Source organism: Zootoca vivipara, chromosome 1 (genome assembly GCF_963506605.1).
Source record: "Zootoca vivipara chromosome 1, rZooViv1.1, whole genome shotgun sequence".
NCBI lineage: Eukaryota > Metazoa > Chordata > Lepidosauria > Squamata > Lacertidae > Zootoca > Zootoca vivipara.
In genome coordinates this window covers 95,173,970-96,157,325 of record NC_083276.1, presented here as the reverse complement: position 1 = coordinate 96,157,325, position 983,356 = coordinate 95,173,970, and the positions used below count along the sequence as shown (strand labels likewise).

At 41.0% G+C, this 983,356-nt stretch overlaps 5 protein-coding genes and 1 long non-coding RNA gene across 19 annotated transcripts; 3 read left to right on the top strand and 3 right to left on the bottom strand.

Annotated features, from left to right (window-relative positions):
* Positions 1–66,521: 66,521 nt before the first annotated feature.
* On the top strand, positions 66,522–623,035 carry NCKAP5 (NCK associated protein 5). Of its 10 annotated transcripts, XM_060279289.1 has the most exons (21): positions 87,189–87,506; positions 99,220–99,321; positions 145,210–145,335; positions 188,180–188,272; positions 249,582–249,655; positions 310,995–311,058; positions 338,469–338,602; positions 420,509–420,599; positions 434,153–434,302; positions 470,314–470,382; positions 475,486–475,524; positions 484,933–485,052; positions 524,492–524,596; positions 529,093–529,284; positions 530,771–534,537; positions 536,265–536,439; positions 539,933–540,011; positions 563,110–563,427; positions 571,478–571,614; positions 572,909–573,041; positions 578,830–579,532. In XM_060279289.1, the coding sequence occupies exons 5-21, from the start codon at positions 249,588–249,590 to the stop codon at positions 579,063–579,065; spliced, it is 5,877 nt and encodes a 1,958-aa protein (XP_060135272.1). In that variant the 5' UTR covers positions 87,189–87,506; positions 99,220–99,321; positions 145,210–145,335; positions 188,180–188,272; positions 249,582–249,587; the 3' UTR covers positions 579,066–579,532. The 10 variants fall into 10 exon arrangements, with proteins under 10 accessions (XP_034986153.2, XP_060135272.1, XP_034986138.2 ...); XM_035130247.2 differs by lacking the exon at positions 188,180–188,272; XM_035130262.2 differs by lacking the exons at positions 87,189–87,506; positions 99,220–99,321; positions 188,180–188,272 and adding an exon at positions 66,522–66,658.
* On the bottom strand, positions 231,211–268,591 carry LOC118092377 (uncharacterized). The gene is made up of 3 exons (XR_004693511.2): positions 268,565–268,591; positions 260,129–260,317; positions 231,211–233,245 (listed from the first exon to the last, which is right to left on the bottom strand). It is a non-coding gene; the product is annotated as an uncharacterized LOC118092377 (long non-coding RNA).
* Positions 623,036–627,102: 4,067 nt separating the features above from the next.
* On the top strand, positions 627,103–652,364 carry LYPD1 (LY6/PLAUR domain containing 1). Its single transcript, XM_035130208.2, has 3 exons — positions 627,103–627,403; positions 629,429–629,566; positions 651,880–652,364. The coding sequence occupies exons 1-3, from the start codon at positions 627,352–627,354 to the stop codon at positions 652,116–652,118; spliced, it is 429 nt and encodes a 142-aa protein (XP_034986099.1). The 5' UTR covers positions 627,103–627,351; the 3' UTR covers positions 652,119–652,364.
* On the bottom strand, positions 646,130–773,075 carry GPR39 (G protein-coupled receptor 39). 2 transcript variants are annotated; one of them, XM_035130193.2, is made up of 3 exons: positions 772,789–773,075; positions 771,452–772,327; positions 646,130–653,010 (listed from the first exon to the last, which is right to left on the bottom strand). In XM_035130193.2, the coding sequence occupies exons 2-3, from the start codon at positions 772,317–772,319 to the stop codon at positions 652,484–652,486; spliced, it is 1,395 nt and encodes a 464-aa protein (XP_034986084.2). In that variant the 5' UTR covers positions 772,320–772,327; positions 772,789–773,075; the 3' UTR covers positions 646,130–652,483. The 2 variants fall into 2 exon arrangements, with proteins under 2 accessions (XP_034986084.2, XP_034986075.2); XM_035130184.2 differs by having other exon boundaries at positions 646,132–653,010; positions 772,608–773,073.
* Positions 773,076–832,165: 59,090 nt separating this feature from the next.
* On the bottom strand, positions 832,166–864,798 carry SLC35F5 (solute carrier family 35 member F5). 4 transcript variants are annotated; one of them, XM_035130136.2, is made up of 19 exons: positions 864,649–864,798; positions 860,943–861,012; positions 859,549–859,610; positions 858,739–858,809; positions 858,550–858,631; positions 856,790–856,931; positions 853,680–853,823; positions 851,285–851,347; positions 849,821–849,902; positions 848,173–848,363; positions 846,452–846,533; positions 844,316–844,403; positions 843,557–843,621; positions 842,918–843,022; positions 842,129–842,288; positions 840,161–840,251; positions 837,005–837,159; positions 836,125–836,216; positions 832,166–835,465 (listed from the first exon to the last, which is right to left on the bottom strand). In XM_035130136.2, the coding sequence occupies exons 6-18, from the start codon at positions 856,922–856,924 to the stop codon at positions 836,132–836,134; spliced, it is 1,446 nt and encodes a 481-aa protein (XP_034986027.1). In that variant the 5' UTR covers positions 856,925–856,931; positions 858,550–858,631; positions 858,739–858,809; positions 859,549–859,610; positions 860,943–861,012; positions 864,649–864,798; the 3' UTR covers positions 832,166–835,465; positions 836,125–836,131. The 4 variants fall into 4 exon arrangements, with proteins under 4 accessions (XP_034986027.1, XP_034986044.1, XP_034986061.1 ...); XM_035130153.2 differs by lacking the exon at positions 864,649–864,798 and adding an exon at positions 864,092–864,602; XM_035130170.2 differs by lacking the exon at positions 858,739–858,809.
* A 15,883-nt stretch (positions 864,799–880,681) lies between these two features.
* Positions 880,682–917,066, top strand: ACTR3 (actin related protein 3). Its single transcript, XM_035130124.2, has 12 exons — positions 880,682–880,877; positions 901,615–901,670; positions 904,267–904,391; positions 905,686–905,796; positions 907,331–907,426; positions 909,552–909,659; positions 910,518–910,661; positions 911,313–911,486; positions 912,794–912,886; positions 914,391–914,516; positions 916,093–916,176; positions 916,602–917,066. The coding sequence occupies exons 1-12, from the start codon at positions 880,834–880,836 to the stop codon at positions 916,695–916,697; spliced, it is 1,257 nt and encodes a 418-aa protein (XP_034986015.1). The 5' UTR covers positions 880,682–880,833; the 3' UTR covers positions 916,698–917,066.
* Positions 917,067–983,356: the final 66,290 nt, after the last annotated feature.

The window sequence follows — 983,356 nt, the reverse complement described above, 5'->3', positions numbered from 1 at the left end:
GAGTGTCCAGAAGAGGGTGACCAAGATGGTGAGACGGTGTCTATAGGTATGAAGGGAAAGGAGGGCAGTAGGAATTGAAGCAGGTCCCTTTTATGTGCCTCTGCCCCTGGATGCCCAACAGTGGGGTAACTGTATGTCCCACTACAGGAACCTTTGCTCTGATCCAGCAGCATTCTTGTTTCCTTCTGTAGCCTTGAGTATAAGTAAATACAACATGCATAAGGAACAATACTTTCATGTCCTTTCTCTCTGACTAAATAATTCATTGTTATGGCCCTACATAGAAAACAGCAACTCACGTCATATATGAATTCCGACTACAGCAAATTGTTTTTCTTTAGCTAAGAAGCTCAGTCAAGCTAATAATCCTAACAAACCCACTCTTCTAGTAACGTAAGTTGAGCTTTGGCTATCAAATACAATCACCTAGGCACCTCTCTATATAATGGTGGGATGACGGCAAGCAAGCATGACTATTGCTTAAGCAGAAATACAGCACCATGGACCTTTCATCCTCCAGGAACAACTGATACCAAGTTCCTGGAAAAAATGAGTTTCACTGTTACACTTAACACAGGCCAGTGACCATAAACCCTGAAAAGGCTGAAGAGAGTTTTCAGAGAGTTTTCTGAATGCCACCTAAATCCCACTGCTGATTTTGAAGCAAATGGGTTGGTGGAATTGTAACTAGAGACTGAGAAACATGATTAGTGAAGAAATCTATAGTTGGAGGAACATACATTATTAACTACAGTGTCACACCTTTTAGAACCTGAGAGAACTTAAGTAACAAGATAGTAAACAGCAGTGTAGAATCAGTAGACATGGATAGCAAAAGCAGAGAAATACAATCTGTGGGCAGAGATGTGCCAATTAACCATCTCCCTTGTGAATTTTTAAAAATACCCTTACTATACTTATTTAAAAGTTCCTCAAAAAGTTCCTGCAGGTGTTTCATCTGAGCAGTACCCTTCAAATCCACAAACTGAATTTTATGTTAGGTGAAATTCAGAAGCCTTTCTCCTGGTAGGCTTATGTTTATACCAGTTAAACCAAAACCGTTGGGACTGCAACTCCCATAATCCCTGACTACTGGCAATGCTGCCTGGAGCTGATGGGAGTTTGAGTTCAACAACATTGGGAGGACCACAGTTTCCCCACCCACCTGATGAATACCTTCTTTCCTAATCCTAATATATTTATTTTTTATTTCAACTGTTTATATACAAATTAATCACCCAAGTTTCTAAGCAGTGCACATAAAGATTGCAAAAAACATACAGTACACAAGATCAATGGAAATTAACCATAAGAACATAATTGCCTCAATTTATGCCATGTCTTTCCGATACAGGACAGAAAGGGTTGTCAAAAAACTAGCAAAAGAAATGGACCTAGCCAAGTGTTGATAAGGGATTGTTTGTCTTAACAACCTATTTAACTAAAAAGCACATTTTAAAGTCAGACTAGATGTGATGCAAGTGCTCTGTGATTAAGGCTTCCACTAGCTTTCTTTCTGAAAAGCAGTGGTGGGGCAGAGCCTGACTTAGATTAAAGATGTGTCTGGTTCCCTGTCTTAAATTGCACACACATCTGCATATTTTTTTAAAAAAATGTATGGACAAAAGCTCTTATAACGATGAGTTTCCACCTCTGTAGCTCGCTGTAGTTTTTGAGGTGAGCAATGTGACTTAAGTCAGGGAATAGACATTGAGCTACACCCCTGTCACCAATGTCATGGCTCTGCTCCAAATCTACCACCAAACTAGCTTCCATGTTGTATTGTGTTGACACCAAGATGAATAGATTTTGTCATGAGCTCCTTGACCTGTTAAAAATAACAATGGGCTTTGATGTTGGAGCTGCCCCAAATTGCCCTTGGCTCCAATCCAAACCTGCTCTGCTTTCATACCTGCCAAGTCCTGGACTGCAGAATCTGGGACCGGCAGCCACGTAGACGCAATTTCCGGTGTCACTTTGCCCATCTATGGGCACCCAAAATGGCCACCGCAGACACCAGAAGTCGCGTCTACGCACTTCCAGACATGCCATTTGGGAGGAGGGTTGATTGGCCATTGGCACTGACATTTGTTGGATGTCAAACTCAACCAAGAGCATAAGGTCGAACAGATTCCTCACTGGCCTTGCAGACAATTTCATTGTCCAGAAAGTGGGAGAAGCAACAAGAGGATCAGTCATTTTAGATCTGGTCCTAACCAATAGTGATGACCTGGTTAGTGGGGTAGAAGTGGCAGGATCATTAGGTGGGAGTGACCATGCTCTTCTGGAGTTTATTATACAGCGGAAAGGAGCAACCAAGCATTCCAAGACTCAAAATCTAGACTTTACGAAAGCCGACTTCAGAAAACTTAGGGAAACGCTGGGTGAAATCCCATGGACAGTAATACTAAAAGGGAAGGGAGTTCATGATGGTTGGGAGTTTGTTAAAAGGGAGTTATTAAAATCGCAACTTCAGGCAATACCAATGAGACGGAAACATGGAAGGTGCCTAAAGAAGCCAGGGTGGCTATCTAAAGAACTTTTAACTGAATTAAGATTTAAAAGGGATATGTACTAAAAATGGAAAAAGGGGGAAATCTCCAGAGAGGAATTCAAACAAATAGCCAGCATGTGTAGAGACAAAGTCAGAAAAGCTAAAGCACAGAATGAACTCAGGCTTGGTAGAGAGGTTAAAAGCAACAAAAGGGGCTTTTATGGGTTTGTCCGTAGCAAAAGGAAGAACAAGGAAACAGTGGGGTCACTTAGAGAAGATGGTGAAATGCGAACAGGGGACAGAGAAAGGGCAGAACTCTTCAATGCCTTCTTTGCCTCAGTCTCCTCCAAAAAAGAAAACAATGCCCGACCTGAAGAATATGGAGCAGATGATTCAGCAGGGGAAACACAGCCCAGAATAAGTAAGGAGGTAATACAAGAATACTCGGCTAATTCAGATGTATTCAAGTCTCCAGGGCCAGATGAACTACATCCAAGAGTATTAAAAGAACTGGCAGAGGTGATTTCAGAACCACTGGCAATAATCTTTGAAAATTCCTGGAGAACAGGCGAAGTTCCAGCATACTGGAGGAGGGCAAATGTTGTCCCTGTTTTCAAAAAGGGGAAAAGAGAGGACCCAAACAATTACCGCCCAGTCAGCCTGACATCAATACCAGGAAAGATTCTAGAGCAGATCATTAAGCAAACAGTCTGTGAGCACCTAGAAAGAAACGTTGTGATCCAGGGGCGTAGCCAGGATGAAAATCAGGGGGGCAAGGGGCGGGCCAAGGGGCGGGGCCAAGGGGCGGGGGAGGGGCCACAGCGGGGCAAGGAAAGCTCCCTTTTCCCTTGCCAGCTTTCCCTCCTCCTGCCCCGGCGATGGCGGAGGGGGAGGAGGGCATCGGAGCAGCCCGATTTCGGGCTGCTCCGACTCCCTCCTCCCCCATCGCGATCGGCAGGCGCGAGGGGGAGCCAGGATCAGCCCGATTTCGGGCTGCTCCGACTCCCTCCTCCCCCATCACGATCGGCAGGCGCGAGGGGGAGCCAGGATCAGCCCGATTTCGGGCTGCTCCGACTCCCTCCTCCCCCTCCGCGATCGGCAGGAGCGAGGGGGAGCCAGGATCAGCCCAAAATCGGGCTGCTCCGACTCCCTTCTCCCCCTCCGCGATTGGCAGGGGCGAGGGGGAGCCAGGATCAGCCCGAAATCGGGCTGCTCCGATCCCCTCCTCCCCCTCTGCAATCGCCGGGGCAGGTGGAGGGAAAGTCCCAGAGCCGCGCAAAGCGGTTGCCTGGCTTTCCCTCCGCCCGCTCCACAGCCAGCCAGGGAGAAGGGAGGCGGCACCGGGCGGGCAGCGGGGCAGGCTGGCCAGCGGCCCTGCTTCTGGGGGGGGGCAATTGCCCCCTCCTGCCCCCCTGCCTACGCCCATTTTGTGATCACTAAAAGTCAGCATGGGTTTCTGAAAAATAAGTCATGTCAGACTAATCTGATCTCATTTTTTGACAGAATTTCAAGCCTGGTGGATGAAGGGAATGCTGTGGATATAGCCTATCTTGATTTCAGCAAGGGCTTTGACAAGGTGCCCCATGATATTCTTGTAAAGAAGCTGGTAAAATGCAGGCTAGACAATGCTGCCATTCAGTGGATTTGTAACTGGCTGACTGACCGAACCCAAACTTGACATGAGTCAACAGTGTGATGCAGCAGCTAAAAAAGCTAATGCAATTATGGGCTGCATCAATAGGACTATAGCGTCTAGATCAAGGGAAGTAATAGTACCACTGTATTCTGCTCTGGTCAGACCTCACCTGGAGTACTGTGTCCAGTTCTGGGCACCACAGTTCAAGAAGGATACTGACAAGCTGGAACGTGTCCAGAAGAGGGAAACGAAAATGGTCAAAGGCTTGGAAACAATGCCTTATGAGGAACGGCTTAGGGAGCTGGGTATGGAGAAGAGAAGGTTAAGGGGTGATATGATAGCCATGTTCAAATATATAAAAGGATGTCATATAGAGGAGGGTGAAAGGTTGTTTTCTGCTGCTCCAGAGAAGCGGGCACGGAGCAATAGATTCAAACTACAAGAAAGAAGCTTCCACCTAAACATTAGGAAGAACTTCCTGACAATAAGAGCTGTTCAACAGTGGAATTTGCTGCCAAGAAGTGTGGTGGAGTCTCCTTCTTTGGAGGTCTTTAAGTGGAGGCTTGACAGCCATATGTCAAGAATGTTTTGATGGTGTTTCCTGCTTGGCAGGAGGTTGGACTGGATGGCCCTTATGGTCTCTTCCAACTCTATGATTATATGATTATTCTACTACTACTACTACTACTAGACTCAGGATACTGACCATTTCCATCCCATGATCTGCTTCAGCAGCAGATGTGTTGTTCTTTTCCTTTAAACCGAAGCATGAATTGTGTGTGCATAGTTTCAAATTACAGTGATCTGCTGCAATCTTGGTAGCTGCTGAGTCAGGTATATATTGCATCCACCACATCCCGAGGAAGCTGCTCTCTGCAGTATATCCCACAGTGTGATTGACTGGTGGATTGATTGAATGACCCCATCTCACTGTTTTCACTTAACCTCAGCAAAAGTTTGGGTTGTGGGGAAGTTGGGAGGCATGCATTTCACTTTTCTTTTCTTTTTGATCAACTGCATCATAGCTTCAAGCCATTTCTGTCAGACACATGGATGCTGTAGATATTATCTTAGGTAAAGAAATAAGTAGGCAATCCAATCAAACAGGACCATCTGATCCCCAGTGTGTGATTGATGTATATTGTTTTCCTAAAAAAGAAAAGGAAAAGATAAGTTTTGTAGGCTATTTTGTTGTCTGATAGACATAACTCCTATTTAGAAATTTTTCGAACACTGAAGGAAAAAAAAAACTAATAGCATTTTAATGGGAAAACAAATCAGATATACAAAGGGATCTTATTAACTCAAACACAGTGGTGCTTACTGGAGCATATGATGTTCCTCTTTTAAAAATGATGTGGAAATTGTAAGTGTTACTGTCATTGTGTGGAGATGCAATCACACTGCTCAGCTTTCAAACCTACCTCATACCCTGTGAATTGCTTTATTAATATGCATTTTTCACTTGGAGTCTGCTAAGTGTCACAGATCAGAACACATTTTTCTATGGGAATAGCGACAACAATCTAGCTCACACCATACCAAACTGTTTCTGAGGGCTGTGTGTTACAAGATGAACTGCCTTCAGAGCGAAAGGCAGCAGAGTGAAGTAACCTACCTCAGGCAGTACCATGAGGCTGGATTGATGAAGTTAGAAATCGGTGCTGGGAGACTTTTGCAAGTTTGGCCCTAGTAAGGAAAGGGAGCAGTAGTGGTAGCATGAAATTGGCCTCCATTTCAGGAATCAAAACATCTTTGGATAGCACTGCCTCCCTTTGTATATGGGGCATAAATCTGTGATGAACACACCCAAATTTATTTCACGACAAGCCCATTGCTCTACCACACTCGGTTGGGCCACACCTCTCTTTTCTAGCCTAAAAATCTACTCTTCTGTGTCCACAGGGAACACAAATGCTTAAGTTCAAATGACTGAGAAGAATTTAGACTGAGCGCCAGGAAGGAGTTCCCTCTTCTATGCCCCTGACTCTATTCTTCCTGTCAGGAGCCCAGCAGCAAGGCACAAAACACTTAAGAAACTTTATGATAGATAATGAAGTGTCTTCATAAAGTACTTGGGAGAGAGCAGGGGCGCCGAGTTCCACCCAACACTGAAGGGCGTATCGTTCGTGTGTGGCATCACACTCATTGCGGCGCATGCCACCAGGCCCAGTCAGGCCTGCCACCACCACTGTGAGGCCTGGCGAGGCTCGTCACTACCTGTGAAGCCTGTGAGGCCCAGTGAGGCTCAGCCCTTTGTGTGTGTGTGTGGGGGGAGGGGCCCTTGGCCCTGTCCCAACACTGAATGGGGTGGGGGGAATGAAGACACCTCAGCCCTATGGGAGAAAGCAACAGAGATGAAGCTTATCCAGGAAAGGTGCATTATTGAAAGAGTAAACACAGTAAGTAAAAATATACTTACTTTTTCTCACAGGCCTGTGGTGAAGGTGTGGGTTCAGCAGGGTCCACTTGCACCGGAGGTCGAAGCTGTCTGGGGGCCCCTGCCATCTTATGTTAACTGGACTGGCTGCTTTTTTTATTTGAGTTAATAACTTTGTTGTAACAAGACTCCTGTCCTGGGCCTCTGCATGGGCCTGCTCTCTGGGAGCAGTTATCATCTGAGAAAACCAAGGCTAGTACTTGAAGGCTGACAGGTCAAAAGGGGAAGGTGAGGTAGGTCTATGTTTCTAGACCTGGAGTGGAGAACCTTTCTTCAGGGCTGCATTTGATTCTGTGCAACATTCTGGGGTTTACCTGCTAGGGATGAGTAGGACCAGAGACAAAAATAAAAATAAAAAAGTGAGTGGAACAGCAAATGCACTGTGTTTACTCAAATCTAATGCTCATACTGTACGTTATTTATGAAGCAGCAAGTTTGATGACAGAGCTTCAAGTGCAGCTTATCTGCCTCAGTGGAATGGAAGTTTCCCTGGGAGTAACCTATTAAGAACTGAAAGTGAGGAATTTCACCTACAGTATGTGTTTATGCCCTAATGTACAGGATTTTACTTTACTCTTCTAAAAGTTTCTCCATCTTGTGGGAATATGCTTCCAATGAGCCAGGTTTCAAACTAGAGTTAAAATAAAGAATTTCCTTTCAGTTTGGCTGTCAGATTTTTCAAACTGGCTGTATTTTCAGTTCTGTGTTGCTAATCCCTTGACTAGGTAATATTAAAGCTTGTCAGATGTATTTGAATGCAGATTTAAAAGCCCACGGCCAAGACACCTCATAACCTCATCCTTTACATTTTTGAAGTCTGTATATATTACTTAGGCATTCTGCTAGTTCTCTTGCTGGATTTGAGGGGAGGCAGGGATGGTGGTGGTCCAAGGATTTTATAAATTGCAGTCAAAAATCCCAGAATGCTGGCAGATACTGAGTACTAGACTTTTAATGGACCAGAACCATTTTTTTTTTTGCAAAACACCTCAAACCAGACAGCTGACAAAGCAACAAGATGGGCTTCGAATATGGCATTTCTTTAAAAATGTCAGAATATGACAAATATTAAACTGCTAAAAGTTTGAATCACAATCCCCTATATTATGTAGTGCTTCTGGAAAACATTTGTAATGCTACCTTCCAACTTCTATGCTTATGTCAGGCTTCTAAGAATCTGTCAGTGGGCCTGGTGATTGGAATCAGCATGTAAAGATTTGATGTGATCAACTTAATATATTTTTGCCTCTAAGATTCAAATATAAAAGGGAGCAAAATGGTGTCTGTCTTACTTTCCAGCTATTTCCAATAATAATAATAATTTATTACTTATACCCCGCCCATCTGGCTGAGTTTCCCCAGCAATTTCTTTAGTGTTGCCAGCTTTTTTCTTCTTAACAGCAGCTTGGATATTAGCTTGGATAGGCAGATGTGCTATTAGCATTTATTTCTATGTTCTGGAAAATGTTACCTGTCAGTGTCAACAGATAGGAGCCACTGCTTAGTGCCGGATTTATGTACAATATAGGCTAAGTAGGCTGAAGCCTAGGGCCTCTAAATCTAGGGGGCCTCACCAGTCCACCCGCTCCCCAGTGGGCAGTCTCCCTGCCCTGTCCCAAAATTGCAAACCCAAGACTTCATGCGAGGGCAGGGCAACTTGAACCCAGCAACTATGAGACTCAGGGCTAGCCAGTGGGGCCCCATTTGAAGCAGTGAGGCCCAACTTGATTTTTTTGGTAGGGCCCCAGTTCACAGCCAAAGTCTTCAAAATCTCAGAGATATAAATAAAATCCATCTAGATTGCCCTGGTGCGGAGGCCCCCTTAGGAGCTGACCACAGGGCCAATTTGGCCCAATTGCTCCAATTGCCTTAAGGTCAGCCCTGATGAGACTGTGCAGAGGTTGGACTGCCAAGCCCAGCACCTTCTAGGTCCCTGGTGTCACTATTCAGAGTACAGACTCAATGACTTAAGTTAAGACCAATCACTGCTTTGATAATAAAGTTAAGACCAATCACTGCTTTCGTGCATCAACCACTCATTGAAGCAACAAGATATTTCTTCGGAAATATTGTATACAAGAACCAGTGTTGTAGTTGCCAGCATATAAAAAATGTCTGACTTAAGCCTGCAAGGCACTTGAACCACACTTTGGAAGAAGATAATTTCTTTGTATTTCTTTGTATTTCTTTGTATTTGTATTGTATCACAGCTTGAATCTAAATACATTTCATTTAAAGTAAGTACTATCTGATTTTGGTGGAAGTAAATTTTAAGTAAATTTGCTTGGAATCAAGGCAAGGGAAAAAAATCATTCGGTATACATTTTTAAATGACTTAAAACAGCTTGTCAGATTTTGTATAATTGAACTATTATCTCAGAACCGTGTAAGTCTAGAAACTGCTTCTGGTCTTTTATGCTGCAGCTATTTTGTCTAGACTGAACATTGCTATGAGGTTGTAATTATTTCATAATTATCCTCTTTTGAAGGCATATTGTTCACTTTCCTGAGGCCCCAAGGCTGAAGTCCATTGATCTATAATGGGAAATTGGACTGAACAAAGGCTTCAGTGTTAGCTATGTAATTATTAATTAATTTGTATACAGGATTTTCTCATGGTTGCAATTTTCTAGTCATTTGTAGTTGAAGCTTTATGTATCAAACCCGGTCAACTAACCCCCTTTCACTGGCATAATTTACTAAAAAGCTTTACAAGTATTGATACAAGTACAGTTAAGCCTACAGCCCAAGAATTAGTTGTGAATCCATGAGTGTGTTTGACCTAGCATTTGTTGCTGAAGGTCAACAAAGGTTGCAATCCTTTGCACGCTTAGTTGGAAGTTAGGGTTGCCATATTTCAAACAGTGAAAATCTGAACAGTAAAAGTGTTGACTTTTTTGCCTAAAGTTGTTGTCCTTTCTGGATGTATGGCAACCCTGTTGGATGTACTTCCCACTTAACATAGGATTTCCTTCTGGATCAACACAAACTTTGTATTTGCACATCAGTAGGTATGCAACGCGGGTTGCAGGGACGCAGGTGGCGCTGTGGGTTAAACCACAGAGCCTAGGGTTTGCTGATCAGAAGGTCGGTGGTTCAAATCCCCACGACAGGGTGAGCTCCCGTTGCTCGGTCTCAGCTTCTGCCAACCTAGCAGTTCAAAAGCACATCAAAGTGCAAGTAGATAAATAGGTACCACTACAGCGGGAAGATAAACGGCGTTTCCGTGCGCTGCTCTTGTTCACCAGAGGCGGCTTAGTCATGCTGGCCACATAACCTGGAAGCTGTCTGCGGACAAACGCCGGCTCCCTTGGCCTATATAGAGCGAGATGAGCGCCGCAACCCCAGAGTCGGTCACAACTAATGGTCAGGGGGTCCCTTTTTAGGAATGCAACAGGCAGCAATTACAAGTGTCTTTGCAGCTACAGCAGGCGCTTTGTGATTCTCTAGCGGTTTGTCCTCAGCCCCAGAGGCACACTCCATTGTCTCTCAAGACAGATGGATGCCAAGAAAAAAATGTAGGTGCTTGGAATCAAGGTGTAGGTGCTAATCAGGCTGTCAATGAAGCAGCCACCAGCTGCTCGATGAATTTGGAAATGAAATATTTAACAGAATCCACTTATTCATTCTGATTGTCATGGATGGGTCATGGGGAAAACACACACCCATATCCATTATCGGTTTGCTGCTGTTCTTAATTTTATTATGTATTTTGTGGTTTTTATATTGTAATTTTATGTTGTGAACTGCCCTGAGATCTATGGATGAAGGAAGGTATGCTAACAACAATAGCAGCAGCAGCAGCAGCAGCAGCAGCTGCTGCTGCTGCTGCTATGTGTCTCTGTAGCTCCCCACCCCACTCCTCCGGTGTGACATTACTCCACTCCGAATACATACATTACATTAATAGCTGCCACTCCCTGTTGTTTTTTACTTGCCTCAGAGCAACAGGATTCTGAGCATACAATACTGAGGTTAGTAACTGTGGACTACAGAGCAGGGCCTGAACTGATGAGTTCCAACTCACTTGGCTTCACGGCTGGCGCAATATATTTTGCAACCTAAGGCGAGGGACAATTTGGTGCTCCCTTCCTGCTGCCAGTCAAGGTACAGAATCTGGCCAGACTGGTAGTTGAATCGCATTTCAACACTGACAATGAGCCAGGCTCATCCACTGCACTCCCTCTAGGGTGCCTAGTGCAGGCCATAGGTATTCCACACAGTTCTCTCCATTCAACATTTTACCAGCCATCTCCTCACCTTAGCATGTGCATCCTTTATTTTACTTGCTTGGTTTCCCCTTTGTACACAGACGTTTGCTACAGATGTTGTAGGTGTAAGGAACCTCTTTGCGCCTATGCCACAAAAGCCCTGTCAGGCAGATTGGCGCTGTCAGCTATGACACCCCGATCACTTGTTTGCAGGAATGAATTGCACCAAGTATCTTTCCCTCCTCTTCAGGTAATCAGCAGTAACCATCTGTTTTCATGATGATTTCTGCATTATTCAGCCTGCTGCCACATATGCGTATATCTGGATGGGCATTAGAGAACGGAATAAAAATTATCCTGTTGAATTTCTCTTTGTCAAGTGAACAGATTCATCTCTGTGAATGCAAGCCATCGTATTGCCGCCAAAAAAAAAAAATGAAGCCAGGTTGTCCCTTATAAAAAAAAACCAGAAAGGAAATACTCGATGTATAAAGTTGTTCTGTGACACATGTGCAGTGCCATTTGTAAAGCAGATGCTGCATGTTCTTAGTAAGAGGCATGTACCAGTAAATAATGTAAGCTGGCAGTTTTAACAAAAAGCTTTTTATGGCGTTCTGCATCAGATAATAGACACTGGAGTGGGAAAGGTACTCTGTTGTTGGCATTGCATCTGTGATCAATGTTATGAATAACTACTGTAGAAACAATACAGACAAAGGGAAGTATAGAAGATTAGTATGTTTATCCAGCTTAGTTTTGACTATACTTGCAAGAGCATTATTCTCAAAGGCTTTGAAATTCTGGTTTAGTATTATCTCTGTATTTGGTCTTGGTATTCAAGACTCAAAAAACATTTGTGGTTATTGCTCTTTAATTCCTATAGCAACATCTATGCTACTGGAGCATGTGTCCTCTGTGTTCATTCCTTTGAAGCCAAGCTAGGAAATATGGTAGCCCCACCTAGTAAGAAAAGCTTGCTTATGCCTGTGTTTTCTAGACTTTGGCCCTGGAAGAGTCATTGCAACACCCAACAATGTTGCAAGGTGCTTGTGTAACTTTGGGCTTCTCTCAACATAACCTACCACATAGGCTTCTTGTGACAAAACAAGCTGGAAGGAGAAACATGCTCACTTGGTGAGAGCATGGTGCTGATAATGCCAAAGTTTCAGGTTCGATTCCCATAGGGGACAGCTGCATATTCCTGCATTGCAGAGTGTCGGACTAGATAGTCCTCAGGGTCCCTTCCAACTCTACAATTTTCTGATTCTATGATTCTCATATCTCCTTGAGCATCTTGGAGGAAGGGTAGTAGTAGTAGTAGTAGTAGTAGTAGTAGTAGTAGTAGTTGTCGACCAGGCCCTGTTGAAGAATGCACATTGTACTCAAGTCATTTCCCACAAACGTAATAAAAGTAGGAAATACAATCTCTTCACAGTATGACTATTCCCATTCAGCAATGGCAAATCTTCCCTTTTGAGATGTGGACCAAATATGATTGCAAATTACAATGCCTTTGAGACAGGACTACTCCGATTCAAAGGCAGGATATGTATGAGGCATGATCATCAAGATAAATGATAAACCAGATGACACGGATTGTTGTGGGGGTTTTTTTAGCTGGTTGCAATTTTTTTTACAATAACAGAAGTGTCACAAGCTTACGTTTACATGATTGTGTCATTAAAAATATGCTGCTGTTGTGAGTAGCTCATGTTATGCTGCTCTCTAGTGGCTTGCTGAGTTAATAAAAACATTGTAAAAAAAATGAACAGAACCGAAGAACACCTCTCTCTCTTTGGTCTTTCATAAGCACTACGAAAATAGTATGTTAATAAATCAGGGGGCTTTACAATCCCTGGCTTTTATTTTTAGAAATAAAGGTACGTGTATGCTAAAGTATACATACCTTAAGATAGCTATTATTTTTTCAGTCACTGCTATGGTGCATAGTGTGTCTTTTATTAGGGCAACAACTTAATTGGTTAGATTCAAAAACTTTTAGGCTACTGTCTTAGGATGTGGGAGGGGAGGAGCCCATTGGAAGTGGGGATGAAGAAGTGCTCTTGTACTACCCTGTTTCCATCCAATTGGAAACAGGGGGGGGTGGATCTGATAATAGATCTCCCTCACCAAGGCTAGCTCTCTCTTTCTCCCCTGAGATGGAGATCCAGTGCTTCCTATAAACCTTGGGGTGCCCTTCCAGAACCCATGAAATTGTAGGCTTAATCTAAAAAGGTGGCCTCTCTGGGCAGTGGAGTTTTAAAAATATAAACAGGGATGGGTAACCTTAGGGCCAGTAGCCCAATGCAGCCCCCCCCCGATTCCTCCATCTGTCCCTCGTGGCTTTTTCCAGGTCTCTCTCTCCCCTCATTGCCCTTTTACACCTTCTTTTTGAGCTGCTTGGAATGTTATCTGGAGCTGTGGTATGACCTCTTGCTTGCCTTGATGGAAGGATGCACAGAGGTGTGGAGAGCGGAATGTAGCCTACTGTGCAAAGACAGGAAACACATACGTTATTGCACCCACTTTTGCCTCTGGTCTTCCCCGCAAACCTGGCCCCACTAACCACTGGCATGCAGCCCCCAGAGGGATGCCCAGGAAATAATGCAGCCCTTGGCCTAGAAAGGTTTTCACAACCCTGTTATAAAAAATGCAGAGGGCACGCACCATAATAAAAGAGGTGGTTCTCTAAGAACAAAAAAGTGCTTCTTCCTTCATAAAAGAATTGTGTTGGTAATTATTTATCATATGAGTGTTAGATGACTTACTAATCTATCCGTTTAAATTGAGAAAAGCCATAGTTTGTATCCAAGCTTTGCCTAGTGTGCCACTTGATATGTCCCCACTGTTACCTTAACTGTCTGGAACCTGAGGGTTGGGTAACCCTCCAGAACAGAATGGAACATGTTGCAGAGGGCGGCACTAGGTAAAGGGACACTTGAAAATTGGGTGAGTGGAAGTTCTTTTTTCAAAGGCACCATTAAATACAGCTCTTTGCTTTTACCCATGTGCACATTTAACCAATTGACTAAAACTCACATGCTTCATCCAATTTGAATAGATTTGCAACTGTACATTTTATATTCCTTTTGTGAGTTTGGAAGAGGGAAAAAAGTTATTGTTTTGAGTCTTGTTGCTTTCAGTTTAGTTTACAATCTGGATCTTCTTGTAACAGTCTCTGTCCAGGCTTCTCAACTCCCCAACAACTCAGATTTACTCAGGCTCCTTCTCACAAGCTGTCAGAGTTGTATATAATAAAATGAAATAAAATACAAAAGACACAGGGTTGTGTACAATGTAGCGCCAAGTTAAAGTCACTCAATGGTATATGTGTACTGATGGAACATTATTGAGTAATGGAAAACACAATATGTATATATTGTTTGCAATGGCTTCCCCAGCAAGGATCAACTGTTGTTCAACAAATCAGCTGCCACACAAGGGAAAACACAAGTATATTACCAAATATTGTTGTGCAGCGTATTGCACAACAAGAACCAGCTGTTTCACAAGAACCAGCTGTTGTGCAACAAGCTTCCACTACTGCAGATGTTGCATTGGATTCCTTTGAAAGATTCTAACAACCAGATACGATGGCACTGGGACACAGTTCTCAAGCTGAGTCCATGATGTCTGAACTGGGTCTATAAGAATATATTATACTACATACTTAAAATACTCCCTGCTCCCAAACCTACAACTTAAGGATTTTCATTGTTGCAGTATTCATATGCCTGAAAGACTTACATTGCCTAGAGGGAACCACACCAGTTCTACTCAAGAAAAGAAAACTAATCCATGCATTTATCTTCTTTCATTCTATATTCTATTCTGCTATGCAAAATCTGTGATTTTTGATCTGGAAATTATGCTTATTTATTTTGACCGATAGTGTTGGGAGTAGGTAGTAGCACCCTATATAGCACAATGGGAAATCGATTATGCTTGATATTGGCTCAATTCTCCACATTCTCATTAGCATGCATTTGAACTAATTACAAGGTATGCATGTTGTAAATAAATTGTTGAGCTGTGAACAATTCCACCATTATCTATAACCATTCAATATGCAGTATAGTAGTAAACATTGTGAATAAAGATTTCAGCTCTTTTATCTAAAACCAGATTTTAGATAAATTTTCTTTTCTTGCATGGAAAAACTGTCGCAAAATATGTCAAAATTGTTGTTACTGAGGCAAAGATGGACTTCTGTTCATGTTTCATTCTTTGAAAGATTGATACATGGCACAGTATAGATACTCTGTCTCACCTATACCATATACCTTTCCCCTTCCTAAATGTAATGGATCACATCTTTCTCTGTGTGTTTTCTACATACATACTATTATAACAAATATGAGTTGCTTGGATTAACAATACAGTACTGTACTAGCTGGGATGTGCTTCCCTCTGCTGGTTAATATACAGAATAGGTTTAAAATTAAAAAGTAGAAGCTAAGCCAAGGGGTCAAATTTAGAAAAGTGAAGATGGTGTTTGTGCAGGATTTTTGTATCAGCATCATGCATGTAGGTCCTTTAATTAATTGATTGATTGATTAATTGGTATTGCGAGAATTTAGAACTTGGTTGGTTGCATTTGGTTGGTTGCAGTGTGGTTTGTTTGTATTGGGGGCGGGATGTTGGGTCAGATTAGCCATATTGGTTTGTATGCTATGGGGGGGGGGGATAGGTCACTGTCCCTCTCCCCTCTGTCCCCAACCGCACAATGTCTATGACAATAGTGTCTCAGACTGAATGTAAACAAACTGTGAAAAATACTCTATGGATTGAATATGGAGATGCTTGCTTCCTTGTTTATTTGTTTTGTAACACAATAAAATCTTCAATAAAAGCTAATTCAAAAAAGAAAAAAGAAAAGAAAATTGCAGATAGTAACTGTCCATCCAGGACTGCACCACTTCAGAATGCTTAATTACTTTCTCACCTCAAAATATGTCTATTATTAATTATATCACTTCCCATGAAGCATCTCAAAGCAATAATATAATGACTCCCCAGATGCTGTTGGACTCAAGATTCCATCAGCCCCCAGCAAGCATGGTCAAAGGGATGAAGAAAGCCAGATGGGAATCTCCAGAGTAAGGAGTTATGGCCACACTGGCTAGGGCTGATGGAAGCTGTAGTCCAACACATCTGGAGGGCAACAGGTTGGGGAAGGTTGGTATGTCCCAACTGCAGTGGAACTCTACCTTTGAGCAGGGGTTCCATTTGGGATGGGGAGGGCAGGAATCACCACCCCTCACCTAAGTGTTGGAAACCACGTGTTTTATTTTTTAGGAGCAGCTGTATCCCTTTATGTTCTTCTGAGAAACATGAACAACACATGTTTTTAAAAGAGCACTGTGTCTTGGCAATGCACTTTAAAATCTATTCAAAAGCAAAAAAACGAACAAAACAAAAAGACCCAGCTATGGAATTCCAAAACAAATCCCCAAACAAGCCACTTGGGACCATCAAGACCCGAGTCCCCAATTCAATGAAATCTTTTAAAATTGAAATCTTCCCTTTGTGCACTCAAAAGTATGTTCCAATATAATTTATCTCTGAGCAAATGTCTATGTAGACCGTGCTGTTAACAAGCTTTACTTTTTTTGTTGACAGCATTGAAAATAATAATAATAAATAATAATAATAAATTTTTATTTATACCCCGCCCTCCCCAGTCAAAAACCGGGCTCAGGGCGGCTGACACCAACAGAACCACAATAAAACATAAAAACAATTAATTAAAATACAGATTAAAATACAGTATTAAAATTTAAAGTGCAGCCTCATTTCAAGTAGGCCATAAGTGGCTGACACCAACAGAACCACAATAAAACATAAAAACAATTAGTTAAAATACAGATTAAAATACAGTATTAAAATTTAAAGTGCAGCCTCATTTCAAGTAGGCCATAAATCCAAGCCATGAGGGAGAAAAACACAGGGGTCAGGCTGAGTCTAACTCAAAGGCCAGGCGGAACAGCTCTGTCTTGCAGGCCCTGCGGAAAGATGACAAATCCCGCAGGGCCCTGGTCTCCTGGGAAAGAGCGTTCCACCAGGTTGGGGCCAGTACTGAAAAGGCCCTGGCTCTAGTAGAGGCCAATCTAGCCATCTTATGACTCGGGATCTCCAGAATATTATTGTTTGTGGACCTTAAGGTCCTCCGCGGGGCATACCAGGAGAGGCGGTCCCGTAGGTACGAGGGTCCCAAGTCGCATAGGGCTTTAAAGGTCAAAACCAGCACCTTAAACCTGATCCTGTACTCCACCGGGAGCCAGTGCAGCTGGTAAAGCACTGGATGAATGTGATCCCACGGCCGGGACCCTGTAAGGAGCCTCGCCGCGGCATTCTGCACCCGCTGGAGTTTCTGGGTCAGCTTTAAGGGCAACCCTGCGTAGAGCGAGTTACAATAGTCAAGCCTGGAGGTGATCGTCGCATGGATCACTGTGGCCAGATCGGGGCGAGAGAGGTAAGGGACCAACTGCTTGATGCGGCGGAGATGGAAAAATGCCACCTTTGCTGTGGATGCAACCTGCGCCTCCATGGAAAGGGAGGCGTCAAAGGTTACACCCAAACTCTTGACAGAAGGCGCTGGTACCAATTGAGCCCCTGCAAAAGATGGGAGTTGGCCCCCCAACCCCATGTCGCCCCGACCTAGCCAGAGGACCTCTGTCTTCGAAGGATTTAACTTCAGTCGGCTCCCACGTAGCCATCCAGCCACAGCTTCCAAGCACCTGGTGAGTGTGTCCGGGGCTGAGGCAGGGCAGCCGTCCATCAACAGATAGATCTGGGTGTCATCAGCATATTGATGACAACCCAGCCCAAAACTCCGGACAATCTGGGCAAGGGGGCGCATAAAGATATTAAAAAGCATTGGGGAAAGGATTGCGCCTTGCGGGACTCCACACACCAAGGGGTGCCGCGGCGACAACTCCCTCCCTAGCGCCACTCTCTGTCCCCGACCTGAGATGAAGGAACGCAGCCATTGTTGGACTGTGCCCTGAATCCCCACGTCGGCAAGGCGGTGGTCTAAAAGGTCATGATCGACCATATCGAAGGCTGCTGACAGGTCTAAAAGAATCAGCAGTCCCGACCCACCTCGATCCAGCTGTCTACGGAGATCATCTGTTAAGGCTACCAGAGCTGTCTCGGTCCCATGACCAGGGCGAAAGCCGGACTGAAATGGATCTAGAGCTGATGTTTCATCCAGAAACCTACCAAGCTGTTCGGCAACCACTCTCTCAATTATCTTACCCAGGTACGGAAGATTCGAAACCGGGCGATAATTGGATAGATCTAAAGGATCTAGAGATGTTTTCTTTAAGAGTGGACGCACCACTGCCTCCTTCAACTCCTCTGGGAAAGTCCCTGTGCCCAGGGACAAGTTGATGATCTCACCCAGGGGGGCCCGTACCTCATCTGGACACGCTCTAATCAGCCAAGACGGGCACGGGTCCAGGGAGCAAGTGGTGGGCCTTCCAGCCCGGAGGAATCTGTCTACATCGGCAGGGAGTATCTGATCGAATTGGTCCAATACTGAACTCGAAGACAGTCGAGGGGCCTCCAGTTCCGTTATTGTATCCAAATTGGCAGGGAGGTCACGGCGGAGTGTCAAGACTTTCTCCGCAAAAAAGCTCGCAAATGCCTCACAGCTATGGGTCAAATTCGTATTTAAATTTGGCTGTTCCTCTAGGGTTGTTAAAGACCTGATTATTCTGAAAAGTTGTGCTGGGCGAGAGCTAGCGGATGCAATGGAAGCTGAGAAGTAGGACTTTTTTGCAGCTTTCACCGCCATCTCATAGGCTTTCATAAGTTTCCTGTAAGATGTTCTTGAGGCTCCGTCGTGAGCACGCCGCCATACTCGCTCTAGCCGTCTAAGGTCCCGCTTCATTTTCCGAAGCTCCTCGGTAAACCAAGGGGCCCGGTTTCGGCGGGGTCGCAGAGGGCGCTTAGGTGCGATCTCATCGATGGCCGCCAAGAGCCGGTTGTTCCAGTTCTCGACCAGCTCTTCTAATGAGCCGCCAGGGGGAGCAGGGTCCCGCAAGGCCTGACGGAATCCATCAGGATCCATCAGCCTATGCGGGCGAGCCCAAATAGGCTCGCCACCCAAGCAGGGGAGGGGCGGGAAGTCAATCCTGGCTTTCAGAGCGTAGTGATCAGACCATGGCACTTCCACAGTTGGGGACATGATCACGTCTATACCCGCACCAAAGATCAAATCCAGCGTGTGGCCTGCTTGATGTGTGGGACCCAAAACAAACTGGGAGAGCCCTAGTGTCGCCATGGAAGACACCAGATCCGGAACCCGTGAGGAGGGGGTGGCATCTGCATGGACGTTGAAGTCCCCCAAAACCAGTAGGTTAGGGAACTCCAAGGCCCAGCCTGCCACCACCTCCAGCAGATCCGACAGGGTGGCTGCTGGTGCGCTAGGTGGTCGGTACACCAGCCAGACAGCCAAGCCCCCCTTGGTGCCCCACACTAGGCCAACACATTCAATGCCGGTGATTGATGGTGATGGCAGAGCCCTGAAAGAGCAATCCTCCCGGATTAACAGCGCTACCCCTCCCCCCCGACCCACAGTCCGTGACTGGTGGAGGACGGAGAAGCCCGGGGGTGTTATTTCATGCAGGGCAACTACTTCGCCCTCACGCACCCAGGTCTCAGTCACGCAAGCCAGGTCGACCTCCAATGAGATGAAAAAGTCTCTCATAGTGGCGGTTTTATTGCCTATAGACCTAGCATTGCACAACACCAGTGACGGAGGTGGGTAATCCCTGCTCGCCCTACCCTCGTCCCTCGGGATGGGGCGAAGATTGGAAGGGATTCGAGCATCACCACATCTCAAAACCCTTCGCCTGTAAAATCTACCCCCACCGCCATACCTCCCTCGCCCTTCCATGGTGGTGATCCCAAACCCCATGTTGGCCTCATCTATAAAGGACTGGTATCCCCTCACTAACCAGTCATCCCTGGGCCAGGTCTCTTGGGTCGGAGGGGTATAATGATGGAGTATGGAATCAGCTGGACAAACATCCCCACTAGGTATGGCCCATCCCGCAGCACCCCATGTAAGGAGGGCGGCCCCACAATGGCCCACTAGCTGTCAATCCCTTTCTTGCTCATGGGATGACCGAGGGGCTGCTAACTCTTTCTGGGCCTTTGGGAATATTAAAGAAGCATGTGCTGTAAAATGGGGATCATTCGCCAACAGAGAGCCAGCTTCCTGCTGAGGAACTCCATCTGTCCTATCTTGCCAAAGAAGGAATGGGGAGGAACGGTTGTCTTCGTGGGTTTTGGGAGTATTAAGCAAAGGACCAGCCTGAGTATTTTGGATCAAGAGTCTATCAGCAACCTGAAGTTCTTTGGGAGTTGTTAACATGGAGTTATCATGGTCGCCAGGCTCTTCCTCTTCATTGCTATCACTTAGGAAGAGATCCGAGTGTTGGACCGATGTCCTTCCTTGGGATGGAAAGTTGTTGGGCATATTTAAATATTGTGTTCCAGGCTGTAGTGTCCTTATACTTTGAATTGAAATCTCCGATTTTATGCTTAATAATCTTCTCTTCAGTTCTTGTATTTCTGAGCTCACGACTTTCTCTTCCTCTTTCGTATTTATGATGTCTCTATTGTTTAGTTTGATTTCCCTTCTCAGCATTTGTTTTGATTCTCTGTCAGGGACCAACTGTCTCACTACTTCATCTTTGAAAACCCTTACCGGGTGGAGAGAGTAAGACCGCCATAGGATGTTTTTCATCTCCATAAGTCGGGATGGGAATGCCGGTTTACTAAAGGTCATAAGTAAACGTGTGGCATTTCTTGTGTTGGGCAAGAAGTGGAAGTTTTCCAGGTCTACTTTTTTATAATGGCAGTTCAAAAGCTGGGATAAGGATGTTGTAATTGACCTGCGATTCGTCCACCTGTACACATTGCGATGAATCTCAAGCATAATCTGGTTCTTTTGGAGAACTTGGCAGGACCTTATTTGGTCCGTGACTTGTATTGGCAAATCGTTAACATAGCTATGCCTGGGCTTTGTAAAGGGAGGGCAGATATCCAATTTCTCCTCTATATTAACTATTTTTGTGAGAATTTCATTCAGTCTTTGGAGAACTAAGACCATAGTTTCTGCAGACACCATGCAAATTTCTTGGTAAGGGTGCATGTCTGGAATCTGCTGGCAATTAGCTCTTTTGCTGTTTTGTTCCAAAGACATGGGTGGGTCAGCGTTTGGAGTAAGGGGAGTCTCTCCTCCTCCTATCCTCTGGATTGAATCATCTCCAACCCTCCTTGAGAGGAGAGGAGTCAGGTCATCTCGTTCCCTTGGAGAAAAGAGTGGGGGGGATCTCCCGACATCATTACTCACAGTTTGCTCTCTTTCAGGGTTAGGAGTAATGGTATTCGCTTTCGACCGCTTCTCAGCTTTAGAGGATTTATGAGTCCCAATTATGCTGTTTTGGTTCTTCTTGCTTCGTTTTTTCCTTCTAACAGGCATTCTAAGGAATTAGCAAAGTTCTGTCGAGTCAAAACCAGGTCTTTTAACAGGTGGAGGAAAAACAGCCAGTGAATAAAGACGAAACTGCAAGTTAATCGCCAGGGCTGCAATCAATCTTCACTCGGCGTTCAGTGATTACGCTAAGTCGAGTTGAGCCATAAAACCATAAAATAAAACCACAAAACTAAAAACAAAGGGAGACAAACTGATAAGGCAACTAATGAACAATTTAAGTGTCAACTTAGGATCAAAAGGTGACTAAAAACTGCTTAAAAACTTGATTGAAGGCGGGAGGCTCTGACTAAGCTACTGCCTCCGCCGCCATTTTGGCGCCATTTTGGCTCCATTTAAATGGCTGGAATTCAGTTGTTGAAATTTATTCACTATGTGGTTGATCCTGCCAGTCCTTTTTATCTAGTAACCCACTGATTTCAGTTTCCTGACATGTGGCTTAAAGGGAGTTACTTCTCGTGTCAAAGCTTCACAAATAACATTTCAACAGAGGGGGCCTCAGAGCCTCAGTGTCCTTATTGTTGGCGTGTGGGAATGGAATCCAATTTCTCTGAGTTAATGTCTTGCTTGATACTGTTGTTCTCTGAGAAACCCAAGGTCTATCAGTCTATTTAATTACCTGTCTACCCTTGTATCTAACACCAGGAAGGCTTTTGCACATTAGGATATGGCAAAGGATGCAATCACTCAGTCATCTGCCAGCTCCACTAGATGACTTTCTGAAATGCATTTTCCCCCACATGGGACTACTTCACTGCTTGCTCCTCATGGAAGTCTATGTTTAAGAGAAGGCAAAAGACAAGCCTCTTGTTCAGGGGGAAAACCAGAAGGTTTGCCATGTGCTTCGCGGACTGAACCCCACACATGTGGAAATTGCAGCTATCAACATACAAACTAGAAACATGAAACTGCTAGCAACAATCAGCCACATGGTGCATTGCTTCTCGCTTCTTTTCTCTTCAGAAATAGACCCCAAATGTAAACAGGGAGTCATACATGGCAACTCACCACATGGTGACTGATGCTAGCAGTCTGTATGTAATGTAAACTTGCAGTGTGACAGGACTGAAATAGACTGTTTGTTGATATCTATTTCCAGATGAAATTGAGCTTATGGATATTCTCTATTCAGATACGGCTTTCTGTTTCAAAGACATTGGCCTATGTAACCAGGATATTATTATATATTAAAAATAAACCACAGCATTGGCAGGTATCTCGGAGATCATCTAGTCCAACTTCCTGGTGATGCAGAAAACTCACTGCTCTAAAGGAGATTGACAAAGATGGTGAGACATTACAGTTTTTCAATATGGATCTCAGAACTGGACACCATATTCCAGGTCAGGCTTGACTGAATCAGAAAAAGGTGGTACTGTTATTTCTCATAACCTGGACACTACTTCTGTTGATGCAGTTGAGGATTGCTTTAGCCTTTTTATGCTGCTGTGTCACACAACTGACTCTTTTTTTAATTGTGGCCTACTAAATGCCCTATATCCTTTTCACATGTACTGCTGTCAATCCAGGCGTCAGTCATCCTGTATTTGTGCATTGAAGTCTTCCTACTTACATACAGAATTTTATACTTATCTTTGTTGAAATACATTTACTCAAATTTTGCCTATTTCTTTATCCTACCATCTTGGATTCCATTTCGAAGCATGCTTACAAAAGAAAACGATAATTCAAAACTGTTGGGTAGCTAGTTTTAGAAGTGCAAATAAGCCTGAGCAAAATGTGCAAGTACTTAAGCCAATTGGGATCCTCAGCTTCACGGACAATCAAGTTCTTTTGGAAAAATGGAAAACAATGACAACAATGGTTCCAATTGTTAATGTTATTTTACAATCGAGTAGCTTTCTGTATACGGCACTCCAAAGGGCATATGAGATGTAATGCAATCTATTGATGTTATGGTAAATCCTGTGTACAGTGGCCTTAAGGTGGCTAAGGTGGGAGGGGCAATTGGCTGGACCTCTGCTGTCTACTTTGGCTTCTTTTGTGAAGTGAGCCAAAGCAAATACCAGCTTTGTTATAACGCAGCCTCTCTCTCCACCCCCTCACATGTCATTTCCAAGTCTAGCTCTACCACCGATACACAAGCAGCTGCTTTGCGTTTTTGTCTGGGAATTGCAGATGAAGTCTAGTTACAGCCTTTTTCCGAAGGCTGGCCATGCCTGTCATGTAAAATGTCATGGTGCCAGCTTTGAAGCTGGCTGGACAATGCCCCCAAAGCAGTAATGCCAGCAAGTAATGAGTTGAGAGAATAATCGTATAATGCAGCTGGTGCTCTTCTCAGCAGAGGCCCTTTCGCTGGGCTTGCTCTTTGGTCTTTATTTGCCTTTCCACTTGATGATCTGGTTCACAGGTAGCAAGTGTGAAGAGTATCAGAAATGTTGAAATAATGGAGGGCTGCTTCACCTTGCCATCAGCCTCCAGCATTGTGAATCTGGACTGAATCAGAGTTCCATTAAAGTCAGCAAGGCATGTTGCCACATTATCTAAAGAGAAATAAAATGAATTTAAGACAAACATAGGATTGTTTCTGGCTTCTTTTTATGAAAAGAAATCTAGTGAACATGCCTGGAGAAAAACTTCATCATTTGGAGAACTAAAGCAAACACAATGCAGTTTAAAAACAACAACAACAACCCAACAGCCACAAATTTACTGTTATGCCTTGGGTAGCGACTCTTGCTTCCCATTTTGGGAACCTCATTTTTTCCAGTCTAGCAGTCATTCAATGAAACAAAAACCAAATCACAGAACGGGAACTCTGTTCTCTGCATTACAAGGCCAGCTGACAGGTGGAGGGATTGATTTAGCAGAGCCTTGCTGCTACACAGCGGGATTCCAACCAGACCCTGACAGAAGGAAGAGTGCAACCAAGGAGCCCAGAGGAATCAGGTGGCCCAGGGAGACAGTGGGAACTCTCATAGACTTGGCATCCTCAATCTGAGCAACCTTTTGAGTGGAGTTGCTAGACATCTCTTGTTTTGCCCGTATGTCTATTGTTGGGAGAGCGCTCTGGGCTATCTGCAGCCCCCCCCCCCAAGATCTCCGAGCGTCCTCTGGTGAGCATAGCTCTGGAAAAGGCATTCCCATCTTTTCCAGGGCACTCCAGTGACATAAACCAACTTGATTTATGCACACTAGCCTTCTGGCTTAGCACAGCAAGAAGAATAAAGCATCGTAGTTCTGAACTACTATTTATTTACACTATATTACACAGACAAGGAATCACCCAGCTCCGAGAGAGAACAGGCAAAAGTGAAAGTAGATCACATAATACATACAGATAGGACTATATCCGGTTCTCACGCTTCCTCTCAGACCGTGTTATTTCCACCAATCACAAAATGCAGGCTCGGAGGAGTGAAATTGCTAACATCCTCCCCCATTTCAGGTAACTGATGCTGCATAGGCTGACACAGCAGTAAGTGAAGTAAACATACAGTTGTCATATAGTATAGTACCCGTTCCACCTTTGGAACTCCCTGAAACCGGACTGGCCTCAAGCCTGATCATTTTCCACTTCTGGTTACCTTCCTTCCATGGGACTAGAGCCTTAGCTCTGTTCCTGTCTGAGGAAACAGTGTTGGCCCTTGTGGCCTTTGGGTGTGGTTTCGCGTCCTTTGAGGACAAACCCTGTACCCCTTTCAAGACCTCAGGTTCTGAAACCTGTTTTGAGCTACTAGCCACAGCTCCAAAACTGAACCACCAGCTTGTCTCAGGTGATGCCATCAGCTATGGATTATTGTTTGGCTGTTACCACTGTGCTGTTTTGTCCACCCCATGTCTCTAGCTCCACTGGCCCCTAACCCCCAGCTTGTTCTGCTCCTCTTCACATACATGTCTGCATAATCTAAATCAGGCATCCCCAAACTGTGGCCCTCCAGATGTTTTGGCCTACAACTCCCATGACCCCTAGCTAACAGGACCAGTGGTCAGGGGATTGTAGTCAAAAACATCTGGAGGGCCGAAGTTTGCCACACGTTGGCTAGTGGCAAGAGGGAGGAGAGCACTGGACCCATTACCACAATCACCTCAATTAGAGGAATCTTTATTGGAATCCCCAAAAGACAGGATATTGAGTCTTGTTCAAGAGGAAAGCCTCTAACACTGCCAAAGTCTAGATTAGCAGCATCTGTACTTCAGAAAACTGGCTGCATGATTTCAGCATTAGTTTTCTCATCCTGTTGTCCAAAGTCTGTCTTCAATTTTGCTTGCATGTTTACTTTTTAAAAAAATGTTCAGCTCACTTTTTATTTGAAAACATAAGGCAGGTCACAGCAACAAAACCAAAGAACAATACAATCTGAATCCCATATTAAACATATTGCATCTGCTGCTGATAATAGCTATACACTAAAATATCAGCTAGTCAAATCAGTAAGAGCTGCTCTAAAAATAAAACTGGTGAAGCCAGACTTTTGTAGGCTTTTGTAAGCCATACTGTTAGGGTTGGATCCACTTGGGAACTCCTAATTGGAACTCCCAGTGGATCCAATGTCTGCTGAAAGCAATGTGGCTTGCATTTGGCACCCAATTTAAATGTTACTGAATTCAAGCTGTGCTTGCAATGGAGTAATTGGGGGCTTGCTTTTGATGCCAACTTTAAATGACACACCCAATTGTTCCTTTGCAAACACAGCTTGGATGAATTCAGTGCTGTTTCAATTTTGTGCTAAATGCAAGGTGCACTACTTCAGTCAGGAGCAGATTCACCTGATGTTAGGTGACTGACAGGGATGAGGGAGAAAGCCTATGAAATTCAAAGTTTAATACACTATAATGCATAAGAAATAAAAAAGCAATGCAAATAAAATTAAAAATAATACAGAATCTAACACATAACAGCAAGCAGAAGAATTACTAAGTGATCTGCTAAGGCCCCCAGCAGTTTTCAAGTGGTCCATGGCCAAAAAATGTTTGGGCACCACCAGAGACACTATTCTCTATAGCTGCCTTATGAGGAGGATGCTTCATCCAGTAGTGCACCCTTGGAGCTGAACAAGGTCTTGTGGGCTCTCTGCTTTGTATTGGATGTTTGGACACTAGATGTTTTCCCCATGAGTCTTAACCTTCCATGAGTCTTAACCTTTCACGGAACTGGGCACTTGGGTTGTGTCTTCAAACATGAGCTACTCAGTTGAATTTTGAGCAAAGGTTTGAAGGAGTAGCTTACATACACATATCCCTACACAGATATGATCTTTCATGTGATTGGGAGTCCCAATCCCACACAGGAGGTGTCACACATACAGTTGTCCATGCACAGGCTTCCCCTTCAAACCTTTCTAAAATTCATGGAGTTCTAGAGAAAGCAGCTGCAGGGATGCACAGCCCTGCTCCACTGCCATGTGACTAGAGAATGCATGGGGAAAGGTGACTGAAACACCTTGGCCATTTTGGCACATTTTAGTCCTCTCATTTTGACAGAGTAAAGTACAGGTGTCCTGTTTTCAGGGCTGGGCAGCACTTATGACCATGACTACTGAACATGTATAGAAGACTCTGGCATGATGCCTTGCCTAGTGGCCCTGACCTCATGCACGCCCAGCATATCTTTTGAATTGAGCGGCTCTGATCAGGAACCCTGAAAGACAGAGTCCCGGGTTACACCTACAGAAGCTACACATGCAGTGTTTTATTGTGCATTCTCTGGATGGCAATAATGTGAGAGCAGTGGGGAAGCTTCACAGAATAGGTAATAAAGCAGAATGATGTGTGGATGGCCCAATATGAATCCAGCACTAAGGCACTGTTATTGCATTATTGGCATGTTGCAGAACACACACACACACACCACCCATCTAGAGGGTTCCTATGTATTCCCTACTTTTGCTTTATAGTTTTCAGATTTTAAGTTTTAAGGTTTTCGAATTTTAATCCAAGGATTGCATGTATATTTTGATATTTGCCATTTTCCTATACTATTTTGTTTACATGCACTTCAAAATGTGTACGTTTCGATAGCAGCACATTTTCATACATTAATAAAATTAGTCACAGTGTGGCTATATATTACCTCCAGTACTGCTTGCATTTCCCAGCATCTAGTATTGAGAGGTAGTTTATCTCTGAATACTTGTTGCCTGGATAACATAAAAAAGAGTGTAGTTGGGCTCACGTAATGCTTGTGGGTTTGCATAGAATCATAGAATTATAGAGTTGGAAGAGGCCACAAGGGCCATCCAGTCCAACCCCCTGCCAAGCAGGAAACACCATCAAAGAAAGCATTCTTGACATATGGTTGTCAAGCCTCTGCTTAAAGACCTCCAAAGAAGGAGACTCCACCACACTCCTTGGTAGCAAATTCCACTGCCGAACAGCTCTTACTGTCAGGAAGTTCTTCCTAATGTTTAGGTGCCTAATGTGGCAGCAGGATGCTGGACTATTTGGGCCATTGGTCTGATTCAACAGAGCTCTTTTTATGTTTTTATACTCACTCTATTGTGAATGTATGACTGTTTATTACTGGAATACATCAATGGAGAAATGGAGAGAGAAAATTTAAGATTAGGGTCTTGCTCCAGCCCTTTATTATGAGTGGTTTTTCATTTAACCCCATAATATCAGATTGCTACAGTGTATTTTAGGGTTTGCTTATCATTGTGGGATAAACTGTAGCCAAACAGCTGAAACTACAGTTTGATGTGTTTTGTGATTGATTGAGAGAGAGAGAGAGAGTACATAAAAGGTTTTAATCTTGATTTCAAAGTGTGAAATTGGACATAACAATAGGGCGTAAAAGCAAACTAATTTTCCATTAAAAAAAGGAGAGGAATTTTTTTCTCCTAAAAGAAGGAAATGAGATGCTAGGTGTTACATAATAAATTGGACAAAATTCAGTTCAATGTAATCAGATCTTTTTGTGTAACAGTGGAAATATTTGATGTGATTGGTGGGTATTTATTCAATTTTTAATTCATGAGCAGATTAATGTTTGGATTAATTGTTGTCTATTGTGCTGGACATTGTGCCTTGCGAACTACCCTATGGACTTCAATATTATTATTTTTAGATTTTATTTTATCATACTTTGATTTAGACTTTTAAAAAGGATATTAATACCAAAGAAGCAGAAACAGGGTGGTGGTGAAATGTTTTATTACCCTCTTTGGAACAACATCATTATCAGTGTGAATAAACTTTGAAGAATGAGGATGAATTAGACCATCAGCTTCTAGGAACCAGGAAGTAGTAACAAAACTGCAGCAGCTCTTGGATGGAAGTATGCAGCTCTTCAATTCAGTATGCAGCCCAGCAGCCCCAGAGTAACATAAAGCAAGTCATGGTGGTCTGTATATTACTGCACTACACTTGAGCATACCTATGTGAAGTAAGCAAACTTCCCCACTGTAAGCAGTTGGTAAGGGGAAGAGCAGTCCTAAGAAGGAGCTGGGGAGAAGTGGGCCATGCAGGACCAGTCAGTGGGGTGTGTCTCCCCCTGGCCAGTATTTACTGTGCCAGTGCCAGGCTGGCTTATGTGAGGGGCCTGAGGAGTGGGTCCCTTGGGGATCCACAGGACTCTGAATCCAGAGTGCCCCACCTCTAAATGCCCCATTCTAGAGCTTTCAGGTGGATGAAGCTGTCTCTCTCAGTGCTCCTCTCTGCCAGTGGAGGCCAGTAGAGAGGAGATTGTGTGTCATTGATGCCCGGGGGTTAGTATTTCTCTGGCTGTGTTAGACGCAGTGTTAGTGCAGTGTTAGACGCATCAGCACTTTGCAAATATCCACTTCTTGCTGCTATACAAACCATTAGATGCAACGCTATCTTATTTTTCTGACTTATTTTTCTGACTTCCCTAGTACATGTGTACCAGACACCACTTTTCTTGATGCCTTAAAATTTCTGCATTTTGGAAGCTCTTTTTTTATCTACACAGGAGGAAGGGCAGTGAAGAAAGCACCACGATGGATGGTAATATTAGTCCCAATGATTGCATATCTCCTTTGTTCAATCATATTCTAAATGTTCCACTTCAGTAAATTGAAAAGTAACTTTAGTAAGTGAAAACCATGATATGTTGTAGAAATGCATGGGGTGGTATTCATGAATGGATGTTCTCAATTAACTCATTTTTGGTCATTTTTCAGATGAGAAATAAAGCTGCTCAGACCATATCTGTGTATGAGGTGCTGGTACTGCTGGGGCTTTGCATGTGTCTTTGGGTTAGTGGTGAAGAGTACATGCTTTGCTTGCAGACAGCCCCAAAGTCTCTTCCCTTCCAGTAAAAAGAGTCACTCACCAGTAGTAGGACAATCTGAAGATCTTGGGAAGCCACTACATGTCAGAGCAGGAAATACTGAGCTAACTGGAGTAATGATACTTTTAAGGCGCTTTTATATACCTGACAAATGCCTGACTGGCCAGACAGGAAATAGGGGTGCCAGACTAAAGGGTATGCTTGTGGGGGGGATTTTAAAAAAGTGAGAAATGGAAGTGGCCAACCCACCAATCACCTTGTGTTGTGTGGAATTGTTTTGAGATGCTTCATAGGAAGTGATTCCTAAAAGAAGAAGAAGAAGAAGAAGAAGAAGAAGAAGAAGAAGAAGAAGAAGAAGAAGAAGAAGAAGAAGAAATAAAAGCTACTGAAGTTCAAGCAGGGGCTGCAAAAGAAGAGCCTTCCTTCACAGTGCTGACTCTTTGATTGCAGCCCAAGCTGCAAAGAAAGAACTGGAAGCATGCTCTTGCTACCAGTACTCCCTCTGCAGCCCAAATCCAGGGCTTGTTGAATTTGGCACCTTCTTCCTCTACAGTTCAGGGCAATAGAAAAAAGGGCCAATTTCAAAAGGTGTCCGCAAAGGAAGAATTTGGAGTGCTCCTGATGGTTCTGCCTCTGCAGCCATTTTCCTGCATCTGATGTCATATAATGGGGTCTTGAAAGTTGGGTGTTTGCCAGAAATGGCTTGGCAGCCCTAATTAGGTCCATGGGCCAGGCTTCCCACCAATGCCCCCTGGTAATTATTAATTATTCCATTTATATCCCGCCTTCCTCACAAAGGTGCCCTGGGCAGGAAACACATAATTAAAACCAATCTAAAACCAATCACATTCTCACAGCCCATGATGCCAGGGTTGCCTGGAGCAGCATCATTCAGCCATCAAATGCCTAGGTTAAAACAGGGATGTTTTTATGGGAAGAGGAAGAATAGTGGTGGGTAGCAAAGGAGCTGACAGGGTGGTTGGAATGCAGATTGTCTATGGTGCCAATAAACAAGTACAGGGCCTGTGCACAATGCACATACCTGCATGGCTCCTGATATTGCAGAGGTTTTTTTTTTAGTGTTCTTATTCATAGACTTGTTCACCAGTGATGAAGGACTTACTGGCATCTGGTTGACATGTCTGGGTGCTTGGGAGCCAGGCTGGGACTGTGTCACCCAAAGTGCTGAACTTGACCTCTCTCCATAGGGCAATGCCGCGGCATATGAAGAGCCCTGCTGCTTCAGAGGGCCACCTGCTGCAGCATCTTTATTTGCACAGTGGTGAATCAAATGCCTCTGTCCTAAAACTGCAACATATGGAAAGTTGCACATATTTGATGAAAGAGCAATACATTCTAAAACATTTCTAAATGGCAACGATCCCTTTAGTGTGTTGTGATTATGAACTCTGCCACCAGATGGCAGTAAATTGCCAGTGTGAGGAAGAGGCCATGCTTAACAGAGCTGCTTCCTGCATATCTCGCCCTAGTCAGTATCACTCTGATAACAGGACATGAGAAGAAAGAATTATTTATAGGAAACTCCCTAGCTGAACTATTGTGAAATCACTGCAAAAGCTGTTTCCCTTGATCCATTACATACTAGCTAGTTTCAACCCGGGCTTCCAAATTATGGGCCCTGTTTAGGAGCTTCCGCTGATGCTAATGCAGTTTTACAGTTGGTACCTTGCTGGCACTGTCCTTTCTTATACTGAACAGTTAACATAAGTGCTCATAATTTATCTTATTTTACTTAGCGATATCTACAGAGGGTGCTTTGAAAATTTAAAAAATGTCACAATATAATACAAGCAGTTAAAACAGCAAACTCAAAGAACAACAACATTAGCAATCTTGCAATACTAGCAAACCTATGCATTATCTATAATTCTGTGCCATACTTCTTCTCCACTAAAGACCTGGCAGAAGAGGTGCATCTTTACCTGCCTCCTAAAGGCATCTCTGTAGGGAGGGCATTCTAGAGTTTCAGAGCTGATGCTGAGAAGGCTCCATGTATCCATAATAGGTTTGGCCACCAACTTCCTGATCTCCTTTGCTGATCATAAAGAACAGGAAGGCTGAAATTATTGTATGTCGTAATATCTTCAAACACAGGGATGGCTCCGGGTCTGTGTCAGCATCCCATCCAGCCCAGACCCTCTTTGAAAGGCTTCGGATCCCACAGAGAATCCTGCCCAAACTGAAGACCCAAAGGCAGCTGGAAGAGCCCTATCCCAAGAATGTGTTGCCTGGTCACCCCAAGGGCTGAATGTTGGAAGATTCAGGACAAATAAAAGAAAGTCCTTCTTGACACAGCACATAGTTAATCCATGGAGCCTGCTCACAGCGGCTTGATGGCTTGAAAAGAGGATGGCTTGAACCTAGATAGCTTGAAAAGAGGATTAGACAAATTCATGGAGGAGAGGGCTCTCAATACTTGATGGCTATGCTCTGCCTCCACAATTCGAGGCAGCAATGCTTTTGAATATCAGTTGCTGGAAGTCACAGGAGGGGAGGATGCTCTTGTGCTTGAATCCTGCTTGTGAGTTTTCCACAGGCATCTGGGCAGCCACTGTCAGAACAGGATGCTAGACTAGATGGGTCATTGGCCTGATCCAGCAGGTTCTTATGTTCTTAAATACGGGCACAAGCTCACAAAGTTTGAGGCATGTCCCTTTAAAATGGGTTGTATTTGAGGATAGTTGATAGTGCAAACTGTTGATGGATGTTTTAATGTATAGATTATACTCAGTTTGCTTGATAAGCAACGTCGAGGCTATATAAAAAGTAACATACACATATAAACCTCAGGTTCAGGAATCCTTTTAAAAAGAATATGAGTTCACGCATTCGTATACATTAAAAAATAACATTTACCTTTTTATTTACAGTGTTTTTAAGATTAGCAGTATCTATTATAGTAGGTAACAAGATCTGAGCCTCAGGAGGAATAAGATGTCTTATCAAAATAATAGAATCTGTAAAATGAATATCTTTTCTTTTTCCTTAAAAAAAACCCAACACATTTTGTAATCTAAACAGGAAGCATTCCATAATAATACAGACCTGGTCCTATGCGCGTGAAGAATATTTGCAAATGGATATTTGTGGTGGGGGCAGGGAGGAATAAATGGAGTAAACTGCATATAATATTCTGCAGATGCAGCTGTACTGAGTTAAACCTGCTGAATGACTTCACCGCGACTTCATTACTCCCTTGTCCCAGTCATAAAAAGAGAAGCAATTCGGTGATCTCTAAAACCTGCCAAGTATTTTACTAATCCCCTATCAGATATGGGAAACTCTTAGAAGGTCGCAGGGGTGACTATTTAACACTTCCCCTTTTGGCCATCATTGTTAATAATATGCAGTCATGTATTCCTGTGTTTTGGAAAGCTATAGCCCACAGACGTATATAGCTAGAATGGCATATGTGAGGGTTTTTGCTGTGGGTTTGCACAAATCTGCCAACTTGCTTTTAGTTTTCAGACTTTCCTTGGCAGGCATGTGTGTTGTGTATCCACACAATGGGCACTGAATTGTTTTGAAGGGTAAGTTTATTTGTGAAGATGCGGCAGACACAGCTAATTGTGGCCATTCCATCCTGTATAAGCCATGTGCATCCACATATTTTATCTGGGATTGTGTTCATTACGTGACATGCAGTGCACATGCTGAGAGCACAATGGGATATTTATGCAGCTAAGCAGGCCTTGGCATTTGTCTGTGTTGAGTTTGAAAGTGAAAGCTGGAAGCAGATGTTGTAGCACTGGAAGACTAGAACTGCTCTGAGGATTTAAGTATTAGGAAGCGGAGGTAGATGGTTGTACAGGAGGAGTCAATTAGCTCAGTCAGCCAAGAATACCTGGCTTCTCTGTGTTCAGTTCATATCCAAGCTAACTTTATTTTTTAAGCATGAAACTATCACACAGGGATGCTATTTACTGTAGTTCAGAAGTTACAACAGGAAGGGCTTTATCACCAGTGAGGAGCAAAACTACATGTTACACCGTGGAAGCCCCGTCTCTCTTGGAAAGGGTTTCTAGGTGTGGATGATGTAGAGAAAGGGGGTCGCTCTCCAGATGTTGCTGAATTCAACTTCCATTGCCCCTGGTCATTGACCTCACCATAGCTGCCAAGTTCTCCCTTTTTTTAAGGGAAATTCCCTTATGCTGAATAGGCTTCCTCGCGAGAAAAGGGAAAACTTGGCAGCTATGGACCTCACTGACTGACGCTGATGGACGTTGTAATTCAGTAATACATCTGGAGGGCACAGGTTGGGCACACCTGTTGCAGAGTGAAGAAAAAAGAAATGGAAGGGAAAGTTTAAACCTTCACCTGAAACCCCGCTCAGTTGCTTGCTCACATTTGTGTTTAGGACCTATGTTTACACTACAAAACCCTGTCAAACACACAGGGGTAAAATTGAACTGACAATGAGGCTGTTTCAGAGGAAGTGCAGGCTGCTATAGGGGGAAATTAAGCACTCCCTTCTTTGCTGCTTCTTTGCTTCATAGCATTTTCTCTCCCAATAGCACTTTAAAAGGAAGAATTGGGCATTGGGGCCTCATTACACACAACTACAGTGTACCATGTAATTGAGCCTTCATGCATTAGAATAAGATCTCACTTAGCTCAAATGGCAAAAGCAGTACAGTAGTTGGTGTGTGTTAGGGACAGGAATTTATTGACAATTGTCTGTCTGCGGCCAAACTTTCATGCTGCAATGTTTACATGTGGCTTATTTTATATTTTTGGCTTCCACCTTAAACAGAATATCCCTCTATGGAAATGTATAGTTGTTCCTAGGCGGTCTCATACATTTAACCACAACCCGGCCAAATAAGATAGTTGCTGGGAACAGAGGAGAGTACATCATAGCTGCCAAGTTATCCCTTTTTTAAAGGGATTTTCCCTTATGCTGAATAGGCTTCCTCGCGAGAAAAGGGAAAACTTGGCAGCTATGGAGTACATCTCCCTCTCCTCTCTCCATATACAGTAGAATACAAGGCTGCCATTGCCCTGGAGTTCACGTGGCCACCAACAGGTGGTTCTGTGAACTACAACATGACAACAAACGGGGCTCTCAGAGCTGCTGGGCCGCCTTCTTTTTCTTTTTCTTCTTCTTCTTTGGCAATCACTTGTGGCCGAGTAAGATTGTTTTCCATGAACATGATCTTAACAGTTACTTGTGAAACATGGACCACTTATAAATGACATCTCCAACTCCTTGAAAGATTCCATCAACGGTGTCTCCGGAAATTTTTACACATCATTTAGGAAGACAGGTGAACTAATGTCATTGTACTGGAAGAAGCAAAGATCACCAGTGTCGAAGTTGGGCCATCACAGCAGCAGCAGAGACTGAAAAGAAGGGAGATGGAGACAGAGGCAGGCAGCTCAGGCCAGCAAGCATATAAGCAAGCACCGGGGGGTGGTGGTGGTGGTTGGTGAGCAGCACAGGCAAGCAAGCAAGCAAGCAAGCAAGCAAGCTAGCGGTGTAATAGCTAGGATTGGGGAGCAAGGCAAGCAGTTGTGCAGCCTCTAGTCTGTCTCAGAGTCTAATTCTGTTCAATGGAGGACACTTCCTGATCATTTGTGGGCTTTCATCACATTTAAATACATTTTATTCCAAGACAAATACCGTAATGAATACATATGGCTTCGACATCCAGAAATAGATAACAGGAATGGGAAAAGCCAGTTCTCTGAATATCTGCTCCACAATGCTTTATTATCTATGTGCAATCGCTGCATAATAGCGAACGCTGCTGCTTTACCTCTAAGTTATGTCTGTGCCCTACACCCATTCCAGACAGTTTTCCACTGCATTGAGCAACCTATTTGGGTGTGTTCCTTGGCTATAATTCTAAATGTCAAGTGTTGTTCAATATCTTAAAGAACTCTGAAGTCTGAATTATTACTGGTGTCAATTCACATTAAGCCATGTTTGATGCTTTGACTATACAGCTCAAGACTACAGTGACTACACTGTCTTGTAACAGTAACTTGTCATTGTAAACTAAAAGCATAGCTTAGCTCTCTTGTTGTGGTTAATGGGACTTAATATTGAGATGGTGTCCAATATTCCATGAAATATAAGTGAATAAATAAGCCACCTGTGGCATTTGTATTAGGGGGGTAGGTGGGGTGGGGTAAATTTGGTTGCATCATATTATTCGTTAGGTATAAACATACTTTTCCTTATCCATGTGTGAAGCACAGAAATCTAGGGCAGGGTTTGGACTTGTCCCTCTCTAACTTTTCTTTTTATGAGCTGAAGAGTTTTAATGAGGTTCTCCCCACTCCCTGCTGTGTGAAACTTTCCAGTAATGTTCATAATGTTACACCAATCTCTGATAAGGAAGATAAGTACCATTATCCCAGTTTCACAGTGGCACAGAAGAGTGGGAGGGAGGGAGGGTTGTAAAATTCCTGTAAAATTGCTACATTGGTGCCAAACACACTGATGGCTTTTGTGGGAAATTGCAGGCGATTTTCTCCCCCCCCCCCCAGGTCTTTTTTTGCAAGAATATCTTATTGTATGCTCATTCTCATTTATTGCAGCAGTCTCTAACTTCAGTAGCAAGTCACTAATGCATTAAAATGGAATAGAAATACATTTGCAGGCGAAATAGACACTGCCAAAGGAGCAGTTAGATTTCTCTCTGCAGCTGTAACAAGGATGAGGCCTGAATCTTGGGAGTATGTGGTTTCTAGGATAAAGAGCCATTTTTCTCGTGTTACATTTTGATGCAGGAACTGCTGCAATATAGATACATGTAATTTCTAAAGAAAAGATGCTAGCACTGTCAAGAAATACCAACTGGCCACAAAGCCCTTTCCCTTAATGACTATCCTGTGGGGACAGTCCCTATAATTATTCACTGATGAAGGAACAGCACTCAGCACCAGCTCTGGGTTACACCCATAACCCATTAGGAGCCCCAGCACTGTAAACAAATGCCAGGGTTGAGCTGGGCTAAACTATCTGTCAAATTTTAAGAACAATGCTGTGACTTTTCTCTGCATTAGCAAGCATTGCTCCAGTTTTTTCGGAGGAGTGATGCCAGAACTCCACCTTGGACTCCCACAATAGGGTTTGCGACTTCTGAGTGTTTTTATTTTTTATTTTTTTAGTAGCACTGGAAGGAACTGCGCTGTAGCAAAGGGGTGGGGAAACCTCAGGTCCAGGGGCTGAATGTTTCTTTCAGAGACTCTGGAGGACAAGACAAAACCCTACAAGACACTGTATAAGTTAATGGCCAAGGCATCAAATGACAGTTTCCCAGCACCACCTTTTGAAACCAGAAAGGACTGGATTCACCTCGAAAGACTGCCATCTAGTTCCATCCCAGAAGAGACTTTCCAGGGATTCACTCCAGACATTCCTAGCCATGTCTGGAGATGTCAGGGATTGGATTTGGGATGATCTGCACTGAGCTACAGCTCTTTGTAGGCACTGAGCTATGATACTTTTTTCCCAAAAAGGTAATGGATATAGGCCTCAGGTAATGGCAAATGAATTGCAACTATCCAATCTGCTGATTGTCTATAGAAGATGTATAAAATTCACACCAGTGTTTCTGTTCAGATGTACTGTAATGGCAAACCTTAGTTTGGTGCTGTATGAACAAGCCAGTGAGCCTCAGGTATGTATAAGCTGTCTTTCCTGCTCCAGTTCCTGATTTGCTGAAAATTATAGTTTGTGATTACATCTGAACCAGCAAACCGGTGTCTACATTATAGTCTACATCTGCCTTACAAATCAGGTCAGAAATATGGTCAAAAACATACAAGACTTTTACTCACACCAATGAAACAGACAATGATGTGGTTGGCTGGGACAACTGATGCCAGCTCACCACTGGACACACTTTGATTATAGGGAAAAGAGGAACAATGCAGATTTAGAGACATGCTGTCACTAACACCACTTCTTTCCTTTGATAAGCATTCTCAGTCTTTGCAAAGCTGGACCTAGAGAAACATAGAAATATTATTTAGGAAAACAGAAGCAGAGCAATACAAGGCTTTGGACATTGCATCTCCTTTGGTCCTAAGATAGCTTTTAAAAAAAGAAGAAAGCCATACAGCACAGACTATATAGTACAGATTACAGCTCCTGTTGGAGTCAACAAGTTCTCCACGGCATAGCTATGCTGTTCAGTGGCTTAAGCATCCTCCTGTTTATAAAAAGAGATGTTAATGTTAATGTCTGCTAATTTGCATTCTTAAATCCATTTCAAACACGGATGTTATGCCTAGCAGTTTATATTTGCATAAGCATCTGGCAGTAATAATTTCCTATGAATAACTGCACAATGCAACCATGTTTTTTAAAAGAGACACTAGATTAGAAAGCAGCACATAAAAAGAGTGACAAGGGACACTGACATGTATGTGTGATGTCTGAAGCATAAGAGTGTTTATTGATAAAGAGCGACATGCATACAGTGCTGGTTGCAAGGAAGCAAAATGCTCCCACCGAGTGGATGGGAATTTCCCATGGAATTCTATTTAATCCCATTTATGATTTAATTATAAAGCAGAGTCGAGGGGAACCCATCTCTCCTCCATAGGAGTCCTTCACTTTAAAGGCGTGACACTATATCACGGGGTGTGAAGAGGAATAAAACAGAATTTGCATGAACTGCATCTTGTGTTTTAATGGGCACAGCTTTGCCACCGCTCTAAAATGTAAGCGGCAAAGACACACTGAACACATATTGTGGCATCATTCGTTCCGCTTAGGAGACAGAATAGGCAAGTCAGACAATGGACAAGATGGATGGACCATGCTCTTGCTATTTCTATTAGCGGAGGAAATTTTGGCTGAGGGTTGGACTGTAACAAACTGGATGTCTTTTAAAAACATGTAAATATGGTGTAAACACACCACACTCAACACACATCCTGCCTGAAGTTGGGTAAAATATATCATGTATTGGCAACTGACCAATTATGCAGGAGTCAGGGATATATACAGAAATGGAACAGCTTTCCATTATCTTTCCTTGCATGTTTGTGTTGGTTTTCCCCTCTATTACTTTCTCTGTGCTGCTTACATTTTAAACTGCAAATTCACCTAATCAGACATGCATTGGACTGAGGCATGTTCGTTTAGAATATTATAAAAAGATCACTGGACATTCATCCTGGACACAGGACTGCCCTGAGACCTCTGAGTATAGGGCAGTATAATAATAATAATAATAATAATAATAATAATAATTAATAATAATAATAATAATAATAATAATAATAATAATAGGACTGTTGAATGGGGTCCCTCTCTATAGTTAGGGTTGTTGTCCTCATTGTTTGCATTTAGATGTCAGTTCAAGGCATTTTTATTTACTCAGACCTTTAATTTCATGTATTTTATGAAATTTACAGACTGATATTTAGTTGTCTAATACACCAAATAGCATGAAGTGATTCTGTGCTTTAAAGGTTTAGTTCAGGCATCCCCAAACTTCGGCCCTCCAGATGTTTTGGACTACAATTCCCATCATCCCTGACCACTGGTCCTGTTAGCTAGGGATCATGGGAGTTGTAGGCCAAAACATCTGGAGGGCCGCAGTTTGGGGATGCCTGGTTTAGTTATTTTATCATTGGGGGGGGGGGCTGTATGCATTTTTGTATGTTGCTATATCTTTTGTACACTGCCCTGGGCTCCTTTTATAGGTATGGTAATTCATAAATGAATCAACAAATGAAAGAATGGGTAAAATGCATGGATATTGTGTGGATTGTATGGATAGAATACATAGAAAAATATTGACAGCTATTTCTGTTTGCATTTAGTAAATTCCAGGTAAATTAAAAATAAAACCACACATTTAGGAAGAGAGTGGGGAATGAGGATGTGGCTTCAAATGTGTTCTTGGTCCAGCAGCAACCTTGAGATAGAAATTGGGGAAGTGGAGTAGCGTTTCTTTACTATAAGAAAAGTATCCAGTACAGACAATACACAGCCGTGATTGTGCAATTTTTGTTAAGTGTCTCTGCAAGTATAAACTGCTTAGCATAGCATTCATGTATGAGTTTGAAATGGACATTGGTAGACATTAAAATTAATGCCTATTTTTATCAACAGGAGGAATGTTTAAGTCACTAAAGCACCAGGGCTTCATGCAATGCTCAATTTGGATGTCAGTATTACAAGAGACATGTTTAGGTTTAAGATTTGTGTGCTAAAGGGAGTGAAGGAAAGGAGATCCTCACCCAACATAGTATGCGTTCTGGGGCCCAGGTGTTCTGGGGCCCGGGTTTCAGAGCAGGGCAGAGGATCTGAGCACCTTCTCTTAACATGAAGTGGAAGGAAATGGTTTTTGAAAGCAGGAGGAGAGGAACAGGAAAAGAAGGGCACAGAAAAGATGTATGGATGTGGACTTCCGGGTCTGCAGGTGGACAATGGAGGAGGACAGAGACTGCTCGCTCTGAGCAGCCTGTTTGCTGTGAAGAAGTGGGAAGGGTGCTTGGGCAAAGCAGCTTCTCAAAAAAGCCTGAAGGGTCCAGCAGTGTCAAATGATGCTCTCTAGGCACTCCCAAAGCTCTGGAACTACCTCCCAGCTGAGATCAGGCAGTCACCCTCTCCTGTTGAGGGCACTAGGTGAAGACTTTTGTATATCTTAACAAGCACTTGTCATGGGCTGGTTGAGCCAGGATGGTGTAAACTGATTATTTGTCCTGGACCTTGGAAAAGGATCCAGTGGAATGGGGAAGTGTCTGCCAGCATTGGGGCAGCCTGATAATGAGGATCCTGGGGAGGGTTCTAGCATTGGTGGGGGTTCCATTCAACTAGCTGTCTTGGCTCACACATCTCCCCAATGAGATCTGTGGGCACCACCTGCCTCTGTAACCACACCTCCTCTCTACAGCTGCATCCTCACCTCCTTCTCCACTGTCAATGGTGCTGCCTACCCTGGCACCATCAAACATTGGGAGAAGGCTTGCCTCTTAATTGGGAAAAAGAAGCCAATGCATGAATACTCATGTTATTAGTGCTGGGAAAACATCTGGTGAAGTGCTATAGCCCCATCAAAGATGGTGGCATTTGTCTGACAAGCCTAAAAATTGTACCCAACACTGCCATCGAGCAAGTGGAACAGACTTACACTTGTGCAACAGAACTTCCTCTTTCTCTCTTCCCCCCTGCAGCCAGTTGCACACCCTCAAATTCTGGTCCTGACCAAAGTTCCTTCAGCGCCTTAAGTCAGTTTCAGGAGTGTTAAAGGAGACCTAGCAAGGCGCTACAGGAAATCCCAGGCTCTTCCAATTATCAGGAACTTACATTTCAAATAATTTTGTTGGGCCATCTCATTCAGTTAATTCTTATACAGTCTCAAAGTTTCCTTTCTCTCATATTCTTTGCCTCAGATAAATCTGAAGGCCGCAGTCAAACAAACTGAAGACTTGAGGCTGACATTACAATTGTTTCATAGATGGAGTGTTTTTACCTTCACCTTTGACATGTTTCTACATTTTATCATTCTCATAACAAATTCTTTTATCGTGAGTGCTGATAAATAGATTAGATTTCCTAAACAAATATTTTGGCTTTTTGAGAAACAACTGTGCTGATAGAAGCTTTTAGAGTTGCTCAGCAGAAGGGCTTTTATGCCTAAAAAGTTTAACATGGCCAGCCATTTCTCTAATTCCTGTTAAATGTTCTCCAAGTCCCATTTTCCTGTGCTTTTTGTACTGCTCCCATTTTTTCCTTGGACATACATGTTTAATAATATGTAATATTCAGATATTAACTAAATTTTAATGCGTGTGTGTGCGTGTATGCATTTATTCTACACATCTCATAGTCTCACTCACCTCTACCTTCAGGCTAAATAGACTATTACCGTTATCAGAACTGTTGCTATAGGAACAGTTTTACATTGCCCTTCCTTTTGCGTACAATTCCTTACAGACATTATATATCTCTTTAAGATCTTGGCATCATGAAATAGAAGTAAAATCTCTCAATTAAAAGACTTGAGAGTCAGCAGTTATAAAGCCAAGTTACTGTGCTAGATTCACAGCAGAGAGAAAACAGCCCAGGATTCTGTTTTCTTTGTCCCTTTAACATTTATTCTCAAAGTTTTCCAAAATGGTAACAGAGGTGTCATATACCAAATCAAACTGCAAGACCCTATAGCTCAGTATTGTCTATAATGGCTAGTAGCAACTCCCCAGGGTTTGAGAGAGGAATTGTTCCCTGCCCTACCTGTGACTTTTTGCATGTGAAGGATTTAGGCCACATTCACATCATACTGCATTGCTGCCAAGTCTCCCAAATTCCCCCGGAAACCCCCATTTTTCCAGCTGTCCCCAGCCGAAAAAACGGATTTTTTTGTTTCCCCCCGGTTTATTCTGGCACAGCGGCCATTTTGGAACTGGGCAGAGCAGCATCAAAAGTCGCTTCTGAGCATGCTCCGCCCAGTTCCAAAATGGTGGCAGTGCTACTTCCGGTCTGCTACTTCCCGTCCGGTCCCTTATTTCTCTGACAGGAACTTGGCAGATATGCATACTGTCAGAGTGCTTTGGTACTACTTTAAGCAGTCATGGTTTCCCCCAAAGAATTCTGGGAGCTGTAGTTTGTTAGGGATCACTGTGAGTTGTGAGAATGCTCCTATTCTCCTTAGAACTACAGTTCCCAGAGTTCCATGGAAAGAGGTGAACCACTCTGGGAACTGTAGTTCTGTAATGGGAATAGGGGCCTCCTCATAACTCTCAATATAATAGTGCTTTAAATGTATGGTGTGAATGTGGCCACAGCCCTTCCCAAGAGATTGCTAGGAACAGAGGTCACTGCCTTAGACTAGCTGAAACCATTTGCAGATTAGCCCAGTTTTGTCTGCTCAATCTCAATCCTTTAACGTGTGACCCTTCAGATGTTAGGGGCTCCAACGCCCATTAGCCCCACCTAACATGGCCAGTTGTTAGGTATGATAGATGTTTTGGTCTAGCAATTTTTTTAGGGCCACAGGTGAGCCTTCACCACTTTAACCAAGGATGCCAAGGTTTGAATCTCTGACATGCAAAGTATGTACTTTACCACTGACCTCCCAAATTGCACATATAGGAAGCAAAGGAGTGCAAAACGAAAAGCAAGACCCAACCCCACTGTGTCTGCTGATATAACAGCTGATGGATTCTGAGGGATACATATCTTCTTTCCGTTAATATAAATTTGAGGTAATTAATATAATTAACTTAATTGTGTTAATTCCAGATGGCCTTTTTTATAAACAAAGGACTGACTGTTGGCATTAAGGATTTCACAAGCCATGGGTCTTTCGAAGACCTCACCAAAAGTTTTAGCTTCAATGGTAATTATATTACCTGCATCCATATGTTCACTTCCTCATATCACAGATGTTTGAAGGTCATTAGTCAAGTTGGGGAAAGAAACCTCAAAAGAGGGATTTGTAATCTGAGGACATCAAAGAAATAATATAAAGGCAAACTCATAGATGGGGGAATGCCCTTGTCGTATCATCACACGTCAGATTTCAGTGTGGAAGTATGTTGGAAAGAAAAGGAAAGAACCAAGTAAGATTGCATTCATTTGATACTTTATCTTCTAAGTGAACATTCATTGATGTCTAAAAAGAACAGTTCATGGAAACACTTGGATGATGTTGAGATTACATATTTTCAGGGTGAACTTCTACTGCTCTAATAGTGGTTTGACTTTTCAGGGTGAACTTCTACTGCTCTAATAGTGGTTTGACTGGTGTAGTGAAGTCAACAGCATAGAAAATGACTGCCATCAGTTCAATGTCTCCTTAGTCTCACACAGGACAGAAATATCTTTCCGTTTTATTTACCGAGCCAAGCAGATCCAGTTGTAATGAATAGTTTTAAAATGCAATAGTCGCACCTATTTGTTTTTAAATGCATTGAACAATGGCTTTGTCACTCTGTAATTTAAACTTTGAATAATGCTGCAAGATAAATATGCAACTAATGTGTTTTTCCTCCCTTCCTTGACTGAGCTTTAATCCTGATGAAATTTTTTGCTCAGACAAGTCTGCTCAGGAAAGGTAGTAATGGTCCACTAAATATTATATTCTGTTTTGCACTGCAGCAGACATTTTATGGTCCTCATATAGAAACAAAGATAAAGTCTTGGTTTGTGGTGGACTAGGCTTGTCTGGTAGTTGCACTTTTGAAATGTTCTGTTTGCTTCCATGTTTTGTTTTATATATTTATTTAATTTATGTCCTGTCTTTCCATCCAAATGAGTTCAGGTAAGTTCTAACACTAGTTTTAAATGTGAATTATTGAAGAAGAATTTAAAAGTTCAGTATGTTTGTGCATGTGTATTTAGACTGGATGAGAACCACTAGAATAAAGCTCAGCCCAGATAAGGAGATACTGTATTACTGGCAACTGCTGGCAGGAGTTCCTGAAGAGCTCTGTTTGGAGATGCTAATGGACTCAGCATTATCACTAAAAGCCCAGGCAACCCACACTGCCTTTTGGTAGCTTTGTTGTTGTCTACTAGTCATGTCCGACTCTTTGTGACCCCGTGGACCAGAGCACGCCAGGCACTCCTGTCTTCCACTGCCTCCCGCAGTTTGGTCAGACTCATATTCATAGCTTCGAGAACACTGTCCAACCATCTCGTCCTCTGTCGTCCCCTTCTCCTTGTGCCCCCCATCTTTCCCAACACCAGGGTCTTTTCCAGGGAGTCTTCTCTTCTCATAAGGTGGCCAGGGTATTGGACCCTAAGCTTCAGGGTGCTGCATTCTTGTTGGAAATAGATATCATGGCCAGAGTTATCAAGCCTCTAGGCTTGATAACTGAGATTTAAAGACCTCACAAACTTCAGTTGCACAAAATACAATACAATGTATTTATGTAAGGATTGAATAGTTTTGGAAATTAAAAAGGAACACTGTTCAGCTGAAACCCTGGCTCACTTTGATCATCTAGGCCAGGCACGTCCAACAGGTAGATCGTGATCTACCGGTAGATCACTGGACATCTGTGGTAGATCACTGGAGCCCCCCAAGAAGCTCAACAAGTTTGGCTCCCCCCAAAAAAGCTCAACATTTTTGCCCTGGACTCCTAAAACACGTGCCTTTCCCCTCCCTAAAAAAAGTTCAACAATTTCAACCTGAACCCCCCCAAAATGGGCCTTCCTCCTTCCTAAAAAAAGCAAAAAAGCTCATCAACTTTGACCTGAACCCCAAAAAGGGGGTAGATCACTGCTAGTTTTTAACTCTGTGAGTAGATCTCTATCTCTTGGAAGTTGGCCACCCCTGATCTAGGCAATCATTTTCATGACCTGAAACTTGTTCAAAATGTTCAGGATGTCTCTCCCCAGCAAGTGTGGTAAACACGTTCTTAGGAGGGAAGCTGTTAGACTCATACTAACAGCAGCACATACATTAGACAGATAATGGGATAATATAATGAGGCTACATATCCAGTGGTGAGAGCGAATGGGCTAGCCTTTGTGTCCTCATCAACCACAGAGGCTTTTAACACGTGAGCAGATTAATCTAACCCTGACCTTGATGAGAGAAAACAAAACTCATTCAGAATCATTGCAATGCTTTCTTTTCTTTTCACAAAGTATTTTATCCCCCTTTGAAGCAATCACCCAAAAGCTGAGTGCATTTTGACAATGACAACAAAATTCATGAAAATTGTCTTTGTAGTTTTAAGGAAATAGGTCGCTTATAGAATCAGATTTGTGAAGGAGAGCTCTCCTCCATACACGTTTGCAGAGGTAGTCTGAGGTGAACATACTTTATTGTCACAATGGCTGTCTTCTTGCTTGGAGCTTTAAATCAGGGCTCATCAAGTGCTTTGAACAAAATGACCTTAGTGGAAAATGTTGACGATGGTTGGGCTTCTCAAAGTGTCATTGAGTTAAAATTCCTGTGACTTAAAAAGAAACAAATGTCCATTCAGGAAGCACCACACCTCTTTCTCCAATGTATATATAATTTGGTTTAGCCTGATAATTTTAGATGTGGGGTTGTTCTATTTATATTAAGTAAGGTTCTTGCAATTGAATCTATACATGTTTTCTCAATATATTCTTCATATAGAAGCAAAAATTAGCAAGTTTGAGGATTAACAATAATAATTCAGCAGACTGGTCATGAAGGAAAGCTTGTTTCATTTCATGTTGAGTATGCCTATTCATTTAAGTCTCCATCACGGCATATGAATGCCTTCGTGTGGTTCATCGTGCTTATCATAAGGCTTATCAGAGACTCCCTTTTATTCCTCTTTCTGTGATGCATGCCAGGTCCTATCAGTCAGTGTACTACACTTAGCACAACAATACACATTTGTTCACGATGAACTTGGTCCCAATTTCCCAGAGTTTGCAGAATGTTCACAGCTTCTGAGTTCTTCTTTGTTGAGAGAGAAAAATCTCAGCCATTCAGACTGGAGGGGGGAAAAGCTTTATGCTGTCAGCATAGCCTAAGGAAACATTATCCAACAATGGCGATACAACATCTAACAGCCGTGCATAGCATGATATTTCTTATAGCTATCATTTAATAGTAGCTTGAAACCCAGATCTTCATTGCTGTCATTTTGTGGACACAGGCTGCCAACGAAACAGTCGGAATTATTCTTATATTTTATTTTAGATACTCTAGGAAAAGAATTATAGATGGCACATTCAAATCTTTTGAACATGCAAATGCTCTGTGACTTTAATATTTTTGTTACAGTCATACATTTATTTATTTTATTACATTCCTATCAGTCTCAATCGCATGGAACCAAAGGCAACAGGCAGTGCTATTTTTCTAGAAAATGAGGTGCCGGAACTCACCATGAAAGCCACCCTTGTTCTCTTATAATGGCAAAGGCACCCACCTGAAAGGTGCCGGAATTGAGTTCTGATGAGTTCCAGCTGCAAAAAGCCCTGGCAACAGGTTTGAGTTTCCTGCCAGTCTTTTATTTAAATACAGACAACATCTAATGCCTCATCCCAGCTAGATCAGGAATGATTAGCTAGCCACCCATTTATATCTGAGGTGGCTAACCTTTGGTCCTCCAAGGGAGAATGCCCTTACTGAAAACAAATATAGCATAGAATACTTGCAGTACCATCAGTTCATAAATGGATGGTGGTGGCAAAAAGGGAAGGTAGTAGGATCTGTTGACTCAGCAGGTCAACTGGCAGGGACCTGGCAGGGCTCTGATGTGTGTGTGGCAGAGGCAAGGGGGCTGGAGACTGACCCAGGAGAGAGGGGCAGTGATTTATGGGGTTTGGTGCCATCTGTGAGGCAGGAGGCAGGGCGGAGGGAAGAGGAAGATTCAGAGCAGTTAGAGATGGAGGTGAGGACACAGGACCTGTCAGAAGAGGCTGCTCAGGTGAGGGGCAGGCCAGTAGTCAAATCCCCACCTGCCTGCACCACTGTCTCCTAGAACCAGGAGGGGCTTGAAAAGGGAAGAGCAATGATTTTCATGCAGGAGAAATCTCAGATTGTGTGTGTGCCCTCCATCAGATGAGGGTGCATTAGCCTGGAGTAACCAGATGACAGCAAAAACTGCAAAAACAATTAGCAGGGGCAATTAGAATAAGATCTATTGTTTGATTATTGATGTAAACCTCCAGAATGTATTTTGTATAGTTAAGTTTTTACCTCTATCTTCCGTACATTGTATTGTATTTCATTGCTATGGCTAGTGGCTGATGCAAATAAACATTCTTCTGCGTGGGGCATGGTCCCACTGTGGCTTCAACTGCTTCACGGCACGAACCTGAAAAAGTTCAGGCCAGCTAAGTGGGCACTACAAGCATGTATGTGTATCTGGTGCACCTTGGGATCTGCTGTAAGTGTGTGCAATATCAATAAAGAATTCACTATGGACCATTTGTACTATGGACCACCATGCACTGGGTGGGTGCAGGACAGCAACCGCTAACAGAAATTATTTGAGAACTGGTGCAGTGGATTCAAACTCAATAACCAAACTTGCCCTGTTTGTGTCCTCTTTGAAGCTGAAGGTATACCTTCTACAGCCAATGCACCTTGACTGCCGTAGGAAACCTCTGATAGATAATGAACATTTTTCATTGTGTTTCCAATCTTCTGGAGAGACAGTTAATGGGAAAATGAAACAGATAACTGGCATTGAAGGAAAAGAGGGGGGAAACACAATAACAACCTCTCTTAAGACAATTCTCAACTTGTCCATGGAGAAAACAATAGATATGAGTCACAATTTCCTACGCCAGCATGAGCTGTCCTACTGAAACCTATAAAGGTAATAGTGGACCTTACTGACCAGAGCAAAAGTCTTAGTTGAAAAATATGGTCACACAGCAAATACTATCACCATTTGGTAACTGGATTGAAAGAAGGCAGCCAGTATTAACATTCCAGACAGATTTTTCCAAAAAGTAAAGTCCCTTTGTCCATTAATCCTCAACTCCTTTTCCAATTTAAAAATGTTCATTCTGCTCAGCCTGTGGATGTCTATAAGAACAATTATTACACAATTTATCATCATTCTTGTGTTATTTCCCTCGTGAAAGATAAAACCAGTGGCCGGGGCCATAAAGCACAAGTCTCTTATTGTAAGAGAGCAATATGACTTTACACAGCAAGGGAACAGTGAAATCCACCTAAGCAAAAATTATGCCCCTTTTAGCCCTGCATTGAGGCATGCAAAGAAGTGTGTTGGAATTAATCCTGCAGCTCCTAAGCATATGGGCAAAGATCAAATGATCCTGTGCCTGGGACAAAACTGTGAACCATTTTATATTATGGGATTCAATTTTCCATACTTGCATAACTCTGACTCCTTTATTGCTGAAATCCAGTGTGGATTCTGCTTTCATAAGATCTTCCCTTTCCATGGCTAGACAGAAATTTCCTGCCATCAAATTGACAAAAGTATTTACCAAAAGCTTTTGCTTTCATACAGCAAAGACAGAAAACAACTCTCACTTAGAATCCTAGAATTGTTGAGTTGGAAGAGACCCACAAATGTCATCTAGTCCAACCCCCCACAATGCAGGAATCTTTTACCCAATGTGGGGCTTGAAACCACAACCCTAAGATTAAGAGTCATTTGCTCTACCAACTGAGCCACATCAGCCTATAACGTATTAGTTCATCTTCAATCAAAGAAAGATCTAACGTATAGATCTGCAGTGGCTAATGTAGTGGGTGCCTCCTGCCACACCCCCACCTCTGCCAGAGAAGTGGTGCAAGTATTGGTGCTGCTTTCCTGCAAGATCTCATAAAAGTCTTGCAAGATGTCAAGGAGAGGCAAGGATCTCATGAGATTCGGGTGAGATCTTGCAAGCTCTTTCAGGGAATTCTTCAGGTGCCAATGCCAGCACTGCAGTGCTGGTAGAGCTGGTACAGTAATGACAGGTGACACAGTGGTGGTGAGTGTCCCACAGGTGGTGGTGGTGAGGTGGTATGGCGGAGCAGGGTGGCACGTTTTGTTTGGCAAAATGGGACGGACTACCCCTGATGTCAGGATTCCAGAACTTACAGCTGTCAGCTCTGAGGGAATGCAGGCATGGACACACAACCCAGGTGGGGCTCAATTGTTTGTGGACAAGGTAAGTGATTCATTAGCTGCCGTAGGCTCAGGACAGGTGAGGGTCAAATGCCTTGTCAAGCCCAGAAGGTGTATTAGGAAAGGCGTCCTGGCCAGGCCTGCGTCACACACACATACACATAGCTGCTGTTTTGTGCAAATCTGATGGATTGAAAAACTTGTATTGTTTTAAAAAAATTAAAGATGTGTGCTTACAGGTAGACAGACCAGTGTGCATGCCCAGAATGGCCTGCGTCCTAACCACGCCTGCGTCCTGGCCTACATCACACACACACACACCTGCTGTTTTGTACAAATCTGATGGATTGAGAAACTTGTATTAAAAAAAAAGTTGTGTGCTTACAGGTAAACAGATATCAGTGTGCATGCCCAGAATGACCTCAGCTTCCCTCCTGGGTATAGGCCTGGGTATAGACCAGGCTACTACATTGGCTGCCCAAGATCTAGATTTGCTTTCCCTGACCACATTTAATGGCAGTTCTTGTTATATCTCCCTTTCAGAATTTGTTACTGGTCTTGACATAGGGACAGATCATTCAGACACATATGTCTGAGATCAAACTAATCAAATTGTCTTAACTATTTTTTTTTATCCCTAGAGATCTAAGGATGTATTTAACTATATTTGAGTTGGACCAGGTTCTCTAATACTGTTTTTCGATCTATAAGCTGATGGAATGCTTCTGAAATGGACTTAGAAGATTAATGAGAGTAGAATGTTAATATATGGAGCTATATTTTAAACACCCTGAAAGGAGAAAGCTGATGTCTCTAAAATTGATTAGAGAACATCTTCTGCTATTAGAAAGACTGTGTGACAAGTGAGTAGAGCTGTACATAAATCTCATACTTCCCCTTGCCAAGGATTTTTATACATTGGCTGATTTATACTTCAGGGTGAATGCCGGGACATTAGCAGCATAAATCATCCAAATGGAATTGCAGAAAATGTGATGGTAACTAATTTTTGGTTTTGACCAACAGATTAATGTAGGTGCAACAATCAACTTCTGGTTCACATTTGGTAAAAAAGGGGGGGTATATTATTGCCATGGTAGAGTCAATAAGTACTAGCCATGGAGCCAGATTCCAAGAGTTGCATAGTTGAAACTTGTACTGGTGAAATTTGGAGCACAAATTGCTAGGCTACAAACATTTTCACTAGCCTGCCAGACATATCAGTTGGTTGTGGAATGAGAATGAACTTCTATAAAACACCTGTGTCTGGGTAGAGGTGATGCTTATATATGCCATAGGCAACCCCATAAAGTCACTTGGAAGTCTCAAGTGACAATGGACCTTGGAGGTCTGCTGTGATAATTTTGCTAGGCATTATGCTATGGAGATGAGCACTTTTACCATAAATCTGAATGGCAATGTCAGGCAAGGTGCTGGTGAGGCATCCAATGTACTGCCTGCTTCAATCTAGCAGGATCAGTTTCAGTTGTTGAGACCTGAGAGTGTGATCAGGCCACTTCAAGTGCCCATCATGGCTTATTTGAACTAGTTGGGATTGGTTGGTTGTGTAGGTATGGGGAGTGATGGGGTGGTGCCAGCTGCTCTCAAAGAGACCACTATGCAACCACTCCTAAAGAAGCCCTGTATATACCCAGAGTTTTATCATAATTACTACTTGGTCACAGCTCCCCTTTTGGGGGCAAGGTTCTCCAGAGGGTGGGGGAGCCCAAACACAGTTGTTCTTAGAGGATATTGATTATCTGGACACATTTTTGACTGGGTTCTACCCTGGTTTAGGAATGGAATTAGCTTTGGTCACTCAGATAAATGTCATTTTATTAGGAAAAGCACAATGGGAGTGCAATCCTCTTACTCTTGCTTGACCTCTCAGTGACTTTTGAAGGCATCTGCCATGGATTGGCTTATATTGACTCCATAAGATGGAAGCTTGGGGCACTGAATTGTAGTGGTTTTGGTCATAACTATACATGCCAGTTCCCAGAGAATAGAATTGAGTGGTTTTGCCTTGCCCCACTGGCAGTTATGCTTTGGGGTGCTGCAGGAAAACATTTTGTCCCCAATGTTATTTAACACCAATATAAAGCCAATTGGGAACAGCCATTATGAGTCTTGGGACAAGGTGCCATCAATAGGCTGCTGACGCTCAGCTCTATTATTTCCTTATATCTGAGTCACAAGTTGATGTGCATTATCTACACAAGTGCCTGGATGCAGTGGTCAGCTGCACAAGGGTGAAGAAAATGAAGCTGAAGCCTGATAAATTAGAGGCACTTAAATTAGAGGCCTGATAAATTAGAGGCATAAATTAGAGGTGGGTGATTCCTGGGCCCAGAAATTGAGAGATCTGCCTGTTCTAGATGTGGTTGCACACCCTCTGAAAGGACAGTGGGTAGTTGGATCCATCTCTGCCACTAGATTCCCAAGTGACCTCAGTGACAAAGAGTGCCTACTTTCACCTTTGGTGGTATGCCAACTATAAACATTCCTGGAGAACAGTGTTGGTCTATCATGAAGTGAGGATAGGCAGTCACTTCAGGCGGCAGGCTGAGAGAAGTGCCACTGTGTGCTGGCCATTATTGCTGCCACCACTGTCAGCTGCTACCATTGCTAGCTGTTGCCCAGCCACCATAGCCAGCCGCCGCCACCATGGCTGACTGCCACCAGCACCATTGCTGGCTGCTGCTGCATCCAAGGAGTGGCAGTTTGAAAAGGAGGAGGAGGAGACGCCGCCACCACTTTTCCAGAAGCAACACCACCTTCCCGATGAGAAGTCACTTCCCCCTGAGACGCTCACTTAGGGGCAAGGGGGTGACCAGCAATAGTACCTCCTTCAAGAGATTGATTTTTTGGTCAAAAAGTGGGCATTGCTGATCTCCTCCCAAGGGTGGTGCGCAGACTCTTTTCCTCTCTGTGGAGGAAGGAAAGAAGGTGTGAGCTGCCTCCTTTCCTCCTTATTCCTGTCAGGATGCAGCCTCTGCCTCACAACCCCTCACCCAAAATTTTGGGGCAGAGGAAGGGAAGGAAAAGCTGAAGTGGCCATGCCCCAAAGGCATAGCTGTCAGGTTTTCCCTTTTCTTGCGAGGAAGCCTATTCAGCATAAGGGAATTTCCCTTAAAAAAAGGGAGAACTTGACAGCTATGCCCAAAGGCAGCGCAGGCAGACACCAATGCTGTGGAGGAGGTGAGTGAATTTGTTGGACTTTGTTAAGGTGAGGAAAGCTTCCTTAGCAACATTTAAGCTCGACTCTCTTCCCCGCCCTTCCTCCTCCCCCTCCCCCTCCCCCCCCTCTCTCTGTGCGTCTGTGTGGTTTCGGTGTTGTTGTTTTTTAATTTGCTCTAATAATAAAATGGGTGAATATGGAAAGAGAAAGAAGCCATATGCCTCAGTGCATTTGCAGCTGTGCTTGTAACTAAACTCCCAAGGATGCAGGGCTTGCGTATGGCATTGCCAAAATAAGGAAATAATACACCACAAACACCACCATCCCTCATAATAGGATAAAAGCTTAAGAAATCAATGTTTAGTCTGAAGTCAACAGCCTTTGTTTTGTTTAGGCTGCTGTCTTTCTTTTCCTGTTCTCGCTTTTTTTAAATTTAGCTCACCTGCAAATGCACTGAGGCATTTGTCTGACTCTTAGGTCCTGACACATTTGAAGCGAGTTTAATTTCCCCCACCCACTTTTTCATCTCCACATCCTTCTCACCACATTATGTCTTTCCTCTTTCCCTCTCTACTAGATCCGGCATGTACTATGCTCTTTTACCAAAATTTTAAAAAATCCCTTCTGTCTCCACTTTCTTCCCAGCTTTAGTCTGAGAGGATTTCTGTGTAAGAGAGATGATTTCTGTGAGGGTCTCTCTCTTTCTCTCTCTCTCTCTCTCTCTCTCACACACACACACACACGACCCTTAACAAACTACAATTCTTGGCGGGACACCATTTTCTGATTTGCCTCAGGTACCAAAATGTATTGGACAGGCCCTGCTCAATGATATCCTTACTACTGTGACTCAGGTGTTCATAATCTCGCGACTGGAGTACTGTAGCATGCTTTATACTTGGATACCCTTGAGGGTCTGGAAGTTGCAGCTAGTGGAATGCAGTGGCTCAGTTTCTCTGTGGTATTCCCTACTGCACACTTATAACACTGGTGCTGAAAGACCTGCCCTGGCTGCCGATTTACAAATTCAAGTTGTTGCTTTTGAGCTATAAAGCCCTGAACAGCTTAGGGCTAGGCTATCTCTGATACCGCCTTTCCCCATATAGTCCACCTAGGCCTGTGTAACCTGTGGATGGGGACTTCCTGACTACCATGGTCTACACAAGTGCAGTTGTGTGCATAGTAGCCAACTCCTAGGGGCCAAGGTCTCTTTGCCCCCCCCCTAAAATATTTGAGGGGGCTGGACTCCCTAAAGGTTGATGGGCATTGCCATTCAAATGGTGTGTCTGTTGTGTCTTGTGATTGATTATGCGGGGCAGGACTTACCTAGCCCCCCCCCTATTTTATTCAAGTTGGCACTCTTGGTTGTGTGGGGTGCAAAGAGGGCCTTGTCCACTTTAGGGATGTGTGACTTGTCGGTTTAAGTCACTTTCAGTTTCTCGAAGTTCAGTTCAGTTTCACATGATATCTGCATGAAAATTCACCAGCATTTCCATGCAAATTTCTCCTAGCATTAACAAATTTGTATGCAACTTTGCCTAATATTTCCCCTGATATAATGCATTTTTCATGCCTATATACCTTAATATGCACACTTTATACCAGTGTTTTTGTATATGTTTTTGTATACATTACATGTCTGTGCATTGCACAATTCTGATAATTTTGAAGGATGGCTATGTTTCATTTTTAATATTGTTTCAAAAAGTGCAAATTTGGTAAGTTTGCTTTTAAATGTGAACTGAACTTAATTTCTCCTCCATCTCTACCGAGCTTTCAATGAGAAGTATTTACAATGCAGTTTACAGAGAATTGCAAACTTCGTTGGCTTCCAGCAACAAACACCAACTCACACATGCTCATGAACTTGTTTAAGCCACCTTGAGTCCTGGTTCAGTAAAAAGGCAGGATAATAGTAATAGTAGTAGTAGTAGTAGTAATAATAATAATAATAATAATAATAATAATAATACAAGTAACTGTTGGGCTGTAGGTTATTGTAGTATACTTGAAGCAATAAGCAATGGCAGGCATCCCCAAACTGCGGCCCTCCATATGTTTTGGCCTACAACTCCCATGATCCCTAGCTAACAGGACCAGTGGACCAGTGGGAATTGTAGTCCAAAACATCTGGAGGGCCAAAGTTTGCGGATGCCTGGTCTATGGGACCAATTTTCCATTATACATATGGCTTCATGTGTCTTCAAACTATAGAGAATCCCACAAAATCCAGAGGACAGCATTTTGACCAGCCCTGCCATGTAGTAACAGATTACAGAACCATATTCTTTAAAAAATAATAATCTGGTCATGTTTTACAAAATATATTTTGTAACTGTGTTAATCAGCTAATGCATTTTCACATATGGGAATGTGCTAATTGACCGATCCTATCATATGAAATATGGTTCCATGAGTTATATTGCTCTAATCTGGAATTTCCTCTTTGAACACAAACATGCTTGTGGTGACTGACCCTGCTCTGATCTGTTTAAAATGTTATATTGATGAAGCAAGCCCAGAAACTATTTTTCATGCTTTGAAATTATTATTTTAAACAATTGTAAAGCCATTATTTACACTGAGCTGCTGATTGCAGAATGGTTTAAATTAGCCAAGATTACTGGCTGAGTTTGTCAGTTATAAATCAAGGTGAAGAATGTTAGAATTTGCTTGGTGAAATGTCTGACTGCAAGTAAATGAGCAGGCTATTCTCCTGCCAGATGGTTCTGCCTGTGCACGGGCCACATACCACCCTTGATATAAGTGAATCTGTGGTAGGTGCAGATGCAGAAATGTGGCACCTTTGTTTACTTAAATATGCCCCCCATCAAATTGAATCCATATGCTAGTAATTAGTTTACTAATTAGTAATTAGGATTCGGGCAGCCTGCCTGCAAGCCGGCTTGCTACTTATATACCGGTAATGCATTACAGTGAAGATCTTGGCTTCTGGATCCGGTCCGCGGATGGTCCAGGAATCGCCGTGTGGATCGCCAGCACGCACGTTCCTTCCTTCTCCCTCCCTCTCCCTCACATGGCTGCTCCCCGCCCTGCCTAGAGGAGGAAGGGGGCTGGGCTTTGTTGGTGCCAGCAGCAGAAGCAGCACTTGAGCGGCTGCCATTTTAAGCAGCCCCTCTCTGGATCCGTTTCACGCACTGCTCATTGTCTCTCTGCCGCTGCTGCCAGCCCCTGACACTCTCAAGACACAGGTAAGCAGCCACCAGGGCTCATGGTGCTCTTGCATCATTTCCCCTCCCCAAAATATAGTCCGCCCCCCACAAGGTCTGAGGGACAGTGGACTGGCCCCTGCTGAAAGAGTTTGCTGACCCCTGGCCTGTGTGGCCCAGCATCCTGCTCTCACAGTGGTCAACCAGATACCTATAGGAAACCAGCAAGCAGGACCTGAGCACAATAACACTCTCCCCTCCCTTTTGATTTCTGAACTTCACTCAGAGGGTCTATCCAAAATTAAACTGAAATAACAAGTGGGATTCATGATAACCACAATGGATTAATTTCAAGACTTCTGTCACATCATTGTTGCTCTTTTGAAGATGAGAGGCAGCAAACACAGTATTTAGTTCTTCTGCTCCTGTGTAATCTCAAATTAATTTTAACAGGGTTCACACATAAACTAAGTGCTTGCCTTGCCTTTCTGTCAACAGCATAGGGGCTCCCTGCCCCCCGCTGCAAACACCATTTGCAGCACATCAAACCCCGTGCTCCATGTTAATTTAGTGAACAATAACTGCTTGGTTCTATGCACATAAGATGGAGGTGAATAGAACCCACATTTTGTCATTATGGTAGTTTAATTACGGTAATTCCAATATTTATGTCCCACTTTTATTATAAATTTGGGGGTGTTGGTGAGAGACTTGGCCTATATACCGGTAAGTCTATGCTACCCCTGGCCCCAGTTCTTGGCCCTCAATCACTTTCCTGTAATAGTAGTATAGATTCACTAGTTTCTTCAGGGCTGAGTAGAGATGTTTTACCCATTAGCTGATTTGGCCTTGGTTTTTGCTGCAAGGGCATCTGTTGTCCTAGACTGCTTCCTTAAGCAGATTTTATGCACTCTGTGTTGCTAATAAAAATTCAAAGTATATGCAGAGCAACAAAAACAAATCTATTAAACTCTTACTCTCTCTCAGTATAAGGAACAGATAGTGCCGCGAGTATGTATTATCAAAAGGAGAAAAGTGTGTTGTGTTAAATTAAAAATGCAACCAGCATGAAAAGTGTTTGCAAAACAATGGCAGTGCTTTCTTGCCTGATTTTATTAATCACAAACAATTTATATGAATTGGACGTAGGTAATATCTCTATAAGCTGCAAAGCATTAAAATACACACAAGTGCTACCATATATCAAAGAATTATTGCTTTATTGGGATAGAAATTTCTATACAGTGGTACCTTGGTTTATGAACTTAATCCATTCCGGAAGTCCATTCGTAAACTGAAGCCGTTCTTAAACCGAGGTGCACTTCCCCTAATGAGGCCTCCTGCCACCGGTGCCCTTCCACTGTTCGGATTCCGTTCTTAGACTAAGGCAGGGGTCCCCAAACTACGGCCCCCGGGCCGGATGCGGCCCAATCGGCCTTCCAATCCGGCCCGCGACGACTCCCGCCGCCCGCTGCCGCCGCCCGCTCTCACGGCGCGCGGCGCAGCGACGATCTAAAAAATCGGCAAAAAATCGCCAAAAATCCTTTGTGCGCATGCGTATGGGCCTCTCCTGACCCGGAAGAGGTCATTTCTGGTGCACTTCCGGGTCGGGGGAGGCCCATACGCATGCGCACAAGCGATTTTTTCCCCGCCCGTGTGCGTGTGCGCATGCGCACGGGCGCGCACTCCCCCGCCCTCCGGCCCGCTGCGCGCGCACTCCCCTGCCCTCCGGCCCACCGCGCGGTCGGCGTGGCGGGCACCGGCCCGCCGCGCAGAAAGTCTGGGGACCCCTGGACTAAGGTAAAGTTTGCAAACTGGGAAACTACTTGTAAACCGAATAGTTTGTAAACAGGGCTGTTCTTAAACCGAGGTACCACTGTAATGACTTACACTGTTAAAGAGCAGAAGCTTAGCTTGCACATTTGTTCTATCAGCACACAGAATATTGACCAGTCATGTGAACTATACAGGTGTCAGCCTTTAGCTGATTAAACAATCTATGGCCTTTTAAAATGAGTTTGGGGGTTGTATTGGTTTGTGGTTTTAAAATATTTTTTTCTTATTTTGCATTTTTGTTTGTTGTGAACTACCCTGTGTTATTCAGATGAAGGGTGATATGCAAATTTTAGTAAATAATAATAATACAGTTTTTATTTTTAAGGCCATAATTTAAAACATGCATCATTTCTGTATGTGTGGATGGTTGGGGTTGGGGATTGAGATATGTACCCACTGCCCATACTGTATTCATTTATTGCCTGCTGCTCCACCCCAATTTTCATTGTTATTTGAGCAGTACATGGGAGTTTAGCACATTGTGCAGATGGTGGGTATGATTAAGGGCAAAGTTGATGTTGGCAAATGGTTGTCCCATGCAGCATCACTCCTCATAACCCAGTTCATCAACACAGTCTCTCCCAAACTATCCTTTAATATCATTGCTCTTACCCTACCATAGCTGCCAAGTTCTCCCTTTTTTTAAGGGAAATTCCCTTATGCTGAATAGGCTTCCTCGCAAGAAAAGGGAAAACTACTCTTTGATAGTTCCTTGTTCTCCCTTCCCAAACCAGCTTTGTCCATTTAATAACAATTGTTCAGTCCTTAGGGCAAGCATGATGCCACTTCTATGTTCAGGCATGCCTACCACATTAATAACAATAATAATTGCAATACTAAATGTACAGGTATAGCAAGTACATGCTTATCACTAAAATTGAAAGGGAAAAAAAAACTCCAAAGTTCCTCTGGCTGTGAGACAAGGGTTGGGTGGAGAGTCAAATAAAATAATTGCTTCCATTTAGGAAAGAGGTCACCATCATGCTATGTATATTTACTCAGCAGTAAGTCCCATTGAGCACAATAGGATTGGTTCAAATGTGATGGTGTGTTGGATTGTATCACTGCCTATGGTGATAACTCGAGGCTTATCTTGGGTTTATTTTGATTCATTCCATTGCTTGATATGAAATATGGCAGGAGACAGATGTGGCTTAATTTTCTAGCTGTGTAGCCAGCATTTGAGTTTTTCAATAATGCCGCATCTGGTTTCAGTGATCATTTTTACAAGGAGGATTGTTCTCCCACTTACTTTTGGAATACCTGTGATTTTATATTAAAATTGTTGTGTTTGTGTTGCAATTCTTTCCAAAGAATATAGCACAGGGCTGTTTGGAAAATGGATTCCACATTCCATAGGATTTTCTGAACTGCAGACAACATTACTTCTTGGAGTCAGGAGTTCAAAATGTCACCTCCATAAAATGTGTGGGAAATTGCATTGGCCCTATATTGATATTTGTTTTGGGTGACAGAAATAATTTATTTTAAAATCACCAGTTGTTCATCCAAGCCAAATATCTAGCAGTGCATTTTTCTGGACAGCATATTTGTTAGAAATATGAAAATATGTAACTTCTGGTGTGTGTGTGTGTGTGTGTGTGTGTGTGTTGTTTTTTTTTTAATAAAACACGCTATCTCTTGTTGCAGTACAGAGGATGATGGTATCAGGTAATACTGCTATCAGGGATAGTTTAGCTTTTATATGATCTGGCTCCACAAACTTTGTTTGTCAAGACAGGCTTTCAAACACATTGCAACTTTAGCTTTCCAAATCTTTTACTGCAGATCTTCCACCCAGTGTGTCATGAAGTCATGGAAGCAATTCATTGTGATATTCTCAAATGTAAGCCACATCAAATGAATGGGAGCCATGCAAGGGGTTTTGCAGTTTCCATTCATTTCAGTTGTGTTTGAGAACTTCACAGAATCGTGCCCATAAACTCTGTCCTCTGTCCTTTAATCTAGGGTGAAAAGCCAATAAAATTTCTTAAGGTATTTTGAGAATCCCATTAATTCCGTAAATATTCCTATATGTACGTTAAAAGCAAACATATTAAGATTCTATGTTTTGCTATGTTTTAAAGTTGAAGAGCAGATTTAAAGTTCTGTATATTTCTGTTTCTCTGTCTGAACTTTGTAATCTTGATTGGCTTGCAGCTAACCTCTTCTAAGGCTTGGCTAGCTTAACTTACACAAGCAAGCATTTGCAGGAATGTTAAATAGACAGTATCTGGGAAGGATTTTTCATAGACATTAAAAATTAGGATAAGATTATTATTGCTGCAGGACATCTTATCTGCTTAAGATGTAGGCCCAATATCCATGCTAATGTGGTTAGCTTTGTAATTAGCAGAAAATACCATAACAACTGACTAAGCACATTTCCATAGACACAAATACCGTTCATTTCAATGAAGCCTAATCTGAATCAGTATGCTTAGAATTAGAGCCAAGAGACTGGTTGAAAGTGAAGAAGCACAGCTGATGATGTGCCATTGCAGCTGAATTGTGATATGCTATGCTGACTGGCTATGCCCACTTAAAAAGGAAACTGCATGGTTGTTGTTGTTTGTTGTTGTTTAGTCATTTAGTCATGTCCGACTCTTCGTGACCCTATGGACCAGAGCATGCCAGGCACTCCTGTCTTCCACTGCCTCCTTTCACTGCCTCCCGCAGTTTGGTCAGATTCATGTTGGTAGCTTCGAGAACACTGTCCAACCATCTCGTCCTCTGTCGTCCCCTTCTCCTTGTGCCCTCCATCTTTCCCAACATCAGGGTCTTTCCCAGGGAGTCTTCTCTTCTCATGAGGTGGCCAAAGTATTGGAGCCTCAGCTTCAGGATCTGTCCTTCCAGGGAGCACTCAGGGATGATTTCCTTAAGAATGGATAGGTTTGATCTTCTTGCAGTCCATGGGACTCTCAAGAGTCTCCTCCAGCACCATAATTCAAAAGCATCAATTCTTCTGCAATGAGCCTTCTTTATGGTCCAGTTCTTACTTCCATACATCACCTACTGGGAAAACCATAGCTTTAACTATACGGACCTTTGTTGGCAAGGTGATGTCTCTGCTTTTTAAGATGCTGTCTAGGTTTGTCATTGCTTTTCTCCCAAGAAGCAGGTGTCTTTTAATTTTGTGACTGCTGTCACCATCTGCAGTGATCATGGAACCCAAGAAAGTAAAATCTCTTATTTCTTCCCCTTCTATTTGCCAGGAGGTGATGGGACCAGTGGCAATGATCTTAGTTTTTTGATGTTCAGCTTCAGACCATATTTTGTGCTCTCCTCTTTCACCCTCATTAAAAGGTTCTTTAATTCCTCCTCACTTTCTGCCAACCATTAAAATTTGTTACGGCCAGCATAGCAGGGTAACTGCTTTGTAGACATCAATGAGATAATTTATGGTGAAAAGCGTATGGTGAAATATTGAAAATACGGTACATATCTATGGTGATTCCTGCCAGACATTATGGGCCTACAACTCCCATAATCCCTAACCATTGGCCACACTTGCTGGGACTGATGGGAGTTGTAGTCCAACATCGGCTACCCCTGGACCATAGTTTTCAGGGGTATGGCTAATTAGAAGAGAAAGAGCTTCCTTAGCAGTGACACCTTGGAGTTCCCCCACCTCCCTATGTTTGGTGTTCTGTTCCATCTCTTCATCTGTTTACTGGGCATGGAATCTGATGGCATCTTTTTATTCTTTCTGGCTTTTTAAACCCAAAAATGTGCTAATTCTAATCCTAATGCACTGTTCTTTGCTTCTGTTGGATTCACTTTGTTTTTATTCTGTGACTTTTTAAATCTTTTTTAGGTCATACATAATGTTGTGCTGTTGTTGTTTTTCAAAAATATTGTATTCTATTATTTTAATCTTCATTAAATGGAACTTCAGTAGCTGAGTGAAATGTAGCTAATAAATAAATATAGTTAGTGCTAGATGGAAGTGTCCTTCTTTTCCCATATTTGTAATGGCTCCTGTGGTTTTATTGCTGCTTCTGTGTGCTGCTTTTTATGGCTTTTATTGTTATTAGTTATATTTTAATGTTTTGATATGATGTTGCAAGCTGCTTTCAGAATTGAAAGGTGTAGTGGAAATATTTTCCCCAAGCATAACCCATTGGGATCTCTCACACATTAGCAACAGAGGGCCCTGCTACTTTCCTGTCTTCTCCCTGCTCCTAGCAGCAGGGTAGAACCATACCAAGCTCCAATGAGAATCTTTCAGTGACAGCGCTAACATCACTGTTTGAGTGCCTAGTCCCAGCGCCTACGAAAAGTGACAAGCTGTTGTCTTATGCTGGTTTTAAAATTTTCATGTCGGATCCTCCGAGCTGCTGCCTCAGTGCAGCAGCTGAGATGCCATTAAAGGGCATACACATTTCAGGTATCATGGCCACTGAATGAAAACAAACCCCTCTGAATATAACTTGTGAGCAGCTTGTGGAATGTTATTTTGCTTATATATGTATAGTTCACTCTGGCTGAACTTGCTGATGAGGGCCTGCTAGTCGGCTAGGGAGCCATCTAGAGTGGCAAGAGACAACACATTATAGACCAGTTAACCTGGCCTTAGTAGTAGGCAAGCTCCTTAAGACATTAATAAGGGATGAGATCACAAAACATCTGGAGAAATTTGAGCTGACAGAATCCTAGTCATCATGAGATTTGCAAAGTGTAAATCTCGTTTGACAAACTCAAATAGAATGTTGTAGAAGAACTAATGTAGAAGGAAAGTGGAAAGGACTAGAGGCAGTGCACTAACTGTGCAGTCCTAGCATGTCTACTCAGAAGTAAGGCCCACTAAGTTTAATGAGATTTATTCCCAGCTAAGTGCCTAACGCCAACTATTTAGCTTTTCGGGGGCGGGTGGGGTGGAATTGCAATTGCAGTTGCAGTTAAGGCTAGAATACTGATTGCAAAAAAAATAATGATTGAATAAAATCAAGTCACATTGAAATTTAATGTTACACAGGCAACCACAGGGATTTCTCCAGGAGGGTGGGCTCGGCTGTATCCATTTCTAGCGCAATAACTATTGACCCTATTCCTGTTGCTGCATTGGCATAGTCATTGCATTTCACCATAATCAGTTATTTGCCAGAAACAAGACCCAAAACAGCCATTTATTTTATCTTAACAATATACTTCCAGATTTTCCCGGACATTTACAGAAAACTGCATTCAGCAGCAGTGTCCGGGCAGAAATTGGTCAAATGTCTGGGAAAATCTGGATGTATGGCAGCCCATGTTGGCAGTGCCATTTTTGCTGTTTTCCCATAAAAATAGCTCAAAATCAGCATTTTCTAAAAAAGTGATTTTGCCCAAAAAGCTCAGCAAATATGGCAACCCTACATAACAGCAGTACTCACAGCAGGGAACCTTAGGAAGTATATAACGCAGTTTGCCGAATCAGGTCTTTGGGTTGTGAAACTGTGTACATAATTCTATTATGTAATTAGCATGGTTTTCCTCTGCCAGCGAAGGACATGCCAAATGACAGATGATGAATATATTTATTTGGATTGCTGTTGTTTTTTACCTGAAGGGTAGGTGTGCCTTTCAGTTCTTTCATGCTGGCTACAGAGTAATTCTTAAGATTTTAAGATTAAGCAACAATCTGAATAATTTGCATTGCTGTTGCACAAGGCACCTAAATTTATGGATGCCACACTTTTATGAAGTATGTAGAGGAAATATAGTGATATACTGTAGTTTGGTTATAGGGACTGGTTTAGAGGAATTTGTGGAATAATTTACATATCATATATTGGCAATTATTATCATTTTTACCTCTGAAATTTCAGAGAAGTGCTGTGTTCTTCAAGTCAGGGTCTTTTAGATTGTAAATGAACTTGCTCCCAAAGACTCATTTTAGAATCTTACAGATATGCACCAATCTTTTTGCAGTTCTCAGAATACTTACCTATGAGATTGTCTTACCCCACATGTGCCCACTTGAACACTTCGCTTAGTGAAAAAGGTGCCGCCTAATGCCTGTTCCACATTTGTAAGGTGTCAATCATTTAGTGTGGCAGTCTAGTGCAGATGGGGCCTTAGTCTGAGCAGGTAAATAGGTGATTAATTCTTCAGTAACTCATCTCCAGCTCCTCAAACCATTGAGGTGGTGGACATTGTTCTGTAGCTTGGAATTTTGCACCTCTTTTTCCTGCCTCTTATTCCAGTGCATTGTGCAAGGCTGGAAGTTCACTTTTTGAACATAGTCTAGTTTTTATGGGTAATACAGCCATTTTTCCAAGTTGACATAATTTGACGAGAGGGGTCAACAAGAGGGGATTTAAGGATTTTCATTTATACGAGTTTCATTATTTAAACAACAGCAAGAACAACCCACAATTCCTACATAGAATCCATGAAGAGAAACAAAAAGTGTCTAAGTACAAGGGAGGCAGGCCACAACAGACCCTAAATTTTATTTAATACTAACTGTACATCTTCATTTAGGGCAGGTTCTTGTGACTTGCAGAGGGGAAACAACCTATCTGTTATGTGGGATATCTATGATCTCCAGGTATATTTGCAAACTGAAATGTAACTGGGGGGAGCTTCCCATTTATGTGAAATAGTTGGGGAGGGGGAGTTGTTGAATTCTTCACCTCCCTATGCAATTTTCTTGATCGGAAACCTCTCCCAGCTTCTGTTTGTCCTGCAATAAAAAAAACCAAGGTTTATTTTCCTCCTCCAATAGGCCAAACATCATATTAAGGGGAATTTTTTTAATCATAAAAGTGACCTGGAGGGAGATGATTAAACATCACTCTCTGACACCACTCAGAGAAAAAGGCAACTCCTGCAATTATATCTCAGTTAAAACACACACAGTCACATCATGGATTGTCCATGTAAGAATAGCACTTGGATTGGATGTTTCACTGACTAGGAACATAGTACAAAAATGCAAGATTGAAATCAGCTGAAAACAAAACAAAAGCAAAAAACCCAAAGGATAATGGTGTCACTGCATGATGAATATGTTAAAAATGCACACACACACACACACACACACACACACACACACACACACCCAGGAGCAGTTTTGAAGTGTGTGACCTTTCTTGCAATAGGCAGCTTGGGAAATGTGTTAAAATGAAAACAAATCAGGCAGATTCCTGGGGGTGGGGGGAGGAATTTACACTGGTAAGTTAGACCTGGAAACTTTTCTTTATCATGTTTGCTTTGGCTAAATAATCATCTCATTCATTAGGCAGTCTATACCTTTCTCATCATAGTACACTCTCTTTTATTTGCACACATCGAAATTACAGGGAATTATGAATTAGAGGAGAAACAAACTGCTTATGTGCACAAGATTAAGGGCATGTTTAGTGATTTAGCTCAAATATTTGAAAAGTTTTGGAAGTTGCTTTTAATCCTTGTCCTGCACAGAAAATGGTGGATCCTCCCAGCTCTCACCTGGGAGCTTTCCTTTCTTCTCCTGGTCTCTCACCCTGGGAGGTCTTCCCTTCCCTGCCAAATGCTCTTTAAAAATATGATGGTTGCATCATTGCTTTAGAGCAGGCATCTCCAAACTGTGGCCCTCCAGATGTTTTAGCCTACAACTCCCATGATCCCTAGCTAACAGGACCAGTGGTCGGGGAAGATGGGAATTGTAGTCCAAAACATCTGGAGGGCCGAAGTCTGGGGATGCCTGCTTTAGAGTGTCTACTTTCGAATGAGAAATAATGTTTCATTTATGAGATTTTATAGTGCAATAAACAAAATGTTGCCAGAATGTGTTTTGTTAACCTTCTTCTGGCTTGTATACTAAAAACAATTTCTAAGTGTTTTAAAATGAGCTCACTCAGGAAGGAATGGTATCTAATTTACAGATTTCATAGACAGGGGTGCAGAAATTCTGTATGGACTGGCATTTCAACAACACAATAAACATGATAAATGAGACCAGATCTAAAGGACAACTGAGGGTAAACGAGCATGAATAATTGCAGTCACCCACTGGAATTTCCCCCCTCTTCATACTGTTGTTAGGTACAAACAGCAGTACTTTTGGAATTGGGTTTTCTGATTTAACAAACATGATAGAGAGGTTTTGAATGTATTGTCGCATGCCACCCCAATCTCTTAGCGGTGCGAGATTCTAGGGGTTCTAGGCGCACTTGCCTAGGGCCCATGTTTTCTTTTGGTAATGAGGTACAGTGGACACTGGTGTCTTTATGATATATGGTTTATAGACACATATATACCACCTGAGCCTACAATGGAAGACCTCACAGCATAATCATCCCAGTAGGTTCTAGCTTCTCCCATAGGTGCAGCCTTGGATTCAACATACATAAAACATCGTGCCCTGCCTGCTGCTTTCTGCTTCAGTCACATAGGTCATAACTCCAGCCCCTGTAACCTAAGCTCTGACTTTATCTGTTGAGGGAGAGGGGCCCTCACACTGAGTCATTTTTGGTCCTCTGTGTTCTTAATGGCCATCTCCCAGGCTATCATCTTAACATGGGAGGCTAACCTGCCTTAATTAGTTTTTAATACTTGCTGATTCCAAGTGATTAGAAGTGTCTTTCACACAGTTTAACACCCAAACCTTAATTAAATTTTACACCTACTGGACCCAGGAATTGAGGTGAGTCAGTTCCTAGGTCTGAATCACCATGTGTCATTGCTGTAGAATGGAACTGGGAAAGTGATGCAGGCCAATAATTAGCACTAATCCAGGATGGGTTTTCAAGTTAATTTACGACATGCTCTAGTTTTCCACATAATTAATTAAAATATTATTGCACATTCATGCACACACACCCCTATGCAAGCCAAGCCATATTATCCTGGCATTGTGTTTAGGATTTTGTCCATTACACATCAACCTAAATATGTGCTTTTACAAATCAGCAAAAAGTCCCATGTGATATTACTAGGGATATTCTACTCAGTAGTCGTTTCAAGTCACTTGTCTTACAATCAGTGCAATTGTGAGCTGCTAAGCCAGGCATCCCCAAACTGCGGCCCTCCAGATTTTTGGCCTACAACTCCCATGATCCCTAGCTAACAGGACCAGTGGTCAGGGAAGATGGGAATTGTAGTCCAAAACATCTGGAGGGCTGAAGTTTGGGGATGCCTGTGCTAAGCTTTGATTACGAAGGTATTCACTGTTATTTCAGAGTTTGCATTAGCTCTTGGCACTCATCTGAGAGCAATTCAAAGTTGTGACTTTTTGTTGTTCTGAACTATGAAGCCCTAAATGGCTTGAGCCCAGATATAAAAATGAGAGATCGTTCAACTCCTCTACTGTGTTTGCATTGCAGGCAGCTGAGGGCAGATAGTGCATTCTGGCATCAAATGTGAACAAGGAAGGAAAACAGAGAGACACTCCTGATAGCCTCTCCCTAAGCTTTTAAACTCATTGGGCTAGAAAGTGTATCATTCTCAGAATCGAAGTATCTTCTGGGAGAGGTAAGTCTTTAAGAAAAAAAAATGTAAGCAATCCTAAATGCTGTTATGTGAGTTTTAAACCAAACTTCTAAAACGTATTTTGCCTATATTTTCTACCATATTTTCAAAAGTTTTGATGATGCTAACATGCCTGAGTTTATGGGATAGATTAGATATAGGCCTGTACATAAAGACCTCTACATCCTTTGTACATACCATGAATAAACTTTCACAGTATGTAGGCAGAATCAAGTGCTGTCTGCACTTTTAATAGGATCCAACTGAAATCTACTAATGCTATCACTCCTGCTACTACCATTTAGCCATTTATTTGCCAGAGGTGTGTTAGGCTCTTTACAGCAGTGGCCTCATTTCCTCATAGCAACCTGGAAGATTTAGCTTTTGGGGAAAAAAGAATGCTGGAATCCCCAGAGTTTTCTAACCTACTCCAGATTTAAACATTCATTATTTATAACAGCATCCTGGAAACTACTTTGCTCAGGCAATTAATTACAATGACCCAGATCAACGGAAGATGGTGCAATGCCACATGCCGTGCCATGTAATTAGTCACTGGGCCAGCTCTGCACATTAAAAACTACAGACTGTCTTTATTGAGTACAAGAGATCACTGGTCTTATAGATAATAGCTTAGATGGGAATTTTCATTCCTTAAAAGCAGCGGATATTAAGGTATGAAATGTAGTACTCCTAATAGTTTGTTCTTGGAGATTACTACTGCTGCAATGTCCAAAGGCAACATATAGCAATTTCATTACCTCCCTGGCTGTCATCTTGAGCGGTCTTTGAAAAGCTTTACAGACTTAAGGGCAACTGAGGCAGTAAATGTTGTTCCAGAATGATCCTCCAGTTTTAAAGGCCATCTAGTGACGATTCAATGAGCATAGAAACTGCAAATCCCAGAAAGTGGAGAATATTTCAGTTTTAGGCCTACCGTGTTGATAGTACCCCAAGCACAAATTTGGTACAGTCCCTACTCCTCCAGATATGGATGTACGATACCCTAGAGAAAGAGGCTCAGTGTGTATGGAATGCCAATAAGTTTTTCAACTTTCTGTGTTGACTGCCTCCCATTACAAATCAGTGTTACAGGATAGATGGAAAGAAAATAATGACAGCATTGAGCTGTAGTAGTTGTGTGTCCCCTAGCTTCCTCTAGGCCTCATATAGATAGCCATGGCTTTCTGTGCAAACTACTGCATTTTTGTGCAGTTGTTCCTTACATAAAACAAAAGAACAATGAAAGGTGGTGTTATTGGAAAATAGGCCACTGTAAGAAGTTTATTAAAAAAGGAAATAGTAATATGGCTAGGGATTTTCATGGCTCCTGTGAGCAGAGCCCCATATTACTTATTGAAGATATGTTGTGTTTTATTACATGGCAGGCACTGTAAGCCAGCTTTCTCCAACACAATGCCCTTCAGATGTTTTGGACTACAACTCCCATCAACTCCATCTAGCACTGTCATGATGGGAATTGTGATCTAAATGATGTGGAAGGCACCAGGCTGGATAAAGATGCTCCAGATACCAAAAGACTGATGCTGAGATTTAAACAGCATTCGTTTGTTTAATTCATTTATGGTAATTCATTTGTAGGGATTTCAGAAAGAGCTCCAGGTATTGCATATGTCTCCCTCTCTGTGATAAAATATATACTCCTCAAGAGGTACTATGTTTGTTTGATTCAGCTATTTTCGTAGCTGAGTAAATTAAAAACAACCATGCCAATTATTGATTGAGCTTCTCTCAGTAAAGTGTGAAGCCTGAACTTCACTGAGCTTGACCTGAAGCAGAACATTGGTCAGAGTGGGTTAATATATATATGCATGCGCTATATATATATATATATATATATATATATATATACACACACACACACACACACACACACACACACACACACGCTATAGAGAGAGAGAGAGAAACAAGCTTCTCACACACCTGTTCTTAGAAATGGTATATTCCTTGTTTTTGCTTGTAGACTATAATGATTGTTATCACAGTTAAAAAAAAAATCTTTTCCTGTATTCCCTTTGATCTTCAAAGAGCACTAGTGTTTCCAGAGGACAGAGAAAGCATAACAAGAATATTTTTATGTGTGTAACCAAGCAGGTGATTTGCCTGCAAAACACACTAGGTGAAGAGTCTTATTTCAATTTCAAGGAAAATATGGAGTAGTCAGAATGGTTATATTCATTCTCCATAGAATAGGTAGTAGTGAACCAAGCCTTACTCAGAATAGACCTGTTGACATATATAGACTTTGTTGTTGTTGTTGTTTAGTCGTTTAGTCGTGTCCGACTCTTCGTGACCCCATGGACCATAGCACGCCAGGCACTCCTGTCTTGCACTGCCTCCCGTAGTTTGGTCAAACTCATGTTCGTAGCTTCGAGAACACTGTCCAACCATCTTGTCCTCTGTCGTCCCCTTCTCCTAGTGCCCTCAATCTTTCCCAACATCAGGGTCTTTTCCAAGGATTCTTCTCTTCTCATGAGGTGGCCAAAGTATTGGAGCCTCAGCTTCACGATCTGTCCTTCCAGGGAGCACTCAGGGCTGATTTCCTTAAGAATTGATAGGTTTGATCTTCTAGCAGTCCATGGGACTCTCAAGAGTCTCCTCCAGCACCATAATTCAAAAGCATCAATTCTTCGGCGATCAGCCTTCTTTATGGTCCAGCTCTCACTTCCATACATCACTACTGGGAAAACCATAGCTTTAACTATACGGACCTTCGTCGGCAAGGTGATGTCTCTGCTTTTTAAGATGCTGTCTAGGTTTGTCATTGCTTTTCTCCCAAGAAGCAGGCGTCTTTTAATTTCGTGACTGCTGTCACCATCTGCAGTGATCAAGGAGCCCAAGAAAGTAAAATCTCTCACTGCCTCCATTTCTTCCCCTTCTATTTGCCAGGAGGTGATGGGACCAGTGGCCATGATCTTGGTTTTTTTGATGTTGAGCTTCAGACCATATTTTGCGCTCTCCTCTTTCACCCTCATTAAAAGGTTCTTTAATTCCTCCTCACTTTCTGCCATCAAGGTTGTGTCATCTGCATATCTGAGGTTATGAGGATAGACTTTAATCATGTTCATTAATATCAATGTGACTTCTCTGAGTAAAACCCAATGTTTAGCACCTTAGATTTCCTTCCATTTCTGTTCATGAGCAAAGGCACCCAAATCATAGTTAGAATCTACCCATACTCTATGAGGCAGCCTATGGGCAAGTTCCTATACTACTGCCCATGCATATGTGTGCCTGTGGGAGCTACATTTGGCAACCCCAGAAACATTGCAGGCTATAAAAACTGATGTTTCAACCTGTTCAGTTTCTTGGGATAACATATAAGCACCCAGAGCAAATCATCATTATCATCACCATTAAGACCTGGGTAGGGGGGGGGGAGTAATTTTATTTTTGTGATGAGTGAATAGAGAAATAGAGAAATAGGCATTTGGGTTTTGTGGAGCACTTAAAGAATGAATAAGTTTACAGTAGTAATATGGAAAAGAAGATGTTGCCCAATCAGTTTGATTACTCATTTCCTGAAGTGCCAGCTAAGATAATAGCTAGAGAACTAAACAAGGCTTGATCAGAAGTGGTTTAAAATGCTGCTTTATTGTGTCTCCCCACATGTCACAAGGACTGAATAAGATGATAAATCAGTTTGAGCTGCTATTGAAAGCGGACAAATGATGGAGTTTGATCTGCATTGTAGCACATATGAAGCTACTGAACAACACATATAACATGAGATGCCCAGTTTACAGCAGGCAAATAAAAGGCAGAGCCATAGGATCAAGAATAGGATATGAAGAATGGGACTGTAACTGAGCTACAAGACAAGTTAAAAACAAAACCCTCCCATTTTTCAATAATTATATTTCTGTTGAAATTAGACATGTTATAAAGGATGATACAGTCCAATGGCAGACCAATCTAATAAAGTAATGACAGAATAAAATGCAGGAAGAGCAAAATGATAACATAAAAAAATGTCTGTAGGGAGAGACACTTTAAAAGTTTGTCGAATTTCCAGTTGTGGAAGATCTGCACATTTATGACAAGATGTTTTTAAGTATTTATTAAAATTTGGAGAACTTATACATTTGCAAACTTTGGTTAAGAACAAAGCTACTGTTCAGCAAAAGCAAACCATTCCTCCAATTTGCTTATGTTTGCTTAGAAGTGAAGATGGGAGATGGCATGCTTACCTCTAAAAGCACAGTGTGTGTCCTACCCATCTAGAGGTACAAGTTCATTCTTGATTTTTTATGTATTCTATTTCTTGCTCATGGCATGGGTGGATTTGTTACAGCAAAGAAGATGACTAAACTTGGCCTGAGCCCTATGTTAAATTTACAGGTTGAAACTGCAAGTATCAGATTTATTTCTATTTGTATTTATTAACCACACACCTTGTCTTTAAACCTGCAGTGATAGTGTCCCACAAAATAAGATTATTACCCTGGAGACTTCCGGGTCAGACGCGCTAGGAGCAAGCCGCAAAAACGCGAGCTCCGTGTGCTCCGCGAAAGACGATATCGGCTAGAGAAAACGGGGGGGTGATTCGGCGTCAAATACACCCCCCAGGAAAGGCAAAAGCACGGGGCTTTTTGCCAAAAGATACGGGGAAGGCAGCGAAGAAGGGCGGAACTCTGCGCCGGCACAGCGAAGCTGTGAGAGGCTGCGGAGAGGAGCCCAAGCTTTACACCCCCAAACCGATCGTCGCGACGCCCAAGAGCTTGCCCGGTAAGCGTCTGGGACCCTCTGATTGAAAGGTTTGATAGAGAAAGTCCCCCCCCCGTGAACAAAGGAGAGACTTTGCAAAGAGCTCTTTCAAGACTTCGTTACTGAGAGTCTTCTATAATAAAATAAAAAAAGCACAGGGGGAGGAGAGCGAAATCAGAGAGATACACTGTATCGGGAGGAGAGACTGTTTCAAAATAACAGCTTGTGGGAGAGAGAGAACGATCTAAAGCATTTCACCCGGAGGTTGGAAGCCAGAGACGGGAGACGGAGGAGGAGGAGGTGATTAAAGGGAGATCAAAGGGACAATAAAGGGAAAAAAGGAAAGAATACACTGGAAAGGGGAAATAAAATGGAGGAGCCCCTCTCCATGACTCAGTAATACCCTGGCTTCCTCCGTCTTCACGGAAGTGAAAAGACATACACATCTAGAAACCCATCAAGTGGCGACATCTAGTGGATACGGAACCATATGGACTCTCTATTCCTTATTTAGTTGAAAGTGGCCACTAAAGTGGCTATTAAAGACAGGAGTGGGACCAAGGACTACACTGCTGGAATCACCATTTCTGAATTATTATACTGGAGCTAGATACGGCTTTAATGCTGAGATAAAGACCTGCCTGTGGAATTCCCACGAAAAGCAACAGGGGACTACTCAAGCAAGCAAGACAAGCATCTTACTGGTTATTAGACTCATACTGGACTGGATAAATATCTCTTTTTTTTGGCAACGGGCCCGCACACAATATCATGGGATCAAGAGCAAGAACAAATGCTGCAACGGCAAGGAGACAATCAACATCCAACCCCAACGACAATGACCAACTGGGGGACATCAGAGACTTGATAACGGAAATGAATAAATCGCTGAACGATAAGTTGGACTTAATGGAGACTAAAATGGACTCAATGGAGATTAAAATAGATTCAATGGAGACTAAAATGGAGAATAACTCCAAAGTCATCATGGAAATGACCGGACAGATCAAGGACTTATACGGCAGAAACAAAGAGGTCGAGAAATCAATAAAAGACTTAAATGTTAAGGTTAATAAACAGGAGGAAAGTGTTAATAGATTAATAAAGGAAAGCAAGGAAGGAAGGAAACTGCGGGCAGAAGAAGAGAAAGATAAACAGGAGATAAGGAAAATGCAAGAGGATTTAGCAGACCAACTTGCCCTATTAGAAATGAGGCAGAAAGCTTTGGTGTTGAAGTTGAGGGGTGTGCCGGAAAGACCTAATGATAGGATAGAGGAAAGATTACTTAAGGAATTGGCGACTTGGTTAAAGGTAAAGGAGGACGATCTAATGATGGATGTAGACAGGATTTATAGAATCAGAGGAGAGAAATCAAAGAAATTCAAAGGCCCAGGAGATTGTGTGCTGGTCCTAAACTCAGGTTTATTGAAAGATAAAATTTTGCAGAAAAAAAAGCAGGAGAGCCTAGTAATTGATGGTAAAGCTATAGCTATTTATAAGGAGATTCCGAAAAGATTCTTGTTTAAAAGACAGAAGTATAAGAAATTGACAGATGTCCTGATAAAAGAAGGTATATGGTTCGTGTGGGAATTCCCGGAGGGATTGACATTTACTTTTAAGGACAAAAGGAAAACAATTAAGTCAGCTGAAGAGCTGGAAAGCTTTTTTGAAAGGTTTGGGGAGGAACTGCTGGGGGCAGAAGCAGTGGAAGAATAGATAAAGAAAATAAGCCATTTGAAACGAATTTGGTTCAAATACCTGAGAAATCTTGACTTTATTTACTTACTTTATAAAATAACATTTTCCACCCTCCCACCTTCCCTTCCCCCCTATTTTCTTTCTCCCCCCCCTTTTTTTTTTAATTACTTCTTTCCCTGCCTCTCCCTTACCCCAACTTTCCCTACCCCCCTTCCCTCGCCTTCTCTCTCCCTTCCCCTCCCTCCTCCCCCTTCCCTGTCCCTGTCCCTCCCCCCACCCTTTCCCCCCCTTCCCCCCTTTTTTTCTCCCCCCTTTTCTTTTTTTCTTTTTTTTTCTCCTTTTTTTTTTCTTCTTCTTCTTCCCCCCTCCCTTTCCTTACCATTCATTCCAAACAAACACATACAGATATATATATCTCTGCTCCCCCCTTCCTGACTTGTTTGAGTTTTGGTGAACCAGAGTGTTGGTGAAAGCATATTTTTTGAATTTTTAAGGAGTTTATTTTGGCTAGAGTCAAAGGAGTTACTGGTCTTGAGCTGATTTGAGAAAATAAAGAGATGGAACTTAATATACTCTCATGGAACATCAATGGGCTGAATTGTAAATTGAAAAGAAACAGGGTTGAACACATTCTGAAGAAAGATAAGTGGGATGTAATTTGCTTACAGGAGACGCATGTGACCCAGAAACATAAAAGAGTTTTGAAAAATAACAGGTTAGGAATTGAGTATATATCGGCAGACATAAAGAAAAGGAGAGGAGTGGTCACATACGTGAAAAACTATCTGAAAGCCGAAAAAGCCTTCCAAGATGAAGAAGGGAGGATAATAGGAGTAAGGATATTTACTTTAAAAGGGAAGGTCATGGTGGTAAATGCATATGCCCCGAATGGTTGCAAAACTAAATTTTTCAAAAAAATGGAAAGAATTCTAAATGAACATATCGAAAGTGAAGAGATTATTCTGGCAGGAGATTTTAATGGCGTGGTCTTACCCAAGATAGATAGATCAGATGGGGTCAGGAAAGAAGGAGGGAAGCTACCCGGGAGTTTCTTTCGATTAGTGGATAATTATGAGCTAAAAGATGTGTGGAGATTGAGGAACCCATCAGAGAGAAAATATACATTCTATTCGGGGGCGAGAAACTCGGCCTCAAGAATTGATTCAATCTGGCTCACAGGGGGTCTAATAGCGATGACTAGGAAATGTGAGATCTTAGTAAAGTCCATCACAGACCACAATGCGACCATGGTCAGGCTAAAGGAAAATAATCTAGATAGAAGAAGGTGGCGCATGGATGATAGAGTATTGGAGGATGAACTATTTGTAGGCAAGATGAAGGAATTGATGAATGAGTTCTTCCAACTTAATGTATCCCATGAGATGGAATTATCAACCGTCTGGGATGCGAGCAAGGCATATGCCAGGGGATTGTACATTCAACAGAAAAGTAGAATTAAAAGAGAGAAGGGGGAAAAGTTAGAAAGGATAGGGAAGGAAATAAAGGAAAAGGAAAAGGAATTGGGGAAGAAACCTAAGGACAGAGAATTAATAACACAATTAAAAATTTTACAGGAAAGGCTGACTCAGGTATTGGATGAGGAAATAGTAAATAGAATCAAATGGTCCAAGCAAAGGACATTTGAATACGGAGGCAAAGCGGGGAAGTTCCTGGCTTGGAAATTGAGGAAACAGCAAAGTGAAAGATTAATAACAGCAGTGAATGAAGGGGGAAAGAGATGGACTAATTTTGAAGATATACAAAACTGCTTCGTCAAATATTACAAGAAATTGTATAAAGGGGGAGAGTTAAATGAAAAGAAATTGGAAGAATATTTTAGAAAGTTTAAAGAGAACCCCATTACCTTGGAAGAAAAGGAGATATTAAATAAGGCGGTGTCAAGGCAGGAGATAGAGGATGCCATATCCAAAATTAAACTGGGGAAATCGCCAGGGCCGGACGGCCTTACCGGCTGTCATTATAAAATCTTTAAGAATGAGCTAATAGAGACGTATCAAAAATTAATGAATGAAATATTGGAAAAAGGGGCGCCCCCAAAGACATGGCAGGAAGCGTTCGTAACCTTAATTCCCAAAGATAAAGGGGGAAAGGAGGAGTTAGGAAACTATAGACCCATATCATTGTTAAATGTTGATTATAAAATCTTCGCGGACATCTTAGCCACCAGAATAAAAGGAATATTAAACAGACTTATAGGACATGAACAGCAGGGTTTTCTACCCAAAAGGAAAATGTACAATAACCTAAGAATTCTCCTAAATCTATTCGAATATATAGACTGGAACCCCAGCAAAAAAGCTGCATTTATTTTTCTAGATGCCGAAAAGGCTTTCGATAATTTAGAGTGGGGATTTATGAAAAGAGCCTTGGGAAAATTTGGAATAGGGGGCAAATTTATGAAAGCAATTGAGGCAATTTACAGCACACAAACGGCCAGATTAATCATTAATGGAAAGCTATCGGAAGAATTTGGAATATTTAAAGGAACACGTCAAGGGTGCCCTTTATCGCCGCTATTATTCATCGCAGCATTAGAATTCCTAATCTGCGACTTTAGGATTGATGAGGAGTTTAAAGGGATCTCAATAGGGAAAAGGATTTTTAAATTAAGAGCGTTTGCCGATGACATTATTGTAATGATGGAGGATCCAATTGACATGATGGGAAAGTTAGAACAGAAATTGTTAAATTATGGAGAATTAGCGGGATTTAAAGTAAATGGGGGGAAAACTAAAATAATGACAAAAAATTTAAGGAAAGATGAATTGGACAAACTGAAGAGTATTATTGAGTGGGAAATAACGAATAAAATAAAATATCTGGGAATAGTAGTAACACCAAATAATGTTAACCTATTTGAAGATAATTATGTTAAAACATGGAAAACGATTAGAGAGGATTTGGATAAATGGGGAGGGCTAAATATGACTTTTTCAGGGAGAATAGCGGCGACTAAAATGATGATTCTACCCAAAATTTTATTTTTATTTCAAATGATACCAATTAGAATTAAAAAAGAAACATTTGACATGTGGCAAAAAGATATTAGCAGATTCATTTGGGAAAAGAAAAAAGCTAGGGTCCAATATAGATTACTGACAGACGCCAAAGAGAGGGGAGGATGGGGGGTCCCTAACCTGAAGATCTACTACGCAGCAGCGTGCCTATGCTGGATGAGAGAGTGGTTTTTACTAGAAGATCAAGACCTATTAAATTTGGAAGGCTTCAGGAATACACGGGGTTGGCACTCGTATCTGCTAAAAGAAAAAACAGGAGACTATAATTCCTTCTCAGACCATGTCTTTAAAAGATCTCTATTTAATGTCTGGAATGAATATAGGGAACTTTTAGAACCCAAAATCCCCTGGTGGACCTCCCCCTTGGAGATGGTCTCAATGAGTAAAGATCCTAAAGGAGGAAAGTGGGTAACATACAAGGAATTAGTAGATAAGGTTAATGACCAATATGTATTAAAACCCTACCATCAAATAGAACAATACTGTCTGAGCTGGCTACATTATTGCCAGGTGTTAAGCATCTTCAATAAACACAAAGCGGTTGGATTTGTTGAAAATAGATCAAAATTACAGGAATTACTATTAGACAACCCCACAAAGTCTTTAGCAAAAATTTACAAACATTTACTTGAATGGGATATGAAAGATGAGATGACTAAACACGTAATGATAAGATGGGCGCAGGGTGTTGGAAGAACGATCTATAGCTCTCAGTGGGACAAATTGTGGGGGGAGGATATTAATTTCACGGCTTGTATGGGGATAAAAGAAAATATATGGAAAATGGTATTTAGGTGGCACTTGACACCGGCCAAATTAGCCAAGATATATAAAAAGGAATCTGATAGATGCTGGAAGTGTAAAGCAGAAGCAGGAGATTATCTTCACTGCTGGTGGAATTGTAGCAAAGTGAGTATATTTTGGAATAACGTTTACGAGAAATTAAAAAAAATGTTGAAGTGGACGTTTGAAAAAAAACCCGAGACCTTCCTCCTAAGCTTGCTACCTGAGAACACCCCCAAAGATAGGAGAAGTCTCCTCCTATACGCATGTGCAGCGGCAAGAATAGTACTAGCCAAAAACTGGAAAGGAGATAAAGTCCCATCACTTGAAGATTGGCATCTAAAATTGGTAGAATATATGAATTTAGCCAGAATAACGGCAATAATTAGGAAAACTTCTAAACAAAAATTAAAAACGGAATGGAGTTATGCAGTAGAGTATTTTCACAAAGAGGGATTAAGCTCAAAATGGGTGATATGCCTAGAATAGAAACAACAAGCTGCTAGATAAACATTTAAAGTAGGGAAGATGGAAATGAAATGAATAAAAATATGTGTATAATATATTTGAGAAACACATAATTATTAAAGAGAATCATTTCAAGGAAGAAACACAATGATTTAGGAATGGTGAAAGGAAACCGATCTCATTATCTGGAAGTTTCTTTTTATTGTGGGATATTTCCCCTCTCTTTTTTTTTCTTTTTTTTTCTTTTTTCTTTTTATGGTACTTCGAAATTGTACCTTCTTTTTTTTTTTTCTCTCTCTCTTTTTTTTTTTCTTCTTCTCTCTCCTTTGTGTTTTCTTTTTTGCATTTTGTATCTTGTATTTTGTATGCTTTGTGCTTTTGATTTGTCTGTCACCATCTTATCTTTTTGCTTTTTGATTTTGACTACTTTATGTAATTACTGCCATTTTATGAGTTATCACTTGTATGACTTTTAAAAGAAGAAATAAAGTTGTTTTTAAACTGGAAAAAAAAAATAAGATTATTACCCTGATAGGCCTATAGATAGGCTGTACTTGCCGCTACAGTGGGAAGGTAAACGGCGTTTCCGTGTGCTGCTCTGGTTCGCCAGAAGTGGCTTTGTCATGCTGGCCACATGACCTGCAAGCTGTACGCCAGCTCCCTCGGCCAATAACGCGAGATGAGCGCCGCAACCCCAGAGTCGGTCACAACTGGACCTAATGGTCAGGGGTCCCTTTACCTTTATATTACTTGCCGGTACATGTATATCCCACCTTTCTTCCATCATGGAACCCAAACTGGGATACATATGGTCTCCAGGCACTGATCAGACCCAGACCTGCTTAGCTTCAGCAAGCTGACAGCCACATGTGCCTCCAGATCATTTTCTGGCTCTGACCATACCACCAAAACCAGACTAGATCAGGCTATAACAAATCTAGATTTCTTCAAATGAGACAGCATCATCATCACAATTAATTCATTTGTATCCCACCCTTCCTTTCCTTTCACAGGAGCTTAGCACAATAAACAACATCAAAATGTAACCCATACAAATGTTTAGATAAGCTCAAGTGAGAGCCAGGTTTGGCTCTTTAGTTACTGGTAATATGCACATACAGTACTACAAACCTCAATTAATTACAGACATTATTCTTTGGAAAGTCCCTGTTAGATTTCTCTTCCCCTTCTGTGCTCTGTATTAATGTTAACAGTTGTATAATCCTGAGCAAAAGACAGTTGTTTCATTAATTTATGCTCATGTTGTGTTCATATTTACCTCTCTTTTTCTAAGGGAGAGGAGCTTTAATTACACCTCCAGTTAATTATGTCTGATACATGTTCAACCTCCAAATGCATATTGATGACATGATGCCATATCCTAATTATCATAATTGCAGCTTCATTTGAGTGGTTAGAGGCTAAATGTGCTGATGTTTGTAGAAGTCTTTGAGCAACTGGTATTAAAGCAATATGGGAACAAAGTTATGCATACATTTAATATAATCATCTGTAGGAACAAAGAAGGGGGGAACACTATAAAAGCATTTAGCTACAAAGCACTTTTATTAATCTTCATAAGCCACCCACCATCTTTTCAAGTTACTACATCTTCCATGGCCCCTCCTACCCACCCAGCATTATACTCAAGTCCTAGTTTAGTCATTGCAGTGGGATCATGAGTCATACGTCAGGGACACAAACCTTTTTAGAGAGTCCTGTGGTGGTGTGTCCAATACATTCTTAGGAACAGAACAGTAAGCACCTTCTGTTTCAATCAGTGGTATAAATAGGTTTCTATACACCAGACTTCCTCAACCTGGTGTAGCTCTATGGTCTGTGCTTGCATCACTGAAGTGACGTCTCTTGGGCCCAACCTGAGTAGTGTGTATGGAAGTCCTGAAGTCCTGGACTTCCCAGATAACAAGATACCCCCTTGGCCTCACTCATGTGGTTCAAAGGCACCAGCTTGCCTGAAAGAGGTATATAAGACACCATCCAACTGCCCTAGGTACTCAACTCAGGATTTGTATAGGATTTACTCAGGACTTTTTCCAGCTGAAACTTACTGGAACTCAGTTCTGTCACCTCTCAGGTGGACCCCATGGGCATTCTAAGAGAATGAGGAAGGCATTCATGGTGAGTTCTGGTACCTATTTTTCTAGAAAAATAGCACTGAGTTTACCCCTTAGCCTTTCCTTCTCCTGAAGATATCCCACAAGGCAGCAGGTGCAGATATTCGCTCACTGTGTATTCCTGAAGGCTTTCTCACAAATGGGAGATATGTGACAAGGCAGCAGAGGTTTGGGATCAGAGCTTTCCTCCTTCTAGATAGCCTACCATTCCAGGTTGTTGCTTCCCATCTGTTGAATGTAATGCATGAACACTCCTAAAATCATCTTCTTGTCCACAGAAGTCTGGAAGACTTTTTTCAATATGATGTCTGATATTTATCAGGGCATTCATTGGCATCCATAGGACATGAACTATATGTGCTACTTGGTACAAAACTACAGCATGTAGGTATACAGTCTATTAAAGTAGCAGGAGTTAGCAAAATATATGCAGACAACTCTAGTTCTCATTCTTGATATTGATTTGTGCATTTCCATTGCCAATCTCTACCTTGCCCCATGAACAGGAAAATAGAGTGTAATCTCACTTGCATTAAAAGTCTATCTGTTTCCTGTTATTTTGTACATTGTTGGCATAAATGACTGCATGAAGAATATACAGGGGTATTATGAAAAGACAGGAGTGCTTTTACCTTTACAGTACATGACAAGCCCTGGTTACATCTGCTATCAGCTTTCTGCCAAGTTTTTAGAATGAAAATTGCTTTAAAGCTCTTACATGTGAATCATGTTCTGTCTAGTTTTGTTGGTCCTCCTTTCATGTCCTGAAAATAATTTATCATATAAATGGTGTGTTAAGGTATGTTAAAGTAAACTTTTTTCTTTTCTTTTAAGGCTGACATTATCTCTCCAGGGCATCGGGCATCAAATTTTGAGTCACCTCAGGACTCAGATGCCTTTTGAGGGGGAAATAATTTGGATTAATTTAATCCCACCCTTTCTTACTTTTGCACAGTTTTTTGGTTGTCTGAAGCTGTACCTTTAACGTTTTGACTTTCTTCTCCCTTGTAGCATACACCTTAGGTCTCTTTTTGTGTGAAGTTACATACATAAATAAATCTAATCTGATCTAATCCATGATCTAAATCTGATCCAATCACAGTGTAAGGAGGCACAATGAGTTAAACATGATGTTGGCTCAGCCTTCAAATGAGAACAAACACAATAGGGCAAAAAGTGCCACCTAATGTGTGATATGTCAGCAAGAGCATGTTCCCACTGTATTCATGTAAAGGCATCGTGACATAAAGGCCAGTGAAATGTAGTGATGGGCTGGAGTGCAGCACAAGCCAGATGAGCCACAACTAGGGATGTAAGAAGGCAGCAATTTCTGATTCAACCTGTATTTATCACAATCTGTGCTGTTCCCATTCCATTGCAGTTCAGTTTCCACTATATACCGGTACTATGAAATTTGGCTGACTATCTACTGTTTAATTGAGTTATTTACATAACTTACACAACATACATTCATCTTAATATAAGGGAAACCACTATACTGTAACTGTATATCATTTGTGGACATAAAAACAATGTTGTGAACAAATACTGATTGTATTTGCTTGACTGATTTCCATTCATGACCACATGCAAACTGCAGCAATTTCCACTTCCTTTTCTGTTTTCATCTGAATTCCCCAACATTCCTAGTCGCCGGAATGCTGGAAGCACCAAACCTGTCTAAAAGGAGATGGAGGAGAAAAGGAATTCCCTAAATAGTGTATTCCAAAAGTGGAGATGTAATCTTCAGAACATCTCCTTTGCAGGCCCTGAAAGCAATAACACCAGGGCAGCATTGGAATAGCATGCCTCTTCCAAAACAACAAAAAGCCCTTCTCAAAGAACAGTATAGGTATCCCCTAGTTGACTTCTGCCATAGGAAAGTTTGTCAACACCCCCAGCGCGCCACTATTTCCAAATATTTCCACAAAAGTGTTTTGTAACTTGATTAATAAATGCACAGCATTTGTGCAGCAGAAAATTAGTTTTCCATTCTTTGTGGAGTTACCGCTTTGCCATAAATTAGATTCTCCTTCTCTGCAGGGTTCCTCCTTTGCCATAAGTTCCCTTACTCTTTATAACTCTTTTGCTCCCCTCTACCAGCAACACACCGGCAGCCTGGGGAAGGAAAGGAAGACAGTGGAGAATTGCCATTAGAAACGGTGGAAACAGTCCTTGCTTGTTTATGTCTTTGCTCCAGAAGGATTGATTATCTTTCCTCTGATAGCTGCCATTTTATTTATATATACTGTTTGAAATTTCAAAGTTGCATTTCTGTACTTTTACTCTCCTTGGAGCTATTAAGTGACTTAATAAGTGTTTAAATATTTTCTCAGTTAAGAAAGCCTCTTTTTGTGGGTGGGTGTGGGTGTATAAAACAGAAAACGCTGTTAGCTTTGCTAAGGCTTGTTCCAACAACATTTAGGTTTGTCATTGTTGCATTGAGACTCCACTAACCTAGGCCATCCATATATTAATTTAAAAGGTGGAAGGCTAAAGGTCAGAAATCCTACAAGTTGTGAGTCATCATGTGGAAACTCCTTGCTGCTCCCACAGTGCTACCGTAGCTTTACCCAATGAGTCATTCTCTGCAGCCTTCATAGAATGTCACATATGGAAACTGAGGGTTATTCCTCCGCCCCCATGTTTCAGACCTCAAATCATGATGCCATAGGAGTGCAAATCTGGTTCAAAGGTACACACCAGTGTAGCAACAAGGATCACACATTCAAGATCATAACTGAAATTATTTAAGGCCTCATCTGCATTATACATTTAAAGTAGTAGTATATCAATTTAAGCAATCATGGCTTCCTCCAAAAAATTCTGGGAACTGTAGTCTGTTAAGGGTGCTTAACAGAACTACAGTTCCCACAAGTCACAGAACTACAATCCATCTTCCGAGGGAACTCTGCAACTTCTAGCTCTGTGAGAGAAATAGGGGTCTCCTAACAAGCCTCAGCATCCCAAACAAACTACAGTTCCCAGGATTCTTTGCCGGTATGGTACTGCTTTTCCATAAGCCAAAGTTGCTTATGGAAACACATTGACCAGTACATGGACAGTAGAGACAATGGCCTGGTTAACAAATCATACTAAGCTAAACTATGGCTTGGCTTAGACCACATTACTGTGCAGCCAGCCAGAGAGGAGCTACCAGCTGCTTTGTCCTTTTTGTTGTTATGCTGTGCTGAGTAAAGGCAAGGTTTGACTCAGTATGTTGTCTGAGCCAGGGCTCATGGCTAAGGGCTCTCTTCATGAACCATGTTTTGTTTGCCTCCATTTTCTAGGGGAGAGCACAACTGATGTTAAATGTAAGCTTGTCACCTTTTCCAACTTGTTTTTGTAAGCATTCAGCATTGTCTCATAACAAGTGCCATTGTTGCACATTTCTGCCTGCTTATTATTATGGCTTTACCAGCTGCTAATGTGCCAACCAAGGCCTTCCTTATCGACTAGCAAGAACTTCTTATAATCCAGTCAAGCCTTTCTCATTCATTAGCAGCCAACTGCCAAGGTCTTCTCTGACTCATGACAATCAGCTTCTCTGTAGATAAGCCTATGCAAAGTCAAATGAAATTACTATCATTCATTTTGATCCATTGGGGCTGCCCTAGAGTTTGCTGAATCCGATAGTTATTTTGGCCTGACAGGCCCCGATTAAAAATGATCACCTATACTTCTGGCCAACATACTGTTCATATCCACTGACCATGGTTTTAAACAATAATTTTGGCATACGTACCAGGCATAAATGAATTCCAAAAGCAAAAATATGTTTCATTAAAAAGGGAATGGTGGTTCATGTATTTAATGTGTACAGACTGCGTTGCTGTGATGATGTATAAAAACACAATCACACTTTCTTCTTAGAATGTACTGGATTTGTTTTTTGGTTCAGTCTTGAATGTAGTGGTCTAAGTAGTGCCACTATCCACTGCTGAGATTTGAAATGGTGTTCTCAGTCTTCCTCTGGCTTGTTCACACTCAGGGCTAGATAGATTATTAAGCAGTTGGCTACACCTTGCCTCCAGTGATGGTGAGCTCTTCCCTGCCCAAATCACATTTGCTCAGAAATAAGTCAGAGCCCTTCAAAAAGTCAGAAAATTTTTAGCTTATTTGACTAGAAGTCATTCCCTAGTCCTCTCATCCAGCCACACCAGTACCCCAAATTTCCTTCCTTTTAGCTTTTATACAGGGAAAGTAAGTCAGAAATTATTTTCCAGCTTGTATTGTAACTGAACTGGAGAAGAATTTTGGGACCCATAAAGATACCCTTTTCTTTAAAGAAAGCTTTACAAGACTCTGTAGTTCATCTCTAATTTTTTCATCTTTCCATCTCACTATCCAGATGCATTCATGAGCTTGCAACTCTGAATGTGTGTTTATAGAATCACAAATCTATATGAAGAAATCATTATGGCTTCGGCAATAATGGCAGCGACGGCAACCACCACCACCACCACAACAACATTGACCTCTATTCTAAAATGACAGGCTAATTCTTTGGAACTTTGAGCATAAATGAAAGTTCTAGCCATCAGTGGTGTGGCAGAAAGGTGGTTTTAAACGATGGCAGATGTTTGAGTAAAACAGGGATGAAGAGTCACTGAGAGAAAAATGGTGCTTTGAAACAATAGTAGAGTTTTGAGTAAAGCGAGGATGAAAAGATGTTGAGTAAGAAAATGTGGCCACTTTAAACAACGACAAAGGTTTGAATGAAGCAAGGATAGAGGAATACTGAGAGAGGATAGTGGTGATTAAAACTTTGGCAGATGTTTGAGCAAGTAGGCAGGGAGTGACACTGAAGTGGGGGGGGGAGTGGCAGTTTAAAACAAGGTTTGAGTACAGCAAGAAGGGAGTTTAGTAAAGCTCTGTTCTATTAGCTTTTTGGTGTTGGCTTCTGTGTTGCACACATCTCTGATATTTTACTGTGGGTAGGGGGTGGGGAGAGAAACTGCCATTTCCCTCTCAGTATATCTGCACCTCCACTTCAATCAAAAATTTATCACTTTTCCCCTTTCAGTGTTTCTACCTTTTTGCTGTTTGTTCTCAAACTTCTCCCTCTTCCATTCCTCAACTTTCTCATGTGAGAAAGATAAAGGATGTGGAGCCCTGAAATATTAAATAGTACCTTCACACAATGTATTTCACAATGTATTTTATTAACAAGCAAATACTGTACCCACAACTTCCATCAACTGAAGGTGGAGCAGAAGGCATGGGGAAGGAAAAAAACATGGGCTGGGGAAGGTGGAAAGTGAGCTTAGAAGTTACATGGAGTGTAAAGGGGAAGCTAAATGAGATTAATGTGTGGGAAGTTGCAGGGGATGGCAAATGGATTGAGTAGGGGTGCAGATCCTAGTAATGCATAATTCTTTTACTTTCCTTAAAAGGCTTATGTTGGGTTTTTTGCTGGAAAATATGGTTTTACTATCATATAGACTAAGTTTCAAGCGCCACAAGCACTTCAGTCATGTCTATCTTACTCTTACCAGTCACAGCATCTGAGGTGGAGTGTCACTGCTTTGCCATCCTGCCTGCTGTGGTGGCACTGCTGCTTGTTGAGACTGGGATGAGTTCCAAATAATAAGCATACATATTCCATAAATTACCAACTTAGAAACATTAGTTAAAAATAAGAACTGCCATCATCGTAGCGATAAACCCACCTGAGAACCTGTTCTGCAACTCAGTGGGATCTATTTGGATTTATAAAGTTCCTGGCCACCATTAAACTACCAAATTTCCCAGGAAGTCAGCACAAAGAGAATTGCATGGTGAATGCTTAGAATTTCAAGGCTCTTAAGCATTAATTTCAAAAGAATTGCACGCAGCCAACTTGTTAAATCATGCAACTCTTTGATAAAGTAAGTGGGGGGTTCTGCCTATATAATGTGTGTTTCCTTTTCAACACAGCAACCCTTAAGTGCTTCATTTTTCTGCACCTGCACCTGGCAACTGTTGTTAAAATTTCTGCATCAGGACTGTCAACCTATATTTATGGAAAACAGTCTTCATTGTATTCCAGCCAGAGAATAATCTCCTTTTCTTTGGTGCCTTCATTCTTCTTGATACGCTGGTAGCGATGGTGGAGATGGCGACGAGTGAACATTTAAGCAGCTACAGTTTCACAGGCTCCTACTTACACTACAAAACACATACAAAAGGGGGGGGGGAGCCAGATATTCTTAGATACTATGACTTTGTTCAGAAAAAAAACCCTGTTATGTATGGCTTTAAACCATGAATTTCTGATTTTGCTGTATTCTTAAAGCTCCATTGAGCCCAAAGTTAAGCACATCTAATTCAGACTAAATTCAGTGGCAAACATCAAGGCACATTCTTAATTCTCCCTTGGGAATAAAGATACCATGATGTGCTAAATTTTGGGTAGATGAAACCCCAGCTCTTATGTTTACTGTGTGATTTCCCTAGCATAGCTGCCAAGTTTTCCCTTTCCTCGCGAGGAAGCCTATTCAGCATAAGGGAATTTCCCTTAAAAAAAGGGAGAACTTGGCAGCTATGTTCCCTAGAGTTCTTTTCTCAAAGTGGTCCCAAAAATTTCTTTGGTGTAAGTTTTATCAGCTTTTACAATGGCTATACTTCACCAATATTTTCTAAACAGTTTTTTAAAAAATAGATGTGCCGTTACTTTGGGCAGGTAGGACACATCTAAAGTACATACCTGTGCATACTTACCTACATCTTAAGACTCACGGAATAAAATAAGACCAAATTCAATGTAGACTTTCATAGGATGACACTGCATTTATTTATCAATAAAAGCCTTCTGCCTCCCAGCCCAATGCACAGTCACTCAGAGGAAAGTCCAAATGAATTCAGTCTGACTCACTCCCAAGTAAATATGCCTGGAATTATGAACCTAGACAGCAAAGATAAAAAGAAAACAATAAAGATACAAATACTGAAGGGTAAAATCGATATGGAAACCAAATATTGTATGTACTAATAAAATATAGAAACCAAATATTATGCAAACAAAAAACTAATGTACTGGGATCAGCAAAGAACATGTGGTGTAAGAATATTTTTCAGATACAATCATTATGACTAACTTACAATATCACAAACAATAAGCACTTACAGAGAATAAATCGAAATAAGAAATATAAAAATTATTTTCTGCATACAAGGAATGCAGATTTGGTTCTGTTCTAGAATGTTTGAAAAAGAGAAAGTAGCACTTCCGAGCTTTACAATCTTCTTAATTGCTTTGCTGCTAGATTCTGTTTTTTATTAATTCCTTTCAAATTAATTAAGAATTGTTTGCCAAAAATGATTGATTACACAATTTTGTCTAGATGCATGCTGTTAAGAGGGAGCCGACGATATTCTAGCAATTCCTTTTGATGAAGTAATCAGGAAGCTTCTGGGGCCTGTTTCAGCTGCTGAGGGGCGTGCTTCAAATGCAAATTACTGCCAAATGAGATTCTTTCCAAATTCCAGCCAATTAAAATATATTTAAAGGGCAGCTGCTTAAAGGCAAAAACAATCCTTCCTCACACCCCCAAAACTGTTGCAAAAAACTTTCCAGGCAAAAGTCCTCAAGTTTGTCAAACAAGATCTTTTAAAGTAATGCGTAGCTGCTATTTATTTTGTCCAAACTGGTGGAATCTTGTGAACAGCGCCTATCTGCAGTCAGAAGCTGAGATGACATGTTCAGCACCACCTTAAAAGAGACAAAGCAGGGAGTGTTTGTTCGGGTGTCAGTTTTCTCCTCTTGGCTCTTTAAACCATGTGTGTTTGGCTGCTTGCCCTCTGTGGAGCTGCATACAAATATTGACAGAACACAGTGGTATTTGTTAAGCTGGATCTTGGGAAGTGAATGATTAAAACTCTGAAGGAAGATCTGAAAACTTCAGACCTTCCCTCCTCCCTCTCCTCAAGAATCTTTAACAGAGTGAAAGTGAAAATGCTGAGTTTGGTCAAATGAAAGCCCTGACCTTCTTTTCCTCTGCCTTTGCCTTGCTGTAGGTAAGGACAAACTTCTTGAAATGTTTTTGTTCCTGCATGTTTTTAAATCCCATTATAAATTAGTGGTTGTTTAATGTGTGGCAGTGCTGAAAGGGGCTGGGAATGCTTTTGATTTAATCCTGTGATTTGGGCAAAAGTTATGAGACAATCTTTGTAAATAGATGGACTGTGTTAGCCAGTAACTATGCACCATCAAATGTTAATACTACTTTTCTCACAGTTCCATTACAGTGAGTGATAGGCGCATGAATCTCCTCAGACATTTTAAAGACATACTTACGGTAGATCCAAATATCTGGGACACATGAAATTCATCTCAGAATTCCACCTAGCGGTGTTCAACTGAGAGTTCAAAGTATGCTGCCTGGGTTGTACCTGCGAAATATTATTGTCTCCATCACATAGTTAATCACTGTCATACTGCTTTCTAGTGCCATTGAAAGGGTACTGAAAAAAACCTGTTTGACCTAATATTTTATTTTAACTTGAGAGACTTTTGAAACATTGGAATATTTCCCCCACTGTGTATGCTACTTTGAAGAAATCACTGGATGACTGAAAAAGTGAATACCAAACACTGTCCTGAAATGGGCTTTTTGTAAGAACACTATTTGTTTATTTATTTATATCTAGAGAGAATGAAATAGACCTATGATGCAGTAAAAATTTAGATACCCATGAGCATTACCAGCTGCTTGTTGCTTCCAATTGCTGCATACTAGCACTCAAAACTGCAGAAGCCTGATGATTGCTTTCCATCTCAGTTGCTTATCACCAGCCTTTGGGGCTTCATCTTTTTTCAATGTAAGCAAAGAATCTTTCATGCCATGGGATCATGTTGCAATAGGAGGGTTTTGGTTAAATATGCCTTGTTAATCTTTAATGTATAAGTAGCACTGAGCATTTGCCAAATGGAAACATTTAAGCAACACCTCATGTATCCATTGCCAAAATAAATGCTGGCAGGCTGCAAAAATAATATTTTTAAAAGAATTTTGCAACAAACTTCAACATGTGAGTTCAAATATTCCACAATCCTTTGATGCATCTTGGAAAACGTGCAAATGCAAGTTTGCCTATTAAAATCCTACAGTTTGGGGCTGGAAGTTTGCAAGCGTTCCTCTGATTGAATGGCACTTATTCATGAAGCAGGTCTAGTTGAACTCAATGAAACAGCTTGTTTGAATCAACACTACGCGTCATTAGAGTTAAGTAGAATTAGGCTCATAGGGAATGTTTATGGGCATATGATGTATATGTGTGATTAATATTGAAAGCTACCTTCACAGAGCAACATGTTAATAAACATAATCACATTTTGTGGAATGTCTTTTAAGAAAAGCACAGACACACAGGGTGAGATGGGATTAGAAGCTGAAGTTTTTGGATTGCCTCTCTTTACTTAAAACATTGGCCTTATCCCCAATATTACCCTGCCATGATATTTTATTTGTATCACAACTGCCAAGAAGCTCAGGGGGCTTTACATGGTTTCTTCCATTTTATCTACACAATGATCTTGTGATTTAGTTATGGTGATATTGACTGACCTTAGTGAAACTCAGAAGTTGAAAAGGGTTTCTGTGGTCGAAGCAGATTGGTGTGGATTGCCTTTTTTCAGCTGTGGCTGGTTTGCCCACAATGAATGTTTATGGCCAGGGGTAATCTAGCCACACTGGTCTATTATCTGGAAACCTCCTGTGTGGACTACTGTATCTGGGGCTCAGGGCCGGCTCTAGGGGTAGGCTGGGTGGCACGGGGCAGCAGGCTGGCAGGCCGGGGGGGGGGCGCCACACGGCTGCCTACCAGCCGCGGCAAGAAACGGAGCGGGGCGGGGGAGCCGGAGTGATCTCCGCACCACGGCGCCTGGGTGCCCAACATGCTTAAGATGGCCCTGCTGGGGCTGCCCTTGAAGAGGACTCACAAGCATCAATTAGCACAGAAGGCAGCTGCCAGAATTTTAACCAGCAAGATTGGCTCACTAAATGAATTACTGTACAGTACATTGGCTGCCTAGTTGCTTCTGAGCTAATTTAAAGGCACTTATGCTAACCTTGAAAGTGCTAAAAGGCTTGGTACTCAAATAGGTGAATACACTCCTCTTTGGGGGAAAACAAGCCTGGCTATGCTTTAAGATTTGCAGAGAAGGGTCTTCTCTGTGCCCCACTGTTAAGGAAAGTTCAATTTGTGGTGATATGGATGAAGCCTTCTCCTCAATGGTGCCTATTTGTGTCATGCCCTCCCACTAGAAACACAACAAGCACTTCTTCATATGTAGTAGGGCTCTGTTGCATAATGTCTAAGAGATTTAAGGGTAGTGCTGATATCTCCTTGACAATTCTTTACAAACTCTAAGGCCACTTAATAATGGGTGGACCAACTGAGGGTCATCACCTCATTAAATGAAAACCTGTTAACTTTCCAACATGGCCACGCAATAAGGCCACATCAAAGGACAAATAAAAACAGCTACTGTTCCAGAGGGATTTGTGAGGTATGCTAGAGAAAACCATAAGGAAGCTGAATGCCTCAAACACACTCATTTGTTCCAATACGTTTGCTGGCCATACTTTTTATTGGGAGGCTGCTGAAGGACGTACACAAAACTAAATGCTTTTCTCCTGGGTTAGCAGTCCAAATCTGTCATTGTTGGTTAGGCAAGAAATTTAGTAGACAGATGCAGTAAATATTTTTTTTTCCTGAAAGCAGAAGGAGTTTGTTGCAGGGGTTAAAAAATCCGACCAAAGGGTATGACATTTGTAGGACATCGGGTGAGTTAATATGTAGCAACATTTGCATTTCCTATTGCATTCTAGATTGATCACATGCACACACATTCACACAGATGCACATAGCAATTGTGAGGCATTAGGACAATGGTGGCCAATTTGCTCTCCTTCTTTTTCTTTGTTTGATGTGTGTGCCACAAATCAATCCAAACTGTGGCGTAGTGCCATCCTGTTGTGCTCTGCAGTGGTTTTCTGGTATACAGTATTTAGATATGGGCCGAATAAAATGGCATGTTTTTCTTGTCTGCTGGGCTTGGAACAGCTAGCACAGGAGAGTCAGCCAGCTGAAGTATGCTATAACCGAGCCTGTAGGTCGTTGAGGGAAGGGGACATACAACTTTCTGCTGCCTATGGTGCCTGTGAAACCCATGCCTCCAGACAGGGCTCCTGTGCATTAGGAACAGGGATTATAAAATCAAAAGCAATGCTGATTGTTGAACGCATTCTGCTTCTCCTAGATTCTGTAGTGCAAAGCACAAGAAGTGTTTGGTCAACAAACATGCACATGCAAATTTAAATAGTATCTGTAATTCTTCCTGAGGAAATAATGTGATCTGTCTTGGTATATAACTTGAACTTTGTAGTGTAGCAGACAAGGGAGCCTTGACCTTCTTTCTATACATATGCTTGAACTTTGTTGTTTGTTGTTTAGTCGTTTAGTCGTGTCCGACTCTTCGTGACCCCCATGGACCATAGCACGCCAGGCACTCCTGTCTTGCGCTGCCTCCCGCAGTTTGGTCAAACTCATGTTCGTAGCTTCGAGAACACTGTCCAACCATCTTGTCCTCTGTCGTCCCCTTCTCCTGGTGCCCTCAATCTTTCCCAACATCAGGGTCTTTTCCAAGGATTCTTCTCTTCTCATGAGGTGGCCAAAGTATTGGAGCCTCAGCTTCACGATCTGTCCTTCCAAGGAGCACTCAGGGCTGATTTCCTTAAGAATGGATAGGTTTGATCTTCTAGCAGTCCATGGGACTCTCAAGAGTCTCCTCCAGCACCATAATTCAAAAGCATCAATTCTTCGGTGATCAGCCTTCTTGATGGTCCAGCTCTCACTTCCATACATCACTACTGGGAAAACCATAGCTTTAACTATACGGACCTTTGTCGGCAAGGTGATGTCTCTGCTTTTTAAGATGCTGTCTAGGTTTGTCATTGCTTTTCTCCCAAGAAGCAGGTGTCTTTTAATTTTGTGACTGCTGTCACCATCTGCAGTGATCAAGGAGCCCAAGAAAGTAAAATCTCTCACTGCCTCCATTTCTTCCCCTTCTATTTGCCAGGAGGTGATGGGACCAGTGGCCATGATCTTGGTTTTTTTGATGTTGAGCTTCAGACCATATTTTGCGCTCTGCTCTTTCACCCTCATTAAAAGGTTCTTTAATTCCCCCTCGCTTTCTGCCTTCAAGGTTGTGACATCTGCATATCTGAGGTTGTTGATATTTCTTCCGGCAATCTTAATTCCGTCTTGGGATTCATCTAGTCCAGCCTTTCGCATGATGAATTCTGCATATAAGTTAAATAAGCAGGGAGACAATATACAACCTTGTCGTACTCCTTTCCCAATTTTGAACCAATCACTTGTTCCATATCCAGTTCTAACTGTAGCTTCTTGTCCCACATAGAGATTTCTCAGGAGACAGATGAGGTGATCAGGCACTCCCATTTCTTTAAGAACTTGCCATAGTGTGCTGTGGTCGATCCAGTCAAAGGCTTTTGCATAGTCAATGAAGCAGAAGTAGACGTTTTTCTGGAACTCTCTAGCTTTCTCCATAATCCAGCGCATGTTTGCTATTTGGTCTCTGGTTCCTCTGCCCTTTCGAAATCCAGCTTGCACTTCTGGGAGTTCTCGGTCCACATACTGCCTAAGCCTGCTTGAACTACAGTGTCCATAAGGCCAGACCACTGGCTATGCTGGAATCCAGCAAAGTCTAGAGAGCCACAGGCCTGATAATTTTCTAACAAGAGTCAGTCTTGCACATTTACAGTGCCAACTATAGATCCTTCCTACCTAAAAGATACACCAATCTGGCAAACAATTTAGGTTAGAACTGCAGCTCAGCCTTAACTGGATGGTTGCTCCTGGACAGGGCTGAATGGGATAAATAATCATAGTAAGCATATGTGAAGCATCCTGATTAATATCACGGAGTCCTTGGCACCAACCCTGGTCTCAAAATCCAGACTTTAATGGGAATTTTGCCCAAGCTGGGACTACAGGATCCACTTCTTGTAACAGCAAACAGATGTTCAATTACATTTTTTGGAGCTGATTTTGTGCCCCACCTTCCACTCTATTTCCCTGCTCTCTGCACACTGTAGTGTTCCATTGGGCTTCTCAATATAGTCACTAGCATTTCATGCCTTTGGCATAGAAGAAAACAGCTAAGTTTCAGGAAGTTGCCTTGTTAAGACTTCGTAAAACAATATTTTACAAACACTTTCACATTGACAGCAGGAATGGGACATACCCTGCAATCATAGTAGTTTACAAAAAACATTATGGAATCACCAAGAAAGCTGTCAAAGTCATACTGTATATATATCCCACACTGCTAGCAATTGGGAAGACACTGTAAGGGTGCAAAAGTGTTAGGATAGGAAAGTGAATAAGTTCTATTTGTCTTGGTGAACTGGACCAACACTCCGTTTTTCGTGTTGTTGCAATGCAGTGTGACCAATCTGAAACAACTGGCTCACATGTGCATTAGAATAAATGTACAAATGTTTAACTCGGTTGTGGGAATTACAGCTTCAGACCCCTTTCTTAGCCTTGCACTTTATTAGATAACCTTGAGCAAACCACTCTTTTTGGTCTCTCAACCAGGGCAGGACAAATGGCACCTAGAATTTTGTAGCTCTCAAGATGGATGGGGATTACTGGTAACTATCTTATTGTTCTTCCTAAACTACAGCTTTCTTACCTAAAGTGTAATTTACTGATAGTCTCTTAAATATCACAAAGCTGTTTCTCCTAAAATGAGGAATCACTCCACCTAGCACTGTAGTCTGATGGTCCGGAATTTAACTCTTCTTGCACAGCAGTAATTAACATTGATACCGTAAATGAGAGGGCTAGTCTGTGAAAGACCTTGGCAAGCAAAGCACATTGCTGTGGTTTGCTAAATGCTACTCATGCTGCCTTAATGGAATTATTGCTTTCTAAAACATGAGTGCTTTTCCTCGTCAGAGGACCACAATAATCTTCCAGAGCAAAGGAGTTCCTCCTCCCCTTCTTTTTTCTGTGTGGTGTGAACCATTAAATATAAACAGAGTATCATGTTTAGAACTACTACTACTACTACTGTGTTAAGCCACATGAATTTTGTGTTTTGTCATTCCATCACACTGGATATTCAAGCCATATACTTCATTATTTGAGGTTTCTTTGAGGGTTACAGATTGGCTTGTTGCATTGGGGGAGTCTCCCACAGGAGCTGGGATGGTTCATGTGGAGAGGAGGGAAGGATTAGAGGGAAGGGGGAAGACTATTCCAGTCAAAATGAATAAGGTCCACTCCTTATCTGACTTTTATTAGATGAATACAATTCAAAACAGCACCTAAGCCCCACTACTTTATGCCTTGACAAGTCATGAACTTCACATTGGCCTGGACAGAGTGCTACCTCCTAACCTGCTGCACAATGACTAACCATTACCGGTATTCTTGAAGATGGTTGAGAAACTGCTGCTGGTACAGTTGGGTGCAGGTGTCTGATTGTTGAATGGGGCAGCAAAATAAAACCATATATTACTCATGTTATTCTTATTATTCTTGTTCTTTTTTTAAAATTTAAATTTATATACTGCCCTTGATCAGAGGATCACAGGGCAGTTTTCAATATAAAAACACCAAAATGCATAACATGGTAACAAACAAAAACTAATTATATGCAATTGATATTCAAAATATGTAGATTTAATGTATAATACTATAAAAGAATTGAGCCCTATGTGGTATATTTCTGCAGCATAATGCATGTTTTACTACTGATATGTTTTTTTATACAGCTACTAGCTGGCCCGGCCATGCGCTGCTGTAGCTTATCCCTGTGATTCCCCCCACCCTGTCCCGACCCATGACGTATCACACCCCCTCTTCCCCCAACCCCTGGCTCATCCCTGTGACTGGTCCCACTGTGTTCTGACCTATCCCGCCCCCCTACCCCCAACCCCCACCCAGGTGAGAGTACCTCCATTTGGCCTGGTCTGTAAAGGCTTCGGCCTAGTATGTAAACGAGAGCTGAGGTGCTGTTGAGAGGGAAGGTTTTATAGGTGCAGTACCAGTGTAGCCGCCGCTAGAGTGCACTGGTTTGCAACCTGGTTATTTTCCCAGCATGCATTTTCATCTGAGTGGTGTGTTTTGAAACACGGGGTTTGGGTTTTTTTATCTGGCACAGGTGGGACATCTGTCTTTGAAAATGGTACAGGGTTGCTCTCATATTCGCATGTGGCATTGTGTTAAAATCAAGTGGTTTTGGTGTTAAAATTGTGTTAAAATCAAGTGGTTTTGGTGAAAAGTGGATACTAATGGACATGGCCAGTTTACATTTATGTATATAGATAGATAGGCATTGCAATGCCAATAGTTCAGGGCACACTGAAGGGAAATATTCTCATTTATGCCAGTGCAGTTGGCAGTAGGAGCAGCAAAAGAAAGAGAAATGAAGAAATGTAAAAAAAAAAACAACTGTCCTGCAAACAACAGTGGTGCCTGGTTGCGTTTCAGAAGATGTATGATAACCTGCTATCTATAGTTTGAGCTTTTCTGGTCCAGTAAAAGGGCTCTTAACTTTTGTGATTGCAGAGCATGAGAAAGTATGAGCAGCAATTGCTGTTGATCTTAATGCAGATTCACTTTGAAGAGTTAGATTACACTGCTGTGGACCTATGTGTGTACATATTAACATTTTAAAGTGTCTCATCTCTGCTTCCTCAAGCAAAACGTGGAATGGTATAATTCCATCTCAAGTGGGTCTCAATTCAGTAACGTAAAGGGAGAAGAGAGTTCACTTTTGTACAGAATCCACTTGTTGGTCTCTGATTTAGACTCCGTTAATGGTATATAAACAATCAGCCATAAACCTGTGATACTAGTCTGCATGTAAGCTAGCATATATGATTGAGGAGATGTTGAGATGAGCAACATCCCATTTCCCAATCCTGCCTTACCTTAACTCTTTGGGTCAAATGTTCCAAGTTACCTCAGCTTGAGTGGTGATACCTAATAGAGAGTGCTGCCATAACCAAACATGGTTGATCCCAAACCAACACTCGTGAACTCTCATGAAAACTTATGGGGAGCCTTCCTTGCCTTTCCCAAAGCTGATATAACAGCAGAACACTCTTACATAATAGTTTAAGAGGCAGCAAACGACATGTATTGCTTTATTGGTTGTTTCATGTTTGGTGAGACTAAAAAACCCACTGGAAAACCCACTAGGAAAGTGCATGTAAGTCAGGTCTTGTTAAGAATCAATTCTATAAGAAGAGGGACAGGCAGTAAGAAGAAAGGGTGGTGCGAATCTATGGCCCCATCCTTACTACACATTTGGAGCAGTATCATACCATTTTAAACAGCCATGGCTTCCCACAAAGAAGTGGGAAGTGTAATTTGTTAAGGGTGCTGAGAGTTGTTAGGATCTGTGTAGATCTGTGAGGGGAATAGGGGTCTCCTAACTCTCAACCCCCATAGGAAGCCACAGTTCCCAGGATTCCTTGTGGGAACCCATGACTACTTCAAATGAATAGTGCAGATGGAACCTACCATGTCTAGCTTGTCAAAAAGAATACTGACAAAAACGTTACTAGAAGAAATGTGAGAAAATTCTGCATCTTTTCCAGTCCTTTACAATCCTATGGCAAAAATAATGTGTGGCCCTGTCTCTTTAGTGAGGTCAAGCGGCACAGGGTCTTTACCTCAACAGAAGATTCCCTGGATCATTTCCTGTACTATTTAATTCAACATGATGTGATTTTTCTCTCTCCAGTGGATTCAGTGTCTCAGTAAGGCAATAAGACACAAACAAATCATACCTTGCGAAAATGCTTTGTGATTATTTGGCAAGGCATCTGCAGTATATGAGGGACTGCTATTAATAATAAAAGTATGTTGCTGAAAATAGAGCTGCAAGCTATAAGGGGAGGGGAAACCCAAAGGAATTACTGGGCCTTATTGCACCATATTTGGCTCTTCCAGCAAAGTAGTAGAATGTGCCAAATATGAATAATTTTTAAACAAAGGAATCTATGCATGGATTCTGGATTCCAAAGGGGGAAACTAAGAAAATTGAAGTTGGCAATGAATGCACATTTGTGCAACTAATGGATTCTTTTCTTGTTTCTGGCCTCTTGGTTCCTAAAGCTTCTGAGAGGCATTAGAGGGATGTTTTCAGCAGGCTCCTTTAGTGACTGGCCTCCTTTAGCATTAGGCTTATTAACAGGCCTCCACCTCTGAGATATTTCAGGGCATACCGGTATATGGGTTTTCAGTAGCTTTCTTGCAGCTGTCGGGCAGGGGGCTCCCAAATGATCATCTTCTAAAGGAAATGTGGGGGAACTGTATGATACTCCAAATGTGTCACTGGGCATTTGGTACCACACAGTACCATCTTAGGGATAGGAAGCAGCAGGCATTCATTTCTGATAAGTGGCCACTTACTCTTTCTTGCCATGGGATGAAAGAGAACAGGTGAGCACTCTGCCTTACAATTCTGATAGCCAATATCTATGGCTTTAAAGGAACTATTTATTTTCATAGTGGACTTTGGTCTACCAAGGTAAATAAATGAAGCTCACTTTTGGAATGCATTTTATCAGGTTTCCGGGGCTACTTTCTTCCTATTTAGCAGTAGAGATAGATTTGCATATGGCAGTGGATGAGCCTGGACAAAGCTTTGTGTTTGCATGTTCCCATCTTCTCTTCAAGCATGACTGGATGGAGTTTAGTTTAACTTTTTTTTTGTTTTAAAAAATCACAGTTTAACATTATGTCCAGACTAGATACTGTATCTTGGGTTTAAAACAAACCCTGGTATGTTTCAGAACAAGCAGACTTCAAAAGCCCAGGGTTATGAAACTGGTTTGTTAAACTAACCGTTGCTTGATTTAAATCAGGGTCCCTAATTTGAATGGAATGCTAAACCATGATTGTGTGAAAGTGAACCAAAATGAATTTAGGAGTACATGAGTCTGATGCTTATTCGCTCAGGGTTGTTAATGGCTCAGCCACAAAGGGCTAAACCACTGTTTAGCATTGTGTGCAAACATGGCCAGAGAATCAAAGCCTGGAGATTGTGAAACTAGTCTCTCTAACACTTGGAGACTATGTAGATTTAAATGGTATTTAAAGAATAATCCTGAAATGAGTTAGGTGAGTATAAATGACTAACTAAATCTCACATAAAGGGGCCTGTACTGGAACTAGGCTCTTGTTTGTGAATTTACAGTCAAAAGATTCTTCTTTTTTCCAGTTGCAAACATTTGGAAGCAGTATAATCTTCTATCTCTGCACTACCCCCTTATTTAGATTAAAATCTTTAAAGAGCATTTGATATGGTGACCTTTGGTTTACAAAATAGAGACTTTAGCAAGGAATGCTGATTGCACATTGGCTGCTGCTCTTTGGACCAGACTAAGGCTATCAAGATAAAAATGTTAGGACACAAAATCCTACAGAAATCTTAGGAGCAGGCAGAGCAAAAAAACTCTGACTATTTTTTTCTTAAGGGAATGGAAGGAAAACAATATATTCTGAAACAATCACACTGTGGCAAACATCCCACCACATATAACTTCTAGGCTTGCTATTTTCATATTTCTTTTTACATCAATTTTCATCATAGCTTACTTTGAGAATGACCAGTGTTTCTATTTATTAACAGGTAGGCAGCCGTGTTGGTCTGCCATAGTCGAAACAAAATAATAATAATAAAATCCTTCCAGTAGCACCTTAGAGGCCAACTAAGTTTGTCATTGGTATGAGCTTTCGTGTGCATGCACACTTCTTCAGATACACTGAAACATAAATTATACACAATAAAGCTATTTTTAGCCATCTCACCCCTTGCTTTTTCCTGTAAGACCAATTGCAGTCATTAACAGTCATAAACAGGTTTACCACACCTATCAGCCAATCACCCATTCCCACCATCCTTCAGAGTAATACCCCTCCAAACCCTCTCACTATATATAAGGGTCTGGTGACTCCTGTTTCAGTGTATCTGAAGAAGTGTGCATGCACACGAAAGCTCATACCAATGACAAACTTAGTTGGTCTCTAAGGTGCTACTGGAAGGAATTTTTTTATTTTCTTTCTATTTATTAATTCTTGCTGTGTGCTCCTAAACTATTCAAAGAAACTGAAATCATGCATGCGCTAAGCACCTTGAAAGAGATTATAATAGTAGAAGCAGAATGTGTTTAAATTCAAAATTAATTTTTTTAAAAAAGTCAAATGGGATGGGAAAAGAACGCAAATAAGTGTATTTCGTTATTCTAGGAAGGAAGACTGAATTAACACAAATAAACAACTTTGTAAGATAAATGGACTGGTTCCTTTAGAACTTTCCCTACATATTGACCCTTGAGATTATGGCTCCTGTCCCATGATTAGAAACATGTTGTGCATTTTGTTTTTAATCTCTGAAGAGCCAGGATCACAACCCAAGCCCTGCTTGTGACATTGCATTGCTTGTGCGGGTAGCCTACTTGCATAGGTGGTGTAATTTACAGATAATTCAATATCTAAACTAGACTTTGCCAACCTGGTGCCCTCCAGATGTTTTGGACCACTACTCCCTGGTGCCCTTTGGATGCTTTGGACTACAGCCCCAACAAGCCGCCTCCAACCATCATTGTTACCTGGAGAGCTTCATGTTGGCAAAGGTTAATCTAAATTTGCTATTGAGCTATTCTCTCTCTTTCACCAGCAAACACGGTGGTATGGCTGATTCACTCTCATGTGACAAAATCACACTGGAGATGTGCTGCCTGATGGGACAGCAGTGAGCCACGCAGCTGTGGGCGAAAAGGTATGCTTCAGGTGCCAACTGCAAACAATTAAATCCCCTCCCCACAACCACCATAGAGCAAAATGCCACTACCGTTTTAGATCTCATCCAATGCACTCTGTTTTGGGTTGTGTCATGGTTGTGTGTCCAATATGTCCTCCTGGTAACAAGTAGGTGCACAGCTGAAAAAAGACCTCTCTTGAGTAGTCACCGCCCACCTTATCTCTGAAGGACCTTAGTAGAATCTCAACATCAGGCAGCAGGTACATATGGAAGTAGGCACTCTGAGGTAAAGGCATCAGAAAATAGCCAAGCTGTTTGACCAGATTGCTATGGGAAGTCTATGTATCTTAAGGCTAGGTAGAGATTTTACAGTTATAACAAGCATCTTGAACTGGATTTGGAAATGAACTGGTAGCCACTTGGAGAACTGGTGAGATGTTCCCAGCAGACTGCGTTGGTTAGAATCCTAGTAGCCTCTTTTTTAATCAGCTGCAGTTTCCGAATTGTATTCAAGGTAAGCACTATGCAGTACACATTATAGTCTAAATGGAAAGGTCCAGAGCATGAATCACCATAGTGTAGCTGTACAAAATTACACTAATTATTTCTAAATTATTATTATTATTATTATTATTATTATTATTATTATTATTATTATTATTATAGTAATTGATTTTATATTTGCATATATACATATAAATTAGAATATGGAAATTTTATTCAAATCAGTATCCTACTCTCACCTCTTTTTTGATGATGCATTTTCTCTTTTTTGGTGATATGTAAGTGGTCATGCTTGAATTTCTGTCACATTCTAATTTCACTCATCTTCTCAGAAGTCCTTGGTGTCCTTCAGTTTAGGTGCAGATGGGGGAAGGAGGTCACAAATTTCAACACGGAAAGCTTTCCCTTTCCCAAAAGAAACAGCAATTCCATAGTGTTCCAGAAATATTTGTTAGAATAATACAAAATGTGAGAGTTAAAAGCATTCCAGTACAGTAATAATGATATTAAAGAATTGGCTACTAGTCTCATGATTCATGAACAATAATCAAAAGAAAAGTTTGTTTCAGCAACAAAAACTTGCTAGAAAGAAAGAAACTGGAATTCTATGAACAAAATAAATTCTGTTCTTCTCAGATAACACGAAAACTGATGTCACTTCTAATTCTCTTAAGGGAAAAATGGCTACAGTTAGAAGTACATCAATGCAGCCATTTATTACCCAGACCAGTCTATAAAAAGACATTGTGTACAAGTTTTCACTTTCCATGCCAGAAATGCATTCCTGGAACATAACTGCAGTCTTTTTTATTTAGTAATTTAGATAATAGTTTCTTCATGAACTTTCATAACATTTATTTACTACCCTAAAGGATTCAGTCGAATGATTGTGGAATCCTTTAGCATCTAGCATTTTCATTATATTATATAGGTTCATGAACCTTATGTGGAAAATAATCTTAGTAGGCAGATTTACATGAATTTACAAGCTTTACGTAGAAGAACAGAGGAGAGAAGTATGTAGGATTATATCAAGGGGAAATGTGCTGGCTGGAACAATTGTGGGAACATGAGGAAGGGGAGGCAAAGGATGCTAACAATTATGAAATCCAATGGTGATCATCCACCAGCGGAATGGACTTTCCTCTGGTGGTTTGGGGTTATGATTATGCTTCGAGAGCAGATTTGGGGCAGAGGGTTCCAGGGGGAGGAAAGGAATGGAAAAGAGCAGAAGTTCACTTGCATGATACTAGATGTTGCCTGTTGAGTTATTGGGTCAAGTAGGTTAAAGCTATGGTTTTCCCAGTAGTGATGTATGGAAGTGAGAGCTGGACCATAAAGAAGGCTGATCGCCGAAGAATTGATGCTTTTGAATTTTGGTGCTGGAGGAGACTCTTGAGAGTCCCATGGGCTGCAAAAAGATCAAACCTATCCATTCTTAAGGAAATCAGCCCTGAGTGCTCACTGGAAGGACAGATCCTGAAGCTGAGGCTCCAACTTTGGCCACCTCATGAGAAGAGAAGATTCCTTGGGAAAGACCCTGATGTTGGGAAAGATTGAGGGCACTAGGAGAAGGGGACGACAGAGAACGAGATGGTTGGACAGTGTTCTCGAAGCTACCTTGTAGGAATCATTCCCACAAGGTCTGTCAAATCAGAACAGGGAAACTCTTTGCTGAGATTCATGTCAGAAAATGGGGTTATTTGTATGTTGTTGTTGTTGTTTAGTCGTTTAGTCGTGTCCGACTCTTCGTGACCCCATGGACCATAGAACGCCAGGCACTCCTGTCTTCCACTGCCTCCCGCAGTTTGGTCAAACTCATGTTCGTAGCTTCGAGAACACTGTCCAACCATCTCGTCCTCTGTCGTCCCCTTCTCCTAGTGCCCTCCATCTTTCCCAACATCAAGGTCTTTTCCAAGGATTCTTCTCTTCTCATGAGGTGGCCAAAGTATTGGAGCCTCAGCTTCACGATCTGTCCGATTTGTATACTGTTTTAAAAACATATGTGCTGCAGAGAAGCTGACTGTGCCATGTTATTACAGTGAAAAAGATGTCTCGCAAATATATTCAGCATACTTCAGTATCACCATAAATAAGAAACAAAATTTTGTGGTGACCATCAAGCGATTAAAAGAAAATAAAAGAATGGATTTGAGTACTGTAGTTAACATTAGGTTCAATCGGATAGTTGCAAAGAAGCATATTGCAGGAAGTTCTGATTTTCTCTCCCCAAATTAATGCTTGCTGGCTATGAGTAATATTATCAATAATTCATCACCCAAGTTCATTTCACCATGATCTGTTGATGCACACCACCAGAGCACATGGCAGTAATATGAGCATTTAGGTGATTTACAGATCTACAAAATAGCAAATAATCAGAAATTTCTTCAAGTGACAGCCTGCAAGGGCTTTTGAACATCTGAAATGAGGATGTGCAACGAGATCAGTATATTATAAATCACGTTAGTCTTTTTTAGTACTCTCTGGTGGTCCCAGGGTAGAAGTGCATGCACTTAGACCAGCTACTTCCAACACTGTTTCCAGTGCCTAAGTGACAGGTTTGTTTTATATAATGGTGCTCTTTCTATATCCTTATTAACTCTTTAGTCCCTCAAGGCATTTTACATTCACTGGTGTGCATCATGGAAACAGGCACTATGTGTCTGCAAATATTTATTTATTATGTATTTCATTGTCTGTTAAGCCTGATTGTTGTGGTCTTGAATATGAATCATTTAATAAAGCAAACCCTGCAATGGCAACCCATTCTATTGCTTTGTAATAGAGATGCATCTTCATTTCTTTACATGCTGCACTTCCTACATATAGCAGCCTCCCCAACTCCGTCCTGTCTGTGCACTCTAGGCGGCTCCGTAGAGTCCCTAATTACATGGAGAGGGGTTACGTGCATGTGATTGTTGCTATGAGGTGGGCAAAACCTCTAGACAGGCCCAATTTGTCTGCAGGGAAATTCCTCCCTGGCCCTGAATACGGCAACCAGTTAATTCCACAGCAAGGTTGTGCTAGAGCACTGCCTGCTTACCTTCAGGCAGGGCCAAAAGATATAGGGTGGGTGGGATGTCCGTTGCCGACTAACACTGCCCACTCACAGCACTGCTGGAATATTGTGCTATGGGGTGGATCTGAGTGAAGACTAGCTCCCCTAAGTCTCCAAAACCACACCTACTGGAATGGCCACAATTAGCCAATTTGAAGTGCAGTTTTTGCCAGGACAGCTCCAAAGACCCTGTGACTGGCCAAGGCTGTTAGTGACACCATCGGTCACTCAGGTTAGGACTTCTGCCCCCCTGGTTCCCCAATGAATTTATATAGAGTGTTTGTATTGCTACTGCTGTGGTTTTAGGCTTTTTTAAAGTTTAAGTGTTATTGTACTGAATGTGCAGCTACTCTGTAAATTTATGTGGGTATGCTGCGATAGAAAAGTAATATGATAAATACTGTACTAAACATAATAATTTAAATGGAGGCGAGAGCATCCTGTAGAGGTGATTTCACTTGGTACTTGTTTAGAAGTTTTTTTTTTAAGTGTCATGCAGAGCAATGCTATACAGTGGTATCTTGGGTTACAGACGCTTCAGGTTACAGACGCTTCAGGTTACAGACGCCGCTAACCCAGAAATAGTACCTCGGGTTAAGAACTTTGCTTCAGGATGAGAACAGAAATTGTGTGGCGGTGGCACGGCAGTGGCAGCGGGAGGCCCCATTAACTAAAGTGGTACCTCAGGTTAAGAACAGTTTCAGGTTAAGAATGGACCTCCAGAACGAATTAAGTTCTTAACCCGAGGTACCACTGTACATGGTTACTTGGAGCTATCTCCCACTCAATTCAATGGGGCTTTTTATCTAATAAGTATGCTTAGCACGGTGCTGGCTATTCCTTGAGAATGGTACTCCGTGTACTGTATTATGTAGGCATTTCTTCATATAGTTGTACAAAAAGGGGGTAACTCAGATAATAATTTTGTTTATGGTTTTGCCTTGGAGGGGGGGAAACAGGGTCCTTGTGCATTCTGCAATGTGTCATGACTAAAATGTTTGTCTGCCTTTTGCTAGAGGTGGAGAGCTTTTTTGTCTGAGACACAGCTGCATGATATGGATTAGCCCTAAACAAGACCCAACTTGTATTTGTGGTCTCTGGTCTTGCTTAAGAACACTTTTGCAAATATTTCACATAGGAGGCCTTATTTTACCAGGGCATGGATTCCTTGGTCAAGATTGATGTAGCCTAATCATTATATCTTCCACACACACAAAAGGACTTATGCAGTGTCTTGAAACCTGATAAGGAACTTGTGGTAAAAGCCAGGAATGTTGCGTCCACAGGTGGGTATTCTATAAGAAGAATCTCAAATTGCCATCAATGAATTTACATATGCAATGGTGAACACATTGTTCAATTTGATCAGAAACTTTTTTATGTTCTTGACATGTGTGGAGAACGTGCCTTGTGCTTTCATAGTATGCTTTTCCTTAAGTAAACTTTTTTAATCAGCTGGCTAGGCAAGAGGACTTTCTGAGGACATTTAGGGACCTGCATGTGGTCTGTAACTGAACTAGTAAGCTACAGAAAAAGCTGGTTGATTTATAGACTGAATTCTCTAAAGCAGCAACTGTGTGGATTCAAAATTCAAGACTACAAATCAAACAGACTTATTTCTTGACAGTACAAGACAATTGAGAGACCTTAGATTAAGTATGCCCCAGAGTGTGTATAATAACATATGAGCCTTTCTGGATCAGGCCAATGGCCTATCTAGTCCAACATCCTGTTCTCACAGTGGCTGACCAGATGTCTGTGGGAAGCCTGAAAGATAGACAGGAGCATTATTATTATTATTATTATTATTATTATTATTATTATTATTATTATTATTAACAACCACCCTGAGCTCCCGTTGCTCGGTCCCAGCTCCTGCCAACCTAGCAGCTTGAAAGCACGTCAAATTGCAAGTAGATAAATACAGCGGGAAGGTAAATGGTGTTTCCGTGTGCTGCTCTGGTTCGCCAGGAGTGGCTTTGTCATGCTGGCCACATGACCTGGAAGCTGTACGTCGGCTCCCTCAGCCAATAATGCGAGATGAGCGCCGCAACCCCAGAGTTGGTCACGACTGGACCTAATGGTCAGGGGTCCCTTTACCTTTACCCTTAGGTCTCGGGGCGGTTCACAGAATAAAATCAAAATATAAAACCACAAAATACATAATAAAAACAACAACAACAACAACAACAACAACAACAACAGCAGCAGCAGCAGCAACCCAATAACCCCCACCCCCACCCCAAACTCCACATTTTAAAAGGGCATAGGATGTTAATCAAATCAAACAAAGGCCTGGTTAAAAAGGAACATTTTTGCATGGTGCCTAAAGGTGTATAATAAAGGTGAACTTCCCTGGGGAGAGCATTCCACAGATGGGGAGCCACTGCAGAGAAGGCCCATTCTCGTGTTGCCACCCTCCAGACCTCTGGAGGAGGAGGCACACAAAGGGCCTCAGAAGATGATCTCAGGGTCTGGGTAGACCCATATGGAAAGAGGCAGTTCGTGAGGTATTGTGACCCTGATACATTTAAGGCTTTATAGGTCAAAACCAGCACTTTGAATTGGGCCCGGAAACTAATTGGTAGCCAGTGCAGGTGGACCAGGATCAGTGTAATATGCTCATACTGTTTTGCTTTGGTGAACAACCTGGCCGCTGAATTCTGCACTAGCTGAAGTTTCTGAACTGTCTTCAGAGGCAGCCTTATGTATAACACATTGCAGTAATCTAACCTTGAGGTTACCAGAGCATAGACAACAGTAGATAGGCTATCCCTTGTTCAGATAGGGGCGTAGCTAGGCCACCAGCCGAAACTGATGGAAGGCACTCCAGGCCACCTAAGCCTTGAGTGACAGCAAAGGATCCAGGAGTACCCCCAAGCTACAAACCTCCTCCTTCAGAGGAAGTGTAACCCCATCAAGAGCAGGCGATCTCCCACCCATCTGTCTAGGGAACCACCCACTAACAGTGCCTCAGTCTTATCTTATTGGAATTGAGTTTCAGTTTGTTGGCTCTCATCCAGTCCATTAATGAGGCAAGAAACTGGTCCGGCACTTCCACTGCCTGACCTGCTGATGCAAAGGAGAAATAGAGCTGTGTGTCATCAGCATACTGCTGACAACATACTCTGAATCTCTGGATAACCCCACCCAGCGGTTTGTAGATGAACCCCACATTGAAGGTTTCATGGGGCTGAAAAGCACTCCCCAAGCAACACACTTTGGGAACAAGCATCTAAGTAGGACTGGAACCACTGCAAAGTGGTGCCACCCACCTCTAGTTCAGACAGTCGCTCCAGAAAGATACCATGGCCGATGATATTGAAAGCCATTGAGAGGTTGAGGAGAATTAACAGGGACATGTTTCCCTTGTCTCTCTCTCTCAACAGAGATCATCATACAGGGAGACCAAAGCAGTTTCTGTGCCAAAACTAGGCATAACAACATTCTCCCCACTTGCAGTTCCCAGCATAATTCCTCTGACAGTGGAGGTAAAACACAGCCTTCATGGTTGGTAGCCACTGGTGAGCAATACAAGGTATGTTATTTCAGTGCCTTTGTCTTGAGTAAATCTCCAAGGGCAGAGGTTGCTTTCTACAGTAACATATACTAAAATTGTATAGGAACATATAGTAAATCAGAAGTGACAATGTCACTGTGCTCAGAGTTTATTTACTCCCACAAATGTCAGTCATGGAATGAAAATGATGACTGTCGGGGGCAATGACATAATAATGGTATCTAACGGTAAGGCAGAGTTAAACAAATCATGACTTACTGGGAATGAGCAAGCATGCTGGTGCATGCTGCTCACATCATGCCTGTCTCCTCCATTTGCTGTGCTGGGAGGAAACAAACCAAAGTTTTTGGGAGGAAACTATTCTTAGTGCTTTTGTGTGAACCAGTCCTCGTTAATTCTTTCTCGCCAAACAAGCCATGAGGATAAGCCAAGAACAGACCATGTTTCAGGATGCATGCTGGTGCCAAGTCCCTTTTCAGAAAGTCTTCCAGTAGGTCTTTGAGGTCCCAGAACAACACCACTATGAGAAATTCTTTTGCTGGTGTATCTCTGGGTCTCATCACTACTTAACAGCTGTGTGCGAATTTGATAGGGTATTTTAAGAGTGTTAAGGAGACCTAATCTACCTTGGGATATTAAATCTTCAGCATTACTCTCTCTCTTTCTCTCTCTCTCTCTCTCTCTCTCTCTCTCTCTCTCTCTCTCTCTCTCTCTCTCTCTCTCTCTCTCTCTCTCTCTCTCTTCACCATAGCCAGAGTTCCCTTCACTTCCTTTTCAAACATCCACTTACTGTGCAAAATCACTTGCCAGCTGCTTATACCCCTTGACAGTTGGGTGTGTGAAAGTACATTTGTCAGAGCATCGTATATTCAAAGGTTGGCTCATCTGATAATAGTTCATATTATTAGATATGTCAGCTTCTATTGTGTACCCACAGCTATTTTTTAGGCCTATGTAAAATGTATTTCCACCACAACCACCTCCCCCCGATCCAAGTAAGTGCTGTTGTCTTTTTAAGTTTATCCTTTTTGACAGATAAAACCTGAACAAGGATGTCTACACCTAAAATAAGGTTGTTATTGCCTCAAGGGAAATATTGGGTGCATGAGAACGTTTTTGCTAATTGTAGAATAGAGAGGCCCTTTATTTTGGCAGGGAAAAGTAGCAGGCTGCTTATGGCACATGCATATACTTGCAATGCAATTACATTTAGGGTTTGATCTAGCATCGCTAGTGTATGGTATCTATATTTTCCCCTTAATATATTTCTTTGGTGTTCTGTGTAATACGTGCTAGATGGAAGGAATTAGCTTAATACAAACAGTTCTTACCGGTAGTAACAAGATACAGCATTAGAGTCATCCAACATTTGAAATGAATCCAAAAATTGCTTTTTGTATAATTACCGTGTCAAGAACTTTAGATGATTTATAATGGCAATCTTTCACCTAAACATAGTTAAAATATTATCCCACCCAGCAAAAAACAACAACAACAACAACTGTTTCTTCCTCTGTAGTAAATTTCTGCTTATGGCTAGTATGGCAGCAGCCTAATGAGTATCAACTAAATGTGTACTTTCAAATTACCTTGATGATGTAAATTGGGTTTTGAACCCAATTTCAAATTGAAAACGGATGGCTACCTATATTTTACCACAATTACGCGACGTAACAATGATGTGTTTTTGCATAATGACATGTTTTTGCACATGGAAGCCCCAACAATCAACTGTTTGTCAGCACTTGCAAAGTGCTATGTATGGGGCTTTGCAAGTGCCACCAATTAGCTGGTTGGTGGTGCCTGTGACTCTGCCTTTCAGCCCATCTACCCCTTTACCTGACCTACAGGTAAGACAGGTAGTCCTGGCTTGGCCCAAACAGCCTCACAGCTCAAATGGGGATGCCTAAATGGGCCTTGGGAACATTCTAAGACAGAGATGCCTATGGTCCTCTAGATGTTGTTGGACTACAGCTGGCATCACCGCTCGCCCCCCCCCCCAATTGACCATGTTGACAGACGCTGAAAGGAGTCTAACAATGTCTGAAAGGCCACAGGTTCTCCATCCCTGTTCTAAGTGATAAGGGCTTTAGACTAAATTTAGAAAGCTCCCCCAACCCCCAAATTAGGAAGTTCTTCAAAATGCATCATTTTAAAAACAGCTTCATATGAGAAGCTGTTTTTAAAATGATGCATTTTGAAGAACTTCCTAATTTGGGGGTTGGGGGAGCTTTCTATATATGTTATTCCACCTTGAGAATGCAAAAGTATGTAGGCATCATTCACCCAAAGGGTAAGTCAAATTCATGCTAATGCACAAATTTTTATATTAGGCTACCCAGAATAGAGGCACCTGCTTAATGCATGAGTGACTCACATCCTCCATATTTTGCTTAGTTGGTGTTACATTTTAAAGAGACAGTTATATTCATATTAGGTCATTAAATGAACTAATTACCATCACATTTTCTGGCTGCTGTACTTTTATTTTGAAACCCTTTGAGTGGCAGTCTGGTTTTATCTCTTTAAAGCAGAAAAAAGTATTTGGGCATTTATATATCCTCAGGTTCCATAACAGACGTGACAAAGTTTATTTGTTTGTATAGCTAGATACCATTTATATATATATATAAATCCATATCTCTTGGCAACTAGATTCATGAGATATACCCCCAGGATACAAATAAAAGCCTTAGCTTTCTTGTGTCTAGCTGCAGCTAATTCACTTCTAGTACAAAAATATCCTGGAAATTAATAATTCATATCATAGGTACTCTGAAATTATATCATTGTGAAGCAGTCTCTCCACTGGCTGTCCCTACCATTATTGCTGCATGTATCATGGTCCAAGAGATAATGAAAAGACTACATAATGGTTAGAATCTTCATAACATTAGCTTTTGAGCCAGTGCTCAAATTAGTAGCACTTGCCAATATGCTATTTCTCACTCTGTTTTGCCCTAGGTCTCTTTGGCCGTGACTGGAGATGGCATTCACTCTTTTTTCAGTTACGAAAAAACTATAATCCTTTCTGTGGAGAGATCATAACTTTAGGGTGCAGGTTTTGACTCCATATCCAGTCAGATCTTATATAAGAAAATCTTCATTTGGCTATATACAGTAAGAGTTTTTATTTCCAAACAACAACTTTTTCATACTTCCAGCATAATGAGAAGCAAGTCTCCCAAATAAGAATCATGTAAACAGCTCTCTCTTTTTTAAATCTCTAACTGCAGCCATATGGGAAATCGCATTTAAAATTTCAGGAAGTTTCTGAACCAATTTGTAAAATGGCATGGAAAAGATAGGGCTGCTTCTTAGAGAAAGAAAAGGCCAGTCAAAAGGTCTGCAGTGTACATTCAAGAGCAGACCACAGTGGTTTCTAAGGGACCTCCTTGGATTGTGGATCCAATAATTTTAGGGTTTTCCCTGGTCACATACAAGAAATTGGATGCAACATTTCCAGTGCACTCACTGGAATGCTAGCTAAACCATGTTTTGGATGTAAGTGGAGTTGCCTTGTAATAGAGAAGGCCACATGCATTTCTCTTTCAGGAGTGGTTTAGAAGATAAACCATGCTGAAGTCCATAGCCTGATTTGCTTTATTTAAGAAGAATTTCCTCCCTAAATGAGAATTGTCTGCTTTTATGTTGGTATTTGTTGTTTTGGTTTTTTGCCTTCCTAGCTAATAAATGGATTTGACAACTTGCTTAATAGACATCTGGATTGTTTGTTTAGCCTATTTTTTGAATCATTAAAGAAATTTCAGCATGAGGAAACTTGTTGACTCTTGTTTGCTGCGAGGTAATTTATTTATTCTTCTTGTGCCCTGTTTTGTCACTGAGGCTAAAGCTACAGCAGCAGGAGCTTTACAATAGTCATATGTGTACGATTCAGTTTTGGGCAAGAAGGTTGGTCTAGATTTATAGGGTACCTAATACTGGGCAAGGAACTGTTTTAATATATGATCTTCTATGTGAAATGAGTACATTATCTTCAGATATAATGAGTCTTCCACTGCAGAAGATGAGACACAAGAGGATGAGCAAACCAATACTCCCAAATTATGTTTTCTGAGAGTTGATGAAATTGACCTGAGGCTTGCAGAGTAAGTACACAGCATTTCAAAATTGAGCTTAGCCAGAGGGATTACACACAGAAATGAGGAAATGGAAGCAGGTCTCCTTGTCTCTTAATGATAGCTTTCAGAGGAGACTACAAGCAGGGAGTGTACATCAGAAGAATGTGTCAGTGAATAACAGATATTGGCAAATGATCAAATATATTATATTAGAGTGATCACAGGAAGATGAAGACTCCAACCAGTGCAGCATTCTGTTTCAAAGTATGCACAGCTAGATCCAAAAATACAGTATGAAGGCTACAGCCCTCCAATTCTCCCCACCCCCCACCAGCAGCTGGTGTTTATATAGGTACAGTGGTACCTCGGTTTATGAACACAATTGGTTCCGGAAGTCTGTTCATAAACTGAAGCGTTCATAAACTGAAGCGAACTTTCCCATTGAAAGTAATGGAAAGTGGATTAATCCGTTCCAGACGGGTCTGCGGAGTACTCAACCTGAAGCGTACTCAACCCGAAGCATGTGTGTAATTGGCATAGCTGCCAAGTTTTCCCTTTTCTCGCGAGGAAGCCTATTCAGCATAAGGGAAAATCCCTTTAAAAAAGGGATAACTTGGCAGCTATGGTAATTGGTTCCGGAAGTTCGTACTTAACCTGAAGCATACTTAACCTGAAGCGAACTTTCCCATTGAAAGTAATGGAAAGTGGATTAATCCATTCCAGACAGGTCCACAGAGTACTTAAACTGAAAATACTCAAACCGAGGCGTACTTAAACCGAGGTATGACTGTACATTGTTCTTTGATTGGAATATATTGATATATTACTAGGTTTGAATAATGGAAGGAAAAGCCTCTAATATTATTGCAGCAGAACGGTTTAAGACAGACAGGGTTGATATCATCCTTTTCTCCTCTTTGCTCCCCGCCCCACCTACCCTTTCAGGTCATATGTGATTGTTCCATATATTGTTAACAATATTATCATGCACTATACCCACATCCACCCCCCACACCAAGCTCTTAAAATACACTGCTTTATGCAAGTTAACATGAATAGATGTAAGGGTTTGCCTTTAAACTCTGGCGAGCAATCCACACCTACAGCCAGCTGCAACATTTTTGCCCTCTGTTTCAGGAATCTGAAAAGGTACCCCTGTCGTGCATCAACTCTCCTCACATATCACACACACACCCTCACTTTAAATATATATCTTAGGCAAGCTTAGGTGGTAAACTGACCCTTTTAAGCTTACCTAATATGTAGGGGGAAAAGAATAGCTTGAACAGCTGAGAGCGAGAGTCCTGCTAATTTAGAAAAAAAATATTGTGACTAATATAACAAAGACTTTGCTGCTTGTTTTGAATTGAAGGTTTCTTTTGATGCTTCTAATCTCACTGAAGTCTTTATCACATAGTTTGAAACTGTACCTCTGAGCTCAGATTTTCAAGAAAAGTTGCAAAGGCATTTGGTAGATAAGTAGTACTCTGTGCTATGAATTTTATTTATATCAGTCTACAAAGGGTTTCTCCTTTGTAAAGTTCAGGGGGAAATGTTCACAGCCTGCAGAAGAGAAAACAATCTGGACAAAAGAACGTAAAAAGATGCATCTTCTTTTCTCTACCCATGGGCAAAAAAGAAATCTTGTGCCTTTGCAAAAATGTAATATAAGATGTTGTCTCTTATTCTATGCTACCTTTAAGCCACTGCACCAATTATCTACTTAACATAGACCCAGGTGTGCTTTCCCTATGCGATGAAGGCTTCTGAGCTGGAAGTTGTAGAACAGCAATTTAACATATGCTTAGATCAGGCATAGGCAAACTCGGCCCTCCAGATGTTTTGGGGCTACAACTCCCATCATCCCTAGCTAACAGGACCAGTGGTCAGGGATGATGGGAGTTGTAGTCCCAAAACATCTGGAGGGCCAAGTTTGCCTATGGCTGCCTTAGATACTACTACAGTACAGTGGTACCTTGGGTTACACGCTTCAGGTTACAGACGCTTCAGGTTACAGACTCCGCCAACCCAGAAATGGTATCTCAGGTTAAGAACTTTGCTTCAGGATGAGAACAGAAATCGCACAGTGGCAGCACGGCGGCAGCGGAAGGCCCCATTAACTAAAGTGGTACCTCAGGTTAAGAACAGTTTCAGGTGAAGAACGGACCTCCAGAACGAATTAAGTTCTTAACCCGAGGTACCACTGTACTGACTAGGTCTTTATGTGGTAGCAATAATGAAGCTAAGAGTTTTAATTAAGGATAGTTTTAGAATCCGCTTTAATCAGATCCTTCCTAAATATTACAGGTCCAAATTCCAGCATGATTTCTAGAACTGGGCGTGCACACATTGGACGTGTGGCTGCGCTGCACACGTGCATGCCCATGCAAAGAGGAGCCCATCTGGCCAATGCATGCCTTGGCAGGCAGATCCTGCCCCCCCCCCGACGCTGACCAGGTGGCCATTCAGCGAGGAGGATGGGGATATGGGGGCGAGGCCAGGCTGGGCTCTGGGGCCCAGAGACCACCAGGGGCAGACGGGGCAGGATGGGATCCTTTTATGGAGACTCTTGGCTCATGACCCCTAAAAATTGTGCTCCTGGGGCTACGCCACCCCTCTCCCCCAAACATTATGCCCCTGGTTGTTCCAACACATTATTAGACTCCATTGATCTCTGAATTTCCCTGAAGGACCAGAATGGTCTGAAACACATTGGATCAACAAGACTTTTTCTTCTCTGCCACATTTTTGTTTGTTTCCAGTTATGTTTTGAAGTGTTCCCATTTTTGTTGGGTCTACTATAGGCTTTGATACCCTGAATAAGTGCTTATTAAGACCAATGGGTCTTAGGATAAAATTGCTGACAGTAAAGTAGAGAAGAAATAGAGTCAAATCATAAATAGGGTGACTGATTTGGATTTTGCTTTTAAACTTTTTTTTTTTTTAAGATGTCAAAGGAATCCCGAGACTTGGAAAATAAGAGAACTCTTTCTTCTTCCAAAAGGAAGAAGAGGGCAGAGGTAGAAAATGTCCACCATCTCTATTTCCTTGGTTAAATCTAGGCAAATTACTGCCCCTTTCCTTATTGTTTACTGATGTGATGCACATTGCCAGATCTCTCAGCCTGCTGCATATCACCTTATCTGTTCTGTATATGCAGAAGGGTACCAGAGATAAAACTGTCAGAATAAAATAAATTCCTCATTTTCTATAAGCTGTTCCGATTGTTGTTCTGATTGTTCTCTTTCGATAGCAGAAGTGATGTAAAGTTTATTTGTGATGGACAAAGATACTGAGATAATTTCTTTTGGGAAAAGAACACTTCCTTTTTTTTCTTTTTTTTTGCATCTGTCACAAGTGATATAATTGGTGGCTTGGATCTCGGGTTGCCTTTGACACATTCCTTTGTCAATTAGGAGCCTCCCCAACTGAGAGGAACTCTGATGCTGAGCTGGTCCTAATTCCATCTCTGCCTCAATAGAGACACCAGTGCTGGGACTAACAAGCATCATGGACCCAATTTACTCAACCGAGTGCCTGTTTGTTTGCCCAGTGTTGAGAATCTAGCTGATTGCCATGCATATAGCTGTGCTGGCTCTGCCTTTCAAAGCAAGCACCAGGTGGCATGTTCAGGTTGGATGAAGGTTTTAGTTCATGCTTAGATCTTCATTTCGGCTCTCATATACCTGCTGATTTCTGAAGCCTGTAACTTGCCTTATGCACCAATCTTTGGAAGAACTAGAGTTCTTCATCCAATGGGGAGGGCCAGGATTTATTTATAGAAGGATTTCTGCAATACCACATCATGAGATACTAAGGTGGTATACGCTGTTAAAACATAAAACATAATCTTTTTTAAAATTAAGAATACAGATAATAATTAAGATGACTGGCCAATCAAAATTTTAAAAGCTGCAAAGGCCTTTTGGAACAAAAAAGTATTCAAGTGATACCTGAAAGTCAAAAGCAAGCATGTCTGGTGAATCTCTGCTGGAAGAGTGCTCCACTATATGGGTCTGGCGATACTACGTAAATGCTCAAATTCTAGTTAAGGTCAGTTGGGCCTCTGTAACACAGGGAACAACTAAACGGCACTCCTCTGGATGAAATGGAATGATGTGTGGGCAGTCTAACATAAATCCACCACTAATGCAATATTATTACAGCAACAGTGACGTCCCAGAATATACTCACAGACAGACACACACAAAACACCAGTTTAGCCAGAAAAGACTCAGGGATATCATTTCCTGGTGAGAATCATGGAGGTTGTAGTTTTGTCTTCCTCCTTAATTGAATTGGGAAGCAGACACTCCCCCAGCAACTAAAAATACTGTACCATAATATTTGACAGGAGATGTTTCTTGATATACTCAGACCATCATTTCTAGCAAAGGTTTCTCCTGGGTTTAGAAAGCTGTGTCCACCATCAATTTTGTCTCTTCCATTTGCAAATATAGGTACTGCTTTTTTATTTCCTTGAGAAGTTGGTGGAGGGGTAGGGGAGGCAATTTAGCAATAGGATTTTCTAGTTTATTGAAAGCCCTATACCCTTAAAAGGTTTGAAACCTAATCATCTACAGTATAGGCTACTGGGTTTCTAGAAAGATGACAACATTAACTTCCTTTTCACATGCATTACTGGTTTGTCCTGTTTGTTCTATTAGTAGTACTGAAAAAAATATTTACCAGACTTCTCAAGGTTATGTTCTCATATGAGACAATAGGAATGTCTGTTCCTACTATTTGCTATGTTTAGACTTAATGTAATTTGGTTTTGCCACCACTTGTTGTTGATGGTGATATATGGAGGAAGGTATGGTTGGTAGAAGCACCCCAGAGAAGTAAATGCTTACGTATTCATATGCATAGCTGGAAGCCTAAGCATTTGTGCTTTTATTTTGATTTGTGGACTAAAGGCTTAAACTCTGGGACAGCCTGGCTATATCGTTGTCTTCCCTCACTGTCCTATCTATCCCACGTCAGCCCTTTCTTTTCTCAGTTCTGTTGTTAACCCTTGCCAATTTCTTGCTTCCTTTCTGCTTATACTTATGTTCACAACACAAGCCAGTATTGCATGAATCTTCAGGTCATTAGGGTCTTAGAAAGTGGCAGTTTTGCCAGGTGACCAACCTTGAACCTTTACTCCAGAGCCTGACTCTCCTAAGTGTGTGGGCCAGCCTGGGTGGTCATTGGAACAGTATAGGATGAACATGCCTAAGGATGCTCCTTCCTGTCCAGCACCCCAGCAGCAGCACTACCATTGTTCTGGAGGGTTGGGGAATCAGTAAAAGTTGCTCTCCTTCTGCTGTCAATCAACAGGCTCCCTCTGCTGGATCAAAATTCTCATCAGATTAAAAGAAGACTTTCTATCCAGAGAAGGCAAACTCTGGCTGTAGTCAGATGTTGCACAATCTCTCAAGTAACTAACCTTGTTAAATTCACTGCTGTAAAATATTTACCAATGCTAATGTGCAAAATGCTTTAAATATTCCTAAATTATGTTTGATTACTTAAAGCAATTCACTAAAATTTGGTGCCAGAATGTGCCATTACATAAACCTAAGAGAGGATTCACATAAATAACTTTAAATAGTGGTTAATTTTTCTAAATATCTGTGAGGTAGAGATTGGTATTGTAAATTAGTCAACACAAATTTTAATATAGGGCAAAAATACATGAGTCAGGCTTTAAAATTCAGTTCAACCTTACCTGTGTTTTAGACTATGGTTGAAGGTAAAATATGTCTATGTCTTTGCTGCAGTCCTGGAAGATGGAATTTCTTATTACTTCTAATACAAATGATTCCCAGATGATTCTAGTAAAAGTTATACAAGAACAGACCTACTCTTGAAAGATGAGAGAAAGACCATCTGAGACATGCAGTATTTTTGAACATATGATTCCACAAGAAATATATCCCTGTAGGAGCAGAAAGTTAGTGATTTGTTTTGGGCTGAATGTGGCATATTCATTCGTCATACATTCTTGAATTGGAGCAATACTGAAAATTTAGGAACAAATGTGTAGTTGTGTGCTTTAAATGTGTTCTTTATGGTTTCATGAGTGTAAGTATTATGTGAAAATATGCATCTGGCATCTTTTGTTTTGGAGGAGTAAGCACTTTTCTTAACTTATGAAAGCAAGTGATTCTTTAAAAAAAATGTATATATCCTGTATTTACTAGGCTTTTGCATTTTATCCAATGAGATGCATCATGAACCTAACTAACAGACTTCAGACTCACTAAAAAAAAAAATTGCCGCAGAAAGTCCTATTTAACCCCTTTATGTAATTGGGGTTCTAGTTGGTTCTAAACATATGTGAAAGTATTTCCATAACATGGACTACTTCCTTGGGGTTAATTTCTTTGTGATGCTTCATCCCCTTCTCCCCAAATACTTAATGTATTATTTCTAATTCAGAATTGGAAAAACTGCATTTGGATCAGTTATACTGTAGTCAAATTAAATTGAAACACTGCATTCCATGGCATTAGGATTGCAACTGCTCCCAATCATGGTGATAACTCAGTCTTAGCAACATGGCTGTTTTTCCAGATTTTGATTTGGCAGAAACTGTGACGAGTTTGTGAAATCACACAAAGACAGTAATGTTCTTTCCAGGCCCCATGATACCCACCTTGCAAAAAGGTGACATGCTAATGCAATCATATGAATTAGTAGGGACCACTGTATTCAGTGTACCTTCCAGATACATTTGGCGAACCATAGCATGGACTCATGTATTGGTGACCTCAAGGTTGGATTACTGTAATGTGCTCTGTGTGGGTCTTTGATTATGACTAATGTTGGATAAAACCCATTGATATTCTCTTTGGACACAGCCTTGACAGCAAAGCATTGCATCAGTAGAAATGAAGTTCTGTGATAGGTCAGACATTGTTATCAGAACAATCAAAATTCTTCCTTCCCAAGCAAACCCAGAGACCAAATTGCAAACATGCGCTGGATTATGGAGAAAGCTAGAGAGTTCCAGAAAAACATCTACTTCTGCTTCATTGACTACGCAAAAGCATTTGACTGTGTCAACCACAGCACACTATGGCAAGTTCTTAAAGAAATGGGAGTGCCTGATCACCTCATCTCACCTCCTGAGAAATCTCTAGAAGCTACAGTTAGAACTGGATATGGAATAACTGATTGGTTCAAAATTGGGAAAGGAGTATGACAGGGGTGTCAAACTCAAATTCATCGGGGGCCGCATCAACAGTTTGGTCACCCTCAAAGGGCCGGTTGTATCTGTACAAGCTTCTTAGTGCCCTCTCCGCCACGTGGCACTAATGTGGTGGTCTTTTAAGGTGACCTGCATGCCCAGAAGCACTCTCCTTTTTTCTTTTCCCCTCCTCTGAACGCAGTTCAGCAGCAGGATCGGCGGCAGCTGCTGACTAACACTTTATCATAGATTTGTAGAGTTGGGAGGGACCCTGAGGGTCATCCAATCCAACCCCCTGCAATGCAGGAACCTCAACAAAAGCATCCATGACAGATGGTCATGCAGCCTCTGCTTAGAAACCTCCAAGGAGAGTCCACCACCTCCCACGGGAGACCACTCCACTGACAAACAGCTCTTTCAACCAGAAGGTTATTCCTGATGTTTAGTTTGGAATCTCCTTTCTTTTAACTTGAAGCCATTCATTTGAGTCCTGCCCTCCAGAGCAGGATGAAACAAACTTGCTCCATCTTCCATATCAAGGTGTGTGTGCGTGCATTTGTAGGGGGGTGTTGAATCAAAAAAAGGTGTGGGGGTGTTGAACAAACTCAAGTGCTGTGTGTGTGTGTGTGTGTGTGTGTGTGTTGAAGCAAGCCAGAGGGTGTGTATTTGTGTGTGGGCAAGTAAAGAGGTGTTGAAGAGAAGCTTAAGGGCTCTCTGTGTGTATGTTGGGGTTGGAGCAGCCCTCTCTGCCCCTCGCCCCGTTCAACAAAGAGCAGCTGAGGGAAGCGACTTTCTTCCTGTCGCCGCGGCTGCTAACGCGGGTGGGCTGCTCGTTCCTCCCCCCCCCACCGCAAAAGCGGAGCACGCTGGCAGTGGCTTGGGAGGAAGAAGAGCAGCATCGTTAAGGGCTGCCCCCCTCCTCTTCGTGAAGGCAGCCCCCGTGCCTTCCCTGCTCCCTGTCAAACTTCTCCCCCTCCCCCCGCAGCTTGTAAAAGCGGCAGCGGCAGAGATGCTTCACGGAGCAGGGGAGGAGGGGCAGGCTCGCTTTTCCCGGAGCGGAGCTGCTTTGGAGGGAAGGAGGTGGAGCCATCCTCCGTGCTCACCCGAAAGCAGCAAAGAGGGAGAAAAGTCTTGGGTGGCGCTTGGATCCTGACCCGGGCTCCTGGAAAGGAGGGGGCGGTGGAGAAATAAAGCAGAGGCGTTGCTAGCAGCCCTCTCGGCTTGCAATTGCAAGCGCAGCAGGAGCGGCGTCTGCAGCTGCCGCTGAGTTGCCCGCGCGCAGGGCGCGAGGAGGAGCCTGCGGAGGAAGGGGAGGAAGGAGGGACAAGGAGGCGGTGAGGGAGGGAGGGGCGCGTCTTGGCCAGGAGCAAGGCGAGGAGGCCGGCCGGGAGCCCGGACGGACGGACGCGGAGCCGCCGCCACCGCTGCAGAGGCCCCGACCTTGTCCACCTTCTCCTGCTCCTCCTCCGGCTGCTGCGCCTCTCAGCTGTTTTTTGCTTCTAGGGGGGCAGCTGCAGTGGCACGCTGGCGGTGGCATGGGAGGAGGAAGGGCAGCCCCCGTGCCTTCCCTGCTCCCTGTCAAACCTCTCCTCCTCCCCCCCCCGCAGCTGCCCCACCTAGAAGCAAAAAAAACAGCTGAGAGGCGCAGCGCCATGCTCCGCCTTCTAGGAGCAGGGAGGCGAGGGGCGGGCCAGTTAGGAGGGAGGGGCGTCAGCGTCACGCCAGCCAGCCAATAACGCGGCGCCTTGCTAGCCTAGCCCGCCCCTCTCCCCTCCTCCCCAGCCCCAAGCCCGGCAGCCTCAGAAAGAAAACAAAAGCGCGCCGTAAGCTCAGGGGAAAGAAAGCCACCACAGGCGTGCCTAAGTGAACGTTCCGGCCCTGGGCGGGCGGTGGGCCACATCACGAGGTCTGGCGGGCCGTATTAGGCCCCCGGGCCTTGATTCTGACACCCGTGGAGTACGACAAGGCTGTATACTGTCTCCCATCTTATTTAACTTATATGCAGAATTCATCATGCGAAAGGCTGGACTGGATGAATCCCAAACCGGAATTAAGATTGCCGGAAGAAATATCAACAACCTCAGATATGCTGATGATACAACCTTGATGGCAGAAAGTGAGGAGGAATTAAAGAACCTTTTAATGAGGGTGAAAGAGGAGAGCGCAAAATATGGTCTAAAGCTCAACATCAAAAAAACCAAGATCGTGGCCACTGGTCCCATCACCTCCTGGCAAATAGAAGGGGAAGAAATGGAGGCAGCGATATTTTACTTTCTTGGGTTCCATGATCACTGCAGATGGTGATAGCAGTCACAAGATTAAAAGACGCCTGCTTCTTGGGAGAAAAGCAATGACAAACCTAGACAGCATCTTAAAAAGCAGAGACATCACCTTGCCAACAAAGGTCCGTATCGTTAAAGCTATGGTTTTCCCAGTAGTGATGTATGGAAGTGAGAGCTGGACCATAAAGAAGGCTGACCGTCGAAGAATTGATGCTTTTGAATTATGGTGCTGGAGGAGACTCTTGAGAGTCCCATGGACTGCAAGAAGATCAAACCTATCCATTCTGAAGGAAATCAGCCCTGAGTGCTCCCTGGAAGGACAGATCCTGAAACTGAGGCACCAATACTTTGGCCACCGCATGAGAAGAGAAGACTCCCTGGAAAAGACCCTGATGTTGGGAAAGATTGAGGGCACAAGGAGAAGGGGACGACAGAGGACGAGATGGTTGGACAGTGTTCTTGAAGCTACTAACATGAGTCTGACCAAACTGCAGGAGGCAGTGGAAGACAGGAGTGCCTGCCGTGCTCTGGTTCATGGGGTCACGAAGAGTCGGACATGACTAAACGACTAAACAACAACAACAGGGCTGCTGCAACAACAACCCGTGTTTTGTTGGACCATGAAGGAGTGACAAGCTGAAGCATTCCTTTCATTCCTTCTCTTGCATGTCTTCCTGCAGAGGAGACTTCCTGATTTTATAGAATCATATAATTGTAGAGTTTGGAGGGGACCCTGAGGGTCATCTAATCCAACCCCCTGTGCATGGCCAGCACAGTCTGAATGGTGGCTAAGTGATCCTAACAAAGGAGGATCTGTAAACTAGAGAAAAGCTGATGTCTGAAACATTTCAGATTTTAAGTCCTCCTTAATTCTGTTGAGTCTGATAACTGCATTTTTTTAATTAAAAGAAATACATGGTTGGTATTTCTCAATGCTGGAGTCCTCCCATGTTTGTGTCATCAATAGAGAATAGCTATTAGTATACACAGTAGAACTTCCTTCACCTTGCCCTTTCAGTGATCCAGGTCATCACTTGAAAAGTTTAGCTTTTGGGAAATAAGTTCAGATGTTTTGTAACTTCAGCTCAAGGCCTTTCTTTGTGGTGACACTCATGGGGACAAGGAAGTGGAACACACACTTAGGGAGATGCTAATTTCCCTCCTCCGAGCAATGCAGTTTCCTTGAAGACTTGAAGCTGTTATTCTCGTTTCATACATAAAGACTAGTCTCAGGTCCCAATCTCAGGAGTGAAAGGTCAGTAATTTCTTGTCTTACCAGCTCCCCCACCACAAGCTGAATGGCTCTCTTTGTCAGTTACAGCTTGATCCTCATCCTTTTTATTCAGAAGAAAGCCTCACTGATTTCATTAAGACTTACATGGGTGTATAAATATTGTTAGGACTACAGTCTCAAATCTTTGAGATTTAAATCTGAGAGAGACACATAAAGAGACCTTATATAATCATCTTTTAAAAAATAGGCATGAACTTATTTTACTGGTGGTTGGTTGTTGTTGTTTTTTAAAAAAATCAAGTTAGATATAAAATATTAGTCCTACAAGACACTTAAGCATGTTCGATGAACCTATTAAAATTTTTGGAAAGTTTTTCTTACACTCTAAGACTTAGCAGACTCTATTAAACTTCAAACCAATCCTAGCATCTGTGCTGGTTTTGTATGTGCATCTATATAACATTTATATATAAAAAGTCATCCTAGAAGTATGCAGCTTTTAAAAAGTATGGTAAATGCAGCATTTAATATATGTGGTTGGTTTTTTTTTGCTAGACCTCATGTCCTTTTTATTCCTTTCATTTTTCAGACTGGCAAAGGATATGATTCTTATGGAAACTTGGCTTCATGATCCTAAGGAAAGCATAGTTTAGATAATCACAAGTATTTACATATGTATAAGTGAAATACCGACTAAGCTCTCAGATTGTGCTTCAGGGTAGACAGTGGTGCCTCCCCACCCTCTCAGTTCCTCTTTTCTTTTTTTGACAGCCAGTTAATAAAGACTCAACAATAAGCAGCTGCTTGTGATGTCATTTGGGACTTTGTCCACAGAGCTTGTATTTACAAGCACAGAGCAGCAGAAAAGCTAACTGGCAGCAAACTTCATGCCTGCAGTTACAGTAGGACTTTCAGCGGTGCTCTTGATGAACTTGAGCGCTAACTCAGTACTGCTCCTCACCAAAGATTTTTAAGGCTTGGTAAATAAACACAGCATCCACTCAAGAAATTTCTAGCCTGCTGAAAACTTTCGTATGGTTTGGATTTCTCTAGTACGGGAGCATGTTTTAACTGAACAACAACAAGTAAGGGCTCTTCTTACTGCTGTTATTTCCCTGTTCTAGAATTCTATCAGATTAGCACAGCTTTCTTTCTTTAAATGTTGCTGTATCTATTATGTTTCAGCTTCACTACCAAGGTTTGGTTTTAATTATAATAGGGGCAAGTGTGCTGCTGTTAGGCGGGATTACAGCCAAGCTTTTAAATATGCTTTATGCTCATAAAATGGGAACGTTGGGAGATGAGTGAGAATTCAATTCTAACTTTTTTGTTTGCATTTTTATGATGATATTAAGCTGCCCCCTTTTCAAGATAGCAGTTCCACTTACAGTTTTAAATCTAATATCATCATGGATATTTTGTCATCAGCTAAACGAAGAACTTGCAAATTCCCACCCCTTGTGGCTTCTGTGTTAATACTCAGATTATGTTAGAATTAGCATTTCAAAGTTGTATTGCCTGCTTTGACAGAACAGACTAACTGGATCTATCTTAATCCATGGTACAGATTTTGAAAAGTTAGAAATTTGAAAGTTCAGAGGCTGCAAAATGTTTAACAGCGTGAAGCTGTTTTAGTAGAAGTACTTTATGCTAAGAGTGACACTTTTGGATTTGGCTGGTTTTTACTGAAAACAGAATGGGACTGAGCACAACCATGGAATCATTTATCACAGTAGTCTCTGGCAGCAGAAGGAAACATGGGTGTGTAGGTAACTGTTTCACAGGAGAGCAACCTGTGGCCCTCCCATATCTTGTTGGACTCCAACTCTCATGAGCCCCAGCCAGCATGGCCAGTGGTCGGGGATAATGGAGCTTGTAGTCAAACTCACATTCACCCTTCAACAGCTCCAACAACATCTGGAAGACCACAGGTTCCCCACCCTTGCTTAGAATTTAAGAATGCTTGGCTTACATTCATCAAAGAATATACAAGCAAAGGTGCATAAACTGTTTTGTTGTTGTTGTTGTTTAGTCGTTTAGTCGTGTCCGACTCTTCGTGACCCCATGGACCATAGCACGCCAGGCACTCCTGTCTTGCACTGCCTCCCGCAGTTTGGTCAAACTCATGTTCGTAGCTTCGAGAACACTGTCCAACCATCTCGTCCTCTGTCGTCCCCTTCTCCTAGTGCCCTCCATCTTTCCCAACATCAGGGTCTTTTCCAAGGATTCTTCTCTTCTCATGAGGTGGCCAAAGTATTGGAGCCTCAGCTTCACGATCTGTCCTTCCAGGGAGCACTCAGGGCTGATTTCTTTAAGAATGGATAGGTTTGACCTTCTAGCAGTCCATGGGACTCTCAAGAGTCTCCTCCAGCACCATAATTCAAAAGCATCAATTCTTCGACGATCAGCCTTCTTTATGGTCCAGCTCTCACTTCCATACATCACTACTGGGAAAACCATAGCTTTAACTATACGGACCTTTGTCGGCAAAGTGATGTCTCTGCTTTTTAAGATGCTGTCTAGGTTTGTCATTGCTTTTCTCCCAAGAAGCAGGCGTCTTTTAATTTCGTGACTGCTGTCACCATCTGCAGTGATCAAGGAGCCCAAGAAAGTAAAATCTCTCACTGCCTCCATTTCTTCCCCTTCTATTTGCCAGGAGGTGATGGAACCAGTGGCCATGATCTTGGTTTTTTTGATGTTGAGCTTCAGACCATATTTTGCGCTCTCCTCTTTCACCCTCATTAAAAGGTTCTTTAATTCCTCCTCGCTTTCTGCCATCAAGGTTGTGTCATCTGCATATCTGAGGTTGTTGATATTTCTTCCGGCAATCTTAATTCCGGCTTGGGATTCATCTAGTCCAGCCTTTCGCATGATGAATTCTGCATATAAGTTAAATAAGCAGGGAGACAATATACAACCTTGTCGTACTCCTTTCCCAATTTTGAACCAATCAGTTGTTCCATATCCAGTTCTAACTGTAGCTTCTTGTCCCACATAGAGATTTCTCAGGAGACAGATGAGGTGATCAGGCACTCCCATTTCTTTAAGAACTTGCCATAGTTTGCTGTGGTCGACACAGTCAAAGGCTTTTGCATAGTCAATGAAGCAGAAGTAGACGTTTTTCTGGAACTCTCTAGCTTTCTCCATAATCCAGCGCATGTTTGCTATTTGGTCTCTGGTTCCTCTGCCCTTTCGAAATCCAGCTTGCACTTCTGGGAGTTCTCGGTCCACATACTGCCTAAGCCTGCCTTGTAGAATTTTAAGCATAACCTTGCTAGCGTGTGAAATGAGCGCAATTGTGCGGTAGTTGGAGCATTCTTTGGCACTGCCCTTCTTTGGAATTGGGATGTAGACTGATCTTCTCCAATCCTCTGGCCATTGCTGAGTTTTCCAAACTTGCTGGCATATTGGGTGTAGCACCTTAACAGCATCATCTTTTAAAATTTTAAATAGTTCAGCTGGAATATCATCACTTCCACTGGCCTTGTTATTAGCAGTGCTTTCTAAGGCCCATTTGACTTCACTCTCCAAGATGTCTGGCTCAAGGTCAGCAACCACACTACCTGGGGTGTACGAGACCTCCATATCTTTCTGGTATAATTCCTCTGTGTATTCCTGCCACCTCTTCTTGATGTCTTCTGCTTCTGTTAGGTCCTTACCACTTTTGTCCTTGATTATGGTAATCTTTGTACGAAATGTTCCTTTCATATCTCCAATTTTCTTGAACAGATCTCTGGTTTTCCCCATTCTATTGTTTTCCTCTATTTCTTTGCATTGCTCATTTAAGAAGACCCTCTTGTCTCTCCTTGCTGTTTTTTGGAAATCTGCATTCAGTTTCCTGTATCTTTCCCTATCTCCCTTGCATTTTGCTTGCCTCCTCTCCTCCGCTATTTGTAAGGCCTCGTTGGATAGCCATTTTGCTTTCTTGCATTTCCTTTTCCTTGGGATGGTTTTCGTTGCTGCCTCCTGTATAATGTTACGAGCCTCCATCCATAGTTCTTCAGGCACTCTGTCCACCAAATCTAAATCCTTAAACCTGTTCCTCACTTCCACTGTGTATTCATAAGGGATTTGATTCAGATTGTATCTTACTGGCCCAGTGCTTTTTCCTACTTTCTTGAGTTTAAGCTGGAATTTTGCTATAAGAAGCTGATGATCTGAGTTACAGTCAGCTCCAGGTCTTGTTTTTGCTGACTGTATAGAGCTTCTCCATCTTTGGCTGCAGAGAATATAATCAATCTGATTTCGATGCTGCCCATTTGGTGATATCCATGTGTAGAGTCGTCTCTTGTGTTGTTGGAAGAGAGTGTTTGTGATGACCAGCTTGTTCTCTTGACAGAACTCTATTAGCCTTTGCCCTGCTTCATTTTGAACTCCAAGGCCAAACTTGCCAGTTGTTCCTTTTATCTCTTGATTCCCTACTTTAGCATTCCAATCCCCTGTAATGAGAAGAACATCCTTCTTTGGTGTCATTTCTAGAAGTTGTTGTAGGTCTTCATAGAATTGGTCAATTTCACTTTCTTCAGCACCGGTAGTTGGTGCATAAACTTGGATTACTGTGATGTTAAAAGGTCTGCCTTGGATTCGTATCGAGATCATTCTGTCATTTTTGAGATTGCATCCCATTACAGCATTTGCCACTCTTTTGTTGACTATGAGGGCCACTCCATTTCTGCTACAGGATTCTTGCCCACAGTAGTAGATATGATAAACTGTTTATCATGTAATAAAAGGGACAATGTAAATTTGCCATTCCTTGCTTCTCTACAGGGCAAGTCTTACAGGAGAATCCTATGCAGCCTGGCATGCAATTAATTCCCAATGCATTCAGTAAGGCTTACTTCTCAATAAATCAAATAATTATGCTCTTAGGATGCAGCCCCATGCACACTTACGTGGAATGAAGTATCGCTGGACACATTCTAAATAAACATGCACAGGTTTGCACTGTTCATCTGTAAAGCCACCATTAGAGTCTGACTGACATGAAACTTCTATCGTCAATAAAACTACATTGCCTTCTGGTTCCTTCTCATGCTCTTCACTCTCATAGCATCTGTGATGCAATAGCAGTTGCTGACAGATATCAGAAGAGGTGGTCTGGATGGTCAGGATTTCCATGTATGCCTCATATGGTCCTCAAATACTTTCTCCACAACCCTCCCTTAGAAATAAAAATTTAAATATCAAATTATTATGTTTCATAATGCCTTCAGCTTCTCTGTTCTATTTTCAAAATAGTAACATCCATTTGGAACAAATTGTTCACATATTTTCCATTTCATTACCCATCTTTTATCCCTAAAGAATAATGGGTTTGGAGGCTATATTTTAAGGAGAGTTAGGTGGTGTACAGGTATGGGTGTGGTATACCCTCAAGCCTCAGTAAAGCTGAAGTTTCCTTAACCTAGGCCCAGCCAACTCACCAGTGATGCTTAGTGAAATTCCTCATTGTTTTCCAACTGCCCATTATGACTCCACCCAGATTTTCTGCCCATTGATGGTGTCAGGAGAAGTTCCCAGTTTAACCCAGATATAATTTATGTAAGGGAACAAGCAGTGTTGTAAGGATTGATCCTCTTAGGGCTTACACACTTTCGTTTGTTGATAGTTTGAACATTCTGATTATAATAGGTGGCATGATATGAAGTAGGTGGCATTATAAACAACATTATACAGGAAATTGTCAAGGCCAATGATTCAAACATCAAACATAAGTGAAACTGATTATGATGACTACGGCACAAAGCAGTAACAACTTTGTAAGGAGAGTGCTTGTTTCATAGAACAATATACTGTAGGTGGAAGTGACAAAAATGCTATGCAGTGCAGCAAGGAACAGCTGTGCACCTACCACAGTTTGCTGCAACCAAAGAGCATGTATGGTACATGGCTTGCATTGATTAATCAGTTATGTTATTACAAGATTTCAACATCATGGTGGGTGGATGAAAACAAGAATTCAGACAGACTGCACAAAAGCAAAGTACAACACTGTAAACTGCCTACAGAATTCTAGGCCATATAAATAAATATACCAGTACATGTTGACTTTTTTTCTCTCAATGAAAAATAAATAATGGTGGGCAAACTGTGCAAACAGAAGCTTGCACCCCACTATTAATTTACTCTGCCCTCCACAAATATTTTTGCTCTGCCACACACAGAACCATGGAAATATTGAGTTTATTCTAGAGTACATTCTCTGACCATTTAGAGTGACTTTTAAGATCATAGGCTTGGCTTGTACTCTACACAAACACATGGACTGAACCTTCTGTTTAGCTGGTGAGCACAGAAACACTGGTGAAACATACATTGCAGAGGCTGTCTGCCTGTTCTTCCTGCTGCCTAACCACCCTTCCTTTGGACAGTCTTGGATCATTCCAGTAGGGTAGATCCAAAAAGGGGCTATCTCGACCTAATCTGGCCAAAGTCCGTATTGGCCCATATTGAGTGAGTAATGTTCAGAATCATGGCTTTGTCTGCATACAGTGCATAGGCCTAGTTTAAGATAACACAAAGACTCTTCCAGGGCAATACGACTTGGTGGAAGCCTCTACTTGACTCCAAAGTATTGATGTTTGGTCAGGTGATGACTGTGAGCAAAGGCCATTAATCATCCCTCATATTTTTGTGTATTTTGAACAGAATAAGTGTAGTTTTCTGATCTTTACAAATGAATATGACTAGATTTAAAGCAAATATTGAAAAATTGAAAATGTCATCCAGTGGGCAATGAAGAAATTGATGTTACACCAAAAGGTACTTCTGAATTTAGGGCACAATCCTAACCCCAGGCAGGCAGCTGTGGTTTTAATGTAACATCTGGAGGTGGACAGGAAAAGTTTGCTGCACCAGCTCCAGGCTGGCTCAGCAAAGAGGTCTAGACTGGACTCCTTGCAACAATCTGCTGGTAGGTCAACTAGCTTAAGATCCAGCAAACCTTTGGCTAACTCGGCCTTGTCTCTTTCCTCAAAACACCCTGTTTCAGGGTCCTACCCTGGATACCATTGGTGGGGATACCACTGGCACTGGTGAGCAGAGTGGAGACCTCTGTGACAGTGGATCCTCCCTGCCAACTGAGCCTGGTACAGCCAAGAGGACCTGGGTGCAAGTACGCCTGTCTCACTTCAGCCTCTTCCAGCACGGCTGATTAAGGAGCTTGGAATGCTCATCCTATGTAGACTAGAATTGCAAAATCATACAATAAAAACCAATGTTAATATGGTGTCAAGCATGAAGCAGCATCTTTCAGTCCATGCAGTGAAATACTATGCAAAATAAAAAGAGAAAATTTACCCATAGCTTTGTTTAACAATGGCTCATGCCTTGTTTAATGATGTGTTTCATGTAGTCTTCAGAAGCCCCAATTACTTTGATTATTTTCTGCTAGTGACATAAAATTAATCAATGTGCATTGAGAAGTGAGAAGGCTTGTGGTTATATATATATATATGAATATATATGAGAGATTATTTATTTGGACTGATGTTAAGGTGTTCTGCACCAATATGGTGTGTGCTGTGGCAGAAGGTGCCGTACATTGTTGCGGAAATTGCCTATGAGCTGTGAAAGATGTGAATTCTATGGCAAAGCAGCTTGATAATAAAACAGCGGGTAAACATTATGTGCTGAAAGATGGGCATTTGCAAGGAAGCATTTGGAGAACAAATGTTTCTGTTGTGCCTCACGTTTTGATGGGCTTTCTACTAAGGTCTCCTGTTTGTTTTCACAGAACCAGATGAGACTGGGATGGTGTGCACACACAAAAGATCTTTGCAGCTGGAAATCAGCGTCACAAATTGTTTTCTTTGACAGTGCTAATTGATTACAAGGGTTTAGCCTTATCTAAATTGTTAAATTCAGCAGTGTCTGTGCTTCCCTTTTCTTTTCTTTTCTGCACAGACAAAATAAGGAGAATTAATAACATAAAGGAACATGGGCAAATAATATTGGTTGCCTTTAAAACAAAAAACAAAGCCATAAATTGTAGATGTGGCAGTGTGAGGATTGACTGCCATAAGAGAGATGCAGAAAAACTTTGAACAGCAAATTGTATTTTTCTAGGAAATTAATAGTAAATCTTACCGTTTGGAGAACTGACAGTATCATGTCTGACTGGTATGCCCCTGAAAGCATTTTAAGCTTGAGTGTGTAATAAAGAGGTGAGACATGAAAATATGAATTGAATGAGGGCTACATTTATTGTTACAGATCCCAGCAGAGAGAAATAAGGGTGTTGGAGAAAGTTCAGTTGTATGTTGCCTTGCGTGAGCTATCCTGCCCAGGACAGGATGCCTGGCAACATCATAGCCCCTCTGCCTTTAAGGTACAGTATGTAGGAAGGCTTTCTTACCCCTACCCTGGGCGCACAGAACTCTGAGTGGGTGAAATCAGGCTGCTTAATAGGCACTCCATATCCAACACACAGGTCTCACGGCCCTGAGTGGCTCACCTCCAGAAATGTCCAGCACCCAGAAAGGGACCACCTATTTAGCTCACCACAGTTCCATCCTTGTACCTATCTGCCAACTGGGGCCAGATTACTCTATTTAACAATACACTGCCTAGTCCCAATCTTCCCAAATGCATACAGCATAGAGTAGGCAGTATAGTGAACCAGATAGGTGCTGTGCAGCAAAAGGGGGTGAAGGAGGCAGCACAAGGGCTTATATTAGCATGGCCCAACTTTTCATACGAAGTGGGCTGCAAGAGTTATTCAACACAGAACCCATGGTTTGTTAGGCAGGCTGTGGAGGCCAAAATTTGACACCACCCCAGCCCTTGCACTGCCTTCCCAAGCCAGATAAGCAAGGCATCGGGTTTTGTGAAGGAGGCATGAGGCTCTGGCAGGGTCCTAGAGCTCTACTACCTGTTTCCGAAAGCTAGGAAAGTGCTAACTAGGCCACAAGTTGGACCACTCTGGCTTATATAGTCTCCTGACTCCTCCTTCAACATTGCTCAATGTGCAGGTGCACATGAAACATCTCCATGTCATGCCTTTCCTTCTAGCTACATATGATGTGTCTGCTGTCAGCCTTGCACTGGCTGTTTGAGTAGTTTTCTGCTATAAATAGACACAAGTTCATTTGTCACAATGGTTTGCACATTGGCATTTTTGGATGTAATGATCATGGCTCATTCAGATTGTTTGGATGTAATGATCATGGCTCAATAAACTATAGAAATGAACACATTTCTGTGCAGTCAGGCAATGCATAAGGTGGAGCTGGAGCTCATCTAAATTTCCAAGCAAGTGTTCAAAGGACTTTGGGGCACACATTTCCCTCTACATGTGACTTGCTTCCTGCTTCCTGGTGTAGTTGTAGCAATCATGATTGCTGAGGAAAGTACAGGTGAAACTTGGAAAATTAGAATATCGTCAAAAAGTGCATTTATTTCAGTAATGCAACTTATTACTACTACTACCCCTGTTTCTCATATTTTAAGACATACCCATAAAATAAGCCATAGCAGGCTTTTTAAGCATTCAATGAATATAAGCCATACCCCGAAAATAAGACATAGTGATAGGCGCAGCAGCAATGCCGGCCGCGGCAGGAGGAGGAAAAAAAATAAGACATCCCTTGAAAATAAGCCATAGTGTGTTTTTCTGAGGAAAAAATAAATATAAGACGTGTCTTATAATATGAGAAACACGGTACACCTACTACTACTACAAATGCTTTCTTTTGGAAATTCCACAGTAATAAAACAAATAGTTACAATAATACAATAATAATCAAAAATAAACATCGCTATTACATTTCATTAATTACATTCCATTCATAATTGACCCCCCTAATGACAAATAATTACAATTACAACAAATAAAGGCTTGACATACCTTGCTTTGCATGACATGCATCTATTTCATATAGTGGTTTCACCTTTTAATTTGCATTACTGAAATAAATGCACTTTTCGACAATATTCTAATTTTCTGAGTTTCACCTGTATAAAGCAGCTCTGAAAGCAGTGGTGTTATTTAAATTATGTGGTGTGTTAGTAGTAAGGAATTGTAGTTTAGCCATTCAAGAGTTTCTTCATAGAATAGCTTAACCTTCAACACCACCACCCCACTCCTCAAATGACTTCAAAGGTGCATCTGCAAAATGAAATGGAAGTAATTATTAAACTTTTACACTATTTACCCCCGTGTGTTTCCCTCTTGCAGCTTAAAGTTCTATAATGGATCTTCTAATGTATACACAGTGAAATAAATTAGCTATAGTACATATCCTTAATTAAAATTATACTTCTTACATTAATGAGCAATGTCTGATACTGGTAAGATTTGGGGGTGAGTTTTGCCAGTAGAGGGCCATGTTAAACTGAATTATATCAGAATGGACCCTTTTAGTGAGCTGCAGTTTTTATGAGGACTTTAAAGGACAATATTTTTGAAGTTGTTTTTGGTAATTTTGATATTTTATATCAAATTAGACTATTAAGCACTATTGTCCGCTTAATGTTTTTGATTTCAATGACAGTGAAGTAGTAGACTGATTTTTCTTGTTTAATCTCAGCTCTTAAAAGTAGGCTGATGAATTTTTCAGACATAAGTAACAGTTTCAGTCATCCATCATCCATAAGATAAAATGATATCTAGGTAGATTAGAAAATTATGTGTTCAGAATACAGTGATAAAATGAGAAACTGGACATTTTAGATCAGCGAACCATCTTTACAGTAAACAATTCAACCCAAAAATCCACTATTGATTTTTTTTCTTAGCTAAAACCTGGCTTTTCTGATTGTGTATGCCATGCTCACATTTTTCTGATTGAACGTAAAGGGTCATTTATTACCCTCTCAGTTGCTTGTCCTTTGAACAGATGTTAAAGGAGTAAGCCAAAGGGTTCCTCCTCCACAGCACCTAATTATAACTCACACAAAGGATTGACAGATGTTATAATTGTCCTTACACTTTGCTGAAATGGGTTTCTGCATAATTTGTTTTCCCGTCTCTCACCTGACAACACCATCCCTGTAAGGCTGCATGGACAATGGAGACATGCCTTCAATTTGTTATCAGAGCTTTTATATTTATTTACATCTTTAGCATAGTTTTTGTATTCTTAAGCCATGCAAAGAAATAGAAAGCACATAAATTGCCAGCTTGGACCACCACCACCCCATATATCACATTGTTAGCCTCTGATGCTCAGTAGCTAGTGATGGGACATATACAGAAGAAGTGTTCACCGACCACAAGATTTAGCTCAGACCCCAGTGCAGCGCTTTGGAAAACAATAAATTTAATAATAATTTTTTTTATTTTATACCCCGCCATCAGGGCGGCTAACACCAATAAAATTACAATAAAACATAAAAAGCAATTAATTAAAATACAGATTAAAATACAATATTAAAATTTAAAATGCAGCCTCATTTTAAGTAGTCCATGAATCCAAGCCATGGGGGAGGAAAACACAGGGGTCAGACTAAGTCCAGCCCAAAGGCCAGGCAGAACAGCTCTGTCTTGCAGGCCCTGTGGAAAGATGACAAATCCCACAGGGCCCTGGTCTCCTGTGAAAGAGCGTTCCACCAAGTTGGGGCCAATACTGAAAAGGCCCTGGCCCTAGTGGAGGCCGATCTATCCACCTTATGGCTCAGGATCTCCAGAGTATTGTTGTTTGTGGACCTTAAGGTCCTTCGCGGGACATACCAGGAGAGGCGGTCCCGTAGGTACGAGGGTCCCAAGCTGCATAGGGCTTTAAAGGTCAAAACCAGCACTTTAAACCTGATCCTGTACTCCACCGGGAGACAGTGCAGCTGGTAAAGCACTGGATGAATATGATCCCGCGGCCGGGACCCCGTAAGGAGCCTCGCCACTGCATTCTGCACCCGCTGGAGTTTCTGGGTCAGCTTCAAGGGCAGCCCCACATAGAGTGAGTTACAATAATCAAGCCTGGAGGTGACCTTCTCACTTTGAGACACTTTGTACACTGCCTGATTCAGTGGGGTCTCTACAAGTCCACTTGGTTCCTCCAATTCACTATTGAGGAATTTAAAAATTATATATATATTTGACAGATATGGATGTGATTTTCTGATATAGTAGCCCTTCTTGAGGGGATAAAGTTGGCACATTACAGGCAAATTGGTCCATCGACTTTTGTGGGCCTTTTTTTTTAAAAGTAAATGTAATTTCTTAATTTTGGAGACTCATTGGATGAAATTTGCTGGCCCAGTTAATCCATTAAAGGGTTTGAATCCTGTCAAATCTCAGAAGGCTGGGTGCAGTATTTTCCCCACAATAGTCGCCATTACAGTTTTGGAGTAGGTAAAAAAGAATCAATCTCCCATAGGGTTTTGTGGGCAATTGGTCTGAAAGATACAGACAAGAAAAGAGGTTCTCCTGTGTAACTCAATAGGATTTACTTCTGAGTAGATATGTGCAGCCAGCATTCCTTTTCTCTTTCCTCACCACGCCTTTCAGTGTGAACACCCCATGAGATCTAGAATTATACTACACATTAATGGTGAAGGAAGATGCTGTAGATTGCCTTTAGAACAGAAGAGCGTTGTTGCTATCTTTGCAGTATCACTCCCCACAGTTCACTTTAAACAAAAGCAAAAAGACCGCCATGGCATCTCTTTCGTAAAGAAACCACTTGGAATTCTTAATGAAGAAAATATAGCATGCCAAAGACAATGCTAGATAAGGTTTGCCAGTGAAATGTTTTTGCCATAACAGCAATACTGATAAACTCACACACTTCCATTGTTCCATTTATCACTGTACTGTATTTATTTTGTAAAACTTCCTGACTGTATGTACACCTTATATATCAAAAGAGTTAAGTATAGAACATAAAGTCTTGTGTAGGTGGTTTCAGAAATCAACCTTTTAAAACCCCAGAACTTGATGCTTCAAAATGACATCAAAATCCAAGGTAGAAGAACAGGAGTTAAGAATGAAATCCTGGCTTAACAACAGTGATATGCACAGCATTTTAATTATGCAGACACCTGTTCACCACCAACTTTTAGTATTTCATATAGGTCACTGAGCAGCCATTTCATAGTAATGACTTTCACCCACTGCCAACCTGGACTGAATCTGAAATGCCATTCTTGGGGTTAAAGGCTAAAATTCCAATTACCAGAAGTATGAGGTATCCAATTTCCTGCATTACCACACTGCTGAAGCACTGCTTGAGTGCTCTATATGTTTTCAGGGACGTGGAATCATGTATAAATTATGACTTATTAAAATATTAGTTGCATTGCTTTATGATTTTAGCAAGTGTTAATAATTGATAGTGAAGGAAATTATAATGCAGCACATAGCTTAATATGTTTATTCCTGTTGCAGTGTCTAATACTCAGAGTGAGAAAGAGCCTTTGTACCATAGAGCTAGTGGTGGGGGCGGCAGCGGGGGGGGGGGATAAAACAAAAGAATGTAGCAAGTGATGCACAACTTCTCTGCATGCAAGATTCATTAATAATTATCATGTGTTGAGTTTCTGTTTAATAAAACAGAACATTCAGCACATTGATCCATGGCTTCATAAATCATAGTTTATGGTTCATTAAATCACAGCTCTCTGTTCTGTCCAAACTATTATTTGTCTTAACAAACCAAGATTATAAAACAGATTCAGAAAATAATCCTGTTTAAGTGATCCTGCTTAAGTGATCCTGCTTAAATTAACTGATAAGCCAAAAGGTGGGATTGTGGCTCAATATAAGCCAGGATTTCTGTACTGAATACAGTTTGTGATGGCAGAAGGATGGCAGAAGGAAGAAGACACAATCACAGCGCTTACCCACAACTTTACAAACCATGGTTTGTAAGCCACGGACAAACTTCTGAATATTGCCATTCTGTTAGAGTGTCATCAAATATTTAGAAAACAAGAAAGCTGTTTCTGGCATTTCTAGAATAATGTTGATTCGAATCCTTAATAAACCAATTGCATGTGTAGAGAGAAGAAAGCAGAAGTGAGTGTTGCCCACAATGCAGATTGAGAGTTGATATTCATAGTGCTATGGATTTTGAAGGAATGTGCTATTCCTATGGGAGCACAAGTATTATGCATTTATGTTCTTTTGCCTTTATGGAGAACTGACTTCCATAAGAAGTAACATGATTTTAACTAAAAAGAGACTAGCACCTTTAACTAAGCTGAAAACATATTATAGCCTGATTAAGTTTTAAAATTCTTAATTTTAAAATAGCTTTTTATCAGCTGTTGTTCTGTAGATTTTAATAATCTAGGGCTGCCATACGTCCAGATGTTCTCAGACATTACCGAGATTTCAAAGGCGGATTTGACATCTGGGGGGAATTTCCGAAATGTGGCGCTCAACAACTTTTGGGGTGTCCTCGTTTTTACTTTTTGAAATATGGCAACCCTAAATAATCTTCTGTTGTTGTAATCAGAATATTTGCAAAGTACTATTCCATTTTCTATCTCCAGTAATATTCACCATCTGTAGCTCTAATATTATTGTTAATGTCCTTCACCTATATACCTATTTCTTTTCTGTTTCACTTGAAATAACCAAATGCAGATGAGGTAAAGGAAATGGGTTGGATGACACAAAATGTAGAAGACTTATGGACTGTAAGTAGTAGTTCGTGAATTTTTTAAAATTTACATTTTTATTCATTCTGTAGCAGATGGTAAGAATCCATCTGCAATTGCCAGTACCTCTTTGCAAAAAGTAAAGCAAACCCCTCCCTGTGAGCTAGCAGCTGAATGCCTCTGGGGAAACAAGGCATTACTGTTATTTATATTTTTCCAAAGCAAACCTCTCAACCTAGTATCTGTATAATTTGGGCCAGACACATCAATGCAGAAAAAAGAAAACCAGAAGAGATTAAGGGGAAAGAAAACCTATTATTCCATCACTGCCTTTGATACATTGCTCCCTGTAGTGTATTTTATAGTACTTTAGCCACTGTACTGTTTAATACCACAAGTCTTCTACCTTTCCCCTGGATATATGGCATCACATTTTATATTAGATTTCATTGTAGAGAGCATATCCTAATCAGTCTCTATTTCACATCATTGCAATAATCTCCTAAAGCTTTTTGGCAATGGTTTACATCCTTATATATATATATATATGTTATTTTCCCTCTCCCTCCCAAAGGCCTTTCTTCATTGTTTAAATTCATGATATCCAACTTTGTCCGACTTTGCTCATAAGGCTACTGTTATGGCTGTTTTCCAAATACCTTTCAATATTTCTGAACTTGTGGTCATTATTGGTGCAGACTACTTGCAATACATGGAAGTGTATTATATGTCGATTGAATACTATTGTGATGCTGTGCCACCTAGTTCAGTTTTCCACAACATTTAAAATATGCTCCAAGCTAGAAAACACTGCTTCTCTTGCAATTTCCCAGATACAAATTCATTCAGGAGCCAATCTCTAGAATGTTTTGTGGTGTAAGTGGTGGACATTAGATGTGAATTCATAGATGTGTTACTGGAAATAAGTGCAATTAACCTGTATGCATGTGTGTCTTCAGTTGTACGTAGGTTAAAAACTCTTGTTGACTTTTACACATAAAATGAATGTGTGGATGATTCAAACATTCTTGCTTTTTCATGAAATCTATTGATTACAGTACACCATACAGGAAATTGAAAGTGTTTGAGACATATGTATTTGGCCTTAATTTAGGCTTGTAACTTGGTCCTGGCAAGTGGATACAATGGAAAACACTCTGAGGAAAACCCCCATGTAAGTTGTTGTAGATACCAAGTGCAATGAACAAATCCATGATTGTCATCTAGTTGTCATTTTGCTCAAGTCTTGGCATTTATAGTTTGCTCAGATCATATGTTAGTGAAATCTGGGGTCTATCTATCATCTATCATCTCTATCATCTATCTATCTATCTATCTATCTATCTATCTATCTATCTATCTATCTATCTATCATCTATCTATCTATATCTGAGCTGCCTTTACTGTAGAGCTTTAAGTACGTTTGATTTTCAAACTGTTCTTATTTTACCTCTGTCTGTAATGGGAAATAATTTTCTTCTACAACATGGGCAGAAAATGCTCTGGATAACTCAACACACTTGTCATACTACTCTCACTAGATTAACCATGGTGGTTAACATGAATTGCAAAAAAACTAGAGCTTACAGAACAAAACCGACTTCAGATATGAAATCAGCATGTTAAAATTAGGTTAGAACAACTGAAGGTGTCAATGCAACAAAAAAAATTGTTCCCCGGTGTTACTGTTGATCCAATACAGTCAAACAAAACTCAAGCCTTTTAACATAACTTGATTTGCTGGAGTGATAGGTGGAAAAATGAATACACAGGCCACATTGAATTATTTCAATAGTAACAATTAGGTCCTGTAGTTTAGAATCTTGGCCACTGCTGCTTTTGGTTCACAGCCACAGGGTTGGATCTGGATTTGTTCTGGTTAAGGATGGTCCTGCCGAAGGAAGACAATTTTTGCCATTTCTTCTTCACCCCCTTGCCCCCTGAAAACCTGTTCATTGGTTAGGGGGATTCTCTGGAATGGGAAAGATGATGCAGGAAGCTGAAAGGGAAAGGGAAAGGGGGAATTGGTGAATATCATCATCTGCCTTCTTGCAGTGGGCTCTCTCCACTGAAAGTCCTATCTGCAAAGAGAAGGAACCCATGTACAATACTCATGGAAGGGCAATGCTATTTTTCTAGAAAAAGGGGTGCCAAAACTCTCCACGGATGCCTCCCTTGTTCTCTTATTATGGCAATGGCACCTACCTGAGAGGTGCCAGAACTGAGTTCCAGTGAGTTGAAAAAAACGCTCTGTGAAAGGGCAAATCTGGTTCTAATCCATTGATTTGAAGAACTGAGCACAGCTCTACAGTGACATGTGGATGATCGGTGGCATAAGGAGAATGCTGCGTAGCATCCCCATTCCTGAATTCATCTGTCACTGTCTCTACATGCATCCTCACTTTCCCAGCTCATATCTGTTCTGAACTCTGTTCCAAGCATTTAGTTTTGCAACCTGAATTCCTCTACTGCTTCACACAAGTGAATGAATAGCAAATGTACTCCTTTGACCTTTTCAGTCATCTTTGGTATAATTTACAGGCTGTTTGCTCTTCCCCTAGAGCATGCCCCCCCCAAAAAAAACTTCATGATAAAAACAGCCAGCCAATCAAAGTATGAAATGTTGAAAAGGTTACCACCTTTGGTTTTGCTGTGTCTGTTCAATGTTCATAGCCTTGTTAGCAAGAAATACTCTAACAAGAACAGAAAATGCCATCAGATGAATCATGTTTCTTACAGAGAAACTGAGAGATGATATAAACATAATCAATTTTCATTGCCAATGCAGATAACTGTGTCCCAACCTTTCACATCAATCCAGAACATTTCCTCTTAAGTGAATATTGTTGGCCTTTCAAACTACTGATTAAGGTAGTGAGCAGCAGATCTTCAGATATATTTTTGTCTAGGTGCTGTTCTCTCCTAGATAGTGTAATAGTCAATTCCACATTTTATTATCATTCATTAAAATTATTTTTATACTACACGAGATATCATAGAACTAGACTTCTAATTCTCATGTAAGATTCTGCGTGGTTTTTTAATATGACAGGCTAATAATGATTTGAAACTAATATAGTATTCTAGAGAGTTCCACATATTAACTATAATAACCTATTTATTTGAACATCAATTGCTATGGACTCAGAGAAGGAAACAACTGCTGGTTGTCCAAGTTTTCCTGATCAGCTTAGGGAACATTTCTCCTTAGACCTCTAAATTGAGTTGTTCTTATGAAGACTCTTGACACTGAGGTGAGGTGGTGTGATGGCTCAGAAGGTTCAGCTTTTGAGGACAAGGCTGTCCAGCTTTTGTGAACAATAGGAGAGTTGTCCATCTGGTTAGGACTGATATCTCACATGGGATATAAATGAGAAATGGGAAGAGGTCCGGAGACTTAGTGTGGAGGGCAGGTTGTTTCTCTAGTCTAGGTGGTTTATTTGGTGCCTTGAAAAGTGGCTCAGAAACTGTCCCTTTGTTTAAAGGCAATAAGTTTCCATGAACATATTGCACTTGCTCTAAAATGGTCTCACTGGTTACTAATACATATATAGGCTCAATTCAAGGTTCTTGTATTGACTTTAAGGCCTGATAAGGTTAGGGTCCAGAGTATTTTCTGGATGGAGGGAATGCCTACTTCTTTACGATCCCCCTTCCTGTCTTGGTATTACTCTGTATTCCATCAGGGAATTTGCCATTGTCAAGAAGTACGTGCTTTTCAATCAGTCTTCAAACTATGGAATTACTTCCTCCTTCAGGGGCCCCCCAAACTAAGGCCCGGGGGCTGGATGCGGCCCAATCGCCTTCTAAATCTGGCCCGTGGATGGCCCGGGAATCAGCATGTTTTTACATGAGTAGAATGTGTTCTTTTATTTAAAATGCATCTCTGGGTTATTTGTGGGGCATAGGAATTCATTCATATATTTTTTTCCAAAATATAGTCCGGCCCCCCCACAAGGTCTGAGGGACAGTGGACCGGCTCCCTGCTGAAAAAGTTTGCTGACCCCTGTGCTAGTTCTTCCTTCCCTCCACTTGTTTATGTATTTATTATGTTTATATACTGACATTTTGCCAATACACCCATGATGTCTTATAATTTACAAACACTAAAAGAAGCAAATGATATAAAATGCAGAGTCCTTTCAGGTCAATAATGGTTTTATCATGTGTCTGGGCATTCTGCCTTCTGCCTTCCCTCAGTTCTTAAGTCACCTCAGGGAAGGAGTTACCTCAGGCCACTGATGACTCATATAAAGAGTCAGCAGTATGTGCTTTGAGGGGAGGGAGTATGCCTTTTGTTGTTGTTGTTGTGTCTTTTCTTTTTAAGATCTTGCTTAAGCATTGTTTAGATTTGGTTCTTGGCACTTGAGTTTTTAATCTGACTTCTGTTGTTCTGCTTTTTTGAATGATGGCATCAACATGAGGTCTGACTCACAGGCTGAATTTCTCCAGTTTGCCATTGTCAAGCTCAATTGCCCCTGAAAATGGTATTTCAGCTGTGTTTGTTCAAACATCTTTGCCCCACCTTTCCACTAAAAAGTGCTTAAGGTGCCTATTTTGCACTAGCAAAAATCTCATGTGTGTTCTAAAGACAGGCCAGGCCATGTGTAAATAAAGATTTTTGCAAAAGCAAAATGCGTGAAATCAGCTGTTGGGGAAAATAGAAGCCTCTGGCTGCTTGAAAGAAGCAATCTTGCCTTGTAAACCTCCAAGCCAACCACAGTACAATATGGTCTTCACAATCCAAGTCCTCACTTCAAAGCTCCCATCCTATCAGAAACCTACTGTGTCACTTGCTCTTCTTAAAGCTCCCCCTTGTGCTTGGAGTGGGGGCTGTGGCATAGAAACAGGTGCCACCTCCCAGCTATAGAGACTGCTTGTCTGACTTGTTATAAGTCATTACTGTATACCTCAATTCTACCACAGGACTGTTGCTTTGGGAAGGTTTTAGCTAAGAGAAAACCTATTTCCTTTTAATTTCAGGCTGTACATAATGTAGATGCCACTGCAGGTTTTCTGGTTTCCTCTTCACCTGGCTGTCAGAAGCAGACAAAAATTCTTAACTTCTTATTTTTGTTGTTTTTAGCATTTAAATAAGCTCAGCTTGCTGCATACCAGAGAAGGGAGGGTAAAAGGGTGTGGGTCTTAACATAACTCTTGGACTGACCTGATTCTATTCCCAGTGCAGGATGTTCTCATGCTTTGCAGAGGTAGGATGCCTACATATTGTGATAATATTTTGGAGCACTGAAGCATTTGGAAGGATAAGAAACAGTTATGGGATAGAAATATGTTACTCTGACAGATAGGAAGATGGGGGATATAAATCAGCAATGTTGGTTTACAGTGACCGTTCCTCCACAGTCCTGTGTACACTATGATATTACACTGTGATATTTTCTTGTGTCATAAAATAGTTTATTATGCAATAAACCACTGTGGTAGAAGAGGGTATTCACAGCACTGGGCTGCAGCACCAAAACACCAGAAGGGACAAGGAACTCTGATGGAGCCAGCCAACGCCATCCACATCACTGGTCCACAGCTCACTGTTCTCTCCTACCATTGCAACTGCTCACTATTGCCAGTCACTTGCACCCTTTCGTGACCCTACCAGGTCCTAGTGGTCCTGGGGTGGGACTTCAAAACAGAAAGTCAACGTCCCTCTGCTCTGGACTGTCAGTGGCAGCAGGCAAATGCTATTTTAGCTTCTCAATGCAGTGCCCAATATCATATCAAAAGGAGGTGGTCTTTCAAATATCTGGGGCCCAAGTCATTAGGGTTTTAAACACCTTGAATCGGGCCCAGAAAGGAACTTGCATCTAATGCAGCTGTTTTAACACTTGAGATTTAAAGGGATCCTTAGCCCGTATTCTGCTACATTTGGGGCCAGTTGATGTTTCTATATCATCTTTGAGAGCATTCCCACATAAAACATTTTACATTAAACCAGTCTGAAAGTTACCAGAGCATGGATCAAACTCCAGCTCACAATACATTGCACTAGTGGTACCAGCATAATTTTCTTTTCATTTTTAAGGGAGAATGACAGGAAAAGAAAATGCACAACATATCTATATAGCAAAATATTAAAAGCAGTTACCATCCTTTAGGCTGTGGTATAATGTAGGCCATATACCTATAAAGGTTTTAACTATAGATGTCACTTTCATAATTTTTCATGTAATCATTATACTAAGTTAATTATTGACCATGGGGGTGGCATATTTTACATTTTAGAAGTTAGTCAATAAATAAATATTACCTGTTTGGCTAATAGCTATATCTCTTATTCACCCAGGATTAATAACTATAATGATAGATATGTTTAATTTAGGCCAACTATCAGTGGAGAGTGGGAATTCTACTATAACTATTATTAACAACCTGGTATGAAATTTTTAATAAATTCCATTATTCATGTTTATTTATTTAGATTAGTTTTTAAACCACTTGATCAAAGAGATATCCTAGTGGTGTACAAATAAAATTGTGCATAAAACAAACACATACACACACAACCATAAATCAACATTAGTTGGATACTTGTTTGTTGAGGAGAAAGATGAGCAAATGATATTAAAAGATATTTGTTAAATGATAGATTAAATGATATATTCTACTAAAGCAACCTTGGTGAACAGATTTTGAGCTGCTCCTTGAGTCTGAACTGAGAAGCATAATGTATTGAGAATTGTATTTCATGTTGTCTTGCAAAGGTTCTTGAGTCTTGCAATATCCTGGAATATTAGTTTCATTGACTCTGGGGTGTTTTTAATTTTTGAAGAAATGAAAAAGATCACACAAACACACACATTTTTCTGAAGTACAGTGGTACTTTGGTTTTCGAATGCCTTGGAAGTCTAACATTCCGGTTTTTGAACACTGAAAACCTGGAAGTAAATGCTTCCGTTTTCGAACGCACCTCAGAAGTCGAATGGCTTCCGCTGCATGTTTCCCAATTTTCTCAATTAAATTTTCAGCCTCAATTAAATTTGCACCCTTTGCGCCTCGGTTTTCAAACGTTTTGGAATACAAACGGTCTTCCAGAATGGATTACATTCGAAAACTGAGGTAGTGCTGTGCTTCCTTCATAAGCAGGGCTGCTCTATAACAATATGTACCAGTGTGTGGTATCCTGGATAGTTTCCAAAGAACTGAATAGGCTGGGGAGTTGATAAATAGCACCTTTTGCCCCTTTTTAATCCAGCTTCATGTGGTGATTGAAATGTTGTAATATTTAATTTGATGGTCTATTCTAGTGCCGTTTAGAAATAATTACTATACTCAGTGTTATTTTTCATGTCAAACAGAAAAGATATCTCTCCCTCTCTCTCTGTTTTTCCCTAACAAGAAAAAAGTATAATCACACAGCATTGGCATTTAGTTGTGTTAGTAATGGACAGAGCCATGCTACAAAACTATCAATTTAACAATGGCACATATTAACTGTCTCTGCCTAAGCCACTTGAGAAACCTCTTTTGGCCTAAAAACTTCCTGGGCATCCTGCTTTCCAGTGTTGTCTTTCACATCTCAAACACTTGGAAAGCTCATAAGACTTACTTTTCACACTGATGGGATACATATATTTACTTGAACTGGTATGTGTGGTCAGGGGCGGAGGAAGAGGGGTGCAGTGAGTGCGGGCTGCCCCAGGTGTCACCACTGAGGGGGGTGACAAAATGTCAGGTGGCACTCACCATGGGGCATGCAGCGCGCCTGAGCCACACGTCTCTCCTGGGAGAGATGTGGTGGCTGGGGCGCACGCAGGCTCTGCGCTGCCCAAATGGTCCGCCCGCTGCCTCCTCCCCAGGTGTAGGGCAGCTGAATGGCAGGAGGCAGGCAAACTCTGGAGGCACCGCAGTGTGCCCTGCCCCATGGGCGGCTTGCCCTGCCCCTATGGGCGGCTTGGCCCGCCCCTGGGCATGCCACACTAGGCACCTGAGCGGCTTCCTCCACCACTGTGTGTGGTGTAGTGGTTAGAGTGTTGGACTAGGACATGGAAGAACAAGGTTCAAATCCCCACTTGGCCAAGAAACTCACTGGGTGACCTTAGACCAGTCACAGCCTTTCAGCCTAACCTACCTCACAAGGTTGTTGTGGGGATTAAATGAGGAGAGGGAGAACCATGTATGCCATCTTGAGCTCCTCGAAGAAAAGGTGGGATATAAATGCAATTGATAAATAAAAATAGGATATATGCTTTTTAATTGGTTGTGCACTTGGAGTATTCATATAACACCAGAGCCAGAATACATGCAAGTTTTCAGACCCAAGGATTTTTAGTTACAGGACACTCTGTTCAGTTGTTCAGAAATGTGTTCACTGTGAGGACATGATGTTTTGGTATCAAGCTCTACCTCCATGCTATGTCCATTTGTGAATGCCTGAACAGACTGCATGTATTGGGGCTCTGTTCAGCCAATTTTGTTAATATTGTTATGAGTTTTTTGGGGAGGGCAGATCCTCCTAAATTCTTAGATTTTGCTAATATTTGGACCCGGTACAAATCCTTGCACAAATGGAATGACTTTGTTGGCTACAACTCATTGCCATTTGCCATAATGCCATGCCCCTATGCATGTTCATTGGACAACTGAATGGGGCTCTCATTTCCAAGGTTGGGCTGCAGCCTTCCAGGATTCTCTAATGGAGCACTGCTCATTTTAGTAGCCTGCTTATGTGAGAATTCAGTTGCAAAGAGCATATAGCTTAGCAAATATATGAGCTGTTTATAAGTTCCCTGATGAAGAGCTGCTCCTTAATGACATGTGGTAAAACAGGCATGGGCAAACTCGGCCCTCCAGATGTTTTGGGACTACAACTCCCATTATCCCTAGCTAACAGGACCAGTGGTCAGGGATGATGGGAATTGTAGTCTCAAAACATCTGGAGGGCTGAGTTTTCCTATGCCTGTGGTAAAATAACAGGGTCATAGGAACATAGGGAGCTGCCTTATACCAACTTTGACAACTGGTCCATCTAGTTCACTATTGAACTAAATACTGTACCGACTTGCAGCATTCCAGGCTTTCTGACAGGGGACATTCCTACCGTAGTTCTGCCTAGAGAGACCAAAGATTGAGTCTGGGACATCCTGTGTGCCAAACAGATGTTCTACAACTGATTTGCAGCCTTTCAGACCAACCCTGCTTCAACCTCTGTCTCTTGAATCAGTTCTAAGCAAGCACATTGCAACCATGAAAATTTGAAAACCCTCACCTGCTGGTGATTCGCCAGTTTTCCTTAAAATAAAAATAAAAATCCAAGCACACCTTAGTCGTGATCTGGATGTATTCTGTAGCATTTTCAAGACCCAAAGAAATTCAATCAAAAGTGTGGGGTGGGGGTGGGATTCCAAACTAACTTCATTAATGCAATTGGTGTATGTTTCATTGAATCAACTAAGCAGTGTTTTTATTTGAATTTATTACCCATCTTTCACCCTAAGGTACTTGGGTGGGTTACAGCAATTAATTTGTATTTATTTTTCCATCACAGTGAAAGCAGCAACAACCTGGCATTTCTAAGAGAATAAACAATAAAGGATATTCAGCCATGGACAAAAAGCAGCATCTAGTGAAAAAGGAATTTAGCAAAAGATTTTCTTTGGACAGTACTCTCATGGTGAGTACAAAAGCATATCTTTAGTTTTGGATATCTTTTTGGCATTGGATGCTTGGGTCTTTCATTGCTGTGACCCTTTGTAGCAGACATCCTTGAAGACTTGTTGAAGACCTTGTATTGTCAAAATTGCAAGATTTTCCCCCCTAAATAGCCAAATGTAAGTAAATGCTAAAAGACTATTATAGCTCAGCCAAAATGCAACTGTTGATAGGAACGTGACACCTTGTTCATCTAGATTAGAATCTCAGAAGAAAAATGAGGCCTTGTCCAGTGGAGTTTAGTGGATCTGGGATGCTCTGGTATAGGGGTGTCATTGATAAAGTTGTGTCAAGCTCAAAACCCAAAGTGGTTTAATCAAAGAACATTGCTTCAAGAAAGCTTATGTGGTTAAATAATGTTCAAGTAACAAATATATATATTTCTGTGTCTGTGTTCTGTAGCCATGTGAACAGTGCTTTTAAAGTATACATCAAAAACTAATGTCAGTATGATGAGTGCACATGATCATACAGGCATCACTGGAAATCAGGATTGGCTGTAACCTACTGTTGAGAGCATACTTGATGGCAAACCTTGGTTTGAAATGGCCCTGTTAATGTCAGTGTTCATTTTGGCTGCTATGAACAAAGATTGAACCTAAAACATTGCTGTCTCTCAATAAGCGACTTAGATGTAGTTACAGGTAGGTAGCCGTGTTGGTCTGAGTCGAAGCAAAATAAAAAAATTCCTTCAGTAGCACCTTAAAGACCAACTAAGTTTATATTTTGGTATGAGCTTTCGTGTGCATGCACACTTCTTCAGGTATCTGAAGTGTGCATGCACACGAAAGCTCATACCAAAATATAAACTTAGTTGGTCTTTAAGGTGCTACTGAAGGAATTTTTTTATTTTGCTTCGACTTAGATGTGTTTTCTTGATTGGTCTTTTTCTCCCCTAATAAAGGACTTGGGGTCACTCCTCACATTACATTTTTAAAGTGTACTCCTAAGAAGTGACAAATGCAATTCATGGACCTGTGCTTGTGCCTGGATGCCATTCTACTGAACATACACTTGGTAGACATTCTCTTACATAGAGCAAATGTATGGTACCTAATGTCCTCTGGTACCAGAAGTTAGTGATTTGTTGAGCACTGAAACTCCATTGTTATCTATGTGAAGCATTCCTTTTTTAGGCATGCTTCAGACAACAAGCATGTACATGCCCCCATAATATTGTTCTACAAAGACATCACATGGCCATATTATAATATTACTCAACTCTGCCAAACACTGAACAGAGAGAGCTTCCTCTCCAGTAGTTGTCAACACATCCACATTTTAGGGAGTTTCTGTCAACTTTGCAACAGTATTTGGATGAGGGAGAAGTACATCAGGACCCACCCAGTCCTTTGAAACAGTTTAAATTTATGGATTTAAATTTAACACTGCTGGTGAAAGAAATGCAGAATTCTTTTTCAACCATGTCATGGCAGGATTCTTTGGAAAGCAGAAAGCAGAGGTGGAGTTGAATATCAAATCATGTTAACTCCCGAGAATTACAGCATGCTCTAAAACTCTCCTTGCTCATCTGTCTAATGGCTAATGTTCATGCCATAACATTGAATGTGTTTAGTCAGCAGAGTAAGCTCTGCTGAAGCTAATGGGATACATTTGCAAATAAATATGGAGAGGAGCAGCAATAATAGGAAGCCAAAAAGGGGGGCGGCGGCGCGGAAATACCAAGTAGCCGCATTCAGAGTCATGTCCGTGAGTCTGCTTCCTTGCCTCCACTTCCAGCATAATGAATTTGTGGGCTTCTAAGCAGTGAGAGAAGAGCAGCATTATTTTCAAAGAAATTAAGTTCCCAGGGTCAGCATTTCAGGAGGTCGCTGACATATTTAGTGACTACCCTTCAAAAGTCCAAATGTGAGAAAGCTGGTATGAGATTTCTAAGGATGATGAAATCAGCTGACCCAGGAAAGAATGGAAAGTAGAGATGAAAATCAAAGTATTTCTGGGTCAGTAATAGAGCAGTTGCAGAGATGAAAGGAGAGCCTTCTGCCTTGTAAAATAAATCAAGGTACATCCCTTTAACCCGAACAAGGTAATTCATCAGCAGCGGCAGCATAGCAAGTTGTGGGAGTCTCACAGTAATGTAGCTTGCAGGAAACGTTTAGGGTTGCTTACTACCATAATATACTAATAATATAAAGCAGAGCTTCTGTAGCTTTAGATCTGGGTTTGAAAAGCAAAGCGACAGGTGATGCTTTCTCCTTGGTTCATATCCAAATGGGAGGGAAATAATCTGAAACGTATGCTTGTTGTGCACTTAAAAAAACGCAGAGGAGTCTGGACAAGAAAAGGGAGTAACTCCACAACCACAACCTAACATACTAGTCACATTGGGTATGTGAGGACTAATTGTCCAGTCAGCTTTCTGCCCTACCTTAGTTGTAATTATCCCTTGGCTGGGAGAAAGGAGCCTAGTTACAACCAGACTAGATTATAGCAATAAGGTCCACAAGGGACTGCATTAAAATATGTTTTGGATTGTTCTGTTGGTACAGAATGTGGTGAATTCTGGACTCTTGTGGGGGCAATCAAAGAATAGAACACCAATATGATACTGGCTGCACTGGTGGCTAGATTGTTTTCAGGACTAGTTTAAAGTGTTGGTGGTGAATTTTAAAGCTCTAAACAGTGTGTAGCCAAGTTGTTTGAAGGGCTATTTGTACTTGTATAAACTTGTCTGGGTCTAAAGATAGGTTCAGGGGGTTGTGTGCCCGCCATCAATATATATTATGTTGACAGGCACTAGAATTCACCTGTGGCCTTCCAGATGCTGTTGCTCTACAACTCCCAGCATTCCTGACCATTAGCTATTAAAGCTGGGATTGATGGGAATTGGAGCCCAACATCTGGAGGGACACAGGTTTACAACCCTTGTACTATATGGATGGGGTCTTTTTGGTGTTGGCTCCATGTTTAATGAAACCTTAGAACTTCATTCTCTAGGGATGTATTCATGGACTATATTTTGCTGCTTTTTAAACGGGCATGGAAGACATACATATTTCAAACTGTTTATAATTGACACTTGGAATGTTTGGCTCATTTTCAACTGTTGGCTGTTCTAATGCTTTTATTTCAAGCTGCTTCTACAAGTATTTAAATAATTAAGTATATAAATAAACTGGTTTGATCATGCATACTTAAATCTGTGCATAATAGGTAATGTCTGTGTTCATGCCAGTGGAATTCAGAATGTGGCAAAGAAAAGTATGCTGGGAAAAGGTCTATTCGCCTGCCCCCTTTACTTGTCAGTGCTGCCATCCCTGGAAATGTATCCTATCTAAAGCTCTGAATAGCCACTTCCAGTCCGTATAGAACAGCAGTTGCTAATATGATGCCTACAGCCACTCATCTGCTTGCATAGGTTTTTATTGGTGATCACAAGGCCTCTCCCCCACTTCTCACCCCATTGAAATTGGACTTGAAACAAGCTTTCTGTTTAGCGAATAGAATAAGCTGTGTGTGTGTATGGCGACCATGACAGCCTCACTGCTTGGCAAATGCACCCACTGGCTCAAAAAGGATGCTGACCCCTAGTATATACAATACTGAGCTAGATGGACCAATGGTCCAACTTGGTGTGATGCTATGTTGATGCTATGTTCCTGTACACAATCACCATGTTTGCAACTAACATACTAGTACAGAGTTACCCTGTCAATAGATGTTCAAGTTCTCTGTCCAGCTATTCTTTATGTCACCCCCTTCCATATTGAACAGACAGCTTTTGCCAATGCATTCAATATATGAGGCAGGCACTGTATTTAAAATAAGGACAACAAAACTGGTATTCAGAATGCAGAGAAGGCATTACATCATAATGTCTGGCTCCAAGTATTATTTTAGAAGGGGAGTCTAGACCCCAAATCAGAATGCAGCTAGTTAAAAATAGTTTCATGACTTGTAAATACGTACATCCCTATTTTCTGTCTCCTGTCACAAGCACATCACAACGTTGTAGTGCTGTAAATCAGAATTCGGAAATGCACATTATCTATCTACTGCTCATAGATAATCTACTGTATATTCATTTTAAAAGTTAAATGTGCAATGTGGGACATTTTATCAAAACTCAGTTTAAGCGTTTTCATTTTCAAAGAAGTCAGATAACATTTAATAACATGGATAAAGTGCTGTTAAAATTTGTCTACAGCCCTTCATCCATAGATATCAGGGCAGTTCACAGCATAAAAATACAAGGTAAAAACACAAAATACATAATAGAAACAAGAACAAAACAAAAACCTGCTGACCCCCTTCCATAAATGATATTATGTTAGGGCTGTTCAAATGGTGATCACAGTTGTGTTTTTTTAAAAAAAATTTTTTTGACTTGTACATCAAGAAAATTGGGCTGCTGTTGTGGCTATTAAAACTACTACCTGGAAGAATTGTAAGCTTTCTTCAAATACATTCTTTTCATTTTTTTAAAAAAGTCCTTCTGTAACCAAGTAGAATTTTTTTTAAAAAAAGACCCACTCACATTATAGACCAAATCATTATTACTGTGAGGAACTGTTGCTTTTTTCACACTCTCTGTACAGTGCTGCCTGTGAAAATAATAAAAGACCCACCAGAAACTGAGGCCTTTGCCTGACCTAAAACTGTTCAGTTTTCTCCAGGACACATTTTGATCAGAAAAAGTCAGTGCTTCAAGCTGTGCTCTTTATTTACGAGAGTAATTCCCAAGCTGGCTAGGGAATTGCCTTGGATTGACACTTGCAGCTGTGATGGCATTTAGCTGAGCAGCCTTCTTGAGAACGTTTCATCTTTACAACTAGCTTGCCTCTATAAAGTAGAAGTTTTTAAAGGGTGGTGTTTTTTTGGTTTTTTTTTTTTTAATGGGCAGCTTTCCACTTTCAAAAGAAGAGTGCAGTGAATTGTTTCTTAGGAGGCTGATTGCCTGTGCTCTCACCTTTTCAAAGCTTAGTCATATACCACTGTGATTTGCAATCGGATTAGTCTTAACAAGTGAGAGACCTGTAATATTTGCTGCTCACGGTTGGAAGGCATGGAATTGACTAGTGAACAGGAGCGCTGCCAGGTCTGAGGGGCTGCCCTAGTTCTTCCACTCTCCCTTAGCTTACCAGGTGGTGGCAGGAGCAAGGGGGTGTCCCTTTTTAACACTTAAAGAGGCTGGTGGGTGTACTGCACAGTGAGCCACCTGCCAGTGCCATTCTTCCCCCAGGAAGCATGAAAATGGTGGGTGCACCTGTAACTTTGGTCCTTCAGGGTGCTGTACATTGAGCAGCCCCAATGCCTCTAAAAGTTAACAAATGGTGTGCTTATGCTGGCTGCTGCAGCAAGTTCCACCATCTACAGGTAATGGAAGGGGGTCTAGGTTTTAGGGCACAAGTTTGGCCCTAACATCACCACTACTGAGGAAAGTGCTTTCTAACACCTGAACATTTATACTTCTACCTCAGGGTTCAGCAACCATTTTCAGCTGTGGGCCGGTCCACTGTCCCTTAGACCATGTGGTGGGCCGGACTATATTTTGGAAAAAACCTGATTCCTATGCCCCACAAATAACCCAGAGAGGCATTTGAAATAGAAGCACACATTCTACTCATGTAAAAACACCAGGCAGGCCCCACAAATAACCCAGAGATGCATTTTAAATAAAAGGCCACATTCTACTCATGTAAAAACATGCTGATTCCCGGACCGTGCGTGGGCCAGATTGAGAAGGCGATTGGGCCACATCCGGCCCACGGGCCTGAGGTTACCTACCCCTGTTCTACCTGTTCTATGCTACCCTTTACTATTCAATCTACATCTATTTACCCCAGTATTATCTGAGGTGCCAATCTCATCATCATATCATTACCTTAAGTCTGAGCCCCATACTAACAGCCCTTTTGGACAAGCTGTGTTTCCCCTGAACAATAGTGATTCCCAGATCTGCTCCATGCTGAAGAGAAGAAGAAGAGTTTGGATTTGATATCCCGCTTTATCACTACCTGAAGGAGTCTCAAAGCGGCTAACAATCTCCTTCTCCCTTCCTCCCCCACAACAAACACTGTGAGGTTAGTGGGGCTGAGAGACTTCAAAGAAGTGTGATTAGCCCAAGGTCACCCAGCAGCTGCATGTGGAAGAGCGGAGACAGGAACATGTTTCCCCAGATCAGGATACCCAGATTAGGAATTAGGATTAGGCTCTTAACCACTATGCCACACTGCAGATGGCTATTTGCTAGCTTCCAGAGAGGTAGCTGAGTTTGTCTGTTTAGTGAAAACAACAGAGCTTTGGGGCACAACTAAGGGCTCATCCACACTTACCTTTGCTCTGCATTTCTAGGCACAGGTCCATGCTTTAAACTTCTTGTCCAAGCACCTCCCCCCCCCCCCGGTACTTTCCCCGCAAAAGCCCACTCCTTATTTCTGAATCAGCGCAAACAGCAATCTGCAGAAAACCTGAACTGCTGTTTGTTCTGATTCAGTGTTAAAGAGCAGCTTTCCTGGGGAAAGTGGTGGGGGGGGGGGAAATAAAAAGAGTGTTTGGACCTATGGCCAGAAAGCACAGGGCAACAGGTAAGTGTAGATGTCTGCTTTAACATTCTATGGCCTTTTAAATGTATTTGTGGGAGGACAGGTTATTGGTTTGTTTTTGTTTTATTATGTATTCTGTGTTCTCATTTTGTAGTTGTGAACCGCCCTCTGATCTTCAGATGAAGGGCAATATACAAATAAAATAATAAATAAATAAAGTAAAATAAGAACAGGGTCCAATTAGGGGTCTTTAGGATTGTGAGAAGCACTGTGCTTCCAGCTAATTTTATGCCCTCCCCCGCACAATCATGTTTGTAGTTTTGCAAGCCAAGGTAATAAGAACAATTAGGTCTTGTTTTCAAAACTGTAAGGTGACCCACCTGAAATATGGCAAAGAATGTGCCCTTTAACCATATTCAAGGTAAAATGAATGTGTGATTTCCCCTCGACCTCAGAAGGGGAAGGTGCCATCCCTTAGCAGGCAGAGTGAACTTATTAAGACAACAACAGCCAGACCAAGCTGGTGTGATACATTACGTACTGTCAAGAAACAGGCTCTGAAGCTGTGTATTTAAAACAGTATATTAAAAGTTAAGCAGTTCTATGTAACCTTTACCCTGAGTTGCTTTGTCAATATTATCACCCTTATAAATCAGCCTTTAAGCCTTGGATTTGAAGCATTTATTTATCATACCATAAAATCTCAATAACTAAGAACACCCTCAGAATAAAATTTGATTTACAATCTTGGCATATTTGTGTGTCTGGATGTTTCTCCTCCGGCTGCTCAGTCAAATACTCCTCCCTATACCCCCAAATTAGTGATAGGCTGTCAATTCTACCACCTCCCTGCCAAGTATTTGCCTCATGACTACTAGTCCACAGCATCAACAGGCAATGTGTGTGGCAATAAAGGAGACATCAGCAAATCTGTGGTTAAGTTGTCTATTTGAGTTAGATGAAATTTACATAAAATTGCTGGGTTTCCTTAAGATTAATTATTCTAATACCGGTATTTTAAGTCTGGATTAAATGTGAACGTTTGAGTTGGCTCTTGTGCAATTTTGCAAATCTACGGATATGTTCACACTGCGCCCAGTGCATGCCAGGGGTTTGGGGGGTAAGCCCCACAGCACACACCCTGACCTGTCACACACACACACACACACACACACACACACACACACACACCATTCACCCAGCCACTTTGTTCATAGATTAAAAATGCCCTGCCCACATGGAAATACCAGCTCCATTTTTGTGTGACTAACATATTGTATGGCATAATATACTTGTATACATACAAGTACCGGTATGTGAGTTTAGTCTTAAGGTGACGGGGTACAGAGTATGGCAGCAGGACTCCCTTATCTTTAATTGCTGTGTAGGAGAGGGAATTTTGACGACTGCAGATAGTTTTTCAGGGCTGAGGAAAGTTGCATTTACTGAGGGCCAAATAACCAATAGCCAGGGTCATTGCTAGATGCTTAAAAGATTTGAAGCACCAAACATGAGGGTAGGAGGGCTTTAACTCTAACCCTTCCTGTCACTGTTGTGGTTCTGATCCAGATTGGACTTCTTTGTGTACATTTTCTATTGCAAAAAAGACCCATCAAATTGAATGGGACCCTTTTTGCAATGTATATTGCAGGTATGGGGTCCCTAGTCTGCACTGGGATCCCAGTGGCAAAGAGTTAAGGCACCCAACCCCCAATACTAACAACGTGGTGTGGGGAGGTTGTGATTCTGTATACAAGGGTGGAACTATGCCATTAGGGGCACATGCAGTTTGGCTCTGAAATTCCATCTTCTACACAATTAATAAAGATAAAGAAGCTGTGTTTTCTTTTGTGCATCACTGCTCTTCCCATAAAACATTCTGTCACAGAAGTGAGGGTGTTGTTTGACTCTAAGTAGTAATCCAATATTCTGCTATGTGAATTGTCCTTAAGAAATCATGAACACCTTCCCTCCCCATTGCCATCTTATTCCAACTTATAGCAAATTTGTTTCCAAAACCAAAATGCTTCCGTTTTTCCAGTGCTGGCTATATTCTTTCAAAAACTTTCAGAATTCTAATGGTTCTGTGGAACTGAAAAGTAACATTTGCCATATTTATAGTATATCAATATTTGAATGGCACAGGGAATGGAATTTGTGTTGAACATGAAAGAAGAGAAAAATATTTCAGATGGGTTCAGGATCATGTGCTTTACTTCAGTTTTTAATGTTTCTCTCTTTTTAATCCTACCATATCTGCAAGTTGATATTGCCTGCCACATTATTTAAGATATACAGTGCTACAGGCACGTGAGCACAGTCAAGTTAGCTTTGAACTCACACTTCTCATTTTAATGCACACACAATAAAGTAACAAAGAATGCCTGAAGGAAATATAGGTTTTCTTAAAAATGAAACACTTTAAAATATGATTTTGAACACCCAGGAGCTGTTTCTAAAAGGAATTATGCTTTCTGAACCAGTTCCTGTTTATTTGGAAGTTATTTCAATTATACATTGGATTGAGGCAATCAAGGCAATTATTGCTCATCACATTTTTAAAAAACTTGCCTATCCAAAAATGAATTAATTTATTCTCAGATATTTCTAAGTCGCTTTTCAAGACTATTGCCTTACAAAGGTGGCTTATGTTAATAAAAAAATATAAGATTACATTACAGTAAAATGTACAATGCAAATCAAAATAGTACAACCATTTTTAAAATGGCCATAGATTAAAATGCAATAAATGACAATAACAACCTCAGCAGCAGCCCATACACCAAAATATTTCTTCAATCAAAAGACAAGAGAAACAGATGAGTTTTCCTCTTTAAAAACCTGAACTGAACCAGACAGCTTTTTATCTCTCAGAAGAAAATTCCAAATGGTTGGAGCCATCACTGAGAAAGCCCTATTTCTCAGGCCTACAACTATAATTTTGTTTGTTTATGAAAATGTTTGTTTACAAATAGTTCAAAACACACACAATCAACGTGATTATATAACAATATACTGTACAATAAATTTATATTATTAAAATCAAAATTAAAATCAAACTTCAAATAACTATTGTGGAAAGTTGTATTCATAACTGCCTGCCTAGGTCTGGTGGCATAGAAAAATCATTTTCAGGAGGTGTCTAAAAGTTGAAACAGGAGGCACCTACTGAATATCTATTGACAAAGCATTCCACAGAACTGGACTGATCACACTAAAGGCTCTATTGTTGTCAAAATAACTTCTCTAACTCGTGGAACAACCGACAACACTGATTATCTTAGTGACTGAGCTGGGATATAGGGGTGCAGGCAGCTCCCAAGGGAACCACTGGACCCATACATAGAGTATCTGAAGCTAATCTTAAAACATGGATTATATGGGCAGTCCTGTAAATGACATTGACACAAATCTTGTTGGGCCTTAAAGGTCAGCAACAATGAGTTAAACCCAGAAATTCGCTGGCAACCAGGGCAACTGGCACACTTTGGGGGAGGGCTGTAGCTTAGGGTTGCCATATATCAATAAGTAAAAACCAGGATACCCCAAAAGTAGCTGGGATAGTGGGAACAATGGTTCTACTTGGTATAGATAAAAGTGGACTAGGTGGATCTGTGACCACTTCTTGTGTGGAGTGTTTGAACAAAACCTAAACCAGCACAGTTTAATTGAATTATGTTGAACTACTTCAGCATGAGTTATTGAGAATCCAAGCAAGAATATATTTCTTCAAATGCTATTAGAAAACTTATGTTGTTCTCCTAATGCCTAGTTTGCCTAAAGTAGAACTGGGGTAAATCTGGAGGTTTCTGCTCAGGCAAAACATCAAAAGAATTTCAAGTGATGAAGGTATGTCTCAGGGCTGTTTTGTGCATTCTCCAATGCTTATGCCTGAAAAACAGAACAGCTGCTTTTATTCTTCAGAGAGCAGGCAAAAGAGGAACAATTGTTCTTGTGCTTTCCCCCATGTGTATTTTCTCAAGTTGAAATTGCACAAAATTTCACATTTTACTCAGTCCCCTCCTTCTTGTGACTACTCTTATCTTTTCACTAGATGCTTTCATTATCCCTCAGTAGTGATTGCTGGTAAAATATGCCTCTCTTTTTCTTTGAGTGATTTGACTATAAATAATGTCGACAACTTTTACCTTATTCTTTTATCTCGCTGTTCTCAAGAGCTTAGTTTTGTGGATACATTTTCAAGCAGTATTTCTATACTGTCTTCAGCACTGTCAAATTTATGATTCTGCCTTCGCTTCTACAAACCCTCATACACACTGAATATCAAAGTGACAAGCATTCTCCAGTATGGTGCATACTGGAACACAGTAAAAAGACAATGTCAATGAAACTTGAGGCTTTCATTAATCAATAATAATAGCACTGAGAAGTATAATAATGCATTTGCTAGTGCAGTGATTCTCCAAATATCTGATGTGTTAGACTGGCAATCTATCCTGCCCCCTACCCGTGTGCCAGGGACTGGTAACATATTTGGTCCCTGAAGTGTCCCACCCAACCTAGGTTGTGGTGGAGTCACCACAGATTAGCAACTGGTGTTTAAAGCAGGATTGTAACCACTTTAAAACGTCATGGCTTCCCCAAAACAATCCCGGGAATTGTACTAAAGAAACTGAGATCCCTATTCTCTTTAGAAAACAATTCCCAGAGTTCCTAAAGAAATGAACTGTTACACTGCTCTGAGAATTGTAGTTTTGTTTGATGCTACTTTAAATACATAGTGCATTATGGGGCCATAAGCAAAAGATTGTTTTACTCCAAGATGTGTACAGTTCAAACGCCCCGGATTGTAGAGATTTTAATATAATTTTATTATGTTGTTAATGCTCAGCTGTCTTGAGCCCTTTCAGCATAGCTGTCAACTTTTCCCTTTTCTCACGAGGAATCCTATTCGGAATAAGGGAATTTCCCTTAAAAAAGGGAAACGTTGACAGCTATGCCTTTCAGATGATGTGGGATTTAAACCAATAAATCTCTTGTGTCTCAAAATGCTGAGGCAGCAGCTATAGTCCTGGAAATCTCTTAACATAAGGACTATACCTGGCCCTAATACTTGAAATTGGGAAAGATGGACACCCACGTGGACCATATCTCATGTCTGCATTCAGATACTTGGATAGTCTCACATTGCTTCCTCTGTGAATATCATAATGGAGATCATAACAATGTTAGAAGCAGCTGTGGCATAGAGCTCACCCCCTCCCTTTTTAAAAAGCCCTCTCTGATGCACAATATTTCTAGCAGACCAACTGCCCCAAGCCTTTGTTCTGTCATGGACGTTCTGGAGCAATATATGAGAAAGGGAGGGGGAGAGAAAGAGTAAGGGTGCGTGCTGGACTACTTTAAATAGAAATATGCCAGATATAGAATCTCTGACCTAATGGCTGGAAGGAGAAAAAGTGCTCAACTTTAAAAACTAATTTAAAACCAAGAGTTATTTGAGAAAGTATAAATAGCACCTAGTTAGTCACTCTTATTCCTCAACAGAGAAGCAGCAGTGAAATCTGCTTCATTAATCTCAGCCAGGCTACTTTGTGGATACCATGTCTATTTCAGTTCTTCCTTGGTTGACGCATCACATTTTAAGTCTAGCTGCATTAGACGGGTCAGCTCATACTAAATAATACAACATATGGTAGACTTCTCCCATGGTGCCATTGATGCAGCCAAACTTTATATTTGTGTTCATAGCTAAACAATTTCATTAAATTAAATTAAATATTTATTCTAGTCTTTTTTTATTTTCTGCTTTGCTGTCTGACAGAGATTTCAGATACAGAGCCATTGATATTTTTTAATGTCTTACAATAATAGTTGTATATTTGTGTATCATCTATATGTCCACTTGAACATTTGCAGAATTTAAGTAACATGGATAAAATAGCTTGCAGTTCATGAAGCCTAAAACTTATGTCTATGGCAACCCTAACTTAGAACTTTTTCATTGCAGAAATTACAGCTTTATTAATCAATCATTACTATCAAGACTTGTTCAAGGTCTTGCTGAATGCAAAGTGCTACAGTCATTGGATCCAAAGATGATATTGTTGCCATGTACTGTAGTCAAAATACTTCCTCTTTTATTGGGCTGGCAAAGATAATAACATGTATGATTTTCAAGGGCAGAATTCTTCAATATTAGGCTATTAAGTAGTGGGTGGAAGTAGAGTTGACCATGAGGAATTCAATACTGACTCATGTTATCAGTTTATGTGATGCTGCCAAAAATAAATGATGAAAGATAAGTGGCAAATCACCTGGACCAAGGCGTACTTCACTGACAAGCCATAATTTATCACACCATAAATGCAAAGGAAAAAGGTCCTTGAAATCACAGAATGTGAGAGCATCCTCCACAAACTTCCTAGTGATGTCCACTATTTTTAACACTATTAGTACCCAACTAGCTTGCTTAATTTGTTTTCCAGTTCATCTATAAATGTCATCAAAAGCCTCTGAGATTAAAATTTTACTCAGGGACTCTGAAAAAGACCAGAAAATTGGCTGACGAATCCTAGATGTCATTTCTTGAGGGTTGCTTCCTTGAAGGAACTTTGAACAGAAAGAAAACAATAAATAATTCCCCATGATGCTTTGATATCCTCACCCAACAGACATCAGTGATACACTGCTTTTGAAATGTATCTGTATCAGGAAGGGTTGGCCCAAGATATTTTTGCACGAGAGGTAAACCCCAAAACAGTGTCCCCCTCTTCAACAGGGAACTGTAGCGGTGATGGGGGGAGAAAGATTGACAGCAGGATCTTCTGGCCCTGTAGATCCTGCCATCTGTAGCAGTCACATCACCTTGCCTCATGGGAGGGCCAGCCCTTGCATCAAGATCCAATAGAAGATTATGCACATGGAGATTTACATGTTACACATTGAAGAAGAATAAATAATGGAGGCTTAATTGGGATTACTTTGTGCTTGGAAGGATCTGATGCATACCTGCCAAGTTCCTGCCGGAAAAATAAGGGATCGGCAGACAGGAAGTAGCGCTGCCGCCATTTTGGAACTGGGTAGAGCAGCACCGGAAGTCGCTTCTGAGCATGCTCTGTCCAGTTCCAAAATGGACGTCGCGCCGGAAGTCGCGCTGCGGCCATTTTGGAACTGGGCAGAGCAGCATCGAAAGTCGCTTCTGAGCATGCTCCGCCCAGTTCCAAAATGGCTGCCGCGCCAGAAATCCCTTCTGCACATGTCCAGAGACTCCAGACATGCACAGAAAAAGCCTCCCCCGGCTGGTAAGTAAACTGGGGGAAAACAAAAAAAAATCTGTTTTTCCAGCTGGGAACGGCTGGAAAAACGGGGGTTTCCCGGGGAATATGGGGGACTTGGCAGCTATGATCTGATGTGGTCAGGTTTCTTCCACAAGTCATACCAAATAATTTTCAAAATCTGAAGTGTTCACTGTCTCTAGTGAAGTACCATATGAATGAACTAATTCCTAGTTCATACTCTATATATCTATCTAGGATAGGATAAAGTCCAAAACCATAGAGGATTCCTTAACCATATAATTAGAAAATAATTATTCACCATGTGGGAAAGAAACAAAAATCTAATGGAACCTAAAACACCATGGTGGCTGTCCCCAGTTGAGGCAATTGCAGTAAAAAAGAAAAATATGGAAGACAATTGGCCAACATACAAGGAACTAGAGGAAGAAAACAATCAACTGAAACGTTAGAATACGAGGAACTCAAAGAGGCAGGTATTACTTGGTTACAACATCATCATTTAAATTTTTTAAAGAGACAAAAAAGTGAAAGGCTTTGAGACCAAAATATCGGACTTAGACAAGTAATTATTACAAAATAATAGAAAGATATTATTTAAAAAAGAATAAACTAATTCCATCTGTAAAACTCAAAATTTTAAATAGTCTCAAATTCTAGACTGATATGGAAGCCCTAAAAGATCAGGAGTTAGTCGTAGGGTCTATGCTCCCTCTCCACAGTGCATCACCTCCCAGGAAGGAATTTAGTGAATTCTCATCCCTTAACCAGTCATGCCAAATGAATGTAGACATCCATATGCTGTCTCTATCTGCAATATTTTATTTATTTTAATGAGTTCTATTTTTAGATCACTTTTAACGCTCAAAAACACTTTGTGCTTCAGTCTTTCTTGTGCTTAAGGCGTTAACAGATTGGAGAGGGGTTGAAGCCCACTGACCTCATTATGCTTTGTATGAACCCCTTCAAGGGCAGTTCAGCTAGATGGCTTCTGCTACGCCAGAGTTACACAACTAGCGATCCTTGTATCTCAAAGCATCAGTGCCGAAAGCACAATCCTAGCCATAGAGGAGGACAGATAGCACAGGTACAGCTACATCTACCACCACAGCATCCCTGACAACTCTGACACAATGCACCGATTACACTCATCGCCCAAGCTCTTGCATTAGTGCAGCATGGAATTCACGCTCTTGCATTGTGAAATCCAGTCTATATTGTCTCTCACCACAGATAATGGAGCCATAACTGCTGGGGACTGTGGTGTATGACGTATAAAGACTTTAAAAAAAATTGACTGCAGTCATTGCTCCTCCTATGACTCAGTGGGTGGGATTTATGTTGAGTGTGTTTCAGCCCTTCACCAGTTCAGTTCTGTGCAAGCTGGCCACCTGTTTCTCATCTGTTTAATAAACCACCATTCTTCTATTCTTTTAGAGTTTGCTGTAGTGCATGGTTAACAGAAAGATTTGCAACCATGTAAGTATGGGACCCACTTAAGAATATTACGAGGATAACAGTGCCATTCATAGCTGCCAAGTTATCCCTTTTTTTAAGGGATTTTCCCTTATGCTGAATAGGCTTCCTCGTGAGAAAAGGGAAAACTTGGCAGCTATGGTGCCATTTGTCAGCAAAATTTAGAAAAGCAGAGGAAGTTGTGTTGGCCTATTATAAAATTTTCCAGATTTAAAACCAAGCAATACCTTCTGCATATGATTAATCAAAATATCACAAAAAGTGAGCAAGCTTTTGAGTACACATAGTGCTTTATCAGCAATCCTATAGAGATAATTTTAAGGTTACATGCAGGCATAGCTCGAATAGGGGAGTTACATAAACTAAGGTTGTGGGGCAGGGCCTCTCTTGTGGCAGCTGCCTCATCAGGTGCACACCTAGGAATAGCTGAGAGATATGTAACATGCCTTCCTTTAACTTCTAAGTGTACTTTTGACAAGAAAGACTTAATTCCTCACTCTGGACATTTCAGACCTGTCAGCTGTGACAGTAGGAGTCCAACTTTGAGTCATGGTCACCCTAACCCAGTTGAGCGCCTATGTCTTGCTTACCTGTGTGGGGTGTTTTTTCCTCTCATCCTTAGTTGAGCAGTGGCATTGTGAATTCTGGTGAGTGTATATATATATATATATATATATATATATATATATATATATATATATATATATATATATATATATCTGAAGTCCCAACACAAAGCACCTGCACAGAGGGATGCTTCCAAAATTCATCTCATCTATATTTCTTCCTGGATTTTGGAGTTCTAAACTACCTAGTTATATTTCTGAAGTGGGAAAGGTTTAGCAGTTGAGCTTGATGAAAGCAACAACAGTGTGACAATGTTACAACACCACTGTAATTTAGAGTTGCACCAGAGAATTAAACTGAAATCTGGCTGCTGTAACTCAGGAGTAGTTTTGCATTATTAATCCAGTTGTACCACATAATTTGTGGTACAAAGGTAATACTTGGGAGCATGTAAGCACACTTGCACATTAGCAATCAATAATTCTTCACTACAGCAGGGAACTGACAGCAAATGCTTCAGGAGTAAAAGGACTCTCAGGGCACTTGAAAAAGCTACCAATAAGATATTATATTTATTACATTATATTATATATTGCAATCCCAAGGCTGTTCAATTGCAGCCTACTACTACATACGGCAAACTCCCTAGGAGCAAAAAACTAGGCCAGAAGCTGAAAAGCCAAGAGAGGATTTCCAATAATATGTCTTCACATAATATGGCTTTGGTGAATGTGAGTCTTGGTATTTTATTTGTATTTGCATGTTGTGCTTTTGGCCTTTTAAGAACTAAAGTATTGTCCAGTGGGTGCATGAAATATAAACTGCTTGTTTCTGCTTGCTCCATCCATGGTTTCAGGGTCCTGCCATAGTCCATGAATGTATGAAAATTCCACTCTTCTGAATATACTTAACTTCAGAAAGTGGATAGAGAAAGCTCAAAAAAGCTGAATGTTGGAAGGTTCAAGGCAGATAGATAAAAGTACTCCTCATAGCACATATTCAGTTTCGTTGTACTATGTGCAATGACAGTAAAGTATATCTATCTATCTATCTATCTATCTATCTATCTATCTATCATCTTCTATCTATATTTAAATTATGGACTTCACACCCACTAGATGTAGTGACGGCCACCAACTTGCAAGGCTTTCTATGACAAAACCATGGAGGATAAGGCTATCAATGGCTAACTGCCAAAATTCCTATCCTGTGCTTCCACTGTCAGAAGCAGTATGCCTGTGAATGTCGGTTGCTGCGAATCACAAGTGGGAAGAGTGCTGCTGCGCTCAACTCCTGCTTATGAACTTCCCATAGGGAAACCCAGCCAGATGGACAGGGTATAAATATCATCATCATCATCATCATCATCATCATCATCTGGGTTGGCCACTGTGAGAACAGGATGCTGGACTAGATGGGCCATTGGCCTGAACCAACAGGCTCTTCTTATGTTCTTCAGGCCCAAATACCTCCCTCTTGACATAGCCCTCATTATCTTAGCAGAAAAGCAGGTAAAAGATTTACAGGAAAAGATTAGGTGGCTGAAAAGAGTAATCTGAATGTTAATGGAGACAGGTCTCCCTGAACATGGGAAGAGTTTAAGATAGCTGTAACCCCAATCTAGATTCCTCCTGGCACTTTCTGGTATTGAGGATTTTCTTCACAGCATAAAACCTGATGCTATACAGGCTATGTATCTGAAACCAATAGTCTCTAAATATGGATGAGACTGTGGCTTCTCTGTTACGTCTTTATATCAAAACTTATTTTAGATTTCAGTAAGATCTGAGACATATAGGATGTGCTGCTGCAAATAACAAAATTGTTTGCTTTCTAGATGTAGCAGCCCCTGATATTTCAGAAAATACTAGGATGACGATGAAAATCACTATTATTAACTGTAGAAGAAGGATGTTAGCAGGCAGCTTTCCTTATCACAGTATGAGAACCCATAAAAATCCCCTCTCCTATCATAACTAATGAAGGTTCCAGAACTCTTGCTTACTTTGCAATTGATCAGCTTAGAAAATAATAGGGTTGTGATGATCCTTCAAATAATCCTTATTCCAATCATTTGAAATGAAGTTGACTCCCCCACCAAAAATAAGGGTAAGAACCTTATAGAAAAGCCCCATGTGCACTCACAGTGGTGTGGGACAAAATCCCATCTCAGTAGACTTCCCAGAAAGCTTGTATGACACACCCTTCCTCTTGATAAAACACAGATCATAGTGAACCTTTACAACTACCACCTTCATAAAGCTATTCATATCTTAAAACCTGGTGTGCTTTCTATACCAGGGGTGGGGAACTTCAGGCCAGGGGGTAAATGAAGTCCTCCAGAATCACTACCAGTCCTTGGGGCTGTTCACAATCCATGTCCATCCCCAGGCTTTCATAGCTTCCTCAAATATTTTTGCTTGTCTGTAATGTGTCTTTGAATTGGGACTATCATTTTTGCTTGCCTGGATAGAAAATGGAGGTGTATGTATGGAGACACATCTGTGTGAATGGAATGTAGCCTGCAGTACAAAGCTCAGAGCTACACCTGTTATTCCACCTGCTTTTACCCCTGGCCCCCAGCATTCATTTCTTGGAAGGTTGTCAATGAGGCAACGTGGCCCTTGGGATGATAAAGGTTCCCCACCCATGTGCTACACCATTGCTTGAGGAAGGTTCCAGAATTTTATACCTCTGATACAATTATCCTCATATCCTGTTCCAGCTTGTGTCCTTTCAAGTACAGCATTCACATAAGAATGTTTTCTGTTGTAGATGATGTGTGGTAAATATTTCATACAAACATGCTAATACATCATTGTTTCAATTACCATGCATGACAGGTGGTTATTCAACTGGTTTCCAATCCCTTAACTTATTGGAATTTACCGAGTCAGCTTAAAAACCCTTGTAAAGAATATATCTATGTTTCTATAGAAAAATCTGTTATCTGAATGTTTTAGATGTCCCCCAGGCTATTTTAGACAAATAAGGCTATACTCCATATGGAGTTACATTTATAATGTCATTACTACTACAGTACTGCATAAGTGAGGTACAATGAATGAACTACATTGTCAACACATTGTGCATTGCTAATTTAATCCACAGACTGTGAAAACCATCTGGGTTGTGGAAATGGCCCTGGTTCTTCAGAATCCTGCTGTAGGCCACTTTTGGTGATTGACATGCTTTCAATTGAGGGACTGAATTTTAGGCCCTTCTATTGTTTTTTAGGTTGTCTTTGCAGGTCCTTTTGGAAATAAGGAAAGCCATAAGTCCATATTTAAAACAACTACCACCACCAACATCAACACATTTATAAGCAGAGTCATGAAAGGACATCATGCTATTTTCAGCACTGTTTTTTAAAATCTTTTGGATGAAAGATTTACTGATGTAACCTAGTATTAAGATATTTATTGAATGACTCTTGGCAGGTTCTTTCTTGAATTTGATCCATCCAAAATTGATTCTTTTTATATTTAGTGAGCCCTGGAGCACAAAGCACAATATTTCCTTTCTGACAGAAAATATATACTTTTTGCATTATTTAGCCCTGCTCCAGGACACTGCATCAGGTGGGGGGGGGGAATACAGTAAATTCAACTAAACCAAAAGTACAATATTTTATTTAGTGACCCCTTTTTCAGTGTACTTACTTATTCTGGTGTTCTCATGGACTTACATCTGGGATCCTCCTGTTCTTAGTAATCAATAACATAACCCACCTGTACTGTTTGGGTTTGCAGGGTGTGGAACTATTTTGCACTCTGGCCTAGCAATGTTGGCTAGGCAATGTTGGCTTGAGTCACTCGGCTCATGGAAGAAACTTCCAAAAACAAAAGGAGAGGGTTGGTTATAGTCTTCATTCCCCTTGTAGCCCTCTAAAAAATCCCAATCCGAGATTTTGTCACACTTTGGAAGAGTGTGAAAGTTGGCAGGGTAAAGAAGGAGTTTGAAGGGGAAAAAATCACCTCCATATCCCTTCTGTTCACAGAAGCTTCCATCTGATCAATGGACTGTCCTTGAGCAGAGGAACACGGTTAGACAGAACCCACTGAGTTTATTTACACAAGTTGTGGATTTCCTACCATCAGGAAAGATGCTAGTTGTGTGTGTTCACCATGCACTGCTTCATGTGTTAAGAGCTTCCATGAGAGCTTATAGGGCCATGTTGGCTCCCAGCCTGTTTTGAACATGATGGTCCATGTCATCAGCATCTTTCAGGAGAAGGTCCCTTTTTCAGCACCTTATTCAGACCCCTCCCAGCCAGAGGGCACAGTTGCACTACAGTTTTCTGAATGAACAATTCACTTGCAATACCCAGGTCTCCCAAGCCTTGCAGAAGACAAAGACTGCAAAACAAGGCAAGGACCCTTTAACCTGCCACCCAGTTCTTTCAGGAAGTTGGACTACTACACTCCTGTGTGTTTCTTCCTACAACATGCTTGTTGGTTCTAGATCCCTGCAATGCAGGAAGACAGGAGTGCCTGGTGTGCTCTGGTCCATGGAGTCACCAAGTGTTGGACATGACTAAATGACTAAACAACAACAACAATCTTCTGTACGTAGCTCCCTAAGGAGGAGAATGCTTCTGGCAGCAAGTCCCACTTGGAGCTATCCAGGGTTCTGTTCGTGTCTCTACTTTGACTTGGCTCAGACCAGACACTGCCTGCTTCTTCGGTGAGCCTCAAGCTCCCGCCAACTGGGCAACCCAAGGACTATGTATTCTGTCTCTACTTTTTTCATAGATGCTGCTGTATTAAAAGGAGAATCTTTTTTTTTTCATTTTTGACTCACCTATCAAACTCCTGCCTTTCTTTCTTTCTATATATTTATTGGCTAGCTTTCTAAATAGATTCCTGGCGGCCAGTTCCAAGGTGCTGATCTGTTTCTCATCAAATGGAACACAGAGTTGTTCATTTTTAAAAGTCACATAATTCCAGGTACATTTTGTAGAACCTAACACCAAAGAAAGTGTAGCATACCTTTCTTACACAATAAGCATTCAGTCTCTGAAGGTCTTTAAAAAGGGGAATGAGGTTGCGTCTTACATTTTCCTGCTAATCCATTAATTATTCTTCAATGTGTAATGATGATCTCCACAACTGCCAAGTCCCAATTCCTGCTCCACTGCAGAATTCACTTAATTTTATTACTACAGAGGTTTATCCAGACCCTTTCTGAGAAATTGTCTGTACTTTCCATTTTCCATATATGAGAGTGTAAATTTTGGAAATTGACTTCAAAATGTCCAGCCATGCCTTTCATCAAAAAGTATTGTTTGCTTTTTGAAAGATAGTTATAATAGTTATATTACTATTTTCTTATATCAGGAAGGTAGCTGTGACCCTCTGAGACCTACATATGCATGTTTACTGAGATGTAAGACCCATTGAGTGCAATGAAGCTTAGTTCACATGAAATGTATTTAGGATTGCAACTTTAATTGTTAAAAAGGTTATTTTAAGAGCATTGGTTGTGGATACATCTTATTCCACAAAATAAAGATACAAGGACTACTGAGAAATAATCCTTTGTGCTCTGAACTAAGAGAAGGGCTGAGTGATGTCCCTACTCTCAAATGGAATTTCATTTTTGTTAAATTGGAGGAGCAATGATCTGGCTCATAGGATATGTGTGGAGATGAATTCAATAAGAAGTATATTAAGGGGCTGGTTGATGATTTCACTGTATTTTTCTGGGTATTCTTTCACATAAGCGAAGTAACAGCTCAGGAGAGTTTCTCTTCAGGACAGGAACAGAATTCACACAATTACACTTCTTTTTTCCTTGGGCTTAGATTCCAGTTCTGCATTCAATTGATTCATGATTCTAATAGAAGTGGATGCCAGTTCATTTGGGGGAATGGTGTATTGCCCCACCAACCTCAATCTGTCATCAGCCATATCCCATCTGCCTGCTTTCTTATTTAGAGTTATGGCAGGAGGGACTGTCAGCTTAGTCTCAATGTGGCCCTTGAAAAACTTGGAAGGGGGGGACTAGAATTAGTTGGCTCTGCCTATCATTGCCTCTGCCTCCTGCTACTGTTGGGCTCTCTGCTGTTTGCACTAGCACTCCAATAGGCACCAGCCACCACTGCCTAATAGACATAAGTTCAGAAGTGTTATATGGTCCCTGACCTTTGGTGCAGTTCCTGCCCCTTTGATTTGGCATTCCCTGGTTCAGGCGTGGCAGCTGGGTTGGTGCTGTGGTGACGGCCTCCCCACAGCAGTGTCACTGCCACTTATGAGGGTGGTACAGAGTGGTGTCAAGGTCAGGGGGTTCTAATGGATCTAATCCAGTTGCTCCTAGTATTGATCAATTGTTCTTCTCTTTCTTGGATACCAGGGATGTGTTTTTTTTTCATTCAGCTGTCAGCCAGCCACTAATTTCCCAGATTTGTACCTCAAGTTGCTATCTATATATTAAATAGTCATGCTATTGGGCCTTTCTTAATATAATATTGTTTTCATCTTTGCTAAATATATCCTGCCCCTTGAGTCTCTTGTATATCTCTCATGTCCCAAAGCAAAGATGTTTGTTTCTGGTACTCCATTTTCTGTGTCATGGTATAGTATTTCTGTCATTCAGAGCTCTCGAATGACTTTTGGCATGTGTTTCTATTTTCACTGCAATTTCCTTTAGCTCAGATTTGCAAATGTACATGTGCTCAACAGTTACTGTATTTTAAACCCCAAGCAGAATGACATGAGCTGCCCCTTTTGTAAATATGCACAGCGGGGTTCCATCAGTTCAGATAATGTAAGATCAGTTATCATGGGCACTTATGAAACATGCCTCATTTATTTAAGAAACATATGGCAGTGCAGGGCTTGGAGTCTAATTTCTTAGTTGAGTGTTTTGATGCAGTCATTCGCAAAAGGCACTTGGAAGGAAACAATAGTCAAAACAAATCAGAAGCAACTGGTAAAGATAAACTCAGAAACAAAATAATTCATAATATTAATTAAATAAAGGACTAGCAGCAGAAATTAATATGAGAAAAAGAGTCTTTCAATCTCATAAATGTAGTAAAATAAAGTAGTCTTCAGCAGATCCCAAAAGGCCCTCAAAAGGAGGTAAGATGAGCCTCCCGGGAAAAGTGACCATGGAACCCTCTCATGAGTGCATATCTGATGGCAATGGGACATGGAGCAGGGTGTCCAAAGATGACCTAAGTGACTGGCAGTGACATGAAGGGGAAAGGAATTCCCTGAATACCACCATGATTCAAAAGAATAGCACAGAAGTTCAGTGGCAGAGCTTCATGCTCCGGCACAGGGGGACGGAAAGCAGGTGGGGGCAGGGCGGGCACATGTCCCGGGGGTGGGGGGCGCCGCCCACAGAGGTGTGGCACGCATCCTGGGGACAGGGCACGCTGCCTGCAGGGGCGTAGTGCCCAGCACAGGTAGGGGGCAGCTGCGATTGCACCCTACTAGGATCGTGCTGCTGGGGATGGTGTGCTCACCCCGCACACCTCTTCCTCCGCCAGTGCAGAAGTTATCACTGGGTGTACATGTTTCCGCAGAGGCCTTCCCCTGATGTGCCAGTGCCCCTTCCTCTTGACAAAGTCTAGCTTGAAAGAAGCATTTTGTTTTAACCATTCTGTTTGTGGTGTGTGTGCTTGGTTGTGTGTGTGTGGTGCCTGAAACAGTTTCTACAGTTTGCAAATGTGCCCACAGACCCAACAAGACAGTGTCTGGAATAGAGGCTCATATACAACAGAGCAAAGTATTTTATTCCTGCTAATCTTTCTCACTCACATCTCTATTTTTGATCTTTGGGGCATAAAAATAATAATATCTTAGCCCAAGTACTAAGGCACCTGGCCTGCCACTGTTGGGTAACAGAATGATAGACTTGATGGCCCTTGGACACAGTAAGCCAGCTCTTACGGTAAATATTTGTCCTAATGTACCGAATCCATTAAAAAACAAACACTTTCTGACCTTATGAACTATAGCAAGAATATATTCATGTGGCACCCTCACTTTCTGGGTTTAGCAAGATAATCAACATTTTTACCTCTGAATTATTGTGTGTGCCCTATGGAAATTTATAATGGGTAGAAATTGGAAACTATTTCCACTGAGGGCCATGGTTAAGGCAAGTGACTATTTGATCTGACACTTATAGTAGAAAAAAGGATTTTTCGCGTTATTGTGTCTGAGATGAAAGGATGGGATTGAATCACTTAACACTAGGCCATGAAGTAACATTGTCTATGTGTCGTTCCTTTTAACACATTCAGTGAATCCAGCTTCTCTGCTGAAAAGGCAACATCACATCTTTGAATAAAAAAAAATTATAGTGCTGCATCTTAGCATTCAAACACACTGCTTAGACATAATAGCCTCCATCTGATGTACCCCTTTTACACATTCAGGTTGCACCCATAATGCACATACCTATTTATGTACAAGCCAGAAAGTATTTTAAATAGATACAGGTATTCAGAAATATATGTGTTTTTATCCTAAGGTAATTTGTCATAGTGTAAAGAACTTATTTCATTTATCTGTTGTGAATCAGGTGTGAATTAATTCACTGGAAAATCTTGAGTTATTGTATCAGTTTGGTTGCAGCTCTTATGATACCCGTTTTTCAGATGGGCCGAGTAGAACTCTACTTTCAGTCCTTTTGTTAATAGTGCCCTCTTCCACCCAAAAGCTGATTGGTCAGATAGGAAAGAGACAACTCTGGCTCACTCCTCCTGCACCCTCCCAGATGGAAATATTTACTAGAGTATTTACGTGTGTGTGTGTGTGTGTGTGTGTGTTTATATATCCCCACAATAATAAACAATACAAATAGAAGAGATACCTGTGTCATTCTACTCATATGTGTCTTGCACAAGCTCCATGTGAATTTTGTGTTGGGTGTTCAAAGGCAAAGTAAGTATTTTCTGTAATACAATATCTCATCATAGCTATACAGGATTTTAAAAAAGTAATCACCAGACAGGTGCATATTATAGTGGCTTCCCTCTCCCTCTAGCCATTAAGAAAGGTATTTAAATGTCTGTGATCACCTTGAAAAATGCATCTATTTCAAATCATAGATCTATTCCAATATCATAGATATTCATATAAATCAAAATGAGCAAAACTGATTAAAGCTAACAATTTGGTCCTTCCATCAATGTAACTTGAAAGTGCAGCCAGAGGGGCTGAAGTGCATCCATCATGTGGCCAGTTTCCAGCTGATTTTGGGCCAGACCTTGATAGTCTTCAACTTACTGCACAAATTCCTGCTGGCTCCAGTATCACTAACACTGAATGAAAGCACTAGTATATTTAGCATGCATAGGACAACAGTTTGGACATCTCAGGTATACTCAGGCAGTACTCACCAACTTAAAGTGTTCTGAATAATATGTTTCATATGTTTCATAATATGAAGCTCACACAAGTTCATGTGTAAACCAGCCTATGTAAGAAAAAAGATTTCATTTAATTATTTTTATTGTAAATATAAAATGACTGCCCACTTTAAGAAGCTCCCATATATGAAATTTATATATATATCCCAAATTTATATATCCCAAAATGTATATATCCCAATATATATACATATGAAAGAGAGAGAGAGAGCATTATTTTAGGTGCTTTTGAAAGTGGGTACTTGTAACTGAAACCATGTTTTCCTTTCATAGGGTAGTTTCTACATGAACTTATGTGAGCCCATGCTGGACAGAAGTTCCATACCTGAATGGAATGAGTCCTTCCATTTGCAGAACAGCAGTTTTGGATCTGACTCCATAAGTTCACTTATCATCTACTTCAGTGTTTCTCAACCTTTTTTGGGCCAAGGCACACTTGTTCCATGAAAAAAATCACGAGGCACACCACCATTAAAAAAGTTTAAAAAAATTAACTCTGTGCCGCTCTATATTGACTATATAATTATGACTGTAAGAAACACTTGCCAATTGCTGTGTTGGTTGCAATCTCCTGTAATAAGGCATCACAAGCCGCTGATTTCTCTGCCAGCACAATCCTTTGCCCAGCAAGTTTCAGGTTGAGCTCATCCAGCCAGCTTCTTTAAGTTTGTCTAAAACCACCCTCCCGTGGTGGTGGCTGTTGAGAGCTGCGCTCGCCCCGCGTTGTGACCCGTCCGGCTTCCTTTCCGGTGGGTCAGTGTTGAACATTGGCGGCCGCCAGGCACGTGACAATGTAAATCGCCCTTCTCGTCGCCGCACGTCGCGGCACACCAGCCAGCGTCTCGCGGCACACTAGTGTGCCGCGGAACAGCGGTTGAGAAACGCTGATCTACTTTATAATCTTTTGTTTGTCTTCAGTGTATTTTATATAGCATGGGATGTAATGCTTCTTAGCAGAGGCTATGATCACATTTAACTATGAGTCATCAGGAGATACATTGCACATGCATATGTGAATTGGCCCACATTGTTATTGGTGGAGCTTCACCAACACCATCAATTTCTACTGGGACTGTGTCTGTGATTGCATGATTGAAATTGTTGTGACGTGGGGTTTGTGATTTCAGCTCTCTTGACATAATATGCTGGAGAAAGTTCTCTAGTAACACTTCTTTATTAAAGTAAACAAGACTGAGGTCTGAGGAGAGCAAAGCTACATTTATAGGGACAAGGGACTAGCTAGAAAGGGATACATTTTGGAGGGAACAATATCAGGCAATCACAGGGCTGCCTTTTGGAGGAAACCAATAAGACAGAGGATCCAAATACAGCAGCTTAAATGAACCAATAGTAGCTGTACCCTCTGGAACCAAAAGGCAGTTGCTTTATCCTAATGCAAATACAGACAATAATAATACAGATATAAAATCCTTTGACTCAATACACAACAGAAATACTTTGAGCTATTGGTATCAATATAGTGACATTTTATACCACTGCTATTAAAGGACACAATCAGACATCACTGTGTGTTGTATCACCTCTATTAACCTATTTAATTGAGAGTATTTTCAGACACTCAGCCAGTGCCTCAGATTATAATCATTAGTGGAATTGATTGTAATCTCCCCACTGCGTATCAGGCTATAAATCCCCCCTATCTACTCTGAAAAAGATAAACAGCACAAGTATATTCTGTACCCCTGGCGGCATGGATTGGGAATAATAACGTAAGTCTTACACAACCCAAGTTTAAATAATAGGGATTTGCACTAGCCACAAGATTCAATTCTGGTTTGGTGTTTCAGAACAGAGCAAAATTTGGATTGAAGTGCTTTGGAGTCTTCCTGATTAGACTTGGAGGTCCACATCATAATCCGTTTTTGGAAAAACAAAAATTAATCCTGCCTCCCACCCCATTTCACTGTTATGGGGACACAAGAACAGTGATAACTTTTTCCTTTTTGACAGAAATTGATAAGATTTTCAAGCATAGCAGCTGCTGTAGTAAGCCTGCCAAATTTGAGGCAAATATATCCAATTGTTTTTGTATGGACACCTTTAATTATGTTTTTTTTTTCTGGCAGAACTGAATGAAAGTTTCAAGCATGGTAGGCCCTGCTGAAGAGGGAAAGTTCACCAAATTTCATATCAATTGCTGCAGTGGTTCTCTCACATGAACAGCCGCTAGTGTTTTGTGGCAATTGGTCTGAAAATTGCAGAGAGGTGCCCCTAGGTAAAGCTGCCAAATTGTATGCAAATAGATCTAGGTAGGTTTGTGCTAGGCAGATTTCAAACTTAATGTGGATTTGCTGTCTTCATTTATTTTGTTTGTGGGCAGTGGAGTGAGCACTGATTCAATCAGCTTCCTAGCAGGTGCCAACAAGATAGTTAAACAGTTTGGAAGGAAAGTTATTCTGCAATCATGACAGCAGTCTCTGTTTAGGGTGCTTCCATCTCAAGGATCCATATTTCCACAAGCCCAAATCCTCTATAGCTGCCTGCCTAATCCTCCTCCTGCTTCTTGGGAATGGGAAGCTTCAGAACGGGAGTGGGGCTTTTCTCTCTTGCTTAGCTGTGCACTCATTTTGTCATTCCTGCCTGGCTCTTCTTCCCAAGCAGGAGGGGCTGGGGCTGCCCTTTACGGCCTAGGACCCTCGTACTTACGGGACTGTCTCTCCCGGTATGCCCTGCGGAGGACCTTAAGGTCCATAAACAGTAATACTTTAGAGGTCCCGGGCCCAAAGGAAATCAGATTAGCTTCTACTAGAACCAGGGCCTTCTCAACACTGGCCCTGACCTGGTGGAACGCTCTGTCTCCTGAGACCAGGGCCCTGTGGGACCTGATTTCTTTATGCAAGGCCTGTAAGACAGAGTTGTTCTGCCTGGCATTTGGCCTGGAGCCAACCTGATTCCCACCCCTATTTTCCCTTTCTTTTTCCCTTTTATATGAGGCTGTATTTTTTAATTTTTAATTAAATTTTGATGTATGTAGACTTGTTGTTGAGTTGTATTTTAATCAGTTGTTTTATATTTGGTGTTAGCCGCTCTGAGCCCGGCTTTGGCTGGGGAGGGCGGGGTATAAATAAAATATTACTACTACTACTACTACTACTACATGTACAGGTGCATTTTGAGACTGCTGGAGGAAATTTCCCCCTGTGCTACTGCTTCCTGCAATGCAGACAGATAGCATCTGCTCTGCTGCCAACTCAAATTGATAACCAACTATACACTGCTGCTTCTGTGAGGACCCAGAATCTCAGCCCTCAGTCTATGGGCCTGCCACAGGACAAGCAGGAGGGATATGGGGGGGGGATCCCTCGACACATCTGGTTGTGCATGTTCCTGCCCAGTGCCTTCTACTGGAACGCTGCTGCCTCATGCAGGAGATATCTTAGGGCAGGCATCCCCAAACTGTGGCCCTCCAGATGTTTTGGCCTACAACTCCCATGATCCCTAGCTAACAGGACCAGTGGTCGGGGAAGACGGGAAGACGGGCCACAGTTTGGGGATGCCTGTCTTAGGGCTGCAGGATATGATGGTAACTCCTTAAAGTGGGCGCCATCTCCTATTCATTCTCAAGTTACATGTCTTAAATCTAGCTGCACTACAGTTTCAGTCAGGGCCACCCAATAAATTTTGGCACCTCATGCTTTCAAATCTCATGATTTCCAAGTCTGTCACACTATCTTATGAGGTTGAAACAAGTTTTGGAAGCTAGTGGTACCACAGTTCAGCATCACACTACAGGATATGAATCTTGATCTGGTGAGAAAGGACTTACCCACCACAACTGGCTTGGTAGCCACAGAATTTATATACATCATGGTATTGTATATATGTGCAAATGTGCAGCCCTTAGCGCTGATCTAATTATACCTCACTTTCTGAACAATCTAATGAGTGATATTTCATAGTACTTTACAGAGCAGGGATGGGGACCAGGGCTGGCCCACTTGTGAGGCTAGGTAAAGCAACTATCTCAGACAGCAGGATTCCCAGGGGCAGCAGATCCATGTGTTGATCTTTCTTTCCCTCTCTTTCCCTTCTTCCCTGGCAAGGAGGGGGTGCCATTTTGGGGTTTGCCTCATGTAACAAAATGTCTTGGATCAGCCTTGTGGGGAACCATCCAGATATTGTTGGACTCCAGCGTGTATCAGTCTCATCCAGCATAACAAGTAGACAAGGATGTTGGGAGTTTTAGCTCAGCAGCACCTGGAAGGACATAGGTCCTCCATCCCTGGTAAAGAAAAAGCTTACTAAGACATGGAAAGTAAATGTTTTGAAATAAGAATTATCCTGGGTTTCATATGCTGCAAAATGCAATTTATACAATGAATAGCTTTTATTACATGAATTCTGTGTAAGAGGATTCATGTAGTCAAAGAGATTCTCTGTATCAATTAATAGACTAGCTTATTATACCTTGAAGTCACGCTATTTTCACAGCAAAGCATACCAAGTGGTAGGCCACATAAGGAAATGATTAATGGGTCAACCAAATTAGCCAAGGAATATTAAAACTTTCATTATTGCACAGTTTAATTAAAGCTCTTAAATTCTAGCAAGCCTTTTATATTATAATATAATCTTTGGCCTACATATTCTAGAGTAATTCCATTGGCCAGTAGGGACTATACCATGATAAAGCAGTTTGAGGATTGCAACCCATATTTTATTGAGTGAACGCACATAAAGTGATTTGAACTAGCTACTACTACTCTCTAACTTCTTCCTAAAACTTTAAAGAATGAGGGAATACTTGAAGATTAATTCCTCTACTAAAGCCAATTAGCCCATTAATGTGACAGTGCTGGGTCTGAGAAATCAATGTGAAACCCAAATAACTTATGTAACTTTGATAACTGCCGTTGTAACTTAAGAACTCTGTCAGCAAAATTGGCAACTTTAATTACTTTGGCATGCCCATCCTGAGCTTATGAGAGCATCCTGATTAGAACTGATGAGCCTTGATTAATGGAAAGCCTAAAAGGTTAGAAAGTTGTATTACAGAAGTAAAAAGAATCTTAATTATCTTGTAAGTTTTTCTGTGGGTCTTTTTTCTAGATGGGGAATGTGTATCAGCAGTGAAAGATAAGAGTAAAATCTTTCTTTCCATTCCATTCTTTTAGGAGCTTTATGTAGATATCAGCAGTGCATTCAAGGGAACACATCAGAGATTTTTACTGCTTCAAGTATCTGGTTGCCATGAGGCAAATGCCCTTTTAGAATTTTAAGCTAGTAGGAGTCTGAAGGGAGAGGAATATAATCCAACAAAATTCCACTCCTTCTTCCAAGATCCGATATGGCGGGGAGGGGTGTTAATGGTTTGTTCTTGTTCTTGTTTTTATTATGCATTTATATTTTTATGTTGCAAATGACTCAATCTGTGGTGCTCCAAAATTTTAGACTAAAATAACCATATTCTGTGGCCATTGGCCATGCTGATAGGAGTTGTAGCCCCAAACATCTGGGAGGCACCAGGTTGGGGAAGGTTGGTGTATATACTGTACTAATTTCCCTAGTAGACTGAGTGTATCTTCTGAAATACAGTGCCGTAAATTCTGTGAATTCTGCAAATACAGACCTGTGAGTTAGAAAATTCTTTCTGCCAAATATAGTAGTGGTAAATTTGGTGAGTAGTGCCACCCACCTGACCTCCAGTTGGTCACATTGCTGCTCTTTACCTGGAGGTAGAGTGAGAGTGGAGAGGTGTTGCAATGTTGACATAGTGCCAATGCACTGGTGGAGCCACTCTGGAGCTCCTGCTAGTACATTTGCCCTGCGCCTTCTTTCCTGCTGCCTCTACTTCCTGGTAAGCAGCAATGATGTGACTAACTGGCCTTCAGCTGAACAGCAGTGTTCCACAGTGCCATCTACTACTGGTTAAATGACCAATAAATGTTTTCATGTAGTGATATGTATCAGTGTCAAGGACAACTGTTAGTTTCTCCTTGCTTGCATTTTGCACAAAATTATTTCTCAGCTCTGAGGATCATGTCATGTCATGTCAAGGGTTAATAATGAAAAAGCAATAAATAAACCCACAGACTAAATCCGATGACAGAAGAAACTAGTGGGCACACAGTATCTGGAAAGGAAGAGGACAAAAACAAGTACTGTAAGTTGCAGCCCCAAATACCAAAAGGTCACTATGTGACTATGTGTTCTCTTTTTATATCTCCTCACCAGTTGTGCAAATACATTTAACTGGGGCCAAGGAAAGAGGGTGGGCAGCATCAACAAGGAGAGTTGTTGGCATCCATCTGCCTCGATAGATAATAGAATGCACCTCTGGGGGAGAAGTCAAACCTCATTAGCAGCACTGAAGTGACCACTCTGGGGAGCAAGTCTTGGTAGTGTGTAGGGAGGTCCTGGGCTGTCTTGACAACAGGACCCCCCCTCTCAGCCTCACTGATGTGTTTGGCACCAGCTTGGCTTCAGGAGTTGCAAAGAGGCATACAAGGCATCATCCAACCATCCTAGGGATTTCTGTAGGGTTTACTCCTTAGCGTTTTCTCCTCCCAAAAATATCCCACAAGGCAGCAACAAGGAAAGGGCACTCAGGAATGATCATAGAGTTTGACAATACTGACCTTAGGATGCAACCAAGGGGCTGATAGTTATTACAACTGAACTGACACAGAGACCAAGAGTCTCTGTTTTTACCTCCAGATATAGATTCTGCTGAAGGGTCAACCTAGTAAATGTCATTTATTTCGGTAGGGACCATATATTCGGCCAGTAACTGCAATTCAAAATGGCTTTTGGGCAAAGTACTTTAAAACTTACCCATGTCTCTCTCTTATGCAGACACAGGGCTTCATTATCTGTGAATGTTAAACATGTTAATTAATTAAATGGGCATTAATGATTGTAAGATTGTCTATAAGATGTGATAAGAAAATGCTTACTCTGTCATTCTAATAATTCACTCCACCTGCCTTCTGTCAAGATAATCTTCATTGGTAATTAGTTAAAGGCAGAGCAAAAATACTACAAAATGCAGTTACAGACCTCAATGTGTTATATCGCAAAGAACAGTTGAGGGTGGGTGGAAGGATGGATTGATATGTAGACATAATATTAGGATGAACTAATAGTCTGGTGCTTCAGAATTAATGTATCAGACATGAGAAGCTTCACACATTACATAATTCAAGGAGAATGAGAAGAAGTATGAGAGAGTTGCTTTATAGGTATACTGTTATATCAACACTGGGGAGATGTTCAACTTGCCAACTTAGTTGTTACATAAAAAGAGGAAGCATAAATCCACCTCCCACTTACTCAAGCCTGTATGGAACACAAAAAACCAGCCCTAGAGCTATTGATGACATGCTGGTATCAAAATGGATCTAGCAGCAACCATCAGCAATGCTCTGGTATCCTGTCCTGAAAGCAGCATTACAGTGCTATATAGAAGTCACTGAATCTTATTTCTGAATATGGGCCAAGTAGCAGACAGAAAATCTGAAGGAAGATATTGCTGTATCTTGTTATTGTTATTGTATTTAGGGTTGAGCCGGATGAGGAGTGGTGGCGGCAAGCCACATGGGATAATCTGGGGAAATGGAGGATTTCATACCTGGTGAAGACTGGCGGCGGCACTCCTCAGAAGAGGAAGAATCAGATAGAGAAGAGGGAAGACCAGAACAGGAGGAGGAAGGAGTCGAGGCAGAATCAGGCCCTTGTGAGGAGAGAGCCAGCGGGACCCCTCCCCTCCTCCTTTCTCAGCTGTAGAGTGTAGAGCTGAGAAATGGAGGGAACAATTGGAGGCAGCTGCAGCTTGTAAAAAGCTTGGTGATGAGCTGGCTACTTAAGGAAGGCCAGCTGCTTCCCTCACCAGCACTTGCAACTGCTATGCTGAAGTGCATGGTTGTCCTTGCTCATCCTGTTCCTGACTTCGGCTTCTCCTGACCCCCAGTACTGATACCCGACCTCGGCTGGTTCCTGGCCCAGACTGTTGGACCTAGGCTGCATCACCCAACTGCCACCTTCAGCACGCCAACCTGTTGTCGCCCTAACACCATCCTTCATCGTAGATCTCAGGGCGGTTTGCAGCATAAAAATACAATAGGAAAACACAAAATACATAATAAAAATAGCAACAACAAGAAAAAAAACCACCCAGAAACCAATAATGCTCCCCTCCTCCCACCCACAAACACATTTAAGAGGGTATAGGGTGTTAATCGGTCAAAAGTCTGGTTGAAGAATCATGCTTCTGTCTGTCCATGTCAAAGCGAAATACTTTTGCACAAGCCATGGTGTTGAGTATCCCCACTATATGTATGTGTGTGCGTGTGTTCAAATGCACACACACACTCTATTTTTTAAAAAGAACTTGTTTTGGCATAGTCCAGACCAGCAAGGCGACTATTGTTGTTAAAATGTGTACACCACCCTTCATTCAAAGATCACAGGGTGGTTCACAACATAAAAATATGAAATGAGAACACAGAACATTATGCCAAACCAACCATGTTTTTTGAACACATGGCTTTCAATTCCAGTTTGTGTGATTTATTGACCTTCTATCATTGGAGCCACAGAAGCCAAACACATTTGCCACATCAGATGAGGGGGTAGGTTTCCCTGGCAAAGCCAGTAGCCAAATAATTGTGTGTCTTCACATTATACAAAATTCTGAAAGAGCTGTGATAGTGAAATTGGTTATAGGTACTACAGTAGTTACTAGAGATCAATAGAATCAAACTGTCCATTGCAAAGGAGGATTTGGAAATTCCTTATAGTTTAATGCCCCGTGAATGCCTTTTACTACAGTGCAGGAGTTGATCTTCAAGCACATCTTTTACTTGGCACTCCACTGAACATCTCCTTCATAGAAGCCTAGGAGCTTAGTGCACCGATCAGATCTTCCTTTAAAAAAAAATCATTGGAGGGTGGCAAAGCATGGTAATTCTACTGCTTGAACAATGAATTTTGCTTTGACTTTGTCCATTGTGCTGTGGGAGGAGAGACAAATGTAAGGGAATAAGAACTCATTCCAGAGTTCTGTATGCAAGTCAGGTAAACATTCCAACTTGAACATGCAAACAGAAGGTCCCATGGAAGTGCATGCAAAACTTGATTACTTAAAATAATGTCTGCAGTTTGAGAGGCCAGATGGACAACTGGATTTGCTTCTTCAAAACAAAATCTTTACTGAGTTTCAGGGATTCCCACAGGAAAAACAAAATGGCTCATTCTGGGATGGTTAAAGAACTAAATGGATTGCACAGATGGCTGAGTGACTGGCACAAGGAAGAAATATTACATGTGGATGGGCCAGGGCCATTATTTTAAAGCAGTGATGTTCTAGCTCCTGTGCTTTCATTATAGAGGAAAGGGAAGACATTCAACAATCTAAAATCAATTACTTATTATGTAACTTTTTAAGGATTGTAACAAAACACACAGAAGGAAACTTTAAGCCAGACACTGGCCCGTTGAGTTTAAGAAATAGTGTGGGATGACTGTTCTGTTTCATTCTCTCTACTCTGATATAAAGAGTTTGAGCTTTTGTTAAGAAAACAGACCTTTAGTAACCCTAATTTACAGCATATCTGCTTCCGTTTTGTGCAAGATAGATGAGTCCATTTCTATTAGATTGTTCATTAACAAAAGACTGCCTATTGTGGTGCTATTCAACCCCCCCCCCCACAATTAGCCTTTAACATTGTTCGTTCATATTCAGATGCAAATATTTTTTCCAGTTCCATTCAAATCAGTATAAAGGATTATTCTCACACATAGCATAGCATAGCATAGCATAGCATAAATAAATAAATACCCAAAGTTGTTTAGACAGGAGAGCTTGTACTACAAGTTACGTAAAATAGATCCATGGGTGTAAGAAACAAGTAGATGATTATGAGGTAGGAATTTGCCATGTCTGAAGGAGGCGGGAGTATTGTAAAGCACTTTATACCACTATGAACCTTAAGGCCACAAATATGGATTTTTGTGCCCGTGTTCTTAATTTTCTGTATTGTACCAGGGTTTGCCATTCCAAAAGTATGGAGTCCCCCCCAAAAAAATGCATTGGAAAGGAAACAGTTTGATTAGAGAAGTTAAAGAGCTGATTTGCATCCAAAAACTGAAGTGTACATTCATTTAGGTGCAAATGTAATGAGGAAAAACATGCAGGTATGATGGCTAAATCCTAAACCAAATAAACACTTAATTTTCTTTTATTGTGCTTTGTGACTATTAATAATGTTATGGTACTAAGGCAGAAACATTAAGCTAAGCAGGGGAGCCATAAATGTTCCTAGGCTGAGGAGTACTGTTGATATTAGTGGCTAATAGCTCCAGAGTTCACATAAAATGCAGATTGAAGTACAAAGATGTTTAGTGGAGTCAGCAGTGGCAGTGAACTGTTTACAGGTGAAACCAATAACCAGAGGGCAAACTCAGCATGGGGTAGTTTCTGCACAAGACATCAAGGAAGGAATTGTGCAGAGGCTGTAATCAGAATGTATCTATCCTAAGGGGGAAAGATTGGATGATCCCTGTTTCTTTCATTTGGTGGCGGGGGTGGGGGGGTGGGAGTAGCACTGAAGATGATTAATTGAAATTTGTTTCCATTTACAAATGTCACAAGGTCTGTACTCCTGCATGTGCATAAAACATCTGCATTGATACAGGGAAATTCCTGCGAGGCTTATGACACATGACTTAATAGAGCACCATCAGGGCCTGGGGATGGGAAGCTGAGCTTGGGGTTAATGAACCATAATTAAACTCAGTCACTGTGACTTAACAGAAGAATGCAATGTTTAATAGCAGTCAAAGGGGGCATTACCATATTCAATATGTTTATCAGAAAATGGACACTTGCTGTTTTGTCACGGACACATGCAAGAGAGGCACACTGTGAGAGGGGCTATTGACTTGCTAAACAATTTAGATGGCTAAATGAATATGCAGCCTGTTTCATTAAATAGCATCTTATGGGTTGGAAGGAAAGTCACAACCATTGGTTGGAATATACTTAGCCATTCATATTTGGTCAATATCCAATACTACTACAACTTTTTTCTATGTTAAATTAAAATATTAAATTATTGAAAATAAGATTTCCATGTTCTTTTACCCTTATACAGCTGGCTTTGACCAAATTGAAAAAAAAAAATCATACTCACATTTATATTCTGCTTTCATTGCAGCCTTGTCACTGGCTATTGTTGTTGTTGCTGTTGTTACAGTAGATTTATTAGTTGCCTTATGCCAAAAGCTTCTATATCGCCCCAATAACCGGGAACTCTTGTTTGCCATTGCCATTTAATGCCTGCAATTACATTTGAACATATTGTAATGATCTGAAGTTGAATTTCTGCTTGCAGGCAGTTTCTTATAACATAATGTAGATTGAACAATGGCAACTGAAGTTTCTTTAGTCTCAAATTGTTTTTAATCTGGCAACTCACAGGTGCTATACCAAATTCTAGTAATAATGCATGCAGATGCTACAGCTATTGAATTCACATTGTATCAAAATTAACATACAGTCCCATGCCAGTCTGAAAAAGACAAAATTATATTCAAATGTGACTTTTCTGCCATAGAAGAAATCAAAGGTATCAACACATACTTGAACAGCTTATGATGAGTTGTCTATACAATAAAACCAATTTGCCTGTAAAGGGTTCTGTTTAAATCTGTGTTATAAGATTTGGGGTACACAGGTATAATACTGTAGAGAAATTACAGACTAGCACAGTATGAAACTTTATCAGTAGTGGGAATGGAAGAAGAAGTCATGAATGGAGTCTGCCCACATTATTATTTCAAGTGTTAAGTACGGTAGTTAAGGGAATTATGAGCTGTGAACAATCACAATATTACAGAAATAAATAGGAAAGGTGAAATAGTTTTAGAACGTTCTAAAATTGTATTCTTAGCTGAAACCTCTTTATTAGCAAGCTCACAGGTACTCATTTATTTCTGTGTGCTGCCCAGCACAGGAGGTAAGAGTTTATTCTATGTTTAAGTGATGTGTATCCCAAATAATACCAATTATGTTAATAAAATTAGTAATCCAACCATGGCTGATGAAACTGCTGAACTGTACTTGCATTTGTATTGATTGCTGGCTGACTAAGTGCTGGTGAATGGATGTAAAATTGTGTGATGCAAGATCATTTGACAAGGAAATTGCCTGTTACAAAACACATAAAGTGACTACAAATAATAAAATATACATTTCACAGCCTTTTAAATACAAGTTTTAAAGCAAACCAGAAATCATTACTTAAGCATAACAAATGCTGAAGATGTTTCACAAATTTACCAATTTTCCCCATGTTGCTTTATAAAGGCCATTTCTTTCCATTCTATATTTTTGTTTGTCATCAAAGTAGTGTTTTAACTGGGATGCCATCAAAGTCCCTTACTCTTCCTGTAGCTCTTTAAAGTGCTTTCTATGCCACCTGAATCACACAGTAGGGGTGCACTGATTGGACCACTACAAATCAAATGTCAATTTCTCTAAGGGAAAGAACACAATTTTAAAGCAAGTGGATCATGGCAATTTAAGCCAATCAAGAAGCAAGTAAAGCAACACTGAACACACAAAACATTTATATCTTGTCTTGAGTGAAGGATTAAGTCTAATTTCTCTGCACAACCACAACAGGTTTAGGCAAGGGAAATCTTATGGTAGTGTGTCAGTAATTTTTCGTAATATTGTGGAATTCCAGTGAACTCATAGCCACTGTTCTTTCAAGACAGCTGGAATGTCATGGTTGTTGGCCTGTGCTGTCAGCGCCAGGTGTGAGAACTGTGGTAACCAATGATTACCAAGCAATGGAAAGGAATTTGATGAGAGCACATGAATGCCTTCTTCAAATGAATACTTGTCTATAAAGTTGGCTGTGTGGCCTTGAGCACATCACTATTTTCAGCCTAATCACTAACAGTATTGCTGTGGTACTAAAATTCCACTTTGAGCTCCGTGGAGGAATTGTGATTAAAGTTTGGTATTCATTATGTTCAGACTGTAACATGTGAATATGACTGGAACATCTTTTCCTTCAGTTCAGACAGGTTTGGGGAAATTCAGACCCAAGAGCCAAATACCTCTCTTTGCGGCCCTTGAGACCCTACCTGGGCAATGCCCCATCTCCCCAGCCCTGCTCTGAACCACTTGGGAGTGCTTTTGCCTGGCTGGAATGTGTTCTTTAACTGTGATAACACTTCTTGCGTGCCTAGAAGGAAGGTGGAAAGGCGTGTGTGTGTAGAAACACTGACTTGTAGCTAGTATGTAGCCTATGGTTCAAAGATTGCCCATTGCATGTTTGCCTCTGGACCCATATACTACTGGAATGTGGTGCCCAGTAGATTGTCCATGAGAGAATGCAGTCTTGAATAAGTTTCCCCACCCCTGACATAAGATTACAAAAGCAAATGTGACTCCAGAAAACCAGAATCAATAGCTCACTATTGATATTGCAAATGCACAAGTTGTTATAGTATCCAGGTAGAGAGCAACAGAATGTGAACTACCAATATAGGGTGCAGTCCTATACACTGGGAATAAGTCCAACTGAACTCACTTCTGAACTTACTTCTACTGAACTTACTTCTGAGTGTTTGGAATTGCCCGGTAAACTTCATCAACAATGTCTGGGAGTATTTTAAAGGAAGACTTTGACACACCTGTTCAGATTGCAAAATATTATTTATATGACAAAAAGAACACCAACGTAACATGCAACATAGGTCATATTGCAATTTCCTCCCTTGTAAATCCTTGAATTGTTGTTAGTCACAGAAGACAACTGTCTGCAACAGAGATCCTTTCGTGTCCATGGATTTTGAAACATTGATTAAAAAAGCTAAATAACGGGAACTCTCTTTGAAACTCTATGAATACCGCTGTAAACAAATCAGAGATTCAAGTTAATATGACAGCAGTGTATCCAAAAGGATACAGTTAAAAACAAACAAACAAATAAACCCACCAAGTCCATATATAAATTATTCAACTGAAAACATTCACATTAGTTTCAGGTACTAAATACATAGCTTCAACAAACAATCATGATATGCAGTTATGTCCTTTGCTGTCCAGTACAATCCTTAAAATAAATTGTTTAAAACAAACACTTCCCAGTACCTTGGGATTAGAATATAGAATTCATGTAACACTGACAGAGTAAATGAACTTGCAGTGAATGTAAATCAATATTTTCCCCCTTCTGAGATTTTTAATGCTTATTCTTGAATGTGCTTGCTTCACTGGAGTGAAAAGATTTCTCTCTGTCAGAGTGAAAGTACTTTTATTTTATTTTATTTAAAAGAAAGTTATTGAAACCCCAAAGATAATCAAATAATTCCCACAGATACTAAAGTTTTATTACATTAATTAAATATAAAGAGAAGTGGTGAGGTGAGGGAATCTCATTTCAAAATAGTTGTGTAGCCTATGGTTTTAAATTCACCCCTGCTTATTTCTGACCATTTCCATTATTTTGTACCCTAATCCTTTCATCCTCATTCTGGACTTTGAATAAGAGACAAGAGCTTTTGAAATCATTGAACCAAATTCAGCACAAAGCCAGTCAAGGAAGGCTATAAATTTATGTAAATATGTTGAAAAGGCAGCATACATCCTGATGGAAGAAGAAGAGCAGGCTGGAAATCCCACCTGCTCTTTTGCAACTGCAAATAGTGCTACCTCGTGCTGTTAGTTCACATTTAAAGTTGAACTTACCAAATTCACTCTTCAGAACAATACATTAACTGAAACACAGCTCTCCTTTGAAAGTTGCACTATCCAATGCATTTTTCCATCTGAGTAATGAGTACAAACATGCCTATACTTCAGTAAAGTGTGAATATAAATGCATATATTAACAAAAGTAACATACAAAAAGTTAATATTTATATTCCTTCTCAATTAGTGCTTTGCTAAAGTTGATGGTTGGGGAAATGGGAAAACAGCCGAAGGAGCCACTATTAAATTTGCTTGGTGGAAGGCTTTGGGCAGGGGTGGGGAAACTCAGAACAAGGGGCCAAATACCACTTTACAAGCCTTTCTACCTGGCCATGCCCTTCACTTGTCCCTGCTTTGCACCCTCCTGGAATGTTTTTGCTTTTCTGGAATCCATCCTTCAGCTCAAGTAATGCCTTTTGCTTGCCTGGATGGAGGACAGAGTGTGCATATCTATGTACGCCACAAAGTAAAACTTTGCACTTTTTCTCTGCCCACTCTTACCTCTGGCCCTGCCACTGGCACATGGCCCCTAGAAGGCTGCCTAGAAGGGAATGTGGCCCTCAGACTGAAAAGGGGTCCCCACTTCTGATTTTGGGAAAGAGAATATAGAGGATCCTCATCTGTTCAGCATACCTGATCAAATGAAAAGCTTGTCCACACTTTGTCTGTCCCGTCCTAGAAAGCATGAGTCTCAGATGTTTTCTGCTTGCCCTGTGCTTTCTAGGCATGGGTCTGAGTGGTTTTCCATTTCCCTCTACATTCCCCAGGAAAACTCACTCTTTAATGCTGAATTGGAGCAAATGGCAATCCACAGAAAACTCAATTGATGTTTGCTCCGAATCAGCAATAAAGAGCAGGTTTCCCTGTTCTTTGTGGCAGGATAAGTGGAAATGTGGAAGGGCCCTAAGTTGTTGGCATGTGAGCAAGTGCATGCTGTTGGTCTACAACTCCAATCATCCCTAGTGAGAAGGGCGAGCAGTCAGGGTTGCTGGGAGTCATAGTCTGACAACATCTGAAGACCCAAGGTTGAGAAAGGCTGATCCAGAGTGTCACATCTGATGTACCATTGAGGACTAAGGACTAAGGATCACTGGATCTGCACAAGCAGCTTTCTATTATGGTTTAGCGGTGTTTTAAAATAAGGGACCATAGATCGGGGCTTTGGAGGGAATATTGCTTAAGGGATATAAAATTAAAACTGGCCATTTGTTAAAACAAATATTGATGGAAATCTAGTACAGAATGCCCTAACAGAACGTGTTCTTCATTACTTTATCAAGTTTAAACAATAAAACAATCACACTTCCTTTTTTTATATAACACCCCCCTCACTGAAAGAAGATACATTTTTTGCCTCTTTTCTGGGACATGCCTTTATCCCTTTCAACAAGCCAATGGCATTATTGGGTGACCTAGTAGTGATTTGGTCCACCTGTCCCTAATTTGGCTGTTCTGTCCCCCTCCAAAAAGTAAATAAATGTTAAACACCTGTTTGATAATTCTTTAATGTAGTTGGCCAGTTTTTGAAACCAGGGACACAATAATGTCATTTTCTGTCCTTTTCTTGCGGGGAAGGAAATGCCACAAATGGAACAAAGAATCTGGACACATAAGAGTCATTTGTGTCAGGCCACTCAGTAAAAAGAAAAGGAAAGGGGGAAAAGGGGGGGGGTCAGCAATAACAAAAGGATACAGATAAAAAGGCTTTGCCCAGCCCTTTTCTGAGCCCTGAGGATTTACAATCCTTAGTCTGTATATGTGAATATAGGTGGATATACAGCCACAGGAATTTTTCAATAGGGAATTTTCAGAAGAAAGAGATTTTGGTGTTCCCTGAACCTTACCATTGTATTATTGGCTAATGTGTGTCAGCTCCCTTCTTCTACAGACCTTGAGGGCAATGAACTGATTCAGACACTACCTTAATCACAAATACAATCCCCTACTGTAAAGGCCTTGGTCATCTGAACATCTGACATTAAGATACAGTCTGGGGTGGCATTCCGATGGGAATGCCCTTAAGCACCGAAGGCTGTCAGCAGAGAAGTGAGATAGCATTTTTCAAGACTGAGCTACTCTCACAGAAAAAAACAGTTTATATATTACTTGAGAACTAATCAAAATGGCATCTGAGAAGGGCACGTAATCACATGAGTACTGTAGCTCACGGCAGCATTACAACGCTTGACCTTTAGTTATCCCATTCTTTACTCCTTTTGCACATACATCTCCCCCTGCCCCAAAAAACCCACCTCCCACTTCAGTCAGTGTGAAAAGAATCTAGAAACAGGTCCTAATGTTAAGAGATTGCAGAGACTGGGACCTAAATGCACAGCAGCTGCTAAAGTAAAGTAACAGTGGGCAGAATTTTCATCACAGTGAGATTTTACACAGTGAAACATTCTGTGCCCTTAAAAACAAACGATAATTTTACAAGTGCCAGTATGTAAGTGTGTTGGGATTGAACTTTAAGCATTTGATGACATTGGGAATGGTGGTAACTTATTGTAAGAGGTGGAGCTAGTTTCTGGATTGTTCACAAGAGAATAAACTCATATTTCATTTATCAATGATAGATTGCTATCACCTCAAATAACAGTGAAAACTAGTGTGTTTCTTAAAGAGCAGAAATGATTAAAGCTGAAAATTACCTAATATAACACAGTTACATATAACATTGAAGGTAAAGCTCTCCTGAAGTGAATTTTCATAAATATTAGCAAGGCTATGAACAGTCCCTAGGCTATGAACAGTCTATAAAATCCACTATTAATAGTGCTCAAAACATTGTTGTTACAATATGAAATAATATTGCTACAATGCACCACTTGTGTGCAGTGCTTCTCAGTTACATTCAAATGCTGGTTTCTTTTCCAAGACAGCTTATGCAAGGCCTTTGAAAACTTGCTTGGAGCCCCTGCATGGCTGGGTTCTGAAGGAATTAAAGATACAAGACTGTATTCAGAAGACAGAAGGTACTATTCAGGGGAAATTTGCTAATTTTTAAATGGTTGAACAGATGACTTTAGTGGACCTGTGCCAAGTTATAACATTTGAAAACTTTGCAGTGAATATTAATTAGAGGGGGGAAATGAATGCTCTTAGTTCCTCTAACATATGTTCTGGTCTATGATTCTTGAAAGGTAGAACTGACAAAGAGAGGTGATTTTTAAGAACATATTAATTAGCATCGAACTCTCATCCCCGGTTGTGGTGATTTTTCAAGGATCACCATCAAAAGTGTGAATTTTCTCCATGAATAGGTATCATTCATGCACATGTTACTGATTGCCTAGGATCACCCTTGTGACAAGTTTAGAAATCATTCATTTGATACTCATTTGCTACTTGGCAGTGTAACGTTTTCTTGTTCACCACAATAGCAGGCAGTTGGGAAACACACTGTGATGGGGAGGGGGGGGTGTCAAAGCAGTAGCAGATTGTGAAAACAATGGCAGTGAACAGGCACAGAAAAAGACAAAGCATGGTATAAGAGTAAAGTGGATTTTGGAATATTTGCCTCCACCAAGCACTGCTCTCTGTTTTAACCTCACAGTCTAAATTAATGAACAAGCCACATGTTCTAAGATGGTATTTGAAGCCTCATCACCCACCTAATAGTATCCTGAAGTTGTACCCCTATGACTTAACCAGGAGATGTTGTCATTTGCTTTCTGCATTATTTTATTCACAGAATAGTCCTGTTGTACATTACATGGTCATACTGGGTACAATCCAAAGATTGTGAGAAATATCCATGAGGAGAGCAGAAGCTTCCATTTTAAATTAACCACACTTTAGCATGCCACCTGAAAATATCAGTAGATAATACCTCCCTAAACACCAATCATACCTCCAAATGCATAGGCAAATAGGTAACTTCAAATTGTACCGGTACCTAAACATCACTAGAGTTGGGGGTCTTCTTTTCTGCATCATTTGTTTACTGGAGTCCATAGGACATCAACAGTCCAAAGAATGAATGCAGTAATGTTTCATCCGTCCCCCCACTTTTAAATGTTTTTTCCCCCTCCTTCAATTCAATTCATAGTTGAATGGATTACATCTTTATTACATCCTTAGAGTTGCTCCTTTGCCAATTTTCTTTTAGAGTACAGCAGCATTGGGCAAGTATATATGCCAAAAGGCAACTTTTATGAATCCTAAGGTGCAACTGGAGGATGAATATATTCCTTGTTTTACTCAACCACTTACTAGCTGCCTTTTCCCCAAATCCTGGCAGTGTTCAAGTTCAACAAAATTAGCTGCCTTTTAACCCAATGGTAACTCCTTTGTACAACAGAGGATTATGAGGTGGCCAAAGAATTTCATTTTTTCTTGAAATACATTACTGCTTTGCTCTTTATTTATTAAGCAGACAAATGCTGGAATCATATTACGTATGAGTGCATATCTTGAACAATAACAGAATAAAGGCAATATTGTGTATCCATTCTGTCTGTAGTCATAAAATGCCCTCAACTTTGAATTCTAGGCAATAAATTCCTCCAGGCAATCATTCCAAGGCATTACATCTTATTTCATTTGTCCCATTAGCCATCATCCCCCCACCCCCACCAAGACATATGTTCCAGTGCTGTCCTTGCCATTTTTACTCTCTGCGAGTATGAAGTACACTATTCTTCTTCTGTATATCTTACACACATAGTCAATTGTGGGGCACAGGAATTGTCCCTAAAATGATATATTTCAAGAATGTTTGACAATAGTACCTTTAAATGAACTGGCATTTGTTGATCAGATAAGATGAAGACTTTCATTCTGTATTCTGAGTAGAATATGCAGTAGCCTGAGGTCATCTTCATTATTTGGTATATTGACATAAAATGTCAAAAATGAACAACCAATACTACTACTTACTACTACTACTACTACAACTCTATCAGTGCTCAATGGCTTAGTACCATTGTTAAGACTGACTCTCCTCAGTACTCAAATTATTATTAAATCCTATAAAGACATTGGATAGAAAACTATGGGGAAGAGTTCTATGAAACATATTGATACTGTAGTTAAGAGATATTCTGTCCTTTGAATTAAATATGTTTAGGTTTGTCATTTTTTCTTGAGTAGCTTTTTTCCTTTAACACTCAAAAGTTTGGAGTAAGCGTGTCTTCTGGGGAGGAATATGGCGGACTGAATGTTTTCTGTCGGCAAGTTGCCAATGGAGATAATTATCTGGTGACTGATGATAGCCAAGCATAAATCTTGGCTATCAAATTCACTCTAGAGATAAGAGTGAAAAACAATTTCCTAAATCGTGAGCCTGAGAAAGTTTTCAGCTCCTGAGAATCCTGAGTTAAAAGCAGAGGAATCAACATCTTACCCAAAAGCCGCATAAGAGCCCCAATGGGCATAGGGTCTGCAAAAGCCTCTCTAATTATTTCTGAGACAGATATAATTCATGACTGCATGACTGAGAGAGGTTTCTGTGTCTACCAGTGGAAATTTGCATCTGGTGTGTGAGCTACTTTCTGGCTTCGATCATTAAAGGGCTGAAGGCAGAACAAAACATGATCTAATTGTTTGATTCAATAAAGTTTAAATAATCAATGGATCTTAAGGTGAATACAGGAGTTGTAATGAGACTGACTTGTTAATAAGATCAAGAGCATTCAATATGGCAAATACATCATTGGACATTCCAGTGACTGTTGGCATCCTTCAGCAATTTTTTGATGAGCAAATAGAAGTGATAGAGCTGAGATAGATTAAATGGTGAATGAAAAGAGGACACAGAGACTTTCGAGAATGATATGGATAAAGGATTTCCAGAACATCCTGAGCTGGCAGAGATAAAGTTGGGAAGTGGGGGGGAAAGAATCAGTGTACAACTTGAAATGAATCCAGAGTGAAATGCTATCAAACCTTTGGCACTTTTATTGGAAAAAGAATGGAATAAGTGTGAATGGAAGATACTTTTTAAAAAGAAGAAGGATGGAAACCACAACAAATACAACAGGAAATGGGAACGGAAGATACAGAACTGGGTATGAATTAATGAGTACATAATAAAAATTATGGAATATTATTTTAATATATGACCACAGTAGAGAGACTTTTGTGTGGACAGAGATAGAAAGACTGAAAGTAGATCAGCTGGATGTCAGTGAATATTTCTAACAGTTTTTTTAATGTAACTGACAAAACAGAAAATCAGAAGTCCTTTTTTTCCATCTTTTCTCTCTTTCCTCTTTTATTTTCTTCTGTTTTTTCGTTTTCATTTGGTGTTCTCTGTTTTTGTTTTTATTTAGATTCATTTCTTTTATTGCATTATCTTTAATAAAATCTTATTTTTTTAAAAAAAATGTTTAGCGTAGGCACATATTTTCTCAGTAAGGACATGCAATATTCTGTGGAAATTTACCTGCTAAACTTCTCTTTTGGTATAGTTAAAGGTTTGGGAGCCCAAGCAGAAAAAAACATGGCAATTTTTCATCAGTTAAAAATAGCTCAGTTGCACCAGCACTGGAGCATCAAAATTATTTAATTGAAAAGAGTTTCATTAGTTTTACTGGGGTGGTCTCAAGATCCAATAAATGAATAAGCTCCTGGCAATGCAGCATTTTCACTTCATCCCAGAGGTGTACAGCTTGTATTAACATACTAATCAAATTCTATTGAGGCAAATATTTGCTTACTTTGAGTAGATTATATATTTCTAACAAGGCTACAGAGCAGACAATAGTTTAAACAAGGAAAATGGGCTATAGATCAAGGCATGAACCGAAACATGAGGCATTTAACTATAGCTACTACAGGGGTACCTTTACCTTTACCTTTTACTACACACAAAAGCATTGACCTCGCTCAATTTTTTTCTTTGTGACCAGCAATAACAATATATTTCTGGTTACCTGGCTGAGATATATTAGCTGGTCACTTGGTGATAGTTATAAGTAGCAATTACCTGCTGAGCAGCAAATGAGTGGCCAGCTCTCTGTGCCATGATAAATAACCAAGGAACCACAAAGAAGCTTCAGCCATGCCACTTAGATAATATAAGAACTGAGTTGAAGTGAAGCACAGCTAACATTCAGTTGCTCATCTCCAAAATGACAGCAGCAGTGACCTATCCTTTAAAACTATGTAAAAGCAAAAAAGGGGACATTTTTGCACACTGTGAAACACTTTGCTAACAACAAGTGACACATACACAGCATGTCAGTCTAACAGATCTCTGTATATCTGATTTCATGTCAAATTAGGGTCATGATAAGTCACATTATGGTCAAGATCATGGCTTTCATTATTCTTTCCTGGCACTCTATGCACAGAAATAGAAGAAAAGTAAACAAAGGCTTTGGTCTGGAGAGATTTATAATCTTAGATAATACAATTTGGTGTTCAGGAAAGATAACTGTTCTGGAGATACCAAAGACAAGCAAAATTTTTATTACTTCCCAAGAGCATGATCACATGACAGGGTTACTTTCAAAATCCTATTATAGCCCAATTCTATTCATGTTTGCTTGGACATAAGCCCCTCTTTTCTCACTAAACCTTACTCTTAAAGTGGTCATAGGATTGCTGTCCTGTGTCAAGCCTCCCTTTCTGATTAAATTCGTTATGTCTTACAGCAGTGTTCAAACAGGCACACTTTAGTCCCCTGGTATTTCTTAGCATAGCAGAAAGCAAATATTTGCAGTAATAGTTTGCCCAAGACTGCACGCATTTTGCAGTAAATATATTCAGTCTTTCATTATCAACAACAGCAGCAACTTACAAAACCATGTCCACGGCTGACATTTTACTTTCTTAAATGGTGTATTCCTCCCTCCCCCCAGTCACTGACTGCTACTTGTAACCTTGAATTTAAGTTGGACAAATTTGTTTTTCTGAAGGTTTATTAATATGTATGGCTTTGCCCATCTAACCCATATGTTTCTACATACATTCAAAGTGTTGGTGCTGACTTTTAAAGCCCTAAATGGCCTTGGTCCAGTATATCTAAAGGAGCGTCTCCACCCCCATTGTTCTGCCCAGACACTGAGGTCCAGTGCCGAGGGCCTTCTGGCGGTTCCTTCGTTGCGAGAAGCCAAGTTGCAGGGAACCAGGCAGAGGGCCTTCTCGGTAGTGGCGCCCGCCCTGTGGAACGCCCTCCCATCAGATGTCAAAGAGAAAAACAGCTACAAGATTTTTAGAAGACATCTGAAGGCAGCCCTGTTTAGGGAGACTTTTAATCTTTAATCGATTATTTTATTCTTCTGTTGGAAGCTGCCCAGAGTGGCTGGGGAAACCCAGCCAGATGGGCGGGGTATAAATAATATATTATTATTATTATTATTATTACACACCACACATAGGGCTGCCATACATCTGAAGTTTCCCAGATGTATACGGGATTTGTTCTCTGAAAATAGCATCTGGGTGGATTTTTTAGAAATCGGGAAAATCTGGGCATATGGCAGCCCATATCGGAAGTGTTACTATTATTTTTAGCCAAAACAAAACATATGAAATATGGCACACCTTTCCACCCTCTATCCATTCAAACAAGAGGCTTTATCACAAATCAGAAATACATTTCAGCTGAGAAAAACACTTATTGAGAGCATGTACTAGGGCTGCTAGTAGGCACAGCTGTACTGTTTTGCCGCCACCGCCGCCGCTGCTGCTGCTGCTATTGTTAATATTTATTGTTAATATTTATTTATATTTATATTGAGTAATTTTGTTGTTCCCGCAAGGGGACAATGACAATAAAGATATCTTATCTCTATATCCCACCTTTTCCTAGTCCTGGACTCAAGGTGGTTGTATTATACTGCTGTATATCACCTGCTATATAAGTTGGTGATATATCAATTATCTTATAACTAACTAAACTAGCCTGGGGATAGGGTTGCAGCATGGAAAGAATCTTTAAGCCAGATAGAGACAGCTCCCAAGCCTGTGATTCCTTGAGTAGAAGTTGTGCCTTGCCTCTGTTTTGCTTAACAAATCTCCAGGAGAAACCCATACACTGGGCAATTTAATGCTGCTAATGCCTTTCATTTGGTACTAAAGTGTTTATTCTGCAAGATTCACTCAAACCCTAAATAAGTTGATGAGGATGCTGACAGCTTTGGCATACATGGCCATCAGTAGTCCCAAACCTGCTCCAAGCAGTTGCAACCACAAACAGCAGGGACAACACAGGAAGAACTGCCAGTGAGGGAATATTGCAAGAGAAAGATGTTCACTACATGTTCATCTATTTCCCTTCAAAATAGCTTGGTGGAAATAGAGCAGGAGAACATTACTTGCTTCCCACTTAAATGTATGCTGGTATGGAGTCTATATGATTTCTTGAACACAACTGGTAGTTCTCATTTGACTTGCATCCGAGAACCCAGGCTTATGCTATCAGGCTACATGCCAACTTTGAATGTCCCATACAATCTTACAGATGTTGTTCTTGTCTTTATTATGTATTTTCTGTTTTTTAATCTTGTATTTTAGGTAGTGAACTGCCCTGAGAACTACAGGTGAAGGGCGGTATACAAATTTAACAAACAAACAAATATTTCTACTTAGAAGTAAGTCCCAGAGGTTCAATGGGGAAAGCAAGTAACAACACAAACATATATTTAACTAAGGAACATAACACCCAGAACAAGGTAACTTCCAAAACTGCCCTCAACTAACTCAGCCTAACATGATTATAATGTATAAGCAAGCTAATGGAATTATTTAACTGCCAGAATGATTATGTGAACCTGGACTAGGATATTTTTTAAATAGGCATATCCCCTGATTACTTAATAATTCACCCGTATAATTCACACTCATATGAATCCATATTTATATGTACAAGGTTACCACACAAAAAGGATTAAATTATACGTTCTGTGTTATGCTATGTGTATTATGCCATAGTGCACCATTTCTAAGAAATACCACTCTTAGATATGTGAATAAATGGAAGGCTTAAGTATAGTGTGCTCTGACCAATTTCTTCTTCAACCCCAACCTTCAGAATAGGGCCACAGGGATCAGTGCATCTGCTATAATTAATTTATGGCCAAATTGATGGAACCAGATGGGAGGTCATTGTGATTCAAAAATTTGAAAAGAATAGGAAAGTGTATCGTATCCCAGTTTTATATTATAAAAGATAGTTTGGGGTTTAACAACTTATTCTGGTCGCATACATGTACCTTAAACAAGTGTTTCCTCTGGAGTTCTCATTCTTGAAATCACATATGCTTAACCCATTGACTTCAAGCAAAGCTTATGCCACAGACTGTAACTACTATGTTATGGGAAATAGTCTTTTATGTGTTGCCCACCACATGGAGCTTAGAGTCATTTCTTTTACAGGTCATTCCAAGAGAATGAACATTCTGTGTCTAAGTACAATATACATATGACTTCTCTGTATTCCATGCCTGAAGCAAGGGTGCTATTTAGTTTGGGGGAGGAACAGACAATCATCTCCATTATGTTTAAGACAAGGATTAATGTTGTCCCTTCCTGCTGAAACCTGAAATGGCATCCCTGGCCTGAAGCTTCCATTAGATGTCTCTATCCAATTAATTCTGCAAAACCATTGAGTATCATGGATTATGGGAAAACCCAACAGTACCATCTATCCTAGGGTCCAACAATCAGAAGAGCCAAGGCCAAATCTGGCCACTGGGTAGTTCCACCTATATTTCTTCTAGCATTCCTTCACTTTGCAGCTAAGGCAAAAGGGACTGTGGAAGGCGTGATGACTGTTGAAATAGGATTTACTGGCAGTCCATTTTCACTTGCAGTCTAGCTGATTACCAATTAAAGGCATTATCCAACTACTAGTTACTTAATGTACCTAAGTCATGTCCAGAAATTTTGGTATGAGTGAACATAAGAGTAGAGCTAACATTGTATACAACCCTACTAATCAACTTCCTTAATTTTGGCCACTTCTATGATATTGCTCTGCTTATGCTGACTGCTTACTTGTTAGAAATAAATGCTACTGAATTAATCAGGGCTTGCTTCTCATTAAGCTTGTACATGATTGGGTTGCCATTTGCCAGTTAGCATTGTTCTTTTCAGAGAAGAAAAAAATGAAAACTTAAGAGGATGCCTTGATTTTAGCAACTCTATTGGAAAATAAATGAACAGGCATGTATTTTTAGTTCTAGTCATTTTATTCATTTGGTTTATTTCCTTATAATTAAACAAATGGATGTATATTATTTTCATTCCGTTGACCTGAGTTGTAGCAGTTTCTACAAAGAGCACACAGCAATATTTCAGCTAATTAGTTACAGTAATAAGTTTTTCATAATAGTATGTGTTTCATTTGATTGTTTTGCCTTAGCAAATATGAGTAAGAATCACTATCTGTGTATTATATGCTATAGCATTGTCTGTTGGTAGACAGTGAATGATTTAGCAAGTGTGGGTGAGGTATAAAAAGAGCTATTTTCTTTCATTTTTGCATTTCTTATTCCTGTACTGAAAAATAGATCTTGAATAATTGATAAGGATTTTCTATCATTTCTCATGAAAAACCCATGAGATTCAGGTTTGCTGCATGATGTTGATAACACAGGAGGGTTAGTACCTCAATTATACTGTATATTGTGTGGGTAGCATATTTAAAGTTTAACAAACCATTTTAAAGACAAAAGACAACATTTTGTGCTTATCCCAGAAATGGTTTCCCTTTCACACGGTTGTTAGCTTTTTCTTTTTAAGTGCATCCCAAAGTGCATCTAGCAGCATTCAGCGCTAGTACTTGGTGAAACTGTGTTGTTATTTCTTTTCTTTTCTTTAAAAAAATCAAATTGGGAAAAGATAATATTTTAAATATAACCGGTATGTTCAGTTATAGAACAAAAGCATGGTACTACATCAGTTTTAAGGAACGCAGGTGGCCCTGTGGTCTAAACCACTGAGCCTAGGGCTTGCCGATCGGAAGGTCGGCGGTTCGAATCCCTGCGACGGGGTGAGCTCCCGTTGCTCAGTCCCAGCTCCTGCCAACCTTACAGTTCGAAAGCACGTCAAAGTGCAGATAGATAAACAGGGACCGCTCCGGCAGGAAGGTAAACTCCGCACGTGCTGCTCTGGTACGCCAGAAGCGGGTTAGTCATGCTGACCACATGACCCGGAAAAACTGTCTGTGGACAAACATCGGCTCCCTCGGCCAGTAAAGCGAAATAAGCGTCGCAACCCCAGAGTCGTTCGCGACTGGTCTTTACCAGGGGTCCTTTACCTTTACCTTTTACATCAATTGAAAGGTTTTATAACTCTCTGCCCTGCGCTACTTCTAACATGTTGGGTCTGTGTGGAAATCTAATGGCTATGTAAGTCCTAGCAATATGGCAAATGTCAAAGTTGCTGTGGTAGCAACCACAGTAACTTCACAACATGAACTTCATGCATGAAACACTGGGATACACAAGTTTATGCACGATTCACAAGAGAGGTGAAAAAGTCTGCCATCTGCTCAAAATACTTCTCTGTTATCTTTTTTTTTCCTTAATTTTTTTATTCAGTGTGAAGGCACATCTAATGTGTGTGAATCCACGAGCATAACCTTTCTAATAGAAAGCTAAAGGTACACAAGAACAATGAAGCAACGAAGCAATCACTACAAAATCAAGGACAAAACAAAGCCTCTGCCCTTATTGAGTTGAATATTAGTGATAAAAAAAGCAGGAGGAAGGAATATGAATCCTCTACCTTTCCATTGCTACTGTTCTTCTCTGGCTCCGAGTATCAACTTCCAGAGAGGAAGTCATGTTAGTTTATTGCAGCAAAAGAAACAAAAGCTTCAACGACACCTCAAATACTAACGATTACATCATGACAAAAGCTTTTTGTTCCTCAAAAATGAGCTATGGAAGGTCCAAATATAATGCAATGTCAGGATCTTTGTGTGTTTTTCCTTTCCTGAATTAGTTCAGAATATGCAAGACAGACAATTTGAAATGACTATGGTTCCCTGTGAAACCATCTCCTGGCTTTCTGGTTCAAAAGGAATAATAAATGACCTCTTTTTCCCTTGGGGTGGCAGGAGAAAACACAGAATGTTTACTTTTTGCAAGCCCATCCATGTATTAGTGTTACTGTTTGGCAATACCTCCCCTTCTTTTGATTAATTGCTTAATATTGTTTAAAGTCCTTATCTGAGGATTTTATAGGAATTGAGTCGTGGATTGTCATAGCTGGCATTTTGTATTCATTAATGCCATTTGAAAATACGAAATGAAATTCACTAAAACATGCCTGCCTGACAAAGTGACATGTGGCATTGTGTAATCCTAATGGATAGATGGTATCAGGTCCAGAGAATCCATCATAGATCGTAAATCTGAACAGAAAATAAAAATAAAATCCTTTGCCGTGATGTGATTAAAAGAAGGCAGTATACACTCTTTGTGATGGCCTACATATTGAGATGCCCCACTCTTTTTAACAAATAATGTTTAAAAATACAAAATTGCATCCAGTATTGCAGTTCCATTCATGCAATGTTCCATTCCCTTTCTCTCCTGCTTCCCGCATGACCCCAAAGAAGGGAAAAGGAAATGCTTTTTTTTCTACACAGCTATTTTAGGGTGAAACTAAACCTGATTGGTAGCCATGATTGTTATTTGTATATGTGTTCCTGCCTAAACTGGGAGGGGAGATACTATTTTTTACAACAAATCTTATGCACAGGTGGGAGAATCTAAACCCCTTCTGGCTTATCGCCTATCCATGCTTTATCACTGCAGGCACCATTTGACCAGCCCATCTGCTATAGGAAGTGAGCCAGACATGTTGGGGGGGGGGGAGGGAATGAGGAAGGAGCTTTGAGTGACAGAATGCCATGAGATAAGGCAGGAGGGTTCAGCTCCCACCACCTGTGTGCACACTGTACCTCACTTCAGAAGTAGTGTGGCAGATAGATGAATAAACACGGCTGCACAGATATGTCTGATTTGGCTCCAGGAATGCTTTTTGGCATTATATCAGTCATAGACAGGTGCAGAGCAATCATAAACTCTTGATCCACCACACAGGATTGAAAGAGGAAGTGGTGGTGATGTCCACGTGCCCTGTGCTCCACCATTGTGGAGGTCTCCATTTCACCTACTGAAAGCACAGGCAAGTGGAAGCTACTGCTTTGTCAGTGGTAGCCAGCATAAATCCCAGACCCTCCTAGTGTCCCTATTTTCCAGGGATTGCCCTGATTTAGAGAAGCCTTCCTGGTTTCTGATTTAATCCCGGAATGTCCCACTTCTCCTTAGGATGTCCCTATTGTCAATGGAGAAATGTTGGAGCCATCTGAAGGCAGCCCTGTATAGGAATATTTTTCAATGTTTTATTATGATTTTATATATGTTGGAAGCTGCCCAGTGGTTCAGCCCCTTTACTGAAAGTTCTTGGGGAGGTGGTCGCCCAGGCCCTCACAGAAGGGGCTGAGCCCCCACAAAGTTATGTGGTGGCTGTATGTGTACATCGTGGGGTGTGCTCACATCACATGCGCAAGCCGCAGGGCCGGTTTGTGTCACGTGTGCAAGCTGCGGGGCACCTGCACAAGATGTCAACACACCACAGGGCATGAGCACATGGCATGCTGATGTCATGCAGCTCGGGACCCTCTCCATCACAGGGGCAAGGCAGCGCCTGTGATCAAGTATGTACTTCCACAGCAAACAAGCCCCCCCTCCCCCGGCAGTGCTGATCTGAGGTAGAGGTTTCTCTTAAAATATTCTTCCTTAGCTAAAGGTAAAACCGAAGTTATTTAGATCAGGTGATATAGTCTAACTTCACGAACTAGTTCAGTAAGAGCAGGAAATAGAAATTCAGTAGTGTGCAGCCTGCAAAATAAAAATAAAGGTGATTTTGTTCCACATATTTTCAAGACAAAATCGGTACTATGTAGACTCAGTGATGCACCTGGGTATTGTCAGTTGTACATATTTCCTATTCTTTGGTTGTTAATGGTAGGATGCCTGATGCCACAGAAATTGTTCTTGTTAATACAATACATTGGCGGTGAATGATGATGTTGCCTTGAAGCGAGCTTATATTGTGGATCATGCAGTTGCGCATGGTTTTATGCTGTTCAAATTTTAATGAATGAAATCAAGCCAAGCCCTTTAGCAAAACAACAACAAACCTTTTTTACTGCGCATTTTATATCCTGCAAGCTGACCTCTGGGAGTGATGATTATCTGTTTGTGTTCATTTAAAAAGATTTATTTAGTTGACGGAATTACCATAAGATTGCCTTTTTAAACGGGTTATTTGCTAATGGAAAGCAACGTCAAGAGCATTATGAGATTATGGCTTCATTTCAAATAACGTACAGAGATAGTCAAAGGTTACTATCACTGCTTTACTTTTGTTATGTTTTTTAAAATATGTATCATGCTATCTCTGCAACAAAGATTGGGACATGGAAGAGGATGAACAGAGTTCTCTGCAGTCTTACAGTACAAAGGCTAGGATTCTGAATTTACCTATACTAAGGCTGCATTAACATGTGTCTTATTGCATCAGTTTAACTGATTATAAGGCTAGTGCTTCTGTCTCCTTTTCTAATTTTCCTCTCACACTGCCTATCCTGTCCTGTCTTGACCGCTATACCACCATGTTACAGCAAATGTCATTCACATGTCTTTACTACATGCCATCCGTCTCCTTCTATGCTCTGCCACTCTTCCAGGTTTTACCTTTTCAGCATGACTTTCTATGCTGAATACTGGCCCGCTTTCTCATCAGGCAAAAAGAAAGAAAGGTGTGAGCTTTGAAATGGGCAGGGAGCACAGTGCATGCCAGTACGTAGCCTTATGGCTCATCACATGATTGGCTGTAACATGAACCCATGAAATAGGTGGAGAAGTTGCTGCAATTTTCTGTGTTAAGCGGACCGCAAACCAGGCATTTGTTTTTGTCAAGTGAATTCTCTCCAGCTTGTTAAGCTGAGAGCAAGAATCTCAAGTGTTGAGTCATAGGCTTATTCAGGCATTGGTGGCTTTGTCAATAAGATCCTGCAAATTGTTTTAGCAAAAAATTGTTACACTATAGAGGTTTGCTTTGAAATAGAAATATGTGGTGAAATCAGTCAACATGAATAATGGATTCCATTGCAACGTTGTTTAGGGAACTACAAATTCTTTGTTGTGCAAGAATCATGTGAGAGCAAATGGTCAGCACACAGAAGAAAGCAGGTCTTTGTTAAGATACTGTACTACTTCCATGTACAATTCTGACAACATTATTAACATGAAGCAAAATATCTGCTCAAGCGGCATTTGTTTTTTCTCTAGGCTTATTTGATAACCTTTCTCTTTTGATTACATTTTGGGGCCTGGGAATGAACTGAGTGGCATGTGTATATGCATGATGGTGCTTGGAATTTTTATGAAGCCAGTATTAATTTATGACTAACAAAAAACATGGATATATTTTTTAATTTAGTCTTTACTGCAAGGAAATGCTTAGGGCCAGTCTCTTTCCAACAGAACCGTTGTATAGGTTCCAGCATTGCTCTTTAAAGTTCAGTAGACATTCTAAACTACAGGTTGAAGCCTTGGAAACTGACTCAGCTTTAGTTTGTGAGGAAGGCATAGAATAGACAAATGCTGTTACTATATAGTGCTGGTCTTCCGCTAGTCAGTCGGGGGACCCACTATCAGGTCATGACCTCATCTAAACTGGGTCACAGCTGCAAATATATTGCACAAAATTATGAAAAGGTTCCCCAGATACATGTTTGGGTTATAGGTAGGTCCTGGGTCTGAACAAGTTGAAGGCTACTGTGATATAGGAACTATTTATTTGCTTAGGTATTTATACTGTATCCTGTTTTAAAGAACAAAAGACAGCAGGGGCTATAAGATGAAACTTTTATAGGTTTTACAACATATTTTCTACCACCTCTTCATATACTTCATATTCATGGATCATAGCTACTATATTTTTTTTTAAAAAAAAACCAACTAGGCAACACAGGGGATTTTGTTCTGAAGGGAATAAGTCAGCAAAGACAGCCTTCATAGTCAAAGTTTCTGCTGACAGGCCAGATTTCCCAGGATCATCATTAGAATCTGAAAACCACTTCAAACATGATTGATGTTCTAATTAGGGGGCACTTACAGAAAAAGGGCATGTTGATTGCTTGTACATTTTTTGTTTCATGTGTACCGGCACTGTAAGGCATTAGCCACAGCATCCCAGTGCATGTAACAGAATAGTACTATGTGCAGTCATCACAGTGATCAACATTCAATTTGCATGCTTTTTTCTAGTATGAAAATGCTATCTAAATAGGGCAGTCCTTCCATCTGAAAAGGCCCCATTTCTTAACTACAATAGGAGAAGCTAATGACAGTGTTATGCTAATTAAATGGCAAATGTATTGACTCAGATCGCTCTGGGGTAAATGTTTGGTGCTGGATCACATCTGCCCTATTGTTAGTGGTCATAATTGTAATTGTCCTTATACTTTACATCATAAAGCAGTGACAGGAAGTGATAAAAATAATAAAAATATAGTTTTTAGAAAACAGATTTCAGAAAATAGCACAGTGTGAGTTTTATCTTTATAGCTGGAACCCCCCCCCCCAGCATCTTCTCTTCATCTGAATTTGCATATGGAATAATATTCCAAAACTGTTTCTTCTTCAGTTTAGTACTGTGTATTTTGGGGTCTATTGACCACAATAAAGCTGTGTGAGAGTTTAAATCAGTGCAGCATTCTACTAAGAACCATCAGGGATACTTCATACAACATGGTGTTTGTCTTTGGCATGTACATATTAAACATATAATGGATGCATATAATATATGCATGGCATACATATAATGGACACTTTGCAGAGGTTTGGACTAGATGACCCTTGGGGGTACCTTTCAACTCTAAGATTCTGTGATAACAAACATGTGCTTGTAACCACACACATAAAACTATCCCCCAGACTAAATTCTTGTGATATTTACTCCTGAGTAAATCCCAATAGAGCTGAACAAACACAGGACCGGGTTGTACATACGGTACATACACACACACACACACAATATTATGCGTATGCCACCTTTCAGGAGCTGAAATCATGCTCAAGGCAGCTTACAACATGATAAAAATACATAGCTACAACTTAACAAAAGTAGTCTTAAACAATAAATAGAACATTAAAGAATATACCACCAAACGAAACTATTTCCACATAAATCACAAGATCTAAACTAAAGATCCAAAAATCAACAGCAACAACTCCCCACCCCAACAAAACTCCATAAACACCCCAGCCCAAGAATCTTTTTCATCAGCCTCAGCATTCATAGCTGGAGTAAACTGGGGCCCTGCCCTCCTAGGCCAGGTGGAAAAAGACCTGCAAGTCTTCCAGGACTCACAGCAGAGATGGTTGTAATATCAAACATTTCCTCCTTTATTTTGTACTTCCAGGTTTTATCATTTCTTTAGACATGGTAAAATACTGTTAGATAATTACCTATTATTATTATTATTATATTGTTAAATAATTACCTATCAGGCACTATTAACGTGGAGGGAAAGACTTTTAGTGTGCAGGTTGGAATTTTGTGAATCTGTGAATCAGCTAAATTCAGTGAGCTTCAAATGGAAATATTTGGTTTTGCCCTAAGAACTCTGCAGTTTGGCTTTGAGGTAGAGTCCCACAGTCTACTAAATCTATCCTAGTTAAGAAGATTATTCTATTTTGACTTTTCAATTCAATCTAACTTAGTTACAGGATCTGACCATTTCACAGTGTAAGCAGCAAGGCCTTTTTAGATTACGGTACTTTTATGTTCACACTTATTTGGAGCATCTCCCCAGCCATGCGGTGTGGGATTAAAACAGGCATCCCCAAACTTTGGCCCTCCAGATGTTTTGGACTACAATTCCCATCTTCCCCAACCACTAGTCCTGTTAGCTAGGGATCATGGGAGTTGTAGGCCAAAAATCTGGAGGGCCGCAGTTTGGGGATGCCTGGATTAAAGAAAGCAGGAGTTAAAGGCAAATTAGCATTTGCTTTTCACAAATCATCTGGAACTAAATTAAATAAACCCTTTTTGTCCTGTGTGACCTTGGACTGGCTACTGTGGAAGGGAATTGGACAGTGTTTTTATTGAATCTGGCTCCTAACAGTATAAAACAAAACAAATCAAATTTAATTGATTTGATCCTTCTGTTTGCTCCACTCTGGGACACAGCAAATATTTACTTGTACAACCGCATTAAATAATTTGAGTAAATTTGAGGAAATGAGGCTCTTACAAACAAGGAAATTTAAATAATACGTGGGTAAAGCTGCTTTTAAAAAGTAAAGTTTTAAAATATTTTCTTTTCATTCACTTGTCAGATATCACATTCCTCTTTCTTAGCTGTTTCAAAGCCTGTTCTAGCTACAGTATGTAACTAATATAACTGAAATGTTGGGTGAAATATGGGCTTTTCAAAATTAATAGGCCAGTCAAAATGTGGCTTTGTTTAAAGTTGGCAGCAAACCCCCAATGATTAAATGAAATTTTTTAATGACTAGACAGAGTTTAAAACTAAGCCATGTGAAATTTCCCCAGAAATAATGTCAAGTGTTTGTAAGCAAATGAGATGACTAACGTTTGCAGTTTTTGTGTGATTAGTGAAATTAATCATCAGCTTTTGGGCTGCTTAATGAAATTATCCTAGAATTTATAGCTTGGAAAGTATCCATTGCAACCAAGCAAAATAATGCAATACAATATGATCTGAATATAAGAAATGTTCCCAAATAGTATTTAGTATGCCTTTGGTCTTTTATTCTGTTTTTGTCTTGTACATCACTTCAATGACATTATTTATTATTATTATTATTATTAGCCCTGCCTTTTTACCTGACATGACGCAAGGTGGTGTACAGATAAAAACAAGAACCGCTAAAAATGTAGGAAAACCAGTCATTAAAATGCTATTAAAATATTGATAGAATTAAAACAATATACATATCTAACATCTGTTTAAAACATACCAATAATTACAAACATGGCTCTCCTTCCCCCTCTCACCTTCATTTTATTCTCACAGTGACCCTTTGAGATATCATAGAACTTTAGAATGGCAGGGATCCACAAGGATCATCTAGTCCAGGGGTGTCAAACTCAAATTCATCGGGGGGCGCATCAGCAGTTTGGTCACCCTCAAAGGGCCGGTTGTGTCTGTAGGACTATGTGTCCACTCTTTATTATCATAAATTATTGTCACTGCATTCAATTATTACTGTTTTTTGTAATAATGTAAGCTCATTCCCGCCCCCACACGGATCACATTCCTGCGTCGTGGCGCGTGTGTGGGAGGGGATGTAAACGAGGGAAATTTGAACAAAAGGTGGAGATCGACGGCTTCCGGGGGGGGGGGGGGCTCAACTAAACCTTCGGCAGGAAGGAGAAAGCCACTGCTGGGATTAAAAACCTGCAGATGGAAAGCGGGCGCCAACTCCCTGCTTTGCTTTTGCATCCTCCCTCCTCAGCGCCAGAGTCCCTTCCCCTCGCGCTGAGGGAGGGCAGTGGATTTCCCGAGGAGGTAGGCGGCGGCAGCCCCAGCGGACGTGCATCTTCGCCTCAGAGCTGCTCTTCCCCCCACCCGCGCTGTTGTCGTCTTCGCCGCCGCCTCTCCCTACCGGCACTGCAGGCAGAGGAGGCTTGAAAACCTCCCCCCCCAAAAAAAATTCCTCTCCCACCTACTCAAACCGCGAGGCGACTCCATCTGGAGCCCTACATCACGAGCGGCTGAGAGGAGGCGGCGGCAGAGCGGGAAGAGCAGGAACCCGTGCCGTCGTCGTCGCCTCCCTCCCGGCCGCCCCCCCGGGGAGCAGCTCCGCCGGAACTGAGAAGCCAAAGGGCGGCTCGGGGGTGGGGGGCAGAGCAAAAGCCAGGCATCCTCCCGAGTGTCTATGAGGAGAAAATGGGGGAAGAGGGAAGAGAAACCCGGCTCCATCAAGAGAGCGGCTGTTGCGCTTCGCCTACTTCCCCCTCAGGCTCACTCCGCGTCCCTTTCGCCCGCTCGCCCACCTCCTGGATGCAGCCGAGGAGAGGAAGGGAAGCGGCGGGCGGCGGCTCCCCAGTGCCGCCTCACTCGCTCTTGGAGACAACAGCAAAGCCCGCCAAAAAAAGATCCAGTGCTGCTCCGTCCCGGCACCAACTTTGCCGGCGGCGCCTGTAGGGCTTTCCTACCTCCTCGGCGGGCTTCCTCCTCCTCCTCCTGCATCTCACTTCCCCGTCTGGCCGCTGTGCCACCGCCTCCCTCAGCCTCATTCAAAATTGAAATTCCCTGGCCAAGGCCGTCAGCACGGCTCCAGCGCCCCGGCCTCCGCCTGCAGCCCCGCCCCCAGTTTTGACCCTCGGCCAATCGCAGGCTCCAGAACTACTGTAACCTGTATTGTCGGCGGCGGCTATGCGGGCCACATGACGAGGTCTGGCGGGCCGGATTAGGCCCCCGGGTCTTGTGTTTGACACCCGTGATCTAGTCCAACTAAGGAAATGCAAGTGGCTCAAGGTCGCCAAGTGAGGATATTGAAGCCTGGTCACCCCACCCCATTACTCTAAGACCACTGCAATGCTGTCCCAGAGATCGACCGGCCCACTCCTGAAGTATAGATCCGCAGTTAGGAGGGGTGACTCTATCTGGCCACCCCTACCCTGCCCCTTCATACCCACCCTGTCCCTCCCCTCCACTGGGAACTGCTCTATAAAGCTGTTTTTTATTATTGATAATGCTAACAACAACAACAAGAAGAAGAAGAAAAATAGGTGCCTTGGTAAGGTAAGATACCCACAAAGTTCCATTTACCACTATTCTGGATATCAGCCCTGAGCTAACAGAACTGGAGCACATTGATTTACCCAAATGGAAAACCTTGACTGAAGAACTGGGTTTCAGTCTTTGCTGTTGGATCATTGGGTAGTAGGAGAGAAGGACGGACTGAACAGAGGATATAGCATGAGACTCTCAGGGGCATGGGTTTGAGCCCAAGGTTGCCCAAAATTTATTGCATTGCTGGCGTTGATGATCTTTGTGGTCCTTTCCAATTCTATGATTCTAGATAGGGTCCCCCCCTATGGATTGGGTAGAAATGAGAGGAAAGAGAGAAAATCTGGATCTATCTTTCCACATGCTCATGAGTTTCCCTTTCTTCCAAACAGAATATTGCTATTGCTGAGTTTCTGATTGGGAATCTATATTAATAAATCAATCAATTTTAAAATGTACTTTGCCTTGACTCCTGAATGTTTAAAGACAGGGGGCTGGATGTGGATGAAAGTACTACAATATAAACTCTGAAATTAGGTTTCAGAATATGCCATCAGGGTCACCTCTAGTTATATACCGCCCAACAATAAAATGAATGGAATATTTGAACAAATGTATTTGGCAGTAAATAAATCAAATGTAATCTTTTAGGGTTCTGCTCTTGATGTTTCACAAAAAGGTGGACAATAGGTTAGTAAATTATTTGCATGTTTTATTGCAAGCATCCAATGAGCCCCCTGTGGATGAAGTCCTCTTGTTGTAAATGGCAGCCAATGCCCTTTTGACCTTTTCAATACATCATCTGAGGTCGTAATGGTCATCTGGCTATCATCATTTGCTGTGACTCCATCTGGTCAACCAGCTGGCTGCCAGACATATGGAAAAGACTGACGGTGCAAGCAGGCTCACAATGGCAGCCGAGCTATACTCAACAGATGCATTAGCAGTTGTGTCCAGTTAGGTTCGCAGAGGGCAGAAAGCTGGTTCTTTTTTCTTTGTTTCATGTTTGAATGGGGTGTTTGTTACATGGTAGATACAGGAATACATTTTCTTTTGAGTTAGATATATCTAATATTCACAAAATAATCAGCTGTTTCCATTGGTTTATCAAGTTAAATATACTACCGGTACCTCCAAGTACTGTATTCCTAACGTAGAAGTCTGGTGCATTTGAGGGGAGAAGAAAAAACAGCTAAAGGCAAAAAATGAAATTTACATATCAAATCCAAGGAGATCTTAAAGATATTGGTCAGACCTCTTAAAATTTAATACAGGCCCCATAACCTTCAGGAAAATGAAAATGAAAAATTTCAAAAACAAAAGCACAGTGTACAGTGTCCCTTTCAGACCAAAGATAGGTGGAAACAGCAGAAGTTAAAGCTGTTGGTGGCTCTGAAGGACTAACAAGACTTTCAGGGAAGGTTGAACTGCTTTTCAAATTATTATGTATAATGTTCACTCAATTTCCTGATGTTACAGTTGCACCATGTCAATCTGTTAAATGTTGACTGCAATACAGAGTTGAATACAAAAGGATGTTTGCAGTGCCGGATTTATGTATGTCATGATTGCCTTTGAGTGGGGTGGGGGGAAGTGAAGGTTCTGTCGCTGAGACTGCTCACTTTACCTTCCTTTAGAAAAACGTAATTATGCTAGAAAAGACAATGATCTGTTATTTGGCCATGCTAATTAAAATCTCAGCTGTCCCTGGGTAAGGGAAAACATGTGATTTCCATTTCCTTTCCAGAGACACTGTATGAAACACCAAATGCCTGTCTCTACATAACTCACTAACTAAGAACATCAGAAGAGCCCTCCTGGATGAGACCCATCTAGTTCAGCTTTCTGTTCTCTCAGTGGCCCTTCATATGCCCATGAGAAGCTTACAAGCAGAACACAAGGACAACTCCCACTCATGGTTCCTAGCATACTTCATCTGATACTGGTGGTAATATATAGTCATCATGACTAGCAGCCATTGATAGCCATTGATTTTTTCTAATCCCCTTTAAAAGTTTTTAAGGTTGGTGGCCACTGCTACATCTGTTCACAAAATGACTATTGGAACAAACAAATATGTTAATTTAAAATACTACATATGCATCCAACTCCACAGAGTTGGATCTTGAAGTAAAGATGTTTGAGAGGGAATTGAATAACTGTTTTGGCACCTTGCAAAACCAACCTTTTAACACACACACCCCCCAAGCAAAGATACAGCAGGACAGTGATTTCCCAGGACAGAAAATAGGAGTAGTTGGAGTATATGCAGCTTGATCATTTGTATGTTTTCCTGAAAAGTAAGTCCTACTTTATCCGGTTTGTTTCCAAGTAAGTCTGCTTAGAGTTGCAGCAATGTGTTCTGAACCTAAACATGTTTACTTGGAAGGGTGCTCACCAAACACAGCGGAGTTTACTCCCTAGGCATAGTGTTTAGGATTGTAGTCTCCTTCATTCTGAAAGACAAGAAATAAATCACATTAAGGCAAGTAGTGTCTAAGATTCTTCTTCCTAGTCTGGTCAAAATATATAATAGAGTTATTCTTTGTACTTTTATCTCCTTCTCCAGCAAAAAGGATGCACTAAAATTAATAGCTTGAGACAACAACATTCCACCTTGTATTTTCTTTTAAGAACAATATTCCAAATGTTTAAGAATAGGTTGCAGTCTGGCATATTGGGGCAGCCACTACAGATTATTTCTAGAGCCGACACATTAGATTCATTGTGTTCTGTAAATGAATTGCTGAAGTGAAGCTAACATTGTGTAAGTCTAAATCAATTTCAAATTGAGCAACTCCATAAGCAATTTGTAATCTCCATTTTAGTTCCTTGCACTGTGTGGCTTAGAGACAGACACTGAGTTATGCATAACTAATATTTCTTTTTTTGGGGGGGGAATACAAGAAGGGTTAAATAAAACAAATAAAATTTCTTATCCAAAATGTTGCTTCGCTAAGATAAAAGTACAGTTTATTACATACACTCTCTTTAAACAAGATGGTATTCCTCCATTTCATATCAATTTCTCTTAAGACCAAAGTGTCACCAGTATCAGAGCAGACAAAGTCAGGATTTGAAAAAGCACATATTTATCATCAGAAAAAGTGTGACAGGTGAGATTTGAAGAAAAGCAACTGATACATTCTCAGGGGATGCAGGGCTGATACAGCATCTTCTAGGAACTGGCTGTTAGTCTTAGCCACTGTATCATTCCGTATCTAGTACTGATGCATCCATAAATAAATAAATAATGGGTCATCATTTTTAAACCTACACAACATATTTTGTTTGTTTAGTACTAAAAACTAGCAAGTCTATTCCTTCTCGTGCCATTTTATATCTATTCAATCCTAGAAAAAAATAATCTTGCTTTTCTGAACTTCAGTGCACTCCTCCCCCACTTCTAACAAAGCAGCAAATGACTTAATACTCACAAACACCACCCTGCATCCAGGCTATGTTCCTTGAAGCAAAGCTATTTTGCCTTTTCCTTGTATAGGGCAATGGTGGGAAATTTGTGACTCTACAGATGTTTGAAGACTACAAGTCCCATGATCCCTGACCATGGGCCATGCTGGCTTGGGATAATGGAAGCTGGAGGCCAGCAACATCTGCCAGGCCAAAGGTTTCCTATCGTTTTTAGAATGGTACACAATTGCATTACAGCTGTTGTATCAACATTATGCTGTGTATGCATTACTGTCTACTCTACGCTGTGTGTTCTCATTGTTCATTTTAAAATCCATTACCCAGGATCTAGAGCTATACTCAAACTTGGATCGCCACCTGTTTTTGGACTACAATTCCCATCATCCTTGACCACTGGTCCTGCTAGGTAGGGATGGTGGGAGTTGTCCAAAAACAGCTGTAGACCCAAGTTTGGGAAACCCTACTGTAGATTCTGATTAAAAGTTGTTCAAGTCACATTGAATCCCAGTTGTGCACATATCAGAAGCCTTCCTTTCCTTCTGGACTTCCAGGAGTGGAGATGGGGCAGGGAAAAAAAAACAGGCAAGTCCATCAGACAATGACATCACCACTTTCAGCTTATCCACACTTCTGTTTGGTCCATGACTTCCAGGCATGTGTCTGATAGGTCCCATCACTTTCCCTGGGACAACTCGCTGTTTACTGCTAAATCAGAGCAAACGTCAAGAGGGACAAATTTCCCTTTGGGCGTTCAATATCAAGGCTCACAACAAATGGTCAGACTATACTCAGAAATGGCATTGCAAGTCAGAGTCTAAATAATCTGTGAAGGTATTTCATTATGATATACTCTACAGAGTAGTTTCATCCTCTAGCAACCTCACCATTTCCTCATCCAACCAGTTCAAGGCACTTATTCAACCCAAGTTTTTTGAATGTATGCAGAGAGGCTTCCTAGCTGTTTTTTACTCCAGCAGTCAGCTAGGCACCTCCAAAACTAGTTCTTACTAGTTTTGTGGTCAGACCATATTATCCTTGTGTACGTGAAGCTGACTTCATTGATAATGGATTTATACTTCTCTAGGAAAAGAGAGAATTCCAAACTGTTTAAAATTTCATTTAAAAAAAATATTCTAACTCATTAAAATTACATATTTTTTAAATTAGTTATTTTTGAGAATTTAATATTCTGTTACACCAATTACACCAATAAGTTCAGCAGTGAAAAACACAAAATTTGCCTTTTCTTTTTACAAGTGGCATGTACAGATGTGACTTGTGAGTAATCTCCTGGGGAACAAAGAGCTCAGGCATTAAATGCAGTATCTCCCTAAAGCCCCACGATCCATTCCAACAGATCCAGTATGGTGTAGTGGTTAGAGTGTCGGACTAGGAGTGAGACCACTCACATCTCCACTCAGCCATAAAACTTTCTGCATGGCTTCTGTCAAGTCACTATCTCTCAGCCTACCTGGAGCTCCTTGGAGGACAGTGGGATACAGATGTTATAAAAAGATAAATAAACAAACAAAAAGGAATGATACCACAGAGAAAACATTAGGTCCTCCTTTTATCAAGGGGGTGAAGCAAGGACATGTGCACTTTGGAGTGCTTTGCTGGGCTATATATTTCCTAGGTAAATAATGTCTGAAAGGCCCAAGGAGTAATCTCCTTCAGTACATAAATGAAAATAATTATTTGTCTTTCTCCTTTCTAAAGTACTGTATGCAATAAATTTTAAAGGCACGTATTATGGTGAGATAGATACTTTAGTTGAGTAATTGTGAATAAATAGATAGGTTGAAATTTTACCTAATACAAAAAAGTTGGTTGCAGAATGGAGAAAATCAACACCATCCTACAAATACTGACTGTATGCTCATGACATCCATACTTTCCCCCTTTCTTTTTACCTTACAGTATATGTTGTACATTTTCCAGTAGAAAAAAGTCATTCACACGGAGGGGTCTGTATTATTCACAAGGTATCATACATCTTACCAGCTTGATTACAGATTGTATGTATTGAGAACAGCAGCCCTTGGAGCCCTTTTCTTTGGCAGCATTTCTTGATTACTGAATTTCTCGTAAAGCTCATTTACTGAAATAATGAGAGACAATTTGCCCAGATCCACTTTGCCAGAATAATCTCCTTTACAAATTGCCACTCTAAAGTCATTCAGGCTCTAAAAACTTTATCGTGAAGAAGAAATGCAATATAAGGGCTTTTTAAATGTGATACATTATAATCTCCCAACAAGGATAGGGCAGTGTGTGTAATCATAGCTGCCAAGTTATCCCCTTTTTTAAGGGATTTTCCCTTATGCTGAATAGGCTTCCTCGCGAGAAAAGGGAAAACTTGGCAGCTATGGTGTGTAATAGGCTTAGCTCCCGGAGCTCCCAGAGGGAAAACTGGGAAAACTGAGACTAAGACTTTCTGAATGATGGTCTTTCTATTGTCAATTAAATGTGTTGGGAAGTCGATGTCATTTATCCAATTCATAAGTGAACTATACCCATACATCCTGTGCTCTTAACACCTAGCACTCTCAAGCCTTGCACTTGATGATGGTACCAGAATGACAGGATATTTGATAGGAGATCAATGGTGGGCAGCATCACCACTTGCTGTGTTAATTAATAACAGCAAGATTGCAACAGCAGAATTATAAGGCTGATGAGAACCAGGGCTTAATTGGATATGTATTTGCCAATTTCAACATTTATTGGCTGGTCCTGCCCTTAAGGCACAAGCTGCTAGACCGCTTACTGAATTTGAAGGAATTTTATTACATCTGAGTCGTTGGGGCAGAAGACTGGTATCTGTTCTTTATAACGAATTTCTTGATATTTCTGTTGAAAATACATGACTCTAAGTGGAATGCAATGCAGGCATCTGAGTCCTATAAATCAACCTCAGCTTATGTAAAAAGTAAGGTTACCATATTTACTTGAGTCTAATGTGCCATCAAATCTAATGCGCACCTCAGTTTTCAGAACCTTGAAACCAAAAGGTTTTATTTGCTGGCAAACGTCAATGTGCCATCAAATCTAATGCACACCTTAATTTCGCAACATAATTTGGCCAAAGGTGGGATTTCATTTCTTATGTGTCAAATTTAGATAATCAAAACTTTATTCCTCCACCAAATCATGAAATTTGGCTTTCATAATGGGTTTTGCTGCTTTCGTTTTGGGCCTTTATTTATTTGGAAAATGCAAGCTCTGCACCGCTCCTATGTTTTGTAACTTCAATCATAATTTTGTTTTGTTTGTATTTCTTATTTTACATCAATAAAGAAGAAAAATAGCAAACAAACAAAAAGAAATAGACACACTTCAGGAGTGGATGATACCATAATAGCAAAGAAGTAGCCTGGGCACAGGGTGTATCATGCTTTGCCTGCCACTTTCTCACTGTAGTTTTCCATAGATTGGCCATGCTCACCTTTCCATTAAGTAAAATGAAGAGGCTGCCTTAGGTGGCAAATTATGTGAGGGGATAGATAGCAGTGGTGAGATGTCAGATGACAGGGCTGTAAGTGCCCTGTGGCCTCCTACTCTGTACCCCGTAAACAAGCCTGCTGCAACAAGTGCGGTGGAATATACTGCCCTGTTGCATGTGTAGAAGTGAGATTCAGCCATATTCTGTACATGGAATGTGAGTGGGTAACATTTTGGCCCTCACCTCAGGCAGCAAAATGACTTGGGCCAGCTGTGCATAGTGCCATTTATGAGAACAAATACCTGGCCAATGTTAGTGAGGCACCTGTGACTAGCCCAGGAGCTGATGAGGGTGTTGTCGGGAGAGTGTGCATTGTTGGGGTCCTACCATTTGGCAGTCTTTCAGTATGCTGGGAACAATATTTATTCGACTTTAAAATTATCCCCCTTCTCATCTTATATGAGCCAGTGTGGTGTAGTGGTTAAGAGCGGTAGACTTGTAATCTGGGGAACCGGGTTCGTGTCTCCACTCCTCCACATGCAGCTGCTGGGTGACCTTGGGCTAGTCACACTTCTTTGAAGTCTCTCAGCCCCACTCACCTCACAGAGTGTTTGTTGTGCGAGAGGAAGGGAAAGGAGAATGTTAGCCGCTTTGAAACTCCTTTGGGTAGTGATAAAGCGGGATATCAAATCCAAACTACTCTTCCTCTTCTTCTTCTTCTTCTTCTTCTTCTTCTTCTTCTTCTTCTTCTTCTTCTTCTTCTTCTTCTTCTTCTTCTTCTTCTTCTTTCTTTCTTTCTTTCTTTCTTTCTTTCTTTCTTTCTTTCTTTCTTTCTTTCTTTCTTTCTTTCTTTTCACCAAACTTGAGAGGAAGGGAGATCATGTCTGCTGGCAGGCCTCCATCCTTTGTGTATTCACCTGAAAATGAAATTGAGCTTTGTGCATATTATAACCGGGAACGCTGATTCCTCCATGATTTATGATCGTGCATACAGGTCAAGCACTGGGCCAGCAGATACAGTCACTTTCATCCTCTGTGCCAGTGCTGGGGAACCTTTTTCAGCCTGGGGGTCACATTGTTTTCTGAGCAAACTTCCAGGACCACATTCCAGTGATGAATGGAACCAGAGATAAAATTGGTTGCTAGAATTCATTCTGAACTGAATAAATTCAATGCCAGGAAAACAATACTTAATTCCCATGACAAATGTTTTAAGTTAGATTTTTTTCAGTAGGACATTATTGTTTGCATGGATTGCACTCCACAGTTGCAGTCTAGTGCAATTGGCCAGGTAGTTACAAGTTACACATGACATGAACATGGGTCTACTATCCCACTACATGCATGTTATTTTTGTGATGGAGCATTTGCAAACTGGTCCTAAGGCTATACAGTTTAGCTATTTGTTAATTAGTAACTAACTCTTGTTTTTTAAATGTTGGGCAGCCCAATCCCAAGTGTTTTTGAATCATTATTCCCAACCAGAGTCAAAGATGAAAAGATGATAATCTGTTGAAGTGGAAGATAAGCATTTCAAAGTACAAATTAATGCTACCACTTGAAGGACACTGTGAACCTATCTGCAGTCGTTTTCAGTCTCAAGAGGGCCTCTCAAAATCCTTGGCATTAAGATTCAGATATATGATAGATGCCAGCTGTTGATCTCTCTCCCAATTACACTGTAACGTGTGAAGTAAACAAATCTCACTAGAAGCCTTTAAATGTCATGTATTGCCTACATGTCATCTCCTTGAACCTGGCAGCTTGTAAGCAACATCTTGCTCCTTTCATTCATCGCAAGCTCTTGCAAGAGGGCTTGCAAATACTTGAGAGTTCAAATCTACTTCCTTCATTCTCACCACGCCATCCATCTGGAATGGTCTGTGAACAAAAAAGACAGCATGTGACATGATCAAGAACTTCATCAGTTGCAAGTTACGTCTCTCTCTCTCTCTCTTTTAAATATTTTCTTGGTTTACAAAAGTACGTGCCTTGTCTCTTTTTTGAAGTTGTACAGTCTTTTCTACAGATCAGTTACATTTGTTAGGAGACATTAATGTTGAGTACAGTATAAGTTCAGGAAGAAGAGGGGTGGGAGAGGAGGGGTGGGGGAGAAGCAATTTGACCCTTTGTGTTGTTGAAAAGTGGCAGATGGGGAAAAATACAAGTCTGAAGGTTCCTCTGTTCACAGAAGGCAAACAAGCACTTAAATGTGTATAATGCTCTTGAAATACACTCTTGAAGATGGGCAGTCAATACAGTACCTGTATGGGATAAAACAAGGGAGTTGCACAAATGTATTCTGCAGCAGAAAACATAATGGGCATGTTAGTTGTGCTTTACAAACCCAGACACATAGCAGACTAAACAAAAACAAAAATCCTTCCAGTAGCACCTTAGAGACCAACTAAGTTTGTCATTGGTATGAGCTTTCGTGTGCATGCACACTTATTCAGATAGCAGACCTGTTAGCCTTGCTTTAATTCCAGGTGGGTGTATGGGCTGCTTCTACTCAGTGCTTTTTTCTGGGAGTACACGGAAAAAAATGCCTTAAACATTTTGTAAGTCTATGTTTGGACTCATTAAGGGGCAGTATTTCAATATGAGTAGCTTTTCCAAACACCCATTTCAGAGATCCACCCTACCCCAATGCTTTAGATCTGTTTTAAAATATTTCTCTCTCCCTTTCTCCTCCACAAACCAGTCATTTTACTCACCTTCCTAGAGTTCCACAAAAGTGTGTTGTTGCTGGTGATAGGTACTTCTTGCCTTTAAGGCCACCTGGGTTTCCATAGACAAAGATAGTTCCAAAGATGGTTCCTCATTATCCATTTACCTGTTCCTTCAGAGGGAGTGCAGCCTCATCTAAACAGGCAAAGTCCCTGAATCTTGGAGCTGGGAACCATTCACCCACAATGTCTCTGTTTTAGCAGTGTCACTGTTTAAGCAGCTTTAATCTACTGACCACCAGCAGACCCTGGTTTGGAATTGGCACAAACTCTCCTGGCTCATCTTAAATGGAGAAATAGAATCCCAAACCTCCTGATAACTGCCCCAAAGGGTTCATATAGATGTTAAAAAGCACTGGAGATAAAGAGCATTGCAGTTCCCCACAGCTAAGTTGCCAGGGTGTAGACACAGTCTCACAGAGCTATATTCTGAGACCTGACATACAAACAGGAGCCAAACCACTGTAAAAAAATGTTTTTCAAACCCCAACTCCTGTAGATGAAAAGACCATGGTCAATGGCATCAAAAGTCACTAGGGGTTCCTGATGGAAGGGTTGTACTCCCCCATCTGTACGCTAGAGAAGCTCATTAGTCAAGGCCGATTCTAGGCCAAAACTAGGCCTTTCCAGTCTGTTCAAACAGTGGAAACTGGGGGAAAGTAGCAGTTTAGAATACATAATTAAAGCAACAAGAAACAAAAATATACTTTTACAGTGGGCTTTTATTAAGTCCCTTATATCCTGCAGATGCACAGGATTCTTGCTATTAATTTGCTTAATTTGCTTATATCAGTCTTTGATAGGATTTTAAAAACTATTCTAAGAATACACTGATGATACTCATTAAACCTAATCGAGTCTAACAATTTATCACACAAATTAAAATACCTTCTCATAACACCCCTCCGCTTACCTTGTTTGTGTCAGAAGAAGATTGTCAAAATAAATCAAGGACGGGTTTCCGATAGCCCAAGTACTTTGCAAAGTAGTGCCTCAGGGGAACTTCTCACATGATCTTTTGTACTTGGGAACAGATATAATCAGAGTACAAAATACAAGCACACAGTGTTATTTTTGAAGGGTACATGTTTTGTGTAAATTGACACTTTCCTTCAAAATCCATGAAGCAGCCACTTGGGGAAAAACTACACCTCCATGTATTTTTAAAGGAGAAAGTGGTAAATTGCCGTTCACAATTTTCATGGTACATGTACATTAAAATAAAAATCTGTACTTAAGTACAAAATATAGCAGAAATAGGATCTGCCTAATCTACTTACCCATTGTAGCAAAATATTTATTTAAGATCATTTCTATTTTCATGTGTGTGTGTGCGCACACACACACTCACACAAATGGGGTGTTAAGGGAAGAGTAGTAATTGTGAGGGGGGACACGTTGTGCTTCTTCTAGGGTAGTTTGTTCATCTTTGATCCACACCCTACACATAGCTGTCACATGTGGGTCCAAGAAGCTGTCAGCATGCGACAGCAACCACACTCTAGGAACGGCTTCAGCTGGCCAGCTACATCCAGGTGAGCATAGGTGATGGATCTCAAACCCTCAGTGAGTCAGGGACTTCCCCTGCATGTGAAGACAGGCTCTGGTGGACTGAGCGGACAACACCAATAGCGGTTTCAGCAGTCAAGAAGCTCTCATCCTAAACCTCTGCTGCCTTGCAGAATATCTTCAAGTGATATTCAAACCCTGCACAAATCCACAGTGGAGTCTGTAAGGCGGTTCGATAGCGCCTTGTACACCTCCTTACAGCAACTCCTGCTGCCAACCTGGAGTCAAATGTATTGCTCTGCTTTCCTTTGAACCACATCAGCAAGGCCGAAACAGGGATCCTATTGTCTGGGCAGCCCAGGACCTCTTATACACACTACCCAGGCTTGTACCCTGGAAAGGTCACTTCGCCCATGGAGGCACATTCAACTTTATGGCTCTGGCAGGCCTGCCAAAAATGTGCAAAACAGAAAATAGGTGGGGTATGTAAATAACTTGGGAGAGTTTATCTTTATGTCAGCCTTAATTCATTTTGCCAATGTAGTCCTGAAGGCCTGGTGTGCGTCTGCCACATTTTCTAATGGTATCATGACTGATACACAGCATTGTGGTATGGGAATGGCTGTTTGTGCTGCACACAGTGCCTCAGTCAAAAAGCTGACCCAAGCCACTCTTTGCTCCACAGCTAGACACAGAGGATTAGGTGTGAAAATTAGGTCTGCTCAGATATGATGGAAAGAAACGTAAATGATCTTTTAATTTAGCAGTTTTCTATGAAATTTACTACCCTTAATTGTGCCGTTAAAAGGTTACAGGTCCAAAAGATGAGCATTATTACGGTAGGTGAACATATGTTTGTGTATGTTGTTATGATGTCTGCTCTGAATCCTAAATTCATTATTTGCCCCAAGCGGCACTTCTCCATCTGTTCCACTGTATATTTTAATGAATCTTTCACATTTCATGGCACTTTGAAGGATGTTTAAGCAAGCAGCTACACTGGGAAAAAGTCTATAAAGGGTAAAGGGCAAGAAGGTGCTCTGAAATGGTACAATAAAGGTGATGAGGCATGCTTTTAAAGTCCAAGGCAGATGATTACCATGAAACATGAAAATGATACTGGAGTCTTTTGGCTTAAGGCCTCATTGCCAGTCCAAGTTACTGTTCCTGTAGCTTTCCCTCTCTCATCAGTAGGTTTGCTTCAGCAGAGAATTCAGGAGATAAAGTTGCAATTTTATATTTTCTCGAATAGTACTTGGCCAGGCTAATCTAACGTTAGTGATGTATGTATGTGTATAAGATGCTTCATAGTAACATTGAATATGTAGTTTAATGTAATAATGTAAATGTAGTAGTGCAGCATTTTGACTGGCTCCCTAGAAATCTAGTAAACTATGCTTTCCAAATACTAAAACATGCTCATGAGAGATCCAGTGCAGTGAGGAGTTAAGAGGCAGGGTAGCCAACTTAGGGCCCTGTGGATGTTGTAAACTACAATTCCCATTATCCCTTAACCATTGTTCATGCTGGCTGGGGGTGATGGGAGCTGTAGTCCAAAATAAATCAAGAGCACCACATTGGCTACCCCTGAGCTAGGGTGTTAGGGTATCATGAAGATTCAGTTTCAGCTACTCAGGCATGACCAGACTCTAGCTGCTAGAGTCATCACTGAAACGTCACCAAAATCTGAAGGATTTTAGGGAAGTCAAAAAGTTTAACCAGCAGACTTTATATGTGAAGTTGAAGAGCTATCTTGGGTCAGTTATTATGTAATAAGATGGAATGACCCTATGGATGATACCCTAGGCAACTTGACATACAAGTGTGATCACCAGGGCAACCCTACCTGTGTGTACCCAGAAGTAAGTCAGACTGAGTGTGTATAAGATTGCTGCGTAAATAGATGAAATTGCCCTGTATGTGCCTATGTTTCTCTTTAATTTATGCCCACTGATCCCACTGCAGTAGCATCCCAATTCCAGAAATTATGTTTCTAAAAAGTTCACAGATATTTGTGTACCTGCAAAATATTACCAACTGGCTGTAGCCATTCATTTATATTGTAAATCCTATGCATGCCTACTCAGCAGTAAGAGACATTGAGTTCAGTAGGGTTTACTCCCAGGTCGGTGGGTTAAGGGTTGCAGCCATAGTCATATTTATGAAATGTTTGTTAGGGCACATAATCTTGTTAGGGCTCTGCAATCTTGAATGCTATTCACTTAATGTTTTTATAACAAAGCTGAAATGCCATCAGTGCCTGAAAAAATATTCTAGGAAAAAATCCAGAAGAGTAGCAGTGCTAGTCTAATTTTTCCTCCAAATATAATTAGTGCTAATCTGTGCTGCAGCAAAACAGCAGAGTCCTGTGGCACTTTACTTAAAATACTGACAAATCACCATGTCATATGCTTTTGCTGGCTAGAGCCACTTTAACAGATGCATCTAGTTTATATAGAGCAGACTTCCCCAACTTGATCTTCAGATGCTGTTGGACTCCAACTCCTATCAACCATAGCAAGCATGCCCAAAGGTCAGGGATGAGGGGAAATGATATCCAGAAGGATCTGGAGGGCACCTGCTTGAGGAAGACTGATGTAGACACTGCAACATTAATAAATTAATTGAAGGAAGGATATTTAATTTCAAATTTATTTCATTGACTACAGTATTTAATTTGTAGAATATGTGTTCAGGATGATGAAAGGGAATAGTAGAACTCAAGGGGAATAGAAATGTTCAAATATTAGAGTGTCTTGTACTTTTAAAGAGTAATAGTTCTATAATCTAGGGTACTCTTCGTAAAGCATATATGCAACAGACGACGTGGTTTTTGGAACATTAAAGCTTAAGCCACAGTAAGTCTATTAATTTTCTAAGGTTCACCAGAATCTGTATTGCTTTTTCCTCCCCATATCAGGCTAATATGGCTACCAGTCTGAAATTAATTAGAGTATTTTTATTTGAAATCTTTTACTGGTTTAAAATATAAAATAATTAAAATGAAATAAGCTCCCTGAGCCCATTGAATAAGAGTGTGATATGCATTCAAATAAACAAACACATCTATTGGATTAGATCTAGATTAGGCAAACTTGGGTCCCAATGAAATTAATGGGCCAAGTCAACTAACTTAGTTTTGATCTGTCCTATTGTCTTTTTCTTGCCATGGAGACTGTTGTGCATCAAAACAAGTATATCATAAAACAGTTGGCTATTTTAGGGAATGCTTATGTAGTTTGAGCTAGACATAGCTTTTGCATTATTAAATGGATCCTAAACTTTTGAGTTCTCACTAGCTGAAGTGGATAGCTGTAATGTTCCAATCCATATATCTTTCCATGTTCGGAAACTCCCTTCCATGTTATTATCTTTCTCTTTAAGGGATTGACTTCAGTCTCTTGAGAAAGCTATGGTCACCCTTGAAAACGTGGAGCTTGACTTTTCTTTAGTGCTTCTAAGCATTTAATATGCATTTTCTCTTAGATTGCCCTGAGCCTCAGATGGTGTGTAGGGTATGGGAGAAAAAAAATGCCACCTTGTTGTAATCTGAAGCTAAGCTTTTAGCTGTTGTTTGGTGCAAACTGGATGGCCTGAATTGCTTCTGAGTGGCATGCAGTAATCCATATATCTATTATCTATCATCTATCTATGGCAAATGCAGCATGGATTGAGGGCATTGTATATTAGAGTTTCCTGACTTCACATATATAGATTGAGATTGTCACCTTAAGTAGATGCATACCAGTTTAATTGCAGTGTTTCAAGATATTTCAAGAGGAGAAAATAATTGTGAAGACACTTCGAAATTTTCTTATACAGGATTCATGAGACCACAGACTCTTAAATGCTTAATTATATACCATCTGTAAGTGATAGTATTAGCCTCTGTGTGCAGGAAGAACCAGCAGCACAAATATAAGATGGAGTACATGTGGATTGCCAGTAAAGGCAAAGATGTGAAAAAGATCTAGGGGTCTTAGCAGACCTCAAGCTTAACATGAGTCAACAGTGTGATGCAGCAGCAAAAAAAGCGAAAGCTGTTCTAGACTGCATCAACAGAAGTATAGTGTCCAGATCAAGGGAAGTAATTTTTGTTGAGTAATAGTACCACTCTATTCTGCCTTGGTCAGACCATACCTGGAGTACTGTGTCCAGTTTTGGGCAGCACAGTTTAAGAAGGATATTGACAAGCTGAAACTTGGTAGAAGAGGGTGACCCAGATGCTCAAGGGTCTGGAAAACATGCCCATAGCTGCCAAGTTATCACTTTTTTAAAGGGATTTTCCCTTATGCTGAATAGGCTTCCTCGTGAGAAAAGGGAAAACTTGGCAGCTATGAACAAGCCTTATGAGGAGTAGTTGAGGGAATCAGGTATGTTTAATATGGAAGAGAGGAGATTTGATAACCATCTTCAATTATCTAAAGGGATGTCACATGGATGATGGAGCAAGCTGGTTTTCTCCTCCAGAGGCCAGGACTTGAACCAATGGATTCAAGTTACAGGAAAAGAGATTCTGAGTAAATATCAGGAAGAATTTTCTGATGGTAAAAGCTGCATGACAGTGGAACCTATTACCACAAGAGGCAGTGGACTCTTCTAAAAAGGATGATGACTGGAGGCTTTTAAGGTTGGATGGCCATCTGTCATGTATGATCTAGTTGACATTTCTGCATTGCAGGGGGTTGGACTAGATGACCCCTTTAAAACTATGATTCTATTAACACCCATTGTTGCTTATAAGGTTTTATTTTGTTTGTAGGGCTTGAGATCTATGTAGGTAGTTTCCCCTCCCTCTTCCTAATCCCCTGAGGATGAAAGCAAAAATATTCTCAGGTCATTAATGTGGAGAATGATCTCAAACACAATAGATTTTCCTCATGACAAATCACACACAATCTCCATAGCAACCCTTCCATCATTATGCATAAGATTTCAATATAGTTACAAAAATAAGCTTGGTGGGAGTGGAAAAGAATTGCCATATATAGGGTGAGACTTGTGGGTGGAAAATCATGCACAGATAGATTGAAAAGCAACTGTTCTTTTTTTAAAAAAATGAACAAAAGAGGAGGGGAAAGTGATTGGATGCTTTGTGTTTTGGAAAGTGGTGATTAAATCAGTACATTATCTTGAAATCAAAGGCTCTCGTCTGAAATATAGTGAAATATAGTGGTCTCTCTACCACACTAAAAAGAACAATTTTAGCATTTTCCCCCTCTAACCCACTTTCACAATATTAGAAGGAGCTTTGTATAAATCAAGATGTTTCTGATCAGGTGTTGAATAAAAATTATGACGGATCCTAACTATTTTTCCAGCCAGGACTGAGATCTACTGAATTCCCTTCCCTCTGCAGCTAGGGATGAGGGAAGAAATTTTGTTCAGTTCACATTTTAATGTGCACCTACATATTTTACACACCTGAAACAATACATATCTTTCTTTTGAAATGTCCACCTTTCTGAGTTCTGTATGTAGTTCTCTGATTAAGAAATATGTACAAGAATGCATAAATTAGTGTGCATAAAGATACACTCATTTGTGAAAATTATATGTACAATGTATTGTATTACAGAAAATGTGTGCATAATATATATTGCAGTAAAATGTGTATATTAGGAGAAATGGGAACTAAAATGAAGAGTGGGTAATAATAATAATAATAATAATAATAATAATAATAATAATAAAACCCTTCAAGGGTTTGAAGGAGGGGGTCTGATGACTACTGGAGTTGGTGGGTCTGCAACATTTAAACTCCCCTCCCTTCATAGACCATGGCTTCCATATAACTAGGATTTCATGTGAGCAAAGCAATATGGAACATCCTGTTGAACTCTATTAACATTTCATCCCACTAGATGTTCTGTCAGTTAATGTAAAACATAATAAGATGATTTGTCAGTAGATGTATGCAGAACTTTTTATTTGACTCTCATTGCATTTTATTTGCATATAAAGTGGTACATTTACCCTCAACAATAACTAGGCCTGAAGGAGTGATATTTAATAGGAGAATATAATTATTCTGCTCAGGTCATAAACATTTTCTTTAGGGCAATGGGCAACCGTTTAAGGACAAGACCCATAATCATTCATGTAAATGATTTTAATATTACAAAATGGAGCTAGTAAAGATTTAAGGTACAAAGAGAGAGGGAGGGAGGGAGGAGAACACTACAATTCAGTTTTAATGAAACATCTCTTTCTTATCAACTGCCTTAGCGGCTGTATTCATAAAGGTCAACAAGCTCTCTACCTTAAAAGTATTACTATCATTTAAGCTCACATTGTGTGATGTGACTTTTGAGTCTTGTATATATATGTCTGAGGTATCCAATACATATAATTAATGCATCATGCAGGTGTGTGTGTGTGTGTGTGTGTAACACATCATGATTCTACTAAATAGAAAAGCTTGTAGGAACAGCCTTAACAAACTTGGCCTGACTATACAAGCATCCTCCCCTGCCTTTTATTTTGTTATAACGTGGCATGATTGTATGTAATAGCTTTATTATAAGGATCCTACCCTGCCCGGCCCCCAATAACCTGTGTGTGGTAGCAGCACAGATCAACTGAGGTGAGATATAGTACTACAGTTACTAAGATTAACAATTGGGGCAATTTAATTTGTTTCTCAGTTGGTAGATAACAACGTAGATGTATTTCTCACACAGACCAACAATGATTTAATATGGCTATTGACCTAATTATTGGTTGATTTTCATGGAATAAAATGGTTTGGACAGTGCTTTTTTCTGGGGGGATGCAGGGGTACGCATACCCCTAAACATTTTGTGAATCTAGGTTTGGCCTCTTTGAGGGGCAGTATTTCAGTATGAGTAGGAAAATGAGAGTACAGTACCCCTAAAGATTTTTTTAGGAAAAAAAGCACTGGGTTCGGATCCTAAGATGTGTTAGCTTTAGGAAATTCATGGAATAGAAGTTGTCCATCCTCTCCTCTCCCTGCAGCCCCCTGTGCCCCCTAAAAACAGCTATAAATGCTGAACTCAGTAGGGAAAGGATCAGATAGAAATAAAGTACTCCTATGGGGTTTTGATCAGTTTTGTTATATATTTCAAGAACAGTTCCCCCACCCCTTGGAATGAGGAATTTAAACACGTGTCAGCACATACACAAAGGTAGAGGAATGAATGCATATAGATGGAATATTTACTGGTCACAATTATTTCAATACAGCAAACTGCATTGCCTGAATTGTGGGGTTTGGTTTAAAAAGAAATATAGCACTTGCTCAGATTTGTTTAATTGGTGACAGTGTCACTTTGACCTTTACTTGACCTTAAAATTCCATTTTCCTATAGTAACAAGAGGACCAAGCATCTCTGAGATACTTGCATTCAAATCCCATTAAATTCAAGAAGAGCTGTGTACAAGTATGCAAAGGCACAGTTTGGCCCTAGGTAATGGTTAGTTCTGTAAATGTCATATTAAGGGAATATAGAAACACAAATATGATGATTTCTCCCATTATATTCATAGACTTTATTATTTCCATGTTCTACGTGACTTTTGATATAGAAATGAAGTTTCCCAATGCAAGAATAAAAGATTAAATGCATGAGCTTTCACTGAAGCAACTGATCTGCTCATTATCATGGTTCATTTTTGGGATAAGGTAGAACTGGGGGGGGGGGCACTATAAAATATATTCATAACATTTCATGCAATTTCTCTATATGATCAGTTGCCTCTCTGGAGGAGCTAGCATCTTTCTCTCTCACACCCACACACAAATCTCTATCTTTAAATGATTTAATGATTTATTTATTTAGATTTCTAAATTGTTCTTCATTTAAAAATGAAATCCCAGAGTGAAGTACAATATAATAAACATAATACATAACAATATGCAACTTATATAGACCATGGTGGGCACTGGGAGACCTGTGCATGCCTCCTATATCCCTACCTTCTTGCCACTGTCCTGGAACTCAATATAATGTTTCTTGACCAAACAGAAGTCATGAACCTGTGCCTATGTGTGGACTGTAAGGGAAAGAGGGGGAAACAAGGTGCACGACAATCTCTGCACACGTTCCTGCAGAATCCAAACTGTTCTGAAATTTTCTAGGTTTGTTTTTGTTAACAGTGATATTTAAGAGCACAAACTACAGAAATTCCCGCAGTCTTGTTTCAGCTATCCAGATCAAAGGAGATTTATTACCAAAAGAACAGTGCCCAATAGCATGAGGACAACCGTTTATGTTATCAATGTGGCTAAAAGACTGTATCAATCATCTTAGAGGTGTGGAAAAAACATATGAAAGTGGAGATTTTTAAAATCCCTGTTGCTTTTAATGAATTTTGGGCCAATGAAACTTGTGCTTCTCTGTTAAGTAATCCTTTTTCTTTCATACTGTGACACTAAACTGAGCTGTCTCCTTCATCCCCCCCCTTTTTTTGCTATTGGCAGCAGAATGCTTGCCAATTGCAGCATGAGACAATCTAAGAACATTAGAAAAAACCTGCTGGATCAGCCCTGCATCCTGTTCTCACAGTGGCCAACCAGATGCCTATGAGAAACTAGATATAACATGGTGACACATTCCAAAGATCATAAACAATCCATGTGTGCAGATGACATAGCTATTTCCGTGGACAATCCATGTCAGCTTACTTGTCGTTATCCTCATGTTGGAAGAGTTTTTCTTAGTCTCTGAAAATCAAGCCAAGTACAATAAACCAAATGTAAACATACCTACGGAAGTAATAACTGGTTCAGGCTGTTGACCCATTCCCATGGCCTGATGACCTGTAGATACAGTTTAATGTTATTTTTTATCCTGATTTGAATGTTCTCAATTGTATTTTATTACAGTATTGATAGCCAAAATTAATAAGGAGGTGCAATTATTATCTCATTTTAGGGTGTGTGTGATTATGGTGTGCATATTGAGCAACATATATTAGGGAGGATTCAACTAAGTTGTGTGCAGAGAATGGTCTGCTCATGCAGGAAGACTTTCGCCCTTCTCCTCGCCCTGCCCCCTAAATTTGCTCTGGCAAGTTGGGGGAAAACCCAGAACTGGTTTATGGGAAGCCCTAGATCAGGTTTAGCTGGTCCAGGGTGTGGGGGAGAAGAGATAAAGTCCCACTGCACAAGGAGACCAAATTCCCCATGTGCAAACCCCACTTTGCACTGTATTGAATGCCACCCAACCGTAAATATCTATATGAATATTTTACACGGGGTGCCTTTTTATCCCAAGTCTTACTTAGGTTCATTTATGTCTGTTAACAGATTGAATTACAGTACAGTAGATGCTTAGTGATGCCATTTGGGCACTAGGATTCAAAGGAGCGTACATTTACTGAGATGAGTTAGGTGAAAAGGCACTAGGCAGCATTGTGGAAGGGCCATGGCTTAGTTACAGAGCACAGGCTCTGGTCACTTCCCTATGCTGTTAGTGGTTGCAATACTTCTCCTGTAATGTATAACCCTCAGTGAAAACAATGAAATAGGTCTCATTTACTGCTATCTTATGTTCCATTGATTTCAGCGGGACTTTATTTTGACAACCACTACTAACTTTTGATGGATTGTTCTCTGCACATAATGGCAAATGAAAAGGATATTACATCAGAGCAGGCTTTGGCTCATCTGCACATTATAAGAGATCATGATTCAGCCAATGTTCTGATATGTGTGCATCATACTTACAGGAGCTATGAAAGAGCCACCCCTAAGTGTACCATACAGCTATAGGACTTGTACATAGTTTTCATATCTGGTTTGCATTTCTAACATCACTTAAACTTGTAGCTCTTATTGTAACATTGTTTCTGAATAGGTTAAATGTGTTTGATCTCTTAGTCTTGAGTTTGATGGACATAAAGATCTGGGGTATCAGTTAAATGTTACAACATTACAGGAAAACATTTATTAAAACATTTGAGCACTGATAAAATAATATGGGAGTCCAAGATCTATCTTTTCATAGTGAGTTTGTTTTATTTTCACTCTATCAAATTCAAATGGTTTCAAAGAAACAAAAATACTATGGCTCATCATAGACTAGAAGAGTACAAGATTGATAAACTCTGGAATTCTTTAGTTGATGCAAATTTAGTCATCACATATATGTAAATGTTCTGTTGGTGTCCTTTTATTGAGGGAAGACATCCATCAGTGGTTTGGGGTAGGAGGCAGTTTTCCATGGATGCCTTCCATCAGAAGAACACCATCCTCAACTTATTTGCTCCTTGGGCACTCTACAGCTGAGGAAGTGAACAGTCTCCTTTGAAAAGTGCTATGTTTCAAATGATCTAAGATAATACGAAAGTTCTATCTGTACTCTCATTTCTGTGATGGTCAAGTCCATTTGCACATTAGGAGTAGCAGTCATCAACTACCCCTGAGTTCCAAACTGCATATAATGTTAATCCTCCTGTGGAGCAATGGATAAGTGCATCTGGCTGTTAACCAGAAGATTGTTGGTTGGAGCCCCCGAAGGAACAGCTGTGAGCAGGATTCCTGCATTGCAGGGGGTTGGACTATATGACCCTTGGGGTCCCTTCCAGTTCTACAATTCTATTATTCTAAGTAGGTCATCCTTAAGTTTTCTTTCCAAATTTACACTATGGGGCTCATGATCTGGATTAGGACTCCAGCATGTGAAGGGGGGAACTTTAAACCTTTAAATTTTAAACCATGTCTGCAGTTTGCATTACAAAAAAAGAAGTTCTATTAAAACAAATAGGACCCTTTTTTGGCAAAGCATATTTCTAAGGGTAGTAACCATAGAATAATAGTTCTGAAATAATGCTCTGAATCTTGATTGTATGAACTCACTAATTTTATTTCTGAATGTTATAAGCCCTTTGATGAAACAGGGACAAAAATATATTTGACATTTGTTTTTTATTTTACATTGATTAGATAGATGACTGCTTGTTAGACAGAAAATTGAGGTTTGGCTTTCCGATACAATTTTGTTGCTCTGAAGGTTGTAGTTCCCCCCACCCTCAGACTATCTGGAAAAATCACAGAGTGATAAATATTCATTGTGCATGACTGAACAATGGGAACACAGACATGATACACTTTCTCATTCTCTTGATGAAGTCTTGTAGTATGAATGTAAAGGCTCCTGCAATTATAGTCCCTTTTGTGTTCCATGCTGCCGGGATGGCATTTTACTTTGTTCAGAATCTCAAGTCCTGCATCTATCTGGGCAAGAAAATAGATGGTGTTCAATGGGTAAGATTATTGGAAGTGTACAGAGCAATGAGCAAGTACCATCACCATCCCAATGGAAATTTTCAAAGGGAAACATTCAGCAACAATAGAGTTTATCATACTGCCCCTCTAATGCTATTTCACCACAGGGATCACTATTTGCAGAGTAAAGGCAACAAAGGTAATGCAGAAGTAGCTGAGAAAAATCAATAGCTCGACAATTGTGACCAGCAAGTTGCTTTTGTTAAGTGCAAACTTATCAATATCCCAGAAAGATAACAAAAGCAGCTCCATTCATACATCAGAAAACTGTCTCCCAGGACTATATTGTAGGAGTAATAATGGAGTTTGTTACATGCAGCTGCATGCTGTTTGGAGTCATTTCTAGCCATTTAGCAAATAGTCACTTTTTTCTTTAAAAATAAAATAAAAGTCTTTATCATTTTACATATAAATTGCATTTTGATGATGACATTTCTGAAATATCAGACTGATTCCTAGCTATAAAGTTACGGAATGATACAGGGATCATTGTGACATTTTGTTGTGACATGTGTTTATGTACCTTTAAAGGAGACTGTGACAGTCCAACTTCAGTGGCTCCTTTTTAAAAGCATGTGCTGACCATCCCATTTCTAGACACCAGACAGACAGTGTAACTGTCTTTCTCATAATAAGTTTATAGAAAATAGAGATGATTCAGTCCAACTTCTGCCCCTGCTGATGACGCTTTTCACTCTCCTCTGCTTCTGTACCGTTGACTAGCTGTACAATCCTAGACAACCACTGATTGAACTTAGAACTCGATTATGGAACTTGAGGTTTGACTTAAGCAGCCCTCTAATGTAAGTGAAAGCATTATATAATGACCATGTTTTTGTCATTTAGTACAATGAATGAATTTCATGCCATGAAAAGGGAGTTAAATGAAGGAAAGGCTCAATATCTATTACTCATGGAACGATTTCCAAGGGAGTGCTGAAACCATTCTTTTGGTTTATACTTGGTTGGAGCAGTTGTTGGGGAGGGTTGGATAAATCTGAGGACTAATCAATTATTTGGCCCAGCTGTGGAATATAAATATTAGTATATTTGTTCCCGTTCTTTGTATTCACCATTGCAACTATGGGGGCAAATACCGTGCAGGGAGGTGCCTAGACTTGGCCAATGAGAAACACTTTCTAATGGTCCAGCTGTTTCTAATGCCTATCGGTATGTCTGATGGCTAGCCATTGCTGGCTCACAGCTCAGAATGGTTGGTAGGTTGTTTCTCAATGGGAGCTAATTGTGAGGAAATAGTTTGAGATCTCTCTGGAATGTGTCAGAGTTTGTTAGAGTATGTCCCTGTGCGCAAAGGACAAACAAAGCAGTTTTAGAATGGAGAGAGAGAGAGAGAGAAAGAGGTGTGAGCTGAAGGCTCCTCTGGTGCTAATATCTGTCGTAGGGAATCAGATATAGGGCAGTGGAAGGAATTTTTTTTATTTTGTTTCGACTACGGCAGACCAACACGGCTACCAACCTGTAACGAAATAAATTGATTGGTAGATTGATCAGGAAAGCACTTAAAAAACGCACACAAAACCAGTGGCGTAGTAATGGGGGGGCGGGGGCGCCATCCTGGGCGGCAGGCTGGGCGGGGGGCAGCGGGCTGGGCGGGGCTGACCACCTCCGATGGCCACCGCACGATGCGGCAGCCACCATCGAGGAGAAGCCCCAATGCAAACGAAGCTGCCTCACTCCCTGGCTTGCTCGCGGGGTTTGCCGCGCCGCCGCGCCGTATGCCTCCTGTGCACGCATGTGTCGTGCGTTGCGACGTCATGACGCACAACGCATGTGTGTGATGGACATCCCGCCCCCAGCCTTTGGGTTTGCCGCCCCGGGCAGCCAGGCGCCTAGCTACGCCACTGCACAAAATATACCCTTGACAATGGACTTTATGGGTTCATAGGGAAACTTAAGAATGAATTTGTTTCCATTTCACTGACCCCTGGTAATGAAACCCCTGGTAATGAAAAGTAATGAAAAGCCCTTCAAAAAGTTTTAATTTAAAGCTGTGGATCTTGGTGCTTGCTGTTTATTGCTTTCTTGGATGGCTCTGAAAACTCCCAGTGAATTTTTGTTCAACTGCTTACTAAACTCCTCATGTAAACAGATGCTGACATCCAGAAATGTCAAGTGTTATAGACATTTGGTTTCAGAATGCAGAATTCCCATGGTCTCTGTGATCATAGCCAAGTATTATTTATGACTCACAAGTAGAGCAGCATATTTATTTTTATTGCCATAAAACTCATGAAAGCAGTTTTAAAACACAAACATAACACAGGAGTTTAAAAATTGTGTATTGAGTATGTCTAGCTGTGATGACTTATTCTAAACAACAATAAATGGCTCTACTACTTCAGTTATGCAGGAGATGTTAATACTAGCTGGTATGTTCCACTAGGGATGGTATATACTCATCATCATGATACACTTTAATCACAGGGAGGCCTATAAAAACTTGGTTTCTGGTAGTACTGGGCAGCAGCAGTTCAGTTCTCAGGCTCTGGGGCGTAAGCTGTCAACCTGAACAAGTTAGAAGGAGTGTTATCCAAGACAAGTAAGGAGTTGAGTTCCAAAAGCAGCAGCTGAAGTTCCAAAGGGCCAGAAGCAAGTAGAATAATCCAGAGTAGGCAAGAAGTTGTATATAACAGGCTAAATTACAACCCTAAGGAAGTCCAATCTAAAAGCAACATAGAAGCAATGTGGATCTAGAATTTCAGGAGGTTAGGGCTGAAGCCTCAGTTTGCATCTCTCTCTTGCACGCACACAGCATCTTACACAGTGCTACACTCAAGCATTTCAGAAGCAGAATCTATTGTGCAAAATATCAAAATATTGGCAAATCTGCTTAATCATAATTTATTTGAATCTCAGAAGGCAAGCTTTCCTCGGATTATGTTAGTGAAGATCTTTATTCTAACCACAGAGTAAGCATTATCTTGCCCTTTGTTTTTGTTTCAATCCATTGGGCTTCACAGAATAAGTTCATGCAAAATGATCTAAAGAGGACTGCGTTGTCATTTTTTTAAAAGGACAAGGCAATAATTATGTTGACTACTCCAATTTGCTCTTTAAACCCTATGAGTAACAAATTATCCCCTTTGTCATTGTTTGTAAAGAAAAGAAAAGTGTGATGACATTGTATCTTCTGCACTTAAATATATCTTTAGTGAGACAGATTGGCTCCAGAGGATAAATGATGTCCTTCGTTTGCAGTCAAGTGTGAGACAGGACTCATCTTTGAAGGGGTTTATTTAGTTACACTTAAGTGGTATAAAGTTAAACATTCCCTGTACATCATGGTAAGACATATTTCCCTCCATAACCTATAATAAACCTTGCAAAAATTGCAGGCTGCCAAGCCTGACATGTACAGATAAGCAACATGTTTCACAAAATACACAATAGTCAAGCACAAATCAAGTTAAAGTTACATTTTTTAAAAAAAAAGTATTTATATATATGAGAGAAGGGTGTGTTGTTCCAGGGCCACTAAAAGCTTTAAAGCTTAATGCTAGGCACCTTGAATTCTGCCAGAGATTGGATAAATAGTTAGTTAAGATTTCAAATATCTTGTATGTGTGCTCTGATCTCTAATGTGGTGTGTGTGTGTGTGTGTGTGTGTGTGTGTGTGTGTGTGTGTGTGTGTGTGTGTATAATTTATACCCCATCCATCTGGCTGGGTCTGGGTGGTGTACAGCATATATAAAAGCATAGTAAAGCATCAAGCATTCAAAACTTCCCAATACAAGGCTGCCTTCAGATGTCTTCTACTCCTGGGGATTATTCTTCGGACTAGTTGAACTTTCTGGATGGTCTTCAAGGGAAGCTGCATGTCTAGATATTATAGAAATGTAAGTTACTTTAAGGACAATAATAACTGTGGCTAACTCCAAATTCCCTAGAAAGGCCCACACCTGGTGAACCCATAAGCTAGTTTAAAGCACCTTTGTCTATTGCTGCTGTTTATCCAAAAGTACTAGATCCAGAATTAGCCATAAGCTGCAAACATACTTTTTGGGAGTGGTAGAGGAGTGCAACCTCATCCAGCATAGATGTGTAAGTATCTACCCATACCATAGGACTCACCAGCCAGCAGCATTTTCATCTTGCTGGGATTAGGTTTTAGTTCACTTGCTTCTGTCTACTGCTGACACCAGCATTCAGGATGCCACGGGTTGCCCATCAACTAGAAAGAGACTGAAAAACTTAATGTACCCCCCCCCCCCACTGCCCCAATTTGTAATTGAATCAATTCTTTGCCCCAGGGTGTTCTATGTCTGTTTTATTTATGTAAATCCACTCCCAGCTGAATCATCTCTATTTTCTATAAACTTATTATGAGAAAGACAGTTACACTGTCTGTCTGGTGTCTAGAAATGGGATGGTCAGCACTTGCTTTTAAAAAGGAGCCACTGTGCAGGCAGCTAAAACTCTCATCAAGGTAACTGACTACACAACACTGTTGCAAGACAATTCGGAGGAGGGGAAACCACCCTCAAAGCATGCCAAAACTTATTATTGTAACACATCCTCTCTGCCTCAAAGGTTAATCAGAACTACTAGTGATGTAGCATAATTTCCAATATTTTATTGTCTGTAATTAGCATTGTTACATCAGACCCTGACATCAGCAGGGCCTTGACTTTAAGAGCAAAGCTTTGGGGAAGGGCTGTAGTTCAACATCCCAGGTTCAGTTCTCCATATCTCTAGTTAGTTCTGTGGAAGACTACCTGTCTGAAACCCTGGAGAGCCATTGCTAGTCTGTGTAGACAATAGTGAGCCAGAATCAGAGGTTCGAGGCCCCATTCCATAACAGTGTGAGAGATAGTGTAGGCTAAGAATGCTATATTTGAAATAACTGAAGGAAAAAGTTAATATTGGTTAGGTAAATACAGGTTTGTTTGTTTTTTATCCCAGTGAGACCATTTAAAAGAATTGTTGAGGAAGGTGTTGGGAGTAATTGCAGCCTACAGCAATTAACAATGTTTAGTTCACTTTTTTAAAAAAACTTCATTAGCAGATGGAAAGTTTGTTTTTTCTTCTTCCCATGAAGCAATGTGGCTAAAAGGTCATCATTTTTCTTTTGATTGGTTTGCCATATTTAATGGAAGGGCAGTCTTGATTTGTCAGTTATTCTTGGCCCTAATAGATGCTGAAGGTGACATCTACCAGCTTCTCAGCTGGTGTTCCAAAGTATTTAACTACTTAACCTATGGAGAGCTTGCTGTTAATATATCTAAGTGGTCAAATGCACATGAATAGATCCAAGATTTAGTAAAGACACAATCATTACTCTCAGCAGCAGGTGCTTCACTTCCCACTGCGGAGACGATCACCCTGCTGCTTTCAGTCATAGCAAGAGCCACAGGAGCAAAATGCATGAAGAAAGAGAAAATGTCACAAGGCACTGTGTTGGAAATTCCATTTGCTGATAGACAGTACTTAGTCATATCAATATATAAGATGAAAATTTTGTTTGACAGGTTTAGTTACACTTTCTTACTGCAGAGTTTGTCAGCCTGCAAACTGGAGCTTTCAACTGTTAATGCACAATAAAATGAAACACAGCCATAGGTGTTAATACAGTGAAGCTTTCCTCTACTTTTTACTGAAACTAAAATATCCTTAAAGTGTTAGAGAGATACAAGCAGAATGTTGGACTTTGGCCTAGAATTCCTAGGCCAATGTTGGACTTTGGCCTAGAATGAACATATTTAGCCATTACATGGACACATGAGGTGGCCTTGGGCAAATCAGTTGCCTCCTACCTGAAGACCTTGCATTGCTAAAATGGGGGTGATAATTGTAACTAACAGCACAAGGTTATTTCACTAATTAGAAGAAGAATGAAATCAGGGCAGTAAAACAAATCAGTATTTTTATGTACAGCACTCTGTTCTACAGTTTTAGAATGGTAAATGTTATACTTGTCCTAATTTGAGTTACTCACACATCTAGTGTATTGGTCTCAGAAATGGATCCTTAAGAATATAGAAGGTGGGCTGCTCAGCCAGCTGGTTATTCAAAAATCTTACACCATCAGCAGCTCTAGTATGTCACAAAGGCATTAGATGTTAGTGCTCAGATATTTAGGACCAAACAATATGGGTGGTGTGTATTGGGCTGTTTTGGAAAGATTTGGGGCATAGTAAGTTTTGAATACCTGGAGCTTCTATAACCATGCTTAATTGGGGCATCAACCTACTTGTGAACAAAAGGAAAATGTAATTGATGCTGTAGACTGAGGCTGAAGATAGGCGAGTTGCTAGATTCTGGAAATAAATGAAATCCAATATTTGTTGCATTTAATGAATAGGTAACATTTTGTCAAAGAGTTGCAATTTCTCCAAGTACAGTATAACTCTTCCTCCCTCTGTGGAAGGGCTGTGACTTAAAAGTTAAGCATGTGCTGTCTACACAGGCAGTACCAGGTTCAGACAACTTAAAAGAGGCAGCAATGCTAGGACAGACCATTGCCAGAGTTCTTAGACACAATAAAAAGGAAGCTTCAAAAAAATTGGTGTGTAGATGTATGAAGCATACAAAATAGTAATAGTACTAGGATGGTGTTGGAGAGTGTATGTTTTATACAACAATAGTCTTTGAGGTCTTGGAGGGTCCAGTGTTCTTTTCAGTCTGGAATACTCAGTGCCAAACTAACTGCATGTTACCTTAATATATAGCATGCAGCTCTGTCCCTTGTTTTTCTTTAATTAATTTATGACAAACACGGGGGGATTGCTAATTAGAATCACAGTGCATGGAGCCCCTTCCTCCTCCTACTGCATTGTTCCCCACAAAAATATTACTGTGCAGCTACAAGGTTTAGAATAAGAAAATGGCACCAGTAGAAACTCCCCCCAAACTGGGGGAGGGGGCAATATTCAGGAGGTCGCATCTGGGGATGGAAGTGATAAACCTTCCTTTCTACGTGTTGTGATTCCTTTAAGAATCCTCTCCACTGTAATTGATTAAAGAAACATAAGAAACCTTGCTACACGTTAAGCATAATGTGCAATTTGAACCTGTTGTTCTCTTGAAACTTTACACTCCAGTCTCAGCCCTACAGGGGCCTCTGTTGAATTGATTTGTTCCTCTCTGTTCAGTGTTGATATTGTAGCACTTAAGTGAGAGTATCAGCCACCACTGTCCACACACTGTTCCTTTAATAATGTCATTGAGGAGGCAGCATGAAGTTGCAAGACTAGTTCAGAGAACTCAAGTTTTCATAGCCAGAGGAATGAGATCAGCACAGGAAGCACTCTAGAAATTATTGCTATTTAGGAATGGTTTTGCAAAATAAGAAGAGGCTGTGCGGTGTCACAGAAAGAGTCTGTGAGAAAGCATTTATCAAGTTAATGAAAAGCTTGTCCTGTGCAATCAAAGGATAGATCAAGGCCTCTTTTTCTTTCTTTCCATCTTCCAAACTTTCTTTGTGGCTTAACAGATGCTTGCATATTCTGCATGCCTTTCCAGCCCAGACATCCAGTGTTTGGATTGATTCTAACATGATGATGGGAATGAGTAATCTACATTACTTATCTTCAAATATACACTAATAAAGGTCTCTGTTCTTAAGCAGAATAAGCCAAAATGCCATCAGATAAAGCTGTTTTCAGTGTTCTGATATCTTAATTAAATTACTACAAATTGACATTGTAGTTGATTTTAGAAAATAATTTAGAAAGTGATGTGTTTACAAAAGCTTGGCAAGTCTTTCCTATTTTCTGAGTAGTAGTAGTAATCATAATTCACTATTTTTCACAAAAAGTGACTCAAAGAAGCTTCCAGAAAAGAAAAGAAAAACAAGTAAATACAACTTAAAATGCTCACTGGTAATAAGCATAAAAGAACAGATCAGACACAACCCACCCCACTAGAGAGATAAGCAGAAAATTAAGGTACCTAAAAACAGATACTGATGGTGCTCAATGTGCATCCCTGGGAAGGTCCTTCTGCAATTGGGAAAGCACTACTGAGAAGACCGCTTCTCATGTTGCTGCCCTCTGCACCTCCTTCCGAGGGGGAACAAAGAGAAGGTCCTCAGATGATGAATGCTGGATTTGAATTGGTTGATGTTGGGTGAGACAGTCCTTGAGATACAGTATTGGGGTCCTGAGCAGCATAAGGCTTTATAGGTCAAAGCAGCACTTTAATTGGACCCAGAAACTAATTGCCAGCCCATGAAGTTATGTCAGGGTTGATGTTATATGTTCAGACTGTCTTGCCCTGATCAGCAATCTGGTCATTTAATTCTGCACTGGCTACAATTTCTAAACTGTCTTCAAAGGTTGGCAATTGGAAGCAGAAATAGCTGTTACACTTGGCACCTATTGTCTACACTGTAAAACTGAAAGGCTTTTAACCTGTGTTCTGCATAGCTGGTCTATTTCCTCTTCTTTAACAGAAATAAGTATTATTTGTCAATTGCACTATGTTTTAGTCCAGGGCTGGGGAACTTCAGCTCTGTAGCAAAATGCAACCCTCCAATGCTCTCCATTTGGCTCTCTCCAGGCCACACACACTCCTTATCCACACCCTCTCCACCCCAGGTTGCATCCCTCACTGGCCTTGCTTCACATGCTGCCTGACTGGAATGTGCCCTTGAACTCTGGTAATGTTTTTTGATTGCCTGGATACAGGAAAGAGGTATATGTGTATAGAAAGTAGCCTTTGGTGCAAAGGTAAAATCTACAATATTTTTTCTGCCACTTATGCTTGTGGTTCCATCCAGCACCGACATGTGCCTCCTGGCTGAAATAGGTCCCAAATACTTTTTCTAGGCATGAGGTATCCTCTGGCAGGACTGGATGTTCGGGCATCTGCTGAGATATTGCTGAATCCCAGAGCTCCCTGGTCCTGCTTCTCCTCTTCCTCACCATTAACACCAACTTTATCCCAGGTGCCCAGACGGAAAGGGGGAAAACTACTTCCATCTTCTTGGATAGAAATCATAGTTAGAATCTTCATACACTTTTCTGAAAGGTGTTATGGGATAGCTCCTACTGTATGTACTTTTCAGAATGGGGACAAACAAAAATGAATGGGGCTAGATAGATCTCCACTGAAATGGCAATGTAGGAACAGTATTGGAATAAAATATTTCTACCCTGTGGATAACATGGGAGTAGACAGGCTACTGCTGTTCGGCACAACAAGAGTGAGCACACCAATTTTGTGCATTCCACTGTACATTCCTTGGTTAATGAGCTAAACAGTGGTGCTTTGTGGTCAGAGCCACTGCACAGAGACTATAAAAGTTTGGGTTTAATGAGATAAAAGTATTTTGTCATGAAGAACGTGCCTCTGTTCAAACCATAGAAGGAAATACATTTCAAACACCAAAGATCCAGTGTAAAATATTCAGGAAAATTAACCTGACAATGTAGGCACTGATCTAATTCAGTGCTTCCACAGCAGCCTAGCCTCCCTGTAAAAAATAAGCTGCAATCATACCAATCACCTGCTTGGCAGGGAAGGGAAAGTAAAGTAAGGGAGACCTAAATATGGCCTTACATTTCTCCTCTTGAAAAAGAGGAAGTGTGGGTGTGGGAGTGTAGCCCCAGGTTGCTTGATCGGGTTGGAGAATGTCATCATGGGCACATCCATTTTGTGCAGGTGATTTCCTATCCAAGTAGGGTCATGGATGTGGAGGTCTGCTGCCACACATATAAAGCCTATAGCCTGATCTGGGCATTGGGACTTCTCCCTGTTCTTTCTAGCCCAAACCACAGAAGATAGTAGTCTAACTACATATCCTGGCTTGTAGTCAACTGCCATCTTTTTCTGAAGGCCAACTCCTGTTGGCCCCTGCTGGTAATAATGGCATGATTTGTGATTGTTACAAATTAGCAAGAGTTAACATCTACTGGGATAAATTGTATTGCTTTATGGGGCGTGTGACAATGGAGAAAAGGAAAAAGTACACAGTGTACATTTATATGGAAATATGAAGTCTGTTGTGCTGAGCTGGTGGCTTGCCCTCAAAGCTTTCGTATCTAATTTATGGAAAGTGTTACTCCCATTATTCAGAAATGTATGTATATATATTACAGAAAGGGAGAAAACGTATCTTATTACAGTTATACAGACAATAAAAGACAGAGTTTAATGGACCATGCTAGGTTTCTCTTAAAACATTAATTTCTTTGTGTTGTCTTTAATTTCCATGATAATGAAATGTTCACAATGGCCACTGGATATTATTATATGAGAAATAAATTAGATCCTTGCAGTTAGATACAAATCCTCTCTGGTGTTGTCATAGGGATATGGTTACTGTGCACCCCCCACCTCAAAATGTTAAATGGTACCCTTTGAAAGTATTTCCTGTTCGAGAATTATTGTTGGTTTTTCAGAATCAATTTATTTAACTACTGTTAAGCTGATACTAATGCAAATGCTTTAAAAAAGAAATGATTAAATAGTTCATTTCATTTTTTTTTAATTGCCTCCTCCACAAGTATGATCCTGGCGGCTCAATGAGATTTCCATGTGGTATGTAACACTTTTAAATCAGAAAACACAAGGAAATGAAATGTTGCAGACACAGAGATGAATTTAGCATGCCATGCTGTTGCTACTGTACTGATAACGGAAATGACTGACAAATGAACACCCAGCCATTAGAAATGTGCACAGCAAGTGCACAGTTGTTGGTTTCACAACAGCTACAAAAATGGGGATTTGGTTCCTTAACTGGGCAGCAACTCAAGATCATGAGATTTACTTACCTTTTGAGCATCTTGTAAAGGTAAAGGTACCCCTGACCGTTGGTCCAGTCGCGGATGACTCTGGGGTTGTGGCGCTCATCTTGCTCTATAGGCCGAGGGAGCCGGAGTTTGAGCGCAGACAGCTTCCGGGTCATGTGGCCAGCATGACTAAGCAGCTTCTGGCAAACCAGAGCAGCACACGGAACCGCCGTTTACCTTCCCTCCGTTTACCTATTTATCTACTTGCACTTTGATAGCTGGCCTGAAATACCATGTGCACTATCAAAGGTGGGTGAATGATAGTGTCCCTCTACTTTTCACTACATTTGGTGTAGAAATACCCATCTATTTTTTTTACTATATTTATTTTCCTTTGGGGAAAATAGCAGGAAGGGGGCAATTTTCATTCTGAACATGGTGTAGCTCCTGATTCACATGTAATAGCAATAAATGTCTCACAGCACTAAGTTAAGCTAATGATGGTACCTACTGAGAACAGGGACCCAGGTGGTGCTGTGGTTAAACCACTGAGCCTAGGGCTTGCTGATCAGAAGGTCGGCGGTTCAAATCGCTGTGACGGGGTGAGCTCCCGTTGCTTGGTCCCAGCTCCTGCCAACCTAGCAGTTCAAAAGCACGTCAAAATGCAAGTAGATAAATAGGAACCGCTACAGCGGGAAGGTAAACGGCATTTCCATGTGCTGCTCTGGTTTGCCAGAAGCGGCTTTGTCATGCTGGCCACATGACCTGGAAGCTATACGCCGGCTCCCTCGGCCAATAATGCGAGATGAGCGCGCAACCCCAGAGTCGGTCACGACTGGACCTAATGGTCAGGGGTCCCTTTACCTTTACCTTACTGAGAACATTAGCTTAGAGGATTAAAGCTCTTTGAATTCTCCAAGCATAACAACTTTTACTAAATTTGCTATTTTTAAAGTACAGATTTTCATTCAAAATAGATTCTGAGGAACAAAATATCTCAATAGGGCTTATTGGGGTTTATTGGGGTTTGGAGACAATTTTGACATGCAGACACGTATTCCACAAGTTCTTTTTCTGGACTGCCTATCGCAGGGATGGCGCTGAGCTTTCTAATTGTAGGTTCCCTTTCAAAATGACCACTTCATTTTGCTAAATCTGTGCCAATTTTTTTCTCTAAGCAAAGGCACATAATGTTATCTACTTTCACTATACAGCATTTGGGAAATGTCTAGCTCTTTCTTTCTTTCTTTCTTTCTTTCTTTCTTTCTTTCTTTTTTTGAGGATTCCATAAACACAGAGTGTAGGCTTATGCTGGGCTTTTATTTACCAGTTCATGCTGAAAATAAAACTTTATTTAAAAAATGGGGTTAGTATCTTTACTGAATGTTGCTGTTCATTAATGCAAGAACAGAGTCTCAAACAAATAAGTTGCATACCCACTTCCCAAAAATAAAAATTTTCCCAAAGAAAATGAATGACATATGCTCTGCCTACATACATGTTGTTGTTTTCTTCAAATCACATAAATTTTATTGAGATTTCATATGGACCATTATAAATACTTAAAGGCAGGAAATATGTGTGCAGATATATATTCATGTGTGGGTGCTTATAGATGTGCACATGCACCTATAGTATAAGTAAAGATTCCTATTACAGCTGTCATAGACTGGCTGGATGCAGAGCAGTGGTGGGAGGCACCAGCTGGGGAACCCCCAAGGGGAGCTGGATGGTGGGACGATGAGTGATTAGAGGGAGAAGGAGGAGCAGACTGGGTGGAGGAGGTGTTGGAAGCTGAAGAGGTAACAGGGTTTAGTGAGCAGGAAGTGGCTGTGGCAAAGGGCAGTCCAGAATCAGAGGCTGAACTGGAGGCTGGATAGGAGGGGGGCAGGCTGCTAAAGAGCCAGGGAGTCTCCCCATCCTGCTGTTACCAGATCCCCTCCCCACTGGTCTCCCAGAACACGGAGAGGGATGATGAGTGCAGAGCAAAGAGAGGCAAGATGAAGGAACCTAAGGTTGTTGGGGAAGGACCCGGGGGAGTAGTCGTGGTAGGAAGGTGGAGACCATCGGTCCTCACACTTCATCTTGGGAAGAGTTGCTGTGATCACTAGGCCTGCACTGTTTTGGTTTCTTTGAATAAAGAGTTAACTTCTCTGACAATGGGTGTTTTATTGCTGATCTCCTCCTTACTCTGTCACCTCACAACAGCTTAAGTATAATTCACACAAAAGCTTGCTGTATAGATATTTAATAGTGAGAATCTTCCATGTTAAAATGCATTACTTTTTTTTAAAAAAATGTTAAATTGAAAAGATGTAAAATTTGAACTTTTTGAACTATTTGTTCAACTTTCATCTTCAGTTCTCGCCTGGAAAACTCCTGATTCCCTGCTGTCATGGGAACTCATTTCCAATTGGGGGCAGTTTTCAGTCTTACTTTTTGAAGACATCTGTGGGCAAGGCCATCACTCCCTTAAAATACAGGTGCTAAATGATGAAAATGAGTTAGATTCACATCTGGTAGAAATCCAGGCAGAGCAATGGATAATGGTCTTGGCTTCAAACTTTGTATTCAGACTTCCCCTGCCCCTACTTCCTTTCATCTTTTTTGGTCTCAAGCTCTCATTCCATTTGTTCTTTCTCTCAGAGAATATCTGTATTACACACATAATACAGGATTTTATTACAGTTCACTTTGCTTGAATTCTTGAACAAAATCAGAGGATCATATTTTTGTGAGGCTTTGGGGAATTCTCTTTGCTTCCTATCCTCTTATGGGGCTTGGGGACTCACAGGACGGAGAAGCAAGAAACAGATCCATACAAGCCCAGGCAGGTATCTCTAGGCAGGACAGGACCCTGGTCAGCTCCCAGTGGCCTTGCTAGCTGAGCTTTAGAATATGTTGCCTTAGCAAAGAGCTGAGATCTTCTGAAGTCTTAGGTGAAATGTCTTGGCTCCTTCCTCCTTGAGATGACTGTGCTGACTGACCTAAAGGGCCCTTGTCTGAATCTTCAAGTACTGACTTTTATGTTGTGGATTGTATGGGGTTGTTATTGGGGGCTTGTTCTCTGAGTCTGCAGAAGGTGGAAAACTATGTCATCTGGTCAGAGGGTCAAGGGAGAGGTACTGACCCCCTCCCCAAGTGGAGAAACCTAAAATTCTTTACTATTATCTTCCTCTCGGTCATGTGAGTCATATGTTTGATGGTCATGACACTTCCCAAGAGGAGGCGAAAGCACTGTTAAGCCTATTTAAAGTTGAGTGTATTATGCTATTGACTAAATTTCTATTCAGTAAACTGTCTTCCTATGTATCTTTGTAAAGTGACACGTTTGTGATGTCATTGTATACCTTATATGGCATATCCAAAACAAAAATGAATGACATTTCATACCAGATATTACAATTCTGGGAATGAAGTTCACACACTCTCTATTCTCCCAGACTGAGAATAAAACTGGTGCAAGTTCAACTGAAAAGAGAGTTTATAAAATAGCTTCAATGGTAACGTAAGCAGTATACAGTCTCATCTGGGCTTTACTAATACTGAATTGTGTCTGCATTAGGTGTGTGTGTGCGCGCGCGCGCGTGCATTTAAACACATGCATGCATAAATGTGCACCCACTAAATATAAGACTAATTGTATAGCAATGGTTCTTAGAAAATAAATGTGCATTGACTAGACAAGCACTGCCGGCTACTGCAGAACAGATGTTACTTTAAAACCTGCCTTAACAAGTCCCGTTCCTTCAGCAGAAAATGTTTGTGGCTAGAGCTGGGTGCGCTGTCAGACGTGGAACAGAAAGACAAAGTGATGGCAGGAAACAATGAAAGCAAGATGCCTCTCAGCTGTCTTACTAAAGGAGTAAAGAATGTGTTGGCATGTCTGCAGACAAGGAAGCCCCAGCCCTTGCACTCCTGTTGGCCTCTCATCGCTAATCTTTCATGTCTGTGTCTTCATGACAGGTCACAACATACAGGAGCTACTGTATATAGCTCTGGGGAACGATTTTCTAAGTCAGCAATGTTTTTATAAAGAGAGTCTAGGCAATTGAACTGGAGACCTTCGAGTGAGGAATTTTGATGGCTTTCCCTCCCTCACATTAGCCTTGTCAATGGATGGTGCTTATAGATGAAATTCCATGTAAATTTTATATGTCTATGTTTTATTAGTTCTAAAATGGATAAGTTGAATTGATTGCCATCCCCTTCCTGAAGGTTTAATAGGATCTGTCTGTAATAGGGGATTTTTTCGGCTTCAGATAACTCTCATGTTATTCTTAGGGTCCTTGTATACAGAGCGGAAATGCTCATATCCGTTTGATGATGGTAATGGTGAAGTGAAGCAAGGTGGTCGAGAATCCTTGTTCCTTTTAGTGATGGTTGAAGCGTTGAAACTCAAAGCATCATTGACTCACCATTTGCCAATTACAGTGGTACCTCGGGTTACAGACACTTCAGGTTATAGACGCTTCAGGTTATAGACTCCACTAACCCAGAAATAGTACCTTGGGTTAAGAACTTTGCTTCAGGATGAGAACAGAAATCGTGTGGCGGTGGTGCAAGGCCCCATTAGCTAAAGTGGTACCTCAGGTTAAGAACAGTTTCAGTTTAAGAATGGACCTCCAGAACAAATTAAGTTCTTAACCTGAGGTACCACTGTACAAGTGCCATTTATTAATACTGGGGCCTGGGTTGGATTTTTTTTGGGCAGGAGGAAGTTCTAAATTGACACATTTTTGTGTTTTTGTTTATCTGCCAGCAGATTCAGGAGCTTTGCTGGGGGTGGGATTTAATAGTGCATCATTGTTGGTTGGCTAGGTGGGTGGCAGCTGCTACTTGAGAAGATGCATATGTTTACCACAGTGTGGCTCCTGAAATTTCCAGTCTGTGTCCAATCAGAACCTGATACTTGAGAATGATAGTGATAGTTCCCAGTTGGTACAAGTCATGGAGTAGGTTTGATTAGAAGACTGAGATGGGGATGAGTGTAAATTGATGGGTACATTTATTTGTTCAATAGGCAACTTGGAGTTTTGTTGTTGTTCCAACAGTTGGATATTCTTGATTTGGTTTTATAAAGGTCAGATTTTTGTGAAGCATGCCCTACCCTTGGAGTATCCTTCAGGAGACTACACAGGTGCAAAAGACACGCATAAATGTGTATTATGTTTAGTTTACATTGTAAGTAAATGACTATTTTCAGGCACAATGGAACTTGTCTCAAAATATACTGGCATATTACGAGGTAGACACATTTGCATTGCCAACTAATTATTATTGAAATTTTCTTAGCACATATTTTATAATAATTAGCTGACATTGCAAAAAGAAGGCAGCAAAGAGTCTTATGGCATCTAAAAAACTTATTTATTGTGACATAATATTCCATAGGAAGGTGTCAAAGAAAGGCATCCTCCTTCCCCTTCTATAGAACAGAACAAACTATTCTGGTCTGCATTCTTCCTTGATCTGAGAGCAGAACATTCATTAATTTCCCCAAACTTGACCCATAAAGGTTGGGTCAGATTGCTGGGACCAAGAGACCTTTAAGAAACACTGGTATAAAGTATCCTCTGTTGGTATCACACTACTGTATCTGAATGCCCACATGAAAACAGAAGGAGGGGGGGAAACTCTGCTACATTTTTCCAGCACTTCACATAAATCCTTCTCATGCCTTGTTAACACCTCCTGTCTCATTTGATCCATCACATACATGATTCACATGCAAGCACCATATGCTGCAGAGGTCAGTTACTTACAACCATCGCTTATATTCAGCATATTTTGTTTGACCTGTATTCTTGTAAACAATGATTCAGCGATGGCATAGTTTCTACATGCCCTTGTTAAATGCTGACTGCTCAGAACTTGATTATTTTAACTCCTTAGTCAGTCTCAATGAGAATCTGTCCTTCCTTCCTTCCTTATATGTAGCTACATTTTAGTCCAGTCATAACACCCTGGCTTTTTTTAGAGGAAGGCACTGTGGCTTCCCCTTTAATGTTTTGCAGTCCACCCCCACAATTTTGTCTTCAACCCTAGGCTCAGCACTTTGTGCAGTGGAATCTATCATGCTGCCATAAATCTGCCTCTGCAATCAGGCAGCCAGTGCAGAACTTTAGGCTGGTGTTATATAGTCTCACCCAAGAGTACCACTCAACACACTTGTGGTTGTATCTTGCAACCGCTGCGATCTCTGAATTGTCTTCAAAGGCAGCCTGCACAAACCACATTACAATATCTTAATGGTGATATTATTAGAGAATAGGTAACTGTGCTCAGGCTGCCCCTGGCCTTAGCTGGAAATAGGTGCCAGTGTGGCTACTTGAGTCTCCAGGGGCAAAGTTGAATCAAGGAGGTACAGAGGCGTTCACTCGCCGAAGGCACGCTTCTCCGCGTGCGCGAATTGCCGATAGAGCACTTCTGCGCACACACACACGCTGTGCAGATCGCGTCTGCACATCCGACGCAGTGGAACCCGGATGTAAACACTTCCGGGTCCGCGGCGTTCGTAAACGGAGGTTTCCGTAAACGGAGATAGTTGTAAACCGAGGTTCCACTGTATTCCCAGAGTGCGCACTTGATATTTCAGGTGGGTAGGTTATTGATTTGTTGTTTTCATCATGTATTTGGTGTTTTGATATTGTATTATTGGGTTGCTTGTGAACCACTCTGGAATCTGTGAAGGGTGGTATACAAATTTAATAAATAAAATAAATAAAAAGTATCCCATCCGGAATAGACTGTTTTCCTTGTTTATCATAAAACCCAAGGAGCACCATTCTACAGCAACCCTGGTCTTGTCAGGAATGCAATCCTTATTGTACAGCCAGCGATGCCTTGCTAGCCAAGTCCACCATTGACACTTGTGTATTATGTATTCAGCATGAATAAAGGCTGGAGAACTAAGCTGTAAAGTAGCTTTTTGACTTCATGCTGTATACACTTGTGTGCCTGAGAAGAACGATGTTAGAAAAGGACACCCAGCCAAAATTTGCAACAGTAGAATATGAAAACAATTGGCTTCAGAATATAAATCAGTCTTAGTCACGTCAACTGAGATTTAATTTTAAAGGTCTGCTGATGCTTAAGTAATTTTGAACAATTAAGAAATCTATGGAAAATGCTTTGTTAAAGCAACTGCTATGGTTTTTTTAAAAAATAAATAAATAAATTTCATATTACAATGTATTTGATTTTCAGATCTTTCTGTATGGTGCATGTAAACTTTAAAGGAATTTGCCAATTTTTCACTGACTTAGTATAAGAATAAGGCGTTTGCTTTGGTTTCTAATAAATTTACCAACAGAACTGCAAAACTAATATGTTGTTGGCATCCGTCTGTTTCAAAAGACAATGAAAGAGGAACATAGCTGCCAAGTTTTCCATTTTCTCGCGAGAAAGCCTATTCAGCATAAGGGAAAATCCCTTAAAAAAAGGGATAACTTGGCAGCTATGAAGAGGAAGCATAATGAACAGGTTAAGCGACACTCTCTGTATTGGGTGGCTTTTCCTGGTGGATGTCACAAGCTGGAGCAGCCAGCATGGGAAGGGATGCTTGGGTGGAAGGAGTTGCAGTGGAAAGCAGGAAGCCACGTAAATAATATCTCCCTCATTTTCTGCAATAGGGGTCTCCACTGCCTTCTATTCATGGAATGGCAAATCTAGAACCAACTCTTGATTTAAGCATGCTTCACCATTTGTTATTTTTTATATGGCAGGAATAGTTCTAATTATACAATGCCTACTGACATGGAACATGGCCCAGTGTATTCCATAGTGTTATCCAAAGCAAAAGTCAAAATCAAAGCTCTGAGCCGCCACAGGCTAATTTGCAATGCAACTGATTATTAACATGGAATTTGGTCTTTAAAAAAAGGAAAGCACAGTGATTACTTAAGTTGTTTCCTTGCGTATGTTTTATGGTGGTGTCTATCAATTAAGGTATCCACTGAGATGTTACTGGGGAATTCCTGAAATTGCTGGGAAAATAAAAGGCATCCACTGTATATGAAATGTGATAGTGGTTCTCTTGTAACATATATCTTCATGTTGAAAAGAGATGTGGCATTGATGCATTATTCATGACACTTCCATCTTGCACTTTTCAATTATGAGGAGAAATGGCTGAACAAAGACCTGTCATTACACAATACACAATTCCACACTCACATGCCTTCTCAATCAATAATAAAGCCTGCCAAACAACCCATGTGTGGAGAAAGATATTTTCCTCAAAGGGGTGCATCTCTTGTATTTGGGTGAGTACAGAAAACATCAGAGAAGTTCTGATGACACATACTGTTGCATTATACACTTTGCATATTATTAAAACCTTTCTTGAGAAAAGATACACAACAATATAAGCATTGTGTGTAATGAAAAGCAGCATTGATTACTAGCTCCTTTTGATTGCATTTAATATTGAAATCATGATTTATTTTTTTAGAAGTTTACTTTAACTGTTACTGGGGGTGAAAGACTTACGCTGTTGTGCTTCTTTTACTATATCGTCAATTGATTCATGGCTTGTAAAATATTGGCCTTCATGAAAAAAGCAGTACTTTCACAGAACATTTCAAACATAAAAATATAAGACAATTGAAAAGAAATTTCATGTAAACATTGTTGAATATGCTACTTAAAAAAAATGTGTACAATTTAATGTACTCTTCCATGCTGAGTATAAGTAGCTACCTGCCCAGAGTGGTGGGGGCAACCCAGTTAGAAAATATATATATATATATATATATATATATATATATATATATATATATATATATATATATATATATATATTATAGCACAGTGAGTAAGTACATTGTAGTGATTAACTTCTGGTTGCCTTTTTGCTTTTTTACATTGGGTGAGATCCAGACTTTGCCTTCTGTAGATAGAAAGGCTGTTTCCAGATCATGTGGTGGGTGGCACTGGGAGATACAAAGGAAAGGTTCCCCATTCCCCTTTGCTGCCAGCAGCAAAGTCTGGATCCAGCCCATTTATCTAAAAAGTGGCACAAAGTGTTTCAGATTGGTAGAAGATGACAAGATGTGGGCACTCCCAAACTCTTACAAATCTATTATTCCCTTTGCGACAGCTATTGAACATTTACATGAATTAAATTAATATGCTTTTCGTGGCCATATTATTTGTGACTTGGGATATCCATGGTGGGATCTCCATTTTCCCATGCCATTTCCTCAAAGCTGCTATGAACACTACCTGAAGGGGTTTTAATGTATGTGCTACTGCTGTTTTAAACTCTCAATCTCTCTGTGTGTATTGTTTTTTATTATACAGTATTGTAAATTGCTTTGGGATGCCTTATGGGAAGTGAACTAATTAATTAATAAATAGCGACAACAGCAACACTGCAGGAGAAAATACGTGTCTGACGAACTACAGTTTTTGTATGATTGAAACCTGCATCAGTTAACACAAATTAATTTGCTGAACAATTTCTTTTATCACAGGAATATATGGACTCAAATAGATACATTGACCATTTGCTGACTCAGCTGGAAGAGCAGCGCTGGAATGTGTGGAGGTAATCATCATTTGTAGATATAAATGATATATGTGTGAGCCAATTCATATTTACTCAGAAGAAGTACTGTGGAATAGAGGGAGAAATCTGCCAGTTTCAGTTGTTCACATTAATTTTGGTTCTCCCCATTTCCACATACTGTACATTTGCAATCAAAGCAGAAAGTCCATATGAAAATTTGTGTGCATTTTTCATTAGCATTTCTTTCAATATTTCATTTCTGTATGCAGTTTTGCCTGGTATATACATTTTTTGTGATTTCCCCATAAAAGAATGAATTTTGTGCATTGTTTTCACTAATATACACATTTTTGCATGCACTTATCGGTAATGTATGTATTTTTTTGTGCATTCTTTGGTTGGAAGACTACAATGCAAAATTTGGAGAAGGGCAGGGTTTTATTTCACATATTGTTTGGAAAGTGCACTTTAAAACATGAACCAAATCAATTTCTCCCCCATCTGTGTTGTGAAGTCAATCTCAAACGTAACAGCCAAGTATTGGAATCGTACCTCAGCACATCTGCTGAAAAAGATCAAATCTTTATTCATAAGTACTTATCCTTATCTGATATTTAATGTTGGATGATATACTGTAATACTGTGTCAGATTGACTGACAGCATGATGAGCTTGTTTTCTTGATCCATCTGGATATGGTTGTTATTTTTAATTGCACTGCCTTTTTCTATGATACCAATTGCATAGCTCACTTTGCTCAAACTGATGCTTAGCTTCCAACTTGTTATCAGTTGGAATAATTGGCTACATTTCCACACACTTGCTTGAATCCTGTATGCACTTACCTAGGAGTAAATCCCAGGGCTTACCGGTACTTCTTAGAATCACAGAACTGTAGAGTTGGAAGGGACTCTGAGGGTCATCTAGTCCAACCCCCTGCAATGTAGGAATCCTGCCCACAGCCATCCCTGGGTGGGCTTGACCCACCAACCTTCTGGTTAACAGCCAAACACATTGACCCACTGTGCTACCTGAGGGTACATAGACTTAAAAGGCAAAGACTTGTTATCAAAAGTAGCTCTAGGTCTCTTGTTCTAATAGCACAATGATTTACTCTTGTGCAATGGAATGTTTCCACCTCTCCTACCCCTGCATCCCCTAGATCGAAGGCTGGGTTCCTCCCAGCCTTCTGGAGGAGGGTGCAGGCTACATCCTGTTCGGGGGGGGGGAGTTATGTTTTGCAAGTGATAATCTGTGCAGTAATGGAACAAAGGCATTCTACCATCCATTATGTTCAAAAATGTAAATATAGACATTGAACCAAAATACCAAGGCAATCTTATGATCAAAAATCTAATTGAGTACAATAGGACTTATTCCTAAGAAACTTAAGAACAGGACTGCAGCCTCAACAGTGCAATCGAATACCTTATCTACTCAGAAGCAGAGGCCGACTCTCAGATAAAGAAGCTTAGAATTGTCACTGTAATTTTCATATTATTTGCTATTCCAATGCATTTAGTCTAGACTTTTAATGGTATAATAAAATAAAAAAAGGTAAAGGGACCCCTGACTGTTAGTTAAGTCCAGTCACGAATGACTCTAAATTACATCTAAATTAAAGCTATGACCCATAGGCGAGCAACACTGACAAGAATGCTTGTTGGAAACTGTCCTGATGATGAGTCGTCAGTGGAGGAGCTTGTAAGAAGCTGGTCTGGGGCTGTTAGTAACAGAAGGTGACTGGCAGGCAAGAACTGTATATCCACTCAAAGGCTAAGAACTAGAATTAGGAGATGAGAGTGGTAATGGATAGGCCCTTCAGAACCCTGGACAGGTCCCAGAGAGTTTACTTGTTATGTTGAGTAGTTGATGTTCACCAAGCCCTGATAGACTCTCTAGGCCTGTTTATCCCTCCTAGGCGCCACTCCCCTTGCAGGAAAACAGATAGCCTTCAATGAGCAGCCCTTTGGCCTTCAACCTCTCCATTGTTTCATCAGGTTTATTACTTGAAGTCAAGAGCAGGCCTGGTGAAGTGAGAGGCTCTTGAAGAGGCTGATCCTTAGAGTGGAGTCTAGCTCAAGGGCTATGGTCATTGGGGTTTTTGGCTGCTTGATTTGGGTCCAATATCAAGTACCTGATCCAGCATGTCTGTGGTCTACTGCAGGGCCCTCCAGATATTGCTGGACTCCCAATCCCCATCCTCTCTGACCATTAGCCATGCTGACTGGGGATGATATGAGTGTAGCAATGTTCTCTACCCTATTCTAGTGGTGCTTCTAAGCCAGAATCCAAGGTGCTGCTAGCTGCCGTCATCTCAAAAACCATAATTAAAAAGGTAATATTGCAAGAGAAATTGTGTGAATGAATTAAGATAATAAAAGCATTTTGTCTGATTAACAAGTTACAATAAATGGGAAAATGAATGGATGAGTATGGAAGATAAAAATAGTTGTAGGCAGATAAACTTTACTAACTTGGGCAGAACACGATACTTTTCAGGATCAAATCAGTGCTTCCCTGTCTGTAAATCTCCCTTTCAGAAATACTGAATGAAAATAAAGTGCTGGCTTTGAATGTAATTTGTATTATTAATAGTTTTGGCATTTATTTCTTTTATTTCAACACTTTATACATGCTGCTTAAAACTGCAGTCTCCAAGAGGTGATGTACAGAAACATACAGAATCAAGGAGGAAGGGAATCACAGGGATCAAGACTGTACATTGCATTCATAATGTGAACAAAAGGAGGATGTTTCCCTCCAAATAATTGAGCTTATTGATTCCCATCTCTTAAACATTTCCAATTTCACTGTTTCAGCCATCATCCAAATTTTTTTCCATTCTGAATGATAAAGGGTGGAATCCAACATCCTGCTTATATGATTGTTCCATTAGTGCAAACTCTACCTGGCCAATTCCCTTGGCATCACCCCCCCCCCAGCCAGGACTGGCTGACTGATGAGGCTAGGGGGGCTGTGCGCAACCAGTTAATGTGGGGAGCGGTCATTCTGCTTGCTAGGCCAAATAGTCTCCTCTCTCCTCCCTCTGCATGCTATTCTGGGGTTCTCCTGACCCCCCAGAGTGGATTTGGAGGAGGCCCAGGGGTGGGGGGTGGGGCGAAGCCCAATTGTGCTAGTGAGAGTCCTTGCACTGCCATACACTAGTGCACCAGGTTAGTTCAATCTGGCCCATTGTGTTCACATAATTTTTCTTGCTGTCAATATTTAAGCCAATACATTTAATCCTGACTCATATTCATTTTTAGCCATTTCAACCAAACACGCAAGCAAAGCATTGTGACTATTATCTTATTTTACAAGTCACTTTGGCTTTATTAGAAGGTCTTTTGTTTTGTTTTTTAAAGAGAGAGGTCTCTGATATGTGGAAGACCATGGGAATAGCTGATGCTATCCAAGGGCAACAGTAGATTGTCTATAGTCAGACAGATGCCCTAATAAATCAGTGTGGACCACTTCTCAGACTTCATTATGCCCTTGATTTGTGGCTGCCACAATTTTAACGTATTGGGTCATTGGGTATTGAACCTGACATTGAATGATAAGCCCCCAGTTTACTCTGGGCTAGCTAATAAAACAGACAGACACAAATTCTGAACATTTAGCTCCTTCAGCATTACCCACAGCCTGGGCTGATTTATGGCAACCAGGCCGAGACAGAGGAGACTAAAAGCGATGTCATGGTGCTCATGCAGAATGTCTATGTTGCCACATGTAGAACAGTATGCTAGAAGAGGCTTAATTGGATGTGGGAGAATAAATTTCTTTTCATTTTACAGAGCTTGATAGATTTTGTTTTCTTCATGTGGCATAGCCATCTGTTCTGGAACATGAAAATTTATTGCTACAATCTCGCTCCCTTGAGGACCGGTTATGGTTAGCTCATGTTTCATAACATTTTTCAAAAAAAGAGAAGAAGAAAAACATCAAGAACCTGCACTTCAGACTAGTTTTTCCATCAGATTTTGTAAAAGCATAGTAAAGAGTCCTCTCAGCAATCTGTACAAATCCAACTGGCTTCAGCTCCCTAACATATTTCCTTCTATGCTTTTTCAGTTGGTTGTTGTGGAAGATATGAGGATAGGGATAAAATAGGAAGATAGAGCCAGAGGTCTGGATCATTTTAAGACAAGGCTATTTCTTTTCTTTTATTGATTATTGTTGTTATTGTTGGTGATACATCATGCTTTGAATATGCTGATGCTCTATTTGCGGACTTGGAAAACATTTTCATTTGCAAAGGAGCTCCAATTCATTCCTAATTTAACTTCATAATATGTAATTCATAAACAGGCATAGGAGCCAACTCTGACCTAGGGGCTGTGGGGGGCTTCGGCCCCCACAATACAATATTTGAGGGGGCCAGGCTCCCCCCCCCAAATGATGGCCATTCCCATTCAAATGGTGTTTGTGCACTGAGTCATGTGATCAATTATGTTGGGGGGGACGTACCTGGCCCCCCACAATATTTCATTCAAGTTGGCACCCCTGTAAACAGCCACAAGCCATCTTTATTTAATGATATTCAGTTTATAAAATATTATTTGAGCTTTGTGCCTATTCACATTCTTTTGATGCCACTTGTGGGGTGGGTAGCAGGACTTGTTCTATAGATAGAAATGTTTTAGAATTGTTCACAAATGCATTTCCCTGCTATACTTGTGTCATATCCCTGAAGTATGAGAATAACAGGTGCTTAGAAGTTGAAGTGACTATTCCTCAACCCCAATCCCCATTTTCTAGGGCAGAAATATTTGAGGTGAGCTTTAGTAGTGTTAAGATTTCTAACAGTTCAGCTTTATAACTACAATATAGCTTGATCAGTCTAGTCCTTTATACAAACCAGGATCCCTGAAGGCCCTGAATGCTGTCTAGAGAGCAGCGGGGAAAAGTTGGGAATACTTTAGCTGGATAGTCCTATAGATATGGATACCACATAACAGTCCACCTTTGCCAGCTTAAACCCTGAGCTCTTCTTATTTGTGAGGTTGTATGAATGCAGGACACAATAAACTCCAGATCAGCTTCCCACATTGGGTCCTGAAGGCAGTATTGCCCCCATTTCTATTCCTATCTGCTATGTAAACTGTGGTTTTAGATCTCCATAAGCACATTCAAATCTTGAAAATATTCCATGCAAGGCCTTATTCTGAGAAACATCACATGAGATGGTAACCCCGCGTCTGGCCTGGATCATTTCAATCTGAATATTCAGTCTTCCCTCTCTAGAAAAAAACGTTCCCTAGAACTAGGCATAAAGGCAAAGGGTTCCAGTATAGTAGTTTCCCTGACATGCACAATTTGCTAGGATTTTTTTGTATAGAGAAGCATTCTGAAGTGATACAAACCAAACATAAGTTTACCAACTCAACTGCTGTTTTTGTAAAAAACAGAAATAGGCTGCACATTATCTGAGTCCTATTGAAATATATGGTAACACTTCAGTTGGTTTTAATGGATAAGTAACATTACAAAAGGATAAAGGGGATGGAGGAGGCGCTGTGGTCTAAACCACTGAACCTTTGGGGCTTGTCGACTGGAAGGTCGGTGGTTCAAATCCACGCAACGGTGATGAGCTCCCATTGCTCTGTCCCAGCTTATTCCAACCTAGCAGTTGTAAAGCACACCAGTGCTATTAAATAGGTACTGCTGCGGCGGGAAGGTAAATGGCGTTTCCGTGTGCTCTGGCACTTGTCAAGGTGTACTGTTGTGCCAAAAGCAGTTTAGTCATGCTGGCCACATGACCCAGAAAGCTGTCTGTGGACAAACGCCTGCTCATCGGCCTGTAGCGAGATGCGTGCCACACCCCAAAGTCGCCTTTGACGGGGCTTAACCGTCCAGGAGTCCTTTACCTTTAACCTTTACAAAAGAATACACTTACACTGTTTATATTTAAAATAATTACATAAAGATAAACCTGATTTCATGCAATTAAGGAAGAAATGGGTAGAAAATATTTTCAATCTAATTTAGGCTGTCTTCTCTTACTATCCTGGAGTTTCATGGGAGGGCCTTTTGACATAATGCAGGATTAAAATTCATTTCATGTTTAGTGGGAACTTCAGGTGAATGCCAGTAGGTAGCTTATTATTATTTTGTATCTACTTTAATTAGAAGCTTGTGATACTCTTTTCAAGCATAAAACCAATTCCTGTAATGTGTCTGATACTACTTCTAATTTAATCCACTGTTCTGTAACTGATTTTAATTTTTCATTGGCTTCATTTATCCAAATAACTTAAGGGGAACCTCTAGGAAGAGACTGGGATCATTCTGGTTGTTCAAGAACAAAAAATATGTTTATTTAGGAAACAGTAGGGAACTGATGGGTGCCTCTGAAACCACAGTTCCTGGCAGGTGCCTTAATCTATATCTAGAGGAGCGGATTAGCAAGTAAGGATCAGAGTCCTGTGAGTCAGGCACTAATAAAGACTAATCTGTGCACAGATACAAACTCCAAAGATTAGTGATGGAAAAGTTTGCAAGAACCCAAAAAGGAACAAGGAATCACAGAACCTGAAAGATGAAGTGTCTTACAAAAGCGAATGCATGATCAGCAATAAGCTGAGCTAAGACTATCTGTTTTACAGTTCCTACCTATCTACAGTGTTGCCTGAGAGCATAGTTTGTGAGATACAGTTGTTGAACTTAGAACTTTGTATTGATCATGGTCACCTGGTAGCCCTGCACCAGCACTTGACAGATAAATAAGAAGGATACTGTACTTACATGAGAGAAGGCTTGGCGACAGACAATGGGCACTGTAAACATGTTATAGTGAATCTGCATTATTTCAGTGTAGATTCCAAAAGCACTTACTGTAGACCAATACCAGGACGTTTTGGACTATTGAATACATTACAAAATTTTGAGTATGTAGGATAGCAGCCAAGGGAATGCTCAAAATAGATAATAACTTAAGTTAGGCATATACAAAGCTTGTGTTTAATAAAAGGGTTTTCTACAATAAAATGAGATATATTTTTATATCTGTTGAAAGTATTAGCAGGTCTCTATCCTCTGGAGTTTAATGTTTGCAAGCTAAGGATTGGCAAGTATTAAAGAGGTGGCTTTGTCCTGTAATCATAAACATCCACTGGGAAAACTTAATTGGTCACGAGCAAAATTACATTGTAGAACTTCTTCATGGAAAAAATATATTAAGAGTAAACAATTGTGATTAGCTGTAAATTGCTTACCTAGAGAAGGATTTCATGGGACTATAAACAAATGGAGAAACCTACTTACTCCTTGCCATTACTGCTACATATCCTTAGGGGGTGGGGAGAAGATTGCTATTTCAAATTTAACTGTAAGTGCAAACTCTACACAGATTTCTAGCAACTTACTTATTCTCTCATGTCGGACTCTCACAAGAACATGATTAAATAGAGCATTGGACAAGCAGATATAGGGTGAATACAGATGATCATTTACCATGTGGTAAAGCACTGGAATTAAGATTGCCGGAAGAAATATCAACAACCTCAGATATGCTGATGACACAACCTCGATGGCAGAAAGTGAGGAGGAATTAAAGAATCTTTTAATGAGGGTGAAAGAGGAGAGTGCAAAATATGGTCTGAAAGCTCAACATCAAAAAAACTAAGATCATGGCCACTGGTCCCATCACCTCCTGGCAAATAGAAGGGGAAGAAATGGAGGCAGAGAGGTTTTACTTTCTTGGGTTCCATGATCACTGCAGATGGTGACAGCAGTCACGAAATTAAAAGACGCCTGCTTCTTGGGAGAAAAGCAATGACAAACCTAGACAGCATCTTGCTGACAAAGGTCCATATAGTTAAAGCTATGGTTTTCCCAGTAGTGATGTATGGAAGTGAGAGCTGGACCATAAAGAAGGCTGACCGTCGAAGAATTGATGCTTTTGAATTATGGTGCTGGAGGACTCTTGAGAGTCCCATGGACTGCAAGAAGATCAAACCTATCCATTCTTAAGGAAATCAGCCCTGAGTTCTCGCTGGAAGGACAGATCCTGAAGCTGAGGCTCCATAATACTTTGGCCACCTCATGAGAAGACTCCCTGGAAAAGACCATGATGTTGGGAAAGATTGAGGGCACTAGGAGAAGGGGACGACAGAGGACGTGATGGTTGGACAGTGTTCTCAAAGCTACCAACATGAGTCTGACCAAGCTGTGGGAGGCAGTGCAAGACAGGAGTGCCTGGCGTGCTCTGGTCCATGGGGTCACGAAGAGTCGGACACGACTAAACAACAGCAAGGCACTACAGTGTGCATATAATTACTCGCTAAGCCACTCATTTACAATGTTGTACTTGGTGGTGAGACCTTACTGCCCATTGTTTCTCTGGATTTCTCATTTAGTTGTGGTTGTGTAATTAGTTTCACAGCTTTGTTGAGAAATGTGGATGATTGGCTTATCACTGCACGAACTACAGGTTTAGTTACCACTTGGTATAATTGTGATTTGTACTTACAGTGTTTTTAGAATTGTTAAAAATCATATTCTGCAAAATCCCTGAATCTCAGCTACCCTATAAAACCTCAATCACCCTGGATTGCACTCATAAGAGCTGGTTAACACAGGCCAGGGGCAACTGTTAGTAAGGGATTTGTGGGCCAAATTAGATGCAATTGTTTGAATGTTTTACTTTATTTTATTTTGTGCAGGGAGTGTGCATATACATATCGGGGCTCTGGCAGGAGCAAATGATTAAATCACTCCCTTCCCTGACATTGGATCTGGTACCTATTTGGATTGGGCTCCCCCAGCTGCAATCTACTTTAAAATAAACATTCACTTGCATGAATAATGTCGCATCTGTTTTGGCCCTGAGGGTTGTGCCCAGCTGGTATTGCCTCTCCACTCCCTCCCAAATTAATTTCATACTCCCAGAGTTTTCTACGTCACATGTAAACTTAATATGGCTTCTTAAATATTTTTATTTACTGGTATGTTGACTGGGAAATGGTTGTATTGGATAAGGCCATCAGGCAGCAAGGGCAAATTTCAAACAAATAAAAAGTTACCCTATCTTGCATACAAATCCATTCTTGATGTGCAATGTAACCTGATGGATGTTTACTTAGACATAAGTACTACTGATTTCAATGGGTTCTTCGTGTTCCCAAGTAAGCATGCATAGGACTGTAGCATCATTTTTCGGTGTCATATTGGTGACTGATTGAAGAGAAAACTGTGAACTTAAAAGTTATCATGGTCTTTAGCAGGCACATTTTACTCCAGTTTTTCCTCTTAATGCTACTTACAGAAGTCTTGTTGTTGTAGTTTAGTCGTTTAGTCGTGTCCGACTCTTCGTGACCCCATGGACCATAGCACGCCAGGCACTCCTGTCTTGCACTGCCTCCCGCAGTTTGGTCAAACTCATGTTCGTAGCTTCGAGAACACTGTCCAATCATCTTGTCCTCTGTCGTCCCCTTCTCCTAGTGCCCTCAATCTTTCCCAACATCAGGGTCTTTTCCAAGGATTCTTCTCTTCTCATGAGGTGGCCAAAGTATTGGAGCCTCAGCTTCACGATCTGTCCTTCCAGGGAGCACTCAGGGCTGATTTCCTTAAGAATGGATAGGTTTGATCTTCTTGCAGTCCATGGGACTCTCAAGAGTCTCCTCCAGCACCATAATTCAAAAGCATCAATTCTTCGGCGATCAGCCTTCTTTATGGTCCAGCTCTCACTTCCATACATCACTACTGGGAAAACCATAGCTTTAACTATACGGACCTTTGTCGGCAAGGTGATGTCTCTGCTTTTTAAGATGCTGTCTAGGTTTGTCATTGCTTTTCTCCCAAGAAGCAGGCGTCTTTTAATTTCATGACTGCTGTCACCATCTGCAGTGATCAAGGAGCCCAAGAAAGTCTTACCAGAGCAATAAATGAGAATTTCAAGCTGAAATGGTTTTTAAAAAAAGCCATTCTGTCTATTTGCTTACTATATTATCAGATTGTAGTGAACATATATTCAATTTTAAAGCATAGCTTTATAAGATGATTCTGAAAAGGAGCATATATTATTTATTATTTATATAAATTTTAGTTCCCTCAACCTGCACATTGTACTAAGTGATATAAAAATGAGAAAATCTATTGACCAAATTCACAGCAAGCTTAATAACAAAGCAAGTAAGCAAACAAAAAGCAGAAATGTAAACAGATTTCTTGGAACTTTTTCTTTTAATTAGAGGCTTTGAGCAAAATATATTCTTTAGACTTATGTCATAAATAAATATAATCTATTCTACTAAGCTGAAAGGCACAAACTCCAGCAGGGAAAAGGGCAGATAACCTCATAGACATATGGAGGTTTGTTCAAATACATGCACAGACCAAAGGAAAGTACGTGGAACAATTAAATATGCAGTCCTGGGAAGTTTTCCTTTTTTGTTTTTGTTTTCAAGGATTTCTTTCTTAAGAATGAACTCTTATGTATTCAGATGTGCTTACAACTTTCTAAGGTTTAAAGGGCTAGGAAAATGTTGGGATTTTATGTTGATTTTACCTGATCCCATCTGTGTAAGGCAGATGGTTATTGTCTGGATCTCTTGAACTGTAGTCCATGGTTCAGTTGAAGGGCAGTGGGCACAGCATGCATAGACAACTGTATCACCGCATGAGTTACCGTAAGCATAGGTCCACTCAAATGAATGGTGGTTTTGGGGTGGGGGAGGATATTGGATTACATGCAAATCTAAAATAAAAAATAAAAAATTATCCAGCTTAGAGATTCATTACTGAATGAGATCATTGAGATCAAAGTATAAAACAAAAATGCAAATGTATTTATCTGTTGTAATACAAGCTGTCTCTGTGAAGCCCTAGAAACATCCTGTCCTTACATTTAAAAAGAAAGGGATTAAGTGCTTTCAAATGTATTAAATGTTCAGCATTGAAAATCTCACAGAAATACATATCTATATATATATTTTCTAATATATTATGATTGTGCCACACTATTGAAGATATTACTCATTAAAAGAGTGTATTGAAATGGCTGTTGAAGTGATATACAGCAAATGTCCAACTCCTAAGACTTACTGATCCAGCAAAGCCATTTTATTTATTTTTTACTGGAGGCTTATAAGTTGTTATAAGGTGCAACATCAAAATTGCTGCTGGTCTGTAATTTTGCAGTTGCATAACAGCTAGATACCACATCAGTGGAAATACTTAAGCTTAGGAATAATTTTATGTGCATTGCTTATATGCATATGAAAGTCAAAGAGAACATATCACGGTGTTCCGTTGTGCCAGAAGCGGTTTAGTCATGCTGGCCACATGACCCAGAAAGCGATATGAATGCCACAACCCCATAACCGTCCAGGGATCCTTTACCTTTATTTTATTACCCTAGCATCACATCCAAACATTATGAGTGACTATGATGGTGGTGTACCAAGTGACCTCTGCTGATTATAATATTCTTCATGCCCCCCCCCCAATATAGTGGGCCAACATGTTGAAAGGAGCCTTGGGGCTGCACACTTAGGATGCCCCCTCCAAATCACACTGCTCTTCTTGCCCCCACCACTACATTTAACGTGTTGAGAACAATGTTTACAGCAATAAGCCTTTCCTGGGTGTGGAGGCTCCCTGCTTCAAACTTTGTTTGTTTGTTTGCTTCTTAATTGCTCCATGGAGAGGTTTCTAGGTAACATACAATGAAAAAAAATTAAAACATCTAAATGTGATAAAATGTGAACCACTAGTAAATAAAAACAAGCCAAAGTACAACAAAACTTCAAACTCAGCACAGTAATATCAGATTAAGAACTCCACCCAGATACACACAATGACCAATAATTAGAATTGAAGAAGAACTAAAAAATAAGTAACATTAAAATGTTAAAAAGTAATTAAAGGGCTTGGGAGAAGGGGAAGGTCTTTGCCTGATGTGGGAAGGATATAAATGTATGCAGCAGGAGAGCCTCCGAAGGGATAGCATCCTACAGAAACTCTTTATAGTTGGAGGGAAATAGCAGTGGTGATGAAGATGAGGATGATTTAAGGAGCTTCTTGGCTATCAGTAGCTGGTGGTATTCCATCAAGAGAGTGTTTGAAGGTGTAGACTAGACTGTCTGTCAAAAGTTAGCTGTCAGATGCTCAACCTGCACTTGAAAGCTCACTTCAGGTGGGAGACTGTACAGAGGTCAAGTCTAGAATACTTCCTTACATACTCCCTTAACATTAAGAAATCCTGATTCCTATTTTCTTATTCCCAAGTTATAGCAACCCACTCCTGACCAAAAGTCATGTCTTGGTTTATCTAAAATTCTAGGCTTAGACACAACCCTCATAGCGATAATCTGGTTCAACATTTGATGTGGTACTTGTGTTTTCATCTTAAATCATGGTACTTTGCCAAACACTCAAGAACAGATGTTGCTGGGCATCTTCTATCAGATTTCTAGTATGTGTCTTCAGCTGTCTGTTTTAAAGGCAGTGAAAATAGTCACAGTTGACTAAGTGGAGAACGTTTTTGTTTAGAAGATTGCAATTGCAAAAATGCAATCATCCGTGATAGGCAGCATTACATTAAAAGATTCAAGGCCATTCTTTGGCTAAAGATTTTTGCTTGAACTTGAATTTGCACTAACACTTGGGACTCCATACATACACCATTACATACCATAAATACACTATGATACAGGTGTGTCAGTTGTAATATGGAAACTTCAGAAGCAACTTTTACTTAAGAATACCCCCCTTTCCCGAATTAAGTTCATAAAGAGAGGGCAAAAATAAGAGATGTTCCATAATGTTTTATTGGGAGTTTACAACTGTTTTTGTTTCACGACTTAGATAATTACAACTAGCGATTTATATTGTAGTGTTATATATGTTTGTGTTCTAGCTCTTAGAACAAGTAAAAATGGTTAGGTGGATTATTTTCAAGAGTAAATGATACAATATTGTGGCTTTCTTATCAGCTGGTTCATTTGACTAAATGCACACCCTGAAAATCAAAGCAACATTCTAAGCAGGACTCTCTAGCAGTCAATGTTGGTTCTCCATCCCTAACCTAAATATCAATGATGCTCAGTGTTCAGTCTGAAAAAGCTGGTTTTTTTTAGCAGAGATTTCAGAGACATTCCCCAGGTGGTTATCAGTGGGTTTTTTTAATCAAAAAAATACATATGAAATCACTGCTTGGCTTTGTTTCCAGCTGACTGAACAATTCTGTATGCATTTACTTACATTTAAATGGAATTTGATTCCAAGTAAATGTGTTTAGGAATGCAGTGTGTGTCTATCTTTGCTCAGTTCTAAAAATCCCAAAGTGTTCTTTGGCTGGAGAAAGGGACATTCCTTCTCCAAGATCTGGCACTGAGGAAGAAAATCATCTGTGACACATGTGTGGAATCCTCTTGCCACTGTAGGACAGCTTTCTCATCTCACTTTCTTAGGTCCCAATGCACTGGGCAACAAAACTTTACACAGTTCTATACTAGTTTTTTAAAAATAAATAAAACGAAACTTTATGCAGGGGCTTCCTTTGTTCTTTTCTCTAAATAAAATTTGGGATGGTTGGGAAAAGTTTAGTGAAATCTGACAGGAGTGAAAAAGAGGGTTAAGGGGGTAGGGATACAAGGAATAGGTGGGGCTGAGTAATTTTGTTGTTTTTAAAAAATGAATGAAACTTACACTAACAACATTGCTATTTCCACATGTGTACACACATACACAATCCAACCACGCAAATACACAAGTATTACATAAGACTATGCAAATATTTACTGCATAAGGTAAGTACTATAAAGATAAATTAGACTTCATGCTCTTTTATGGGTTATATAGCCTCTCTCTCTCTGTCTGTCTCTCTGTGTGTGTTTTCTGCCCTTGTGTACAAAACAGCTTTGGAGATTTAAGATGGGTTTCTAGAAATTTATTAGTTATGGTTGAAATCTCATTTGATGAAGCCATGTTTTAAGAAAGGCTTTCTACATGTGATGTCTTGGAGGTGCTGAACTAGGTTCCCTTCCACTAGAACTAAACTTATCTCTGCCCTACCCTAGTTTTTAACAGGTCAGGATGTGACTCTCATGAACTACTGCAGTACAGGCAACACTTTCCTACCTATTGGGAGAGCTCACTGGGCCATTCTCTATTTTTACAAGCATTTTTCTTCCACAGAAGCCATGTCTAAGAATTTGTGGTTCATATTATGATGAACCTTAGATTAAAGAGCAAGCTGCTAGCCAGGGCCGGCCCTACGGCAAGGCTGGGTGGTGCGGGGCGGGGGGGTGCCGGGGGGGATCTTCGCACCACAGCGTCAGGGCGTCAGATATGCTTAAGACGGCCCTGCTGCTAGCAAGTTCTCGCTCCCTTCCTGTATTTGAAAAAAAGTGTAATGTTTTTTCTCATTAATAAGAACCCCTCTGGATCAGACCAAAGGCCCATCTTGCACAGCATCCTGTTTGCACATGGGTCAACCAGATGGTCATGGGAAGTCCACAAGCAGAACATGAGTGCAACAGTATCCTCCTAAACAACAAACAACATTTAGCAAATTTTGGCTGACCAACTTCACCTACAATTTTGTGCATTACATTGGGCAATGGCCAGGCCTCAGTACCTGCACGAACAGAGCTTTTTTCTTTTTTATCTAGATTCTAAAAGCCATCACCACTACATCTCTGGATACTTACAGGATCAATCACCCTACACATTTTTTTCCTAACATGAAAGTTGAGGAGACTTAAACTACAGTCAAGTTATAGCATGATTTCCTGTTGTGAAGTTACATGACGTGAAAATAGTGTACAGTATTACCAGACTTTTGAGATAACATGTAGTTATTTTTACTTTGTTAGATGTTATCTACTGAAAAGAGTAGAAATTGTTTTAATTGAGGGCTGTAGTTGGATCCCACACTTTTTCTCTGGACTAACTCTGCTATTCCTACAGGGAAGTCACGCTAGCTAAGATGGAGCCAAGCAGATCCTTTTTACAAATGTTATCAGAGTACCATGAATTTACTTTGTCCACCAAACAACTGTCATTGGTAGGATGGGGCAAACAAAATCTGCTTTCATAAAATCCATGCTGACTGAATGCAATCTTACTTTTCTCTCATTAAGCTGCATTAATTGAGCCCCACATCAGCGTTTCCATTATTGTACCCAAAATCAATGTTGAGCTAACTGGCTTGTAATTAGCAAGGTAACTTTCGAAGCAAGGACTATTGATAGTATGATAACAGTTTGTTGCAATGGCATTATTATTTTTTATTATGTCAGAGGCTTAATGTACTGTGAATCCAATTACGAACTTTGATGTTTATTAACTGAGGACAAGGGAAACTGTGCTCTGTAGCCACAACCAAGTAGGTCACTTGTGCATATATATGACTTTATTGTCTCTATTCTAAATTTGCTCTTCTGGAGGGGGGTATTTATGTATTTAAATTTAGATGCATGCTTAAGTGCTTCATCGAACTGGGGCCTGGAATACTCTACTGCCTTCCTTATAGCTTAGAAACCATGTTTCTGCCATTTTATTTGGATTAGCTTCCTTATCTTACATTCCTTTGCCACTTCTAGCTCACTAGTCTTATGTGCATCTTTTATTTCTCCAGCAAGACACATTCTCCTAATTGGCAAGAATACAGAGTCTTTTACCAAAATGCCGCCAAGTTCCTTCATTTGACACATTTAATCTAAATAAGTAGACCTGGAAATCTTCCTGGAAGTAACTTTTATTTTTTTTCTGCATACATAGCACAATAAATGTGTATGCCCAAGAATCAGTCCCCCCCCCACATTATAATAAGCTGTAGTTACTTGGCAGAAGTTCTTCACCTACTAGTAGAGACTGTTTTTGTGTCTGCTTAGAAATAACATCCACACATACTTTTAAAAAATATTGTGGAGAGCATGCCCCATTCAAACACAGCATCCACATGTAGAGGGACCCCCCACACTCTCTAAAAAGAGTCCTGTTTTCATTGCCTTACTATGCCATCCAGGCAATAGAACAGCCTAGAAAATAAAAACTCTCCATGTATATTTTATATCTTCCTCCAACTCTGTCTGCTCAGTTTTTAAGCTCTACAATATGTAGAACCTCTTAGAGCGGGGTGGGGGGGTTGGTTGGTGAGACTAGGACACACAGGCTGCATACACACCATACATTTAAAGCACCCCCACAAATCCCGGAAAGTGTAGTTTAGAATTCCTAGGACCCTTAACAAATTACAGTTCCCATGATTATTTGTGTGTGCACTTGTGCACTTTAAATGTATGGTGTGTATGTAGCTACACCCATTTCCTTACAGGGACATTGTGGAAAACTTGCAGCACAAAGTTTTTTTTTAACACACACACACACAAACACACAAATATTTCAAATAAAACAATTCCAAAATAACATATACAGTGCAGCATAAATGTATCTAAACAGTATAGTGATACATAACAATGGGGGACCCAGGTGGCGCTGTGGTTAAATCACTGAGCCTAGGGCTTGCTGATCAGAAGGTCGGCGGTTCGAATCCCTGTGACGGGGTGAGCTCCCATTGCTTGGTCCCAGCTCCTGCCAACCTAGTAGTTCGAAAGCACGTCAAAATGCAAGTAGATAAATAGGAACCGCTACAGCGGGAAGGTAAACGGCGTTTCCATGTGCTGCTCTGGTTTGCCAGAAGCGGCTTTGTCATGCTGGCCACATGACCTGGAAGCTATACGCTGGCTCCCTCGGCCAATAATGCGAGATGAGCGCGCAACCCCAGAGTCGGTCACGACTGGACCTAATGGTCAGGGGTCCCTTTACTTTTACCTTTACCAATGCAAGGTAATGACAAATCCCAGATGCAGGTGAGGAGTTCTATACAGTATTATAGTTTTTACATTCCCCTGATACTGTACTTAGGTCATATTGGGTAGGCCTACAGTACTATCCTTAAAAAGTAGCATCTCCCAACTCTGTACTGCTATTACAAATTTGAAGGAATCTTTCATGAGTCACATTTTTGTGTATACTTGGATAAAACAGGTAGTCAAATGGCCTGATTAGGTTTAAGTAAGCTTATTGTGTTCCTATTCTGGGGCTTCAAGGCATATTTTGTTTAATATCCAGTCTGAAAAAGAATTTTTGAGATCTTGAAACTTGTTTCTGACACTTTGGTTGGTCCTGACCATGTCTCTTCGCCAAATGAACCACCATAGTACGCCTTCTTATCATTGTTTATCAGGACTTCTGGGTCCTTAGTAAGGTCTCAGGAGCCCTGGGAAACTGCATTTCCCAGGGGTCTTGTGCCTAAAGTACTGCTAAGCATGGTCAGCAAAGTGGGTGTCAGGATTCCTTACTAAGTATTCTAAACTTCCCAATTTCGAACATCAGCTGCATCACTAGTGTGCAGGATGTTGTAATTGTGGGTAGATTATATATACATCAATAGATGGTAAGCTTCAGGTTTACAGTATTCTCATAGACTTCTATGAATACAGTACTAGCTTTTAGGCTTAGAAGGCCCTTTGAGAAAACAATTGGTGCATCAAATATGAACATGTAGAAAAGCAGTCCTGAAACTGCCCTGATCTTACTTTTCCTGAAGGTTTCCAGAGCACAAAGGAGTCACTGCACTCACTATGTAGCTTTGGAAATTCCACAGACACCCTTCCCCTGAAAGTCTGGGGTGCCTTAACCAGAAAGTGAGCCACTCAATGTTTTTCCCCAAAGCCAAACTCCCTTAAACTTCCTTAATATTTACAAACTCTTCCCATTAGCACCATTGCCCCCCACCCCTGCAACCCAAATGACCTTTCGTACACTTGCTGTTACTTGGCCTTAGGCAAGTTTGCAGCATTAAAAAGTACACAACCCTGTCAGTTTCAAACAATGCATGGGGGCTCCCCTCCCACTTCCTCCTCACTTCTTGAGGAAAAAAGAATTAAGGCTGGCATCTTTTGCACCAGCTTGTTCCTCCAGAGCAAAACTGGTAATCAGATTAAGGTGCAGTAATTGCTGATTTAGTTAATTGGCAGGAGGGGTTTATTGGGGGAGAGGTTGCCAAACGGAGCTGGGAACAGAGGGAGCTCTTGCGTGTTTGTTTTTTGTCGTTGTTGCAAAGTGGGTGTTATGGGGTGGGTGGGAAGGCACTTCTGCCCCCTCCTTCTCCCAGCCCAGCGCCTCTCTTTCCCCGCTTGCCTCTTACTTTGCAGGCACCCTAGTTCCCAGCACACAATAGCAGTATTTCGCCGAGAGCTCCCCTCAGCCCCTCCCTCCTCTCACCCCCCTGCCTGCCTCCCCCTGACTTCCCTAACCCCTGCTGCAGGCACAGATTTGTCAGAGCCATTCAGTTGAGACTGATTATGATTGCAGCAGATGGGCTGGATTTGACAGCCCCGATCCTAAGCAGTTCCTTCAGGGCGGCGCGGGGAGTCGATAGGCCCCGGCCGCGGAACAAGCAGCTTCTGCACACGGCGGTGGCTGCCAGAGCCCCCTCCGCGTGTCCCCTCGAGGAGCCGCCGCCACCAACGCGCCTGAGCGGCTCTCCCCCTCCCCACGGCAAGTGTGCCACCTTCCCACCCCGCCGCCTGGCCGGCCCTCCCCAAGCACATGTGAGGCGGCGGCGGCGGCCCTGCCGCAGCCCGACAAGGAGCGCCAACTAGAGCCAGCCCGGCAGCAGGAGCACAACAAAGCGGAAGAAGCGGCGGCGGCGGCGGCTACAGCAGCGCGAAGAGGCGGCGGAGGCTAATGCTCCGGGGGCCCCTCGCTGCGCCGCCGCGGCCATGGGAAGTTTAGGAACTCGGGGCCCACCGGCGACGCCGACGCCGGGCTCCTGCAAGGCTCCCGGCAGCCCGCGAGGATTATAGAGGCCCCGCCCCTGGTGCGCGCCTGGTGCAGAATGCCGCTCCGGAGAGCAGGTAAGAGGCGGACGCCGACGGCGGGGCCCTCCTCGGGCCTCACCTCTCTTTCTCACACCCCCCGGCTTCCTCACCTGCTCGCCTGCCGGCTTCCCGCTCCAGTTCTGGACTGGACCCCGCCCTCTGGCGCGTGTCCCCCCCCCGCCTCTCCCGGACCGGCGTCTCCTCCCCTTCACTCCTGGGTTAAGGGCGAAGTACAGGAGAGGTCGTCACGGGGGGTGGGGTGGGGTGCAAGTCGAGGGGCGGACGTGCGGGAAGCAAGATGGGAGAGCAGCTGACACGGGCATGCATGCTGTTTTTGCAGAGGTGCACGCGTGCAGTGCATGCATGCACGCGAAGAGGTCGGCTTGCGCGCGGGCGCTTCGTGGGTGCCTAAATTGCATGTGCACGGCGAGCGTGGGCAAGTGCATGGGGAGGAAGCGTGCTGCGTGCGTCGACGCCAGCGTGGGCGGCAGCTGCTCAACTTCGCAAGGTGATTTGGATGGAATGCCCTTCTTCGCGACTATGGAGCATTGGGGAGATGTAGATGTAAACACGTGCATATATATGTCTGCGAGTGTTTCTTATTTTATCCTTCTGATCATCTGTAGTAACCCAATTGTCAGGTCGTTTGTTCTTTAACCGCTATGCAAACCGGTGTAACCCTCGGCACACATGCTACTGTGCAGATTAATGCACAGACACTAGGTCTGAGCAGCAGTGCTAGCCGGCTGCCAAGTTCTCAACAGCCTGTACAAGACTAGCATTGCTGTTAAACATGTGGTGAGGGGGCAACATGTGGGGCAAGGGGAATGGCAGCCAGACAGCTGCTGCATAGCACTTTGGCGAATCGGGATTAAGCACGGTGGCCCTGTTGATTTCCGAATGGACGGAGTAGTTAAATCTACAAATATGAGACACTTGCTTCTGTCAACTTCCTGCTGTTGATTCTGTCATTTGGAGTTCCTCCTGCTGCTGTCACTACTCCACCAGTTTTCTGAAGCTCCTGTAACTCTTGCCCTTTTCTTGCCCTTTTATAAATTTCTGCCATGGAATCTTTGCTCCTTCTGGCCCCACATTTCTGTTCTTTCTGCTTTTTGTTACTGTTTCCATTTCTTTCTGCTGCTATCCCTTGCCCCTTTCCCTTGCCTCTCATTTTCCTATTCTTTCTGCTGCCCTTGCTCTGCTGTCCCATCTGCTGCTGCCCCTCTTTGGTCACTCCTTTTTGCTGCTGCTGTTGCTGAGGAGGAGGAGAGCTCTACAATTGTATGCTCTGTTGCTACTGGCAACTGCATGTACCGAATTGCTACGCATCCATAAGCAGCTTAATTCTGATTGATAGCAGAGAAATATGATCTTTTTTAGGATGACCAAAGAGAGAAAGGGGGGGGGGGGGGAGAGAGACACCAAACCTTTCTGTGCTCGTGTGTGTGTGTGTGTGTGTGTTTGTATTTGTATATAATTTCCATGATTCTGATTTTTTTTAATCTTGGGGGTTAATCCCAGCGGCTTCCTCCTTGTGATCTGGCTGGTTTATCTAAGCTGTTGGTGTGGTTGCAGTAGACCTTTATTTCAGCTCTTCATTATCTATGCCTCTGTTGGTTCAGATAAATGAAGCTTTTCAAGTAAATTTACTTCTGTGCTTGAGCACTGAAACCGACCTATCTTACTGACCCAGAAGGATTCTTTAAAGCTCTCCGGAAGCAATTTGTAAAGAAACCAGCTCACTCCAGATAATAGAAATATTAATTTCCCTTTCTTTCCACCCTTTCTTTGCCTGCCCCTATTCATCTTCTCTTAAAAAAAGTCTACTTTCCCCCAAGTGCTGGAAGGGTTATGATCAGTACAATTAAATATCCCACATGATCTGGTGAGGCATTACAACATAGGTGTTTTGTGGGTGATGGGGCTATAAACTATCCAGCTACATCTTTAAACATTTTTTTTAATTTTGCTGAGCAGCTAGTTTTGTCTATGTACTGTGACTTTGAGTATTTTAGTATTAAATGACAAAAAGTTGTGCCTTTTTACTGTTGTACCAAACTCTAATTCCCAATAGCTACTGCATCCAAGTATTGCAGCAAGCAATACTGTGTGTCATGACCCTCATGCATTGTAAACATCACTTGGTGTATTCATGATTCTATTGCTTAGAGTGCTAAAGGCACAACTGTAACTTTACATGATGTTGTATTGCAAGCCTGCATGCTTAAGCTTCCTGACAGGCTACTTTCGTAAGTGACAGAACTACTTAATATTTTAGTGATACTGCGCCACATGGATTTGGAACTACTTTACATGTTGCATTATAGAAAATCAGTCTAAATAAAAAAGAGGAACAACAATTGTTTAATCATAGATGCATTTTATTCAGAGTGTGCTGGTTAGTGATGGAGAGCTTAAATTGCATGGTTAGTTCTTACAAGTGCAATTAAGCATAAATCACAGTGAGAACTTGTGTAGCTATCATTTAATCACATATGATTAAGGAACCAATCAAACCATGGCTTTTTGTGGGAATTGGAAAGCTGTGGTTATGAAGATAGTTGTTTCATCACAAATGAAATATTGTCTAGCATGTCTTCCTTGTAATAAATTGCCTCATTTCTACCAGTGAGCACTCATTATTCTAGTTATGCCAGTACCATCCAACCTAGTCCATGAACATGGCCCGTTTCCATCCCTGCTTAATTAAACCTGCTATTCAGATGTAATTAGATACCCTCACCCTATTTAGCATACTTATGACAATTGATACATGAACTGGTTTATGATGTGCAAGAAGCAGTTTTATACAAAGTTAGGCCACGTGTTCATTTATTGTCTACACTGACTAGTAGCAGTTGTCCAGGATTTTGGACAGTGGACTTTCCTAGTCCCACCTGGAGATGAACCTGGGACCTTCTACATGCAAAACATCACCTTCAGACCTTCTCCATAAAGATGAGTTTATGGAAACTCTCCTATATAATACACTTGTTTGAATCCAACTGTATCAGTTACTGAAACCCACCTTTATTGTGTTTCTTATGGTCTCTCTCTCTATTGACTATTATTGTCATTATTATTATTATTATTATTATTATTATTATTATTTATTGGAAACTGGGTAATGCCAGTTTGGGGACACGTATCAGTAATTTCAGATGCCTATGCTGTGAGCAGCATTGTGACAAATCATGTGTTGCTTCTAGAATGAACATTTTTACATTACTGTACCTGATACTGTATTTGTTTTATAGTTATTCTTAACTGTGTTTTTGGCAAGGCGTCACAGTACTGTTGTTCTCATACCGGTAGTTGTGTTGATGAATAAATAAATTGGCAGAAGGTATCACAAATTTTGCAGTAATTCAATATGAAGCTTACTTCATTTTAGTGTCCCAAGATCAATACCCTTCAGGATTGAGCTAAACATTTTAGACATAGAATTGCCTTCCCTGTTTGCCTCCTGGCGTGCTATGGTCCATGGGATCACGAAGAGTCGGACACGACTAAACGACTAAACAACAACATTTGCCTTCTGTATTCACTTGTAGTATAACACAATGGCTCAGTTTTCATGTAACCATAAGGCAAACCATGGCAAACTGTGAACATCATCACTATCATTTTATTTGTATGCCGCCTTTCCACAGTTAAAAACAATGCTCAAGGCGGCTTACAACATGGCAAGATTTACATAATTACAAAAGTCATAAACAATAAATAAACCACATCCAAAAAATACACAACCAAATGGAAAACAATTTCCACATAAATCAAAATCTAAAACTAAGAATACAGCATTAATATCACAGTTTTAAATGATATAGGTAAGAAAAAGCAATTTAAAAAACACATCATACACACAAAAAATGGAGCCCCCTCTGCCCAGCAGCAACAGTGGCAGCAGTTCTTATAGGCCTGTCAGGCCCTGCCCTAGACCAGGTGGTGAGTGGCATGACTGGGGCCCTCAGGCACTCAGCAGGGGAGTCCTCCTGGGTAGCAGCAGCAGCAGCAGCAATTCTTATATGGCCAGTCAGGCCCCGCCCTAAGCAAAACACGTTTCTTGGTACCGGTACACAGGGTGAAGATTGTGGCCACTGATCGCTGCCTCACTACTAGGCGCCAAGCCAAACCATGACTTGGTTTAGCATTACATCCAAATCTGGGATCATGTATGTCTTGCTCCAAACAAAGCATGAGTGGCGAGCCACAAACAAATCTTGGTTACAGCTTGTGGTTTGTTTGGAGTGAGACCAAGCATGAGCCTGACTTCAGAAGTAATGCTCTTGGTAGTGCAGCAGCAGAAGGACTGTAAGAGGACCAAAGTGGCCACAATTTTCAAAATGCCAGCACACTTGGTTCCTTCATGCTAAACGGTAGTTCGGCATTGTATAATGTGCAAACCACGCCAGGTGTGACCTCATTGTGCTACTCTTCCCCTCCTTGCATCTACTTAAAGTCATTGCATGTGAAGTGTAGGGAAATGCACTATACACTATGCATGTCGCATTGCACATGTTCTAGCACACATTATGACGAAAAGAGGGCAAACTAACATAGAGTAGTGGCAATAAATTGTTTTGCTCCTTTGTGTGGAAGTTATATGTGTATTGACTGTGAGGCTGGCCCTACCTTTAGACAAAGTGAGGCCATTGTTTCAGGTCCTAGGTGCTTGGAGACTCCCTGGATATATGCAGGGGCACCTTGACTGTTGGAGGATAGAGATGTGTGTGCCACATGGCCCATCCTGCACCCAATAGTTTTTTTCTTCTGCTAGCTAACCTGGAAGATTCAACTTCCAGTCCAGTTGGCGTTGTGGAACGATGGCAGTGCCATTCTGTCCTTTATCACAGGCATAAGTTTGTTTTGGCCTTGCCCTGATGGACTACACCATTCCGCTTCAATCATGTGTGCTCATCAATTGGGGATGCTTTGCATGTTGAAGGTCCCAGGTTCTCTTGTTAGAAAGAGACATGGAGATGATAGAATAGTCTCCTGTCTGAGGGCTTCCGGTCCGTCGCGCCGAGGAAGGAGGACGCAGGGACTTCGCGTTCCGAAGTCCCTGGCCTCTCGGAGGGGGGGGGGGAAGCCCGCAGAGCGAGCGGACTCCCCACAAAAGCACCGGGAAGAGCGTCCCGGTGACTCACGACCCAGCAGCTGCTCCGTTCCGCGAATCCTCCGCTGCCCGAGAGCTCAGTAGAGCGATCGAGAGCCAGTGGAGTGGAGTCGCGGGAGCCATTTTGGGATCCATTTTACCTCCGAGAGGCGAAGCTCCGAGTCCTCACCCGGCAAGCGGCGGATTCTTCCAAAAAAATAAGAGATTTATACAAAGTAAGTGAAATTTACATTTGGACTTTAAAAAAAAATTAATCTCGAAAATAGGAGAGATTAAAAAAACGGAAGTCAATCTCTTCCTATTGGCTAATTGGGAGGCGCATTAAATATCCTCAAACTTGACTTATGTGGATATATGCTTATGAATAGTTTTATTATAGATAGGGCTTTTTGTATGTGTTTGTGTATACACACACACACACACACACACACACACACACACACACACCACACTTCTTTAGAAATAATTTATCAATTGCGGGTCTCAAACCAGTTTACTAGCATAGTCACTTTCATTTTTCTTCAGAGAAGATGGGATAAAAAATTGTCCTGAACACCCAAAAACAGGATGCATGATTTAAAATATTTTTTAAATTGTTGCTAGATTTATGTCATACATTCATACGTAATTTTATTTGTATGCCACCTTTCTGCAGTTTAAACTATTCTCAAGGCAGTTTACAACATAAAAAGAATACGTAACTACAACATAACAAAAGTAGTCATAAACAATAAATACAACTTTAAAAAAAAACCCCAAAGTGAACAATTTCTTCATAAATCACAACAAGATCTAAAACAAAGATACAAAAAAAAACCATTCAGCAACACCCCCCCCCAACAACCCCCTGTGACGACCCGTGTCCCACTCTCTCTTACTATCCCTGCGACACAGGAATCCAGAGGGGAAAACACCCACCCTCTGGTCCTGCCGCCTCAAAAATAAACCCCCTTTTACTAATGGGTTTCTAAGTAAGGAGAGCCTTCCAGCCTGCGTGACCTGGTACCTTAAGAAACTCTAGGCTGTCCCCCAGGAATAACCTCTTGCCTCCAGTAAAGGGTCTCCCTCAGTTGGATTCCCCCACTGTAGAAGTTTGCCCTATGCACTCTGGCAACTTCTTGGCACCTCAGGTTACCCTTCTAAGCCTCCTCTGTGTAACTTCAGGACACAAACCACCACCTCCCTGCCTGAGGTGAGTTTTGCCCTCTCTTGAGTCACCACGGCTGTGAGTCCTGGTACCTCGCTGGAAAAATACAGACGGACCTCTTGTTGGCAAAAACAGAGATGGAGTTTTATTGTGTTAAAAACATAAGTGATTCTTTAACGTGTCATTTATTAATTAGCTTTGTTCCAGTTGTACAAAATAAACTCAGTCAAACATTTAACTTTAAGTTTTCCTAGCCTCTTCACTGTCTTCTAACAAGCCACCTCATAACACCACACCACACCTTCCTCCCTCTCCCTCCTCACTCACCAAACCGACTCTCCCTCCTTTCAAACCTGGCACAGTCCCGCCCCCATCAGAGTTCTATGCCAGTCAGGCTGGAGGTGGGTTAACTCTTTGCCAGCCGGGCAGAAATAAACATTTTAAAAGTGCTTCAATTTGTCACATATCTCCCCCACCACAAAGACATTGCGTCGGCTTGCTCTTAATTAACTAGAGCAATGCCAAAGCAATGGGCTTGGGGTCCAAAATACTTCAATGCATTCTATAACATTCAAATTACAAAGTCAACTAAATTAACATCTCATAAACTTGTACACAGATAAACCATGTTTGGCATGTGTTAGATTATAACGCCTTAGCACAAATGTTTTGCTAGGGTTCCCACCATTTCATATAATAATTTGCACCATTCTATACCTCTCAAAAATACCTGGATAAGGCGTCCGCTATGATGTTTTCCTTCCCACTTATGTGCTTGACATCAAATGTGTAATCCTGTAACTGCATGCTCCACCTGATTAACTTGCTGTTGTTACCCTTCATTTGGTTTAGCCATTTCAGCGGTGAGTGATCGGTATATAGGGTAAACTTTCGGCCCCACAGGTAAGGCTTCAGTTTACCTACGGACCACAAAATCGCTAGGCATTCGAGTTCTATGGTAGAGAGGTGCTTTTCCCTCTCCAATAGCTTCCGGCTGATATATAACACCGGGTGTAAAAACCCTCCTTCTCCCTCCTGTGCCAGTACTGCACCTAAACCAACACCTGATGCGTCCGTCATTAAATTAAAAGGGCAAAAGAAATCAGGTGCTTTTAAAATGGGCTCTGTCATCAGAGCAGCCTTTAAAAGTTCAAAAGCTTGTTGACACTGTGTGGTCCAGATAATCTTGTCCGGGCGACTTTTCTTCGTACAGTCACTCAACACAGCCGCGTGAGTGCTGAACTGGGGGATAAAACGCCTATAATAACCTATAGCTCCTATAAAGGCACGCACCTGCTTCTTAGTTTTGGGAGCCGGCCAGCTTCTGATGGCTTCCACTTTGTTAGTATCTGGCCTGATCACTCCCCCTCCGAGAACATGGCCTAGGTATTTTACCTGTCTTTTCCCCATCTGACACTTAGCCGCTTTTACTGTTAAACCTGCCGCTTTTATCCTCTGGAAGACCACACTTAGGTGTTGTAAGTGATCTCTCCACGATGGGCTAAATACCGCTATGTCGTCAATGTAAGCAAGGGCGAACGTATTCAGACCCCTTAGCATCCTATCGATGAGTCGCTGGAACGTGGCTGCCGCGTTCTTTAACCCAAAAGGCAGCACTTTAAATTCAAACAACCCATCTCTAGTGATGAAAGCGGTTTTGGGCTTATCTAAGGGATCCATTTCCACTTGCCAGTACCCTTTTGTTAAGTCCAGTGTAGATATATAATTCGCTTTTCCTATGGTCTCAACCAAGTCGTCCACCCGTGGCATGGGGTAAACGTCCGGCACGGTCACCTGGTTCAACTTTCTGAAGTCTACACAGGGACGAAAGGTATTGTCTGGCTTCCTGACCAAGAGCAGGGGCGATGACCAGGGGCTGTAAGAGGGCTCAATCAATCCCAGTGCAAGCATCTCCCTGATCTCTGAAGAGACCAAGTCGGCGTGCTCCCCCGTCACTCTGTAAGGAGGGGTAGCTATGGGTCTTGCTTCCCCCGTATCTATTTTATGAGTTGCTAGGCTGGTCCTCCCTGGGATGTTTGAGAAGATCTGAGCAAACTGAGCAAGGACTAATTTTAACTGCTCCTTTTGCTCTGGGGTCAGACTTTCATCGAATGACACCTCTGCTAGAGTTGTGCCCTTACTTAGTTCTCCCCACCCAGTTAAATGAATTCCTTGTGTCACCTTCCCCTTTACTTGCAACACCAACTTATTTCTGTCAAAATAAGGCTTAAGTAAGTTTACATGAAAATTTTTACATCGGTTCCCTTCCCCATCTAACTCTACCAAATAGTTCACCGCTGATATCCTCTCGACCACTTTGAAGGGACCGTCCCACGACATCTCCAACTTCTTTCGACGTCTTGTTCTTAACACGAGCACACTGTCACCAGGCTGGAAAGTTCTGTCTCTTGCGTGTGCATCATACCACTGCTTCTGTCGACGCTGTGCCTGCTGCAAGTTGTGAGCAGCTTGCTCCCGTAGCTCTTGAAGGTCGCTCTGCAGCTCCTGTAGATACGTCACAACATCAGGGCTGTCAATCTGCTCCTCCCCCGACCACGCTGCTTTCATCAAGTCTAGGGGTCCTTGTGGCTGTCGTCCAAATAGGAGTTCAAAAGGACTGAACCCTGTGCTCTCCTGCGGCACTTCGCGATAACCAAATAGGAAGTGTTGCAGCCTCTCATCCCAGTCGTTAGGATGATTGATGGAATAGGTTTTTAGCATCCGGCTCAGGGTCGAATTAAATTTCTCCGTCAAGCCATTCGACTGCGGATGGTAAGCCGTAGTTTTAACATGCTTAATTCCACAAAGAGTTAAAAGCTCTTCCATGGTCTTGGACGTGAAGGATGTCCCTAAATCTGTTATAATTTCTTTGGGGAATCCCAGCCTTAAGAACACCGACATGAGGGCTTTTGCTACAGTCTTTGAGTCAATGTCCTTTAGAGGTATTGCTTCTGGATAGCGCGTAGCATAATCCACTAGGCATAAAATAAACTTATTCCCCCTTTTTGTAACTCTGGAGATAGGCCCGAGGATGTCCACTCCTACTCTGGAAAAGGGCTCAGTAATTACAGGAATAGACTGCAACAAGCCTCGCGTTTTGTCCGCTCTTTTGCCTGCTTTTTGGCAGATCACACAGGACTTGCAATACGCTTTGATGTCTTTGCCCATCCCAGGCCAGTAAAATCTTGCTTGGATTCTATCACTAGTCTTTCTAATGCCTAGATGCGCTGCTGAGGGTGCGTCGTGTGCCATTTGTAGCACTTGCAACCGGTAAGCTCTTGGCAACACTAACTGTTTCTTCCTTTCCCAAACAGCAGCAGTTTTCCTCCTCCTAGAAATTCTATACAATCTTCCCTCAATGGTGGTAAATAAGCAGGGGTTCTCCACAGTTACTTCTGCAGTAGGACTTTGTGCTTTACCCCACAGCTCTTTTATAGTTTCATCCTCTTTTTGATCACTCAAGAATTGGGCACCGTGCTCCTGGACCACTGGCACGCTAATCAGCCCTTCATCCTCACCAGGCTCTATGGGTGACTCTATAACTGCAGGAGGATTACTCTCAGTGACTTGAGACTGTGACCTAGTTATCACTTGAATACGGTGCTTCCGACTAGCTAGGTCATTCCCTATTAAAAAGGGTACCTCCAATTCATTTAGGATTCCAACTCTCCACTTGCCACAAAATCCTTTGTAGGTAATATCAACTTCAGCTAATGGTACTTCAAAATGTGGGCCCCATATGCCTTTTAAACTATAGGACTGACCCTTGAGGTACTGCTCCTTTGGAACAAATTGTGATTTGACAAGTGAGACTTCTGCTCCTGTGTCCCTCAAACCTAAACAAGACTGACCATTTAATTCAATTGGCTCCATGTAATCTTGGTTGCACTCCTGCTCAGCCCTCCAGACCTGCAAGACTTTAGAAGTAGTCTCAGCTGGACGGTCTGCTTTCTCTGAGCCTTCTGTCTGAGGCGAGCTATTTTCCTGTGACTGCATTACCAGTTTTACTTGTTTAGCTGCAGTAGGTGTAGTTTGCGACTTAACCAGCAGGGGGCACCTGGCACGTACATGGCCCTCACGATTACAGAAAAAACAAGTGATTTTCTTAGACCCTGTCTTGTCAGAAACTGATTCCCTGACAGGAAAATTTTCTTGCCTGTCTTTATTTTCTCTGTTTCTCCATGGATTACCCTTCTGTGAGTGTTTTGGGAATGCTATTTCATTGAAATCTCCTTGTAGTTCGTCTAAGACCCCTGCAACCTCTGCCACAGTTTTCAGTTTTTTATCCCTCAAGAACCAACGTAAATTGCTAGGGATTTGCTTAAAAAATTGTTCTAAACAAATTAATTGTTTTAACTCATCAAAGTCCTTCACTCCACTCCCTTGAATCCATCTGTCAAGTAATTTATCTAAGCGGCTAGCTAGTTGGGCATAAGTCTCTTTATGTTCCTTTTTTGCCTCACGAAAAGCCTTTCTGCTTTGTTCAGCCGTGAGTCCACATCGAACCCTGACCCTTTGCTTAAATACTTGGTAACTTGACAGCTCTTCTTCCCTCAGGTCAGCATAAATTTCACTTAGTATCCCACAAATTTGAGGTCTTAAATAAAGCATCCAGTTCTCCTCAGGTATTTGAAATTCCACACAAACGCGTTCGAAGGTAAATAGAAACGATTCGACATTATCGTCTTTTCCAAATTTGGGGAACCTTTTTAAATTAATTGCGATACTATCATTATTAACTGGACTCTGAGTTAATTCTGATCGCAAACGTATCTCTTCAAGCCTCATTCTGTCCTGTTCTAATTGTGCCCTTATCCTCTCTGACTGCATTCTCTCCTCAGATGCCATCTTTTCCCTCTCAGCTTCAATTCTAGCTTTTTCCCTCTCACTTTCAGCTTCAATCCTTGCTTTTTCTCTCTCACTTTCAATTCGGGCCATCTCAATTCGTAGTTTCATAACTTCTACCTCAGAACCTGGGCTTCCCTCAGCCCCTTCCGTTCTTTCATCTCCTTTTGCCTCTCTGGGTTTTCTTACGTGAGTCATTTTCCTCACAGGAAAATCCTGACAGACTCAAACCAAACTAGGCGCGTGAGCTTTGAATTTCGATCACGACGCTGCCACCAAAAATGTGACGACCCGTGTCCCACTCTCTCTTACTATCCCTGCGACACAGGAATCCAGAGGGGAAAACACCCACCCTCTGGTCCTGCCGCCTCAAAAATAAACCCCCTTTTACTAATGGGTTTCTAAGTAAGGAGAGCCTTCCAGCCTGCGTGACCTGGTACCTTAAGAAACTCTAGGCTGTCCCCCAGGAATAACCTCTTGCCTCCAGTAAAGGGTCTCCCTCAGTTGGATTCCCCCACTGTAGAAGTTTGCCCTATGCACTCTGGCAACTTCTTGGCACCTCAGGTTACCCTTCTAAGCCTCCTCTGTGTAACTTCAGGACACAAACCACCACCTCCCTGCCTGAGGTGAGTTTTGCCCTCTCTTGAGTCACCACGGCTGTGAGTCCTGGTACCTCGCTGGAAAAATACAGACGGACCTCTTGTTGGCAAAAACAGAGATGGAGTTTTATTGTGTTAAAAACATAAGTGATTCTTTAACGTGTCATTTATTAATTAGCTTTGTTCCAGTTGTACAAAATAAACTCAGTCAAACATTTAACTTTAAGTTTTCCTAGCCTCTTCACTGTCTTCTAACAAGCCACCTCATAACACCACACCACACCTTCCTCCCTCTCCCTCCTCACTCACCAAACCGACTCTCCCTCCTTTCAAACCTGGCACAGTCCCGCCCCCATCAGAGTTCTATGCCAGTCAGGCTGGAGGTGGGTTAACTCTTTGCCAGCCGGGCAGAAATAAACATTTTAAAAGTGCTTCAATTTGTCACACCCCCCCAGCTCAAGTGTTTGTTCAGCAGCCTTGGCTTTTGTAGCTGGAGTCAGTCAGGGCCCTGCCCTCACAAGCCAGGTAGTAAAAGGCCTGCAAGGCAGGGAGCAGATCTTCCAGGATTCACAGCCGAGATGGTCTTGCTGCACCTAGTTCCTTTTCAGCTTTTGAGGGGCCTCTTTCTTCCAATATCCATGTTGTGCTTACAATTTAATGTCAAAATTGTCCAAATAGAAAGCTTGTAAATATAATTTATTTAAAATAACTTTCAGCTCTGAATAATATCCTTGTTTCAAAGTTCATTAAGCATAAGTTTCAATTTAGTATTTTATATGCAAGTAATTTAACCCAAATGATTGACTATATACGTTTCTCACCAAATGATAACCTATGGAAGTAAATAGAAGCTGTGTGGCCTCCTAATGTGCGTGAATACGGAGCCATCATGGGACTTTTCTGCTGGCTAACAGCACAAGACATTGTGGGAACTGTTTGATGTGTAGGACTTTAGTAGTTTACTTAAGATTATTATACTTTGCTTGGGGATTTGTATTTGCCAGGCACCATTACATTTTTAGTTCCAGGCTTCTCAGAGTTATGGGACAGTGGGTCAACAAAAATTACTGTGAGATTGTCAGATGTGACAAACCAGATTTTCAAAGCAAATAGTTCATAATTGATAGCAATTTAGCATTCCTTTTTATAGGACTTGTAATTGCTTTTAGTGGTTCTGTTTTTGACTTCATCTGTGATGTCCATCCTGGTATCATATTTAATAACAACATTAAAAACAAAGTACATGCTAATGTATCATGAGAAAGGTCTGAAGATTTCCTCTGAAGCCTTGCAACTGATGCACAGTTAAATCGAGTGTTCATAAGGTTCTAAGCACAGCCCAAGGTGGCATCATGAATGCTCTATGTGAAGGTGCCTCTCTTCATTCCTATTTTGACCCAGATGTTCTCCTCTTAGCACAGTTGGCAGTGGGAGAGAGGAAAACACCGTGATTTGTCATCTCGCTGGAAGAAAATGGTCCTGCGCTGCTTTTGTGCCTCCAACAACAGTGTAATATGCATGAATTAATCTGTGTAGACTTCATAAATTAGTAGATGAAGCTTTTCATAGTTATGGAAATTACAACAAGCACAATCACTTCCTAAGCGCTGTCCATCCATTTTAAGGTAGAAATAAATTTGCTCTTGCAGCCAAAAGAGATGTAATGCTGAAACCAGTCATCAGATCTTTTGACATTGCTTTCTGTGCTTCAGAGCAGCTGCAGAGGGGATTGCTTACTTGATTGGGGACAGGCTCTAGGGGTAGTCTCGGTGGCACGGGGCGCCAGGAGGGCGCGGTGAAGTCGCGCGGAAGCCGTGCTGCGCCCGCCCACCAGGGTGGGGGTGCTGGAGCGATCTCCACACCAGGGCACCCGACCGGCTTGAGATGGCCCTGATTGGGGAAGCAGTGCTGGGGGAGTGTTTAACTTGTTGCCCTTCTGAATGACATCCCTAGTCTGTTGGTTCTCCTAGTAAAGGAGTACAAGCACCTTCTTGTTGCTCTGCACAGTGAGACTTGGTTAGGGTACATGGAGTCCTTAATAGCATTTGGGGTGTGGATAAATGATTTAGAAATCCTGTATGAAGTAATTTCCCCCCTTATCCTTAAATGTGTTGACTCATGAGGTTTTTAAATGTATTACGTGATTGCAAGTACAAAAGGTAGAAAGGAGATGTCCTCCTAGGTGTGGTGTCTTCTGTTTGTGCAGACCAGGTGTTTTTCCAGACCATCACATTTTTTCCTAATGTGATCAGGGTGTTCCTGAAAAAATGCATATGTTCAAAAACAAAGGCAGCATTTGATTTGTAAGTCAGATCACAGTTCTATATTCCGCTGTTGCTGCAGTATGGTGTAATGTTGAAACTTGGAGAGGCCTGGGATTCCATCTATGCTTGCAAACTGATGGGTGTGCTTGGATGAGTCACAATTCTCTCAGTCTAGCCTACGCTCATAAGTTGTTGTGAGGATAAAGGGACAGAGAAGTTGTCCCCAACCAAATTTGCCACCTTACACTTCTTAGACTCTAAGAATTCTTTCCTTTGGAAGTTGGGTCAACAGATTTAATGGTGGCACCTTTAAGTGACAGGTGGACAGCCCTTTCTACTGGGAGGGGGCAGTGAGGGAGCTCAAGATCTGGCCAGCCAACTGGATCTTATTCTCTATCCCTGCTGTGGATGAAGAGAGATAGAAATGTGAGTAGATAAGTAATAAGAGAGTGTTAACTTTGCTAAAGTAAGTTTTTAGTAGTTACCTTTAAATGATCTGGGTAAATGCTTATGCATTTGTGTTTAAGGTGGGGGGCATCACTGTCCTGGCTAGGATCCCATGTATCTATGATCAGTGTCACCAGAGCTTACTTTAAACATCAGGATAACTTGTCTTTAGAACTCACCCTGACTATGTGAAGGAGAATGCTGCTGTTTAGAGCATATGAAGTATTTTGAGAAGCACACTCTAGGGAAGGGTCAGATACTGTGGCCTTCTCACACGATGGGAGACTCCAGAATTTCACCTCTATCATTAGAAACACTCAATATGGCTCTGAATGTCAGTTGCTGAGGAACAAGGCAATTGTATTCATGTCCTCCTTGAGGGCTTCCCATTGGCATCTGGTTGGTTACTGGGGGAACAGAATTTAAGACCGGATAAACCTTTGGTCTGATCCAGCGTGGATGTTCTTAATTAAGCATTGAGTAGCTTTTGGGCATGTGTAATTTTTTGGAATCTAGTAAACAGAATATATGTTGAAGCGGAAAGTTCCTTAGCAAAGCATTTGCTACCTATCTTTGCCTCATGAAAAACGTGGCCTGTTCTCTTTGTTTTCAAACAATCAGATCAAAATGTGATTTGGAATGCATTCATAGCATGGGTTCCCTCTCATCAACTTGAATTTGCTCAAGTAACCCTCAGCAATATTCCCTAACACTCGCTGAGCAGGCATGTTGAGTGGGCCTGAGAAGCAAGGTTGAGAGTTTAAATCTCTTGTCGTACTGGGAACCCCAAGCTAACCTGGCACAAAAAGAGCTCTGGGACTGGTAACTATGCTCTTGCTACTCTGCTCTACTTCTGCCTTATAGAAGGCAAACTGGCTAGCCATGGGGCAGCTCCAATGGTAACACGATTTTGGCTGTATGTGGGCCAACTATGTGTAAACGTTTTAAATAATGCAGGCCCAATTGAAGCAATTTGCAACTTTTTTTGGAGCGAAAGGTCACTGTGTAAACTTGGCCTTCTTGGCATGTGAAGACATTGTTTAATTATTAATATTATTAATAGTAAAAATATGTGTGTTACATATTTTCATTCTGTGAACACTTTACCGGACTGCTGGGTAAGTACCTATAAGATAGTGCTGCCAGCCCTTAACAATCTAACTGTAAAAAAGAAAGGGAAAAAAACATACAAGAGGACAGTGTGTTGTTTCACTCATTATTGAGATAAGTATTCCTGTGGATTACAATTACAAATGCAGTTAAAAAGTAGGAATAAAGGAAAATATGAATTCCTGATGTGTTCAATTTGAGGTCATTTGAATACTCTGAAGCATATTGCAAATGCTAAGTATTTATTTGTTGTAGAAATTATAGGAAAAATAAAATGTAAAGTTGAAATGTGTGTGAGATGGGCCAAACTTGATGGGCTGAATGTTCACAAATCTACATTTTGAAACTTTATTGTTAATAGCTATTAAGAAGCAGAAATGAATTTGTCTTCTCGACATTACTGTGAGGTGGGACGTTATTACAGATTTGGCTTTGCATCCTTGTTCAGTCACCATCCTCTCTTGGTGACCCTGAGGTTTCTCTGTTTGGTGTGCTTTATAGGGCTCCTTTGAGGACCAAATAGGGAAAAAAGCATTCATTAATGTGTTTGTTGACTTATTTCAGTAATTTTTACCCCCATTCTTCAGCTGAAAAGGCTCCCAGAGCATCTTATATTAAACTGCTCTACCTTCTGATAACTTTGAGACCTTAAATTGAACTCAGAGAAGTATATATTGCAAGCATTCTGAAGGGGTACTCATATTTGGCTATCTGTAAGTCTCTAGTGGGGAAGGAAATGGGGGACCAGCTGTTGAAAACATTTTTTTTTAATCCTTGCTCTTTGATTGTGATTTCATTAAGACACTCTTGTTGACTTGGACGTATATAAAAAAGGGGAAAGAATCAGCTTTGCTTGTTTGTCACATCGTGTCAGGAATCAGAGAATCCTAGAATTGTAGAGTTGGAAGGGTCCCCGAGTCAACTAGTCCAACCCCTGCAAAGCAGGAATCCTGCCCACAGCCATCTCTGGGTGGGCTCGAACCACAAACCTTCTGGTTAACAGCCAGATGCATTGACCCAGTGTGCCACAGAGATTTTGTCTCAGCAGAAAAAAGTGCGTTGCTTTCTATAAATTAATGATTATTTGCTTACTTTGCACACCCAGCAATAATTATCTTCATCTTGTCTCTGAATCGCTGCTTTTAGTTTTTACCTTAGGTGAGCACACCTTTTCTATGCCTGACTAATGCAGGTGTTAGGAGCTAATGAGTCTCAACAATCCTAAAACTAAGGATTATGTTGTGTTGCTGTGGGAGTTGAGAGCTCTGTGACTGGCAGTGTACAATTAAAAAAAATATTGTTTACAAATCCATTCCCATGTTCAGATCTTACTGAGTGAGGCCGTAGAAAACAATACTGGCATTAACTGAAGTATATCTGAAAGGGTCACAGTATAAGTAAGTTTTAAAGTACCCTTCAGTTGCTTTCCATTTCATTAACTGAGCATTAGAGAGCAGTGTGTCACAAATGTCATACCTTTGAGATTAGTGTATTCCGATTATTTTCAAGTGTTTTTCAGATTAGCATCTGCCCTATGGAGCCAAACTACACATGATGTTAGAATGTGTCTTTTATTTAAATGCACACATTTTTCTTTCTTTTTCTTTTTAAAAATACAAATGATAGCTATTGATCTGTGTGTGTGATAATTGGTGCCAAAGGGAATTTGCCTTCCAGTGCAAATAACAATGGCTGCAGAGTGGTTTTTATCAGGATCACAGTAAAGGGTTTTTCAGCTGCTGTGACACCATTGATTATCAGTAGGGGATTCAGTAGCTGGAAGATTCCAGCAGAAAAGCAGAACTTAGAAAGTCGGTGTCTATCAGGCTTCAAGCTCTCTGGGATCAGCTCTCCTACTGATTTGAAGCCTTATACATTTCATGGGTCCCTTATCACATCACATTACATAACTCTCCTTCCTGCAATACAAAGGTAACATCAAAATTGGCCATGTTGTAGGGGACCACACCTTTGTTCCTTTCTATGCCAACATTTCCCCTTTTTCCTCATCCCTGAAGAAAGCAAAGCAGACATGGGAAAGGAACTGTGTTGTGAACTCAACCCATGTGATCTGGTGGTTCAGATATAGACTGCAGCAACGTCCACTCTGTCGACTCAAGAAGGGGCTCTGTGTTGCTCTAAGAGCTGGAGATAGCTTATTTCACACCAAAGTTTCCATAAAATCTCACAACTTGGAGGGAACAGCAGAAGAAAAGACCATGTGTGAATGACAAACCATATTGTTGTTTGCTTATTATATTTGCAGCAAGAATGCCCAAATGGTTCTAGAAGCTGGGAAGGGCAAAAATCCCCTACATCAGATGAAAGACCTATTTCTGGTTCTTCTGCTTGGTGCTTCAAAGTATCATAACTTTTTAAGTTTTCGTAGGTGAACATAAATGCTAAGTTCATCTTAAAAATAGTCAAGAGTTCAAAGAAATGCACATGCTACAAAATAATTAAGAGGTGTGATGTGGAGTCCTTGTATTTTGCCTATGGATTATGTTACTTGCATTTCTCTGAAATCTTTGAGATGAATGTTGTCCAATACTAATCTTTTAGGTGCTTAATTGTTGTGAAAAAGTACTGATTGAAAGATTAATGTTTGTGTGAGTATAGTCTCAGTCCTTTTAGCAGCTGAAAGTTAGGAGGAAAAATGAATTCATCACTTGTTGTGCTTTCTCCAGAAGGGCTTGGTTTTATAGTGATGAAGTGTCTATTTAGAAGCAGAATGATCTGAAGTAGTTCATGCTTCCCAAAGATGTTAATTTGGAATATCCACTGGCAGTGGTGCAAAATCTGGGAGCTAGACAGATTTTCTAGGAGTCAGAAAGGAGCAGAAACCAGTTTCCTTGCAACCTGGATGCCGGTGGCCAGTCCCATTTTCTTTCTAAGATGCTAGATGGGCTTCTGAATTCTGCAGCCCTGTCTCACTAGCTTTTTCTAATGTGATACTGTTTAAAAAGCAAAACAAAAAATCCTTTAGTAACTATTAATAGCTCTTTGTAAAGGGTGAGAGAGTGAGAGGTCTGTGTTAACAGTACCCTGAGGCGATATCATTGCATATTAACTGCTATTCAAGCAAGCTGGGCCTCGCTGTATTTGTATGCCACATTAGCTTCAGATATGTATGAACACAAAATATGCACAATTTTCAGGATTTGCAAAATTTTGAACGTAGCCCCTAAATTATTCTTAGGTTTTTTGTTCCAAGTACAATTAAGGAATGGTTGAGGTGACAGAAAGTGTTCATTTAAAAAAGCGGGGCATTCACGATTAATTTAAAAACGCAAATCGCCAAGATTTAGTCCCAGAAAGCATTTTCACTCCCTGAACTTGAGTCTGAAATAATCTGGGCACACATAGAGTGACTTTTCTATGTTGTGTAACCACATAGAAAGAGGGAAAAGGGCTTCTATAGCCCAACTATAAGTACTTAGTTTAGTCTGCTCAATATAGAAATTAAGCATGGCTGGTATTACAAAAACGACACCAACTTTTCTTATGCAATTTTGCAGTTTTCTAAAATAACTTCTGAGTGAAAGACTGAACAGATGCCACATACTGGAACACTATTCAATTAAAGATTGGAAAAATAGATGCAAAGTTTAAAATAATTGCAAAAGAGTATACATTTTGAGAAAACAATCATACTAGTATAAAATATACTAAAATTTGCAACATCCAGCTTGATGTAAAATGCTTTGGTTCTACCCCCATTTTTCAGACTAGTCTTATTATAGGGCCAGGCACTCCCAGCACTGCAAGCCATCCTTCTGTAGGGTCTGCAAAGACCCATGAGGTTGCTGAAGGCTCCGTGTAGGCTCTGAGAAGCACCAAACAAACAGGAAGACCCTTCAAGCTCAGTGTTCGCATTCCAATAATAGCCAATTTATATCAAAATAAGGAAGTGGGGTATGCACCACACAATCAACTCTGACTAACCAAAAACATACATTTACTTCTCCAGGAAAACTGAATGCATAAATGGCTATTTGTTCTAAACCAAGTTAAACTTGAACAGGAGAGGATTTGTTCCATCCTAAAGAAATTCACCTTTAAAAAAAAATTGAATCAATAAATTTTGAAAATGTGATAACTGAATGTAAGAAAGACAAAAAGCAGAATATAATGGGACATGGCCTTAATGGGACATGGCAGACAACTTCTAATACCCCAGTAGAGACTCATCTCACCCTATTACTGCAAGACACCGACTCGTTTGTAACCTTGCAAGTGGCAAGATTTTTAACTTCCTATAAGAGGCGAAATGGACTGTTACATGAATCATGAAAGCTTTTACCATATTGTTTTTCCTAATTTTTATACTATCTGTAATTATTATATTTTTAGCTCTATATCTATTTTTACTGATTTGTAAAGCAAGTATGTCTCGTTGTGTCTATTTTTATGTGTATATGAGCTTAAAGCTGAAATATATCTGTCTGTCTGTCTGTCTGTCTGTCTGTCTGTCTTCTAATACCCAGTTTTAGAGAACCATACTCATTTTATGTCTAAAGGTCCTTCATTCTGCGAGACATAGGTTAGCCAAGGTGGCAGCCTCCACACATGTATACATTTTGCTTTTCCATCTGAGTCTGCCAAATACCCATGTGTTTTCTTTGGATCTGAATACTAAACCTCTTCTTGCGTGCCTTAACCATTGTATGATTAGTCAGTTGGCAAATCGCCTCTTTGGCACATAGCAATTTCATCGGCTTTCTCTTGAGGCTGTGTTTTAGTAAAAGCACTATTGATTTAGGGTCCAGTTTTGCATATTACTGCACTCACGAATGGTTGGGGAGGGGTCTGCACTTAGCTGGGAAACAATTAGTGGCTCTTAATAGTTGAACCTTCATCACTGTATATTTTATACCAAGCTTCCTTATGAGAGTAATCCTAACATAAGCAGTACTCGTGACGTCACCTGAACAAGGTTTGAAGGATTATGTGAAAATATTAAAAATAAACATTCAGCAAGTGTTAGAGAGAGACTGTAGTGGAAAGTAATTTTTAAATACCACAGCATCACAAGACTTCATTATAGTATAGTGAAATATTAACCTATGCAAAGAAGGAAATGTGTATATACTGGAAACATGCCTTTCTGACCCATTTCCAGGTTGCCAGGCTTCTTGGTGAATGAATTCTTTCACAACTTTCAGAAAACTATTTTGCAAGGAAAACAAGTTTTAAAAAAACAGATTAAGTAGTTTGTTAACTATTCATGGTTACTATCCTCCAGTAACGGTTTTGTATAGCTGATTGAAAAATCTTTTTAAAAAACTATCCACAAGAAGGGCTTTGGTTCAGAAGAGGTTGCTTTTGACCATGTGTGTGTGTGTGTGTGTGTAGACAAATATGGGTTCCTTTTTATTTAAAGTACTGTATATACCAGTGATGGCCAAACTTGGCCCTCCAGCTGTAATGGGACTACAACTCCCATCATCCCTAGCTAACGGGACCAGTTGTCAGGTATGATGGGAATTGTAGTCCCAAAACAGCTGGAGGGCCAAGTTTGGCCATCACTGGTATAGGCCAATAGCATCTTCGAGAACTACATATTAGGACACCAGTGAGCATTGGGCAGATGATAGATAGGGGTAACATGCAGGGTAGCATAGAGTTGTGGCTTTCCTTTCTGATGTTTTCTCTCTCTTGGAAGTCACATTTATTGTTTGTTTGCTACAGGGTTTGTTTGCTGTATTGTGTCCTAGACATGCTTTAAAAATGTTCCCCAATAACTATAAACAGCATGCCAGGCACACTGAGAGGTATGCCTAAACACTATGTGACAAGGAGTGCGGTGAAATACTGGCCACACAACACTGTTGGTTACAATGTATTAGAATTTGGCACTGCCACCACCAGACCTCCTGGTCCGACTGACCAACAGTCTTCTCGTTTGGACCCCTATCCCCTGCTCATTGCCTCCTTTTCGCCACTGCTGATCAGCAGCTCTCTCGGCACTACAGTTCTCCCCTGGCCACTACATATTTCCCTGTCCCACCTGAAGCTCTCCCTACCTATCCTCATTTCTATCTGCTACAACGTACCATACTTTTCTGTGTACAAGACGCCCCCATGTATAAGATGCCCCCTACTTTTGGGGACTCAAATTTAAGAAAAAAGTTGTTGAGCTTATTTAGGGGAGGATTGCACAGAGTTGTTGGGCTTTTTTAAGGGGGGAATGCTGAAAACCGCTCACCTGTACATGTCACAAACTCTGCCTCTCGTACCATCACCGCGAGAAACTTTTTCCTGCCTTTTTCCTGCCTGTTTTCCTTTCCCCCCTTTCTTACTCTCTTCCTTCGCCTTTCCAACCTGTTCTAAACTTCTCTATTCCACCTTGCCTGCCTCAATCTATCACAACAGTGATAAATATAAAAAAGCAGTTTAAAAGAGCAACATATTCATAATGCGAAGTCAGGTCCCGGACAGATCAGATCTAAATCAGAGAAAAGATTATATTTGGTTAACCCCCCTCAGTGCTCTGCTATGTTGTGTTGAACACTTGCCTATTGCTATAGCCCATGTTCGATAAGCCATCCTTACAATGTGCACTCCACTGATTTTCCAAAAATGCACACTTTCCATGTGGGCTGCTTTCTGTAAAAAGGCATCACTCAACATTGTCAAGGCATTGTCAACAAGTTGGTGTTTAGGCTCTCATGTTATAGAAAGGAGAGCAAGCACCAGATCTGGGGAAGCGAAATATTTTTCAGTGTAAAATTATTGAGGGGTTGTTGGTTTTTGTACACTAAGTGGAGGAAACCATGATTTCCCTTAGTTTCTTGCTAGAGGGCTAATGAGATTTTTTTGGCATTCCAGCCATGTATTCTCTCATATTTATGAAAGGCACATTTTACATTTCTCAATGGCTTCATCTTGCATAGAATACAATGTTATCATTTCATTTTCACACAGAATTGGGTAATTATAGCTTTCAGTGTGATGTTGGAAAGCTTGGGATTTTGTTCTTCACTGTAATAAGGGGGGGGGAAATGAATCTTAAAATAGCCTTTTGTATTAATGTCATATTTGGGTCTTTTACATTGTCTACTGTTGTAAAAAAAGATTGAGAAGACTGCAGAAGTGTAAATATACCCCCCCCCCCACACCTCTGTGTTTATCCAGATAGGACATTTTATTGTAACTTAGAGCTGGTGTGCAGAAAGCAAGCTTAAAAGAAATACCACCAGTATTTTCAGAAGGGAAACCAGATGTGAAATCCTTTAGGTGTTTTTCTTTCTGAATTTTGGTAAAGTTCCAAGATACTACATCATAATTTCATGACATTTTAAAGCCAGTATTAATATGTTACTGAAAAGACACTGTAATACTTTTAGAAATTAATAGTTTTCTTCTGAGTTCCTGAAATATAGTATGCCACCAACTGATGTAGTGTTTGTTGGTAATGAATTCTGGATGTAGAGTAAATTATACTTGCGTCTAGTTTCCTTTTGGGAAATGGATATTTATTGGTGTTATGTGGCTGATAATTTATGAAGTTGTGTGCGTGCACCAGAGGCCCTGTTCTGATACTAGAATATATGTGAACCTCTTAGATCAAGCAGCTTTATGCCTTGAAATGAGTGTATTTTTCATGCTGCATGAGCCCTAATGAATTAGGCTGTACTCACAACTCCACTTACAAGTGAATAAGCCCCCTTGAATTTAGCATGACTTACTTCTGAGTAGACATAGTAAGGAATGCACTGTTGGTCTGTATAATGGCATGTAGGATCAGGAATATAGGAACACTTTAAAATCTGATTGCACGTATCTCTCGGACCAGGATTCAGTGCTGTTGGCTGTGTTCTTGCTGACCATCTTCCTGACCTAGTAAGGGAGGTCTGTTTGTAGAAAGAAGCAAGTGCCTTTGTTCCAGGTACCTTTTTCTGGATCACTAACTGCATCTGGAGATGTATCTTACATAGATACGGTACAAATTGTGGCATGTTAAATCCATTGTGAATATTTCACGGAACAGACACTGCGAGTGAGTGGGCAACATGGGCAAGCATTTTTGGAGTCAAATTAATCCAGCTTGGGTGGGATACCTTACCTTTCACACTGGAGACTTGGTCCTATCTCTGTATGATGGTTTCAACTGTGCCATATAGCCGGTAGGGTTAGTTACTGCCCAATACTAATAGTGATATTCTCACTATTGAGTTCATTTCTAAGTGTCTCAGTGTGAATTTATACATGGGCATGCTATGTTTTCAGGTCAAATAAGCCATTACTTGGCTGTGCAAAACAGCTATATCTGAACCAGACCGCAGTTTAATCCTGTCATCTGCTGTTTGTGAGAAATAGGCCAAGTTGCAGCTGAAATAATCCTTGCAGTAATTCCCTGCCTTTCCCCCTTTCGCTATATATATTGTGAGGTTTTTTTGGGGAGGGGGATAAGACTGTACTGTATGCCTGAGTTTCTACTAATTCTTATATCCAACAAGGATCCAAGCTTTCTTGGCAATGGTCCCTAAGTATGGGTCATTAAGGTAACAAAGTGGCTCTATACTTTGTGTGTGTGTGTGTGTGTGTGTGAGAGAGAGAGAGAGAGAGAGAGAGCACTAGAGGCTAGAAACAGGAAGTAGGCTGGGCAGCTGAGAGACAGAGTCATGCCTGATTTCTACTGAGCTCCAAGGCTGTGGCTATGGAAAAAGGAAAACCTTATTGGGGTGTTAATGCTGTGAGTTCCTCCATCGTAGGCTCAGGTTGTATATATGTGTAAATAAATCATACATCATAAAGACACCACAGTCTCCACTGTCCCTTTTTCTGAGGAAGCCGAACCCTGCATAAGCACCTGGTACCCCTGGAATCTTGCACTACACCACTCAGAGATTGGGGTGGCATGCAACAATATAGACGTGTGTGTGTGTGTGTGTGTGTGGAGATGGCTGCTCTCGGATCCATTTGGAACCCATCCTTTGGTTTTTTACCTTCTATTAATGTGTGTTCATGTGTCTTTTTAATAAAAAAAAATACATAGTGATTTTGTGCTTGATGGTTGTAGTTAATCATCACATTGAGAAGGAACCAATGAATCTCACTCTGTTCACTGAACAAATAAAATATAATGAACATTTTTACTGAATAGAAAGAGAGAACCAAATTGTATCACATGCTAAGAAATGTTCTATGTTCTATAAAGAAAATTGCACAAATTTCCATTTACCGGTATTTAAATGCATCTCACATTGTAGCCAACTTTATAAAGAATAATTACAAAAATTATTCTATAAAGAAAATTACACAAATTTCCATTTATTTAAATGCATCTCACATTTTAACCAGCTTGTGAACTTTCCTTAGTATCTCTATTTCTAAAATTATGGTAATAAGTAGCATATGATACATAGGATATAAGAGAATGATTGCAAGAAATAACAGTGGATTTACTGATGTTAGTTTCAAGTGAGAGCATGTATGCAGACATTTCTTTATCAAGAGGACTTGCAGTAGATTCTTCTTCCCCAGCCTTTTAAATGCTTTGACAGATGGGCTTATCAGCTAATACACTTCTGAGTCATCTGTCTTGGATCTCCCTCAATTCTTCTGGTGGGCCTGCCACTATTTTTATTTTTTTAAAGAACCGCTTGCGAGTTTATCTGATTTAACACTTGCTCAGTAGAAAAAATAGTTGAAAACTTATTCTGGAAAGATGGGTTCACAGAGACAAAAGCCACCAACCAATCAATGTAGTGCATTTTGCCCCAAACACAGAGAGAAGTTTATTTTTTTCTGAGATCAGTTCTGGGAAGAATACTATATCTATACAAACAAATGCAACAAGAACACTTCTAGTTCCATATGAATGCTCTGGATATGTAGTTAATAGCTATGCAGCAAACATGCTTATTTTCCAATTTCTCTAATGCAGTGATTTTTAAACTGTTCCAAGAAACAAGGGCTTCAATAGCATTGCTTGCTCTGTCCACTGGGAAAACACACACAAAGGCATTTAGAAATCACTTGGATTACATTAGTCTCTGAAGGTGGACCATTCTAATCTGTACCCCATCCCTGTAGGGGGAAATTGGAGCCATAATCCCAGATTTTTTCATGAAATGGTCTGACCATAACAATGGGTTAATAGACACCACTCCCATCTCTAGACCACCTCTTCCTCAACCTAGAGCAAAAACCAAATTGAGGTTATTCCTGGTTGGAATCAAAATAATGGATAGAGCCTTGTCATTGCCCCATCAGTGACAGCCCAAGGAACGCTGAACTTTTATGCTCCCTGACCCAACCAGGAGCTGAAGCAAGAGAATACAAGATTAGGGGCAGCCTCTCTCTGGTCTCTTGGTAAAGCCCCAGCTTGGAGCCCCAGCCTTTACAGCACTTAACAGGGGACACCAACTGTTTCGATATATCCCAGAGTAATGTCTCAGATCCCCTGGATGCCTTCTTTCCAGTACTGTGAAGACTGAACTACTAGTGACCTGTCTAAGACATGGCATGGAGATCTCAGTGCCCAAGGGAGCCAAACATGGCACACTTAACCCTTCCCCACACTGAGGAGATATATCCCAAGTCCACCGTGCTGAGCCCCAGATCCTTGAAAAGTGCCACTATGTCTGCATTTCTGCTAGTCACTTCTGAAAAGTGCGCCTTGTGCTGTGGCCAAACCATTTTCTGATTGAGTCCTAAGGGAAGTGGCATTGCCTGCATCATCCACTCTATTGTAGTGGTATATGTAGCCCTGGTGCTTTTATCTAGCCATTTCTGACCTAAGGGATGAATGTGAAAAGTTGCAAAACCAATAACTAGTAAAGCATAGTTTTGGAGAAGCCTCGGTTCAGCATATTTTATTGTCCCTTGAGTTTTCTTCCCATCTGGTTACAGGGATCTAGTTGGGTTTTGCACAGCAAACCTACATCTTATGCAAGGGTTACGTTGCTGGGATCACGCCTAAAGCCAGCATTGGGTATAGTGAAAACACATTAGGTTCAATGGTGGGTGGGATTGCCAAAGTCTTTTTTCCTAGACACCCGCCCCAATAATAATAATAATAATAATAATAATAATAATAATAATAATAATAATAATAATAATGCCAAGCACATAAAGCTGAATGTACACAAGCTAAATGTTCGTAGGTTGTGGGCTTACTGTACTTGAAACATAGGGTAGCAACTAACTTCATACAAGGACAGATTACATCTAGCCCCATGTTCTCTATTCAAATTGGCAGCAGCTCTCTCAAGTCCCCAACAGTCTTTTTCATCTCCTGGTCCTGTGTAACTGGGATTGAACTTGAAAACCTTTTTTATGCAAACTATGCACTCCAAGATCTGTTCCCTTTCTGAAAATGCAAAATGGTATCTTGAATATGAAATCTAGCTTTCATTTCAATTCTGCCTTATTTAAGATATATATTGTACTGTGTGATAAACTGAATTTTCCCTGCTTTAAAAAGGAGAGGGTGGTTGAGCTGGCATTCAGTGCTGAAATGTGAGAATTCTGCCCTTGAATATACGTACTATATTTCATTTTGATTTCTCAATGGTTCAGCAGAGTTACTGGGTTGCAAACACGCATACAAACCAAAAACATCCTTTCACCAAACTCAGTGTTGATGACAGTCAAGTTAAGCTTGGGGGGGGGGGGAAGGAATCCGCTTACTTTGCTCAGCCAGCAGATACTTTCTTGATAAAACATTCCTGGCTTGTGGCTTTTTTTTTTTTGTTTAAGTTTGTTTTCATTTGCTTCCTGTATTCTTATCATGAGAGGCTAAAGGGGAAAGTAATTTGATGGGGAGAAATTCAAAATAAAGGAGATGAACTCGAAAGCTTTACAGTACAAGGAAAATCCAGAATACATCAACGATAAGATAATCATTAAATAAAAAGAATCCTTCAGTTATAGATAGCTGCTCAGTGAAATTTAAAAGCAAATGCATGAGAAGTATAACTGGTCAGAAGGTTTCATTCAGAACATGAAAGACTCTGAAAAGCAATCTTTTTACTAGACAAGGCAAAACATCTACAGGTGCCCTTGATAATAGCAATATGCTGTTTTCTGTCGCAGTCTCTGCTAAGCTTGTAGAGAAAAATAATTTTCAAATCTGACTATGAGCAGAAGTAATACATTATTAATTGCTTTTCAGTTTTGATAAGCAATTGCCTTGCAAACAGAGACAAGGGGAGGACCATTCCAGAATGCAATTTCCCTTCAGCTGCTGCTGCTGTGTGTGCGTGGGGAGTGGGGTGGGAATAATCTTTTGATGTCCCTTAAATGAGTGGTTAGCATTAGCAACTAATCAGTTCATCTTTGTGTTCCAAAAGGGTTGGCTCATTGGTCCTTGTTCTCTAGTTTCTGAGGAAGTCTTCACAAGGAACACTGGCTGAGGACTCCAGAGGCCTTTGCTCTGACATGTAAGGGTAGAACATGTGTTCATCCCATTTGTATTCTCTGAAATTCAGTGTGTGTTAGAGGTTGTGCAGTCAAACCAATTAGCTTAAACCCACAGTTCTTGAAACTTCAGTTGGTGTGTCTACTCTTCTTCTATTCATTCAGCCTTTTAACAAAAGGTCTCTGCATTGGGCTAGTATTGTGATCTTTCCCTGGTGATGATACCACCCCCAACCTGTTGATTCTGGAGAACTCAGCTGCAGGGGCCACTTGTAAGATTTGCTGCACCCAGAGAGGACATGACGTTGAGTCCCATAAAGTGCAGGTGGAAAAACCTGGTGAAGAGGATGAGTGAGAGGATTCAGAAAGCCCTTGGTGATGTACCTTCTGGTGGGGAGTAGCAGCAGGAACATTCTAATCAGCACTGTAAAGGCTTCCTGGGTGTGGAAGGCTTTAGCTCAGTAGCAGAGCATCTACCCAACATGGGTGGCACTGTGGTCTAAACCACTGAGCCTCTTGGGCTTGCCAATCAGAAGGTCGGTGGTTCGAATCACCGCGATGGGGTGAGCTCCCGTTGCTCTGTCCCAGCTCCTGCTAACCTAGCAGTTGAAAGCATGCTAGTGCAAGTAGATAAATAGGTACCACTGCAATGGGAAGGTAAACAGTGTTTCCGTGTACTCTGGCTTCTGTCACAGTGTTCCATTGCGCCAGAAGCAGTTAAGTCATGCTGGCCACATGACCCGGAAAGCTGTTTGCCAGCTCCCTCAGCCTGAAAAGTGAGATAAGCGCCACACCCCATAGTTGCCTTTGACTGGACTTAACTTTACCTTAGAGCATCTGTGTATACAGATGCTCCCAAATGTTACGAGTGTGTACCTGGACTCACATGTTCACAGCCAGCACACATGTATGTTCATGTACACACTGCTGAGAGGTTTAGAATCTTTTGTTGGAGTTATGACATTCTACGTTCCAGTGGGAGCTGCCATTTTAATTATCTACAATGACATAAATACAGTATTTCTTTTTGGCACAGTGGGAAATTAAAATATTGGGTCTTGGACCCAAATTCTTTTTAAGTGAGATTCCTGGCTTCAAAAATAGACTGGAATCTAATCAATAGCAGGTAGGAAAGTCACCAATGCTCTTGAATATTTTTGAAGTATGTTCCACTTGTAATTTATCCACCTACACCTTTCCAGGCCTACTTTCATAATTTACAACAGAAATTGAAAGACTATTGCATCAATAGTTAACTCTGAACTAGATTATGTTTTATTTTTATTTTTTGTTTTTCATGTTAATATAGGCCAGCATGTATTTGAGTAGAATGTAAGCATGACATATAAAGGAGTGATGGCGCGAGAGAGTAATCATGGCTCTTAAAGGGCTTCGACAATGGTAAAAGTGTGTTGATACCCCAGTGAAAAGAGGGGTAAAAAGCTCCTTGTTGTATGACCACCTAGGAACAAACTGAATGCCATCTGTGGACTGCGACCCACAGTTTGAGAAGCACTGGGTTACATAGACATACCTCTTAAAATGCCTTTGGCATAGGTTCCCTGCTGACCAGTATAGTGGTGAGCCCCTGTTTGAATACTTGATGTGTGAGGGAAATGGATTGAGAAAAATAGTGGTGTAGGACACAAGCTCCTTTGTGTTCACTTAATAATAATAATAATAAATAATAATTTTAAAATCCACATTCAATGGATGTGCTTTGGTTTTTAAATAATTGAGCTCTGAAATTGCAAACTACTTCTAGTGTAACAGATGAGTTTCTGGGAGACTGAAAAAGAAAGGTAATGATCCAGAACACACTGTTTAGATGAATGCATAACATAGAGGGGAAGAGAGCACAGGGAGGCTATAAAGGTATAGATAATATTCTGCTGCTTTACAGAAGGTCAGGAAAGTTCAATCTATTATTTTCAATAATAGTTCGAGGTCCAGTACCACCAGTCTCCACAGGCTTGCAACTCTCGCTTCCTAGAGCAGGCATTAAGATTGTTTTATTTTGTTCTGATATTGTGTACTTCTAACCCAGCCTCCTATGAGAGTCATTTAACATGGATGAGTGGCTATTATATGAAGCATGCATATATATATATATATATATATATATATATATATATATATAACACAAAATCCTGAATTTAATTTACTAGCAGTGAAGATTAATTAAAGAAATAGCACACACACATATACCCTGATTACAACCCTAAGGAAAAAGCTAATTGATGCAGTCCAGAGCCCAATGTGCACTCAGTGAGATGGACTATTTTGGAAGGACAAGATCTTTGACCGCAAAATAATGTGCCTGCATACCTGCTACTTCCATTCAAGTAAATGGGGCAGCCCTTGTGGGCTAGGAAAGAACGTTTGTATGTACATCAGAGATTGTTTGCCCATAGCTGGAGATGTGAAAGAGCTCTGAAGAAATGCTGCCAAAGTCACATTATGTAAACTTTCATTGTAATTTCTACAAATGTTTCACCAGAGCAGGACACAGAAGGTAGCATGGATAATGCCTCCTTTTGCCCTTTGGCCAGCTTGGCTTCTGTGGTTTCAGAATATAACAAAATGACCTGTCGCTGTTGGAATTTGAACATTCCTGGCTTCACCTGGCATTTTAAAATGACTTCTATTAGTCCTTATATTTAAGCCCCCCTTTAAAGCCAAAGGGTCTCATGGTAATGATGATAATAAAGTAGAACTCTAAGTACTTGGCAGCTTGCCTAATTGTGCAAATTCCCTCCATATGCTTTTTGGATTGCAGTGTGTTGGCACGTATCATGCAATGCTGAATGCTAATACTAATTTTAAAAGCAACTTTAGGATTTATAAATCAATCACTTGATTGGTAAATCAAGAGAAAGCCGAAGGTTCTTGCAGCAAGGTTGAAGCATTCTAGGTGACCTCTTCCTGCACTTTCTATTGCATAGATTAAATTGCAGGTGCCCATATTAACAAGAACATCAGAATATGCACAATGTAGAAGGGAAACATTAATATAACCAGGTTCTGTGCTGAATTTATATCCACTTCACTTCAGTATGATACATGTGGGAATTGCAACAGCAGAGATAATTTGGTTTGCAACCTAAGGGTTAATTCTGTTGTTAGTATGTCAGCTAACCAAGGGGTGGAGGTGGTGGGGTGTTGCTTAACAACCAAGCGGATTGTTGCGATCTTTGCTGAGGTAACACGGGCTCTGATAGGCAGTGTGGTTCTGAGGGAGTTTTCATCTGAATGTTTGGTTGGATGTCTTCGTGCTATGTATAAGGCATGAAATAAAAAAGACAAAACCTGTTCCTTTCTCCTTAAATTATACTCTTAGTAAAGTGTTACCATGATTTCTTTTCTCTGGGCTCCATCAGCATCATTTACGTGACTCTGCTAACAATACATTCTGTAATGTTAGGTAAGATGATTAGTTCATATTGATGTCCACTTAGCTAAAATGTCTAATTTTATAGCTGAGCCCACTGCTGCTGCTGGTTTCTGAAGGGAGGAGGCAAGGTACAGTTGCAGCTGCAGAGACACAGTGCCCCTGCTGCTACATCTGCACTGCACTTAGCTCCTTGCTGCCCTGCCTCTCTCCTGCTCAGTAACTAACAGAGATAAATGGTGTTGGGAAGCCTGGAAAGCAACACTGGGCTGCCCTACCAGCCACTACAGTATTGCATAATGGCCTGCATGTGCATCTCTGTTTGTTGTTGTTGTTTAGTCGTTTAGTCATGTCCGACTCTTCGTGACCTCATGGACCAGAGCACGCCAGGCACTCCTGTCTTCCACTGCCTCCCGCCGTTTGGTCAAACTCATGTTCGTAGCTTCGCGAACACTGTCCAACCATCTCGTCCTCTGTCGTCCCCTTCTCCTAGTGTCCTCAATCTTTCCCAACATCAGGGTCTTTTCCAGGGAGTCTTCTCTGTTTATCTGGATAAAAAGATACATTCCAATAGTTAGATGGAGACCAGATGAGCATTATGATACAGACACAGATTCAGTTGCACATCTGCATTTGCTGTGCACTTAAAACTCTTGACTCAATGCGTGGAAGTTTGTTGCTGGGCCTGGTTGCTAGTGGCTAGGTTCCACTAGGGGGAGGAAAGTTAGATGATGATGATGATGATGAATTAGATTTATATACCTCCCCTCAGCAGGAGTTCCCAGGGCAGTTCCCAGAATAAAGATACAAGATAAAAAATACAAGATAAAACACAATAATTAAACCAAAACAACAAAACAATGACCCCGCCTTCTGACAGATACATTTAAAAGGCTGTAGGATATTAATTAGCCCAAGGCCTGGTTGAAGAGGAACGTTTTTGCCCAGCGCCCAAAAATATATAATGAAGGTGCCAGGTGAAATTCCCTGGGGGAGAGCATTCCACGAATGGAGAGCCACTACATGTGATCTACTATACCCTTGTCTTCTTGTCTGGATAGTAAGAATAGTTTTATTTCAAGTTCAGTGTATTGTTCTTTTACTCTTAGTATTTTCTCTCTCAGTCAGTATAACCATTTCTCTTTTCTGTTTACAAGCTGTGTAAATGGATAGGAAATTTTAAAGTAAAAATAAGCATACTCAGCGGTCACAACATTTTGTATCTGACAAAGTATTGGCTGTCCTCTCACACTAAGCAAATCCATCTTCCAGAATCTTTCTGATGTTTGTGGCATCAATGTACTTAAAACACCGGACAGGTTACCATGAAAACTGACACTGTTTTTTCATGTTGTTTCTAGTACCCATTTTCCCACAGTTACCAACTTGTCTGCCCGCCTAACACATATTTTAGCAGTGTTGCATTAGAAAGGGAAGCCGACAGTGTCTCACTGTCAATATAAAACCACAATATCATTAAATATAATCCCAGGCTATTGGGTAACACAATAGGAAATCACAGGATTAGAATGCAAGTTACAGTATTAGTTCATTCATAAGAGATGTAAAGTTGAGCTCATCAGCATAATGCCAGGTCACTGGAATCGAGTGACTGTAGCATTCAAAAGGAAGCAGCATGTAGAAAAGGAACACCAGAAGCTCTGTTCCTGATGCCAATCCTGGCAGTCTGAACTGTGATCAGTAAGGGAATTATTGCCACAATTGTGTAGAATTGCCATTTAATAATATAAGGCAATGTAGTACTTTGCAGCTTGCAAGGCTATAGACCAGACATTGTGAACTACAGCCCCCTTTAGTCCTGACAATGGTCAAGGGGGATGTAGTTCACAGCAGCTGGAGGGGGCCGGATTGGGTACCCCTGCTATACCTTGGAGTAAGCTCATTGAATTCAATGTGTCCTACTTCTTAGGAGAAATGCATAGAATTGTACTTTTTGGTGGCTGAGTTAGAATTTCTTGCCTAAATATTGGCAATAAATGGCTGTGATGGTTATGAAAACACTTTTATGTATCATTTTATATATATGTGTGTGTGTGTGTGTGTGTGTGTGTGTGTGGTTGTGCTGTGGAAGTTGAGGCAGGATTCTAGTTGGTTGTTTTTTGTTTTTTTGTTTGCTATAACTGAAAGTTAAGCTAATTAACTGCAACATTCCTGAATTCACCATCTGCTTAGCAAGGAGCAAGCAGCACCTGTTTACTGAGTAAACACAAACGACTTGTATTTATATTACTTTCTTATCTCACAGCAGTTAAGAGATATGGCTTGTTAAACTGGCATACAAACCTTTAATTCATTCTGCTTGTTAATGTGCTTAATCACAAGATTGAAAAAGTAAGCCTGCAATTCTTGGAAAACATTATGTTCTGTATGCCAACCCTAGTAAGTATCCCACATTGGCGATCACATGATTAAGATCAGTTAAAAGGTCAACTGTTAATAAAAGCCCTACTGCCTTTCTCTAGATGGCAGACACCAGGAGCATCCTGTTGCAAAAATCAATACACATTGGTATTAATTAATTGAACTTTTAAACATAGTGTTGGATGTAATAAACCCATTACGTACGTAGGTTCTTGGAAATTATTAATCAGTAGTCAACTCCTGATTTTAAAACAACATAATTTATTGTATATGAAGCAGTGAGCCATCTCTATCATCCAGTATCCATCTTCCTTCATCACACATGTATTTTAATTTATTTTAATAATTTATATACTGCGTAACATCAAAGTTTCTAAGCAATGCACAATGGGGAAACAGCCTAACAGTAGTTACATTTAATGGTAAATTCAGAAAGTCTCACTTAAATTTCCTGTGGAAATAATAATAAAATCTTCACCAGGAACTCGGAGGGAGTCTGTCTGATCTCAGATCGAATGGAGTATCATGAGATTGGGCCCACAGTACTGAACACATGGCTCCAGTGGATATGGGCATCTGAGCCATGGAGGGATATTAACAGTGACACCCCCACCAGAAAAACAATGATTGAACCGGGTGGTCTGTCTTGCATGCTTTAATATTTTCTTCCCCTTTCTTCCTGGGTGGTTTTTAATTAATTGGTCTAAAGAGGCTCTGGAGTAACCTTTTCCTGAGAAGACTAGGCAGAAGGTAACATATCCGGTGTCTCTTTAAATTTGATACTTTATGGGTGTGGAGTAATACGTTTTCTGAAAATCAGTCCCTTGGTGTGCTTTTTACGGGAAGCAAACAAACAAGCGGGCAAGGTAAGGCAAGGCTAAAGAAATCACCACCCGCACAGAAGACAAAACCCACAACAAAACTACATATTGTGCAGTCATGCACTTCAAATGTTGAACTTTTGCTGGATAAAGAGCAGTTTGTTACCTGAATTGTTTTATAGCAGGGGTAGCCAACTCCCAAGAGACTGCGATCTACTCAGAGTCAAAAACTGGCAGTGACTTACCCCCTTTTTGGGGGTTCAGGTCAAAGTTGTTGAGCTTTTTCTAGGAGAGCCAAAGCTGTTGAGCTTCTTGGGGGGGGGGGCAGTGATCTACCACAAACATCCAGTGATCTACTAGTGGATCACGATCTATCTGCTGGATGTGCCTGTTTTATAGCATTTCTTTTCTCCCTTCCTTAATCCAGTCAGCATTGGCAGATGGTTCTAGGACTCACTATATTTCCACCATGCCAGGGCTCACCCATGTAAGAGCTGATGCACTGGTGCAGCAGAGGATAAAAGGCTCTCTTGGAGTTTACTCCACATGTGGCACTCTCATCACTGTAGTTCTTGTTTCTTTCTTTTTTAAAAAACTATCCAAAATGCAGCAATGGAAACTGCAGTCTGCAGTAGAAGGGCCAGCAAGGTGAGAAGGGCAACTTAACCCTTGCCTTGTATTTTTCTTCTGGGAGAACAGAATGGAGGTAACCGTATTTCTGGTATCATTTGCCCTAAATTTTCTAGGTTCTCCCCAAGTTGCCTTCATCTTTTATATAGTTAATGTGTTGGTAGCAAAATCTGGTTTCAGCCGTGAAGTGTTGCATCCGAACCAGTGCTTATGCTACATTTTCCTACTCCAGGAAATGAGGAACAAGGCTGGGCTCGCTTAGACTGCATGCAGCAGCACAGAGCCCCATGCACAACTTTGTTTGCATAACTATGATGTATGGCTAGCCTTATGTCCAAATGTGGCCACTTTCACGTTAGGCCAATTGCCATTTGGCTACTGTCAGAACTTAGCCAACAGGCTACCAGCTGACAGCTCTTTTCTAAATACACAAGTCTTGGGCATGCTTTAAATATTGTAGGATAGCAACAGTTATTGACATGCAAATGACTTTTTCCAGGGCTATATTCCACTTTGGAGCTTAAAAATCCAATAATGACTGTTAGGACTCTTCTAGAAGGTGATAAATCATGGCTAATCGTTGAAGGAAGGAAGCTGTAGTGATTGTGTGCTAACTACAGTTCTAGTTAAACTTGTAAATTAATTAATTGTGGCCGCATCTCCTTGTGCTGGATTCTTATAAACTTAATGAGAACAATCATGGTCAGTATTTGCTTGTGGTGGCATACGCAATGTTGAAGGGCAGCAGCAATATATAGTGCTTTAGGCTAGAATAAGCACTATGCAAGAACATTGACCTCCTGATTTTGGAGGTGCTGTCTGTCAAATGAGGTGGACAAAACTAGGTCCTAGATACTTTCAGTGGTTATGGTTAAAGAGGGCTTCATGTTAGTGGGGAGAGAGAGAGAGAGAGAGAGAGAGAGAGAGAGAGAGAGAGAGAGAGAGAGAGAGCGAGCGAGCTTGAACAGCTGTCATCATTTAGTATTTTATTTTATTATTGTGTAACATTAAAGTCTGCCCTACATTAATTTAGGCCACATTTTACTTTGCAAAACACAACTTACCCAGACAATGAAGGGCATCCCCTTACCTGACTTAAAAATAAATAAATAAATAAATAGGGGCATAGCACATGGGTGTTTGTAGCTAGACAAGTGCACATGGCCTCATTTGTTGTTAGCCACGTTTTCATTCCAGAGAGATAAAAGGGGAGTGCCAAAACTTTCTCAGTTGCTGCTTCTCTGTCATCCTATTTAAACATGTGCAAGACTTCACAGCTGATGTAACAGAGCACAACATGTTGAGTGAGAGGATGCATTGAGAGATGAATGCATTATGCAGCTTTGATTATATAAAAAATATTGTGCAATGTTCCTTAGCACCATGAAACAAAGTTACAGGTAGTTTTGAGACTTAGTACAAACTGAATCATGACTACTCATGATTCCTGCTGAATTTAATGGGGCTTACTACAATGTCAGTGGGGGTTAGGATTGCATGAGGGTTAGGATTGCATCCTCAGGCACTGTTGAGTAGTGCAAGGGTGGAGAACCTGTCAGACCCACTGAGACAAAAAGTTTCCCCACACCTGGTCTAGTGTACCTGAATAAAAGCAAGAACCGGCCCCTGAGATTTCTCAATTGGTTTTTCATAGAACTGTAGAGTTGGAAGGGACCTTAAGGATAATCTAGTCGGGCCCCTGCCACGCAAGAATATGCAGCTGTCGCTCACGGGGATCAAACCTGCAACCTTGCTGTTGTCAGCACCACACTCTAGCCACCTGAGCTATCCTGCTCACGGGGTATACTTTCCCAGAGCTATGTAAAATGCACTGAAAAGCCAGGTACCCATTATTGTACAGTACATTTATATATTAATATTGTCACAGGAGCCTGAATTATCAAATGATGCTAACACACTTTTCTTTTGTTGAAGACTTTTATTTGTCAACATACACATTCCAAGTACTATTAGCACTGAGTTGATTTAGACATCTCAGTGTGCCAAAGTACTTTGTTAGGAAGGAATCTGTGAGCTTTGGGGCTTATATAATCCTCCTCATCTACCCCCATTCCTTCATTGTGGCTGTGAGGAAGAGGCTGGGAAATTTCATATCTATTTCTTATCTGAACCGAAAAAAATGTGGTTAGTCTTAAGTTTACTTTGTTTTGAAAAAAGCAGCTTCAATAACCCATGGTTGAAGTTGCCTCGTTTCAACAAGTCATAGTTAATCACAGTTTGTTGCCCTTCACTTCACTCTTCTTTGCTTCTCACATTCCTTGACTGCTGCACTCAACTAACGGGATAAATTATTTTGAGGGGGAGAATCTAATGTCATTGGAGGCCTGGCTTGGTATATGGTTTAACGTTTTGTGTGTGTAAAGTAGAACTGTAGGCCTCATTGCAAAGACCTAAAGGGCCTGATGATTCCCTCACACATTATGTTTGACGTCCCTGTTGTAAGCATTGGTATGGATTATAAGGATCAAGCTCAGCAGAACAGGACATAGCTCTACTGTGCAATTGACTTATTGAATGGAGCCCTGCAATCTATTTTTGGAATGTGTAGGTCATAGTGTCAATAACTTATTGTCAATTCCATCAGATTTATTTTACATATTTGCTTTATTATGTTACATTTATCCCTTTGCATTCCTTTATGTCTAGCCCAGTCATTTTTGAGGGGCTTACTCTGGAGCAGAACCTTGCGCTGGCAGATGACACCTTTTTATCAGTTGCTCAGCTCCTGAACCGTGTGGCTAACTGGCCTTACAAGTTTTGTTTCCTAATTAGATGAGTTGAGTTTTTATAATGAGAGGAGTCATTAGAAGGCAGGATGAAAAACCAGCCCTGCTTTTAGGGTTCTTTAACATACCTGCCAGCATTATGGAGATGAACGATGCCCAAAAGATATAACTGTTCATGATTTTGCAAATGGCATAATCTATTAATGTGAGCTTATTAGTGTGCTAATGGAGATACACTAAAAGCAAGACAATTCTCGGAAGCAGAACCTTGGTTTTGACAGGTAAAAATGGAAATCCTTTTTCTTTTAGCCTTGAACAATTTGCCCGATCTATTATGATACATTTGTATGCTTGCATAAAAGAGTGCATGTATCTGGTCTGAAACTTTTATAGTTTGAATTTTTGCTCAGAAAAGATAATGTACTTTCAGGATCCCCACCCCAATACCCCATTTTACTTTTGCAGCAGAATAGAGCTTACAACATGTAGTGTATTCATTTTAATACAACATCTGAGAGACATATACACACACACATATAAAATTTGGAAATTCACTCTGTGTCACAAAAGGTATTTTCTTTATTAGCACCCACAACTGCATATTAGTTAATTTCTTCACTTCTACAAAGATTGTTTTAAAGCACAGCTGTTTAGCTTTGTATTTCATGTAAGAATCATGAATATGTTGGAATAGTGTCGTAGAATTTTAGTGTGTACATGTGGGGACAAGATAGGAATTGCTATTAATTCCACAAAGTATGCTATTGTGGTATATATTGGAGCTAAGATGAGATCTAGAACAGGACTGGTGCCAATGATTTGCATTTGCTGGGGCCCTACACCCCAGCAGGGAGGTCACTGACGAGACCCCTAGACTTGCTGCATTGAGGAGGTAGATTGAGTAAGTTGGGATTGAGTAAGTTGGAGTGTGTCATGTCAAAGGTCCAGCAAAACCTGGACTTGACACTGATAAAAGAGAGGTTAAGATTTAAGTACCAATTCCCTCTACTCAAACTGACTGGTCCCATTTGGAGTTTGGTGCAGCTCCATTCGAGCTGTACCTTCCTCAGAATATGTCTTGCACCCTACCCATTCCTATTTCCTCACTTTACCAAAGGAGAAGAGATTGTGTAGAGTACACAACAAGCAGCAGAGGGATAGGTTGACCTGTGAGATCCCTGTGGAGCCTTGGCATGGCTGCATGGGATATGCAAAATGTGACTTCCTGCCTGGTATTATGCGACTTGCATGGCAGTGTTCTGATCCAATGCCAGATCACACAGAGAAGGAAGCATGGGTTGGTCAGGACCATGGATAGTTCCATGTTAGCCACTTGCTCCAGCAAAGGTTGAGAGCAGACTGAGCCTTTTTAAGCTTCTGCTCTTAGACTACCTCTCTTGGGTTCCACCTGCTTGTCACTAACTCTAAGTTCTTAAAGCCCATTCCTCTAACTGAAGATGGGCACTCTGTTCCCTAGACTGGTGCATTCCCTGCACTGCCGGACTGTAGAGGTACTGGGGGAGGTATTTGGTTCCTCAGGTGAAGGTACCTGTAAAGGTCCAGGTTCTGGCCCTACTGGTACATGAAGTTCTTCTGGGGCTCATATTCCTCAGCCTTGGACTCAGTTGTTTCCTGATCCTTCAACATCAGGTTCAGAAACATGCATCTAATCTGGCTTCTTAGCTAGAAAGTCTGCAGCCTCTGACTCCATGTTGTAACCACTGTTGGACTCTGGACTCATAACATGCATCCATGGAGAAGATCTTTGTGATTCAGTTCTGTTTATAAAATCAGTTTAAAGAGTGCTGTTTGATTTTGTTTCTATACTAAATGTTTGCTGGTGTTACCATATTAAAAATAAAAACATTATTAGCTTTTTTGGTCTAACATTCAAACTTTTGATGCAACTTGAGAGTGCTGGATTAAAAAAACCAACAGCATTGTGTCAGAAAGTGAAATGTTATTAGTGAAGTTCAAATGAGGTTTCAGGATTCTCAAAGAGTCTGGAGACATTTAGCTGCCTTTCCTTTCCTATGTAGAATTGAATAGGGGCAGTCAATCAGTGCTTTCACTTTCCTCATGGAATGAATAAAGCTGAGGCTTTTATTTACAGACAGCTTGAGATAAAGGAAAGGAACTGTGTAGTGGCCTGCATTGTTTCTACCAGCTATAATCTAATGTTGTTTCCACAGTCCCCCTCCCTGCCCCAGATATTTTTTCCTGAATAAAGAGCTCAAGGAATAATTCCTTTGGCATTAGTTTCTTAGTTAGTCCAAGATTATTCACATGTGTGAGAGTTGTTCCACTACACCCTAAAAATGACTAAAGCAGCAAACCAGTACACAAGCACAATTTGACCATTGGCTAGAACTAGCCATACAGTCTATATCTGACTGCTCAAAAGTAGGTCCCCGCCAGTACAACTGGACATACTTTCAGGTAAGAGCGTATAGGATTGCAGGCTAAATCCCCGAAACATGATCAGCTGCTTTGTAATTTGCTTGGGTTAGCATTTTATGCAGGGCATCATTAAAAAACAAACAGTAAATGAAGCTGGTGGTTGCTAATACACTGTGAGGTGCTGAACTTGCAGTTTATAGATTGCCCTTTTTAATGAAACAGCATCATGGTCTTAAAAAAAAGTTCAGAGCATGAGTTACAAACCTACTTTATAAAAAACCCACATCCACAGGAGTTTCTTTCACCATGTACTTTGTTTGGTTAATAGCAAGAACAGAAACTTTATTCAAAACTTGAGAATCAAAACAATGGTTATTGTAAGTGACATTCACTATTTATACTAGCTACAATTTTGAGATACTGAAAGTATTTTAACTTGCCTTGTAATTTCTCTTTTCCATGAAAACTCTGTAGAATTTGGGGGCATTGGGGGCATTATTTTAGATGGATCCTTAGCAAATTGTTATCGGTAACAACAAGAGCAACAACATTACAAAAGATATTCATACAAACTGAAAGCCTAGGTATGTGCACATAGTTTCTTTATGAAGTGTTCAGATACACAAAATATGGCTTGATAATGAAGGGAAAACTGCATATAAGAATTAAGCAGCATGTAAGAGTGGGTAAATTATCAATCAAAATAACATATTAAGGACACAGAAAAGAATAGAATGAAGAGTTTTAAATTTGCATTACTTTTTTTAAAAAAATAGAGGTTCCAATTGCTCTGCAGACATAGTGAAAATGGGCAATAAATATGTAAGAAGCTAATTTGTTAACTTGGTTCCTGCCTATTATGGGAAAGACAAGGAGACTAGTTTGCTGTCTGAAGACATAACGTTTCAAACACAATGACTATCAGTTGCAATGGATCCTGTGGTTCCTCATAAATCTCTATAGAGCAGGCTTTTTTATTCCTCACTCTGCGGGCTTTTTTTTTTTTTTACCCACAGCTCTTCCCAACAGATTGGTTCACAAAAGAGCATTGCTGGCTCTGTCTTCTCACTCATACTTTATCAGTCCTACGCAGTGGGGTTCATTGGCAGTGAATGTGTCTAGGAAGGAGTTGCTGTCAGCATTGTTGACACTTTCAAAGAACTTTCTTGTAGAACTGTCAAGGAAGTCATTATGGTGTGCATTAGTTGTATCGTGTGTTTTTTTAAGTATAGCTGTTGTTATTGGCAGTGTTGATTCCAAAATTTATGTTGGTATTTGGGCAAGATGCACTTAGAGGTACCGTTGACTAGAAGGAAGCAAGTGATACTTCTCTCAGAACTTCTTGAGTGCTCTGGGCAAAGTGAGAGTGGTCTTGAGAGCTTAGCAGATGTCCAGTCTTGAACCTTTGGAGCTATCTTTGCCTGTGAAACCTGTGACTGTAAGGAAAGAACACATGTAGGGAGGGAGCAGGAGTATGGCGGCTAGTCCCACACATATCCACTTGACTGTACAATCCCTACATGTGGTCATTTGCCATGTTTTTTTTGTATGGACTTATGTGTACAAACTTTTATGGAGAAGCAAAAAGGTTATAGGGATGGCTGAGGGAACATGGAAAGACAGGTCCACATTAACTCAGCCATCTGTACAATTTCTATGGATTTTCAGGCTTATATATAAGAACAGTGCAACTCCTGTTCCTCCCCAATCATGCACCCTGTTTTATTCTCTTAAGATGCTTTGAAATGAATGATACAGAGATGGAGTTTCTTTTTAAAAGAGATGGTTATCATTTCTTCTAAAATTCATATTTTTGGTATGGAAAAAGGTCATGTTTTTGGTCTTTAAAAAACACCTTTCAGTTTGCTTTTAAGTCTACTTTACTTTTGTAGCACAAGTTAGGGAAGTAAGTGCGTTATCACAAAGTAGAATAAAAATCATATGCAGAGCCGGGCGTAGACCATTTATTAAACAATACTGTATACCAAAAGTGGAGTTTTCACATACAGTTATGATTGTGAACCACTTTTGGGTTCCCACACCCTGGGAAATAATTGGTGCTTATATGAATCAATTTCCCTGTCAAAAAAATACAACAAAAGCATACAAGTGCCTTAAAATATATGTTATAAAATATGGCAGATAAATCAGTTTCTGCCAAGGGGGGTTGCCGCATTGATGAGCAAGAATGCTGTGGTGACATACAAATGATACATTTTCCCAGCTGGTGAAAAACGAGCTCCTTTTTATGCTTTTCTTCTTTCCATAGGGAGAAGCTGTCTGTGGCTCGTCTACAGCAGGAAGTTGCACGAAGTAAGAGTGACAGAACAATGGTAAGTTTTGGCTTTGCATTTGTGATTTGTCCTGTTCCCATTCAGGCTTCACACACACTAACTTTGTCTGTGATTACAATCAAAATGTAAACGTACGATTTTACAGATGATGAAATCATAACACCGCTTAGAAAGAGATCACTTCTTTTGATAGCAGGAAGTAGTAGAGAATCCCAGGAAAACATTATCGGCCATCATAATGGCTTGCTTTGACTTCTGATGACCATATAAAATCATGCTCATTAGGTGCATAAATAGGCAATTTTAAGATTGAAATCAGATACACTTGATTAGTAATTAATCACCCAGTGCTAGCTATGGAGAATGGACAAAGAAAACCATGGAAACATGTGAAAGATTGATCATGCTCATTCTTAAGTCTTTCTTTCCATTCACCTTTTCCATACTTCGTGAAAATCATTTTCCTGCTGTTAACAGTGTGAAGCTGGAACTTGGCAGTAGCTTGGTTGATAACTGTGACCAAAATTTTAGTGAGCCTTCTTGCACTTTATCTTTCTATACAATAGCTTTCTGAATGTGGCCTGGTTGTGTTGGTCTCCCCCCCCCCCCCAGATGAAGATAATGTTCCTGCATTGGCTAAGTGAAACCCAGGGATTAAAAACAAAAGGCTCCATCCCTCTCTGTAATTTCTCATACCCATATACAAGCATGCATGATAAAATGCAAACACAAGATCTTGAACTGGCAGTCTCTAGCTATGATGGCCATCCAAGCTCTTAACCAAGGCAGTACTACAGAGCTCAGCCAGTCCACAGTCAAGGAAGGCTGCCTCTTTACAGTGGTAGGTCAGGTGAAGTGGCTGTCCCTGACTGCAGTTAAAGCATCAACTTTATTGCTTATTGATCTTCTCAAGAGATAGGCTCTTCATGCCTGCTACACTTTCCCTTTCCCTTTACAGGAGCTGCAATACACTTGATAGCCAGGCACTAGCACCAGTTCATATGTTACTGCCTTTAAGCAAGCTGCAGACATATGAGTGACCTACTTCTGAAAAAACTGTAAAATAAATTATATTTGAAGTGGGACTTACTCATTTTTCTTGCAGTGATCTGGAAGTTCACACACACACACACACAACACAAACACAAACACACAGACATATGTTCACATCTGTAAGTTCCATCCTAAACACTATGTTTGTTGAAGTTGAGTTCTTATTTATTGGTATTTCATACTTCACTATTTTGTGTTTGCCCTTCATTTGTCAATTCGGTTTTGAATGCAATTATTAGGTAGCACACAGTTTCTCGGAAAAAGAGACATTGCACATACTTTTGTAAACCAAGAAATCTTTAATAAAAAATATGTTTAAATGAATAAATAAAATCACTTAACCAATAAGAATCTAAGGTCAGATATGGGGGCTCCAAGTGTTGGTTGACTAGAGGTGTCATTCACCTTTATGCCAGGGGTACACAAATGCTACCTTTCCCACTAGTAAAATGCAAAACTCTCTTCAAGGAACTCCTCAAGGAACTCTCAAGTCAGAAGAGAAAGTACTTCATTTCACAGTGTGAAAACATGCACTGTTACTTCACAAATTTTCTAGCTGGTATACAAATTAAAATAGAATAAATACAGTAAAATCTAACATTAAAATCCAAAACAGTCACAAGTAGGCAATGTAAGAAAAGAAAAAAACAAGTCATGAGTAAATCCTGCTACGCACAGAAAGAGCTGAAAACCACCCAACTGTCATCTAGTGCAGCGCGGGTTGAAGCCATGCTGCTTTTAAGTGCAGCTTGTGGAAAAACTTACCTTCGGCATTGCACCCTAATACCTGTTTGGGCCAGGTGCTGTTGTAAGGATTTGTCAGTTTCCTGAGTTTCATCACACCATGGATTGGCTGGAGCATGCCTTAGGCTGCTGAACTGAGTGTTAGTAGTGACTGCTTGAACAGAAGCTGCAGCTGCAGCTGCAGCAGCAGGATGCTAATTGCAACCAGCATCTTTCGCAGTTTAACCACTTGTGTGGCCTGGCTGTGGCAAATATCAGTGCTAAGCCCTCTGATGATGTTGACGCTTAGCCCTCAGGCAAGAGTAGCTGCACCCTGCTGCTCCTGGTGCTCAGTGGTTGGTCTGAACTCACTGAGGATGAAAAGCAGCAATGAGCAGGCACCGTGATTTGAAGCAATGGTCCCTTGCTTATAGGTCAGCACCAATAAATCCATTTACATGATTGTCATTTTCTACAGATAACAAGACTCTGGCTAAAAACGAACCCATGCAACCTCTGGGCTAAGAGTCTGGTCTCCTTAAGCTGTGTTTGAATGTAAACAATGGCAGAATGTAAGGATGATCTAATCCAATAATGTATATCTGGTCTATGATACACTGGATGGTTCTTGAATCCATTTTGGTAGACTTCCAGTAATCATTCTATCAAGGAGGGTTCCTTAATATCACTTATGTATTTGTTTAAATAGAAAATAGAAACTTTCATTGGAACTTTCCCTGATCAACACGATTCGTAAACAAATGAAGTGAAAAGGGCCCTTTTCAGTTGTGACTTGTAATAGTAAATTTATTGTTGGCTATTTGATATTTGCCACCTGTATCTCTGCAACACCTGTAGATCTGGAACAAGAACGTGTAGCATGAGAATTTTTTGACCTCTGTGTCTTGCACTTTGCATTTGTCCAAGATTTTCATGCCTGCATAGAAAACAATTGCTAGTTTATACTGTTGCTTTCTCGACATGAATAGTGTTAAGAACATGCTGTGTGGGATTTCATTCTACAGTATTCATACAAGGTTCGATGTTAATCTCCCTTCTGACTATAACCAGTCGAACATTTCATTTGTAGCATTTGTAAGAAAGAAAAGGTGGTGACACTATCCCAGGTAGTACACTGGAGTCACTGCAGCAGAAATTAGTGGACCAGTATAACAGTAGCATTTGAAGCACAATGGTGGTTTCACATACCTGTCAAAAACAGTACATGCTCATACTAAGAACAAATAAATGGCACCTGTATAATAGTTGCATTTACAGAACACATTTCTTGTCAGAGGGGAAAGGCTGTTCACGTTTCCCTGTATTTGAATGTGACTCAGATTCATTTTGAAATGTAATGGGGCACTTGGCTCTGTCAGGAACTGGCATGGTTTGACAGCCCCAGATATAAGAGAAGGAGGAAGGAAGCAGAAATGAGTAGATGGGGGACAGGAAGGTGGGCATAAGATAATTATTTGTGCCTAAGTTGGCGAAAGATGGAGTTTGGAAGGTTGTCCCTCTCAGTTTGCCATGCCTAGTGGGCATCTTGATGAAGATTGGCATCTTGAGGTTGCAAATACTGCTGCCAGTACAGGTTGGGACTAGCTATAGAACTTGTGCTGGGGCAGGGACCAGCACTACCTTTAACTGTCATGGCTTTCCCCCACAGACTTCTGGGGATTGTAGTTGGGTTAGATCAGTGTTTCCCAAACTTGGGTCTCCAGCTGCTTTTGGACTACACTTTCCATTATCTCTGACAACTAGTCTTGCTAGCTAGGCATGATGGGAGTTGTAGTCCAAAAAGAGCTGGAGATCCAAGTTTGGGAAACACTGGGTTAGATGCTCAGAAATCTTTAGCGCTATCACTTAGAGAAATACAGTGTCCCAGGATCTCTGGGAAGAGGGAATAGTTGTTAAGCTACTTTGGCTGTATTGTGGGCATGCCCTTAAATTTGCATGTGGCCACAATTCAGCAGACAATTACATGCACATTATCTGTTGTTTTGTGGTTAGTGCTATAACTTGACACTGCATTGTTTCCTATGGTAGAAAAACAATAGTGTCTTCAGTGAAACAAAATACCTAATATAACTGAAGAATATAAGCAACCACTATTTATTATTATTATTAATTATTATTATTATTATTATTAATTACCTGCCCTTCACCAGTAGGTCCCAAGTCACATGTGTTTGTAATGATTTATATTTTAGCACAAGTCAGTATTTCAGTATTATTTCATCTACTATTTGCGGCTCATACTCCTATTCTTTGCATATTTCAAAATCCTATATCTCCTCCTAACAACATTAGCTCTTATTGCGTTTTCTTTGTCCCATGGCCTGTAGCATAAATTATGGCATTCAAGATATTTATTTATGAAGGTTAAAATGGAATCAATTGTGTGATATTCCCTTTCATGTTGGCGGAGATGTCACTAAGGGTGGGCCAGAAGCCCTTATTTGCTGTGTTCCCCACTGTGGGTTTAAGTGATACAAAGTGATTATCGTGGCTTCTTCTCTGTATCCATCTAATTCACACCTGCACCCTTTTGTAGAAACACACCATGTTAACTGAATATGAGATCCCAGCTGAATTGGTCCCCTCCCTTTTTGTAATCCTTCAGCGTTAGATTGATTTATGAATGTATCAGATTCTTTGTTAGCATGTAAACCTCTAATTAATTTAAAGCCCTCCTGGGAAAAATTAAAGCCCTGGTTAAGACTTTCAACAGGCTCAGATGGTGCTAATAATAGGAAAACAACTTATATTAATGAGTTTCGATGTGATCATCCCTGTCATTGCTGTACAATAATTTCTGGCAAAAAATATAGCCCACTATATTAAAAAAAAGAGGAAAGAAAAAGGTTGAGCATACAACAAACCCTAAATAAATTGTGCTGTGCCATTTGAAATGCTACTTCCTTGAGTTCTTGAGAATTTAATTATTGAGAGATATAATGAAAAGTCTAGATTATGAAAAGCCAACCCTGATTGTTTATCTGGCAAGATTAAACTTTCAATAAACAAAAAAATGATGGGGAAAAATAATTTTTCCTGGGAGTTTTTGTTGAATAAGGTGCCCTTTTAAAAACATAACTGTTACGTTCTGACTTCCTGATATATTGAATGGCGCAATTCATATGCTTTTGGATGTGCTCCAGTTAATATGTATCTGTTTTTGGGTCCTATGCCAGCCAGTTTCATTACACTGTGCTTATTAAAAGGATGCATTACATTAAAAAAATATGCATTCACATAGAACCATTATTTAAGTGTCATCTTAATTGGAGAATTCTGCTTTGCCTGGTTTGGTAGAAGGGGGAGAATAGTAATTTTCTTTAGTGAATTTTCCATCTAAAAATATTTGATACATTGAAAGGGGTTAGTTCTAGGGTCAGCCGAAGACTGCTAACTTGGTCAGTGCCGCCCTTTCCGTTGCATATGCTGAAAAGTCACACTGGATGGTCCCTAATTTGAGGAATTTCCCACTGAAGCACACCTATGGTGCAGCCCACACTGTTCAAGGGAGTCAACTGTACAGACATTTTTTGGGGGGGAGGGGAACGCTTGCTGATGCAGTTTTGTCCCCACCCCATGTGTGTTCAGTCTACACACAAAACGACAGAAAAATGCTTAACTTAGCAAAAGATTAAAGAAATTGTGAAAGGTGGTCTATAAAGAACTAAAAAACTAAAAACCAAGAGTTCAGTGGGACTCTGTGAAAATTGTATAGTATTAATGGTGGAATATTAAACTAGGGAAACCATAGAAGTGTAAGAGCTAGAGCAGGGGTTAGCAAACTAAGGCCCAAGAGTCGGATGCGGCCCACCGGACTCATTAATCCAGCCTGCAAACCTTGTGGACCCTGCCGCCCACTCGGTCAGTCCCTGCGCTAAACTAGCGTGGCTGACTTATGCGATGCTGGCGCAGCTTAGGATTGGCCACAGGAAGCTCCAGCAGCCAATCTAAGCCGCGGACACCTCTGGGCGACACCCCTTCCTTCCCACTGAGGCGGAAGCGTATGGCCAAGAGCCGAGCAAGATGAAGCAGTGGCTGTAGGGAGGCTGCCTCCGCCACCCAGGCCAGTGGCATGGGCTCTGCGCCCCGCGAACCCCTGGCTGAGGCAGAGGACAACGACAACGCTGCCGAAGACGAGGCAGCGGCGGCTGTGGCGGGGGGGTCTGAGGGACAGTAGACCGGCCCCCTCCTGAAAAAGTTTGCTGACCCCTGAACTAGAGAAACCTTATAGATTGTTCTATGCTATCATAGTCACTGTATTTGTATGTCATTTCCCCATACAAGTATGAAAAACTGCATTACAGTGGTACCTTGGTTCTCAAATGGCTTAGTAGACGAACAAATTGGCTCCTGAATGCTGAAAACCCAAAAGTAAGTGTTCCGGTTTTCAAACATTTTTCAGAAACCGAACATCTGATGTGGCTTCTGCTTGAGTGCAGGAAGCTCCTGCAGTCAGTCAGAAGCCATGCCTTGGTTTTCAAATGGTTTTGGGAGTCGTCGACTTCCAGTACGGATTAAGTTCGAGAACCAAGGTTCAACTGTACTATAATACAATTCAAAGCAGTTTCATAATAACAACATAAAATATTGTTTAAGATGTGCTGCATATTGTAAAGAGATGTTACATCAATTCATATCAGCTTTCTTGTAATGCAGGGAAACCGTAATATTTATTTACTTGGTTGTTGAGCAAGCAATTGAGCCCAGTTCAAGTCCAACATTTTGTCTGCTACAGCACTAGTAGCAGATACCCTTTTATGACATATACATACAAAACCTTATACCCAATGAGTTTGCATTCTTTCTGGAAGCATACCTCCTTCTACCAGCAATAAGTCAATGGCTTCTTTGTGATTGACAACAATTATGAATATATCTTGCAGTCACCCATCCTTCACTGATCATGTTGATTCTATTGGACCATAGTGGAGAAAGGGCCATAGCTCAGTGGCAGAGCATCTGCTTTGCATGCAGAAGGCCTCAGATGCAATCCCTGGCATCTTCTGTGAGTGTGGGAGAGACCCCTTTCTGAAATCCTAGAGAGAGCTGCTGCCAGTCACTGTTCTGTAGACAGAACAGAGCTGGATGGAACATTGGTTCGATTTATTATAAGGCAGATTGCTATGAAGAGGCCTCTAAGGTATGTATGACTAAAGCTCAGTTGCAAAAGAAGGCTCATGTGTTGAGAGTTTTGTATTGTTTTTTAAACACAGAGTGTTTTCAATATTCCAGAGCAAAGTACTTACCATTACTATAGAGGTTCCTGCTTTTATCGTTTAACCTTCTCCCTTAATGTCTGTGTATTTCTCTTTGCTATTGTAACTCTTCCCCCCCCCCCCAAACTATGCTATGCTACTTCAACCTCTTCTGAAATTAATGCTGCTCCATTAATCAGCTGGCAGGGAGTGCATCTGAACTCTGCACAGTTGGCTGTGTGAGAGGTCCAGTGGGTTCTCTCGGCAGCATGCTGGGTCTTTACTGGGGGAGTTGGGAGTTACATGCCTGCTTTTGAAATACCTGTCTTACACATGGAAGCGCAATGTACCTCCTCCAGCTTGGAAGCGCTTTTCTATCACAGAGGAGATAAATCTGTGCAATTGCCTGGGGCAACTAGGAAGTCTGTTGATGCAAAAGCATTAAGGTCATTTGGAAATTGATGTTGTTTAGTAGTAAATGAAGTGTTAACAGATGAGCTACAAAAGGCTAAATTATCCAGTTTTTTAAAAGAGGATTTTGAACAGTCAATGTTTTTGAATTGGTTTCCAGTAGCTGTAGCTTTAATAAAGAATACCATATTCTTGTAAATGTCTGGCATTTCTTCTAACATTTTCCCCATGATCATTCTCCGTTATTTTCTGCTTGCATAGGTGTGGATGAACGTTTAACCCTGTTTTGCTAAGGTTAATTGCATATTTGTTTTGGGAATCAAATCCCATCCCAAAAGGAGAAATGTGGGTGAGGCCAGCAGACATGGTGTGTGTGTGTGTGTGTGTGTGTGTGTGTGTGTGAGAGAGAGAGAGAGAGAGAGAGAGAGAGAGAGAGAGAGAGAGAGAGAGAGAAAGAGAGTCAGTCATTTGGCCTTTCATACATCACTGGGAGGAAGTTAGTGCCGCCCACTTCCAACCATTCCATCTGCACAAATGTTTCAGGTTGCCAAGTGTAACAATATGCCTTCTCCTCCACATGCTGTTTTGTGGGTTATCCTGGCCCAATTTCAGGGGTGTGGAGTGGAAGATGGGGGGAAGACACTATTGTGCAAGTGGGAGTCCTTGTGTAGGGCTTCTCTTGATGAAGCTGGTTATGAAAATCTGGGTGGTTTATGCCTAACTGCAATTGCTTAGAGCAGAGATGGAGGTATCTTGCTACTCTCCACATGTGGTTGGAGTCCAACTCCCACCAGCACCCACTAGCCTGGACCAGTGTTCAGAGATGATGGAGAGTTGTACTCCGGCATCATCTAGAGGGCCACAGGTTCCTTGTTCCTTTCTTCAAGAAATGTCAGCAGAATTTCCACTGTTTTGTGAAGCTGAATTGCTCACATGTCTCAAATGTCTGCAACAAGAAAGCTCATATTTTTTTTATAAGGTTGTTAGCAAAAGAGCACCATTCTGACACTTCTGAAAATGTTCATTTTACAAAATCTAGTTTGAATTTAATTTAACAATGAACATTAAATTATATTAACTCTTCAACAAAGTAAAACTCATTTCCATTTCCTAATCTTCGAAATGACCTTAAATGCCACCCTGTCGTCTTTTGGAAGTCAGCTGCTAGGAATTTTGCAGTGTGGTGCCAGGAAATAAAAACCTGTTGCTGAATCACTTCTGTTTAAACTCTGTTTCATAAATCATCCTTTCAGACCCTGACTCTATTAGGCCAACTTCTAACCCATATTGCATTAACTTGGAAGTGCCCTGCTAAGGTTCTTTAAAAAGTACTGTACCACATATTTCGATTTGCTGCAATGTTACCACTAAAGCTGGAGCCACAACAGAACGCTGGACCTTTTCTTTAAAGCAATTTCATCTTCTACCTCATTTCCATTCACACCACCTCCCCTTTTGATTTGCCTTGCCTGTTTCTGTTTAACACTCTATTTCTGCCTCCTGCTGGACATCTCAGTCCCTTTTTTGTGGTAGATCCCACTGTGCAGATTGTATGTTCTGCAAGCAATTCCTTTTGTTTTTCCCCTTTGTAAAATTTATTTTTTAGCCTTCTGTTTAGATATAACAAGTTATAGGCTAAATAATGATGATGTGCACCTTGCATAATCTAGAACCTCAGCAGACATGCTTTCTGAAAGCTGCCCTCTTAGTTGCCAGTTGGTTTCAAACTCCAAAGCATAACTCATTGATTGAACTCAACATTTATGAGGATATTTATTGGTTTGGGGTTTCCTATCATCTCTAGACTTTAGGAAGCATATTTGTGAGGCACGTGTGACAGTAAACCACACTGTAGGACAGGCTTCCTCAACCTCGGCCTACAACTGCCAGATGTTTCTGGCCTACAACTCCCATGATCCCTAGCTAGCAGGACCAGTGGTCAGGGATGATGGGAATTGTAGTCTCAAAACATCTGAAGGGTTGAGGTTGAGGAAGTCTGCTGTAGGACTTGCTTCAGAATAAGTGTGTGCAGAAGTGGGCTTTAGCTTCTTTAATCTGAGAGTGTGCTTGTTTCATCTTAAAAAGGGTTAAAATCAAAAAGGATTATAAAAAACCCAGAAGCTAAGGGCCAAATCATCTATGCATGTATCTCCTGTTGGATGCATGCTACTTTGGTGATCGGTAATGAGGATGGGGTTAATTTTAACCTTTTCCTTCCATGTTGCTTTCCCAGTCTAAGCCTCCAAAGTTGCTATTAGCCTAGTGAAGGGGGAAAGGCAATTAAATATGTTATACCTTTTCCTCCCAATTTTTCTGCAAAGTTTTCATCAGAGAAATAGTTGTTGGAAGAGATTGATCTCCCCCCACATCCAAAGCTGATTTGGGCTCTCCACAGCTGCTTTAAAGCATTGAAAAGAGATGTTAGGTGAACTGCAGCTTATGTCTAGTTTGGGCCTATCTTTGTTCTGTATTTTCCAAGTTTTTAAAAGAGTTTCATTTTCTCACCATTTTCCAGGAAATGTAGAGTTTATTTCAGCAGTGCTCTACTTAATAGTAGTAAACCCTACTCTTACTAAATTCAAAGTAAAGGTTTTGGCTTTGACAACCCCTATAACTGTTAAATCATTTTCAGGATAAAAAAGGATCAACATACCTGATACATTAGACTTGTGTGCATGTTTCATGGATGCCTTGGTTTTCACAGTGTTTATAAAATGAAAAATGTACTCAGAGCATTATCACATTTAATGGAATCTGCACCTATTGTGGTTCTATTTCTATTATTCCTCTTAAGAGTTTCTGCATAATAGGCTTTCTTTAAAATAATACCAGCTTTTAACTTTCTAGATCATAGCTGTGTTTAGCAAGAGTCAGTGCTCAGCAGCTCTTATATTCCACAATGATCTTATGAATAAATCCACGTCTTCATCTTCCTTTACATTTTTAAAATTAAAATTAATACAAATACTAACTTGGTTTCTTTTTTCATTTTGAGCATGTAACATACTGAGTTTCAAGAGGAAACTCCCCCCCCCCCAATATTTTTCGAAATACACAGTTATCTGTGTCACCAAAAAGGATATTCAGAAAGAGAGATGATCCTTTATAGCTTGCCGGAATATTCGGTTTCCTTCCGATTTTTTTTTCTGGTTCTCTTTTTCAGATTGATGAGCATAAGATTTATCATAACATATTCATAAATTGTATGATGAAAATGTGTCAAAATTTGACCCGTTTATAGTGTGAATTACATTATTGAGTCTCATCACAGTAAGCAGTAACTCTGGCAGTTCTTAATATTACTGATTCTCCTTTTCTTCCAGAAGAGGGAGCTGTATACATTTAAATCGTTCCATAACTAAAAACAAAACAACAACACACAACCACCTCTGTTTAAGTAGAATCTTTATCACAAGTGATGATTAGATTTGCTTGTTGCATTTTGTCTCTATATTGAATGAATACTATGCAGAATGTTCTAACTTTTTTTTTAGTTGCTTTTCCACTTTGACAGCAGCATATGCCATATTGTATTGAAATATCAGCCTAGCATCAGGCTCTTACAACTCTTACAGCCTGATACTCGGCTCATTTTTCAATAGAATGCGTACAAAACCAGTGTCTGTAGTGAAAATGCCATAAAGTTGCAGCATTGATGGCATTCTTTAAACCCTATTGAATCAATTCCACTTTAATTTACAGTTACGTGTAAAATTTGGTCACAGCACTTACTTATAAATCCCAACTTTCTTTAAAATGCTGACTTTCATATCCACTGGAGGAAAAACATGGGATATACTGTCCTTATTTCTAGATTTAGTTGGATGCAAGGGCGCTCTCTCAACTCCTCTTGCTGGGAGCAAATAGTGTTGAGAAAAGCAGCAGAATGTAATTTTGAGTTGGTGCTCAAGTTTGCATTATTGCAGTTCATTCTTTGCAACAGCCTTTTGAAAAGCATTAAATCTCTCTATCTCTTTCTCTCCAAGCGCGCACAACAACAACAACGCAAACACACCATAATTTGTATAAGAGGATAACATGAGGTTGTTAAGACCTCAGTGTAAAATACATATAATATTTCCAAAAGTACAGGATACAAGGTAAAAAAAAATAGCCCTGATGTGGAAGTTGACATTTATACATTAGATAACCCATGCAGAAGCTGATCAAGGGAAAGTTGGAGGGAGTTCCACACTATCCACTGGGTATATTTAATATCACAGAAGCAGTTCCCTCTAGTGTGGAACAAATCCCATTTTATGGCTAGGAACAGATTATTCTGCCTGGGGCAATACCTCAGTAGCTAATAGATACGAAGCGCATAGACACTAATAATACTGAATTGTGACTACTTTAATTTTAAAAGGTTAAGCTCAGCAATCCAGAGCCCTCCCCATTGCCCAGGGCAGTGGTGTGTGTTGGAGGTAGGGTAGAGCTGGGTTAATGTTTTTATAGCAATGCTCTTTAAGTGTTGGGAGAAAGTAAAATTTATAGACATTCGTTATTGTGGTGTTCAGTGTGAGTTGATATAAAAAAATCTCAACTAATAATTAAGAGCAAAATTGTTGCATGAGGAAACATACAACGGGGGCTGTAATCATAGAATTAAGTTTCCATATTATAGCATGCAAAAAAGTATCTTAACTTCCAGAATATTACATCGGTTAAACCAGTGTCACCTCTTCTGTCAAATGATGCACCACTTGATCAGATTACATTGAGATTGTACAAGAATCATTTAATTAAATGCTTGTTTATTTAAAATATTTATTATCTGCCCTGCATACTGTGATCTCCAGGCAGGGAGCAATAAAAGCATGTTAACAGAACCTATTTACAAAAAATAAAATTAACAAAAACCATAAGAGGCATAATTCACCTTTCAGGTTTCTTATTTACCTAGAACCAAGCAAGCAAGCCAGCCTCAATTGTTCAACTGCTATTGCTCATTTCTTGTTCTGTAGCCTTCTTATGTGTTCAAGGTCAGGCCTTCAGCTGACTGATAAGAATTTGAAAACACAGATTTATGCTACTCGCAGATGTTTGACCCCAATGTCCTACCTGTGCCGTATCGCTATACGTGCATGTGGTTTTTCAATTATCAAAGTAATATATGCATCATCGTATAATGCAGTCTGCAGTTTCTCATCAGTGCTACTGGTGAGGAACTTGAGAGCTCTTTACTAATTCAATTTAGTTGTCCTAACAATAACAGTAACAAATACTGCAGATTTCTGTGGAACCACATTTCTTACTAGCTCAAGGAAGTTGTGCTATAAAGGTAGGTCACGATTTATTTTCAGTGTTAAAACAAATTCCCATCCCCTCTAGTGTTCAGTTAAGTGTTCTGATCTACCAAAATTTAGTCATTGCTTTTGGGATTATGAATCCTGTTGCTTTCAGAGCAATGCAACTACACTGGAATTCAGAAAACGCATGCTGTGGAACCTGGATTTGCAGAGTTAATCAGAATGTGGGGAGAATTTGACACTGGACCCATGGATAAACAGGCAAGCCAAAAATGATGGGTTGAACATTTTATTTAAAGTGCACCTGCCAGGAAAATTTGAATAGTAGGAACCTAGCTTAATTACATCCTTGGGCCAGCCAGACCTTGCCCATTCTCAGAGTCATGACAAGGCATCACCCCAAAGCTTGTGCCCCACTTTATGGTGAATAAGGATGTCTTCCTATCCCACCCTCGCCCAGTGCCCGCAACTCTGGGCAGATGTGGCAGGTGAGCCTCAAGAACGTTCCATACCCAGGCTAAGGACTCCATAACCCTGAGCTCTTCACCGTCAAAGGTGCCTAAGGGTGATCACCTGCTGCCATATCCAGACTCTGCCTTTCCTACAGCTCCCTTCCAACAATGTAACCATGATACCAAATCAACCAGAAAAGTGTCCTGATCCACCTCAAGTTAGCCATGGCATATAGGAAGTCCCATTGTTTTCAAAGCTATGCAGTTTCATTTTATAAACATTCACTTGCTGAGTTAATCAGAATGCAAACACTAAACCAGAAGTATTTGTGGAAGAAGAGCCTACTATGCTGGCACTTTTTTGGCCCAGGGAGTTTGTGTTGCCCTCATCTGACTCAAAGGACTCCAGTTTAGAACTCCTAGTGACACCATCGTCTTTCCTGCTGCATTGGAGAAAATTACTGCTAAAGCAGATTGGTCTCCTTTAACTAAAATGGCTCCTCTCATGGAAGGTGGAGGTGGTGACTTTGGAGTTGCGTCTTCATAAACCTGCAGCTCAGTCTGATGATGACTGCTTCTGTAACCATGTCTGCACTTTTATTGACTCTCTTCATGGGGTTGTCCAGAATGCCACTGAAGTGGAGGTCACTGCTCAGAACAGAACAAATCCTATGAATCTTTAGTCAAAAGTAAGTGCAACTATCAGTGGTACTTATTCCCAGGGATGTATGTTTAAGGTTTATAGCTTTAGTCATGACTAATTCCAGCCGGCTCAGAACCTATATTGTACCACAAATCAATCCTAAAACACTGTACTGTACTTAATATTTCAAGTATGGCTCAAAAGTGGAATTTATTGTGGCCATTTACCAATATATAATAATGAACTTTTGTAAACATTTAAATCCTGGGTGTTTAATCTGTTATCCTCTACATGTTGCTGTAACTCTTGACCCCTGACCATTGGCCATGCTGAGTGGGGCTGATGGGAGTTTGAATCCAACAGTATCTGAAGGAGGACTGCAGGTTAGCTACCCTTGATTTAAATGATTGTGGGAAGCTTCTCCACATCATTAAATATAGTCATTTGCCTTCACTGAGATAACAAAGCTCACCTTCCATTGTCAGCTTTATGCATGGCACCCACACTTAAACCAAAGGACTAACACTTGCATCTTCACATAGAATAGTTTGGTAAAAGCATACTTTAGGTTTAAAAGAATGCCACTTTGGAACCCTTGACACCAAACTACCAATTTTTGCCTAAATTCTCACTTTATAGAAAATGGAAATACTGTCCTGTTTGTGGGAAGTTAGTTAACAGTGGGACAGAAGAGTTGTGGTGTTAGCTCTGTCGTTATGAAGACACCCCACTGATGTTTGATAAGCTGGCTGCGGCACCTGTACAGCTTTCCAACTAAATCAGCAGTCTGGAAGCAAAAATACTTCCCCCTGCTGTTTTGTTTCACTGTTATCAAAAAGTTTATGAACACAAATGCAATTCATTTCATTTTAATAATTAGTTTTTAAAAATTGCAAATTCCAAGGATATAATTGTTTCTTAATTTATGTGTTAGGATGTGAATTAAGTTTAAAGCAGTGACCATTTTGTGGGTACAAGAATTTCAGTGAGAGCTTACATAGGGTGTGAAATTAAAGAGGTTAGCAAATTGCTTAGAGGCACAGCAACCACTGATGTCACATTTCAGGAGTTGATGATATGGTAGAGACTATATGTTATAGGGACCCAGGTGGCACTGTGGGTTAAACCACAGAGTCTAGGGCTTGCTGATCAGAAGGTCAGCGGTTCGAATCCCTGCAATGGGGTGAGCTCCCATTGCTCAGTCCCAGCTCCTGCCCACCTAGCAGTTCGAAAGCACATAAAAATGCAAGTAGATAACTAGGGACCGCTCCGGCGGGAAGGTAAACGGCGTTTCTGTGCACTGCTCTGGTTCGCCAGAAGTAGCTTTGTCATGCTGGCCACATGACCCGGAAGCTGCGGACAAACGCCGGCTCCCTCGGCTTATAGAGCGAGTTGAGCACCGCAACCCCAGAGTCGGACATGACTGGACTTGATGGTCAGGGGCCCCTTTACCCTTTACCTTTATATGTTATATAGATGGTAGAGACTTTACTCTAGTGCAGGCACCCCCAAACTCGGCCCTCCAGAGGTTTTGGGACTGCAATTCCCATCATCTCTGACCACTGGACTGGTCCTGTTAGCTAGGGATGATGGGAGTTGTAGTCACAAAACATCTGGAGGGCCGAGTTTGGGGGTGCCTGCTCTAGTGGGGGCCCATCTGGTGGCCAGAGAGGGAATTGGGAGTTGAAGGTTGGTGTACACTAATTTCTGTTCACAGCCAGACGCCTTTAAGTATGGTCTTCTCCAACCATAGAAGTGGTTTGGAGGCATGAATATGCATCTGGGAAAAGCCCAATGCAGTTCTGCCTCTTCGGGCAGCCATTAACTCCCAACTGTATGTTTCTCTTCTTCCCTGTTCCATGTTGGATACAGACAGCCTACCATTTGAGGGCAGAAGTCCTTCTGGTGTTATGTATTCAGATTAACTGCTTCGATGAGAAAATGAACTGTTGTACCAAAGCTCATTTCATTGTTTTGCCACTGCTATTTCATCTCTCGTGAGTGTGGTGTAGTGGTTAAGAGTGGTAGACTTGTAATCTGGGGAACCGGGTTCTCCACTCCTCCACATGCAGCTGCTGGGTGACCTTGGGCTAGTCACACTTCTCTGAAGTCTCTCAGCCCCACCCACATCACAGGATGTCTGTTGTGGGGGAGGAGGGGAAAGGAGATTGTTAGCCACTTTGAGACTCCTTCGGGTAGTGATAAAGCGGGATATCAAATCCAAACTCTTCTTCTTCTTCTTCTTCTTCTTCTTCTTCTTCTTCTTCTTCTTCTTCTTCTTCTTCGGAGGTGGGTATACTGTGGGCTAATGAGAGAGGAGAAATTTATCTATAATGAATTAGTCTAGTTTGGGAATTACCGTATTGTTTTTAGGTAGAAACATAAAATGCAGTTGTAGTCTACTAAATGGCAAATACTAAATGTGGTCTACTAAATGGCAAATCTAATTGTATGTATATTTATTGCTAGTCAATTATTTCATGACGTATTATCTAAGAAGTAAAAAGTTAACTTGGGCTATAAAAGTCAATCCCTTTCTTTCCTGTTCTATGTATTCTCAGCAAGTGGAAAGTTTTCCCAAAAGAAGGATGCTTACAAATTCTATTGAAAATGCATGAGGGAATATATTATTCACCCTGCTTCTTCATAAAGAATGCCACTCTGTTGTGCTTACCAGAAGAAGAACAAGTGAAAAATACTTGATCATAGTTCCTTCGTTCCTCATAGGTGGAGTAAACTGGACAGTCTTTCCATAAGAGAAACAAACATACTGAATATCTTTCCAAAACACTCTTTCTACCTTTGTTCTCAAGCCTTGTTTACCTGTCCCTGTTCTAAAATATGTGTTCTTCCAGGAAAAAAAATAAAACCTCAATACTCAACAGTCCTCCAAATTCCTCTTTTGACCCCTGTCATCTTGCTGCTTCCACAAGTTCCTTCCTCAACTGATAAACTCAGTCAAGGATACCAACAATATGTAAACCCACCTAAATCTGAAATAATTCTTATGATCTCTGCCCAGATTCTACCTGCCTGCTCTAACTACCTGCCTAACATTTCTGAGACACACTCAAAATCCTGTATATGGCTGAAGCCACAGCTGCTCTGCTGTGCTCTGCTCTCTCCAGTAGCACACAGTCTATGCAGAGGCTATTTCTTTTGCTGTGCCCCATAACAACTTCCCTAAGAGTCGCATAAATGCTCTCACTTCTACTATTGTTGTGAGACACTTTACACTTATCCACATTTTATCTGCTCCCTGACCAACCCACAACCCCTTAAGTCACTGCAAAACGCTTGACATGAAAAATACACAGCAAAGCTCCTTTATTTTTCAGTTGTTTTTTTTTTAAAAAAATACACGAATGTTCAAAGGATTTAGTTATGGCATCAATTCACAGATACCCCCAGTGGTCCCTAACTATTGTAGGTGTTCCTGGGATAGACACAAGTCAAGTGCAAATGCAACACAGTCTAATTACAGGTTAATTAGATGGATTGGATCCATAGCTTCCTCTCCTCTTGTGTGAGCATTCTCCTCCCAGTTTTGGATATAATTGTTTACCAATACATTTCTGCCAGCATATTATCTACCCATAGGTAATCCTTTGAACACTCATTGCAAAGCTATTGTCTGCAAAGTTTCTAAACTGTGTTTTGGGCTATGGTTATCAATAATGTTGGTGTAGACATATTATACTGGTTCACTCATAGCACTAAACCATATTTTAGTGCTATACGAACAAGCTAGAACAAGCCCACCCAAGCCGAAACTTCTGACTTCTGTAAACCCACCCTGATCCCCTGATCCCCTGCATGTGGCCAGAGGAAGGACTTTTGCGCAATCTCTGGTTCATACACAATGACAAACCACGATTTGTGTCAAGTGAAATGAAATACTGCAGAAATCCTTCTCTATGCTGTGCAGGAAAAGGAGAGTTTAGGGGAACCGTGTAAGCCCAAGTCTTCATGCAGGCCATACACCATGACCACATGCAGACCAGCCCAATGCTAACCAGAGTTGTTTTGCCTATGCTGAAAGAGAAGAGCTATTACTCATGTGGGGGAAGGAGTGTGATGGTTCCAATAACCAATTCATTCCCTCAGCTTCTGTCCATGATCAGAAAAGCATCACGGAATTGCTATAGGAGGCATAGGCAACCTTGGCTCTCCAGATGGTTTGGAACTACAACTCCCATGATCTCTGACCACTGGCCCTGTTAGCTAGGGATCATGGGAGTTGTAGTTCCAAAACATCTGGAGAGCCAAGGTTGCCTATGTCTGTATAGGCTCGTCATGGGACAATATATATATTTAAATCTGGAATTTAAATTTCCAACCAATACAAATTTGAGTTGTACTGATTTAGGAGTAAAGTCTATCAGAATTATCCAATATATTATTAGCCTCACCCCTGCACCCCCACACCTTTAGCACAATTACTGGTTCAAAGGGTTAGCGATGTGTCTCTAAAACCCTGTATTAGCCAGAATGCTCATTCATGTTATTAATTTCACTGCTTTCCATCTCTATCATTAACAGCAGCCAATATAGTCATTAAAAAATAGAAGCTGTACAGAAATTAAAGCCACACAGCTGAAAACGCTCTTTAAAAACACCTAAATTTCCCCAAAAGGGATCTCCATAGCTCTTGGAAAGCTATAGAAACTTGGGAAGTCTACAGTTTCTCACAAGAAAAGCCATGAGCCTAGTTATAGGATAAAATAGAAGGAAGGAAGGAAATGCAAAGCAAACATAGTCAAGTATTGCATCAACCTTCCTGTGTTCCTACAAGTCTGAATACCGAAGTGGCTATCCTGGTAGCAAAAATAACACCTTTCAGACTAGACGTGGGATTTTATATTGTTTGAACACTTTCCATGTGCAACAGTGATAATTATCTGAAAATATTTGCTGTGTCTGATCATCCTAATAGTCTGAAGGTAACACACAGGAAAAATGCATTCAGAATGAATTAAATATGTTTCATTCAGTAGCACAATAGCAAGAGGATATACATTTCAGAAGTCAAAAAAATGTAGCTTATAAGGATAATGGCACCTTTGCTTTATATTATTCAAATGTAATATCTGGCAATATGAGGATTTACAGAATTATAAGGAGAGGGGGTGTCCAGCCAACATGCCCCCAAAGCAGTGATGTTGGTTCATTGACCACTCTAAAGATCAGCCAGTAATGCAGATCATATGACACTAGGAGCAGAGAAGTGTAATCAGACAAGTTCTGTAGAATAAATAGCTGCAATATGAATAAAATACCTAAGTCACAAGACATGATGGAAGCTTTAAAAAGGTTTCAGTGACACCTAGGGAAATATTTTGAAGTGAGAGGTAGCAAAATATTACAGGTCTACAGATGTTCTTTAGATGTCATTCATCTAACCTTATTCTGGAGCTGTCAGCTGTCAAGGTAGTCTGGAAAGGAATTGTCTCTCTTTTAGGACACTGAATCATGTGATGCAGCATTAGGGTTATCTGTGAGTTTTGCTGCTTCGTCAAGTTGCCCTGTTCCTCTTCAGCATCACAGAAAAAAAGAGAGGCTGGATTGACAGTAATTTATATTCACTACACTTTATGGCTGAAGAGGTATTGCAAAGCATGTTCTGGGCAATCTATTTAGAATCCATTTCTGTGCTCTGGATAAGAGGCATTGCATTGATGTGCCACGATCAGATTCAAAATTGGTTTGAGTAACTAGCTACAACTGATATATGGATGACACCACTATATAATGACTTGCCTGGGACTAAACAGGAGGCCTTGAACCATTCTCTTCAATCTTTTTGCATAAATTCTGAGCAAACTGCACCTCCGATTTGAATTAAAGTAACATCTGGAGATACCAATCACAGTAAGACAGAACATTAAATTCAGTTTTTATATTGTAAAGTCAGACATACTAAAATGTGAGCTATTCCTTTTCTCATGCAACCTTGTATATCATTACCAAACACATGAAACGTTTGCTACGTGCAGCTGAGATTGAGCTAAACTCATACCTGTGTCTATTGCTCTTAAACAAAAATGCTATTTGATAATGTTATTTAAATACACAGTGAGCAAACTTCAAATCCAAACCAACTTATTGTTTATGCTGCTTGGGTACACTAAGCCTTTAAGACTCGGCTCAGCCAGTCACATCTGGTGTGGCAGTATTGTTGGAGGGGGGACTCAATAGGCCCATGTATTGTGTACATGGTTGGATAAGGTAGTGTATATGAGGTATCTCTGCTCAGCTGATTATCTAGGAGTGGAAATCATCCCCCCCAATCACCATGGGAATTCTACACATCCCTGTTTTATTTTCCGGCATTGCATCTGGCCGTAGGGGAGGAGCAGCTTGAGGAAGTTTCCATCCAAAAAATGGAAGGCAAGGAAAAGTTCAAGGCCTGCCACTTGTCCACTCCAGATCGCATTGTCATTAGGAAGTGTGCTGTCAGAGTTTATTACATGCATTAACCTGTAATGTGGCGTTACCTAATATGTAGGACTTACTTGCTGCATTAATTCCAATTCTCAACCTGAAAAATCATTGTGGGGAAGCATAAAGGAGAAAGATGACATGAGAAAATGTGGGAGGCACAGTGAGAGTTGAAGGACTGCGCTTCCCTTTTACACCAGTGGTGTTTCATGCAAACTCCTTTCAATGTAACATGGAAATATCATGAATACAAAGAAGTCATGATATTGAAGTGTCATGAAAAGTGCCACAGGAAGGAGTTCCTGGTTGTGTATAATGTCAATTGAGCTCCATAAAAAAAACAACCCAGTGTGATTGGCATTAAGTAGTGATCAGTATGGTGGAAGTGGCCACAATGCAGAGTGAAAAATGGTGAGTGATTAGGCAAATAAAAGCTTTGGGATGAGTCAAGGAGAATGGAGCAGAGTTGTTTCCTTTTATCTAAGACTCAGGCTGTTGATCTGAACAGAAGCTTGAGAAGCCCATTAAGTGGTAACTCCTTGGTGGAGCCACACCATATTGTGTATACACTTCTGCGTATGACTTGTTATGAAGGATGAATGGTCTGCATTGAGTATATCACTAACATATCAGTAAGTCATTACAAAAATATAATAGTTCAAAAACTGCAACACTTGGTATTTATCTACTAGCAGAGAAACATATTGTAACTGGATCAAGACAGAAATTACATATTATAACTATTATTTATTTTGCTATTGCTTTAACCTTATCTTTCACACTTGTGAACATTAGATTTTTGTATAAATTATTTCTTGTCTAATATCATTTCCAGTTTTTATTTGATCTCAAAAAACATTTCATTATGTTTAATTTAGGGAAATGAGATTTCTTTAATTACTGCCTCTAGAAGCTATTAGAAGCTCAATTACATTTGCAAATTCATTTTTGAGTAGCTTTATGGTTTTAAGATAAAAAATTCAATGATATGAGTATGTGAGCTTTCTTGTTCATTGAAATGACGTTCTCTTCTTTTCTTCCTTGTGGTGCATATACATCAAGGCAGGAAAATATACCTTTGAGTAAAAAACTTTTAATTAGGCTAGGAGCTTAATATCAGTTTCAAGAACTCAAACTTGGCTCTGAATAAACAGTAAAGATTTCATTATAGGAAAAAGCCTTGCCAAATACATTTATCACATCCCTTCATTTGCTATTGGAAATACCATAAATAGCTTGATCTGAAAAGTCAGCAAGAGAAAAGATGGGTGGGTGCCACTTATGCAGGTGTCATTTCTGAATCTGTTATGGCTCGAAACAGTTACAGTGCCATAGTGAATTATGTACATATTAGTGCTTTGATGTCTAGAGACTCAGTCTCCAAGCAAGACTGTAAAAGGCCATCTACCTAGTAGGATTTGTTTATTAGTCTGTGGAAGATGACAAGCAGTTTTATTAGTGACTCTAGTTTTATTGGCCCTGGTTGCTTGTTACAAATAATTAAACAACTATTTGGCAGTGATACCTTTTCATTTTCCAAGTCCTGCCAGGGTTGCACAGCTGGAGAGAGCAGGAGCAAAGCTTAAATGCCTATTGCTACTTTATGTTGTTTTTGCCTTTTTGCATATACAGTAACTTCACATGTAATAGCATTCTAAATTTCTAAATACAGATTAATTTTATACTTAGAATGAAAAAAGAGCTTCGTAACAACATGGCACAGATGCAATTAAAGCTGTGCACAGTGCCAGATAAATAAAGCCAAATTGGAATTGAATAAAGTCACTGTCCTGCCACTTGGTGGCAATTTTGAGCTACTGCATAGCGAGAGCTGGCATCAAGGAAACTACTTTGATTCACAGACACTTGTTTAGAAGAACTACATCACCAATAACACCATTGACTAAGAATGTGAATCATGAAATCTACTGTCCATAAAGCATCCCACCAGAATTACTGAAAATCTTACAGTTCCTTTCTTAGTCATCGTAATAGACAAATGCAAATAAAGCACACAGAATTTGTAATTGCCAGCTGTTGAATGGATTTCTCTTCTAGTGACAATAACTGTTAATTTAGGAGTTACTTAGAATGGAAACAGAAAACATAAACTGCCCTGATTTACAAATGGGAAAATAACTGGTCCTTAGTTGAAGGGAACATTAAACAGAAATCTATATTATATTGCCACTACCAGGGCGATGCCTAGGAATGTTTGGTTGCTTAATGAACAAAGCATGCTTCACATCAGCTTCTTTGAGGGATGGGAAGGTCATCTGTTCAGATAGAAGTTTGCAAAGGGGATGGTGAAGACTGGGAATGTAGCCCAGTAATTAAGAAGACTAACGGGCAAGAACCCCAGAAACATGTATGCTGCAGGGTAAGCAGTGGTCTGCAAAAGAGCTACTCAAAGGAAGGATAGGTAGAAATAGAAATGATAGGGTTTGTTTGTTTTTTTAAATGGCAGCGGAAGAAAGGGGTGGGTGGAATGAGGTACTGTGGAGGCTTGCTGGTTGAAATACGTTGTGGCTGAGTGAGTGGTAAAAACATGCAGTTGAAGGACGAAAGGGCTAAGGATAGAATAAGATAGGCCAATCCCTTGCGTAAGGTCTGGAGACATGAAGGTCTGCACAATATTGACAGGAGAAAGCCAAAGGAACACAGGGTAGCATCCCTTATGAACAAGCTTCTGGAGGCATCATGCCACTTGGGGTGGGACCAGAGGCAAATATGGAGCAACCGAAACTATATACAGTACCACATTCAAGCAACACAAAAGATGGAGGTTATTACACACATCTCTCCACCCAAGCTGTAGAAATAGGCATGGAGAAATGTGGCCTGGGGACTAGATAGGGAAGCCTGGAGTCACATTCAGCTTATAGGTTTGAGTTTGCCCACCTCTGGTCTAAAAATCTAAGATTCCCACTGTACAGCATTGTAGCAGGGAATCAATGGCCAAGAAACCATGGGAGTAGGGTTGGATTTTCCATAGAACTAAGCCAACTACTCAGATTTGGGTTTCAGACTTCTGTAAGGCCTTTGTTTAAACCATAGTTTGTTCATTCTATAGCTTTTTATCCTTTTCAGGTGTTTGAGGCGAGACTGCTTGTGTGCTTCAAAATGGAGAGGGTTCAGCAGCATGCATGCAAAATCCACCTGCATGCATGCAGCTCCCTTTCAGACCTCTCTGCATTCAGCACAGAGGTTTAAAGAGGAATTAAAAGTGCATTCACCTAAACCAGCTTAGAATCCCCGTTCAGACTTTCCACTCAATATGGGAAAGTCTGAAATGAACATATTAAACCCACATGCATTTATCTTGAACATTTAAATAGGTCATCTGAAGAAGAGAGAGAGAGAGAGAGAGAGAGAGAGAGAGAGAGAGAGAGAGAGAGAGAGAGTATTTAGAATAGCTAAAGTGGACAGTTTTTAGATCCTTTCCTGCAGATACCATAATTCTCTTTTCATTCCCCTCCCCCTCTCCTTAACGTGCATACAGCAACTATAGAATGTTTAAAAAGAAAGCCCTTTCTCAGTCCATCGCCACAAAGTTATTACAGTCTATTTTGTGATACTTCACGCTACTTAAATTTAATCTATAACAAGCGCAACTGGAGGGAAAAAACTGCAAAAGATAGCTGTCAGCTTTAGCAGCCCATTTTGGAATGGTAATGAGAAACCAAGGCATACTAACTAACTAATCTAAGGGAATTGAAGAATTGCTACTTGTCTAATGTAATAGAATGATTCTACTGTAAGCAGCTTGTAAATACTGAAATGAGCAGAAAACCCAATGCACATTTCTCACTCTCCCGCCCCTTCCTCCTCAGACTTCTGGGTGATAGCTGTTCATGCTGTTGAAGCCTATAGTCAAGAAATCTGCAATATGCTGCAGAGTTGTTTGTCAATGCCTAAGTTTATTTTCGTAAAGAAGTATTGATTGCAGGATGAGAAACATTTAGTTTAGCAGCAGTCGATGAGGAGCAGACAAAGGGCTGTCTGTGCTCTGAGTAATTTAAATTGTATACTAAAAGGTACAACCCCAAATATATATTACTGTGAAAGATACTGGTGTGGCACTGCATGCGTGGTATAGTGTCATTAAATAATTTGGTCACTAGGTGGCACTGGACTTAGTCATATTTGGAAGGAGTCCGGAATTGCTTATTGCTCTCTCTTCTCATCTAAGAGGCAAAATAGTTCCCATCTAGTAGGGCTGGGCAATATCTGGTTTTCAACATCACGATATATCACCAGCTAAATATCATGATATCACGATATATCACGATATATCTATATCTATGTCAGCGGAGGGCCTTGCTGGGCCTCCCCGTGGCGGCAGGGGGTCCCATCGAACCTCCTTGCAGTGGCGGAGAGTGCATCACACTTCCCCACAGCAGCCAAGGGCCTTGATGAGGCTGCCTGTGGCGGTGTAGGGCCTTAAAATGTAAGGAAGTAGAAGATTTAATAAAAATATTAAATAAACTTCCATATGATATATATTGAATATATTTTCAACTAATTTAAGAGTAGTTTAAGTGATTTACTAGTCAAGTTGCAACTGCTTCCCCACTCAGAGGTCTAAGTGCAATCTGTGTATGTATAAACCCCACTGATTTCAACTACTACTTTCCTGGGAGTAAGCCTCATTGAATTCAGTAGGGCTTGCTTGTGAGTAGACACACATTTGCTTGCACTGCTTACCGAGAAACAGCCCCCCATTATTCTCACATAGTACCCAACCTCCAGTTTCAACATAAGGCTAAATCTTCACCACTCCATTCACCCCCCAGAAGGGTCCCCCCAAAAGCCCTCAGCCCTCAGCACACCAATCTCTCCCTTTTTATCAAGCAAGCAAAAATATAGTCTCCTTTAAATAATTTTTTAAAACCTTCATTTTTCATATGGAGGAAAGCTATTTAGGGGGAACCAACAACAAACACCACCAGAAAATAAAAATAAAAACTCTTCCCCCTCATTTTTTCACTGGTGGGGGTGAGGAAAGAAAAGAGCTTTCCAGGTTTACTATGCCTGACAGTAAAATACTGATTTCCGCCATGATCCAAGCAAATTGATCGTTTTTATGTTGGTGGCAGTGAGATTAACCATATCTGGGAACTGGAAAGATGCAAAACTTTTGGTTAATCTTTCAGAAACTGCAAAAAACACATGATTTGAAAGTATAACAAGGCATAGCCAATCCATTTATTACTTACCTCACTGCGAGAAGCAAAGTTACAGGGAACCAGGCAGAGGGTCTTCTCGATAGGGCTCCCGCCCTGTGGAACACCCTCCCATCAGATGTCAAAGGAGTAAACAGCTATCTGATGTTTAGAAGACATCTGAAGGCAGCCCTGTTTAGGGAAGTTTTTTAATGACTGATGCTTTAATGTATTTTTAATCTCCTGTTGGAAGCCGCCCAGAGTGGTTGAAGAGACCCGCCAGATGGGTGGGGTATAAGCAATAAATAATAATAATAATAATAATAATAATAATAATAATAATTTATTATTATTTATTATTATTATTAGTTGCAGGATTTGATAAAAGCTATTCATCAAAACCACCTGGAATTTATTGGAATTATGTATAATTTATTGGTGGGCAGGGAAAGGTTTCAAAGTCTCTTCTAGTGACAAATTCTGTCCTGTAAAAGCCCCCTACATGTTCCATATATTTATTTTCTTGGATTTATATCCCGCCTTTTTTCCATCATGAAATCCAAGGTGGTATACATATGTTTTCAGGCAGTCACCGATCTAGGCACCGACCAGACCTAGACTTGTTTATTTTCTGGAAGCTGGTAGCTTCACATCCCTTCAGACCACAATCCAGACTCCATAACCAGCAGTTATGGATTTATGAAATGCACGTCTGCGCCTTTAATAATGTGTAGCCCCATCCTAGCTACAGTTGATGAACTTAAGTATTGGTGGGGGGTTTGTGGTTTTGCAAGATTATGGCAGCGGGAGATGCTAAACATTTTTATACTTACTCAAAGCTCTCTGTAAGTAACATTCTCAGTATCTTGCAGGATTGTGTTATGGGGTAGTAAGAATAAATATTAATTGGTCGATTTAATTAGAACACTAAATTTCTTTTATGGAACTGTGTTTCCCATTTAAAAACCCTCACTTCCAAGCTTTATGTGTGGCTAGCTAGACAGAAGTTCTCTGCTATCTGTAATTCCCCATATTTTACCAGAAGTAAAATATCTTAGATATTTAATTTAATCCCTTATATACTCCTGGTGTGTCATCTGTTTATTTATCTTTATGATATGTCTTTAAGATCAGTTTTCAGACTTGTGCATGTATTTTTGGTTTGTTGCTTACTACTATTTTAAATTTATCATAAGATGTAGAGCTGTAAGACTTACACTAATAATGGCTTCACACCAAGAAAGCTTTATTATTCTCTAATGAAACCATGTCTATATTTCGGTGATACATTTTTCTAAGCATGTCATAAAATTTAGGTCAGCACCATCAGGCATACATCAAATCCTTTGATAGGCTACAAATTGCACAACATTGTGTTTACAGTTGTTTTTGAATAAGCTTGCACACATAAATAGAATGCCTGGTATGACACCCCCCCCCCCCCAAGCATTCCCCTGATTTTCTAACTTTTTCATTATAATTTTGTAGCTGAACTTTTGATAAGCTATGTTTAGGACTCATTGATGCCACTACATTATGTATGTAAGAAGAGTTCTGCTGGATCAGGATGAAAGCCCACATAGTCCAGAATCCTATTCCCACAGTGAACAACAAGATGCCTATGGGGAACCGCCAAGTGGGACTTGAATGCAATTAGTATTCAGAGGCACATTGCCTTTGACAGAGAAGTTGGAACATAGGCATCATGGATAGTAGCTTTTGATAACTGTATTCCCCATGGTTTTAATCTTTTAAACCCCTCCAGGGGAACACCTGTTACCAGGGATAATAGCTTAATTGATGCAAAGGAAACTGAGGTTGTGCTCCAGAAACCTGCTAAAGGGCAAGAAACTACAAGAAGGAAACAGCTCAGGGTTTTAGTTGTCTCTATACTGATGTACAGAGTATGGGGAACAAACAAGAAGAATGTGAGCTTTTAATATAGGATGGCAAATATGACTTAATAGGCAATACCAAAACCTGGTGGACTGGAATGTAGAAATGGGGGTGGGGCATAACCTTTTTTTGCATGGTGAAAGTACTGTTGAAATTTGAAAGCACTGTTGAACAGTTTTGTTCTACTGGTTTTTTTTAAGCGCGAGAAGCTGATACATGAGTTGGAGGAAGAGCGACATTTGAGACTTGAAAGTGAAAAACAATTACGAGAAGTGACACTGGAATCTGAGCGCAACAGGGTTCAAATGAGAGGACTGCAGCAGCAGTTTTCCAGGTATGCTCCTAATTGTTTGGCTCATTTTTTAAAATGGTCATGCACATATGAAAACAGTAAATGTTTGAAGTTGCATCAAACAAAATTATTCTGAGACCCAATGAAACAAATGGACCTGTGCCATATCCATTAGGTTCAATGGGTCTACTCCAAGTTAGACTAACATTGGATACAACCTTGAATCCTGTACTTGTCTACTCAAATGTAAGTTCATTGAAGAAAGTAAGAATTGTCTCCAAGAAGCTGGCATCAGGACCCAGGCTGTAAGTCTGCAATCCTTAAGAGAACTCTCTTCCTGAACCTAATTTAAATCTGCAAGAACAGGATTTACACAAACTAATTAGATGCACACATGCAACATAAATGGCCACCTGGAGTATGGGAAATGTAAAAAAATGGGCCTAAACTTACTCATTTTCTTGATTAATAAATCCAATCTTTAATGTAGATGAAAAAAACACCTGGAGAAGCAAACCTAAACTTGTGCATGTTATGTGTCCTATGTACATTCTTGCATGTAAAGGTGAAAGGACCAGCTTCAAGTTAGTTCACCAGCCAGGAATAAGCTGCCATTAGTTAAAGTGAGATAACTGCCCCTGGCAGCTGTTGCATGGAGACAGAAGTGTGTGTGTATTGTGTGTGTATTGTGTGTGTGTATACATAGTGTGTGTACATACATGCGCCACTCAGCTTGCCCTGAATTCTCATACTTGAACCTGTTGCCCTCAGGTGTGATATCCTGTTGCCAGTGCTGAAACAAGATTCAGCCAACAGTCTAGTTACCTTCTGTATGTGTGTGTAGGAAGAGCATATTGCCCTTTGCTTCGGGCAGTAAAATGTCTTGGACTGGCCCTGACACCATGTGCATCTTTACAAAGAGGAGTAACATAGCAATGGTGATCCATGCCCTGCCTACCTACATCCCACTCAGTCTACTGCCATGAGTTCTTTATGAGGCTGCTCTTTATTTGTTTAAAATATTGTTATTTGTTTTGCCATTTATCGCATCATATTTGCGCATAATAACAGTATACAAAAACACGAGATCACAAAATTCAGAACGAAACAGCAGCTGCTACTTCAATAGCAAGTAGTTAAAAAGAATCCAGCTGCTATTAATGGCCAGCAAAAAGCCTCCAAGAATAAATGTGATTCCTGCGAGTGCAGAAAAATGCATTAATGCGGGTGCTTGCCTCAGTTCATAACGGAGATTATTTCACAAGAACCACGGACATTCCAGGTCATGTAAGCCTTAACAAAGCTACTTACACTACCAATTATTTTGTGTTGTATGTGGGGAAGTTCTACTGTCCGGAAATTTCAGCTAGTTTAGTTGTAGTGGCTTCAGTATTAACCAGTGCAGCGTGCGTGGGACACATACGATGTCAAATCTGCAGTTACTTCACTGTTTTCCATTTAGTTTGACCATTTTTAAACCCTAAATGGTCTGAGATTATACATATTAAAATCCTCCTCAGAAACCCATGTCCATCTATTGGAAGCATGGGAAAAGGCTTTCTCTCTGATAGAAGCAAGCTGCAGTGTGTACGCAGTAGGGATGTTCTTGGTGGTCTTTAGGTATCAGGCCTCTCCAGCCCTTCTCCAAAGAACCTTTGGGGTAGTCTGTTCTTTTATCACAACTGATTGTTACTGTTAACTGCAAGCTTTAATGAGTTAGATAGATAATTTTAATACTTAAAGGGCTACTTTGAATACAAGTGCTTATAAAACAACAGATAAAAAGTTCCATCTTAGAAACAGCATTTCCCCTTCAAGTTCACATTTGATGGAATGCTTCTTCTAAGATACTCCAGCTGTGACATAGACATGTTTTGGTTCTATGAAAAAAATACACAGATTTATCTGATTAATCAACTGGTGTTTCTTAATCATGCAATGAGCTTACTTTTAAATTGGTTTTTTTTCTGGGCTTTTATGATACTGTGACATTCAACAGTTCATAATATTTTGGGAGCTGATTTGGCATAGCTTTTCTCGCGAGGAAGCCTATTCAGCATAAGGGAATTTCCCTTTAAAAAAAAGGGAGAACTTGACAGCTATGTGATTTTGTGTTTTTTAATTATTGTTGTTGTTGTTGTTGATGTTATTAAAGGGTGGCCTATAAATAATTGAATAAAATAAATATAAATGAGGTGATACTGTGCCTTGCGCTTCAGGCTTTCACCTGACAATAACAGAAAAAGAGAAAAATGGGAACCCACCAGCACTTGCAAGTTTCTGTTTCTAGGAAGAACTATTTGTTCTTGTGCATGCACTGCTTGAAATTCATTTGGTTAGAAATGTAAGTCCTAGGGCACCTTCTTCTCCGCCTCCCTCATCATCAAAATATATTCAACCCATCTGTATAACAACAAAGCACAAAAGCATTTGAAAATCTGGCAATTGCCCTTTTTTGTTTAGTGACAGTATAAAGCTGTCTCTTCATATGCTGAGAAAATGTTAACGTATCATATAAGCTGTCAGTTTGAGTGCACAGGTCCTCCTGAATGCATGTGACTTTTGAAGCCAGGGGTGGTTTTATTTTTTCTCCTTTTCACTGTGATTGACATTCCAACTCAGCAGTATCTCGTTCTGTTACCAACTCAGCAATATTTCTTCCTGATTTTTTTTATCACCTGAAATCCTTATTTTTAATGTATGTGTAAACCTCATATTAAAAATGGCACCGTGACTACAGCCACACTTTTAAGTGCCTGACTACTCAAGAAAATGTTTTTTAAAGAAAACCATGTGGCTTCAGTTTACACTGTTGTTTGCAAGTAGGTTTTAAATGGTGTGCTTTCCATTATTCTTGACATTATACAACAACACCATTACCATTCTGTTCATTATCCCATATTGTCATTGTTGGTGGTTGCTTTCATAAAGAATCACGTTGGCCAGGTCTACTAAATCATCTTCTCCAGTATAGTGCTTTCTGATTGGCTTAAAATATACTAAGTGCTCCACATAGGTCAAGACAACAGTTTCCTATTTCATGACAAAAGAAGCAGCCTAATACTGAATCAAACCACTGGACCACCAATCTCAGTAATTTCTTTACTGGAAGGCAGTGACGCTTCAGGGTTTCAGGCAGGGGTCTATCCTAGGCCATTCTCTAAATGATTCTCTTTTAGCTCTCCAAGGAGTTCAACTACTCACTTTCTTGAGTTTTGTTTTGTTTTGTATGTTATTTCAACCCTGCTGTCTAGTGGTATGTGCAGAAATGCCAAAGAAGACTCAGAAACATCTGAATGATTTATAGTGTTATTCCAGCGAGAACATGAAGTTGTATGCAGGGTATAAATGGATTACATCGTTCATTTTCTGCACGGCCTTATTGTACCAAGTGCTTGTTGAGCAAATATGCTCTGCATAAGATCCCTGCAAACGATCAGATGTTAGAGCATTGACTTTGGCTTTTTTATTATTTCAATCACATGTTAGGCCATGGAAGGCAATAAAAGACATTACTACATAACAGTCCCTCTGCAAACAGTTATTGAAGCTTTTTGTACTGGTGCTTTAAACTTATTTTTTCAGTTTTAAACTAGAAAAAGCAAAGCATTTCAGTGAAGATGGCCTTAATGATAAGGATATCATTGTGGGGGGAATATCCTATGCATGCTTATTTAGAAGTATGTACCGTGGCGTTTACTCCTAAGCCGTGCAGTGCAATTCTGTGCATATTTGCTCAAAAGTAAGTAGCACTGTGTACTGGAGGCTTTCTAAGTAAAACTGTGTAGGATTGCAGCTTGAGTTTTTAATAATACACAAGCAAAATGTAGGAAATCAATCACATTTGGGTTAGAGGGAATCTGACAGATAACACACGCTGTAATTCCAGTTTCAGTGTGTGTTTCTGCTTTCTGCTGGTCACGCTAAATATTAAACAAGGTTATGCCTGTCACTTCCAACAGGTGTGAACACAAACACTATGAATTTGGTAACACGTTACATAGGATGACAGCCTGTGTCAGCTTCAGGTGCAAACATCTTCAGATCCTTTCTTTTGTAATTTAGATTCTCTCAGAGTTTGGTTTAGTGATGCTAGTGACATACTGTCAGTTTAACAGTGAAGAATCAATTCTCAGATTATTAGCGATAATATGATTGCATTTATGCTGCTTTACTGTTTAAGAAGATTAGTCTGAAAAGCGATAACAAACCTAGACAGCATCTTAAAAAGCAGAGACATCACCTTGCTGACAATGGTCCATATAGTTAAGGTTATGGTTCTCCCAGTAGTGATGTCTGGAAGTGAGAGCTGGACCATAAAGAAGGCTGATCGCCGAAGAATTGATGCTTTTGAATTATGGTGCTGGAGGAGACTCTTGAGAGTCCCATGGACTGCAAGAAGATCAAGCCTACCCATTCTTAAGGAAATCAGCCCTGAGTGCTCACTGGAAGGACAGATCCTGAAGCTGAGGCTCCAATACTTTGGCCACCTCATGAGAAGAGAAGACTCCCTGGAAAAGACCCTGATGTTGGGAAAGATGGAGGGCACAAGGAAAAGGGGATGACAGAGGACAAGATGGTTGGACAGTGTTCTCGAAGCTACCAACATGAATCTGACCAAACTGTGGGAGGCAGTGGAAGACAGGAGTGCCTGGCGTGCTCTGGTCCGTGGGGTCACAAAAAGTTGGACACTACTAAATGACTAAACAACAATAGGAGACCATTCTTTTTTTCTCAGCAAAGGTTTTTATCAGGCAGAATTACAGGAGTAAGCAATGGAAAGCAAGTCTATCAAGTCAGTTCTCAGTATCAAAACTAATGGTAGATCTCATGCTAAAGTAGTAAGCTACTTTTGTGTACTTTGGGGCAGTGTATATTTGGCTTGGGTATGGAGAAACTTTGCTGCATATCTCCATCATTTGGGTGCTTCCTAGGGTAGGATTGAAAGCAGACTGTGCTGCCCACCAGGCAGTATGGTGAACAACCGCATTGTGTACATGATCATGTGGATGGTACAGTGGTGTCAGGTCTAAACAATGAATTAAATAAAATATATTACATTGTTATATGATTGCCTGAGATCTTACCACATAAGCTTAATTAGAGGGTATGGCACCCCACATCTATGGACTGTCAGTATATCCCTATAGAATCTAGGTAATAAAAGCCCATTTTAATGTGCATTTTCAGCCTTCCTTTCCCTTCTCAGTGGAACCTCAAACACTCATGAAAAACTCCACTGAAAGTTGATGTGCTTTCCAGTGCAGTAAAGGACCCCTAACGGTTAAGTCCAGTCGCAGACGACTCTGGGGTTGCGGTGCTTATCCTTAAAGAATTGCCGCTAGAAGGAAGAACAAGGTGCACACAGTATTTTAAATGTATGAAATGTGAGTGTGTACACAGTTGTCCATGGGTTTATTTATTTTTGCCAGCAGTGCACTTTTGTCATTACTGGCATTGCTCAGATCATCTGCTGCGTAATAACTAGAGATGAGCTGCGTTTTCTAAGGGAGTTTCTTTCCTTAAAGATTTTTGTTTTCTTTCAGGAGTAGCCCCTTCCTGCTAAATAACTCCAAAGGCTAGTTCCATGAATGTGAACTTAGTTCCAAGAAAATAAGTTGTGTATTTCTTCTGATATTCATAGATAAGGCTGTGGGGGAAGGGTAGGAAGTCTTTCTAGCTAGAAAGGATAAAACATTCATCAGAAAGAAAGTCTTGAAAACAACACACTACTTTGAAAAGGGAGAGAACAGGGAAGAGAGGGAGGGAGAAATAATGGTTTATCTTACCATCTGTCAGAGAATGGTATGATAAAAGATGGTACTATGCTTTAATGCTCAAAGTGACTTGGGGCATTCTTTATTTCATTGTGCTTTCCTTGCCTACTAGCTTTGGGGTTGTGGCCCGCTGCTTTTGCATGCTTTCTAATAGCCTGGCTAGCTGCCATTGTTCTTAGCATTACCTTGTTTGTTGACACTAATTTTCCTGGACCTAGTATGAACTCTGCCCTGGACAGACGCCATCACAGAGCACGTCCTGCCAAGATTTGCCTTCCCAGCTTTCATCCTGGTATTTGTTTCCAAAACACACACTAAGGACGAGCAGATGTATCTATTCCAGTTTCTCTCAGTTTCTCATCTTCCCCACCTCCCCAATCTTTAGTTCAGTTCTCCACATTTCCACATCAGTTTTCATTTTCTTTTAAACATTCATCAGCAAATTTATCCTAAATTATACACAAATATGCTTGCATTTTTTTTAAAAAAATAGCATTCCTTTAGTGTAATGTACAGTTTTGCTTGTTATTTTACTAATAGATAAATTTTATGCACATATTACCAATGTAATGTATTTTTGTGCACATTACATAGCTACAAAACAATACTTGGAGAAGGGTGAATTTGAAGGATGATTGTGCTTCCAATCCCACATTGTTTCAGAAAGTTTGGATTAGGTAGATTTGCCTTTAAATGCAGTTCAAATCAAATTTCTACCTCCTCTGTAATAATCTCCGATACATCAGCAGGAACATTGCTTCTTCAAGTATTTGTGGCCCAGGAGGCTAGGAGGACATTGAACAAACTAGTATTGTTACCGGCTACATTTTCAGTTCTGTTGTGAAATTCCAAATATATATAGGAAGGTAGCCACTTTCAAGGCAGCTCACATCTTATTAAAACACAAAATACTGTAAGCAATCTCATTCAAAAGCTGACCAGACTAAAAAAAGTATTTAGGGTTCTCCTACCGTGTTTCTCATATTATAAGTCATGTCTTATATTAATTTTTTCCTGAAAAAAACACAGCATGACTTATTTTCAAGGGATGTCTTATTTTTTAATTAAGTACCGGTACCGGTATCTGTACAGACCACAGACCTGCTCCCACCGGGTCTTCGCGCGCGGCAGGCAGAGGCTGCAGCCAGGTCCTGGGGCTGCGCTCGCGGAAGGCAGAAGCTGCAGCCGGGTCCTGGGGCTGCGCGCGCGGAAGGCAGAGGCTGCAGCCGGGTCCTGGGGCTGCACGCGCGGAAGGCAGAGGCTGCAGCCGGGTCCTGGGACTGCGCGCGCGGAAGGCAGAGGCTGCAGCCGGGTCCTGGGACTGTGCGCGCGCAAGGCAGAGGCTGCAGCCGGGTCCTGGGACTGTGCGCGCGCAAGGCAGAGGCTGCAGCCGGGTCCTGGGGCTGCGTGCGCGGCAGGCAGAGGCTGCAGCCGGGTCCTGAGGCTGCGCGCGCGGCAGGCAGAGGCTGCAGCCGGGTCCTGGGGCTGCGCGTGCGGCAGGCAGAGGCTGCAGCCGGGTCCTGGGATTGCGCGCGCGGCAGGCAGAGGCTGCAGCCGGGTCCTGGGGCTGCGCGCGCTGCGCGCTGAGGCTGCAGCCAGGTCTCGGGGGTTAACGCGGCAGCAGCAACCCTTCTTTGCCACAGACCTTCTTCCACCACCCGGTACGGCTTATTTTCGAGGTATGCCTTATATTTTTCCACCTCAGGAAAATCCTGCCATGCCTTATTTTGTAGGGATGCCTTAAAATATGAGAAACACGGTAAAAGCCAAAGTGTTTCATTTTTTTAAAGTATGCATTTTATATTATTGTATATGTGATTCCTTATTGTTATATTTTTTAAGAATTCAGATATGTATATAAATATCTTATACTTTGTACAAAGGTAAAGGGGCCCCTGACCATCAGGTCCAGTCATGTCCGACTCTGGGGTTGCGGCGCTCATCTCACTCTATAGGCCAAGGGAGCCTGCGTTTGTCCGCAGGCAGCTTCCGGGTCATGTGGCCAGCATGACAAAGCTGCTTCTGGTGAACCAGAGCAGCACACGGAAACGCCGTTTACCTTCCCGCCGGAGCGGTCCCTATTTATCTACTTGCACTTTGATGTGCTTTCGAACTGCTAGGTGGGCAGGAGCTGGGACCAAGCAACGGGAGCTCACCCCGTTGCAGGGATTCAAACCGCCAACCTTCTGATCAGCAAGCCCTAGACCAGGGGTCCCCAGACTTACCAGGCTTTGGGCCGGTTCCCACCGCGCCGATTGCGCGGCGGGCTGGAGGGCGGGGGAGTGTGCGCCCGTGCGGGCCGGTGGGCGGGGAGTGCGCGCCCGTGCGCATGCGCACGGGCGCATACTGGCACGGCGGCGCGCTTCCAGGTCTGAAAAAGCGTCGGAAATTGTTTGTGCGCATGCGTATGGGCCTCCCCCGACCCAGAAATGCACCAGAAATGACCTCTTCTGGGTCGGGAGAGGCCCATACGCATGCGCACAAAGGATTTTCGACGCTTTTTTCCGACCTGGAAGAGCGCCGCCGCGCTGCGCGCCATAAGAGCGGGCAGCGGCGGCGAGCGGCGGGGGTTGTCGCGGGCCGGATTGGGAGGCCAATTGGGCCGCATCCGGCCCCCGGGCCGTAGTGTGGGGACCCCTGCCCTAGACTCTGTGGTTTAACCCATAGCGTCACCTGGGTCCCCCAGTATACTTTGTACAAAGTAACCTATTATTCTGCCTGTTCAAAGTGTAAGGTCTTAAGTTGCCACAGAAATAATGCATCTGTAGAAAATACATGTAAGAAATCAGAAGTCCAATTAAATAAGTGGCTAATTCTCCCCCCCCCCCCAATTTTCAAAATAATTTTTATTTGGTTTTACAAACTTAAAATTAAAATTATACCAAAACAAGTCTACAGTTAAAAGATTCCCCCGAATGTCTGGACTTCTCACCTTCCCCTCTATGGGTTCTGTTGTTACCCCTTTTCTACTGCATCTTTTTTCAATAATCCAAGTTTTTTTTATAACTCCATTATATTCACAGTTCTCGTTACATTACAAGTGTTATTGCAGTCCTGCTAGTGTTTTCAGCTGCTTACAGTGGTTTTCTAGATAAGCTATAAAATTTTCCCATTCTTTATTAACGTTTTGGTCTTCCTGGTTTCTGAGTTTTCCAGTCACTTTTGCCATTCCAGCATAGTCCAACAATTTAATTTGCCATTCTTCTCCAGTAGGGACTTTATCTTCTTTCCACCTCTGGGCTAACAACATCCGTGCAGCTGTTGTCGTATACATAAAAAATATTTTCTGCTTCCTTGGAACACCTTGTAGGTGTTGAAATAAGTGGCTAATTTCTAATACATTTTTGTGATCTTTGTTTTGCTTTCAGGAAGGGATACAATAGGACATGCATTTCAAGAATACCACCCATAGGCATATCAAAATGCAATATTAGCAAGTTCAGTTTTAGCATGGAGATATGCAACTGAATGCTGGTCTGGTTAAATTCTTTACATGTTTTGAAAGCTTCTTTAAAGAGGTACTGGGAAATGAGTAATATGTGTCTGCTGTGGGCAAAAACATAATAATTTACTTGCTTGGTTTCTAATTTTCTCTCTCTTTCCTTCTCCATTCTGTGTTTGAAAGTGAGCATTTAGTATTGGCTCAACCCTATCATATCATTACTCTGGTAATCTTGTCAATTGGCAACTATATTGTAGATCCACAGAATATGTGTGTCTATAAAGGCAGTGGGTGTTTGGTTTTTAACAACACAAACACACACACGCACACACACACACACACACACACACGGGAGAGACTAACCAATAGGTTGATAATTACGCAAGCTTTAGTTTGTATTGAAATCTTCATCCGGCAGAATGCATTCTAAATACCTAATAAACCCAGCATAGAAACTTTAGTTACGTATCTGAGGTCCAAGCTAGATGTTACACAGTAAGATATGTGTACCAATTGCCTGGTGTGTCTCTGTGTGTATGTTTAATAAAGTGTGTCAGGGTAAAGCAGTGAGATTTGAGCAGAATAGCACAGAGCAGAGAAATATCTCCTTAACTCTTTCTCCTCTGTTAAAGTTTGTTCTCAAATTGCTGTGCATTCCCAGGACAAAATATACTAGTGCTAGTATATACTAGTAGGTGGAAAACATATTGGGTGCTAAACTTCAAACAGGAAATAACCAGCGTGAAGTAGCGTCTTCTCCCTGACAAAGCCTGACCTGACTGCCAATTAGGTTGCATCTGGTGCTATTGAATGTTTTGAACACAACTTTGTAAAGGTTAAAAAGAAATGATAAAAGTTTGACCGTATGAAACAGATAATCAAGTCCTTCAGGTTCTCAAACAACAAAACAAAACAAAGCTTAACTCTTATTTGCCAATATAATTGTGTCACATCTTGGTTTCAGACTCTCATGTAATATCTTTCAAGTTCCTTTTGCCAGGAATACAGAGAGATTTCCATAATAGAAAATGGGTGTAGTTGTGAATTGCTTGCAGCGCCAAAGCAGGAGAATCATATACTGAACATGTGTTGCTGTAGCATTTCTTCATATTTCATCTAACATAGCTCATATTCCCACACTGACAGATTCTAGTTGTTGTTTTTTTAAAGGATTATTTTGCCAGACAAGTAAGTACCTTAGTCACAAAGATGAGCAAAAAAATAAATGTTCTCCTAGTCTTTCAAATCCAAAATTCTTTTGTAATCATACTGTCTAGTACTGGTTTTCCATGGGGCATGGAAATCCTTTAGACTTGTCTAAGTGTCTAATTCTTGAGTCACCCTCAGAATTATACCCGCAATCTCTGCATAATGCCAGTGTCACATCAGAAAATAGTCACAGGTTAAAATAAATGGTTTTCATTTGAAACCATGAGCTTTTAATTATTGCATGTGTGAGGCAGTGCAAGACAGGAGTGCCTGGCGTGCTATGGTCTATGGGGTCACGAAGAGTCGGACACGACTAAACAACAACAAATAAATTCAAAGCCAACATAAATTTATATGGCTTACGTAACACAGCACAATCATAGTCTACACATTGTGGGTCATGGACTAGCCTTGGAATACTTTACAGTTGCCAGAATATATGTCAAGTTGCATGGAGCCAGAGATTTATCCAGTTTCAGCAACTCCGTCATTTCTCAAAAGACATACAAATGAGAAGCCTGTGATTCCAGATCAGATGTGACTTCTGTGGGCAGAGATGCATGTATACAGCCTAGAGGTTCATCATCAGTGAGCTCATTAGTTGCTTTGTGCTACTGTCTCAAATCAGATTTAATAGTAAAATACGGCATATGGAAGCCAAAATAATTAAAATAAGTAGTTTGAGATAACCAAAAGATCCAAAGATCCATCCTTAACTCTTTCACATATGGGCTGTTATCAAGCTAATTAATGACTGAATTGGTCCTATAGCTTTTAAAAAATGTTCTCCACTTTATTTACCTAGTAATATGTACAAGTATGTTTGTCAGTGCAGGATTGTGCAGCTCTATACCTAGACTGCAGATAAATAGAACTGGAAATGTTCTATCTATTGATAGAAAGAAACATTGGTTTTAGCTCATGGTTTGTCTAGAGCAGGCATCCCCAAACTGCGGCCCTCCAGATGTTTTGGCCTACAACTCCCATGATCCCTAGCTACCAGAACCAGTGGTTGGGGAAGATGGGAATTGTAGTCCAAAACATCTGGAGGGCTGAAGTTTGGGGATGCCTGGTCTAGAGAGACAAACCACAAGCCAAAGCATGGCTTAGCCTCAGGCAGCAAGACAGCAACAGTACTGGAGAAGAAGTGTATCTGCTGCCATTTGCTCTCTAAGAAATTGTGTGCTTATGCTAAGCTGTGGATTGGCTTAATGTTGTGTGTGAGCTGGTTCAGTTTGTCCAGTAAAAGAGTATAATGATGTGCTACTGGGGATAGAAACTATACAAAAATGAGTGTGAAAATAAAGTATCCATCGAGCCTGATATTTATTACAAGTTTGATGTGTTTCATGACAATACATATGAGTTTGGTGACAATAATATTTTCAAATTTATCCTTGTCAGTCTTCCACATTAATTGCTTTGGCATCTCCAGAAGATGGTTGGGTTATTTTTGTAAGACTGTAGTGATACATGAGCAATTTATAGACTTTTCTTAATCTGTTGCTTCAGGGGATTTTTGTGACCTTAAAAAGTGGAGAAGCTATAGGGAAAAAATACACCATGGATAAATATGATGGTATTCTGCCAACACCATCCTGTAAGGCAGAACGCATGGTCAGTACTGCAGAAAAAGTCTTGAGCACAGAAGACCGAGAAAGACAAAGGACAGTATGAGTGTTCCATTTAATTGACTTAAAGAAGCTATAACATAGCAAGAGGCTTAAACAACTTAATTGCTACTTTGGTTCAGACTTCCCTAAAAGGATTAGTGGCATTTGGCAGTATCCAACTAAACAGGGCCGTCTTAAGCACATCCAGCGCCGTGGCACAAAGGTCCCTCTGGCGCCCCCTCCCTTTCCCAAAATTTAGCCTGAGGCGGAGGGTGCCGTTGGGGCTGCCTGACTACAGCCTGCTGCCAGCGCTCTCGCTGCTGCCCAGCGGCCGCAAGGAGCTGGGCTGGCCAGCAAGTCTCTCACGAGAGGCATGTGACGCTACATCGCCGAGAGGGAGGCGAGGAGGAGCAGGAGAAGCCGCTTCGGCAACTCTGGCAATCTCCAAGCCCACGTCCCAGCCGTTGTTGCCTTTCTTCAGCCAATCAGGGTCAGCCCGCGCGTTTGTACCCAGAGCCAAAAAGAGACGCCCGAGGGAGAGGAGGCGGCTGCGGCGGAGCCATGGGGCTTAGTGGCTCGTTGCGCCCCACCAATGCTGGGGCACCTCTGAGAGGCGGCGCCCTGGCGCAACGAGCCACTAGCCCCTATGGGAAGGACGCCTCTGCAACTGAATAGTTCTTCCAGTGCAAGAGCTTTTAACTGCACAGTGGAATTTCCTTCACACACCCTCCCCAAATCTGCTGCACAGGATTCGGAGGAAACCCAGGACAGATTTAGAGTGGGGCACGGGTAGTGGAGGAGAGGACTTCAAGTATGCAGCTTTAAAGTCCTTCTCCCTGTCCTCGCTCCTGCATAATAGGGGACACCAAACCCCATAAATTGCTAGCCCCCTCTGCTGGGTTAATCCCCTGGCCTCGGTCTCTGTCACAGACTTTTCAGAGCCCTGCGAATGCCTGATACCCTCTCACGTTCTTGTATATTCAAAGATAGCCCATGAGTTGTTTTGAATATCTTTTGAATATTATTTTAAACAGCTTGTACATCTGTGTGTTTCTAAAGCAGACACACATTATCACAGTGCGCAAGCTCATTGTGTATGGGCATCAGTATTAAATGTGCATTTCAATGCTGTGTACATCCCTACCTTTTCCGAGATTGGGTGATACTTTGTACATCTACCCTACCATTATTTCTGTAGTGGACAGGAAATTGGGTAGAACTGGACATAACAGAGGTTCAGGATTAATGTTGATTCTCATGGAACAATGAATGCATTAAACTGGCTGGATTATAACTTCAAGCATCAGCAAGGATAGGTAACCTCTAGATCAGGCATCCCCAAACTGCGGCCCTCCAGATGTTTTGGCCTACAACTCCAATGATCGCTATCTAATAGGACCAGTGGTCAGGGATGATGGGAATTGTAGTCCAGAACATCTGGAGGGCCAAAGTTTGGGGATGCCTGCTCTAGATGGACATAGCTAAACAGTAGTTCTTGTATGCATGTGGGAAGAATTCTGACGCATGACTCTTGGTGAGGCAGGTTTATCTTCAAACCATGTCGAGACAACTTAATCTCATTTTTTGATTGGACCATGAGCTAAACAACTGAAGGGAGTGTGATGTGCTTAGTGCAGCTTGACTTTATTCCAGAATTTGACATGGTCCTCCATTGTGTTCTCATGGGGCAATTCACATTTCTCTAGCTTTCCTTTATGCTGCAGAAACAAGATATGTAGCAGGTGCCTGCAGCTATAACACTGTGGGGATGTGTTTTTGTCAGATCTCTCTAGTTTAGCTACACTTGGTTTGGATTATGATTTGGTTTGAGTCAAGTCTCTGAAGACAACGCTTAATTAATGAATTAAATTTGGAAGGAAGCATTCTTGTTCTGGCCATCATTTTTGCAAACCTGCTAGAAGATGCAATTTACTTTTGTGATTTTTTCAATGAAATGGTCTAACTGAGAAGGCAATACAAGTAAGGTCAATATTAGAAATAGGCTGCCTAGCATATTGCCACATTTTTTGTTATACACTTGAGTTATTTGATAAACACTGATAGGAAGGACATATACCCAGATTATTATACCAGTAGCCTACCAACTCCCCTTCATGGATCAATGCCTTGTCGTGGCGAAGGGGCTTGAATAACTCAGAGAAGCTATGAGCTATGCCATGCAGGGCCACCCAAGATGGACAGGTCATAGTGGAGAGTTTTGACTAAACGTGATCCACCTGGAGAAGGAACTGGCAAGCCACTCCAGTATCCCTGCCAAGAAAACTCCATGGACAAAGACAACAGGCATATAAAAGTTATGACGCTGGAAGATGAGCCCCTCAGGTCGGAAGGCGTCCAACATGCTACTGAGGAAGAGCGGAGGACAAGTACAAGTAGATTCAGAGCTGATGAAGCGGCTGGGCCAAAGCCGAAAGGACGCTCAGTTGCGGATATGCCTGGAAGCGAAAGGAAAGTCCGATGCTGTAAAGAAAAATATTGCATAGGAACCTGGAATGTAAGAACCATGAATAGAGGTAAGCTGGATGTGGTCAAAAATGAGATGACAAGAATAAATATCGACATCCTGGGCATCAGTGAACTAAAATGGAAGGGAATGGGTGAATTCAGTTCGGGTGACTATCATATCTACTACTGTGGGCAAGAATCCTGTAGAAGAAATGGAGTGGCCCTCATAGTCAACAAAAGAGTGGCAAAAGCTGTGATGGGATGCAATCTCAAAAATGACAGAATGATCTCGATACGAATCCAAGGCAGACCTTTTAACATCACAGTAATCCAAGTTTATGCACCAACTACCGGTGCTGAAGAAAGGGAAATTGACCAATTCTATGAAGACCTACAACACCTTCTAGAAATGACACCAAAGAAGGATGTTCTTCTCATTACAGGGGATTGGAATGCTAAAGTAGGGAATCAAGAGATAAAAGGAACAACTGGCAAGTTTGGCCTTGGAGTTCAAAATGAAGCAGGGCAAAGGCTAATAGAGTTCTGTCAAGAGAACAAGCTGGTCATCACAAACACTCTCTTCCAACAACACAAGAGACGACTCTACACATGGATATCACCAAATGGGCAGCATCGAAATCAGATTGATTATATTCTCTGCAGCCAAAGATGGAGAAGCTCTATACAGTCAGCAAAAACAAGACCTGGAGCTGACTGTAACTCAGATCATCAGCTTCTTATAGCAAAATTCCAGCTTAAACTGAAGAAAGTAGGAAAAACCACTGGGCCAGTAAGATACAATCTGAATCAAATCCCTTATGAATACACAGTGGAAGTGAGGAACAGGTTTAAGGATTTAGATTTGGTGGACAGAGTGCCTGAAGAACTATGGATGGAGGCTCGTAACATTATACAGGAGGCAGCAACGAAAACCATCCCAAGGAAAAGGAAATGCAAGAAAGCAAAATGGCTGTCCAACGAGGCCTTACAAATAGCGGAGGAGAGGAGGCAAGCAAAATGCAAGGGAGATAGGGAAAGATACAGGAAACTGAATGCAGATTTCCAAAAAACAGCAAGGAGAGACAAGAGGGTCTTCTTAAATGAGCAATGCAAAGAAATAGAGGAAAACAATAGAATGGGGAAAACCAGAGATCTGTTCAAGAAAATTGGAGATATGAAAGGAACATTTCGTACAAAGATTACCATAATCAAGGACAAAAGTGGTAAGGACCTAACAGAAGCAGAAGACATCAAGAAGAGGTGGCAAGAATACACAGAGGAATTATACCAGAAAGATATGGAGGTCTCGTACACCCCAGGTAGTGTGGTTGCTGACCTTGAGCCAGACATCTTGGAGAGTGAAGTCAAATGGGCCTTAGAAAGCACTGCTAATAACAAGGCCAGTGGAAGTGATGATATTCCAGCTGAACTATTTAAAATTTTAAAAGATGATGCTGTTAAGGTGCTACACCCAATATGCCAGCAAGTTTGGAAAACTCAGCAATGGCCAGAGGATTGGAGAAGATCAGTCTACATCCCAATTCCAAAGAAGGGCAGTGCCAAAGAATGCTCCAACTACCGCACAATTGCGCTCATTTCACACGCTAGCAAGGTTATGCTTAAAATTCTACAAGGCAGGCTTAGGCAGTATGTGGACCGAGAACTCCCAGAAGTGCAAGCTGGATTTCGAAAGGGCAGAGGAACCAGAGACCAAATAGCAAACATGCGCTGGATTATGGAGAAAGCTAGAGAGTTCCAGAAAAACGTCTACTTCTGCTTCATTGACTATGCCAAAGCCTTTGACTGTGTCGACCACAGCAAACTATGGCAAGTTCTTAAAGAAATGGGAGTGCCTGATCACCTCATCTGTCTCCTGAGAAATCTCTATGTGGGACAAGAAGCTACAGTTAGAACTGGATATGGAACAACTGATTGGTTCAAAATTGGGAAAGGAGTACGACAAGGTTGTATATTGTCTCCCTGCTTATTTAACTTATATGCAGAATTCATCATGCGAAAGGCTGGACTAGATGAATCCCAAGCAGGAATTAAGATTGCCGGAAGAAATATCAACAACCTCAGATATGCAGATGACACAACCTTGATGGCAGAAAGTGAGGAGGAATTAAAGAACCTTTTAATGAGGGTGAAAGAGGAGAGCGCAAAATATGGTCTGAAGCTCAACATCAAAAAAACCAAGATCATGGCCACTGGTCCCATCACCTCCTGGCAAATAGAAGGGGAAGAAATGGAGGCAGTGAGAGATTTTACTTTCTTGGGCTCCTTGATCACTGCAGATGGTGACAGCAGTCACGAAATTAAAAGACGCCTGCTTCTTGGGAGAAAAGCAATGACAAACCTAGACAGCATCTTAAAAAGCAGAGACATCACCTTGCCGACAAAGGTCCGTATAGTTAAAGCTATGGTTTTCCCAATAGTGATGTATGGAAGTGAGAGCTGGACCATCAAGAAGGCTGATCGCCGAAGAATTGATGCTTTTGAATTATGGTGCTGGAGGAGACTCTTGAGAGTCCCATGGACTGCTAGAAGATCAAACCTATCCATTCTTAAGGAAATCAGCCCTGAGTGCTCCCTGGAAGGACAGATCGTGAAGCTGAGGCTCCAATACTTTGGCCACCTCATGAGAAGAGAAGAATCCTTGGAAAAGACCCTGATGTTGGGAAAGATTGAGGGCACTAGGAGAAGGGGACGACAGAGGACAAGATGGTTGGACAGTGTTCTCGAAGCTACGAACATGAGTTTGACCAAACTACGGGAGGCAGTGGAAGACAGGAGTGCCTGGCGTGCTATGGTCCATGGGGTCACGAAGAGTCGGACACGACTAAACGACTAAACAACAACAACAACAACAACAGCCTACCAACTGCACAGGCTGGCTAGTGTCAAGACTAATAATTGGCTTCTGGCCTATGTATCAGTTAAATATAAGGCACAGGATAGCACTTCTTACATTCAGTCTTAAGGAATTTACGGTGGTGATGGTTCTCTGAAGTTTTGTCATTGTCCTTGAGACTTCACATTTCATGCCAAACCAGAAGCTTTTGGGCACTGCTTTCATTGTGCTGCTGCCTATTGTATGTCCCGCTGCACACTGATCCCGGAATAGTACTGGAAGAACATTCTGCAGCATGGAGCTGCACATTTCCAGATGCACACTCGATGTACACTGCATATATAACATGGATGTAGTTGAGGTCTGCATCATGGTGGGTGACACCCCTGAAGTGAAGGAGACGTGACAGGAGTTGATGATGCAGGTGAACAGGCTGATTGCTAGCTTGGCAGAGGCTCTTTTTATTAGCAAGAATATGCACATGTTTAGGAACAGCCTGACCTTTAGCACTTTTACATCATGAGCTGACACATATGTTTCCTCTTATATTTGTGAGACCTGCTCCACCACACAGGGGCGTCTTAAGCCTATCCAGCGCCATGGTTCAGAGATCCCTCTGGCACCCTGCCCCCCCTTCAAATCCACAGCACCCATTTCAATAAGCCAGCTTCTCCACCCACCCCAACTGGAGGACACCCCCGTTCCTGACACACCTGTCCCCCTCCCGGCGCCCGTGTCGCCGCGGCTCCGGCGCTCTGCCTTGGGGAATGCCTCGGGGGGGGGGCTCGTCCCCCAGCGTCGCATTGCCCAGCCCGGAGCAGCAGCCAAGGCCACCGCATCCTCCTCTCCGTGCGCCTCCGCCTCCGCCGTCAGGGAGTGAGTGCCCGTCCTCCGCCTCCCCAAGACGCATCATGGTGCAGCGCTGGGATGCCGCCGGCTTGTTGCGCCCTCTGCCTGGGAGCTGGTCAGAGGGCACATTGCGCGCAGCCTACGAGCCGGCTGCATCCCATTTTAGTTTAGGAAGTAAACAATATTCAGAGTTTGTGGTCTTGGTTGGGTGCTAAACATTATGTAAGTCACAAGATTTGCAGGCCTGTCCTAGTTTAAGCAGATCAGATCAGACAGACATCAGGTCTTGCCATAATTTTTTTTCCTTGCTAAAAGTTTTATCCCACTGCATATTTTGGGTCTTTTTACTCCTAAAATAGCAATGTGGGACAAACTACATTACTGTTTCTCTTTTACCTTTATTGACTTGAGGAAGACCACATCAGAACAGTAAAAATGCAATTTAGGGGGAAAATACAAGTCAGCTGGGTATGTTTAGTCTGGATTAAAGATGACTGAACAAAATTGTAATTGCAGACTAGTGTATAATGTAAAAGATATTCAGAAGCAATGAGACATTTTCTCTACTTAAGTAGGCAAGAAAGCAAGAGTAATTATCCAAGCCAGTGAGATTAATCCAAGACTCTATAATTGCTAATTAAAAATGACATGTACATAAAAGGGCGACAGGGTTATATTTAGGTCTAAATATAAAAGATTTTTTTATGAGAACATTAGTAATTGAAAAAAATACAGTAGGAATTATGCAACTATCAGTAGAACTATAATAAAATATGTATTCACCCTTTGGGAGCTAATCAAATTACTTTACAAAGATTAGGGGAAGTCTATAGGGCTGTAATATTAGCTAGGCCAAGATACAGCTAATCTTGAAACACACGAATTTTAGGACTTCATTGAATTTGAAGGCTGCACTCCTGCATATAGTTACGTCTGCTTATATCCTATAGAAGAGTATAGAAGTTTAGGAATCTAATCGTGTGCCATGTTAGCAATTTTGCTTTCAGTGGCAGGTGGTGGGTTTTACCTTAGAGTTATTTAATACACCAGAGCTCCTAATCAGGTACCGTCTCAATAAAAGGTTAATGTAAAGTGTGGAAAAGTTAGGGTTACTCACACCAGAGAGGAAATAACTTACCCTGTAAAGTATTAGAAAGCATAATTAAAGCTAGAACTACTGACCATATGGAACAGGTGTGGGGAACCTCTGGCCCTCTGTGGCCATTGACCATGCCTACTAGGTTGATGGAAGTCATAGTTCAGCAACATCTGAAGGGCCAAAGGTTCCCCCATATATATATATATATATATATATATATATATATATATATATATATATATCACATGATATCCAAAGGAGGTGAGCCATGTGGATCAAACTAAATGCCCATCTAGATCACCATCCTGTTCTTAAAGTGGTCAGTCAAATATCTATGGGAAGCTCTGAGTGCAGCAGCTCTTTTCCCATTTACACATCCCTGCAACTGGTATTCACTCGTGAGCCCACAATATCTCCCCCCCCCCCTGAGTCGGGAAGAGATCTTAAATAGGCTTGGGAGTAGATTCAGGATATGCAAAAGAGAAACTTGTTTTTATTCCACAATGTGATTAAGGCAGCTTACAAACAAAAAAAATGTAAAATAAATTCATATACCAAGACAATATAAAAACTGTATAAAAACTGCAACTATCAAGAGAAGCAGCAACAATAAAAGATCAACATTTCATTGGACAAAACATGGGAGTAATAAATAGGTAGGCACTACACAAATATTTCTTTGTAGAACACCATCTTAAGCATCATCACTGAAATGTTCTATTCTGAGGTGCCATCCACCTAATCTCTGAAGACAGGGACACATGGAATGGAGTCTCAAATATTGATTTCATTTAATGGGAAGGTTTGTGGAAGAGAAGGCAGTATTTCAGGAAAATTATCGATTTCATGGCCACAAGATATAGTGATGCCCCCTGGTTTCAAAGACTAGTTCAAGGATTGTAAACCAATCAACTGCTATTAGCCATAGCGGGCTTTTAAAAAGTTTTTTATTTATATAGATAAAAACCAACAAAAATTTCAACTATATAATACTGGTAACAGTACACCAGAAATATATGGATATACAATCTGACAGCCCTGCCCAATCCGACTAAAGCCAACAGTTTTAAAAGTAGACAGCAGCATATACTAAATTACAGTGTACAGAAAAACACACCACACTACGGTATTAACCGTAATGATGATTGCTAAATGAAGCAATACTGCCTCTAAGTATTGGACTTCCAATGAATGTTAGCAGCCAAGTATGTTTTATTGGAAATTGGTTGTAAGCTAGCCACACTGTGATGTTCTGTAGAGTCCAAAACAGACTGTTCAGGAACACAGGAGGGACAGACAAACTTGCAAAGCAGAAGCTTCCCCTAGAGATGGAGTGTGGCTTGCTGGTGACCAAGCTGATGAAAACACACTAGACTGCTAATTATCAGAGTGAACTGGTGCCAATATGGAGCAGAGCCCTTGAGTCTGTTCATAAAAAGGAACAGAGAGAAGGTGCAAATTTATCTTGCCAGTATTTAGAGGGGCCTCTTTCACAGTTTAACAAACAACAGGCCTGGGGAACAATAAATTAAATAAATTATTTTTATATAAATTAGTATGGGATCTCTCATGTTCAGTTTAAACATAAATCGATTTACCTATGAAGAGCCCGGATCTGACCTTCTAAGTAGTTGGTAAACCTGATGAAATGTAATATTTAACCCAACTCATAGTGGAAAAAAGTAGAGTGATTAAATTTTAATGCATGGTCAAAGGAGGCCTGTAGAGACAGTAGGATAGTTTGAGGAAGAACTGAGGAAACTTTCTCAGAATTGTAATTATGATTAAACTCTGATGCAGATGTTAAGGGACTGGGTACTATGTGGAAGTAATGGTGAAAAATGCAGAGACTGCTGTCTGAACAACACTTAAACTTTCGCTTTTCTTTAGAACTGACCCTGGCTCAGAAATCAGCAAGTAATTCTATATGAAATTTATAGACCTTCCAAGAGTCTCTATTTTCCAGGGACAGTCCTGGATTTACAGAAGTCATCCTGGTATCTGATTTGATCCCAGAATGTCCCGCTTTTCCTTAGCTTAGAACATCCCTGTTGACACCAGAGAAATGTTGGAGGGTATGGAGTTATGTGACCACCAAGCCAAGGAAATAGGTAACTATGCAACATACCTATGCAACCTTTAGAAGAAATCTGAAGGCAGCCCTGTATAGGGAAGTTTAATGTTTTATTGTGTTTTTATATGTGGTGGAAGCTGCCCAGAGTGACCGGGGCTGCCCGGTCAGATGGGTGAGGTATAAATAATAAAATGATGATGATGGAATAAGGTGTCCCTATTTTCACCAGAGAAATATTGGAGGGTATGAATTTAGAAGCACCACTCCTGGGAACATGGAAATGGGGAAAACTACACAGGTGACAATAAGAATTTTTTAAAAAAATGCATAAATATACCTGAAGAAGAAAATTTGCATGCCCTGTGGAGGAATGCTTGCAGATTTAAAAATGTGAAATAACACCGTTGTGGTCTGACAGTTTAAATTAGAAGAATACGCAGCTTTAAATAAAAGGGTGCACCTATATCAAACAATGTGAAAAGCAATTTAATTCTCATAGAATTCGCATGTATTAGAGGAGACAAATCCTGAAAATGATGAAGTGTGGCCTGTACCATCTACAGTGTAAATGGAACCATAATCCCTAGGGATTGTTGTATTGGATATGAACAATAAGGAGGTAACATTTGAGTTGACTTAATGACTCACACATCATAGAAAGACTTATGGAATTACAGAGGGGCATTTTCAATGCAAAACAGCAGGCTAGAATGGCATAAATGTAACAGAAGAAACTCATTTAAGTTACTAGAAACCAGCAATATGACTCTTTTTATAAAACACAGTGAAGGTCAATAGGGCTGGCTGCACCATTGGACAAAGTGAGGCAATAGCAGCATGCAGTAGATGCTGGTGGGCAGTAGCAAAGCCCCGCAAACCATTTTCCTGAACCCTCTGGCTGTTGCTCTGTGCTGGAGATTAGAGCTAAGTGTGCCACTGGCTTGTCTTTTACTCCCTAAACTAGTTTTCTACCCTCATGTGCAGTGGAGGACAGTGCCTGTTGCCAGCATTGAAGTCAGAGTCAGCATCCAGTCGTGCAGACTTCTGTACATGGAATGGGAGGGGATGCCATATTGTCCTTTGCCTCAGACAGCGAAATACCTTGGGCTGGCCCTGAAGGCCAAAGTTGGCATGATGGCCCTTTCAAGCTGTTGTAAAAGTATCGTCCTTTTGCAAAGAATAAAACTGATGACATGTTGGAGATGAACTGAAATCTGGTATGTTTTTTCTTTTAAAGAAAGCATTCTGAGAGTGGGTTCTCCCCAAACTATTGGAGGATATTTCTGCAACACAACATTGGCAGGAATGGAGCTATTAGGTGGGGCAGAAGCCATACCTATTAACACCTCATGTTAGTTGAGAATTCAAAGTTGATGTTACTATAACACACAACACACACACAGACACACACACACACACAGAGAGAGAGAGAGAGAGAGAACGAGAACGAATTATTTTACCTGTATATTCCGGCGTATAAGACGACTGGGCGTATAACACGACTCCCAACTTTTCCAGTTAAAATATAGAGTTTGGGATATACTCACTGTATAAGAAATACGACCTGGCGTATAAGACGACCCCTGACTTTTGAGAAGATTTTCCTGGGTTAAAAAGTAGTCTTATACGCAGGAATATACTGTAATACTTATTTAATTTGAGGTTTATTCTGCAGGTACTATATTCAATGGAGAGATTAGACCAAGGAATTCTTGGGTGTATTAATCACAGAGGGTTACAAAAAGCAAATGTGTACAAAATGTAGTAGAGCTTTTGAGCAGATTAAAGAGAAATAGGTGAGTGATTATATTTTATAACTACTACTCTTTCTTCTTTGGCGATCACTCGTAGCCAAGTAAGATTGTCATCCATAAACATGGTTTTAACAGTGAGTCTGTAGGTGACTGTGGAGGCCAATTCTGGATCCACAGTGGGGACATAGGTATCCGGGTGGGAGTTGATTGCGGTGAGGGTTTGCCAAGCATACCTTGCTCTTAATATGTTTCTCTCTTACGTCCTGAGTTCAAGCGTCTTCAAAGCCCATGACACCTTTGGTAAAGGCTGTTCTCCAATTGGAGTGCTCACAGGCCTGTGTTTCCCAGTTGTCGGTGTTTATACTACATTTTTTTTTATTTGCCTTGATAGTCAAGACATAACTACTACTACTACTGGCATAACTCGAAGCATTACTGCTACTAATACTACTTATTTTGGGCTCTTGTGCCTAATAATGCTTCTGAGCAGTCAGAGAGACTGACTTAGGTTCTTCAATTAATGCAGAAGGTTTTTGCCTAACTTATCAACAGTTCTCTATTCTCTGTATAGCTTGATTAAGAAAAATGTCAAGTGGGATTGGGAATTTTCTAATGAAAAAGCTTTTGAGAAGTCTTAAGTAATTACTTTAGACCTCAGATGTTCTGCTGTACTAACAGCCTGACAAGGAGTTGGTTTTGACTCTTGATGCTTCTTCTGGGAAGGAAATGCTGTCAGCTCAATGGACTGAATATGCATCCAATAAACCCATAGGATTTGTGTTATGAATGGTGTCAAGTATCCAACCAAGTCATACTCGGAGTAGACCCATCGAAATCAATACACTTAGGTTACTTCATTTCACTGGATCTACTCTTTGGGACGACTAACATTGGTTATCACCTCTTGCCACTTGCTAAATGCAGGTATTCACAATTGAGCTAGAAGGGAGTATGTGTTACATTTGAAGTACAAAAATGTAATAGAGATAAATTTACAAATTGGACTTAGCAGAAACCCCTGATTTCATTATTTAGTAGCATTGAAGTAGTTCTTGAGATGGGCTGTGCTCTTGAGGCCTATGATTATGTAATTGTTTATAGACCCTGAAAGGAAATGTGTGATCTAGGTGCCCTGGGTTGATTGCCATTGCTAGAAACACCTACAGCAATACACCATGAAATCTGAGAATTACTGATTGATTGCATTGATGCAGCCCAGTGACAACCTTACACATAAAGTCTTGTACTGATTATATTGTCATTGTTAGTCAAGGTCAGAGAGATTGTTCTGAGAGTATGGTCTTTTAAGAATTGAGGCTAAAGATTTTGCACCTTGTTATCTCTGTTTCAGGGGATAAGGTGTATATGTTGAAGCATACTTTGGAGAGCCTTAATACTAATTAAAGCAAGAAAAAGATATTGTGTTAAATGAATGCTTATGAGCTCCCTGTAGAATTACCAGAATGAATGTATGGTGGCAGAAAACAGAGCTAGATACGAACTTATGGTACGTACCTGCGCTCTCTGTGTGAAGTTTTTAGAGATATCACGTCTCCCCTCCATAGTTGGGAATAGCCAGGTAAAAACATGGAGAGAAAAATCCCTATAGACAAGCCAAGTCCACTTCTCAGGAACAGTTTACATGCAAGAGTTCCAGGTCCCCAAAAGGCCACCTACTATAAGAGCTTGCCTGAACCCTGTGGTCATCTTCAAAGGCCCTTCCTATCTTTCCTTGTTCACATCTAAAGTGTAGTGGATTGTGACTCTTTCCCCCTTTTTTGCCACATTTTGCTAGACACAGTAAAATGTCACCAATCACATGGGTGTGAATATCTTTTCCAGCATACAGTACTTGATTCCATATATTTGAGTTATTAAGCTACAATTGCAATACAATGTTGTCTTGGGTGGATATCGTTAATTTAGGAACTGAATTAATACCTTGCACTTCCAAAAATAGTATCATTTGTTTTTATAGCATTTGTGCAACAAAGAACTATTAAAAAAACACCTAGAAAGAATACCCAAAAGTAATGTAATGTTCTGATAAAAATCTTGAGCATTTACAATGAAGCACATTGCAGACACAGTCGCCTCTGAGACTGGAAGTCATTTACATCTTAGAATCCACCAATACAATTTTTAATTTGAAGCCCTTTGTGCTGCATGTTATGTTGTGCTAAAATGACTAGAGAAACAGAATGGTGATAAAGACAAGAGAAAGGGGAGGGGGGCTGGGCTGCGACCCAATATCTTCTATGATGAGATAAACTTTATAAACCTTTTTTAATTTTTTTAAAAAAATATCAGCTTGAGTTGAAACATTGTTTTAGATATTTAACAAATTCCTTATGACATCGTATCCCTAAAAAGCAATTGCCTGTCATCAAGGATGGCTGTCTTATTTCCAATCCATCTCAGTTTTGCATGTGTTCATTCATAAGTCCATCCTGTCTCATTTCTGCATTGATTTGTGTTGGTTTCTTTTAAACTAAAACATCATATTTAAATTCATATTAAAACTTGCATTGAATCCTAAAATGCACATTAAAAACAACAACATTTTGATACATACGGTAGAGCAGAGAACTGAAATGCAAACTTTGGGGAAATGCAAAATCTGAAGAGTAATGGTTTTCAGATGTGTGTATTAATGTGAAGGTGCAAATTAGGTAGGTTTGTTTACTAATGAGGACTGAATAAAATGCCCCTGCCCACCCATAAGCTTACAGTGCTTCAAGGCAATGAAATTTGTAACTGGTGTGACCAAAAGTGGAACAACTGTTTTTACAACCTGTAATAGGCCAGGTGTATAAAGTGGATGACACATCTGCTCAGTAGCTTCCACTAAACGGAATAGAATCATGTGGTGTTATTTCTTTGCACCACACTGGGCACATGTATATGTGCAGTGGTGCAACATCTGGAATGAGACTGCTCTTCCCACATTTATTTATTTTTAAAACCTGAATCTCAGTAATGGCGTGTTGACTACCCTCCTTGAAAGGATTGTAGCTGGTGCAGAGGCTTTGTGTAGCTGTGTACCTATGCTTTATAGTTAATGTGAAGGAGAACTTGAAAATGGTACCCTTCTCTTCCCAAATGTATTGGATAAAAAGAAAGAAACTTTGCATGCTGTGTAGATTATACACACACCACTTTGGCTTATACATGGTATGTTGAGCCAATAACACAGTCTTCAATCTGCATGAGGATATAGCTGCATAATTATGCTTCTTGAATAGCAGCTCTGTAATTGTGTAAGTGCTACAGTTATTTAACATTTCAATGAACCAGCATTTTACTACACAGCTTTGTTTTATGACAAAGAAAACCAGTTAAATATATCACAGGAAAAAAGGATGGTTGTGAAATTGTACACAGAAAACGTTAGGACTGAAGGCCAATAGGCACTTATTGTATGGACTTCGGCTCGGAATACAGGTGAAATAATACTTGTTCACTTGTTATGTTGAGTTGTATGTATATTTTTGTGTTCCAATGAAAACTGAGTTACTGTAGCTGTGTTCTCATGAGTTTTCATATATTAAAAAACACTGTAGGGCACTGTAGGTTCCAAACAAGTCTATAGTAGCCCATAATATGTTTGCCTTAGAATCATATTTTTATTTCCTTAGTTTCCCCTCCCACCCCTACCCCCCAATTGCCCATGAAAGAGTGTCTCACTAAGTGTGGCTCAGTTTATCATCTTTGTTTGTGCAATCTTTTAAATAGCTACAGCTAACTAATAAAAATTGAATAATTTATATTGCTTGCCTTGATAACATTTTATATGCAGTTTTTAAATGTAGTTTTTCATGTTTGCATATTTTACATTGTTTTTACGCAAGAATTATTATGGTAATTTAAATATTGCTGAGGAACATGCAATTATTTTTTAATACTATTGTTTTAATAATATAGAGTATTATACCGTATAGCATAATAGTAGTTCATTTCTTAGCAATAGCTGGAATTGGACAGTACTGCTAAGAAAATCTAGTTAACCTTTTTCCCTTCCTAGTATAATTATTTAGAGAAGGGAATAATTTAAAGTGATTTTAATTAAATACTTGCAGTAGTCCCCATCCAACCAGGACATGGGGAGGCATGGAGGGGAGAGAAGAGAAAAAGGAAGTTCCACTGGGCGAGCAGATTTCCATCGCGCAAGCAGGTTGACATCAGAAGTGAATCCTATTTTCTTTCATTTGGGCACTTGTAAAAATAATAGTGCCATTAGTCATTAACCAGAGATGTACTAATAATATTTGATTTCTTTTACAGAATTAATATTGTTGCCAGGTTCCATAAAGGGTTAGAATAATTTAACCATAGAATTGTAGAGTTGGAAGGAACCCAAGGGTCATCTAGTCCAACCCCTTGAAACGCAGGAATAATGTTATCTAAAATTTCAATAATGAAGTGCATTGTGAACTGGCTTCTTTCTTTCTTTCTTTCTTTCTTTCTTTCTTTCTTTCTTTCTTTCTTTCTTTCTGTGTGTCTCAGAGCTGTGGAACTCTCTCTCTCTCTCTCTCTCTCTCTCTCTCTCTCTCTCTCTCTATATATATATATATATATGGCAGTGTTTTATTACACAGTGCAGAAATCACACATCTGGCTGCCTTTGCAAACCTGAAACTCCTCTCCCAACTCAGAAAGAGAACCAGCCACTAAGAGAGTAGGAGAGATAAAACAATGGAGAAATGACAGCCAGTGGCTCTTCTTTCACTATGTGCATGATTTCTTTGCCATCCAATTTTCTCTACCTGTTAACAGCAGAATTCACAACAGGTAGAGCTCTTAGTAGCTGCTCTCAATATGATGAGATATAATTATTGGCAGAGATGCTAGTGCCCAGAAGCTGCTGTTGTGAGTTTAACAGCTGTGTGTCAGGGAAATGCGTTAGCAGGTGCAGCCTTTCCTGTTGCTGCGGCACTTTGACAGCAGAACGTATAACCCACCCACCCCCACCCCCTGATTTTCTCCTTGATGATTAAAAAGCAATACAAGTACTCTTCGGGTCAGGCGATGGCATCCGTATTCATTGAACTCTTGGTGCAGCTAGACATACAAATCTGTCCTTAAGTAGCTAATAATTTACATTCTCCTGGTAGTGTTTGTGAAGTTATTAATCATGTTGAAGTCACTTGATCCTAATGTGGATGTAATATCAGCCCCATGGAGATTCTGTTGCAGTTTAGCAACAATTACTGTCTGCTTATTATAATGTGTTGCTGGGGGCGGGAAACCCTGATGTTACTATTTTTGGTCTTAGTGTGTAGCATACATCCATTTACAGATATTGCCCTAAAAAAATATGCATATAGATGTTTGTGATTAAAACCAGATTATCATGGAAATAATTTCAGCTTGTACCATCTTTTTCCTCTACAGTCTTTCTTCATCCTAAGTTTATACTTTGCTACAGTTCTACCCTCAACACTCTCATTAATTAAGCATTTAATTATTTAGAGAAACCGATGTTCTCCACCAATCATGCGGCACAATAATAACTGTTGACAGGCAATGCTGGAAAGAGTGCCTGAAGGATGCTAGCAGTATGTTACATTGCTGAAAGCAATGGAGTTTTTCCTATGGGAGTCGGAGAACTATACTTAGGATACAAGTAGAAACTGCCTATTTCTCTCAGCATGACTCATGAATACGACAGAGTAATCAGGCTATTGGGGTGGTGATCTATTAGACATTCGGGGGGGGGGGTACACACCGTGGAACAAATATTTCATTAACTTCTCCCTCTTTGCATGATTAGCAATATGCTCCACATAGAGATTGTTTTGCTTTATTATTAAAGTGAGAGAGACTATTTGTAAAGCTGTAAATCACTAAATGCCGGTATGTGTGTGCTATGATCTTTTGTATCATAATTTTAAGGCTATAAACATTGCTACTGTTCCATTCAGCCTGGATTCTCAAGCTTCAGTCATATAAACCTCGGGAGTAAGGCCCATTGAACTTCATGAGATTTACTTCCGAGTAGACATACCTGGGACTGCAAGTCTTTTAGGGCTGGTGCCCAAGTACTTCAGTAGAAACGTAGCAGAAATTATTGAGCAGATACCCAGCCCCCAGCCTTATCATTCAGACTTTGTGACAGGGTTGTCATATCTGAGTAAATTGTGTTTGATAGAGCCATCTACCCTAGTTGTATGTCTTTCATATTCATTGACTTAAAGACAGAAATGCCTGTTTACTTCAATAGGAAAGCAAAGCATGTGCTTAAATCTCTCTCTGCAATCAATAGGACTCAGAAATGCTGGGTCATGCCTCCCCTAGCATTCTGTAAAAATGGATGAGGTAAGACACTCACACCCTCAGAAACATTGCACAGAAGAAAAATTGATTGTGTCTGCTAATACAGCAGAACCATTATGGCTAGCAACAATGGCTTTGAGGTATTGGGAGCTGACAACGCCTAGCTGGAATTCATCTCACTTGGGCTTCAGTATTACCCTTATTCAGTGCTTTTTTTTCTTTAAAAATAATGTTTAGGGGTACTCTGATTTTCATTTTCATATTGAAATACTGCCCCTCAATGAGGCCAAGCTTAGATTCACAAAATGTTTAGGGGTATGCGTATCCCTGTGTCCCCCCAGAAAAAACCCACTGCTCTTATTTACCCAGGGAACTTATTTACCCCATGAACCACAGTGGCACTTACTTCTGAGTAAACATGCATAAGAAAGTGCCCCTTTACATGGCTTTGATGTTGTGGCAGAATTTTATTTATTTATTTTAAAAACCATTTTCTTGTCCTCCAAATTTTTATTCCAATCTCTTGAAGAAGACCCCATCTGCACCATATATTTAAATCAGTATACTACTACTTTAAAGGGCCATGATTTCCCACAAAGAATCCTGGGAACTGTAGTTTAAGGGCACTGAGAGTTGTTAGGAAACACCTATTCCCTGCACAAGCTACAATTCCCAGAGTTCTCTAGGAAGTGGGGTTAAACGCCTCTGAGAACTGCATATCTGTGAGGGGAGATGCATGTACATGGATGGTGGTTTTTCAGTGCACATATGTTAATTTTTCTGGTTGCCGAAACAAATAGCTCTGTGGAAAACAAAAGAAAAGAGGTAGCTTTGTCTGGATTCTGAGAGAATACAGATTAGATCATTAAGGTGTAGCTCATTTTGTTCACTTATCAATGTTTGCATACAGTGGAGTCTGTTAATTGAATGAGCATATCAGGGTCTGATACCTGATCTCAGTTTGTCAAAGGGTTAATTTTCTGTCTTTATTGATGGATTTTATCCTTAATCCTGTGAACTGACTGAAATTGGCTTTTGGCTTCTTTTTATGTTTGTGTCCTTGGTCTTCAGTATACTAAATAAACTAATTTGGAGACTGTTTAGCATTCTGTTGGCTTGTAGCTGCAGAATATACAAGGGCTAATCATGTTATCCTGGTAGTCAAAGAGTAATAATAACAAATATTTATGCAAGACTCTTACTGTTGAGCAGGGTAGAGATAAGCAAAACCTGGCAGGCTTCTTGCACTCACTCCAACACACTAGGCCAAACTGAGTGAAGCAAAGCAATAGATACTGTGGCAGAATGTCGATTTAGACCTCATAATTAAATGCAGGGTTGCAGTAGATCAAAGTAACAAGTTAAATATTGGCAAAGATTTACTTTCCTTATCTTCCAATTTAACTGGGTTTGCACCTTTTCAAATATGTGATCCTGTGCGTAGTTTGGATACTTTAAAAACCTATTCATGTGTGAGAAATGTGCATTCTTATGTGATCTAACCTGTGGATCTTTCCATGTGCTGGTTGTAAAGCTAGAGGCTTATTGACTCTTGTATAGTCACGGTATTATATAGACAAGATTCATATATATATTTGTTGAGTCTGTAACATTCCAGAAATCACACACACCCCAGGCCATATAGTGATACAGTTGGCATGTCATCAGAAACCATTTTTCTCATGATCTTGTGGCAGAAAGGAAAAGAGCCAAGGAAATCTCCAGAAACTGTTGAAATAAGTTGAAGAGTCAGTTGTAAGGTAAGGAAAAAGCAGACTTAAAGAAACAAATTAACCAGCCAATTTGTTCCTGTTTTGGACTACTGTATTGTGCTGAATTTTTCAGCCCTCCAGGCAACTGGTGCCTTACTCCTTTTCTTAAGATCAAAAATAATACAAACTAAAATATTTCTTGCTTCATAAACTATATTGAAAACCTACACTATGCATTTTAGACAGAGCCGTATTAAACCATGTGGAAGCCCCTAAGCAGTTGAAATTGGGATGCGGGGCTCGTGCACGTGCTGTACTGTGATAACATTGAACTAAGAAAGCTTGATTGTAATTTTCTTTCAACATCAAATCAATATTATTTTGATCCGTTGTCATGGGGCCCCTAAAAGTCATGGGGCCCATAGACCGGTGCCTACTCTGCTTATTGGGTAATCTGGCACTGATTTTAGATCACAATTATAGATCTACACATTCTACACTTCAGTTACAGAGCTGCATGTTTCATAAAGTCAAATATTGTTTGGAGTTCTGATAAAATACTTAACTCATAAACTCACATGTGCCCTCACACTCAAATACAAACACATTTGTATATGAAATAAGCCTTACTTGTGTAAAAGATATACATGATACGTGAGAAATTTCAGAGAATATATGTTAATTTATAATCAGACATTTTTATTTTTATTATAACCGCTAATTTTTTTAATTGTCAGTTTCAAAATGTGGTGGATTTATTATTATTATTATTATTATTATTATTATTATTATTATTATTATTATTTTCTTAGAGCATTAGGGAATATGTTGTACCAGGTACAAAGCAGAAATTGAAACAGCAATATTTTCACTGGTTGGTTGTGTTCACCTTTGAAGGATCTAGTGATTTTTTTTTAGTGAGGTATATTTGTATAGATGTGCACAGTGGACACCTACTTACCTATGACAGAAATGCAAAGTGTGGGCAGTTGCTTTCAAAATAATTTCCTAAATAACCTTAAGGTGCCTTCTGTGAAGTGTTAGTGATCTGATTACCATATTTTTCCAAGTAAAAGACGACCTCTATTTTTTTTAACCCCAAAATAAGAAATCCATATTTTAGGGTTGCGATAAATCACTCTCAAAATTCTTGAGCTTTTTTTGGGCTATCACCCTGCCGAACGCACACTCCAACCCAGACTTTTGCTTAAAAATGAAAATATCCTCCTAATTTAGCCTTTAATGGTTGCTGGAACTGGTTCTGGCAGCTTCTTCAAGGCCAACCACGGGAAGGTAAGTAGTGGGGTATTTTTTAACCATTGTGTATTCACAATTTTTCACTAAATATGTTTAGCAAACATAATAATCTTATACATAGAAAAATATGTTACTTGTTGATACAGTGTACCCCCCTTTAAACTGATATATTGCTCCAAATAAAAATATACCATATTGATCTTAAATGACACAATGAATGAATTGGTCTTCTGGTTAGTGTCTATTCCAGTATTTGATTCTTAAGCTATAGCAATATAGTGTCACTACATTTGGGTTTGTTCCTCCACCCACACACCACCCCTCAATATGTCCTAAACAATTTGGTGTTAATACCAATCAGTAATTGCTGGTTGTGAGACCAATTAGCAAGATGAGAATCACGCTCGGCCATTCAACACTACACTGCACTAATATGAATAAACACATTCACAAAACTGCTTGCTGTTACTGGCTGAAATCGAATGCCTCTGTTCCGCTTGCGGAATGGGTTTACATCCTGCAGGGATGCATCTGCTAATTTAAGAGAAAGGGAGGTGATTTCACTGTGGTTGGTATTCAATTAGCACATCCCATCAGCACAACGATTTCCTCTTGCACAAGAGGACTTTCCCTGCTCTCCGCTCTCTGTGTGTGTCTTGCACCCTCCCCAAGTCTGCTCCAGAGGGTTGGGGAAACCTGCAAAACAGATAAGGGAGTGCATACGTGAGCAGAGAGAGTAAAGAGGCACCACATAGGACACAATCCTTAGATTCTTCCTCCCCCCCCCCACCACTATTTTTGTTACTGTTTGGTGGGGTGGGATGTCCCAGAATCATATGGAAAATGGCATGGGGAGCTGCAGATGGAAGGCGAAATTGGGAAGAACCCCCCCAAACCCTGCTTCTTATATGTTAGCACAAGGGTGGGGAAGCTCAGACCTGGGGGTCTAATGCATCCCATCCCATGAAAGGGATTTAAGTGGAAGGAATTGTCTGAAAGCAGCCTCTTTATCCCTAACAGGAAATTGGTATTGTAAAATAACATCTTACGTTTGGTGGTTTGAGCATTGCTTAGTTCATTCTCTGAACACAAATTTGCAAATTGCTCCCTTTTTGAATTAAGCTACTGTTAATAATATTTTTATATCATGAAATATGCAAAAGCGTACAACCACAGTAAGAGTAAGAGTAAGAGTAAAGGGGAAATAAGTCAGTCACCAAATCTGTCATCGATGGGGTTTTAAGGAAATAAAATACTATGATTTGGAAGCATTCTATGTGGTACTGGTCTCTGTCATCAAGACATGTTGAGTCAGGAATCTTTCCTCTAGAAAGTATGAAAGTTCTAAAAATCAGGGCTTTTCAACATAGTGGAAATGTCTGGACAATATGTTAAGATTAGATGCATCATGTGCTGTGTAAAAGATCTGAACCTTATGAGTAATGAAGGCTTCATGCAGAAGAGCCTCTGGACACACAGTGTGGGGCCATGCTAATGCTTTTTTGAAAAGGAGATCAGTTCTTGAGCAACCTTTTGTGAGAAGTCATTTATCCCAGTCATGGCAGGTAACTGACAGGGTCCCAGAACACCGCAAGAGGAGCATCACTCCGAGTTCCTATCTAGATGATTCTGCCTTCATGTTAGGACAGACTGATAACAGGTAATAAAAATTTGTGTAAAAGTCATGCCCACCCCTGCTGCCAGCTGCTAAATTTAAGACTGAAATATTTCTATGTTGAAAAATGAAGGGGAAGGGGCGAGGTTACGATAAGCCAGTGCTTTATGAGTTGATGTTTCGTAAGCAATAGTTTTGAAAACTGCTTTTTACAAAGAAGCTTGATATGTCTTATCATAAGACTACTTTTACCGCATGTGGAATCTAAACTTTCTATGCAGCATAATCCTAGTTTACATATATTCTACCATTTGTTGTTTAAGTGACACTGCTTAGCAGTTTTAAAGGCTTTTATTGTATTTCTAATAGTTTTATGTGTTTATCAGGTATTTGAGCTGGCTCTGCTGAAGTTAAAATGCTTAATAACCTTTACTAATCCACTTTTCCAGTTGTGTAGCTATGAGAAAATGTCATTATCTTTTTGGAGAGGTTTTTTTTTTCTCCTTGGAATCCGTGTCTATGTAATGCTGTATTTCTTTAATATTGTTTCCTGTTTCCACAATTCGCCTGGAAGAAACAGAAGTACTTTTGTTTTTGTATTTGTATGGGTTGCATTATTTTCTTTGGGACAGTTTTCATGACAGCATGGTTATAAATAAATTCACAATGTTCAAGTGTTTTGTACACAAGAAATAGTTGCTTACTTTCTACATTGTTACCTGCTGATAATATTTTGGTTCCTTTTCTATATAGTAGTCTTTTTGTACAAGGCTTGTGGTGAAGGTGGTATTAAGGGGGATAGGGCTTTGAGCAATGAAACAAGCTGGGAGATGGCTCAAATGCATCCAGTTTTCAAATGCAAGTGAACACTGGTGAGGGCTCATCATCGAACCTTCCTAGTGGCAATGAAGGCAGCAAAGGAGACATACTTTATTGCCTTCACTGCATCCTCATTGTGCCACCCAGCAGAGCTTTCCCTCTTAGAGTCTGGCCCGAAGGAAGTAACAGAGCTGACAGTAGCTCGCTGTGACCTGTTTGCAAAACATTTTGAGGATAAAATAGCTTTCATCTACTGGGACTCCACTGTTGCTGTCACTTGAGGCTCAGGTGGCCTCAGTGGCACGGAGTGCCTTCCCTCGGCTTCGGCTAGTGGCCAGCTGCACCGCTATCTGGACAGGGGTAGCCTAACTTGTGTTGTCCATGTTCTGGTAACCTCTGGGTTAGATTACAGCAGTGTGTTATACTGGGGGCTGCCTCAGAAGATGGCTCAGAAACTTTGGCTGGTGCAGAATTCAGTGGCCCAGGGCAAGACTGTTCGCACCAATCCTGCTCCGACTGCACTGGCTGCCAATTAGTTCCCAGGTACAATTCAGTGTGTTGGTTTTGATCTATAAATCCTTAAACTGCTCAAGACCACAATACCTCAAAGGCCACATCTCTCCCCATATGAACCAGCCTGGACCCTGCAATCATCATCTGAGGCACTTTTTTGTGTGATCTTCGGATGAAAGGGATATAGAAATTTAATCAATAATAATAATAATAATAAGTAGATGTTTGTAGGCATATTTTTCATAGTTGCATCCTTTCAGTACCTGAAGTGGCTCATTTACTTGTGCCATCAAAACTGTAGAAAGAAAAATGGAGCATTAATTATTTACTGTCAAGATGCTGTAGGGTTTAGCTTTGATACCTACAAAGACCCTTGATGTCTTAAGAATAGGCCTTAAAAGGTTTTTAGGCTTCTGTAAGTATTTATTAAATGGTAGCAGGTTTGAACATATGTATCTGCTAGAATAACTGACATTACAGAGATGTTGTTTGAGACAGTTAGTGGCTGTAGGTCTTTCAGGCTGTCGGTCATTCTCCTCCTACATGCGTTTATATACCCAAATTACATGAGGTTTGGTGTCATGTTCTGAGCATTGAAACCCATTGAATAGGTCTACTAATCCCATCCAGAAACAGAAGAGCAGATCAGGCTGAGTCAGGAGGTGCTGCAAAATAACACATTTCTGTGCTGATTTTGAAGGTTGGAAGATTGTTGTACCAGCATTGCCATAAAGCTGAACTGTTCTGTAACCTGGCCTGCTAATAAGTCATTCTAAATGTCAATCACGGCAGAACATTATGTGAAATGGCAGGTTTCTTAAAGTGGAAGACCACCAGCCACTAATTCAGCATTCTGGAAAAATAGGGGACGATCATCTTCAAGATGCAGTGACTTCACTGTTTACTTCTCCTCTGATAGAGTGCAGAGGTTGCACTTGCAGGATAAAAGGCACTTTTGCATGTGGATTACCACTGATGCTTTGTGTCTGTGGTGTAAAGGTAAAGGACCCCTGACCATTAGGTCCAGTCGTGACCGACTCTGGGGTTGCGGCGCTCATCTCGCGTTTTTGGCTGAGGGAGCCGGCGTACAGCTTCCAGGTCATGTGGCCAGCATGACAAAGCCACTTCTGGCGAACCAGAGCAGCACACGGAAACGCTGTTTACCTTCCCGCTGTTTACCTTACCTATTTATCTACTTGCACTTTGATGTGCTTTCGAACTGCTAGGTTGGCAGGAGCTGGGACCGAACAATGGGAGCTCACCCTGTCGCAGGGATTCGAACCGCCAACCTTCTGATCAGCAAGCCCTAGGCTCTGTGGTTTAACCCACAGCGCCACCCGTGTCCCTGTAGTAAGATATGTTAAAACTAGAAGTGAAGTGTAGCTGCTGATCAGACCAAATATAGATAGAAAGATTCCTTCTTTCTGAATATACCTAAGCAGGTGGGCTCTTCATGCTTTGCAATCCTGAAGGGTGAAAGTGCAACCCCACAGAACAGCCCCCAGGACATTTGTCAAGGCTGCAGCATACAGCTTCTAGAGCTGGATCCCAAGGTAGACCTTTGTTCTCTGGGTGACACACTCACAGCCTAGCACTTGAGAGAGCTGGATCGTATCCTAGGCTACTCTTCCCCCAAGCACATGGAAATAAAGCTGAATGCCAAAAACAAAACAAAACAAACAAAAAACTAGAAGTGGAAGTTTTACCCTTTTGTTTCAACATAGTCATGTGGTAATTGTTCCTTTTGCTGGTTGATTATTGATCATAGAAATTTTCTAGAAGACCTTACATTAGAAATAGATGACCTGTTACTATGCAGAGCTCATATGCAGATAAAATTTTCCATGCTTTGAGGCATGCTATATAGTGTGTGACATTATGCTAAAGGGAAATAATCAGTGTGTGTTGTAACTGGACCTCCTAAATTATGAATGACCAGTTCTTCTGTGCTAATGGTAGGAAACATTTCCTGAACACCCTAGTCAGTAACGTGAGGAAGTGAGATGATTTTTAATAGCTGCTTTATATTGCAGTTATAAATATTAAATTGTAAACATTTCTATCCCTTCCTTCAAATCATTCCTCAAAAAACACCTACTCTTTTTCGTCTTTCATTTACCCCCTCAGACATTATGCATACTAAATGCTTAAATGCACATTGTTTTCTGATTTTCTCTCTTCATTGTCTACCTTTGTTCCCATCAGAACTATACATTTAAAGCGGTATCCTACCACTTTAAACAGTTGATGCCTCTCAAAGAATCCTGGTAACTGTATTTTGTTAAGGGTGCTGGGAGTTGTTGTTTAGTCGTGTCCAACTCTTCATGACTCCATGGACCAGAGCACGCCAGGCACTCCTGTCTTCCACTGCCTCCCACAGTTTGGTCAGACTCACGTTGGTAGCTTCGAGAACATTGTCCAACCATCTCGTCCTCTGTCGTCCCCTTCTCCTTGTGCCCTCAATCTTTCGCAGTCAGGATTCAGGCCTCATCATGGGACTGAAACTGCCTTGGTTGCACTGGTTGATGATCTCCGTGAGAGCTGTTTCATAGTTCTGCTGGATCTCTCAGCAGCTTTTGACACCATCGACCATAACATCCTTCTGGACCGTCTAGAGGGGTTGGGAGCTGGGGGTTTTGCTCCTTCATACAGTGGTTTTGCTCCTTCCTCCTGGGCCGTGTTCAGAAAATGGTAGTGGGGGATGAGTGTTCAGACCCCTGGGCTCTCACTTGTGGGGTGCCTCAGTGTTATGCCCTCTCCCCCATGCTTTTTAACCCAGCTCTACCTCTCTTTTACCCAGCTCTACCTCTCTTTCAAATCAGAACCAGTGAAGGCGGTGAAGGTCCTGTGTGAGTGCCTGGAGGTGGTTGGAGGATGGATGGTGGCTAACAGATTGAGGTTGAATCCTGAAAAGACAGAAGTACTGTTTGTGGGGTACAGGAGGCGGGCAAGTGTGGAGGACTCCCTGGTCCTGAATGGGGTAACTGTGCCCCTGAAGGACCAGGTGTGCAGCCTGGGAGTCATTTTGGACTCACAGCTGTCCATGTAGGCGCAGGTCAATTCTGTGTCCAGGGCAGCTGTCTATCAGCTCCATCTGGTACGTAGCCTGAGACCCTACCTGCCCGCAGACTGTCTCGGCAGAGTGGTGCATGCTCTAGTTATCTCTCGCTTGGACTACTGCAATGCACTCTACCTGGGACTACTTTGAAGGTGACCCGGAAACTACAACTAATCCAGAATGCGGCAGCTAGACTGGTGACTTTTAAAGCCCTAAATGTTGGTGCTGACTTTTAAAGCCCTAAATGGCCTCAATCCAGTATACCTGAAGGAGCATCTCCACCCCCATCATTTTGCCTGGACACTGAGGTCCAGCACTGAGGGCCTTCTGGCGGTTCCCTCCTTGCGAGAAGCCAAGTTACAGGGAACCAGGCAGAGGGCCTTCTTGGTAATGGCACCTGCCCTGTGGAACGCTCTCCCATCAGATGTCAAAGAGAAAAACAACTACCAGATTTTTAGAAGACATTTGAAGGCAGCCCTGTTTAGGGAGGCTTTTAATGTTTAATAAATTACTGTATTTTATTTTTCTGTTGGAAGCCACCCAGAGTGGCTGGGGAAACCCAGCCAGATGGGCGGGGTATAAATAATAAATTATTATTATTATTAATATTATTATTATTATTAATATTATTATTTTCCCAACTTCAGGATCTTTTCCAGGGAGTCTTCTCTTCTCATGAGTTGGCCAAAGTATTGGAGACTCAGCTTCAGGATCTGTCCTTCCATTGAGCACTCAGGGCTGATTTCTTTCAGAATGGATACCTTTATTCCCCTCACAAAGCTAACATTACCAGTGTTACATGGAAAGAGAGAGGGATAGTTAAACCACTCTGAGAATTGTAGGGTGAGAAGAACAGGGGGTCTCCTAATGACTCTCAGCACTGTTAACAAACTACAGTGAAACTCCTAAGTAAATGTATATAGAACTGCAACCTTAGATTGTAGACTCCTTGGGGAAAGTAAGTCTCACTTGCATGCACAATGAGTTATTGAATGGAAAAGAATCTTCTATCGACACACGTTTGAGGGATCCTGCAAAAGGAAAAGGGAGCTGATTTTCACTCATTCCCCCCTTTCTTGCAGCTACCTTTGCTTACTTGAAAATCTGATCTGGTGAGTTGGGGGACCCTCTGGAATAGTGTGGGTGATGTCATTGGAGGCTGCCAGGGAAATGGGAAATAAGCATAGGTCTGTTCAAGAGATGTTTCTCCTGCTGGTGGGAGCAAAGTCTGAACCCAAGCCTATGAAAATAACCCTGAATACATGGTTGAGTTTATGATCATTTTCTACTTGGACGTTCCTTTAGTTTTCTACTCATTGATTCATTCTACAGAATAGGATTCAGAAAGCAGCATATGTGTCTCCAGTAACCTCTTTCCTCTCCTCATTATCATCCTTCTGAGCTAAGGTAATGGTTGAGTGCCTGTAGTCCCGAGTAGATTTAGGAATAAGGGTGAGGGGCATCCCGTTTTGCAAGCTGATCTCATTCTGTGCAAGCAACAACTTACAGTTGAATTCCTGCCCATAGGTATTTTATGTCTAGTACTGAGCGAGTTTGTCTACAAACAAAGTGAAACTCTCCAGGTTCAGTTACAGGTAGGTAGCCGTGTTGGTCTGAGTCGAAGCAAAATAAAAAAAATTCCTTCAGTAGCACCTTAAAGACCAACTAAGTTTTTATTTTGGTATGAGCTTTCGTGTGCATGCACACTTCTTCAGATACACTACTGTATCTGAAGAAGTGTGCATGCACACGAAAGCTCATACCAAAATAAAAACTTAGTTGGTCTTTAAGGTGCTACTGAAGGATTTTTTTTTATTTTTCTCCAGGTTCAGTATGTGTAAAAAAACAACATACAGTAAATTACCATATACAGCCAGGCTTCAGAAATATGAAAAGCTTATGAAAATGAATTGGAACCCATTTGTACTCTTGAGGATGATATGATAATAAAAATGTAGATTGTGTGGGCCCAAGAAATGACATTTGGAATCACATCTTCATTCCATTCCTGGAGAAAATAGCATGATTAGATTCTTCCCCCTAGGAATCTTAGCAACTAATCTGGATAAATTAAGTCATTCCTGCTGAGTGTAATTAATTTTGAAGCAAATATAATGCTTCATGGTGTTTCTAGTATTAGGCTTGCTTGCTTAGATTTTGCTGATTATAAGCGAGATGCTTAAGGTCAAATTCTGCCTCCAGATACATGTGTTTCTGTCCCATTAACCTTAGGGGCAGCCACATACACATTCATATTTGAGTATTGGGTGGCCTCTTGTGGCTTATGAGACATTGACAGGGGAGAAGGGAACAGAAAGCTCCCCACTTAAAACAAGTCTAGCAACAATATTTGTTGCTTCAGTTCTGTCTCTATTGGTGCCTTTACTGCAGTGACAAAAAGAGGTAAAGCAGTTGTATGTATATATTCTGAAGCAGGTGCTACTATAAGAATAGTATGTATAATTATAGTTTTTAAATACAATGGGGGGAGGTGGGGAAGCTACTTGCTGAGGGCAGGGGTAGACAGCAATTGGTTCTCTCTTCCATTCCAGTATCATTTTCTCTATAAACTGTATTTTCTAGGATTTAATTTATTATTTCCCGGAGAGGGCACCATTACAGTGCCCTCATTTTGTTGCATTGCTAATTACAGTGCAACCTCGGTTTATGAATTATCGGTTTACGAACACCGCAGACCCTTCTGGAACGGATTAATCTACTTTCCATTACTTTCAATGGGAAAGTTCGCTTCAGTTTATGAACGCTTCAGTTTATGAACAGACTTCCAGAACCAATTACACCCATGCTTCGGGTTAAGTACGCTTCAGGTTGAGTACTCCTTGGACCCATCTGGAACGGATTAATCCACTTTCCATTACTTTCAATGGGAAAGTTCGCTTCAGTTTATGAACGCTTCAGTTTATGAACAGACTTCCAGAACCAATTGTGTTCATAAACCAAGGTACCACTGTAATGGCAAAAAAAGCATTCAGGAATTAAACCATGATTATGGCTAATGCCTCTTTCCCATCTTCCTAGTAATACTGTTTTCCTGCAGTCATACATAACATTTGTAAAATGTTCTAGCTAGCAAATAGTTTCCTGGGTTTATCTATTAGCAGCCATAGATAAATATTTGGTCAGGAGTCTACAAATTATGGCTGGACTTGGTAGCCATGTGTTAGTTTCCACTAGCCAGCTTTGAAATTTTAATTTATCATTTGTCCAACAAAGTTAAGAAATGTTTGTATGTGTGTAAGATTTTTAATTTGAACCTGAGATGCATTCCATAGCTTTTGACAAGGTTTCTTGTTCCATTTCAAATTGTTAATGCTGTTGGGTTTACACACACACACACACACACACACACACACACAATATGTTTCATAAACAATATTCACATTAATGCTTAACTTTTTTCAGTCACTCAGGGAGAGGGGAAGAACACACACAGAGAGAGAGAGAGAGAGAGTGCAGGAGAAATTAAATAAAATTAGGGGCCAGTTGAGAGGTATGTGGGTGTGGCATTACTTTTAATAAAACTTAGCTGAATCACCATAGTAACAACATAGCATTTTAAAAATCCAATTTTAACCTATCTTTATGGATCAGTTCCACATAGTATCTTTTTGGAGATGAGTAGGACCAACAAAGGGGAAGAAATGGAGGCAGTGAGAGATTTTACTTTCTTGGGCTCCTTGATCACTGCAGATGGTGACAGCAGTCACGAAATTAAAAGACGCCTGCTTCTTGGGAGAAAAACAATGACAAACCTAGACAGCGTCTTAAAAAGCAGAGACATCACCTTGCCAACAAAGGTCCATATAGTTAAAGCTATGGTTTTCCCAGTAGTGATGTATGGAAGTGAGAGCTGGACCATAAAGAAGGCTGATCGCCGAAGAATTGATGCTTTTGAATTATGGTGCTGGAGGAGACTCTTGAGAGTCCCATGGACTGCAAGAAGATCAAACCTATCCATTCTGAAGGAAATCAGCCCTGAGTGCTCACTGGAAGGACAGATCCTGAAGCCGAGGCTCCAATACTTTGGCCACCTCATGAGAAGAGAAGACTCCCTGGAAAAGACCCTAATGTTGGGAAAGATTGAGGGCACAAGGAGAAGGGGACAACAGAGGATGAGATGCTCGGACAGTGTTCTCGAAGCTACGAACATGAGTTTGACCAAATTGTGGGAGGCAGTGGAAGAAAGGAGTGCCTGGCGTGCTCTGCTCCATGGGGTCATGAAGAGTTGGACACAACTAAATGACTAAACAACATAGGACCAACAGATGAGTTAATTAGTGTATTTTAATATTTCTGTTGGAAGCCGCCCAGAGTGGCTGGGTTAACTACTAATCAGATACTCTGTCACCATCCAAAAACAGACCCTTGGTAGTTTCTTCCATGGACTCATAACAAAGGGTCCTGCGTGGGATGTAGAGAAATTGAGTCATGTAGTAGTAGTAGTAGTAGTGGTAGTAGTAGTAGTAATAGTAGTAATACCACCTTTCTTTGAGAGGTTAGACAAAGTCTGACCCTAAACATATTTCTGAATGCACTGTACAATCTTTTACTGTCAAATAAGTGTTCTGTGGATGTGGATGTGGATGATTATTGGGGTTTTATATAATATACGGTATAATCATTATATCATTTGCCGTATTTGATGCTCATTTCTAAGATTGTAATTGGCCTCTTAGAACATTAAATAAAAATATATAAAATTGTTTTTTTAAATAAATAAATAAACCATGTCACCTCGTCAGAGCCTTTGTAGGATGAAAACATATGTTCTTCAAGCAGAAGGTTTCGGGTTAGATCCTGAACATCTCCAGGTAGGACTAGGAAATAATCCTGCCAATCAGAGTAGATAATACTGAGCTAGATGAACCAATGATCTGACTTGGTGTAAGTCAGCTTCCTGTATTCCTGTGTAAGTACCAAAAATATACTAATCTATTAACCTTTATCAGGCAGATATTATGGCTCATATTGGTTTGTCTTAGCTTTGAAAGTTCAATCTGGCAACCGTAGCAAGTATGTCCCACACAGCTCTGCCTCTGCCTTTGAAAAATCCTAGACTTGGAGATATTTTCGTTTAAGCACTAGGAAAGCCAACCCTAGAGAAAATACTGCTTATATCAGCACAAACCCACATTTCTGTTTCTCTTTTGGGGTGCTTTCATCTTCAAGGAAGTTTTTTGTTGCAAAAAAAAAAGCTACCAAAGTGAATACATTTTTGTATGTGTGAACATGACAGTTTGCTTTGTAGGCTTGTTTTTTCACATTCAGAGCACTCCTGTGCTAAGCCTTTTGTAAGCAGGGCCTGCAGATATGTGGGGAAATAGCTTATCTTAATGATAATTTAAAATATCATAAATAGCAAACCTCTTTAATATTGCTGGTCTACACCAGGCATCCCCAAACTTCGGCTCTCCAGATGTTTTGGACTACTGTTCCCATCTTCCCCGACCACTGGTCCTGTTAGCTAGGGATCATGGGAGTTGTAGGCTAAAACATCTGGAGGGCAGCAGTTTGGGGATGCCTGCACTACACAAATTCATGTTCTTGAATTGCTGCAATAAATATTTACTTTTTCAAGTGTTCAATGAATCATAATTTAAAGGTTCTCATTAGTTAACTAAATCCAGTGCTATTTTTCTAGAAAAAGAGGTTGCCAGAACTCACCATCAACATCTCCCTTGTTTTCATATAATGGCAATGGTGTCCACCTGAGAGGTGCTGGAACTGAGTTCTAGTGAGTTCTGGCTGTAAAAAAATCCCTGACTAAATCCAATCAATTTAGAATTCCTGGTGCTTACAGATCATGTTTCAGGAATTTCGGGTTTGAAATTCCATTTCTGAAGAACATAAAGCTGTAAATGTTAACTCTTTAAAAAACTGATCTGCCCACCAATCACATTTCTCTCTATATATAATAAAATTGTAAGAATGTCATTCCATAGCCCCCATTAGAGGATTTGTAGTGTCATATCACAATCCTGGATTTACATGAAGTCAGAATGGGGTATGGAAGCCAGGGGCATAGGAAGATAGGGGCGGTTCAGGTGGTGCGCCCCGAGTGTCGTGATCCCAGGGGCGCCATCGCCGCTGCCCGCCCTACCCCCAAAACGTGTGTCCCACCCCAAAACACGCACCACCTCACTGTGCATGGCGCGCCCCTCCCCGCCCCCAGAACGCGTGCCACGTCACTGGGGGTAGCGCGCCTGCTCTCTGCCCCCGGTGGCGGAGCATGAAGCAAAAGTGAAGGGAGGTTGCAAAACAACAGAGGGCTGTGAACAAAGAGGGACACTGACAGAGGAAAAGTGGTTTAAAACAACAGCAGAACATTGAGCAATGCATGAATGGAGAGAACTGAGAAGAAAATGGTGGCTTAAAACAATGGCAGATGTTTGAGTAAAATACAGTGAAGTTATTATTGAATATTTGTGGGTTCCACAGCTTTTTTCTCTCTTATATCTGAAGAATGAAAGAGGGGAACGTTTGAGTACATCAAGAACGGAGAACCGCTGAAAGGGGGGAAGCGGGTGTTTTAAACAATGGTAGGAGCTTGGGCAAAGTGGTGGTAGAGCAGCATTGAGGGGGAAATTGTGGTTTTAAATAATGGCAGAGGTTTGAGTAGAGTGATGAATGGGTGGTAAAGTGGTATTTTAAAGGAAGGTTTGAGTGAGAAGGGAGCTTGGAACGGCTCTGTTATGTTAGCTTTGTGGTGTTGGCTTTTGTGTTGTACCCATTCCTGTTCTTTCTCCTTGTTAAAACATTTTTTTAAATCTAGCAGTGTTTCTCCACCTCCACTTAACTCAAACTTCTGCTATTGCTTAAAACAGCCACTTTCCCCCTTTTATAGAATCATAGAGTTGGAAGAGACCACAAGGGCCATCCAGTCCAACCCCCTTTCAAGTGTGTCTTCCTTCTCGCTGTATTCAAACTCGTCCCTCTTCGATTCCTCAGCTTGCTCATGAGTGTGAGAGAGATGTGGGGCCCTTAAATATTCCATGGTACCTTCATGCACTGTATTTCTAGATTCAGTGTAATATGGAACATACATTTTGTTAACAAGCAAGCACCCATATATGTACAACTTTGATCAACTGAACTGAACTTTCTCTAATTGAACAAGCCTCTAATATGTGTGTGTGTGTGTGTGTGTGTGTGTGCGTGCGTGCGTGCGTGTGTGCACTCAAAGGGGACTGCAGAATAGAAGGGAAGAGAAGGCATGGAAGGGAGGGTGGAAAATAAGGGGGAGGAAAAGTGGAGGAGTGCAAGTAGGGATGAGAATGGGATTGAAGATGTAAGCGGGTATGAAAGGATCTGCAGAGCAGGAGGGGATGGTGACTTCAGAAGGTGCTTAGTAGTTGCAGTGTGCGGGAGGAGGAAAACAAAAGAGGACATCATAGGGGTGGTTGGTGTGCAAGAGGGGGTTTGCACAAACAGAGGTGGAGGCATGGACATGGAGATGAAGGTGAAAATGGGTGCAAAGGGGGGCTGCAGAATAGAAGAAAGAAGTGGCTGCAGAAATGGGTTTGGGAAGGTGAAAAGCAATATTGGTAGCTGTATGGAGGGGGAAGGGGATACTCCAGGGGGTAATGTGTAAGAAAGGCAGGGGGGTTGGTAAATGGAGTGAGCATGGGCATAGCCCCATATATTATCATATACGTTAAAGCAGAGTTACTTGTATGATTCAAACCATATAATATGAAGGTGCTAGTGGCCTTTAGGTAACAAGTGAGATTATTTGCAATACCTCTTGAACAAGGTATCAAAAGCTTAATGTAAATTCCAGGAAAATCTGCTGAGTTAGGACCAATGATTTAAAACCTATACCAAATATGAGTTCATACTAGCAGATGGTAGGTGGTGCTGTTTTGGCAACATAAGAGGTGGCGCTGAGAGAATTGAGATTGCTGTTATTATATTTGACATAATATTTCATAACACAACATTGTTCTACCTTCACAGTTGGAGGCTGTATGGCTCTGAATGCCAGTTGCTGTAACCCAGTGAGATGGCTGGGGTTAAAGAACTAAATTGTGGTTGTGGTTGTTGCTGCTGCTGCTGCTGGGAATCACAAGTGGGCAGAGCACTGTTGTACTCACGTCTTGTTTGCAGGGTTTCCATCGACATCTGGTTGGCCACAGTGAGAACAGGATGCTGGACTAGACAGGCCACTGGCCTGATTCAGCAGTGTGGTTCTTAACATTCTATTTATATAATTAGGAAGTGTAGTCTGTGACACTCATGGTAATGTATTACAGTACTTTGTTAAAAAGTGTTGAAGTTTTGAGGCACTAGATCTGAAAAAAAAATCCTTACAAAATCCTTTGTCTCATTGGATTTTTAGCCTGCTTGGTCCTATAGGTTCCATGTGCTAACACTACTTTAAAACATATACACAGAAGCCAGTCAAAACGAAAGACTTAAACAAGCTCAACAGAGGTTTAAAGCCTGTGCCCTTTGTTGACAAGTACCCTAGTGGACATTTTCACATCTTTTATAACCAACGTCATTACCTATTTCTACCCCAGGGCAACACAAGAACAGGCCCAACTGTTCTCTCTCTCTCTCTCTCTCTCTCTCTCTCTCTCTCTCTCTCTCTCTCTCTCTGTGTGTGTGTGTGTGTGTGTGTGTGTGTCACTCCTAAGGATTAGACTCCATTTCCATTTTCTGCACTAAATGCTCTGTTCTTCCTCCCCTCCAGGTGAATCAAATATTTTTCCTTTCTGTAGTAGGAACTTGCAAACAATGTCATGAACATTAATTTCCTTTCTTAAATCACTATGCATTGTTATTCTCTTTGGAAACCTTTTCTACTGGCTTTAACAAGAAATTACTTGTATAGGCTTCCCTCACTTGTTTTACTAGTAATGTTTATGATGCCACAGCTAGACGTGCCCAGGCATAATTTACCCAAACTACTTTTACTTTATTGGTTCTATAAACGTTTTTAAACACCTCATTGATCTAATGAACCATCAAGGATTTCCAAAATGTTTAACAAAACAAAAACACCCTTTGTGTGTAAACAAAACCTATTCTCTAATTGGCCTTTCTTTTTGCTAGATTTCAATGGTGTCAATGTTCCCATCCTTGTGGCTGCAAACTACAAAGTCAGATGGTAGAAATGTGTGAAGCTGCTATTTGTAGATAAACTAGTGAAGGAAAATAATGGTCTGGTGCTCCATTTCTCTCATAGAGGAAGAGCCAGAGCTCAGTGGTAGAGCACATATTCTGCATGCAAACCAATCCCTGGCATCTCTACGTAGGGCTGGGAAGGAATTTCCTGCCTGAAACTCTGGAGGACTGCTGCCTGTCAGTGTCAGTGTTACACAGCTTGCAATGTTCCTAAATACTGCCTGAAAAATCACAACTCAATATTCATGTGGTCTCCTCATCAACAAGACTGGTTTCATGTTTTTTGTGCAGTACTATTTCCAATGCACCGAATCTTGATATTTTCTCGATTGGAAACTGCCAACCTGTGTGCTAGAACACACCAGCTGATGTCATGAGAGAGCTGAAATGTTGAAAAATTACCACCACATTGGATGCACCCATTGTTCTGTGCCACTTGTAGTTAGGAGACATTGCATAGCACTGATTGTCTCCATGTCAATATAGGGAAATTATAATTTAAATGAATTACAATTTGAAAGAAGAGAGCTTTTAAACTCACAGTCATGCCCCTCCAATGTAGGTGGCAACATGCCCATTTGGCATTGTTGTGCCCCTTCCCCTTCACTACCAGCTGGAAATAGCACTCCTGGTCCCATCAGTGAATTTGCCCTTGCAACCTTTTCATAACATCCCTGGGGGGGGAACTTTTCTAACACATTCGCAGAAAGAGATCATTTCAAGTATAAATGCAAATCTGTTAAATTTCCTTTTTGTTTTACAACTTTTTGCCCCTGGGGTTTCAATAAAAGGACTTAAATTCATGAGTTAAGCACTTAATATTGTTCCTACATTGACATTTGTAGGCACACAGTTTATTTCAAAAGAGGAAAAACTAGGCATAGGTTTGCATTCATTAATCACAGCAATTTAATTAACGAGCTGCCCTTCAAGATGGAGCATTCATGCAGTTCTGTGCTACAGTGCAACTGGAATGAGCATCTCAGTCTGCATTGAATGAGTTGAGAGATGACTCCTTCTTAAAATATGGGAAGGGTCTAATGAGAGGGGTGTTGGAGCCCTTTGGGAGAAGGATCCAGAGCAGGCACCCCCAAACTTCGGCCCTCCAGATGTTTTGGACTACAGTTCCCATCTTCCCCGACCACTGGTCCTGTTAGCTAGGGATCATGGGAGTTGTATGCCAAAACATCTGGAGGGCCGCAGTTTGGGGATGCCTGATCCACAGCCTGTTTGGGATGCAGGACTGAGCCCAGTGAAGAGAAGACCAAAGGGTTTTTGTGGGTGTGCTGATGGACTCATTCAGAAGTTACCTATTTGTCGAATAAAGGTAAAGGTAAAGGGACCCCTGACCATTAGGTCCAGTCGTGACCGACTCTGGGGTTGCGCGCTCATCTCGCATTATTGGCCGAGGGAGCCGGCGTATAGCTTCCAGGTCATGTGGCCAGCATGACAAAGCCGCTTCTGGCAAACCAGAGCAGCACATGGAAACGCCGTTTACCTTCCCGCTGTAGCGGTTCCTATTTATCTACTTGCATTTTGACGTGCTTTCGAACTGCTAGGTTGGCAGGAGCTGGGACCAAGCAACGGGAGCTCACCCCGTCACAGGGATTCGAACTGCCGACCTTCTGATCAGCAAGCCCTAGGCTCAGTGGTTTAACCCACAGAGCCACCTGGGTCCCACCATTTGTCGAATATGTCCATCTAAATGAGGAAAAGGGGGTGGGGTGGGTAAAGAAGCATATACCAAAAGGGATTTCCTCTGTGACGTCTAACAATGTGGAGTCATGCTTTTTCATGCAAAACCATTTGCAGTCGTTTTCGGTCATCAACAGCTATCAGTCAGTCAATCACCCACTTCCACCACCCTTCTGAGTGATCCCCCTCCCCTCCCCCTCCCCACCCCTCCCCACCCCTTCTCTACATAAGTGCCTGGGGACTTCTATTTCACTGTATCTGAAGAAGTGTGCATGCACACGAAAGCTCATACCAAAATAAAAACTTAGTTGGTCTTTAAGGTGCTACTGAAGGAATTTTTTTTATTTTACTTCGACCCAGACCAACACGGCTACCTACCTGTAACCAATGTGGAGTCAGTTGGGCGGATGGGTGCAAAGTTGAGCATCAAGTAGACTGAAGAAATAAGATGACAGCCAGGGTGGCAAGAGCAGTGTGACACAACAAAGCAAACCAGCAGGAAAAGACCATCTATGTGGCATGGAAGTAAATATATTGATTTTTGGCAGCAACAGGTGCTGATTGGACAGTGGCCTAATTGGTGGTAGCAGTGGTGGCAATTGGCAGGCTGCACAGACCAAGGCCAAAGACCACCTGTGGGCCATGTGTTGTGCTCCTGTGCCCTATTGGGGAAGACGATTCACTGATAGGATGCCACCACAGATGCAGGCAGTGCTTTTTTTCTGGGGGTACTCAAGGGTAGGCAGTATCAATTTTTTTTAAAAAAAATGTATAAAAAGCACTGGGTACAGGAAAGACATTTGAAACTTGGGGGGTGTAAGAGAGAGAATATGGACAGTGTTGGTGGAATCCTGTAGAAAAAAGGTGTTGCTAATGTTAAAATTAAATTTCCACACATTTTTGTGGGTTTCAGCTATGGATGGGTGAATCCATCTATTTTTGGTCCTTGTCACTTTTGCGTATGTTCACCTATTTCTTTCTTCTTCATAATTTGTATACCACCTAACTGTAAATAGAACGTCTTAGCAGTTTACCGCTAAGTCCGTCCTGTCCCATTTCCACTACAATGGATAATTTATTGGTGTACTTTTGTGTGAAAGAAAAATCTGTACCAAAAATTGTATTTAAAAAGGTGAACATCAAATTCTGGAAGCATCCAGTTTCAACTTACCTGCACTATACTAGTGAACTTAGACCTGTGACATAGCATATTTAATATTCAGGTTAATCCTTCCCTTTATTTAAGATCAAGTATTGAAACCCAGTGCAAGCTTTCTCTTCTGATTTGTAAAGTGCTTCCTCGAGATGAGTAACAGTACTTGCATTAATATGTATAATACTGTAATTGGCATTCCTAATGTGTTGTGATGAGACTTGAAATGGTTCGTTGAGCTGCACACTTTCCAAAAGCTTATTAGAAATGCCTCACACATTTAATGCATGGTGACTTATTATGCACTACATAACCAACTCAGTGTAGAATATGAAGGGGTGGCTGACTTGATACACTGTCGCTGTGCTCTGAAAGCCCTGCAGTTTTCTTTATTTCCTGCTGGTGCTTCTGCATAGAAAAAAGCCAATGTTAGCAAGGAATTTAATTTATTTTCAGACTTATCAGAACTGATCAAATAATTACCATCTATTAAAGAAGACGCATGAGAGTGCTTTTTTTCTTGTTGTCTCTTCATAAACAGGATAATTTTTATGTTTATGTGTTTATATTATTTATTTTGACTAATATTTTAATATGTGATTTTAGAAATAGCAGACTCAAATTCACCTTAGATATTAACCTTCCTACCAAGCACATTTCCAGGAACTATGGTCAAACTATAGAACTTGCTCCCACAGGAGACAGTAATGACCACCAGCTTTAATGACTTTGAAAAAGAATTAGACAAAATTCATGGAGTGGCTAGAGAAGTGGAGTGGCCAAGAAGGCTATGTTCAGCCTCCATGGCTGGAGGCAGTAATGCTTCCAAATGCCATATGCTGGAAACTGCAGAACAGAGTGCTCTTGTGCTCAGGGCCTGCTTGCCGGTTTCCCACAGGTTGACCACTGCAAGAGCAGGATGCTGGACTAGTTGTGTTCTTATGTTCACCTCTAGTTTTGGAGATTGTTTAGATGGTGGCTGGAGTGTCAGCAGTATGACCGATGGCTAGCACTTTTTCTCTCCGCCATATCATACCTGTCAAAATCCCTCCACCAGTGCTAGAAATGACCCCCATCTGCCAATTTTCTGTCTCTAGACTCAACACGCTACACCTATACAAAAGCTTCTCTCTTTCAGACTCATTCCAAATAAATCCTTTGACTAATCCTGCCAGACTGCATATCTCTACAACCTTTTCTTTTTCTGCTGATCAAAGGCAATTGCATAGTTTCCCCTTGACTGCAACATACTCACAAATTTGCACACTCTTGGATGAGAATACCATTAGTTTAAATAGAACAGAGAGCAGGCTTGGCATTTGAAATGGGACCAAGGTCAGAAGGGAGCAAGACTTTAGCCAGATGGCAAGCAGCCAGAAGTGATGGGCTAAGATGGAAAAGGTAGGATTGCAGGATGGAAGAGGGCCTTCTGTACACAGGAAACCAAGCCTTTCTTTTCAGTGTTTGAGACATAAACTCAACATACTACTGCACTGAATTCTGATATCAGATTCATAACACTTTTTTAAAAGACGACTTAAGTATCTACTTTTTCCTACTGAGAACATTTGAAACTGACACAGCATGTATGAAGAATGAAGGGTTCATTTCAATGAACATTCAACCTCCAAATATTTCAGAATTCCCCCCCCCCCCAAAAGCCCCTAGCCACAATAATATGATTACTTCCAGTGACAGCTGCAACACCCAAACAGTATGGCTTCCTTGTCTATTGTCTTCTCATGGTAATAACATCTGTAGATCTCAGGGTGGTTCAAAACAGAACAAATACAATATAAAGACACAAAATACATAATAAAAACCCAAACAAATAAACCCACAAACAAATAAACCCACCTCACCCCACCCCATTCCACTGATACCTATAGGTTTATAGGAGTGGTGAATGTCTGACTGTCAAAAGTTTTGTCTAGCATACACTTTTCACTAAAATTTGTGCATAATTTAAGTAAGGAAATCATTCAACAGTATGCTTGTACATTTTTGGTGGCTTGTATTGGTATCAGCCCTGAAGTTTCTATTATGCCGATGATGATTTATTCATTCTGGGTGCTTAGAGAAACATGTCATTGTTTTCTCTCATTGTTTAAAAAGATTACTTAGAATTAGGAGGAGGGAGAATTAAAAGATTACACTGAGCAAAGCAGGCTTCCTAGTCACTGAAACCAAAGCATAACCTGAAACAGGAATTTTCCTTTGAAATCTTGCCCTGTAGGCAGCATATACAATGGAAACTAAGATAAAAACAGCTCAGCCGCGGAGAATTTAAATGGATAGGAAAGCCACGATGAAATTTGCCAGTCAAATGGCATTCTCAAATGATGCCAGTGATCCTATGAGAGTGCACAATTAACCTTTTTATCAGACCTGTATCAAGTGCCTTGAAGGTTGTGATATTTCTCTGTGGAAAACTAATTTTTGAAACCTGAGGCTTAAATAATTATGTGAAGAGGAATGTGTGACGATTGAGATGATTACAGTTGTTTGCCCACTGGATCTTATGGGCCCAGGTATACTACAGGAGAAATGTCATTCAGAGACTTACTTAACTTTTACTTATCATCCGGTTATATCTTAGCTCAAGGCCATAATGTGCTCTTTGATCATGCTTTATTGTTACAGCATAAAACTTTTTTTCTCTTATTACATTTACAGTCTCTTGATTCTTAAATTCTATTAAATGTTGAGATTTTACATTTAAAATGAGAGTTTTGCAAAACCTCTTGTCTGCAGTGTGTGATAGCCAGGTGTGCCTACCTGCCCGAGGACCCAACTTTGTCTTGCACAGTGAGGTTTCAGTTTCCTCTCTTTTCCTGCTGCTTGCCGTATGACACCCAAATCTGCTGTGTAAGGGTGTCAGGGACTAGAGAGGGGCTGGAGTCTGCCGTGGGAGAGGAGGGCAGTGGTCTGTGGGGAGCAGTACCAGCTGGGAGGCAAGAGTCAGAGGCAGGGGGAGGAAGAGAAGGGAGAGGCAGGCCAGGAAAGTGAAGGGCTATGTGCTTCCCCCACCTTCCCCTGCACTGTCTCCTAGAACCAGGAGACAATTGAAGTAGGAAGAGCAGAAGCAGCTTCCACGCAGGTGTAGCCTACAGCTACATGTGCACAGAGTGTCAGGGGAAGGTACATAAACTGGTGGAGGGGGAGTGGTCCCTGAGTTGCTACAACTACTCCATAGAGCGCGGACCTGGGAATAACTGCCTGGATGCCAGTTTGGTGTATGTAGGTCTCCAGAGCTGTAGAAGCAACTGTAAGTGTTCTCTTTGACAATAAAAAGCAGTTTGAAATAATGCTTAACATTTACATGGCAAATTTGGACATCTCCACTCACCATTTGGATGAATGATAAGGTAAGTAAACATCAGGCAGATTAGGTGCTGATTTCCCCCTCACTGAATAGAACTGCTCCTTCCTTTTGAGCCAGGAATCGGCAAAACCTCTCCACTGGAGGGGGAAAGAGAGAGGCGATTTTTACCAATCTCTTTGCCTCTGAATTCCCCAGTGCCACTTCTTATGCTGTTCCAGAGGTCCCTCTGCAAAAAACTCCCATCTCTAGTGTGACTGGAACTCCAATGATTTCTACAAAACCATATGTTAGGCAACATTAAGTACATTGCTACTGTAATGATAGCAGGATTCCGCCACACAACACCTTTTATATTCTTAGAAAAATATGGTTGCTTTTGATACTTTGGTTGACTCGTGACTCTGCTATAACAATATATTCATGTCTTAATGTACATCTTTAAAGCCATTTATTTATTTATTGGTATTGCTCCTAAAAAGTCCTAATCTGACAATAAATGTATTCTGTAATGATTAAAAATTAGCTTTGGTGTTCAACATCAACCCTTCCAGCTTATGTGATTTATATACCAGCTGGCACCCCAGAGTGGCTGATGTATGTGTGGCTTTTGCTAGGTGACAATTACAAGCTATATAGGGCATGAGCTGGGCTTCTGTCAACCAAGGGTGGGGAAGGTTCTATGTAATCGCCAGCTACCACTGCTAAGTGACTACTGAGAAAGTGTGCACAGGTTATGGGAACTGGTATCAAGGCTATATGTACAGACTTAGCTAGCAGCCTGTGCAGGCAAAACTCAGTTAACATAATTTCAACGGTGCAGGCTACTAAGTTACGGCACTTGGATGTAGTGGCCTGGATGTGGACCACACATCCCTGCATTCTGTCTGGTTGTGGTTCAAGCCCTGTTGTTACATATAAATACTAGATATGGAAAATAATGCACCTATGTTCAATTTTTAGCCCACTGGCTCTTTCTTTTTAGTCTGCTTGACACACTCCTGGTGTTTGAAATAGATTTCTGGTGTGAAGCATTTCAAACAAAGCATTTGATTGATAGAAACGTGTCTGGTAATGAGAATGATTGAAACTGAAAGAGAAAAGTCAGTCAACCAAAGCATGGCTTTTTTGTAGTCCTTTGGTGGTGGGGAGGCATCTAAGACTACATGGGGAGTCAAGAGAAGCATTAGGCCTTTAGAAAGCACTGTGCCTTCAGGGCACCCAAGGAAATCCATTTAAGGCTTACTTTGCTCAGCTTTTACACAGATGTATATTTATAAATATGTTTGACATTCCCCTGAATACACATTCTTCGTTGGAATTCATAATGGAAAGACAGTGCACAGTTAAACACACTTCAGGGCTGTTGAAATCCATGTGCTTAACTGTCTCTCTTTACATTTGGAGAATAAAGCCATTATTTAGGGAGCAGCAGGGGCAACCCAGCAGGTATAAAGCATACCTAAGTTCTATTGAAAGTATTTGAAACTAAAGTGCATAGCTAGACACTTAAGCAGCCTGCACCTACCTTTTTCTCAACAAATCAATCCCAGCAGTTAATCATGCTTTAAATCAGTGGGACCTGCAGAGAAATCCTAAATTTGTTTACGGAGAAATAAGTCCTACTGAGATCAGTATTGTTTATTCCATGGTAAGCGTATTTAGGACTTTAGCCCAAATTATGTGGTAAATTTTGTGTACTTATTTCAATGTCATGATTTCATCTTCCAGGCTAAAGAGAAGGGTTGAAGATACTTCAGTTCTCTTATGGTTCAATATAATATGGGGAAGAAACACTCAGTTGTACAATTGAGGGAAGGACATATGCAGAAGAAGGCTTCTGGCCGAGTGCATATTCCCTATTGGATTGGAAACCACGTATGAAAAAGCAGGAACAGCAACTGCCTTGGGCCCCAGGCTTCAGGGGTGCTGTCATGGGTTATCTACTCCACTATCCACTTAGCAATTGAAACAAAGAGTGCAAACACTTCATCTTCCCTTGTAAAGCTGGCAATGCGAACCTGTGCGGCCAGTCTTAATGTGTGCTTGCTTGTTTTTCATTCGTTTCATTCAGTCAGATCCACACTTGCAGATTTAGTCGTTCTATGTCAGTGATAACTCATGCAAACAAAAAATCTGTCCATGTTGTAAGGAGTGTGCAAGTGTAACAACAAATAAAATCTCCTCCAGATGACCAGTTTGTTGAGTATTCATCCTGATGTGGGAGATTAGACAGTGCTGACTATTTACTGAACATTCTTTCTGGTTTGTTTGTGGGGAGGTTGTGTTGTGTTGCAACAAGCAAATGTTATCTGAAATTTTCTGACACATGTCCTTGTCACTTTCCTTATCGTGAAAAGTCTGGTTTTGGAGATACTGTACTAAATAGCTGAATAAATCAGAGCAGGTCCAGAAGATGCTCCACACCTGGGGTGTAATTAAATATAGGTTTGGTCCTGTGTGTGTGTGTGTGTGTGTGTGTCAGGGTGTGCTGAATGTATAGTTCCTATCCAGTGCTTAAGGTGATGTCTTCCATCCCTGACAGCTAGATTATGGACCACATACACAGTGCTGATGTGGAGGCTGATTGTGTCAGCTTTCACAACACTATTTGTTTGAATTGAAGGCTAGGAGCTGAGTCCAGTCCATCCCTTTCTTCCTTCCCTAACCCATCCCTCTGCCAGTAGGTGATCATTTCTATCAAAGCTGACACTACCATCTATCCTTTTGGCTCCCATATGTGCATATCAACATGTGGGCAGTCTGTGTGTGTCTGTATATGTTTGGTTGGGGTCCAATATGTCAAAGTAAATTAGGCTGTTTTAATCAAAAACTTCTGCAATCATGTGATTTTGATGGTTCTTTAACTGTGATATTCCTCAACTTTTTTTTTTAAGAAAAGGGGAAAAGGGTGCCAACAGAAACCCTGAACTTCATTGCCAAAACCTGTATTGAATATCCTGAAGATTTCTTACATTATTTTGGAAGAGAGGCACTCTGCTGATGTGTAAATGCCTTTTTAAAAGAATTGTAAATTATAACTAAAGAGTTCTGAATTTCTAATTAATTATGAATGCTAATATAATTTAGTGTACTGATTTTTGTATTGTATGGAAAGGGTATTTTTGGATTATGCTGGCTTTTCCATCCTTTTTGGTGGGTGATGTTGCAAAAAGCAAGCATGCTCATGCAAATTGGACTTCGGTTCAGAAAGCTGTTGTTTATGTGGTTTCAGCAAATGTTGTTGCGTTATTTCTCTAGATAGATGAATTGTAAAATGGTAATGCTGATTTGAGAGCTAAAACTTTTGTATTTGGGAAGGGATTATGCCCAATAAATACCAATAAATGAATAATTTAATAAATAAATACAATAAATAAATACCAATAAAATGACCAATAAATGTGTGTGTGTGTGTGTGTACACACACACACACACATTATTCTGTTAGTGGGTTGCTCTCTTTTTTCTGGATAGGCAAAAATAGTGCTTTTTTCTGGGGGGACGGGGACGCAGGGGGACGCATACCCCAAAACATTTTGTGAATCTTTGTACTTTTGTCCATTTACTGTATTTTCCCCGATGGTGATTTTCTTGAGTCAAAATGAGAGTACCCTTAAACTTTTTTTAAAAAAGAATAAAAGCACTGGGTAAAAGTATGTATACAATCTTCTCTTTCTTTGTGTTTATGTAGTTGAATCTACCTTTTTTATGGGCATATACCTATAATCTAGTTTGGAACTGGATTTCAACATTTGTTTTGAGCTATAGGTTAGTGCATTCTGGCATTTACAGTTCTTTTGTAGTTCGTTTTCATTATATTTGTATATTATCATTTTATTTCTTTGTTGAACTGAATAGTCTTGACCTTTTCCAAAGAGCCAGACTTTCTATGCCAGAAAATAATTGCCGGTTGTCCGTGCTTGCTACTTTTTCTGCTGTGATGTACTTGGGTACTTGAATTTGGTCTTCATCATAGCCAAATTCTGTAATAATGCTAAAATAGATTCATCAAGCTTGGCAAGTGGGTAAGAGATGCAAACTTATGATGTTTTTCAGATCGCCTTGCCATACTTTTTGACGAACAAAAAAGTGTTTCTTACCTGTGACTCTCCATCCATTACATGGCAATGGTCTCAGTGAGAAAGTGGGTGAAAAGTTCTTCCACTCATCTGTTCATCCATCCCCTTACCTCCTGTCGATCATTAATGCCATTAATGCCACAAACCAGCCACAACTTCCAAGTCTCAATTAATGCTCTCCACCCAAAGCCAAAAGTCATATTCAAGATGGAAAGATGATTGGATCTTCCTTCTCAAATCTTCTACAGAGTGTTGGGGAAAACCTAGAACAGATTTAGCGGGTGCACAGTGGGAGGGGGAAAAGTCCCACTGCACAAGCGCAAATCCTTGTGCTGAAGTGCTGAACACTGCATTGGATACAAGCCACAGCATACCAAACAGTGTATAGCCTCTCCATTTATCTGGTTCTCTCACCCCAATTATCTGTTCTATATATGAAGTTCTGCTAGTGAATTTTGCATTAATGTCAAGGCAAAATTAAGTGAAATCGGTTGGTGAAATTTTTTCTTTTTCCTGGATTTTCCTTTTCTTCATTATGTTTCTTGGTCATGCTCGAGTGTGATGAAATGTTAATAACTGGATTTTTAATATAATCATTAATAATGGTATTATTTTGCTATAATATATCCTCTATATTGACAATTTCCCCCCTGATGACCACCCTAACCATAGAGTTACAGATAGCCTTGATCATGCAGACTTGTTCTACTGAGTTCATAATCAACACTACGGGCAGATTTTAATTTCCTTTTACCCATTATGGTGCAGTGAACTATATGATTTATTTTTCCTGCTTCCATTGCCTTCCTATTTTGTATGGTTATTTACCTTATTCAGAAGTGTTGGTTTGTGTACACTTTTTGAATATCTGTTGAGCATACTTGGACAAGCAGGCTGGAATCTATTTCCGGTAATGCTAGATAAAAACCTCAATGTCCTGTCATGAGGCACTCTAAAGCAAAACTACATTAGGCCAGGGGCTAATAACTGATTCATTGTATCTCACTATATTTGGAATATTTTCCAATACATGACATCATACCATGTATTCTGCCATCATCTGTAGTTGCCATCATATTTGTAAAATGATAATAAGCAAAACCCAAAGTGGTTGGTGAAATACATGTACAAACCCATACTTAGCCTGGTTAATAAGCCTCGTTTCCCCTTAAAAGCTTTCTAATACGGCTTTAAGAATGAAGGTGCGTAAGCAAATTGCGGGCAGACTGATAACTGCAATTTGGTGTGCAATTACAGATGCATAAGCTTCAACGTCTGTTCTTAATACATCAATTGGGGGGGGATATGGCTGAAATGAGCTTCTTTTGGAAGTAGATTGAAAGTTTTGCTGCCTTTGATACCAGATGTGTTTTTGGTTTGAAACACATCTGTATGAGCTTCCACTAGAACAGGCATAGGCAAACTCAGCCCTCCAGATGATTTGGGATTACAATTCCCACCATCCCTGACCACTGGTCCTGTTAGCTAGGGATGATGGGAGTTGTAGTCCCAAAACATCTGGAGGGCCGAGTTTGCCCATGCCTGTGCTAGAATGTTTAAACCTATATATATAGGCAGCATCCTATGAAGAGAATCCCTCTTTAGATATTTTGCGTACTCTGTGGTACTCTGACTGAAGAAGCCCACCAGAGTTTGCTGTATTTCATTTTCTGTGTATCTTTTTTTAAAAAAATTATTTATGATTTTCAGTTATATACATTTCAATAGTTTTACGATCATTCTAACATTTCAAAACTCGACTTCCTTCCTCCTCTTTCTGCGGTTCCTTAATTTTTATTTTTATTTTACATTTTCTGCATATTCTAAATTAACTTAACTTATCCCTTTATTCATCCACTTTAAACATACTGGTTTTTTTCCATGGGAGCATGGTGGCCATTTTGGGCACCTTGCTCTTGTGAGATTTTGGGCCAAGATCTCACCTGGGTCTGTGATCTTGTATGGTGCCCCAAAATGTATGTTGTTTTTCATTTCCTAATAACTGTAATACACAGACACTAAAATAGCTATTTGAAATGTAGCATACCCAGTGCTTTTTTGTGACAACACTCACAGCACCTCTCTCTTTTTTTTACCAAAAAAGCACTGAGCATATCCAATTAATATTTGACACAAACCAATTAGTCAGCTAAAACTTTATTTAATTATTACATATTGCAACCCTGTTACATTAGTTTCCATAATAGTCCAGATACCTACAACCTGTCCAGGTTAATAGTGTATGGTGCACTTGAGAAGGATTTCTTTTTAAGAAACTGGCTCCTGTGTGCTTTTCTTTTATGCATTGCAGCATAGATCACATAAGCACTGTTTGTGCAAGGTATTTGTGACAGCACTACAAAGATATCATAGCAATTATATACATGGTTGGTATTTATCAGAATGTTTGCTTTAGCAAAGACTTTATGGAAGAGGAGATCCTACTTATCATGCAGAATAGAATAGTTCCATCCTCTGAGAGTAACATGATAAATAGTTCTTTATATTAGGGGTCAAAAACACTTCACTACTCCATGAACAGAAATAAGCTTTTATTTGACGTATTTATTACATATTTAACCTGTCCTTCCTCCAAGGAGTTCAGAGTGCTGTCTATGGGGTTATCCTAGTTTATGCCCTCAACAATTTTGTTCAGTAAGCTAAACCAAGAAATATCAACTTGCCAATTGCTTTCTGCTATTTGAGCCAATTTCATTCAGGGCAGCTTATGACGCAGCCTGGCACAGTTTTACCCACATGATGTATATGGTATCCCTTCTAATTAGGAGGATATTGACTATTTGCTATGGAACTTTGATGAGATGCTTTTATTTGGAAGATGACCTGACTACATTGTATGGAACCATCCCATGGAAGTAGCATTTTAAATTATTTAGCTGAATGAAACATGGCATGTGCACTTCTGATTCACTTACAGATTTTCCTAATATCCAACTTGGTATTCATTCAGTTGTTCCATTTATATTAAAAGGAAAATCCATTTTAAGCAGCAGTAGTTGCCAGCTACCTTTGGAGCAGTGGCATGCCCTTTCAAACAACAGACACCTGTTCAAAATAAATCTTTAAGCCCATAAATCACTAGCAACAAGTTTTGTTTTGTTTTTTGCTGCAGGTAATCCTCATGGCTCAGCAAAGCATTTATTCTTGATCTTTTATTTTCTCATCTGATGGGTCATTGAGCAGAAGTTTCACACAATTACTAGCTTGACAATTTCTTTAGGTAGCTATTTAGAACACGGAAAAGGCCTGTAGGCAGTTTGGGTTGCAGTTCTGAATGTCATTGTTTCTAATCTTTTTCAGACTGAAGCATGAGGTATCCATGCTGAGGTTGTTTTAGTTTCCTTCAGAATTTACATTTGTGTTGTTATATCATTTTAATTTGTATCTTTTTAAAATTCCCTTAATATTTCATATTGACTACTTGAAGAGTGTGCTACTTGAGTTGCAAACATTTGAATTGGCCATGCATCTGTGAATGAGTCTCAGGTCTTAACTTGGTAGGTGTTAAGAGCAATATATAGCACAGGACACTTAAGGAAAATTTCACTCCTGGCAGAATATAAAGTTGGGTTACAAACAGTAGCCAAGTCTGATAATCTGTTGAAATGAGGTACTGGTTTGTCATCCTCCCCTTTTCAAGAAAGGGGTTTTGAGGACACATGATGCAGCCACCTTGCTGGAGCTCAGCAAGCCCTATGTGCCTGTAGAGTTTGCCGCTGTCCCAGTGCTAAGTATTAACAGGCAACTCCACACCCCTTCTTATGGTTCTGTATCTTAAAACCAGGCTGGAATAAGACATCCTTCAAATGGCCAGCTGTCCTCTGACAGTCCTACAGATAAAGGACTATCCTGGGCCAGGGATCACTTAGGCTAGAGTGAAAGAACACTAAAGGCATATTTTGCCACTTGTTTATGTCAATCTTTGCTGATGGAGACACGGAAGTCTTCTTTGCCAGAGTGGAGGCAGTATGCCTCTGAATACGGGCTGATAGGATTCACAAGTGAGGAGAGTGTTGTTGTACTCAGGTCCTGCTTGCCAGCTTCCTGTAGGCTTCTGTTTTTATTTATTTATTTCAACCATTTGTATACTGCTTAACTTCATAGTCTCTGAACAGTGTTGGCTTCTATGAGAGCTGGCCTAGATGACCCTTTGGTCTGGTGCACTAGGGCTGTACTTATGGAAGAACCCACCTTTGGATTCCACAGGGTCAGTACTTCAAAGTTCCTTTATAGGAAGTTTGCAGTTCTTCTTTAAAAATATTGACTATTCCTGTTGCTCATACCCATTACATAATATTTGCAATATCTTAAGTGAAGCATGTGTTCCTTTATCAAATGTCACATGGAGGCAATATTATGGTGCAATTTTGAAAACTATTTTATGCCTTAACCAAAAAGGAGAGTTCCCTTTAACACAATTTATCATAATGATAATGTAGAATCTGAAAACCTCTCAAGAAGATATATTTTAAGGAAGTTGGAATAGAACAAGATGTAGCTGTTTTTCAGACCTGCAATCATTTTTATGTGAAGTGTAGTCAAATCAAGTTATCGTTTCAGGAAGATGTATGCTTGATCAGTCTTGTAGTATGATGTGCCTTTTTATGAACATATACAAAACATCTGTGATGAGAAATAATGGAATAATAACAGAAAAATGGGGAACATTTTTGAGGTATTATCTTAATAAATTATGAGCACTGGTATTCTATGGCTCAGATTGTAGAGAAAACAAAAGGAAACATGAGACAAAATAGATTAACTTGTGTGTGCCTGTCCAAAGCAGACAAATATACTCTGTGGCAAATTTCAAATTAGCTAGATGATGTGAATTATTAATGTGTATTAAATCATGTTAACTGTTCTTGCATATCAGTTCTCAATGCTTGGGATATATTGGCTTAAAGTGAATTGGTTATAAACTTGATCTGTTTTGCATTGAACATTTTTGGCTCCCACATTTGCATTTTCATCGTACCATTTATTTTATGAAAATTGTACCATGAATCACTTTTTAAAAAAATGTTCAGGATTTTAGGAATACTGATCTAATTTCATAAAGATGTCCAAAACAGTTTTTGTTAGGTGATTTGGTTAAGTGCACGTTCTTATTTGGGAAAATGTGTTCTTAGAATTTCTTTGAGAGGCAGGACCGTTGCCAAACATTTCATTTTGGTTTTGATGCACATGCAATATGTGTAGCATGCAGTTATAACAGGCAGCTATTTTCATAAATTATGGCTTTCTCCATCAAATTACGTTTTGCCTGGAAAATTTGAGAAGAACTGGATCTCACATCTGTTGTCAGATCGAGAGCTTGCTTAGCCATACTGAACTACTTCAGATTATCACATCTCAGTTTAGTAAACTAAAATTTGATTGTGCATATAGCTCCTTTGCTCCTCCCTTCTCAGTATATCATAATTAAACTAGGAAGTCTTCAATAAACCATAGCATCTTATTATATCTGTCTTGGAAAAGTATGGTTGCCATGTTCGGAACAAGCCAGTATTTTAAACCAACTTCGGACAAGAGCATGGACTACTGAGACCAACCTATAACAATCTAGGAATCAGCCTAACATGGGTATCAGCACTCCTAGCCATAGAAGCTGTTTGAAACTGCAGCAAGAAATTGGAACCCAGGAGTAGTCCCATACGATGAACCTGCCCCTTAAGGGGGAATACAACTCAGATAACAGGTTGTACCCCTGGGTACCACCTAATCACAGGACCTCTGTCTTATCAGGATTCAGCCTCAATTTATTAGCCCTGATCCAGCCCATCACTGTTTCCAGACACCAGTCCAACACCTTCACAGCATCTCCTGGTAGCAATGAAATGGAGAGATAAGAGTTGGAGAGACTACAGTGGATCTTACTTGATTTTGTCCAGGCATACTGGTTTCTGGCTGGCCACCACCCTCTTGATCACCTTGCCATTAGGTACTGTATGGTAGTTTTCTAAAATCGATGGGAATGGTTTCCTCCTCTTTCAAACGCCTTCACAATACAACCACTCCCCACACCCATCCAGTCGTTCCTCTCTTTCTAGATTTTATCAGACATGATGGGCAAGGATCAAGAGGGCACATTAGCCTCACTGCCACAAATGTCCTGTCCACATCTTTGGGCAGCAACCAATTTAATCTCATGAGGTGTAATTCAGTGGTGCTCCAATGAACCCGGGGTAATTGTAATATCCAATTCATGGTGGTCCCAAGTGATTTTTCACTCAAAAGTGATTCACAAATCTCTTACAACAGGTTATTTATTGACTGATCTGTCTGGACCAACTAGTTTACTACTATAAACAGCTCTGCTAGGTTAGGGCTGGAGGGGGTTGTTTTTGAGCTGATTTTGTATGAAAATAATGAGCAATCCTATCAGTGGTCTCTACCCTTTTACTCTTCCATTGGAAAAGTAGGGCCTTGACAGCAGCAGCAGCAGCCATATAATTGGGAAATTCCCTCAGAACCTTCAGAAATCTAATGGATTTGCTTTTCATTGTTAATATTCAAATGATCTATATTTATGTATTTTTGATAAATAAGAATGTGTAGAAATTCAGAACAGTGTTCATTATGCACAAATAATTTTACAAGACAATTTGAAGCCCAGAGAGAGCATCCATATTGATCTGAAAGACTTATTTACAATTATGTATTTACTTCAGTGTGAATTATTCTTTTGAACTGGCATTTAAACTTACGCTCAGGAGAGAAATTGCTTGCAGAAGTTGTTTCACCCAACAGTGAGCAATGCAAAAATTCTATGTTTAAATTTATTTAAATTTCAATGTATAATAGTATTTTTTTCAGTCTGAGCTCAACACACTGCATAGAAATAGGTTCTCTTGAAATCAATGTCTTATTTCAATTTCAGAACCACCTTGCCAAAGAGTGCATGTGTATGTCGGTGCGCACACAGTCTGGGCTTCCCCCTTAGTTTTCATTTTAGCAGCTCTAGTATAAAACTGCTGCACTTACTAAAATGCACTTCGGGAGTTATAGGTGTTTGGGCAAAAATTAATGAGATAACCTGACTGTACATCCAGATACCACATTAGTGAATTTTAGCACTGTAGTCAGAGTGTTTAGATTTGGATTTGAAGAAGTAGAATCACCATACCAAAGAATTACTGAAGCATACAATATGCTATAGGAGTGTAAAAAAGGTTGTATGAAAAGGGATTAGGTTTGCTTGGATTATAGACTTGACATGTGTGACAGTTGCTGTTCTTCAATAGAAAGTAAGATCATTTTGGTTCACAGCAAGTTTCTGGCAGACCACACATGTAGTTCCTTTATTTCATTCTAGTCCTGACATTATACATTGAAAATACTGTTTTTCACATTGGAAAAGAAAATGGAAACCAAATGATGATGTTAATTAGGAGTGGAAAAAAGAGTTATTTGGGAATAATCTTGTCTTATTTTCAAATCTCTCTTTTTTATTCCAAATAAGCTTCTCATAAATGTCTGTTCAGCTATTAGTTTGCCAAAGTTGACATATAAAGCAACACAGTTGAACCTAGCATCAACATGTGGCATCCTCAGAAACTACTAGAGCTCAAGTGCCTCAGCTGAGCCCACCACTGACGCATTCACTTGACCCTCCATCAGGCACTGTTCCAAGGCATTGCAGGAAATTAAATTGTGGGTTGGCACTAGATCACAGTGCTGCTGCGACTTCCGCCACCACCCCCACCACCAAATAAGCTTTCCCTAGGCAAAGGATTGACTTTTTAACCAGTTTGCCTATACGGAGACGTGTTTGCAGATTCTGCTTCAATAGTGAATTCTATTCCCACCTCTTCAGCTAAGAACATAAAGGTTGGTTGGTTAAAAAAAGGTTGGCCATCATAAAGGGTTGCATAAAAGGTTGGTTAGCATAAACCAATGGTCATTAGTGTCAAAAATTTCCCTTAGCATAGGTATGGGCATCCTGTGTCTCTACAGATGTTGCTGGACTACAACTACCATCTCGAGCCGTGAGCCATGCTGACTGAAGATGATGGGAGTCCACAGGTTCCCTACCTCTGCTTTAGCACAATTTAGTAAGAAGTGCCCCCATGATTCAAACAGTAAAAAGGTGACATCCTGCTACAGTGGAACCTCGGTTTATGAACACCTCGGTTTATGAATTTTCGGTTTATGAACACTGCGGACCCATCTGGAACGGATTAATTCATTTTCCATTACTTTCAATGAGAAAGTTCGCTTCAGTTTATGAACGCTTCAGTTTATGAACAGACTTCCGGAACCAATTACACCCATGCTTCAGTTTATGAACGCTTCAGTTTAAGTACTCCACGGACCCGCCTGGAACGGATTAATCCACTTTCCATTACTTTCAATGGGAAAGTTCGCTTCAGTTTATGAACGCTTCAGTTTAAGAACTCCGCGGACTGTCTGGAACAGATTAATCCACTTTCTATTACTTTCAATGGGAAAGTTCGCTTCAGTTTATGAACGCTTCAGTTTATGAACAGACTTCCGGAACCAATTGTGTTCATAAACCGAGGTACCACTGTATTATCTTCACATACCTCAAGACTAGTAACACAGTCCTAAGACGGCCACAAATTAGATTAGGTCTTGTGCCAGTAGTTAAAGGACTAGAATTTACCACTTCGCAGTCTCTTTTCTAATCATCATAATTTCCGAACAGAGAATATAAAACAAAATAAATTGAAGGAGAGCAAATTAGCAGTGAACCTCCATATTTGACAAATTTATACGAAACAGTGAATGAAACAGCTGTGTGTTAATATTCAGTTGCTGCCATGGACTTCAGGGATAGGATTCAACTAATGAGTCTTGCTAGCGGAAACCCTGCAAAAAGGGCTTCCACTTGTGCAACAGGGCTTTCCCCTCGCCCTCCCTAAATGGTTAGAAGTGTGTATGTTGGGAGAATTCCTGAAACAGTGTGCAGGTGGAGGATAGGGCAGATCAATCCATTTGACAACGATTGCCTTACCCCGATGTTCAAATCTTCCTCAAGTCTTCAAATGTATTTAAGAATTTAATTTAATTTAATATTTTGTTTTGCATAGAAAATAAATAGATCACATGTAACATTGTGAATGTCAGTATATGTGGTTCTCGGCTATTCTATAAATTGTGTTCTCCTTGGTTTGCCTATTTTGCTGATGCATACCTGGTCGGATGCTGCTGCTTTTAGAGGGATATCTGTTTTCCTCCCTTTCCTCCTAAAAGTGTGTTAAGGCTGTTCCTGGGAACAGTAATTATAGATGGAAGCAAGTGTACAGATTGAGTGCTGGCTGTGATAGTGAAAAAAATTGAGCAAGCAGGGTAGATAACATTTGAACTTAAGTGGGCATTATCTTCTTAAAATTAGGTTTTACTCCTTGCACAAGCTATTGCAGTGTAGTGACCAATAGCAGCCCACTTTGAAGCCATTTACAAAAGCCTACTGTAGATCATACTGCTCTGTTAAAACTGTGTGAAAAGAACACACAGAGAGGCTGTGGAACAATGTGCACACCACTGTCTGTTACAACCCAGCTTTCCTGCATTGAACAGGTGCTTCAGCTCTTTGTGCTCAATGCAGGAAGTTTTGGGGTGGAACAAGCAAGAATGTGGATAATGTAGGCTGCCCCCCTTACCTTAGCCATTTCCATTTTTGGAATAATTCCTGAATAGGGCTTGAGTTTCAGTGTCCTGGATCACTGAATATTAAAACTATTAATAAGCAATGCCAGTTCACGTTTACTAGATTGTCTTATAGGTGAATCAGTTATGATTAATAAAATAGTGCCTGCCACTTGAGAGAAGAGCTTACCGATGATTTTCCTGCAGCCTTGTGCTAGTGATTATGCAAATTCGTAATTTTAAAATAAAATTAAAAAGAACGGGAGCAAACAGCCTTTCCTGCCAGCAAAATGGTGCAAAATACGTGTAAGCAAAAAATAAATTCACCTTCAGGTAAGCATTTTTAGAGACCCCTGCTATGTGTGCAGTATTAAAAAACATGGCTTTTTTTAATATAAAAAAGCATGTTTTCCTTCAGTCACATCATATCACAAGTTAACAGGATAATGTTCAAATAGTACATTATTTAGACACTTTGGAGTGCATTTTCAAAGGTTAGCATGGGGTTTTAGCCACAGGATTCCCATTAAGCTCAATGGGAGCTTTATAGCTAAAAACCCACACAGTGGCTTAAAAATGTACCTCTGACTGTGTTGAAGATAGATGTGGAGTACAAGTGGTGGAGGCAGGGGTAAGTAAGGGGTGCTGTGACTCTTACTATAAGACTACCATTATGTCTCACCCCTCCTTCACCCTGGCTTTCCTTACAAGTCTTCCTATGTGGTTTCTCTGCCCTTTATTCCCATCTTTTATTGGGGAGGAAGTGTACTGAAATAAAATGCTTTGGTGCATGAGCAGCAACTGCCTTCTTTCATTTTCTCCTGTTACGTTGCTAGAGCCCTGTCCTATGTTGCTATATCCTCTTCGCCTTCTTAAAAATGCCTTCTCCTTTCAACTCTTATCTTCTCCAGTCCACACATATTCTCATTCCTGCATCCTTAAAATTCTTACATTTGTTTTATTGTTTGAAGTTTACGTCTCTCTCTTACTCTGTGGCAGCCATTTTCAAATTGTGTTTACAGGAATCCTAGGGTTCCTCAGAAGCTTATCAGAGGTTTATCGGTTATTATATAAGCAATGAGAAATGAGCTTTCCTGAAATGTGAATGGCTTTTAAGCATTACCAAACTTCGCCTGCATTGTACAGTGTTGATAGCATTTCAGCCTTCACTCGCTTTCCCTCTATGCACATGCTTGTAGAACATTCTACTTGCACAATTCCAAGGTGGAGATGCTGTCATTAGATCTTGCCCACAGTTTCTTTTTTTTTAAAGAGATTTTTATTAATTTTTCAAACAAGAAATACACAAACAAGACATATAATATAACACTGTCCCTTCATTTTCCCTCCACCCACCGGTCCACTTCTGCCACCAGTAGGGCCCGTGTGCTTTAGGAAACAAAGGGGTCCAATTGTGAGTTGAGTTCTGCTTCCCCCCTCCCTCCTCCCTCCATATCCCCCCCCCTGCCACTGAGAGAACAGGGAGGAAGGAGTTATGGGGATCTGCATCCCCCAACTCTTTCATAATCATATTAATAAACCTAGAAAAAAAGAGAAAGAAAGAAAGGAAAGAAGGGAAAAAAAACAAAAAGAAAAAGAAAATTGGGAAGAGTTCAAACTTCCCAGTTCTTATTATTTTGACATCTTAATTGCGACTCCCTCGGTTGTCTTCCTCATGGTTTTCCTTGCAAATTCTAATTACTTGTGGCGAATTTTCCAACTCAGCTTCAAATCTTAATCTTATAATATTAACTCAATCCTCCTCCTTTTTCATGCTGCCCTCCCACAGGTCCCCTCCTGCCACAAGAGGTGCCTGCAGGGTACAGCACTTCCAAGGTTCCATTTCCTCCTCACCCCTCTGGGCACCCCCTGCCACTGAGTGCCTCAGAGTAAGGAGAGGGGGGCAGGCAGCTTTCTGCCTAAACACCTCACTTAACCTGCAATAATTTACAGTAACTTAAAACTTCTTTCCAAGCCATTCTTATACTCCCTTAAGGAAACATAACACTTTTTTCCCTTTCTTTTTTACATTCCATCTCCTCTCCCTAAGTCTTTTTTCCCCCAATTGGTTCAGCATTTCCATTGTCATGCCAAGATTTCGAAGACCGTCTTTCAGAAACCAAAACAATACCTTTTAACTAAAGTTTTTACCCCACACCCATTCTTTCCCAAGTCCATCTCCAGGCCTTTGCCCCCCCCTGCCCCTGTCCTTCCCATCCCTCAAACACCCCACTCCACATTTTAACCCCTCCAGGATCTTCAAATCCATTAAACTTTAAGTCCCTTAGTCTCTCATCTTCTTGTTCTGGTTGTTTTTCTTCCTTTTGGAAGTCATATTTTGCTTCATCCCAAACAAAATTGTCACAGTCCAAGTCCTCTTCCGATTGTTTCTCCTCACACACAGTCTCAGAATCAGCAGTCTCCAAATTTAAATTTAAATTATCCTCTAAGTCCTGGACTTGGACTTCAATCTCAACTGGTGGTAAGTTGGGATGATGCCATTCCTTGTAGAAATCTTCCCATGACAGCAAGTAGTTCAGTACAGTCTCCTGGAAGGCTCGAGACAGCTTTGTTTTCATACCTCTCGTAACCGCAGATAAACAGGGGGTAGGGAACAATGAGATCTTGCCCACAGTTTCAAGGTGGGCAACATCATAAGATGTTGTGGGAAGTCATATTGTCTCATGAGAGTTCTATAAGTGTGTGCATAGAGGGATGTAATTTCAGTAAATAACTGAAACTTAAGATAGCATCCATTTTAAGAGCAGTTGTAAATTGCATTGTGTTAAGTAAAATACATTTGTTGTGTACTTCAACTCATTTTTGACAGATAAAAGTCTCAGAGCAAGAAAGTTCTAGCACTAACAAAAGCCCAAACAGAACCACAATTGACACATGCAGAGATAGAAAAGGCCTGTTCTCCCTAGAAGCAGGAAATAACTTCCAAGGTGGGAATCTGGGAGAAGAAATGGAAGCTGTCAGGTGAGAGCTGGGAAGGTCCATTTCCTTTTGGGTGAAATATGGGTTAAAGGTCTGATAAAGGTCTCTGTATTTTACTTCTCTCCCTCCCTCCCTATTTTCTTTGTATTCTCTCACTCTTTCTTGCTTCTTTCTTCTCTATTTTTATTGAGATTAGTTTGCTTTTTATTGTGTTCTATGCTGAAAGCTTTCAATAAAAATTCAGATTAAAAAAGAAAAGAAGGCCTGCTCCAAATGTGGCATAAATATAATGGTTTCCAAACTTTTTTCACTTATGGACCACTTGAAAATTGCTGACAGTCTTGGTGGACCACTTAATGATTTTTCAAACTGTAAAAATTAAGCACTAAACAAGAAATAAAAGAAACAATAAAAATACAATTAAAAATCAATATGAATATCCAATGCAATGAACCATCTCCAATCACAAATCCACAGAAACACCTGAATGAACCCCACAGACCACAGTTTAGGAACCCCTGCTATGCAACATCTGGAAAAGAATGCATAAAAAATGCAAGTATGTTTAAATGAGAGAAAGAAAATATCAAGGTAACACTATATACACTGGTGGAAATCAGGGACGTAGCCAGGATCAAAACTAGGGGGGGGGGAGCCATGGTCATTCAGGGGCGGGGCCAAGGCACAGAAGGGGAGGGGCCACAAAGTGGGCGGGGCTAAAGGGCCAACGGGCCTGATGACATCGTGGCGGTGGCAGCAGCGGCCACCTTGTGCTTCTGGGGCTGGTAGCGTTGGCGGCTACCCTGCTTGGCTGGAGAGGACGGGAGGGTCGGGCAGGCGAGAGGGGGTGGCAGGGCGGGCGAGGGCAAGGCAAGACACGGCCGCAGCCACGACGGCTCCGAGGCGTTGCTGCATATCAGCATAATATTTCAACCATGGTTCAAGCCCCACCTTAGGAAAAAATTCCTGCATTGCAGGGGGTTGGACTAGATGACCCTTGTGGTCCCTTCCGACTACAATTCTATGATTCTATTGATATATTACCATAGCATATGCATCATTCTGCTTTCTTGAATTGTCCTACTCCTAGGCATAGCATCCAACTCCTAGAGGCCTAGGTGCCCCCCCCAATTACTGGTAAATACTGTACCGTATTTGAAAGAGTCATCCCCCCATGTTGATGGGCTTTCAATGTGGGGCTTATCTGCCCCCCCGTATTTTATTAAGGATGGAAGAGGGAGGGAAGGAAGGAAGAAACAGAGAGATAACTCATATTTGTGGGTGTCTCTGGATGACGCTGTGATGCTGGAACTCTGCATGTACAGGAGCCTTGTAAGCAGCTTTCTCTCTGCTTGATTTACAGCAGGCACGTCCAACTCTGCAGCAAGAGGACAGGAGGGTCGGGCAGGCGAGAGGGGGTGGAAGGGCGGGCGAGGGCGGGGCAAGGCATGGCCGCAGCTACGACAGCTCCGAGGCGTTGCTGCATATCAGCATAATATTTCAACCATGGTTCAAGCCCCACCTTAGGAAAAAAATCCTGCATTGCAGCGGGTTGGACTAGATGACCCTTGTGGTCCCTTCCGACTACAATTCTACGATTCTATTGATATATTACCATACCATATGCATCGTTCTGCTTTCTTGAATTGTCCTACTCCTAGGCATAGCAGCCAACTCCTAGAGGCCTAGGTGCCTCCCCCCCCCAATTACTGGTAAATACCGTATTTGAAAGAGTCATCCCCCCATGTTGATGGGCTTTCTATGTGGGGCTTATCTGCCCCCCCCGTATTTTATTAAGGATGGAAGAGGGAGGGAAGGAAGGAAGAAATAGAGAGAGGGATAACTCATATTTGTGGGTGCCTCTGGGTGACGCTGTGATGCTGGAACTCTGCATGTACAGGAGCCTTGTAAGCAGCTTTCTCTCTGCTTGATTTACAGCAGGCACGTCCAACAGGTAGATTGTGATCTACCAGTAGATCACTGGATGTCTGTGGTAGATCACTGGTAGGTCACTGGCACCCCTAAAAAAAGCTCACCCAAAATTTTCCTCCTCCCTCAAAAAAATTGAACTATGACCTGAAGCCCTAAACAAAAATGGGCCTCCCTCCCTCCTAAAAGAAGCTCAACAAGTTTGACCTAAACCCCCAAAAACAGGGCTTCCCTTCCTTTAAAAAAAAACTCAACAGCTTTGACCTGAACCCCCCAAAAGGGGGTAGATCACCCCCAGTTTTAAACTCTGAGTAGATCAGAGTCTCTTGGGAGGTGGCCACCTCTGATTTACAGTATACAGATGCAGGAGGAGGGGCAGACTGGAACACCAATGCTTTTTATAAACATCACTGTGTCTGTCAAAGCTACAGCCCCCCCTTTCTTATTCACTTCCTTTTAGCCTTGCAGAGCCACCTTAGTCAAATTGAATCCTCTGAGTCTGCACCCTCATTAAATCGCCAATAGAACTCTTAATGCTCCTGAATGCTCATTAACAAGTCCCACTTAAGAACAATAGGGTGAAATGGTCAGCTATCAAATCTTGCCTGGGGATATATGCTCCATTGTCTTAACTGCTTAACTACTGGTAGCCACTTTGCTTTATTTATTTGATGTGTTTTTGTTACTGCTGTGTCCCCCCCCCCCCCGAGCAAGCGGAGACTTAGCTGCTCTTGCTAAAGCAAAGCCTTTTCCACTTCAGTTTTTGGAGGGGAAAAGTGCTGGTTATGGTCTGTAAAATACATTAATTTTTTTGCTTCTAGGGGGGGCAGCTGCCCCCTCCTGCCCCCCTGCCTACGCCCATGGTGGAAATATGAAAATCCACATGATTTCTTCATTGGCACACATCGTTTTTCAACTTTGAAAAGATGAGCTATCTGGGAAATTCTCGTAAATGATCACATAATAGTTTATTTTAAAATGGAAATGAAGGCACAGGTTAATGCAATTCTCTCTCTCTCTCTCTCTCTCTCTCTCTCTCTCTCTCTCTTACAAACTTACTGGAATTTGAATACACCATTATACAAGATAAGTTACATACTCTGGGAAAAGATCACACTTCTTTGGTAATTGTAATCTGAATTGGAGGTATAAAGACAAGGCATCTCTGCTGGAATTCCAGTAGTGCGTTTCAGTGTGCAAGCTGCAGAGGGTATACAAGCTGTGACTAATTTAAATTTAATACAGAAGACCTAATTTAATAGAAACTGATCTGGAAGATCAATGGGATGCTTATACAATTACAAAGTTGTGCTTCAAGGTCTAGTTTGTTTACCAGATGAAAAACTCTAGAAAAATAAAACTACAGGTGCAATGGATGCACCATAGGCCTCATCATCATCAATAATAATAATAATTAATTTTATTATATTAATTGGATTTCTTATCCATTCTTCACCATAAGGATTCAATGCATGTTGCAACAATGTAAAAACACTATTAAATCAGTTGAAAACAATTTACAATCCAGAGAATAGGGATATAGAGGAGCACACATATGTATGTGTGTGGGCAGATAGATGGATAGATTTCAAATGGAACTGAATCATATGGGGAAAGTGATAGTCAGATTAAAGGAACTTAGAGATTGAGTCAGTCCTGTGGTTCCTGTGGACAAACCTGACATAATTAAGTTGGGACAGTGCTTTTTTTCTAGAAAAATTGGTGCCAGTACTCGCCATGAAGTTATTACAGTAAGTGCCACACTTTTTAACAGCAAACAGTACTGCATATCCTTGAGTACCCCCTGAAAAAACGATTGAGTTTGGACCCAAATGCTATGAAGAAAGCAGTGAAGAACATGTCCAATTGACTATTGTATAAATCACTTTTTTATTTAATTTATTCGTGCCATTGGATTGATCCAAATATCCACTTGTGTGAACAGAAGGCACATTGATGGAGAAGGTCTCCATTTTCCACCAATGCCTCTGTCCACCTGAGCCTTTCATCCCATGTTGCTTTTTGGAATAGGTTTTTGGCTTCAGTGAAAATAACTATTCAAGAAAATCCCACTGCACAACCCTACATGCAATTCTTGGACCTGAGTTGGGCAGAACCAAAATGCAACTCTACTTATATTATCCACTTGGATATCAGTGATTTTCAATAGGATTGAAAAAGGGAAGTGAAATTTCAGAGAAAGTTATGTAAACAATTATTCTATTTATTATGCATGCCTAAGACAATGTTTGGTTCTTCATGCCTTTTGCATTTCCCCTTCTTCGATTTTACAGTTAGTCTCCTTGTTTTGTTCCTATTGAAATATGTGATAATCATTATTTATATTAAACAAAGTTCCGAGAAGGCTACTGGAAGTGGCAGCAGTCTTTGCTCCTGCTAACTCAAGGCAGAATATCAATTACTCAATCAAAATAAAATGATTGATTGATATTCCATCTTGAGTTAGCAGGAGCAAATACTTCAATACAAGTATTCTGTTTTCATTAGACTTTGAGCACCATGACATTTGTAAAAATAAAATATTACTCATAGAAACTTAGACTCAAATTATTTATAAGTAATTGTGCTCAGTCTATTTTTGTGAACAAATACAAGAAAAACTATTATATCCTATACTTTGTTCTCCATGTTTCTGCAATTTGTATACCTCTTGGAATTCTAGAATTAGTCAATATGATAACTTAATTAATTGTGGTTATACTTTCACTGTCTTATTCTCAATTGCTGAGTAACAGAAGAGCTGTTGTATCATTTTAAAGATACAACTGCTGCCTAACAGGACACAGATAATTAAGCCCATAGAGATGGTTGCTCTCCAAGCTGTCCAATTTTGCTGTTTGGTTAGATAGTGCAAATGAGGCTCTCCCCTCTCTGTAGCTTTCTCCTATTAACTCCCTATTCTTGATTTACCTTATCAGTTGCCTGGATTTTCAGACCACTTATATAATGGTGACATCAAAATGACAACACCATCCTCATTACCCCAGCCCTGCTTCTTCAGCTGCCTGTCTGATAACTTCAATATAGATTCTTCATTGCCACCTCAGACTCAATATGAGTCCCTGTCTTTGCCCTCTCTTACATTCTCATCACCACACTCATCTGAGCACATATTCCTTCTGTATTTACATTTGCCTCCATCTCTTCTTCTCCTCCTGCTCCTCCTTTGATTGCTTTCCATGTGCAAGGGTTTTGATGGTAAGTTTATTGCTGCTTGGACTTGCTTATCTCTTGGTTATTTGTGAAACACCACACACGGTTAGTGGTACTGTGTAGATAACGTTTACAATAATATTTTCTCCTTGTGTATCTTCAGCAAAACTTAGCTCCTCAAGTGCAGATGTTTCTACTGTATACATTGTGTTACATAAATCTATCTTCTGTGAATTATAACAAAAGGAAGATATTGAAGTAGAGTCCCTCATTATTTTCCTATTTAATCAGAAACATGAAACCTTCTGTCACCTCCCACCCTACTGGTTTTGTCCTCATTTCTCCCCTCCCCTCAGGCCTTCACAGTTACAGTTTTTATTCTTTCAGGACTTGTAGGAAATGCTTGCACAATACCAGATTAGTTTTTTAATGCTTTGGATGCACATACTTCACTTGGAAGGTCAGAGATTTTTGCCACACCTAATTATTAATTGAACAGGTTAGAATGAGGCATATTAAATGAGGAGAGGGCACACTGATTTAGTGTAGTTTTGTAAAGTTCCTTAATTTGAAACTTTATTTTATTCATTTGATACAAAAAATGACAATTTTCACATGACTCCATACTTTTGAAGTACTGGTAGGTAACTATTTATTTGCCAACACTTAAAAACTGGTGCTGTAGTCAGTGAGGCATCATCCCCCCCCAACTGTTCTTCACTCCATTTGCAAGTTTACAAACCATAGTAGTAATTAACTATGGTCAAATTACATTTGTCAGATAAATGAACGAAGTAGAATTAGTGATGGATCATCCTTGCCTCTTTTATTGTGTTTGCTCACATTACTAATTTGCAAAATTCAATAATTCACAATGAACTTCCTGGTAATATGTGTGAATTAAAGATGTTCTTTTATACTACTATTCACAGGGGTGTCATAGAGATTAATTGAGGGCAAATCTGTCATCAGCTACATGTACCACTTCTATTGCCTTTGGTTGTCTGAATGTCTCACTAAAGGAGAATTTATCCTTTATTTCGGAAGCACTTTGAAATTCTTCTATTTAAAAGGCAAGAAATATCAATAGAGTTGGGGCGGGGGAGAGAGAATAGAGAACAGATCCTGAAGCCTGTTTGTCTGTCTGCCCTGGACAAAACTTGGCCCAGTTCAGAAAACACTCATTCTAATACCCTCATCCTTATATGACCACAATATTATTTTGCCACTGATTTGATATTTGAATGGATTTCTGTGAGTGCTTTCTATATAGATTTGTTTTATAACGTGTTTAAGTTTTGAACAGATGGGTAAACATAACCCCCCCCCCTTTTAAAGGTAGTACATTGTACGTGTTCTAAGGACTGTCTTTGCACTTCATGGTCTATGAATAATACCAATTTGTGAGGATGATCCAAGTTCGAATTAGTGCTAATTGCATTCTGTTCTACTTTTCTTCCACCTGATCACTTTATTTAGTTCTTTCTGCGCTACTTCCATTACCCTTCATTATACGTCCTATGGCAGCACTACAGCCTGCTTCAATTCTGGTTTTATGTTTATTCTGCTTTGTTACTTATGGATATTACTACGTAAAATGTTCTTTTACAGACTTGAATGTACTAGTGTTGTTGTAGGAGTTTGGGGGGGGGTGCCTATTGAACCAGAATCCTCAGGTTTCAGTAATTACATTTGTGAAACCATACACTGTGAACAAAACCCTTAAAAAGCCTAAATTTTACACCACCTCCAGGATCTCCAGAGGATAGTCTGAAGGAACCTCTCCTGCAGTGATAGGACTGTAGCTTAGTGGTAGAGCACATCTTTGGCATCTTTTATTAGAAGTATCCAGTAACAGGTGATATAAAAGACCTTCTCTTCTTTAAACACAGGAGACCCGCTGCCAGTCAGAGTAGACAATTCTGAGTTAGATGGATAAATAGTCTGATCCAGTTTCTCCCAATAAAATTTGTAAAAAATAAATAAAATGAATGCTTTACTTTTTGTACATACCCTACGTGCATGTCTGCCCAAATGAGCACAACATCTTACAGCATTTAAAGTAATATCTTTCTACATTGCTGAATCAGCATTATAGATAATCCAACCTCTACAGATGCTTTCAATAAAAATAACTACAACAAAGCCTACATTTAGTTTTCTGTTATAACAACACTTCCTAATAGCTGGATTAGTTTTTCACAGTGTCTCTAGAAATTGTTGTTTTGCCATAAGGTGGGATCTGATCTGTACATTCAACAAAGAGCAGTCTAGTTCGAGACTACAATCGATCTCTGCAAAGACATTAAAGAAAACGAGTTTCTGAGGTGTTGTGGTTGTTTTTGTAATAGTGAGCAAAACTCACAATTTTCTGTTGTCAAAAACTTGTAACATGCAATGCTGTTCTGAGAGTTAGTGCCGTACACTTATTTAACTTGGAGTTTTGCAAATGGGTTCTTGGCTTCAATATAGAATATTGATTCAAGAGTTTATAATAACCTTAAACAATTACTACCTGCTCTTTATTGCAAATGCAATTTCAGTGGGTTACAAATTAAAACATATCTGGATGCATCATGCAATCACTAAAAGCAAGACAGATAGTTAAAACTAGCCAGTTAAAATAGAGATAAGCGCTGGTGTTTATTATTTGTACGTGGATATATGCATTGAAGGGGGTTGGACTATGTGACCCTTGGGATCCCTTCCAATTCTACCATTCTGTGATTCTATGACCTAAGTTTCTGCTAGAGAGCCAGTGTGGTGTAGTGGTTATGAGCGGTAGACTCGTAATCTGGGGAACCGGGTTCAGTCTCCACTCCTCCACATGCAGTTGCTGGGTGACCTTGGGCTAGTCACACTTCTTTGAAGTCTCTCAGCCCCACTCACCTCACAGAGTGTTTGCTGTGGGGGAGGAAGGGAAAGGAGAATGTTAGCCACTTTGAGACTCCTTCGGGTAGTGATAAAGCGGAATATCAAATCCAAACTCCTCCTATCACTTGAATCAGGGATGAGAAACCCATGGCTTTCTAGATATTGCTGGACTAGATTTGCCATCATCCCTGATGACTAGCTAATTGGAAGTCCAACAAAAGATAGAGATCCCAGTTTATCAGTCCTTGACTTCTATTAATGGAAATGTTACATTGCAATAGAAGGCAGTAAAGGAAACTTCATGTCTACATAAAATGATGTATAGATGTTGGTGGCTCCAACACTGAAATTTGTGGGGCCACCAATGGGTTAGCAGCCAGGCTGTACTTATATGAAGGTATGATTCATGTAAATGTTATGCATACTTACATAATGGCACCAGCACTTTTTGGAGCTAATTCCATACCTGTTTGTCGGAACAGCTCCCGTTTGGATTTGCCAGTTCAAATAAATAGTGCCTTACTATTTTGCACTCTAGGCAAGCCTAACTACTTGCACTCCCCCCCCCCCGCCAAAAATAATAATAAAAAAATGGTAACTTCAATTTTCAAAAGCAAATGTCTGGCAGAAAAAATGAAAAACACAAAACTTGAAACTGCTAAATTTATTGTAAATTGCAAGAATAAGTAACACAACCCTTGTTGTACTTCAAAAATAATAATTTTCTTCATAAAATAAAAGCAAAATATTATCAGAACTTTATAACAAAACTAATCTGTATAAAGCTGTGCCCCTCTGAGGTCTGTACCCTTGGCGGCTTCTTGCTTGGCCTCATGATAGCATTAGCCATGTCAGTGTGACAGAAAGCTCAGCCAGGCCAGAGTTTGTTGGTGCAGTGCAGTGGAATTCCACCAGGGTGCTGGGCTGGGGCTTCTCTCTGATTGGCTGTGGGTACAGCCAGCCAAAGGCAGCTGGAGACACCACTTTGGGAGGGAAAAAGGAAAGGCATTTGGAGAGTTTGGTTCTGGTCAGGATGATAGCTCCTGAGGTATGTGTGTAAAATCCACTCTTGAGGAAAACATGTAGAGATTGAAGGACAGTGATGGGGGTCTTTTAAGAGTATTCAGACCAGAGAAAAGTAGGAAGCTGAACTGAAGACAGGAAAAGTGGACGTGTGAGGAAACACTCTTACTTGGGCCTCATTTCAGTCAGAAGGGGAGTGATCTTCTGCAAACAGCAGAATCCCCTACCAGTTAGGAGGGGTGTGGTGATCCCCAAGGTCCTGTTATATTATTAGAGGAGCCTCAGGATTCTGATTTATAGAAGGCTTGGAAACTAACAGAAAGCACCACCTTGTTTAAGAACCAAAGTATTAAGCTGTGGCACCAATAAGTTTAAGGAACGGAAGTGAAAAGAAGCTTTGCAGTTAGCATCTTGTTTCGAAGCCTGTAATGTCCACTGAATTTAATATATATAAGTTCACTGTATACTGAAATAATTTTATCTCCTGACACATCCTTAGTTTTACCAAAATAAACCCTTTTCCTGTTTAACTCCTGTAAGTTTCCAAGAGCCAGAGTTTTCTTCATAGGAAGGGCTTTGCCTCAGTCAGCTACAAGCTTGGTAAGGTTACGGTGCTGCCATGCTTGAACTGACTCTTGTTTTAATGTGCCTTTTAAGCTTCTACAATAGTACCGTATTACTGTGCTATTGGAAAAATCAGCATATAATTACATTTTAATACAAGTTTGTGAAGCCACATGCAGAAGTATGCTCCATGGTATTATTTTTTAATGGAGGGTATACTAGGGAAGAAAAAGATTTGGAATGAGAAAGGGCTCTGAATAAGGTCAAGATATAAAACACAAATGATTCCAATCTGCTGCTGAGAAACTGTTCTCCTGTCTGAACTGAAGATGATACTTGGTTTATTTTTGTTCACATTTGGTCAACAGATGGTGTAACTGTACTAGCTGCATTCCGGCAGATGAAAAGTATGCATATCGTAAATAATGATTATGCTAAAAATAACAATTTCCATTGGACATCTGATTAGTATGAATTTATTGCAATGGGAAGCAGGATAAATGTCTATTTAATGTAAAGCATTAAACAAATTGAAATGTTATCAAAAGTAACTATATTTTATTCTGACTGGTATGATAGATGAAGCCTAAATTCCCAAAGAATATTGCATGCTGGAAATAAACAATGGAAGGTCATTACTTTAATGTGCTACTTGTGAGCAGCAGAACTCTTCTGTCTCTAGAATAGAAAGGACGATTGGTCTTACCTGAAGTGTAGATTTGATAGGTTCTGAGGACACGAATGGACCCTGGTCTGACCCAGCAATGTGATTCCAAGGGTTTTGTCACTTGAGAGAGAAAAAAACCTTCAAATTCTTTTTCAAATGAGATTCTGACTATACATTAGGAAGAACTCTCTGAAAGTAAGAGATGTTTGACAGTGGAAGATGGTGGACACTTTAGTGGAGGCTTTTAAACAGATGTTGGACAGCCATCTGTCCGGGTTTATTTGGCTGTGATTCCTGCATTGCAGGGAGTTAGACCAGATGACCCTTGGGTTCCCTCTCTACTTTTTGATTCTGTTATCTATATTGGCAGCCAGAGTACTAGTAGAGTACTGAACAGAGCATCTGATTTCAATCGTGAATCCTCAATTCAGAGCCTTGTTCAGCTCGCCAGTGCTTATTTGTGTTTATGGAGTCATAGTGAAAATAACTTTGTTGTCCTAATGATAGATGGCACTGGCCCTGTATGATAGGGATACTCAGGAGTATTGAGCATTTAGGAGCACAGTTTTATGCTTTGCTATCAAAATGCCCCTAAAACTACCAGAATCTTTTATTAATAATTTTGCATTAGTGGGTGGGGTGGAGGCGTTTACCTAACCTCCTGGTGGGTGAGTTGCTGCTCAGTGGGTGCAAGAGGGGACAAGTGAGGCAGTGGGGAGGGCGGTATGTTGCATGTACACCAGCAGGATAGCCAGAGTGCTGCTGCATTTGCCTTGCCCCTGCCCCTCCTGGTAGATAATAGTGATTCTTCACTAGGAGGTCAAGTAAGCACCTCTGCCCCACTATACCCTTCATAGAGCAGCTGCTATAATTATGGTTTTCTGTTTTTTAATATGTTTCTCAACTCGAGCGAGGTGATTGGTTGCACAAAAGAAGTATATCCCATGGCTCATAACTTCGGGTGGAATCCGTCTGGTGTCCTTGCACTCATGATAGAGCTTTTGAAGAAGGGAGGGTGGTTACTTTTTGACACTATTCCCTTCCCTCTGAGTAGCCCCATGCTTCTTTCCACCCGGTTCTTGGGGATCTCCCAATGGTCTGGAGCTGCTTTACATTAGTGGTCACCACTATTGGATAAGGGTCAAACATATTGATGATAAAAATGAAGTTTTCAATGTTATATTTGTTTCGCATTTTGCATAATATGTGCTGCATATATGTGCTACATATTCACAGACATGAAACAATCTGTTCTTCCTTTGACTGAGAAACAGTACTTTAAATGATCCCTCTACAATGAGATTATTTATTACAAATTCTATCCCTTCTCCTCCCCCACCCCTTGTCCACAGAATGGAAGAAACGGTGAGAAATCTACTGCAACGTCAAGGATCACCAGAGGCAAACGGCGAAAAACCTGTGTCTGTAATAAAAGCTTATCAGGTAATACTGATATCAGTAAGCTCAATTGACCGCTTATGGTAACTGATATAATAATTGGATAATATAATGTGTATGGTTGGAGGCAGATGATTTAGGCTTTGATACAAAGTTTTATCTTCAGATGTTTGTCAAAAATATATTTGAGGCAGAAAGTACCCTTTATGAAGACTAGCCACAAAGTGTGAACTAAGTGGGAGAGAGGCAAGGTGTTGGCCATGGGAACCACAGAAGTGTATTAAAATACAGCTGAGGAAGAGGTGATTAAAAGTGACGCTTAGAACTGTTGCCTCTCTGAAAGGCTATTTCTCAGAGCTATCAGAAGTCATGATTTTTTGAGACTGCATGGCAAGGAAAGGGAAAGGCAATTTCGATATGTGGACAATAGAGAGAGAAAGAGGGAAAAGGAAGGAAGACAGATGGGGAAAGTATGCATGGAGACAGAGGGAAATTAATGTGATGGCTAGGCAAAGACAGGACGTAGCTGTGAAGAACTCTTCAGCCCTTTCACATGAAAATATATTTAAGTTTATTAATAGCTCTGTGTGTGAAATGCATGCATGCAGATGCTCGTGTGGATGTGGGGCTTGTGGCATATGCATGTAATTTATACATGGAGCTGCTCCTAAAAAAGGTTCAGAAATTTCAGCTGGTGCAAAATTTAGTGGCCAAATTGTTCACCAGAACAAGCAGTATCCTGATTTGGAGGTTACCAGTGCATATACAACAATGGTCAGGCTATCTTGGTCCAGAAACAGCCACAGCTATCTTGCCAGCTGAACCTGACAGAAAGTATTCCTAGCAACAAACAGTAGCACTCCCAGACTACAAACTTGCTGTTTCAAAGATAGTACACCACCATCCAAAGCAGGTTTGCATTTTATGGGTATGAGTAAGCAGATTGATTATGCACATGTGCATATATGTAGAGAACACTGGTTCTAGTATGTATGTTATTTATGTATGTATGTATATGCAAATAGTATGTAGTTTGCAAGTGTTTATATGGACCATGTGCACACAAGTGGATATATAAATAGTCATATGTGCAGAAGTACAGTATGTATAAGAAAGTATGCAGAAATCCTGGAATGCTTTCTTGTTGCCCTTCATCATAACACCAGTGGAGAAGCAATAGTCGTGGATATTTCAGCCGATAATCATAATCATAATTTATTTGTATGCCACCTTTCCATAGTAAACTATGTTCATGGTGGCATACAACATTTATTTATTTATTTTACAAAAGCCCTTAAGCATCCTCAGCAGCATGTATTTCCTGATTCACAGCAAGATCATTTCTGTTACCTTCAGCAGTAACAGTTGATGCTATAAGGAGGTGGCCAAAGGTGGACCTCCCTCTCTGCTCACAGTGAAAGAGATCTGCTATGTTCTGTAGCTCCTGGAAGACTGTTTGCGGGATCCTAGGATTGAACTGTAATTTTAATTATGTGTCAGTGCTGCCGTTTAGAAGTTACATAATGTTTCTTATCAGTGCCATAATGAAGGACATTAGTAAAATGCACCTCTAAGTTAAATTATGATGACCAGTTTTCCAATTTGTTTTTGATCAAGTGTTATAGGAAGAAATGAGGAAACGCAGGGTGCTTGTTTTGAATATGGCTCTCAGCAAGAGCTGATGAAACTATTCTATATTACCTCACACCATGCTAAGTTAGTTTTACTGTGTGCAGCCTGTTCAAATTAATATTTGAGTAGTCATAAAAGGTACTTCTTTGCAATAAACACTTTTGATCTATTGACCACCAGCTGCATATTTGTTTTTTGCTTCTCAAACCTAATTATTGTTCTGGGATATATAAAACTGAGTTCTTATTACAATATCAATATCCCTGACTCCAGAATAAATATTGCTGCTAATGAACTTTAAATGTTGCACGGTAGTCATGTCAGTGGAATAGTAATCAGATGTGCACAGAAACATGCATGTGTTATTGTTCTGTTAGGCCTTGTCAAGAGTTCTTTTAAAAATAGGAAGTTTTGAGGGCTTGCTTGTGGTAACTACATAAGTTTATAAACTACGCTTTTGCCATATACACTAATTTTTGAGTCATGGGTGCAAATAATATAATACTCAGCTACTCCTGGATTGATTTTGTATAGCGCTGTAACTAAGAGCAAAGTTACCTGAATATAAATTGAGAGATTAAATACAGCATGTTGTACATTTTCTGTATATTGATTACCGTACGTTTTGTGGAGCTCATCTAGCATTTTCCAAGCTTGGCACTTGGGTACGAGCTGGACTATGGGTGGTGTTCAACTAAGGGTTGCTCACATTAGACACATTAAATTAATGAGCATTACTAAGTTAGGTCCATTAGTTTCTATAGGTCTACTCTGAGTAAAACCTGGTTGAAATACCACCCTAGTAGGCTAGTGTTCCTTAGTTGTGGTCAAGAATGGAGTGAAATGTGGATCTCTAATTACCAGATGAGTCAGGATAAGATGATATGTCTTCTAGTGCTGTGCCTGGTGCAGATTGCACTGACTGCAATGGGTTCCTGAAGGCAAAGCACCAGTGCATCTGCTGCATGTAAATACAAAGAATATACACATAAGCTCTTCACAACTACTGCCCAGTGGCAACATGCCAGTGGCACATAGTCTTGTGCAGTCTATGTTACTTCTATCCACAAGACTGGGCTAGTCTAGAGTTAAGCATTTATAGATGAGCATGTAGCATGGTGCATGAGGCTTAAAATCACTCTTCCCCACTTCTTTCGCTACCACATTGCAAGGAGCCAAGTCATGGTTTCAAGGTGAATGTGCAGCATGCTGGTCCATGGGACTGAAATCAGGGTTGCTTCATTCTTCCCCCACTCCTAACATGGCTTAATGCCATATCTGAAAATGGGCATGGTTTTGTTTTCACCAAAGAAACCAGAAGTGGTAAGCAAATAACCAACTTTAGTTACAGCTCATTGTTCTTAGGAGAAAAGCAACACAGGAGTCCAGGTTCAGATTCAGGTAATAGCTTAGGTTCTGGCAGTGCGGTAGGAGCATGGGAGGAGCAAAGTGGTTGTGATGTTAGCTTGCTGCGCCAGTATGTTGTGCATTCATTTTAAAACCATAGTTAAGCTTAACCAGGCCACTAAGTTTAGAAGCTAAGCTTTGAAAACTGGAATTAGTTTTGCTTCTGTAAATGTTTGGCAGCACATCAGGTGCTTTTGCTAAAGTATTCTCCTCAGCCAAAGCTAAATCTATAGAGGGAGCACCAACTGAGCTTTAGTCTCCCTCCCCCCCCCCCCCCCCGGCAGCACCTACTGCTTATGATTTCCTAGCTATAGTTTTCAACTTCATTTTGAAGCTCTTTCTGGTACAAACAATTCCTTGTTCCAGTGTATATCTCCCCTGTGATCTTGGACAAGCCATACAATTTCTACCTCTTTGTAACTTATTTCCCTATCTTGAAAAGAAAGACAATATTATTTCACACCTCTCAGAATGGAAAAAGGGGGTACCTTCATTGGTGTCTGTGCAAATATATTCATGGCAGGGTCTTTGATGTTCCATTATGAACTTGAAAAGTGGCTCTGTTCGCAGAGGTTTGATGCAGTATGCAAAATTTTCTGATTAAAAATGAGGCAGCTTCAAGTGAAAATTAAAGCTTAAAAAGGTAAATGAGCTTGCTTTCAGTTTTGAATTAAATAAATATTCACATTTAATATGCAAAACACATGGAAACAAAAGCTGTTCATTTGGCACATCTCTGCTTCATATTTATAGTTGATTTTCAGAATCAGGACTGATGGTTGTTGGTGTTGGATAGAAGATAAAGTAATACTTTTATCTTTTCACATAAATATGCAAGGGGAATGTACGTAACTAGGAAGTATGAGAGAGCAGAAAACAAGTGAATGAGGCTGTAAGTAGCATTGTTAGGAAATTATTTATTTATTAAATATCAGTAGTGCTCTTCACCTGTGGATCACAGGGCAGTTTACATTATAAAAAGACAAAAATGCATAACATAATAACAAACAGAACCAACCAACGCCCCTCCCGACCCCAGTTTAAAAGGCCCTAGATTCTTTTATCAGCCTGTGAGAACCTGCTTCTTTCTGCTTATTATGAACAGAAACAGAAAAGACAGCACCAAAATATTGCACATCTTGCTCAGGTTTCCCACCTACTATTCTGACTTGTTGCTGATGGTGGTAAGAAATAGAAAGGAAGCAAACACAGTGTAATTACTAGGCCTGTTCTCAGGATGGTAGATGGAAAATAGAAGATTATTTTATGCTCAGGCTTTCAGAATCTCCCACAAAGGGGCTGTCTTTCTAGAAGAGAGGAGTTTGGCTTAGGGAACAGAGCAGAGTCGGCCCTGAAAGTAGAAATGACGAGTTATGGCACTGGCATAAAATCGGAATCCAAACTATGTGCTGAATGAAAGAAGTCAAAACTAGAGAACCCAAGCTTCTAGAAGAAAAACAGCACAGTTGACCTACCAGGTTGCTTTGTCTGTAGTTTTCTTCCTTCTGAAGTCTTTCTACAGATAAACAATGCTTTGACTCCATTGCAGAATGCCTCCTGTTAGTGATCATTCACTGACATGGCTCAGGCCTCATCACTGCTGCTATTGATGGTACACATGATGATGCTCTCTTGCCTGAGCCTTCATTTAGGTGGCCATTGTGTTTTGTTTTGTTTCTGTTTTCATGTTGTCTTAATAGTTCTTTGCTAATTACATAAGCACAAAATACAATGATGGTACTTCCATTGATGTGAGTATTTATCTCCTGCAGAAAAAAGGACAGTCACTAGGAAACAGACTGTTCCTGGGGCCATTGGTCATGTAAATGCTCATTATAGCTGCATTTAAATGGGTGATCTAGAGAAGTGTTTTTCACTATCAGCATTAATAAGAGCGGTTCCCTGTTTAACAGATTTAATTAACATTAGTATTGAACTTTTCTAAATATTTCATTTTACTCTGTTGCTTCCTTTTAGTCAAAGTACCTCTTAGGACTGAACGTTTTTCAACAGAAATAAATGTTGCTGATGGATGGAAGAGGCAATAAAAGCATTGTCAGAAAATTTATTAATGTAGCTCTGCAGAGCTGTTCAATAAGGATGATACCCTGCAATATTTAGAAGTGGTTTGAGTGAAGACTAATGTGAAGTAGATTTAGATTGATATGCCAGTGGTTGTAGGTTCATATTAGAGACATAAAGAAAACACTTTGTTCTCTTATCAATCACAGGCGTTTAATCTAGGAGATTTTACTGCTCACTCTGTGTATACTTTGTAAGTCAAATGCAGAGATGAAAAAGTGGAGTTTTATGTGTTCTTGCCTGACATCAGTAATGTTAAACTGTGAACAATTTAGGCTGTTTCTCTCAAACCTTCTGATTTATCTAAATCCTTTTCTTTTGCTTCAAATTTTCAGCAGCTTGTGTTGAGCAAAAACAGTTAGCTATACAAGAAAACATTATTCTTGCATCTGTGATAGGCTGTCTAAAGCAAACACATATTGTGTTCTGCTCTGTTGCCATAAGAATGTGAAGGGAATAGTAATAATGATAATGATGATGATGATGATAATAATAATAATAATAATAATAGTGAAAGGAAGTAAATGGTGTCCACATGCAGGTTTCAGAATATGTAAGTAAAATCAGTACTTTTATGCTGTGGACTTTTATACTGTGGATTCTGATTTTCTTTCCAAGTTAGCTAGTGCTCATAACTAGTTTAGCATTTTAATAACAACATACTGTTTAGCCCTGGATAATAGTATTAGCAGTCTGAAAGGTTTTCCTTTAATAAGGAGAAAAGGTTACAATTTTAAGTTCATTCAGAAAATAGAAACACAGAGGGTGCAGAAACCTCATCATTATATACTCTGCAAAGAACTGAACTGAAGGCAACCTGAAATTCACCAGAGATTCCAATGCATACCTTGGATTGGAGTGCATAAATGTACTTCTGCACTTCAAGTGTCCCTGATTTGGAATAGGTAAGAAGGGAGATTAAAAGTCCACATGCTAAAAATTCAGGAGGCACATCAGAATATCTCAGGTTGAAAAATATGTACAAGGCCATAACAAACTAATCTAAGCAATGCCTAAGGACAATAAGACCTTTGGAACAAAACAGATGATTCTGAGAATAAAATAAGACTTGAGAATTAGTAGCAAACTGCTGAAGCCTCCAGGTGTATCAGGGGGATGGCTATAGCTCCATGAGTAGAGCTGATTCACACCTCTCAATCTCTTGGCACAGTTGGGAAAGGCTGCTGTCTAAAAATCTGAGAGCCACTGCCAGTCATTGTCGGCCAAGTTTGGGGAACATTTTTCAACCTGTGGGCCATATTCCCCCATGCGCAACCTTCAGGCAGCCACATGCTAGTGGTGGGCAGGGGTCCGAGGCAAAATGTGGATTGTGCAAGAACTGTGGTTCTTGGTTTTGTTTAGTATCTTACATTCAAGTCACAAAACAGAGGTTTCTATACATGTGCACACAGTGCATCCATTCAGGCAAGTAAGGGATATTAGCACAGTTCAATGGACATTACGGCCAGGCAAAGCCACTAAATGAGGGCACAGAGCAGGACCAGTGAGAGGGGTAGCCTGGGGAGAGGGGTGTTGCCAGGGAAGATGCGGCCTAGGAGCCTTCCTTAGGTCAAGAGGGCTCCATTTGTTACCCAGGCCTGAGGTGACTCACCTCTGATGTAGGTAGTGTTGAGCTAGATGGACCAACAGTCTGACTTCAGTGTAAGACAGTTCCCTACATTACCTATGTGGGCTTTCTCTTTACAGCAATATGAGAATTCCTCACAATGAAATTACATGACACACTGGCAACTCATCTCATGCATTCCTCATCTACCCAACAAATAAATCATGGGCAGGAGCCTATGAGAGAGAAAGCTAACTGTAGAGTAAGCCTTCATAGAAAATGAAGTCACATGCTTTTCACGCAGGGGTACAATACCAGACAGTCTGCTGGCTTTGCTTGCTTCTAAGAACTTTGTGTTGTGTTTCAGCTTTGGGGTTTCGTCTTCACTCCCCGTTTCCCGCAACATGATTTTTGAATATGCTCTTATTATTTCTTCTCCCTACACTCCGTCTAACCTCATGAACTTTTTATGAGACAATAACAGAGATATATTCTTCAGAAGATCTTTTGAAAGGATTGGTGATTTGATTTTGATTTTATTACTTCTTTCCCACTTTTCCAACAACAAATGTTGAGCTCAAAGCAGCTCACAACAGCAGCAATAGCACTGTAAATCAACATAATATTTAAATTAAATAGCATGTAAATAAAACAAATTCCTCAAACAATTATTATACAATTCAATGCAAGCTCATAGTGATTCAAAGTATCGGGGGGGGGGGGGGGAGCGGAGCTGCTGAGCATCATATTCTCTCTTGGAAGGGGTGTCTTCATGCAGCGCAACAGTGTGATCCCAGTAAGATCTTTCATGGTTTTTAGTCTTTTCCACTCTAAGAGAAATAAATCACTTCTATGTTACTTTTGGAGAGTGGGGCAACAGGTTCCACAAAAGATACAGATTGTCTTTGGTGTCTTGTCTCCAAGTGGAATTCTTAAGATAACTCATTTCCTCTGTCCCTTCTGAGGAGTGCACCAGCCTCATCCTCTTTCTCATAACAGAGGAACAAGGCCGAGACAAAGAGCCACAGAGCCCTATAGCTCTTGCGCTTTGGCTCATGGAAGGCCCACACATCTGGCAAGGACCAAACTTTAAAGTATCTGAAGAGGAGAACAGATAAGTCCAATAAGCTTAGCAGGCTCCAGATGGAAACACACTACCTCCCAACAAACGTCCCCCTTGATAACCCTAATGCCTACATAGGCTGTTTATTAAAAATCGATACTTCACTCCAATGCTCTTGTTTTTCTTACATTTCTCTCCTATTTTCATTCCTTATTATTCCTTTGCCTTGTATTTTGTTCACATGCTCTTCATTTACCATTAAGTTCTTTTTCTCCCCATATGTGTCTTCACTTCCTTGGCTACGGTATATACTTTATTTTCTTTTATATATCATTTTTGGATCTAAAGTCATCTTAATTCCCCTATTATCCATCCCACAGTCCCACCTTTGAAGATGATGCTGAATGCACCACTAGTTTTTCCTAGGGCACAGCCATTCCTTAATCATCTCAGATCACGTTCAGTCCTTTTGATCACCAATCACCCAGACTCCCCCCCCCCCCGCAGCAACTGCAGATAGGATTCAACCACTTTATGAAAAGGAGAAAGGCCTAGGCATGACCCAAGAATATTGGTGACAGTACACAACCATCACCATCCCTAACTCAAAGGTTCAGAAAGAGTGAAGAGCATATCAAAAGGTCCCAAGATAAATCCCTGGTGTTTCAAGGTAGAGCTGCAAAGGACTCCAGCTTGAAACCCTGGAAAGTCACTGCCATTCAGTACAGGCAAGTCTAAGCTAGATAGACCAATGGTCCAGTTTGGTATAAAACTATGGCACTTCAAGCTAAGCTGCATTGGAAGTGTCTGGATGCTGAGGAGCTAACAGGGTTAGGACTAGGACAAAGTAGCATGTAGGCCTTATAAAAAGATAGCACACATTGGAAGAGAATAAACGTGCTTCTTGTCCTTTTCTGCTATTTAGATACCAGCTGGCAGTGGCCTTTAAAATAGCCTTGATTCAATTGCGTCATCACCCCCACCCGAAAACCTTTTCAATTTTTGATATAAACTGCTTGCTCCTTCACCATGATAGAAAAGGGACGGTACAAATTGTAGCCATCTGGTACTGAATAATGAAGCGTTGTAAGTTAATAAAGAAGGGCAAGCTTTTAAAATGTGCAAATCTGTGCAGAGTTGAAAATAGACATACAGAAAATGCATTGCACAGTTGTCTGTCAGGAAGTGGTTGCCCCTTACAGGTGCTCAAAAGATTCAGTGATGCAGTAATAAACTTCCATTCCTGATCTAGTTTCTTCCTAAAACTCTTTATCCCTTTCCTCATCTTTGTTCACACTATCAGTAGAGGATATTTCACGAAGAAAAAACTTTAAACCTTTCTATTTCATTGTGCTTTTTTATTAATTGTAGTTGGTATAATTAAGTGCTGCTGCTCAGTTTTAAGGGGGTGTAAGGCAGTTTTAATGAGATTGTGTTAATGGTGATTATTGTACTTTTATGAATTCCTCTTTGCTGCTTTGAAGGGACTATTATACTCTAAAAGGCTGGCATGTAAATCTTGTAAATAAATAGCGACTGCAAATGAACCAATAGAACATCTACACAATTAGGTTGTTCATGGAATTATATCCCTCATTATAATGGAAGAGTGACATCCCCCTTTCAATGTGATTATCATTTTCTTCATAAAATGGGAATATCATAATGTTTAGTTATAATTTAGTATTAAATAACCAAATAATATTTGGCTTAGGTGGAGGGAGATCAGTGCTCTGGAGTTTATGACAGTCAAAAGAAATCCCTGAACTATATCAAACTGGGCCTGAAATAGTGACATTTCAGAATTTAACAGTAACTTGTAGCTTTATACTAATTTACAATTTATGACTTGGCCTTAGCCTGTTTTGATAAATATGTTTGCTTTTGCTTTTTTGTTTTGTTTCTTTGGTCTGCATGGTAGATTATGACTTAATAATGGTATGGAGTTCTAAAACAACAGAAGGTATTGGGGCATAATTACAGTTCTTGTTACTCTAAATGTAACAATCCTGTCAAATATGCTAAAGAGAACATTTTCAAGATGGCCATGATTAAGTGGCATTGACTAGTATAGCATCTTAAATAGTGTGACATTAACTGTCTAAGAAGCTGTCTTTGGTAAAGATGAAAGGCTGACACTAAGTGTCTCTTATTTGATTGACATTCAAATGCTAATAATCAGAATAATTCAGTGGTGACCAATCCTTTACTAAGTGTGCCATAAGTCAAATCAAAAACTACATTACACCATGTGTTATAGACTTCAGTGCATTGAGATGGTTTTGTCTTTAATTGATGAGCCAAAAGTACATGTCACAGTGAAGGCCATGGGCTCTCCTGTTAATTAGGAGTTTGTCAGAGAGACCAGTTATATACAAGTGGACAATATGTTCTCCTACAAAATTTATCCCCATGGAAACTTCATCCTGCTGCAGAGAAATCTAGTAGCAATGTCACACATTTTATGTCTTTTTAAAGCCATTAGTAGTTAACCAATACTCTTATAGCCTGATACTATTCATGTTTTATTAGAAATGAGACTAGTTGTTTTAGTACAACTGCAGATTTAATTTGAAAAATGAATATCCTGGTCAGGCCACAGACCTATATTGTGGTAATGATGGGACTAGCAAATTGCAATCAATCTATACATACGTGTATTGAACACAGTTGCACATCTTCTATTGATTTATTGAGAAAAGGGATTGGCATTGAAAGCTCACAGCTCACCTGTGTCTCTTTTTTGATTTGTTATTTCATTCTGTTCTGTTTGTTTTCTATAAATTTGTTCAGCATCAACTTTTTCTAGTATTACTTTTGTGCCATATGCGCCCCCAATGTATTTCTTATTTAGTTGACATTCAGTGTGAATTTTCAACTCTGCTAACTTGGGCTACGTGCCAAAAAAGAAAAGGCCTAGAAGTATTTATTTATTTATTTATTTATTTATTATACTTTGTCTAAGGATTGCTTTCTATAAAACCGTAAGTCATACGTATCTGCCATGCACTTTGAAAATAAGTCTCTTTTATCCCAACTCTCTGGCAAAATTCTAGGGTCATGGTATATGCCATCATTTGAAAAACATATGAATTCAGTGAAATGTCTTTGTGAGAACTTTTGCCCGACACTAGTACTTATTCATTTTGGCTTTCTATCTTGTACCTAAAAAGTGTGGTCAGTGTTTGAATGGCACTTACTATGAACTGTTGTTTGATCATTATTTTTTAATGTATGCCTGAATGAATGAGCTTATTTTAATTGCTTTACAATAAATGGATTGTCAGACAAGATTTAATTATTGGCTCCAATTCAGAGTACCATGCAGCTATGTTTAGTCATGTTGTTTTCTTCCTTAACAGCTTTGTTTGTGTGCTGAATAACAATATCCTTTTGGAGATTTGGTAGTTTGAAAAGCATGATAATACCAGTGTACGTGGCATTAGGTCATATAAGGCAAGCCCTTATCCAGGGAGATGACAGCTATGCTGGGTAAACACATGGGGCAGAATCCTGGGGTGGTAGACTGTATCACCTTGGTCTCACAGGTGGGAAATCCATTCTGCCATCTTGTTCAGTGCATGTGTAGACTAGAACTTGCACAACAGAAAGGAACAGCAAAGGAAGGGGAGGGATGGAAGGAAGGGGAGGGAGGGGAAAAGATGCAAGGGTAAGAACAGATGGACATGGGGGGTGTTCCAAACATTTTCATGATCAAAAGTGAGGGGCCTGGGAGTATTTTGGAATGCTATGTTCGTTTTGATTGCACAAGGAAAGTGTTTATGCATACATCAGCATTTGTGCATAATGCAGCTTCTAGCATGGATTGTTGTTTATTTATTATATTTATTATTACATTTATATCCCATCTTTCTTCTAAGGAGATCAAGGTGGTTTACACAGCTCTACCCCCCTCTCCATTTTACCCTTGCAACAATTTTGTGAGGTAGGTTAAGTTGAGAGATAATGACTGGCCCACAGTCACCCAGATGAGCTTCCTGGCTGATTGGGGGTTTGAACCCTGATCTTCCAGATGCTAGCCCTGTGGCTCTCAAATGGTGTGGCGCACCACATTGATGTAGCAGGAGGAAATGGGAATGTGCTGGGCAGATTCAAGGGCAATCAAACTCATTGAGCTTATGTACTGTACATACTTAAGGCTCATATGTAACAGACTCGTTTATAATTAAATTTTGAGAATGATTCATATTCTTATGTAGCTTCATTGTTTTATACTTTCTGGATGTCCCATGACCATATTATAAAGTAGCTGTGTTCTGTGTTATAAATCAAGCACTGCTAGCTGTTGTTTCTTTTTGTTTCCAATATATTTCTTACCAATAAAAAATTTGGTGCGGCACGAGCAATTTTTTATTCTGAAAGTGTGGCCCAGAGGGAAAGAAAAGAGAACCACTGTTCTAGCCCAGCACTCTAACCATGTGCAAAAGATATCTGGATATATGTGATTCTGAGAATTTTGAACACTTCCCCCCTCCCCCAATATTTGACTACAAAGCTGGTATATATGGAGGCAAGTGAAGTTGTAGCTCGAAGCATATACAAATATTTTGTGAATAGGAATTATTAATATCTCTGCTGGTACCTCTGGGAGGAAACACAATATATAGGCTAAACATGGGAGGCATCTGTATGACAGGGTTTAACAAACAGAAATACCTATCATAATGCAAAAGGAGTTAGAAACCTAAATACACTGGGCTGTATCCATTTATGTTCCTTTGCTGACAGAAGGCTCTTTAATCCAGTTGAGGCTTCAGGGACCAGAAAGTGATTTAGCTGATTCTCCCTTTTCTCTGCAGCTCCCCAGAGCACCTTCCGTGCTATTTGAAAGAGTCCACCAATCCTCTGCAACTGATTTTTTTTTCTTGTGGGGTGTATAGAGGACTGTAGAGGAGAGGAATCAGTGAAAATTGCCTGTCTATTTACCACAAGCAGAAGCCTCCATGTGATCAAAGAGACTTTAGCCAGTGGGTGGGCACAGTTGTTTACAGCACTCGCATCTGAAAAGTATTTATTTATTGAGAGTATTTGTACCCTGCTCTTCAGCCAAAAGTGTATTTTTGTAAGCAACCCTATTTTGACTAGAAAACTGTATCACAGAATTATGAGAAGTATTAATTTCAAGGGGTAACCATGTTTTGGTTTGCACGGTGGTTCAGGAAGTGTGAATTGGGTAGATTCACATTAAAATGTGAGCCAAGCAAATTTTCCACCTAACTTGACCATGAGCAAGGTCTTAATTCAATTGTGGGGAGGTGAGGAACACATTGGCTTCTTTACAAAACAAAAAACACCATGCACTCATGGGCTAACTGCAGGGTTAAAACATAACCTTTGATCTTAGGAATTCTATATGTGTAATATTATCTTTTCACATTGTGAGTTTCTTTATTCCTACAAGCGGCAGCTATGGTTGTACAGTGGGGTGAGGGAGGACTTCACATCTTGATTGTGATGGCTTCTATTTTGCATTTCTGAATACTACATTGGAGAGAAGATGAGAGGACAAAGGGCCATTGTTTTTGGTGGTACCTGTGTGGTGGTTGTAATAGAAAGCTCTGGAAAGGAAAGAAACAATGGACAATGAGTACAGTACTGTCATTTTAAATGATAATTCAGGAAAACGCCATATCTCATTGCAGGGTATACGCTGTGTATATATTTAAATATATGCATGATGTTATTGCATGATATATTAGATGTCACACTTCCACAAAGTTTTGAAACATGCCTACAATGTGTGTACGTGTGATATTATAATTACATTGCTTATTCTTTGTATTGTTTTTACCATTTTACTGATGAAAAAATACATTGATCTTTTAGGAAACCTTTACTCACGAGAGCAAGAATCCTAAAACAGTGGTGGAAGACATTTGCATGTCAGTAGATAAAGATTCAAGGGATGAAAACAGCAGCGCTGAAGAGGAAAAGGAAAAGACAAAATTATTGCTGGAACGGCTGAAGGCTCTGGAGGTAGGATAAAAAGGATTTTTTGCATAAGGGGGGTCTTCACTTTTATTGGTACTGAATCGTAGAGCAGTATAAATCTTAACTTTCTCAGTTCACCTAAGCACTTGTTACAAAGTATTTTTTGATCACGATTCATTAAACCAAGATGAGCGAAATGCTCTGCATTGGAACCATTGAAATGATCTCTCTCTAATGTCAAGGATCATATATCCTTAAAAAGAAAATTCATAAATAAATTTAACTTGTTTCAAGCTTGAGGCTAGCTCAAACCCACAGAGACTACAATACAGAAGCCTAAGTCTTTACGATTTAGTTTCAGGTGTTCATTTTAGGGCAAAAATCACAAAGGGGCTCCACTGTATCCTCCCTACCTTCCCGTCTTCTTAGTGCAAGGAGTGAGGGCCCCAGCAAACTCCTGGTGGACCCAGGTCTAGGAATTATTCTCCTCAACGTGCTCTTGGGGGAAACTGCTTTTCTAGATCCATTTCAATAAGGGCTTAGTTGGTGGTTCCCTAGAACAGATGGATTGGGGGGTGTTAATTATTATTATTATTATTATTATTATTATTATTATTATTATTATACCCCAATCATCTGGCTGGCTGTGTTTGGGGTTACCCTCCCTCTGAAGGAGCAGGTATGCAGCTTGGAGGTAGCTTTGGATCCTTTGCTGTTGATTGAGGTTCAGGTGAGCACAGTGGCACGGAGTGCCTTCCATCAGCTTTAGCTGGTGGCCTAGCTGTGCTCCTATCTGGACAGGGATGTCCTATCTGGACAGGGATGTTGTCTATCCTCTGGTATGCTGTAGGTTAGATACTCTGAATATGGTTCTGATACTTTAGCTGGTGCAGAATTCAGTGGCTGGGGTGCTCACCATGGCAAGACAGTTTGAGCATACTAACTGATCCTGGCCTGACTGCAGTGGCTGCCAATTAGCTTCCAAGCTCAATTCAAAGTGATAGTTTTGACTTATAAAGCCTTAAATGGCTCAGGACCGCAGTACCTCAAAGACTGCCTCTCTCCTTACCCGGACCCTGAGATCATCATCTTTGTGTTCCTCCTCCACAAGAGGGCTGGAGGGTGGATACACAAGAATGAGCCTTTTTCTGCAGTGGCTCCCTGTTTGTAGAATGCTCTCCCAAGGGAGATACAGCTGGCACCTTCATTGTACACCTTTAGGTGTCAGGCAGAAATGTTCTGTTCTACCAGGCCTTTGGCTGATTAACAACTTTTAAATGTGTTTGTGGGAGGGGTGGGGGGAGGAAAGTTACTGCTTTGTTTTTGTTTTTATTATGTTTTAATTTTACGGTATCTTGCATTTTTATGTTGTGAACCGCCCTGAGATCTACGGATGAAGTATGGTATACAAATTTAATAAATAATAATAATCATTTTTATGGAGAATGGGGACCAACCCTATGAGATTCTGAGGTGCCCATTTACTTAACCCAAGGGTGGCTTGTCAAGCAAAATACTAGTTCTGTTTCAACATATGTGTCTGAGAATGATAGACTAGACACACACACACACACACACACAGCACAGCACAAATTCTGTATTCAAATCTTTAACACCCCATTTTAAAGAGACTTAATCATTTCTTGTCCATTTATCATGCTGCAAATAATTATATTTCATAGCTTCATGCTCTTGTGTACATCACTTTATAAAGTCGATACTTAACTATTTCTAAAAGAAATTATTGAGGGTATTTCAGTTGAACAAAATAAAAGTAAAAATTATAATTGCATATTGAAGAAAAGAAAGAAAGGTATATCAATATATATGCAAATAACTACTATTTCATGCATTTTTGAGTAGTATATAGGCATATAACAGTTATTATTATCCAAATACATATACGGGAGAAACGTGCTAGGAGGAAGGCACACTTGGCAAATCCACACCGTGATCAACTCCTACCCAGGAACCAATGTCCCCAGTGTGGAAGGACGTGTGGATCCAGAATTGGCCTCCACAGTCACTTACGGACTCATTGTTAAAACCGTGTTTATGGAAGACAATCTTACTTGGCTACGGGTGATCGCCAAAGAAGAAGAAGATGGTTATTTATAACCTACTATATTTTTATTAACTATAAATATCATTATAAAAGGTAAAGGGACCCTTGACCATTAGGTCCAGTCGTGACCGACTCTGGGGTTGCGGGGCTCATCTCACATTATTGTCCAAGGGAGCCGGCGTACAGCTTCCAGGTCATGTGGCCAGCATGACAAAGCCGCTTCTGGTGAACCAGAGCAGCACACGGAAACACGGTTTACCTTCCCACTGTAGCGCTATTTATCAACTTGCACTTTGACGTGCTTTCGAACTGCTAGGTTGGCAGGAGCTGGGACTGAGCAACGGGAGCTCACCTGTTGTGGGGATTCGAACCCCCAACTTTCTCATTAGCAAGCCCTAGGCTCTGTGGTTTAACCCACAGTGCCACCCGCGTCCCTTAAATATCATTATATGATATTCCAAATATCATTATATTTGTCCTTACAGTCTATGTCTGTAAGCAATCCATTCATAAGTTGCAAGTGTTATCAAATCTTAACTTAGGTTCACATAATATGTACAACTTCTGCTGTTTACTAGTATGACTGCTCCTCCACCCCCTTTAAAGGTCAATATTTACTTAGTGGGTTGATGTTCCATGCAGACCTTTCTTTCCAATATACTTTCCAATATATTTCCAAAAAGTTCTGTTAGCCTAGTTTTTCACCTGTGTCCGTATAGCTATTTCGGTTCTTCATTTCCTTTCTGATGATAGAAAGTTGTTTAATGAAGTCATAGCTTTTTATCAATTATAGTCAATTGCCTTGAAGAGGGGGGAGGGAAGCCCACAGTAAACCTGGCTATTGGAAGGTCACCGAATAGGATTTCTTCATTGATTCCAGTTTTGTGCTACAGCTTGGTTTTAAAAAAGTGCCAATACTTCCAGAATTAATCTACACAAGCAGTTTTAAGGAGTAATCCATGATGAAAAATGAACTACAGGACCAATGTTAATAGTATCCAAAGATAATTAAAATAAAGTGTTGCTAATTGTATGTTGGTTTAATGTTATATATCCTTACCCTTGTGTATTTGAGCTTGGTAGATATAAATTTTTATGTCATGCACTGGAAGCTCTGAGGTTTATTAATCAAGAGACACACATTTTATTAGTTGTGCAATTAGTGGGTTTAATCCTTTGGTATTTGGAGAATAATTAATCTTTGTATTTAATTAGTGGGTTTGAAAAAAACAAAAATAGTTATTCATTAATTCTTCTAGTGCGGATGTTGGAGTTTTGGTATCATGTTTTCAAAATGTTTTCAGGCATGGGGAAGTAGGCAGCTAATTCACTTGCACAACGTATATGAGATGTAGTTTCTCTTCTCTCTTTCTATAATTATAATACAGTGGTACCTCTGGTTAAGAACTTAATTCGTTCCAGAGGTCCGTTTTTAACCTGAAACTGTTATTAACCTCAGACACCACTTTAGCTAATGGGGGTCCTGCTGCCGCCACACCACTGGAGCACGATTTCTGTTCTCATCCTGAAGCAAAGTTCTTAACCCAAGGTACTATTTCTGGGTTAGCGGAGTCTGTAACCTGAAGCGTTTGTAACCCGAGGTACCACTGTATATAGGTGTGGGCACTCATAGTCATTATTTGATGCCATGATGAATATTATCTCCCAGCCTGATGACCCTCAGGGCCAGATTGTACAGTTCTTTCTGTACCAGTCTTCCAAGGTGGAATGGAGAATTATGCCGCATCCTCTAGACAGTTTAAATAATCCAAGTGAACATTGGGAGCAAGACCTATATTATCAAGAATGTGGTCGTGCACAATGGGTGAGAGTGATGATTGTCTCTGTCTACTAAAATCCCACAGCTTTCCAGACACTGCACTTCTTTTGCTCTAAACATGGAAATCATAACATAATCCTGATAATTCTGAGAACCGTAGGCAGAGCACAACCCATCCTGACTGGAACTTTTATTTTTATATCCCGGTGAGCAGACTCGGAACAAACTGGAATTGGCTAGTTTCTGTTTTTCCTGGTGAAAGTAGGAAATCTGAACTACCCTTCATTACTAGTTCTGGATTAAGGGTTTTCCTCCGAGATACCCCCTTTCCTGATTTTCTCCCTCTTTTTTTCTGCTCTTAGTTATATATTCAGTTAAAGTCTTTGTTATACTTCTCTGTTGGGTTGGTTAACACATGCTGCTCAGGTGTGCTTGCGGTATATATGGCGTCCTTCTCCCAGAGGAATAATTAATTGAAGGTGGACATTTATGTGCCTAGGAAGAGGGAGAATCCACTGCTTTACAGCCATCAGGAAGAGTATGTAGTGTACAAGTATGGCAGTCTTCCCAGTTTTTCAAAAATGGTTGTATTAATTTAACAGCATCACCATACTCTTTTACATATAAATTGTGTTAATGCAGCCACTTGAGGAGAGCTAGCCATCCTGGACTGCAGCAGTTTCTCACTGTCACTAGGTGAGCATTGCCTTCCCATAGAGGGTGGGTGGGTATCATCTTTAACATATATACTACTCCCTTGAGGTGAAAGGAGTGGAAGCTATTCATGTTTTTTCTTTACAAAATACTTTTGAAAGTCCTCCCAAAGGTAGCCATTCTTTCTCCCAGAATTTTGTAATTCTATGCAGCACAGATAAAACTAAAGTATGACTTAAGTTCAGCATTTGCCCTTCCTAGCCGTTCAGTCAGTCATCTTTTTCTATTCTTTATCTCCCTCTGCCAATTCTATTTCTGCTTTAGTGACTGATAAATTCTGTACATTTGCAATCTAAGGGAACAGATGATAATTAACAAATAGTTCCTACTCACTTATACTCTCGATGCCCAGAATTCTTGTCAAATTATGATTTTTTAGATATCACAGCTCCCTTGTGTCATGAACATGCGTTGCTTAGGAAATCCCATTTAATTTACTTCCCTAGTTACAATAAAAAACCTTATAGTTGATACAAAGTAAAAAATATTCCCCTGTGATATGGCCTTCTAAAAGAGATAAAACTTTTATGAAGTAGCTCTTTCGTGGTCTTTTCTCTTGATTGTGGTCTTTTAAAAAAAGGTACTGAATTCGGTTTCTTATTTTGTGTGGGGAAAAGAAAAGAATCTAAAAACCTCCGCATATATGGGCACCATCACATGGTAGGCAATGGACATGATTCTTGTAGGGACACTGATGGTAAACTGGAATTTCCTGCAGAAAAAAATAGAGTAAAATGGAGTTACTGGCTTTACACGTTTTTGTGTATACACATGGACCCCTGAGAACCAAACCCTCACTTATTATGTGAGTTACCTGTATTCGAATAAATAGAGAGGTTGAAGGAGAAGAGACTCTAAAGGCATACGTCATGCAGTAGGTGCCCTTTCAGTGTGATGGCAGCTACATGGTACTACTACAGGAATCTGCTTTACACCAGGTCATCCAAGTGCTTCATCTAGCTCAGTACTATCTATGTACAATGAATGATAGCAGTTCTTCACAGTTTCAGACAGGAGTCTTTTCCATCACCACCCAGAGATTCTGGGGACTGAACTGTAGACCTTTTGCATGCAAAGTATGTGCTCTTCCACCAAGCTGCAACCCTTTCCTCTCATGTAAGTGCTATATACCAGTACATATACATATACATATACAATACAATTTATATATCTCTTTATTGTAAAGAAAAATCTCAAAGTGGCTAATATGGCCTCCTCTTGTTTAAATCAGACCACAGAACACGAAGAGAGATATTGTGGGGAAACTTTTATAATTAAATAAATACCTAAACAAGAAGACAAACCTTAAGGATTTGTGGCAGTTATTGGAAAATAAATACATGGTAGAGCAGATACTCAGCAGCAAAATGAGATCTATTTGAAAAAGTATTACCCTTAACTTCCTTAAGGATCATTCTCAGTTGCTTACACAGCCCTTAGCAACATTGTTTTCCTAGCACTCACCTCTCCTTCCCTTGCCCTTCCAGACCTTTTGTCACCAACACTCAATCCTCAGGGCCTTTGTAAGATTTTCATCCAGTCCCATCCTGGCACCAGCCCTCAGTTCTCTGCCTGCCCATTTGTCCTCCAGCACCCAGATCTTAAATTAACCTAGGTGTGATGTTTTCCCCAAACTGTTTGTTTTTCATGCGTTGTCAAAATCTTTTGACTTGCTGTGTCCCTATAGCAGTTAGAATGTTTGCCAGAGTTCAGTGGCCTTGCAGCTGCCTGCATACATACACAAGTGATTTTTAAACAGAGATTTGGATAGATATTCCAAGTGAATATGAAATACACCTCTCACCCACCCAATATCGTCTAGCCCCTTTGACCATTTACAATACCAGTGCAAACATGATGGGAAATCTAAAACTACTTCATGAAAGTGCCCCCCCCAACCAAATAGCAGTGGCAAATTCGTTATGAATTTTCAATAAAAATAGTAATTCAGAAAAACGGCTTGCTGAGTTTTCAGATCTTCAAACGTCGTTTGAACTTAAGCAAGACTCTTTTGTTGTTTGCTTTACTGCTGCTCGTTCATGAAACTCACTGAGTAGCCTAGTCAGGATCTTCTGTCAGCTGCTAGTCCCTCTCTTTTGTATGCTGAAACTTCAGCTTTGGGGTTGCAAAGTAGCACATGATCCATTCATGAAACAAGATTCATTCTGACTGTTTGTCACAAACTGACTGAGTCCAAGTTACTTAATAGTAAAAAGACAGTATTAGCAGCAGTAGTGCTGGTAGTAGGCAGAGCAAAGACTTGCTGTGATGGTAGAGCAGAGGTGTCCTGCCCGCTGCACTACCCAGTTCCACCAGTGGGGGAGCTCAGCCATCAGTAGAGAAGTCTTGCCCACAAGGAGCACCCCAAGGTGCCTGTCCATACTGTGGGCAAAATATGTTGTTGGTAGTATCACTGCTGGCTGTTAGCCAGTAGAAACCCTAGAAACAGGCATTTAGGGGAAGGGGGGCACCACAAGGGAGCTGGCACAGCAAAAAGGTATTTCCTTTCACCCCTGCCCTTCCATTCTAGCTGATGTGAGCACCAGACCTGTATATGCAGTGCTGACTGCACTGATCCATCAAGCTCCACTTCTGTTTGTCAGGAGTCATTAAAGCATCCTAAATCAATTTTTTTGTGTCATTTAGTCAACATAAGTAATGAAGGTATGTTCAAGCTAACAAAAACATTGCTCTTTTGTCTAGCAAGTTTCTACAATAGTGGCTTCCTTTTTGCATATGAACTCTGCATCATTCATGAGCTGCACCACTTGTGATACTGGTCCAGCACATGCCCTAAATGAGGCATGGAATGATATAACTGCACATTGTCCAATGGCTTTTGTTCAACCAGAAGGAACTTAAATATCTACTTCTACCTTGTCGTTCAGTGCTGACCAATTACTTCTGAAATGACAAACCTGCTTGTGCTAGGCACTAGTTTATATATGGCTGCATGAGGGAATAGGAAAGGGCACATTTACACTCTTCCCATGGCAAAGGATAAAAAGTGCTTGTATATAAGTGACCGAAGGCTGTATTCAACCTGGCTTTTCCAGACCAAATTACAAAAAAAGTGGAAAGCAGTGAAAATGTATAATCTTGAAGGTTTCCAGTGAAAGTCTAATTTTATGTGTGAAAAATCTCATTGCTTCTGGCTGAGTTAAAGTCAGCAAAAGTTTGCTGAACTACACTTGACCTATTTTTTGCCAGCGAATAATTTCCAAACACCTTTACTGATATTCCAACATAGTTGTTTGCTTCCCTCTGTGCAAATCATTATGATAAATATTTCTTCTTATAATAAATACCAATTTTTGTCTATCTACACAGAACTCTAATAGTGTGTTTCCAAAATCCTCTCTAATCTTAATCAAATAGCCATAGGAAATGGCTCTATTGATTCATTTTTTCAAAGTAGCTATTTGTTGACCTTGTACCAATAATAAGGAATGCTGTTTGTAATGATGATTACCTTCCATGGATGAACCAAAATCTCACAGAGAGATTACTTTCATGTAATCCTTTAAATGGTCAATTTAAAGAATATAGGTTTTACTTTTCCAAAAAGAAAAAAAATTCAATGCATTATGTAAATTAAAGCAGATAAAGTTCTTTGTTGCTTTGAGTATTTGTGGGAAGGTAACTTCTCTGTTCCTGAAGATAGCATTCAGAACAGTGCTAGTACTAAATTCAATGAGAACATCTGCCTGGTGGCTTTAAGCACTGCATCCAGCAAAAGTTTAGAGTATAATTATGCACAGTTTCTACAGAACCTTTCCTTTTTATCAAATGAACCTGTAGAAGTTGTCCACTCATTCCAATTAATCTGATTCATAGAAACCCCATCTCACCCTAGTATATCGGGTCTTCACATGATTAGAATTTTTTAACTGCTTAGCTGCCCTAGGTCAACCTACTTAATCCTAATTATCTGATCATTTTGCTCTTAATTCTTCTCCCAGGGAGATTCTTACCAATAGGATTCTGAGCTGTTTAGAGAATTGTCCCTGCAGTAATGAGAACATAGTCACAGATTCCATTGCTGTCCAATTCCTGATAATTAGCTGGTACAGTGGTTCCTCGGTTTAAGTACACAATTGGTTCCAGAAGTCCGTACTTAACCTGAAGCGTACTTAACCTGAAGCGAACTTTCCCATTGAAAGTAATGGAAAGTGGATTAATCCGTTCCAGACGGATCCGCAGAGTACTTAAACTGAAAGTACTCAAACCGAAGCGTACTTAAACCGAGGTATGACTGTATTTAAGAGATGGCACTCATTCTTCAGCTTCAGCTGCAAAATAAAAGAGACAAGAGGAAAGGAATGGTGGGAGGAAAGTATTCTCTGTGTTAGATTGGTAGGGGAATTGGGATCCCCCCCACACTTTTAAACTTCAATGCTATTTTCTTGCAGTACTTTAAACATATCATTTCTCACTTATCACATTTGAATATGCAAGATCTAAAAATAAATATTAGAATTTAAATAGGCATGTAATATATTGTGTTTGTTTGTTTGTTTGTTTGTTTGTTTAAACACCATTCATCATCCTCTGGGCAGTTTAGAAATTATTGCAAATTACAAAATATAATCCAAATGGTTTTTTAAAAGGTAATTAAAATAAAATAAAACTAGTTATAAGTACAATATAAAGCCTATTCGAATTACAGTTAAATAATTAATTGCTATATTAATAAGTGATCAAATTGTTACTGTTATTTATTACATACTTTATATATGGTGTATATGGTACTACAAACATTTTAAAAGTCCTGCCACAAGAAGCTTACAATTTCTGAGTTCTTCCTTCATACATTACTTATTCATTTAATATCTTTCTAAAACTACCCCTTTCATCATATATGATCCGGATGTGGAAAGCAAAACCAAAACAATAACCATATATCCAATTAACAAATGCAGATAAAAGCAAGCCATAAATTAAATCCCTTACCTTCCTGAAAAGCCCAGAGTGTTTGACATGCAATGCAAGTTAAATTTTTCAAGGGCCCCTTATGAAAAAGATTGTTTCCAAGTGTTTGGTTGTACAGTATTCGGATCTTACTTCTTAAGATAGCCTAATATTTATTATAAATATATATATCTGTTGCTCTATGAATTTTCAGTGCTACTATTATGCATGAAAAGTCAACTAAAATATAAACGGCATCAATTATTATGTTCTGAACAATGGAAGAGAAAATTGACAGAAAAGCACAAATAATTGAGTAGACACTTCCTCTGAAACAGCTTAACATGATTGTGTAAAGGTTCTACTTTTTTGCAAGAGAGCACCTGACCTCCTTCAGCAGTATTTTCATACCACTGCAAACAAAGCAATATGATGGCTACGGACTTCTTTTTATCTGCTGCATTTCCTTGGTTCAGGTATCCAAAGCTTTTTGAATCTTGCTCAATTGAGTTTGTTCAGGCTATAGAAGTTTCAGGCATAATAGTCTGGTGTCAGGGGTTCTTGGCTAATAGTCTAGTCAGTGGACACAAGATAAGGTCAGACCACAGGGAGTCACAGAAAATTACCTTTACCTTTCAATATATTTGAGCTGCCAGCTATATTAAAAGCCAGGCACATTCTCTAGTGGGCTCTTGTTGAGTTCTAACATTAAAACATACATCTAATTTTGATCCTCCAGGGTGTTTCTTTAAATGGTGAGAAGCTTTTTGAAAACTGCCCATTAGTGATTGTTGTTTAAATCAGTTGATACCAAAGGCATTGTGCATTCTGCAGAGGTTCCAAAAGGATTTGTCCAAATTGGGTCAATGACAAAAGAAATTCGGTGCAAGTAAAATGATGTACATTGAGGCAATAACAATTAATAATTCTATTGATCATATTTGATCTTGGTGGGAACATACCTTGCTGATGTTGAAAGAACGGCAGTGACTTCTGTTCTGCTTACAACTCCAATTCAAAGCGCTGGCACTTTACTTTGAAGGCCCTACAATTTCAGACCCATTTTTCTGAAGAAACACCTTCTCCTCCCATGCCAACAAGCCCATAGGAAGTGAAGTAATGTTCAAAGGCCTCCCTCCAGGTTTCCCTGCCATATATGAGTGATGAGAGTCTTCCAATATTATTGCTATTATTGCTATAGCCAGGCAAAGGCGTTCCTATTCTCTCAGGCTATGTAATGTATTACGGTGAAATTTATTAAATTTTATTCTGATTCTTGTATTTTGTTTTATTTGTAAACCACCCTGGCAGCTTTGTTGAAAGGCAGTATAGAAATCTTTTGAATAAATAAGCTGATGGGATGTGAACTGGCAGCAAAGAGATCTTGGGGTTGTAATAGATAGCTTGGTGAAAATGTCAATCAGATGTGCAGCAGCTGTGCAAAAAGCAAATTCTGTGCTAAGAATTATTAGAAAGGGAATTACTAGAACCACTAGTATGATTAGGCCTTTGTATAAAACCATGGTGCATCTGCATTTGAAATAGTGGGCACAGTTTGGGTTCTTCATTTAAAATAAAATAAAAAAGTCACAGTGTTGGAAAAGTGATATAGGACAACAAGTAAAATCATCATAAAGTTTTTTCCTATAATGAAGCTACAGATTTTGAGGATTGATTTATTTCAGAAGTAAGGTCTCATTTTCCAGTAAAAGTCCATTTTATCTTGTTCATATCCTGTTTGGGTCCATATTCCAGCAAAGTGGATCTTACCAGCGCCTAAAGCAGGCAAGGCAAGAACTAGGAAATGTGGCAGGAGTGGGACATACAATCTCCCACAGACACTCTTTCACACACAAAAAGTAATATTTCCCCTCTTTATTTATTTTGCTGTGAAAAGGAACAAGAAGAGACAGACCAGTTGGCCGGTTCAGGTTCCCAACCACAGAGCACAGGGGCTAGAACATCTACAGAGACACTCTGGGTTCTGCACTCTTGTCTCCCACTGTTGTTTGGCACTGCCCCAAAGGAGGGGACAATTGAGGATCCTGTGGGCAGGAGCTACTGAGGTGCACTGCCAGCTACCACACGGATATCCAAACGTGCTGGATTGCTACAGGGGGTGTGACCTTTGCTGAGGGGGGCAGGGATTGAGGAGGGGGGGGTAGTGTGGTCCTAATGAAATAGCATGAACATGCTGGCTCCTGAGGAAATCACAGTCATTTTACTTCTCCTCAAGCATCTCTTTGGGCTCCTCCCCAGGCAGTTTTGGTTAGTGCAGTGCAGAAGCTAAGCCAAAATGTTTGTCCCATGGTTATGCAGGAAAGTCTTTATAGGATGAAACTCATTTTCTGTATTATGCTTTGTAATCAGATGAAGAAATAAGTAGTTCAGAGATTTCTAATAGACACTTTAGTTAAAATTCAAATTGAGCTTTATGTCTCTAAATGTTTTGCTTGCTGCCCAGGGAATCCCATTTAATTTACTTGAGTACTTAGACTCATATAACACACATATATCGCATATGGGCTTTGTAAAATGGTGAAGTGTTAATGTACTTTTGATGTAAATTACCTTTCATAGTCTATTTTAGAATGTGAATAAGAAAATGTGCTTTTGACAACCAGCATTAACTCTGCATAGACAGTATATGCATGTAGACTTCATGAATCTTGTTTTGTTTCAAATAGTGATCCAAACTCTTTTTTGTATATTCCCATTTTATAGGTATGCTTCAATACTGATTTACTCTAAGTAATTCAGCATGTAGAAATGTTTTGAAATATTTCTTAATTCAATGGAAGCTGACATTCATTTTACTCCACAGTTGAATATAGATAGATGTCTCTTCTGTACTTGTCCTTTTGCTTTCTAATAATAGGTTATTAGAAAGCAAATAACCAAAAGGGAGAGAATAATTTCCAATTATGTTGGATTTCTGCTTCACAAATATTAATTTTGATATTTAGCAAGGAATATGAAACCAAATTGATAAAATACAATTCATCATTTGAGAAAAAATTACTTAAGTAAGTTGGGTTGATGTCTATTTGTGCTACGCATTTTACAACAAGTTTGCTATGACTAGTTTGCTTTTAAGCTTTTCCCTTTTACTGTAAACCTGAAAATAAGGTTTCTTACTAGTTTCTCATAGCCACATATGAAATCATGTATAAGCACCTCTATGTATGGCATTTTCCGATTTCTGGAATACTTACTTTTTTCAGAGGGTAGGAGAACCAAATCCTGGAGTACAAAAATTGAGTATTTGTCAGATTGCCACAGAGATAGCAGTCTCTTAGTACAGCATCCATTTTTGGATGCTAGAGTGGTGCACCTGCCACCTTCCCTAGACGCCAGTAAGTGCCATCTGATCTTTCTGACTTAGGTGTATATACTCTCCCTATTACCTGGCTTTCAGTCTCCATTATCATCTGACATACTCAAGTGAATTCTGCCACCTAGAGGGATTTGTGACAGAGTATGCACTGCTTTGTTAGTTTGGATATTTTCCATAAGAGAACATTATCAATCTCCTGGAACTCAGACATTTTTTGCAGATCAGAGATCTTATTTTTAGCTGCATAACCACAGTGCCCCCCCTCACCCAAGGCAATAATTTATCTCAGTTATTAACAAAAAGAATTCTTACTGATTAATGCCTACGCTGTTATCGGCAATCAAAACCAGCTAATCCTACCAACAACAAAAAGTCTCCACTTGTTTTCTTAAGTTCTTATAACCACTAATAAAACTTTTGCTTCTTCCGTGATAATTTGAGGTAGTTCCATGCAAAATAAGTGGGATTGAAAAAGGCCTCTCCAAGTTTTCAGATAAGATTAATTCAAATGTCAATATTGAGTGAGCTGGGAAACTGATAAAAAACAAAAATTGAAAGTGCAGAGCTATAGCATATATTTGAGGCTCCCTCATGGCCTACTTCTCACTGATGAGGAACACCACAGCTTTTCTCAAGCTCCATCTGTTTTGATCTCCTGGTTTCTGTCAGAGTTAACTTTATCTTTGTGCTAGCTGAATCATTTTCAGGCCAAGTTGAAATTTCAGGGGAAATTTCCCTAATACCCTCTGATATTTGCATATTTAGGATTTAGGACCTTCTGAGCCAGGTCTTTTATGCACATTATTTTAAAGCATTTTTCAATGCATTCTTTTACTTAAAAAGTCACATTTTCAATGTGGAAATTACTTTGCATTCCCCCCCCCCTCTAGCATCAGTCATACTTGTGTGGTGTGGAGGATACCGTGTTGTGCTTGGACCTATAAAGCCCTTGATTCAAATTCCCACTCAGTTTATGTATGTTATTAGGTGACCCACAATCTTTTGTTATCTTTCAGCCATGTATATCTCTATAGGCCAGGCACCCCCAACCTGCGGCCCTCCAGATGTTTTGGCCTACAACTCCCATGATCCCTAGCTAACAAGACCAGTGGTCAGGGATGATGGGAATTGTAGTCCAAAATATCTGGAGGGCCAAAGGTTGGGGATACCTGCTATATATGGGGACCGCTGGACTTCAGGGTATATTGCTATCAATGACCACTTTTGGCTCATTCAGTTAGGTTGGGATAAGGGTTAGGGTCATGTTCTTTCACCCTAAGGAAAGTGTACTTGCCTAGAGAGCATATGTTAGGTAGTTGGAACTTTTTGTGTGCATGGAAACTATTAATATTTCAGGTACTTCTAAATAAATTTTTAGTTTAGTTAAAAAAAAAAGATTTGGGGCAGTTATGTACACTGAGCACTTGTTCTCCTTGAATGGTTTGAACAAGGGTGGTGAGAGCACACTTCTAGCTGGAGTAAGCTTGCTTTTTTTCTTTTCTTTTTAGTATTTCTCATTGTGTGGCAATGTCCCTCCTTCCTTGTGAGAATAAAGACACGCGACACATCATAGATTTAAATGGGCAAAAAGGCCACAACTTTGTTGGTTACGTATGTTGAGCGGTATTGCCTTAGGCATTGGACCCTGACCGTCTATATCTGACGCCAACCCGTGTTAGAGCTGAGGAGGGTAGGTGATGGCGCTACCTACCCTCCTCAGCTCTAACACAATTTCCAATGCCTAACCGCCAATGAGCCTAAAGGGCTTGCCGCCAATACCATCACACTCGCAACCAACACCTTATACCCCTGATTATGTCAGCCAACCAAATATCGTTCCCCACTACTGAAAGATGTACACCATCGTCATGGTAAAGGGATGCTTCACTGTGTTTCAAATCGGGGTGCTGGATAACCTGACCATTCAGCGTTATCACCCTACGAGCCACAAATGAGTCCAGGAGCCTCCTTGCTTTGTTTAAGGTGCTGGGGCAACGCCCACCACACCACGAGCGCGTCTGAAGCAGAGAAGACCCCCAAAGCGTCAGTCCTGGGTAAGCTGCCAACAGTTCGTCAAAGTCCCCCAAAACCTTCCACCTCAAATCCACGGCAAAAGATAAATAAAGCTCTTTATTTTATTTTATTTTTAAAAATCCATGGCTTTACTGTATGCCAAGTCTTTCCCCCGAGCTGTATGACCAAAGCATCGGGGGGGGGGGAGTGAAGCAGCCCTGGCCAGATTCAATCGCACGTGTACGGGCCCAGTGAACCTTGCTGGCAAGAGCTCATCCCAATGCATTCCCCTCCTTGCAATCCAGGCCACTCTGACATTTCATGGGAGACCAAGACCACACCTGAGGCCAGATTCAATCGCACGTGTACGGGCCCAGTGAACCGTGCTGTGGCCAACTGACCAGACCTGCAGTTGATGGTATCTGGAATAAAGGAGGACAGTAAAGAGTCAGAAGAAACACAATCAGAATACCATAAGGCCTGCACGTACCCTTTGTAGGCATTAGACTTCCACCTCCCAAGGTCTTTAATTCCTTTGGCTGATGACCGCATATGGCTAAAGCCCTGCGCCTTACACGTGTGAACCATCCTGGTGAATTAGAGGCGGGCCCGGACCAGCTGGCCTCTGATAGAGGCCAGCTGCAGGCGACCTGTTTCAGTCTGCCTTGGAGTGATGAATATGCACTTGGGAACTGGACAATGCTACATCCTGCAGCATAATCCCACAGGCAACTGCGTCAGGATGGCCCTCACAAACCACCTCTCCGCCCCGGAGAATAGAATAGGTGGTGGAGAAGAGTCATGTCTTGAATTTCCACCTCAGCTGTTTATGAATTTGGTATAACAGGCCTATTATCGCTGAAGGGCGGCTGTAGCCTGTGCCAGCCCTCAAGAGCTCTTCGCATTAGGAAATCTGCACAGGGGTCAATGGAATAAGCCACCTTGCAGAAGAAAGATACTGCAGCACAAATATTGAGTGCCTTTGTCATAGAATTGTAGAGTTGGAAGGGAAGGATCATCTAGTCCAACCCAATGCAACGCAGGGATTGAACCTGCGACCTTGGTGTTATCAGCACCATGCTCTAACCAACCGAGCTATCTAAGTTGGTGAGCGGGGTGAAAGAGGGCGGGTTTCCGCCCTTCACCTGCTTAAAGGAAGCCGGACACGCCCCCCCCCCGGCTGACAGGATTGGTCAGCCCTCGAAAGATGCGGACGGGAACCCCCAATCGCTCAGGGGCTGAGCTCTCAGCCCCTGCGCGCGTGGTCGGGTTGTGACGCCCACAACTCCACCTCCGACGCAGGCGCGGGAGTGGTTTTGTCCATTCAGGTTTCTAGTCCCTAAGGAAGAGTTAGACAATGTGGTACACTCCAGATGTTGCTGAACTATAACTCCTATCAGCCCCAGCTAGCATGGCTCAGCATCAGGGGTGATGGAAATTGAGTCCCAAAAGCACAGTGTTGGCTACTCCTACCCTACGAGATACAGGGTTGGTGGTGAGAAAGCCCTATATTCCTCTAGCTAGGGATGTTTTTTTCCTGGCTTTCTAATATTTGATTTTGCTGTATTACATTGGTTTGCTTATTGATTGAGCCACAGCATTTTATTGTACTTAGCTGTATATTTTGTTTTAGCTGTTCACCTCTTTGCAAGCCTCTGGGCTGAAAAGCAGTATATAAATAAATTGTAAAACTAAAAATAGCAGTACAGTACTGCTGCCCTGAGCTCCTTATTGACAGATAGTGTGATACAAATATTGTGTGATTAGGGAGTTATGGCTGAAACACATGTACTATTACTTGACTTGTATTTCAGATCAAGGCCTCTGGCCCCACAAGACCAGTTGCTATCAGCAACACAACTGAACTTCATTGGTGAGGTTTTCTTGAGCCTCTTCCAGTGATGTTGATCTGCCAAACCCTTTCTGCTGCAGAATAATATCCTTACCCAGCTAGAGCTCTAATGTGTTGTGAGAGTTAATGCACGAAGTTTCCATCTAAACTACAATGTGGCATTTTTCTTTTTCTCTTTCCCCACCCATTATTAGCTGTATTGAATTTTCCAGGGAAAGCGCAAATACAACTTCAAACATGAGAAAACCATTTGAGATCAAAAGGGACACAATTCAATCAATAAGCTGAAAGGAAAGAAGGGGGGAGAACCATTACTTTGCAGACTGGAAGTAGCATTTTTCTTACCAGTTTGAAAATGATCTTAAAGACGATTTCTCTGAAATGTACTTCCTTCCAGGTATGAAATGCAAATAAAGACAATAAAATTGATAATTTAATAGATGCATTAATTTAGACCCTATTCCTTACTGTGTTTCCATTTCACTGCAGTTCATTTTCTGCCAAAAACTATGTCATTCATCTCACTGCTGCAGTGAAATTATGTAACCTACGTAAGTTTCAAATTGTTATGTTATCCCACCTAATTAATTTCAGTGTAAAGGAAATGCAGTACAGATGAGGTGAAAACAATCAATTATGTATCATTTGCAGATGGAAAGCAGCAGCAACAGCGGACATTCGTATTAACTGGATTGATTTCTGTTCCAGACATGTGATAAATAAGTGAACATTAGCAGTTTCCACTCCTGTTTCTGTTTACAATGGAATTCTCACACATCCTTAGCTTCAAGTTACTCTGCTGAATCATCTTAACTAGATTCCTAATCTCTGCCTTAGTTGTAGCATAGAGGTTTCTGTAAGTATTCATCTATGGTTTTCGTCACACATAAAGTTAAGACATGGTTAGTGGCTTTTCAAGACTTAGCAGCACACTACTGCACACTCTTCTGTGAGTGGGAGTTGGCTTTTAGGTATGTCCAGGCCTGGGTCTGAGGCTTGTTTCCCCAAACCAAGAGCCATGAAGCCATGGTCTCTTTTTGCCTCTCTGATTGTTGTTTGTTAGGGAGAAACAAACCACAGTCCTTGTCTGAATGCAATGACAAGCAAAGGCTTTTTGGATTGTTTCTCCCTGACACGTTGGGGCAGAAGTGAAGAGGAAGTGATTCAGCAACATGTACTGGCCTTTTATCCATTAACCAATACGCGGGTGGTGCTGTGGGTTAAACCACAGAGCCTAGGGCTTGCCGATCAGAAGGTCGGTGGTTTGAATCCCCGCGACGGTGTGAACTCCCATTGCTCGGTCCCAGCTCCTGCCAACCTAGCAGTTCGAAAGCATGTCAAAGTGCAAGTAGATAAATAGGTACTGCTCCGGTGGGAAGGTAAATGGCGTTTCTGTGTGCTGCTCTGGTTCACCAGAAGCGGCTTAGTCATGCTGGCCACATGACCCGGAAGCTATACGCCTGCTCCCTCGGCCAGTAAAGCCAGATGAGCGCCGCAACCCCAGAGACACAACTGGACCTAATGGTCAGGGGTCCCTTTACCTTTATTGCCAACTTGACATCTTATTCCTTGTTATATAGTAATGGCCCTGTTCCCCTCTGATAGAATGAGAACAGAATAGTGCTCCTTGAACATTTTTTTATTCATCCAAGTCATCTCTAGGCATAGACTTCTAAAGTTATTTTCTGGTCAATATGTGGCATGTTTAGTGTTTATAAAAAATAAATACAGATAGGCATTAACACATGTTAACACATTTTGACAAAATAGTCATTCTCTGTTGGTACAAGCATTCTCTAATTTCAGTTGTTTGAACTATTTAGTTCTCTCCTTACTTTTTTTTGTTTTACTCCCTTTGTTTTCCTTGGAGAAATTGAGGACTAACAGTTCAACACTGAATATTTCCAATTATAAGCAGAAAAGCAATATCAATGTCCCTTTAGATATGTTGGTCATGGTGGATACAGTGTTATTTTAGTTGACAAATAGGATATGTATAAAGCTGTGAAGATGTTATATTTTGTCAAGCAGTCTGTTTGCCCTGACGGTGACCTCTTATATGGAGGGTTATATCCTCATCACCAGCATATTTGTGTGAACAAATATGATCGATCCTAGATATATATTACATTGCATAGCACTCCACACATTAATTTATTCATCGTTCCTTGTGAACATTTCTCCCTCCAAGTAATAAATTACTCATTGGTATTACCTGCAGAATGCCATGGGGAGTAATGTATCTGCCTGATTTCCTCATGGTGGATGCCATTGTTTAGCTTCCCTAGGCTACATTGTGACTAGTGAGTGAGATTCCCCTGAAGATAGTTACATTTAGACTTACATTTAGACTTGTAAGTCCTGTTTCGAAATGTACGGCCACACTGGCTAACCTTGCTGCCGCCCCCCATGTTGTGTGGCATGCTTCTGCCCTTGCTGATAGGCATGCTGTCACATGGTTTCTGATTCCCCTTTGCAAATATCTTCCTCTTTTCAAACGTCAGTGCCATTGCGTATACGTCAAGGGAAGGTGCATGCTCTTTGGGATGGGGATAAGCGCAATCGTGGATACTGCTCGCTCACACGTTCAATCAGAACCTGAGTTCTAGCTTCTGAAAATGGCTATAATATTTGCCTTTTTGATGCTCAGTGCCTTAGACTACAGTCCAGACATATACTTTAGGAATGCCCAAGGCATCAACTTTTCCCCCCTTGGAATGCTCACATAGGACCTTTTCAGTACTGGTACTTCAGATACAGAACTGCCTCCCTTAATTATTTGCCTGATGTAAAAATTGGTTGTCTTTAGCTGACAAGTGAAGATAATATTTTGTTTGTTTTCACTGTGGTTTCATTTTAATTTGTCTGGTTTTACTACTGTTTTGATTATTGCTCTCTTTGTGATTAGAATATCTAGATAATCTTAAATGATGTTGTAAGTTGCTTCAGGATTTGTAATTTGAAAATTGTGGTCTAGTGCTTCTGCCCCTTGGTGCTGATGTAGGTATATGTACTATTATTGCTATTTCTGTTGCCTGATCTTTATTATAGTCAATAAAGATTGATTGATTGGTATGTATATGCTGTGGGTGGAATATAACTAACTTGCCCCGTCAGTGGAAGCCCGGTGCAAGGAATTCCACTTGTGCAACAGGGCTTTCCCCTCCTCCCATGCATCTTCAGTTCCTCCTGAAATTAGCTCTGGTGGGAGGCAGGAGAAGCCTGGAACTGTGTGGGGGGAGGGGGAGGGAGATAGTGCCATTTTGGCTTGTCAGTGGGAACCATCTTCTTAGTGCGACATTGAATTCCTCCCTCTGTGTCCTCGACTTAGACTGCACATAGAACAGCTAAAGTGATCTGATGTGTGTTCTCTTATGACTTGTGATTTGTTTAGGGTATCATTAAATATACCCATTTATAGGAATAATTCACTCACTCGGAAAATATTTCCTGGCTATGATCTCTGCTCCTCTTTACCCATGCACAGGGACTTATTTATTGCTGCAAGATAGCATATGAGCTGTAGTTTCTTCCATTTCACTCAACACATCTGTAAGTGAGCTATCTTTCAAGATGACTGACTGTCTCTGTGTTATTATTTCTGTAGCTCTCTGACACAAGTAATTTGACCAAAGTAATATAGGAAACCTTTAGCAGTGCATGGGGCTAACTAAAAAATATTTTAAATGTCAGAATCCTTAGAAACGCCCCCCCCCCGATAATAGCTGTGGGGCTCCCGTGCTTCTTCCCACAAGAAGAGATGTTGCAAAATGGCACTGGGTACAATCTTGGCCCTATTTAGGTCAATGGCAAATCCTTTAAATCCTAGTTACAGGTAGGTAGCCGTGTTGGTCTGAGTCGAAGCAAAATAAAAAAATTCCTTCAGTAGCACCTTAAAGACCAACTAAGTTTATATTTTGGTATGAGCTTTCGTGTGCATGCACACTTCTTCAGATACACTAGAAACAGAAGTGTCAGACCCTATATATATACAGAGGGTGGGGGGTGGGGGGGAATGGGTGGTGGGCTGATGGGAGGGGTAAACCTGGAGAAGGCTGTTAATGGCTGCTGATGGCTGCAATTAGTCCTGAGCTGAAGGGCACCGTTGGCATTTGATGGCATACACAATGTTAGAAGATGAGCAATTAAATAGTCCTGAGATGGTATGTTGGATGTTGTTGGGGCCAGTAATGATGTTTTCATTGCCTACAGACAGCCACCCAATCTTAAACAACTCCTCACCCACAATAATACAACCACCAGACTTAACATGGACACTGGTACCAGAGCCTGCAATAAACCCAGATGCCAACTTTGCTGCCACATACACCCGGACAACATCATTACTGGCCCCAACAACATCCAACATACCATCTCAGGACTATTTAATTGCTCATCTTCTAACATTGTGTATGCCATCAAATGCCAACGGTGCCCTTCAGCTCTCTATATTGGACAAACAGGCCAAACCCTACGCCAAAGGATAAATGGACATAAATCTGACATCAGGAACCATAAGACTGAAAAACCAGTAGGAGAACACTTCAATCTCCCAGGACATTCTATACAAGATCTCAAAGCAGCTGTTTTATTACAGAGAAATTTCAGGAACAGACTGAAAAGAGAAGTTGCTGAATTGGAAATCATTACCAAGCTTAAAACCATGGAAGCACCTGGGATGAATAGAGACATCGGATTCTTATCTCATTATGCATGATCAAGCTCTCTTTAGCACCTCAGCCCAGGACTAATTGCAGCCATCAGCAGCCATTAACAGCCATCTCCAGGTTTACCCCTCCCATCAGCCCCCCACCCATTCCCCCCCCCTCTGTATATATATAGGGTCTGACACTTCTGTTTCTAGTGTATCTGAAGAAGTGTGCATGCACACGAAAGCTCATACCAAAATATAAACTTAGTTGGTCTTTAAGGTGCTACTGAAGGAATTTTTTTATTTTCCTTTAAATCCTGTTTGTCATGTAGATAACCATTGAGGCTATTAATGAGAGAATATTGTGGCGATACTTTTTAAAAACTACTGTTTCTCCGAATCATTGGGATTTCTGAACAGAAATGAAATGAAATGTATTGTCTGAAGACTGAGTCAGCTTCTGAAACTTTAAGGAACTAACTTAAATTGATAGTTGACTGAAATATATCTGTTCTATGTTATTTAGAGGAAGCAATTAGGTTTACTGCTGTTATACAGTACTTTAGTTCTATTTACAGAAATTGATGTGTGCCAGGAAAATTGGTATTGCAGCTCTAGTCCTTATTCTTCCAGGGTGCCTCAAAATGGAAGATATTATTAACCACGTGTTTACTCTGAACATCTCCAAAAGCCCAGCTGTGAAATATCAGAAAACCGATCCTATCTCAGTGAAGTTGGTGACAGATTAATTTCCATAAATAAATCAGAATAGCTTTATCCTCTTGAAACCTAAAAGCAGATTTAAGGAGAAGATGAGTATGCTAATAAGGGATGGGTAGATAAGGAAACAGGGATTTGAAGAAAACAAAATGATAATTATGCAGTGTGTGAATTCAAGCTCAGGTTCTCTCACTGCACAATGCTCATCCTTTTAGTTATTTTGCTTTCAGCAAACAATTGGCCCCAGTGACATAATTAAGATTAAACATTCATGTTCCATTCTAGGTTTAAAAGAAAATGTGTGCTAAAGGAAAACAAGAACAAACAAACATTTTCTGTTCCACATTTCTTTATCTGAGTATTGCATCTGAAGTGTCACTTCAGACATTTTATTTGAGGCAAATGTGTCTTACCACTTTGTGTACATACTGTAGGGAGTCATTCACAGTGTCCCAATATGATATATGTGGTTGTAAACTCATCTAGGTTGCATGTGTACACTGCACTGTTACATCCATGCAAATGTAAAATGTCTGGACAAGTGCACACTTAAAATGTAATACAGTGGTACCTCAGGTTACAGACGCTTCGGGTTACAAACTCTGCCAACCAGGAAGTGGTTGCTCCAGGTTAAGAACTTTGCCCCAGGATAAGAACAGAAATTGCGCACCAGTGGCAGCAGGAGGCCCCATTAGTGAAAGCACGCCTTAGGTTAAGAACCGTTTCAGGTTAAGAACGGACCTCTGGAACAAATTAAGTTCTTAACCCGAGGTACCACTGTATGTGAATTCACATTTACCTGCCTTTTTTGCCATTCAAGATTTGGGGGCTGCATTGCAGCACTTTGGAATAGCAATGGGAAGTTAGGTCCCTGCGGAACACTTGTTTTTTTAAAAAAAAAATCAGGTTAGCCATGGAGTTCCATTCTGGTTTGGAGTCCACATTCATCAAGTATTGCTGAAAATATAGCCTACTGTGACTTCATGGTAGATATCATTGCAGTGATCTTGTTGTGTGACGCTTCTTTCCCCTCCCCCAACTCTCCTTTCCTTTGCTAAAGAAGAAAGACAGTTAATCTCTAAGGCAAGGAGGTCCAAAATGCTGAAGTGACTGAGGGATGTAATGCGTGAATCAGAATTTAGAGTAAGACAGCTATACTCAATAGTTAAAAAGCTTAAAATGCAGAACAATGACTCAATGGAATTGCCTTCTTGGGTATCATGCATACCTTCCAACACTGTTGTGTTAGCAAATGTAGATTTTGTCTGAAAAACATTCTAATTATAGTATTTTATGTTGGTTTTTCCTGTTATCGTTTGCATTCTATTCCATTCCAACTAGGAAAATGCTTGGCTTTACTTTGAGGTTTTCTGTTGTGCTAGACTAGGAGCTTTCAGAATCCTACCTTTAAGGAATCTTTTCTACATCTGCTTATCAAGGGACCCTGCATAGGTATATAGTGATACCTCGGTTTACGAACTTAATCTGTTTTGGAAGTCCGTTCTTAAACCGAAACCGTTCTTAAACCGAGGAGCGCTTTCCCTAATGAGGCCTCCCACCACCAGTGCCCTTCCACATTTTGGATTCCGTTCTTAGACCAAGGTAAAGTTCGCAAGCCGGGACACTACTTCTGGTTTTGTGGAGTTCGTAAACTGAATAGTTTGTAAATAGGGCTATTCTTAAACCGAGGTACCACTGTAATTGAGTTTATTCAGGGCATTTTCCACATTTGGTGGACCATAGGACTGCTCCACATGAGCTGTGAGTACACCCTTGAATATTATCCATAATCTCCTGCGACTACACATTACAGGGGAAGGTTGGCAATGGAAGACAACCTGTCTTTCATGGAAGTTTGTCTGCCATGTTTGATCATCTTACTGAAGAACTCTATTGACATTTCAAGGATACCTAGCCCAAGAATTCCAAATCCTGTGCTCTGGGTATCTGTGTATTATTAATAAGCTATACTATTAAGCAACATTAATTCTCATCTATTACCGGTAGTATCATATAATTGTAGAGTTGGGACCCTAAGGGTCAGTTAGCCCCTGCAATGCAGGAATAGCATCATAGCCTCTCACTCCATCTAAATAATATCTATGTTTTAAATATGTATGCTACCCATTTTGTGTTTCTACATGTACTCCTTGGTCAGCATAAAAAGGTTCTATATATTTAGTTTCTTAATATTGCATGTTAGATTGTAGTATGTCATTTATTATTATTATTTTTCTATTTATTTTATGTACGTAGGTTAAGTGCTGGAATTTTCCATTTGTAAACTTACCAAAGGATTTGAGAAAATAATCAAACCCCCTTAATGACCCATATAGTGTTCAATTGTCCAAGGGCTGTATCACTAACACTATTTAACATGGATGGACTTTGCATTGGACAAACAGCTTAAACATTGAAGCCAGGATCACTTGTTTTCTGGCAGAGGAGTCCAAGCATGTGGCACATTCTATTTTGCTAGAGATTGTTCTTAACCTTCTCTTGAAATGTCAGTTCCAGACATTTCGGCGATTCCAGGAAAGAAAATGTTGAAGGTTTTAAAGGCTTGTCAGTCTTAACCATCATGCAGTAAACAGAAAGACAATAAAGGATGTTATGATTCTTGCACAAGCTTTTTTTTAATAGATCAGAGCATCTTTTGAGAAAAATATTATGCAAGCACAGCAGAAATGCCTAACGTTATCTCAGAAAAACTGAGGCTCAACATTTTACAGAGACAGCTGTAAGACAGGTGGTGTGTGTTTGTCCAGTCATTGCAGTCTTATAAATCTTGCTTCAATCTATAGATTTGGAAATTCAAAATGAAGTTGCTCATTCACTAACTAGCAATTAAAGAGTAAAGCTGGTTATATTAATAGACCCGTCAAATTTCATAGTAAGAATACACAAACATACAAATCCATTAATTGTTCTAATCTTTACTAAGGACATTTTAAGATCCTGCATGTAGTCAGAGCAGTCATATTTGATTTTGATTGAAATTTCATTTTAATTTCTTTCTCTCAATTGATGACCAATGGATTATTCTGACTTCCTCATTTAAGTCAATAGCAGTATCACTCACAATTTTCTTGCAGCAGGATCTAGTCTTAATTTATGTATACCATGCCTGTTATTCTGGCTTTCATTACACCTAGGCTTCATTTTAACACTGGTTTCTTAATTTATTCTTACTCTTAAATCCATATTGTAATATTTATTACCTCTACAATTTTATTTCAGCACTTCAGTCTTCCTATCAATATGACTTATAAGTTTCTGATTATGTACCACCTCCCAATTAACCTACAGTGGACTGTTCAGATATAATGTTAAAATAATGAGTGTCATCTGACAAAGTGGCAAATCATGGTAAACAAAAAACCAGAGCTAAAGTAGTTGCTGGTTGTATATAAGGAGAGGAAGGTGTTTAGTTGCCAGCTGTGGGGCACACAGATGCTGTATCCCTTATACAGTATATCAGGGGTGGCCAACTTCAAAGAGACTGCAATCTACTAACAGAGTTAAAAGCTGGCAGTGATCTACCCCCCTTTGGGGGGTTCAGGTCAAAGTTGTTGAGCTTTTTTTAGGAAGGAAAGCCCTGTATTTGGGGGGGGAGGGTTCATGTAAAAATTGGTCGAGGTTGTTGAGCTTTTTAGGAAGGAAAGCCATCCATGTTTTAGGGGGTTCAGGTCAAAGTTGAGCTCTTTTTTTAAGGAAGGAAAGCCCTGTTTGGGGGGCTTCGGGGCAAACATGTAGAGCTTTTTTTAGGGGAGCCAAAGTTGCTGAGCTTCTTTGGGGGGAGCCAGCGATCTACCACAGATGTCCAGTGATCTATTAGTAGATCATGATCTACCTGTTGGACATGCTTGCTTTATAGCAGGGGTGGCCAACTCCGAAGAAACTGCGATCTACTCACTGTTAAAAACTGGCAGTGAAAACTCAATATTTGAAAACTCAATATTTGGTTCTGCATAGGTTTAAGTAAAACCATCTGTGAGACACAGAAAAGGGGGGAATTGGTTGCTTATTTTCTAAATCATTGCTTTTACCTACTGTTTAGGTCAAAATGCTTGGAAAGCTGTTGATACATTGGGTAGCCTTGGGCCAATCACTGTCCCTAAAACTAACCTACATGTTGCACAGAGATAGGGAACCAGTGGTCTTCCACATGTTGTTGAAATTCCACTCCCATCAGCCTCAACTACCCAACTAGCTTTGTCAATAGTCCATTACCTACTCTTAATGTGCCACCTCTATAGATATATTCCTTAATAGCAAAGTGTACAAATTTATCAACACATGTAGAACAAAGATCTATTGGGCTATAGTATAAAACTATCCAAAAAGTAAATTGAGCCATGGTCATCTTGTGCTCCTACTGTAGTTGCAGTATAGTGTTTGTTAAATTTAAGCCTTATAGCCTCTGTTCAATTGCTAATAGATGTCACATTTTAATTGATGTGTTTTTACTTGCTGAGTGTTCCAGAAGACACTCTGCGTACTCTTGTCGCCTTTAAAATTCCAGCCTGGGGTGTATGTGATCCAAACTGATTTGTAGTGTCTATAAACAACTGTCCTGTGATAAAGATGGGAGAGCAGCTCAATCAGATGTGGGTGGGTGGTTGAGTTCTACCTGCTGAAATAAGAAGCAGTAAAAAGGTGACATCTGAGAGTACACCTTGTCACTGGTGCATCAATCCAGGCAGAGGGAAATGAAGGCCAAGTGTTTACTAGGACTTAAAATAAGCAGGATAAGGTTGTTGTCTCTCTCTTTAGAGAAGGGGGGGTAAAGCAAGCAGCTAGTAATGCAGGCCTTGAATATTTGAAAAAATATATATGAAGAGAACTGGATGCCCTTATTTAAAAATTTCAAGCCTCTTGTTGAAAGCCTTAAATGGTGGAGTGTCTGTACCTCATAGCACAGAATGTAGGGAATTACAAATAAAAAAGATTAAAGATGTTGAGTACATTTGAAGTACTTGAACAACTTTAATGTACTGAATGGGCCATGCTAAATGAGTCTCTGTGTAAATCAATAATCCTCTCTATAAAGAGACTAATAGTTTAGTATGAATAACAAGGAAATGTACATGGTAACTAGTGTTCTAGGATTCTGTCAGTGTTTTTAAAGTTCACTGCCATAACTCTGTTTGCCTTGACCTTTATCAGTGATACCTTCAAAGATTTTTTAGTTGCTAGTTGAGGTTCAACTTGACACAAGACCTTTTAAACCCTCATTTCCTTTTCCCTTGGTGCTGATACAGTAGCTAATATACTGCCCGCTCCTTATCTACCACTTTCTCTTCCCTTTTGCTTTTTGTTCCTCTGTAATTATAGGTATGCCAGGCAGAATTTTCTCTCTGCATGCTTCCCTCCTCTTTCCTCTTGCGGGAAATTCAGGTTGTTTCTTTGTCACAGTTTTCATTAGAATATTTAAGCTTTCCATGCGCTAGTTAATTATCTTCCCTAATACAATGTAGCTTTGCCATTTACATCTGGTGTGACTTATTCTGCCTTGGTGGTAAGTAAAAAGTCTAGTGACATCAGTGACAGTGAAATTCCATAGTCGTATCATAACTGTGTTAAGTGGAGATAACTGAGAAGGATCACACCAACTCACCGAGTTGGTGAGGTTCATTCAATATCAACACAAAAATGAGCCTTCAGTGCTATTGGCCCACTCCTGTGTAATGCTCTTCCAATAGAGATTCAGAAGGCACTGTCTATATTACAGTGGTCCCTCGACTTACGAATTACTCGGCATCCGAAGTTTTCGACTTACGAACGGGACAAATGGCCGCACGCTTATAAATTTTCCTACATCTGAACAGAAACCGTTGGCAGTTTTAAATGCAGTTTCCTCGACTTATGAATTTTAAATGCGGTTTTTTTGACTTGCTATTTTTTTCTGAATATTTTTTTTTCCTATGGGAAACTGCTTTTCGACTTACAAACTTTTCGACCTATGAATGTGCATTCGGAACGGATTAAGTTTGTAAGTCAAGGGACCACTGTACATCTCACGTGTTTGCTGAAGACTTTCATTGCTGCCTGGCTTATGTAAACAATTAAGAAAAACATATTCCGTAATAGTCAGTTGATGTTTTATCTCTATTATTATTCCTATTGCATGTTAGTAGTTGTAACCACCTTAGATAATATTTATGAAATTGCAGTATATAATTACGTTTATAAATAAATAATCATATAATATGAAGAATATTACAAAAAAATCATTTGACAGTTCAACTGAGTTCTAAAGAGAAGGTTCAGCAAGATGTTGTTGTTGTTGTTGTTGTTGTTGTTGTTGTTGTTGTTGTTGTTGTTATTCCTCCTGGATATGCATTCCTTAGTCCTCTCAGTTTCTTCTCCTTCCATTTCTTTGAACATAACATTTCAACATAACATTTTGTTATACAGTGGTACCTCTGGTTAAGAACTTATTTCGTTCCGGAGGTCCGTTCTTAACCTGAAACTGTTCTTAACCTGAAGCACCACTTTAGCTAATGGGGCCTCCTGCTGCTGCTGTGCCGCCAGAGCACGATTTCTGTTCTCATCCTGAAGCAAAGTTCTTATCCTGAGGTACTATTTCTGGGTTAGCGGAGTCTGTAACCTGAAGCGTTTGTAGCTTGAAGCATTTGTAACCCGAGGTACCACTGTATCTCTTACGAGGTGGTAAAATAATAACGTTGCATCACTCTGTGATTCGCAAGCATCTTTCTATAAAACTGGCTCACATATATTTACTGATAACATTGCATACCTCATAGTTCTTGTCCAGCAAAATAAGGGATCTTGGGTTATGACAGTAGTTTTCAACCTGTGTGTCATGGCACTCTGGGGTGCCTTGAATCTTAGGGTGCCATCGCTAGCTGAACATATGCAACGTATGGTATGTATGAAAGAGTTTAAGCCCTTAGTGTTTTGTTTTTTTCAAACCACCAGCAATGCATGTTTCATTCAAAATGATTTGAATGTGTTTCCTTTTGAATTGATTGTAGATTGGGGGGAGAGCCTTATCTAATGAAGGTAATTTAAAGTTTCTTAATATTATCGCACTGCTGTCAAAAACAAAATTCCTATTTAATTTTGTGGTTGGTGAGTCTTTTCTTTTTCCACCCCTATTTCAGAAATACCTGTCAATGTACGCTCATCAGTCGGATCTTTTAGTATCTTAATAGTCACTGGAGCAATATGTAAATGACTCATTTAATGGGAAATAGTGTTACATGGTGTATTTGGCTCACTTGATGCTGTAGCTGTGGGTAATGGTTCAATGGGAAATAGTTTGCTGTGAGGCTTTAGTTGTAATAGCACAGACACCTGTGAATTCTTCCTTCATTAAAGGCCCAACTGAAGTCAAAATGAGAAACCACTAAAACTGGTAAGCAATCTTCTTCCTTCCTTTCCTTTGATTTATGGACATACACCCAACCATATGTTATGTCATGAGAAGCAGTGACTGAAAACCACAATAATCTATCTCTGATGGCTTCTTATTTACTGTACAATGTAAGCTGTGTTATATGGATCTGAACTAGCTAGGTGGAATTTAACAGTGATTGGACAGTAGTCATTGTGACAGTTTTCAGATACTCAAAATCTGATGTGAAGAAGACATCAAGATAACCACATATTTTGGTTGCGTGATTGTGTTAGAAGCAATGCATTATGTACACATAATACTGCTTTATTTTTCTTTTAAAAATGATTTCCTAATTGTAGATTTGCCTGGTGTAAACACAAGACCAAACTGGAAACCTTTAATATTAACCCTCAAGTCACTTAGATTATACAGCTTTCAAATTGTGGATGGTATCCAACTGGTGTCCCTCCACTGACCCATCAGTGGAATGTGGAAGGGGACAATTTTTGGTGATTTCCCAACACTGCCCCCACTCAAAAAAACAAACAAACAAACAAAAACTCTGTTCCATAGACTCTCCAGAACAGATCTGGGCAGAGAACTACTTGGGGGAGAGAATTTGTTGTTTTATTTTAAAACTTCCTTCCTCATTCCACTGATAGATTTCTTCCATCAGCAGAGGGACATCAGTCCAAAGTATATTTTTTCCAAACTAATTTCCCCTCTCATTTAATTTTTTTTTTTTTTACTATTCCTCATATACATAAAGTGCTTGTCTCAGCAGTTTAAAGAAAATTAACAAGATAGGAAAGGAGACTGCCTCCAAGGTACATATTAAGCACCAAACCATAAGAATGTGTTTATTAGTAGTATAACAACAACCACCATGTAGAATTGTCAAAGATTTGGAAAACTTTCATTTCCTGATGGACTCTTGTGTTGGTAGAAGTAAGGCAGACTGCCTTACTACTACATGCCTGAAACAGCATGTTTCAGGCTGTTGTGCTTTCAGTGACCAGGAAAAAAATGTGGGATATCTAGTCTTATACAGTATAACCAACACACATGAAGGAGTTAATGCCACAGAGTAATCTGTCATGCCAGGCTTCGCTAGGTCATCCCCCCCCCTCACATTAAGAGGGAGGCAATCAAGCATATTGTTCTTCAGTCTACCTGAGAAGCTCAGTGTGTAAAGAGGCCTCAGCTGTTTGCTCCAAGCTCAAACGCCATGGCTCTTACAAGCCTCTCAAGTTCCTATACCAGTAATTTAGGAGCTTTCTCCACTAACTAAGCCCATATTTTAAAAGTCTAACAGCCTATATGTCCTCAATTTGCTTTGCTATATATTTTGTGGTTTTTAATCTTTGCTGGTGTTCTCTGACCAAAGAGTACTTGTCCCAAACCTGCATATTGTGTTTTTTGTTCTGTTTCTTGTTTTTTATTTTATGGGATAGCATCCAATCATAGCTGCCAAGTTTTCCCTTTTCTCGCGAGGAAGCCTATTCAGCATAAGGCAATTTCCCTTTAAAAAAAGGGAGAACTTGGCAGCTATGCATCCAATTTCATTGTAATTACACAATGACAATAAAGAAATCTAATCTATTATTGGCATCCAGGAATTCTTCTTTTATATCTATTTTTTCCACAACCTGTTGACTAGCATAGGGCACCTGGAAGCATTGCATGACCAGACCATGCTTAAGGCAGTATGAAATCTAGGACTTGGGTGGAAAATATATTGCAAGCCCAAGTTATAGACAAACTAAATGGGCCAAACATTTCGCTTTGGTTTCCTTCTCAGTTGTATTGTTTTTTTGTTTGTTGTTTGTTTTATACTACACTTGTATCTCGAAGTGGCTTACAAACAAAAGAAAAAACACACATACAAAATTTAAGGCATAGATCAGGCATCCCCAAACTGGAGCCCTCCAGATGTTTTGGCCTACAACTCCCATGATTCCTAGCTAAGAGGACCAGTGGTCAGGGATGATGGGAATTGTAGTCCAAAACATCTGGAGGGCCGAAGTCTGGGGATGTCTGGCATAGATTATAAGAAAATAAGAACAGCATAGAAGTATTCATGGTGCTTCTGTCATGCTAGGTCTCCCTATACATTTATGCGGCTTTGGCGCAAGAGCTGAGCTGAATCTATAGTGCTTGGTGTCTAGGATTTATGTGTACAAAAGGGAAAGACTTGCTTATTTTGTAATCTGAAGTGATGCTCAACAAACAACAACTCTATCTTGCTTAAAATGTAAATGTTGCTGAAAACACAGAGACTTTAAAAATTAATCTCAGCCTACTGTGAGATAACTGATGCCATGAAGAAATTTTACATACATGTTTCCCCTACGTAATTCTGCAAACATTCTTTCTCATGATGCTCATCTTAAGCTGTTGAGATACTCTTTCAATACATTTATAGACATGTGACAATACATGAGGTAAGCATAATCTAGGCACAAGCATGTAGAATCATGGATTTCAAAGAGATGAAGAAAGGTATGCAGCATGCATGCTAAGAGTGACATAAAATCCTATTTTTTAGGCTAAGGTGCAAAACAGAAAATAGACCTCCTTATATTTTACAGTTTATTTTATTTTTACCTCCAATGCTCTGTTACATTATTGGTGATTTAATGTATTTAGCCATTGCTTTTTCATCCTTAGGGGGCTGGCAGGAGGGTCTTAAATGAAGTCATTGAAGCGTTCCCTTCCTATTTCAGTCCCTATTACAAAATGTCAAATAAATGGATATGATTTGCTCAGCAATCAAGGGAAGGATAGGCACCAAGCTTGCATAAAATCCAGTTAGTTTATATTTAAAACCTCTAGGATCAGAATCCTTTTGAATATCTCTCTAACTTGTCCTATCAAATGATTATATGATTATACTGTATTAGTTGTAAGACTCTCATATCCTTATTTCTTAATTTTGTATTTGGGGAACATGGGCTAAGCAAAAAATATGCAAGCAAGTACCACTTTCTTGTTTTTCTGACCAGGGAGTACAAATCAGCAAAAAATGTAAATATCTAAATCACTGCAGTAGCAAAATGAAGAAGAGTCTCCAGCTGTGTAAATTCAAATCCATTTTCAGACTTAAAAGTTCAACATTCAGATATATCAAGTTTGCTTTCTAACATTTTCTGTTACAAGCTTATTGATAGAGGTGGTCTGGTTGACACTGTGATCTCTGGACTTGACTTTCAAAAGCCAGAGTACCTCACCAAATATTCCTAAGTAAGCTTAGCAGTCAAGGAATAAGATGAGAGATCCTCTTGTGGATCAGGAATTGGTTAAGTAGTGGGAAGCAGAGAGTAGGAATAAATGGATTGTTCTTTGAATGGGGAGATGTAGAAAGTGGAGTTTCCCAAGGATTGGTATTGGGATCTATGAAGTTAGGGGTGAGCTGCAAAGTGGTCAAGTTTGCTGATGGTGCTAAACAGTTAAGGATCATTAAAATAAAATGAGATCATTAGAAGTCCAAAAAGACCTCTGCATACTGAGTGAATGGGTAGTAAAATGGCAAATGCAATTCAGTGTAAACAAGTGTAAAGTGATACATGTAAGGGCAAAAATATATATCTTAATTTCACATGTACAAGTGGCTTAGTTATGTGTCTGCCACAAAGTGGGGTGGCATCCCACACCAATCCCTCCCACTCTGAGTTCTGCTGTCACTTCTTTTCTTCATCTCCTTTTCAGCTGTGTCTACTCTCCTGAATCCATTGCCCTGGAATACATTTGCAATGTTCGCTTCTACAATTGATTTGGCCCTGAGTAGGCTCAGTGTGTGCTGGCTGTACACTAATATGGAGGTGATTATTCCAGAGGGAAATTATTTTCTCCCTCCTCTTATCACAACAATTTGGTTGTATCACACAAGTATAGTAGCTTTTGGAATGCTACCTCACTCTGTGGCTCTCATCATTTAACCAAAGTAGATATGGTACAAAGAAGTGATGTATGGGTGTTGGTGTGAGGGAAGTGACCCCTTTTTAAAGATGAATGTCAGCTTGCCTCTTTGGGAACGGGCAGTGTTTCAGAGAAAACTTCGGGGGAAAGCTCGAGCTACGCATCTGGTCCTCTTACTTGCATGCCAATTAATTATTTGGATCACAGCCTTAATGTGCTAGCACAAGCCTAGCGTAACTTGATTTCATTACCAATAACAAAAAAGCCCCCAACACTTTTCATAGATTGTCAGAACATTAAAAGAGAAGCAAGCAATGTAAACTATGTAATGGTTGTAATTATGTGTGGTATTGATTGCGGTGTCATGGTTACGTGATGTGAAGGTTATGCATAGAGACCAGGTGTCATGCCTGGATTCCCAAGGCTAGTGTTTGTTTTTGCTTGAACGTTTATTTTATTTTGTTCCCACCTCTGGAGGAATTAATATTTAGACTCAGTGCTGCCTAGATGGCTTAGAACTTTTATTTGGTCCTAATACATTTGAAAGGGATTCCATATCCCAAAAGACTTCTCCCAAGATACAAGCAAATATTTTACAGGAGTGAAACAAGGCTTTATATCTTGCAGAAATAAAATAATGAATGAATAGTTTAAATTTATGATTTTGTTGGTTGGTTGGTTTTTGAATTTCCCTAACTCCAAACAACATCAGTGTGAAATATGACGACATAAGAACAAAATACATCAACCATCAGTAAAAAAACAACAACCAAACTGAACATTTAATTAACAAGATAGTGTGATGTGCAGCCCTGCTAGGGATAAGAGTCCCAAAAATGAAATGCAAATGCCTGGGAAAATGAGTGTCTTCAGTTGAATCTGAGAACTAAAATATGGAAGACAGACATAACTAAGGGGAGATTATTTCAAAGTCAAGAACCCATCCCCTCTCCATGAATCCTGGTAGGGATTGCAAGCAGAGCCCTACCCCCCCCTAAAAAAAATATTAAGGATTGCAGTGACTGGTATTCTGCATCTTATGAGGACTTATGAGGACCAAAACCATTTAGGGCTTTGTAAACTGTTATCAGCACCTTGAATTGGGCCTGGTAGCACATAGGCAACCAGGACTCAGTATCTAGCATTGGTGTTACATTGTCCCATCTCGCTACCCAGTTGCTTAACTTGGCAGCAGTATTCTGCACCAGCTGCAGCTTCCAGACCATGTTCAAGGACATCTACAGTCCCACAGCCATGAGATATCCAGAACATGGGTTATTGATAACAGGCTGTCTTGATCCAGGACAGCCTTAGTTGACAAACCAGCACTCCTTGCTTATTCAAATAGTTCCTCTAATAGCTCCCATTGTTCAGTTGTGATTGAATAGTGGTGACATTTCTTTTCAGAGTGGCAGATCAAAAACATTCTGATCTAATCTAGAAAATTAAAATAGGTTAATATTCTAATCCAGAGACAGTCACTAGCCTGTCTCTGCACAAGGAACTTCTACTTGTAAAGATGACCATAATTCAATGTGGAAGTGAAAGTTTGACATCACAAGGGCTTGGATTATTTTCATAACACTAAAGGCTATATTTGCTGTTTGTCTATAATTCCTCCCCTCCCTACCCACACTAAGGCGTGAGGTGGAGCCCAGAGTGCAGCAGAGAGGAGGTGCTGCTATGTTTACCAGACAGCATGAGATGGTCAAGGTCCAACCTAGTACATTATAATTAGCCTGTGCAATCTAGATACTTCATGCTGATGTCACTAAAAGGGTTGATATTAGATGCCCCTATTCTATCTGTGCATGATCAAAGATTTGGGAACTGTGCAGGCAGTCACAGTTTAGGTCAAGTGTCAGTCTCAGATAATGAGATTTCAAGTTCTACTTCTGGATTCTCTGATAAGCTTCCACATTGCACAATTTGTATATTATACCATCCATGTGTTAAAGTTCTGCTGCTTTCAATGTCACTTTATTTAGTTGGAAAGGAGAGGTTTTATACTGGCTGATTGTGCCCTACATTTTTACCATCTCTTCCAGTCTTACAGCAGTGAACTGTATTTATATATATTTATGATAATTGGAGGTGAGCTTATATACTGCCCACCTATTACACTGGACAAAATAGGCTTGAGCCATTGCACCCAGTGTAAGAGAAAAGTGTGTGCTGCATTTCTTGATTTTATGATATCAGAAAGAAAAACCACTCCTAAAATATGGCTGTGCTATCCATCAATGCTGCAATGTTCGGATGATAAAAAGAAATTGCATTTTATTATTGTATCTCTAAATCTCTTAATATTAAGCTAAGCTTTGTGGTTTGGAAAGGGAAGAGAATGCCCCTGACTCATGATTTTCAAGCATTTGAGCTTGGCAAGCTTGAATAAAAGAAAATTGATGTGCAAAATATCCACTGCAGTGTTTATACTAAAGGCTGTTTTCTGCAAGTGCCTAGAATAGATTACAGAGATGTGTAGAATAGCAATGTCTGCCGTTCTCTAAATTGTAATGTATTTTGTGGTAATTTCATAAAGCTAATAGAATTTCTGTGTTATTTGTAACAGCAAATGAGAGCTCATAGATTTAGTTTATTTATTTATTTATCCCCACCCCGAGTTTATTTTGGATCCTGAGGAGGTGTATAGGGTAAATGTATTGATTGGGTTGTCATGTTTCACACCATGCCCACTGATTAATTTGCATTACTTTTCTGTCTTGCAGGCAGAGAATTCCGCACTGGCTATGGAAAATGAAAATCAGAGAGAACAGTATGAACGTTGCCTTGATGAAGTAAGGTGGATCAGTGTTTTGTCACTTTTCCAATAAGCAACCCTTCCCTTTCTTATTGGGTTACATTTTTATTTGTTAGTCAGTTTATAATAAAATAATCCCGAATATACTAATTGTGAACAATTTTTGTAGTTTTGTTTAGGATTCTAGAGATTTCCCATGGGACATACACATAATTAAAAAATAAATAAATCCAGATGTAGATTAGAAGCAGTGGAATTAGCTCCCTTTGAAACAAAAGAGTTTTTGTGGGTTTTTTTAAAGGTCCAAAGTTAAATACTGTTATTAGCTTCACCTACAAATCCTTGATGGAATGATAGATTTGATTGTCATGTAGTATGGTCCAGTGGTGCTCCTGTTCTTTTACTGAGTGGATCTACCCGAGGAAGGTTAATATGGGTTGGTTAATTTAAATCCATAATGCAACACTGAAAAGTCATTGGTTCTTTGCATTTATCTTCAAGACCCATGCTCACTTTGAACAAACCAATTCTGTGATGCCATTGACTTACATTTTGAGAAGTACAGCAATAGATTATGGTAATAGTAATAATCCTTTTTAGCCATGACATATTCTGCATCCCAAATGAAAGAGGATTTTCCAAACCATTTTCTTCTTTTGTTGACCCTAATTAAGCATGAACAATCTAAGGCATTCCAGACAACTTGGAGATTTTACATCCCATAATAATATCAACTTGGATTGTGACCCATGTCTAGTTCTATTTCCTTTTTTCCCTTCTAAGTCACCTAAACTCAGTCTGCAAGTTTGTATTTTCCAGATCAGCTGGGAAACTGTTGATAGTGAAAGTTAGTGGGTCTCTGTCTCACAAGACCCAGCTTAACCACCTGAGTTTAAGACATTCTTGGCCTGCTCTGCTAAGAGAAAATTTTGAAAATTGAAATAGAGATTGTAGGGACACACCCCCCCCCCAATTTTTCACAATATTTGTCAGAAGCAGCTTTGAAGAATATATGTTTAGACATACATTTTCTTGGGAACTTCCTATGTCGAAGGCTATAAAACCAGGTCCAGCTATACCATTTCCCCCAGCTGGGAGACTTTCCACACTATCCCTTCCATCAAGAAACCTACTACCATTAAGTACCACATATAGGTTGAGGGTGTCCATAAGAAATCAAAGCAATTTTAACACTTGCTGTTTTGGAGCGAGTTTCTACAGAAACTTTTCAGCTAGAATATAGACCTATTTAATAAACTGCTGCTTCAAAAGTCAATTTATTTGCTCACACAAGAATTATATTCTATGTAGTTTGAGGTGAAAGTGTCCCCAGCACTATGCTACCGCATATTTAGAAGTGACACACAAATCTTCTGATCGCATGTGGGCATGCACAAGCGGGCTGTTTTATTTTTTCCAGTGACCGTGGCAGAAAACTTTAAGGCTTCTGATCAGCCCATATTGATGCCAGGTTTACGGTATGAAATTTGGAATAGGTTTATGGGCAGATTAATAGCACAAGGGTTTGCTGCTGGGCAGACAACATAGATTGGAGAGTTGAGCAGTTGTAGATGATCACAAAAGTGACATTCCCCATCTCAGTAATATCAGCGGTATAAACTTTAATTTGATTTGATGGCATGGGATTACTCAGCTGTTTTAGACTCTGTGTATAGGCACAAATCCTCATCAAATAAACTGATAGACAGAGCTGAGGTGCAAAATTGCTGGATTCAGGCCCTCATTATTATTTTCTAAAAACCTTAATGTCCACTTTGTTCCTATGCTTTCTTCTCTGTTTGTTATAAACCTAACCTTCATAACTGCAATACAAATACTTGCCCTGATATACAAATTAATATTCTGTGAGTGTATCTACCCATAAAATTCAGTCGTTGTAAAGTCTGGGGTGGGGGGAATCAGAATCTGAGACAATTACAGTCGCTTATAAATTCTGATAGTAATCCTAACAAACAATTGTTTTGAAATTAGTTGTCTATCTCTGCTATTTCCTCTAAAGTAGATAGATCAATCATTTGGATTGAACTTGAAAGTAAATAGCACTGCAATGCATTATATAAGGATGAGCTTCATTTATTTAAAATTCAATAAATATATCTATAAATTCTAAACCCATCTCCTTGTCTCTAGGAAACCTAATGCAAGAAACAGGATTACCTTCTTCTACCTCAGGGGCCTGAGGTTTAAATGCTTAATCCTAGTTTCCTATTCTGGAAATTGATTGTCAGTTTTTTGTCAAGAGGTGGTATAATATTTATTCATGTTATTATGCCAGTAAAGATTTATGTCAGACTCAGCTGCATTCTATCAGGGCAATGTGATACACCACACTACAACATCTTAAAATTACTATACTAGCATTTGCAATTAGCCACACAAAATATAAAGATGTCACCAATGTTTAACTTGTATTTGAAAGCAACTAAAAGCTGTCATTAACATGCCATGCAAATAAGATAATAAAAGCTTATTCTTATTCTTATTCTTTGTCAGTCGAAAACATGACCAGGTTACTGGAAAGATATCCTGGGTTATTTTAGCTTTGTTGCTATTCTTTCTTAGATAGTCCAGAAATCCTCCAAATTTGTTATGGTGAGGTTTTTTTGTTTTTGTTTTAAATTAAGATGATGGGGAGATTACTTCAGCTTTTCCAAGTATAAAGATCTTGGATTTCTACATGATGGTAAAGGGATTATTGTTATTCTACCCCATTCATTTCAGTAAGAAGGAAATGCATGGTAAGGGGTGGGGGGAGAGCCATAATCAATTAACATGTTGGTGGTGGTGGACTGAAATCAGCAACAACATGAATACTAATTGTATTTGCTAGATTTATTTCCATTCTGGGCATGGGACAAAAAAGCGAACATCAGCAATTTCCTTTTCCTGTTTCCACTTTCATCAGAATTCTCCAACATCCTTTGCCACTAGGTTGCCTTACCTTCAGCTATTCAGATCAGAAGTGCTTGCACTGCTCCCTCTTCTGCTTATGCCACTCGGCGCAGCACTCAGTGACTTTGCAGGCAGAACTGCTACAAATTATTTGGACACAGTCCGCAGAATCTTGTAGGGTTCTGAACATAGCTGTTTGTTTGTTTGCTTGCTTCCTTCCTTCCTTGCTTATTTATTTATTTTACTAGTAAGTGGCTTCATGTCATGTCATTTCGTAAAGAAGTAATGTATTGGATGGGTTTGTTCAATCTTCAGGTACACCAAACAATGTTACAACTAAAAGTACATGCTAGAAGGAATGCTGTTGGATGTCAGTTCTTAAAGCCTAAAGGGCAACACACATGGATTTCAGAGATGCAATATATTTACTGCTGTGGGTTATTATGGCTGTAGTATTAGTCTGTGTCTTGTGTTAAATCATGTACAGAACTATTTTATGTGACGGTTTATTCCCTAGTTGCCTTAGGTTAGAGACCAGTTCTGGAAAGGGAGAAGTGATAATAGGTCATGTTATAAGTGTATGAATCAAATCAAACTCTTGGATCATACAGGAGCAGAATTACTTAGGTTGAAATTTCTGCTCATGTTTCCGTTCATATGAGTAGGTTACATTTTTTTCCAATGAAGTTGTTGAGAAGAAAGGGGAGTTTTGTTTTTAAATAACGGCAAGGTGTGCTTATTTTCAAATGAATAAGCTTCAGATATAATAGGGCTCTGCTTTGACAACATAAGGTTTTTTAGTTTGTACAAAAATAGGTCATTTTTTTAACAAAATAAGGTATTAGATAATTAAATGTGTGATACAAATGTTAATATCTGGTGGGGTGTTTTTTTTTAAAAAAAATTAGTTTTATACACAATCCTTCTAATCGATGTTTTGTAATCTGATGAAATAAATATAAAGTGTGGCGTGAGTGCCATCCAAGCACATTTGATGACTGTAGGCATTTTAATTTTTAGTAGCACTTAACAGTATCTTGCTGTCATGACAGATGTTCTGTTTTGTCAATATTGAATCAAGAAACAATTAGACCTCATGAAAACATCCAGGGCCAAGCCTTCTGCTTGAGCAAAATTGATGATATCTCTTTCAAAATCAGTTGAATGGTACTGGGTTTTTTCAGTCCTATGACTTGTACTACTCCAGAATTTGGTCCCTGCAATTATTTCTATACCTTAGAAGGTATGGGAGTGGGTAGGGGAATAGTGCTAAACTGTGGGTTTCTAAGAACTGTAAGCTTTGGGACAAAATGAGATTTTCAAGGGAAGTGGTAGAATCTGAAACTCTAGTGATGATAAGAGAAGTAAAAAAAAAATCCCTCCAGGTGTGCCTGAAGGAGATTATCCATAGGAACACAGGAAGCTGCTTTTTACCCAATCAGACCATTGATTCTTCTGGTTCTGCACTGTCTATAGGTAAAGGTAAAGGGACAGTAGTGGAGGAAGAGATGCGGCACGGGACGCGTGTGGCCTATAGGGCGCCCTAGCCGCCACCTCCATCCCGGTCGTGGGCATCCTCCAGAGAGGGAGGCAGCTGGCGCCTGCCCTGGCTCACCCTGCCCAGTGGGTGGCTTGCCCCACCCCCATGGACAGCTAGCACGCCCTATGGTGGATAGCACCCCCCCCCGTGCTACTCCGCTGCCCGTGGATGGTGAGGGAGCCGGCGTTTGTCCACTGACCGCTTTCTGGGTCATGTGGCCAGATAACTAAACCGCTTATGGTGCAACGGGACACCGTGATGGAAGCCGTAGTGCACGGAAATGCAGTTTACCTTTCTGCTGCAGCGGTACCAATTTATTTCCACTGGTATGCTTTTGAACTAGGTTATCAGAAGCTGGGACAGAGCAACAGGAGCTCATCCCGTCGCATGGATTCAAACTGCAAATGTTCGAACTTCAGTGTCCTCAAACTTGGGTTGCCAGCTGTTGTTGGACTACAACTCCCATCATCCCTAGCCAGCAGCTGAATACACAAATTTGATAAATACTGGTCTATACAAAGTGGAAGCGACTCTTAAGGGTTTCTGGGTCTACCTGAAGATGCCACAAATTGAACCAGGACTTTCTGCATTCAAAGCAGATGCTGTATTACTCAGCTATGACCCTTAGAAAGCACACACAAACACAATTTGATGCACTGCTCAAATATCCTTTATTTATTCTTACAGGTAGCCAACCAAGTTGTACAAGCATTACTTACTCAGAAGGTAAGTAATTTCTCCTTTTCGTGAAACACTGTTAAATGTTATAGTTACCAAGGATACTTAATTAGAGTTATCAAAGATCTTTATTCAATGAAATTGGTGCTAATTAGAGATTTACTCTGTAATGAAATAGCAGCTTAACAAGAGGATTTTCCTTAGGACTGTAACATGGGAGAAAATGGATAAATTCCCTCTCCATGTTTTCTCTGATCCCATTAATTATTACCGGTAGCACATACATGCATATTCAGCTAATAGAATTTGAAATTTAAAACATGTATATTAGATACAAAGACACGTATACTGTGACATGTATTTGACCCTTTGTATACTGGCATATTTTCTGTCAATGTTTAATTGTATTTTAATGCTTGATTTTTCTATGCTTTTAGTGGTTCTTGTTATTATCTGTAAGCCAACTTGAGTCCCGTCAGGAAAAGACAGAATTGTTGTTGTTGTTGTTGTTGCTGCTGCTGCTGTTGTTGTTGTCATATTTTATAAAGGTAAAGGGGCCCCTGACCATCAGGTCCAGTCGTGTCCGACTCTGGGGTTGCGGCGCTCATCTAGCTCTATAGGCCGAGGGAGCCGGCGTTTGTCCGCAGACAGCTTCTGGGTCATGTGGCCAGCATGACAAAGCTGCTTCTGGCGAACCAGAGCAGCGCACGGAAACGCCGTTTACCTTCCCGCCGGAGCGGTCCCTATTTATCTACTTGCTCTTTGATGTGCTTTCGAACTGCTAGGTGGGCAGGAGCTGGGACTGAGCAACGGGAGCTCACCCCGTTGCAGGGATTCGAACCGCCGACCTTCTGATCAGCAAGCCCTAGACTCTGTGGTTTAACCCACAGAGCCACCTGGGTCCCCCTATTTTACATATTTTATAGTAAATATTTACATATTTTACATATTTTATAGTAAGTGCATTTATTACTAGATGAATTTATTCTATATTAATTTTCTTTTAATATAGAATTGTATGCTACTCAACCCCTTTTTATCCCTGCAATGGTTTGAGCTGAAAGAGAAGCCCAAAGTCACAAACTGTGGAGTTGAAGCTAGATCTTCCTTGTCAAAGTCCAGTAGTCGACATGTTCATAATGAACTCATTCTATAAGTGCCTGTCCTTATGCCAAAAATGTATCCCCACCCCTGCTACACACAAGAAAGAGAGAGATTAGCATGTTCACGGGCAATGTCACGGTTTGAAATACAAACAAAATACTTTAGGAAAAATCCTAAGGGTGTGGAATCCTAAAAGAGCAGAGTGAGAACTGAGCATGCTGACAGACATACAACATTTGGATAGGGAAAGGGAACTGAGTAACTGAAAATCTGAACAGAAGCACTCCACATTGCAGCATTTCCTTGGAGATCCCACTAATAGGTATTTGGCAAAGAGGAAACTTTGTACAGATTGCCATTTATTTGTCTTTCCTGGTCTCACATCATTTTTGTTATTGGGAGGGTGGGAGTTACATATTCCTCTATTTCCATTTGCCAATATTAGGCTTTTTTTTCCTTTTCTTTTTTGCGGTAAGCTTTCCTGTATTTGTTGTTGTTAATCTTTTTGAGTGGTGCTTCTGCCTCAAAAATTATTTTTCTGCAAAGCTATCTTGCTGCATTTCTTGATCAGCAATTAACTCTCTGTGACTCCAGTTTCTCCTTAAAAGTATTGTCTGCAGAATGTGCATGTGCATTATTAGTATAACACTGGGACTTCGGCATCCAGTTACCATCCTACTGCACAGGGGGAAATGCCAGCGCAACTATCTTAGCAGTGCACAGTCTGATGACTCTATGCACAAGCCCAAACAAGAGGAAACTGGTGTTCTGGAAGTGGGGGTTATTGTATTCAACACAAGAGTGACAGGAAAGAGATAGATCTACTGCCTGTCTAAAAGTTTATTTAACAAAATTTATATACTGCTTGATTGTAATAAAACCTCAAAGTGGGTTACAAAAAATATTAAAATTATCAGTAAAAACAGTTTTTAAAAAGCTAATCAAAGAAATTCTAGTCCCAATTACTTTGTGACACTTTGTGGAGGTTGCTTGTCACCATAGCTATGGTCTATCTCCATTGTTGGAGACTGTATGCCTCTGGATACCTATTTCTGAGTATCACAGCTGTGGAGAGCATTTTTCTTCTCAAACATCCCAAAGGCTTATTGCCAAATACCTATTAGTGGGATCTCCAAGGAAATGCTGCAATGTGGAGTGCTTCTGTTCAGATTTTCAGTTACTCAGTTCCCTTTCCCTATCCAAATGTTGTATGTCTGTCAGCATGCTCAGTTTTGTGGAGGTTGCTTGTCACCATAGCTATGGTCTATCTCCATTGTCGGAGACTGTATGCCTCTGGATACCTGTTTCTGAGTATCACAGCTGTGGAGAGCATTTTTCTTCTCAAACATCCCAAAGGCTTATTGTTGGCTGCCATCACAGGGCACTGGGCTACATGGACAGTTCTTACATTTCTTCAGATGAGGGCTATTGCATACAACCTTTAATCTCATATGAAACATAAAAGGCCTACCTGTACCTGGTCAGAAAAAAATATCTTTCCCATCATCTTCTGCCAGGTTTTCCATTTAGTGTTTTTTTTAATGGGAGATGTGTGAGATTAAACCTGGGACCTTCTGTGTGCAAAGTATGCATTCTTTCCATTGTGGTGCTGGGGCGTGATTGTGAATGAACATGCCTCATCCTGCTTTGTTTTCATCTCCATAAAATGTAACACATGAGAGGCATCTTAGAAGGAGTGAGGAGATGCCTTTGGGTGCGAGCGTGTATTGCAGGGACGGGGGTGGGGAGATGTATAGAGATATTGTAAGTTATTTTCTGCATCCATCAACACAGGGTAAGGTTTAAATATCTTCAAGTGCAGAGAAATAGACATTATTATACGTTGCAGATTCTTTCCATATCCATCAGTACTAGCATATGTGGGTGGGGCAGAGTGTCACAGCTGTTTACCTGGGTGATGATGGTCATTGGGAGCATCAAGATTGGTGTTTTGCTGCACTGGTGAGAGTCATAGCTGCCAAGTTATCCCTTTTTTAAAGGGATTTTCCCTTATGCTGAATAGGCTTCCTCGCGAGAAAAGGGAAAACTTGGCAGCTATGGTGAGAGTGCTGAATTGGTGGCTATAGTCCTGTGAGTGCAGTGCTATGGCCTCAACCCCACCCTGTAAACAGCAGTGATGTTGGTATTAGGAGACAAGCTCTGCCCCACTACACACTGGTATCCATGTATTGTGACTGTAAATCTAAATGCATGCCGAGCAGTCCCAATGGCCACTTAATCCTAGGAGAGGTTCCAACCAACTAGGACAGGAAATCCTGGCAAGCAAGATTGTTGCTGACTGTTGTATAATATAGCTTGGGGGGGGGGAGATCAGTTGCTGGAATTGTCATTTCAGTGTTGTTTTTCTAAATTTTCAATTGAGAATTAAAACAGACAAGCCTACCCTAGAAACAAATCAGAAATGTATTCATTTTCTCTTGTTATGCAATTTAGCAGGCCATGAATACAAGTGCATACACAAACCATATTAGCATTCTGCAATATAAAAGCCCATATGTTGTGGCATATTAGCTGGTATATTGATCTCAATATATTTATACCTTATTTAGAAAACAACATGTTTTCTTTTTAAAAAACAAAACAAATACAAAATGGAGTTGAAGTGGGGAGAGTTTTGTGAGTTACTTTATAACTCCTTTAGGACAATTGTTTTCCATGACAACCCCTTTTGTCAATATTGGAAGACACAGGTACTAAGGACTGCTTATGAACGAACTAAGGATATAGATTAAAATGTATTTAATAATGTGATTTGCTTAGTATTGATGAAATTTAACAGACGCTAGCCTACTGCTGAGTAATGCTGCTTAATTTAATATCCTGAAGGGGAAACACAAGGCAGCACTCTAAATGTTAATGAATGTTAACTGTTACAGCCCTCCTAATGCCATTTGGACTGAGACTATTTATAAGAAAGGACAGGAAGACAATACTGTACAGTAAAAAGGAAATTAGGCTCTTCGGGTCAATCACAAATGGCTCCTATACAAATCTAAGTAATAACTGGTAAACAGATAAGTCTTCTACGGCACTGCAGCAAGATGGAACAAGTAATGTCACCAAGAGATAACACACCTCAGGGGCATCATGAGATACAGAGGGAATCTGAAGAGCTCTCAAAGACTCCAGAAGAGTAATACTGTGCAGTAACGCCAACTATGTATTTTACACTGTGAATTTGGAAATACCCCTCAAGGACTAATTTTTTGTTTAAATTAAATACATACTATAATAATGTAAGGGATGAAGTACTGCATACCCAGAAGTATATGAGAAGCTGCTGTTCCGCCTAGAGATCATGGTGACACCAACTGAGAGAGCAAAACCTTGAGTGATTTATCAATGTCACTGAATCCTTGAGATCAAATTTATAGTTTGAAGTGGGTACTTTTGGAGGAGATCGTTCCTTATAAGACATATGGAACTCCTCCAGTGAGCCCAGTTTTTGAGTGAAAATATGAAGGAAAATATATTAAATTGGGAGTTCTGCCTCAGAGCACCACATTTTGTTGTTGTTTTGTTTCCATCATTTCCACAAGTTACGGTTTTACTTAAGAGGCATCTAAAAACCGATGGGGGAATAACAGACCAGCAAACAATCATAAACATTTCCAGAAAATATTTCATGTCTTAAGTTTTAAGACTAGCCTCTAACTTATTTCATTCAGCCTCTAGCCGGGAGCTTCTTTGGCTGGAGTACTCTTGCCATGTTATTTCACATTGCAGATAATTTTGAGGAGAAATTAAAGCTGGACTCGCCTGTCTTAACAACTTTCACTCTGTAGTTTCCTCTCACACTGAAACAGAAACATTAGAACAGTGCTGGACCAAACCAAAAGGCCATCCAATTCAGCATTGTGTTTCTCATAGACACCTCTGAGTAGACCACAAGTAAGACAGGAAGGCAAAAAACATTTTCCTTGCAGCCAACTGATTCTTAGAGCCATACTACTTGAACCTGAAAGTTGCATGTCCATATTCAGGATATCAGATTGGTCCACTGTCATGGTAGTTTAAGATTCAGTTTAAGGCCTGAAGCCTGGTAATGTAGTTGCTGTTTCCATGTAGGCATCATGCCTCAGCTTTCTCAGTGGAAGTAAGCTAGATTATGTAGAAGTACCCATGCTAGTGCCATTTCTCCTAGTAAAATCAATATTGTGACATTAGAAGTGATAGTGAGTTGGTTCAGATGCTATCGTAAAGCCAAATTTGGCCCCATTCTGCGAAACAGAACAAAAGCACTCCAGCTCTTACCTGCCCACACAGTTCACCAGCCCTACCTTTACCAGCCCCATGTGGAGGACCAGTGAAGACTAGTATACCCTTGCTGGCTCCATGTATTTTGCCAGGTAGGCCTAAGTACATAATCTAAACTGATTCCATCTGATCCATATAACCCATGGGGCTGCTGATTATATTCACGACTGTTGTAGCAAGGAGCCCAGGCATGTATAAATTGCAAGCATACTATTGTGGTATGATAAAATCTAATTCCAATGATGATAATAGTAACCTTCACTATATTGTTGACCTATGTTCCTTTTTATACTAGGACAGTAGTTTGTCTCCGTATCTTAGGGGACTGTTTTACGGCCTAATAGGATGGTAAATGTGGAGTTGTTTTAACACCCAAGAAAAACAATACAGTATATAGATTGTGGTGGTGGTGGAGGAAACATGTACTAGGAATATAGTACTGACTAAGAAGAAGTGCTGTACTATACAGGTTCCTGCTCCTTCTGGATTGTGGGGAACAGTAGAGATGAACATTGAAAGCTCTTCATAGCAGAGCATTGGCATGAAGGGAGATGAAATGTATATTCATATTGAGTTTAGACGTTTTGAACTCTTCCTAGTAATTCCAGCCAGATGATAACCTGCTTCAGTTCATACTCACTTCTTTTCAGAACTTCCAGTACTCAACACCTTAGTAGTAACTTCTGCAGCTAGAAACTATGTGGCCTTAAAAGAGAAGCTATTCCTATGAGGAGATTGGATGTTCTAGAAAAGTTATGGGAAACCTGTTGGCCTCCATATGTTGTTGAACTCTCTCTTCCATAAGCCCCAGTCCACATGATCAGTATTCAGAAATGATAGGAGTTGTAGTCCAGCATCGTCTGGAGGTCACAGGTCCTCCACTTCTGTTCTAGAGCCTAGGAAGTATCTGTCTCATAATGTGAGGGGAATCATTTTACATCTACTTTTGCCTTTAAAAAAATCTTCCTATGAACAACTGTGGTGCTAAAGCACTTTTTTCCAATAATTGGGCAATCTAACAATGTGCGTTTTATTCTTTATTTTAGAATAAATGCGGGAGAGGAGTGTTTAGCTTTTGAAAGGAATGGTGCGGAGGAGGTGTTGCTCGGCCTGTGGTTAGTTTGAATTGCTAGCTCTCATGAAGCGCTTCTTCTTTTGACTGTGGAGTTCAGTCTCAATTGGAGCAGCTAGTCTTACAGTGAATTTGTTATCTGTTAGAACTTCATAAGGACTTTTCGTTAGTGCTTTTGCTTGATTAAATAATATATATATAATAGCTTCCCATAAAAGGTCTGAGATGATGCAGTTATAAACAGGGATTTCTGTTGCAGAATTAGAGGATTTAGAATTTTGCTACACTTCAAATAAAATATATTATTGCCTCCTTGTCACTTTGGAAGGCAGAGAATGTATAACTTGGTTCGCCTTAGGGGTACTTTAAATAAGCACTCCACTCGTAATGTGCTCAGGCAAAATGACTTCTTAATTCATCCAGCCTTACCTTTGAATTAAAGCTAACCCACATTTTTTACAGCTTTTATTTAACAAAAGTGTTTCATTGTGTTACCTCTTCTTCTCCATTCACCATGCTGGCTTAGGCACAGCAGACCAAGAACAGACAAAAACGGACTATTTTTGTGAACATTCTGGCCTGCTACTTCAATAGGTTCATATAACTCAGTATATTGTTAATTCTGTTAACAAGTAAATATGTGGAAAGCTTTTCATTGTGCTTTGCACCCTTCAAAAATGAAATACAGGAATGTTTCATGGTGCAGCTGTTCTCATTTTTAGGAGAAACTGATGTTTTATTTTATTTTATTAATGCAGCATACAGTATAATGGAAATGGAAATGTCATGCTACTGAGTCATCTCAGCAGTTTCCATTGTAGGTCTGAAACGGAAATTGACAATTATATGGATGAGGGCAAAATGATGGCTCCTGTCCATAGTATGGGCAGAATAAACTTCTTTAATTAGTTTCAGGAGCATTGTAGGTGGGTTGTCGAGGAGCCCAAGCTTCAGATCTCCTTAAACTTAAATAACTTTTGTTTTTAATTTGCCCATGGAATGACTGAGCATACACTAAAGCACAGTGCCATTGAGACCACAACCCACCCACCTTCTTACTTTGCCCATATGCTCTTGTTTTAGTTGCAATGTGTATGTAAGCAGCAGTTCTTACCAATAGATTGTAGGCATGATGGCATGCTGGGCTGAGCATATATACAGTGTACTGGGCCCAGAAAAATCCTGTTGCAACCCTAGTTTTTAGGGGTTTATCCACACTTCCACCTGTCCCATGCCCAGACTGTATGGGTCCAAGAGGTTTTCCCCTTTTCCTACTCCCTTCCCAGGGAAAACCTGCTCTTTAGTGCTCAGTCAGAGCAAACATCAATTCAGAGAAAACCTGAATTGTCATTTGCTCCAATTGAGTGCTAAAGAGAAGTTTTCCTTGAGGGAAAGCAGCAGGACAAGCGGAAGTGTGGATGAGCCCCAGGACTCTACTGGCTGCACTGTCTTTGGAGTGATGCCAAACTATGTCCCATTGCATTGCTTCCAGGGTGTTCTCTAGGAAGTGTGGTCTGTGGGAAGTGGCACAAAGCTGCTTCCATAGCTTCCCACTAGTCCTCCCTCTCCCCTCTCCCCCCTCCCCCCTTGAAGTGCAGGATGTGTTTTGCCAGGAGTACAGACATTGGGAGGGAGTGTTAACCCTTTCTTCCCTCACTTCCCAACAAAATGAAATCCCCTTAAGGATAGGCATGTGGGATGCTAGATTTAGTAAAGAACCCGACTGCCCAATGGGAGGGAAGAATTGTTACAACTCCTAGACAACTGTCTGGAGGATGGAGTGGCCTTCAAGAATTCAGAATCTCACCATTCCTTAATACAACAGAACCGATTAATGAGCCTGCATCAACACATGCATGCCTACTGTGAAAAGGAAGAAGTGGATAGGAAAGCAGATTCAGTATCTTGCTCATATATCACATACATATTTGTGTGGTGATTAATACCTCAGTGTCTGTGTACCCAGATGATACCTGAGATATAATTTTGTGTCCGGTAAGCCTCATTGGAATATCATCACAACCAATGCATCCAACTGCTGTTGGGAAGGAACATATCCATAGAGGGGATGTATATGCTGTCAATGCTACTTGATTTATAATGAAGCGATTGAGAAGATGAATGTAATATACTCATGTCAAACATAGCTATTCCTGTGGTTGCATATAGTTTTTATCAGTTTTCACCTGGCATAGGTTATGTTTGCCTTTCCCACTCTTTGCTTGTGATTGTGATGAAATATGGCCTTGCTTGGTTCATCTTTCTCTGACACACAGTACCACATAGCATTGTTTCTAGAGTGCTGTTGGTTATCCCTCTTGGTTGGGGAAATGACAATACAGTACAGCTTTCTGAAAGTGCATTACTTTTCATGTTTTCTATTTATTATTATGTATCCATACAAAATTAAGCTAATTAAAACTTTTCTTAAGCTAATAAATACTTGAAAAATGCCAGTCTAAACAAATATATTGGGTAATTAGAAATACTACCTTTTGATTTCTTACGAGATGCTAGTGCTGAAATTGCACTTTTAAAAATCTGCTTAATTTTGAAAGCTGGGGAGGAATCCATTTGTTTCATCCTACAGGCAGGAGGGCTTTTAATCCGACTGACGCTTCTAGTGATGGAAGGAGGGATATGATGTTGCCAATTTCACCTCTTCCTTGTAGCTCCTTCTACACCTGAAAATCTGTTCTAGGTGGTGGGATGCTGCTGTGCTGTGTGGAAGTTGTTGTGGAAGGTACAGGAGGGCAGGGGATAAGCGTAAAGCACTTTGCCTCCTCCTGTCAGCAGAGGCCTCCACAAGATCAAGGAGCCTTTAGCAAATAGGATTCCTCCTATTAACATAATAGGGTAGTGTTCTGTCACAGGCATTAACAGAAGGGTGGTGTTCTGTCACTTGCATTATAATATTCATTGACTTTTCAGTTAATGTTTGAATTGTGTGGGCTGTTTTTGTGTGTGTTTTTTTCTAATTCAGTTTTTCTTCCCTGTTCTAGGACCTGAGGGAGGAGTGTTTAAAGTTAAAAACAAGAGTTTTTGACCTGGAACAACAGAACCGAACGCTTAGTGTGCTATTCCATCAAAGAATGAAACCAACATCTGGCTTGCTGCTTCAGGTAGACTTAATTCATGAAAACATCTTTGCAGTTTAAATAAGTGGCATGTTATACTTACTGAAATTACATAACATTAGACAGCTTATGGCAATTTCAACAAGCAAAGTATGACAGTTGATTGGCACAGTGTATTAGAGGGACATTGGCTATCTGCCATCTGATACTGTTGAAATTGAAAATGTACAAATTCTGGAGGTACATTGAAGCAGAATAAGATAGAGAGAGAAGAGAGAGAGCTCAGTATGCTTAAAAAAACACTACAAAAGCTAAGTCACTTTGGAATAATAAGTAAACAGAGCAACAGGAAGTATAGGTCATGTTATAATAGGAAAATTTCAGTCATGTAACTTATTGGATCTTATTGGATTAAGAAGAGATTTCTAGTCTAACCAAATTAATTTATATAAATTTACCGAATTCTCTCTATCTTTTGCATAAATTTGCACATGTCAATTTATACTTTTTATGGGGGGGGGAATGTTTAATAGGCTAATGGATTTGGCCTCTTTTACATCTATTTTTTTCAGCACAATTCTTCTCAAATAATGAAAAATCAGCCACAGTGCACTGACAATTGCAGCCTGATCTAAAGCATTATTTTAGTTGCTATAGTATACTACTGTTATAAAAAGGCTGTTATAACAAAGGGGTGAAAGTAAGGCCTGTTGGAATCAACATACCGTACTTGGTCCATGAAATGAATAAAGGGTTAAAAAAAGAGAAAGCAATAATTTTTTTTATAAAACAAGATGGTTGTAATCCAGTCTTTTATATATTTTTGCAACAGCAGTGTTCCTTCTATGGTGTGCAGGCATGGAAACTCACTTGGAAATCCCATCAGACAATTTTGGGTGACATTTGCTTGAACATAAGAATGATCAAACTATGGACAGGGCAGCAGCACACACCTCATCCCCAGGCCTCTGTTTATGGAGAGCACATTCAATTGAACATGCTTAAAGACCATCTTCAGACCTTTGCAAAAATCACATGAAGATATGAACAGCAGCCCGGGAATATTGCAGGCTGAGCTTGTGTGTGTAGATACCTACTCCAACCATAGTTTCAGGCAAATCCTGAACATGGTTTATGTTTATCCCATATCCTACATCCCAGCTGAACATGCCCCTTCCTTCCACTTGCCTAATAGAATGGGGAGCCCTGGATGGCAATATGAGCAGAGTGCTCAGATATCCCATTTTCTGTGTAGGGTGACATGTTAAATTCAATACTTTTGCACATATGCCCAGAAAGGGAGTGCTCTGCTATGCATCTGCCTGCAGGTAAAGTACTTAGTCCAGTATGTCTATGATGTAGATGCAAATATATCCTGAAAAATATGGAAATCAGTACCTTAGAATCAGTACCACCTAAGAATATTGATGAGCAATGCTCACTGTTAATCTTCATACTTGGAAAGATACAGATAAATCAATTAAAACCCAGGATTCTTCAGAATAGAACATATATACAATATCTCTGTGTGATGATACATAATAATGACGAAATCAGAAAGATCCAAATGGAAGCAGAACCACCTTTCCACGATCCAGTAAATCTTGTTTAATTTACCACCAAAGCATATCACTTCAGTGTTTGGTCACAGCTGTGAGGCTTGACTTGCCTACCTTGTTCTCCATGCCACTCCTTGTCCTTTATCTGGCATCATTCTAATATTTTAGTGGCCGGGTATTTAACCGGAAGTGACAGTATTTTTTGAAAGTAACTGTGGTGGGTAGTGGCTAACTAGAGGACTGGAACCCCACATCAGGAACACCTTTCTCAAATAAGCCCACCTGGTGCCAGCTTTCATGGTTTATCAGTGTTGGACATTTCAGCAGGTTTTCCTTATTTTTTTAGTTTTGTTTTTATGGCTTTGCTGGATTTTGTTGTTTTTGCGTTTGCTTTTCTGTGGCTTTATACAAGTTTAGCATATTTATTATTTTAATCTACATATTGTCCTGGAAACTGTGCTTCTAAAGAAGTAGTAATACCATCAGCTAGCAGACATTATATTTGTTTTTTTTATTTTTTATTTTTTAAAAACACATTAAATGTATAGGGTATTCTGCAGAAATATAAATTAATAGGTTTCTGCTCACCGCCTCCTGATCTAAAGGAAAACAAAGGTAAATAAAGTAAAACTAATGTAATGTTGAATCTACTAAGTAGTAAAACAATCAAATTCAGACAGGAGATCAAGAAGGAAATGCACAGCAGAATTTTAAATAATATTCCAAAGCTGTGTTTTACCAGATCAGGGTTTTTATCCAGCATCTACCTGACATGTATTGTCTCTCCAGGTCTAAGGCAGAAAGACTTTAACATCATCAGATCCCTTTTAAATGGAGGTTCCATGAATTAAACCTGGGACCTTCTGCATGCAAAGCAGGTGCTCAGCCACTGAGCAATGGCCTCTGTCCATAAGCTGAAATTGTTGCATTTGAACTTTCCCCTTCTATCAATAATTCTATCAATAAAATATCTAAAAACTACATTATTCAGTAACCAATTAGTACCGAGAAAATGAAATCCCATAAAAAATTAACTATGAAATGATGTTTCATGCAAGTATGCCAAAGAACTTAATTTATTGTATCATAACAAACCAAAGTTGTGTTTACCTGCCTTCCAGATTTTAACTATTCCTGTTCTACCTTCTATAAGTGTATTCTTACACAGTTTAGTATTTACTTGGTTTGCAGACCTTACATCATTTTTTCTTACATTTCTTATTGATTTGTCATAAAGATATGTACACACTGACACATAGTCATGTAAACAATTACAGGACCATACATGGAGCATATTCAGTTTAAAAGGTAAATTAGAGAGATGCAGTTATATAGAACAAAGTTTTTTTATAATGAGACTATATAATACAACCACAATTAAAAAGGATCTGGATATCAAAACAACCCTTTGACTTAAAAATATAATGGTATGTGAGTAACACAATATTTTTACAGATATAATATGTATACAATGTGGCTCCTTAGATTTAGGTGTACTTCTCAAACAAACACAACTTAGCAAACTTAAAAGTGCATTGGAAATTCCCATACAGTGTCATGACAATGAAATCTAAAGGCAAAAAATTTGGAATCATTCAAACTAAGGCTTGTTATATGGGAGGCATATTAGGTACAGTAAGTATTATAGCAGGTCATAGATACTAGAGCAAGTATGATGAGATCTTGAGTGTGTCTTCTCTGCGGCCTTCATGGTTCAATAGATGTACAATATGCATGTAATTGAATTGGTTTTGACAATTTGAGGTTGAGGGAGAGCAAAAAATAAAGTGTCTATTGTTCAGATAAAGAAGTTGGTTTATTGTTCAATATAGCTTTCCTATCTGATAGCCACTCCAATCATGTATACTCCTTCTAGTGAAAGCAATTTGGTATTTAGTGTCTGTCACAATGATGTGGCCCCTGACTTATACATATTTCAGTTGCAGTGTTGCCCCTGGAGCCTACTTTAAAAATAGGTGAGGGTATGAAAATACCCTATAATACTTGTTCCTTGAAAACTCAAACTGCTACCACTCTTTGCCATTTCTTATGTTATATAATTACTTATCTCCTTAACATCTGATGGGAGGCCATTCCACAGGGTGGGCACTACTACTGAGAAAGCCCTCTGCCTGGTTCCCTGTAACTTCACTTTTCACAGTGTGGGAACTGCCAGGAGCCCCTTGTTGTTGGATCTCAGTGTCCAGGCTGAATGATCGGGTGGAGATGCTCCTTCAGGCATACAGGGTCGAGGCCATTTAGGGCTTTAAAAGGTCAGCACCAACACTTTGAATTGTGCTCAGAAACATACTGGGAGCCAATATAGGTCTTTATATAGCCGTCACGTTCTGGATTAATTGTAGTTTCCGAGTCACCTTCAAAGGTGCATCGCAGTAGTACAAGCAGGAGATAACCAGTGCATGTACCACTCTGTGCCACTCTTCCATCTGAAGAATGGATTTCTTCTATGTTTTCTGTGTATGGATACAGAAATTAGTTATTCTTATACCTCATTTTTGTCACATTTCAGCTTCAGAGCAAAACTCATTTAGTTATTCTACAACAAAAAAGTTACAACATAATTAAAATTGTTATTTTTGAAAAGTGTGACATGAAAAATTTCAGTACATAACTCATTCCATGTTTTATATAGATACACTCTTTTCTGTTCAGCTCCCCCCCATACACATTCCTCACACAGATCAAAAGAAAAATGATTACTCCAGATTTAGTCAATTTGGTGTAGTGGAAATTTTCTATAACTATGTTCAAAGGGCTTTACAATAAAACTATTATTAAAAATTACAGTGTCGTGAATTTTGGACAAGTATATATATATATACATATATAAAAAGTAGTTGCAATAACCTAGAGCCTGATAATATTGAAAAAGAAATGCTGCTGTTTATCTCAGGGATTTGATTATGCAGATTGGTACATTAATTCCTTGGCACTCGAAATTTGATGCATCCATTTCTGGCAGTGGATGTCACCACAAGGGAAATCTAATTCCCATCATGAGAAGATTAAGTAAACCAAACTCTGACCCAGAAGAGCCAAGCTTTCTGAAAATAACTAGAGTTTCAGTATATGAAACACTACGTTCTTCCACAGCAAAATACATTGGACTCAATCTGGTAATCTGATCTGAGTATAGAAACTCAAATGACTACAAGGAGATGCCTCACTCAGATTAGGTTTTTCCTACTTTTGATATTTTTGTTCATATTTATTGCTGCTGTTTTGATTATCTGCTGTGTTTTTAGTGTATTTTTATGTCACCATTTTTAGATGCTCCCCCTGATATTGCATGTGACCTTTGAGCAGAGAGGTTGTTGATAAATGATTGTATTTATATTATTTGTTAATTAATGTCTCACTCTTTGAATTTAATGGAAACTTTTGCATTCAGAAGGGTCACATGTGCATATGAACCATAGATCAACATTTAACATTCTTTTTCTGGTGCTTTTGAGATCTTGAGTTGGCAAAGGAATTTCCCCCAAGTTTGTTCTTGATTTATCATCCATATTTTGTTTAGGAGAAAACACAACACGAGCCCTAATTTAGACTACTTGACAAGTCAGTTCATCGTTTATTTCCCAGCAGTAGGAAGGGAGGATGGGTGTCCAGTCCTGGAATTCAATGAAATGTGGACTATTTCAGCATAGGAGAGGTCGAGCGAGTGCCAACAGGAACAGATCAGAAAAGAGCCAAAAGTCTGTTGTGTATTGTGGATTTTTAAAGGGATTGTTTACTGAGACCATCTGTGGGCATCATAGTAGGTATTGGTTGCTGCATTGTTTTCTTTCAACTACAGCTTAATGCAGGAGTGGGGATCGTTTTCAGCCTGAGGGCAGCATTTGCTTGTGGGTGACCTTCTGGGAGTTGGGAAGTGGTGTGTGAGGTAAGAGGCAAAAGTTGGGTAGGGCAATGTATGCAACTCTTATCTTGGTACAATGGCCTACATTCCAGCCTCACAAAAGACAGAGGTTTTCACACACATGTTCACATTCATATACATGCATGCACATGCGCACCCACCCACCCACCCACCCACCACTCTCAAGCCAGGCAAGAAAGAGACATGATCACATTCCAGCCCGGCAAAAGTACTCAGAGAGAGCATGGAGCAGGGCATGTGAGGAGTGTGGCCTACACTCCTGGAACAGCCTGGAAAAGTCCCAACAGTCACACAAACCTGGTTGACCTGGTTGAAGGAATGCATTTGGCCCCCGTTTCCCACCTCTGGTTTACGTATGTAAACCAGAGGTGGGAAAACTCAGGCCCGGACATACATACTTATTAACTTGATTGATTGAAATTTATACTTTACACAAAGCAGTAACTCAGAGCAGTTAATGCGATGTGTGAACCCGGTCAAAATGATTACAATGAGTTGCAGACTTCTTTCTTTTCTAGAATAGGACGACAGGTAGAACCAACTCGGAACTAAAATTAAAAACCTCTTAATGAGACCTATGATGAAAATATTTTAGAACTGTTGCTCTGAAATACTTCCTGTTAATGTGATATTCTATCCTTTTCCCACATATACTGACATTTGAAAAACATTTTGCAATATGTGAATGTGAAAAGCTATTATGTAGCCTTATGGCTTATAGGTTGCTGTTCTTTCCTCTGGAGCGTTGAAATTGGCCTGTATTTTAGACCATTCTCTGAGCATGTTGGCCAGTATCCAAAAAGCTATGGAACTAGTCCTGAAAGCCTAATGAAGTTTTACAACTGTTTTCTCTGAATGACTGTTCGCCCTGTGCTTCATGACATACCTTTTCGAAACTGAGGTGTGTTTCAAAAGCACTTTATGATGTGCTGGCCAATATTCTTGAGCTGAGTGGCTGAGGGGTGTCAGTGGAACCTATCATCCAGCTTTCCCAAACTTTTGCCTGTTCAGCTCCCCGTGCCAGTGACAAATTTTGGCCCTATTTGATCCTATGGTCCCTAACACTGGTCAACAATTCAAAAAAATAAAATCTGCTGAATCCTGATTGAGCCTAAGTAGCTATTTTCATGCTTGCCAATCTCATATGTTTTTATCGCATTCTGAATAAAACTGATGAAGATCAAACACCATTCCAGTTATTAATGGTATGTATCTGGCTTGATAGGTTCAATTCATTAATTGACTTGTTCAACGAATGCTTCTCTTGGATGTCTCACGTCATTTCATTTTAATCTGCTTTTTGCATGGTCTTCTGCTGCCAGGTTACCTTTTTTAGGTATCCACAAAGATTAACCTATATATTCTGGCATTATATTTGGAAGCAATTTTGAGAGATATGTTTAAAGGAGCTGTGTTTAGATGGAAGCAGTTAACAGTGTAGCAGGAAGGGGTAAATTGCCTCCATGACATTATTATATATGGCAACACTTCTAGGCAATTAATTGTTCAGTACCTGACAGAATAAGATGGAGTAGGTCGCCCTAGAGTCTGACCTCTGATTCAAATATCATTAAACATTACAAGAGGTTGAAAGATAAAGAATTATTTTGGCTTCTATCAGCACGAACATGTTGACATCTCCCCCCCCAAAAAAAATATGTCTTTGTAGTGGACATAAAATATTCAGAAGTGGGTGGGTACATGCCTGTATTACAGACACCCTCCTGTCTGGCTATGGTCTCCCCCAGGAAACTTGCCTATTGCCCATGTTGTGGGCACATTGGTGCCATGTTAAGACTTCCTTGTTCTCCCAGGACTTTTTAAGGTCTGGTCAAACGTCCTTGTGGTATAGATGGTGGTTTGAAAGTATGCATTTGTTGGCTGTTTTTGCTGCATTCAGGCAGCACTATATTCTGTCTTCCTAATGTTTCCTTAACTGTTAATTCTCTCATTTTCACATGACATAAAAGCCACTTCTAGGAATCTAGTGGAATCTAGTCGACATTTAGCACTCATTTCCATGTTAATTGCTTCCAGAAAAACCCATTTAAAACTCAGAAAATCACGAAAGTTTTCCGTTGTAATTTTCTTGTGGTTTTCATGATCACAATATCACTGCTCATGTGACCAAAAATTGGGCTTTAAAATTTAGCCTGACATTATGGTATATCAATAGAAAAAAAAACCCACTGTTCCATAATGCAACGGGTACTGCAGTTTAAAAGGAATTTTAGAAAGTGCTAGCATTATAACCAGTAAAACCAATGCATTTAAACCCCATGTCTGAATGTAGCCTTAGTTCTGTGCTGTCTGCAGTATTTCATTGTGATTTTCTGTTTGGGTTCTTACACAGACTGGCTTTTAAGCTTTTTGTGCTTTGGTTGTAGCATGGCTTATTGTTAGTTTTTATTCTCTTTTTATTTGTACTATGCCTAGAGAATGTACCGTATGTTTTGAGGCATAGCATAGATATAATAAATAAATAATGGTTGGTTTGCCATACTATATATTTTTAATTAATGCAAGCAGTTCTAGGCTTCCCCAGACACACCTAATGTGGAGAACACATCATGGATAAAGTCAACAGCAATTTCCATGATTGCAGCAGAGGCAAAACTGGAAAGGTCCTAGTTTTAAGGAAATTAGCTAGCAGTAGCTTGGAGAATGCCAACAGCTGCCTATATATGTTATCCCATTTCCCCTTTTATATAATTTTGAATAAATGTGATTATCATCCCAAGAAAGGTGGAAGCGAGATTGTACTTGCCCAGCAGTCAGAATCAATGCTGCGAATAAATCCTTATAGCAGCAGAAAACTTATTACAGGTGAATGCTTGGGAAATGAGACTTTTATGAGCCAGGCCTACCCCACCCACCCACCCACTCTATAGTAGTTTTCTATGTGACATGAAATTCCCATGGGAATGTGAACCTTGAGACTCTGCAACTACTATGCCTTTGTCAGTCTGCAAAACTCCAGCTTTCTGAAAGTCCATTCTGTAGTGGGACCCTTCAACATAGCTGCCAAGTTCTCCCTTTTTTAAGGGAAATTCCCTTATGCTGAATAGGCTTCCTCGTGAGAAAAGGGAAAACTTGGCAGCTAGGCCCTTCAAACAGTGCAGTCTTCTGGGAACCAGCCTTATGCTTGCAAGAAGTGGGTCATTTGAACACAGCGCTGCATTTGAAACTTTAGTCAGATAGGATGGAGACATTGTGTGGTATGAATTCAATAGGAATTTTTTAAACAATTGTATGCAAATATCAGCAAATTATCTGAGTGGCTTGGCACATGGATGTACAGGGTGTGAGTCATGTGCAGCCCCCGCCTCATCTCACGTAGCTCCACATGCCTCTTGAAACTGCTCCCTTATTCCATCCCATCAAAGTTCCTCACTTTCCTCCTTAGTTTTCTGGATTTTCAAAGTGTTTTCCCCTCTCTGTCCTTTCAGAACTTTTGAGAGCGTTGATTTTTTGATAGGAATAAATAGATGGGTTATGTTTTCTTTCTTCCTGCCCTCCCCCCAAAAATTCTATTTTTTTTCTTTTTTTCTTCCTCCCTCCCTCTGTGTGTTGTGGCACTCTTATGTAAGGAAAGAATTTCTTACACTTCATATCCAAAACAGTTGCTTCATTGGTCTCTTGTAGTAAAATAATAATAATAAATGAATCATATTTATACTGTATAGGTAATCCTATAGCGCTATCAAGCCCAGTGGTTTTACTTCTGAGTAGAGTGGCGTAGGATTGGGAATTTAACCAGAGGTAGCAGGTTGGTATTTATTCTGGATTATTTAATCCAGAGCCCACTTGTTTCTGACTTTTCCTGTCATCGGCACTGGCTCCACCCACTGCCAACATGTTAGCCCCAGCAGATTTACCCTGAGAATATGGCCCTTGACAGAAAGAAAAGGTAGCCAGGCCTTGTTAACACTTACAGTATGGCCAGTGCTGAGGGACCTAGATGAGCAACATTTAGAGCAACATTTAGAGTACTGTAGTTCTTTTATATTTTCATTCTGTAAGGAAGGGATAGCCTGTGTGGTACCCTATACATAAATTGGATTATTAGCAGGGCCAGCCCCCAACCCATGAGGCAAGGTGAGGCGACCACCTCAGGCGTCAAAATCCATTAGGACATCTTATCCCAATGTCTCTCCCCCCCCCAATTTCTGATGTAGATCTTCCCTCACCTCTCCTTTTTGGGGTCCACCTTAGGTGCCAAAATGTCTTGGGCTGGCGCTGGTTATAAGTGCTATCAGTCTTAGCCAGGATGGCCAATAGCTAGGTGGAAGTTGTAGTTTCAAACATCTGGAGGGCACCCCTGCTTTTAATGTTTCCAGCATTTTTCCTTACTACAGTTGTTATTTTATATTACAAAAAAAGCACAACATGTTTTTGCTTTTTTCTTTAAAATGTTTGTTAGGCAAACAGTTGAATAGGACAATTGTCAATTTTGTGAACTTAATTTCTCATAAAAGAGAATGTTCTCAGAGTAGATAATATATACTATTCCTGTGCATCTTGTGACCCACTTATACAACTGCGGGGTTACATTCGGTTTCCTAGGGACACAATACACCTGTAGAGGGGCACCTGGCACTATGACTGATGAGCCGTGTTGAGACTGGATAGGTTCCCCCCCCCCAAGCTCTCACCTTGTTTTTGTGAGAATTTCACCATGCTTTTGAAACCTCTGAAACCTTCTGAGCAAGAAGACACACACACACAACCTGCAAATAGAACCTGATGTGCTATGCACTTCTTGTTTCAGGCATTTGGTTTCCCTAGATAATAAGAAAAGGAAGACGCTAACTGAGGAAGGGCAGGAGTAGGCAGAGAATAGGAAGAATGAAAGCTTGACACCAACATTTTATTTGCCACTTTGCTTGCCTCTTCCACTGTGGAGGTGGTCTAACAACACATCTGAAAAGCACACTTTGGATTTGCTTTGAAAGCTTTCTTACTCTCTGAATTACATTCTCCTTTGTATTTAATCAGTTAAATACGCACAATAACAAATGCACATCAGCCAGACTGATACCCAGAAAGAACTTGCTGCAAGACAGACCCAAAAAAGAAAATAACAGAACACCACTAGTAATCACATACAGCTTCCAAGCTAAAACAGTACAGCGCATCATCAGAGATCTACAACCTCTCCTATACAATGACAGCTCCCTTTCTCAAGCTCTGGGAGGAAGACCTTTCATTGCCTACAGACAGCCACCCAATATTAAACAACTCCTCACCCACAATAATACCACCACCAGACTTAACATGGACACTGGTACCAGAGCCTGCAATAAACCCAGATGCCAACTTTGCTGCTACATACACGAGGACAACATCATTACTGGCCCCAACAACATCAAACATACCATCTCAGGACTATTTAATTGCTCATCTTCCAACATTGTGTATGCCATCAAATGCCAACGGTGCCCTTCAGCTCTCTATATTGGACAAACAGGCCAAACTCTACGCCAAAGGATAAATGGACATAAATCTGACATCAGGAATCACAGAACAGAGAAACCAGTAGGAGAACACTTCAATCTCCCAGGACATTCTATACAAGATCTCAAAGTAGCTGTTTTATTACAGAAAATTTTCAGAAACAGACTGGAAAGAGAAGTTGCTGAATTGCAACTCATTACCAAGCTTAAAACCATGGAGAGACCTGGTCTGAATAAAGACACTGGATTCTTATCTCATTATACATGAAAAAGCATTCTTTAGCACCTCGCCCCTTGCTTTTATCTGCAAGACCAATTGCAGTCGTTAACAGTCATCAACAGGTTTACCACTCCTATCAGCCAATCACCCATTCCCACCACCCTTCTGAGTAATACCCCTCCCCACCCTCTGACTATGCATAGGGTCTGGTGACTTCTGTTTCAGTGTATCTGAAGAAGTGTGCATGCACAGGAAAGCTCACACCTGTGACAAACTTAGTTGGTCTCTAAGGTGCTACTGGAAGGATTTTTTTTTTTTTACTACATCAGACCAACACGGCTACCTACCTGTAACTAAATGCACATGTCTTACAGCTTCTAGCAGCTGTAATGCTGCATTGCTACCTGGACTTTAGGGACTGCTTCAAGGTGCTTGAGCAGCTTTTAGGGGTGGGGTAAAATGATTAGGGAAGAAGTTTGGGGTGAAGTTGAAGGGAAGAGTAGTTACTGCCAATTGCTGCTATTTGTTAAGAGCAGGAGGCATGGCTATTTGCCAGTGATGGAGAAAGGGAACTGAGGGCTCCTTGTATGCCAAAGGGAAGAAAAAACAGTTTGGTCTTTATCACAACCAAGAGCCTTTGATATTTTAAGGGTGTCACTTTTCACAAGCTGCTAGTCTGCTACCCAAATGACAGTACAGTGCTAGGGAAAAGGCCACCGGCAATAAATCAAATCGAGAAACTGTCTTGAGGCAAAACATAAATGGTCTTTAGTGAAATATTTATGAATAATTTTGAAACGGGAGTTGCCATCTATTGTGACAGCTGGAAGTAAGAAGGGTATGAGCTTGGTTTGAAGAATGGAGATAGATATAGCTCAGTGTTGATTCCAGGAAACCAAAGCTCTCCACATGTTCCTTAGTGGCAGTGCTGTGATTGCATTGCTTTTCTACACAGTCATTTTAATATCCCTAAAATTGACATAGCCATAGAATCCATTCTTGTATTTATCACCGGGGCCATATACTAAATTCCGGTCTGTAATCATTTGCAGGACTGCCTGTCCATTAGTCACTCTGAGGTTTTGTCTCAGATTGGGGTACGGGAAGGAAGATGGATTTGCATGCCCTCACCTGGGCCTCACCCACCTACCTACTGCCATTGAATGTTCTGGGAGTGCTATAGCTGCTTTACGGCTGCAGCAAAGCAGTCAAACACTTGGCAGTGCCTCCTGTAGGATTCTCCCGTGCTGCACATACCAGAATATCTTGCTCTGGAGAGCAAGGGGAGGGAGGAATTCTGGCCTACTTTTCCTTGGAGCTCCCCTGTGCCAGTGCTACTTTGCTGTAGCAAATACTTTATTCGCAGCAGTAAATTGTTTAAACTTGGAAGTTTGTCTGTTCCACTTACAAATTTAATAATATTTGTTGCTGCAGTGGTAAAGCCACAGTGGTCCAGGCTCTATTCAGCTTGCCCATGATGCCTTACTCTGGAGTGATTCTATGTTCCCTGGGGTCCTGACCATTTGTAGACAATACCTGGCGTGGCATTAATTGATTTACCACCATAGGTCAGATAATTTGTGAACAGGATGGGTGAATATGTTCATTTTGGTTTCTCTCTGGGTCCCCCCCCCCCCAAATATTCAGTTCTTTACATTTCAACATCAATTTTCATTTTTTTAAAAAGGCTTCATGATTTTTTCCAGTATTCTAGTATGAATAATATACACATTTTCACATGCAAGTTCACCTAGTATTTTTAAAAGACCCTTACCTACAAATAAGTGCTTTCACAGAGCCATTTCACCACCCAAACACAGTTGGGAAACATGCTCTTATAGTGAAACTGTTTAATGCCCTCTGTTCCATTCAGTGGCTCTTTGCAAACAAAAAGCCTGGCAACTTTGTGAGGAAAGGAGAGCACCTAGTGTGGGAGAAGGTTTTTGTGTATTGTTATGAGTTTGGGTGCCAGATTTTGTGGGTGCAAGTCATCTACAATTCCTGGATTTTGTAAGTGTTATAATTTAATCAATGTTGGAAAGTTAAACTGGAAATCAGACTCAGCTTCCCTGTGTTCAAATGACCGCCCAAAAAATGGGTCATTAGCGGGGGGGGGGGGAGAGAGAGAAATATAGGCTATCAGCAAAGTAAAGACTCTGTGGCAGACAACAAATGGGAAGAGCTCCACCCTGAGCTCTGATATGATTAGTCAGAAGACAATGCCGGGGTTTTTTTTAGGAGGGAATTTCAGGATTGGAGTTGGCAGTGATGTAAGCTGGAAGGAAGAATAGTGGCTGTTTGCAAGCAGCAGCAAACTGGAGAGGCGGGCCGCTTGCGCTGGGCGCCACGCCCCCAGAATGCGTGCCACGCCCCCAGAACATGCATCACGCCCCTACGGGTGGCGCGTCACACAACCCAGAATGCGCGCCAGCCCCGCCCCCGGTGTCGGAGCATGAAGCTCCGCCAGTGGAAAAACAAACCCTGCATAAGCACCTGGACCCCTGGAATCTCGCACGACTCAGAGGTTGGGGTAGTATTTTAAGAAAGAGGTGTGGGCACATTATGTCTTTAGAGTTTTGCATTTTATAGAACTCAGAAAGCATGAGCAAGATACTTTTATAGTAGCAAGAAGCCCTCTTCACATGTTCCTTCTGTATAGAGGTGGAGTGTGGTGAAAAAGGGTTGTGGGGCCGTGAATTTTGCTGTACCTCAAACATGAGTTGCTCCTCCTGGCCCCACCATCACCATGTTGATCCCACTGCAGTGGGAATACTTCTTTAGGTTTTGAGGTTCCAGTGTGTTTTGGAACCCACAGACCTGTAAGGAAGGCTGCCCACTGCAGAAATGATGCTCAGCTTGTCAACAATAAGGACTGGAGGAATGCTGCTTTGGGGCGGTGCTAGTAAGCACATGGACCTTTTTTCCGTGCCTTTTGCATGTGTGTAACATATGAAGGAAACTAGAGTGTAATTGTATGTTCCCAACTTCAGCCTTTTTGATTATGTGGATGGTTTGGTATGCCTCTTAGCAAGTTCAATGCATCTAGATAGATTTCATAGAATCATTTGTCTGTCTATGAGTAACAGTGTAAAACGTCAGTAAAGTATTAATAGTATTTTTAAAAAACCATTTTCAAGCTAAAGTTAGTTAGGTTCAATCTAGTTCATGGGTAGACAAACTAAGGCCCGGGGGCCGGATCCAGCCCAATAGCCTTCTCAATCCAGTCCATGGACGGTCCAGGAATATGGATGTTTTTACATGGGTAGAATGTGTCCTTTTATTTAAAATTTATCTCTGGGTTATTTGTGGGGCAAAGTTCATTCACCCCCCCCCCAAATATATAGTTTGGCCCCCCACGAGGTCTGAGGGACAGTGAACCAGCCCCCCGCCGAAAAAGTTTGCTGACCCCTGATAGTTCTTTGAGTTTATAACAGTATTTGTGAAGTATTGGTTGTAGCAGAATGTGGATGGGCCTGATGGTGAAGGGTGGGCAATAAATGTAATAATAATGATTACATCAAAAACAATCCAGTGGATCCAATTTACACTTGCATTGTCTATTCTGCCATGTGATACATGGGTAGAATTCTGCTTATGTATGGAGATTCCCTTAGGAGTGGGATAAAAAGTAATGGTACTCTCAAAGTCACTTTCCATACAACTTACAATTCAAATTCTTATCACTATATGTGTATATGAGAAAGAGTGTGCGTATAAATAAAAAAAAACTTTTTATTGTTATGCCTGACTACTCATACTTCACTTATTGTTGTTGTTTTGACAATCATGATCATGTCCACCACAGAATAGAAAATATATACCAGTACACTAATACAATACTGAGGGATAGTGTTAACCAAAATATGTCTTTACATTAAAATATACCAAAATACTAATACTACGGTAATACTAATAATATGCAATATACAAAAGTTTAAAAAGTATGTTGTACTGAAAGACAAGGGCTGTTTGGTATTTCAACCTGCTATGTTTGCAGAACACAGGAGTAAGATGTCACCTTCTCATCTAAATCCCTGTGCAAATGGTCAAGGAGTAAGCTGAAGTTGTCTAAAGGGAGTCTGTATTTTCAGCTCTAAACTTCATAAAAAGTGTTTGAGCTCTGTTTGTTTTTTCTGTTATTTTCATAGCCAGCTCCAAACCCTTTCCTCATCCTTTGAGAGGATGGTGCTGATATAGCTCTTTATAGCTAGAGTGAAATATTTTCATGAAATGAAAAGCAGAGTATTTACCTATAGTTCTCTTTTGCTTTTGCTTTTGCTTTGTTCAGGTTCACAGAAGGTTCACAGAAACAGTTGCACTGAAACCTTTTTTTATAATAAATGCAACCTAGAAAGTGAAATGATTTATCATCATTGGTTTTATGGCAAGGACAGAATCAAAGATTTAATAGAGGTAGTAAATATATCACAGTTGATGCCTTCCCTCTGCTCCCATGGTCTATGTGCAGTTATCCCTCTTTTTCATTATACAACATCTACAGTCTATACTTAGTCCCATACCTTTTTCACGTTGTTGTTGTTGTTGTAGTAGTAGTAGTAGTAAAATCGAGCAATCTTAATTTGTCAGGTGGGTTGTAAAAATGAGTTTGGTTTGAAAACAGAAATCATTTCGCCATAATCATGGCAGGTAAAATACTGACTGCGAATAACATGTAAACGTGTGATTCTATCTCTTTGGATCAATTTCATTCCCTTGGATGAAATTTTGCAGTAGATAAAGTAATAGCCACTGCAGGACTTTTCTTAAATATAATATGCATAAACAGCAGGTGTGTGAGATAATTGTTTTCTCATCATGGTGCATATTACACACTCCATAACTCCCAAATGAAATACCAAAAAGAATGCATAAAATTAATTGATTCAAAGATTTAGAGGTTTTCTGCTCTTTGTGATAAAGCTGAAATTTGAAGAAGGCTAGAATTTCAGCCATTTCTATTAACATTTAGGCTAATGTTTAGCCTAACATTTAAATATAGGATGACAGCTCGTATGATTATAGGCAGCTGAATTTGTATGAGGCTGCAGTAGTTGCAGCTCTCTTTGTTCCAGGAGAGCTATGGTGTGGGTCAGTTAATATATTTTATGGACCCAACATCTGTCGGTAGCTGAAACAAGCTTTCAAGCTCTTCAGTTCTGTCACATCTGTAACCAGATGTTGGCCCATCTATTGGATCCGTCTTGTATCACTGTCACACACGTGTGATATATGGGTTTAGTGCTAATGGCTTTAATTGCTTGTAGCATCATTACAGAGAATGAGACAAAGTTAATCGCTAATACGTTCGCTTACAGCTATGCATGTTTCACTGTACATCATGAAGTGGCAGAATTTGGGGACATAAAGCAGCATTAAACTATGCCTGTACTATATATACCACAATGCATTGCATTCTGAGGCATTTAGATTTTTATCAACTCTATAATTTGCTAGAGGTTACAAATTATATCTCTTATATGCCTTGGCAGACAAATTGCATTAAGTGTCCTAACAGGCAGGGTGGGAGCTGTTGGATACTTTTTGTATCACCTCTTTTTTTTGTATTGAATTCTACCCATGGGTCTCCTTGCACCCTTCATGTGAGCTTACCTCTTTTGTTGTTTGGTAGAATTTGGGTCCCGTGCCAAAAAGCTCTGATCCTATTGACTGAAATCTCTGCTGACTTTGCTAAGGATGTGAAATACTGTACAGCAAGATAAAATCAGCACACAAATGCTCTGTGTAACCAAATAGGCCATCAGTGCTTTAACTCGTGCATTTCTACCGGGCCTTCATACTTGATGAGCCTGAGCAGGAGGACAGCATTAACCTTCATTGTTAAACCTTGGCAACATGATATTGGCAGACTTAACTGAGAATATTTTTAGCAGGACAGTGTTTGGGCATTCATATTCATTTTCTGTCTCTGAACTTGAGCAAGCCATGTTTCATTAGTCACTCACCTATGTCAGAACACAAGGAGAAGTGGTGATTTGTCTGTGTCTTGCATGGGAGTACAAGGGCATGATGAACATTATGAATTAAGCTCCCTTGATCTTGAAGTATGGAATCCTGAGGGCCAGGGCAATAATGTCTCACATTAATAACAACGGTACTTAATGAGTCACAAACACATTTCTACTCTCATTTGTGTTTTCTTTGCCAAGAGGTTACATCTGTTCTAAACTTTTAAAGTTGATTGGAATTGGATTATTTTATTTGGTTTATATATAGCCTCAGCAGCAGTTGGTATGTGTGAACTTGCTTTACTTTCAGATTCGGAGTTTAGCATCTAAATAATTTGATTATTTTCTCCCTATCACAAACACACACACAGGAAGAGAGAGAAGGAAGGAAGGAAGGAAGGAAGGAAGGAAGGAAGGAAGGAAGGAAGGAAGGAAGGAAGGAAGGAAGATAAAAATGACAGAGGTGACAAGAGGTTAGAATTAGGCAACCAGTAAGGTTCTGGAAAGATAAACTAGGTACACATTATATGCAATGTAATATAATTTAGGACCTAACATGGGGGGGGGGTTAATGGAAATACCCTCCAAAGAAAGCATTTACAGTGAAGAAGTGGCAGAGAGTACAGGGATCACTTAACCTCCCGCCACCACCACTTCTTTTGTTCGAAATTCCCCCCACTCCCTGATAGCCTTCCCACATGCTTACTCCTCTAAATGCTCCCCCCTTTTTTTCTTAATGTGCTCTTTCTCAGTTGCATTCATTCAAGTAGAGAGATAGTTGCTAGGGAAAAGAATTATCAAATTGTGTAAACAGAGCCCTAAAGGTAGACCCAAGTAGACCCAGTTGGTTAGAGTTTGGTGCTGATAACTCCCAGGTTGCAGGTTTGATCCCTGTATGGGACAGCTGCATATTCCTGCATTGCAGTGGGTTGGACTTCATGATCCTCAGGGTCCCTTCCAACTCTGCAATCTATGATTCTATGTACACTTGGCAGCTAGAATCCTCTCAAATCACCCAAACAAATGTTGTTCCACATCTTTTTGGACATCTTACACTGTGTATAGTTGGACAAGCGACCCTTTCGTAATTCTGTATAAAGTTATCTGTGACTGGAAAGCTAGCATATTGTTCTACATCAATTTTTTATTCCAGTTTAAATTTTTCCCTTACCTCCTATTTGTGGAGGTTTTACCCTAAGATTAGCTGGAAAATGTTGGCGTTGTTGACAACAGCCTCCCCACTATTAGCCACCATTTCCCATCTTTCCAATGAGAGCTCATATTACCACAACAAAATGTGTGACCCTTGTTATCGAACAGTGTTTTGTTTTTACTGTAGCTGCATAGAATCTGGATGTGTTGAGGGACTATTGGCAAATATTCTCCTCTCTGTGGTGAACTTTTATAGGTTTTGCTCTATATAGAGCTCTTTTAAATAGCCCAAGAAACAATGGATATTTATTAGTTGACCCAAGAAACATAAACACAAAATAGATTTTCAAGACTTTGATACAGATTTCTAATGTAACACAGCACAAAATATAGGTTCCTTAAAATGTTAGTCCAAATATAATAAATCTAACATAGACAGTTAAACAAAATACACTTCTCTAAACCAGACTTAAACACATATTAAATTTCTAAACTGCCTTTCATCCGAGGATCACAGGGTGGTTTGGTTAGTTAAACAATCTAAACAGTATAAAAACACAAGAATACATAACATAGTAACAAGCAAAAATAATACAGTTTAGAAGGCAATAGATTGTTTAACTAACCAAAGGCCTTGGAGAAGAGGAATGTTTTTGCTTGGTTCCTAAATGAATGGTGTAATGAACCCACATTTGGGTGATGTGACCAACTGGTGGACAGAAATGTTAATAATCCAAAGGGGGTTGGTGTTCAAAGCAGTGTGGCCACCAGGTGGTAGAGAGCTGTCTCACATTAAGACCATAGTTTGTTTTAACCAGGGTTCTGAGCTCCTTTTTGGGGGGTAGCCAGAATGGTGCCATGCAGAATTTGTGATTCATAAATTATATTAGCATGGCCAACAATCAGGACAGATGTAGTTCAAAAACATCAGGAGGGCTATGCATTGACTACTACTGCTTTATAATATGGAAACACCACACAGTTCCAGTAATATATGAAAGGGGCTATTGTTTTCCAGTTTAGTAATACCACTAATAATCACTTCATATTTGAAACACCTGCTAATAAAGCTGTAGCTTGATCATTCATTACTGATTGCTATTCTCTCTACTCCAACTCTAAATGCAAAACCTTTGCAGTAACTGAACTCAAAATGCAGCTTACTTTTCATCCTGTTTATTTATTAAAACATTTATTCCATATTCCTGCAAATCTGAAAGATACCCATTCATTGCCATGAATTGTCACCACTCTCATATTTTGGAATTTTTAGAGAGAAGGGGGATTCTAGTCTCTCAAAAATAAATTATTTTTGAACACATTTTCATTATTGCACTTTCCTATTCAGATTTTTCACTGGAACCTTTACAAAAATTGAATAGTGTAAAAACTATTTTACCAGTCCAAGACTCATTACATCTGTGCAGTCCCAGAGAAAGCACATTTCTTTATATATTAGAAAGTTATGCTGGCTTTGAAAGTAGTAATGAAGGCATTTTGCCGTAATCTTGATCTTATTGCGCCTCTCCTTCCATACCTGATATTTTAGTGATATACAAAAAGAGCCTTTCAAAATGCAAAAGATCAGAAGGGAAAAACGAAATATGGCTTGTTCAACATTAACCTTGACAAATTCATGTTCTTGTCATGTAAATGAATGAACCTTTCCAGCGTCTGGCATTCTGAACCTTGAGAAATAGCAATAAGCAAAGATTGTAGAAAATGGAGCTTATCTCCCTTGATTTTTAATAGAGGTAAATGACTGATTTTGGGTAAAAAAAAAAAAAGCAAGAAGGATTCTCTTTTAGAAGAGTGAATATAGCATGTTCTTGGGACACTGTTTTATTGCTACTGAACTTGCTAGGAGAGAGCTTTGTTACTTTCTTCCATTGTAACATATTGATCTATCTTCTTCTAGCCTTGACTCTCCTACAGGCAAGAGGTTAAAGTCAGATAATAGTATTAATTTTCCAGACATCTGCACATGTTTTAATAGCCTTTAGAAGGCTTCAAATGGTTTCTGTTTGACCACCACAGGGCTAAAATGCCGTTAAGGCCTGGGTTGTAGCAATACATTACAATCACAGCCACATAGTTCAACCTGGCAATGAAAAACTAATTTATTTTATTGGATGTTTAAATTAATGTGATGAACTTTTCTCTCAGCAGGAACCTGCATGCCATCCTTGCAAAAGTAAATCTCCTGCATGTGCAATATCTTCTTTATATAAGGCATAATAATGGCATCAGAACTCACACCGTGGATGTGTTGTTCACGTTCATATAGAAGTTCATTCATATTTATTTGAATGTCTAGACTCCAGAGGCCCAGCACCTTCCCATGTTGAGAAAACAATATCAAAATCAGGAATAAGTAAACACTGAAGTACAATACCCGAGGCAGATTTTGCTAATGAATATTTAAACCCATCCATGAACAGGCAGGCCAAATAGAAGTATGTCATAGTACTTTGAAATCATGTTTAGGCTCAGACTTTGGTGAATCTCTGGATAAACAGAGGTTCACAGTTGTGGGGCTCTTACTAAGATTTTATCACAAGTGGACGATCTAACACTTCCGCAACCAAGAGGGGTTGTATCCAGTGCTGTGCAAGCAGAATTCAGCTAACACAGCAGAACTTCCCCTTTCCCCTTTTCCCCCTGTATGCCCACACCTTCCCCCCAAAAATCTGGTCCAATGGGCCCTGCAACCATCTGGAGCAAACTTTGAGGGGCTGTAGTGGAGAGGATTGAAGGAGGAAGTTCTGCTGCATAAGCATAAGTCTGTTGTGGAAGCACAATTGCGGCATTCCATAAAAAAATAACTAGAATTCAAATAGAGTTACAATATATCTCACCATAAAGGAGAAGACTGTGATCAGGAGACGTGTCTCTTTTCAGAATGCAGTCCAGGTACTAACAGTTGATGGGCAACTTCTAAGCCCCTGTACTTCCTTAGGGGTCTTTGACTTGAACCGGACAAATAGTGGACACCTTCAAACAGAGGACTCTCCTCTGTAAAGTAGGGGACAGCTTTGTATGTGAGCCCCTCCCTGCTAAATCCCTAACTTACCAGGGAGGCAGGGACAACTCATGTTAGGCTTGAGTTGTTCTGCTGCAAACTTCAGCACAAGTGTCCACAGACAGTAGGAACCATGGAAACTTAGATTTCTTCTTATTGCCATAATGTATGGACATGGCTATGCATGCTCACTGCAACATTGTAAGTACTGCAACACCTAATGTTGAGAGCGCTTGAACTGAAATCAACCCCCTGCCCCAGTAATGTAAGGGGGAAAGAATTGATGAGTAGGTCTTGGGTTAGTTAGGAATGACAGTAGGTCAATGAAAAGATCTACTGTAGTTAGGAACTGGCTCAGACTTAGGACGCTTGTAGGTACGATTGGATTCAGAAAAGGACATCAGGAATCCTGTGTTAGAACACCTTCTTTTAGGACCCTCTCTCATCAAAATAAAACATGCTGGGCTTCATGTTACAGTAGTCTTCCTAGAGAAATTAGATGGGTTCTTCTTTGTTGTCCTTTGCTGGCAGGTGAAGAATTTCTTATTCCAACATGCTTTTGGGAACTGACTGTTCTGTGCTGTGCTGTTTTTATTGTTATGAACTTTATGTATCTATGCATATATGTGTATGTGTATTCTATTAATGTTAATTTTTGTAATGGTTGCTTTTTTACATGTTTTTAGCTGTAAGCTACCTTGATTCCTATCAGGGGAAAAGGTGGGAAATTAATAATAATAATAATAATAATAATAATAATAATAATAGACCTGCCATTCAGATGATATAGGTACAAGGCATTCTTCTGAGTACATTTATGTTATCTCAGTGCTGTTCCTCACTGTCTTCAGCCGGAGGGCCAAACTGTAGTGATGTTAGAAGTGTCATATGGATGCTTCTCAAACTGTAAATAGCAATTGCAGGGGGCTCAAACAGGACTATGGTGTGCCGTGATGGAAGGTTAACCCTTCCTTTCTCACTGCAAGGCCAAGTGAAATGCCCCCAGCCCAGTACTGTTAACTGCTGATGCCTACAGGAACGGTCATCCCTGATCTAATAGCAGCTCCAAAAGCAACGATTTTCATCAAGATGATTATAGGGAAGTAAAAGATTAAACTGCCTTCCTAGTACACTATGATTCTGATTGGAGTCCCCACACCTATTCATCATTTTAAAAAATAATAATTCAAAACTCTTCTTGACATGTTAAAGGTCACGTGCAGTTGACCTCACTAGTCGATGATCTTATCACAATCTAATTTTTTTAACCTCATCTTAGGATTGGCTATAATTTTATTGAAAGAGTTTGAAATTTTATTTAAGTGAATATCATCTAAATATTTCACATACTTGTGATGGTGTATAAAATATATATTATGTGTAATTACTAGTTTACTTTTCACGGTATGAAGAAATTCTGTTTAGGTGACCATTTTTATTTCTGTCTCAGTGCTGGAGGAAACCTTTCGCTTCTCCCATTATGAAGTGATAAAGCAGCATTTGATAGCAACAGCTTGTGTGATAAAATGATCATGGCAGCAGTGAGAAAGAATCTAATAAGGGAATTGATCTGCAGATTCCAATTCTGTAAGAGCCAACATCGATCAACATAAATGTCAATAACAGGATCGTATTGAGGTCTGCCTAATTCCTTTAGATGATTTTTTTGGTTCTAGTGACAGACTCAAGAAGCAGATGTGAAAAGTTTGGAACTATAAGGCACTCAAAGCCATGAGGGCCAAAGATATATTGTGGTCTGAGTGATATATTTCTGGACACTAGGTATACATCTATATCGGCACAATGAAAGAAAATGACAAGGCATGGATTTTGCTGGTAGCACTTGAAAACATTAGTGTGGCATTCCTTTATAAGCCTTTGGGTTATGTCTCTTGGCACATCAGGGTTAGAAAAGATAGCCATGCCTTACAGTGTTAAAGTGCAAATATTTTGTGTGAGATGGGTCATAAAAGATTAATGATGTCATTCTCCCTTGTCACAAAAGTTTGAAATATAAAATGGAATTCGGAAATGATTCTGACCGCCCTGAAATCTAAAGGTGAGGGCTGTGAAACCATGTGAGTAATGCAAAAAGAAAAGGTGCCATAATGTGTAGAATCCTATGTTTTTGAACTGTCTGGCTTCCTGATGCTAATTTCTCTTAGGTTGTTCTGGTTTGAGGGACATTTTATCTTATTTTGGTCATCATTTGATCAGCAGAGAAGCAATTTCTAGGTAGAAGGTGCTCATCTTCATACATAATAAAATGAGTGCACAACTTCAATATTTGTATTTCAGAAGTACTTTTGATTTGAATAAAGATGCTGTTGATATAAAAAGATGCAGTCAGCCAATAAAGGAAGCAGAGAAAGTCAGTACATTTTCCTTCGTCTTTCTTCCATATTTGACAGGCATCTGCTATGAGAAGGACCCGCTATGCAATGTTCCATCTGCTAAGGGGCATTTTAGGAGGACATTTCCAAAAACAAGGATAAATGGAAATTCCAAATATCCTAAAATCTTGCGTCATCTTCTGACATTGCTGCCTACGCATAGGGTGGATAAAGATGTGCATGAGAAGCAGAATTGCTTCCTGATCCTGGCCCTACATTGGCAAACAACACACTGAGTACATCTTCTGCAAAGGATGTGTAGAGTCAGAGCACACTGCACAGATAGTAAGAGCACTGCACAGATAGCTAGTGCTGTGTAACAGTTTTCTCTACACAGTGAGCTGTTTGCACACAATATAAATTAGACAGATTTATTTAGGCTAGGTAAAAATGTCCAAAACCCCATGCACATATTTTGTTTGCAAAAAGCACGAGAATGGCTTAGTGCATTGAATCAGCTGCTCTATTTATCAGTTTGAAGTGCTTTCTGTGTATCAAAAATACACAGAATTGCCTACTGGCAATTACCCTGTTTCTCATATTTTAAGACATACCCATAAAATAAGCCATAGCAGGATTTTTAAGCATTCAAGGAATATAAGCCATACCCCGAAAATAAGACATAGTGATAGGCGCAGCAGCAATGCCGGCCGTGGCAGGAGGAGGAGGAAAAAAAATAAGACACCCCCTGAAAATAAGCCATAGTGTGTGTGTTTTGAGGAAAAATAAATATAAGACGGTGTCTTATTTTTGGAGAAACACGGTACTCAAGAGTAAATCTTGCTGCAGTTGCTTAGCCTATATATTTTTGCATGAACATCTGCAGCAGGAGAGTGCTATGATTGACCAGCTATAGAAACCTGGCCTGTTGTCTTTGCTTAATGGAATAGTTCATTACTACGGTATACTCCTCCAAAATTTCAGCTTCCAGAGTAGCCACCTGATCTCAGAAGAACTTTCCCCAGAGAGTGCAGCTTCTAGGCTTGGATTCTACTGTGAATATATGCCGAGTTATAAAGTAGGTTGTCTGTACCAAGTAAGTTCTATCCCTTCGTCAGTTTTTAAACAGTTACACAATTTACTGCTGTTAAAATAAGAACGAACATTCTGCATTTCTTAAAAACAAACACTGACAGAGTTATAAAATGAAAACTAAGGATCAGAGAGGATTACTTTGCTCTTTCTGTGTATCTTTTATGTAAAGCGGTTTATAAACATTAATAAAACTTGGAGGGAGGGATTGGAAAAGGAATAATTTTAGGCTTATGCTGTTTGCTGGGAAACATTAGAATAGTAGAAGAAGATTATGCCATTTATGTTTATGCTCTGAATATCTGCTTAAAACTGCACAATTTGCACCCTAGGACATTTATGAATTTCTGTACAGCAACCTCCCAAACACTTTGAATTTTCATTCACTGTTCATATCTTGAAGTGGCTTGATTATACTAAATATAACAAGCATGTGGAAACTGAAGCAGGCTCTCTAAGTCATTGTTTAATATTTTGTGGCGGATTTTCCTTGTTAACAGGATTTTCTGATGTAGTTGTAACTTGCTAATCTTCCATACAAATGTTTGTAATATCATCTCCTTGTACTTTGTCTTGGATGTTGTCAGTTAAGTCTCAGTAAATCCGCCTGAGGATTTGCCCATAAAACTGGCAAGCAATGCAAAGTTTAAATTTAATTTTTTTTTTTAACATACTTTTTATTAATTTTACAAAATACAAAAAAACAAAAAAACGGTACATACTTAAACCCCTTTTCCACCTCCTTCCTACCCACCCACATGGGTCCTCCCCTGCCACAGAAGTATCCCATGTTTGTGAACAGTCAGAAATGGTCCATTTTATGCTTGGATTTCTGTCCTCCTCCCCCTCCCCTGACCCCAAAGCCCCCCCCTGCCACCAGGGAGCTCCAGCAAACCAGGGCAGTACGCAGGAGGACATCCATCCAACCATCTATTGTTATACCAAAAAAAGAGAAAAATAGAAATAGGAAAAAAAGGGAAAAAAGAAAGGGCGAAAAAAAAAGAAAAAGAAAAAAACAATACAAAACAGAAAAAATTTTCTTGCATTCATAGTTGAAAAACCATATTTTATGGGCTTCCCCTCCCCCCCTTCCCCGGTTTTCATCCCTTTTTTATCATCTGCAACAGTTTCTTACTTTATAAAAATACACCTTTGTATCTTATACAACTTATAAATCAATTGTTAACATTTTCATCTAATATTCAAATCACTGAAAATTCAAACTCCCATTTTCTCTTCCCGTGCCTAATTTTTTTTTCTCCCTCTATAAGCCTCCATATTTTCACATTTTCCAAAATCCATTCATTTTTAAAACTATAACTATTCTCAATTTAACCTTACATCCCCGATTACCGGCTCCACCCCCCCCAATCCAGCAAATTCCAAAATCAGCAGACCAGTTATAAACCTGTTAATCCATCCTTATAATCACAACATCACTTTCCCTTCACCCCACCCCCTGTTTACAGTCTCTTGCCATCCAGGCCACCATACAGGACCCCTGGATTTCTTCTCTTCTCTGCATATTTTTTCCTTCTTCCCTGTGGGCGTTCTGGAGTTCCAATAATACCAATCGTGCCCCCCTCAAAGGCAGGGCACTCCATCCAACTTTTTGTAGAGTAGAGTCATCATTTTTTTCATGGTGTGTTTCATTTTGTGTTGAATCATCACAGTCCTCATCTTCATCTTTTCCTTCCCCATCATTGTCATTCTCACATTCCTCTTTTTCAGTGTCAAAATCTTCATCTCCTAAAAAATCATATTCCGCCATCACCTCCTGAAATTTCTGCTGTAACTCCTGTCGTCGTGTCTCCTCTTGACATAACTCTATTCTTGTTTCCCACATTAAGGTCAAAACAGACCGCTGGAACTCAGGGGAACACTTTTTTGTTGACATATTTCAGTCCTGCCAAGGTCAAAACTTATCACGTGGGGTGGAATATGATCCCAGTTTATTTTCTCAACTCCATTTTAACAAGCTGGCTGCATTCTTCAAGTCTTGTTAACAATAAAGTTCGAACTCACATTTCACAAGCACTTAAGCCAAAAAAGAAATTCCACAAAGTCCAGAAATACAAAGTGAAGTAAAAATTGACTTATAAATCCTGATCAACTCACTGGGTTGCCTGGGCTGCCGGCTCCCGAGGGAAAGAAAGGTTTTTCTTAGGCTTTACCTCATTGCTGCAGGGCAGTCATAAACCACAGTCTCTCTCCCCTTTTCACCCTGCATCAAAGGGGATATTCTCTTTGATGCCTTTGAGGGATCCTTTTGAATTACAAATCTTCTGTTTATGGCTTCGGGTTTCTATTTACTGTCTCTTTGTTGCCGTGGGGGGGGGGTGGCTTCCTCTTTTCTCCCCTCTCTCCCAGACCAAATTGTTTTATAATCCAAATCGTGAGGTTACTTACAGTCTTTTCCAATCGTTTTATTTTCGGAAGAATCCAGCGCTCTCCGCCTTCGGCTTGAAGCTTCTCCCTGCTAGAATAACGTTGCCGCTCAAAATGGCCCCCGCGACTTCTACCCTCCTCGCTCCGGAGCTCTTATTAGAGCTAGCCGAAGAGTTGGGGAGTCCGGATTGGGTCTGTGCCGAGCAAATTGCCCTCGGGACGCCCTTCCCGAGGTTCTAAGGGGCGCAGCGTTGCTCTCGCTGCCCTCCCCACTCCTAGCAGAGACGGGCCGTCTCGGAGACGAGACGAAACCCCGCCGATCGACGCTGGCGCTGAACCCGGAAGCCCAAAGTTTAAATTTAAATTTAAATGCTGAAGTTTGGATTTTGTTGGAGTCCCCCCCCCCCTTTCCTTTTCTCTCCCTCCCCCACTCCCACTTGGAAGGCACTTACAAGTTTAGCCTTTACATTTTTTATCCTGATAGCAGTATATAGAGTGAGTGGAAATTATAAAACAAAGTAAAACTCATGCTGAAGAGTATTTTTGTTGCTGTAATAGAAAGTGGGGGTGGGGGAGAATTGAATCCATTGGGCTTGATAAATTTTATCTAATAGCTGGATGATGCTTTTTGGAAATGATGAGGCTTACTTGAATGTATGCTTGCAGTTAATCCTTTAATATTTGTTTTATGCATATTTCTTCCTGCTGTTAACACCGGGCAAAATGATATGTTGCAGGTTTCCTGCTCCAAATTTAAACAGTTTTTGGAAACACTAATAAATAAGTTTCCTGCTGTTTTTTAACCCTATAATCACTGAATATAATGCAACAGATATTTTCAAAGGACCTTCATGGTATAAAAAAGGAGCATAAATGAAGGGATGTTCCTGCATAGGAAGTAAATTAATATCAAAACTATCAAGCAGGAAAGCTAATAGCCTAGTTACTGTGATCCTCTGCAGCAGTAAACAGGGGTTTAGGATACTGTCCAATATAGCAGCAATATCGATATTGTAAAGGAACAGAATATCACAACACTGTCATGCAAGTGTCATGACCTGATCCAGGACATGCTGCAACCCAGCTTGTAGTTGGGACTGCTCTACCAACAGCATCTGCTGACTGGAACAACCCCAGTATTGTATCAGTATTGTACAAAACTTTGTAGTGGCAAATGTAAAATAGCATTCTTGATTCTAAGGGTGTGGCTGCCATAATCACCCAACTAAGTCATATGATGCTTACAAGCTAATAAGGCACACACCTACAAGCCATAAATAGGTAAAGGTACCCCTGACCATTAGGTCCAGTGGCGGACAACTCTGGGGTTGCACGCTCATCTCACTCTATAGGCCGAGGGAGCCAGCTTTTGTCCGCAGACAGCTTCCGGGTCATGTGGCCAGCATGACTAAGCCTCTTCTGGCGAACCAGAGCAGCGCACGGAAATGCCGTTTACCTTCCCGCCGGAGCCGTACCTATTTATTTACTTGCACTACATGCTTTTGAACTGCTAGGTGGGCAGGAGCTGGGACCAAACAATGGGAGCTTACCCCGTCACAGGGATTCGAACTGCCGATCTTCCAATCAGCAAGCCCTAGGCTCTGTGGTTTAGACCACAGCTCCACCTGGCTATTCCTGCCTAACATGCTGTCATTGTACTGAATGTGGGTCTCACAAAAATAGACTTTCTGTATACTCTTTTGAAGCCAATCCTTGGTTTTCCATCTGTTTCTGCTGCTGTTCTGAAATGGAAAGGAAAACAAGTAAATGCAAAAGGGAAAGGCTTCTGCAGGTACAGTACTGATTGAATTTGCCTGCACAATAGACATTTGTGTCCTTCAGCATGTTAAAGATTCTGACTAGGGAGCTTGATTCTCATCTCATCTATGGTACTTGATCTTTTCATCTTTCTCTTAAGAAAGATTTTAACTCCTCTTGTACTGAATAAACTACAGTGTGGGAAATTGCAATAGATTCCGAAGATTGCAAAATATTGTATGAAGCTCAAGATCTTGCTGTATCTTGTCATCTTGACCCAAAAGCTATATTGTCATTATTCAAGGCACAGACAAAGCAAAAATAGCCATGTATATAACAATGGGGGGGGGGAATAGCCATGTATATCGCCATAAGAAAAAATACCAAAAATCCACAGTTGTGCAATACCTTTATTGGGATCAACCAAAATGTCACAGATGTGTGGTAAGCCTTTGAGTTCTTCAGAACTCTTCAACAGTAATAAATAAATAAATATTTGGGGTGGGGGTGGAAATAGGCTGGCTGGCTGTTGTAACCATAAGGTCATATTGTAGATACAGTTCCAAGATAGAGATTGCAAGCTGAAAAAGCGCCTCCCGGGTGCTACAGATGTCACCCAGAATACTGAAATAAAGAAGCAATGGCTGCTCCCCATTTCTGAGAAATTAAAAGTCTGGCTTGCAACCCATTCTGTTTCTTTAAGGTGGTTTGTATAATATGTTGTGTGATGTAAATTCTGGAGAACTCAAAAGCTTGCCATGCTTTTTGTGGCATTTGGGTTGGTCCCAATAAAGGTGTGGATTTTTGATGATGATGATGACTGTATTGTGATACAGAGAGTTACCATAAAACAGAAAATGAAAAGGTAGCTTTTTTATCACAGTATTCATTCCTCATAATGTTGTTTATTCTTATTGATGTCCTCGGATCTTTCATAATGCAACTTTAAATAGTGCTAAGGTTTTAGTTTTGCTTTTCCCCTTTCTTTTCCACCTGTGTTACCATTAACAAAATCATATAAAAATTCAGTGGGATACAAATCTCATTTGAACCTTTTCTGTATAGCCAATAAAACAAGTCTATATATTATTCCCTAGAACATGGGGCTACTAGTAACGAGAGCTTTATATCATTCTCTGTTTCATCTTTCAATACCAGGCTGATCGGTGTGGGAATAGGACTCTTAGGCGAAAATGAAAACAAATGACAATAGAGCATGAGAGCCCACTGAGATTTCCAGGACGGGCACTCTCTTAATCCAGTATTTCTAGGCAAGTCTGAGCCAAGTATCTGTTGTAAGATGTGCTTACAGATTGCTGTAGGTACTGCTGTAGTCCTACTATCTGGTTGCTGTAAATGGGCATATTACTGTGGTTTTACTGTAAACCAATGATGGATGAAGTTTGGTTTTTGGCACAGGAAAATTGCTCTCATCGTTAGAAAATTAGCTTCTTGATACAGAGATGGGGCATCTCTTGCATGTTTGCTATGAAAAAGATTTCAGAGCTGAGGAATTGTACCTTACTGCAGGGACACAGATGTTGTTAGGACATGATGTGATTAATTAGCACTTATTTATTACCTGCCTTCCAGCACATAACCCAAGGCAGTGTACATGTGGTTCTCAAATATTCAACCATCAAGACCCAATTAGATTCAGCAAGGTGGCAACTTAATGTACCTTTAGAGCATATCCTGGGGCCCTCTGGAATATGAAGCCATACCTTCTCCTGTATAGATATGCCGAATCACTAATATCTGCAAAGGAGGATTGCCTAGTTTTCCTCCTCCTCAGTTGGTCAGTCAGTCAATCACTTTGCCAGTCAGTACCCCACACTGAGCAACTTCAGTTGTTGTTGATCCATTTGGGAAGAACTTGCTCCCCAGAAGATTGTTTTGTACATCTGAAAATCTCAAGGCCATGACACACCTACTGATTCCTCCCTGTTGTGCCTGTCTGGTGCTGTTTTAGCCGCATAAGTTTTAACACTCATGGCAAAAGAGGGGGATAGAAGGAATTATCCTACTGGGGGATAGCTGAGTCTGTAGAGCATGAGACTCTTAATCTCAGGGTTGTGGGTTCAAACCCCACGTTAGGCAAAAGATACATGCATTGCAGAGGGTCAGACTAGATGATCCTCATGATCTCTTCCAGCTCTACAGTTCTATGATTATAACATTCTTGAGCTCTAACGGAGTATTCTTTAAGTATAAGGCTCAACATTCTGCAGTTGCTTCACAATAAGAGCTCTCAAAAGCAGTGATTGTTAAGGAGGTAATTTATAACATCTTTAAAAAGTCCAATTCACAATGTGTGTGTTTGTGTGTGTGTCCTGCAGTTCAGAAATGCAGACTACTTCCTATGCCAAATATATGTGTGGCAGCAGAAGTCTAATATTTGTAATGGTCTGTCTGTCTGAACACTTTCAGTGATTGAAATCTTTATTGCAATACCATTTTTATTTTATTCCCTACGTTGCTTCTTTCAGATCAAGGTCGTTTGAGTGATTAATGTTTGGTACAGGATATTGACCAAGCATATCTGGAGACTTCTTTCTTTTAAAAGTTTGTTGCCTGCAGTTTGGGCCTTTATTTTTCCTATTTGCAAAATTCAATTATTTACAAAATGGCAATACAGTGAAATAATTATAAAATGTAAAATATTTACAGAACCATTCTACTTTTAGCTAGCTCATGGATTATCAACAATTTAATCCAACCCAATGCCTTTTGAAATAGAGAGAGATAGGATGAATAAATGCGGAAGGTAGAGAATGGAGACAAGGAAAGTGATCAGTTTTTGGATAAACCAGGATCAAAAATTTAAATTTGCAAATTTGTAAATAAATTTGTAAATATTTCTTTGGCCTCCTATTCAAATAACGCCAACATCTTCCATATCTGCTCTTGTTTAACTACCGGTAGGAGAAGGAAGGGGAATTTCCAGCCTGTGGGCCAAACCTGGTCCAATGGACCTTCCCATATGGCCTGCTAGCCATGCCCATCTCACACTTGATTTCATAAATGACATCAGGTGTGGCGCAGGTAAGGGTGGGGCTTCAAAATAATAACCAGGAACTTACACCAGGCCCCCGTTTGTTTCATTGCAGGAGCAAGGCATGTTCCCAACCTTGCTTAAGGAAGAGGAAACTATTTCCATTCAGTGGAAATTGTTCCCCCCTCCCTTTTTTTCTTTTTTCTTTTTAAAGATTTTTATTGAAGTATGAGAATTTTTACATACATTATATTCTCTCCTTCCAATTTTTAATTTCCCGTACCATTTTTCCTTTCCCTTCCCAACCCCCCCCCCAACCCATAATCCATTGGAAGGGTTCAAATGGTTGTCCTCAGCCACGGGCACAATGTCTTTAATTTCCACTGAATGTCTTCTGGTCCAGTAGTTGTTATCCATTGAAGATAGGGGTTCCATCTGGTCCTTATTACAGTAGACTTGGCCTTCCATGTTATATCCTGTGACGTTACTGCCACGATGTCTGACTGAATAAATTCAAACAAATAATTAGTCCAGACCTCTACTGTCCATTTTTCTCTATCTTTCCAACCTAAAGCTATTGTTGCCTTTCCTGCTAGTATCATTGCTTTGAAGGTGTGCTGGTCACCTTTCTCTATGGCTGTGTTTCCTAGTATACCCATTGTCATAAGATTGAAGTCTATAGGTAGCTTCACTTTAAAAACTTCATTAATAACCTTAAGGATTTTATTCCAAAATCCCTCTACCTCTGGGCATTCCCAATACATATCGGAGAACCATCCCTTGGCTTGTTCACAGTGCCAGCAGTTAGGGTTCAATCCTGGTATCATATTAGCTAGCTGGGCCAGAGTTCTATACCATTTTAGAAATGGTACTCCTTAAACCTCTGGTCCCAGAGCTTTAAAGCAGGCATCCCCAAACTTCGGCCCTCCAGATGTTTTGGACTACAATTCCCATCACCCCTGACCACTGGTCCTCTTAGCTAGGGATCATGGGAGTTGTAGGCCAAAACATCTGGAGGGCCACAGTTTGGGGATGCCTGCTTTAAAGGATCAGCGTGGGGCTGCTTGCAAAGCCATTTGGAATCCACTTTCTGCTACTCCTTTAACCCTCAGAAATTGGAGGTTTAAGGAGGAGCACAATGTATGAGGTGCAAAGATGCTTTCAGAAGGCTTTCAAACATACCAGTTCTGCCCTTTGAAGTCCTAACAATTGGGGCTTCAAAGTGTAGCATCACCTGACATCACTATGACATCAGGTGATTGACAGGTGGGTGGCCCAGCCTCCCCATCAGATTTGTTCCACCAAGGGCTGGGAAAATAATAATCTGGCCCACCAGCTGGAAACTGTTCTCCACCTCAGTCTAGGACAGGCAAACACGACCCTCCAGATGTTTTGGGACTGCAACTCCCATCATCCCTAGCTAACAGGACCAGTGGTCAGGGATGATGGGAATTGTAGTCTCAAAACATTTGGAGGGCCGAGTTTGCCTATGCCTGGTCTAGGCTTCATGTGTATACTATGAAGGTGTTTTTTTAAATTCCCCCCCTTAAATCTAACATGTATTCTGTTCAATGTTCTATTGTGGGAATTTCCTTAAACTTCCTTAAACTTAAGCTGCAAGCATTTTAAAACAACATTTATCGTCACAAACGAAACACTGGGGGGGGTTTGTTAATCTGAGAGATCGTGACTAGTCAAAGGTAATTCATCGAGATGAGGACTCCTAGCTTGATGCTTGAACTCTGCCACACTGGCTCTCCTCTCTAATATTGGTAGAGATTACCGTAGGTCATCTGATTGAGAGCTAAAGCAATTTGGTTCCCAAATAAATTTCCTAAGCGTATTGGACAAGATTCAATGAAGGATGTGTGTGTGAAACAGCGATGTGCTTGTGCAACTGGATTTCCTCCCATCTCCCCCTTCCTGTGCTCCCTAAATAGGCTTTGAAAGGTTGTGGGAACCACCAGAATAGATTTGTGGAAGCTAATCTTTACTATGATGGGTGAACCACATGTAGCAAGTGGTACTGTAACATGCTCCTTTAGAATCATTTTGGACTACAGTAGTCTACATTAGTGTTCCTGTGCTTTGGCTTATAATACTATTGTCTATTCACAATATTCAAGGTTGATATTATAGACACATGTGTACATTTAAAGCAGGGATGGGAAACCTGTGACCCTCCAGTTGTTTTTCAACTTGCACCATCCCTAACCTTTTGCCAGCTGGCTGGGGCTGATAGGAGTTGGAGGGCAGATGTTCCCCAATACTGATTTTAAAAGGGAAAAGAGACAGTCTCTGATATAACAGTTCTTCCTGCCTATATTATAATACAGGTAGTGGTGCTAATCATGTTAAATTTAGACATTTATAATTATTCCAGGGGTCATTTGAAAACTATTACCATTTTTCCCCCCTGTTGCCTCTAGGCCTCTGCCTTGATTTCAGCTACAGAAAGCAAAGGGGAGAGGTCTTCGCTTTTTTCATACTGTGTAGGATACAGTTGGCTAAGAAGTGGCTAAGAAGATAAAAATAGTATTACAGGTAGACCAGGAAACTGTTCAAAGGATCTAAGGCAAGGACCACAAAAAAGACACCAGATTTCCACCTTGTGTTTTACTAATCTAGGTAGAAGACATCTACAGTAGCTTTTGTCTGATTTGCAGTTTCTACTTGGATAACTGAAACACCAAAGAGATAGCAGAAGACCTGTTGTGCCCACACTTCTGACAAATACATGAAGGTATTCCTTCACAATGTGTGAAGGGAAGTACTGTATATCTTTTTTCTGGATACTAAGCTAAGCTGGTGCCAAAATTTAAAGATCCTGGGTGGGTAGGGGGAGAATCAAGGCAATTAAAGCAATTGATATTTAATACAATCAACATTGTCTTTGGAATGAATAAATAGCTGGAAACTCTACTGGAATATTGTTCAGTCCATGATACATTTAGAAAGGAATTTGAGATGGAATGATACCCCATAGATAGGAAATTTCACAGTAGATAAAAAGATGTATATTATTTTAAAAGAAACCATAGAAAATGTCAATTCTGGCCCACGCCAAATCTTTACTGCAATGTGAAATGTGTGCTTCATCCCTGCTAACTCCTTAGGCTACAGTACTTTAAGTCCTATTGAACTAAATGACATTACTTCTGAGTAGACATGTATTGGATTGAGCTGTTAGTTTTCTTCACTTAAAAGTTTGGGCTTTTTGCCAAATTGTCTGTCCTTGTGACTAAGTAAGCTTTTCCTTTATCCTCCCACACGAACACAGTCTCATTTTTTAAACTTCTCCTCAGAGCCTCTCCACTCTGTCTCACTGTTCTCTTTCCCATCTTACTGCAATGCCTAGTGTCTCTGTTGACCTTTCCACTTTATCTAGACTCTGAGCAGGACCAGTAGTGTTGGTGTGATGTTAGCAAGTCATTTATTTTCTCAAAGAAAACCCTTCAAAAGCAAGCATAAGGCTCCATTTTTGAACAACAAACTCAACTGTGAATGGGGCACAGCAGTCTCTAGTTGATTCCTAAGATGTTTTTGAAACAATTTTAACATAATTAGCAATGTTTTGTCACAAAATGTCCAGTCCTATGTCTCACTGTGACTTCTCTGCTAGTGTACACATTTGTAAAATTTGGGTGACTAAGTCATACATTATACATTATACAACAGAACTTTGGTGAAAAATAGGAAGGGGGCATGATAGGCCCCAGTACACAGGGGACTTTCTTCCAGTGGTAATATGGGAGAACCATGATCTGATCTCCCAAATTCCTTTTCTCCTCTTAAAAGCAGGTGCAGGAGGGGTGAATTTGGATCAGGGTTGTAATGATGTGGGATAGCAGTTAACCCCTTCCCCCTCCATCTTTTCCATGATTTGAATTACCACCTCAGCTACCCTACAGTTCCTTCCCATTGTGGCCCATACCAATTTCAAGGGTAGTATTTCAAGTGGGGAAATGGTGCCAAGGGAAAAATTTAAACCCCTGCTCTCCAGCACCACAAACCTAAACCAAAATGCCCCTCTCCAAACAGTTTTTAAGCAAAGGTAAGGAGGTTGGAAAGTCCAGTGGTGGGTGGGTGTTTAGATAAGTCTTACTCGGAGCAGACCCATTGAAATTAATGTACCTAAGCTACTCATGTTGGCATCTGTCAGTCTTGGGAGACAATGGAAGAGTGTGCCTTGAGGGGTAAAGTCAAACCATTGGAGAGTTACAGCACCTGTTGTAGCTGTAGAGACCAATACAGGAGAAACATGTTTTATTGCAGGTTGGCAGATAAAAGTGTCGGGTTTTGCTGCTGCTGATCCACTATGGTGTTTCTTCTCTCTGCACTCTTCCTAATGGCCATTCCTCCTGGCCACTGCTGTGGATACATGACCTGTCTGTCTCCATGCACTGTGATTCATGTCCATTAACTTCAGTGATCTACTCTGAGTAGGACTAGCAGTGAATACCACCCTAGGGGTACGATTCAACTCATGAGTCCACAGAAATCCTGCACAAGGACTTCCATTGGTAACATGAGGCTTTCCCCTGCTCCATGCCCTCCAAATTGTCTCAGGGGTAAAGGGACTCCCCCCCCCACCTTGAACAAAAAGAGGAGAATTTTTCAGAACGCTCATGTGTAAGCTTCATAAAATATTTGGAAAACACATTAAATACATTGAAAATACATTGAAAATACAGGCAGAGAATCAGACTTCCTGGAGCTACTTCTAGCTTAAGAGTCTAATGATCCTGATAAGTAATAAGGTGGTTTTACTACACATAAAATGCAGATATGATTGGGTTGCCATATGTCTGGGAAATCCCAGACATGTCCTCTCCCGGGGGGGATTTTTACCATTTTAAGCAAATGTTCGGGATTTTTTGGGGGTGCGGGTTTTAAAAAGAAATGTGTGTGCATGGGCACCTTGAGTTCAGGCTCTGGCACAGGCTACCTCTTTCTTGGGTGACCTGGGCTCTGTTTCTGGCTCTGACATGGGTGGCTTTGGCTCTGTTTCAGGCACAGGCAGCTCAGGCTCATTGGCCCAGGACACAAAAAACAAGCTCAACAACTTTTACCTCTAGAAGTAAGGAACCCTACTGTAGAATGTTGAGACAGAGTGTGTAGGGAAATGACTGTATATATGGGCTCAACACCTTCTGAATAACTGAAGAACACATGCTTTTAATAAATATGTTTTAAAATAACCTACCTCACAGGGTTGCTGTGGGGTTAGGATGAGGAAGGGAAGAACCATGTAAGCTACTTTTAGCTCTTTGGAGAAAAGGGGGGGTACAAATTAGATAGATAGATGATAGATAGATAGATAGATAGATGGATGTTACATTATAAAAGAAGGTAAATATTTAAAGTGAAAACCATAATGAATGAAAAATATTCATGGAAAACAAATTTAGGGTTGTATGTATCCTTCAGCTATATCATTTTTGCTGGGACAGGGTGGTGTCAGGTGACAGAGAATAAATAATGGAAGCTGGATATGGAGTGGAATATGAACTGTGAAATAAGCCCCCAATTAATATCTATTGGTATTTAAGTCTTTAATTGGCCTTGAACTGAAGCCAGTTAGCAACGACCAATCTAGAATATGAACTAAAGGACGGCATATTTAGAAAAATTTCCTCTAGCAGGGGTGAAAGGGTGAGTGAACAATATAGCTGACGGTTGTATTTATAATTATTTTATCTGCTTTCCTTAGAAACGAACAGTGGTTATGCAACATTAAAAAAAACACCTGCCTCACTATAGCCTCTCCAGATTGTACTCCTGTTAGTACTTCAGATGCTTTTGTAGAGAAAACTATTTAAGTTTTCCTAGAAATGTATTTGTAGTCCTTGTCCCTCTTCAAGCAGAGGCACTGATATATGAGCCATAAAGGCTGTGCTCAGTGAGGGTCCTCACACATAGCAGTGGTGGGTGATTTGAAGATGAGTGAGTGTTTCTGCCAATAGATCTAAACTGGTCACTCACTAACAGCTTGTCACTATGCAAGGAAATAGTCTTAGTGGATCATGTGCTTGATAGTTCCACTGTATTGTGGTTTGGTTTCTTCTTGGAGTTTGGGCAAAATGCTTAACACGATGTCTCTGGAAACTGTACAGTATCTGTAGCAATACATTCTGTGATTCCATTGCAATGCGGGGGAAATGACAGAAAGTAGTAATGTGATTGAATATGAGCTTTCCCCCCAAAATCTCAACAATCCTTCCCAAGCAAGTGTGTCTAGGGTTACAACCTACATAGCATTTGTTTGTTGAATGTGTATCCCTTATTTCTTGTTGCTCAAGACAGCTATAAACAATAGTGCAAGTGCAAAACAACATAACATTAGGCATGCTTGAGTTTTGTCTTATAAACTGAACTCACTTTATCTGCCAGACCCCCAGCCAAATGTGTAAAGTGGAATGTTGTATACAAATTCAGATTGCTCTGTGCATTTCTGAATAAAATACAAGTTAAAAAAAAAACCTAAAAGAGAAGCAAGGGAAGTGAACATCATTAAAAACAACCAGTTAAACCCAATTTCAACATTTTTACAAGTCAGCATATTAACCAAAGGTCTGTCCAAATAAAAAAATATTTTTGCCTGCTGCTGGAAGATCACCAGAGTTTAGGCAAGCCCAGCCTCTCCAGTGATTAGATGGTGGGACTCAGCCCTTGGCCCTTTTGTAGTTGCTAGCAGAAGCAAAATAAATGGTGTAACTTGAGCACAGTACTCAAATTTGATTTGCATTTTTTCCAGGCTGCACAATTCAGTAATTCTTCATGCAGAATTTGATGTGGAATTTTTAATTTTTGTTAAATATAGAGTTCACATAGCCCTGACTATATGACTGGCAAGAGAATACATATTACCAGGTTTGGAATCTTTTGAAGTTATCCAGCAAGGAGCCATGTTTACATAAATTGCAAAACTTATTGTATTTGCAATTAAAACAAACCAGGCTTAGCACTGACATAAAAACCTTAGTAATTAGTATACGGATTAATATGGGGAAATAACACCAGTTTAGCACTCCTTCCAAGCAAAACTGAAGGAATTGAGTATGTAATCGAACAGCATGTGAATTTTAATGCACAAAATCCTTTGAGTCCCTACCTCCCTGATGCAATTATTTTCTATTCACATTAATTGTTCCTAACAGATGACATTAATGACTTTGAGTTTAAATGTGTGCAAGGGAGGGCTTTGCAAGATCAATGTTGTTTGAAGTAGAGTCACTTTTATAATCATTACCCGAGCTATAGCAACTGCTAAATAAAACAAAGTTAACCTGTTGATTGCTTAGTAAATGTTTAATATAATGCCTTATTATATTAGGCATCAGTGGCTATAGATAAATGCATTTTATTCCTATGAATGCATCATCATTATGCACAAAGCTGTGATAAGTAATCATACATTGTAAGCTAAAAATGCCCTTACTTGTTCGTGCATTACCAACTCCATTTTATACTGTTAAGTTCTGGACTCAATGAACAGAGAAATTAGGACAAAGCTTTTTTACCTTAGGGTCTGTTTTCCCCTTGAATTTAACTGCAGTGGTTGGGATTTTCAAAATTGCTGATCTTCTGCATGCTTGTCAAATGGTTATGCTTTGGTCATTCTGTTATTTTCCCCCAGAAGCTTCATTCGCGCATCTTAGATCTGTCGTCTGGGGATTTCCTTTTAGAGGTAGAGAAGAACAGAAGTTTGATACCGCTGCAAAGTGCTGATGTTCAGGTTCATGTGAGTTTTCTTGAATTTGATTTCTTCATTTAGCACATTCTTATCTCTCCATGAAGTATGATTTAATGGAGGGGAGAGAGAGCAGGAACAAATAACACTCATCCTTGAACCTAAAACAGAGTGGAAGTAGAAATAACGTTTTCTTCTCTTCTCTGAAGTTCACTATAATTTCCCAGGCTATATAGGAAATAAAAAAGTGCCCTCTTTGCAAAAAGGCATAAATCTTGGCAGTGTCCCCAAGATACCTTTTTGGGGTATTGATTACATCTCAAAGTTTCTGAGAAATGGTCAAGGAGCTTTTTATTAAAGCCGGTGCACTGTATCATTCATGCTTGTTTTATGATATATTATGTATGAACTGTTAAAAATTCATGGGCTCTGGGGGAAAAAACCCACCTTTTCTGATGGGCTTAGTTTTTGTGCTTATTTGGCAAAACTTTAACTAGTATGCCTTTCATTTTCATTGAAAAAGAAAAAAGTAACTCAAAAAACAGAAGTTGCATATAGGCAGAATTAAAGCAAATGAGAATGGAAGCATTCATTTTATGTTTAAATATAAAAATTCAACAAAAATGCAATTTGCTGAAGTATGATAAAGTGTCTCTAAGTGGGGTGGGGTGGGGAGAGAAGCAATTGTTCCAAAAGTTCAGAAAGATGTTAATGACCTACTGTGCAATATGTAATTTAGCCTTCAGGTTAGATTATTCTAACTACCCAGTTTCATCTTGGCAATAGCTTGATTTAGACAATAGTCTTTTCTTCCTACTAACAATTATGTGTTTAAAATATAATCCTGCACCAGCTTTTGTACTCTGATTTTATTAAAGTTGATGGTTTAAAACCCATGATTGGGGGGGGGGGGAGATAGCAGTCATGAAAAACAAATTAATAAACCAATGAACAAGTTAAATATATGTAATTAATGCCCCACAAGGGTTATCTTTGAGCTCTTTTAAAGGAAATGTAAAAACATGATTAGGATGCTGTTAGGAGGAAAATTCAGCCTCCGTAAAAAAAACTAAACTAAAAGAAAACAGCTACCATTTAAAATCTGCAATTTAAGAATTGCATGGAATATTGTTCCAATGTTCCTGACTTGTCTTTAACGTTTGTGTATTATATTATATTGCTTAGTCACTCTCTTTCTTTTTCTGAGATAAGACAAGCTAGGTGTTGTTTTGTATCCCATCTGTTATATATCTATTCTGTGTCTATAGAAAGGATGGAAATATCCCCTCTACTAGAAGAATCTGGGGGAGGCCATGAAGAGAATTCAGTATTCATCTTCTCTAAACAATGCATGCTGCATGCATAGATACATTCCATGCATGCACATCGAGACCTCAATTTTATCTGTTACCATAATCCTTTCCATTTTTATCCACAAGCAAATCCTTCTATGGGTCTTTTTCTCACACAAATGTGAATAGGATTTCAGCCCAGCTCCTCCCATAATTGAGTGAAGAAATATTCTCTCGCTGATAGTTTGCATGACATTGGAGACCTTGGCAGATTGGACTGGACTCTACATAACTTCTGTCTTCATGTTCTGCTCACTATCCTTGCAGCTCACCCTAGCCCATCAGTCTGCTCTGTTGTTTCCCCATCACTTTTAATAGTTACATGGCAATTATTATTAGATTTAATACCTACCCTTCACCAGAAGGTCCTAAATAGAAGAAGGTATGTTTACTTAATCATTAATTGTGCAGGGGTCTTGTCCTCTTTTGAATCTGGCCACCAAACCTGCACTGCTGCAAATCCTTTCCAAAACATCCTAAACTCAATACAAGACATACAGATACAAGTCATACAATACAGTACACAATCTTTTCAGAGCCCAGTAGATGATTTTTCTCAGCAGAGCGTTTGGGTGTCTGAGTAGGGAGTATGTAAAACATTTGCTATCTTAAAGCACCATCCTATGCATGTCTACTTAGAGGCAAATCCCCTTGATTTCAGTGAAACTTATTCCCATGTAAGTGTGTAGCATTACAGTCTTAATCCAAATGTGCACAATTTGGGTAAGGTGTCTAGGTCTAGGTAGCATTGATCAGGCTGCTCATTGTGAAAATGTGCAAGCTGGAATAACTTTTGACATTAGCAAAAAAATTATGTTGATCAGCAGGGATCAATGCTTCCCAAAGCACTTCCAGGTGTATGAGCATTTTGGCTTCTCTAAGTCTTTGGTTGTGTCCACTCAAATTTGTCACTGAGATGTTAAACTTATGTTAGGACTATGGCACATCCCACTGCAGTTAGGGCTCAAAGGTTGAATGTTCCACTGAAGCAGATATATGCCTTCAAACAGAAAGTCAGGGGGAAAGGTTTCTAGTTTTTCATATTTAGGGGGGGGGGTTATGGAAAAGCATTCAGCCATGTGATGACATCTCTGATTTAAAGTCTGAAATGCTATAATCCAGAAATACTGCTTGTGAGAACTGGGCTCATTACTTATCAATTTCTAACTCAACCAGTATTTTTATGGTTTGCCAAGATGTGATCAGTTGTGATCTCAGAATGATCTCAGAATGAATGTTGGAGCATTCAGATGCCACCCTTAGAAAGCCCATCTCGGACCTCGTAGTCTGTGATGGTTATTGTCTGGTTGATTACTAATAGGCCATTTCTTCAGAATGTGATTGAAGAGGCTGTGGCAGAGCAACTGCAGGCATTCTTGAATGGCACTGATTATCAATTACAGTCAAGTTTTGACCTGGTTTTGAGACTGAATTTGCCTTGGCCACACTGATCAGGAGATGAACAAGGGAAAAGCTTTGGATTCCATTGACCATAGTGTTCTCCTAGACCAGTTCTGTGGGATGACTGTCAGGCACAGTTTGTGGTGGTTCTGATCCTTCCTACAGGTTCGACTCCAGAGAGTAGCATTGAGGAAATGCTCCTCGGCCCCTTGGCATCTATGTTATGGGATGCTGCAGTGCACTATTTTATCCTCAGTGCTTTTTATCATCTATATGAAGCCGTTGAGAATGTCATCAGAGAATCTGGAGCATGCTTATTTACTTATTTCTCCATAACATCCTAATCAGGAGTAGTTGTGCAGGCTCTAGACCATTGTCTGGCTACAGTGGTGAGCTAAATGAGCATCAATAAACTGACTTTAAACCCTTGATAAGACAGAGGCTGAGCATTGTAGCCTTTAGGTCGGGTCACTGTCATTACCCATGCATATTTCCTCCATTGCTCAATAGGCATGGGACAGAGAAGCCAATTGCATGCAAAACCTACAATCCTAAGGACTTCATGTCCAACATTTTCCCACAGTTGCCTATGAAGATTGAAATTCATGTTTACACACAAGGCACCTTGAGTATTTTTGTCCATGACAAACCTGAGTGAATTTTCAGGATTGTGAGCAGTCACCCCATCAACTCAGAATGGGACCCCTAAGAGAAGGAAAAGAAAAAACATTTTAATGAAAAAGGGAATCCTGATTGTGCAGAAGATCCATTTGGGACTCTGGATTTAGGTTGTTTGTGTCTACTCTTCATGGGATAGAGAAGTATAAGCATCCACCTCCACGGCTTTCAGTTCTTGTTGTTGAGAAAAACTGGTTTTGAGATTAATGAAATTTCTTGCAAAATGTCAAGGAAATGTAGTCTTGTTGTTATTGATCACTTATGCAGTGCCTCTGCATAAGTTGAAAGAATTTCATAGCCGCATATTCATGAAGATTCTGAACTTTCAATAATATTTTGCCATATTAGGAAGCAGAAGATTTGCCTGGAAAGAAATTAAATGCTTCCACAAACTCCAGCAAAGGTTTAATGTTTTCACTAAAGCACTACTCTCTTTCTTCATTATTCTCTTCCTTGAAGCTGGTATTTAGTCACAGCAGCTGAGATTGCATTTGGAGAGGACCGATAACTACACAAGTACTAAAGGCAGCCATAAAGTGTCAATAAATAGCATAAGCAGGAGGCTTCAGCTGTCGGATGGTGACACAAAGATGGATTGTCCTGCATCAGAGACTTCCTTAGACAAAGCTTTGAACTAGATAGGAAACCAAAATTAGACTGTAATGGAGAGATTCCATTCTCCGTGGACATTCTGGTTGGGACACTAAATTAATTTACCTTGTCCACTTTGTAGGGCCTCATCTGTTACGTTGTGGGGATATAATGCACTTGTCAAGATGTTCTTGTACTGGCTTAACTTTGTTTCCAGTATCTTTCTGGAGCACATTGCTAATAAACACAGCATATTTCAAACAGACTGTCATTGAAAGGCCAGCTTGAATACTAGGATGTGCATGTATTTTAATAATAATAGTAGTAGTAGTAGTAGTAGTAACTGGCAAATTTCTAGATATTTTAATCTCATAATAGGTAAGAAATATGAGCATTGTAGTTTTAATATTCACTCAATAATTATTTATATCAGCATGAACAGCAAATGTGGGCTTCTGTTATGAATATGGTATGGAATTTTTTAACCCATAAAACAAAGTCATCTCTCTCTTTTTCTTGTTTTAGGAATGTCAGCAGAATATCAGATCTGGAGTACCTGCCTTGAAGTGTCAGAGCCAGTTAAATGTGACAGGGCCTCACCGAGTTTATCCTCGAAGCAGCTGCAGCAGCAGTGAGCTCTCTCTGTCAAGTGCCTGCAGTGAATATTCCAGTGGCTCCTCCTACACTTGGAATGATGGGAAGGCATGCAGTAAAAGGGTAATGAAATAGGTTTCTTTCTGTCATTAACACATTCATTTATCGTCATTATCATCAAGTTTATTTATGTGACACTTTTCTAAATAACAGTTCAAAGCAGCTCACAACATCAGCAAATAAACTATCAAAAACACACTTCATAAATATATATTTACATTCACAGTTGCAAATTAACAAAATATGTAGGTTTCCAATAGGCATCTGTTTGACCATTGTTGTAACAGGATGCTAGGCGAGATGAGTCTTTGATCCGATCCAGCAAGCCTATATGCTATTTTGTTCTTATTTTGTTGTTGGCATCAGTCTGACTCGAGAGGCAGTGGAGTGCGCCTCTGGGGATGAAGTTGAACCACTGCATCAGCAGCACCAAATTGACCTCCTTGGGGCACAAGCCTGGGCAGTGTGTAGGGAGGTCTTGGGCTGCCCAGACAACAAGACCCACCTCTCAGCCTTGCTGATGTGGTCCAGAGGGAAGTAGAGCAATACGTGCCAGAAGAAGGCATACAAGGCGTCATCCAACCATCTTAGGGACTCCACTCCAGAGTTAGAGGTTTAGGATCAGAGTTTTCCTTCTCCTTTATGGGCTATCTTTCCAAGTTAACTGAGCCCCCCCTTCCCTCTACAGTATGTGCAGAAACCACCTTCTTGACCATTGGACCCACTATTGGTCTTGTTCGCTCAATCCACCAGAGCCTGCCTTTACATGCAGGGGAAGTCCCTAACTCACTGAGAGTTTGAGACCCATTTGCTACCCTCACCTGGTTTAGCTAGCCAATCTAAGCAATTTCCTGGGGTGTGGCTACTTGCATGCGGACAGCTTCTAGGAGGTACAGGTGAGAGCTGAGTACAGGGTGGGGACCAAAGGTGGAGGTACTACCCCATAAGGAGCACAGTGTGTCCCCCACCAGAGGTACTACCCCCTCTCATTTACACTCCCCACACCTGTTCGTATTAATATTTATTGAAACATATTAAATACACTGTAGGCACCTCCAGCAACAGAAGCAATCTTTTAGCTAGAGTCTACATTCCCGAGCCTCATGGAAATGGGCCAGATGGAGCACTTTAAGATATTTTAAGATATTTGTATGTGATACCACATAATTCGAACATGAAATTGACGAGAGCAACAAGGGAAGCCAACACAGTGCTGTCCAGATGTTGTTGGACTACCAACTCCCTTCAGCCCCAACCAGCATAGCCAGTGGTTTTGGCTGATGGAAGATGTAGTCCAACAACATCTGGAGGGTTTCAGACCTTGATCCCTTGTATGCCAGGTCCTCTTTTTATTATAGCATTATAACTGAACTGTTTGTAGGGGGGGAAATACTATACAAAGCTCCACAATGTGGCCATTTTTACATAGTTGTACAGTGTACAACCATAGCAATGAGAGAGAGGTCACTAGCTCAACATTGTCCCTTTTTCTTAGTAATGTTTCTTAATTTCTGTGGTAATAACTCTCCCTTACTTCTTTTAAAATCAGTCATCAGTGAACTGGGATAAAAGAATAAGCATTGGTTCTTCGCTCCCCAGCAACCTTTCCAGTCCTGCTGATGATCTACCTCCAACTCGCATCAAGGAAAACCACATTTTGGAAGGGCTAAAGAAGTTACAGAAACGAAAAATATTACTTGAACCGCCTTCTTCTGTTATATCCAAATGGGGATACAAAGATTGCATGGACTCTAATGAAGGAATCTACTCCCCTGGCATTAAGTGCAGCAGTCATAAAGAAGAGGTACATTGCACACCAGAGGAATTGGGGGCCATTTGCATTGAGCACCAGAAAAACTTTGTGTATGATTCAGATTCACATGAGGATGCAGATGATGAGTCTTCATCTTTAGCATTGCTGTATGAAGTACCGAGCAAAGACTGTAGGCACTATTGTAATAAATTAACTCACAGCGTTTCTGACAGCCTATTTGGTTGGGAGCCTGATAGAAAGCACTTGCCAGAAAGAGGTTCTTATTTTAATTCAAAAGAGAGGCCTGAAAAACTGACTAGTTTTGTCAATGAATTTCAGTCAAAAGGAAAATCTTGCACAAATGTGAAGCTGCCTGTGTTGCAAATAGATAAAAGTCTTGCTAGCATAAGCTGGAGAGACCTTAATTTACACCTTTCAGATACTGATGACAATGAAATCCTGGACGAATTACATATAGAAAGCAGTGATGAAAAAAGCCCATCAGATTTGTCATTAATTCCTTTTGTTGACAAGCACACAGAGAATTCTGATGTGCGTGTAAAGAAGGAAAATTGCCAGCATGTATCTTCTGAAAAAGAAGCAAGTCAGGTACTCATTCACTCGGGCATTAGGCCAGAGGCATGTAATTTCATTAAGCAACAAAAAGTTATAAAGAAGACTTCTTCAGAAGAATGCATTACTGTTATATTTGATGCTGAAGATGGCAAACCTATTGAATTCAGTTCACATCAATCTGGAGTTGTCACTGTAACTAGAAATGAAATTTCAATCAACCACTCATGTACTGGGCCCAATGCAGAATACACTGAATGTTTACCTCAGGGAATAGTTAATTTCCAAAAAGCAATGGAAGCTAAAAACTACAGTATTTTGCAAGCACCTGATAATGAAATTGAGAGAAAGACTCTCCCAAATAACTTAGAGAATGAGCATGCAGCTGACCCTACTACATGCAACAGTCAGTCTCCTTTACTCCCCAAAAGACCCATGTTTCACAACACCCCACAGCAAAAGCTAATGAAGCCAGTTTGCAGTATTTTTTCCAAGCCTAGGTCTACATCTTGTATGCAGGCAGGTAGTAACCAAAACCAAAAACTGACGAAAATTCCAAGCAGAGATAAGTTCTCGCCACAAAAAACTAACATCACAGTGAATGAATATTCCGCTAGCACCTCTTCACACTGTCCTATTACACTGGAGAAATCTGTAAAATGTTCAAGGTTTAAAAAAGTACAGAGTCCCACTAAGAATGCTGATTCAAAAGTAGATTTGCTTATTTCAAGGGCGCACCCTCTGCAAAATTCTAAAATGCTTGACAGAACAGATTGGCCCAAGAATCAGGTCCCAGAATCAACTTCATTGCCTCAACATCTTATAGAGTCAATTGACTGTGAAGAACCACCAACTAGAGATATCCATTGTGATTTGCCTACTGTAGAAGCCAGATCTCCATCACCACCACCTCCTCCAGGCAGGTCAACGTCACTATTGATAAGACCAAACTATGAACATTCACCACCTATACCCAATAAGCCAGGAGCAAGCATTCCCAGTGAGACAGTAAAAAGTCCAGTCATGTCACCACTGAAAACAGCCTCAATGTCCATTTTTCATAATGTGCATAGAATGCCAACTAACAAGCTCCCTTCAACACCTAAAGTCAAATTAAATCAATTTAATGAGAAAGGAGAGATGTTTACACAAAGCAAATGCATATCAGAGCAACCCTCCGCAATGTGCCAAGTCATTCCCAAAGTGTTTACAAAGAAAGTTCCTCCTAAAACCTCAAACCAATCAGTATCCTGCAATAATATAGAACACAGTTCTAAGGATGTGTCCCCAGACTGCACGTCACAAGATACAGATCTAATGCAAATTGGACTACTGCCTAAGGACACTGAAGTACCTCAGAAACATAAATTTCCAAACAGATTCTCCACATCACCAGATTGTCAGCCAGCAGTGATTGGGAAACCTTTTCTGCCTCAGATTAATCACTCCCCATTATCACTGTTGTCTCAGGGAAGTGATGCTGGAAATATACCAGAAAAGAGTCTTAAACCACATCTGCCTGTAGGACTTAAATTACTCATAAAATCTCCTCAGCTCCTCAGAAAAAGTTCCACCATACCAGGGAAGCAGGAAAAAGACAGTATGAATGCAGCCTCCAAAAGCTGTGTGAATTCATGCAAACAGAGGCAGGGTGAATCTTTAGCTCAAACCACCATAGATGTAGCTGACACTGAATTAAGGAGTGTTGAAAATGGAATAAAAGAAAATTTTGCTGGGGATCTTGGTATGAATCCAGCTTCCTCTGTTTCACCTGAGACTTACTGCTTAATAGAACGAGGAGATGGGTTGGACAACAGGTTAGTTAAGAGATCCATTTCTTCTAGTAGTAAGGCATACTTGAAGCCTGCTCTTGGTATGAATGGAGCAAAGGCCCGAAGTCAGAGTTTCAGTATTCACACAGGGGAAAAGTCACCTATACCTTCCACAGAAGCTTTAGGAAAAGTTCGGACCCAGATCATAACAAACACATCTGAAAGAGGGAATTCTTTAACGAGGCAGAACTCAGCGGTGGAAGGATTACAAATCAGAGCTGTTCCTGGTTCAGCAGTGATGTCAGATATGGTTTCATACACGACAAAAGTTCCAGAAACTTCTTATTCTAGACAGGGTTCTTCTGCAAGCATGAGTAGTTCCAGCAGTCAAGTTGGTAGCCCAAGCAAACTACCATTCCATATGTCTCCAAAGGGGGATTTATTCTGCAGCATTTCAAAAACTGAGGACAACAAATCACCATCTCAGAGAGATGTCCAAAGTAAATCTTTCCATGATGAAAAAGCCAGCGAAATTTCCAAACATCAACCAGTAAGCAAAAAAAGTGTTACACAAGCAGAAATGGCATTGGAGTCATCAACTAGTATTTCATCAGAACAAATTTTGCCACTTCAGAAAAATCTGGACAGCACACAATCTCCTCATAAACACGAAGCAGGCAAGGTAGTATTGCAAGAAGCCTGTATAAAGGCATCTGAAGCCTTGGAGAAGGTTTCAGCTTCATCTGTTTTACAGCCCACGATAGAAGAAAAAGTCATGTTGTGCATCCAGGAAAATATGCAGAAGGAACAAGGGCAGAGCAAATGCCCTACCACTGAGACTAAACAAAAGAGTGGAGGGCCTTCTATTGCTAGCTGGTTTGGTTTTCGAAAGAGTAAGCTCCCAGCCTTGAGTGGTAGAAAAGCTGATGTTTCTAAAGTAAAAATAGAAAAGAAAGAGCCGAAGGGTTTAGCTTTTGGAAGCAAGCAAACAAAATCGGAAAAAAGAAGAGACAAAAAGAAGATTGAACAGCACTGTGAAGCAGAAAACGAGATAAATAAGAAAACTCTGAATTGTGGTATTTTAGACAGTGTTCCGAAAGGGGAAAAAATGACAAAAGCCACACACAATAACCTCAGCCAAACTGGGTGCGAACAAAAGAACAGCTCTGCCACCACACACTCAGAAAAAGACAGCTTTATGAAAGAGCTTTTACACAGGTAAGGTTTTTGGAAATGTAGATTGAGATACAGATATTGTAAATGCATATAGATTTCATTTCATTCAAACTCCCATCTTAGTTTCTTTAGTAGGAAAGCACAAAGAACACACTTTACTATGCCACGATCAGGCATGCCCTCGCAATATGTACAATGTGGCTGTTTTCTCTTTCCAAACAGCATCCCTTTTCACACCTTTTACTATAGCACATCACAAGCTGCTGTATAAAATCCTGCTGACATTAAAAAGTAACTTGCAAGGAGCGCCCAGTAGCTGGAATCACCTTGCAGTGAGCATGCAAGTTGTTCATCCCAAAAAACACAATCCCACAAACTTTCCACAAATTGACTCTCATTTGTCTCTAGATTCCAGCTGTAGATGAGAAGCCCTGTAACACCCTATATGGCCTAGCATCTGCACAGCTTTCTCCATGTTTTGTCAATCCCAGGGATTTGACTGGTGATGACACAAGGGAGAGCTTTCTTTCTGGTAACACTTGGGATATGAAGCTACTTCCTTAGTGAGATTAGCTCAGCTCCCACTTTAGCAGCATTTTTATACCACCTCAATACAGTTCTACCACCCAGCTCCACAGGATTTCAGCAGACCAATGGCTTGTTTAATTTGTCTCTTTTCTCATGATTTCTTCTTCTATTATTATTTAGTCCACTTTGTTGATTATTATTTGCTTTTTAGTTATTCTGTCTGTCTGTGTTTCATTGCAGCTACTTGGGCTGACTCCCTTGAGGTAGAAAATTAGGATATAGAACAGGCATCCCCAAACTGTGGCCCTCCAGATGTTTTGGCCTACAACTCCCATGATCCCTAGCTAACAGGACCAGTGGTCAGGGAAGATGGGAATTGTAGTCCAAAACATCTGGAGGGCTGAAGTTTGGGGATGCCTGATATAGAACATAACATAAATAAATCAATTCAAGATTTTGGATAACTGGATACACCATACCTGTAAAATGATCATCCCTTTTGTGAAAAATCAGGCAATATTAGGATGTCAGAGAGTGGGATGTCAAGGAGTCTAGACTTTTCTGTGGCATACTGTTTTTATAGCAAGAGAGCTTTTTAAAAGCATACGGCCAAGCATTCAGAATTGAAACCCCTCTACTACCACCTGCCTCCTAGAATAGCATAGCCCAGTAAAAACTACACCACATGGCTGCTCCGATCATTTGTATCTGCTCTTTGTTAACCAGGTCAGTGGGCTCTGAAATTAAAGAATAGAAAGACTTATAAAAGCTAATACAAATATTAAGCCATAGACGGGTTTTTTTCTAGGGGAAAAAACCTGTAGGGATAGCAGTATGGAAGGAAATGCATTGCCTAGTTTTGTTTTGTTTTTAAGGTCTTCTAAAATTTGCTATTGTTAATTGTTAGTAAATATATGCAGCAACCAACCAGAATTAAGTACATTTATGGCCACCTTAGACCACAAAGACATTTGGCAATAATGGTTCAGTGTGTTTTCCAATTTGCCTCCCAGTCATAGAAAATTTAAAATAAATCATTATATGTTGAAAGACTAAATTGATATAGTACCTGAAATTGCAAGTGACAGATTTGATCAAGGCTAGTTAGAAACATTTATCACTCACAGGTCTACGGGGAGAAAGATGCAGGGAGGTTACGTTAAACATTAAAGGAATGGTGAAACTAGAGTGATTGAAGAAGGGCAATGTAATTTATCAGAGGAATCACTTTCCACCTACAGAGTTGATAAGAAAGCAGCCCAGCCGACAGAAAGTGGATCACATAATGTTTCCTACAGGAGCGTGTCGAAGGGTGGCTCCCAGGACTCTTTTCCCAACAACTCTGTCGGCACTCAAGGAAACCAGAAGAAAACCAGCAAAACAAAGGCTGATATGGAAATACCAAATGATGCAGTGGTATGTAACAAGACCCTGCTGTCCTTAATTTTTACTTTTTTCCCTCCAACACAGGGTAGAAATATGCTTGTCATTGCTGGGGAACGATGGATTAATGTCAGCATCTGATGGCCTGATTAGGGAATCCGATTATACTAATGCCCATAGCTGTCATTTGATGGAAACATATTCAGCCTTTTTTATGGCAATTTGCACTTGGTTACCTGTACTTTCAAGCCCATTTCAAGGTCCTAGTTTTTACCTTTCCATGGCTTGAGACCCACATGTCCCCAGACATTCCTTCTGGATATATCAACTACCCTGCTGGTTGTTCCCTGAAAACAAAGCCTTGCTTTATATCCTTCACTCTGTGATATAAGGCCTTCCATACCTAGAAGTAAGGTTTTTATAGTAGTGGCCTATTCTTGGGGCAAACAGGACCTGGAGATGTCAGGGTTGGAACTAAGACCTCCCACATGCAAAACAAGTCCTCTACCATTGATCTGCAGCCTTTCTTCTATCACCACACTGCCCGCACACTAGGACCCCAATCTGAATCAGGTCCCCAGTACTGGCAATTTGTGTGGGGTGGGAAAACTTTGTGCTGGATGTCACATCTGGGTTCGCCCTAAGATCACTATTGAACAGTTGTTTCTTTAAAGCTTTTTCTGTTGTTGCTCTGAAAAAAGGAAAAGGTGAGTGATTAACATCCTGTGCATGCTACTACTTTCTACGAGGAAGCTTGAATTGTGAAGTAATTACATATTTCTCAGGGATATATGCTAAAGGTAAAACGCATTTTCAAAGCCCTTCATGATGGGAATTGAAAAATCTATTAGCTCAGTATTGATGTTTAGGGAGCTTAAGGTTAAAAGTATCAGTGGCTTGCTCTCAACTTCAGGCAAATGTCTGCAAGCATTTGTGCTTCCGTGTAAAGCAAGCTTTAACTAGAAGATATACAAGGTCATTTGTTAAAAACATCTCAGAACCTGCATTCTGAATCCATATGCTTTGGGAAACTTTTTTCTATCTCCCCTTCCCCTCTCCCCCTTTCCCCTCTCCCCCTTTCTGTAGCATGTAGCTTCTATAGTATCATCTTTTCTTTGAAAATGTAGATGTCCCCTGCATTATAAAACCACAAATTATAAGCATATCTAAGTCTGCCCTTGTAATGTCACTGAAAGGAATGAGAGAGAATGAAAGTCTGGAAATGTGCAATATGCAGGAAATTCAATCCAACTGATCTAGAACTATGATAGCAAAGCAGAGCCCCTTATCACAGCCACTCAATTTAACTATGCCCCATTTAATATGGTGCTGACAGCTTAGGGTATATCTTCACTGTACAGAAGTATTTTTTTAAGCATGCTGCTTTTACAATTTCTTTTTTAACTTCCTTATTATTTCCTAATGGCACAGTAATTTGCAGAAGTTTTTGTCTCATTTTGTGAAGTCTTTGCAAATGTAACAATAATAGCCATTTAGGACTTTAAGTATATCTTCAAGAAACACACTTCATTTTATCGGGCAAGTACAAAGATTGTTCTGAATCTACATAAATAATGAAGAAATGTTAATTTTTTTTCTCTTTAGCTTCTAAGGACAAATTAGTCACGCTGCAAAGGCATTACCTTTTCCTTCTCAAGACTGCACTTTGTTGAGCTGAAAATCAGTGTTATTAGGACATTGTTTTTGAAGATTGGATTATATTATATGCTACATCTTTGTGGGTTTTTCAATACTTGGTTGTATTCTATAAATGAAATAATTTGCATTACCATGTTGAAGCCATTTGGGTTGAAAGAAAAATGAATGCCTATAATCTGTGTTTTGGAATCTGTTGTGTTTTTTTTTTAAAAAAATGACACAATTGTGGGGAATTTCAGTTTGTCCTCTAAACTTTGTACTACTCAATCTCATATAAAATGCATATATTATTTCCTGGTCTTCATGTCCTTTTCTCCCTTTACTGGCTTCTCACTTTGAATAACGTTGCAGAGAATTCAGTAAAAAGAGATAGCTGTGATTGAAAACACTAGCATGTGGTAGCATTTCCCATTGTGCATTCGTTTTTTCCCTAAAAAAGGAGGGGAAAAGGCATTTTTGAGAAAAACAGCACAAACCTTTTCAAAAGCCCTGAGCAGAGATGATTTCTTTTTCTTTTTACACTGTAACAATACAAGGTGCATTTAGAGATGAGGGTCAAACCAGTAACTAACACTTGGAAAAGTTGATAAAAAATGCATGCCTTAAATTTCATATGAATGGAAAAATCAAATGTGCCTTTTACATTTAATGCTCCTCTAAAGTGCGTTTTCAAAAGTGTATCTTTCATGCGCCATAGAATTAAGTCTTTTCTTTTTCAGCATGTTAATTAAAGGCTTAGGGTTCTATTATGCCATCACTTAAACACTTATCTCAGACTGTGGTTTCCTGGCGATTTTTATATACATTTTTAAGAAAAACATGTTCCATTAGCATCGTTGGAACAGATCGTTTGCGCAGGGACTTTGATGGAAATCTTGCTCATTTGCTTACATAAATAGCCCCATTTTGAACCTAACCATCGAGTATTTTGTGAAAAACAGGAAAGACACTATGCTTCCCCAAACTAAAGCCAATGTGGTTTTAGTTTTTACGTGCATACCACAGCCAAGGTGGAAAAGCACCTTGGGAAGTCAGGTGTGTGAGAGTAGAATATCAGACTGCCATAATGAAAGCATTCTTGCTTGACTTAGAACTGAGCCACATCAATGAAGCTAATATGATACAATGGGAAGGGCACAATGGATTGCAGTGCTCATCCTTTCTTCCCATATTTTTGCCTTGGGTGTCAAAGTATTTAAGCTGCCCATGCACCTTTAAACCACTGGTTGACAAAATAGTATCTAAGGGAGCAAACCAGTTATCAATGAAAGATTGTGTTGGTAGCTGAGTGGAGAAATGGGTTGGGGAGTTCTTAACCTTTTTTCTTCCGACAGCTTTTCAATTCAAAATCTGTTTCAGCCCAGGTGGTAGTGACAGCAGAGGTGGCAGTTCATTTTATTTATATAGATGTGGAAAAGATGCCATAATTATGTGACTGCAGCACTGAATGAAGATACCATGTCACACATTAATTTTATTTCCTCAGTTCTTTAACATAAATTAATAAGATACAACATTTGAGGAGGAAGAAAAATACAGGATCATGAGAACTTAATGCATTTATTTAATCTTATAAAAATACATGTTATTTTATCTTTTTGAGAAATTGTATCACACAAAGACTTAAATTTTCTTGCCAGTTGCATCGTATTGCTCTTGGCAAAGCACCTAGAAACAATTTAAACGTCATTCATAATAGGATGCTGTGCAAGCTGTACTACGTGGGAGTTGCATTAAGGTGGATAGTAAAAGGTGATAGCAAAGATACTTAAAGTTAAACAGATTTGTTTTGAAATACACTGTTTTGTTCTGTTAAAAGAGAGATATGTAAGCAGTTACAATTACTGTTCCCCCCCTTACAACACAGATCAAAGTGGTAACAGAAAACTTCCAAGAAGATGACGAGAATGCCATCGCTGACTCAACTTGTCAAAGCCACTTAATAGGTAACATCAACAAAAAAATTAAAATGTTGTAATATGTGGCTTAGATTCTCTTAGTACAGTATGTAGTCTGTGCAATCGAACAGAGTTATGTACAATTAATCCCATTGAATCACACTTGACTAAAGGTAAAACTGAATGAGTCTCTTCTCTATATATTTTAGCAGGCAGCACTGGGGGATCAGGCCAAAGATCTTACTCAGCCAGCTGCCTGTACTTGCAGTGGCCTACCAGATATCTTTGCGAATAGGAACAAAACACTTCTCCTTCAATGGCTCAGTACAGAAATTAATGTAATCATATATTGGGGATCGGAAATAAGCCATAAGCACAAATATTCTATCTCTACATGCTAGTTGGTTGCTTAATCATCTACAGATGGTAAAGCTAATGCAGGTAGCTTTAGTGCACTACAAGATGAATGCTCAGTAGAGGAAAGGTTCACGGGAATATAAATTAGCATGTTGAATAGTATTGTCAGATGTACGAACATAAAATTATTGCATTTACTAGGCTGCTTATATATTTCTAATACTATTTACAGAACTATTTAGCATGATTGACATCAGAGAATAAAATATCATTATTATTTATTAAATTTGTATACTACCCTTCATCTGAAGATCACAGGGCAGTTCACAACATAAAAATAAAAGTTGTATACCCGCTCCTTTAGATAGAGTATAACCCCATCAAGAGCAGGCAACCTCCCAGCCATCTGTTCAAGGAAATCACCAACTAACAGTGTGTCTTTCTTATCTGGATTGAGCTTCAGTCTGTTGGCTCTCATCCAGTCTGCTACTGAGGCAAGACAATGGTCCAGCACTTCCACTGCCTCACCTGTAGATTTAAAGAAGTACCGTAGAACTGTGTGTCACCAGCTTAATTTCTGACAGTATATTCCAAACCTGCAGATAACCCCACTAAGTGGTTTCATAGGAACATAAAATCATAGAATTGTAGAGTTGGAAGGGATCCCAAGGGTCATCTAGTTCAACCCCCTGCAATGCAGGAATCTCAACTAAAGCATCCATGCCAGATGGCCATCCAACCTCTGCTTAAAAACCTCCAATAAAGGAGAATCCACAGCCTCTTGAGGCAGACCATTCCACTGCCAATATTAAATAGCATAGGGGATAAAATTGAGCCCTGAGGAACTCCACATTAAAGGCTCCATGGGGCTGAAAAGCACTCCCCAAGCATCACCCTCTGAAAATGGCCATCCAAGTAGGAAGGGAACCACCGCCAACTCAGACATGTTATCCAGAAGGATACAATAGTCAATAATATCAAAAGCTGCTGAAAGGTTGAGGAGAATTAACAGGCACATTTCCCCTGTTTCTCCCACATTTAGGATTCCTCTGTAAGTCTCTTTTTCTCAGCTCTTCATTGTTTCCTTCTTTATCAAGAGATGGCAGTGGAAATACATTCATGTACCACACTTCACATTTTGGGAGGCTGAGTGTTGGCATAAATGTAAACCAAAATGTTTGTGGAGAGGATCTGTGTCTTGTGCTCGTTTTCTCCTGCTTATGCTCCATATGAAAACATCTGTGCTGCCAGCTCACAGCAATCTCTCTCTCAGTGCCAGGCTCCAGCTGATATGACTTTGTGTGCTTTGTTTCAAACTTCCTCCCAATCACAGAAGGTGCTTCGAAACTATAATTTAAAGATTATTATGATAAATGGTTACATACTCACATTTTAATGAGCCATTCTCTCTCTCTCCTACCCACTGCCACCTAATTTTTCACTATGGAAACTAACATTTTAACAAAGTGGAATGTGTGTGTATAGTACTAGTTACAGGTAGGTAGCCGGGTTGGTCTGACGTAATAAATAAATAAATAAATAAATAAGATCCTTCCAATAGCACCTTAAGAGACCAACTACGTAAGTTTGTCATAGGTATGAGCTTTCGTGTGCATGCACACTTCTTCAGATACACTGAAACAGAAGTCACCAGACGCTTATGTATAGTCAGAGGGTGGGGAGGGGTATTACTCAGAAGGGTGGTGGGAATGGGTGATTGGCTGATAGGAGTGAAACGACCCTGAGAAGACAATGTAATATATATCAATAAACATATAAGATATTATCTCAGGCACTGCACCTTCACAAGATATTTTTATGACTGGGGAAACCTTGGTTTACAGAAAAGCCATCATGCAACACAGCTGAAGTTATTCATCTAGAAATTGCAGAACAGAATTCTTAACTCTTAACTTCCCATATGTGAGCTGTACCATCTCTCTGTCTCTTGTCTTGTCTTGGTTATTTAGTCCATTCATGCACACAATATATATGCATAGTCAGAAATCTTATAAAATATGGTATATATATTAAGATGCTACAAGGAATTGTCTCAGTTGCATTTTTCTTTTGCTGAGTTGCAGAAGCAAGGATATCAGGGAACCTCTTTGACTGCTTCTTCCCCATCCTCTGTGTACCTACCTGTCTTCCAAAAAAATTTATAGCATAATCCAGGGGTGGTGGCAGCTGTTGCCCATTGAGGCTGGTGAGGCAGTGAGAAAGTTAGCTATTGGTAGGGGGAGTCAGGGATAACAACAGCCAGAGCTAAAGTAGGAGGAACACCGCAAGACTGCAATCCTGTACAGTGGAACCTCGGTTTGTGACAAACTCAGAGAGCGACCGCTGCGGACCTGGAAGTATTTACATCCGGGTTCCGCACGGATGCGCAGAAGCAATATGCGCAGCATGCGCAGAAGCACTCTATCGGTGCTTCGCGCACGCGCAGAAGCGTTCCTTCGGCGAGTGACGAACTCGGGAAGCGACCGGCTTCCCAGAACGGATCGTCATCGTAAACCGAGGTACCACTGCACATAGTAATACAACCATGTGAGAATAAGCCCCACTGAACTTAATATAGTTATATAATGTATATAATTTAATACTTAAGACAGTTTACTAAGTGGTTTACAAAATAAGAAATATTTGGAAGAATTTAGTGTCTCACTAAGACAAATGTTCCATCAGCGCAAGCATTTCAGCTTGCCAGAAGGAATGACCCCCCCTACCCCATGTGATAATTTGGAGGTTCCTCTGATCTACCCCCTCCCAACCCAGTGGGGGCTGCAGGTAGAAGAGAGGTGAGAAAGCCTTGTGGAAGTCTTTGTGCAGACATTGTGCACTCATTAGGTGAATCCCACCCAAGATCGTGCCTTACGCTCTCTATGCAAATCCCAAGCCTACTGCTACTTGTTATGTCTTGCTGCATCTTTAGGCATCTAAAGTTTATGGTATTTACACCAATTCCATGTGTTTTGAGTCCACTCTTCAGGTGCACAGAAAAATACAGTTCTTTGTGCTAGAATTTTACACTAAGGTGAAGATTTTATTTTATAGTCTCGAATCCAGGCACTCCAGTCCATTAAAGTTCTTGATAATCATCTAGCTTATAGCCAAGCACTTTCTTATAACATCATTTTTCGCTTTCCAAGAACAACTCTGCAAAAGGTTCTGCAGTTTAATTTAAAAGCAATCTGATCAGAAAAGAAAGGTCTCTCTTTTCGTATACCTTTGTTATTGTAGGTATCCTTATTTAGTGAAAATGTTGAGCTGAATTCAATGGATCTTGAAATGTTCTTGAAATTGAGGGTTGTTGGTATTGTATAGTGGTGAGAGTATTTTTCAATCCCCATCTTTGAGCTTCTTATAAAGAAAGGGAGACAAGTGATGAAAAAATAAATTTCAATGAGAGACTGGAATTGTCTTGATAGAGTTTTTATGTATTATTTGATAGAATGCTTAGTAAAGATAATGGCTATAAACAGTAGAGTTAGAATGAAGTTTCAGCATTTAAAGTACTTTGATTATAGCAACAAAATCTGTATAAAGCATTTTCGTTCACTAGTTCTAATGCTGATTAATTCAGCATTACACTCATTCAGTTCTCTATAGCTTTCTCATTTAAACAGAAACATTAAATGGGCAATGATTGTATATTAAATTAATGTAACAGTCTTTCTGCAGCCCTTATCTGCCCACCCAGGTGTTTATTAAGTAATAAAGACATTGGTGAATTTAAGTTTTAATGATATAATCCTACCTTCACAAATACAAGTGAAGGCTTATTTCTTATGAGACCACACTTACAACAGTGTCAATATTTTTCTCTAATAAGTATCTGTCTATTCAGCATAACCTAATAAGTACCCAACCCAGAAATTTGATTAAGTTACAAGTCATAGTACTAGACAGGTGCAAAATCAATGAAAAACCAGAGGAATCAAAGCTGTCTAAAATGTCACTTGTAGCTCATTTGCTTACAATTTCTGAATGACAGAACTACAACAAATTTTGGCGCATGGAATACGCCTCTCCTTGTTTTCAGCCTCTCCATTTCATTTCTCCACAGTTTTCTGCCCTACCACCATTAAAACAACAGCTCAATATCACATGCATTCTGCACATGTCCAGTCCTAAATGGGCTGGTGGGGGGGTTTTATTAAGGGAATCCCTTTAAAAAACAACAACCAGTAAGCCTCGGGTTTTCAGTCTAGCTACAGCCGCCCGCCCCCCAAAAAAGTTCTGAGCCAGGAAAATAGTGGTGGGATGCAGGAGGAAGATCAGAGGAAGAAGGGGGTGCAGCTAGGTTGGAGGCTGAGCAATCAACAGTTTTAAGTGAGACAGGCCGCTGAGGAGGAAGAGAAGGCTGAGGCTGCGGTAGATCCCCAGCCACCTGCCAGTTCCACTCTTTCCTTCCCCCATGCTCCTCTTTCCCCAAGAAGGAGAATGTAGCAGAACCAAAGGCACAGAGAGCCCCTCCTTGAAGGAGTTTGCAACAAATTGACAGCCGACTTGGTGGGGGGGAAGCCTTAGGAGGAAATGGGAGGCTCAGATCCTCAGTTCTGGCAACTGTCTCACCGGGCTAGTCCTACCCGTGGAGTTCTCTGTTGGGTTTTGTTTCTCTGAATAAAGAATCAACCTTACTGCTCATCCCTGAGTTTCTGTGCTGAACTGCAGCTGAACCATCCCTGACATCTGGCAAGGGTGAGCGAGGCCAGAAAATCCACCTGCATGTCCCTCCCAATAGTTTTAGGCACATGAGTTTTGTCAGGACTGGGAAGGGGAGAAAAATGCCAGCTGTTGCTCACTGCCTGCCTCCTTTTCTTTTGTGATTGCTTTCTGTTCTGTATGAACCAAGAAGTGGGAGGCCTTTGCTGTGGATGCTTAAGGACAATTGTTCATACCATTCAGGGTGAGAGTCTGGGTGGATTGGAGAGTGGGGCTGAGTGTGTAAGGTGTTAAGTTGCTCAAAAGCCATAGAGTGGGGCCCTCTGTGTGTGAGAGAGGGAGTTGCCATAGATGAAAAATGGGCTGGGAACTGTTACTATAAGACCAGTGGTTGTTAATCAGTTTGAATGTGCTGTGTTCGTATTTGTTAGGTATTTGGCTAAATTGGAAATGATAGCTTTTGTCCTCATTGTTGTTTTTCTTGTTTGCCTTAGGGTAGAATTGCTAATTTGTTCATTGGACCTGTTCATATGATTTTGGTATACTGTTTTTGCTCCGTTTATCTCTATTACTTTTGTGCCCTGCTCTGGGATTGAAAATATTCAGTGAAGAGTGGGCTACAAGCACTGTAATTTAATAGATAAATTGATTCACTCTTAGTATACACAACTGGGGCCTGCATCAAAATGTTACAGTGTGGAATGCTCCTTTGTCTGCCAGCCAGATATGCCTTCTTCGGGGATATTCCATTCCATTCCCAACCACCCAGGTTTTCTGAGTTCCTCACCCACTCCCAATAGTCAGCCAACCTCCTGTGGCCACCAAGCATGTTTCCATTGGGTCCTTAGGAATTACTCCCCAACTTAGATGTGTGTTTAAAGGTTTTTCTGTTTCTGTAAACCTTGAAGTTCTGCCAAACCAGCTCTCGCACATGAATGATACTGTTTTGGCTACATAGGAACTTGAACTGAATTCACTCTACTTTATGCCTTAGCTAGGTAACCTTTAGGATCATCTCTAGACAGTAGCATTATACCTGGTACAACTGTTACCACCCTAATCCTCTCCATTCTGCTGGATGCTTTAAGGGTGTACCACCACCTGGGAGGGACATCTTTGTAGGCGGAGGCTGGGCTACTAGAAACCCAGCATGGACTTAAGCTGTAAAGAGGCCACAAGGACTTGACAGCCTTATGTCACACTACACTCTGTGAACCTGCAGACAAACTGATGGCCACGACACAAGATTCCAAACCTTATACAGGTTCCATACCTCCAGGAGCAGCAAGAACAACAAGCCCAGAGTGGTAGACAGCGTGCATGTCTTGCAACCCAAGACATTCCTGAACCTACTCAGAAAGTGTAATTCATGAGACCATAATTTTTGCATGCTGGAATCAGTGAGGCTAGCTAGTTGCAACTGCAGTCCCATTTATTCCAATACAGCTGAGATGCAGCTGACTCTATTTGGATGGTGGTGGTGATGATGATGGTAATGATTTCAATTATTCAAATTTCCTAATCCTTACATAGTAGATCATAGTTCTACCCACTGCATATTAGGCCATTAGCTTTACAGATCTTAGAAATGATACTGAGTTCATGCATGACCACAGGTTTAAGTACCTACCTCCCAACTTTAGCCATCCACTATGCTATACCAGCTTTTAAATGAAACCTGATACCCTACAGTCATATTTTGCTACTGTATCAAATGGATCTCCAGTTAGTAGTATTTATATGTATGATGATATTTGTTAACTGTATTACAACAACTATTCTTTGTTGTTACTTTACTATTTGGACCAGGTATGGGGAAATGTGCTACCACCACCCCTGCCAGATGTTGTTGGACCTGAACTCTCATCGGCCCCAGCCAGCATGGCCAATACTTAGGAGTATCAGTTCCTGGTTTAGACTCTGGGTTTTTTTTAAGGTTTTGCAATATCCTCTGAAAAAATACAGCCAGATGCATTGCATGGAAAGAAACTATATGATTTATGGGGTCTATGCATTAAGTCTGGCACGTGTCATACTGTAATGCCTCTATTAAGCTTGACATATTTGAGTAAATAATGTTCGCCTTAGAACTGAAAAACCAGAGTCAGATTAGGTGAGTGCTTTAATGAATTATTGAGATAGAGCAGAATCGTGCAACAAACTAAATGAGATTGAATGACAAAGTACAAATAGATCACACTTACAAGGTTTGCTTTAGAACCGAAAGGCATTGATTTGGCAAGGGAGAGAAAACGGGGAAAATAATAATTCCAAAAGTTCCTCCCATGTGAAACAAAGAGCTACGTGTAGTAGATGTATTTCTACTTCCCGCCCCCTCCCAAAAGTAGTCTTTCATCATGAAACCTCACAGTGCTTGAAAATGCAACTTATCAATGTCAGTCTTAATTTCTTCCATCAACCCTTTTGATAGAAATTGAGAAGAATCATTTAGCAATCATCTTATCACTGTTGTAGTGTTTAAACCATTCATTTTACACATGATCAGATAAAGGAATGATATTTGCTTTATCTCCTCATTTGCCATCCAAAGAAATCTATAGAATCCCTAAATGTCTTTGCAGGCATATAGTAGGTTGCCAGTTTTCCTTTTTTAAAAAAAGGTATCTATTCTGAGGTGTTGCAGTTTGATAAGAAGAATGGCATCAGATCAAGTTTTTCAGCAGGCATTTATGTGTGCACAATGTTACCTGTAATCACACATCTTCTAGCACTTCCAGAGGGAGGCTTTCCTAAGGCATCCAAGAGACAACCTGGTTTTTTAAAAAATGTATTAGACCTAACAAGAGCATGTGTATACACAGACATCATTCTTTGTGGTCACCGCTTTATGGTTTTTGAAGAGAGGACCAGAGAACTGAAATGTAACTGAAAAATTGACACTGGAAGCATACGTGCTAGTACATTTTTCATGGCAGAAGTTGAAAAAAGCACCTGTTATATGTCTTTCCATTTAAAGAATGATCCTCCTTTTATCAACTTTTTAAAGGGGAACATGAAATAATGGTTCAAAATCAACATACAGGTCTGATCTTGAAAAGAAATGCAGCATAGTATCTTCTTGCTTTAAAAGTCAGCCTTCATTTTTTTTTAAAAAAAACAACAACCCTATTTATTTAAATCATTTATAAAGGTAAAGGGACCCCTGACCATTAAGTCCAGTTGCGGATGACTCGGGGGTTGCGTGCTTATCTCGCTCTACGGGCCAACGGAGCCGGCATTTGTCTGCAGACAGCTTCCAGGTCCTGTGACCAGGATGACTAAGCTGCTTCTGGCGAAACCAGAGCAGCGCACAGAATCATTTATAGTCATCTTTTTATCGATTTCAATACAGTTTACAAAAATTGTACATATTCAGCAGATAAAAGCACAATTAAACTTTATGGATAGAAAAGTAGTCTCCACTCTGGGCATCATCTTGGTTATGGGAATGATTGGATCTTTGCTAAACTCTGAAAGTACTTCGAATAGAAATAGTTAACAGGGACTTGTTGAAATGGTGTCATATAGAAATAACTACACTTCAGGCATATACATATGTAATAATAAATCGTTGTAACTTGAAGATTATATAAAACCCTGTCCTCCCTGAATAATAAGAATCTACCATGCATTAGTATCTTTTAAATAATGTCAAGTTACTGTTCGTCACAGTCTGGCGGAGACAAATAATTGCTTTCTGCTTCTAAGAGATAGTACACATGGCACTTGTCTAATTGCCAATTTTTCTGCAGCATTACTGTGGCATGCAGTTTAGTTATCCCTCCTCTAAGGAGAACACAATAGCATTTGGCTCAACTTCCTTGTTAGACAAAGTTTTTTTTTTTAAAAAAAACTTTTAACCTTCCGTTTATGTAAAGCTAAAATACTGTACAGTATTATGATAACAAGGATTCCAGAAAAGCTAAGTTCAGTGAAATATATGCACTTGCATATAGTTTTGTTGCTTGCTTCCCCCATGTTCTTGGCCCATAATACTGGTGGAACCTGTTCTCTATGTGGTGTTGTTGTTTCACGCTTCCCTTGTTCCAGGGTTTCTGTAAGTTTTAACCTGGGTTGCATGTCACACTAAGCCAAACCACTGCTTAGCACAAATGTGTGAGAGCTCCTGGAGAAGAGATTGCAGACATTTTGCTCCTCCCTGGTAGTTCTGCTGCTGTGCTGTGCTAAAGCAAAGTAATGGCTTGACTTACTGTGTCATCCAAAACCAGACTCGTGGTCTTACTCTCCCATAGGGTAAATAATGGTCACACTTCATAGTTAGTTTAGAGAGAGCTAAACCACAAGCCAGGGTTCAAGACACACTAAGCCTAGCCACTGCTTTGTTCAAGAGCAAAATGATACTGATCTACTCTCTGGAAGTCTGCACATTTGTGCTAAGGTAGGGTTGGTTTAGTGTGACTGCAAACCAGGCTTGTGTGTGCCAAATATACTTTTCAATTAGAAACCACATGTTGGTGGCATCCATATGTCTCAGGAGAGAATGGAGGAGTGTGCTTTTAGGGGTGAAGTCAAACTGTTGGAAGGTTACAGCACCTGTAGAAACTGATATAGGAGAGAGATGTTTTGTTGCACCTGGGACGGAAGAAGGTTGTGCACAATACAGATGCACAATGGTGTTTCTTTTCTTTGCACTCCTCCCAGTAGTCATTCCTCCTGTTGTCACTGCTGTGCATACACAACCTGACTGTCTCCAGGCACTGCAGTCATCTGCAAGGGATTCCCACACGACAGCAACATCAATACGACATGTAAGCATTTTTTCAAACGCTAGGGTGCTCCAGTGGCCAGATCACAAGCATCTGCTTTTAAAGTTAGTCTTCTACTTTAGATTTTGCATGTAATATGATATGCTTCATGAGAAACCTTAATGCTTATGTGGCTTTTTATAGTATGCTTCCACTCTTCGAAGGGTCAAGGTTTTTGTAATTGTTACACAGGCCACCCCACATTTGTGCGGGGGTTGCGTTCTAGGTCTTCACTCATCAGCGGAGTGTGCATAAGCCCGTTCCACCCCATTACATCCTGCTATGCCCCGTTATGTCCCCATCCCATTACACCCCCTTTCCAAGCCACTTCTGGGTTGCCATGATGCACGGTATGGTCGCACATCAATTGGACAGGCGCAAATCGGTCATTGTCTGTACACTGGATATAGATATAGGCAAGCTTAAAATGTGAGCCACCTCCCTATTCAGGAAATGAGTGAAGGCCATTTAGATTTTAAAATAGATGTCCACCAACATGTAACCTGGCCCTCTAACCTGGCTCTGATAGGAACATAGGACGCTGCCTTATACCAAGTAAGAGAATTGGTTACTCTAGCTCAGTAGTGTCAATACTGACTGGCAGCATCTCTCCACAGACAGGGGTCTTTCCCAGCCCTATATCTGCCAGCAATTGAACCTTGAACTTTTTGCATGTGAAGTGTGTGCTTTACGACTGAGCTATAAGGTTGCACTGTTGAATCCTAAATCATGTAAGACCCATCAAGTGAATTAATATTAATTACCCACCAATTTTCATTCCAGAATTCTGACTCCAAAGCTCAAACTAGCTTTTATATTTCAGACATTTGTTACATTGAAAACACACTTCCTGAAATAAATCAGTATTCGAATGTTGGCTTTAAATCATCACCATTTGTTACTAACTGCTGCTTCCTGCTTAGCTACCGCTCGCTTCAGATTCAGAGATTAGAATGTCATTTAGTCTGGGGGAGGTGAATTTGTGTTCTGAAAAGGAGGGGAAGCCATTTCCGATGCCATATTTGTATCCGTACATTCTTTTGTGTCGGCCCTGGCCTATGTAGAAATCAGAAGGTCATTTCTGGCAGATTGTCCCATATATCTTGTGGCTGATTTATTTAGGTCCTGTGATACTATTGCCAGAGTAGACATGGGGACAAGAGTTGACATTTGGATTTGTTGTATGGTCTGGTCCTTGTTTATTTCTCTGTTGTGTTGCCTTCTCTTGCTGCTGAGTAGATTTTTTGGTTGAGGGTGGGGTCACCAGTAAAAAAAGAAGAGTACAGAATTGTCACCCAACAACTATGAGTAGTATCATTGTCCAAGATAAGATTTAGATCTCTGATTATTTGTTGTAGTGGTTTTAGCTGGGAGTCATAGGTAACAAGAAGTGGTCTGGGTCTGTTTCATAGTAGATTATTCCTTGATGGAAACCAGACAGAAGCATGTAAATATCTGCAGTAGGTTTCTGATATAGGTTGGTGCTTGTGTGTCCATTATGTAGTTGCACAGTAGTGACCAGAAAGTGGATGAACTGCAAGGGCTGATTTAGGCTCAGATGAGTAGTGTTGAGTAGTTGAAGCCTTACCGTAGTTGAACTATATTTCACCCTTTTACAGCCATGTCAAGTTTACACCTGACAACTGAGGATCACACTCTGTGCATCTGAAGGATCTGGTCCATGAAAGCTTGTGTTATAATAACATTTGTTAAGCTCTTTAAGGTGCCACAAGACTCTTTTTGTTATTTCTGCTGCAAGACTCACAATACTTTCCCTGTGGAAATTATTACTGAAGGTGGTTTTACTGCTTCTCAGGCTTGTACATGATTCGGCTTTTAAAGAAAACTATAAACAACTGCTTCATTCAGCTTTGACTAATTAGATCAAATGATGCTATAGCCCTAAAGAAATAATCCACTTTTAAACTGACATTGATTTGGCAGATATATATTAGTGTGTGTGTTTTTTCACTTGTTTTAGCATTTCCGAGAATGAAAAGGACAGGCAAATAAAGAGATCTGTTCTGCCATCTGTAGTTTGAGATTGTCTTGCCAACAACACATGTAGCTTAAAAGTGTTCATTAGTAGCACACAACAACAAAAAAGGCTGTAAAAACCTATTTGCATTGGAGGTGCTATGAAAAAGAGAGACTAATATTTGGAAGTTAGAACATTTAAAAATTATTGGGCCAGCCTGGACTGCTATGGTCTCCACATATTTTTAATAAGGAACAGTTCAGTGCAACTTTGAAGGTGTAGGCATTTCCCATTCTCACTTATGGCTTGCAGAACAAAATTACTAATATTACAGCAAGGGCTAAACAGAGGAACAGAGTGGCTAGGGTCCATTAATTAAACGTGAATCCAAATGATGTCGCAATGTTTATTTTTAATAATGTGTACTCTGTTCTTCTGCACAGCAGCAGTCACTCATACACACAGCAGTAGTTAAAAATTCAAGAAAAGCAAAAGCATGAAGATTGTCAACAGAATCAATAGTTTATTTAAAAGGGAAACTTTTCAATTGAGTAGACTGCTGCAATGCACTTTATATGGGGATGCCTTTAAATGTGGTTCAGAAATGAAAGCTAGTGCAGAATGCAGCTGGGTGTTAGTTGGGGCAAAACACTCTGAGCCTACCTATTACTCCAGCTGCAGTGCTTGCCAGTTCATTTCTGGGCTCAGTTCAAAGTGCTTTAAAGCCCCAAATTGTTTGAAATCAAGTTAAGTGAAAGGACAGTGTGAATTCATGTGAACCATCAGAGGTTCTGCTTATGGATCCACCAGTGGATACAGTTAGAAGGGTGGCCACATGAGATAGGGATTTTTCATTGGTGGCACCCTGTTTATGGAACTCCCTTCCCGGTGAGTTTTATGTAGCACTCTCCTTGTTTTCTTTCAGAAGAGCTGTAAAAATCATTCCAGTCAGCTTTTGGTCAAGATGAGCTGGGGTGGCTCATATTCAGTGTTGGGAATGAGGGTGCTGGCTATGGTATTTTTATGTAGTCTTGGTATCTCCTGATTGTCTGCCTTATATATATGGAGTTAAATTACGTATTCATTTTAATTACGTAGTTCATAATGTTTTATTGTGTTGTGATTTTTATTGTGAGCCACTTTGGGACGATCTGTGATCCTGAAAAGCAGCATAGAGGATGTCAGCCATAAATGAATAAGCAGAGAAATAGAATTGGCAGCAGAACACAAATAGGGGAAGCTAACCTAACTTTTTGGAGCAGAGTTGCAGGGTCACATACAGGGTGCTATCGCAGAAAATGCCTTCTCATGTTGCCGCCACCTTGGCTCAGAAACCAATTCATTGTTAAAGGTGTCGTTTTTAAGGCAAAATATTTATATGGGATCATATGGGGAGAACCTCTTAAGATTCACAGTTTGAAAAGATGAAAACAGAATTTGAAAGAGCCTTGCTTACTAGGGCAGAGTTAAATAACAAATGGAGAATATTATAAAAACATCAATACATAGTGTCAGAGGGCCTGGTATGGCTACTCTAGAGTAACGACTCCAGCATGGTCTTTTAAGGCTTTTATTAAGTGCTGATTATTTACAGTGTTCAGAGCAATAAAAATGCATCCTTAAGGTGAGGTGTCAGAACTCCCGAATGGCGATTGGCGCGTTTTCTTCCAGCACCACAACTTTGGCAGACCCAACCTCTTCCCCCTACGTTTGCGTCGCAATTCGGGAGTTGGGGGGATTGGCCTCCCCCCCGTGCGTCCAACTTCCTGTCCCACCTGAGGCATGGGCTCCACAACCCTGCCTGAGCCTCGGACACCACTTCCTGACTCTCCGCTGGAGGCAGAGCTCTCCTTACTCTCTCCAGCGCTTGGTGATGGGCTGGAACTTAAGATGGGAGGGACTTCCCTGTATCCCTTGTCCCTCACATCCACCCCCCTCCCAGGCTCCTCTCTCCTCCTCCCCAGTGGCTCTCTGCTTGCTGGGGACGAGTGAAATCCCAAGAAGTCTGTGGCATCCGAGCCTGTGGGTGTGAAAATTTCCCCCCAATCCTGCGATCTCTCTCCTTCCCCCTGAGAAGACGGAAATCCCAAGAAGTCAGTGGCATCAGAGCTGGTGGGAGTAAAAATGTTCTGCCAGTCCTCTCCTGCCTCTGACGTCGTTGACCTCGGTGAAACCCACACCTCTTCTTCCGTGTCCTCAAATTCCGCTTCCCATCTCCATGGGGAGCTGCTGCCTGCTATCCCTTCCTCCTGCTCCTCCCCCTCTCCCTCCCTTTCCATGTGCCAGGGCTTGGGCCTGTGGGGGAACAGGGCGTGGAATTCTTCCACTAAAAATTCCTCAGGTACTTCCGTGGCCGGTATCCACTCATTGTGGGATGGCGGAGTGTCCTCCCATGCTATCAGGTACTCCAGTCCTCTCACCCCTCTCCTTGAGTCTAAAATCTCAGTTGCCTCATTGAGCTGTCGGGCGTTTCCCGTCTCCCCCCCTCCCTCTGGAGGCTGATCGCTGTCCCTGAACCTGGTACTTTCCCTGTACGGCGACAGCAGTGATCTATGAAACACTGGGTGCACTCTCATGTCCTCCGGCAGTGCTAGCCTGAAGGCTACCGGGTTGACCTGTTGCGTGACCGTGAAGGGGCCCAGCCTCCTGTGTGCTAACTTTCTGCATCGCCCCCTGGTGGGAAGACCTTCCGAGGATAACCAAACCTTGTCCCCCACCCTGATGACCTCTCCCGGCCGCCTGTGGCGATCTGCCCCCTTCTTATACGCTTCCTTGGCCCTCTCCAAGTGTTCTCTGAGCTGTTGGTGCACCGTCTCCAGGTCCTCTGCCCACTCCTCGGCCTGTGGGCCCTCTTCCTCCTCCTCCCCCTCCCTCTCCGGGAAAGATCTGAGGTCGCGCCCATAGTTGGCCTTAAAGGGCGACACCCCTGTGGAGACGTGCACCGCATTGTTGTAGGCAAATTCTGCCAGTGGCAGGCGATCCACCCAGTCCGTTTGCCTCTGGCTGACGTAACATCTCAGGTACTGCTGCAGAATGGCGTTGACCCGCTCCGCCTGTCCATTGGTCTGCGGGTGCCGAGCCGTCGACAAGCTGACCTCCACCTGCAGGAGGTTCATGAGCCGTCGCCAGAACCTGGAAACAAATTGGCGGCCACGATCCGAAATAACTCTTAAAGGCAATCCATGCAGTCGGAATACGTGGTCCACAAACAGTTTGGCCGTCTCTTCTGCCGAGACCGCCCTGGCACACGGTATAAAGTGGCACATTTTGGACATGAGGTCCACCACCACCAACACTGCGGTCTTGCCCCTGGACGACGGCAGGTCTGTGATGAAGTCCATGGACACTACTTCCCACGGCCTGTGCGGTGTGGCTAATGGCTCCAGCAAACCTGCTGGTGGCGCTCTGACCACCTTTGCTCGCTGGCAGGTGTCACATCCCCTGACATAATCCCGAACATCCTCCCGCACCCCTGGCCACCAGAAGTGTCTCATGACTAGGTGAGTGGTTTTGTCCCTTCCGAAATGACCCGCCGTTGGGTTGTCGTGCATCTGCTTGAGAACCTTACCTCTCAGCTGTTTGGTCGGGAGGTACAGGGCTCCCCTGTAAAAAAGCAAACCCCTCTTCTCCTCAAAGTCTTTGGCCTGCTCCCTCCCCCCTCTCAGGTCTCTGAAGATGCGGGTGGCAAATTCATCCGCTGCCGTCAGTGCTGTGAGTTCTGCCTCGCTCACCACTGCTGCACCGCATGACCATGCAGATGGGGGGAAAACGTGCCTGGGTGCTGGTGGCAACTCCTCCTCCATGTACTCTGGCTTGCGGGAGAGGGCATCCGCCCTGACGTTCTGCTCCCCCGGGATGTAGTGGATGGAGAAGTTGAAGTTCGAGAAGAACTCTGCCCACCGTATCTGCCGCTGGTTGAGCACCCTGGCCGTTCTCCAGAACTCCAGGTTCTTGTGGTCTGTGCACACCTGGATGGGGTGCTTGGCGCCCACCAGGAAGTGTCGCCAGTGCTGGAACGCCGCGTGGATCGCGAGAAGTTCCCTATCAAACACTGTGTAGTTGCGTTCAGGCTGGGTCAGCTTCCTGGAGAAGAAGGCACAGGGTCTCCACTCTCTGTTGGCGTCCAGTTGCAACAGAATCGCTCCCACAGCTTTATCAGAAGCATCTGTCTCCAGGCGTAGGGGCGCATCCTGCACCACGTGGAACAGGTGCTGGTCTGACGCGAACACCCTCTTGAGGCTTTCGAACGCTGCTTGTGCCTCTGGTGTCCACCTGAACTTTGGCTTGCCTCTCAGGCAGTCGGTGATGGGAGCCGTGACCCGAGAGAAGTTCTGGATGAACTTCCTGTAGAAGTTAGCGAAGCCTAGTAGTCGTTGGGCATCTTTGCGCGTCCTGGGGCTGTGCCAGTCCAGGATGGTCTGCACCTTGTCCTTGTCCATTGCCAGTCCCTTGTCTGACAGCTTGTAGCCCAAGAAGTCCACCTCCTTGGTGTGAAACTTGCACTTCTCCAGCTTCACATACAGGTGGTTGTCCTTCAGGCGCTGCAACACCTCCCTGACATCCTTCACATGCTGCACTGGGTCATTGGAATAGATAAGGATGTCATCCAGAAAGACCAGGCAGTTCTTGAAGAGGAGGGACCCCAGGACGTGGTGCATGAAGGCCTGGAAGCAGGCTGAGCCCCCTTGCAACCCGAAGGGCATCACCAGATATTCAAAAGAGCCCAGAGGCGTGAACATCGTGGTCTTCCATTCATCGCCTTCCCGGATCCTGATCAAGTTGTACGCCCCCCTCAGGTCTAGCTTGGTGAAAATCTTGCCCCTGCGTGCCGCTGTCAGGAGATCATCCACTCTGGGCATGGGGAAAGCCACTGGCTCTGTCACCGAATTCAGCCGTCTAAAATCCACCACCAGGCGGCGCTGTTGCGTGTCTTTCTTGTCCACCCAGAAGACCGGGCTGCCCCCTGCTGCCTTGCTTTCTCTGATGAACCCCCGCTTGAGGTTCTTGTCGATGAAAGCGCGCAGATCCTCCAGTTCCTGGTCTGACATGGCGTACAGCTTGGCTGGGGGTATAGTTGCCCCTGGCACCAGGTTGATCTGGCAGTCAAAAGGCCTGTGTGGGGGTAGGTGGTCGGACTCCGCTTCGCTGAAGACCTCCTGCAGGTCCCAGTACGGCTTGGGTATCGCCTCACCCCCTTTGACGTGCATGGTGGCCACCGTGGCTATCGGAGGCCCCTCCCCTGGTTGGTGCTGCATGCAATGTTCCAGACAAAAGTCCGACCCAAACGTGATGCATCTCTGGTGCCAACTTATGGAAGGGTCGTGGTGCGCCAGCCAGCTCATTCCCAAAACGATGGGGGGGTCTGAGATGGTCGTGACGTTGAAAGCCAGTGTCTCTGAGTGCCTTCCCACCGTCATTCTCATGGGGGGGGGTTGATGAGTGATGGCCCCTCCCAGCAACTCTCTGCCATCAATGGTGGCCACATGCAGGGGAAAATCCAGCTGCAGAAGTTGGATTTGGTGCTCTTCTGCAAAGTTTCTCGAGAAGAAGTTGGCAGATGCCCCACTGTCAATTAAGGCGAGGACTAACAGGGGGTAGCCATTTGGGAGCGTCAGCGTGACTTCTAGAACCACTCCTGCTCTGGGAGGGGTGGGCTGGCTCTGCTCCTCTCTGTGCGGGTGGGCGGGCTGGGGCTGTTCACTGCTGACTGTGCCTGGCTGCTGCCCCTTGTCTCCTGCAGCCAGGCTGTCTCGTTTCCCTGCTGTGGTGCTACGTCAGTGGGGGAAGGTACAACCGTTCCCGCCTTTCCTTGCCACTCCCTGCGATGAGGGCAGTCTCTGACGCGATGCCGGGGGGAGTTGCAGAGAAAGCAATTCCCTCCTCTTCCCTCCTTGCGTTTTGGCGCCGCCGGGGTTTGAAAAGCCCGCGCGCGCGCTCCCCCGATCTCCATCGGTTCCGGCTCTGGGCTTGGTCTGGGCGGGTCTGGGGGCGGTCCCTGGGGTGGGTTTTGGTGATGTGGTCTGTCCTGAGAGCGTGGGAACCAAGGTTTTGCTGCGCGCGTCGCTTGTTTGTCATACCATCTGGATTCCTGCCTCACCCCCACCGCTAGCGCCGCTTTGCTGAGCTGATCCATAGTCTGCGGTCTAGGACCTCTTGCCAGCTCATCCTTAACGTCTGCATGCAAACCTAGGTAGAAGGCTGATTTCACTGGCTCACTGTTCAGATCCCACCCCAGTTTGTGCACCAGCATGGTGAATTTCGCCCAGTAGTCTCTAACTGTCGATTTTCCTTGTGTTAGGTCATGAAGCTCCTGTTTAGTGGCCTCCATTTCACTGTCGCTAGCGTACATTAATTTTAAAGCTTCTAGAAATAAAGTTGCGTTCTTCATGCAAGGATTTTTTTGCGCGATGAGCGGTCTTACCCATTCCCGGGCGGCCCCCGTCAAATGCTCTATGATAAAGTAGACTCTGTGCGCGTCATCTGGGAATTCTGCTGCATGCAATTCCAGCGCATAATTTATCTCAGTCTCGAATCCGAGGTACTCCCTCGGGTCTCCGCTGAACTTGGTGACTAGGCTCTGTCCCCTTCTCACTTGGACTAGCTGCGGCTGGGGTGCCCCCCCACCTCTAGCGGCTTTCTCCTCTTCCAACTTTTTCTGCAGGTCTAATACCATCACCCTTAGCTGTTTATCAGTCTCCTCTTTTGTCCTCACCTGGTCCACCAGCTTGTTCAGCTCCTCCTGCGCCCCTCGCGCTTCCTCCTGAGCGGCATGCAATTGCTGCTGTGCGTGCGCTGTGAGGGTCTGTAGCTCCTGCTTCGCTGCTTCAGCCTCCAGCCTCCAATGCTCAGCCTCTTGAGCGCTCATCGCTGCACTCCAAAGTAGCCAAAAAAGATTCGGGAGTTGCTGTCAGAGGGCCTGGTATGGCTACTCTAGAGTAACGACTCCAGCATGGTCTTTTAAGGCTTTTATTAAGTGCTGATTATTTACAGTGTTCAGAGCAATAAAAATGCATCCTTAAGGTGAGGTGTCAGAACTCCCGAATGGCGATTGGCGCGTTTTCTTCCAGCACCACAACTTTGGCAGACCCAACCTCTTCCCCCTACGTTTGCGTCGCAATTCGGGAGTTGGGGGGATTGGCCTCCCCCCCGTGCGTCCAACTTCCTGTCCCACCTGAGGCATGGGCTCCACAACCCTGCCTGAGCCTCGGACACCACTTCCTGACTCTCCGCTGGAGGCAGAGCTCTCCTTACTCTCTCCAGCGCTTGGGGATGGGCTGGAACTTAAGATGGGAGGGACTTCCCTGTATCCCTTGTCCCTCACACATAGGAACATAAAATTGAAAGGGAAAAGATTTGTTACATCATTTTGAGTATCGTCAGCCAATATGAGATAGCTCACCGCAGTATATTCTGAAGTCCTTTATTCAGTCTAATTTGAAATTGCCCAAGCAGTGGAACTTCTAACTTTTCCCTTGAGGGAATCTGCCACAATTTTAAAGAGCTCACTATCGGGAGATGTTATCAGACATTTAGCCTAAATTTTGCTCAGATTTAAGCCAGCGCTTCTAAATCGGTCTCTTGGGTATTTACTTTTTAAGCTACATGTAAATTGCCATTACAATCCTTTTAACCGCTATTTGGAGATTCTAGCTCCAGGACACATGGGTAATATATTTAAGTGACAGAGGCTGTGTTCATGTGAACAAAAGCAAATATCATTAGGTCCTTCAGTAGGAGTTAATCAGACGTCCGTGCCTTCTGTTTGGTGCTGTTCATGCTTTGTATACCTAACTTGCCCTTCCCCCAAAAGAGAATATATAAATGATGTGAAAATATAAAGAATTAATCTTTACCTTAGCAAGTTTTCACATGTGAAGGGTGGCATCATGTTTTTCACTGAGCACACCAGGATAAAAGCAGGATCCAACATCCTACAAGCCATATGTTTAATGTAACATATCTGGTGCTGAGGTTTTTTTGGAAAGGATATAATCTTGTTGGTGTGTAATGTGCTTACAAGAGAACAAGCTTTTTCAGTATTTGCATCATTAATGTGGGGGGCCCTCCCTTTGGAGGTTTGGCTGGCGTATCCTCCTTAGCACAACTTTAACTACCATCTCACCCCAAGTTCCAACTACCTCCCTAGGTTTCCAGCTACAGTGGACGCTCGGGTTGCAAACGTGATCTGTGCAGGAGGCACGTTCGCAACCCGCAGTGTTCGCAACCTGCAGCACTGCATCTGCGCATGCGCGGGTTGCGATTCCGCGCTTCTACTCATGCACAAAGTGCGATTTAGTGCTTCTGTAACCCGTTCGGGTACTTCCGGGTTCAGCGCAGGATGCAACCTGAAAAGACGCAACCTGAAGCATCTGTAACCCGAGGTATGACTGTACTAAGGGCTGGTTTTTTTATTGGTTTTAGTTTCTAATAATGTGCTCCTCGGATTCTTTTCCCCCCTCATCACTTATAGTCTGCTCCCATTTCTTTTACCAAAGTTTGTGGCCCTTTTTGTTTTCCTCATTTGGAGGAGATTTCCATTTTCTGAAGGAAGCCTTCTTGCCTCTAATAACTTCCTTAACTCTGTCTGTTGACCACATGGTTCTCCTCTTGGCCCTCCTGGTACCTTTCCTGATCTGCAGTATACATATTAGCCAAGCTTCTATTATTTTGGTTTTGAAAAACCACCAAGAATTATTGAAGGATTTCACTCTCAACCTCCTTTCTACCAGTCCCATTTTGAGTAAATTTCTTCATTTGAAGGACTCAGTGCATATATTCATTTCCCACTCCATCACAAACCAAAATTATAGTTCCATTGACAGCCATAAGCAGGGATCCAACACAAAATGTACAGAGGGAGAGGGAGGAGGAAGGAGCTGCTGTAAACAGAGTTACAGCATGTAGCTGTCTTGACCCTAGAATTCAGAGAACAAAAGAGGCTTGGGCTGGAGTCTTTCTCCCTTGGAAATAAATCTTTTGAGAATTGCAAGCGTTGGTTGTGAAAGAGTGTGCTGCCTTTCTGTATGGCTCCCTATAGCAGTGTCGGTTTCTTTGTCTGCATCATTCCCTTTTGCCACTAGACATTTGAATCCATTTCTGTAAAGCAGTGGTTTTCAATCAGTGTGCCATGGGACGCTGGGGTGCCTTGAATGTTAGTCAGGGGTGCTGCAGGCAACACTGGCCTCTGTTCCTCTTTCCTTCCCTCCCTCCCTCCTCTGATGCCCTCTCACATCTCTGCCTTCCAAAGGCTTGCACAGCTGTTTATTGCAGCAGCCCTGGCTATAAGCTCCAGAGGCAAATGGTACTTCTGGGAGGCACCTTTATTTGGGGGTGGGGAGAAGCTCAGAGACCAGGGACAGCAGCAGCAGCTGCCCAGAGGAATCCCAGGAAGTGGGGGGGAGAAGAGGAGGCTGAGGGAACACTCCACAAGCGAGGGTGTTCAAAAAGGGGTGGGGGGCTGCCAGCTCTGCAGGCAACGGGTGACTAACTGGGCTCCTGAGCCCCACAGGGGTGCCACAGAAAGAATGTAGTTGGTTAAGGGAGCCGTGGACTCAAAAAGGTTGAAAACCTCTTCTGTAAAGTCTTCTCCATTATCAGTGCTTTAAGGGGGAATTTGATTTAATTGTCCTCCAGTTCTGTAATATTTGATATTTCTGATATTACATGTACTGTACTGTACAAGCTGACGAGGTGGGCATCTAATTTGTACAAGTAGAAAGATTCTGTCATGTATTTGTTTTCTTCACTGTACAAAACTAATGAATCTGCTGAAACTAGAAATGGGGATTAAAATGGTATTCAGCAAAAGGGAAATAAATTAAGCCAAATTGGAAATAGTGGAGGCTTCTGTTATAGTTGCATGCTATGGTCAGTAAATATATTATTGTAAAGAGGGATTCATAGACTACAACATCATGTGGTCTATAATAAGGCCTTACCACTCCACTGAGAGACATGGAAATGTCAAAACAAAACTCATCAATGAAAACAAAAGGCTTAGGAAAGCAAAATATTTTCTGGATTGCCTTCCATCTCCACCTCCCTGCAATGTTAGTGAATACATATAGATCAGACCATGTGGTGAGCATGATTAGATTTGAATGTACCTGCAGGGCTGTTATGGTTGCCACTGCCAGCACCCTTTGGGAAGAGTTGCTTTTTAAGCCTGGCTTAATACTCTGCACAAAAGAAGCAAGCTGAGTCAACTGATCACACACCCTGAGCTTTAGTTCCATATATAGGGGCTGTCCGTGGTGCTGAAATGGCAGCCAGTTATGCAGAAGCAAAATCTCACTTTTTGTAAACTGAAAATGTTTGCCTACTCAACCAAATTTCATCTGAAGTTAAGTACATGGCATAGATAGAAGGTGTGTTTACCTTTTGTATTATATATATAATATTTATATTATTGGTCCTGAAAGAAACCCTATGATTTAAGATATTCACATTCTACCTTGACATTTATTCTGTGTAGCCTGTAACCCCATAGAGTTCCTATACTTGGTTGAGGCTTCTGTGCTATAAACTAGTGAGGCACAAATGAATTTGGATGCCCATACTTGAGTTATATAACAGGGGCAATATTTCTTGTTGCAGTCCCAGCTATCGAAGAGTGGCAAATCCACAAATAATTAATGAACTGGCTAAACAGGCAAACATAATCACTGGTAGCAGCTAACTCTTTTGGATTGAAATGCCTTCTGTAAAGACAGTGAACATAATCATATATTGTTGTGAATAAAATCAGCCTACAGCAGTATGTGAAGTCTAAACTATAATAGAAAAAAGCTGTGATGAAAGTCCCCCTAGAAAAAAACAAAATACTACAGTTGTAACAAAAGGTATCATCTTACCAACTGTGTTATTCTTTGAGCTTTGTGTACAAATGCTCCTGATTAAACTGAATTCAATTGCATACTTAAGCACTTTGCTTAAGAAGATTATGACTTGGGCCTTTTCTAATGTATGTCTCCTAATCAAACAGACACGAGCTACCGTAGTCATGCAGCTATGATTAATTCTGTGCTGAGTATTTTATTTCAGTTGAGAAACGGCACTTTTTTCTTACGAATGAAAAAAAAATCTATGCCAAAATACTGGAAGAACCCCATTACCATAAGCATAGTACTTCTTCGGTACTAAATACATTTGAACCTATGATCCACTGGGTCTATTCTAGACCAATATTGTACATTATGACCGACAGTGGGCCTCTAAGATCTCCAATGTTTTATATAGAGATGCTAGAGGCTGAAACTGATGCTCTTTGTGAGTGAAGCCGTTTTCCCACCGCTGCACAAAAGCTGTTTCTTCAAGGTGTCTTTTGTTTTTTGTAGTTTTTGTCAGGTTTCCCAAATTACACTGTATTGCTCTTTCTTAGAATCCTGCTGCCAAATGAGGACACTGGACAGTGGGATAGGAACCTTCCCTCTCCCAGACTCAGGAAACCGCTCGACTGGACGACACGTTTCTAAACAAGAACTGGATTTAGAAGCTGACGTTTTCATATCACCTGCGCAAGCTTTCCCTCCAGCTTCTTCTGAAAAAGCCAAAACCCTTGAGCGAGAAGTGCCTTCAACAGCTAATAAGGACCAGGGATCTGTGGAGAGCATAATAACTCACTCAACATCAGATCCTGCCATGACTGCTAAGGGTGTACAGACTTTTCAGAGTCGCCTTCCAAAGCCAGCTTCTGCAGGTAAGATGACAGTTATACTGGAAATTAGATCTTTTGTGCCCTGGTGCCTGTTCCCATTAGTGGAGACTGTACTAATGACATTGGATGAAAGACATATGAAATGTACAGCTGAAAAGACTCCTCAAGTCACTGCAGAAGGTTAACAAGCTGGAGACTGCACTGCACTGACGTGGAAATCTTGTTAAATAAAATACTAATCTATAAAACAATTGCTGTATGACACACCATTTCTATAAGCAGCCCAGTGATAAAATTTAAAGCATACACCAGGAATGTTTACCAAAAACAAGTCCAAGAGGCTTCAGAAATGTGTCAACTTTTGCTTCCTAAATTTTCTTTAAATATAGATATGACTGTATTGTGAAAGTTAAGCAGCTGTTACTGTGCTATTTAAGTCCTGGTATCTTTTTACATAGATTTAAATGGGACCTAAGTGCAACCAACATTATCCAGCTTGATGTGTCCAAACCTTTAATGCAATATAATAGACAAGCTACGAACATGAGTTTGACCAAACTGCGGGAGGCAGTGGAAGACAGGAGTGCCTGGCGTGCTCTGGTCCATGGGGTCACGAAGAGTCGGACACGACTAAATGACTAAACAACAACAACAACAATAGACATTTTATCATAATCAGACTGGCTCCTACAAGGGATGCAAGCTGTGTCATGCTTAGCTTATATTTAGACACCCACTGCTTGCTAAGTGTAGTTGTTGAGATTCCTGTTTAATTTATGGCACTGTTAGGGTGGTTTAGAATAGAGGTATATTTTGTAACGCATGGATGTGCTTACCTTATTGACTCCAGAAAAGGGTAGCATGGCAATGACACTTCAAAACCATGTGCAGAGATACTAGTGGGCAGTACAGTTTTCAGACATTGTCCAGGGGTACATACTTACAACATAAAGTGTTAGATAGTTGTTGCTCCCCTGGTCAAACAAGATTTACACTGGAGCAATTGCTAGCATCATGAAATAAACATAAAGCTTGAAGCAACCTAACAATAAATGTAAGTTTTTGATAACTATGAGCACAACACAGGACATCACTATACAAGGAGCTCAAAATGCCGAAATCCAGCTACGGAGCATGTGCCCTTATATATAAAACATATAAATCAGTAACAACATGAAACAGACATGGCATACCAAGTCCCCAAATCTTCCATTTGTTGTTCTTAGGAGTACTTTTTATTATATATATCTCAACTCAGTATAGTTCCTAATGCATAAAGCTATTCATTTGTTGCATTATGTATGGGGTTCAGGGCTGAAAAGATACCTTTAGAATGAATGCTTGAAGCACAGCAGCACTTGTCTTTGTTGTTATATTGTCTATTTCCTCCTCCTACCCTGCATTCCCCAGTACCAACAGTGGTTTGCCTGAAGAATGCTTACCATATCCCAGACTTTCAGAACTTCACTCAAGGCACTGCTGTGATTACAGAGATAGCAGCTTAATTTAAGAACTGAGGGCTAGAGAAGGAGGGAGAGATCTATTCCAATGTTGCCCTGATGTTCCTTCAAAGTGGCTTCTGAATGAAATACAGGCCAAGATGCTCAAGGCTAAACTCCCCATCCTCATGGTTGCCTGCAAGCCATTCTCAACACATTCCCCATGCTTCCTCCTCTGTTCAGCTCTCCAACATTCCTGTGGAAAGCCAACCCCAGGGAACCAGCTTAGTAGAAAAATTAGGGCAGAGAGTACTAGCATCCCCTTTTCTTCCCTTCATGCTCAGAGCCATCTTTCCCATAGGGCTTAGTGGTGCATTGCACCAGGGCGCTGACCTCTCAGGGGCACTCCAGCCAGTGGGGTTGCTGCATGGCTTTGCCGGCGGCCTCCTCTTTCCCTGCACGCTCGCCAGCTGCGCCCCACTAACCATATTGCTGGTGGGCGTGCTGCTTCCCTCCCAAACCTCCGCGGGAGGAGAGCAATCCCTGCAGAGGCTTAGGATGGAAGCTGCACCCCGCCAACTATATGACTGGTGGGCGTGCAGCTTCCTTCCCAAGCCTCCGCGAGAGGAGAGCGATCCCTGCAGAGGCTTGGGAAAAGGTCAACAACTCTGGGAAACTTGGGGGGCACGCGCCAGAGGGATCTTTGCACCACAGTGCTGGATATGCTTAAGACGGCCCTGTTCATGCTTTTACTAAGCAGTGGGAGCTCTGGGTAGCTCATAGAGGAGGCAGTGACTGTGGGAACACTAAGCAATGCCCATCAACTGTTCAACCATGCTGCATTTTTCATGCATGGATAATCCCACCCTTTCCTCAACACTCCGGACACATAGTACACAACACTCAGGGCCCACAAAGCCCCCCCCCCAAAAGATCTGGACAAGAATGAAAGGAATGGACACAGGGAAATAAAATGAAAAAAATCTCATTTCTGCACACAAAGATAGGGCTGAAGTGTTCCGAATTTGATTGGAAGAGGAAAGCAAAGGAGAGTACCGTTCTTTTCTGTGCATAAGACGAGGTTTTTTATTTTAAAAGTATGTTAAAAATTGGGGGTTGTCTTATACACGGATAGTGCATAGGGGGGCTAGGGATTGGTTACTGCTGTACCCCCCTAAAAAAAGCTCAACAGCTCCGGGCAATCCTTCCCCAAAAAAGCTCAATAACTGTGGGCAATCTCCCCCCATTTTCTTAATATGTAGTCCCCTAAAATACATGGGGGGGTGTTATACACGGAAAAATATGGCAAGTTATCAACTTTCTCATGTATATCTTTCCCTAGTCTCTCTAGAATTAATGTATTTTATTAATGATCAGCTGTATTATGTTCTGCCTTATGAGAACCATGTGTCAAAATCCCATCTTTTCTATACATTAGCCATGTGACTTCTGGCAGAGATGCATTAGAGATTAGTCAAATGGGGAATGTAAAGACTTGTGATAATGAATTAGATAAGGCTAGTATTGCTTAATCCACAACCCAAGGTAAGTTGAAGCACCTTAGGGTTGATCCAATATAATTATTATCTTTAGGAACCCAAAATCAAGGTACCAACCCATTATTTGAACAATAACTGAGGCCATAATTTTATTGTTATCGTTAATAAAACAATATTTAAAGTTAAATTGATAAATCTTTAAAGACAGCCATCCAGTCCTACAGCAGCAAAGAACACCCAGATCTATGCAAGGATGACAGTTACAAGTCCAAAGCAAGCAATTATATAGACATATAGGACAAGACCTGTTGAAACACTCTGTATTCTGTTGATCATTTTAAGATCTGGACCAAAAAACCTATCCCCACTGGAAGGACCAGCTGAAGACATTTTGCTGCCTGAGACATATGACAAGATGGTGGAGCTGGCCTTGTTTAAACACGGTAGTTGATATATTAATAATAATAATAATAATAATAATAATAATAATAATAATTTATTTATACCCCGCCCATCTGGCTGGGTTTCCCCAGCCACTCTGGGCGGCTTCCAACAGAAAAATAAAACACAATAATCTATTAAACATTAAAAGCCTCCCTGAACAGGGCTGCCTTCAGATGTCTTCTAAAAGTCTGGTAGTTGTTTTCCTCTTTGACATCTGTTGGGAGGGCGTTCCACAGGGCAGGCGCCACCACCGAGAAGGCCCTGTGAGTCACCTGTGAGATATTTGGCTGGTTCCCATGTCCCTGCCTCAATGTTAGGACCAGGACTCACCCACTTACTCTTCCATTAGATGGGAATAAAATGAATCTGCTTAGATTTTGTTAACATCAACTCGACTAAGCTCTGAATCGGGCTTTCTAAGTGCTTCATAAAGGAGAGGTGTGTGGGGGGAAACTCATGCAAATGGACCACCGTAATATGTTTAGCCTGCATAACTACCGTGTTTCCCCTTTTTTAAGACACCGTCTTATAACTTTTTTTCCTCAAAAAAACACACGGTGGCTTATTTTCAGGGGGTGTCTTTTTTTTTAAGTGCTGGTACAACTGGGTCCCACTGGCTCAGGACACTCGGTGCTCTCTTCCGCGCACATTATAAACACCACACTCTAGCCTACTGTGCTATCCAGGTTTTGCTGTCAACCAGGCTGGCAGCAGCTCTCCAGAATTTCAAACTTGGGGGTACCTGGGGGTTAAACCTGGGATCCTTCTGCTCCCCGGGCTCTCTCACGCCGGCCGAGGAATGAGGAGGGAGGCCGTGACCCGTCCCGCTCTGAGATGCTTGTGAGGGAAGCGCGAGGGGGACGAGGCTTGGGCCCATGCCCCTGGCGCGCGCGCGCGGCTGAATGACGAGCCGAAGCGGAACCTTTTCTCTGTGGGGGGGGGAGACGCGCGCGCGCGCAAACACACACACACACACACTGAGAGAGAGACACGCACAGGGAGAGAAAGAAAGAGACGCGCGCACACACACACACACACTGAGAGAGAGACACGCACAGGGAGAGAAAGAAAGAGACGCGCACACACACACACACACACACACACACAGAGACGCACGGGGGAGAGAGAGAAAGAGACGCGCGCACACACACACAGAGAGAGACGGACGCACGGGGGAGAGAAAGAAAGAGACGCGCACAAACACACACACAGAGAGAGACGGATCCACGGGGAGAGAAAGAAAGAGACGCGCACAAACACACACACAGAGAGAGACGGATGCACGGGGAGAGAAAGAAAGAGACGCGCACAAACACACACACAGAGAGAGACGGACGCACGGGGGAGAGAAAGAAAGAGACGCGCACAAACACACACACAGAGAGAGACGGATGCACGGGGAGAGAAAGAAAGAGACGCGCACAAACACACACACAGAGAGAGACGGATGCACGGGGAGAGAAAGAAAGAGACGCGCACAAACACACACACAGAGAGACGCACGGGGGGGAGAGAGAGAGACGCGCGCGCACACACACACACACACACACACAGAGACGGACGCACAGGGAGAGAAAGAAAGAGACACGCGCACACACAGAGAGCGTGCGGCTGCAGCACACACAGAGAGCGTGCGGCTGCAGCGCTCACGAAGCAGCGCTGCACTTAGGGGAAGATGGCCAGGGAGGGGGGCTGCGGGGTCAAGGCAATGCGTGAAAGGGAGGGATGGCGAGGAAGAAGTGGGGAGTGAAGTGATCGGGGCTTTAACATGCCCGCACGCGCAAAAGGGAGGCTCGGAATATGGAGATCGGTTCTGGCTGCTTCTCTTAAAGTGCCGCAAGTAACGAGCCTCTCTCTCTTTCCTCCTGCCGCTCGTGCCCTTGGTGCTTCGTGCGGCGCTGCTTCACGCTTTGTCAGCGCTGCAGCCGCCACCGCTTCTGGGCACCCACCCGACCCCGCAGGCTTCCTCCTCCTGCCGCGGCCGGCATTGCAGGAGCTGGGTCCTGCTGGCTGGTGCTCCGTGCGGCACTGCTGCACGCTTTATTGGCACTAAAGCAGCCACTGCCGCTTCCGGGCACTGACCCGACCCGGCAGGCTTCCTCCTCCTGTCGCGGCCGGCATGCTGGGTCCTGCTAGCTGGTGCGGAAGTATGGCTTATTTTCGGGGTATGTCTTATAGCTCTCAAATGGTTAAAAACCCTGCCATGGCTTACTTTCTGACTACGTATTAAAAAAGGGGAAACACGGTATGAAGCAGAATCACTCTCTAGCCCCACATCCATATGAGAATTAGAGATTTGGCTGAAGTCTATGGCAAGTGTACCAAATAATGTTTTGCTAATGTGTCAATATTTAAATTGAGCAAAGGAGTAAATAGGCAGCATTAAAGATTGTTGTGAGTTTATGCGAAGTATTCTAATTAAACATGTTGGAATTTAGTTGATTTAGCAATATTCCCAGTGCAGTTTTGCACCGTAGTTATAATGGAATGCAAACACACAAATTGTACACCCTTCATTGGAAACTCCCCTGCTCATTTCAAATCAAAGCAAAAGAAAAGATATTTTTAATTCATGTTATTTTGTGTGTATGTGTGTTTTTAAAAGTGTATTGTTAATTAATAGCACAACTAAGGGAGATTCAGAAGAGAAATCTTAGTTATAGATTATATGCTACATGCTTGGATAGCTACATGTGTGACCTCAATTCAGCATTGTGCTATGCAGTAGACTTTATGATTAAACACTATCATTATAACAAATTGAATAGAAACTGCAAGCACTGAATTGCTTCATAAGAAGTCAGTAGCAATAAGATTGTCCCGAACTTAATGCTAATATTCGCTGCACCAGGCTTCCAGGTTTTGTTTCTTAATTAAATTGTCTTGAAGGAATGTAAAAAAAGTAGTATATAGCAGATTGGGAGGTCAACTTTCTCATTCTCAAATTTTATCATCTGACCCATCTCCTCCCTCCCCCTCTCTCATACATACACACAGCAATTATCAGTGAATTCTACAAAATACAGTGGATTTACTTGTATGTTTGTTCTACACAATGCTGTTTCAAAAAGGAAGGAAGGAAGGAAGGAAGGAAGGAAGGAAGGAAGGAAGGAAGGAAGGAAGGAAGGAAGGAAGGAAGGAAGGAAGGAGTTGGCTGAAAGCATTTGTGCTGAAATATATTTCTTCAAGTCTGCCAGTTTAAATTCTTGGCCCATGGTCAGGGATGATGGAAATCATAGTCCAATAACATGTGGAGGACCACAGGTACCCTACTTATGATATGGGTCTATCTGTATTTACCCTTCCTGCCATCCAAACACATTAGGAACTGAAAGAAACTGTGGGAAATGGAAAGAATGGTTTCTGAGCCCTTCGTGTCACAAAAACAAGGGGTGGCATTGAATCGTCCACTCAGTGCCTAGTTGCACCAACAGTGTTCTTTACTCATGAATTATTTACATGGAAGTGCAAATCCATTTTACTGGAATCATAGTTGGGACCTGTGTGAGATGGGGCCTGTGTGGTATATGTTGCACAATCTATTCCTCATTGTTGTTTTTTAGTCGTTTAGTCGTGTCCGACTCTTTGTGACCCCATGGACCATAGCACGCCAGGCACTCCTGTCTTCCACTGCCTCCCGCAGTTTGGTCAAACTCATGTTCGTAGCTTCGAGAACACTGTCCAACCATCTCGTCCTCTGTCGTCACCTTCTAGTACCCTCCATCTTTCCCAACATCAAGGTCTTTTCCAAGGATTCTTCTCTTCTCATGAGGTGGCCAAAGTATTGGAGCCTCAGCTTCACGATCTGTCCTTCCAGTGAGCACTCAGGGCTGATTTCCTTAAGAATGGATAGGTTTGATCTTCTTGCAGTCCATGGGACTCTCAAGAGTCTCCTCCAGCACCATAATTCAAAAGCATCAATTCTTCGGCGATCAGCCTTCTTTATGGTCCAGCTCTCACTTCCATACATCACTACTGGGAAAACCATAGCTTTAACTATACGGACCTTTGTAGGCAAGGTGATGTCTCTGCTTTTTAAGATGCTGTCTAGGTTTGTCATTGCTTTTCTCCCAAGAAGCAGGCGTCTTTTAATTTCGTGACTGCTGTCACCATCTGCAGTGATCAAGGAGCCCAAGAAAGTAAAATCTCTCACTGCCTCCATTTCTTCCCCTTCTATTTGCCAGGAGGTGATGGGACCAGTGGCCATGATCTTGGTTTTTTTGATGTTGAGCTTCAGACCATATTTTGCGCTCTCCTCTTTCACCCTCATTAAAAGGTTCTTTAATTCCTCCTCACTTTCTGCCATCAAGGTTGTGTCATCTGCATATCTGAGGTTGTTGATATTCCTCATTACTGCAAAATAAAAAATATAAATATAAATAATTTTTTTAAAAAAAATTAAAATGTATACATGGAAGCCAAATCCAATAGAGGTTCAGAAATGTTTTCTGGGCTATTTAAGGGATGTGGCTCTGGAGACTCGTTTTTCCTTTTTCTCTTCTGTCCAGTGGATGTCTCTTCTCCATTTACTAGGTAACCATTTCAGATATTGCTTTCCTAACACATTAAGCAAAACTAGTCTTTGTAGAAGTGCAGTGCATTCAGGGTGGATCAAGTGAAATAACTTGACCCTTTCATGGAAATGGAATCAAACGCTATTTTTCACACTCTGATGTTCAAAATCTTTTGCTGCTACTTTCTTTTACCCAGGAATAACGAGCCCTGTGAAAAAAAAAGGACAAGAAGAGAATTCACTGACTTCTGTATCATTAAAGCATTCAGAAAAAGAAAAATGTGGCAACAAGATGTTTCCGGATTGGAGCAGCAAAAAAGCTATTAAAGCCAAGGTACAAATGAAAGAGATAAACCAGACACATGTATAATTTCCTTTAAGTAGCTCAGGCAACAGACAATGGGGCTATAGTTTCATTTTGCTCTACCTACGTGTAAAGTAGGTAGAACACATGCTTTGCGTACAGAATGTCCAAGCTTGAATTCCCCACAGCATCTCCAGATAGAACTGTGAAAGACTCCTGCCTGGAACCTTGAAAAGCCACATCCAGTCAGAGTAGACAGTACTGAGTTAGAAGGACCAATGGCCTGAGCTGGTATAAAGCAGTTTCCTATGTTCCATTTTCTCATGAGTGTGACTGCCCAGGCCACCAATGGGAAGCAAATATCAACCACTGTAAATGTTAGATTTTGGGTACCAGGAAGAGTAGTAAAATAACTAAATTGCTAAGTACCTTCTGTAATATTATTCTAACAACCTAACAGAAATAACTTCATACTCAATTATCACCTTCCATCTAATGATGTATTGTGAGTATTCATAATTAATAATAATTGCCGACTGTATAAATAAATGGTAATTGTTGTTATTAGGCGAACAATAAGTTTACAGAGGAGGAATCTGTGACATAAGGGCTTATAATATGTCTCCTTAAGAGATGAAGCCCCCACACCAAACTTTTCTATTTATTTCAAAAAATATTTTCCCAAATTATTGCAGATCAAACCAAATTCACACCAAATTATGTAATTTAATTTAATACAATTTCTTTCCCTCTTGCCCACTGACGTTCATCCGTCAGTACCTCCATTCCCCCATATTCCTGTTAGGAACATAGGAAGTTGTATTCTACTGAGTCAGGCCATTGGTCAATCTAGCTCTTCCACCTAGAGATGCCAGGGATTGATGCTGGGAAACGCAGGTTGGGGGATATTTATTTGCTGAGATAATGCCTTGCTCAGTCCTCAAATGTACTGGTAATGGCAGGTAAATGTTCCAGTCTGAATTCTTGTTTGTCACCACTCATAGATCACCTTTTCTCAAATGCTTTGTTATGACATAAACCTGAGAAGAATCTATGCATATACCCAGGCTGGATTTCCTGAAAATAGGGGCTGTGAACATAGATTATTCCTGGACAATACTTGCTGGAGGATGAAATCTGTTTTCAGAGATTTGTGACATTTAATTACATAATCAATGCCAAATTGCAGCAGCTAAATAAATAGGCTAGACTGAAGAGAGACGAAATGGCTCACCTATTGTGCTGCACTCCAGATCCTTTGTATTCAGTGTAATGTTTTTCTCTTCTGAGTCATGGATTTGTCCTTTAATGTTGCTGTGTACAGGACAGGGCGCTGAGAGTGTGCACTTACTCTGCTAGCAGTAGCAGTGATACCGAAACAGAGCTGGAGTACGAAACAAGCGATTTTGGAACCGGAGGGGAAAAGTTGGTAGATTTAATGAAAAACAACAAGCAAGGTAATTTAAAATTTGTACACAGGGATGTATTGATCCCACCTTTGTCATGGCAGTTGTTTGTGTTTTGCTTGCACTATGTCTACGTTTTCTCATCTCTTTCCAAATCTTATTTTCCATTATGTGCTTTTTATTGTATATGTACATCAATTTTTGCCTCTTATGCTATGTTTGACACTAAAAGCCAAACTATAACTTTTTTAGTTGTAAATCCCTGTGTTGAAACTAAAAACGTTTTCAGTTGGATTATAGCTTCAATAATGTATCTCTTTGTATTTATATATATTGCATTTGTAGGTAGTTTAAAATAACCCAATGAGCCATGAAGTTAATTTCCTCACCTCCATGTTATGTAGCTCACACTGCTACATACAGTTAAAGCTGTTTCTGGTTCTCCCCTCACAAATAACTATTTTGTTCTCACCCATTCCATTTCAGTTAATACCTGTTGATTGTTACTAAAATTGGGGGGGGGGAATCAATGTGATATTTTGGTGAATTTGCTGTCTCTCTAAAAATGTGTTAGAACAAGTGGTAGACAGATATGCATACAGTTTTAAAGAATGTAGGATTTTATCTTCTTTTTTAGTGCAAAGGTGAGATTAAAATGTAGATCGGGGTGAGTGGGGAACTTGTTGGACTATAACTTCCATCAGTTTATGTTGGACTACAGCTCCCATCAACTGACCATCAGCCATACTGGCTGGGACTGAAGTGAATAGGAGTCCAGCAACATCTTGAGAACCCCCAGTTCATCATCCACTGATATGCAGTGTGTAGGCATTGACTACAAATCCATCCCAGAGTATGAGTATGAGAACGAAATTTGATCCAGATCCAGCAAAGCTGCTGATTGTGTCATTTTCCTTTTCTTCTTTAATGTAAAATTTCATGAGGACAACAGATTGCGCAGGGTAGGGTTGGGAAACCTTTTTCAAGCCAAGGGCCACATTCTCTTCTGGACACCCTTCTGGGGGGCTACATTCCAGTGATGAGTGGGGCCAGAGGCAAAAGTGGGCACAGCAGCAAATATAAACTTTACCTTTGAACATTAGGCTAGTTTTACACCCAATCACACACTCCTGTCAGTCTTCCATCAGACAGACAAGAGTTTAAGGATGCTCCAACTAGGCCAAGGAGGGTATGCGGCAGGGCCAGTGTTGGCTGGGGAGGGTGTGTGGCATGAGGAGAGTCGCAAGGGCCAGATAAAGAGACATAGAAGGTCACGTTTGGCCCAAGGTTTCCTACCCCCTAACAGTAGGGTATTTTCACCTAGTCACCATGTCACCTCATTGTTGTTGTTTAGTCGTTTAGTCGTGTCCGACTCTTCGTGACCCCATGGACCATAGCACGCCAGGCACTCCTGTCTTGCACTGCCTCCCGCAGTTTGGTCAAACTCATGTTCGTAGCTTCGAGAACACTGTCCAACCATCTTGTCCTCTGACGTCCCCTTCTCCTAGTGCCCTCAATCTTTCCCAACATCAGGGTCTTTTCCAAGGATTCTTCTCTTCTCATGAGGTGGCCAAAGTATTGGAGCCTCAGCTTCACGATCTGTCCTTCCAGGGAGCACTCAGGGCTGATTTCCTTAAGAATGGATAGGTTTGATCTTCTAGCAGTCCATGGGACTCTCAAGAGTCTCCTCCAGAGAGTCCCATTGCTTACTGTCACCTCATTGCTTACTGCTTTTAATTGTTCCAGAGACAAGTCCCAGAATCTGTGCAGTGGGCAGAAGAAAGCATGGTTGAGCAAGTACTATTACATGAAATTGTTTAAGTTCTGTGAATAACCCAAGGACATATATAGAACTTCAGTGATATGCAGATTGCAGACTAAACTGTAGTGTAGAGATCTGATCAAAGGAAGACTGTTTTGAAAAGAAAGGAAATGAGGAATAATTATTTTACCTTATAGCTAAAACAACTGCAGTCTCTTTTTTGAGATTCTGCAGTGACTTAAAGACTCCTGAAATGTTTCCAGAATCAATATTCTATTCCTCATTTGAGGAATAGCAACGTATTTGCAAATATTGTGATGTTCAACATGCACCGACTGCAGATATGGATCTCTGTTCAGTGCTCCTTCAGGCAGGGGATTCTAGGATGTGCACAGTCCATAGTGGTACACCTCCCCCCCTTCGACCCAGATGCTGGGATCAAGACTTTTTACTATATAGTATCTCGTTTGTTCTCAGACTGCTGCCAGAATCAATTTAAGGATAGCTGGGTGAATGGATGGATACACCATACATAATGCATTTGAGTGGTCAAAGCGCTTCACTCAGATTGTCTTGTAATCACTACAACAACCCTGTAAGACAGATCAGTATTAACCCCATATTTTCAGATTGGAGGTTGTTTGAGAGAGAGAGTGACTTGCCTAAGACCTTGACAAAAGGAAAATTCAAACCTGGGACTTCCTGATTTTATAGCTCTATCTTTGGTTGCTATGTTACTACCAGTTCCAAACCAACACAGGTCTCTCTCTCTCTCTCTCTCTCTCTCTCACACACACACACACACACACACACACACACACACACGCCACCCATGGGGCATCAAGTCAAAACTTGTTACTCAACATATATTCATACCCACAAGTGTTCTTGTACAGTATACACAGCAGAACTTGTAAGCAAATCAGAGCTTTTTAAAGTTCATTTTATAGTGAGTGCAAGTGAGTGTTGGTTGGGAATTCAATGTATTGGTGATCAACTATTACTATGCGAATAAACCTGCTTGAGTTTCTTGAGAGCAAACACGAGACCCTCCTGGAGTGCCTGCTTCTTATCCCCCTTCCACACTTAAAAAGAACCAGCACCTTACCTTGGGGAGATGGTGGCGGGTGCTTCCACATTTTTCTGCCAATGATCCTAGGATTCATGGTCAGTTCTCAGCAGAAAAGATAGCATTACAAGCAGTGAAGGGACTTGCCCATTGCTGCCACCCCCAACTTGCTCTATGTAAGCTTTTTGGGGGGGTTATGGCCAAGGGTAAGGAAGAAGTAGAGATGTCAGAGAGTGCTGCAGCTGAACATTCAAATGGTTCTGAGTGCTTTCAGGCAGAGTAGGGGTGCAAATGCCATCCCTAATACAAGTTTATGTAACAATGAACAACTATCTGCAGGCTAGCTCTGCTGTGTTATTTTCCAGTTTAAACTGTAAAGTCTCTAAAATTAATTTCCCAATGCGTACATGTGTTGTTTATCCAGTACATGTTACTGATGTGCACAGTATTTTGAACAAGGTGCAAAAAGGAATGGTTATCTGATATGATTTCCTTTCTCTGTTAAAGCATCTCTATACATTCATTAAATCGCAGTGAAAAATAATAATGCTGAAGTGACTTTGTGATTGAAGTCGTGCTCCTTATTTGTGCTGTGATTTAATCAATGCAGATACACGCTTGTGCACATTATTACCCCATAATTGGGGGGGGGGGAGGAGAGAGACATGAACTGAAAACTTGCAGCAGACTGCAGATGCACAAGAGTCTGAAGAAAATCCTGAAATACTCCAGTAAAAAAAACACATAAAAATGGATCCCAGAGCAGTAACCACATTAGTGTGTTGAAGTAAAAGGAAAAAATAGTTTTGATCTTTCAGGTGCCCCAAGACTCCGTTGTTTTTAAGGAGAATGGCTGGCTAACATCATCACATTGTTGCTCTGCAAATGAGATTTTAGTAAACCCAAAAGAGATATTTGGATGAGAATAATTCTGTGGGCATCTTTCATGCCACCCACATTTGAATCTTCCTGCAATATCCCTTCAAGCTTCCAGTCAAAAATTATAGTGCTTTGCTGCAAGCTCAGAAGCTGTTGCTGCTGCCTCTGGTCACTCACCTTCCTTGGCAGCACCTCACTTTCATTCCATCAACCAGAGCGGAAGAAGGAAATTAGGCTGCTGGGCTGTTCTCCCCCCCCCCCCAAATTCCCTTTTCTCTTTGTAGCTCAGCTACTAGGCTCTGCAGTTATGAGCAGAGACAAACAGCCAAACCAGAGAGAGAAATGAAACAAAACAGCCCCAAAACACCACTTCCCTTTTCCTTCTCTGATGGCTAAAATTAAAATGAGCAACGCTGGGAGGGTGCTTGGGCTTTGGTAGCCACATGGCTCTCGTTGCTTGTTGTGTGGGGCAAAGAGGGGGCTGGAAGGGCCAGGAGTGCCTGGAGCAGCTGTTGTGATTGACAGCTGTAATAAGTGCATGGAAGGTTAGGCACATATGGTGACACGTTTAGAGATTACTGTGTTTAAACAGATCACTGAATCAGGCTTGTAGTGACAGACTCTTATGTCTCTGACCAAAATGTACCAGTATATCTTTGTCTTCATAGTAACCATAATCCTTGTTCCTTGGTGGTATTTTAACACATTTGGGAAGACATGGTGCACCAGGAGTCTGCTATACAGTACTAAACATATTTACCAGCAGGTCTCACTGAATTTATTGGAAGCTGCTTTTAAAATAAAATAATAATAATAATGGTTAGGATGAGGCTGCATAATCTTTGAGCTGGGCCAGATCGTATCTACTCTCTCAAGCAGAATTTCAAGATTTAAACCTACTTACTAGTATATGAATAGAACGTGCACAATTAGGTAAACTAAAATCTAGAAAAATGAACCTTTGGGCAGAACAATTCTACCAGATTTGGTATGGGGTGTGTATGTGATTGAGTGGATGAGTTGACAGAACCTGGATTGCCAATGCCAAGGAAGAAGCTCTGTGTGTATGTGGAAGGGAAAGGGTTTTTTCTTTTCTTTTAGGGGACCTTGCATCAACATCCCCCCCAAAAAAGAACCCCAGAAAATAGTATACATTGACAGCAGCCCCAACCCACATAAAAAAATCTTACTTTTGCTCTCGTGGTCACCGAAGCAGCAAGAACATAGGAAGAACAATGTGGAGTTTTACGCATTGGCAATAAGGAGGCCTCTGAGTTTAGACCTCCTGCTCCAGCTGTGTTTCTCCCCCTCTGTTTATGGAGAGGGGGATTGAAAAAAAAATCCTTTGGTCCACAGGACATCATCCCAGGAACCAGAGGACCTTCCCCTAAATAGGTTTTTTAAAATACTCTCATTCAACTTTACTAGATTTCATTTCTAAATGCTAAAGCTGAATTATTTTCTTCTTCTTCAGTAAATAGAGAATTTATGTGTAAGAATAGCACATTATTTAATGTAGATAGTGAAATTCATGATGGCCATAAAAATGAGGTATCAACTCGGCAGCCAGTCTCTCTCTCTCTGCCTCTCTCACTTAAGCATTTAAGATTAGCAAGATGACCAACTAAAAATGTAATTGGCAGGAAGAAAAGAATGTTTAAAAGTAGAAACTAGGCATATCCTCAAGGTATGTAGGGCAGATGAGCCACTACGATTAAGATAGAGATTTAAGCTAAACTAACATCCAAAACTCTATATTAAAGTGAAATTAGCAATTTCACTTCAAGGAAATTACCGTACCTACTATTTAAAATAGAAACGCTTATCTCATATACTTTCCTTTCTTTATTCCTTTTTCTTTTTTTCTTTTTTTAAAGCATGAATCATTAGCTTGAATTGTAACCCAGAATCACCTTGCTTTTGTGAGTTTAAATTACACCATGCCGTTCATAAAATTGGATGGGGGATCATTTTGGATGTTATAGCCTTAGCCCTAATGTTTCCACTTGTCTTGCGTCATTTTTCACGTTGAACAAATACACAGCATGCCAAGCGGTGTGTAGGCTTTTTTCTCGAAGAAATGTACAAAGCGAGTGTGCTTTTTATTCTTATTTCAAATCTGTCCTTAGCTGAGCAAGAAGAAAATAGTGTGAGAAAGTCCTTTATGGGGAGGCCCATGTCTATCTTGGATATATACCAGCACAGTCTCTGTGGCCATTATGGAGAGGATGGACCTGAACAATTAGCACATTACAGTTTTATTGAGCAGCTGAATGGAACTTCCACTAAAGATGGCAAGAGCAAAAAGATCCCTAGTGTGAGTTTTCTCGCTTTCTTTGATGCTATTACCTCTCTTCTTTCTTGAGGGATATGTCTGGTTTGCTTTCTTTTTCTGCACGCATCATTACTATTTATTGATGTCCAGATTGAAAATGTCACATGGACTGCAGGGAAGAGTAAAAGGAACTTTTAAGTATTTTCTTTCCTTGAGGCAAGTTACATATATATATGTGGCAGCGACTTTCGTAGCAACATCCTGCGAATGCCGAACATTAAAGATCGGCTGGCGTTCAGTGTTGTCAGTTTTTACAAGCGGAAATTTGGAAGGTTGCTTATAGCTGCTTTGAGCCATTTTGCAATAAACCACAGTGCATCAAATAATGCACTATAACTATAAACAGCGCTGCTCTTTAAAATATATGCAGAGTGAGAGAACGTGTGTGCACAACTGAAACCCCCATTAAGATCCAGAGTCACTTGGTTTATTTTCTAAAACAACGAACAGATTACAGAAATGCAGTTACATATAGCTAAGGTTTTAAGATGAGTTTATATAGCCCAGCCACATGCTCTGAGCCTATTTATATAATTAATGTATCCTCTGCCTTTCCTCCAAGGAGCTCAAGACAGAGTGCACAGTTCTCTTCCCCTCCTCGTTTTGTCCTCACAGCTTTCCTGTTAGGTAGTTTAAACGGAAATGCAGTGACCCCAGTTCACGCGTAACACCAACCCAAACCATGGCATAACATGAATGAACGAACAGGCCAGTTCCCAGAGCTAAGATCGCAGCCACTGTGCTCTTCTCCTAATGCAGCTGCTGGTGTGTTACCATGGTTTGTCTCACTCCATGATTTGTGTTACCATGGTTTGTCTCACTCCATGATTTGTAAACAAGGTTTGTTCTTGGCTTACTGCTTGTGGTTTGTCTGGAGCAGCACAAGCCACAAACCCAAGGATCCTTAGAGCACCTGGTTGTCTCTTCCTGTTGGAGACCTCAGAATGGGCCTTTGCCAGTTGGGTGTACATGCCTTTTTCATTGCAGGACCTGCACCTTCTTCCCAACAGTCCCTAACCACAATCTCATGTTGTGGTTTCTTTCCTCGCCTTTGCACTTCTTCCTTTCTCTCCCCTGGCTCTCCATGGGGCTTACTAACTGAGGCCTGCTTCCTTTCTATATACCTTTATCTCTCCTGGTAATCCAACACTTTCTCTCCTGGTTTCACTTTCATTGCTCTGTAGCCTCTCCATATCCTATAAACTCTTCAAATGTCCTCTCTCTTCTCTCTTTATTTATGCCTGGGACCTCTCCCTGATGTTTCAGCATCCTGCCTTTTTCTGCAGCTGCTGTGAGCATCTTTGTAATGCCCCACAGCTGCTGCCATCCTGTCACCTCTGGCTCACTTGCATCTTCATGTGAACTAGTAGGGAGAGCAGTGACAAGGAAAGCAGCATCACCTCCTGCATCCTTCTAATACACAGCTTAGCACCAGGTAGCACAGCAGCAGGAGGACATGGGAGAGGAGCACAGCAGCTGTGATAATTGTTCCAGGAGCTGGCACATTTGCTTGTTCATGATAAGCCATAGTTTGGCGTAGCTTTATGTGCACACTGGGTTACTGACTGGCCCAAGGTCTTCCAGTGAGCTTCACAGCAATTTGAATCTAGGCCTTCCCAGTCCTGGCATGATCTACAGTGTTGCATTTTCCTTAGTCTTAGTACAATGTTTGAAAATGACTGTCAGCTGCTGTATCTTCTGTCCTTGCTCTTTCAGTTTTTAGCCTCACATGTCCTGCCGAAATTATGGTCAAGCAAAACTACCTGGGGTTTTTTATTTTAAAAATCAGGAAATTATTACAGTATTTTTAATTTAAAGCCCACTAAAATATGTTTGTCAAAGTGTTTGTGTTGCCTTGTTTACGAGATTACTGCTTTCCCTTTTACTCACTCTGTTTTTACTGTAAGCTTGCTTGGAGTTGGCTGTAAATACTGGATTGCTTTAGACACCAGGCTTTGGTCTGTGCTGTGTTTAACTCTGAAAGTCTTGTCATTCACAAATGTCCATCAGCCTTGTGTCTAGCAATGTCTGGCAAGTCTAGTTTAGTAGTCATGGCAATGTGCATAATACAGAGGGGGAGAAATCGAGGAAGGGACACTTCTAGGTGGAACAGAGAGTTAGTTGTTCCATCACCGAAAAAGTAAACATTGAAGTGGAAAGACACAAACGGTACATCGATACTTTTAATATATGTGCAATCAAAGACAGACAGTCCTAACACCTCTCAAGCCAAAACAGAATAAATGCCATTTTGTAAAGTGTTTTGTTTATGTGGAAAAACATAGAGTAGCTTTACTTTTTATTATTAATTTTTAAAGAATGATGTTAATACAACTACACCAAAAAGAATAAAGGAAAGGAAAGGAACTAGATGTTCTACTGCTAAAATGCTTAGAAATCACAATTATTTGAGGAAGACAAATGCAGCAACCTTGGTTTGTGGCATCTAAGATCTCAAGCTACAAATGCATGAATCTCTTTGGTTTGTTCTATGTCAGATATGAAGAATTGGGGTGGTTGCTGGTTTTGAATGGCTTAAATACAGGGGTATATTTCTGGAATGTGTAAATGCAGCATTGAGTAAATGTTGGTTGAAGGGATCAGAAAACAGTGCTGCTTGGGAGAGAGGCTGATGAGGGAGCAATACACCAATTGTTGGGTTGTAGGTAATTTTTCTCCAGCACGTTATTGTGCAGCAGCATGTTGGGTTGGTTTTTAATATTTACCATCCCGAAGACAGCGGACTCTTGAGAGCTCAGTAAAACACATAGGATTTACCTGTTTTACTATTAAACGCTGCAGGATGACAAATGAGCAGTGCCTGTGTTAAGCAAACTGCCCCTGAAATTTTGCACAGGCAAAAAAAGTCATGGCTTCCATAAAGCAATTTAGATCTATAAGGGGTTGGTTTAAAACAAAGCGTTATGTGCCTGTAATCCCACTTCTAAGGAAAATGTGAAGGTTTAGTGGGAGGAAACATAGGTGTCACGATGGACAGAATGAGTTTACTCTGTTGTCAAAAGAGCAGTGTGCCATGGCTCTGTGTAAGGTAGCTCAATTAAAGAGAATCTTAAAGCATGAATAAAATAATAAAATGGTGATTTCAGACTGCTTCTCTAACAGTTTTGGAGGGAACCTCTGCTAAGGTGTCCAATTCCCTGTTTGTTTGTTTGTTTGTTTGTTTGTTTGTTTGTTTTATTTGGCAGGGTTCCTACATATTTTGCTGCTGTGTGGCAAAAGCACTTTTCTTTCCATCACTGCACTTCAGTGTCAGGAGAAGCTGAAGGCATGGCTGAACCCATGTTATAAAGCATAGGAAGCCTGCCAGAAAACAGGCAGCACTTCATAGTGTAGCATAATAAATCACAATATATATCATATTATTAGTGCAAAGCTAATGTACTGAAGCCAAGATTGTATATAATGTATTATTTATTATACAGTTGGGGAAAATATCAGTCAGTCTATTGCTAGTTTGCTACATACTTTGCAGTGGGCCATGACCAGGATGGTTGCCGGCTCCACCTTCTTCCTCTCTCGGGGGGGGGGGAGTCACTACATCCCACTGACACACATGCACACTGAGGTTTAAGCAGCAGGGCAGTCAGTGGCCCCAGCATTATGGCAACAACCAGCTGGTCTCATATTGCAGAGAGACGGCTGGTCTGATTATGCAATTAAGAACCAGTAAAACACTCTCCAGCAAAAGTAGTACTGTGAAGGTTAAACAAAGAATAAGAAGTGGGTCCTACAAACCAAAATACCTAATGTGTCAAAAACCAGGATAAATAGGTGCTGCTTCAGTGTACAGCAGCAGCTATCACAACAGAAATTGTGGACACACAGCCATGGTTTAAGGGCTACCTTAGAGAGGACCCTTTTCAGGGCTGCCATCTCCCACATGTCTGAGAGTGACTGAAGGTCTCCTTCTACTGGCCTTAACACCTGAGATGGTCTGTAGGAAAGGAGACAGTCTTCCAGATGTTTGGGGTCTAAGTCATTTAGGGTTTTAATCACCAATGTGAGCATCTGGAATTGGGCCTGCAGGCAGCAACACAGGACACTAAATGGGCAGCAGGAGCAAGGAAATGGGCTTACTCAGGGCATCCTCCCCCAGGACCCCAATAATTTGGAGCCAGCACCAGGTTTGCTATAATAGTGTGTCTCAGTGTCGTAATTCCTTATGGATAAAATGAGCAGATGTTTTCTAGTATGCCACATGCTTAATTCCTATAGCCCAGGGGTCCCCAGACTTACCGGGCTTCGGGCCGGTGCCCGCCACGCCGACCGCGCGGCAGGCCGGAGGGCAGGGGAGTGTGCGCGCGGCGGGCCGGAGGGCGGGGGAGTGCGCGCCCGTGCGCATGCGCACACGGTCGGGGGAAAATCGCCGAAAATCGCTTGTGCGCATGCGTATGGGCCTCCCCCGACCCGGACGTGCACCGGAAATGACCTCTTCTGGGTTGGGAGAGGCCCATACGCATGCGCACAAAGGATTTTCGGCGATTTTTTCCCGATTTTGAAGATCGCCGCCGCGCCGCGTGCCGTAAGAGCGGGCGGCGGGGGTCGTCGCGGGCCGGATTGGGAGGCCAATTGGGCCGCATCCGGCCCGGGGGCCGTAGTCTGGGGGACCCCTGCTATAGCCTGTGTCTTTCCTTACTTTGGAGTGTTATCTACTCTATATAAATATCAACCCTGCATGACCTCAAAAATTCTTAAGCTCTGTGCCTCCCACATATAAAATGTTGGTTTGTTGGCAAATTGGTTTGATGTTGAATTTTTATGGTCTGTAATTCTTAGCAATTGATTTGTTCATGCATGTGCTTTGTAACCCAAGGGTATAGTTGAGAATTGTGACCAGCTCCACTCATAGTTCAAGCAAAAGCATTTAAAGTTAATTGAAGGGTGCATATTATTTCCCTTACATCAGAATTATCACACCATTGATATCTTTTTTTCCGATACAACAGCATTGCTATTGATTGTGGTATTACAAAATTGAGAGAAGAAGGTTTTTTAAAAACAGATCCAATCTTTGTTTTTGAGGTACCCTCTAGGGACTTTTGCAGATGACAGAGAAATATAATGAGGTGTGTTCAGGCATTTGGGGACAGGAGCAGAGCACACATGTACCCCCCAACCCTGATGTTCTGGTGCTTGTCCTTGACCTTCCCCATGTTTCCCCAAAAGGCCTGCTGCAGGAGTCTTCTATTCACATTCACTTGAGTAGATAGAGCCAGGTATTCTCCTTCTCTTAAATCAAATACAATGACAAGTCCCTCGCACATCTTCCCTGCTCAGTACAGAGGAGGTCAGGGACTTGTGCAGGGCGCAGTGCATGGGGACATTGCAGGCAGCCTTGTGTGCATGCCCCTGTGGGATGTCCATGCAGGTAGCATACCTGAACACACCTCTATTTTATTTACTCTATCGGGCACCAGTGGTATGATGTCATTTCCATATAGATTGGGGGGAGAGTAAGGAAGAATGTACTGTATTGTTTGGTGCTATGCTACAGTTCAAAGTAAGCAAATCACACTTTTCAGCAACAAAATGTGGCTTTTGACATGCAGAATAATACAATTTATGTGCAAGTCCAATAATTTTCTTGGTTTGCCACAGTAAAATTTCCTCTGTTTCATGCACATGCACCCATGGAATCCTAAGGGGCTATGACTTTAAGCAATGTTCTTCTGCAATTTCTGGATAATTCATTGGCGTTAGTGAAAGAACAGCATTTAGTAGGTTGAAATATTGACTACTGTATTTATCTTTCATAGGATTTTACCAGAAACCCCTTGAAACCAAAGAGACATATGTTTGTTTTAATAAACTTGAAACCTGAGGAAGGTTTTAGGAAATGGGTAGAACATATTTGTATTTACTATTTTAAGTATATGTTTCCTTACTTCTGAGGTATACCCTAAAATGCTTAGTCTGATCCCCTGGCTGTGCTGCAGCTGGCCTACCTATTTGTTACTACATTGAGGACTCTGGTTTCTCTTCAGATCATATAAGCCTTCCATTCTTTTATTACGTCAGTAATTCCACTGCAAGGCTCAGTTAGCCAAAGAGACTTACGTTCACCTAAATGTAGCTTTCCATTTGTTTTGTTTTTCCCTTCATGCGGCAGAGTGGTTTTGTGTATTGTGCAGATGATTCATTAAGGAGTTTTGGTGCTCATATTACCGTGCCTTGCAATTCAAGAACTAGCTAGCAGAGATGAGCAGATTTTTTTTTAAAAAAAAACATACACACTCCACTAAGAAAGGAGATGCTGCTGATTTGGCTGTGGTTTTGAACAGTATTGAAATGGCTTCATTCCCAGATGAACTTGGGGTTTTGTTTTTTTGACTGAGTGAATTGATGTGGAATTAATGGCATAAACATGTCTCATTGGGCTTGTGAGACTTCAGATGTATCATATTAGCACAAACTGTTATCCAAATTAGGCCTATCAAAAGGATGATTATATTTGGTGCTACTTATACTGCTTATCACTTTGAAACATTCCAGAGCATTTTGCCAGCACAACTTGAATCCAAAGATCCCTGTAAATAGTGTCACCAGTAGGATAGCATGAAGGCTTGCATACCAGGGGTGTGCAGAAATTGACCTGGTTCACATAGCGGTATAACATTAAACCATGATTTATCAAATTATTAACCCATGGGTTAGTGTCTTGTATGAGCCCTGTCCAGCAGCTGAACTATGGTATGTTTGCTGCCAACAAACACACTATGAAGCCATAGTTTATTGTTGTCATATGAACATATTTTGCTGTAATTGTGGCTTGTTGTTAACATACAAATCCAGCACTCATCCTTAACTGTGGTTTGTTTTATCACGCCACCCTAGACACTCATCAAAAGCAAAAGATAAAAACAACGGGGGGAAAAACAAACTTTGGGAAAACTGACCAGCTTGCTCTGTGACAGCTATTTAGTTTAGAAAAAAGTGATAATTCCATTATATTGATGTGTTCATTGATATGGAAGTTTTAGATCAGAAACTGTAACATGTTGCAGGCGCTAATGTCTTTCCATATGTTGCCAAATTAGACATTCTTCATAAATCATAGATTTTTGTACTCAAACTGAAAAAGAAACCAGATATGATAACTCATACGAAAAGCAAGCTGCAAAAGGAGGAATGCATAATAAAACCATAAGTAAAAAATGAATATGCTTTGCCATCTCCTGTGAACCGAATCTAGCAGAAACACAGTACTGAGAAGAAATATTTCAGATAAGGGGGAAAGATCTATAGAATCCATACATAGCTGGAGGACCCAACATAAAATTTAAAGCTGCATATATGCAGAGGCATGTTGCTCTGGGTAGGAATCACAGATTTCTATCAAATTGTGGGACTTTAACATAAAAATAAAAGCAAGTCAGGGAAGAATGGCTGATGCTGTTGTTGTGTGTTGTTCCCACTACTGAAATAAATTATATTGAATCCCATATTCCTTTAACTTTGTGGCCTGTACACATAGATCCAGAGTGAACACATTCTGGTAGATGTGTCATAACATATATGTATAAACATATGTGTATGTTATGTATTAAGGAACTTCCTCATACTTTCCCTGAAAAATAGGACAAGCAGCCCTGTTGGAGGAAAGGTATGCCACATTGTAAATCTGCAGAACTCAAAACAAAATTCAGCAGGCTGCATTTCAGCTTTTGACCTCACTATTAATAGTCCTTCCAAACCAGTAAGGGAGGTATGCACATGTAAGCATCCCATCTGTGCATGCAGATCCTGCATCTATTAGGGGTGATAATGCAGCAGATAGGGATTGTTTGCACCAGTAAGCCGACTTGTGAGATTTCTGATAGTGGAACACTGATTTATCAACTTGGACCATAAATTGTTCGGTTGTTTTTGTACAGGAGCTTTGCAGAACACCAAATTTTGAACATTGAGGCAAAATTGTTCTACAGAAATTTCTAAAAGATTTTGTAGAGTTTTGCATGTAGAAGACTTGATCCCAGCAAGGCTCCTGTGACCTTTTGTTCTATATGCTGGGTACGTATGCCAGCTAGGTATATCCCATTAGTTAAAAAGACTGACTGTCTGACCTGTGTTGCCATGTGTTGTTGTTATAAGGTAAGCAAATAACAGTAATCATCATCCACAATGGGAATAGCCTACTTTTTGTGTGTGCTAATTTAACCTCATATTTAAATAGGAGTGGACATATAGGACAATGAAGTAGAACTGAGCACTTGTACAATGCTAAATCTTGTCTTTCCTACTGAAATCTTTTAACATTACCAACCCCTATTGGTGTTGTCCATTAAAAATGCTTGCAAACTGCAACTATCAATGCTTGTCTGATGTACACAGCAGCCCATGTTTCTCTTTAGTAGAATTCAGTAAGCCATTGGTTGAATGGGCTGAAAAAGGCCAAACATATGTGCCTTATAAAGGTATCAGCATTCCACATTTCTTACTTTCAAGGTTCAATTAACCTCAAAAATAGTGGTGCATCCTTAAAGATTTATTCACTTCTAAACAAAATAGAACAAATTAAGAGAGTTGAAAGGATGCTATGTCAACTAACCATATGTAATTGGTCTTTCTAGTAGGTGGCTAAATGACTAAGGAATATATGTTGGATAAAAAGGAAAATGTTGATCCTTGGTTCACTTTGTGACATTCATAGCCATTTGTCAAACAATGACAGATGCAGTCACTGCAACTTGCAGCATCGCCTAAAGTACAGTAAAGTTTCTTCCATTTGTCATCATGACCTCTTCAGTCTTGAAGCTGTAGAAATGAAATTGACGTTTTATGTTCCTTCACATTCCTATTGTTGCCTAGGAGTGGATTGTAATAAACTGATACAATGAATCCTACACAGGACTGAATAGGGCATTCAAAGCAACAAATGACAAATATTACTTAGGAAGTTTGTAAGACGTTGTAATTGTTATAACAGTACAAACGTCATTACTAATAAAAGAAAGAGATAAAAACTAAATTGAATGCAATAAACATGGCATTGACTCAATCAAGATAAGAGAAGTTGGGAAGAAGTGCTGCTCAAAAACATAGCCCCTCCTTTTTTATAATGCAGGATTGGAAAAATATTTTGACTCCAAACGGAGAATCTGATCAGCCAAGTTAAATTACATGAATAATGCTAACGTATTTCAGGGAATTGGTTTTTTTCTTCTTTATAGCCGAAATGTACCTTCTTCATTTATAACATTGATATGCTCTGCATTATGCAGTTAAATATTATGAAGAAAGGAATAGGAAATTACTGATATACTAATATGAGAGTTATGTTCTCGGCATGATGAGTGGGGAATATGTTACATAGCTTGCATTAATGAGAATTGTGTACAGCATCGAAAATGAACTGCCGAACCATTTTGTATTTCTTCAGTGGCACGTTGTATGATTCTTTCTGCTTCAGATTTGGCCAATCTTAACTGCTTTTGTTTTCCTCTCTCATTTTCAGAGCATTGAAAGTAAATATCTGGGCTATAGTTATAGGTTGTAAACTCCTAGAGAACCTGTGGGTTGTGCACAGTTTATTCTTCCACACAATTATAGGTTTGCACTATCAATGGGTATTTATTTCTTGTTTTTTTAAATACATATAGTCCTAACAACCCTCCATTAACTTAGGATAGTGTATTTTACAACCCCCAACTGCATTTTGGATTTTTCATAATATTTCACCAATTCCTCTGCCAACACTAGAGAAAGATGTGTTATCACTCAAGAATGCTTTAAGATCGTGGGAGAATGGATACAGTCGGTGCTTTTTTGTGTTTTTTTTTTTCTTAAGGAGGTACCAGTATTCATTTCTTGGTTGTGGGTGCCAGATAAAGATTGATGCCATGGAAAACAAAAAATAGAGGTGACAGTACCATCACACACACACACACACAAAGCACTGAAGAAGAAATTGAATATAAACTGAGGATGAAAAATTGATCTCGCATGTAATAATCAGGCAGTGATCCATGAAGGGGCACCTTTCTATTTACTTACCTGCAAATGGGGACAGTGGCAGAGATTGGCAGAAGGTGAAGAGGTTTTTCCCCTTGCTTCCCCTTGAGTTTTTGGACAGAACAGTGGTCCAAGTGCTCTATCAATCTTGATGTGCTATTTCTAACAGTGTCAGAAAAATGGAGGGAGGGAGGGAGGGAGGGAGGGAGGGAGGAAGGAAGGAAGGAAGGAAGGAAGGAAGGAAGGAAGGAAGGAAGGAAGGAAGGAAGGAAGGAAGGAAGGAAACTTTCCCCCTTGCTGCTTTCAAGTTAATAATGGGAAGGATGGAAAGAATGGCTTGGGGCTCATGGGGAAGGGATCCTTTCATTTCATGACACTCTCAGATTGTCTCAAGAAACTTGTTTCCAGTTTTGGAGAAAACAAATCTGTTTATTTCCAGTTAAGCCCAAGAAGAGCCTAGGGACGTTCATGTATCTCTAATAATCAGGGGCAATGGGATTTGAAGAATAGTGGGATCCAATGTTGCTGATAGGATTTACAGGTCCCAGAACATTTGCGAGTAAATGAGTTAGGCCTCTGGTCATAATGCCCTTCATTTTAATACAAATCAGGAAGCCAGTAATGTAAGGAGGGTAAACAGTGTGAATGAAAAGAGGTTGGTGGAGGATATTGATCAGCCTTGCAGTTTATCAAAACAAACTAAGGTTCATGTGAGAGAGCAGCAGGCCTTATTATATACTGGCACCAGGCCAAAAAAGAATGTTATTGGGCAGTGGGCACAGAAGCGGTGGCAGGGGGTGGGGGTGGAATACCTGCCTTGTTGCAGGATGGATAGCTAACCTACACAACAAAGAGCTATGATCAGACCAAGGTCCTATGCATTCCAACATGCTACATCACATGGTCAACAGCCACATGCCTCTGGGTGTATTTCTATTATTGAAGGAGAGGACATGTTATTGAAGGAGAGGACATTCAATAAATAGCACACATGATACACATGTGTGCGCGTGCTTGTGTCCATGTACATCTTGTTGCTATGCTATTCCTTTCATTCTGAAACCTTAAAATTCAAGGAGCACATTCCCTGTGAATAGTTTAATATAAGGTTGCCAGACGTCCCCGTTTCCTGGGGACAGTCCCCGGATTTACAACCAGTCCCCATACAAAAGCCATTGAAGTTGAAAAGTGTCCCCGGATTCATTGAAAAAAATCTGGTAACCTTAGTTTAATATACAAACACACATACAGATCTAGATATAGACACACAACTATGTCATGCAGGTATGGGAATGAGCTGACTTATTCTGTGCTGATCAGAATCACAAACATTATCCAATAGCATTTAAACAACAGCATTCCATAAGGAATTGCAGAATGCACAAAAAAGTATATATTTCCTACAAAAGAGACGCAAATTTTTGATTCCTGAGTATGCTAAAGCTATCCAATATTAGAAGCGCAATATTAGACAGTATGGCCTGTCCATTCAAAATATTGCAGGTTTTAGGGCTGGGGAAATGGCATTTATTCTCTACAGAACAGCAATTTTGAGAGAGGACATGCAGACTGTGTGCAATGAACGTGCCTTTATTCCAAACAAAAAAACTTGAACATATGGAAGGGCCTCTAGATATTACTTTCTCCTTCCATTCCTCATTATGAACTCAGAACTGAGTTTCTCAGCTAATTTGAATGCTGGAGTCAGTAGCATAATAATAGTACACAACATAGTCTTGCAGCATTACTCTCCTCAAATGCAAGCCAACAGGCAAAGCAAAGCAAAACTGATGGTTTCCTATAGGAACTTAACCTAGGCAGGTGGTGTCAGCAATTATGGAACATTGCGCTTGCTGAGAAACTGATAAAACTGCACAAGACCACCAGAGAATCAGATACTTGGGTGGAGGGAGTGGTTTCCCCTTTTATTATGTTTGTTAGCACAGAAAGCACACCACATAAACCACCAACCACTCATAGGATATATCGGAGAGATATTTGGGGTTGATATTGAATGTTAGTATTTCATTCTCACATTGCTGGATGATATGATCCTGTGTTTACTTTTCTGTACTGTTATGTGTATGGGAACGGAAGTCAATCTGAGAAGCTTCCGCTCTTTGTTTTCTCTCTCTCTTCTGAGGGAACTGTCTGTGTGAGAAGACACTCGTCATGATGCTTTTGTTTTCTTTGCTGTAAATAAAGACTTGATTCTACATATCCAGCACAATCTTGCTTTTCGCTTACTCTGCTAATGCGTGCTCACATCTACGGATGTGGGTTGAAGAGTTTTATGGGACTGAGTCTGGAGGAATGTCCCGATATCGTTGTTGTTGTTTATTTTTTTATGATTTTTTTACTACACACACACACACACACACACACACACACACACACACACACTGCAAAAGCCGCTATACACAACAAAGCAGCTATTGGAAGAGGTCACAAAAGTGTACAACCTCGCTGAGTTCAGCTACCTTGCTTACTTAGTGGAGAACATTTAGAATTGCAGCTTTCAAATATTGCTTGAAAGTGGCCCAATTGCACACATATCGCTGAACCGTAGTTAAACATCAACTGTTATTTGTATGAATGAGGAGAATACGTGGTGCTCATTGGTGCCCAGTTTGCTGCTAGAGCCCACTCATTTCTTTGTCACAAATAAATATTTAATTGTATTTATTTTATTACTTTTATACTTATTGAAGGGATGTTGTTGTTTTCCTCTAATGTTCTTGTGGGAAAGGAAGGTTAAACATACTTAAAAATAAGACACCAGGCTCAATTTATGAAATGATTGATATGTTTTAAAGATTCCTATTTATTCTCTTCCCAAAAAAGATAGTTTAATCCAGTTCCTTTCTGAACTGAGAGATTTGGCCTATACAAGGTCTACTCTGAAGTAAAGCCCATAAAGTTCTGCGGGACTTACTCCCAAGTAAGTGTGCATAGGCTTGCAGCTTAATTCTCCCAGGATATTTATGTCATCTTTTGGACCTGACAAACAAATTGGCTGCAGCCTGATGAAAAACAAAATTTCCATATTACAGTAAGGTTTCAAAAATGATATCAGTTTAAGAACTGAAAATGAGGGTTAATGGAAGACCATGTCATTAATTTCGACTTGAGCCATTCCCCCCCCCCTTTCCTTCCTTCCTTCCTTTCTTCACATCAGGCTTGTCTTCCTTCCCTTGGAACTTGGCTTTCAGTACCCCATGCAATATTCATGTATTGTTTTTGATTGAAAAGCAATATCTGTATCTACTGTGATAAACCAACAGGGGGATGCCACAGAACTAATAGCAGTAAGCAATGAATGACAAATACCATTTGAGATGTCTATATGTTGCAGCTATATAATTTAGTCATCTTTTAATAACATTTTACAAAGGCTCATAAGAGTGATGTAAGCTTTAGTGGCATATATCAGAGTCCGCCCAGCTTGAATTGCTCTCTATTAATCATTTCGGACACTTCCTAACTGCTGTATTTCCAGTAAGTAGCTGCTTTGGATTACTCCATTCTTTGCTTAATAACTGGCAAGCCCCCTAGAACTACTGTCAAATGCCTGCAGACTTAAAGGGCTTCTTTTAACAACTCTAGGGGTTATTCATAGTAAATAAAAGCCTGAGTGGTTACTTAAAGAATTACTGAATAATTGCTGTCAAACATCTAAAAGTGATCTCTCCTGTAGATGTGCTTTTAAAATATGCACCCAACACAACAGCAAAAATGAAAGGTAACACTGAACATACTGTAAAACAAGACCTCAAATAGATTTCAGTAAATGTCAAATAAAACACAAGTGGGTGGAAATGAGGAAATTAAATAGGAATAAATTACATTAGAGGAAATTTTAAAATTAGAATTGTAACCTCACATTAAGAGTACATGACACTTTTTTATGTCAGGAGGGCTTTAACCTTCTCCAGGATCATATATCTGGCAAGTCGGGGATCATGCATTTATAAAGCTACAAAATGGAATTAGAAACACACGAGTTATGTTTATTAGAATTTCTGGAAAGTGGTTAGCCAATAAGCAGAAGCTAAATGGAATTTGGTCACACACTTGCAAGAATAATTTTCATGCTAAAGCCAAACAATGCAGCCTTTCCTGAAGTCAGATCTTAAAAGCCAGGAGAGCAGGCCTGCCCTGGAGGGCTTTTGAAGCTGAGGCAACTCAAGCCATATAAAGTATCATAAATTAACAGTAGAGCTTTTCACAGAGATTATGAACTACTGAAGCTTTTGTTGGCATAACATAACACTTACACTTCCTTAGAATGGAACCATCCTGTTATAAATTGTTTTGAATAAGCACCAGCAGTCCATGAATGTATGCCTGCTGATGGATTTGCAGTTGTTGAAAAGTTAGAAGTAGCGACCCAGTGTACACAGGAAAAGCCCAGATCCAGCATTTTGCTTTAAAAAAATAAAATGTATGTACCACTTGATTGTAGTAAAGTCTCTAAACACTTTACATTGCATGTGGTATGTTGATAACCCCATTATCCCAGAACATAACAGATACTAACCTACCACTCGCAGCTCCCTGTTCAATCTTCATGCACAAGAGTTCAATTTAAATGGAAGGCTAGTTACAATGTGCTTCTGAAGACTCAAACACATTTGTTAGTGCCTTAGATACTAAGACATTTGGAGATTATTAAATCAGTATCTTGAATGATTCAGAGGTGATAGTCAAAAAAAGTCAGTGAACATTGGTTAAGATGTTCCCATTCCTATCACAAAAAGGGACCACTTTTAGTGAAAACCCGTGAAGACTTTGAGGCATAGATCTGGCTCCCTGAAGTATATGTGCAGTGGGAGGTGGTAAACACAGCTGCAATGCTCGTCACATGCTAAATATTTGTGTGCCTGCATTTCCTGTAACAAGTGAAATAATCTTAAATTGAACTGAATTGCAGTTTCCTAGATCTAGTGCTAATAAAGTTCACACCTCTGCTATGTGTTTTTTCCCCCACTTAGTCAAAGCAGGTACCAATTTGGTAGTTCTTTCCCCTCTTGCTTCCTTGTGCAGTTCATAAATTGGGGGTAGATGAGTAGGTGCACCATATTTAAATTTTAATTCTCAGTTTTGGTGGTCAAGAACAGCAAACACTCTGTGTTGTGAATTTGTGTAGATTTTAGAAAAAAATGTGCTCCAATGGTGCTAAAGCTTTGGCCAATATTTCCAAATGTGTTTTTAAGGCAGCCCATGTCTAAAATAATTGCTAACCAATGTTGAGCCAGTTTTGTGAGCCACTTGGGAATCTAATGAAAATCCATTTCAGATTTTACTTTGGAAGGATCTCAGATATGGAGAGTTGGTTGTGTTCTGTTCATTACACCAGATGGTATCCCATTTGGTGATTGCTAGTTTATTTGCAGTGTAGTATTTTGTTTCAAGGAAAGAGGGACAAGTTAAATCACTTACATGTGTGGCCCATAATCTGCATGATCAAAAGTCCACTGAAGCTATCAGGAAGATTTGTTTTAACTTTGGCAATTTTTTAGTTAATACTGAACTTCTGAACTGCTGCAGGAAATAATCTAGTAAAAACTAATCCTAAAATGATATTTATTTCAGGGAGATTTCTTGGCTGAAAGAAAATCATCTCTGCATGCCCCAAGAATTTAAAATACCAAGGAATAAAACTGAGGGAACAATGGTTCCACGGGTCTCCTGGTATTTTTTTGTTGCAAATGTTTGCATATCATAAAACCACAAAAAAATTATGCATTACTAAAACAAGGGCTAAAAGCAGATATTATTCAGTGTTGTTGATAAACTGTTTCTTCTGTGATAAGGAAGGAAACATGCCAAGTCTGTTTTGCTGGCATCAGTCTGCTCTGATTTTTCCTGAGTTCCCAGGGCACACTCTGTGATTACTGGCAGCAGTAGCCATGGACAAAGAATGACATAATTATTGTTATTCTTATACCCCATCTTATACCCCAGCCACTTGGGGTAGCTTCCAACAAAATATATAAAAAAATGAAATATCAGACATGCTGTATTTCCCACATTGTTCTATGCTGCTTATCACGTCCATGGAGGAAGTAGGCAAGACTGAGCACTCCAACCTGCTCTGCGCTTCTTCAATACTTCCCAAGTGCTCTGCAATCATTCCTAGTACTTCGGAAATATCAGAGCAGATGGGAAGATTTCGCACACACACCTGAGCACTCAGCAATCATCAGAGCAGTTTGGAGGACTTGGTCCATCCACTTCCACCATGGAGGAGAGAAGTGGAAGGAAAGAGCAGCAGGGAAAACATTATGTCTGTCTTTGTCCGCTGTCACCTCCACAGACAACACAATGAGTGTCTCTATGTTGAGCCGAGAATCACAGAATTGTAGACTTAGAAGGGACCACAAGGGTCATCTAGTTCAGCCCTCTGCAGTGCAGGAAACTTTTGCCCAATGTGGGGCTCAAACCCATGACCCTGAGATTAAGAGCCTGATGCTCCACCAACTGAGCTGTTGAGAGCAGAAAGGGGTGCTGAGCAGGGGGCGGGGGGATAAGTCTGTGTGTGGTTGTTTGTGTGTGGTTGCGAATAACCTGTGTTGTGTATTAGGTGTTTGAAAAGTATGTGATTGTGGGCCACCACCCACTTCGACTTGGCCCCCACCTTCTTTGGGATCTGACCCCACCCACTATAGGAATGATTTTAACCACAGTAAATGTTAAAGCCCAGAGAAGGTTCCTAACTTTGTTATAGATTGGAACCCAAAGTTCTAATATACCGTGTATCTCCGAAAATAAGATAAGACACCGTCTTATATTTATTTTTCCTCAAAAAACAACAACACTATGGCTTATTTTCTGGGGGTGTCTTATTTTTTTCCTCCTCCTACCGCGGCCGGCATTGCTGCTGCGCCTATCACTATGTCTTATTTTCGGGGTATGGCTTATATTCCTTGAATGCTTAAAAATCCTGCTATGGCTTATTTTATGACTACGTCTTAAAATTTTATGACTACGTCTTAAAATAGGGGAAACAGAGTATATCATGTTTATTTGGGGTTTCAGTGAAGTTCATCTATGAAACGTATAGTAATATATTTTAGAGACATCATATACGCTACCCTTGCATTTCAGTAGTTTTTCAGTCCTCCTAATAGTTTTTAGTTATATAAGGCAAACACAAGTTCATTCACAGATCTATCATAAAATATATTTCGGTCTCACTTATTCACCATTGACTGTCAGAATGGTTAAGATGGTTCCATGACAGATTGAATACTGAAATAAGAAAAGAATGAAAATACAATATTTGGACCATGAAATCTGCCAGAAATAGCTGTTTGAACTCCAAGACCCAGTTTATATGTTTAGCAGAATCACACCTTTTCTGGACAGTACCAATCTAGGTTGCAAGTTAGAAGCTGTATATTTGACTACTCTTGCTTTAAAAAACCTTTTTCCTGAATTAAAAACATGAACATATCAGAGTTCTATCCATCCCCACCCACCCCCCGTATTTGGAAAGGTGCTCTCTTTTCTTTAATTAGGAACATTTTCAAATAGGCAACTGTACCCCCACCCCCAGTTGTAATCTGAAGTAGTATAGTACAGTAAGTAGTATAGTAGGGAAACTTGATTTGCTGTCAATTTTCAGAGATATCTGCAGCCTTTAAAATTGCCTCGACCAGCTCTAAGGCAAAGACAAGCAGTTGGAAGAGCAGCTTTCTCCAGTGCAGTGATGCATATGTTTTATTAGGATTGAAACAGAAATGTTTCTTTTTTCTTTTTAAAATAATTTTTATTAAGTTTTACATTTGAATTCAACACAATAATCATTATCACAGAAAGAAAAACATGCAAATCCCCATCTCCCCCACCCCCCTCCTCTGACATCCCTCAATTTCATCTTCTGATTCTTTAAATATCAGTTTCTCCTGCTTGTTTTGTTCTACCTTAATGTTGTATTCTTTTAGCTAAATGTTATTGCATTCTTATCACTTTTTTCCATATTTTCCCAAATTACATCTTACATTTTATTATTTTCCCAGTTATTGCCTCTTAACTTTTATACTTGTTTTCTTAATTCTAAGTGTTTAGTCAAACCTTGCTAGTGAGTCTACTTCTTTACATTGTTTCTGTAAGTGCATCATAAATGGTTCCCAGTCTTTTTTAAAGTCTCTATTGTCCTTGTCTCTAAGTTTTCCAGTGAACGTCGCCATTTCAGCATATTCCATCAATTTTACTTGCCATTCTTCTTTCATTGGTATCTTGTCGTCTTTCCACTTTTGGGCTAGTAACATCCTAGCTGCTGTTGTAGATACATAAATAGTTTCTTCCACTTTTTTGGCAAGTCTTGACCTGTAATGCTTAGCAGAAAAGCTGGTCTTTTGACAAAAGTTATCTTAAACATTTTTTCAATTTCATTATAAATCATTTCCCAATAGCTTTTTATTTCTTTGCAGTTCCACCACATGTGATGAAACAGAAATGTTTCAATCCTGTTTCAGTGGTTTAAAAAAACAAAAACCCAACTGAAACAGGCAATTTGTGTTCAGGCATTAAAATTACATTATTTAAATGTTCGATCACAAAGATCCAAGCAGTTTTCCCAAACACACATGTGTTCCTTTTCCTTTTTCCTTTCCTTTCCTTTTTTCCCATTTTGCTCTTAGTATGTCCCCCCTATTGCTTTTATTTATAATGCTCCAGAAGGGAGTGGGTGTCTCCTGCAGTCTGGTTTTGTATCTGTCATGAATTATCTTCACTGCACACTCTGTCCTCCGTTTCTTATTTTCTGCATGTTTACGCCAGGTGGGTCACACCCTGAGACTGTACCCTTGACTTTCCTTGCAAGTGTAAAATTTAGTTTTTGATCTATATTTGTGTTCACACAGATATACTTCAGGCTACAGATTATATTTAATCACCTGAAACTCAATAACACCTATTCCAGTTAATTATATTGGATTAGAATCCCCCATACCAACAAAATATTACCAATTAGCCTGTACAGTTGTACCTCAGAAGTCGAACAGAATCCATTCCGGAAGTCTGCTCGACTTCCAAAATGTTTGACTTCCAAAACACAGCTTCTGATTGGCTGCCTGCCACGGAAGCTCTGTCGGATGTTTGGCTTCCAAAAGAACGTTCAAAAACCAGAACACTCACCAGAACACTCAATTCTTCGGGAGCTGGAAGGTTTGACTTCCAAGGTGTTCAGGAGCTGAGGTACGACTGTATAATAAAAGGATGTATCCATGCCAATATGTAGTGCTTTTTTCTTTAAAAAAAATGTTTAGCAATACTCTCATTATCCTACTCATATTGAAATACTGCCCCTCAATGAGGCCAAACTTAGATTCATAAAATGTTTAGGGGTATGCGTCCCCCCAGAAAAAAAACACTGCCTATATGTACAACAGGAGTGTGCAGACTTCAGGCTTGTCAGAACTACTTTTTTAAATAAAACCCCAAGATCTACCAACCACTGCTAGATGTGAAAGAGATAGAAGTAGAGAATAGGATGCCTCTGAATAATGTCTGTGCCTGGAAATTCATTTTAAATAGCACAACTGAACTGAGAGGACTTTCACTGGGAGTCCACTCCTGGTTAGTCTTCATTTCAGCAGCCTAATTTAGGTGTAAAAGGTTATTTTGTTATTGCTGTTGTTAAACCAGTGGGAATCAGTAATGCATGTCAACCTGCTGACAGTCACTCAGAGATCTTCAAGTCTGTCCTGCCCAATTATACTTAATCCCATAGGTGAGTTTACTTTTAAAAACATAGATCTTCATATAAACATTCCACCCCTCATCCTATTTAACTGTTGTTATTTGTTACAGTCTAGAGCATTTACAATTGTACTGAACCCTAAATTTCCCAAGGAGATGCATTTTCCCATGTTATTCCATTCATAGAACTCTCTATACCTAATATCAAATTCTCGTTTTATTCAGCTCTCTCATGTGTCCAGTCTTCTTTGCAATCTCAAACCTAGTCCCTGGCTCCATTGCTAACTCATCCATGCTGCTACTGAAACTTAGGGTAATAACCCCACAAAAGCATTAACTTTTCCATTCAAAAAGGCCTACAATTAGTCATCAGTGTTACAGGACCTCCTCTTTAGCAGCTGCCATAAACACTGATGAATTTCTGAGGCAAAAGGAAAGAGATGCAGAAGAGTGCCTTTCTGAATCACGTCAGAGCTCCATCTAATTCAGTCTCCAATAATGCCTTCCTATATAGCCCTAGGAAGCTCACAAACAGCCTTTATCTGCTTTTTGGGAGGCAGCTATTGTCTATGTTTGGCTCTGATGTGCAATGTATACCGCTTCCAAACATTTGCATGGGTTGATAGAAGCCACAGCACAGCTTTGATGTGCTTGGTGCATTTCTCAGAACAGTGTTTAGTTGTTGAATCTGGCTGCAATTTAAGGAATAAAGCTTAATGTGGTTACTGGATCTACAGTGCTAGTGCCCTAGAGGTACCAGAAGAACTCAAAAAGTGAAAAAGCCAAGTAGTCTTTTTGCAGCATTCTTTATATTGCTCTGCTTTCCCAGTTGTGGAAAAGTTATGGAACATTGCTATGGATTTCCTTTTCTTTGGATGAGGGGTCACTGCAGACTTATAGGTTTGTTTGTAATACCCACTTATTTCAAGCTGAGCAAGTAGTAAGCCAATACCAGTTGAAATATTACTCCCCAGAAGCTATAAGGTCTATAGCAATGGCAGAGAAATCCAAAGGTTTTAATATGCACTGTAGGGACATACTGCTACATATTACTAACTTTATTACAAATGTAGGACACAATCAGGATTCAGTTTGTCACTCTACTGTAGACTGGCCATAGACCCTTAAGGTTTTACAAGAAATAACAACTTAACACTCCAGAAAGTCTACATTCCTCTGCTCAGGAATACTACAGTCAATGAGCTGGTTTGGAAGATACCCCAGTCTAGCCAAAGTGAGGTGGGAAGGAGGGCATGCAGCTGCTCTTCCCATTGGATGCATTGACTTGCACTCAGTGCACTGTCCCCACCTCCGCCTGTACATGCAGAGATGGATTGTCTGATTGTCACATAACGTACACAACAATTATGTTTTCCAAACAATTCAGGAAAACAATTAGTATATGTATAGGGAGCAGACAGACATTTTTGTTCGTACCTCTCCGAAAGGTAGTGATGTATGGAAGTGAGAGCTGGACTATAAAGAAGGCTGATTGCCGAAGAATTGATGCTTTTGAATTATGGCGCTGGAGGAGGCTCGAGAGTCCCATGGACTGCAAGAAGATCAAACCTATCCATTCTGAAGGAAATCAGCCCCGAGTGCTTACTGGAAGGACAGATCCTGAAGCTGAGGCTCCAATACTTCATGAGAAGAGAAGACTCCCTGGAAAAGACCCTGATGTTGGGAAAGATTGAGGCACAAGGAGAAGGGGAAGGCAGAGGACGAGATGGTTGGACAGTGTTCTTGAAGCTACCAGCATGAGTCTGATCAAACTGCGGGAGGCAGTGGAAGACAGGAGTGCCTGGCGTGCTCTGATCCATGGGGTCATGAAGAATCGGACACGAGTAAATGACTAAACAACTGCAGAAAGGGAGCCAGCGAAAATGGGGGTGGCATGCACATAATGTACTTCAGAGAAGCTTTGTACTCACTCACCTCCAAACGTTCAGCCAGATCAGGGAAGAAAATATAATCCAAACTAGCCCAATTTATGTTTCCAAGACTCAGATACTTCCTATTTATAATGTCTTTCCCTATTTATATTATTTAGGGTAACAGTGGCTCTTAGCCTACAGTTTGTAACTTTAGATAAAATTGGCTGGTTTGGTGGGGTGGGGTGGGGGACAAGCATGCTGCAAATTTTATCCTTATTTACCAATTTTCTTGGGTTGACTGTTTTTCTATCAGTCTCTTAATTATTAATGTAATTTTAGTGGGCAACTTAATAAATTGTTTACTTAGTTAATTCAGATAGCAATTTATATGATTATTGCCTGACTATAAAAGCTTTTTTAATAGAACAGGGGTGTTTTTGTATCTAGCAGAATAACAAGTTCTTTTATTATTCAAACACAGCTTACTTCTTGCTGTTTTCAATAAGATTTTTAATAAATATGTAAATTTAAAAATTAATTTACTGCATATGTTTGGCAGCGTGATGTTTGAGCTGACAAAAGTTTGATGGATTGTAAAATTATCCCCCTAAAAATCATCAGTCATAGTAAACAGAATGTATCAACCTCTGGTAATTTTACAGCTTTTTCTTCATCTTATCTTCTGTTAGGAACTCACTTAAAATTGATTATAATGCACTATATTTCTGGAGCCATAATTCATTCATAGATTAATTAGATTTTAGGTTAATATCCTATCATAGTGTGGGATAAGAGCCAAGAGAATGTTTTCTGGTTGTTACAGAGCTGCAGTAGAGAAACCTTGATTACTGTTCCCGTGTGGTTTCAACTGCCAAGACTAATCACTAATCAAATTCAAACCACATGAAATGAAACATCCTTCATGCCATTTAGTTTTCTTTTACAGTACCATGAGTTCTTCATTGACATAACTAGATAAGCTGGATTTTTATTTTTTATTTTTTAAAAAGGGATGCAAGCCATTTTCTACCATAGCATTAATTATTCCAGTTTCACACTTCTGCCCTGATCCACTCACCCATATGCTCATAGATGTACTTCTTCCTTGTTTTCTTTTTAAAAAATGCATGCAGGGTACCCATCATTTCAATTGTGAAAGCTAATCCCCCTGCACAAAGGGATGTACTTACCCTTGGCTTTCCATTGACGAAATGAATGAGAGAACTGTTTGAGGATGGGGTACTCTGTATATGAATTTTACCTGCTGTGCAAAGAATAAAATCCAAGAACAGTCTACTGGAGCTGAACATTTATCAGTAAAGGTACATTTGTATTAGCTACTGCCATGTCCTCAATTCTGTATCACAGAACACAGCCAGAAGTGTAGATGACATAGTCTTTGTATTATAGTAACTACGGTATGTACTTTTCTATGCAGTGGCACTTGTGAGAGGGGTGCAACAGCTGGCCTTAAAGAACAGGTAGAGTCACATAAGAGAAGATGGCCCTTCAAGTAGCTTGGATCCATACTGTTAAGGGCTTTATGGGCAAGAGCCTGCAGCTAATAAAGCAAGGGAGTCACATGATCCCAGCACCTTGCCCTCAGTTAAGATTTTGGCAGCAGCATTCTCCACCAACTGAAGCCTCTGAGTTGTTTTAAAAGGCAGTTCCCACAAAGAGTCATCAGGTCAAGATGTGACGGATGCAAGTGAGAATACCAGAAACAGATACAACTGGGGCACTGAGCCTGGCCACAGTTGATGCATGGGTACCTATCTAATTTCTGTGTTTTAAGAATGGTACACAGAGGGAGAACAATAAAGTCCCCCCCCCCAAAAAAAGCCAGGTATGTGCATAACCAGATAAACAACCCGATTAACACTCACCCCAGTGAACAAGGTGAGCAAAGATAAAAAAAGCAGAACATAAGTCCGTATGGCCTGGAAAAATAGGTGAGTGCATTCTAACTCATTTCGAAAAATGAATTATTATCCTTTTAAAGATCAGTGAATTGTTGTAGATGCTGAAATTAACAAAACAAAATGAAAATACATTTAAATTCCTTCAGAAAGCAGAAAAGAATGTAGAGGGGAATTGTCGCTTGTCCAGAAGTGGAGTACTGATCAGGGCAAAACATGGTGAACAGGTGTGTACTAGAAATATATTTTTTCCAGATGATATCAGCAAAAATCTGCTACTCCAGATGTAGGCATGTATCATTTGAATTTGGCAAAGACAATATACAAAAGTGAAATTTCCAACTTGCTTTCAGGGTTTTTGGCATTTTGCACTAAGTATGCAGGATTTGACAGCTGATGGCTTAGGCAGGTGTAGATTTTAATAGAGGCTGAGCCATTTGCCTTTTCAGTCTTTCAAAATTTGATCAGAGAGCCAAATACTGACTGAACACTGTTCCTTGTATTCTGGAAGAAGTGTTGCTCAGCCATCATCAGCAATTAGACTTCAGTCCCTCCCTCCACTTTTTATCTAGTTGATTGTACAGAGCACACCCCAGAGAGAAATATACAAATGGCAGCACTCACCCAGTGCAAGCCAGCTCATTGTTATTTTAAGCTACCATGCAGACCTACTAGGCAGCCTGCAGAGGCTCCTTTGGCATATTAATGCCAGGGTGGGTAAAATACATTAACCCCTTTAAATAAAGCTCCTGGTGTAAGCACTATGAAAGGTAAAAAACGAAAATAATGAATTTTTCATTGTCAAACTTTCCTTGTCTGAGCAGAGAGCAAGAATCCTGGAGCCAGCATATGTCTACAGTGGTACCTCTGGTTACAAATGCTTCTGGTTACGAGCTCCACTAACCCAGAAGTAGCTGCTCCTGGTTGCGAACTTTGTCCCAGGATGCAAATAGAAATTGTGCACCAGAGGCCCCATTAGCGAAAGCGCGCCTCAGGATAAGAACGGTTTCCACATGAATAGTTGTGAATAGTAGAAGATTGAGAAGTGTGCACCATCTGCTCCAAAAATTCTCAAGCACTGCTGGAAAGGAAGTATCTTCCGCTGGAAAGGAAGTATCTTCCACTGGGGGAGCTAGAGCCAGAGTTTTGCTTTCCTGTAGTCTGTGGGACCCCTGGACCCAAGTAACTCCACTTGCAGAGGCAGATTTAAGGGAACACAGGCAGTTCAGTCGCATTGGGCATGGAGCCTCGGGGGCACTATAGGGGGCGCCACAACTGTGATGTTGAATGGAAGGCAAGAGGCGAGGGGCACCACATTTTGGCATCGCGCAGGGTGCTGCTGAAATTTTAGACTCTAAGGTCCGTCACTGTGTCTTGCTCCACCCTCATCAGTGTGATTGCACCACACATATATTTTCTGCCTGCAACCACGTATTTTGTGTGAGTCCCCCTAGCTGAATTTGCCAACTTCTTCTTGCTTGTCTTCTCAGCTATGAAGCGCCTTGTTATCTATCTTAGACATGAGCATTTAGGCTGGATTCCTAGGAGTGACTGTTACTTAGTCCACAAGCTTTCACAACTCTTGGCCTATTCCTGCAAATACTTTCTACCACCTTGGAGGTTCCGATTATACAGGAGAGACTGAGAGTATTTGACCACTCTCTCTTATAGTATGTTAACTCTAAGTAATGTAGAATGTTTTAGAGGCTTCTCTGACTCCTAACCTTTTTGAAAACAGGTGCCGCAATAGTTCAAGAGTTTGTGTTCCAATCTTGTACACCAAGTTTCCTTTCCTTTCTGAGTCCTCAAGAGGGATATACTTGCTGCCCCTTGAAAATAGGTGGGGTTCATGGGGGCGTCCTGAACACATACCGGTATATATATCAGCTTCCATTGAGATGTCTCAGTGCTCAAGGCAGGTATTGCATTGTATTTCACATTTGCATTTTCTGTTTAAAAATGGGAGCACGGATAAACCAGTTATATTCCTGCACACAGGGTGTTTGGAAACGAACCTCATTTTGCACAGGTGCATCTGCTTGGGAGAGGGGAATCTGTTACTTCTGTATATGTAATATTTCCTGAAATGTAATCCTTGTACCAATTCCCCAAATGACTGTTGATTTAGAGTTCCCTGGGGCCAATTGATGGAAAAGGGAAAGTTTCCAGAGACTAAGCTATTACATGGAGGGTTAGATATAGTTCTAGTAGAATACACACTGATAGTTTATGTAGTCCTTATTTTGATGCCTGAGGAGTAATTGAGTAGTGAAGAGGGGGAATGCAATATTTTTCCATTTACTTTAGAAGGAATATGCAGAGGAATAGATGGAAGGAATAGACAGAAAGAGTGGGCAAATGTTTTCCCACCATTTAGATGAAGCACCTCTTGAGAATAAGCTTTGTGGTATTCTACAGGAAATTCCTTCTCTCCCTCCTTATGTTCATCTCCCAGCAGAAAAGCTGTACTTGAACTGAGCATTAGGAAAGGCATTTCCTTTCATACATTAAAAAATGTGGCTTATTTTTCATAGCAGAAATAGCGGTTTCTCAACAGCTGGCTCAGGCCGCTGATCACTTGTGAAAACTGTCCCTTGAAAAATGAACATTTCCACATTTGCTGCCTGCCCTTCCCACACCCCAACCTTCCCCTCCTCCACCTGCCCTAGTCTGGGTCAAATAATGAACTTTCCTATTCATAGGTTGAGAATCTTAATTCATTTCCCGGAAGAGATGGTTGCTAGCATAAAAAATAAAATGTATATGGAGAGGGATGGAGGGTCCTTATAGTTGATGAAATAAATTGCCTTGCTCAGGAAGAACAGAATCCATGATACTACGTTCTACCTCCATCGTTAGAGGCAATGTACCTCTGAATACCAGTTTCTGGCAATCACAAATGGGTAGAGTGTCTCACTCCATTTGTCTGGAGTGACTATAGAGTGAGAGTCCTACTGCTCTGTAACTTAGTAGATGTGGCAGCAAATGGTAGTCAGAGTGTCCAGATATGGAGAGAGGTGGTCCTTGAGATATTGCAGCTATTAAGGCCATTAAGGTATCAAGGAATAGACTCTGTGCCCCTCAACTTGCTGGTAGTTAGAAAGACAAAGTCCAGAGTTGGGAGTTGGGTGTGTAAGCTTAGAAGATGGAAGGAGGAAGCTACGGTTGCCATATTTCAAAAAGTGAAAATCCAGACAGAAAAATTGTTGAGCATTTTTTGTTGAGCTATTTTAAGGAAGATCACCCAAAATGACGCTGCTGGCGTTCTGCCCCAGACACTACTTCCAACAGCCAATTGCAGGCTATGAACGGGAAATTCCGGACGTATGGCAACCCTAAAGAAGCAGGCTGGGAAGCTAGGGGGTCAGAGTCATGGCTGATTTCTGCAAGAATCCAAAGCTGTGGCTAAGGGAGAAGCAAGACCCTCTTGGTTTGTGAATGCTGTGAACTCCTGCATAGTAGTCGCAGAATATGTGCAAATAAACTATATATATATATATATATATATATATATATATATATATATATATAATAAAGACACCACAGTCTCTGCTGTCCTGCATGGCAAGGGAAACACGAACCCTGAGAAAGCCCCTGGAATCTCATGCCTCTTGGAGATTGAGGTGGCTTACAACAATAGTTAAGATGTGGATTTGGGACCACCAAGTATAGTGATAGCCACCAACCATTCCCTTTAAAAGGAAATCAGATGAATTCATGGATAATAGGGTTACTGGCCACAAGGGCTGTTTTTCAAACACAGTAACATAGGACACTATCCAGCAAGGACTAAGCACTTTTAACAGCTCAGTTATGTGCATGTTTACTTAGAAGCAATCCCACTGTGTTCAGTGGGGCTTACTTTCAGGTAAGTGTGTAGCCCCTCCGTCCCACAGATTCCTTAACTCTCCCTGGCACCTACCTTCTGGAAGCCAATTGCTTGCTACAGCAATAAGGATATAAGAATAGGATATATTCTTATATCCTATCAAAGCCTAATTGTGGTGCAGCTTAATTTTGTATTAATTGTACAAACTTATATTTTGTTATGGTGAATCTTAAATATGGATTAAACATAATTATGACCATGTTATTTTATTATTGTTATTATTATTATTATTATTATTATTATTATTATTATTATTTGAATTTGTATACCACCCTATACCTGGAGGTCACACGGCAGTTCACAGAATAAAATCAAAATATAAAACCACAAAATACATAATCAAAATAAAAACAACCCAATAAAACAATTTGCTTACCAGTTAGTTACCTTAGGTGATCTCCCCACCCCCCACCCCCAAAACATTATCAGTCTTCCGACCCTATTATAGCAATTTTGTATTTAAATATGTGAGGCTTGTTCATTCAATACTTTCTTCCTTTTGTGTTATTCAAAGACACAAAGCATGGACAATTTTGGTTCTCCCTTTCACAGCTAGCTATTTGCTCATCAATAACCATTTTGTTCAGGCCAACAGGTGGGATCCATTCACACAGCTCATGCTAATGAATTGTTCTTTCCTCCCATACAATTTACTTGCTTACAAAAAAAAAATCCTCTTGATATATCCCCTTCCCAAATCCTTTCTGTAACTAAAATCTCAAATAAGGAAAGTTGTTCTCCTCTCATACTTTGGTTAAACATAATGCCTATGTAGATTACTTTCTGCTAAGTGTATATTGTTTTCTTATAAAAATGATGAACAGATCGATAATTTCACAAGCACTTCATATCAATGCAATTTTTCCATGAGGCAGAAAAGAGAGGCCTCTCATTATTTATCCTGAGAATGTGATGGGGTTCCTTTGAGAAGGTCATTGTCTGCTTCAGCAAAATAATCATAGGATTTCTGTTCAAGCAGGAAAGAGAAAAATGATTCATTATTTCAAAAAATTATTTTACTGCCAGTCTAGAAAATAGATGAAAGCTTCTCACAATATATGAGGGAGAGAAAGGCTTTACTTATTATTTAAGGTTACGCTTTAAAGGGGGGAAAGGTTCAAACGTTACATTTTTAGCTTAGCTGTAATATAACAGAGGTCATGCAGTTACAGCATTCACCTTTGTAGTTTCCAGGAGGTGATTTTACAACTATTTTCAGTGTGGAGCTTTACTTACATACACTTTCTTTCATTTGGCTAAATGAGATCTGGGGACTCCACTCTGCTGAAAAACTATTACAGTATTGAGAGTTGGCATCAAATTTTTGCCTAAAGTGAAATTTGGGGGCCAGTATGGAAGTTTTCACTGGAACAAAACTTCTGAATAATTAGAAGGAAAGTATAAACTGGCAAAGGATTCCACCCAAACCTGTCTGTAAACAAGTGTTACTCAATTTCACCTTCCTCTCTTCCCTTGCTTGATCTCAGAATCTGTTCTTGGTGGGTAGGGGGACTCTTGATTGTGTCCAGACTTGCACTCAAGATACCTTTAACTTTTCTTTCATTCCTCACTGTTCTTCCAAGTCCTGGTATTTATTGGCACTTGGTTCTGGTTCATGCACACTTCTTCCACCTGGAATGGAATGTTTAGATTTAAAATAATGTTGAATTTGTACATTTACATACATGCATATTTTAAAGAGTGTAAGCCAAAGTTTATTCCTTTTGGTGGGTTGTAACCAAAGTTCCATGTGCTTGCTTCCTCTGGTACAATGGGACTTTTCTTTCCTCTCTTTCTTCCATGAGTTCTCAAAATGTGCTCCAGACAGTCTCCCAAATGTTCAGAGAGGGGGCTGGAGCTGGGGACAGGAGAGGAAGGGGAAGTTCTGTTGCATGCAGGTTTACTGGGTTACTGCTTTTGGTTTGATTTTATATGTTTATATGTTTTGGGCTTGTTGTGAACCGCCCTGAGACCTCCGGGTATAGGGTGGTGTATAAGTGGAATAAATGATGAAGGTGGTGGTGCAGGTGCAGTGCAACAGCAGAGCTGCAGTCTTGGATACCACCCAGTATAATTACTGTTCAACAGCTAATTGCTGAAGCACTATAAATACTTTTATTACTGAAAGTGTTGCCCATGTTAGTTTGTTGCAGCATAACAATATTTTGTAGCTCCTTAAAGACTAAAAAGCTGTGGCACCAAAGATTCAGGGCCCAGAGATCACTTATCAGATACACCAAAGTAGGCAGGTATATATTATGAATATAGAGAGAAGAGGAAAGTTTTTGTTACCAAGTGAAAAGAGAGGAGGAAATGAATGGCACCTAGGCAGAGACAGGTAAATACAGAATTACTAGATCAAATCTGCAATGTGAATAGGATCCATTCCCAAATAGAAACTTCGGATGATGAACAGGTATAGCCAACAGTGCCCTTCTGCATTTGTTAGCTACCATCTGTTACCTAGTGGGAGGTAAAAGCAGCTGAGGAGGATGTTTTGCAACAGAAGAATAGCCAGAGCAGAAATACTTAATAAGCTCCTCTCCCCTGCATTCATTTTCCACTTCTAACTGATGCTTCAGCAGCTGGGTTTTTTTAAATAATAAAAAGAAGTGCACATAACCCATAGCCACACACTTTACTTCCGTGGTAAGCCAGGAATATCTAGTATCAGCTCAAACCAAATCCCACCATGTCAAATTTGCTAATGAAGTTCAGTGAGAGAGCTTCACAGTTGAATCTCCCTTTGAAACTTATTTGTTGGAGCCGCAGTGACCTTAAAGCCTGTTTCTGGATGTTCTAGAGGTCAAAATGGTCCCTCAGTGCTTTGAGTTTTCTCCTTTAAAAAAAAAATCTAAGTTGTATCCATTTGCCATCTTGTGCAGACTGACCTGTTTGGACTATGTAAATGGCAGAAGGGCACGGCTGGCCATGTTTATTCATTAGCAGCTGCTGCTGGTTGGGACTGGTCCACATCCATATCAGTGATGGGATTATATTCATTTTTGGACATTCTGTATTCATTTGTGCTCTAACACTATGACACACATACACACATGCTATCCCTTGCATTGTTTGACCATTTGAACCCATTTTAGGGAGAGACACATTTCCAGTTTTATGTAAGCTCTGTTCCAACTTATAAATGAGTTTGCACAGGTTGGGAATGGAAAGGAGGGGACATAATATGCAGGAAAAAGAAATTGTAGGAATGCCCCCCCCTGTAAAGTAATAGCTTTCATATGAAAGAAGAAATAAAAATCTGGAAGCAGTGCACTGAAGATCAGCAAAGGCTGTGTTACCAGGTTAAAATGCAGCAAGGTTGTATTTTTTTCTCAATTTGGATAGTAGCTGGTTGGGGCGGAAACGCATCAAAATGCAGCATTTCATTAGAAATGACAGGCTAGATATGTTGTTGTTGTTGTTTAGTCGTTTAGTCGTGTCCGACTCTTCGTGACCCCATGAACCAGAGGAAGCCAGGCACTCCTGTCTTGCACTGCCTCTCACAGTTTGATCAGACTCATGTTGGTAGCTTCAAGAACACTGTCCAACCATCTCGTCCTCTGTCGTCCCCTTCTCCTTGTGCCCTCAATCTTTCCCAACATCAGGGTCTTTTCCAGGAAGCCTTCTCTTCTCATGAGGTGGCCAAAGTATTGGAGCCTCAGCTTCACGATCTGTCCTTCCAGTGAGCACTCGGGGCTGATTTCCTTCAGAACGGCTAGGTTTGATCTTCTTGCAGTCCATGGGACTCTCAAGAGTCTCCTCCAGCACCATAATTCAAAAGCATCAATTCTTCGGTGATCAGCCTTCTTTATGGTCCAGCTCTCACTTCCATACATCACTACTGGGAAAACCATAGCTTTAACTATACGGACCTTTGTTGGCAAGGTGATGTCTCTGCTTTTTAAGATGCTATCTAGGTTTGTCATTGCTTTTCTCCCAAGAAGCTGGCGTCTTTTAATTTCGTGACTGCTGTCACCATCTGCAGTGATCATGGAACCCAAGAAAGTAAAATCTCTCACTGCCTCCATTTCTTCCCCTTTGCCAAGAGGTGATATGCATCATGGCTTATGTTGTATGTACACCACTTCCCAAACCAGCAGTGAGAGTACACAGGATGCAGAGTAAACAGGAGTGTGTACACAGCCTCAGGCTGCAACCCTGTCCCCACTTATCTGGATAAGTCCAGTTTAATTCTTTCTGAATAGACATGTCTAGGAATGTGCTATAATGATGGAAATCACAGGAAGCGGTATGGGTATCTCATTCTTTTCATGTGATTTTTGGCAGCAGATTGCTCACACAAAATGCTGTTCCTTTGGATGTATATTTGGTTTTCAGCAGGTAGGTAGCCGTGTTGGTCTGAGTCGAAACAAAATTAAAAAATTCCTTCAGTAGCACCTTAAAGACCAACTAAGTTTTTATTTTGGTATGAGCTTTCGTGTGCATGCACACTTGGAACTATGGAAGGCACCACATTGAGCCGCATGAAATGGAAGGCCATCAACCAGAAGTGTGCATGCACACGAAAGCTCATACCAAAATAAAAACTTAGTTGGTCTTTAAGGTGCTACTGAAGGAATTTTTTAATTTGGTTTTCAGCAGATAGAAAACTGCTGATTCCAGCTTGAAAACTAAATGAACCTTTTTATAAAACAAATTCCTTGGGCACACACAAACTTTCAAGTTTATGCATAAAGGACTGACTTATTTATCACCAGTTACATTATTGGAGTAAGAACTCTGATTTGTATTATTGTTTGATTCAGCTCCACTGTTTCCAAGGAACTTGTTAACAATAGAAATTTTGAATTAAAAGGGGGGGGGAGCCACAGAATGTGAATAGCATGCACTATGATGTTTTTGTGTAATTTACTCAATGGTCCATTAGTTACTTTATATCATAAATACAAAGTACCTTCAGTGATTTCTAAGACATCTACCACTGATTAAATGTGAAATTTAACATGATAAATAGTATAGATTATTGGATCAATATGACCTTGGATAAGCAAAGGCAGAGTAACTAACAGATTTAAACATGCAAAAAGCTTGAAAACTATTCCACTTCATAGCAACATTTTTATTTTACTTTTTAATCAGCATACTTGCTACTTCTGATCAGGGATTAGGTGTGAAATGAAAGACCTTGAGTTATGCAATTAAGTATTGATTTTGTTGATCTATATGTAATTCTCATAGCAGTTTGGTGGCTTACAATATAAAAACACAAAAATACATACCATACCTATCTTCCTTCCCTGCACCCTTTTTACTGCTCCCATTCAGTTGCTGGGCATGCCTTTGTAAACAATTTTCTCTCCACTCGCCTGTCACAATTTTTCAGACTTATCAGATGGCTTCTAAATTAATCCATGGCAGCAGGATCAAATGGCAATGGATATGGATAAGGACATCTATGCTGGATGGCTCAGTTATGAACTTCCATAACTGAACCTGAGTTAAATAAAAAAATTCCTTCAGTAGCACCTTAAAGACCAACTAAGTTTATATTTTGGTATGAGCTTTCGTGTGCATGCACACTTCTTCAGATACACCTGGGTTGTTATTGGAAGCATTGAAGAACCTTAAATTTAAATGTTCCTGAGCCTGAGTTGCATTAAAGAATTTTAGATATTGGCTGGCTTCTCTTTGTGGCCAAGTCTAAGCTTTAGATTGGGTGTGACACCTGTTGTAGTTCTTCACATTTTCATCTTTATATTTTTGGAGCATGATCCTTCAGCCTGCACGTGCTGCTTTGCCCATTTCCCCAACCAGATAGCTCTTAGGCACATGGACATGGCTTGTAGCAAAACAACTCTTATTTACGATGGGAGATCTGCTCACCTCCCATTCTTCAATGTATACATCTCTGTCACCTCCATAAACTTGAGGCTGAGCTCACTCAGGTATCGGGAATAGATTTTGCTATTTGTGTGTCTGTTTGATAGTAATATGCCCAATTCCTAGCAGGGTGTATAACAAGTCAACATAAATACATCCCCTTGAAGTAGAAGAATTGCCATAGTGGATTGGCAGGTAATGGGAAGTGTGTGTTGCATTTTATTATTTATTTGTACTTACAACATGTAGCATGTTAAGCCTTTTTGTTTGTTTCTGGAATCCAGTATACCCAAAACAATATGTAATCATTACTTTGGTAATTAAGTTTTAATTAAATCTTTAATGATGCAGCATGTTTTAATTAAACCTTTAATGAAGCAGCATGTGTGTGTGTGTGTGTGTGTGTGTGTACACATGTATATATGTACAAACATAATTATGAATCATCAGGAAATCCCATCGAAAATCGGCTAAGAAGTAGTGGTAGTACTTTGTTCTCTTGTGATTTTTTTTGCTTGTTCTCCCCTTTCCTTTGTGATGATGATGTGAATACTTGGCAGGTAAACCAAGTATCTGGAGGAGTTAGTCAGGGTTCATCAGGCAAGCTTCTGATAGTAATGATTTTCAGTCACTTGTGTAGGCCAGATTTTATCTGAACCAGTGACCTAGAGGTTAAAGGCTTCATATATTATTACCAAATCCCTGAGCCATCCAATTCCCCAGGATACAATATATATCTGATATCCTGCAGAATGGCCCTTATCAGCAAGAAAAGGTACTGATTCACACTAAAACTGCATTAGTAAAATAATGATTTAAACATGAGCAGAGGTTTTGAGCTTCCTAGTGGCTGAAATCAGTAGTGGATTTAAGAAGCACTGTAGTGGTGGGTAAATCTGCACCATCTACCGTGTTTCCCCTTTTTTAAGACACCGTCTTATTGTTTTTTTTACTCAAAAAAACACACGGTGTCTTATTTTCAGGGGATGTCTTGTACCTTAAGGCCTCCTCGGAGGGGCCAGGCAGCTGGCTCGGGGTGCTGCTGGGCGCTCTGTGCGGCGCTGCAGCAGCAGCCGGTTCCAGGCACCAAGCCAGCAGGCCGCTGGCTCAGCGCTCCGCCCGGCGCTGCTGGGCGCTCCTCTCTGCAGCTGCCTGTTCCGGTGGCGGGGCGGCAGGCAAAAAAGAAAAAAAGAGGCCAGGCCGCTGCAGGGCAATCCGAGGGCTTGGCACTGCGGAGCGCTCTGCTCTGCAGCTGTAGGTGGCGGGGCGGCAGGCAAAAAAAATAAAAATAAAGAGGCCAGGCCGCTGCGCTCCACCCGGCGCTGCAGGGCGTTCCGAGCGCTCGGCGCTGCGGAGCGCTCCGCTCTGCAGCTGCCTGTTCCGGTGGCGGGGCGGCAGGCAAGAAAGAAAAAAAAGAGGCCAGGCCGCTGCGCTCCGCCCAGGGCTGCAGGGCGTTACGAGCGCTCGGGGCTGCAGAGCGCTCCTCTCCACAGCTGCCGGTTCCGGTGGTGGGGCGGCAGGAAAAAAAGAGGTCAGGCTGCTGCAGGGTGTTCCGAGCGCTCGGCGCTGCGGAGCGCTCTGCTCTGCAGCTGCTGGTGGCGGGGCGGCAGGCAAAAAAAATAAAAATAAAGAGGCCAGGCCGCTGCGCTCCACCCGGCGCTGCAGGGCGTCCGAGCGCTCGGCGCTGCGGAGCGCTCCGCTCTGCAGCTGCCTGTTCCGGTGGCAGGGCAGCAGGCAAGAAAGAAAAAAAAGAGGCCAGGCCGCTGCGCTCCGCCCAGGGCTGCAGGGCGTTACGAGCGCTCGGGGCTGCAGAGCGCTCCTCTCCACAGCTGCCGGTTCCGGTGGTGGGGCGGCAGGAAAAAAAGGAAAAAAAGAGGTCAGGCTGCTGCAGGGTGTTCCGAGCGCTCGGCGCTGCGGAGCGCTCTGCTCTGCAGCTGCTGGTGGCGGGGCGGCAGGCAAAAAAAATAAAAATAAAGAGGCCAGGCCGCTGCGCTCCACCCGGCGCTGCAGGGCGTTCCGAGCGCTCGGCGCTGCGGAGCGCTCCGCTCTGCGGCTGCCTGTTCCGGTGGCGGGGCGGCAGGCAAAAAAGAAAAAAAGAGGCCAGGCCGCTGCGCTCCGCCCGGCGCTGCGGAGCGCTCCGCTCTGCAGCCGTCGGTTCCGGTGGCGGGGCGGCAGGCCGCCTCAGGCAGGCAAAAAAAAGAGAGGCCAGGCTGCTGGCTCAGGCGCTCCGTGCGCTCGCTGCTGCAGCAGCAGCCGGTTGCAGGCCCCTCTGGCTGCCTGGGTCCCGCTGGCTGGCTGGAGCGCTCGGCGGTCTCGTTCTACACGGCATGGAGGTATGCCTTATTTTCGGGGGGTGCCTTATGTTTCACTGAAGCTAAAAAATGCTGCCATGGCTTACTTTTTGACTACGTATTAAAAAAAGGGGAAACACGGTATCTCTCCGTTGTGTAACTGGATGCTTATAATGTCAGTTCCTTTGTTTTCTTTCTTTTACATGTTATGCCAAAGCTGTTTTTTAAAATCTTTGGAAGCATTTCTGCATTTTGTATTTAGGGCAGTCTCAAACCTGTATATGACTTTGGTATTAGTGGAAAGATTTACATGTTCCTAAAATAAAATGTAATCATATTAATATTATTAATAATAATAATTTTAAAAAATAATCATGGTAGTAATAGCCAAATTTATATCAGCCACACTACATCTTGGTCATTTCGCTAACTGATAACAACCCCCCCCCCAACCTGATAAAAAGTTGGAATAGAAAGTAATCAAAATAAGGACTGAATTGAGCAGATGTGATGGTTTCTTGTCATCCATTTGGCAATCCTTACTTTATTCCATTAACATGAGAGAAGAACAGTTCATTTTCATAAGTTTTGTTCAGACACATTTATTTCAGAAGGAAGCTAATATATAATTGAGTTTATTTTTAGGCTTACAGTTAATTGCACACACTTTTGTAATGATTTGCCCATGTGCATTAAGTATTATATTACATAACTTCTTATCCCAGGGACAGCAGGATGCAGGTGTTAATCTGTTCTGCAAATAAAGTTTTGAAGATTAAACTAAGGGCCATGCTGAGGGTGGGGGGAGAGGTGAGTGTCTTCATATTCATTTGTCTAGCAAATTCATCGTGAGCATTTTTTCATAGACTGACTTTAAATGATAATTGAAATTTTTCTCTTAAGTAAAAATAAATAAAATCCAGAAATTTAAAAAGGCTTATTTTTAATAGCTTACATGAGTATTTGTTCAAAGAGTAATGGCACACTACCAAACAAAAGAAAAACCAGATTCCCTTCCACCGTTGATGATCAGTTAAAGAATCTTTCACACATGGTGGTTTCATAATTGTTGGAAGCTGCCCAGAGTGGCTAAGTGGGTGGCTGGGGCAACCCAGTCAGATGGGTGGTATATAAATAATTTATTGTTGTTGTTATTGTGCCATGGATGGCTAACTTCCCAGGTGTTGTTGGGCTGTATCTTCCATTGTTCCTGACCACTGATCATCCTCACTGGAACTGATGGCATGTGAAGTCCAGCAACATCTGGAGGTAGTGAATAGATTTTTGCTTACACACATGGACTTCCCCTCTCTGCTACTCCATGTGTATACACTGCGCCCTTCCCAAATCTGCTCCAGAGGATAAACAGATTTAGAGGGCACCTGGGAGAATTCCATTGCACGAGCAGAAATCCTTCTCTAACCTTCCAGATGTTTCTGAAACTTCTATCAGACCCAGCAAGCATGGGCAGTGGATGATGGGAGTTGTAGTCGAGCAACATGTGGAAGACCAACATTTTCCCACACCGTCTGCAATATAACATTCACATGCTGCTGTGTTGGATTTGGACAGCATTCACCTGACAGTTTATTCCATTTTCCTGATGTTTCCATGTGGTGGCTAATGCAACAAACCCCACGTGTGAATGCAGCCTGAGTTTGCCACCACATGTTCATTCAAACTGCAACCACAGTTCTTTGACTATTGTACCTTAATGAGACACATGTTTATCCTCTTTACACTTTAAGTGTACAACTATCAATGCAGTATGCCAGGGGCCCCTCAGATCACTAACCTTGGTGCTAAAGCACAGGAATTAAATTTATTTATTGTATTGTCAAGTACAAGTACAAAAAGAACTCATTTCACCACCAAAGCTATTGCCAGTGTTTATGATAACAGCCAGACAGCTATTACCTTTAAAAACTAGACCCAGTTTTGATGACAATATGACCTAATCCAAAACTCATTACAGTTAGCAGGAAGACTCCTGTTGACTTTGGTAGACTTTGGATTAAATTTTAAATCCCTTGCCTAGTTTCACAACTGAATACTGTTTATTGCTGGACATTTTGGTTTAATTTGGCTCCTTGATTTAACATCATAGAATTTGACCTTAATGTTTCCCCCCTTCTTAATCCAGTATATTTTATTAATTGATGTCATCATATTAAATTACTAACTAAACTGTAATACTACCACTGAAAGTGATAAATAGAAGGAACCTTTTGTCTGATCAGCATAAGTTTATCTTTGTCTAGATCAGTCTGTCAGTTCTACCCACAAGGTTAGAGGTGAAACCCTTAGCTCCTTTTACAGCTATCTCCTTAAATTTTGATAGAAGGAATCTGGCATCCCACTCAAGCAGTTCCTACTGTTTTGTAAAATCTTCCATGTATCTCTATATATGTAAAGTATTAAATATAGCACTGCCTTGTGGCAAGTTCTTTGAGATGAAGACCCCTGCTTCTATGGGGTTGGGCATATACAACAAAGTGCTATATTGCATCTTAAACACAGAAGCTGTTTCTCACTGTTAAAGTTTTCAGGGCTGGTTTAAAACTGTAAGAATCATGTACATATGGGTAGGAGTGTCATAAATATGGGATCTCTGCTGAAAAGACAGTCTCTAGTTCCCGCTAACCTAATATTTCTTGGGGGTGGGGCTATGAGAAGAATATCAGAAACTTATCTTAGGGCCTGGTTTGTACAAGTGCAGGTAGTCAGTCCTTCAGATAATTTGATCCCAACCTATCTAAGGCTTTAAAAGTAGCCAGCGGCTCTTTAATTTTTGTCCTGAAGCAAACTGGTAACTGGTGCACCTGATATAAAATATATGTCAATTGCTCTGATCACCAACAATTTGGCTATTCGCGTCATATAGAGTGCATTACAATAGTATGTTCTGAAGGCTTGCACAACTGTGACAAGGTCTGCTTTCTCTAGATAGGATTGCAGTTGGCAAATCAGTCTAAACGGCTAAAAAGCATTTCTAGCCATTGAAGACACCTGGACATCAGTTGACAGTGCCAAGTCCAGGAGAACCTCCCAAAATGATAGTTTTGTCTTTTGGGAAAGTGCAACCTTATCCAGAACCAGCTGGATACCTCCATCCAGATATTTTATCACACAGATAATTCATTTTATCTGAATTTAGTTTCAGCTTGCTTGAGGTCACCCATCGCAAAACTTCCCTCCAGAAAGCCATTCAGGGTTTCAACAGTTACTCTGTGATGAACAGAAGGAAAAGAATGGTATTATATTAACACCCACATAGTGGTGACACCCGAGATGTTTGCAGGTGTCAAATAGTTTAGGGAATCCGGAGATCGATGGCTGCAGTATGGCTCATGAGGCCCTCAGCACCACCTTTTGGATGTGTCACTTCAGAAAGGACTGCAGCCACTGTAATACCTTGCCTCCAAGCCCTAATCCACCCAGATGGTCCAGAAGGATACCATGGACAATCGTTGTAAAAGTGTTGAGAGGTCCAGGAGAACTGAAGTGTTACATGCTAATTTGGGGAGCCTGGATTCCATTCAAAACTCAGCAGTGGTGTAATTAGGTGGCCTTGAGAAACCTTTTCCCCATATCCTGCAGCATGGGACTCATAGTGACATACCACACAAGGATCTTCGTGAGAAAAAAAGACTGCAACGCATATTTCTATACCACTAAACAGCCTTATATGAATTATTAATAGTTATAATATTTTTATTGAGATTTTCTTTTTCTTGGCTGTGTTAAATGTATTCAAAACAGAGCTGCGTAGCCGAAAATGAATGAAAAATTATGGAGTGCCCCCCCCCCGCCACCGTGGTTTAGCATTTTGCAACCAAGACCATATGATAATGCTTAAGTTCCAAAACACAAACCTAGATGCATAATAAAGGCTCTTGTAGCAGTGCCAGGAACAATGTTAGTTCCATTTTAGAAAAAAGGATTTTGGAGCAGCTCCAGTAATTTCACAACACAAAATTGCCAATACCCTGTTAGTATATTGTGCATGCTAACGAGGCGTGGAAGGCAGGACACAATAGGGCCACAGATAGTTTGGCTGCTCTGCAGGCCATTTTGGGGCTACTGAATTTAGGTGTTTCGTGTTTGACAGTGAAAGTGGTTTTGTAGGATGAAGTGACAATAACCCAGTGGCCTATATGACTGAGATGCAAAAATCAAACTAGTCTCTCTCTCAATTTGGCTGCAAAGGGATGTGTATTTTCCAGCTCTCCAGCTACATCCCTGCACTGACCAACCCCAAAATTAGCATTCCTAACAGGCCATGTCTGTAGCTGGGTTCATATGGCATGGGGAGGAGGGATGCAGTCAGAGGGGAGATGGGCAGCCCCACACCCTGCAAATGTGCAGAACTGCTTTCAACATGTGCATGGGGCCCTTAGGATTCAGACCAATAGAATACTAACAGAACTTGTATACCTAATCCTACATTGGACATGATCCAAAGCATTACATATGCAGAAGTGCTACATTTTCTTCCACAAAAAATACATGTTTCTCATGAATACATGAGCATACTCCCTTACACACAGTTTATTCAGCTCATGCATGAGCATATGTCTTTGCTGGGGCATGGCTGCCACTTGGAGACTCAGTGACTTTAGTGGAGTTTTTTTTCCATGAATTACTGGGTGGTTTGAATCAATAAATGTACGGCTTACGTTTCAGCTGGCTTATCTCACTTTTGTAATGGAATAAGATAGTGCAGATGTTATAGTCTGATTGTGGAAATGGTAGTGTAATTCAGTAGCGAACACAGGCCCATCATCCTGGCTACTTATGCTTTTTGAAAATGACTTGCACAATTTGTACTTGGTCTTAAAGCATTTTTTTAAAATCAAATTAACCAGGCCTAGCTGGTTATGGGTTGGGCTTCAACTGTAAAAATTAGCATTGTGGCTTAATTTTTTTTTTTGCAAAAATGGGCACACATAACATGGATCTAAACAGAACCCTAGGTTTTTCAGAGTCAGGCATCCTGATCTTATGTTGCTCTTGCGTTGCAATATCTTTTTTTCCCTTTGGTAGTCTGTATTGTATTCTTGATATTTCTGGATGACCACTAAATCAGCCACTTCACTTGACAACTAGACATAAAGTAAAAATATTTGTTCTTGGACTGCCAATAGTTTATTGATCCATTTATTTCTGCCTGGAACTAATACTGAAAATAAAGAATAAGTGTGACTTTAGCACACCTCATTTAACAATGGATACTGCCCAAAAACCTTTGATATTGTTAAAGCCCCTAATGCATTCAGTATTTTCATGTATTTCTTTAATGATATTATTGAGAAGAAATGGTTTTTTTTGTTTTTTAAAAAACACTACCGGTAGCTGTGAGTGAAAACCAGGTCATTTTTATATTGAACCTCTCCCTAAAATAGCTGATTAAAAGTGTTCTTCAAGCTGAGATAAAATTGGTATTGTACAATACAGTTGTTGTTTTTTAAAAAAAATTAATAATATGCTGATACATTGTCCAGTGCTTCATTTTATGTAGTTTTGTCAGATTACAACACTTCTCCAAGTAGACATAGCCAATATCTGATTGATTCTGGCCTGAGGGGATTGGACCAGCTCAGTGTAATTTCCTCTCCTGATGCTTTCATTTCTGTTGGAAAGGTTTTTTAGTTCATGAAAATCAATACACATGCAAAATGAGAGGTTCTTTCCTAGTAAATTTAATTAATGTCTGCATTATACAGATTTATTTTAGTAAATATATATCCAATACACATTGGGAATGCTTTCCCTCAGATTCCAGGTTCCTTGCTAAAGTTTCAAATACTCAGCCTGTTAAAACAGGTGGTATATTAATCTATAGATTAATTGGATAGCAGAAGTTGCTTCTTTTCCTCTGACACTGGTTGGGTATAGGCCACACCATTCCATACACATTTAAATATTTTGTACACCAGCATTTCTCTCTCAAAGTAATGCATAGTTTTTATATCTGATTTCAATACTGACAACAAAATCTGACAACAAAAGCATGTTCCAGTGGGATCAGGTACATGTAACACTGCAGACATTGCTGCAGTCTTGTAGTCCCTGGGAAGGCGTTCCAGTGGCCATTGGGTGTTTTGGACAGTATCCTCCCAAGGATGGAGAGGGAGACCCAGTGCTGTAGGGCCCATTCCTGCTGCTACAGAAATGTTCCTGGTTCTTGCCTCACTGATGTTGATAGAGGCAGAAAGTGGGTATACCTGGGGCAGTTTAGGGGCTTTTTGAGTTCACCAACATGTCCCCAAGCCATGGAGACAACTACACCTGCCTTGAAGCTGATAGAGTGTTGGATGGAGGAGGCAGGGAGGGAGGGCCTAGGAAATGAAAGCTTTGCTTTCACTATTCTTTCTGGTGTTACCCTGACAAGTTAGGTGCACTTTGGATTTATTGAAATAAGTGAGACATGAGCATTTGTCTGTATACAAAAGTTCCACTGATTTTAATAGAACTTAACCATGCCCTTTCACCTAATATTTCCACCGTTACTGGGTGTCAGAATAGGACTGCACTCTGTTGTTGTTGTTTAGTCGTTTAGTCGTGTCCGACTCTTCGTGACCCCATGGACCATAGCACGCCAGGCACTCCTGTCTTGCACCGCCTCCCGCAGTTTGGTCAGACTCATGTTGGTAGCTTCGAGAACACTGTCCAACCATCTCGTCCTCTGTCGTCCCCTTCTCCTCCTGGACTGCACTCACCAGAGTCCAAATGAAATATTGTAATAGCGCCAGCTACTTTGACGAACAGCCAGTTGTCCTTAAAATAATGATTCCTGAAAAAGGATGGGAAATGTAAATTACTCTGAAGATGCTGGAGATATTTTACACATACAGATTCCAAAATCAGCTGCTTAAAATGTAAATGGCACTTAACTGTTTCGCAAATTGAGTCCTATTTGTCTCAGCAGAATCATTAAAGCTATGATTTATCCCAAAATGAACTTTATTCTTGCATTTAATTATTATGGAGGATTAAGCCCCAAAGCATTTAACTATCTATTTCTTTTCTGCTATGAACTTTGGACAGGCAGTAATTGACTATTTACAATTTTGATAACTATTTTTGTTTTTGGAGAAGAGTATGTTTCTAATTCTGACTCCCTCTCCTCTTAAATTGTTACAGAAATTGAAGCAACCTGAAGAAGCAATGGAAGATTCTGAAAAGGGGTTATCTAAAATTTCCCTGGAGTCTCTCAATAAATTTAACAGCAGCAGAAGCATTTTATTGGAAAAGGAGAGCAAGGTTGAAGGGCAAGAAGAAGAAAATGGGAAGAATGAAGAAGTTTCTCTAAATAGTTCTGAAAGGCATGATATAGACCACTTGGAGTCCTTGAGTGATTCTTTATATGATAGCTTCTCATCCTGTGCAAGCCAAGGCTCAAATGATGTATAAAGAGGACACTCGACGGGTGGCCACTGAGTGGAGCACTTAATGAACAGAAGAACTAAATAAATAAGGGCTGTTGAAAATATTCAAAGTAAGTTGCTAAGACTCATGATAGGATATATCCAGATATATTCATATAGAGCAATAACGAAGAAAAATCTGCATTATAACAAAAAGACTGAAAGTTTGACAGTACAACACAGTTGTTACTAAAAAGAAATAGTCTTAATTTTGCACTTTTATGAATTATTGTACAGAAGTTGTAAAAAATGTTCTGGGGAAGAGAAAGAAAATTATATTTGTAGAAAAACATGACAGCAATAAATACTAATTGGTGCCATGCTCCTGAAATAGCAGGCTACTAACTTTAAACACTGATGTTAATATTAACAAAGTTAGTAAAGAAAATTGTAAAATAAAGATTTATGAACGTTCTAGTCTTAAAACTGTATGTAGAAACACTGCTTTATTGCAAAATTGAGCTTGCCAAATGGTCTATAATGAATCACCTTGAACCACATTGTACAACATACATTTTTTAAAATGCATATATTTGTGCAATTTTGAAAAGATTCTCTATGAACTTGCATATTTCTCCTAATGCCATTTGGTGAAAACATCCAAGAGATACCCTCCTTCCCTATAATCTGTAGCCTTATACTACCATGAATACATGTTATGTTGATTTAACTTTGATATGATTTCATATTAATTCTGTTAATTCGGGAATCATAGACTATAATGCAATTGATTTAGATTTGTATTCAACAATTTAAAAAATTTTAATCAAGAAAAAGATTGGTGCCAGCAAACAAATTATGCGGGGTGGGGGTTTCCTACAAAGACTCTTTATATGTAAGGGAGAAGTCTATTTCAAAGGTGGGGCGTATTTTTTTTAGATGTGGAATATTTATAACAACTTTTGTACAGCAGCCTGTAAGCTAGCTATATTTACAATACTTCCTAACCTGTTTACTATGTTTGTAACATAAGCTTGTTGATTTCCACCCACTATGTTGTACTATCAGTGTTACTTGGTTAATACTTTCGTGCAATGTTACATTTCATGTTGTTTTAAATAATGTTGGGGTAGAGTTTGGTTGTTTTTGATTTTTATGAAATTTCCTTTGAAGTTTATTTCTGAATAAAAGTCATATCATATATGGTTATCCAAACAATGATATTACATACACATCAACAGATGTTTTAACAGTGGTAAGGGTTGATTTGAAGTAGGTATTTAAAATCTACCTGGAAATTGATGGTTAAAACTACCTTTATATGTTAATATAAGGAAGCAATATTTATAGACAAGAGGACCAACTGCAACAAAAGACAGCTGTATACTAATGATTTTCCAGCCATTTCACTTCTCAAACCAAGCTTGCCTGGTATGCTCCTCTGCTAATGTATGTGCAGATAGGATGCAAAATCAGTCAAATGAATTTTCCACATGGCAACTTAGAAGTAATTTAAGCTTAATCCAAACCTCTCTAGCGATTTCTCTCTCTGAGAAAAGATTGGGTGAATGATGAAAAGCAAAGAAAGGTCTCCGAGAGATGAGGCTGGAAAAAGCCATCAGAGGCGGGTGCAAGTGGTAATGGAACAGCTTTAGACACATACCGTAATCTTATGGGAGATAAAGTGCTCCAGCCCCCCCCCCCACTGCAGGCATGGAGATAAATGGGACTGTGGTCTGAGCCCTAATAAAAAGAAGGCTGCCCGTTTATAAGGCACGTGCGCTATTTTTATTTTTTACGTCCTTTGTGTCACTGGAATGAAATATGGCGAAGCCTAAGCTTCGGTTACCAGTCAGTCCCACTGTGCTCTATGAAGCTCGTTTCTTGTTGGACGTGTATATGATTGCCCTGAAGAGTCCCCAATTGCCAGGAAACGTCACTGGCGACGCCCAGAACCTCACTTCAATATTTTTTTGGGGGGGAGGTAAAGTCTAGAAGGCGAGAAGCGATCCTCGACTGCCGCCCTCTCTGCAGCACTAAGGTAAGGCATGGCGCCCCCTCCCGTTGTATTGGATACAACTCCCGACTGCCCCAGTCAGCGTTGTAGTCCAAAACATCCGGAGGGCACCGGGTTGGTGAAGGCTGTTTTTATTCCCGGCGCTGCCATAATGTTATCAAGCTTAAACTTATGTGAAGGGTAAGCTGTCTGCCGGTCCCCCTTTCCCATTTGCTGCCTGCTTGGCTCATTTTTATCAGGTTGGAAGAGGCTGCACGGGCTGCAGACGGCGCTTTCCATCAAGTCAAGCAAGCAAGCGCGCTCAAACGCTCTCGGCTGTGGCAATAGGAGCAAGTGAGTTTTCGCGCCTTTGGAGCACAGCCAGCGCGCGAGAGCGGCAGGCAGGCAGGTAGTAGGCGGCGCGCTCTGAAGGGCCGCTTGGCACGTTGTTTTCCCACAGAACGAAGCGCTTTCCCGGTGCACAACAACACTTGGCTGAAAACGCCGTGCGTTCTCCATTCCGTAAGACCTCCTACGCGCGGGAGGCAGCGCTGTCTTCCTCGCGCCTCGTCCTTCGTTTTTCCCGCCAAAAAGATGTACCGCGGGGGGGGGGGCTCGAACGCGGTGGTGCGTGCCTGACCACCTAATCCTACACGCTTGCGCAAAGCCTTCCCTTGTTTAAGCTCGCCTGTTTGGTGGTTTGGTTAGAGCGCATTGGCGCCTCCTCACTACGGCTCAGCGTCACTTCCTCCCCGCTGCCTCGGAGTAGCGTGAGTTGTTTGGTGGACACTGTCCGTGTACAGTCGCCGTACATTTTTTTTAAGTGCCTGAGAAAAGAGGCTGCGTACGCGGCATGCTTCTATGAATGCGCACGGGAGGCGCGCAAAACGTTCATCCACGCACCCTGTTGATTCACCCACTGTCACTAGACAAGATTTCAGAACAGGGATGGGGACCCCGATCTGTTTGGACTCCTAGTCCCATGAGCCCCAGTCCGCATGGTCAATGGCCAGGAATGGTGGCAGTTGTGCTTCGCCCGTATCTGGAGGATCAGAAGTTCCCCATCTCTGCTTCAGGAACACGTATCCAGGGAATAAAAAGCAGCAACAGATGCTTTCCTCTGACTTGTGCAAACTAATTATATTAAATGTCTGCGTATCGCTCTCAAGTATCCAAAGCGCTTCACGCTTTGTGACCCTTGCAATAATCCTATATGGAAGTCAGAATTATCCCTCGTATTGGATGAAGGGAAACTGCTTAGGTTAAACAGAGCAGAGACAAGATTTGAACACTGACTTCCTGGTTCAAAACTGACAGCCTCTATGCAAGTACTGTACAGTAAACGTATAACGTAGCCTTCAGCTCAGGTTCCCCTCTTTGTGCGTGGGGAGGGGGAGCACCTTAGGTGAGCATTTCGTGCATCCACACCATCAGGATGCATGCGCAAATTTAGCAATCTGGCACAGAATGGGGGCATTTTACAACTCGTCCCTCTCTCGTTTTCTTAAAAGTCCGTTTCTAGTCCTCAAGGATGTCGGGTATGTTCTCTCTCGAAAGTAATACTTATGGCCGGGAGACGACTTGGTGTCTCCGCTCGGTCTCCCGCGAGGGCACCCTTCACCTTCTCTGCATGCAGTCAGTTCGGCAAGCTGCCGCCTCAAATGCTGCCCAAGCGCCACATGAAAGACAGAACATAAACACCAAGCACATTTTGCTCTCTAATGGAGATGAGTGTGTGCCGGTGTGCACGCCTATACTGTGACCGGTGCGATCATGACATCTGAGGTATTAGCCTACCCTTAGATCCTCCCCCCCCCAAACCCATCCCCAGCAACCTCAAGCTGTTCTCTACCTGCTCCACAATATGAGACGACACCAGGTTGAAACTATTGGGGACAGGGCACTGAAGCCGCAGCTTCTTGATATGTGCCGATTATTTAGGAGCAGAAGGCATCGCCCCGGGAAAAGCCAGACCAAAACGGGCTCCTTTCTTTGCACGGCTCCGTTTTTTGTCCCGTGGCTGTCTCTGTACGGAAAGGGCGGCCTTTTTCCCGCACCCAAGAGAGGCTCCCCTTCTTTCCCAAGTGCCTCAGGCAGTTTCAACAGGCGGCAAAAGCGCAACGTCTATAGTCTAGGATGGGAGAAACGTCGTCCACCCTGGGCACACCGGAGACGAGACAATACAGACACCACACCGGAGGCTTTCCTAGCCCGCAGGAAGGCGCTATCGACGTGGGACAGGCCGCGACCCTCCTACAGCAGGCGGGTAAGTGAATGACTCCCCTGCCTCGTCGGCTCTCAGAGCGCGAGCTCCCATTCGGCCTTGGTTACAGTTCACGTCGTCTACGGCCAATTAATGTGTTCGCACAACCACAATCGCGCCCATAAAAGGGCGGGGGGGAGCAATCAGAGCGGAGGAAACCCACCTATTAACCACTAATTGCAAAATTACTTGAAAGTGGTTGATTGATTGTAGCAGCCAACTAACCCACTCTCGTCCGATGAGTCATTTTGACTATTGCATCTCCACAGCGTTTGTGTGGTTTTATTTATTCATTCGTTCGTTTTAAAGGCTGCTTAGGGAAAACTGATCATTGTTTTAAGTGGGGGAGAGCGAGTCTCAGTCACAGCCACACACCATCCTAAGGCGGCGGCGGCGGCGGCGGCGGCGGCGGAATCTGGCGAGAGTATGAAAGGGGGAGAGGCAGCGTGAAAGTGAGCGTGAGTGAGTGAGTGAGTGAGAGAGAGAGAGAGAGAGAGAGAGAGAGATGCCTGACAAAAGAGTAAGCAGCTGTTTAAAGTTGGTCCACGAAGGGGCTACTGTATTGTACTGATGAGTGTCGATCTTTCCGTACCAATCTAACCGGGGACGCGGCTGCGTCGGAGGAGCTTCCGCGTTAGCCCCGCAGGTGGGAACTGAGTGGCTGACCGCCGGCCTCCTCCCCCATCGCAGCTGCGACGCGTGCAGGTGTTTGGAGGGTGGGAGGGGCTCCTCCCCCTTCGCCTCTCCAAGCTGAAGGATTCTGCCTGTCTCCATAAACTTTCTCCCTCCTCCCCCCCAGGAAAGGGGGGAGGGGGCATCACGTGGCCCCGGGAAGGCGGGTGGGGGTTATTCGATGGGTCTCTCTCTCTCTCTCCCCGCCCTCATCTCCCTCTCTTCTTCTTGGCTCGGCGTCTTCCGCTGTAGTTTCAGTCTCTCAACTCCGGCGAGGCTGGAGGGAGCTCTTGCAGGGAGGACGAGAGGGAGCCGGGGCTCGGGCGGGCGATGCGGGCTGAGGCGTCGCCTGCTGCCCCCGGAGCTCCTCTCCGCAGCGGCTGCAGCAGTCGCACCAGTCCGACGAGGCAGAGGTGCGCGGCTCTCCCGGCGTCGCCCGGCTGCTTCTGCTGAGAGCTGCCGTGCCTTGGCCAGCGTCTCCTACCACCACCACCAGCACCTCCGACGGCTCCAAGAGGATGTGGCTCCTCGCCGTGGCGACAACTTTCTGGGGATTGTTGCTGGCGCCAGGTAAGAGGGGACGCCCGCCGGAGCCGACCCCCAACCCCCGCCCCGCCGACTCGAATCGGTGCCCGCCCGGTGCCAAGGACTCCTCGCCTACACTCTGCAAAGTTCGCGCCTGCCATTCAACAGCTGCTGCTGCTGGCACCAACTCTGCAGCTCCCGCCACAGCCAGCCAAGAAGCCAGCGGCGGCGGCTGCTCCTTTTGCTACCCCGTCTCGCCGGCAGCTCTGCCCTGCCCTGCCCTGCCTGCCAGCTTGAGCCACCGCCAGACCCTGGCTTCTCTGTGTGCCTCTCCCGAGAAATGTGCGGGGGTCACGCAGCCCACCCGTGGTCATCGCCGCCTCTGGAACCTTTCCGTTTCCAGAGGTCTCGCTCACAGCAGCAAGGAAAGCTTGTTTGCCCATCCCTGCTGCGCTTATTTCTGGAAGAGAAACTCAGCTTTCCAAGGAAAACTCGCCTGGGATCTGTGAGCAGTCCACCTGCACTGCCTTAGGGACCTGCACTGCCTTAGGGACGCTGCCGGGGCGAGCTCCCCAGACAAGCCCTAGGAACTTCCGCGGGCAGATCGCAGCAAGCCATAGCGCAGCAGCCCCCGCCCCATCGATCCCGCGAGTCTCCTTCCCATTATTTCCCAGGGAGGAGTGACGGTTCACATTGGCAAGCGGTTGCTCTAGAACCTCTCCGCTTAGTAGCAACTAGCAACCCTCGGAACAGAGGAGTGGCAGGAGTCTTCTCTGTGCGTCACGGTTACCCTCCCAACCCCCGTGTTCCTTACAGAGCCCTTTGGTGGGGAGTGTAGTTACTAGTTCCCCTGCAAACTACCTTAAGGAGCAACAACGCTAGGGCTGCCCGTCAGGAGCCAGCAGGCACCTGTTTAAGTAAAACAGCCCAGATACCTACTGCCTGGCCCCACGAGTTGAATGGGGAGGAAACTCGGCTGAGGAATGGCAACTCTTCGGGCATCCTTGGGCAGCTAAATGACCAGCTGAGCTTGATTTTCCGCTGTGACAGCACTGAAGCCAGTTCCCTGCGTGCTAGCCCGATCAAATGGCCCCTTCCAATGATCGCACTTCTTTATTTTAAGGAGACATTGCTAAAAGCATCCCTTCCCACCCAAGTGCCCACGGCTGTCAATAGGTGTGGGGCGGCAGTAATCGCGTTGGCTATCCCGTCCGGATCTTTCCATAGCACCCAAATCCTCCAGGAGCGCTGGGAGATCTAGGATGGATGCCCTTGCTCAGGCGCTGCTCCAGCAGACAGTAAATATGAGAACCCCCCCCCCCTCGCCTTAAACTTCCAGAAGGACCCTCGTTTGCATGATAAAAGAGGAAGCTAAGGATGCTTTGCAGCTGTAATTGTGCATGGCAAAATAGTAATTAAATCATTGCAATTAATTAGTAGTTAAGTAAACCCTTTGGCACAGAAAAGCTCTGGAGCACATCTATTACTTTTTCAGTCATTTGCTTGCTTTTTAAAAGCCTAGTGCTTTTTAGAAACAAAAAAACAAAAAACCCTACACCAAACCTTTTAAGAAGGAAAAGGAGAGAGGAGAAGATGGTGAGCAAAACAGATCAATTTTGCTACTGCTCATTATTGTTCATTCTGCCCCCTGCTGGATACAGTTTAGGTTGATGAAGCCAGAAGGGTTTGAAAACTTGGAAGCGAATAATGAGTTTTGCCCATGTTTAAAGGTCTGCTGAGGAATGAAGTTGGCAGATTATTAAATGATACTATATAATGATGAACCATGGTGTTAGCTAAAAGGACAACGGTTGCAGCCAAATAGAGAATGAATGAATGGGTGTGTGTATGAGAGAAATTAAATAAAAGGAAACTTAATATACAGCACAATCCTAAGCATGACTGCTCAAAAGTGTTACTGAATCAATGGGACTTGCTTGCTTACTGCAAGTCTTTATGAAATAAGTCCTATTAAGTTCAATTGGGCTTATTCCTATAGAAATCAATACAGAATTTCTACATTAAAAAATATTCTTAGCACATGCTAAATAATGTTTCTTTCTATTCTAGGTTTTGCTTTGCAAATACAGTGCTATCAGTGTGAGGAATTTCAGCTAAACAATGATTGCTCGTCCCCAGAGTTCATAGTGAATTGCACTGTGAATGTCCAAGATATGTGTCAAAAGGAAGTCATGGAACAAAGTACAGGTAGGGTAAACGATGTCAATTCTGTCTGATTAAGTCTCTTCCCTTTTCATTTTATTTTCTGTCTCGGCTCCATAGGTAATTCAAATGCATGTTTATAACACCTTTAATTTGATTTGAATTGTTAACCGTGCCATTCATTTATTCTGCTGTATGTCACAGGGTTCATCCTTCCACTTTACATTGAAAATACTGCAGCTTGCTTAAAATAAGTTATCAAGACTACAATAAAACAACACCTGAAGTCTCAGACCTCTTTAGAATACTCGGGAATTAATAACAAGTTCATTTAATCTCATTACAGTTAATTACATGGGCCTTCTCCCATCAGTTAGAGGGAAATGTATTGAATTACCGTAGTAGCTGGCATTATTTACTCTAGCAAGTCACATACCCAGTGCTTGATCTTTAGGGAGAGCGGATGTGGTGAACTGAACTTTCGGCCATTAAATATAATGGAATCACATAGGATAGGCTGAAGATTAGGAGGCTCTGCTTTGGTTTTGGGAATAAGGATCCTAGATCATTTATTCCCCGTGTGAAATTTCACACAAAAGGGCATGCTTTGCAAAAGTAGCTGACTGTCTGTTGGCTGAAAATGTTGATGACATAAATTGTTCTTCTGTGTACCAAACCATGCAACATGGAAGGATTATATTTTTTTAAAGCAGCATAGATCACGTAACCCATGAAACTCCCATTGCTGAGTTTTAATGCTCATTGCTATCAAACAGGTTTTGGATTTACAATTGTACCGGGGGGGGTGTCTTCAGCATCTATGGGAAAGCCCATATAAAACCACTGATTCTAATCCTTCCTGAAATCATATCTGGCTTTGAAATCTTTTAAGGGTTGAAATTGGGACATACAATAGCAAGACAATAGAAGATGGGGAGAATATTGTGTATCACTGACATTGGAGATTATCATCCATCTTGGGAAGAGTACAATATATTTGCTCAGGAGATCAACAAGTTATGCCTGTTGAACTAGGAATACTTCAGTACCCATGTCAGTAACACTGGGACCTATCTGATAATGGAAGACATAAATATATAATTACAATATATTTGGTTTGTTAACTCAATCATAAAAATAACAGCAACAAACCAATGATTGTTTAGTAAATTGGGCGTTTTTTGTGGTAAATGAAACAAGTGCCAAAATAACCATTATTGGCTTCTAGCGTTTGCGTCTGCTTTTGTAATTTGTTTCCTCTTTAAAACCTGTGGAAATGGATGGATGAGAATTGTCAGTTCAGTAAATTGCTACTCCAGGTAGAAATCCTGTAAATAAAAGCACTAATGTTCTAAATGCACTGTTAATGATCTGTGTAGTTGTAAAGAATTGGACACTGGTGGTGGGAAAATATCTGTCTCTGCTCTCCGAAAGTATGCAATAAAAATATGCTCCCAAGTTCAACACATAAACATTTCTGCATTTGGATGCACAACACAGAGCAAACATTTCCTCTTAATCCTCATACTACCTGGAAACCCTCCTGTTAGAGAGAAGTTTAACACCATTATGATGCTCTTTAGAACTTAAAATCAATTTTGGAAAGGTATCCGAAATACAATTTTAAAGACTCTCACAAAACAGAACATTCATATTTTTGTAAAAATAGAGAGACTTCAGTGGGTTGAGTGGGGTGTGTGTGTGAAAGGCCATTAAAACATCCCAGTGTTTTCTGTAGTTGTATTAAACTGTTTTCCTTAGTTGTGCTTTTCAAGCATTGCTACTTCTGGCCATAATATTTTTATTTCAACTTGCAATTTAAAACTTTTAACAGCCTCCCAGAAACCATTTTGGTAATCTTTTAAGCTGAAGGTTAGCGAGGCAGAAAAATCTGTGCTAGCAGTAGGCCTTTATCTGGGAATGGCTTGCTTAAACCTTTGGGATACCTAGATGATACAAAGTGATGAATTTGTTGGAGTTTTAAAAAAATCAGATTTACTACTGGATTCTCAAACTGATTGATAAAGCTACCATGACTATGTTAAGTTCAAAGTAAGAACCGTTCTAATTGGATCTTAAAACATTTAGAGTGACATAAATATGCTTTCCCCACTGGAGAGAAATTGATTTGTAATGGCTTCAGTAAGAGAGAGACATTTTAAACGATATTTTTATTTGAATTACTCAACCTATGAATCTTGTACCAAGTTATAACAATAGTACCCGACTTAACAGCAGAACTTTCGCTATGCACATCAAGCAGCAGTACACGTACTGGTCTGCTTAATTTCATACGTAAATATATTCGTAACTTTGATCAGGAGTTTCCATGATGACATTTCTATATATTCTTACCTATATCAAAGACATCCCAGTCTGCAGTTAACCCAATAGGCAAGGCAACAACACTAAATCAGTTTTGTCCCATTGCAATCAATGGGATCAAGGTTGTTATATTGAGCACTCTTACAAGAAAATTTCATTCACACTAGTAAGACTTAGCTCCATATGTGTGCTTAGGATCAGGTTATGAGTAGCTAAATCCAAGAGATGGTAGAATACAGGGTACTGTGAAACAATAAAGGGCTCAAATAATTACCTCTAGTGTGATTGTGTTCAGCTAGATTTTCGTTTTCTTAAAGGTAAAGGTAAAGGGACCCCTGACCATTAGGTCCAGTCGTGACCGACTCTGGGGTTGCGCGCTCATCTCGCATTATTGGCCAAGGGAGCCGGCGTATAGCTTCCAGGTCATGTGGCCAGAATGACAAAGCCGCTTCTGGCAAACCAGAGCAGCACATGGAAACGCCGTTTACCTTCCCGCTGTAGCGGTTCCTATTTATCTACTTGCATTTTGACGTGCTTTCGAACTGCTAGGTTGGCAGGAGCTGGGACCAAGCAACGGGAGCTCACCCCGTCACAGGGATTCGAACCGCTGACCTTCTGATCAGCAAGCCACCTGGGTCCCTGGTTTCGTTTTCTTACAGATACTTAAAAATGTGTACAATATTTTTTTTGCCACATTCCTATGTTTTAGCACATTTCTAGCTCAACACTTAGCATGCCATTTTCCAATGCTGCTTATTGTTTTGTAATATATAGGATCACTTATTTACATACAGTTATATATATTATCTACATGCTAATGACGGCAATGTGACACACATGTTTGTTAGTAATCATTAAACTGAATGATGACACCTACGCAGGTCAATTTCCGTACTGAATTTTTTGGTTAGTTACACAGTACCTGGGCACCAGAGTCTCCCTTTTATCTTAATCCAGATAAAATAGGGAATCTGTGACTTCTCAGATGATGTTGGACTGCCAACTCCCATCAGCTCCAGCCAACATGACAAATGATCTGGGATGATGTGACTTGTAGTCCAACAATATATGGCCAGAAATTTCCCACTTGTGATGGGATAAGGAGTGTGATGGGCTGCAGTAGATGTGTGGAGGAAATTGGTTAAAACGAGATACTCTGCCACATGTAAGTGGCAGCGCTTTCTGCTTAGCAGTTCAAAGCCAGCTGTTGGACGCAACCCAAAGTTTTCAGAGATAATGGAGGACGAAGGAGTTTAGATTAAACATGTAGAGAGGTAAATGGGGTGACTAAGGGTAAACACGTTATGGATTATATTCTGGTTGATACTCTGCATGTGTGAAACCTCAGACTGATGTCTGTAGGAAAACAGCAGAACAGAGAGGAAGGCGAAGTAGTGTCAATGGAACAGTAGCTTTGGCAGTGAATGCCGAAATAAATTCTAAATTGTAAGAGAGGCACAGGATATCTATTACGTTTAAAATGGAGGGACACAGCCAAATCATGGCCAATAATGTGAGTATAAGGGTATTCTGTTGCTGAATGAGCTGAATGAAATAACACAGAAATTTCCTTCCAAATCTATTCTCACACCAGCTGCACCCGTGAGATATATATCATTTGTCTCCTGCCTGCCTTCTTATCATACAACCCAAGGCAGCATCCCTCAAGGGGATCACCCATCCAGGTAATGACCATACCTAGGTGGTGCAGCAAGGTGGCTGTATGAAGTGTCTTTAGACTGTGTGCTGAGAACAATATAAAGCAGGCACCCCCAACCTGCAGCCCTCCAGATGTTTTGGCCTACAACTCCCATGATCCCTAGCTAACAGAACCAGTGGTCAGGAATGATGGGAATTGTAGTCCAAAACATCTGGAGGGCTGAAGGTTGGGGGATGCCTGATGTAAAGCATGCCAATGCACCATCACAAGGTAAGAACAGGTAGGTAGCCCTGTTGGTCTGATGCAGTCAAAACAAAATAAAAAATTCTTCCAGTAGCACCTTAGAGACCAACTAAGTTTGTCATACTTATGACAAAACTTAGTTGGTCTCTAAGGTGCTACTAGAAGGATTTTTTAATTTTGTTTTGAAGGTAAGAACAGTTATATGGGTGGCATATAAATAATAAAATTATTAGTGGTACTGTTGCAAACTGAGGCTGAACCATTTGAAATCACCAGTTTCTTTTTAAGGATTAATGTCCTCTTTGCTTTGAGACAAGGAAGCTAATAGTAGAGAAGACCATAAAACAATAATATCTTACCAGGAATCTAGCTTGTACAGTCATTCCCAGTGTCACTAGGAACACATACTTGCACAAGTCCAATTCTAACTAGGTATATTTTGAAGTGATTCCATTGAACTCAATGGGAATTGGTTCCAAGTGATTTTAGAGTTGTGTATCTTAATGGCATTTCAATAAAACTTGGTTATCTGACGATGATGTTTTCAAAATGTGAGAACTTTCCTTCAAAGCTGCTTACATTTCAATGCAAATTTAATAACTTGAGTCACACAAGCATGTACTTTTACATGTAAGGTAAGGAGGGCTCAAGTCTGGACTTAAGGGAATCCTTTGTATGCTGCTTTGAATAAGAAATAAGTGAACTAATGATAAATAAAATGTAAATATAAATACACCACATGCTACCATACAAGTACGAGGAAGTTCTCTATTAGTGAAATGCATGATCAGAATAGCAAAAGGGTGCAAGAATTCAGACGTAGGCTACAATTCTATATACACTTTCCTGGAGGTTAGTGCCAGTGAATTGAGTAGGACTTACTTATAAGTAGGCTTGCCTGAAATAATGCTGTCAATGCAATTTCTGTGGCTCAAGAAACGCAGTGCAAACTAGCTTTTGTCTAAATTCAATTTCCCCATCATGGCAAATTAATATGAAGAAAGAAATTGAGAGTAGGAAGGAAGAAAAAAAGAGGGAAGGGGATTATGTGCCTATTCCAGCTTCTAGTGATTATTATATACAGTGGTGCCTCGACTTACGAATTTAATCCGTTCCGAAGGCACCTTCGTAGGTTGAAAAATTTGTAAGTCGAAAAGCGCCATTGGAAATGCTATTTCCCATAGGAATGCATTGGAAATGGAAAAATTTGTAAGTCGAAGCAACCCCATATAAAAATTCTTAAATCGAAAAAACTCTACCTAAAACCGCTGCAATTTCCGTTCGGATGTCGAGAAATTCGTAAGCGTGCGGCCATTTGCCCCATTCGTAAGTCAAAAAATTCGGTTGTCGAATCGTTCATGAGTCGGGGGTACCACTGTGTATATATATTTGTTTTTTTAAAAAAATCAGGTTTCTTAACTTTTACTGTTATGCGGCTTTTAAGCACATATTCCCCATTGTTTCTACTCCATTCTTCTGGTATAAGCTGAGCTATACCATTTGTAAGAGAACCTGAAAAATAGTGGTATGGGCTTAAATACTTAACTTTTCTAAAAAGAAAATAAAGTGAAAAACTAGAAGCCATAATGTCAAACTGTCCAGAGAGCTGAATTTCTACTGCAACTGAATTCACCAGCAACATGATTCCCTTAAATAAAATGTTTGGGATTTTTTAAATACATTTGTTCAGTTTATAGCGGCATTTTCCTGTGCATGCAAGGTTGTATAAAATGCTGCAGTGCAATTAAAGCAATTATTGTAATTGTGCACTTCAGCTAGTATGTTAGGAAACTGGGTACAGTGCAGATTAATAAATGCTGTTTTTAAAGCTCTGCAAAACAAGTTATTTTCGTACTAATTATCAGAAACCAAGAGAAAAACTAATTTTGAAAAAGTTCCCCTCAATTATTTAATTCATTGATCTGCTGCATGTGTAATTCAACGGCTGTCGCATTCAGTTTTGCCTTGCTGTGACCATGATGAGCAAATATATATGTATCTAGTGAAGCTTTTATTACAATACAGCTGCAGTACAAAACAATCAGTTTCAGAGTTTTTTGTTTTTCACCCACTTGTCAAAGGTAGAGGAGCCTTTCCCAGAAAAAGGTGACATACTAGTTGCATCAATATTAAAGGTGCACATTCCTCCCTTACTTTAGTTAAGAAAGGCTGAAAAAATGTATATTACTCGCATTCGCGTATTGACAACATTCTAAAAACTGAAAAATTTCAACATATGTGAGGACCTTACAGTCATTAATATTTGGAGCTAATTGCTTTATCTTTGGTATCCCATGAAAGGCAGCATGGTCTGTAACTTGGCTGTTCACTCTTGACATTTTTAAAAGATTCAATCCTGTTTATAACACATTGCTCATAAGAGGTCAAGGGAGAAAGTAAAATTGACTCTTAACACTCCAATAATGTACAGTGGGGTGGCTAACATTTTTTCGGCCCAAGGACTTAATTAAGCCAATGCTTGGGGGGAAGTGGCTATCCCACAACCTCAGTAGATCAGTTGCAATGGCATAACTAGGGGTTGGCCAGGTTGGCCCCTGCGAAATCACACCTTTCGACTGTGGCTCAGAGTGGCTAGGAGCCTGTCTTGTGTGCTCCCCCAGCTTCTCCCCAACTTCTCTGGGGGCCAGACCAGGCCCACAGACTCTTCTGGGCACCTCGGAGGAATCTGGTTGGTGCTTTTAGAAGGGCCTTGGGGGGGGGGGGGAGAAAGATGGACAGCGATTGCCAAGGACCCGAGGGGGGAGCGCCAATATATATTCTTGCCAAGGGCACAAGGGAGCCTATGTACGCCTCTGATCAGTTGAGAAAGGTTTGTTTTTCTGTCCCTGCTCATCAAATGATTGGCATGATGATTTTAGAGATGTTTCTTTGTATCCACATCTTTGTGTCCACCTGCTTCAGTGCTGTGTCTGCTTCAATGGTTTTTCTTTTCACCATTGCCACCAAATCAATAGGCGGGGGCTTGGGGGGGGGTCAGAATAATTTCTTGGGAGGCCCTCACACTAATGTGCCTGAGGTTCACATTAACTTTTAAACTCTGTTAAATACTGTGGACGCTCAGGTTGTGAACGCAATCCGTGCAGGAGGCACATTCGCAATGCGCAGGTTGCAATTCGGCGCTTCTGCGCATCCACAAAATGTGACTTAGCGCTTCTGCACATGTGCAGTTATCAGTCTGCCCGCAATTTGCTTACGCACCTTCATTCTTAAAGCCGTATTAGAAAGCTTTTAAGTGTGTGTGTGTTCGGCAAGGTGCACAACCTGAAAACGCGTGACCTGAAGCGGCCCTTATCAGAGGTATGACTATACTATGTGTGTAGATATTGTCAACCGCCCTGTGATCCTCGGATGAAGGGTGGCATGAAAATTAATATATAAAAATAAAATAGATGTAAATCTACCGGGGGGTGGGTATTTCCCAGGACTCTGCACTGGTAAGAGGGCTTTTTTGTTTAGAAGCACAATCCTCTCCTTAATACAGTCCTTTTAAAAGTAATGGGGCATACATTCCATATTACACAGTTTAAAATGCGTTTGGACAGGATACTTTATCGTACTGGAGTGGTAAAACTTAACAAGAAAGAATGAGGAGATGTGCATCTCTACCAATAAGTTATTGATGAAATAGGCTTCCCAGAGGGAGAAGCAGGGGCATTTGCTGCCTTGTCCCCTGGACATCTGCACCAAGTAGAGGCATTGCAGTCAGTTCCTTACTGTCAGTGATTGTCAGGAATAACTTTATAGTTACCCATATCTGAAGCACCCAGCTCCTTTCTGTTGACGATAAACAAGGCTGCATGCAATAAAAGAATTATGGTATATGTTATTAACTTTCACTATATGCTATAAATTCAGAGCTTCAGATATATTACCATTCAGGAAGTGTTTTCAGATGCTAAAGCTGTAGGGCATGTTCTCTTATTAATAAATTGCTTCCAATCTTACGGTTGCCTGTAACACTACAAAGGAAGCAGGAGATGAACTAAATTAAGTGCATTAGATAAGGTGAAACCATGGAGAGCTTATAATAAATTGCTTTTTTTTAGTACTTTTAAACACAGTGAAGCAGGGATGGAGTTAGAAGTTGACTTGAAGTAGTTTATGATTTGAAAAAGAATAAAAATGCAAAAAATTGATGGATTATTTTAAAAGGAAGTTGCAATTTCTGGTTGAGCGACTTTAATTTCTCACAATGATATGGACAATAGCTTTTTATGTTTTTCCATTTCTTGGACTTGTTCTGAGGGGATATACAATGATCAGATATGGTGCCCACAGGCTGCTATCTTAGCAGTTCAGTTCTAAGCTTCCAGACTACTAGAGTGTGGTTTAAATTTCACATGTAAATGAATAAATTCCAGAACAATTTGCAGTGACCTACCCAGATCTATGCACTACACTCCCCATCCCTTCTAAAAGTTTATTATAATGACAAGTGGGTTTAATCCCAGCAATCCTTTACATTTTATTGGTAGGATCTCTGAGCAAGCATCTGAGTACTCTTATCCACTGCTAAACCCAAAACACCAAAGGGCTAGAAATTTTATAGTATTATTGCTGTTAATGATGCTGTCAAAAAGAACTGAAAGCACTTCAAACAATCAGTGGTAGAGTGCTGTTTGCAGACAAAACAATGATATAAGGAAGCTGTCTCATAAAACTATGGTGGCTGTCATATTCTCAGTCTTGATGCTCAGAACATTTTGTTATGGGCTCACATAGCATTTCCATCTTTCCATTGTTTTAACTTCAATGTTGTTTTAAATATGCATATGTGCTTAGATTAACTATAACAATATTCTATACACACACACAAACACTGAGGTTTGCAAATCTGGTGATAAGAGCATAAAGGTACACCACAGTTAAAGAAAACCATGGAAGGGGGAAGGAATAATCTGTGTAGTAGGGAGGTTAATTGAGTGTGTACCTGAATGGCATATTCCAAATTTCCTAAATTTCCAGGCTTCATTCACATGGGATTGTACATAAAAATGCTTCTGTATACCATTTACAAGAAGGCTTTAGAACAACTGAGAAAAACATGCCCAAACTTTGCTTCAATGACTCCACAGATAAAAACAGCGTGCCAATCCCCACACTGTCTCCAAAGCTGGATCTTATTATAAAGTAGAAATGCTGCAGTAGCCCAACCTACAGCTGCATTACGAATATCATGGATCTGTGGCATTAATTGAGTTGTACACTATGAGCCATACATGTATCATTAAGTTAGTGCCATATATGGTTTGCTTGAAAGTTTGGGAAGGAGATAGTCAGACAACATAGACTTTAGCTGATTTTTAAAGACTCCCCCCCCCAAACCACCCCCATGTTGAGCTCCTGGATCTTCTTCCCTCCCACACAATGCAACTACTAAGCACCCTGTGCATCTTCCCAATTAACAAGCCTCCATCCCTTCCTGTTCTTCTTGCCATTCCACACCCCTACTTTAATCTTCAAGCCAATTCCAATATCTCCCCCCTCCCCCCCTTCCCTGCAACTTTTATCTTTCTCACATGAGGCAGTTGAGGAAGAGGGAGAAGTTCAGGACAGCCATTTATTTTTCTTTTCGACATACCATTCTTCTTGCTTTACTCAAACAATGGCATAAGTTTGAGTAAAGCAGAGGTGGAGGCACACTTGGTTTAAAATAGTGTTGGAAATGGAAGTAAAGCAAGGACAGAGAGGTGCTGAAGCATTGTGGGCTTTTAAACAACAGCAACAACCATTTCTAAGGTGGAATAGCAGAAAGAGGTACAACACAGAAGCTAATATATATATATATATATATATATATATATATATATATATATATATATATATAAAACTAATGGAGAGTTTTAAAACTCCCTTCTTGCTGTATGAAAACTTTCCCCCTTTCCCCCTGTGTCACCTCCTGCTCACTCAGATCTCTCCCATTGTTCCAAATGTTTTCCCATCGCAGTGTTGCTCTATCACTGCTTTATTTAAATCTCTGCAGTTTAAAACTACCAATCTCCTCTGTCTCCTTCCATCTCTGCTTTATTCTGCTGTTGTTTTAAACCACCACATTTTCATTTTCATGGATCTCTCTTCTTGCTCCCATCACATGGCTTCTGCTGTTGTCATCCTGCTATCTCTTTTACCCCCTGCTCCTGCTGACTTTATGCAAATCTAGTAGTGAAGCAAACAAACAAACAAACAAAAACTCCATTGTGTGGTGATAGCCTTATTTTCTTTTAATGCATATAGGAATATATGGGTGTGCAAGAGCATCTTGTGTAGAATATATATGTGTTCATTCTACACGAGATGTTCTTGCACACCCATGTTTGCAGTGCTGAACACTATACAGTAAACTGGTGAAGGGAATAATATTTATTCATTTATTTATTATTTATACCCTGCCCATCTGGCTGGGTTTCCCCAGCCACTCTGGGCGGCTTCCAACAGAAATATTAAAATACAATAATTTATTAAACATTAAAAGCTTCCCTAAACAGGGCTGCCTTCAGATGTCCTCTGAAAGTATGGTACCGTGTTTCCCACATTTTAAGACACCGTCTTATTGCTTTTTTTTCTCAAAAAACCACAGGGTGGCTTATTTTTGGTGGCATGTCTTATTTTTTTTTACGGTATTACGGTTTTTACAGCACCTTAAGGTCTTCTCGGCCGGGCCAGGCTGCTGGCTCGGGGCACCTCTGGGCACTGCGCGCCATGCTGCTGGGCTGTCTGAGCGCTGCTGGGCGCTTTGAGCAGCTGGGCGCTTCGCGCGCTCCAGCAGCTGTTTCCAGGTGGCGGGACGGCGGCGGCGAGGCCGCTGGCTCTGGCGCTCAGCTCCGGGGCTGCTCGGCGCTCCGCGCGCTCCAGCAGCCGTTTCCGGGCGGCGGGGCGGCGGCGGCCGGGTGGAGGCGAGGCCGCTGGCTCTGGCACTCAGCTCCGGGGCTGCTGAGCGCTCCGCGCGCTCCAGCAGCCGTTTCCGGGCGGCGGGATGGCGGCGGTGGGATGGAGCCAAGGCCGCTGGCTCTGGCGCTCGGCTCCGGGGCTGCTGGGCGCTCCGCGCTCCAGCAGCCGTTTCCGGGCGGCGGGACGGCGGCGGCCGGATGGAGGCGAGGCCGCTGGCTCTGGTGCTCGGCTCCGGGGCTGCTGGGCGCTTCGCACGCTCCAGCAGCCGGTTCCGGGCGGCAGCCGGGTGCAGGCGAGGCCGCTGGCTCCGGCGCTGCTGGGCGCTCCGTGCGCTCCAGCAGCTGGTTCCCGGCGGCGGAACAGCAGGCCTCCTCGGCCAGGCAGAGGCAGGGCCGCTGGCTCCGGTGCTCCTGGGTGCTCCGAGCTGCTGGGCTAGAAACTACAATTCCCAGAACGCTGTGCACGGTGGAGCTAAGGCTCTTTACACGGCAACACCCCGCCCCCTCCAGCTCTTCCCGCGGGAGTGCGAACAATCCCATGCGCCTTGGAGGTGCGGGTGGAGGACGCTGAAGGCGACGCGGCTATTGGTGGCTCGTGCGCTCCGTGGGGGGAAGGGAGCGCGCGCCGCCTGGCCGGCCGCGTCTTTTTACTGGCGATGCCGCGCGCTCCGGGCTGTGGGCTGGTAGGCCTCCTCGGCCGGTCCAAGCAGAGACCCGACCACTGGCTCGGCGCTCTGCCTGGCGCTGCTGCGTGCTCCGAGCGCTCGGTGCTGCAGCAGCCACCGGGAGGCTTTAGAGTAAATGCCCTGAGCAGCATGAATTAATGCTACTGGCAATCAAGCAAGGGAGGGGAACATTTTGGCTTGACAGACCTGATCGTTCTTCCCACCCCACACAGTGTTTGCAAAGCAACAGAGGCCCGGCCGCTGGCTCAGCTCTCCGCCCGCGCTGCTGCAGGCATGGAGATACACTATGTCTTATTTTCGGGGTATGTCTTATCTTTCGCAAATGCTTAAAATTGCTGCCCTGGCTTACTTTATGACTACGTATTAAAAAGGGGGAAACACGGTAGTTGTTTTTCTCTTTGACATCTGGTCGGAGGGCGTTCCACAGGGCAGGTGCCACTACCGAGAAGGCCCTCTGCCTGGTTCCCTGTAACTTGGCTTCTCGCAGCAAAGGAACCGCCAGAAGGCCCTCGGCACTGGACCTCAGTGTCCGGGCAGAACAATGGAGGAGGAGACACTCCTTCAGGTATACTGGACCGAGGCCGTTTAGGGCTTTAAAGGTCTGCACCAACACTTTGAATATTTTAAAACACTACTTGGAAACTGCAGTAGTCCCACAGCAGCCTCCTGCGGATTATTCACTGCTTACCCATGACATTTTGGAGATGTGTACATTTTGTTTACTGCTTATGGTGTTAGGCAGTGTAATCATCAGTGTACACACAACAGGAATGCTTGGCATATAATCAACCCATGCATAAATCAGCCCTTAGAGGAATGTAGCATCTTATCTCATAAAAATTCCTCCTGCCAAAACAGATTATTTGACGGATTACTTAGATTCAGGTAGTTGGCCGTGTTGGTCTGACGCAGAAGAAATATATTTTAAAAATTAAAAAAATTGTCCAGTATGTTAAAGAGTTACTAGAAACACCTCACTCTTAAAGCAGAGTGGTAATAATTTAGTGAGACATTATAAAAATAAACAGTGTGCTGCTTTTTATACATAATGCTACCACCCCACTCCCACTTCTAATACATTTTGAATTCCATTGGATAAAATATATGAAAACAGTGCTTCCTCTGACTGGTCAACAATGATAGACAGGGATTCTTGTGAGAAATGCTATAGCAAAGATGAAAATATATTTGGTAAAAGGAGGACACATGACTTACTCTATTTTATGGTTGTGTCTACATAGGTATGATCTCTTTGGTCTTGTTTTTACACTACCTTGATTACTAATTTATGAAGGGTGTTGTTTAAAAATCTTTTATAAAATAATATACAGTGGTACCTCGGGTTACGGGACGCGGGTGGTGCTGTGGGTTAAACCACCGAGCCTAGGGCTTGCCGATCAAAAGGTCGGCGGTTCGAATCCCTGTGATGGGGTGAGCTCCCGTTGCTCAGTCCCAACCCAGCAGTTCGAAAGCACGTCAAAGTGCAAGTAGATACGTACAGCGGGAAGGTAAACGGCGTTTCTGTGTGCTGCTCTGGTTCACCAGAAGCGGCTTTGTCATGCTGGCCACATGACCTGGAAGCTGTACGCCGGCTCCCTCAGCCAATAACGCGAGATGAGCGCCGCAACCCCAGAGTCGGTCACAACTGGACCTAATGGTCAGGGGTCCCTATACCTTTACCTCGGGTTACAGACGCTTCAGGTTACAGACGTCGCTAACCCAGAAATAGTACCTTGGGTTAAGAACTTTGCTTCAGAATAAGAGCAGAAATCATGCGGCGGCGGTGCAGCGGCAGTGGGAGGCCCCATTAGCTAAAGTGGTACCTCAGGTTAAGAACAATTTCAGGTTAAGAACGGACATCCAGAACGAATGAAGTTCTTAACCCGAGGTACCACTGTATATATATCCAATAGAATATGATTAATTATTTGGGAACAGAATCAGTGTTGCATACTGAGGCAAAAGAATGATACCGGTAGCTTCACCAATGGAGGCTGAGCTGGGTTACCAGGCAAGGGAACATGGGGTTATCGTGGTCAGTTTAGTATAACACTGACTATGTGGCAGCTATTCCATGTCAGGGATCATTAGGGAAATGGTTGAAAATGAAACAAGCAATATCTTAATGCCTTTATACAAAGCTTTATCATGTCTTGGAATACTGTGAGGAGGAATTCAGCCTTGCGTTCTTATGATTATTTCATCAGTGCGCCAGGTGGAACAATCCTTTCCTCCTCTCCACATTGTTCTGGGTACAGTAGTTGGAAGGGATCCCAAGGGCCCTCTAGTCCCACCCCCTGCAATGCAGGAATCTCAGCTAAGAGCATCCATGGCAGATGGCCATCTAACCTCTGCCTAAAAAAACTCCAAGGAAGGAGAGTCCACAACCTCCCAAGCGAGACCGTTCCACTGTTGAACAGCTCTTTCTGTCAGAAAGTTTTTCTGTGTGTGTAGTTGGAATCTCCTTTCCTGCAACTTGAAGCCATTGGTTCAAGTCCTACCCTCCAGAGCAGGAGAAAACAAGCTTGCTCCATGTGACAGCCCTTCAGATATTTGAAAATGGCTATCATATCTCCTCTTTTTCCAGGCTAAACATTTCCTCTTCTGCACATATCTTCTGAGATACAGTCCTTTCTCCATATTGTAGATATTGCCAAGATGGGGAATTGATGACCAAAGTGATCAGGGGCCGAGACAACTCTTTTATGAAAAAAGGTTCTGTCAGAGGGTCGTCGTGGCTACTCTAGAGTAACTCCGCTTGAGTCCAATTTGTCTTTAAAGACTTTTATTGTGCAAGATATTTACAGTGCAGAGGCAGCTTAAAACATGACCTCTCATTCCGAATCAGAATCCGGCAATGGCGTACGCTGGTTCTTACGCCAGCAAAGTAGTCGGGGCACCCCAAAACGCCTCCCCCTTGAGCTGTGTCACGGTGCTCTCCTTAACTCTTGCGCCAGAAGGAGCGATGCCCTCTCAGTCTTCTCCGAGCGGGTGGTGGCAGGGCTCTCCAGAATCCCTGAGCTCCTGCCTGCAGCTCTCCGCCCCCCCCCCCGAGCTTTCCCATTGTTCCTCACGCTGCTTTCTCCTTCCCTCCGAGTCTTTCCCCTCCCCTCTGGCTGCTTCCTGTGCTTGGTGAGGTGGACGTCAGGATGATGAGGGCTGGCTCCCTGTAGGGAGTCACCCTTACAGGTTTCAATGTTTATGGTTTATTAAAAATGTAAGGATGTGTGTATAAAATAATTCATGGTGTGGAGGAAGTGCAGAGAGAGGGTCTCTCCTTCTCTCATACTACTTGGACCTGGATTTGGCTAATGAAACTGCAGGGTGGGAGAGATTCAAGACAGTCAAAAGTAAATACTTGGGAGTTCATTTCCACAGGATGTTATGACTGGCACAAAATTAGATGGCTTTAAAAGAGGACTCTTAATCCTGGTCAGGTTCTTTTATTTCCAGTATCAGAGGTATCGTGCCTCAGAATTGCTATCGAACAACAGCCAGAGTGCTGTTCCTCTCATAGAAAGCTTGTAGGCTTCCCAGAGGTAGGCACTGTGGGAAATGGAAAGGTGGACTAGATAGGTCTGTGGCCTGATCCAGCAGAGCTCTCCTTACATTCTTAAATTTAGCAGAATACAGTATGCTGTCCATACATGCTTGGACTCACCAGCAGTATGGAGGTTTTAAAGCAGAGGTTAGATGGCCATCTATCATGGATGCTGTAGCCGAGGTTTCTGTATTGCAGGGGGTTGGACTAGATGGCCCTTCAGGTCTCTTCCAACTCTACGATTCTATGACCTGGGAGTCCAGGATTCAAATCCACACTCAGCCATGAAACTCACTAGAGACTTTGGGCTAGTCACTGCCTCAGTCTACTGCGCCGAGTCTCCCCCAGCAGGAGGGGGAGAACCATGTACACCATGGTTCTTTGAGTGCCTTAGAGAAAAGGTGGAATATAAATGCAATTTTAAAAAGATCTGAATGTGATTCTGCAACTGTGTATTAAAATTTTGGTTAGTTAGAACTAAACACAATGTAATTTGAAAGGAGGTAAGGAATGCTATCTGGAGGGGAAGAAAGAACAGGTAGTTTGTAAGTGTGGATCGACACTTCCATCAAAGCAAATGCTTTAAAAGAAATTAACTTACACACACACACACACACACACACACACACAAGAGAGAGAGAAAGTTTGAGAAAGGAGAGATAAATGGGCCCATTTACAGGAGACCCTTATCAGGAGTGAGCTGAAAAGCCTTTATCAGTTTACGCACAAGGTATTCAATCTTGTCTTTATGAACAAACAAATGGGAATAACATCCAAGAGAAAACAGTCATAAATCACAAAAGTGTATCATTAAGAAAAGAATAATTATTAATTACTAGCCTGTCTATATGATGTGCTGAAAATCAAATTTAATGGAGGCAGCAGAGATTGACATGAATTATGACCAAGTCTGCAAATGAGAGAAGGAGTTGGGAGAGTGAGAGAGAAAATGTAATAATGCAAAATTTTCTCCATGTAAAAAGGCTGGGGCTTGGATCCTAATTAGACTTCCACAAATGGAAGGGCTAATTCTGTGTGCGAATAGAATTGAGATGCTGTAGGAGTCTATGTCAGTGGGGAAGGTGAATCATCTGTTGGTGGGATTGTCCTGGAGTGGGACACAGGGCACAATCCCACCAAGAGGTTCATTGAGTTTTATTGAGGAATGATGGAGGCTGTATATTATCATAGGATCATAGAATTGTAGAGTTGGGAGGGACCCCAAGCGTCATATAGTCCAACTCGCTGCAGTGCAGGGATCTCAACAAATGGTCCCCATCCAATTTGAAACCATACTGGACCCATTAGCTTTGCAAATGTGCTAACAGTTTTATCGCATTATGTGGTGCAGTTATCTATATATAGCATAATTATTTGGTTCAAATTAGTTCTCAATAAGACACAGGTTGCTTTTTGGTATCACCTGGTGCAGAAGTTCCCAACAAAAGATTCTGCCACCAGTTTTATATTCCTAAATGAGCTGTCACCAGTGCAATACATCGTGAGGAAAGAGAGCATTTCATGAATTGGCTTCATGATAATAAAAGGATAATGACCACAGAGCAAGAGGGATAAAGGAAACCGGTAGACATTGGAAACTAGAATCTACTTGGTGACTTGGCCTTTGTATGGCTAACCTGCTTCTTGGCCACAGATGGAGATTGGCCAGGCCAGAACTAAGGGAAAATATCCCATGACTATATTCAACGGTTGGTTACAAATGGGTCTGTGTGTCATTTCAACACATCCAGTTGACTAGTTACACAGTGACCGATTCCTTTCTGAGTAGAAACTTGTTTGTAGTATAAGCAATGCAAAACTATCAAAGCCAACGGATGTTCATCTAATTCCAAATCAAAAATACAAAGATGGGTTAGTTCCTGTTAGGAATCCAGTCCTTACCTTTCCCCTAGTATTAGGATAGCAGCATTTGGTAAAAAGAGTTTTTGCTCTTTTAGAAATGTAGTTAAGGAGAAACATAGCACACGCTGATTATTATTCAATCACTAGTGAGGCCCAAGTTGCATAAGCTAAAATTTATTTCACAACACAGGTAATTTATGAGAAGTTACTGGTTGGTACTCTTTTATAGTTTTGATTTCTTACCCACCATTCGCAATGAAGTTCCAGGGCACCTGCAGCATATGATGTGGATTGCATAATGAAGGTGTTAGGTGCATCTTTGGGGGAGGAAGTTCCATAACTTTGGAGCTGCCACATCTAGCTTTCGGGTTTTTAGTGACATTTCAGGTGGGAGCACAAAGTATGTCTTTTTAGATGCAAACAATCTTGGCTTGGAACTAAACTAAGTCAGTTGCATTTAGCTTCCATTGCAATCTATGAGTTTTAAGTTAAATCATTACTAACTTCTCATACTGATGACAATAAGTCCCAAGAGCAGCTAACTTTGTATGGACCCAACTCAGTGTGCTAACTTGACAGAAATCAAGAAAACTCCAATTGTATGTGATTCTGGTTTCTGCAACCTGTTGTTTGGTGCTATGCTACAAAAAGAGAGAAAGAGGCAATGAAATGAAGAAACTTGCTCCCTTTTTAAACTATGGTATTGCTTAGCCCAGAGGCACTCCTAGGAATTATTTTCTAGAAATAACAGCATTGGGAAAAAGAGCAGGGCACTAACCCAGAGGCACTGAAGACTCCCTAGTCTCTCAAGGAAGGAATTAAATGAGCAGACACATTTAATGACTGGTTGAGCTAGTATACCAGCACAATCCTATTCACATTTATGTAGAAGCAAGTCCCACGGAATTCAGTGGGGCTTACTTCCAGGTAAGTGTGCACCTGATTGCAGCTTGTGTGGGAAGATGCCAATTGTTCCACCAGACATTGCAAATGCAAAGTTTTGTTAGTTGTCGTGACCATAGACACTATGTGCCATATCATTGTCCTGTGAAACGCAAAAGGTTTGGCTTGTGATAATTTGTTTCTACGAGTTGTTTCTAGATGGGCTGTTCGGTTTATGGTAATGGATGATAAAAGTGACATTAGATGGCAAATTAGTGAGTTACCACTGCTGCATTTGTTGTTCAATGTGTCTGAAATGCCAGCATGGAACTGATGGTTTCAAAGTGTTTGCCATTGAAAGAAGAATTCCTGCAGGTTTGATTGGACACTCAGCTGTTGCACCGTTAGGTCTTTTGAATAGAAGAATTAAATACAGCTCATCCCAATGTCCTAAATGAAAAGCTTGGCATTGAGCTACATTTTATGAGTACTTTACCTCATTTGGCTCTTTGTGTTATTCAGATTTTTAAGTAGCTGCAGGATTGTTACCGCTGAAAGGCAGATATGAAACCTTTCACCTGAGGTTTTTCAGTTTGCATTCAGCTTTCAAGGACTGATAGAGTCTCTTTCATCTGCTGTTACTGTGCAAAATGTGAAGGAAATAAATACATGACTTGTTTTTACAATTGAAAACCCTTATTATCTGTTGCATACAAGGAGGCATAGCTATGTGGCAGCATTTTGATCCTTTGGTTATTTTGTTTTTGCGAGTTTAGCTGCAGAGTGAGGCTATATGTAACAAGCTCTGGTAGTCCATAGTGAACTCTTTAAGCAATTAGGAGATATGCCCTTTTTTGATATTCTTGCAGAGCAGTTAATTGGTCTTGAATTCCTTTACATCTCAGGCCCTCTGCTAGTATGGCTGCAGCAATTCTCACAGATGTGCTAAAGGCAGCTGGGCTACAGCTCCTGCCCTTGATAACTGGCAAGGCTGGCTGGGAGTGACTGCAATTTGAGCCAAATGACATCTGGGGAGTCACAGGTTCTCTTTCCCTGCTGTAAAGAGCTGTGCCTGCTGCAGCTGCCATCACCATGTGCCAGCAACTATGCAGGAAATAGTGATCTCCCGTAAAATTCATGTTCTGCATGGATGCTGATCACAATGGTCTGGATTCAGTGTTTGGAATTAGCCACGTGCCAAGTGCATTTTTGCACCTGCCTTATTGGCCACCTGCGACCAAGTGAAGATGCCTGGGCACTAGCATAGTGCCTGACATCTCCGCCATCTGGAGAGCATTGGATGTTGACTGTGCAAATCCTACAGGATGTGGTATTGGTGTGTGAAAACAATCATAATGAAGTTCAGGAACCAAAATGCTTTTTTCTGGGCAGCCTGGGCAGGAACAGTGAGTAACGTTATAGTTAAATGTTGTAGCTTGTCTTTGTTTACCCCACCCCACCGCTATGCTCGCAGGCCATATATAGGCCATATATTTGTGGACTGCCCCTGGATAAAGTCACTTTTCTTCTTTAAGTTCTCAAAGTTCTTAACCTAGCTCAAGTTTGTCATCCGAGCTAGCCGAGAATCAGTCGGTCCATCATTTGAAAAATAAGACTTTGACCCATTTTGCCCCAAAGTGGCAACTAGACATTCTGGCGAGTGTAAATTTGGTTGAAGGAGCCATTTGGCATCTAGCTTACATATCTTGAGTTTCTAACACTGTCTGGATTTGGACTTGTGATGAGCAGAGTTCCACTCTTGCAGAAGGGTTGGGGAGGCAATTGTTGCCAGTTGCCACACACCCCTGTGCCTCATGAAAAGGTGTTATGGGGGGTTAGGAAATCCTCTGGAACATTTCTGGAGAGTAGCGCTGAGACAGGCATGGTTAGCAAAAATTGCTGCATCTTTTCCTCTGACATAGAGCCCTACTGGATCCTGGTCTATTCCACGAATGAAAGGAGGAAGCCCTTCCATTTACAGCGGGGTTAATCTCAATCCACACCATGCCAAAGCCAACCCAGTTAGGCAGAAGTTGGTATAGTCAGTAACTGGTGTAGAGGGCTGTTGCAAGTATTCTGCTAGAAATGTGTCTGGAAGTGGTCTCAATCTTTATCCACTAAGTAGGGTGAAAAAGGTAGAAAGAAGATACTTACTGTACTAAGAGAATAGTAGAAGCCACCCCATGATTATATGCTTGTATTTTCTTGATTACTGGTGTATTCATACATGATGAATATTGCATAAAACCTGGATAGCTTAGTAGTTATAGTATAGTGCTGATAATGCCAAGGTTGCAGGTTTGATCCCCGTATGGGAAAGCTGCATATTCCTGCATTGCAAGAGGTTGGGCTAGATTCTTGGGGTCCCTTCCAACTCTACAATTCCCAATTATAATGCTAGTGCTTCTCCTGCTTTCCAGTGTTCACGTCAGACTGCAATACTGGTTTTGTTAGGGAACTGTGGCTTTTTGACCTCTATACCAGTATGTCATGCTAAATTTCATTCACACCGGTTGTGGTTTGAATGAATGTCATTGAATATTCATTCACTGCTCCACCATCCTTCCCACAGATGTGGGCTTCTATTTGTCTATGATTCAACCATGAAAACAGCAGGAAAGAACCTTATGTTGGTATACTTCCCCAAATTTAGTCACTTCCATGATTTTCTAGGTTGGGGGGGCTATAAATGGATTTTCCTCCCATTAAGTAACATAGAAAGAGCACTTAATGTGTGTTGTGTTCCATTAGTTTTCTGGAAATGGCTTCTATGTTGTGTGGAAACTCAAGTATGATGTGGGAATTAACAGTTTGGGAAAATGGAATAAAACTGTTGGGTGAATGCAGCTACATGAATGAAGGAAACCAGTAAATTATAATAAGCATAAACAGCTGTCAAGACTTACATTAGTAAAGCAGGCCAACTTCTCATTTCATAGATTTAATTGCACTGTGTACATGGTCCATATAACATAATACCAGAGACTTAACTGTAGGCTGGTCCACTTACCCAATTCAAGTGAATAAACGTTAATCATAAGTATACAATATCTGCTATGTGTGGGGGGCTGGGGGGATCCACTCCATTTCCATTAAACTCAAGCTTCTCATATGCTGTATTTCCCACAAGCTATGGAAGTTGTTTATTCTCCAATGTAATTGTCTCCAAAATAATGAACATTTTAGGGTACCCTGCCTGGGTTCTAATACGGTGAGGGAATACCTAAACACAGCACTCTTTATTAGTGTGTGCAGTGCCGCTTACAGCTTTTACTCACTGTCATTGCTAAGTTTAGTAAAACTCATCTGTTCTGTTCCATTTTCCTGCTCATAAAATGTGGTTTTCCATGCAGGCATGTTCTATGGATCAGGTGGAATTCAACACTGTTTTAATGCAAACATTCTGTCCGCATAACAGCTTGCCAGATGGAACAACGCCCCCATCCTTTGTGCTGTTCTTAACTCCCTCTGAACCAATTTTGGTGTGTGTATGTGTGTTGTATTCTACATACACACACACACAGCATTTAAAATAAATATTTAATGTATGTATTACAGTACACACATTCAATTAAAAAAGGTACAGAACAATCTCTAGAGGGCTTCTTACAAGGAAAGTCATTTCGTTCTGACTTCTGTTTATCCAACTTTCTACAGCAGCCTAGGATGGGGAAAGACAGAATATTTATAATATTTGTGTTTGTGAGTATGCTCTGTAGATTCCAAATTCTCCCATGAGCTTTTTCTTCGTTTGGGGCTGATTTCCTCTCCACAGAAAGTGTGTAAAAGGAGAACTTCCTTTAGCACGTTGTAAATCAGAAGCATAAAAAACAATTGTGGGTCTCCTTAAGCTCCCATAATGCTGTTTGGAATGTGATCAAACTTCCATGTACAGTACTCAAATCTTAAATAGGTACAACTTTTAAAGTTTTAAAACCTCTCTTTTAATAAAGTTATGTATGGCCCAAATGTATTGATTTTGTAATTTGCAGGCTTTGTGGAAAGCAAAAGGGGGGTGTGGGGGTGGGAGAGCTTTTTAAAGAACAGTGCCATTTATTTAAAGCCCTGCATTTCCTGCTGAGATACACAACAGGTGATGGTGGGCAAAATCCTTTGGAAATGGCACTGAGAATCAGAACCACTATTACGGGGAAACTTGGCAGTCTGTTTAAATAGAGAAAAGAGCTAACATACAGTAGAAAGCATGTTTGTTCATATGAGGCTAAATAAACTTTTGTTCTGTGTCATAGGGATCCTGTATCGCAAGTCCTGCGCATCCTCTGCAGCTTGCCTCATGACCTCTGCCGGATACCAGACTTTCTGTACTCCAGGGAAGATAAACTCTGTTTGTATAAGCTGCTGCAATACTCCGCTCTGCAATGGGCCCAGGCCAAAGAAGAGGGGAAACTCTGGCACCATGCCCAGGGCTGGTGTATTAACAACCATACTGCTCTCTAGCTTGGCATTTTTAACACCAGTACACTGCTGAACTCTAATGGAAGATTTTTTTGTTGTTTTTGGCTTCATTTTGTCCAGACACAGCTGGTTTCCATTGTAATGTTGCTGTTTGCTTCCAAGTGCTAAAAGAAGAGTTTGATTTGAAAAATCCTCAGCAACTTCATTAGCAGCAGAATAGGTCTAGTTGCCCTGTCTTTCTGGTAGGCACTTTTAAAAAAAGCCGTCACCCATGTAGAACCCATATTCATTTATGTTACTGGGATCGTAGTCTATTGAAGGGTGCAACCAAATAGGTTGCAAAAAACCATTTGTGGTGCTTTTTTCTTTATTTCAAAAAATATATATCCAATTTTTAGCATACTGTATCATCCGGCTTTGTTTTTTTTAAATGTGGATTCACAGTTCGTGTTCACAAAGTCCATTTTGGGTAGCAGGGCTAGGAACTGTGCAAGTCTCCAGTGGCATCATTTTCACATTCAGCTCCAGTGATTCAAGACTCAATTTCTGCAAACTGCAGCCAGGCTTGGTTTCGCTCTGAAAAGTACTTAAGAAAACCTTGTTAGCGCTCTTGGTGGAAGACTTGCGCGCGGCGGATGACGCGAAGATCAATGGGCGCCGCGAGCGGCTGCTATCGGCTGCAGAATTCAAATGGGATCTTAAAAGCTTCTGTTTGTTGGCGTGTTCCAGTGTCAGGCGACAGCGGAGGACCTGAACAAACACATTCCGGAACTGCTGGGAAGAGATATTGTACAGGAGCGGGTTCACGACGGAGCTGAGGTAGAAGAACGTATCTGCTATAGGGAGCAGGGTGATGTACGCTCTGAAGTAGGGGACTGTCCAGTCCTGCTTAGGTCTAGCAGCAGCCATGATCCTTCGAACTTGATTTGGCAGCCAGCATATTGCCAGAGAGGCAACGATCAATCCTGCAAGCAAAGAAAGAGGAAAGAGAAAGCATGTGAAAACAAATCATAAAATATTTAGTATCAGTTCTGCACTTACCGGCCAGGAAATGACACCAATTTTTCAGTGTTTTGCCTGACAGCTTCTTCTGCCAGTAGCAAAATTTGTTCCAAGGAAGGGGAAAAGAAGGAGCAGAGTGAGGGGGGGAATGGAAGCCACTGATTCAAGGTCACTGCAGTCTGTGCTCCGATAAGTATTATATAATATTTAAGACAGCATTTCTGTTTACTCCTTGGCATTGGTTACGTTCAAAGACATTGTCTTTCAGCGATAGTGCATTCCTCAAAAAATTATATATATTTTTCTCGTTCCTGCTCCCTTCCCTTTTCCTTCATCACCCCTCAATTATTAAAAAAAAAATACAGCCATATTAGAGCAGGCAATACCCAAAAGATGACCAGATTCTGTTTACGGTATATTTTACAATACAAATATGCATACAACTGTATATTTGGCATTATTTTTGGTAACTTTTCTCTTACAGAAGATATTTTTACGTACTGTGTGAATGGCTCTTTATGATAAGGAGCATATAATGGGCTTTCCAAGAAAAAAATCCAGTTGAATTAAAATATAAAGTAATATGGCACAGGGGGAAAAAACACTCAGATACAGTGAAATGGCAAATAGTTGTAGTTAATATGAAGTATGTTCAAAACTTTGATATCCCATGCATTTTGTAGTCGCCTATAAACCTATTTTCTCCACTTTATTGGGCCCCAGCGTTTTGTTTTGTTTTGTTTCTCAACACCTTAGATTTCTCCTTGATCCAGTCTCAGGCCCACACAATGACAGCTAATTGCTGGTTGCAACAGGGGAAAGGCTCCCAGGTAGTGCTTCATCTGCTATAGCTGACAAAAACACTTTTATATAGAGCTTTAAAATATTCAGTGTCCTTGCCATTCGTTTATCTTGCATACAATGGAACCTATGAGGTAAGTTGCTGTTATTGCTGCCACTGAAAAGAAAATGACTTGCTTTGAACTCATAATGGTGGTGAGTCTTGAACCATGATTGTAGTTCAGCCTCTTAGGCTGCAATCCTAACCCCATTTACCGAGGAGGAGGCCCATTGATCGTGCTTTTAGCTGGTAGACTACAATGGGAGTTGATGAACACACACATGGTCTGGATAACAGCCAATGTCTACTAGTTCCAGTTTAAGTATGCAAGGATTGCAGCCCAAGTTGCACTGAACACAGTAGGACCAACTTCCAAGTAAAAATGAATTGGATTGTGCTTTTAAATTTTGATTATGTTTCTCTAAGAGGAATCTCTTCCCAGAAACTGGATAGTATTAAAATGAATGTACTTGTAGCATCTTTCTTTTTTCAAGGCTGCACTCAGTGGTATGGGGGGAAAATCCTGTTTAATTATTAAAGTCCTCTATAATGCAATTCCAAAGTTTTCAGCCTCTTCACCCTGCAATGGTGTTCCTTGTTTTGCAGTAAATGTGCCTTATGTGTAAAACAAAACACTTTCATAACAGAGGTTCCCCCAACCATTGCAAATGTGTTCATTGATTTGTGCATTTTGCACCATGCCGTTTACTCAAGCTCCTATTTGCTCTAAGGCTAGTTACGCAACTCAGCCTGCTTCTTTGGCAAGAGCACAAGCATTATGCTTATTTACTCTTGCCAAAATTAATCTGGACTCGTATCTAATCACTATTATATGGGAACACTAAAATAAAAAAGGTTAGAATAATTGAGATGTCCAGGATTCTAAATGGAAAAGAAAGATTGTTGTCTCAAGGAATGTAAAGGAATTTGATAATGCAGATAGAACAGTAAATATGAATGTATATTGAAGTAGGGGGAAATTTTGGGCAGCACCTTGGAAGAGCCAGGACTGAACATAACCTTTGTGTGACAGTTTTGTGAACCTTATTGTTTTGAATGTTTACCTTTGGTTAATAAAAGAGATTAATTTTTGTAACAGTGATACTTTTCCATTAATCAAAACCTTTCTGTATTTGTTGTGCTCATTAATACACTGTATACACTCACACAAATGTGTACAGTTTTAATGCCAAAGGACAGTTTTGCAATAGCAGACATCTTGGTGTGTTTGGTTTCGCAGACAAAAAAGTAACAGCTGGTGAACAAGATTGCCTGAAGCAAAGAGCAAACAGCATCCCTTTGCATCCCTAACCAAAATCAAACTTGACCACTGGTGACATGGTAGCATCCTTCTCTACCACACCTGAGAGTAATACTGTAGGTTGATTTAGATCTGTGCATGCTATATGACCTGCTCTGCATCCTCTATCTTTTAACATCTCCTGTCCCCTCACAGCTGTTTGCCTAACAGTTGGGCCACGACCCTGCTGGTGAACAAGGTTAAAAGGATTTAAACAGAAGGAAAATGCCATTTTGACATTTTCCTCACTGGTGCTTAAGAACACATGACTAAGTTTGTACATATTATATGACCTGTTTTGCATCTTCCTATTATTCTCAATCATCCTCATGGCAAAAGCTGCCCATAGCATTGTTTCTTTTCCAGCTCCTAATTAGTGCAGGCACACACAAAAATGTCCTAACAATGAATGTGATGCCCTTGTGTTTCTAGTAGCACATGGAAGATGGGATTGTGAGAAGTCACTTAATTACTTCAAATATTGGAGCCCAAACAGACAAGCAGAAGAGTCATGTGGATACTGCTTTTACTAGATTGTATGTACCATTTCATACAAAACACATTCATACATCACACTACTGAACCATGGTTTGTTTTGTACTTGTTACCATGACTACTCACAAACTAATTTGCAAAGGGCTGCAAAACCATGTTTTTTGGAGCTTCTTTGTAAACCAGTGTGTTTGCTGAGATTTGCTTATATGATTTCAAAAACCAGAGTTATGCCAATTGCTCTGCCTCAAAAGGCTGCCTGCTGTCCAGCGATAGGAATGTATTTGACTCTGAATGCTGAACAAATGGAAAACAAAAGCATTAAAGAATTCTAAACCATGGTTTCCTGTTATACTGTGGAATCTCAAATGATGGTATGAGCTGTTAGTTATGTTTAGCACAATCATGGTTTGTTCTGATGTCTAAATTGAATCAGAAAGTAAAGAACTGCATTTTGAATGTTCCCATGACCATGCAAAAAAAAAAAGGCCTTGTTTTTAACATGCAGGAAGTCTGTGAACATGCAAGCAAAAAAAAAATTCTTCCAGTAGCACCTTAGAGACCAAGTACCGTAAGTTTGTCTTTGGTATGCGCTTTCGTGTGCATGCACACTTCTTCAGATACATACAAGCACACACGTGTGTATGTACACTTACCTATTCAAACAAGCGCTTCCTAGCTATATTTAGAAATTTACCTATTTGTTTAAATGGCAGAAACTGAACCAGGTGATGGTTCTGATTGCATGTGTTCCCTGTTCCAATGCAATCCTATAAATGTCTGCTCAGAAGGAAGTGCAATCTGACTTATTCCCTGGCAAATGTGTAGAGGATTGTAGCCTATGCACACTAACCTAGGAATAAGCCTCACTCCTTAGCAATTATTTTGTAGTAGGTATGCATGATTGCATTGTGAGTCTCTTTACCTCCTTTGTACTTGCTTCACTTCAGGTCCTTCCCTCTACTACATACAACAGACCTGCTTTTAAAACAGGCATTTCATCACCACTTGCTCTTTGATCATTCCTCATGTAAAAAGCACAATGAGGTCATGCCCTCACTCTTGTTTCTCTGTGCTGTCATAATCATTAACAAGAACTAAAGATCAATGAGGCACAGTATAGAAGTCACTGAAGGCATATAAATCTAACAAAGGTACTCTGCATTTAAGAAAAAAAGGTGGAGCAAATGAATTTATTTTTGAAGCTTTAGAATACTTTCAATTGAGGTCAGTAACCAGAAATTTTGTGATAAGATTTGCAATCATTGCATTACAACAAAAACAAAATGAGAACTAAAGTTATTTACCGTAATTTAATAATAATGATGATGATTATAAATTTATGAAGTTAGAGCCTTGGGCTATCCTAGTGCCGCTGCATTCATTGACCAAAACACTGGAAGGCAGTCATTTTTTTTCCGGAGAAAAAGCCATGCATGCCTTTTCCCCAAAAGTATCTATTTTTCAATCAAAGCTGAACATTAAGGCCCTAGAATATCATAAGAGCCTGCTGGATCAAGCCAGTGGCCCACCTAGTCTTGCTCCTGCTCTCACTGTGGCCAACCTGCAAGCAGCCCCTGAGCACAAGCGAACTATGTTCTCCTGCAGTTTCCAGCAACTAGCATTCAGAAACATTACTGCCTCCATCCATGGAGACAGAGTACAGTGGTACCTCGAGTTACAAATGCTTCAGGTTACAGACTCTGCTAACCCAGAAATAGTACCTCGGGTTAAGAACTTTGCTTCAGGATGAGAACAGAAATCGTGCTCCGCTAGCGCGGTGGCAGCAGGAGTCCCCATTAGCTAAAGTGGTGCTTCAGGTTAAGAACAGACCTCCGGAACAAATTAAGTTCTTAACCCGAGGTACCACTGTATAGCCATAATGTTTTCCAATCCTCCTTGGACAAGTTGCTGGCCACCAGTACTTCATGTGGCAGTGAGTTACACAGTTTAACTATGTGCTGTGTGAAGAAGTTTAACTATGTGCTGTGTGAAGAGCTTATCTTTCTTTGGGCGTCCACAAATTCTAATGCTAAAAGAAAGGGAGCTCTTCACAATCTCTATTTAAACAACCCTGCGCAGTTCAGTGTCATATGTAAAGTTGGTTACCTCACTGCTCACCCACTTTCTACATCCCTCCATCTGAAGAAGTGTCTATTTATTCCTGCTCTCTGCTGCCCTGGTCCACAATTCCTGAACCTCTCCTATTAATCCCTGACTGCTAAGCTTACTCGGGAGACTTTGGTGAGGTACCTTGTCTAAACAGCACATAGTATACTTTCTTTTGGACACTCGCAGAATATTAGGTTTGTGAGACAGAACTGGCCTTTGCAGAAGATACACTGGCATAGTTTAAGCAAAGCTTGTTCTTCTATATGCTTTGTTATTTTATCTTTAACAATACTTTCCACCAATTTTTCCAGGTAACTGGCCTGTAATTTCCAGTATCACCCCCGGCTCCTCTTTTTATAAAAATGGTGTTGGCATAACTTTGGTCCAGTTTTGCTCCCATGATTTATGGAACCAAGAATGATTGTTGTCCCATATACTGTGATGCAAGAGCTCCAGAGTTTTGTTTCACTACAGTTTCCTGTGACTTCCAAACCAAGAATATGTGCTTTAATCTACAAACTAGGCCAGGCATAGGCCACCTCAGCCCTCCAGATGTTTTGGGACTACAACTCCCATCATCCCTAGCTAATAGGGCCAGTGGTCTGGGATGATGGGAGTTGTAGTCCCAAAATATCTGGAGGGCCGATTTTGCCTATGCCTGAACTAGGCTATGAAACAAGGATTGTGAAAGTCACTACATATACAATTTCCCTTTTTTGTATGCAGTCAGTTCAGGGCTAGTAGCAGGACCAGCCAGGCACACAGCCATCACAAGGAACCTGCTGTCGCTCCTGTTTACTGCTGGTACCTGTTCACTCTAAGGAAGTGCAGTGCGATAAACAAAGAAAATAGCAGCAAACTTTCCCTCTCCATCCATGTAGCTGGGTGGATTGGGCCCAGAGGACAAGTCCAGCAAATTGATAGTGACAAAAGCATCAGAACATGTGGGATCATTCACTGAAGGCATCAAAATCTGATCTGGCACTAAGTTAGATTTAGATATTGCTGGGGTTATTAGTAATGGTTGGATCTGCATATCTGTCATATTTAAAATGATATAGAATGCCCCATCATAATACCAGTTTTATACTATTTTGAATTTACATAGAGAAGTTTTCAGTACCACTGCCTTATTCTTACTAAGAACACTGCCCCTCCCAGGTTTTCCATAGTATCCAATGCATTGTAACAGCTATAGCAGGCATCCCCAAACTTTGGCCCTCCAGATGTTTTGGACTACAATTCCCATCTTCTTCGACCACTGGTCCCGTTAGCTAGGGATCATGGGAGTTGTAGGCCAAAACATCTGGAGGGCCGCAGTTTGGGGATGCCTGAGCTATAGCATAACTTCAAGCTATCTTGCTGCAATTGGTTTAGGCTAACAGAAGGCAGGGAGATTTAATGCCTGTTAATCTGAGTTTTTTATTCTGCACCAAGAAGGTATTTTATTGGCTTTTAAATTAAACACACTCTCTCAAATTTACTGTTAATCTACCTTGAGTCTTCAGGGTTGTGTGGGTTATACATTTAATTAAAAAAAAATATTGTTTTGGAACAAAATTCCAGCAGACTGCCTCTTAGGTATTACAGACTGACACATTCACAGGGACAAATTACAGTACAATTTAAAAACAAAACAAAAAAACACACCATTTGGACAAAACTGTGTGCCAAAATTAGCATCCGGGACTATAAAACAAGACAAAAACACTGCATTACAGTCGGATTTTGTTCTTATCTATATTCTTGGCTATGACCTTCACTGAGTATGAAATGTTGCACATGCAAGGTTCTTCCTTAGATTCTTCAGAAGGCACCAAACTGCTTGGTTGTACATTCAGCAAGTGAAAAATGAGTTGTTAGTAACCTTGCACGATACTGTAGAGGTTAGTCTTTCATGGGGCAGAAGGAAGGCTGTGTGTGTAAACTTTGTCATTTTTATAAGCACAAGTAATTGCTCATCTCTGTACCTCAGGGGGGGGGAGACACCCTTTGCTTTTGCAGAGATGTGAATAAACATGGGGGGGGGGAAGGGGTGGCAGGCGGTTAGGCAGGCAGGGAAACCCCAACCCAAAACACTTTATGTTTTGGCTCAGATGCTTAGGAATTACCACAAGCCTCCAAGGGAAACTTATATTCTCATTCAAGCCATAATACAATAGTGCATAAAATCCTTCCACTCTGTTTAATGTGCTGGTACAACCAATACAAACCTGAGTATGACAAACTGAGAGAGACCAAATAGGCTATGCATAGCAACTACTACTGCTTTATAAATGGGCAGAGTGGGCTTAAGTAATGTAGTGTGAACTTTTATGTAGGCCAGTAAAGCAAATGCTCTTATAAAACAGGAAGCAATATTTTCTATTAGACTGAGCAGCTGCTCCATCTTAGAACCTATTCAGTGGTCAGGGGCTTAGTGTGCTTTCAGAATACTGCAAATCTAATCAGAAGGTAAGGAGAACGGTAGTTTCATTTCCCCACCCCCACCCAATTACTGTACCCAAACCACAACAGCCATTAGATGGCACATACTTTTAAGAGAAGCATTTGCAGGAACAAAGCAAAGTGTCCATCCATCTATAGCTTCAGCTTTTAACATAGTGAAAAACAAAGTCTTTCACTTAAATTTCTACACTTTCCCCCTCTTCCTGTCTGCAAAAGTTGGCATGGCCCAGCCAAACATAAACACTTTTAAGTTAAAAAAAATGCTAAGTTGATTTGTATCTCTATCTGTACTGTATATTTTTATATATACTGTACCTATATTGAATTGTGGTTGCCTATGGTTCTGAGTAAGGGACCCAGGTGGCGCTGTGGTTAAACCACTGAGCCTAGGGCTTGCTGATCAGAAAGTCGGCGGTTCGAATCCCTGTGACGGGGTGAGCTCCCGTTGCTTGGTCCCAGCTCCTGCCAACCTAGCGTTTCCATGTGCTGCTCTGGTTTGCCAGAAGCGGCTTTGTCATGCTGGCCACATGACCTGGAAGCTATACGCCGGCTCCCTCGGCCAATAATGCGAGATGAGCGCGCACCCCCAGAGTCGGTCACGACTGGACCTAATGGTCAGGGGTCCCTTTACCTTTAACTTATGGTTCTGAGTAATAAAGATCCACTATCAGTAAGTCCCAGTACAGTGGACGCTCAGGTTGCGAACGTGATCCGTGCAGGAGGCACGTTCGCAACCCGCAGCGCTCGCAACACCGTCTGCGCATGCGCGGGTCGAGATTTCACACTTCTGCGCATGCGTAAAGTGTGATATAATGCTTCTGCGCATGCGCCAAACCCAGAAGTAACCCATTCCAGAACTTCCAAGTTCGGCATGGAGCGCAACCCAAAAAGTTGCAACCTGAAGCGGCTGTAACTCGATGTATGACTGTAATTTACAAGAACGATTTAAGGTCACCACTGAATCTTTCCATGCACATTAGTAAGACTTTCACCACACGGCTACACGTGTCTACTAAGATGGTAAATCCCACTGAGTTCAATGGGGTTTCTTCCTAGGTTAGTCGGTCTAAAACTGCAGCCTTAAAAGTGCATGATTAGGTTGGATTTCGTTCTATGCAGTCCCAAAGGATTTGAGTTTTTAGACTCTACAGAAGCAGAAAACCAGAGATTGTACACAGAGTAGAAGTCATTTTTTCTAAGGTTGCAGCAGAAACTACATTATTCAAAAATCATGGTTGCAAATAAAAAATATTGCATATTGATGTAATGCAGCATAAAACACATGTACTGGTATCCAAAATGTTGATTATCCTAATGCCTTGTTGCCCCACACAGCATTTAAGACATCATATAAGCAGATATTCCTACACCCAAGCCGGCTTATTGCGAAAACCCATGGTGGTGCTCATGTTAAAATAAAAACAATTATCACAATTTATTAAATAGCATTCACACCAGCAAAACAGTCGCAGCAAAGTAAACGTAGCGTATTAAGTGCCAACAGCCTAACTCTGCCTCACTGGCACAGAACAGTAGAAACTTGGCAGTCACTTTCCCCTTAACAATTCTTCCTTTTTATGACTCAACAACACTCCCTCAGGCAACAGGATTCCAAACTCAGCTCATTACTATCTGCATCTTTATTGAGGATTTTAAAATACATTCTAGAGAACAGCATTCAAAGTACAACGGAGAACACCGGATCATTTACCCACTCCAAGATTAATATGCATTCATCTTATGATGCTTTTAAAATGTTAAGTGTTGTGTTTTTTTTAATGTTAAGTTTTAAGGTCTAAGCAAACCTTGTCTCACAGCAGCCTCTCCAGAGAGACCAATTAACCCATAGAACCTGAGTCATCTGATGAGTTAAAGACTGTTGTTGTAGGAGTGCTCAGATATTTATATCTGTATCCAATGCTGACCCCTGTTAACCATTTCCATAGTCACTTATATTTCAAGACTCCTTTCCAGGTACCTCAATTACTTGTATGAGTCACAGGATATAGGTGATTCACTGGGACCAAGACCAACTCATTTACAAAAACAGTACTGGCATGAACAAGGTTAATTACCAAAAGGATTTTTTTTGTCATTAAATTAATGGCACAAAAGAGGATTCCCAGCATCTGTTTATACACTGACATTTAAATGGTAATTGTCAGTGGAACATAAGCATATGGCTAGTTGCGTTCTGAGTGGAGGGTGGACAAAAATGTACATGACTTAAGTTTTAAAATTTTAGCTTTTCATTTACCTGACCTGGCTTTATATACCACAGTTAGTTGTGTCATTAGTCACCTATTACCTTTCTGAATTATTTATATTTATACAACCGGTGTCATAAAATCCCCCAGTGGGGAGTTTATTTTTCAAATGCTATACAATTCCGTACCATGTGGCCACTTTTCATTTGCAGCTATTGAATGTTCTTCAGCAAAGAGACAAGGCAGTGTGGTGGGAGAAAAGACTTTGAAAACAAATCAGGAGAAAAGGGTAGAAACAAAGATCTAGGGATATTGGATTACTGTTTAAGAAAAGGGAGAAATCTGAATTAAAGAATTACATGGGCTCAATTTATGGTTGAATCAAAATTTGCATCCTGTTGCGGTACTGAGGAGCTTTATCCTACTTCCAATGCACACAGCCTATGTCCCAATAATCCTACACTGTATTCCAATATAGGGGTGGGGTACAATGATAAAGCATGTTCTATGCATATATACAAGTTCCAATATTGCCCTGGGAAATATTTCTGCATAAGATCCTTGGAGAGCTGCTGCCAGTCAAAGCCGAGAGTGCCACTGGGCAAGGTGAACAGTACAGCATAGACCTGTAGATTCATAGGTTCACATACGTTTTATCATATACGCAAGAAGTATGTCACCATAGAGGTGAACCATTGATAACAAAGGTGACTAACCTGTGGCACTGCAACTTTTGCTGAGCTACAGCTCCCATCAGCCCCCACCAGCATGGCCAATGGTCAACAATAATGGGTGCTGTAGTCCAATATCTGGAGGGCACCTCTTTGGCTGCCCCTGAGGGAACCCCTACAGACTATATGAACTATATGGTCAACTGAACAGAAGGAGGTAATTTTCAATTATTCCTCCTAAAACTTCATTGACCACCGGACCCACTGTTGGTCTTGTCTGCTTAATCCACTGGAACCTGTCTTCACATGCAGTGGAAGTACCTAACTCATCAAAGGCTTGATACTCATCAGCTACCCGCACTTGGTTTAGCTGGCCAGTCAAAGCTGTTTCCTCGGGTGGGGCTGCTGTTTCAGGCTGGCAGCTTCTAGGAGCCACAGGTGAGAGCTGAGTGCAGGGTAGGGACCAAAGCTGGACAAACTACCCCAGAAGGAGCACAACATGTTCCCCACCAGAGGTACTACCCTCCTGCCCTAATACCCCATACACCCTGTATAGCAATTCTTTAAATCATGTGTATAGTATACCTGACCCATTCCAGTTTGTATCTCACCTTGAATGCTTCAACCTAGTCAAAGTTACAAAGAATTTCACTGGCTATCAGGCTATAGTTCATATACTGTATATGCTAAACAACAAAGCATCTAATGATGGCAAATGGCAATGGAGCTGGTACATCATCCCTTTACATTTCTTTTTAGAGATTATGCTTTGTTTACTCAAGGACAAATATTTGTAACAGCTAATTAGAAGCAAATTATATTGATAATGTTGAAAGTATCACAATTCATTAATCAGAGACATAATTATTGACTCTGCTTTACCTTTGTCAATATTTACAAAGGAAAATAAATTAGTGCATTAACTGAACCAACCTATCAACACACTCGGGTCTATGCCTATGTCTATATTTAAAAAAACTCTGAATTTCATTTAACTGCTTTGTAGTCTCAAATGTCACAACATCCTTGAAAGAGACTCACATTCTAGGAGATATAAAACTGCTATATTATTGCACTACTATTTCTTCTGGCATCTTCCCAAAATTCATATTGTAATAGCTGCAAAGGATGCATTTATTTATATTTTATCCTGCCCTTTCTCCAAGGACATCAGTGAGCCTATCTGGTTCACACACACCCTGCTCCATTTATCTCCATCACAGTCCTCTTAGGTTATACTGAGAGACTGCAGCTTGCAGCAAGCCTTCCAGTAAGGTTCATGGTTGAGTGGAGCGCTGAACCAAGACCACCTTAGGCTTGGTCTGGTACTCTAATCACACCACTACACAGGGTCAGCATCACTTGCATACCTTGCAATTACAGTGGAACCTTGGTTCTCAAACTCAGTCCGTTCAACTCTGTTCGAAAACTAAGGCGCTGCTTCCAATTGGTTGCAGGAGCTTCCTGCATTTGGGTGGAAGCCACATCGGATGTTCAGCTTCCGAAAACCAGAAGACTTCCAGGTTTTTGGTGTTTGGGAGCCAAAACATACAAGTACCAAGGCATTCGAGAACCAAGGTACGACTGTAATTGTTGGCTGTTTGGTAATAGCTCCAACTTCACACATGTTCCATGGTGAGCTGGGGAGAGGTACATTATGATGATGATAATGTATAGTAAATGATGTTATATTTGCCAGAATGCCTATGAGTCACTCCTTCCATGTCAAATAATTTCCATTTCGATCTGCTGGTTCCATAGATTCACCAACAAATCCGAGAGTTAATTAGGGCAAGCTGCTACGTACGTGTGTGCTTATCTCCTGTCCAGCCAAGTTCTCCTTACCTTTTGCAATCTAACCGCCTTTACATGACAGCCTCAGGAAAAATTCTGTTGCCAATGTTCAGGTCTGCACAGATGTATCTGAAGAATGTAGCCACTGCAGCATAACTAACTGCTCTGCAGATGATAGAACTAAATGCAACTACAGCTCTCGGGGGCTAGATGTCCTGTGTGCATAAAGCCAGCAAAATTATAGAATCGGTACCATAATTGTGATTAGCTTAAAGCGATTAAAGGACAGATGTTTTCCCTAAGAATTTTGGATTTAGCAAAGTTCATAGCAAAGTCATAATGGTTGCCTTTGGATGGAGTTTACTGGCTGGTGGTTCCCAGCACACATTTTCGCACACCGTCCAAAAACGCTAGTAATCCAAATGAAGGTCCTCCAGGTCTTTCCAGTTAGCAATCTACCCAACTGCTTCCCATTGTTTTGTATAAATTTAGCTCTTGCCAGGTTTCATTCGTCAAAAGCTTATGAATTTTAGATACAGCTTTTTCTTCTTTTTACCAGTGCTGTGTATAAAGAAAAAGAAAGGTCAACGAAATAGCTGTTGGTTGAAATGAAGGGGAAGTGGAAAGTGTGGAATTTACAACTTTTTGCGGCTATATGAACACGCATACAACTGAGTGCTGGGGCATTAAAGAATTTTGTAAATGCGATGCCACAGGCACCATGTCACTTTGAGAGCCACACTCTCCATCTCACTCCAAATCACAGCAAGTTCATAAACTGGGGATAGTGCCACACTCTCAGTGATAAAATGTATTATTGAAAGGGAAACACTGCTATAAGGGAAGGTAGCATGCAGATGCTTGCTACAAGAGAAGTAACAACAGCATATCTTGTTTGCAGTATAAACTGCTTGCTTAGAAAATCCCTAAGCTCCTTTATCGCAAATAGAGCTACAACAGAGCTAACACAAAGTAATGACTCTCAAAGCAAATACTCAAACATTTGCTTACTTTAATGAACACCACTGCTGAATTTGCAATTGTGTGAAATCAGAAAAATTTAAAATTTACGCCCCTCGATATTAATTTCAGCTGTACGTTGCATACTTATAACTTTGAGCGAGGCTCTGCTAAAAGTATGTTCTTAGCCCATTTCGTTTGCTTGCAAAGTTTTATATATATATATATATATATATATATATATATATATATATATATGAGTACACAGACACACATTGCTATTGATTTCTCTTTTTATTATTATGAATGTACCAGTACCTTGCAAAAATATATTCCAACAGCACTGGAAGTAACATAAATTGCTATTTAATATTGACTGTTTTATATACACTACACAATTCTTTACTTAGAAATGTAGTGCCAGAAGTCCTAGTGTACATGCAGTCTGCCTCTCCCAGGAGACAGAATATGCACATGGTGCTGCATTCAACTTCACAGCCACCTGGTACCATGTAGGTTGGGGTTAGACATTTAGCCTTAGGACCACATTCCTGCATGGCCAACCATCCAGAGGCCGCTTGACAGTGATGGGTGTGGCATAAAGTTAGATAAAAATAAGCAAGAAGTAACCTTTTCATGTCGTCCTCCCTGCTGATTCAGCCTTTATACTAAAGATGGTAAAGGTAAAAGTAAAGGGACCCCTGACCATTAGGTCCAGTCGTGACCGACTCTGGGGTTGCGCGCTCATCTCGCATTATTGGCCGAGGGAGCCAGCGTATAGCTTCCAGGTCATGTGGCCAGCATGACAAAGCCACTTCTGGCGAACCAGAGCAGCACACGGAAACGCCGTTTACCTTCCCGCTGTAGCGGTTCCTATTTATCTACTTGCATTTTGACATGCTTTCGAACGGCTAGGTTGGCAGGAGCTGGGACCAAGCAACGGGAGCTCACCCCGTCACAGGGATTCGAACCGCCAACCCTCTGATCAGCAAGCCCTAGGCTCAGTGGTTTAACCACAGCGCCACCTGGGTCCCCATACTAAAGATGAACTGACTGCAATTTATTTTATAACTTAAAAATTAAAATTCATTTTAAAATCTATTTTAAAAAAAATCAATGAAGAATAATCAAACCCTTATTCATGCACACAGATTATTAAAGCCAAGGTCTCAATACCTGTGACATCTGAGACCACAAAGCAGTTAAATGAAATTCAGAGCTCAATATCCCCTTACCAAAGAAACTGCCCCAAACTCTAATGCCATAAAAATAAAAGATCTGTTCAAGGGCATGAGACAGAAGAAAGACTATAGATATAAAATACAAGCAATGCTCCAAAGATTCATGCAGAATTAATTTTTTTGTCCAGTTGCCTTTTATTTTGACAAAGGATATATCTTCATTGCTGAAAATGTACTTTCCAAAATAAATCCACATTTAAATTCAAAGGTGCAACCATTCAATTGGGTGTGCAAACAAAGGTTTTTTTGGGTTTTTTAAAGACAAAATTCAGCCAGCACAGCATAAGCCAAATAAAGCAGATGTTGTCTATTGCAAGCTGGCTGCAGAATTCAATGAATAATCAATTGCTCCATACATATACCCAATGAGACAAAACATGATACGAGATGTCATGTCATAAAGATTCCTGCCAGAATGACAGGCTTGAGATATTTCTTTTTTAATACCTAACCAATCACCACAGTAGAACTCAACAAAGCTTTTTCAAAGAGAGTAGAAATAAATGCATCGTCTTAAGACAGTCAGCCATCTTTATAAACATCAAATGAAGTGATGGTGGGGTAACAGTTTTTTCACACAATAACCAAGCAATAAACGTGAAATCATTACAAAGCAAGTTAATGAATGAAAGCAAATGGCGGGGAATGACAGCCGGAGTATCATGTGGAAACTGGATAGTTGAGTTTACTCTGAAAGATATGCAGCACAAGCCTACACATGTCTACTCAGAAGTAAGTCAAACAAAGTTCAATGAGATTTACATCCAGGTAAATGGACATAGGATTGTAGCCTATGTAGGAAAGGTAATACAAGATCTCCACCAATGTAACTAGGACTGTATATCAACTGCATGTAGACCCAGAGTTTGTGATGGGCAAAACTGATGCCCTAAACCACAATCAAACAATACTTGGGAACATTCATCAGGCTCTCATGCCTGCTTTCCATCTCTTTGCCCCCTTTCTTTCTCTGCCTCTTTGTCTATGTGTGAGAAGAGGAAGATTAGACATACAAAATACAGGCAACCATGCCTCACACACTTACTGGTAATTCATATACCAGAGTGCTGTTTCAGATTAGGCTTTTCAATGCTTCTTTCATGCAACTTTCGGAGGGGTCAAGATGATGTTGTAAGCCAATTGTAATCCACCTGTGTTTCCCCACTGCTTACAAGTTTTTCTTTCTTTCTGCAGTAACGCCATGAAAGAGAAAGAGAACAGCAGCACAACCTCTTCAGGTGTGAATAGGAAAATAAGAGGTGGATGGCATGTTTGGAATTGCCCTACATTCTCTATTACTTGATGTGCATTTCTGGTTCCAGAGCTATTTCATATCCTGGGCCTCGAAGTCATTTCCATGGATCAACTGGCTCTCATCCTTAATTAATTGCTTCCTGGAATTAGGATTCCTCAACCCACACACTTCAATTAGCTATTTAACGAGTAGATTTCATTGAAAACAGCAGTGCTTGCTTGCAAGTACAGAATGCAGGTTGTGGCTGTAACCCTGAAAGCATGCAATCTCTAACCCTTTGAGGAATGCTTCGTTTATTTATTTTTATTTAACCCACAACACAATGAACAAGGCAAATAAAACCAGGCTGCAAAGTTTTCTAGCTCGTTCTAAAACTGACTAGTATTGGGTTGTTTGATTAGACCTGCTTATTGTCCTGCTTTGCAAGCACTCTTTAAAAACTCTCATTGACTGCAAGTCTTCCAACAAGATTCGTGGTTAAGTGGACTGCTGAACCAAGATCATCTTAGGCCTAGTCTGGCACTCTAATCACACCACCACATGCAGTAGGCTCTCCTTGGCTGTTCGTCTTTAAGGAGAGGCTGATGATCTGCAGACATGCTGCAGTTGTAAACTGCATTGTAGACCCTGCATTGGGTAGTGGGACCTCCACGCCCCTTCCAACTCTCTAATTCTAAGTGCAGCCAAACCCTACACAGATCTGGGCTCGGGATCTGGGCTTCCCACTGATGGCTGATCTTCCAGACAGGCTTGAACTCTAGCCCTTTTTAAGAGATGAGGTTGACAACCTGAAGTTATACAGGGGACAGTTCATGGACGCACATTCTCAGGATCCCCAATTCTATGCAGCGGCGGGAATAGAAAGGATCCTTTCCACAGCAGGCCAATACCTAGCACTGCATTAAAATCAAACCTGGGAAGAGGAGGAAACAAGCTACTGTATAGTTGTTTTGAAACCTCTCCCCTTGGGCTTTCCCATCCGAACCACATTCATGAAAAGGCAAAAAGGCTACAGGCGCTTCGTGAATGCTTCCTGGATACAATGCAAAAGACTGAACAGACTAAATATGTGCTGCAACAATAACTGGCAATTATATTTCCTTGTAATCCCTTTCTCACAAAGGAAGAAGAGGGTAAGATGGTTACGTCTCAAGTTCCACAATAGCTGCTGTAATTAGTCACACTGTGTTCAGACATCTCTGTTAACATTCCCTGGCTCCACTCTATAGTACCTATGGCTGAGGCTTTGGTGTTTCAACTGGACGATCACCCTGCATAGTTCTCCAGCTTGTTACCCCATGATATGCCTTCACTACCCCCGGCCCCCATGTACAAAAAGACAGAAACAAAAATGAATAATATTCTGGAGAAATTATAATGGCAAAATTTAGGAGCCAGAAAGATGGAGTGAGTTATATTTAAACAGCAATGCTGCTAAAAGTATACAAATTTAAAGCATATTAAACAGGTGCCTGAACAGGTTTTAATAAAAAAGATTCTAACAGAAGAAATGCAAGAACGTGAAAGCCTTGCCAAATCAGGCCAAAGGCCCATCTCATCCAGTGTTCTTGTTTTCACAGTGGCCAACCAAATGTCCACGGGAAGCCCAAAAGTATGACCCGAGTGTAACAGTGCTCTACTCACATAGGATTCTCACCAACAGGTATTCAAGGCCATACAATCTTCCACAGTGGAAGTAGAATATAGGCATTATCACTCCTGCTTCCTGCTGAAAGGTGGTTTCTAAGGGCCTTCAGCATTTCATAGCCTTTTGGGTCAGGTCCACCTTGAACCATGATACCAGCTAAGATAAAGGCAGATTCATTCCCTTGCTCCCACCCCATACATGTTCTCTCTCTCTCTCTCTCTCTCACACACACACACACACACGAGAGAGAGAGAGACACTAAGGAGCAGAATTTGTGACTGTCAAATGCCTCAACACACTGAATCATTATGAGCTCAGATGCTTCTCAAACTGTTCTTCCAACAAAAAATAAAAAAAATCCTTCCAGTAGCACCTTAGACACCAACTAAGTTTGTCACAGGTATGAGCTTTCGTGTGCATGCACACTTCTTCAGATACACTGACCTTCCACTTGCTATCCCTTTCTACAGATACACACAAGGGGAATCTTATGGTTGCTGCACACACTTAACTGCAGTCTTAACACAGATAAACCGTAAGCCAAATAATCACATATTGATTTAACTGAGGTGGAAGTAGCCTTAAATTCCATCATATATTTACCTTTTAAAGACTTCATGCTGATCTTTTCTGAATGTGGGTTATAAGACTATTGTGCAGAGCATTTGTTTGGAAGGATAGGATGATTTACTTGGAACATAAAGTAAAGACATACATACCAGCTGCAAACCAAGACTGGACATAGGCTACTATGCAACAAATACTTGGGCAAAACAAGAAAACAGCAAAGTAATTATAGATACCTCAATGCCTAGTTTCACCACAGATTTCCAGAGAAGCTAGCTAGATTCACTTTAAATGTACTGTATGTTGTGATAGCTTTCTAGTAATGCCCAGATAGCAATTTATTTTATTCAGCAATGCCAGGCAAGCAAAATCAACAAATGAAAAGCATTTTGGGGTGTTACAAATCCACCTCTATGTTATGTTAACTTATAGATTATATTTATTCTATTATGGGTTTAAAGATCCTCACTCAGTTCCATAGATTTCATTCTTCTGCAGTAAATTCTCCAATTTCACAGACCCAAAAAGTGTTAAAATAACTTTATCTGGAGCCTTTAATTTGGATTAATGTAATTTATACTCCCCAAAATGTTAAAGTGTAACGGAGGGCAAGAAGGACAAACGGGAAAGCATTTTTCGCAGTGATGAGTAAACAGAAGCAAATTGGAAGCACCGCTTGAAACAATTGCTGACTTCTGCAGTATAAAAATGAACTTATTTTCAATACATTCAGGGTTTTCACTTTATTCATACTGTTAATGGTTTAATCCCCCATCATATTCATTCAGATCAGCATGCTAGGGTCATATTGTATATCCAATTAAGCAAAGAACACATTAATTATAGATGGATGATCAACAACAGCAGTGTTCTGGTGTATGTACGCAGGTGGTACGAAGTATTGCTTTATCTATATCTAAGCTGCAGGCTTTCAACAGCACAGTGATTCCGTCCACAGTAAATCCTATTACTAAGCACTATGGGAGGTTCGTTCCCCAAAAGTGCAATCTTCTACACATTCAGCAATGCAGAAGCATTGGATTAGGCTACAGGAGCTATATACTTAATTTTTTACCTCTTTTGTGCATTTGGTCAAGGTAGCAGTTGAACTGCACTCAAAACTCATGTTTTATCATCAGCAAAATGCTCTCACTTACTCACACACCAAAGCAACAGTTTATGATTAACCAACATAACCATTCAAAAGCAATCTCTTCTAGCTACAGGACGCCGCTTGAGTTATGAGTCTGAACAAAATGGCCCTTCAGACATAGATTGAACCACCTCAACATGAAATGAAAATCCAGTAAATTGATCCAAACATGAAAATTTTAGAGACAACAATGCAATGTACTAGCCATAAAGGGAAAAGTTATTATGCACTGCTAGCCACTGAAGCATTACTGGTAACAAATCAAGTGGCACAATTTATACTTTCTTGTCAAAAAGCACAATACTATTTTCTTCCCTTCAAAACTGTGAAAGTAAATGCTTATATGCATTTTGATCTGGGTTTTGACAGTTGCAAAAACAGACTTTGTGTGGTATTCTTAAGTGCTTACCCTTTTTCAAGCAGCTGGCCGAAGCAGCAGCACTAGCAATATTCTGGAATTAGGCCTCAGAAAGGGGAAATTAAGTTGTGGCTGCCTCCTTATGGCGCATATTAGTCGCTTCCCTTGAGTTCAGCCAAGATAGCGTCACCAAACAGTCTTTATTCTGAATGACATCTCTAGGTTCTACAAAATAACCATGTTATACCCATATATTACTGTAGAAAAAATTAGAGACTCTACAGTTCAGGGATGAGGAACCTGTGCTCCCCCAAATATTGTTGGACTCCAGCTTCCATCAGCCTGACACAGCCTGGCTGATTGTCAAGGATGATGGACGTTGTAGTTAAAACAGCATTTGGAGGGTCATAGGTTCCCTATCGCTCCATAGTTCATGCCTCATAGTTTTGAAATATATGGCTTTTACCCTCTCTGGCAACCCTAATATGATTAGAATTACCTTTTTTAAAAAATCAATTGTCAAATTTTGACAAGTTGCTGGATAACAGTACAAGAAAAGAGTGCTTGTTTAACCTTTTCTTCATGCTAGCATATTCTTTGGTAAGACCAGCCCTGTGCGGGATGATGTAAGTGAAGCAGGACTGACTCCATTTTGGTTGAAGTCTGAGCCTATCTCTATATAAACAACAACAATTTATTATTTATTGTTATATATATATATATATATATATATATATATATATATATATATATATATATATATATTTATTATTTATATACCAATCGAGTGTTAAAACAATACAGCATTGAATATTAAAAACTTCCCTAAACAGGGCTGCCTTCAGATGTCTTTTAAAAATAGCATAGCTGCTTATTTCATTGACATCTGATGGGAGGGCATTCCACAGGGCGGGCGCCACTACCAAGAAGGCCCTCTGCCGAGAAGGCAGTAAATGTGTGCTTAAAGCAAGAACAAGAAGCAGCTAAGCACAGAGCTAAGCAGCAAAAGCTTAAATGACCTTTAGATAAGGAAATATATCTTTGCAGATAGATATTGTGGTTTTCATGACAGTTTGGACTGACAGGTAGGAACTTTCCACCTGGGATCTTCCTCCTGAGATGTTGTTTAGTCAATAGTATAAAAGCTCGCTGCTAATCGTAATCAGGGTTCAGCCTCTGATCTATGCTGCACCCTTCTCACCCAGGGGTGAAAAAAAAATCTCCTGAAGAGAATTTTCCTGATCTCACTCAAGTTGCTATCTGGGGGAAAGTAGGCTCAGCAGAGCAATGGGTAGTTCTTTTCCCACAGCAAGATCAGTCAAAATCTGAGATCAGATTTCAGGATATAAGAGCATTCTAGAAGCAGTGCATCAACAGATCACCCTACCAAAGAGATACATCCCAAATTTTAAGAGAAATTATACAAAGAAATGATAAGAAAAGGAATTTAGAAAAGTTTTTCAAATTTTTGATTGAACCCAATGGCAAGTCCTATCCATCATAAGTTACTGTAAGTTGTGATCTTGCTCTCTGGAGTTTTGGGGAATGACCTTTTAAGCTAGCTCTAGTATACATGCATACCTTCCCCTGAAGTATTTATATTTTAGTCTCACTCCTTCGATCTCTATAAATCCTTGTGGGAAACAGAGTAAAATGTGCAGTAAATTCAATTTACTCTTCTCCAAAAACTGTCCAGAGAGCCAGTTACAGCAATTTACGATGGATGGACACCAGAAAATCAGGACTGTCCCTATTGAACAGGAAGGAGTGGTTCATATGTAAGAATTATTAGCATGGGCAAACATTAGGGAAAGGACCTGGAAACACACGTTCTTGTGTTGATTCTCTGTGGGCAGCAACATGCATTACTAAAGCCATTTTGTGAGCAACAAGTCAGTTCCAAATTAAAATTAAGCCAGTGCTTCTTGATTTGGAATTAAAGAAAAGAAATAAACCTTACTAAGCCTGAAAGCGGACAAAAGAGGATAAACATATGGGCAATTTTTAAAAATTGGGTAGTACAGAAATATGCAAATAGTGCGCCATTCACACTGATGATTTACGGTGGCAGTTTACATTTAACTCCACATGGAAATAAGAGATAAATCAAGTGATGAACTGCCACCAGTGGGCTTGACACATAAAGCACTTTTACCCATGAGTTACTTGCTGAGTTGGCAGTAAATTAAAGCTTATCTGGCAAGATTATGAATTAACGACAGTAGAAAAAGGCCAGGCAAGACAGCTAAGCAAATCTCACTGGCAAAGAAGAGCCTATATACTTTTGAAGGGGGAGGAATGGACATCTAGTTGATATGTTATACCTTGCTATAGTTAGAGAAGTTATGTCCTACACAAAACATATCCCTTTTCACCTATTCTAAAACCGCCAACACTAGATGTGTCCTTTGTGCCCACTGTGCCCATCTTGTTGTCCACACATTATTCTATGTAAACAGAACCTACGTGCATTGAAGTTTGGATACTTTATCTAGCTCAGACTCCAACTGCGTATGGATAGAACCTAGGTGTACAAGTTGTACATACACTGACTCTAATCATGAAGTTACAAGGACTACATAGTGGTCCAGGGCAGAGGCAAAAGCAGGAACAATTATTAATATATTATATTATATTACTATATATTGTGTTTTAAAATGTTTTTCACCCCTGTGTTTTCCTTGTCAGGGGAAAAGGTAGGGGTGGGTGTACACACACACACACAACCTTTTCCCCTGACAAGGAAAACACAGGGAAAAAATTTTTAAAACACAATTAAACACTGATAAAAAATTTTAAAAACCCACCCAACAAATAATTACACCAGTCTGTTCATTAAAAACAATACAACACCCTCCTCCTCTTCCATGCATTATTCATACTTGCTTTTCAGAGAAAGGTAGAAAGGATGACAGAAAGTGGTCCATATACTGTATATTAAAATAAAGAATCTCGGCTAAAGCATCCATGACAGATGGCCATCCAACCTCTGCTTTAAAATCTCTAATGAAGGAGCGTCTACCACCTTCTGAGGAAGTCCATTCCTGACTAGCATATCCATTTTTACTTAATTACAATCCCCGACTAAACTTAAAACTATTTGGAGAAAACAAATTTCCATGGTTTCATGAAAATATATATGTCTTAAAGACGGACACTACTAAGGTACTTCTATATGCGGAGCCAGCATGACAAATACCCCCATGTCACATGGCGACTGTGCTGAAGGCAATTTATATAAATACCGGTAGTAGACTAAAGTTAGCAGGTTAAGTGTGGGTAGTACAGTCAAAAATCACACAAAGCTTCTCAGTACCTCTTCCTTCAATTACTGCTATAATTCCAGTTCCTGTGAGAAGTGTGGTATGGTCACAGTGGCTAATTTCTTAGAAAGAACCCACATTTCCCTCTGATCTAGATGTTCTTCATTCTAATTTCTGTTATAAAGTAGTAAATTAAAAAATTGCATCTTTCACCTTGGTACTTAATGGCACAACCGTAACCATGTCTACTCAGAAGACTATACCTGTGTTTAGCTGAACAGCTCCAGATCTTCCTGCTCAACTTGGGAAGGTTGAATTAGAGAGACTGTGACTCCACTCCTCCTCTACAGACAGAATGTAAGAACACCTGGATAGCTCTGATATCCTTTGTGAAAGTGCCTTGAACCACTCTAATCAACACAGAAATTCATGATTATGGCATTCAAATGTTCTGCTGAGGGAGCCACCACCAAGGACTTCTCATTCAACTTGAGTAGACAACAGAACTGTGCAAGATCATATAAACAGAAGGCTTCCCAAAATCCTTTGGAGCTACCACTGAAGTTTAAAAATATATTTGCATCAAATTCTTGTACTAAGTGGTATTTGTTTCAGGAATGGTGAAACAAGGATGTTTTCATTCCATGCTAGGCAACTCGGCTAGGGACCAGCATTCTCATCGTGCAACTGTTACCACTTGGCATAGGTAAAGGTAAAGGGACCCCTGACCAATAGGTCCAGTCGTGACCGACTCTGGGGTTGCAGTGCTCATCTCGCGTTATTGGCCGAGGGAGCTGGTGTACAGCTTCCGGGTCATGTGGCCAGCATGACTAAGCCGCTTCTGGCAAACCAGAGCAGCACACGGAAATGCCGTTTATCTTCCCGCCGGACCGGTACCTATTTATCTACTTGCACTTTGACGTGCTTTCGAACTGCTAGGTTGGCAGGAGCTGGGACCGAGCAACGGGAGCTCACCCAGTCACGGAATGCTGACCTGATCGGCAAGCCCTAGCTTCTGTGGTTTAACCCACAGTGCCACCCACGTCCACCACTAGGCATACTGACAGGATAAATAAAGGTGTCTCTGTAGCTAGTTTTCAAAGGTGTCCTGGAGGAAACACTTCTGGTTGGTCTGTATAGAATCCAACTGTGAGCAAGGTATCGTCTATGCTGCCCTCTCCAGAGACACATGATTCTACTTGCACAAGCAACTGTATATTGTGGTAAATTGACAACCACTTGACAAAGCTCAAAAACTTTGTTTTACATTCATGTCCTCCCTATATTGCAGCCATCTTGCTCTAACTTAACAGACAATCCTTCTCAAAATAAACACGTCACACAGAAACTTATGTTCCTGAGAACACTTTCTCCCTCACCATGGCAATATGACAACTGGATACGTTGTTGACACAGATAAATTTCTGTAGCGGGGAATGCATAAACTAGCTGTCATGGCTTATATATGCTGCTCTCTGTTTCACTCTATGTCACAAGGTTGTGCTGGAGAACTCAGAATGACACAAAGGATTTAAAAATGGGCATGCACACCAAAAGGGAAAGCAATAGTAAAATGCGGAGAAGTTTGAACATTGTCTCCTAGTTACAATTTCTGGGAAATGTCACATACAGATTCTTTTGGTTATCCCCTTACATACAGTCCATCTTGCTAAGTGTTTTCAATGCATGATATTGTCATCTTGTCCCCCGGCATTCGCCCCTTAATGTAATGCAACTGGGAGAGCTTAATTTGTTTCTGAAATGAAGTAACTGCATATGCATTAAAGAAACTGACTATTCCCACTTCTTTAAAATAGTGAGTTGAATGTGGATATGTATTTTGAAAAATACATGTGAAGAATATGTCACAGTCCAAAAGCATTTGAGCTTTGTTTTTAATTTGAAAAAAGAGGATTTGTAGTGTGAAATCCTAAATTTGTTTACTGTTTACTGAGAAGTCAGCCGAAGTGAGATTTCTTCACAAGTTTAGGATTTGCTTTACTTTAGTAGCTGTGTGTGCATGTATTTAGGATTTCAGCCTAATTGAGGGAGGAGACTTAATAGATATAAATTTAAAATTGGTATGGAGTGGAAGGAAATAATTATTTTCTAATACACTGCAAGTTGAGATCAACCAATGATATCAATTGGCTTTAAAATTTAAAACAGAAGAAGTACTATTCTAAGAAATATATCATTTTTAAGTTAAGAACTGTGGAATTGGTCAGTGCTTTTTTCGGGGGGGGGGGGGACGCAGGGGTACACATATGCCTAAACATTTTGTGAATCTTTGTACTCCATTTACTGTATTTATTTTTTCTAATTTGAACTATAAAATGGTGATTTTCTTGAGTCAAATTGAGAGTACGCCTAAACATTTTTAAAGGGAAAAAGCACTGGAGTTGGTAAATTACAAGATGTGCTGATGGCCTTAACTTAGATGGCTTTCAATAAGGATTCATGGAGGAAACATAGTTCTATGAAAGTGATTATAGTAACGACAGCTAAGGAGCTTCTCCAATCCATGTTCACACTGGCAATGTGACTCAGAACACTGGCCACTGCCAGTCAGGGTGGTAGACAAGACTAGCTGGACCAATCGTGTGACTATGTTCACTGAGGACTCGGCCCGGCCTAAGCAACGCTATTTCCTGGGTGTGCTAGCCAGGAAGTGATGGGACCAGTGTTTGAAACTGTTTAATACTTACATGTATCAAAAGGCAGTATCGTGAAAGGGCAAGGATCTACTACTTCAATGAAGCCATTATGTGCTAATTAGTTTAATCAGCTTTGAATCTGATCTAAAGATTTAAAGGAAATCATATATAATAAGCCTGCCAGAGTGACTGTCTTCCAATTTAGACTTCTACTGCTGTACTTTTTATATATATAAAAAAGAACCTACTTAATGAAGGAAGATTAACTAGTCTCTTAACTAGTCAAATATATAAAATACCGTCCCACATGATGGTAAAGTCACTGAAAACCAAACTGAAGTGACTGATGTATCTTTTACTGATCTTTTAACTGCGGTATGAGAGGGGGGAATTAATTGAATGAAAAAATATTGTAATTCTCTCCTCTTGAGGTTTCATTATAGGCTAGAAACCACAGCTATGCACTGCCCACTTCTGCTTCTTTTTTCCTAGTTATTTCTGGGTTTTTAAATAATTATTCATTAATTGCACACTATGATAAGATCCTCACTGTTTTGAAACATTTTCCCTCTGGCCTTCATACTATTAAAGACCCTGCCTGCCTGCCAAGAGCGTAAAATTAAAAATCAAAGCACTACCTTCGAAAGGTTTAATATGTGCCACTTCGAAAACGTTTCTCAAGCTTACAGCCTTGTAATTGCATCACCAGCTTAACAGCACAATCTCCCCCAGTGTTTTGAAATGTTTTCCTTTGAAATCTGAGCCAGCCAGGAGCGGAGTTCTTGTTTTAACACTCTGATTTACACACCATGTATGTCACAATCCTATATGCCTTCTGTGTCTTACCTGGCTTAATTTTTTCTTTTTTCTTCTTTTGTCCCAGGAGCAACACATTCTGGCCAATACTGTCACTCAAAACACGCAAAGAAACAGAATATGAATATTGAGTATAGAGAGGAGTTAGCAAGGTGCCTACTTGAGCAGAACTTGCTGCTCCTTCCAAAACTCTAGGTCATCTGTTCTTGAGCCATCCTCCTCTCCCCGCACAGACACCATGGAAAAGACTTCAAGCATGCCCCTGAGTGGAGGAGGAAGTGTACAAGGTTGAAGTCTGTACACATAAGGCTAAACCATGTTTAAACAGAGGGGTGACAACCCCCCTCCTCAGATAATGTTGGGCTCCAGTTCCCATCAGCTGTAGGCAGCAGATCCAATAGCCATGGTTCATGGAAGATGTAGTCCAGCAACATACACAAGTACAAATGTTAGCCACTCCTATTTTAGTATTGTGCATGAACATTGCCTTCATAACCAGCTATATTTTCTATACCACAACCACCAAATAACTGTGTAAAGGCATTAAAGTGTGGATTCTGAATCAATTTGGTTTTCATATCCTCATTCCATCCTTGATGTTGAAGAACGTCAACAGCAAGTTTTATTATCAGAGCGTTGTCACATAATTAGACTAATAAATATGTTAATTAAGATTATGCTAACATCTTAATAGAGTAGACAGATCCATTATTCCTATGATATTGCAAAAAAAATGTTGCCTTAACATTTGTAATGGTATTCTCTCCACACACTGCATATATAAACTTTTACAGGACCTATTGCACTTGTTAATTAAAATAATTTCCCTTTTGAAGAAATAACTGCTTCCAGTGAATGTATGGCGTTCCTACAATATTTCCTGGGTCACATGTTGTACAGGTTAACCTATAAATGAATCAGTGTCTTGATTTCCTATTTCCACTGTCCAAGATAAGCATTTGGTTGCTATCAGGAAAATTGTGTAGATAAAATGATTAATATCAGGCTTGCAAATCTAGTGCCTCAGTTTTAACAGAAAATAAGATGCAAGCTTTAAAAAGTACCAGATGGCCATCAGACCAAATAGAGCTGTGAAAATTATGGTACCCAACCAGTCAAAAGTGTTTTGGAATGAATAGGGTAGAAATAAATGAAATGAATATGAAATGAAATGAAATGAAATGAAATGAAATGAATAGGGTAGAAATAAATGAAATGGGACCCAGGTGGCTCTGTGGGTTAAACCACAGAGTCTAGGGCTTGCTGATCAGAAGGTCGGCGGTTCAAATCCCTGCGACGGGGTGAGCTCCCGTTGCTCGGTCCCAGCTCCTGCCCACCTAGCAGTTTGAAAGCACATCAAAGTGCAAGTAGAAAAATAGGGACCGCTCCGGCGGGAAGGTAAACGGCGTTTTCGTGCGCTGCTCTGGTTCGCCAGAAGCAGCTTAGTCATGCTGGCCACATGACCCGGAAGCTGTCTGCAGACAAACGCTGGCTCCCTCGGCCTATAGAGCGAGATGAGCGCTGCAACCCCAGAGTCGGACACGACTGGACCTGATGGTCAGGGGCCCCTTTACCTTTACCTTTACCTAAATGCAGCCACATTTGAATTCATTTCAGACAATCTCCTCCTTCTTTTAATTACTGTCCAGTATAGTCTTTCCCTGCCTTGCAGAACTCTTCCTGCATTCTCAACAGATGCAACTATCACAAAGGCCACAAGTTTGAAACATTCTTAATCAAAAGAGACAGAGGTCTCCAGCCTAAATCAAAGCAATTTCCATAGTGTTTTGTATGGTAGTTTATCCATCATGTTACGGAGATGTTGCGTTTCCTTTACGTTTGATGTCACCACACAAAACCTATTGATCTCATGGAAAAAGCCCAATAACAGCAAGAAATGAGAGGAATGTGAAAACAAGCAATGAAAAATCAATACAACTTGAACTTTGAAACATTCTTTTCCTACTGCAAGCCTGTAGCCAAGACTTGACTGGTTATTTCAAATCCACTTTTGATTCTTCACCTCAGCAGCTTCAGGCCAAACATTTCTGTCCCTTTTTGCTCTTCCCCCTTATTCTTTTAAGACTACTCTCTCTCCCAAGTCTCATCCCATTTTTCCTGCACAGCCAAACACACTCTCTCCCTTTGACCTGCTGCCTCCTCAAAGCTCTGGACCAGATCAAAGGAAGTGTGTGCAGCTGGGTGAGCTGTACATGAGGACTCTGACTTCAGAGTGAGAACAGCCTGGAAGAAAACCCACCGCCACGCTTCTACCTGCTCCTTTACCTGCTTTCCAGGATTTGTATGCCACGTTTCAGGACTATGTAGTCTTCTCAAGGTGGTTGACACCATAAAACAATATAATAATAATAATAATAATAATAAATTGTTTTAATTTGTTAATTTCATAAATTTCCATCAAGTTTCCAGAACAAATTTACAAAAGTTTTACATCTCTAATACATTAAGAATATAATTCTTCTTGCCTAAAGTTGTGCAGATACCTCTACACTTTCTGCAACTTCATGCTCTATCATTATTGCCTTTCTTGAGAAATCAAAAAATGTAGGAATGATTTAATTAACTTCAGTATTGAAAAACTTTGCTCACCACTGGAAACATCAACAGAAAGGGTCAAGAGGATGCAAAGAGCAATAAATGTATTGGGTACACTATCCATCAAGTTACATTGACATATAAATGTAATTATCTCTTGGGTGTTGCATGGTTCAGAAGGTGTCGGCCAATGGTTTTTAATTCATCACAATAATTCAGCAGCATCGATGTCTTTACCATCCCTATGTTGTAAAGCTTTCTCTAAATTTGCACAGTGTTCTATAATTTCTGCTGATGTACTATTCTGTAAACTTTGAATATTACAGAGGAAGCCCAATGCAGAATTGATTTTATCTGTCTGTTTCAGGCATAGGCAACCCTGGCTCTCCAGATGTGTTGGAACTACAACTCCCATAATCCCTGACCACTGGCCCTGTTAGCTAGGAATCATGGGAGTTGTAATTCCAAAACATCTGGAGAGCCAGTTGCCTGTAGTTGCATTGTAGTTTCAGAGATACCAAAGTAAAAGTTTACTTTCAATTTTTATTTAGGATTCTGGATAGGCTCATTGTTCATTTCATATGCAAATTGCTTCTACTGTTTTCTCAAGCAAACTGGATCTGGTTCAAAATTTCTCGAATTTCTACTACCTCAGCAAGTTCATATGCATCTACCAGTACTTTGTCAAATACTCTGTCACTCCTACAGTTTACAAGAAACTTTTTTGTTTCTTCCATCTGGTTAATTACATAATCTATTGCAAATTATCCAGCTTGGAGAATTTTGCTTGTAATACTGCTATCAAATATAATATTTTATTAATTTATTCCTTTCCCACCTCTGGTTTCCAGCACTAGGCCAGACAAACCCTTCCCCCCACCATCTTGGGCTGTGGTATGGTTCAGGGCAGGCACCCCCAACTTTCGGCCCTCCAGATGTTTTGGACTACAATTCCCATCATCCCTGACCACTGGTCCTGTTAGCTAGGGATCATGGGAGTTGTAGTCCCAAAACAGCTGGAGGGCCCCAGGTTGGGGGTGCCTGGTTTAGGGGGTTTTGTTTTGGGAGGGAGGATTCTTGCTGTTATTGAGATTAATTTTTGTATTTTTATTTTATATCTTATTACGATTTATGTGGACATTGTTTAGTTTGGTTGTGTACTTTTGATGTTTTATTTATTGCTTATGACTACTTATGTCGTGTTTCTAATTATGTACCCCCCCCCCCAAAAAAAAAAGTTGTAAGCTGTCTTGAGCATGTTTTGAACTATGGAAAGGTGGCGTACAAATAAAATTATGTATATGTATGTATGAATCTATCTGTGATGTCACACATTTAATTGCCATAAACTTAATTAGGTACAATTTTTTTTAAGTAACCTCAGGATAGAACTTAAAAATCCAAGTTTTGAAACCAGCTTTGAGTGTATACAAAAATACACAAACTGCAAATTCTCAATCACAATAAGAAGAGCAAGGGAGAACTACAAACATACCAAAGTCACTTAGAAATGTTTGAAACAACAACCTTCTGTGACAGCCAACGCCAAAATGCTACCATGCCAGGGCAGCAACAACCACAAAGGTAAGCCAATCAGATGTGCATCAGCCCCTAACAGTCCCCAATCGCAAACAACCGTCTTGCAAGCATGTGGATAAGCCTATACTATTAAAAGCAAGTGGGAAGATCTCTGGTATTAGAAATAATTGAGTGAGTTTTTAAAAACATTATCTTAACCTTTCCAACATGATTTTGTGAGCTAAATATTTCTAATCACCACCACCCATATACATATATGAAATATGGAGAATTATGAGGACGACGACCAGGGATTTTGAACGAGAGGGAGTGGGAGTACAATGTTGTTCTTTTACCTGCCCCACACATGATATGCTATAAGGAGTCAGGTGTAGCACAGAGACCCACAGGTCAAATGTGGAGGTACAAGGCTGGAGCCCCACCCCCAGCCCATTTGAGAGCCACCTGCTATCTAGCTTCTGGCAATTTAACTGAGGTGGCATCTCTCTCAAGTATCATCACAGGGATGAGAAATGTAGTTTTCAACCCCAACCCTGGTAGCTTCCCTTGACTGCCTTATTATGTAGTTTTAATTGGTGCTTACTTTAGTGCAAACCACTTTGTGAGGTTCCCCTGAAAAGCAGGATATAAATATCCCCCTTCAATACAACAAATAATTCTGTAAAACTCAGAGCGCAACGTGGATACTACTTGCAGCAGAAAACACTGTGAATGGCAAAAACGAAAAAAGGTAATAATTTATGATTCATAAATTACACTTGCCTTACTAAAGTTCAACATGAAGAACCTAGAGACACACGTATTAAGTATGATGCACTGACAATGAAGGGGGGGGAAGTGCAGAAAAGAGGCAGAGGTCAGCCAAACAATGAAAAAAGGGTTTTTACTATTTTGAAACAGTGAAGTAAAGAATGATCTATTTAGGGAGGAGGGGAGGCATTCTACACAGAACTTTCAGCCATCTTCTCTAAGTAGACCATGAATCACGCTAAATAAGTTCACTGCCCATGGCGAAGTCTAAATGGGCAGCATTCTAGTACAAATCAAGTAAGGTCTGAGAAGTGCTTTTACATTTATTATGAATGCAGCTGTGTACAATGTCAATTTAAATGCTACATCAAAAACATTCCCCAAGCACAGGCACAACCAAATAGCCTATTCTTTATAAACCACACTGCTGGCATTCAAGCTCACTTTATTAAGATATATAATGCATATGAAAGTGGCAAGCTAACAGACAGTTAAGTCTCTTCCTAGGAGTTCTGCGGCACTGGTCAATCCCCCCAACACATGCTGCTGCTTCTTTGTCTTATGGGACAATTTCATAGCTTGGCCTCCAGTGCTTAATTAGGATGGCATCATATGTACCAGGCTTGCAAGGAGGAGGAGAACTTTCATACCTACCCTGCAGGATAAAATAACTAGGTGTATCATAGTAACACACCAGCATCAAATTCCAATTGTTGCTTAACAATTATTATGAAGTATCCCTTATGTCCAATTCTTACTAAATCACTTGCATTCATGTGTGGATGTACAAAACATTATATGTGCTTTTTCTTCATTCCTATGGAATGGCAGCATACACACAAACAGTCTTGTTCTCAGGGTATATTGCTACTCTTACACCCAGTCTTATGCTTGATCTCAGTTTGTCCAATCGTGCTTACAGTCAAGCAAGTATGGATAGGATTGCAACCTTAATAATGGTAAAATGAGTACGCACAACAGGATTCCTCTTGCATGATTCAGAAGAATAAAAGTTAGGAAGGAGGTATATCAGAGCAGTGATGCATTACAATATAATGGCTTTGCTAACAGCACTTTCCTGTCTTTTTCTCATCCACATAGTTCCCCTCCCTTCATATATGGCAATGGCCTTTTAAAATCAGATCTGCATGTGGAAATGTTCCCAGCCAGCGAGGACTAATTATTTAAACTCGTATGCAAGCAGTATTGTATTTGAACAGAATGGAGTGGGCGGTTAGTGAAGTGGGAAGTTGCAGATTCTTGCAGAGATCACAACCTCAAATGTGAGTTTGCAGAGAAACTATTTTCCTTCTCAACAGGAAGACACACAACATTTTTATGTACCTACATGGTATTATGCATACACTTGATTCAAATTTCTCCTTGGAAATCTTATTAATAAATGCCTTTGGTCTGAAGGCTTAAGAGCTCTGTAGATCTGTGACGACAGAAACATAATGGGCAGGATTCACCTTACTCGCCCCATCAGCAGAAGCCCTGTGCAAGAACTTCTGCATGCGCAATGGGGCTTTCCTTTCTCTCCTCACCTTGTATGCCCTTGAAATTGGTTCAGGGGGTCAGGAGAACCCCCAGAACAGCAGAGCGGAGGGGTGGAATCATTACCTTTGGCAAGCTTAAATGCTCGCACATAAGAAGCACTCAAAATAATGTGGTACTGTATTGAATTCCATACATTATGTGCCTTACAGACAGAGATATCAGACTAAACATGACAAACTTTTCTTCTATATAATAAAAACTGAAACTGGGCATCTGTGAAATGGAGGAGAGGAGGTGCATATTCCCAGTGAGTTTAGGTTCAGCTTTGGAAACGACCTTATCCCTCTTATTTCTATGAAGTAGGTGTACCTAACATACACGAATTCAAAATTTCTCTTGAGAAGCAGATTCGCCTTTGGAGGTTATTTTTAGAATAAGAATCCAGGTTATTATAATCTCAACTAACAGCAGATCTTTTTTCAACCAGTTAAGAAGAATGTCTACATTTTTTTGCTGCAGTGGTATAAAGGTTTCAGACCCCACAGTTAGCTGATGCCATCAATGGGCTCGAATGCTTATACCTTTCACATTTATACACACTCTCAGAAGACTCTCAGCAGTACCAGAGTCACTCAGTGATTGTTATTCATACAACACCCAGGAGGTCAGAAAGCTCTTAACACCTGTTCTTTTGTACAAAGCAAATGTAAGGAAGAAAAAACCTCTCCAGAACTGGAAGGTGTATCTGAATGGAAGTGTCCTCAGGCAGGTATGAGTGTTTAGAAATGTCATAGAAATCATGAATCCTTTCTCTAAGCAGCAATGATGCATCTACTTCTAGGTAAAGGCTATTATTACTGATGCTGGATTTAGGCAGATGAACATTTATCACCCCACACTTACAGTTGCTTCAAAGCATTAAACACAGCATTGACAATAGGGTTCAGTGAGGTGGGCTGCTTAAGAGGTCAAGCCAAATAAATTACATTTAAAAATACTCAAATTAAGTGTCAGTACCTTGCCAAGTGTTTTGTTATATTCCGATTCAATACAAAACCTGGAATCGCTATACTGGACACACTTGCATGTTTTGGGATAAAACCTTTGAAAACATAATCTTGCACCTTGATCAGAGATACCCAATTACTACTGGATTCTGAAATTCAAATATTGGAATAAAAATTATTTATGTGCACTATTACTCTTCAACAACAAAAGTTTCTCAGCAGTTAAATTGGTGAATTCATCTTAAAAGGATCCACTGTCGGTCGCAATCCCAAAGCCACGTTTTCCATAACACAGCCCCTTTCAATGGCATTACATCCAAGATGGTACCAGCTGTAGGGATCTTTAGGTGCCACAAAACCAAAACCAAATCTGGTCACTTCAACAACAAAAAACCAGATGTGTAACAAAAACTATGTTTTTGCATCAACCTGGTGTCCTCCAGATGTTTTGGACTGCAACACTTATCAGCACAGCTTGGGAATGGGAGGTGAAATCCAAAATAGCCAAAATATCTGGAGAACACTAGGTTGGCAAAGACTGATCTATGCTGTAAGACATCAGTTTTCATAAGTGACAAGACCTAACATGGATTTTGCGGCACCTTGAAATCTCTAAAAGATGTACCATCTTGAATGTAGTTGGCAAAGGCTGGAATAGATTTCTGGGTTATGCGGTCTCCTGCATCAAATGTTGATGCAACACTACTGAAACTGACACTCCGGAGTTAAAGAACATTTTCAATTTTTTAAACTCCCAAATTCATTAGACATGTACTTTTAAATGCAAACCAACGCCATTAAATCCGGAACGGACACCATTTTATGAAGTACAGTATGATCATTTGATTTTAAGGTAATTTCTTCTTTATGTGATTTAAAAAATACTAAAAATGGCACTTCTATAGTACACTTTAATTATTAAGTTATTATTATTTATTATTATTCAAATGATAATAAAATGTTTATTAAAATATTCAAAACATGTCATGTGTCTTTCAGGAATCTCATCCAGTTTTCTAACTGCTGTTGCCCTATGGTCAATTCAGACAACACATTGCTGCTGCCAACTTTGGGGCAGAAATCTCCTGCCTGCCTGCCCGCCTTTCTAAGTTACTTTGCTTATAGGGTGACTGAATACACTGCAGAAGCTCCATGCTGGTGAGACATCACCCACCCACCACCTTAATTTCCCAGAAATATCAATACATTAGCATATGCACATTTAATAAATATTTGTGTCATGGGTCTTTGTCACAAATCTTCAAGTACCCAGCAACACTTCTGGAGTGAATGGATGGACATTACATGCATATGAACAATGTAGGTGGGACTTTGCTTGCTTCACCACACACCAGGTATATAACTGGAATACAACAGCCATCTAAGGTTGCATTGAAGAAAACAATGTTTTTATAACACAACCAACAACAAAGCACAGCCACATGTCAACTATTTTCTTGGGGTTATTTGCTGGCCTTTAATGTTTAGCTTTTTATAATGATATTGGGGGGGGGGGAATGCTGCCCTTTGGCATTTTCAGCATCCAAAGTCTCTCCTACACAAATGTAATTTTCATTCTCTATCCCTCCCCCAATCTGAATAGTCGCATGTCAGGCTTCAAATTAAAATATTAATCCTCCTTTAGGTGTGCCAAAAATACCTACATGAACGCTGTGAGCTCTAGTCTCAGGTAAAGCCAAATGTTTCCTAGAAATGAGGTTGAAAGACAGCACTATCTTGGCGGAAAGTCTAATGGGATGTGTATGCTGAGAGAGCCCGCAAGAACAGTTGTAATTAAACTTTCATTATCAGTTACATTATAGAGCTGGTTTCTGAGGAGGCTTAAACCACGACACTAAAAAATGGCTTTTGTGCTCAGCATTTGGGCTTTATGTAGGTGTCAGGAGCAGCTTTGATTTCAAACCTGCTTTTACACTAGGCAACACTTCGTTTTAAATACAGTACAATCAGGGGCTGATGGGCTATTTTGTACTAACAGATAAGGCAGCTTGGTTAGATCATTTCAGACCTGCTCACATCTGTGTGTATGGGTAAAAAGCTCAAAAACAAAAGCATCAAAGCTATAAACAATACATGTAGAATCAGGTTTTTCTGAAATAAATCTGAACAAACGTCCCCAATTCTTTTCCAATGAGTGTTCCCATATTTAATAAAGGGGTATTAATCCATTTTAAATGCACTGTTCAGGACTGGATGTCATTAATGTTTGTTTCTTTTTATGTTCATACTTTGGTACATTTGTGAGAGTGATAAATATGTTGATCATATGGATTTAAGATGAGCAACTGCAGCTCTTCAGCAGCTCGTTACACATTTCCAGAGTTGCCCCTTGAACTATCCATTGATTCCTACTACTTGGAAATGGGACAAATGGACTTGTTACCAGATGATTTGAATTGTACTTCTCAACTTTGTCATAACTCCAGTTTAGTGACAAGTGGCAGAAAGCCAATCAAATAAAGGGACATATAGAAGCATCAGATAATACAGAGTTTTTTCCATCCTTCAAAGAATAACATGTATGGTTCACTCAATCATTTAAGTAATCTAAAGCTTCCAATTAACATTTTTTAACAGGAAACTTTCAGAGAAAAAGGAACTTAATGACTTTGTTCATTTTAGTATTTGAATAATGGAAGTATTTTTAGCTCCAACAACTGGTGAAATCCTCATAACATCCTCCAAAGGAAATAATTTAATCAGCAAGTGTTCACTTTCCTTAGGTTATCTGGGTTATCTATGTATTGTATTGAGCTTTGGCTCCAGACACTCCAACTCAATCCAATTTAGTCCTATGTCTGTACTTATAGCACATTGTTTATAATTTTACACTGCTACATCCCAATCAAATTACCAACTGGCATGGCTCTAAATGGTGGAACTGCTTTGCAAATTGGGATGAGATGGTATCATTTGAGAGGGCTGTAATAGCTTTCCTTTAAACAATATTTCATTTCCTCTCTCCTGCCTGTGTTGTTCTGCAGGGATAACAAGTGCCATTATTTTGTGCTTTTCACACTTCCTGTGATATTCAGCTGGTTTTCATTATGGATTTCTAGCTTGCAGGACAAGTGAAGGCTTTCTCTGCCTCTTACTGAGAAAGCCAGAGAAAGGGGAAGGGAGAAAGGAGGACAAACAAGATACTCTCTCTCAATATTTGAATTCCCACTTTCCTTGTGAAAGGCAATTAGCTCTCCCTGCTATTTTTCTAAATTATCTCTACCAAACGAAAACCAAACTTTACTGAAGCTGCTATAAAGACATAGCAGCAGTCTACACCTAGCTGTACTACTCTGGAACTTTCTACACGATAGTCATTTACCCGTGGCATGTTCTTGTAAATTAAGTAAACTCACCACAGACACAGAACTACATGGCAACCTGCTCACCTGTAGCATTCAGTCAAGAGGAGAGGCCATTTTGCCCATGCTCTACCTATAAACCCAGCAGAAGCCAGACAGCATCTCCAGAGTTTCCACATCATGAGCTTACAGACAACCACAATAATCACAGAAGAAATGCAATTATTTACAATTCTCACAGCCTGATGTGTTCATTCCAGATCACCTGTGCTTTGACCCACAATGTTCCCTGCTTCTGAACGACCGCAAGCAATGTCTGTACAGTTCAAACCTTTGTCTTAATGTCCTCCTGTTTTCTGCAATATCCCCTTGACTAACACAGGCTGCAGATTTTCCATTTAAGCAAAGATTTAACTTACCTAATGCTTTCTCTGGGCGTGGCTCCCGCAGCTTCTTATCTTTTGCTTACAGCCCTTTGGCCAGAAAACCTCTGCTGGTCAATGCAATTTGCTCCTCATTCTCTCTTTCTGACACCATGTAATGTTTCTGGGCATCATGAAGGAGGAGCAGTTTTATAGAAGAATCTAGAACTCAAAACTAAAGGCCTAAGTAACTGCCCAGGTCATGTGACCCAGCCATGTGACCCAGGGCAGAGGACTAAGGGAGTGTCAATAAATTGCAGGCTCTGTCATTACAGGTCAGGAATACCTGGGGGTCACTGTTAACATTGCAACCTTCCTCAGAGTCACTTTGCTTGCTTGGTTTGGGTTACTTGGACCTGGTTTGTCCCAGTTTCTTCAGAGAACATGTAAAGGTACTCTGAGATCTTGTACCAGTGAGGTGATTTCAGGTTAAACATTATGTGGCCCAAGGCAGAAATGTATTGAGAGCGCAAACTTGAAACCATAGCAACATCCACAGAGGAAAAGGAATCTAATCAAGCTATCTATCCATGGGAGGCTTGTGTGCATTCCCAGCCAGGCAGCCTAGTTACTTAACAGCTATTACAGTGGTGCCTCACTAGACGAATTTAATTCGTTCCACGGGTCTATTCTTATAACGAAAAATTTGTCTAGCGAATCCCATAGGAATGCATTGAATATTTTTTTTAATTGCCCATAGGAACGCATTAATTGAATTTCAATGCATTCCCATGGGAAACCGTGATTCGCTAGACGAATTTTTCGTAAAATGAATTTGTCTAGTGAGGCAACCTCCGCTAGAAAAATCCTTTCTTTAAGCGAAAATTTTGTCTTACGGGGCATTTGTTAAGCGAGGCACCACTGTATTTATTATTTTTATACAGCACCATCACTGCATGTGCACCACACAACTTTTTTAACCTCACAATTAGCTTACTTTTATGGAAACAGTGGTTACATGAAAAGAACTAATGGGAAATCAATGGAAACTTAATTTGATAATAATGAGTTGCTTCCTTTACAAGTTTTTGTTTCGCTTTTTTGGGTTATTTACATGCCTACCTTTCTGCCAAGGTGGTTTACAATCTAAAATGCTATATCTAGAATACTAAAATAAACATGCAGAGAACATAAAATGCAATATAAACGTTAGAACAGATTAAAAGCACCAAGGGCTCCTCCTCCAACTTGAAGGCTATATGAAGCTGTTAAGGATATATGAAGGCCTCTGTCTGCCAAGGTTAAGGCAAAACAGGATTTCAGGCCAAAGAGCTTGAAATTATTCATAATATGTAATTCAGCCTTTGCCAACCTGGTGTCCTCCAGATATTTTGGACTCTACCTCCCTTTTAGCCACAGCCCTTACTTATAAATAAATAAATAAAACTGGGTTGTATCAAGTGTGTTAAAAAAATCAGTACTGCTACCTCTCCAGAAATTATTTTTAAAAGACTGTTCTTTCAGTATATACTGTATACTCCTATGAATATATGCATATTTAGAATTGCCAGTGCTCTAATACTTTAACACCAGGAAATAAAAGGCAGGTGACAACTCCAGTTAAAAAGCTGAGAGAGTTTTGACGCTTCTGTAAATATTGCAATGAATTTCAAAATAGGCTTTTATTGCAGTTTTTTGGGAGAAAAGGTATAAAATTAATAAGACCAAGATACTAATAAAATTTCATAGAAAGGCAAGCAAGCTAGGATGTGCTAAGGAAAACAGGCATGAGGCACTTAATGAGTTTCTACTTTCACAGTGGAACATTGTGCTGCTGCTGCTACCAGTACTACTACTACAGTCAGTGCCATAATTTTTTATTTATGGGTTATGCTTTTCCTGCTGGGATCCCATATCCAATGAGCTCTAGCAAAACTTATCTAAATGTTGTTCATGCTTCACTTCCCATTCTCAACTCTTGATGCCTATGTTTTTATTGTGTTTTTTATTATTTAAAAAATAATAATTTGTTATCCTTGACACTTCAAGAAAGCATATACACACATAATATATAGACTGCACAAGTTAAGTGCATTGTAAATACAAGATCACGATTTTCTAGTCTCTGTGGGCTTGCTCCGTGTATTAAAATAAATCCCAAGTACCAGAATTTACTCAGAGGAGGAGAGGGAGACAGGGAGAGAGAGGTGTTTGCTTTTGATGCCTCACAGCCTCAAGGTTTATACTTGCCTTGCCCCATCTACCAGCCTTAGGAGCCTTTGCAAGGGAGCTGCTTCTAGATGAAATGGTAATGCTGGTTCTTATCTTCTGGGTCTAGATATAAAAATGGGATGGGGGTTGCTAAGCACTATTGCCGTAAGCTTTGGGACTATTTGGGGATATACTGAATAATTGGCTTACTGGTAAGCTTTAGATCAGGGGTCCCCAAACTTACCCAGCTTTCTGGCACACTCCCAACCTGGAAAGCTCCGGAAATAGCTTGTGCGCATGTGCAGAAGCCTCCTCTGACCCGGAAGTACACTGGAAATGACGCTTGCACATGCGCCCAAGCTATTTCTGTCACTTTTCCGGGTCGGAGGTTGGCAGCGCCGCTCTGCGCCGGTAAGAGTGGGTGGCGGCAGGGGGGGCGGGGGTCCTCGGGGGCTGTATAAAAGAGCCTCGGGGGCGTATGTGGCCCCCAGGCCGTAGTCTTGGGATCCCTGCTTTAGATGCACTTGAGCTTTTGATATATTAAAAATGAACTTTTAATTGTTGAATGCTCAGTATGTTGCACAGATATTATGGTTTTTATTATGCACCGTGGTTATTGTATTTAGACTTTGCTTGTTTTCTGTGCTTAGAGCAAGCATTTATTTGTTTGTGGGAAATGTAGAGAAACGGACCATGACTAAACCAACCAAAAGCACATATTAACAGTATCTGCAAAGCCAAATACACCACAGAGAAATTCAGGGAGGAAAAGTACTAGCTGGACAGAGTTCTCTACACACCTCCAAGTAGGAGTTAATGACAGAATAATACTCTGCAACAGTTCAATGCACAGAACTGATGTTCAGAATACAGAGTGTGCATGGCAGAGATCAGAATTCCAGATAAGACATCTGAAAGTGCAGTTTGGAAAGAAGAATTACTTATTAACTCACACAAAATTAGCTGAAGGCTTTTTATCAGATGCAAAATTTAATTGAAATTATATTGGTGCTTAGCAGACACTATGGACAGGAAAAGAGAATTCAGGTGTATAATAATAATAATAATATGACAATCCCATTACTGAGAGCTAAGTTTCCACTGCTCTAACTCATGAGTATTACATCTTTTGACAAGCCCATGTTTCTCATGCAGCGATGAGATGCTCTCTCCCATTTCCCCTTGGAAGCTTTACAAGCATAGATTCCATTGTAATAGAGAGAAACTAAGGGCCAAAGGAAGGCTCATGTTGTTCAATCCCCCTGTTCTGCCCTGTTTTTGTCTGCTTTTAGGAATGTATGGGTGACATGTATGGGTGACAGCTGGGTAGGGTGAAAAAGTGCCAATACTGACTGCAGAAAGGGAAAGCTGGAGAGAGAGGATTCACATGGATCTTCACCTGTGCACTGCAAAACTAGTCAACATTTTCAATGTGAATATAGGAGATATGTGAAGAACAAACATGCCATGCCACGTCTCCTTAGACAGAATTTATGTAACATCCATTTATTTACACATATGCCGGTTGTGGGAACAATGGGCAACTGATGGCCCCAAAATACTGTAACTCTAAACCTCTCTGCTCCCAATCTATAATTTATAACATTTTTATCATGCCTTTCCTTCTAGAAGCTCAGGGAGCCATACATGGCTCCTTTGTTGTATTATACATTCCAAGAATCCTAAGTAGTAGATCAGCAGTAGGTTTCTTGCTTGAAGAACCCAGGTCCTCACCCCAACTCTTAACACTTTCTTTATTGCTCCAGACTGCCTCTGAAAATGGAGGTCTCTTATACTGACCCAAATCAAATTGCAGAACCACTCTGTGAAATCTGGATAATATATCGAGACTATTAAACAGAGCCATATGTATACAGCTCCCTGACGGATCTTAACACAGACCTGTAGCAGAATATCTCCTAACCCCAATGGAAGAGAGGCAGGCACTGGGCTGAACTTAAGGGCAGTGCATAGTCAAGTCACCATGCCTGGAAATAAACAACCCACCATCTATTCCACAGGTGAGTTGTGACAACACAATGCTGTAGGACAGAACTGGGGAAATGGATCTGTCCAGCAGATTGAATCTCTCATTCTCCCACCCTTCAGTCAACTTTTGACAGGTGAGTGGTCCTGTCCACCTGTCAATCACCTCATGTCATAATGATGTCAGGTGACTGACATCTGTCAGTGTTTTAAGTTGTTTGTCATAACTGCCAACCAGCTGATTGGCAATCCCCTTGACCTCCTTTGAAAGTGTACTTCCAGCCCCAATCAGCTGATTGGTACTGGAAGCGTGCCTACAAATGGGCTTGCTCTGTTTCAAACCACAGTAAAGCAGGTAAGGGGCAGATTGTTCTAAGTGCTTGCTGAATTGGGACCTGGGTTGAGAAAAAATAGAAGTCTGGTCATAGAAGCCCAATGCCTGCTCTCTGTTCTGTCTCCTCAACAGAAGGCTGAATAGTTTGACTAAAGGTGCATAGAACAGGGATTTAAAGAAGCACCAGACTCTGGCTAGGGAGGTGGATAAAGTGGTCTCTAGGGAGATTAGCAGATACCAAAGCAGAGGTACTCAGAGAGAAACTAGGAAAAATTCATAATCTGGGACCATAAGGGTCATCTAGTCCAACCCCCTGCAATGCAGGAAACTTTTGCCCTGGGACTCCTCATAAGGAAGCTGTGCCTGGAGGAAGAACTGTGAGGGGAGAGGCTCCATCAGGCAAGGCCTCTTTCCACCTGCCTTGCCTCCCCCCATGGCCCTGGGACTCCTCATAAGGAAGCTGTGCCTGGAGGAAGAACTGTGAGGGGAGAGGCTCCATCAGGCAAGGTCTTCTTCCACCTGCCTTGCCTCACTCTCCAGTCTCTGTTTTTCAATTTGTATTGAATTTTTTTATGCACTGTGGCTTGCTGTTGTTTTATTGATTGTTGTTTTGAAATTATTTATTGTAAATGTTAAGAGTGGGTTTCTGTTTAATTTTCATATGCTGATATTATTCTATACTATTCTAATGATTGTTGAGCATTACATTATTTGATTTCTTATTTTAAAGCTATGTTTTATTATCACATTTTTATTGCATTAGATTGTTATAAGGGTGTTTTGTATTTCATTAGATTCTGTTTCTTCAGCTTGTAAACCGCCTTGAGTATTGTATGATAGAAAGGCGGTATACAAATTAAAAATGATGATGATGATGAATATAGGGCTCGAACCCACGGCCCTGAGAGTAAGAGTCTTATGTTCCACCCACTGAGCTATCTCAGCTGACGATGGGTGAAAAGAATGCCAAGTGAGAAAGAAGAAGTCATGCTGGGACTTTGGAAGGTAATGCTACTGTTTTCTCTTCCGCAACTTCAAGTGGCTTACCATGATGGAAGGAATTACCAGAGTAGAACACATTTAGCTCTCCACTGAAATTTCAACCCTGACAGTGCAATACATTCCAGCAGTTTGGAATACCCATTGTCCATCTTAGCATAAAGCTTATCAGAGTTCTGCTGTTCTCTTTCAAGGGCATGCCTCAAAATGTTATTCACTGATGTGAAACCCGGAGGTGTCAAATCAATGGCTCATCCAGCTCAGTAACACATCTTCGGCACTGATTAGATCAAGTCTTTTTTTGTTGTTTTATCAGCACGAGTACCTCCATTTTTTACTGTTTACTCTAAGACTGGCAGTCCCTCTTAGGCTGTGTACACATGGTCATTTACTCTGACTCCAGTGTACATCCACTGATCATTTTTAAAATCCATGTACACATGATGTTACCCAGGATCCAGAGTTATCTCGGAGTTTCTGGTGAAATACTGCATTTTGGTGGGAATTTTCCCTAAGCCAGCATCAATCTAATTCAATTCTTATTCAAGTCATACTGAATCCCAGGTGTATACATTTTGGAAACTTTACTTGTTTTCTAAATTTCTGTTAGTGGAGATGGGGCAGGAAAAACAAGCAAGTGCTACGGCAGATACATTCAGAAATAGGAAGATTCAAAAAACCAAAATTTTATCTAGGGGATTGGTTTGAGTTCAGCATAGAATTTTTAGCAGATGAATTTGGCCGTGCAGCCCTGGGCAAGTTTACTCAGACGTAAACCCTACTGTACTCAGTGGGACTCACTCCCAGGCAAGCTGGTAGCCTAAATCACATACACACACATTTCAAAACAACTCAAGGGTGTTCCATAAGTTGCTTGTGGGGATATGTCAAAGCAAGGCTTTGGTGCCTAGATGGGATTTCTGGAACAGAAGCGGGTAACAGTTTGCCTTTGACAAAGTCAAGAGGATATCCTGCAAGAGTTTTTTCTGTAATCATTTATACCACAGATCAATAGAAGCTCTTTTGTAAATCAACATCCCACTTGACAGTCTATTACAAGTAGTGCTATCACCTGTCAGTAGATGGTGGCAGGAAGTCACACTCCCTCCATTCAAGGGAGCTTGGCTTATGCTTATAATTGGAGTAAGTGTGCCTCTGAAAAATTGGACAGTGTGTTCATATTGGTTAATGCAGCCTTCTCCCAACCTAGCAGCCCTCGAGATGGTTTGGACTACAGCTTCCATCATCCCTGATTGCTAACCATGCTGTCCAGGGCTCCAACTTAAAATATCGGGAGCTCTAGATTGGGGAAGGCTGAGTTAATGTAACACTTCTACAAAAGCAAAACAAATCAACTTATTCCTACCCCTGTAAAAAGCAGGGCTGCTAATTCATTTGGTTCTACTTGAATTTCCTCTGAGATTCCTCAAGTATTAACTTAAAGACCAGAAGATTCTAGGAGTTACTAAAGGAAAAAAGATCAAGGAACCATAAAGCATATGAAGTTTTTGCTGGCTGAAGTCTATTGACTAAGGAGGGTTGGCAGGGTCATAGGGGCAAGTTCATTTCAACTCTGTGAAACATCAGTTTTGTTTTGTTTGTCACTAGACTGGTTTGCAATCCATCTCATTGAATAATTCATGGTGTGGATCTTCATGTGGGTATTGTACTGTCGGAATTTCTAACATACTCCACTAATCTATAAATACCAACTATAAATGTTCTGAGCTGGTAACTTTTATGGCTGCGAGGATATTTCTCTCCCTCTCCGCCACTCTTCGTTGGAGGGATACACTGTAGTTTTTTTACTGCCTCTCTTTTACTAACACCAAATGCTACAAACATTAGTGTTATTAACATATACATTAGCTTGAGCTGATTTCTTCCTCCAGCTGCTGTTCCACGTTCTGATGAGAGGCTGCAGCAGTGAATCAGATACCCTGTTTCTCATATTTTAAGACATACCCATAAAATAAGCCATAGCAGGATTTTTAAGCATTCAAGGAATATAAGCCATACCCCGAAAATAAGACATAGTGATAGGCGCAGCAGCAATGCCGGCCGCGGGAGGAGGAGGAGGAAAAAAATAAGACATCCCTTGAAAATAAGCCATAGTGTGTGTTTTTTAGGAAAAAATAAATATAAGACGTGTCTTATAATATGAGAAACACGGTAACACTAATGAGTGAGTTAATGAAGTTCCTGCAGTGGAATGTGCCGCTTGGAAAGGGGTATTGAAAGCATATCCAATACCCTTGAAAATTCAAAATGGTCTTCTTCATTTACTTCCTTTGCTTTCTGGCTTGTACCTCTTCTGGACCAGGACTCACAATAAGCAAATGGCTTTGAGGATGGGGAGACGAGCTGCAACTATCCATTCCAAAAATGCACAAGTGAAAAGAGAATTCGAGTTAATTAGGAAACTGATTCCAACTGGACACCAGCCAACTCCAGTCTGCCCTGGATCGAGCTGCCAAACCTTTGCTTGCCTTTCATCAAAACTTCCTGCTCCTGTTTTCTTGTTTTGCTTTGAAAAATTTAGCTCACTTTTAGTAACCTTCTTAATAGATCCTCTTTTCTTTATTACACATAGCCCAGATCCTATTTCTGCATTTTAATTAAAAACAAGAGCTTCATAACTCAGACAGAATTTGTTTTAACTGCTCGCAGGGGGAGGGCGGGCAGGAAGAAAAGAAATCTAAGGCAAGTGAATGAACGGATGGGAATTACAGGGATTGCCACTGCCTCTCCAAAGCAAGGGGGTTACAACAAATCCAAACCACCTTGCTAAGCCATCCCCATCACACATTCCATCAGCTCCAGCTGCCTAAAGCTCTGTTTCATCCCAGCAATCCCTTCCTATCAGTCATAGAAGCTAAATGCCTGGTGCTCAGAGGCAATTTGCCTCCTAACCTTTAGGATGAAGTGAGTTCTCATTAACACATGCATCCCTGTACTTTTCTACGCACAGGTGCAAGATGAGGGCATAGCCTGCTGCAAGCTGGACCCCCACCTCAAATTTGCTCACAGCCCTCAAGTGCCCATTAACACCCCACCTTCTCAAAGGAAGGGACACCTTTTCTTGGAGGAAAGATGGCAGTGCCTTAGATGAGGCCCAAATCAGTTCTTGATGAAGCTCCCCAACAACAAACGACACTCGGGAGTTCCTACTGGGAATTCTGCAACTTGATGCCCCAAATGCTGAGCAGAAAGAGATAGCTCTCCATGCATCTGTGGGAGGGGTCTTGTCCGCTGCCCCCTTCCATTCCCAGAGATCATTTTTGTTTGCAACTGGAGAGGAAAAAAGAGGAGGAGGAGAATCAGAGGGCAGCATCAGGCAGGCCGCTGCTTGGGGTTTTCACCTAGAACAATGGAAAAGTCCCATGCAATTCTAATGGGAGCAGCATTGTAAGTATCCATCCCTATTTAGGATAAACACAGGAGAATGCTGTTGCCCTCGTGCCTTGTTTTAATGCTTCCCAGAAGTGTCTGACTGTCCAGCAATAAAGGCACAGTGCTGAACTAGAAGGCGATTTGGGCTCCAAGCCCTAAACAGCAAAGCCCCAAATCATTTCTCTTCCCTGATATTAGTACTGCTTCTGGAATAATATTTCTTGCCAAGCCATGGTATGAAATGTTCTGAATTGCTCTTCCCTCCCTGCAGACTTTCTAAGTTTGCAGTGACTAAAAAGGAAAAATAAATTCCCACTGTAATGATGCAAACTATTGTTCTCTTTGCAAAGCATAATTAACCAAAGATTCGCTGCCGCAAGATGTGGTCCTTGTTTTGAGAGACATACACACTATTAAGACATATTCAAAAAGGAAAGGTCTAGTGACAGCTTTTGCTTAACTGGGAGTTCAATGTTCAGAAGCTGTATGATCTGAAGACCAGATGATGATCATCATCGTTATTTCTAAAGGGATCTTGTATTTATAAACACAGTGGGACATTATACAAACAAAGAAGTTTCACAATGGTAATGTAACAGAGATAGCAGCAGTTATATATTACTACCTCTCCCACCAGCCCTTCTCTCTTAGCTCCCACACAAAGGACAAGGCAGGAAAGGCAGACAACTAACAAGGAGGTTCTGATGCCAAGTCGCTCAAGAATTTCTCATCTTGAAAACCATAACTGTCTTTGTAACTGTGTTGGAACATAACCTTGATCAATATAGTGTGAAAATAAAATGAAACTGTGCAATGGTTCATAATATGTGTCCAGGCTGTCCAGTCCTATTATTGTCCATAAATGATGGGTTAATTTTCCAGCTACTGCTATAGTCCAAACTTTGCAGTACCACAGAGACAAGTCCAAATCTTTCAGGTTCTTCCAAAGTTGAGCTATTGATAAACGTGCTGCCTTTATTACAAAAGACAACACTTCGTTGGATTTAGTGTCCAAGTTTGGGCCTTCAAAGACAGTTAAACCCAACTGCAGAGTTAATGCAATATAGTCTTTCAAAATTGTAGTTATTTCTTGGGATATGCTTGTCCGGAACAATGCCACTATTGGGCATAGGCAAAGGTGGATAGAGTTCCCTCTGAAGCCACAGCCTCTCTGACAATCAGGGGTAGACCTCTGGGAAGATGGGGGAGAGCTGCGCTGGTGTCCAGAACCAGTGGCCAGTAACACCTTCATCCCCTGCTTCTGGAGACATCTGGCTGGTTGTTGTTGTTGTTACAAAACTAGATAGACCTTGCTGTCTACCACCAAGGATCTTCTTTATTCCATAATCCAGCAATCAAACCCTGAATTTCCACAATCTTACCTGTCACATTAATTTAAAAATGGAGGGGGGGGGAGAGAAGAGCCCTACCTTGTTGGAGCTCTTATTAGGAGGAAAGTGGGTTCGATGCCCATGCCAAGTTCATGCTGATCAAGACAACCAAACCATCACTACCTATGAACTTGTTTGCCTCCATCCTTAAGCATCCCTTATGAAGAACAGGTGTTCTGGCACCACCTGGCAAACAGTGAACTATGCCCTGCACCAGGGCTGATCCTTCCACCACCTAGAGCAGGCATCCCCAAACTTCGGCCCTCCAGATGTTTTGGACTACAATTCCCATCTTCCCCGACCACTGGTCCTGTTAGCTAGGGATCATGGGAGTTGTAGGCCAAAACATCTGGAGGGCCGCAGTTTGGGGATGCCTGACCTAGAGCTTCAGAACCTCCATAGGTCGCCTGACCATGGTCTTCAAGGCAACCCCCCTCACACACCTTTTTCATTATAGGAATCAATTTGTACAGGTGATTTAAGAGCTTTCTTGCCCTTAATATAGTGTGCAGTGTTCACTGAATAAAGAGCCACTACTGCATATGTTTGAAATTGTGTAGGCATATGAGAAACCAAGAACACTCCAAAATCAAGCACGTAGCAGTGTAAGGAGAAAATAGAAAAAAAGCAAAACATCACAGGAATCAACCACGGTAGTACGGTATACAGTGAATATGGCAATGAGCACAGTCACTGAAAATCTCTCTTAAGAGAAAAACCTCACAGTTTTTCAGCAGCAATCACATTATATTAAAGTCGCCCCCCACCTCTCCCCAGTATATCACTCTTCCAGCAGGGAAGTCACTGATTTTCACAGCTATTGCAAAGGAGGAAAAAAAAGGTATATAGTCCTTTTGGCAGTGGCAATCTACAGTATGCAGAAGCCACCAGAGTGACTTTATCGAATTACCTACTTTATGGGTTACTATGGGGAACAGGGGAAGTAGAAGACAACACAATGATGCATTTATTTTTTTCAGAATGGTAGAAGCAGCTACAAAAGTAAAAAGTAGATCTCATAGAATTGTAGAGTTGGAGGAACCACAAGGGAGATCTATGCATTTAAATTTCAGAATACATTTTACTTGCAGCTTTCTGTGTTTACCGTGATAAGATGATAAAGATATTTAAAGGTCAGGTGCTTATATAATATCAGAAAACGTTACTTTTATGAATTTTAGCTGAATTAAGTACACACACTTTTATTACCATTTTCATCATGGTTATTGAACTTGTGCACAAGGCAACACACACGCTTGCATGTGAAATGGTATTATACTTCACTGGAGGGACTCCACATTGTAAACCAGTACAGTGGTACCTCGGGTTACAAACACTTTGGCTTACAGATGAGTTAGGGTTGCCATATCTTGAAGACCCCCCAAAAAGGGGGGGAGTTGATGGGGGGGTGTCTTGGCAAGTTAGGGAGTCTAACAGAGCCAAAGCAACTGGCCAGATGATTCCCCCTCCCCGCTTTTCTTTTTTTTGCCAGGATTCTGAACAAGTTAGGGATGGGCCTCCACCTTCCCTCCCTCCCTCCCCCCCCTCCAGTGGCTGGCAAATGTGAGGTTCAGGCTGCACTCCCTGCAGAAAGAGCTCTGTGAATCAGAACCACTGCCTCCTACTCATCCTCCTTGCCAGGAAGCATGGGAAAAGAGAAAAGACAGGCCCCTTTAACCCTTGCAGTGCTGCATCCAAACAACACTCCTTGCTAAAAAGTTATTCCCCCAAGCCTTCAAACTTAAGCATCACTTATTTAAAACACACACATAGATCCCCTTGGTCCTTTGTCAAAGAATATAAGTCACATCACACTTCCATATCAAAATGCAGTACTGGTTTCTTTAAGCAAACCAACACACTTTGAGCAGTTTCAAATGTTACATATCACCCTGTGAAACATACAGGTAATCAATGGTGCTTATTGGTAACAAGGAAAAGTACTGTTTTGAAGAAAGGGGAGAGCAGACATGTTTCAAATAAGACTTTTTATTATGAAAAGCAGACAGTTTGAATTAATGTTGGTACAGCGCAATACAAAACAATGGTTGATATTCAACAAAGTTTTATTCAGAGTAGAATTAACGAACATGGCTAATTTCAACAGATCCACTCTGAGTAAAACTTAGTTGAATGCCACCCAGTCTACTAGAACCAATAGGTTTGTATCTCTCATTCATCTTCTGTTTACAGTACTTTTTAGATTAATCTAAAAAGTGTTGCCAATACTAATGTTTCTTTACGTAACTGTCTGTCTGGGCTTAACTGCTCAGTGTTGCTCCTGTTTGCTCATTACCATGTAATGAACGATCAGATGAATTAGCTATTTCCTTTCTCAGTTCATGCCAGAATACAATGCTTATACGCTAACACCTCTGCTCTTCTAGAATTTACACCATTTGATAAGAAAGCTTGCATTAAACATTTAAGCTGGTCCTATGCAATTTAGCCTGCACTAACAAATTATAGTAAAGCAGTTCTAAGTTATATTCAGCTTCTGCTTCAATAAGGTTAGAAATGAAATTCTAACCATTTGAAGGCAGCATTACCATGTTCCTTTAGCTCAGTATTACTAAATTGCTGTAGCTATCAGAAATATAAGAGTGGGGAGCAGTGTCTGATAATGCTGGGCTTGGGCTTCAAGACCTCACCCCCATCATCAAAGCATAGGCTAGTTTTTTACCCTCATCCCTGAAAGTAGCATGGGCTGTTTTCGAAGGCTGTACAAAACAGCATTACCAATTTTATAGAATTCCACTCTGCTTCCTTTTCAGCCTCACAAATCCTCCCGCAAACCCACCATCCATTTTCTGAAATGAAACACAAACTACAAAGCTGAAATAGTTCAGTATTTCTCAGGAAGACATCGCACAGGAATTCTAATGCTGGATTCACTGACAAGCCCAATTTGCTATCATTATGGAATCAAGCTTCAAAGGAAACACTGAAGCTTGTGGGGTCAGTTTCAAAACCACACACTGAAATAAAGGAAAGCATGTTCACGTCTATTTCAATTGTCAAGTGGCAGTTAGGCTCTGCCTTATTGCTTGAGGTTCATGGCACAATCAAGCTCCAAACCAAATGAGAGACTCACCTTTCAATATCAGTATCATACAATGGAATGCATGAATGCCCATATTTAATTCCTTAAGGACCTGTAAAACCACACAGCCTCTGCCACTTATTGGAGGAATTATGCCATTCCCCTTCCCACATCCAACTCTTGATAAACTTCTGAGATTTCCTGCTGCCAGTCTTTCAAACCTATGTTCCTCCCTCTACTTGCTTGCTTGACATATTGTCCTTTTCATTTTAATTAGGATTTTTGTAATGGATAGGAATGCAAACAGTATTAACAAGGGAAATGGGAGAAAAATATACACTAAAAGTAAGTTAAAATAAACTTTGATCTTTGCTTATTCTAATTATTCTTTCACAGTGTCATGATGACACAGCATAGAGTTGATGAGATACTGTCTCCAACATCATGTCTCTTTGAAGTTAAGAATTCCACAAAATTACATTTTTTTCTGGTGTAATTCAGGGTCTTTGCTCCTTCATCTACATACTTAATAAAATTAACTAAATCAATAAAAGGGGCAAGCAAAATAATCAAGGGGATGAACCAACTCCTCTTTGAAGAAAGGCTGCATCATTTGGGACTTTTTAGCTTAAAGAAAAGGTGAGGTAGAGGTGACATGATAGAAGTTTATAAATTTATGCATAGCATGGAGAAAGCAGATAGAGAAAAGTTTTTATCCCTCTCTTATATTACTATATCTCCTGGACATCCCAATGAAGCTGACTGTTAGAAGTTTCAGGACAAATAAAAGCAAGGAGAGCATAGTTAAACTATGGAACTCATTTCCACAAGTGGCAGTGATGGCCACCAACTTGGATGGTTTTAAAAGAGGTTTAGAAAAATTCATGGAGGACATGGCTATCAATGCCTATGGGCCATGTTAGTTATGTTCTACCTCCGCCGTTGGAAGCAGTATGCTTCTGAATACCAAGTACAAGAATCACAGCTGTGTTACGTCCTCTTACATGCAGGTCCTGCTTGCAAGCTTCCCACAGGCATCTGGTTGGCTGCTGTGAGAACAGGATGCTGGGCCAGACGGGCTGTTGGCCTCATCCAGCAGGATCTTCTTATATCAAACCAAACTTGATAAAACATGTCCATTTTGACTTGTTAAAATGAAATTTTAGGATGAGCTTTTCTGACATAGCCAGGAGCTATGCTTCATCCTAGTTTCCCCCCCAAATACTTCCAAAAATGTGCGGTGGTCAGTCTTGTTGCCATCGGCAGATAACCAATGAGTTCCTTATTTATGCAGTCTTTATTTCACATCCTTTTCTGATGTCTGACCCATAAGTATATCTCTTTATGTGTGGTGCTTCACAGTTGCTCAGCCAGGCTCTATCTGTTCCTACCTATTCACTCCATCAAACTTCAAGAATAGAGATAAAATAAGACTGCCCACCATCTAGCAATATCAGGAATAAAATAGGGCTAGCAGGACTAACCAGGGAACCAGTGAGGGCAAAGGTGTGATGTTTCTCCCCATTAGTGAAACGTCACCCTAGCCAAGTAGGGGTTCCTTTAAAAAAGAAAAGAAAAGCCACATTTCAAATCCAGTGTCATATAAAAGAATAGAGATGCCATTAGAAAAAGAAGAGGCTTCTGCTCACAATGAACCACATGCTTCTGGAACTGTGCAGTCTCCTGTGCAGGAATAAGTTGAGGTGTTGCAGAGAATGACAAACTATGTGGGTAGTTTTCACATCCTCTTTTCATACTTTCAGCTGTGTGTTCAAATGAGGAACTCAACATGCAAGCACACAATTCATGCACAATTCACAAGGAATATGAAAAGCATGAACAATTCACACTTCAACCATTACTTCTTTCCTGCAACCTTTGAAGCCCATTATGGCTGACCATGGAAATGAAAACCCGCAACTTGGAAAATCCTGCTCAGCTGGCCTTGTTGAAATGGTGCATGAAAACAGCAGTGGTGTTCAGGCTGTTCAATGACACTGAGGTGGCCTGGGCCGTTAGTTTCAGTGTGCAGCATAGATAAAAAGGGATTATAAGCTCATATCCATTCTAGTGACAGACAACTACTGCACAGGTGCATTGTGGTGGAATTTTCAATGACTGCCATGAGAATATATGATCCTGGTCTTGAACGCAAAATATTAAAACTTGGCTTTTTATTTAGGAAAGTAACAGTTTCAAGCTAGAAAACTGATGAAGCTTTCATGCAAATATGCAACCAAAACTTGTAAACAAAGCATAAGATTTCATTCAGCTTTCTCCACCTACAATACCTTCAGAGTCCATTTCTGTATTTATAGTTTAACCAAATTGGTGTAATAAACTCTGCCCCTTGGATACAACCACAAACCTCTTTCAATTTAAAATGGAATAACAGGTGCAAATGAACAAAGAAATTGGTTCACAGAGCATACAAAATGAGTGCTGCACAGAATTCTGGGTTATAGCAAGTTTATGGGATATATAAATTAAGCCAAACAATTTCCTTCAGTCCTCTTGCTCTGGGAAGGCCAAAGCCATTTCTGTGCATTTTTTGAATTTCTCAGAGCAAACTGCATTCTCATTCTCCATTAAGTTCCAACTGTTCCAGAGAGCATAAAAGATGAAGAATGAAAGAATGGTAGCTTCTTACCACTTACGGTTTTTACTTAGCAGCCTGCTTCCACCAGCTCAAAATGTATGCCTTTTCTTCTACTCACTGTATCGGTAACAGATGCCAATCTTATTCAATTAGCCTCACAGGATTCCTTTTATAAGCCAGTGTCCTCAGATATATAAAACAGAGCATTTCTGTAGCGGTCAACTACTTTCCCCATTGAAAGTGTCAATCACGCTGCAGAAGTGAGGGATCTCATGTCTAGATACTCAAAGAAAAAGAGAAAAACAATTTATAGGTAAAGAAATTGCTTTCTTGGTTCCTTCAGGTGCCTCCCTCTGTGGGAAATGGCAAGCAGTCATGATTAGCTTCTTGTCACTTAGAAGTGGGCATCCATTAGCCATCACATCCATTAGATATAACTCCTAGACTTTGATTCCACTGCCTCCTTGAATATTTCATACCACCTCCAAAATGGTCACCCTAGCTCGACTAACTGGATGTGAAATCCTTGAAACCACAGGTCCTTAAACACTGAAAAGACAACAGACCACTTGCCAATATAGCACTAGCCTGCAGTTCTCATCAAATCCTCATAAGAAGGAAGCCTCGTTGAAATCAATGGGACTTACTTCTATGTAGAAAGGTGTACCATTTGCTTATATATATATATATATATATATATATATATATATATATATGTGTGTGTGTGTGTGTGTGTGTGTGTGTGTGTGTGTGTGTGTGTATTTATAGCCTGCCCTTCACCAAATGGTGCCACAGTGGATTACAAAAGTCTGCCAATTAAAACAAATACAATTTACATTAAAGTAATAAAAATTATGCTACGGAACAGCCCACAGCAAAATAACACAACAGCGTCACATAACCACAGTGCCCAGCAATGCAGGAGGAGCAATGACTTCTGCACAGCCCAAGGCCTTTGTGGTAAAGAGGACAGTCTTGACCCATCATCAAAAAGTGCACAGTGATGATGCAAGAGGCACCTCAAAGGGGAAGTTATTCCTAGGGCTGAGCTTTAGGTCCAATGAAATTACCCAATATTCACTGGTTTGTTTGTTTTTTTAAATACAGTATGTCAAATTATTATGTAATACTTCACAAATTAATCCAACAGAACTACTGATCATCACCTGAGGCTTTTCTTTGTGTGCCCCCTCCATGAGACGTACAGAAGGTAGCAACACTCCCTTTTCTGCAGTGGTTCTCCATTTGTGGAATGCTCTCCCCAGAAAGCCTCACTTGGTGCCTTCATCAGACATATATTTTGACACCCGGCAAAAACATTCATCTTCATCTATGGCTTTTTAAACTCCAGGGCAGGGGTGGGGGTATTGTTTTGTTTGTTATCATCTTATATATGTTATATATTTTTGTGTTTTTATAGTGTAAACTACCCTGTGATTTTTGGATGAATTTAAATATTTGGATAAATTAAAATAGCAATACTAATGCTAAGGCACCAGGTGTACTAGTTCAAGAGCTGAGAGAAAATGTGGTGGATGTATGTTACAGAGACCACTCTTGTTTTTGCAAGTGATTACCAGAGAAAATTACGACTTTCCACAAGGTATTCAATGGAACCACAACAGTTAGCTACTGACAAAGGAAAGCCATATTGGACTCTAAAGCAAGGTTTCCCAAAAGAGAATGTGCCAGACTATCAGAGACAAATGGACTTCATTTAAAAAAAGCTTTGCTAAGGTGAGGACAGTGTGAGAAAGGTTCTCCTCTCCTTGCACGGGAAATAAGCTTGCTGCCCTGGTTTAAGGCACCAAGGACAATGCAACCAGCAAGAAGCCCAATTATTTTCCCTTTTATTGCCCATTTCCTTCACAGCAGAGTTAAAAGCTGGATGACATTTGCCCTTCTGCACTGCACAATCTTTTAACAGAACCTCCAGGCATCCCGTCAGCTTCCTTCTCTTCTAAACCCTCCACCTTTATATTCTTGAAGCAGCGACGCAGGGCCTGAGTCTGAGATACTGATCAAGACACTGGGATAATGTGCAGTTAAGTTTTGGCGGTCTGCTCTTTCAGATATTGCTAGCTTAGCAGCTCCTCAGTAGCAAAGAAAAAGAAAAAGAAACATTCCACTGCATGTTCCCAGCACCAGAAACTCCAACAAAAGCAAAGTGACTGATCTCTAATAGGTTACCCCCCCCCCGAAGTTCAGGAAGCCAACTTTGCATGCTGGGATATACCAGATGAACTGTGCTTAGTTTGACTGTGGCAAGCTCTGCTACCGAGCTCTGAGGTGCCAAGACAACAAAGTGATATTTGTGATGGTTTCTCATAGATGACAGAGCCACCCTCTAGCAGAGAAGATTCCATGGCTCCATTAACCGATTCTACAGCCATAAAACCTTTGCTTTCCTGTGAAGTCCAGAAAGGATTTTAGCAAGTTTTACAGGGAGTAGAACATCTGTTTCTTCTAGCCAGTCTGCTTTGCAAGTCTTTTCCAGCCAATGTGGATGTGGGGAACTTTTGACCCTCCAGATGCTGCTAAACTACAATTTCTATCCATCCCAGCAAACATGGCAAGTGGGCAGGGATGATGGGAGTTGTGGAGGATCATCTAGGTCAGGCATCCCCAAACTGCGGCCCTCCAGATGTTTTGGCCTACAGCTCCCATGATCCCTAGCTAACAGGACCAGTGGTCAGGGATGATGGGAATTGTAGTCCAAAACATCTGGAGGGCCGAAGTTTGGGGATGCCTGATCTAGGTGGTCAAAGTCTCTCTACACCTGTAGGTAGAGCTTGAAACTAGTGCTGAGGAAACATAAATCTTAATCTCTCCTCTGCTATGATGTCACTGGGTAAGCCTAACTTACTTCACAGGTTTGTTGTAGGGATAAAAGAGAGTGGAACACATTGGTCATTTGGCTAGGACTGATGGAAGTTAATGTCCAACAACATTGGGGAGGGGGGGCAGGTTCCCCACATGTGCCTTGGAAAAGAGGAATAATATAAATGCAATGAAGAAATGAATAGCATAGTTCACGCAACACATTTTAACCGACAGGCTAAGTCTATGCATGTTTATTCAGAAGCCAGCCCTTTTGTTCATTAAGACCTATTCAAAGATAAGTGTGTGTAGTGTTCATTATTATTTCCAATCTGTACCCCTTGATACTGCAGCAGGCCATTTATATCTATATAAAAGTAGATCTAGAAAATTAAACATAAACTAAAACATTGTGGAATGCAAAATCAATTATTTTAGGCCTGCGGGAAAACAGAAGTAATTGCTGAATATAACAGCAGCAAAATATGCAAGCTTCTAAGGCATTCGTCTTCATATCTGAAGACTCATCTAATCTGCCTCAACAGGATTAGTTCCAAGGCACTTAGCTTGCAACATTTATACTGTCGTCCAGCTCTCTTAAATTCAGTGGAAGTTTTGCCACTGCCTTTAATGTAAGCAGGTAAGGTAAAGGTAAAGGGACCCCTGACCATTAGGTCCAGTCGTGACCGACTCTGGGGTTGCGCGCTCATCTCGCATTATTGGCCGAGGGAGCCGGCGTATAGCTTCCAGATCATGTGGCCAGCATGACAAAGCCGCTTCTGGCAAACCAGAGCAGCACATGGAAACGCTGTTTACCTTCCCGCTGTAGCGGTTCCTATTTATCTACTTGCATTTTGACGTGCTTTCGAACTGCTAGGTTGGCAGGAGCTGGGACCAAGCAACGGGAGCTCACCCCGTCACAGGGATTCGAACCGCCGACCTTCTGATCAGCAAGCCCTAGGCTCAGTGGTTTAACCACAGCGCCACCTGGGTCCCAATGTAAGCAGGATTGCACTCTTAATCATATTCTTCAATCCATCAGAGTAATACATAAAGCTTTTCAAACTTTTGTGTTGAGGGGCCTCCTGATCAGTGTCAGCAGCCAGTCAACACCATTCAACCTTACTCATTCAAGTGCAAAAATCACCTTTAAATTAGATACGTTGTTGGGACACACCATTCAAAAGACTTCAGATATGAGGCAGGCAGAAGCTATAATCACAGTCAAATATTAGGCAGTGGTTTGCAGAGAGACAACACAGAGCACATGAGCCAAGTCAGAGAGCAGAAAGTTCTACTGTTTTCCTCTTGTCTGTAGTTCTGTGTCTCCCTCGGTCCAGTTTCAAGGTTGGGTGACAATGGTCAGTAATGTCTTCCATCTTAGCCTGCAAACTGCAGTTGGGCAGAAATTTAGCAGCACCAGGAGTGTTGCATGGGGCATGGACTCGAAGGAAAACGAAAGGGTCTGGCTGTAGACCAGAAATGGGGAACCTGTGACCCTCCAAATGTTTTGGCCCCCAACTCCCATCAGCGCCAGCCAGCATTGCCAACAGTTATGGCTGGTGGTAGCTACCATTCAACATAGTTTTCCAATCCCCACCCAATCAATATATTGGGTATTGCCATAATTTTAGCTTCACTGTAATGTCTCTTCTTCCTCCACCAATTGCATGTTGCATGTAGTTGTCTGCAAAGAAATCCCAACATGCAAGCCAACAATAGTCTGTGTGGGCTCCATACAATTCTTACGCCTGTGCAACCATTTGTTCCCATCATGGAAGAGCATGTGATTGAGTTTCTTTACAGATAACTGAGCAAAACACACAGTTGTTGGAGGAAGGAGAAACAACAACACTAAAGCTGTGGCCCCACTCTAGATTAAACAAGGTAATGCTCTACATACAAGTAATGCAAAAAATAGGAGTCCTAGTCTCCCAGGATTGATGTGAAGCTTTGTTTATGGGTCATCACATAATGATAAAGATATTCCTCCATCTAAATTGAATACACTGCATATAAATGAACCCACAACATTGCTCTGACTAGTACACAGCAGACTGCCCTTCCTCTTCTCTAACTTTTTCCATCAAGCAATTAAAGCTATTTGTAAGTGAGCAAAGTTAATTTAGAAATTATAAAATTAAGGCTAATGGACTCAATTATCACCAACACACAGGTCAGTGCCTGTGGCAATTTTTGTCCCCCTGCTTTATTTGAAAGTTTAGCATAATAATGAACTCCATCACACATTGCTATTAGCATTGTAAATCCTGAGATTATTTTCCCTGCCCCTTTGTGAACCCCTTTGAATTGTCATAGGAGGAGTCAGTTTTTTTCCATTATGACTGCTCATGTTTGTTGCAAAAGGGCTGTAGTACAAACTAAGGAAGAGGGGAATGAGCATCTGTAAAATCAGGATTGTTAGAATATCTATAGCAGGGCTGGGGAGTCTGTAGCCCTCTGAATGTTGTTGGATTATAGCTGCCTCCTGACCACTGGCCTTGCTGGCTGAGGGCAATGGGAGTTGGAAGCCCCCAAAACATCTGGAGACCCACAAGTCCCCTGCCCTAGATCTATAGGAATGCTTGCAAATATCATTTGATTGACCCATCCCAAGCCTTGTACGGTTCAAGTTTTATGGAAACAGAAAACAGACAAGCAGCTTGGAAGCATAAGCACTAACCTTCAAGAAACAGAGGCCTTTTTAAATGCCCTTAGTGGAAGAAACAGAGGAATGCTAAATATACACGGAAACAGGTCAATTTTATATCCTGGCAGAGGGCTGCTTCAAGGAATTAGTTCATTCTGCTTGCGCTCCAAAAACTAAGAATCTAGAACTAAATACATGCAAGCAGCATAAGGATAGAAGTACACATGGTATAAGGTGCATGAAGCATAACAGGGCCATTACTCAATTAACAGTCTACATTGTTCTATGCATCTTGTGTCAGAAAGAGAAATGGCTCTATGGACATCATCTCTGACCAGTGCAAAAGATGGCTGGACCCCCTTGGAGAGCAGTGTTTCACTACATCCCAGAGGCCCATAGCTGGATGTACAATGCACAATTAACACAGGGGTTTTTCCATGTTCACTGATGTAAGGACACCAGAAATGTAATATGGATGATTGGCTTCCCAAATTGACCAGACGAAATCTCAGGCAGTTGTACATCTTATAAAACAGATTTATTAAAACATTTATTGCAATAAATGGAGGCAGTGAGAATGAGTTTCTCATTCTGCCCAACCCATGGGCATACACAGAGTGCTTTTATACCTTTTTGACAGAGTGAAGGCCAGCCTTTCTGCAGTACTTCATCAACCAATCAAGAGAGAGCACCCCAAGATGCAAAGTCATTTACCTAACTCCACTAAGTGGCGTTATGTACCTGGTACTTTCATACACGTGTAACTGCGGTTTTGTGGCAGGGCTACATCCTCTGACAGTGGGTTGAAACAGGCCCTGTCTAGTTTGCTAGAATTTCTCAGAAGTGCTGTGTGTGGTTAGATCTTTGCATTAGATGTGCAAACATGCTGTGCCTGTGTGCAAAGTGCTGTCTAATTTACTTTCTATCAGAGGCAGAGAGATTTAGAAAATGGAGTTCCTCTTGCTTTTAGGGCCTGCATGGCCTGACCAGGATTATTCTGGCCCTGGTCATTGCCACCCTATATTGATACATCGCTTATTTGCGGGGGGGGGGGGGCATCTTTAAAAACACTCCAATATGTTTACTGTAATAACCAATTTTTCTGACTCGCTGAGGCTACAGAGAGTATTCAGTTATGCCACCTTAATATTTAATTAAAATAGTGATACAATATTTACATTGGTTCACACAACATAAGGCCTAAACAGAGGAGAAATTTTGAAGCCACCAGTTCTTAATGTACTACTACTAGTACTACTACTAGTATTATTAATAATAATAATAATAATACACACACAGAGTAAAATACCATTAAGAAACGGTACAAATAGGCAGCAAAGTGGCTAATTCAACAGCTGAAAAGGTCTTAATGGCATAGAAAAGTCTTCAAGAGATGACTAAAAATCAAAAGGAGTGTGGCTGCTGTATTTTTGCTGAAAGAGAGCCAGTGTGGTATATTGGTTAAGAGTGCTGGAGTATGACCTGAGAGACCAGGGTTCAAATCCTCACTCAGTCAAGAAGTTCACTGAGTCACTTTCACTTAGGCCAGTCACTTTCCCTCAGCCTAACCTACATCACAGGGCTGTTGTAAGGATAAAACAGGAGCAGAGAACCATGTACACCACCTTGAGCTCCTTGGAAGAAAAGGTAGTTTAGAAATATAATTAAAAGAAATACAGTGGTACCTCAAGTTGCAGATACGATCCGTTCTGGGGTGCCATTTGCACCCTGAAAGTCCACTTCTGCACATGTGTGAAGTGCGCAGAACGCTTCTGTGCACACACATGTATCGCGTTCGCAAGCCGAAAAGACGCAACATGAACCTAACGCAACATGAGGTATGACTGTAGTATAAACTGCTCTTGAGCTGGAAAATCAATGGATTTGAACTTTGGCAGCCCTGTTTAGGGAAGCTTTTAATGTCTGATATTTTATTGCATTTTTATTTTTTTGTTGGATGCCGCCCAGAATGGCTGGGGAAACCCAGCCAGAAGGGTGGGGTATAAATATGTTGTTGTTGTTGTTGTTGTTGTTGTTGTTGTTGTTGTTAGATTACCTACAAATTCATATGTCAGGCATATATTTAATACAGTTTTACTGTGTTTAGGAGAAATTATAATATATTATAATAAAAATAAAAAGGTAAAGGACCCCTGACAGTTAAGTCCAGTCGCAGACGACTCTGGGGTTACAGCGCTCATCTCGCTTTACAGGCCGAGGGAGCCGGCGTTTGTCCACAGACAGTTTTTCCGGGTCATGTGGCCAGCATGACTAAGCCACTTCTGGGGCAATGGAACACCGAAACCAGAGCAGTGCACGGAAACACCATTTACCTTCCCACCGGAGTGGTACCTATTTATCTACTTGCACTTTTTGCTGTGCTTTTGAACTGCTACATTGACAGGAGCTGGGACCGAGCAATGGGAGCTCACCCCGTCGTAGGGATTCGAACCACTGACTTTCTGATTGTCAAGCCCAAGAGGCTCAGTGGTTTAGACCACAGTGCCACCCACGTCCCACCATAATAAAAATAAATATATATAAATTATAATATATAAATATATATATTATACTTTTTCAAAATGTAATATGTTTCATGGCTATTAACAGAACACGCTCAGCACAATCAAATAATAAAGGTAAAGGTAAAGGACCCCTGGCCAGTTATGTCCCATCGAATTTGACTATGGGGTACAGCATTCATCTCCACTTTGAGGCTAAGGGAGTTAGCATTTGTCTGCATACAGCTTTTTTGGGTCATGTGACCAGCATGACTAAACCGCTTCTGGCACAATGGAACACAGTGATGGAAACCAGAGCACACGGAAACACTATTCACCTTTTCCCCACAGTGGTACCCATTTATCTAAGCTGGCATGCTTTCAAACTGATAGGTTGGCAGGAGCTGGGACAAAGCAATGGGAGACCATTCCATCGTGCACATTTGAACTACCGACGTTACGAACAGCAAGCCCAAGAGGCTCGGTGGTTTAGACCACAGTGCCACTCGCGTCCCCACACAACAGGGTGGATAAAAATCAATGATTTTTTTTAAAAAATCAAAAAAATCGGATTTTTTTGATTTAAATCGGATTTTTTGATTTAAATCGATTTTTTTGATTTAAATTGGATTTTTTTAAATAAAATGCTTTTTGAGGAAAATATATTACCATCCAAAGGTTATTCCATCATGAAATAAAGATTAGTTTTTTAATTATGTAGAATAAGGTTGTATATGTTTAATTTGGGGGGTAAATAAATTCCATTAATCCATTCACAATGTCATGTTCTTCCAGAGGTTTTTGTAAGATTATTGGGCAGTTTCTCTGCCTACAAGATATTATCACAGGTGCTTGGTTTACTTTTGCAGTTCTCAAAACTGAATTTGACTCAACAGAGATCACATGTCTCTTCTTCACAGCAAAAATGTTATAACATGAACAGAGTTGAGAAAAAGACCTTAATCCTATTGTTCTACAAACCTATGAATACAGAAACAACCCCTTCAGTGCTAAGTTTCAAGAAGTTCAGTGAATAGAATAGAAACAATATTTTTCTGATTGTTTGGAGTGGACAGTATTTAAGTTTTTCATGTGTAGGCTGGGCTGACAGTCTAAGTTTCTATATATATATATATATATATATATATATATATATATATATATATATATATATTGTTTTTGTTTAGCCAAATTAGTTAACAAACATAGATGTTTGTTTAAGCAAATAACATATGCTGTAATGTTATTGTTTCAGTTGAATAAATCTATTTAAATTGTTATTATTAAGGTAATGATTATTTTTCTCCTTCCTAAGTACAACAGTAAAGTTGTCTAAATATGAATGATTAACCTATTAAACTGGGGATAAAAAACTAATATGAAAAGTTGTTATTCTAAAAATCTTCATCTACTTGCATATTAAAGTTATACCAGCAAGAATTAGTCTTTATGTAGAAAACTATGATTTAAATCAAGCCGTACTGACTAGTGATTTAAATCATGATTTAAATCGTGATTTAAATCAGTTTGATTTAAATCAAATCCACCCTGCCACACAATCAAATAATATACACTTCAGCAGTGGAGAGTCTCTGCATGTGTCAAGTTATACACAGTGGGTTACCTCCACCAATGAAGTGAATGGGGAAATCTCAAGCATACAGAACTCCATGGTCACATCATAGCTCAGTGGTGACTCTAGACCATGGCTCTAGGCCAGTCTTTTAATCAAGGCACCTGCCACTGTTCCCAGGGTCCCACCACCACCACCAAAACATAATCCTTGTCTTCAAATCTCAGTTTAAAAATACAAACTCCTCAGATGGCAAAACTAAACTAAACATACACAAGTTTTATAATGGCCTCTAGATCTTCTTTGATTTTTGTCCCTATACTAATTTAATCTTAGACCATTGCAGAATCTTTAAACCACTTCTGAGCAGCTGCAAATTCACTAGCCTCTTTACTCAAAGAGAATTAATTGCTGTTAGTTGGCACCTTACTGGCAACTTGCAAGCTTCTGTCAATCATCTCTTTTCCTTAAAGGGAACCATTAAGCTTTGTGTTTATCCAGTCCCCCATCTCTGCTTCTCAAAGGAGACAAGCATATTGTAAGGCATACGAACTCATTATTTCCAGTAGATGAAAGCAGAAAATGTAAAGTCAGCCCTAATAAGTGTAGGCCTCTCTATCAACATTTTATTTGGAATTCTCTCACACACATTCAAAGTGAACCACAATATCCAAAGAACAAGTTATAAGCTATGAAGAATTAAAATTGATTCCATTATAGGAGCCTAACCTCATGCACCATACCGTCACTCCACATAGTATCACTGTGAAACATAAACACTTTCATTTATTTATTTTAAAGGAAAAGGAAAATAAAAGTTTCCAGTTCTGCTTGTGTTTCCAAATGAGCACTACAGAGACAAGCTGTTATGATATTGACTACAATCAAGCTATCCCAAATGGTACAATCATGAGAAGCAATAGTGCCTGGGAACGCGTACAGACATACAAGACTTCTAAAAAGGAATGCATAAAGATTGTGAGGTTGCACATTCCCCACATACATATTTGGAAGTGCATGAGGATCCCCATAAATGTGTGAAAAAGCCCTAAATAACAGTTCACATGTATAGTTTAAGTGGATTGATAAGCAGAAACTGTCCATCCTTCTGTCAGTAGGCTCTTGTCAAAGGAGAACAGCAAATATTTATCCCCATGTTTTCCTGATTTTCTTATCATACAAACTGAGCAGATATTCCAACTAAGTGTGTGGTCTTATGCTTTATCATTTAGAAAGTACGGCACATAAAACCATTAAATCGGGCCTTTTCTATATGTGAGTAAGCATCTGGCATTCGAAAAAGTCACTTGCCACATAATTCATTCATCTAAATTGATTATATAATCATTGCAGCTAAACACCTTCACAAGGTGAATGATATTTAGTTTAGGCAACTTGAACAGAACATTATGCGCCTACATTACTTTAAAAATAAACAGGGACAAGATAACCCAAGTGGCTATAAATATCCATGCTACTTCACATTGTATAATGGTTCAGAAATAATAATGCATTTTGTATTGAATACACCAATACTGTATTAAATGCCAAATCAGGATTGCTGCTAGAGAACACTCTGTTTGTTGAAAATGTGTCCATGCATGATAGACACAAATGGAATAGATACAAATGGGAATACACAACTAGCAACACAATCCTATGCACATCCACTAAGAAGAAAGACCCGCTGAGTTCAATGGGACTTACTCTCAGGTAAGTGTGTTTGGAATTGTAGGTTGGCATTAGAATACAGGATGGATACAGAACCCACTGCAGCGTCACTACTTCCTTTAATAGCAAACTTGGGTAATCAAGGTGCCTGCTGGTTTGGATGTACAGTAAAACATAGCAACCCAAATATAAAGGTAGCAGTTTCTATATACTGTACAGTACTTAAAGAGCTGTCCAGCTACAACTAGGCATACCCATTTGTAAATTCAAAGAAAAATAATTGTTTAAACCTCTAAAATTTGTCCTGTGAGCTTCCAAGACCTACACAATGTTGAGGGCATACAGAGAACACAATAATACCGAAGTAATTAGTTTCATTTTGCGGGGGGGGGGGGACTTAAGGGTTTACATTCAACTCCATATTTTCGTTCTCATCTTCAGAGGAAGGGAGAATGGGCCAAAGAAACAAAATCTAGAATTTCAGGGCCAAATTATGTCTGGTAGTTATTTCTCATGCAGTTTGCACTTGTTGTGATTTTTTAAATATTGGATCAGATAGTTACTATTAATGTTTGATGTTTTATTATGTTTTTATATGTGTTGGAAGCAACCCAGCCAGATGGGTGGGGTATAAATAAATTATTGTTTATTATTATTTTATTTTAAATTTTATTTCTTTGTTGAAGACAAATAATTTTTTTTCTTTAACAAATTGCCAGATGTGTGTTCCATTTGTGTCTATCATGCATGGACACATTTTCAACTTCATAGTGAGTACCAGCACCGTTTTTTTAGAAGAAAAGCACTGCCTATCAGATAAATGCTGTGCCCCTGTCATGTGGGACGGGGATGTTTTTATTCTATGCTCCCACTGTGATCCCAATCCAGTTCAGGACCCCACACCTTTATCTATCTATCTATCTATCTATCTATCTATCTATCTATCTATCTATCTATCATCTATCTATCTTATTTGCATCAGAATTGAACTGGATTTTTTTTCATCAAAAGAGGAACTCCCACAGGAGCAAATGGAAGCTTCCACCCACCCTGATGCAAACCAAAGCTTTAGCACACCTTATATGGAGAGATCAAGACCACAGAGAGGGTAATGCACCACAGCTGCCCCCCAATCACATCTGGGTCCTCCTGATCCAGACTGAGGAACCCGCACTGACAATTCGTGGAAGAAAAGGCTCGCAGCTTTGCAATTAATGAAGGTGCGATTGGACGTCAACATTTCTGCCCAAAATAAAACTAAGAAACACTTTCTAAATCATGTCTTACTTGGGGTGTTTTTAGAAAGTTTTAAAACATTTTTTAAAAAATTGCCTTGCTAATGCCAATGCAGTCCATCATCACCACTTTGTGGGAGGAAGCAGCGTGGCTGGGAGGGAACAGCTTATGACAAGGTAGTCCATGGTTCTACTACAGGCTAGAGGAGGAACTTAAAAAGAGAAGAGTTAAAGGTACTAGAAATTATGCAGATTATATTGAAACTAACATTATTGTCTATTATTGAGGGCAGCTAAGCCACAGAATAGTGGCTATATATATACGGTATTGCTGCAGGTTCCTATTTGTAGAATTCTTAATTGTAAACTGCATTGAAATTAATAACCTCTAATTTCTCCCTGAACTATTATCAAATGCTTCATTGTTTTCTTTGCAGATATCTCCTGGGCCTCTTGCCTAGGGTAACATCAAGGTTAAGATGATTAAATGTATGTAATTTAGTTAATGATGATTAATGCACAAACAAACTAGGGCCATAGATCTATTTGCATAGAAATAGATCTCTCCTAGAGCAGCTTCACTTTTTCATACACATGAAAAATCTAGCACTAAGTGTTCTGTAGCAGATGGGCTTTATGCAGGTATTTTTATGAAAGCCATAGAAGTTTCCACCCAGAGACCAAGTCATCTATGATGAGTTTGGCAACCACTTTGCAGACACGGTAATTCGCAGTGAGCTGAAACTGGGAGCTACCACTTCCCAACATTTTCAAAGTTCAAGGTTTATTTATTGTTCGTATTTATATTCTGCCCTTCACCAAACTGTCCCAGGAAAGGTTACAAAAATGGCATGATCAGAAGAAAATAAAGTAAAATAAAATGTTACAGGCTCAGCTTTGTTCATTTGGAGTGGTTTCAGTAATCATCTTCTACTGCACTGAAACTGTGGCCAGTCCAAGCTGGTGAAATCCAGGGCCAGCCCTATCATTATCTAGAGCAAGGAAGCTGCCTCAGGCAGCACAAGCTTGGGGTCAAGTGGCACCAAGGAGGAACTGAAGGACAGAGCTGTGTGCCATACAACAAGCCCTCAGGTGCAGAGGAAGATGCTGTCTCAAGACCAATGTTGAAGTAAGTCTCAACTGCCACTAGGGTTAGTTTCTGTACAGGGGTGTGGCAGCTTGTCTTCTACTTCAGGCAACAAAATATCTGGGGCTGGCGCTGGTGAAAGCCAACTGGCTGTGATCTTTGTTTGGTCTAAAGTTAATGCCTCACCCTGGAAAGGCATATTATCTTGTATATGTAGATGTTTAGTCCATATTCAGAATCTGTATTGTGGATGTTGGCTCCCACAGCTACTTTTGGCCAGTTTTCCCATTCTGAGGGCAAGGATTTTGAGCATGCTTCTATTTCCATACATCAATTGTGGAGGAACCTATGGCTTTCCAGTTGTTGCTGGACTCCCAACTCCTACCAGCTTCAGCAAACATGGTCAATGATCACGTATGATGGAAGTTGTAGTTCAGCAACAATTGTGGGTGCAGTGGTGGGAGTTTCTCAATAGCTCCCTGCTGAGTTATCTGGAGTGACTTCCTTCATCCAAACTCTGTCAGAAGGCAGGTTCAGCTGCTCCCAGGTCAACAGTGTACACAAATATATCCCTTTGCTTTTCTCCATAGGAATATGGGAAAGCAGTTTCTTGAGTCTGAAACCCATTCACCTTAGAGATTTAAATTGCCTCCTTTTACACAGTAACTTGTGATTTCTAACTAAAAATCCCACCCCCCTCGGATTTACCACAGAGTTAATTCACTGTTATAAGGCTACTCTATGCTATTTCTGCTCCAAGTAGGACTTGGAACATAGGAAACTGTATTATACAGAGTTAGACCTTTTGTCCATCTGGTGCAGTACTGCCTACTCTGACTGGTGTCTGCTCTCCAGGGTTTCAGGCAGAGGTCTTCCCCAGTGCTACCTGAAAATGCCAGGGACTGAGCCAGGGAACATCTGCATGCAAAGCAGATGCCCTACCACTGAGCTATTTCCCTTTACTTACGTTACTTGAATATGGGAGGCAGTGATTGAACATCTGAACCTAACAAGAATATGCTTTTACTAACATTTTGGGCTACTGAACTGATAGTCCTGCATTGCTTCTTCAACCAATTGAGACACTATCAATAGCCAACAATATCAGGTCCAAGGTAAATGGAACTGGTGCTTTCGGAACACTCAGCGTTGATGACATGTCTATTTTCAGACCTTCCTGGAAAGTTCCAGAAACACGGGCTGACAGTCAAGGCAGAAGGTGTCCGATTGGCCTGGGTAAAGTTATTTATCTCAGTTGTTGGGTTGGGTAGCAAACTGTTACACCTGAATAGTCCCAAGTATAGTATAATGGCCCCAAGAAACAGGTGCAGCCTAGTATTTGGTTTGCTGGATATTTTGTAGATCAGTTTCTCTTGCTGATTTCTACGTATAATAAAGCAGCCTGAATTTAGTCTCCCAGCAGGCTTTTGCCTACCTCAGAGCCAAGCTAAGTTTGCTCTCTTCCTTAGATCCTATGAGTCTTAATAGGCCTGTGCCACAGAGTCAGTGTGTGGTTACAAGCAGATCCAGAGATCGGACTACAGTAATTGGCATGAAAAACTAATGCCCCAGGAGAGAAACCTCTCCACAACAGAAAATAACATTCGTTTCCTGCCCTATTTGTCTTTAGCAATTAACAACACACCAGGAAGGGTCAGCTTCATAGCTAACTTCCCCATCAGCTGGTCCAAAATTTGCAAGTGACACAAATCCCTGGGTCCCAGACCTCATTAGCTAAGAGTCTCAAAGTAAAATTCCACCACCTAAAGTGTCCTTCTGGGGATAGGAGGCTTTTACTATGAGGGATGAAGTGTAGGGTCAGAAAATCACCCTGGCAAAAATGCTGCCTGTATATTTTAAATCAAATTGCTAGTGTGCTAAATTTCTAACCAACTAACTTTTCATGCCTTTCATCAATGCAGCACTAAAGTAGAGATGGTAATTCTGGGTTCCTTTTCAAATTTGCTAGTATGGGTGATGCTTTTATCTCTCTGTATTTGCAAATAAACATATATATTTGGGTCTAAATGCTCTGAACTGGAATTGTCGTCATCACTGGAGGGCTAGCCCCAGACTCTCTAGCAATTCCTCAAGGTAGGGCATTGAATAGGCATTTACCTTAGTAAGAAGCTACAGTCACATCTACAGAATCATATTCTTCTCTCAGGTTTGAAGCTAACACCATGGGCATTGGGGCACTATTATTTGAAAGAATGATTGTAGACCCATGTGAGTGGGAGACCTTAGCAAGTATTTCACTAACATATATTTTCTTTCCTGGTGATTGTTACTGCACTGGATGAGCTGTTCTAGAACCATGTAATAATATAAACAATGTGGGACTATATTTCTTAGATTGTCTTTTCTTGAAGACATATGTCACTTGCTGCTTATTGCTTCCAGAAGCATCTATGCATGCATGGCCAAAATGCTTTAAAAGTGATATCAGCTTCAGAAAGCCAAGTCTCAACCAAATAAATTGTTAACCAAGACTTCCTTAAATTCTCTAGGCTGATCTAGGTTAAAAGCATTATGCGGGGAGGGGGATAGCAATGTGCATGCACGAAAATGCTGACTTTATAAACAGAACTGAAAAAAACAAGTAAATGATTTTCTATGAACTTGGAACTCCCCAGTGAGGACTATAAATAAGCTAATTTGACATTTCTTGCTTCAGCCAGCTCTGACTTATGAGTGTGCAATTTTTTTTGCTCTGAAGATACGGGGAAAGTGTATTTTCCCCATGCTTGCATAAATCAAAAAGAGCTGAACTAGTTTGACTTAATTTTTTTTATTAAAAAAAACCTTCTCATGCTAACCTTTAGGTTAAACTTGTACAATGCTAGATCAAATACTTCACCCCTACAAAGCACATGAGAACAAAAATTTCAAATTATCAGTTAATAATTAGTTATTGCTTAGCACTATAGTAAGTACAAACCTTAAATAGCCTGTTTTGCTGATCTTGGGTCTCTGAGAAAACCTTTTAGCAATGTTCAAAAGGATTTCAGGCCCATACATTTAATAAAATGTTCTTGTTTTTTCTTTCTTATTTTAAGCTCTGGCTGTGTTGCTGCCTCTTATACATTTCCTGCTTGATGCCAGTGTCAAAACATACCTTTTATTTTTGACTCTTTAATCTTTGTTTACAGTAACTGAGCCATTCCCAAATCACTATTGAAGCTAATGGTTGAATTTAGTATTATATACATTAAGGAATGGGACTCAGGTGGCGCTGTGGGTTAAACCACAGAGCCTAGGGCTTGCCGATCAGAAGGTCGGCTGTTCGAATCCCTGCGACGGGGTGAGCTCCCGTTGCTCAGTCCCAGCTCCTGCCAACCTAGCCATTCGAAAGCATGTCAAAGTGCAAGTAGATAAATAGGTACCGCTCCAAGGTAAACAGCGTTTCCGTGTACTGCTCTGGTTCGCCAGAAGTGGCTTTGTCATGCTGGCCACATGACCTGGAAGCTGTACGCTGGCTCCCTCAGCCAATAACGCAAGATGAGCGCTGCAACCCCAGAGTCGGTCACGACTGGACCTAATGGTCAGGGGTCCCTTTACCTTTACCTTTACATTAAGGAATAAGTTTGACATGGGTAACTAAACTGAACCTGTGATCCATCTGTTTGGGAAATAGCTTATGATTGGCAAGGCTTAGCTGTCACATTGGCCCCACAGAAATGCAGTGCAAAGAAAATGGCAAATTTAATGGGACTGAGATCCTGTTCACCGAATTCTTGAGATTGTAAATGACCACTTATGGGGTGAGATTCATGATAGAATGGGCAGGCACATCCACTTGTGCAGTGGGGATTTTCCCTCTCCTTCCCCTTACACCCACCATATCACAAACCCTCATATTCTGCTCTGGAGGGATGAAGGTGGAAAAGAGAAATCAGAACTCCCATTATACAAGTAGATTTCCATCACACAAATTGGGCAGATATCACTGGATGGGTAGGCCCATGAAGAAAAAGTCATGTGAGTATTCTATCATGAAACATTCAAAATAATTATCCCACTTTCCAGTAGGCATGGGCGATGTATCAATACATCATCCAAAAATGGTTTGAAGTCCACATTGCGGCAACAGTTTCATAATATTCAACATGGTGATACATCACAAATCACGATGTGCGCATGTGCTATGTGAATAATCGTGATGCGGGGGAAATTGTGAAACCGGTCATCGCTTCTCTCGTGATTCCTGCCGCCCCTGTTGTTCTGTACTATAAAATAACAGCTGTAACAATATGTTAAAGGTATTAGTTTTAGACCTCTAAGGAGTAGCAGTTGCCAGTAGATTGCTTCATTCGCCTCTAGCTGGTATCATCTTTATTTCAGACATTGTGATATATCGGTATATTGCATTGCTGGGGATATATCACAATGTTGAAAACCAGACATCGCCCAGCCTTGAAGCTGTTTGCAGCCTATGGCAGAAGATTCAGATGAACACTTTTATCGCAGGCATGCTAGTCAGACCAGATAGGTGGCTAAAAAAGCCTAACAGTTGGGTTAACTGGTTTTGAGAATTCACCTCAGCAACGTTTTCACTGGATAATATATGCTGTAGGTTTACGCTTCCTATCTTACTTCAGCAAGTTGTATAAACAAATAAGCTAAAATGTTCATGCCCTCCTAGCTGAAGGCCAGTTTCATTTTACTTTTAAAATATGCAGGTGTGCATTCACAGATGCAAGTTGACTGCAAAGGCAAATGATGGGGGGGGGGTTGGATTGTCAACAACCAGGAAAGCTAATCAGGTGGCTCAAAGAAATGATTTGCTACAAAGCTTATTTCTGTAATAAAATGCAGCCTTTAATTCCAAGTTTTTATATAATTTCCCGGAAGGCTGTGCAATTTACAAGTCACACAGAGCAAGAGGATGATTAAAAGGGTCTTTTAAATTAGACAAGTACTAATCGTTGATTATACTTTTGCAATTTAGTATAGGGAGGTCCAGGTGCATGTGAACAACTAGATATGGGCAGCTTTGCCAATATCTTCTTTGAGGAATCACAGGTGAAGATTGCAAACCTTACACATTCCTCTGTTTAATTTGATACTGCTTTGTCTCCAGACTATGGAATTTGTTTCCTCTTAACATTAGCCTTGTTACTTTTGTGCACTGCTGCCCCCTTCTGTCTAAAACGGAACTTTAAAGAGAGAGAAAACCCTTTAAGTCAGGGGTGTCAAACTCAAATTCATCGGGGGCCGCATCAGCAGTTTGGTCACCCTCAAAGGGCCGGTTGTATCTGTAGGACTATGTGTCCACTCTTTATTATCATAAATTATTGTCAATTATCTATGTATTTTACAAGGTTGTTATTATACCTCAATTATTACTGTTTTTTTGTAATAATGTAAGTAATAACTAGCTCTGAAAGCAGAAACATAGTCAGAATAATGGCAAGTAGATATTCAAATGTACAATTATTGTACAATTTATTGAAAAATGATTTTTGGTAACTGCACTGGGTGGTGGAGGCTCGCTAGGGTTTCATGCAGGACCTTTGCAGAGCTACTGGTACCTGGAGATGCTGGGGTCCTTCTGCATGCAGGACAGATGTTCTGCCAGTGAGCCACCACCCTTCACCAAAGGGACTGGCTGAGGTTGACTCACTGGAGCTGGTTCCAGGGTTTAAGGGCCAGAAGTATAAAGCAGCATCCTATGTTTCTGAGGAGAGGGAGAGGGAGGGGAGGGGAGGGAGGAAGAAAAGAGGGGAGAGAAAGAAGAGTAGGAAAGAAGGGAGGGAATAAAGAAGGAAAGAAAAAGAAAGAGGGAGAGAAGACAGAAAGGGAGAAAGAAGGAAGGAAGTAGAGAGGGAAAGAAAGAATAAGAATGAGGGAGAGGAAGAAAGATGGGAAGGAAGGAAGGAAGGAAGGAAGGAAGGAAGGAAGGAAGGAAGGAAGGAAGGAAGGAAGGAAGGAAGAAAAGAGGGAGTGGGAGGGAGAGAGGAAGGAAGGAAAGAGGGGAGAGAAAGAAGAGTAGGAAAGAAGGAAGGGAATAAAGAAGGAAGGAAAAAGAAAGAGGGAGAGAAGACGGAAAGGGAGAAAGAAGGAAGGAAGTAGAGAGGGAAAGAAAGAATAAGAATGAGGGAGAGGAAGAAAGATGGGAAGGACGGAAGGAAGAAAGGAAGGAAGAAAGAAAAGAGGGAGCAGGAGGGAGAGAGGAAGGAAAGAGGGGAGAGAAAGAAGAGTAGGAAAGAAGGAAGGGAATAAAGAAGGAAAGAAAAAGAAAGAGGGAGAGAAGACGGAAAGGGAGAAAGAAGGAAGGAAGTAGAGAGGGAAAGAAAGAATAAGAACGAGAGAGAGGAAGAAAGAAAGGGAAGGGGGGGTCGCCACCTTGATTCAGCGCCAGAAAAGAGCGCGAAGGGACCCAGGGGCAAAAAGCATTTCCCGTGCAGCGTGAGGCAGCGGGTGTCCGTTTTAGGAGACGTGCGTAAAGCCTCAGAGTTGCACGTTCATGAGGCTGAGCCGCGGCAGGAGGAGGAGGAGGTGGAGGTGAGGCAAGAGGAGGAGGCGGCTTGCCGGGTCGGTGCCCGGCAGCGGCGTACGGAGAGTCCTGAGCCTCTGGGACGCAGCAGTGCTCTGTAGCACTTTGAATCCTCCTCCTCCTCCACGCGGCGCTGCTGGGTGCTTTGTCTGTGCTTCAGCAGCAGCAGCAGCAGCAGCAGCAGCAGCTGTTTCCAAGTGCCGAGCCGTGGCAGGAGGAGGAGGATTCAAAGTGCTACAGAGCACTGCTGCGTCGCAGAGGCTCGGGACTCTCCGTGCGGTGCTGCTGGGCGCTGACCTGGCAAGCTGCCTCCTCCTTCTCCTGCTGTGGCTCAGGGCGCTCCACGCAGCGCTGCTCCGGCCGCCTTTCTACCCTCCCTCAGGCCCCAGCTGTTTGTCGGCGCTTTGTCGGCTGGGTCCCGCTGGCTGGGGCGCTCGGCGGGCCACATGACGAGGTCTGGCGGGCCGGATTTGGCCCCCGGGCCTTGTGTTTGACACCCGTGCTTTAAGTTATTCTACTACGGTAGTTTATAGACCAAGTAGTCCATAAATTTGGTCTGCGCAAGGCACGAAACAGCTAAGTTTCTTTTTTAAACCCACAGACATACAATTTGTGTAAAATCCATTTGAACACATGGAAAAGCAAAGAAACCAAAGGCATTCTTTTTTTAAGCCAACTGTATTTTATAAACGTAACTCCCATGAGTAGAAAGCACAAGCTGTAAAGTCACTGTGTCAAACCCTAGATCTGGGCAGGAAAGCCATCCTAACACAGTACATCACACTCCAGATTATCCTATATCTGATAGACCTGAGTTTTTATAAGGATATATATTGCATCCACGTAAAAAGGTAAAGGTTAAGTCCAATCAAAGGTGACTATGGGGTGCACCACTCATCTTGCTTCAGGCCGAGGGAGCTGGCGTTTGTCCACAGACAGTTTTCTGGGTCATGTAACCAGCATGACTAAACCACTACTGAAGCAACAGGTCACCGTGATGGAAGCAAGAGCACATGGAAACGTTGTTTACCTTTCCACTGCAGCAGTACCTACTATATTTATCCACTTGCACAGGTATGCTTTTGAACTTCTAGGTTGGCAGAAGCTGGGACAGAGCAACAGGAGCTCACCTCCGTTGCAGGGATTCAAACTGCCGACCTTCCGATCAGCAAGCCCAAGAGGCTCAGTGGTTTGGACCACGTCCATGCACCCATGTAGGAGAAAAAGACAAAAGAGTAAGATAATCCGTTTTCACATTCAAGCTTTGAAACCGACCTCTTTCTCCAGGGCTGCTTCCAATTATATTTACCCGCCCAATGTCTGGTATAGTTCACAAAAAGGAAAAAAACAAGCTAGGAAAAAATGTATCAGGACTGTACTACTTCCAGACTGGAAGATTATACGATTTAAACATTTCTCTGCCAACTCTTCTCCAGTAATCTAGCTATCCGTGTGGGAAGATTTTGTATACGAAGCAGCATTTAATAATGTCACTTAACACCTATAGTTTCAGGTAGTACAGGTGCAGGGGCAGTTTCACACAACCTTAAGTGAATAAAATGGGGAGTGAATTCCAGCCCATGTTTAAAGTTAACTATGGCTTGTTTGAGAGGTGGTATTCAATGCACTTGTTCCACTAGTTCTTGCAAGGACTTCCCCTGCCTCTCCTTGCAAACCCACTAAATTTGTTGTGGGGGTTTTCCTAACCCTCTGGAGAATATTTGGGTAGGACATGCAGGGAGAAGAGAGAAGTTCTATTGTGTAAAAGGAAATGATTGCTAACAGGACATGTGCCTTATGTTTTTAGTGTGACAGACAGATGCATCCACAACTCTGGCAATCCTTCTGTCAAGGCTGGAAGTCTACAGGCAAATTAGGCAGTGACAAGCATAGGCCTGGCACATAAATGAGCTCAATTTGGTTCCCAGCCCCAGAAATTCAGTCACAGACTTTACTAGGGACCAGATGGAACTTCTGTGATTTATTGTGCAACTTAATTCTTACTGAATTGGTAGCTGCAATGGCATCTTTTTGGCCAGCCACACTTACAGATCTAAAGCACAGCAGACAGCAGACCAGTAGCTCTCCTCCTGGAAAGCCCTTACATCGTTAGAGAGAAAGAGTATGTCAGCTGGTCTAGCTGCCTGAGTCTGTGGTTCAGGACCTCCAGTACATTAACATACCTCAAATGAGTAGATTTATACATGTTGGGATTTAAGAGGACTCAGCTTTAGTAAACACCAGGAGCTTGCTGAAGGCTACAATTTGGCTTCATACTATTCAGCACAATACAATCATAAAAGTTTAAACTGGGTGGGATTCACCTAACGAGCCCTATCAGCGGATACGCTGTGCAAGGACTTCTGCTTGCACGATGGGGATTTCACTCCTCCTCACACATGTCCTGCCCTCCTGAAATTGTCTCCAGAGAAGTAATGAGAACCTCCAGAACTGTGCGCAGGGGGAGAGGAGGGGGAGATTGTTCCACTTGCCAAGCTAAAATGCTTGCACTGATGAAACGATCAGAAGAATGTGATGTTGAATTCCATCAAATGCATCCCTTTTCAAACAAAGCAAGAAGGAGCTCAGGTACACATTTACTGACAAGTCACTTCAAATAATATAAGCTTTACTACCGGTACGTATGTATGAACAAGAAAAGACAGCTGTACACAAGCCATCCCAGACTTCTTTGGGAGGAAAGGAGGGATATAAATTGAATGAATGAATGAGTGTCTGTCTGTCTCTTTCTTTATTTCTTTATTTCTCTCTCTCTCTCTCGTGTGTGTGTGTGTGTGTGTGTGTGTGTGTTTTACAAAACAGCAGCATCTAAAAACAAACCATTCATCAATATTGTCATCAAACTACCCACCACAACCAAAAGAAAAATCTTTCCTGAACAGCTTAGGCCTCACATATACACTTATAGGGTCTGAACTGGCAGTGATTGCCCAGAAAACCGATCTTGAAATCATGGTGGGTAGCTCAATGAAAACATCAGCCCAGTGTGCAGCAGCTGTTGAAAAGGTGGGGTGTTAGGGATGAAGCTTAATGTTGGAAGATTCAGATAGACAAATGGAAGCACTTCTTAACACAACAAATAATTATATTATGGAATTTGCTACAATGTGATGCAGTAATAGTTATGAAGATGGATGGATTTTAAAAGGTTAGAAATATTCATGGACGATGAAGCAATCATTTACTATTAGCCACAAACACTGTGTAATATCTCTAGTATTGGGATGCAGTATGCAATTGAACACCAGTTGCAGGGAAGCACAAGCAGAGAGAGTATAGTTGCACTCATTTCCTGCTTGTGAGATTCCCATAAGCATTTGATTGACAACTGTGAAAATAGGATGCGAGACTAGATGGGTCTTTAATCTGCTGCAGCAGGGCTCATTTATGTTCACACACTTAAAAAAAAGATTTAGCTGCTTTCTCTCCTGTTTGCATTTTTCAAGAATACAAGAGCTAACATAAAAGGGCAAATGTAAGCTTTGGTTGAGTTTTAAGGATTTACAGTTAGAATCTGCATAGATTTGTAGTGTACCAAGGTGCATTTTGAATGCTGGATGTATTTGAACTGGAAGATCAGTATGAAAGTCTGACAGCAAGAAGGCATTAAGCCAGTGACAAAAATTACTGGAGAAACATGTGAGAAAGCATCTTTTAAAAAACCCAAAGATCAGGCCAACAAGTTTTATAGGAGGCTACTTTTTAATGCATTTTGAAATATATGTGGCTTGCCAGAAGAACACTGAACACATTCATAATGTAATCGTAAGCACAGCCTGTGACTGTTGTATGCATGCATGCAGTGTATTTCTTAAGCAGTATTATGACCAAAGTCAAGTATTATACACTTTGAATACAAATTATTCAAATTACAACATCTACATTTTTATGGTAACTGCAGCCACACGAGATTACTGCTATAGTGGTTAGTCATCTGTGGTTCAATGCTTTAGCACCATGTTCCATTATTAATTGAAATGTTATTTCCTGCCCTATTCTGTACTGTATTTGAAAATATTAGGGTTGCAAGCTTTAATCAGTTTAATGGGAATAAACTGCTCTGGGGCTGTTCGACCAGGCAGAAGGAGAGGAACTCTAGAAGCCCCTTCTTCAGCTCTATTGTATTTTTTTTATCACTTAAGAATGGAAACATCTGCAAATGTGCAACTACATAAAAAAAACCCCACTGCTTAAAAATCCCCACCAAAAAGTGTCCAAGCCACAGCACCCCAAAGCTTGCTAAAAGCAACAACTCCTACCCCACCAAAATTGGCTTTGTTTCACTGAAACTTTATTCAACGCCTGGCATGATTGAAAGCAATCCAAAAATAGAAGAACCATCACATCACGGTATATTTCTGTTGAAACGCACTAACATGAAGAACTAGTGAAAGGAACATAATCTCAAACAATCTTCAGCAAAAAGCTGTCTGCCCTACTTCTTACCTTGTGAGAGCTGTAAAGTGCAAGTGATGCTTTGGCACACAGCAGGTAGCAATATAATCATGCAGGAGCATAGTTCGGTCTATACACATTAGAGTAGTGCATATGTAACTGGGTGGATTCTCCCTAGTGTTGTCGACTAGACTGAAAAAGGCATCCTCCTCATTGACAGATGCCCATTCACTAAAATATTGGGAAACAAATTTATCAATGAGGTTGGCCATTACTTTTCTGAAGGTTACAGAAGTCAGCCAGAGCATCTTTAATGCACTGAACATACAGATTACTGCAACAGATCAGACAATTTGTGTATGTAACTTAGCTAAAAAGACAAATCTCTAAAACCAATTAACACAGTCTTGGAATTGCTTATATGGCCAAGGGTAAATCCAAGGGTACGGAGAGATAAAACAAAAGGAGAAAACCTGAAGATACTCATGGGCTGTTCATAGCTTCTGCATTGCTTTCATCTGCCTATTTAGATCTGGCTGTGATAGAGTTAATGAACAGTTTACAAATTCTCTGACCTGGAGTACTTGGCACTGATTCCCGTCTAGTTCATCTGCAGATTTTGTGCCCAAACAAACCAAAACCAAACTGCTGCTTTTGCCTAATGAACTGAATGAATGGAAGGCTGTAGTTCACTGGGTAAAGCACATGCTTTGCATGCAGAAGTTCCTAGGTTAAATCCTTGGCATTGCCAGGAATTGCTGGAAAAGACCCCTGTCTGGAAACCTGGAGAGCCATTTTAGGTGGACAATGCTGGAAATGGATGAATGAATCAATTATCTGACTCAATAAAAGGCAGCTTCCTATACTAATTGTCAGGTGGCATCTCTAATCCTCTAAATATCTCATGATCATTTTGGAACGCCTTCAGAATTCTTTGGCACCAGTGATGGGGTAGAGCCACTACATCCTTTCAGCAGGCAAGATGGAAGGAATCACAGTGCACTTGCTTGCATGCCAACTGCTTTAATGAGAAATATGAAACCTTTTACAGAGGTGCACACTGCTATAACCCCAAAACCAGGTCACTACACCATCCCAAGGAAAATTTGGATGAAGAAGAGATACAGGCTTGCCCACCTGAGGAAGGGTGGGGGAACACTTCAGCAACTTATTACTTGCCCTTCTAATCAGAAAATGTTGCTCTCTCCCTGCCATCCTCTGACTCCAAGGATGAGTCCCACGTTGCATCTCTATCACTTTCAGCCTCACAGCAGCCAGCAGTTTCATAATTGGACAAGGTCGCTTTAAAAGAACACATCCAGCTCCTTTGGGGAGGCATGGCCAACTGCAAAAAATGTCTTGCCACTGAGGAATCCACTGAGCTCTTCTTGCTAAGCTCCTCTCTGAGAGACAATAGGGGATCTTTGCTGGGGGGGGGAGAGAGAAACGCATCTAATGCTACTATCTTGGGGAAACCAGAATCAAGATTTGAAAACAACTGGCCTGTGCATATAATTCTCAAGCATCCATGGAAAGCTATAATTTTAGTTTAGATTGCATTCGGGGGGGGGAGCTGCCCTTTTTCATTTATTATAGAATCAGGTCAATAGATCAATTGCATCTGCTTGAGCTTCACCCTGTTAAACGCGGCTAATTTATCTATAACTAAAAAATAAATAAGCCTTTGAAATTTCATCTGACACTTTCAAGGAAATCGAGGAGAAAAACGCAGCCTTTAAATCTGAAGATTCCTGCTAGTGAAGCAGCGATCGATTTCTCTCCCTGAAATAATTTGTTTCTGCATTGGCGAAATAATTAGAATCCAATCTCTAGGATGAGAGAAAAATCTAAGTGAGTTAGCTATATAACTGGAATTCTCCAAATGCTGGCTTCTGATGATCCGTGCTGTCGCTTCCTCTTTCTTCATTCCATATAAATGAAACTGCATATGATGCACTCTGGCCAACCATTTTATACCTTGGTTTGATAAAGTGAAGTATCAAACATCAGAGCCTGCCTGACACAAAGCTTGTGATTCACTCAACTCTCATGTTCAATCAGCGGCATTGCCCCTACAAGTTATTTTAAAAAGGTCCTGGATTCTGGTCCAAGGTATACAAAATAAAAATTATACTGCTAACCAATTTATCCCATTTTTCTCTTACTGTATCAAAGAATCTAGTTACAGGTAGGTAGCCGTGTTGGTCTGAGTCGAAGCAAAATAGAAAAAAATTCCTTCAGTAGCACCTTAAAGACCAACTAAGTTTTTATTTTAGTATGAGCTTTCGTGTGCATGCACACTGAAGAAGTGTATCTGAAGAAGTGTGCATGCACACGAAAGCTCATACCAAAATAAAAACTTAGTTGGTCTTTAAGGTGCTACTGAAGGAATTTTTTTCTATTTTGTATCAAAGAACTGTAAGAATAACTCAAGTTCCTTCAGATCAAAGCCAACAGATTAACTTAGGTATGGGATGTTCCCAAACCCTTTGAGCCATTGGGAACATGTGTTGTTGTGAGAAAATGCCATGGGTACCAGTCACAAAATGGGCGCTACAGTAGCAAAGAATATAAACTGAATTGCTTCCACGTACAAAAGAGAAAAAAATGGGATGACAAAATGGTGCAGGCATGCCCCTGCATCAGTGGGGAAGAAGGCATCAGCCTCCACTGGACTTGCTCACAAAGTGACGCTCTAGGCAAGCTAAAGTGTGTCTGTTCAATGTAGGAGAGGCTGAGCCAGTGCCAACAGAAGACCAAACCATCTCTCACGCATTCTGGATTTTTATGGTGATATTTTCTGAGGCCTTTTGCAGACATAGTGCCTCTGGATGCCATGATGGCAAGCCCTGACCTAGGTCTTCCAGGCTGAAGTGTGCAAAAGGTGAAGCCATGCTAGTGATACCTGTAGGGCAAATGGTAAAGCCGATGTTAAATGAATATATAAATGTGTTATATACTGATATATTCATGATGGGGAAAAAATCCCTTCTTGCTTCTGCATACATGGTCCGGCTCCAGGGTTGAAGGTCTCCATAACAAAGGGAATACCTGCCTTGGCCCACTTTTAAAATAATTATCTCTTTCACAGAATTGTAGAGCTGGAAGAGACCCCCTAGGGTCACCTATAGTCCAGCCCTCTGCGTTGCAGGAATCCTGCCCACAGCCATCCCTGGATGGGCTCAAACCACAAGGTAAACAGCAAGACACACTGACTTATGGTGCCACATGCCTTAGAAGCCAGGTTATTCTGGCTCTTCATGGAGAGAAAAATATGCATCTTTGTGATAACACCCTCTCTCCCAGTCTAACCCAATGATCTGGAATGATCTAGTGTTTGGGCTGTTGGAGGTAAATTCAATTTGATGGCTGCAAAGTGCTTTGCGGCAGAGTGCCAATAAAATAAAGTTTTGTTCTTTAAAAAACAAAATGGGGCCCAGAACTGGGCCCGGAGCTTTCCAAGCACACCTCATGGAGATGTCATACCTGTAAGATATGGCAGTGGTTCTGACATTCAAGTCAGGCCTCAACTTATTTGTTGGTATGAGAGATATGCATGTCAGGCATCACCCAAAACCACACAAGACTTTTCTAAATTTGAAATGATAAAACCTGCCGGTAAAGGTGAACAGGAGGCTCCACTACGTTGCTTCTATTTTCTGTACCAATCCTAACCCACTGGTGCACAGCAGAATGGAGTAACCTGAGCAGGCAATGTTTGGATCAGCGTTATTCCATAATAATGAATATGAGCCCCAAGTGCCTCAGTTTGCATTCTAGTTTATTGCAATATTGAGATTTGTGTCACCAGGCCACAATCCACCCTGGAGCCCAAATATCGCGTTATATTTACATACAGTGACACAAACCATTTTAATCACTCTTAAGATTCAAGAGAATTTTGATCAATGTTTTCATTTTTGTGCATCTTGGAAAACGCAACATGCACATCAGACTGAAGCAAATCTGAAGGTTCGAATTTAGACTTTGCAAGCAATATACAGAGACTAGGAGGCAAATAATGTTTTCTACAGTTCAATCATGTTTCCTCTACAGTTATGGTTGCATTTAGGCATCATGAAAAATTATGTTTTTCTGGGACAGGATGAACCTAGGCGAGGTCTTATGTTTGTGCTTTTTCCCATCCTCCTCCTTGGTGTGGCCAAGAGGCAATGTTCAGGGTTTTTTACTTCCATTTATGATCAATCGTGACATTCCATTAGCCACAGCTTAGGGTTCAGCTCTCTTTCTCACGACCATGCCAGAGGATGAGAACGAATGGGAGACCATGTGTACCTGAAGTCTTTTCCCATCAAAATTTCCAATTACGCACCTGCCTTAATCAAGCCAAAGTCTGTAAGCAGAAAGTTGCAAAGCGTTTCTCAGTGACATCTTAAAATATCAGTTAAGAAAACCACTACATAATTCATGGTATGCCTTATATATATCACAGCACATTGAGAAGTGGATGGTACACCTCACTAAAACTTGAGTTTTTATATTATTAAAAAGAGTTTGGGAGGTGGAAGGGGAGAACTTGATAGATTTAGGGCTCATACTTTTGCCGACTGCATTGCCAATGTGATAAAATATTTAGTGGCTTCATATTCCCCAACCATATTTTTGACAATACGCTTCATGCTCTGCTTGCAACAAAAAAGGGAGTGACACAGCAGTCAGTTTTCGAAGAGTAAAGTGTGCATTTTTCATGGCAAAGAAAACTTCATTTTTTATTACCCTGCCATTGGTTAAGTCAAGCTCTGATAATTAGGATATTGGATATTTATGAGGAGCTATTCTCCCTTTATTATTGCTTTAGGTGCCTGTTGACAGATGCAGCTAGACAATTTACACTGATGCGTGAATTTGCCAGTATTTCAGTAATAATGTCCAAGTCTAAGACTATTAGAAAAATGGGCTGTTTCTCACTCTTAGAATATATATTTCCAATTAATTCCACTCTTGCAGCAGTTCTCTCTCTCTCTCTCTCACACACACACACACAACCACATACACACAATAAAAACTAGAAAAAGTGAATATTAACAGGATATGAACAATGTGTTCAGTAGCAAAAGCCTACCGGCAGGGCCAAAGAATCTGAAGGACCAAAGCTACACAAATATTACTGCATGCCATTAAGTGGTAGTGACTGTGACATATTTTTGGAGACACCACCTGTGCAAGTTACAGTTTGAGAAGAGAAAGACCAGTTCCCCTGGTGGTTTTGCAGTTCATTTCCACTTCAATTTAAATGGAAAGAGAGAATTCCTTAAAGAGCATCTTACTGCAAGCTCATCTATGTTAATATGGAACAATTTCAAGATATGAAATTTTCTGCTTTTTCAATCTAGGTTGGTACTGAAGATATACCATCAATAGCTGTGCTCCAGAATGTCTACCAATTCAAGCAGGGTGGCAAAATGTTCCTTAAAACAACTGAGATTACTGTCCCAGGACATTCTATACAAGATCTCAAAGCAGCTGTTTTATTACAGAGAAATTTCAGGAACAGACTGGAAAGAGAAGTTGCTGAATTGGAAATCATTACCATGCTTAAAACCATGGAAGCACCTGGGATGAATAGAGACATCGGATTCTTATCTCATTATGCATGATCAAGCTCTCTTTAGCACCTCAGCCCAGGACTAATTGCAGCCATCAGCAGCCATTAACAGCCATCTACAGGTTTACCACTCCTATCAGCCCATCACCCATTCCCACCCACCCCCACCACCCTCTGTATATATATAGGGTCTGACACTTCTGTTTCTAGTGTATCTGAAGAAGTGTGCATGCACACGAAAGCTCATACCAAAATATAAACTTAGTTGGTCTTTAAGGTGCTACTGAAGGAATTTTTTTATTTTGCTTCGACTCAGACCAACACGGCTACCTACCTGTATCTTTAAAACAATTCCAATACAGATGCAGACTAGGACAGATCTCAAGCTTGTTGGAAGAGGAAGGTCTTCAGGAGGCATCAAAAAGTAATGTATCTCATTGTTATAACAGATACAGTATATCTTTTTTCTGTATCTTATTGTTATATAACAGGGTCATTGACCCCATTGCCCATGGGAAATGGGATGCCTGAGAAGACATTAACTGGTGTCCCAACACAGGGGGCCCCCAACTCTGAGCTTTTGTATTTTAAAAAAGTAAAATTCTAGCCCTCTATAAAACAGATTTTGAAGCAAAAATTGTGCAGATACCCTTCTAAGCAATTTCTTTGAAGTGAACCAGCTGTCGGTGTTTTTTATCCAAGGAATGTGCTTGTTAAGTAGACTTCTTGGTCATCAGGCAATAGGAACCCCCTGGGTTCTAAAGAGCTATTTTTCCCTCCCCTTTAGTGAACGTTTCCTGCTTCTCTCTTATTTTCAATTCCTTGGACCACCTATTTGGCACTCTATGGCTGTGTGGGCAACTTCCAATCTTCTTCCAGCCATACACTGAGTAGCTGGTCTGCCCTTAGTTAAATCCTTAGTTAAGTGCTCTCTCACTATCTCCCATCTGCAATATGGGAATGAAAATGCCAATCTACATTACAGGTTTGTTGTAAAGACTGCTGAGATAACTGTCTGTGAGGAACTCTTTAAAAACACTATATAAATGCTAAGTGTCATTATCGTTCATTTCCCGAAGTAGTTAAGCTCTGCTTGTATGTCTGAGAACTTAGAAAGAGTCTTCAGGATCCAAGACTAGGCCTTTCTCCCACCCAAAAGAGAGAAACCATTAAGCATTTCAATTGATGTTATGTGGTAAAAAAGCACTGATCCATTCCCAGTTAATCTATGCCCATTCTACAAGTAAATGGTTCAATACTTCCTCTAATGATCTGTACATTTTAGGATTTACTCATGGCTGAATAAGCTCCAGAGTTTACGTGTGCAGAGCAATATATAATTGCAGCCAAACTATCGTGCTTGGACTGCAGACTTTTAAAAACAGAGCCAAGTAAAAGCTTAATGCCTTCAAATTACAGCATGCTTGAAGCATCCAAGCTGTCTTCAGACATTTCAAGACTGAAAGAAAAACTCGGCATGCTCCAAGCCTTGGAATTCACAACTAAAACAGTGCATGTCACTCACTTCCCCTTCATTGCCAACAGGTCAATGGCTTTTAACAGGGTGCTTACTGGTGCCTAGAAGGGGGGAAATGACCCTTATAATACTAACAGCTCACAGCCCAATACTCTGTGCAGTATGCCAGTAAATTTAGTTAGCGTGGCTCCTAGCTACTCTAGGAAACAAATCCTCACAGCCCTGGCTAAACAGGTACGGCAAAGGCAATTTTACGCCATCAAAATCTGTTCTGGATCAGTCCGACACTCAGCTGCCCCGGGGATAGCTTTATGCCTTGTGTATTCAGTAATCACAGAGTCAACACATGGCAAGATGGCAATGAGGCTTGAGCATCTGTTACAAATGTTTGTGGAACCACAGCCCACTGCTGTCCATTATCTGGCATTGTATTAAGCTGATAGATGGAGACAATTTTAGCCATGCAAGAGTCCTTCTAGAAGCTCAGTGAAGAGAGGCTGAAAGGTGCCAGCCTTCCATAGTTAAACTTCATAATGGTTTCATTTATCAACACAGCTATAAAGTCTGCAAATTTTCCAACACAAGTGACAAACATTCAAAACCCTACTCCAAAAACAAAAATCATATTCCACTGCTGCTGTAGCAAATTATAGTCAAAGACCTTAAATATTAATATTTGTAAATCCCAACAAAATACATTACTTAGTGATACTTTGACATTTTCATTTAGAAAAATATCCGTCTGCACGCCTTATTTCAGCTGAAAAGAAAAATCACAACACATTAGTTACTTTAGTATTGCTTCTACATGACATCAAGCTATTTCTAGGAGTGTTGCAACTTTCAATGTCATTTTTCAGTCTGTCATCCTACTCAGAAGGAAAAGTCGCATTCGCACAGCCAGCTGTAGGACAAAAATACCACGCACATATTCATATACACTAGATGTGGCAGATTATACTTTGATTAAGTATGGGAAGGAAGAGGGATAATACAGGGGCTAACACAGAATCATTGCTATAAGCAGCTGGATATCACAAGAGTAATGGGTTATTCTTGGCACATAGGAGAATAGTTTTACCTAAATAAAAAGTTTTGATGAACCCAGGTTTGTCAGCAACAAAAACACTTAAGTAATTTTTTTGGCATTAATAGGCTTATATCAGGGTTTTAGAAAAACCATCTACCAAAAGACCATGAGAGTCTATTGGGATTCAGAAACACACAACTTTAATAAACAGGTTGGTACGACCCCCGCTGAAGAGTGCTAGGGCCACAAGATCAACACAAGAATCCTCTGGTACTCATGTAAGCATTTTCACAAAGATGTTGGAGGCAGGGATATAAGAGAACAATCATGGAAGAAATATCACAGTTGTGGAGGGAAAATACGCACTTGCCACACTTAAATTGTGATTTTGTTCCTGAAATGCGGGGTGTGTTATATTATTCATTTCTTACACTATTTTGATATAATGGAAAGAAATGAGATTTTAAAGTGGGAGAACTTGTAATTTAAGCTCCTTCACACATCTACTGGTCATTGACCGAAATATATATTTATATAATCCCCTTCACACACAGGAACAAAAACAGATTGATTAAAGGAAAGTTCAGCACTATTCTCACAGCCACTCTGATGAAGGAAACAATAACATGGGCAAATCCTGCAAATAGGAAGCTTTGGATTTTAAGGACTGTTTCCCTTTAACCACAAATAGTGCTTTGCTGTCCACACATGACAAACTGTCGCAGCAATTGAATTTTATGGGTGTGGGGAATTACCACTAGCCAGATCTAGAAAAAAAGAGAGATAGAGAGAGACAAAAAAATAACTAAGAAAACACTAGAATGCAATGATTTTACAATGATACCATGTGCATTAGCTATCCTGCCACAGCGGTACCTATTTATCTACTTGCAACTGATGTGTTTCGAACTGCTAGGTTGGCAGAAGCTGGGACAAAGCAATGGGAATTCACTCCGTCATGCAGATTCGAAACGCTGACCTTCTGATCAGTAAGCCCAAGAGGCTGAGTGGTTTAGACCACAGCGCCATCCGTTCCCACAAGGGAAGGTAAACGGCATTTCCGTGCACTCTAGCACTTGTCACGGTGTCTCGTTGCGCCAGAAGCTGTTTAGTCATACTGGCCACATGACCTGGAAAGCAGTCTGTGGGAAAACGCAGGCTCCCTCGGCCTGAAGCAATATGAGTACCACACTCCATAGTCATCTTTGACTGGACCTAACTGTCCAGGGGTCCTTTACCTTTTACTTTTTGGATTAGCTATGAAAAGGGAACACATAAGTGAATATAATAATGGCCAGATAGATAATGGAATATCAAGAAGTGACAAAAAAACCCAAGCCCATTGCTGGCTTTAGGTTCTAAGAGAGGCATTAAAAGCTGGTCAGTAGTTTAACTTAAATGTGTGATACAGACACAGCTACATAGTGCACTTATTATTGTCACTTTATTGTTACAGATGGTATACTGTTCAATTTCATTTGTAGAAATTTAACTGAAAGACGTAAAGACTACTAGTGATTTTCAGCAATATTTCTTAAAACATCTAGAGGCCCACAGATTCCTGAGCCATGCCATAACACCACTTCACAATTAGCATTTATAATACAGCAGACATTCCTTGCTGTTATATTCCCTGTCCTATTTGCTTCCTATGAACACACCAGCTTACATCCATAAAACCAGAGGCACCAGGAGGAAATGGTTAAATTGCAAAACATGAAAACAAAAATCATTTATATGGATTTGTACGACACACGGCATCAAGCAAAGAACTGCACGATCCATCTTTTATCCTAAATACAATGAGATATTCTTCAGCACAATAACAAGAGTTCTTTTTAAAAGATCTATGCTATCTTTGGATATCTCCATCAGAATTACACACGGTATCTATCAAGCAGAGGTGTAAATTGAAAAAAATGAAGATAAAATGACTAATTAAAAAAACATCTGAAGGTTGATTCACTGAAAAACAAGGAATACAGAAAAATCTGTCTAACAAAAGACTAAGGGGGAGATGATTTTATTAGATGTCAGTTGTTTAAAAAATGCAAAAAAGATGATAAAGAGCTAATATGCAACATGAATCACTAAGAAGAGAGTTCTGGTTACAGGTAGGTAGCCGTGTTGGTCTGGATCGAAGTAAAATAAAAAAAATTCCTTCAGTAGCACCTTAAAGACCAACTAAGTTTTTATTTTGGTATGAGCTTTCGTGTGCATGCACACTTCTTCAGATACAGTGAAATGGAAGTTTCCAGGCACTGAAGGAATTTTTTTTAAGAAGAGAGTTGATAAGGTGGATCTCCCTTGTATATTAGAATGCTAAGTAAAGGGGGACTACACTTTGAAAGAACATTTCAACAGAAAAGCTTTACAAGCAATTGGGAAGGAAACTACTGCAAAGTTTTCACATTTCATAACTGCCAGTATGAACTATAAATGAAGTATATTCTATGTGGCAAACAGCTATATCCTGTGCAGATGGACCAACAGGGCAGAACAGAATGTAAATTTAAGCCTCCTTTGTTGTTGTTTAGTGGTTTAGTCGTGTCCGACTCTTTGTGACCCCATGGACCAGAGCATGCCTCCTTTAGCCTTATTTAATTTATATACTTCAGATATGGAACAATTAATAAGTAATGAATTAATAACATATTTATTAACAGCAGCTAGAACGGTAATAACCAGAACCTGGAAAACCTTGCAATTAATGAATATTGATCACTGGTATAAAATAGTCTGGAAAACAACCATAATAGAAAAGCTGTCGCTAAAATTGAAGGTGGCAAAGGGACAGAAAAAACAAGATACAGTAATGTTTACGCTGTATGGTGTGATTTTATTAAATATACAAATGAAACAACACAGAGACAAGAAATACCTACAACATATACTGTATTGCAATATGGCATAGATAAGCAGGCACTACTCATTAGCTTACTCCTATTTTCTGAATTTTCCAAGTTGATTTACTGAAGAATTCACTGAACTGGTTTACTCTGATCACCCTATTATATTGTACTGTGAAATAATATGTTTAGTATTTTATCCCCCTGGTGACCAATTTTTTTTGTCAGTTGTGTCGTGTTTTATTATTTATATGTTACAATTTTGTAACAGAAAAATTAAAATTAGATATTAATAATAATTAAAAGGAATGTTTGTGATGGGGTGAGCAACAAGATCTCCCTCAGTCAGGAGGTTGTGGGTTCTCCTTCGCTGGAGGTTTTTAAGCAGAGGTTGGATGGCCATTTGTCATGGATGCTTTAGCTGATGTTCCTGCATTGCAGGGGGTTGGACTGGAAAACCCTCAGGGACCCTTCCAATGATTCTATGATATGCTTGCCCACCCACATGCAATGCTTGGAACTTGTCATTACAGCAGGATGAAGGAAGAAAGGTTGTGAAGGCTTCTATAGCACACATGAGCTTTCTGCCAGGTGTTGCTCGACTTGAACCATGAGCCCTGTGGCCTAGACATTAGGTCTCCCCCCACAGGATTGCTGATCAAAGTAGGCAATTATAAGACAGTTCCTGCATTGCTGTCCATAATCATCCTAGTCTGGGATGTCAGAAAAGGCCAATCGTGCGGGCTACTGGATGATGTCATGTTCTCCTATTCTAGGCACGTTGTTACTAAGAGAAGAGAAGAGTTTGGATTTGATATCCCACTTTATCACTACTTGAAGGAGTCTCAAAGCAGCTAACATTCTCCTTTCCCTTCCTCCCCCACAACAAACACTCTGTGAGGTGAGTGGGGCTGAGAGAATTCAAAGAAGTGTGACTAGTCCAAGGTCACCCAGCAGCTGCATGGGGAGGAGCGGGGAAATGAACCCAGTTCACTAGATTACGAGTCTACCGCTCTTAACCACTACACCACACTGGCCACCTCCAATGTATTCCATTCTTCAGTAAGTCCTCATTGTAACTGAATGCCTGTAGAAATTTAGATTATCTACACCAGAAGTCTCTCAGCCCCACTCACCTCACAGAGTGTTTGTTGTGGTGGAGGAAGGGAAAAGGAGATTGTTAGCCGCTTTGAGACTCCTTCGGGTAGTGATAAAGCGGGATATCAAATCCAAACTTCTCCTCCTCCTCCTCCTCGTTCATAGCTGCCAAGTTCTCCCTTTTTTTAAGGGAAATTCCCTTATGCTGAATAGGCTTCCTCGCGAGAAAAGGGAAAACTTGGCAGCTATGTCCTAGTTTCAGTAGAACTGTCAGCTCTATTGAACAAAATGAATAGACCTAAGGCTGAGAGCACACACAAATCTGAGTCAACCAGTAGCCTATACAAAAAAAAGGAGTAGAATAGCAGCTTTCTTCTAGCATTCTAGAATAGTCTACTACTTTATGAACTCTCATCTATAAAAGAACTGAGGTTTGTCTATTTGCATTAATATTGTTTGTCCTCTTTTTACTCTTTCCTGTTCCTAAAAAATGTTTGTTTGGAGACCTTGTGGGGAATAAAAATAATGGATACAGTCTGGCCTCCTGCAGACACACACATACACAACCCTTATCCATACTTGGCTGCTTTAGAAAGACTTTTCCAGAAGGAAAGCAAAAAAGAAAGAAAGAAAGATGAAAGATTTCTTAGTAGACTGCTGACATCTCCAGATACATGTATAAATAAGCAGCTACCAAATGCAGTTAGATCCGTATTTGATGTCTGAATTGGAGGTTATGGGAGGGACTTTTTTTTCTGCCTCTGAAACTCATCCCTGCTCTCTGGATACCACTAAGCCACCCCTGGCAAAGGAAGGATTATCATCCTTGGCTCAAACTTCTGAAGAGAAAACCTTTTTATACTCTGAATGCACCAGATGGTATTTTTGTTATAAAAAAACCTCCCTGTTCCCTTAAGAGAATACTTCCATGACCCTGCCTCCCCAAAGTCGCTTATCCCCCACTCCTTGCAAATTACTCACTTCAAACCCTACTACAGAACAGAAGTAGAGTCTTCCCTTGGCAACTGCATTGTGGTATGCCGCTAAAGAATAGCTGGAGACACTTTCTACTTACCCTGGATTGATGTATTCCTTGGACAAAATAAGACTGCACAGCCTAGTCTAGTATAATTGGATTATATTAATATGAAATCCATAATGCTATTCATGCTAAGGAGAAGTTTACTTTCTGGGTTCCCCACCCCCACACTCCAGACTGATCTTACAGACTCTAGGAAATGGCACATGAGTGGCAAAACAAATACGAGAAACGGAATATTTTTCTAAGTTGCACATTGTGGCAGCTGTTTAATGGAGGATGCGGAAGTAAAAGTCTTTCCCTACCCTTTGAGAATCCCTCTTCAGCTGAGTTTTGAAACTGAGAAGATTCAAAGGAAGCAACTTTGACCGTAGTTATGCAACTTGTAAGTCAACCTAAGCAAGTATAACTATGAAGAAAAACCCATGAACAAAGCAGTAGGTTTACTATACATATATACAGCCTATGATACCACCCTTAGCTATAGCAATGAAATGCATACACCTGTGTTGCAAACAAATTCATACAGAGAATTCTTCTGCAACACTGAGACACCATTCTTGTGGTTTATTTGTACAAAAATGAACTCTTTTTCTAATCTGGTTGGTCAAAGGGAGATGAGCTCAGACACAGAGCTTTAAAGCGCAGACCGTGCCTAAAAGAGCAGAGAAAAAGTGTAGATAAGCCTTAGAAGACATTACTTAGTGAGTTTTCTGCTGCACAACTTTTTGAAATGGTTTCACCCATATACAAAATCAAACCTAGAAGGTAACAGCGACATAGTGCAGTGGTGTACAGTGGTAGAATGTTTCTACTTACGAACGGAGCTCCGTCCGCCATCTTAGATGCGGTTTAGAGAGGATTTTTTCCACTTACGAATTTTTAGATAGGGTTCCTTCTACTTACAAATTTTTTCTCCCAATGCATTCCTATGGGATTCGACTTACAATTTTTTTTTACTTACGAATGTGCGTTCGGAATGCATTAAATTCGTAAGTAGAGGTACCACTGTATTATAAAGGTTACAATAGAGGAAACCACGTCACTTTTTAATTTGTAATATCTAAAGCCCAAACATTTCCAACTTTCAACCACATTTGTTCCCTGACTAGTTCCTTGTTGCAGAAACCCGGATTTATTTCACATTTACAAAATGCTTCCTGAAGCAGAGACCAAGGACATTGGTCTACCCATCCAGATAGAAAGATTTAGGCCATTTGTTTTTAAAAATGACACATCATTAAAACTCTCTGTCGTGCAATCTGCTCCCCAGCACAAGCGATGAAAGCTCCATCTTGATATCAGAGACTGAGAAATGATGGCTACAAAATGGAATCCTGATATCAGCATAAATTCTGAAACAGTTCTAAACGTTCACTAGTCTGTTTTTGGTGTGGCAATGAAAACTAACAAGTCACACCATTCAGGTAGGTAGATTATTACTTACGTGGAGAGAGTTGGATCAGAATCAAGCTGTACAATTTCACTGCTCTGTATTGGCGCTTCTTATAACTTTGCCCATGAAATCATATGATTTATAAGAAATTAAACCCACAGACATCACATTATTGGAAACTGGTTACCCAGGAATGCACAAAGAGCAAGGAGTGATATACAGAAGTATTCGAGATTGTTCCACTCTTTCTCCAGTTTTCTCACACACCTCTCCTTTTCCATTTTCTTGCTTCAGAAGCCTGTTTGGAAATCTTCCTAAGCAGAAGGCCACAACTAATTTTAAATGAAAATAAGTTGTATGTTGAGAGGGACAGATGTTCATATATATATATATATATATATATATATATATATATATATATATATGCATGCTGGATGTGACAGTATTTGAATAAAACTATTTCAGTATAAATTGAGGTACAGTAATTCCTTATAAATAGCCAATGAAACTAATAGGCTCTTGGACAAGATGGCCCATCATTACCTAACCCTAACCCATCATTACGGAGTTGAAATGACTCAAAATAAAATTGGCTCCTTTCCATTTGCCTTTTTGGAGAATATATTCTATCACTTCAACAGAACAGAAACTTTAAAATGGGTTTGTATTCAATGCAGTGCTAAGCAAAACATTCCATCGGCGCGAGGGTTTTTCCTTGTGTAACGGAATGTTCTCCCCATCTCCTGGGGTTCTGGAGCTTCCACCAACCCTCAGAAATAGATTTAGAGATGGCATGGGGCACCCACGGGAGGAGGACAGGAAGAATTCTGCTGTGCCAGCAATAATTCTTGTGCTGGCATCCAAACAAAACAGAGGCTAAGTCAATAAAAAGCAAGTCACCACATGGAAGAGAGAATATGTCACCTTGGTATGGTAAACATTGGTCACCAGAAACAAAATCTGATGTATAGATAAGTTTCTCTCAGTCAATCAATACCAATCCCTCCACATCCTAAACTAGCATGAAATTAGAAACGGTGGCTGTTTTTCACAGAAACCTTGTCTATGGAGGTGAAATAAAACTCTTATTTTCTATGCTGCTTCCAAAAGGGGAGAGAGGGATTCTACAATAAATAGTGACACTTCCTTTATGTGTGTATGTGTTTGTGTGTATGTGTGGACATCTCTTAGAGCATAAAAACCTGTTTTATTGATGCTGCTGGTGTTTCATCATGGCAGCGTGGTTCCCTGCTGCCTTTTATAGAAGAGAAATCATGCATGTGGAGGAGCGGAGACATGAACCCGGTTCCCCAGATTACGAGTCTACCGCTCTTAACCACTACACCACACTGGCTCTTAGTGCCATCAACTTAATGTTATTCACTCTACTGCAAATGGCAACTAAGGAAGCCGAAAAGTCAGAATGTGGATCTGCACTCTATCTTTCCTGTTATGGGAATATTTGCACAAAATCTTGACTTCCCTGCAATAGCTAAGTCAATTCACCTCCACACCAGGGAGGGAATTATTATCTCAAAGATTTCTTAAAGTAGGAGGTCAGAAATAGCATATTCAGAACCATTACTAGTCATTGAGGGAGTTCCGCTTGGTCCCTTCCAGGTTGCCAACTCAGAGTTGAGAGTGAACCCTGGAACAGCTATGGTAATGGGGCTTGATGAAAGGATCCATGAGTCCAGAAGAGAAAAGTTGGCTTGCGTCTCAAGGTGGCTTTCCCCCAAAACAGTAGACGACTTATACCTTAAAAAGAAGTTATGCAAACTAAAGAAACCCAAGTACTCAATGGCACTAAATTATAAAATTTACAACTGATGCACCAGGATACTGAGAGAAGTTTCATGGTGAAAGTAGCAGGGATAGCTTCACTGGCACTTCAGGGCTTGGAGAAAATAAAGGCTTTTTGTTTTTAAAAAGAAGAACATAAGAATCTTTACAACTGCTCTGAAGTAAAAAAAAAATCTACAATAAAGTTTGCAGGATACAGAACTTTTCCTGGGAAAAGTACCCTTAAGTTTAAAGTAAATTTGCCTCAGAAGAAACATTTCAAAGAGATGCTTCTCTTTTTTATTTTCCCCTAGCCTGTGTTTAAACAGCATACGGTCTCTTATCAATGCATACGCAGAACGTGGGGATATTAAGAGAAGTTTATACACACTTCCTGAAGTAAGCTACCTTTAAACACAGAAATCCCCCAGACTGCTTTGAAGTCAACATCAAATTGATGGTATCTTTCTTTGACCAGCACAAATAACAATAGTCATATAGCGGTACATAATATTTGTTCTCATCATTTGTTTGCTCGTAGTTGCCTCAAGAGGTGCCTACAACAATACTATTACTGAGAATGTTCATGTTGCCCCAGACTTTGAGCTGATGTGCTGTTTCAGAGAGTCAGTAGAATAAACAAAGGAAAACTAATAAGAAATAACTGTGACATTCAGTATATATGCATGGCCATTAAATTTAAATGAAGAGAATCAAACATTCAGAACATTGGAAATACGATCAGCAACCTCAGTCCCTTTCACTCATATATAAAGGAAGTAAAATCTAGGGCAAGCATAGGCAATGTAGTGCCCTCTAGATGTTGTGGGATCCCAGCTCCCATCAGCCTCAGCCAGCAGGGCAAATAGTCAGGGATGAGGGGAGTTGTAGTCAAGTAACACCTGGAGGGCTACTCTGGTCTAATAAAATTACACTTGACAAGATGCCAAAAATAAAATAAAAAACAATCTTAAAGAAGGCGTGTGCTAATTATATGGCTGTAAAGCTTTGAGAGCAATGCTTACTTTGTGCACAGACTTACGACTAAAGAGGCAGCTCAGTAGGGTAGATTGCGGTGCTGATAATGCCAAAGCCATGGGTTTGAACCCCGTATAGGTACATATTCCTGCATTGCAGGGGGTTGGACTAGATGATCCATCTGGTCCATTTCCAACTCTATTATTCTATGATTCTATGAAGGAATTGTAGAAAGGCACTACTGGAAAGCTAGATTAAAACTTGCTCCAGGCAGTGGCAGTGGCGGGGGGGAATACAAAAGTTTCCAGATATAGCCCTGATACTGGAATGAATTAAGAGGAGTAGAGTTGAACTTTTTCTATCCTGGAATCAGTGTGAGTTTCATTTTGGGGTACATTCATTTAAGTGTCTTAACATATACTCATCAACCTTTTCTAGGGCAAGTGGCAACCTTTCTCTACCTTCCAAAGAGCCTCCCAAAGTTGTTCTACTCACCACCAGTATAGCTCATTTTATGGAAGGCGTTTAGTGGGTGAATGGAAAGGCATTTAAGTAACTGATCATACAAAGCAAGACCAGTTATTCAAATGACTTTCTAAAAGACTGTTTGTTCTCCAGTTTTCCAGAAAATCCCTAGATCCAACTCACCTTATGTCAGACTGCACAGTAGCAAAACACATACTGTATCTATTTAGACAGTCTCTTGAAACCAGGGTCTGGTTGCATGCCTGGTTCAACAATCAGCTTAGCACCCTACTTGCCCTTAATGAGTAAGATAGGCTATTATGGAAGAAAATCCATAATGACACCCCTAGTACTATATCTCCTAGGATGTCCACCCACTTGCAATTCCATAGAGTTCAAATTATGTATTTCCGCCCATTTATAGCCTTTTAACATTGGTGCTTTTATCACATGCAGACCATCTAGATCAGGCATGTCCAACAGGTAGATTGTGATCTACCGGTAGATCACTGGACGTCTGTGGTAGATCACTGGCTCCCCCCAAAGAAGCTGAACAACTATGGCTCCCCTAAAAAAAAGCTCAACATTTTACCTCCTCCCTGATAAAACTCAACAACTTTGACCCAACCCCCCCCCATGGGCCTTCCTCCTTCCTAAAAAAAACTTTGACCTGAACCCCAAAAAATGAGGTAGATCACTGCCAGTTTTTAACTCTGTGAGTAGATTGCAGTCTCTTTGGAGTTGGCCACCCCTGATCTAGATCACTGCAGCACAAAGGAGCTCACTGCAGTTGATGTGCATGGACCATGCATTTTGTGACTGTGGGGGAGGCTTCTGCCCATGATAAAACGTTACTCATTTTATCAGTAAGGGAAATCAATTTTGGGTTCCCTTGAGTAGAATTTCTCTGCTTGATTAAAGAAAGAAATTAATCTGTAAGAACACTTGCAGTGAAAAAGAATTTGCCCTCTGCAATGAAAGGCTGGAAACAGTCAGCCGTTCTCAGAAGCTAATGAAATTGAAACTTGTGAGGTTGTTAGAGGACTCCATCCGTCTGAATTATGCAGATACCTAATGCGCCCTTCATCATGGCATCACGCTTCAAAATGGGAATCCTATGCATGAACCAAGCTGGTCGAAGAAGCATCTCTCTTTCCAACCCATAATGCAGCCTGATTGAAGGCTAACAAGAGGTTATGATTTGGTTTTTACAGTACTTTGCTCACACTCTTGACAGCCTGTCTGGAAGGCATCATCATTTCCCTGTCAGTAAACAAATATCCAGACCTTTTAAACTTCACAGCAGTTTGATAAGGTTAAACTAATCTGCCCTACCACAGCAAAGAGAATTCACAATGCAGGACTTTAAGTTGTGCACAAGGAGACTTGCAAACACTCAGGTCATGAAGTGTAACACCTGAAGCAAAGAGCAGCCTACAGTTGCGTGTTTTGGTGCTGTTTATCTTCACACTTTAGCCTTTTACTATGAATGGGAACAGGTTCCAGGAAACCAACTTCCAATACTTTGGATACTTTATTTATTGATATTGATCTGTCTAATTCCCTGCCCATAAAATTACGCTCAAGGCAACTAACAATATAGACGCCTGCTTCTTGGGAGAAAAGCAATGACAAACCTAGACAGCATCTTAAAAAGCAGAGACATCACCTTGCCGACAAAGGTCCGTATAGTAAAAGCTATGGTTTTTCCAGTAGTGAGGTATGGAAGTGAGAGCTGGACCATAAAGAAGGCCGAATGCCGAAGAATTGATGCTTTTGAATTATGGTGCTGGAGGAGACTCTTGAGAGTCCCATGGACTGCAAGAAGATCAAACCTATCCATTCTTAAGGAAATCAGCCCTGAGTGCTCACTGGAAGCCGAGGCTCCAATACTGTACTCCCTGGAAAAGACCCTGATGCTGAGAAAGATTGAGGGCACAAGGAGACGGGAACGACAGAGGACGAGATGGTTGGACAGTGATGAGTCTGACCAAACTGTGGGAGGCAGTGGAAGACAGGAGTGCCTGGCGTGCTCTGGTCCATGGGGTCACGAAGAGTCGGACAAAACTAAACGACCAAACAACAATAAATAAGTATTTCACATTTTTTTTCCTCCCTGCCCTCCCCCAGCTACAACCCCACCACAAAGACTCTCTGGAGGGTTGGGACCCCACTTGGACATTATAGGACAGGACCCAGGAGAGAGAGGAATTGCCCAAAATCAGGAAGAGATTCACCCAAATAGGGGCAATTGTGTTCTCCTTCAGCAACACCTGTACAACTCATCCACACTGCTCAGTCTGTATAGTCTGGCTTTGCAGGAAAAGTAGGGGAAGAGGGAAAAGGATGAAAAGCTTTCCTCCCATGAACTTCCTTCCATTACTTTCCTGTGAGTATACCAAGGAATCCCCCTGCTGCAGTGCAGCAAATCAATAGGGCTACCTCTCTGGAAAACAAAGGAAAACAATTCCTTTTAGACTTTACTGTGATCTATATAAGGCTGCCAAATTGTTATCAAACAGCCAGTGGTGAGGTATGAGGGATTATTTAACACAAGCCATCCAAAAAGGTGTGGGATAATTTTTTAAAATATCTATTTTCATTTAAATAAATATATACTGCCCATTCCAGTTGTTGTGAAACTACTTAAAAATCTGGGTTGCCACAGGTTACCCACCTGTGGTTCATGTCATCCTATGTTGTGTTGAATGCTTGAATACGGCAAGAACTACAAACAAAACCCAGGATCTCATTTAGAATGGGTTTTACAAACAACTTCACCCTCCGGATTCTCACAGAATCATCTGAAGCTGAAGATGAGTAGAATCCAGTGTGGGGGTTTTTTCTCCCTACTGCATAACCAGCTGTTTATAAACTGTTGCAGATACTGTCACTTTTAATTGGCCTCTTAGAGCATGGAGGAGAGCTTTTCTTCACATTATAATTAGGTTCTTCTCCCTCAATTGGGGATAGTAAAGTGGTACCCAGAGCAGACAAATAGCAGGTTAAGCTATAAGAGGCCAAAGGCCACTTAAGCATTTCAGAGGTTATTACTTTTTCATTAAAACATGCAGAAAATAATTACAAATCACAGGGAGCTCGTGAAAGGTTTTCAAGGAAAAGCATAGCTATTAGAGGCAAGTGAGGTAGACAGGGAATTCAACTCTAGGTTTATTTACATCATTCAACTAAAGCGATAGGCCTTCACTATTTCCTGCAACTATAGAGTATAGCACCAAATAGCATTGATTCTGCTTTCCCCCCCATCTTCCAGTCTTAGGGGAACACAGATCTAACTATTCATTCTATGTGTACACCTACCTAGGGTGTCTGTGTAGCCTACTTTACAGGGGACAGTCCTCTATCTGAAAGACCAAGTATGGTTTAAAGGTAAAGGTAAGGGGACCCCTGACCGTTAGGTCCATTCGCAGACGACTCTGGGGTTGTGGCACTCATCTCACGATATTGGCCGAGGTAGCTGGCGTACAGCTTCCAGGTCATGTGGCCAGCATGACAAAACCGCTTCTGACGAACCAGAGCAGCACACGGAAACGCCGTTTACCTTCCCGCCGGAGCAGGACCTATTTATCTACTTGCACTTTGACATGCTTTCAAACTGCTAGGTTGGCAGGAGCAGGGACCGAGCAACAGGTGCTCACCCCATCACGGGGATTCAAACTGCCGACCTTATGATCAACACCTGGCAGCAGACTGAGAGGCACACAGGTTGCAGTTTTCCTCACCAATATGATGAAACTTGGTGCATTTCTATTTAAATTAAAGCAATTATAGACATGCAAATGTTATGAAAATCTCTCTTTTTTGAGGGGGGTGATGCATTTTCTTTCTTTCTTTCTTTCTTTCTTTCTTTCTTTCTTTCTTTCTTTCTTTCTTTCTTTCTTTCTTTCTTTCAGCAATGCATATATGACAACTCTATATACACCAGTAGAGGGCCAATAGCAGTGTGCACTGCATCCCTCCATACGATCCATTTTTCATTTGGCAGAAATTGCACTGGTAAGAAGCAGTGCTGGATATATGCCCATGTTTCATTGTTATTGGTTGACTGCATTCAATGGTACTGAATGCTCATTGTATCCATCCTTTAAGAAATAGCAACAACAACAACAACAACAACAACAACAACAACAACAACAACAACAACACCTATTTGCTGCGTCTTCTTAAATGCCCTATTGCAGTTTCTAAAATAAACAGAGAATTCTTTCCTAAGTTGCACCTATATAGAGATACTCTCTCAACCAGGCATCTCCTTTTCCAGGATCCTTATTGCATGAGATGGCTTTAGAGACTGAAAATGGTATGGAGTAATTCTTGCTGGATTTTTGTACTGTTGGGAGTTTTGCAGATGCTCTTTGTGGGCTATAATATTATAAAGCCACACTGTGCAAAAGGCTTTCCTGTTTTCTTCAAACCAAGAGGAATTACTATGTATGAACAGAACCACCATTGTATAGGAGAGCAATCTCTTGCTCATAGAAGAAAACAGAGATGACCCGGAACTTAATTGTAGCAGAGATAGTGCATTTGTTTTACAGTTTGCTTTTGTTTCCAAATGCAGGAAACTCATTCAGGCTTGGTCAGGATAAAAAAAAGGACAGGAATAAAAACTAAAATATATGGAATATGAATAATATTTCCCACTAAGATAGCCAATAGAATTTGTCAACTTTCTCATAGTTTAAATGTTTATTTCATGCTGAATTTTTCAAATGTGGAAACAAAACTTCTGTTTTATAAACAAAATCTCATGTTTCAAGTTTTCTTTAAATACACAATAATTCATGATGTCAGGAAATTGTCGCTTGGTTAAACTCTGGTTAAGTGAGAAGACAGCTTTAAACCATTGTTTCAGATTCTGGATTGTTTTCACTAACTACAGTTTAAGCAAGCCACATTTCCTGGAGTTCAGACATCATGGGGAAAGGTATTTTATTTAAAAACAAAAGCATCTGATCTTAACTTCATTCACATAGTGCTGGAATGGGGAACCTGTGCGTCCTCCAAATGTTGTTGGACAACACCTATCAACCCCAGCCAGCAGAGTCAATGATCAAATATAGTAATCACAAACCAACAACACTTGAAGAGCAGCGTTTGAAACTCCCATTGTTCTAGGCGCGTTTTGCAATTCGAATTTCATTAATGTGAGCAGTTTCTGAGCTCCGGGCACAGTATTGCACCTATGATTTCAAATTAAAACAGCCACTGTTTTGTATTCTTGTTATAAAAAAAGCGCACCTAGACACTGCATTATGAAACCCATAACCTCAGTTTCTAACACTGCTGAATAGTGGGAAACCATAGTTTCGCATTATGTCTGAAATGGGCCTAAATTAGGTCAGTGACTAATGCAGGAATAGGACACCTAGCTGACCTTTTTTCATGAACCCTCATTCCTACAAAAGCAAGCATTTCAACCACTTTCTCCTAAGTAGTGTCATAAGTACCGGTAGTTCTCCTAAGTAGTGCCTCTCCTGGAATGCCCTGCGGAGGACCTTAAGGTCCACAAATAACAATATTTTGGAGATCCCGAGCCATAAGGTGGCTAGATTGGCCTCAACTAGGGCCAGGGCCTTTTCAGTATTGGCCCCGACTTGGTGGAACGCTCTCTCACGGGAGACCAGGGCCCTGCGGGATTTGACATCTTTCCGCAGGGCCTGCAAGACAGAGCTGTTCCGCCTGGCCTTTGGGCTGCACCATTATGTTTTTCCTCCCTTATGGTTTTGATTTGGGCCATTTTAAAATGAGGCTGCATTTTTTTAAAAAATTAAATCTGGATTGTATTTTAATCCGCATTTTAATCGATTGTTTTTCTTTCTTTTACGGTTTGTTGTGATCTTGTTGATGTTAGCTGCCCTGAGCCCGGCTCTTGCTGGGGAGGGCAGGGTATAAATAAAAATTACTACTACTACTACTATTATTATTAGCTCTTTACCTCCACCTCCTTCACAGCAAACAGCAAAAAAGTCTCTATGTGTTTTCTTTATTTATCTCTACTGTTCACTCCTATGATCAAGCCATGATGCAGGCAAATAGCAGTGAACATACAATCTGTCTAAAGGAATAATTCTGCCCAAGCTTCTGTTGGGGAACTAAGGAGACTTTTGGGGCTAGATTTGACATTCATAGCCTCCACTCACCCAGGGCCGTCTTAAGCGCCCCTGGCACCGTGGTGCAACGGATCCCTTCAGCGCCCCCCCCCGTTTCCCAGCGCGGTGGGCGGGCGCCTTGCCCCGCGCTGCTGCACGGCGGGCGGGAGGGCAGGCACAGCGCGGTTGCCATGGGCGCAGCTGCGCGGCGGGCCGGCGCGGTGTTGCCCTGCGCCACCCAGCTTGGCCGTAGGGCCGGCCCTGCACTCACCATACAGTTGCCTATGTGCTTGCTTGTGAGTGAGGATCATTACATGGGCCTAACAACGTCATACTGTGGGTTCTAGATAGGACCCTGGAACGGTACTTACTATTCTCTTCCAAGACGTAAAACTGAAAGGACCGCAACTGAAGTACTTTACCATTATTGTTCTTCAAATAATGATTTCTTGCTTATCTCATCCTAACCCAGAAAAAGATAGGACCCATTTACAGTACCTTCACAGCTGATTTATTCAAGCTTTCACCTATGAATATTAAATCCATTATCTATTCTTCCATTGTTTCCAGTTCCAATTATACCACTTCTCACAAAATTAAACCTTTTGTGCCAAGATAATGCCTCTGTTGTCTGCAAGAAAACAATAATTGTTGCTCTTCAGAATTTAACAGAACGAAGATACGGTGTCTTATGAGTTCCCAGCAATTAGGCGCTGCAACTCTGCTCACTCTCTAATGCACTTGTTACCTAGAGGCAAAGTTCATAAGAGGAAGTCAGAACAACTGTCTTTTCACTACAGCAGTATTCTGCCAAAGGTCCAAATCAGTAGCTACAGCAGTTAAAAAGAAACCCCACAATATTATATTCTACTGAAGGATTGTTCCGGCACTGCACTTTATATGCAAGGCATAACTAGGTTGTTCTGGGTAAAACTCTGCAAAAGCTGCAGCATGTCCTTCTAGATCTTCCCAGAGGTAACCTAAAAAGTATTTACAAGATCCAGATTTGATCTATATAGCCGAATACTACAGAAAAGGTAGCATTTTTATCTGCAATCCCTTTATATGCAATATAAAATTAGCATATCCCCAAGGTCAGATAAGCTTGAGGATGTTCCCTTGCACTTAAGAATATTAATTACTCATTAATGAGAATATGAATCAGTCAGAAGATTATGGAACAGGTCTCCTTCAGCTCTAAACAGAAGGCTTATGCTAAAAGTTTAAAATTCTGTACCCAGCAAAAACAAATTCCATGAGCTGTACAAATTATGCAGGCTAACTAGATGTGCCCATATCCTTACTTGGCCCAGTTTATTATGCCGCTGCTACTTATGGGTAAGGCTTCCATGCAGAATTCTGATGCTTCAACCTCTAATGAGAAATCTTGATCCATTCCCCCCAACACACTCGAACACTAAAATTTCATTAGATATTTTGGCTACTTAGGGACTCCCTGCCCATTGATATCACTTTACTCTTTTCAGCGCATGCTAGACCATTCTTGTTTAGACAGCCTACCCAGATGCTTAGAAAGTTGAGGTAATCTTAATCTGTTTTGGTATTTTAACTTTTGTGTGTTTAAAGGTACGGTTGTGAGTTCTTTCCAATTTTTTTGTTTTCGTTTTATCCTTTTGCAATCTGCTTTGAGGTTTTTCCCCAATCAAGTGGTATATAAAGGTTATGAAATTAATTAAATAAGATTGCCACTATCATGTCTATCTTTCTATCCATACCTACTAAAATGTTTACACTTAACCCCCCCCCCCAACCTTAGATTATTCTAAGGTTGTTGTCGTTAAATTTCTATCCCACCTTTCCTCCCAAGGAGAAGAAGACAGCAAACATCTAAACAATACAATTTAAGATAGTAGCCCATTTAAACACAGTTTAGAAACATTTGAAAATATTTATAGAGCATCTAACAATATTTAAAAACTATCACATCCCCTCACAGTTCCTAATTTCACGGTTGGCGTGGTTGGTATATTTCAGCCATAAAATGCCTGGGAAAAAACAGGAATAATTAAAAAATTATCCTGAAAGTCACCTCACAAGGGAGGGCATTCAAACAGGGAACCTCCACCAAGAAGGCCCTGTCAAGAATCAACATCAGCCTAACAGCAGCCAGAGGCAGCACTCTCCTCCGCTGATTGTACAGCTCAAGATGGTTTGCAGTCTCATGGCAACTTACCATAAATCTGGAGGACAAAATTAAGAAAGAACTAATTAAAAACCAAAAAAACCCAGTGGTGCATTAAAAAAATAAATCACCACACTACATAAACAGCATAGTCATTAAAGTAACTAGCCATCATCACATATCACTACAAAGCAAAATTAACAATCCCAAGAGAGATGGTAAGTCTTTGCCTGATGCCAAAAAATGTCAGTCAGACCTCACTGGTTAAAGCATTCCACAGAGGGGAAGCCATTGTGTGGCGATGCCCCAAGCCCCACCCCACCCCCGAATAAATAAAGACACAGGACACATTGCATAAGGTTAATGGGCATAAAAGGCGACAACTTTATTGATTACGGATGTAGAGAGGTATTGGCTTAGGCATTGGAGCTAACCGTCTATATCCGACTCCAGCCTGCTCTGCTGGCAGTCTGTGAAGGGTTAACCACCGTTGGGTGACCCCCTGCGATGCAGATCAACTAGGAACTCACCCTGGGGCCACCGCTAGGGGTCGTGCCTTAGGCCCTCACCTACCACAGACATGGCCACACCCCGGACTCCTTAAGGGAGTACCATTCAGCATTTTGGGGGAGATGATGGCAGCAACCTCCCCCCCCACCTGTAACCTTTCAGAGATAATCCAATGCCTACCGCCAAAACCAAAGTTGTGACGAGTTGCTACGAGGTAGGCGAAAACCACCAGGCCAGAGCCAATTTGCCAAGTGGGAAAATTCCTACCAGGCCCCTCAATGGCGACCAACCGATGTCCGTAGCAATGTCAAGAGAGCTTTGCCTAAGGGGAGGGTGGGCGGGAAAACGATGCAGCTGGTGGTCAGGATAAGAGAGGCAGTTTCCCGGCCACGGGCTTGCTTAAATCAGCAAGCCGTGCCCCCTTGGAACGTCCTGATTGGATGTGCCAAGGGAGCGCCGCGTCCGGGAGCCGGCCAAGGGGCTGGGGGGAATGGCATCCATTCCCCCATCATGTGGAGTGCTTGTGGCGCCCACAATCTCCCCTCCTCCTACGGTGGAAGGGACTTTACTGAAAAGGACATCAGCAGCTCAGCCACATGGGATACTGAGGAGGGCCTCCCATCATCATTGGCCAGGTTTTGGAGTCCTAAGCCACATGGGATCAGGGCTGCCGAATCAGAAGGTCTGACCTCTATGCTAGTTTAAATCCTGGCACCTCTCACTTTAAAAAAAATAAAGCACCATTAACTGTGACCCATTTTTCAAGGAATTCTTCAGGGCAGCCAAATAGTTTTCATGTAAATGGCAACACATCCCATATGCGCCTACCAATCAATTATAAATATTTGCCTAGACTGGCATGAGATTCATACGCATGATGAAATATTGTCCATTATCAAGCATTCTACCCATTAATCTCTCACATGATTACTATTGCATGGGACATCCAGATGAAAATAATTCCAAGACACAAATATCTACTTCTCTGATAACTCCAGTGAAGCCTAAGAAGAAATGCAATAGAGTGTAACAAGGAACTCCAAGGAAGTCAACTAAAGTACATGAACTGAAGCTATATTTTTTTCTGAAAACCAATCAATCAAGCTGTTCTTTCAATTTCATTCTGTCCTCAAGCTGTATCTTTTTCTGTAAAAGAAGAGGGAAAAACAACAACAACCCAAACACAGACAATTTTCAGCCTACGAAGAAACATCTAATTTTCCTGTAACAGAAGTCCTACCATTGTCAAGTTTTACAGTGCTCGAGTCATCCATAGATGTCAAGCACATATTTTTAGCAGAGTGCTTGAAGTAATCTGTCCTACTGCAAATCCATTTGCCAGGTGCCTCAGAAAATATATTTCCTCAGTGATCTTTTGAAAGGCTATTTCTTTCTACGCACGACACCCTTATTTTGAGCTACACATTAATCTGCCAACAGTAGATTGATTGTGCAAAAATTAGATGTTCAGCTTTAGAGTGTTGGGCTTTGGTCTCTCTTTTTTGGTCTTAGATATAGGAAGGCAAAAAAGATCCAACACGGGTCGCTAATTATGTTTTACAGCAATATATTTTATAGGTCAGGCCTGCAAAATGCCTTCAAAGCCGCTTGCTGCAATATTAATAGATATTCAGGAAGTGCAAAGTTTTATTTAGCAACAAATTAAGGTGCCTTCTTTTTTTCTTTTTTTGCTGTGACTGCAAATACCAAACCACTGATTGAGTTCATGTGTCACTGTTAACACAAACGTAACTGCCAAAGCATAGGTGTAGTATATATGGCATAATGCATACTGTGCTGAGCTATTCAGTTAGGAATCTGTCATAAACACCTCTTTACATGCGGAAATGGCCCAGAGTCTTTGCCAGAATTACTCCATATTTGTTCCTGTATCCTAGCTTGTGTTCCTTGCTAATGAATGGTCTAAACATCAAAACCCTTCCTAGTCCCTAAATCATTCCAGCTTTTCATACAACAGACTCCATAATGGCACAAACTGCCTGTTTTTCTTTTCTCCATACCATATGTCTGTTCACCTATTTCGTGGTACGGCCGTTGCAACAGGGCACTGCCCCACTGCCATTACTGGGTGCCTAATTTCTGTTCTCAATAGCTGGCAGGAGACATCACATCCATCACCACCTGCATGTGGTGATTTGAATTCAGGCCCTCCTGTAAACTGGCCAATTGCAGGCGGGCCTGGAGGCGGGACCTAGTGGGGGCAGAGCTGCCTGAGACTCCTTCTGGAGTCGTCACTCAGATCCGCTCCCCAGGTTTAAATAAGGCTCACCTCCTTGCCTCAACACCTCAGTCAGCGTATCAACCTCTCACCCTTATTGCATGGCTGAACCCACCCACCAGAGGGGATGGTGCCTTCCGTACGACCTTGCTATGGAACTTTCAACTGCCATATTCAGGGCCAGAGAGGAATTTCTCCTTTGGAATAATTGGCCCTGTCTGGGGGTTTTGCCTACCTTATAGCAACTGTCACAACTTGGGTGGGTAAGGCATTGGGTAAAATCCGTAATATAGAAGGCTGATCGCCGAAGAATTGATGCTTTTGAATTATGGTGCTGGAGGAGACTCTTGAGAGTCCCATGGACTGCCAGAAGATCAAACCTATCCATTCTTAAGGAAATCAGCTCTGAGTGCTCACTGGAAGGACAGATCCTGAAGCTGAGGCTCCAATACTTTGGCCACCTCATGAGAAGAGAAGACTCCCTGGAAAAGACCCTGATGTTGGGAAAGATTGAGGGCACTAGAAGGGGACGACAGAGGACGAGATGGTTGGACAGTGTTCTCGAAGCTACCAACATGAGTCTGACCAAACTGCGGGAGGCAGTGGAAGACAGGAGTGCCTGGCGTGCTCTGCTCCATGGGGTCACGAAGAGTCAGACGCGACTAAACAACAAAATCCTTAATCAAGGATGAAAGTTTGTAATCCTTTGCCTTTACCTGCAATGAATTGAAGTATCCCAGGCAGGGACTAAGGGCCATAGTATCTCCTAAGGTAGCAATCCTGTTGAGGTATCAGCAATCTCTGGCCCATGGAGGCCGTTTATCTGGCCCATGGGCCACCCGTGAACCGAGCCACCCGCTCAGCAAGTCCTCCGCGTGCTGCGGTAAACCGGTGCAACACAGTGCGGGGACTCACCAAGCGGCGCCGGAAATCGCGTCTACACTGCCGCAGAAGCGATTTCTGGCAATACAGACATTTTGGAAATGGGCAGCCAGCACCGGCATGTTACCGGAATTGATAATGTTGGTTGTCATTTTCCAGCTCTACAATATCCTTTTTGTGATAAAGCAACAGTATTCCTAGTGTGGACACACCATGGGCTTGTATAACGGAATTTATGATACTGGCGATTTTAGTTTTAATCCTTTTACCCATTTTTTACATTATTTTCCAATACACAATCTTAAAACTGCTTTGATATGTCAAGTCTACTAAGGACAGCCCAAGCAATATCCTTTTTAATTAACACCTTTCCAGTCTCATCTCCTGGCTCAAAAAGGTGTTATGAGTGCCTTCCTGGCTACATGAAACTCAGTTGATTGGCAAATGACAGGCTGTCTATCAAGACCACCCGAGCTAGAACGTAATAAATATGGTTGCTACCTCACCCAGACAGTATCTGAAGAATTGTGCTTGTACACGAAAGCTCATACCAATGACAAACTTAGTTGGTCTCTAAGGTGCTACTGGAAGGAATTTTTTTATTTTGTTTCACCCAGACAGATATTTGCTCGCAGATCTGTCCTTCCCACCTCCTTGCGAGGGAAAAGAGAAGTTGTGGCAGAAGCCTAGTAAAAAGATAGATGTGTGCACAACTGACTTGTCTCACAAGGCAGCTGTGTGCAAGACTTCCTTACAGGAGTCTACACATGTACAGTTTGCATGCACATAAGTGTAGGATTAGCAGAAAGCCAGGACACTTTATTGACAGGTAAAACATAGCTAACTCTATTTTCATATTTGCAACCTCTGACCTCCTTGCTCAGTGCCATCTACTGGCCCTACAACCAGTAGGACCATCTACAACCAACACCCACCCTTGTGAGGAATGCTTAAATAACTGTGCGGTATCTTTCACAGTGGCTGTGCACACATTCCCAGCTGGGGCACCCCCACCTCTGGTCATAGCTGCCAAGTTCTGGATTGAAAAATCCGGGACCAATTCTCCGTACATGCGTAGAAGCAACATTTCCAAAATGTCCGCAGCGCCAAAAGTCACTTCTATGCACTTCCGGACATGCATAGAAGTGACCTCCGATGCCGCCGCCGCCCGATTTTTGGTGCCCATACATGGGCAGAGCGGCACCAGAAACATGGCCGCCGGCAGGAGCTGCTTTCCGGGGGATTTACGGGATATAAATCCATTCGGGAGATCAGCGGGAAACGGTAAGAAAATATGGGGGTTTCCTGGGGAAAATGGGGTACTTGGCAGCTATGCCTCTGGTTTGGGAAGCAGTATGTACACGACGTTAGCCAGAATCTGCACCTATCCTGTCACTTCTTATGAAATACTGCATTTTGATGCACTTCCCCGCAAACCAGCTTTGATCCAAACTGAGAAAGAGAGCAACCTAGCTGCAGTAATGCGCACATAGCCTAATTCTAAAAAGTGCATCGTAACATTAGTTTACTCCCTTAATGTGATAACAGGCTGCCTGTTCACAGGGAGGATACACTTCCCCTATTCACCACACCTTGTCTCTGTATGAGCAGAATCCACTAAAAGCTGCTTAATTTTGAAAACTGTATAGTTCGTTGTGTTGAAGTCCAACATATTTTTCACAGAGAGCACTTGAGACATTTGCATACCACAACTGCTATTTTAACAGCTGCCACGGCAGGAAAATGTTGTTTTCATTTTCAGCACTATTCTGTCAAATTATTTTTGTAGAAGACTATAAACCATTTTTAAAGCACTCACAATCAAATTCTATCACATTGTTCTCTAGAGACAACTTGTTTATTGAAGAAACCTTTTTAAAGACTATTTTTCTTTAAAAAAGAAAAAGAAATCTGCTTATTTCTTTTACTTGAAATATTTATAGTCTGATCTCTTAAAATGGTTTCTAAGTGTAAAAATCTAAAGTTATCACTAGAATTTATACAAAGCTAAAGTACCAGAACAATATCACTAAATGCCATTAGCATCAACCCATATTAGAAGCTAACCCAAGAGACATCTTCAGTTTCTGAAGGTCAAAGAGATGTTTGGATAAAGGAAGAATGTTCCAGAACTGAGTGGCCACAACCGTAACGACCATGCTCATGGAAGGCCACCAAGCTCACTTTGGGAGATGGAACAGAACTTTAGTCACAGGCACAACAAATAAGTTTCTGTGCCAAGTACCAACATATATTCCTCAAAAGCAAAGAATGAAGCCAGGATGGAAGAAGAGAGATTTCATGGTCATTTCTGCTGCCAAATCATGTATCTCCTACTGGTGGAAAATGTCATTTTCCTACTTTCTCCTCCTTCCCAACCACACAGTGGAAGTCTGAGCAAAGGGATGGACAGCTCAGGGCAAGCCTACAACGTGGACTGTGACTGTGACTTGGGGAAGACTTTGACCCTTTTCCCACTACTGTGATCCGGGGATCGGGGGGTGGGGAGCACATTTGTATTGCAGGGGAGGTCCCATTTGGTCCAATAGAGCAGTAGTAGTTGTCATGGAATCAGAAGGAAAGAGGCAATCAAATGGAGCAGGCAACTGGAATAATGGTTTGCAAGCCTGCACTATAATAATGGAAACTGTTTTACCAAAAGCTGTGAGTCTTCCTTCCAGGTAAATATCTTTAGTGCGTACACAGTTTCCCTTTACACTCTGCTGGTCTCCGGATTCTCAGAAACACAGAGGAAAACCACAAGTACAAAGCTGTATTTACCATAGACCACAGCACCAACTTTGTCCAACGAAGACTCTTTTCAGTTTCCCATCTAGCATTCCTTCCCTTCTCCCATACAACCACGCTGTGGCAATCACTGTATGTGGTTTACTGACTAAAAGTATTACATGCACCAGTATGAAGAACCAAAAGCTGTCATCTGTGATCTGATGTTTTTGATCCCTCTTACTAGCTTCAGGCCCACATGTGAAACACCTTATTGCCCCTTCACAAATAAGTTACATATTTCAGTATTTTTTTAAAGCAACCAACAAAGCCAAACCTTATTTTGTTGGTGTTCTTAAAAGCAGCCTTACTAAAGGAAATTTAGATCTAAGCGGCATCCATCTCTGTAGCAATTTTAACTTTTGGTTTCCCAATGCACTTCTTTGGTCATAGCACGGACCGTGTACTTTCCACATTGCAACATTTACAGCACTTTCTCTTATTGTGGATGGGGTCAAGGGTTTGGTTTATACCCACACTAAATATTTCTATACAGATGTCTTCCTGTGGAAAACCTCTGACTTCACACAGGTGTCGGTGCTTTTAAGAAATTCGGGTTCTTGAAAACTGTTTCTGTGAGGCAGCAGCTACATGAAATGCTGAAAGGTTTGGGGGGTTTTTTAAGTTAAGAAGAAATTAATCAGCACATTTTCAAAAAGACAAAGAAGACCAGACAAAGACAGAAATGAAAGGAGCTAGCCAGACATTTGGGCAGCGGTTGGGAAAGCAAAATTCCACTGCCATTTGATATGTTTCCTAACACCCTGGCTCCAAAAGAGTCCATTTTGGTCTGGAAAGGAAAGCAAGCAAGGATTTTGTTTGCTCACTCTATTGACATGGACAAGGAGGTAATCCCTTTCCACTAGTCAGCTAGCATGTAAACACTCCACTTCCATCTGGTTCCAATCAAACCAACCCTTGCTGACCCTTTGCTGAATTAAGTTATAATGTCTCGTGTCCTGGGGAGAGGGCTGGGGATTCTGTCCGGGGCCCTGGTTTCACCATGGAATGGTGAGATGAAGAGAGATAGATAGCATTCATGACCCCATGATGCTCTCTGGTTTTCTGGGGACATTTAGACAATTAGGTAGGTCAGACAGGAATGGCTGGTGAGGAGTGGAGTCTTCACTTCCCTGACTTACTCCAGTATAAGCACCAAGTAAACACCCACCATCCCTGTCAGCCACTTCTGAGGCCAGATGACCAATAGAGTATGGGCAGTGCAATTCCTACAAGCTTCTGTTAAACATCCCTGTGGTGCTTAGCATTCCTATGAACCCACTGGAAGATGTCAGCAGAGTATCTGGAGTAAGGTGCTAACAATATGCTGATGACATACAATCCCAATTTCTTGTTATGCTCCAAGTCAGCATGGAAGGAAAGTTCATGGTTTCCCTCCACAGGATTCCCTTCTCCCTTGAATCTCTCCCTTCTCACGCTTGAGGTCCTGGATGCCTCCATCCGCTTCTGAGTCTCACTCTCTCTCTTCCTCTTCTTCCCTGAGCTTGTGCTTGGCTTGTTTGCACATTATACCATCACTCCTCCAATGTTCAAACAGAAGGTAATAGTCTGCTTCTCTCCTCCTCTTTCAATGTCTTTGTTTGCCTTCTTTCAAGTCCCACTGCAACTTTCCCCCTTCTTTCCACCTCCTTTGAAGCTGAATGTTGCACCATGACCCTTACATGCTAGCTAGTGTGCTAGGATTGGACCAGCTCAATTGGACTGACAGCAGCCTGTTTAGTTAGAATAATCCTAAGAAGCAGTTCCCCTAGCTACCCATTTCAGCACTCAGGTTTGGAAATTCCTTGCAAATGGTTAGGTTCACCGACATATTTAAAGACACATTTCCTGAGCAAGCAAGAATAAAACACTGCTTGTGCTAATGTCCATCACAGCAAGATTTGCACTGACTTCATGAAATAACACTATCTGTGTCAAAGGTCCAGGAATGAGCTGAGAGGCCCACAATGACATACAGTATATGGACAGGACTGTGCAAACCTTATACAATATTTACCAGCACAAATCATGTAAAATATGATGGTGCTGATATATCCTAAGATTATGTGGACATAACACTAGCATGCCCAAGGCAAGGGCATATGTCAGTCACTCACTCAAGGGATGTCATAGGTACATAGCTAGATGTCAAGGGGAGAATAACTCAGCTCACTTCTTTGTGCAGTAAAAAGGCTTATTTATCTCATAATCACTTATTAGCTTCCATTGTTTCTCAACCTTTTAAAATCCCTCTATATTTACTCCACCTTCCTGAGCCCACCCCATACCCCGATAACAGCTCTTTCTTCATATTTAAAATGGGGAAATGGAGTGAAGGAAAACAAAAGCATTACCACTCTCTTCTCCCCAGCACAACAGATACACTCCAGGTTTTAATTAAACATGTAAAGTGGTCCTCAAACTCTGCCTAAAACCAGCAATACAATGAACAGGAATCTCCCTTGTGGCCAGAATCTCCCATATGTTCACTGGCAGGTTCTCACAGAACATTAAATCATGGTTTAATACACTATGGTTTTCTAAACCATGTCCTAGTGTTATATGTGAATCCTGCTGGGCAGCTATAGTTTGTTTACTGCGCTCTAAAAAAACATGATCTGAAGCCATAGTTTGTTGTTTGGCTTACAAACCTTGCTTTGATGGCTTGGTATTGTGTGTGAACTCGACACCTTTCTTTAACCATAGTTTGTTTAACCATGCTAACTAAACTACCAATGCACAAGTTAAAAGGAGCTGCAATACACACCAAACTTCAGAGAAACAAACTATGATTTGTTTTATTTGATTTATCTATGGGGCAACTCATGGGTAAAATGTGTTCTCCTTCATGGAGAGCACGTGTTGCGGTGGGGGCAAACAAGACATCCCTCTGTTGCTGGGCGGGTTAGTCTGGATGGGCACCTCTTGGTCATTGTGGAGAATCTGATGTTGCAATTTATGATTGATGGCCAAGGAGCTATTTATTCCCTGCATGTAGCGTTGAGCTGCCTCTCTTTTCGCTGCACGCATCAGATCACTCGCCCACCCTCCCTATATTTAGGGCTGTTTGCGTTGACCTTGCTATGCCTGCCATGGAGTCGTCTGCTTTGGGACAGGGGCCTGGTAGGAATTTTTATGTTTGGCTGATTGGCTGGTGCAATTTGGTTTTTGCCTACTGCATAGCAAAAATCATCACAACTTGTAAGGTTGCAGTTAGGCAACCTTAAATTTGGTTGGTGGAGGGGGTATGGTTGGCTGTGCCTGCCCCTCCAATGCTGCTGCTGCAAGGGTATTCCGTTAAAGGAATCCAGGGGCTCACCATGCTCTTGTCAAGTGGCTAGGGCCATGCAAGAGCCCCTGGGAGCATTTGGGGAGAGGTGAGGGTCTGGCATCCAGCTCTATTCTCTCCCCAAAATGTTTTCCCTTATTGACTTTCGCAGGCTTGTGGATGTCAGTTCTGTTCCTACCTCTAGGTGGGAACAGATAGTCGCGAACCAATGCCTAAGCAACCACTCACATTCTGTAATCAATAAAGTTGTGGCCCAAAAATTATGCCAAAAACCTTAAACAAAAATTCTGTGTGAATTGTGTTTTCTTTGAGGGTGGCTTGGGGACCTCAACACACAAGTCATGGCTAGTTTAACAATGATTTAGTGTTATGTGTAAACAAGGCTACTGTGTCCCTTCCATGCCTAACATAGCCATTTTGTTTGGCCAGAATACTAGGTTTTAACTGCTTTTAAATGAAGTGTGCCTATGGCTTTGCTGTAAGACTCTCTCCTCCCACAGTAGGCCTGTCTCACAGTTTGAGACCACTAATTTAATGAGAAAAGGGTACTGCAAAACTAGAAATTATGGGACAAATGTTGTAGGAGAGACTACACCAAATTTTGGCCTTACAAGTTTCTCCCATACATTACAATATCCACTTTAGAATTTTTTCACCAGGCTTATTTATACCCTTGCCTGCCATTTTTATGTCCCTGTTCTTGGGCAGATTCTAAATATCATATATAAAACATTTCCTCACATATGCATGCATGCGCGCGCACACACACATACTAAAATGTTTTCAATTTGTTTTCATTATTTTTCAAACATTGCACCAAAGCATAGCACTAAAACCACTTGTTTTTCGACTTACACTCTTCCTTCTTGAGTACTAGATTTATGAATTTAATTTCTGCTTTATAGAAGTTATCACTTTTAACAACTAGAGGAGAGAGACTCTAAATTGCTTTTATTGCTGCTAGACTTTTCAACACATCTTGCTCCGTGTTGTCATTTACATTTCACATTAAATGTGAAATACATTTGGAATGAGCAAATATTTGTTTTAATTTGACCCATCTGTTAAATGAAATTCAAACAGGCCTGCTACATCACAATGTTTAAATTCAGCAATTTGTAAACAATATATCTGTTCATTCTGCCTGGGTTAAAAGCACCCTAAAGCATAATTCTTATGAAAGCCACCACTTCAAAATGTATTATTCTCATGGATTCAGGCCATGGTTTCTGTCTTCTGTTCATTAATTTATTTTCTAACCAAAGTTAATTAGTGAGACTCATATTAAGAGAGTCATTTGAAATACAGCACAGAAGTCAGGGAGGAGGACACTAAACACCCTTCTCCTCCCTCCTTCCTCAATAGACACTTGTGGGCATTAATGCAAATCTGCTTGCAGACAAAATCATCACTAGAAGTTTCAGAATGGCTTTCTATTTCTTCTTTGAACAAAAGTTTTTCAAACAAAGAAAAACAAATATACCTTGAGAACTCGGTGTATTGATAGGTCCAAGGAAGGATCACACATGCTAGCAGTGCTGTAGCATATGAGGATAGCAATAGATAGCAGGGTCTTCATCTTGAAGAAATTTGAAGGCCCTGTCTTCATCTTACAGAAAAGGGGGTCGTTCCTGACTTTTGACAAAATTACAGTATCGTATTTTCAGATATTAGAACCTTTCAAAAAAGCTTATGTTCTGTATGCCAGAGCATGGGCAGACTCAGTCCTTGGAAAGTTCACTTCAAAAAGGAACTAGTTCTAGGTCAGGTACATCCTGTCCAACTCAAGATGGGTGGCGATCGAGGGAGCAGGTGGCCAGATGCACTCCTTCAAGCAGCTTGTCCACATCCTTTGGTCACAATAATCAAAATTAATCCAGTACAGATGGAACAGACAATGCTCTGTATGCTGCCAGTAGACTTGCTCTGACTATGGCATCCAACTCTGTTTGGATCCAAGACCATTTTTTTCCTCTAAGTGCCGTGCAAATTTGTTACAGCCAAGGGTGGCAGAGCAATGCTCTCTTGCACAGATGACAAAGCCCATTCACCACTTGTAGAGGCAGCAATGGCGGAGAAGTATGCTTTTTCATCACAACCACATGGTAGGTGTGGTAATGCAACCTTACCCTGGCCAGGGTTTACTAGAACCCTGAGATCAACCAGATGCAAAATACATGTGCTTAGAATTAAAGAATTCTGAGCCCAGAACTGTTTTCAGCATCAGAACTGAATGTAGCGCAGAGTATCCTCCACACAAAAATCCACTTAGGTTATTCTAAGCTTTTTCCCCACTTCAAAAGTATATAAACTGTGGGAGAGGGGCCTTATTTCATTGCTGCTATTGGTAAACAATTGAGAGTCAAAAATCTTTTGCAATCTATCACAAATCATCCAGATATTTTCCAATCAATTTGGATTTGCTCTCTCCCCACCCCTGCTTTATACTATGGAAGATAAGAAGTCCCTATGCTCTGTCCTGTTAAAGTATGTGGCTATTTCTGAATGTCTGTGCAAATGCAGGCAGGGAAAAGAGCATGGCCTGACAGACAGGAAGGTCACAGTTCCTAGAATATGGCCCATTGTAGCAACCCACAGATTAACTTCCAGTTGTTAAATTCCCATGAAGTGCATTGTGGTACCATCACCTGGGAAGGCAACGAAATAATGTCCAAAGGCTGTAGCACATCTACCGTAGTCACAGTGATGTTGCTCACCAAAAGAACAGACAAACCAACCCAGGTGCGAAAGCAAATCATGACTCATCCAAGCACACAGCATCCGGATAGTATATGGAAACACTAGAAAAGGTTAAGGTTAAAAACAACAACCACCAGAAAGTACATAAAAAGAGCTACTGGTAAGTGTTGAACCAAAAACCACAATGAAATCACACTTGGGTTTTTGAAACGGCTCTTCTTTCCAGGCCTGGTTTAACTTTGCAGTACTAAACTAGAATCATATGTAAGGGTGCTGTAAGTAAGAAAAACTAAGCCAGTGTGAGTATAGCATTATGGCTTAGAAACTCAGCCATCAAGTCTTCTGTTGTTCACATCATGCCAGCCACCAGGAACTGACCAGATGCACTTTAGGCAAGCCTTTCTTTCTTTCTCTCCTATTGCAGATCTTACCTATGAAGACAACAATACTGACCTTCCTCACAAGGCTTACTAATATAATGTATGTGGAGTGCATTCTTCTTGTTAGCTTTAACAAAGAAAACAGCAACAAGTAGTATGGCATTTTTCATCAGCCGCTGGCCCTGAACCAACCTGTTTGGTGTAGCACACATTTCCATCATAAGTCCTATCGTCTTTGCACAACCATGAATATGGACTAGAAATATACTTATTAAAAAAAACAAAAGGCCACAATAAAGCAACCTTGATTATATATTCGCCACTCTCATCCCATATTTTTTATGTTTTTTCTCTCTTTCACACACACCTGGCTTCTTTTTCATCTGAACATACAGTACCTCTGATGACTGCACTGCACACTTCTCCCAAATTGATGGTAGATTACTAGCCCTTGCTACAGTTCAAAACTTATCAGGGCCTCTCCAATACAATCTATTTTTTAAATAGAGCCAGCACTGACATTTACTGCATCTGGGATTTTTGGTTGGAAAATTCATTCTATAGACAAGAAACGAGCAGGGCTTTTCACAGATCATAGCAAAAGCGCAAGGAGCTTAAAAAAAGCAGAGAACGCAGTTATTAATCTATGTAATCTATGTAATTTGTGCGCCCTTTATCACATCCTTCCCCCCCCCCAATGTAGTGGACCTCTAGAAAAACAATTTTAAAAATCTCCTCTGGTTTGGTTGTGCACTCTGGTTTGGTATGTTAGCTGATTCGTTTATTGTAGTGCTAGCACCGTACAAAGCAGGCCAGTGAAAACGAGGAATTGCAGCAATTCAAGCAGAACATGATGAAAAGCACAGCTAAGAGCTCTCAACAAGATGCTGCGGCTACATGGATCACAGCCTGGAAAGATTCTCAAGATGGTGAGATGACAACTTGATTAGATTTAGTCTGAAAAATGTGGCAAGAGAGATCAGAATCAAACATAATTCCCAAGTTATTGGTCTTTTAATAAGCTCTAGGTGCAGGGAGGGGAAATTCCAACAAAGGAAACTATCTGGCTGGCTTAAAGCGATCAAGGCCTAGCAAAAACAAAGCGAATTCAAATAAGTTGAAATAAAGGCTTCCAACTTTTTAAGAGCCCCTGCTCTCATACCCTTACTGTAATGGCAACTTCAGCATCTGAAGGTTTCGTATGGCATGCCACTGTCTTCACATTTAGTGACAACCTCCCTGAGAATATGCATGGCTATTGCCAGGCATGTGACTGACTCAGGCTAACAGTCTTGTAAAGAGGCAAAATAGGCAGGAATCATAGTGCCCAAGGAAAGGCTGCTAATTCTTGGAAGTAGTCTGGAGTCCACACGTCTGAAAACTGCCACCTTGATGCCAGCCCAGAGGGTGGAGTGGGATCGGGTGGGCTGGGCGTCATCATGAGCCAGACTCTAATCTTTGCCAGGACAGTTTCAGCTAATAGGGATTCTGTTAAAGGCACATGAGCAGAGCTATAGTAAATGAAAGTGGCCCTGGCAACAACCCAAAACTCAGGTTTAAGCTTTCTGAATGCACAGATTTGGAGTAGCATTTGGAGCTTGCAAGGCTCATTATTTGTTTCTGCTTGTTTGTTTGTTTTGGGGGTGGTTTTTTTTTTTGGAACAGTTTAAAAACAAACAAAGTCTTTTAATCAGCACTCCAGTCCTGAACCTATTTGTTCAGAAATAATTCTTAGTGATGCTAGTGGGACTTTTGCCAGGTAAAGGATTTACGATTGCAGCTTAAGGTTGTGATTTGCAAATGGCTCCTCGTTCTTTCCAGCAAGATCAAAATGTTAAAAGCTTCCTTCCCTTGAACCCCGTTCCATACATCTCCCCCACTTTGCCTATAAAAAACAACAACCCTAGTTTCTTTTATCTAAAAATGGGGAAGGGATAAGATGTTATCAAGCAGCATGACTAGTAAAAGCAAATTGAATTTTAGAATTCCCCGCTTAATTCAAATGAGACAAAAATTATAACACTACACAAGATAAGCATTTAGCTTTAAAATTGAAATATTTAAATCAAAAGCGCTTTTTTAAAGTGATGATGGGAAAGTGGGGCAGGATGGGTAGAGGAGCCTGTTGAAAAGCTGATCTACTTGGTTCTGTGCATAAAGAAAAGGGAAATGCAGCTGAAATGAAAACCATTCCTCTCAAATGCACATTCTGAAGGCACTAATGCCTACTTTAATATCACCACCGCACAGGTTCCATGCAATTTATACCATTTGCTTTGTGCTGAGCAGAATTATTTCCATAATGAATGGGGAATGGTGAAACACTAAAAGGAAGACCTCATTTTCCCATCATTTCATCCTGAATCAATCCCACCCTGCCATTTGTCTTTCCTTTTGTAGCTGCAGTCATTACCAACACACACACACACACATGTTCATGCACAGGGTCTTACCTAGGAAGAGGATAGTTTGTTTCCTGGAACTCCTGCCATCGGGATTCTCATTTTTCCTTATGTACTGATTTTGGCTTTCTCTCTCCCCTCTCACGGCTAAGGTGCCTTGTTTGTGGATCATCAGGGCTTTCATCATATTCCGGCACATAAAAGCCACAGACACCAACACCACGACATACACAATAAAAGCAGTGAAGATACCAGACTGGAAGGCCTTCCATCGAGACGACAAGCTGGTGCATATGGTGACATTTAGCACCACGTCAGGTATCTGGTGCCGGGGTTTGGGTTTGCTGCAGGGAACCAATCCTCGGTGGCCCTGGATGGCTTCCAATGGGTACTCTGTGCCCATTGCAAAGAGAAGAGGTAAGGCCACAAGGATGGATGTAATCCAGACAAAGGCAATGAGGATCTTCACTTTGCAGGGCCCAGAAGCAGCTTTAAACCTGAAAGGGTGGCAGATGGCAATGTACCTTTCAAAGCTGAGAGTGGCCACATGCAGCACCGTAGCATAGCTGCAGGCCTCAAAAAGGAAGCAGTAGAGCTTGCAGGCGAGGTTGCCTTGAGGGGTGGAGAAAGGGGTCCAGATAATACTGAAGAACTCCACAGGCATCCCCAGCAAGAGAACCAGCAGGTCCGAGCATGCCAGGCTCACCATGTGGTCTGTGACCTCTTTCTGCAAGTAGCCCTTCTTCTGCAGCAGTTTGGTCGTCTGGATGGTGACACTGTTGCCCACAATACCTGCCACAAAGATGACGACGTAGATAAGGGCTAGGGTGATCTTGATCCATTGGGCCACTTCGAATTCCTTAATGTGGGTTTCATCAATTATATCCGAACAATCCTTCTGGCTGTTTCCTGTCTCCATGAGCAAAGCTAAACACACACACACAGAGAGAGAGAATGGAAGAGAGACAAAAGGTGGGTCAAAACATGTCATTGATCCAAACCATAGCTGCCAAGTTATCCCTTTTTTACAGGGATTTTCCCTTATGCTGAATAGGCTTCCTCGCGAGAAAAGTGAAAACTTGGCAGCTATGATCCAAACATCCTTCCTAACAAAGCTTACAAGTTTACTCACAGGCCAAGGCCTACTGCATTCTAGGAAGCTTATTTCACATAGGTAAGAAGCTGTGAAGTAATAGCAATAACTCACCTACACCCAAACAGGCAACACAACTTTTTTTTCTCTGAATCAGCACCTCACACCAGTCACATTAGTGGATTAGTCAACCCAGGAAAGAGATGAGACAAACCATTATTCGCTTTAAAAAGAAGAAAAAACAGAACCACGAAGGAAATGCTTCTTTCTTCTAAGTATTGTTTCTTTCCTGTACCTAATTCCTCCTCACAGGCTTCAGGATGCAACCAATTCTCCCTGATGGAAGGAAGGCTAAGCCCTTCGGGGTTTCTCCAGGCACTCCCTGTTACTTGCCCCGCCAGCTTCTGAGTGACGAGAGTAAGTTCCCTCTGGCCGACAGGCAATCACTTGCGTCAAACATTAACTTCTAGCTGAACAGCCGGGTGGGATGTGGTTAGTGAGTGAAAAGATAAGGTGGCCAAAAAAGGGATAAGGCAAGTCTGGTTCAAGCCAGTTAAGTTTCCTTTTCCCTTCCTGAAATCTGATCTCTACTCCTTCTTAACAACTGTGAAGTGAAACCTGACAAGGAAAAAAAAATTAAATAAAGACAGGGCGTGGCTGCTGCAGAAGGAATCTGCGTGGTCTGCCAAGGTGTTTGATTTAGACCTCTTTCTCAATGTCCTCTGTTTACAGCACTTAAGTTCACGTGGGTGGAAGTTATTGCAACTTTCCGTTTCCTCGTCTTTTCTACATGGGAGAGTACTGTGCAGGTTTTCACGTCACCAAGGAGCAGAGGAAAAAGAAACGATTTAACGATTATTGCTTCAAATGCCATATGAACATGGGACTAGATGAAAAATAGGAACTCTGCCAGTCTGTGATGGTTGATCCCATTGCTGGTTTAGAACACTGGATTCTAGAAGACATACGTGCCTAAAAGTAGCCACAGACAGCATGCACCCCCCAAAAAAGAGGTATAGGGGTCTAGCTTATGAAACTCACCTACTCCCAAGAACTTTAAAACCCCAATTACATTGTTAAAAGGCAAGTCAAGAGCCTTCTCTAAACAGACGTCATATTTAATAAATTGCACTAAAAATTTTCAAATTTTATTATGTTATACTCTCATTGCAATTCTAGACATGTCTGCTCAGAACTATGTGCCACTTAGTTCAATGGGACCTACCCCCAGGTAAGTTAAATTTAAAGCTGTTATGTAAAAACTTTCAGTTTTATATGAAAACTTTCAGGGCACATTTGAAGCCCAATAATCCTGGAAACTGTAGTTTCATAAGGATTCTGGGAAGTGTAAATCTGTGAGGGGGAAGCTACAGTTCTCATGATTCTTTAGAGTGGGTCATGCTTTAAATTTGTGCTGAATGTGATTCAAATGTAGGGTGTGGGTCTGCCCATAGTGTAATGTGGGATAAACTCTTCATACAAACCCTTAATAGCATTACAGGTATTTTAATATTTCCTTATTTTCCTGCTAGATAACGGAAATACATATAGCTAGTAGTCCTAACCATGCTTATTCCCCTGAGCCCTAGAGGAGAAGTGAATTTAATGCACACTATATTTTTTTTCCCCCAAGAACCTCTCATGGTAACCTCCAGAGTTTTATATTTATAGATTAGCATACCTTCACATTTCAGTGCAGGCTACTTCACAGCTAAATAGAATCACTTCCAGAGGACTTTCTCCAGACTACTAGGCTCAATCTACTACAAAATCTCAAAGCAACAAGTTCCAGACTAAAAATGGTTATAATTAGGAAAGGTGGGCTTGCTTTTTAGCTATTCACAAGAGTGGAACAACAGATAGCTATTAAACAGTTCTCATCATATTCAAGGTGGTTATCTTCCCACCCAAAAACTTAATGAACAAAAGATGCCAAAAAAACAGCACCTGTTCCAGTTGATTATTCTATTTCAGAGAAAAACCTCTTTCCTCCAATCTCTGTGCCACTTCAAGCCCTCTTGCCCCAATCCTCCTTCCTTGTGCTTGATAATTCAAATTTGTTCTGCTCAGACAAGCTTTCTATTATTGCCCAATTTCTTTCACTTAATTTTACTTTATAAAAGTGTGAACAAAGATTACATATGCATGGCTGAATTGTGGATATGAAACAAATTAAAATTTGCCCATTACCAGGGGCTGAGGAAAGAGAGGAAATAAGGGCCCAGGGAAGATTGTTGGTTCCCCCACAGACATATTTTCCTATGCAATTATATATAAAAACACCAGTTTTGTAATCTCAGTATGATAACATATGTAATCAGATTGTATTATTAACATGTCTTCTAGTAAGAGAGAGGTATGGGGTGAATTTATCACTTCCTCTACTAGCTTCTTCCCCACAGCAATTGGGAAAGGTGTGTTGTCTTCTGAAGAGACTGGTTACAAAAAAGGGAAACCACTTTCATTAACTTTAGGCAGTGCTTTTTTCTGGGGGGGTGTCGCAGGGGTATGCATACCCCTAAACATTTTGTGAATAAAGTTTGACCTCATGCAGTATTTCAATATGAGTAGGAAAATGAGAGTACTCCTAAACTTAGTCTACTATTGTGGAGGAAGGCATTCAAAAGGTTTGGAAGAAAAATGTGTAGTTCTAGAAGGGAAGGAGAGTAGCTCAGGGCTTTGAGTATTGGTACAGTAGTTCTCAATACCAGGGCACATAGTGAAACATAGTGGCTGACAAGTGGAACTAGCAACAGATTGTTGCAGGCTATTCTCTCTCTTTTAATTCTCTCTCTTTTAAGAGTGCTCATTTTTAGGGTTCAAGACAGATATTCCATCCAAACTGACTTACCTACAGTCCTGTTGATACCCACCATAAGTGTTTGCTATTAGAAGGAGTGATATAGTTGACTTGAGAGGAGGTAATAATGTATTTCTTGTACTATAATTCCAAGAAGACATTATGCTTGCAACTTTCTTTCTTTTCTTTTTTTTAAATAAAACTTTATTTATTATTTTAGCATACCGTACATAAAATATGCTTGCAACTTCAAGATCAGGTGTTTTTTTATTCTAACTCCCATCATCCCAGACCACAGACTATGTTGACTGACAGCAGTCTAGAATTTAAATGTGGGTAAGATCAAACTCAGGGACCCAGGTGGCGCTGTGGGTTAAACCACTGAGCCTAGGGCTTGCTGATCAGAAGGTCAGCGGTTCGAATCCCTGTGACGGGGTGAGCTCCCGTTGCTCCGTCCCAGCTCCTGCCAACCTAGCAGTTCGAAAACACGTCAAAGTGCAAGTAGATAAATAGGTACCGCTCTGGCGGGAAGGTAAACGGTGTTTCCGTGTGCTGCTCTGGTTCGCCAGAAGTGGCTTTGTCATGCTGGCCACATGACCTGGAAGCTATACGCTGGCTCCCTCGGCCAATAATGCGAGATGAGCGCGCAACCCCAGAGTCGGTCACGACTGGACCTAATGGTCAGGGGTCCCTTTACGTTTACCTTTACCTTAAGATCCAACTCAGATGTGCTTAAGCCCAATGATTTAAGTCATTTAATCATCACAATTCTACTCAAAAGCAATTCCCTTTGAGTTCAATGGAGTTTATCCCAGGTAAATGGCTACCTAAGATTGCAACCTAAGCATGCATAATTTTATGTAAGATTTGAGAGCCTGAAATAATATATATATAATCTGTAATCTTGATCAATACCCACCTTCAAATATGTGTTGTGGAACTGATACAAAGCAAAAGCAAACACCACCATATCAACAGTATTGCAAATTATGACTATTCTGTCTCAAATTATGTAAATTACTGTGATGCTAATCAACAATGGTCTTCTCTGCCATTATTTACCTATCGTATATGAGCTTTAGGTGCCGAAAATTTTGTAATAACATTTCTGTAATTGGTGAAGAACCGTTTCTCCCTCATTAAGTTCAGTTAATTGCAATATACAGTAAGCATAGTTGCAGCTTTAGAGCCACCTTATGCAGTGTTTTTTTTCCTGGGGGTATGCAGGGGTACACATACCCCTAGACATTTTGTGAATCTTTGTACATTTGTCCATTTACTATATTTATTTTCCCCAATTTGAACTATAAAATGGTGATTTTCTTGAGTCAAAATGAGGGTATCTCTAAACATATTTTTAGAAAAAAGCAATGACCTTATGAATACTGTATGGTTGTTGTTGTTGTTGTTGTTGTTGTTGTTGTTTAGTCATTTAGTCGTGTCCGACTCTTCGTGACCCCATGGACCAGAGCACATCAGGCACTCCTGTCTTCCACTACCTCCCGCAGTTTGCTCAAACTCATGTTCGTAGCTTCGAGAACACTGTCCAACCATCTCGTCCTCTGTCATCCCCTTCTCCTTGTGCCCTCAATCTTTCCCAACATCAGGGTCTTTTCCAGGGAGTCTTCTCTTCTCATGAGGTGGCCAAAGTATTGGAGCCTCAGCTTCAGGATCTGTCCTTCCAGTGAGCACTCAGGGCTGATTTCCTTAAGAATGGATAGGTTTGATCTTCTTGCAGTCCATGGGACTCTCAAGAGTCTCCTCCAGCACCCTAATTCAAAAGCATCAATTCTTTGGCGATCAGCCTTCTTTATGGTCCAGCTCTCACTTCCATACATCACTACTGGGAAAACCATAGCTTTAACTATACAGACCTTTGTTGGCAAGGTGATGTCTCTGCTTTTTAAGATGCTGTCTAGGTTTGTCATTGCTTTTCTCCCAAGAAGCAAGCGTCTTTTAATTTCGTGACTGCTGTCACCATCTGCAGTGATCAAGGAGCCCAAGAAAGTAAAATCTCTCACTGCCTCTATTTCTTCCCCTTCTATTTGCCAGGAGGTGATGGGACCAGTGGCCATGATCTTGGTTTTTTTGATGTTGAGCTTCAGACCATATTTTGCGCTCTGTATTGTAGAAACACCAAATTCAACATATATGGACACATGGAGTGGCTGCTCCACATTTAAAGAATTCCATTTTTCTGGAAGTTGACAAAACCTGAGCATTTTCTGCAGTGTCAACCTTATTTGAACTCCATAATTGAAATTTACATATATATAATGTTTCAAAGTGCAGTTACCTTCCCTGATCACTATTCCATTCTCTTTTCTGGACATGAATAACATTGTCTAACAGGGAGAAAATCAAGAGGTACGACTTCTCTTCTTGCTGCATATAACTCTCTGATGAGAAATGAAGCTCCTTCTAAATATCTCACACTCTTCTGGCTCTTATAGGCAGGCACAGGAGCCTCTGTCAGAAAAGAAAGTGGTAATCTGTACCTTTGGAGATAATTGAAGAGAAAAAGATGGGGGGGTATACTTATATTTTAAAGTCTAGTGGATTTAATGGTGGTTTGCATTTTAATGCCTCTGTGTGTTTTTAATATGACTAATGTTGCTGAGCTTTTTACAAAAGGAAACCGAGTCCATAAGTTACGTTGTGCAAGCTAAGCATTTCGTGTATACGATTGCAATGGCAAAATCTGTGCCTGTTGTAATAAGGAATTGCATTCCTATAGTAGTAAATGGCACTTAGAAACACCTAGATGATTTTAATGTTTTGCGACACAGGCCATTAGCTTCCGAGGTGGGTTTTTGGGGAGGAAACTAAGAAGACCTTGAATTATTATTATATTTTTTTAAAAAAATCAGAGCAGTGTTTTCTTTTCTTTCCCCTTGCTATTTGGAGAAGATGGGAAGATGTTTGGGTGCATAATAGTTTCTACTCTCCGCAAATGGCAGGGATGTGAAAATGTGTACAGAAGTGCTTTGCAGTCCTTAAGGTAAGTATGCGCCTGCACTAGTTTTCTAGAAGGGACAGAATATAAAACATTGATTTTGTTCCATTAGCATCCAACTATAGAGGCAGGCTGCCATCAATCAGAAAGGAAAGTGATATATAAACTAGGAAATTAAGATAATGCAGAAAGCCCATAAAAATGGAGATTATTTGCACACAATGCAGATTTAGCAGTGGCTTCTCATTCTGCCCATAGCCTACAGGCCAGTCAACATTAACTTCTCTAATGATACATTTGCCTTATAAAGTAGACAAGGGGCTGTAAAGCACACATCAATTTTCTAAAGAGATAAAATAGTTTAGCATGCCTGTGGTCACATGTGCGCAGATTCTTTTTGAATTATGTATAAACTTCTTTTTTAGTATTAGTGTGGACTGGGTTGAGCAAGTGTGCTAGATCAAATGAAATCTGGAAATGGATAATAATAGGAATGTTCATTCTCTGGTCTATGGAACATTATAAAGATGGACTGCTGTGGCAGGAGGGATGCCATACATATTATTTTAGGGATAACTGATAGCCAAGAGAACCGGCAACTTAGGGCATGATGCAGTCAAAGTGAAAAGCCAGTGTAGTATCCTGGCTGAATGTGTGAGCTACATATCAATTATTTCCTGGTTCAGTTCTCACCTCTGTCATTATGTGAGACAGTCTCTCTTGGCCTCGTGACTTCCGTATGTGACTCTTCAGGGCTGGTGTAAAGATTATTCATACAAAGTGAACACTTCACAACACTTGCCTAATTGGAGTGAACTGGAAGAAGGAAAGAAGCAGGCAAACACATCATTACACACACCTGCTTGACTCATATTTGCACCTCCTGTTACCAGAGTGATGTTTTTGAGTCCCTCCACATGTTATCATTGTACCCAATGTTCAGAGGAACTTGACATTATCCATGTGTGGAGAGGGGGAAATTGGTTTGTTTTTGAATCCATTGCTTCAAAATTCTGTTTTTCACCCAGTTTTTCCCCTTTCTCCGTTCTCAGATGTCATCTCTCATGGAGACATTGATTTTTAAATTTTTTAAGAGTTTTAATGGAAGTGATGTATTATATGAATGCTATGAAGGCTGGTCTAAAAGCAGGACACAAATTTAATTAATAATACTGTACTTAGCAGATCTGCTTTTGATCTTTAGTGGCTCATGCACATACTCAAGTTGTCAGCTGACATTGCAGCTATCAAGTTTTGAACATTCATGTGTGAAACCACACATTATATGCAAATGTATTTAATGTAGGTAGTTCATTTAAAACGAGTAGGGAGCCTATGCCATGCCACATGCTACTCAACCACAACTCCTATTGTACCTTGACCATGCTATCTGGTGCTGATGGGAGTTGAAGTCCAGCAACTTCTGGGTGGCCACAATTTAAAACATGAAATATAGTCATAACTGGGGAGCTGCCATGTTCAGCAAGGGAGGAGGAAAAAGTGGATGTGCTTACAAAGCTGGTGGTAGGTGGAGAGAGAAAGCAACCAGAAAATCAGATGGCAGGGAAAGGGATAAGTATTCACCATCTCTTCTGCTCCATTGCTCTAAATGGCAGACTCCAAAGGCTATGGTGGGAGGGTTGTTACACACATTTGCATATTGTTGCGCCATCCTAATCTCTGAGCAGTGTGAGATTTCGGGGGTTCCAAGTGTTTACCCAGGGTTCATGCTTCCTTTGGAATGAGGCACAGCGGAGACTGTGGTGTCTTTATTACATATAGCTTATTTACACATACATACAACCTGTGCCCATGATGGAGGGACCCATAGCATTAGCATCCCAAGACGGTCTTGCTTCTCCCATGGCCGCAACCTTGGATTCCAGCAGAAATCAAGCATGTCTCTGACTCTCTGGCTTCCCGGTCTGCTGCTTCCAGTTCCTAGCTTCTAGCTCACATAACTCAACTCTCCACTCTGGACTTTGTCTTTCTAAATACCATTGAAACAAAATAAAAAAATTCCTTCTAGTAGCACCTTAGAGACCAATTAAGTTTGTCATTGGTATGAACTTTCGTGTGCATGGACACTTCTTCAGATACCAAGTGTGCATGAACACGAAAGCTCATACCAATGACAAGCTTAGTTGGTCTCTAAGGTGCTACTGGAAGAATTCTTTTTTATTTTGTTTCGACTACGGCAGACCAACATGGCTACCTACCTGTAACTATAACTATCATCGCGTTAAGGGAGGGAGGGGGCCCACCCATTTGCCCCTTTATCTTAATGACAAATTATCTCACCAGGAAGCTAGCCTGGCTATTCCAGGAATTTACATCCTTGCATAGATTTTGACACTTGCTGGGTCGAGGAATTAGAAGGGTCTTGGCATGCAGCCTACTGCCCCCCCAACTCATAACAAAATATACTTTGTCTTTTGCCCCCTGATTCCTCACTCTTAACTCCCTGATCAATCAACTGGCTCATCATGACCTAACTTTGCATAGCCTACATTTGAGCCTTAAAAAGTTTCCGTTAGGAACTGAATGGAGAACATCAACATAATTTGACAGATGCCGTCCCATTTTAGGTGCCTTTTTACAGATTTCATTCTCTCGCCATATTGGAATATAATTACATGACAAACTCCTATATGTAGATTTCTCCCCCAGTTGTGTTATTGTATCCTTGTTTATGGGTTCTTGGTATCCAAATCTGCATAAGCACAGTATGTTTATTTCTCCATTACCATTCAGCTTGGGAATCCCTTGCCTCAGAATGGCTCCCAGAGATTATTAATTTTCCATTGTCTTCATATTTGTTTCTCAATAGCTGTGCTGTGCATATGCAAATGTACCCTAATTGGCTCTGCTAATCTCCCTTGCCCTGATTGGCTTTTTTTTTTTGTCTACCATCCTCATAAATTGACAGCGACAATAAGTCCACCTTGATCTTTCTCTTTTTCTGGGTGGAACCTTATAGGACACAAGTGAAAAATCTCAGAAGCACAGACAAAAAAAATAAGGCTGTGGAACTGCTTAAATGATCAGTCGTTCATTTGGGACAGTGTGATTTATCCTTCTCTGTATCTTTTAAGGTAACGGATTAAGAAAGTTAAAACTGTCTCACTGGATCAGACTGAAAGCCCATCTCATTTCCACATGACCAAGTTGATGCCTCTTGGAAGCCTATAAGCAGAGTGCCCTGGCAGGGTTAGGAACCTCTGGCCTGCACGTTGGATCCAGTCCTCTTAGCCTCTCTGTCTGGCCCTCTGGTCTCTCCACAGGCCACACTCCTTTCAACTGCCCTGCTCTGCCCCCACTGGCACTCAACTCATTTTGTCTGGTGGGAATATGTGAACTTGCTTGCTTGGATGGAAAGGGGTGTGTATGTGTAAATACTTGTTTTTGCATGGTTTGAATGCAATCATAAGAGTCTCAGTTTGTTGTCCTACCTACCACTGCCACGTGGTCCTGGGAAGGGGATGTGGCACTCTGGGTGTGAAATATTTCCTGCCCCTGGTGTATTGCAACATCCTCCAATTATTCATTATACATAATCTAGCAATTAGCATTCATAGATGCATAGAATTATAGAGTTGGAAGGGATCCTGATGGTCATTTAGTCCAACCCCCTGCAATACAAGAATCTCAACTAAAGCATCTATTACAGGCTTCGAACCTAAAGCCAAAATCATGTATATTCAAAACACACTGAGTGCAATGGCAGGTGGGATTGCCAAAGTCTTTTTCCCAGATGCCAGCCCCCTTTCCACCCTCTTTTTTTTTTGCCAAGTGTGTAAAGCTGAATACTCACATTTTAAATATGCATAAGTTCGTGGCCTTAAAGGTAAAGGAAAAGGGACCCCTGACTTTTAAGTCCAATCGTGGATGACTCTGGGGTTGCAGTGCTCATCTCATTTTACTGGCTGAGGGAGCCAGTGTTTGTCTGCAGACAGCTTCCAAGTCATGTGGCCAGCATGACTAAGCCGCTTCTGGTGAACCAGGGCATCGCACGAAAATGCCATTTACCTACCCGCCAAAGCGGGACCTATTTATCTACTTGCACTTTGACTTGCTTTCGAACTGCTAGGTGGGCAGGAGCTGGGACCGAGCAAAGGGAGCTCACACCCTCGTTGGGATTTGAACCGCTGACCTTGTGATCGGCAAGCCCTAGGCTCAGTGGTTTAGACCACAGCGTCACCTGCGTCCCAAGTTGTGGGCTTACTGTATGTAATTGAATCCCGTCAGAGAATAGCAACAGTCGGAAGTCCCCCCAGGCAGTGTGTGGATTGGACATATCCATTGCTCGAATCAAGAAGGGGCAGAGGGAAATATGGAGGTGGAAGATGGTTACATCATAGTAAGGTAAGATGGTCTGACCACATATTGGTCATTCTACCTTATGAGCTATATCCAACCAACAATATACGGGGAGGTTGCGGTTATACTTGTTTGGTATTCTAAGGCTTTCAGCCTTAGAAATCCCACTGTTATTTATGTGCACAGCAAATAATGCACCACTGCAGTATTGGAGGAATCTTGAAACCCTGGGACTGGAATGAAACCTAAGTTCTGAGCTAAGGCAAAAGGCCACATCAGAGGGACAATGGGAACAGACAATTTCTCACGGGGTATATACTGTAGTTGTGCTAGATTGAAGGGAAGAGGATGGAGCAATAATATATGTCCTAACCTGTGGTTTAAACTGGCCAAGAGCTTAATATTCATTCTGCGAAACACCTTTGGAAATGAGGAACTAAGAGTCACTTGGATGATTGCACACTCAAAAAAGCTATGCTTGGTGCCACATGTGAAGAAGTGTTCCAAGGGCTATATCTGACATAACCAGGATGGCAACAACTACTCTGACACTTTACACAAGCAGTGATGGACTTTGGGGTTTCAAATTTCAGCAGCATCCTGTGCCATGCCAAAATTTGGCGCACCCCCCCCCAACACACCTCTTGTGCTCCAAGTCCATTCTAAGTAGTTCTAAATTCTAAATCCTAGTTGTGGTGGCCCCAAGGCTCCACACCCTAAATCCGCCTCTGGCTCAAGCAACTTGTGACAAAATTGTTTGTACATGTTTATGTTGAACTATATGGGATTTCTCATCCATCCCTATGTGCCAGCCTGGACTGAAGCCAAATCAGAGATCCAGGGAAGCAGACAAGGCTGTGTAACTTTTAAGAATAATACTTCTTAAATGCGTTGCCCCTCTCAGTTGGCTGTGTGGTCAGTCCTCTTACACCAGCAGCAGAGTTCCCCTCACTGATGGGGAAATGACATCAGATACCCATGTCTGTGTCTGCTCTTTGGTTGCATTGTAGTAGGAAGAGCATTAAGCTGGGGTAGCTCAGTCAGTACAGCATGAGACTCTTAATCTCAAGGTCATGGGTTTGAGACCCATGTTGAGCCAAAGATTCTTGCACCGCAGAGGGTTAGACACTTGTGGGCCCCTTTCTATTCTACAATCCTATGACCTATGATCGAAAATCACATTTAGTTTTTTTCCGGGTGGTGAATTTGTCTGCTTGCCCTGATGGATGTTTATTGGCATTAAACAGTGTCTGTCCACCTGCTTGAGATGATGCTTTTTCCTCCTTTGCTGTATGTCAAAAACATTTATCCACAATGTCTGCAATACATCCTTCCTCAGTACAGAATAGCTGTGTTAATAACAGGGAACATGGCCTTCGCAGTTAATATTAACAGAATTTCAGCTGTTCCATAAATGGCTATAGAATCTTGCATTTAATTCTTTTAAATGTAAGTTCAACAACTTCAGCTTATCACCTCCACAGGACATAATAGAGTCACTCCTAAAAACCCATCATCTTAGGTGCTTTGATCTCTGCAGATTCTGATTATGAACCTATAGGATTAAGCATTCAATTCAACGGAATATGGGTATGCAGAGGTTTCTCATCAGTGGTGGAAGAATATTGCAATTCATGCAGCTATTGTTGTTGAAAGGTAGTGGGCGTTTGAATTTGGGGGCAGAGGGTAAATTAACTCTGTGGAAGTCCTAGGCAAGACTTTGAATTCTCTATTTTGTGCAACATTATTTGCTTCAGTGATACACTGCACATCTGCTGAAGGAAGGAAATCATTGCTAATGTGAATCTTGTATTTCACCTCTTGTTACTTTCTGTACTTGAAACTTGCATGTCCATCTCAATAATTATAGAGCCATTCAGCCTTCACTTCAAAAATCAGCTAATAACATTTGCTAGGGGCAGAGGAGAGAAGCTAGAAAAAGACAGTGCACTTTGTCCTGCTTCAAAGTAAAATGTTCCAGCTGTGTCACTTCTACAAAAACACATACATGTGTAGCTTATGCATACCTGCTGTCTTCTACAAAGTATCCTGGACTGCTCTGCTTCTCCATTCAGTAGACTAATATTTTAGTTGTTTGCTTGTCAGATTTGTATCCCACCTTCCCACCAAATCATGCTCAGAGTGTCTGCTGTAACAACAGTACAAATAAAAGAAAAACAGTTATCGAACCTGCTGATTGCATTGGACTTTCAGCATGGCCAATTTGACCATTGGTATGGGTGACATATGACCCTCTCTTCATCCCCTCACTTTGAATTCTGCATCTTGAAACTGCACTAGGCTAACCACGTCTTATCCACCATTAACCTCCATGGTAAGCAAGGAGTATGCAAGGGGTAGTTGGTACCCCAATTACGGTACTTGACCTTTGCTGATTGTCATTGAACTATGGTGGCATTCCTCCTTTGTATGCTAGACCATTCACTCAGCCACCAACCACATTTCTGCCTACGGCTCTGTCCGTTTCCAGTTCTTTCCACTATGCCACACTGACAGACCATGAAGTGTATTACTTACAGAGGCTCAAGCTGCATGGTGTATAAAATTTGTACATCACACTATGCACACATTGCATGTATGTATGGTAATAGGCACACGCACAATTGCAATTGTTTCTTTAAAAGTGTGTTTTAATGGAACTGGAGAGAAAATTCAAGTCAAACTGGGATTAAGGAGCGAGATGGGAATTAGAAACATCAGCGCAGATTGAAATGTCATCAAGATTTGTAGAATGGTCCATCCCTAGTAATGCTTCCGTAGAAAGAACAGGCACTGTTCAGTTTCCTTGTTCTTTTTCTACTCATGGCCACTAGCTTACAATGTTCCCACACATACCCATGCTTTTTAAAAATGACTGCTGCGAATAAGCAACCGTTTTAACTTTGGGTGCTATCTTGGCTATTTAGTAGCTTTTAAAAAAACTGAATATACATGTAATCTTTCTATAAAAAGGGTCAGGACAATGGGATCAAGATTAGAGGGTGGGCAGCCACTTTACATGGTAGGTGGTGAATTCCAACAGTGGAAGAGTTGGGTCTGGAAAGGGGGGCAGTGAACACAAATTCTTTTATTTAAATGTTCGAAGGTATAAAAGCCTGAAATACATGCTGTTTGCATCATTAGAATTCTGTTATTAAAAGCTGCATGCTGGTAGAAAGGAGCCACTTTTGTTTAAAGATTGCATTACAGTGCTAATTTTATATTTAGAGCTAATGCTAGATATTGTGTATTCTCCTCCTGTTTGTTCTCCAAGCACTGCAACATTCATCGCAGACAGTAGACTTTCATAATAATCACTCTAATGGAACTTCTAATGCAAATCCTAAAGTATTAGTTTGTGGAAAATATACCAGACTTCCAAAATAACACTTTCACTTTTAAAATGCCACTGCAAAATCTTATACTGTGAAATCTGAACATTAGAATTGGGTAATGGATCACATGACCTTTGTAGTGGCGCCTGGCAACATCCTGGGGCCTTTCCATATGGAGAGTTTCTTGCTGTTTGTGTGTGCTAATTCAGAGGTGTTGTGTTTTCTCAGTTTCCTCTGCTTTGCCTAACAAAGGCACCTCACACATAGTAGTACACCTTTGTGCTTTTTATGCTGAATGATTGTATGTTGGTTAAGCACACCAGTGTATTTGAGCATATGAAAAATCCTGTTTCATTTTGTGTCTTGTGAAGTTGGCCTTTTAAAAAACAAAAACAAAATCTCATTCATTTATAGACCTGTCAAGTGGGTGACATTTATTATTGAATGCACTTCTATTGGGAAAGGAGGATGTAAACCAATTGAGCAGCATAGATTTTCTTTCTCTGGCAAAACAAATAGAAGTGAAAAGGTAATCAGGGTTTCATTCAAACCAAGTAAAGAAGCAAAGCAGTCCCATACTCTGGGATGCCAAGGAGAATGAGATACACCATCATTACGCTGTTACTATGCAGCAAGAATATTGCAACCCAAGGATCCTGGTCTGTCCAGTTCTTAATGCCAACAAAAGATAAATTAAATTTTGACTAATCCAAGAGACAAAAGGATTTCTATCTCTTTTTCATTATTTCTATTCAGTCTCTCTTTTTAAAGGATCTAACACCACTTTCTCTTAAAAAGCAGAAACATCACCTTGCCAACAAAAGTCCGTGTAGTTAAAGCTATGGTTTTTCCGGTAGTGATTTATGGAAGTGAGAGCTGGACCATAAAGAAGTCTGATCACGAAGAATTGATGCTTTTGAATTATGGTGCTGGAGGAGACTCTTGAGAGTCCCATGGACTGCAAGAAGATCAAACCTGTCCATTCTTAAGGAAATCAGCCCTGAGTGCTCACTGGAAGGACAGATCCTGAAGCTGAGGCTCCAATACTTTGGCCACCTCATGGGAAGAGAAGACTCCCTGGGAAAGACCCTGATGTTGGGAAAGATGGAGGGCACAAGGAGAAGGGGACGACAGAGGACGAGATGGTTGGACAATGTTCTCGAAGCTACCAACATGAGTCTGACCAAACTGTGGGAGGCAGTGGAAGACAGGAGTGCCTGATGTGCTCTGGTCCATGGGGTCATGAAGAGTCGGACACGACTAAACAACTAAACAACAACAACAACACTTTAAATTTTAGGATACAAATACTTATTTACAGGAATTATAAAAAGTCTCTGGTTAAAATGACTGATACACAAGAATCATGTTGATTGCTGCCATGCCATCGCCATCTTACTTTGCTTCATGGAGTATTTGCTACCCATTCAAGATTCTGAGTCTCCTTCGCTCCTCCCTGTGGCAATCAAGCTTCCTAAATAGCATCTCCAGCAGTCCCTCCCCAAATCTCCACCCCCACCCCCACACAATCTGGGTCCTGCCTTTCCATGCCATTTTGCATGATGAACCACATTCCCATTTGGAAGTTATTAAGTAGCACTTGCACATCTTTGAGTTCAGGTAGCTCACCGCTTCTCGCAGAACATTTGTTTTCATTAGCTCTTCAGGATGTAGTGGGCACCAGGTTTTACCATGTAAAGTAAATTCATCTGCAGCATATTATGGAAATGTTATATTCTCTTGGGAAGCCATTGCATTACGGTGGGTTTCAGGCAACGCTGAGTAAGGCTTTAAAACTGAAATAAAGTCACAGCGATTTAAATTCTACTTCTCAAGGAGGTTAACACAGCCCTCTACTCTTTAGACTGTCAATTGGGTGTTGGATCCCACATAAGCTGCTAGGGATAAAAACCTCTGCATTTATCCACCAGCTATTTAACATGTGGCTCCTAGAACATGTTAAGTTGGGTGGTTGAGTGCTGAGACTTTTGTACTTCTGCATCCTAATTCCCATTGCAAATTTGCATCATACAAAGCTGCCTGTGAATGGAAAGAAGGAGCAGCTTCCTGTGTATAGAGAAATGAGCATACAGGTAATATTTCAATAACAATGAATGTGAGGTTGTGCACTTACTCTCCATCCAGTGCACTCCCACTGCTGGTTGGGAAGTGGTGTACACACAGCATTAGTCACAATCCATAACTAGCCCGTGAAATGCTAGTCTTATGAAAAACTGCATTTTGATGCATTTTCTCCAAACTAGCTTCTATCCGAATAGAGAAAAAGAGCAGCCTAGCTGCATTTTAAGCCCGTAATGTGTATGGAACCTAGGTATGCTGCTGGGGTTGAAGGGCGGAGAGGTTTTATTGCTGGAAAGCACAAAACATCCCAACTATGGTAGGGGTGAGCAATTTGCTGCCCAAGAGCAAATTGCATGATGCTTTGGGACTAATTTAATAGGAGTGGAGGAGTTAAAGAGGGTAGAAAGGGTAAAAATGGGGAGGAAAATTTAAACCAATGGGGCAATGGAAGGAGAGATAAACTACTAAAGACTCAGATATGAGTTATATAAAACAAATACATTTATTAAATGTACCTCTAGTGGGCAACATGTCATGCTCCTTCTCGGGTGGTTTGTCCACCTTTGGACCCCACCTGCACTCAGCTCTTACCTGTGGTTCCTAGAAGCTGTTGGCATGCGACAGCAGCCACATCATGGGAACGGCTTTGGCTGGCTAAATCAGGTGAGGGTAGCCAGTGGGTCTCAAACCCTCAGTGAATCAGGGACTTCCCCTGCATGTGAAGACAGGCCTGCAGCGGATTGAGCAGATGAGACCCACAGTGGGTCCAAAGTGGGTCCAATGGTTAAGAAGGTGGTTTCTGCACATGCTGTAGAGGGAAGTGAGGGGCAGGTGGGGCTCATCAAACTCGGAAGGTAGCCCATCTAAGAGAAGGAAAACTCTGATCCTAAAGCTCTACTGCCTTGCAGGTTATCTTTGGGAGAAGAAAAGGCTAAGGAGTAAACCCCACACAAAACTGGAGTGGAGTCCCTAAGACGGTTGGATGGTGCCTTGTAAGCTGCCTTCTTACAACTCCTGCAGCCCAGCTAGTGCTGAATGTATTACTCTGCTTTCATTTGGACTGCATCAGAAAGGCTGAGAGCAAAGTCTTGTTGTCTGGGCAACCCAGGACCTCCATATACACTGCCCATGCTTGTGCCCCTGGGAGGTCACTTTGATGCTGCTAACCCAGTGGTTTGACTTCTCCCCTAGAGGCACACTCCATTGTCTCTTGAGACGGACAGATGCCAACAACAACAACATGAAAAACTCTCACCCTCTCTGCATGCTAGAATTGGGGTTGAAGGCAATTTCCTTTATTCTATTCCCTTTCAGTGACTGTTTTGCACCAAAGACAGCCTGTGCTGTGTTTTAGCTCCAGCAAAATGCACCAAGGAGGCACAAGCCTGAGTTCTGTGTAAATTGGCTTTTAGTCACAAAGCATGGCTGAAAGGCTGCATTGGTCAGTCACAGGTTGTGCAGCTTCATATTTATGACTTTCTGTGAACTGATGACGATGTGTTTGGTTTTAGAATATCACCACATCTGTACTGAACACAGAATACTGGCAACAATCGTGTGATTGGACTGCTGGGACTCCAACTCAATTCCCAATTGCAGTACGTTGGGCACATGATATAGGCATACAAGCAACTAGAAAACTGTGTGCTTCCGACTCACTGAATTTGACTTTTTTTGCATCATTCTCTGTATTGCAATTAATTTTGGTCTCAATGTGCCATTGCTTAAAAAAAATAAAATGCACAGCCTCACTGTAATTTTATTTCATTAAAAATGTTTCTCGTAGCACACTGAGAACTGATTCTAATAGCAGTATGTCATTCTGAGTTTAGTTTCTGAGTCCTGACAGTCCCAGCTGTTATAATCAGAGTTTGTTGGAGGGTGAGCTCTCTCTGATTAATGCTCATTGTTTACCTGTATCTGCTTAGTTAGAACCGGTTTGTGTGCTCCTGGTTTAAGAGAAGGGGACAGATACTGGTATGTACTGAGACTTGACTGCACTTGGACATTTTTAAATCTGTCAGTAATCATACTTTTGCTAGCTGTGCTAAGAGAGACCAAGTTGTACAATGCTTATTAGACAGAGCTAAGCTTAGGAGGCCTTGGCTTCAGATATGCTTCCTACATGTATTGTTGCCAATTATCAGGAGGGGAAAAAATAATAATCCGGCTGGCTTTAGGTCTGCTGGAGCCTGTTGCCAGATGTTTTTGTGCAAGAGCCAGTATTTTAGGTTGGTTGCCAAAGCTTTTCAGTAAAAATCAGTAGTGAAAGTTTTTATCTAATGGAAAAGCTTGAAACATAACTTGTACATGTGCGCTGGGGTATTTAGCTCACGAGAGAATGAAGAGTGCCTTGCATGCTCTCCAGTCAAGAAACTTGTACAGAAATATTAATAAAATGTCTTTAAAAATAATAAGAAGAAAGAAACTTGTACAGAAATAGATATGCTAGGGTAAAGTGTGCATAAAAGTGCATATATTAATGAAAACAGCATACAGAAATGCATTGTATTTGTATATTGTTTTGTAAAGATATGTAAATTAGGATGTATTCACATTTAAATGCTGGTGAATTTTCATAACATGTAACTGTATCACAAATTAATGTGGGAATGCAGAGAGCTGAACTCAAACGGAGAGAAACCAAAATTGACAGATTTGCCCATCTCTAATCTAGCATCCTGATTTTGAACAGCAAATTGAAACAGTTCTTGGCGTTGGTGGTGTTTAAATTTTCTGTGCCAGACTGAGAATTTAATTCTGCCTTGGTGCAATATCCATGTTGGCAAAACTCTCCCGCAGTATACCCCACTACATGGGTAGATATGATCATTTGGAGGAAAGTATTTGCATTTTTATAGTTAATGAGCAGCCACTGATGATGATGATGATGATGATGATGATGATGCAGCCTGATTTGTTTGCCGAGGGATTTGATGACAAGCAAACTATAGCTCTCTTGAAGGACTGTTTCGAAAGTCTTCCAGTAGCTCATTCCCTTTGCTTCCTACATTCCCCAGTGCATTTTCCTATGACTTTCCTTATCGAGGAAAGTCACCAGACCCTTATGTATAGTCAGAGGGTGGGGAGGGGTATTACTCAGAAGGGTGGTGGGAATGGGTGATTGGCTGATAGGAGTGGTAAACCTGTTGATGACTGTTAACAACTGCAATTGGTCTTGCAGGAAAAAGCAAGGGCTGAGGTGCTAAAGAAAGCTTGATCATGTATAATGAGATAAGAATCCAGTGTCCTTATTGAGACCAGGTCTCTCCATGGTTTTAAGCTTGGTAATGAGTTGCAATTCAGCAACTTCTCTTTCCAGTCTATTTCTGAATTTTTTTGTAGTAAAACAGCTACTTTGAGATCTTGTATAGAATGTCCTGGGAGAGTGAAGTGTTCTTCTACTGGTTTCTCTGTCTTGTGATTCCTGATGTCAGATTTATGTCCATTTATCCTTTGCCGTAGGGTTTGGCTTGTTTGTCCAATATTGAGAGCTGAAGGGCACCGTCGGCATTTGATGGCATACACAATGTTAGAAGATGAGCAATTAAATAGTCCTGAGATGGTATGCTTGATGTTGGGGCCAGTGATGGTGTTGTCCGGGTGTATGTGGCAGCAAAGTTGGCATCTGGGTTTATTGCAGGCTCTGGTACCAGTGTCCATGTTAAGTCTGGAAGGATAATTACCTAGCAGTAAAGGCAGCCATGGCATTCAAAGACTGGCTGATTCAATTTCTCTGTTTCAAGAACTTATTTGTCCAAACTCAGAACAAACATTGTCCAATGTTTATATTTCCCTTGGAATATTTAGGTCATTTCTACTGTTGGAGACTGGCTTGTAACCAACGCTGGCCTTGTGTATATCTTTGACAGCATGTGGGGAATAAGCAAATCCTGAGTTTAAAAGTTTGTCAGAATGTCATGTAGATTTATAAATAAAAATGTCTTCCGTGACACAGAATGGTTAATGTCTAGGGGTAAAAAAGGATGGCTGTTTGTTTACTGCCTGAGGGTCACAGATACAATGCATCTATGGCCTTCAGCTGGCAGCTTGCCGAAAAAAACAGCACAACTGATAAAGTTGCTGTGTAAATTGAAGTACCTGTCACCTGAGGGGTTTACAGTTATGTCATTGTGACAATCGAAGTCCTCTGCTTTTATGCTGCACGCAGGAATAATAATTAAAACATGTAGTCAAAGGTCAAAACACTGATTGAATATTCCCTCCTGGACTTATCTCCTCTCATCGGTCCTTAATTATAGGCTAATGGACTATGAGCCTGAAGAGTGTAATTTATGATTCTGTGAAGGGTTCTGAACGGTGGAGGGACAACTGAGAAGCAAGCAGGCAGTGGCTGTCCAGAGGAAGATAAGAAGGCAGAAGAGGGGCAACACAGAGAGCAGAAATCACACAGCTGAAGGGGTCTGCAGGGAGAGTAAATTCCCTGTAGCAGTCCTCCAAGAGAGCTGAAGCCACATCTGTGAGGTATAAGCAGCTGAGCTCAGGAAGCTGCTGGGGGGAGCTCAATGGAGGGTCTCTGGAGGGACCTACAATGGAAATAACTCGTCTGGGTGGAAGCATCACTGCTTACACCCAGATCAGAATCAAGACCAGGATCAGGCTTAAGCTTTTGAACTCACATGTGTGCTGACTGGGCAGGAGTTGGAATAAGAGAAGCATTAGCAAATAGCATTGATTTGGAAAAGTGATCTAGTTCAAGGTTAAAGACACTGTCTTAAAGTCAGGGGTGCTAGTTTGGGCACTAGGTTATGGGTGCCTGTGAGGGACAGGGGATATCGCGAAGTCCCTCCCCTCCTGAGTTCAAGCCCGTCCCCGAGCAAAGGGGAAAGCAGGGAGAGTTCCGATTCCAGTGGGGAAGCAGGAAGTCGTGTCCGAGGCTCAGGCAAGGTAGAGGAGCCAGGGTCCCAGGTGGGACAGGAAGGGGCAAGCAAGGGGGGAAGACCCATCCCTCCAACTCCAGAATTACGCAGGAAGAGGAGGGGCAAGAGGATGGGTCTGCCAAAGCTTTTGTGTTGGAGAAAGACGCGCCAAAAGCCATTAGGAGGTTCTGAAACCGACTGACAACATCGCTCCGTGTAAATAGCAATGACTTGAGCACTGTAAATACGCAGCACCAATAAAAGAATAAAATGCAGAGCTGCGTAGCGTCGTTACTCTGAAGTAGTCCACTCCGGCCACTGTGACAGCAACCTCCTAATCATTTTTGGGCTACTTCGGAGTTGCCGGGATGAGCGTGTCCGAGGCGGAGAAGTGGCGGCAGATCGCTGAGCAAGCCCAGCTAGAACTGCAACAGCTGTCGCTGCAGGCGCAGGGAGAATTGAAGGCAGCTAAAGAGGAGACTAAGAAGGTCCAGGACGACCGGCTACAACTTGCGGAACAGGTGAGAGAGCTCCAGGAAAAAGAGCAGCATTTAAGGGCGGTGGCGGTAGACCTCCAAAACAAGCTGGATGCAGAGAAAAACAAGGCGGGAGGGGCTCCCCAAGTCCAAGTGCTGCCAGGAAGGAGAGCAGGGACCCTTGTAAGCAAGTTCAATGGAGACCCGAAGGAGTTTCAGGGCTTTGAGACTGAGATCGTGTATGCTCTTGAGCTGCACCAGAATGAGTTCCCCGATGATGAGCACAGAGTAGCGTTTATTGTGGAACATCTCACCGGAGCAGCCAGGGAGTGGCTAAGACCATTAATCGCAACCAAGAATCCTTGCATGAAAAATGTCCAACAATTTCTAGAAGGTTTGAGGACGATGTATTCGTCCGATAGTCATTTGGACCAGACTAAGGAGGAACTGCATAATTTACGCCAAGGAAATATGACAGTTCGCGCATATTGGGCGAAATTCACCATGCTGGTGCACAGACTGGGGTGGGTTTTGGATTCGCCTCCCATGCAAGCTGCGTTTTACTTGGGTTTGAGCGAGGAGGTGAAGGATGAACTCTCGAGAGGTCCAAAGCCCAGTACTATGGATCAGCTGAGCAAAGCAGCTCTGGCGGTGGGGGTGAGGCAGGAATCCCGGTGGAACGACAAGCAAGCGACGCGCGCAAAGCGGGCTTGGTTCCCACGGTCGCAGGAGAAGCCACTCCCTCAACAACCCTTTCAGGCCACGCCTGGAGCCAGCCAGGACCAGGAGCCCATGCAGATTGATAGCGCGCGCGCGCGGGCTTTTCAAACCCCAGCGGCGCCAAGACGCAAGGAGGGAAGGGGCGGGAATTGCTTTCTCTGCAACTCACCCCAGCATCTCGTCAGAGACTGCCCACATCGCAGGGAGTGGCAAGGAAAGGCGGGAACGGTGGTGCCCTCCCCCACTGACGCAGCACCACAGCAGGGAAACGGGAAAGCCTGGCTGCAGGAGACAAGGGGCAGCAGCCAGGCACAGTCAGCAGACAACAGCCCCAGCCCGCCCACCCGCACAGAGAGGTGCAGAGCCAGCCCACCCCTCCCAGAGCAGGAGTGGTTCTAGAAGTGACGCTAACGCTCCCAAATGGCTATCCCCTGACGGTCCTCGCCTTAATTGACAGTGGGGCGTCCGCCAACTTCTTCTCGAGAAGCTTTGCAGAAGAGCACCAAATCCAGCTTTTGCAGTTGGATTTTCCTCTGCACGTAGCAACCATTGACGGCAGGGAGCTGCTGGGAGGGGCCATCACACATCAAACCCCCCCCATGAGAATGACGGTGGGAAGGCACTCAGAGACACTGGCGTTCAACGTCACCACCATCTCAGACCCCCCCATCGTCTTGGGCATGAGCTGGCTGGCGCGCCACGACCCCTCCATCAGTTGGCACCAGAGGTGCATCACGTTTGGGTCAGACTTTTGTCTGGAACATTGCATGCAGCACCAACCAGGGGAGGGGCCTCCGATAGCCACGGTGGCCACCATGCATATCAAAGGGGGTGAGGCAATACCCAAGCAGTACTGGGACCTGCAGGAGGTCTTCAGCGAAGCGGAGTCCGACCACCTACCCCCGCACAGGCCTTTTGACTGCCAGATCAACCTGGTGCCAGGGGCGACGATACCCCCAGCCAAGCTGTACGCCATGTCAGACCAGGAGCTGGAGGATTTGCGCGCTTTCATCGACAAGAACCTCAAGCGGGGGTTCATAAGGGAAAGCAAGGCAGCAGGGGGCAGCCCGGTCTTCTGGGTGGACAAGAAAGACACGCAACAGCGCCGTCTTGTGGTGGACTTTAGACGGCTGAATTCGGTGACAGAGCCCGTGGCTTTCCCCATGCCCAGAGTGGATGATCTCCTGACAGCGGCACGCAGGGGCAAGATTTTCACCAAGCTGGACCTAAGGGGGGCGTACAACTTGATCAGGATCCGGGAAGGAGATGAATGGAAAACCACGATGTTCACGCCTCTGGGCTCTTTTGAATATCTGGTGATGCCCTTCGGTTTGCAAGGGGGCTCAGCATGCTTCCAGGCCTTCATGCACCACGTCCTGGGGTCCCTCCTCTTCAGGAAATGCTTGGTCTTCCTAGATGACATCCTTATCTACTCGAATGACCCAGTGCAGCATGTGAAAGATGTCAGAGAGGTGTTGCAACGCCTGAAGGAGAACCACCTGTATGTGAAGCTGGAGAAGTGCAAGTTTCACACCAAAGAGGTGGACTTCCTGGGCTACAAGCTGTCAGACAAGGGGCTGGCGATGGACAAGGACAAGGTGCAGGCCATCCTGGACTGGCACAGCCCCAGGACGCGCAAAGATGCCCAACGCCTACTAGGCTTCGCTAACTTCTACAGGAAGTTCATCAAGAACTTCTCTCGCGTTACGGCTCCCATCACGGACTGCCTGAGAGGCAAGCAGAAGTTCAAGTGGACACCAGAGGCGCAAGCAGCGTTCGAAAGCCTCAAGAGAGTGTTCGCCTCAGACCAAAACCTGTTCCATGTGGTGCAGGACGCGCCCCTACGCATTGAGACAGATGCTTCTGAAAAAGCTGTGGGCGCAATTTTGTTGCAACTGGACGCCAACAGGGAGTGGAGACCCTGTGCCTTCTTCTCCAGGAAGCTGACACAGCCTGAACGCAACTACACAGTGTTTGATAGGGAACTTCTTGCGATCTACGCTGCGTTCCAGCACTGGCGACACTTCCTGGTGGGCGCGAAGCACCCCATCCAGGTGTGCACAGACCACAAGAACCTGGAGTTCTGGAGAACTGCCAGGGTGCTCAACCAGCGGCAGATACGGTGGGCAGAGTTCTTCTCGAACTTCAACTTCTCCATCCACTACATCCCGGGGGAGCAGAATGTCAGGGCGGATGCCCTCTCCCGCAAGCCAGAGTACATGGAGGAGGAGGCGCCACCAGCCCCAAGGCACATTTTCCCCCCGTCGGCATGGTCCTGCGGAGCAGCTGTGGTGAGCGAGGCAGAACTCACAGCACTGACGGCAGCGGATGAATTTGCCAACCGCATCTTCAGAGAACTGAGAGGGGGGAGGGAGCAGGCAAAAGACTTTGCAGAACGCAGAGGGCTGCTTTTCTACAAGGGTGCGCTGTACCTACCCACCACCCAGCTTCGACGTACGGTCCTCAAGCAGATGCACGACAACCCTACAGCGGGGCATTTTGGAAGGGACAAAACCGCTCACCTAGTCATGAGACACTTCTGGTGGCCAGGGGTGCGGGAAGATGTTCGAGACTATGTAAGGGGCTGTACCACCTGCCAGCGGGCGAAGGTGGTCAGAGCAGCGCCACCAGGGTTGCTGGAGCCCTTAGCCACACCACACAGGCCGTGGGAAGTGGTGTCCATGGACTTCATCACAGATCTGCCTTCGTCCAGGGGTAAGACTGCAGTGTTGGTGGTGGTGGACCTTATGTCCAAAATGTGTCACTTTATACCGTGTGCCAGGGCAGTCTCGGCAGAAGAGACAGCCAAACTGTTTGTTGATCACATTTTCAGACTGCATGGATTACCTTTAAGGGTTATTTCGGATCGTGGCCGCCAATTTGTTTCCAGGTTCTGGCGGCGGCTCATGAACCTCCTGCAGGTGGAGGTCAGCTTGTCGACGGCTAGACACCCGCAGACCAACGGACAAGCGGAGAGGGTCAACGCCATTCTGCAGCAGTACCTGAGATGCTACGTCAGCCAGCGGCAAACGGACTGGGTGGATCGCTTGCCACTAGCAGAATTTGCCTACAACAATGCAGTGCACGTCTCCACAGGGGTGTCGCCCTTTAAGGCCAATTACGGGCGCGACCTCAGATCTTTCCCAGAGAGGGAGAGGGAGGAGGAGGAGGAGGAGGGCCCACAGGCTGAGGATTGGGCAGAGGAACTGGAGACGGTGCACCAGCAGCTCAGAGAACACTTGGAGAGGGCCAAGGAAGCGTACAAAAAGGGGGCAGATCGCCACAGGCGACAAGGGGAGGTCATCAGGGTGGGGGACAAGGTGTGGTTGTCCTCGGAGGGCCTTCCCACCAGAGGGAGGTGCAAAAAGCTGGCACCCAAAAGGCTGGGCCCCTTCACGGTCACGCAACAGGTAAACCCGGTGGCATACAGGCTGGCACTGCCAGAGGACATGAGGGTGCATCCAGTGTTTCATAGATCGCTGCTGTCGCCGTACAGGGAAAGCAGCAGGCTCCGAGACAGCGAACAAACCCCCGAGGGAGGGGGGGAGAGGGAAGGCAGGGAGCAACTCAATGAGGCCACGGCCATCCTGGATTCAAGGTGGGGGGTGGGGGGACTGGAGTACCTCATGGCATGGGAGGATGCTCCACCGTCCCAGAATGAATGGGTCCCAGCCACTCAGATACAGGAGGAATTCTTGGTGGAAGAATTTCACGCCCTCTTTCCCCACAGACCCAAGCCCTGGCACATGGAAAGGGAGGGGGAGGAGGAGGAGGCACGGGAGAGCAGCTCACCATGGCGCTGGGAAGCGGAGTTTGAGGAACCAGAGGATGAGGTATGGGTGTCACCGAGATCCACCCAGTCAGAGGAAGGAGCAGATTGGCAGAACGTTTTTACCCCCACCAGCTCTGACGCCACGGACTTTTTGGGATTCCCGTCCGCCCAGGCGGAAGGGGGGGGCTCGCAGGACTGGGGGGAGGTATTCACACCAACGGGCTCGGAGAGCACTGAGTTCTTAGGCTTCCAGTCGTCACCGACACATGGGGGGGGCCTGGGGAGGGGTGAAGGAGAGCTTGGGAGGGGGGTGGATGTGAGGGACAGGGGATATCGCGAAGTCCCTCCCCTCCTGAGTTCAAGCCCGTCCCCGAGCAAAGGGGAAAGCAGGGAGAGTTCCGATTCCAGTGGGGAAGCAGGAAGTCGTGTCCGAGGCTCAGGCAAGGTAGAGGAGCCAGGGTCCCAGGTGGGACAGGAAGGGGCAAGCAAGGGGGGAAGACCCATCCCTCCAACTCCAGAATTACGCAGGAAGAGGAGGGGCAAGAGGATGGGTCTGCCAAAGCTTTTGTGTTGGAGAAAGACGCGCCAAAAGCCATTAGGAGGTTCTGAAACCGACTGACAACATCGCTCCGTGTAAATAGCAATGACTTGAGCACTGTAAATACGCAGCACCAATAAAAGAATAAAATGCAGAGCTGCGTAGCGTCGTTACTCTGAAGTAGTCCACTCCGGCCACTGTGACAGTGCCCAATGGCACCCGTGACGTAACATGATGTCCTGACATCACATTACATCAACGTGCTGCAGCGGTGCTTCTGAGGTCTTGCAGGAACTCAGATGTGATCTCCAAGGCCTTGCGGGGCCTCAGAGATCATGCCCAAGGCCTCATGAGACCTCCAACATGACTTCCGGTTTGTACCGGAAGTTGTGTTGGAGGCCTGGCAGAGCCTCCGACATCACCTCAGAGGCCTCCTGAGACATGACTTTTGGTACAAACGGGAAGTCATATTGAAAAATTTGTGGGTGACTGGGCCCCCGTGCCCCCTATAGTTGGCATCTATGCTTAAAGTGATGGTATCTTTAGGGCAGGGGCAGGGAAGTATTTTTGCTCTGCAGACCAGATCCTTATCAGGATCGCGCCTCACAGGCCAAACTTGACATTTCTCTGACATCACAATGACATCAGGTAGACTGGATGTTTGAAGTCCTAAAGTTGGACCCATACAAGGTGCAATGATATGTGCTGAAAGCCGCCCAGAGTGGCTGGGGAAACAATTGGGTGGTATCACTAGGACTGATTGTCACAGTTCAGCATCAGTATGATGGATCGTCCACAATATGATGGGGTTATTTTTCACATACAGTGGTACCTCGACTTACGAACGACTTGACAACCGAATTTTTTGACTTATGAATGGGGCAAATGGCTGCACACTTACGAATTTCTCGACATCCGAACGGAAACCACAGCGGTTTTAGATAGGGTTTTTTTTCGACTTACGAATTTTTAGATGGAGTTGCTTCGACTTACGAATTTTTCTGTTTCCAATGCATTCCTATGGGAAATCGCGTTTCCAATAGCGCTTTTCGACTTACGAATTTTTCGACCTACGAAGGTGCCTTAGGAACGGATTAAATTCATAAGTCGAGGCACCACTGTAGTAGCAAGGAAGACCATGCCATTATTGTCTTCCACAATGGATGCTGGAGGCATTTTCTCTTTACTGTCTTTCCCCAGCTGTTAACCTGATGGCTGTTCTAATTCATCTCCATCATTGTAGCCCCTTACGTGGTATGTCCCACCCCCAACAGGCACTCCTGAGGGTGACCTTCCAGATTAGTTTGAGAGTTGAAGGAACTGATGAAAATTTAAGTCCTGCCTTTTATGAACAGAAGTGCAATCCACTCCAGATGAAACTCCGCCCCCCCCATGCCATTCTGGTGAGTCTCTTCGCTCTCAGAAGCAGCCATGCAGGCTGTGGGACAAATAAAAATAAATAAAAAATAAGGGGTTAAGTGATCAAGCCCAAGAGAAGTATTCAAGCATCCATGTTTCCCCCCTCCCTCATTTCTTATAAGTCAGTAAAACATATCGTTTTGTCAGATAAAAGGACCGTCATGCCGTAAAACAGCAAGTCCAGATTGCTAGCTTGTGACATCCCTGTTAAAATTGGCCACTGACTTCTGTCCATATATGTTTACTTCTCTTGACTACACACAGGGGAAAACTCAATTTCAGTTGGAAAATTAGGAGATAAGTTGTCACTGGAAAAAGTAAAGGGAAGTCAATATCATCTTTATTACCACACTTCATGAAAGAAATCCCTGGTTGGACATAGATGGCTTCCAAGGCCATGCTCCTGTTTTTTTATAGAGAGAGAGGGAGAACAACCTATTCTGCTCTGTAGTTATAAATCCAATATGGGTGCATGTGTGTGGAAATGAAACTACAACCAGAAAAGTTTGCAGCATAATCCATAACCACTTCCACAGAGTTATGTGTGGCACCTGAGTAGTACAGTATGCCTCTGTAGCTCTGGAAAGAAGCAGGGTCCTGCTCAATCAGATCTCTCTGCACAAGGCACAGACAAACCTGCAGTTGAGGGGAATAGACAGGTTTAGTGCGGCTCCCACAGTTGAGGATGGTAGGAGGGTGTACAAAGGGTCCATATTGCTTTATGGGAGGATGGAGAACCCTGGCCCGCTAGACATTTCAGAACTTTAACTTCCACCAGCCCCAGCCAGCATGGTTAATGGTCGGGGTGGTGGGAGCATTAGCTCAACAACACCTAGAGAGGCACAGATCCCCTCTTTCCTGTTTGATGGGGATTTCCTTCCCCTATGCCAGGGGTCAGCAAACTTTTTCAGCAGAGGGCTGGTCCACTGTCCCTCAGACCTTGTTGGGAGCCGGACTATATATAATTTTTTGGGGGGGGGATGATCCTTATGCCCACAAATAACCCAGAGACGCATTTGAAATAAAAGCATACATTCTACTCATGTAAAAACACACTGATTCCCAGACCGTCTGCAGGCCAAATCTAGAAGGCGATTGGACCAGATCCGGCCCCCAGGCCTTAGTTTGCCTACCCATGCCCTATGCAGTTGGGTGCCTCTGTAGAGCAAGTCACACTAGAGGTGATACACTGTGTTCATAGGCCAATAAAAGCCCACTTCACCCATACAAATCAAAACAGTGAACTGCCTTTTCCACACCTTTTTCTTGGAAGAGCAGCTAAAGGATGCAGCCCTTTAGTGAGCTATAATGTGACCTTGAATATGCAGATTAAAGTAGGGGGGGGGGAATACCTTGCTGTAGGAATATGAAATTGGATTCATGGGGCTACTGAAGAACTCATCATATTTTCTTTCACTTTAGAAACGTTCTATACTGATGGTCTCTACTCCTTCAGCATTTGGCGAAACACTGCATCTTCTCAGATAGCTCTTTTTGTCCCCAGGGGGATTTTAAAAAGATCCTTGCTTTTTGTGTTCATATCAGGTAATTATTTATAGTCTTCCTGGTTTCCTGGCAACCTCTGAATGAACTTTTTCGGGAAAGGAATTCAAAAGGATGGGGCTTATTGAACACAGTGTGCATGGTTACCTCCTCATTGTAAATTAAGCTATTTCTCAAATAATATGTGGAATAGAAATTGGTTTTCCCTCCACCTTATCCTATGAGAATATTCCAAGTTTTTAAAAAACCCCAAAATAATTCTAGATGGTTTTTTTAAAAAAACCATTCTAACGGTCCTATACAAATCTTTCAATCCTTTCTAATTGCTAGGGAGATTCACTGCTTTCTTTTCAAATGGAGCAATGATACTTTATCTCTAAAGGGAATTTTACTGCTTATTAAAATAAGCCAAGATGCCCAGCTGACAGCTCTGAGGAAAGTAGATTTACTGGGCAATAGCAATGAATGTTCGTTCATGCTTTACTGCAGTTGGGGAGACAGGTTATGGTAACTGCTGCTTACTCACTCACTCCTGAAATGTGGAACTAGCACAACACCATCATATAATGGGGACAATTTTTAAGCAGTACCAAACCAGTCTAGAGGGTTTTCTCCATGGTACTCAACCTGTTCCTCAACCTGCATCTCTTCATTTTTTGCAGGCATCCCCAAACTTCGGCCCTCCAGATGTTTTGGACTACAATTCCCATCATCCCTGACCAAACTGGAGGGCCGCAGTTTGGGGATGCCTGATTTATTGTATAGAAAGTGCAGAATTTTCTATCCAAATGTCAGGGTAGAAAAATCACACTAACGGTTTTGGGGGTACTGTATATTTTCTACCCCAGTGAGATTTCCCATGTATGGTGGGGTGGAGGTTTGACCCCATAAAATATTTGTGTTTGTGGTGTCAGAAGAACTGTGCTTGACAATTTCCAAACACCCAGGGGCAGAAAAAAAACTTATTTGTGGGGTGTTCTTCTAACCCCAATAAGAAACCTGCAAGACAGCTGTCCATGATTAGGGAAATGTCCTGAAATGACATTGTGCCAACCTATTGAACCTTCCTCTACAATCATGAGTTGCCTTGCTCTCTGCAAAATGAATAAACACACAGCTTTGGTGAAAGGTGTGTCCTTCTAGGGAGATCTGCACTGCACTAACGGAGCCTTGGAGCTGTGACCGCAAGGCTCCCATGACTTCCTCTTCCAAACTGGACTCTAAATCCAGACATAAGTCCTGATTAAATGGAGGTGGTGGCAGCCTTTAAGGAGGAAATCTATGGGCATGGCTGCCCGTTCCTAAACGCCCATTCCCATAATCTCAGCAAAAGTTGATTTGAAAAATGTATTTGCTACAAAGACACACCATTTTGCTGAGAAAATGTGAGTGTGTGGTTAGGAAAGGTCAGCAGGAGTGGGAGGCTGCACATATTGTGCATACAGGGGGAAATCAGCAAGATGGAACTTTGAACCTGCTTCTGGTGATGCAATTAAGTACATTGTTATGTACTGAGCTGAATCCTAGAACAATAGGATTCAGAATCAGCGGGAGCTACCCAATCCAACTCCAGGTGGAAGTGAATCCGCAACCTGATTGGCCTGCTGGAGCAGCCAATCAGGCGGCTGGCAGAAGTGAATCTGCTACCTGATTGGCCTGTAGGAGCAGCCAATCAGGCTGCAGGCAGAAGTCAATCCACAATATAATTGGCCCACAGGTGTAGCCCTGAAGTAGCCAATCACGCAAGGCCCATTGTGTAAATAATGTATATAAGCAGATGGTTTTGGGAAAAGAGCCATTCGTCTTCTCTTCTTCTCCTTGATGAATATGAGCTGAATAAAGAGCATGAAATTCACTCTCGACTCCGAGTATATTTCATACATATTAGCAACTATGAAGGCTCTTGTGTCAAGACATCCCCTAGCCCTTACCAAGTACATACTTGGTTTTTTAATGCTGTATTTCATGGTCAGACATACCATTAATCCCTCAAGAAAAATGGTACAAAGTCAATGCATTTAAATACATATTTAAAAACTGCCTACAGCCCAATGCTGAGATCGAGTTTAAAAACTGGCCATGTGGCAAATAAAGAAGAAGAATAAAAGTCAGCTAGGTGTTAAACCTTTATACAATTCTTTGCATTAGAATGGTCCAAAATATCTAGGTGCTGCCTTGCCTTTTTGCTATCAATTTGAAAGGGGCAAGGGAGAATGGGCTCAAAGTAAAAACATTAAAAACCAAAACAATAAACAGGCAAGGCAAGGTAAGATAGTAATAATATATGGTTGTGCAGATTTGAAGCTCTAGCAGCTGCTGCAATGGATGACAGCTTTAAATATCTGGCATCCAGTTGCTTTGTCTTCATATTTGTAATTTCTGGTGTAAATTACAGAGGCACATTTATCATAATCTAGCAACTCATTTTTAAGTGAGGCATTGAGCAAGGTTTCTACATCTGTTTTATTAGCCCTGTTATTGTTTCAATAGTGGCGGCATTACAGAGTAAGAAAGGATTAGCGCATATTGGAAATGCATCATTTTGCCTTTCCGATGTTTATAAATAAGCACTACAGTCAACTTGAAGTTATTTTGCACTATGTAAACAATGCAGGGTAATCAATCCTTAGCACAACTGAAAAGTCAAGCTAATGGCTGTAATCAAAGAAGTGAGGCTTGCCTATGAGAGAGAGAGAGCTGCCTGCACAGTCGGAGCATCACTTGCTTGCTTCTGCCAAAGAGGCAAGCTGCTTTGTCAACTGAACAGCTGCTGGTCAGTGGAAATTGCTGTGGCAGAAACAGGTATTCCTACAGACATGTTCTAGCATGTGTTTCATGAAGTCGGCTCTTGCCACAATGCATCTGTTCACAGTGCCACAGAACTATTGGTGGCTTTAACAATATGTTTGTGCTTCGGTTTTGCGCATGCAGATGCTTGCTTTGGGTTACTGCCATAGGGCCACAAAGCAACGAGCTAAGCAAAAAACCTATACTGTATTGTTTTCAAAAGCACAGCTTTTTTGGGATAGTGGGGAGTTGCCTGGGATGCTGTCACAGGGACCTTGGTGAGTTCTCAGGTCTGAGTAGCGTCAGATGAGATGCCATGGAAACGCCTCAGGATAAACCACCCAATAATCAAAGGCATGAATCTGTTTGTTTAAAACATTTATATCACCATCTCTCCACAGACTGAAGCAGCTCACTATATGATTAAAAAATCCAAGCAAACCCTTACCCTGGAAGGGTAAGAGAACAAAAAGACCAGAAAACCCAGAAAGAATGGAGTAAATTCTTGGAATATCTTAGGACGTATTGTAAAACGGTAAAAACACTAACAGGAATGATGTAATACCTACGGTACAATTGTAGAAATAGAGTTTGTACAGAGAAAGATATAGTATATGAAAATAGAGTATGGAATTTAAAAAAGCGTGGAAATTTAGAATTTAACAAATAAAACCAAAGAGAAAGTAAAGGGGAAGTCAAGTTCAGCAGAACATTTCTCTCTCTCTCTTTTTTTTTATGGTTATTTTGTATTTTGAAGAAGAAATCCCTATATTTGTAATCGGGGATAAATGAATATGTATATGTTAAGTTTATGTTATGTATATTTTGGAGAAAACAATAAAAATTATCAAAAAAAAAATCCAAGCAAACCTATTGATAAAATCCTTACAAAATGACCAAATACTAATCAATGGAAGAATAGCAGTAGGTCAATGGGAACTACAAAACACAAATACACACCTCCCCTTAGAACAGGGGTCGGCAACCTAAAGCCCATGGGCCACAAGCGGCCCATGGGGGTTGTTTAACCCGCCCATGGATCCCCACCGCCTGCTTGGTTGGCTCCTGTGTGCCGTGCTAAACTGGCAGAGCGGGGACTGCCTTCCGCGACGCTGGCCGGCTTCCCATCGGCTGCAGGGAAGCTGCGCACGCCCCCTCTGCTCCGGAAATAGCGTTTACGAGTGCATGCGCGCACACACACTCTGGCCCACTGCGGCATCTGTGGGACCGTGAACCGGCCCAAGCCACAAAAACCTTGCCAACCCCTGCCTTAGAAGTACAGTAAGTTTTGAAGCCACCCTTTGCAAACATTAATTCATGTTTAGACACGTCTTGCTCAGTTTACTGGGCACAGCAATAATAGGGGGTCATGCTGCCATACTAGCAGATCATTCCAAACCCTCAGGGCCAATATCTAAAAGACTGTTAAAAGAGAAAAATTTGAAGAGGAGAGTCCTGGCACAGAGGGACCTCCCCACGCCCATGGGAACACCACTGCTGTAAAGCCAACACTTTGTGCAAAGCAATGCAGACAGTTGTTAGAAGGCAGCTGCATGAATTGATCGGTTACGTTTTGTTGGGTGTGGAAACACAGCAGACACAATTGGACCATTACATTCTAGACAGCTTAAACAGCCTCCTTTAAAAAAGCATATTAAACAAAACATAAGCTTCTAAAATACACACAATATACATTCTAACATTTCAAAAGCATAATTTATATTGTTTGAAGTATGTGATTTGTTTTTCCAGAAGATAAGATAAGTAACTCCAATTGTGAATCAAATCATTTGGAGTCTGCCTCCATTTTGTTTTGACATTATGGCATGTACGTGTACCTTATTTTCCTGTGTAGACCATTTATTTATATCCATGCTGCGACAAGTATGTGTGAAATAAGCTGTCAGTATGACAAAGGTACATTTTCCTCTAAAGGTTATTTTTTAAATTAAAAAAACAAAGAATCTAAACAAACTTAATAATTGCCTTCTTTTCAATATATATGTTAGCAGTCTTCCAAAACTTTGCTGATTTATGTGTCTGCCACATATTGGGGGGGGGGGATCCTGGCTATATAATCTGACTATATAAATCAGATTTTTATTCACATTTTTTGGAGTTGAATGCCATGTGTACATCATTTTATAACAATTCTCTGATTTTTTTAACAGAGAAAATTATTGCCATATGTCCAGATGTATCCCCACATGTCAAAGTTAATTGGAATATTTCAAATCCTGGTTTCACTTGTTATTTCTCATGAAAATATTCTAACAGGAAGCGCTCTCTCTCTATATAAATATATATATATTGAAGATACAATGTGTGTGCATGTGTGTGTTACACATTTCCCCCCAGTACATGTATTTCAAAGGGAGAATATTTTCACATTTAAAAACCTCTCTTTTAAAATGGTTTCTTATTTGCAAATATTCACACCAAGGAATTTTTTTACAATATATTAAACTCTATAATTTTGTATAAATAAAAAAATAAGTATGTGCAAAAAAAGAACTGTAAGTACGGAAATTGGATTCTGGTATACTATTAGGATTAAGTAGCTGAGATCACCTTTCTGGAAATCTACACATTTGCTCGTTCAAACTAAACTACTGTTGGTTTAGCGGTACATGCAAACTAGGGCGGTGTGTGCAATCTGTAACATAACAAATGAAGAAACCAGCTGAGTGTAGCACAGGTTGTGCAGCACACACAGAGAGTAATCTCACTTGTAATTTAAATTGAAAGGCTTTGTTACCTATTTCCTCCCAAGGTGAGGGGAAGTGACATGGGATAAGCCTGGCAGGACAGCTTACTCTATGATTTTAACCCCTTCATGCATTAATCAGCCTCAAGCATGCTGGTTATATGAGACTAAAAGGTAAAGGGACCCCTGACTATTAGGTCCAGTCGTGACCGACTCTGGGGTTGCGGTGCTCATCTTGCGTTATTGGCCGAGGGAGCTGGCATACAGCTTCCAGGTCATGTGGCCAGCATGACAAAGCCTCTTCTGGCGAACCAGAGCAGCACATGGAAACGCATGCTTTCGAACTGCTAGGTTGGCAGGAGCTGGGACCAAGCAACGGGAGCTCACCCCGTCGCAGGGATTTGAACTGCCGACCTTCTGATCAGCAAGCCCTAGGCTCTGTGGTTTAACCCGCAGCGCCACCTGCTTCCCACTATATGAGACTAGTTACCCTACAAATAGAGCATGCCAAGTTTTATTCTTGTTCTGCCACAGAAATTCTCAGTCCCCTTCGCTATGTCTTGTAAGAGGGTTAGCCAACACCCAGAAGTTCCTGGGCTACAACTCCCACCATTGCTGACCACCAGACATGTTGGCTGGGGCTAATGGGAATTGGAGTCTAACTGCATCTGGAGGGCACTACTTTGGCTACCCCTATTCTATATACTTCCTACACTTTCTTTCATTACCACCCTGATGACCCATTTTCTCCTCTTCCAATTTGCACAGATAACTTCTTGGAAATAGAAATATTAGCATTAGTGGGCTAGCAGAATTATTGTGTGAAGAATCCCCTGAAAAGCATTTAACAAAAGAAAGGGGGAAGCATGCCCCTCCCTTTTTTTGGCAAAAGGAAGCAAACATTTATTCTGCACACAGCCACCTCTTATCCCAGCATTCAGCTAAAACTACAAACAGCTGAAAACAGAAAATGGTGCAGCATGGTGAATAATTGCATACAATTAAAGCCAAGAGTGCAATTTTTGCTGTTACAAAAGATCACTCTTTGCCATTGATTTGAAAGGCCCATTGCAAAAGCAGTTTCCATTATGAAATGCCAGTTCCCAATTTCATCTGCAGGGCTCCTTTACATTTTCCAGTTCAGGTGTTTCTTCCCTTTCATAGCTATAGTCCCTTGAAAGGGAAAAGAGCAAATAAAGAAACCCAGGTCAGAGGGCATTTTCAAACTTCAACTCCAATCCACAAACCTCTTAAACTGCAATAATCTCAGAACAGTCAGTTGGCATTACACTACAATTTATTTGAGAAATGTGGCTTTAGTGTGTGTTTGGTGATGGTGTGTGTGTGTGTTTAAATGTACTTACAATACTTTCCTTATGGGGTTCTTTTGTCTAAGTGGCTCACACTGTGGGGCGAAATAATTAAGGAAATAATTGCAGCTCTCAACAAAGGTCTTGCATACACCCAACGCTGCTTTTGTTCTGCAGGATAATAAATGTCACTTCATCAGAAACCTAAGTGAAGTGCTGCTACAGTTAAATCTTTTCTTATGCACCTTGACTAACCTGTGTAAGAAGTGAGGGATTAACCTGCACCCGTTAATAGGTGGTTTTAAAGGTCAAATTAATTGGGGTCTCTTGAAAGTGCACTATAGCTTTACCAAGTAGATGCATTCCACAACTTTGTAAGAAAGACCCCATGTGCACCAATAGAGGTGGGAAGGACTGTATTTTGTTTTTTAAAATATATTTTTATTAAAGATTTCTCTAAAGCCCCTTCTGTTCCCTCTACCCAGCACCCCTGAGGGTGAATAGTGCGTAAATAATAATAATAATAATAATAATAATAATAATAATAATAATAATAATAATAATGTTGCTGAACTACAACTCCCTTCAGCCCCAGCATGCATGGTCACTGGTCAGGGATTGTGGGAGTTGTAGTTCAGCAATATCTAGAGCAGGCTTCCCCAAACTAAGGCCTGGTGGCCGGATGCAGCCCACGATGCTCTTTTATGCGGCCCCCAGCAACCCCCCGCTGTTAGCGGCGCGGGGCGGCGCGGCTGCCCACTTCCGTGTCGCTGGAGCGTCAGAAATAGCTTGTGTGCATGCACAAGCATCATTTCCTGAGCACTTCCGGGCTGGAGGAGGCCCATGCGCATGCGCACAAGCTATTTCCAGTGTTCTGGCGACCCGGGCGTATGGGCATGCGCTCCGGCCCGCAGCACAATCAGCGCTGGTGGCCCTGGCCCTCGGTGACATAAGTTTGGGGACCCCTGATCTAGAGGGTCAAACTTCCTCACATCTCGCCAATGTGTTTAAATGGTATTGGTTCATAAATCACCACTATTTAGCCAAGGTAGCAGACTGCTGCTGCTGTATTGACATGTGAACTGGTTCAGCCTCCTCAAGCCTTTGGGAACTGTGAGACTCTTTCGAAAAGCAGTGCAAAGGCTAAATGAAATGCAGAACAATGAAGTGATGGCATGTTGTAGATGCAACAGCTAGAAAAAATAGAAGTATTTGAAAAGCAGTTTCTCCCCGGAACAGAAATTCTTGAAAAAGCAGGTTTAGTTACATATTGTGGTTTCCAAAACACACACACACACACACACACACACACACAAACTGAATTGGAAAGTGGAGTAAAGCCCTTGACAGATAAATCTAGCTATATTCACAATGGCATCCTTTCTTTCAGATATGTGGTAAAATGGAACTGAAGTCTGTCTTGACAATCTATATTGTTGGCATGGCAATTCTGCCTGTTTCAAGGAAGATCCCTGCTTGAATAGGCTAACATTTGTGACGGCGTGATGCAAGATGAAAGAACCCTCTGGGCACCTCCAGGCAGGTCAGTAACAGATCATGGTGGAAACTACATACCTATTAAAAAACATTCTGAAAATGCTTTTTTAAAGGGTTTTTTTTAAAAAATACATTGAATTTTCCAGAAGGCTCACCATCGCCATTGTATATCACATTTAAAGCACACTTAAAATGTTTTATTTGCTGCTGTATAGCTGAATTCCATGTCACTATCTTATTATGAATGAGGCTGCTCTGGTTCGCCAGAAGCGGCTTTGTCATGCTGGCCGCATGACCTGGAAGCTATACGCCGGCTCCCTCGGCCAGTAAAGCAAGATGAGCGCCACAGCCCCAGAGTCGACCGCGACTGGACCTAATGGTCAGGCGTCCCTTTACCTTTACCTTTACCCTTCTATGATCAAAGTGATCAAATAACCATTTGCAGTTGTTTTTAGGTACAGAGTCATAGGCAAAGTGGAAGCGGCCTTATCCCAGGTAAGGCCATCAGTGTTGTCACACAGATCAACAGTGGCTCTCCAGAATTTACCAGGATAAGCTCTACTACTGAGCTACGATGGCCTTTCTGCAAATGAGAGCACCCTCAGAGGTGCTGAGTGGTGGCACTCATAAATTGTTTCTGGCTTTCCATTGGCATTTCAGCTCCAGTGCCATGCTGTTTTGTTTCAATGGGGAAAAAACAGCATGCAGACAGGGTATTAAAGATGATCAAGAGCTAATAATAAAGTAGTGGGCATCCTGATCCAATACACATTTACTCAGAAATAATCTCACTGTGCGCAATAGGATTTACTTTTGGGTATGCGTGCATAAGATTGCTGTCTGAAACACCTAAGCTGCCACCATGGGGGGAAAGTATACATAAATGTATATATAAATCTCCACAACAGCAAGAAAATTATCAGAATCTACCACATTGCCTTGAATTCAAAAGCACTGTGGTCATGTAGTGAAAACATCTCAGCGTGCTGCGTTATTTGGAGATAATCTTGGCTTGAGATGTAACCAAGGGCTAGGAAGCTTCAAGGAGACGTTAAACTCTCTGCTGCTTAGCAGAAACAAGACCAGAGGCTAGTTTCTCCATGCAGCAGAGGTTATGTTTCTTTTTAAGGTAAGGATGTTTATATGATAGGTTTGAATAACCTGCCTCTCTGCTTGTTCCTAATGGAAAACCTCCCCCACAATGTAGCAAGCACAACCAAATTGTTCAGAGGCAGGAATAAGAAGCCCTCGATAATACTGGGAAGCGGGTGAGTGGGCTATTATTGACCTCCTATTTTAATAAGAACCCACCTATCTTCACACTCCCAGTTGAAGTTTCCAAGCTGCTTTCAAGGGCGCATCCACACAGAATGTGTCACAACGTTACGGCTATCAACAATGAATTAATTCAACTAATTGCATATGTAATAGAGTTTTTCTTCCATTATTAAAATAACAACAGTCTCTGTCTATTCTCCATCTTTGCAAATCTCTAAACTTGCTCCTTGCCCCAAGTAACCCAATGCTTGGCTGAGGACTAAACTACGCTGGAAGTCAACCTCTTCACTTTGGATTATGCAGACAGCCTCAGTTGCTGAAGTGTGATATCATTGTTTTGGACCACACACTTGCTTCTAGCTGAAATTTCAGGGTTCTTGGTGTTTCTTTCTTTTTTCTTTTCTTTGCATGTGGCCTATTAGCATGTTAAGATCTCTGCAAAGCATAGGTTTCCATTGAAAATATTATCAGGCCAAAAGGAAAGTGTGCTTGATATGGCAGAACGCCTGAATGAAACTTAGTATTAAAACATGCAACTCTGGGTCTTCAAAGAACTGTACTGAAAATGTAATTTCATTTCTCAGCGCCTTAGTATCCTTGTTCTTGCAGCACACACACTTATCTTGCAAGGTTATCCCTTCATTTCCCATGAATTTAAGCGAAATGGCAAATGAACTGACTCAATGAAGATAGAATCTAAATATCAGACTAAGCTGTTAGCAGCAGAAAATCCAATATGACTAGAAAATGTTCAGCCCTTTAAATGAAGTCATGGAGATTTGAATTATGATTCTTTTCTAAGACAACTATGAGCAAAGAAATCCTGTGGAACCTGCATCTCTTCTTTTTCTTTTTTAGAAGCACCTATAAAGAATAGTTAATAGTGCCTTTAAATATAAGTAGGGAATGAATTAAGACTAAAAGGTGTTTCAAATCAGAGCTGCTTTCATTTCAAGTTCTACTCAAAGTCAAATATAAGCCATATTTTATTTTACTTTTCAACCAGTTACTAGGTTACCTAGGGTTCAGTCCTAAGCTAAGGAGAGGAACCAAAGGCAGTTTCTTATATTTCTCGTCACTATCCTTTTCTGGGTTTGGGGGAAAAAAATCTCCCACTGAGAACAATGGGGGGGCAGAAATAAGCTGTATCAGCTCCTGGGCTAATATAGCTTCCCCACCACTCCCTGAGAGTTGAGGAATTGGGAAGGTGGCTGATCATCCTCTCTGAAGTTGGCCCTTAGAGGGGAAGTTCTGCTGCATTCTCATGGACCATAGGACTGCAGGGTTAACAGACTACCACAAAAATTCCACAGGACAGTAATAGGAATGGGATTTGGTTTGTTGCCATGACCAACTTTGACATTTTACGTACTTAAATAATTGCAGGTGAAATGTTCGTAAAAAGCAATTTACCATATTGAAGCGAGATTTCTCTGATACAGTAGTTGCCCCCTCCAACTTTTGTCTTTTAGGCTGCAGGCTTATACTGACTTACCTGGAATAAACCCCCATTGAAATCAGCAGCAGGACATGTATAGCAATGGGCTGCTGTCTTTACATTCTGACTGAATGCAGTGAATCAATATTGTGGAACCACAGCAGCCATTTCAACACAGAGATATTTGAAATACCAATTATTAACAGTTATATATAGCCCAGATAAGAAAGCAGCTCTGGTTTCCCTCAGGGAAACCATTTTGTTTTTATTTTACCTCTCTCTCTCTCTTTTAATACTTCTTTTCCTGGCATCCTAATTGCTGAGCCCACACAATTGTGTCTGTACAAACACTTGTTCTGCCCTGATCCAGATGGCTCAATTTGTCTTGAAAGAGAAGGGGAAGTAACCCTGTGACAGGATTCTGAAGCATTCAGGTTTCAGATTGTGAAGGTGATAGTTTTAGCTTCTGCTAAAAGCATGAAATGTCAATGCCTCCACAAAGGAGTAAAACAATTCTTAAAAAATAAAAAATGAATGGTGTTATTGCATCTTGGATTCCATGTAGAAATATATATATTTTTCTAATGCAGCCCAGGCTATTACAGGAGTCCATAAATAAATATTGCCTAGTTTAAGATGAAGTATTGGATTTATGATCCCAGGTTATTCACTTCAGTCATAACTTCAAAGCTGACTGACTGACCACTCACTCAATATCTTTTTCTGCAAAAGAGGTATGGCTTTCTTGAAGAGGTACCTGAAGAAAATAAGGTGCATCTCAGCTAGTAAGTCACAGAGTATACCTCAACAGAACAAGTTATTGTTAAGAAAGGCTCTGATGGGGTATGCAATGTCCTATGTGGTCTGGTTTCCAGGGGAAATATATGGAAGATTCATGAGACACGTAGCAATAGTTAACAGCCTACTCTGTTTTGTAAACTAGGCTGAACTGGAACATCACACCTAAGGCACATGAGCTTAATCATGCCTTATAACAGAGCTAGGAGACTCATGGCCCTTCAGTTGACATTGGATTTCAATTGCCATCAGCTTCAGCCAATGGTCAGGGATGATGGCAGCTGTAGACCAGCAACAGGGTCGTTGCTTGGAACTTAAAGACTTGGGGTCACGGGCCCACATGGAAGACTTGCATAAAATTGCATTTACTAATACAGGTGCCTCTGGTCAAATTAAGATGGTGGGTGGCTCGGCTCACATTCATACTGTGGTTTGCAGTGCACCCAGCCACACTGTGAGCAAGGTAATACAGGTTTTTAAAGGAAGGGCAAGGAGTAGGAGCTCCAGGGCTCAAGCCCCCTGGACCATCTCCAACAATGCCCCCAACCATCAACATCTGCAGGGCTATAGGTTCCCCACCCCTGCACCTTATGTAGTCCTCAAGTCAGCCTCTGCACCCCTAATACTCTCTGTATGAATTACTTTTTTTCAAAGCAGTCTTTATTAATGTTCAGATATGTCAACAAGAATTTGAAAAGAGAAAATAAAAGGACCACGGAAGCAAAATGTAAAATACAAGATGCAGAATATAGTGCGGGAAGAAATGCAGAGCATATTGTATACCTTTTCACACTTACCATAAGCACATATGGGTACAAAATAAGTCAATTAGCAGAAATGTCCCCTGTGTTCCCAGAGTGGTTGTTACATAGTCTAAATGCCCAATGAGGCAGGTGGTAGAGATTGTTGAAATTGTTCTGCAGTGACATATATGATAAGGTGCCACAACGCTGTTGAAATATGTCTGGTTTTGCTGTCTCATATAAGGCTCTGATGTGCCATGTTACCTTTCCTAATAAACCAATTGTTATGTAACCCAAAATAAACACGGAGACCAGTGTTTTCGATCTTTGTAACACTATGTAAATTATTGAACCATCTCTATGGTTCAGAAGAGATACTGCTCTACCTGTGTCTGCTATGGCCTACCTCAGCATCAGAGTAACCCCCTTTAATTAGACGTTTTAGCAGTGTGGGTGCCAGGGAGTGCAGGGATTAAAGAGACTAGACTAGTTCACTGGGGTGGAGTGTAGGGTGGCGCCTGAAGTTACAGCTTTGGTCAGCAGCAGAGGAAGCTGCTCGGGCACCTCGGGCGGTGTGCCCAGGGGCAGAGCGCGCTGCCCATAGGGGCAGGGTGAGCAGCCCATAGGGGCGGGGTGCACTGTGTGGCCTCTGGAGACTACCTGCCTCCTTCCACTCAGCTGCCCTACATCTGGGGGGGGGGCAGCGGGTGGACCGTTTGCGCAGCATGGAGCCTGTGTGTGCCCAAGCCACCACATCTCTCCCAGGAGAGATGCATGGTTCAGGTGCACTGCAGGCCCCACGGTGAGTGCCACCCAGTATTTTGTCACCCCCTCAGTGGTGACACCCAGGGCAGCCTGCATTCACTGTGCCCCCCTTCCTCCGCCTTTGGCTTTGGCGTGTAGCATAGTAACTGATTGAGACAGGTGTCCAGCCTGACAAGATATGGGGTAACTGTTCTGACACCACAAGCGTTTTGGAAAGCAAGCGGCTTTTTATCTTTTGAATGATTATTTTTCTTTATACTTTGCAGCACTTAGTCACCTGGAACACTATTTGGTGCAAAAGTGTGGTACAAACAAATGGTTGCAAATAGATGAATAAGCAGCCACAGGTAAGGTAGAATGCTTGGCTCTGTTTGGAAATAGTGCTGCTGGAGAGCAAAAACATTCTTTGAGCTCTCCACATGGCTCACTCTCTGAGGGTCGCTCATCAGTTGCTTCTGTGTGATTTTTTTTTCTTTGAAACATTTTCCTGGGGAAATCATCTCAGCAAGCTGGGGATCATGTAGAGAAAGTAATGATATCACAATATGGATGAGAAATTGTATTGAATGATATTGTTTTTAACCTTTATTGTTTTCTTTACAAACCAATTGGGCATTTGTATTATATTAAGCAGTTTAAAAAATTACAAAGAAATGAAAATACATAGCCTAAACTATGTGGCAGTGACTGAAAGTTCAGTGAGGTTATTGCCACCTACCGCCACTCTAAATGGGCAAAACCACATCCATTTTCACAGAAGCCTACAACAATACAATACAACAATACAACAGAGGTTCATGAAAAACAGTCCTTTTGTCTCAGCCCTAGGGACACACGAAAAAGGATTTTACATTGTGAGGTGTTCAGGATGGCACAGGTACACTTCTGTCTAGGAGAGAGCGTATCACTGACAGTGTTCAACAAGGTTTGACTGGCAAAGTTCTTTTGGAGACCAATTACTGGTCCTGCTTAGGCCATTGCTGGTGAAAAATTATAGTATTGCCCATGGCAAATTCTAAAGGCGGAGTTGGGCCCTTCAAAGCACTTGAATTTGACATTCCTAAATTTGGGGATATATCAAAACTAATAGCAAAGGAAGAATAGCTTGGGGGCAGTGATTGCCTACATGCATTTTAACAGATTCAGCCCCTTCACTCTTCCTGAAGGTCTATGAATGAAAATACAGTTGCACATTATTGGTTTGTTTTTGTCTCTAGAATGCAACATGTTGTTTGCAGGGAAAGTTGCAAACAATGAATTATACAGTGTGGTTATATCTCTGAAAAGATGCCAATTAAATTTTAAAACACTGTTCTGACATGGAACAAAATACCGCCATAAGACATAATTTCACATTTTTATACTTCTTTTTAAATACATATACATATTATTATTATGCTGTCTGAAAGCTCTTCTTCAGACATCTTTGTTGCCATCTTCTCCTTCTCCGCAATGAACAAAGCAAATGCCACATTTTCGCAATAGCTGCTTTGTACTGCTATATTCCTCTCAGCAATTTTGAGAGCAAAATCGGAGGTTTGGCAAGCAGACCTTAGAACATAACAGATTGACCCTGTATCAAAACATCCAGGATGTGATAGGAATATCAATCTATCAAATATCATTCTCCGCTGTGGATGGGAGCAGAGCTCGGCTGCCTTTCAAAAGCTGCACACCCTGCCAAAATCACTGTCTGGGTGGCTTGCAGGCAGTACAGTGAGCAGTGGCAGAGCCAGGTTCAGGCTCATGGGGGGGGGGAGCCCTTCTGAATCCCTGGGGCTCTCAGTCAGTGTCTGACCTGACTGAGACTTGGGTTGGCTAGAGGCCCAGGATGCTCAGTTGATATTTCATCAATGGAAGCTAATATCTGAATATGTTCCCCTGATGCTGGGAATCTCTCTCCAGCTTTTAGAATGTCATGGCCCATTCAAACTTGGAAAGGTGACATCCTTCAGTAAGTGTTAGGTAGCACTTTTTAAGTGCTGGAGGAGACTCTTGAGAGTCCCATGGACTGCAAGAAGATCAAACCTATCCATTCTGAAGGAAATCAGCCCTGAGTGCTCACTGGAAGGACAGATCGTGAAGCTGAGGCTCCAATACCGGTACTTTGGCCACCTCATGAGAAGAGAAGACTCCCTGGAAAAGACCCTGATGTTGGGAAAGATGGAGGGCACTAGGAGAAGGGGACGATAGAGGACGAGATGGTTGGATAGTGTTCTCAAAGCTACGAACATGAGTTTGACCAAACTGTGGGAGGCAGTGGAAGACAGGAGTGCCTGGCGTGCTTTGGTCCATGGGGTCACGAAGAGTCGGACACGACTAAACGACTAAACAACTAAACAACAACAGCACTTTTTAAGCAACTTTTTGTTTAAATTTAATCAGGAAGTGTTTGGGAGCTCTGCAGGTGAAAATCCTTGGGGAAGAGAAGCTCTCTCAGGGACTCTGATGCCGGCGGGGGGGGGGGGGGAGCAGATTTTTTCTACCTGCTGTAGGAGTATCAATAGGCTTGTATATTTTGTAAACAAGATCCTACTCTCACGATGAAAAGAAATTAAGCCCTGTAGCACCACACCTGGAACTCCTCATCTCTCAGGAACGGAAGGGGGGGGGGAGAGCAGCAACAGCCACAATAAATTATTACATTGCTACAGCTGAACCAGCAGATGTCTGAGTAATATAAGAGAAATAAAACTTCCTGTATTTAAGATACAGTTTTGTATCAAATGTCAGGCATCTACAGAACAAAAACAAAAACCCATAGTTTACAGTGATGGGATAGAGGTTAACCTTGCTCCTCCTCCTCTTCCAGCCTCTCCTCCTGGCTAGTTGACACTCTCCCAATTTCTAGGGAATCTCTCTGCCACCTGGACTGCCTCACCCTCCCTAACCTCTAAGGGCAGGCATCCCCAAACTGCAGCCCTCCAGATGTTTTGGCCTACAACGCCCATGATCCCTGGCTAACAGGACCAGTGGTCAGGGATGATGGGAATTGTAGTCCAAAACATCTGGAGGGCCAAAGTTTGGGGATGCCTGTCTAAGGGGAAAGGAATTGGGGGGGGGATTTCTCCCTCTAGGGCTGTTCTTAGCTGATGTCATCATTCATAGTCTCCTCCTCTGCTTCCAGCAACTGCAACCACAGCCTTGTGGAAGTCAGGACGGCAGAGCTCAGAACACATACAGCCACAGGCCAGCTTGGAGAAAGAGATTTTGGGATTTCCCTGCAGAGGAAAATAATATTGTTTTGTTATAGGTTCATTTGGGGAGGGATATAACCTTGGAAATTAATAAATGGTAATATTTTGATTTTTGGGGATATGAATGAAAAATGCAAGCTGCAGAGGAATTCCTGGGCTAGCAAAATGGCCAAGCTAGGGTCATTAATAAATGACACAGGGCCATTGAGAGCCATTGGCAATGCAAGAGAACTGCCCCCCCCCTGGCCTTGCCCTGAGGCATGAACAGAGACAGGGGATTTGGAAGGTTGCCAGGATAACTAGGCATGATGTCACAGGAAGAGTTGGGGGCCTTTGGCACGAGACTTGGAATAGGAGAAAAAAGACAGGAGATCCATCTTGGGCAGGCTGGCTGAAGGCAGACTGGGAGAGTTGCTTTGGAATCCAGTGCTACCACTGCTGTGGGGAGTAAGCCCTGCTTGAGATGAGCATGCTGCAAGATCGACTCCCTTCCTCCAAACTCAGGTGTAAATATGTGAATAAATCATATTTCTTAAAGCTACAACAATCTTGATTCTCACAGGAATACAGACTCTAAGTGAGCTAACTGTAGCAAGATTCTCCCTGTTTTGTAACAGTATGTTTTCCATGATTCTATTTCACAAAAACATTCAGTTCTGTGGAAAGATCATTTAAGCCCTCCCCTGTTGGAAACATTGTTTCGCAACCTCCTGAACATAGAACCCAACTTAAAAGGATAGGAGAGGCACTCCATATTTTCAACAAAGCAAAATGCTTTACTTTTGATCATGGCACCACATCCTGTCATTGTGTATTCACTGAGGTCTCTTCCCTTTGAAAAATCATTTGCAACGATTCCACTGCTACCAAGTAGACAACAGTCTTACTTAGGGACATCAGGCTGCTGCAAAGATGTGAGGACTGAGGAAGGACAAGAGGCTTGGACAATCTCCAACTGCTGAAACAATCTTTCAGGTCCCTAGGCAGCTGGCAGGAAGTAAGACCAGGGACTAAAGTTAGGACCAGGAGTAACTGAATGAAGCCATTAAAAATAATAATAGTTTTAAAAAATCACAACCTGCAAGGTTATTCTTTAGCCTACAGCAAACAGAGTTTTTGTTTTTCAAAAAAAAAAATGAAGACATATACTGTACACACATTAGCCTAAGCTCTGGAAATATGGCTTCCGCCCTTCTCAAGAGGGAAAACCACATTGTTCTTGCAGTCATTGTGTGGTTTGTCCAGTCACAGGCAATGCCCTCCACTCTCTCCTGCTGCTGCATATGAATTTCAAGTCTTTGTTTTGATCGCCTCCCCCTGCAGCTTACAGGCAAACAGCCAGTTCTCCAGTGTTTTGAGACCCAGCCAGAGGTGCCTGCACTGAGATATATGTGCTTCTGCCAGGCTGCATCCTTTGATACCAACATGACTCTGCAGTGACAGCAATGAAGATAAACCGCTCTTGGTTGTATTAGTGGGGACCCAGGTGGGGAGCACCACACTACACATATACCCCAGCCTTAAATTACTGGAAGGAAGCTGCCCTGATCTAAATAGCTAAAAGACTTCCCCCTTTTAGGAGATTGCACATTATTGTTCATCTCTGTTGTTGCCACCAGGGAGACATCAATATTAAAGGGCTTGGCCCAGCCATAACAGTGGAGATGCATTACTCTTGGCCTCACCAATTGGGACTCATTAAAAACTTAGGGAAGCAGGCAGCTTGCCTGTGCAGTAGAGGTAGAGGAAGGCGAGTCGCAGAATGCAAAGCAAGAAAGGGAATGGACTTGGCCAAAGGCAATTTGGCCAGAAAGCCCATCTTCAAGCTTCATTAACATCTTCTGAGTGCTTAATAATGAATAGCCAATTTAGCTTTCCAACTGTGCTTTTCACATCTCAAACCTGATGCCTTTCCTCTCTGTCAAAGTTGCCTCCCTCTTGCATTAGGAAACCCAGTGGATATTGGCTTGACAAGGCTGCTTTCTGGTGTGTCGGCCAGACAAAAAAATCCATCCTCAGCAACACAGGGTTCGAATATTTATGCTTGCACGGAGATTCTGTCCTTTAAAATGACTGTGTAGTACAGGCATCCCCAAACTTCAGGCCTCCAGATGTTTTGGACTACAATTCCCATCTTCCCTGACCACTGGTCCTGTTAGCTAGGGATCATGGGAGTTGTAGGCCAAAACATCTGGAGGGCCACAGTTTGGGGGTGCCTGTTCTTAGGCTACAATCCTAAATACATTTTATAGGGAGGAAGTTCTGTTGAATTCAGTGACACTTGCATCTGAGTAAACATGATTAGGATTTCACCCTTACCTGTCCCGTCCCCCCGGAGACTCTTGGTGGCAGGGGGAGTCTTGGGGGGTGGGGGTGGGAGGGATGGGAAATGATAATAAAGGAGAATTAACAAAAAGAAAAATGGATAGTATGCAAATATAAGTTTAAAGAGATTGGAAAAAGGGTGGGAAAAATCAAAAAATGAAAACTGATAAAGAAGATTTCAAAATGAAAACCAGGAAGGGGGGGTAGGGGAAGCCCACAAGATAATGTTTATGAAAAATGATAAGTTGTTTAATTTTTGGTGTTCAGTGTTTGAAGTATGGTGTTTTGCTTGTTATGGAATCTGCTGAGCTGACTGGGAGATTACGTGACCAGGGAGAAGAGTCTGTGGAAGAAGATTGAAAGAAGTCCAAAGTTTATTTAAAGAAATATTGTAGAATTATTATGAATAGACTTAGAAGTGTAGAGAAACTGTGGGTTTAGAATTTTTATAGATTTTTTGGGGGGGAAAGTTTAATATAAATGGTGTACGAGTCAAAAATAAGATATAGAAATTGCTAAAGATGATTAGTATTGAACCGCAGCTGGGGGGAAGTCGAGGAAGTCACTCTAAAATGTGAAGAAAAGATTAAGAATGGAGAAAGATGGATTATTTCTTTTTATGTTTTATGTGGATATGTTTCTATTTTGTACAGTACATGCTTGTTTTAGTTGTTGTTTTTTGTGTGTTAATTATAAAATGAATAAAAATTATTTGGCGGGGAAAAACATCTGGAGGGCCGCAGTTTGGGGATGCCTGGTGTAGTAGAAAGGAATGCAATAGGGAGGAAGCTTGTTTCGCCACTTCAGAGGCACAAAAGGAGAAGCAGTTCTAACTGAAGTGCTTATACCTACACAGACTCATGATGTAGTAGCAACTCATGTGCTCAGCTCTGAACTGAATCTGATACTGCTCCTAGTTGACTCCTGGCTCCCTCTCTCATTTCAAAGAGTGTAGCCTTGTCTGGTCAACTGGAGTGAACGTGAAAGTGAAAGCAATAATCGTAACCAACAGACTGGACTGACCTATAGATAAATATGTTGTTGTTGTTGTTGTTGTTGTGGTTGTGGTTGTGGTGGTGGTGGTGGTGGTGGTGGTGGTAGTTGCAATAAAAAAACCGTCACAAAACTGAACAAAAACCCCAAGACTATCATAAAATGGCTGCTAGAAGTATTTGTCATGCACCTGAAGTTCAGCAGGGAAGGTACCTGTCTAATCTCAGTTGGGAGAGCGCTCACAACACGTAAATCTCTGGAGCTGTGAAATATGCACTTAAATAACAGGACTGGCCCAGCCTTTTTGCAGCATGGTTCTATTTCCTAATGATAACAAATAAAATAATATGTGCCAGTAGTGCCTGTATTGTGTGTGCTGCGTGGGGTTGATGGGTATTCAAACAAGGCAAATTCTTCTGTGGGTGTTTGCTTTTTTGTACCCAAAAGTTGATGAGGCCACAAAATAACGTAGCACTACTACATATTTTTTGTCTGCTACCCATTTTTTGAAACAGTCAAATATGTAATTCAGTCCATCTATCAAGTGGTCATTCTTATAAGCCTGACTCTCCATCACCTATCATATCTGACATGTGGTTTGCCATCCCTTGGCCAGGGCTGTCATAAAATCCCGGTGCATAGATGCACGGATGTTCTGCAGCGTCCCCGGGGCTGAAATCTGAGAAAGACTTGAAAATCTTCTGAACAATATTCGGGGGGGGGGGGATACAAAAGCGCCTGATCATACAATGCAAGTCATTGAGATAAAAACACAATAAAAAGTCTCTATTCCATATTGAATGGGTTTTTTTGAAGATTGGAATGATATTGGGGACACTGGTTGGGAAGTTAGTGAGAGATGAAAACATCTTCTACTTTCTATTTCTACAACTTTTCTACACAACTTTTAGAAGACATCTGAAGGCAGCCCTGTATTGGGGAGTTTTTAATGTTTGATGCTTTATTGTGTTTTTATATGTGATAGAAGCCGCTCAGAGTGGCTGGAGAAACCCAGCTAGATGGGGGGGTATAAAATACTGCTGTTGCTGCTGCTACCACTACTACTACTAATAATAATAATAATTGCTGCTGTTACTACTGCTACTACAACACACACACACACACACTACCTGAACTTTCATTTTAAGAATGCCTGGTATTCCTTTTCATGGAGAGCTCTCAATATGTTATCAAGTCACCAATGTTTCCCTTATACTGGGTAAATAATTTTTAGACATTTATTCATTGTAATAGTGGGTTATACTCTTCACTGTTAACACTTTGATTATAGTAATTAAATCAAATACACATTGCAAAAGATGCTGCACCAGTAGGCTCTGAAAGAACACCTCTCCCCTATCAATTTAAGTAATTTAACTACATTTATAGAAGAGCCATCATGTCATAGAAAAATTGCTATCCATTGACACTACAATGAGGGGGGATTCAAGTTACTTCTCTCGTTATTCTTCCCTTTTTCTTGATAAAGTTACTTAAAAGCTAATTTTACAAGAAAAGATCACTCTATATTGATTGTGGTAGCCTAGGGTGTGGTTTTTTTTCTGGTGTTGTCACAATTATTTCACTCAATGTAAATGTTGCTTTCTTCCACAGTTAAGGTATTGCTGGAAATTGTTCAGAATGGCATCTAGGTAATTTCCCTATGTGTTTGAAAGCATCTGGAAGTAAAGCTTTCTGTCAGAAAGATTTCTGCAAACACAATATGCATTTGTTGCAAACAGAACCCAGGGCCCCCTGGGTTCCTAGAGGCAAAGGAGGCACCAGGCCTTAAAGTGAGGAAAACTGCAATACAGACAGTGAGTTGTACCCACTGTTCATCAGAAAAGACCCATTTAAATTCATTGCCATAAATGGCAGAGCATTACAAGACCTCCAATTTGCCACGCTGGAGGGTTTTTGATGAAGTGGAGATATCTCTCCACCAGCCTTTGCTGGCATGGGAGCTCTGAAGCTGGCAGGATGGCTCTACTGATGAGGCGTATCCACCTAAACAGCCAGTGGGTGGAAGTTATCATGCACAGCATCCTCACTTGTTGAAGGCAGCAGAAGCTCCAGAAACAAAGTGTTTTGGGAAGAGTGCAGGGCTAGCACAGATTCTACTGGATCCTGAGCCAGCTCTGCTGCTGTCATGCTTTGGCAGTGGGCCTGATCCAAGTACCTACCAATGTGCCATCCTGTGAGCTGGAGTGAAGCCACGCCCCACTTCTGCCTTGAGTGGCAGGGCGGGGCCGTGCAGAGGTGCAAAGGGAAATGGATGGAGTATACATGTGCATTGAACTGCCTAATGGTGTCTGCGTCACAGCCACAGAGATAAGAAAAGAAAGAGTTGTTCCATTATCTGGAGAGGTCACTTTCTGGTTTGCATGGATGAGCCATTTTCAACAGAGCCCAGCAACAGAAGCTTGCAGCTGTATTGAGGCAGCACCAAATGTTGAAATTTTGCTCCCCTAACAATTTTGCTCCTGGGGCAACCATCCCTGTTGTGCCCCCCCCCCCCACTACATCACTTTGAGTCCACAAAGTTCCACTTAGGCCCAGTAACTTCCATTGGTCTGCACTGAGTAAGAACCTAGCTGGCGACCACACAGTATGCACTCCTACAGGAAGAAGACAAAGATGTGAAGAATAAGGAGGGTGTGAAATAGTCGGTGTTTACAGAAAACAAGAAGCATCCACGGCTGAAAGGAGCCAAAACTGTACAGGAAAGTTATGCAACAGGTTATGCATTTATATGAATCACAGGGAATTAATACATATGCTAATCTTGGTGCTAAATTCAAATACACAGCCCATTGATCTGACTGTTACCACCAATCAGCCCCTTTACGGCATTTCCAGCTACTGTTTCCTACCCACCTTGCTCCTGTCTCTGCACAATCATTAAAGGTAAAGGTAAAGGACAGTTAACCCCAGATGACTCTGGGGTTACAGCGCTCCCTATTCAGTACCAGCACCATCTCACATAACAGCTGTGCATAGCCTTCTGTCTGCAGGGCAGAGCTTCTGTCTGCAGCTTTTCAAGAGAAGGAGTGAACAGCTTTCAAAGCAGTAGGAAAACAACTATGTTTTTAAGATGCAAAATGTTCCTTAGAATGGAAGGACCTTGGAGGCCGGCAGAATGTTGCAGCGGGATAGCTGGGGAAGGGCAGAGAAAAAGATAAACTTATTGACATTTGCTACTTTATGAAAGCCAAAGCTTTCCTGGACTTGAAACATACAGCGGGGCATCACCCCAAAAGAGAAGACGCATTATTGGTGGAAACGGAGATCTGCATAAAATTTGTGCTTTCCAATTTGCATGCTGTTATGTACTGAGCTGAATCCTAGAACAATAGGATTCAGAATCAGCGGGAGCTACCCAATCCAACTCCAGGTGGAAGTGAATCCGCAACCTGATTGGCCTGCTGGAGCAGCCAATCAGGCGGCTGGCAGAAGTGAATCTGCTACCTGATTGGCCTGTAGGAGCAGCCAATCAGGCTGCAGGCAGAAGTCAATCCACAATATAATTGGCCCACAGGTGTAGCCCTGAAGTAGCCAATCACGCAAGGCCCATTGTGTAAATAATGTATATAAGCAGATGGTTTTGGGAAAAGAGCCATTCGTCTTCTCTTCTCCTCCTTGATGACTATGAGCTGAATAAAGAGCATGAAATTCACTCTCGACTCCGAGTATATTTCACATGCGTAGATACAGATCTAGAAATTAGGACGATAATTTAAATAGAAATGCATCTGACCACAGCGGGGAAGACTGTGAACAGGTGACTTGTGCATACCTGCTCACTCTCTGCTGCCCAGGTGCTAACTCTGGATGGGACAAGGCAAGGCTTCCCTGTTCTCCCTTCTTATTAAGCTTTCAATTAGTCTTGGGCTATAGACAGCTTTTCCAATAGAGGATTGTCCTCTGTAAAGGAGAGTGCATGGTCACCTTACCTCCCCACTGGAGTAGCCATTAAGAAAAAGCTGACATTTCTCAGAAGGGCGTCTGGGGAAATTGCATTCATTTCTGCATGAAACCCAAGCTGGGCTACAGCTTATTTTTGTTCCCTGTCCTTTTGAAAAAGCCTTGCTGAGGCCGCTGCACAATCAGTGGGGAAATTAACAACTTCAACCTCAACAAGCCGCAGAAACATAGCCTAATCTGCCCTTTCTTCCGATCCGTCCTGGGCTAAGTGTGTGTTCTGACACATGCCTCTTTCAGCGAGACCTTTGGAACTGGTCTGCAATCTGCAAAGGACTTTCAACAAATAATTTGAAATCACACTGCACATTCAGATTTACACCCAAGGGTCAGCCCACTGTGCTGATTAACTCTAGAACCAAGGTCAGGGGGAGAGATGACTCATGGTCTTTGTATGGCTAATGTCATTTCCCACAGCGGGACTGCAGCGGCAGATATGTATTACGGTAGCCCCCTCTGCTGGCCGAATCAAGAGAAAGTTAAGTTACCGTGAAACAAGCATTGGGGGGGGGGAGGCGGGGAGGGAAAAGACATGAGGGATTTAAAGTCTCAGCCTTTTTGGCTTTGAATTTAGTGTGAATTCAGTCTGGCTTGTGTTGGTACCTTTTCCATTAGCTCCTACTGCTGGCAGGTGGCCTCTGGAGTTCAAGACAAGCTAATCAACTAGAAAAAATTTTCATAGCTGCCCAAAAGAAGGAGCAGGTAGCAATAAAAGCAAATTGGGAAATTAATTATAGATGCTAAATTAAATTAAAGATGCTAAAAGGAATAGCTATTAAATCTAGAACTGGTCCTCTGTTTTAAGCACATAAATTCCACACACAAACCCATATGTTAAAGAAACCAATTCAGATAACAAACATTATAACCAAAATTAAGAGGAAACGGTGAGTAATCAATCATACATTAATTGTGAGACTTACACTCCAGATTCAATCCTTGGCATATGTAGATTGTCAGGTTTTGTTTTCTAGCCTGCCAGCACGATGCGAAAAGGCCCACATGACAACTTACGAAGCATAAAACTGAACAATATAAGCTTACAATCAATCAAATTTAACACATACTTAAACCCAACACAAATAGGAGCACTGCCATGATAAAAAAAATCCATAGCAACCACATTTTAAAATTTCACTTGAAATATTTCTATACCAACCCCCTTCATCAAAATGGATTCCCTTGCAGCTTTACAACAATATAAAAGAACAAGCATAGCATTAAAATACAACACACTTCTGCTACCACTTCTACTGCTGCTGCTGCTGCTATTACTACTAATCATAATAATAAGCAAAAATTAGGAAGCCTAAAGAACATAACTTAAACTTCCTGGGATAATAAAAATTCTGCCTGGTGCCTAAAAGACGATGTGGTTTGGGTCAGGCAAGCCTCCTTGGACACAACTTTCCTTAACTGAGTCACCCAAAAGTTGACATGTGCTGCACCTCTGTTAGAGAAAGCACTTGGAGATGATCTTAGCTTATGGGCACATTGAAATGAGAGTAGGTGCTCCTTCAGGTACTTGTGTAAGGAGAGCCTTAGCTTTAGGCAGAGTGGGGCAAATGCTGGATCATTGGCAGCAGCTGTGAGGTGCTGAAGGATGAGATATAATTGCCGTGTGATCTATCATCGGCCTCCTATGTCCCTGGGTGAAGCAAAGGAGACTACAATCTGTAGTCAGGGGTGTATCAAGGGGGGTGCAGTAGGTGCGGTCCACCCCAGGTGTCCCCACTGAGGGGGGGGTGACAAAATGGTGGGAGTGATGCGGTGGCTTGAGTGCCCGCAGGCTCCGCGCTGCCCCAAACAGTCCGCTCATTGCCTCCCTCTCAGCTGTAGGGCGGCTGAGTGGGAGGAGGCAGGTAGACTCCTCGGAGGCCGCCGCTGTCTGTAGTACTGTACACATTTAAAATAGTATCACACCATTTTGAACAATCCTGGCTTTCCCCCAGGTGTGCTGGATTCCGCCCAACATTGTGACATCATGCACTGAGAGGAGCTCCGGCGCTCCCTCCGAGAGGCCCGTTGGGGCCTGCTGTGGGTGCCATGGACTCTGTCGGGGCCCCCACCAAAGAATGTTGGGAACTGTAGCTTGTTGAGGGTGCAGAAGGTTGTTAGGAAACTCCTATTGCCCTCACAGGCTACAATTGTCAGAGTTCTCCCCATGGAATTTAGAGTGGCTGGGGCAACCCAATCAGATTGGCAGCATATAATAGTAAAAGTAGTAATAATAGTAATAGTAATGAATTGTAATTGAAGCTCTGTGGTATGACTCTGCTTTAAATGTATAGTATAGATAGGGCCTAGGATTCAGCTGCAAGTTCTGTTGATTTTTGTAGATAAACTATAATCCTCTTGCTCTTTACCTTAGGCAACAAAATGTTTTGAGTTAGCCCTGCTTGTGCACTAAACCATTGGTAGCAGGGGTAGGGAACCTATGGTCCTCCAGATGATAATGTTTTTCTGCCCTGCATTCAGACATCTCTTCAGATATCATATCAAAATTTTACCTGATGGTTCCTGAAATCAAGGAGCAGAGTTTCATCTCTGTGTGGCTACAATGGGACACTATCTTGAATCAAGACGGCAGGATGAATCTTTAAAAACTTTACAAACTCTTAGAATTCCTAGGCAACATTGGATACAATAATAGAATAGATATTCATATTTAAATAGGACAGGATCCTTAAGCCACATTCCCCATATTTGGGGGCAGCTAAACATACAACAGACTTCAAGTTCTGTAGGTGCTACAGTAGTTTAAACAGCTCACTCATTTTTATGGGGGGGGGGGGTATTTAAAGTTTCTCATATTCCAGGAGGAGGGTGGATGGGATGAAGGTCACTTCAGGTCCTACTCCAGCTGGACAATCACCTCTCCCTCCCCCACAGGCCCACCTGCCATTACCATCCTGTTTGCACAAATGCCTTCTGTATTGTGTATGCCAAATGCGCAGCTAGAGCCAGGATATATCTCCTGGTTGCATGTGTGATCACAGCATAAAATTCTCAAGCAATTATCTTGTCCTCTTTGTTCTGAACTAAATCATTTCTATATTTTTATCTGAAATGAAGTCACTATGAAAATTAATGAAAGATGACATTAAACCATCTCATGCTAAAGCTAATACTATTTTGAGAGTCAGTTCCTAACATTTTCAACTTTATATTAAAAGGAATAGAACTGAGCGTGCACAAAAGGAGGGCAGGTGGGAGGATGTGAAGAAGAGGCTGTACTGTTCCCAAGGAGACCTGTGCACCGACTTCAAAATTACTAAATCTGCCCTGCTGTTTCCTTGTTTTGAAAAAAATGCTTCACTCACAGGACATCATGATTAGCATGTTATTCTCTGCATGCCTGTCTCCATCACAAAATCGGAAAATCAGGAGAAAATGTTGAATTACTCCCCTTGTACAAATAGTTTCCCAGGAATTCAGTATCAAGCTTTATATACATGCAAATGTATTCTGCATTGGTGAATAATAATGTAAGTGTTGTATTTTATCAAGGGGGAAGGGTTAAAAGGTGTGTTTATGATGAAATAATAAACATATGCAAGAGATAAAATGCCATCCACATTTTTCTCCAAAAATCTTAAATGGAAAATCTCACTAAATCACATTGCTTTGAATCAATACCACAAAGTGACTTTTACTTGCAAATTTCACAGCAATGCTATTTGGAGGTACACAAACAATACTATAAATAAATAAGAGCAGCTGGAATTTTGCAAAATGAGATCATACAACAGAGCCCTGTCGCCTTTGAATGATTGCCTGGCATGATCTCTACTTCAGAAATTATTTTTAGCCATGGTAATATAATTATTGTACATCTCTGCTTATCACCTTGAAGGGTGGGGCTTACACAAAGGCAGGTCTTTCCATTTAACCTTGAAGAGGGCCCCCCCCCTCTCCAGACCAGCAGTCTAAGAGCACTTTTAATTTAATACAATTAAAATATACAGCTAAACTATGACAGATTAAAATTAATAGAGTATGGCAGTATCAAGCTGTGAGCTGGATTCTGCTTTCAGATCTACAAAATCACAAAGGATTTGAGGAAATGTCCCTTAATAGAATGAAATAGACTATTAAAACCCATATAGTGTTGAATGCTTAAGTGCAATGGCAGGTGGCTGGCAATTAATCTTCAAATCATACAGCTGAACCTAATTGATAAACTCATCATATTATATGAGACCATCCATCCTGACAGAGTCAGGACATAAGAGTCAGCATTAATGAAACATCAGTAGGTAGAAACATTTCATGGTAGATAATTCTTAACATGGATTGGTAGATTTCAACACAGGAAGTTGCTGACACCAGCCTGCCTTAGGAGACAATGGAGGAGTGTGCCTTTGGGGATGAAGTGAAACCACTGGGCAGTTACAGTGCCTGCTGTGGCTGTAGAGACTGAGGTGGAAGAGACATAACTTACTGCAGTTGGAGCAGATGAAGGTGTCCAGTTGTGCTGCTGATGTTAACCATGGCATTTCTTCTGTCTGCACTCCTCCCAGCAGTCATTCCTCCTCCGGTCACTGCTGGGGATACACAACATGACTGCAGTCGTCTGCAAGGGATTTCCACATTGGCGGGGCTGATGTTGCCAGCCTTTACGTTTCATTTTCAGACATCTTTATAAGAACTGAGGGGAGACTTTCTGCAGCCAATGGCTTTTCTACCTGTCTTGCCCCACCCTCCAGCCCTGGGAGCCTTTCCCAGACTTTGAGAACAGCAGAAGCAGCTTGGGAGGAGTTCAGGGATATTTAAAAAAATAATAATTTTAGAGGTTGTGTGTCCTTGTTTCGCAATGTGACCCTTTTACATGGTTTTGTATGCTTTGTGGTATTTTATGCATTGTGATTTGCTGTTATTTTTTATTGATTATAGATTAGTAATTCTTTATTCTGATAAGTGTAAACTGTTTATTATTTGCTGATGTTTAATTTTACTGTTTACTATTGGATTCTAATGGAATATTGCTTTGTTTGATATAAGTTGTTTGTTTTAAAGTTATTGTGACTTTCATATTGGATCAGATTGTTACTTTTAATGTTTTATTTTTTTATTTTTTATGTGTTTTGGAAGCCACCCAGAGTGCATGGGCGGGGTATAAACTAAAAAAAGTTATTGTAATGTTTTTGTAATGAGTTGACTCCAAAAGAATGCAACAGGTACAGGATCTTGCCATTAGGTTGTGTATCCTAGTCTTCAATTTTTATTTCTCAGCTCAAATGTACACATTTGGCACGTTGCTCCTATTTAGAAATGTTTATGTATCCATCACGGTAGGCAGTGAAAAGCAAGTAATTGCTCAAGTCCATAAATGTGCATGAGAACTGCTGTATAGATTTGAGATTACTCTTATTGACCATTCTTTAAAATGGTCATTGTTCAAGCCAAAAAAATTAAATCTGTGCAACATTAGACTCTCTTTTTCTCATCTCATTATCTCTAAAATGTAAAGTGTTACAACTTTAGGTTTGCTGTCTTGAATATCCCCTGAGCAGCGGCTCATACAGTAGCAACTTTCCACTGAAAAGGATTTACCAAATCTTTTCTCAACAATAAGTCTATTCACATGCACCAATATGCAGACTTCAAGTGCCTAGGTAGACAAAGAAATCCACTATTCAAGGTGGTTGTGATCAGATTATGATGTACACTGCCAACATCACTCTCCAAAATAGGGCATTTCAAGAGGTACCACCACGTTTATTCCAGCCACATTTCCTCAGCATGAAACTCTTGAGCATAGGCGGACAGAGCAGTTCCCCCTCAGATAATGGGTTGTATCCAACTAATCTGTGCCGCTAGTGCAATGAGTTGTAGCTGTGCAGTGAAATTTCCCCTCCCTCTCCTCTACACAGCTAAAAGTCATTGCACTTACTGTTTTCTTTAGCTCTATGCCATTTTTAAAAATGCACAAAGCTAAAGACTAGTATAAGCTATTCATATTCCCTAGAAAATGCAGGTGGCAGATGTTCCTTCTATGTTATTTTCCAAATCTCTCTGCAAACGGATATCTACCTACAGTTAAGCTTTTGCTTTTGTCTCAGGCACTGTTACTAATGTTAATTTGCAACACCTTCCAAAGTTCTGGCCTTGGGGGAAGCCAACCACCTTAATCAGAAATGCAAACCCAGAGACAGAGGCATGGTTTGTTACCAAGGTCATATTCTAGGGACCCTCTCCAGGGGTAACAAAATCATGAATAAAACAAAGCAGAAAGGAAACAAGGAAACAATATAGATGAAATGGCTGACTAGGAAGGTTTTTCATAGGAATCACGGGAAATGAGTAAATAATCAAGGGACGGGGTTCATTATCAGATATCCAGTCAACATCAACATGTAAACACTCTGGGAATATAATCAAAGGGAGATATTAAAATATTTGTAATAAACAGACATACTCCGAACCAAATTACTGCTCTTGGGGTAGAGATAGGATAAGCACAGGTTTCAGAAGCAGCAGGGTCATTTGTTCATTATACAGCAAGGCCCCATATCTAATTCCCAGCATCTCCAATTTGACACTGTCTACTTTTAATTTTGCAATTTGGTGTGATCTATTTGAACCTGGGGGAAAGGCCAATATTAAATATGTACTTGAGATGGGCTTTAATTTTAAAAGTTGGCAAATAAAAACATTTTAAGCCACTATATGACTATGTGACATTTCACAAAGTTACTTTACTTCAGTGTACAAGCTAAATAATTAAAAAATGAGGCAACTCTGTCCCTACGTCCCACACAGAGGCACTGGGAACTAAGTTTGTCTTGAGAATATTGGATTGGATCCAGAGGTGATTTAAGAATTCCAGATACTGTGAAAATGCAAAGCGATTAATTTCTGCTCTTGCAGAGTGGCGATACAGGCATTTTATCCCCTTCACACACTTACTGCAGTTAATAAGCTGGTCCTAAACACAATATATAATAGACAATGGCCAAGTTTATAAAGCTAAATGTTGATATTTGTTCTAGAAGCAAGACTGTTGACATAATTATTGTTCAGGGTGGGACTAGGCAGACGCAATTGAGTGTAGAAAAATATCATTATAGTTTATTAAATGCAGGTCCAATGCCATATATAATATGTATGTACTGTAACTCATACATTTTAAAACCTTAAAATCACTGTTGACAGTTTTCAGAGATTTCACTTTATAATGTACTCCCAACTGCTAAAATAATCGTAAGAAAAACAATCCAAACGGTTAATAATTTTGCTCGCACACTAACTTTTCTGAGCACATTTAAACAAACAATGTAATGAGAGGATGCTAGGCCCAGAGAGGATAAACCACATGTCTATCACCTAGTGGTATTGCTGGATATACAGGAAATGTTGAAATAAAGTGTGCATTATAAATATATTTATCATATCTTCACGATGTTTTTATTATTATTTTTTAAAAAACACTCTTCCATCAAGGTATTTTAAAGACAGATTATGTAAGTTAAAGTTAGGATGGCTTCCTGCTAATTGTTACAGGTAAATACTGTTTTTTTTTTGCCATGAATGTAGAAATGGCACTTGCCTCCCAGCCATAAAGATTGCAACTCGCATATCTGAAAGCAGAATTGGCCACAGGAGGCACATTACTGTATAAGCCACCAAATTACTGCTCCAGTAGCTATAAAAACATAATTTAGTGGTCAACTTTTACTAACCAAGCTTGACTGACACTCTCAAAGAGTAGAACATTAATGAAGCAAATCATTATTGTTGCTTACTTTCTCCACTGCCTGATGCACTAATAGTTTGTTTTTCCATTTCCAGACAAGGCTTAAGCCCATACTCTTTCGCCTCCTAAAGCAATGTAATCTTATTGGAGATAAGTCTTGCTCCTGCCAATGATCTAAACATTATGCAAGGTCAAGTCACAAATCAATTCAAGTTGGCGGTCAAGAAATCAAATGGACACAAAACAGCTTACAATCCTCTCAATAGTTGACAATGACTGAGAGCAACCTACATATTGTGCAGGTATGGAATGTTATACATGATCTATGGTTGCCAGTCGTAAGTAGGAATACATACCGATTCTGAAAAAAATAGTTTACTTAACTAAGTGGACGAAATATTTAGTGAAGGTGCTTCCTTAACTGACAGAGTTTTGTCTGTTCTCATCTTATTTGTATGGGCACTACTAGCCTTGACTATTTCTCTCCTAAAAATGTTAGCCTAAGTTCCCAATGAGCAGAACTCTGCTCAGGGGATGCTCCTGCCCATTGAAGGGGAGAGCAAATTTTCATGAATTCCTCCTTCAAATTTACATTTGATGGTAGGAAGATCATCCAGACTAGCGTGTGACCTGGCATTGGGGCCTATGGAGGAAATGCAAAAACCAGCTCCTCCCTTCCACTAGCAAGCAGTCCCTTCCTTTTGTGGAAGGGCAACTCAGGATCCAAGCTACATTCTACTGTATTCTAAGTGTGGAATGTACAAGTTCACAATGCCCTTGGGAGTAGAGGTATATGGAGGATTTGAAGCACAACTTGTATTTTAGAGCATGTAGTTTTAGTGTAATACATGATAAGGCTCAGAGATACTACTTCAAAGTTTAGAAACTAGGAAGTGGGTATCCAACAAAGGCATTAAATAGGCACATTGAAATTAATGTGCTAAGTCGTGTGTGTGTTTTTTAAACAGCCAATAGTCTTAAAATAATAAATGAAATCAATTGTTTAATTATTCTGAAAATATTTACTGAGTTGCACAGTACTGTTGTAGCACTATCAGTTTACGTATGCAGTGCATCTTCCAGGTGTTCACTCAGAAGCCATTCCCCTTGTAGCCAATGGGGCTAACTTCGAAGTGTCTACAGGATTGCAATGTAAAGGTGGGATCCAGAGGTGCCCTTCTGCAACTGGAAGTCCTCCTTGATGAGCTGAATAGCCTTTTCCTGACTTAGTGCAAGATCCTTGTGCAAGAACTGAAATCCAGATAAGCTTCCATCTCAAGTTCACACAATGCCTTCAGCTGGCTCTAGCACAATAGTTGACGGAACAGCACCAAGGGCAGAATTTCTGCTAGCAAATTTCTAGATCCAAGTCTTTCCCTACCATTTGAGCCCTCTGCCTTTTGTCTTACTGAAAACTGGTAACTTTGATGCACTCTTCAGATATATTAGAATTCTTTGTAAACCAGAACCCATTCCACATAGTGTAGAATGAGTTTAACTTACTGAAAAACATGCACCACTGCAACGTATTACTTCCATGCAGCCAGGGGACTTTGTCTGAGGAGGAAAGATCGCAAGCTCCAAAGTACATACATGTGTTATTCTCTAGTCCACAATTACATGTGACAGGCATTCTACAATCAATCCTTTTGGTTTTTAAAAATAAGATCCTGTGTCTTTTCCTCCTCAGGTGGGAAAGCAGCTTTGGGAACAAAGAGGGAGGGAGGAAATTAAGCACCTTCCTATACATCCATAACGCTAGTCCTGATAGGGAAAATATATTGACTTCAATAAGAAATTGTGTACAAAAGTTTAGAAACTTTTTTCCTTCTCCATCATTGAATTCAGAGCACTCTATTGTTTTCAGCTTCTATATTTGGTTTGATACATTTTACAACTTTCGTTGAAACAACAAGAATTGAATTCTTTAAAAGATACTTTAGATCAGTTTTTGTAGTTCATGTTTATACGGATTCTGATGTTGTTATACTTTTACATTAAGAGTTCTTCAAAAAATTGAATCAGGACACAGATATTTAAAAAACACAAGGCACCCAAACTCTTTCAAGGTCTTTCATATAGATAAGATGGCATATTATATAGTATTGAGTAGCCATAATAGCCTCTGAAATAATGAAGTTATTCAATAAATTAAATAATTTTCTGCTCTTTTGTTATCATTCAAGTAGAGCTTAAGCATCATACAAGGGTAATCAGTACCTAATACAGGTAACTGTCGTATTTTACTTTTACATTTGAAAGTTTATACAAAATTATGATTCACACAGACTTTTTACAGAATTTGAAAAGTATTTGTAAAAATGTCATCCAGCACTTAAGAAAATATGAAAGCTTTAAAAAAAAACACCAAAACCCCCCCACTAGATCAGCATTCACTTCATTGATTGTATCAAGTAATTTCACCAACTGAGTTCTATAAGGCAGGTTGGTTTCTTAGAAGGATTGGGATTTCTTGTAGTAAAGTAGCTCTTTAGTAAAACCAATTTAAGAATGGAACTGAGAAAGTGAGAGTGTATTTTTTAAGTTTCAAAAGAACTGAAACAATTAAAGATTCAGAAGAGGCACTGAAACATGATTCCATAAGGACTTTCCAGGAGATTGTCTCTTCGCTTAGTTACCTTTCCATCTTGCACTATTGAAGAAATAAGGAAAGTATTATTAGTTTATTACATACAACATTCTGCATTTATTTGACTGTAACCTACATTAACTAATCATGCTGCTATCGATTAAATAAACCTAAGGATCTGACTACATAGCAGCCTGTTCAGCATTTTAGTACGTAAAGAAGCAGGTGGCTTATTGGCAAATAAAGGTATTTTAAATTACGTTCATAGACTTACACCTGGACAAGCATATCTGGCAGTGTCATTATGAACTACCTGTGATTATTAAGTCTTTTCTTATGGTTATCAAATTACTAAATCACATACATAAATTTGTTTTCATGTTTTCATGATTTTTTGTATGCTTTTTAGACTGCACACCACTTAATAACAGATTTTTGAAATATTAAATGATAAACGTTTTTCTACTAAATAAAACAAACAAACAATGTAACATTGGAAACTTTACAAGTTAAACCACTATTAAAACTGATGCTCACAGCTTCTCTGAAGTTGTGCTGCTGCAATGGTTGCCATCAATTGGCATACACAACCGGCTCTATAACATCTGTGCTTATTATTAACATTCCAAAAGGAAGGAGATGGGAACTGTTTCATGCTGATAACGTAAGTTCTTTTTTTATAACTTAGATGCAACCCACATCTTTTTTATAATTGTGCATACCTGTTCTCTAAGAACAGCCATTTTCTCCATCTTCTTGCGAAACACTGTGCATGGCAATGAGACTTTCACATTGCTCACTTTCGTCAGATGTTCTACAAAAAGATACAGATTGTGAAATTTGTATTTATACGCAGCATTATGAAAAGCAGACAGGCACATCTATAATGCTAGTCCTGATAGGGAAAATACCTTGACTTCAATGAGAAATTGTCATGCACAGCATTTTGTTTAGAACCCTTTTACAGTCTTCACTCCACGTTTGTTGGCTCTAAAATTAAATTGATAACTAAAAAGTGTACTAAGGAAAAGTATGTTTATAAAAAAAGAACAGCTTAATTATCGGATCATTTTGATAGTTGTTTATTTGTCAGGGGTTGCTTTGTAAAAAATATAAATGATTTGCACTTTTTTACATACATAGTCTTCCTCAATGCCCTTACTAAGTTTTATGTTAAGAATTATTTGTGCCTTGATTATCTGTAAAATGAGCAATACAAAGAAAGTCAATGGAATAATGTTTTCCCAAAGTTGCAAACTGTTGAGAAAAGTATGCTATAATAAGAGATTCATAATTTAAGAATTTAGAACAATGTCCAATGAGAACATATATTTCAGACAGTTGAAACCAGATCATGCAAACTAATCAAAGTTGTGTAGATGAAGTTTCATGCCCCTTTCATAGCTGTGTAGAAGTGGGAATATCAACTCATGCAAGATACATGTATATTCTCTGTACTGTAGAACTATTAAAAGTGCAGGTGCCCTAACCACCTTTTCACCTGCCCATCAACAGTGGCAAAACAAAGGAATAATAAAGATATGCATCAAAAGAAGTCCATGTACAAATGGAAAGAGATAAAGTTGTAAGAAATGATCCCACCTCTGAATACGGTGTTTTCTGCAAATGAATACGAAAACTCTTCTAATTCCCACCATCACTGGATCCCAGTTGTTGTAGTGACATAAGAGAGTTGCAATGAAAAACGAAAAGAATACAGGGATTGCTCCGGCAAAAAATAACCAAGAAAACTGGACCTGAAATTAGAACAAGAATAGCATTTTGCTTTTAAAATATCAATATGCCATTCCACCAATAGTAAAAGTGGAGTAAAGGAAGAAAGTATTCGGTCATTACAGAAATCTTGGGAAACATTTTCCTAGATGGAATAGATCTGTGTAAGGTTTTTAAAACACAGTAATAGGAATATCCATCTCATATTGGCACTTTATTTGGAACAGCTGCCAATGTTATCACATACACTGTTTATATGCAAATAAATGAAGTTACCTGGTTTACAAAATCAGAAGCCCAAGTGTTGCAACCAGCTAATTTTTACTCATATTTGATTAAAAGTTGGAGTCATCAATTTTTTAAAAAAATATTGGTTACATCCCAGAAGGTTGAAAGGCTGTTTCACACAACCAGTTTTCTTCCTTCTCCTCTAAAAAGTAAAGGTAAAGGACCCCTGACAGTTAAGTCCAGTCACGAACAACTCTGGGCTTGTGGCGCTCATCTCGCTCTATAGGCCGAGGGAGCTGGCCTTTGTCCACAGACAGCTTTCCGGGTCATGTGGCCAGCATGACCAAGCCACTTCTGGCGCAACGGAACACAGAAACGAGAACAGTACATGGAAACGCCGTTTACCTTCCTGCCGGAGGGGTACCTATTCATCTACTTGCACTTTGGCGTGCTTTTGAACTGCTAGGTGGGTAGGAGCAGGGACCGAGCAATGGAGCTCACCCCATCACGGGGATTCGAACTGCCAACCTTCTGATCGGCAAGCTCAAGAGGCTCAGTGGTTTAATGTCTCAACTGAGGGACATGGGTCCCATTTCAATAGCTTGGGTTGTGTCATAGGGAGCTGCAGCTGGACCAGGAACTGCCCCCAAATCAGCCATGAGAAGATTGGAAGCTTTTGCTTCCAGTTTTGATAAACCAAAGTTAAACTTCAGTTAATTTCAACTACGGTTGTTGAAGCAAGCCAGCTTCATAGCCTGTTGCAATCTCCTCTCCTTGCTGGAACAGAGAAGAAAGAGAGTGTGCAAGCCTTAAACTTCCTGCAGCTCATTCCTGGAACAATAAACTGCATTTCATTAATATGTCCAAACACAGCCACTGTGAAGAAGAAAGAGTTTTGTGCCAGTTTTCCACTCGGACATCCCTCTTGCTTGCTTGCTTGCTTGCTTGCTTGCTTGCTTGCTTGCTGCTTCCTTCTGGCTAGGTACATCGTGCAATGCCAAGCCTTTGCTACTGCCACCTAGCTCCACAGAGCCATAAGTGGGGAAACCTGTGTTGTAGTTCATGGACCTTAAAGCCAGTGGGTAGGGGAAAGGTAAGAAACATTGTATACTAGGGATCAGAAGCATTTCAGCATTGGATACAGCAGAAAGAAGCGTGAATTATTTAATTTGTGGGTCTGAATTGTGCAAGTTATTTGGACATCAATCCAAAGCCACTGTTAGCAGCTATGACTAGTAGCTGCATCAAATGCTAATCTCACACTATATTGGAAATGTCTCACTTTAGAATGAAAGTGTCACAACGAGGGCAAATTCTACCAGCATTAAAAATGAATATGAAAACGAGACAACACTTCCACTGTGACAGGCTAAAATACAACCTGCCGTATGCTTCATTCATCAAGTAATTTAGGTATTTCTCATGTGATCTACATAAACAGTTTTCCTGCTGCGTCCCTGACATACTGATAGAGTATTTTCATTTGTCAAACTACCCATGTTCCTATAGGATCTCTGCACCTCTACTTGAAAAACAACAACAACTACCTGAATTCAATAAAATCCTTCCAGCTGTAGAATTAAACCCGAACTGTATCTAAAAGTAATCTTATTTCTGACAGCTGGGAACTTAACTCAACTTATTGTTCACTGACAAATAACCCTAACTACTATAGTACCATTTCTTATTCTGTTCAGCAATGAACAGAATAAAGTCAAAGCATGTTTCCAATAAGGCTTTCACTGGCAACTACAAGAGCAGGCATGCCTAAATCCTCTGCAATAACATGATAGTTTGACTGTGATGGAGACATGTTGCAATGGGGACATAACAATCCAAGATCATGCTCTCCCATTTAAAGAACCCTTAATGCACTTTTAACTCCTGTTGTTCTAACTAGAACCACCAACATTCTTGGGTTTTCTATGAAAAGTCAAACCTTTGAAGACCTTTGAGCAGGCATAGGCAAACCTGGCCCTCCAGATGTTTGGGGACTACAACTCCCATCATCCCTGACCACTGGTCCTGTTAGCTAGGGATGATAGCAGTTGTAGTCCCAAAACATCTGGAGGGCCGAGTTTTCCTATGCCTGCCTTTGCGGCTTCTAAACCCATACAGCCCTTCTACCCGCCTAATCAGAATCTAATTCCTACAATACAGAATCCTAGCAAGTTAGGAAACGTCTTTTATTTGTAGAAGGTATATAAAGACTCAAGAGCTTAACCACTGGTTCAGTGACCATGCAGGTTCTATGCCCTTGTGTAAAGAGGCTGAGAAAGAGACAATAAAGCTCCATTTCCCCGCTCTGCAAACAAACGCAGGCATCAGGAAACCTGGAAAATGGGTGGCCCATGTGTGTCTCCTGCATTCTCATGCAGCCCTTGCTCCATCAAGAAATGAGAGCTTGGAGGACAATGGGAGGCATGCACAGACACCTCATGTCCTGGATTGCCCCGGTGGCACTTCTGTGTGTCAAGATAGGTGGGGAAGGAAGGAACAGGCCTCTGTTATACCCTATGTGATCAGTGAGCTTGCAAGGATCGTGCCCATTACATTTCCCTCCCCCCTCCATTTTTCAAAAAAGCCACCCAGTTATTTCACCTTATAAAAAGAGAAGGATGCATTTAAGGAAGTGAATGTTAAATGATATTGCTGGAGAAGCAAAAGTAAATTAAGTAAAACTTTTTTCTCCCTACCATTTTAATTCTCCCAGGTCATGTGACATTACTAAGAGTCCTAACCAGGGCAGTTCTTACAATTGTCATCAATAATAATAAAAATAATAAAATACATTACCTTTTGCATGCACATATCAGCTATTATGGACAGAGGTATTGTAAGGCTCAGAGCAAGTGTGCCTATCAGTGATGAGGTAAGAAAACAGCCCCTAAGAAAATGTTAAAATATAAAACATTTGAGTTTAAAAACTAAACAGGGGAAGTATAGAAGCAAGTTTCATTGTTGCATACACCATGGATAAGCATAATTTGTGGACCTGTTGTGGCCTGCTAAACACATTTCTGAAAGCCAAAGCACTTGGAAAATGGATAACAATACAAAGAAACTCTAAATATAAATATTTCTAACCTTACTTAGCTGGGGAGACAAAACTGAGAACACAAACTGTACCAAGATCAGAAGACAAATAGAGAAAGACCAGCTCAATAGTTTCACACATACCCTACACCTCAAGCCTCATGGTTTTCAAATTTAACTAGCAAATTCCAGGTTTTTACCTTTGAAATCATCTATTTTTTAAAAAAATACATAAATATCATAATTCCCAGCTGTGGCACGACTCAAGTAGTGTGAATATGTATAATGTATTTCCAATCCAACACTAGTCCTACGGAAAAGAAAGTCTTTCACTGGACTGCCCATCACAGTTCACTCAATGATTATAGAATCAAGTGAGGACTCACACATCTTTATGAGTCATCATCAATTAACTAATGGATCTCACTACTATTTTACCTGTATCATCTGTTGTCAATACAAACCAAATCACTATAGACAGTCCACACATTTGATTTTTCATTATCAAGTGATTCATCAAGTAGTGAGAGACTAACACTGTAATTCTAAGTGTGTCTATTTGAAAGTAAGCCCTACCAAGGACAAGGAAACTGGGTATAGATTTGCAGCCTAAGTGAAGATGGGTACTGAGACCTTGATCCTCCAAACTGGACATTCGCAATTTGATTCAAAGGAAACTATTTTAGGTAATCAAAAAGCCATTGCACTATTCAGCCCCTTGATGCCTACTCAGGGTTGATGATCACAGAAAAATTATGCAACAGTGTCTACATACAACAGATAAGATTCAAAGCTGCACATGAACACAGAGCACCTACATATTCCCTTCTGGCTATTTATCCATGAAGCTCTTCTCTCCCATTACTACCACCTTGAAGCTTTTCCCAGCCAAGAACTGAGACTTCTTGGCAATGAGACTTGGCAGGAGAATGAGAACTGAACTGCATATGCTGCCGCCGCAGCACTAACATGTGCCCAGTTTAATTCACAGTACTTTTGCAGACTCAGATGGCTTTCTTAAAGAGAGAAAGAGTGCACATTTCACAGCGTTGTGCTGGAAGCCTCCCAACTGGCTGTTGGGGAACTCTGGCGATAGCCTAGGGGTCAGTGGTCACTTGCTCTGAAGCCAACCTAAGAAGCCAACCCCAATACACCAACCTGATTTGCACATAACAAGTGGCCCTTCAGGTGTTGCTGGACTACAGTTCCTATCGTCCTTCACCATGCTGACTGATTGCTACTCCGATTGCATGAGTGACGATTTTGCTCTTAAGTATAGCCTTGAATGACTTGCGAGCTGAGACCTATGGTTAAGTGGCTGCAAACAAGCTTGGATTCATACATCACCTTTAAACCCTGGTCTAAAGCTAGTGCCTGACCTTGATTTGCTTGTAATACCTTAACCATAGTTCCTAAATTGCATGTCATGGGAAGCTACATGGGAGGGGAGGCAGATAGATGCAGCTCATGCCTATCATGGCTTATTGAGCCAGGAATTTCAGCTCTGCATTATATACATAGTCTTTCTTCCACTTAATGAAATTTATTGCTTCTTGGTGATGACAAAAGATATCTGCGTTGATAACCTTTAACACAGTATTTTGCAATAACCAGCGCCCTGTAAAAAATAGTCCTAAGCTCTTTCGGTAAAATTGCAGCCTCGTTTGTTGACTCCTTAATAGCTACCTGATATTAATATAAAAGAATGAATCAGAGCTAAGCACATACCACAGCCAGAGAAATTCAGACAGGACGGTTCCAACGAGGCCATTGATGACAATGCACATAAGGACTAATTTACTGGGAAATTCAAAGTTCTCAAATCCAGTATAATGGAGCAAAAAGAAACCTGGCCAAAGCAGCAGCAAATTAAACAAACCAACAAAACCTGCAAAAACCCAGAATAATAAAGTGTTAGCAACAAAGGCAAAATAATTAACCGTATCTCTACAGTAGTGAACGGCTCTTGAACTTCACTACTTTTCTAGTATATAGGTACTGTATGTTAGACTCTTTACAGGATTCATTTGGTAGATAATCGTCACGTCAAATTAAGAGGATTAATTAAAAATAATAATAATAAGTAGTATTGCTAGGATAGTCCTCTAACATGGAATTGGATACTTTATTAAAATAGGTATATCCTCACTGTTTGATTAAAGCACATCACTAGCAGTGTGTGCTAGAACAAGAGGAGACACTTATGGGTAGGGTATCCTTTCTACTACGGGCAGAAAAGACACCCTAAGACTGTACCTGGTCTAGAGGAGCAGTATAAGCATTTCATGTAAATTCACACAATTCAATATCCTGTCTACATTTGCCCTTAAGGTTTCTTAAAGGAAAAGGCAGTGATAATTCTGCCCTCTTCCGGGTCCAAAAGGACCTGCGCATCAGCGATCGTGCATCAAGTGGATGTACCTAAAATGGTCGCTGCCTGTACATTTTTACAAAACTGGATCCTAATGAGCAAGACTTGGTAACAGAAAATAGTATTGTTTCAAGTTCTGTTCTTACCAAAAAACATTGGTATATCAAGTTTGTCTTCTCTGTCTACTTTTCGTTTTATCATGACTATGTAGATTGCATAGAGCATAGCTCCCACAAGAGACCACAAGGACCCTGTAGATTGGGGGTGGGGAGGAGAAAGCCACACAACTTGTGTTAAAATCAAATTATTAATCACTATACTACGGACTGAATTTCTTACAAGTTGACATGCTGTTAAGATGTTTCATTTATACTCAAACAAACAAACAAACCATATGAAGCAAAAAGGGAAAGCATTGCAAAACAACATAAAAGGGTGACAGCCTAATCTAATCCTGAGCAGAATGGATCTTCCTCTACTTCCGACTGCAGCTCCCTATGTGGCCCCACACCATCTGTTCTAGAGCACTCCCCAAAATAATCTAGAACAGAGGGGATGCAAGGGACTAGAGTTGGGAGAAGAAGGAGAATTCCCATTCGAAATTCCCTTGGAGGACAGTGGATATCATCTAAAGTATTTTATAAAGAAAGTGCTTCTTCTTCTTCTACAACTGCAATCCATACATGATATTACAATAAAAATTATATTATTTTCTTGTAGTTCCTGCCTCAATGTCTACTCAGTTATTTCAATAAACAGTACTCAGATTTTTTTGGGAAATGTACCTATTGTGTCTCTTCCAGCAGATTTCTCAGAGCCAGACAGATTCACAAGGACAACGCCTCCAATGCTATTTGAGAAATAAAGTATTATAGTTCAAGCTGAGTTTAGTAAGACATTCTGCATGGAAATCACTTAAAAGTATTGCCTATCTATAATTAAGGACTAAGCGTATTAATATTCTGTATTGCTTCTTTGCTACTGTATGTCACTCAGAATTATACAAACTAGGATTAACAATGCTTTGAAAAGCAAAGCATCATAATGATTCAGAAAATCAACAACAAGTTTGTTTATAGGAAGTATACACATATACCTGAATAATGTGCAGAGAAGCCCTTAGGATGAAGTATAAGCTATTTTAATATGTGAACATTTTCATAACTAAGTACACTAGACAATCCAAATGCCCTATGGAAAACTTACTATTTGATAATTTCACACAGTCATCTGATTTAACAAGGTTCACCTGGCCATAGAAACACAAAGCAGCTCAGGTTAGGACTCAGTGACAATTCTAATCCTGTGTTAACATGTTGCAAAATGGAGCTATGAGCAATTATTGGCAGACCAACTTCCAGAACAGGAGCAACATTTGAGCAGGTATTCTGCAAACTTTCCCCCCCTACAGCTGTTCAAGATCTGCTGCATCTAAAAATAGTGACAAAACCTGCACGACTAAATCCAGCTATCTAGAAGAATGTAAGAAAATTCAAGCCTGTATGAGAGAAGAAAATTGGAGATTAAGGAGTCTATATTCTTACCTTAAAATGACAGCTAACAATTTTGAAAGGGTAAACCTATCACCACTGTTACTTGGAAACACTGCAGCTAGGATTAAGGTAAATAATCCTGTGAAAAGAAAGAATTTAAGATTTTTTTTGGGGGGGGGGGAGGACACTGAATACACAATACAAAGAAATGCTGTCACCACTTTACCAGATGAAAACCCAATACACTGAAAAACATGAAAAACAAAAAATTGATTGGGATCCAATGTATGTTAGTCTCACTTAGGCCACACTGAAATAAATGTAGAAAAGTTAACCAACTGAAGTTTCATTACAGTGGAATTTAGCTGTTACTAACTTACATCCTATACCCTTTTAAAAGGTGGCTCTTTTGGGGGGGGAGGGGTTATTTTTATTTTTGATGTTATATATTGTGATTTTTATTGTGAACTGCCCTGAGACCTCTGGGTATAGGGCAGTATATAAACTCAATGAATGAATGAATGAATGAATGAATGAATGAATGAATGAATGTTATTAACCATGTGTACTCAGAAGTAAGTCCTACTAAATTAAATGGGGCTTAGTTCCAGATAAGTGAGGTTAGGACTGCAGCACTAACTCCTTATATCCAGGAGTAAGCGCCACTAAATTAAATAGGACTAACTTCTGAGTAGACATGGTTAAGACTGCACCAGTAGCCTGGGTCTAACACAGGCTTCCTCAACCTCGGCCCTCCAGATGTTTTGCGACTACAATTCCCATCATCCCTGACCACTGGTCCTGCTAGCTGGGGATCATGGGAGTTGTAGGCCAAAAACATCTGGAAGGCTGAGGCTGAGGAAGCCTGGTCTAACACAATGGCAGTAACCAATATTATTCTCAGAGGACATGCAGCAAAATCAACTGACTTAAGTTAGTTACGTCTATTGATTTCAATAGGTCTATGACTAATATTGAGTATCACAAAATACGCCCTAAATTAATAGCACATAATTTTTACTATCAAATTAAACTAAAACTGCTTTTAATTTTTAAAATACAACATCACTGCTTTTCAAATAATCTAAGGCAGGGGTCCCCAGACTTACCGCGCAGCGGGCAGGGGAGTACGCGCGCAGCGGGCCGGAGGGCGGGGGAGTGCGCGCCCGTGCGCATGCGCACTCGGTCGGGGAAAAATCGCCGAAAATCCTTTGTGCGCATGCGTATGGGCCTCCCCCGACCCGGAAGTGCATCGGAAATGACCTCTTCTGGGTCGGGAGAGGCCCATACGCATGCGCACAAAGGATTTTCGACGATTGTTTGCCGATTTCTAAGATCGTCGCCGTGCGCTGTAAGAGCGGGCGGCGGCAGCGGGCGGCGGGGGTCGTCGCGGGCCGGATTGGGAGGCCAATTGGGCCGCATCCAGCCCGGGGGGCCTTAGTTTGGTGACCTTGATCTAAGGAGAGCAAATATTTATATGGTATGAGTTAAACTGAAACTATTTGAAATGTATTTTTAAGGAAACCACTTTGTTTTAAAGTTTTATTTAGTATGACTTTCCCTGTTAGCACAATTAATTATTTAATGTACAGAATGCATGACTACATGAGGTGGTTTCTCTTAATAAGTATTTAATCCTTTAGCTCTTACTAGGTTCACGTACAATAAAGATTATTTGTTATCGGGGTCCTTTGTTCATGTTGCCTTTTCATGCTGAGCCAATACTGAGTTACAGCGGGTGGGGGACTGTTCATAACCAGAATCCCCTCCTACTCAGCATTTTAAAAATGATTCGTTGTTATCAAAATGTGCATCCCGACTTTCTAGAAAACATTCAGGGCATCTTTTAAAGAATGCCAACAAAATAAATTGCTGGAGGAAATTCTGTTTATTTGATCTGGGCTTGTAGAAATACAATTTGAGCGTGGGACATGGTTGGTTTTTTAACAGAAAAAGACACTTGAAGTTCGGGGGGCAGGAGAGAGAAAGAGAGAAAGAGAGAAAGAGAGAAAGAAAGAGAGAAAGAGAGAAAGAGAGAAAGAAAGAAAGAAAGAAAGGCAATTATCAGGTAAGGTTTTGCAACCAAAAATATAGAATAATGTTCTTCTTAAAACATGCAATGAGTTGGATAAAGCTTATTGAAAATTAAGTGTATCAACAGTCCTTTCAAGAAGTTTCATTTCTTACCAGACGTTGAAGACAGAATATTAACTATGGCCACTTGGGTGTCCGAAAGTGCTTCTTGATAAGAGAAGTTTGCCAAGAACCACTAGGAGATTAAACAACATGTGTTAGTTTTAAAAAGTTAGAAGAAACTCACAAACCATTAAAAATAAACCCAAAAGATTAATCAGGTCTTTGCCTATATAGTGAGAGCATGCTTGGGAGGTGGGGGGGATTCAATTTATATTAAGAGAAAATGAAAGGTTTAGGCAGTTAGATGAAAAAAATAATTCCGGTTATTTATATACCAAGTGTGAAATCCAATGGTGTGTGCACAAGCAGGACAGACTTCCGCTCATGCAATGGGAATTCACATTTCACTCCATCCTCCCAAATCTACTCCAGAGGATCCCCAATCCTCCGGAGCAGATGGAGGGCGTGGGTGGAGGAGAGGAAGCTCTGTTGCACAAGCGAGGATCTGCTCATATGATGTTGAATTCTGTCGTAATGGTTTGCAGCTGCTAAGAAAAGTAGATAAACATTCTAGTAGTAACAGTGATTGTTTACATACTTTCAGACACTTAGTTGTTGCTTTGAAAACACCTTGAACATAGTGGACATAAAATGCTTGGAACTATCAAAATACCAACACATTAGTTCCAAACCTGAAAGAGAAAATGATGCTCAAAGTTCATTCATTTCAACTGGACTTAAGTCTCATGGGACAAATTAAGTCATGATTAAATTAAGGGCTACTAACTTTGGGGCCACTATATTTCTCTGTGGTTCAAAAGAAACATTGTATACATATCACATCACATGCTATTTGTTGAAAACAATGAAAGAAATGATGGTCCTATGACTCTCAAGTTCCTCTTTGGAAACTGCTAGACATATTTCTCAACTTTACCAGATACAGTCATATGAAATAAGTTAAGTAATAACAAATCAAGTCTGAAAATATACATCCTAATTCTAAACACTATATATAAATACTAAAATCAACTAAATGTACGTATAAATGTCTAATACACTTCGAAACTAAATGCAACACTGCTTTTGATCTGAAAGGTCACATGAGTCTGTCCCACCTATCTATAATGCTAATAAATTTTAACACTGCTGTGCTAGTGGTGAAATGGAAAATACTTCAATGTCTCTTTTATCTTTAAATTCAAAACCATCATCTAGAATGTAAGATGCAGTAGATTTTCTTTATTTATTTCAAAATGTGGCTAGAGATAAAGTATTATAGCTGGAACTTTAATCTGCCTGATTGGTAGCGGCCAATTTTAATCAGTGTTGGTAAATGGAACTGAAAGTTAAAATCACATTTTTTTGAAGCTCTTTTCATTCGGGTGAATTATTGCAACAGAGAATGAAAATGTGAAAGATAGCCTTTCCTTTTAATAATGAATGACAGCTTCTGTTTATTAAATTGTAAACTCTCTCACCTGCAATAAGTCACCTGTGGTGAAGTCTTTTGTAAACAACCACAATTAAAGTCAATCAATTAATCAGTTACAAGCAATTAATTAATGAGCAGGCAGCCCCCAAAGATCATCCCTTTCTCTAAATGGCATGAACAAAATATAATGACTAACTCAACACCCAAAATGATCCATTCTATTTTTAGTTAAGCCTTCAAAAACAAAAATATAAATAGGGCAAAAAGAATACAAAATAACCAACTTCCCAATAATATATATTTAGAAACAATACTTAATAAAGAATAGGTGACATACCACAAAGCAAAAGAAAAAGCTGATTTTGGCTACTTGAGATGCAGTAAGCTTCCCTACAGCTTTTAATATTGAATCCTGTTCCTTAACTGTTGGATAAGACATACGAGACAGCTTTGCTTCCAATGCATGGCTTGATGGGAGTTGTCGAATCTCCATAATATTACTGAACCTTACACGAGGCTTTTTGGGTGCTTTAGGGGGGAAAAAGAGTGGTGCAGATCATTATTATACGTAGCAGACTGGAACAAAAATAATAATCCTCAAGATAAGGCCAAGACTCCCAAATTGCAATTCAGAGTATGAACCCATGTTTAACTACTTGCACAGTTAGTTTTCGAGAGCAAAATGGTTTGTGTGTGTCAGGAACATGGACTGTCCATTGGGTGCAAAAGAGCTGTAATTGATAATTGTGGCTTTAAGAGTTTCTATCGCCATTAAACATATTCACTGTATTTAAGGAATGGGCCAGGCTTCCTCAGTTTGGGAGCAGCTACTTTTCATTTCAAGAAGATACCTTCCATAAACATGTTCTCAGAAGAAGGGCAAGGTTAAGTATTTAATATTACAACTTTGTCTTTAAGCTAGCTTAAGAATGGCTACTACACCATCTTGTGGTAAAACCAACCAAAGGCTTAGAACAGCCATTGGTTACAAAATCCTGTTAGTCTATTTCTAGGCCTATGTACTTCTTTCTTAGAGAAACTGATCTACAGCAAAGATGATTTCCCACGCTGTGCTGTTCAACTTTCATTCATTACATACAGATCAATGCATGAAAAGGAACCAACATAATCTCAGGAATAAATCCACATTGCAATACACTAGGGGGCACACATAGAATCTATATTAGAACACACTATTGTATTTTGAGGCTGCAGTAACGCCTCTGGCAGCAATTGGCTGAACCTGTCATGCCATAGGATGTTCACATTACAATGGTTTGGCCACCTTGTAATAAATACAAGATCAAATTGTGCAACAAAGAGAATGAGGTCCACCTTGCACATAAAGGCCAATCATTGGGTGATGACCAAGTGGGGGATTTGTTTTGCTCAAACAAGCTATGGATGTTAACCACAACCACAACCACCAGTTCAGACATAGCACTAAATCGGGGATTGTGGTATGTTTCTGCCATTAGCTAGAGGGGAGAAGGGAAGTGGAAGCCTTCTGTGGGTTTATGAAAAGCTATTAACTATGGCTTACCATAAAATGCAGCCAATTTGTGCTAACATGCAAAAATAGCAAAAATTATAATGAGCTATATTTTTTTCAAAATTACACTGCATTTGTGAAATCACACAAAATTTGTTAAACTTGGGACATGCTCCCTTCTCCAATGCAGTGTTTGTCACTTGCTCATTTTAGCATTTGCCTTCTGCATGAAGTCCAAAAATTGATGTAATTGTCAATTTTCTGATAAAAAAAATTAAAAGTAAAAAAAGCATTTTAACAGATTATCTCTGTTTTACTACTGAGCATCTCTGAGCACCTGTTATCATATTTAGAAAATACTGTACTTCAGGCCATGTAGGCACACAGGTTGTTAGGTGCCACAGGAAAGGTTGCTTTCATACTTTCAACATTACATAAACTTTTATAAGTTGATATAGAAACTGTATTTTGACATTTTGAAGCATTTACTTACTTTTTTCAGTGTCACTGTTAGTGTTGCTACATTTTTCACTTGGCAAGTCATGAAACTTTACAGGAACGTATAATGGTTCACTCTGAAATGCAACATAATGAGTTCCCAGTTATCATAGTTATAAAAAAACACTCACCCAAATAAAAAAACACCAAAAAATAAAATTTACTAACAGTGCAATCCTATGTATGTTTACTGAGTACATGCAGACATAAACTGATTTAATATATAGTACAATATACAAATACAAAACAATGTACGAAAGAGCTGGACCAACTGCAAGGTAAATTTGCACAAGTTGCTAACTTGCAATAAAACTGTTAACCAAACCAAAAACTGTTAACCAAAGAAAGAACATACGATGAGAAGAAAATGAGCTGCTTTTCACCATTTAAGATAAATAAAACATCCTATTGTGTATCCCTCCGTCTTTAAATGAAATATGTGGGAGAATTCAAATACTGACTCCTCTTGTTCTGATATTTCCAGTGGCAGAGTACATTCCCTTAGACGGATTGATTAATGGCTTTAACTCTAATTGGTTTTTTTTTAAAAAAAGGTAAGTTTCTTGTAGCAGAATAAATAACTGGGTTGAAGTAAACTAGGCATAGGTAATAATATTAATGTTCGCTAGATGGATAATCACTGAATTCAGCTAAACAAACAAAAAACAAACACCAAAAATGCAAGTGCAAGTATTTCAACTTTGCCTTTTTCTGCTCCTTATTGTCACTAATGAGTTTCCAGGAAAGGACAGATAACATGCATAACTACATGTTTCGAAGGTGGCCTTATGGATTCTACTGTTTCGGATATTCAGCCACAACTTATTGAGAGAGTGACTATAAGGGCTACAGTTGCAGACAAATTAAGATAATGCAACATGGCCATAGAAATCTTCCACCCAGGCACTTCACTGCTTTTTTATACCTGCTGCAGATTCTTCATATTGAAAAAATAAGGCTGTGTGTGTATATCTTTATCTTGCATTACATGATGGCATTTTAGGCAAACAATGTTTAACTATAACTGAAACAGAATTAAGGAAATTAGTGACTGAAGTGCTTGAACCACATGTATGGACCATGGATTCCATGGACCAAGCATAACATTCCATAGTAAGTAAGATTCATTTTTGCTCACATGCCATATATGTTTACCATACTTTCCCTATTTAAAATGGCATTATTCAGAGCTCTGTGTTTATTTTCAGCACTAATTAAAAACAGACAAGACACGAATAGCTATTACCACACAGTAGTAGATGGCAGGGAGGGGCAGCAGCCCGTATCTGATCTCACTGCTGCTTACTAGGAAGGAGAGTGGGAGGGACAAGACGGTGGGGAGGTTGGTGCTGTGCAAATGGGTCTGCAGAGAGTTCAGGTAAGCACCTCACTGACCCACCCTGCTGTCTGCTACTGTTGCCGCACAGAACATTACAATCATTTAAATGAGAGAACTTACCAAAGAACTATTTACAGTATTGTCAGTTGTACAGGCTGCAAAATAGCCTTCAGCATCTGCAAACTAAACATTGAAAATTCAGCTGAGACAATACGAATATGTAGAGTAAAAAAAAAAAACACACTGAGGTAAAAAAAAAAGGTAAAGGACCCCTGGACAGTTAAGTCCAGTCAAAGGCGACAATGAAGCTGCGGCACTCATCTCGCTTTCAGGCCGTGGGAGCCAGGATTTGTCCACAGACAGCTTTCTGGGTCATGTGGCCAACATGACTAAACTGTTTCTGGTGCAACAGAACACCGTTATCCCGCAGCAGCGGTACCTATTTATCTACTTGTACTGGCGTGCTTTTGAACTGCTAGGTTTGGCAGGAGCTGGGACAGAGCAACAGGAGCTCACACTGATGACACTGTCGTCCATAACTTCAGGTGAGATGGGACTCAGGAAGGCTAGCCCACTGGTGAAGAACAAACAGATCCATTGCCATTCTTGCCCCTTGGCTTGATGCTAGGCTAGTTTCAAGCTACTGCAGCTTCAAAGCCAAGTCTATTCTGGCATGAAGCCTATTCCAAGAAAGGGCTAGAGAAACACGTTAGTTCTACAAAACCAGTGTGATTAAATGGACTGCCAACCACCAGCTGTATGATTTCCCCCGTTAGCCTCTTTTCTGGAATACGCTTAATACCAGCCAAACTTATGGTCAGTCGAAAACAAATACAAAAAAACCCCATTTGATTAACCAGGAATAAGTTGGCAGCCTGAATTAACTTTCGTCCAGCAACTATACAAAATAACTAGTTTTAGAAAAACATTTAAGTTTCCTGTTTGAACAGTTCCTCTTCAAACAGCTTAAGAACTAACTATAAATAGTGAAACTTTCACAAGATCATTCTGCAATCTCAGACCTCGAAAGTAGTATTTGGGAACCACAATCAAGAACTGAGGAAGTGGGCTTTTGAAGTCCTTGTTTACCTAAAACCTTCACACTGTACCCTTTACTACGCTGTTAAGCAGCCCTCAAAGTGGAGGGGAATAGGAAAATAACACAGCATCTACCATTTTCCTGTGATCCCAGCTTTCCTGTCCAATCCAAAATGTAAAAAACAGACATGAGGAGGAAGGTGATTTCCCCATTTTCAAAACCTTCCCCATCTTCAAAAGCTTATGGTTAGTAAAGAGCTTAAGAATGAATCCTGCTTTGGACAACATGCTATATCAAACCATTAGCTCAGAGTGGCAGTAAAAGGGAACAGGGAGGAGGGCATAATCTCTGCTCTGGAAGCTGGCATGCTTGTGTGGTCATGATAAGCCATAGTTTGGGTTACAGTCATGCCTCGGTTTACAACCACCTCGGTTTACAAACACCGTGGACCCAACTGGAACGGATTCAGTTTAAGTACAGACTTCCAGAACCAATTACACTCATACTTCGGGTTAAGTACACTTCAGGTTGAGTATTCCACAGAACCGTCTGGAACAGATTAATCCACTTTCCATTACTTTCAATGGGAAAGTTCGCTTCAGGTTAAGTACGCTTCAGTTTAAGTACTCCGCGGACCGTCTGGAACAGATTAATCCACTTTCCATTACTTTCAATGGGAAAATTCGCTTCAGGTTAAGTACGCTTCAGTTTAAGTACAGACTTCCAGAACCAATTGTGGTTGTAAACCGATGTACCACTGTACTATGTGCCAAACCTAGTCAATGTGTGGGATTTCAACAGTGTTATTACTATGGGTTTCTACATCCATGTGCTGTGTTGTTCTCTGTTCATCAAGAAAACACTCTTCAGCCAAGATAGGAATGCTTCCAGCTCATTAGTGGAGTCTAAGGGTGATGAACTGGCTATGTCTTGTTGAGAAACATGGAATAGCTAACCAATTCCCAGCTTTTTAAATACAATTTGGAAAGCATGAAAAATGGGTCCGATAAATAATTCATTCACCACCACAACCGCCACTGTCTTTTATCAAAAGAGAAAACTCTGCTGAATCTTTGTAGACCAGTTCAAGAGAAATAAATCTCAAAAAGCCCCAAAAACATTTACTGACATCTTTTTAAATAGGTTAACAAAAACATTTCAAAACTAGCAGAACATAGCAAAAAATATAAGCCACGTGCCCAAATACTGATTCTAGGCACATCTTAAATTTTATATCATTTATTCCATTTCAATTCCACTAAGAAGCATTACTGATGCAATTACAGCTTCTGTTTATGCAATGATTCACTTTGAAATGTTAGACTAATGAAAGCATTATTTTGCTCACTGAACATCTGGGGGTTTAGCTTATGCTAGTTTATGCAGGATTCCCTCTCCAACATAAGCTTTGATTTTGTGTAATTTACAGAAGCCAAAGTGATGGCAAAATTATGAAATGGAAAAATAGACACTTACAAAAGCCGCATGTTTGCCACGAAGGCCACGGGTGCACTGCTGCCTCCAAGGTTTCCAAACGATAAATCCCAAGAGGTAAAGAACAAACATGGATGTTTTTGCAAATGTACTGAAGAACGGCTTATTGTACACAGTGAAAACATACTGCAAAGGGAAGGAAAAGATGGTTAAATGAAAGACATGTCATATGACCAGCATAATCTTACTGATCAACTCTTTGGTACTACTTCAAATTTCTTGACCGTCACAGACCATGGGAGGGCTACCGTATGGCCCTCTGGATGTTGCTGGACTAGTTCCCATCCACCATAAACATTAGCCATGCTGGCTGTTGAAGTCCAACAACACCTGGAGGTCCACCCGTTAGCCCCCTGCAGTGGATGGACATACAAAGAGCAGAGGTGTAGTTGAAGCAAGAAAAAGCTACAAATCCTGGAAAAGCAAGAGAAGAGATGCAGGGTTCCTTGGTGTGTATCTCAGGATTGCCCACTACTCCACCAGCCAAGAGAGCTAACAATTGGGGTTGGGAAGTTGTTCTGGCACATGGCAGTATGGTGTTCTGGTATGTGGCTTCTGGCCCCCTGCAACTTTTACCTGCTGTGGGTTAGATTCAAGGACAGACCTGAGAAGATGGCATTCCAATGGCTACCTATGTTAGATAGAAAGCAGAGATAGTCTAAAAAGCTGAGGCGGAACCTTCTGCAGGGCAGCCAATGTCAAGAGCATCAACTCCTGGGAAGGGAGGAAGTACAGAGGGGCATGATAAGAGCAGTGGGTTGTCCTGCGCAGGTATGGCAGCTTGCAACCTAACTGACTGCATCAGAGGCTAAATGAGAGACAGACTTTGCAATACTATCCTGCTCCCAAAGGCTGAAATACAGATTTATACAGAAAAGCTACAAAACTTTTGTAGTTGTTCCCCTCACCTAGGGAGAGAAGACCACAGTCCTTTGAAAACAGGAGGAACTCACAAGCTGCTTGGAGGTAGACTACTTTGGCTAATAAATTTATTTAAAATATTTACACACACACACCCCATAGCAGCTCGAAAAGCTCCCAAAGTAACTTAAGAAAATCAGCAGTAAAACACACTCCTACCCTGAGGCTTACAATTTGAAAGTTGGGACACAAAGGGGATATGGGAGGCACCAAAACGAGGATGTAAACAGTTCAGGTAGCCTAATGAACAGCTAAGGAGGCTATCTCTCAGTAGGTGTGATGGAATCGCCTCTTCCCCTCCACTGCAGCTGATGATGAAAACGAATTTATACTGGTCTACAGTGGTACCTCGGTTTACAAACACAATTGGTTCCGGAAGTCTGTATTTAACTTGAAGCGTACTTAACCTGAAGCGTACTTAACCTGAAGCAAACTTTCCCACTGAAAGTTTGGTATCTGAAGAAGTGTGCATGCACACGAAAGCTCATACCAAAATATAAACTTAGTTGGTCTTTAAGGTGCTACTGAAGGAATTTTTTTATTTTCCCACTGAAAGTAATGGAAAGTGGATTAATCCGTTCCAGACGGGTCCGTGGAGTACTTAAACTGAAAATACTCAAACCGAGGCATACTTAAACCGAGGTATGACTGTATTCAGAAGTAAACCTCACAGGTTTGATGGGGTTACTTTTAACTACATATGTAGGTTTCCTCCTATATATGTGGGAATTGAAAATAACTCCTTTCTGACTCAGCACAACCCTACCAATGTGTTCTGCTGTCAGTGGCTGATGAAACTAAAATCAATTTTCACCTACTGGCAGCCGTTCCATCAGGCTGCAGAGAAAAGGGAAAGAAGCCTGCCAATGCGCTCCTCAAACCACACAATCAGGGAGGGAAGCAAAGAAAAGAAAACTCCAGTTTTATTTTCATCAAAAGAATAACATCCCTTCCAATTGTTCTGAATCTACATAGACACAGAGACAAACCATTTTTAAAAGCCAGTGAAAATAAGGATCCAACAAAGCATGAAGGAAGGAACTCTGCAGGAAAGAAAAATCGGCCTGTAGGGGGCAACATAAAATGAAGGCAGGAAGCAAACATGGCCCCTGAGTCACAGGCTGCCCACCCTGGTTTTAGGGAATGGACTCTCTGACTTGGACTGTACAATTCTGGGCTTAAACCACCACACACAGCTCAGTGAGGGACCCTGAGCCTCTCACTTCTCTCTCAACCTAAGCTATATCGTAAGGTGGGTGTGAAGATAAAAATTAGATAATCCCATGTATGCTGCCCTGCTATCAATTTTCACTTTATTGTAATGGATATAGACATCCTTAGGATGTCCCCAAAAACTTTGCTAAGCCCACCTTCAGAGATTTAGCATATAGAGAACTGCTACCGTAAGACAGTGATTTCTGTATCCAATCAAAAGGATCTACAAATGTCTTCATCTCTACACTGTCACCTATTCACACATTTTCATTTAGCTTCATATTATTATAAAAGAATCCCTGAAAGCCACAATTCTCCCAATTTAGGAATTCCTGCCCAAAAAAAATTGGGGCCCCAGCATATCTATGGAAGACTTTGTTCTGTTAAGAGTTTGCTGTTTAAAAGTTATACTTATAGGGGATTTGAAATTATGAAATAGAACTGGCAAGAATAATTGAATTTAATTATAATTCGTGACAGCATAAATGCTGGGAAAGGCTTCAGGCTGGACCAGAAATGTAGCTAGTCAGGTATGAACTGACCCAGAACCAGTCAACCTGCTTCTAGCAAGCAAGTAGTAAGATCACTGTACAAAGTTAATGGAGTGAGCATTAATTGCTCTCCCTTGAGCATGCACTACTACATTAAGATGAATACACTCTGACATCACAAAAGGGTTTGTTCACACTTACCTTTTGCCCCACGCTTTCTAGGCACAAGCCTGTGCTTTCCTGGTTCGTGTCCAAAAGTTTTATCTTTTTGTCCTGCCACTTCCCTTTACCGCTGAATCTTTACCGCTGAATCAGAGCAAACAGCAATTTGAGTTTTCCACAGATTGCTGTTTGCTCTGATTCAGCAGTAAAGAGCAGGTTTTCACAGGTAGAACAACCTGGAGCTGTGCCTAGAAATGCAGAGCAAAGGTAAGGAAGGTTGGATGAGCCCCAAGACACACTTACCGAAGTGAGTTCAGAAGAAGCAACCCATATCACATCAACCAGGAGAAGAATGACAATTCCAAGAGCCATGCGCCTACGCTGACTGGGAGAACTGCTCTGTGGGTTCATCCGGTTCATGATAAAAATCCACACCATTTGTAATCTATGGCAGCAATAAATAAATAAAGTTTTTTATAAAAAAAACTATGTGGGCAACAGGCTTTGTGCTCCATATCTGGATGGGATGGGACGCAAACTCAAAAAACAAGACGCAGCTAAAATGTCAACTAATAGCCAATCCACATGAAAACAAAACAGGAAGCAGTTTGTTACAATTGGCCTATTACTCTTTCAGCTAATGTTTGTGTTAAAAGTGTGGTCAATCCATGGAAATGTTGTTTTGCCACTGGAGTTGGGCCCTGGTCCCAGAGAGTATTAAAAAACCATTAAAAAAGGAAAGATTCAGGCACCACCCTCTATCCTCTGATTTCAGTTTTCACTTTTGATGGTGTGGGGCATTTGCAAGAAAGATATACAGTGGTACCTCGGTTTATGAACACAATTGGTTCCGGAAGTCTGTTCATAAACTGAAGCGTTCATAAACTGAAGCGAACTTTCCCATTGAAAGTAATGGAAAGTGGATTAATCTGTTCCAGATGGTCCGCGGAGTACTTAAACTGAAGCGTTCATAAACTGAAGCGAACTTTCCCATTGAAAGTAATGGAAAGTGGATTAATCCGTTCCAGACGGGTCCACGGAGTACTCAACCTGAAGTGTACTTAACCCGAAGCATGGGTGTAATTGGTCTGGAAGTCTGTTCATAAACTGAAGCGTTCATAAACAGAAGCGAACTTTCCCATTGAAAGTAATGGAAAGTGAATTAATCCGTTCCAGATGGGTCCGCGGCGTTCATAAAGCGAAAATTCGTAAACCGAGGTGTTCATAAACCGAGGTTCCACTGTACGCAGGTAAGCATGGGAGCAGGTGTTTCTTTAGCAGAAAAAGAGAGGGCTACTTGTGCCCTTGTAAGTATACTAGGATTACAGCCAATAGCAAAACAATGGAATCACTGACGGAAGTGGGCTTTTGAAGTCACATTTATAAACTATACTGTTACAATACACTGGCTTGGCTTTGTTCTCGGCTGCAGCTCCTGTTTAGCAAGGAAACAGCTTAACCACAAGCATTGGTTTGGACATGCTAAGTCATACTTTGGACCTGGCTCAGCACAATGAGAAAATAAAAAAGAGCAAGCAGGAACAAAATGGCTACAAACCATAATCTGGTTTACTGTGTCATGTGAATGAGGTCACAAAGTGGGATTTGTCAACTAGCTGACAAAATAAGCATTTAAATAATAAATCTGCTAGAGTTGTACTTCCTAGCCTCCTCAAAAAAAAAAAAAACCACCATTGGAGCCAGCACATATGTTTGTGTCACAACAACCTTGGGTTTTGTTTGACAGAAGAAATTGAATTAATCTGTGTTTGCTTTATTATACAGTCAAACCTTGTTCTGCGTCCGTTTCGGCGAACGTCCGCAGCAAAACCGGAAGAACCGGAACGAGTTACTTCCAAGTTCACCGCTCACGCTTGCGCAGAAGCGCTAAATCGCGCCGCACGCATGAGCAGATGCAACACTTTGACGTGCGTCATTTTCGGCTTGCGAACGGGCCTCCAGAACGGCTCCTGTCCGCAAAACGAGGTTTGACTTTATTGATAACAATGTGTTTGGATAAGGATGCTAAGTATCACTAGCTATCCACGGGACTATTTCCATACCTGCTCAGTAACCTTTTAAAGTTAAAATAATAGCTGGACTCTGACAAGTTTCATGGCATCATGTTAAGGTGAAGGCTGCCTCCTGGAAAAAAAACAGAGAAATAAAGGGTGTCAAGGGCTATAAAGAGACTAGGCTTTCCTAACTTTGCCACCAGGCTTTATGTTTGCCATTTGAGCTTATGCACACACCTGTTCCACAACCAAAGTATTCCCCACATCCTTCACTTAAGAAAGTCAGCAGTGTGTGTAGAAGGCTGGCTCTGTGTAAAACAAGCGTGAAAGTCAAAACAAAACAAAGCATTACCCAACACAAATAACCTCAGTCATAATACAGCAGCCGCAGCTCAGTAAAGGGCAGCAGAAATGAAGCATAGATGGACTATAACATGTCAAGTCCACATGTCAAGTCCACAAACCATGCTGGACAGAGACAGCAAGACAGAGCGCTATCAGAAATAATACTTTAAAGATTTTTACAGAAGTTTGCCAAGACAGACACAGCTTTTTTAAAAAAATATCATGAGATAAATATAACCACAACATAGCAGAACTTAGGTAAAGGTAAAGGGGCCCCTGACCATCAGGTCCAGTCGTGTCCGACTCTGGGGTTGCGGCGCTCATCTCGCTCTATAGGCCGAGGGAGCCAGCGTTTGTCCGCAGAGAGCTTCCAGGTCATGTGGCCAGCATGACAAAGCTGCTTCTGGCGAACCAGGGCAGTGCACGGAAATGCCGTTTAAGACTCCTCAAAATCATTTTCCGATAATTAAAAAAATATCCACTGTGTGAAACATAGCGTAGTGTAGTAATGTAGGCCTATATAAAAACTGAATCAAAGGACTAAAGGAAACTATAAAACTGAGTTTCAGGTCTCATCATTTTGGAGGGGTGGGAGCCACAGGTTTTAATGCATGTTTTTCTTTTCTTTTTTAATGTGGACAGCTATTGCATGGTGAAAACACATTCTTAAAAACAGTCATGGCATGATAATATATTTCTCACCTCTTGAACTGACAGGCATGTCTCAAAGATCATATTTTTTTATCTATAGGTTTGTGATGTTTCTGAGGGAAAAACCAAAAGAAAAACCAATCCTTAGCAACTGTGCTGTTTAGTAATGCTTTGTAAGATGTTGACCTGTTAACTGTTTCACCCCTTTCATTACAGGATTAGATTATCCAGGTTGCATTAATACACAATATGTACTGTATGGCAGAATAATGAACACACTTGAGCTTGCAAGTGTCTTTTGCTCACCGCTGAAATAAAAACTGACTTCAACCAGTCTCCTATGACATGCCACTTTATTTCCCCCCTTTTGCTGCACTAGTAGATCCATTGTGTTATAATAAAACTCTGTTCAAAGAAATTCATATTTACCATTTATTAAGGAAAATAATAAAACACAGCAAATTAGTAACTATTTGTTATGAATCATGCCAATTTTTGTAAATCAACACTCATAAAAAGGTTCTGGTAACATGTCTGAGAACATCTAAATGCATAGTTTTTAACTCCATTCTGTACGTTCACTTTCAACAAATTTGAATCAATATCTTAAACATCTATTCTTAATTTAATGAAACATGAAATATTGATAAAGTTGGTCAACAACCTTGAAAACAGGCAGAAGCTGACTCATTTTTGCCAGTAATCCTTGTTCATGATGCCTTGGTGACCTCACAGAGGGAGAATGTACACAATCACAGCACCACCATAGCAACTGGTTGAACAATTCTGCAGCCTTCTATACTTGCAAAACTTAAAGAAACCTTTGCTACTGGAAAATGACGAGGTAGTTAACTACATATTGGATTTATAATAATAACAACTCCATAAGGATTTATTTTTTCCACCTATAGTCCACTGAAAGTTCAACAATAAAGAATGCACTATTTTGTGTTTTAAGGACCAAGGTAAATAAATTCATTCTATGCAAAGATATGAATTTAAAATATCTTTCAAATATTTCATATTATATGAACCTAACAGCATAATTCTATACATGTCTACTCAGAACTGAGTTCATTGGTGCTTACTACCAGGTAAGCAAGTACAATAGAGGATTGCAGTCTAAGTATTCAGCCAGTAGGGATATTTTTCATCACCAATTCTGAGTGTCTGACTTGTAAACTGGCAGTGTAAACTGCATCTATAACTAACTATCTTTCTAATTAAGAGAGATACAGATGGAGGGTTTCATAGCAGCAACATTGAAATGTTATTATAACGATTTAAAAGGAATTGTTCTCTTTCCCAAAGCCTCAAGCTTCAGTGCTCAAACCATGCTATATCTGGCCAAATAACATTTAAAAAGTGGTGTGCTGAATATTAAAAATGTAACATGCTCAGAGAATATGAACTGATTTTGTAAATCTCTATTGTTTCATTCTTACCTGGATATGTTACTGTTGTGGCATCAAAGTGTTCTCTGTAACACTACTGGTATAACTAGTTGTCAAATGTCTAAAGAAGTAAGAAGACTTGGCATTAGTTCTGAAGTTCTCAGCATTCAAATTAATGTCAATCACATTTTAGTCTCTCTTTTTTAACCATTACACAACCATGCTTTTACAATTATGTTACCTACTTTGTTGTTAAATAAAATCCATTCTTTATGGATCTTAAACCACGACACATTTGCATGCACACATGATCATGAATCATTACTAGGAAAAAGGCATGCCAAATTTGACCTGCACAGATAGAGTTCTTGCCAATCTCACTGTCCACCTTCCAATCTAGCATTCAAGCCAATGCTTCAGGTGGCACAATGCCCATCTACCGTACTTGTTTCTTCAAACCAAATATAACCCCCAAACTCCAAGCAGAAGGAAAGGAACCTCTATCAAACCGGAAGGTTCACTTTTCCTCCTCATCAGCTTGGCACGGGTATTGCTTTGCTTGCTTATTAAGTGAAGGAGCTAAGAAACCCATTTCTCTTATCTCTTGCAATGTTCAAGATCCCAGTACTGTCGCTAATGGCAGTGACTGAGATGCTAAGTGTGAGCAGGTTCTGCAACTACCATCATACTGTTCTACTGCAACAGCATATTTTTCCCAGAGCTATGAGTGAGAGCATAACAAAAAGGAAAACAAACAATTGGCTACCATTGTAGTGGGGACTAAACCTGTTTTGCTCTTCTGGAGACTCTAGCCAGTAAGGAATCAAGCCTCCTCTACCTGCATAGCCCCATATTCAGCTCTGGATACTGAGTATGGTAGAATGTTAGGAAATGGCTCATTCATAAATAGACATCCAGTTTTATTTGAATGGGAAAGAATACCATATACACTTTGAACCAGAGAGGAATTTTAAATTTTGTTTAATTCAGTATCAAAATTACTAGAGTTTGATAGTAATTTTTCCAGATTGGAAATGTTTATTACCTAGGACACTGCCACTAAGAGCCATTTCCAAATGCTGTACTGAAACAAACTTTGCCCCTGTGTTTGCCTAAATCACATGTACTTCAGGTCCATCAATAACAAATAAAATGTGTTACTCCAATAAAGAAAAGCTGCTGCCTGCCAAGGAAACTGACAGCTGCAAGTCAATGTTGATATTCAACAACTGTTTATACTTTTAAGATATAAAGCACCTATAGGCATACAAATATTAGTTTGCATTCAGTGATGAATGCTGAAATTATACAAAAACCACCTCCTGAAGCCATACACCTGATTCAGCACACAGGATAATGTGCAGCTTCTTTCCAACATGGAATCATGTACATCCCATATTCCATTATAGTCCTTTTTACACATTCACAAGAAAGTAAGTGAGCTTAAATTAGGAGGGGGACAGAGTCACCCTCAACATCTGCTTGCACCAGATCCATTTCAGACCTTCACACATGGAGGAAAGGCTATAAGCCCAACTGTGGTCCATTCTACTACACAGGGACGTCCAACTCCCAATAGACTGTGATCTACTCACAGTATTAAAAAACTGGCAGTGATCTACCCATTGTCATAAAAAAAAATCTAGCAGTGATCTACCCAAAGTTTTTGAGCTTTCTTGGGAAGCAAGAGTTGTTTAGCTTTTGTAGGAAGCCAAAGTTGTGGAGCTTTTTGGAGAACGGCAATGTTGTGGAGCTTTTTTAGAAAGCCAAAGTTGTTGTTGTTTTGCTTTTTTTTTTTGCTTTTTCTAAGGAATCATAGAATCATAGAGGGCCATCCAGTCCAACCCCCTGCCAAGCAGGAAACACCATCAAAGCATTCTTGACATATGGCTGACAGCAACACGTGGCCGGGTCAGCTAGTAGAATAATAGAATCATAGAGTTGGAAGAGACCACAAGGGCCATCCAATCCAATCCCCTGCCAAGCAGGAAACAGCATCTGTCAAGCCTCTGCTTAAAGACCTCCAAAGGAGGAGACTCCACCACACCACACTCCTTGGTAGCAAATTCCACTACCGAACAGCTCTTACTGTCAGGAAGTTCTTCCTAATGTTGAGGTGGAATCTTCTTTCTTGTAAGATCACTGGGAGATCACTGGGGGGCCAGAGATCAACCAGGATCTACCAGGAACACCCCATGATCTACCAGTAGATCACAATCTACCTGTTGGACATCCCTGTGCTATAAGATAGTTGCTTACGTTCATATATTCCATTTGGGTGTCTATATATTGGCATACATATTCTGTGCAAGTTCAGCCAGGTTCTTCTTATTGCTGACACAGCACTGTAAAGTTACATGATGATATGCATTTACTGATTAACAAATATAGCCATGCTGGGCCATAAGAAAAACAACTGCAGAATCCAAAGTTGGGCAATACTTTTACTAGGACCAAGCAAAATGTCACAAAACAATGATAATAATTTTGGGGCATTTTGATACTGTGCCACTGTGGGTTTTGAAGTATATTTACTGAGTTACAGAGGCATAAAATAACTCTGTAACTGAGTTACAGAGGCCTCTAAATAACTTTGGAAGTCGTCTCATACCTGAAAGTGGTTCTACAGAATATCGGGGGGGGGTCTCTCCCAGCCCTACCTGGAACTGGGGGAGACTGAACCTGCCAAGCAGATGCTCTATCTACCACATGCGCTACGTACAGCCCTTCCCCAAACAAAAATTAAGGGGGGGGGGGACAGCACAACACAATAACAGCCCTGCTGGTTCAGCCAGAAGGCCAGACTAGCCCAGCACCCTGTTCCTCGCAGCAGCCAACCTTTAGGAAAAGGTGACAAACAAGACAGGAAGGCAATACTTTGGTGGTGCTGCTTCCCAGGTGCTGTGTCATTCAGAAGCATATTATCTCTGAACTTGGGAATGTGTTCAAGTAGAAGCCATAAGAACCAACAGCCCCTGACAGGTCAGTCCTTAGCGGACCTGTATAACCTCATTTTCAAACCACCTAAAACTAGAGGCAGTCCAGTGGCAGGGAATTCCACAGATTTCACTACAGGGAAGGAGAGGCAAGAGCTGGGGGTGGGGGACCTACCTCTTCCTTTACTGGATGAAAAGCGAGAAAGTAGGACAGGGGAAAGCAGGATTTTTCACCTCATTGAAAGGAGAGGGCATTTAACTCACCGACAGAGAGGAGAGGAGGGTGGTGGTCGGGAAACTGAGCCAGGGGAGAAATAGCTTCGCTCCTCCCGCCCACGCAGGCTTCGCGGCCAAGAAGGAAGTACAGCAGGAGGATTTTAAAACACAAACACACACACACACTCACAGACGCCAACCCCGGTTGCTCCCTGATCCCCTGGAAGTGGGTGGGTGCGGCGGGACAGCAGCAGATTGTCCCCCTCCCCCGACCACACACGCAGCCTATGGGGTGTGCGTGTGCAACCTCTTGCATTTCGCAACGCTACTTAAAGGGAGAAATAAAAGTGCACTTGGACACAACTACGGACGGGTCTGTTTCCCTTCTGCCCGCCGGAAGCCGCCGCACCGAAAAGGGAGAGACGGGGTCCTCGCTTGCTGGTGAGGAGCTTTGACAGGGAGCTGCTGGGAGAGGCTCCAGCGTCCCCGTCGAAGCCGTTCCCACCCGCCTCTTCGGGGCTCCCCTCCCGCGCTCCTGCCATGCAAAGCCCGGAGAAGCCTGAGTTTTGCAGAAAGAGGGAGAAAAGGAAGGAGGGAGGGAGTACCTGTGTGCCGGAGTCGGACCCTTGCGCGACCGCAGCCTTTCTCCGCCAAAGATGGTGGCAAGCGCCGCCTGCTCCGCTGCCACAGCTGACTCGGCTCAAGAGCCCGCTCGCCTGGGCCGGAGTGAGTCGACCGCCGAAAGGAGACACCCCTTCATCGATGCGCTCGGGGTTCCGCTCACCAGCCTAGGCCCTCTGCTGCCACCTCCCTCCCTCTCCCGACTCCTCTGCATCACGCCCGCGGAGAGTAATAATAGGACAGAGAGTTTGAGGGAGGGGGAAATGGGAGAGGGCTGCAGAAAGAAGAAAAGGGGGAGGGGGAAGTAGCAAAGGAAATGTGGTTTCTGCTTTTGGAGCAAATTCTAAACTTAGCTGCAGGGGTTATGATGGGAGATGGGGTGAGTTTAAGGCTGCAGCTTTAAGGAGGCAGATCTCCCTAAATTTAGTAAGTGGCGCTATGATATAGCTAATATTTGTATGGGGTGTTAGGGGAGGGTGGTACCTCTGGTGTGGGACACATTATGCTCCTTCTGAGGAGCCACATCCCATGAACAGCTTTGACTGGACTTCTGAAGCAGGAGAGGGTAGCTGAGGGGTTTCAAACCCTCTGTGAGTTGGAGACTTCCCCTGCATGTAAAGACAGGCTCTGGCAGATTGAGCTGACGAGACCAATAGTGGATCCAAAGGTCAAGAAAGTGGTTTCTGCATGTGCTGTAGAGGGAAGTGAGGGGCAGATGGGAGCCCCATGTCAGAGAATGGAAACTCTGATCCTAAACCTCTGCTGCCTTGTGGCTGTAGCCTACTTATTAATGAGAAAGGCTTTGGGAGTAACCCCGGGGGGAGGAGAAGAAAAGGCTAAGGAGTAAACCCTACAGAAATCTAGAGTGGAGTCCCTAAGATGGTTGTGTGGTGCCTTGTATGCCTCCTTCGGCAACTCCTGCAGCCCAACTGGTGCCAAATGTATTGCTGCTTTGGGCTACATCAGCAAGGCCGAGAGTAGGGTCTTATTGTCTGGGCGGCCCAGGATCTCCATAGCACCACTGCTCAAGCTTGTGCCCTGAGAAGGTAACCCCCATGTTGCTAACACAGCGGTTTGACACAGCAGTTTGACCAGGAGGTGCACTCCATTGTCTCTTGAAACTGCCAAATGTCAACAACAACATTTTGCTTAATAAGGAAGATGTGACATAGTGTAAAATGACAGGCTATACTGGTCTTCCTGTTTGGGAGATCAGCTGATAGAGGTGCCATTAAGAAACAAAGAGAGCAGAATATTGAGGGAGATAAACAATGCAAATACTATCAGGGTTGTCAGGGTTACAGGGAGCATGATGCCACTACAGGAAAAAGTACCCATTTGCTGTTTGTGTGATTTTAAAACAGAGGCTGCCAAGAAGAACGTGAGTGATGGTGTAAATGGAAAGGGAAGCTGCATCTGGCAAGGGGTTCTGAGAAGAAGTAGGAAGTGGACAGAACTCAATGCAGGCTGGCAGGGAGAGTGTACCCAGACACTGGGTAGCATGGCTGGCTTCTTTGGACCCCAACTTGCTGAAGCTATGGGAAAAGCAACAAGAGACACTCTTGGGGTGTCATACTATGCACCCCTTCAGCCAATATCCTCATTGACACTACAGTCACTGTTGTGCCTCATTTTTTTCCAAATGAAACACAAACCGTGGTTAAGTGCCAAAACACTTGGAATCTCACAACACTCAACAGAGATTGGAGTGGCCAGTAACAATATGTTTTGAATAACAATTTCAGTGGAACCATAGGATTTCTGAGTTACGTAGAAAGAACTCTAGTTTGAGTAGGACGACCTCTTGTCAGTAGTCCAATCCCCTGGACACAGTATCACAGAAACAGTCTGACAAGCACAGAACAGAGTGGAACTATAACTGCTTGTGATCTGGACACCTTACCTCACCTGGGCTGCAAATCCCTCTGTATGTCATTTGTTCTACTTTTCCAAAGTTGCACAATTCTTATAACTACCGGTAAATAGTGTGGCAGAATAGTAGTTGAGTGGTTCCTCCTGCTCTCTGTCACTTGTTAATACCTTAATAACTGCTCTCTGTCACTTGTTAATCTTCCCTAAGCAGTGGACCTACATTTTGTTCCGGGCATAATTAAAGAAGGTTTTAAAATTGTCTTTCATTTTCCTTGCAAGTCATAGATCATTATGGGATTTAGTCTTCTTGACACTGTCATTACACGTTCAGAATACTTTTGTATTCGTCCTTGGTTATGTCCCTTCTTTCATCTCGTATACATTTCCTTTTTTGACTGAGTGGTACTGAATTGTGCATACACATCATAGGATCAGACTGCAAATAATATATTTTCTATTTACTTACTTAATTATTTGGTACATTTATATAACCACCTTTTTCTTCCAAGGAGCTCAAGGTGGAATACATGACCCCACTCTTCCTTAAATGCTCTTTCTTCCTGATCTCTTATTCTACTGGTTAAACTTGGCATTTCTGCATATTCCATCAATTTCATCTGCCATTCCTCCTTCTTTGGTACTGTTCATTACCTCCATTTCTGGACATATGCCATTCAAGCTGCTGTGGTTGCATAAAGAAACAGATTAAAATTTAGATTTTAATTACATTTATTTTACTTTTAAAAGGCTAAATTGAGTCATTGAACAATTGCATATGCAAGCAACCAAGGTTGGATAACAAGTAAAGAGCAAAGTTAAACACACACAAAGTCTATGACTCACAGTCCCCTGATCCTTTTCACTAGTTACCCATCTTCCTCAAACTTCTACCAGCTGTTGCTCTGAAATTGGAAACGTATGTCATTCTTAGGCAGGCATCCCCAAACTTCGGCCCTCCAGATGTTTTGGACTAGAATCCCCATCATCCCTGACCACTGGTCCTGTTAGCTAGGGATCATGGGAGTGGGAGGCGAAAACACCTGGAAAGCCGCAGTTTGGGGATGCCTGTTCTTAGGCTACAATCCTAAATACATTTTATAGGGAGGAAGTTCTGTTGAATTCAGTGACACTTGCATCTGAGTAAACATGCTTAGGGTTGCAGTTATGCTCAAAAAGAGAGGAAACTAGAGGATTGTATCCAAGTAGGTTATAACTCAGAACAGACACATTGAAATCAATAGACTTGCTGTTTACATTCATTGATCTGGGTGAACATGCATACTCCACTTCCCAATTGTCCTCATGTGTTCTAATTAATTCATTCCTGGTTTGTAGAAAACCAATCTTTCCCCTCTGCATACATTGTTTGGGCTTCCTCTCCAAACCAGGATTGCAAACCAAGGTTTGAAGCTGGTTTACACAATGCAAGTTTGAACAGGAAGCTTAAACTATAAATTGGCAATTTCCATGCAAACCAGGGGGTTTCTATTTGGCAGAGTGAGTGAGGGGAGGAAGGGGTGTTCGAAGTCCAAGGCTGTGTCATGTAACACCCACAGTTTGGCACTTTTGTTAACTAATCCTGTGCTCATTCCTGCCTCAGTTCTGGTTTAAGAAATTACACTACAGTACTGTGTAGCAACTAACCCTGCTTTTAACAAGTTTAGGATCTGACTGCTGCAATAAAATGCATATCATCGTTCTTTTGGTCTGGAAAAAGAGACATAAAGATTGGGAGGGATGAGGCTGGGAGGCATGCAGACTTCCAATTTAGATGAAGAAGCCAACATTTGCTTCTCTCAGATTTTCCAGATGTTGATCTTGGAGAGATTCTCTTAGTCACCGAACTGCAAGCAGCAGGAATGCTGGCTGGCTGGCTGAGATTTGGCTGAACAGAATTTCTGCCTTAGATAAATGCAAACAGTAGAAATAGTTTCGCTATTGTGCCAGACTTTCATCCTTTCCAGAATGAAGCATTTAATAAGTGGTTCTTAGGGCATCTGGAGGAAATGGGGTCAATGTGATAATAAGTCTGATAGTTTTAAAAGAGCTATTGTGAAACAAAGGGATATCACAGGATTACGAACTACATTTTTATCTCCTTATTTACCCTTTTTTTTGTACATCACAATCTCCCAATATGAACTCATGTCAAATCTGCAGTCAAATACCTTTTCAATCATTCCTTCCTTCTAATTTACTCAAAAGGTAAAACATATACTGTGATGCAGATGTCCTTGATATATGTATCTACTAGTTTAAAAAGTATGTTATTACCTTATTATATGAGCTGCATAGGATAAACTGGAGTCTCAGAATTGTAGTACTGTACAGGAAACGTATGCAGGAGCTTACTTTCTAAAAAAACCAAGCCCCAACTATTAATATGGGGTGTGTGTATATATATTATAAAACACTGACAGTTGGCTTTTTTAAATGCTGTGATGCCTAATAATAAACTATCACTCATTTCTCTAGGTAGAATGAATTGTCTCAATCACAATGCCTCCAGAATAGTTTCCACAAATATGGGAGTATTTCTTTTTATATACTGTTTCTCTACGGATCCTTTCAATAGAACGCTGTAGAATTTTTATTGGAATAATGGCTCACTCATCAAGAGGCAAGTGGAACCTGATTTTGTGTTTTCTGGAGGAGAAATGGGCACCCTTATTGAGATCTTTGATTATTTGTGCTGCTTACCCATTGATTTCAAAGTGATTACTCAAACATTTTTTTAAAGTTACAATTCAATTCATTTTTAGTGAGAAACCCCCCCCCCCAAAGTATTACTTCCACAAGCTTATGTATTCCAATACCTATAAAGATGAAAAGATGAGAAACAAATATGAATTAAGTTTCCATAAATGACAGGAAGAATGCCAGCCCATTGTTATGGAAACTAACTGAGAAAATACTAATATACATGTATTATTGTGAAGTGTGCTTCCAGTTTTAATTTAGATTAAAACTGTGTCCCAAATATCAAGAGTTTTAAAAATGCTGGCATAGGCATAGGACCTTGCTACAGATTCAGAATGCTTCTTTCTGGTCTTGAAAAAATCAGTTAAAAACCCCATAAAGAGCAGCGTTTAGCTATTTTTATCTTTTTTAAAAAAACACAAAACCAAGAACGAGCTCTCAGAAAGGGCAGATGTGGTTTTCCTGCTATAGATCAAAGGCCAGCAATTGAAATGCCAGCACTTGATAAAGGAAGGCCATCCTTATCATTTAACATGGAAAGAGTAAAAGTATAAACGGAAATGCCCAGCAATAACCATCCTTCCTCCAAACAACAATTGAGCCTTTATCAACTGCTTGTTCAAAATCCATTTTCCCCCTAGCAGCAGACCCCCATATTTCATTTTGAAGACCATTCTGTAGTTACTGCTCAGTATTTTATAACAACAGAACTAGTGTGGTGCCGCAGTTACAGAATTGGGACTGGGACCCCAAGATCCATGTCCAAATTTCCACTCTGCCATGATGCTCATTGGGTGACCCAGTCATCATATTTCCGCTGGGATTTGAGATGATAATATGGGCGGGAGGAGTATTGTGTATTCCTCCTTAAAGGAAGGGTGGGATTAAAATATAGTAAATTAAAAGCAAACAAGTATCATGGACATTTTGAACTGGAATTTTTGAGAGATTGTGCTTGGCCCAAGATCACCCAGTGATCTTTGTTGATGAGTGGGAATTTTGAATCTTGGGTCTCCAAGGTTCTACACCTACATCCTTTTTTTTTTTTTAAAGAAATTTTTATTGATTTTACAAAACAAAACATACAGTATAACACTGTCCCTTCGTTTTCCCTCCACACACCGGTCCACTTCTGCCACCAGTAGGACCCGTGTGCTTTAAGAATCAAAGGGGTCCAATTTTGAATTGAGTTCTGCTTCCCCCCTCCCTCCTCCCCCCATATCCCCCCCTGCCACTGAGAGAACAGGTAGGGAAGAGTTATGGGGATCTGCATCCCCCAACTCTTTCATAGTCATATTAACAAACCTAAAAGAGAAAGAAAGAAAGAAAAAACAGAAGAAAAAACAGAAGAAAAAAATTGGGAAGAATTCAAACTTCCCAGTTCTTATTATTTTAACATCTTAATTGCGACTCCCTCGGTGGTCTTCCTCATGGTTTTCCAACAAAAACTGATTACTTGTGGCGAATTTTCCAACTCAGTTTCAAATCTTAATCTTATAATATTAACTCAATCCTCCTCCTTTTTCATGCTGTCCCCCCACAGGTCCCCTCCTGCCACAAGAGGTACCTGCAGGGTAACAGCACTTCCAAGGTTCCATTTCCTCCTCACCCATCTGGGCACCCCCTGCCACTGAGTGCCTCAGAATAAGAAGAGGAGGGTGGGCAGCTTTCTGCCTAAACACCTCACTTAACCTGCAATAATTTACAATCACTTAAAAGTTCTTTCCCAACCATTCTAATACTCCCTTAAGGAAACATAACTTTTTTTCCCTTTCTTTTTTGCATTCCATTTCCTCTCCCCAAGTCTTTTCCCCCCAATTGGTTCAGCGTTTCCATTGTCAAGCCAAGATTTCGAAAACCGTCTTTCAGAGACCAAAACAATACCTTTTAACTAAAGTTTTTACCCCACACCCATTCTTTCCCAAATCCATCTCCAGGCCTTTGCCCCCCTTTGCCCCTGTCCTTCCCATCCCACAAAAACCCCACTCCACATTTTAACCCTTCCAGGATCTTCAATTCCATTAGACTTTAAGTCCCTTTGTCTCTCATCTTCTTGTTCTGCTTGTTTTTCTCCCTTTTGGAGGTCATCTTTTGCTTCATCCCAAACAAATTTGTCATAGTCCAAGTCCTCTTCAAATTGTTTCTTATCACCCACAGTCTCAGAGTCAATAATCTCCAAATTTGAATTAACCTCTAAGTCCTGGACTTGGACTTCAATCTCAACTGGTGGTGAGCTGGGATGTTGCCGTTCCTTGTAAAAATCTTCCCATGACAGCAAGTAATTCAGCACAGTCTCCTGGAAGGCTCGAGAAAGTTTTGTTTTCATACCTCTCGTAACCGCAGATAAACAGGGTGTAGGGAACAATGGGTACTGGAAAATTCCTTTCTCAGACGATCGACTCCATTTTAGCTGTTCTTTTTCTTAGTTCTTAACTCAGTCCCAAATCCATTCTTACTTCCAATTTAAGTAGTTCTTTGACAATTCCAAACAATTTTTCCTGTTCACAGCAGTGCAATCAATCCACCCGGTCTTTTGACAGTTTGTCAGCTTTTGACAGCTGTCAAAACGCTCTTCCCTCAAGGGGTGCCGGACTCAGGGGCTGAGATGGTTCCAAAAAGTCTTTTTTCCCTCTCGGGTCCACAGTTTCAAATTCTTTTGTTATTCGGCTTAGGATTTTTTTTCCAAACGCCTCCCAGTTTCCCATTAGGAAGAGACCGGCTTCCGTTTCTTTAAAGTCTCTCCTATTTTCCAATCAGCAAATTTAAGGTCCAAATCAAAGTTCCACTTACTTCTTTAGGAATCTTTAGTTTCAAATCGGAAGAATCCGCCGCTTGCCGGGTCAGGACTCGGAGCTTCGCTTCCCGGAGGCAAGATGTGGCCCAAAATGGCTCCCGCGGTTCAACCCCGCCGGCTCACGATCGCTCTATTGAGCTCTCGGGCGGCGGGGGATCCGCCAAACGGAGCGGCCGCTGGGCTCCTGAGTCATCGGAACTCTCGATCCGATGTTTTTACGGGGAGTCCGCTCGCTCTGCGGACTTCCCCCCCCTCCGAGAAGCCAGGGACCTCGGCACGCGAAAGTCCCTGCGTCCTTCTCACCGCCGCGACGAACCGGAAGTCCCCTCTACACCTACATCCTAACTACTACAACATCCTGGTTTTTAGGATAAGACACATTTGAACTATGGATGCTAGTAAATCCAAACAAAACTATAAATACCACGGCAGCTGGTTTGCCTACTGTCTACAAAAAACCGTTTTGGGTGATTCCCTCTATCCTCACTCTGGAACAGCGGCCAGAACTCACGTTTTGGCCAGGTTGCCAAAATCCTTTGAGTAAATGTCAACAGAAGTGTTTTTATTTAGTGTGCATGCTTGAATTCTGCAATTCGTACACATGCACTAAGGATACTGATCTCAACCACAATTTGCTGGTACAAATTGCGTGTTTCTGCTCTGGAAAGCCATCCACAGTCCACTGAGGCAGTGAGTGATGACAGAACAACGTGACAGTGCATTTGGCTGTGGAAGACATAAAACCTATCTTGCACCCACTTCCCTATACTTTAAATTAGAATGCAAGCACAAGCTCAGCTGACTATATTTGCCAGCTTTAGCTGTATGCTGCCATGGGACTCTGTGTCCGGACCTGATCCTTGCCATGCTAAGCTACCAGAAACATCTAGGGACCACATGCAAGTGGTGGTTGAGGCCTAATGAAAAAGTCATCAGAACAATGAATGTGACGTCACACAGGAGGCTACAGTCCAGCCACACAAAACTCAGAGCTTTCTATATACACATACACACGGTTCCATCCGCCATCCAGGCAAGCAAGTCATTTTCACAGTTCAAGGACACATTCCATCCAGACAAAAGCTGGTGCCAAATGTATTTCTTTGTTTTCCTTTGGACCACATCAGTGAGGTTGAAAAGGGGGTCATGTTCTCTACACACAGCCCAGGCTAATGCAGCAACAACAATGTGGAAGGCAGCAGTTACGAGTTACATTTCTCCGCGGTCACAGCAGGTGCTGTGATTCTCCAGCGTTTTGGCTTCACCCCTGGAGGTGCACTCCATTGTCTCCTGAGACAGACAGCTGCCAACAACAAAGGAAGGGAAGAAGGGAGTAGGATAGTCCACTTGCTCTTAAGCCTAGTTCTAATTGAGAGGGTAAAAATAAAAACTGTCTCTGGACTGTACCTTTTTAGAATGCAGGTAGGAGTTCACACGGTTGATTGTTCTTAGCAATACAAAAACAAAAGACAAAAAACCTCCACCTAGAAAATGTGCATGGGAAGAGGATGCTGGACTACAACCATTTTCCCTAACATCTTGTTTTCTTTGAGCATGGTGGCAATTTTTTCCTCTTGAAAATTGTTCATCCGTATCAGTCCCTGCATATAGTTTTTAGTAGTACAGCCCAGACATAGATGTATCACCTTAGTGAAAACTGCCTAAGTTTTAGACCTCATGAGATTCCTCTCCATAACAATTCATAGTTTCTGACAACTCATTGGCTCTAAAAGAATATTTATATCAAAGGCACAGACCTTTAAATGGGGGTGGGTGGGTGTCCGTCCGTTCTCTGTTGATAGCACAGCTACAGTTATCATATACAAAATTTAAAATAAACAGCTGCTGTTAATAACACTACTTATTTTCAACTTAAGCTGAATATATCCAAGAGCACCTTTTAAAACCTTTATATTGCTCAGTAAAATCTATTTTCTTTCCCTGCTTCCTCCCAAATTTGAATTGACACCCTAGTTTAAATCATGATTTTTCAATGCCAAGCCATCAGCAGGTTTTTCCTGGGAAATTACCACAACGAAAAAAGCTGATTTTCTGCCCAAAACGAAACCATAAACATATGTTTCTACCCAGTGTCTGCTCCCAGTGTGGGCAAAGCGGGGCCAACTTGGCTATGTGCTAACAAATGTGAGGCAATGAAAGGCCTGTGCTTCCCTGCTGCTATGCGGGAGAGAAGGCAGCAGAACACACTACTGTACCCAGCAAGGAAGGTGCATTTTATTTGAGCAATCGCAGGGTGGCAGTATAGAAGTAAAATCACTCCATTTGCAAATTTGAATAACTAATAGCACACCCCAGTTGGAATGAAATGATTTACAGCATTTCTTCACGTGGGTGGATTTCATACTTTCCCAGAAGCTTATCTTTACCTTTCCATGAATGATTTACTACATTTTATTAGATAGCCTCAACTGCATGAGCTTAAACACATGGTTTGTCTACTCTAAGCCTAAGGAAAACAAAATACTGTAACTATGTGCAGCACTTTGAACATGAACACTGCTAGTGAGTTTCTGGCGCTGCAATCCTGTAGCTCAGGGGCAGCTAACCCCCCAGCTTAGATGCTTGATCGATCACTCATTTTGTATGCATGCAAAAATATGCATGAGGGACTTTAGGGTGGCAACACCCATTTTAACTACACTGGCCACGGGCATGCACCCCTGGGAGGGCTGGCTAAGGCTGAATGCCACCCTTGGGTTAAAAAAAAAGAGGTTGTTCACCCACCCCCCACCCCCCGCTGCAACTACTTGCCTATGAGTAAGTCTAACTGAACTCAGTGGAGCTTACTTCTGAGTAGGCATGCGTAGGATTGTGCTTCAAGGCTCTCTTGTCACCACTCATTAACTGTTCCGTGGATAAAATTATTCCAGGCTGATGAGACACGTTACAGAGTACTGTAGTCCTATTGTTCAGAGTAGTCCTATTAAATCAGTGGTTCCCTTCCTAACTCCCACTAACAGAGAGGGGAGAAACAAGTCAGAGTTGTTCTTACAACAACAAAAAACGCAAACTTTCACCAGTACAAATACATTTCTTTTTATTCCTACCCCTGCTGTAACTACAATCCTGTGTACTTGTCTGTACATAATTTCCGTTCAAGAATAACAAATTTACTTAGGCATCCCTGAATGTCATATTGCAGCCTGTAATCATTAAGCCTGCTTACTGACAGGTAAAAAGTAATTTTTAACCTTGCCACAACCCTGTGAGGTAAGCAAGTTTAATTACTACAGGCTGCAACCTGGCACACAAATGTAGCAATGAAAGGAACAGTCAATTGTATCAATGCCAAGCAGGCTCACAACAACTTTTTGTGTCACTAGCGGCGGCAGAGGCCAAAGCAGATTGGCATAAATCAAGGCCATTAAAGAGTACTATAATGCATTGTACGTGGGGATGCCTTTGAAAAGTTTTCAAGAATTATGGCTGGTGCAAAACATGGCAGCCAAATTGGTACAGTAACTGAAACTGATGGCCAAGAATATCATAGAGGGGTTAAAAGAACCTAGCTAGATACTAGTTTGTTCTGAGCTCAGCCTTTAAAGTCCAAAACAGCCTGCAACTTATCTAAAGCAATACAATATTAATATATAACAATCAGCCATAGAGCAATAAAAAAGTAGATTTAAATAGCATTTTTTAATAATAATAATAATATTTAAGAGCTCTCAAAAAGGCCTAGGGAAATAAAAGTGTGTTTTCCTGGTGCCAAAATAACCCCAAAGTAGGGAGAGCATTCCCCAGCTGGAGTGCAATGACTGAAAGGATCCTCTCCCTAGGAACCACCTACGACACCTTCCTTGCCAGGGGCATTCAGAGAAATTTTAAAGGCTTTTAATTATATTTTCTACTTTTTAGGGCATAATATGTTACTTTTGGGGCATTGGCTGAATGGCTAAAGCAGGGTTAGCCAACGGAGTGGACTCTAGATATTGCTAGTCTACAGTTTCCACCATTTCTGGGCATTGACCATGCTTAGGTTTGCCAGACTCAATAGAGGACAGGACTTCTGTGCCTTTAATTGCCCTGCTCTCTTTTGAGTCTGGAAACCTTAAAGAGAAACCAGCAGACCCTTTGGTTTCTCTTTAAGGTTTCCAGACTCAAAAGAGAGCAGGGCAATTAAAGGCACAGAAGTCCTGTCCTCTATTGAGTCTGGCAACCCTAACCATGCTGGATGGGACTGATGAGAGTTGGAGTCTAATAACTACTTGAGGACATTGTAGTAGCTATCCTTGGGCTAATGATGACACCACTGCAATGAGAGATATGCTCTCAGAAGACAGGAGAGGAGAGAGAACAGTTACATGATTACCTATAGCCTTTCCATCAATGGCCACAACCATAAATGTTACACCAGCCCAATACCTGGGGCAAATCATTTGCCTCTTCTTGTCAGAACATAGGATATGGTGTCACACAACACCCAATCACAGCTCAGCATCCCAAGTACATAAATTCCACACAGGGAGAAGGTACACTCAGATGCTAGGCCATGTGGCTTTCTCTCTCTGACTGCAGGTTGCACAAACCTGCTGCTCACTAGGGGGACCTTTGGAGATGGAAAACATGGAGAAGGAACCCTTTGCATGCAAATGAAGGGCTTTGCACAAAGAAGTTTGGCTTCACAATATATAGGGGAATTAGTGCTAATGCATGAAACCCTAGTGAATACCTTGCTTTGAGACATCAGAAACCAACACTGAACCCCACACCACTTCTAACAACGGAAGGAGGGGGTAGCCAGGAGAGAACACCTCACACAAATAATAAAGGGAATATAGAACACACACTATAATGCAGGCTTCCTCAACCTCGGCCCTCCAGATGTTTTTGGCCTACAACTCCCATGATCCCTAGCTAGCAGGACCAGTGGTCAGGGATGATGGGGATTGTAGTCTCAAAACATCTGGAGGGCTGAAGTTGAGGAAGCTTGCTATAATGTATAACTGTTGCAACTGTCTCTGTGCACTTTCCCAGGCTTATTACCTTGGAAGTGCATTTAGCATTGCAGCCTAATTGCTCTTATCATACACAGTAAAGTATTTGCTGCGGTTCCTTGGGCAAACAAAGCCATCAAAAGAAAGTAAGATACATGCTATGGGTAAATTGAAGGCAGGGCATAAGGAACACCTACTTTCTTCCACAGTGCTTAATAAAAGACTGCAGTTGTTGCTTCTGAAGCATTTATAGAAGTTGGTTGTTTTTGTAATACACTCCGGTAATTACACAACCAAAGTGTTTGCACTTACTTCATTTTTTATTTTCACTTTTGCTCCTAAACTCGTCACATCTTGCTATTCTTTTCCTTTGGCTTGGAGTTGTTTCATATTACAGAATTAGAGGCTAGATTCTGTTGCCTCAAAGATGTGAGGCGAGTACACAACACGCCTTTCATAAATGGGCCAGAATCCAAATAACCATGAAACTAGTTCCATAAGCCCTTGTGCACTTTAGACTTACTGCTCTTGAACAGAAGTTCCCAGGGCCATATAGTAAGTGCTCTCGAAACGGACAAGCATAAATAAAAGATTTGTGATCATAGAATCATAGAATTGTTAATGTGGAAGGGACCACGAGGGTCATATAGTAGTCCAACCCCTGCAGTGCAGGAAACTTTTGCTCAACATGAGGCTCAAAACCACAACCCTGAAATTAAGTGTCTCAACACAGGCATACAAATAAATAAATAAATAAATAAGTACCCATTTTAGAAGCTGAGGATACTGTGAAGCTGCATGGACATAAGAAGAGCCCAGCTGAATCAGGCCAAAGGCCCATCAAGCCCAGCTGAATCAGGCCAAAGGCCCATCAAGCCCAGCATTCATTTCTCCCAGTGGCTGATCAGATGCCTGTGGGAATTCAGGAAGTGGAAGGTAAAGGTAAAGGGACCCCTGACCATTAGGTCCAGTCGTGACCGACTCTGGGCTTGCGATGCTCATCTCGCGTTATTGGCCGAGGGAGCCGGCGTACAGCTTCCAGGCCATGTGGCCAGCATGACAAAGCTGCTTCTGGCAAACCAGAGCAGCGCACGGAAACACCGTTTACCTTCCCACTTGGAGCGGTACCTATTTGTCTACTTGCACTTTGACGTGCTTTCGAACTGCTAGGTTGGCAGGAGCTGGGACCAAGCAACGGGAGCTCACCCCGTCGCAGGGATTTGAACCGCCGACCTTCTGATCAGCAAGCCCTAGGCTCTGTGGTTTAACCCACAGCGCCACCTGCGTCCCAGGTATTCAGGAAGTATATTCAGGAAGTGGAACCTGAATACAAATGCCCTTTCCCCCCTCGTGATTCCCTGCAACTGGTATTATGCCTCTGATGGTGGATGCAGAACATAGCCATCATGGCAAGTAACCATTAGTCTCAGTCTCCAGGTAATAATGGATGAAATGATTTGTAAAAATTCATATATTTCTGATAAGTGTGTATCAAGGGTTTATGACTTCAAATGAAGTGGAGAAAGGAGAAATATAATTTGATATAGATCATTTGCTGTCAGTTGAGAAACCAGTTCTTAATAACATTAGAGAGGAACATCACTCCCCACCTTGGCCCTCAGGAGCACTTACACTAATGTAGTTTATGGAAAACATCAATAGGTTTCCTTTGTTGGAAAATTATTTTGAAATATTTACAGGACAGGGTGGGGCGAGAGAGAATGATTGCATTTTATGAGGAGTCATGCAAATATAGGCAGCAATTTTAACATGTCATTGCTGTCTGTTTTATAGGAAAGTTTATCTAAAAAATGAAATTACAAAATATCCATGGATGAAATTACAAAAAAATGAAATTACAAAATATCCATGGATTCTATATTTTACTAAATTTCATTTGCTCTGTATGAAGGGAAAAGTGTTTTATCATTACATTGTAAATATATACATTGTCCAAAATTAGAGCTGTTTCAGACATATGAGGCCTTACTCTGGTTTTTCAAGCTAGATTTATAAATATACAGAAGCCACTGGGGGAAGTTATCCAGAGGTTTGGATAAAGGAGTTACATCAACACATTGCTCTTCTTGTTTCCATCTTTTGTTTTGGAATCTGGTTCTGCTTGCAGACTTTCTGTAGGCATCTAGTTGGTCACTGTGAGAACAAGATGCTAGATGGGCCTTTGTTCTGATCCAGCAGATCTCTTCTTACATTTATCAGATTTGGCTGATTCGCCAGCTATGACGCTATCTAGACAAAGTGGACTTTGCCTCAGTAATTCATGTCCTGGTTACATCTAGATTAGTCTACTGTAATCACTAGAGTGGGACTGCCTTTAAAGACAGCTTGGAAGCTAGATGTACCGTAGAATGTAGCTTCCTGACTGCTAGAGGTGGCCAAGCAGATAACACATTTTACACACAGCCTCTGTTAGCTATATTGGCTGCTGATGCATCTGGGCCCACTTTAAAGTGCTAGTGGTTACATCTAGAGCCCTGAATTGTTTGAGATGAAATTATCTGAAGGATTGCTTGCACTCATTTGAACTTGCCCAGACCTAAGATCAGCCACAGAGGTCCTGCTTGCAGCTCCACCATCCAAGCTGTTTAGATTGGCAGGCCAAGAGTTGGGGCTTTTAACAGCTATCACATTACAGTATTTTATTAGGTGAATTAAAAAAATACATTATATTTGCAATATAACGTAATTTTGTGGTGCCTGTATTCTTTTCATATGTACAGCATGATATTTGGGAAGGAGTTCATTTATTTATTTATACATACCCAGCCTTTTTCTCAGAATTGGGGTAATGTTTGTCTGTTTCCCTCATTCCACACACACCCCTCCCACCCCCAGTAACCAGGAGAGACAAGATTGGCAGCTTGTTCCTTGACACAGAGCTTCTGTGCTTGGCTGGTTGTCAAAAAATCTATCTGGCGAAGCGTTTCCCCTGTTACTTCTCCCCTATGCTGTGAAAACGCTCAGCTGTTGCATTTCTGTGCCGTGCGGTTTGCAGAACCCGAGCCCTGCCAGAACTTCTTATAAGAAATCGCTAGGGCCGCCGGAGCTCGAACCTGCGGCCTTCCAACAGGGTCTCCTGGACTGCAATTCCCATGATCCTCGGCCGCTGGCCGCGCTGGCCGGGCATGATGGGAAGCGCAGTCCAGCAAAAGAAAACAAAATCTGGAGGGACACGTTCCCGCGCCGCTGTTATCCGGGTCGGGACTTAAAAGAGAGGATCCTACTGGGGCGAGGAGGCGTGATAAAATCAGCAATGCCACTCTTTTGAGAACGAGCATTAAGATCGCGAGGGGGAGGGGGAGGGGGTGTGAGAAAGCGATCTGTGCTCTCTTGACGCTGTAAGTCACTTGGAGAGGAACCTTCCTTATAAAAGAGCGCAAGCAAGCAAGCAAGCCAACGCGGGCGATGAGAAATATATATGTATATATCTCGGCAGCCCGCCCGCTCCACTTCTTCGCACCCACTCGCTTCCTGAACAGCGCACGTCACCGAAAGCTTCGGTTTGACGCGCCCGCCCTCCCCTTCCTCCTGGGCGTCCCTTCCTTCCCTCGTCGGCTTTGGGTGCTGAGAGGGAGGGACGGAAAGGGCGGCCATCTTGGGCTCGCTCGCCGGCGCTGTGCGCGTGTGTGTGAGAGAGAGCGCGAGAGAGGTGGGGGCGGGGGGCGGGAGCGAGGCAGCGTCTGGGGCAGGGAGGGGCTGGCTGGCCGGGCTCCCTTTTGCGGAAGTGGGTGGCTTCGCTCCCCAAGAGTGGAAGGAAGGAGAGCGCGCGAGCCCAGCGGGGTCCTCCGCACCTTTCCCCCAGCGCCGTCTCGACCCGAAGGAGGATGGCAGGGCGGCTCCCGGCCTGCGTGGTGGACTGTGGCACCGGGTGAGCGGCGGCGGGGAGGAGAGATTGAATGGGCGAAGGGAGAGACGGCGCCTTGCGTTGCTACTGTTCTTAATATTTTTTTGCATTTCTTTTTTTCTGCTGCTGCTTTTTCTGCTGCTGACAGTTTTGGAGAGGGCGGGGAAGGGAGCCATTGAGATTCGCCTTGCGATTCCCTTTCATTCGGGGCTGTGAATGCGGGTGGGAGTGGTAGCTTGCCTTTTCATTTAAAAAAAGGAAGGGGGGCGGCGGCGGAAGGGACGTCGGTCCCCCCCTCAGCGCCAGGCATCTTTTATCTGTCCTCCCCACGCATGTCTCCCACTCCTCTCTCCCACCCACCCTCAGCCCTTCCCCTCTTATTCATCCCTATTTTAGCCTTCAACTTGTGAAAAGATTAAGGCGAGAAAGGGTCATGTGTAGGAAGGAATGGGAGTGGGGAAGAGGTGGGGTCTCCCCCCTTCATTTTCCTCTGACTGGCCTTTTCTGAGCAGGTTTCCCAGTGGCCCTCCTTCCTGCTTTTTTAAGCATCCAGAACTGTGTGCCTTTGTGGGAGGGAAAGAGGAGTCACACCCTAAACAGCACAGCCTCCCTCACCTTCCCGTTTTTTATATATGTGGGATTGGCCCTTACTAATTCCTTTAGAGGCGCCGGCCCTCTGTGGAAGTGGGGGGTTGCATTGTCTTCACCATCATAAAGTCATTGAGGCTGCAAATTTCCACATTTTTTTTTAAAAAAATTATTCAATGTGTTGGTTGCAGCAGGGCGACCAAATATATTTGCTCTGTCCTCCAGACTGGGAAAAGGCTAGCTTCTGAAAATGGGCACTTATATATCCTAAGATCAGGATTTTCAAATTTTTTTTTGCTCTTTGCTTCAGAGAGAACTCATCCACCCTCAGTTCATTTTAACGGCCTGGTTAGTTCTTTCAGGAAGCAGTGCTGCTTCATTTCTTTCTGAAAGGAAAATGCACTTTCATAGAGCTTAGGCGCAGAGTCAAGATCAGCATAGATTCTAATCCTTATTTCTTTTAAAGCCAGGCAGGGTGATCTGTAATTGTCTTCAAATCTGAATATGCATTTATACTACAGTATGTGGATTATTTAGAGTGGCAGTTTTGTTCAGCAGTGTCATGATTTTTCCATATGTGTCATTTATTCAGCCTTACTTCTCTCTGTGTGGGTGAAAAAAAAAAGTCCACCCTCTTTTGTGAGCAAGCGCAGAGGAACTTCCTTAGTTTTGTCAAAGGCTCTTCCTTCTTTCAGGCTTTTATACCTTATAAGGCAGTTTTCAGTGTCAAACCTGAACGAAATCTTTTTTAGAAACAGCTTTTCTTATTTAGCAATTGCCAATTGGTGATAAGAGAGAAAATAGTAATGTTTAATACTTAATGTGTGCCTGTAGAAAAGAGCTTTATGGGATACTGTAGTTGCAGAGATTCTTTCTGCTGCTGTTTCCAGGAGGTGGTGAACAAAGCATTGGAGGTATAACTTTAGGAAGCAAAGGCTTCCTCAAATAGATACTTTGTAGCCTTCGTGCCAGTGCCTTAGGCCCGGAACTGGGTTTGAGAGAAGTTCTCTTTTTGAACACCATTTTCAGATAAGTGGAATGGGGGCAGGGAACTGAGATACTTTAGTGTGCAGATAATACCGGTATATGCAGCCTCCAACCCAGAAACTGTAACTTAACATGACTGATTGTACAGTTTTTATGTAGAATCAGTTGCCATTCCACCAACTTTAACTCCTGTTTGCCCAGTTAGAAATTTCCTTAATTGTTTGGAAAAAGGATTTTAGAATTTGATCAAATGTGCAGTTACATAATCTTTTAAAATTGTGACCTTGCCTTTCCATTTTAAAAGAGAAAAAGGTGGTGATGGGGAACAACAACCCACATTTGATTAAGGGCTGTTAATATAAATGGAGCAGAGTATGTAAGATTGACAGTAACACACATCTGACAGTTTTTAAATTAAATATGTTATAAACGCCTTGGAATGCATTTTGTACTCATTGTTTTTGGTCTGTCACACATACCTAGAACATATCCTGGTGGTGTGATAAACCTATAATGATTCTACAAAATGCAATACTTAAAATGATATGTAGGTTGCAGGTCCTGCTCTGAAAACTGTTTCTGAAGCTTTCATTTTGTACTTGTAGAGGAGACCTCTTTGGGGCCTTGCTGCCAACTATAGGCATTCTGGAGTGTGAGTGAAATATATGAGGATAACTGCAAGAGGACAAGGGGACTTAAGTCCAGATTCTACAAGGGGCCCTGCAAATGAACACGTAACTGCCTCTTTAATTGGTAGCGAGCTATTCTTTCCATTTTTATGTTGTGATGTTTTACTGTGCACAAATGATTTGTGCCCTCTTCACCCCTCCCACAAGGAGGTAACAAACCATTACCCCAGGTTTGGCATTGTGTCTGAACTAGGGATTGTGGTTTGTTTTGCTCACAGCACGATGGATAGCTCAAGCACAAACCTTAGATCAGGCATAGGCAACCGTGGCTCTCCAGATGTTTTGGAACTAGCACTCCCATGATCCCTGACCACTGGCCCTGTTAGCTAGGGATCATGGGAGTTGTAGTTCTAAAACATCTGGAGAGCCAAGGTTGCCTATGCCTGCCTTAGATTACTGTGACAGGTGTAAAGAGAAACAAACAACAATCCCTGGTTCAAATGTAGCACAGAGCCAGAAATTGTGATTGGTTTCTGCTTGTACTAGTGGGGAGGAGCTAAGAGTACAATTTCAATCCTAGTATACAGTAGGCCATGGTGGCTTACCATGATGTGTAAATGTGGCCAATAGGTTTGCAAAAGTCAGACTGCTAGGTGCCACCTTGAAGAAATGCGGAAAGCTCTGAAAGTTTAATGTGATTTCCAAGTGTTCTTTAGTTGGCATCACACTCTTTCACTAATGCTGCTTTAATAACAGTATTGAAGAGTAACCTTGTCATGGACAACACAATATTAATTTTTCTTCAAGGCCTTACGAGCCACATGTGAAGATGTGAAAGTCAAGGTGCACCCGACGAATTCTGCTCATCCGTACTGTATTATATATGAGATACCGTACCTCACTCTACATCTGTCTGCACTGTAAACTTTGATGGGTTCCAGCCAGTGTGAACAGTTGGAGGCTCGAATGGTGGGAGGAGTGGAGAGCTCATTCATTTTGCTTATGTGCAGTGCTTCACAGAGTCATAGAATTGTAGAGTTGGAAAGTTCCCTAGGATAATCTAGTCCAACCCCCCTGCAATGCAGGAATATTCAGCTGTCCCATATGGGGACCTGCAACCTTGGCGTTATCAGCACCGTGCTGTATCCAACTGAGCTATGCAGGCTGAAATCTAAAAGTTTGCAGAAAACATTTCCTATAACATGAATGGTTCCTGGTCCTGGTTCCAACTGTAAAGTGTTGTGCACTGACTAGTACAGCTGCAGTTAAAGATGACTCATAGTATCACAGATGTACAGTGCATCAGTGTGATTCCCCCAAAAAACTTTCAGAAGTGCACAGGGGACCTACAGAAGTCCAATTATGCAGTGGACATTTACCACAGACTTGCAATCTGTCTGGTTTCTGTTTATTAGATGCTCCTGGATGTTTGGGGACACACATTTTCCCTTTACTGTTTACTGCAGCAAAAGATGATGTTCCAAGTTTTAGGCATTGGGGTCCTAGTCAGCTAAGTAAGTGTGTATGCAAGTTCTTAAAAGAACTTGAAGCCTTATTGTGTGACAGAAGTTAGAATCCTGCTGACCTGATGCATGTGATGGGTTATGAATGAAAATGGCTCAGTTCAGATATCACACCAAACAACAATTCGTACTAACTATGGTTTGAGGTTTCAAACCCATGGTTTAAATTTGCTTGTCTGCTCTTGTTTTTCATTGCTTAGCACACACAACTCTATGGCATAGCTATAGCTGTAACTAATGTTGGTCAATTCAGATATCATGCCAAATTATATTTAGCATAAACCATGATTTCTGATTATGGCTTATTGAAAAAGCATGACCTGTCAATTCAGACATCTTGGTAAACCATAACCAATTTTTTTTTTTTACTGAAGCATGCATAATTTGGAAAACCATACATCACTTAAGTACAACACAGGTGTTTAGGTAATCGGTTTTGATTTGTGCAATAACATGTATTTGTATGGTCCATCAGGATGTTTTTTGCACATCACGTTTGTTCAGCTGCTTACTCATAGCATGCTTAGGTCATTGATTATACTGTGTGTTTTTATTCTAATTTTGCCTTTACTATTTGTATTTACAAATGAAAGCATCCCATCAGCTACTGGTATATTGTTAAATGTAGTTAGCATCAAATTGTTATTTAATGTTTCAGATAGCAAGCCTAACCATGTCTACTTAGAAGTTAGTCACATTGAATTCAGTGGGGCATACTCTTAGGTAAGTGGGTTTAGGATTGCAGCCTTATTTACTATGCTGATGTGTTTGGGACTATGGGTTGTGGTTTTTTTGTAGAAAATTTCAGAAGTTGTAGCTTTTTCACCCAGCGTTGTTATTCTGCTTATTAAACATTTTATAAATTGAGTTAAATAAGCTGCAGCATAGTCCTGTGCCCTCGTACTGATCTCAGTACAGTATCACTCAAGTGCATGTAAATGAAATAGAATTATGACCTTTATTATTAAACATGACAGAGACCTGTTTTTGCTGCAGAAGAATAGGTTTGGGGTATACATTTTAACTCTAAAAGGGCTGCTTATTATATGCCTCTCCAAAGACCAGTTTTCCATATACAGTAGTAGTGAGTGTTGTGCTCCACCCAGCTTTAAATTTGAATTCATACACCTCAGGATAATACATTGCAGCTAGGAGGATCTTACTTTCTAGGAGTGTATGTGAAGTCTCTGAAAGAACAATCCTACATTTTGTCTATGCTTTAGGTTTTTGTAAAGAAGTGTACAGTAAGCTACAACAGGAAAGGTTTTCATCTTTAGGCCTTGCAGTTATATTTCAAGTGGCAATGTAATTATATAGACTCTATTCCTAACAGGTGATATTGAATTGCTAGCTCAGGGCTGAGAGAGAAGGTCAAGTATTGATTTTCAGACAGAAGTTTTCCCATAGTCAATTCTAAACCAGCACAAGTGTAAACTTCTGTGTTTGAAATTCTGTAGTTTAATTGACACTCAGCCAAGAAGACACTGCTTTATTTTTGTAGTCTCATATACTAAAAAATGCATACAGTATGTAAAACAAATATTAAAATGTTGGACACATTAGACTTCTGTTTATCTCCCTTCCCTGAAACTCATAATTTTAGCTCAATTCTTTACTGGAAACTTTTTTAAAAAGCCACTTGTATGCATCTCGAGGGTGAACAAACTATTCTCCAAGTCATGTTAAATATTTATATTGAATGGGTTTAACCATTACTTTTGTAGCTATGCTGAAATTTATTCCAATGCTGGATATCATTCTGCTCTGTAGTAAGAGCTGACCTTATGCTGAACTCTTTGTTTCTTCATGTTTGTTATGAATAACTGTTCTAGTCTATGCCAGGCTTTTGTTTTTGGGAGTACTGTACTCATGGTAGCATAGTTTGACAGAAGGTCTTGGACACTTGTGAGGTGTGTTAGATTATCGATTTATAAACTGTCTTCAGTATTAAAAAATGTCTCTAGTTCTGTAAATAAAGTAAAAATTAAATTTTCTTGTTTTTGTGTGGATATGGACAGGGTGTTTGGCTTGCTAAGGGTTTTTTAAAAAAATTTTTTTTACTCTGCCAAGGAATATTTATAGTTTTCTATAAAGTTGTAAGCTGACACAAGTTACTGTAACAGAATAATTGTCTTGGTTTTCTTCTAAAAATACAAATGTTTCAAACTGTGGTATTTTGAGTATAAAAGAAAAAGCAATCATGTATCTCCACCATAGAAATAAAAAACAATCAATCACCCACTTTAGTTACTGGAATGACTCCAGTTTTAAAGTGCATTAAAAACAATGTGCCCAAATGGAAAAATAAATTTAGTGGGTATAGTAATTCTACACCTATTGTATATCTGTATATTTACTTGGATGATATGCCCATAAATGGCAGTCAATGTCTTTTGTGCTGTTCACCTGGCAAGGCAGGTTCTCCTTTAGTAGTGTGTATGTTGCCATTTCCTGACTGGAACTGTTAATTTACCGTAATGTCTTGCTTGGTAGTGTCCATTTTGGTATGATTAGTTACAGGGCCGTCTCAAGCACGTCTGGATTGCCGCGGCTGGTGGGCGGGCGCAGCACGCAGCATGGTTTCTGCGCGGCTCCGTCGTGCGCCCCCCTACCGGGCCGGCGCCCTGCGCCACCCAGACTACCCCTAGAGCCGGCCCTGATTAGTTATACAGCTCTAGTTACAGGTAGGTAGCCGTGTTGGTCTGACGTAGTCTAAACAAAATAAGCATTTAACAAGTCCAGATCTCAAGGGATTTTGATTAAGAGTTGAAAGTGGGCTTCACACATTACACAGCTGGTAACTTATATGACTCCCGTGTTCTCTTTAATAATAATAATAATAATAATAATAATAATAATAATAATAATAATAAATTTTTATTTATTCCCCGCCCTCCCCAGTCAAAAACCGGGCTCAGGGCGGCATGACTCGGGTAACATCAGAAGCAAAACTCAGCATTGCTTCTGTGGGTTATCACTGAGGTTGATGACTGTCATGTCCACAGGGAGGAAATACAAGTTGCTTGCACTTCCTCTTGTACATTTCACAGAAATGAGGGTAAAGTTATTCTAAGAGAAATTAACCAACTGTATTCTCAAGTGCATTTTCAATCTATCTGTATGTCTAGTTTTTCCCCTTTTCGGTTTGTAGTTAACAACTTGACAGAAGCAAGAATTATAATCACTTGTCATTGGAAGAGTTCTGAAATCCTTTCAGTAGGGGTAGGTGATAGGAATGTGTGGGAGGTTGTCGTTCTAGTGAAGCTGGCAAGTCTTGGGAGCTTCAAGGCGAAGGAGAAATTAATTCAGAGAGATATTGATAACCCATACAGAATTTTGGAACACCAGAGGAACAGCCATGATTAATGGGGATACAGAATTTCCCAAAAGATAAGAAAATGGAATTCAGTATATAACTCCTATATGTAATAGTATGTAGGAAGGCCATGTGGAAGTGAAGGTTGTTGGAGGGTTAGCTGGGATAACAATGGAATACTGATAATGATGATAGGGTTATTCAAAGACTCTTATCAAAATTGTTCTTGTGGAGTGTTATAATATTGAAGTCAATAGTTTAAAAGTATAATTCAAAACCGAACTGTCAACCAGATTTTTCTAGATTCACATTTATTTTAAAGTTTGCATACAAGAAGCATTTGGTGTGAAATGTAGAAGTGCTATTCAGTTTGTGTAGGTTTTGTAAGATTATTTCACAGTTACCTGAAGTTTTTTCTTCTCGGACCATGGCTGAGCACCAGTCCTACCCCCTCTCTGGTCTTCTTTCACACTCTCCTTGTGCATTTTTGCTTGGCTCTTGATCAGGCACCTCCAAACTTCGGCCCTCCAGATGTTTTGGACTACAATTCCCATCATCCCTGACCACTGCTCCTCTTAGCTAAGGATCATGAGAGTTGTAGGCCCAAACATCTGGAGGGCCGCAGTTTGGGGATGCCTGCTCTTGATGCTTGATAATGACTTGCCTCAGTGGAGGAAAGAGGTGTATGCAGACATTAGTCCCCAGTATAAAGACAAAATTTGCATACATTGCTCCACCCACTTTTACCTATGTCCCCTACCTACCAGTAGTATATGACCTCCATAAGGTTTCCCAGAAAGGAATGTGGCCCTTGGGGGGGTGGTGTTCTCAGCCTCTGTACATAGTTGATGTCTGGTAGTTGACTTACATAGTCTGGTTATCTTATATAGTTGTTTTGAGAAGGCTGTGCTCTAGTAAATAGCACTAGGTGTTATTAGTGACTACTGATGACATATTTTAGCTGAGTTATAAGTGTTGAGCAACTAATTTTCTATTCTTAGAAATTCCAAAATATAATACAAGTTTCGTCTCGTTTTATGAAGAATTTCTGAAGGTGCTAAGTGTTTTCAAGTCCCTGAAAATACACACAGGTCCTGCTTTACAAACACAAATTTACTTATCCAAACACAAGGAAATAGTACCCAAATCTCGCTATTGCGGCCCAGATTCCTTTGTTGGGAACACATTAGAAATTTCCACATAGGAAATGTGAACACTTGCCTAACTAACCATTTCCAAGGAATGTGTTGTGTCCATAAAACAGCACCTGCGTATAAAACTGAAAGCAGGCTCCTTGAGTTAGATCTTAATATATGGGCAGGGGTACAGTATATGGGTGCAACCAGAAGAGATCTTAAAATATGCAGTTCAGTTATGAATTGTGAGGATACTTAAGAGTTGTAAAGGCACTGAAAATATGATGAATTAAAAAAACTGGATGAGTGATGTAATGAGCAACGCCTTGAATAACAACTTGGGTTCTAATTTCTGCTTGGCTACCTCTTGGGGGAGCTTGGACCCAGTTACTCTCTCAGCCTAACCTACCTCACAGGGTTGATGTGAGCACAGAAGTGAGGAATGGAGAGAGAACAGTGGATGCTTCTATTAATCATGCTGGCTGAGTCTGATGGGAATTGTAGTCCAAAAGCATCTGGAGGCCACAAGGTTGGTAAAGGCTAGCATATATCAAAAAGAAGTCACCCTTCCAAAAGTCTGCTGTAGTAAGTGATATTGAGGGTAACTGAAGTACTTAACACCTTTTAGGGACAACTTTGTTTGCAGGAAGCATTGAAAATAAACTGGAGTAGTTTTGTACCCCAATTGTTTACACTCAGCATATGCAAATGTTAATTTCTTCCCTGGAGTGTATTTTTATTTGCAGAATGTAAATGGTAAATTGTGTCTTGCTATACTTTGTTTATTCAACTAACAGATGACAGTGTATTAAAGTACAAAGTTACAGAACCAATCCCTCTCAAATTCTTGTAAGAGATATGCCCCAATGCAATTGCTGTCTATGTGTCAAAATTTAAATAGTAAACAAATCACCAATGCATTCTAACACACAGCATTTTTTGTATTGACAGTTGCCAATTTGTTAGCTAACCTTTATTTCTGTATGTATAGAAACTTTAATGGTTCCACATGTATTTCAGTTGAGCAGATCTGGATGGAGGACCCTGTTTCTGTACTGAATGTGGAAATGCATGCATGTTACCTTCTTTGAACTATCTGGAAAAAACATGGTATACAAATACAGTGGAATTTTTTATGGTTGGAACTATCTAAGCTCTGTAGATGTTGTTTTCATGATCCATTTTCAACCTTTTTTTCAGAGTTACTACAGGGTACTCCAGAATCCTTGATTTTAATTGGGTTTTTAAAATGTGTATGCCTTTTCCTTGTAATGGGATTACAGTGAAATTGAGTGAGCAATAGTTTCATTTTACCTTTGCCACCCACATTTAGTGTTATTTATGTCATTAAATATTTTTGCCCCCAATTTTCTTTTAGTTTTTAGTTTTCTTCTAAAGAACTATGACAGTAGTACAACTCAGAATAGTACTATATTCACATTTGAGTATTACAGTATTTATTTTTCACAGAAAAACTTTGAATAGATTTTGAGAACTCTACCATTTTAGCATTAGTGTGTGCAAAAGGTAATAGGATTTCAGCCTCAATGAATTTTCAGGAAACTATCATTGCAGGTCTCATTGTAACGACAATTATTTTTTCACATAGCTTTTAGTTAACAAAGTATGTGCCAAACAATGACTCCTTAAACTGTACAAATTTGTACTATGAAATATGACTACCCTGAACTCTATAAGTTTCAGAATTCTTTAGAAAAAAACAAGTGTTGCTTCTCCCAGTGCAAGTTACTTGATTCTTCACTCTTAAAAAGAATGTGTGTTCACATTCACAAATTGATGATTGTTAAAGTAGATGAAGGGGAAACACCCACAATATGATTTCTCCTGTTTTGCATGCTCCTGGCCATTAGAGAAAAACCACTGTCCCAGTATGCTATCTGAGTCAGCTTGAGTGTGTGAAGAGAAAATAACTATAATGCATCCCACATGTGCTTTAGCTGCTCGGTGTTTGCTGCACTTATAACATGTGAGCAGTTAAAAAAAAAACCTCTTGAACAGGGGTCAGCAAACTTTTTCAGCAGGGGGTCGGTCCACTGTCCCTCAGACCTTGTGGGGGGCCGGACTATATTTTGAAGAAAAAAATGAATGAATTCCTATGCCCCACAAATAACCTAGAGATGCATGTTAAATAAAAGGACACATTCTACTCATGTAAAAACACGCTGATTCCTGGACCATCCGCAGGCCGGATTTAGAAGGTGATTGGGCCTTAGTTTGCCTACCCATGGTTTAAGATAATGGCACTTAGCTATGTTATAGAACAGAAATTAAGCTAATTATGATTGCTTTGTTCAGATTATTATTTATGCCCATCAACAGTTTAGCAAAGTGATTTCTACGTTCATATTTTTCATATATAATGTTTCACCAGCTATTCATTACATGACTGGAAATATTTATCATAAAGATAGCCAAGAGCCTATCAGCATAAGCAACAGCAAATAGTGTTAAAACATTTCAGTATTGAGTCTTGTATTCCCCACCTGTTTCCCTAACAATTGCTTTTCCTTTCTGCCTCCATTCCCTTTGCTTATCGTGCTTCTTATTGGCACTGTCTGATCCATGTAGGCATGAGTTGCTCTTCAAAGGGAGTCAGCTGCATGATTTGCAAGGCCCTTTACTAATCAGAGCAGCTGATCAATGGCAGCCAGAAATGCTAACGGCAAGAGACACAGTGCTAGTAATGGTGACAGAATGACAATCAGGAGTCAAATTCAACCAACAGAAGACCTGTCATACTGAGGGCCATAAGCTAGTTATAAAATATATGTGTTTAAAAGAAGCAAAGCAAATATCTACTGCCACAATAATTACTGGGCTGAGTGAACTGGCCTGTGGGCTGTCTGCCTAGAGTTTCCTTTATTCCCTGTTCCTTTTATAGACTAACAAAGGATTTTTTGTCTGCAACTTTGAAGTATCAGTGTCTTTCTCCAGCTTCAACACTACTGACAAATGGCAATTCAAACAGTTTTAGTTCCTTGGTGTTTTCAGGCATCAAGGTTTAGCTATTCTTTCAACTTCAAGAGGAAAAGTGCAGGTACAGAAACTGAAAGTTGATACTGATCAACACGTGCCATGGCCAAAAATAATGAATGGGAAAGTTAAGGGCAGCAATAGCATTTCTGTTAAGATCATAAGAAGAGTTCTGCTTTGGCCGTCTGCCAAAGGCTCATCTAACCTAGCAGCCCATTCACAGTTTTCTTGACGTGGTGAATTCTACCGGCTTGGTCTGTGTATGCACTTCATGCAGAAGCGTGCCAGTTTTTCCTCCTAGCAATCTTGGATAATAATAATTTGATTTTGAATCATATTGGGTTGTATCCTACGAAACAGTATTAGGAGTAAATTGATTAAAGTTTATTCATTAGAATGGGTCTACTAAGATGCATACATCCCATTCATTTTAACTTGCTTCATCTTATAGCATTTGTGCTATCAAATCTTCATTACATTTTGTTCTACCTTTACAGCCAGAATTAAATTATTCACTATTCTCAAGTATAGCCATCTAATTGCTTGTTTAATGTGTTAACTCCCTACAGTATAGAGAGCAAGAGCCATATTTTAAGCACATATTTTCTCAACAGGAATGACCTGACTCTTTTTCTTTCTGAAACTTGGAAAGGTTAGCAAGACTATAAACAGGAATTGGTAGCTACTGGTAGCATAATTTCATTGTTTGGTTCATGGAATGATTTCTCTTCCATTTTGTGTCAGTAGGTTTAATACTGATTTGTATGTACTAATCTCATATTACAGAAGGATACTGGAGATACCTTATTTGTGAGAATAACTCTTGTCTCAGAGTGGATTGAATAGTATACAACAAACATCCCTCTGTAGGCTTCCAAAGGACTAAACAAATATCAATATATCGGTAATCATTTTACTTGGTATGTTGTATAGTAATTATGAATTCACCTAAAAGTTGCATTGCTAAGAGAATCTGGAATTGGTGATACTGCTAATACCAAGGTCTGCTAAATAATAATTACTGTTTCCTACTGTAAACTGAACTGAAATTGGGGTGTGTCTCATTATTCCCTGAGTCATGAATGAGTTGCATCTTGCTTTGCATTCTTTGTATTACTGCATTCCTAAACTAGGTTTGCCTCCATTGTTACTGAATAAAAATACTTAATGAGTAGGTTTGATACAGTTTGAGATTCTCTGCCCACTGTTTAAACATGGAATTAGAAATCTTTTAAAGTATCAAGATTTGTTTATTTTTTTCTTTGTTATATTTGTCCTTACCTTGTTTCGCACTATGAACTGATGATCCACCTTGTTATTGTGGTATTGAAACTACCCTGCTGAAAATGAGATTTACCTCTTCGATCAAGAATTAGAGTAGTAGAGTAGGCTCAGAACTGAATGGCCAGAGTGCCTGACAATTATCTTATTTATTTTCATGACTCATTCTTCTGCATTTTTGCTAAAGTAGCAATGAATATTTTTAGATTTGCTGAGTTGTACTGTTTGAGCTTAGACTTACTGGAAGTACATCAGCATTTTCCTTCCAGTCAGGATGTGTTTTTATGCTGTGGATCATTGCCTACAGAAGCTATTAAGCACTCTTTTACATATTGAATGGTCTTCTCTTTTTGGTTTTCCTGAGCTTACATTTTTTTAATGCTAGGATATTGCTTCACCTGTGTTCTTTTATTGAACTCTGTACTTTTGCACAAACAGACTAATCCTTTGCATGGTTCCTTGTATATAGGCTCTGTTTAGTTCAGTGGCACTTATTCCCAAATATAGGACTACAGTGGTACCTCTACTTACGAATAACTCTACTTACAAATGTTTCTACTTACGAATGGAGCTCCGTCCGCCATCTTGGATGCGGTTTAGATAGGATTTTTTCTACTTACAAATTTTTAGATAGGGTTGCTTCTACTTACGAATTTTTTCTCCCAATGCATTCCTATGGGATTCGACTTATTTTTCGACTTACAAATGTGTGTTCGGAACGCATTAAATTTCTAAGTAGAGGTACCACTGTATATCCAAAATGTACAGTGTCCTAAAAAATGTTGAAAACTTATTCTTAGTAAGAATGTACATAAATGATTCTTTTGTGAGTGGCTTTGAAATCAGAAGGCATTTGTTTTATTGGAAGTTGTTTTATTGCTCAATACAAAGTATGACACATCACAACAGTGCTAAAACAATAAATGACATTGAGGTCTTTCTACTCCCAATCTGTCACTTATGAGCTTCTGTACTTGGAAATGTGTTTGGGATGCTGTGCCCTGAAAATGCAGCAAGAAATAGCAATTTTAATAGGACCTTAATGCTAGTTCTTCTCAAAGGACTCACTCATGGGAGATGTTTCAGGCAGTCTGCATGAGAAAGAAATGAGACAGAAATTGGCTGGATGATCATTTTGCATGTGCTGTGTCATAAAAAGGACTAAAAAATGCTTCATTTGCAGCATTTTTGGTTATCAGAGGCGGGTTATGAAATTCCAGTATTAATCCACAAACGCCTGATGTTCCAGATCACTACAGCACAAGCATATGTAAACTGGAAGAAGTGGCTGTTGCTCAGCTTTATCTATGCATTTATTAAGATAAAGGCGGGGAAGGCATTTTGCTATTTTCCATGTTGTTTCTGAGCAAGAGAAAGCTGGGAAAACCTGGCAAGTCCTTTCTATACCAACAAATGAATGGCCCTATTTCTGCCTCTTATCTTGACCCATAAACCACTTCCTTCTTTTGGCCTTATAATCGCTATTCTCTTGTGTCCCATATCTTTAATGTGTAACTACCTGCGCATATCATAGTCTCATGTAATTCCCCTCATAACCCTTCCCTATTTGCCTTGTTCCCTATTGTTATTCAGCATACTTTCTTTTGGCCCCCAGACAATTCTTGTCATTCTCTTCCTCTCCATCTCAGTCTCATGTTCTATTTTTTCACCTCTGTAATCCCACACAGAATGTACTCAAACTGTATTTCAAATTCTGGCTGTCTTGGAGAAAACTGATCATTTATATTCATTTTGATCAGTTTTCCAGTCTGGTTACAGGATTGAAACAGCCTTGATCACCCTGGTGGATGATTTAGGCTGAGAATGGATTGGGGATGTGGAGGGTTACCCTCTTGGGCTCTCGGTGGCTTTCAGTACCATAAACCAGAGGTTTTCAGCCTTTTTGAGTCCACGGCTCCCTTGACCAACTACATTCTTTCTGAGGCACCCCTGTGGGACCCAGGAGCCCAGTTATGTCACCCAGTTATGCCTGCAGAGTCGGCAGACTCTCACTCTTTTTCCAACATGCTCCCTTGTGGATGGTTCCTTCAGCCTCCTCTCCCCTCTCCTAGGGAGTCCTCTGGGCAGCCACAATGGCTGCCCCTGGTCTCTCAGCCCTCCTGCCTGCCCCAAAGAGAGGTGGCTCCTCACACTGCCCACAGGGGCCTGAGAAGCACTGGCCAGCCCCAGAGGCACCATTCACTTGGTGAGCTTATAGCCTGGGCTGCTGCAACGAACAGCTGTGCAGGCCTTTGGGAGGCAGAGACGCGAGAGGGCATCAGAGGAGGGAAGGAAGGAAAGAGGGACAGAGGCCAGTGTTGCCTGTGGCACCCCTGACTATCATTCAAGGCACCCCAGGGTGACATGACACACAGGTTGAAAACCACTGCCATAGACCCTTGTATTCTTTTGTGTCGTCTTGCTGGGCTGGGCTTGGATGGCAGTTTTGATCTGGCTTCAGTTCATTCTGATCAGATATACTCGGCTGGTGATGCTGTTGTGACTTTTGCATCATTGGTCTCCTTATACCTTTTGCAACTGGTCACCTAACACCTATTGACTCCTGTGGTGCTGCAGTGTTCCATTCTGTCCTCCATGCATCTTACCTTTTGCGTTAAACTTCTAGGTGAAGTCATCCATAACCAATTTTCTATAACATTTTATTTTTGAAAAAGTTTATCTCAGTTGAATTACAGCAGAGACCCAACTGTCTCACATTTTACCTACTACCTAGAAAGTTTGTAGAACTCTTGAGCAGGTACCTGGAGACAGTTTTGATATAGATAACTGTGAACAAACTGAAATTTAATCTATTGGTTTGTTAAATTCTTTTCTATTCCTAACGGTAGGAGCTTTTTGTGTTAAAAGCTATGCACTCTTGCTTCTTAGATAGGAAGATAGGTCAGATGTCTTAAAGAATATCTCAAAATTTTACTCTTTAACCTGTTGCATCCTTAACTCTACAGGGTGTGTAGGTTCTCCCTGTTCCATGCACTAGGAATGATTTTTCTGAAACTTGAGTAATGCCAGCCATAAGCTTGTTGTAGTGATTACAATGAAGTTCATTTTCTTGTCTGGCTGTTGCAGAATTTATCATTTCTGATAAGCAGCACCCATTCTAATCTGGACTTGGGCCAGTCTGGAGGACAGACTTTTGTTTGGTCTAAGCTTTATTTCTGCCTCTGCCTAAAAATAAATAAGGTGAAAAGGGAGTAAAGCTCCTTTTCATTAGTGTGAATGTATCTAAAGAAAAATATTTCCAAGATCTTAGCATGTGAAATCTTGTCAGTTTTAACATATAATCTGGTAAATTTTGGTGTGGTTCAGACACTCTCACAGGGTAGAGCAGGGGTCAGCAACCTTTTTCAGCCGTGGGCTGGTCCACCGTCCCTCAGACCATTTTGTGGGCTGGACTATATTTTTAAAAAAATATGAACAAATTCCTATGCCCCACAAATAACCAAGAGATGCATTTTAAATAAAAAGACACCTGCTACTCATGTAAAAAACACGCTGATTCCCGGACCGTCTGCGGGCCAGATTTAAAAGGCGATTGGGCTGCATCCGGCCCACAGGCCTTAGGTTGCCTACCCCTGGGGTAGAGTCTATGTGTGGTGGCAAAGCAGGACACCTTCCCAACTACCGTATTTTTTGCTCCATAAGTCGCACAAGGGAAAATGACTGTGTGTCTTATGGAGCGAAGGCTCTGGATGGCAGCGGGATCCCTCAAGCGGAGGGATGCCTCTGCTGCCGGAGCCATGGCTCCCAGTGGTGGTGGAGGGAGGAGTAGCCCAAAATCGGATTGCTCCCGCCTCTGCCTCTGCCTCCAAAAGTGGCTGAGGGGCGGGGGAGGGAGGAGCAGCCTGAAATCGGACTGCTGTCCCCTCTGCCGCCGCCTCCGACAGTGGCTGAGGGGCAGCCTGAAATCGGACTGCTCCCCCCTCCGCCGCGGGACAAGCAGCGAGAAAGGAGCCCTTTCTCGCCGCTCGTTCCTCCCACTCGCAACAGCAGGCAGAAGAGCCACAACGCAGTGCCTCCCCCAACAGAAGAAGGCGCAACGCAGTGCCTCCCCCAACAGCGGCTCTTCCGCCTGCCTGTGCGAGAGGCAGCGGTGGGACAAGTGACGAGAAAGGAGCCCTTTCTTGCCACTCGTTTCTCCCGCTTGCAAGAGCAGGCTTGGTAGCCTGCTTACTTCCTCCCTCCCTCCCTTCCTTCTGAGCTGTTGAAGGCTTCCTAGAAAAGAATATTTGTTTTCCTCTAAAAACTAGGTGCGCCTTATAGAGCGAAATATATGGTAATAGCTGTGTCTAACCTCTTGACCTGCAAGGCACCCAACACCTTAGGGACTGTATTCATAGAGATTATACTTGGGGAGTCCATTGCACTCAGTCATGATAATTGTTAACCCTCACCTGGATTGAGTTGTTTACATATGTTGGGTATGAAGATAAATTTGGTCTAAATCATGGACAATCAGTTGAGCTTCAGTCTGGCTTACCATGTGACCAGTTTCATTTATGTGATGTTTGGCGACATCTGCTGTAGTTTTCTGATACTTATGCAGGTTATTTGGGGATAGAGATAATAATATTAAGAGTAAGTAAGTAGGGCTGAGGGATAAAGGCAGAGTAGCATAAGGAGAACATAAACATAAACATGAACATAAGCCAGTTACATTAATTGAGGGAGCTGGAGTAATGCTTTATGACAGGGGTCAGCAAACCTTTTCAGCAGGGGGGGTGGTCCACTGTCCCTCAGACCTTGTGGGGGGGGCCAGACTATGTTGGGGGGAAAATATGAACGAATTCCTATGCCCCACAAATAACCCAGAGATGCATTTTAAATAAAAAGACACATTCTACTCATGTAAAAACACCAGGCAGGATCCACAAATAACCCAGAGATGCATTTTAAATAAAAATACACATTCTACTCATGTAAAAACATGCTGATTCCTGGACTGTCTGCGGGCCGGATTTAGAAGGTGATTGGGCCGCATCCGGCCCCCGGGCCTTAGTTTGGGGACCCCTGCTTTATGAGACCTTGATCTGGATAGCTTTGGGGGCAAATACCATGTTGTTTTATAGGGACCCAGGTGGCGCTGTGGTTAAACCACTGAGCCTAGGGCTTGCTGATCAGAAGGTCGGCGGTTCGATTCCCTGTGACGGGGTGAGCTCCCGTTGCTTGGTCCCAGCTCCTGCCAACCTAGCAGTTCGAAAGCACCTCAAAGTGCAAGTAGATAAATAGGAACCGCTACAGCGGGAAGGTAAACGGCGTTTCCATGTGCTGCTCTGGTTTGCCAGAAGCGGCTTTGTCATGCTGGCCACATGACCTGGAAGCTATACGCCGGCTCCCTTGGCCAATAATGCGAGATGAGCGCGCAACCCCAGAGTCGGTCACGACTGGACCTAATGGTCAGGGGTCCCTTTACCTTTACCTTTACCATGTTGTTTTAGAGTCATGTTTGTAATAAAGTTCCTGTGACTCTTCTGCTGGGAGTGCAAGCAGCTGAATTGATAGTTCTTCTCTTCTCCCACTCCATTCCCTTCTGTGCTGGATGCACTGCAATGGACTTTGTTGGACTTTGTAGGTATCTGTTAGCTTTTACTTACCAAATAGTGACAACCAACTAGTAGTTGGACTACCCGTATTAAAGTCCCTAATCTGTGATGAATTCATTATGTGAGTCTAGGCGAGTCATAGAATCATAGAATTGTACAGCTGGAAGGTTAAACCACTGAGCCTAGGGCTTGCTGATCAGAAGGTCGGTGGTTCGAATCCCTGTGACGGGGTGAGCTCCCGTTGCTTGGTCCCAGCTCCTGCCAACCTAGCAGTTCGAAAGCACGTCAAAATGCAAGTAGATAAATAGGAACCGCTACAGCGGGAAGGTAAACGGCGTTTCCATGTGCTGCTCTGGTTTGCCAGAAGCGGCTTTGTTATGCTGACCACATGACCTGGAAGCTATATGCCGGTTCCCTTGGCCAATAATGCGAGATGAGCACGCAACCCCAGAGTCGGTCACGACTGGACCTAATGGTCAGGGGTCCCTTTACCTTTACCTAACTAGTAGTTGGACTACCCGTATTAAAGTCCCATATCTGTGATGAATTCATTATATGAGTTTAGGCGAGTCATAGAATCATAGAATTGTACAGCTGGAAGGGACCCTCAAGGGTCATCTAGTCCAACACTCTTCAATGGAGGAATCTCAACACACGATCCCACATCTAATTTGAAACCATACCGGACCCTAATCAGCTTTGCAAATGTGTTATAGCAGAGGCTCAGTACCGGTATCCATTCCCATATATAAAAATGCACATTAGCAGCAGCTTTTCTCATGGTGCTTTTGTGAAATGGACCAATAAAAGGGTTGCAAAGCTTTAGCTGAATTAAAATGAACATAGCAATGTCTAATAATTGCTACATTCATTTTTAAAAAATCTAGTATTGAAACATTCTCTAAATCACAAGCATTGTTTGCTTGAGTTAATATTGTACGTTTCTTACTAATGTTTATGATGAGTTTATGGGTTATTTCCCAGGTTACTGAATCCTATAAATGTTCCACTAGGTTTGCATCATGATGCTTAAATTTGAATTTTAACAAATTTGATGGAGAAGTATGAGTTACTTGAGTTAAACATAATTGAATAGCATTTTTGAAAAGTGGATTTTTTTTATTTAGAAGCAGTTTCTGTGCACTGCCTGGAGTAAATGGCACATACTTAAAAACACTAGGGATCCTGTTGTGATTTTTATTTTATTTTTTACCTAGCAGACAACATGTGTGATCCTGTTGTAGATTATCTTTTTTCTCCATTGCTAAGGTCCAGCTCTCCCCTCTGGACTGGTGCTGTACTGATATTTTAAGCCAGGCATCCCCAAACTGCGGCCCTCCAGATGTTTTGGCCTACAACTCCCATGATCCCTAGCTAACAGGACCAGTGGTCGGGGAAGATGGGAATTGTAGTCCAAAACATCTGGAGGGCCGAAGTTTGGGGATGCCTGTTTTAAGCAGTCAGTGGTGCTGTGTGTAGCGCAGTTGTTCCCCAAAGGGATATTTTGGGTGTTCAAAGAGTAACAAAGCTCCTGCTTGCATCATTTGAAGGACTAAAGGCTATAGTAGGTACTATATTTTAAAAATAAACAGGAGTTTATAATCTAAAAAAGTATAGGGTATGGAGAAGAGGAAAAGAAGCAAGGCGTAAAGTACATGTCATTGATTGCCAGATGGTGAAGGCAAATTGGATTCTGGTAAGTGCAATGCAAGGAGGCATTTTAAAGACCTTTAAAAAGCCTTTGCCTTTGATAGGAAATAAAGGCAAATGTGTGAAGGAAAAGCAATTAGTTGTGCACCATTTGCAAAAGAGCAAAAGTGAAAAATTTAGAGAGCTGAGGTTTGATGCAGAGCCGAGAGACAGAGGGAGAACAAGTTGTTAAATTTGTGCATGGTTGCCAGGCATTGCTTTGCTGTATGTTAAAGTACTAAGTACAGTGTGATCACTTAGATGTGAGTACATGAAGTGGCTATGATTCAGTAAAATATGGTTAATTGCTTATGATCTACAATAGCTCATTCCACATACACTTCTTTACATCACGCACCACCTAACTCCTGTGAAATGCTAAAAATGGTATTTTAAGATTAAATTTAAAATTCCTTAAGGAAGCCTTATTGTTTTATAAGCCAACATTGTCTTATAAATATGGACTGCAACACTGAAACCCTTTACTTGAATGGTGATATTTGTTCTTCACAGGAGGCAAGATAATTGCATTCCTTAATTAACAGAGTAAAGCTGCAGTTCCAGAAATGTGCATAGAACTAGATGGGTTTTGAAACTTGTAGCAAAGCTGATCACCTCATTTAGCAAGGGAAGCAAATTCTAAATGAAGAAGCTGCTAACCTTTTCAGCTACGTTATTAGCTGCAGCAGAATGCATAAAAATAAGGTGGTTTTGCATACATGTAGCTTGCACCTTTGCCTTTGCTGTTTAGGATTTCATCCTAGAACAGTAATACTGCATTGAGCAGCCCATCTTCATAATTCATGTGAATTAAGGGTTGAATAATATAGTTTTGGCATCATTGTTATCAAGAAAGCAGTTACGTTTCAGGCATTCAAATCCTCAAATTGGTCTGGTGTTTTAAGTGGTAAAAATTCCCAGTAAGAGTCATCAGTGATGGGATATCAGTGGGAATATTTTTGTGAATCAGTATTTGTTTTTATGACATTGGTTTGTAAGTGCTGCCTTTTGCTTGGTGACTGGTAACATAACCTATTCTGTTTCTTGGCCTTTACAGGTATACCAAACTGGGATATGCTGGTAATACAGAGCCACAGTTCATCATTCCATCATGTAAGTTTTACGTTTTTGATCAGTTTATATTTGTGTTCAAAGATATATCCAGTTGCTAGTTTTAAGAATAGGTGTATATTTTTAAATGATTTTTTCCCTCACAGTAAACATTGCAGCCACTTTGTTCCTCCCGTAGTCATTCTGCTAAAAGCCATGGTTATATCTGAACCTGGGCTTGTGGTTTGCCTCATCCACAAACCATGAGATGTAAGTTTTTTAAGTTATGGGTAGAATGGCAGCAAGACAACCAAGAGAGGAGTGAAATGGTTGTGATGTTTACTATGAGTACCTATACACTTGTGTATTAATGTTTAGTCGTGGTGTGGTTTAGCACTATGTATACAACTGATACAATGTATGATGCAAATTACTGTGTAGTTTTCAAATCATTCTTGAAGAACAAACTCCAGAATAGCCAAAGATATTCTAATTAGAATCTAGCACTGCAATGCTGAGTCTTGGAGGATCTTTGCCCAGCTGTTCTGTTTCTTGGTTGCCCTAGATTAGCAAGTGCTGCTGGCTCCTCTTGCTTTGTGTGCCTTATTCTTTCTATATGTCCTGTGAAATTCAAGTCTGTTCATGGGAAAACTGTTACAGAACTCTCATACGATCAATAGATGCCCTGGGAGGTGCCCCTGGCATGCTTCTTACCCTCTGGAGCAGACTTTTTCAACTTTGGGTCTGCAGATGTTGCCAGGGATGATGGGAGTTGCAGTCCAACAACATCTGCGGACCCGAGGTTGAGAGAAGCTGCTCTCAAGAAAGAAAACTCACACCAATTTATTATTTCAGTCTGAAAGAAACTGCCGCTCAAGGGGCTATAATATCAGCTGATGAAATGAAAACATCTATTGTTCTTCCATCCCCAAAGGCCAACTTCATGAATAATTATACTAAGTGCAATTGCTTGTTGTAATTCATGCCCCAGACTAGGATTATCTTTATTAGAAAAGTACTGATTTTTAATACTAATTTAAACAATCCTGAGCTGCTTTGAAAACGAGAATATAATCTTGTTCTCGTTATTTTACTGTATCGCACGAGAAGGCTTGTGGAATCTAGTCTGTCGGCAGGACTGATGGAGAGGCCTTGCGTTATCTTTTCTCCTTCGATAGTTGGAAGATAGTTGGAATGGCTGCTGATAGTTAGAAATAAAAACCTGGGGATTGGGTGGAGGGAGTCCTTTATTTAGTAAATTTATATGCTGCCCATCTAGCCAAGTTCTTCAAGTTCCTTATAGCTTGTAGTATCCTGAAGGGTGGCATTGCTGGCATCCTTCATAAGGAATGATGGTACACTGCAACTTGTAACATCTACATTAGACATATAGTTTTGCATAAATATCTCACATAAGTGTGGATTTTTCTACTGCAGAGATAGGCTTTTTAACATGTAGAAGGAGGTTGTGTTAATCAATGTGGTAAAAAGAGCTTTCAGAAATTTATCTATGCCTTTTCTTGCTTTCTTTGCTAATTCTGGAGGAAACTATTAGTCATATTTATATTCAGGTTTCCCCCCCTTAATTTGTGATGGTGTGATATGGCTCAAAATGCCATTGATTGATTGATTTTTACAGTATTGAACATACTTGCAGTTGTGAATAAGTTGTGACTGAATTTTCTTTTACAGATTTTAAACTAGAGCTTAATCAGTGTGCACACTAATGCCCAATGCAGTACAAACACTATTTGTTTTAAAAGCGTTTTATTCTTGCGGCACACAAATCCAAGACAACCACTTTCTTGCTGGCACAACTCCCATCTTTTTCTACCCAGACGTAATTTCCAGGGCACTGCTTTTCTAGGGTGCTGTTTTTCCTCTTTTGTTCTTGCTCTGAAGTTGCCCAAAATAATTCCACTACTGTACATCTTTAATTTGGACAAGGACCAAATTATTAAGTGGAGTTTGGAAAGGCTTTTTGCATTGTTTCCCACCCCACCCCCTACCCAAGATCTGTTGCTTCCTCAAGCTGTGACGGGTGATATCTAATAAAACTAAATTGAAATGACTGAAGGTCTTAGGATACCTAAAAGCAAAAAGCAAGCAAACAAAACTTTCTGTCCCAGTACCTCAATTTTCTATTATAACATTTCTGCTCATGCAGTAAAATGTACATTTAGAACTAAAATGAGAGATTTGTAGAGGAATGTGCTGAGAGATTAATGCTATGTGGTAGAAAAGGAGGCCATGAGAAACCAAATGAGAAAAGTGATGAGAAAAGGGAAGCTGTAGAAATGTAATAAAATTCCAGTAATGTAAGAATGGAGACATATAACTGCAATGACTGCAAATACAGTAAGTGGTACAGAGTTCCTTCCTTGGTGCTACAGAATTGTAGAGTTCCTGATGGATTTATGTGGCAGTAGCAAACTGCACCTACAGATTACTTTCTTTGTGGGTGTCTTTAAGTCTATTCCTCGAAGTCATTTGAAATGTATCTATGTAGAAAGTTAGATTGTGTACCCACTAAATGTAAGATGAATAACCTCCTCCAGACTTGGCAGTACTTGCAACAAAATGAATATATCGCTTTGAAAGTTTAGGATACAATTCTGTCTCGGCTGACTGCAACTCCCCCCCCCCACTTGCATTAAAGGTATCGCTATCAAGGAATCTGCCAAGGTTGTCGATCAAGCACAGAGAAGGGTTATGAAAGGTGTGGATGACCTAGACTTCTTTATTGGGGATGAAGCAATAGAAAAACCAACATATGCAACAAAGGTACTTAAAGCTAGAACTTTCGCTACTTTTTAATAAAACAACAACAACAACCACACAACCAATTTACCCTGCCCTATAGATTTGCCTGCTCATTACAGAGGCTGTTTTATAGAATGATAATAAAACAGTGATAATGTTGCAACTCTCAAGTCTCTGGTTGGAATGAGTAAAATATATAAAGGGTTTGGGTTTATTTTTATTTAACACATTTCTGTCCTGGTAGTTGAGCCAATATTTTAGAGAATTAAGAAGGTTGTCTTAGCCTCAGGAATGTAATTCTAAAGTTTGGAAGTCATGGCAGAGAAGGGCCATCTCTTGGATAACAACCATCTCACTGCAGAAATGGTCCCCTGGTCACATTCTGTGACTGAACTGCCACATTTGTGTGCAAGTCACTACAAAAAACTTAGCCAAATGTCATAACTTGGAAACAGCATGAAACATTACCAAACAAAATGATTATTTCCCACTTGGAGTACTGCAATGCGCTCTATATGGGCCTACCTTTGATCATCCAGCTCTCTTTGAATTAAAAGAGGAACAAATGATCTTAATGTGAAAGATCCTTTTAGGCAGTGAAATAGTATAGATCAGGCATCCCCAAACTGCAGCCCTCCAGATGTTTTGGCCTACAACTCCCATGATCCCTAGCTAACAGGACCAGTGGTTGGGGAAGATGGGAATTGTAGTCCAAAACATCTGGAGGGCCGAAGTTTGGGGATGCCTGGTATAGATCAACATGAAGAAGGTGAGTTGTGTAACTAATTTTTTGGTGGTGCTCTTCACCTAAATAGTTTTGTGCGTGCCCTCCTCATTCAAGGAATCCAGTGGTTTTTTTTTCAATATAGTAAAAGTTATGTTGTATCTTAGTTACATCAACAGTGCATCCAGAAACTAAATAATTATCAGTGGAATTTGGCCTTTATGTTTCATTGTGAGTTTCCCAGAGGTTGCTAATGGGGGTGGATGTTACATTAAATGGGCCCTTACTTGGATCCAACAGGGCAGGTCTTGTGATTTTATGTTAAGTTGATATTCAGCTGAGCAACATAGCTGCGCAAAACATAGTTGGGATTTAGAGTGCTGTTGTTTTTATCTAGGATGTTTGAAAAGACTGAGATGTAGCACTTAATTCCTACACACAAGAATAAGTATCTTGAACAGTTTATACGTTGAACAAATACCTTGCAGACTAGTTATTTTGATCTTCATACAGAATTATATTTATGGAGCTCTAACATAACTTAAAATGCCTTTAAAAAAACACCTCTTTTAATTGCGACATTTTCAACAGTGGCCCATCCGTCATGGAATAGTTGAAGATTGGGATTTGATGGAGAGGTTTATGGAACAAGTTATCTTTAAATATTTAAGGGCAGAACCTGAAGATCATTATTTTCTATTGGTGAGTACAGACTATCTTCTATTTTTAAAGTGTTGGCAATCCACAACATCCTCTCAGCACACAGTGTAGAATAAATTTTAACTTGCACGAGAGTTGAGGCAGAAGCAGCAGTTTGAACACATGCACGGTAGCAGCTACTGATTAAAGGAGCCTTTCTTTTTGGAGTGTTAAAAGCCACAGAGCTTCTGAATTTTGGATGACTGCTTTGATTTTTGTTTCTTTTAACTTGCAACAGCTCTCTCTAGAGCTGAATAATGGTGTCCTGGCAACTGCATTTTACATAAGTATTTCTTCAGTGATGCAACAGGGGTATATCTGGTGTTTGAGTAAAATTAAGACTGCTCAAACAGCTGCTGTTGCTTAGAGACAAGCATTAGTCAGTGACATTTGGTTTCTTCAACTTTTTTCTGCTGGGAATCTTGGAAAATAGGCCTTGAGTGGCCTCAAACTCACATGAGAACATTTTTGATTTTAACAATGGGCCAGGATCTATATCACCCCTATATCATATTTCAGAATTGGATGCAAATTAGCTTGTTAATTTTTTTTATTTTTATATAAAATGGTAAATGGAAAAATGAACACACAGGTACATTATTATAACAGAGGTATTGTTACATTAAATATACTTTGCTTAATGTAGTATAGGCATAGGACTTATTCTCCAAAACAGTAAATGAGGTGCTAAACCTGTATTTTGACTAGAAATGCCATATTAATTTGTTCTTCGTGAATTCCGATACGAATTGGTCTAACCTGTCCTTCCAGAACCAGAATGTGGATTGAAACACGGTTATTATTTGTCACACTTCTGAATTTGTGATATAGTTCATGTTCAAACACAGGCATCCCCAAACTGCGGCCCTCCATATGTTTTGGTCTACAACTCCCATGATCCCCAGCTAACAGGACCAGTGGTCGGGGAAGATGGGAATTGTAGTCCAAAACATCTGGAGGACCGAAGTTTGGGGATGCTTGCTCAAACACATCAAAATGTTTATAGAAATGGGTATTTTAAGATAAAGTAAGTTTGGTAGCCATTTTGTTTAGAAATATATATTTTGGGAGAATTTGTTGCAAAATATTTTAATATTTGCAATATTATATAAAATAGCATATTAATGTAGAAATGGGGTGGAATGGATGAACATAAGTGAAACCGACATGGATTAGAAATGCACTGAGCTGTTGGTCCTTAGTTTTGACTGTATGTATTCAGACTGCAGGTGAGGATTTCTATCAGCCTTCCCCAACTTATACATGATAAATGTATTGCGGGGGTGTATACGCACATTCTTCCCACTAGTTCATCCCTTCTGTTTTCAAGCAGCCTCTTCCTTTTGTGGGGGAAGAAACTATAAACCATGTGCTGTGAAGCTCAAGACGTACTCTAATGGTGTTCAGGCCACATGGGATATTGAAATACCTTGCTATTTTTTTCTAGTCATTCTTCTGGTTTTTTTCCCCTACAAGTACAACTGAACTGCAAAAAGCTGTGTTTAGATTGAGCTGACTGGATGATTTTGCTTTACAGACTGAACCCCCTCTAAATACTCCAGAAAACAGGGAATATACTGCTGAAATCATGTTTGAGTCCTTCAATGTTCCCGGGCTTTACATTGCTGTTCAGGTGAAACATCATTTAGTTTACAGTTGAGATAAATGTTTTAAGTAATGTTCCTTAAGAGGAGAATATGCAAACTGTTGTGCAGAAATTGGGATTGGCACGGAATTGGAACCTCTCATGTGGACTCTGACCCAAATGATCAAAAAGTAATTTCTGGTTTAAGCCTGCTAAAGGACCAGAACAATTCACCTTGTTCTTGGGGCCAAACTGGAAGCCACATTGCGATAACCATGCTCAGAATTAAGTCTGCTGCCAAATCTCTTTACTTTTTGCATGGTTGGATTGGTGTGGAAGCGGAATCTTACACCGTCTGAACTATTCCGCCCCCTAGCTTTTTATGCTGTTTTTCTCCCAATGGGTGTTCTGGCAGACATTATTTCCAGTCACAGAGAGTGGCTGCTTTTTAAAAAGCGGTATTTGGTGGGGAAATATGAGCAAGTTGATTTTCCCACCAGCCAATGCTATGCTTTAAATCAATCCCCACCTGTCCTGTTTATCAGCTGGCACAAGGTTGTGAGCTGTTGTCATCATGTCTAATTGTGATCCCAATTGTTGTATTGCAAAGAAATACATTAACAAATAAGAACAAGCTGTAATCACTCCACAAAAGGAGTACAAAAACCGTGTTCACGCACTAGAAGATAATGATTATAAACAGAATGTCTGAACCCTTTGAAGATACATTTCTGTGTTTCTGTTGGCTCTTTGAATTAAGACACTACACTTGTGTGGATTTCCTGAACTTGCAGTAAGGCTGTCTGTTAAGGCTAAGGGATATAAATAAATTTATAAACGTCTATTCTAAGCCAAAAATGTCACTTTGTAGACCTTAAAACAGAGGGTAAAAATTTAAAATTCATTAAGAAAAGTATTCATACCAGTGAAAATTCACTGTCAAACACATAAATATATAGTTGTTCTAAGATTTTGTTTGGAAAAGCAGGTTATGTATTTCATAAACATACATTGTCCCACATTTAATCTCTGAATAGCACTTTCCTCAGGTTTCTTTTAAAATACAACATAAAAGTCCATATGTGTATATAGCTGTTTAGATTTAGAGCAGCGTTGCCTTTTTTTCAAAGGGGAGACAGCAGCAAAATTGTCACAGGAAGTATAGTTCTGTGTCTCAGTTTGATCTATGGAATAAGATGCACTTTGCCTCTTAAGAGAAAAGTCAGATAATGATTCAGAGACTTCACCATTCAAATCTGCATATACCATAGAGTTTACTGTAAAAGCTAATCTTTTCAACCTACTTCCAGAAAACAGAGCTGTCTTCTTTGAGTGGGTGCTTGCTTGTGAGGATGTGGACCCTTAACCTTTCTGTTTTGAGTGTCTACATTAGTGTTTCAGTTCCTCCTCATTACCTTCTGTTGAATGCACGGCTCTTCATTGTACTCCTTATTTTTATTGGCTATGCCTAAATCCTTCTGCAAAAGATCTGCAGCAACAACTTGACATTTCTTTGCAATAAACTGTTGAATTTAATATAATATTAGCTTAAAGAAAAGCTTTTCAGAAACACAATATTTTAGTACCCATAATATCCTTGGTACCAACACAAGAAAGATAAAGCCCACAGTAATTGATTGAGTATATGGGGAAACGGCTCCCTTGTCAGCTCCTGAAAAAGGGGTGCAATTTCTATGAGAAGCTCCTTTCAGAAGCCAGATCTTCTGCTATTGCCTTCATGGTACAGAAAGGAGCTGTGCTGCGGTGGTCTCCATGTTACAAGGTTATGTGAGAAAGGACCCTGAGTTTTTAGACTCTTTAAAACTAGTGTGGCTTCAGCTATATACTACCAATTAGGTAGTTCCTATATATATTAATGTATATTTAGATTTTCCCAAAGCTCGAATTACAATAAATGTCCAATTTTCTTGTTAATCTTTGCATGCTGCTGCAATTAAAGAAAGTAAAATCTACCAATTTTTAAATGCCATTTTTAGGGTTTTTATTTCCGGTTCTTTTGTTCAGTTTTTCTACTTCTTGCTTTCTTCTTCTGTTGCATGGTACAATGTAGCTATGTTAAATGGTTTTTGTCTGATGTGGCAATCTTTGCTTGAAGAATAGGCCTTTAGGCTGGTTATGAGATACTAAATCTCAAATTGTTTCCTTGGATAAGGCCGTCCTTGCCTTAGCTGCATCTTGGACATCAAGACAAGTAGGAGAGCGAACACTGACTGGAACGGTTATAGACAGTGGGGATGGTGTCACTCACGTCATTCCTGTGGTAAGTACACACAAATATGGGTGTGGTTTGTGGAACACCACTGCTTCTAATACTATCATTATTATGGGAAGGATAGTCTTGGCAGCTCTGTTCAGCATTTTCCCAGTGAGCTAGGTGTTGTATATCACACAAGATTGTGCTAAAATTAGTATTTAGGAACATATTCTTCTTATTTTTATTTAGGAGACAGAAGTTAGAGAAAATCTGCTTTTTTTTTGCTTTAGGTCTATAATTGAACTTTATAGCATGTTGAAAGTTTTTAATAATTAAATCTGCAATGCTCTCAGTATATGAAGGTATCCTTCAGCTAAATCTGAAAATTTTGTGGGGTTCGTTGCTTTTAAGGAAGACATGGTGATCTCTTTCAAAGTGATGCTGCCCCCACCGCATTAAACAAAAATCATGCTGGCAGAAACGAAGCTTCCTGCCCTTCATCCAGTGTAGATTTACTTCTCTTATTTTCTTCTTCCTCCTCCTCTGTCTTACAAGCTGATGAAAGAGGAAGGCTATACTGTACCAGACTGATGATCTCCTTATATTTCTCTGTCTGCCATTATCTGTTTATACTAGATGATGCTTTAATTAAGTGCTGGTATAAGTTATGGCCTGTAGAAAATCCACCATTATCTGTTCTGGATAGGAAAATATCCATGTAACAGAAAGTGTGCGACTTGAGATGATAATAGAGAGATGGAAACATGGGACTTGCTTGTGATATGTCCTACTCAAGTGTTCACAAATACGTCTCTAGTCACAGCATCAGCTTTTCATGCTATCGTATACCGTATGAAGCTTAAAGTTTGCTTTTGGAATTAAGTTCATTGAAGGATTTTTTTATTTTTATTTTTTTACTTTCAGGCTGAAGGTTATGTGATTGGCAGCTGTATCAAACATATTCCAATTGCAGGACGAGATATAACTTACTTTATTCAACAATTGCTAAGAGAACGAGAAGTAGGAATCCCTCCTGAACAATCATTGGAAACTGCTAAAGCGGTGAAGGTAATGTATATTTTAAAAAGCAAATAGATGTAAGACTCAAAAACTGATACCACATATATATGTTCCTTGCCACTACTGGTATTAACTTTAACAATTCAGAGCAGGTGACTTATATATTGGAAATCAAGATGCTAACTTGGTGGTAACAAATTGTCAGTAATCTAATTAATTCTCTGGGCTAGGAAGGTATTCTACCAGTAGTACTAAAAAGTACTTAGTTCTGCATAATGAAAAGTCCTAATTACTTTTCTCGGGACTTTCTGTGAATTTTTCTTTTCTTTGAGCAGCTCTATTATTACTGACGGATTTTAAATTCTAAAGTGTATGATTGTATGGTATGTAACCATGGCAATAGTACATTTGAGCATGCGTTTTCCAGAGTTAGCATCTCCCAACTGAAAAAAAACACCTAAGAAGCAGTCTGTCAGGTCTCAATAATTTTTGCCTAGTGGTGCATAGAATTGTCTAGTGCTGAGTGCTAATTATCTTAAATGTATGCAGTTCATACTAACTCAACAATTCTCTGGTGTTTTCATTTTTTTTGTTTTTTTTAAAGGAAGTTTCATTCCTGATCCATTTAAACTGATCTACAAATAACCTTAGGAGATTTTTTTGGAATTTCTTTTGTAACTGTCTGCATCTGATTTCCAGGAACGCTTTAGTTATGTCTGCCCTGATTTAGTAAAAGAATTTAACAAGTATGACGCAGACGGTACCAAGTGGATCAAACAATATACTGGAATCAACGCAATCTCAAAGAAAGAATTTACCATTGATGTTGGCTATGAGAGATTCTTGGGGCCAGAGATCTTCTTTCATCCTGAGGTAAACTGGTGCAGATCTTCATAACGCACACAGAAGTATACTTTTAGTTTTATTTTCTCAGAAGTAAATACTGTTGTGCTTGAATGAGTCTTGTTCCCTTGTAAGTGTGACTTATGATTGCAGCTTTCATTTCATAATGTAGGGCAAGTAGTGCCTTTCAAAGTTGGAATTAAAAGCCAACGTACTCCCCCCCCCCTTTAAAAATAACCTTAGAACCCAATTTCTTGGTGCCGAGTAAATTATGTTGGCTTTAATGTTCAACTGAATCTGTTTTTAGCTTTTGAGGATCTTGAAGCTTTAAGGCTTTTCCCCCTGCTTCTTAAATGATACTCAGCTGAAGAAGAAACTGGGGGTGGAGGTGGGAGGGGAGATCTAGCTGTTATCACTTAAAGCCACACAACATGCTTTGTATAATAGTTTCTCTCCTCCCACTTCAAATTTGAAACCACCAATCTGGCTTCTATGGTGAGCTGAGGGAACAGGAATAAATATTTCTTCCAGCTGATTCTCATTTTTTCATGCTGAATAAAACTGCTTGATTCAGTGCTTAGCATCTGAGATGTGTAGGCGGTCTCCGAAGTGTTCGGTACAATGCAACAGCAGGGAGAATGCAAAGGGTGAAGGGATTGGATGGCTTACATTTTCCTGAATTCCTGTTCTTCAGTATCTGTATATGGTTGTACTTGGTTTTTTACCCTTTCATTTATTTTATTAGTTTCAAATTATCTTTATTATTATAACACAGGACCTTTGAGAATAAGTGGTGCTTTACAGAGTTACATAAGCATGCAGTGGCTGCCCCAAGATTATTAGAGCACATACTGATTCTAACAAAAAAAAATCCTTCCAGTAGCACCTTAAAGACCAACTAAGTTTGTCATTGGTATGAGCTTTCGTGTGCATGCACACTTCAACTGTCCCAATATCTGAAGAAGTGTGGAAGGAGTTTTTTTTATTTTTTGTTTCGACTGCATCAGACCAACACAGCTACGTACTGATTCTAAGTTAACATATTTTTTGAATTAGAATTTAGCTTCAATTAAACTAGTGCTTCTTTTTCCATAGTGTTGTTCGCACATGGTTGTGTCTTAGTTTTTCCCGTCTTGCTAAATTCATCTCTTCTAGCTTTCTTAGTCCTTTCTTTAGAAATCTGCAGTAATCTACACTTGCCTCTAATAGGTTAAAGAGAAGGCTGATGCTTCAGTATTATGTACGGAAAACGAAATCTGTTTGTATTTGTTTTTTTAAATGCTGCATTAAGCAATAAAATTACTTGTAACCTAATCAGTACATACTTCTGTTTTTAGTTTGCTAATCCAGACTTCACACAGCCTATCTCAGAAGTAGTAGACGAGGTTATTCAGAACTGTCCCATTGATGTTAGACGTCCGCTATATAAGGTTAGTAAAGCTAAATAATGTTTGTGTGTATGTGTGAGAAAGAGAGGTTTTTTCAGAGTATACCTCTGCCTACTTGCTAAAGAGATCTCAATTCTTCTGTTGAAAGCACAATAATGGGCTATATTTCAAGTGTAAGAAGCTGCCGTATACAGTTTGACAAGTGACCCACCTAGCTTAGGTCTACACTGACTGGTAGTGGCTTTCCAGGGTTTGGGGCAGGGTGGTCCAACTTTTCATGACCCAGAAGGCTGTCTGTGGACAAACGCCAGCTCCCTCGGCCTGAAAGTGAGATGAGCGCCGCAACCCCGTAGTCGCCTTTGACTGGACATAACTGTCCAGGGGTCCTTTACCTTACCTTTACCTTTTAGCTTACCAAGTGGGCCAGAATAATACTTAGACATGGAACCCGTGGACTGCACACTGCCATGTCACACAGGGGTTGAGGAACGAGGCTAAAAGTTGGTACCCCCTCTCCAATCCTCGTGCTGCCTTCCCAAAGCTGGGTAAGGGAGATGTGAGGCTCTGCCAGGGTCCCAGAGACCTCCCACCTCCTCCTCAAAAGCTGGGAAAGCACTAACTAGGCTTTAGGAAGCAGGCTGGAGACTCTAGGACCATGTCAGAGCCCTCACACCTCATTTCCCAACCCCAAAGCCTCACTTACCCATCTTTGAGAAGGCAGTGCAAGAGTTGGGTGGGCAATCAAATGTTGCCGAGGGCCACCAAAAAGACCTTGAGGGCCGCATGTTAGACTACCCTGGTTTGGGTCAAGAGTCTTCTCCAGCTTTATCAGAAGGTGCCAAGGACTGAACTTAGACCCTTTTGTGTGCTAAGCATGTGCACATTTATCCCTGGTTAGCCCTTCACTAATGTATTTCCAAGTGGATATTGTAAATAATGCAATTCACAGAATGAAATATATTGTTAAACTATAACTAGAAACAAAATATGAAAGGGTTAGGTTGTATCCCCCCGCTGCTGTTCACTATTATCAGCAAACTTCTGTTTGTGCAACACAACTTTTCCTTCCCTTCCTACTCTCTGGTTGGGACTCTGGAGAAGGTTTTGAGGGGAAGAAGAGTAGTTGCATGGAATGAATTTTGGCATGATAATTTAGGAATGTTTTTTGTGTTGCATAGCTTTTAAAATTGGGTTGACTCAGAACAAACTTATTAAACAAGTTATTTAATAAATTTCTAGGTTGATGAAAGTGCACTTTAAGTATCTAAACATCTGTAGTAATTTGTAATCTAGCCTTTCTTTCATGGGGTGCTCAGCTTAACATGGATTGTAAAGCCATAAAATTCTCAGGCGATCTGTAAAATTCCTATTTGTGAAATAATTTGTCTCAGTCTCTTAAACTGAGCATGCATGGCTCAAGCATTGGCCCTGTTCCTTGCTGTGGCTGTTTTGTAGTCATTACAGCTGCCTTCACTCCTTATTTTCAGAAACTGATTCCTAACATCCAGTGTTGTTAAGTAATACAACTTTTGTGTGTACAATTTAGAATATTGTCCTCTCTGGAGGCTCCACAATGTTCAGGGACTTTGGTCGCCGTTTACAACGAGACTTGAAAAGAACTGTTGATGCCAGACTGAAACTCAGCGAGGAACTGAGTGGTGGCAGACTGAAGGTTTGTTTCTTTAGTTAAGACGTTTCACTTGTATGTGTAGTTTGTTGTGCTAGTTTACATCACACCTCTAAATGGAATCCCATAAGAAAGCCATTAAATTGTGTCATCCTCATTTTGAACTGTATCCATCTCCTCATCTTTAATTTCTTTCCACATTTGTGAAGGTTTCATTTTTATGGCTGCAGGCACTAATCCTGTCCGTGATCCTGAAAATTTGTAGTGGTTTTGGAGAAGCAGCTGTTGTCTCCTTTGTGGAGAGTGGATACTACTGTTTCACTGTTTGTTGCAGCAGATGGATAACAAATAGCATTTGCCATTTTCCTCAGTACTGTATATTGTTTTTGGTGCATGAATAAGTGCTTATATTGGAAACTACCTTTTGCTACATAAGAAAAGCCTGGAAGATCAGACCCGTGGCCCATCTGGTTCAGCATCCCGTTCTCACAGTCGCCAAACAGATGCCTGTGGGAAGCCTGAAAGCAGGATCTGAGTGCTCTACTGGCCTGACCACTTCAACTTTACAGTCCTGTACTTTCCCTTCATCACCTTGCTGACAAAGGTCCATATAGTTGAAGCTATGGTTTTCCCAGTACCGGTAGTGATGTATGGAAGTGAGAGCTGGACCATAAAGAAGGCTGATCACCGAAGAATTGATGCTTTTGAATTATGGTGCTGGAGGAGACTCTTGAGAGTCCCATGGACTGCAAGAAGATCAAACCTATCCATTCTTAAGGAAATCAGCCCTGAGTGCTCCCTGGAAGGACAGATCCTGAAGCTGAGGCTGCAGTACTTTGGCCACCTCATGAGAAGAGAAGACTCCCTGGAAAAGACCCTGATGTGGGGAAAGATTGAGGGCACAAGGAGAAGGGGACGACAGAGGACGAGGTGGTTGGACAGTGTTCTCGAAGCTACCAGCATGAGTCTGACCAAACTGCGGGAGGCAGTGGAAGACAGGAGTGCCTGGCATGCTCTGGTCCATGGGGTCACGAAGAGTCAGACACGACTAAATGACTAAACAACAGCAACACTTTCCCTCTGGCACAACAGATCAGAAATGGCAAGCGGCATGTTATAGTGGCTTCTATGAGAGAAGGGAGAAATATATAGAGGTGTTTATTTTAGGACTTTAGTACCTGGAAAATAAGTGATTTCTGGATTCTACCTGTTTTCAACCATGTAAACCCACAAGAAGTATCTTGTGGCATTTTTGGGAGAAAGGGAAAAGTTCACACTTGTAATATAGAGAATGTTAACGGCTGACAATGATTTCCCAGGGTTTTAGGTAGAGGCTTTTCTTATCACGTATGACCCAATCATTTTAGATAAAAATATTGGGGTGGGACATGGGACCTTCTGCATGCAAAGTCATGTGCTCTTCCACTGTGCTGGAAAAACATATATATCTTGAAACCTATTCAGATTAATGCATTTAAGAGAATTGGATTAATAACTGTTTTGCCTGACAGTTAAATATTCTTAAAACTGGGGTTTTGCTACAGCCAGTGAAAAAAGGAAGTGTCTGTAATGGCATTTTATTTAAAACAGTACTCTGTACTGATTTTATTTTCTATTGTAGCCCAAACCTATTGATGTACAAGTTATCACACACCATATGCAAAGATATGCTGTCTGGTTTGGAGGATCAATGTTGGCTTCCACGGTAAGTTGACAAAAGGAAAAATAAATCTGAAGAGAACTTTTTCCACATATATTTCAACCTGTATTCACTGTCAGTGTTTTCCACTTTATCCATCCATGGTATATGTTTATGGGACAAGCCCTGTCATGGTGCTCTAAAATGTGCTCCTGTTTTTCTTTGGATACTGCCTGAAACCTTTTATAAATAGACTTTCCAAAATGTTTGTAACTTATGAGGCGCTTCCTTGAAAAATGTAAATGCATGGGGAAAGAGCTTTTCACACTGACTATTGTTTGTCTGCTCCTAATTTTCCAGAAACATCTTTTTAAGGCACAAAACTGAGACAGGTGCTTTAATAACAAGTTTTAATATATATTAGTTTAACCTAAAAGTGACAAAAATATGTTTTTATTGAAAATATTCCCTTTTATCTTTTTCCCCCCCAGCCTGAGTTCTACCAAGTATGCCACACCAAAAAAGATTATGAAGAAATTGGTCCTAGCATCTGTCGTCACAACCCAGTTTTTGGAGTTATGTCTTAAATCCGACTTGCCATGAGTTGGATCTAGGGAGGCTGGGAGATGGAGGGTCTTTCTCAATACTTGTTTGTCTGGATGGCCGGTATTAAGATAACAAAACATGACTTGAAAATAAGAAAAAAAAGACCAAACACAATTAAACAGGAATATTTTAATAAGTGTCTCAACATGCAGATGTAGTGGGAAGCCAAAATGATTCCAAGTGTTTTTTTTCCTTTCGATTGAATATTTGATCCTGTGCGTAAACAAAACAAAAGAAGTGGGTTTTTGTTCTTTCTGTGCCCTGATATTTTGTATATTAATGGAATATCCAAGATTTGATGGGATTTGATGGTGTGTAGATAGTCAGCTCTATAATTCTTCAATTGTACTCTTACACGTGTACAATGAGAGAGCTTGTTTATATTTCATACTTTTTTATACGTTGAGAAAAATATCAGTGAATGAAAGAAATGTAATATTTGACAAGAGAAATACCAGTGACCAATTTGAGAGGAATAATAATAATAATAATAATAATAATAATAATAATAATAATGCCCACATGAAGCTTAATCATGTGAATCTCTAGTAACTTCAAATTATGACCAATCTTAAAACTTGGGTTCCACACACAATGCAACTTGGCAAGTGCTTTTGGAACTAAGGAGCTAGAATCTTGGATTAACTGATGCCTGCTAGTGCTTTCTGATTACTCAGTGCATTTTCATTCTGTTTCTTGCTTTGGGGGCGGGGGGAGGTAAAGACAAGACTGTTGGACCAGTATTGCAGTTCTGTAGTGTCATTTCTAATTACAACCAAATATTCAAGTTATCAAAATAGGTGTATTCCACCATTCCAATAAAGACACAAAAATTCTTTTTAATGTTTGTCTGAGGCCTTTCAGTTTCATTGCTTGATCGTTTGAAGGTCTCTCTCTCTCTCTCTCTCTCTAGTTTGCCATGGCAGTTATTAAATCAGTAATTTTAAGGAGACAAAAATGGAACAGGTATTCTGACACAAATATGAAAGTGGTGCATGTGTCTGTGATTTTAGTTTCTATTCAACAGCATACAGAAGTGCATATGCAATTTATAAAAGAAAATCTTTCATTAATATTTACTTTCTCATTATGTTTTGGTAAATAATGCTGTCGCATTTGGGGGGTATTGTTGATTTGCTACTGCAGGATCCAGGTGGTGAGTTATATGGCTTCTGTATATACTATTATCTAATAAGGAGCTGGTATGGCATGACTGTGGAGTAAATGTAGCTGCTGATCAGTGTATTGCCAATTTAGTTTTAGCCCTGCTCGCTCACCTTTTGATCAACTTGAAGCCATAGGTCCTGAGTGAAAAGGGAGATTGAAAAATTGGAATGTTCCCAAAAAATTAAATTGGATTTTTAAAAAGTTTTGAAATTTCTGTTAGAGTAAGTGTGTTGGCTCCAGGCTTCACAGAGCCTGATTTCTGCTGACGAGACAGTCACTTCATGGCAGGTGGGGAAGGCAAATTTCATTAGTACAACTTTTCATTTGCAACACCTGTGTTCCCTGAAAAGCTGTTCTGCATAGATAGGAGACCTCCTGCAACAGCATGGGAGGTGGTTTTGGGAGTTGCAGAGGAAGGTGGAATATATGAAAATCACACACGCCCTTCCTGCAGCATGAGTCTCCACGGGATACATGGGCTGTGATGTGAGGGAGAATCACCAGAAATCAGGTGAAGGATACCTTGCACAAGCAGAGCTCCCTTTTCAGGTGATTTCCATTTGTCCCACTGCCACCTCATACAACATACTGTTCAATACTGTTCAGAGGGCCCCAGACTCACTGGATAGGCTTTCCAAGAACCACAGCGGCTGGAGTTAATGAAAGAAATGTGAAGTGCCTTCTGCTCAGGTAACTACCGAATATAATCTCTACTAAACACAGGTGCAATGAACTACTTGAATAGCATTTCTGCGTATATTTTAGAAAGCTATTCCATTGGTTTGAACACTTTTATTGTATTTTCAAGTCTACAAACGAAGATGTGTGGATTTCTTCTATTGAAATGTAGTTTAATGAATAATAATGTGAATATCTTATGTGTTACATGCCAGTAGTAAAGGATGACAGTGGAATCAGCTTTGCAAAACAATAAGATAATTTTACTACTAATAAAATGTTGCATACAGATCCTAAATAAAAGATTATTCATGATGCTAACTATTTAAACAATCAGGATATCAAATTGATTCGTCAATAATGGTTGTTTCTTGCTTTCTCCAAGAAAGCTGTCCACTAAGAGGAAACTTTGAACAATTTTTTAGACAGAGTTCCTAAACTTCAGCATCTAAAGCAGGCATCCCCAAACTTTGGCCCTCCAGATGTTTTGGACTACAATTCCCATATTCCCCGACCACTGGTCCTGTTAGCTAGGGATCATGGGAGTTGTAGGCCAAAACATCTGGAGGGCTGCAGTTTGGGGATGCCTGATCTAAAGAGTTACCCATTGGCCTTCATGCTTGTAGACCAGCACCTTGATCTTCTGTCATTTTGTGTATAAAAAATGATCAACCTTAATGCATTTTATGTGGATTTGTCATATTTACATGCCCCCAGGGGCAGGAACACTTTAAAAAAATCTTGGCAATGATCTGAAAATTTAATAAGGTACAACTAGAAAGGAAAGTTCTGCCATGGTATGGCTGTGCTGTACTGAATCTTTGCTAATAAAAAAGTTCCTTAAAGGTGATATCTAAGTCATATTCAGACTCATTGAAATCAGTGGGCTTAAGTTACTTTATGTATGACTAATGTTGGCTATCACCCAACATTATGCTAGTTTTGTGTTAATCCTGCAATATTTTTTTTAAAAAAGTGGAATTATTAACTACAGACTTTTTGTTATGAAAGGGGCGTTGACCCACAAGGAAACATCAGTCAAGGACTGCAGTCTCTGGCTGGGCAAAGTCAAATTCAAAAGCATGTGGAGTTTGCAGCATTGCACAGTTGCCTTGTAGTATTTATCTTTGCCCCACCCCATCTCTGTGTATGTGCCAACCCCTCTCTTGCTCATGCCCTGAGTCGCCCCCTTTCTCAACACTGCATTAAATTAGGCTGAGAGTAGTAGGTTCCTAACCAGGAGCTAAACTGTCAATGGATATATTGCCTAGTTAGAAGCCCTTGAGAAGCTTGAATATCTCAATTGAAAAAACAACAACAAAAAAACTGATTTCCCACTGCCTTAATCAAATATCAATGTTGTGCAGTATTCAGTTATCAAAAATGTGTGTACCTAAATTATGAAGCTCAATTGGTTTAGTACATTTGATCATTTGGGCTCTGACTATCTCACAACTGTAGAAGATATGGAAGCAGCAGAGTTTCAGGTGCTAGGAATTGGTATAGGAGAACAAATGCCATGGTCCGCATGCCTGTTGTGGTGCAAGAGAACCCCAAGCTTAAGTGATACAGTGATTTAACTAAATCCTTGTATGGGAAACTCGTCATTTTCCTATAATAGGAAGGGAAGGAATCACGCATGATTTGAAGGAGATTGTTGTGTATGTATAAAAATGCATCTAATTTTTATTAAATAATATATTATTATCTAATTACCTGCCCTTCGTGCTAAGGTCCCAGGGTAGGGATTACAACATTCAAACACAATAGTAAAAACAAATTACAATCACAAGAATAAAGTGGGTCCTAAAAATATACACCTAAAGTGTCAAAATCCAGGGTGAAGAGATGCCTCTTCATTGGAAGCTGTATCATGAAGGTGTTAGATGCAACACAGGTGCACAACTTAGGGGTTACCGCAGAGAATGCCCTTGGCTGGATTGTGTGAGTTGTCTCTGTATGCACACCATTGCCTAAGCTTTTGTACTTATCAGTTCGAAATATAGAGAAGTAGCTTGAAAATGTGTGTGAGAGAAAGCGCGCATTCTATATGATTCCTGAATATTTACATATGTAATATGCATCTCAAACATTCAGATCTTGTGATTATCTGGGGCATATTTTGCATTCTTATGGACAAGTCCTAACAGTGTTGGGCTGTCAGTAGCAACTTCAGCAAAACTGTTAGTGAAACTTCAGTCTTCCCTGCTTAAGAAAGTGAGTAACACATCATACAATTGTCATAAGGTATCATGTGATGGTGATGATGATAGGTGGGGTTATAGGATACGGCAGCTAAGATCACCAGAGGCTGCCCATACAATCAAAGGTATATATGCTTTTATTATGCTGAAAGGAAAAGCCCTTATGAAGATCTGTCTCTGTTTAGTAGCACTTGTGTCGTCCAAATAAATGCAGACAAGATTTGGATCCTACTGACCAAACCTGTCACTTAAAGCTTACCTGGTTGTGTGTTGCAGAGGGTAGCTGATACTTTATCAGCTTCTGTTTCCTGAGCCAAATCAAAATTCCATTGGTTTTTGCTTATATAGAGTTTTTCTGTAATACTAACATGTCCTATTAGCTAGGTGTGTGAAGAAAAGTCATTACACCCGAACCAAGTTTCTGTGGAAAATGCTCTTTTTAAGTACCAAACATGAAAGTCTATGCCGAAAATACCTAATCCAGAACTATTCTTTGTTTCCTTAACTCTGTTAATTAAATTAGTGGGCATAAAGATCTGCCATATCACAATGGTACAAATATGCTGCTGTGTAATAAAATCTTGCTGCTCTCTGCTACAGGTAATCTTAACATTCATTTTTGTTGTTCATTTAATGACTTCTTGGGCAGTGGACAAAAACTCACAGGTGACCAAATCTAACACTGTAAGAAGCACCTACGATACAGTAATTAACAGTACAGTACATTAGAAACTTGATGTGGCTCAATAGACTTCTTTGAATGTCCTTAGCCACTGTCAGTGTTTCCAAGGATACTAGATAATCACAGGTGTTAGAAAAACATTGTTTCAAGTCCCTGCTGCTTTCGCTGAAAGTTTTAATTACCTGGTGGTATTTTAACAATTTCTATTTTCTTGTTCTCTCTACTTCAGGAATACTGACTTTTCCATTGCCTATAAAGAAAAAGGTTATGTTCATACTAGAACATTGCACACTGCTATCTTATCTGTACATATTTTGTAATACCTGTTGTGACTTTACATCCCTGCTAAAACTAGAAAATCATGTCTGCAATTTTTAACCACCTTCTAGCTTGAGGCCCGTTAAATGCAAAACTCTTGGCAATCTCAGTGAAGTTGTCTGTGCTTGTAGGCGAGATTGTCATCATGTTTCTCCTGAACATCCATATCTTCAAATCTATTAAATACCACTCCTTATGTCAATAGTGAGACCATCTGATTGTGTGATGCCACTTTTGGCTGACGTTTTAGCTGGTATAAAAAAAGAAGAAAAGAAAATTGATATGTCTTCTGTGTCTAAAAGGGCTTGGCATTCAAAGAAGGATACTGAAATGATGCTTCAATAATAAGCCTGAAATATTTTACAAACGATTGTCATTCACATTCTATTATACATCATGTAGCCCCTACCAGATCTATATGCAGTGTACTGTGTGGTAGCTTAAGGGTTTGGTTTTTCTCAACAAGGATTTCATAGTTGTGTGTGTATATGCCCTGTCTCCCACCTCATTCTGTACATCTGGGGTGGGGAATCTCCAGATGTTGGACACCAACTCCCACCAGCCGCCGCCATCATGGCCAATGGTCAGAGAAGATGGGAGTTTTCATCCAGCAATATCTAGAGGCCCACAGGTACTTTATCCTTGCAATGCATGGTTGGAGTAGGATGCTAAGACACTTGCCTCCGCACTGCATGTACAGTCTAAAGGGTGGCTCAATGTGAGAACGCTCTCTTGACTGTCAACTCCGTTTTCTCTTTCAATTGCATTCCTCTAAAGCTATCAAGCTAACTTGTTTAATCTCTTGTGCAAAGCTCTTTTCTAATTTTTGGAAGGAATATCTAAGCCTACACTTACCTGTATGACACTCTAAAAAGTACAATGTATAGTGTGGGAAGACAAGCCAATAAGAACTGAGGTTTGTGTGTAGCCTTGTTTTGTCTGCTAAAATGGTTGATATTCAGGAAATAATGATCTGGCTATGTCACTGGTGCTTCTTCTGCAGGACAGGTTTCAAAAATTTGTTATTCGTACCCTTGGATTTGTAAAGTGGCTTATTGTGGATTACCTTGTCCATTAAAAGAGCACTCCTTTCCTATCCTGGTTTAAAACATTTTTATTGAGGGCCATTTCTCAAGGTCAGTCGATCAGGAATTGCATGCTTGCAATAAGCAGAGGCAAAACTAGGTGGATTGTTCATCGCTGCAGTATTACGCGGCACTCCATGTGCATTTACTCTAGCCCTGTGCTTCCCCTCCCCCCTCTTTCCATTTTTGGCTCCCCTCCATTTCCCCCTTTCCAGTGATACAAATTGGAACTGACCACTACAGACAGCTCTCCCTACTTCCAACTCTCTGTCCATTTCTGGTCACCACCACTACATGTCGTCCTCTCCTTCCAGCCCATTCCTGGGCTCACCACACGGCAGACCCATTTCCTTCTCTTTCCCACCTCCTTACACAGTGGCATGTAATGCAGAAGTGGTAGCAGTTATCAAAGGGCTGGTCTGGAGAGCAGGAATGGGCCTGCAGCATTCAAAGGGTCACATAGTGGTCCCTGGACCGCAGGTTCCCCACTACTGCTTAACATAGACAGTACATTCTTCTTCTTCTTCTTCTTCTTCTTCTTCTTCTTCTTCTTCTTCTTCTTCTTCTTCTTCTTCTTCTTCTTCTTCTTCTTCTTCTTCTTCTTCTTCTTCTCCTCCTCCTCCTCCTCCTCCTCCTCCTCCTCCTCCTCCTCCTCCTCCTCCTCCTCCTCCTTCCTTCTTCCTCCTTCCTTCTTCCTTCTTCCTTCTTCCTTCTTCCTTCTTCCTTCTCTTCCTCCTCATCTTACGTATTTGTATGCCACCTTTCCAATAGTTAAAACCATGCTCAAGGGAGCTTACAACATGAAATGATTTACATAATTACAAAAGTTGTAACCATGCTCAAGGGAGCTTACAACATGAAATGATTTACATAATTACAAAAGTTGTCAAACAAATAGAGCACATCTGAAAGTACGCAACAAAATTGAAAAATTTGCGCGCACACATTTTGAACCACAATAGGATCTAAAAATAAAGCTACAGAAAATTAAATAACAGACCTCCCCGCAACAAAAATCCCTAAATAATACCCCAGTCCAGGAGTCTGTTCAGCAGCCTCAGCTTTTGTGGCTGGAGTCAATCAGGGGCCTGCCCTCCCAAGTCAGGTAGAAAAAGGCCTGCAAAGCTGGGAGCCGGTCTTCCAGGACTCGCAGCCAAGATTGTCTCAAACCTGTGCATCTGGGGTGAGGATTTGGCCACTTAGACAACCTATTGGGTGCAGGTTTGTATCAGTTTTCCTAAGCCTCTGCTTCTGCAATCATATTAAGTTACAATCTGAAAATTCCTGGATATAGTTAAAATGCTAACCATCCAAAAATCACAGAGAGGGCTTTGATCTGTCCTCAGTTATGCACATAACTCCAACCCTACCAAATATTCATTATTCATACCCCATTTCCAGTTACCTCCTTAACCTGGGAGTAAACCCTGTTCAACACAGGCCCACCCCATCATTCTTCACAAGTTGGAGGGATAACTTCTGAAACTGGGAGCCTTTTCTACTTGTGTAAGCTCCCATGAACTAACATGATTTAGGGTTCTAAGTTGTATGGGGAACCTAAATGAACAGAGTGGGCTTCTCATGACCGGCAGTCCTCATTGCCGTCATTATGAGTAATTCCAATAAAAGTGGTGGTTTTGAACACCCAAATATGGTAAGAGATTTACTTCCAGGGCAAACATGCCCAGGATTGCATTTAGTGTGTGTTAACATTATTTCCTATTCTTTTACGTTTTCTTTCTTTTTGTTTGTTTAAAAATACACTTTATTAATAATAATTATTTACACATATAACATTAACATAAAGAAAAAGAAGTTAAGAAAATAGAAAAAGACAAAACTTAACAAAAACAATAACTTAAACAGAATAATATTATAATATATAATAATATTATAATATCTCTAAATCATAATTATAACATAACAAAAATAGAAAAACTGACATAAAAAAAAACCTTAATCGTCAAACAGAACATAAAAGCTTATAATGGGATCAAATAAGAATAGACAAATCATTCTTTCCGAGGGTCATCCATACTTGGCCCCTTATTTTCCCAAATTTTAATCTAATTCATTTTGACCATTAGTGTTAAAAGGCTAACCACTAACTGCCCTCCCCCTGCCCTCTCCCCCTGATGACTTCCAGTCATTCCTATATGTTGATTATCTTTCTTTCTTCTGGTGCATACTCGATTTGATTTTTTTTCCCCTTCTCTCTGATTTCCTTGCCTTTCCTACCTCTGCCACAAGATTCGCTTATTCAACCTTATTTTTCATATAAAACTCGAAGGATTCCCAATTCTTGCCCGCTTTTTCTCTACCCAATCCTTTGGAAATCCCATTTTTAATAGCCAGATTCTTATATCCCACTACTTTCAATAGCCAATCTTTTATGTTTGGAATTTTATCACTTTTCCAATTTTGTGCGATTAGGACTCTGGCGGCTATGGTGCTATACATTACCACACATCTGTTTTCAGCCTTAATTTCGTCACTTAACATACTCAAAAGAAATATTTCCGGATCTTTCTTGAATGATGTTTTGGTTATCTTTTTTAACTCCTTATATATTTCATCCCAAAAATTTCTTATTTTTTTACACCACCATATTCTTTTACGTTTTCAATGTCCTTTGGCCTTTATTTTATTAAGGTTAGCAATTACTGTCTTGTGTAAGATGTTTCATTGCACATTGCCTTGGTGCCTCTGAGGTAGACTTCTGTTTACTTAGATGAAATGGGCATAAGCCTCTCCACACAAGTGTTGGAAGAGCCTACCAAGAAACGTGTAAGAGGTTTACAGGCATTATAGCCCTATGTGGATTACCATCATGCAGAAGTGACAAAACAGTATAGGTATGAATTGTGGGATAGGTCTCCGCACCATAGCTACAGCACAAGTAACTAAGAGAGGAGGAATGGCTACTAACACAAAGCTCGTCTTGGTTGTTTGCATTGTTGAACTTCCCCCATAAAGGTAAAGGTAAAGGGACCCCTGACTGTTAGGTCCAGTCATGAACGACTCTGGGGTTGGGGCGCTCATCTCACTTTAGTGGCCGAGCAAGCCGGTGTACAGCTTCCGGGTCATGTGGCCAGCAACCAGAGCAGCGCATGGAAACGCCGTTTACCTGCCCGCCGGAGTGGTACCTATTTATCTACTTGCACTTTGACATGCTTTTGAACTGCTAGGTTGGCAGGAGCTGGGACTGAGCAACGGGAGCTCACCCCATCGCAGGGATTCAAACCGCTGACCTTCTGATCAGCAAGCCCTAGGCTCTGTGGTTTAACCCACAGCGCCACCCACGTCCCGAACTTCCCCATAGTTACCACTAAATAAGATGACTAGTTGTATTCACCCAGGGTGATCAAGATTAGTCAATGGCTTTATTCCCAAGTGGGCTTGCATCTTGTGAGAATGCCCACCTTTTATCTGCTAATAAGCAGTCTGTGGCTTTGGTAGTTTTAAGGTTCTCTTTTGCGGAAAGTGGTGGAGAGGCACTCTGTTCTGTAAATTTAATATTGAACCTTGAAATATCCTTGACTCCCCCACCTCCCAAAGTCAGTCTAGAAGAGCTAATATTTCTAAGGATAGAAATTAGGAATTTTATTCTCATAAGTCTAAGAATAGCGATGAACACCTCAAATCAAACACCAGTATCATGTCAGGGGAAATGGTAAATAGCTTTTAACAGAAACCACTTAAAAATAGCAAAAGCATGTCCTGGAATTGTAATTAGTACTGCACAGGAAGGAGTTATGGGCATAAGCTTTCCTTCACACACAGTTTAAGATAACGACACTTAGCTATGTTATAGGACAGAAATTAACCTAATTATGATTGCCTTGTTCAGATTATTATTTATGTCCATCAACAGTTTAGGAAAGTGATTTCCAAGTTAATATTTTTTCATATATATATATAATGTTTCACCAGCTATTCATTACATCACTGGAAATACAAATGTATCCTAGTCCAGATCTGTTAATTTTCTTATGGTGTTTGCAAAGTAATTGTACTCAGAGATGTTAAAAGATTCCTTCCATCTCAGCTTTCATTTCAGCAAGACCAGTGAATATCAGCAGCAAGGTACCTTGTGTTGTCTACCTAGGAGGGAACATGATCCTGTGGTGGCTACGGCCCATTCTACGAGGATAGAGCTAGAATGTAGTTCTGAGGGTACTCTGTTCTCTCTCCTTGACCTTTGGGTCCCCCAATGTGGGGAAGGTTTTAATGAAAAAATACCCTTTTAAAAACCAATGAAGTCAAATATCCAAGAGGGGAGGAAAGGGGAGAAGGAAGAAGAAGGAAATTATATATGTGAAGACTGACCCTCCATGCATCTGATGAAGTGGATTCTTAGTTCATAAAAGCAACATCCCATAATAATGACCGCTTCCTGCATTAAAAGGGGGGGCGCCTTTTGCGTGGTGGCGCGCAGCCCCCCGTATCCCAGTGCAGCTCCTGGTAGTTCGGGCTGGCTTCATCCTCCCCAGGCTGGATACCTGGAAGTCTCTGCCTACCTCAGCCAATCGCCCAATACCACCTGGGGAGGCATTGCCAGGAGATTGGCCAGGTAAGGGGAGGGACCACCCTGCCCACACAACAGAAGGTGAATCTTACCTGCCACGTCCTTAAGGTATGATTTGACTCTTCATTATTATTGCTACCCATTGAATTCTCACCTCTCCTGAAAACTCATGGAAAATCCTAAGAGGTCAGTGGCTCTACTGTCAGAAGTACAGTCCTTAGGTTTACCTTAGAAGAGAAAATGCCAGTTAAACCAGGTTAAGCCTATAGTGAAGGTATGTTCTAAATTTATCTTATTCAGGAAGCAAAACCTTCCTACAAAGAGCAAAATTTCAGGAGATGGAATGCAAGTTCCTGTTGATCCTCTCTGAAATACTTGAATAGTCTCAGTCCTATATATAGTAAGGTGAAAACACTCTTCCAGGCACTTACCAAATCAGTAGCTGAAAAAGATAGATGACACAATTAAAATATACCAGAATAGATAGGCAGCAGAATAGAGAGAGTGGCTGGAATGATGTCACATTAAATTATGATTAAGGATGGAAATTAACATAAAGTTAGACAAAATGGCATAATTTGAATTTGAAATAAATCCATCAGTTCAAGTTGATACTTAATTATAATATTTACATATCATCCAATATCAAAAGTTCTCTGGCCCATTTTGTAAGTTAAAAAAATTAAGAACAAAAAGTATTTTTAAACACCTTAAAATGTGAAATCTAAAACAATAAAACGGACATAATAAAGCCAAAGTAAAACCAGTGCAAGGGACTAAAAAGAAATTCTATCTGTTGTCAAAAAGGCAAGCTTTAAAAACTCCTTTTGTCCATTGTAAGTGCTATAACTTGATGGCTAGTCTCTTCTTGCTGCTTGGAACCACATCACAGAAACTGCCTTTCAATATTGGCTGAAATAAGCCTGGGTTTAGTTGTGTGATATATGAAAATGCCTTCCTGCATAACCGTGAAATGCTCTTCATGCTTACTCAGAATTGGGGCCTTCTGCATTCAGTGACTGTTTACAAGTACATGTGCACAGGATTGCTACTTTGGAAAGGTTTCATCACCCTTCTAAATCTGGAGAGAATCATAGAATCATAGAATCATAGAGTTGGAAGAGACCACAAGGGCCATCCAGTCCAACCCCCTGCCAAGCAGGAAACACCATCAAAGCATTCCTGACAGATGGCTGTCAAGCCTCTGCTTAAAGACCTCCAAAGAAGGAGACTCCACCACACTCCTTGGCAGCAAATTCCACTGCCGAACAGCTCTTACTGTCCGGAAGTTCTTCCTAATGTTTAGGTGGAATTTTCTTCCTTGTAGTTTGAATCCGTTGCTCCGTGTCCGCTTCTCTGGAGCAGCAGAAAACAATCTTTCTCCCTCCTCTATATGACATCCTTTTATATATTTGAACATGGCTATCATATCACCCCTTAACCTTCTCTTCTCCAGGCTAAACATACCCAGCTCCCTAAGCCGTTCCTCATAAGGCATCGTTTCCAGGCCTTTGACCATTTTGGTTGCCCTGCAGGACAGGCTTGGGAAACGCAGACCCTTCAAATGTTGTACTACAGCTCCCATCTGCTGAAGCCAACACACAATAATCTTTACAATAACCCTGCACATAAGGCTATACACACAGTTCAGAGAGACGGGTGAGATTGAGAGAGAGCATATTGCGTTTACATAAAGCCTGTGCCTAAACTGAAATTTGAACTGGGATTTCTAATGTACATAAGAAGGTTCAACGATACTGTAAACCTCATAAAATACTATTACCCATTTATTTATATAGGTTGCAATCCTAACTGCATTAATCTGGCAGCAAGACCCATAGAATTTGCAGGTCTTACTTCTGAGTAGACATGGTTAGTATTGCACTGTTGTTTATTAAACCTGTATAGGTTTAATTAACCTATTAATTATTAAACCTAGGCCAAAGGTTCCTAGGGCTGTACAAGCACCATAAAGCCCCCAAATAATAAACCAAATCTATAAATCCCCCCCAACACACACATTAAAAAACCCTGCAGCATCTCTCTCTTACATCACCCAAATACATAAACTGCTGAAAATAAACCCATCTTAACCAGATAGATGGTAAAAGGGATAGCTGGATCTCTACAGGGTGGTAGTTCTATGTCCAGGGAGTCACAACAGTGGTGAAGGTCTTGTTTTGCATTGCCACACCACAAGCTATGGATGTTGATGGAACAGTAGAGCCTTTCCCATGGAACTTTAGACATAGGAGAGCATGTAATAGGGGAGGTGATTCTTCAGGTGGAGCGGTTTTGAACTTTATCGACTGAAGTCAGCACCTTGAATTGGGCCTGGGAGCAAATAAGAAGACTTAAGGGATAACTATTGCATGATCCCGTTTCAAACTGCCTGTTAGGAACCTGGCTGCCACATTCTGCACCAGCTGCAGCTTCTGGGTCATCTTGAAGGGCACAATGGCAATAGTTAAATCAATAGGTCACCAGAACATGTAATGCCATAGCAAAGCGATCTTGGTCCAGGGAGGGCCCTAGTTGGCTAACCAGCCAGAGCTGGGAATAGGTGTCTGTTGCCACCTCACCTGTGGCTTAAGCAACAGTGGTGGCTCCAAGGACACCCCCAAGTTACAAACGCACTCCTTCAGGGGAAACACAACTCCATCCAGAACAGGACATCTTCCCCACTCCTGGGCTTTGGAACAGCTCACAAACAGTGGAGGGAATTCAGTGCCCCACTGTTCTGATCCATCAACACAAGCATTACTACTTACCAGACAGAATGATCTGCTTCTCCTACCTCACGCACTGTTCTCCTGATTCCCCAGAGCAGATTTGGGGGAGGTGTGGGGGGTGCATGCGGGGAGGAGTGGGGTGAAGCCCTGTTGTGCTAATGGGAATCCTTGCTCCCACTAGCATGCTGGGTTAGTTGACTGACCCCACATTTCCGCCACATCAGTTTTCAGCTTTGGTTGATTGGTCACCATCTGACGCACTGCTGTCTCCAGGCATTCGCACAATATCCGCAATGCCTCTCCTGATGACAACATGTTCCAAATCTCCAACCGACAGCTCTCAGTGGCTTCACATATATATTGAGGAATAACGGGGGCAGAGTGGCACCCTGTGGGACCCCACAGCACAAGTGTCAGAGGACAGAGCAAAAACCTCCCAGTGCTGCTCTTTGGCAGAACCATTGTAATACAGTTGCCCCAACCCACAGAACTGACACCATGATCGATGGCATTGAAGGCCACATAAAGATGAAGGAGAACCAGCAGGGTCACATTCCATCTCCCAAGAAAAGTCATCCATCAGGGTGTCCCAGGGCATTTCAGTACCAAATCCAGACCCAAAGCCAGATTGAAGTGGGTCTAGATCAGTGGTTCTCAACCTCTTTTTTGGCCATGCCCCACCTAAGCATCTCTAAAATCCTGATCCCCCCGACATATACTTTTTATTATTCAAAAAGTGAACTCCTATTCACATGGAGGAAGCCTAAAAGGCCATTAACTTTTAATAACTCACTCTCGCATTGCCCTCCTTAAAAATAAACTTGCTCCCCTATGAGGCGTGTGCCCCACGTTGGGAACCACGGGTCTAGATAATCAGTTTCAACTCAATGTGCTTAGAGTTGGCTGGTCACCACCCTCTTCGATCAACCCACCTCACCCCAAGAAGGGGACATTTACAACCAGACAGTAGTTATCTAAATAAAATAAAATAAATTCCTTCCAGTAGCACCTTAGAGACCAACTAAGTTTGTCATTGGTATGAGCTTTCGTGTGCATGCACACTTCTTCAGATACACTAGATAACTTAATTCAGTTATCTAGTACCTTAAGGCCCTGGGACAACCATGTGAGAAGGGGTCTCACCACTGCCACCTTCAGGAGCTGGGAGTCTCTCTCTCTTACCTGCAAACGACCTAGAGGGAACTAGACACTGCTACCTCAAGTGCTTATCTACCCCTATCCACCATAACACAGTAAGCTGTCGGATCTAATTTATATTAACAGAATGCTTTGCCACAAGAAATCCATAGCTAGGTCATATTACAAACCCATGGAACCAGACACTTAGAGTACATGGTCCCTTGGAGCTGAGTCCCACTGTGTACAATGGGGCTTACTCCTAGATAGATGGGCAAGAAGCTGCAGCCTTAGGCCAAGTTCTCAGGCCTAGTTTAGTTCTTAAGTTTATTTATATCCTGCCTGTCTTCCATTAAGGGACCCAATATATTAAAACTATATATATCTGCACTGTCCTCTACATTCCACATAGTTAAGGAATGGCCTCCAGGTCTCCAGAGATACTTGTGGGGAGGACACAAGAGACAGCAATGGAAAGGAGTGGATGGGAAACTTGCCTTCCTTGAACTGAGCCTGAAAGCCAAGCCAAAGTGTTTAAAGCTCTAGCAATTATTTTGTTTGTCTTGGAATATTTCTTAGGAATTTCTCTATTCTTCTCATTCAAGTTGTTCTTTTTGTGTGTGTGTGTGGCAAGATAAAACTACCTGTCAGCATCAGTGAATTAGAACAGCTTTCTGTGTTTCTTTTGGCTTGAACGGCCTTTTCATTTAACAAAGGAGGAATTGGTTTTGCACACACTTTATAATCAAGCACTGCCTGGATTGTTGTGTGTTCTTTCGAAGAAGGATTGCTTTGGCTCTTGAAGCAAATTTGCACCCCACCAAATTTTAGCGAAGGAACAATAAAATATTTTACCAACGTTTTGACTGGTAGTGTTTGGGGCACGTCACCAGATCTGAAGAGACCAAGCACAGTATTTTACACTTCAAATCACTCTTCTAGATTTTGTATGCAGTGTATATAGTTCACATATTAGCCAGAAAATCGAGCTTTTCTTTGCCAATAGCAGTAAGATAACATAAAAGTGGTTTCACTTTGCTTGTTTGGAAACAAAATTCCCTGAATGTTTTTTTTTTTTAATAAAAAAGGCTTATGTTGCATATTGCCACAAAGGACAACAGACTGCTCTATCATGTACAGTGGTACCTCGGTTTAAGTAAAAAATTGGTTCCGGAAGTCTGTACTTATCCTGAAGTGAACTTTCCCATTGAAAACAAAATAAAATAATCCTTCCAGTAGCACCTTAGAGACCAACTAAGTTTGTCATAGGTATGAGCTTTCGTGTCATAGCTTTCATATCTATGACAAACTTAGTTGGTCTCTAAGGTGCTACTGGAAGGATTTTTTTTATTTTGTTTTGACTGTGTCAGACCAACACAGCTACCTACCTGTAACTTTCCCATTGAAAGTAATGGAAAGTGGATTAATCCGTTCCAGACGGTCCGCGGAGTACTTAACCTGAAGCGAACTTTCCCATTGAAAGTAATAGAAAGTGGCCTAATCCATTCCAGATGGGTCCGCGGAGTACTTAAAATGAAAGTACTCAAACTGAAGCATACTTAAACCGAGGTATGACTGTATTTCTTTTATGGTTGTGTTTTACTGCTGCTATTATCTTATGTGTACCTTGGAATAGTTTTTTTTTTAAGGTATATATTTGTGATCACAATGCAGGTACTTTTTCTTAAGACTTGCCGTCAAGTCAATAAATATTTGTGGAGCTCCGTACAGATATTTATATACAATGCTCCTTATTTGCTCTGCAGTTATAAAGCCCATAATCCTAGATGTCACCAGCTATATTATAGAACCTGATTGTGTGTGATCATTCTGTGAAGCAAAAGAAACAGGACAGTGTCTGCCAAACAGAGTGGATTCTGAGAGCACAGGAGCTGGATTGCAGTTGTTTGCCTAACATAAACAAAATGGTTGATCATATATGTTTTTAAATTATTCTGAGCCATTTGATTGGAAAACATCCCAAAACTAATTAAAATAGCTCGGGAAAGACAGTGCATATTTCATGGCTTGATCAAACAGAGCTTTGTGTGTGTGTCCCAGTTAGACGCAGGCCCAAAAGACCAGATTATGCCCTTGAAATGTCATCTTCGCTGATAATAGTAGATGTATAAATAGATAATATCTTGCCAGCCTCTTCCCTATTAATAATAGGACCACTGTCATATCAGTTTCCAAGACCGATGACTGATTTTACGTGCCAGACAAGGCTTTTAGAGGATGGCAAACACTTTTTATGAGGCAAGTATCCTTGCTCAAGATCTTGAAAACAAACATTAATAGTGTATCAAATTTCCTGCAGTGAAGGAAAAAAGAATTATGTTAGTCTATACAGTAGAACCTCAGCTTAAACTTCAGGTTGTGAAAGCGGCAAACTCAGAAGTATTTTTCCAGATTTCGCTGCTCACGCATGCGCAGAAGTGCTCTATCGTGCCGCACATATGTGCAGAACAGGCACCTCTGGTTGTGGAAACCTCGGGATCCAACCAGAGCTCCGGAATGGATCCTGCCCGCAACCGGAGGTACCACTGTAGTAGGGATGGCTAACCTGTCATTCTCCAGATGATGACAGACTACAACTCCCATTATCCTGATGGGAGTTTGAGTTTAACAACAACCAATGGTCACAGGTTAGCCATCCCTGGTGTAGAGATCCTTAAGAAATAAGTACTGTTCTGCACTGGTCTTGTAATCAGTATTCAAGAACTAAAGCTCAAGCCATATCTGGTAGAGTAAGGAAAGCCCTTATAGGATATGCCAGGTGATTTGTGTAGAACATTCTAAGAGAGTTTCGTAAAATAAACCACGAAGTTAAAAAAAACCCCACCATACTTTTAATTACAGTCAATTACAGTGTGCATTATATATTTGTCTCAAGAAAGATAGACATAAGAAAATGATTCCCCCCCCCTGTACTTTGGTGTCTGGTCTCCCCTATCTGCAGAACACATTTTGATCATTAATTGTAGCATTGTAACATACTTGGAATTGCAGCTGGTTGGAGCCCAATGTAACATCATGAAGTATCTGAATTCTTTGTGCTTGTTGCTTCCGGTTATTTATGAACAAAAGCTGTGATGTTGTTTGAAAGGAATTATTTGATGGTTTCAACTGTGAAGGGATCACCAGTGCTGGAGGAACAGATTTCATCTTAAGAGTATCCCTTTAAATATGTCTGCTGTCTTTAGTTCCTTGGGAAAAAGAAAAGAGAAAACGTTTTTTAAATGCACCAATTTTTGATGGCTCTCCCTCCTCCTTCAGCCAGCTCATGTTCTGAAGGACAGTTAAGAGTTCGGCACTACTTCAGGGCGGCTTTTGAGTATGTTGGGAATTCAGCTATCAGTTTGGTGTTTTGTTTTGAATGCCTCTGTATCTCCCTACTCTATCACCGGGGTTATGGGTGGCAGCTAATGGTGCTAATGCACAACTGCAATGGGCTTCAATTTGTGAACAGGACATCATTCTCCTCTCTCCCCCCTGCATGTCCTGAAAATCTGCTTTCTCTTGAATGTTATGGGACTCTATAGAGAAGATGGGGCATATAGAGGGCTGCAGGGGTGAGGAGAGGAAGGGGGAGTCTTCTGCTGGTACAGTGTTCGATACCGCCATATATTCTCACATGGCCCCCAAAGTTGTTCAATATCGCCCACTAGAAAAATGGCTGTTTCTGGCAAATAAACTGCTTCATCCCTTGAATGAAGTGGAAGGGATTAAGCCCCCTTACATGTGATTCCCACAAAGTAGCGAAGACCACATGTCCCTGAGCACAGTTGTTTTATCGTCCTCTCCCTGTGTTTTGACTCTGAAGTCCACTTCAAAAGTGTGGCTTATATTGTGGCCTTTTTTTGCCTTTTTTTGCCATGAAGTTGGATGGAAGGCTAAAAACCTTTTTTATTGAGCCAAACGTGTTTTGAACTGAATTCTTCCTCGGGGACACTATGGATATGAAATGGATAAAACCATACTACAAAACATTTGTGCACATTTTCAATACAGCGAGTTAAAAAAAGGAAAACCAACATCACACCTGTTTTTGTTGATAAAACAAAGTTATAGAAGAGGACAACCGAATCATTCACCATTTTGATACAAAATGTTGGTGCAATTATAATTGTTTTGTTTTTCACATTTATATCTCGCCTTGCCTCCAAGAAGCTCAAGGTGGTGTAGGCTGTTCTCCTCACCCACATTTTATCCTTACAAGAACCCCAGCTTAGGTTGAGAGCTGGTAACTGGATGAAGGTCACCTAGTAAATTTCACTGCCGAGTTTGGATTTGAACCTGGGTGTCCCAGGTCCTAGTTCAGCACTCTAACAGTTACACCATATTGGCTCCCCACTCCCCAAATTCAAAAATACTTATACATAACCATTATCCATGGCAAAAATAAAATACAAAATTGAAAAAAACCAAAGCATTGAAAAGGGACTGGGAGAGTTTCATCTGATTTCACTCCTTGAGGCTCCAGTGCCCCCCAAATATCTGCGCTGGAGGAGTGGGGAACCCTCTGAAATAGTGTGGAAGGTTAGCTCAGGGAACTTCTGCTGCAAATTGAAGGACACCTTATAATGCAAGGCAGCACTTATTTCAGGGGAGAACCTGAGAAGAACTGAAGAACAGATCAATTGACCTGTGACGAGGGGCAAGAGTAAAATACCGTATTGGCAAAAAAAAAAAATCTGTATAGAATATACCGGTACCTACAGCTCTTCTATTTTACTTTGTTTTGAATGGCAATGTAGCGTTTAATATTTCTGAATGGCATTATGCATTTTTTGGAATGAATCCTTGGAAATATCAGGACGCCAGTGGCTAGTTATATGGGAACCTTACAGCTTGGTTTTCCCTGTGTACTGGCATATTACTGGCATAAAATGGATTGCAGCCGAGATCATGCGCATGCTACTTCCCAAACCAGCTGTGGGTGTGCACTTGGGTGCAGAGTAAACAGGAGTGTGTACACAGCTTAACGCCTTTGCCAGCACACCTATTTCAGAGCTGTAGGGAACTGTTTGAGCCAGAGCATCTACAAGGAGAGGCACCAAATGGAGGCATAGTGTTGCTTCTTCTCAAGCAACAGCATATGCCTTATATGCAATTAAGGCTGAAACACACTTACCTAAGAGTCCCATTGAACGTCTAAGCAAACGTGCATAGGATTGGAACTATAAAAATGAGTTCTGATTCCATCCATGCAGACTGATTCACAAGCTGTTATATTACAATTTGCATTTCCTGTGTTATAGAATCCTAGAATTGTAGAGTTGGAAGGGACCACGAGGGTCATCAAGTCCCCACAACCTGCAATGCAGGAATCTTTTGCCCAACATGGCACTCAAATTCACCACCCTGAGATTAAGAGTCTCATGCTCTACCAGCTGAACTATCCCAGTGTATAGGATATATACTATACCTTTCTGCTGAAAAATTAAATATAGATTTTTTAAAAAAACAACAACAGAAGGATTTAGGAATCTAGTGTAAAGAGAATCCTAATGGCATTTTCCATGTGAATGGGAAAATTTACTGACCAAGTGTTTGTGTAGACAGAGGATATTAAATTGTCTTTCTGAAGTTGAAACACCAGCACTTTTCAAAATATCCACTAGATGGTACTTTTCTACAAGAAATTTAATTTTAATAATGTAAGCTGTGCAAAAGCACTTCTAGTGCTCTTAAACACTTGGGGCAGCTTGGTCTTTCCTTACTGTAATTTTAAATGAAATGAAATGCATTTAAAAAGCCAAGCCTAAATGAGAAGATGCTATCAATTTACAGCTAAGAAATAAATAAAACAAACCTTGAGGTGAGAGGAACAGACAGCATCTCTGTGTGACCAAAAATTGTAGAAATTTCAAAGAAGATTGAAAGATTCTTCCAATTTATTAAGGGTTGCTTTAATACTATACTATAATGGTCAGTGCTTCTGAAATCACATGCCTACTTTGGATGGGCTATCTCCAGACCAGCATAGAATTATGTATTTAAGCTCATTGATTTCAGAATGCTTAAGGGTACCTATGTGCTGGGTTTTTTTTTTTTGGCCAGGGATGATGTGAAAGGAATTTAAAGAACAGAGGCTGACTATTTTGTGTATAGCATGGCTTCATATACTGCTGATATATCAATTATAAATCGCCCTAGGAATTATGTGAAAAACCCGGCATGGTTAGGGCTATGAACAGTGTTTCTGAATATACAAATTTACCAACAAGTAGAACAATATGTCAACATGCCAGTAGCTCTAGGAGTCATAGTAGAATTGTCTTCCCATATATATACAGGCAACTCCCCATTTTTGTGGGGGTTACTTTCTGAGGCACCATGTGTTTAAGTGAAATCACGTATATTGGGAACACCATTGGAAAAGCTTGCAAACACCACACTCCCTCCCTCCCACTCTCCACAGGCCTCAATGTTCAGTGCAAGGGTTCGTGGGATTGCACTGCCAAAGGCTCGTGGGATTGCTATAGACACTCTTTTAGGGCATTTTTTTTTTGCAATTTCAAAGTCACTTCTGGTTCGGCACAATGCATGAGTGCGCAGTCACTTGGATTTGCGTAAATTGGTTATTGCCTGTATATAACATGTTAAGGTTGTTGGCATGGCCACCAACTGTTCTGCAGGATCTCCTGGCACCACCACCCCAGAGCCAAATTGGGCTGTGTATGAAGCGGGTGGGAGAAGAGGAAAAAGCAGAAGTCCTCGTGCAGAGATGGGACTCAATAGTTTCCCCCTCGTCAGCATTTCAGTGTAAATTTCTCCAAATTTACACATTTGTATGCATTTCTGCCTAATGGACATTTTTGCAAATATAATCAATTTTTGTATGTTATTTTCAGTAATATATGCATTCTGAGGCACATTTTACCGAAAAGTGTATTCATTCTTGGGACACCTTACTTGGCTGGAGAGCTGCATTGCAAAATTCAGAGAAGTTCAAATTTCAAAGGATGGTTGTGTTTCAGTGATGTATGTTGTTTTGGAAAATGCAGGTGAGTTTGGTTTGTCTTTAAATGTGAACAGGGGAGGTAGCAGTGCCCAGGTTGCTTCCTGGCTTGGGTGACCCATTCCTACCTTCTTTCTATACTTGGTAGGAAACAAGGTGGATGCATGCCCAACAATGGCAATGGAGACTACATCAGAGGTTGTGCCCCTTGTACCAACAGCTGCCCCAGTTGATGAGGTTTGTGCCATGCTTTAGAATCCTCTGTTTCTGTCTCCTGGGTTGGATGGTACCTGGAATTGAAACTCCTTCCCCCATTGCAGCACAGAGAATAACTAAAAATCAAGTTCTTTTGATGCCAAGTCCCCAGCTGCGGATCAGTACCATTGAAAGCTCTTTCCCCAGTACTACCTTTTGTAGCAATCAAGGCTACATGTGTGCTGTGCAACAGGAAAACAAGTGAAGGAATTGGGAATAGAACAGGCAGGAGAATTTAATTGCTTTGTTTTCCTAATAGATTAAAAGGATAGTGCAATTTCCAGGTCATAACCAGACAACCCTTAACTTAAGGATGCCATTGGAAAGGCAGAACATGACTACAGTGGTACCTCGGGTTACGAACTTAATTCATTCCGGAGGTCCGTTCTTAACCCGAAACGGTTCTTAACCTGAGGTGTGCTTTCGCTAATGGGGCCTCGTGCTGCCACTGCGCTGCTGGCGCACGATTTCCGTTCTCCTCCTGGGGCAAAGTTCGTAACTTGAGGTACTACTTCCAGGTTAGCGGAGTTTGTAACCCGAGGTGTTTGTAACCCGAGGTACCACTGTAATGTGAAATAGTTCCCTTTTGTGTACAATACAGTACTGGCTCTCAGGGACTAGGACTTGCTAGCATTTTGCATGAAGCATCAAAGTCTTGCTGTATTGCCTTCTAATCCCTTTTGGCATTTTTCATATTAGAATGTCAGGTGGATCAACGCAGCAGTTTCAACTGCAAAGGCATAGACTTTCTGTTCAGAAGGTTGTTTGGCAGCCATCCATTTTCAATCTCTTTCTTTTTTTATTTGGGGGCCTTTGACAACTTTGAAAGATAGGAACTTAATAGCTGTCCTTCGCACCATGCAATGTAGATCACTTGTCATTTCAACTACAGGAAGATTACAAACCTCAGTACATTTTATCAGTAGAGTGGGCCTTGATACGTCAGGCTCTGGATAAAGAGGCAGCACTACAAAGTGGGATGTAGAACACATAAAACAAACTGAATTAAGTTTTATATAGTGACATTTTATTTATCTTAATAAAAACTCAAAATTGCCTGAGAAGCAGTGCTTGGAACTAAACAAAGCACATAAAATTGCCCTTTTAAAGTCTGTAAACTTTAAATTATTCTGAACTTGTAAGCAAGGAAAATTCACGCAAAATGAAAGGCAAGTTTCCTGTGAAGCACTGTGGTCTGTGTAATTATCAAGCCAGAGGCTACAATGATTCTGATAATCACTTAACTTTCCTATTAAATTACAGCACTGCAATTTTATGGCAAGCATTAAAAGTCAAGTGTTCACCTGTTGACCATGCTTTTGAATGATTGGATAATTAATCTCATTATACAGCGCTGTTTCTCCATTGTCCCTGTCTTGCAGATATTCTCCACTGGTGGCAAGAGTTGTACCCCGATTGTTGTCAGGGACACATGCAAACTGAAAATTAGGTCCAGACCAAAAAACATACAAACCCAAACACACCCTCTTCCCCTCTAAGATAGGTAGGGTTTTATGCAAAGGTCTGCCATGATTAAATTATACTAAACTTGATTTTAATGCCTTTAAAAAATAATCCAATTGAGTAAATCCTATGATCAGCCTTTGGAGGAATATGATAGAAATTAAAGATGCAGGATAGTTTGGCTGTTTTTTTAAATTAAATATTTTCTTGATTTACAAAGATATATGCAATGTCTTTTGTAACATTTTTACAAATCAGTTTCATTTGTTGAGACATTGGGAAGAAAGGGGGAAAGAGGTAGATGGGGAAGAGATGGGTGGGGGTGGGTGACAATGTTTCTCTTTTACTTAATATATGTGGGTTTTTTTTTGTCAGCGTCGCTTGTGCAGGTTCTCTGCTGTTCGCTTGTGTTCCTTCGGTGGTGAGAGATGTTCGGGTTGGCCTAGGGCAGGCATCCCCAAACTGCGGCCCTCCAGATGTTTTGGACTACAATTCCCATCATCCTTGACCACTAGTCCTGTTAGCTAGGGATCATGGGAGTTGTAGGCCAAAACATCTGGAGGGCCGCAGTTTGGGGATGCCTGGCCTAGGGTATGGTTGTTCATTTGTGGTTGGCTGTGGTGATCTTTGTTTCGTGTGTGAGTGGGGTGGGTGGGTGTTTTGGATCAGGTTGGCCATGTTGATTTGATAGACATTTAAACCAATTGAAACCAATGGTCCTAAGCTTTGGACTGAAATTGGATTGAAATGTAGGATAAGGTAAATCCTCCTTGATATTCAACCCAGTGTGTGGGGCAAACCCCCCCCCCCCACTATATGATTTTTGTATTTGTGAATTAAAAAAGAAATATACTTTCTAAAAGGCCTTCTAGTTATTACTCTAGTTGTATTCTCAGGACGGTTGTTTCAGTATTTGCATTGCCATCCAACTGTGTTTGCTTCAAGCTAAATGAAATTGAAGAAGAAAACATCTTTTGCAGCAGCTGTTATAGGGAACCACCCCTTGAGGCAATAAATCACTTTTAAAAACACACATGCTGCGCTCAGCTCTGTATGTATCTAAGCATGAGATACATTATTTACGCACCTTACCATTGACCAGAAATGATGCCAAATGTACCTGTAGATACGTTGATTACGTCTTCTTGACAAATTTACTAAAGGGGCCTGGTCATTTCTAAACAATAGTATTTTGCTATGATCTACAACTGTGTGGCAGCATTTGAAGGGCTCAAAAATAGCTAGACACTGGAAGTCAACTTTCCTTTGGTGTCCCATTTATCTTAGCCATAGTGACGCTTTTCAAAAGTATGTGTTAAAGAGAGGGGGGGGAATGGCCTTTTGAATTCTGGTCTGAGCCAAGCATTCATCTTTCCCATCTCCTCCATGTAAATTGTCATGTTTTGAGGAAACTGCTTTAGGCTCTTTCCTAATGAAAATTCTTGCTGCTATCAGCATGTTAAGTCACTTCCAGACAATGAGTTACCAAAGAGATAGGTTGTGTTGCCCACTCTATTAAAGGGAGTACAGTGGTACCTCAGTTTATGAACACCTCGATTTACGAACTTTCAGTTTACAAATGCCGCGGACCCATCCGGAACGGATTAATTCACTTTCCATTACTTTCAATGGAAAAGTTCACTTCAGTTTATGAACGCTTCAGTTTATGAACAGACTTCCGGAACCAATTACACCCATGCTTCGGGTTGAGTACGCTTCAGGTTGAGTACTCCGCGGACCCGTCTGGAACGGATTAATCCACTTTCCATTACTTTCAATGGGAAAGTTCGCTTCAGTTTATGAACGCTTCAGTTTAAGTACTCCGCGGACCGTCTAGAACAGATTAATCCACTTTCCATTACTTTCAATGGGAAAGTTCGCTTCAGTTTATGAACGCTTCAGTTTATGAACAGACTTCCGGAACCAATTGTGTTCATAAACCGAGGTACCACTGTATTGGATTATGGGCTATGCCTACAACTGAGGATGGATAGCGGGTATTTCACTACCGGTAGTAGAAAGGTTGGGCTCAAAGTACTTGAATTCCAGATGAACACTGGGGTTATACTGAAACCCCTCACATTCCATGGGCAAAATGCTTTTGAGAGTTGGATGACTTTTTCAGAATGGTACACAATTTCAGCAGCTGGGTGGAATGCAGTTACCTTCTCTTTATACAATGGAGTCTTTGGATTCTGGCTAGTCCTCTTCATACTGTTGTTTTTTATTTCACAGCTAGGTGAAATTAAATTAATTAAAATTAATTAAAATGTTGCCATGATCACATGAAGATTGACAAGGCTTTTTTTTAAAAAAGTAATCTACACCAGAGATTGTCAACCTGTGGCTCCAACTCCCATCAACAACCCTCAGGGCCAGTGGACGAGGATGATGGAAGTTGTAGTCTAGCAACACCTGGAGGAACACAGGTTCCCCATCCCTGTTATTATTACTGTGTATTATTTATTAAATTTATACACCGCTTTTCATCAAGAGATCCCAGGGCGGTTCACAGACATGCACTACCGGTATTAGTGTTCTAGAGCCATGTGCACAATTCTATAAGTCCTGACATTTCCCACTCTTAACGGGCTACATATAAATTTTGCAATCAGGTATGTATATCTGCAGACAAGATTAGCATATTACATTTTAATATTGTACAAAGCATTACTGCTACCAATGCCACCATAGGAAATTTATCCAGTAGGACCCACGGTGTGCTGGTAAAGTAGTAAATTTTAAGGTGTATGCATGTTATTGTAAATCTCCCTCTAATCTGACAGGATGTCATAGCCTTCTGTTTCTGTAATATAATGGGGCAGATGACGTGGCTGAGCGATGTAGAAAGGAATGTATCCGTTAAGCAAGGAAGGAGTGGGGAGGAAGCACATTGATCAGTTCCATTTATCAGGCTACTTGTAGCCGCCAACCATTTGATTAAAGGAATAATAAAATAAATGGCAATGGAAAGACGTTTTGCTTGGTGCTTGTCATCTAGCTACCACAGAGTAAAAGAAAACAACCCATAATGCATTTTATCGGCAAATCCCCTTATCAGCAGCATGCAGTTGCCAAATAGGATGAGAACTCCTTTTTTTTGTGAGTACCCTAAGGCACAGGCAAAAATTAATAACTCACAAGAAGGAGGGATCTACTAAGTGAAACAATTTTATTTGGGGGCTTGCATATCCCAGCTGTTGCTCACCACAGGTTCATTGGCTGGAGGTGGTGCTCAGTGCAGTTCTAATGATAAGGTGCTCTGCGGGGGCATTTTATCTGAAAGGTACGGGGAGCATGACACACATCTTGTTAATTATTTCTCACAACATCCCAATGGGGGTAGGAAGGCTTTCATTTTCTCAATGCTGAGCATGAGTTAAACTGAGTCACACAGAAAGAGAGTTATTTATGCAAGGTTCTACTCAGGGCTGGAAACTAGTATTTTCATCGCAGGACCAAAAAATTAAGCCACCCCATATATATTTGTGTGTGAAAGTTCCACTCTCTCATGTTGCCATAAAACTACGGTTGGAATGTACTTTTAATTGATAGTGTTATGAAGAACAATTCATTGTTTCTATTCTAATGACAAGTCTGAGAAAAGAGTAACATTTTGTTAAATAACATAGTTCCATAATTTGCATAACATGTTGCACAGTTCCCAACATGCCATCAGCCTGACACATGTGGCAGCCACACTCTGGACCTAGTTTTCTCAACTGGGCAGCAGGAGGGTAATCTGAAAGTGGGATGGTGGTGGTAGTATTGACACCAGTCCCTTGTCATGATCAGATCAGTTCCTGTTAAGATTTAGGCTTTCAGCACCTTTCCCCCTCTATTAGGGGGAACTATTAGGGTGGTCTTCCCTTGGAGGCTGATGGATCCAATGGCTTTCCAAATGGCTCTGGAGGATTTTCCTGCTGATAGGACTGGTGCTCCTGTTGAAGTCCTGGCTGACCTCGGGAATATTGGAATGGCTCAGGCAATTGACATGGTTGCTCTACTTTGTGGAGCCTGCTTGGCTCCCTGGTATACTCTAGAGCTTAGGGGGAGGAAACAAGCTGTGAGACAGCTTGAACCTTGAGTTGAGGAAAACTCCAGTAAAATGCTAGTGAGGGCTCATCATTGAACCTACCTAGTGGCAGTGAAGGCAGCATAGAAGGAATACGTTGATGTTTCCAATGCTATTTTCTAGGAAAAAAAAGGAGGTGCCTTAACTCACCATGAAAGCCTCCCTTGTTCTCTTATAATGGCAATGGCACCCACCTGAGAGGTGCCGGAACTGAGTTCCGGCTGGAAAAAAAAAAGCCTGGCTGTCTCTATAGCATCCTCATTGTGCTACCCAGAAGAGCCTTTCTGGGAAGTGTGGGGCCTTTTATAGTCTGGCCCAAAGGAGGTGAAAGAACTGACGGTAGGTCTCAGTGACTTTTTGGCAAAGCATTTTGAGGATAAAATTGCTTAGACCTGCTGGGACCTTGGACTCCACTGTTACATCAGATGAATCTCGAGAGGTGTCTAGAGCATTGTCTAGTCATGCTATGTTGGATGAGTTTCAGCTAGTAAAGCTCAAGGACAAGGGCAAGGTGTGTGGATCGGTCAAGGCAACCCCTTTGCCCTCTGGATCCTTGCCCCTCTTGGCTGATGTAATCAGCAGGGAGTGGGCAGCTAGCTAGGAAAGTTAATAGCTGCATTGGTGCAAACGTAATATATAATTCATAGTGAGGGCATGATCCTTTTTATTTTGTTTTTTGTTCTTATAGAGGTATGCTAACTCAGTAAGCAGTGGCACCTTCAGCTCTAAATATAATCCAACTGCTATTCAGTGATTTATTTGAAAGTAATGAACCTGATAAGGCATCCTGGGAATGACAGAATGCGCTGTAGTAATTGGCTAGGAGTTATTGTTTTGCTATCTTTGATTCTGCCTTATCTGTTCATTTCAATAGTGCCTGGGTGGTAAGGTTAATAAATAAGCAGACGCTGAAATATTTTCGATATTCTGATGTCACTTCTATCTCTATTTCATCTAACCTAGTGGAATGTTGCTTTCAGGCTTTTTGAAATGAATGGTGTGGGATATTAGACACTGAGCGGGGCATAGTTTGAGGCTGGTGCTACTGGCACTGTGCTGAACACTTTTAACTACTTTGAACGCTCTCATACTGATTCCAGAGGGCTTGATTCCAAAAGCTTCATCTCACTGCGTATTTTTTGGCATCCGTTCATGCAGAGGCACAGCCTGTCCACCTGTCTTGTATCTTTAATACCAAAGCAAAGTAAAAAAAAATACAATGGGCGGAAAGATGATATTTGATTAGATCATCTCTCCTAACCTGTTGGGCTGGGGCAGGATCTTCCACGATCAAATCTTCTTAAAAGATTAAACCATATCATGCTGATAATGTGTCTCACAAACAGATAGAAGAGGGAACAAGGTCCATAGTGTCAAAGGCCCTCACAGAGAAAATATAATTGAGTAAACAGATGCCTCAAGCTGAATGAGATGAAAATCCCTTTGGCTAATTGGTCATTCTGACCAGGAAGGAAAATTCTTTTCTTACACAAATGTGGCTGTGATTTAGACCCAACGGCCAAGACTTTTTAATGGAAAATATCATTAGTGCCCTACCATTAAATCCCCCTTTTCTGTTATCTGAGCTTTTCAGAAGAGGAAGAAAAAAAAATCAGCCTGAAAAGAAGATTTTCCCAGACCTGAATAAGCTATTACTGCATTTCCACCTCCCGATGGCCACCTTTTCCAGCTAAATTCATTCAAGCAATTTTAGTACTTTGATATCAGGCTCACCATCAAGTGTCCCTTTAATTTAAACATTAAGTATGCTGGCACTTATAATTAAATTGATTTCAGGCACAGTAGACTGCAGGGAAAAGTGTTCAGCAATGCATTTACACTTTATCCAAACATGTCCAAGACGTTTGACGATCCATTCTATCATCAAAGCATATCTGAAGATCAGAGTAAGTACCTGAAGCAGAAAGTGGCACCAGCGATGCATCTTTTCTTTAATAAAAGACATTGAATGAAAATGACTTGAAGTGGAAAATAAATGCACAAATCTGCAAAATAGAACAGGTCTTCAAAAATAAATTAAAAGTAGAAAAAGAAAAAGAATTACATTTTATGTACATGCGTCTTCCAGTCAAAGGAACATAGGAAGCCTCTGGAAGAGGCGAGTGCTGCCAACATTTCACAAAGATGTTGTTGTTTAGTCATTTAGTTGTGTCCGACTCTTCGTGACCCCATGGACCAGAGCACGCCAGGCACTCCTGTCTTCCACTGCCTCCCGCAGTTTGGTCAAACTCATGTTGGTAGCTTCGAGAATACTGTCCAACTATCTCATCCTCTGTCGTCCCCTTCACAAAGATACTGAATACTGAACAGATCCACCTTTTCCACTGAAGTTTTCATCAACAGATAGTGGAGTAAAGTATTGAGTTACCAAGTACTGAGATACAATCTCCTATCCAAGCAGCAGATGGAATAGTGTGTAGTTCTGCTCTCATGTGGCTCCTATCCATTTTCAATAATTATTGAGCTGGACACATTCCTTATGAACTGTGTCCTTAAAGAACAGCAACTCCATTGTTGGAATCTTCCATCACAAGGTACCACTGCAGTGACAGGTCTATTAAAGCTTAACTGGCCCTGTTAAAAGGCCAGTGCTTGTGTCTGAAGATGTCATATTGAACATAAATTTCAGAAGCAAGGACATTTATTTATTGTATTGAATTTCCTTGCTTATCCAACCCCAAGAGTTTGGGGGTGGGCAATAATTTCAAAGCACTTTGGATCATATCTCTTCTGTACCAGCTTAGCACAGGTCATGAAAAGCCAAATCAAATGTCTCTTAAAGTGATGTGGGAAAGGTGCAATATTATAGCTTGGGGTTTCTGGTGCTAGGTTCACCCCTTTCCAAATGCATATGTGGTTATGAACAGCAAGGCCGAGGCTCAGTGGTTCAGTAGGGTAATTTTGGACACTGGACCTTAAAGGGGATACCCTCATTTTAGATGGCAATGTGAATTCCAAAGAGTATCTTTAGGCTAAAGTCTTTATGGCTTTCAAATAATCTGGGATTAAGAGTGAAATGAAACCTGTGCACAACCAACAACAATCTTTAAATCTGATTAACAGAAACCTGGGCTGTGCCTCTACACTGGTTTTGCTGTGCCTCTACGCTGTTAGTTGCCTATTAATTGTTGTAAACAAAATCTGCCATTATTCCCTTATGGGGTACACAAGAGTCCTTTGTAGGTTCTACATTGGTTGGAGAAAATAACAGAGGCCAACCAGATAATATTGAGAAGCAAAGCAGCTAGTAAACCTGATCTTTATTAAACTGTTGCAACAGGGTGCTCCTCCACATGCAGGAGAGAGGAGGAGGACCATGAACCATGTGTGCTTGCCCTTATATAGCCACTTTGAAATTCCCTGCCCTGGAGCTCGAGACCACCCCTCTATACACCATACCTACATCACAGAAAAGGCGATCTACAACAGAAATTTGAATGTTGTTGTTTTTCCTGTCTGCCAGGTTATCTGATCATGCCTTATCTGATTGCCTTTTCTGGTAGTCTGGTTATTCCTTTGAGATGGTAATTACTTAATTCCTGAGACAATGGGAAGGTTCCTTCACCTCCTCCCTCCTTTCAGAGAAACATTTGGTCAGTTTGGGAGTAAAAATGGTTTCAGGACTGTCTTCTTGTGCTGCTTCAGGCATGTGGTTTATATATTTATGTATGTGTTTGCTTAGTACATTTATGAACATTTATTATATATATATATATATATATATAAGACCTTAAAATTCTTATTACATAATCTCTGCAGAGTTTTGGTTCCTCCCTGCTTTGGTTTACAATGCATTATTATTATTATTATTATTATTATTATTATTATTATTATTATTATTTTCATCAACCCGCAGAAGCAATAAGGAGCTAATTTCTATTCACATCAATTGGGGAGGAGTTGTTCAAAAACTGAGAAGGAAGAAATGCCTCCTCTGTAGCTGTCTAGGTGACCCAGAGGTGGAGACATTTGAATTGAAAATCAATTCCAGTAAGAGCCATGGAAAAAGATAGTGTCCTCATCCAGGAAACAAATTAAAAAGGGGGGAAAGGTGGCAAGAGCCTTCAGAAGTCTTAAAACTGTCAGAAATATGTGTTTTGTGGTCATAGAATACAAATGACCGGTCGTTTAATGAAAGGAGGTGAGCAAAAAGAGTAGCAGTCTATGTCTCTCTAGATGTCACTAGTCTGTATTGTCAAAGTTATTTAGCAATTTTACAGTAAGGATTTCTCAAGTGGAGCACTCTTTCTCAGCCGTTTTATCTATTTCCTATGCACTAAAAGCCATTGCAGTGGGACACTTTCACCCTAACTCAAGTAGGGAAAATTATCATCACTTAACTGAAACAAAGGATTTGCTATCCAAATCAGAGTGTTTGATAGATTTCATTTCCTGGTGCTATGAAGCATATGAAGGATATGTATAAGATGCATGTATATTATTAATTATTATTAATTATTCAGATTTCAAAATGTTTCCTCTAATATAACACTTTTTTGTACATTATTTTCACATGGACATTTTACTCTAGCATATGCATTTTTGCACACATTTCTTGCCAGGTGATCTGCACTGCAAAGTTTGGAAAGCTGCAAAATTTGAAGGATGGCTGTGTTCTAGTTCTTAGATTGCTTCAAACAATTAAGTACCGTGTTTCCCCCTTTTTAAGACACTGTCTTATAACTTTTTTCGTCAAAAAAACACACGGTGTCTTATTTTCAGGGGATGTCTTTATGGTTCGGGGCGCTGCTGGGAGCTCGGCTGGGCTAGGAAGACCATTGGCTCGGCGCTCCGCCCAGCACTGCTGGGCGCTCTGCTCTGCAGCAGCCGGTTTTTAAAAACAAAAAAACCCCACAAAATCATTATCAGGATAAGATTAAACGAGCCTATCCACAGAAGGAAACTTTTGCAACCAGGTGCACTTCAGGCAGCGACCAGGAAAACGGAGTTGCCAACCAACCAGGAAATAATCCGGTTGGAATCTTGCCTCTTCCCACGAACTCACCCCATGGCCCAGAGGCAACCCGCCCTCTCTCTCGCTCTCGGTCTTTAGCCCCACACACACCACTCCACGTGCACTGGGGAGCCGCATCAGCGCCCGGGCGGCTTTCCGGGGCAGCGAGGGCTCGCAAGGATGTAAAAAGAGCCCCAGGTACCCGCGAGAAAGAGAAACGTTCACTGCTGCTAGAGCGCTCGGAAGCGCTGAGTTCAAATCGCGCGCAAAACCCCGACCCTTAGCCTTTGGTTGATCTAACAAAAACCGCTGCCTCTTTCCCAGACGGGCGCCACCCCAAAATCACCCTCCCTCTGAAATTCGATTGGGAGGTGCGCCGGGAGAGGGAGATCCGCGACGCCCTGCCCACAACCACGCACCCCCGTTCCTCCTTTTTACCTCAGCCGGAGGTCAGGCATGGAGAAGGCGTCGAGGAGCACGGTCCGCCTTGCCAAACTCAAGGCTCTCCTGCTCTGCCATGGCGCTAGGAAGGGGTGAAGGAACCCGGCGGAGGAAGTGACCGGGCGAGGAAGAGGCCAGGCCGCTGGCTCAGCGCTCCGCTTGGCACTGCGGGACGCTTCAAGAGCTCGGCGCTGTGGAGCGCTCCGCTCTGCAGCAGCCGGTTCTGGGCGGTGGGGCCAGGAAGAGGCCAAGCCACTGGCTCCGCGCTCCGCCCGGCATTGCTGGGCGCTCCAAGCGCTCGGCGTTGCGGAGCGCTCCGCTCTGCAGCAGCCGGTTCTGGGCGGTGGGGCCAGGAAGAGGCCAAGCCACTGGCTCAGCGCTCCGCCCGGCATTGCTGGGCACTCCAAGTGCTCGGCGTTGTGGAGCGCTCCGCTCTGCAGCAGCCGGTTCCGGGCAGCGGGACGGCAGGCCTCAGCTGGGCCTGGCTGGGGCGCTCAGCGGTCTCGCTTTTAAAATCCAGTCATTTAAATAGGATCTCAGTCTAATTCTGCAACATCTTACTGCCAGTAGTGGCCATAAGGAGGGTGTTAGTTTTCATACACGGCATGGAGGTATGTCTTATTTTCGGGGTATGTCTTATATTTCGCAAATGCTTAAAAATGCTGCCATGGCTTACTTTATGACTACGTCTTAAAAAAGGGGAAACACGGTAGTCACACCTTTAAATGTGAATTCCCCCCCTAATCCCCAGTGTTCACATGACATTGCGGCACCAAAATGCCATTCTGCCCTGCCTCCATTTAAACTGAATTTACCATTTGTAAGTGAAATCCAATGAATTAAAACAAAACAAAACATGCTGCTAGAAACCTGTCTGCAAAATCATAATGGTCTAATTGCAGTATTAAGCCTCCATCTGGAAGCTCTCTTCAATAGTTTTCTTATCATCAAATATAGAACATTAACTTTAGGCATTTATCTAGACAACACTTTAAACAAAGAAACAATGGAAGGTTCAAGTTCCAGGTTATAACACAAGAATAACCTTTCACTTCCCTTGCTTTGAAATTCACTGTCTCTACCTTGTTATAATACTAACCTGCTTGAACTTTAGAAATAATTCTTACTTGTTTTTGTTAATTAGCTAGCATCGTTGCCAACTTCGGTCTTATCTGAGCCATTGTTCTGCTCTATTAATCCTTTCAAAAGAGAAAGAAAGAGATTGGAGTGGGCACCTCTAATCTTGTTAAGGCTTCAAAACACTAAACCAAAAAACTAAATAGATAGCTTAGAGGACAGGGGTGAAAAAGTCAGCAGGTTTCTAAATGATAAGTTTACAGCATAAAATGGAACAAACAAATCTACCAGAATGAAAATGAGTTCACCTAATATTTTAACCGTTTCCCTCTTAATATCAATCCACACCTGTGTAATATTTCCTTTTTGCAAACTTTTATTATTATACAGTATATAATATGATGTTTATATGTGATTATAACATGAAAATTCTAGCTAGTCAGCAAAATCTCATACCCTCTAGCATTTGTCTGATGAAAATAGGGACGTCCTAATTCCATAGTGATAATTTTACTATTTATACCCCACACATCTTATTGGATTTCCCCAGCCACTCGTACACTTTCTGACATATATAAAAGCATAATAAAACATTAAAAAACCTTCCCTATACAAGATTGCCTTCAGATGGCTTGGGGGGTCAGAGAACTCCATACCCTCCAACATTTCTCCAATGGAAATAGGGACATCCTAAGGAAAAGTGGGACATTCTGGGATCAAATCAGAAACTCCTACGGCTTCTCTAAATCAGGGACATCCCTAGAAAATAGGGACACTTGAAATCTAACTGAATAAGGAGAGAGGAAGGGGAAGGACTCTCTAAGGCAGAGGAATTTCTCCTTCCCAACCCCTGCAAGTGGGGGTGGATTTTTCCTCCTCACTCCCAACTTGTCTATCTTTATTTTTTTATTTTTTTAAAGGTTCTATATTCGTTTCTCTTTTGGTTTCAATGGGAGGGTTCTGGCATAGTCCCCCCTCCCAATTGTCAGGTGCAGATAGAGCAACCTGGATACCCAAAACCTTCCTTGCCTCACCCACCAATACTGTACATCTTTTTCATACCCTCTTGCTGTCAGCACTCGCAGCAACGGACCAATAGCAGTGAAACTGCTGCTGTCGCCACAAGGGTGTATCTATGCCAGACTTCATTCTCTTTTTAATCGGTGGAGAGGAAGAGACACCAGATCCAAAGCCCATCGCTCACATTTCCTGGAAGCTTAAGATTTCTCCCTAATATCACTTTTATTCTACATTATTAAAAGGAATGTAATGTGGATTAGATCCTGTCTAACAATGACTGAGGAGCTGCTCATGGGATGCTCGCACAAGTGGAAATGAGGACGCATGTTTTTGCTGATTCCTCCTTCCCCCTGCAGGGGACCTGTGTCTCCAGAAAAGCTCCTCTGGAGAGTTGGGTGACCCCTTCCTCAAGTGGAAACCTCTGCCGCATACCCATTCTTTCTGTAAATTAGAAGGAGCCCCTCCATACACAAAAGTACATTCTGGATCCAACTCTATGAATATCAATCTTCTTCTTCTTCTTCTTCTTCTTCTTCTTCTTCTTCTTCTTCTTCTTCTTCTTCTTCTTCTTCTTCTTCTTCTTCTTCTTCTTCTTCACCATATGGAGAACAATTATCCATTCTGATCAAAAGGAATGCATCTGGAAAGCAATTTTTTTTCAATTTAGTGTGCAATTTAAAAGCAATAATCGGCAGAATCTCATTTTCCCTCTGAATTCTGAAGTATCTTTGCATTACTATAGAAGAAATAAAGTCTTGAAACATTAAATCACAGCAGGGTTGCCCCAGTTTTAGATTAACTTCTCTCAAAGCAATCTAATTTATAACAAAGAAAATATGCAAAAAGTGATTCTTCATGGTGCCAACAAAACACTGCTTGAAAATTAAAGGCCTTCTCCTTATGTAGAAATTGGATCTAAAGTTTCAAGCGTGGTAGACATGAGCAATGATCAGATTCAAAATTATAGTGGACATTTAAGGGCAAGTGAAGTTGCCCACCCATAGTTTCAGGAAGAGATCTTTATCAGTCCAGCTACCTTTTTGCCTGATGGTGTTAGGGATTGAACCTGTAACCATAAATAGGTGCAGTTTGCCACTGAATTGCAGTCCTTTAATGTCAACATTAAAAAGCCATTGCAGGAATGAAGCAGTGGTCCAGTTAGGTGATTTTAGACTCTGGGTTTAATGTTCTTATTTCCCTCCCACCCATTTACAGAGTAATGTGTAATTTCAAAATGTGATAAGCCAGCCATGGGGGCCGTCTTTCTCATTCTGTTGAGCTGGGCCATGGACTTTCTGAGGACAATTCAAAGTGTTGGTGCTGACCTTTAAAGCCCTAAATGGCCTCAGTCCTGTATACCTGAAGGGGCATCTCCACACCCATCGTTCTGCTCGGACACTGAGGTCCAGTGCTGAGGGCCTTCTGGTGGTTCCCTTACTGTGAGAAGTTACAGGGAACCAGCCAGAGGGCCTTCTCGGTAGTGGCACCCACCCTGTGGAATGCCCTCCCATTAGATGTCAAGGAAATAAAACAACTATCTGACTTTCAGAAGACATCTGAAGGCAGCCCTGTTTAAGGAAGTTTTTAATGTTTGAAGTTTTATTCTGTTTTTAATTTTCTGTTTGTTTTTTAAAAATGATTTTTATTGATTTTAATATAAACAAGACAAGACAAAACACACAATATATATTCCATCCTTCTGCCCTCCCTCCCCCCACAGGTCCACTTCTGCCACCAGTGAGACCCGTAGGTGTTGAGAGTCGAAGGTGGTCCATTTTTAAAGCTGAGTTTGTCCTCCCCCCCCCTGCCACCAGGAGGACCAGGATGGAGGAGTACTGAGGTTCAGATTTCCCCCAGCTAATTCTTCAACATACACATTCAAACAAACACATATTTTTCTATTCTTATTTTCTCAACATTGTATTTTGTGACTTCCTCGAAACTCTTCTTTCTGGACTTCTTAATTTCTTATTTTGATTATAGCGGGTTTTCTATACTTAATTCAAAATCTTTTCCTAAAAATACTCACTTTATTCTCCTCCTTCTTCGTGCCGCCTCCCCACGGGTCCCCTCCTGCTACAAGAGGAACCCGTGGGGTGCGGCCTTCCAAAGGATGTCCATTTTTATGTCTGGGTTTCCCTCCACCTCCTCCTCCCTCCCTCAAAGCACCCCCTGCCACCAGGTGTCTCTGAGCCAAGAGAGGAAGAAAGGCAGCTCTCTGCCCAGACACCAATCTAACACAAATTTGTTTAATACAAATCTAAAATTTTCTTCCCTCGGCCATTCCTCTTCCTCCCTCGAGAAAACTCAATTTTTATGTACAATCATTTCTCTAATTAACATCTTAACATTATACTTTTAAGCTTAATGTTCTGTTCGGACCCGCCCAGAGTGGCTGGGGAAACCCAGCCAGATGGGTTGGTATAAATAATAAAATTATGATGATGATTTATTTATTAAAGTCCTATTGATGACACCACTGCAGTGGAGACCAGATGCTTCTTCTGGAGAACTGCAGTATTTATATCCATCTTATAGACATGACTTGATCTCCTGTTAAGGCATTCTGCCAGTGCATGGTTTGATTCAGCTTCTATCCTGATTGTTTGTTCATCACAATCTCATAAGGAGTCAATATGATTGCACATTGCTATTCAAAGACAGCCTGCACCACTGATTGGTATGCTTATAAAAATGTAAGATTGTCTTTTACACTGGTGGAGTAATCCCTTTAAAGAAAAACGCTGCCATGCATGAAACCAGTCACCAACCATGAGGTGTTCGGGTGGCTGGAAGAGATACTTAGGCTCCATCCAAACAGCAGCTTCCTGAACTATTGGGTTTGTTATTATCAATATTTGTTCATTTATATACCGAAATACATTTCTAGGCAGCTGCAAGTATAAAAACCAATTACACGAGTATTTAAATAGAAACATCAATAATTAACACAATGAAACAATCCCATTGAAACAATACAAGTAATTAAAGTCAGAGATTTGGCTTGAGAGATCAAGGGAATGCCTGTGTAAACAGGTGCATCTTCAAAAGCCAGCAATATTTTAATGATAAAGCTGAAACATCAGAAGGTTTATTTAAATGGCATTCATCTTTTCCTGCACTTGACAGAGGAAATCTGTTCCTGCAGGCTGCATGGCTGGTGCTCTGTGCTGTGCACTTCACGATGCAGTTTCCTTTCTGCTGCCTACCTTTCTACATGCAAAAGGATTTGCCTTGTTGTTGAGGCTACTTGATCAGGAGAGACTTTCTACCAGAACAAAAAGGCACCTAGCATCTCAAGTGGCTGGACACTGCAAGAGGGGATGGCTAGTGGCTGTGCATATAAAGAAGACCTGGAAATTCCCAGCAGAGACTAAAATTATAGTGGAGAATATGGCAGGCATCCTACCAGGGCACAAGCAGCCCTAGAAACGCATAATGTGTATATAATAAAGGGAAAGGGCTGGACAGAGTCCTAGTGAGGTCAGATTCTGTTTTCATTGAAAGGCGAGTATATCTAATGCACACTTTCTGAACCAATATACAAACCAAAATTAAGACATGTTTCAAAATTTGCTCTTCAATTTTTGCGGTGCAATTCTCCGACCAAGCAATGTGTACAAAAACTCTCACACCAGTATGCATATAAATGCATGTATTCATAAAAGTAACATACAAAATTGCATATTGAGGAAAATAGCCTTAAAATGCATACAAGGCAAAACAACACAGAAGAATGCATATGTTAGGAGACATTGGCATGGGACCACAATTTAAGGTGTTTTGTTAAGTCATATATATATATGAATGAACAGTTATACTTTGGAGCATATGGAAATGGTTCTCCTGATCTTGTCCAGATCCCATCAGCCCCAGCTGACATGGCCAATAGACAGGGGTGATTAGAGTTTTGGTCCAGCAACATCTGGAGGGCAACAGGTTCTCTAAAGCTGCTATAGGAACTGTGGTAAAACAAATCTCTTCTTGCTTGAAGACTATGTAGCTTTGCAACAATTGGTAAAAAAGAGTGCAGAATAATCTACTGGTTTTCTCCTTTCCTCCCCCACAACTTGAACATACTGTTCCTGAGTGGCTGCATGGAACTACTTTTAGTAGAGGCAAGATTGCAATTACAGATGAGGGTAGTACAGTGTCAGCTATCTTAACAGATCCAGTGTTGAAGTTGTAGTAAAGCCCACATCACACAGCCAAAAGACTTAACAGGCTGTTAAAAGAGGTGCATTGTCTATAAAGATTTAGGATTATGGACTGGAGCTTTCCTAAGTGTATTTCAGGATAAAATAAGTGGCTATTAATTATGGCAGTCCATGTACGTTATCTTGTGAGGATGTCCCTAAAACTTCACCTATCAAAACTGGAAGGAGATGATAAGAGCTAGAGTGTTCCACTGATGCCCTGTGCTCTTAAACACTTCTCTTAAGACACTGGGAACTGTCCACCATTGCAAAAAATGATGCTGACTTGAGTGGACCATCAGCTTGAGTGAATTGGCTCATTAAATACCTATAAAGCTTCTATGGCTGTCATGTTAGTTCTACCAATGGCTTATAAAAGGGCTTATAAAATATGAGCTCCATTCCTGTCTGTTCTGTAAGCTATCCATAGTCCACCTCTTACCATAGCTGCCAAGTTTTCGCTTTTCTCGCGAGGAAGCCTATTCAGCATAAGGGAAAATCCCTGTAAAAAAGGGATAACTTGGCAGCTATGCCTCTTACCAAACAACAGGCAATGAAGTTTTGAATCAAAGCTTAGGTTATTTAACTTAGATCAATTCATATAGGTAGTAGCTGATGCAGAGGGGTATGGTGATTGGATTTTGAAGATGAATGCAGTGTGCTGGTATGAAGAGAGGTAGTAAAAAAAAAAAGGTGTATAATAATGAACATAAAGGAGGAACAGCCTGTAGACGAGGGATGATAATGTAAGGCCAGCAATTATTGAATATCAGTTTGTGTCTGGATAGCAAACCACCCAAAACAACAGCTCCATTAGTTTCCATGAAACCTGTGCTTGTTTTCTTTTCCAGCATTTTCTCCCTGTGAATTCATTTTATAATTTAATGCATAATATGCATGTCTAGAAGCCCCCTATATATGCACCCTCTGAACCCACAGGTAAACAGAATACAACAGATCAGTGGTTCTCAACTAGTGACCCACGGACCATAGGGGGGGGTCTGTGTAACCCACCTAGGGGTCCATGGCATATATCTGTCAACTCTCTGGGACATCCCATTTTTGGAGCCATGCTATAGCCCATGTGTAGGCAAACAATCGCCTTCTAAATCAGGCCCATGGAATCAGTGTGTTTCTAAATCAGGCCCAGGAATCAGTTTTTACAGGAGTAGAATGTGTGCTTTTATTTAAATGCATCTTTCGGTTATTTGTGGGGCATAGGAATTTGTTTAGTTTTTCCCCCCCAATATATAGTCCTGCCCCCCACAAGGTCTGAGGGACAGTGGACCAGCCTCCTGCTGAAAATTTTTGCTGACCCCTGCTATAGCCTTTCAAAAGTAGGCGGCCCATGGTCTGGCCTTTGAAAAAACAGGGGGTCCTCAGTACTTAGCTAATTGGGAACCATTGCTTTAGATAGCTCCCCTCCCTTCCAAACTGTGAAAAGTCCCCAAAACACATTGTTTGCAATGTGTTTTATGAAGCTAGGACTTTCTGTTCCAGTTTATTTCAGCTCAGCTCAATGAAACTAAAAATACACTTTGAATTCAGTTTAGAACAGTCTGACTGACCAGAGGATAATCCCTTCTATACGTTTTGCTATATATTATTCTTCTGAAAAGGATTAGTTGGGATGTTTCTCATAGCATGGGAAGATGAGGTGGTATTTGGCATCAATCAATAGCATTTTGCAGTGAAGTTGCCATTTTTTATTTTAAGAGAAGTGTTTTAGAAAGTTTAGATAAATGTTCTGTGCAGGAGGGTTTAGAAAACAAAACACAACAGGTGAGGAACAGAATACGTACTGTAATCTAATAACATCAATTTTAACAACCTACATAAAGCTCCCAAACACTGATTACAACATGAGAAATTACATGATTGAATTATGCACTTGATGGAATTTGGGAATAGAGGCTGTTTCCAGTCCACGAAGGCTTGACTTTGATTCTAATCCAATGCCTGTATGGCAGTAGCTTCATTGTTCTGCTTAGAAATGTTCAAATGACCAAACTTGTGAATATGTGAAAACTTACTCCTGTGAGGCAGTATTCCATTTGCAGTGGGGCTTTTATAATAGTAGACATGATGCCTGGTTAGAAGGTTATTGTGCCCCTGAGACTCTCCCAGTGGAAGAAAGGGAAAAAGGCAATCTTTTCCTCTAATTGCCTCCCACCCCCCCACCCCCCACCCCATTCAGCCCCTAAAAAAGCTGCCCTGGAACAGTTTGCCTGTTGGCATAGGGGAGCTGCAGGGGAAATCAGAAAATATTACCTCCCCCTTTCCTCCAGTGGGATGTCTAGATGTCTTCCCTTCCGTTCTATGAATGGAAACAGCGCTTTCTATCCATGGAAGGGGATCAGACTGGATAGCTCAGTTGGTTAGAGTATGGGGCTGATAGTGCCAAGGTTGCAAGTTCTAATCCCCATATGGGTTAACAGCATTTTCCTGCATTGTAGGAACACCCTTCCAACTCTCTGGTTTCATTATTCTATGAAACTCTGAACACAACCAATATGTTTATGGTTCTGTACCATCTCCTTTTCTGTATTCTTTATGCTTTGTAAAAGATCCTGCCACAATAGTGATACATTTATTGTTCAGGATTTTTGTAAAATAAGACAAAAGTCTAACTTGATCAGGCCAAAGGCCCATCTGGTCCAACTATCTGTTACCATAATAGCCAATCAGGTTGCTATGGGAATCTTGCAAGCAGGACCCGAATGTCTTTTCCAAAGAATGGGGTACCAGCAGTTGTGGCAATGAAGACTATTTCCTAGTATTAGAGCCAAGGAATAAAGTGCTGTAAATCAGAAGTGTATGAAATTCAAGGCTTTCTTGCATTATAAAGATCTCATTTTCAAATCTATTTTATTACCCATGGTACTTAGTGATAGAATTCTGCCTTCAGACATGCTGTTAACCAATGCCATAGGCTTAATATATGGGTGTCTTTTTCAAACAAAATCCATCTTAGCTTCTGAACATGTCCATCCTCTCTAATTCTCTAATAGCCTTTTACTGTACAGCTATCCAGATTAACTCAAATACATGATATCTTCAGACCCCATTATGTTTAATTGTATCCGATATGCATTCATCTATTGAAATGCAAGGTACAATGCTACTTCCCTGCAAGAAAGGCTAAGAGCCCAGAGAACAGATGAATTTCAAATTCTAATGGATGCAAATTGATTTAGATGTCACTACAAAGATACTCAAGGCTAATAAAAAAATTACAGAGGATTGGAAAATGACATCCTTGTATATTTTTAAAATGCAGATTTTTTTTTCTTGCACAAAATTTGGAATGCCAGTTATATCTTTTGCCAAAGGGAAGTCAATGCAATTGGTGGCGTGACTTTTACAGTTTTTGCAAAAAGCTATTTGTCATTAAAATGACTTGCTGCCACTTTTCCTTTTCACTTACACTTGTAGTATATTTATTTATTAAATTTGTATATCACCCTTCCTCCGAAGATAGGGCTGCCATACATCAATCATACAACTTTTGGGGTGTCCTGGTTTTTACTTTTTGAAATATGGCAAGCCCATCCAAAGGCGATTCACAACCTGAAAATACAGAATGAGAGCATACATAATAAAAGCAAGAACAAAGACAAACCATTAACCCCCCCCCAAAACACATTTAAAATGACACGAATGTTAATCACCCCAAGTCAAAGGCCTGTTAAAAGAGAAACGTTTTCACCTGGCGCCTAAAGATATGTAACGAAGGAACCTGGCAAGCTTTCCACATACAGGGAGCACCACAAAAAAGGCTCTTTCTTGGGTTGCCACCCTCCTGAATTCTTGTGGAGGAGGCCCATGAAGAAGCATCTCAGGTAATAATTGCAGGCTTCAATTCTGATTTACTCTTTTTCTTATTTTCTAACCCATGCTTTAAGGAAATTTGATGCCCCTTAAACACACACATTCAAGTACCGTGGCTGTTTTGTTGGGCTTAAGAAAAGAAAGAAAAAGAAAGAGTCCAAGCCATTTTTTAAGGTAACTTGAAAAACTGCTTTTAAAACATTATAGAGAAGTTGCTTCATGATTTCACAAGGACTCGCCAATCTTCAAATTACTCTTCAATTGCAAACACCAGAAATTAGTCCCCCCGCTAAGATAATAGATATTCTAGTGCCGCTGGTGTACAAAATATATGCTTGATTAAGGCTCAGAAACCAAAGGCCGAGTGGGAGTTTTTATGGGGGCAGTCATCCTTCGCCCCACTTTTGCCATCTAATTCCCAATTAGGTTTCCAGGTAGTAATTTTTTTTATAGAAATCTATCTCTAAGTTCTGCCTGACAATAGTATTTATCCCTTGTAGGCAGGTGTCATAGGTGCCTAAGGCCCACTTTGCCCATCATAGTAAACCATAGTTTAAAACAAAACATGGACTCCCCTTCCTGAATCCTGCTGCATTCCAGACAAAACGAGCCAGAATCATGTCATCTGAATTCAGGCTAGTGGTCTGTTTGCCCAATACAAACTATGGGCGGTGAGCCAAGAACAAATCTTGGTTACTACTGCTCAGGATTTGTTTGAGGAAAGCAAACAAAAAGCCTGAGTTCAAATTATACAAGAAACCAAATTCTGGCTTGCTTTGAATGTGGTATGGCAGCAGGAGTGAGTGCAGGAGAAGGGATGTGCGAACATGCACTAGCACTCAGCAGCAGAGCAAGCCGATTGGGCCTCTGGGGCCAGCCGCCCGCCCATGGGGGCGGGACTAGCCACCCGTGGGGGTGGGGTCAGCCAGGGCAGGATGCTCCACGAGGCCTCTGGAGTCTGCCTGCCTCCTCCCACTCAGTCACCCTACAGCTGAGGGGGATGCAGTAGGCGTACTCTTAGGGGCAGCGCGGAGCCTGTGGGCACTCAAGCCAGCGTGTCACTCCCAGGAGAGAGACATGGCTCAGCTGTGCTGCAGGCCCTGTGGGGAGTGCCACCCGGCATTTTGTCACCCCCTCAGTGGTAACACCTGGGGCTGACCACCCCCACCCCCACTGCTCCCCTTCCTCCGCCCCTGCTAGCACTCTGCCTGTTCATGTTAAACCCTAGCTTGTTTTAAACTATGATTTGGTGTGATTGTTTAATGTGTTGTTAAAACAGTGAGAAGAGTTCAGTCATAATATTTTAACTATGAAACATTAGCACTTTTTAAAAATTTCCCCTCTTTCCCTTCTGAAATTCATCTTCTGTCATAGCTTTGAACCTATTCCTTCAAGCCTGAATTAGGGAACAGGGGACGCTTTCACTGCTTCAATTATACAAATTTTATTTTCAAGCAACAGCTGTGTGAAATCATCTAGAGAGAGATTGCTTTGACTTGGAAATAACACCGTTTACATTATTACAGAAGAAATATCCTAGAAAGCCCTTTACAAAAATAAAAGAAATGCAATGCAATGTAAAATATTTAAAATCTCTATAGGGCATGCACAACAACTTTGATGCAGTTTAATGTTAATTGGAAATAGCCTCCCAAAATCCTCCACCCTTTTAGCAGTTGCCAAAATGGTTGGGTGGAACCATTTCGCTGAATATTCTCCAGGAGGAAGAAGTTGAATTCTCCAAGATTTCCTTGGCGGGCAGGGCTCATCATTCGCGGTGGCAGCAACACACCTTTCCTTGCTGTTCTCTCAGTTCACCTGATTTCTGTCATTCTATGGCATTCTGTTTGTATGTAGTGTTAATACATAGAAGATAGAAGTTGAAGCGGTGAAAACCTAGGCACCAATCTTCATACAAATACCTGCCTTTACACAAATGAGTCGGGACACAAATCTTCTGAATTTGCACCAAGAATAAGGATATATCGGGGCTCCTCCTGAACAGCAGGAGCACAGGAGCTGCCTTATACTGCCTCAGTCCTCCCTGCTTCTCCTAGTGGAACTCAGTCAGGAACCTTCTGCAGATGGAAGCAGTCCTCCTATGCACAGAAAGCAAAGTCTGGTTCTAACCCATAGTGCTCTTTTGCTTCTCACAATTGGTATCTTTGGGATCCTTTGCTTCTTTTCCTGCTCCAGTTTTACCATCAAGCTATCATTTTCTTCTGCCACTAGGTATTCATGTAGAAAGTTTATTAAGTATGTAAGTGTCACTTTTAACTAAGTCGGTGCTGTGGCCACAGCAGACCCAGGGGATTGAACTGCTATGTGTAAAAATGCCTGTATAATCTCCGTTTCACAGGAGTTACAGATTCTCTTCAAGGACATTAAGCATTTAAGTGAAGCCATGCAACGCTTGGCACATACACTTTAGTAATCTTCTGTTATATGATAGATGACTCCAGTAATGTCAGGTCACTGAACTTTATATAGCGTATGCACATTTGCGATTAAAATAAGTAAGTAATCACTGTGGATATGGAATTATCCACGGGCAAGGATAATTTCTTGCATGGGAGAAGCAGGCCTACTGAGTGCTGCAACAGCCATTAATGGGGATGTAATTCTGTTGGTTCTTTGCTGTGTGAATTAATTTGGCAAGAAGACTTGGGAAGAAAACACTCACCTTGTGTAAAGAAGAGCTCCAATTTCATGAGGCCCTGCGATAAATATTTAGTACACATAATCCACTGTGTCTCATTCCTTTTGCTTTAATTGGCGGCAAGAAATATGTTGCTTGTTGTGGTTTATTGCTGCTGTGATATTTTACTATGGCGCTTCTTACTGCTTAACTGTCTTCATTTTAGTAATAACAAGGGATGCAATTCAGCCAAGGTTAAGCACTTCAGTGGGAGAAATCTAAGCATGCACCTTACTTTTCCTTTGCAACCAGGGAGATCGAAGAACACTTAACTGTGACCCTATCATTCCAAGATTGTGACACTACCTGGCCCAATCATGGATAGGGGAGAAATTTGAGACAGTTCTCATTTAGAAATGACCTTACTGAATTTGCACTTTTTGAATCAGTAAGCAAACTGAAACCCAGCCATTCTTCAAAATGTACTATACGCTTTTCTGAATTTTGCAATGCATTTCTCCAGCCAAGTAACATGTACAAAAATGCATGTGTGTATATCATTGTTTATATCAGTGAAAACAGCATATACAGTAATGCACAATGTATCATATTATAGCTGTATATCATCTAGTGATATTTTATGTGAAAGTGTAGTTTATAAATATTTGAATACATAAGTAAAGGCTATTAGAGGCAATTGTTTTGCAAAAAATATCTTTAGTTGGAAAAACTGCATATAAAAATATGTATGCTGGAAGAAATTCACACTAATATACTGCTGAATTTTCATGATGACATTTTTAAAAATGCAAACTGATATAGAAATGTTGAAAACTGAATATTTATTACTATTATTGTTATCATTTATTGAATTTATATACCGCACTATATCCGGAGGTCTCGGTGGTTCACAAAAAAGATCAACATAAAAAACCACAATATATATAATCTAAATAAAAACAACCACCCAATTACGCCCCCCCCAAAAGAACCACATTTTAAAAGGGTATAGGATGCCAATCAGATCAGCCAAAGATTGTGTTAAATATAAAATTGGGGAAAAGAGAAATTGATTGATTTGCCCTTCCCTATGCCCCTGCCTTGATGTTCTAGAGAAGCATCGAAATAGACCTTGATGCATACTTAAATGGTCTGCAACAGAGTAACACATTACACAAACTCTTTCCACACTAAAGCCATTTTGTGTCACTGAGGCATGGCTATGACAAATGAGCTGCAGCTCCACACAGGATTTCACTTTGGCTCCATACAACATTTAGTATATACCCATTTTAATTGCATTATGCAAGAGTGGCCAAGGTGGTGTTTTCCAGATGTTGATGGGCCAGTTTCCAACAGTCCTGGCCAGCAGAACCAATAGTCAGGGATGATGGGAGTTGCAATGCTTGTCCACACAGCAGTGGCAAGGTGTACCACCAACCTTGCTCTTAATTAATCCTTTCCCGAAATGGTTTCCTTTCCCTTAATTAATCCTTTCCCGAAATGGTTTCACACACCTTTTACTGGATTGCCTTTCTAATATCACAACTTTTATTTATATATTTTATTTAAAAAAATAAGGATTCTGTGTGGATTGTTAAGGATTTCCCCTTTAACATCTGTACAGGAACAGTCTGGGACAGACTTAGTCCCTGTCTAGAACTGGGATGGACCAGATCCCTATTTGAGAGGTGTGGATCAGGCAACTTCAGACAGTAAATCTGCAAAGTTCAAATTCCCTGCAGCTTGTCAGCTCTGGGGTCAGTTGCATGACATGCCACAGAAAGAAAGGCAGCCATAAATGCTTTGCAGCATGTCAGCTCTTAAAAGATATGAGCTATAACATTTCTGTGCTGCTAAAAGCTTGGGGAAATAATAATAAAATATAAAGATTTAATCTTAAAATATATTTGCCAAGCAGACAGATCTTCCTACAGGTACTTGCAATGCCAACTCCAGACTGAGAGCCTGATGTCTTACTATTGTTGGAAGCAGTTCTTTGTGTGTGTGCCAGCTGGAGAGAGACAGTGAACTACAGCCACCTGCCCTGATATTCTTATTACTATTCTGAGGGGACAGCTTTGAAAATTTCCCTGAGGTTGAGGCAGAGCTTCTAGATATTTAAAATAAAATAATATAGGACCATCATAGTAATAATCATAATTGAAACCAGAATAAGATAAACTAGTATGTTTAGAGAGGAGTGGCCCTCTAGATGATGTTGGTCTACAGTTCTTACTGAGATGTGGGTGGCGCTGTGGTCTAAACCACTGAGCCTCTAGAGCTTGCTGATCAGAAGGTCGGCGGTTCGAATCCCTGTGACGGGGTGAGCTCCTGTTGCTCTGTCCCAGCTCCTGCCAACCTAGCAGTTCAAAAGCATGCCAGTGCAAGTAGATAAATAGGTGGCAGGAAGGTAAATAACATTTCTGTGCACCCTGGCTTCTGTCCCAGTGTCCCATTGCACCAGAAGTGGTTTACTCATGCTGGCCACATGACCTGGAAAGCTGTCTGTGGACAAACGCTGGCTCCCTTGGCCTGAAAGCAAGATGAGCACTACAACCTCATAGTCACCCTTGACTGGACTTAACCGTCCAGGGGTCCTTTACCTTTTTTTTTTAACTTTACACTTCTTACCACCCCTAACCAATGGCCTTGCTGGTTGAAGCTAATGGGATTTAGGAGTCAACAATAGATAGAGATCTCCATATGAGCTACCCTTGATTTCAGAGGCTATTTAAAATAAGTTTTATTGATTAGAATGATTTATATCCCAACTTCCAGCTTACAAGAATAGCACTAACAGTGGCTAACAACATCCAAAGAATCAGGGATTTTTTTTCCAGCCAGAACTCACCGGAACTCAATTATGGGCGCCATTGGCATTATACGAGAACGAGGGAGCAGATCATGGTGAGTTGCGGCACCTCTTTTTCTAGAAAAATAGCACTGTAAAGAAAGAAAAGTTCACATGAAGAAGATTATATAGACTTGGCAGCGAAGGTAAGGAGAGAGATTCGGGTGCAGCTTCAGAAAGGCATTTCATCTGGTTTCTCTCAGTTTCTCATTTTTCAAATTCAGTTTTCCAAAGCTTTTATGAAAATTCTTTAATATTTTAGTGTGAATTTACCCTAATATACACATTATATGCATTTTTTGCTGAATATAGACCCTTTTTGCAAGGCAATTTTCTCTAATGTAATGCATTTTAATATGTTATTTTCATGAATATCTGCATTTTAATGCACACTTTACCCTAAAATATGCAGGGTCTCTCTCTGTGACACATTGCTTGTCTGGAGAGCTGCATTGCAAAATTCTGAGAAGTTGCAGGTATAAGACATTTCCATACTTAGGCTGCATTCAGATGACCCTCCCCCCACCTTCTCAATGTTTTCTTACCTGTCAATTTTTGCATTTTATATGACTTTTCACATGACATGAAAGCCATTCTGGAAATCTAATGGAATCCAGCAGAAGTTTAGTGCTCATATTTTTCCAGAAAAGAATCCACTTGCGTTAACTGTGGAAATCATGGAAGTTATGTGTTGCAATTTCTCCTCAATTTTAATGACCATGCCACCACTAACATGATGAAATTGGGGGTGGTATCCTAGCATACTTTTTTGGTCCACTGTTTAAAATTTAGCACGGCATAGTGGTTATAGCAATCAAAACGCCATAGTTCCATCAGGACAGAAGCACTAACATTTATAACTAATGCAATAACACACACCCCCTCATTTGAATGCAACCTCAGAAAGAGATCCAGAATATCTAAAGAATGTGCAGTACAATCCTATTCAGGAGTGTGCCATACTCTTTTCAATAGGACTTACTCCCTAGTAAAAGTATTTCAAATTTCAGCCAAAAGATGCTTTGACGGTCGATTGACTCCAGCTATTAGGAATGAGCAGGGGCCCTATCCATCTTGGTTCTACCATTGCTTCACAGCACACTGGGGGAAGGATCACTTTGTGGTAGTCCAATCACCCGTGTCTCATTTTGTAAATGTTGCTGAAACTTATTGGCTCAACTCCTCCTTTCTTCTCCCCCCCTTCCCCCTTTCCTCTTATTCCCTCCTGTTTGAAAACTGGAGGCTTGCCCAGTGCTTGCAGGCCCTTTGAACAATTCCATAAATCATGAGTAGATGCTTCACGGCCTGGGGCAGCATTTGCAGCATGGTTAATTCAATATTCGAAACCAGTTCTACATCATGGAAAATTCAATCTATCCATCCCTTGCAGCTTGCAAGTAAAACATGGTGTGGGGGCATCACTAGAATTTTATTTAAGGGACATATTCCCATTAATAGTTTCCCACAAAGGAAGAAAGAATTTGGCTTGAATGCCGCTCATCTACATTAAGTAATAAAAGGGGTGGGGGGAATAAAACAAAGCCCGCAAAAGAATATGTCGGATTCCTAATATCCACCTGTAATTCAAACAATGAAATCTGGCAGGTTTGGGGATTAATAGAATCATAGAATCATAGAGTTGGAAGAGACCACAAGGGCCATCCAGTCCAACCCCCTGTCAAGCAGGAAACACCATCAAAGCATTATTGACATATACCTGTCAAACCTCTGCTTAAAGACCTCCAAAGAAGGAGACTCCACCACACTCCTTGGTAGCAAATTCCACTGCCAAACAGCTCTTACTGTCAGGAAGTTCTTCCTAATGTTTAGGTGGAATCTTCTTTCTTGTAGTTTGAATCCATTGCTCCGTGTCCGCTTCTCTGGGGCAGCAGAAAACAACCTTTCTCCCTCCTCTATATGACATCCTTTTATATATTTGAGCATGGCTATCATATCACCCCTTAACCTTCTCTTCTCCAGGCTAAACATACCCAGCTCCCTAAGCCGTTCCTCAGAAGGCATCATTTCCAGGCCTTTGACCATTTTGGTTGCCCTCCTCTGGACACATTCCAGCTTGTCAGTATCCTTCTTGAACTGTGGTGCCCAGAACTGGACACAGTACTCCAGGTGAGGTCTGACCAGAGCAGAATACAGTGGTACTATTACTTCTCTTGATCTAGATGCTATACTCCTATTGATGCAGCCCAGAATTGCATTGGCTTATTAGCTGCTGCATCACACTTTATTATTATTAATAAATAATAATAATAATAATAATAATAATAATAATAATAATAATGTGTGTAAATTTGTAACGCCACTATTTTTTGTCCTGTGAAACCTTCTGGGGAGAAACGCTTCAGGTTTTGATAGACCTTAGGTCTAATTCAAGAGTGAGGAACCTATGGATCTCTAGATATATTTGGACTGCAACTCTCATCACGGCTGACTATGATGGCTGGGATTGATGGGAGGTGTAGTTCGGCAACATCTTTAAAGCCCCACAATGGCTACTCCTGATCTAAGACATCAATTTGCTGTTCAGATTCATCATCAGCTTGATGTCTGAGTTCTAAGAAAATGTATTATTTCTTCTCTACATTCATAGATACGTCCAATGAAATACATCAGCAGTTCTAGTTATGTGTATTAGCTCCTTTAGGATCAATATGGCAGCAACACTCTGAACTTCCAAAGTATTATACATTTGTCAAAGCTGCAGCACTCAGGCTTTGCAAAGTATATTCTTCTTGACCATATTCAACTGAATTTAATAGCTGTATGGTTTAGCTGAGCAATTTCCATCATTTTACGGAAATGCTGAGCACAGCAAACAGTTTTCTAGTCTATCATTTGATCATTATTTACTCAAGGTAGTACTTTTTCAGGATTAATGTCACTGCCAATTGCAGAAATAATAGATTGCCCTTTAAATGAGCAAGTGGGCTACATATTCATCTCATGAAGAAGAACACAGGAATCTCATTGAAGTTAGCAGATGGGATGGATTACATTGATTTATTGATAATTCATGGGTGCAATCTTAATTTCTGAAGCAGGCAGCAGTGTTAATACCAAGCACCCTGTCTGGTTAAATGAGCATGTGCTTTTTGTGAAATATATACTCCATGTTTCAAAGGCACAGTGTCCTGAATTTCCAAATGACTTCCAATTCCCCCTCCGCACAACATACACAGGTGGGAAATGTGGTAGAGGTGGTGGTGGAGAAGAGGGCCTTCATCCACAGTACAGTCTTTCTCTACCTTTTCCTCCAAACAGCAAGGGGCACTAAACTCTCAATAACCAACTCTCATTAACCAACACACAGGTGCACACAGGTGCAAGAAGCAACCTGGTAAAAGCCCTAACAGTATGGATTTTGGATCTCCCTTTTGTGGGCAGGGCGAAGTTAGCTTTCTCTCACACACCAAACTAATTGTGAGAGGCAGAGCTCTTTGGATTTGGCACGCCACGTTCTCCCCTTGAGCCCAAGGCAAGCTTCTGCAATGGCCTCAGAATTGAATATGAGAGGGTGCAACTTTAATACACCTTTGCTCCCAAACCCATTGTGGGGACCTGGCAAGGGGGATCTGAAAGTGTCGTTCTCTGGGTATGGTTCTGGCTTCTCTTGCCAGTTGGGTACCATTGACCCTTTGGTATTCATTCATTTAAAAGGGATTGCGAAGGGTTATTGTTTTATCCTTCTGAAACCCTGTTTATACAGTGCCTTCCTGTCAAAAACAGGTGATGTTGAAATTGTGTTACGAGGAACTTTCTTCAGGTGTTATATTTGGGGGGGGGGGCAAATGTGTTCCTTCCCTTACTACTATGTCATCTCCAGTTACCCTCTCAGAGTTGGAGGGCAGACATCTTAAGTAGACATGTGAAGTGGGGACCATTGGGGATGAGAACACTAGCTCCTTTCTATCATTATTTGTATCCCCTTCTCTGAGTTGGAGGGTGAACTTCTGAAGCAGGAAGCCTCCTAGGTTTTCTAAAATGTGCTGGGAGCCTCCATGAGTACTAGGCTCTCATCTTCAGACGTTTGCCTTCCAATTTTTGGAGGACAACTGAATCAGAAATGGAGGTCTAAACTAGCATGGCCATCCCGGCTGCTGTCCTCACATGTTTACTTTATATGAACACCTGAAGATAGTTTGGGAATTCCTGGAAATCTTGCATTTCCCCATGCTGTAACATTTTTTAAACACATGAATAAAGTTGGGAGACAGTTTCTTTTTGTAAGGTGGGCTTTTCTCTTATTATGGAGTTGTCGAATCCATATGTAACCCATGCTGATGAAGGGCAGATTGGACAGCAGGCTTACAATCAGGTGTTGGTTTCCTATAAAACCTGTTTCCTATAAAACAGGAAAACGGATTGTTGGCAAATAGGAGGTAGTGCTAACATTTTCTTTTGGGTTTGTTGAACTGTTAACAGTTGTGAAGAAGATCGATTATTTCTAGCTTGCTAGTGCATTTGGAGTATTTTTATGCCACACTAAGTGGGTGTTTGCTTGATATCAAATTGCATTTGAAATATTATAGAAACACCATACTCAGAAATCAATCTGATTTCTGTCAGATTGTTGTGGGTGTTTCCCCACCACAGAACATTTTATTTTATTCCCTGATGTAAAAACTCTGTGGCATGTTATGTTTCTGAGGGGATTTATTCTGAGATTTATTCCTGCCTCCCTTCTAATTCTCTCTCTGTGTGTGGCTGGTGCTCTGCAAATTGTACCTCTATGAGGGGAATAGAGAATGATGGGAGTTCAGTTCAGTAACATCTGGAGGGCCCAGTTTTAGCAAATGTAGTACAGTGGTACCTCGGTTTATGAACACAATTGGTTCCGGAAGTCTGTTCATAAACTGAAGCGAACTTTCCCATTGAAAGTAATGGAAAGTGAATTAATCCGTTCCAGACGGTCCGCGGAGTAAGCGTTCATAAACTGAAGCGAACTTTCCCATTGAAAGTAATGGAAAGTGGATTAATCTGTTCCAGACGGGTCCGCGGAGTACTTAAACTGAAGCGTTCATAAACTGAAGCATGGGTGTAATTGGTTCCGGAAGTCTGTTCATAAACTGAAGCGTTCATAAACTGAAGCAAACTTTCCCATTGAAAGTAATGGAAAGTGAATTAATCCGTTCCAGATGGGTCCACGGCGTTCAAACCGAAAATTCATAAACTGAGGTGTTCATAAACCGAGGTTCCACTGTAGTTAGAGGGTTCAACTAGATGCAGACTCAGGTTCATAATAATCACTTCGCCAGGAAGCTGAACTTGGGTGCCTAGGCCAACCCACTTTGCAGATGTTTTTGGAGAATAAAATGGGAAGGAGAACATACAGTGCTACCTCGGGTTACAGACACTTCAGGTTACAGATGCTTCAGATTACAGACTCTGCTAACCCAGAAATAGTACCTCGGGTTAAGAACTTTGCTTCAGGATGAGAACAGAAATCATGTGGTGGCGGTGAGGCGGCAGCAACAACAGCAACAATGGGAGGCCCCATTAGCTAAAGTGGTACCTCAGGTTAAGAACATTTTCACATTAAGAACGGACCTCTGGAACGAATTAAGTTCTTAACCAGAGGTACCACTGTATAATACATTTGATTCATGTTCCCAAAGACACAGGATTTTTCCTTGCCATTGTTCAAAGGTGGTACTGAATAACTCCTTTTGCATTGTAGTATAGACAAAGAAATCATTCAAACCATGATAGGGTCCCCCTTTTTTGTAATAGTAACAACTAAATAGTACCATTTTCTTTCTGACTTGCCTGCTGGGAAAATTAGAAGTTATTTCTATGAATTATTTGCTTTACATTTGCTGACCACTTTCATACATGGGTGAAGAAGGCTGGCTCCAAACTGTGCTTAACCGTCACCTTTCTCAGTCATTATCTACATTAGTGACATCCCATATCTGATGTGACATCACATTACTCACTTGGTAATACAGAAATATCAGGAAAGCATGAAAAGTGGCAGCATAAAGAGCAGGTGACACTTTAGGATGCCCAGACAGGTTGTTGTCTTATTTGTATGTCCTAAAGATGTGCCTGCAATGATTGGGGCTGTCAAACACATCTGCTAATGCATCTCCCCTCCTTTGATGCTTGATGTACAATGAAATAATGGTGCTAACAGCTAGAATGTGAGGTGTGCAAGTGCCTTAAGTCTTCCTGTGTGACACGGACCCAGCTTCCACATATAGTGCCATCTTGAAATGGCACAAGCCTGACACAAATCTGTCTTTGATTCGCACATCTGCACACAACAGTTTCTGTTGCTGGTGTATATTACACAAGCTGAGTTCTCGTAATCAGAACAGATGATAAGAGACAAAGAGAGTTGTTTGTATCAAAGCTAGTTTTGTGCTATTGTTGTTTAGCTGTTGTTGGCAGACCAGGCACAGAAAAAATCCCTTGCATCTGAAGAAAATCTGCCCCGTATAACAGTATGTGCAGATATGACAAAGCAATATTTTGGGTTCTTTCTGCATCCACAATTCTACAGTTTTTGTTTGATTTCTTGCATGAATGTGGGAGATAACACTTCCCACTAATCCCACTGTCTCACTCCAAATTGTTTTAGGAAAGGTCTCCAATGCAGGCCAAAAAATAAGGACCTTTGTTCAATTCACAGTGGCTACATCTAGGATTGGAAGAACCTGCTTTATCCTTTAGATCAGACTTTCTCAACCTTGGATCCCCAGATGTTCTTGAACTACAACTCCTATCATCCCTGACCACTGGCCATGCTGGCTAGGAATGATGGGAGTTTCAGTCCAACAACATCTTGTGACCCGAGGTTGAAAACAGACAGACCATTGGTCCGCTCCCTCCACGCTCCCGTTCCTCCGCCAGTGACTGGAGACACATGAACTATTTAGCCATGGAGCTCACCTAATGATCTTTGGCACAAATAGCTTGGGCCTAACCTACCTCACAAGCTGTTGTGAGACTAAAGTGGAATAATCCTCACAAAGACCACCTGGAATTCCTTAGAGAAAAGGAAAAATATAAATTAATAAAATAAATAAACAAGGCAAGGTTTGAAACAACAGAAAACAAGAAAAAATATATAGTAGCTCTGTTTAGTTAAAATACAATAGAAATCTCTGAAAACTATAAGCATTGAGAAAGCTGTGTGTCCATCACTCCTGTTGTGTCACCAGCTGTTTAAAGGTTTATGAAAATGTGTTGTTGCCATCTCTGCCTTGATTCTTGTTATTACTGTGTAAATGACTTCACCCAATTAAAATCTAATGTTCTGATTTTACTACCTGATGGCGCCTTGCTGTTAATGCTTAAACAGCTACTGCAGCCTCTGGAAAATTATAACTATTCAAAGGCATCAAAGTGTGATGCTTCATTCAAATGAATGGAGCAAGACAAAGTGTTTTCTCATGAATAGAACATGTAGAGTTTTCCCATAAGTATTTAGGAGCACCCAGGAAACTAATGTACCAATATAATTGACCCTGTGATACTCCAGAATTCCCAGATCATGTGCTTGCAGGACATCATTTGCTGTTGCTTATTATTGGTGCATCTTTGGTGTGATCTGTATCTATCGGTGATAAGGTAAAGGTGACATTTTTGTATTTGAACTGAACACTCAAGTGTGAAATCCCTAGTAACGCAGCCAAGGCTGGCCCAATACATTTTGCCGCCTGAAGTGAAGGACGAGATGGTGTGTCCTCCCTTCATCACATAAAGAAGAAGAGTGGCCTGGCAGTTGAATGTTATATCAGTGCTGGTGATGGCTGGAGGCTGGTGCTGACCCCCAGCATCTACTGTTTCACTCCATCTAATGATAGGGCTGGCTCTGAACACAGTCCCTCCAAGTGTCACTATTTTCCAGCGACAGTCTTGGATTTACAAAAGCCATCCCAGTTTCTAATTTGATCCTGGAACGTCCTGCTTTTCCATATAGAGGAGTGGAGGGGCACGCAGGATAAATAGATTTCCCCCTCCCTTGACAGGTCTACACCTTTTGTCCACATTTTGCGTAGATCTACATGTGTTTCTGGTATAATCCTTCTGGGTGATTAGTTTAAAAGGCCATTAAATTAGGTCAAGTCAGTCGAGAGAGTGCTGTATGAAGCAGCTAATTTATTATATCAGCTCTATAAAGCCCGCTTCAAGGATGTGAAAGTATCATTACTCTTAATGACGAAGCAATGGCTTTGGATGAGATGATGAAGTCAAGGATGTTTTGTGTCTTTCCTTGCCCTCTTTAATCTTATGGGGCCAATTCGTGCAAAAGACAAATTGGTGTCTGGGTAGGTTTTCCTGGCCCTGGATTGCTGCATTTTCATGGCAGGCAGGGTTCCATTGCAGGAAAAGATTGTAAGAAGGCTCACCATGACAAACTCACTTTGGAAAAGTTTACAGTAAAATTATTGTGGAACCCACAAAATAAGAAATAGCTGCAATTCAACTCCTGCCCAAAGCAGACAGGCAAATATTCAGTAGTCATAAATATCCTGTGGTGGAAGGAAATGAAGAATAACATTAAACATTAAAACATTATTTTGAAATGATAACTAGTAAAAATTAGCTTGTAAGAACAGAAGAAAACACCTGCTGGATCATAAAGGCCCATCTAGTCCTGGCATCCTGTTCTCACAGGATGAGAACAAGTCACAAGATGCCTATGGGAAGCCCACAAGAGGACTTGAGTACAGTGATGCTCTTCCCACTTGTAATTTCCAGCAGCGTGCTGCCTCCAAACCTGCTAAAAGAAAAAAGAAAGCAACCACAGTTGGGAAACCCAGCCAGATGCACGGGGTATAAATATATTATTATTATTATTATTTGCAGTTTTGCAGATTTCAGCAGATCATACATTACTGTCTCTTCCCTACTTTCTGACCATCTTGCAAAAGCATAGGAAGGTATGTGCATGGCTGCTCACTCAGGAATCAGAAAGTTGAGATATCTTGGTGCTGATTTCCTGAAAAGCCTGTTAACAAGCACAAGACTAACCCTGGAACCCCTGAGGAAGGATGACACATAAATTTGTTTTATTAGCACCTGGGAAGAACTAACCAGATTTGGCCCATGAAGTTAAGTGGTGGTGCCATCACGATAATGGTGGATGTGAGCATTTGGAACCGACATCCTACCAAAGATTTTGGGACTAGCTACCATTGAAACAAACCTTGATTGAGAAAAGATCCGTGGACACTTATAGCCAATGGCCAGGGATGGTGGGAGTGGGAGTTCAGCAATATCTGGAGGTCCAAAGGTTCCTCACACCTGATTTAAGCCATGAATATTGGTAGGGAACACTAATGAGCGACATTTGAAAGTCTTCATGCCATTTTAAATAATTAGGCTACAACTATACATATGCTTAGATGGGAGTAGGTTCCCAGAGTAAAACTTATTTATGCTCAAATGTGGAGAATCCCTAACTGTGAAAACCTGCTTTTGTATATTTATGCTCCCTAGCAAAATCGGAGTGGGTGGCTCTTTGCAGCTAGGAAACTTGCTTGGAGACAATGCCTCAATTGTTTTCTTCTTCCAAATGGCCTTATCTGGTGGCTGGATTTATTTTCTGGATTTATTTTATTTATTTTTGTCTCCTAAACTGAACTTGCTCCTCAGCTTTCTGCAGGGATGAATTTTGCTGCTGACAAATGAGTTGCAAGTTTTCTGGATGGCCATATAGGTAAGAGAGTTTAGAGAATGGCATATTAGGTATTTGATGTATGTGGGCTATAATTAATATGTTATTCGTTGTTTCCCCGGTAGGCATTTATCCTAGGAAATTACCGTTAGGTAAAACAAATCCTTTTGTATAGACTGACCATGTCTTCTGAATATGGTTAAGCTTTCATGGTATTATACATCATCTGCTCATAATTTTAAAAATTCAAAGGTATTGTTACAAATGGAGATTGAAGTCTCTATCATTATCAGCAGCTCTTTATTCATTTGCAAATACAAGTCTCTCTTCTTCTTCTTTTGCCCCTGTGTAGCTTGATGGCTCATCGCAGCCATATGTTAGGACTCTGTAATGCAATAGTGATACGAGACCTTTATTTTCTGAAGCTTGAGACCTTTTATTATTATTATTAAAGCCACTAATAAAGCGAAGTTAACATTCAAAACATGGCATATTCGGTATATGCCCTGCAGCCTCAGAATAATGCAAGCACATATTTCCTTCACAAGGCAGGAACATCTCCAGGGCAGAGATGGTAGCTTTGATTCACCCTGTATGCAAGATTCAAACAAGAAGCACCTTGGTGAGGGACTTTAATAGATTGATCACCTTCAAAGAAGAGCCAAGAGAAGCCCTTCTGCTCCTTCCCACCACTGTTGGACAGGATTCAGTAATCTAAAGTCTCCAGAACCCAAATCCCTTTCTATGGGATTTATCCAGACCTAGCCCTACTTAGGGCAAACCAATTAAAATTAATGCATTTAAGTAAGTTAGTCAGGTCCATTAATCTTAATAGGTCCCATGGCTCTTTTACCTCAGACCTCCCTTCCTCCAACCAACTGTTTTCCTCCCAGTGTCCCTTACTCAGCATGAGGGCAGATTCTGGTGCTGGCATCAGTCCAGCTAAAAGGCTATAGCATGGCCAGGAGTAGGGATTGGTTAGTGAGTGGGTACTGGGCAGGTTTTTGCGCTGAGGCCCACTTGAAAGTGCACTGAGGCCCACTGGTGGTCCCCAGCCCACTGTTTTTGTTGTTGTTCCTCCTCCCTCCAATTTCTGGAGTATTTTGGTAAATTGGGTGCCAAATTTCCAGCTGATTTCTATGGGCAGCTTCCACTTCTATCCCTGGATAATCTCTCTCTCTCTCTCTCTCTCTCTCTCTCTCTCTCTCTCTCTCTCATATGAACAGAGTCATGAACTATTCATACAACGAGGTGGTTATCTCAGGGCTTTTTATATATGTCTATGGCTCTTTTCCTCCTCTCCCACCCATTCCATTCCCCCTCCAGCTAGCTTTCAGGATTTCCCCCAATAGTCAAGTGAGCATTTATTTAAACATTTATTTACCACCCTCCATAAAAAGATGATAGGACGGTGTACAAAAATGTGAATACTGTAAAATTCGCACAACATAAAGCTACTGTTTAAAACCAGCAAGTAAACATAGCAAAATACAAGAAGGCAAAAATCCCAAAAGATAGAAACAGAATGAAACACTGTTTAAGAAATACATTTACAATCCAAATGCAAATAGGAAGGGCTTTGCAGGTGCCAAGAGGCTTGCAATGTCAGCACTGAAGGAGGGCATTCTAAAGTCTGGTTGGCACCACGGGAAACACCCTCTCCTTGTGTATCTTTACTAAAGCAGTACTTGGAGCAGGGACTCTCCAGGAGTTCTTTATGCCAGGATGGGCTGGGATCTATTGACACTGGCTATGTACAGTTCTCATTTGGCTGTTTTGGAGGGTTTTACCCTCTTAGGGTTTTTATCTGCCCTTGAAGATTTTTTGTATTGTCTTCAAACCTTCAAGTTTGCTCATACCTCCCTCTTGCGGCTGTGGCCATTTTTGCAACAGCAGTCAAAAGAATTGAATCATCATTAGCATGATGCTTTGGTATAAGACCACCTCCTTGCTGATTTCCTAGATTAAGTGGTTGTTTATATTCTCAGTATGGCTATCTTGATTTCATTTCAAGGCACTAAGCTCTTTTGTTCATGCCCCCCCCCCACCACCACCCTGAGCTGCAGCAAATTACTCAGCAATAAAACTGAACTAAGAAATTAGTGGAACCAATATAGTCCAGCTAGAGCTGATACCCACGAATACTGGTGCATCAGGGACAGTTTACAAATCCCCAAGGAAGCATGCTTGGCTCCAACGTTACAAGCTTTTCCATACCAGATGAAGACTTTTCTATTTGCAAAGGCATTAAAGTATTTTAGATATTCAATTTTTTTTATTTTCCTGATGCAACTTGTTTGTTTGCTTTTGTTTTCCAGGGCTTTTATTTGCTTGCCTGTTATTGTATTTTATTACATTTATTTGTTGGTTTTCAAACTGCATTTCTATGTTGGGCATGAATTACTGTTTATTCACACTTTTGGACACCCTCCCTGGCATCTTTTGTTAACCAGCAGTTAAGAAATACTTTAAATCAATCATAGAATCATAGAATTGTAGAGCTGGAAGAGACCCCAAGGGTCTTATAGCAAAAGCATCCATGACAGATGGCCATCCAACTTCTGTTTACAAACCTCCGTGGAAAGAGAGTCCAATCCAGCCAAAGACATAGTGAATGTGGATTAAATGTATTTGGCTGCATTGAGGCAGCACTTTATACCATTTCTCCCATATTTGCTTACCTGATAAAATTATGTGCTTTTTGTGACCTTTCACACAATATAAAAGCCACTTCTGGAAATTTAGTGGATTCTAACAGAAATTTAGCATCCATTTCTGTGTTAATTGCTTTCATAAAAGCTACATTTGCAACCCTGCTAGAAAATGGTGGTAATTTTGCACTGTAATTTCCCCACGATTTCCATGGATCACACCATGTGATGAAAGTTGTGTGTGTGTAGGGGGAGGGTGTTTCTGAAAAAGTAGATAAATACCAGGTTTCCATCTTTCTGTAATCAGTCTTCTATAGCTGATGCGTTAAATTCTTAAAATACACAGAATATAGACGCCTATATACCTGCATAGCAGTGCTGTTTTTCTAGAAAAATAGGTGCAGAAACTCACCATGAATGCCTCCCTCTTTCTCTGCTGGAACTCACCTGAGAGGTGCCAGAACTGAGTTCTGGCGAGTTCCTCCTGGAAAAATCCCTGCTGTATAGTTATGGATATGCATATGCCCCGCATCTCCTGTTCTTTCTAGTAAATGCAGATTGTAATATATTTTGAACCAAGTTTAGTCAAGATTGTGGGGATGCATGACTATGAGTCTTCTGTCAGCTGCTTAGCTCTTCCAGTGGTTACAACCAAGAGATCATCTGACTAATTTGTTATGAGTGGCTGTACACACCATTCAGCCTCTTCTGAGGAGCGTGTGCGTGCAAAACACCAGCTTGTGGTAACTGAATCAGTGAAAAGGACACTTCCATTGGCTTTTGGTGAGCCATTGTGTGAATAAGTCCCTTCCACCCCTTGTCTATCACTTTGTGTTCCTCTGGAGTTTCTAGATGGATCGAGTTGTTGACAACATTTAGTTATCAAGCTTCAATCTTGCCCTTTGCAATCTTGCTCAAGAAAACCAAATGTGGAAATATTTCCACCTTTCGTGTAGTGCCCTTGAGCTGCGCTGGGAAGCCTGATAAGTAACTCCATCAAAGGCTAGAGAGAAAATCTTCATCCTATAACCAGTTTGTGTGCCCTGAGATCGCTGTAGGTTTTTGGGATCAGGCTTGCTATTTCTATGATGAGAATATAATGTCACAAATGTTAAGAAATCAGGACTCCTGTTCTCCGCTCTCCATGTCTTAAATGCTTTGGCCAGAGATCAAAGTTTTATAAAAGTATTTGTGACTAAGTAGACTTTCCCTTTTTTGCTTTCCGTCTTACAGAACCTTTGTAGTTGAGATTATAGCAAACGGGAGCTAATGCTGCAAGATCTGTTTTTCTGTAAGATGTTTCTGGGTCTATTCCCCTCCTGCTTTTTCCAAAGAGTAAAAACACGCAGAATTTGAAACAGTCTTGAAATGTTTCCCTTTCCATCAAGAAACACAACATGTCCTTTCAAAGCTTAATTGAGCAGCACAAAGCTAATTAGCTGTCCGAAGACATGCCATTTAATTCACAATCCCGCATTAATTTGTTCTACTGAATGAGCTTATCTCATATATAAACGCCTTTGCCCTCTGGCTTCCAAGGCAGCTGCAATACACAAGGCAGGCAGATAATTCTTTCATTTCGCCATTGCTTGTTTCCTTGAGCATAAAACAATTGGCACATCAGTGGTAAGTAAAAAAAGTTTCAGTGCTCAGGAGGTGGGACAGGGGGGTGGGGAGAAGCTGCTTTGATAGCTGTATTTTTATTCCTCAGTCTTAGCCATTAAAGCGTGCATTCTTCGCTAGATGTTTCAGGATAAGATGATCACTTACAACCTGTTAATCTAAATTGTAACCAAGGGCGTACCCACCATGCGGCAAGTTAGGGCAGCTGCCCTACTCTAGAAGCAGGGCTGGTGGGCAGAGGCGGAGCACAGCCCGGCGGAGCGCGAGTTCGCCATTCCCGCCGCACCGCGCCGCACCCTCCCTCCAGCTCCCCGGCGCGCCCTCAGGCAAGGCCAAGCGCGGCGGGGAACCAGGGAGCGCGGCGGGGTGGGCGGGAACGCCGAACTCGCGCTCCGCTGGGCTGGGCTCCGCCTCCGCCCACCAGCCCTGCTGCTAGGGAGGGGCACAGCCCGGCGGAGCGCGAGTTCGCCGTTCCCGCCCACTTTGTGGCCCCTCCCCTTCCGTGCCTTGGCCCCTCCCCTTGCCCCCCCCTAGTTTTGATCCTGGGTACGCCCATGATTGTAACTTGAATGGTATGTCGAGCAAATGATTTCAAAGCCTTCCATAGATAGCAGCTAATTGCCTTATACTCTTTCATTTTACAAGGCAAAAAATCCAGAGTATTTTTTATTAAGTCTTTTATAACACAGGAGAATTGCTGCAGCTAATATGAAAGGGTGCCCCCCCACCCAACAAAATAATGCTGTTAATTTTGAAGCATGCAGTAGTATTTTAGAAACTGCTAAATGAATTCGCTGTGGCCCATCTATAGGAAGCCATTTTACTGTAATGCTATATAATATAAACACTGAGATTTGTACCTCAGTGTGTAAAATCCTATACCAGAATCATCTTCTGCTAAAACTAATGATGTTAATGAGTCTCTGTACTCTTTATGCTCAATCGCATGTTCTGAGTAGATTGCCACCATTCGCAAAATTTCTTTATCTAATAATCTATTATTCTGACCTCAGTGTATTAGAGACGCATGGGTCCCTACCCTCATGCGAATGACAAACTGCTTCAGTTGATGCGCAGAGCTGGTCAGTTCTGTAGTCTGGGTTCAATCCAGGTTCGCTCTGGGGCATTTGTGAGAATTCGCTGCAGTTTCTTGGGAAGAGGGATTGAATGCTAAACCATTCTGAACATTGTAGTTCTAAAATCGGATCGGGGTGTCCTAACAACTCTCAGCACTCTTTACAAACTGCAGCCCCCAGGATCCTTTTGGGGTTGTTACAAATGTTTAAATTGTTATGATGCTTAAAAAAATGTAGAGTGGATGGCGTTTGAGCCATCGTGTTGTTATGATGTGTTGTGTGTTTATGCCAGGGCCAGTGGTCAGGGATCATGGGAGTTGTAGTTCCAAAACATCTGGAGAGCCAAGGTTGCCTATGCCTGGTTTATGCTATGCAAATAATACCAGCAATGGATACGGAGGATTGCGGTAATATTTCTTGTTGTGGATTCCCTAGAGCAGGGATGAGATTTTGTTTTTTAACCTGAGGCCACATTTCCCTTGGCATAATCTGTTATGGATAATTGAGGCCAGAACCAGCAACAGCCAGTGATGGGTAGGCCACCCCTTTCTGCCAGCATCTTTCCCCTCTCCCTCTTGCCAGTTCAACAATAGGCCTATAGATCTTAAGCAATCTGTGAGGTCTTAATTTTCCAGGGCTTCCCTCCCCCCCAGATTCAGTAGCACAGGGACAGTGCACCCCATTTTGCTGCCTGAGGTGAAACAAGAAGTGCTGTCCTGCTCTGCCACCTCTGAAGAATTGGCGCCATCATTGCACCAGTTTCACATGAGAGCTTGCTGATTTTGGGCGAAATCATAGAATCTTAGAGTTGGAAGGTACCCAAAGGTCATCTAGTCCAACCCCCTGCAATGCAGGAATCTTAGCTAAAGCATCCATGACAGGAGGCCATCCAACCTCTGTTTGAAAACCTCCAAGGAAGGAGAGTCCATCACCTCTTGTGCGAGTCTGTTCCACTGCCGAACAGAAAGTTTTTCCAAATGTTTAGTCAGAATCTCCTTTCTTGTAACTTGAAGCCATAGGTTTGAGTCCTACCCTCCAGAGCAGGAGGAAAAAAAGCATGCTGCTTCTTCCATGTGACAGCCGTTAAGATATTTGAAAATGGCTCTCATATCTCCTCTCAGTCTCCTCTTTTCCAGGCTAAAACATACCCAACTCCTTCAAGCGTTCCCCATAAGGCTTAGTTTCCAGATCTCATTCTCACATGCTCCACAAGTTCTTACATGATTTGGGCAATATCTTACTGGAGATCAGCAAATTCTTGCCTGAAATCAGCACTTATGCCATGAGCTTGAGAGCTTCCACTGGCTGAGATGGCAACCTCACAACACTTAATGGTTGCGCCAGCCCTGGTATAGGAACGATCCCAGGGCTACATTTGCTTCCAAACTGCTAACAGGGATCTTCTGCCCCACTCCTTGAGTCCTCATTTATGCTTCCCTCCTTTGCTTCAGGAAGACAACCATCCTTCTTAAGTCAAAGACACAGGTCATCAGAATGTTTGCTGGCAGTGCCACTTTGGCTATTAATCTCCCACTCAGTTGTTATAGTTGTTATTAAGATTTAACAAATTATTAAAATCAAATTTTACTGTTTAGGCCTTAAGTTTTATGGCTATAACTCCCATGAGCTCCAGAAAGTACGGCCAATGGCCAGGGATGATGGGATTTGTAGTCCAACAGTATCTGGGGGTGGGGTAAGTTAGTCATTTTGATGATATTACAGGTACTGTATATCATATTGTAGATTACTGAAATCAGACAGGGAGTAGAAGATACCTTTAATTGAGACAGTGGCATAAATATAACAAAGAGTCCTGTAGCATCATAAAAACTAACAGATTTCTGTATTTCATACAGAACAAGCTTGCGTAGACTCAAATTCACTTCACCAAAAGCATGAAATGTCATTCTGAACTGGCTGGTATGTATACACATACCGCACATAGGAAGAATTGGGGGGGGGGGAGAGAAGCAGTGAGGCCAGAAAGAAACAAAATGAAAGAAATAGAGACATTGATCACTGTGTTAAATGTGCATAAAATAATTACAGTGACCATTTACAAAGAAGTGTTGATAAATATCCTGGTATTGTTAATTTAATCATCTGCTCTTATGGGATACAAAGAACCTATTGTATATTCCTGTGTATAAGACTACTTTTTAACCCAAGAAAATCTTCTCAAAAGTCGGGGGTCGTCTTATACGCCGGGTCGTATTTCTTATACAGCGAGTATATCCCAAACTCTATATTTTAACTGGAAAAGTTGGGGGGTCGTCTTATACGCCCAGTCGTCTTATACGCCAGAATTTATGGGTACGTACTTCCCAAAGTCAGTCCATAGTGTGAAATGACCCATATACAGTCTCTAGTCATATTGATGTTTTTGATATCAATTGATATTGTTTACTCTATTTTTCCTCTGAAGTAGTCACAAAACTGGGAATAGGGCTGAATCTCAATAAATATCTGCTTCATAGTTATTAAGGTCAGAATGTTTTATTGTTGAAATACTTTGAGTTGTTGTCAGGTGCTGCTCATGATTTTCTTAAAACAGGAACAGCACTGAAGCTAAAACAAAACTCTTTTATTAGTGAAACCTGAATGAAAATTGCATAGCTACCGGTATGTCTTTTAGATATTTAATATTGAACACAACTGCAACATTCTTTAGAAAACACTGTGATCCCTTGTTCTTCCCAGGAAGGAAGAGTATTCTGTGGTGTACAGTTTTAATGTGAAATTTATTGAGGTTTTCTGTTCTGTGCTTCACAGCTTCGAGATAGGTAATTTTTATTCTGAAAGGTAGGATATATTTTACTAAGGCCCTTCAGTAATTTAGTTCGTGAGCCAATAACCAGCGGCATCCAGTTAATACCTTTAACCATTACGTTACGCCACTAAAGGATTACAGGGAGATTTTCCATTTTTATTTCAATTTCCCCCCAAAAAACCTTTGTCACATTTGAAAGATGAATAAAAGGGAATGATAAGATTATTGAAATGGTGTGATTTTTCATAGAAATTGCATATAGAATATCCATTTTGCAACATCTAAGTTTTTTTTTAATAAAAAAAATGCTATCACATTTTTACCTATACAAATAACTTCCCTGCTCACTCTGCCTTCTGCTAATCCCTCATTTTGTCATTAGCTTTAATAAATATTGTGTTTATTTTTATCTCTTATGTCCCTTATGAGAGTCAAGAGGGACTTTTTATTTATTAAATATCCACATTTATTGCTGATGGATGATAATTTACAGCTGCACTACTAGGAAAAGAAGAAATAAACCTTTGTTTTATTATGCTCCCAGAACTGA

Bases quoted from the DNA above. Each gene is read 5' to 3' on its own strand.
- LYPD1 (XM_035130208.2), top strand. From the start codon at position 627,352: ATGTGGCTCCTCGCCGTGGCGACAACTTTCTGGGGATTGTTGCTGGCG. The intron at 627,404-629,428 runs GTAAGAGGGGAC...TTTCTATTCTAG, and splicing joins GGGATTGTTGCTGGCGCCAG to GTTTTGCTTTGCAAATACAG. The intron at 629,567-651,879 runs GTAGGGTAAACG...TCTGTGTCATAG, and splicing joins AGTCATGGAACAAAGTACAG to GGATCCTGTATCGCAAGTCC.
- ACTR3 (XM_035130124.2), top strand. From the start codon at position 880,834: ATGGCAGGGCGGCTCCCGGCCTGCGTGGTGGACTGTGGCACCGG. The intron at 904,392-905,685 runs GTACTTAAAGCT...CATTTTCAACAG, and splicing joins AACCAACATATGCAACAAAG to TGGCCCATCCGTCATGGAAT. The intron at 909,660-910,517 runs GTAAGTACACAC...TTTTACTTTCAG, and splicing joins TCACTCACGTCATTCCTGTG to GCTGAAGGTTATGTGATTGG.
- GPR39 (XM_035130193.2), bottom strand. From the start codon at position 772,319: ATGGAGACAGGAAACAGCCAGAAGGATTGTTCGGATATAATTGATGAA. The intron at 653,011-771,451 runs GTAAGACCCTGT...CTTTGCTTGCAG, and splicing joins ACAAACTATCCTCTTCCTAG to GATTGATCGTTGCCTCTCTG.
- SLC35F5 (XM_035130136.2), bottom strand. From the start codon at position 856,924: ATGGTGTGGATTTTTATCATGAACCGGATGAACCCACAGAGCAGTTCT. The intron at 848,364-849,820 runs GTAAGTAAATGC...TCCCCCCTAAAG, and splicing joins TAACAGTGACACTGAAAAAA to CACCCAAAAAGCCTCGTGTA. The intron at 846,534-848,172 runs GTATGTCACCTA...TTAATCTCCTAG, and splicing joins GCTTTTTCTTTTGCTTTGTG to TGGTTCTTGGCAAACTTCTC.
- NCKAP5 (XM_035130220.2), top strand. From the start codon at position 268,814: ATGCATGCACGCGAAGAGGTCGGCTTGCGCGCGGGCGCTTCGTGGGTG. The intron at 268,963-310,994 runs GTGATTTGGATG...TTCTTTCCATAG, and splicing joins CAGCTGCTCAACTTCGCAAG to GGAGAAGCTGTCTGTGGCTC. The intron at 540,012-563,109 runs GTAACATCAACA...GCTCTTTCTTAG, and splicing joins TTGTCAAAGCCACTTAATAG to AATCCTGCTGCCAAATGAGG.